Genomic DNA, 1,153,433 nt, shown 5'->3' with positions numbered 1-1,153,433 from the left:
TTGACTGGACTTTGGATCAAATCCTCTAAGCACAAGGGCTTCTACCATGTACAGTAGGCACAACTGATGAAGAGGCCTCTAGCATCTTTCCCCTGTTGCTCATCCATGCCAGGCAGAGGCACAATGGGCCCTGTGCCACTTTACAGATTTCCTAGCATGCTTTACTTTCCAGAAGTGCACCACACTAGTCCTTAGAGACCAAACTCTGCTTTTCCAGGGCTTGGATTTAGACTATCCAGTCATTACTATCCTCAACCTATTCCACACAGTGGAAGTAGATTCACTAAGCCCCTCCCCCCATGCCATAACTCAGGGCATTTGTCAGAGCAGAAGGGATTAGAGAACCCTGTGGGAAGAAGGTGATAGCGAAGGAAATGGAAAGACACTAGGTCTGTAAATTAGAGGAAGATTGTGGCTCACAATTGATTAGGTGATGGCAAGAAAGTATGAGAGGGTGGAAAGGGAAAAAGACCGGCAAGGTTTTAAACTGGAATGAAGACCAGAGTCAAAATTGCTGACTGGCCCTGGACAGCACGTGGTGCAGATGTGCAGGTCACAGGAAGAAAGCTATGGAACGCAGGACTCAGTGCTGTCCAAACAGCTGCTTCAAACTGGCCCAAAGCCATTAAAATATGCCCCCCAAATAGTAACCCTTTTCTACCCCTGCTGTACATCCTGCGCCCACCATACATGATTGTAGCATACCAGCAACCTCATTGGCCCTTTTTCCAAGCATTGTGTTCAGACCGGTGAATCTGCTCCCTCTTTCCCAGCAGTGCTGCTGTTTGGATTATTCTCCATCGTCTTCTTGGGTTGCAGGCAAGAAACAAGAAACAACTGGTGAAATCATCTCATTCAATCCATGTGGGGACAAAACGGTGACACGCAATGGCGGTGTGTCTTTCACAGAGACAGGCAGGGCTTACTGGGATCTGTAAATATAACTATATGCAAGATTATAGGGGATTGTCCCTACTTTCTTCACCCTAACAATCAGAAGCATCCAAAGATGTATCTCTCAGCACACAAAGAAATATTCTAGCAACCCGTTTGCATATCTTAAAATCCAGTCTGCTGGACTACCTTCTGTAACCATCCGGAGCTGATGGAAATTGGCATAGATGCAGTGAAGTCCATGCACCCTATGCTAATTTACATCAGTTGATCTGGCCCATCAGCGAGTGATCACTACACGATCCTATATTCCACCCAGAAACTGAGGGTTTCACACTTCACATAGGGTGCACATGGCCTGGATATCAGTGAAGTGAATATGAGAGAACTGACTTGTGGCTGTGTCATGCATCCAGATGCTCCATTTTCCACACCACTTGTGCCATAATATGGCCTGGTTTGAATATCACAAGCAGGCGAATCTCATTCTATTCACTTCACTCATGCCTACATTCTCTGCTACTAAAGGCTTCAGTGCCTTTGGAATCTAACACTTCTTGCTGAGTGAACCTGACTTGACCAGCGATCCATCAGTGGAGTTATATGAATTTTGGTTTATGTGTGGGAGGACAATTACTGGCATAATTCCCCAACGGAAAAATCTTTCAGATTAACAGATGACTCACCCTGCCTTCCAGAGCAAATGTAAATGTGCTCCTGGTAATGTAGCTATACCCAGATTGTGAAGCACGGTATAGATGAGATATCCATTATGACAGCTACTGAAATTTGCATAGGATATCCCATAATCCTAGAAGGAAAGTGAGGGTATTGAAAAATCCCCATGTACCTTGACTCAGGCAGCTGCTGCTGAGACATTAGGAGACAGATGTCAAAGAAGTTCACACAGGAACTTATTTAGTGAAGTTTTATGGCCGGTGTTATGCACAAGGCCAGACTAGATGGCCATAGTGGTCCCTCCTAGCCTTAGAATCTGTGAATCTATGCCCCAGAATGAGCTCATAAAATCATGAATAGACAGCAGATGAGGCACGGGTGGAAAAGCAAGTCTGTGACAGCAGGGATGCTCCTGTGTGGACACAAACTGAAGCGTGCTTCCTGGAACTGGTTAAGCTGACTATGCCTTTATCAAAATCACAGTTGTAGCCTGAAGAGGCCCTGCTTTCAATGGCATGAACAAGGAGACGTGCATTCCAGAATCACAATTAGGCTGCGCCTTGCGTTTTTAACCACAAATAAACTGAGAGGCAAGTGAAATCCTAAATTTTGCTGAGTAAAGCCTTTAGGCCACGTCTTCAAGTTAGCTAACTCAGGTTAAGAATACAGCTTTTATTGATGGATTGATTGATTTGCATTGAAGACAAAGCCTAAGAAGGTTCTACTGGGTCAGAAGATCCAAGCGTAGATTTTTTTTTCCTGGAGACACTTCAAATCTAAGGCCAACTGTCGGTGATTGCAAGCTTCCTGTACATTATTTCATGGCTTCAGAATCCAATCTCTTGAAAGCTAACTTATAGTTTAGTAAGGAAAGACGCTTGTTCCCAGTATAATGAATTCATACAGTGATACTAGATTTATTGCCTTTTTCTAGAATCAGAAAATAGGTAGAAATAAGGTAGCTTGGATAATAAATCATTACCAAATTCAAAGAGGCTAAAACGTGTATAATGGTAGCTCTGAAGATATGGGCCACTTCCTTACGTCTAACTCTAATTTTCTCCTTAATAACTAACTTTTTTCCTTTTCTAGAATCAGAAAATAATAGGTAGAAACAAGATATATTGGATAATAAATCATTACCACGTTTGAAGAGGCTACTAACTCTAATTTTCTCCTTAATAATTAACTTGTTTCTTTCAACCTTTTTGCTGATGCTTTTAAAACAGAATGGGCTTTCCCGGCACAGACGTAGTTTAAGGTAAAAGACTCTGATGGCCAAGTGCTCAATTGGAGAAAATTGGGATAGCACCATTAATTTGACCTTGTATTTTCACACAGAAGCGAATGTATTTACTGTAAAAAAAACCACTGAAGAATCTTCACCCTTTGGAATATATACTAAGAACTACATACTGTACTGCAAGAGGTTACCATCCTGATCACTTTTTCCTTCTCACAAAGTTCCGGCTTCCAGTATGCACATCACCCTTATCTTATTTATTGTGTCCTCAAGCCTCTTTCTTGCTTTAATTTCCTTTTGCAGCTCCTGGTTCTAATCCTCAGGCTTCTCAGTCTACAAAGCTATCTAATACTTTTCTGTGCTACTATCCCCATAATGCACCTCTCTATAGTATTTCTGCTACTTGTATATTCCTTAATAACTAGAGCTTAGCACAAATGTCAAAGTACTTGCAAGTATTTCCTTGATTTGTCAGTATCTATAACCCCCTGGATTCATGTTGCTTTCTACAAACACCCCTAAGAGCGACGTTTGCTTTGCCAGTATCTTCAGAGCATCATGGATCCTCATGCAAATACACATTTCTATGAGTGTTCACAGGGAAGTTCCCACCCTGCGATGCTGAAAGCCCTGTATGGGTTAAGGAATCATTCAGTCAAACACAGAAACTGCATCATGTGACTAAGGTGACCAATCATATGTCACTAAAATTGAGTTATAGATGGTGAACACTCCAAAGAACATGCTTGATAGTTCCCAACAGGCCTGTAGGCTGAAATACGTTTGTATACCCCATTCATCACCAAATAATACTAATAAAAAACAGGTGAAATTGGAGAAGAGAAATAGGGCAAAATCCATTGAATAAATTATTGGCTGCAAATAGTTCTCCAACCTTGATTAAGGAGCATACTTAAGTCATCAACGATGGCATGATCTGGCAGTGTTAGAGACTGAACGGGCAATAAAAATTGAACTCGTCTCTTACATCTCGTAGGCGTTGCCTGACTGGTTCAGACCCGGGTCTATCCAGCCCAGTACCCTGCTTCCAACAATGGCCAGTATAAAATGCTTCAGAGGAAGGTGCAAGAAACCCGCCATGGGGAATGATGTTGGGATACTCTAGCCCTAGGTGATTTTCTCCCTAATCCCCATCAATTAGAGATTGGCTTCTGCCATGAAGCATGAAGGTTGTATCCCTTTGATTGTCCCTCGATAGACCCGCCATGGCAGTCAGGGGCAGCTTGCGCTAGGGGATGAATAGACGGAGCCTCTACTCCCATTTTTGAGACTGGCCACTTTCCCAAGCACTACATTCATGTTTAAAACATGAACTAGGCATCCCTAGCTGGTTCATGTTCATCACAGTTCAAGGTTCAGCGTCTCCTCTATTCAGCCACAAGAGAAAAGGTGATTCAGTGGTTGGAGCACTAGCCTGGGAGATTAGGGTTTAATTCTTGCCATGCCAGAGATTTTCTGTCTGACCTTGGGCTAGTCACTTAGGCGTGGATGCACAAAAGGAGTTGGTCATTGTGAGGCTCAGTGTCACAACCTCTAACTCTTAGGCAGCTGGAAAACCACTGCAATGTACAGAGCCTGGGTCAGGTAGCTACGCTCCTGTCATTGGTGATCCTCAAATTCAGGAGGATCTCCTTTGTTGGCAGATGTTGCAGCAGGTGTTGGAAGGCAGGGCTGGGCCATGATTACTGCATGACAATTGTCTGTCCTTTCCCTCCTGGTGTTTTTCTGTGTTTTTCTGTGACCAGGGTGAGACAATTTTCCTCAAAAATGGCCGTTCCTTCTCTGACAAGTCTTTGTCAGTTACGCCTGTCTTGGACGACTGTCCCCCAGTGTGTGTTGTCCATGCCACATCTCTTGAAGTTTGTCTTGAGGGTGTCTTTGAAGCATTTCTTTTGGCCTCCTTGCTCCTTTGGTGAATTGGGCGCACAGTAAATGGTTGGGTAGGCGTGCATGAGGCATGCACACACAATGCCTGTTCCACTTCAGCTGGTGCTGGATAATCAGGGTGTCAACACTGAAGATGTTGACCACTGTGAGGACATAGACATTAGTGTGTTGATCCTCCCACTTTATGGTGAGGATTTTCCAGAGGAAGTGCTGGTGCTGACGTTCCAGGTGTTTTCTGTAGGTCACCCAAGTCTACCACTTTGTAAACTAAAAGTCTAGGGTGTGCTCTGATATCGTGGTTGTTGAACACCCAGCGGGATAATCTGCTAAAGGCAAGGCTGACACAGTGGATTTTAAGCTCTTGTACAATGAATAGAAAGTGACCGGCACCTTAGAACGCAATCCACAAAGTCAGCACCTTAGTGGGGAGCTGCCTAACCTAGCAAATGGGAAAGGATGACTAGAAGAAAGTGCAAAGCTTCAGCTGCGGGGTGGCACCTATCTCTTCACACCACGGAGCCCTCGGTGAGTTGGGAACCTATGCAGTTTTGCAAGAAGCTGGAGGAGGATGTTGGGGGGGGATGTGATATCCCCACTTATAACTTTTAGCTCAGTGGCTCGAGCACTCGCCTGGGATGTAAGAGACCCAGATTCAATTCCCTCTTCTCTTCCTCTGGCAGCAGAAGGATTTGAACCAAGGTCTCTCACCTTTTAAGAGAGTGCTCTAATCACGCTGTGGGATATTCGGATGTGGTTCTCTCTTCATCTCTCCTGTTCAAGCTGTGGATAAAGAATGAAAGTCACTGGAGCAGGGAGACTGGACTGTGGGTCTCTCACGTGGGTGCCCTACTCATTGCACTACCGAATCTCTCTCTCTTTCTCTTGCCCAATGACTATTTAAGTATTTATCCACAGTGGAACAGCCCTCCTCTTTTAGCTGGACTTGACGTATGTATCTGAACACTCATGTTCCCCCACTTTGGGAATCATTCTAGGGCTTAGGCAGGAAATAAGTGTCTGGCTGCCTAGAGGGAGGCAGCTGTGTGCACGCCCAGAAACACGGACACCGAGGGGACTTTTACCCTGAAAATGCAGGTGCTGAGTGAGTTAAGGCGCCTTGGAGAGGCAGGAGTTTTGTGCATCGCAGTGGAGCCAGAATTTGGACATAGGTGCTGGACTTCTTTGTGGCATCCAGGCCTTAGTCTCCCAGACCAGGATTCACAAAGGTCTTTTGGAAACTAACTCCCTTTCATTTCAATGCATTTGTGAAGCCCACCCTCCGGGCCTGAACAGTGGGGATAAGAGCAGGGTTCTCTTCACAGGCGGCTTGTGAGGATACGTCCATTAACTCTGGTGGTGGGGGATGTGGCTGTCCATGGTACCTACTAATCCTCAACTGGCCCTCCTACATTTCCCATGCCTGGGGAAGGGAGTTGGAAGCAGACCTCCCTTTCAGGGGGCACCATACACCCCACGGAACCATGCCAAACTCCACTGTGGTTCTCTGGAGAGAGGTGCGGAAGGGGGGAGTGATTAAAGTCCCTAGGCACAGCACAGCTCTATTGACACAAAGCATATCTTAGGGACATACACAGTCCTCCTACAGGGGCCAACCCTGAACCACTGAATTCAATGGGAGTTTTGCTTTTGATTTCGACGGGCAGAAGATCGAGTCCTTGCAGAGGCTGCTCCCTGAGTACCCTGCTCCGCACCTTTGGGACAGGAAAGACAATCTGCACCCCAACAGTCTATTTAAGCCTTCTGTGTTCCCCAAAGCAAGTACGTAGCCTTTGAGCAGCAGGAACAGTATCCTATTGAGATCGTATCACCTTGAATGTTTCGTTTGACCTACAGTACGTTGCAAAAAGAACAATGCATTTATGATGTAAGCCATGCAGCACGACACCATGGCATCATTAACAAGAACAGCAGGCAGTGATACTCGGCATTCAAGATCCCCGAGCTCTTCAACTCAAACTATTCAGGTAGGTCGGAATGGAGGAAACATTAAAGCGTCTAAAGCGATAGCAAACCTGCATATATCCATTTCATTTACTTCTGGAACAGTTTGAGGTAATTCACCAGATTTCTAGATTTATCATCTTCATAACAATCTTATATTACTTTCTGAAGCTGCAGACACCAATCGCAACATTTGACGGCCATGAAATCATATTTATGAAAGCTGTTAAAATACTGTATTGGCCATTAAATCTAGAGCCTGGAATAAATGATGAGAATTTAATGGAGAATCCCCATGGAGTGGCATATGAGGGATCCAGTCCACAGCTGTGGGAGACAGATTCATAGACTCCAAAAGCAGAAGGGACCATAGTGATCATCCAGTCTGACCTCCTGTATAACACAGGACAAAGAACTTTCCAAAAATAATTACTAGCACAGGTTTTTAGAAAAACATCCACTCTTGATTTTAAAATTGTCCATTATGGACAATTCACCATTACCTTCGGTAAATCCTTCTAATTGTTTATTACCTCACAGTCAAAAATGTGCACCTTATATCCAGGGCGAATTTGTCTAGCTTCAGCTTCCAGTGACTGGATCATATTATACCTTTCTCTGCTAGACTGAAAAGCCCATTATTAAATATTAATTCCCCATGTAGATACATGAAGTCTGTAATCAAATAACCTCTTAACCTCCTTGCAAGCTAAATAGATTGAGTTTCCTTGAGTCTCTCACTATCAGGCATGTTTTCTAATCCTTTAATCATTCTCGTCGCTCTTCTCTGAACTCTCTCTAATTTATCAACATCTTTCCTGAATTGTGGGCACCAGAACAGGACAAAGTATTCTAGCAGTGGTCGCACCAGTGCCAAATATGGAGGTAAAAAAACCTCTCCTTCTATTTGAGATTTCCCTGTTTATGCATCCCAGGATTACCTTAGCCCTTTTGGCTACAGCATCACATTGGGAGTTCATGTTCATCTAATTATCCACCACTCCCCTTAATTCTTTTTCAGAGTCCCTGCTTCCCACGATAGAGTCCCCCATCCTGTAAATATGGTTTATGTAATAAATTCACATCCCAGCCTATCTGAGCAGTCCATAGTGTTTTGTATGACATGCACATACCGTAAAATGTATACACAGTTGGGCTTTAAAATGATGGGCACATTCACCATTTCACTGGTATTGTTCAAAGTCTGCATTGTTTGGAAAAGGAAGACACCTTATTCTCAGCACTGCATATATGCAGGAGACTTTGAAGGAGAGACAGCGACACACAGAAAGACACTGCCTTGTCCAACGATATTGGTGATGGAAAGCAAAGGTGTTACAAGCACACAGTTGCATAGGCTTAAATTTAAATAGATCTGATCCCTGGATAAAGGGCCTGATTTACCATGCCTTACTCCCGTTAGGTATTGGTATCTCTCCACTGAAGTCCAGAGTGACACCAATATAAAACATGAGGAACACCAGGAGTGGTAAATGAGGTCCGTGGAACGTAGTTCCGTGTAGCAGTCCTTGGTGAAAGAAGGTAACACAAATTGCTGGCTTCAGGTGTGTTGTATTGCCAGGTTCGCGCTATAATGTGGGGGATCAGTCGTGCACCACTAGAGCTGTTGGGAAATTTTTCATTGAAAAGATGCTTTCACCCACAAAAACCCCTGGGACTTTTTTAGCCTCAAAGAAGTCCCAACCTCCTCCCCACCCCAATTTATACCTGGATGAAAGATTTTCTAGCGGAAAACAGGACAATGTTGAGAATAGCATTTGCAGTAAAACACTGATGTATTTTTGGCACGCTCTGCCATCGATGCTCAGGTATCTGGAGGGCTGAAGGCAGCAGCACTTTTACTGTGGCAGTGCCGCACAACCTTTGTCAGTGGAGGCAGTGACAATTTTCTACAGCATCTGCTCAAACAGGAATTTCTAGCTTGTCTCAACAGTATTACACATTACGATAATCCTGAGATGACTGAGTCAATTCAGGCTTCCATTGTGACTTCAAGGCAATGGCCTTTCGTGGGACCGGGGGTGCAGAAGATGGAAACAGGCCTGCTACTGCGGCCCACAAAGGGGTGCAAGCATTTGCTCCTTGCGTGGCCATCCAGCGCCCCAGGCTAGTATAGAGCATCACAGGCCCATGGTCTGATTTCTCTCCACACTGTCTAAGGAGTGCCAGCAGGGAGTGGCCGCTGCTGCATCCTTTAGAAATAATCCAGTCCCACACATGACTTTATTGAGCTGTTATCTAAGGTATCAAGCTTCTTCTCAACATTGTCCTGGGTTCCAATGAGAACGGTCTTACCAAACTGCTTGCAGCTGTTTCAGTGGTACCAGATAAAGGTAAAAAGCACATCATCTAGGCATGGAGCACTCTGAAAGGCCTACATACAGCACAGTTGCTCTCCCAACTGTGCACAACTGGCCATATGCAATTACATAGGAACACAGACATATGACTGGAAGGAAACGTATCAAGCTCAATCTTCAGACTAGTTAGGTTGTTTGCACCATTACTCCTATTGGAAGGCTGTTCCAGAACCTCACTCCTCTGATGGTTAGAAACCTTCCAATTTGCCGCTTAAAATGTATTCATGGGCCGTTTATACCCATTGGTTCTTATGCCAGCATTCTCCATCGCATTAAGTAGCTCTTCCCCCTCCCTGATGTATTTATGGAGAACAAGCAGATCCCCCTCTCAGCTCTTTTTGCTAGGCTAAAGATGCCAAGCTCTTTTCATCTCCCTTCGTAAGATCGACTCTCCATTCCCCAGCCATCCTAGAAGCCCTTCACTGCACACGTTCCAGTTAGAATTCCTTTTTCTTGAACCCAGGTCAACAACGTTGTACGTGGTATTCCAGATGAGATCTTACCAAGCCAATGGCATTAATAATTGTCCAATGCCATTAATAATTCCCTGTCTCTACTGGAAATGCCTTACCTAACACAAATATCTGCCTGGAGAAGGCAGTCACGATAAAGTCACAGGTAGATTTGTACAAGCATTTTTGTCTGTGCAAATGCACAGGTACAGTATTGAAAATCAACAGTCCTACCCATCCTTCCGTATCCGGATGCTTCCCATATTAAGTGGGTTGGTGAGTGACAGCCTTAGCAGACTTCATGGAGCCTGTCTCTTCTCCTTTCCATGGTGATAGGAAGTATTGCTTGAGGTTGTTTATTCTGTATAAACTAAAGGAAACCTTCTCCAAAGGTACTGCCTGAACATACCCAGAGAAATTAGCAAGGTAAATAGCACTTTTTTCCCTCTTTTCCTTCCCATCATTCCTTGTTTCGGTTTGCCTCAAATTGCAAATGAGAGAGAAAATGTAATATCTTTTATTGGACCAGCTATGCTGGTAGAAGGGACAAGCCTTGAAACTTCATCTACTTTTTCTCTCTCATATCCTGAGACCAACATGGCAACAACACCACTGCAAACAATGGAGGATTGCAAATTGCTAATACGTTTTTAATCTGTTTTGCTTAGTTTGCTTGCGTCTTGTCCTTGAGTTCTCTCGCAGGAATGCCAGTGCAAAATTCAAATGCCTGCCTTGTCCTCATTTAAGTATTGACATTTTCCTCATCTCTTCAATTATTAACTGTGTTATTGTTGCACAGAACCAAGGTCTCAGACCTTCCATACAATGCATTGACAACCATCTGTTTAATTCTGCCCTAATAAGCAACTCAAGTTTAGATTGCCAGCACCTTCCATCCATGCACTAACGCTGAGGAGACTGCATACTTGAAAAGAGCTTTTATTACTGTAGATCAGCCGCCCAGCTCAATTTAAGCATCAGAACTCACACATTTTATGGTTCTGCATATTGTCACTACTAAAATCTCATTTTATCTTTCTAGTTACCTCATTTCGCTGCAGAATAATGTTTGGTGTTAATGATACGGCAATGGTAATAAAATGTCTCTGTGATGATTTAATGCAACAACAATTCTCTCCCCAAAAGCCTTGTGACTAATACTTACTTTTATGATGGACTACTCATTCACTTATTAAACATTTATTGTTTCCCCAATAAAAGTAATCTTAGATGTCTTCAATTATTAATATAAACACAACACAAAATAGGAAACAGCAGCAATCTCATTTTCTTTTTGCACATTAATCTCCTCTCTTATTCAGTCATCACACAAGGAAAGGGGAAAAAAAAAGTCATTTAAGCGGAATGACTGAAAAACAAATAAGCACCAGTACACAGAAGCCCAGTTTTGACCTACCCCTACGCCAGCAAACCAAAGGGAAACCCCCATGGCTGCAAGAATGCTTGATGGCAGACGGAAAACCTGAATCTGGCTGGGCTGAAAATTACCAAGAGAGCCAGGATTGCGAAATCTCTGCAGCAGAGGGAGGATTAACAGGGCAGGAGTGTTGTCAGCAGAGCTCTACATATGCACATGCCTGGGTCATGCCACAGCTCCCGTGTCCAGACTTCTGCACGCTGTTTCCAGCCTTGAGGATGGTTCACCCTTCTGCACAAGGCCTAGGGCTCACTGAACCTACAAAAGCACTATTTTGAGTTTGGGGAGGGGGGGAATTATCTCATCCCCTGTACCTTTATCATGGGGTGTGTTTCACTTAGAGACCAGGAAATGGAGTGGGTGGGGATAATTGGGGCCATCTGCAGCCAGGAAACAGATGCCTTTTATTGTCATTTCTATTGTGGTAGCGCATACACCACCAACCAGGGAACCCTAGTGCTAGGCGCTGTCTGCATATGTACCAAAAAGAGAGCCCTTACCCTGAAGATGCCCCCGCAGCCCTGACCTCATTTTCCTTCAGTGTCTTCACTGGTCTGAGCGAGAAGGCACTCTATATACTGCCCTCCTCCAGAGACCGTCTCCCGATTGGCTGGAAGAAAGGGGAATCCTGCCCCACCCTACACTATGGGGCTCCTGATCCTGGGCACTTAAAGGGACAGTGTCGTGGGGATTTCCCTGTGGCGGGGCATCTGCTCCGCACTGGCTATGAATGGGTTAAGAGGGCCCTTGGAGCCAATGGGAAGAGGCTGTGGGATAGCCAATCAGGGCCCGGGATCCAGGATAAAAGGGAGCTGTAAGCAGAGCAGAGTCAGTCACTCTCAGGAGCTCAGGAAGGCTGGCTGCCCTGCAGGTTACAGGAGAGCAGCACCCTGGGCAGAGCAGTGGCTGACTGCTGGGGCTCTGCGTGAGCTGGAGGCTCTGATGCAAAGGCAGAAGAGGTACTGGTTTGTGGGAAAGTGGCCCAGGGAAGTCTGTTAAGTAGTTGGGGGAAGAGGCGGTGCAAGTCACTGCACACAAGGTCCCTGGGCTGGGGCCTGGAGAAGTGGCTGGGCCCAGGTCTCTCCCCACCTCCCCACAGACTGCAGAAGCCAATGAAGTAAGTGGCAGAACTGGGACTGTCGAATCCCCTGGAGGGGTGGAACACAGGTTGTGGCTTAGCTGGAGGGCTGAGTCCAGAAGAAGACAGGCTGGGTCCTGATGGTGATGAGGAGGGCTACCAGTAAACCCAGAGGAAGTGTGACGGAGCACACCCACAGGTGTGGGTGGCTGCTTGAGCTAATTCCCAGGTCACCAGCAGGAGGTGCCAGTCCAGTACTGAGTGTGGCGAATCTGGCACATCCCCCATCCAGTTCCTAACTCTCCAGGACTGCTTCCTCTCCTCTGCTACCAGGCCTGTCCCTAGATCTTCATTCAATCCAGATCTCTGAAATGGGCTCTGCTTGTCCTCTCTACCCTTAAATGAACAGCATACCCCATTGCAGCTGGGCATTGTGTGTATTAGAACAGTTCGAGGCCCAGCCACTTTGCTTTGTACGGACTTGTGCAAATGTGTTTCCAGTGTCAGTCCCTGGAGTTTTGCTTTGAGATCTGAGCTCAAGTGACGCTAAAATCATGGAGTGAGGTTCACGCGCAAAGGTCGAAGGCAAGGTTTTGTGCCAAACCCACACAACATCAGCGTCACCCAACTAGAGCACAAAACCGTTTATCGGCCCAAGTCCATGTGAAACTGGCCCAGGATTCCCCATGTACTTTACAGTTACTATGATCCAAGTTTCATCTTTTTAACCAGGCCCAAAATGTGTAATTTTAGGTTTCATTGTGTGTTTTCCATACTACATCATTCTGTAGCTGCTTTCTGAAAGGAATTTATGTCTATTGGGAAGCACCTGCCAGAATTTATCCATATGTTTGCAAAACAACTTTACATATATACAACACTAGCTATATAAAACCATGTGAAATCAATCAGAGAAATCACAGATGCTGCTCAGACATATGAAGTTTTAACAAATGGGGACAGTCACAATTCAGCTCTACTTTTAGCACCTTTGGTTAGATTCTGTTCTTGGGCAAATAATTCTTTTTACTAATTTTCATTCTTACTTATTTGTGTTACAGTAACACGCAACCGAGATCAGGACCTCACTGAGCTAGGAATTGTACAGACACATAGTAAGAAACAGTCCCTATTTCAAAGAGTTTCCATTCTAAATAACCACATGTTTTTAAATCCCAGTTCTCAGATCTTGAGCCTGTGGTTGTTTTTTTGTTCAAATTTCCCATTGACTTCAGCCAGAGATACAGTCTTAATCCAGTCTTAACGAATTCAGTGCCCTAAGTAATGTAAGGTCTAGGTAGATCTTACACAAGTATCCTCTCTCCAGTAGTTACAGAAGGCTACATGGCCTGGTGAAGTCCTCTGTAGGTACTGCAAACTAGTCAAACTCTGGAGTCCATGGGAGGCACTACTTATTTAGGTTCCTAATCTGAATTTAGGCATCTAAATTAGGCTTCCAAGTGTGAAGATTTTGGCCCAAACTATTTGGGTCTCTGTCATCATTAGATTGAAATGCAGCCATCTGTGGTTCATGGTTCACTTTACCTGTAATTTGCCTATGGTCAGGATGGCTGACATGTAAAACCGGACTGTGTTATTTATGCAGTTTACTTTTTATTTATTATTTGAGCATCCATCTAGGAGAAAGAACAGTTTTAAAGAGGGAAGAGAGACGGATACTGGGTTCCAGCTGCAATACCCCTGAGCTGCGTGATCTGAGGAGGAGCGGTACCATACAAACGAAGAATGACAGGACTTTTCAGCACCAGGCCTGCACTTGAATGCCAGACCACAGTGTCATCACACACAGGCAGTGAGATGTGGAGCCGCCCTAGCATGAATTTAATCATGAAAGGACACCTGTCACCTCCCTTTTCATATGTGCCTGGCTGAAACCAATTAACAAGTGTGTTGTTATTGTGCAATTTCAGCTTTTCTGCAGCCCTGGTAGCTCCCCAGAGTTGCTTATGCCAGTAATGGTTGAAAAGGGAATCTGGCAGTGCTGACCAGACACCAAAAGTCTGATTTCTGGTTAATGGAGTAACCACCATCCGCCTCTGCTGGAGGAGCTGAGCTGAGGAGAGAACTGGTTCCTGTCCCAGCTCTCGGGGAGAGGTAGGTGCTGCTGCTTCTGCAGGGGAAAGATCCTGTCTCCTTCCCTTCCACCCCACCATGTCCCCATTGCTCCTGGTCCCTCACTCCAGGGACCTCCTGCTCTGCCCTGCCCACGCAGCTGCAACACTTTTCTGACTTGCACTCCCAGGAGGCCTCCTGGAAGCTGGGGTCTTCAAAGTCCCTTGGGACTGCTCACAGAGTTGAAGGGGAAGAGCAGTGAGCGATGAGGGGAGGGGCCTCGGGGGCGGGGGGGAAGAGGTGGGGCAAAGGGGTCTGGTTTTCACAGTTGGAAAGTTGGCCATCCTACTCAAGCTCTTTTCTAAACCATGGAGGTCATTTAGTCCAACCCCCTGCTCAAAGCAGGACCAACCCCCAACTAAATCATCCCAGCCAGGGCTTTGTCAAGCCACAGCTTAAAACCTCTAAGGATGAAGATTCCACCACCTCCCTAGGTAACCCATTCCAGTGCTTCACCACCCTCCTGGGGAAAAATATTTTCCTAACATCCAAACTAGACCTCCCGCCCTGCAACTTGAGACCATTGCTCCTTGTTCTGTCATCTGTTACGACTGAGAACAGCCTAGCCCCATCCTCCCTGGAACCCCCTTTCAGGCAGTTGAAGGCTGCTTTCAAATCCCCCCTTATTCATCTTTTCTGCAGACTAAACAAGCCTAGTTCCTTCAGCCTCTCCTCATAAGTCTTGTGCTCCAGACCCATGATCATCTTTGTTGCCCTGTGCTGGACTCATTCCATTTTGTCCACATCCTTCCTTGTGGTGTGTGTGTGGGGGGGGGGGGGGGGGGGGGGCAAAACTGGACACAATACTCCAGATGTGGCCTCACCAGTGCTGAATGGAGGTGAATAATCACTTCCCTCCATCTGCTGGCAATGCTCCTACTAATGCAGCCCAATATGCCATTAGCCTTCTTGGCAACCAGGGCACACTGCTGACTCATATCCACCTTGCAGGTCCTTTTCTACAGAACTGCTCAATGCTGCTCATTGAACAGTCCGCCTTGTTGGGCCCCAGACTCTGAGTCAAACACACCTGCCCCACCTGCCATTCCAAATGGACTGTTGGCCAGTTAAGTGGGCAGCTGGTAGGCTCCTGACTCACCCTGTCTGTTTCAGTTCATCCCCATTGCAACGTGGCTGGGCTAAATTCTGGTTCCTCAGTACGATTCCGCAGAGTCAGGGGTGCTGCATGACTGTATCAGCTCCACAGAGTCTTACCAAAGCTCTGGGCACAAAACCTGGAGCGATACAGCATCACTGGACAGAGATTCCCTACCCAACCACTGTCCGCTCCCTGTCAGACCAGGTGAATCACTTTCCCTAGGCTGTCCCTTTCACAAGCTCTCCCCCTTCCATGAATTCATTTCCATGTGCCATATAATATTTCCATCACACACATGAACTCAACAGGACAGCAAAAAAAGTGTACAGATATTTTCTGTGGCAGAATGACAAGTGAAGGCTGCTGGAGCAAACTTTGCTTCTTTTCTGCTACCCGGGGAGCGGAGCGCTGTTTTTTATGTTTACCTTTCCTAGCATTGGGTGTTGGCTGCATTTGTTGTCTCGGTTCTGCGCTGCCGTGTGCTCACAAGTTTCAAAATCATTTGTCACCCCTCAGGTCCTTTGAATTGTTTTTTACTTTCACCATCTTTCTTTCCATTTATTCCAGACATCGGCTCAGATCGTTGGGTCTGGCCAACTTGTGTTTGGTGTAGGACCTTGGTTAAGCCATGGAGAATAGTGCTCGGGAAGGATAAGGGTGGCAGAATACGGCCCGCTGGGAATAAGGATCGTAGGCTGGAGCCTGTTATTTTGAATAGAACACTGGGGCTGTTTCAGAAAGAAGACACTTACGCGGCAGTAGTGCCAGCCAAATGAAACTGAAAACACCATCACCCTTGAACGCTTCTCTCAGATGCTGCTCCTGCTCTCTTGTGTTCTGACTTTGATAAATAAAACAATAATGAGATGATAACAAGTGGGTTGCTGGTGGAGCTTCAAATGGGAGGGGGAGGGAAGGTCATTTTTTTCCTCTAACAAAAGCGTATGGGACCTGCCTCTCAACTGGAATTAAATGAAATATGTGTATCACTTGAAAGGGCTATCATTTTTCAAATGTCTAGTGTATTGTTAGTACAGCTTATCTGCACATGTAACCCAGATGGAGAGAAAGTCGCAGAAGGAGCCCACAGTGCATACCAATGCTGCTCCGAACTCTAATCATGGGGAAGTGTGTTCTTTCCCTCTCGTTGCTTCTCAGAAACGGGGCCTACCCCTGTGAGGATAAGGGCTGGCTTGTCGTCTTCAGTGGCACTGGGGGAATAATTCAGAATGACTCAGATATTCTAGGAATTCCACCTTTCTCATCTGTTTGGAAATTGTCCATCTGCGGATTGTCAATTCCCCCATGTGTTGTGTAGTCAAAATGAGTCCTTAAATAGCCGCTCTTGCTAATTAGTGTCTTGTAGATTGTGCAGAAGCTTTCCATTGTGAGTTTCCTTTCCTCACCCAGCCGTGTTCCATGACTGGAAGAACATAACTGCATAGTGCTATTTGAATGACCGCAACCTCTGGAGCTCCCCAGCAAGATGGCACCACACAACACATCTTCTGAACAGCTCACAGTATAAAGTGACAGGAGACACAATGGGTGGGAGGGAAACTGACACAATGGGTGGGAGGGAAACTGAGGCAAAGAGCGAGTCAGTAGCAGAGCTGGGAGAAGTTCCGACTCCCAGGTTAGCGCTCTATGCAGTCGATTGTGCTGCCTCCCCTCTTAATATCAGATTTCTGCTTTCAATGCTTCATGGTTTCAATGCCTGTCAGTAGCAAATGTAAAATTCTTCTATCGCTACATAAAATGCACCGTTTCCATGGACATCTCTTCCAGTAAACTCACTTGCTGAAATATTCATGAAAAGTGCACACAAAAGGCAGGTAAAGCTCAAGATCATTTAAAAATTCAAATGAATATTCACAGACGAGTTTTTGCAATATTCCCCTAGCTTTGTGTTTCATGCTCTTGGAATTCCTGCTAAAATCCTGCTCCAGGGGAGGAAGAGCAAAATATCGGAGGATGAAATGACTTGCATGCTTCTCTACTCTTCTAGGCAGAAATCTGTAGCCGAAAAATAAATTCCTTATAACTGATTGATTGATAGCATGTTTCACAGCACAGTGCGGTATGGCCTGACAAGAAACAGCCTAATGAGCAGAGGAAAAAAGTTAGTAGTAAAATGTAATCTCACGTTTTTATATAGGGGAAGGGATTTTACTCTTAAACCCAATAAAACCTATTTTCAGCTACCTGGATATGAATCTCTTAGGACTGGATCCGGCAGCTTTTACACACATAAAACTCCCACTGATTTCAATAGGAGCTACAAACCGATAAGGGCTGAGTGGGTTGGTGTATAGGACTAATTTCCCTGGCCCAGAACCCTGTTGCCCCTCCCTTCCCCTTTGTGCTACGTAAATAGTTAGCTGGGGATGGAATTCTCAGGGGAGATAATAGCACCAAGGGCCTTGGCTCTCCAGAATAGGTGATTTTTTGGGGATGTGTCAGGAGTAGGGGAGGAAATGGAGTGAGTGTGATCCCAGCTGGTATAATAGCCCTTGCAGCGGTGACCGTTACCAGCTGGTGAAACTTAAACCTGCTCTGAGACTGGCCTACACTGTGCCAGGGTGCATATTGGCTCTTGATTCACCCCAGGATCAAGGGGATGGAAAAGCAGCGTCTCACCTCTTTGATCCCCTCTCCCTTGTGCCAAGCGAAGTGCCAGAGAACACAAATGTTTAGCGCTCTAGCTACCCAGATCCCATGTCGTCATTAGCACTTTATAAGAGCTCATTTCCACTCATGGGTCCTGCAGCCCATGGATCTTACTCGCAAGAGGTTACTCCCAAGAGAAGGCCAAGACTATATCAGGGCTCAAATAAGAACTAGATAAGTTCCTGGAGGATAGGTCCATCCATGGCGATGAGCCACGATGGGCAGGGATGCAAAACCATGCGCTGACTGTCCCTAGCCTCTGTTTGCCAGAAGCTGGGAATGGGTAACAAGGGAAGACACTGTCAGAAGACAGGACCCTGGCCTAGATGGACCATTGGTCTGACTCAATATGGCCTTTCGCATGTTCTTATGAGCACAACTCCCCCAAAAGGCAAAGGAGAGCAGGGGAGAGGCATAGCCCCATTTCCACTGCCCTGCTGTGTGAGGACAGGCATGTGGTGTCCCTTAGAGGGGTCCCCCCAAATTACTCTCCTCTGGGCACAAATGAGGAGTTCTGCGTTGCATTGCAGGAACCTCTCCAGCACTCCCAGGGTTGTGGGACAGCTCCACTCCTGCCCTAATGCACAGCGGCGGCGAAGTGCCCAGGTCTGTGTTCTATGAGTTCCACACTCATTGCTTGCATTATGTTTCCTTCTGAATATTTTAGGACTGTCAGACAGCTCGGATAATAAGGGGGAACGGCTTTTCCAGCTGGCGTCGCGCTTGTCATATATCTGTTGAAGAGCGTGAGGTCAATTATTGGCATTCAAAGTCGGATCGCTTAGGGCCAGATTCTGCCATCCTTAGCTAACTGGTCCCTTAACTCTGTGACTAGCCCTAGTGTGATTAATGTTACAAATAACCAAACAGGTTGTCCCAGGGGTGGATTGGGGAGACGGAACCCTTTATTGCCTGCTCGTTCCACCTCAACTCTGCGAGTGAGCAACAAGGGGGTTACTTTACAATTCTTTTATCCATAACAGTATGTAAATGTATACATTTCCAGCAACTCCCCATAGACCCTTAGTTGGTTACATTGACACCTATAAAATGAATATTAACAACTACATAATGAATATAATTATACCCACCCCTGTTTGTTGTTTACAGGATTACCATACAGAGGGCAGGCACATCACCTTAAAACCTATGAATTTTACACTAACATTCTTTGAAGTAAAGGTATGCCGGGGGGAAGGAAGATAATACCAAAGGCCTTGAGCAGGAGGGGGAATAGTTGTTTTGTTAGCCTCGTCCCCTGCACAGATGGCCAGGAAGGGAGGAAAAGAAGAGAGATAACAGACTCCAACTAGAATTCACACCAATTAACAGAAACAAGGTTTGCCCTTGCCACGACCCCATTCTCTGTAACTTAGGCCTGACCATTTGTCCAGCTTCTAACTCTTTACTCTCCTACAATTAACAGGACCACTCGCAGAGTAACAGATGAGTCACCACAAGTAAAGGTGGTGGAATCCGGCCCTGAGACATGTGCTCTGTCCCATAAACAGGTTCAGGAAATGACAGAAAAATTGATGAAAGGCTGGTTTATAAATTGAGATTACAAGAGTGGAACACACTCTCAAAGGCAAGAAACTGATTTATTTGTGTTTGAGCCTCGTTCTTCAGAGGAGCGAACATGAAAAAAATTGTTGATGTTATTATCGAGAAAAATTTTAATCCATAGAATCACAGAAGATGAGGGTTGGAAGGGACCCAGGAGGACATCTAGTCCAGCCCCCTGCTCAAAGCAGGACCAACCCTGACTAAATCATCCCAGCCTGGGCTTAGTCAAGCCAGGCCTTAAAAACCTCTAAGGATGGAGACTCCACCACCTCCCTGGTTCATAAAAAAGTGATATTTGCTCCCAAGGACCAAGGCACCACCGAAGTCCCACTGAAGCCCTCAAAACAAGAGATAAGCAGCACACGAGACTCTGACCAAGGATGGGTTCCATCCTACGTGCCTTTTTCACTTGGAAGTTGGTGCTTTGGCTCCAGCTTCGGGCTCCCTGGTCTACATAGCAGAGGTCGGCAAAGGTCCCGGAGCTTCAGAGTCAGATGGCGTCATAGCTTGAGGATGGCCATCAGCCCAGAGAAAGACTGTGGAAAGTGAGGAGCTGTGGTGGATACGTGACAATGGAGAGAGTCCATGAGAGGGAGCTGGACATGTTGTTTTGCACAGAGGCCCAACCGATCCGGAGCTAACCCTGCTGCCAGCTGCTCCCTTTAATTTCCACTCCTATGACAACCTCAAACCAGGAGTTTTAGACACTCTTTGATGTCACCTGACAAACTGCAAACTGTTAAAAGCCAGATGCTTGTCACTGAAAGGGAACCGTTTTCTTTTGGTGCTTCTGGAAGGGACACTAAGTTGACTCCTTCACCAAGTTAAGAATTTAGCTCACGGCCAGTGACTCCTACTTAGCTTCTGAGCAGATACCATGTGGGAAGGCAAGTCCTGACTGACTGACGAGCATGACAGGACAGCTCCTTTCTGTGTGGGCAGGGAATGGGAACCTCTCTGTTTGTAAATTTGCCCAAGCGTGGCAGGGGGAACACTTGGAATATGATTTACCATCAAGTCGCTTTTACTTGATGTTACCCTTCCTGCACTAGATCTTAAGGATGCCCTGCTGTATTGACATGCACGGAGGTAAATATGTTAATCACTCAGAATACTCCCTCTCTGTCCACTTATATTCCAAACAACTTGCTCGGACATGTGTGAGCGCTCATGACAAAAACTGTGGGCTAGAACCTCACCTGATATGATTTGAATTCATGTATGATTTACTTTCGGATGTAACTGGTATTCTTAAATTCAGGAGCTTTGCTAATTTACACCAGCTGAGTCTCTGGCCCAGCATTTTTAAGAGTTAAGAAATCAGAGTCGCTTGGTTTGTTTATTTTTTCACCTTTGGCTACATGAACAAATCGGTGGCTGCTTATATAACTGCCCTTCCCGGGTTGGTCAGTTCCATAGAGCACGACTGAATACAATCAAATACAGTGATTTCTAAAATACAATGTGCATAGTCCTATAACTCCCCATCCCCACACACACACACACTAGATTTTATTTTTGACTTGAAAGAAGTGTGGGTTGGCATTAGGGATGTAAAAATCCGGTTAATGAGAAATCCCTTTAAACATTCTAAATATAGAACATTTAAATGTTAAACCCTCTGAGCTCCTGCTGCCCAGAAGATGACCTGCTACCTTTGTAAGCTCAAATAATGACACACATCGCACACCCCCTGTATAAATACTTTTCATTGTTTAAAAGTGAAAATGAAATGGTTAAGAATGGGGGAGTTAAAGAGTTAATGCGTTGATGACTGGGGGAGTAATTGACTGGTGATTTGTGTTAATGACTGAGTTGCTCAGTTAATGACTGAGCTCAGCAGCTCCTCCCCACAGCCCAGGATCTCTAGCTGCTGAAGCTGGGCTGGTTGCGCTCTCAGAGACGAGCCAGGCCAGGGGTCCATCCCTCCCTGCCCCACGCTGGCTGAGCAGCCTCCTCCGCTGGGCGTCTTGCACTCTCCGGGAGGAGCCTTCCCCCGCCCTCTTGTTTAAACTTTGGATTAATTTGCTAAACGGTGAGACTGCTGCTCAAGTTTAAATGTTTATCCTGTTACCTCCCTACTTTGCATCTCATTCTAATGCGCGAGTTGTGATTCTGAGCAAATACTAGTAAAATGCAACTTTTAGGAGATTTGTGTTGTTCAGAAGATCCAGAATTGCCAAAAGAACTGAAGAAATGTCTGGTTCAGTTTGAGTGAATTCAGATCTGCAAAACGTTTGGTATCTTTCTGTCTGAAACCATCCGCACCAATGGATATTATGATTGATCAGTCACTGTGGGTGAGATAGTGCAACCCTGACTCTTGCTGGTGAGCTCTTGCATTCTTTGGAGCTAGTGGGTTGTAGAGGTGCCAAATAGCATTACATCCAGCAATGAATATAAACAGAGTGTAAGGATGTCTAAGAAGAAGGGAAATGAGAACAGAAGAAAAACTAACTCAGAGCTTCATGGTCATCCCCCTGGCCTAATTACTCAGGCAACTAAGAGGGTGTATGAAGAGTAAGTCAGATTTTGACTCCAGCCATGATGAGAAGAGCAGGAGCTACTCATCCAATACGCCCCACTACAAGCAAGTGGGTGGGGCATGGGGAGAGGGATGTTGGCAGTGGCAGGAGCTTCAGCTACCTGGGATGGGTAAGAGGAGCATAAAGCCCCAAGATTCAAAGCAAGGACAAGCAGCCCTGAGGTGTCTTTACACTAGGTGCTTCTCTAGTGATTACAAGGGTCGAAGCACCAGTTTAAACATGTCCATTGGTGTCCTAACCATTGTGCTGTCCAACTCTTCTCAGAGAAGGTCTAGGTGTCTCTGCCAGAGTGGTCAAAACTTGTTTAGAATTTTGAAATTTTTTTATGGTGTCATTTTTTATGAAAACATTAACATTAACATTTAATTGTTTTAATTGAAAACTTTATCCAAATGGTTTTCAGTAAATGAAAAAGTGTCTAGAACCATTTGGATTATGTTTTCAATTAATATTTTGAAAATATATCCAGAAAGGCATGAGATTTTTCATGAAAAATGCCAGCACCGATGACATTTTTGTTTTGTTTTTTCCAGGGTTTTTTTGTGGTGGAAAATGTTGGTTTTGGAAACAGGCCATTTTTCATTGAAAGAAACCTTTTCATTTGACCATTCTGACCAGTTCTAGCCACAGCCATTTAAATGTCAGCAGCTGCTGGCGCATCTTTACTACCAGGTGTTCACAGAGTTGCTAACACCAACGAAGCTGCAATAGTAATGTTTTTAGACAGGAGAAGACTTGTGTAGAGCAGCCAATGATTTGCTCTGTTTCAAAAGAGAAGCCAAGTTGTCATTCAAGTGCTTGTGTAACCCACTGTTCAGGATGTTATGCATTCCCCTTTTGTGCCCAATCCACAGAAGACGTAAGTCGGTTACAGCTTTTCATTTGTGAGACTTGTTCTTCAGTTCAAGTGCGAGCAACTCACGCTTTTAGCTCTGGAGATTCCTGGTTTCAGCCCCTGATGTGCCAGCCCAGAAGGTGGCCACATTAGTGAAGAGGACTTTTAGTCTTTAAGAAAAATGTCACTCTTAATTGTGTTTGCAGACAGAACACTTGATTGTTGATCATTTCTCTTATTGCAGAAATGTTCAATTGACAGTTCACAGGAGGCAACTTTGGAAGTTCACCAATGCAAGTCGCCATTGCAGGTGGTAGAACATGAAGGAAATCAGAGCTGAAAAATACCAGTTGAATCATCTAATGCAGACCCCTGACAATGCAAGACTCTTCCATACCTTATATTTTTTAAACATCCCATACCCCGCTGGTCCCACCAACTCCCTTGGAAGACTATTTTGCAGTCTAATCCATTTCAACATCAGGAAGGTTTTTCCTGAGAGCCTGAATTTTCCTTTTGTCCATTTTAAGTCCTGGAGGTGTGTGTGTCCTTCCAAGCTAGGCTTGAAATGGGTTCACACATCTTTGGTGAATTCTGGTTGATGAGGACTTCACAGACCCATGGATCTAAAGGGATTGTGCTTGAAGGAACATAGTTTCTCCAGGTATCTGGCTATAATCTTTTCGGCAGGATGCAGAGATTTATGCCCATAGCTCACATAAATTTGCTGGTTTGACAACAGAAATTGGAATTAGGGCTCCACTTTTACACAACAGATGTAAATACATCTCATGTAAATAAATTCTCTTATAAATATAGGTTATAATCCTCCAATTAGCTACAATCACAATTAGTGTGCTGCTCTACGTTGTTTATTTACTTATTTATTTAATGGCAGACTAGTTTAAAATAAACCTCAGAGGCTCATTGAAAGCTATTGATTCCTTGTGGAATTAGATTTGACAAGGCAAAGTTAAGAGAAGACAACCACCAAAGAAGCCCAAAAAAAAAAGCCCACATGTGAATGATGCTTACGACAGCATTCAGTGCACTTCTCTAAGGAACTCAGGTACCGTGATGAGGAGGGATCTGTAAGAACCAGAACAGGAAAGCACAGAAGACATGCCTGATTTGACAGCCTGAATGGAAAAGTGAAGAGGAGGCACTGGGCAAAGAGATATACGCAAAATTAGGAAGCCACATACTACCATGGCTAGGACTTGGTATCCTTGACAGCACACGGAACTAAGTTGTAGAGTAAGGTCCCTCTGGTCCCTGGGGAACACTGACATTAGATTCTGTAACAGATTATATTTCACCAGCTGGATGAAATGAATTAAGAAAACACTTTAAAGCCATTTTAATTTAAAACAAAAACTTCTGCTCTCTTTTGACTGGTGTTAATCATTTCTGTCCATGGCACCAGAGCTTTAGATGGGCGTATTTTAAATTAATTAATTGATTTAATTAAATTAGCTCCATCAGTTTTAAATATAGGTTCCAGAAATATGGTCCCGGGATCTTCTACTCACTGTACATGTAAGTGTGCTAAAATAGAAAGAGCAAATGTATTTCTGCTGCCCATGTAGCACCCCAAGTTCAGGGCTTTTTCCCATTCTTCTTTTTCTTTTGTGTGGCTTGGGTAAGTAGCAAAGATTACAAATTAATATCTAGATTTGATAGCCAGCACATTGCCTCAAGCTGTGAGCTGGTGAATATCCTTTAGGCCCTCAGCGAAAAAATGAAGGGGACACTGAAATATGATGTGCTTCGTTGTTTGCGACGGGTGACATACAGGTGTTTGTCTTATTCTCCATTTGAAGAGGGTTTGACCACATTTCCCATTAGATGTCCTGATGCGATTCAATCTGCACCAGTCTTTCCGACATAAATCAAAACCTGATGGTTCTTCGGCAGGGCGAATTACGGTCGGTTTGTTGTGAGCGGTCGAAACAGCTCTCCACTAAGCCTCAGCTTCAAAGTTGTGGGTAAGGGTCTTGATGCAGTTTCACAAAGGGTCAAAGAATTTTAATCTTGTCTTTGGTGGGTTCTTAAGGTCATCATGTGATGGGATCCTTATGATCACATTGACATGGTTAAGAAAGCAAGATGTCTCGGCAGCTCTTCTAATCTGTGGAGGTTGGATGTGCAATAGGACAAGGGTCAATTTGAGCATCCCTGACACTATGCGCATGGCATTATTGAGTTGACTATCAAGGAGCTTAGTGTGACTGCTGTGAGATCACGCTGGCGCACAGTATTCAGCCACAGAATGTACCAAGGCAATTGTGGTTCGTAGGGTCCATGAACAGGAGCCCCATGATGTTCTGGCCATTTTCCTAATAAGCATGACACGAGACAATCTTATCACGGGTGTTCAAAGTGTTGTTGGAAGGTCAAACTCCGATCCAGTGTAACACCAAGATACTTTGGGTTAGCCTAATGGCTGACATTCCCACTACAGAACTGCACATCGAGTTTGATATTCACCGTTTTACTGTTTAAATGGAAAGTGGTCGCCATGGTTTTTTTTGGGTTCGGCCTAAGTTTCCAACGTTGGAAATAATCAGCTATTATGGTAAGATCTCAAGTGAAGATGCAGCTGATGGTATGGAGCTTTGTATGCAGCTAGGGCAATGTCATCCACATATATGAATTTCCTCAACTCCATTATTGGTGTATCCGTAGTGTATAAATTAAAGAGTATCAGAGCGAGGACCGAGCCCTGACAGATGCCCGAGTTAAGGATTTTTCCATGTATTCATTTTTTATGAACAAAAGGACAGGGTTGTGCACAGCCTAGACCATGTGCCATTATCTGGAGAGTAGCTCAAGTCATAAAATTCAGATCTGACCCATGAAGTCTGATGTTCGGATCCGGAGGCTTGATTTTTGGATCCATCATATGGCACCATATCTAGAATTCGAGTCAAAACTCCCTGCACATTTGTACGTGTTAGGATTGGGTTTTTGGTTTGTGCCCATCTTAGCAATGAGTAATTTCCTTTTTAGTGTCATGAGTAGGTAATGCTGAATAAATATCCATCACATGCCAAGATGTTCTTGGTCTCTAGTATTACCATGATAAATGATGGTATCAAACTTCCAAAGAACTTTCCCAGTTAATTATGTGATCTCCTACTGTAATGGTTCCAGCAGCTGTCAAAAGCAAAAATAAAGGGTTTTTTAAACTACCTTTTTAAAGACTGCAAAGCATTTTCTAGGATTTAAGAGTCCTTCCAACTCAATTATGGCACTGAAATGCAGTTGCAGCCACTCTCTTTTCTCTCTAACTATCTCTTCAAAAGGATAAAAACATCCATCTATAGCTAATCACTCATCAACTTGCATAGTAAACTCTTCCCAGACATGTTCTTTGTGATACCATGTTCAATGTGAATGCAAATGAAGAGCAAAAAGGGAACCTTTACATTCTCCTCTGTGTTTCCAGTAGAAACAGTGTACGGTCCCCTAGGCTGAAAAGGAGCCTAAGGCCAGATCCTGCAACACATATGAGGCTGTGCAAAACTTTCAGCAAGTGAAATCAACTGGGCAATCCATGTGCATTTGCTTAGTGCTTTCCTGGATTAGAGCCCCAATCCTTGAGGCATAAATGAAGTACACAGGAGATGTGAACATATCTACAGAACTATTGATCCACTATGTGAGAATCATCTCCCCTTGTTTTATTATTATTAATTACCATAGCACCCAGAAGCCCTAGTCATGGATCAGGACCCCACTGTGCTAGACACTGTACAAATAGAACAAAAAGACAGTCCCTGCACCAAAGAACATCCAATCTAAGTGTAAGACAAGAGACGACAGATGGATACTGACAGACCAATGGGGAAAGAATCAGACAATATTGATTACCATGACAGACCGTGGTCTCAGCACATCTTCTCTCTACCTTCTGCTCTATTGCAGCCGAAGTTATTGGTCATTGTTTCTGCAGCTTCCAGCAACTCCGTGGCGATCACATATGCAGCTAAAATGACACGGGGGGTAGCACTGACCTTTTCATTCCAAAACGAGATTTTAAAACATTTTTAATCAAGGATTATTTTGCACTTGAATTTAAATTATTCACTCGACCCTTTACGTCTTTGAGCTTTAGTTATTAAAAGTATTTTAGGCAAAAGAATGATGTTGCCACCATTAAGTATTCCCAAGGGAAGAGCTGGGCGACAGAGAATATTAAGAATTTTAAGGCTATTTGAATTGAAGATCAGGTTCTCAGCTATAGAGATTCAAAAGGTCATGCTCCATATTGGAAGGAGAGGCCCTGGACTGCAGGGTAGAACAGGCAACAACTATAGGAGGTAGCTAACAGAGGGCCTTGGTTCCCAGGATGTTAGATTTCACACCACTGAATACAGTGTAGCTATGCCAATATTCCCCAGCTGAGGATCTAGAACACTAAATATTTATTGCCATGTGATGGAAAAGCCTCATGCTCTTATACCTAGGGAATGTAGTCTAGATGAGACTACTACAAGTGGATGCACAACTGGTTGAAAAACCATACTCCAAGGGTATGAAGTGGCTTTCCGCCCACGAAATCTTAGGCCCAAATAAATTTGTTAGTCTTTAAGGTGCCACAGGATTCTTGCTGTTTTGCTAAGAACAGACTAACACAGCTACCCCTCTAAGACTCAGAGTGGTTATCAGTGGTTCGCTGACAAACTAGGAGGATGTATCTAGTGGGGTCCTGCTGGGGTCAGTCCTGCGTCCACTACTATTCAATATTTTCATGAATGACTTGGATAAAGGAGTAGAGAATACGCTTATGACATTTGCAAATGACATCAAGATGGGAGGGGCACTCTGGAGGACAGGATTAGAATTCAAAATAATCGGGACAAATTGGAGAATTGATCTGAAATCAACAAGATGAAATTCAATAAAGCTAAGTGCAAAGCACACTTAGGAAGGAGAAAAATCAAACACACAACTACAAAATGGGGAATAATTGACTAGGTGTTAGTGCTGCAGAAAAGAATCTGGGGACTATAGCGGGTCATAAATCAAATATGAGTCAATAATATGATGCAAAAAAAGGCTAATATATTAACAGGAGTGTTGCATGTCAGGCACAGGAAGCAAGTGTCACACTCCACTCAGCACTGGCGAGATTTCAGCTGGAGTACTGCACCCAATTCTGGGTGCTGCACTTTACGAAAAATGTGGACAAATTGGAGAGAGTCCGGAGCAGAGCAAGCACATTGATAAAAGGTTTAGAAAACCGAATTTATGAAGAAAGGTAAAAAAAATAGTCAAGACGACTTGAGAAAAGAAGACTGAGGGGGGAACCGGATGACAGTTTTCAAATATATTGAGGGCTGTGACAAAGAGGATGGTGATCACTTGTTCTCAGTGTCCACTGAAAGTAGGACAAGAAGTAATGGGCTTAATCTGTAGCAAAGGAGATTTAGATTAGATATTTGGGAAAAGTTTCCACCCATAAAATAATTAAGCTCTGGGATAGGCTTCCCAGGGAGGCTGTGGAATCCTGCTCAGTAGAGGCTTTTTAAGAGCAGGTTAGACAAACACCTGTTAGGGATGGTCCAGGTTTACTTGGTCTTGCCACAGCACCGGGACTGGACTTGATGAATTCTCAAGGACCCTCCCAGCCTGACATTTTTATGGTTCCAGATATACACCCGCATACATATTTCATCACATTAGAACAAACAACCAGGGACCAGACCCTCTGATAGTGTAAAGTGGTGTAGCTCCACTAATATATATTATCACAAGTTTGAATAAATACCTCTTGCTTTCCTTTTTTTGATATATATCTTTCTCAGGGAGTAGAAATAGCCCAATACATAAAGGATCAGAAGCTTCAAACATTTACCCATTGACATTAATGGATCTTCTCATGGTAACAAATATCTGGTCCTACATGTCTGTCAGATCATCCCCTGAATTATTAGATATTTTGATTAATTTCTACCAGTTTCTTATTGTTATTACAGTGTGATCTATGCTCCTGCCTAGCTGAAATTAAAGTCAAATAATAAATCAATGTTTTATCCTATTTCCACTTTTAATTGTTTATGGAATCTCCATCCTTACAGGTTTTTAAGGTCTGGCTTGACAAAGCCCTGGCTGGGATGATTTAGCTGAGGTTAGTTCTGCTTTGAGCAGGGGATTGGACTAGATGACCTCCTGAGGTCCCTTCCAACCCTAATCTTCGATGATTCTATGTCTGCAATTGATTATTCAAGGCCCCCCATGTATTTGCAGGCAGCATCTTTATTTATTTCATATCCCATCAGTAACTTTGACTCATTCTCATGTTTATTATTATTTGTAATTTTGCTGCCTCATCGTGGGTAAGAAACTTCCCATGAAACTGTTTATGTGCCTGGGCCACTTCTGCAGCAAGGGAAAAAACCAACGTCTTATTAAAAGCAAGGCAACTTACTTTTGCTTACTGACATAAATCATCTGAAAATCAATGAGAATTAAGCTTTGCCCATAAAAATATTATTAGAGTTCTATAGGGTTTCTTTAAGGGCACTTTTAATTTATGATGGCACACCGGTGCGGTTTTTGGACACACTATAAAAATGAAAAAAGAATCCACATTTAATAAAATACCTATTAATAAAGCAAACAGTATTGGAAGGGCCATTTCTTTTGCTGGATAAAGTACTTTGGCCGATATAAAGAAATATTACAAGGTTAATTGGGGAGAAAAAGTAGAGAAGCCTGGGATGGTAAAGAGGAAGACCAGAGGAATTCAGAGAAATGAAAGGGTCAGTGAAAGGAACCGCATGCAGACTAGGCAAAGTGGGTAGGGTTGGGACAGTATTTCCAGGTTTCAGGTTCTCAGATATTGTGCTGATGGGAGCCATGATAAATATTGAGCTAGGGAGAGTGAAGAAGACTTATTTGCACATCCCTTATTTAGGATTCAGTCTTGCCTCATGATCTACCTTCATCCTGCAGCTCTCTGGAGCTCTCCATGCCCACTTCTTTCAGGATGCTACCCTGTGTGTGTCTGGCCACTTCTGCCAACTGGTGAGGGAAAGAGAGTTGGAAGAATGTCCTTCCCTCCTCCTCCTCCTCTCCCCCAAGGGATGTCTTATTTATAGAGTCACAGGTTAAAAGGACAAAGGGACCACTGAGATGATCCAGTCTGACCTCCTGCACAGCCCAGGCCAGAAAAGGTCCATGAATTAATTCCTTTTTGAACTAGAGCATCCCTTTTAGAACAAAAAGCCAATCTTGATCTAAAGCTTTCCAGTGATGGAGAATCCACCACCCCCTTGCTGAATTATTCCAAAGGTTAAATGTCCCTTGCTGTCAAAAATGTGCATTTTATTTCTAGGCTGAATCTGTCTAACTTCAACTTCCAATCATTGGATCTGTGACGGACTTGCCGCACTCACCGCCAGATTGGCGCCTCCTGCTGGTGGTCTGGGGAATAGCTCAAGCAGATGCCCATGTCCGCAGCCTCTGCTCCATCACTATTCCTCAGGGTTCACCAGTAATCCTTCTCACCGCCATCAGGACCCACCATGCCCTCTTTCTGACCCGACCCTCCGACCACACCACAATCCGTCCCCCCCCCCCTCCCTTCCAGGGGATTCTGCAGTCCTGGTTCCACCACTTACTTCAGTGGCTGCTGCAGCCTACCACCACTCCGACGAAGATCTGGGGGAGGCAGGAAGGGATCCAGACGCACCCACTACTCCCAGCCCAGAGACCCTATGTGCAGCCAGGTTTCACTGCCTCTCCCCCAACTCCTCGACAGACTTCCCTGGGCCACTTTCCTGCAGCTCTAGTACCTCTTATGCTCTTGTATCAGGGCATCTGCTCTGCTGAGCTCCCACAGTCAGCCACTGCTCTGTCCCAGGTGCTGACCTCCTTCCACCAGCAGGGCAGCCAGCCAGTCTTCCCTCCGCCAGCTCCAGAGACTGACTGCCCTCACCCTGCTTGGCAGCTCCCTTTTATACTGGGCTCCCGGGTCCTGATTGGCTATCCTGCAGCTTCTTTCCATTGGCTGCTTCTCCAAGGGCCCTCTTAAGCGCTTCCTGGCCAGTGTGGGGCAAACGCCTCATCACAGGATACTGTTATATCTTTGTCTAATAGACAGAAGAGCCCTCTTTTACCACATTTTTGTTCCTCATTTGGGTACTTATTAACTAGGATCAAATCATCCTTTAATCTTCTCTTTGCTAAGCGAAATAGATTGAGCTCCTTGGGTCTGTCACTATAAGGCAGATTTTCTAATCCTTCTTGTGGCTCTTCTCTGAACCCTCTGCAATTTAACAACAACCTTTTTGAATTGTGAACACCAGAACTGGATTCTTAGGGGGCTGCGGGCGGGATCAATGAAGGTACTAAGCAAAGAGCAGGGACTGCTTTATGCCTTGTGACTGTGATGAAGCACCTCAGAAAAAGTTACTTTCATCTACAACTGAACAAGGAATTTTCTTAGACTAAGGGAAGCTGTACTGGGTGGCACAGAATGGGAAGGAGGCGAACATCCTGCAGTGCTGAAGGAACGGGTCCAAGACTATTTAGAAGGATTGGACATTCACAAGTCCATGGGGCCGGATGCAATGCACCCGAGGGTGCTGAGGGAGTTGGCTGAGGTGATTTCAGAGCCATTGGCTATTATCTTTGAAAGCTTATGGCAACAGAGGGAGGTCCCTGAGGACTGGAAAAATGCAAATATAGTGCCCATCTTCAAAAAAGGGAGGAAAGAGGATCCAGGGAACTACAGACCCGTCAGCCTCACCTCAATCCCTGGAAAAATCATGGTGCAGGTCCTTAAGGAATCCATTTTAAGGCACTTGGAAGAGAGGAAGGAGATCAGGAACAGTCAACACGCATTCACCAAGGTAAAGTCATGCCTGACCAACCTGATTGCTTTCTATGATGAGGTGACTGGCTCTGTGGATGTAGGGAAAGCGGTGGATGTGATATACCTTGACTTTAGCAAAGCTTTTGATACTGTCTCTCACAGTATTCTTATCAGCAAGTTAAAGAAGTATGGGTTGGATGAATGGACTATAAAATGGATAGAGAACTGGCTAGAGCATAGGGCTCAATGAGTAGTGATCAATGGCAACCGGTCACAAGCGGAGTTCCCCAGGGGTCGGTCCTGGGTCCGGTTTTGCTCAACATCTTTATTAATGATCTGGAGGATTGCACCCTCAGCAAGTTTACGGACGACACTAAGATGGGGGGAATGGTAGATACCCTGCAAGGTAGGGATAGGATACAGAGTGACCTAAACAAACTGGAGGATTGGGCCAAAAGAAATCTAATGAGGTTCAACAAAGATAAGTGCAGAGTCCTCCACTTAGGAAGGAAGAATCCCATGCACAGCTACAGACTGGGGACCGACGAGCTAGGCAGCAGTTCTGCTGAAAAGGACCTGGGGGTAACAGTGGATAAAAAGTTGGATATGAGTCAGCAGTGTGCCCTGGTTGTCAAGAAGGCTAATGGCATATTGGGCTGCATTAGGAGGGGCATTGCCAGCAGGTCACGGGAAGTGATTATTCCCCTCTATTCGGCATTGGTGAGGCCGCATTTAGAATATTGTGTCCAGTTTTGGGCCCCCCACTACAGAAAGGATGTGGACAAGTTGGAGAGAGTCCAGTGGAGGGCAACAAAAATGATTAGGGGGCTGGAGCACAGGACTTATGAGGAGAGGCTGAGGGAATTAGGCTTGTTTAGTCTGCAGAAGTGAAGAATGAGGGGAGATTTGACAGCAGCCTTTAACTACCAGAAAGGGGGTTCCAGGGAGGAGGGAGCTAGTCTGTTCTCAGTGGTGGCAGATGACAGAACAAGAAGCAACGGTGTCAAGTTGCAGTGGGGGAGGTCTAGGTTGGACATTAGGAAAATGTTTTTCACTAGGAGGGTGGTGAAGCACTGGAATGGGTTACCTAGAGAGGTGGTGGAATCTCCATCTTTAGAGGTTTTTAAGCTGCAGCTTGACAAAGCCCTGGCTGGGATGATATAGCTGAGGTTAGTCCTGCTTTGAGCAGGGGGTTGGACTAGATGACCTCCTGAGGTCCCTTCCAACTCTAATATTCTATGATTCTATGATTTTATGAAGCCATGTTACCTCTAAAGCTTCTCTTTCTTTCTGCTTCACTGCTAAGCTTCTCCCTATGACCTTCCCCAGCACCACTCCTGCCTGGTTTCCTGCTGCTGGTTTAAAGAAACAGGACATATATTCTCTCGGGGTGTAAGAAGTTTGGGGGTCTTCTTAGATCTTGAACTCCCCTAATGCAATCCTATTCAGCAATACGCACAGCCATGCTCTTTGGTCTGTCTGGGAAATAGCCTGTATCCTACCTGACCCAAATGAGTAGGGACCATTTACTGTTTAGCAACCAGGTTGGACACAATGGGACGGATCCTCAGCTGTTGTAGATAATCACAGCTCCATTGTAGACAATGGAGCTATAGTAATTTACAGGAATGAAGCATCTGCCCATATCTAGATAAACACACACAGCACTGCAGAAAAGCAGTCCCCACTATGATGGAGAGCAGCAGCCAACCTGCAAACTACAAAAGAGTCAGGAAGCGGGGAATCGTAGACTGGACTCTAAGGCTGAGGCTCCATCCACATAACGAGCTAGAGACACGATTCCCCTCCTAGCAAGAGTCTAAATGGCTGTAGAGCCCTGGCGCACAGGTAGCCACAGAGCCGTGCTGAGTACAAACCTGCCTGAAACTGGTGGATACGTCCTAGGCGTGGAACTACCCATGATACTGCGACGACGCTGCTATTTACACTCGCACTCGCTCGAGGAGAGCTGGCATGAGGACATGGACACGAGCAGGGGATCAGCCCCTCAGCTTGTAATGTAGACATATCCTAAGTTAGAGACCCCAGAGCTCCCACTGTGCATAGATGTGGGGCAGTCCCACTATGTGGACCATCTTGGAGTCCAGGATCCAAGGGCTTCCAAAGTCCACGGCGCCGGGGCAGCCCCAAACCTTCCATTCCCTTTTGCAAAGAATTTATAAAATTTTGTTTTGTGTCCCAGATGGGAATGAAACCAGATTTCGAAACACTGAAATCCTCCATGAAGGAGAATTCCCTTTCTCCACCGAGCTTAGTTTTAATATCAGACCCCAATATCCATTAGGAAACGGAGGAAGAGGCAATGTTTCTACTGTGGAAGAATGAAAGATTTAAGGTGTTCAGACCTGGAGCTTGATTCTCTTCTCTCTTTCACCAATTTGACACCAATCCAACTCTGTTGACTTCTGCTGTGATGCTGCTGATTTGCACCTGTATAAAGTGAGATCAGAGTCAAGGCCTGCAAATGCAGCCACGGATTTCAGAATAGAAAAATGTTCTTTAGTTATTATCCTACATGGGCCAGAAATGGACATTCAAATGACTCTCTGCTCTGGGTGACCCAGCAGCTGACTCAGGATTTACAGTTCAAAATGTTCTTAATATTTAAAATGATTAGTCTGGGCACTTTCTCGAACGGACACCAGGGTGTCTGAGATCAGGCTGTCACGCTGGCTGGATTGAGGGGAGGGGCATTTATTATATTTTTTAACATTAATACGTCAGAATCATAGTACTTCATGTGAGATATGCCATGTACTGTTAGAAAGGCTATAATGTGCTAAGTAAGATGATAACGTTTATGTTCATATGTTATGTGTGAAATGGAAGTTATGGATATGTTTTTATCTGTATTTCAATTCCTACTGTGTTTCTGGGTGATACCCCAGACAGGATGGCTGCAGCACTAGCCTGCTTAATGTCCCATTAAGGAAATTCAGAGGTACAAGGGGCACAGGGGGAGAGGCCAGGGATGTACCTGATGAGTCACCAGGACTTACTCATTTGACCCTGGACTCCATCTTATTCCTGTAAATTTCCATAAGCAACATGGAAAAGGCCAAGGGACATAAAAGGCAGCTGCCCCACATCCATTTTGTCTTCAGTCTCCAGCCTACAGACTACCTCCGGATCAACTCTTCTACAACTGACCTGAAGCTGGGAAACAAAGGACTGAGACCCATCCAGGTACTGGATGTACACCAGAGGGACTATACAAGCCTGCAAACTCCACAATTCTTCTAGAAACCTGATATATATGGACTTTGCAGTTATTTGTATATATCTGATTGCTTTAATCCTTTAACATTTCTCTTATTGTTTGTTCCTTTCTTTTTATAATAAATCTTTAATTTTAGTTACTAAAGGATTTGCTGGCAGCGTGGTATTTTGGGTAAGATCCAAACTTATATTGATCTGGTGCTGTGACTGACCCTTTGGGGTCAGGAGAAACCTTTTTAGTAAAGGGCATAGAGTTTAAATAACTGGTCTCTTTACTGGACCTAGTGGCTGATTAGGCGCGGGAGACTCAAATGCAGTAAAGGGGGCTGTGTGTATTTGTATTTTGGCTTCTTGATAACCGGTGTGAGCAATCAGAAGCACTGTTTGTGGCTGGTTGGGAAGTCTGACTTCAGTGTCACCCACCAGTGTTGGGAGAATCTGCTCTCTTTTTACAGCCTGCCCTGCCCTTGGCATTTTTAGGTGGCTACCCTAGGCACAGACGGGTCACACAGGATCCAGTCCGGAACATTATTAATGATGGGTGGTCAGCTCGCTCCCAAGAGAGGACACCTTTTCTGGAATCAGGGCCTGACACACAGGAGTTCTGGGAAGAAAATGGATTTGATTTTCCAGCCACGGATCTGGGCCAGGGAAATGAACATTAAATCCTTGTCTGTGACCACCGACATCCCTGGCTACCATGGCAATAGGACAGCTTCTATCTTCTGATAGGACAGAACTGTATTAGTACCGGTCCCCACCTCCCTTCACGAGCCTGGCCTGCCCTACAGACCATTCATTTGCCCCAGTGTGACTGACACGAACCATCTGTGAATGAGGGGGGTTCGTGACCTACCCGGCTTCGCGGACCCACAGCCACCGCCTAGAGGCACATAAAAGCAGGCCGTCAGCAAGGGGCGGGAACGTGTCATTGTTCCATCACCAACAGCCTGAGAACGTAACTTACTGTTCGGGGGGCAGAGGGCTGCTCCTCCACTCCGGCTGGAAGGGAGCTCCAGGCGCTAAATGACCTCAATATTACTGAAGCCTCATGGACCCCCTGTAATCTCTGGCACCCCCCCAAAGGGATCCCGCCCCCCAGGTTGGGAACCGCTGGACTAGATGACTAGATGATCCAGATTAAAAGGACTAGATGACATCCTGAGGTCCCTTCCAACCCTAATATTCCATGGTCCTATGATTAATTTAGAGACATCCAATCCCATGGGTATAAATCTGGAAGCAACCAACTGTTAAAAACTTCCATGGTCTTGGCCTTCAGGTTTGTGCATTCTACCCATGGAGGAGAGTTTGAGGTGATTCCTGAGAAAAGCCCCAGGCTCTAATTTTTATTGCCATTATTTATGTGGCTTGTGGGAGCCCCCGGCTGAGATCAGGGCCCCAGAGGTGTCCGGTAGGCGCTGTCCACACTGTTACTGAAGACTGCCCCTGCCCCAAAGACTTTTATATACCACTCCAGCCCTACACGAGAAGGGTCAGGCCTTGTATTCTGCTGCATGGGTGAAAGGGACAGAGTTGTGCACTAAGTGAAAGGTCACGTTTCCTGAGCGGAATAATTAATTGTGCTGCCTCAGAGCCTGCTTGCGAGTACCTCACCACGATGGGCAGACACCCGCACCCTTGTTAGGCTGAAGTCAAGTGGACAAATTGGGTTGCTGCTTCCCCCGGTGCAAAGAAGGGGCTTGAGGCAGATCTGGGCCTGAAGGCTGGATGGTGCTTCTAGACCCAGCCCTCAGCAAGGGGCAAAGTGCAAACGGCATGTGCCCGGGAGCAGCACCAGAGGCAACGCATGTCGGAGAGACAATTCCTTGCCTGCAACCTCCTGGCTCCTAATGTTGGGAGGGAAGGGGTCAGTAACTTCCTGCTGGTCTCTGCCATCAGTAAATGACCACCCACCCCATGCTGGCTCATCTACCCTGGAAAGTGTGTAGGGGGCGGAGCCAGGGTCCGACCTTTTTCCAGTCATCCTCCACTCCTTGAACACTGGCTCTGGGGAGGGAATAAGCAGGGGAGTAACCCAGTGTGGTGCTGCACACCTCCCCCAAAGTACGGGCACCGCTCTAGGGGGCTTCTTTTTACTCTCCTGGATGCTCTGAAAAGCAAGCACCTTGAAAGTGTCCCCAATCAGGCAAACAAAAAAGCAAGGCGCCCCCAGGTAACTCACCACTGCTGAAAATCTCGTGCATATCTTCTTGGTGAGTTTTACTTCGCTTTCAGCACTGAATCTTTTCTCTTGCAGCTTCTTTGGGTGCTAGTTTTCCTATGTCTGTCTAGCAAGTACCTGCTATAATTCTACATGAGCCAGCCAGGAGATTGTCTCCAGTCCTCTTCCACTATCGAGGATCTCTCTGTTCCATGTGCCAGGCAATTCTCCCTTGCATCGCACCCGCTGGTGTTGCAGTCAGCAGTTACTGAATGAATTGCAAAACCACAAGGGAAAAGTTGCTCATCTGCATGTGTTAACTAAAGGGCAAGCCAGGATATTGGCATTAAGATTTTACCCAGCAAATATGACTCCAAATGATTTGCAGATATGCTGGAAAGTTTCCTTTGGGCTAAACACTATTTTTAATTCATTGACAGTATTTTCATTTTCTCATGAAGGCAGCAGCATTGGAGAGTAAGGACGGGTCAAGAGGCAATTAAAAAGGAAAGATCTTGCTTTTCTTTACTAGGGGAGACTGCTAATTAGACAAACTAGAGAGAAAGAAGTCAATCATTAATCTACAAACTGCAGAGAGCTTGCTCTCAAATACATTGATTACAAGACTAATCATATTCAGAACCTAGGATTAGTACTTAATTTGTGCAATCAATTAATACTGATATTTGTCAAATCACAGTTGCCTCCAGAACACAGCAAATACATTGCATGGTTTTAGAGATAACAGATGCTGGATTAGGTCTGTGAAATGATTCCCTGGAAGTATAACAGATACATTGTCCTGTTCTTTAATTCTCCCTTTGTTTTTTTGGTGGGTTTTTTTTTGTGCTGTCTGGATTTATTTACAGTTGAGAACAAATTATTCTCACGTTAATTTATTAGTGTTTTCTGCCCAGCTATTTGGCTTTAAGGTTCTATGCAATAACTTCTTCCCTCTAGGGCTAATAATCATTTTCAATAGAGTGCAATTCTGAGAGTCACCTTAAAAAAGAAAATGTGGTGAGCTTTCAGAATAGCCCCCTGCTTTATTACTCTATGCTGCAATGCTGTTTGGATTGATGGGTCTCTCTTGCTTCCCAAACCAGTAGTAGCTGGGAATGATATATACTAAGGGCCTTGGTCGTTCCATTGAGTATTTCTGTTGACTCCAGTGGGCTTTGGATCAGGCCTTTAGCCCCAGGGGATAGACTGCATATTCTCATCCTGCAGTGAGCTTGTGTGGGATGGCAAAAACTAATATCAATGGACTCTTTAGAGACTTCCATGCAGAATTCCTCAGACAAGGATGGTGGCTGTTATGGGGCCTGGAGGAGCGGGAAAGGAGGAACCTCTGAAGTCCTTCATTTCTATCCTGAACACACAAAAAAGGTCAGTTACCTTCATCTAGAGCAAAAGTCAATGCAATAGGAGTCTTGAGCAGGAGGGGAGACAGAAATGATATTTTCTTCTGCAAATGTGTTTCCCTGTGTTGCCAAAATTACACCACCTAGGACTCAGTCTTATGCTCCTTATTCATTGGCTTCAGGCTGAATATTGCCTGAGCAGGCTGCTTAGCCACTGGCCCCAAATTCGGACCCTGTCCCAGGTTGCACAGATGAAGCAGATGGGTGGCTCTTTTCCCCCATCACTAACGACATTTCACAGCAGTCATTATTTAGCTAGGACTTCATGCGGAAATGAAGAGTTGGGGGCCGCAGCCTCAGAAAATTGGGATAGCTATGTCGAAGGCCATGGAGCTACTGATTCACACCAGGTAGGGATCCGGACCAGTGTGTACAAAAAAGAAGCCACAGTTGTGATGAGTTTTGTCCGGTTTCCTCCTGCACTCCCCCTGCTCACTCCCACCCAGATGAGTGAGGTTTTGAACCTCTGTCAAAGCTCTTCTAGCAAGCTGCTCGTGCCCCACCTCCAAACCGAGCTTCCTAGCTTCAAGGCAGCAGTCCAAAGGGAGGGTTTGCAGGGAGCTGGTGAATGCTGGAAGGAAACAGCTCGGTGCCAGCAATCATTTATTTTTGAACTGCAGCACATAGCCTTTTGCTAGGTTTAATGAATAAATTACTTACATGGATATTGAAGCTAATTAGAAGCAGAAAGCCTGGACGCAGAGGCAGGGACATCCTCCTTCCCTTTAACTTGTTACACCTCTGAAGAGCAAGATCCTTCAGCCCAGACTGGCAAGGTACTTAAATTCTTCCTTCCTTTAAGTCTAGTCTAGATAGACCCTTAGCCTGTGGCAAGCTGGGGTATAAACCTACCCTGCACTAGCCTTCTGTGACTAAACGCTCCTGAGGTTGCTTTGAAATGGGAGTAGATTAAAGTGCACTAGGGAACATTTCGTGTGTGGCAGCAGGGTTCACACGGAGACTCCGTGCACAGTGGGCTGGTGCAGAGCAGATCTGCACTCCAGCTTGCTGTGGACTAGATGTTTGCGTAGACAGTCCTGTTGTGGTAACGGGGCCTATACATTTCCCTAATGCTGAGCTCAGCGGTGAGAAGTGAGCGAATGTTCGTTGAGTGTCACAATGACCTCTAACCACAAACGTTGCTGGGAAAACGTGCAACAGTGAGACAGACCGAATTAGTCAAAACAAAACAGCCTGCTGAGCTAATTCAGGGACTGCGTTAAGATCGTGCCCGGCAAATGAGAACAGCGTCTGAGCAGAAATCAGTGAACCAAAATTGGTGCCTCGTAAATTACGCCTACTTGCTGGCCAGAGTAATAAGGGGACTGGCTATTCCACCCATCGCTCCCTTTGGTGATTTTTAAATAAAGAGACGTGGAGATGCTGGTGATGCTGATGCTGGCTGACCAAAAGAAGGCGGAGGAGAGAGCTTCACCATCATGGCTGCTATCCCCACCATCTCCTGGATCTTCTTTGTCCTGATCCTCAGAGAAGCCCAGACTGGGCAACTAAGAGGGAGAGAGACAACATCATCCCCTCCACCAGCTTCAGCTAAATTCTGAACATCACCCTCAAGGTAAGACTGTGTCTCCCCAGGCTCCCTACCTCTCCCTCCATGTGTCTTTTTTCCTTTCCCATCTTTAGTTCTTCTTTTTTCCTCTCTCGTTTTGTCTTCTGTTTAACAAGACTCTGGTGTAGCTGGCCAGGACTACATATTGTGGAACACTGCTGTAAGTCTTTGACTGGAAGAGCAATGTCCTAAACAGCTCGATGCTGGTAGAAGTTTGCTGGGTCTCAGAGAGGTTGAGAAGACCGTGTCCTGGACTTTGTTTCTCCAACAGTGAGGCTGCAAGTAAGAGTCACTGCCAGAGACAGACACTGCATTTTCTATCTTTGCTGATCTATTCCCTTCCATCTCACGTGCATTTGTCTGGTGTATTCTAGGAAATAGGACCGGACTTTGCACAACAGCACAATTGGGTATGTCTACATCGATTCTGCTGCATCGGGCTTCAAGGATTGACACAACGGGGTCGATTGAGCAGCCAGTGGAGACTCGCTCAATAAATCCCAGAAGTGCTTTCCATTCGACACAATAACTCCAGCCCCCGGAAAAGAGTAACGCTGTGTCGACCGGAGGTCATTTCCCGTCGGTGCAGCGAGTGAAGACGCCGCGGTAAGGGAGCGTAAGTAAGTTGACGGGAGACGTGCATTCTACAGTGTGTAGCTTGCGTATCTCCCAGTGACTCAGCGTGGCAGGATAGACCAGGCCACTGACAGTTCCAGCCCATCTCAACTAACTTCTCTTTTGTCCAGAAAGGGTGCTTACTACCGTCTAAGAAGCTATCAAACCAGGTTGTTTTTTTTCCTGCCGAAGACTCTCTCCAGCTCACAGTACAGGGATGTTGCTAACGTGAAAGCTTTAATACTCTACATTTGAAATGCTTTAACTGTTGGGTTTTTTTTGGTCTGTATCTTTAATAAAAGGGTTAAAAGGATTTGGGATGGTGTGTTTGCTAGGGTACTAGGCAGGCTGAGTTCTCCATATATCACACTTCAAACCTTGCTTAACACTATTGAATGCTGGGCAGCGTCCATGGCCATTGCATCGTTGGCCTCTCTGCAGAGACAGCCAAAGTCGTGAGAACTACCGCGGTGGCTCGGTGCTTCAGGTGAGCACCAAACTCACTTCACGTAGCCACCAGCCAGCCATTAGATCGCGACGGTTTGGGGCAAAACTGGGCCTTGGAGGCACAGGCCTGTAGTGGGGGCAGGGTAGAGCTGCATCTCCCTCCCCCTCCGCCAAGCATCAAAGAACCTTTTGATGCATGGGGGAGTGTGCACTGCACCATCCCTTTGCCGGTGCAGCATACACCTTCCCAACCTGGGGGTCAGCACATGAAGGTCAGGACTCCAGCTACGGGCCAGTCCTCCCAGCCTCCCTTTGAGACGCCACACAGAATAATTTGGGAGCACAGAGCCTGCAGTTCTTACCTTTCTGCTTATGTTCAGCATGTACCACAAGGGCTTGATCCAGCTCCCCTTTGAAGTGAACGCTACATATCGATGTCAGTGGATTTGGCCCTAAGCCTGAGATTTTTAAAGGGGCTTAAGGGAGTTAGGCACTCAGGTGCAGATATTCAGTACTCAGAGGTATTCAGGCAGGGGACAGCCTCTGAAATCAATAGGTGCTGGCTGCTTAAATATCTCTCAGGAGCTGGGCCTTTGTTGTCAATGGGAGTTGCGCCCCTAACTCACCTTTGAAAACCCAAGCCAAAGAGTTTTGCCGAGTCAGAGCCCCTTGTTTGGAAAGAATCCATAACCCATTACCAGTCCACCAAGCCACCTGGTCTACCTGCCTAATCATTATTTTTACTGATTGCAACACCACACAGATTTTTCTAAAAAATCAACAGATTTGAAAGGTTTAGCAACTTCCGTGAAAATAAAACCTGTGTCATTCTGTCAAATGGCCAAAAAGCAGCAGAAATGGACAAAACCGCATGACATTCCACCTAAAAATCGCACAGCATGTCACCTCTTGTAACTTTTTAGTCTTCATAAAGAAATAAAATGGGTGCGGGGCCCATGAAGCAACAGCAAGACATTTTATGAGGTTCCATACCAAAACAAATGAGAAGTGAGTGTCTATTTCTCAAAATCCTGTCTAACAAGTCTCTCTTTTTTATAGTGTTCTGGTTTAAATTTTTCCATCCATAGTACCTAAGGACTTTTACTGCGCAAGCTGTTCAGAGTCATGCAGCATTTTTTATTTTTCTGGTAGTAAACCATATCGACTGGAGTATTTCTTCCATTCTAAGGACAGAAAATAATGTAAAATCCCTTTGCAGAATATTTGTCAAACTAAACATGATGGTTTATACAACATCTGTATAATTATTTAGTGAAAATGTATCTCTGTGTCATTTTGCATCTGCCAACTCCCCTTGCTAACTTTTTCCTACCTCTCGAGTGCACTAAAAATGCCTGGAAAATGTTCATTAAAATTGATTTTTCTGTCCAATTTTATAACCAATGGAAATGTATGAAATATACATTTTCTTTGAGTAGCCTGTTTGTTTCTACTATAACAGAATGTCCATACTAATCTTGTCAGTAATAAAGGCAGTCCACTAAAATGGAAAAAGACCACAAACTACTGTTTACAAAACTGAAAATAAGTGAAGAGCACATACACAGAAAATCCAAGAGTGCTAAGGGATCCATGGACTTTTTTTTTAGAAAGAATGTTGATTATCGTTTAAGTCATATAGCAGGATAAGGCAGGTAATTCAACATGATAATGGAACGCTATCTGAGGCCATAGTCTTTAGAGATTAGAGGAAGGCTACCTGGTAAATATAACAGGAGTAGCAGGGACTGACATAGATAAGGCTGCATAAGAGTTCCCATTCTAACATCCTATTTAGAGTCACTTATGACACTCCCACAATGTCTTCTTTCAAGATAAACTTACCTATGTTAGCCCCCTCACGTCTTCCTTTTATTAAAACATCTGGCAACTCCTATTGAATAGTTATCCTGTTGGAAGGGCTGGAGATAGAAAGTGGAAATTAGCGTGGTGAACGCTCGCGTTGAGGAGAAGCTCCTTTCAGCACACCAACGAAAACTGGGGTTAACTTGATCTCTTTTTGAGGGTCACTTTAGTTTAAAAGGGCCTTTCACCTTCTTCTGTCTCCTGGGTATATAGTAGAACCTTTGAGTTACAAACCCCTTGGGAATGAAGTTGGTCCATAACTGTGAAATGTTCATAACTCTGAAATGTTCTAGTTGTTCTTTCAAACATTTACAGCTGAGCACAGACGTAATACAGCTTGGAAACTTTACTATGCAGAAGAAAAACGCTGCTTTTAATCATCTTAATTTAAATGAAACAAGTACAGAAACAGTTTCCTTACCTTGTACAATCTTTTTTTAAAATGTTCCCTTACATTTTTTGAGTGGTTTACATTGAACACAGAAGTGTGTTGTACAGTGTTTGGTTTTTTTTTGTCTCTGCTGCCGGATTGTGTGCTTCCTGTTCCAGATGAGGTGTGTGGTCAACCCATCAGTTTGTAACTCTGTGGTTCCATGTATGTGATGGGGTCTATCAGGCCTTCTCTGGCCCTGGATGGATGGGTTGGCACCTTGGCACACCCCCACTAAGGAAAACCAGTTTAGGCTGGGCTGCCAGTGAAATTTGAGCTTCTATGGCTACACAACGAGGGAGGGACGTGATTCCCAGCTCACGCCGACATGCTCACGTTAGCTCTCAGAGAGCCAGCATGCAAAAACTGGGAGTGTAGCTGCAGTAGCACGAGCATCAGCAGCAATTCGCCAGCCCCCGGTGCGGCCAGCCTGTGCTGCTGCTTAACTGAGGTGGCACTAATACGTTTGAGCATGCTCGCTCAGAGGAGAGTTAGGGTGTGTCTACACAAGCCGGGAATCATGGAATCATGGGGCTGGAAGGGACCTCGAGAGGTCATCTAGTCCAGTCCCCTGCATCTAGACCATCCCTGGCAGGTGTTTGTCTAACCTGCTTTTAAAAACCTCCAATGCTGGAGATGCCACAACCTCCTGAGGCAATTTATTCCAGTGATGAACCACCCTGACAGTTGGGAAGTTTTTCCTGATGTCCAACCTAAACTCCCTTGTTGCGGTTTAAGCCCATTGCTTCTTGTCCTGTCCTCAGAGGTAAAGAAGAACAATTTTTCTCCCTCCTCCTTGTAACAACCTTTTATGTACTTGAAAGCTGTTATCATGTCGCCCCTGAGCCTTCTCTTCTCCAGGCGAAACAAACCCAGTTCTTTCAGTCTTGCCTCATAGATCATGTTTTCTATACCTTTAATCATTTTTGTTGCTCTTCTCTGGAGTTTCTCCCATTTGTCCACATCTTTCCTGAAATGTGGCGCCCAGAACTGGACACAATACTCCGGTTGAGGCCTCACCAGCGCAGAGTAGAACGGAAGAATTACTACTCGTGTCTTACTTACAACACTCCTGCTAATAGATCCCAGAATCACGTTTGCTTTTTTTGCAACAGTATTACACTGTTGACGCATATTTCGCTTGTGGTCCACTCTGAGCCCCAGATCCCTTTCTGCAGTACTCCTTTCTAGGCAGTCGTTTTCCATTTTCTACGTGTGCAACTGATCACACCCCTAGCTCCCAGTGTAGACATACCCTTAGTCCTCCGGAGACCTTGAACGTCCAGGAGGAAACGCTGACCAATAGGGAGCCAGCAGGTGAGTGAGGCTGGGGCAGGAGAAGAGCTACCAGTACTGCTTCAGAGCTAGCCCAGCTGAGACAGGGCTGGGTCAAGTCCTTTGCTTACATTCTGCAACTAAGCAGTTAGGTTTTGTGTTGGCTGGTTTAAAGAAACAGGCAGCCCAATCTCAAGTTTGGTTATGAAGCATTTCACTCTGATGCCAAGCTCACGGCATGGGCCGTTCTGCTCCCGCCTGGCCGACACAGCATACTACTTACGCGGATTTAGATTCCCTTTCACACTGTTGGGATGGGTGCATGTTGGTCTCAAGGAGCCTGTGTGTAAGGGAGTCAAGGGGCCTGAGACAAAGCCTCCGGTTGACCTCAGTGAACTTTGGATCCGGCCCGAACCGAGTTTAAGAGGGTTTCATTTATCCCCGTTTACACATTAGCTCAGATTTTAGGCCAGACTATTGCTACCCCAGGGGTTAATTATTCTGACTATTTTGAGAATATTTAAACTACTTTTAAATTAATGATTTCTTTGAGAAGAAGATGACTGTACAAACCTGCGGTGGATGGGGATTACAAATCTCCTTTACTTCAAGGAAAGGCCACCGTCAGAGGCATTAGGTTGACATTAGATTACTAACTACACATGCCAACACATCCATGTATTTGTTTAAACAGTGAACAATCCTAGACTGTTTTCCTAATTAGACTACTCTTCACACTAATATTTTGTCTAACCCAAGGACAAGCGTGCTGTTGCAGTTTACTGTATATTTCTTAATAAGGGCATCATATTGTTAACTGGAAAGACTCCTGCCAAATTTCAGTACAGACTTTTCTAATCTTCATGGATACACAAATGCTAAGTCCATTATGAAGATCTAGTCTGAGTTCTGCTAAGATAGACTGCCGGAATTCACCAGTGGATCCTACATGAAACCTAGCTACATTGGGCTGAGATAGAGTGTAACTTTCATAAAGGCACCCCATCTTAATTTAAAGACCCACCTCATCCCTTGGTACATTGTTCCAATGGTTAATTACCCTCCCTGTTTAAGATAGGCCACTTGTTTCCAATCTGAATTTGCCTAGCTTCAACTTTCAACCAGTAGATCTTGTTCGACTCGCTCTGCTTGTTTAAAGAGCCCTGTGATATCTGATGTTCATGCACCTAAATGTCTATCTCTAGATCGGGATAAAAAGGGAAAGTGCTGCTGATAACCATGAAGTCATTATCTTGGCTGCTAATACCTGTTGCCCATTCCATGTGCCACAGACGGGAGCAAAACTGTGGAACTATGTGTAGTGGGGCTACCCAGAGGGCAGACACAAGTACCTAGGATATTCCAAAATCCCCTCTGGGTAGCAGCCTCTCTCGCCTTGGCCAAGAGCTGCACTGCACTTCAGCCAGGTACATGGGCCTGTGCTCTGGAGCCATACAAAGCCCCAGGCATAGCACAAAGTAAATGCTCTTGGAACCAACCTCCCTGCAGACTCCAATCCAGTCTACCCCCAGCATGGCTTGTGGGTTCAGGGGTTGTTACACAGTCCGTAACCGTATTCTTCTAGGCACTGGGAAATCAAAGTCCTAGTCCTGTTCTTGCATCACCCAGCTAAACAGAATAGGATCCCAGTGTGTTTGAGCTTTAGTGACTCAGAGAGGAGAGCACCAGCAATCCCGGGTGCAACAAGAGCTTACCCAGTATTTCTATTGCATCCCCTTCAGAGGAGCATCCTACCCACCCCAGCTGTCCAGCCCAGAGACGTGTCCTGGCTGCAAGCTCTGGGGAGTGAGGTCTCTTCAAAATCCGTTCTTTGGAAAGCAGTGCTGAGCCACAGCGAGGGGCCTAAGGGTTTCAGAACTGGGCTTGGGTGAGATGCACTGGACTGTAGGGACAGACAGTTCTAGGAGCTAGAGAGCGTGGGGTGGGAAACGTACTCCCAGCATTTAGTGTGATGGAGGGTGTCATGCGGGCTGGCTTGAGAGGGGGGGCAGCTAATATATTGTGTGACATCAGCATGGCAGAATCATAATAATCCATGTGGGATAGGCCATGTCAGGTACTGTTAGGAAGGTTATGATATGCTAAGTAAGATAATAATACTTATGTTCATGTGTGATATGTGAAATGGAAGTTATAGATGTATTGGAGATGTCTGTGTTTCAATTGTGCTGCCGGGAGACACCCCAGATAGGAAGGCTGCAGAACAATGGACAGCGTAATGGCCCATTAAGGCCTCCCCAGGTGCAAGGGGCCTAGAGAGAGAGGCCAGCATCACCAATGAGTCACCAGAACCTGCTTACGTGACTGGACCCCAGGCACACCTGAAGAGTCACCAGGATGGGCCCATGTGACTCTGGACTCCATTTTGGGTCTTGTGACTGTCTGCAGGCCGCATGGCCGGGGGAGGGGGTTTATAAGATCAAACCACAGGATCCATCTTGTTCTATGATCCTGTCCAGCTGCAGACACACACCTACCTCTGGACCAATTCGTCTTGCAACTGAACCGAAGGACTTAGACCCATCCCGGTATTGGATGTGAACCAGAGGGAACTATACAAGCCTGCAACTCCACAACTCTTCCAGAGACCTGAAGTATATGGACTTTTAATAATTTGTATATCTGTGATTTACTTTAACCCTTTAACATTTCTCTCGTGGTTTATTTCTTTCTTTTTACAATAAACCTTTACTTTAGTTACTAAAGGATTGGCTGCCAGCGTGGTATTTTAGGTAAGATCCAAACTTATATTGATCTGGTGCTGTGGCTGACCCTTTGGAGTCAGAGGGAACCTTTTAGCAAAGAGCAGAGAGTTTAAGTAACTGGTCTCTTTGCTGGACCTGGTGCTGATTTGGGAGCCTGGAGCTGAAATGCAGTAAAGGGGGCTGTGGGCATTTGTGGACTGGCTTCATGATATCCAGCGTGGGGTAATCAGAAGCAGTTTGTGGCTGGTTGGGAAGCCGGGCTTTAGTGTCACCCACCAGCATGGGGAGAATTTGCTCTCCTTTTGCAGCCTGCCCTGACCTTGGCATTATCAGTTGGCTACCCTGGGCACGGGTCGTATCACAGAGGGCCCCTATGAATGCAGGTCCTGGTGGGAGGGCTGGCTAGGGAGTACACTGAAATTAGATATTGCATTTCCATATCTAGGGTAGGTTTTCTACTGTGATCTGAGGTCTGGGCCCAGAGACGCAAAGGGAGGTCAGGTGAGCAGGTATCAAAGGAGGTGGAGATTCTAACCTTTTCCCCTAGGCCTGGATTGCTCTCGTGCATTTAGGGATAAATTTTCAGAAGACCTGATGCTTTGGTGCCTGAGTTTCCTCTTGTGAATTTCGTTGTCAGATGGCAGATCACATTGTGAAGCAGAGCATGGGAAACTCAGAACGGACATGAAGCAGCTTCTGGACTTGGAGCCTGTGGTTAGCAGACTCAATCAGTGTGGACTAGAAGCCAAGCATATTCCCTTTCTCCAAAGGGTTCCTGAGAAATGTGCCCAGCTCCAGGAACTGAGGGGAGGTTTCTAAGTGCTGTAGAAATTGATTCCAGAAAGGAAATAGCGTCTGTCATTCTCATGCATGAAAATAGTACTATGCTCCTCTGAAACTGGGCTGGTCAGTAGGAATGCAGAGTTGGATAATTACATAGCGAAGCAAAGGTCGACGATAGTCAAACACCGTTCTCCCCTGGAATGCACACCTTATCCAGCCCCACTGAAGTAAATTGGCTTGCAGAGGGTGAACATCAGGGTAGAAATTAGCTCTACATGACTCCAGTGAATGAGGTAGCTAGACAGATCAGTCCATGCCCCATCGGACATGCCGGTCTGCGCCCTGCTGCAAGTGGCAATGACTACGGTTGTTGCTCTGGCTCATTCAGACATGCATACCCTACTGTGAGTCAGGACTGAAGGAACAAGAATGTTAGGAAGACTTAAGCCTGATTTGGCATGTGCTATATGCATTTTATGATACACTTTGTAGTGGCTTCTTGGAGTGCATGAAAATTCCTAACTTCCCTCCAATTGCACAAGCAAAGGACTATCCCAAACCACCAGCATTTTTCCTATATTGACTCTTGGTCCTGGTCGCCTTCTCTTTATTTGTTGATGCTTGAAATACCTTGGTTAGCATGACTCACACAAGAGAACCTGGGATGGTCAAATCTAGAAGGATTCACGTTACAATACGATATTTGACGAACTCACCGCCCCCTATCTGTGGTATATATGAGGTCAGACTATCTGGCTTTAAACTCTGTGAAACTTCTCATGAGAACACCTGGGATATTTTCATCCAGCCAATTCTCTAGGTTAACCAGAGAACCTTTCTTGGATTTTCAGTAGGGCTTTTTCTAGTTTCTCTTGCCCTTGCGGAGAGAGATGGTGAAACCCTTGTAAAAAGCAATGACCCCCTCATATTCGTGAATTTCCCAGAACATCCCAGAAATCCACTGAGAGAAATATCAAAGTGAGACAAATTGGCACATTTAAATTGCCAGACTCTGTTTGCCTATTTGATTAATACTATGATTGCTTTTCCCTGGTGAATTATACAGTGGTTTCCTCATTGGTTCTCTGAGCGGGTTTTTAAAATTTGGTTTGGATAAAACTCCCTTGGCAATAAATATTTACATTTAATATTTATCAACACGTCCTACTACTGGCTGGTCTGTTATTTTATGTTTCATTTAGGCCCTGATTCAGCAAGGAACGTATGTGCCTACCTTGAAGCACACGAGCAGTGCCATTGACTTTATTGGAAATACTCTCATGCTCAAAGTTAAGCAGGGGAATACGTGTCTGGCTGGACTAGGGCCTTAGATGACCCAAATTCCAATGTGTTACTCATTCACCCCTCCTGCTTACACATTACCTCTGCATTTTGGTCCAGAGCCAAATTATTCCCAGATGGAATATTCTTCAAAGCTTCCCATGCAGCGTCAGCAGTAAATGTATATACTTTAGGCATGTGCATCAGCTTCTTCATTATTAAAAGTTTTATTAAATATGAAATGAAATATTTATGCAGTGTGGCTTTAAAGTTAAAAATCTTAGATCACAAGAGCTTTCCCTAATTGAAATTGTCTTCAAGTGTAGCTGGGTTCTAATTTAAACTCTGCCTAGCCTAGTTTGAAACTTAAAACAATTATACACAGAAAGTTAATAACATCTTATCTGTATCACTTTTCAAATATAAGTGATTGTAATGCTGTCAATTATTTATGGCATGCAAAATTAAATGAACAATTTCAATCCAATGCATATTTGCATTTGGACAACCTGATTACTTATACATTATACAGCTGGTCGTATAGATACTTTGAAATTAGTACTGATTAAGACCCAGAATCGGGAAGATATCTGAGCCCGTGCTTAACTTCAAGCACATGTGCAAGTGATTGAGTAGCTCCACTGGAGTCAATTTTGTCTTCTTTGGAGTCAATGTGACAAGCCACTTGCTTAAATTTAAGCGACCGCTGAAGGGCCTCGCTCAGTAGACATAGCCATAATTAACTCTTACCGCTGAACAATCCTTACTGCAGGGGCATGCGAGCTAGATATACAACATGTCCCCAGTCGAAAGAGGAAAGGGACTATTGGCTTCTTCTCCTCCTCCAAAAGAGTTTACCTTTCCAAATGAAACCCTCACTTCTCAGCCAAATGAAAGGACATGCTGATGGGATGAAGCATGTGCAGGCAGGACAGTCTGTCTGGAGAGACTTCTGCAAAGATCAGGCAACACATGAAGACAAAAGCTGGCCCAACATGGCTGCTCCAATGTCTCACGAAAATAGAGATAAAGGAGGAATAAAAAAAATGAGAAAAAAAGGGGGGCGAGCACAAGAAGCATTACAAAAAAACATGCAAACTAAAACACGCTGCGTGAGCAGAGCAGGAATGGGTCAGCTGGTCCATGAAAAAGGCCAACTGTCCAGAGCACAGTCCAGTACATAAATCATTGGCTGGAGTGAGCTGGGATATCCCACCACAGGTTAGATCCCCATTTGGTGTCAACTCGAAGTCAACAGAGCTGCACGCATCCATTACAGCTGTCACTCCTGTCATCTCTTGCTAACCCGGAATAACGGTCCAGGTTGTAAATGGGCATGACCGGGGGTGAAAGTCATGACTTTATCTCATCGTGAAGCTGTAGAGAAGTGCCCTCATTCAGGGCCCACAAAAAACTGGTCTTGGCCTCATCCCCTCTGAGAACTTGATGGAACCATTCACTTCCATAAACCTTTCTTTCTCTTTGCCTTACAGATTCACAGCCAGGTGTTCCATCGGTGTAAATCGAGTAGCTCCACTGGCTTCAAAGGAACAATGCTGCTGATTGATTGACACCAGCTGAGAACCGGACCCAATGGCTTAAAAACGTAAACAAATGCAAACCCATCAGTAGAATTAAAAGAGTCCCACTGATCTTTCCCCCTATAGTTGCATTGCATACTTTCATGCTCTAATACAATGTATCCTTTTGTGTTGTTTAGAGTGGTTGTCCATAACTATGGCACTTTGCTGAGTGGCTGGAATCCAAGTCAATGAGATCCCACTGCCTTAATCTACATGATAAACTGATTTCTACTTATGGGTAACATATTTTGACAGCAAAGCAGCTGTTGGCAGGGGTTCAGAATGGATACCTGCATCAGCTGGTGTCGGAATCTGAAACGATGTCGCCGATGAGCCAAAAAAAGGGCAACGTTTTTCCAGAGAAAAAGAAATGAAAAGTCCATAAAAATGAGTTAGAGCATCTAGTGACAGGGGAACCGGATTAGCAGATCTATAGCAGTGCGCAAATGGCAGCATACAGCACCTGAACGCCTGTTGGAACAGAAATACATCATTTTCAGTTTCCACTGTCGGGTACAATAAATGGTGTTCGGTGGCAACATTGCTGCTAACGGGAGAACTTGTAAACAGCAGTCAGGGTGCCCAGCTCTGGTTCCTACATTGCCAGAGCAAAGCACATGCAGACAGTGCATTCCAAGAACTCCAGCCACACAGTTTGTGAACACAAGTGTGTGCAAAGACCTGGGCAGATAGAGCTGGGCAGATTTAGCAGCCTGTAACAAGGTGCTGTGGCCTTTCTTGGAGCCTGGTCCTGAGGAAGGGTCACGACGCCCCCGCTGGACAGAACCAGGCCCTGCAGGCCAAGCCACCCGGAAGCAGAGGGGTGGAGCCAGGGCCAGGGAGGGAAGTATAAAAGGCAGGCCCAGCAGCTCAGTGAGGGGGAAGTTGCTGCCGGAGGCAGATGTGTCTTCCCAGAGGCTGCAGTCTGGGCCGGACCCAGGCTCTGCGGCTGTTTGGCGCAACCACCCTGCCAACCGGAGCCTCCAAAGCCTGCCTGAATTGCTGGTCCCGAGTGACTGGGTAGGGTCACCGGACCCTGGGAGCTGGGAGCAGCTATTCGAGCCCGCTGCGTGGGAAAAGCCCCCTGAGACCGGCTCTGACCCGGAGGAGCTGCCTGACGTGGAGGACCCACTGGAGTGAACCAAACCCCGTGGACCGGAGGAACCCCTGTGACCTGGAGGAGCTACCCTCCATGGACGACCCGGAGGAGTTTCCGGACCTGCCACCAGTCGACGATGAGGGACTTGCAGGACGCCTGCTCGCCACCAGCGGGGAGAGCTACGTGGATGCAGGTACCCGGGGATTGGGTGGGAGGAAGTAGCCCAGGGACAGCCGACCAGAGAGTGGCTGAGTGTGACTGAGTCAGTCAGCGTGTTGCGGCTGGATCCCCGCTGACTCAGTGGCAAAACGCTTTGCCATTGACAGGGCCCTCCCTCTTCCCTAACCACTCCGGGAGTGCTTGGCATCCTCTGCACTGCTGGCCAGAGGACCCTGGGCTTTGCCAGCCCCTCCTGACTGTAAGGCCGGGGGCTATAGACCACTAGACCTGCCCTGGCCGCTTGCGGGCCAGGGGCTATTGATTGCCGCACCAGCCCTGCCCGGCTTGAGGGCCAGGGGCTGCAACCTGCTTATGTGCCCTGCCGCTTGAGGTTTGGCTTGAGGACCAGGGGCTGTAGACTATACCTGCCCTGCCTATTTGAGGACCAGACTGCTCTTCTGCCCCGCCCTGCCTGGGGGCCGGAGGCACCAGACTACTCACCACCCCCCCGCCCTGTTTGAGGGCCAGGGGCCATAGGACCCTGAGTACTTTCCAGCCCAGCTTGCAAGCCGGGGGCTAAAGACTCGGTTGCCTGCCCCGCCCTGTCTGAGGGCCGGGGGCAATAGACTACTGGCCACACTGCCTTTTGGAAAGCCGGGGAGCCGCAGACCCCTTACCAGCCCTGCCCTACGTGAGGGCCGGGGGTTATAGACTGCCAGGGAAGCCTGTCCTACCTGGGGGCCGGGGCTATAGACTCATAAACAAGGAGCTTATTCCCCTCGGTGAAAGGCACTGTGGCCTTACCTGGAGCCTGGGCCCAAAGAAGGGTCGCGACGCTGCTGGCTGGACCGGGCCACCAGCCTACACAGCCATTTTGCAAATGTTGGTCTTAAAGTATCCGCCTTTCTTGGCTGAGAACAGGAATAAAATATTCACACGTGGCTTAGGACACAAGAGTAATTTAAAGAAATTCACACTCTGTTTTCTCTAGAGCGAAAGGCATCTTGGAGTCAACTTGACCATGGGCCTGTAATGACCATTCTCAAAATCTCAGAAATCCCAAGTTTGGAGGAAAGTGTCCCCATGACTCCATAAAGAAGACTTCAGAATTCCACAATCCTCAGATTTTAACCTTTCAAGTGAGTCTTAAATCCCTTCTGTCCTTCCGAGTGCTATTTTCCTTCATCAAGTTTTCACTCAGCCCTCCCCAGCCTTTGCACCCAGGTAATTCCGTACAATTCCTGGCTGACGCCACTTTAGCCACCGACTATACAGGAATTTCTTACGGTTGCTGTAGCAGGTCCCTGTCATGCGTCCAATCATCATCCTATTACTCTGAGTAATTATAGCTGAGAGCTCTTGGAGGTTCTGCTCAGCATCTATTACTGAGACCTCTCCTGGGACTGGTGTCAGAACGGACTGCTGGAAAGAAGGAGGCTGCTCTAGGCTTGATTGCATCTTGTTAAGCCTTTCCCAGAGATACAGGCATCAAAAGCTTAACCTGTTGCCCTATCAACTAAAAATAGCAAGAAAATAAAGTCTGGAGCACTTCACCGCTTGCTTCAGCAAATCAACCCTCTCCCCGCTCAGTGCTTCTTACACTGGGACTCGTAGACTCTAAGGTCAGAAGGAACCAATATGCTCATCCAGTCTGACCTCCTGCACCACGCAGGCCACAGAACCTCACCCCCCCACTCCTGTAATAAACCTCTAACCTACGACGGAGTTATTAAAGTCCTCAAATCATGGTTTAAAGACTTTTAAGCACAGCGAATCCACCAGACGTGACATGACGATCACCTTTTAGCAAAAATCTGACACCACCTCTGGTTGAAGCAGCTCAGAGTTCACACATTTCTGATCTGGAGCATCAATGGACGAAGCATCAATGTTGTCAGCTCTCCCATTCTGGAGCCACCCTCTGTCACCACAAATTGAAGCACAGACAATTTAGAGAGGGACCACGGAAAAGGGGCCGACCCTCAGTTGACGTAAACTGGTGTTGATCCATTGCCTATAATGGGGTTATAGCAATCTACGTCAGCTGAGGCTCTGGCCAAGAGTTTTTCACTCTGCAGTTTGTGTGTTTTTGCAGATTTTATGGGTGGTGCAGAGTCACCCGTCTGCCTTACCACAGGCCTGCAGACTGAAGTTTCCATTGGAACAGCAGTAAATTGTCAGTGTAGCTAGTGATTACGTGTATAGGAGGACTATTGAACAATTGCAAACTCCGCCTGCTCACGAGTAAGTCCTTCAGAATTTCCAACTGCATTCCACTTATCAATCCCTAATTATGCACACTGACGCAGTTCTGGAAAGTAAAATACCCAGGGAAGCAGCGTACCAAAATATTGCCAGTCATATGAGGACATTGGCCAGAAAGAGCTAAGCCAACATCAAAAGGAATGTTCTTTTTCAAAAAGCCACATTAAAAAAAACATCAAAAGCAAGTAGCTTGACATCTTTTCTTCTCTTCTGATCTGTATTCATTCAAATAGCCCATAATAGGAACAGCAGCCTGTTCCTCTCCCCACTTTTATGTACCTTTATGCTTGAGAACATTTCCAAGATGAAAAGGAATTACCCAAAATGTATGGTTAAGCTTCCAACACTAGTGAGAAAACCTGGGGTTTCTAAAGCTAGACGGAGAGAGCCAGATTAATATTAAATAATGAGGCCCCTTTCTTACAAGTACTCGGGGCCAGGTTAGCAAAGTGGGACCTTAACATTGCTCTGTGGTACAAATGGGGAACTTAAGGAGTTTTGGAGGTGTGCTGCTCCCAGGAAACGGTTCCTGTAAAAGCGAGGCAGGTTTCAAAATCACACTTTTCTGAAACTTCGGCTTGCATATTTCAACATTTTTTTACCTCTTTGCCAACCCCCCCCCCCATGCTTTCAGGCCTTTCAGAACACTAGACACATGCTTTCTGAATAGTAGACAACTACTAAAAGCTTCAAATGCTGATATTTATCATAGAAATAAGCAAGAGCTCTGTGGCATTTTAAAGACTAACAAATTTATTTGGGCATAAGCTTTCGTGGGCAGAAACCCACTTCTTCAGATGCAAATAAGATTTTCACCCTAACTTGACATAGCTCCACCAGTGAAACTCCAGATCCTCTCCTGCTTCTCAGCACAAGTGAGATGAGGAGACTGATCTGGCCAGAAAGAGGTTGAGCCCAGGGGTGCTATCTGTGCTCCCTGCCTATGCTCCACCTTTCAGCCATTTCATCCCTTGCCTTTTGTTCCTAAGGGGTGGGTTTCCCAAACCCACGGCATCCCCGATCGGATGTATAAATGGGACTTTGTCAGACCAGCACTTACCAGCTGGTGAGTGATAAGTGGGTCACTGGTAAAGGAACAAGCCTCAGGCATTGAGCTATGTGTTCAGCTCCTCTAACTGCTTCCTGAACAAGCCCCTCCCCATCACTTCATCCTCCCAGCTTTGCAAGAAGGTAGGGAAAGGGTGAATTTGCCAGTGAGGCTGTCTGAGAATCTGAGCTCCCAACCCAGCTCCTGAGACAGCTTCCCTTGCTGGTTCTCAGGGGAACGAACAGTTCCTGCTTTGGAGAGACTCAGGGCTACCAAACCCTGTATATAAACAACTTCTGTTCTGCACGAATAGCTGGCCTGGCAATCTATCCTTATTTAAAAAGCAGAACAGATGCCAACAATGAACTCTGGAAGTCACTGAAATTACACCAACCAGTCCAGCATCCTGCCTCTTTGTGCTAAATCATATCCTCAGCCTCTGTGGAAACTTTTCATGGCTGGGGCGTATGAGCATGGCCACCAATGCAGCATGCTTCCATACTTGGCCAGCCTACAGTATTTAATCTATGAGATGCTTATGTGCAACTCAGCAATCACTGCGTGAGAGTGGCTAGGGTGGACCTGACATGCCAGTCGAGCCTTCACACGGTAGCTCTGTGTCAGGCCTGATCATCTTATTCACATAAGTAATCCGGATGAAGACAACAGGTTTTATAAGCCATTTTCCGTATTTATATTTTGCGTTGCAGTAGTGCCTAGAGGGTCAAACCAAGAGCGGCACCCGTGAGTGATAAGCACATCCTTAGAGCCAGGCCTGGCTTGGGGAGTTCATTACTGGAACAGGCAAGACAGACAAAGGGTCGGAGACAGGAAGAATCATTATTTCCATTTTACAAATGGGATGTCAAGACTCAGAGATGCTGGAGGTGTGTCTACGGAGCACAGCAAGCCTGGGTCTGTGCGACCTGCGTCTGCAGAACGGTATTTCCAAGCCTGCACTTCAGTGTCCGCACTGTTTTGGAAACCAGGACCTCCCGACCCCGCTGGCACTTCCATACTGCGCTAAGCAGACCTGAGTCAGAACCTCAGCTTCTAGGGGTGTACGCCGTCGTATCCCTGGGTTCTCACGGCCCTCGCCAGCTGGCTCCGCTCTAGGTTTTGGTTCACAGTGAGTTGTGGGAGAGTTTGTCTGTCTGTCTCCCTCAGGAGTCGACCAGAAGCATTTTGGAGGGTTTTAGCCCACCCGTGTGTCCAGCCGAGACATTTTGTTTCCGCACACTCCCCAGCAGCCTGAACCATCAACATGGATCCTGACCCGGTGGAAGAACTTCTCCACTTCATGCTGACAGTCCCATTTCAGGAATCAGGCAGATCATCTGCGAGACGCTGTTGGACATTCAGCGGCAATTTTTGACCTGCCGAAGGCATGTTGCAGAGGGGGAAACTGACATGCCAGGTGTGACCCAGCTGCTGCTGCTCACGTCTGTTGCCATAGCAGCAGATACCCCCTTCTGGAGCAGGGCCACAAGCACGGACTTGTGGAATCGCAGCATCATGTGGACCTGGGATGATGAGCAATGGGTCCATAACTTCTGCACGAAGGAGCAGGCATTCCTGGAGGTTTCTGAGCAGCTGGCCCTCACCCTCCAGCCCCACAACGCCCACACGAGGGTTGCCACGCTAGTCCAAAAGTGGGTCACTCTAGCCATCTGGAAGCTGGTTGACCCAGGCTGTTACAAGTCTGTGGCTAACCAGTTTGGAATTGGCAAATCAACTTCAGAGGTTGTTGTGGCAGAGGTTTGTGAGGCGATCAGGACAGGGATGTACTCAGAGGTGGTGAGCATTATAAATGTTGCTGAAGGAGCTGCTGGCTTTGTGAGAATGGGATTTCCAAACGGTAGTGGGGCCACTGCGGGGACTCCTGTTTCCATCACTTGCCCTCCTCAAGGAGCACATGAGTACATAAACCGCAAAGGGTTCTACTCCATCATCATGCAGGCCCTGGCCAACCACAGGGGCAGATTCAAGGACACTAATGTGGGATGTGTTGCCAGGGTGTTCCGGAGCTCTGGCCTTTATCTTCATGGAGAAGCTGGGACGTTATTACCCCTGAATGACATTGTTATACATAGAGTCATTGTCCCCTGTCCCTCTGTTCTCCTTCACCTTTCTATGCATATTACATGTGCAGGCCACGACTGGACTGGAATGGATGAATACACAGGGTACAATTGTCCATTCCATGTGCTGCTGTTCATTGCCTATGACATGGTCCAGGCAGCTCAGCTCATGGTCCAAAGGCTGTACAGCCTGCCTGCACGACAAGATAGCATGGTGGGGACTCAAGGCATGGGGCAGGAGAAGGAGCTGAAGATGGCATGGAGCCAGCAGTCTGATAGCCATGAGAGCAAGTCAGCGCTTGAATAGCTCCTTCTGCATCGTTCTGTCTTCCTTAACCTGCAGCCGTTCCCCCCCCAACTTCGTACGCCAATCTCTCCTCGTGCTCTGCAGCCTTTGTCTCTCTTTCCACTCTTCTTTATCTTTCCAGCGCTCCATCCGGTGCTTCTAGAACTCTATCTGCTGATCCATTTGATCAAAAATCTCTCTCGGAAACTCCTCTCAAACTCTCTTTCTCCTTGGCCAAAGCAGGCAGTCCATTCCCCCAGGCTCCTAGTGCTGGATATTTGCCCTGCAGTGGTGGAATTGTCTTGAAAGGAAAATGAAAGAGCACATTATTGTCTAGCCATTTTCCACTCTATCAGAAGGGTTCTCTTAATTCTAGATCAAAAGATAATATTTTCATCAATGAGTTTTATTTTATTCACACAAAATACACCAGCCACATCAGACATTCTTTGGAGCAGCACTGAAAGCCATCACACATCCTGGTAAGACACATCTTACAAATTCAGTTGAAATGATTTCTACATCCTCTGCATTTTTTCCAGGGGGTGGGGGGATTTAAGAGGGGTCTAGTCACTAGCTATTGTTTTTCAGTCCTTTCAGGCAGGGCAAGCTCTGGAGAACGTTGACATTCTGGAGGTCCCCGTGTGGTAGCATGAACTTCTGTTCTGACCAGCGGCAGACAGCCACCTGTGTATGCCAAGGAAATATTTATGCATCGAGTGACCAACCAGCACATCACGAAACGGAGGAGGCTCATGAGTTACAGTGCCAGCCCTCACACGTACGCCCTGCCCCAGAACATAACTGATTGTCCGGAGTTCCCAGTTCACGAGAAGTTCACTTTCATCACCAGCCTGCAATGGGTGAAAATTTGTAGTGAAATCAAGAAGGTGCTGATTTATCATGGAGACCTAGTACAACCTTTTGCAATTACCCTGACTGGCCTCCAGCCATGAGGATTCCTACCACAGATAGACAGGCACCCTCTGCTGTAATTTGGACTCCTATTTAAGCCAGCTATGACCAAATACACATTCTGGTTTTGTTTGGACTCATAACATTCAGGGTTTTGGGGGCCTCAGTTTATGGGCATTCCTGGCCAATTTATAAGGTGCACTGCAGTAGACAGGACGGGTATGTGAGGTTGTGAATTGTGAAGCCCCAATCTCCAGGTATAACAATCAGCCAGTAGCTGGTAAAAGTTTTGTGATATTTGTTTGTTTAACTTTCTTCCTCATTCTGCGGTGTCCAGTTTGAATCCCACGTGGTGGCAGAGGAAAGCGGGGGCAGATCACTAGGGAATAGCGGGAGGTGTTCTGCCCTGAATGGAAGCGCATCAAAAACCCGGCTTGTATTAATAACTTAATGGGGTGCCAGAAATCTCTCCCCTCCCATACATTACTAACAACAAACATGGTGGCAAAAACCTACCAGGCTCCAACTCCGGCACTTGCCCTGATGCCGCTTCTGCATCCAACTGCTCCCCGAGGCCACCCCTCTGAATACAGGACCAGGAGGTGCTGCAGCTGCTCTGACGGCATAGCCTCTTTGGTTACCAGCCTCAGCACCAAGGTCACTTCTTGCCCTTCATCCAGTGGCTAGCTCTCCCCTGGCAGTTCCTGTCACGGGGGGTGCTTGGCAGGGAGCTGTCCCGACTCAGCAGCTTGTGCTGCACCATTGCGGGCTTCATCCTCACTACCATTCTCAGCATCCAGATGAATGACTCATAAAAGAGGTAGGGAGGTGATGAGATCCCAGAAGTGCTGCTAGAACCTCTGACTTTGTGGTGGTCTGTCTTCAACCACGTGATTCGCTCTCTGTGTTGTTCTGCAGTCCATGTGATCCCCCACGCCACTGCTTGCTCTGAAGACACAATCATTTCTTGTGTGCTTGCTGAAGCCAGATGCCTGCTTCATGTTAACCAGAACCCGACTGCGTTCTTCGGGCCAGCTAGCAGCATGCTTGACGCAAGACTTCTTAACACTGGCCCGGCTCATACATGTGGTTGTCAGGCGTTCTGGCTGCATGTGTGTTCTTTCAGGGTGCCGTCCCCGCTCTCCGCAGAAAGCGGACACAGCAGATCTCAGTCGAACCGCCCAATCATACTGCAGACCCGTTTTCGTAGTGAAGGCACCTGGCCAGGTTTATTGTCAACAAAGCAGTCCTAGTATCCCGTAGACTCTACAGGGCCATGTATGCCAGTGACAATGGACAAGCTCAGTGAATGGTGGGACTTTCCGTTCCCCCTCTAGGTCAGGCAAAGACAATCCCTCTGGTTAGTTATCACCTTTTGCCTTGCACTGTTGGTTCGATCAAAGCATCTCTGTCCATCACCCTCTCATCCTGACCTTATCCTTAGGAGGGGTCAACGTGTCCTTGTTATCCTCGGGGAGTGTGTTTATTCCCTGGTGTCAGGGTGTTCTGATATCCCCCTTTTGGAATGTATTTGTATGTGTCCTGTGCCTAGCACTTCTTAGGAATATGTGTGTTTTTGCAATACTAATCCTGTTCTGGCCAGATTCTGTGACCTTGCAAGCCAGCGTGTTTTGACTTCTGCTCACAGCCTGACTTTCACTAGCTTTGCTTTATATCCGCAGGGCTTGACTACTACTTTAGTTCAGGCCTCATACCAGGCCTGTTATACCAGGCCTCATGTCTCCGGCTCTCCCTTCCTACTACATGTCTGAGGGTTAACTGTGTTTCCTACTGAGTATCCACCTGGAAATAAAGGTTTAAACACCGAGCAGCTGCATTTGAAGCAGTCGGTTGTTTCCAGTTCCTGGGAAGCGAGTGGGAAGTCTGGGGATTGCCAGGCTGAGAAGCCAGCTCCAGAGGATCGTGCAGTAGCATTGGCAGACTCTTCAGACCCCCGTCGGATAACACAGACTGGAGCTGTGGTCAGACTGCAAAATGCCTGGGCTTTGACCCAGATAACAACAGGGATCAGGCTGTGACCCCCCCACACACACACTTCTCCCAACATGGTCCACTGGTCTGCGGCCATAAGATTTCCTGGCTCACGTCAGACTCATTTCTTTGTGGACAAATGGAGGGCTTGGGCTTAAATCTGAGTCCAAGCCCAGGTTTAGCATGTTGTGTTTGCCCAGAGTCACACAGGGAGACTGGCAGATCCCAGGAGAAAACTGATCTCGGCTGAGTCCCACTTCACATGCCTTAACTACAAGACCAATCTTCCTCTTCAAGCAAAACTTGTGTTGTCCAACTCTGTTGACATGCAAGAGTGATGTAGCCTTAAAAATAGAGGCCTGCCCTGGCTTCATTTGCCCAATTACACGGTGGATTCTGGAATCCTGAAAAATGGGAACAGTGATGAAAGAGCTCCAGAGCGCGAATCGGAACCCAGGGTTCCTGCTGTGACTCTGCATCAATGAGCTCCTATTATTGGCTGGGTAATACAAAGGTAGGACCTCGACAAATTTCTCTTCTATCCCCTTCTAAGGACCCCAAGTAAAGGGATTTTGCCATTGCTTGCATTTAAATTTAAATTTCCAAATAGAATCCTTGTATGGTTTTTCAGTCACAACACAGCTGTTAGCTCAGAGTTTATGAAGCGCCCTCTTAAAATGGTAAATCAAAGAATTTATAGTTCATTTTATAGACTTAAAGAAAATGGATCAGGGATATGGGATACTTGCATAGTCTATTAGTGAGCTGGGGTATTATCTCTGCTCTGTGTTTAAATATTTAGGCATTGTTTGCTCCTACACTTGCTGTAGGATATTGAATCATCTATTCCACATTGACTTTTATGTTGCAATATTCCTTAAGCACAGAGGGCTTTCATCTGCAGCAATTATATCAATAACTAAGCTTCTTTTCATAAGTTATATTAAATCAAGGCATATGCTGATAGCATTAATGATTATGCACAGCCCCGATTAGGTAGGAATTACAGCAAATACTGCTTTTTGTGCTGTCAGATGTAAAAACTAATTTGCCCAAATACCCTTGCTAAAAACCAAGAGAAAACAATAATTTTTGAGTATGAAACAACTTAGCCATGTGAAAACAAGTTAAGCTCCAGTCTTGCAATGGGCTCTGTATGGGCCGAGAGCATACCAGCATGGAGCTGGAGGAAGTTCTAGGGATTTAGACAGCTAAACATGCTCCCTAGATAGTTAAGAATACGGGATTTTGACACACTGGATTTGCCCAGGGGTCCATCTACTCCAGTATCCAGTGGTCTGCAGTTGTGGGATAATCTGCCCCCAAGGAAAGTTTTCTCCTAGTTTCTGATAGTTAGAGGTTGGTTTAAGGCCTGTAAGCAGGCAGGTTTATGCGATAGGCCTTCCAAATTCTTGGCTGTTTTTTAACTATTCAAATGCTAGATAGTTTTGCTATTGTCTACTCCTTTTGGGACAGAGTCTACCACCCTCATTCACATGAAGTAGTGCCATTCTCCATGGGTGGACCCTTACTTTCAGTAGGATTAGATATGGAGGAAAGACTGAGAGGCATCATGGGAGATGTTGTCCATACGGGTCATGTGGCAACTGAACTACAACTCCCCTGAGTTAAAATGGCAGCTTTTCCAAATCTAAATATTTTGGGGTTTGGCGAAAATATTTCGGTTTCAGATAAAATTCTTCAGTATTTGAATTTCTGCCAATTTTTTTTGACTACTCTGAGGGTGGCTGAATCAGTCCTTTTCTTGAATCCTGTTAAACCATTCTGTGCCAGACCAGTTAAAGTCGACCTGACACAGAAGAAATGCTGGGCAATATTGTATATTTTAGGCCCCAGTGTCATTGAGGAATATATAAGGAAATGCAGTTTTAGTCCAAATTGCTTATGGTCTACGAAAGCCAAGGAGAGTTTGGCCTTTTACTTCCAGAGGAGGAGAGTCAAGCACTAAATCAGACCAACAGGCCAGGCTAACAATGGTGTAACGCCATTGACCAGCATGAAGAATGAGTACCTGCATTAGTAAAGGTTTGCAGGACTGGGCTGGGGCCCTTACACGTGTGGTTGCTGCTGCACAATTTGTGCTGCCATGGCAACAGAGGCAGAGATGGAGGCCCAGTTCAAGTTCAAACAAGGGGGTCCCTCAACAAATTCCTGCCTCGATGGGTGACGCATGCGACATTCCTGAGTAAAATACTCCCCATCCCATCTGCCAAAGAATAACCCACTGTTTCAGTACCCGTTCTGCATCCTCCACATTCATCACTCCTTCCACCTCAAGCCTGGACACATTTCCCGCTCCCTAGTTTCTCAAGAACACAATATTAGGCTTCTCCCCTGCCCACCAACATCATCCGTAGCAAGCGAGGCTACCACAGCCCCCGCTGGCAGCCGGGGAAGCCAGCAGATTGTCCTGTGGTCTCTGGCTATGAGGGCTGGTTGGGTGGGGAGTGGGCCCCTCCTGTGTTTGGCTTGGTGGGCAGGTGGGGACTGGGTCTCCTTTGGTTCTTGAGGTGCCCAGGTCTCCCTGTTATGGTGTAGGGGGACAGTTGGGGGAGGAATTTTTGTCTGGTGATGGCAGGGGGAAGAAGGGTGAACTAGGATCCAGCCACACTCCTCGTCCCAGCCTTCCAAGCGGGGCATTAGCAGAGGACAGCTGCTGCAGGACCTCCCATCTGCACCGCAACAGACCTTGCCTCATTTCCCTCCATCCCCACCTGTGCAGTGCTGGAGTGGCCAGCAAGGGGATGTGCGGAAACTAAGTGGCATGCCCCCAATGCTCGATCAATGGCAATGTCTGGGGGATACAAGCATGCAACGACCAGGGTGGTTACAACCTTCTCGTTCTCGTGGGAAGAACCTTAGGTGTTATCCAGCAAGACGAAGCACATTCAGTTCTCCAAATCGCTCCCTACACGCCACGCTCCCCCCTCCTCTTCATCAGTCTGGTTGCTCTCCGCTGAGTTGTCTCCAAGATGTGGACACGGTCATATGTTCAGGTGCCCTGATCGGTATGCAGGGTTGCAGGTGAAGTCTCATCTGTTCTGTGCAGGGAGGGACAGCTGCCACGTCCCATTGCGAACTTGCAGCCTGTTTGCTAATCGCTGGCAACTTCAGACAATTGTTTTTTAATTGCTGCTTTCCAAGCTCTTTCCCTCCTGTTGAATATCTATGTGCAGGATCGTTTCTCCACAGCTGTCCAAGTTTGCATTTTCCCAGGTTGAATCTCATTCTGGTTTGGACGCCCATATTTCTACCCCTCCTGCTTTCTATGATGGCAGTCCCTTATGCATGGGACAAACACCTTGTAAAATATACAAAGCCACTGCCTTATTGTCCTTCACATTCCCCGTTAGCAGTCACCTCTACCCGGATGCCTACAGAAGCCAGCCTACTGGGAATAGGTAGGAAATGGGTGAGCTCTCACTGTTGCTTTCTGTGCAAATAAGTGGAACTGTTGCAGGATCAGGGCCTAGGTATCTCCCCACAAAGTGATGCCATATTGCTCTTATTCCTACCTGCTTCATCAACGTACTTCAGGCCAGAAACTAGGAGATTTTTGTCCACTGGGAAATAGAATGATATCGACAGCAAATGATAATGATTTCCCATATCTACAAATTCTGTGTAAAATTTGAAAACAGGCAGTGCGTTTAAATCTGTGGCTATTACATATTAATCTGTGGAAATTTGCCCTTTTCTTTTCAGAACCAATGTACATTATGTGTTAGCAACCATTGCTTTTTCTTTTGATTCCCTCCTTTTTTTAATGTCGTTTTTAAACATAGGTACAACATCATGTATTGACTAAGGAGTTGTATTTATTTTGTGTAGCTGACCCAAGAAATGAAACCATTTCCCTCTTGTGGAAAGTTTATTGCTCAAAATCCAAATGAACATGTATTTATTATTTCAGATATTCAGGCATGCAAATCGAGGCACTTAAAGTACAAACACAAAGACTTTTATTTTAATCTCACTTCCGCAAATTAACACAGTCATGTAGTTTGCAAAATTAAAAACTCAAAGGATTAAATCCGACTGGCAAACATGGCTTGGAAATCATTTTGTGGCCCAAATCATAAGATTACTAAATATAGATGAAAGAGGCAATTCCAAAAGAAAATTCTGGTTTTTTACAACTAAAGAAGATAAGCTTTAACTATATGTGCATGCTAAAATGTAATATGATTTATTTTCTGGCAGGCAAAACTACTGTATATGGCTCCAGGTCACAGAGCAATGTGACTGCAATATAAATAAAGCTCCAGAGGCTGACATGTTGATGATGGTTGTAATTATTGATTAATACTACTGTAGCAGGCTTGAAAACAAGTCCATGTTGGAATGGACAATAACATAATGCTTTTTCATTGCATGGAACTAAAATATTACCCTCGTTGAGGCTTTCAGATTTGCCAAGGGATAAATGTCATTTCTGGCAGGGGGAAAATGAAATGAAGGCCTTTTAAGTTTTTTGGAGAGAATTTTAATAAAGATTAAACCAGGCTGTTAGAAAATCAAAAGAAGGTTCTCTAACCTGAAGGCAGCTGCAAAATTTGTGTAGCGTTAGGAGTGAAACACAGCCTTCCTTTCCCCTTGTTGTTGTTCTTGAGTGTATTGGTGTTTCTTGTTTGTTTTGCAGTAGCATCTAGAGGGCATGGCCCCACTGCGCCAGGTGCAGTACAAATGCATAGTAAAGTGATGGCCTCTTCCACAGAGAGCTTGAAATCTAAGAAGAGAGATAGCAGGCTATTCATAGCAACTATTCAACTTGACTCAAGCTACTTTGACTTGGTGAAAGCTCTTCACCATTGAGCTAATCTCTTGATTTCCAGAAGCAATGATGAGAAGGACTCACTCACTCAGGATTTACTCCTGCTTTGTGAAGGACTTAGTTGCCACCCTCAGGATATTGCATGCTTGCTTGACTGATGCATATATGCATAGCATTGATTGAGAAGGGCTGAAAGAGATTTCTCTTCATTCATTATTATAGGGAGCAGATAATGAATACTGGGTAAATTCCACTGGTGGCCATGGGCTATGGAAAGCAGTGTCTTATCTCCATGGTGAGCAGAATGCAAACTCAAGGAAAGAACCTGGAGAACAAACTGTTATGTGAGCAATTTTGGGAATGCTAAGAAACGGTCATAAAAATGCACCCCAAAGTGGCACAAATGAAAATTGCGTGTTGTCACCTCTTTCTGGTGTCTCTAGCTAAATCAGCCTATCTTTGGTTGGTACCGACGCCCTAATAAAACCAGCATGCAGGATATAGTCCCACTGTGGGCACAAACAGAAGTCTGCCAAATGATCGATATGGTCTGTGAATGGGTTGTGGGTGCGATGGCAACATACTGCAACATATGGTCTAAGTACCAAGAATGGGTGATCTGGTTTCCATTGGTTTGGCACCTCTGACCACCAGGTTTCTGCTTTTTAAGTCCAGTCTATCCTAAGTGGAGCTCTGCTGGTTTGAGAGAGGCATTAGTTTGACTGAGGGGATCGAGGATGGCAGTTGCCTGACATCAGGGTTCCTGTGTGTCCTTAGACAAGTCATTCAGCTGTGCTGCACCGCAGGGCCCATGTGTGGCATGGGAATAATCCCTGGCTGTGGGGTGAGACTCCCTTAAGGCTGGTGAGATGTTCAGGCACTGCTCTGATGAGGGTCACCCAGGGATGTGCACAGGAATGAATATTTGGCCACTTTTGGAGAGGCACTTTCTGTGCTCCCCATGGCTGGAGGAGCTGGCTCTCTTCTCCTCTCCCACCACAACCCCTGCAGCCACTGGAGTCTCTAGATAGATTCTGTCTCCTGTAGTCCACTGATGGAAGCCACAGCAGAACTAACTGGGCATTTATCTTGCACAGCCGTTGGGAAAGGACTCCGGGTACTGCAGCACACACAAACTTAGTGCTTCGTTGCTAACAGAATCCCCCCATCATTCGTTGCTAACAGAATCCCCCCATCATTCGTGCTTTGGAAAAGCCCAAGTAGCAGCCACATCAATGTGCCCTGAGTTCCGTCCCGCTTCTGGAATTGCGGCCCTGACAGCCAGAGCACAGTATTCCGTCTTGGGGAAAGGGTTTGCCAAAGCCAGTGACCAACGTCTGCTGTGTATTAACTCACTTGTGTCTTGTCACCACGGTATAGCAACCGGGCACAAAAAATAAGGGGAGACCACAGTGAAAAAGGCGAGAGACCCTTTCCCTCCTGCATCTCAGCCTTTAAAAGGGGATGTGATATTTGTAGATCTCTCTGCCATTTCCAGACTAATCCTCCTCCCCTGCAGTTATGTGGGCTTGGGGAAAGAAACTGCGGGGAGGAGGCAGCCAGAGACTCCAGCTGTAGAAAGCAGCTTAAACCAGTCCTGCTGCACTAGGTGGGGAGGGGAGGGCAAAATTGGGACCACTTGGGGCCACTTCTCCTCCCAGCACCCACCAGCCCCAGAGCTCTGCAGGTGACGTCAAGCAAAGTTTTTTGCCATTCTTAAGCCAGGCAAGGACCTCTACAATATGTCGAGTTACCGCCCAGTATCCATGCTGTCAGTGTGTTTCAAGGTGTTTGATTCTTGAATCACTCCAGATTTGGATGATGTCTTGCAAGTTGAGCAGGCAGGGTTTAAGAAAGGACACAGCACTTGTGATCAAGTCCTGGCCTGGATCAGCTTTATCAAAAATGGTTTTCAAGAGAATCTAAAGACTGGAGCTGTCTTCTTGGATTTGACCATTGCCTATGACACAGTTTGGCAGAGAGACGTTTTGTTTAAATGTTCTCGAATTGCCCCACATTGGGTGGCCAAACTAGTAGAGCTCTTTCTCCAAAACAGGCAGTTTAGAGTACACATGGGCAATGACCATAGCTCTTGGAAGTGTCAGATCAACGGCTTCCCTCAAGGCTCAGTTCTTTCAATGATATTGTTCAATGTCTACATCAACGACCTGCCAGCCACCCTCTTATGTAAATTGATCTATGCCGATGACATCTGCTGCAACTATCAAGCTCAATCCTTCTCAGAAACTGACAAGGTCTTGAATGAAGATATGAAACTCACGGCAGACTATTGTAGTCGACGGCACCTATAGCCGAGCTTCTCAAAGACGGTTTCCAAGGTATTTCATCCACATAATGCAAGCACAAGCCACAAGTTAAATGTTTTCCTCAACATCCAATGCATGCAGCATGATCCAAACCTAGTTTGCCTTGGTGTGACATTGGATAGGTCATGAATGTACCGCAATCACTTGAGGAAGACAGCAGCCAAAGTCAGCACTCTGATCTATGGGTGTATATCATCTTCTAACACAACAGGACCTCTAGTGCTACTGTCATATAGTCAGTGTCCAAGTCAATGGCACAGCTATGGGTACCTGCATGGCCCCACAGTATGCCAACATTTTTATGGCTGACCTCAAACAACGCTTCCTCAAAACTCGTCCCCTAACACCTCTTCTTTACCTACACTAACCCAGGAACCTATCCCTGCAACAAACCCCGTTGCCAGTTCTGCCCACACATCGACTCTAGTGACAGCATCACTGGTCCTAACCACATCAATCACACCATAAGGAGCTCATTCACCTGCACATCCACTAATTTTATATATGCCATTGTGTGCCAGCAATGCCCCTCTGCTATGTACATTGGCCAAACCAGACTGTCACTACGCAAAAGAATAAATGGACACAAATCAGACATAAAAAATAACAACATCCATAAACCAGTCGGAGAACACTTCAATCTCCCAGGGCACAATGTCGCTGACCTGAAGGTTGCTGTACTTCTCCAAAAAAACTCCAAAAACAGACTTCAAAGAGAAACTGCTGAGTTAGAAATGATCTGCAAACTTGACACATTTAAACTGGGTTTAAACAGAGATTTGGAATGGCTCTCTCATTACAAGAGGTAAATTGCTTTGATCACCCATTCTCACCTCCTACTCAAGGGTTGTCATTAGCCCTCAAGTACCTGGCTTTTATCCACCTACCCCATTGTTCTCTATGTGCTTGTATATGTATATGATACCTCCTATATGTTACAGCAAATGGGTATCATTTCTACCTACTGCATCTGAGGAAGTGAGCTGAGGCTCACGAAAGCTTATGCCTGCTGAAATTAAATGTATTAGTCTTTAAAGTGCTACAGAACTCTCATTGGTTTTTTTTGTCATATAAATGACCACCATCATTTCACTAGCCATGTTCTACACAGCAAAGACACATGCGCCCTGGCAGCAGTTTGGGGTTATTTGCCATCAACACTCACTTCAGTCTAAGTGCGGAGAAGAAGAATTAGCAGTAGAGATGCCAGCACCCTGCAGAATCCAGCCAGATCGCAACAGGTCTTACCAAGATGGTGATGGGGGCCGTTACCTGACCCCAAGTGCAGTACAGCTAGACTCAACGGTTTGGATTTTTAAAATCAGAAAATATTGATTTCACGGTACACAAAACCAAGAAAAATACATTTCCGTTCATACTGATCGACATTTACAGAGAGCCAAAGTGAGAAATACGCCGCTTGAGAACACGGAGTTTGATTTATGGATATTTACTTTGTACATTTTGACATGTGATATTGGCAATTTGTGCGCTGACGGTTATAAAGCTTTACCTTTTGGAAATCAATGTCTACTGTGACAAAGCTCTTCCTCTATCTCAGTGGGTCCAGCGCTTCTTATAGCGGTAGGTCAGGGAACTGCTTCCCCCCTTAGTATTTCTTCCACCCTCTAGTGGTGGGGGCAGGTAATACAGCCGCTCTAAAATGGCAGCTCCCTGATGGGTCCCAGTCCTGTCTCTGGTTCTCACAGGCCCCTGGCTCTTCGGTGGGGCTCTTGCCCCTCCAGTGAATGGCTGGTCGGGGGGCCCAGTCCCACCCTCAAGTCCAGGTCCCGACCCAGGGACCCTACAAGTAGCAGCCTCATGCTGTGGATTCAGCAAAGCTGCTGGCTTCCCTGGGTTACTTCTCCATGCCCCTTGACTTAAGGTCCTTACCCTGCTCAGACAGGGGTCCTTCCTGGCCTCCTTGCCAGGGGAGGCTTTTGAACCCTGACAGCCCAACTGGGCATGGTAATGCCAAACCAAATGTCCAATTCTATATTCCCCTTCTGGCAAGGTCTCTTCCCTTAAGCCTCCAGCCTGGGAAAGGTCCTTTGCTCTCTTTGGGCAGGGTTTTCCCTCCCCCAATCTTTGTACCTGCAGGGTTCTCTCCTGCCCATGTTCTCCTCCTTCTCCGTAACCCGCCTGGTTTCTGACAGCATCTTCCCTGCTCACACACTCTCTGGTAGCTCACCTCCCTCTCACAACTCCAGGCACACACTTTCTGTGGGGGGGAGGCTTTTAACAAGTCCTGGGCGGGGCCTTGATTGACTCCAGGTGTGTTAATTAACCAGGCGTAACCCCTGCTCAGCTCCCCGAGGAAAAGGGACTAGCTGAGCCTGAGGCTGAAATATCAGCCTTCAAGCACTCTCCGGTAGCCATCCGGTCTGACCCTGTCACACTACTGATTCAAATATTGTCTGACCTGACCCTGGTTTCTCAAAACTGTGAAAATATAAATCAACTAAAATGAAAAAAAAAGGCTTAAAAATAAACACGGATGTTATCTGTCAAAATTATAAAAATCAAATTCTGCCAAGGCTAAGTACAGCTGTCCCACGCACCGCACCCTCCCAAAGCCTGGTGAGATGCCGAAATGTGATCGAGCAAGGCCGACACACAGGAGCCAGGCTGTAGCTGGGGAGGGGGATCAATTCACTTCTGTGTGGCTGTTCTGGGCAGTAGTAAGTATCTATCTGAACCATTTAGGGACATCACCAGGATTGGACGTCACTGCTGTCATCTGCATTGCACCATCTTTGAGTGCCATGAGCAAGGGGCTTAGCCAACTAGTCCGTGCTGGGTTTGTGCCTGTTGAGAAGACTCCGTCGCAGTAGGACTGTTGGCAGGCCTCCTCAGACCGGCCCGGTCGCTTCAGCCCTTCCTCGGGTCCTGACCCCAGAGGAGGCCACAGCGCCTTCCTGCAGGGGAAAAGTTCGCTTTCCAGTAGTCTATCGCCCAGCGTCAGCAGGGTGGGCAAGCGAGCTGTGAACGGCTCTAGCCCTTAGGCAGGGCGAGTACACCAACAGTTAGTTGCTCTGGGGAGCAGTAGGGAGGATGAGGCTCTCCAAGGGTGGTTAGGAAAAAGGGGAGGGGAGGGGGACACAGGCCCACCCGTCTCCACTGCGTCCCAACCCAGGGCCCTAATAGTGGCAAAGGTGTTGCCACTGAACCGGCGGGGCTCCTGCCGCAACACGCCGACAGGGTTGCCCCCAACTCAGCCACCGTCTATGGCTGCCCCTGGGCTACTTCCTGCCTGTATCCCCCTGTACCTGCTTCCTCAGGGTCACTGGGGCCCGCTGTCCGGGGTAGGCCCATCAGTCCCTCCTCATCCGGCGGCGGCAATGCGGGGATCACGTCTGCGAGGGGCAGTTCCACTAGGTCGCAGGGTTCCAGGAAGGGTGCGGCCTCAGGCAGCTTGTCCAAGTCTGGTCCCGACTCTGGGGGCTCAGCGGCCAGCAGTTCCTACAGGTCCCTTCCAGCCTCAGGGGGTGCTACCCACCTAAGGTGGGCCGGGGTCTTGGTCCAGTCCCGGGGTTCGGGTGCCTTGGTCTGGTCCCATGGTTCAGGGGTCTCGGCCCAGTCTCTCTGGCCGGGTTGTATGGTCCAGCTACGAGACGGCCCTACCCAGTCTCTAGGCCCAGTTTGGTCCGGTGTTGGACGGAGTCTTGGCTCCGGCCTAGGTCTCAGCTGGCAGGGCAGCACTTCTGCCTCTGGTGGCAGTCTGCTCCTCACTGAGCTCTGGGGCCTGTCTCTTATACTGCGGGTGCCTTGAGAGGCTCCGCCCCGCTTTGGCCGATTGGGCAGCTCCGGCGGCCCTATCACGGCCAGGCTTTTGGGTTGCCGAGCAGATTGGCCTGCCGGCCCCTTCACAGTCCGGTTGTTTGGTTGTCGGCCAGGCTGCTCTGTGGGGCTATCCCCTGTCCATCCCAGTCGCTGAGGCCCTTCCTTGGGTCCTGACCCCGGAGGAGGCCACAGCGCCTTCCTACAGAGACGTTGACTTACGCTAGGATTTACTGACCCTTGCTCTGTCTGCTGGTTTCATTCTTCTCTTAGGGGATTCCTACTTCCCAGCCCGCCTCCCCCTCACACAGTATCATTCCCGCAGTTCATGGAGCTAGATATATCGTACTGTCGGAGTCCTGGATCTTCTTCAGGCTTGACAGTATGAGAATGATTGTTTCTAAAAAGTGCCACGTCACCTGCACGTGGCATTGCTTGGCTGCGTCCTTGAAGGGTCAAAGTTCTTTCCTACAGCCGAGTCAACGCTCACAGCTGTGTTGGCGTGGGGTCCTTCTGACAGGTGATGGCTGGCTAGGTTTTCACAGATAAGTCTTGAAGCCTGCTGGGGCTGCTATTATTATTATTATTGAGACAAGGTGGGTGAGGTCAGCTCTTTTATTGGACCAGCTTCTTTGGGTGAGAGAGACAAGATTTCACGGCAGCCAAGTTTTCCTCAGGCCAGGAGAAGGAAAGCAGAGTGTCAGTTCTCCAGACCAGAGCAAGGGCTCTGTGTAAGCTCGAAAGCACGTCTTTCTCACGAGCAGAAGTTGGTCCATTAAAAGAGATGACCTCCCACACCTTGTCTCTCTAATATCCTGGGACCAAAACGGCTCCAACACCACTGTCAGCAATTATTATTATTTATGTATGCAGAGCACACAAGGGTATGCCTGGGTGCAGCCACGAATACAGGGACTGTGCCAAAGCCCAGTCACTTCAATGGGAGGCTCTCCATTCACATCACCCAGCTTTAGATCAGGCCCAGAGCCTGCTGCTTTACTCTAGCAAACCTCTTAGCTTTGCTAATACCTTTTCCGTCCCTCTCTTCTGCCCTTTAGTTGTTGCATCCTCCTGTTTTCTCTCATCACACGCTTTGATGGCAAACTCTTTGGGACAGGAACTGTTTTTGATTGCCTATCCTCCCAGCCCCCCACCCAACACAAGGGAGGCCCTGATTCCAAGCACTAAACACTAGTAATAACAACATTATGGCTCATATGCCCTGATCCCTGGGAGGTTTGAGGGCTTTCCTCAGTGGGGCCTGTAGTGTGGTGGAAAGGAGCAACCCAGTCACATGGGAGTGAGTGCTTCAGAACAAGTAGAGCAGGTTTCTCCGTGCCTGAAAGTGAACGTACAACCGACCTAGAGTGCAACAAAAGCAATGAGCTTGGCTTGTGCTCAGCCCAGGTTTGGCAGAGCACCGATTGCAAGAAGAAGGCTGGGCACACTCGAGGCATGTTAATTGTGCATCGCCTCCGTCACCCTTGGACTGAAGAGGGAAATAATTGACCGGGATGGGAGGAAAGGGGACGGAAGTTAAAAACTGCACTTCGATATTCTGCAGAAGGAACCAAAGGTAGCAAAAGTCTTGAATGAGATGTCAATTTGGTCCTCAGGTCCCCGCAGACAGAGCAAAAAACAAAAACAGATTCCACACCTGCTGAATGTGCTGAAAGGCAAAGAATTTGAGTGGGCTTGGGTCTGTGATGTGACAGAGGCCACAGCATGTCTTAGACTGGCGAAAACACTATAAAACAACTTTCCTCCCCACCTCCTCCAAAATGAACATCTTGAGCTGGAAGGCTGAGAGCTTCCATGGGGCTCTGGACTCAGTGAAATTCAGTGAAATTTGTGCATTTAACTCCCTTTGGTTCCTTTGAAATACAAGCCTAAATGACACTGTTACATGCAAAAATACTAAGTCACGGGGAGTCATATTGACAACAGTGCCAAGCCTTACAGTTGCTTAAAGGATTGCATATAAAACCTGTCAAAGGAAAGGAAGAACTTTAGAATAGATGCCTCAAAGGACTTTCTCCTTCAAACGCATGTTCAGCTGCAAGGCCTATCTGGAACTGCCGCCCAAGCAGATTGTAGAATCAGAGGCACAAGGGACTTAAGAAATGTGTCATTTTAAGAAATAGAGCCATTTACGGTAGCTGCTATGCATACTTGTGGTATTAGGCAGCCAGAGATTCGAGCTGAAGGTGTATGAGCCCTGACTAACACTTCGGGATGCAGAGTGTCACGTGATGGGTTTGTGCAGCATCCGACAGGATCGGGGCCCCCAATCCTGATTGGGACCTCTGGGTACTACCATAAATATATTCCTTAGAGCATATTGTTCCATGGGCCAATCAAAATGTGTCAGTAACATAAGAATATGCCTCTTTGTAGCCAGCTGGAAGACCGAATGACACAAATGAAGTAAATGAAAATCCATGGAAAAGGAAAAGGATGAAACTTTCAGCCTTGAATCTACAAGCCTGGGGCTGCAAGCACTTACTTCCCAGTGTAGTGCATGCTACAGGGAAACTGAGGCACAGAGTGGGGAATTAGAGTTAGGATTAGAACTCAGGACCCACCCACTGAGCCGTGTCACTTCCCCTAGTAGACATGCAGTGTTCTTTACAGAAAACGTCCATCCATCTGCACAGAGAGAGGCAGCTCAGAGGACACTGCAGGTTAGCTAGAACTGGGGAGACTGTTTAGCTGTGGGCGACCTTTATCCCATACTGGTTTGTGTGTGCGTGTGTCACGGGGACTTGACTGGTGCCTGACCTTGTCACGACTGCGGCCGTTCAGCGCTGCCCATGCAGTGCCGGGTACGAGAACAAGAGACCCTTGTGTATTTACCGAGTGGGCACATGCCCACGTCTCACTCCAGACTTGGAAGCATTACCAGGAAGGATGAGAAGTTAGTTCACACTCTCCGCCTTGGTCCCTGGCACCTCATGTGAGTGGGCAGGTTAGTACACAGTGGCAATCCTTACACGTCTCCACCCCCTGCTTGTGGCTAGCTTCTTCTTCTTTCTAATCGGTTTTCTTTCCATCTTTGAGTTTTCTTTCACTGCTCCTCATGCTGCAAACTCCTTTAAGGATACAGACACACTTTTCTTTCCTCCGGAGCTATCAGAAACTAACTCATGGCAGCTGTCTGCATAACATGTCCTTCTTCCTCTCTGTGTGAAGAGCCTTTACAGGTGCAACTTATTTCAAACAGGCGCTGTATAAACAGTAAAAATCCCTAAAGTACTGTGGTGTACTCCCAGCGTGTGAGCTTAATTCATACCTGCCAAACCAGAAAACAGATGGGTAAATACCTACACACAGGAAGGTTCCTCTCTATTGACCTTTTCCTGGAATCCCGACCTCAAGAGAGTACTGTTGTATAGGAAGCTAATCCTCTATTTTTTTTTAAACGAAGACATTAATGCATTAGTTAAAAGTTGTTAACAATCAGTTAAACACCTAAGCTGAAGCATCACAAAACGGCAGGCTTTGCATCAGGCTGCCAATGGATTCTAAGCAGGCCTTCTACTGCAAACACATCAATCTTCCCTCGAGGGGGTCCTCTGTGTATCCTTCTGCCATCAGGATGGAGGAAAATCTATATATACACACGCACAACCTCCAGGGGAGTTTTTCCATTCATTCCAACAGGAGCAGGAGAGGACAGATTTAAGGAAACAGATTAGTCTGTTGCTTGTCTTTGCAGAGTCATAGAATCAGAGGAGATGAGGGTTGGGAGGGACCTTAGTAGTCATCTAGTCCAACCCCCTGCTCAAAGCAGGACCAACCCCAACTAAATCATCCCAGCCAGGTCATTAGATAAAGGGCTAAATGTATGAAACTGGGGCTCCAAACCACATAAGAAATAGATGGGCCGGTGGGCATTAAGCAAGTGCCCTCATTGCCAAGGACAACGTTGGTAAGTGCGTGCACAAAGCACCTAAAGACATGCACATTACGTGCCTGCAAATGCAGGTTTTATGTTGGCAGAAGAAATTGTACATATGCAACTGCCTTTTTTCTCCTCCGCATGGGTAGCCTGTGAGTGCTTGACATTTTAACCCTAAAGGTACAGCTTTGCCATTAAACCATAAATCAGGCGGTTTTACACGAGTCCTTTAGTGCTGTTCTGAAATTCCACGTGGGGAAGTGTGCCCATAAACCCGTGGGAGGATTTCTCTCCGGGAAACCAGGCAGAGAAAGGCTGGTTCTCCTCTCACTTGCACAGATGGAGAGCAGGACTCTGCTGTAGTCAGTGGCCACATGCTGGTACTGAGTGAGATCAGAACGAGCTACTGTCAGGGACACCTTATTGGTCCACAAGGGCTCGGGTGGGAAAACCTGAATGGGGAAGCAAGCTTGTTTGTGTTAAATCCTCTCCGTTTTCCAGGTACATGAGCCAAGGAGTCTAATTGAAATCAATGAAGAAAAAAATGGAGCACTTGAAAGTTCTATTTTGGGGCTCACAAAACTTGAATAAATGAGCCTATAAAATATTCAATTATCTGTGGCTTTCTGACTATTTTATCATTCCAGCCACACTCCCCCTCTTTATTACAGTATCTTGCTTTCTCCAGGCCTGATCCTGAGTGACTGTTGCATAGCACTGAATGCCCTCATCTCCCTGGTTATGGCTCTAATTTTCCCAGACACCGTGGTGAAATCCCAAGCGACACTGTGCTAGGTGAAGGTGCTTTCCCCCTTGAGTTACCACTTTGACTTTATTTTTAGGGATGTTCTAATGTCTGTTTTACTAGGTAGCTGAGTCTACTGCCTTTTTTAATGATCTATAGACTGGAGAGAAGTTAATGCACGCTTTAATTTTAATGGCTAAGTATGGCTAAGTAAAGTATGGCTAAGTATGGCTAAGTAAAGTCTCTCTGGTCATTAACACACCTCAGGGCCAGTAACAGGCTAGTTTCTTTGCATCAACTTTCCCGAATTATCCATAAAGATCTCGTTTTTTAAAACAGTGCTACATCAATGGCGTTTTTTAAAGCAATGAAATGACGTACCCTACTGTAGCACTGCTCTCAAGATGGCTAGAGACATCCAGGCTTCTATCCTTTATTTGTACCCATAAAATGCCATGCATAATTTTGTATTCCTTTGACGAGCACAGTTACAACCTAGCTGGGCACTTGTACCACAAGCATCTCCACGAGCTGATGCCTGGTCCTTCTCATTGACTTGTCTCTGCTGTCAAGTGCAAGGGATGTTTTTTCTTCTGGCTCATTAATGGACCATCCAAGCTGGGGGAAGGCTACTTTCTCCCATCCCCTCAGTCACTGTGCAGCTGCAGCTTAATGGCTCCAATCTAGGTCACAAGGTAGCCAGGTGAAGCAATCTTAGGAGGACCAGATGGTGAGAACGTCTGATGGCAAAAAACAAAATAGAATAAAAAAGTCAACATATTTGGGTCTGGTTAAAGTTTGTTGAGTTTTTTTTCAAGTCAAAAACACCCAGTATCACCTTTGTGGTAGGAACGCACGGCTCTGGAAGACAGGATGAAATTTAATGGGGGGGTCCAGCTGGGGGAGAGGAATAGGTACAATACCATCCAGAAGATGTTAACCTGCTTAAAATGATCAATTAAATTTCTCACCGGGATGCTGTGGTGTTTGTAGAAGTCCTTTTATCAAATCACACTTCCACTTACTGCCTGGGGAGTTCAAACAGTCCTTGAATAGCTGCAGCTGGGACCGTACGATTGCTAATCGAATAAGCCTTCGCTCTTGACTCCTGCTATTGACCGCACAAAGAGCTTCCAACCCAAAATGTTTTGTTTCGTTTTTGAGTTTTTAAAAATAAAATGGAAGTTAATTTCTGAACAAAAAAAGGGAGTTTAAATAAAGAAAAAAACTCAAAATGTTTTGTTTAAAAAATGTTGAAACAAGATGTTCTGTGTTCCCTTTGTTTTGTTTCTGAAACAATTGGACAAGTTAGACGTGGATTCACAAAATGTTTTCGTTGACCCAAATCTGCATTTTTGGAAAAAATGTTTAGTCTGAAAAATTTTTCTGAGCCCTACTGAATATTGGGCACCACCATATTCATCACAGGTGGAGCCAATCCCTCCTCGCTCACTCTAGATTTTGGCCAGGTTGTAGATCCCATGCATCTCTCAGACATTTCTGGAGTGGGTTGGGGGAGCAATTAGAATGATTGGTTATGGTGTTGTTAAGAATATTATTGTTATGGAGAGAAAATACAACTTGAATTGGAATGGGCAGTTAATCATCCATTTTTATTTCCCATATTTGCACTTAATAGACAAATACAATTATACAAACAGAAATACATACTGTTGATATGTTGGGGAAAACACCCTAATCAAAGACCAGTGACAAATCTGGCTATGATGTCAGGGAGTCTAATTACGTCTAATTACATGGGGCAGATGGGTGTGGAAGAGAAGGGAGGGACTCAGAGGAAGGGGAGGTAGGACACGGGAGTGTGGGCAGGGCGGGCTAGCCAGAAGAGGTGGGACGGGGAGCTAGCCAGCCAGCCAAGGGGAAGTGTCACCCAACATCCTTGGTCGTAAACCTCAGCCTTCCCTTTTTAGGGCGGCAGGGGCCATTGACCGTTCTGCCCTGCGGCCCAGAATTGCTGTCGGTGGGCCTGGTGCTACAGTACCACCCAATAAGTGTGACTGGTACAAAGACTAATATGCATCTCATTCCAGTGAAGCGACAGCTACGGCTGCAGAGCAGGAGAACCAGACAAGCAGTAAGGAAGTGTGCTCTCAAAGTACCGTCCTCTTTCTCTGGCTGGATGTAAACACGGTAACATGAATGAAAACAGTATAGACAGAGCTCTTGTGTCCATCAAACCTGCCCATGTGGTTTCCTGGAATAAACATGCTGAACGACAGGGTACCGGGGGAGGAGGACTAGTCCATTCCTCTCCCCTGGGACGGCAAGGTGACAGAAGTAAACCCAAAATCTCACGTGTCAAAGCTTGGGACATTAAAATCTCAAAGTAGTGTTGTTCCAGCGGATTAGCATAATGCAGGGGCTCTGCTGGCTGTCAAGATCTGCAAAAAGCTGCTGCTATTTGTCAAACCTCAGCCTCCAGGCAGCAGTAAGTTATTATGAGTCTTTTAATACTGTTAATTCTTTTGTATTCCTTAATCTTCTTCAAATGTTCTTGGAGTCTGGCCAGGCCAGAATATTCCAAATGGCTGAAAGTTATGGATTCTTTCTCCGTAGATTGCGCTTGTCAGATTTAAAGGCTGTTTTGGGAAAGCTGAAAAAAACCCCCAAGGATTAGCTCCTATAGAAACTCTTTTTCACAGAGCACACTGGCAGGAAGCATGTAAATGAGCTCTTCTGAAACCACCTCGCACCTGCACAAAACAGGCCCCCCACAGCCAGAAAAGCTCCCATGAGTCTGTCAATATCTTGAAGCTGGAGCTGGACAAAGTCCAGATCCGATGTGGATAGGGCTAAAAAGGTCTATGTCCTGATCCAGCAAACGTGTGTTCTTATTGAAGCCAACAGAGCTATTCACATGAATAAAGTTCAGCAGGTCTGTTTGCAGGATCCATGCCAAAGGCCACTGACGCTGCATGGGTGCAAATCTCCAGCCACACAAGTTTGTTTGCACAACTGCGGCCTAAATCTCTTCCATCCCCTACCCTTTCTCTGTATAGGCACCAGCCTTGCGAACCCTAATGCATGTGTTTCAGATTAAGGACACAAAGAACTTCAATGGAGGCTACACAACATGGATAAAGCATATGAAGAAGAGCTTTTGCAGGATCAAATAAAAAGACAAATTAAATGCAAACAGCCATCAGACTGAATTATTAAATTATTACCTCTTTCAGCCTGTTTTGGGTCCTGCTGCCTGTTTGGTTTATTGCTTAGCATGTAATCACTTTATATCTTCACCTCTGTAACCGAGATTGTTACGTCTGCAGAAGTGACAAGACAAAGCTGGCATTAACTAGGACTGAGAGTTTGTCTTCTACCTCTGGGTTACATTTTTGGGGAAGGCAGTTCAGGTGTGCTCGATAACTTTAAAACAGGGACTTGGGTGGATTTTGATTTCTCTTCCTATCTTAATTTGGTTCTTTACTGTCCCCTGTTGCTGTCTCTTATTTAATAGCTCTTCAATTTGTAACTATGTAACTATTTAGTTGCAAAACCACGAGTCTTTGCTCTCTTACGGCTCCCCTTTAGATCGCTGCAGTAGTGTTTCAGCAGGTCTGTCGATGGTACCCATCCCATTGCTTGTCTGTGGTTGGTAAAGAGCACAGCCGTGTTTACAGCTTTCCCTGTTCCGTAGTGCACTCACCCTGTGTCAATTAGTGAATTGCATTGGCTAACTTGTCTTTGGGCTAGTTTTTAAGGGCTCAGTAATCTTCCATGGACAGTCTTGCAGGAGGGGAATCTTTCCCGTATGGCAGCCACTCCAGGTCCCTGGAAAGATCATGGAATCAGGTTTGTCAGCTGTGTGGGCTCTGAGGACCTGCAGGGAGAATCTTCTTTGTAGGTATTTGGAGCTTGCATATGGAAGGACTTCCCGACCAGGGTGCTTTGCCACCCCCTCCCATTGGCAGCATGTCTCTCAGTTACCAAGCGGCCATTGGCCCTCCCCTCTGAGGCGGGAGTGAACACAACAACCTCTGACTCCCACTGGAATTTCTGCAGGAGATGCCACCAGAGCACTGGGGGAAGGTTATTTTCTGGAGCAGCTATCCCCTAGCCTGTAAAAAGCAGCATTCACACCCAGGGGCTTCTGGGGGCTAAGAGGGGGAAGTGAAAATACCAGCAAGTTACTGTTTGCTTTATCACTATACCCCTGCAGTTAGATAGTGCTATCCTTCCTCCAGCATACTAGGTAGTCCCTAGCCACACTTCTCTCTCTGCAGAAACTTCTCTGATTTCTGTCCTGTATTTTATCTGCTCCTATTCCCGCATAGTCTCTTCCCCTCTGTGAGAGGAGCTGAGTGCATGCGAATGACTGCTGTGGTTGCTAGTGGTGATGCAAGTGCTCATGTTTTAAATTCAGCTCGATACTCTCTCCTGAGCATGGATTTTTAGCTTCATCATGTGCCGTGCAAGCCAGGAAGCCAGTGGGATCATCACAGTGCTTCTGTAGGTCAAAGACACATCTTTGCCATGGGGATTTGAACTGGTGTGCAGAAAGGGAGCTGAGCCAAGGCTGTCATCTCAGGCACAACCTCTCCTGAAATACTGAGACAGGGCTTTACACGGTTGCCAATGGAAATAAAGCACCTGCAGAATGCTCCTCCTTGTAGCATGGCGATAATTCGTCAGACCAAACATTTTTCAAAGGAAAATGGTGCTGAAAATGTTTACCATGGACAGTAGGTCCTAAAGTGCTTGAGTTCTAGCTAGACACTAGCCTCCCTTTATTGGGAATGAATTATCCAGAGTCATCCGAACTGCTGCAGGCTGAAAGAACAGGCTAAAAACGATCCACACTTCACTTGGAGAATTGCCATCATTCTTTCATTTAACATGGGGTGCATAAGAAGCAGGGATATCCTATTTAATTAATCTGGAGGGCACTTAACAATCGGTGACCCTCTTGCGCTTTCATTTTAAGAATTACTGTCCGAGGTTATAGACTGAAAGAAGGATTTAGAAATACCGGGAGATGAAGAAACTCAACTGAAGGGGAGTCTTTCCGGGTGAAATTGGTCATTAGGCAGAAGGTCTTCGTAAAGCCTCGGCATAGGGCTTAAGTGGTGCCTGGATCTTGGCTGGGGTGAATTTCACATGCTGAGGAAGCAACATAAAAATGAGGTTCAGTGTTCCAGAGATCGTTAGGGTACCAATGAGGGGGGCAGGGACACACTTTAGGAAGAAGGGATTTGATAGAAAGAAGGTTAGTGGCGCTGGATGGAAGCTGATGATGAAACATGTTCACTGGGATTTCCCAATTTGTCCAACTCTAAATGTTCTGCAGCGACTGGTCAGTGCTGACAGAGTTCTTCCAGAAGCCAGGCAGCCTTCAGAAAACTAACTGGCTTCCTGCCAGCTCACCCGCCCACTCACCCTCCTTGGCAACCCACCTGGCAGGCTGCTGGAAAGGCCAAGGTCTGTGGGTCCAGGGCAGCCTGTCATGCACACTGCTGCTAGAGTCCCTGTCCTAGGACAGACAGACTGCCCCAGAGCTGGGGACATCAGGGTTTCCCGGGCCACAGCCCTGGGTTGGCCAGCCAAGTGGCTGAGCTGCTAAAATATGCAATCTCATTAAAAATAGCCACGGTTCCAGAGGACTGCAGGGTAGTTAATGTTGTGCACGTATTTAAAAAAAAGGCTCTGGGGGTCATCAGAGAATATAGATCAGTAAACTTTACTCTTGTATCTACCAAACCATGCATCACCCTTTTCATCAGTAGATCTGGAAGCACTTTACAGAGCAGGTTGGTATCATTATTACTGATTCTGTCAGCTTCCGAAAATGACCTGTGTGTCACTGCAGACAGCTCAAGGAAAACCTTTGCTCAACGTGAAGCTGCTGTCAAAAGCAGATGTAAAGTTGGATAAGGAACGTGATTGTGAACAATATAGAGAGTATCCGAATGCTTTGATATCAATCAGGGATGTGACCTCATTTGGACACTGCGGTGCTGGTTACCCCATCTCAAAAGGACTTTGCAGAATTAAAGGGGGTTCTCAGAAGGGGGAGAAGAATGACCAGGGCTTGGAAAAACTCTCCAGTGAAGAGAGATTGAGAAGACTGGGACTGTTCTCCATGGAAAGAAGCCAGATAAGCAGGAGTCTGATAAAAGTATAATTGTCTGATAAAAGTCTGATAAAAGTAATTGTCTTGAAAAGGCGGGTCGGGCACTTCTGTTTTGCCTGCCTTATATTGGCAGAACAAGAGGTCATTCAGAAACTTGAAAACTGAAAAAAATCAAACGGAAAAAAGGAAGTCCTTTTTCATATATACAGCATGTAACAAGGCTGTGGAATTCAGAGCCACAAAAAAAGTTATTGAGGTCAAGAACTTAGATTCAAAGAGGGACTGGACAATTATAAGGTTAACCAGACTATCCAGAGTTTTCATAATTCACTATAAATGTTGTGGAAGGTGTGATGCTTGTAGACAAGGTGCCAGCTCTTGCCACACTGACAAAGGCATAGATAGAAATTAGTCTGGCTGTGTGTGTTAGTCTTGTTAAATTAATTAAATTAATTAAGTTAATACTAGTGTGTTAGTATTCTTAAAACAGGTCTGAGTTATCAGAATGTGTTTAGACTTTGTGGAATGCTTGTAGGATGCTGCATGTATTGATCTGATAAAGTCTGTACCCTCTGTGCAAAAATAACTGAGTGTTTGGTCTGTAACTGTAAGTTTTTGCTTTAAAACCGTAAACCCCCACAGTCAGGAGAGAAACATTGGCAAATGTCAAATGCTAGTTTACAAGACGTGTCATCATTTCTTCAACAAAAGAAAGTCCCTAGACACCAAACAAGCCATTGTGAAATATAAGAACATAAGAATGACCATACTGAGTCAGGCCAATGGTCCATCCAGCCCAGAATCGTCTTCCAACAGTGGCCAATGCCAGGTGCTTCAGAGGGAATGAACAGAACAGGAAATCATCAAGTGATCCATCCTCTGTCATGCACTCCCAGCTTCTGGCAAACAGAGGAGGCTAGGGACACATCAGAGCGTGGTTTGGCATCCCTGCCCATCCTAGCTAATAGCCAGGGATGGACCTATCTTCAATGAACTTAGTCATTATTTTTTAAACCCTGTTATAGTTTTGGCCTTTACACCATCCCCTGGCAAAGAGTGCCACAGGTTAGACAAAAGACTTTGTGCACATCTTCTCTTCATGGGGTTGGGGGCACCAGTCAAACACTTGTGCTGTTGGCTTGAGGTCTGGGGGAAGGGAATAAAAATCCTTTTCAAGAAGAAATGTTATCCCTATGCTGATTGGACTTCAACCTTGAGCTCATTTCTTTTTCTAGTTAAACTGTATAAAGATTTATTAGTATTTATTTATTAGTTATTAATTATTAATATTATTATTTATTATATTTATTTATTATTATAAGACCGACTACAAGTGTCTGCGGTGTGAGATCTGAGGTGCAACTGACCTGGGGTAAGTGACTGGCCCTTTGGGATAGGGAATAACCCGAATATTGTTGTGATTTTTGATGCATGGGACCATCTATCACAAAGGAAGTTTGCCTGGGTGGCAAGATAGACTGGAGTGCATGAGGGGACTGTCTGTGACCCCATGGTAAACCTGTTATAGTGCCTGAGCAGTTCACACGCGACACTTGGTTGTGAAATCTAAGTATAGAAGTCACCACCAGCATGTGCTTTGTGCTTGGTTTGTAACAAACTGTCCTGTGGCTGGTACTTGTTCGTGAGCTACTCCAGACAGCTTGACAGAAGGGATATTAAACCTTGTGCTTCAGGGCTTAAGGCAATCCGTAACTACTATTAGATATCACCGTGGGAGTTAAGGTGGGGGCAGATAATCCCACATCTGGTACTGTGCGGTTCTCACACCCTCCCCTCTGGTGCCGGCTGCCTCAGAGTCAAGATACAGGACTAGATGGGCAAGCAAACTGCCACTGATCTTTATTATTTATTTCTTTTCATAAATTACAGATGTGGGGCCTGGCTTCGTTTCAGCATTTATTTATTTTTTTGTATTTCGTTCCTTTACAGAAAAACTACCTGCAACTAAACTTAACAGTTTGTTCAGTTCATGGCATATCTAAGCCAAGCTCTTTCAGACAAAGAGTTGTCTAACGTTTGGCAACATGTTATGGCCAGTGTCCATGAATTCGATTCGCATTTCCATTTTGAGCTGCACTACTATGTCAAAAATTCTCCCACTGTAATTCTTCACCGCCATAACATCCGTCCGTCATTGCAATGAAAGGCCTCTCTGAACTAAATGAAAACTATCATGGGATTGATTCCCCTCTCACAACAGGGAAACTTCATTGGGTCAGACGGCAATATTTTTATTTACCCAGTCATTGAACAGAGATGGTCACAACCTGCATGCAGGCAGTTCCCTTTTAGAAATCTCTGTAAAAACCTTGTTCTCCAGGAGCAACTCAGCCAGCAGAATGGACTCCAGTTAGATTAAGGCAGAAAGCAACTTTCCTTACTGCTTGGCTCGGTACTGTTCTCCCCAAATACAGCACAAAAAATACGAACATGTCTTCGAAGCTAAAAGGAGAGTTTGCACGCCAAGAGAAAGGACCTTTAAAACTGTAACAGCGCCATCTGGTGATTGCTGTCATAGGAATATTTTGCTCAGGCAATTTGAACTTGAGTCATAAATGTCTTGGTTTTTTTATGCTGCTATGGACTCACCTGTCGCCATGCTTCAGTGGGTCACAGCCGAGGATCCCAAATTTAGGACAGACTGCTGAGAAGGGGGGCACTCACCCCAGACTGGTGCTCACTCTCTTCTTAGATTATACCAAGCCAGTAACAAAAGGAAACTTCTGTCTTCCTACATTGGTTAACAAGACATCCAAAATGCAGTCTCCTTAGGCACTCCAGCCCTTATTCCACCACTCAGACACCACACTTTCTGATGAGTGGCTATTGAAAACTTATTTCATCAAACAATTGGTGCTTCTGATCTCAAGAGATCAGCCAGGTTAATATATAACTCAGATCTTACCCAATAATCACGCTGCTGCCGATCCATTAATAACTACAACCTGAAGGTTTATTCATAAGAGAAAAGAAGAGTCTAAATTGTTAAGGAAATCAGACACATAGAAGTGATTGCAAAGTTCTTATAGCAGGTTTGAAGCAGTGATTGAATAGAGTGCTAGTTTGCAAAAGTCTCTCTGGAAATGATCCAAAAAGCTTGTCGATCATCAGTCCTTGTTTAGAGCTTCCCTGTTAGAAATCCAGGCCAGAGAAATGAAGCAGGAAATGAAGACAAAATGGAGATTTTTCCAGGGTGTTTTATGCTCTGTCTCATGCGGAGGGAATCTTACTTTCCCAAACAAAGCTCCCAGCACCATTTGTGGAAAAATACAGGCATAGGATGGAGTCCAGGGTCACATGAACATATTACATGTCCTTACATGGCTTGCTGACTCACAGGGGCAAGCCATTGGCCACTTGAAGGCAAAGATGTCAGCAGGAAAAGCCATCGGGGTGTAATAAGCTTCTTCTATGGCCCACTGTCAGAGTCAATTGCCTTCGATGGGCCGGCAACATAAAGTTGTCTGGCTTCCTTGTAGATTTTACCTGGTGGGTGTTATCCCAGGAACAAACGCACTTGAAATACAAGTACATAGTTAATATTCATAACATTAGATACAAAGATGATACATGCATATAAAGAAGGTAATCGTATTTGATAGGTTGTAATTTTTCCTTTGATATCTTACATGCCATACTTTGCATATTTGTTGCAATTGTATAACAGTGGTAGCAGCAATTATATATAGGGTCATATTTCAGTCATAGAAGATTAGGGTTGGAAGGGACCTCTGGAGGTATCTAGTCCAATCCCCTGCTCAAAGCAGGACCAATCCCAACTAAATCATCCCAGCCAGGGCTTTGTCAAGCCAGGCCTTAAAAACCTCTAAGGATGGAGATTCCACCACATCCCTGGGTGACCCATTCCAGTGCTTCACCACCCTTCTAGTGAAATTTTTTTTCCTAATATCCAACCTAGACCTCCTGCACTGCAACTTGAGACCATTGCTCATTGTTCTGTCAATTCATGCAGCATTACATTGTCTTTTAAATCCCAGAACTACTTTTCCACATGTATAATGCAGCCTAGTTAAAAAGGGTCATTGGTGGCCTAATAGAGCATAGCTCAATTTATGCACAAGTGTTTCTGGCAATCCTCCTCAATATTTTTGTTATTGATTTGGATAATGGAGTGCAGGTGATATTAAGAGGGGAGGGGTTGCAAGCATTTTGGAGTACAGGATTAGAATTCAAAAGGACCTTGAAAAATTGGAGAGTTGATGAAATTCAATAAAGACAAGTGCAAAGTACTTCACTGAGAAAGGAGTAAATCAAATGCACACCTCCAAAATGGGGGAACATCTGGCTGGGTGGTCGTACTGCAGAAGAGGAACTTGGGGTAAGAGTGGATCACAAATCGAGCATAAGCCAAGAAAGAGAGACAGCTGGGAAAGAGACAAATAGAATTCTGTGGTGTTTTAACGGGAATGTTGTATGTGAGACATGGTGTAATGGGGCACTCTGCCCCTTAATGACACGGGAGCAGCCAGCCCTCCTCTGCAGAGAAGCCCAGCAGGCAGGTGCTGGGAATCAGCCAACCCAGATGGACAGCACCTAGTGATTGGGTCTGAGGTTTCTTAGCTAGGAAATATAAAGCAGGGCCTCAGCTAAGGTTGCCAACTTTCTAATTTCTGAAAACCAGACTCCTCTGCCTGGGCCTCTTCGCCCCTGAGACCCCGCCCCTTCCCCGCCTTTTCCCCCAAGGCCCCACCTCCACTCCGCCTCTTCCCTCGGGGCCCCTCCCCCACTCTGTCCACTCCTCTTCCTCCTCCTCCCTCGTTACAAAGTTTTTCAAGCTCTCTGCTCCTTTAATGTACATCCCTCCGCATGTTAACTGTGACGTAAGAGACACGGAGAAATAAACTCAGGCCTGGCGTAAGCAGGGGACCTATCCCTGGCCCTCTTCTTATCACAGGTCTGAATTTGGCCTCCTCTCTTTAAGCGGAGGCCTAACAAGCAGATTTCTGTCCCAGCGGCACCTCTCCAACCCCTGGGCAACTCCAGCATCAGCAGCCCCAAGGGCCTTGCAAACCCCAGCTCCAGAGGGCCTCCTGGGGGTGCAGGACAGAAGAGCCCTGTGGCCACACGGGAGCATCCAGGCGGCCCTGCTGGTGAGCTAGGACTTGGCCCTCCTGCATGGCAGCCTTCCCTACCTGCTTAAGATCACCCCGCCCTGGAGCTGTCTGAGAGCAGGGCCCAGAGAAGCGCTGGCTGGAGGGGCAGCTCGCGTTCCTTCCTTCCTGGGGAATGTTCCATGCCCACTGGGAACCCCTGACCCTGCTCGCCATGGGCACTCTGTCCTCAAGGGGGTCACCCGAGCCAGTGCATGAGTGCTGCGCGGGAGCAGCCTCTTCAGGGCCAGGCAACAGGCTGCCACTTTCCCTCCCCCCCATTCATCCCCACGATAGCCAGACTTTGGGTATCTAGTCAGTATATCTGATGGACACTGCTAGATTCCCTCTTTGACTGGACTTTTCTGTCAAAAACCTGACACCTGGCAACCCTAACCCCGGTTCCCAGAGGGATCCGGGAATGTACTCCTGTGGGTACAGCAGAAGGGCCCAAGAGGGGAGACAACCTCTGTGGACCTCTCACCTCAGAGTGGGGAAGGCCCAGACAATTAAGTGTCTGGAATCCAGAAAGCCCCACAATCTCAGGTGAGACCGTTGTTTTTTGTTATTCTTCCACGTTTCCTGGGCGGTGGGGAAACGAATACAACTCCACGGGGCATGGCCAGTTATTTGCCGTAGGTGTGGGATTTGGGCTACCAGCCTACATGCGAGAGGTCATCATCCTGCTCTCCTCACGACCAGGCAGGTCTGAGCTGGAGTTCTGAAACTACTGGTGGGCATCACACTTTCAGAGAGATGTGGCCCAAATAGAGAGAGAGTCCAGAGGAGAGGGGGAAGGTTAAAGACACTTGACATGTTTAATCTATAGATGGGGGGCGGGGGATTTAGAGCTGTCTTCAGGTATGTTAAGCATTGTTATAAAGAGGCTGGTGATCAATTGTTCTATCTTCAGTGGACGTGGAGGACAAGAAGCAATGGGTCTAACCTGTTGCAAGGTTAGCTTATATATCGTGGAAAAAATTCCTACCTCTGAAGATAGTTAAGCACTAGGCAGGCTTCCAGATGAGGTGGTGTAATCCCTGTCACTGGGGCTTTTAAGAACAGGTTCAACAAACACATGTTAGGGATGGTCTAGGTATACTTGGTCCTGCCTCTCAAAGTTCCTTCCTGCCCTACCTTTCTATGCTTCTGGTACTATATTTACATGAGCACTTCATGGTATGGTTTTTATTAGGGAAAAGTTAACCCTGTGGTAACTACAGCTAGTCAACCTGGCTAACTTGGAGAATTTTGCCTGGGCTACTGGGGAAGAGGTTTGTAGCTACTGGGAGGCAGGAAGGGCTCTATCTATCTATTATTCTCAGCAATGAGCTCGGAGTGGTCCTATCTGCCCCTCTGCAGCCCTTCTTGCACAGAAGGCATTGAAGAGCGTTCTGGGGAAAGGTCTAAGGGCTAAAGGCTGTGGCACATTGTGAGCCTGCCTCTTACTCTGCCAGCAGTGGTGGTCTCTCTGCACACTTGATTCAGGTTATTTGTGCTGCAGGTACTGGGAGGAGTGGATATGTCTGAGGTGGGGCAATGACCGTGTCTGCTGTTGGAAGCCAGAATATAGGCACTGCGTTGGCAGTGCAAACTCTGGGCCCGCTTCTGAGGTGGTGTCACTGCATCAGAACCAAGGAGGCTCTGATGAGTCACCCACTCCGAGAATCTGGCCCTCTCCATGTGCCTGTTGGAATGTGAGGCGGAGTGGAGGTGGGGCCTTGGAGGAAGAGGTGGGGTAGGGGCAGGGCCTTGGTGGTAATGGGCCAGGCAGGGGGCTCCAGTTTTCGGAAATTAGAAAGTTGGACATCCAGCCCTCTTCCTTTCGCCATCTCTTTAGATTTTTACTCTATTAGAATTTCCCTTCTTGGCCGATGCATGAGTGAGAAGAGAGGATGTCTGCATGTAATTTCCTTATAATTTCTAGGCGGATGACTCCAGCTTTATCGTGTTAGTTTCCCAGCACTGCTTTGAACATTTCCAGATTTTGCTAATAGTTTTCCTTCAATTCTTGCTCTCAATTAACCTTTCATATTTCCTTTAATCCAGTAAACTGCACTTTCTGCCATTTACATTTTTTATCTTACTAATTGCATTTTTTCATCTCCATCTTTTGGTTTCAAATCTAATTATATTGTTATCACTGGCACCTAGATGATGTAAAACCACTAGGCTATTGATAACTTCTGTTCATTACTAAATTAAAATTTGCCTTGTTGTTCATTCCGTAACATTTAGAGGTGGAAAGCCGTCCTCAGTTGGCTGTGCAATCATTCTGAATGTTTCCTTAAGCTGGGTTTACTGAATCTCACTGTAAATCTCTCCATCCAGCCTTCTTTAATTTCTTCAACTATAATTCAGCCTTATTCTTGGCCACCTTTATTCAAAATACACCATGCACCAAGAGAATAGCCAGACATAAAATTCACTTCCATTGCATGAATGTTACACGTGTTCCTAAACAAAAGTGAACATGGAATGCATAGAAATGTCTATCAAAAACTAGTTGCTGAACCTAACACATGAATTGTAGAATAAGAACATAACAATGACTATACTGAACCAGACCAGATGTTTCAGAGGGAATGAATTGAACAGGTAATCATCAACTGATCTATCCCGTCACTCATTCCCAGCCTCTGGCAAACAGCAATCATTGCCTATCCTGGCTAATAGCCGTTGATGGACTTAGCCTCCATGAACTTACCTAGTTCTTTTTTGAACCCTGTTATAATCTTGGCCTTCACAACATCCTCTGGCAAGAAGTTCCACAGGTTGACTGTGCATTGTGTGAAGAAATACTTCCTTTTGCTCATTTTAAACTTGCTGCCTGTTAATTTCATTTGTTGACCCCTAGTTTTTGTGTTAAGAGAAGGAATAAATCACACTTCCTTATTTATTTTCTCCATACTAGTCATGATTTTATAGACCTCTATCATATCTCCCCTTAGTCACCTCTTTTCCATGCTGAAAACTCCCATGCTGAAAACTCTCTCTGCACATGGAAACTTCCATACCCCTAATCATTTTAGTTGCCCTTTTCTGTACCTTTCCCAATGTCAATATATCTTAGAATTATAGAATAATAGACCGTTAGGGTTGGAAGAGATCTCAGGAGGTCATCGACTCCTTCTCAAAGCTAGACCAAGCTCAACTAAATTATCTCAGCCAGGGCTTTGTCAAGCTGGGGCTTAAAAATCTCTAAGGATGGTGATTCCACCACCTCCCTAGGTAACTCATTCCAGTGCTTCACCACCCTCCTAGTGAATTTTTTTCCTATATCCAGCCTAGACCTCCCTCTTTGCAACTTAAGATCACTGTTCCTTGTTCTGATATCTGCCACCACTGAGAATAGCCTAGCTCCATTCGCATTATAACCCCGCCCCTTCAGGTAGTTATCAAATCCCCCCTCACTGTTCTCCTCTGCAGACTAAATAAGCTCACTTCCTTCAGCCTTTCCTCGTAAATCATGTGCCCTAGCCCCCTAATCATTTTTGTTGTCCTCTGCCACACTGTCTACAAGTTGTCCACATTCTCTCTGTAGTGGGGGGCCCAAAACTGGACACAATACTACAGATGTGATCTCATCAGCACCAGATAGAGGGGAATAATAACTTCCCTCGATCTGCTGGCAACTCTCCTACTAATACAGTCCAATATGCCATTAGTCTTCTTGGCAATAAGGGCACACTGCTGACTCATATCCAGCTTCTTGTCCACTGTAACCCCCAGGTCCTGCCTGAGAAGATGCTCTTCCTTCTCTTTGTTAGGTTGATTCCCATCTCTTCCTAGAAATCCATCTTTTTGGAACAACATCCCATGGTCTAAGAATTCAAAGCCCTCTCTCCGACACCACCTGTGTAACCACGCATTTACTTCCGCAATGCGACAGTCCCTACCTGTGCCTTTTCCTTCAACAGGGATGATGGATGAGAACACCACTTGTGACTCAAACTCCTTTATCCTTCTTCACAGATCTTTTTTCAGATGAAGTGGCCAGATCTGCATGCAGTATTCAAGATGTGGGGCATATCATGGATTTATAAATAGGCAATATGATATTTTCTGGCTCATTATCTATCCCTTTCCTAATGATTTTCAACATTCTGTTAGCTTTTTTCACTGCCGCTGCACATTGAGTGGATGTTTTCAGAGAACCATCCGCAATGACTCCAAGATCTTTTTTCAGTAGTAACAGCTAGTTTATACCACATTATTTTATACACATAGTTGGGCTTATGTTTTCCAATATGCATTACTTTGCATTTATCAACATTGAATTTCATCTGCCAATTTGTTGCCCAGTCACACAGTTTTGTGAGATCCCGTTGTAATTCTTCACAGTCTGCTTTGCACATAACTATTTTGAGTAGTTCTGTATCATCTGCAAATTATATCACCTCACTGTTTACCCCTTTTTCCAGATCACTTATGAATATGTTGAACAGCACTGGTCCCAGTACAGACACCTGGGGTACATCACTATTTACCTTTCTCCATTCTGAAAACTGACCATTTATTCCTACTTTTTGTTTCCTATATTGTAACCAGTTTCCTCTTATCCCATGACCACTTACTTTGCTTAAAAGGGAGTTTGACAAAGATTTTCTGAAAATCTAAGAACATTATATCCTCTATTTCATCCTTGTCCATATGCTTGTGGAGCTCCTCAAAGAATTCTAGTAGATTGGTGAGGCATGATTTCCCTTTACAAAAATCATGCCGACTCTTCCCCAACAAATCATTTTCATCTATGTGTCTGATAATTCTGTTCTTCTCTATAGTTTCAACCAATTTGCCTGATACTGAAGTTAGGCTTACCAGCCTGTAATTGCTGGGATCGCTTCTGGAGCTTTTTAAAAAATTGGCATCACATTAGCTATCGTCCAGTCATCTGGGACAGAAGCTGATTTCAATGATAAGTTACATATCACAGTTCGTAGTTCTGCAATTTTACATTTCAGTTCCTTCAGAACTCTTCGGTGAATACCATCTGGTCCTGGTGAATTATTACTGTTTAATGTATCAATTTGTTCCAAAACCTGCTCTATGGACACCTCAGTCTGTGACAGTTCCTCAGATTTGTCACCTAAAAAGACTGGCTCAGGTTTGGGAATCTCCCTCACATCCTCAGCCGTGAAGACCAATGCAAAGAATTCATGTTGTTTCTCCACAATAGTCTTATCTTCCTTGCGTGCTCCTTTAGCATCTGAATCGTCCAGTGGCCCCACTGGCTGTTTAACAGGCTTCCTGCTTCTGATGTACTTAAAAAAATTCTTTTGCTGTTACTTTTTGTGTCTTTGGCTAGCTGTTCTTCAAATTCTTGTTTGGCCTTCCTAATTATATTTTTACACTTCACTTGCCGGAGTTTATGCTCCTTTCTATTTTCTGCAATAGGATTTAACTTCCACTTTTTAAAGGATGCCATTTTGCCTTCAACTGGTTCTTTCACTTTGTTGTTAAGCACGGTAGCACTTTTTTGGTCCTCTTATTATGTTTTTTAATTTGGGGTATACATTTAAATTGAGACTCTATGATGGTGTCTTTAAAAAGTTTGCATGCAGCTTGCAGGGATTTCACTTTTGGCATTGTACCTTTTAATTTGTGTTTAACTAATTTCCTCATTTTTGTAGTTCCCCTTTCTGAAATGAAATGCTACCATGGTGGGCTGTTTTCATGTCCCCTCTCCCAGCAGGGATTTTACATTTTATTATGTTATGGTCACTATTACCAAGCTGTTCAGATCTATTCACCTCTTGGACTAGATCCTGTCCTCCACTTAGGACTAAATCAGGAAGTGCCTCTTCTCTTGTGGGGTCCAGGACTAGCTGCTTCAAGAAGCAGCCATTTAAGGTATCAAGAAACTTTATCTCTAAATCCTATCCTGAGGTAACATGTACCCTGAAATCCCCCATCATTACTGAGTTTTTTTTATTTTTATAGAGTCTCTTATCTCCCTGAGCATTTCACAGTCACTCCCACCATCCCGGTCAGGTGGTCGGTAGTGTATCTCTACTGCTATATTCCTATTATTCAAGCATGGAATACTATCCATAGAGATTCTATGGCATAGTTTTGTTTGTTTAAGATTTTTATTTACTCTATGTGTGTTTTCACATATAGTTCCACTCCCCCACCAGTACAGCCTATTCTGTCCTTCCAATACATTTTGTACCTTGTGATTACTGTGGCCCATAGATTATGATTATCCACATTGCAACAAGTTTGTGTGGTGCATATTACATCAATATCTTAATTTAATACAAGGCACTCTAATTCGCCCATCTCAGTATTTAGACTACTAGCATTTGTATATAAGAACTTTAAAAATTGTCACTTTTTAGTTGTCTGCCATTATGTGATGTATTTGAATAGGACTCTTTTTTATTTGACTGTTTCTCATCAGATTCTACCCATATTTTATCCTCTCCTTCTTACTAGGATACAGAGAAGTTCCATTAATAGATCCTCCCCAAGAAATATGTCTGTCCAAACCATGTGCTTCTCAGCACCTGTTGGCTTTCCCGTAGTCCTTGTTTAAAAACTGCTCTATAACTTTTTAAATGTTACCTGCCAGTAATCCAGTTCCATTTTGGTTTAGGTGGAGCCCATCCTTCCTGTATAGGCTCCCCTTTCCCAAAATGTTTCCCAGTTCCTAATAAATCTAAAACCCTTGTCCCTACACCATCATCTCTTCAACACATTGAGACCCTGCAGTTCTGCCTGTCTAACTGGCCCTGCACGTGGAACTAGAAACATATCAGAGAATGATGCCATGGAGGTCCTGGATTTCAATCTCTTACCTAGCAGTCTAAATTTGGCCTCCAGGATCTCTTTCCTATCCTCCCCTATGTCAATGGTAACTACTTATACCACAACCAGTGCCTCCTCCCCACACTACACATAAGTCTGTCTAGATGTCTCAAGACATCCGCACCCTTCGCACCCGCCAGGCAAATCACCATGTGGCTCTTCCAGTCATCACAAATCCAGCTATCTATGTTTCTAATGATCAAGTACCCCGGTACTATTACCTGCCTTTTCCTAATAACTGGAGTTCCCTCCCCCCAGAGAGGTATCCTCAGTGTGAGAGGATACCATGACATTATCTGGAAGAAGGGTCCCAACTATGGGATGATTTCCCTCTGCTCCAGTTTGATGTTATCTTTCCCTGAGACTTTCATCCTCCTCAACGGTACAGCGGCTGCCTGCCATTCCGGGGGTGGGACCGTTCTACTGTGTCCTGGAAAGTCTCATCTATGTACCTCTCCATCTCCTTTAGCTCCTAGATCAGCATCCCTGGACTCCAAAGCCCATATGCGATCTCTGAGGACCATGAGCTCCTTGCACTGAATGCACACATACGCCACCCACCAATTGGGCAGGTAACAATACATGTTGCATTCAATGGAGTAAACTAGATAGCCCCCACTCTGTTGCTGGACTTCTGCCTGCATAGCTCTTTCTTTTATTGTTGTTTGTTTTTTATTGGGGGGGTGTTATTGTCTTTAGTTTACAGAATGTTAATGAAGTGTATCTGCCCCCCACTCTCCCACTCCCCCTCTAAACTCCCTCGCAAAACTCCCCTGTTATCTGCCCCTGGTTACTAGTTCCTCTGGTCGTTTAGGAGTGTGCTTTTTAAATCCTGGTTCTCCTTGAATAATCCCACTCCCTGGTTAAGAGTTGATGGGAGCTAAAGGGCCAAAGTCTCGTTAAGAAGCTTTCAGCCTCGCCTCGCAGGCCGCTAGGATCAGCACATGATCCCCTAAACAAACAGACCATAAAATATACTTCAGTCAAGCAGCAAGCACACCACAAACACACACACACAGACTACAGTCTGTAAACTCACCCCAAAGGTCACTACCACGCAAAACTCCTTGGTTAGCATCCCCTGTTCGCTAGCTCCAAGACCTTATCCAATTCTTTTTTGAATGCAGTTATACTTTTGGCCTTCACCATCATCCCTGGCAACAAATTCCACAGGTTGATTGTGCGTTATTTGAAGAAGTACTTCCTTATGATTATTTCAAACCTGCTGCCTATTAATTTCATTGGGTGACCCCTGGCTTGTGTAAAAGGGTGAATAACACTTTCTTGTTCACTTTCTCCATGCTATTCATGAATATAGACCACTATCATTCCTGCTCTGCAAATGCTGAAGATGTCAGAACAAACCTATCACACTGTCCCACACATTTTTGCTTCATGTTAGACTAAGATGTTCCTGGAATAGCATATGCTAAGTTTTGAGAACTAGCACATCTTTTCCACAGTCTGTGCTCTGTGACAGCTGGCTGAACGGAGTTCCAACTCCACAGAAGCCAACAGATTCTTACATGACCCGGTGCCTGGGATATATCATGCTGAGAATGCCATATTCAGGGCAGATGTCAAGAAATAGGGCAGACAGTCCCCCCAAACTGGTGGTTTATTCTATAATTAGATTCACCAAGCCAGTAACAAAAGAGCTTCTGCAGTATCTCAGTGGTTAACCAGAAGACAAATATTATCCCCTTTAGGCATTCCAGCCTTTGGCTCCCAACTAGACAACCAAGTCTAATATAATGAGAGGTTACCGAAAATATAATTCATTTTATGTGAGGTTCTTACCAATCCCAAAAGATCAGACACTTACTCCTGGTCTTAACCAAATATCCCGCTGTCAGCCAATCCTTAGTAAACCAACTAAAGATATATTAATACAAGAAAAGAAGAGAGTTAAGATGGTTAATAGTTCATATACATGCAAATGATTGCAAAGGCATTATATCAGGTTTGTAGCAGTAGTGGAATAGACTTCTGCTTGCACAAGTCTCTCTGATAACTTCCAAAAGATTGGAGGGTCCTCAGGCCATAGTTCAAGATGCTCCTTTTAGTTGTAAATCCACAATCCATAGAATTAGATCAGGAAAGAGGCAAAATGGAGATGTCTGAGGTCTTTTATATCCTATTCCATGTGCCTGGAAATGGACTGTCCCAAACAAAGAACACAGCCCAGGTGTCTGGAAAGTTACTGGCCCAAGATGGAGTCTAGGGTCACATGTCCTTATCATATGTCCTTACACGATTTGCTGGGTGTGGCCACTGGCTCCTCGATGTCCGAGGCGTCCTCAGGAAAAGCTATCTGGATGGGATGAGTTTCTTCAATGGCCCATTGTGAGAGTGGAGTGGCCTTGATGGACCACCAACACCTAGCTTTCTAGCCCTGAGGTAAATTCTGTCTGGGGAATGTCACCTAGGAACAAAACATGTTTAAGATACAAGCACATAGCCAATATTCATAACTTCAGATACAAAGATGGCACATGCAGATAAAGAAGATAATCATACTGAACAAATCATATCTTTTCCATTGAAACCTTACATGACATACTTTGTACAATTTTGTTGCATTTGTACAACAGCGGTAATATCAACGATACAAGCTGTCATCTTTAATTATACAGCTTACGACGTGGACTAAATTTGGTCCTGGGTCTTCCAGACAAAAATAAAAAAGTGGTTCCTAACAACCAAGGCCATCTGCAGGAAAGGGACATTTGAAATCCCACCCACTTATGCTGATTGTTTAAAGAAGCTATCCAATAAGGAGCTAATGAAGGGACTGACATTAGAAAAACTTGATGCCTGATTTTAGATCTTGCATTAGTCATCATCTTCCTTGATACAAGTTGCGTATCTGCTCACAGTTAACATTTGGATCAGATGCTTGCTAGACAACCATGTTACTATAATTACTCATGTTACTATAATTATGGAGGATTTTATCCAAGTTATATACGTACTGTGGATTTTTCCTTTTTGAAATAATCAGGGTGTAATCTAATCAGTAGTTCCAGAGAGAAAGAAACTTCTTCCTCTCTGACCTTCCACAACTACATAGAGGCATTATCAGGATTCATTTCCTGTAAAGTGTACAGTATAGCCATTCCAGCACAGGATTCTGGATTAGATGGTTGCTTCAGGTATTGAAAATTCCATGTTCTGTGCAATATTTTTTATTTTTAATTAGCCAAGTGACCTTCCAAGCTGCATAATTAATAACCACCTGATACCTGCAATAACCAAAGTACCGACGGAAGATCAGAAATCTCCTAAAACATACAAATGAGGGATGAATTAAAAAATTCCAACTAAGGCAAATTCTAACAAGAGCAGTAATTGGTAATCTGGTACAACTCACTTGCCACAATCATTAAAATTCAATTCCAGGTCATAAAGGATTGCATATTGTTTAGTTTTTGATGCTAAAGCCAAAGTCCCTAGTTTTGAAGGCGCACAAGTTATATTTGAAAAACGTTCCAGTTGAATCCTATGGGGTCACTTCAGTTTTACACTACAACAGAGAAGTGTTTTAGAAAATTTGGAGACATTCAATTACTAATGGTTGTAAAACAGTGGGAGTGCACAGGGAGCTCTGGAGGGCAAGATGAGAAATAAAATTGTATATCCTCTGCATAAGAATGAAATTGAACTGGAAGTTCATATTACCGAACAAAACTGACTAATGCAGTGGTCAGACAAAGAGAATAAGAAGAGAGAGCAGCTGTCTGAAAAATACTTTCAGTGATTGCTAAATTAGGCAGGACAGGAGCAAGACGACCTAGAAGACAAGATGGGCCAAGATTCGCCCTAGTATTATTCTACTGAAATCACTGACATTACACAAGAGATTAATTTGGTTCCTAGTCCAAAGCCATGCAAAGATTGAAATCCTAGGTAAGCCAAAAGTGCTCTGAAGTAAGGAAAGATAAATGGCAAATTCTGTAACAAGGGAATCTTGTCCAGCTGAACAGTAACTGAACTTAAGTTTGCAAAAAAAAGAGATTTGAATCATACTGGGATAAATCTGTGACACCTGAGCTGTTATCTTCAGTAGAAACTGAATCAGACCCATGGTGCTAAAAAGCCTAAAAGGTCTTTTCCATCTCTAAGTTTTGTGATCCTCTCATGCAATGTAATTAAAGGCAAAAGCCAGTATTGATACACAGTTAATATTGAGAAATCAGGACATTCCAAAAGTTCAGGGGTCTGCCACAAGATTAACTCCACCCTCAGGTACATGAACAGTAGTTATTGCATTGCCTTTTGCTATTTAATCGATCTCCTTGTAACCAGGTTGCTGGTGTGTGGCTTCTTGTGGCCCTTCCAGGAATAACTCACTCCAATAGAGTGCGGTTTTAGCCTTCTGGCCGAAGCACCTGTTAGTCCTACCCCTCTCTAAGCATTTAAGGTTCAAAGATGATCAGGAACACAAATTAACCCAACTCAAAACCAGGGTCACCCCACAAATATTCAGCATGACCCCCCTCTTCTTTTCAGGGCTCATTTCCAAAGCAGTCTGTGCTTCCACCAAGTCCCTTCCCAGGGTCTGATCAGCCTTTCCAGAGGGGCTGATGAGGCTGGCAAGCAAAATCTCAGGGCTGCAGGCAGGCAGGCAGGCAGGTTCTCTCCCACCCAGAGAAGCAAAGCTCTGCGATCTTGCCTGGTTAGCCCTAACCTGGACGAGGCCCTCTCCTTTGATCGTCCATCTCCGTGCCTGACACTGGCTGCAGCAGGTATAGTGGGGCAGGGCCATGTGGGACCACAGGTTTTCCCTAACCCTTTCATAGCCAGAAGGGAGCCTGTTTCCCTCTCTAATCATAGAATCATAGCCAATCAGGGTTGGAAGGGAACATAGAAGGTCATCTAGTGCAACCCCCTGCTCAAAGCAGGACCAAACCCAACCAAATCATCATAGCCAATGGGGGGCTTCTCTGCCCCATCATGATGCTATAGAGGCAAGATATGCAAGATGACCAAGCAACCCTTGTAATAGAAGCCTTGGGCCAAATCCTTAGTTGGTGTAAATCAGCATAGCTTTTACTGAGTTCAACAGAGCTGCACCAGTTTACGTCACCTGAGGGTCTGGGCCCTTAACTTCTGGCATGCCCTGACTTGCAGGGAAATGAAAGAGCCTGTTTTACCCCCCTCTTTATCGCAGAGGAAGGATCCATTAACTTTGTAAATTAGAACTTGCTGCTGTCCTTGGATTGTCCTGGGAGCCCTAAACTCCCACAAACCTGGAGGTTTTAAGTGGATTAAGCACGGTTCACGGAGCCTGAAACGAGTGCAGTAATTCAGGCTTTTAGAGCGTCAGTAGCACTAAGTTCTATGCGGGCTTGGTGATGGCCCCATAACCCTTTGGCAGAAGCTCCATGGGATCACACCTCTCCCCTTGCCAGGGTCTGAAGTTACTTTGACATCATCCCTCTTTGCATTTCATCTACAGCAACGGGTGTGAGCAGAGTTCAAGTGCTAGGCCCTGTGCAGTGACCACGCTTCCTGACACGACCAGTCCGAAGCTGTCTTTGAAGTGCCGTTGCCTAGTCTACAGGTGGTCTTGGTCTGGCGCAGCCCAGATGCAAGGTGGTGGGTGGACGGCGTGAGTGCAAAGTACAGAGTTGTTGTGCAGGCACAAGGGAACGCAGGACGATGATGCTTGGGCAGCGACTAAGTTAGTCTTGCCTGCTTGCAGTAATGCCAATCAGGAGAGTGTGTCCTGCTGATGGGCTCAGATGCTTTCAGTCTTCCACCACCTCTTGGCTCTCTTCTGCCTTGTGCTCCTGATAGTGAGTAGGCATTCAAGGGGCGTAAGAGTTACTTGGGAGTGGCGCAGATGACTAAGCCTAGCGCTCAGCCCACTCATAGCTTCCACTCATGCCTGATCAGGTGAGCAAGAGTGTTGTGCTCCCCACCCCGTACCACCAAGTTTTCAAGAGTCATGGAGTCATCGGTGCTAAGGCCAGAAGAGATCACTTTGATCACCTCATCGGACTCCTCTATAACCCAGGCCACAGAACTTCCCTCCATTTTTTCCTGTTTGAACTAAGGCTGATCTTTTAGAAAAAAAACATCCAGTCTAGGCTGAAAAATTGCAGCGATGGAGACATCACAAGATCAAGGCCTTGGTTGTTGCAAGGATGTTGATCATGTTGTTTGGACATTCGAATCCTGTCCTCCAGATAGCCTGAGCACCGAGGCTCTGGGGTGAGGAAATCAGGGCCGTGGATTAGCACTGGGGGGAGCGCGGATGGAAGGATCCTGCCCCGCTCTGCCACCCTGCTGCAGCCTGTTCTCTGTCATCTGCCCAGGAAGCATGGGCCGAGTTCACTTACTCATGGTTTGCTCTATAAAACATTGATCTGGACTCGGAGCACATGCAAGTGTGGGACAGATGGCATTAGCCACCATGCAAGTGCAGCGGGCCTCACAGCGCACCCTGACCCTGACTGGAAAAGCCTGTTGAGCCCCAGAGAGACTCCCCGTCATGCACCAGTGTTCCACATTGGAGACAGTTGACTTCTAGGGGCTAAAGCCATTGCTGTTGCATGTATTACAGCAGCCCCATTGTAACAAACTTTGTAGAGATACTCTGTAAGGTATCCCTGCCTTGAAGAGCTTACAGACTGAGGAGAGGAAGGAAGTATCATTATTACTACTGTTTTATAGTGGGGGAGATCAAGATCAGAGAAATTAAGGGCCTGAGTCTTAACGTTAAGCACATGGAGACCCATTGACTATTCACATGCATAAGTACTTTGCTGAAAAGGAACCTAAGTAACTTGCCCCAGGTCACACAGAAAGTCTGTGGTAGGACCAAGAATTGAACTTAGATCTCCTGAGTCCCAGTCCAGTGCCTTAACTATAAGACCATCCTTGTAGCTCACAGTCCCTTGTGGTTTGGAACTCAGTTCTCCAGAGATTAAACGAGGCGGGACCTAAATTAACATACATGCCTCCACATCTCTTCACAATTAGATGATGAACTTGCTTCTAGTATCCTCTCTTGTAGGCAGACATTTTGGGCACCCAGGAGAGAGTTAGTGTCCTCCTAATAAGAGAGGAGAAATGCATTTGGTTTGAAGGCATGCCAAAAAAAACCCGACAATGTACAGTGATGTTGCAAATGAAAGTCAGACTTGGAGGCAAATGAGTCATTATTAGTCTGTGTAAACTGTTACTCAGTTTAGCTAGTTAGGGCATTGTTAAGCCAAAAAGGATGTGATGGGACATGTACAGAAACAGACAAATGATTTTACATTGCAACCACCTGGTATTGCTTCTGACACATGCTTTTGCTCAGGTTGGCTGGGTGCCATTCGGGCTATGTTAATTTTAGCAGCAAGGACACTAAAGAAGGCAGACAGTGTTAATAATATATTCGGTTGTTGTCATTTGCTTTTCCTGTCACAGTTCTTTCTGAAAGGGGGGGAAAAGTCACCAGTCTAGGAAAAAAGAAATCTAGCAGTTGTCCTTGGTCCCTGCTGGAAAGACACGGGGTCAAATTCCCTGCTGGGGTAAAGAGATGACATTCCATCGTAGTCACTGGAGTGCACAAATCAACACCCGCAGAATATTTGGCCTAAGATACTGTGGTTGGCTGCTGTCTGTCGGTGGTTTTTGTTTTCAGAGGTGCTGAGCCCCCATAGTTTCCATTGAAGTCCCGGGACATCAGGCCATTGGCTTGTTTTCTGCTATATAGCTAGAAACTGGCGCAAGTGACTGGTTTTTAGTAGAGCCCTTCCCTATCCTGCCAACCATCAACCAAGGTCTGCTCCAGTTTCCCGTACAGGTAAGTGAGGAATATTTCTGAAAAGCACCTCTGCTCTGCCAGTGTTCCCAGCCTCATCTCTGCGTCTGTGAGCCTCTCAAACAGCTACCTTCTTCTACAGCCTTTTATGTCTGGTTCACACTACCTGAACCAATCAGAAAGCTCCCTTTCTCTACTTTCAACTTCCTCTTAAAAGCCCACTTCTGCCATGCTACCAGTTGAAGATCTTGCTGATACATATAAAAGAAATCCTTGTGTTGCTCCCCTTCCCTGGCCTCTGTCTGTCTGCAGTGGGGCCAAGAGCTTCTCGGGACCGGGACCATGTCTTCTGATGTGTTTGGAAAGAATGCAGCACACTGTGGATGCTACCACAAACAAGCAATAATAATGGGAACATGCAGAAGAACATATACTTTCACAAGGTGATTAGGACCCAGAACCACAAAGGTATTCAGGCTTTGAAAGATTTCAGTGGAAGTTACGAGACCTTTGAGGATCTGGGCCTAACGACTTAGCTGTTACCTCCTAGATGTGATGATTAATGAAATGCATCATCAGTGCAAAGAAGACAGCTCTGATTCCAATTTCTAGGCAGACTGAGTCTACCTGCCAAGACAAATCTGGTTTTCCTCTGTGGATCCCTTTTCATAGAATCATAGAAAATTAGGGCTGGAAGGGACCTCAGGAGGTCGTCTAGTCCAATCCCCTGATCAAAGCAGGACCAAACCTGACTAAATCATCCCATCTAAGGTTGTCCATGGCCTATTTGGCTAGTGTATCAAGCAATGAATTAAATCTCATGCTATTACCAGTAAATGTTACAACCTAGTCATTCACAAACTACTGCCTTCATGCAAACTTCCATTTGTTAATGCAACAACCTTCAGAACCATCCATATTGAGAACAACAGAGTGGGATCGAATTTCTGAACATAATGACAATGTCAGTGTAGTTTATGAAACCATAACAATGTAAGAAATGACATCTGGTAAGCCCATCATGCATGTAATGTTTGGTTAGCTTCAATGATTCCTCAGCATTTTGCTCTCTTCGTAATGTATGGATGGCAGGATGCCACTCAGATAAGTAGAATTGTTCAGCTGCCTTGAATATAAAGTGGCGAATAGACCGTGCCTCACTGAGTAGGCTAGTTGCACATGAATTTTGATGCAGATGCCCAGTGGAAATGCTGCTGATAAACAATGGAAGATGAACAACCTAAAGAATCAATAAAAAGAGGATTTATTCCTAGAGAATATATTTGCATTTATATAAAAAATCCTGGCAGTCATCCAGGAGTTGAGCAATGGTGCTAGGCCTATTAACACAGAATTTTGTGGCTTTACATAAGAACATAAGAACGACCATACTGGGCCAAACCAATGGTCCATCTAACTCAACATCCTGTCTTATGACAGTGGCCAATGCCAGGTGCTTCAGAGGGAATGAACGGAACAGGTAATCATCAAGTGAGGCATCCTATCAGCCATTCTCAGCTTCTGGCAAACAGAGGCTAGGGACACTTCAGAGGATGGATTTGGATCCCTGCCCATCCTAGCTAATAGCCATTGATGGACCTATCCTCCATGAACTTATCTAGTTCTTCTTTGAACCCTGATATAGTCTTGGCCTTCACAATATCCTCTGGCAAGGAGTTCCATATGTTGACTGTGTGTTGTGTGAAGAAATACTTCCTTTTGTTTGTATGAAACCTGCTGCCTATTAATTTCATTTGGTGACCCCTTGTTCTTGTGTTATGAGAAGGAGTATTTACTTTCTCCACACCAGTCATAATTTTAGAGACCTCCATCATATGCCCCCTTAGTCGTCTCTTTTTCAAGCTGAAAAGTCCCAGTCCTGTTAATCTCTCCTCATGCGGAAGCTGTTCCATATCCTTAATAATTTTTGTTGCCCTTCTCTGCACTTTTTCCAATTCTAATATATCTTTTTTGAGTTGGGGCAACCAGATCTGCAAGCAATATTCAAGATGTGGGTGCACCATGGATTTATATAGAGGCAATATGACATTCCTGTCTTACTACCTATCCCATTCCTAATGATTCCCAATATTCTTTAAATATAAATCAACTCCACATTGCTTATGCAAACCCTCCTTTCCTCTCCAGGTGGTAGGCAACCTTGGTCAGTGAGATAGCTAAATCACGATTTCAGTTGACTTCCTCTGGTCCTTTGCCTGTGAGGAGAAAGCTAGTGGAAGGGATATAAGGGGATGAAATGCATTGATACAATAGGGAGGTCATGGACCCAGCTAGGGCACTGTTCTCAGGTTAAAGCAAGCAAGCATCTATGCACAAATGAGTTACCATCCATGGTTGCTAAAGGTGACAGAGATATCATAATCTGTCAATTCAAAATGTCTTCCAGGGTGGCCAAGGGGTAACCACTGGGGATCTCTGCCTTTGTTTAGTGTTTCTAACTAAACTAAAGATGCCAGGCAGCATCTTTTATCTGAGCCAGCAGGGCTCTAATTGGCTGTTGCTGGTCCCTTTAGCCCTTGGAGGACCAGGTCTCCTGTCCTGTGGTTTTCCAAAGTGGCTGTTCTGGAGAATCGTCTCTAGGCAAGCCTGGAGGACTCACTTTCTCTGCTCCTTTCTTCTGACTTTGCTGTTCCTTCGGGTGGTGTATAGAAGGACCATAGGACCCCCAGCAGGGAATTGCAATGGCTGAATACCCCCCCATCTCCAGCCCTAACTGGGACCTCTAGACATTAGAACAATTTTAAATAATAACTGCAAATTTCCCTGCATTTACTTGAATTTAGAATGTTCGTTAATAGTGACACAATTTTATCTAAAAGTTCAAAGTCCTTTAAAGTATTCCTCTGGCAGAATTAAAAAAAAAAAACACATGATGGGAAACCTTAAATGATGGGTAGCAAAACACACAGACTAGCTCGCTGAGCAAGATCTTGCTGGTGTAGAGGACTCATTAATGTCATTCAAATAAATTGGTGTGAAAGTTGATCATCCCAAGCAGCACATTTATTTACACTTGCAAATCAGAAATAATACATTTAGGATAGATGAGGCAACAATTAAGGAAAATGTCTGCAGGTATTCAAGGAAATGTGCAGCTTCTGCTGCACCAAATGAATGTTTTATTGCCGACGTGTATGTCTAATTGAATAATGTGGATAATAAACCTCTTTTACAGGTGCGGCGGCAATGGGAATTTCAGCTAAATATAGAAGTAATTCCCCAGAAGTAGACGTGGTAGGCTGAGCAGTTTTGTCTCCTCAAAGTGCTGGAGATTCTTTAAGAACGTCACATAATGTGCAGTGTGTAAGTGTGATTGCAAAGCATTGGTAATACACTACAGATTGCACTGATAGATATCCCACTTCCTGCCGGTCCCAGAGCAGCGCAGCAAACCTCCAAAGAGCTGTGCGGAAAGTTGCAAGTTGGAAAGTGAGGGCTGAGCCAGTGATCTCAGAAGAACCTGACTCTGGGAGTCCTGCAGCCTGGCCGACAAGTCATTCCTTCCTGCTCACAGGAGTCAGTCCAATGAGTGCAGCATGTAATTAAGCTTCATTACTGTGAGGCTTTTGCTCATCACCATGCACCAATTCCACACCCACATCCTCATATCACCCTGCACTCTTCAGAGTACGGAACGGAGTTGGGAAATCTTCCTTTTTAGTGCTGATATCTCCTTCTTACTTGCATCTGCATCTCACTTTCATTCACATTTACGCTAAAGTCTAGTGATCCCAGTTGTGCACCATCCTCCGAAAGCCACAGGAGCCCTTCCATTCCCTTCCAAGTAGGATCAGGCCCCAGGTATGGTTGACAGGATCAGGGTCATTGTGCTTAGTTCTTTGACTATTTCAAACAGTCCAAAATTGTTGAGCATAGTGCTTACTCCTGCTACTTTGACTTCCTTTCCTCTAACCCCCTCTTTGATCCATTGGCCACTGGTTTCTCCATCCTTCCACCTATACTTTGCAAAGTCCATATGACCTCTTATCAAACCAATTCTTAAAGTCCATATGTTTACCATATATAAGGAATTTTGACAGAATAATTAAAACTCCTCTGGTTCCTCAGGCCAGCAGGGTATATTTGATTATGCTGGCCATGTTGGATTTTATTTTACTCCATGTCAATCAATCAAAGGAGCTATTTTAAGACACCTAAAACCTTGGCCTTTCAGTTAAAATTAAAAGAGAGTGGAGCAAATTCTGTGTCTCCTTTGTTGAACAAAGTCCCACTGAAGCCGTTTTACTCAACCACCGAGCACCAAATTTGGCTCTGTGTAAACGGAATCGGAAATTTTGTTTCAACAATAGCCTGTGTTTACTTCATTAATGAATGGCCAGGCCATTACTGCAGTGTAAATGCTTATTCTATTACTGTTATCTCTTAATTATACTGTAAAGACTCATGGCAGTACTTTGAACATCAATACCCAATAGCATCGTTCGCTGCAAGCTAGTTTCTCAGCACATTATAATATGAGTCTACAGTGATTGTTAAAAGACAGCATTTAGCGCGTTTATAGCCAATATAATACAATAAAGGTTTCCTCAGATTCTTTGAATCATCAAAGGCTTCAAATTATGAGTACATCTGGGGGAAAAAAAAGGTACACATATACTAGGAGGTAATGATTACTACGCATGGAGTTGTCATATCATTGTCATTTTACAGTTACATCCTAATAAACTGCTGTGAAATTTGTCATTCCAAAGTCAGAATCCTGTAACATTGTCACCACATCTAAGTCATTATTCTCAGGTTTTTTCACTGCAATAGATTGTGGGTTTTGGTTGGTTTGTTTTCTCATGGATGAATTAGCCAAATGGTCATTAGCATCCATCCTGGATTTAGGGTATTTTTAATGCAAAGAAAGAAAGAAAGAAAGCTAATTGGAATAAAGTAATAGCCCCTGGATTTTTAGCTGAGGTTAGTCCTATTTAGCTGAGGTTAGTCCTGCTCTGAGCAGGGTGTTGGACTAGATGACCTCCTGAGGTCCCTTCCAACTCTATGATTCTATGATTTGCAATGTTTTTATTCTGGAATTTATGGGGTCATGTCCAGGCAAATTTAGCAAATTGCACTCATTACATGTCACAGAACTCAATGCATCTGTAGATCCTTGTTTGTACACATAAATACAGAATACGTTTGAAAGTCAGCATATGTTAGAGTGACGAGCAATCTGTCATGATAGTAATTTCATTGCTTGCTGTACTACAGAGGGCTGTGCTATAACACAGCTCGTTATGATGGATGTGCTTCGTTTTGTTCAACCAGTCATGGTAAAATATTTGGCTAATGTTTTCATCGCTTGCCATCTGTGTGGGCAGTAAGGTTGTCCAATGCCACTTGAAACGTCACTGTTTCAAATAAGCATTTAATTGACATTTAATCAGAGAGCTCTTTTCTATTAATTAAATACCAGCTGATTAATGATAACTATTTTTATACGTGATAACCATGGGCCAGATTCTGATGCCCTTACTCACACTAAGTAGTGGCCTTGCTCCTTGAGTATTCCTATTGAAATAAGTGTGGATAAGGGTATCAGAATGTGTAATGTATGGTATATCTGGAAAAATCTCCTGTGCAGACAAGTCCCTAGGTAAATGTGCCAGCAATTTTCAAGGCACTCAGGCACCATGTAGATTTTAATAAGATTTATAAGCTGAAACCTGTGCCTTCACTCACATCTCTACATCTACCCAGTCGCTACCTCACCACTATTTCATGGTACAATGCTGAAGCATCAGGGTAAAGGTGCAGCCCATCTTCTGAGTTCCCTTGCTTTCTTAGCATTTTTTAATCTTGCTTCAGCAGAGTTATTTGTAGATGACTTTTTTTGCATGGGTGTATGTATGATAAACCGATAAAATTGTCAAGTGAAAGAGAAGAGCAGTATATCTCCAGGCTAATGAGGGGGAAGAGATGCTAAGCTAGGCACATCTCAAGGCACCAGAACATGTAGGTATATATTACATCCCAAAAAATGATGTTAAAGGGTCGCAAAGTCAGACACCCAAAAGTTAGGAAATGCGACCCTAAAGGTTTTCCTGGAAACCTGGCCTGTGCAACCTTAATTCAGTTCCCTTGTGCATATGCATTATGATAAAAGTATTTAACTCCTTGATCAAAGACTGTATCTTCCACAGGACCTACCTCTGTCTCATTCAGTGAATGGGGCAGTATCTTAATATTTCCTTTTATCTTCCTCATTCAATCTGTAGCCCCACATCTTATTTTACATGCACCATCCAAACCCTGCATTGAGTACAAAATTATTAATTCCCTCCTTGGCTTTTCTATGGTGCTCTTACCATAGTGTCTGAAGATTTCACAAATATTAACAAATCTATCTAGCTTGTCCCAGTTTTACAGCTGAAGACCTGAAGGACAGAGGCATGAAGGCTAAACTTGTCAATAGTATCCACTAACTTTGGGTGCCCATCTTGAAACACGTAGGGCCTGGTTTTTCAGAGTACTTAGCATTTTTAGAGCATTTTCTTATGGTGGGGCAGTTAAGATATATAGTTAAGGTTGTGACTAGCTTACTGTTTAACAGCTGATTTTTTTAAGTGCTTTCAAATCTACATGCTGGCTGAGCATCTTGAAAATTGCTGGCACATTTACCTAGGGCTCGTCTACACAGGAGATAGTTCCAGATACACCAGTATTATTAATCCAGTGTTAAACCACTATATTTATCTCAATATAATCCCCCTGTGTAGACACTCTTACTCCTGTATAAGAATGGCTTTTTCAGGTTTAGCTTAAACCACTTCCCAAACGACATAAGCCAAATCGAAGAAAGGCTTTGATACTGGTTTACAGTACCCATGCTGGGAGTTATACCAGTATTACTATAAAGCTTTAAATTAACACCTTAGTTTATACTGGTACAACTTCCTTGTGCAGACAAGCCTTTAGTCATATCTCATGTCTGCTTATTACGGGTGGCCCTGGCTGGAACATACTTAGAGTGTATCTCCATTGGCAGAGTTAAGGCTGTGGGGCAGGTAGTATATTTCTCCTTATTTCCTAACCTAAGTAAATTGGGCAGGGCTGGTAAGTTGTGGGGCAGGACTGGTAAGTATATTTCTCCTGACTGCCTTCCAGGTGGCTAACCAGACCAAGAATGCTATAATAAAGTGCTTTGCAGACCTATTGATGAATATAAGAGCGAGGTATTTTTTATTGGTAATAGTACAATACCAATAACAGTGTTGAAAACAAAATCAGTGATTAACCCTTTTTTAAAACCAACTGCTTGTTCATCTTAGGGTTTTCTCTAGGTCCCATCGCCACAGAATTCAAGTTCTTAGAATGCGTGATAATAAACGTTGCATATAAACTGCAGTTTTCCTAGTACTTTAAGGGTATCCTTTCCCATTCCAGGGGACCCCAGTGACACACATGTGTAAAAACATTAGTGAGGAGTAAAATATCTGTAAATGATGCCCCACAGCCCCCTGAATTCGAAGAAAAGGGTATTTGCAAGCTATTAAAATGGGCACGTCTGATCTTTGCAACACACATTTCTTAATTGCTCTTATTTTGCTGACGAGGCTTCACATTCAGGGATTCTGCTGGTCAGTGCCCAATTAATGCTCAGATAAATCACAGAGCCGTGGCACTAATGGGAATGAACCTTACGTTCTTGGAATCCAGGTCCCATGAATTGGAGACAGACTCAAGGGACTCGATTCCCTTCCATCTTTCTCCAGTTCTCTGAAGTGTTTGCAAGCCATTCAATAATATTCGACCATCAGGCTCTCATCACCCTTCACTTTCACTCTCTTTAATGCTTGCTGGGGTCATTAAAGATGCAGTCAGCAAGGCTGATGGAGGGCCTGAGTATTAGTTTGTCAGCAGTTAATTAGTCCTTCCCGCCACACAAAGTGTCTTGTTAAGTAACGCTGCTGCGTCGAGTCTCCTGTGCGGACACGACGGTCTTGAACAAAACATACGCAGTGGTGCAAATGTGCACACTATAAAATGTCTGCTCTGGTGGCTTTACGTTCATCTCTAAGGAAATCATTTTTAAATAGATAAGGACAAATACTAGGTAAAGTTTACAAGAACCACAAATTAAAATGCAAGATAATATATGATCCTTTATTTAGCTAGACACTACAGTTATTATATTTATATGTTACTGTAGCATTTATAGGCCCCAGCTAAGATCCGGGCTGCATTGCGTTAGGCGCTGTACAAATACATAGTGAGTGGCTGTCCTTCTAGAAGTCTAGAGATTTCTAAAAAGTATGAGAGTCCTGTAGCACTTTAAAGACTAACAAATTTAATTTCTTCAGGCATAAGCTTTCGTGGGCTGTAACACACTTCCTCAGATGTAAGGAATAGAAATCACCTAGGAGGTACATATATACATATCCAAGGGAAGTAACAACAATGGGGAAGGTAGATATGAGCAAAGTCCATTCAGTTAGAGTAGTTGAGGCCTATTCACAACCATTGATTAGGAGGTGAGAATGTGTGATTTCTTGACTTACCTGAGCTCACAGAGGAATTGTGGATGAGTTGGGAATTGAACCTGATCTCCTGAATCCAGGTCAGGCACAACAGCGTCCTTCCTCTCTGCTCAGTATCTGATTTTATGTCCATTAATAAGATTTTATACTGTTCGTTTCATTTTATGTCCATTAATAATAGCCCCTTCCCAGGACAGGCTTTGTGGCTCGTCTTCTTCCCACAATCTCACCTCCCCATGTACTCTGAGGCACTGTCAGTAAAAATCACGTCAGAATAAGAAGGAAGCACTGGCTATGAACACTCGTCTTCATGGTACAGCCAATGCTGGCGTAGCTCATAAACTCAAAGATTCCAAGGCCGAAAGGATCCATTGTGATCATCAAGTCTGCCCTCCTGCACACCACAGAACCTCACCTACCCCATCCTGTAATAGACCCAAAACATCCGGCTAGCCATTCTGGTACAATTCCTGCCATGGAGGCTGAAGCAACAGAAAAAGAAAAAAGTTCTGACAATGTGAAGCACATTTTATTTCGAGAAAACAAGTTCAAAATTATTGTGGTGTCCTTCTGAGACTGAATGGCTATTTCCTAGGCTATAATTTTAGACTCTTCAAGTGCAACCTGTAGAGATACAGCTGTGAGGTTCCCTTTTTGTCTCTCCATAACCTTTTCTATTGCAGCATTTTGCATTCCACAGCTGTATCCCGTGTTTGTAGCACCAGACTACCTGCTGAGTATAATAACGCTGTGCTCTAAAAAGCTCCTCAAAGACTTTAGTCAGATAACCCCCAAGCAAAAAGGTTCAAAAGAGAGTGAAAAGATTGCAGGACACGATGTGCAGTCTGATCACATCAGAGCTCTGGTTTGTACCAGTTCTTACGCCATGCTCATCACCATAGTATCTGAACTCCTTACAGTAGTGCATTAGCAATGTGACTGTAGAGAACTGCACTATATCTATAGGGAAGCCCTTTCAGGTGAATAACTGATTTTTCAGTTCAGTGGCACTTCCAAAAATAAATCAGAAAAAAAAAATCAGTTTGGGTCTAACCAAATCTGAATTTTTGCTGAATCAAGAAAGTCCATTTTGGGTCTGCTCCAGTCTGGGGATTTCAACTTGGGTCTCCCACATCCCGGGTGAGAACCCTTGCCCCTGAACTAAAAGTTACAAGTGTTTTTGGGAGGGCAGTAGGGTAGGGTAGGGTTGGGAGCAGTGGCACCTCCTGCTCCTCCAGCTGTTTTGTGAACAGCCAACATGATCCCCTTAGATTTATGATGAGTAGGTAGTTATAAATGATCTATGTTATACATCATCACCTTATTTAATTTCCCCTAATGAATTACCCATCATTTTATGAGCTTATTTTTTTTAAATAAAAAGCAGAATTGTACCTTATCCTTTGACTCACAGAACAGTTAACGACAAAAAAAGTAAAAACAGCTACTCTTGCTCGATGCAGTGGGAAATATACACACTGCTAAAAAATGCAGTGGTAAAAACATGCCAGGTGACCACTGCCTTTGCATGCTTAGTACCAGGTATAGCAAATGAAACAAAACACTCAGGAAACTGAGGGGGATTTAAAGCCAATGTAATTAGTGTGCGAGAAAGATTGATTGTTTGACTGTGAAACCATTGGAAATGCTAGCGCGATTGACAAAACACAGCCAGAAGGGAATCCTAGTTTAGTACTTATGTAAGTGACCCTTATCCATCAAGCAGTGAACGTCACTAATCCATAACACTGTATCCTTCAGAACATTGTCAGAGAAGTTTTTGTTTCCAGATAATTTGTGGCTTTCATCCTGTGATGGTGTCTTTCACAAATGCTATACTTCCAGACAATGCAAATCTAGCCAGAGTCCCACACACACAGTTCTGAAAATAAGATACTGTGTAATTCAGGGAAACAGCCAACCATTACAGATGAGACAGGGGCTCACATTTCAGAGGCAGATTAAGATCCAACTGTTAACTGCCTGGTTTTGGAGGCATGTTCATGTCTGAAGTTCTGGCTGAGCTCTTTATATACAGAGAGCCAAGCCGTAAAGTTCCAGTATCAGTCTGAAGATCCCCATGTTTCTGAAGGATGAGGATTCAGATCCAGCATTAAAAACATATGATGACATACTATGGTTATGCCTTTGGGGCTTAGAGAATAGGTGCACAGCCGTGTTGATGCCCCATGATACACAAACAGATCAAACCTGACAATCTGGTCTCATCTAGTCTTAAACTCTATGACTGTGGTCTGTCAATACTACTACCATGCATACCTGGAAGGATATCTACATGACTGAATTAATGTTACCCCTTTATTTTCATACTAAATTACACTGTAATTACTATGCAATTATACCTAATACAAAATCCTAGAATCAGAAGGTTAATTTCTTGGGTTACACTTTCTAATTACACTATAATTGGTACAATCACTATTTTATAAAGAGTAAACAATCTGGAAGATAAACAGCCTAATCAAACAAATCAGTAAATACAGAACTCTAGATTTTTCTCTCCATATTAGAGGAAAGTAAGTAATGCATTAGACATTTTTTGCCAGTGTGTATGTGAACACTTAGGACTTCCTTAGATCTATTTACAATTTGAAATTATTCATTGAATCTACTTCAGTTCTTGGCTTGTCCATTGCTCACATTGAGATCACTGAAAGTATGCGGTATTTGAAAATTGGACATCTACATCATATGATCTTGTTACTGTTCCTTGGTTGGAAATACTTAATCCTTAAACGCGACTTCGGTGCCTGGTGAGAATACCTGCGTTTTCAAATTCAAACTTCATTTCCTGCAAATATTTCTGAATAGTCTCTTTAAATTTGCTGTTCCCCTGACTATGACTGAAACTTTTCGTACATCTTGGCTTCATGTTTCAGTGATTATCGGAATTTTTGAAGTTTGGATACAATATGTTTATATCTGAAGAGAATGCGAGTGGATTTCCTCTTTCAGGTAATAGGATTTCCTGTCAAAACAGGTCAAGTCAGGTGTTCTCCAAAACTTAGCTGGTTCCTCCAGGAATGAGGATATTCTGTTAAAAATTCTCTCTTGAATTCTCTGTGGGTTTTTCTACTGAAATCATTCTGAAAGCAGGTCAGATAGAATTCAAAGTCCCATGCCTGTGTGCAAAGAATATCTGGACTATTTGGCTGCCTATTTTGAGATGCCGCCTGTCATATATGGTCATAGAAATTAAGCCAAATAACTGGAACTATTGATGATGTTAAATATCCAGGAAAAATTATTCATTGTGGTGGGAAATGAGGTGGAAATTATTTGTTGTGGATCAGAGATTTTTCTTATGAGGGCGAAATGGAGAAAGGATCTGAGGGGAGCAGGTCAGCGGCGGCGTTTAATTCAGTCTGGCTATTGAGGATTCGGTGCTAAGCTCCAGGTTGAGCTGTCCTACCAAAACGGATGGGAAAGCCAGCAGAATCCCACAGCTGACAAGGCTTCCAGTGTGCAGGCATCCCTGGGTGATACAGAAACGTCGTAGGCAACTCCCACACCACCCCAGCTCACAGCACAGCAGGCATGCTGCGAGCATTACTGGAAAAGAGAGGGTAGAACTAGAGTGTCTTGGTCATCTGGCACTCTCCAACTAACCCACAGCCCTTTGGGGAACATAACCAGACTAGCGTGGTTTAGAGCAGCTCTAAGTGACTGCCTGAACCAGCCATTAGACTAAAGCTTGGAGAGATGCCACTAGCTCTCCTGGCCTTCCATCCCTCCCATCTCAGCTGCCCACGTAAGTATGGTGTCCTCCTGTCTGCAGTGCATCATGTCTAGCGGACCAAACTCATACAGCAAGGGTGAGTGCTTGAAGCAGAAAAGGCAGAACAACATGCAGAATAGCATGAGGGCCATGAGTGAATGTGGATAACTAATGCCAACTGTCTCTGGAAACTGACCTTTGAATGCGCAGGCTTTCTGTGTTCTCCCTTCTTATCTTTCTCTGACTTTTTCAAAGAGTCGTAGATTCTGAGACCAGAAGGGATCACTATGATCATCTAGTCTAGCCTCCTGTATAACAGAGGCCAGAGAACTTCCTCAACATAATTCCTACAGCAGAGCTTTTAGAAAAAACATCCAATCTGGTTATAAAAATTGTCAGTGATGAGAATCCATTGTTCCAACGGTTAATTCCTCTCCCCCATTAGAAACGTATGCCTTATTTCCAGTTGGAATTAGTCTCGCTTCAACTTCCAACCATTGGATCATGTTACACCTTCCTCTATTAGATCAATGACCCATTATTAAATATTTGTTCCCCATGTGGATCCTTAGAGACTGTAATCAAGGCACCCCTTAATCTTCTCTTTGTTAAAATAAACAGATTGAGCTCCTTGAGGCATGTTTTCTAATCCCTCAATCATTCTCTTGGCTCTTCTCTGAATGCTCTCCAATTTACAAACATCCTTCTTGAATTGTGGATACCAGAGCTGGACACAGTATTACAGCAACAGTTGTGCCAGTGCCAAATACAGCTGTAAATAACCTCTCTCCTCCAACTCGAGATTTCCCTGCTTATGCATCCCAGTATTGCATTGGTTCTATTGGCCACAGTGTCACACTGGGAACTCATGTTCAGCTGATTATCCATCACCACACTCAAATCTTTTTCAGAGTCACTGCTTCCCAGAATGGAATCCCCCGCCCTGTAAGTATGGTCTGCATTATTTGTCCTGAGATGTATACATTTACGTTTAGCCATTGTAAAATGTGTATTGTTTGCTTGTACCCAGTTACCAAGCCATCCTGATCCAGATCACTCGGTATCAGTAACCTGTCCTCTTCATTATTTACCACTCCCCGAATTTTTATGTCCTCTGCAAACTTTATCAGGAGGATTTTATGTTTTCTCCCAGGTATTTATAAAAATGTTAAATCGCGTAAGGCCAAGAACTTATCCCTTCACATCCATTGGAAACGCATCCACCTCCATGATGATTCCCCATTTACAATTACATTTTGAGACCTATCAGTTAGTCAGTTTTTAATTCATTTCATATGTGCTGTGTTAACTTTATATTGTTCAAGTTTTTTAATCAAAACGTGGTGTGGTACCAAGTCAGCGCCCTTCAGAGGTCGAAGTACATCACATCGACACCATTATCTTTATTAACCAAATTTGTAATCTCATCAAAAAAGGATATCAAATCAGCATGACAGAGTCTATTTTCTATAAGTTCATATTGATTTGCATTACTTATGTTACCCTCCTTTAGTTCTTTATTAACTGAGTCCCATATCAGTCTCTCCATTATCTTGCCTGGGATCAATGTCAGGCTGATCGGCCTATAATTACTTGGGTCACCCTGTTGACCCTCTGTAAAAGCTATCACAACATATTTTTTTCTCCTGTCTTCTGGAATTTCTCCAGTGTTCCAAATCTAATTGAAAATCAATATTAATAATCCAGCAAACCCTCAGTCAGTTCTTTTGAAACTTTTGTATGCAAGTTATCTGGACCCGATAATTTAAAATGTCTAACTTTAGTAGCTTCTGACAAACATCCTCCAGAGATACCAGTCATATTGAAAGAGATCACCGTATGATGAGACGATATCATCTTTTATAGCTGGTTGAGGAAGGAGACTCATGTTTCCAAAGGGAGACCCAGCGGCCACAAGCCGCTCCTACTCTAGAGACAGATGACCTCTTGCTCACCAGGAAGCCACTGGGGATTTTGATTCCGCATACTCCCCTCCAGGCCCCATCCTGTGATTTTCCTGAGGATCCCTTCCTTTTAATGAGGAGTACTTTAATAATAACTTTTCATGTTGTTGTCTCCTCTCTGGCAGTGCATCTCTGTGCTTCATGCAAATTAACATGAACCACCAGCCTTCAAAAAAGCAAAAACATCTAGGTGCTTGCTAGGGAAAAGCAGTCAAAAAATACTGCTAGCCTTCATTGCATAGAAGGCTGGTGAAGGCTGTCCAAGCCCCAAAGCATATATTTCGAGGGTGGAAATTGTGGATGCTCTTTGACTGTTACTAGTGCAGGATACAGATTCTAACATCGGTTGCAAAAAAATTGACGCAAGAAGTTACAAGCGCGGAAATCGTTTGCTGTAATTCCTTCCATCGTGAAATGACCCATAAATTCAGCGTAACAGTCATGGAGTGGATTCAAAGCTCAATCCATGGATACAGCCCTTTGAATGAGTGACAACTATTATAAGTATATCCTGCAAAAGGGATTTGCAAAATGGAAATGTACAGGGCAGTAAAAATTTCTTCATTTCCCTGGAGAATATTCTGTTGCTTTCACAGCACTGGCCAGCAAGTCTAGTGGTACCTTAAATCATACATAAACTGATTAATATACTGTAGCTCAAAGCCATCCCAAACCAACAGATGGATAATGAACATTTCACTCTCTGTGTCGTGCATCAGGCTTGAGATACTGTGTAGTATTAAAACAGCCATATTCTTAATTCAAAAATAAAGAAATCCTAGAGGATCAAATGCATACCAAAATGCCTCTTGAAAATCTGAGTCACTGAAATCACTTTGATGAGATAAAATTGCTTATATGGACAGGAAATGAAGCCCTGCATCAGAAACCCCATCTTGCCTTTGGCTAGGTTCAAGCAAAACTGGCTTTCTGACACAAACAACAACAAATCAACTAGCCATACGAATTAGGTCTAATGAAACTTAAGCAAACACTGACATTATTTAGTGGTGTATACAAAGAAAGCTATTTACACTGATTTTATACAGTACTTTATTCTACCTGAGTGTGATTTGCTTTTATGTGCAAACACATATTTATCTCTGTTCATTAATTCAAGTAGCCTTTTGTAGAGGTATTCAATGGCAGGACAAAACTGGAAATCAGTAAAGATAAAAAAGATCTATGGATGATAGTTTCAGCAAACTAGACAGAGTACTGGAAGGTAGCAAATGTTCTGCCTATATTAAAAAAAAAGCTGTTGGGGTAATCTGGGAATTATAGACCAATGAGCTTTACATCTGTACCTAGCAAGTTGATTGAAATGAAAATAAAAACCATAATACAGAACACCAGGGAGGTCATTAAAGCGTAGGGTCTAACAAGCTTGGTTGTGCAAGGGAAAATCATGTTTTACTAATTGTGGACGTGCCCCTGGAACCAGGGAGCAGCGTCCGGGTTTTCCCCTCTCTGGGTCCTCCTCAGAGGGGGACCACCCCTCCCGGCTACCTCTCACTGGGAACAGTCTGGTGCCCTTCTCAGGGCAAGCAGTCTAAGTTGCCAGGCCCTCAGGCCGGGCTGGCCAGGTAAGCAGGCCGCTCTCTAGAGCGGCACGGCGGGGAAGGCTTCCTCACGGAGGATAGGGAAGGGGGGAGGGGGACGCAGGCCCGCCCGTCTCCACTGCGTCCCAGCCCAGGGCCCTGGCAGTGGCAACGGCGTTTGCCACGGGGTCGGTGGGGCTCCTGCCGCAACACGCCGCCCGTGTTGCCCCTGACTCAGCCGCTAACTTGCGGCTACCCCTGGGCTTCTTCCTCCCCTAAATCCCCGGTACCTGCCTCCTCTGGGTCGCTGGGGCATGGTAGGCCTGCTAGGCCCTCCTCATCCACAGGCGGCAGCTCGGGCAACTCCATGGGCTCATCCTCGGAGGGCAGCTCCTCCAGGTCCTGTGGCCCCCAGGCCTCGGGCAGGGCCGGTAAGTTCTTGGGGTCCCAGGCTCTGTACTGCTCCGGCGGGTCCGCTTCCGGTTCCCAAGCCCCGGGTGTCTCCGGGGGGTTCTCCTCGGGCTCGGAGTCAGCAGGGAGCCCCGATGGGCCTTCTTCCGGCTCCCAGGCCGTGGGGTCCTCTGGTGGGCCCTCCTCCAACTCCCAGGCCATGGGATACTGGGGGGAGGCCTCCGCGGATCCCCAGGCTGGGGTTAAGGCCTGCCGCTCCCTTTCAGTGCAGCTCCCCGGCCCGGCCTTAGGTAGGAGCTCGGGAGGAGACACGTCCTTCCCCTTCAGCCGTCTCCTCCTAACTGAGCTCACCGGCCTGGCTCTTAAAGGCCTAGCTCCTCCCCCTGCTTCCTGTCAGGTGGGGCCACTGGGGCCTTTAAAGGCCTAGACCCGCCCACCTGCTTCCGGTCAGGGCTTCCCCTGGAGGAGGGCTCTGTCAGCCAGGGTGGGTCTAGCTCCCTCTCTGGGTCCTCCTCAGAGGGGGACCACCCCTCCCGGCTACACTAATCCTTCAGAATTTTTTGAACATGTCAGTAAAGTGGGAGATAAAAGAGAATGATAAGCAATTTATTTAGATTTCTAAAATGTCTTTGACAAGGTCCTATGCAAGATGCTACAAAAAAGGCTAAGTTGTCATAGGGCGAAAAGCAAAGTATTGTCATCAATGAAAATAAGAGTGGGTGCCACAAGATTCTTTATTATCACGGGACACCTGGTATTTAATATATATGTTAATGATCTAGAAATGGGAGTGAGCAGTGAGGTAGCAAAGTTTGCAGATGACACAAGTTATTTCGGTTATTCAGGGCTAGTAATTAATCTATGGAACTCCCTGCCACAGGAAGTCATTGAGGGAAAGAACAGAAGAAGATGAAAAAAGAGGCTGGAAAATATGGATAAGTTGAAGGTGAAAGCAACTGAGGATTGCATGGGGGCCCAGTGTTTTCTGAGGTGGACCCTGTTAGTCCCAGGGCCCCAGTGCAGTAAGAGAGGCCCATAGCTTTGAGGAAGCTGCTGGCAGGTTTTTCGTTGCCTTTCTTTTGTTTAACCCCTTTTGCTGATACGGGGATGCTGGTGGCATCACCGGGGACACAGAAAGGAGACAAAACAGTCAAGTGGTCCTGGCTGGAAGGTGAGTGCCAGCCCACCAGAAAGACGTCCCGGAGCACCCACTGGTGTTGGAGTGGGGTGAGCCGACTCAAGTGCATGCACCCTCCTCCCTATGTAGCCTAAAGGCAGCGCCCTACCACAGACAAATTAGTGACAGGTGGTCCCTGGGGCAGGATGAGGTACAACAAGATATAACTAATCAGAGACTAATGTCACAGTTAGCCTGCGGTTACTCCCTGGGAGGAGGGAGTTTGAGCTGGTACACCCAGAGCAGAGGTTGGGAGAGCCAGAAGGTAGAGCTGAGAAGTAGGAAGATGTGGGAAGGACTCAAGGGAAAAGAAACATGGTCTGGGAGGGAGCAGGCCACGGTTGCTAGAGATAGGGTCCCTGGACAGGAACCCAGAGGAAAGGGGGGGGCCTGGGTTCCCCTGCCAGCCACTGTCGGAGTGGCACGGTCAAGGCAGTGAAGGGAAGGCTGCCGTTTTGTACAGAGGGACTTTGATACCCTGGAAGGGAAGGCCCATAGTGACCTGGCTGGAAGGCTGAATCATGAAAGAGCACCCCAAGTCCCAGAGGAAGAGAAAGACCATGGGGAGAAGAACTGACAGAGGAGGGTGTTGGATCTGCGCAGAGCTAATCCCCAGAGCAACCAGGAGGAGGCGCTCTAGAGGTGAGTGGCCCTCGTGACAAGAACACAGCACTGGGCAGAGTGCAGATCTCCAGTAATCGTGTCTATTTTACTGTGATGGGGTTGCTATAATCTATTTCCAATCTTAACAAGATCGTGTTTCTAAAGAGCAGGATGGCAGCCAAGAAATAACAGAGGGACGTTTCTTTCGGACGAGTACAGTGGGAGAAATGAAGCTAGAAAGGAGTTTTCATATGGAGGGGGAAGGACATCAAAAGCGTGTTACCCAGATTTTGGCCGGTAATCAGCAGAATTACACGCGGAAGGGGCTAGGGTCAGCCCTGAGCATGTGGTGCTCTGCCCCTCCAGACGATCGCCACAAAGGAGTGCCCGCCCCGAGGTACAATCCCCCCGCCCCTCCACCAGTCAGTTCCACTGGCTCTGTCTGTCTCAGGGCGCACTCTACCTCAAGCTACGTATTTCCTGGCTCTTTGTACCCAGACACAGCAGACGGGGGTGGGCGTTCCAGGCTGGAGTCCTAAGTGATCTCTTGTTTCTTCATGTCTCTCACTGTTTGTGCCGTAGCTTACACCTGGTGTAAGTTAGCATATATGAGCAGCGACTTCACGGGGAAGATGCTTATTTACACCGGCTGGAGAGCTGGCCCCATTGGCTTCAGTGGTGTTTCACTGCTTTACCCCAGCGGGGATCTCTCCCATTGATTTCACTGGAGTTATACCGACTTACAAAAGCTGGCGATATGGCCCTGTGTATCTTCAGTCGATAGTGAGATTAGATAACATGACGAATAATGAGACTTGATATAAACAGGGAACGTGCTTCCCTTTCCATTGTGTCCCCTTGTGTTCCTGTCCCCAGAGTCTGCGGCAGCAGGGAACTTGTCAGGCCATAACTAGAAAGGGCCTTTTACATTTTACAGGAAACATTCAACGAGAAGGTCCAAGAGATGAAAAGAAGATACAAAAAACAAACAAAAAGATGTCTCTCTCTCTCTCTCTCTCTCTCTCTCTCTGATTCGCAGTCAGTAAGGAAAGAAGGCTCAGCAGAATGTGAATTATGTAAGCAGTGACCTATCTGGTCTGTGCTCAGAACAGCGCTGATGAGAGGTCTGTACTGACCGCCACATGGAGAGGCCAAAGAGCCAAGTGCACAGATTCTTTAAAAGGACCAGTCCCACTGCTCAGCCTCCGAGGGTACTCTGCCTCCTAAGACACGCAGCATCGGTCTGGTGGAGGCTGTGAGTGGGGAGATGGAATATAAAGCCCTATTGACGCTCAGCCAGCAGGGGGTTCAGCACCCCTCATTCAGAGATCAGCGGCTGAAGTTCCATTAGCACCTCCTGGGTTCTCATCTACCACCCAGAACTGTTCTCCCGTTCAGGACGCTGTGAATGCTGTGTGCATTGTACTATGCACTTTGGCTGAAAGTCTTGCCCCACTGAAATTAACGGGAGTTTTGCTATTGACTTCAATGCGATCAGGATTTCACCCCTTGAGTTCAGATGCTGTCATGGGTTCGCGGTTTGGGTATTCTGGGTCAGATTCTCAGCTGATGAAAATCAGCATAGTCCCATCAAAATCAAAGGATCTATGCCCATTTGCATGAGCTGATGATCTGGTACAATGTTTTTAGTTTAGTTAGACATCTACAGTAGCACTTTTGTCGTCAAAACTTTTATCAATCAGGGATGTGAAAAAAACACTCCTGATCGACACAAGTTTCACCGACAAAAGTGCCTGCTCCCTCCCTCATGTCTTAGCCACCTGGCCAGTGGACTAACATGAGCAACTGAGGCTAGTAACTATACTCCATCTCTGTAGACCTTTGTGTGTGTATATGTATTTTAAAAATGTATTACAAATTGTTTTTGTTGTAGAAAATTTTAGTATTCACAATAAATGTGGCGTATTGCCTTGTCCCCCTGAATAAAATCCTGCTGTTTATTGTATAACAGTTTGATCATGCGGACAGGAAAGCTCTCTCGTCAGCATAAAGTGTCTACACGGGAGACGTTACAGTGGCCGAGCTGCAGAAGTACAGCTGTGCCGCTGTGAAGTCTCTAGTGTAAACACAGCTTAAAGTAAAGAAGGACTAAATAGCTACTCCAAATGGTAATGTGGTATCTGATTTATTGATGGTTGATTAAGACAGAATGACTGACCACTTGTGCTTTTCTGCAGTGGCCCAAGACAGTAAGAAAACTCTAGGTTCCTGTTACACGAGTTATCTGAGAGTAAAACTTTATTATGCATCGTTTAGGCGCTCTCACTCTCCCTCTCTTTCTTTAACCCAGCAGTGAAGTCTTTTTTTTTTTTAGTTATTGCCTTATAAGGACCAGAGCTGTAAACATTATAGCCCTCAAACTGCACCACAGCCTAGAACTTTATCAGGAATCAAATCAAATTACAAGATGCAGCACAGAGATTAGGCAAGAAGCCATTGTGTTGGCAAACTCCCACTGCAGGTCTTCTCTTCATTTTTTATTTATAGTCGCAAGTGGAAAGAGGGAGGGAATCTGGGAAATTGCTAGTGGAAATGGAGGCGCATACCCACACTTAAGACTATTTTTTTTCATTTTAATCTGATAGAGCTTGCCTAAAAATAACCCATTCCACTATGTAGTTGATATATTAATACACTTTAAAAAGACAGAAGGCTCTCAGGAATAGTAATGAAAAATAAAACCCTTAACCTCTATGTCCATCCAACTGGCAGAAGCCACAATCATTACACCCTGAAGGTCTGTGACATTAATTACTAATTGTGTGGCTCTGGACAGCAGTCTACACATCACCAAAACCAACATGAGAGTTCTAGCCCAAGTTGGGAGTCTAAGCAGAGGATGGGGAAGTAGATAAGGTTCTCCCTTTTCCCATTGTTGGCCTCTCAGGTCAAGTTCACCAACAAGGTAGAGAGGTCATTTTACCTCTGTATTTGGCACTGGTGCAACCACTGCTGAGTCCAGTTCCGGTGTCCACCTTCAAGAAAAATGTTTATAAATAAGAGAGGGGTCAGAAGAGCCATGAGAACGACTAAAGGATTGGAAACAGGCCTTATAGTGATAGACTGAAGTTTGACAAAGTCATGGTTCAGGGGTGACTTGATTACAGTCTTTAAGTATGTACATGGGAAACAAATATTTAATTATGGGCTTTTCAATCTAGCAGAGAAGGTCTACCATGATCCAATGGCTGGACAAATTCAGCCTGGCAATAAGGTGTACATTTTTAACAGGTGAGAGTAATGAACCATTGGGTTGTGGTGGATTTCCCATCATGGACAATTTTCAAACCAAGTTTGGATGTTTTTCTAAAAGATCTGCTCTCGGAATTACTTTGGGGATGCTCTATTGGCCTATGTTATACAGACTAGATGATGCCAATGGTCCCTTCGGGCCTTGGAATCTCAGCTGGGGATGATAATTGCGGCTGGAGTAAAATTTTCAAAAGTTCCTAGAGATTTAGGATCTTAAGACCCATTTACAAAAGTGAGTTAGGCACTTGGGAGTGGAAAGTCAGTGGCGCTTCGGCTGATAAGTGCCTGTCATTTTTCAAAATGGGTCTTAGGTTCCTAAATCACTTCATCGTTTTAGAAATTTTTATCCCTGGTCAATATTTCCCAGCTTTCAAGTTTCTGATGAAATTTTCTATCAAAAAGTCCATTTTCATGATTTGTAAAACTAAATATGGCAGATTTTTGACCAACTCTGGTGATAGCAAAATGTGACAATGTCCTGTGGGTACTAGAGGGATGCCTACATGGTCCTTGTGCCTGGTCTGTGAAGGAAAGGCTGCAGCTGCAACATTTTATTTGGGCTAAAGAAAGGTCGCGGGAAGTGATTATTCCCCTCTATTCGGCATTGGTGAGGCTGCATTTAGAATATTTTGTCCAGTTTTGGGCCCCCCACTACAAAAAGGATGTGGACAAGTTGGAGAGAGTCCAGCGGAGGGCAACCAAAATGATTAGGGGGCTGGAGCACAGGACTTATAAGGAGAGGCTAAGGGAATTGGGCTTATTTAGTCTGCAAAAGAGAAGAATGAGGGGGGATTTGATAGCGGCTTTCAACTACCTGAAAGGGGGTTCCAGGGAGGATGGAGCTAGGCTGTTCTCAGTGGTGGCAGATGACAGAACAAGGAGCAATGGTCTCAAGTTGCAGTGGGGGAGGTCTAGGTTGGACATTAGGAAAAAGTTTTTCACTAGGAGGGTGGTGAAGCACTGGAATGGGTTACCTAGGGAGGTGGTGGAATCTCCATCCTTAGAGGTTTTTAAGCTGAGGCTTAACAAAGCCCTGGATGGGATGATATAGCTGAGGTTAGTCCTACTTTGAGCAGGGGGTTGGACTAGATGACCTCCTGAGGTCCCTTCCAACCCTAATATTCTATGATTCTAATTATTCCTTGCAGGCTGTTCACAGTTCTTTTAATTAGTAAGGACATTTGCATGAAAAATGATCTATTACCTTGTCTGTTCCAGCTATTCATTCTTCATCACCCTCTGTGTGTGACATCATCACCACCTATCACCTGATCAGAGGTATAAAGTTGCAACAACAACAAAAAAGTCACTTTCTTCTAACACTGACCAGGGAATTTTATTTGAATAATGAAAAGAGAGTTGTCTCTTCACTGTTCGTCTTCCCTGTGCAGCTTCTGCCTAGATCCTTCCCGAGCCTGGCCTGATGGCTTCCTGCTACAGATGTAAAGAAACAGAGTGCACATCATCACTATTTCCACAGCAGCTAATTAAAGTGTCAGACATACAGGATGATTAGTGCCTTCAAACAGGAAAGTAGTAGGAAGAACCGATAAACAACTAAGCAATACAGGCACTGGGTCGGATTCTGATCTCACGCAAGTTTACGCCGGTGTAACCGATGAGTTGCTTCTGATATACCCTGATGTAAGGGAGATCAAAATTAGCTTCTGATTGTCCTACGAGCCAAGCTAAGATGCTTAGATTGCTAGCAACCAGTGTTAGTATCAGCTCCTCCTTTAAAGAGGGTGCCTGCCCTTGCTTAGCAAAAAGGTCGCATCCTGCAAAATACTTAGCACCTAATGGCAGGTGCTGAGAGTCCTTGACACCCATTGGTTTTCAGCACCAGTCAGGTTCAGCCTCTTCTGTTATAGCAACCTTTTCTGTCGGTGAAGCAGTTATGCTTTTTCATTGCTGGTCCAATGAGTGGGATGGCAAAGGAGTTTGCTATGAAGCGATGTGCTGGGTGGGTGTTCTGGGGAGGTCTGTGAGACACTGGAGTCCTGGTTACTGGGCTGGTTGCCTTGTAATCTTTAGGATATGATCAACCACCAAATGGGAGCTTGGAGAAGGAATTACTGTGTGAGTTTCTCTGGCCTGTGTGATGCAGGAGGTTGAACTAGATGATGCAAGGAAGTTAGATCCTTTCAGCCTTAAACTCTATAAATCTATGGAAGAAGTTGTGCCTGGGTTTTATGTTGCCACACGGATTTAATACTATCATGAAAGAGAGCCTATTTTTATAGGGTGACCCCATGGGAGTTGGGTAGAATGGTGAAGATTATGGGCCACCTGGCTAGATTCATAATGTTAATATTTGCAGGCGTGGGAAGCAATGTACACACAGACACATTGGGGCTGGAACCTCAGATAATAATTGAGGTCAGTAAACCCTACCACAAACTTTTAAAAGTGTTGAAAAAATAGAAACAAAAATTTTGCAGAATTCTTTTGTTTCGTTTTTTTTCCATTTTTCAGCCTGCACTGCCAAAAACCTAAGAGAGTCATAAGATTTTAAGGCCATTCGGTCTGACCTTCTGCATAGCATAGGCCCGAGAACCTCCCCCAGGGATTTCTGCATCTGACCCATCAGAGATGGGTAGAGATAGAGTATCTCTTTTGGTAGAGATAGAGTATCTCTTTTAGAAAAAGACACCCAGTCTTGGTGGGACGGAGAATCCACCAGCCCCCTTGGTTGATGATGGTAATAAAATAAATATTGAGGGCCCTGCTACAGGATATACCCTGATCACATCCGTATTCCCAGTCCTGCAAAGACTTGCAGACATGTTAACTTTGCTCATGTGATTAATCTGACTGGGACTACTCTCCCTGGTCACATTCAGAACATGCTTAAAGGTTTGCAGGCTGGGCCATACTCCTCCCTTCCAAAGAGATCTGTGACCTGATACTCTTCTCAGTTACACCGGTGTAAATCAGAAGTGGAGTTATGCCAGTGGAAAATTGGCGTGAGAGGAGAATTATGGCCCTGTCTTTCTAAGAAGATGCAGATCTAAGCACTGACCTTTCAAGGGTACTGAATTCATCTATTTCCAGATGCAGCTAAAACAGCTCGATCACATGTTCACGAATTCATGTGATTGAAGAAGGAATTCATAGGAAATGGGGCTATTACATCTCTTCTTTATCTTCCTAAATGGGGGGCGTGGGAAGCACATTTACAGTAAAGCCAAAATAACTGTTTGACACAAACTTTGCAAGGCACATGCCTTCTGGGATTAAAAAATACACGTTTGCCGCTGACCCCAATGCATCAAGGTGTATCAAATACTGCACGACTCCCCCAGCAGATGGATCAGAAGATCTCTTTTATTCCAGTTTTCTTGCCTTTTACTCTTAGACCTCCAATGACCTTTTAATAAGATTTTTGGATTTAGTTTTATTCTGATGATTTTGCAGATCATCTGCATAGGAATTGACCCTTCATGCTGAGGGGTTATATTCAAGCACTGGCCTTTGTTAACATTTGGCTTAGCACTTCTTCTAATACTGTTTCCTGTCTAGTTTGGAGGATTGATCCTGCCTTCAATTTTGCCTTCAATTTCTGCCTTCCCAGACAAACAGACGGCTGTTTAAGCATGTAGATGTTGAGGGGGGAAGGGACACTGGACTTGAAAAGGGAAACAGGTTTTATTTTACAATGTGTTTCCCCTGCGACCCAGTTCTGCAAGGTGCTCGGTGCCTCCTGAGGGGTCTGAGGACCCCTCTACTCCCACTGACACTGACACCGACAGTGTAAAGGGCCTTTAAAGTAGGTCTAAGTGTTTTGCCGTCAGCAGTCTGTTGGCCTTCTGCTCCTTCTAACAACATGCACAACATTAACTGAGCCATTTTAATTCACACCTTATGTGAGACAACTCTGCTGATGCTGCACTGGGTCTGCAGGGCTTTCAAAACCCAGGCAAGGAAAATGTTTTCTAAAAGTAAAGTGAAAATCACCAATCAACACTCAGAAATGTGTGTCTGCAAAATTACGTTAGGGAGAAAGCAAGGGATTTATTTCCTGGCCAGACATGTCCAAAAGGTCTTTACCATTGCCAAGGCTATTTTTCCACAGCTATAGCTCAGGAAATGAGGAGTTTAGCTAATTTAAGCCATTTTCCTTTTGAAAAAAATGCATCTGTATAAAAAATTTGAACAATTCCAAACAGCTGCTTATAGAAGGGTGTGACAGACTTTATAAATGGCTTGATAAACACGTTTGAGACAATTGTCCCCATCTCCCATCCGTCATCATGCCATCTTATAACATAGTCCCAGTGTAAATTATGAGCCAGAAAACGAACTCATGTTGACATTTTCACATTCCAGGATACAGGTGCCAAGAGGATTCTCAGATTATTAAATGTTAAGGCCACAAGGTACCTTTTATGATCATCTAGTCTGACCTCCTGCATAACACAGGCCAGAGAAATATACCCACTGCTTCCTTCATTTAGCTCAATACTTTGTGGCTCTACTAATTAAGACATCCAATCTTGCATTCAAAATTCTGAATGAGGGGGAATTTGCCACATCCCCTAATGAGCTGTTCCAATTATCCTCACCGATGAAAATTTGCGACTTATTTCCAGTTGCAACTTTGCGGAGTTCAACTTCCATCCATTGGATCTTGTTATACTAAATTAAAGAGTCCTCTAGTTTCAGACTTATACACTGTGGTCAAGTTGCCTGTTACCTTTTCCTTTGGTAACTAGATTGAGTTTGTTTAGTCTCCCACAGGAAGGAGTGTTCTCCAACATCAGCTCCTTCTTGAAGGTCCGTTCTGACTCTTTCCAGTTTTTCACCATACTTTTAAAGTGTGGACACCAGAACTGGACCCAGTAGTCCATTAATGCAATATACAGAGTCAATATCACCACCTCACTCCTGCTCCGTATTCCCTTATTTATACATCCAAGGATCATGTTCAATTTTTTTTCTTGCCGTAGCATTGCACTGGGAACTCAAGGTCAGTTGGTCATCAATGATGATTCCTAAGTCCAATTAGGACACAGTGTATTCAGATTACAGTTCCCCTTCTCCATCAAGTAAAACCTATATTCTTGGTTCCAAGAAAACTACGTCCTTGCATTTGGCTGAGTTAACTTAAAATGCATGTTGTTTGATTGTGCTCAACTTTACCAATGGATCTAGACTGCTGTCTCTCAGTGACTCATCCTTGTAGTTATTTCATGGTGGAGAAGACATCTGTATTCTTCTAGAATGAGGAGGTATCTTCTATAGGGGAGATTTTTTTCCTCATCCTCACAGCAAGAAAAAGTCAGTGCAATTATCCTTAAGACTCAATCTTAAAATATGTTTGTTAGGATTTGCAATACATTTTGAAGCATATTAGAATGGTCACCATTTCTTCAACAATAATTATTACCTCTTCTTCCGTTGCTGGTATCTCCCGTCCAACACCAGCTGAAAAGAACAGATCTGACCTGTGACTTCTGCCTTCTTTCAGAGTATTTATTACATTTGTTCGTTTCAATGTCTCATGATAAAAGTGAATGGCAAATAAAAGCAATAGCTTAATTTCTCAAAATGAAATGATCTCTCAAGATTATGTAAATTGAAATGTCCAAAACTGAGGGGGAATATGGAACGCAAATGTCCAGTGAGCTTAAGGAGCCCATTATTTTAATGAATTAGGGATGTATGCCTTCCATACTGATCTGCAAGTATTTGTCCTGGAGTACAAAGTTTGCTGCTGTTTGGTGGGTGGTTGTGTAGGCTTGCAATGGTTGGAGCATGTCTTCCAGAGCAGCTACATATTCTTGAGGGCAATCCCTTTGTTATTAATAGTTCCTATATTACAATAGCTCCCAGAGGCTGTAACATCAGATGCCTATTGTGCTAGGTGCAGTTCATGTACATACTTAGAAACCCTCGCTGCCCCAAACAACTGACAATGTCAATAGACAAGACAGACAATGAATGGGAGACAGGACAATGCTACTTGCCCCATCGTACAGAGGGGGAACTGAGGCAAGGAGAGATAAGTGTCTTGTCCCAGGTAATAAAGGATGTTGGTGACAGAGCTGGGAACTGGGCCTAAATCTCCTTGAGTTATGGTGCAATGCCTTCCCCACAAGACTCTTCTTCTAGTCTCCTCGGTGCCATCAGCATTATTGCAGAATGAGGTCCTGTACTATAATACTTATTGGGCCAAATCCTCAGCTGATGTAAATTAGCATAGCTCCCATGGTTTCAGTGGAGTAAGTGGATTTATCTAGCCCGTTATAAACCACAATCATTTCCTTGTCTTTACCTTTTCTTATTTTCCCCATTTCTGAATTGAATTGACTTGGTGATCCATTAAACAAAAGCCATGTGGAATGGATGAGATTTACACACCACACATTTGCTGAATAATAATAATAATGATGATGATGGCTTTTAAAAAATTAAAAATGACTTCGGCTGCGAAGGGCAAAGCGTTCTCACTGGGATGCGCTTCCTGGTATAATTCCCACTTAGATGCCACATGTGAAATCTCATATTAGATGAAAACACATGAGCTGCTCACGGTAAGCTCTTTGTCATCCTTGTCAGAAGCTGCGGGTTGAACTCAGGGTTCTTGGAGCTCAAGGCAGTTTGAAACGCGCATCTCCTTGTTCCACCACGTAATTCGATATTCAAAACGAAGTTTGACAAAAATGTGCCAAGAAATATTATATCGAGGTGGAAAAAAAAAGTCAGACTCAAGTGGCACAGTGACTGTTGGAATGATGTTGTAAAATACTGCAGAGTTAAGAGAGTAGTGTCATGTTTCTCCGCTGTGTTCTTTCAGGCTCAGTTCAGCAGTTCACCTCTCTTCAGCAGAGCACATAAGCAAATACTTAACTTTAGGCACGTGCTTCAGTGATTTGCTGAATAAGGATGGACTTGAGCATGGGCTTTTGTAGTTCAAGATGTTTTGTCAATTGTGCAGTAACAGCTTTTAATGTCTGTCTTCGGGAGTCAGCAGCATCTTTAAAACCAGAGCAAGGCCACTGCACCTCAGCGTGCACCAAAATAATAATTAAGCACATACACACACAACATAACAATGGGGAGGACACTCAGACTGGGTCTGAATAGGGACTTGGAATGGTTCTCTCATTACAAGAAGTAATTGTCACTGTTCACACATTCTCACCTTATAATCAAAGGTTGTGAATAGGCCTCATCTACCCTAACTGAATTGACTTTGTTAGCACTTGCCCTCCCCATTGTTATGTTTCTCACCCTTGGATGTACATATATATACCTCCTATCTGTGGTTTTCACTTCATGCATCTGACGAAGTGGGTTGCAGCCCACGAAAGCTTATGCCTGCAGAAATTTGTTAGTCTTTAAGGTGCTACAGAACTCTCGTTGTTTTTGCTGTATACAGACTAACACGGCTATCCTTCTGGAACTTTTCAAGCATGATGAAAGGATTAGAAATCAGGCCTTAGAGTGATAGACTCAAGGAGCTCAGTCTATTTCACTTAATAAAGAGAAGGTTAGGGCATGATTACAGTCTACATGGGGAGCAAACATTTAATAATGGGCTTTTCAATCTAGCAGAGAAAGGTGTAACACGAATGAATGGCTGGACATTGAAGTCAGAGAAATTGAGACTGGAAATAAGGCATACATTTTAACAGTGGGAGTAATTAACCATGGGACAATGAACCAAGGGTGTTGGCAGTTTCTCTGCCACTGACGATTTTTAAAGATTGAATGTTTTTCTAAAAGATCTGCACTAGGAATTTTTTTTGGGGGGAAGTTCTCTGGCCTGTGTCATACAGATTAGATGCTCCTAATGATCCCTTCTGGCCTTGGAATCCATCAATCAATGGAAAAAGGGACCAATGGATTTTTTTGTTTCAATGCAATGAATAATTAATGTGTGGAATTCCCTGCTGCAAGGCATTGGTGAGCCAACAATCTAGCTCTGTGAGCTTGCCGAAACAACGAGACGTATGCGAGTAAGAATAACGTCGGCAGTTGCACTCGCTAGGGTAAAATCCTCATGCTTAAGAGCATCACGGGATGGGATCAGAAGTATACTGCATGGTTGTGCAGTTGTTACAAATAACCACGCAGGTTGTCCTGGGGGTGGATTGGGGAGACAAAACCCTTTATTGCCTGCTCGTTCCATCTCGACGCCGCGCGTGAGCAACGAGGGGGTTACTTTACAATTCTTTTATCCATGACAGTATGTAAATGTATACATTTCCAGCAACTCCCCATAGACCCGTATTTGGTTACATTGACACCTATAAAATGAATATTAACAACTAAGTAATGAATATAATTATACCCGCCCTGTTTGTTGTTTACAGGATTACCATACAGAGGACTGGCACATCACCTTAAAACCTATACATTTTACACTAACATTCTTTGAAGTAAAGGCATGCCATGAGGAGAAGGAAGATAACGCTTTCTTCCCACCAAAAGGTCTTGCACAGGAATAGCGATAGACTCATCCCCTGCGCAGATGGCCAGGAACGGAGGAGAAGAAGAGAGAGAACAGACTCTAGCTAAACTTCACACCAATTAACAGAAACAAGGTTTGCCCTTGCCTTGACCCCGTTCCCTGTAATTTAGGCCAGACCACTTGTCCAGCTTTTAACTCTTTACTCTCCTACAGCAGTCACGTCCATTATGGGATTTGTAATGCCTTAATTTGAGTCATTTCTTTGTAGGAGACCAAAGGCCATATTTAGGTAGATGGTTACCTGCTCTTCCAGTGGGAGCTTTGATACTGAAGAAATCAATCAATATACATTGGCCCTGAAGCTCCTACGGATTGGATAGTCATTTGATACACAGTACAGGCTAATTGTGTCATTAAGGAACAGCCCACCAAAGTGCCCTGTTGCACTGCCCAGCAAGAGCCCATGGAGGCACGGAGCCTCGGGCGGGAAAATGTCTTGAGGATCCCAATGGGAAAGTGGCTGCAATGCCAGCCCTTTAACACAGTGTGCAGTGTGTGCTCCCTCTCAGAGGTGTCAGTTCCTGTGGAGGAGGGAGCGGAGGAACCACCACCATGACCCCTCCCAGGGTGTCTCACGCTGATGGTAGTGCTTAAATGATAGGGCAAGCGCTTACTACCCCTAGACACACTGCAGAGCAGTGAAGACAATGGGACGTCTAGGGGAGCCAAGTGAGGAAGAAGGCTATCAGAATCCACCCCTTCCCTCTTTGCGCTTCCGTTGTGCAAGAGGGGAAGGGAAGGTCCTTGCACTCTACACCCCCAATGCACCCACGTGACAGTGGAGCCACGCTGAGTCAGCAGAATGTGTGACGAGGAAGAGAAGACAAATATCGGCCCAGAGAGCTGATGGGGAGCCACGATTCCTGTTCCACGGACATTTTGGGGGAGAACAAAACCCCCAAATCATTCCAAATCAGAAAGAAAAGTCAAAATTTTGAAGCTTCCTGCAAAACGAAATTGCCCCAGATTTTGATTCAGGACTGTCGCTGGGTGACACTGGGCCTTGAAGAGGCCAGTGCACCTGTGACTGCTCAGCTGACCCCCAATTGGACTTAATTAGGGTTGCGCCTGGGCCCTAGGCGGAGGAGACTGGCTGATGAGAGCTGTCTGAGACCTGGAGAAACAAAGACCCAGAGAGTCAGCCCCTGAGAAGTCTCGGAGAGACAGGAAGCAGTTGGTGAGAGCTGGCAGGAGTTGCTTGGCAGAGAACAACAGGAAAGAGAGAGCTGAGTTCAGAGGATAGCTGGAAAAAAACTGCTGGTGAGAAGACATGGAAGCTGGGGGCCCTGATGAGTGGAACACGAGGGCAATGACCTCTGTGCAAAAGAGGAAGATCCAGGTTGGTCAGGGAAGCTGAGCCCATAAGCAAGTGGGTAGACTTTGGAGGGATGTGCCCTCAGCAGGGGCAGGACTTATGGGCAGAGAGGCATGTGCAGTGCAGGCATGGATCAGGGCAAAAGGATCTGGGACACAGTGTTGCTATTGACTCTTCCATGGGGCCCCTTGTGCAGGGAATGGAAAAACCTGGTGGATCTTTGTGTGTTTACTGTGAAATCAGAGAAATGTTTTACTACAGGGATTTGAGGGAACTACTGCACCAACGCATATGAATAAATTACGCCCAGAGGTGGATTTTGTTTTGGATACTGAGAGACTACGTTCTGATCCTGGTTTGGAGAAGAAGGGAAACTGAGGCGGGGTGCACCTATTGTTCCACGGCCTGCCACTGGAGGGGGCCCTAGATGGGGCAGCCCTGTGACAGAGACCATCAAAATATTTGGTTCAATTATGTTGACACATTCCACTTAGATAGCGGTGAAACATTTCATGCAGAGCAGGTAAAAACACGGCATTTCAATAACGTAGAATGTTTTGTTTAGATTGATTTTGATCACTTTAATATCACATTAAATATTAAATATAAGATATCAAATTAAAATTAATATTTAATATAAAAGTCAAAACAAAATGAATCAAAACAATGCAGTCTAAATGAAACATTTGACCATTATTGAAACAAAGGGTGTTGACGTTATTGAAATTAAATAAGAAAGTCCAAGTGGTTCGTGCAGACTTCACTGTGTTGAAAAGGTCGTTGAAAATGGCACCTTCCTGCCAAATGCTGTGATTTTCATAAAATTGCATCCTTCAACAGAAAAAATGTTCCATTAAAATGTTTTATCTCAGCTATCCTGACAACCTTTGAAACATTTATTCACTCAGCCTCCCTGGGCGGTAGGACAGGGCTTGGGTCCCCATTTTACAGGTGGGACACTGAAGCACAAAGTTTCAGATCCACAAATTGACTTAAACCTGGCAACACTGAGCATTACAGCACAGAACTTTTAGAAATTCAAAAAGAACAGCCAGACAAGACATAGAGTCTGTGTCAGAACCTGTAGGGCTTGAACCTGGGATTGCAGGGAAGGAGGCAAAGTTTGAGACTGCTGACACTACCCCAGCCCCACTGGAAGTTTGGGTGAATAGCTCTCAAGGAGGACCCTGATGTGAGACTCTGCAGGAAGTACAGCCCCACATGGCCTGAGTGGCAGCCCCTCCCAGCCCACTGATTGGCTGATGCTCATATTTAAACCAGGACACCTGCCTATGGAGCCAGCTAAGCAACAATGCAGATTGTTTGCCTGGTTTGGCTCCAGATCCTGTTTGCTGGCTTCTGACCCTGGTTTGTGCTTGACTTTGCTATTTGCTTTGCTGTCTATAACCTGGTACCTGATCCTGACCGGGCTTGACCACCTGATTTTGATATCCGCCTGCAACGAGGTGCCTGATCCTTTCTAGCATTCTGACCTGGATTGCTACCAAACCTGCACCTTGTTTCCTGGCTGCAACTTAGCATCAGACTGGGGCATGGCCTGGCCCTGGTAGTGCCTAGGCTCCCTGTACTGTGCATGGGGGGAGAGAGCTGCCCAGAATACATCACAAAAGCTAGCCCAGGAGGCATGGCACTGCCTACGCTAGCCAGGGGGAGATGCCAAGGACAGAGCTCTGGGCTAAGCCCTGCAGCTCGTGGAGACAGGCACTGGGGTCGGGGTGGCAGGGAGGCGCCGGTCTCTGCTAATGAACTGTCAGTGGGGAGTTGTCTCTTGGCATCAGGCAGCCCCAGTGCCCGAGGTGTGTCTTGTGGGAACGAGCTAGGTGCCCGCCTCTCTGCCCCGAAAACCGTGTGACGGGGAGCCTGCCTTTTAGCCATTGTCACTTTCTCTCTCTCTGGTCCAATGACTATGGTGCTGTGGATAAATCACTCAATAGTCACTGGGTCAGAGAGAGAATGACTCTGCAGCCTGGGGGTTAGGGCCCCACCTGGGGGGGGGGGGGGGTGATCCAAGGTCCAGTCCCCCTGCTCCAGTCACTTTGGTTATTTACCCACAGTGGGGCAGCTTCAACAGGAGAGGCTAAGGAGCCCCCACATCAGAGTATCCTACAGCCCAGTAGCTGGAGCACGCTCCCTTTAGAGCTGGGTCACCTCTCTCAAGGAGAGGGGGGAATTGAAGTAGGGTATCCCACACTTCAAGTGAACCCTCCAACCACTGGGCTAAAATACCAGTGGTGGTATTTCCCCCCCACCCCCTGGCCAGATTTTGAGTGGCTCCTGATCTGGTAGGGAGCCTCTGCTTGGGCCCTACTGGAAAGGCAGGTGCTTCTCCTCCCACCTTCCCCTGGTGTGTGGGTGGTTCTGGGGCTTACATGGGAGATGCATGAGTGAGGCATCATGTGCATGCCCAGAGGCAGAAACTTAGGCACCCAGTGAGTTAGTCACCGCCAGGGCCCGGCAGGAGTCGTGTGGAGCCAAATCTGGGATTTAGGCCCCTAGACATCTTTGCGGAGCAGGGCCAGAGAGAAACCACGGGAGCTGCCCTCCATCAGAGAGGGAGCCCAGGTGAAGCAGGGAATTGAACCTACCTCTGTTGGGTCCCGCAGACTAGTGCCTTCATCACGGGATCATCTTTCCCCTCGCACAGCAAAGTGGGCGCTAGCCCCCTTTTTGAAATGGCCGGGCCTTTGTTTTGTCCACACAGTGTGATATTTGTTTCAATGTACGAGGGATTATCCCTTACAAGGTAGAAATTAGATCACTGCTGGATTCAGCGGGACTTGGATTTGAACAAAATGGTCCTGCATTAGCACAGGGCATGTCCTCTCAACATGAACATTTAGCTTAAAGACGTGGCAGCCAAGCGCCTGTCCTGGAAATAGTTAATTGAATAAATACAAACTGCTTTGAATTGAGACTCTCTTGTGTCTCAATTCAGTACAGGATAAATGGGGAGTGACTAGCATACGTCCATGGGAAGGGGAAATAATGAAAATAGATTGCAGGTAGGACATTATATCTGCCAGGGTTCTTTGTCACAATATAAAACATCACTCGAGCTGCTCTGAAGAGAGAGCCAGTAGTCATACCCTACACGCTTTCCAAGGAACAGAGCACCAAGAGAGGAGGTCATTATTATCTTTTCATTACAGTGGTATGTGAAGGCCCCAACTCAGATCATGGTCTCTTTGTGTTTGTAGAGTGCCTAGGACATAGTAAGAGACAGCCCCACCAGTAAGAGCTTCCAAACTAAAGAGACAAGACAGAGGGTGGGAGAAAAGAAGGATTATTATCCTCATTTTAGAGATGGGGCTGAGGCACAGATACTAATTATGTGGGGGCAGTTCTCTGGCCTGTGTACACAGGATGTCAGACTGCATGATCACAAAGGTGCCTTCTGGCTTTGGAATCCATGAATCTGTGGGAATTGAACCAACCATCCCACTGTCATGGATGTTATGTGGGGCAATAACATGCGAGGACTCTGTGCTCACATTTAACTGGCTCTTTATTAACAGAACTCGGTACAGAAGTGGCTTTCCATGTGCAGGCAGACTGGCTTTCAGGTATGTCCTCCAAACACTTCCCTCCTTCAACCTGTGCTCCTGGCTGTTCCCCTGGGGGTTGCTACAAATACCATCCTTTCTGTCCAGGAATAGGTTGAATTTTAAATTATAGAGAGCGGGGAGGGGTTGTAAATAGGAGCATGGGAGTGGGGGGGGGGGGGGGAAACCAGGAATGGAAGAGGCAATGTTGAGTCTTAGCGGGTGTGTCTGAGTTCTAGTGATCTCTAACTACCGTGAGAGAGAAGGTCAGAGTATTAATTGCTTAATGTCTCTTTTCCTGGAAATGTGTCTATTGGTGTGCAGGCACCACAACTGAACAATGTCCTTTCCCTGTGCTCCATCGTTTGTCTGTATCCGTCTGTTGTTTCTTGTCTTCCACTTAGATTGGAAGCTCTTTGGGGCAGGGGCTGTTTTTATTCTCTGTTTGTACAGCACCTAGTGCAAGGGGTTCCTGGTCCATGAGCAGGGCTCCTAGGCACAACGGTAATTAATAAAAATGTGGGGAAGAGATTGGATAAGTCGAGTGGGTGGGAGTTGCTCCAGGCGTTACCTCCGGCTAATATGAGAGGGTGGCTAAGGGCTGCCACCCATTCCATTGTGATCAGTGTGAACGCTGACAGGGAGGACCGGACTTGACTATGAGTGTATGCTGACTGGCTCCTCCATCAGCTGTTGGAGGAAGATTAGGGGGCCTCAGCTTGCTTACTTCTCCTTGATGAGAGCTCCTGGGGATGGGCCGTCTTGCATCAGGGACTCCGAGGAGCGAGAAGGTTTGTATCCAGGGCAGGGCAGTGGGGTATCTGAGTGATCATAACAATTGCCTGGGGTTGGGGTTCTTCTGCTCTGTCCTGGTTGTCAGTATTTGCAAGGCTTGTGTCAGCAGCTGTAACTGTTCACTAGCTACAAGAAGGTGGAACAGCCCAGTAGCTCAGGTTACCTCCATGGGTATGGTGTGGGTAACCATCAGGCAGTTGTATTGGCTGATGACCTCTTCCTGGAGCTGGTTATTTGGTGGCCATGCTCATTCCTGTAGCACTATCAGCTGACTTGGACACAGCTGATCTTGAGCTTTGGTGACCCGTTGGTGCTTCTTCGCAGGGATGGACGGAGCCGCCTGGAGGTGGCTTTCCAGCTTTTTTCTTTGACAAACCCCATAGGGGAATGTTAGGAGACGTGAAATGGTGCAGAGCTTTCCGGTGCCAGCACAGGCACACTTGTTTGTGCACAAGCATTACAACTGCTCACGTGTGTGCAGGTTTCTGCATCCACACAGTGCACGTGCATGCAAATATACAAGCAATTTCTCTCCCCCACACAGGAAGACTGGACTGGAAATCTGGCTTGAAGATTATAATCTTTCTAATCCACTTGACAGCCACCAGTGTGCATGAAAATTTGGTTTCTCACTGGATATTCCCTCACATTTCTTAATTCAAGGAAAGGAAAATCCTCCTTCATGTGAGGAAAGCACAAATCTCCAGGCTCAGTATGTGTTGCACAGAAAGAAGGGTTTTATGGGAGCAAAGATCCTTAAAAGGCATTTGGGCTCTTAACTTTCATGGATTTCACTGGGATTTAAGAGCCTAAAGATCTGGGCATTGTGACTTTATTTTTTTTACCAGCGAAATAGAAGTTCAGGCTGTCTCCAGTCAGAAAACCTTCTCCCTTAGGAAGTAGATGGCAAGTAACTGATAAGAATGCAAGGGAGAAATGGACAGAGGGAGGCATTGCCTGGGTTCAAAATGAAATACGCCTTTTGTCGTTGAAAAAAGAGGATTTCAAAGCCAGCAGCAGGGCCCTCTCCTAAATCTAAGGAGAAGATACGGCCTGAATTTGGGGCCATGAAATCCACTTTTGTGCAGCCCTCCACACCATGATTCACAAGCCACGTTCTCCTGGGTCCCTCCCACTGCAGTAAGCTGAGAATCACTGATTCTTTTGCAGTGGATTGTGGGAGACTTGGCCTAGGCACCTGGAGGGAATTCTGGGAAGGCAATAGAGGACGATCAGCACTTAAGGGATTTAGCCTGCGTCTTCACTGCAAAGTAAAAGCAGATCCCACACCCCTGGCAGACCAGCCAACCTGGTGTGGAAGCACCACCAAATCTGGGTAAGAGTTTTTTGTGTGTTGTTGGCAGGGAGGTTTGGGGCAACCCCCATGTACCAGCCCAGATTAACTCTGCCGCGGAGACCTACCCTAACACTTCCTCCTCCCTTTTCTGCTGGGCTGTATGGAACTTCTCATTTTAAAGCTGGGATATTTTACTCTGCTAAGAATGCAGCTTGTTGTGGTAAGGCCTGGAAAGAGCTCGGCAGGGAGGGGTGGTAGGGCCCTTTTTGCTGTGACCATGCCCCTTTTTCCTACTGCAGTTTTTTCCCCACGTCACCTGTGCGAGGCTATGGATAAGAGATGTCCAACAGCTGCCAGAATTTCAGAAAAAGCCCCAAGGCAGAGACAGCACAGTCAGTGGAGGCACAGGGTGCTCCACACACCCTTTGTCTATTTAGATGGTAAGGATTTTGGGGCAGGCTTTGTCCCTTCCTATGTGTTTGTACAGCACCTTGCACAAATCTTGTGCTACTGTAATACACATAATGAGTAACAGAGGTGCAGATTCCGAATACAAAGCCCAATACAAGGGTCCATTCACATTCCTAGTCGGTGGTTTGGAGGGATATTACTATTCCCTTCTCACTCAACATAGGGCTGGTGGACTGTAATACAAAGCAGGGAAGAATAAAAGGCCTTCTCCTTTGCCCCCAGAGGATTACAAAGGTCTCCTGATGCGCTGCTCAAAATTGCCATCTGGCTGTCTTGTTGACATAAGATAAATCCACCCCTTGATTAAACTCTGCACTGCTTGGCTATATTCTGTGTGTACATAGGCACTCAAGATACTCTTTCAAAACATCACCCCCGAAAAAGACAGATCGGGTCATTGACTAGTCTTTTCTTTCAAGATGTGAATTAAAAACATGCCAGATACTGAGTATGTTCCAGCTAGGTTAGCTGGTACCATCCGCCCAGACCTCTTGGAACAACAAAGCTCTGTTCTGGCACATGCAGCCCATTGGGGACATGTGGGGTGCTTTGAAACCTTCCACATCACAGGGACAGAAGTTGAGTTTGTTTGGAGTTTTTGTTTTGTAGCCAGCTGTTTTCCCAGCCTCCATCTGACCTTGAGTTCATAAGAAGATTATCTCTGGTGACTAGAATGGGTTAGATAAGAAGAGCCTATTGAAATTATGTTCAGTTTTATATCCTTGAATTGAGGCTGATGCGAAAGCTACCCGAAATGATTTGTTTTAAAATAGATCAGGCATGTCCTGAACTCAAAGGTAGTGGTGATGGGGGGTGGAGTGAGGGGCTGGAAGCAAGTCCACCGTTACCACCGAGAGGACTGAAGGAAGGTTGCTAAGGTCAAAATGTGACCGCCTGAGTTCCACAGCAATCCATGGAGACAAATGGCATGAAAAATATACATGAGTTTCATTTGTATTTTAAGGTTGAAAAAGAAAACCTGGGAGCCTTCAGAAATTCCCTAGGATTATAAAGTTTGTGTAATCTCGTGGGGACGAAGAGCATGTCTACAAGCAGCGCCTAGCCACTGGGGTCCTGATCTCCGTTGGGTCTTTCTGTGTTAGCACTGATAATTATATGCTGACCCACGCCGACAAAGAGAGGATGTGCATCTTCAGGGACTGTGAATGGGTGTAGGTCCATTGGCTAAAATGGGATTGTGCTGATTTACTCTCGCTGAGGATGTGGCCCTACAGTGGGGTGGGGGTAACAAAAAAAAAAAAAAAAAAAAAAGGATGTGTTAAAAGGGCTGAGCGACGACGTTGCTTTCTGAACAGCCCCATTTTGAAAAACAACTTAATTTCCAGGACCCCGGAACTAAAACACTTGCCTTGTCTCTGAAACGATGTGTGTCCAGTTTGCAACCTTTGGAAGAAAAAGCAGGGCCAGCAAGTTATTAACATTATAGTAGCACTTGGCGTTTGAGGCCCATGGTGTAGAGATGCCCTCTAAGCCTATCATGTCAGAGCCACATGTGGTTGAGCCATCCAGAGGGAAAGCTGAGCCTTAGAAGTGAGACTGATCAAAACAACTCCTCCTCCAGCCCCAGAGCGGAGAAATGCTGAGCTACGGAGGGGGCAGATGAAAAGGGACTAGGGAGGGGAAAAAGGAGTGAAATGGCATTTGCTTCAAGTGTGAGCATTTTAATTAGCGCTCACTGGTTTGCCAGTAAATCTCACATGATTAGACTGAGAATTGGACTCCTCTGAAGGGTTGGAGGCTGGCATTCAAGGACTGGGGGATTTCACAGTGTGAACACTCAACCCTAGACCGAGATACTTTTCAGTGCTACATTTTTTAAACAAGAAGTGTCATTTAAATGATAGCAGTACCTTGGCAAACTAAATACAGGCGTGGGCTTTTTATTTTAGTAATCTCTCACCAGTCTTTCTGAAGTAACCTAGGCCCATGCTAGTTACACAGCAGAAGTGTCTCATTGGTATGTTCGACACTTATTCTCTCCCTGGCATCCTGCTGGTTGTCTTCTTTCATTTTTACTAGGAAGAGTGTCACACCATGAGAGGTGTGTTGCTATATAGCCAGACATGAGCAATAGCGTGAGGATAATCACCTTCGAAATGTCTCTGCGGCTACCTGGCATGGGAGAGCTCTGGAATAACATGCTGAATTCCTGTCTCAGAAATCAGTCCAGCCAGGTGAACCTCAGGAAGTTCACTCTTTTATAAATACCACATTGATAGGGTCCACAATGCATTTGCCTTAGCTCATTTATTACAGTAGTACCCAGCTGTGCCTCAACAATAAGCGTAGACCCCAGATTTAAAAAAAAAAGGAAGAAGACTCCACTCTTAAGAGAGCCAGTAGAAAATGTCAAGATATGAGTCTGTGGGGATTTGTTGTGGGTGGGGGAGACCGTCAGCATGAAGTGACTTCTCCAGGCTATGGAGGAGTAGCATGGTCTTGTGGATGGCGCATGGGAGGTCTGGGCTGTGTTCCCAGCTCTTCCATTGACAGGCTGGGTGACCTCAGGAAGCCCCATAGCCCCAGATTTTTTAATGGGTAGCACCCACATTTGGAGTGAGATTTTCATCTGAGTCCAGCTCCCATATAGGGACCAAAATAAGCTGAGCTCCTTTGAAACTATGGCCACTCGTTTTGGTCTCCAAACTGAGAGCTGAACTTGTATGAAAACCCGGCCCTAAACACGGATGGCAGAGCAGTTGTGAGAGTCTGTCCCTAAACCTCTGAGTGGCTCAGTTCCCCATCTGCAAGATGAGGTAGTATTTCAAATCACCGTTCCTACCCCTTGGCGGGCCAGAGGGGCTGGGAAGGACCCTGGCAGGCAGGCGTTAGGAGTTATCAGACCCAGCTGGGCAGCGCCTGTTGACCCCAAGCTGCTGACAGCATGGTGGAGCCCAGGGAAGGTGGGAGGCCCTGTGGACTATTTGCAGATCTGGGACAGGCAGGCCTAGGCCCAACCGCAGTGAAAAGGGAGGAACTGCTGAGCCCAGGCCACACGTGAGTACATGGGGGAACAAATGGAAGAAGAGAAACAGGAGTGAGGTGAGAAGCCCAGGGGAGGTGCCTGGGCTGAGGAAAGACCCTCGGTAACATGCCGCCGGGGAGCCGACAGCCGAAAGCAGGACCTTTCCTTTACGTTGCCATTTCCATTTTGCATTTGGAAGAATAAACAAAGCCGTGAGGCAAGGGGTCAGGACAGATGTGGACACAGCTGGTTCTTCCCCCAGACCAACAGCCTACACTTCCCCCACCTCACAGGGCTGCGGTGAGGAGAGGCGAAGTTATGGGACGTTGTCACGGGGCTTCCCCCTCCCTCCCCCCGCCATCACCTGCAAGGCAAGGGAAAGAACCTTACTGAGGTGTGCTCTGCACCGGGCCGGCCATTAACCAGTCGCCTCCCGGCCAGAGGAAGCAGAGGTAGGACTTATAAGTTGACTGAGGGCGCTCACGTGGGGGGAGACTGCAGAGGAGACAGGTCTCTGGTGGAGAGCGCAAACAGGCGTTGGGGAAGGCTGATCTCGACAGGGGCCAGGGAAGCCCTGAGGTCGGGCCCACTAGGGAATTATGATGAGGGGTGAGAGGGGCGGACGGGGTCTTACTTTTGAGATTTGTTTGGGCTTCCCTTTGGACTCGTTTTTGTTACTCTGGGGCAAAGTGCGGGGTTAGGCTTTCATCCGACTTGTCCAGAGGGCCAAGCCACCGAAGGCCCAGAGGAGGAGTGGGGAGAAGAGGAAGGCTAGGAAAGGAGGTTGCAGGGCTGAGGGAGAGAACAAGGGGGAGTGCCGGAGCGGAGGACCCTGTGCAGCCCGGCAACCGGAGACAAGTGGGCGCCCACAGGAGGATGCGGTACTGCAGTGATGATGGGCGCCCCGGAAGGGCCTAGCTAAGAGTCTGAAGGTGGGACGGTCTGCTCGATTGGCTCGTTGACCAGCTAGGTACGGGAGTGTGACATCACTGGAACAAGGAGAACTTGAGCAGTTCGCATGGGGCTGCCTCTGCATTTGCGCTCTTTTAGCAATCGCAGACGGTGTGCTGGTAGATCTCCTTGCTGACTAGGAGAGACGCTGCTCGTCAGACTGCGCATCACAGCATGCCTACTCCTGGGCCGCAATTTTCCCCAGCACTGCTGATACAATACTGCTGTCCTTTACAAACCCAGACCCCGACACTGTAACCCTTGAACGTCTGTAACATCATGCACCTGACCTCCATGAGCACTACTCACATGGAAGGGTGTTTTTCTCTCCCCTCCACCTCTCTTTGCAGCAGGGATCACAGAAGCCTTTTGCAGAGTGGAAAACTAAGATGCAGCGTCTCAGTGACTTGCACAATGTCGCACAGGAAGCAGCAGGCTGGAGAAGACTATTTAAAACGTTTAGCATCCAGCCCCCAGCGGTCGCCTTTGTACAACACTGCCTTGTTAACGTAGCTGTGGGCGCGGGGACAGAGGAGGTCAGCGCTGGGCCACATTCCTGGGAGGCTGGGCGTTGGGCCCAGGCTTTGGACACGAATTGTGCTCCGCGGGACCCCTGACTTGGGCTAAAAAGGCCATGTAAATACAAGCAATAATCATGTGCAAACCACAGCAATTTCCTCGCCTTGGAGTGAGGGAGGGGTACCATGGTAACAGGGTTATAATGTCCCCTCCTTTCTATTCCTCCCCTCACTATCTAGATGAAGAGGGGGATGAGAAGTGCTTTCTCAGGCAGCATGCCTGTTAGAAACAGCTCAGGATCTCTCCCCCTTGTTCTTCTCTTGCAGTTGGTTCGTTGAGGAGATTTATGGTCATTCCTGCTGTCAAGATAGCCAAATTCACGGCAAAAATGCATCTGCCACGCAGGTGAAGTGATAAATAACAAACGGGCGGATATAGTTATATGCCTCCTATAGCCATTAATATTCATTTTACAACCATTTATGTCACCAAATAGGGATGTGACGAGGTGTCGTAGAAGTGTGTGTGTTTACACATTATTTTAAATACAAAGTTGTAAAGTGGTGAACGCGGGGCTCACTTTGTTGGTCACGAGGCAAAGGAAACGAGTGGACTAAAAGCTGTGACCGAATAAACACTCCTTATCACTCCACCCGGCTCAATCTCTCTCTTCAACCGACCCTGCAACAGTAGCGTGGAAAGATAACTCACTTTTTATGGACTAGATTCTTCAGAGTTCCTCTAGATTTCCTTTCTATGGTGGGCAAAACCTGCAAGTCCAAATAATAAGTTATATTAGGATCCCCTGGAGAAAAATGCGCAAATATCCACTCAGTATGGACTTAGCCATGCTTTATGCTTTTTGACTTCAACCACCCATGTAGACATAACTAGTAACCTGTTCCCTAAAGCCTGTTTGTCAGACTGCCTGGTAGATGCCCTCAGGCAACATCACTGAGTTCTTCAGGGGACACTGAATCAGACAGGAAGAGAAGACAAGGAAATGTCACTTTCAGCTGGAATTCTTCTCCGCCCCTTCCCCCAAGAGCTGAAAAACCACTTCTCCCCTAGCTGTCTCCCTGCTTGTGGGTATTTCACACTTAATGCATTTTCCTCTTACCTACACTCAGAACACTAATGGTACAGCACAGATAATACTTTGGGGGGGGGAAAAAACTCAGCTGAAATGAAGACAGTTACACGCACACAACGTTCAGTAAAACTGAGCATGATTAATCAGTGGCGGGTGTGTTGCTTCCTTATGTGCTGATTTATCAGTCAGTCGTTGCCTTGCTGGCATGCCAGAACTCAATTTGAAATGAGGCCGTTCCCCGTCTCCTAGTGTTGGCCCAGTCAATAAGAGCAGGGCTGTAAGAGAAGGTGAAATACGGCAGACGGGGCCCTGTTCTGAAACTCTCACGCATACAAGTCGTTCCACTGAAGTCACAACTCAGCCGTTCTCTGCTAGATTGTGAGCTCAGGCAGCAGCTGTCTCTTTACAGCATGAATGGACAGCACCTAGAACAACGGGACCCTAATCTCTGGCTGGAGCTCCAGGCACTGCTGTAACATCAGCGCAGTTATTTTTCCCCAACTATTCTTATTAAAGGCAGAGCAGCTAATTATTCCCTCTAATTTTCTTCTGGGTGAGACAAAACCCGGAATCGCCCCCTAAAAATTTACAGAGGACTACAGATCAAAGGGATCTCCTTAGCTACTGCACTTGGGGGCAAGCTGATCACTGCCTGAGGCATAATGCCGTCATGCATGCTAGTGAAGAGTTGGTTTCAGTGCTATTACTTCTGATCTCCACCTGTGTAAGTGAAATCAGAATCAGGTCCCTTATCTCTCCACTAAAATGCTGTCTAAAGTGCATCCCAATCTTATCTGTTCCTACCTAGGCATGGTAGGGAACTTGAGAGCCAGGGTGATGTATTAAACAGTGTCCTCTCTTTTTTGAATAACAATTCAGTTATATGTTATGAAGAAAAGAATGCTTCTAATCCTCTTTAACCCTCTTTGGCATTAGTTTCCTAAGCTTTTAGTGTAATGAAAATGCATTCTGACAATACTATAGCCAGGCAGGGTTTCTTACCGTCTCCTACAACCTAGAGATCTGTGGGTTTGTAGTGCCATTGTATGCTCTATGTTGGTTTATTTGTGCAGAGAACTTGAGCTTTTTCTATTTCAATTGACACTGACTGAATAATGATAATACTTATTTGTACCATGCTGAAATATAAATATGTTTATTGCAGCAGTGCCTAATCAGAGACCAAGATCCTGTTGTGCTAGGTGCTGTACAGACACACAAAAAGATGGTCTCTGCCCCACGGATCTTACAATCTAAGGTGTTACAATTTACACTCTTGTGACATTGTTTCCTATCCTTTGGGATTTTCTCTCTAATCCAGAGTGCTGTGAAGCCAGTGAGGCTTTTCCCATTGACTTTGGATCAGCCCCTGATAACATCTTTGGGTAACATCTCTTTCAATTCTTTTGTTTTGCTCCAATAGGGCAGCTGAAATGATTATGGTGTGCATGTGGGCAGGTGGTTACAGGGTTTTAAATCCAGAGTAGCTCAGTCTGTTCTTTATCTCTTGTATAAGAATGGCATCTTTGTTTGGCTAGATTGTAAGACAGAGGCACGCTCTTGGAAACTACAGCTCTCTAGCTGCGTTGACTCGTGAAACAACATGAGGATTTCTTTGTCAATCGGTTTCCAGGCTTTGTGTTTCAAGGTGGACTCTTAGTGATTTCCTTTTCATTCGGGTGAAAGATAATTGGCTGATAACTGTGCTTTCCCACTCCGCTGTTTCCTTGCATCTCCTTCTTCCCACCGCCGCCTGCTTCGCATTCCATAAAACAGCTTTTTGCATTCCCCGCCCCCTCCAGATAATCTAAAACCAATTCAAATCCAGTTTAATGTTTGTCTGTTTTGAGCATTTGCTGCCTCCTGTGATTGAGTAAACAGAATGCTTTGTCAGTAGAAAACATCGTTGTTTTCCTAACCGATGTGTATACCACTAGTTAGCAACTTTTCTTATTAAATGCTCTCCCTCTGCTAAATTTTAATCCTGGTTCTAGTTTCCAAACGTAAATCATATATGTTAATAGACAATGCCTTTGGCTAGTTGTTTATTGGCTAGATTGGGAAGTGGGGGTATTAATTCTTTCCCAGTCAGGGTCAGACTGATACCCTACATTGAAGAGTATTTTTTTCCTTCAAACAGTCTGTTGATTTCAGTCGACTATTTGTGACATTAGGTGTTCTTCAGCATGATTAAGGGTATCATAATCTGGCAACCACTGTTTGCTGCTGATATGGCCTCAATAACTAGTTATGGCTTCTCTAGTGTAACTACAAGATACGTGGAGTATATAAGCCGTGATTTCTCATACAACACTTGTGGGTAAAATCCAAACCCAGGGGAGATGGCTAGGAATGACGTTGATAATCCTATGAACAGTATGTCTATGTGGGCGAAGGGCCTAAAATTATTATTGTGATTAGTATTAATGTAACAGGTGGGCTATTTCATTAGAAGAAGCTTTTCTTCTAATGAGAATGGACGAATCCATTTATTCTGCGTGAATCCAACAGCCCCAGATAATGGCAGGCAAGTTAAATTCTTTCCTCTGTGTCTTCAACGGCATTTTGAAACATAGGCTTCAAACGCAGTAGCTATCTATAACGTTTGGGAAGCACAACAGAATCTATCTTGAAATGCTGAGTTTCTCTGCCCAGTTTCTCATCTCCTTCTAACCCTTTTTTAGACGGATTTTAGATTTTTGGGGAAGCAGAAACACAGAATTAAGGATTTGTAAAGAAGGATTTAAGCAGAGGGGAAGTGATCTCATACAAATTAACTATGAAAAATGGAATCAATGGGGTCTTTTATTACATGTGTATATAGCTCTTAGCATAATGGGGTACTGAATAGAGTTGGGCAACTTGTTCATCCGGTTCTTAGTCCCAGTTCTTGTTTGGGGCTTCTGAGTGCTAGAACAATACATACAATCCTTTTATGAGTGAATGTTAAAGAGGAAGGTGAGAGAATTTCATTGGACAGAGAGCAGATGGTTATGAGAGTGAGTGTTTGGGATAGTTCACTGAAGAACCAGGAAATGATCATTGTTCTTTATTATCTGAGGTTCTGAAGCGTTCCCATAATATAGACTCATGGACTTTAAGGTCAGAAGGGACCAATATGACCATCTAGTCTGACTCCTGCACAAAGCAGGTCACAGAACCTCTCCTGTAATAGACCCCTAACCTGTGACTGAGTTATTGAAGTCCTCATATAATGATGATCAAGCATCAGGACCCCATTGTACTGGACTCCATTTGAATTTTTTCTGCACCAAGAAATGTGACTTAGGGGACATCTAAAGTGCAATTACAAACCAGGCTGGCCCGTGCCAGCTGACTCAGGCTTGTGGGGCTCAAGCTAAGGGGCTGCTTCATTGCATTGTAGACGTTCAGGCTGTGGGACCCTGCGAGGTGGGAATGTCCAAAAACCCAAACATCTACACCTCAGTTAAACAGCCCCTTGAACCCGAGTCCACTGGTACGAGCTAGCTGCTGGTGTCTAATGCAGCGTAGACCTATCCTTAAGGCACAAAAAAGGCTCTGCCATGTCTACCGGGCTGTGTTTGACTAATTTAGGTTGTTGGCCTATTGCTCAAATCCCAACCTGAAGAACCAGTGAGCTGCATTTCTATCTGGTCCCTATCCTTTGAGCTGTGCAGCTTGGGTGGTTCTAGCAGGAGATGAAGGTCCAGCCAGCATCGCTCTTGGAGTCATTGGAACACAAAGTACATCCCACCAATGAAGGTACAGTCTGAGGAAGGATTAGAGCTCCATAGAAGAAGGGGGGAGAAAGGGAAGGGGGGAAACCCCAAATATTTCCATAGTTTAAATATTAAACTGAGAAGAATCAAATGGCCAACATTACCGAAGCAAACAAACCAAATCCCTGCCACCGAATGTAATGGCTTCTCTGCTGACATAAAGTATAATCAAGCATTAATAGTGGAGCTGGTCAAAAATACAATTATTTTTTTGATGGGAAGCGACTGGGATTTTTTGTTTGCTTGTTTGTTTTTAAATGAAAAACCAAAACTGAAATCCAAATTTTTTCAGTTGTCTGAAACCATTTTTTGAGGGTTTTTTTTGTTTTGTTTGTTTGTTTGTTTGTTTTCAGTCAACATTTGCAAGTTGTTGAAAAATGAAAAACTGAAAATTTTGGCTGAAAATAGGAAATGTGTTGGGTGTTTGGAATCACAGAATCATAGAATTCAGGGTTCCCAGGGAGCTCAGGAGATCATCTGTCCAACCTCCTGCTCAAAGCAGGACCAACCCCAACTGGCTTTTCAACTTTTACCATAAAAAGAAAATTAAAAGAAAAGGTTTTCTTTGGTCAAAATGCCATTTTTCATTGAAATAAAAGTCAATAATATCAATACCAATAAAAATGTTGACCAGTTCTGTTTAGAACTCCTTAGCTGGAGCCTATTGCTGATTCTGCCTGGTTCGATGTTGTCTTTAGCAGGGCTTAATCTCTTCTGATAAAGGTCTCCTCTGCTCCCTCAAATCGTCTCCTTTTAAAGGCAATTACCCATAACCTCTGTCCCAAACTTTCCTCCTTATTCAAAAGACACCACCAGTTAACTCACATGCGCTGCAAACAGACCTGGTAACCCATTGACCTTTTTTATTTAAAAAAAAAAAATTCTCACAACAATCTTTAATTTAACTAGCAAAAAATGCCTACCACAAAATGGCCATTCAGTAGTAACAAAACTACATTTCCCAAAAGGCCATGGCTGTGGTTCAAAGTGCACAACTCGGTTTAAGATCCACTAGCTTCTTGGCCCCATTACAGGGATTCCCAGGCTTCAAAAAGGACATCTCGGGTAAAGAGCAACTCCCTGTTTCACTGACGCTATTTTAGCGTATAAAACACAGACCAGGATGAAGTACCAAATCATCACGTTGCTCTCCAGCAGCATTGGCAATTCCAAGAGTTCAGATCTGGAAGAGCAGTGGTCCAGGAGGCAGGAGGGCTAATCTCAAATATGAGGTGGCCTGGTCGGGGTAATCACCCCCAACTTCCGGGTCATGGCAGCTGGTGCACGACTTAAGGCAGCTCTGAGGATTACCCCAGCCTGCTTCGAGGCTCGGTCACCCTCAGAAGCTGTGGAATAGGGGAGGTGAAGGAACCTTGGTCCCTGAGCCAACTCCAGTGCTGTCACAAGCATGGATACTGCTGCTTGGGTCCAATCGCCCCTGATATCGAGGGCCAGCTGTCATCAAACGACATCCAGTGCAGCACATCGCAACCACAGCACTCTGTGCAACAAGCTGCTGAGCCGAAATAGTCCCGGGCACAAGGGAATTCGGAGGCAGGCTGGGGGAGGGGCTATAGGATCTGCACTGTCTCCATTGACCCTGAGCCCCTCTTACAGACTGTGTCACAGCAGGGGCTGGAGTAGCAACTGAGGTGCCTGCTTTCCGAATCAATCGGAAACGGGGGTCTGAGGCTGGGTGCGTTGCATCACTTCTCTCCACAGGCCAATACTACCAGACACTTCTCTGCAAAATGATGACCAGACTAAGTTTTGGAGCCAAAATTGGATCGTGCAGAAATGATCCACCAGAAACTTTTGGTGCATCTGACATTTTGCTGCGCGCGACGGGCTCACACCATGCAAACCAAATTGGTGACAAATATTAGTTGGGGAGAGGGCAATTCTCTCCAGTTTTCCTCAGTTCTATTGACAACCCTCACCGACTTTTGAATGTTTTAACCCTGATTTCTCCACCGGTTTGGGCATTATAATAGAAAATGCTTTGAAATGCTTTCAGATACAATTGGGGGAAAAACAGCATTGGCTAAATCACATTGCAGACTTTCGGTCTTCCTTCTTGCTAGACCAAAACTTTCTCCACTGCTTCTCAAGTGTAGCATCAGAAGATAAGGGTTCTAATTGAACCCCAACTCCTTGTGCTAGGTTACACATAGCCAGGACCTTTAATCAGAAAAAACAGACACGTTTTCTGAAAAGTTAAGGCCCATTTGCACCCACAAAAATGCACCCATACACATTTGCACATGCAAACACTTGTTTGCACTCCTAGGTAGGTTTTGCGGGTGCAAATGAAGGCTGCACATATACAAATGCAGTGTTAATAGGTGCAGGTTGGGTGTCTAGTTTCGGACACTTTGCCCTGTAGTTCCTCACTTTAGCACCTGCTAGCCACAACCCTCTTTACAATTATTATGGAAAGCAAGTTGCATTCCATAAATATTGCAGAACTAGTCATTTTCTCCATCTGAGTGTGGATGAAGCTTAGAAAAAGTAACCGGTGCAAAAAAGTGGTAAATCTTGGTTTATAGCTTTAAAAGAAATAGTTGAACCTATTTGTGGCATTTCATGATTAAACACTCCCTGTTAGCTTCAGATCTAGTGTTCCACAATCAGCATAACAGAAGATCTAAGGGACATGACAAAAAGAGGTCCCTTAAGTTAAAAGTGATAAAAGGAAAACATAAATTATGAGGTGTTTGTTTTTTATTTAAAAAAGGGAAATTCATACAAAAGCAAAGAGTCCCCAGTGAAAGGCTTAAAGAATATTCTTTTTTTCTAGGAAACTGAAGTTTACATTTTATTTCCCACCTTGCCCCGGTCTGCTTTATGCTGGATTGTTCTCTATTAAGCTTCTAACCGGAGTAAATCTCCAGTCCCTTTGGGACTTTAAATGCCATTTCATGCTTACTGTATTTGGGGGACTTTGTCTCCTTACAAAAGACTTTCTATGCCTAGGAAATGAGGCTTAGATTCAGCCGTGGATAAAAATACGTGTTGTATTCATTTAGACGGAATAAACGAGTCAAAGGTGTTAACATAACTCAGTCACACTCCAACATCCAACACTGTTAAACAAGGTCCGGCAGTTGGCAAACTGAGACCTCAGACCGCTTAACACCATGGCAAACACAACATTAAAAATCCTTTGTACCTTTAATTAAAGACACACAAAAGAAGGAAAAAACAGTTAAACATTAGAAATGTAAGGTATGAAGCAAGTCTTTGATTTTAACAATATTTCCTGTTCCCTGTAGCTGGAGAATTTTAGAAGGGAAAATACATTGTTTGACAGTTTCTTCAATGGTATTAAAGATGCTAATAACTGTCCTTTTGGAGAAGAGAGAAGTTAGTTGACATGGTCTGCAGATGTTGCTGGTGCTTCTGTTCAAGTGCAATCCCGATTCCTCTCAGATGGTGTTTGGGATTCAGCTGTAGCAGGTATGGGTGCTGATGTCATCTGGATCCCCCTCCTTGGACCAGTCCGGTCAGGGCATTTCTCAGGATTAGAATGACAAAAGCCCAGGGTTCCCAGGAGATAGTGGGGGTGGCTGCCAGGATGGGTAGCTCACTCCAGTAGCTTCCATTATTTGTTCTCTATTTCTCCCCATCAAGTCTCTTCCTTTAAGGACCCACAAAAGGAGTGGTGGGTGAAGAAGCTTGTCCCTACATTATTTTTTCCACCACTTAGGCCCAGTTTCCGAAACACCAATTTTGGTTCATTAATTTCCGGTTCCACATTTCCTGTTTTCTATAAAACATGCTTTTAATATAGTCCTTGACTAGATCAGTCAGCCTTCTGCTTTGGGCGAATTCAGTTTTTCTCAGTCTTTCGGACTTTTCCTCGACAACATTTGTTGTTTGTGATTATTGCAACGTCTTATGAGCTTTCTCACACTTATGGTGCAGCTCACAATGCGAGCAAAGTGGCGCGCTCATTTATCGCTGCACCATCTCCTCTCAGTTGGACACCACAGATGGACAAAATGACATGCAGAGCTTTAAGGAACCAAGCAGAAATGAGGTTGGGGGTGGAATAAAGACAGTACAGAGGGTAAAAAAGAATGTGTATTAGACAAATATCTGTCAGGGATGGTCTTAGTATACTTAATCCTGCCTTCGTAGGGCCCTTGAGTCCCTTTTAACTCTACAATCTACAGCCCTGTATCTACCATTCTACAGAACTTCAGTGAGTAAGACCCCAGAAACAAATGTGTTGCAGGGAGTTCCACAGGTGAAAGGCTATTGCTTATTTCACAAAAGCACCCTGTTTCTAAATGGTAAGAGTGTACTTTCCCCTGTAGCTTGCAGGGAATTTCCAGTCATGTCTGGGGTGCCAAACAGCTGGCTGTTTTGATGGATTCTACGGACCATAGAGTTGCTACTGTGCTGAATATACTTGCAGCTCCATATTTGCCAAAACTAGTGGAAGGGAATGGAAAGCGTCTGAGTTCCCACGGTGCTGGATCAGGCTTTAAAGCAGTTGAAGGGAAAGTAGCAAGAAGAAACAAAGCTCCCAGGACCGCTGATGTCCCATGTGTAAATTCAGAAGACGGCACAAAGCAAATGCGTAAAGCAAGCCACTTGAGGAACCAGCAGGAGAATCACCTTCAATCATTAAAGGTCAAGTTCTGTCAAGAAAAGGTGTTGGTTGTCCCGCATTTAGAAAAGACTCATAAGAACCCCCTGTTCATAAATGTCTGTTCCAGTGAAAAACAAGTCAAGTGACCTGTCAGATGCACCGATACAAGAAAAGCTACTGCCAGCAGCGCAGTGTTGAACTGTGACCTGTGCTGCATCTGAGCCTGACAGGAAGGGGCCGTTTGAGGCTGCACTCTCAGTCCTATGATAGTACCGTCATTATCCTACCTTACCGATGCAGCTGGGTGGCAGTGTCAAGTGTCTCATTTGTGTCTTAGGCAAACAGTGTTTTCAGATTGCACCTGGAGCAGCTTTGGCCCAGAGATGCTGTCTGACGAGCTGAGCAAACTGCAGAATATGTTTACCCAAACCCTGAAGAAGTCCGCCTGGAAACTCTTTCTTTACAAGAGGTTATGGAGGAGCGTGTGTAACCCTCTGAGGAGTGTGAATTAGAGTTATAGGGCCCCCACTGTGCCTGATCTACCTGAGTCTGTTTTGATTAGTTTCAGGGTGGCAAATACATGATTTTTTTTTAAATCCAAAGGGCAGTTCCTCAGCTGGTGACATTGAGTCCAATGGGCCCAGGACACTTTGTGGCAGAGCCTCAGCCTAGCGTAGAATGGTTTTCCACCCCCTCCGATGAACACATGCAAGTTTTCTGGGTACAGGGCAATTTGTGAGGGTTGGGGTTTCCACAGACCCCCTTCATTTAGCTTCTGAGAACCCCAGGCTCTAGTGCTACTACTTGAGATCTAAACTTACAATAAGATAAAACACTAGAGGTCAATAGAAAGTTGATTATAACTGTCTCTTCCTACAGTGACACTAGTTTATAAGATCAGCTAAAGCTGATCATCATTTGGACAGGCACTCTGCAAGCTTATCCATACCGCCCAGATATTTCATCTCAGCCCAGGTCTGCAGAAATCCTGCCTTGCCAGTTCTGGGCAATTAATTTGCCAAGAGATCCAAAGATTGACCCAATTTTATGTTGTGTACAAAAGTCCCTTGGCTACGTCGCTCTACCTAACCTCTGAAGACCAAAAGTGAACTTTCTTTAAAGCAGATAAATGTTATACAGCTGACAAATGTTACGCTGGACTCGTAAAATACTTAAGTGCTCCGTATCCTGACCTGCTGCATGGGATTCATAGAAAATTAGGGTTGGAAGGGACCTCAGGAAGTCATGTAGTCCAGCCCCCTGCTCAAAACAGGACCAACCCCACCTAAATCATCCCAGCCAGGGCTTTGTCAAGCTGGGTGAATAGAGATTCCACCATCTCCCTAGGTAACCCATTCCATTCTGGGGCACTCCACTTGATACTGGCTGCCAACTAGACATCGAGCCATTGATCATTACCACTTGAGCCCGATGATCTAGCCAGCTTTCTGTCCATCTTATAGTTCATTCATCCAACCCATACTTCTTTAACTTGCTGGCAAGAATACTGTGGGAGACCGTATCAAAAGCTTTGCTAAAGTCAAGGTATATCAGATCTTGACTTTCTTTCAAAGTCTTAATTGATTTTCTGAATTTGGAGACCAATGCAGGTGGAGACTATCTGCTTAAGAACTCAAAACTCTTGTGAGCTAAACTGATTTGAACCGAGGTCACAAAAAATTCTGTATGGGAGATGCACTGTGTATGGTGTAAGATGAACTGGTGCCTTTATCTTAAATCCTCCTGTGACTTGTTTTTTCTGCAGCCCATCCTCACTCAGGGTGTATGTTACACTTGTTTTACATGCCCACTGAATGCCAACCACATGCAACTTATATTACTTTGTCACTTACATCTCTGTTGTACGGCATGTACACATGATGTAAACCTGCCTCTACAGCATACATCATAACTAATTTTACCCCAATGATTATACCATGATTCGAAATAGGTCCTTGTTTATAGGAGGCTTGTATTCATAGTGTCCATAGGTTTATAACATATTCTGTAATGCATGCAGACCCGCGCGAATGGGAAAAAGCAGGTTTTGCTCCATCAATCAAAGTCTAATAAAAATGGACAAAACTTCAAATTGCTTTTATAGAGGTGTTTGAGTTCTTTTCCCCCCTCCCCAAGGCTCTCAACAGCTTGTATGTTAAATGAGGCAGACACCATTCAATAATTTCGGGAACATGCTACGGTTCCCTGTAGTAGTGCAAATAGAAAGGGAGACATGATGTTTATTTGACCAAGTGTCCATTTTTCAATAAAATTCATTTGTTTTCTTTCCCTCATCTGGTTTGTACAAACTGGTTGAACAACACATTGAGGAGGTCTCTTTTTTCCCCTAACACTTCCATACCAAGTTCATTTAGTTTGCTCCTGCATGGCTACCATGGTAGAGGCGATGCTCAATAGACCCTGAAGCCATTCAGGCTTCCATATCTGCTGTCTAGAAACCATTTGCAATAGCCTAGATCTAGTTCATGAATGTTAAGAATAGCTAGATTTTCACTGTCAGTGAATTCCTTTGAACCAATTTGACATAAGACAGCACTGTGCCGATGAAGTGTTCACAAGTGAATATATAACAGAGGCTGTGTTCTCTAGTCTACTACTAATTGATTTGTCTTGCGGTAGCACCTAGGAGCCCCAGTTGTGAACCAGAAACCCGTTGTGCTAGTGCTGTACAAAGACGGAACAAAAAGACAGTCCCTGCCTCCAAAAAGGTTACAAATGACGTGCAAGAGAGAGCAGGTGGATCCAGACAGCAGAGCGCAAGGGAACAATATGATACCGGTCAGCATGATCAGTAGTGGTCTCAGCACATCAGCTGCCTACCTGTTGTCATATGGTGTTGGTTGTGAAAAGATGAGGGATACGTTTCTTTCAAATATGAACCCCTGGGAAGTTACCCAAAATGCACACTCCTGGGCAAGCTTTTAAAAGTGGAGGCGAAGAGCCATGTATAAAAACGAGCAAGGGCACATGCAACTCACTTAACTGTACACACAAATGCTATCTTGTTATCTGTAGTACAGTAATACCCAGAGGCCTCAGGTGAGATCAGGGTCATGTTGCGCTCTATGTACACCAAGTTAAACACTATCCCTGCCCTGAAAATCCAAAGGCAAAGGGAGGACGATTATCTCTGGTTTACAGGCCAGGGACTGAGACACAGAGATTAAATGTCTTGCCGTAAGTTGCATGTGAAGTCTGTGGCTGAGCTGAGAATTGAACCCAGCTCTCCTGAGTCCCTGTCTAGTGTGCAAGTCCTCCCTCGCCGCGTGCATAGGAAGCGTACACTCAGTTTTGCACATAGTCGTCAGTCTCTGCTTTGTAAGTTTTAGCCCTGAGAGGCAAAGCCACTCCTTTCGTGCCTCCCTTCACTGGTATCAAACATGAGCATATGGCAGTGGGCCAGGGCATGCTCTTCCAGTGAGCAAGAAAGTTACTGAGAGCTAGAGCTGCAGTGGGTCCTGAGCATGGGGTTTTTGCATAGCTGAGATGCAGGACAGCTAAGCCATCACCTTGCTTTGCTTTATTATTGCACAGCCAATGCAGTCACAGCAACAGACCCCCTGGGGAGAATCTGATGATGGAGAAAATTCAACTGCAAGCGGGTCTCAAAGCTTTTGGGTGTCTATTCTCCCGCGCACAGTGCTGTATACTTGCAATTAACACTATAAGCCTGAAACAGGGAAACAGAGGATTGTCTGAAGGGAAGGATGGTTATGATTATCTTTGTTTTCACAGCAATTCTACAGCTCCGCTCCGACCCCAGAGTTACTTCACAGCACACCACTTGGTTTGGAAACTTATCACTGGTGTCTGACACCACTGAAAAGTTGTGACAGCAGCATTCAAGACAGCCAAAAAAAAAAAAAAGCAAACTGGTGTTTGAAGATGCTGTAGAATGTCTAAAACGAGTGTGCTGTGGTGGCCGAAGCGGAGGTTGTAGGTAAGGTAGGGGTAGGCCATTGTTATCTTCCTACTTGAGCAGTAACATACCTTGCGGGCCAGATTTGTTTCCTTGTTCCACAAGTGAAGCCATTGAAGTCAAAGGGGTTACTTGTGGAGTAAGCTGTTATCCAGCGTAAGGAGTGGAAGCTGGCCTCATATCACAACTTGCTTTACTGTACCAAAGATGGGGTGGGGTAGAAAAAAATTGCTTCTCTCTGTCCCCACAACCTTGAAGACATCTTGAGAGCAAGGAGAAGGCCACAGGGCATATTACCCTCTTAAGGGAGGCAATGGCCCAGCCCTCCGCCTACTTCAGCCCACAGCCCAGGCCTTCTGGGGCTTGTAGGACCAGGGCTGGGCTGTACAGTAGGTCTGACAGTGATGCATGCTGGGAGGAGGGCTAGGACTCGAAGTAACCTGCCTTTGCTTAATATGGCCAGTGACTAGGCATGGTTTGTGGTGGGGCCCTGAGTGGAGAGGGAACCTGTTAGGGAGCCTGTGAAATGGCTGGGGAGGTAGGCCTGAGGCAGACCAGAGCATAGGAAACCCAAGAGCGGTGTAAATTGTTAGTGGGATAAAGGCACTCGTGAGCTCCTGGCAGAGGTTTAGCCATGACACGGGTGGACACAAGCCTTGTGTCACAAGCAAAACAGAGGATGATAAAAATGTGGGATTAATTGCTTAAAATCTGATTGGGTGGGTCTACTTTTAAAATGGGTGTGCCACATCCCCGCCCCCAGAGCTACGCCACTGGGTCATGGACCAAAGGGGTGAGCACTGCACCAAGGGATGGATGTTTGGAAAGGGAGGGACCTGCCAATTTAGCTGAAGAGCGAAACTACGCAACCTGCATGGAAGCAACTCACTGGGACAGCAGCTGCTCCCAACCACGGAAAGTGAAATGACTGCTTCAGCAAACTGCCCAGCCCTACATTCCAGCTCTCCCAAGGGGATACTGTCCGAAGCAGCAGCAGTCCGTCTTCAGCAGCAAGGTTTGCCTCCGGCACCCCTATCATCCACGTGAGCATTCAGTGCACCACTGTCACAATCAGTAGTGACATCCATGCAGGCGTGATCAGGACGTGGAAGCATGTAACTTATTGAATGAAAGGCAGTTGTTCGGACTCACTGTGAGTCCCCATTTAGAAAAAGATCCTCCCCTCAGTTCATGTTTTTAACTGAATCAAAGACCTTCGCCAACTCGGGCTGGTTTAGCTGATTACATAAAGAGCTGACGAAGCTGAACTCGCCCTGGCCACGAGTAGTTCACGTGAGTAGCCCCATTGCAGGTAGCTTGAGTAACATTTGTAGATCTCGGCCTTAAATAAGGAACAGAGTCGAAGTTCTTTTTAAAAAGGCAGAGGCGTTAAAGGTGGTAAATGAGACCCAGACATTGAGTCAAATTCAGCTATCTCCTGAGGGCAGGGAACTAGCACCAGTCAGAGACTCGAGTTGTGTCTAAATAATGGTGTAAGACAGTCCAGTAGAAAACATCTATAGAAAAGCGAGTCTCATCTGCACCTGTCAGAGCAGAAACCCACGAGCACAGTTACTAAATAACATGCAGACACTCTTGTACTGACCCTTTGGACTGGCATCTGCTACACATCTTTTTTGACGCTGGCAAAGTGAGGTTGAAGTTTAATAACAATGTGGAATGGCAAGTCAGAAGACTGCGTCTGTCAGCGACATAGATTTGTTGCAAGCCCATGTCTTGCAAGTGATTGTCTCATATATCCCATGTATACGCACATCAGAAATGTAAGTTGGTACGTTATGTACACAGGACAAGTGAGATGTAAACTCATTATTGCTTCAATTCACTGACCCTTAGTTTTCCATTCATAACATCATTTGCCTTGTCTTCTACAATCCAAGACTCCAGTGGCCCATAATATGTACCCTTTGTATTGCACAAGTTCTGTAATCTGATAGAACATTGACATTATACTTCATAATCTCAGCACTGACTCCAGTACCACGGTAAGGTTCAATGGGCTGGAATCTGACATCACTGTTCATGTTGACTAGCATCTTAGTCCAGGGGTGATCCTGGAGGTCAATAGTTGAGGTGAGCGGGGAACGGATCCCCCGTCCTGCGGGAGATTTGTTTGACATTTCAAAATGTTTTCCCAGCCTGAATCTGAAATGTACTTGTGAAACAATAACCCAAAACAAAAATGTGGATTGGGCCAATCGAAAGGTTTTGTTTCAATTTTAACCATTTTAAATGTGCTGTTAGCATCAAATAACTGAAATTTTGAAATACAAATTGTTTTGAATAAAAAAAATGCAATTTTTTTCCAGAAAAATATTCCTATCAGAGGGTTTGTAGAAACCGACCTTTACCAAGAATAATTTTGGTTTCGACAAATCAACATTTTCTCATGAAAAAAATATGTAATTGGAAAATTGCCAACCGCTTCTAGTCAATCGACTGGTCCGTGGAGCTCCAGTTCTATTCATGTGTGAGGAAATAGAATCTGGCCCCTTAAGGAAGGAAACATTTTTGTCTTTTCACTTGCTGTTCCATGTGGAATTGTTCATTTTTCTAGCAAACATTTCATTTAATATTTTTTTCCATAACTGAATCTGTGGTTTGATGCAGGGTCAATGCATACGTTTACTGAAGCAGTAAGCTATTGCTTCTGAAGGAAATAAGATTAGTTAGGAAGCTAGATATCATTACATTTGGAATTGTAGCAAAACCTTTGTGATATGGCCTTCTGATTACGTTGTTACTCAAATTATCAAGACCCATATCTGAATTTTCCTTGAACTGTGTATTAACATTCCCTTCTCTTCTTCCACTGATTCAGTAGGTCTGTCCCCTTCCTTACACTGCTCTGAGATGCCGTATTAAATTCTGTTCTAGGGAAGGGCTTTCCCACACAATGGAATACAAGTTTTACCCAATGGCTCGCACCTTCCTGTTTGCTTTGCTGGTTTTCTGGTGTTCTGTGTGCAAACACTGGCCACTCCCATAAAGTTCACTCTGGCTTTAGAGCTATTACTAGTTCTAGGGATTGACCTTATTTCAATGATAGGGAATATAATTGTTGGTACCTTGGCGATCTTTACCACGGGAATGAACTTTAACTGTGTCCTTTCTTTGCAGCGTCCCCTCTAACATTAAAAAACTGTTTAGAGAATAATAGAGAGAAAAGCATACGAGCCTGGCTCAAAGCCCATTGAAGTCATGGAAAGACTTCCATTGACTTTTCTTGGCTCTGGATCTGTCCCTATATTGCTCTGGTATTAGAATCTTTCTAAATTATGGGTAACATTTTCAGAGGTGCCTTTGTCTCCCTTCCAGTTCCCCCTCCCCCACTTTGTGTCCATTTCCTTATCTACCTTATTTCTTCTCTTTCCTAACATTCTCCTTTTACCGTCTGTCTAATGAGAGCAAGGCTGCTCTAAACCCGGCACCAGAAGGAGGCAGCTGAAAGCAATGCATCAAGCAGCTTGATGCTGCTGCTGGTACCAGTTTACCAGGTCTGAGTGGTTAATAAGACCAGGAGCAGGGCCGGAGTTTTTTCCAGCTGCGAGGTTGCGAGTGGCTACACCAGAGACAGACGCTGCTTGTTCTGTCGATGCTTTTCTTTTCGCTCCCCCTTTGTGTGTGTTTGTGTTGTTTTTTTCTTCTAGGAAACAGAATCAGACTTTAACAACAAAAGCAACAACACAATTCTAGCCCATCTCAGCTCACTGTTTCTTCCTGCCCCTCCCCTGAAAAAGAACAGTTTTTACCACCTAAATGAGTATTAAGCAAGGGGCTTGCTTTCTACAAACTCTCTCCAGGTAAAGGGAACAAGGAATGCTGTTCCAAGGAAGGGATTATTTGATACTTTACATTTCAAAGGCTTTAACTGTTTTTCCTTCTTTTTCTATATTTTTCATAAAAGGCTAAAGGAATGTTTAATGATGCATTTGCTATAGTACTAAGCAGGCTGAGGTCTCTAACCTTGTTTAAAACTATTTAATGTTGGACCGGTTCAGGGTCATGGTAACACCTTTAATTTTGGGAGTCCATTTAGCCCATCTAAATTGCTATAACAACCCAAGGGAATTAGGTACCAACCCATGGGATTTGGGCACGTAGCTCTCTTATTTTCCTCTGAAAATCCCAGCAGCAATTTTGAAAATCTTGGCCTTGGCCTGTAGAATTTGCATCTCTCCAGACAGAACCATATTCTTTTTTTTTTCTAGCTTCAAAGAGAGAGATCCAGGGTCAAAAATCGCTTGATTAAATCTTCTGGGGTTCCAAATGTGTATACAAACTTGAAAAAAAGCTAGTTCTTCATGTGCTCTCTGAAATCATTGCATAGCTCTGATGACTGCTCTGTTGGGTGGAAATAACAATGGATTTGGGGGGGAAGAAATGCCACTGTTTAAACAAGTGAGAGCGATCTTTCCCCTGGGAAGAGATTAGAGTTAGTGCTGTTTAAATAGAGGATCATCCGCATGTTTGAACTTGCTTTCCCCATCACAGCAACCTGTGGCTTGAGGGTTAACATTATTTTTATATCCTTTCCTTTTTACAATGGCTGGATTATCTCTGAAGCTCTGATTCCATTCCTAAAAAACCTGGTCCAGGTAAGAACATAAGAGCATCATTTGTCCTGTAAGAACATAAGATCTTAGGAACAGAAAAAGGCTGACTCTGACTAGCCCAGCATACTGTATCTGCTCTATATTCTTATCAAAATCTCAGGCCTCCCCTCCTGCTCTTTCATTCTCGCTAAGTACAGAGTCTAGACGTCTACAATGGAAAAGATGCCCCAGGAGGCAGCGGGGTGGGGGAAGAGAGAGAGAGAGACTTGACTTTTAAAACACTTTTAATAATATCAGTACAAAACCACAGTAAAAACAAAACAAAAAATTACAAATTCAAAACCAGCTGCCAATCCCAAACAGTACAAAGTGCATTTCCAATAGCCCACTGCTGAATCAATTGATCCAAATCGCTTATAAGAGAATGGAGATGGAAAACCCCTAAACATAGAACAAACCAAGAACATCAGCAGCCCTAGTATGAAATAATTTACATAGTTTACATCTTAAAATGGCCTTTTTTGCTTGACACAAAACAAAGTTTGCAAGGGATACCACAGATCTATTGTGAACCTGACAGAGACAGGAGGTGTGATCATGCAACTGTCACTTATTATTTGTGTTCTAGTAATGCTTAGAGCAGGGGTGTCAAACATCCGGCCCGAGGGCCGGATACGGCCCACCAACCTTTTTGGTCCGGCCCCTGGCGGCGCCACGACATCTCACGGCGTGGTACTGTCTGGCGGCAGGCGCGCACTGCCACCAGACAGTACCACGCCATGAGATCTCACGGCGTTGCGCGCTGCCACGAGATCTGTGTACTCTGGTGGCAGCGCGTGAAGCGCTGTGTGCACGAGACACAGTGCTCCAAAAGTGCCTAGTGTTTCGATTTACGATATGTCTGGCCCACTTGAAGTACAGTTGATTCAAATCTGGCCCGCCATAGCAAATGAGTTTGACACCCCTGGCTTAGAGGCTCCAATGCAGAACAAGGGTCCACTACGCTAGGCACTACTTACATGCAAAAGTAAAAGATTGTTGCTGCCCTGAAGAGCGTAGAGTAGAAATGGATTAGACAAAGGGTGGGAGGTAAAGCAGAGGCTACTCCAAGTCATGCAACAGGTCAGTGACAGGAACGAGCCGGTTTTCCTACAATTTTTCATCAAGCCATATTCTCAACTCACTGGCTTTTGCCAAAAGTGGACACTGACTGGTACGCACTACAGGTGAACGTGTTCATTTCCTTCACGGTTGCGCATGCAAATGGACAACTGCAAGCACAAAAGGGGATTATCACGTGCAAGACACTGATTTACGCACTCGAAGGCGGGTGCCTTGGTGCACCTGAATTTTTTTAAGATGGGCAACACTCAGCCTCTATTTTTGGAACATTTGGCCTCGGTCCATTCCGGAGACAGTGAGCAGGATTCCCCTCTTGCCTTTACGAATGAATGTCGAGCATGCAAGTCAAGTGAGTTGCATCCAAATAGCACCTGTGCCAAGCGAACACAAGAACATAGGAACCGCCATACTGGGTCAGAGCAATGGTCCATCTAGCTCAGTATCCTGTCTTCCGAAAGTAGCCAAAGGCAGATGCTTGAGAGGGAATGAACAGCGCAGGGCAATTTCAAGTGATCCATCCCTTGTCACCCAATCTCAACTTCTGGAAGATGGAGGTTTAGTGACACCCAGAGCATGGGGTTGCATCCCTGACCATCTTGGCTAATAGTCATCGATGGACCTATTCTCCAAGGAAGGAGAATAATTGTAGGAAAACTTAGAGGTTTCTTTACCTTGATTTTTCTTTCTTTTATTTTTGATGGGTCAAAAGGAGCTATCCTAGGTTGTTCATTGGTGTTGATATGCCGGCGGTTCACAGTTTTATTGAACATGTTGATTGTACTGTATATTTCTGTCACACAGGTGAAAATTTCAGCTTTTTCTTTTTAGATGCACTGAATAACATTTTCTGCAAAATTACCCATCTGGGATTAGAAAAAGCTGTTTCATATGCAGCGGCATCTAATGAAGGAACATGGTGTTCCTCAGTATTTCTGATGAGCAACAGACACATTCATCTACTGTGTGTGTCTTTTTTGATTTCCCACAACATTTCAGAAAGCAAATCCCTGAGTAGGCATCGCTCAGGATGACCAACAAGAAATGTTTATTTGACTTTTAGACCTTTGAACAGCGCTACAACATCTGCAAGGTCTGAAAGTGTATGCATTAGCTGCAAATTCTACAATAAAGAGATATATAATGGAGAACCTACGATTGTGCTTTCATGGAGATTGTCTGAGCACTATCAATTTCATGTACGATTGATTTTTGGAAATGTGTTGAATCCATTTTCAAGGCCCATTTATTCAAGATGAGGTTCATGTCACATAAAGTCTAAATCTATTTTGAATATGAAGACTAAATCTACTAGAAAAGTTGTTTCTTTGGAAAGAACAGCATCCAGCAATAGTTTCTTGTTGTGGTGGTGGTTCTCTTTCTCTAAAACGTTTTCCTGTGGATTTATATTAAATCATTTGTCATGCTCTGCAATATTCTTTTAGCAGCACTCAACCAATAAGCACCTTAGACCTACAGCTGTATTTTTAATCCAAGCACCAAGTCATATCTCGTTCATTGAGAAAATCTCTGAGCTATGTACAAATACCAGGTAGGACAGAAATTAAAATAAGCACAAACGAAAACATTTTAGACAAGGGGCATCTCATTCTATGAGCAAGGATTGCCTTGTACATCCATATTGTATAGTTAAATTAGTCTCTCCTTCTAGGACCAGTGAATATAGGCCTATTAATAAGTCGTGCATAAAGCAGAAGCAGGAGTATGTTGACCCAAAGGGATGATTATACAGTTTAGTTCTGTCTTTTGTTGTTCCTGCTAGCATGGGTGCTGAAGCTACTCAAGGGAAATCACCTCAAAGTGCTTTTATTCCCCCAAAAGTGACTGAAGTGACTGTAAAACTCACATCATCAGATTCCACGTTTATTGTCTAGCAAGAACTTCTAGTCCAAACTTGTTCAGTTTACAAATTCAGAAAATCACTTTTTCTCTGAACCTGAAAGTCAAGCTCTATTTCTTCTGGCTCTCATGCCATCACTAATAACGGACATTTCACAGCTGACACTTCGTTAACATTTCTGAGTTGTAACATAATCCAGTTCACTTCCTAGAGTTGTATTGACTCTACATTGTAATCAGGAGTAAGACTTTTATGTCTTGTGTTTGACAGTAAGTAAGCAGCTGCACCACTTTATGCAACCAACCTAGAAATGTTTATATGCCAGCTGGATTTAAAATTTCAGAGCTGCATATACATAATAAATTCCCACCCAAAAAAAAACCTCTGGCAATTAGCAGTTAAGGGTGCCAGAGTAAATGATAAAACCCTTAAACAAAATACTTAACAAGAAAATTACAATTAAAAAACCACTGATTGTTAAAAGGATGAAAATGACTGTTTCGGTCAATGTACACAACTATCTTATTTCTCTTGTATTTTCTCTCTCACATTTTCACTTGATGAAAGAATTGACATGAAATTTACTATATGCATTGCAATAACAACCTTAACTAGGAATCATTATTAAGCCTTTCACAAATGCATTTGTATCATATCTATATCACTAATTATATTTAGAGTTTGGGAATTTTATTAACCAATTAATATTCCCCAGCAAAAACAAATAGAAAGAAAAAAAAACACCACCACCACAACAATCATATAAAAAATCCAACTCATCAGTATCCTCAAAGGCATTTCCAGTTGTATCTGTTAAAATCCAGAAGTTGCAGAAAGTATTAGAGAAATATGCCAAAAACTATGAAGAGGCTGTCTGTGTCTCCAGCGGTCATGCAAACAACACGCAGAAATTCTCTGGGAACCCTAATAATTCAAAACCTATCTTGAAGACCTTTCCATTGCAGGATCCATGCCACTTGCTCCCGGAAATATTAAGGCAGACTAGAGAGGATTTGCAGCCTTTCAAAATGCCCTTCTGTCTCCATCATGTGTTCTGGGGCCCTCTGTAAGCATGCACATGTGTTCTTACATGTCAGACGGCTTCCTGGGCTGGAAGCAATATACATAGTGATTGATACTTTGTCTGACACTTTATTTTTTTCTGCAGCTGATTAAGTAAGGGTGTCATAGAAAGAAATTTGAAACCCTTATTACCATAAATAGTGAGGTGAAGGACAAATACTGCATCATACATTATATGAAAGTTCTATTTATAAAGGGCTAAGAAATACTGATAAATGTTATAGACACGATTATTTGTTATAGGTATATATATATAAGCACATCAGCAGGACATGTTATAGATCCCCATCCATTCACATGTTGGAATCCATAACACTAGATTACCCATGCATGAAGGCATCTGTTAATAATGTACTAAACCTTTCCAAACAGACTGTTAATATAAAGTCTAACCAAATACTCTTTATTGAAGCTTGGAATGTTTAAACTGAAAACACAACTCCTATTGTTACTTCTGTGACGTGGCTAGAATCAGAACACCCCATTGTCCCCTGGGGTGCACATCGATCTTCTACTGGAGAGTAAATGTGGGACCCGTTCTTGTGAGTTTGGTCCAGAAACTTGTGCGGTAGTGGTATCTGTGCCATTGGAGAAGTAGAAGCTCATGGAGGACATTTTATAAAGCAGTGAATGACAAATGGCAAACAATTATAAGTGCAATTCTAGTGTTTCAATTTATAAACCCAGCCCTAGCTGGGCCTAGGAATACATTCCCCCTGTGATTTAAGTGCTGTGCAGTTAGTCAAGTGCATTATGTTTTGTTCACGCGTTCGATTTTTTTTTTTTGATTCCTGAGTAATAACATAGGAGCTTCTGTACAAGATCAGACCAGGAGGCTATCTAGTCCCATGGCCTGACTTTGGCTTTACCTACTGTGAGATCATAGAAGATTAGAGTTGGAAGGGACCTCAGGAGGTATCTAGTCCAACTCCTTGCTCAGAGCAGGACTAACCTCAGCTAAATCATCCCAGCCGGGGCTTTGTCAAGACGCAGCTTAAACCTCTAAAGATGGAGATTCCACCCTAGGTAACCCATTCCAGTGCTTCACCATCCTCATAGTGAAAACGTTTTTCCTAATGTCCAACCTAGACCTCCCCCACTGCAACTTGAGACCGTTGCTCCTTGTTCTGTCATCTGCCACCACCGAGAACAGCCTAGCTCCATCCTCCCTGGAACCCCCTTTCAGGTAGTTGAAGGCTGCTATCAAATCCCCCTCATTCTTCTCTTCTGCAGACTAAACAAGCCTAGTTCCCTCAGCCTCTCCTCATAAGTTTTGTGCTCCAGCCCCCTAATCATTTTTGTTGCCCTCCGCTGGACTCTCTCTAACTTCTCCACATCCTTTTTGTAGTGGGGGGCCCAAAACTGGACACAATATTCTAAATGCGACCTCACCAATGCTGAATAGAGGGGAATAATCACTTGCCTCGATCTGCTGGCAACGCGCCTACTAATGCAGCCCAATATGCTATTAGCCTTCTTGGAAACCAGGGCACACTGCTGACTCATATCCAGCTTCTTGTCCATTGTAACCCCCAGGTCCTTTTCTGCAGAACTGCTGCCTAGCCCATCAGTCCCCAGTCTGGGATGCTTCAGAAGATGGTGAAAAAAAAGGATGGTTGCTAAGAGCTTTTGAAAATCCTATGCTGAACTGCTTGGCATTTGCTCCTGACATGAAGTGAGACGAGTAGCGACCTGTATGGAACTTGGATGGAGGAGCACTGGTGCAGGATGGACGAGTTTGGAGGTGGCACGAGGAAGTCAGCCTCTGTGCACGTGGGTAAGATGCTAGCTGCGGTTGCAGCACTGCTGTAAATAGTTCTCTTGACGAAGCAACAGTTTAATTTTAGAACCATGGCATCCTCTCATGTTATCACCCGGAAACCAAGTGAGGGCCAGGGGGAGAGTCACAATAAATCCTGTGGCAGGTAACCCCAGAGTTAGGTGACATTCAGTTTGGGTTAACAGAGATGCAGTTACAAGAGAGCATAACTCACTGATTTTTAAAGGACAGACCCAGCAGCTTTAAGCCTCCGGTTTGCTCTTTTGAAGTCTCAACTCAACATTTTTGGCCAATCCCTACGTGCAACCAGGGCAGAGAAACTTTTATCACATTCTCTCTCTGATTTCCATGGCCCTCCTTCAAAATCCCAGTCTGTTTCTGGCACAAGAGCCTGAGCATACTGACAGCCTACGCAAAGGCAGAGGGGCTAGTTCTGAAGGTGAGGCGATGGATAGACAGATCAATAGATAATGTCTTGTTATCATGCCTTTGCCTCAAAGTTTGCTTACCCGTCTTTACGGTGTGAAAGTCATTTCTCCACTTTTCCTTTCATTCTGAAAAGAAAAAGATGAGCTTCAGAACTGAGTTGTTCAGCTGATGTGAACAAACGTGGGGCCTGTATCCCCTCAATTCACTTGAACTGAAGGAAATTAAAGAATAGTTCTTGCCGCTTTTTTTTTTTTCCTGGTGTCAAGCGTAGTAATTTCAGTGACCCTCATCAGCAAACGTGCCCGTCTCTCTTTCGTCTAATCACTCAGGTCCAGCTACGGAACAGGCACTAACTCTGCTTTATCTCCAAACTTATTTTTTTTAATAAACTCCCGGATTTGAAAGCTATGTGGAATGAGCTTTCAATTAATGGCTCCCCGCCTGAAGCTGCACTTCTCAAACGCTGACACAGCTGGAGTGGCTTGAAGCACAGCAAGCTGGGTGCAAAGTGAGGTAGTGGTGTTGTCACAGCATGCCAGACAAAAGCCACTCAGTAATGGAAAGTAATTGCACTAGTGCACAGATGTGGACCCTTTTCAATTGCCTCCCACAATGTACGGTGCTCCAATCTGTTCCGACAAAGAGCAGGGACAAAAAATATAATCCGCTCCTGAGAACAATCCAGCATTATGATTTCTGTCTTCGTTTGTCAGCCCTAGATTTAGGAAAAACAAATAAAATGAACTTAGCATAGAAAACAAATAGAATAACTCATCAGCAGATCCATGCCTAAGCCTTAACGCGAAAATGTGGAAGCCTCAAACAGAATGAAAAGGGGGGAAAACAACAACAGCCCAGGAACTCCACGTTTTTAAATAGCCGTCTGTCAGAGGCAGAATTTCAAAGCAGGGTCTGTTCATTGAAGGGAACACAAGCCTGAGGTCTCAGCAATACGCATAGGATTCAGCTTGGCTTTTTATAATCTTATCCTAAGTGCGAGTTAAGAGAAACAAATTCTTGTGTAGGGATAAGGCCGTGGCACAAAGCAAACCGAAAGCTGGGATGGGGGGCATGGGATGCTACCTCTAGTGTGCTGGGATCTGCCAGGGGCATAGAACTATCCAACTGCTCTAACCATGCTGGCTGTCATAGCTGTTAGCATATGGGGCCTGGCCAGAAGAAAGACTGTCTGGCTAGGCGATCTCTAGCATTAATGATACCCCGCAACAGCAACGCTGTATACTGCATGTTGACAGCTACCTCAAGTGAGAGCAACTCAGCTTGCACTGTGGGAGCAGTCTGGCATTATCTCTAGACATCTGCACAGATCATTCCTTGCTTGTATTGGTGGATCTGAGTCCAGCCTACCCATCACTGCAGTTTTGCTTATCATTATTTCACATATTCCTCAAAATGAAGAGAAAACCTAACCCCCAGCTGCCGTCTGCCATTCTCACCAATTCTACCACCAGCAGGATTAAGTCCTAGGGAAAAAGCGAGGCATGCAATTTTGCACGTGCAATTGTGCCCCTAGTTTGCTTCTATCATTAAGGTGTGTGCACACTAATATCCAGTAATTGCACACAGAAATGGTTAATCAGGCGCGTGTGGATAAAATTTCAGTTTGCACATTCACTTGCAGCAGTTGTGTGCTCATAGTTTGCATGCATGTTTATACACTTAACTTGTTTGAAACTCTATTAGTGCAACCATTTCCTGCCTGAAGCCACCCGTTAGTAAAGCATGTACACAGAAAATTGGTCAGGCACTACTAGAAACACTTTGACCATGTATTTTCCTGTGTCAAGAGCCACTAAGTGCCAAAGGACATGTTATCCAGAAGGTGATTGTGGCTCCTTGAGTCACCAGCCCCATTTCTCCAACCTTGGCTCTGTCATAGCGTAGAGCAGCCTAGAGGCAGCTCTAACTTTCACCAGCTGGCTGTGGTCCTTGAGGGACCTGCTGAGAATTGACAGAGTGCGACTGCCCTCTATGATGGAATTTCACCAGCTGGGAACCAACACCGAGGGAATTCTTAGAAATGCAGTTGGGTCAGATTCCAGCTCCTGTATGCCATACGAGTGGTGCAATGGGGCCATAACAGAGGGATCGAATCACCAGTGGCACTGTTGCATATATTCATCCAAGTTCTTTCTTTTAGCTTGCGAGTGAATGTTCCCTCTTGGGAAGATATGTTGTGTTGATGTCAGTTTTGTTAGGCAAGGCTCTCTGGTGAGGCAGCTTCTAGAAAGAGAGGAATCAATGGGAACAGGATGAGAGTTTGCCATTTGCACTGGTCTCTGATTAGAGTCAGTTCTTGAAGCTCAGTTGCTCCCTGAGGTCTGGGCACTGGGCTGAGATTCCTAAAAGAATGGATTTTTTCAGGTGTTGTTTGCCCACTTCTGCTCCAGGACTGGTACTTATGTGTAAATGAAGGAAGTTGCAATTAGAATATGCTCATCTCTGATTTCTCTTGTGCTGGGAAGCTGACCTGCAATGCTCCAGCCATGATGCTAGAAGAAGAGAGAACAATAACTGCATCTTTTTAGAGAGTTACAGTAAATGTGGTGTTGTGTCTAGGTTTTTGTGTTATTTCAGCAGATTAGCGCTTTAGGGAAAGCTCAGATTGTCCTCACAGTCCTGAGGAGCAAAGCTGTTCTGCAGAGGGTCAGTAATGGCAGGTTGCCTTAGAGGAGGCTACGGCTGGAACAAAAGATGTTATTAATAACCATTAAAAATTGAGTTTTAAAAAAAAAGAACCATTTGGCCTGATTCTCGTCTCACCTTTGCACCCACTAATGTAAATCAGGAGTCACTCCCTTGAGAGACTCCAGGGTAGAGCTGGTGTGAAGGGAGACTCAGACCCGTATTGTTTTGTGCATGCCTGTAAATTAGACCAAAGCAGGATTTGCTTCGCTCAAGTTCTTCCTGCCTCAGCTCTTCAAAACATGACCATAATCCCCTGTAATGATGGAGTACTTCACAGATCAAGCCAGTTTTACAACCCATTAAAAAATCCAATTAATGCAAAAGTTTGAAAATGCCTCTTGCACTAGTAGCATTGCCTTGAGTAGCTGGCTTTGCTCGACTGTGAAGTATTTTTTGCCTTTGCCCCAATGTATTGCAAGGATCACTCGTTTATTGAACGGCTCATCAATTCCTACAGTGTGGTGGTGTAACTAACCGGGTCCTTGAGCTTTCTCATCAAAGATGGGATGTTACAGTTCAGAGAAGTTTGGCTAAGTTTCAGTGGATATTTTACTTCAGCTCCTTGTATCCTGGTAAAATCTGGTGCAAACACACCTGGCTGAGAGGCCTAGAGAAATGCATAATTTTGGTCTTAACAGGATCCAGTCACCAACTTCTCGTTATCTCTATTGATCAGTGATGGTGGCACCATCCCCGATAGGTGGCGCTGTATCTTTAGCCTAAGTGCTAAGATGTCATCTTGTCATATATTAGGAACAAAGACAGTCAGCCATACTTACAGGCTGGGGGACTCTATTCTGGGAAACAGTGACTGTGGAAAGGACTTGGGTATCCTGGTGGATAATCAGCTGAACATGAGCTTCCAGTGCAACACGGTGGGCAAAAGGGCTAATGAGACCCTGAGATGCATAATCACGGGAATCTTGAGTCGGAATAGAGAGGATATTTTGCCTCTGTATTGGGCAGTGGGGTGCGATCACTGCTGGAGTGCTGTGTCCAGTTCTGGCGCCCACAATTCAAGAAGGATGTTGATAAACTGAAGACGGTTCAAAGAAAAGCAATGAGAATGATTAAAGGACTAGAAAATAACCTTTTAATGATAGACTCGAAGAGCTCAATCTATTTATCTTATCAAAGAGAAGGTGAAGGAGTGACTTGATTACAGTCGATAAGTACCTACATGAGGAACAAATATTTAATAATGAGCTCTTCTGTCTAGCAGAGCGAGGAATAACAAACACGATCCAATGGCTGGAAGTTGAAACTAGACAAGTTCAGACTGGAAAAAGGGTGTACATTTGTAACAGAGGGAATAATTAACCCTGGGAACAACTTAGAAAGGTTGTGGTAGATTCTCCATCACTGACAACCTCTGCCCACATTCAGTGATGGCTGGGCCACATGCAGTGTGCCTAGTCTGCCAGGTACCTGCCCCACCTCCGAAGGAGCCCTGGGAAAGAATTTTTCCTCATTGCCACAACTCCTGATTAATCCCTTTTTGCTCTGGCACAGGAGTAATTTACTTCACCCCTTCTCAGGGTGCACCTTATTCCCAGCGTGCACTCGGTCAGATAGTCTGGCAGACCGGTAGAGCCGGGGTGGGGCCAGTGCTTCTCCTAATCCCTATTTCCTTAATCCCAAATGGGATTAACAAGTGAGCAACACCTACAGCTGTGCAGAGTCAGGGAGGAAAGGAACGGGATGGTCTTATGCCCTGGCACGGCCAAGTGTGGAAGAGGGCCAAACGCGGGCTGAGAGAAAGACAGCCATCAATAACCCAAACAGTCCCACGAAGCATTGCGGTGCAGCGGGTCACACTGCCATCATTCAGGTGGCCTATACATAACTCTCCATGCTGTCCACCCCAGTTTTCGCTCCAGAATAGTGCGCCTGGTTGGCAAAGAGCCAGGCACAAAAGGGAACTTGGTTCAGCCTCTAATCAAACTTTCCAGAGTTGCATTAAGAGGAAAAGAGTGGAATTAAAAGGAAATCAAATGACAAAACATCACAATTCAACCCACAATAAAAAGACAGGCCATGGTCACAATTCTGCAAGGCACTGTTTAATAGTCAGGTATCGCTGTGATTTTTATAGACAAGTAACTAGTGTCATTACACTTCTCATCATCTGCTTTAAACACTGTAATTCACGGAACAATTAGATGAATTAATCCCATTAATTCTGATTTTCTGGAGGACCCTAATGAATTTTTGTTCAGGATTTATCCCCACCTCTTCCTGTGAACCAGTAAGAGGATTAGAAGTGTGGGGTTCTTTGTTCCCATTTCAATGGAATATCTCACCTGGGAGAGTGTAGTGTCAGGAAACGTGTCTTCTGCGAATGACGGGGAGTGGGGAATGGAACGTCTGATAGCACTGGCTGGAATCCAGCATGGCACAGACTTATCTCTCTTGGGACTTTGAGAACAACGAAAATCCTCAGGCAAAGTCCTACTAATTCACCATGCATTTTCTCTCCATTTCATTTCCATCATTTGCGCTTTGCTCAGTAGACGATGTCTGGACCAGCAAGGATCTTGGGCCTTCCTTCACCTGCTCCTACACCCTGACTGTATCCAAGGTGGTTTCCCCATCCTAGGCCTCCTGATTTCATTGCTCCCAACTTTGGCTGCCAAAGCAGCGGGTTTGATTAGCAGAGGTTTCGGGACGCGGCCTCAATTCCACCTGGAGTTTCCAAAGGTCCTTTCCCCCCTCTCCCAGATGGGGGCACTGCCGACCTCTGCGGAGTGGCAGAGCTCCCTCAGTTGTTAGGATGTCTCAGTCCCTATATCACCCTGTAGACAAATTACCATCTGCAGTGGGGGCAGCACTAGGCTCTTGTGTCACAGTGGTGGTGAACGGGAGACAGGCCGGCCACCTCCAGCTTCCCCCAGAAGAACCGCACTAGGGTGGGAGGGCAGACACACCCAGAGCCTGGCCCCAGACAATTGGTTATTTCCTGAAGACGCTGGATGGAAGGAGTTTCTGGCTCACCTCCCACCCCCACACTGAAAAGCCTGCCAAAGGCAGAGGAGTGTTCAGAAGGAGGGCTGGAGCTGGGGGGAGACTGGTCTGTTGCAAGGAGCAAAAGGGGGGCGGGCATAGGATCCAGGGACCTTTTCAAGTCCTTTTGGGGGGGTTCCTTTTTTTTAAAGGGGGGATGCAAAACCTTTGCCCAGCTCTATGCACATTGATTTCCATTGTAACGAACAGTGGTGCCTTGCTCTCTCAAAGAAACAAGTTTGTCATCAATGACAGCCTTCCTGTGCAACGGCTGTATTATCTTCGCGGTCACAAAACGATGGACCGCGGCAAAACGACTCCCTTTTTAGCATTTGAAGGGCTGCGGCCGTGCAGATTAGAGCCCAGAAAACAAACAGATACAGACCTGGAGTGCACTGTCACTCGGCCCTTAGACATCTATCCCAAAACTTGGGATGGTCAAAGGAAGTTGTACCGAGTAGGGTTTCCACTCTCCTTCATGCATCCTAAGAGCCCCCTCCACACCCCAGAACTCCACTCCATGGACACTGGTTCAGACGAATAACGAAGCCCGTCCATCACTGAGTTTACCAGAGTATTTAGTGCCGGACGTTGCTGGCCGCAAGGTGCAGCCATTCCCATGACAGGTAGCCACCCTGCGCAGAGCCGGCAGAATGTTCTCTTTCACGGTGGTTGAATCCTGAGTGTATCAGCCATATCACAGCAGCCAAAGGCGGAGTGAAGAGCCCTTATGGACCCAACAAGCGGGTGGGTAAAGAAGCCAGGCTAAACTTTGTGCATCTGGAAGTGGCTTTGCGTGCAACCCCAGGGGCTTGCAGTGCTTCACACAGACACATCTCAAACGCTGAGCCATAAAACTCATTGATTTCCTTTATCAGAGTTCAAATGCTGCGTGACCTGATCCTAACCCTTCTGGTTTTCTTTCTGAAGTTTCGCAGGGCTACAGTAGTGCTTTTGCAGCCATAATCTAGGTTTTTATACTGTGTGGCGCCATCTATAGGACTGTGGCCTTTTCTAAATATTTGTCAGGAATCCTCATTCGCCTGGCACAGGGAAAAGAAACCTACCCGCAGAGTTTGCTTGACGGATCACACGTGTTGAAATGAAAACTCTGCAGTCGAGATTCAACTGACCTCAGCCAAGTAGATTCTAGTCCTATAGGCTACGAATAACATATTATATTTTAAAGCGTACATGTTCCTTGTTCAGATTAATACTAAGAGGCCCCAGCAGAGATCAGGGCCCTGTCGATCAAAGTCATGTATGTACACATAGTAAAAGACAGTCCCTGCCCCAAAGAACTTCCAATGTGCACAGAAAAGACAGACACATGTAGGAGAGGAACAGTGACGTGAAGGGACTTGCCAAGGTCACCCAGTCAGCCAGTGGCAGAGCTAGGAACAGAATCTAAGTCTCCTGACACCCAGTCCAGCACCCCATCCACGGGCCAACATTGCCTTTCTATGTTGGTTAGTGCACAACGTAAGCTCATTAGAGACTGAGGTTGTTGGGATTCCTTCCAAGACCTTTTTCCACTTGGTTTACCCAGAACAGCTCTTCCAGTTCTGGGGGAATGCATCATCTAGTTCTCTGGGATCTAAAACACTCAGTTCAACTCTGGATTTCATCGCTCAGGTTCCTTTCTTTGGCATACAGAAAGCTACATGGAGTTGATCAGACTCAAGCGTAGGGGGTGGATATAGGTCAGACCACACATCCAAAGTTACACCGACAGCCTCTTCCTTTATATACATTTACACAGGACATTGCATGTGCTATACATTAAATCACACATTTTTTGATTGGCTTGGTCACTTTGCAGGACATAATCCCTGCACAGCATGCTCCATCCATGTGCTGTTCACATGGAACCCGATCTTTACATTCCAGGTGTATCTTGTCTATAGTCCCTCACATCAGGGTGTTGCTGCTTATCTTAGCTAGCATGGACATCCCGACTCCAGCATGCTGTTTGCTGAGCCCCTATTTACAATTTCACCTTCCATTCACCTTCCCAATCACGCCCACTAAGAAATGAGGCAAGTGACTTATCTCAAGCCAGGCCTACTAAGGTTATGGTGTCATTTACCCGCACGCTGCTAATTTGAATCCAGACCAGGGTGTGAACAGCTCTAAGTTTACCATGTGATGTGCTCTGTTGATGAATGAGTGATCAATCAGGAAAGGGTCAGTGAGGAGGCCTAGGCTAGGCACACGGGAAGAGACCCCGGGACTGAAAGGCAGGGCAGTTGGGGTTACCAGCAGACAGCCCAATGGGTCAGAGTTGCATGGTTGGCCACATGAGGTAGAGGCTGGATTCCCCCTATGCAGACATTCCTATCGACAAGGGGACAGCATTGCTGATTGGAACCAAGGGAGGCTGGAAGCTGAGCCCAAAGAAAGGCCTCCAGATGGTTGTGGCAATAGACCATGAGAGGAAGGCCTGTGTTGGGCTAGAGTCTAGGGCAGAAGACTAGGTTTGTGTTTCCTGCTGGACTTTAATTCCCAAAGGGGTGGCTTTTCTGCGGCTCAGCCAGAGGGTCATCTCAGCTGGAAGGGGAAATTGAGGCAGCACTCTGAGGCCGTGGCTGGGCCTTTACCCAGAGTGTGTAAGACATAGTGTTGATGTAATATACTTTAGCCTTATGTAAGGCTTTTACGTTGGTACTTCAAGGCATTTTGATTAAAACACTGGAAAGATATATTTATGCAATGTAGTTGTAGCCATGATGGTCCCAGGATATTAGAGAGACAAGGTGGGTGAGGTCATCTCTTGTATTGGGCCAACTTCTCCAATAAAAGATATTGCCTCACCGACCTTGTCTTGCTAATAAAATGAACATAGCACATGTTAAATGGATTAAAAGCTGGCTAAATGATAGCTCTCAAAATGCATTTGTAAATAGGGAATTAGCTTGAGCGGGTGTTTTTCCAAGGGGGGGGTCCTGCAGGAATTGGTTCTTGGCTCTACGCTATTTAACATTTCGATTAATGTCCTGGAAGAAAACATAAAATCATCACTGACCAAGAGTGGTAGATAATGAAGAGGAGAGGTCACTGATACAGAGAGTTCTGGATCACTTGGTAAGATGGGTGCAAGCAAACAATAATTTTTTTAATACCAAATGTGCATAATAATATGAGATTGGCCATGCTGGGTCACGGCAATGGTCCATCCAGCCAGGTATCCTGTCTTCCAACAGTGGCCAGTGCCAGATGCTTCAGAAGAAATAAACAGAACAGGCAATCATTGAGTGATCCATTCCCAGTCATCTACTCCCAACTTCTGGCAAACAGAGGCTAGGGACCCCAAAGCATGGGGTTGTGTCCCTGACCATCTTGGCTTATAGCGATTGATAGATCCTCTATTAATGTATCTAATTCTTTTTTTAAACCCTGTTGTAGTTTTGGCCTTCACAACATCCCCTTGCACAGGTTGACCGTGTGTTGTGTGAAGTACTTCCTTTTGTTTGTTTTAAACCTGCTGCCTCTTAATTTCATGTGTTCTTGTGTTATGTGAAGGAGTAAATAACACTTTCTTATTCACTTTCTTCACACCAGTCATGATTTTATAAACATCTATCAAATCCCCCCCTTAATCATCTCTTTTCCAAGCTGAAAAGTCCCTATCTTTTTAATCTCTTCTCATATGGAGGCTTTCCAAACCCCTAATCATTTTTGTTGCCCTTCTCTGTATCTTTTCCATTGTTTTTTACCAGAACTACATTTAGTGACCAGAACTGCATGGTGTACCATTGATTTATATAGTGGTATTATGATATCTACTGTCTATCCCTTTCCTAATGATTTCCAACATTCTGTTAGCTTTTTTGACTGTCGCTGCACATGGAGTGGATGTTTTCAGAGAACTATCTGCAGTGAGTCCAAGATCGCTTTCTTGAGTGGTAACAGCTAATTTAGACCCCATCATTTTGTATAGTGGGGATTATGTTTTCCAATGTGCATTACTTTCCACTTATCAACACTGAATTGCATCTGCCATTTTCTTACACCCAGTGTTGTGAGATCCCTTTGTAACTCTCCACCGTCTGCTTTGGACTTAATTACTGTATCGTGAGTAATTTTGTACCGTCTGCCAGCTCACTCTTTGCCCCTTTTTCCAGATCATCTATGAATATGCTGAACAGCGCTGGGTCCAGTACAGCTCTTCGGTGCACCCCACTATTCACCTCTCTCCACTGTGAGAACTGACCATTTATTCCTAGCCCTTTTTTCCTGTCTTTTCACCAGTTACTGATCCAGGAGAGGACCTTCCCATTTCGCTTGGGACTGCTTAGTTTGCTTAAGAGTTTTTGGTGAGTCCAAGTACACTGTATCAGCTGAATCTCCTTTGTCCACATGCTTGTTGACTCCTTCAAAGAATTATAATATAGAGGGGAGGCATGAGTCTCCTTTATAAAGTCCATGTTGACTCTTTCCCCAACAAATCATAGTCATCTGTGTGTCTGGTAATTTTGTCTTTATTATAGTTTCAACCAATTTGCCTGGTACTGAGGTTAGCTTTACCAGCTTGTAATTACCAGGATCACCGTCTGAGTCATTTTTTAAAATGGGCATTACATTAGCTAGCCTTCCGTTAGCTAGTACGTACAGGGGCATTTTAGCAATCAGCCAGGTGTCCACACCACTGCCAATGATTGGGATTGATTGCACACCTGGCTGATTGCTAAAATGCCTCTGTACAAGCACAGAGGCTGATTTAAGTGATAGCTTATGTACCATGGTTAGTAGCTCTGTAATTTCACATTTGAGTTCCTGCAGATGATCCCCATCTGCTCCTGGGGACTTATCATTGTTTAGCAATTTGTTCCAAAACCTCCCCTACTGACACCTCAATCTGAGAGCGTTCCTCAGATTTGTCACCTAAAAATAATGGCTAAAGTGTAGGAATCTTCCCCGTATCCTCTGCAGTGAAGAGCAGTGCAAAGAATTCATTCAGCTTCTGTGCAACAGCCTGGTCTTCCTTAAGTGCCCCTTTAGCCCCTCAATCACCTGGACATGTCTACACTGCAAGTAGACACATGCTGCTGGACCATGCCAGCTGACTCAGGCTCATGGGGCGTGGGCTAAGGGGCTGTGTAGATGTTGCAGCTTGTGCTGCAGTCTGAGCTCTGGGACCCTACCGTCTTGCAGGGTCCTAGAGCCCTGGCTCCAGCCCAAGCCTGAAAGTCTACACAGCAATTAAACAGCCCTTTAGCCTGAATCAGCTGGCATGGGTCGGCCATGGGTTTAAATTGCAGTGTAGACATGGCCACGCGGTTAGGCAAGGTTCCTGCTTTTGATGTCCTCAATTTTTTTATTTTTGCTGTTTAGTTTTTGTGTCCTTAGATAGTTGCTTTTCACATTCTTTTCTGACTTTATGCACCTTTCTATTTGCCTCACTAGCATTTGATGTACAATATTTAAAGGATGCCTTTTCATATCTAATCACATTTTTTACTTTGCTGATTAGTGATAGTGGCATTTTTTTGGTCCTCTGACTGATTTTTATTATTTGGGTATACATTTACTGGAGTCTCTATTATGGTGTTTTTAAATAGCCTCCATGCAGTTTGGAGGCGTTTCATCTTTGTGGCTGTTGCTTTTAATCTCCATTTGACTAGCTTCCTCATTTTTATGTAGCTCCCCTTTTGATGTTAAATACTACTATGGTGGGTTTCTTTGGCATTTTCCCCCCTATAAGTATGTTAAATATAATTATATTATGGTCGCTATTACCAAGTGCTTCAGTGATATTCATCCAGATCCTTTGCACCACTTAGAACTAAATAAAAAATTACCTCTCCCCTTGTGGATTCCAGGACAAGTTGCTCCAAGATGCAGTCATTTATTGTGTCTAGAAATTTTATCTCTGCATCCCATCATGAGATAACACATACCCAGTCAATATGAGGATAGTTGAAATCCCCCATTATTATTGTGGTTTCTGCTTTTGTAGTCTTTCAAATCTCCCGGAGCATTTCATCTAAATGTATACATGTAGGAATTAAGAATGCAGGCCACACTTACAGGATGGGGAACTCTATCCTGGGAATCAGTGACTCTGAAAAAGATTTGGGGGCTGTAATGGATAATCAGCTGGACATGAGCTCCCAGTGCAACGCTGTGGCCAAAAGAGCGAATGCAATCCTTGGATTCATAAACAGGGGAATCTTGAGTAGGAGTAGAGAGGCTATTTTACCTCTGATTTTGGCACTGGTGAGACCATTGCTGGAATATTGCATCCCATTCTGATGCTCACAATTCAAGAAGAATGTTGGTAAACCGGAGAGGCTTCGGTGAAGAACCACAAGAAAGATTAAAGGCTTAGAAAACATGCCTTATTGTGACAGACTGAAAGAGCTCAGTCAATATAGTTTAATAAAGAGAAGGTTAAGGGGTGATTTGATTACAGTCTATAGCTATGTACATGGGGAACAAATATTTAATAATGAGCTTTTCAGTCTAACAGAGAAAGGTATAACATGATCCTATGACTTGGAGTTGAAGCCGGACAAATTCAGACTGGAAATAAGGTGTAAATTTTTAGCAGTAAGTGCAAGTAACAATTGGAACTGTTTACTAAGGATGGAGGGTTGATTCTCCATCACTGACAATTGTAAAATCAATGTTGGATCTCTTTTCTCAAGGATCTGCTCTAGGAATCATTTTAGCATAGTTCTCTGGCCTGAGTTACACAGGAAGTCAGACCGGATGATGACAATGGTCTCTTCTGGTCTTGGAATCTAGGAATAGTCAGATTTAGAGTAATCTAACTTCCAGGTGTAATAACCCACTTGGGCACAAGTGAACATTAACTTGTTTCTTTTTTTTTTTTTATTCCAGAAAGACAAAAGGTGCTCAGCACGGAGTAAGACAGCCTGACAGACTGCAAATCATCAGTGATACGGGATTATAGGACTAACCTGATGAAAGGCTAAGGATTTTAATAGCTGAACATCACCGTCTGATATTAGAACAAGATTCGTGGCAGTACAATAGCTGCGGTTGCTTAGTTTCTGTTAGCTGCTACAATGCAAAGAAATGCAGACAAAGAATTTCCCTTTCGTGTGGAATCCTAGCAGTCTCTTCCATTGGCAAGAGTGACTACGTTTCCATCCGGGGTCCACAGGGCCAAGTGCCCTGCCCGAGCAAACCCCTACTCTCCCACGCCATCTTCACAACCGAAGCTGCCTACCTAGGTCCTTGCCTGGCCCAGTGTCGGTGTGGAATCTGACAGTCCTAGTGCTGGGGAAACTCCGTGAAGGAAACATGTAGGTTTTGATTCTCAGTTTCTCTGGTTCCTGCCTTTGGGAAAGGTGCAAAGAGGAAGGGGAGAACGTTCCCCGTGCTCTGGGGCTGCGCAGGGCATTACGCAGCCCCAGTGTGACTCAGAGCAGTCCTGAGACTCAGAAGCAGAGACCAGCCGCAGTGCAGTACTCTCTGGCCGTGCCCCCAATCTGCCCCACATCAGTCATTAGGAATAGGGCCAGAATAGAGTTTTGGCCACCCAGGAGCCACACTGCAAAGGGGCTCTGCTTAGGGGCTGTTTCTGCCCACTTCAGCACCACGTTATGCTCCAGCATGGACCAATATCATAACTGAAAATTAGGCCCGTCAGTCAACTTGTTCCCAGCCGTGAGTTCCTCCCGCGGGGGAGCCAACGTGGTCCTTGAGGTCTGACCAGGCTAAAGCGGACGAATGAGCTGGAGGGCAGAAGAGAAAAGCCTGTCTCAGTGGGAGCTGGCACCCACAGGTAGGATTATTGTTTCCACTAGCCCAGCCTTTCGGTTAGTCAAGAACTAGCACATTTAACAATAGTGAATTGATCCCTCAAGGGATTAGCTTAATCCCACTGTGATAATCAATATAATAAGCACTTATTAGCTTTTCTTCAAGCTGAGACCTCCTTTCAGAACGGCACGGAAATCTTAAAGAACAAAGACGCCTGTGGAGGCTCAACATCCAGCAGCTGCCGCTGTGTGCTGGGGACAGGGAGAGCCGGCCAGAGCAGAAGCACACAATGGATCGCTGCCCGTCTATCCCGAATCTGTCCACGGTAGAGCACCCCCTTCAGGATCCATGGCGGGTGCCTCTGGGGACGTCTTTCCAGTGGGCCAACACTCAGCCATCTGGCCAGGGCCTCTTGGCGGTTTCTGCCCCTCTCAGGGTGAAATAACAAACCAGCCTGCGGTTGGCCAACGAGGTACAATGAAGGTATGACGGAAAAGAAAAACCTGTCGCTGGCTCCCTCCAGGCTATGGGCCTCTGTGAGTATCCACATTACGTCAGAGTTCTACGTCTCCAGTGCAAGTCTAAGTCTTTTCCCCTTTTAGCTCAGGGGATCTGCACCCTCCATCTGTGGAGGCTGGGGCTCGGCTGGCTGTAGGACCTCTCCTTGGGACTGGAGATGCTCAACAGCTTTCTCCCTTCCTAAGGTGGCTCCCATCTATGTGGAGTTTCCTCCTTTTAACTCCTCCTCCAATCCTGCCGTGACTCGCAGGTGTGGAGAGGCCAGGCTACTCCAGCCCAAAGCAGCTTCCTCACCCCTTCCATGCTAGGTCAGGATGTGTATACCCCATCACACTGTCCCCCAGCAATAACCTACACTAAAGGGAGACCTTTTTCACATATATATATATAAGGCTTCGAAATAGCAAATTTCTGCCAGAAGTACCTGACCAGTGTCTTTTCTGTATTTTCTTTGCTAATGCAGAGGATATTTACACAGTCCATGTCCACCCACATTGTAATGTCCATCTGTCCAGTGTAGCACCACAGTTACAATCCTGGTAGGACCAGAGCACATTCCGAGTCAGATTCTTAGCTGGCGTAAACAGGTAGCGCTCCACTGGAGTAATTTTCTAATGAACTAACATGGCAAGAGACACGTTGACATCCTATCCTTGTCCTTGGTAGGAAAGTCATTCTCTACAAAGAGGGACAGGTCTGCTGTAGTGCAAGAGGGCAGTGTGTTGGAAGGAGAAACCCCAGAGGCTAACAGAAATGATGTGATTGTGGTAATCCATCTGCAATGGCTAGGCAGATGCCTGTAGAGATTGCAGAGACTTTCTTGCTTATTCATTTTTTAAAGTTAACACAAGAAATTAACTCACTCAGAACCCTCTAACTGTACATATGTCTAGGTGTTCTGATCAGTGATACCCTTATCACTCTTCAGAGCCCCCCCTTCCAATTCTTATCTCCACCCACCTGACTCACCTTGATTAAAATTAGATTGGAGGCTCTTTAGGCAGCCACTGTCCCGTACGACGTGTTTGTAGGACACCTAGTGCGATGGGACCTCTAGGCACAACCACAATACACATAGAATACACCAGGTCTGCAGGAACGTCTGGAACTTCTGGGCCTACTCCATAGCTTACCATCATCACTTTTCTATTGCACGGGAGGTATATTCTTCCACACGAATACAGCATCTGACTGTTCCAGTATTTAACTGAAAATGTTGCATTTAAACTATTAGCTGTTGGTGTCCGAGCTCCAGAAACATCAACTTCAATCATTTCCATTATGCCAATCATCGGCCTAATTTTGCCCTCATCTATAGCAAAAGTCCCACTGACCTTGACTTGCAGTGGGCCCCAGGTCTTCCACACGCGACACATACGGAGAATGCTTTGGAGTGTCAGTTCTGCTTGAGGCTTCCCCATTGTCTTTAACATACAGGGCTTGGGGAGCTCAGACGTTGGACAGCCAAGAGGGCATGTGACTCACTGAGGAGACACATATGGTGAAATAGCATTCCATTTTCTCCTACCGCTCTTCATGCAGTAGTTTTATGGGGAGACTGTTCAGTCCCCTTCTGCTTTCTAATAATAGGGTATGCACTGCTGAGTTTCCAGACCAGGGCCCGCTTACGTTCCATGCAGCCCAATGCTGTCTGTTCCTGTGGTGATGGATTGAAGGTGGAGAGCCAGCCACAAGACCAAAACTAAACACATTAATACAAGCAAGAGCTCCTCTCTAGCACATAAGCATATGCATAACTTTACTTCAATAACCAGTGCCCCTTGAAACTAGGATCAGGGCCTAGTTCTCCTGTTGAACTGTTACAGTCTCATGTAACATTGGCCGGCACTTTGCCCTGAAGGCAATGGGGTTTGGTAAGTACGAATCCTGTCACTTGCACATAAGGAAGAGACAGAGAAGGAAAATGTGTGCCAGTGTTTGCACCTTCATAGTGAAGGTGCACGTGAATCTTCATGGCCATATCGTCACTGGCAGAGTCATACTCATAGAGTTTAAAGCCAGAAGGGACTGCCTGGTCATCTAGTCTAACCTCCTGGATGGCACAGGCCACCAGCACCACCCAGCACTCACACACTACACCCAATAAAGCAAAGTAGACTGAAGTATTACAGTCCACAGAAGACTAAACTACCATGTGTCCAAGGCCCCTGCAACGTCAGGGAACTGATCAAGTGAGATTTACCCAGATAATCCTGGCACCCACGACCTGCAGCGGAAGACAGAAACCCCATAAGATCCCTACCAATCTGATCTGAGGAAAAATTCCTTTCTGACCACACGCAGGGCAGTCAGTGAGATGCTGAGCCTGCGAGCCAGAACCAGCAAGCCAAGCGTGTGATCTGAACGGTGAGGTCTGAGACTGTACCCCTAACTCTCCTCCCTGCCCCAAACACTTCTGGAGGTTTCCTCTGCTCTGGTCGGGAATCATCCTGAAAGAGGCGAAGGCTGAGTCCCCTCCACTTCCATTGGAGCTAGTGGGAATCGAGGGCTCTTAACATCCCTCAGGGATACTCAGCATCCTGCAGTATTAGGCCCTCAGTCTGTGTCTGGCTGCCAATATGCGGCTGTGTTTCAGAGCTGGGCAATGTGTTTCTTCTTTAGGGAGCATAAAACCTTTTAGGACCCTTCTGGCTCCAGTGCTGTGTACCTTGGCGTTCCTTATGACCGGGTGGTTGCTATTGTCTTTATCCATTACTGATTGTACTGCAGGAGTGCCTAGGAAGGAACGAGGCAGGCAGTGTGAAGATGACATTCAAAAAGTGGAACATTCAGGCTAAGCTTCTGGGAAAGGAAGGAAGGCTAGGGGGGTGTGGAATAGTCTCGCATGGGAAGTGATGGAAATCACTGTACTTGGGGTACTTACCATTACAATGCTCTGAACCCTAGTAAACATAGAAATCTTGCACTGTCAGGGGATAGAACAGATGACCTAATATGCGTCTTCGACGATTCTATGACATCCTAATCAGTAGCTAGGGCTCCATTCAACTTACATGAAACTCTCCTTCAGGTCAGTGGGAGCAGAGCATGCATCGCCCAGAATTGGGCCTTTACTGTGCTATATGTAAACTTCCAGTGCCACATGCAGGATAATGCAAAGACTCCTCAGCCAGAGCAGCAAACCGTGGCAATCCTGTTGTCCTATTATCTACCTTCTCTGCAGGCTTCTGTGAGTGATTTCAGTGCACTCAGAATCCTCTTCATTGTTATCAGTCCATTGACGTAAAACAAAACAAAGAGTCTTCTGAAACCGGCAGAGCGGTGTATGCAAGGTCTCAAGACTGGCTCTAATACTTTCAAAACGTTTTAGAGTGCTGCCGGCTTTCTCAGACGTGAACACTGGTCATTAACATGGGAAACAACGAGCATCCAAGCCATCAGCCTAGCTTGGAGGCCTTGCCTGGCACCACCAGGATTTCAGGTCGAAACAGTGAAAGGCTAGGGAAGGGAAGCGCTCCTGTTCACTCCAAATGGAAGTAGGTCAGGGATAAGCCAATAGCTGGTACATGTTCAATTGCCAAACACATGTGCCTCCTGGGACCCTGTTCTTGAGTGACTCGCATTGCACGGGCCTTGCTGTAGTAGCCTGACTGCAGGAGTATTGGAACATGCCTGCCTATACACACCTACACACAAGAGAGAAAGGGCTAACTTGCCACGGAAGATCAAGATGAAATCACGAGCCAATTCCTGCCTTGCAAAGGGAAAGAGGGCGATTGGGAGAACAGATCCACCGCTCATGGGGTCTCCACTGCACTGGAAAATGGGGGCGGGTGGCTAAGCAGAATGTCTAGCAGTGCTTGTGGAAAACAAAGAACAGCAGATAGAGGGGATCTTGGCCCATCCACACTTCCCAAGTAGGTCTCCTGTGGCACCAACACTCTATCTCTTGGCCCTTCCACACCCCCAGCCATACACTGCTGCTTGATTTGCCTTCTGTTAAAGCTATGGAGGGGAGCAACTGCTACAAATTTCATCCTAAGGTAGGCTGCCCTGATGTAGGAATATGGGCCCTGACCCAAAGCTCGCTGAAGTCAATGGGACGTTTTCCATTATCTTCAATGGTCTTTGGATCGGGCCATTTTCTAGAGTCCTTCCCCTCCAGCCTACCATGCCCTGTAATACTGATGTAGCCCAAAAGTTCACGGGCCATGGAGGGGCTTCCAGCAGATCACAGGAAAGGGGAACGTGCTCCCATAACCTCCGTTGTCTCCAGCTAATGCGTGATCTGTACCCCATGTCTGATCCAACCACGCCACAGAGAGGAGCAGGTGTGTCTCTTGTGTCTCTGCCTTATGTGTGTGGAAGAGACAACAATGTGCCTGTGTGAAGTCTTCAAATCCAAATGCCTAAATTCACAACAGGGAGCTAGTTTCAGTGCACAATGAACAGATTTTGCTTTTTGTCCTTTCTCCAAATAAATTGCCCTGCTCAGTGCGTCACTCAGATATTCCAAACGAGCTGGCTCAGAGGTCAGAGCTAGGGAAGAGCAGAGGCAATAGAATAGAGAATTGTTAGGCCCCAATGCTGCAGACATTGGCATGGGTCACTTTACTCCCCTGAGTGGCTTGTGTGGAAGCCAAAGAGTGTAACATTAAAATCTGATGTCTGGGAAAAGCAGACACCACCACCTGAAGCACAAAGAGCACTTCGGTAGTGAGGAAATGATGCAGAGAAGTGAGGACAAAACGGGGCATGGACATATCTAACGAAAATGCAGGTAGAGGCCAAAAAGAAGAGAATAATTTTGTCCAATCCAACCTGGACACAGCCTCACTGGATCTAATTAGGCCTGAGATACAGAAGGGATGAAAGAAGAGCAATGTGGTAAATGCAAGGACAATCTGAAGGTCCTGCTAAAAGTCTCTGTCTGATTAGGCTCATTTTCCTGGAATGTAAGAGAAATTTGACTGAAAACCCAGTTGCAATCTATTTCAGATGTGGCTATTTTCTCAGACCTGGAATAATTTGTAGCAAATTGAACAATATATTCCTATCGATCCAAAATATTTCACGCCAAAAAAGCCCATTAATTAGACCCCTTGGACCAAAATAACGTAATCTTTTATTATTATTATTACTGTAACATGTGCTTGTGCATTTTGTCTGATGTTTGGGGGTTTGAAAAGATCCCTAAGGAATAATCAGAATGGATCCCTATTTACCTGAAGAGAGCTGGGATGCTGGAAGGACAGGAAAGATATATCTGAACTATATTATTATAGCAGGGCTGGTAACACACCCATTATTTAGATTGCCTGACACTCCGGACCCTAGTGTCTATTGCTTGTAACTTTGCCAAAGTTTAACTATTTGGGTTGAAACTTTCCATGCTGGGTGTCTGGCTGAGCCAGATTTTTTGTGGACAATTTCAGCCAAAAGAGTTCAGCGGTTCCCAAGAATGGTCGCCTTTGTTTACACTCTGGTGCAAACCTTTGTTCTCTGTGTGCCAAGACAGCTCATTGCCCTTGGAATGCAGGATGCCAGCTTTCGATCACTGTACATGCAGCACTCGCGCTCTCAGCCAAGGTGCCTTCAAGGGACCCTAGAGCCCTGGGTTCTGCTTTGTAAATCAAAATACACGAGGACCAGATTCTGCTTCCTTACCTCACATAGCACTGTACTCAAGGACATATGCACGGCCCTTCTGCAGGCTCCCCCCTCCCCTGATCCTGTGGTCAGCCAGGGACTCATCTGGCCCTCAAAGAGACTCAAAGCTGCTCCAATTTGTGCCAGCTGGAATAGCTTCTTGGGGCTGTTGTGCCAACACAGGATGGCAGGAGCACAATGTCCTCGTAACAACGCCACTCTAGCTCGCCTCCAGCCTCTGGAATGCCCACTATGCTGGAGGGCCAGGAGATGGTGGGGGAGAACAAGCTACTGGGGATTCCTATACACCAGGGAAGCTGGCTCTTTATACCGGTGATTGAACCTTTCTTGCGCCCTCTTTTGCTTGTTGCAGTTGGCGGGAGGGAATGGATGTGCCCCTATTTCTGTGACAGTGATGCTTAGACAACCCTACCAGTGCTGGATTCTCATTCACAGATCATAAGGCAAGGAGGGATGTGATCATCTGGTCAAAGGTTCCCAGCCTGGGCACCCCTTGGAGTGGGGGGCAAAGATTACAGAAGGTCCATGAGGCTTCCGTAATACTGAGGTCATTTAGGCCCCCAACCCCATGCTGGCCGGAGCCGAGGAGCAGCTCCCTCCCCCAACCCCAAGCCAGCTGAGAACCCGGCCAGAGCAGAGCGGCCCTGAGCCGGTGGAGGCCTGGAGCATCCCCGGCCAGCCCGCCAGCGCCTGCCACCTCCACTACCCTCAGTCCATGAGGGACAGGAAGAGGTGGGGCCACACGTGGCAGGCGGTGGCAGATGCGCCAGGGAAGGCTTAACTTCTTACTCAGGTAAGAGTAATTTATTATGATGATGAATGTAATTTAGTGGTATCATTATTATCATTATATGTGTTTATAGGGGTTATGTGTGCTCATGACTGGGTCGGGGTGGGTGGGATGGGTCCATGTTTTACCTAGTGTTAACTAGTGGGGCTTTCACTCAAAAAAGTTGGGAACCCCTGTTCTAGTCTGACCTCCTGAAAGCCAAATGTCTTTCCCTCATGGTGATGGGCGCTGTTCATACCCAAGTAAGAGACAGTTCCCAACTGAAGACGCTTAGAATCTAAATAGACAAGACAGGAAAAGGAAGTACTATTATCATCCCTCTTTTACCGATGGGAACCGAGACACCAGATATTAAGTGACTTGCCCAAAGTTCTGTACCCACGACTCATTCCTACTTGGGGTAGAATAGTTCGCTCATGTTGGAAAGGTCGTTTTTCTGCTGATTGGTGGAAGTTGGCCCCCAAGAAGCTTTAACTGGGGCATACCAGACTCACTTCTTCTGTGAGTGTGTCCATGGGTGCAGCCACTGGAGGAGACCTGGGAATGAGAATATGACCCCTGATGACGTCCCACTCCACATGTGGCTACAGGGCTCATGCATTTTCACCATCCATCCCTTCATCTTTCATTTCCACCGCTCCCAACTTTTTAATGGGATTGTGCCTCTGACCATGCCCCTAGCGCACCCCAAGAGTTATGTACCATGGGTGGATGCGTCCATCCATGTCTTTTCTTGGAGGTGAGTTTTCCCTGCAAATTCACAATGGAAAAGCCTAGAAGGACATCTTGGGGATATCGAGCTCTCTCCCTGACATAGGTGAGGTGAAACCCTTATTCAAGGATCACTCAAGTGGGAAGTGTGTCTCTTAATAAAACAGGCTGAGAACTTTACTAGGAAAGCTGATGGGCAGACCATAAAAGGTAATATCATACTGAGGTGAGTATATATCAAAAGACCCTTACAATACAAATTTTAAAATTTTAAAAAAATAAAATACTCAGAATACAAACACATACAACGTATTTTAAATGGATTAAACAATCTCTTGTAGCCACACCATTGATCCGGCTGCTAGACATATCATTTGTATACTCTACACCTGGCAGACTTGATTAGGACAGAGCCCCCATTATGCTAGTTTCTCTACAACTAGCAGTAGACACTGTCTCTGCCATGGAAAGCTTCCAATCTGTGGTGGAAAGAAACATAAACTTACGTAGGATCAGATCCTCAACTACTATAGGAGCAATGACACAGGACCAAACTAAGAGCAGCGTGTCCTTTGCCCAAACTGTGTGAGCAAATACGGCAGGCATCCAATGGGGACTGCCATCAAAAGCAGTTCAGTCATGCTTTAAGGAGAGGAGGCTACTTTCTCTCTGGCGTTGATCAGACAAAGAGAACCATATGGGCACAGCCCCTTCACAGATTTGGAGCCAATGTGATGGACCAATGTAGGGAGGTCTTGTCTCTTCATAGAGGAAATTTAACGTTGTAAAATACTACGGGAGAGCCTGGGGGTGGTCACTTCTGGCAGGTGGTGGCTTAGTCCATTTGTCTTTAACACTGATCTAGCTCCACTGGAATTATTATAGCCCAAAGTGCAAGAGGAGGACCACGAGCTGTGAGCAGGAGTTTAATTCAGTGCAATGCCGTAGTGTAAGACAGCTCTGATATTCAGATCTTTCACTGCAAAACTGACCATTCATTTTGAGAAGCATGTGAAAATAGTACAAACTGAGCGGATGAAAAGTACCTTCCTAAAGGAAAGATTATCTCAAATCCTTCCTTAGGAATGAAGAAACAAGATGAACATCAAATACTTTGCTGTGGCAGCCCAAACTTTCTGTGTTTTGCTGTGTTATAGCTGCACTCTAGAAGTGACTAATAGTAAAGAAAAATAAGTTTAGGCTCAGGTCGAAAGACCACGATGAAAGCTATCCCGCCCAGCAATAAAGACCCAGCCATGGGGCCGTGTGGCATACACAGCATCGTTCATAGATTCTGAGGCCAGAATGGACCAATCCATTAGATCATCTACTCTGACCTCCCGCATAACGCAGGCGGCAGAATCTCACCCAGTTCCCTGTCACTGAGCCCAATAACTTACGTTTGACTGAAGGGTATCTTCAAGAAAGACGTCCGGCCTGGATCTGAAGACAAAAAGAGATGGAGAATCTGCCAATTCCATTGGTAGTTTTTCCCAGGGTCACTCACCCTCACTGTTGGAAAACTGGACCTTATTCCTCCTTTGAATGTGTCTGGCTTTAGCGCCCAGCCATTAGTTCCCGTAGTGCCTTTCTCTGCTAAATCAGACAGGCTGTGAGGGCTCTGTTAGAAATGCTGATGCCACCACGAAGAGGGAAGACATGTAACTGAGAGCAAGAGGGCCTGATTTTGCTTTCGTTACACCAGTGTAAATCCCTGAGTACCCCCATTTCAGTCAATAAAGCTGGAAGAGGACAAAACCCGTATGAGACCAGTGTCAAGCCCTGATAATCCAGCCTTCTCCAGTGCAGCCTGTAAGAACCTGGGTAGGTTGTGAGGCAGGTTTCTAGAATCATAGAAGGGAACTGACGTGTTTGATCCTTGGAAGCGGATTCATTATGGGCTGCATTACGCCAGTCTTACTCATGGTGAGTAATGCCTTACTCTACGAGTGAGTGGGCCTACTGACTTCAGTGGGCCTGTTTGCGGTGGGTGGTACCTCTCATCACAAGGAAGGCTGGCAGAATCCTGCTGGGTGATCATTTGTTTTAGCGTCAATCGATAAAGCCAGGTGGCACCACTTCTTAGACCTTATTTAATCACTCCTCATAGGATGTTCAGCTGTAGATGTGTTACCCACAGCTTTACACGGCAGTATTGGGGGGGGGGGGGGGGGTTTGGCCGAAAAGAAGGGAAAGAAGCAGTGGGGAGGAGACATGGATTTCAGTTGGATACGCTGTGTCTTTGCACATATGCATACTGAAAGGCAGGGCAACTCAAGCAGATAGTTCTGGAAACTTCCAGAACAGGGTGTGACAGTTACTGGACACACTCAGCAGCTGTTTCTGAAGCTGCAGAGGAAGTTTTCATTGTGGGCAATCTGCCTGGCGGGTCACACCCACTAACCCCCCGAGAGCTGAGCCAATCAGAGTACAGGGGAAGTTAGACTCATAGACTCGAAGGTCAGAAGGGACTAATATGCTCATCTACTCTGACCTCCTGCACAACGCAGGCCACTGAACCTCACCCACCCACTTCTGTAATAGACCCTGACCCATGACTGAGTTACTGAGGTCCTCAAATCATGGTTTAAAGTTTACAGTACAGAGAATCCACCAGCAAGTGACCAATGCCCCGTGCTACAGAGGAAGGTGAAAAACCCCAGAGCCTTTGCCAATCTGCCCTGGGGGAAAATTCCTTCCCCACCCCAAATATGGCGATCAGTTAAATCCTGAGCCTGTGGGCAAGACTCACCACCCAGACACCCAAGAAAGAATTCTCTGTAATACCTCAGAACCCACCCCATCTAATGTCCCATCACAGGCCATTGGCATATCTACCACCAGTAGTAAAGATCAGTCAATTCCCAAACTAGGCTGTCCCATCACACCATCCCCTCCATAAATTTATCAAGCTCAGTTTTTAAGCCAGCTAGGTTTTTTTGCCCCCCGACTGCTCCCCTTCGGAGGCTGTTCCAGAACGTCATTCCTCTGATGTGGTTATAAATACAGGTCCAATTCAGGCAGGATCAAGAGATGAGTTTGTTGTGAGGACTGGATCCCACGCAGTCTACCACCTTGGATACTGACCAGTGCTATTCCAGCTTTATTTACTTAGGGAAACTCTCCAATAGAATAAGGTTTGGTCCCCTGAAGTATGTTAAGGACTGAGCGAGAGATCTGGGAGGGGAGCATTCCCACCCGTAGATGCCACACAGCCTCTGGAAATTTCAGCTCTTAACTTTTAGCTATTGCCTAACAGATCTAAAGTGGGACTCTCAGCTTGGTGGCAATGTAATATCCCACGAGAGCTGTTTATTTTTAAGTTAACGTTATCCCTAAGAAAGCAGAGTTTCATAGATTCCAAGGCCAGAAGGGAGTGTTCTGATCATTAGTCTGACCTCCTGTATAACACAAGCCAGACAAATTCCCCCAGATAATTCATAGAGCAGCTTTTTTAGGAAAAAACATCCAGTCTTGATTTAAAAATTGTCAGTGATGGACAATCCACCACGACCCTTGGTAAGTTGTTCCACTGGTCAATGACTCTCACTGTTAAAAATGTACACCTCATTTCTGGTCTGAATTTGTCTAGCTTCAGTTTCCAGCCATTGGACTGTGTTAGACCTTCCTCTGCTAGATTGAAGAGCCCATTATCAAATATTTGTAGGCACTTACAGACCGTAATCAAGTCACTCCTTAACCTTCTTTTCGTCACACTAAATAGATTGAGCACCTTGAGTCTATCACTGTCAGGCAGGTTTCCCAATCCTTTAATCGTTCGTGTGGCTGTAAGCTGCCTGGCTCCAGGAGATGGGTTCCCATTCGTGGATCACTAGCAGAGGTAGACACCTCCCTGCATCTCCGACTTAGGTGCCTACCTCTGTCAGAGAGGTGGGGCTTAGGAGAAACCCCTCCAATCAGCATCACCCATTGGCTAGTTTAGGAGGCTGCCTGCCTACATGTGCTGACTTTTGTGGATCATACTCCAGTATACCTGTCTCTCTCTCAGCATTGGATTTGATTAGCTGCACGGTTTCCAAGGAACTGCTCAAAGACAGACTGGAACGGGGAAGGAGAACTCTGACAGAGTTCTGGGCGCTGGCAGAGAAGCCAGCAATTCTGACTCTTTAGGCATTGATCAGCTGCCCTGGAGAAGGTAGGTGCAAGGTAATTAGCTGATCCATCAGCTGAGGGACATGAGAAGGTCACAGGAAGGAAGAACCAGAGGGAATAACCAGGGCTAGCTCAGCCCCGTGTATGCAAAGGTCTCAAGGAAGGGAGACCTCTGATCCCACCCAGCCTTGAGACAAAGGGCTACATATACTATTGCTGCATGAGACCGCATTGGTCATGGTGATGGGATTGTAAATAAATCACATGAAGTTGGTACTCAGGAGAGAGGGTGTGAGAGGTTCCTGGGACATGTGAGGACAGGGATGGAGCATGCCCCGTTACAGATGTGAAGAGCCAACCCTATATAAATGGGACTAAGGCCAGAAGAAGAAGGGAAGAAACCTAGTGTGGGAGAGACTAGCTGGCTCCAGCAGTTGGGAATCGGGCACACAGACACATCTCGATTAGCAGTTCCAATCCATAGGAAACCAAAATTAGCATCAGCGTTATTGCCATGTAAGAATGCCCAAGGGCCTGTGCAAAATGAACTGATGGTCCCGGTTTAGATCACGGCTGGCAGCCTCAGAAAAGGCAAAGCACATAGGCGGTGGAATGGTCCAGGATACAGGGCAATGGACTCGGGGAGATTTGGATTCTATTGCTGGCTCTGCCATTGATCTGCTGTGTGACCTTGGGCAAGTCACTTCACCTCTCTGTGACTCTGTTTCCCCTCCCTCCCTCCCATCCTCTGTACATCTTGTCTCTTCAGGCTGAGGGTTGTCTCTCACGAACTATATGTACAGCGCCCAGCACAATTGGATGCCAACAATAATAGAACTGGAATGGAGACTCAACAGCCCCTCTCACCCTAGAGACAGTTCCTCCAGAATAGGGTAGAAGCACATCAGTTGAGCAGTGTGGGGAAGCTTGCACAGCTGAGACCATGTTGTTCCTCTTTGAACAGACAGCTTCAGTCTTCACTGTTGTTGATCTGAGACATCTCATAAGCAAGAGATTTGCTGTCTGATTTCTTGAAGCACCCCTTGCTTAGGGGTCTTGTTGAAGGTTAGGGGATCCTGGAGATGTGAATTATCTATTCGAATTACAAAAATGCTATCTAAAGAGACTGTCATTTGGCAGTGATGTTTGCAATCGGGTCATATCATTTAGAAAATGACCTGTTATGCAGTGCAGAGTGTTATTTGCAACCTTGATAATCTTCTTAGAGGCTGTTTTGTATCAAATGAGGCAAAAGACCTGCAATATAGTTTGGGGGCAGGGAGAGAGGTTGAACTACCTGAATACCCCCTTGGAAAGTTTAGAAAATGACTAATGTCAACAGTGAGAGAGATTGCTGACATAGTTCTGTATATTTGTTCCCTACTGCTCATGAACTCCTTCTGTTTGTCTCTTGCTGCTACTTGCCTTTGGAAGAAAAGGATTCAGTGTAATGGCTACTGGCTGATAGATCTTGAGGAGGGGATACTTTAAAGCAGTGTTTCTCAACGACCAGTCCATGGACCGGTGCCAGTCCCTGAGATCTCCCTGACACAGCTTGCACACAGCTTAGGAAGGCAGCAAGCCGGTCCCTGGTATCAAAAAGGTTGAGAAACACTGCTTTAAAGAACTATCAGCAAGGGATCCTGATAGCCATAAATCACATTTCATCATTGGCGAGCCCTCAAAAGTCACGGATGAGCTCTTTCACAGGTTTTACTTTATGTGAGTCCTTTGCTGACTGAGGAGTCTGATCCTTGAGCTGCAGACACGTTGGCAGATGTTGCAGGGGTGTTGGAAGGCAGGTTTAGGCCAAGCTTGCTCCATGACAGTTGTCTGTCCTTTCTTTTCTGGCATGTTTCTGCAAATTTGGCAAGGCGATTTTCCTCAAAAGTGATCGTTCCTTCTCTGACAAGTCTTGGCCAGTTACCCCTGTCTTGGGCGACTGTCTCCCAGTGTCTGATGTCGACGCCACATCTCTTGCTGTTTGTCTTGAGGGCATCTTTAAAGCATTTCTTTTGGCCTCCCCGTTTCTTTTCTCCTTTGGTGGGTTGGGCGTACAGCAATTGTTTTCGTAGGCGTGCATCAGGCATACGCACACAGTGCCCGCTCCACATCAGCTAGTGTGGGATAATCAGAGCCTCGCCACTGAAGATGTTGGCCTTCATGAGGACACTGACGTTAGTGTGGCGATCCTCCCACTTTATGTTGAGGATCTTCCAGAGAAAGTGCTGGTGCTGGCTTTCCAGGTTGTTTGGGTGTTTTCTGTAGGTCACCCAGGTCTCGCAGACGTAGAGGAGAGTTCGAATTACCACCACTTTGTATACTAAGAGTCTAGTGTGTATTCTGATGTCGTGGTTGTTGAACACCCGGTGAGACAGTCTGCCAAAGGCAAGGCTGGCACAGCAGATTCTGTGCTTAATCGTGACATCTATGTTTGCTCTTTGTGAAAGATGGCTGCCAAAGTAGGCAAAATGTTCTACATCTTCTAGTTCCTCTCTGTTAGTGTAGATCTTCCTTGCTGGGTCTGATGATTGACTGGGAGCAGGCTGATGGAGAACTTTCGTTTTGCTGATGTTCAGGATTAGCCCTAGCAGTTTGTAGGTCCTCCTTTCAGTGTGCAACTACAGCACAATCATCTGCGTACGCATACTGGAGTTCAGTTATTGTTGTCCATGTTACTTTACTTCTGCCACGGAGGCGAGAGAGGTTGAAGAGGTTGCAGTAAATCTGATATTGGATGCCAGTGCCCTGTGGCAGATGGTCTTGGGTTAACGATATCATAAAATGAAGAAGAGTGTGGGTGCCAGTACACAACCTTGCATTATGCCAGTTCGGATGGCAAAGGGCTCAAAGGTAGAGTCACTGCATAAGTTGGAGGCAGTCATCTGGTCATGAAGGAGTCTTACAAAGGTTGTATATTTACTTGGGTAGCCAAACTTTAACATAGCTTTCAACACAGGCTTATGGATGACAGAGTCGAAGGCTTTGGTCAGCTTGATGAAGGACATATACAGCTCCTGGTGGTGTTCTTGACATTTTTCCTGGATTTGCCTAATCATGCGAAAATCATGTTGATGGTGCATCCTGATAGTCTGAAACCACACTGGGGTTTTTCAGGTACTTCTTCCGCAAAGGTAGTGTTACGTCTGTATAAAGAACTACTGTATAAAGCATTACAGAGACCATTACTGGATACTGAGTCCAGTTCTGGCGTCTACACTTCAAAAAGGTTGCTGATAAATTGGAAAAGATTCAGAAAAGAGCAACAAGAATGATCTGAGGACTAGAAAACATGCCTTATAGTGCGATTTATGAAACCTAACCTAGGGGTAGGGGCTGAGAGGTGACTTGATTGAGTACCTACACAGGGAAACAATTTCTGATGATAGATGGCTTTTTAATCTAGGAGAAAACAGCATAACAAGATCTATTGTTTAGAAGCTGGTGTTAGACAAATTTCAGACTAGAAATAGGATGGAAATTTTTAACGTTGAGGGTAATTTAACCATTCGCACAGCTTTCCTAGGGATGTGGTGGGTTCTCTATCTCTTGACATCTTTAAATAAAAAATGATTGTCTTTCTAGAAGAGATGTTGTAGCTCAGACAGAAGTGATGGGCCTGAAGCAGGAATTACTGGGTGAAGTTCTATGGCTGGTGCTATGCAGGAGGTTGGACAAGATGATCATAATGGTCCCTTCTGGCCTTAAAAACTATGAATAAGTTGTTTCCTTCTTAATAACTTGTACCAGTATATTTCAAATTAAAGATTTAAAACCTGTGATTATGTTTTGCTAAATGGCACACCTAGGCTACTTTAAACAACCAGGAGAATGTTCTACACAATACATAAATATTTTAAAATGTATTTAATGGCCCACAGTCAGGGCTGGATTTAGGTGACCAAGGCAACTGGGCTTGGGGTGCTGGGTTTGGGGTGAGAGTATATAAGTTCTATTTTTAGCATCAACTATCAGGTGGAAAATCCTCACAGATAATGTTACAAATCTGACCATGAAGCCGCTAAGTGACACTGGCTGGGAGACCTGCATTGACAGCGTAAGGCCCGTGAGGTACAAAGTGACTGAGGTTTATGATGCCCTGATAGAACTGACGCAGTCCAGTAAAGCTGAAGCCAGAATCTGACATGAGGCACAAAGCTTCACACAGCAGATCACCAACTTCAAATTTCTGGTTGCAGTTGTGATTTGTCACGATATCCTGTTCCAACACTGTAAGTAAAACATTACAAACTCAGTTGATAGATATCAGTAGATAGATATCACGATGAGAAGTTGCCTTGATTTTGTTGTGGCCTACAGAGACAACGGATTTAAATGCCATCACTACTGTCAAAGAAATGGTGGAAAACTTAGTAGTTGAGCCTGTCTTCAAGGAAATTCATATTCATCAAAAGAAACAGTTTGGTTACAAGGGCAGAGATGAGGTGATGGGATGGTTGGAAGCAAAATTCAAGAGGGAGTTTTTTGTTGACACTACTCGAATGTCCATTGAAGAAAGGTTTGGACAAATGAAGCACCACAAAAAGATCTGGGTTTTTTTTATGACCTTAGTAAGCTCCCAGCAGACAGGGAAACACCCTTGAACAATTGTATGGACCTTCACCAGATGCTGACACATGAGGAATATTTGGACATCAATGATAAAGACCTCTATGTAGAACTGGACAACATCCGTCACGTGCTGTCACATGGGAAGCACTATCCTCTCCAAGTTCTCCAATGCATTCATGGTGCAGAGCTGAAGGACACTTTTCCTAAGGTGTGGATAGCTTTGAAGAATCTACTCACGCTGCTGGTCACAGTCACAAGTGGTGAGTGCAGCTTTTCGAAGCTCAGGCTCAGTAAAACAGATCTTTGAATGACGATGGCCAACGAGAGACTGGCATCGCTTGCTGTGTTATCTCTTGAAAATGCCATTGGCCAGTCTTTGGATCTCTCCAACACTGTCCTTCAGGTCAAGAGGGCAAAGGTGAGGGCAAAGCCACCTTTTGAACTCAAGGACTAGGGTTAACATTCTAAGGCTGTCACCTGCCGTGATGCTATTTCATACTGATCCACCCAATGCTGGTGCCCAGCGCAATTTCTTGATGTTTGTACATTTCGGTTATTATTAAAATTAAAAAGTTTCTATAAGCTTAGAGGAAATGAATTTTTATTTGCTTCTTCATGGCATGAATGAATACAGATTTATGGATCTTAATGTGCAAATTTATCATCTTATGTGACAGATAAATCATGCATGCAAATCATGCATCAAAGTCTTGAAATGGGCTACAAATGCAATAAAAAAATAAGATATTCAGCAGGGGCATAGCCAGAACTGATTTTTTGGCAGGGCCTGTGGTTAATATGGGTGGGCATAAGTAATTCTCAGCCGGTTGCTTCCTGAACTTCTGGCTTCCGGCCACGTGACCAGAAGCCAGAAGTCTGGGAAGCGATGGGCCGAGAAACTAGGTTGCCTGAAGCTCCAGTTGCCAACGTAGCTTAACCGGAGTATCAGCAGCAGAACTTCTGCAACCGATTGGGTGGGGCTGCTTTCAAAGTGGGTGGGCCATGGCCCACCGAGGCCCACCCGTAGCTACGCCACTGGTATTCAGAAGTTTAACAAACGGAGGGGAGGGCACCAAAATTGCTCCTCATCTGCGGTGCCATTTTGTCTAGGGCCATCCTTGCCCACAGTGCAGCTATCCCACATAGGTTTAGATCTCCAAAAGAGTCGCTCACCACCTGCAGATGGGACTCGATTTGCAGAGCGCTCAGCTTGCTGTGCCAAATTTTCAACAGGGGTCAGCATGTTGAATGTCGAGGTCTTTAGAAAATCTGGCCCTTTAATTAGGGATGTAAAGAGAATCTGAGCTCTTCTCAAAATCTAGTCTATCTGGCCCAGGATGCACTAATATTTCTCCTGCAGTTTCCACAGGCACTTAGCCAGACACTCAGCTTAAGCCTACACTGGTTCACAACAACCGAGGAGCAGCCCTTATTTTTCACTTCTAACTTCGTTTCGTTATTCAAACTCGAATGCTGCTTAGAATCAAAATGTTACACTCACTGATGTTCACCAGGCCTGTACCATTGAAAGAGCCTTTACCAGAAAAAGGATTAGCCACCAGTTTGAAGAGGTCATGAATAAACTTGGGACTTGTTCCATTCATTCTCTTGCACTCTGCCACTCACCCTGGCTAAGTGAAGAATTCTGTAGTCAAAACTAAAGGAGGCTGTTTTGCTGGCAGCTGAGTGAGTTTTAGAGTGGTAAGGGGTGGAGAGCGACCAGCCAAAGCATTGAAATGGATCAGGAGCCCCATGATGGCCTGAAATGGACTTTCTAATTGCTGGAGTCATTCGAGTAATTGCAGCCCTGCATGTGCCAGAGGCAAGTAACGGCCTTTGCGATATAACTACACGTTCCCTCAACCCATTCCTAGGGAATGGAGCAGTAAGACTTGCCTCACTGTTCACCACTCATAAGACCTTGCCGGAGTGTGGAGATCTGTGGATGGGGAGCCCTGTGGAAAGCATTTAGCTGGAGAAGTACTTAGTACATCTGAATGCTACTAATGTGCTCACAACACTCACTCTGTAATATCGTCCCTGATTTTCGTCAGCTGCTCTGAGATGGTTTAAACTCCTTTTAAATGCCAGCTATTTTTTGCCAGTGCTCTTTGCAAACGCTGCTCAGAGGTGACCTTGTTTATCAAATTTCAGTTCAAAACAAGTTTGGCTTGGTTGATGGCAGTGGACTTTCTCCTGAGTCACACTCCCGCAATTCTCATGTTTGGCATCAAATATCAGGATTGGGCCTGGTTTTCAAGCGCTTTTTCCAGGAGCAGGCCCAATCGTTGACAATCCTGGTATCAGAACTCCATACAGTGCCGTGCACAACCTCTGAACATCACTGTCTAGCTAGATGTTCAGGCGTTTCCTTTCCTGCCAGGCTGGAAGATTGTCTGCACCACATCCTGGATGACTCACTTGTCATGGGATTAGTGAACTCAGCTATTTTTTCTAGCACAAGTGACTTGCAAGCCCAAGTTTGTGAGGAAGGAAAGTCTTGCTGGAGTGGAACTCAGGAGTTTTGGCTTCCATTCCCAGTGATTTGCCAAGGTCACATCGGTAGCTCGTGGTAGAGCAGGGCCTCCTGGATAGCTCCCTAACCACCGCTCCCAATCCTCCCGTCCCTTCAACAAAGTCTGTTGATTGACTGTTGTAGGCTTTCATCCCGCACCGAGCTCTGCTTGAGTCCATGCACAGCAAAAAGTCCGTCCACGTGGATCTCAGCGCACTCAAGGCCTCTGATCCCTGGGAGTGGGCGTGGCTGTACGTAGCTAGTTAGAGCGCTTTAATATTTTGAGCACTTTCAACTCACACGCACCTCTTTCAGTGCTCGCTTAATGCCTGCGCCCAGCGGAGACCTGGGCCTGTGACGGGAATCAAGGGGCTGTGAGGAGCCCCTTTACATTCCTGCACGGGCTATTCATATCGCTGGTTGTAGCACTTGGTGAGAGCAACCTACCAGAGGCTGCTGCTTTTGCAGCTACAGAAGTGGGCAGGGACTGGGCACGCCCACCCCTGCGTGCCCAACACCATGGTTCCAGCCCCGCTCAAAGCACTAACCAGAATGCCTGAGCTCACACAGAGGGAGAAATGATCTGCACCAGGGAAAGGCAGGCATAGATTCCTTCCCATGGTAGGATCTGCCTCAATAGCCTTCTTTGCCTCAGCAGTATTTTCACAGTGATATTAATTCACCCACAGTCTCTCTAACGTTTCCCTTCTACAGTTTAGCCCCTAGAGTGTCTGCGCCAAGCAATGGCACCATCATTGCCCTGTGCTACGTTTTTGCTTCCTTGGGCTGAACACGGTACGTGCTACCCTGCCTCATACTTACTGAGACAGCTCTCCCATTAACTTCAATGAGAGTTTTGTCTATGTAAGGGCTGGCTGAGAGGTGAGGGCCTTGCCATCCTCTGAGGTGAAAGCCAAGGACAGGGGAATCTTCGCAAGGTCCCCCTGAGTGACTAGACCTTTGTAAGGATCCTTACAATGGCTACAATTGCATGCGATAGGATGTAGAAGGGTTATAAACCCTCCTGCCTGAGGGCACAAGGCAACTGCTAACCAACGGAGGTCAGGAAGACACTTCCCTTCTTAGGAGCTTGTTCTAAATTAGCTACTGTGGGATGTGTTGCCAACGGCGGTAGATACTGTCAGGCAGGGATCTGGGGGAGATGAGTCAGTGGTGTGGTCTGGTGCTATGGCAATCCTTGTGTTTCTCTCTGTTGCATGGTCCTCAAGGAGACCAAGGGGAACCTGTTCCACGCATGCCATTCTGTGACACAATCCAACACCACAAACGAGGCACTAATAAGATCAGTGCATTAGTCTACATGTAACGACAACATGGACACAGCCCCCTTCCTTGACAAAGCCAGCACTGCAATCAATGCCACGAAGAACTTTTTCATCTTCCTCTGCCGCATGGGGCACGGCTCACTTGCTGGTGGATTCTCTGTACCTTGAAGTCTTTAAACCAGGATTTGAGGACTTCAATAACTCAGTCACAGGTTACAGGAGTGGGTGGGTGAAGTTCTGTGGCCCGAGTTGTGCAGGAGGTCAGACCAGATGATCATAATGGTCCCTTCTGACCTTATAGTCTGAGTCTATGAGAACTGCAGGGCTCCCAGATCTGATGGCATTCCTGCAAATATGTTCAAGTGTGGAGGTGAGAACCTGCTGAGGCACTGCATGGACTATTTCTCAGTATATGGAATACCGAAGACTTCAAAGACAACACCGTTGTCCCCATATGCAAGAGGAAAGTCCAGCTGTGGTAACTATCACAGTATTTCATTACTCGTTGTCACAGTTCTGATTAGAGAACCCTTTGATCATCTGCTATGTGACATCACTCATTGTGTGCTACTGGAGTGGCAATGCAGTTTTAGGCCAATGTGAGGAATGGCAAAGATGATATTTGTAACCCAGCAGATGCAGGAGAAATGCAGAGAACGGGGACAGGATCTTTACACTGTCTTTATCGACCTGGCTAAAGCATCTGACACCCTCAGTAGAGTTGCACGTTGGCAATTAGTATGTAAGTTTGGTTGTCCAGAAAAATTCACCAACGTCCTGAGGCTATTTCACGATGGAATGCTCAGATGAGTCGCATAAAATGTTCTGTTGGACCCATTTCCCATTAGTAATGGTATTCAACAGGGCTGCATAACTGATCCATGCTTGTTTAAGCTCTTCTATGCAACAATCTTCCGCTGATGCTACAAGAGACCTGAATGCTGGTCCCAGGATATGTTTCCAAGCCTCTGGAAAATTACTCAATCTGAACTGGCTGTGGTCGTCCACAAAAGTCTTCAAGGCAATTGTTCATGAGCTGCTGTATGCCAATGACTTCTTTGGAGGCACCTACTCTGGAAGATATACAATCAGTTATCGACAGATTCACAGAGTCTGCAGAAAGGTACAGGCTGACAATCAGTCTGAAAAAGACAGGTCGTGTGTCAACCTATGCCACGGAAACCCTACATGAGAGCAAAAGTCACCAGCAGTAACACACAGCTGGATGCTGGTACAGACTTCTGCTATCTCAGTAGTAAATTGTCGAATGATGTTACTCTAGACGAGGAGCTGAAACAGCGTATCAACAAAGCCAGTTCCTCATTCCGCATACTGTCAGGCAGAATCTGGCAGCAGCATGGTATTAAGCTTCAAACCAAGTTAAAAGCCTATGCAGCGGTTGTGCTGTCCAGCTGGTTGTCTGGGTGTGAGACCTGGACCTGCAACAGGCATCACATGGAAGTTCTATGACATCTGCATCCCTGGGTCTGCATCCAAAGGCAGGATAACATTACCCGTCATGAGATTCTGTAACGTACTCGCTCCACAGGGACTGAAGGAATGCGTATCACATCACAGTTGCGTTGGGCTGTGCATGCGTTGAGCAGGGACGGCACCGGAATGCCAAAGCAGTTGTTGTCTGGCAAACCGAAAAGGGCAACCGGATAGGAGGCCACCAGAAGCAACGCTTCAAGGACACACTGAAGCATAACACAAAACAGTTCAACATTGATGCTGACTGCTGGGAGGTGTCAGCAACGGAGAGATCAGGCTGGCAGGCAGTAGTCAGCGATGGGGTTACCCAGTTCAAGATTCTGGACGGAGGCACCAAGACTGAGTTAGAAATAGGATCAGGCCCAGCAGGCACAGATTGTAATCCCTTCCTCGGCATCTAGCTACCCCTGCACTTCACAAGGACAGGACAGGCACGCGTGCATCGGTCCTTTTAGCCACAACCGTACGCACAAGATGTAAAAACCATCAGCGTCCTTTTCGGTCACAAATGACAATAACATGATCCTCAAGGAAGCCAGAGGGGACTCTGCTGCACGCACGCCATCCTGTGATTCAAGGAGTCCCTTTAAATGCCAGACCAGAGGAGAACGCTCTGCTGAGGCTACGTCTACACTACGAGCTAGGGGTGGGACTTCCCCTGCTCCGGCACACATACTCATGCTAACTCTCATTGAGATAGCAAGAGTATAAATAGCAATGTAGCCATGGGAGCACATACAGCAACAGCTCAGCCGTGCCCTGATGCCACTACTGGGTACACTGCTATTTATACTTGTGCTAACTCAATGAGAGCTAGCGTGAGCACAGGTACCAGAGCAAGGGAATCACACCCCTCGCTTGTCATGTAGGTGTTGCCTGAATGTTGCCACCTATGGCGACTTTTATAAGTCTTCCCGTGCAGGAGCTGAGACCCTAGGTGGAAGAATACCATCTTCCTGCAAACACGTAGCTCGTGGGTTGTCGAGCAACTCGCTTCCAGCACTCAGACTCTCAGGTCAACCAGAAAGAGAGCCAGTTATGGCAGAGGCATCGCCAGAAGCATCGGGAATCCAAAGAAGAGGGGCCGTGTTACAGCTCTGTAGCGACGGTGAAAGATGGACGGTGGTGGTTGACAACCTCCCCATCAGAGACGTGACGTGAAGAGAGCTGCACCGCTCCAACTACCGCTCTCGGTCCTGGCTCCCCGACGCATGATGGCCATTGTGGCATTTTTACTCTTAACTCATCTTCTCTGTTCTGCCACTGATAACAATAGTTGTTCCCTATGGCAATGACCTCCCAAGACTCTTACACTGGCAGGCAGGCAATAATTCCTGTTTCTGAAATGAAGGTAACCCGGACAAGCTGTTAGTCTCTACTCAGAATCGCTCTGACTGTGACATCCAGTATCTGCTGGAGCAATAGAAGAGACTCAGATAGACACAGCATGTAAGGGATACCTCCTCTGTGTACCACCTACAGAAGAGGTTGTTCAATACAGAATAAATAAAGTTGACAGTTGACAAACTGTTAGAGCAGCAATCCTCACTTCTGCCATCTGATGAGACGCATGGAAGGTGGTTATTATAAATGAATACATCTGAAGCTCTTTCTGCACCAGTGCAGTGAGAAATGAGTTATCCAGTGAAGCTTTATTCGTACTCTTGCTGAGGCAAAGGGAGAGATGTAGGTAAGTGATGGAAATATTATCATGTCACCAATTATAGACACCATGAAGAGGTAATGACTGGAGTATTAGATATGTGTTTAACCCTCTGACCTGCTGAGGTGTCTGTCAGTCTCCCAGCCAGCTGACTGACCGAACTACTGTCTTAGAAATGTGTGGTTTCAGGGACAGGTTGCCATCTGTCTACAGTTGGTTGTGGTGTGTTTTGTATTTATGCTACCACAGGAACAAGCCGCTTAGGAATATAATTACCATACACCTCTTCCACCTGTCCCCAAAACAACTGTGGCAGGGCACCAGCCCCATGCTGGCCAGGAAAGGGTTAAGAGGGCCCTTGGGGAGGCTGTGCGAAAGGTAGCCAATAGGAAGGGGCTGTGTGGCAGCCAATCAGGGTCCAGGAGGCCAGTATAAAAGGGAGCTGCAGCAGTGTGCAAGGTCAATGACGCCCAGGAGTTTGGAGAGGGAGGAGTGTCAGCACCCTGGACAGGGCAGTGCCTGACTGCTGGGACTCAGCAGAGCTGAACATCTTGAAGCAAGGGCAGGGAAGGTACTGGGGCTGTGAGGAAGGGGCCCTGAGAAATCCACTGAGGAGTTGGGGGAGATGCACAGAACGGCTGCCCCACACATAGGGTCCCTAGGCTGGGACCCGAAGTAGTGGGTGGACCTGAGCTGCCCCCGATCACCATAGGCGTGTTGTCAGGACTGCTGTGGCCACGGTGGGAAGTGGCTAGAATGGACTGCAGAATCCCCCAGAAGTGGGGAACGTAGACTGTGACTCAGCCCGAGTCATGAGAAGGAGGGTCCAGCAGAGACAGGCCAGAGGTCGAGACGCCGCAGAGAGGGGCGTCTGCCCGGCTGAAAGCTGATTCCCCAGAGAGCCAGCAGGAGATGCCAAGGTGGTAAGTCAACCCCTATTAAAACAACCTCATGTGTTAGCCAGCAACATCCCAGGAACTCCATCCTAGAACCATTTAAACCCGCCAGTTCTGCAGCAGGGATGTTCTGATTTGCAAGAACTCAATGTTATCCAGCAAGATTCCCCATGCAGGGCAAATCCCAGAACTTGTAGCTCAATGTCTAGTTTGTGAAAGATCCTCGTTACTCTCTTCTTTTCTGAATGTTTCCCTGCCAGTCCTTCCATGCACTCTACAGTCCTTCCTCTTTCACTGCTGGTATGAGACGTCACCCCCGGTGCTCCTGAGAAACGTCGCCTGCGAGCCTCTGCACTCAGAGCTTTGCAACTCCTGTTGCAATCAGAGTGTGAGTGCTGGCTGTGCAGTGCAAAGTCATGCTAGTTCTCCTCTCTGGCTTTATTCCTTTCCTCAGGATGCAAATAGTCTGAGGGGTGACTTCCCCCTGCCCCCTTGTCCTAGCCCTACTCCCTGCTCTAGCACGTCAAGATGTGGACGCACTGCTGATCATGGTGCTAGAAGTTCTAACTGCAGAATCTATATGCTAGTCCTGGATGGGAATCCACTTACCTGGTCTCACTGATTCTTATTATTGCCTTTGTTTTTAATAGACCTATTTTCAAGCTCCGTCTGCTAAAAGTCTGCTGTGTTGAATTCAGCCAAACAGACTCCGAGTGCAGTGGCGGTATGATGGCGGGACGTTCCTGGTTTCAGTTATTCCCCTTCCACCCCCCACACAATAAGATCCTGGGAAATGAAGGATTATTGAAGCTGCACTGTGCACAACTTAAACTCTGAGATGAATGGATAGCCCCCTCCCTTGTTCCACATGGCTTCATTTGTAAACTATTGCCCTCTCTGATCCTACCCTTTCCTTGCTAAACAAGCCCACTCCTTCTAGGGGTCTTGCTATCTGTGCAGGTTGAAAGTTATGGTGGTTAGTATTGAAACTCTTCAGCCTTTCCTCTTCAAGGCAGCTGTTAACCCGAGCAGTGCTTCTCACGCCTTTACTGTCTCTTTATACTAAAGATACCAGTAGACTGGAAAATTATTTTAGGATTTCAAAGGCAGCTTCATTTCTGGAAGGTGGTGCCTCTGAGTTTCCCCATTCACAACCACCAATAGGAAATGTTCTAGCTATTCAGAAACAATCTGTCGCTGTGTTCCCTTCCACAGAAATATAATACAGTGAAAGACATCCCACTGACAAGAGTGGCTGCAGAACAGCGCGCCAAACGCCTTCAAGGCGAAGAGGGAAGAAATGTGAGCCAATATTTCAACCAGGTTCCTAAATCATTGCATGTTGGCAGCGGCATCAGCAACACAAAACGAAGAGAAAACACAGAGACCTGAAATCAGTAGCAGCTTTAGGGCATTGCAAGGGATTTAAATAGCCTCCTTTCATCAAATTCCAACCATTTATGCAAGTCCGTATTGTTTAACTTAGCAGTTCTGAAGTAACCACTTTTTATTTATGGTTGCACAATCTTTTTCTGAGAGAGAGAGAGAGAGAGAGGCAAAGCTGAATATTCTCTGCTAATGGCTCCCTTATCTCTACAGAGCAGCCACATTCAGAAGCACTCCATCTGTATAAGCTCTGATCTTAGCCGCAGAGGAGCGGCAGGCAGTAGACTCCTAACCTCCAGAGAGCAGGGGCGATCAGGCTGGGAAAATGACCAAATAATTAGTGCTACCTCAATAAACGGCTACTCTCTTCTTAGATCAATGCTCTTTGGAAATGACACACGTTCAGCTGCAAATCAGTCTCCCTCAATGACTGACTTTTCGAGCAGTTGGTTTGTGAGTCGAATCATGGGTGGCTTAGAGGGCTAACATTTCAAGAATTTGGGGGCTTTGATGCCTGTTTGATTTCATTATAATGAAGTTCACTTTTATTATTTAACCTCCTTTGTGTTCTGAGAGAGATTTAATGTTCCACAACACAATTCATTCCTTCTGGAGAAGCATAATAGGGCTGTATGCTGGTCCAATGAAAGATATCACCTTGCCCACCTTGTCTCTGCTGTTACAAATGGCAGCCAGAAGGGATATGTTCTGGCACATCTCCTCTAATCTAGCTAGGTATTTACATAGCTGTCATCGCCACCGTTACCTGAATGCTCTCATTGATGGATTTAATACCATTACTGGATTTTTAGCCTCATGACATTCCTGTGAGGCAAGGAAATATTCCAGCTGTACTGATGTGAAAGTAAGGCACAGGGACAGATTAAGTAACTTCTTTAAGGTCTCACAGGAAGTCTGTGTCAGAACCAGGAAGTGAGGCCAGGTCTCCTGAGTCCTAGTCTGCTACAGTCACAAGGTCTCCTACCTCAAGGGTTTAAATGGGAGTTAAGTAGTGCATAGTACTTGTGTGGGCCCTGTACCCTAGGGTGAATTTCAGCCTACATGAGCACTATAGCTAATCTGTTCTGTTTGGACCTCTGACACATGAACAATTATTTTCACTTTGTAACTCTTCCAAAAACCTTTGACATTTACAATTAGATTAAAATGATTTTCACATTGGTACATAAATTACTGAAGAGAAGTTAACACATGGCATGTAGAAAACATTATACACACGGTCTGGTGTCTACTGAAGGAGTGGATGTCAATTCACACTATTGGTTTTTTAATTGTGCATTTCCCTAAAATACACCTAGCTACAAACCAGAGGTCTAGTCTTTAGCTTTTCAGATATTTCAGATCAGAGCTGTTTTGTTTGCAGGTACGATTACCATACGTCTGAGTTTTCATGGATATGGCCTCTTTAGTCCTCTGCTCTCCGGCCGGCCAGATTTTTTGAAATGTGAACAAATGTCCGTGATTTGGTATTGCCGCCCTTACTTCGGCACTGCCTTCTGAGCTGGCCTGCTGGAAAGCAGCAGCCCCTGAACCCCCGCCTGTAGCTCCCCCTCCCTGTAGTGGTGTCCTCTGTTCGGGAACTTGAAATGGGGTCAACCTAGTTTGTAGGAGTGATGTGGACATCCACATCAGATCAGTTTTGTGGGGATGGACGTGGTTATCGCATTCCTAATACTTGCTCATCAATGCTAAGAGTTGTCGAGGGAAGCTCTTTGCAGAGCACAAGAAGACACTTTATGAGTCCAACAAGACACAGGAACAATGCTGCCTATTCTAGAGAATCATGTACGAGCCCCTCATCTATGACCTAGTTACGTATATACAGATACAAAGCCCTCTTGTAACAATCCTAGCACCTGGGTGCCCTTTTAAATTAGCGGAGACACTGTTATGTCTTTAAAAGAGACAAACGTACTTCACTTTGAATTACAGCTGCGCTGCTGGTGTCACACACAGAACAACACTATTGAAATCGATCGGACTACTCACTTGGTTGGTTACTACTCCATGAGATAGAGTGGCTGTATCTGGGCTATAATGTAGTCAGGCCCTTGCAACTGGCTTGTGAGAGAAATGGGGAAATGCCTCCATGAATAAGTGAATCTTGCAATATGTTCTAGTTGTGGAAAACTATGGGCTTAGGCCGACCCTGGAGAGAGTTCTTCTATGTGCTGCACAGGAAGTGAATCTCTTAAATGGACAGAGTAGATACCGCTGGGTACAAAATAACAACAAATCTACCCCACAAAGGTTCAAATGGAATAACCAGATACACTTATGCAAGGGAAAATAGTAACCTCAAGTCATTACTAACAGTGAGGTAAATTGTCATTGCGTTGCACGGGGTTTTTATTCATAGAGTTTACAAGGAAGAGGGAAGGACAGGCCTGTAACTAGTCTTAACAGACATGACTGATATCTGGGTTATAATCCTCGCCCTGCCACAGCTTCCTGTGGGCCCTTGGACAAGTCACTTAACTTCTCTGTGCCATTCCCCAACTGTAAAATGTGGATAATAACCATTCCCTACCTCACCGTGAGGTTTGACGGCCCTTTGGCAAGGTGAGCAGTGAAGCAGGAACATTTGCAGATGACACCAAGTTGTTTTGGTTAGTCAGGACCAGAAAGGATTTGAGGAACTTCAAAGGAACTAACCAAGCTGGAGAAGTGGGCAAGCTGATGGCAAATTAAATTCAATGTTAATAAATGCAAGTATAGTGGAGGGGGGGGAGGGAAATTAGACTACTTATATACCTTACACTTCTCTAAATTAACTGTGTCACTTTAGGAAAACGATCTGGGCATCAATATAGACAATGCAATGGAGACCTCTGCTCAGTATACAGCTGTGATTTTAAAAAAAGCAAGCCAAATGTTAGATCGCATGAGGAAAGTGATGGATAACACTATGGAAAACATAGTATAAATCAATGGTGCAGCCCTATCTAGAATACTGTACAGTACTGGTAACAACATCTCCAAAAGGATATTGCAAAGTTAGAGGGGAATCAGAGAAGGGTGATAAATTATTAGGGGCCTGGAAAAGCTCTCCTGTGAAGAGAGATTGAAAATATTGGGTTTGCTTTCCTTGGAAAGGAGACAGATACAAGGGCATATGCTAAAGATGTATAAAAAATGACTGTCTTAGAGAAGGTAGATTGAGAGCTTCTGTTCTCTCCGTCTTGCAGCACAATGTCTTGGGGGACATTAAGTGAAATTAAAAGGTGGAAAATTCAAAACTGATGAAAGAAAACATCTTTGGCTGAAGTGGTGATTAGACTGCAGAACTCATGGCCACAGGATGATGTTGAGGCCAGCAATTTAGCCAGATTCTCAAAGGGATTGGACATTTATACAGATAACACAAATGTTGAGTTGTTATAGTTAATGTTAACAAATTTGGGGAGGGAGATTAAGCCACATGCTTCAAAGTTTAAATCGATCTCTGTTAGGTGTTAAGAGGAGAATTAATGTAGGGGGCAGATTATCCCACATCTACCATCATGAGATTTCTTTTACTTTCTACTGATGCAGCTGGTGCTGGCCACTGTTGGAGACATGATCCTGCAGTAGATGGACCCACAGGTTTGACCCAGTCTGGCAATGCCTATGCGCCCATGAGGATAAATCCAGGTAGTAGGCAGTCGCTCAGGTAGGATGGCGATGGAGCCCATATAAATGCATAGATAGAACCTATCACTCTTTGCAGTAAAAATGAGTCCTGTAATGGTGGAAGCACCCTATTTGGAAAGTGCGCCCCTACCAGGTCTGGCCTGACTACTTCAACAAAGCAAGGAGACCACATTCATCCTTCACCCTCGGAGGGCTGGGGAGCACCAAATAATTACGCTGTTGAAGCCTTCACTTCGGGCAAGATTCTGCCACCCTGGATCACAGAGCAGTACCTTGCTCGGGGCCTGGTCCGAAGCCCATTGAAGCCAACGTGAGTCTTGTGAGATGAGGGGGTCTGCTCATTTGCAGAATAAGTGTAGCTCAGCGTGAGTGTGCATAGCCCTCCCGAGGTTTTAGGGTTGCTGTGAGAAGCAGCACCTGGGGAATCTGCCCCAGGACCATGTCTGCCTGGCAATACTGAGCAGGGAATCTATCTGGAGGCATTGAACCCTGGTTCCGGAGACTGGGCCACAAAAGGGTAGGAGGAATAACAGAAGCCTGATTGAAAGACTAGGGCAACCAATGGCCGGCCCAGGATAGCCTGGACGTTGCTGAAATCACCCAGGTTTGCATTCAGGGGGTCAGCTTGCAGAAGCAGGAGACGTAACGCTTCGATCGCTCTGGGAGAAGGAGTGCAATGAATCAGGGCCCGTTGGTCCCAAGGGGTGGCACTCAGCCCTGAGGAGGCAAGAATAAGCATCCTCGCCTGCCTTTGGGGACCTGGAGTCCCTGGAGAGGGTGAAACGAAAGGATCAGAATGTGGCCCATTGAGCTGCCCACTGTGCGCTGGCGTGGGGTATTGTTAATACGTGTTGCTGCAGTGTCTCGCTGGCGGCTGTGACAGGACCGTGCTGTACAGGAGAGAGGTCTGTGTAGGCAGAGTTCATTTCGACGTGGTGCTCAAGAATATGCAGCGATGTTTTGGGGTCTCGCAGGGACTGCTCTTGTGACTGGCTCCTGGCTTCAGTAGCCATGCGGGGCCCAAAGACCTGCTCGTGTCTGCTGAATATGACGAGTCTAGACAGCCTTTTTCCCTCAGAAAGAGAGGTGGGCTTACAACTGGTAACAAAGAAACGCTCCCTGAAGCCCGAATCACAGAAGTCAGTGGAAAGACTTTCAGTGACTTTCGTGGGCTTTGGACCAGGCCCTGAGGCATCGCAGCTGCTGTACGGTTTGTTTTCTGGCACTGCAAGGTAACAGTAGCTTTCTGCAGGGAAGAATGATTGGAAATGTCAAAGGAGAAAGCCATCTGTTTTGTCCTCTGTAGGCAGCAGAGGGCTGGAGATTGGTCCTGGTGTGTGTGTGTGTACAGGGAGGTTCTTTTTTTCTTTTTTTGTTTAAAAGGCAATGGAGAGCCTGGCTCCTGGGCACATACACAGCGCTTGTTCTTTAATTCATGTGGCAGCTAGTGAGGAATGAAGCAAAGCTGGGGTAAAGCACTTCGCTGTTGACGGGCAGCGGCGATGTCACTTCAATGATTATTAAACACCTTGATTGCCAAAACGCCGCATTACAGCAGGTCGTTAAGCTGTGGCGTGGAATCGCAAACACGACCTGGCCTGCGTAAAGAGCTTCCCGGTATATTTTTTTTTCTCTTGCCCCTGTTCCCAAAAAACGCCCACTGAGCTGGGCTAGCTCCTTCTTGGCTGATGTTTTCCACGCAACAACGTAGGAGTAGACTCACGAAGGGGACTCGGCCGCTACAAAGCTCAGTGATGCAGCATTGAAAGTTTGCCCCCACCCCGCCACCTAGTGGAATTGGCAACTCTGAGTGAGGTGCCCAGGGTCCCTATGCAAGGCCCGTTGGGTTGGGTTGGGTTAGGCCCCCAAGAAAGGGATCCACAAAAGCCAGCAAGCTAAGGGGGGAACTGGCAAAGTAGCCAGTAGGACATGCTGTGGAGATGGGCGGGTCTGGAACTCCACCCTGCAAAGGGAGTTAGGCATCTACCTCAGGTTAGGCCACAGGATGCTAGGTGCTGTACAAATAACTAGTCAATGGCCTATCCCAAAGAGGCTGGAAACTAAAAGTTTGGGAGTGGTGCTCATCTCGGTAATATCGGCTGTGGTGCCCATTGCAATGGCGCCCACTGGGTTTGTACAAGAAGCCAATCAAAACAGCATCGGAGTGCCATGTGGCTTTTAACTGGACCAGTTGGACTATCTTTAATCCATTCACAGAGCGGAGCCCTGATTTTGCATTTGGCCCTTTGCTGGCAGGCGCTAACCCCTGCATGGAGTCCTGGGGGTCCGTCCATGTGATGCAAATTCCAGGATCGGGACCGTGGATGGTTCTAAAGCAGGGACTGAGGAGTTAATTCCGAACTGGCTTTATTAAATTGATGGCTTCTTATCCAGATGCTCCTATTATATTTTAATTTGACTTTATTATTAGGTGGCTGGTTTCAACTAATTGAAGCCTCAGTTTTAAGCTCTGAGTGCCTCCTTCCTTGTCCCCTTGGATAACGCTCTGCTCTTCTCCACTCCTATCATATTTGTGTAATTAAAGCTGAAAATAGTCCATCACAGTGGGGAATATACAACTGCAGTGAGAAGTTATAATATCATTATTTATCACTCCTAGAATGAGAATAGCCTTTATGAACATCTTGTATTATCCCTTCAATCAAAGACAGACAAGACAAGGCAACTTGTAACTAAGAGTATGTCTACACTGCACTTGCTTGCATTCCAACAGTAATAGATAGCACAAGCCAACCCCGAACCCTGGATACATATTCAGGTATCAAGTCCATGCTATTGCACACTAGAGAGAGGTGAACGGCGGGGTACCCCCTAGATCTGTACTGGGACCTGTGCTGTGCAACCTATTCATTAATTATCTGGAAAAGGGAATAGGCAATGAAGTGGTAAAGTTTGCAGATGATACTAAAATCATTCACGATAGTTAAGTCCAAAGTTGACTTTGAACCATTACAGAGGGATCTCACAACAACGGGTGACTGAGCAACACAGTGGCAGATGAAATTGAACACTGATCAGTGAGAGGAATGCATATTGCAAAAAATAATCCTGACTGCACATATGTAATGATGGGTTCTAAATTAGCAGTTACCACTCAAGAACAATATCGTGGCATCACCGTGGATAGTTCTCTGAGAATTTAAGTTCAGTGCACAGCAGTGGTCAAAAAAGCTAATGGGATGTTAAGAATCATTAGGAAAGGGAAAAAAAGACAGAAAATATCGTAATGCCACTATTTAAATCCATGGTATGTGCACACCATGAATACGCCATCCAATTCTGGTTGCTCCATCTCAGAAAAGATTATAGTGGAAGTGGAAATACTTCAGAGAAGGGCAACAAAAATGATCAAGAGTATGGAACAGCTTCCATATAAGTCAAGACTAAAAAGATTAGGGCTGGTCATTTTAGGAAAGAGACTGAGAGGAGTTATGATAAAGGTGTATAAAATCACATGGAAAGAAATGAATAGTGAAATGTTATTTACCCATTCACACAATAGAAAAACCGGAGGTAATCCAATTAAATTAATAGGCAGAAGGTTTAATACAAACAAGAGGAAGAACTTTATACAACACACAGTTCACGTGTGGAATTCATTGCCATGGGATGTTGTGATAGCCAAAAGTACAAATGGGTTCAGAAAGGAATTTAGATAAGTTCATGGAGGATAGGTCCGAAGATGGTCTAGGATGCAACCTCATGCTTGGGGTAACCCTAAACCTCTGACTGCCAGAAGCTGGGAGGGAAATATAGGGGTAGACCTCTTCAACTGCCCTATTTTGTATGCTCCCCCTGCAGCTCTGGTACAGGTCACTGGCAGAAATACTGTACTGGGCTAGATGGACCATTGATCTGACCCGGTATGGCCGTTCTTATGTTCATATTGGTATTTGTGCTAGATATATCAAAACTAACTCAGGTGTGTCTATGTAGTCTGCCAGTCACATCTCGCAGTGCAGTGCAGACATACCAAAAGTCATGTTATCCTTTTAAATCTCGCCTTATCCTGCCCCACTCTCATATCAAATAGAACTAAAATATTCCCATTTATGGTGGTGGTGTCCTTTTTCAAAGGATGATCTTGCTTCTAAGCCATTTGGAATATAGTAATGAGCTATAGAGATGCAATTATGAAGATGCATCCTTTATTCGGTTTGTAAAGGTGAGGGCTGAAATTTTGGAAGCTCTTTCCATTCTATTAGCTTTTGACCAACAAAGAGTTGAGACTCCATTCTGGCCTCCATTTTGCAGACCAAACTCCTGTTCAATTTTGTCATATAACATGATAGAAGTGTAGGACTGGAGGGGACCTCAGTAGGTCGTCTTGTCAGTTTCCTGTTGTACATTCTTCACTAAGACTGAGCCCATAAACACTGGCATATTGGAACAGTCCAGTAACACATCCATACACTCGACTGAATTTCATTTTGTGTCCTCGCTCTAATACCCCTGGATGGATCATCAGCAGATCCTGAACCCTATGGACTCTCAGCCCAAGGGCATGAACCACTGCTGCTTGAGCTAAAGGATAAAGCCCTCTATCTGGCTGCTGGCACTCACTGATAAGCGTCTTACGTGGAACAAGACAAAACTGCACATTATATTGATGTGGACCCCACTGTGACAAAGTTGCTGAGAGGTAGCCGGGGCTCTCTGCAGAGAGCCGCAGAGATGGGGTTTGTGTTTTTGCTTCTGCCACAGACTCTCTGTGATTGTGAGTGAGTCGTGTCATTTCTAGGCCTCAGTTTACCCACCTCTGAAATGGTGAAAAATGAGTCTTACTTTTGTACAGTGTCTTGAGGCCAGAGAGAATTGAATTCCCTTTTCCTATTTGCATCCAAAATAGTTCCCTTAAAATTAAGTAGGATTTCCTTAGGACGTTTGCTAGAATACCAGGAATAATCGCATTGGCCAGGCAGAGGGAAAAACCTGGAGGTCATTATGCAGTACTGGCTTTATTGTCCATAACAGCAGCACACAGTAACAGCAGTGAAACAGGGGCTGCTACTCTGATTTTTGGAGTCTGTGAGTATGAACCCAAGCATCTGAGGGAAGTAAAACCCTTCCTGACTTTTGTCTGCAAAAGGGAGTACGGAACTTGACCCTTCAAACTCTGATATTGGAAAATGCTTGCTAGTTCCCAAATCCCTTAATTTGCTCCGTTTTTCTTTTTGTAGTAACAGAAACTAGTTTTATTCTAGAAACTAGACTGAATTCCTAACTTAACTAGTCAAGTAGTTCTGATGTGCATTGAGAACCAAATTCTTCTCTTGGAGATTATATATTTATATATATGTAAAATACACACACACCTGGCCAAACTCATCCATTGCACAGCTCCACTAGCTTCCCCAGACGTGAAACTTGATCATGTACTTCGCTGTTAGCTGAGCTGCCATACGCAGAATTTGGGGTCGTACTGAATCACCAGTTTCTCAGCAGTAGAGCCATCCTGGATTTTGATTTCAATAGAAAGTTCTGGTTTAAAATCTGACGGCACAATATTATTATTATTATTATCCCTTGGAGCTTAGCCCAGCTCCTATTTTATACTGATGCTGGGTAATGCCAGTTTTTCACATTGGATATTCAGGGCCTAATCTAATGCCCAGTGAAACCGATGGTAGACTTGCATTGACTTGAATGCATGTTGCACCAGGCCCTCAGTAAGCAGGTCTTGGCGAGTATTTTTCTTGGTGCTATCAGAGTTAGGAACCTGTTGGCTCAGTAGGGTTTGTGATATAAAACCTATTGGGACTTATTTCTCCCCCAGTCCTACACAAACAGGTAAGTTGCATTGCTGATTCCCATGCTTGCATGACTAAGGGTTAGATTCTGATTGCTTTGCTCCCTCTACATCACAAGTGAGCCAGTGGAAATTAATGAGTTTCCTTGCAGAATAAGGTGCTAACCCCAGTTAGCACAGTTTGCTGCTACAGCTTGTGCCCCAGCTTAATATTTTCACAGCTGTGTAAAGTCTGAGACTGAACTCAAGGCCTTCTGAAATAATCATGAAGACACAGTAAATGTTACCATTATTTTACTGATGAGATCTTTCCCTTTGAAAGCAGGCTGAAATCCTAAAGCTGGCATTTTCACTCGAGAAACTAGTTTGAATTCCTAACTCAACTAGTCAAGTACCCCGCGGCTGAAATTATTTCAAAACACCTTTGGAGGGGTGGGGGTAACCTATTAGAAATGTGATTCTACAATGAATACATGAAGAACATCCAATTGTCCCCTTATAATTACTGTTTGTTTGGTTTTCAGTCCAGCTCATACATTTCAGTGGAAATACACTTTTTATTTTGCTGTTCTATTAATAATACAGCAATGTGTAAATAATAGATGTGTTATTAATAAAATGGGCAAATGTGTATTCCCACTGAAATGCATAGACTGGAATGAAATGTCAACTCGAGATTATGCAATGAATATTTGATATTTTAATTTATTGCATATTCCAAATGAGACAACGGTTTGGGGTCCTCGTTTAAGCTGCATAGCCCCTATGGACTCCCAGGGCTTGGATCTCATCTCTCACTGGTTGACACCATTAGAGCTCCATTAATTTCCAGGGAGGTATTGCTCACTCACACAGGCACCGGACAGGATGTGCTCAGTGAGCATCTCAGGAAATGGCTGTCTGCAAAAGTAGCTTTAAGCCACTTTTATACTCCCTGATACTGAGGTTGTGAGAGTCCTGGGCTGGCTCCTGGCATAAATTAGAGCAGCCTCAGGGATGCTCTGACTTAAGCCAGGTTTCCACATCCCCCAGAAGGTGGCTGCTGTTGCAGCTGTGGATCACCAGGTTGTAGGGACATGTCCTGTGCCAGGGGCCGGCGGCAAGGAGTGGCGTAGGAGCTGCTATCACGGTTGTCACCTGATAATTCCCCTGTGCAGGGAGCTGGAGTTCCATCTCCATTAGGCTGTTTTGCCTGGCCATAGTGGGGATGAGTGGCCCCAGCCCTCTCTTTCCAGTTTAATCTTTTTCCTTTTACCTAGTGGTTGTGAGGAAAGGGTGGAGATACTGGCAGTGCTAGCACTGATGCTGCCTACTCAGCAATGGGGGGTCGGAACTGCACAGGGGGGCAAAAAAGGACGAGGTACCAGGACAACATCCCGGCTGATGCCCTGCAGCGCTGCTCACAGTAATGCATGTTAGAAGGAATGATTTAAACAAGCTACATCTGCTGAGGAGTTCTCGAGTTACCTGCAGTCTCTCAGCCAGAAGATCTATGCATTTCTGAGGGCAGGAAACGGCTCAGAATGTCGAGGCAGCCAAACAAATCAGTAAGAAGTAAAAGCCAGTCCTGAAGCTCTTCCTCGTAAGGACACCTGGTTCTAATAAGTAGAACTAATTGTTTTGCAGCAAGGGAGAGTTGGGTTAGAAAGTAGGGAAACAATTCTAACTCTAAGGATAGCTGAGCACTGGAATAGGTTGCGAAGGGAGGTTGTGGAATCCCCATCCCTGGAGGTTTTTAAAAACGGGTTAGACAAGCACCTGTCAGGGATGGTCTAGGTTTACCTAACCCTGTCTCACTGTGAGGGAATGGACCAAATGACCTATTGAGGTCCCTTTCAGCCTTACATTTCTGTGATTCTGTGAAGCAAATAGAACTATTTGCATGAGTAAAGATGGTATAAATTTGCAGTGTGGTGGAACAATGTTTCCTCATAATGGAATCCACAAAGTCACAGGGGCCTCCCCAGATGGTACTAGAGAGTACCAGAAGATCACTTTTGCATTCCAAGAATGTTTTGCAGCCTGTTGGCAGACACACGTGTACAGAGGAGCAGAGGTGGGAAGTGAGCATAACCTTTGTATCACTACATTGAAGAGCGGCTTAAAGAGGTTGAAGAAGGTTAAAAGAAGACGGTGCACCGACAGTGCACAATTAAAAGACCCAAGCACAAAAGTGTGTTTTCAGTTTGAACTCAAGAATGAGTGCAGTGTTCTAATGGAGTTAACTGAATAAAACCAAGACATTGATACTCTGTAGGAAAAAATCAGAGCGTGCTTTCCAGAAAGTGGAAAGGCAATTCTCATAACAATGAAATCGAAAAGGGAAGAATGGATTAGCAATGCTACTTGGGCAGCAAGGACTAGAGAAGTGTAAAGCAAGAACTGATGAAAGCTAAAACAGGAGAAGAGACAAGCAAGTGGCAAGATGAATACAGAGGTAAAAAGGAATGCTTAGAAGAGGTAAAAGGGTATATATTTATATAAAAATGTCAAGAGGCTGAAGATGCTACTCAAAGTTGCTACCCTTACAACCTTGTATAAGACAAACAGCTAACAAGATATTTTAGCAGTACCGGAGTCCCTAGTAAAGACGCAAATGGAAAGATGCTCAGTACAAAAGAAGAACAAAGGAAAAGGTGGACAGCACATTTTCCAGCTGTTTTAAATAGACCAATCCCAAGCGAACTGCTAGTAATACATGATGACCTACCACTAGGAAAATCAGCTGGAGAGATGCTTACTGCAGAGGCTTAAAGCAAGTGACGAAGCAGCCGTCCAGACTTTCCTTACCCTTTGTGTAGAATAAGGAATGAAGAAAAGAGCAGAACCCCATGGAAAAGAGGCCTTCTAGTAAAACTGCAAAGAAAGATGACCTTACCGACTGCAGTAACTGGAGAGAAGTCACCTTACCCTCAGTGCTTGGGAAAATCATGTACAACATCTTGGAACGTATCAAGAAACAAATAGCCCTTCAACTTAGAGAGGAACAAGCAGGTTTTAGAGCATGGAGCTCATGTGCAAACTATACTGTTGATCTCAGACATGTTATAAGGCATACATTTTTAACAATGAGAGTAATTATCCATTGGAACAATTTACCAAAACTTGCGGTGGATTCTCCAAACCTGAAATTATCTAAGTTAAAATGGGATGTTTTTCTAAAAGATCTGCTCATGGGGTGGTTTTGGGGAAGTTCTGTGGCCTGTGTTATACGGGAGATGATCACCCAATTTTGTCAGTCTTATAGGTCATGTTTTCTAGATCTTTAATCATATTTGTTGCTCTTCTCTGGACTTTCTCCAATTTGTCCACGTCTTTCCTGAAACGTGGCACCCAGAACTGGACACAAGACTCCGGTCGATTAGTGCGGAATAGAGTGGAAGAATTGCTTCTCGTGTCTTGCTTACAACACTCATGCTATGACATTTACTACTTTTTGTAGCAGTGTTACTCTGACTCATATTTTAGCTTGTGATCCACTATGACACCCTGAGCCTTTCTGCAGCACTCCTTCCTAGGCAGTCATTGCCCATTTTGTAGGTGTGCAACTGATTGGTCCTTCCTAAGTGGAGTATTTTGCATTTGTCCTTATTGAATTTCATCCTATTTACTTCACACCATTTTTCCAGTTTGTCCAGATCATTTTGAATGTTAAACCTATCCTCCAAATCACTTGCAACCTCTCTCAGCTTGGTATTGTCCACAAACTATATAAGTGCACTCTCTATGCCATTATCTGAATCATTGATGAAGATATTGAATAGAACCAGACCCAGAACTGATCCCCGTGGGACCCCACTCAATATGCCCTTCCAGCTTGATTGCAAAATCCATGCTGACTGTTACTTATCACCTTATTATCTTCTAGGTGTTTACAAATTGATTGCTTAATTATTTGCTCCATTATATTTCCTGGTACTGAAGCTAAGATGACTGGTCTGTAATTCCCCTTTTTATAGATGGGCACTATATTTGCCCTTTTCCAGTCCTCTGGAATCTCTCCCATCTGATGTTCAATGATAAAATAATGTTATTGAATACAGCCAGAAAAGCCAAAACCTTTATGTACAAAGGCCACAAACTGTCTTTGTCCTGACTACTCAGCTGAACTTCACAAAAAGAGGGCTGCATTCAATGGCATAAAGCAAATCCTGAGGGAGACCAATATCAGATTCAGCATCAAGTACCCTTCTAGTTTTACTAGGGATTTAGCAAGCCATGACATTTTGCAAAACCCCCTTTGAAATCTGGCAGACACTTCAAATACTGAAACCAGATTTGACTAATAGCAGAATGATTTTTTATCATAAACTGCATACCTCAAGAAGTTTAAAAATCAGTTTGTTTTCCTATGTATCCATGTAGATAGGGTAATAGTCACTTCCAGCCCCTAGCAGATACTCACGTAGGCTGAACTCTTCTGTTGATCTCCTTTGGCACTGAGCAGTAACAATAACTGTATAGCATAACCAACGCATAGAGTAAACGATTAACACGAAGATGAGATTTATAGCAACATCTACTGACTAAGTATTATCTGCACTAATCATCATCACTTGCCTGGCTAGACAGAACCTTTTCACTAGTCAATACTTCTGACATGTAAAGTAGACTATACCCTAAACCTTAAATAGCATTAATTAGTCAATGTGTGCAGGCCATTTGACATAGTATGAATATGAAACTTTTTATATTTTATTTTTCATATTTCGATTGTGTACTAATGTACTTTGGATTTACCAAATCAACTGTAAATTTACATGTGATGGATCTGTATATGTGTATATCCATATATATATGTATGTATGCATACATAAACATTTCTTTACAAAGGAATATATTATACTTGTTCTGAGAATTCCCAATAGTATTTACAGGGTAATATTTGAGTTAAAATATATTTGCATTTAGAGATGTTTAGAATATTATTGATAAAATAGGGAACAGAGGAGCAGATGGAACTGAAGCCTTCAGGGAGCTCAGTGTGCCCACATTGGCTTGGTTTAAGTCTTTTATTTGCTGTCTGTTATAAATATATTTTGGAAGACACATGATATTTATCTATAGATCTGTTTGTGTACCTGACATCTTTAGATGCGCAACTGAAGGCATAAATTCATTAAAAACTAACCAGAATCCACTATGTATAAATACAGACCATGTCCTAAAGATGTGGTGTGACAGTATTACTGGGGAAATATGTATCTTTAGGATAAAGTTATATATCCTAATCTATCTTTTAAAACTTTGCCAAGGATTTTCTTAGAGTGTTCTCATGGAATAGGAGGGGACCTAATCAACCTTCCGAAAAAATTTTAATCCGGAGACACTTCAGATCAAAAGAGTGCCAAGTAGCTTTATTGTAGGAAACTCACCTAGCAGAAGAAGAAGATACTGACAGAATCAAGAAGATGTGGGTAGGTGTTGAGCATCATTCAGCATTGAATTCTAAGAGAAAAAGCACATCCATCTTAGTTCACAAAAGTATAACTTTTCAGTGTATACAGGCTTGGGCAGACCCTGATGGAAGATATAGAATGATTGAAAATTAGGGGTGGAAGGGACCTTAGGAGTCCATCTAGACCAACCCCTGCTCAAAACAGGACGAATCCCAACTAAATCATCCCAGCCAGGGCTTTGTCAAACCGCACCTTAAAATATGTTCTTTAAAAGCTCTGTTCTTCTTGAAGGCTGTTTTCAACTCAAAAGAGTTAATTCGAGGAAACATTTACATGCCAAGTGGAGGTAATTCTGAAATTTTCAAAGACATTGCAGGCATTCTTGCTAATAAAATAGACATTCCTGTAATAGAGGGAGGTGACTGGAACACTGCATTACATTGACATCTAGATAAATCCAATTTCATGAGACCCAGCTCTCAGTGCACAATAGGCCAACCCTCATTATTAATGAATGAACTTGATTTAAATATATATATGGAGACTGAGACACCCCAAGGACATGACTATATATGTTTATATACAGTACATTCATCGTACTCCAAAATTGACTGTTTTCTTGTGTCTTCAGAATTGATTTCAGCACACAACTATTGATAATATATTAATTTCAGATCATGCGCCAGTTATAGTTACCATAGATGCTGGTTACACATCATTAAAGTCTTCTAGGTGGAAGCTGAACACACAAAAGCATCCTACTAAAAAATGCAAAATTTTGTTCCATAGTTAATTCAGCTGTCTCTAATTTCATACAAGAAAATGAGCACTCAGTTACTTCAGATACCATCTTTTGGGATGCTCTGAAAATTATTGTTGGGGTGAAGGCAACAAGTATGCCTCCCAAAAGAAAAGAGAGATTCAAATTACTAGGCTTCCTGGCTATGGAAATACGAGTTACAGAGCACGCACAAGCCTGATCCAAATAATGAAAACCGCCTACGTTCTCCAATCAGGAATGTTTATCCCACCAAGTCAAATTTACACACAATAGGCTCAAACAAAGATATTCTGAATGGGGAGATAAACCAGGTAAACTACTTGTCAGAAGACTTAAGATGGAACTAGTTAACAACATCTCTTTCTAATTAGAAAAAGACAGGAGTGCCAGCCTTGATCCCCTAGATATAAATAATCAATGGAAGTAATTCCATCAAGCTTTATAGAAATCAAACAACATATTTGACTGTAATAATATCATTTCATTGAAAGCCTACCTTTTAATACCCTAACTTCAGAACAAGTGTTTATGGACAACACAAGAGACTGAACACACTATAAAAAATATTAATTCCAGCAAGGCCCCTGGGATGGCTGGCTTTTTGGCAGATTTCTACAAAACATTTTGTAATCAGCTATCTTCTATTCTTTTAAAGGTTTTCACTGAAACATTCCAAAAAGGAATCATGTCTCGTGATGTGAGAACTGCTTTAATTACTTTATTATTAAAGAAGAACATAGATGGTTTCAACTGTGGCAACTTTTGCCCCATACCTCTGTTGAATATAGATGGCAAAATAATTGCAAAAATTTTAGCGACATGACTAAAGACTATCATCTCATCAATTATGCATGCAGATCAGGTTGATTTCATTAAAGGAGGATTGGCTGCTGATAATATGAGAATAATTGCTCACTTGTTCTAGCAAGCTCAGATGTCAGATGTTCCCTCCACAGCCTTATCTCTAGATGCAGAGAAGGCCTTTGATAGTGTTGAATGGCCTTATCTAATGACTGTCCTAAAAGAATTCAGATTTGGACCAATATTCCTGAATTGGGCCAGTGTATTATACAACTCTACCCTCACTTCACTATCAACTAATGGAATTATTTCTCCCACGTTTCAACTAGAAAAAGGGACCCAACGGGACTGTCTCTTCTCATTCATCCTTTTTAATCTCTTTCTTGAGCCACTGGCAATATACATACATCAGCACTCAGCCACTGAAGGTATGACTATAAACAGGAAATCAGTTTCTATGCTGATGACATTTTTGTGCTCTTGAAGAATCCATCTTCCTCAATCCCATCATCATTGAATGTAGTTCACATTTTTTGAGAGATCTCTGGTTGTCACATGAACTGGAATAAATCACAAGCAATGGATATATTGAAAAGGCAAGGAAATAATGTATTTAGGTGTTAGACTGTGTCCTAATCTTCTCAAAATAGTTTCTATAACTATGAACTATATATTAAAAGAAATTTCCAAGGACATAGAGAGGAAGTGTCTCTTCTCTCTACCCTTATTGGGGAGAATAGAAATAGTCTAAATAAACATCTGCCCGAGACTGATGTATATTGTTTGCCTATTGCCTTTCAAGGTCTTTCCTTATACTTTGCTTCAATAAATAGACCCATAGACTTTAAGGTCAGAAGGGACCAATATGATCATCTAGTCTGACCTCCTGCACAGCGCAGGCCACAGAACTTCACCCGCCCACTCCTGTAATAGACCCCTAACCTAGGACTGAGTTATGGGAGTCCTCAAAACATAGTTTAAAGATTTCAAGGTACAGAGAATCCACCAGCAAGTTACCCGTGCCCCATGCTACAGGGAAAGGTTAAATAGGCTTCTCATGCAGGTTATACGGAATAAAAAACAGCCTCACTTGTCACACGAGACCCTTAAAGAATCCTGGGAAAATGGGAAGTATGAGGTTGCTACATTTGTAACTATGATATCTAGCATTCCAAATACATCCTATTGTAAGGTGGTTCCGCGCCAGTAGCTCTGTATACACATCAGCCTCAGCTGAGATTGAAAAAACCTTAGCTATGCCATTTGGTTCCCTCTCTTCTTTTACATACCCTAAGATGCTATCCACATTCTTAAGGAAAAATCCAACCTTTGCATCCACATGGGGCATCCGGCCATATGTTAAGACAATTAAAGCATCTGAGCTTACAAGTTCTCTTCTCGTATCACTATGGGATAACCTGCACCTAAGGATCGAGGCCAACTCCTTGCTTAAAACAATTTGGGTAGAAAAAGGATTAACAAACGTTAAAGATATAATATAAGAGGATAGACTGGCCTCCTTTGAATACATGTGCAACAAACACCAGCTACCGCGGTCTCACAGTTCTTTCTTTCAGCAGCTGTGCTCCAGGGTTTATGCAAGGATAGGGGACAATTTGTCCATTTCAACGCTCTCACCTCTAAAAGAAGATATTAAGAAATATGGAAACAAAAGTCATGTAGTGGGAATTACTTATAGCTGGTCCCCTCTCAATCTCAGTCACAGAGAAAAATGGGAAAAAGAGTTTAGCCTTACTATTACAACAGAAACCTGGGAGGATATCTGGCTTAATGTGAGAGATACGTCAAGTTCTTTAACCTTGCAGTTCTTCCGGAAGAAGACATGGGGAAGGTACCACTGAAGTCCAGAATGTTTGCTTGAGGTTACATTAGCAGCACACAGAGAGTGGTGGAGATGCAAACAGCCAAGAGCCCATCTTTCACACATTCTCTATACCTGTCCAAATATGCATGTGTTCTGGAGCAGTGTTTCTCCACCTTTTAAGTAGCAAGTACCCCCTAACTTCTGAAAATGTGAATAAGTACCCAACACTCAATTTTCCACTCTGAGAAACACAATCTTTTCCCCCTTTACCGCTGGACGACTGTATTTCTCATAAAGCCGGAGAGTTCGGAGTTCTGCAGTGCTGTGCGGCTGTGGCAGATCACAAAACCCCCTGCTGTTTCTCCCCTCCTTCCTCCTCCCTTTCCTCCATATAGGAGCCGATCACTATGGCCTGATGGTGGGGTCATGTGGTCTTCTCCTCACACAGGCGGGAAATTGTGAGGTATGAGCAGGCACAAGCGGCCCACCAAAATGGACAGCAGCACTTCCCCTGGCCATCCCAAGCAGGGGGTAAGGGCCTGGGGCAAATCACTATGTGGGCCGCCTGCCTCCCAGCTAGGAGCTGAGACTGGGCAGGAAGCAGGTGGCTACCACCTGGCTTCCCCAGAAGTCGGCGGCTGCTGCTCACCTCCCTTCGCTGGGTTTTCCCCCGGGTACCCCTTACCTGGGTTTCACATACCACAGGTTGAGGAACGACGTTCTGGAGCACCATATTCAGGGCTCTGTCAAAAATGTTAAGTGTCACTGTCTTTTCTTCTCCAAGCTTCTGTATTTTAGGGGTGCAGGATGAGTTGGTATTAGAAATGGATTGCAGCAACTATTTTAGTGGCCAAACGAGCTATTTTGAGAAAATGAAAATCTCCCCTCATAGGCAGACTGGCTCCGAGAGCTTTCTGCTACTGCGTTAATGGAAAAAAATGACTTTGTCTAATAGAAACGCTTGGAAAAAATGTGAGGATGTCTGGTCACACATGAAATTATTGCATACTTTTGCAGGTTAGTAAATATTAGTCCTCCATACTCATAGGTTACGTTCCACTTATTTATCTATTTATTTACTCACTTTAATAACTGATGCCCTATATGACCTCTCTGAAGTCCAAGGTTATTTGTTTGGTTGGTTTTGGGTTTTTTCTCTGGGTTTTGCAAATAATGAATGTTGAATTTTGTTATTTATGTGCTATTTCCAGCTTGTGCATGTATTTATATGTTTTGTTTTGTGTTTATATTTTATATAAAAACAATAAGTATAAAGTTCTTAAAAATAAAACCCAGTACACAAGAAACAATAAAGTACATCAACACAACCCCCAGCAAAGAAATGACACACCCTGAAATAAAAAGGTACCAAAGGGGGACTTTATTGGGAGAAGGGACATAGGGGCAGGGAAGGGTTACGGTTAATTAACGAATATGAAACGCATCAACATATTCCCTCACCTGAGGACAATCCCAGCTCTCTCTGGCACCTTCCCAGGTAGGCTGGTACACTGGGGATGAGTCCAGAAACAGCGTGTTTGTGTAATCGGAGACTTGTAAGGAAGCTTTCTAGTGTGTGGCATGTTATTGCAGGAAAGATGGCTGGAGTTGCTGTGCCAGCTGCCACCTTGGCCAGCACTGGGAATTGAACGGGGGACTTCCAGAGCTAAAACTCTTTATAGCTTCAGCTACAGAGCCTGCCCTGTTGCTTGGCACTGTCATTGAATCATAGAGTTGGAAGGGACCTCAGGAGGTCATCTAGTCCAACCCCTGCTCAGAGCAGGACTAACCTCAGCTATATCATCCCAGCCAGGGCTTTGTCAAGCCGCAGCTTAAAACCTCTAAGGATGGAGATTCCACCACCTCCCTAGGTAACCCATTCCAGTGTTTCACCACCCTCCTAGTGAAAAGGTTTTTCCTAATGTCCAACCTAGACCTCCCCCACTGCAACTTGAGACTGTTGGTCCTTGTTCTGTCATCTGCCACCACCGAGAACAGCCTAGCTCCATCCTCCCTGGAACCCCCTTTCAGGTAGTTGAAAGCCGCTATCAAATCCCCCCCCCCCCATTCTTCTCTTCTGCAGACTAAACAAGCCCAGTTCCCTCAGCCTCTCCTCATAATTCCTGTGCTCCAGCCCCCTAGTCATTTTTGTTGCCCTCCTCTGGACTCTCTCAATTTGTTCACATCCTTTTTGTAGTGAGGGGCCCAAAATGGGACACAAAACTCCAGATGTGGACTAACTGGTGCCGACTAGAGGGGAATAATCACTTTCCGCGATCTGCTGGCAATGCTTCTACTAATGCAGCCCAATATGCCATTAGTCTTCTTGGCAACCAGGGCACACTACTGACATATCCAGTTTCTTGTCCACTGTAACCCCCAGGTCCTTTTCTGCAGAACTGCTGTCTAGCCCGTCAGTTCCCAGTCTGTAGCAGTACATGGGATTCTTCCGTCCAAAGTGCAGGACTCTGCACTTGTCCTTGTTGTTCTCATTTGGCCCAATCCTCCAATTTGGCTAAGTCACATATAGTCCATTCAGCCAAACCATACGTCTTTAACTTGCTGGCAAAAATACCATGGGAGAACGTATCAATAGCTTTGCCAAAGTCAAGGTGTATCATGTCCACCGCTTTCCCCACATCCACAGAGCCAGTCATCTCTTCATAGAAGGCAATCAGGTTGGTCAGTCATGACTTGCCCTTGGTGAATCTGTATTGACTGTTCCTGATCACCTTCCTCTCTTCCAAGTGCCTAGAAATGGATTCCTTGATTCCATGATTTTTCTGGGGACTGAGGTGAGGCTGACCGGCCTGTAGTTCCCTGGATCCTCCTCCCTCCCTTTTTTGAAGTTGGGCACTATATTTGCCTTTTTCCAATTGTCCGGGATACCTCCCCCAATCGCCATGAGTTTTCAGAGATAATGGCCAATGGTTCTGCAATCACGTCAGTCAACTCCCTCAGCACCCTCAGATGAATTGCATCCAGCCACATGGACTTGTGCATGTCCAGCTTTTCTAAATAGTGCTGAACCTGTTCTTTCAGCACTGAGGGCTGATCACCACCTCCCCATTCTGTGCTGCCCGGTGCAGTAGTCTGGGAGCTGACCTTGTCTGTGAAGACAGAGGCAAAAAAAACATTGAGTACTTCAGCTTTTTCCACATCATCTGTCATTGGGCTGCTTCCCCCATTCAGAGTTTCTCTGGGCCGCGTCCACTGGCTCCTTAGACACCTTTGAGGAGCAGTGGGTACTGTCCGAGGCTCTCTGCTTGGTGTCCCCGTCAAGTTGCCTACTTTTGACCCTTTGACCTTCACGCCTATTCCTGTTTTTTCATTTGTTGTCCCCTGTGTTTAGTTGAGTCCAGGTCTAGTAGCTCCTCCCCTCAGGTTGAGGGAGGGGCTTTTCACTGTGGGCGGGCCTGTGCCCACCCACATCCCGATAGGCTGAATTCAGTCTTCCAAAGACAGAAGATAGGGCATTCCCTTTTATGGGACCCTAACCCCGCACTGCTCTATCGTACCCCACCGGATATTGCTAATGACATCTGCTTGCTCAGGCTGTTGAGCTTCTGCGATGTGACTGTTGAGTTTGGGAGGTGGGTTGCTGAAGGTCACCGTCCTAGGCTGGTTGTGGTATTTATTTATTGCCCACATACTGAAGCTCTTTTTAGAGAGAGGCAGCATGGTTCAGTGGCTCAGGTGCTCCCCTCAGCTTCAGGAGAGTTGGGTTCTGTTCCAAGCTCTGTCACTGATCTGTTATATGCGCACCTCACCTCCGTTCTCTTTTCTACTTATTTAAGCTACATAGCACAGGGAATTTCACTTATTATGCGCATTTATAGTGCATAGCACAATGAGGCCCTGACTGTCACTGAAGGCTCTAGGCACTACTGTAATGCAACTTTCTAGCAACCTGCCCTCTAGTGGATAACTGCCTACTATTGCTATGAGCGAATGGAGTTTCTCCTTTAGGTCGAGTGGCAGAGACCTGTGAAGTACAGAGCAGTGCTGGAGAGCCCAGGCTAGTCCATGTAGAGGTGGAGAGTTCTGTGATGCTCAGAATGCCATCAAAACAGAGTGGAAGCTGCTGGAAGTGCAAATCCCACTCCTGCTTTTAGTCAGTGCACCGCCAGCGAAATAACGGCACCTCCTGGGCACAAGAGAGCAGGAGTTTGCCCTAGGTTTTAAACCAGTCTCTTGCAGAAGGGTGTACACCCAACTTAACAGAATCCTCTCTAAATGATAGCTCTCAGCAGGTAGCAGCACACAAGTGTAATAACAGGAGATATGTCTCAGATATCACGCTCGGTAGTTGTGATTCATAGAGAAGAACAGCAATCAGACAAAGACCTCGTTTGTAAAGGATTATATTGATCTTTGAAGCTAAATAATGTTGTTTTGGACCTGGTTTTCTGTGTCTGATTATCTGCCATCTCTTGCACCCCTCTCTTCTTGTGGGTTTTTTCAAGATTTTGTGTCTCTAACTGTGTATGTCTGCCTTTGATTAGTTTGTGATTTTAAAAAATTGAAAAAAAAAAAAACGGTTCAAGATGTTTTCTTGAGTGATAAATCAACTGCCTTTATTCTCCTGGTAGTCAACATGGTTTCTTCTCTGTTTAAGGCTCTCCTGATGAAGTCTACTGGAACACTGTTGGTTTATAAACTGAGTAAGATGCAGAGGAGTGAGTCCAGGTGGAAACTAGTAGGAGGGATGATTTAAGGGAAAAAATGGTGGTGACATATGGGTGAGTCTCCTAAATGTCTGAATGGAGCGGCTAAAGTGTGTTTAGTCTGACCTCCTGAATAACATGGGCTACAGCTCCCCATCTACAGTGGAGGCAATTATTCTTCCCTCATGCCTAGGTGAATATTATCGAGCCCGTTAACTAGTGCGTGAAAAAGCAGATCTTGCACATGTCCCACTGGTTCTCCAATCCATGCTTCTTCCATAAATTTCCTGTAACCCCCCCAGCCCAGCCCAAGGAAACATTAATTTCCTCAGAGGATTGATTCAGGGTTCAAGTGAGCCTTTGCGGTTTTTGTTTTCATCACAAGCCCTGGAAATGCTTCAGCAAAGGAGTCAGACAGAAGTTTCGATGAAACCAGTGCAGTCAGTCTTTTAGCTATCATTGGTCCCGTGACTTAAATGCCCACCACAAGTGACAGCATCTTTTGAAATGAATGTGTGCTTAACTGAAATGTTTTAAAGATGAGCTTATTTACTCCTGTTTGAACGACAGCATCTCTCTTAGAATAACATCCAGTCTTATTTAACTTCAACTCTGCTCTCAGTGGGTGCCAGCCCATTAGCTTCACTGTAGAATAACTTTGCCAAATTCAGCCGTGGGGTAGTTCCACTCAGTCACTTCAGTTTTTAACCATATAAATAGTGACCAGATAGCAAGTGTGAAACATCGGGATGGGAGTGGGAGGTAATAGGTGCCTATATAAGAAATATTGAGACCATCCCTATAAAATCGGGACATCTGGTCACCCTCCATATAAATGAGAGCGAACTTCAGCAGAGAAAGCTCCTTCTAGTTACTGTCAAACCATTTCAAACACCTGGTCTTGGACTCAAGTCACCAGGAGAAAAATAACCGATTGTTACCAGAAACTGGTTGCAAGTTATGAGAGATGATGGGATCCTGATGGGATTTTTTTTTTTTAGCGTTAGTTTTATCATCCCAACCAAGCCTAGTTTTACTAAATATGACCATAAGACCAATGATGCGGAGCCAAACAAAAATAATTGAATATATTCTTTCTGCTTGAACCTCATTTCTCTGTTCCAGGCAGATGACGCATTGTTGGGGTAATCCAATGGCTGAGGTCTAGGCAAAGTTAGCACCACTCCATTCCCGGTGTAACTCCATGGACTAATTTTGCCCCACTGTGACCGGAGCCCAGCCAGATTCTTGTATTGAATCTAGTCCTGCATTACCTGCAGAAGTGGGAGGAGCTAGATGTTCTGCCTATGTTAAGAAAGGATTTCAGAGGCTGGTGTGCTGCCCGAGAAGTCTCATTCCAAAGTATATTCTTGGACAAAAAGGATGGAGCAAGTTTCTAATCAATAGACCAGCTACTAAGGAGGAAATTATCCCAGAACAATTGGCAACTAATGGATCTTTCACGGGCTTTTAATGTCTTTTCTAAACTCTCTTCCCCTGCTTTCATTAATCGCAGCATGTTGGTGACTCTGTTGATGTTACAAGTGACAAATGTTACTAATTCCCTATTGGCCTGTAACATAGGATGGTGCAACATTAATAATAATCTATAGCTCTCATAAAGCATTTTTAGATCTCCAAGCACTTTACAAAGGAGATTAGTAGCATTAGATAATACGCAGCCCTGCTTTGAGTGCAGGGGACTGGACTAGAAAACCTCTCCAGGTCCCTTCCAGTCTTATGTTTCTATGGTTCTAGGATCACCCTCACTACACAGATAGGGAACATGAGGCACAGGGAAGGAATGATTTGGTCCCTCATTTTTGGCTTGAGACATCCAAAGAGTCTGGTTTGGAGAGGACAAGGGCTCAGGACTTTCTGAAAAATCAGGTTCCTTTCAAGTTTCTCAAGCTGGTCCCGCAAAATCACTGGTCACTTCTGAAAATCTTGGACATAGCCTTTGTAACCCTGAGCCTGGCCAGGTGACTCCAGACAGGTCATTCAGTACCCTCCCCCCCCATCAACGTAGCAAAGTCCCTTCCCTGTAGCAGTCCTAAGCTGTCTTCCCTCTCCCTATTCCATGGTGCCTCTCTCTCAGTGGCTAATAGGAGAACCTTGGCCCACCCTCTATGATAGGTTCCAGTCTAGGGACCCTCAGATCAGCAGCTCTGGGCTCTGTCTCCCTGTTCCTTCCCTGGATGCTATCTACTCTTCCTGGCCTCCCCCCTCTCTAGGACTACCGGTTCCATAACTCTCTTTCTTCTGCCCAGGGAGTGATGGCTGCCTTCCTTCCTGCAGCCTTTCCCAGCAGCCTCCATCTATTATCAGCTACCTGGCTTTATACAGGCCCCACCTGGTCCTGCACAGCTGAACCAGCTTCCCATTACTTCTATGCTCCCTCACTCCTCATCCAGGATGTTAGGAAAAACTTTGTCACTAGGAGGGTGGTGAAGCACTGGAATGGGTTACCTAGGGAGTGGCGGAATCTCCTTCCTTAGAGGTTTTTAAGAGCCAGCTTGACAAAGCCCTGGCTGGGCTGATTTAGTTGGGGGGTGAGTCCTGCTTTGAGCAGGGGATTGGACTAGATGACCTCCTGTGATCCTTTCCAACCTTCATCTTCTATGATAGCTCTGATCTCCATGTGGGCAGAGCAGGGGCTTGTGCTGCTTCCTGGGCAGAGATGATCACAGGATCAGAACCTAGCTAACTGCACCAAGGGAACAGAGAAACGGACCAGACATACCGTGCTGCCGTATGCACCAAGCAAATAAACTGAGGAAAAATAATGTTCTAATCTTAGGTTTTTCTGGTAAGAATAGTGGATTAAAAAAATGTTCAGTGAGAAATGTGATCTCCAGACAAATTTCTCTTTAACCTAGTGAAAAAGGGAACAATGAGAGAATTCGCATTCAGTGATTATTCAATTGAAGTGTGGATCCAGGATGAGAAACTACAAGTCAAGCCCAGCTGCTGTTTTTTCACTCAGCCCCCTTGGCCAGCAGAGTGCAGTCAAACACATCCCTACTGCAGAACTACCTTTGCAAACAACATGCACAAATCTTTCCCAGTCATAAAAATAATACTGAGTGGCTGCAGTGAGTAGCTAGTGAAACTTAATTGTTTCCCCCTGCATTATGAAGAAGAATAGAGATGTTCTGGTGGGTTTCGATTTTATTCAGGGAAATAAACTTGGGATGATTGTGTTACTTTAAATAATTCCCCGGGGCTCGTTACAATAATGCAACAGGGGCAAGTTTACCAGCAAGAGGGTTATGCATTAATATTTCTCTGTAACTTAACAAGGATTTGCTTTTTTTCCTGCTGATAATGTGCAAGATACTCATTCTTTCTGGCACGTCAGCCTTATATGAATGATCTTTGGTGTGCTATTTGTTTGCGAAATAGCAAGGCAAAAGTGAGAGCTGCAGTTTTTGGAGGCGGGAAGTGGAGTCACGAGACTGCCGTGGCCAGGGTTTTAAGGCCTATGGCCACACATTACCTTGATACATTTTTGTCCCATTCATCACTGTTTAATTAAATGTGAACTACGTCTTGTATGCCGTCCCTCCCTTCCACTCCAAGGAACCATTGTTTCCATGCCATAATCAGCACTGTCTATTAAGCCACTAGCGTGAGATACCTTTTGGTTACTGGACAGCTCCAGTCTCTGCAGCCAATTGTGTGTATGTGTGTATATTTTAATGCAAGAATACAGCCACTGAATAAGAAGCGAGATAGCAAAAGCAAAGCAGTGAGCTGTGTCTGAATGCCTGTGATTAAATTTAATTCCATCAGCATGGGTATACAAATAACCTGGGGTGGTTTTTTTTTTTAACCTGGATCAATTGGCAGAAGGTAACTGAGCTATTTTAAGCGCAGATCCCTAAAGGAGTGATAACTTGTGGTACTGGAGGTTAAACATTTCTGTTCGCAAGAGATTTGCGCGCTGGGATGAAATACGCCCTGGGGAAAGCTAACGTACAACTGAAGTGGTTATAACTTTCTGTTACAGAGTATCCACAGCCTCATGTGGGGATGCAGGGCTCTTCTACTGCCCTGACTAGCTCAGAGGACCTATGGATACACGCCAGGAAGCTGCAAGGTGAGGAATGCTGACTCATTGCACCAGGTGTCCCTTGTTGACCTCAGGCTAAGAGGATATCAAAGCAGGGTGAGTGGGAAATTGGGTCCGGAGGGGAGGTGTCCAGTGGGAAATATTAGAAGCATGGAAAAAACTTGGAGCGGATCCAGAGAATAGTTCTGCTGACCTGTGCATCTCTGGACCTGCTCTGTCCCTTTGCAAAAGTCCACTGAGCCTTTGCTTTAGACTCGCACAGTTGAGAGATATTGGTTTTCTTTGAGGCTCATCAGCGCCTCACCCCACGAAATCCCCTCCGCTCAGAAATGCCTGTTGCACAAAGGGCCCTGAGGGCTCAGGGCACCTCTGGCTAGAACAAAATGGCCCAGAGGCTGGCTTGCTTCTGCCAGTCCCACTGCAAGGACTTTGTAGAGATTTTTACTAGCCCTTTAGCGCATGTACCTGGAGCCCTGGTTTCAGGGGGGATTTCCCTCTCCTCAGCACCCTGTGCTCAGACAGCCCAGCCTCCTTAGAGTGGAGCTGCTGCTTCTCCCTGGACCCGCATGGGCCCTTTCCCTGCCCTCAGGGTTCAAATAGTTAATTCACCTCCCCGGAGGTCTCCCCTCAGCAGGGGGAATGTTCTCTGCAGACTGCCCAGCCCCAGCTTCCCAGGGGAGGTGTCCCGAGAAGGGCTGTGACTGTCGGCGGAGAGGCCAGCATGTTAGACAAGTGCCAGGGTCCTTCACGGTCCTGCCTTTTGAAGGGTATGTGATGGGGATCGGAATGGCAGTGCTGACCCAGGATGTACAATCAGAGGGACTCTGCCGCCCATATGACTGCTAGAGGGTCTTCTAATGGCATCGGCCTTCTCCCTGGCTGTTCCTCCCCAGCCACTTCCTGGAAGCGGCCTGACCCACCCCCCAAGTCTGAAACTCGGCTTTGGAGAACAAACTCTCCGGTGACATCCCGGGTAACTGCCTTGGCGTGCTGCTCCCGTCCAAAATGTCCCGGGGTCCAATCGCTCAGCCAGCCTGTGGGAGGGCAGCTAATGTAACAAACAGGAGCGTGAGTTTCCTGTGGTACCTAGCAAGCCTCCAGAAGAACCAAGTCGGTTGTTGATCATTGGGTTCAGTGCCTTATCATCCAAAGTCTGCCATCCCTCCTTCACCTGCACGTACGGGAAATAGCTGACCTTTCCTTTCCTCTGATTCTCTTCGACCTCTGGAGAAGTCCAGATGGGCAAACGTGTCTTCAAGTGTCTTTCCTAGTCTCTGCTACAGCAGACTGTGTCGTCTAGGTAAACCGAGGCATGCTCCCATGTGACCTTCGTAGCCTGGCCTCTGAAACGTCCGCTCTGGGCTCTAAAAGGCCCGGCCTGAAGCTGGAAGGAGCCAAAACGAGGTATCAGAACTAGTGCTCACAGGAGGCCCTCAGGGGAGGGTGAGATGTGCCAGTACCCTGAGACTGACCCTCCCGTAGCCTTTCTATGGTACATAAGCAGCTTCTCCTGCTTACCCAGTGCATCTTTCCCGCAGGGCAGGGGCTGGACTTTACTATCCGATACAGCAAGTCTTGTTGGCGTTCAAACTCCACAAAACCCCCGTCAGCGGGCCAATTTGCTATCTGCTCCTCTGCTGTGGTTCTGGTTGTCCCACACGCAACGGGTCAAAGGGATTTCCTTCCACTGTTCTGCTCTCAGCCTGGTGAAGCCCACCAACATCTCCATTCTTGTGTGGAGGCCATTCTGCCATCTCTCACCGCCGTTCGCCCTCTCCTGTGTCTTCCTTCCCCCTGCACGCGAGTGTCAGCTTGTTCTCCTCTTCCCCGCCCCGTGCCGTTGGGCTGGCTGTGGTACAGGAGTATGTCCTTGTTTCCTTGGGCACACATTCCTGCTGCTCTGATGTCCTGAGAAGCTACTCCCTTCTTTGCCCCGGGGCTTGGCCATGCCCAGGAATCCACAGAGCCTGGGGATAATTTTCTGTAAGGGGGACAGCTTCATCCCGCCATTCCTCCCAGGCCCTATCTACCCATTCCCTGACCCTGGAGAGAAGAACCCGCAGGAGCTCTTCCCAAGATCACCCTCTTCGTGTTGGTGACTGGGCTCTTAGGCACCTCCACCAAAGTCCTTACGTCCCTTAGGTAGAGCCCAGGATCCACCAAACCCAGTAACGATCCAGCTCCTTGGCTGTTGCCAGTCGGAACAGGATAGTGGCTTTCATCAGCTTGGTGAGCTGTAGGCTGTTTTACTCAGGGCCTGTGCTTCTCCTGATGACAGCTACCAGCAAGACAGCCCACTGGTTCTGTGGCCGGCAGACCGAGGAGGCTAGACATTCAAATGCCTCTAGGGAGGCCCTTTTGGTCTGATACCAGCCATGAGGGACCCTGGTAGTGGTCACCTCTTTTCCTGCTGGATTTGGCTCCCACCTACCAACCAAGGAAGCTGACAGGAGTTGAAGGCTCAGCACCCCACAGGCAGCAGTCAGACTCTTGCAGAACTGGGCCCAAAATGGGTTTTAACGTTGGGCTCTGGACTGCGCCTGGAAGGCACAGCTCTTCCCTGGTGAAAGTCTGGGGGCTCTGCATGGGCACAGGGGAGAACCCACCAACATCTAATTGCAACATAAATACATACCGGAACCCCAAAATGCAGCCCCTGCTGGTGCAGAGCACCCCACTTACCTGGTGCAAAGCTTAACAGTCAAAAATAAAAATGAAACAACCAGACTGGCACAGCTGGGTCCCAATAGCCCTGATTAGTAAATACACACGTCTGTAGCCATGCCCGGCACACCCATACGGCTGCTTTGACAGGCAACCAGTGGCTTTGAGCACCTTTAGAGGGCTCACAAACTACTTAAAGGAACACAACTCCATTCCTACACACGACAACAGTGAACTGTATCATTATCGGTGCAAAGAAGCTTTGACCAAGGACAACAGAATAAAATTTCATCTCTTGTGACGGGTACAACTGGATTTGCATGGCTGATGCAGAGCAGACAGCCCCTCCCTTTTAAGGAGCTCATGGCTTGTCTACACAAACTTTTTGTTGGGTGACAAAGGAGATCCACTCCAATTTAGGTTTAAACAGTTCCTTGTAGCCTTTACTTTGTACGTTTTAAGACTATGCACATCCCACCTATGATTTACATAGACATGCAAGAACAGATCAAGCAAGAAAAATAATTAATCACGTTACCTCTCCTGGGGACAGGGTGACTTTTTCTCAAATCTCTGGTCTCTGTTCTTCCCCCGTATTTTCTCCACTCTTGTAAATCACTGTCTCTTATACCCTGTTCTGTAACTTGATGCTCATTCACTTACCTTATCTGCCCACATATCCATTTTAAACCCTAAAACATTTTATCCAGAAATCACAAGTAGCCTAAACTAATATATGGTGCCTACCCTAAGAGATTTTTGTCTACTTGTCTCATCTGTTCTTTACTGTTAATCCCATTGGCTCCTACAGTTATCCTCTTACTGGTCTGGTTTTTTATGGTCTTGGGTTTTTTCTTGCTAGCTTGTCTTGTGGGAGGTGGCGCATCTGAAGTTAACAATTCCCCCATGACCTTCTGTTTCTCCCTGTGATTTATGCAGACCAGAGTTTTATAAGGTAACACACACAAGCCAAGTTTCCTGGTTTATGCAGCCCTGAAGTTCTCCAGCTAAATTCTGGACTGCTGCATCAGAAGGGACACATACAAAAGCACAATTCCTTTACATTGTCCTATTTTTATGTTTATTATAAATCACTTCTCTACCCATGTTTAGAGTGTGTGTGTATATATTTGACTAACACAATTCATTACACATTTTGCCAACAATTTGGTTTGTGGCAAGCTGAGGGGTGAATCTCTCTCATGCTAGCTGGCTGCACGCAAAGTGTCCCTGTAGTCTTAGCACACATCAGCAAGCTCTGTCTACACTATGCACCACTTTCAGCAGTGTTGAGGGGATGGGTAGTGACAGGCTGGGTCCATGCTGCAGCGTGCAGCTATACATGGCCGTGGAGGTGGCAGAAAAAGGCTGTCTTTACCTGCTTCTGGAGTCTTTCCCTGTAGGGGGAATGGCTCCATCAACAGGGAGGCCATGCCAGAAACAGCATTACAGGGTAAGCGGAGAGTTGTGTAGGGTATGCATTGTGTAGGGTCAGGCATCTCTTGGCTCCCCTAAGCAGCGCCTCACCATCTACCCTGCTATTCATACTCGCGCTCAGCGGGCAGGGGGAATGTACGCTGCATAGTGCTGAAAGAAATGGGCAGCGTATGCGCACCGAACAGTTCCGTGGTGTGCTTTGATCCACTCCCATTTCAAAGCAGGGGAGAGCAAAGCATGCTACGGAACAGTTGGCGTGCATCAGCAAGCTCCATGAAGACGGTGAGTGTGTGGCAGGCTGGGGGGAAGGTAGATTTACACCCCAGCTGGCCCCAGACTCAATGTTCAGGTAGAAAAGTGCCTAAGTCAGAGGCAAAAACATAAGAAATTATCTCCTGGAGAAGGATAAAGGCTAGATTTGAACCAAGATTTCATACCTGACATAGGACTGAGAAGCCATCCACCTTCAGGATGTAAAACAAGCAGAGCAGGTGTGGGGGGTTGTATAACCCAGATTGATGAAACACAGATACACTGACTTACTATTGGTTCATTTTGTGTCCTGCTTGCTTGATTTCTTTGACAGACACCCCTTCTACTAAACTGTTCCCATTGCAGAGAAGCAAGGGCGGACCATGCAACCCAACAACCCATTACACACATTCCTTCATAACACAGCTCCATTCAGAGAGTGAGGAGGCTTTTCCTTGGGTATAAAGTGCTTGCTTTCATGACTGAATTAGTTCAATTGCTCTGGGCGGAGCTGGGGTTTTTTTTCCTCCATGAAAGCTTTGTTAAACAGATGTTGTGAAACTTTCACACCACCCTAATCATGGGTATACTGACCATAAAATGCTGGCTTGTTTATGAATGCATTTCATCCTCCTGCCAAATGGCTTTTTCATATTGCTGTCACTTCAAATAATGGTATGGAGAGGAAGTTTTATTTTTCTGTCTTTTTTTTTTTAATGTGTTTGAGCTCTTATCTAATGGGTCAGGGTGCAAAAGTCTCATTACTAAGATCTGTGTATTGGAAGCAGAGTGGAATTCCTACTTTAAGGAATGCCATAACAACCATAGCATTAAACCCACCATGTGTACTGCAGTGCCTCTTTCTGCTGGTTTGTGATTATGGCAGTGCTAATAGGTGCAATACAGTGAATGAGGCTTGATCTGCACCAATCTTCTGTTCTGCTTCCCCTCCCATTAGTGAGCCGGGGACCAAACAGGAGACAGATCAGTGGGAAAAGCTTCAATTGTCCTGATACACATTGAGAGTAGCAGGTTATAATCAATTCTTACCAGAAGCAATTGGCCATCTGTGGCTACTCTTCATAGGTAACTACTTGAGAGATATGATGTGATTATGCTTTACATGTATAATCGCTAATTTAAAGTTCCCAATGCTAACTTGTAAAATATATGTATTAAATATTTACGGCTACGTTTCCAATCAAATACAGTGTAAACAGCTTAACTGAGGAAAATGTGTAGTTATCATGTTCGCACTGAACATTTTCAAATAGTGTGATTCCTTTTTTACCCAACTAGTTAGCTCGTATTCAGGATCCTGCAGGCTGTTTCATTTAGGAGGAGAAAGTGATGATAGTTCTTCGATGCAATCTTGTTTACTTACAAGAATGTACCTAAAGGTCTGTTTCTCTGATGCAGTCGGAGACTGTTGCTTTCCTTCCTAGACATCACAGTCCAAAAGCTCTCTTAGCTTTCGCTAACTCTGTGACTGTCCTTGGCTTTCTGGTTGCCTTGCTTGTCTGCTCCTCTGGTCTTTCTCCTGCTTCTGTCTCTCACACAGATGCACACAGCTTCACCAATCAGTGCCTTTGCCCCGGTATTTGCTATATCAGTTTCCAGGGGTCCTGCATGTTTCAGCTTCTACTCAAGTCTTGCCATATACTTGTGTTTTGAGTCGTAGATCCTATTGTTCCAGCCCTCTGGTTCCATAAAGGAGCTTAATGGCTTCTTACAACTGGCCTGAATGAAGGGCACTTGTTATGCCCTCCAACTTCCAGGAGGTTTTTGCCAACCCCCAGTATAATAATAGCAAATATACACACTCACAGAAAACCATCTCTGATATGGGATATGTGAAGAATTGTATTAATAACCATTTTTTTGGCCTTTCAACTTTGCGTTTTTCATTGATGCTTTAAAATCAGTTGGGTTTTATTTCTAACTTTTACCTCATGCATCTTAAAAAATTCTTAAAAGAATTAAACCTCTCTCCGGAATATCAAACAGCCTCTCACAATTAACCCCATAAATCAGGCTAGCATATGGTGGATCGTGGACCTATGTCCATGGATGCTGAGCTCCATGGACCACCACTACCTCCACCATAATTGTCCTACAGCCAGATCCACTCATGTGTTCTCAGTTTTTTCCAAGAGAAGCAAGATGCATGAGGCTGACGTTACTGGAGCTGTATGAGGCTTTCCTCTGATGCCAGTAATAGATGCTTGGCTCTCCGCTTGAGAGGTTTTGGCTCCCAGCTTCCATAACAAGCAGCTAGCAACAACTTTCAGAGTCGTAATCTGAGACCTGCCTCAAAGCAGCAAAGTAACAAGTGTCAAAGATTAACCAAATACACACTGTGCATTATATATTTATACCTGTTCCATACATGAAGCTCTCACTGGCAGCAATGAGTATGTTTGAGTGGGTAAAGGATAGGACAGCCGTCTTGTGCTATAGTGACTTTTGTGGAATTGCAGTTTGCATTTCCTGGTTTCAGAGCTATACAACATGCTGGGTAATTAATTTGGAAGTACACGGAGCATTAGACAGCGTTTGTAACTGGTATGGCTCCTGAGCATGGGTGGAATGAAAAGAAATTCAAGATTAACAAATTAGACCCCATTTGGGGAAAGCAAACCTAATATAAACAGGATATTATTAAAGTAACTTAACATTTGACTGTACTTGTTTCTAGTCAAAGGCCCAAATTCTTCTTTCAGTTACATCAGTGTAAATGCATTGATGTCAATGGACTTTCCCTGAATTTACACTGGGACAGAGAGCAGAATCTGATCCTAAGTAGTTAGGTGTTGTCTTAATTCCAAGATTAAACTGCACCAGTGCAGAGAACAAGTGTGTCTAAAGGTTCTGTCACACTTAGTTATTTATCTAATAACTCCATCCCTTAGAGGTTTGGACCTAAACATTGTTCTGAAAATCAAAACAGATTCACTTAACAAACATAATCATGTCTGTGGGCTGAAATGACTGTAGGTCTGGGTGGGAAATGGAGAGCCATGGAAGATAGGGCTAAATGTTCCCATTCATGACCTGTAATCTGAATACTATTTTATTTTCCTCCTCTTCCAGGCAGAGGAAGAAGAGGGGTGGTTGCCTGCAGCAGATATAGAAGCTTCCATATTGAAACCACAAGCATTCAAACATTGAGAGTTTGGTGGGTTTTTTTTATTTTTGTGTTTAAAAAACAAAACAAAACAAAAACAGAAAACTTTGTGAAGGGTTTGGGACACTGTGTCTGAAAGAATGCCCCAGAACCCCATATTTACCACTTACAGAGTTACGATATGTTCTGTACAGAGTATGCCTTGTGTGGTATTTTAAGTCTTGATCTGCTAAACATTACTATCCTGTTGGATTGTATTTGCTGCCATTGCATGTGAAGTTCTGAAATATTTCTGTAAAGGTTATTAAACATGTTGTGAAGTGGAAAACACTTAAACCAGCTTTTCAGGTACAACAAATGAAGTAGCCAGGCGTGCTAATGGGCCATGAAGAAAAGAATCCTTTTATCCCAGAGACAGTATACAGTGGAGATTTCAATCCATTGCCTATGTGCTCCTCTCTATGCTTGACCAATTGGGGGCAGCCTCCATGTCACATGCATGGACTTCTCCTGCAAGCTAGGAGTAACTATAAAGTGGGGGGAGAATGACATCATGGCTTCTCTCTCCCCCCAGCTCTACACCTGAAGGAACATCAGGAAGAAAAAGAACTGTGGAATGGGGAATGCGTGGTCCCGGTGGAGAAAGAAGCCTCTGCCTGCATACTGAAGGTCTCTAGCCTGCTTGTACCAACTCTCAGGGTGAGACATTTCTTGATTCAGCTCCTGTTAGTGTATAGAATTTAGACTGCAATCTTATTTTTATTTCCTTGGTACCTATTTCTAGTCTCTTTATGCTTACCACTTATAATCACATTTTGCAGCAATAAGGGCTAGAAAATTACATTTAATCCAAAGTAATATATAATAATATTTGCATGACACCAGGAGCTGGTGTTTTAACAAATATCACAAGGTTTGCGGTAAAATTGAGAGTTGGCAACAGTAAGGCTTTCTTGGGTGAACCAAGCTTCCATAATACAAAATGGCATAACTCAAGGAGGCTGGAATTTAAGTTTATGGGAATAGGGGGACAGGAATAATCAACAAAATCCTGCATCTTGGAAGGGAGTTAGACAAGATGACCCTGGTGGTCCATTCAAACCATATGATTCTAAACAAGTGTTGTTACACTTACTCCTATTTGGGACAGTGGCAGGCTCTTATTTCCTACTGATATCAATGGTTAAAGTCCATTGGCTACCTGTGCTGGGTAGAAATTATAGAAGTGTAGGACTTGTAGATTTGATTTTGACAAACAGGGTGGAACTGGTTGAGAATATGAAAGTGGAAGGCACTTTGGGTGAAAGCAATCATGAAATGACAGAGTTCATGATTCTAAGGAAAGGTAGGAGGGAGAACAGCAAAATAAAGACAATGGATTTCAAGAAGGCAGACTTTAGCAAACTCAGGGAGTTGGTAGGTAAGATCCCATGGGAAGCAAGTCTAAAAGGAAAAACAACTGAAGACAGTTGGCAGTTTTTCAGAGACATTATTAAGGGCACAAGAGCAAACTAGCCCATTGTATAAGAAAGACAGGAGGTATGGCAAGAGACCACCCTGGCTTAACTAGGAGATCTTAAGTGATCTAAAAGTCAAAAAAGAGTCCTACAAAAAATGGAAACTAGGTCAAATTATAAAGGATGAATATAAACAAATAACACAAGTATGCAGGGACAAAATTAGAAAGGCCAAGGCACAAAATGAGATTAAACTAGCAAGAGACATAAAGGGTAACAAGAAAACATTCTACAAATATATTAGAAGCAAGAGGAAGATCAAGGACAGGGTAGGCCCATTACTCAATGGGGGGGGGGCGGGAAACAATAACAGAAAATGCGGAAATGGCAGGGGTGCTAAATAACTTTTTTTTTTTCGGTTTTCACCAAGAAGAAGTTTGGTGGCAATTGGACGTCTAACATAGTGAATGCCAGTGAAAATGAGGCAGAACCAGAAGCTAAACTAAGGAAAGAACAAGTTAAAAATTACTTAGACAACTTAGATGTCTTCAGGTCTCCAAGGCCTGATGAAATGCATCCTAGAATACTCAAAGAACTGACTGAGGAATTATCTGAGCCATTAGTGATTATCTTTTAAAAGTCTTGAAAGACTGAAGGGCAAATATAGTGCCCATCTACAAAAAGGGAAATAAGGACAACACGGGGAATTACAGAACAGTCAGCTTAACTTCAGTACCCGGAGAGATAATGGAGCAAATAATTAAGCAATCAATTTGCAAACATCTAGAAGAAAATAAGGTAATAAGTAACAGTCGGCATGGATTTGTCAAGAACAAATCAAGTCAGACCAACCCGATAGCTTTCTTTGACAGGGTAACAAGCTTTGTGGATAGAGGGGAGGCGGTAGCTGGGGTATATCTTGACTTTAGTAAGGCTTTTGATAATGTCCCATGACCTTCTCTTAAACATACTAGGGGAATACAACCTAGATGGAGGTACTATAAGGTGGGTGCAAGGCAGGTTGGAAAACCGATCCCAGAGAATAGTAATCAATGGTTCACAGTCGTGCTGCAAGGATGTAATGAGTGGGGTTCAGGGCGCCACATTTCAGGAAAGATGTGGACAAATTGGAGAAAGTGCGGAGAAGAGCAATAAAAATGATGAAAGGTCTAGAAAACATGACCTATGAGGCAAGACTGAAAGAACTGGGTTTTTCAGTCTGGAGAAGACTGAGAGGGGACATGATAACAGTTTTCAAGTACAGTTTTCAAGGTTGTTACAAGAAGGAGGGAGAAAAAATTGTTCTTCTTAACCTCTGAGGACAGGACAAGAAGCAATGGGCTTAAACTGCAGCAAGAGAGGTTTAGGTTGGACATTAGGAAACACTTCCTAACTGTCAGTGTGGTTAATCACTGGAATAAATTGTCTAGGGAGGTTGTGGAATCTCCATCATTAGAGATTTTTAAGAGCAGGTTAGAGAAACACCTGTCAAGGATGGTCTAGATATGACTTAGTCCTGCCGTGAGTGCAAGGGACTGGACTAGATGACCTGGACTATGATTCTATGACTAGAAGGAACCTTGAGGACTCATTGCAGGACTAAATATTATCTAGATTATCCCTGGCAGGTGTTTGTCTAAGATGCTGTTAAAAATCTCCAATGACGGAGATTCCACAATGTCTGTAGGCAATTTATTCCAGTGCTTAACCACCTTGACAGTTGGTCTTCCATTCTAATAACATGTCCACAGCAAGAGAGCTGCCAAAACCAAAGCAGTGCTGATGAAGTAATTGCTGGGGTAGGCTCCAAATATCCTCATTTCTGATCTTGTCCTGCCACTTGATATGGAGCATCTGATGCATAGAATGAGAATCAAACGTTCTTCAGCCTTCCTGGCTGGAGAAGAGAAAACTGAGGGGGAACATACATTTTTCAAGTACATAAAAGGTTGTTACATGGAGAAGGGATAAAAATTGTTCTCGTTAACCTCTGAGGATAGGACAAGAAACAATGGGCTTAAATTGCAGCATGGAAGTTTTAGGTTGGAGATTAGAAAAAAACTTCCTAATTGACAGGGTAGTTAAGCACTGGAATAAATTCCCTACAGATGTTATGGGATCTCTCTCATTGCAGGTTTTTAAGAAGAGGTTAGGCACACACCTGTCTGGGGTAGTCAGCTAACACTTAATCCTGCCTTAAATGCAGGGGACTGGACTAGAAGACTTGTCGAGGTCCTTTCCAGTCCTACAATTCTATGATTCCTCAGCACTCACGTTACACTGCCATACAACTGGTATAACTATGGTTCTATAGATCCACACCTTTGTGGCAAGTCTGATGTCACAGCATCTCCACTGAGACCTGAAGGACCTGAAACGTGAGCATCTGCATCTTTCAAGCCTACTTAATGGTATCTTTTACATATCTGATTTAACTTTGGACCTATTCCTAACAAACAGAGAAATCAATTTAGCTTAGTGTCCTGTGTTTAGATTACTCAAGGTGAAAATGCAACACAGGGAAGAACTGAAATATCTCTTGCTTAGGAGCAAATGACTGGTACAGTCTGGAAAGCCTTACATTTCCAGAATTTTTGCTTATAGCAATTAGCTTTATTCATTTTGAATTTTCTCTATTTACATCTCTCCTTCCTACAGTAGAGAGGACTGTAACTTTCATTCAGTAATACATAAAAGTATGCAAGTCTCCTGATATTGCAAAATGTAAATCTGTCACCAGTGATGAAGTTTACTGATAGCTCTTTATTCTTGTAGCTACAGAAACAGAGCTACAATTGAGTTTGAGGATGCATTGTGTAAGCCACTACAATAATTGTGTCTCTATAGGGTGTTTGTCTATTGTGTGCAGAAGTCTGAGATGAATATGGAATGATTTTTTAATGCACTGCAAGACTGTATTCCAAAAATAGTGTTACAATATTGTGCAGTGAGATGGAGTAATTATTTTGGAGGTTTTCTTGGATTCAGTGCCTTTTAAAATCAACAGTGATATCCTGATAACATCAACTTGTAATTGTGTTGCACTGCCAGGCAGTTGGCAATAAGCATCTTACTATGCATCCTTTTAAAGTGCAGGTGATGACTGAAGTTTAGCTAAAGTAATTGATTAAAAACTTAGCTGGTGGTTCGCTTCGGGAAAAAGAAGGTTTCTTTGCCTTCCCCTTGGCAATAATAAAACCTGTCCTAAGGCTCTAGTTAAAAACAACCGAAACGTGACATTTGTAGATGACTTACTTGGATGGTATTAATCAAACTCTTATCAGGAGCTTGGAATGGTATTCCTCACACATTCAGAATTCCCACTGAGGTCAGTGGAGGCTTGGATGCTTAGGGAATGGAGGATTGGATTCCACATCTTAAAGGTGGGATGGTTGTACTTTTAGGCACAGTTCTAAGTAAGGGCAGGGTGTAAGTTGCATCACCCCGGAGGCGGAGGGAGAGGAATGGGATGCTTTGTGCCACACACAAACGTCAAGGGGCACCCTGTCTCCTGATGTCCTCCTCTTTTGCACTGGCAGCTTTGCTGGATGAGGCCTCGGGTGAAGGAGCCCCGACTCCCTGGCCTGTTGCTCCAGGAAGAAACACCTGCGGCAGAGCCAGGCTTTCAACCAATTGCTAGAAGCTGTGATCCGCGTGGCCCTAATGCAGCTGCACAAGAGGGGAATGCTGACCCTGCTACTACGCCCCTGCTTGGCTCCATGTAGGGATAGTCGCAATCTTGCCTTTTGCAAGAGTCGACATCTTGTGCACGCTCTCACTCTCTCATTTACAAAGCTCTCGTTGCTTTGCTATCTGAGCAGTGGCCAGGAATGCCACTCCCCCTTTTCAGCATCTTATTTTCGCACCAATTCCTGGACTGCAATGGACAGAGCAGTACAAAGTAAAAAATAAAAGAATTCTCAAAGCTGCTTTTTTGTTTTCTTCTGGAAGACGGAGGGCTGCTCAATGCCTACTTTGCTTCAGTCTTCTCACAAAAAATAAGACATGACCGAACTACTTGCGAAGTTACCACAGACAATAAAGGGAAAAGGATGCAGATCAAGTAAAAAAACACATTGGAGATCTTCTGAACAATTTGAATTCAAATCAGCGGGGCCGGATGCTATTCACCGAGACTTCGGCAGGAATTAGCTGAAGAAATCTCTGAGCTCCTGGCAATAATTTTACAAACTCATGGATGACAGGAGAGGTGCTGGAAGAGCAGGGAAGGGCTAACGCAGTGCCCATCTTTAAAAAGGGGAAAAAGGAGGCACCAGGAAACTACAGACCAGTCAACCTGAATTTGATATCTGGGAAGCTACACTGAATTTGCAAATACTTGGAGGATGAAGGGGTAATCACTAGCAGTCAGTGTTGATTTACCCAGAACAAATGCCAAACCAGCTTGACTTCCTCCTTTGACAGGGCAACTGCTTTGGTGGATGGGGGAGTGCGATAGATATAATACACCTGGACTTGAGCCAGGCTTTTGACGTAGTCCCACAAGACCTTCGGATAAGTAAGCTGGGGAAATGCAGGCGCGACAGAACTACCTTCAAGTGGACACACAACTAGTTAAACAATGGCAAACTGAGTAACTATTAATGGAATGATGTCAGATTGGAGACAGGTCTCAAGTGGGGTTCCACAGGGATCTATTATGGCTCTGGCGTTTAACATCTCTATTCCTACATCCACATCATTAATAAAGAACATACTGATCAAGTCTGCAGATGACACAAAGCTGGGGGGTTGCCAACGGTTTGGAGGATAGAGCTAAAATTCAGAGGGATCTTGATAAATTGGAGAACTGGGCTCTAGACAACAAAATGAAATTCAACAAAGGCAAATGTAAGGTGCTACAGTTAGGGAATTAAAACAAATGCACAAATACAGAATAGGGAAATTGGCTTGGCAGTAGCCCTGCTGAGAAGGCTTTGGCAGTTGCGGTGGATCAGAGCCTCAACATTGAATCAGCAATGCAATTGCAAAAAAACAAAAAAAACCCTGCAATTTAGGTTGCATTAACAGAGATATAGCACGCAAGTCATGGGAGGTGAAAGTACCGCTCTACTCAGTGCTGGTTTGGCCTCAGCTGAAGTACTGTGTCCAATTTTGGTCACCAATGTATAAAAAGGATGTAGAGAAATGGGAAAGGATCCAGAGGTGAGCCACAAGGATGACTAAAGGGATGGAATGCAACCCATATGAGCAAAGGCTGAAGGAACTGGGTATGTTTAGTGTGGAAAAGAGGAGATTGAAGACCACTATCATATCCCCTCTTAGATGCTTGACAGGCTGCCATAATAAAGATGGAGAAACATTGTTCTTTTGCCATGGAAGGCAATAGGTTCAAACTACAGCATAGCAGATTTAGATTAAATCTCAGGAAAAAAACTCCTAACTGTAAGAACAGGAGTGCAATGGAACAGACTGCCTAGGGAGATTGTGGAAGATTCTTCACTGGGGGAGTTTCAAAAGGAGGCTGGATAGCCATCTGTCTTGGGTGGTTTAGTCTCCACAAATCCTGCATAGTGACAGTGGGTTAGACTAGATGACCCTCGTGGTCCCTTCTAACTCTATGATTCTACGACAGTCATGGGGGAGCAGTTCAACTTCCACAGACACTACTTTACATTCTCCTTCTGCCGTTATGGAAGGAAGGATGCTACTAAAAAAGGCAGCTGCGTTCCTCTTGGTCCTGAGCAGGGCTTGAATTTCAGACCTTCATCACAGCAGAACTTTACTACTTGAGCCAAAGGTTAACTCCAGTGGTAGTAGCAGTAGGCTATTATCCTCTAGAATACCAGCCACTTCTGGAGTAATAGGCGCTTTGCCAGGGTGTTACAGTAATACTAGGGAAACAAAATGCCTATATCTGCCAATAAAGGGCTCAGACAGTCTCTAAAATGGCCTCCACTATTTCTTGCAAATGGATGCCCAAGGTCCCTATAGTAGGGCTGGAGGGAAAGATGTAATGCAACATAACATTGTTTCAAACATGACACTTCCCCATAAGATGTTTCCCCATTGTTTGAGGTTTTTCTTCTATCAGTTATACACTTTGAAATGAAAACACTTTTCTGTTCAAAAATCAAACACAAAAGAAACTTTCCATCTGATTCTGCTTTGGTTCCCCGCTACTCTTCCTCCTCCCTTTTCAGCAGGAAAAGAAGAAGCAGAGAGAAGACTGGAGGTGTCTGAGGAGTTTTGATCCCATCAAGGTAGAAATGAAAGTCTTCTGTTTCAAAGAGATTCAAAAGAAATTCATTTAGAAAAACTTTGTAAAAAACACGTATCTGGAAAATTTGGAATTAAACATTTTTCATTTCATTCGCAGTGTGTCACGGAAGAGAATTCCCACTTTTGACCAATTCCTACTCTCAGTAAACTTCATTAATTGACACAATCGGCAGAATTCCCTCAAACTGCTTTCCAGCACTTTTAGAGGAGGGTTCCTCCGTGTTGGGGAGCTGGGCCGCTGGAGAGGCAGGGACACCAGATTAGGCCAAGAGAACACAGAGAAGAGAATGAGCCCAGAGCCACCTTACGCTCCAAGGTACAGAGGCAGTGGATCCTTGAAAGTCGCTGCTGCTCCTAATCCAGCCAGCCAGAGGAGACGTTCCTAAGGCCAGGTCTACAGCATGCTGCTACCCGGATGTCTCTTTTATTTTCCCTCCCATAGGCACTAAACCCAGCCATCAAAGCACCGGCAGCTACCTCCCCAAGAAGCGGATAGTGGATCCCCTTTTCCATTGACACGGAGCAGAGGCCAGTGGGGAAGGAGGAGCAAAAAATTTGCAAGAGCAGAGGTGACTCAAAATAGGCGGGTGGGGGACTAGACGCAGAAGGACATGGGAGAGAGAATGAGATGATGGGGATGTGATATTGGGGTGCACACAGATGGGGGGGTACCGGGCTGCCCGTCAAGAGGGCCGGATGCACAGCTCCATGAAGTCAAGGGGAGTGTTTCTATGCAGCTTTGTATCAGGCCCCTCCCAGTGTGCTCTCCCAGATTCCAGCCATGCCAAGAAATACTTGGATTATAATTGTCCTCTTGTTGAAAGCAGGTGCACTGAGAAGGACTTGTGGCTGAGTCCCGGGTGGATTAGCTGAGCACACAGACCTTTATATCGGGAACCCATTGTGGTCTGTAGACTATCCTAATTGCTTTGCCACTGACCCCATTTCATTGTTCAGAACCGTTCCATAGCTGTTTAATTTGATTACAGACAGCAATGCAGAAAATTCTCTTCTCAGAACGTGGATGGGCGTCAGATCTGACTTGTGGGTTGTTGAGGTTTTTTTTTAAATTCTTCTTCCCCCCCGCAATATACTCTGACTATGGAGATCCTGGTCAGATGAAAGCAGTGTTTAATGTTTTACTTTTTTTCAATATTTGTCTGAAAAATTAATACAGTCATGCTTAAACATTTCAGAACACAGTGTTTGCAAATCATGTTTTTAGATAGCAATGACAAATGTGCAATTTTACTACTTTGTACAAAAGGAAAAAAAACCAAACAAACCTCTCTTATGAGGAAAGGTTTAAAAACCACTGGTCATGTTTAATCTTGAGAAGAGAAGACTGACTGGGGAGCCAATCAGTCTTCAAATATGCCTGCTACGGCTGTTTATAAACAAGAGAGGACAGTCATCAATTGTTCTCCACCCCCAGTGAAAGTAAGATGAGAAGTAATGGGCTTTCTCTGCAGCAAGGGAGACTTAGGTTGGATATTAGGAAAAACTTTCTCACCATAAAGGTAGTTAAGCTTTGGAACTGGCTTCCACAGGAGGTTGTGAAATCCCCATCACTGGAGGTTTATAAGAACTGGTTGGACAAACCCCTGTCTAGGTTTACTTGATTCTGCTGTTACCCACACATGAGAGCTCAAGGCATAACATAGTTAAGGCACTCCCCACCCTTTCCCAATCTGTAGGGCTCCGGGGGAAAGGGACCTATCCTTACTCAATTCACACTCTAGGGCTTGGGGTCACCCATTCCCAGGCCATAGGACTCTGGGCATAACCTGGTTAATTGAAGTACCTGTCTTTTCCCAGTCTGTAGGGCTCCAGGCATAATTTTCTGTGAGCTTGTGGGGTTTTTTACCCGTGAAGGAGCCTTACACTAATATTCTTATTCTCTGTTTATTAGCAATTACCAAAACAGAATACGCAGGCGAAGCATACAATGCTCACCACTCCCAATAAAGCAGACAAACGTCTCCTGGTGACCAATCAGGATTAGTTCAGCTGGGGACACCAGCTTCTGTAAATACAGCAGGCAGGGTATTGAGGTCAGGCAACTCTGATCTTGGGTTGTGTCCTGCAGTTAGGTTCCAAAGAACTCCTTTTTGGATGTCGGTTTATATAGTTAAATCTTGGGTCCTGCTTAGCTGTACCTTAACCAGTCATTTTAAATGAAAGTATTAAAAACACCAATCCTAGCCCACTATGAAACAGTCCTTTAACCAATCCTATCCCACCACCTTAGTTGATTTAAATATTGCACACTTAGTTCTGCAACAGACGGAAACAATCAAAGAACCAGACAGAAATCATTCAGATAAACAATAGAGAAGTGGGTACTATAAAGATAAAACTATAAATGTAGATTTTTACAACCACCACTGTTCATAAGTGAGTCCTTGTCAGACAATGCTATCAAACAAAGTTTTATTTAAACATACTCAGATCTGTTTCTTTGTCTGGAGGTGGTGGGTGCTATTAGGACAGTAGCACCTTCTTAACAGCCTGACACTACATTGTCTTGATGTAATTTCAGGAATGTGAAGATGTGACTACATGCTTCCTACCTTATGACTGCTGTCTCTCCTAATATGACTCCTACTACTTAGCCAAAAAAAAAGGGCACTCAGACCTTACACTGCATCAGCACAGGGGTCTGAACTTGATGATTTCTCAAGGTCCCTGCCAGCCCCACGCATCTGTGATTCTATATTTAGGCACCAATCCTGACAATATTTACACACGTTTATCTTTAGGCCATGACTAGTCCCATTGACTCCAGTGAAATTGCTTATGTTTGTAAAGTTGAGCATGTGCTTTATTCTCTGTAGTGTTCATTTTATTGTGTCTAATTCATTGGCAGAATGTTCATGTCCTGTTCTAGTGGCTGGGCCACCAGGAAATAGCCTACTACAGCTACCAGCTAATGGAGTTATTCCTCTAGCTCAAATGGTAGAGGTCTGTGCTCTGAGGCTGATTTTTTGGTGTAGCCTTGCTGATATCCACAGCGGGGGGTTGTTTGCAAGCTTGTGACACTAAACAAAATCAAAGTGCCAAAAAAGCACATGATGGGGTGTTGAACACCAGCTTTGTAAAGAGAGGGAACTACCGGATACTCCTCGTTAGGGAGGTGTGACTGTGCCTCCCGCAGACGGTGGTAGAGATTGGGGAGTGGAAACTGCTAAATTCAAAATCTTAATTCAAAAAAGGCAAAAATCTGCACTGAATCTCTTCAGCTGGTTCTAGCTGTAAGCATGCTTCTGCTGCATGGGAGGCACAAAGCTAGGTATGGTTTGTACGCCCGCTTGTGGGAGGGCTCTGGCCCACGCCCCGGTACCCCAATAGTGTGGGAGGGCCATGTTGCCTTTCCTGCCTTTTGACCCAGTCTGAAATTTCACCTCTGAAGCAGGTTCTCTTCTTTTCTCCCATCTCTGGTTTGGGCTCTGTAGATCTAGAGGAACTCACCGGAGGATAAGCAGTAAGCTAAGGAGAAAGCTAGCTCTGCTTATCCCTTACCTTCAATCCCATGAGGGAAACCATCAGAAGTTAATGCTGTCTGAGGAATTAACTTGAACCGGTTCCCCACCCCCCCTCCTACCACCATGCTGTGGAGAACCCCTTTGGAAAGACTCCCAGGTCATCTGCAGTAGAAGTCTAAGAAACCTGGTTTCTGCAAGAGCTACTCAGATACGAACACAGGCTGCTATTGGGCATAAGTACCTTCTGGCCTTCAGCTGTATGAAATCTGTCTTCACTATGCTACCTGCTTGTCTGCTGAAGGTGGTGTGTGATCAGTTTACTTCAGGGGATCTGCACTCTGTGTTCCAGCACAGAACTATTGTCTGTGTAGCTTACGCAAGTCATGAGGGACATGCAAATACTCTTAGTATTTGGTGTTACGCTGCTCTATTTTAGGTTGGTTTGACTTTTTTTGGGGGGGGGGGGGGTAAGGGTAGTGAATGGAGTTGTATTGGCAGTGAAAGCAGGCCTCTACAAAACACGCACTCAAGTATGGAAAGCTGGGATTGTATGGTGAGCTGTCTGTTTTCGGGGTGATTTTGGAATGTGGAATACACTGTATGTACATCTACACTGTCATCCCCCCCGGCAGCAGCTTGCCTCAAAACCCAGGTCAACTGACTTAGACTCGCACTATGGTGCTAAAAATCACAGTATAGACGTTCCCACGCAGGCTGGAGCCCAGGCTGTGAAGCCCTCCTCTGTCGCTGGGTTAGAGAGTACCTGCTCCAGCCAGGCTCGGAAAGTCTGCCCTGCTATATTTAGTGCCATAGTCAGCTGACCTGGGCTTTGACACTTGTTGCCCGGAAGCTTTTTGTTTCAGTTTGCAGTGCAGATGTCCTGTCTCCTAGGTGGTACCTTGCAAACTGTGCTGTGCTGCTCAGCAGGGAAGTAACCAGGAAATGGATTTTGTCGCTGTCTAAATGCCCCCAGGGTGCCATGCTTCTGAGCCTGCTCATGCCATTGGAGTCCCGAAAAATCTAGGAATCGGAAGGCTGAATCTTGCATCCAGCTGAGTTCCTATTGGCACAGGATCTGGGATGGTGGGCAGAGGGAGGGCAAATGTGTCCCTAGGAACCCTTACATCTCCAGAGTCAATCAGTGCCCGAAACTCCCACTGCAGTTAACGGGAACGGAAGGTGCCAGCACCTCTCACGGCTGCTCTGTATGTCCAGCTGCACATACCCCCAACGGGTCCTGTGGCTAGCTAGCAATTGTTGGAGCACAGCACAGCACGTCTTGCTGGCTCTATACCACGTGCACCTTCCCTCCTTGCTGGAACAGCTGGCTGTGTAAACCCAGCACCGAATCAATACATTAAAGAACGTCTTGTACGGGACAGCTCTGGCCCCCAGTAAATAGGAGGTAAATGAGCTCTCGTACCCCAACGCACTAGATGATTTCAAACCAGGAGCACAAACGGAGACTTCAGCGGCTGGCCCCGCTGGCTGGTGTTAAAGAATGACTGTGGAGATTCCAGCCCTCGCTAATGCTATCGACCTGGCCATGCCACTGGTGTCACAGGGGACATTGACAGGACTGCAGCTTCTTCCAGCATGTCATCTTTTGTTGGCCTTGGACACTAATCCTTAATTGATCTGGGCAGGCCTGTAAGAGAGAAATTTAGCTTTTTCTTAAACAGCTGTTCTACAATCCTGGCTTTCACTGGCGTGGAGCAGTCGTAACTAAAGTGGCAGGGCCACATTGTGACCTCACTAACCCCTGTGTCAATTCTGGATAACGCAAGAGCGGTGCTGGTGCAGGGAAAACCCGAGAGGGGTTGGGTCCAAGAGAGAAGAGTCACTTACAGCCCAGTAGGCCCACTGCACTGGGGTAAAGGGAGGCAAGTCTGTTCTTCTCAGTAAGTGAATTGAGCAGGACCCTGCACCCGTAAGGATGGATTTATGCAGTCTGACTCTTACCTTGCCATGGGAATGGAGCTGGTGCTGTCCCTGAGCTAGTGCTGATACTCCCTGCAAAATAGCCAGCGTACCACAAGACGGGATGTGCTCTCTACAGCTTCATGGTGCACATTTTCACTTAAAAATAGGTTTTGTCAGCTCACCTCTGGTAAGAGGGTGATATTCCCCCATTTCATGTTTGATTCCCCAATCAACAGCTGCCCATTCCTCCACCTCCTGTTCAATTGCAACTTTTTAAATGCCGTGTCTCACACAGACACAGTAGGGCAACCCGGCCTGCTAATCCTCCTCCGCTCAGATCGCCTGTAAAAAGTGTCGCCTTTCCTGACACCCTCCTTCCCCCAAGGCCTGGGAGAAAAGATGGATTGGGGGCTCTTTGGGACAGGGGCTTTCTTCCTTCCACCAGTTTTTACAGCCCCCAAAAGAACGGGGCTGCCCCAAGACAGATCCAATCTGTTAAGGAAGAAAAGACCAAATGAGGAGCAAGAAGGTTGAGGAGCAGTGGAGCTAAGCGGAGAGTAAGGCCATTCTTAAACAGAGCCCAATGAGGGGCTGGGGGGGCCATGGCTCACCGTGTTGTTAGTCATGTTTGGGGGATAGCGGGGAAGGGCCAGCCGTGGATGGGATCCCCTGGGGGGCTAGGCACTCTACAAAGGGAATGTGGCCGATGTTTCCTGCTCCCGCATTTCCAGTGAATTTCCAAGGGAGGAAAGACAAGGCGAGGAAAGTAATGGTTTGGCCAGACTTCCCAAGCACAGCCCATAACCAGGCCTGGACTGCAAGCCAGTCCTCCTTTCCCCTGGCTTGAGGCTGTGTAACAGGTGATGTTAGCCCTGGAGGAGCCATGGTGGGAGGTAGAAAACAGGAGTCAATACGGGGAAGAAGGTCAGGCCAGGAAGGGAAGGTGTTCTGAGGAAAAACCCTGCTGTTCATGGGAAAAAAAACAACCCAAACACCCTGTTAAATGGGGGGTGGGGGGGGGGGGGGAGGCAATGCAGCTTCTGAGCTAGTGAGGAGAGGGTGGCTGAAGATCTGCCCCTGCAGAGCGATGAGCACAAGGCGAGGCCAGTCAGAGGCAGGTTTACACCAGGGTTGGCTTTGTCCGCCAGGGTCGGTCCGTGGGTTGGGCAGCGACTCTTCGCTACGGCCCTGGCTCCAGGCGGGGGAGCGGGTCCCCCCTTCCCTCTGCAGGCGGCTTCCCGTCCCCTCCGGAGCCCCTCTCTGCTCCGCCCAGGGCCGCCCCCCTCCTCTCCGGCCTGGAGTGGGCTCGGGTGACCCGGGGTCCCGATTTGATGGGGACGGGTCCCTGATATGGGGGGGGGGGGTGACGCCGATTCCCCCCGGTGCTGATTGTTCACCCCAGGGGCGGGCAGCTCCGGCAGGGAAGCCAGTGGGGGTATGGGGCAGAGGGGGGGGGGGGTGTCCCCGGGCCTGACCTCCACCCACGTGCTGCCTCCTACACCGGGCGGGTGTAGCCGGCGGGGGGGGGGGGGGTCGGCGCCGGCGCGGGGAAGCGGGGCCCGCGGGCGGAGCAGGCGGAGGAGGAGGCGGAGGGGGCGGGCGGCAGAACCACGCAGGCTTTGACGTCGCCGGGCTGCGGCTCAGCCAGCCCCGGCTCCCCGCACGTAGAGCTCAACGTGACCGCCCCGGCCGGCCGCTCGCCCGCCCGCTCGCCCTCACACACACACACACACACTCACACTCACACACACACACACACAGCCGGGGCGCCCAGCCTCCCGCGCCGGGCCAGCTGCATCGCCCCCGGGCAGGCCGCAGGCCAGGCGGGGCAGAGCGAGCGAGCGCGCCCCCAGCCACCCAGCGCCGGTCCCCGGGGCTGCTCCGGACAGGCGCCCCCCCCCTCGCCCCGCCGGGCAGCCCGGCCCGCCCGCACCATGCCCCGGGCGCGGCGCGGCCATGGCCTCTGACGGGCGCCGGCCGCCGGCTGGGCTGGCCCCGGAGCGCGCTCGGTGCCGCCGCTGTGCGCAGCCCGGCGAGTGAAGCCGCGTCCCCCCGGAGGAGGAGCGGGGTCCCGGCGGGGCTGGGCTGGGCTGGGCTGGGGGGCGCCCGGCGGAGAGGAGTTACCCCGGGTCACCCGCCCCCCCCCCCCCGCTGCCCGGCTCCGCGGGCTCGTCCTCCCCGCCGCCGGCGGCTGGAGATGCGGATGCCGGCGCGAAGATGGATGTCGTCTCCGGGCTGGTCTGGCTGCTGACCGTGCTGCTGGAGGGGATCTCCGGCCAAGGGGTCTACGGTGAGTGTGTCCCCCCCCCCCCCCCCCCCCCCGCCCTGCCCAGCCTGACCTGGTGCCGCTTCCTCGCCGCCCCCGGGGCTGTGCACCCCCCCACCGGTGCAGGACGGATCGGGCCGCCGGGATCGGGGCCCCCTCCCCCCAGTGGGGAGACCTGGCTTGGTTTTCCGGCTCGGGAGAGTTGGCTGCACCGCCGTTGCCATGAGCACCGGCACCGTGAGCCCGGGTCCCCCCCCCCCCCACTGCCGGGGACCGATTAGGGGAGCGGGGGGGGGGGGTCTTGGTCCAGGGACCCGTCCTTGCTTCCCCCCCCCCCCCGCCGTGAGCCGGGCGGGCGGCTTGGGCTGGGAGCCCAGAGACCCGCTGGTCCTCAGCTGTGAACCCCTTGCCGCGTCCTCCCTTCCCCGCCGGGCGGTGGCGATGCGCCGCCGTGGGAACGCGGCGGAACGGAAGCGGAGGCCCCGCTCCGGCGCGGCGGGGCGGGGACCCCCCCCCCCCCCCCCGTTCCCAGCCCCGAAGCGATGGCCGGGGGCGGGCCAGGACCGGGGCCGCTACGGCCCGTGCCTTCCCTCCCGGTGCCTGAGCAAAGCGCCCGCGGGGAGCCCCGGGAGGTCCCTTGGGGGGAGGCGAGAAAGACGCTTTCCCCCCCCGCCGAGCTCGGGCGAACCAGCCCAGGGGCTGCGGGGCAAGTGGGAGCCCCGCTTGCTCCGGGTCTGGCAGCTGCCCGGCCCGCCGGGCGAACCCTCCCCCTGGCAGGCAGAGGGCGGCGGTGCTGGGCGAAGCGGCAGGGTGGTTTTCTTGCACTCCCAGTTCCTGCCCAAGTCCTGCCAGGGGTCCTGGGAGAGTCTCTGCAGGGGTGGGGGAGAGCCAGCCAGCTGCACTCACGTCCCCCCCTCCGGCACTGCCCGGAGCCTGCCCTTTGGTCCGGGCCCCCCTGCCCTGCCCGGCTCCCTGAAGCGGATTTTTCGATGTATTTATTTTGCATTTCCCCATGAGTTCCCCTCATTCAGATGCTTGCCCTGGCAACAGCACCCTGATGTCAGGAATGCTGACCCCCGCCTGTTGGCAGAGCACAGATTCAGAGAAGACAAATATCCAATTTAGGCATGGAGAGGGAAGCAAATTGGTGCATGTTGGAGAGTGGCGGCGGTAGGAATCATGCGGGGTGGTGAAACATACAACCAGGAATACCTGGATCCATAACATGTGGCAGCCACCACAGGGATCAACTGACAGGACACATTTTACTGTAGGGGCATTTCTTCTCATTAGTCGTGTCACATTTCTTTACAGTGGCTTGCGAATCACTCCATCTAAGATCAGTCTGTGTGTCTCTCTCTTTCTTGCGCTCATGGACACCTGTTCAAAACCATGATGCATGACTCTGGGTGTCGTGGAACCCTGGCTTTGGGAGCTGGTTTTTGCCAGGTTTTTATCTGTGCAAATGGATGAGAATTTCAACATGTGCATTGCAGCTTGGAGGAGCAGATTAGATGAATGCAAGTAGTTTGTCCACAATGATTTTGAGCATCTGGAAATTACAGAAATCTCTGCTGATTTTACATCGCAGGCAAGCTCACTGCCTTCAAAGGCATTGTCCAGAATGTAAATCAGCACTTCATTTAGCCCATAAGATGGTTTTTAGAAAATGGTATCAAATGGTAGGCTAAACAAAACCCCTCCTAGTAGAAGAGAAGCACATGATGTACAGCAGATGCAGCACTTTCGCAGGAAAACATGGTACATACGATGTGCAGTTGTAATCTGCAATAAAGCTGTGACATAACAACCAAAGCCAGAAAGTCCAAAGACAGGGGTAACGTTATGAGGCTGGTGCAGCACTAGCACGTTACACACTCCTGGGATAAATTCTATACTCATTCACACTCAGGCTACCTCATGGATATCAGTGGGGTGACATGTGGATGTGTAAGAGCCGACGTATTCTCTGGGTCACCTTAATTCCGGGTCTAAGGAGATTCAACCCTTTTGACTACAATACAAGTTGTACTTGCTTGCTTAGGGCTAAATCGGTTCTTCTGTCTCTCACTTGCCCCCGTGTTTTTAGTTACTGCTCCACATTATGTAAGCAGCGTAGCTCAGTGATGTGACATTGCTCTCGTGCTTCCCGTTCTCACAGAAGTATTGTGATAGTACGTGTTAAGGAATCTTTGTGGTTTATCTGGTAAATGCTTCTTTGGCACATGTGCACATGCCCGGGAATACAGTAGGCCATTAATGTTTGTTACCCACCTGCAAGCGAACTTGTGGCTGGACGTTTTATGAAATCTGCTGTAATTCTAAATATTAGGAATTGTCAGTAGGATTTTTCTTAGCATCTGCATTATTGACTTGAAGCATTAAATGGTGTGTGCTACCAATGCATCCATTCGCTTCTCAAGCACAGGGGCACGTGTTGGGTATCTTGGAACAAATGCTTCTGCAATGCATAGGAAAGTATTTGTTAAGGCTTATATGTTGTGCATGAGCACCTATGAAAGAGGTCAGGCCCTTCGTTGGACGCTAGGAATTCAGCTGAAATACTTAGTGAAAAAAAGATAGCACACCTGGGATAAGACATCTTTATAAATAAGGGTTAAATATGATGTATTGTCATTCTGTAATGCACATTATACGTGGTGTCAGTTATGGACCAGGGACCTTCAGATATTCATGATGGTGGGGAAAAAGTGGGTTTTGAATTGTAAGCGAACATATGGTATTTTAAAGTGACACATTAAACTCAGCCTTGTTTTGCAATTGATGGCCTCCTCCTTTAAAAACAAAAATGTACTAGTTCAGGGTAATGGCGCCTGTATTTCTGTCTCAAGGGCACCTGGTCTAGTTCCCGGCCCCTCAGCCGTCACCTCTCTTGGGCAGACACCCACATCTCTCTCCCTCCTGACTGGGTTTTTTCAGGTCGCACAGTTCCTTGCCTACACTGTGATATTTCCAGCACACCAGACTGCCTAAACAGGCCAGCGTCTGCACTTTTATTTTCTTTCCACAGGCTATGAACAGTGTAATGGCCTATAGTTTTAAGTTACAACACAGCTCTTTATAAGCAAGCCCATTTATTCTTAAGGTGAAAGCATTGCAGAGAAAACCTATTAAAATAATAAAAGAATCTCCATGCATACTAAAACAGCTCACCCCAATTCCAACCTCGGGTTCTGGTCGGTGTTGTCCATCAAAACCCACAACTGGGTTTTCCCCATGGTTACAAGTTCCTAACTGTTTCAAATTCAGAACCAGAACAATCTGAATAGGTCAGTCTTTTGTGTATGCAGTTTAGGCCTTTGATCTTGTCCTTATGTAACAGGTGGTCAGCAGACAAGCTCACCCTCAGGGAGTAGCTTCAAAAGGTTGGGTTTTTGCATAACTGGAGGTGGGAAATTTGCATTTACCTCACCCAAGAGCACACTAGAAAATCCCACTCTGTATTTCCAGGGTCATTTTGAGGAAAGATAAAATCTTCCAAATTGTCTAGGTCCCATTTTCAAAAGTGATGTGAGCACAGTTAGGCAACTAAGGGCCTACATCCCTTTTGAAAATAGAGGTGCCTTTGAAAATTGCATCTGAAATCTTTGTGTTCATCGCTTTCTCCTTTCCTTTGACTGGAAAACAAGTGGCAGTATTGCCCCAAGAATGCTGACAATGTGGAGCCCCATTCTGCTCTTACTGCCGCAAAATGGGAATTTTTCTACTGACTTCAGTGGCAGCAGGATCATGCCCAGTTGTAATCTCCTTAGGGCGGGGACTACATCCTCTTTTGTGTCTAAAGTACTAGGCAGACCCTCCCACTTAATGAAACTAATAGATAAATAATGACCATAATTAATGCCAAAAATGTACCCGACTGCAGTAGTAGGCAAATAAATGTTACTACCTTCCTTCCTTCCTTTTTAATCTCTCCTGTCTTTGGGCCAGTTCCTCAGCTCCATTGGACTGCATCGGAGCGCCGCTGACTGATATCAGTGGAGTGTGTGGCCCTTCATATTTTAAAAGGCAAATCACTGATCCATGTTAACATAGATTCCAAGATCCCAGAAGAATGTAGTTTGCTTTCTTAAGATAAATCTGGTTGTACATTTGTTTTAAACTAACATTGCCTCTAAGGATTATTAGTAATAATAATGCCTAGCTCTTATATAGTGCTTGTCATCAGTAGATCTCAGAGCTTTACAAAGGAGGTCAGTCTGTGTCCCCATTTTACTGAGTGGGAAATGAAGGCATAGAGATACGCAGAGTGATTTATCCACAGTTACCCAGCCTCTCTGTGCCAGAGCCGGGAATATGACCCAGGGCTCCTGAATCCCAGCCCAGTGCTCTATCCACTAGTTCTGATAAAATTATTATTAATATTCCAGTTGGGCCTGGAAGCCTGAATAAGGGCAGTGCAGACTACGGGGGTTTGAATTGGAGCACACAGTGAAGTGTTGTACTGTAACTGCCCTTTATAGACCCTTCTAGTGTGAACTAGAAGGTACCTTTTTGTGTAGTCCCATTTAACGCCATGTAGATGAGCTCTTTGCTTGAGTAGGGCACAGGCGCAAAAGTGTGGAGTGACTTGGCCACGGTCACACACCAGGTCAGTGACACAGCTAGGAACAGACCTCAGATCTACCACACAATGGAGGGGGGAGAATGTAATAGAAAGATCCAAAAGGCCTGGAAAAGGTGGGACTTGTTTTATTTATTTCACCTCCTTAATTTTAGCTATCTTATTTTTGGCAAAATAATCCTTCGAAAAACTCAAGTGCTGTGTGCACTTTTCCCCTTTTAAATTATTTACCTCTGAATGCCATGCATGGTTACTAAAGCATAAGAAGTAAGTACTCAGAATATTACTGCTACATATTTTTATTCTACATTAGAGTTGCAGTGCAATATAAAAATGTCTTGGTGAGAAGGCTTAATATGGGCACAAAGTGTTGTTATTAGGTAACTTGAAGAAACTGTGTACCGTAAAGATGAAGGATATAATAAAGATGGGAGAATTTCTTCTGTCAATTTTACCAGCTATTTAGCCCAAGGATGCAGAATTTCAGAGGCTTTTGGATCTGAAGCTGTTATAAATGGTCTGTATTGTTTCAGACATTCTGAACCTATTGTGACCTAGGGTCATGTACTCCCATGTGTTGCACGCTTCGGAGTGAAGACGAGTGTAGCAAATTACTACAAATCTACCCTAAAAAGTCTGACCGCTAAGCACAACTTTCTGCTTGATATTACCCCAAACTGAATTACAGCAGGAAAATGGCACAACCTGAAGTGTCGAAATTATCCAAATATTAGAGTTGCGGGTGTGGCCTGCAGAAAAGTGGAAGGAGTCATCGAAAATCACTACCAATTATACCAGAGACAACATTTCCAACTCTGTAACTATTTGCACAGCTTACAAGTTACTGTAGTAATTTGATATGAGCAGCTATAAACATTTTGGTGAGATATATAATCCAAATGCAGCAATGGCTTAACAGGCCCACAGTGGCTGTCTGAAAACAGCATGTGTGGGTGGGAGGGAGGCTCATTTGCAAATTCTAAGAGGCTCACAGTCACAGCTTACATAAATGCAACCCAGTCTCCTTTTCCAGAAGCAGACATGTCTCTGCTACACACAATATATGCCTGCTCTCTGCAGGTTTCATCTTTGTATTTGGCGGTCAGACCTCCAGGTATGCACCATGTTTCACTACAGACCCTTTGCCTATGTCTTGTGCATATTTTCTCTTTTTATATGTTTCTGTTATTTCTGTGCTCTTTTTCCATGAACAGGAAAGACACGACCCATAGTAATCATAAATGTCCATCTCTCTCTCTCTCTCTCTCTCACACACACTCACACACAGTGTTTTATAACAGCTTCTATAATTAAAAGAGCTAAAAATCCCACCTATGGACCAGGATAACAAAAGTATTATTCCTCAAAACGGAGATAAATGAAAGCAGAGGAAAAGAGATAAATACTGAAAAGAGTACGCACAGTGCTTGGGGCATATGAGAGAAGGGCATTGTTGAGATGGGCTAAAACTATGAGATGGAGCCAACTTGAAAACAGTGTCTTATAACACTAAATATTCAAAGGGAAGTCTCCCTCTTTCAGAAAGCACCCCTGGAAACTGAAGGATCATCCTTGTCAGTTGCTGGTGTGACTAATGCGGAAGGGTAGGCATTTCTGACACTAAACATTAGGAAGATTGCTCCTGTTGTTTTAAGCCTCCTAAAGCCTGATCCAGTAGGCTTAATTTTTAAATATTTTTATGTTTTACAAAGAAGCATGTTTAAAATCAATCTGGATCCAAAAAAAAAAAAAAAAAAAAAAAAGAACTGAGCATTGCATTCCATATGGCTACTTGATTTGGGGTCTGATTTCAGTACCCTGTATAGAAAATACAGCAAGTCATTCCAAATAAACTGGTGGCCATGTCTTGTCAAGAAAGAACTTCTTGTCAGCTCCATTGCTCCTTTTGTTTTTCAGCTGCGTGCTAGCAGCTAACCATGGAAGGGGATTAATGACTGTTGGCTTTAGCGATATTGATGGCTGACTGTCATAGCTGCCCCTGCTTTTCCCTAACACGTACTCTGTCTGAAGCTAGTGAAACAACTCGGGCGGCTGGAGGGAGAAAAAAACAACTCAGGAGGGGGGAACCCCAAGGCTAATGCATTTTCCTTGTTAGAAAAGCTAATGAGGCTCGGGAAGATAGCTCTTATATTCAAAAGCCAAGCCTCTTAATTACCCAACCCCCAGATCAGACAATTAGGTTAGTTCAGAGAGTTGGTTTTCTGAATCGGTACTCCCCATCATGGACATTTTTGAATGCTGTTATTGTATCATATGGTTTAACCCTGTACAATTCTGGATATTGTGTGATAGAAACCAAAGCAGTCTCAGCAGAGAACAGGAAAGGTTTTATGTTGGGCTGCAGTGCTATGCATTTCTAAGCAGCTGATGTGCTCTACAACCACTAACTCCAGGAACATTTACTGAGCAACCGATCCTTCAAAACTTTAACTCTTAACTCAACCCACTGCGATTCCCTCGGAGTCTGTTCTTTCTTCTCCCAGCATATTTTATCACTGAGATTTCATTAATGCTGAGAGATGATTTAATTTGCTGCATGTAAGCTAATGCACTTAGAGAATGTGGAGAGAGGGAAATAAATCTGTCCCCTCAACCTGCCCATTAACTAACAACAAAGAATAAAAAAGACTTTTCAAACTGATTCTTGGAGCTGCAAGAGGCTGCTGTTGTATGAAATAGGTCAGACACTGCAGCATTGTACATGTGTGAGAAATACAAAGATGCACTGGATTTTTATGGAGAGGAACATGTTGGCTTGATTTTGCACTCTGCTGCACCGGTTTGGTGCTGGCACCGGAATGATACAGGGGGCACAATCCACGTATAGGAATGTTCACTGGTTTATGGGAAAACATGGAATCACTGAAGTTAAATGAATTTTGGGGGTGGATCTAACGTCCACTGATGCCAATGTAGAAGCACCTGTCAACTTCAATGGACTTTTGATCAGACCCTTTGGTTGAAGAGGGACTGAAGTACTATTTTTAGACACAAATACAGCAGCCTTTACCTGAGTAAAGGTAAACCTGCTGAGTACGAGTTACCTGAGTCAATCATTCAGGATTAGGACCTTAGTACTGTAGAGTACTGTAGAGTTTGCAGTGGTGTTGTAGGCGTGTTGGGCCCAGGATATGCGAGAGATGAGGGGGTTAAGGTAAAATACCTTTCATTGGACCGACTTCTGTTGGTGAAAGGGGCAAACTTTCGAGCTGTGGAGAGAACAGAAGTTGGTCCAAGAAAAGATATTAGAGAGACAAGGTGGGTGTGGTAAATTATAGCGTCATGAGACTGGCAAAAAAGGGAAAGTTATTTGGAGTGCTGTCGAAATGTGGCAAAGTACAATGGGAAAATGGACAGCGTGCAGCCTGGCGTTCAATGCTTTCCGTGTAAGTGGAAACTAGAAGCAAATGTAATATAATTAAAATACATTAAGTTTCAAGCAAAAGAGTGGGCCGTATCCTCAGCCAGTGTAAGTGGCGGTAGCTGTGCTGTCTCCAATGGACCTACTCCACTTTATACCAGTGCAGGAGCTGTCCCTCTGATGGCGCCGCATTCAGAGTAAGACGATGACAACTCCAAAACAGTCCTCTTGACATTTAAAACGTTTTCTGTCTGCTCTCTGGAGTGGCTTATTAGCACATCACTTGCGTCTCCGTGGAAGGAGGCGGTTGATGCTCTGCATATATTGGGTCAAGGTGTTCCCTCTGAATCGGAGCGAAGGGGAATTTGGAGGAAGTCTGGCAGCAAGAAAGCACTTCAAAATAAATAAATAACTCTCTCCTGCCTGATGAGCTAAATCCCATTTAATTAGAGTCAGGGGGAAAACAAATGAAGAGGAAAAATAGCTCAATCCAGCTTCTCTCACTCTCTTCCCGTGTTTTCTGGCTCAGAGGTGTGACCTTCGCCTCTGTCTTCATGAGCAAATGCGCTGCCCTTGATCCGCGCACACTGCTCCCGTCAGCAGCAATGGGAGTTGTGTGCATGCTGATCAAGGCCTGCAGCTTGAAAGGTTTTTGTAAGCAAGTTTAGAGAAGCTGGTTCACTTGGATTTGGTTCCCTAGTGAACAGCTGGTTGTGGCTTTCATTGGAAAGCCTTTGGAGACGCTGTAAACGTCGCAGTTTGTCTCTTTGACCACCTGAGAAAAGAGCCGGTTGAGACATTGGCTTCAAAGGACTCAGACGTTGCGTTGGCTAGCTAGCTTTGGGTGCCTGGGAAAACCGGGGGAATTTTCAAAGGGGAATGTGGGCGAAACCTGTTCTTTGAAAATGGGTTCTCAGGACAAGGGCTTTGGACAGTCTTGGAGTCCAGTCGCTCAGACAGTCAAACTTCACTAGCGTAGCATTCTGTGCTCTGAGTAACTGCCTCGCCTGTGTTTCTACATGTCCCACCCGCCTGCTCCATCCAGGCCCTGAAGACATTTAAGTAATTCTCTGTTGCCTCCTGGGGCAGTATAGCGACCTTTTGAAGGCACTAATGACTGGTGCCTATTAACTCCCATTGATTTCCAGAGAGAGCCAGGCACCCAGCTGTCCTCTCTGCTTTTGTACAGCTCCCGCAGTGCGTGCTGCCCAGTACTCAAAAGGAGACCAACTGAAACGAGAGAGAGACTCCCCCCCTAATTTCTGTGAGCTCTCAGATTAGGTGATAAAAATAATAATTGCAGGTAGGTTTTCTCAAACGTGGCGTGATTGTTCAGCCGGCAGTGTCCACTGGAAGGTGCATTATCCCCTCAACACCACGGCGCCTTTGCACTGAATACATGATGTGTTCTCATGAATATGAACAGTTTTGAGACTTTGCGGTTCATCAGACACATAATGGCACCTGCATTGTCTCTCCATACTCTGTATTATTATTTGACAGGTAAAGGTTTTAGTGTCTGGGGTAACGATTCAGGTGAATACTGCCAATAGCCTTTCACTAAAGGGCAGCAGGTGTCTGTTATAAAAGACACTTCCAGCTCTTCGTATCAAACTTGTGTGTGTATTTGTTTTTTACAATGACTTAATGTTTGCATTATCCAGTGGGTTGGAATCGTTCAAATCGCAACCTCAACATCACTGAGGGTCCGTCTACATCACCGCTGGAGTGCGCTTCTCAGCTCGGGTACACAGACACTAAAAACCGCAGTGTAGGCGAGAATAGCACAGGAGACAGCTCGGGCCAGCCGCCTGAGTACGTACCCAGCAGGTTTGTACTCACACAGCCAGCCCAAGCTGTCTCCCAGGTACGTGGCTGTTTTTTACCAAGCAGAGCTAGTGTGTGTCTGTCTGCCCAGGCTGGGAAATTCCCTCCCGGCTGCCCTGTAAATGTATCCTTAGGGAAAAAGAAACCAGCACAACAAACCAGAGGGATTTTTATTTATTTTTTTTTTACAAATTAATTATTTTCTTAAGCCTTCAACAAAAGTTGGTTCATTTGTTGGGGAAGTGCTACTGTCCTTACATGCTGCCTGTAGTAAGGATTGTACCACCTTCCACCCACACAGCTGTTAAGCATCTCCTTTGTATTCTATCTCCGACTGTACTTGGGCTTTATTCCTCGCCATCCAAGCATCCGCTGCCTGGTGCTTGTGTTCCTTCATATGTTCTAATCCCACCTACCGCTCTGCTTCTAGCCAGAGGGGCTTTTCCACACAGTGGCGGTCATGCTGTCCTCGGCTTACTTGCTGTGTCTTTTCTCTGGTTTATTCTCTTGTAGAATAGGAACCAAGGAACCTTTCAGTCTGAATTATTTCCTGTAATCTCCATGAGTAATACGAATACTAAAGACAGCTGATTTCCATGGGAATAGCATAGCCTGTTCTCAGGCAGTTCGTTTTCGAAGCCCCACGATGGTGGAATGGGCTTTTGTTCAACCTGAATGTAGCTACTGTCTCCTGATTGACCGCAAACGAAGGGCCTGATCCTGCATATGTCTACTTAGTGAGACGGGCACAAGTGCTTCCAAGACTGAGCAGTAGGAACTGTGATGTCTCTCATTCAGGTGAGCCAGTTTTTGCCATGCTTTTTGCTGGAGTTTGATTTGATTTTGGCACTGGGTTTGAACATGTTTATTAATTGCCCGTTCGCAAACTTCCCATGGTAGGTCTGATGTAAACCAGTGCAACTTCAGAGTCAGGCACGTGTAAAACCCTGGCAAATGCCGAAGGTGATCTTTTAGGTCCTTATGCTGCAACAGTGACGAAATGCAAGGGCAATATGACGGCTGAGGCTCATACCAGCCTCCTTCTGCTTCGCTAACCCTCTGGGCAGGTGGTCAAGGAAGAGTAGGCAGGTCTCTGTATTCCATTTTCAAGCCAGTGAGTACTGTACGCACTGATTTCTACAGCTTGCTCAGTGATGAATGGTGGACTGTGGTGCAGGGCGCTGCTCACTGCACCGAGTGAAGGCGGCTTGGCTATAAGAATGATTGTAAAACTTGCCTTGCAATGAGAAGCTATAGAAGCTCTGTCTATTTAGTTGATCCATGAGATTGTGGAGAAGTGACTTGAGCATGGTCTAGAAGCGGGGAGATTCCTGCTCGGAGAGGGCTCTTTAATCTAACAGGTTGCACGGGTGCCAGAGCCACTGGCTGGTAGTTGAAATCAGTGACACGCAACCTGGAAATAGGACGTACATTTTTAATAACTAGCCACTGGAACGACTCAGGGATGCACTGCATTCCCTGCCACTTGGTCTTTAAATTAAAAATTGGATGGCTTTTCTAAAAGTTATGCTCTAGCTCACCCAAAAGTTGCTTGTTTTAAAGCCGAAATCACAGGGGAAATCTATGGGTTGTGCTACGCAGGAGGTCAAACTAGATGATGACAAGGTCCCTTCAGGCCTTGAAGTCAATGAACCAATGAATCTCTTTTTAATATTACTTTAATGAAAATAGCAGAATAATGTAAGTTGCTCTGCAAATGATCTGGCCTTTAATTGTAACCTGTTTTACATTATTAAAACAATATATATGCTCTAGAGGGTATTATATCAAACATGCCTGTAGATAAGTGTGTGTAATAACTAGACTCTTTCTTTGAATTTAAATGAATTTAAATTTCTTGCTTAAAGTATCATCTTAATTTCAGTGTCTTGTTCTTTGTATTTGAATGTAATAAATACATGGGTGGTAACAATAAAAAGAACCAAGCCAGAATTATAGATCTAATAGATCTAATTTGGGAAAGTGCAGAACTTCTCTCTGGACCCTATCTTTCAAACGAATTGATCTAAACCACTTGATTCAGATACTCCCAAACTTGGTGTGAATTTTGGTTCTGGAATCCAACTTCACAGACTGGGTTCAACTCAGCTAGCCAGAATAAAAAACCTGAGACACTTTTGTGGTGACTTTTTAAGGCTCAGGAAGTAGTCTCACAAAAGTGCACGTAAAAATACAAGTATATTATATTGGCACTGCTATTGCCAGCTTCTGACTCAGCAGCAACATGTACATAATTCATAGAGTGGAGGAGTTTTCACAGTAACTTCATGCCATAAATTTGTCATGAACTACTGAACAAATGTTGATGTTTCCTCTGAGCAAAAGAAGGGGGTTGTTAGTGTCTGCCCTCATTTCCTCTTCACTCCAAACGCTGTCACCACACTGAGCCCTTGTTCTTTTGAATGTTTGTCTTTGGTAAACAGAGTAAATCTGACTCTAATTTATAATTATAGACAAAACAAACAAACTACATTTTCAGTGATTAAATGAAAAACCGGGATATCTCTGGCCTCCTGTGAGAAGTTCTCAAGATATCATGTAAAAAACCAACACTTCTGTAAAAAAAACCAGATGTATAGTTGTTTTAGTGTCACCCATAAGACTAATAGAGCTGGAGCAAAAAATTTCAGATTTAGAATTACCTATAAAACAGTGGGGGATGCATTTTTAAAGAAAAAATGTTCTGTGTCCCGTGTGCCCGCCGCCCGCAACCCACTATGCACAGTAATTACGTATCTGGGACCGATTGTGCCCAGGTATAAATGGGCACATTTCCCTTGCATGTCAGTGGGAGCTGTATCTCATGCTTTTGCCTCATTCTCCGACCCCGATCCGTTACTGCTCACCTCAGTAAAACTCCCATTGAAGCAATGGGCTGCAGAGGGAGTTGGCCCAAGTAATGAGTGCAGGATCAGGCGCTGTGCTTAATTGTACCAGTGTCTCCTCTTTCTAGAGCCCTAGTCCAAAGCAGACCCCTTTGCTGTACTCAGACGAGGGCTGACTACTGTGTCTGGCCGTCCTTCGGGATAATGTTAGGCAGTTTGGCCTGTGTTATCCAGCCCCCTGGTCCTGGAGAGAAGGTTCACTTCAGAAAATCCTGGTGATCTGGTTCCTGTGGTGTTCTTTCTTTTTAGAGAATTTGAGGAGTGCTGTTTGTGTCTTTAAATATGTTCCCCAATTATAATTGGAAGTTGACGTGTTTTTGATAAACAGCAGTACTGCTAAACTAGACAGGTAGCGTGCCAAACTTGGGGATGTTTTAGCCCTGGTGAAAATCAACTGGCCTGAAATAGGACACAGGTGGCAAGCGCTTGGACTCTTGCATCCTCTTGCTAAGATTGGTTGGGTGGGGGAGCCAGGCCCAGTACCAGAGTTCTCTCCATTGGAATGGCAGTCCTTTGTAAATTCATCTTTCAGGCTGACGTCACTGGTTCCTCTCTGGCGTTTGCCCTCCTCATTCCAACAAGAGTTGGCCTCTGCGAGACTGATGCTCTAAAATGCCTTCTTTGACCCACGTGACCTGCTGTTTGTCATGATAGACGATGTACTTAAATAGAAGGACTCACTTGCACCATACCCGCATGGGCGTTCTTAATAAAATATATTTGGGGGCAAAAAAGATGCATGTGTGGGTGGTAATTAGACCATGAACCAGGTGTGGTGTTGTTTAAAAGTAACAACCTGCTCCCAAGGAGAGAGAGCGCTTCCCTCAGCTGTAGCTTCTCTCACTATGAGACCGAGTTTCACAGTCCTAAGTAACAACCGCCAGGGCTTGTTTCATCCAGGCACAGAGCACACGGTATAAGGGAGGGCTGCTTCAGCCTTACTAGGTCCCAAGTGACTGAGTCCTCCTGCTTCTTCTCCGCTATTCTGTCCCCAGCGGTTGGTATATCCCTGCTTGTCAGGGAATTGGGTGGAAGCTGCCTCTGAGGCTTGGTAGAATTTCTGTGGGGTCGACTAAACAAATCTGCTCATACCTCTTAGCAGAGTGTGGGGCAGTTGTTCGTTTGGGCTGGGGAGGACATCTCTACCAGGCCCTCTCTGAAGTCCCATAAGCCCCATCGTAGTCTCTTTTTGAGCAATGGCCCTTTGGCACTGTGAAATAGTTTGTCCTGGAGGCGTGTCTGACTATCTCACCTGTTGTGGATGGAAGCCAAGTCACTTTGTATTGCCACCTGGTGTAACAGCCCTGGGGATTTGCAGCATGCACTCTTAACTATGGTGTTCACTCCTGCAGTCCATGAAAAAAGTTTGAGTCATGTCCACCTTGGACCCGGTCAGAACCAGGCTGCAGGAAGGAACTCAAGCCACTAAAGGAAGTGGTGGGATGCCTCAGTGTGTGGGGCTTTTCTCTCTGTCATCACTGCCCAGCATGGTCTGAAGGGACACCGTCTTGTTGGAGATGCTAACGCCAAGGCTCTGGCTATGTATGGTCATTGAAGCTCTCCTGGCATTCCCCCCAACAGCAGCAGTTAGTGCTGCTCTGATTCCAACCACGATAACCACATTCTGCCTATTGGCCTCCCTCTGCAGCTCTCACTGGAGAAGTTACTGTCTGGTTTCCTGCCTAGACTCAGTTGTGTACCATGCAGTGGGAATTGCATTTCAGTGATGGATGCAATGATCCCTGCAAAAACTCTTCAAATAGCTCTGGGATCCCTCTGCTCAAAGGCACTATTATTAATGTCCTTCCCCCACACCAGGTAGCACAACAAAACCTCAGCACAGTTCGCTGCTTCACCTCCACTATGGAGCCTCAACCCAGCATCTAATTATGCACCTCCTAGTAAAAGAAGTTTTTGCACCAGCAAACAGTTGGCAGAGCAATCCGTCGTAGACACAGACGACAGAAGCTAGGACAGAGTCAGCGCTGAGTGCCCCGGTCAAGATGTTTAATTACCTGTCCTCTTTGTTGTGAAGTTTTCTAAAATAATAAGGGAATCATTCATGGATAGTGTGAGTTAAATTTAACATGAAGTGGGAGCTGACAGTCTGAAACACACAGGGTTTTTTAAGAAACACCAGCAGCATTTTCTAGGGAAGTTATGAACAGAATTACACCTTTTTTAGGTGGAGCGAAGGTCTCCAAACTCCATTACACAGCAGAACAACAATCTATACTGCGCTATGCTTTCTCACCACACAACACAGCCAACTTGATATCTAGCTGCTTGAAGAAAAGACGCATTTCAGGTACTATCCCTGCCTTTGCGTCCTCTCAGTGATTGGGGTTTTACAATGACATTTTCTTGTTTTTCTTTTAAATTCTCTCCCCCCTTTCTTGACTGAAAGACCCCCGCACAGTAAACATCTCTTTGCATGATAGTAACCAGATGTGATACTTGAAGCAACGGTAGGGAACAATTTTCAGATGGTCACAACGTTCCTTTAACATGACCACTTTTCCTAAATCTCCAACAAATGTTATAGGTGTAATGCTACAAGTTCAGGGATGTGCAACAGCTATGGGCAGGGCAGAAATTTTTTGTAGCTGGATATGATGATATGAGCCATTGGGCTTTATGCTGGGTTGTTAGTCACCCAGTCCAGCAAAGCACTTAAGCAAACTCTTAAATTTAAAGCATCTGAAAAGCCTCTTTGCTGGATTGGGCCTTAGTGCTTATAAATTAGTGGCTACAAATGTGTAGATGCTAGGAGTCGAATATTTCATGACTAATTGATCACCATGCAAATGTATACTGTATAGTTCAGCTACAGCAAACTGACACACTCAGTGAGGCAGATGTTCAGTCTTTCAAAGATATACAGACAGGTATAATTTTGCCTTATTTAAAAAAAAAATCTGTCTTCAAACTTCTGTAATTGTTCAGTGGGTTTCATTGCCAGGTGAATGACAAGTTCATGTATTCTCTCCAAAAAAACAAGTCCAGAGAGGCAAAGAAATTGTTCTGGTTAAGGATCTTGGTAGGAGTGAGTGAGATCTAGAAAATAGAAGCAACAGAGAAATTGTAATTTCATTCCTACCCCTCCAGACTTCCTGGAGCTAACCAGATACTTTTAGATAGAAAGAGAATCTGTCAACAGTTTGCATATGCATGTTTGAAAAGGGCAAATATTAAAGCATTAATTGCATGAGTCACTAGATACCTGCGCAGTGTTGGTTTTAAAACAGATGGCTGCTTAAAGCTTTGATGAGAGACGGTCACTTTAGAATCAGGTCAACTAAAAAGATACCAGTTTTTTTTTCTCTCTCTCTTCCTCCCCCCCCCCCTTTTGAAAAGAGATTTGAAGGAAAAAAATATGCATCCTTAAAAAAAAAAAATTGAAATTCAAGTTCTAGAAATGGCTGTGATTTTAACAACCAAAGCAGACTGAAATTAAAAAAAAAAAAAAAAAACCACCTTAGATAAACCTGTTTCAATTGTCAGAGAATGAGCTGAGTGTAACCCTGCCATACTTACTTTTTACATGCTTTGATCCAGGCTTATTTTTGACAAACAAAACTTTCTAGCCCTACTGGCTGCCAAGAAAAGTTTGTAAATCTTCTGAGTGTAACCCTTGCAGTGACATCTGCCTGAGTCTGCAGAGAGCCTGAAACAAGAGCTCCTGAGAGATGCTCTTTGCATCTCAATGGAGTGATAACTCCAAGTCCCACTGACCTGGGAGGCCCTGTCAGCACCAACCCAGCAGAGGGCTAAGTGGATGGTAAGAGAAAGGAGCTGGCTGATAAAACCCAGTTGCTGGTATAAGTAGTGGGGGGACGCCTGCTGCCATCCTTCTTCTCTGTGGTGGAGAGGGACCCCTGCTGCTTCTCTTGGGGGGGAAATTGGGTCCTCTTGCCATTCCAAATAGGGGGTACAACTGGAGGGGAGGCCCCTGGCGCCCCTTTAGTTTAGCCCGGAAACACTCATTGCCCCGTTGAAATCAAGAGTAAAACTCCCGTTGACTTCCAAGGGAGCAGGACACAGTGCTTTCGATCATCCCACCCAAGGTGCTTCTTCTGGTGTGAAAAACCTGCCGCTGGCACGCAGGTGCCGTGGGTGTGTCTCTCTGTGTGTGTGTGCTTGTGTATCCTCGTACCCAGGAAGGACACAGCATGTCTGCAGTATTGTGTCATTTGCTTCTACTTTGAAAATTCATTGGGTCCATCTGAGCCCTTTGTCTGAAGCCTCAGTTGTTAGAGGAGGTCGCTTGCCTGCGGTACAGTGCTGAAGAAAAGAATGCGGTCAAAGCCTGTCCATGTTTGACAGCAAATGTTAACGACAAGGCTCAAAGTAACTAAACGAAGCAGATTTGTCATCTCATCTCTTTAGACGGCCAGATAGAAATGTGTTTGTTTTGGTTCTTGTTTGTCCGTTGGTTGGCCATGTACTGTAGGGGACTTGGTGCTATTCATGGGTGAGAACAATATAGGCAGTGCAGATGCAGCATACATATTCTGCTGAGAGAGGTTTTTATTATGCTTCACCTGTTAAGGTTTTTAAGATCCTACAGTCGCGTTCTGTGTATCGAAATGGAAGGAATGATCTCAGTTCAGAAACTCTAACAAGCCAATGAACGTTATATGCAGTACCAGCTTCAGTTATAAAGCGTGGCATTCTGATTTGGTTAGTGTAAAAATTGACTCTCTTAAGAATTCTGCCACTTAAAAAATGGTTGCCTTAAATCCACCAAAGGCTTTAAAAGCAGCACCACGCTGCAAACTTGAAATCGCCAAGACTTTTTTATTCTTTACATGGTTTCACTCACTAATGCTGGCTTCTGGCCTAAGGATTTATGAGATATGGATCAAAGAGGCAAGGAGATAAAAGTGTTCTTCTGATTCTATAGACTAATAGTCATAGCACCGTTTTAGTGGTGTGTGTTATGATGCTTAATTCAAACCTAAGAATCAATAAAAACCCATGTCTACTTCATGTGCATTCAGGAAAGGGAATATTTTACCACAGACTGGTTTGCTACATATTTTTTTGCAGATATGTGTAGTAGCTGGGGCTGTTAATACTTAGATTAATATTCTGGGTTACTATCTATTTTCTTAAATTTCACTTAAACCTTTTGGTGCAGTTGTTTTATGAATATTTGAGCCTGGGGAGTGCTGAACTTGAAAGTATTTTCCATATTAGGAAGATGACAGGTAATAAGATGTTACTGTAGCTAACGCACATTGCAGTCCTTCTCTTGAAACAGCATGGAACCAATTTTTTTAAAAAAGAAGTTGATTTTTAGATACACACTGTTTGTGCAGCCTCTTTAAAATGTACTCTTACATGTCTCTGCATTACATGCATCAGAGCCTCAGCCGATGTCAATTAGCCTAATCCCTTGAAGTTAACAGAGCTATGGCTGTTGACTCCTTCAGAGAAGCTGGCCCTATATTTTCACATTAAGCAAATTTTCTAACCTGTTTATCTTGGATATTTTTAAAAATCTTTTGGAATAAAGGAAGATTGACAGGTATTGAGGTCATGTCTGCCATCTGTCCAGTCTCTCTGAGCTACTGCTATTTGGATGGAGTTTCCCATTGAGGATTTGTGCTGGAGTTATTTCCCTCAGCTCCCTTTCTGAATTTTTCTTTGCCTGTGAAGATTTGTAACTCTACCTTGACACAGATATCTAATAACCTAGTTTTGGCGACTGATAAAAATATGGCTCGACTGCTCATTTCACCAATGCATTGCTGCTGGTGTCGGTATTAAGATTGTATAGTCACTGGGAATGCTTTTGATGATTTTGTCAGCTAGGGCCATTGAATTAAATTGGTTAATCAGTTATTACACACAAGCTGTCCTCAAATCAAACTCTTCCCAGTGACTGGCTGTGAGGTGTCGTTAGGTTCCTATTGGTGTATATGGCCCATCTGTCCTCTACGCAACAGGAATTGTTCTACAAGGTGGGCCATATGGGATGGTGACACCTCCTCCCCCTTCCTTTGGCAGATATACTCGGCTTGTGTCAGGTAACATGAATACAAATGAAAGGGAAGGCGTAGCAATCTGGGAGACCAACACTTGGATATTCGTTCCATTCTTAGAAACAAAAGTCACCCTGTTTTGATGTCCTATTTCTGACCATGCAAAAGTGGTGCAGATTCTATTTTATATCACGAATGAAGTCAGCGTCTCTCAGAGCAGACGTTGGCTCCCCAAAGTCAATGGGGTGGCTTGTGTGAGGAAATGTTCACCTCCGTGAGTAAGATATGCATTGTATTGGTTTCACTTCTGTTTCACTGAGGGCCCAAAGACAAACTTGGCAACCTATTTTTCTGTCAACTATCTGCCTTCACAATGGGCTGTGGTTAATCTGGAACCTTTTTAAATGTGTTTCAGCATTGTGACTGGAAAAGCAAATGCCAGGTCTCGAAATGAAGTGGATGGAGTGAAAGAATTGAGAGAAATGGATGACTTGCTATTTGTAATTAGGCTAACTCAACTATTAGGGGAAAGATGACCCACATGGGATAAACTGGTTTAAAAAAAACAACCCATTGAGATCATGTTTATAGAAACAATATGTACACTTTATGTAACGTCTACTTCCTCCATAGTCCGTTATGTTTTAAATCTGGCACATTTATTAATACTTGTATAAGAAAATAAGTTGTACTGTGAACAATACGGTTTATCTGTAACAAAAATGGCAACTAGAAAGCTAATAGCTACCAAGAATTTCATGTTGGAAGGTCACGTTCTAGCAGCAGGCCTGTATTCTGATTTCAGCCTAGACTGTCATGTGTTCCTTACTAGGCACACAACAACTTTTTCTCTTACCTAAAACCTCAAAGGTAAACACTGTGGGGGCTCAAGGGCCCAGAAGACAAATTATAAAAAAATTGAGATCTGCTTATGGAAAAAGCTGAAAAGATTGGACAGATATTGGCATTAACAGTGGGCTGCCTCGCTGATTAGTAGCCGTTCTTCGAAAGGTAGAGTTCAAGTTACTAAGCTGGCTGCGATGTTTTTGACATTATATTGAGGACTGTAATGTGACAGGGCAGTTTCGAAAGCATTTTTCTACCATGAGGCGAAAACAATTGAGGGTACCCTTGATGGTAAAGCTTTTGAAGTATCAGAATCTCCTAAAATTGTTTGGCGAAGAAGTATACATAGTATGGAAATGTTGTACTTTTCTTCCTCAAGAAGAAACTTAAAATACAGACCTGGGGAAGCTTCCTGTATTGCCTGTACATTGCCTGCTCGTATACCCTTATCTGGAGTTCAGAGAGCTCCTTACTTAAATCGCAACCCAGAGCTTCTGTCCCCAGGTCAGTGGTAAAATAGTGCACAGGAGAACTGGAAAGTCAGACACATTCCAGCTACCGTCTTCCCCCAGTGTAGCAGAGCCTCGTGTTTAATCAGCCCATGACACCTTGTGAATGAGACTGCCGACATGTCAGTCCACTGTGGGGGACACATTGGCAGAACCAACATAAATATTAAAACAAAATGTAAAATATTCTGATCTTCATTCAAAGCACAAGCAGGAGCCACAGTTCCTCTGCCTTCCCATAGTGGCTGCAAATAACGCAGAAGTGAATTGGCTAACCTGGCTTGTTCCAGCTACTGAGCTGACCTCTCTCCCGTTCACAGTTCCTCTTCTTCCTCCGTTGAAATTACTCATTTGCCATATTAATAGAGGGGTGTGCAGGATAAGGAGGGTGGCAATACTTGACTAAGCACACAATGTAAATGAATTAAAACGTAGGATACGGAGCTAGCTACTTCAGCACACACATCATTCAATCACTTTATGTGCTTTTGAACAAAGTTTATCGAACAACTAAGTAATGGATCCCTGGCGAGGTCATTGTTCCAGGGCCTGTGGGCATGGTTCAGCACTGTGTTACTCCGGTTTCCTGGTGGTGTTCCTCTGTTGAAATTCAGGGAGAAAGAGGAGGAGCTGATACGTTGAGCGGAGGGCTATCTCTGGAATGTGGCCGCTGTAAAACCAGTGAAGTTACATCTTTGTTAAACTGGGATAACAATAGTGAATCAAACACAGTGCCTTATCCCAACTCTCAGTTTGATGACCAAGCTGGTGAATCGGTATTGATATACTGATAAGAAAAAGAATACTGATAACAGAATACTGATAAGAAACAGGATTCTTATCAGCAAGTTACGGAAGTATGGGTTGGATGAATGGAGTATAGTATGGATAGAAAGCTGGCTAGATCACTGGGCTCAACAGGCAGTGATCAACGACTCAATGTCTAGTTGGCAGACGGTAACAAGTGGAGTGACCCAGGCGTCAGTGCTGGGGCTGGTTTTGTTCAGCGTCTTCATTAATGATCTGGAGCATGGGGTGGATTGAACCCTCAGCAGTTTTGCAGATGACACTACACTGGGGGCTGGTGGTAGATACACTGGAGGGTAAGGATAGGATACAGAGTGACCTAGACAAATTAGAGAATTGGGCCAAAAAAAATCTGATGAGATTCAACAAGGACAAGTGCAGAGTCCTGCATTTAGGATGGAAGAATCGCATGCACTGCTACAGACTAGGTAGGCAACAGTTCTGCAGAAAACGACCTCAGGGTTACAGTGGACAAAAAGCTGGATATGAGTCAGCAGTGTGCCCTTATTGCCAAGAAGGCTAACAGCATATTGGGCTGTATTAATAGGAGTTTTGCCAGCAGATCGAGGGAAGTGATTATTCCCCTCTATTCGGCACTGGTGAGGCCACATTTGGAGTATTGGGTCCAGTTTTGGGTCTCCCACTACCAGAAGGATATGGACAAATTGGAGAGCATCCAGCGGAGGGCAACGAAAATGATGAGGAGGCTGGAGCACATGACGTATGAGGAGAGGCTGAGAGAGCTAGGCTTTTCTTAGTCTGCAGACGAGAGGAGTGAGGGGGGATTTGATAGTGGTCTTCAACTACCAGAAAGGGGTTCCAGGCAGGATGGAGCTAGGCTGTTCTCAATGGTGGCAGATGACAGAACTAGGAGCAATGGTCTCAAGTTGCAGTGGGGGAGATCTAGGTTGTATATTAGGAAAAACTTTTTCACGGGGAGGGTGGTGAAGCACTGGAATGGGTTACCTAGGGAGGTGGTGGAATCTCCATCTTTATTGGTTTATAAGGCCCGGCTTGACAAAGCCCTGGCTGGGATGATTTAGTTTGGCTTGGTCCTACTTTGAGAAGAGGGTTGGACTAGATGACCTGCTGAGGTCCTTTCCAACCCTAACTGTTTATGATTCTATGATTTCTATGATTCTATGTTCTGTAAATTTCCTTTAGTGTAAATGTGAAAGATCTTAAATCTCTATTTTAAATAAGTGAAATAATCTTCCTTAACTATCCAGTTCTCTTCTTTAGCTAGGACCTGAAGTCAATGCCTAGTTTAGAGCTTTTGGTCGTGTTGTAGCATGTGCGAACTGATTGCCAAATAATCCATGTTACAGAACTGTAAATACTAATGCAGACCATGGGTGTCTCTGCTAGCATTCGTGAGTTGGAATGTCTGCTCCCCTAATGTCTGTAGGCTCCAAGGGGATAATGTGTATATAAATGATTCTTCTCCATAATCTAGGTTTCCTGCAGTTGAAGCTGATGGCAAAACTTCCACTGAGGCCCTAACTTTGGACCAACTGCTTCTTTACATGCAAATAAAGTAATCGTTTATTGTCAATCCAACCAAAGAGGTTTTTCTTAAGCAGTAAAATCAAAGAATGCTCATCTCTTTTCAGCTGCCAGAAGCAGCCCCTCTCACAATTTCTAATTAATTAAATTAAATTCATTAATGTATTTATTTTGACGTATAGAATGTGCCAATCTTAACCCCAGGCACCTGTATAAAAATGACAAATTACAATCAAGGATAAATATCTTTCGTGTAAATACACTTCGTGTAAATACACAGCCCAGTCACGGTTAAAACAAATCACCCACTAAGCTCAAGGGACTTTTTAAAACTAATACCCCACAATTAAACACCCTGAGCAGAATTCTGGACCCATTGATTTCCAAGCCACAGACTTCAATGGGGCTGGATTTCATCTCCTCCCTGAGAATTTACAGACGAAGAGAAAGGAATGAATTTCCTACTGAAGTAATAGCATCTTTTTTTTCTTTTTTTTAAATAACAGGATATACAGAAGAGCTGTTGCAAAATATGAGTTGCAAATAAATAGTTGCAAATCATTTTCTCCTCCTCTTCCCTGCCAATTCCCTGAATTCTGTGTTTCTCTAATAATATTTTTGGACGTCGCTTTAGTAAAGTGAATGAAACTCTCTGCTCTGGTTTAGATGTTAGAATTATTGTCAAACGCTGAAGGATAAACCCAGAACACCGTGTGCTGTGATGCAGCAGCTCTGCAAATCACCTCCCCCTGTCAACTAATTCCAGCTGTGTCTGTTAGCCCTTTGCAGGTGAGCATCAACTCAGTGAAACCTTTGCATGGAACCCAAACAGTTTAAGCATTTCTAATACCTTGATATCCTGGATGGATACAGAGTAAGGAGTCTTAGAGTTTAGTTGGCAATGCCTTGAGCCCAGTCTTCTCCTAGGAAGTGGGCCAGAAGCTGGGTCTGTTTCCCTGGAACTTCCAGGAGCTGTTGTAATATATCAGATAAAGAACAATAATTCTGCAGAGTTACTCCAGATTTACTATGCTAAGATCAGAAACTTGCCCCCTAATAATAATATTGTATTAACCTTATTCCACCTTAGCTAAGTTGAAGGTTGTAAGAACATGTTAACTGATGCCCCGGAATCCTATCGACACTCTGAGCTTGCTGTCCTTGAATTGTACACTCGGTGCCTTGCGGTAGTGGTGGGAGTTGCATGAGAATAGTCAGCCCTGAACTTGGAACCTGGCAGGGTTTCTTTCCACAGTTAAATAATTGCTGATTATGAATGCTGAAATATTTATTACTGTGTATGGAGGGAAAAGGGTTGTGCCAGTCCAGAAATCCCCCCAGAATTAATGTAAAGCTATGGGAATTGAGAATTTCCCTTTTATACTTTTATCAGAGTAGAAAATGCTCTCTTTATCCGAAGGCTAACGTGGCTCTTGAGAAGTTCAGACCAGGCAGCATGGAGCAGTACAAGTGTCTTTTCGGTACCTCGAGCTTTGGAGCCTGGTATTCTTAGATACCATCTCCTCGTTGTAATAGCATCCCCAGATTTCTTCTTACTGCAGACGTGAAGCATGACAGCATTTGATGCTGTAAATTACTTGCATGACAGCTTAAATGAAAGTGTCTATGCCACCTAAAAGAAGAACTGCAGGCTGACAAATGTTGTGAATGGAAGGTGAGGAAGGGGGGAGGAGAGGAATACCAAAATCACAAGCCCCCAGGTCAGACCCGTAGCTTGTTCAGGACTTCATTGCTATTGATATGTCAGGTATTCGTATCGCCCTGTATGCTTCAGCTACCGTAACGTGCTTTCACTGAATAAACCTTTGTTCTGATGTCCTGGCTTTTCATAACTGGGCACCATCCCGACGTCTCAAACGCCTGCGCTAACCATTTACAGCTTAAGTAACTAGGCAATATATTCACCTCAAGCAAAGAGTGTCCTCTGACCTTTCTCATCAGTTTCTTTTCATTTCTGTCACTGGAAGTGGAGAGGGTGGCAGACGAAAATAAAGCAGATGGGAGTGTGCTGTAATGAGGACAGCACCCGATCAATCGGTGGGTCAATAACGCTCCACCACTGAGAGCGTACAGCTGTAGCTAACACAGGAATAAATTAAATTGCAACAGCATTTAGGATCAGTGTTGTAAACCTGCTCAAGGATTTAGTTGTTCAGTGAAATATGTCCAGCCAAGTTCCCTTGTATTATTGGAGGATACAGTTGTCCCTGGATGAAGCCTAATTTGTCCTTTGTATTGCACAGTTTGCTTCACTTCATCCTTTAACTGCCCTGCCAGCGTGTTAACGCTGGGGAAATTCACCAGTGGGCAGAGTTCCATGCAGTGGAGCCACGGTGCCTGCCAGACATCAGTGTCCAGGCCTGATATTATTGTTCTAGTGCAGCCTGGTGAAAAGCGAGTCTGAGCGACATGGCTGGAAAACAGGCTCTGGCCAAAGGCGCTGGGACCTCACAACGGCTTCCAACGATTTTAACTCTGGCTTAGCCGAACTGGGTTGGTACCAGTGAGAGCTGTGGAGTACATTTTCCCAGTGTGCACAAGGCTCTAAAAACCAAGTCCTGTCCCGCTAAGCCACAAAACTCCTCCACTAGCAGCAGAACAGTAGGCTGACACCTTGGCTGAGCTGGATCATGGAGATGCCCCCGGCAGGCACGTCGAACACTTGGGCTAGATTATGGCACGGAGGTGACGGGCCATAGAAGGACCTATTGTGGAGCTGCCCCGCCCCAGGAAGTACCTTGTGAAATCTGGCAGGGACCGTCTCTGCCAGGGCTGCCTGTTGTGTCTGTGAAGTGGAGAGGCTGCTCCATCCTTTGTTCCTGTCTTGCAGCTGGCGTAGAGCTGCCCACTGGGCTGGCTCCTATGCCATCCTCTCTGTACCGACCTGCGTGAGGGGCCCGTTGGAGATGTTCCTGGGGCTCAGAGAGGGCCTGTCCGGAGTTTCACTATACGCACCTTGGGGGCCAGCGCAGGAAACAACTCTCCCAGCTCTGCGGCAGCCAGCGGCCATTGAGAACACCTGAGAATTCAGGCCATCCTCTTAACTGGTGACCCCCCCAGATTTACCTCAGCATCAGGCCCTGCTTATCGGCCGTAACTAAGAGCCATCTAGTCCTAGTCCCCCCTTGTTCTGTATCTTTGAGATCATGTGGCGCAGCTGCCTAAAACCCCGTTCGAAGGGTACCGCCCAGCCAGCGGTGTTGCCGTGGCGATGCACTCCCTCGCCATTGATTTTTCACTGACCGGTCTCAGCGTGGAAGATCTCAACCCAGCTCTGGTTAGACGAGGGTTTGGTGGGTGCCGTCTTGGCTGACACGCCAGGGACTGAAGCAGAGATTTCCAGAGCTAAAAGCACGAGTTTCTGCTTGATCCTAGAGATTCAGGCTCTGTAACGGCAGGCTGGAGCAGACTCATGGCCCGCGTAGATCAGGCGTAGAAGGAGACGTGAAACACCCAGAGAAATGGATAGCATTAGCTCCCACGGCGAGGAGTTCAGAGTTGTATTCCAACAGTAACCGTGGTAGAGGGACTGAAATCTCTATTGCACAGGTTCCCCCCACCGTTACCTTGACAAGGCAGATTCATTTAGGCAGCCTTAATGTACGTGGGGATACTGTGGTAGCTCCCCCACTCCACCCGGTTACCCCCTTTAGTGCCAATCTCCTTACGGGTTTTGACGGACAGGCCTGGGTTGTTCTGGATCCCACCACCCACCTCGTAGGGCGTAACGTCTTTTTCGTCCCCTATGAATTTATGTGGTGGTGTCTCCACCCCCCCCTTGCTCCTTCCTGGCAGGGTCACCAGGGGAGCTTGGGAGGGAACTTCTAATCACAGGGTAATCCCCACGTAGGGGCCAGATTGGTGGAGTCTCCCATGATCTAACACAAATACATACAATCTATTTAGCGCTATATTAAACAGGAGAATAATAGAACAGAACAGAGTAAAACACTGTTCTCAGGTTCACCAGTGCATACTCTAATAATTAGGGTGACCAGATGTCCCGGGTTTATAGGGACAATCCTGATATTCAGGGCTTTGTCTTGTATAGGGATCTATTGCCTCCCTCACCGCTTGTCCTGATTTTTCACGCTTGCTATCTGGTCACCCTACTGATCATAACTGTGAATTTCCCCAGTCACATGACCTCATATAGCAAATGTAAAATCAGCGTCCTGTTGGTATGTGCACTTTGTCACGGCCCTTGATGACCTGTGACCACGAGCTCTTCTGTGCAGCAGATGTGGCTGACTGGGTTCAGTACAGCCCGAAGGACTCACAGGTGGGGAAAGGTGGTCAGCCCCTCTGCGGATTTAATAGGGCAGCAGGTAATACAATCCCGAAGCCCTGACTCCTTGGCTTGAGGACACAGTTCAGGGGCCAGGAGGTCCCCCGAACAATTACTCCGACTAGCTAACTAAAAGATGGTGCACGCACAACTCCACCCCGGATCCCCAGGATCCGAGAGGGCTCTGGACTCCCGAGTCACTGCAGAGGAGTTGATGATTGCTGCTGGCAGATGTCCTCTTCATGCCGGCGTCATGCTGATCCTGGTCCCAGGACTTCCCTGCCCCACACAGGGGTGCAAGGGCCCAAGGGGCGGGTTACAAAACTGTACCAAAATCCAAACTTTGGTCTCAGTGCTCAGGCACACCCAGCGGTTCGGAAGCCCCGGACTGGCAGCCGGAGCAGAGCTGGCCATGTGGTGGCTGATCTCACCGGGGTGTGCAGGAGGGGGTTACCTCTGCCGGGCTGGGGGAAGTTTTCCCAACAAAGCTCTACAAACTGGGAGTAGGACTCACCAGCGCCCCACACAGCCAGTCCTGCTCTTTCCCTGGCTGGCTGCTCTAAAACGGCTTCTCCCCACTCCTGATCTCCCAGGGAAGGGTGTCTTCATCTCATTCCTATGGGTGGCTGAGCAGGCTCTGAGTCTGCCCTTGGCTTCCTCTCCCTACCAGGGACAGTGCGCCCCTCCCTGAGCTACTTGCGCACAGAGCCACAGGGATCTAGGAAAACTCCTTGGGGGTTACAGGTGCCCACCTCCTATTGAAAAGCGATGTGATGAGTGCCTAACTCCTCAGAGATGCCTTGTGACGATCACCCACTAGAGAACGATGGGCAAGTTCTTATAGCCACCTCATGTCCCTCCTCCCTGTAATATGGCAGCGTAAGTATTTCCCCTGGGAATTTGGTTTGCAAGCGGAGGATTGCCCAGAAAGGACTGGAGACCTACAACTTGGCACTGTTGCCAAGTCATAGATTATGTTGATCTATTGAGAACACCAGCTGGTGGCTATTAATAGGTCGCAGGTTGGGCAAAAACAAAGATTAGCGAGATAACTCATGTGAGTCTTGGAGTCAGTGTGCTAGTCAGGTGGATTAATCCATGAGAGAAGGGTAAATATATTAGCGTGGGGAATGGTGAAGTACTCCGTTTACACTGGGGCTCAACAACGATGTTCTGCCGTAAAAGTTACATATTTCCAAATCTCTCTGTGGTTTAGAGATTATGACGGAAAAAATTTCTCTTGCTTTAAGACTTTTCTTAAAATGTATACTCTGTGCTGCTGTGTTCTTTCAGGCGGGATTACAGGCCAACAAGTCGTGTGTATCTGTTCTGATCCTGGAGGCTAAGGCTAATAAGAGTTAAGGGCCGCACATTAAGGAATTGATGCGACTGGCAGGCAACGACAGCTGAATTCACCAAGTGTTTTGCTTGCATGTTTGGGTTCTTAGCTGAGATTATCTCGGTTACCAAGGTCTTTAATGATGCACCAGTGGTTTCACTCTTGCAGGAATGAATAACAGGCTACTCCTCTTTTCCTTGCATCATTCTGATACAAAAAATACCCAGCACTCAGCTATTTGTTCTGCGCTTATTAATGGATAAAGTGGCAGAATGCATTATATATTAAATAAAGCAATAGCTGTTCTGAATGCTGAGCGACGTTAAACTTTATTAATAGCCCTTCTGAGGGAGACGAACCATGTGGGTGAGTTGGGTTTTTTTTTTCAGTCCCCCCCCCGTGCTACAGAGTTCATGCCTTGACTCCCTCGGAAGGACTTGTAATGAAGTTTACAGTCACTCAGCAGAAGGAAGAGCCATTACTTCATTTAATAGGCAATGTGTGGTGCAACTCTGGGGTTAGAAAAGCAACTTTCTAAGCCATTTTATATCACATTATTTAGTGTTCTGAAATCAAATCCTGTAGTTTACCAAGACTTGTATTAGGGCTACACAAAGCATGGGTGAAATGCCATAGGGCCAGGATTTCACCCCATGAGCCTAGAAACATCAAGGCCTGATTCAGATTTCACTTACGCTGGCTGTATACCCGTATACGACCGTTGACTTCCAGAGTTATTTCTGTTCATACACCTATGGATAGTTAACCATCCAAATACCCCAACTGCATATGCAGTCACTGTACTTGAATATGAAAAATAGGCACGCACATGTGTGCATGCTTTTCTGAAAGTCAGGGCCCAAAGATAATTCATTATCTTTCTTCTATAAAATGCAGGCTTCATTCAGCTATTTGAATCTATGATCTAATGGTAGTGTGTGAATTTAAAAAAAAAGGGGGAGGAGGGGAGGGCGTAAGCCTGAATACCAAGGCGTGGGTAAAACTCCCCTCTATGGTCCCTGATCCCCTTACATGCTAGACACCCACCTGAAAAGCTGATCTGCATACAGTTCGGAGCCTTGGAATGGCAGGTTTGACATCACTAGTCGCGGTTCATGGTGTGTGTCACGGTAACACCGGCCGAGATCAGAAGCACCGCTGCACTGGGTGCTGAGCGTGTACATTACGAGAGACAGTCGCTGCCCTGAAGGGCTCGCATTCGAAATAGACAAGACAGACAGGCTGGGTTTTGAAATAGAGATCTGGAGAGGGCAGTAAAGCTGTTGAAAATGATCCATTCTGACTTTATTTATTTATTTATTACTGAAAAATGTCTTCTTTTTTTTTTTAATAGAAAAAATTCTCAGAATTTTTAAAAAAATTTTTCTGGTTCTAGGGCTTTAAAAAAACCCGAATACTAACATTTTGATACTTGAAAATACAATGTGTTGTCTTTTTTATGCGTTGTCCAAGGAGCTCTGGAGGTGAGTGGACAAGAAGGCGTCACAGAACGCTGTCTGACTGCAGGAACCCACTGCTCACTTCAGTGCATATGCCGGCACGCAGCGTAATACACTGGTTTCATGCAGCTGCTCGTAAATTTAGCCCGTCTCTTTACTGACAGTTCGTAAAGTGTGATGCAGTCCAATGGCTAAAGCACTGATACTGGCATCAGGATGCCTGGGTTCTGTTCCTGGCTCTGCCACTGAGGTTCAATGAGACCTTGAACAGGTCACTTCCTCTGGGTTCCCCCCCTCTGCACCTTTTGTCTGTTTAGATGGTAAGCTTTTCAGGGCAGCATTGACACAGTACCAGCCCAGTGCAGCCCTGATCCTAGTTGTGCCTCCAACTGCTATGTTTAATAATAATGAACATTGAGACGTCTCTCTCTTACCGCCGACATCATGTGTATCAGCACCGAGATGAGTGTTCTTACACCGATTTTAAACCAGTGTCAACAAGAGGAGAATCAGATCTGTAATAAGGTTTCAAGGTGTGTGGGGTTTTTGGGTTTTTTTTTTTAAATGAAAGTGTTTTGTATCGCTTGCCACGTGCTACACTGGACTTTTAACCTTCACGGCTGGTGAAGTTTGCTGTTTGTGAGCCCACCAAATGGAGTGTCTGAAGAGCATGTATTACATTTTCAAATGATATGCATTACATAAAACATCCCAGAGGAAACAAATATCCTACTTTGCTGGAAGATGTGTGTCCCCTGCTGATACTGCTGTTCTCGGCTAGGTTGTTTCTCTCTGATGTAGAGAGAAGTTTTTAAAAACTATTTTATGAAATCACTGTTTAGTATGAATAAAAAATAATGTGGCTAATTAAGACCCCCTTAAAGTGTTGATTTTTTCCAATTAAAATGTAAACTTCACAGGTGCTCAGTTACGGCCGAATATGCATTTTCCCACTTAAAAGTATGGTGGGTGCCATTAACTTCATAGGCTTAAGACACAGTGTCTTATTATTCATTAAAATGTCACTAACACTTACACAGGTCAAAGCAGTGGGTGTTAGAGGCAAAACCCTGATGAGCTGCACAAATCATGTGCTCTGTAATTGGCCAGGGAGATAAAGCCATGCACTAAATGTCAGGGTTGCTTTTATAAGTCCTCCTTGCCGTTTAGGAGCTATTTTTTTCCCCGATAGGACAGAAATGTTGTTGTGCTCTGTGCGTGTCTTGGTGGATTCTCTCTTTCGTCTACGTTCTCTCTCCTCTCATGTATCCTCTTACGTGCAACTAGGGGGAACAGAAGTCCCAGGTTTATAGGGACAGTCCCGATATTCAGGACTTTGGCTTATATAGGTGCCTGGTTTCCCCTGACCCCCATCCCGATTTTTCACACTTACGATCTGGTCGCCTTACGTGCAACACAAGGCCTATGACACATTTAGTCCCTTCACCATGCAATGCCATTGAGTTTGAAAGAGGTTAGTAGAATCCAGTGTGCTGTTAGTTTACGCCGAACCTGATCTGGTAAGAGAATGGATGGTCCCAATTCCCATACCCTTCGTTGGTGGTGGAGGGGGCTCCTCCCTTCTGAGGAGATGCTTGCAAGATTGGTGCCACAGACAGCTGGAAAGCAGAGCTGCCCAGGAGCTCATTCACTCTCTCAGCCCCCAGTGCCCCTCCCTACGAAATTCTGATGAGCCTGTGTTTTTTTGTTTGGTTTTTACTATCCCCAACAGAGCTGAACCGAATGATTCTTGTCCTAGCCCCTGCAGTTGCTACAGCCAAGGTCCCATGGCCCCACCTCCTTTCAGTCACCCAGAGGAAAAGCTGGCATCACCTTTGGCCATGGGACGGCTGGTCAGGCAAACAAGTGCTGGGGGGCTAGCTGCGCTGTCCAAAGGCTTCGGGGCACTCAGGATCAGGCCCATAAAATGGGACCAGGAGGCTTGTTTTGCCTGACTTAAAAAAAAAGTTTGACTCAAGGATTTATGGGGGGGGGGGAGGAGAGCTACATAGTGGGCTCAGGGGAAGGAAGAACAATGAAAACCCAGGGTGAGAAACTGAGCCACGGGGAGACGGAGCATTAAACAAACAGCGGCTGCAACATTGTAATAGGGAGAGAGCAATATACACAGAGAGTAAGCTCTTTGGGGCAGGGACCGTGCCTGTTCTGTTTGTACAGCGCCTGGCGCAATGGGGTCCTGATCCATGAGCAGGGCAGCTAGGAGGAGCTGCTGCAATATAAAGTATGTCAGTAATGCTTTCACTAGGGCGTCCACCTGTAGCAGCTTACCTCCTAACACACAGCACAGGCTTCTTCTGCCGACAAAGCATGCTGCTAACCCTTGCTTGGCTGAATATGGGACTGCAGTACAGGGAAAACCAGGTCTCCAAAATAACGACTCCTTTTTGTGTGAGTCTAACAGGGTGCGAACCCTGGTGGTTAATGCTGCAGCACAGACTGCTACTTCTTGAATGAAAGGAGGAGCTCCAATAGCTAATAGCAGTAGTAAACTGTTGTCTACTGGTGGAGCAGCCACAAGAAAGGGTGGTGACTCTCTCTTAGCCAGCGAGTTGCATAAACTCTGAACGTACTTAGGGATTTCCCAAAACTTCGGCTCCAGGAGATTTGGCCACACGTCTCCATGTAAACAGCAAGGTGAAGCGGAGGTTGGCAGAGTGGAGGACTTGGAGGCAGAGGGTCACAGCTCACCTACTGCCCACAGCCACCCTCCTGACTGCTCCTATTAGCTGCGATGTGAAGAGAAGGCATGCCAAGCAAATACTTCCAAACCTTCAGTGCAGCAGGGGGGAGACAAAGAGCAAATAGTCCCATTACCAAATTCAGATGCCCGTGTAGCCCGTGCTAATGGTGTGCTGTAATCGGAATATTGCAGGACACGGATCTTCTCTTGTTGTTCCAAGGAAGAATCTGCCTTTGGCGAACTTTCATCCCGTAATTAAACAGAATCCATTACTCAACCTCCTCTTCCTTGAAGAGGACCCTCTTTCAAACGTACGTCATCAGCATAGCTGCACTGATGCACTGCATGAATCCCTCACAAGAGCGAGCTGGTGCTCTGGTGATGTGTTCGTGTAATAAATCATTGGAACGCGGTCCAATTATATCATTGTCCATGCTTAGGAAAGAGCCCGGGAGACCATATCAATTAAACACACAGAGGCACTAAAACAACATGAAAGATCTGATTTTAAAATGCTCAAAACTAAGTAGTAGCTGTCACTCACATCTGACTGCACCCTGTTGTGACAAGATATTACAGTGCATGCTGCATGCTAAACGCATCGGACCGTTGTTCATGGCAGTTTGCAGTGCAATGGGATCAGTTAAAAATGGAGATGGAAGCCCTGATCTGAAATTGCCACCCACTGTTTTGGGGGTTTTTTCATTTTAAAATGGCCCTTTAGGTGCATCTCCGTCCCTTGGTCCATGGGCGCAACCATTGGTAAAGTCAGTGTCAAATGCACTCTGTGTATGTTAGGTTTATTTGCTGTATTTCATGAGTTCGTTGAGCTGTGTAGTTTGGCACACAGCTGTGAATTCCTGGCCCATGAGTGTTGACAATGTAAACAATTAAATTAGTTTCCTTGGCCCCCCGCAAAGCCAATGTTTGCAATACAAAATCCTGAAAATCTTTCCTGATTTACTGTATATTTCTATTTGCTTTGAGGAGGATATGATGCATCAGTCTGAGAGAGGTGTGAAGGAGTGGGAAGCAGAAAAGATACAATAAGTGGACTGCTGTGTGTGGAAAACTTACACAAAAAATCAAAAAAAGGCAAGAGCTTGAGAAAAACTCAAAGCAATTCACTCAGTGTGTATCAAATGCATTCGGATGCTTTCATTCCAACATCCAAATGAAAAAAAGAATGCACCATTTCTTCTAACATACTGTCTGATGTGTTCTTCCCACACACACGGCAGATCATTAACTTTCAGCCTGGCTGGGTTTTAATTTAGATAAAAGGCAGCAACAAAAGAAAGAAAGTACAAATATAAAGTCTCCAGGAGAAAACACGGTTTGTGGGGCTCCATTCCATGCCACCAGCCATCTCAAAGTGACTCTCAAGGAGAGTTTTTAAGGGGGCCAACTTTAAATATAAAATTGCAGTACATAGAAAACAGCCTGACATTTAAACAGTGATGTGCTCCATTCCAGACGATGGACATGTCACTGCAGTACCTTTGGCCATAGAAGAGATTTGCATTCTTCCTGTCAAACCCAGGTGTCTAGACACATTGTCTTTATAGTGGTTTTTTAAATGTTCAATAGGCTTTTAATTAGAAAAAAGATATTTGGGTAAAAATAAGTGCCTCAGTCGCTAGCTATGTGAAACAATAAACAGAAAGACAGCCACCCACGTTTCGCTTACCTACGAACCTTGGCGAGTCAGTGGTTCTGTATCTCAGGACAGAGGTTTTCTTCTGCAGCATGTGTCAGTGGGTAGCACATCCTGTATGAAATTAAAGACAAAGCTGAATAATTTGGACCCCAACTGTGACCAGCTTAATAAATGAGGTTCAAGTCTTCAGCCCAGGACAGAATTAGGTGGGTGGCATTTGGAAACACAGACTCAGTTGGTTCATACCAAGTCAGAGCTGGGGTCTGCTGGGCGAGGAAAAGAAATACCTATGGATATTGCTTGAAAGATGGAAGCCCTCAGTTCTTGGCATTAGCGTCAGTTGGGAACAGGAAGAGTAACCAGACCCTCAAATAACTTTGCAAGGGATGCTGTGCTTGCTCCATCCGTTGGAGCCTGTCCATTGCGAGTGGATGTCTTTCCAGAAGATAGACTCCAACTCAACCACACATTATGGCTGGATGCAGAAATCCCTCTTGAAATTCTATGACGTGAGTTCTGCAGGAGCGCCGATGAGAGAATCATAACAACCCCTTCTGGTCTTAAAATCTATGAATCAACCACGAACCACAAAACAGACTGTGGCTGGGATTTTCCGGGCACCAGACAGATTTAGGAGCAAATCTCACAGCCGGTCAATGGGGTTTATACTCCCAGGTCACTTAGTCTGTTTTGAAAACCCCACCCTGAGCCTATACGATGGAGATTCCCTAACTGAGAGCATGAGGAAGGACAGAGAGTGACCGTCTGCCCATCATGGCATTTAGGTGAACTGGACAACTCCCAGAGAAAGCAGAGAACCGAAACAGACGAGGACAAAGCGGTGCATCTTTCCTGACCTGGACTGAACATCACCCATCAAAGAGCTTTCATAGAAGAAAAAAAACCCCAATAGTGCTTCTGTGCCAACCCAAAGCCCAGGTCAGTTACAATGGTGATCGTTATCCATGTGTTCTTGGATCACTTAAGTGCACGTCTGCACTGCATCTGGGAAGTGTTGTTCGCCGTGCTGGTCAGCGCGAGCTGTTGTGCTAAAAAGAGCAGCGTGGATGTTGTGGCCTGGGTGGTAGCTCACGTTAGTCAAACGAGTCCAAGCCCGCCCGACTGCCTGGGTCTGAGCTTGAGCCACGCTGCTGGTTTTGGTGCACTAGCTCAAGAGGAACTACTGCAAGTCTGTTTACCTGAACCGAACTAGGAACCACACCTCCCAGCTGCAGTGTAGGCGTACCGCAGTGCAACACAAAGGGGTGCGAAAACGGAGGCGGAAGTAAGTGAGAAATGTTCATAACTGGGGAGTGGCGGAGGAAGAAGATGAGCTGATTTTGGTGCGGTGGTGGTGAGCTAATGCAAGTGTTGGGATATGCATAGAGTGGGATTTACTGTGGGTCTAATCCTGAAGTTTGTACTCGTCCCTCACTCAGGCAAACTCCATGGGAATTTAAAAGCTGTGTAAATGGGCGGAGAATCAGGTCTGCAGTCTCTATATATCAACCCTGAGTCGTCTGCCTCTGGCTTTCAAATACTGACGGCCAGAGCAGGCGACTGAGTTTCTGGGAGGCTGTGGAATCGGAAGTGCTAAGATTCCTTCCATCTTCCCCTGACTCCCTTCTCTCCAACACCGGCGTGCATGGCTGATTCTGCTCTCCCGGTGGTATCACACCCGCATAAAACAGGTCTAAATGAGCCAGCTCAGAATCAAGGTTGGCACCTTTTTTTTTTGCCTTCTGTATTATAAACAGTACTGAAGGAAAGGGATTGGGTGCAACCCATGGCATTGGCAGGGATGTAGAACAAAAGTCCTGACTGTTAGTTCACGTTAAACATTTCATGCCATTTCTTGCCAGAACAGAGATGTTCGCTTTGGTACCCGAGCTAAATACCAACTATTCTTCTGCCAGCCTAAAATCCCCTTTGGATTTACTAAGTAATTCTGACTACTTCGAGTGCTTATTTTGTCACGTTTGGTGAGCACTTTGGATGAAAGGCGTCAATATCACTTACTGCTAATGTAAAAGGTGTGATTACCAGAACATTCAATCCATCAGAATAACTGATGGTGATATTTAATCAGAAATTAGATCTGCTAGTTGTACACAATCATTCTGAGAACTATTGTCCACAAAGGCTCTGAAAGAAGTAACTTAGATACCTTTTACATCTACTGTAGCTATGCCATAGTTTCATTGATACTCGTTTCTTGAAATGAGATATGTTCTGCAGACTATAACATCAGTCTTAAATCTGCCTCCTCGTATGTATAAAATTAGGAGGAACCATTGTGTGTTTAGCTGCTATATATTTTGGAGGTTGGACTGTGCTTTCCGTGAGAGTTACTGCATTGGGCTAGTGCTCTAAAATCCCAGAAAAGACTCTGGGTAGAAACTGGTGTATTTTTAGAGGCTGCACTTAAAAAAATCTGCCTTTGCCACCAGAAGTTCTACTTCAAGTGATTGCTCATATCCATTCCAATATAGGTGAGTGTGCGCCCCGTGCACTGGTTCCCGGAACTTTTTTCCCCTTAGCAAGCCCCGTAGGGTTGGCTTAGGTGCCCCCTGGAGTGCCGTGCTCATGCCGCGGTATATGAGGCACCGCCGACCCTGCGGGCTCTCAGTCCCTTCTTTCTGCCGACTCCGACAGCGGGGACAGAGGGTGGGTGTGGAATGGATATGAGCAACACATCTCGAAGAACAAGAGTTACTGGTAAGTAACCTTGTTTTATTGCACTTCAGGGCCCGAGTTACTAGAGTTTATACTTAGTTACTGGTGTTCTTTCCTAGTCCTATGCAGTGTTGACTTATTGAGAACGACAAATCTTTCTTTGGAGAGATGTCCAGAGTACAAATCTGCAGTCTACCTTGGGTGGGATTAGCAATCTTCTACCTAAATAAGGATTTGATATGATAGAGAGAAGAACCAAGGGATGCTTGGTGTGAGATGCTAATTACTTCTTAGGTGTGAGGACAGTGGGGAAGAATTCAGCAGTTAGTTTTATTTTCCTAGACCCTCCAATCTTCTAATGCTTTCTTTCATGAGTATCACCATGGGAGTCAATAGAACTGTTTATGGCCCTGATTTGGGCTGATATTTACGCCTATGCATAACTTGAAGCATGTGCTCGCATGCCATCCTGAATTGGGGCCTTTGTGAGTTAGAGCTACAGAGCGTTCGTCCTTCACATGTCCTGCTGGAAAACGACTTCAGGGATCTTGCCCCTGTGCTCAGTTGACTGAATCGTTCAGCCTATGGCCTGCTGCCAGACTTTCAGACCCGCCACTGTATCTGTCCGATTTTTTTTTTCTTACAACTCTTGGCATTTAGGGAATTTTGCTTTTTGTTCTGGGTTGAACGTTTTTTGTTTGTTTGTTTCTTTTCCTAATAATAAATGCACAGGGTACAGGAGAGGCCCCAGCGTCTGGCAGCTACCCGGGCGGTGTTTGTCTGTTTCTGAAGTCCCAATCCACCTCAGGAGGTGTTGCCGAGAGGACAGGAGTGTCAAAGGAACAATGCCAATTTTAAAAAAGAAGGACGTATGTTTTAAGGAATAAGTGATGGAATCTGCTGCATTCAGCTCCAATCTGGATATTTTCTTTCTGAGTCCCATCCAGTGCCCTGTCCGCTAGGCAACACTGCCTCCCATAATTGCCTCTCTCCCACTGCCTTCCTTTGTCACTAGGAGAGTGGTGAAGCACTGGAATGGGTTACCTAGGGAGGTGGTGGAATCTCCATCCTTAGAGGTTTTTAAGGCCTGGCTTGACAAAGCCCTGGCTGGGATGATTTAGTCGAGGTTGGCCCTGCTTTGAGTAGGGGATTGGAATAGATACCTCCTGAGGTCCCGTCCCGAGGTCTTCTATGATTCTATGATAAGTTGCACTGTGTTAGGCTGGGTTCTCCTGGTTGGGCAGACAGAGGGCCTGTGTTTGAATCACCTCATCTACATGGGTATAAATAGTTTCTGGCTATGCTTTTGGATGGGCTGTTTGTTTTAAAGGGGCTGGACTTTGTAAATCTAAGTCCACTAGAGTCTGGGAAGGAAGCCTTCCCCAAATGAGGGTGTGAGAAAGAGAGGAGATCCCTGGCCACCTGTCAGTACTTAGGGGATGGCAAAAATAATTTGTCACCTCCCTTTCCTACAGCCCAAAGAGCCAAAGATCACAAAGCTCCGGTTCTGCTCTGATGCTGATGCCCCTTCTGAAGGCTGGGTGAGGACTGGCATCTCTGGCGCTCCTGTGCTCGCCTGGCGCAGCAGCTGGGGTTTAACTTCAAAAATCTAATAATAATTTTCACCTCTAAGAACTAATACAAAAAAATCCATCCTGGGAAACATTTTTAACATTCTTAATCCAGGATCAAAATGAGGTATTCAAATAAGGAACAGGTGATGGTTGTAATGAACAGTAATATTTTTGGCCGAGATGCTTTCTGTGCTCTCCTGAGCTAGTGGTCATCCACACACACGTCTTGCAGTCTAGACAGAGTCAAATGATTGTGGGGACAGGCTGACACCTTGTTTCAGGAGTAGGGGTGTCAGGACTATGATTTACTTGACCAAATTGCATTGTTTGTCTCTTAACTTGCCCTCCCTCGGTCCTTTTGTTGTTTTCCCACCTTTTGTCTTTCATTCTATATTATATGTTTATACTGTATGGAGTTGAGATGGACTTTATCATTATAGGAGTGCATACAGTAATAGTGATCTGTTTATACTGGTATAACCTAACGTTTCATGGTTTTGGTTTGAACAGTCCATATTCACAGTCAGTTACATTCACATTTCATTCATCATTCATCAGATTTTTCTAAAAAAAAGGATGTGCCTGCAGGTGCAGTGGATCACAGTGTTATAAACCATGTGGCAAGAGAGACCCTCGTCTTTCAGCGATGTAACGAGTCCTTAAAGACCTAAGCAGTGAGAGTTACAAAATGTGCTGCCACGTGGATTCCTTTTGCATGTAGATCCCCTTCAATGCTAATGAGATTTAGACTTAGAACTCACGTCTTGCCAACCTGAACGTTCACCCTAAGGAAAAAAGCTCCTTTATGGGTTGCAAAAACAGTAAATTAAATGAAGTGGCAAGCAGGTGGCGGCTCGACGTGCCATGTTATCTGTGCTGTCAATGCAGCATATTGCAAAATCTTGGGTCGCCCCACAGCACGGACCTGGTTCCTCTTGGAAGATTTTGCTTAATCCAGGAACCCTTGATAACATTTCACTTTCTTGCAGCTCTACTCATTAGAGCAGTAAACCCACTAAAACAAAGAGAGCTCTTGACGATGACCCTGTCTGCATGCAAGTTGCGGGGGGGGGGGGGGCGAAGGGTACACTTGACTAGGGCCCAGAGGCTCTGGAGGACCCGGTCCAGGCTGCAACCCCCATTACCATGAGGAAAAAATGTGTCATGGCTCATGAGATTGCATGGATGGGATGAGGGATTGTGGTATGTGTGTGGGAGAAGGTTTGTGTTACAAGTTTGTACTGGGCCCGGAAAAATGACGGTTGGGCCCTGCAGGAGGCTGAGACTCGTTGCAGCATGCCAAAGTGAGGCACTGCTCTGCAGAGGTGTTTTATGCTTCATGGTTCCAAACCAGTGTAGAACATCAGCTGCTGCTCCAGATTTAAAGGATAAGCAGGAAAAGGAAGCCATATTTGTTTTGAGAGAATAACTACGTTCAAGGAGGTGTGCTGCTTTTTCTCTGTGCTGCCCCTAAATGTGTAAATACTTTGGCTATTTCTTCCTTTTACAAAATATTGACGGGAATATTTCATGCTCCAAAACCTCCTCGCTGTTGCCACTTTCAGTCAAAGATCTCCTGCTGCCGAGGGAGGAGTTTCTGATGCAGCATTGGTGCTTGCTTGAATACCCTGTAGCCCATGGATCACATCCTTGGGGCTGGTTTACAGGAGACTTTTGCTAATGGTTTGGTATAGCTTTCAAATAATGACTACATTAGCCATCATGCCATCTCTGTGTAACTTGTCAACTAAAATAACCTGTCAATGGCAGTGCATCTCTCTTCTCCCCCCTCACCTCCGAGTCTCACGCATTTGGTACAGAACCTACAGGTTAATGTGGCAATGGTGCCTGGGAAACTGCCACTGTAAATGAGAGATTTGCCGGGTCTCCTCTTGGAGTAAGACTATAAAAGGATTATCCGTTTTGTACAGGCCTTGTCCCCTGGTTTCCCACTTATCTGGGAGATTTTAAAAGGCCGTCTAGCCCTCTTACCTCCTCTCTGATGAGCAAAGAAAAAAAAGGTAGTTTTGGAGCTGTTAACTGGCCTTATCATACTGCCCAGGCAGCATTATGTATTGTCACATGCCGACAGTGCAAATAGAGACAACTGATGCATGGTAGCTGGCAAATTTGACATCTAATAAACCAAACACGCTGCCATCAAGGCAGACTGTACAAACTCTCTTTGGTTCTGTCACTGTGATGAGTTTTGAATGAACCAGCTCATCATCCCTTTGTCCGTCTGGGCTGGCTGTTGTCATATCGTTTGTGAGTTAAACGTCACACAAGTGGGAAATGGGTAACAGGGTGCCGTAACTAGGTGACTATAGATTCATTTGGTTTTTGGTGGTTTTGGTTTTGGAGAAGATCCATCAGGTCATGGGATTGTGTTGCTGTCTTGACAATCTGTCCCCTGGAGGGAGTTTGTGTTTGGTTACAAATATCCTGACCCCACAACACTCGTTTTGGTTGTGCTTCATTAGACTCTGATTCCAGCCAGGTACGTAAACTGGCATATAACTTTAAGCAGGAGAGTTTGACTGATTTACACCATGCTGGATTAAGCCTTATACAAAAAAGGAAATTAATGCAGACAGGTCTGTGATATAGACAAAATGGGAGGCACCGGGGGGGTTGCTTCCTCGAGCATCTGTATGTCAGGTAAAAAGACAACAGAATGTACTTTTAGGCTGGGTTTCTCCAAGGGGCTTAAGGAAATGAGGTATGAAATCCTGGCCCCAGGGAAGTCAATGGGCTTTTCCATGGATTTCAGTGAGGCAGGTTTTCACCTCAGGTGTCCGCCTCGCTGCGGACTCTTCAGACATTGATCACTATGTGGCTGCTGGGGGAATGAGTCACATCTCTTCTCTTCCTGCCCCCACGTGACTGATGTCTCTGACAGTTGGAATCTGTTTCAAAACTCGCCTAAAATAACGCTGCATTTCAATAACTAAATAAGTAGCGTACGTGTGTCCTTGCCTGACATAGGAATAGGAGTCCTGATACTGACTGGGACCAAACACAATGGATGTCTCTGTGCACAAGCACGGACTGACCCAGGATACCCAGCCTAGTAGAACTATCCCTCCGCTTGGGAGAGGGACGGGGAAGCTGAGGGTGGGTCAGTGCATCCAAACTGAGCCTGCTAAGGGTCTGCACGTGCTGCATCCTTTTAAAGGGCAGCAGAGCTGCTGCTTCTTCTTGTGCTGCTCCCATAGGGATTCTCTGCAACCTAGTCAGCGGGGGCCCCTCCTCACCAGCACAACACAAGCCCTGATGTCCAGCGTCTTGCCAATGCCAGTGGTCACACCCTTCACTTCATCGAATCATAGAAGAGGAGGGTTGCCAGGGAGCTCAGGAGGTATCTAGTCCCACCCCCTGCTCAAAGCAGGCCCAAGCCCGACTAAATCATCCCAGCCAGGCCTTTGGCAAGCCGGGCCTTAATGTCTTCAAAGCACTGTACGGAAAGAAGCTGTTTTCACCACCCCACCGTAAGCTTGGTGAGGAGAGTAAACTCCCAGTTCTATCGATGAGGAAATTGAGGCTCTCGGGGGCTATGGCCTAGGTTCTCCAGGGTGCTCGTCTCTTCTGAGTGCCCAACTTGAGATGACCCTTCTTGAAACGTAGGCCTAAATCTTGGCGGCTCAAGCCTGCAGAGGTAGTCATGAGCAGAGGTGGCAATGCAGGTCAGGCATTCCTAGCTCGCAGCCTGGTAATCAATCCATTACATCACGCTAACTTGCTAACCAGTGCACGCCTTAACAAATTAACCCCTTTACCATGGTTAGATCACGGACATTTCACACCCAGCTCGGTCTAGCTGCACGTTCCCCTGTGCGTTCCTCAAGATGCTGCTGCATGTTGTATTTAAAATAAAATTCCAGTTTCCAGCTTTTTAGCTGCATAATGTTTATTTTCCTCATAGGGATGGTCTGGCTGTCACAGCAGCATGAATCCTATTCATATTTTAGGCAAGATTGCACTCACACTTTTATTTTTCTTGTAATGCGGCATCATTTTATGAGAGTTTTGAAATAGTTTGCAAATTGTCAGGGAGGTTAGTCAGACGGGGAAGGAAGATGAGAGATGTGACTCATTTTTCCAGCATCCACGTAGCATACTCTACTAGTCTGTCTGGGAAAATGTATTATTCAGCAGCAGTTGTGTTACTCAAAATGCCCATGGTGCGCAATCCCCAAATTTCTGTTGCAATGTGTTTTAATCAGCCCCCACAAATATATCATGTTTCAAAGATTTTTAACTTAGACGTAAGTAGCCTACACTATCTATAATTATTCACATTTCACTGAGTTTTTTCAATGAGCGCTGAGAACCAAAACAGCCCATGGGGCCTTAGAAAACTCACCATGCCGCAGATGCAATTAATTCTTCCTGTGCAGAGTTTTAGCGTCGTGGGCCTTGAGTTTAGAGTGGTGCCTAGGAATCAGCTGGCCTGTTGGCTGGGGTAGATTTCACCCTCATGTGCGTCAGAACTGGATATTGTAAAACTGGTGCTGTTGCTGCCACCTTGACTTTCTCCCAAGAAGGAGTGTTGCGTGGCATCTCTCGGAACCTTTTATTTTCACTCTGTTGGCTTTGACGTTTCAAGCATTTTTCACTGCTCCTGCCATGTCTGTGTTTTCCTCACAGACAGTTGCAATACACCTATGCCTCTTTTTTTTACAAAACAAGCAGATTTCATGGATTTAAAACCATCCACCAGTCAGGTTGGTTTTCATTTCTCCTGATCATTTCTGGTCAAATCCAAGTGTTGCGCAGACCCTGCGGTGCTTTCACCAGGAGATTTGCAGGGCTTGGAAGGAGCAGAACTCGTGTAAGTCAGTGAAACACAGATGCACATTGCTTTCAGAAAACCCATCCCATCAGTGTCCGAGGGTTACGTGGGAACCCCAATAAAGCTGAAGGTAGTAGTACTTGGGTAGATTGCCTTGGCAATGGCATAATTTGAGATGGCATCTTCCACCTTGGGTGACCAGATAGCAAGTGTGAAAAATCAGGACACGTTGTTTTCCGGGGAGTGAAAGGGAGAAAGGTTTAGTTGTGTATATAAGGCAATGCACCTAATATCAGGACAGTCCCGATAATATGTCCACTTTCCAGGAATTGAAACACCCTGAGAAGGACAGAACTGGTTTTGTCCTTGTAAATAACTCCATGAGATGTTGACAAAGCCCAAGGAAAAGGTGACATGCAAATAAACATAAGCAGTCGACATACAAACATGGGCACTTGCCTGCATCCTTAGTTCTGTTTGTGAAGCATAGCGCTCATCATGGACCTTCCATGAGACTGTGGTAGTGTTGAAGGTCAGAGCAGGCCCTCTGCACAGGGGTAACATCACCAATGGAGTCTGTAGATCTTGAGCTCCAGACCTTCAAAATGCTACCCTGACCTACAGAGTCTGAATCCCCAGGACTCCACCAGTAACAGCACCGGAAGCTTGCCAAAGCCAACGTGGAGTGGGAGTGACGTATTAGGGTGGCAGAATTCGTACCTGAATAACGTGCCTGTAACCCACTGAGAAAAGTTTTTCTTATGGTCTGCGGAAGGCATTGAGCAATTCCCTGTACTCTGCACAGCTCAGCCTGACTTGCTGGTTTTGAATGGCCTAGATGTCAGGCACTACAGGCCGAATTGTATTAGGGAGGGAAGGAAAATTGGCTGAGTATGATAAACTCAGATTCCCTCAGAACTGCCTGACCACGAGGTGAGCTTTAGCAGCTTCTTCAGCCCACCCTCCCCTTATTTATTTCTTTTAAAGTCATGGCGGGAGTGCTACTAGCTTCCTAAAATGGAGTCCTGCCAGCAATGGCCAGGGATCCCTCCCTCCACATCGCATGTGGGTTCCTTTAGTTCCCACCCTCCTGTTACCCATCCTGCTTACCTGCCACCTCAATGAATTATCCTTTGAACAGATGGGTGCACTCCTCGGACTGCGTTTCCCTGAGCAAGGGGCATCTGTTAAGGTCCGAGGAGCCATTCTGCATACTCAGGAGTGCTGCAGAAGTGCTGGCTTTTCATTTCACTTGTGGCCGGCCTATCGATTTTTACAGCACGAATCTAGCTGTCTGTGCTGTCGGCTTTCAAGGCAGTGCAATTTGCTGGCCCCAAAATGTATTTCTTTTATAGCGAACCTCTGCTTCCTTAGTCTGAAATGCTGCTGTCCACTCGTACGAGTAATAGGAGGCAGTGTGGCCTACTGCACTGCCGTGGGACTCAGGAGATCTGAGTTCTAGTCCTGCCTCTCCCATTGACCTGCTGGGCAGATCTCTTTCCCCTCTGTAAAATGGGGATAAATATGACGACCTTTCTTTGTAAGTGCTTTGGGATCCACAGCCGAAAAGAGCGAGGTATTAATAATACCTGGTGTGACTAATCGCCTTTCAAAGATAGAAAGAAGGCTCTCAAATTGACGCTGAAGTTCGAGGAGGCAAGTCTGTGCTCAGTGTCTCTCCCCAATGTACATTGGCCCAGCAAGAAGCTTTTTCTGTTTGATAAGAGTGAAATTAGCCAAGAGCTAGCAAAAGACATAAGCACTACTTATGTCTCACAGCAGCCCGATTTTGAGTGATTAAGTGGTGGTTCTCTGCACGGGGGGTGGAATTTTACTCTCCAGGAGTTTAGGAATCAAGAGACTGTGGTGGGATCTGGCCTCTCTTGATTCCAATTCCGTTGTATCTGTTAGCATGTCAGTTTGGCCATGATTGGCTTGTCGCCCCAAATGGAATCAACCCTTCCAAAGCAGTCGAGACGACTGGGCAGTGCATCCCAGCACTGAAAAGTAGAGCAGTGGGGAAAGGAAAGCAAACTTAGCAGCAGGTGGGGAAGGCTGCCGTCATGTTGGTAATAAAAGTCGGGTACTTGAAGAGAAAGTATCTGAGGATTTGGTGGAGGGAACTGTAATATTTCAAAGTACCAGGTGCGAAAATGAGTAAAATGGGATGGAAGGAATAGGCATCGGAGTATGAAAATTCCTTTTCTTCCCCACTGCGTCTGATCTCTGAACTGTGGCGTGGATGGATTAGCTGCTTGCAAAGCAAACTGCAGGCTTTTTGTGCTTAGACCAGGGCTGCTGTTTTAAACAGCTTTGAAACCTGTTGGTTATTAACAGGAGTCAAAGTGTCGGCTTGTTTGGCTGTCTCACAGTGGCAGCAAGTATAATTCCCAGCCCAAGTCTGCTGAGGCTGCAGGTCCAATGTCTTGCCTGGGCCTGACAATCTGCTCTTCGCCGGACTCTTGTGCAGCCCTGTAGGGTTGCTTCTCAAAAAGTCGTGGCTGACGGTCTGTTGTCCAACTGACGGTATGCCTGGAAGATGCCGATTCTCTTTCAGGGGATTTCGGTTTGCTCACCTCCCCCCCGGCTCTGGAAGTTAAAATCGCAGTTTCATGAGCCTGTAAATTAAGTATTGATTGGCTACCGGGAAGGGCTGGAATGTGTGAAAGAAACATGCTACGTTGCTGTATCTACAGCTGTTCAACTGACAGGGGCTAAGGGGGGGATATCCCAGGCATGCATGGTTTTTCCGAGGCCTCTGGATGCTCAGACAAACACAGCCCTGTTTATTAACATCTCACAGGCTTGAGATCCACTGCTTGGTAGTGGGAAGTCAGGTTTGTACCTGCTAACACGGCAAAATAAATTCACACCCCCTCAACTTTACAACCTGTTTCTTGTCCTCATCTTCAGGCCTAGCAGAGAGTCCGTGCCCATTTCCACCTCTGCCCTCCTCTCTTCCCACACACCCTCTCCTGCTCCTCATGTTCCTGGCGAGCCACACGTTCTCTTGTTCCACTGAAGTCAGTGGCAAAACTCCCATGAGCCTCAACAGGGCCAGGGTTTGCCTCTTGGCATCACACCCCGTGCACGTGCCGCTTCCCTCCTCTGAATCCATCCTGGCACCTTTTGTGGATCTTTGCCAGGGGAGTCTCTTCCCAAACTGCCACCGCTCCTCTTTGCATCTTGAGGTGCCATCCCATTTTATCAGAGTTCTCTTGTCACCCCGCTGGGGCAGGGGCCTTTTGTGATGTCCCTGGGCACGCTGTGATAGATCGGGAATTATTAGGATAAAGGAATGGTAGATATAGCCGTGTCCTGCCATATCCTTGCATTAAGTGTAAGTATCTTTGGAGTCCATTGTATTAAATGAATGGCTTACGTATTATTGTGAGCCGGGGTTGTATGTAACCTCTCGAGAGGGGAGAGGTGACCGGTGTGACACCTGGGAGTTCACAGGACTATAGTGAACCGTGTTTCAGACAAGAACGGACTCTTGGAACAAAACACATGAAGTAGTTTTCCTGGGGTATATCTAGGGGGGAGATGAATGCAAATTTCCCACCTCTGGTTATGCAGAGACCCAGCCTTTTAAAGCTATGCTCCGAGGGGCGAGCCATTGTCTTGGCATCACACCTTGTGCACATGCCATCTCCCTGCTAGGAATCCTTCCTGGAACCTTTTGGGGATCTTTGCCATGTCAGCCTCTTCCCATGCTGTCACCGCTTCCCTTTGCGTCTTGAGGTGCCATCCCGTTGAGCAGAGCCATCGTGTCAACGCGTTCCATGAGGCCAAGATCAAAGGTCCAATACTGAACTCTCCGTGATCGTTCTGGTTCTCAATCTGTGACATGGTTAGGAACTCGTAACTGTGGGGAAAGCCCAGCTGTGGGTTTTGTTGTGCTGACGCCTATCCAAGGCTGAGGTTGGAGCTGGGGTGATGTCTTTTTAGCCTTTCTGTAGGTTCTTTTATTGTTCTTAATATGGTTTCTCTGGAATTCTTTCACTTTAAGAATAAACGTGTTGCTTCTAAAGAGCGATGTGGTAACTTATAACTGCAGGCCATTACACTGTTCATAGCCGCTAGAGAGAAAGCAAAACACAGTGGCTGGCCTGATGAAGCAGTCTGGCTTGCTGGGAATATCACAGTGTAGCCTGGAAAAAAAACCACTCAGGAGGGAGAGAGAGAGATCCGAGTCTGCCCAAGAGAGGTGACGGTTGCGGAGCCAGGAACCTCGGGTCTGTGCTCTCGGTTTACCATGAGGGGCGAATGCAGGTGCAGTTGCCCTGAACGGTGGCAAAAGGCACAAAGGTACGTGGGAGTTTCCTGGGATTGAACCTCAGCCGGTGTTAGTTGGCAGAGTCCAGTTGGGAGCAAAGAATCGAATGAGTTGTCAGGTGGAGTTTGATAAATGAATGGACCAGGATCAGATGCCGGGGTGGCCTGCGACAGCAGAGGACTGGACTCAGTGAGTCAAGATGTCCCTTCCAGTCCCGTGTCACTCTGGCTTCAATGGAGCTGTGCCCATTCATACCCACTGAGCCCTTCAGTTAATGGACTGTGATGGCCATGGCATTTTACAGAGCGAGGAGGTGAAACAGCAACACAGGGATTGCCAAACTAAATGAGCCATCAGGTCCATGAAGTCCAGTCTCTTGTCTCTGACCGTGGCCACACCAATTGCCTCTGGGGAAGGCGCAAGAAAAACTGAGTGAGTGATTATGGAATAAACTGGGGGGAAGGGTTTTTTTGTTCCCCCTCCCCCCCAGCTCCCTCAGTTAGAGACTGGCTCCCGCTCTGATAGAGTTACAAATATTCCTTCTAACCCCTCGTTGTCACAGGTGTTTGTTGTCAGCCGAGTCTACAGATTTATGGCATAGCAATTATTAAACCTGACCTCTTCAAAACAGAGGAATTGTAAAATGTAGTGTCTGTGCACACTCCATCTATTATGAACTGCAAGGAAGCAGATTACTGTCTCAGATGCACTCTAGTTTGTTTGAATTCCCCTGTGAATAATTCCAAGCAGCACGTCTGAAGGTTTTCTGTGTTGACAGTGCAGTGACATTAACCCTCTTTGAGTTGGGCGTGGGGGGCTGCCAAGCAAGCTCAGTTTACCAGCTGACAGAGGCTCAGACCACAGAAGGAACGAAGGTTGAAGATTGCAACATTTTCCTTCTAGCAGAGACCAGTCCTCCAAGCCGAAAACAACCCCCTGCTCAGTGGTTCTGAGTTCTCAAAATAAGTGAGTGAAGAGGTAGAAACTCGTCTTGTAATGCAAGGGGTGAAAAATCCCAACAGCTCTCTGTGTGTGTGTGTGTGTGTGTGTGTGTGTGTGTGTGCCTCACAGATAGATCACAACTAAACCTGACACCTGCAAAAATAAGTTGTTGGGTTGTTTGTTTGTTTTAATAGGTCACCTTGACCCTTGAGGCTATTTTAGTTATATGCTGGGTTGCATTTTTCTTCCATACACGTAATAGTGAGGGAAGAAGAAGTGAGTTGTGCTAATCTTCAGGGGCTTTTCCTTCACAAACCGGAAGGAACTCCACATGCTGGGCTGTTATATAAATGCATCCGCAGCTAATGCCACAAGCTGAAAATCTGATGAAGATGTTTCCCAAGATGGAGTTCAGTTCTGCATAAAGAAGAGTGATGAGGAGGGAAAGTTCTAAACACCTGGCTTGCTGCCTGTTCTCTGGTTCTGAAGTATTCATCTGGCCTCCAATGGTCTGAATGGTTTCACATAGCACATCCGTTACCCCTAATTGGAATGTATGCTTATTAAAGGGGTTCCTTAAAGGCCAGGTTTCTGATAGCTTTTCAAAGGAAGCCCTATAGAAATAGTCTTTATTTTAAATGGACTTGGCTCCTGTTTTGACAAGGTAATTGTTTCATTTCTATCTTCCATATTGTGTGTGTGTGTATATGTGTATATATATATAGCATACACACACACTGCTCTGAACAGGATTCTAAGATTGTCTGTCTTGTCTATCAAATCCTGAATTCTTCCCAAATTGGGCTCTGTATTCCAAATCGGGATGAACGGTTCTCATAAAGGCCTTTCACATTTCATTGCAACAGCTCCCTTCTATCACAGGGAAATATGTTCCATTTCATGTCTTTAAATGAAAACGTGAAGAGTGACATCATGCTGCTTAAGCGAACGGCAGCCGTGAAAGTTGAAATTGTTCAGCGCCTTTGCTTTTTATAGCACATGAATGAAATTGCTCACTGGAGTTCTTAACTGGAGAGTTCTTAGCCGTACCGATTCTAGAGTTCTTAACTCTACGTATTTCAGGTAGATCAGTTCAGAAAAGTCCTTTTTAAAAGTCTCTGGGGAGAGAGAGAACAAGGAAAAAGAAGTCAAATTGGGGATTATTTTAAGACACATTGTTCCTTCGTACAGTGTGGAGTACATGACTGCGAAGTTTAGGAGATTTAACGTTAAAATAACCATCCTGTTACGTAAGCTCTAAATAAAGAATGTAATCAAGACATCACAGGAAAATAGTTCACATCTGAGAACCTTAGTTCCATGGAGTTTGCATGAGCAGCTCACTGTCTAGCTAAATGATGTGGATATTTCCCCCTGCCTTTTACAGTTCATCCTCATTTTATTTCGGGAGCGTGCTCCCTCCAGACTGAATAGAGCAGGAATAATTCCCAGCAAACTTTCCTGCTCTTAGTACTTCTCCTCTAGTAATAACAGGCCTTAGAAGTTCTAATGATGATTTCAAACTGGCATAGTGCTGGCACGACTGTTCTTTTGTGCTGTGGAGAAGGCCCACTTTTTCACATCCAACAACGGAAAGGTTGTGTCTTTAACATACATGTGTCCCCCTCGGTACCTGTCCCACATAGAATGTGAGTCTGTTAGATCTGCCAGCAAAGGGATTGGTCCTAGCTAAGAGTGTAAGCCTCTACAGGTTGATCTACAGATTTAGAGGATGTAGTGGTTAAAAAAGACTGGTATGCGGTCTCCGCTAGTGATCCCACTCTGTCATCACTGAAACCGCACCAGCCTGAGAATGTAAGGAGTCTGTGAATGCAGTGCAGAAACATTTCACATTGGAAATCAGTATTGTGAACCCACTGCCATGCCCGCCAATTTTATATAACAATGTATGGCACCATGTTTACGCAAACTCCGCTATCTTCAGCTAAACTGCTGACCTGAAGACTATAGTTCACAACTTTAGCCTCCTCAAATGGAGACATAGGCCTGTGCTGTTTGAGTTGCAGAAGAATAACTACTTGTCATTGCTAGTATGGGGTTTCTATTTTCCTTCCATGACTACTGTGGAGAGCTAAAAAACCATAAACACTTGAGCAGAGTCGATTTCTTCCAATCGATGACAATGATGCACATGTATCATACTGGATGTTGTGCAATTGCATTTTAATGCAACTGCATTTTAGGTAAGTTCAGATAGTCTGTCTATATTCAGGTGTAAATACATAGATTCCTAGATTATAAGGCCAGAAGGGATCATTGCATCATCTGTATATCACATGTAAATACACTGTGTGGAGTAATCCTATAACCCTGGAATTGTAGAAACTGCAAATGGAAAATGCCTTTTGGGTCAAACAGCCATCTGCCAATCCTTAATGCTTCTTGTAATTCCATTCTATTTTGAAATGAGTCAATCAATAGAGCTTCTGACTATGGCTTGTCTACACTTGAAAGTGATTTCAGATTAAGGTAGGGAGTAAATTTAAAGTAAATTTAAATAAAAGCAATAGCTATTCTGGAATAACTCCATGGTGGATACTTAGTCTGGAATAAGAGTGCCCTCTTACAGTTTCACTTATTTCACTTTGAGGGAAGTACATAAAACCAGAACAGGGCACTGTCATTCCAGTATAAAAGTGTCCACACATAGAGTTAATCAGGAAACATTATTCCAGAATAGCTATGCTGGTATAAACGCATGTATAGACAAGCCCTCAGTAGTTACGCATTTGTCCCAACTAAATGATGAGATAATGGAAATAGACTCAACTGTCATACAGAATGAAATGATAGTCTGCCATGTCTACACAAACGTTCCAATAAAAGAAGCCTTTGTAAAGTGCTTTGAGATCGACTCAGGAGTAGCACAAGTCTCTCAGTATTATTTTAGAGCCCCTGGTGCTGCAATCAAAAGATTGTGCAGGGATCCCCACCTGTCATTTATTTTTAAAATGCGTGTCTAGTCCTCATGATTGTGGAGCAGAGCTTGAAAACATGACCTGTAAAAGCTCCAGAACCACGATTTGACATTTGTTCTTTTAGCAAACTCATGATTTTTTAGCCAACCTCATGATTCTGGTTTTCATGCCTGATTCATGCTTTGTGAATTCTTGTGTTTGGCAGGGCTGCCTTACGTGCAACGTGGCTATTAGTGCAAAAAAGCAGAGTAACCAATACTTATCAGTCTCCTACTACGTAGTTTCTCAACCTGTGGTACAGACACAGGCAGGGGTTACCTGGGGAAAAACAGAGTGAAGGGGAGGCAGGCGGCAGCTGCCAACTTCTGGGGAAGGCGGACGGCAGCTTCCCATGTCCCTCCCAGTCACAGCTCTCAGCTGGGAGGCAGGCAGCAGCTGCCACAACCCCGGGAAGCCGGGCTGCAGCCGCCCGCTTCCTGCCCTGTCATAGCTCTCAGCTGGGAGGCGGGCAGCAGCCGCCGGCTTTTGGGGAAGGCGCGCGGTAGCCCCCTGCTTCCTGCCTGGTCACAGCTCCCAGGTGGGAGCCCGGTGGCAGCCTCCTGCATCTCGCGAGCTGGGCTCGCAGTTGGGTGGCAGCCACCCGCGCCCCGGCTTGGAGCTGAGGGACAGCCTCCAGCACTCTGGCTTGAAGTTGGGCAGCAGTCGCCTGCCCACATCCCCGGGTCCCAGCCAGCACGGAAGCCTCCTCTGGCCCAGCATGGATTGGGTAGCAGTTGCCCACCTCCCGGGCTAGCACCAGGCGGCAGCCCCCCTCCCTGGCTCAAAGCCCAGTGCCCAGAAAACTTGTCAATTTCACTGCTCTAGCTGAACAGTGAAATTGACAACTATGACAGCCCCAGATTTCACCAGTTACCCTCTTTTCCTGTCTCTCTTTCTCTCTCCCTCCTTCCCTATCTCTCTCTGACCACACAGAGGGTCTATAGCTGACACCTAGGTGAGCCTAAAGAATTGGTGTTTTCAGTGTTTATTTATTCATTATTATTATTGATATATCATTATATAATGTATTATTTTCTCTAGTATCTATTTATTAAATGATCATTGAATCTGAGTCAACAATGGAATGCAGTTGCAAAATAGGCTAATGCCGTTCTGGGGTGTGTTAACAGGAGTGTTGTATGTAAGATACGGGGGGTAATTGTCTAGCTGTACTCACTACTGGTGAGGCATCAGCTGGAGTACTATGTCCAAATTCTGCATGCCACCCTTTTGGAAAGACGTGGACAAATTGGAGAGCGTCCACAGAAGAGCAACAACAATGCTGAAAGATTTAGAAAACCTGAGCTAGGAGAAAAGGATTAAAAAACTGGGCATGTTTAATCTTGAGAAAAGATTGAGGGAGAACCTGTTAGCAATCTTCAAGTGTGTTACGGGCTTTTATAAAGAAGACAGTGGTCCATTGTTCTCCATGTCCATTGAAGTTAGAAAAAGTGTAATGAGCTTAATCTGCCGCAAGGGAGATTTAGGTTAGATATGAGGAAAAACTTTCTAACTGTAAGGGCAGTTAAGTGCTGGAACAGGTTATCAAGGGAAGTTGCAGAATCCCCATCACTGGAGGTTTTTAAGAACAGGGTGGACAAACACCTGTTGGGGATGGTTTAGGTTTACTTGATCCTGCTTCAGTGCAGAGGACTGGACTAGATGACCTCTTCTGCTCCCTTCCAGCCTGACGGCGCTATGATTCTATGTACAGTGCCATAAATTTACCCCGCACTTGATACACCCGTGTGCAGAAAACGAGCACAAGGCCTGTACACCACATGAGTCAGATAGGCCCGGATCATCAAGGTATTTAGGCACTTAAGGCCCAATGGGAGTTAGGTGCCTAAGAACCTCTGAGGATACGGGCCATAGGACATGCGTGGGACAGAACTGTTTCACAGGCCTTGTGTCTGTTCTCTGCACAGGGGTGAATTTCACCCTGCCCCGCAGTATAGAGTTTGCTCAAGTATTGTGTGTGCATTCGAAGCTGCTGAAGATGACAGACGACACGTTTGGAAGATGTTCTATCAATTGGGGAGCTAGACAGCAAAATCCAGATCTCAGGTTGCAGAAAACAATCTAACTCAGAGCAGCGATACACACGTGGCGCTCGTGCCCGTCAGGAGTATAAGCATTAACCCGGCAGCCACAGCAAGGGAACTCTGCCCCAGAGCAGTATTACAGCAATCGAACATGATGTCAAGAATTAAAAACCACTGGGAAGTAACTGACCCCCAAACAGTAAAGCCAAATCAACCAGAGAAGTCATAGCTGCAGTCCATGACCCATGGATCCTGGGCATCAGTAATACGTATAAAAAGAAGTTTAAAACATTTTGTAGCATAAACGTAGCAAAAAATAGAAAACGTTGTGAGCCAACCTGCAATAAATGATCTCCATTACCCCCGGGGACTGTGCTGCTCCGCACATGGACGGAGGCTGATAGAAACGTACACGTCAGGGCACCGCAGCACAGGTTGGGAACTGAAAGAGACGTGGTGAACTTGCTGCTAAGCAAACAGTTAGTTACACAATCAGCCAATTGACCGCCTCACCCATCGCTAAAGGAAATAACCTGGAAGATGGGTCAGAGAGTGCCCTTTGCATTTACCTACAGTAAACCTTGCCAAACAAAAGGGAATGCACGTCAGGGTCAATGTGAGAAGGACAATCGAGCGAATCTACATGGGCAGTGACTCATGCAATCAGACAAAAATCAACCGTAAGGGTAAAGGAATACAATGCCCCTGCCACCCGCAGCGGCCGAGAGAATGAAAGCAATGAGGTAAAGAAACTCAAGTGTTATAAAGGGAACGTGTGCCCAACCACAGCTGCCTGTTTGACCGATGGCCTGCAGCTAAAACCTTCATGTCTCCACTAGATGAAGCAGGCCAAAATAGCCTGCTACCCTCCCCCCCATCTTTGGGTCTAAAAATGTGAATTCCTCAAGGTAGCTGAATCTGACACAAGGCAAGGAGATGGAGTGGCCTAAGAAAATGAGAACCGCATCATACTGAAGACAGTGAAAGACAGGATCCAGTCGGTCTCCATTTGGTATCTGAATAACTTGTGCTCTCTGTATTTTCTTTTTAAAGATCTGTTGGCCTAGCATGATCTGCCCTGCATGTAAAGGGCCCCACTCCATTGGCATAGTGATAGAGTATTGCTCCTTAGCCCTAAAGCCCAGGAGTGAGCGAGGCAGAGACAGTCTTCCACTCAGAGCCAGATGCTTGCCTGGTGTAGTTCCACATACCTCCAGAGAAGTCAATGGAGCTATGCTGATTTGCACTAGGTCTGGCCCCCTATGGCTGCACAGCACCGAGCTCCATGGGTCTCTGGCTTAGTGGGGCAGCTCTGAGTGCCACTGTCATATAAACTGTGGGGAAGTGAAAAGGGTGTGGGTAACTGGTGGGGGCCACGTCCTGAAGGAAGGGTCACAAGCTCTTAGCTGAGCACCAATGGAAAAAGCTCCATCATTGCAGGGCAACAAGTTCATAGATAACAGAAGCCAGGGGCGCCTCTTCAATCAGTGAGGCAGGTGGCATCTTGCTGACTTCCCTGGGTGTTCCCATCCAGCCTGCCAGCATTACCTCTTTCGTGCCTGGTTTGAGCTTCAGACAGTGTGCTCCCACGCAGGTTCCAGCTTCCATATGCACTGGAAAAGCCCTCTGAGTGATCTGAGCAGGCCTGGGCTGTAAAGCAGTGTGTTCTCAGCATCCTGTAGTATGATGCATGGAAGGAGCTGTTTCCAGAGGGAAAATATTTCAGCTTTCCAGTTGTCTAACTTCACTTCAGATCCTTAAGAGAGACAAGGTGCGTGATGTAATACCTTTTATTGGACCAACTTCTACTGGTGAGAGAGACAAGCTTTTGAGCTACGCAGAGCTCTTCTTCAAGTCTGGGAAAGATACTTTGAGTGTCACAGATCCTTACCTCATCCTAAAACGGTCTCATCTGTCGCCATCACCTTACCCGTTGCAAATGACGGAGCGGGTGCCCTTCCAGGTGTCTAGCTGTGGCATTAATGTTTACTGAGAAAATGTTAGATTTCAGTGGGTGAAATGACTAAAGAATTTAAAGAGGACAGCTGCCTTAGTCTGGTCGGGGCAAAACCCAAAGCAAAGAAAAGTGATATAGTCACACAAATGCATGAGCGCAAAAGACAAAATGCATGAGCGCAAAAGACAAAATTAGCCTTTTACATTTGCTATGCCATTTTTCAAAGGGTTGTGTGGGGATGGGGTAGGGAGATTTAACAGCAGTCATATGTCTGTCTGCTTTGAAGGGAAGCAATACAGTGACGAAACGCTTATGTTCAGCCCCAGTCTCATAATTTGATGGGGGCATGGATTTTTTATATGGTCGATGAAACAGATGTGCAATGGGATCATTATTATTTGTGTTACAATAGTGCCCACTTGAGATTGGGACCCCATTGCGCTCGGTGCTGCACGGAGACAGTCCCTGCCCCCACAGAGCATGTAATCAGTACAGCGAAAGGAAGCATTGTTATCCACGTTTTACAGCTAGGGAGCTGAGGCACAGAGAGATTAAAGGGCTTGCTTGCGGTCAGGTGGAAATCTGTGCTAGAGCTGGGAATTGAACCCCATTTCCTGATTGCTAGTCTGATACCTAATCTTCAAGGCCAGCCTTTCTTGCTTTAGCTTAGTCAACCCTAACTGATGTGGAAAAAAATGAATTTATTACAGATCAATGACGCATATTATTTCCCCTTCATGTAACACAAGAACCAGGGGTCACCCAATGAAATTAATCGGCAGCAGGTTTAAAACAAACATAAGAAGTATTTCCTCACACAATGTACAGTCAGCCTGTGGAACTCATTGCCAGGGGCTATGGTGAAGGCTAAAAGTGTAAAGGGCTTAAAAAAAGAATTAGATAAATTCATGGAGGATAGGTCCATCAATCACTATTGGCCAAGATGATCAGGGATGCAGCCCCATCCTCTGGGTGTCCCTAAACCTCTGACTGCCAAAAGCTGGGAATGGATGACAGGGGATGGATCACTTGATAATTGTCTGTTCTGTTCATTCCTTCTGAAGCCTGTAGCACCAGGCACTGTCAGAAGACAGGATGCTGGGCAAGATGGGCCATTGGTCTGACTCAGGATGGCCATTCATATGTTCTAGATAGCACATCAGACCTTTTCTGTTACTCTATTCTGACAGAGCGGTCCTTGCTAAGGGTGAAGATTATAGCGCTGCAGTAGTTTAGCATGGATCCATTTTGACTAATTGAGCTTCAAATGTGAAATCACAGCATGAAAACTAATTATAACATTTATCCACCGATGACAGAACTTATGTTCTTGCCACAAACCGGCATGGCTTTCCAAAGCCCCTGTTCCCTCTCATACTGAAAGGGAATAAAATCTTTGAGGTTGATGCAGAATGCTGTTTTCAACACCCCATCTTCCCTTTCGAGTCATTTTGGTAACTTACAGAAGAGCACTCACTTGGCTATCTAACATATGGAATAACTAGAGATATTTTGATAATCCTGAAAAAAACCCTTTTCGTTTCATGAAATAGAAGTGTTGACATCTGCTTCGGAAAATAACAAACGTTCAGCTAAATAAACTCATTAAATATCACTTGAGTGCCATGGCAAAATTATAATTGCACATCTCGACTGACATCCTGGGTTTATGTGCAAGGATCACTAATTATTTTGCAGTTTTTCCTTTCCTAGTTGAGTCCCATGATAATGAATATTTATCAAAAGCTTTCTTTCTGTTTTGTTTCTGAAAGCCTAGATAAGGGTAGTCCCACCTTTCTCCTACGGAAGACTAAAATGCATAATATGAAGGTGCCGGAGGTGATTCCAGAGTGAAAGTTATGAGTATTATGGACTCATTGTTATTGATACTGCAGCCTTGCCTAAAAGCACCAGCTGAGATTAGGGCTCCAGTGAGTCAGTTGTAAGAGAGAGACAAAAGGTGGGGAAATATTACTATTCTCATTTTACAGATGGGGAACTGAGACATCAAGTGATTTGGCCAGGGTCATGCAGTCAGTAGCAGAGCCAGGAATTGTACCTCCATCTCCTGAATCCAGTTTAGTGCCTTTTTCACAAGAGCATCTCTCCACTCATAAAAAATGCAGCTCACAATGTTTTATGTGTGCTTAGAACTTAAAATAATTTTGCTTTTAATTCTTTTACAAAAATAATACAAAGCATGCATGCGTGCAGCTAGACTGTGAAACTCCCGCATTGGTGGACATTAACTGATGTGAATAGCCCAACTGGCATGATGAGACTACTCATGAAAGTGAGAGATTCACACTCTGTGCTTGAATTATTATTTACAGGCTAAAACTGGAGTAATGCAGTGGTGAATCAGGTCTTTCATCACTATAACCTAAACCTTTCATTCCTATACACTATAATGGTTTGGACTAGTGTGACATTGTTGGAGTGTATTTTTTTTTTTTTTATGATTACATTACTGAAGCAAATTCAAGTTAACTAAATAATTGTGTCTGACTTGGAAATATACAGTACTGTGTTTGATGTCTCAATTATAGTTTCCCACAAAGTCAGTTCATTAAATAGACTTTTATCTATTTAAGGCAGAAGTCTTTGTTTCGGTGAATTGCACCTGGCATCTGCATCTGGAAATGTAGTTACGTGTACAGTAGCTGTATTTTATATTGAGGAGGAGATGGTGATTAAAAGTAGCATCTTTATATTTAGGTACTGAATGGGATAAAGGTTCTTCCACGTTTTAGAGTTAACATAACCGTCAATTTGCTCAAAGCTTTCACTGTTTCTTTCAAAGAAGATGTTAATAGAAATCAGGGTTATCTGAAGAAATAAGGAAACTGTCCTGGAGCTCTGGCTTGTTCAGTATCTAAAAATATAAAGGTGCAGTTTATTTTTATCTTTAAAAATAATAATCCTTTCTTGTTTGGCTGAATACTTTGTGTGTTTTTCTTTGACGTACCACAGGTGGCTTAAGTCAATTAAAACAAACTCTTTCATGTTACACCCGCAGCAAAGTTTTCACAGAGTCATATTTTTAAGTGCAAAGGGACCATTGAATTAGTATTTTGTACCTATTTTGCATTGCGGTGGACTTAAGATGTAAGGCAAGTTGATTGGACACCCTGTCATCCTGCATATCACAAGGCATAGACTTTCACCCACTTATTCTTGCGCTGATCCCAATAAATTGTTTGAATTACAGCACAAGTTGATTAAAGATTCCAAGTGACAGTGAATCAAGCATATCTGATTGTGAGCTGTTGCACTGGCTAATTACCCTAACTGAGAAAAATCTGCACCTTCTTCCATAGAGGTGAAAGAGCTCCTGTTTCTGAACATATGCATTCCCTCTCCTCCTGCTGATGGGGACTTGAGATGGCTGTGGGGTTTGGGCAATAACACAGGCCGCATTCACTGCTTGGCCCCAACTGGAAACTGTTTATTTAGTTTGCTGTTTGTTGGAGTGTGGTGCAAAACTCCTACTGATGCCAGTGGGAGCAGGAGCAGGCCATGACTGTGGAAAACAGGCAGAAGTAGTTTGGTTATCTTTACATGTAATTAAGGACTCTCGTGAGATGGATCCATCACTCCAGGCAGTTCGGTTTAGTTCTGTGCAATGCAGCAGAATGCAGACAGCTTTTCTCTTCCTCTTCTTTTTGTTTGCTGGGTTGACCATGCCCACCTCAGAAGAAGGTTTTGAAAGCTCAGAAGACACAAAACTATTAGCATTATTTCAGTTTATTCTGTGTCGCTGTCCTGAGGTGTCATCGAGGGAGGGATAAGGATTGGGGGAAATGCTGCACTCCAGTTCTCATGATCTCTGGTGTTCTTTCAAAGCCCCGGCTCCTGGAGTCATGTTACTTTAAGATATACGTCGAAATTCTCATGTAATAAGTGTATACAAGTAACAGCAAACTTATTTTTTAAAGTACATCAGAAGCAGAAAGCCTGCTATACAACCGTTGGGGCCACTGGACAATTGAGATGCTAAAGGAGCACTCAAGGAAGATAAGGCTATTGTGGAGAAACTAAATGAATTCTTTGCATCAGTCTTCATGGCTGAGGATGTGAGGAAGATTCCCAAACCTGAGCCATTCTTTTTAGGTGACAAATCTAAGGAACTGTCCCAGACTGAGGTGGCATTAGAGGAGGTTTTGGAAGAAATTGATAAACAGTAATAAGTCACCAAGACCAGATGCTATTCATCCAAGAGCTCTGAAGGAACTCAGCTGTGAAATTGAAGAACTACTAACTGTGGTATATAACCTACCATTTAAATCAGCTTCTGTACCAGATGACTGGAGGATCGCTAATGTGATGTTAATTTTTAAAAAAGGCTCCAGAGGCGATCCCGGCAATTGCAGGCCAGGTAAGGCTAACTTTAGTACCAGGCAAATTGATTGAAACTGTAGTAAAGAACTGAATTATCAGACACATAGATGAATGTGATTTGTTGGGGAAGAGTCAACATGTTTTTTGTAAAGGGAAATCATGCCTCACCAATCTACTAGAATTCTTTGACTGGGTCAACAAGTGTGTGGACATGGGTGATCCAGTGGATATAGTGTACTTAGATTTTCAGAAAGCCTTTGACAAGGTCCCTCACCAAAGGCTCTTAAGCAAAGTAAGGTGTCATGGGATAAGAGGGAAGGTTCCTTTTCTGGATCAGTAACTGGTTAAAAGATAGGAAACTAAGGGTAGAAATAAATGGTCAGTTTTCACAATGGAGAGAGATAAATAGTGGTGTCTCCCAGGGGTCTGTACTGGCACCAGTACTGTTCAACATATTCATAAATGATCTGGAAAAAGGGGTAAAGAGTGATGTGGCAAAATCTGCAGATGATACAAAACTACTGAAAATAGTTATGTCCAAAGCAGACTGCAACGAGTTAAAAAGGGATCTCACAAAACTGGGTGACTGGGCAACAAAATGGCAGATCACATTCAGTATTGATCCATTTAGATAAATGTACAGTAATGCAAACTGGAAAACATAATCCCAACTATATATATAAAATGATGGGGTCTAAATTAGCGGTTACCATTCAAGAAAGATCTTGGAGGAGTTATTGTTGATAGTTCTCTGAAAACATCCACTCAGTGTGCAGCGGCAGTCAAAAAAGCTGACAGAATTATTAGGAAAGGGATAGATAATAAGACAGAAAATATCATGTTGCCTCTATATAAATCATTGGTACACCCACATCTTGAATACTGCGTGCAGATCTGGTCACAAGGGAGATATATTGGAATTGGAAAAGGTACAAACAAAGGGCAAGAAGCATGATTAGAGGTATGGGACAGCTTCCCTATGAGGAGAGATTAATAAGACTGGGACATTTCAGCTTGGAAACAGATGACGAAGGGGGAAATGATAGAAGTCTATAAAATCATGACTGGTGTGGAGAAAGTAAATAAGGAAGTGTTATTTACTACTCTTCTTATAACACTATAATGAGGGGTCACCAAATGAAATTAATAGGCAACAGGTTTCAAACAATCAAAAGGAAGTATTTCTTCACACAACGCATGGTCAGCCTGTGGAACTCCTTGCCAGAGGATGGTGTGAAGGCCAAGACTATAACAGGGTTCAAAAAAGAACTAGGTAAGTTCATGGAGGATAGGTCCATCAATGGCTATTAGCCAGGATGAGCAGATATGCAAAATCATGCTCTGCAGTATCTCTAGCCTCTGTTTGCTAGAAGCTGGGAATGGGTGACAGGGAATGAATCACTGCATAATCACCTGTTCTGTTCATTCCCTCTGAAGCAGCTGGTATTGGCCACTGTTGGAAGACACGATACTGGCCTGGATGGACCATTGCTCTGACCCAGTATGCCGTTCTTATGTTCATATAACCCTATGGTTGCAAAGAAAAGCTTGAAAACATGAGTCCAACAAGCTCAAAAAGCAGAAGGCAAAGAAAACAATCCCCACACTTCTTATTTTTTTTAAATTACAGCCCATCTTCTGGTGATTGAAGGGTTGGCCCTGCCTCACTGCAGTTCCAAGTTCCTTTTTTGAGCACAGGAACAAGGAGCCCTCCCATGTGACTGCTGGCATAGCTCAACCACTGAAACTCCTGATACGGTCTGGGGATGTCTTGTTGTGCTCAAGGAGTCCCTGTCTCTCCCTAGTACGTTCCTGAAGGGTCGTCCTTCCCAAGAGAAGCCACGCAGGATGGAGAGGGGAAGGAAAACTTCCAGATTGAGGACGAAACTAGTTTTCTAGGGGGAAGTATCCAGGGCAAAGGGCCCTAACAGAAAAAACCTGCTGTCCTCGGTGGAGGCGGAAAGTCAGGTGAGAAGGGTTGGTTAAGCACACATGATAGGAGCAGGAGCAGCTGTGAGTTCCTGTTTGAAAAGAACCAGACCTCTGTGCCTCCATTGTGCTGTATTGAAATCCTCTCCAGTTACAAAGCTGCTCCGATCAGCGAAACCATTGCAGAAGTATTCCAGTCTGTGACCTACATCATGAATGCTCAGGGCCTACGGTTCTCCTTGGTTACAGTAGTTTAGGCAGCGCTAGAACTGATGCCTGCAATCAAGGTTGTCTTAACACATCCCACTGGAGGATTCTGTTTTCAAATGCCTATAGTTTTGTTAACTGTTTGGGCTGAAGTTTTCCGTGCCGGGTGTCTGCCTCAGGCTGAATTTTTTTGGAAAGTTTTAGCAAAAAGTTCAGCTATTTCTGAGAATGAGATGAGGGGAAAAATGTGTTCTTTTAACCAAGATTAAAAAAAAATTCGTACAACCATTTCATTCAGAGGTTTTAGTGCCTCCATACCATGGAGCGGAGACTTGTGGTGTCACCGCATGGTCAGAGAAGTGTCTTCTGCTTTCACTGTAAAAATCTACCCAACTTTGGCTGAATTGCAGTTCACCCTTGCTCGGGACAGATTTGTTGGAGGCTGACGATTATTCTCCAAAGATTCTGTCTGCCCTGTTCATGCTCCATCCCCAAACAGTTCCTACGTGCCATGCTGTGGAGAAGGAGGAGCAACCTGGACTCAAATGCAGAGGATTCAGGGAAAGAGGTGGACAGGGACAGAAGGGGTCATGTGCTGGGGACAAGGCCAGAAGGGTCAGTAACCACTCACCCCTCCCAGAACCTGGACTAGAACCCAGGATTCCTGAGGTTCAACATTCTTGTTGGGAAGCAAATAGCTGTGAACCCCCCAGACAGAGTGTGTCTCATAGCCTCCTTCAGTCTGACCGTCTGCATAACTCAGGCCAGTACCTCACCCAGTACCTTCTGCATCAAAACCCAGAACTCTGTTAGGGTGAGAGTAGATCTTTTAGAAAGACATTATTTAAAGACTCGAAGTGGTGGGAAATCCACCATGTCCCTAAGTGAATTCTCCTCACTGTTAATCATTTGCACCTTGTTTCCAGGCTGCATTTGTCTGACTTTAATTTCCAGCCATAGGATCTCGTTATGTCTTTTTCTGTTAGATTGAAGAGCTGTCCATTACTGGAAATCTCTTCCCCGTACATGTACTTGTAGATCGTGATCAAATTACTTTATTTACTCTTGGATAAACTAAATAGACTCAGCTTCTTGTGTCTCTCACTTTAAGGCATGTTCTTCAGCTCTCACTCATGTTCCTAGCTCTTTTCTGAACCCTTTCCAATTTTCCAGCATTGTTTTTGAAGCATGGGACTCAGAACTAGACACAATATCCAGTTATTGTCTCACCAATGCCCTAGACAGACAAGATGCCATTTCCTTACTCCTACTTACGCATCATAGAATCATGTTTGCCCCCTTAACCACAGCATTTCTCGTGTTCGGTAGGTTATTGACCATGACCCCTAAGACTTTTCCAGTGTTACTGCATTCCACGGTACTGTATGCCATCTTTTAAGTGTGAGCTACATTCTTTATTCCTAGAGATGTATGACTTGCATTTGGCTTCATCGAAACACATGTTGTTCAAATGAGTACACCTTACCAAGAAATCCAGTTTGGTTTCTATACCAACTTGTCCCCATCATTATTTATCACTCCCCCATGTTTTCTGTTATCAAATTTTACCAGCAATGATGATTTTATATTTTCTTCCAGATCACTGATAAATATATTGAATAGCATTGGGCCAGGAACAGATTTCTGCAGAGCCTCACTAGAAACATCCCATTAGATGATAATTCTCCATTAACAATTCCTTTTGATGATCTATCATTTAGCCAGTTTTTAATCCATATAACATGAGCTACATTGATCTTGTATTAGTGCTATTGTTTTAATGAGGGTGACAACCTACTACAGCTATCAATTTCTCTATTAGATCAAATGGTGGAGGTCTGTGTTGTGGATCTAAAAGTATGTTCACTCTGTAACTGGAGGTGGGATTTACAGCTCATGTAGATGGAAGTGTACACTGCTATTTTTAGTGAGCTAACTAGATTAAAGGTAGCTTAGGTTTGCTTAGAAGAGCTGCAGATCACACCTTTGACTGCGGTGTAGACACCCTAAATGAGGATGACCCATGTGGGGTATTATGGAATTTTTATTTTTCCAGTTGTCTTTTTTAAAATTTTAGAAGGTTGCATACAAGAAATAACATTCAAAGAACAGTATTAAGATTGCAAATTCAAGCACTCAAAAGTGAAGAAATGGGAGAATGAAGTTACCTATTCAACTTTAATTCAGGTTCTTGAGCATACGCATTATGATCCAGTCTGTCATTACATGACGCCCTACTATTTTTCCACAGGACCTCTACCTCAGTCAATGTACAGGATGGACTGCTCATTGACGGGTTGGCATTTAATATTTCTTTTTATCATCATTTAAGGTGTAGCCTTCTGCCTTGTTTATTTCTCTGTTTAGATTTAAAATAATAAAAAGATGCCTATCTAATGCTGTGTATGCACTATAACATCATTAATAGAACGGTAAATAATATCCCAGCAGCAGTAAAATTCTCACTTCAACAGGAACTCAGCTAAACAGACAATTTCGTGTGCTGAACACTATCCAAAGACACAACACCATCCAAACTTTGCTCTGAATTTAGAATGATTAATTTTCTTATGGGCTTATCTTCACAACACCGCTGCTGGGCCTCCCTTACTTCAGGAATTTCCTAACTTTTCAGTGCTCGACTTTGAAACCTTAATGTTGTTTTTAATTTTTTTTATTTAATCTATAATTTAGCTGGCTTTTTCCATGGCTGATACATCTGTAAAATCAGTACGTACATTAAAAAAAGAAAGACAGAGAGATGCAGTAGAGCAGCAAAAGCATACAATATCAAATAAATAAAAATTAATACAAGACAAAGTAATTGCTAACTTAAAATGCATGAAGATTCATCAAGAATTCATAAGCATCTGGTATAATCTAATTGTGTTCATTTCTTTAAAAAAAATCTTCTTAAAAGTATTACTGGGGAAATCAGAATGAGTCATGGAATAGCCTGGAGTATCCTACAGTGGCCTCAAGAACATCACCAAAGGTGAGACCAGATGGTATGCTTAGATAAAAAGGTAGTGGGAGGTACTGGTGAGCTTATGGGAGTAGGGGTTGGGTTAGGTGACCCGGGTAGTGTTCCCAGCTCTACCACTGACCTCCTGTGTGGCGTTGGGCAAATCATGTAATCTCTCTGCACCTCTTCTTCCTGTCCCACACTTTGCTTTACGATCTATTTCGATTCTCCAAGGCCAGAAGGGACCGCTGTGATCATCTTGTCTGACCTCCCAACTCTCACAGGCCATAGAACTTCCCCAGCATAATTCCAAGCATTCTCGAGGCATTGCTGCAGTAGAAATAATTAGAAGTACTAGTTAACAATTACAGCTGGGGTGGAGACGGGGGGAGGAAAGGAAATAGATGTAGATCTCTTAAAATGCTATGGACCCAATTGCCTTTCTTTCCAGCACAGCATTAGGACGCACTATTTCTTGAAGACAATGCTGTGTGTATTTTATGGGGTGGTGGGACAACAACAAAGCTCTAATAAAAAGATGCCCAGCCATGTCCTGATGGTTTATTATTCTCAAAATGCTTTTGTAGATTACACGTATGGACTCTCCTGAGCTTTCTGTGCATGCCTAAAATATGATCCCCCACTAAAACATGATCCGTTATCCAATAGCGCTGGTCCAGAACACTACAGTAATATCACTAGGTGCTACAAAGTCTATCCTGCAAGGTGCTGCTGGGAGCCGTGAGCTCCTGTATTCGTTGCTTCAGGCTGTGATTCTGCAATGAGCTCTGTGCACTCGTGCCCAGGTGGAATCTGTCCAGGGTGGGAGGGGTGAGACAGACACAGAGAAATGACAGAGTTTGTCCAAGGTTATGCAGCAGGTTGGGTCCATCCATGCAACACTAAGAGCAGGATTGAGGCCATATCCCTGCAAAGGCAGACGGAACTATCCATGTAAATAGGAGCTCTGTCTACATAGCCCTCTTCACAGTATCTGAGACCTCACAGATAATAATTAATATGCCTACAGAGACTGCAAGACCAAACATAATGGTTTCATAGATTCACAGGCTGGAAGGGACCATTTTGATCATCTAGTCCAGGGGTGGCCAACCTGTGGCTCGCGAGCCGCATGCGGCTCTTTGCTCAGAAAAATGCGGGGCTTGGGAGAAGAGGGGGAGTGAAATTGATGAGCTGCCACTGAAATTGACAGATCAGTGCTGAAATTGACGCGCTGCCTGGTTGGCCACCCCTGATCTAGTCTGACATCCAGTATAACACAGACCACAGAACTTCCCCCAAAGAATTCCTACAGCAGATCTGTTAGAAAATCATCCAATCTTGATTTAAAAATGGACAGTGATGGAGGATCCACCATGACCCTTGGTCAATTGTTCCAGTGGTTAATTACCCTCACGGTAAAATTTTACACCTTAGTTCCAGTCTAAATTCATCTTAGCTTCCACTTCCAGTCATTGGAACATGGGTCATTGTTCAATGCTAGACAGTGTGGGGTTTTTTTAATCAGAGAGGACCAGCTTTGTTCTTCTTGGGCTTTAATCAAGACTCTTTCAGTCAGTGGGAGTCATTCCACTGATTTCAGTGGACTTTGGATCATCGGTATATTTAGTTGCTGAATAGTACTGAGAAGGTGGTTTTGGGTTCCAGTAACTCTTTTGCTAGCAGGTTGGCTGCTTCAATATGAGTATGCTTGTTTTCACTGAATGCCCGTTTGGAGAGCAGACTGCTCCCATCAAAGGACAGTGGGAGGTTTTGGGTTGTTTATTTTTTTTAACCATGACAAGAGTTGTTAAATGTCATTGATTGACTCCACATGTTTGAAAGGTTAAAGTCTTGCAGACAGTAAGTTATCCGTGTGCATAATAAATCACAAATAACGCACGGAGTTATCCTTTCTGCAGGCTTTCAGTGCACGTACACCTTATTTTCAAAGTATCAGCAGCTTAAGCACAAAGGCATGCCTTGTTTATTACAGTCTACGCAAGTCAGTGTCGGCGTTCGTGTTTGAATGAGTAAGTGCTCCTAGCTACTGTCACATTATCTGCTCTCCCCCGCCCTCCCCCCCGACTCCCTGTAATCTGTTCTAATCTATAAATATACAGGATGGTATAAAACCAAATCATTGGACTTCACAGCTACGACGTGGGGATTTCCTCTTTAAATAAAAGTGCATTTTGATGGATTTTGTGGTTTGTAGTTAAAACGGCCTCCAAATCATTAAATCCTGGTGCTAAAAATACATTTCGAAGCTCAGCAATCAGTTTTCAGCAGTTTCTCTCCTGCTACTAGGTGCACTTTTCTGTGAGGACGTTGAAGTGGCCAGCGGTGACTTTCAGTTCTTTGGTGATAAAGGTGCCATTATAAGGGCTGACACTGTGACGCAGAGTTTTCCATCTATTCCTTACAGATGCTGGGACTGTCTCTCTTGTTCGCATGGTATTGTCTGAGATCATTTGGCATGAACGATGGAGAGGGTGACTTTGCTCTCATCCGTAACCTCTGGTAATATAAAACGTGCCTGAAAATGGACACCTTTTGTACTCAGCCCATTGGCTGGTGGAGATCCACGCAAACAAATCACAGGGCTCAGAATGCAAGGCAGCTGCAGGGTCTGAGCATTATCTCCTCTGAGAGAATCCCATGAGCCATCTTCCCACCGGGAATATAAAGGCTGCTGCCCCACAATGATTCTGCTGGATCCCATTAGAAATATTTTCTCCCAGGCATTCCATTCTGCAAGATTGCCAGAATGCATGAGGGTGATCTTAAAATCCAGGTGGTGATGGCTTGTAGCTCTTGGCTCAGGAAATATAAACTAGAACTCTGCCCTATTTCGGATCTCATTATCTTAGCGGTCCTTGTAGTCATGCACTTCTCAGGCCCTACAGCCATTCTCACAGGCCCAGTGTTCTCACTGTTCTCGGAAGACAGGATACTGGGCTAGATGGACCATTGGTCTGACCCAGCATGGCCGTTCTTGTGTTCTTAAGCACCTGGACAGTTTACAAAAGTAGCAACATTTCCTCATTTAGCTGTGCTGGCCAATCCATGGTAGCGCAAAGACCAGTGTGTAGGTCTCATAAAATGTCTCCGGTCTTTGGTTTGTGGCACAAACATTTATATCTGTTTGAATAATATTTAAGAAATCTCCAGGTGCTTTGGATTTTGCCCACAGGAGGCAATTTTGTTTGCAGTAAGTGTGCTGTTGAGAATGGCTATGAGGGCGCCAAGCCGAACAGTGCCCTTGGTTACCCCTATGCAACCCCACTCATCATGTGGCCCACTGCTCATTTACCTAATGAGTGGGCTTTCTTCCAACTGCAGAATTATTGGCTCCTTTTTGCCTGGACACCAGTTTCGGGGCCGTCCTGTTGTGTCAGGGTCTTCAGCCTCTCAGAGTCAGCATGGGGTCAGATTCTGACTCTGTCACACTGGTGTAACTCAGAGTAATGCCGTCAGAGTTGGTGGAGTTACTGGGATCCGGATGTAGCCCATAAACTTAGTGACGTTCTGGCCAGATGGTGTCAATTGCATTTGGGTCATCGATATGGCTAGTCCCTGAAGAGTGCGGAGAAGGTGGTTTTCAGTAAATCTTGCTAGCAGGCAGGCTGCTTCAGCTTGGTTGTGTTTGTGGTGACTGGATGCCCTGTTGGAGGGTAGATGGCTCCCTTCAAAGGAGAGTGGGAGATGTTTTGGGGGTGTTGCAGCTGCATCATAGTGAGATTATTCCCTTCCCTTGTCTGGCAGGTCCAGCCAGCTCTACAGGGGGCAGGGCATTGGCTTCAGCCCTTCGGGTTCCCTTTTGGGACAGGCACACCCATAAGGTTACCTGGACCAGGAGCAGCGCCTTTGCTGTCTGAGTTCAGAGATCGCTGTTGTGCCCTCGCCCTGCTCGGGAGTGGGATACACGGAACCATTGCATGCTCAGACTGGGCGTAATCAGGTGTCAAAACGGTGTCAAATAAAGTGCCAGGATGGTTTGCAGATGAGGACCTGGCCGTCCTGTCTGGATCAGAGAGCCTGTTGTATCTTGTTTTAACCAGTCTGCAAGCTCATTACAGCAGGGATTGTCTCTTTACCACAGCACTTAGCTCAACAGTGATCTCTCTGACTGGGGCCGGTAGGTGCTACTGTCATATAAATAATTGAAACTTAATCATTCAGTGCAAATCGGCCAGTGTGCTTTTCCCTCGGCACTGCTGGGATATTTGGTCCCTGAGCAGATTTTATAGAAAACAAGTCAGGTAAGACTTGGCAGGTTGATCCCGCCTCCCATTCCAGGAAATATTCAATACAATGCTCATTAAGGGCGCGCTTGCAGAATGTCCTCAGGTGCCCTGGACATCAGCACCCCGCTTTCCCCGTCGTGCTCTCTGAACTCGGGTTTGTGTAATGCTTTCCTTGGCGTTTGGAAATACCACAGCTTCAGGGGGCTGCGTCATACACGCAAATGGTGATAGAGAAGCCCAGAATTGGAGCACTCCACTTCCCTGCAATGGCTTCTTCTTTGCTCACTTCTGAATTACGGCTGTAGCAACAGTTGACATTAACTATATCAGCCAGGATCTGGTACATGGCCAGCATCAGTGGAAAGCTGAAGGAACATCAACTGGATCAGCTGTAACCAACCTGTTAAAATACTAATCAGATGTGCCAGCTGCGGGTCATTACTAAGGCTGTGGAAAAGTGTGCTGGGTGCATGTTTAATTTTAACGAAGGGACTGAAAATTATATACATTATTGACATGGGGAAGGAGTGATGGTTCATTCCTGGGTCATGATAGCCACAGGTTGTCAGTGCTGGTTTTGGGAAGGATTCCACTTGTGAGGTGGAGATATTTATGGAACAAAGATGCAGGATTTACCGGGTATGATGCTGTGCAGCAGAGCCTGATGTGAAAAAGTCTTCCTTTGATTGTTTCTGGCATCTCTCACACAGCTGTGACTAATGTTAAGCCCAACCAGGCAGCCACTCAGACTTGGAAACAGCCAATCCCAAACACACTTACAAACAAATAACAAAGTGAAACTAAAGTCAAAGAGATTGGCTCAAAAAGAAAGCCTGGAATGAAACTCTCTGATGACACTAAAGCTGTAAGAGATTCCTTTTTCACACTCGCTGCTAGTGAATTTTGTCCTCTGTAGCTCTGTGTACAGTCCATTTGGGTGATGCCTGTGTGACAAACTGGATTTATTGTGAAGCTTTTGAGCTACACTTTGCCCATTTGCCAATCTTTGCTGGATCTACTTCTAAAATGCTGCCAGCATGCGGTACAGATCAAAATAACCACAATTTTTAAAAAATAAAACAACCTGCCCGAACATTTTCCCTAGTAATTTTCCCTATTAATGTTGTCTTTTCTCTCCAAAAATGACTGTTGCCTAAAGCCTACGACAGGTAATACTTAGTTCTGGAATAGTGACAAGTTTGCTATTTTGAAACCCGAAGGAGATAGGATTTCTCTCTGTCCGGTGGGATGAGGCTACGCTCTGTATTCTCACTAATTTCAGAGAAAGACACAGCGTTCCTGATGAATGTTCCTAATCCGTCCATGTATGCGCAACACTCAGAGCGTTGACTACCTATTAGGAGATCACATTACCAAATCCAGTATGCATGAACACTGTACATTTCAAATACTTTTAGAAGATATAATCAAATTTCACTAGATCATTGGAGTGCATTTCTATAGCCTAGGAATAATATCCTGGCCGAATTTCTATTTTCTACCATTTACCGTTAATGTGCTAGGGCTGTTAAAGAAAAGAGTTGAAAGGAGTGTTCTTTGGTTGGTTGGTTGGTTTGTTTTGTGGGGGTTTTTTTAAAGAGAATTTTCATTCTCATTCATGAAGGCAGCTCAATGGTTTCGGCTCATGCTTTCTAAAAACACACCCCAGTTTCTCCTGGCCTGAGAACAACTCTTCCAAAACCCAGTCAGAAAGGTAAAAGACCATTTTCAGTTGCTTATAAGATTTTTTTGGTATGTGTGTGTGTATATAAAATACACATATGTATATGAATGATACTATATGATATAGGCCTTCTTTGTATATTTATTTTGTAAATAATATTAATTGTATAAATAAAGCACCTTTAAATGATTCGAGTTACACATCTACAAAGAGCTAACCTTCCCTTTACCTAAGTGTTACAAAGAAACTAATCAGTGAAATGGAACGGGAGAACATTGGTGCAAATAGCTGTTCTTGTAACAGGTTCATCAATATATGCAAACTCCTTATGTACTTTTTGGCATATTTGCATATGTTTAAAAATATGCTATTAAGTTTTCAGGATGTTCTATCAAAGCATCAGTACCCCTTGTTTGTCTCTATAATAAGGGTTTGCATAGTTTAATGCTATAATTTAAATTTCAAATGGCAGATGCAGAAGCAAGTTAGCGCTATAATAATCTGAGCGGTATATTCTCAAAAGCATCAGTTTAATAGTGTTCTTGCCCTGGTGCATTAAATTCCATGATTGCCCAGGCCTCCTCTGCAGCCCTAGATATCCTTCCATACGTTGGTCTTTGCACAGCTGTTTCCCCACCATTCATTTATGTACTCCCATCCATACCTCACGCACACGGGGAATATGCTAGAAACCTAGGGTTGTCTTCTTGAGACAGATTGTCTCCTGGAGTAGCAAAGCTGGGTTAGACACAAGCCACAGCTCTTTGGCACCGGACAAATGGATCGGTTCCAATATCAACTAAGACTGGCTTAGTTAAATCAACCATCTGTCCACGATGGATTTTATACACTAGTGTGGTGCCTTGCCATGCTGTGGCTATTTTCTGCTTGACTCATAGTTGTCTGTATGGAGAATGCGTCGCTAGACATCAGATTTTCTCCACAGTTCGGTGCTTTACCCAAGTGGTCGCATCTCTGCCCCACCACAAGCCAACTTTTAGGATTTGTATAATGTTATCATTATTATTTGTATTATGGTAAAACCTACAGGCCCCAACTGAGACTCAGACCCCATTGTGCGAGGCCCTGTATATGCACGCACAGTGACTCACAACCCTGCCCCAAAGAGCCTCCAGTCTAATTAGACAAGGGAGAGAAGAGATAGGAGAAAAGGACACAATGTACCAATGTAGGCATATGTTTAGACCTACCCCATTTTCTGTGCAAAATGTTTCTATTTATTCACTTCCATCCTTCCTGTATCTGAAGTGGTAAAAAGCATTCCATTCCTCAAAGCGACTGATCTGGTAGCTTTACTTACATTCTCAGTGTCAGAGCTTTCTCGGTAAAATTGACAAGAGTCTGCCCTGAAGTTTGTGCTCCATTGAAAGACACACATCCTTTTGTTCAAATTCGCCTCTTCAGGGATCCAGGCCCTCTGAAATGTAATTGGATGTTCCTGCAGGATATTCTCTTGCCTTTTCTTCCCCTTACACCGAGCTGCCGGCTGCTCTGCTGGCAGCTTTCCGGCTGTAGCGAAGAATCAATTCCTGTCTTAGTTCCTTCATAAGCGCATATTCACAATACTCCAGCTTGGTTGATAGCTGATTTCTAATCATAATTGACAGAGGGCCACAACCTGTTGCCCAGATGGCTTTAGTTCCATGTTCCACTTATTCTGATGAACAAGGACCATGGATCATTCCAGTGGAGGTTATTAAAAGCACCACATCCTTGACTCGTCTGCAAGACTTGACTCCTGACTAAAAATCCCAAGGTGACTCGGGAGGAATGTAACACGTTTCATGAAAGGAACGTGGCAATGCTTCTGAAGCGGGAGGAAGACGACTTGTGAAATCTTGCATTGACTTTGAATTATAGCAGTAGGCCTAGTAATCAATCATAACTGCTTAGCAGGCAAAGGCTGCTGTTTGACACATAATCATGCTCCTTCAACCCTGTAGCTATCCTCCTTTCACCATGGGCTGTCAGCAGCAAATTATATCAGAGGCTAGCTAGCCTTGTAACAAGTCCCTGACGTGGAAGAGGCTGGGGAAAAGCAGAGCTTTGTATTGAGAACATCTTAAGATGGTCAATTTTACGCAACATTTCATTTGATCGCCAGAATTTGTTTGCTGGTCTTTTGTTCATTTCATATGCTTTTTTTTTTCAGGTTAGATTTGTCCCTTCATTATATTAGCCGTCTAATCATGAGCACACAACACTGGGAGAATAGTTCCAGAAGGGTAGCCGTGTTAGTCTGTATATAGCAAAAACAACGAGAGTTCTGTGGCACCTTAAAGACTAACAACTTTCTGCGGGCATAAGCTTTCATGGGCTGCAACCCACTTCGTCAAATGCAACCAAGTGGGTTGCAGCCCACGAAAGCTTATGCCCACAGAAATTTGTTAGTCTTTAAGGTGCTACAGGACTTTCGTTGTGTTAACACTGGGAGAAACACCTATGAATAGCTCCACGTAGCAGAATAAGCCAATGACTGTGGATGGAGACACATTAGTATCCATCATCTTTTTGCCTGGGTGCAGAAACTCAAGCTCACGCCAGTTAGTGGAATCAGATGGCTTTTACTCCTTCTAATGGAATGCCATTTCAGATCAAACCCTCTAGCTTGAGTTTCTGCTTCCCAATCTAACTGAGAGTGGGAGCATCTGTATGCTCCAGCCTATAGGTTAACCAGTAGCAGAGCTGCTCCAAATGAAAATGGTTGGCAGCTTGTAATGAGAGTAACTGAAGGAGAAATCATAGTGTGTGAGTGATTGCATGCACAGAAATCTCTGTGGAGGATCTGCACCATGGTTTTCCTATGCATTGTTTAACCAGAGGAGTGGTGCTCATCTGGGAAATGGTAGAGTCGGGATAGGATAATTCTGACTAACTCTTTATTAGGTTTATGGTATTTTTTTACTGTGATGAAAGGAACATGCAACTTGTAATTCCCTCCTTTACAGCACCAGCTCACTGCACAGTACAGCATCAATCACACTTAAACCCTGCTGATGGGAATCTATGGGAATTAAGTTGTCAATCGGCCTTTTGTTGATCTCTGAATGGAGGGCGGGGTCGGAATTTTACCCTGATGGGTGGGATTGAAGTTCGGATGTACAGCTGGAGGCAAAAATTCCAGCTCTAGTGTCAGGTAATGCTATAGTGATGATACCAAAGGCTCCAACGTCATTGTTAGATTCTGGATCTTTGTATAGGAGACCCATAGAACATTCCACTGTGGTCTCCGGAAAAGCTGACGGGAACCAATCAGTAATCGAGGTTTTTGTGAAATAGTGTTTCTGGCTGCACACAAGCGAGATCCCTGCCAACAATATATTAGCAGAGACATCCACAGAAGCTGAAGACCTAGTTCAAGTGGAGGTTTGGTGGATGTGGATGGATATGGATTTAGAACTGTTGATCATGTGGACAAAATCGCCAAACACATATGTAAGTACTTGGCTTACTCCTGAAGTCCATTGTGCACATATTTTTATCCACCTCTTAGGACAGATGGGGGAGGGAAGTGATATGTTCCATGGAATAAGTGGGAATAAACATTCATACCCCTTCTACGTTATATTGACATTGTCACACTAAAATCAAAGGCTAGATTTTCAAATGAGGATGCCATAAGCCCATCTGCAATAGGGGTGGCGACTGATTGCCCAGCAAACCCTCTTATTTATGTATAAATAACTTTTTGCAAATGGAAGCAAGCACTTCTTCAGGACGTGGACGTGTGTTTTGGCAGAAGCATACATGTTTTTGTGCGTGCATCCACTAAAAGTCTGACTGCGTTTTTACAAATATATCTTCCAGCAATGCGCAGACTAACAGGACTCTTGATACTAACTATTTTAGGTACTTACCGCTCCACTGAGCTTATTTTATGCAGTTATTTTCCTATAAAAATGTTTTCTACTGAGTGTTGGGCTTGTAAACCTTTGATCACATCTTTTAATAACCCAGACGCAGAGCTTTGCATTTGCTCAAGTTTGAAATGATAATGACATGTTTCTTCCCAAACATACTTTGTATACCAAAGGGCTTGCGAAGTACTTATTTTACATTTAAAAGTGCTGCTTTTACTGGAGGGAAAAAATCTGAAATGCCACCTACTGCAGGTCTTTTTTATCTGTCCTTGATTTGCCCTCAAGCACTACTGAAAAATATTGTCTGTTCCACTGTATGGAGATTGTTTTCAGGAAAATAGACGTTTCAAGTGTGGCGCTGTGTTCCCATTCGATACACCTTTCCATCTGTAAGCTGCTGAAGAAAGAAATAGGGACATTTTTGTTTCAGTTCCAAACCAAAGCAAGCGCCTGTTTCTAATGCGTTGGATAGTGATACAAAAGCAGAGACATCCCTTTGTTATGTTCCTGTACTAAAGGCTGTATAAATTCCTTTGTGTGGCTGAGCTGTGGATGCACGCCAAGGCAAGCGACGTAGCGCTGAGTTTAGTGAACACCTGCACAAAACCTACACACCAGGCTTTGAAGAGAGGAGAAAGAGAACTGTCCCCGCTCGTGACTCTCTTGCTCTGCTAACCCACATCTCATCAGCATCATTTTCATTGACAAAAGGGAAAGTCAGAGTATATTTCTAAGCAGCAAAGTGACCAACTCAAAATGGTGCTGTCTTACTAACCACGTCTGCTCCCTGTGTGTTCAGAGCCAGACCTGCTTGGATTAGTGACACTCCTTTTTCACTCCTTTTTACTGCCGTTGCCCATGCCCAGTCAATAGCAAGGAGCTGGCGTCTATCTCATCTTATGCATCACTGAGCATTCTTTGCTAAGTTCCAATCAGTTACTCCCGTGCTAACCTAGGGGCCGTCCTGGGCTGGGCAGAGGTGGCTGAGGGCTTTAACTTTTAGTACTAATGAGCAGGGCGAGAAGGAAAGAACCCAGCTTGACTCTCAGGTCAAGGTTTAGTTTGCAGAGGTGGTAGTAAAAGAAGAAACATATCGAAAGCCGTGAGTAACACTGCGTACAATGCCATTAAAGGCAGGAGATTGGCATTTCAGGCCTCATCCAAAATCTATTACAAGAAATTGAAACATTTCCATTGACTTCAATGCTCTTTGGATCAGGGCCTTAATGTGCGAAGTATATCAAACCGGGGGGGGGGGGGGGAGAATATGCTGTAGGATGAAGCATCAACATGATGTTCTCTCTGTTGAGGTTCTATGGCAATATTGAAATGTAGTAAAATCAGTCCCAATCTCTGGCCAAATTCCAACTGGGATAATGACATTCTGCCTAGCTAAATTCCTCCAGCAGCTTTGGTTGGATCTATTTGCCAACATTTTCAAAAGTGGCTGGTGGTTTCGGGTGCCCTGTTTTGTGCGAGACCAGCTTGAGACTCTTTGAAGGGTGGGCATGATTTTCAGAGATCAGGCTGGCAGAACCTTGTTCAAATTAAAGGCTTTTAAGGCGGCTCCACTGGGGTACCAGAATCATCAGGCCCTTTTAAAATGTTTAGCCAGCACCTTTCCCTTCCCGTCCTCAGTTGCTGTGTAGCATTTTAATGTTTTGTAGAGCCTCTCTCGTGTGTTTGACGCCAGAGATGGTTTCATTTCAGCATCAGGATCTATTGAACAGTATAGTGAAACACTAGCCTCTTTGAAATCAGTGGCAAGTCCCCCCCAACCCCCCTTCATTCCCATCGATTTCACCCCTGGTGTTTCAGAATCTTTGTGGATAAGAGACTTGAAACAAATAAATACAAGAGGAGTGAGACCTTTCTTGAAATACATTAATGAAGATCTCTATGATGATTTGTATTCAAATGCTGTCCCTCCCGTGTGGTTTAATTTTTGTTCCCCATCCCAGTTTTGTTTACAGGTCGGCACCAGACAGACACACTGATTACAGTTTGAAAAGCATGCTGGTATTTGTTGCATTCACTGAGTAGTAGCAATACTGAGAAACTATATAAAGGACTTATCTATAGATTTGTTGGTCAGTGTTTTTGGAAATTCGTGTTATGCTTTGATGTAATAATAATATAATGTAATGCATGGCTTGATTTGCCTAGATTAGCAGCACAGCAATTCAATACCCCATTTTTGTTGTTGGTTTCTGGTTTTATTCTGGTTTTTTCTCCTATCACGCTAAGCAATTATAACACAAAATTAGAAGAAAACACAACCAAAATTTGCTGCCATTTTTTTTAGGGTAGTCTGTTCTGGAAAGCAAAATCCTGGCATGTTGCTGATCTCAGCCCTTGTCCCGTGATAGTTACAAAGTGAGTAATAATACACCTTGATGCCATTCCAAACTCGTTTCATAACCCAAAGGATATTTTTAACCACCACAGAGTGCCACTAGCATCTGGAACCAATGGTGAACCTCCACTTCATTAGATCCTGGTCGTGTTCCGCTGATGTGGTAGCGAATGCTGCTTTATCTTCTTGCTGCTGACAAGGAAAACAAAGCATGTGGAAATGCTGGTCTGGATTAGCCAACTGCTGCCTAAGCTCATTCCTAAGATTGGTGTTAACTTGTAAATGTTAACCACGTGCTTTGTTTCCTTCTGTACATAAAGAAGGACACAATAAATAAATCAAATTCTTAAAGAGGAAATCCAGATGTCCCAAACGTATCAGTTCAGTACATCTATCTGGCCCTCATCACTATAGTAGCCAGCCACCTCATTAGTATTGATGGATTTTATCCTCTCAATATCTCCATTGGTAGGATTCCCATTTTGCAGGGGATGAACTGACCCAAGGTCTCCCACAAAGTCAGCTACTGAGTTAGGAATTAACCCCCTGGCCTCCTGAATCACAGGCCAGCACTCTACCCACTAGACCAGTCTCCCTCCCACGGCGCTCCAGCTGTGATGGAGAGTGGGAGTTTGGGGCTTTTGTTACTATTCCAGCATGAACCTGAAGGGGCGTTGGGGTGATTTCCCCATCTCTGAGAGAATTCACTCCCTCTCTGCATGCTGCTGAATGGCCCCCGTGAGACATTATTTCTACCCGGAGCCTGTAAATATACTGCTGAAATGTTTTGCCTTTGTAATGGATCAGGAAATCAGAGGTATTTCCCAAAAATTCCAAAAGGTTGATCCTGCTGGCTCCATCCCCCTGGCTGGCCACTGTGTTATCCTCGCTGTGCACACCGGGTGTTCTTCGAGAACAAGTTCCTTTGCAGTGCCGTGTGCAGAGCACACTCGTTGGCCAGCTGATGTGGCGCCCATCCATGAGCATTGTGCACCAATGGAAAATATTCCCTTGTCTCTCCTCCCTGCAGTTAAACACCTCCTTGCTACCTGGGGTGTATCGCAGGGAAAACGGGGACATTTTTCAGTCGGAGCGCCTTGTTCAGTGGTAGCACATTGCTGCCTTTTTCTCTAGCTGGACAGGATGATTTCTGGCTGTAACAAATATATTGGGAGAGATGATGGGGGGGAAAGGCAGAAAAGAGACCTGCGAGAGAGAGCTCAACCAGTATTTGTGGAGCAAAATAATTCTCCATGAGCTTGGTCTCTTTGCCTTTTAGTTATACCCGTACTCTGAATCACAGCTGGTGAAATCTAGGCCCCATTTTTTTGCCATTGACTCCAGTGGAGTCAGGATTTCACCCAACAGTTTTACAATTTCAATGGACTACACAGGTGCTCATATTCTTCTGCTCAAACTCCTCTGCCAGTTCTAAGCACTAATATTAATCCTTCTGTATCTGGTGTTACGGGGCCAGCCCTGACGGCTATAGGAGGGTGCTGGAAGGCATATATATCAGCCCCAGGCTTAGCAAATTCTTTGCTCCCTGGGTGATCCAGCTGCGGCCACTCCAGGGCAATTAGGCCAATTAGGCCAATCAGGCCAGCTGGGGCCAATCAAGGAACTTGCCCCAGCAGTTAAAAGCCTCCCAGTCAGGCAGATGGGGGCAACTGAGAGGGAGTTGAGCAGAGCTGCTGTAAGGTGTGGAGACCGGAGGAGAGCCACAAGCTGAGCCACAAGCCGGGGGGGCTACAGAAGAGCGACGCAGGGAAGGTAGTAGCCCCTTGGACTAAGCTGTTTGAGGCTACTCCTCGCAGGGTCCCTGGGTCGGGGCCTGGGGTAGAGGGCGGGACCGGGCCCCCCCCCCCCCTGCTCCCACCCAGCCGCACCACCGGCATAGCCGTAAGGAGCACAGACCCACGGGGCAAAACAGGCCCACCTTGCCACACTGGGCAATTGTTATTCCCACTGGCTCAGAATTGAGAAGTTCTGAATCTTGTTTTAAATAAAGTCACCAATATTCCCTGCTGTGCAGGCTGGTTTATATTTGCAAACACCCCTGCCCTCAACTTAACCAAATTCTTAATGTAAAACTCTCTTCCCAAGTCTCGATTGTTTGCTTGGACGTGCTCCCATTTGTTTTAATGCAGCTGTTAATAAAATGTCAGCTGGTTAAGGATAATCTAGACATGGCCAAATATCTAAACAAATATTTGCCTCCGTTTTTAATGAGGTTAATGATGAGCTGGGGATAGTGGTAAGAGGACTAATTGGAATGAAGGTAGAAATTACCACATCTGAGGTAGAAGCCATACTCGAACGGCTTAATGGGACTAAATCGGGAGGGCCGGATAAGCTCCATCAAGAATATTAAAGGAACTAGCACGTGAAATTGCAAGCCCATTAGCAAAGATTTTTAATTAATCTTTAAACTCAGGGGCTGTACCGTGTGACTGGAGAATTGCTAACATAGTTCCTATTGTTAAGAAAGGGGGAAAAAAGTGACCTGGATAACTACAGGCCTGTTAGTTTGACCTCAGTAGTGTGCAAGGTCTTGAAGAAAAATTTGAAAGAGAAAGTAGTTAAGGACATCGAGATTAATGGTAATTGGGATAAAATACAACATGGCTTTATAAAAGGTAGATCGTGCCAGACCAACTTGATCTCCTTTTTTGAGAAAATAACAGATTTCTTAGACAAAGGGAATGCAGTGGATCTAATTTACCTAGATTTCAATAAGGCATTTGATATGGTTCCATATGGGGAATTATTAGTTACATTGGAAAAAGATGGGGATGAATATGAAAGGTGGATAAGGAACTAGTTAAAGGGGAGACTACAATGGGTCATACTGAAAGGTGAACTGTCAATCTGGAGGGAGGTTACTAGTGGAGTTCCTCACGGATCGGTCTTGGGACCAATCTTATTTAACTTTTTTATTACTGACCTTGGCACAGAAAGTGGGAATGTGCTCATAAATGACACAAAGTTGGGAGGTTTTGCCAATACAGAGAAGGATCGGGATATCACAGAGGAAGATCTGGATGACCTTGAAAAGTGGAATAATAGAAATAGGATGAAATTTAATAGTGGGAAAGTGCAAGGTCACATTTAGGGACCAATAACAAGAATTTTTGCTATATGCAGGAGACGCATCAGTTGGAAGTGACAGAGGAAGAGAAGGACCTGGGCATATTGGTTGATCACAGGATGACTATGAGTCGCCAATGTGATGTGGCTGTGAAAAAACCTAATGCAGTCCTTGGATGCATTGGGTGAGGTATTTCCAGTAGAGCTAAAGAGGTGTTAGTGTTGTTATACAAGGCGCTGGTGAGACCTCATCTGGAATACTGTGTGCAGTTCTGGTCCCCCGTGTTTAAGAAAGATGAATTCAAACAGGGACAGGTGCAGAAAAGGGCTACTAGGATGATCTGCGGAATGGAAAACCTGCCTTATGAGAGAAGACTCAAAGAGCTTGACTTGTTTAGCTTAACTAAAAGAAGGCTGAGGGGAGATGTGATTGCTCGCTATAAATACATCAGAGGGACAAATACCAGGGAGAGAGAGAAGTTATTTAAGTTCAGTGCCAATGTGGACACAAGAACTAATGAATATAAACTGGCCGTCAGGAAGTTTAGACTTGAGATTAGACGAAGGTTTCTAACCATCAGGGGAGTGAAGTTCTGGTACAGGCTTCCAAGGGGAACAGTGGGGGAAAGAAACCTAGCTGGCTTCAAGACTGAGCTTGATAAGTTTATGGAGGTGATAGTGTCATGGGAGAGCCTAGTTTGGGAATTGACTGATCTTTGACTACTGGTGGTAGATATGCCGGTGGCCTGTGAAGGGATGTTAGATGGGGGCTTCTGAGTTATAACAGAGAATTCTTTCTTGGATGTCTGGCTGGTGAGTCTTACCCACATGCTCAGGGTTTAGCTGATCACCATATTTAGGGTTGGGAAGGAATTTTCCCTCAGGGCAGATTGGCAAAGGCTCTGGAGATTTTTCACCTTCCTCTGTAGCACGGGGCATGACTCACTTGCTGGTGGATTCTCTGTACCTTTAGATCTTTAAACCATGATTTGAGGACTTTAATAACTCAGTCATAGGTCAGGGGTCTATCGCAGGAGTGGGTGGGTGAGGTTCTGTGGCCTGCGCTGTGCAGGAGGTCAGACTGGATGATCGTATTGGACCGTTCTGACCTTAGAGTCTATGAGTTTATGAGTCTCATACATGCTGTCCCACCTCTAGTTAACTGCAGTTAGCTCTGGCTTGGCCTGGCCTGGGCAAAGGGGGAAGAGCTCTAGATAGTGGGATTTTCCAGGGAGCGTATTTATTATACAGTTAGCTGCCTTGTAGATATCTCTTTCTGGGGCTTCTTTGTTTAAGTTGAGCCTGAGCTTTTGAACTGAGGGTCCTGGCTGCAGGCTAAGTAGAGAGCGATTTGCAAAATGCTGTGACCATGTCAAGCCTTTGGAAGAGAACCCAATTCTTCCGATTGAAGTGGCAGTGGGAGTGTTGTCAGGGTCTGAAGTTTAGAGGCGAGTCAGTATTTATGGCCTAAGGAATGGAGATCACACGCAGCTGTGGAGCTTTTTGACTTCTTCAAATGACCCAGGTGAGGCCTTTGGGGAATGACTTTCAGCTGATGCGGTGATGAATTTGATAACAATGCTTAGCTCTTGTATAGTGCTTTTAATTGGTAGATTTCAAAGCATTTTACAAAGGAAAGTCAGTATCACTCTCCCACTCTTACAGATGGGGAAACTGAGGCCCAGAGAGGGAAAATGACTGGCTGAAACGTCACGTAGTGGATTAGTGGCAAAGCTGGGAACAGAACCCACATCTCTTGTTTCCCAGCCAAGAACTGTCCAGCACTGTCTCCCTGAATGTCATTAAGATTGGACAGTTTCATATGTAACCTACCTCTGATGCAGATGCCTTGAATGGAGAATGAAATGAATGAAGAATTCATTTTTTGAAAAGGATTGTGGGATGTGCAAGTTGGAGATATGGACTTGCCTTGGTAAAATCCCTAACGAGAGACTCATCAGAACAGTTTGTTGACACCTAAGGTGAAATCCTGGCTCCACTGACGTCAATATTAAAACTCCCAGATTTCATCCCAGAACCTTTCCTCGCAGAGGAGATTGCATGGAATGCCTGAAGGAGAGTGGAGATGAGGAAAGGGCAAACTCTGTCAATTGGTGTCAGCCAGACAGAAGTGCCAAATTTAAGACAATCTCTCCTGCATCTGTCTAAGGGTTTTCTAGGGCGTCCATCAGAGTAGGCTCTAAGTACTTGTATCCTGGGTTGCAGGCTACAGGGGAACATTTGATGGCAAAGCAAACTGTGATCCAAGAGTGAGGAATGCTTGCAGAAGATGACTTTCACTGCAGTGAAGAGGCTTTGCACGACAATGTGCGATTTGAGCCCTGGATTCATGTCTACACTATTTGAAGTGTGAGTCTGGGAAAGATTCTACTCCCATGCCAATTATTAGCGTGTGCTATCACTGAACAAACAGTGTTTGTGCTGCTTCCTGCTCTTATTCCATTATCACTATGCACACCTGCACCACTGGATAGATGCCATGGGACTGACGCTGGAAGTAGAGTTAGTCAAACCCTCCACCAAAACTGGTCTTTTTTAAAGAAAAACTTTTTCTTTTGAGTTTTTTCTGTTCTTTTTCATGAAGTATTGAAAACCATTTTTTCTTTGTTTATTGAAAATCTAAAACCTGAAAAAAAATTAAATTTTCTTCCAAAAATTTGGAAATTTCCATTCCATTCCATATATTCATTTATTCCATGGCCAGAAAGGGCCACTGTGATAGTCTAGTCGGACTCCCTGTATTACACAGGTCATAGAATTTCACCAAAATAATTCCTAGAGCAGATATTTTAGAAAATCATCCAATCTTGATTTAAAATTTGTCAGTGATGGAGAATCCACCATGACCCTTGGTAAATTGTTTCAACAGTTAATTACTCTGACCATTAAAAATCTCCATCTTATTTCCAGTCTGAATTTGTCCAGCTTCAACTTCCAGCCATTGGATTGTGTTATACCTTTCTCTGCTAGATTGAAGAACATATTATTAAACACATTTATTCCCCATGTAGGTATTTATAAACTGTGATCAAGTCATGCCTTAATTTTCTAATTCCTCAGAAATGAGAATGTTTCATTTATTGCTAAATTGCTCACAGGAAATACATGCCATTCTCCAACCGGCTTTCTGTATAAGGTATTGGACAATTCCTGCCGGGGACTGCGCATCCTTAACCTCAATGGAAAGACAGGAGATCCAAGAGCACATTGCATGAGACACACCTAGCACATAACAGCATCATGGAAAAAGATACTCATGATAATTGTTCTGCAAGTCTTTTGGAAAACTGGACTTTATAACAGTGCGTGTACTGGAAAATACCCTGTGTGCAGGTGTGTTCTGAAAAAAAATGTAGCGTAATTGGAATGCTGAAAAATGACTTAAGAGGAGTGATAAAACGTATGCTATGTATGTGGAATGGACGAGATTACCAGTGTAAAGAAGTGCTACCCAATGCTTCCTGAAACCAGTGAAATAAGTTTTTTCCCTGAGTTCCTCTGTTTATGTTTGACTCTTTGCTAGGAAAGAGAGGGAGTTTGTGTTCCTTCTCTAGATCCATTTTTTAAAAAAATTTCGACACTTAAATATCTGCATTTTTACCTCCAACAGCATAATCTGTCATCTTCCTCTGAAGGATGCGTTTCTGTGCCATAATTTCCCTACACATCTGCTGGATGTTTTTTACTTGGCTTCTCTTCATTTTAATGACTGCTAGACTCCTTCGTTGAAGTCAGATTCTGTTATCTGTAAAACTCAGCTGCAGGCATGTTTTCAGCAGGCATGCTGGGGTTTTTTCATACATATATATAAAATCCATCTTCGGCATGTGCAGTAAATCCTGCTCCAAATGCACTGGCACCCTGCTTTGATGGTTCCTCAGTCTGACAAGTAGACAGCAGACTCGTGGTAGGAAAATATTTGTTGATGTTCGAAGATTATTTGTTGTTATCTTAATTTTGTTGACAGATCTGTGAGCATCTCACTTCTGAATCCAGGCTGCTCTGAGTTCTGATCTTGATTATTTTCCCTTATTATAGATGGCATTAGAATTCTTTCTTTGACGAAAGGGGAATAAAAAATATGTCGTCAGTTTGACAGAATGAGAGGAAGGAAGCTTTCTGTGCAGTTTTGTGGTTTACTTTGGATGGAAAGTAACACAGGGTAAAGAGAGGCCAAAATATTCTGACCTAGCTGGCTAAGTTAAATGCCTAAATCCATATTTAGGTACCTAATTGGGACTGGCCTCAGTTGACGAGAAACCACCTGGCTCCTTTTGAGCTCAGTAGGGTCTACAGGGGATATACTATCTATACACTCGGTAAATCTGGATTAAATAGTGGGGATTCAAGCCTATTGAATCCATGTGCTGCATGTATTACTACTACATAAAGCACTTGCAGGGATCTCGGAGCAGAAGTCATGTCCTTCAAATCTAAACCGGCAAGCCTCTTAAGGCGAGGGGGAAACACCTGTAATTAATGGTAGTGGTAACTCCTGTATCCTGTTGGCTAGCCACTAGGTGTCATACCTATGCAAACACCAGTACCATCCAGCAGGCAGGAGAGGGAAAAACCATGGGTCCCCCCCTTTCTGCACCAGCTGGGACTGTCAGTAGCATCATCTCGCCCCTTGCATTGCTCCCTCCCTTTACGTTTGCAGCCAGTTCAGTATATTTCCAAGTGATGACTTCCACCAAATATCATGTATTTGAGACATGGCTGCTACCTGCATGGGAATGTGAGGGAGGGGATGAGCTCCCTTCTCTAGCACGCCTGCCCAAGGTGTGACTTGCAAGGTCTTGCTTGCACAGATGCACCTTCACCCAGCAGGCTGTCAGACCACATGTTATCTTTTGAGTTTTCTGGTGTCCACCAGAAGGTCCCTCTGTAGTTTCAGTTACACGAGGGTGGGCACCTGCCCATCCAAACAAGATGGGAGGGAGACAGATGTCCCCTTCTTGAAGATGGAGTGGAGGGAGAAGTTCTAGATGAATAGATGACCTCCTTTGCACCTTCAAAACTCTTCACTGGCAAGGTAAATAGGTCCCAACGGCTCATGGCCGTGAGGTCAGAGGAGAGAGAAGAATCACAGCAGTGCAGCTCCTCTTCCTCCAACACGCCATCCATTTTCTGGAACGCTGTGGTGATCCTGGGCTGGATTTTGGTTTCATGTTGTGAATATTTACACAGCTCTAACAATGTCATTCTTCCCACCCACCATTCCCATAGTTTTAACTGGTTAGGCTAGTCTTAATAGACTAAACACACGGCAGAGAACTAGAGACCTGGAGTCTATGCCTGACTCTGCCACTGGCTCAATAGGAAGACAATTCCTTTGTACCTTGGTTACCCCAGCTGTAAAACAGAGATAATGATACGTTTACTTGTAATATTATGTAGACACTAAATGTCTCTGGGAGTTGTATAGAGTTCCAAACAGGGTTTGCTCACTGGTAAACAAAGAAGACAAAGCGGTAACTTGAGTCGTGTGGAAGCTTGTTTGATTCTAGCTGTAACTGTTTTTTTCGATAAATGCCTCTTGTCTATTATGCTCTGTGATTCCATTTATTCTTGATTATGTTCTCAGATTTACCCTTGAAAGAACAGTTCTATAGTTATCCTAGATGTAATTTACTATTAGTATCTTTTCATTGGCATTGGTATAAAATCATATAATGCAGTTTCATTTCTTCGCTTAGAGAGTTGCATACACGCACAGCTAGAATAAAAATCAGAGCATATTAAAGGAGTCAGACAAGATGTATTTTATTTCTAGATTTCTTTGACTAATTCAAAGATGGCTAGTGCCTTAGCATGTAGAGGAAATGGTGCATTATGCAGCCCTATAGGGAATCTACTGTACAAGAGACGGACATCAATAATTTCAGCATTATGCTGTCATCTTTTAAGGAGACCATTGAACTGTAGATATAGATTAGCATTTGCAGTGAAGTATTGTGAAATGTAGACCTTCATATGGACAAAGATAGATTTACTAGGTCCACAGCGGGAGGCAACTCTTCTTAAGTGATTCATATCATCGGCACTGGAAAGGTAGAGATCATGTCAGTTAATACAGAAGTCAGCTTAATTGATGCTTCTAGATCCTTTTACCTCTTCTAATTGTAGATGTCTCTGTACAGATCTGCAGGTGATATGCACTGTTTATGACTATCCTGAAGGTTTGTGCACATTAAGGTTCTGAGCCAAATGGAAAGAATCCCATTGTTACACTGTGTACTCCCTTAGTGGCTGAGCAGCCACATTGCTTTTACGTTTGAAAAGAACTGGCCAAGGAGCTGTCTGGACTGTTAATGTTGATTTTTCAATAAATCTCGGAGTGCTGGGAAAATTCCAGAAGACTGGAAGAAAGCGAATGTGCCAACGTTTAAAAAGCATAAACAGGATGACCTGGGTAATTGTAGGCATGTCAGTCTGACATCAATCCCCAGCAAAATAAAGAAGAGACTGATAAGGGATTCCATTAATAAAGAATTAAAGGAAGGTAATAAAATTAATGTTGATCAATATGGGTCTCTGGAAAACAGAGCCCATCAAACTAACTTCATCTCTTTTTTTAAAAAAAAAGAGATTACAAATGTGGTTGATAAAGGTAATAGTTGTTGTAATAAGTTTCTGTAAGGCATTTGACTTGGTACCACATGATATTTTGATTAAAAATCTAGCATGGTATAAAATTAACATTGCACACTTTAACTAGATTACAAGCTGGCTAACTGATAGGTCTCAAAATGTAATTGTGAAGGGGAATTATCATCAAGCGAATGTGATTCTAGCAGGGTCCCAGAGGGATTCATTCTTGGCCCAACACTATTTAGCATTTTTATTAGTGATCTGGAAGAAAACAAAATCGTTACCGATAAAGTTTGCAGATGACTCAAAAACTGGGGGAATGGCGAATAATGAAGAGAGATCACTGATTCAGAAACATCTGGATCGCTTGGTAACTGGGTGCAAGCAAAAAATATGTGTTTTAAACAACTAAATGTAAATGAATAGCTCTAGAAATGAAGAATGTGGCTCATCCTTATACGATGGAGGACTCTATCCTGGCAGCAGTGACTCTGAAAAAGGGACTCTGAAAAGGGCATTGTGGTGAATAGTCAGTTGAACATGAGCTCCCAGTGTGATGCTGTGACCAAAAGGGCTAATGCGATCCTTGAATGAATAAACAGGGGAATCTCAAATAGGAGAGGAGAGGTTATTTTATCTCTGTATTTGGCATTGGTGTGACCACTGCTGGAATACCATGTCCAAAATTCAAGGATGATGTTCATAAATTGGAGAGCGTTCAGAGAAGAGCCTTGGGGATGATTAAAGGACTAGAAATATGCCTGATAATGACAGGATCAAAGAGCTTAGTCTATTTAGCTTAACATAGAGAAGGTGAAGGGGTGACTTGGTCACAGTCTGTAAGCACCTACGTGGGGAACAAATATTTAAAAATGGGCATTTTAGCCTAGTAGAGACTATAACTTGATCCAATGCCTGGAAGTTGAAGTTAGACAAATTGAGACTGGAAATAAGGTGTAAAGGTTTAATAGTGAGGGTTATTAACCCTTGGAACAACTTACCAAGGGTCATGGTGGATTCTCCAGCACTGGTAATTTTTAACTCACGATTGGATGTTTTTCTAAAAGATCTGGGCTAATAATTATTTTGGGGGAAGTTCTCTGGTCAGTGTTATACAGGAGGTCAGACTGATGCCTTCTGGCCTTGGGATCGATGAATCTGTCTGAGCCATATCCCTGAATTTGTTTATTCTGCACCAATGTCATGCCCACTGTTCGCTGCCACGTTTACAAAATTGTCTCTGTGTTGTGTACGAAATCCCACCATGCACCTGTTTACTCAAAGCCAACCACTGAGATCAAAAGCAGATGCTACCAGGTAAAATATGAGCCTGCCCGTGGCTCTTTGAGGCAACTCTGCGTTTTTACCAAGGAAGTCGAATATTTAACCATTGAGAACAGCTGCATGCAGAACTCTGCTGCAGAGCAGCAATTTCTGTGGCAATCTCAGCGGAGCAGCTTATTCTGCTTCATACTGTTCCTAGTATTAATGGTCTCTCCTTGGAGCTGAACTGCATGACAATGACAGAGGAGGAGGAGGAGGAGGAGGTGGTTGGCACGTGAATGCCCTTTGAGCATCTGAATTCAATCACCTCTTGTTTTTTAAACATACAGATTGTATCCAGCCTCCTCCCTCACTCCAGACTGATCCCGCCTGCTTCTTCTCCACGTGCACGGTGGGTTAGCTGAGAAGAGAAAGATGCCCATTGTGGGTTGTTTTTTCTCTTTGGTGGAAAGAAATACCATTTTCCTTGCTGCTCACTTTGATTTATCCCCGCCTCCCCTCCCTGCTGATTCCTTATTCGCCAGGGAATCAGGCTCAGATGTTTTGCCCTCACCTTCAAGGTCCCTTATGACTCTGTCCCCACTTCTGACCTGCTGTGATCCAGTGGCCCCCATCCGTACCACAATGGCACCACCAGAGCTTGTGTGCCTGCTTTTCTGAGGATCCACAGGTGAGCCGAGTCCATACTGCCCCCACCCCGCATCTCTGGCCAAGGAGGGAACAGCAACCTATGAGCTCTGCGGGTTCAAGCACCACTGGACGTCCTGCTCCTGGAGGTTTGGACCAGGGGAGCCTACCAGGGAAGACAGCCTCATTAAGGCTTTAGGGAAACAGCCTGAGTCTGCCTGTGCAACTGGCTGGCTGCTGCAAACAGACCCAGCTGCACACTCCTGATTCCTTGCCTTGCTCCTGGTTCCTGGCCCCAGCCCTGCTCCTGACACCTCACCCTGCCTCTCTTTTCCACTCACTTCATTTTGGCTGGCTTGTCTGGCTCCGAGCAGGTGCGGCTTATTGACCTTGACTCCTGCCTGATCCTGTGGCGTGACACTGCTATGAACCCCTGTGTCTGGCCTTGACCATGTAGACTGAATTCAGACCATGTTCTCAAGTCCCTTTCAGCCCAAACCCTGGCTTTGACCCACACCCTGACGCTGGGGTCCTTACAATCATCTTCCTGTTTTCATACACCTGGGGCACCATCCCTAAACTGAACCGTTTCCGCCTTCAAATGCTTCAAAACCCATTTTTGCTCCAGTGCCTAGGCGCCATCAGGTGATGATGAGGGTCTTGATCAAAGCCTTTAAGCACATGTTTAACTTTCCGATGGGTGTATCTCATTGAAATCAGTGTGTAAATTAAACATGTGCTTACGTGTGTTGCTGGATGGGGACCAGCACGCTCAGCACAATGAGGGATATACCGCTTGTTAGTCTTTGCAAGTACAAAAATGCTGATGTCTGAATTGCAAAGGCTGCACTTGCTTTTGTGATAGTAAAAAAAAAAAATGCTTCCCCCCACGACCTCCCAGGTATATTGCCTGGGAGAGGAATAATGACAACTACAATTGGGTCAGTGCTATCATGCTGACAAAAAGTGCTGCTGAGTGCTAGAAAAGAAGGAAAGCGTTTTTATACGGCTTGCTCTTTTCTCTCCTCTTTTCCAAGGCTTGCCTAGAGAAGAATCCCTTTCTCTGTCCTTTGTCATCCTCCTTTTTTTTTTTCTTCTCATGGGAGAGATTAGAGTTTCCTTAGGATAGGAAGAGAAAAAGAAGGAAACGGAGAAAGGGAGGTCAAATGACTAAATTGGATGAACAAGAAGCTAATATATAATGTGGGGAAAGACATTGTGAGAAGCAGAATGTGAGCTGTGCTGGGGAAGGCACTAATGGGACATGCACGAGTAAATTACTGAGCGACCCCAGACCTGTTGCTTGGATTTGTGAAACTCTATTGCCACAAAACCAGAAAATCAAAAGGATTTGGAGTGATGCTTCTAACCAAGCTCCAGGAACTGTGAGACCACTTGGGCTGTTCGTGTTTTGAAGGGAGATTGTACAGCCCCCCACACTTATCGGTTAGGGGAGGCCAAGTTTATTTTCACGTATCTCACTCTCTCGATACTCATGCATGCTCTTTCTGTCTCTCTCACACTCACATGTGTGCACGCATACGTGCACACTCACGCACATGCACACACATACTCGCTCACACCCACACACGTGTGCATGCACACGTGCACACTCACGCACACATACACACTCTCGCACATGCACACACATGTATACTCTCGCACACTCACACGTGCACATGCATACATGCACACTCACGCACATGTGCACACTCACGCACATGCACACATGTATATTCTCGCACACTCGTGCACACGTATATGTGCACACTCACGCACATGCACACACTCGCACACACACATGCATACTCACACTCACACACACGTGCACACACACACGTGCACACTCACATACACACTTCTCATACACATAAACATTTATACTCTCGCACATTCACACACACACATCCGCTCTCGTGTGCGCACACGTGCATAGTCTCTCTCTCACTCCTCCCCGCCCGCCCCGAGCTCTGGAAGCTCCAGCAATGTTCTTTTACTTTATGTATCAAAAAACAGAAATAAAAATAAAAAGTTTGTGATGATGAGGAGCAGAAACTGGAGCCAGGCACTATCAAATCCACATGAAAACAATGCTGTGGGCCTAACTGAAACAGACAAAAGCAAAGAAATCCAGAGCTAAGACTGCCTTTGCCTCCAGGTATTGCAGCAGATGACCTCGGATGTTAGATATGCAGTATGCTGCAAAACTCAGGCAGAACAGGGGATTTCAGGACAAAATAGCAGTACTGAATCTGAGCTGCTTTGCTTCTGTCAGTTGTAGTTAAATCCTGAACATGAGTTTAACGGGGTTTTTATTTAATTTCATTTACTTGCTGGCAACATCTATCGAGCTCTCTGTCTGTGTAACAGAACTTGTTCCGCTTGCACTTTGCTGGGCACAAAGGAGCCACAGACCTGAAAAAAATAGTAACGAAAGGACCATTAAAAGTATCAAAGGAATTTATTTTTATATAGATTCATTCATATGCTGTGTCTATGTATTATTGTATTTCCATCAGCTCGAAGCTGAGGTTCAAAGGAGGGTCTGAGAAATCAAAAACAAATGGTGGGAGGACAAAGCAAAGGAAACCCGGGCTTTCACTGATGGACATGATATGTGGAGCTTTTTCTGTGAGAGAGAGGCTCTGTACAGACCAAGCTCATGAGGCCTCACATCGCTGAGATCTGACGGTGGTAGTACCCTTCTGAAAGACAATGAATCCATCAAAGAGCGCTGGAAAGAACACTACTCAAAATCAAGAATCGACTGTGACTGACAACAACTTCAACTCCATCCCTCAGCACCCAGTCTGGGCAAGGCTTGCCAATCCACCAACATCTGAGGAGATGCTCAAAGCAATTAAGCAAATGAAGAGTAATAAAGCACCAGGTCCCGATGCATATCAACTGAAGTACTGAAAGTGAGGGGAGGAACAAGCTCCATTTGCTGCTCTTCAAAATCTGGTGCACCGAAGAAATCCCCGCTGATTTATGCAATGCTAACATCATCACTATTTTAAAAAAAAGGGGATAGGGCTGACGATGGCAACTATTGAGGCATTGCCCTCATCTCGATTGCTGGAAAAATTCTTGCTAGAATCTTCTTGAATCATCTGCTCCCTCTTGCAGAGGAATTACTCCCAGAGTCCCAGTGTGGCTTCAGACCATCATGAAGCACCACCAACATGATTTTGCAGCTAGGTAGATCCAGGAAAAATGGTCAAGAGCAACACCAGGAACTGTATATGGCCTTTATTGATCTGACCAAAGCCTTCAACTCTTTCAACCGTGAGGCTCTGTGGAAAATCATGTCAAAGTTTGGTTGCCCAAGCAAATTTACCACCATTGTAAGAGCCCTCCATGATCAGATGACAGCCTCCATTCAGTACAGTGGCTCTACCTCTGAGCCCTTTGCCATCTGAACTGGCGTAAAGCAAGATTGTATACTGGCACCCTCTCTCATCTCCATTTTCTTAGCAGCTATGACAATGCAAATCCAAGATTGTCTGCCACGGGGTGTTAGCATCCAGTATCGGACTGACAGCAGCCTCTTTAACCTCTCTTGCCTCCATGCCAGAACTAAGGTAACATCGGCAACAATAACCATGCTCCAGTATGCAGATGATTGTGCTGTAGTTGCACACTCAAAAGAGGCTCTACAAACTGCCCTCAATTGCTTCTCTGAAGCTTACAAAAGCTTAGGGATAACTCTGAGTACCAGCAAAACAAAAGTTCTCCATCGCTCTGCTCCCAGTCAGTCATCAGACCCAGCAAGGAAGATCTGCATTGACAGAGAAGAATTGGAAAAGGTAGAACACTTTGCATACCTTTGCAACCGTCCCTCACAGAGGTAAACATAGACATTGAGATTCAGCACAGAATCTGCTGTGCCATCCTTGCTTTTGGCAGACTCTCTCACCTGGTGTTCGACAACCATGACATCAGAACACACACTAGACTCTTAGTATACAAAAGGGTGGTAATCCCAATTCTCCTCTACAGCTGTGAGACTTGGGTGACCTACAGAAAATACTGAAACATCTGGAACGCCAGCACAAGCACCTTGTCTTTATCCTCAGCATAAAGTGTCTTCACAGAGGCCAACATCTTCAGTGTTGAGGCCCTGATTATCCAGCACTAGCTGAGATGGAGTGGGCACTGTGTGCGCATTCCTGATGCATATCTACTGAAACAATTGCTGTATGCCAAATTCACCAAAGAGAAAGGAAACAAGGAGGCCAAAGGAAACATTTCAAAGACACTCTCATGACCAACATCAAGAGATGTAAGCTTCAATGCCACACACCGGGAGACAGTAGCCCAAGACAGAGCTAACTGGCAAAGACTCGTCAGAGAAGGAACGACCACTTTTGAGGAAAATCGCCTTGCCTTGGTTGCAGAAAAATGCCAGAGAAGGTAGGACAGACAACTGTCATGCAGCAATTGTGGCCCAACCCTGCCTTCCAACTGCACCTGCCAGCGTCTGTCTGCCTTGCAGCTCAAGGAATGGACTCCTCAGTCACCAAAGGGCACATATAAAGTAAAACCTGTGAAAAAGGTCATCCTCGAATCCAAGGGAACGCCGACGGTATGTGTTGTTATTAATTGATAGTCGTGCCTATTAAAATTCAATTCATGTTCAGAATGCTCAGCACCCAACGCTTTTTGTTTAAGCACCTCAATAAAATGTCCTGAGTTTTCAGAAGTTCTGAGCATCCATTGATCTTTATATAGATCTGACTTCATTTGAAAATGGGAACTTATTTCAGTGCCTAAATGAGAGTAGAGCACCTTGAAAAATCTGGCCCTGTATCTTTACAAAACAATATAAAATAAATCCTTTTGACATTAGTAATGATCATTTTATCAGGCGTCTTATCACCCAGCAAAGTGTCAATGGAGAAGGTTCCATTCATACAGACCCATTGGACTCGCATTTAATAACAGAATCTTTATATTTTCTTTTGGCTTGTTAATGGCTGGTTTGGAGTTCCTAGACTAACGTTTGCATTGATTACATTAGCATTGTTGAAGGAACCGATCCGCCCAAGGTGCAGTCATTCTTCAGCTAGCCAACCCAGAAAAGTGACTCGCATTCAAGAGGACAATTGCTGTGGAAGACACAATGAAATCGTCTGAAGCCCCTTGTACTAACAGTGCCACATCCCACTTGTACAGGCCAATACATAAGTTGGTCATCCTCATGCAGTCATCAGGAACCAAATGCTAACTAACGAAACCAAGCAACTTTATCTCATTGGTTCTTCGATGTGATATGTTAATGTGATAGCAATACTACCTTTGGTGTTGTTTTCATACATCATTTCCAGATGAATAGCTGACTACTTGGGCCTATCCATATTTAGTAATGCTAATGCTGGAGAAAAAAGGGTACGTCTCTAGTGGACTAAAAGACCCATGGCACAGATGCGCTGGCATGGGTCAGCTGACTTGGGATCACGGGGCTCAGGCTGCCTGGCTAAAAACTGTGGTGTGGATGTTCGAGCTCGGGGGCTGGAGCCCAGGTTCTTGATCCCTTCCCCTTCACAGGGAATGTCTACACAGCAATTTTACTGCCTTGGAGCCTGAGCCCTGCCAGCCTGAGTCAGCTGATCTGGGCCAACCACGGATGTTTAATTGCTGTGTGGACGAACCGTAAGACAATGGAGAAGAATCTCTGTGCTTGCATTGCTCCATTTCGTTCCCTTTACTTCTGGATGGATTTGGCAGCATGAATGTTTGTATATATTCATGGCCCTTGGAAATCCCAGCCGTGGCTCCTTCAATTGCAATATTGAATACAGGGAGGGAGAGGATTGCTCAACCAGCAGCTTAGTGCAGCCAGCGGACTCAATTCTAATCTAAAATACTCCCCACTGAGCTATATGGAAGTTGCATGCATCTATATGAAGGGAGCATTTAGCCCCGTCTATAATATGCATACAGGGTGAGTGGGGAGAGAGAAGGATTGTATTTGATTTCCTTGCTGAATTTCTTTAGGTACATTAAACTGCTCAAGGATCAATGGTCTCTCTAGGGTCTTAAACAAAACTAAACTGTTAGTTGGAAATCCAGAGTTTTTGTTGGGAATCCAGTGGGCCTCATTAATGTTGTCAGAGAATTCAAGAAAATCTCTTTCAGCACTCATTTTATGCTTAACCTAGGAACTAGATGGAGTAGGACTTCAGATTCTAAGTGTCAGGCCCTGCCCGCGTTTCAGTTGGGTGGCTCACCCGATACTGCAGAAGGAGATATTTATAGATATATTTTACAAAGTGCAAAGTTATGCATCAATACTGAGGCATGCAAAAGAAAAGAATGCAACTATTCTGCTATTTAGTCAACATTATAGCATTGCCCATAGGTGAACCCATTCTATGCTTAAGCTTCCAATGGTCTTTTGCCCCGGAAGAAAAAAATCCAGGTTAACACAGACACGTTCTGTAGGGCATGCTAAGTATTCAGTGACTCCATAAAAAGTGGATTTTAGTTCAGAGGAATATAGAGATTAATTAAAATTAGAAGTAGCCTGCAAAAACAATGTCTGCTAATAAGTTACTTGAATGGCTAGGTTTCTCACGTGCAGATAGTCAGGGACTTGGAAATCTAAGGTCTGGGCTACACTACAGACCTACATGAGTATAACTACGTTGTTTAGGGGTGTGAAAAATCCACAAACGACATAACCCCCTCGACATGTTCTAATTGCCAGACTTAGACGGCTGGTGTGAACTGAAAGTTACCTGCTGTGTGTTGATGTACTCCTGATGTTAATTGGCATTGGGTATCTTTTAGCTTGCACCAGCAGGATCTACACAGGGCAGCTGGAGGGCAACACATTAGCACCTTCTACAGTTCGCACCCGCTGTAGTGTGCACCACAGCTCTATGTAGACAAGCCCTAAATTGGCAATGAGAAACTTTACACAAAACACATCTGGTTTTAACCTCACTATTGGTACACAAAGGGGTGTACAGTTTTTCCTTAGACAACAACTAAGAGCCAGACAGTGTGTGTATTAACCACTTGCCCAGTCTGCCCATAAAAGCTCTTTAAGGAGCTGCACATTTGTTATACTTTGATTAATGTCTGCCAATTCTTTAAAAGTGTGAGTAGGCCTGATTAAAGCAACTTGCTTAAGTGCCACCGGTTTATAATAATTGCCCATTCAAGATTTTTTTTTTTTCGGTCTTAGTTTTTCTCTCTTTTAGAAATGTGGATTTGTGGGGGAGGGAAGGTTTCTAGTGGCTGCCATGAAAATTTACTTTTTGTTTCATCTTCAGGTTCAGATCTTGGCAGGTGTTTCCCTGCGCTTGCTTTGATGAGAATGAATGCCACACCACTGAGCAAGCAAAGTGTAGAATTTTACTAGACTAAACTGGTCCTGACTGAAAAAAGAAAATCTACTTGCAAATTCCGGGGTGCAGAATTGTCCCGTCTGAAGTCACATAGTCATGAGCCCTAATTTAGTAAATGGGAAGGTTCATCAAAACCTAAAGTCTAGGTTTCTGCTCCTATTTCACTTCCCGTTGTTCTTATTATCTCTACCAGAGCTTATCTTCTTCCTTCTTCTCTTGTTCATGGCTCTTGTGTCTGCAGCTATAGAGTAGCATTCTGATAATGGTGAACTATGCAACTGTACTGGTCTGCCTGTTATAAGCATCTCTTTCATTGAGCTGGAGTCTTTTGGTCAATTTCCTGCTATGGTATTGCCAGCTAATGAAAACATTGGGATACAGATTTAGAAGTTTTATAACATATTGTTCCATTGCCGTGTCTTTTGGGCATAGACAAAACTAATATAGTATAAAAGAATGAGCTGGAGATATATCATATCTTTGTTCTGATAGTCAAGGACGAAAGAGTCTCTAGAGAGCAAACACCTTGGTTCAATTTAAAATTTATCTTTAAAAATTCTCTATCTAGCATATACTTGAGGAAGGCAGATAGATATATTACATGCAGCTTGATTTTGTTACTGAGACCAGGGCCTTGTTTTCGGTGTTAAAACAGTAGGAGTGTAGTTGTGGTCTTCCAACTGTGCAGTAAGATAATGCTAGACAAATATGACTACAAGAAGAAAACAGATGCCTTTAAGAGGATGTAAGTAATGGAGGCTGAAGGTAGTTGCAGCATAGATGAAGGATAAATGCAGAATAAGGAGCAGTAATGATTAGAATTAATTTACATGTACTCTTTCCCATCATTCCCTAATCATCTCCTGGCTTTTTTTAATGTCTTTGGACTTTTGAATTGGGCTGACATAACCTCAGAACAGGTCAGAATACATGTACAACCACTATGCACAGCTAGCTGCAAGTTCCACTACCTAGAAATCCACATCATTTTCTACCTTAGTGATGGTGGTCATAGTTTTCACCTGTGAGGTGATCCTTTGCTTCTATTATCTCAATTTTTGAAATTTCTATATTGTACTTTTTCTGCTGACCCAGCCTCACTGACCCAGATCACAGATGGCAGAGATGGAGAAGGCCTCCCAGGTCCCCTTGCCCACACTTCACTGCAGGGACAGCTAGAGATGCCAAACTATTTTGGGCATGCCTGTGCTTCCTCTCCCCTCTCCAGTACTTTAGATCACCCCTCAGAGCTGCACTTGGGTTCAGAGAGATGAAGCCCAGAGGAGCGTAAAACTATTTTCCTTGAGCTTTGATGAATGGCACATGCAGGTGACTGAGATGCAGCATGAAATGCAATAAAAGCACAATTCCTTCCCACTCAGTGTCATGGGTAATTCATGATGATGATGATTTTTTTTTCATCTTTAAGATAAAAATAACAAACCTCCCCAACCGGGAGCAGAACCTGTCTCTCTCTCTCCTGGTACAAATTATGTACATGAGATCAGTTTATGAAGCTTGATGTCAAAAGTCACCTTTTCCCCTTCCTCTGGGTCTCCCCTCTGTTTCTTTTCGGCTCTTTTATCTTCTTTTCTTTCTCCTCTGAGTTTTCGTCTTGTCTCTGCTATATTTGATGTTTCTTTCTAGCTGCATCAGAGCTGAGCTTTTCTCCCACTGTCCCACTTGTGCTATTCATTACTATCAGGGCAAAGAAAGGAAGTACAAGAGGCAGAAAGGTTTTCTGGTCCTGGACCTTGTTTCATCTATGGTTGCATCAAGGATGAGGTGGGTTGACAAAGGTTTTCTTCCCCTGCATGGTGGTAGACGTGGAAATTGTGTCTAGTGTGATGATTGCGATAACAAAATTACCAATATCCCAACAGCTCCTTAAAAAAAAACCCAAAAAAAACCAAGATGAAGGATGTTTTTATTGGTGTCTCTCTCTGGTGTCTCTGGAAATGATTATTGTTATCTAAAATAATGACTGTTGTATTATTATCCTCTGAGATCAGAGAATGAATGGATTTCATAAGAGATAAGATCTGCATGTGTGTGTGTTCATGCAACATAACCACTGGGAAAACTCTTCTTCAGAATTCAGTTTGCAATCCAGATAAGGAGGTTCTGCCTCCACACTATCGAGGGATCGAACCTCATTAGATGTAGAAACCTTAGATCTTGCTCCTGCTTACCTTCGAAGTAGTCAGTGATTGAAATTCATGGAGGTATTCTGGATTTACAGTTATGTAAAAGAGCAGATTCTTGCCCACAGATTTCATAATGGTCAAATTCAAGAACATTAATAAATTACAGGAATAGATTTCATCTCAAAAGGATGGTTGAGCCCATTTTTTAGTGTTAAGCTTAAGATCATTAAATGCTTATCGAAGAGCAAAATATTCCAGAATGGGGAGTTGAAAAGATATGGTTAGAGTTAAAAAAGGAGAGAATCCTTCATAAAAACAGATTTGGAAGTGAATTGTGGCGTATTCCAGTGAACCAGAATAAAAGGCATTTCTTCAGGTTTCAGTGGGGAAAAAACCGAATATCCATAAATTATGAGGGCAGAAAGGTCACTGTGGGTCATCTAGTTTAACCTCATGCATAAAACAGACAATAAGACATCCCTGAGTTAAAGAGTCAAAGTGGATGAGGGAATATCTTTTCTCGGATCAACTTTTGTTGGTTAGAGAGACAAACTTTCAAGCTTACACAGAGCTCTTCTTCAGGTCTGGGAAATGTATGCACAGTGTCACAGCTAAATACAAGGTGGAACAGGTCGTTTAGCATAAGTAGTTAGCACATATTTCAAGGGATAATTCAAGGTGAGGTGGCCTGTGAACATCACTCCAGTTATAGGCCTGGTCTACACTAGAGAGTTTTGTCGACAAAAGTCAGCTTTTGTTGACGAAATAGTGCTAGGATACACACCACAGTCACACCCCCCGCCAACGGAACTGCCCTGTTTTCTTGACAAAATAAAACTACCTTGACAAAAGGTGTGGGGCTTTTGTCGGCAGAGCAAGAGGCTGTCATACTTGTCAATTTCACCACTCCGCTAGAGCAGCGAAATTGAGGAAAAAAGCCAGAGCTGGGATCTGGGCGAGAAGCCCTGGCTTCTGCAAGCCCGGGGCATCTGCCACCTGGGTCCCGGCTGCGAGCTGGGACCGGGCGGGACATGGCAGTGGGCGGCTGCCGCCCTCTGCGAGCCGGGACTGGGTGGGATGTGGTGGCTGCTGCCATGCTTCCAGCTGGGACCTGGAGCGGGGAGGGTATCCTGGTAGGGAGATGAGAGATGGGTCTCTCAGCTCCCCCCACACTGTCCCTTAGGTCAATGGAAGTGATCCTGCTGAGGACACATTCCACACCGCTCTCCTTAATGGACATCAGCGGTGGCTGGAAGTCGACATAGCATACGTCGACAAAATGTTATATTGTGGACAAGGCCATAGAGGGAATAAAAAAGCTGGGGCTGAGGAGCCTAGTGGGTTATAGATCACTATAATAAGCCATAAATCCAGACCAGAATAAGAGCTCTGTGTGGTTCGAAAGCTTATCTTCTCACCCACTGAAGTTGGTTCCATAAAAGGTATTACCTCACCCAACTTGAGTCTCTTATGTCCTGGGAAGAACACGGCTACAGCACTACTGAATACATAATCCCCAGATGAAATCCTGTTTGCACTAGAGCAGATCTTTTAGAAAAACATCCAATCTTGAGTTTAAAATTGCAATGATATTCCGGTGGAAGGGGAGTTATTGTCGGTTGGTGGCTGTGTGGGTGTTCCCTCAGTGTGCTGCACTGGCTCTGGCCAGGTAGCTGTCACAGCAGGCCTCAGTCGAACTGCCGAAGAAGACCACAGACTTAGTTCAGTGTCGAATGTGTTCGGCCAGGTCATTGTCAATGAAGCATAGTAATAGCAACTGGCGGACTCTACGGGGGGTACTAAGACATGTCTGCCTGTTACAATAGACCAGCTCAGTTAGCGGCGGGACCTTCCATACCCCCCTAAGCCAGACAGATACCCTCTCTTCACCCCTCTTTTATACACTGATACAAACAAGTTACGTATCGCCCCTCTGACATGGTTAGTCACCACGCTGTACCTTGTACCTGTTGGTTCGATCGAAACATCTTCATCCATCACTCTGTCACCCTGACCTTATCTTTAGGAGGGGTCAGTGTGTCCCTGTATCATCTTCGGGGAGTGTGTTTGTACCATTGGTGTGTTCTGGTATCACCCTCCTGGAATGTGTTTATGCAAGTATTCAGTGCCTAGCACTTCTTAGGAGTGTCTGTGTTTTAGCAACACCAGCCATATTGTTGCCAAGTTCTTGTACCAGATGAACTTGGAAGCAGGCGTTTGCTTCATAGCAGGGCCCGACTTTTGCTGACTTTGGTTCAGGCCTCAGGCCTGGTACAAGTCCATGCTTTAGGCACTCTATTACTACAATGCTAAGCACCAAAACTCTTTTAGTTAATACCAAAGACCAGTAGGTTTGATAGTAAGGTCTTTCTAGGCAGTCTTCGTTAATATATGTCGGTGTAGATCCCACTCTAGGTGTGCATGCACAGTGGCCGGGAGATTTTTTGACTAGCAGTGTCTGTCAGGGCCTCATCCTGCTCCCATGTGAGGTCATAAAGGCAGTGTGACCTCAGCCCTCCCTCAGTTCCCCCTCACCACCCATGGCAGTGAGACGGAACCTGGTAAGACCCAGTTCTTAGCTCAGGCTAAACGTATCAAAACTTTCCAAAATCTTCAGATTCACTTTGACCACCGTAAACTGATCTGTCTGGATTGAACAGTACCTGTACAGGGCTCCTGATCATGGCAGATGTGAAACCTGCTGGCATCCAGCCCTGTCTGTCCACCAATGGACCAGTCCCCCTGAAGGATGGATACAGGAGGTGTGTGTTTTGCTTTGGGAAATCACATATCCCAAACAGATGCTCAGTTTGCTTCTCCTTGTCACTTTTGAAAATTTTACCCAATGTGATGGCAATCAAACTGGCTGGCGTGTATCCCATTTCGTACTTCTATTTTCACCTGTGGCATTCAAAGCAGATACTTGCAGAGAAGGCTGGGAAGGATATCTTGCTCATAGGGTTGGGCAGGATTTAAAACTCAAGAAATCGCAGTTGGACATCAAACAGCCGGGGATGCTTCGATGTATCTCAGGATGTAATATCACCCAATGACTTTGTTCCAAATCGTGTTTAGCAATCTGGTCACACGGTATTTTGACAATGGTCAGAGATAGAGCAAAGGTCAAAGATTCAAAATATTTTCTCAGTCACTTGCAATAAGTCACGATTCTCTTTTATTTTCATTTCATTTCACATGAAAATTTGTTTCATTATATTTAACCTTTTGTCCTGCTGACTCATACCTTCGGATTCATCCATTAAACTTTAAAGACATCTTTATTGGTTTTATTGATGTCTTTTTCTGTTCTACATGGAAAGGATCATTACTGACAATATGGCCTGTCAGAGATTGCCTTTCCTTTCAGCAACAAGGATTCATTCTTTACATACCAGTAAAAATAACTCAACCACAGAAGCTTCCCTTAACAAATATATCAGAATACAAGGCACATACTGTAATAATAAACAGAGAAATCTGACTCAGTATTCCAAAGGATTGATCTTTTAGATACAACTATGTCACACCCTGCCGTATAAGGGAGGAAGGATGGCCCAATGGTTGAAATGCTCATTTGGAAGATTCAGGTTCAATTCTCTGCACTGCCGTGAGCTTCCTTTGCAACCTGGGGCAAGTTGCTTAAATTCTCTGTTCCTCATCTGTAGAATAGGGCTAACAGTACTCTCCTACTTCACAGGGCTATGGTGAGACACACAGATGCTACAGAGATAGGAGCCATATCAATAATCCTTATTCTCCATATCAGGATTATTCTGGATAGTCACAGCTGGGGAAAAAAATGTCTCCCAAATAGGTTTTTTCTTAGCTTTACTTTTTTAATGTAAAAAAGATGCAGGACAAAGCATATCGGAAAGAGTTTGCAGGTACATAAATAAATGACGATGCCAATAAAATATATTTTTGTGCCTATAACATCTATTCAAATATTTATGGTCTGCACATCACTTTTAGTAATTCTAGCTCTAATAACACATTGTAAGTCTGGATGCTACCACCAAATCATATACGTAAGTGTTTAATGTAGGAACCAAGCTTTTCCTTTACCAGAAAATTAATATTTTTGCAGCAGCTGTAAAGGAATATTTATTTCAAAAACAAATGATCTCAGCATTCTGGAGTGTGACATTTAGGTAACTAATTTCCTTCCTCCCCAATGATTTTCCATTAGTTTCATTTTAAAAACTTGCCTTTTGAATTTGTTTCCGTGCAAATGCCAGCTTGTTGGGGTTGCCTTTCTCCACAGCTGGTTGGAAATTCTTTTTATTTCTAGTGATGCACATCTGCTCTTTCTCCTTGATTTATAAAGCAGTCTGCCAAAAACTAAAGTGTGATTGGAACCAAGGCCTGGATGGATCAGGAAGGAATCAACACATTACCCTCAGGGAGATTTTTTTCAACGTTGAATATGTGAACCTTGAAATTTGCTGTCACAGTTGCAAAAACGGTAGAGGGGCCCTTGCTTCACCTCTTTCTGCATCCACGTGTGTTGGGCCTAATCGAACTTGTATTATGCACTAGAGAAAAATGTTTGATCAGGCAAACAACAATAAATAACGGCCCATTCTCTCTGACTTTGCAGGTGTATTAATAACAATGGATAGCTTACAATCTCAGCACCTGAAAGGGCTCCATTTTAACTACGGAATGGCCTCAGACTGGCCCTGATATCTATCGTTAGTGTGAAGCCAGAAGTTTATTTTCCTGTGCTTGATTTTTAGAGATTAAAATCACGTCATTAGTTCTCCACACAAATCCGACAGCTCCCAAATGACCTTAGTGCGAAGACAACTAGGTGACCGCAGAATGACTTTCGACATGATTCATGAGTGCTTTTACCGACCTGCTGCAAACCCATCCAAAGAATTCCACCCCAAACCATGTTTTGAAAGTGAGCACAAGGGGAAAGACTGTTTTAAATAATTGAGTTCTGCAGAGATTTCTAAATCTGGGAACTCAAATTCCCTAGATGGCATAGAAAATTGTATTCTTAAGTGTCTAGGCCAAGAAGTCACATGTGGGGGCTAACATTAGGCTTGTTGGCTCAGATTTTTAAAAGTACTTAGAATCATAGAAGATTAGGCACTTAGGAGCCAAAATCCCACCAGCAAGAACTAAGTGCCTAAATCCCTTTTAAACATGAGACTTAGACTCTTAAATCAGTTAGGCGTGACAACGCTGTCTGCACAGCAATGGCTAAATAAATACCTTTAAAAATTGGGCCTTAGGCTGAAATTTTCAGAAGTGTCTAATGGTTTTAGGTGCTCCGTTAGGTCTGGTGGAAAGAACTGTGCCAAGGAAACTCTTGCAGTGCAAAAGAACAATTTTTATTGGTCCTACAAAAATCATAGAACCATAGAAGATTAAGGTTGGAAGGGCCCTCAGGAGGTCATCTAGTCCAACCCCTGCTCAAAGCAGGGCCAACCCCGACTACATCATCCCAGCCAGGGCTTTGTCAAGCTGGGCCTTAGAAACCTCTAAGGATGGAGATTCCACCACCTCCCTAGGTAACCCATTCCAGTTCTTCACCACTCTTCTAGTGAAAATATTTTTCCTAATATCCAACCTAGACCTCCCCCACTGCAACTTGAGACCATTGCTCCTTGTTCTGTCATGTACTACCACTGAGAACAGCCTAACTCCATCCTCCCTGGAACCCCCCTTCAGGTATTTGAAGGCTGCTATCAAATCCCCCCCTTTTCTAGTAACTGACTATTTACAAATAGTTTTAGGGTGCCCAGCTTGATGCACCAAGTGCCTGATATTCAGAGGTGATGAGCACTTGCCTTTTCCATTAACTTCACTTAGAAGTGCGGGCACTCCACACTTTTGAAAATCAAGTCGATTTGTTTCATTTTGGGCATGCATCAAATCAAGGACCCCCTAACTCACTGGATACCCTTAAAAATCTTGGTCTTTGAATTATAGTTGAGCACCTTTATAAAAGTGACATTCAGAGGTGCAGCCCCCAGTCTCTGACTGAAGTGTGGAAAGTTTATATATTTTTTTTCCCTGTAAAACCCCAATCCAGGAAAGAACTTCAGTGGGATTTAATCCCCATACTTGAAGCCCTTGTTTAAGACCTTTCCTAAATTGGACTACTTTCCAGAATCAGGGCCTAAATGCACGGACCATTGTAATCCCTTTGATCCGGTATATTTCTCTGTCCTTCTCCAGTGGCTGACCACATGAAGAAAGGTAGGCTACACTGACATGCTTTGTTTCATTCATTCATCCATGTGAAGCTGGTATCTCAGAGTATGCTCGTGTGTGCCATGCTGGGGAAGGGGTGTGGGAAGGAAGGAAACGGACATCTATAGGTAGAACTAAAATGTCCAATTTACTTTTGCAGTGAACAGTTTTCTGGAGAATAAGATGATGACATGCGAACCTTAGTGTCATTGCAATGCTTTTTGACTGCTTATCGCACCATAGCAGGATTTTGGATAGTTTTGTCAATTTTTATTTTGCTTCCAGGCCTGGGTAAAATAACCTTAAGGTGAAACAGTATTAACTTAAAGGAGTTCTAGAGTTAGATCTTATAGGGTTAGATGTCAGTTCTTTCCTGTGCACACCGTATCTTAAAACAAGCAGAGAATTATGTCAGTCTACCAAGATGCCTTGGAAAGTTTTGAATCCTCAAGGCCTAGAACAAAGTGCCTGGGGATACTGCTCTGTTACTAATCTGATTTAGTTAGACAATGCATTGGAAGTTTGGACTTGGCTCAGCTTTCCTCCCTGTATGGCTCGTAATTAATGGTTTCTAAGAGTGGTCTTTGAGAGAAAGATATGTTCTGCTTGCTAGCTATCTCAGACAGTATATTATGTGTGCCCAAAGTATAGATAGTATAATGCTGGCTCATAGGCAAAAGGAACTGTATTCTAAGATATGAGGGGGTCAAGAAAATTTGGTCTTAACGACCTTGATGAAGATCTATGATTGTTTACTAGGCAGTTCCTTGCTCTCTGTTGTGTAGATGAAGTAAGAGGTTGAGCGTACAAAGACATTCCTCCCCATTTGCACCAGGGTAGCATCCACATTCCTAACTCTCTAGAGAATGCTGGATAAGGAGCCTAAGAAATAGGTGTGGCCTGCTGGCTAGGGGGTGTGGTAGACACCCAGCACATAAGCTATGTTGTGCAGCATGCGATGAAGTGGGTGCATATTGATGGGATTTTAGGCTAACAGCAAGATGCGACCACTATGTTGACAGTATGGTTATGAGACTTCACTCCATGCCTCTATGGGTGTTTGTAGACTGCCACGGCAACAGGCATCGATGCAGACTTCTGTGTAGAGCCGCTTAGTCGATCAGGGTGCGCTCACCAGTTGACTCAATTCGTCCACCTCCCTGAAAAGCAGAAGGCAGCGTCGCCGGGAGGGCATCATTACATTACATAACTTGTGTATCTCACGTTGATTGTCATCGCCAGTGTAGACCATCTTTATGTTTCACAAGAATGGGGGCGTGCCAATGATGTGCATATGTCCAAGTCTTTTATTATTATTGTTTATTTATTTATTTATTTTATTGGCACTGCACTGATTTGTACAGCATGTACCAGGATGGCTTTCCTTGCCCTATAGGACAGTCTGAAAAGTCTGTGAAACCTTAGACATCACCTCTCTCCTTACTCTCTTGTCTAAAGGTTGAGATTAGCTAGAGAGCTTGTGTTAGCTGCCCAGAGGTTCCAGTGCAGAGGAGGCTGGCCTCAGACCAATTGCCATGATTGTTTGCTTTAGTTTTTTCAGTAAAAAAAATCTTGGTTGCAACGTCTTAGCTGGATGCAATGTGTTTTGGGTCACAACGACAGTTAAGTAGTGAAAATCTAGTTATCCATAACATTCAAAGAGAAAAGTAGATGTGATAAAATCACAACCACAGAAGTATCTGAACATAGATTTTTTTTCTAAATACAATTTTTCCTTAACGTGTAGGGTTGCCAGCCCTCCAGGATTGTCCTGGAGTCTCCAGGGATTAAAGATTAATCTTTAATTAAAGACTATGTCACGTGATGAAAGCTCCAGGAATATGTCCAACCAAAATTGGCAACTCTATTAACGTCCTTACCTATTAAATCATTGTGGGTTGGACTGAACAGGCTAAATTAATAGGCATTGTACATTAAATGCACTTAGACTTCCTTAAATTTATTCACACTCATCTACAGGTGGGGCTCTTAAATTAGTCTAAGATGTACGCTAAATTATGGGTTGATCTGCTTCAGTGTATGCATTCTTACAGCCACCTGTTAATTCTTTTTCTTGCTACGCTCTTCTCTTCTGGCCCCTCAGCAGGTGAGTTACCCGAGGGTAGACTCTCTTCCATAGTGTCAAATGCGGATGACCAAGTTCCACTGTGCAAGAGGGATTAACATTTACCCATGGGTGAGTGGGTCTGAATTTGGGTGGGCCTGACAAATTATAAATGAGTCTCAAAGGAGACTTGTCTGTTATAATGGGCTTGTGGTGAGGCAGACCTACAACTTCCTTCTGAATTTGGCCAAACATGTCTAAACAAAATCAAAACAACAGTCCAAAGCTCTGTATGAGCGTGAGAATTCTCTATAGATGATGAAATACCATGGGGATGGATCGCCATATAAAAACCTAACTAGACAGTGTCACAGGGTAGTTGGCTTTTTAAGGGCAGATGGGCCAAGCCCCACCTGTGACGTAGCCATCTCTCCTTCCAGATGGGGAGAATGAACCAACACATATGACTGCTTGATCATCAGACCCAGTCGTGCCTCTGAGTAGATAAGGAAGTGTACTCTGGGAAGGAGTAAGGGGGGTGGCAGATGGCTGAAGAAGACAAGAAGGAGGCACCGAAGCAATGGAGAGTGGCTGCTTTGAGAATAGGAAGGCAGACCATCAGGGAAAAGGGGCTGTGCCCAACTGGAGACTGGCTGAGGACACTACTTTGGGTTTGTTTTGTGTTTGAAAGACTTCGCTGCTTATTCGAGAGAGTCTGGATTAGGGGAACATAAAAGGGATCAGCTGGAATAAAGTGGTCTGAAGCTAAGCACAGGCCTGGAGGGAGGGTTGTGGGATCCTTGATGGGGAGAAGGGTTTGGGACAACAGAAATGGTATCCAGGGCCCTTTATTGGGAATTTTTGGTTCTGTGCATTGATCAGAGCAGTTCTCTGCAAGGATCTGATATTATATATTCCCTAGTTGAACTGTGAGAGTTAGTTGTGAGTGGCCAGAATAAACAGGTGGGCCAACCTACTGGCAGGAGAAGGTAGAATAAAGCTTCCACCACCCGTGCAGTGCAGCACTCCCAACGGCTGGCATTACTTGCAAACAAGAGTTTGAGAACAAGATCAAATACACTTAAATACTGGCTACTAATCGCCCAAGGCTTTCCCCACTTCGGCAAGTTGAAAAGGAGAAGAAATACCTCATCATTTAAATCAGTGCCCACTTCACCCAGGGCTGAAAATGTCCTGATTGCTTGCCTACCTTTTCCGGAATTTGAATAAAATGGCTAGAACAGGTCAAAAATACCCAACTTGTGTCATTTTACAATGATGAACAGGAATAATTTTTCATGAAAACTTCTCATTTTTGACCCGTTCTAACAATGATTAACTTCAAGCCCCAGTTAAGGAAATCTTAAAGTTAACTGCATGCTTAAAGTGCTGTGTTGAATAAGAATGGATGCAAACATATGCTTAAATGCTTTCATGGAGGACAGGTTCATCAATGGCTATTAGCCAAGATGGTCAGGGAGCAACCCCATGCACTGGGTGTCCTTAGCCTCTGATTGGGACTGGATGACAGGGGATGGGTCACTCGATAGTTGCCCTGTTCTGTTCATTCCCTTTGAAGCATCTGGAATTGGCCACTGTCAGAAGACAGGCTACTGGGCTAGATGGACTATTGGTCTCATTAACCACCTTTACCCCAATCCAGAGGTCTAAAGGCATAACCCACTTAAGGAAACCACATCCTTTCCCAATCCATAGGGCTCCAGTGGAAAGGGACCTACCCTTACCCAATTCACACTCTAGGGCCCAGGCCGTAGGGCTCCGGGCATAACCTAGTTAATTGAAGTACCCACCCTTTCCCAATTCATAGGGTTCTGGGCATAATTCTCCCTGGGCTTGCAGGGTCTTTTGGCAGTGAACGAGCCTTACACAGTAATATCCTTATTCTCTCTTTATTAACAATTACCAAAACAGAACACACACGCTAAGCATACAATGCTCACCACTCCCAATAAGGCAGACAAACTTCTCCTGGTGGCCAATCAGGATTAGATCAGCTGGGGACTCCAGCTTCTGCACAGTATGGTTGGCAGGGTGTTGAAGTCTGGCAGCTCTTGGGCTGTGTCCTGGAGTTAGGTTCCAAAGAACTCCCCTTTGGACCTCAGTTTATGTAGTTAAAACTTGGGTCCTGCTTAGCCGTACCATAACCAATCATATTAAACTAGAGTACTACAAAACACCAAACCTAGCCCATTATGAAACAGTCCTTTAAACAGTCAGATCCCACCACCTTAGTTGATTTAAATAGCGTATACTTAGTTATGCAACAGACAGAAACGATTTATGAACCAAAGGGAAATCATTGAGATAAACAATAGAGAAGTAGGGACCATAAAGACAAAACAATGAGAAGTGTAGATTTTACAACCAAACAGCTGTTGATAAGTGATTCCAGGCCAGGCAGAATGCTATCAAAGGAAGTTTTCTTTACATATCTTAAGATCTGTTTCTTTGTCTGGAGGTGGTGGGTGCTATTAGGACAGTAGCACCTTCTTAACAGCCTGATACTACATTGTCTTGATGTCATTTCATGAATGTGAAGATGTGGTACATGCTTCTTAGCTTATGGCTGCTGTCTCTCCTAATATGACTCCTGCTTACCTCAAGAACTAAGCTTAGCCAAAAAAACAAGGCCTCAGACCTTACGGTCTGACCCACTATGGGCAATCTTGTGTTCTTATACTTTCCTGAATCAGGGTCTCATTAATTTTCTGAATCCGTGGTACAGAAGAAGCAGACTTTCTGTCCAAAAATGAAAGCTGTTAATAGGTATGAAAAGAGCAAAGAACTGCTATCTGACCAGTAGGTCAAAGGAGGCATTGTATGATTTAACCAGATGTGAAAATGGCAGGATGAACTGACCGAAGGAGCTGTAAAGGGAATTCATTCTAAGTAAATACCTTTAAAAAGTGAAAATAAACCTAGGATCTCTCCAATACACAAAGATAAAATAAAAACTTATGGTCTCTGGCACTTAAATCAAATAAAAGATAGCCAGTGTGTTTCTAACTGACTAGGGGTCAGATCCTGCCCAGGGATATGCACACAGGACATGGCACTGGTTGTCCATTGCTGTATATTTCTGCGGAACAGAATGTAATCACAGGTTAATTCCTGCAAGTGAATCCCCTTGCCTATTGTAAATGAGCTTTCTGAGTCACCGTCAAGTCAAGTGAGAGAAGAGTGCTGCGAAAAGGTTAGCAGGAAGGGGCTAGCATTCACCTCGCCGCGAGGTGCCTGGGGATATACTGTCTGTATTTTCTGTTTACGGTTGCATTGGCTAAATTTAGGGAAGGGATTTACCAAATGAGATCAGAGAGCAGTATCAAGAGACATGAAGCTCATCTGCCTCCCTTTCATTCGCATTGTCTCTGTGACTGGAGAGTAACGGAGCTTGCACTGAAGGCAGGGGATTATGAAAAAGACTGGGTTTAAATTCCAGGCACAAAGGAGTGATTGTGTGGCTGTGGACACTTGTGAGTGGCCAACAAGAGGCGCAAAGCTTCGTGGCTGGAGAAGAAAAGCTCTCCGTGTACACCCCTACTGTGCACACGCGTTTCAGACACAGCAGAGCCAACACACACACATCCTCAGCCCTGGGCCTGGTCTGATGTGACACATTAATGATTGGGAGAGGCCTCCACCCAGCTGTGGGCCTACTCAACTGAGGCCGCTTAATCCTCAGGGTCAAAGCAGTCTTTTTGTCAGTTGGGACTGAAGAGCTGCTGTGCTCTCCGACTGGCTGCAGGAAAAGGTCCCCCCTCCTCCCGGAAGCATTTCACTCTCTGCCTGCTTACAGCAATACTCAACTTGTCAGGTAATTTATCAGTGGGGAAGAAAGTGTGATTCACTGTATATACATACAGGGGCGCATATACACAAGGGCCAGATCCTTGACCCTGGCTGAAAGCTACCCCAGACCAGCAATTGAGGTCTCCCTAGTGAAGAGGAATCCAGGCTGCTGTAAAGCCGGTATCTCCCCCTAGGTATAATGGGTATTTCAGGAGTAGCCACAGGAGGGGAGGCTAGGGTCATTTTGGTCCCTGCTAGCCCCAGGATCAGAGGAACAGAGAAGTGTCTTCAAGCCACCGTTTCTTTCCCCTTTCCTCAGCTTCACCAAGGATCTAGCCCGTACGATACCAAATCTGAGTGGGACTCGCTTCGCCTCAACTCTGCACATCTGCCTGACCCGGCAGCCCCTTATTTCAAAGCTTTTTTTTTTTTTTTTAAATATATTGATTCAAATTTTCACAGTTGTGCAAAATTATAGAATGTAAGCATTTTTTTTTTATATTTTTATCTGTTTCAGTTTTCCCAGTTGTGGAAATTATGGGGGAGGGGCCAGACAATAATTAGTTAATGACCATAGAAGTTCAGATTTAAAAAGTTTCAGGTTTATAACCGTTACAACACACTTGTATTTTGACAAGCGGTGTTGATACAAATTGTCAACATCACATGTCAAAATATACAAAGTAAACATCCTTAAATCAAACTCCAATAAGTTCTCAAGCAGCATTTCCCTTACTTTGCTGAGCTGTCAATTTTGATTTTTATCAATGAAAATCTAATCCTTCCGAGATGAAGGATGAAAAGCAAAGTGAAATCGACAAGGGGTAACATAGTTGATATGGCCACTGGTGGTACCATTCTACACCCTGTGGACACGAAAGCAAGATACTGCTAAAGGAAAACAAATGGTAATCCATGCATTGATATGTGTAATTCTCCTGCCTAGTAGAGAGAGTTGATTCAGTGGTCATGGAGCATTTGGGAGATCTAGGATTGAGTCCCTTCTCTGCTACAGACTTCCTGTGTGTCCTTCAGCAAGTCATTTAGTCTCTATGTGCCTCTTTTCCCCTTCTGTGCAATGCAGATAATAGCCCTGTCATACTTCACCAGGAGGTAGTGAGGTTAAATAAAGAAAATGAGGTGATTAGATGGTGCAGCGATGGGGAAAATGTATTATATGTGTGTGTGTTTATATATATGTGGAGTTCACTGTGGCCTGGAAGAGAACACACTAAACACCTGAGTGTTTTAAACTTTTGAGATATATTTTTCCCGGCGACTAATTTTAGCACCAGTGAGGCGGTTACACAGTTGCTGCTGCTGTCTTGAGTCTCAAAGGTTCTGAAGTCAGATGCTGAGACTGCTGTAATGGAGGCTGCTGTTTTATGTGGCGCTTTTAGCAGTAATGGCCCAGCTATATACAGCAGAGTCTAAGGGAGGCGTGCGCATGCACACACACAGTCCTTCTGGGCTTTGCCGTAAAATGTGTCTCCTGCATTGATCTCTGTAACAGCAGGCTGGTTAGAAAATGGAGACTAAAGTGCTGGTGGAAGATGCATATGGCCTGCCATTACTCAGTGCACGCTGTGATTTGCTGCTGTGATGTGAAAATAACATGGAATGCCTGTGACAAATGAGGCACTTGTGAATATGGAGACAGAAGGAAAGGCATGAACTGTGTGATGTGAATGGAGTCAGAGGAATCCTTTTTTGTGGAATGATTTACCATCCTCCTCACAGCCATGTCTGCCTACTTCAGCCCTGGGAACTGCCTTGGGAATGCATGGCACCCTCCATTGCTGAACGCTGTCTAATTCTTCTCCCACTTACCTGCTGTCCCTTTTCAGTGGACCGCAGGGAAGCTGCTCCTGACTCAGTGTAAGTGACAGAAGACTCATGACCTGATGCTATATTTCAAGAAGCCTCGATGCTGCAGAGGGATGTTTCAGTAAAGTACTCGGCTTTTTCTAAAAACAGTGTGGGATTTTATTTTGTTTGTTTGTTTCCTAATCAGCCCACAGGACAGCAGCAAATGAGTTTGGGTTACAACTGCAATTTCTGGCTGTCTGGTGGAAATGTGGGTGGAATCTAACAAGATCCACCTACTAGCTATTTTAGGGATAGTTGATTTATCATTTCTATATGTCCTCGCTGTAGAATGGAAACAGTTCCATGGGAGTATACCAGCAAGACACTGGAGGTGTTTTTAGAATGGGATACATTAGGGAACACTGAGACAGCTGCTGTAAGTTGTGAATAGCACCTGTTTCCCCCCACATATGATGGGAAGGACTGTAAAAAGTAATCAGCATCAGGCCCCAACACACTCTCTGAGAAAAGAGTTTTGAAGGCTTCCAAGCATGTGCCCAGTTAGAATATCATAGACCGGGGAGGAACTCGGAACTGGTTTTGTGTTTGTTTGTGTTTATGTGGTTCTGTGGATTTGGAGTGCTCCCTTTAGAGACAATGTTTACAGACATGGTCCTACTCCCACAAACACAGACTTGAGAGCTGGGACTGTCAGCAGAAAAATAAAGGAAGAAAAGACCCAAAAAACCACAACACTTTAAACTGAGAAATTGAAAGGGCTCTTCTGTTTTCTTCATTCGTCTATTCATTAAAATAGAAAAGATGGACCCTTCTAGGATGTTATCTCCAAACATCTATTGGAGGGACCCCAGCTCCCTCTCTTTTTCTAGCAGCTGGGTGAGATGAATAGGGAAAGGTTGGTTTTTAACCTGGGTGTGGAACCCCCGCCCCACCTTTAATATAGGCAGTGGCTGGTAGGCTTAGTCCTTTGGGTATTACCTATGTATGGTCTACTACCGAAGTGTGTGTGAGGGTGTGAGTGGATGTTGGTAGGGGAGTCGGAGACAGAGGTAGGGGGCAATTGATGGGATAAAGTAGAACAGAGAAATTCAGTAATGAAAAAAATAATTTGAGGGGAGAAATTGGAGAAGAGGGAAAATATGTGATAGGAGATAAAGAGAACAATGGAGGGCTAGGAGAAAATAATCACTGAAGGCAACTGAGCAGGAAACACCTCACAATGACACATGATAGGAATGGAGTGAAAGAAGGGCTTAAGAAAAGCAAGGGAATGGTGGGAAGTAAGCTGGCTTAACTGCGAGAGCTGCAGTAGGGGGCACTGGGCTGGGACTCAGGAGATGCAAGTTCTGTTCTTAGCTCTTCAATTCACCTGCTGGCCTGATGTTGCCTCTATTTGCCTTCCTGCTCTTTGTCAGCCTTGCATGATCTCTGGGCCGATGACTGACTTCCCCTTTATGTTTAGACAAGTTCCTGGCATTAGTACGACTAATAATGGTAATAGTACTTGTGTTCTTCAAATATATTACATTCTGAAAAAACAGTGTTTTGTTTTGTTTTGTTTTTTCCCCAGTGGTTTATGACTAGCTCTGAAACTGGCCAAAAGCTATTTGGCAATTATATTCACTGCATAATATATTTGGCAAATATGTTGTTATTAATGCCAGAGAAATTCACTGACTAACATATTCAGCAATCATTTTTCGACTTCCAACCAGCTTTGGTAATAACTTACATTTTAAAGTATTTATTACATAGCACGTTGACTAACAATGTTGTATTTAAATGCAATTCACAGTAAACGGTACACTGCTCCTTTATGCCTTTGAACTGCCGAGGGGGTGACTTTGAGGGGGTGACATTTGAGCCGGAGTGAGTTGGGGGTGGGGGAGAATTGGTCTCACTGACTTTTCAACCCGGCTAATAAGCTTTGTCATCTTAGACTTAGAGTGATAAGTGTTGGGTAAGTATTTCGAGCCTCAGCAAATAACTGAACCCTCAACGAGTGGTGGTGGACTGATTCTCAGAGTGTGCTCTGCCAGCTGAAATTTCTCAATGCTGGATTGCTGAAGATTGGCTCAGTTTCCCCACTGAAAGGGGATGCCAGAGCTTTTGTGCTTCAGCCTTGTCATTCTTTTCTCTTGTTTGCTGCAAACTTCTCTCCATAAAATAGCTTCCAGGGCTCTTTTTCCTTTAGGGGTGGTTCACAGTCTCTTAGGTGTACACTCATGCATGCTTCTCATGGCTAGTCTGCCAGGGATCTGGAACATAATCCCACTTCCAGTGAGGTGATTAAGAGCCCTATTGGCTTGAATGGGAGCTGGATCAGAACCATAAACCCTACTGCTACTTCTGTTGAGGCAGGCTGCCCTGGGCTCTATCTCACATATCTGCAGTACGTGCAGTTTAGTGTGCAATGATATGATCTACAGGTGTCATGGGATCATCATAGATGGGCCTCTGGCTGTTCGATCAGAACTCCCGTGAGTACCTTTGAGGATGAGCTTTGCTGAGCTGGGTTTGCAGCTGTGCCTTCTGCTGGATGGAAGGACAGACCAGCTCAAAATCATGTGATTGCCAGCCTTTAGCAGCGAGCCTGAAAAAAGGATGAAAGCCTCACTATTCTTATGGCTACTGGGGATTTCTCCGCTGTTAGGAACTTGTGTTTTAGGAGCAGAAAGCCACACCGTCAAGCCCAGCTGACGTGTGAGCTCACTGCAGTCACAGAATGGGTCGGAAACAGGCTTTCCTATTTTAAATGAAGTATTAAATAAAACAGTCATTGTTCATTGTGTCCTAAAAGCAGCGGAAGGGGGGTAGGATTCATGTGACAATTGAGAAGTAATTTGAGGTAATCCAAAGGAACTGATGCATTAGCAGCGTTTGGAACAAGTGTCCCGGCAGCTATCTCTTCCTCCCATTTGAGAGAACGTAGCAAGCACTGTCCATATTAGTAGTTAACAGTACCTGACATATATTCCTTTGTTTCAGCCAACACTGTATTTGTGAGATAAATGGTCTGTACATCTCCACAGGCCTTATTGGGTCTCGGTGGTTGTCGTCATGTACAAGTCCCATTTCTTGTAACGTGGTGTGTCTAACACGAAGCTTGTCAGAGAGAACTCTGACAGGCGAGGGACGCTGGTGCGAGTGCGGAGGGTTCTTAAAAGGAATTATTGACTATCCTGGAAATCAAATGTGATTTTTGTAAGTGAAGAAAGGGATTTTCAGGGGACTTGGAGTCAAGATTTTTGAATTCCATTCCACTGACTCAGATCTGCTCTGCACACAGATTTTGTCCCAGCATAACTATTCCAGTTAGAAGTTTGGTTTTTTACCAAAATAGTTCTATCACTACCCCCTGTAGTGTGAATGCGCAGTTATATTCTATCCATGCTTATTGCTATAAAGACGCCTTATACAAGCATAGCTTGTTTTCCTTCCCTATGAGAATGAGCTACACCGGTATAAGCCCTTTACACTGGTATAGGTGCATCCACATGAGGAAGGGGGTTTGTTGCTTTAACTATATTGATACATTACAACAGTACAACTTTCTAGTGTAGACAAAGCCTCTCTGAGCGGCTTTGGCAGTCATTTGTCTGTGCCCCAGTTTACTCTCTGCAAAATGGATACCTCTCGGTGGCCCTGTGAGGTTCACCTAATTGTCTGTTAAGCAACTTGGGATTCTTGAATGCAAGGTTCCAGTGAAATACAAAGTATCATATCAATCTTCATTGCCCTGACTTCTTTAGCTTCCACTAGCATACTGTATGGACTGTCATCATAAGACAAAGATAATTAGAACTATCTGACTGATCCCCTAAGGTGTTTAGCCCTCTCCGCACATAGGGGAAAGTAAATCATTTAATCATCCTTCAACTTGCAGCAATTCCTACATCAAGTGTCCCAGTTACTGCTGCAGACTTTAAAAAGCCTCATCAGTAGCTAGCAATCTGGACTCCATGTGCTCTGTCCTTATCTGTAACATCACTTGTATCTGGTTAGCAGAACTACTACAGGCAACAAGGGGATAATTCTGGTGGATTAGGTTTCTTCACTTTTTGTTTTGTCAACTGCAGTTTTTAAATTAAGTGCAAATTCATCACATTTTAAGCTATAACTATGGGATGAAACTTTTTTTTTCTCCCCCAGCATGAAGAGTGTAATAACCATCTGAAGTCGGTGGTTGCAATAAATGTAGATTAGTTCATTATTTTTAGCCCACTGGGACTTTTAAAATTAAGCTGTGGTTGACGCAATTTCTATTTTAAGGCAATTATGAAATGAAAGAAGCTGGTAGTTATGGGTTAAGGAATTTAGCATTCTCTCATTAATAGTTAATAATAAACATTAATAACCAGGCAGCCAGTCTTTGGTAAATCAGAACAAAATATTAATTACATTGGGACATACTGCAGTTTGACCTTTTGGTTCCAACGCATGAAAACGTGATTAGTTTAGAATAGCAATATATTACATGCATAATAATATACACCACCAAGCATGGAACCTGTTATTGCCTCCGAAATTACTTCTTTCCCTGGGCAACTAGTGTCTTACCACCTTCTAATTTACCGTTGTTCTCCGGTATTATCCACAAAAGATTAGTTACCTTAGCAGCTGCCACATCCCAAAATATTCAGCTCTCTGAGCTACATTGCTCCTCCTTGAAGAAACACATCACTACATCAGTATATCGTGATGTAACTACACTGTAGAATTCCTTTAGGAAACCTATATTATCATTTCTTAATAAAAACGTATTTCCTTAGGGAACACACACAGCAGCATGTAGAGGACAGACCTCACACGCTCAGCATGCATATCAATAGCTGTGTAGACGGTGAGGCAAGCGCTTAGAGAAGTGGAGCAGAGTGCTGTAAATGCCTGACCATCAGGGTATAGACCCGGTATGGCTCTCTAAACGCCCAAGCTGTTCCTCTCAGGTTGACTCGGCTGGTTTTTAGCAGTCTTGCATCCTGCTGTCTCCCCGCTGCTGTGAAAGGCTCCGGCGGGGAGGAGGTGTCAGGGCAAGCCTGAGACAGTGCGGAAAGGCTCCAGCAGCTCCCTACAGCAGGAGCCTTTCACTGTGGCGTGTAGCTACACGTGTGGTGCTCTGCACAGCACTGCAGGTATAGAGGTAGGTTTAGTTAGTGATGCTACCTTAAACAGATCTTTCCCCCCTTTTTTAACAGCATCCTTCTAGTCGTGCGCTAATACAAGACCTTTCTTCCTCCTATTGTAAGGGGAGCCGTGGCATGAGGTAGATCTCAGAGACGTCGGAGGAAGGCAGGATTCTTGGGACATCCAGGGGAACTGTGCACTGGAGTGCACCTTGCTGTTGTGCCATGAAAGAGCAACATGCATTCTCCGCTAGCGCATCTCACGCGCCAGGATTGACAGGCTGGGTCCTTAGAGCCCCCTGGACTCATGCTTTCTAAAGTGCTGGTTTGAAACCCTGCTATGCTGCTTGCGTGGGGCAGAGAAGGAAGCGTCTTCCTGCATATTGTCCCCACCGAGTCCCTCTACCCATCACAAGGCAGGGTTGGGAAAATATAAGACGTGCTGTGCTGAATGTCCCATTTGGCCCGTTCCTTTAGAGCAGCAGGCACATTATTCTCCATGTGCAGGTCCCTTCTAATTTTCCCTACTCAGTCGTGAGAGTAATTGTCATTGATAGGTCTGCCTGTTTTCACCAGGAACGCTTTGGCTCACCTGACTGATCACAGCAAACCAGAGGTGTCTCACGTTCACCTCAGGCTCTAGGGAAGAACAGGGAAAACCTGTCCTGTCATCCAGATCCCAGGGCAAGAGAGCCTGCAAATAAGCAAAAGGTTTCAAAGGATTGAGGATGTCAGGCGCCTCCCTAGATGCTTTGTAGGAAGTGTCCTCCCCTTATCAGTTCTGCATAGTCCTTCCTTAACTGAGGACATGTTCTCCACGACTCCACCCAATCCCCACCCGGCCCTGTGAATTTATGTGTCTGTATTCCTCTGATAGGGCAGCATCTCTTTGAAAATGCAGTGCACAAAGCTGTTCTGCTCTTGGGCATGGGTGAGGTAAGTTTGAGGGGCAGATCCTTAGTGGGTGTAGCTCCAAGCCAAATCAATAGAAGCCACATTGTTTCACATCTGCTGAGGATTGAGTGTCCATTGGAGCTCTGCGACAGTGAGTGGGGTCTATAGTGTGGGTCTTTTGTAGCTGAATAGCTTCTGCGGTGAAGGGCTACGATGTCTTCAAGGATGGGAAAGATAGGCTTGTTTATATGTAATTCTGGCTGTACCGATCCATTCTGTGCGAGGGAAGAAGACCGCGTTAAAAAAATAAAGACTTTAATTCAACGTGTGGAGAACAAGGGTCCTGCTGAGTCAATAGAGTCAGCAGCAGCCTTTGGAAGTTCTGCACTAAACTTTGTGTCTGCGAGAAAAATTATTTGGGACAGAGCTCAACCCGAAGTGGCATAAGACACCACAACAGGCAGGTCAGCCCACATTCTACCCAGAGTCTGTATGTTTCAGCCGGGTTAAACAGTCCTTGAGTTTCCTCCTTTCCATTCAAATTACATCACAGATCAGGACTTTCAGCAGAAGAGGGGTCAGCAGTTTACATGTCCCCATTGACTACAATGCAGATACTCATTGATGTCACTGGAGATGAATTTGGCCTTTATATATAATAAAGTATGTTTCCTGCACCTTTTGGGAGACTGGTAACTTTAACTGCGGCAGTATGGAGAGATTTTAGATGACTAACACAAAAATTAGGGAGGCTAGAAAAGAGAAAGTATATTAATGAAGACAGGAGATAATCGAGGGAGAACCACTGTTTTACCTACACAGGCATAGAGGAAGGGTCAGAATATGGATACGTGTTGGAGCCAGATAATGCAATTTCATCATACAGACAGTCACAGACATTTTCCAAACGGTCACTTCATGTGCACAAAACTTTGAAGTACATTAGATATTGAATTTTAGAATTTCTTTGCATGCCACTAGCAAGTAGGTAATATCACTGAATGGACATTTGTCAGATTGAATTTTTCAAACATAATTAATATTGCTTGATTGGGACAGGTACAAAATAAACATCCCTAACTGCTCGAATTCTGGTTTTGGTTGGATGAGTAAGTAAAAAAAGTTAATAATTTGTAAAATAACTTTAAAAAAGCAAACTTTTTTGATGACTAATTGAATGGGAAAAACAATACAAGGTTTTTGGTTTGAGAGAATCTGATTCTGCTCTCATTTACTCCAGTCTTACACTGGTGTAATTCCATTGTGTAGCTGAATTGACACCTGGATTCCAACTCTGAATGCAAAACTGCAGATTGATTGGAAAGTTTGTGCACTCAGTTCAAACTTAAAAGTTACTGAAAATAGAGTTTGCAAATGGAAAGACTGTGAGATCGCACACAGAGTAATGAACCCAGCACATGAGGTGCTGTGTGGTAGATCTCTTTCCCCTGAAATGCAGTATCCCTGTGAAATTGCATTCCTCACAGAGAGCTGGCTCAGTTTCGCATTGCTTAATAGTAAAAGCTAAGGACCCAGTCTACAGCCTTAGTGTGTATGTCACTTCCACTGAAATCAGCTAGCCAGATTCTCATCTGATGTAAATCAGCATAGCTCCATTGACCTCAATGGAGCTACACCAATTTACACCAGTTGGGGCCCTGGCCCCATCTGTGGAGTTTTGCCTGCGTGTGGATTTCAATATCAGGATTTAAAATTTCCAGGCCCTGAGCCTCCAGGGATGAATTTTACTTTGTGTTACTTTTAAAAGCTATGCTAATAAAGGAGTTATAACTTTGCAGCTGCTACTTTTTTATGGGGCCAGGTCCCGAGAACGTGTCGAACAAGCAAATGTCAAGTGACGTCGGTGTTTGGTCCCGTGTTTTTGTTTTGATCAGAAGTATCCCCCTGTGGGATGGCAATCCTTTCTAAGGAGTACCTACCTCACCTTTGCACCGTCCTGCTGCAGAACAGTAATTACCTTCTCATGTCAAGGGGAGCTTTTTAAGGCTACTTTTAGTGGTTGAGGTTAGCGTCAGAATGTTTCTTTAACTCACTGGTTAAAGTGCAGGGTACCCTCAGGGCAATTCAATTTAAGAAGTCAGAAATGAAGGTTCTCTTGAATATGTCTAAGGACTTGAGCTTGCATTTTTAGCTGATTTATTAAGTATCATTTAGGATTGGATTAATTTTGGCCTAAACTGCCATCCTTCATCAAAATCAGAGCTGCTACACTACTCATAAATCTTTTCCTGAAGAGGCCTCAGAAAGAAAAACTACTTATTCCACTCAGCTCTGATTAAGAGCTTTCCGACGCACAGGACCAAATAATTGCTGTCAGGCGGCTAGGCATGGATACCAAGATGAAGGGCAAAGAAACCAACAAGAGAATCCGTCTCCTCTGAAATCTCTATTCACTCCTAATTCCCATAATGGTATAAATTATTTCATCTCTTTATTCTGTTCACTCTTGTCACCTTCTCCTTGGGCGATTTTCATTGACGAGCTTTGTTTAAATGAGTAAAATCCATTTCCCATTACATCTTTCCAAAAAGCAATAGTTTTCCAAAACCAACCACATAAGCTGCCAGCTTTCTTAATTCCCTAGTGCAGCAGAATGGGAGGACTCCGCCATACTCCAGATAGGTCTATAGGACATGGAATGGAAAAAGCGTGTTGACAAGAATAGGCGACACTATTCCTCAGAATGAGGGGGGTTGATATCAGCCTTTAACTACCTGAAAGGCGATACCAGGGAGGATGGAGCTAGGCTGTTTTCAGTGGTGGCAGATGACAGAACAAGGAGCAACGGTCTCAAGTTGCAGTGGGAGAGGTCTAGGTTGAATATTAAGAAAAACTTTTTCCCTAGGAGGCTGGTGAAGCACTGGAATGGGTTACCTAGGGAGGTGGTGGAATCTCCGTCCCTTCCACTGGCAGAATGGACAGGACCATCTCAGCCTTTGAGAAGTAGTCCTGTGCATCGCTGTGAGTATCTGCAAGTGCCTCCTCTCTGGTCTGGGAGGCAAGACCTTGAATTGATAGCCCTGCTGTGCAAATCGTATTGTAAGCCAAATGCACGCTCTTTGATGTGTCTGCTCTCACCAAGACACCTCAGCGAGCGGGATTTCAGACTTCGTCTGCTCGGAGCCACACGTACTCCTGCCCGGTGCAGCGCCTGCCTCCCTCCTCGGGGCTCCAAACCGTGGCACGGTATCAACCTCCTGGGCTTTGGGGATGAACATTGTCATAGAAGGCCTGGATCCAGCAAAGCACTGAAACGGCTAAGTACGTGAGTCGGCCCCTTGGGGCCAATGCAATTCTCATGTGCTTCAAGTCACGCATGTGGCTCACTGGGCCTCAAGCTGTGATTTCTTTCACATGCGCTGCTCATTTAAGCTCAATTAGCTGAAAAATCACTGTTAAAATTCCTCCTGCAGCTATCGGTGCGAGCTTTAACTAGCCACGTCCAGCACGTCGCTCTACTGCAGAGGGGAAGAACCCAGGGCCTCACCCCTTCTGCCTTGGCTGTTTGGATTTCAAAGAGAGGTCTCTCGTCACTGGTTTTTTTCCCCTTTTGGCCTTTTTTTAAAAGAAGACTAGAGCAGTTAATCTTACTGCAGGCTGAGCAGAGGCCCCGTCTAATGCAACCGTGCGTTTTTGAGAGCTGGGGATTGTGTGATTCTGGGGAGACTCAGCCATTCAGCGCGGCATGTCCCCAGTTCTGTCACAGAAGTAGCAGCTGTCAGCCTTCTTGCCCAGCCTGGAATAGCAGCTCCTGCCCTTAGCTGTCCTGCTATTACCAAGCGGTTCCTCCTCTCAGGTCAAAAAGAGGGTGGGTGGTGGCAGGGAGAAGGCAGGACCTGGGGTCTGCCGCTGCTACGTGCCAGCCTGCTGAGATGGTGTATTCTGATCCCCTCGAAGGGAAGTGACACGTTGTGTCCCGCCCGGGACTTGAGAACGCTTTGGGAGAATTTAGGTGTCTCAGTCAAAACCCGTCTCCTGGGCAGTCCTGGCAGCAGGCTGTGCCCACCACTCGCCGTGCAGGCCGCGTGTGTGGCAGCTCTCTCCGTGTTGGGCATCGTATTGGAGCCCGGTGTGATGAACAAGAGCTGATGGGCAGACGCTGCCCGGCTCCTCAGCAAGCCCGCCTGCCTTCTGCCGGAGCGAAGGTAGGATGGCCCGAAGCGCCCCTTGCCCAGTCTCGGGAAGGGCGAGCCGTGCTGTGCCACAGCTTACCAAGTTCACCCCCCAATATGCACATACGGAGCAGGCGGGCGCACCTCCTCTTCCCAGCGTAAGGGCTCGGATGTAGCTCTGGGGATGCTGTACCTGAGACCCCCCCCACTGAGGTCCGGTGTCCTTCCTGCTTCCCCCTTGCTCTGGGGTCTAGTAATGGGCTGCTGTCCTATACCATGGCAACGCACCCTCAGCTGGCTCAGCTGTACGGCCTGATGAATTGCGTGGAGGACCCAAGGCTCTGCCCGCTTCCCTCCCACCTGCTCTGAGTCATGGATGTGTAGCACAGCTTCGTGCCATGTGCTTCCGCAGCCAAGGTCTCGGTAGCTCCCACAGTGGCCTGAGGTGGGTTCTGGCACCCCATGTGCCCCAGGGTAGGCATGCTGTCCTAGCCCTCATTCTGCCTTCTGTTTGCTGGTGTAAGGAGGAGCTGTGTGTCCTCTTGTAGCCCACATCCTGGGTGGTCATTATGTAGTATAAATGTGGTATAAATACCTTGAAATCAATTTAAATCTAATGCAACATCCCAGCAGAGATTTACACAAGCAGAAGTCAAGGAAAAGTGAAATTATGGTCCCAGAGCAACCATAACTCATACCCATTGTGCATATATAAGATTGATATGTAAGATAACTCATTTTGGGATGATTTCATTCTGTGAGCAGCCCAGCCACAATAAATGGAACTCCTTGGGGTGTAACAGCTCAGTAGGAGTAAGGGTGGTGGAGTCAGTCCCATCGGGTTTGTTTGCTCATATTGTTATGTCTTTGACTTCAGATAGATGTGCAGTAGGGCTTGCAATGGGATCCATAACTTCGGACTGTCGTGGCTTTCATTAATTTCAGTTTCCCTGTCTTAACATTCATTTATCGTACAGGGCTGTGTGTGGGCTGTGTTTGTTTGTTTGCATTTCATTGTTATTAACCAGAGTAAAAAAGGAGAGAGAGGAGAAAAGACTGCAGTGATTGTGTTCAGACGTGATCCTGTGTAGATGTGATCTTTGCCATATGTGCTAGAATGGAATTCCAGATATTATCATGAACTCGTGTGTACATATGGAGAGCAGCAGCTGTGTGTTGTCATCATCACACCATGAAAGCACCAAAAGCAGCTCTTCCTTTGTTTTTAGAGAGGAGCATTCCGTTAAATGGCTTGAACAGAAGTCACCAGTGACATAAATGGTGGCTTAAGTTACAGGTTGCATGTCAATTGGCCATCCAATCAGTATAACTGCACATTAAGTGGTACAGTCATGTAACTCACACTGGTTTGGCATTCAAGGGATGTGTAAAATGAATGCAACTTAGTCCAATTGGGCATTCCGTGGGGCCAAATTCAGTCCTGGTTTAATAGGCATAACCATCATTATTTTCATTTGGAGTTGTTCCTGTTTACATCTGGGCTCAGTTTGACCTTGACCTACTAAGGATGATCCAGGTGTAAATGAAGGCTCAGAAAGGCCTGCTTTGACCAGCGTCTCTCACCTCTGTTCTGTACGTTGTGTTCGGTTTCAGATCTCTAATTCTGAAATGTTTTGTTGGAAATAAAAAGGACAAATTTTTCAGGGAAACTTCCATGAAAAATGTCCCCATGTTCACCCAGCTCTACCCATTCTGCACAGCCGCTGAATGCAAAACAGGTGCAACTTCCAGTCCTATTGTCCCTTGTATCTGTTTTGCATCTGACATATAACTTCCATCGGTGTTTGTGTCACTCCAGATGTGGTTCTGCGGCTTCGTTGGGCATTGCACGAACTCATTCCAGATGGCACTGAATTGAATTTACTGTCCTGTTTTTATTGGAATTCCAAAGGGCAAAAATAAAAAGATCACTTTTTGGCTCTAGCCATTTGGCTTCTTGGGACCTAATTGTCTTCTCATTTAGGCTAGTTTTACTCTAGTGTAACTCCATTGGCCTCAGTTGAGTTATTCTTGATTTGCATGAGAATCAGCCCAGAGTCTTTTGCAGAACGTAAAATCTGGGGCCAAATTCTAATGTCAGATATTTTGGTATACATCCGGATAATTCTGATGAACTAAATGGAGTTATATTGGTGTAAAACCAGGATGTTGTCAGAACGAGGTCCATACAATAGGTCTGATGCAAAATCTGAGGAACTACTATTTTAGATGACAAAGACAGTGAAAATTCAGTATTGTTCTCCTGAAGGCACTTTTGTTTAGTGACTTTTTATTGTCACAAAGCTCGATGTTTCACCTCTGTAACAAACAAAGACAAACTGCTCCCACAAAATTGCTGGCTTTGAAAGGCAGTAATGCCGTTTAGACCACATGCTGGTCTTCTCAGACATTTTTTAACATCTTCATTTGGAAAGTTTTTGCTGTCACCCTATCTTTATGACTTATTGTGGTCAAATCTGCACTTCGCAGTCATTACAGGTATTCTCGGAACCTGAATGTTTTCGTGTATTGGCACAGAGTCTGCTAAAGAGAGAATGATCACAGCTGGCGACCACTTTCCCAAGAACTTAGTGTACCATTGAAAATTTAAATTGCTACCATTCCTCCTAATGCTTTACTATGTTATTTCCAAGTCCCATTTTCCTGTTTTTAAGAAATCCTTATGGCTCTTTTGTTTTTAGGTTTCTTTTTTTTTCCCGTCTTGACCTAGCTATCTGACCAAATGTCCATGCTGGCATAGCTGATTTATCCCTCTTACGTTCATCCTTCCATCTTGCAGTTGAAAATGCATTTGTTAGCTAATGATGCCCTCTGCTATCTGAGCAGGTTCATTGTTTTTTCTTCACTATTGCTGTGCTATGGGAATTTTGTGGTGGCTTTTCCTGTCTGCCTTCTATTTTCCTATCTGTTCCATTCCAAATATATTCAAATCTCTTCCTTGGCAGGAAGAGATTGTGGAGCAAACTTTACTTTGGAGATGTAGCAGCAGCAATGGTTTACAAGGGAATACGTTTGCCACAAATGTACCAGTCTACATCTTGCTTTAGCTGCAGCTGTTACTTCCTTGCAAAATGTGGAATCTAAAACTTTCCCCTGTGATATCCAAATGAATGTAATGAACGTTCAGATGCCCATGAGTAATCTGAATCCGAACCCTTGATCTCTCAGACTGCACAGAAAAGTGCTTTCTTGTGTGGTTTGCATGTCTGCTTGCTGAACTGGACTCTTTTCGTTAGCTTGGAATAATTCCAAGGTGATCAGAAACGGATCGGATCTATTAATGCACCCTTCAACACCATGCACAATTGACACATTCATGAGATACAATCAGTTGTGCTCTCAAGGTCACTGCGGTCCATGTGCCATGTCAAGATTTAATAACCCATCTTCTGTAGTTAGGATGACCAGATGTCCTGATTTTATAAGGACAGTCCTGATATTCAGGGCTTTTCCTGATATAGGCACCAATTACCCCCCCACTCCCTGTCCCAATTTTTCACACTTCCCGTCTGGTGACCCTATCTGAAGGGGAAGTGCTCTTGCATCTGTGGCTGGGAACAGAGACTTTGTGTTAGCTGTGCAGTATTTCCAGGAATATAATTTACTGTGATGTCCACATTCTCCTTTGGGGTAAAAGTGGTGACAGAAAGATCGGAAACCAGCTCATTGTGTTTTCAAATGTTGGTTCAGTGAAGTTTCTTTCTTAAGAGAACAAAATGTTTGGAATCTTTTGCCATCAATTCACTTTTTATGTCCTATAGGCTGATGGGGCAGACATTGAAAGAGAATGTACAAAGTGATGAAAGGATGTAAAAAAAAATACCAGCACTTTTCTGCAACAAAAAGGAAAATAACCAACAATACAGCGATTCATGTGAACACGTACAAAAGAGCAGAGAGTGCATGTGTCAAGCAACAGTTAAGCATTGTTTGAGTCTCACTTTCTTTGACTGTGGAATACAGAGGATATTATTTATCAGGCCTAACTTAGTCTTTAGAAGCAAGTGTCCAGCAGGTAACAGTACTTGTGTGTTAAGAATACTTTTAAAATGCAAGAAGGAGAAGCATTACCTGCCACACGCGAAGGAATCCAAAGACTTGCAGCTAATCGGATTAATGCCAGATTCAGGGATTTCTAATGGAATCAAGCACCAGACACCAGGGCCGTGCTAGCCACTGCATCCTGCCCTGTCTGACCCACCCCTGCCTTTTCTATAGAAGTTGGGAACAGCTAGAACAGATTCCTGCAGTGTTAGAAAAGTCAAAGCTGCATGTTCACTTGCCTTGTACTTCATTTGTTTGAATCACAAAGCACTGTTTAAAGATTGTGATCTTTATATCGGCCCCCAAGATGAAGAAAGAGAGGCACGACTGATTTGGTGAACATTGTTCTGGTTGTTGTGGAAAAGCTTTATCAAAGAGGAGGTTTTTGCAGCGCTTTCTGAGTCTGGTCAGACTGGATTTATGTTAACTCCTAGGAAAGTTGCACACCTGGATCCCCCAACTGAGAATATTTTGTCCCTGGCTCTGAACTTTGGGATTTGCATTGTCCCAGAGGAGTTCCAGTGTCTTGGCACTTTATTTAATGTTGTTAAATCTTTAGATGCTAAAACAAATAATCTGACTGGTAGGAAACCTCCACTGAAAAATAAATTAGATGTGGCTGAAATTTAAAGAAAAACCATATTGTCAAAAAATGCCCATGAATCCCTCAGTAGAACTTGAAGCTCAAAGGTAACATTGCTCAGAAGATTTGAGAGTATCGAGAATGAGTCTAAGTAAAAGAATGTTAAAGTTGTAGGAATTCCAATGGGTGCTAAGGGAAAACCTAAACAAGAGGAAGGAGAAAGTTTGTTAGCGGCTGTGCTGATATTGGAAATCAATCTCCTCTGTCGGTAAAACTTATGTAAGGCATGGCTCACTGGAAGCCGTTTCCCATGCACAACTAGAAGTTGTATTGGTTCTGCCAACCTCAAGAACTATGCTACATATTCTTGAGCTTCATCTACTGGCACCCTTTGTCAGGAGAATGGATTGATGGAAATCAAATTATATAACTTAACTTATTTTTATGGTGATTCTTAATTTTTACCTTTTTTATGATGTTAGAAAATGGCGAATAATGCATTTGTTATTTACTAGATGATGACTAGTTGTTTATTTTTTATTTGTGTCAAGCTCTGTTTGGATGGAAATTGTAATTCAGTTTAAAACATACAAAAACATCTCCTTTTTATTAATTAATTAAAACTACCTTACGTGTGATGGAGGCATAAGGAAAAAAGTTTATCAAAATATATTTTGCATTTAAAACTAACTGATTTATTAAACAAAGGGCTCATCTACACTTAGCAACAGAGTGCATTTGAAGGGTGTGATTTGTAAAGTGTTGTAACGTGTTCTGCTCTAACGGTCCCACTTAGATCCTGCTGGCTTGCTCGGAAAGCTACCTAGCTTGTGCAGACAAGAATGGTCTCCATGGAAGTCAGAGCACAACTCGTTATAGCACGTTACAGTTTTGTCCATCAAATGCATTTAGCCAGCGCCATGTATACAAATCCAAACAAACATCTTCTACAGTTAGTGAACTAAAGCGACGGTGATTGGAAACAAAGTCCTTCGGGATTTTAGAAGTAGTAGAGTAGATCTCCTCTTCTCTTTGTTGTGGAGGGCAACAAAAATGATTAGGGGGCTGGAGCACAAGACTTATGAGGAGAGGCTGAGGGAACTAGGCTTGTTTAGTCTGCAAAAGAGAAGAATGAGGGGGGATTTGTTAGCAGCCTTTAATACCTGAAAGGGTGTTCCAGGGAGGATGGAGCTAGGCTGTTCTCGGTGGTGGCAGATGACAGAACAAGGAGCAACGGTCTCAAGTTGCAGTGGAGGAGGTCTAGGTTGGATATTAGGAAAAAGTTTTTCACTAGGAGGGTGGTGAAGTGCTGGAATGGGTTACCTAGGGAGGTGGTGGAATCTCCATCTTTAGAAGTTTTTAAGCTGCATCTTGACAAAGCCCTGGCTGGGATGATTTAGCTGAGGTTAGTCCTGCTTTGAGCTGGGGGCTGGACTAGATACCTCCTGAGGTCCCTTCCAACTCTAATATTCTATGATTCTCATACCAAATATGTATTCATAGATTGGAAGAGGAAAACTAGCTTTCCTGCTTTTCAACTCCCAATTGGTTTCTTAATTTTGAATGAATTAGTCATTGTATTGAACTGGTTTAATAAACTGAAATGAAGAAAATATTCTTTCTGCACCTGCAGCAAAGGCTACTGCTGTCAAAAGGTGGTTTAGCACTTCAACTCTAGTTCCAGGTGCTTAGCCAATGACTTCCACCAGTTCAGTGATTTGACCATCTTTGACAGCAAATACCTACTACTTAATATTATTTATTATTTAGTTTAAATGATCTCAATAGATTAAGTAAGTGTAGGCCTGCCATATTTTTAAATAGATTATTCAAATATCTATAATTTAAATTTAAAAAATCCAATTGTTCTCTTTTTTTTAAATGATTTTTATCCATCCTGCCTTTTCCATTATTTAACTGTATCTTGCTAGCTATAATACACTCATGTATCAATAGCCTTCTATGTTACTCTTAACATTCTGTGTTATCTGATACATCAAAAGAAGGAAGTGTGTAACCTATGGGGACAGAGAAACAATTTGCAGACAGGCTAAGGGAAGATTTGGTAGGGGAAGTAGAAGTGGGTGGCAACCTAGGCAGCAGTGACCATGAGATGGTCGAGTTCAGGATCCTGATGAAAGGAAGAAAGGGGAACAGCAGGATACGGACCATGGACTTCAGAAAAGCGGACTTTGATTCCCTCAGGGAACTGATGGGCAGGATTCCCTGGGAGGCTAATATGAGGGGGAAAGGAACCCAAGAGAGCTGGCTGTATTTTAAGGAGACCTTATTGAGGGCACAAGAGCAAACCATCCCGATGTGCAGAAAGAATAGCAAATATGGTAGGCGTCCAGCTTGGCTTAACAAAGAAGTCTTTGGCGAACTTAAACGCAAAAAAGAAGCTTACAAGAAGTGGAAGCTTGGTCAGATGACTAGGGAGGATTATATAAACACTGCTCGAACGTGCAGGAATGAAATGAGGAAGGCCAAAGCACAATTGGAGTTGCAGCTAGCAAGGGACGTGAAGGGGAACAAAAAGGGTTTCTACAGGCATGTTGCCAACAAGAGGAAGATTCAGGAAAGTGTAGGCCCCTTAAAGAAAGAGGGAGGCGACCTAGTGACGGAGGATGTGGAGAAAGCTGAGGTACTCAATGCCTTTTTTGCCTCTGTCTTCACAGACAAGATCAGCTCCCAGACTGCTGTACTGGGTGGCACAGAATGGGAAGGAGGCAAACATCCCGCAGTGCTGAAGGAACAGGTTCAAGACTATTTAGAAGGATTGGACATTCACAAGTCCATGGGGCCGGATGCAATGCACCCGAGGGTGCTGAGGGAGTTGGCTGAGGTGATTTCAGAGCCATTGGCTATTATCTTTGAAAGCTCGTGGCAACAGGGGGAGGTCCCTGAGGACTGGAAAAAAGCAAATATAGTGCCCATCTTCAAAAAAGGGAGGAAAGAGGATCCGGGGAACTACAGACCGGTCAGCCTCACCTCAATCCCTGGAAAGATCATGGAGCAGGTCCTTAAGGAATCCATTTTAAGGCACTTGGAAGAGAGGAAGGTGATCAGGAACAGTCAACACGGATTCACCAAGGGAAAGTCATGCCTGACCAACCTGATTGCTTTCTATGATGAGGTGACTGGCTCTGTGGATGTGGGGAAGGCGGTGGATGTGATATACCTTGACTTTAGCAAAGCTTTTGATACTGTCTCTCACAGTATTCTTATCAGCAAGTTAAAGAAGTATGGGTTGGATGAATGGACTATAAAATGGATAGTGAACTGGCTAGAGCATAGGGCTCAACGAGTAGTGATCAATGGCTCCATGTCTAGCTGGCAACCGGTCACAAGCGGAGTTCCCCAGGGGTCGGTCCTGGGGCCGGTTTTGTTCAACATCTTTATTAATGATCTGGAGGATGGGGTAGATTGCACCCTCAGCAAGTTTGCGGACGACACTAAGCTGGGGGGAGTGGTAGATACCCTGCAAGGTAGGGATAGGATACAGAGTGACCTAAACAAACTGGAGGATTGGGCCAAAAGAAATCTAATGAGGTTCAACAAGGACAAGTGCAGAGTCCTCCACTTAGGAAGGAATAATCCCATGCACAGCTATAGACTGGGGACCGACGAGCTGGGCAGCAGCTCTGCAGAAAAGGACCTGGGGGTAACGGTGGATAAAAAGCTGGATATGAGTCAGCAGTGTGCCCTGGTTGTCAAGAAGGCTAATGGAATATTGGGCTGCATTAGGAGGGGCATTGCCAGCAGGTCACGGGAAGTGATTATTCCCCTCTATTCGGCATTGGTGAGGCCGCATTTAGAATACTGTGTCCAGTTTTGGGCCCCCCACTACAAAAAAGATGTGGACAATTTGGAGAGAGTGCAGCGGAGGGCAACCAAAATGATTAGGGGGCTGGAGCACAGGACTTATGAGGAGAGGCTGAGGGAACTGGGCTTGTTTAGTCTGCAAAAGAGAAGAGTGAGGGGGGATTTGATAGCGGCTTTTAACTACCTGAAAGGGGGTTCTAGGGAGGATGGGGCTAGGCTGTTCTCGGTGGTGGCAGATGACAGAACAAGGAGCAACGGTCTCAAGTTGCAGGGGGGAGGTCTAGGTTGGACACTAGGAAAAAGTTTTTTACTAGGAGGGTGGTGAAGCATTGGAATGGGTTACCTAGGGAGGTGGTGGAATCTCCATCCTTACAGGTTTTTAAGCTGAGGCTTGACAAAGCCCTGGTTGGGATGATATAGCTGAGGTTAGTCCTGCTTTGAGCAGGGGGTTGGACTAGATGACCTCCTGAGGTCCCTTCCAACTCTAATATTCTATGATTCTATGATTCTATAAGGACAACTTATTTCTTTTTGCAGAGCTGAGCCCTGAATCCTCTGCAGTAGGAGGCAGAGGTGATTCATGTCTTTGAAAGAAGATTTTTTATTGGTACCAACAGGTTTGTTTTCTACTCAGCAGAATTGAGATCAGTCATTTAAATAGAGAAATAATTCACTGATGAGTTGAATGGGGGTGAAGATTTTACTGGAGTGGTGTAAATTGCACAATGAGAACTTAACCCAGGATATTGAACTGTGGGTGGAACTGTGGAGGAAAGCATTATTCCTTTCTGGAGCTGTATGTTTAATAGATGTGTGCTCCTCCTTTAAAAAAGACTGGTAAATATGAGCTGCTTTTCTTCAGCAAGCAAAATGAATTGGGATTTTTATAGAGATTTGGAGCAGATTAAACAAGAGGATGGAGATGAGGTCCAAAGGAAGAAAACGTTTTGGGGCTCAATCCTTAGCCCTGCTCCAGCCACTGGATTTCCCCAGTAGAGGGGAATCCTTGTGTGGTATAGCATTTGGATCACAGAGCCACTAGCTCATGCAGTCCGCTTGTGTAGGCTGGGGTGATTTGGTGTGGCCAGAGTACACTGTTCTCCAGCAATCCAGGACTGGCAAATGGCCCCTTGGAGAGGTAGTCAACTGCAGCCTCTCCTGTAAACTGCTGACTACCTTAGAGCTGCTCCAAATCCCACCTAGGATCAAACCAACTTCCAGCTAGCCCCAGGATCAAGGAACAGCAAACCTCCTCGGACCATTCGCTGCACCCAGCTGATCCTGGGCCCCTGGGGTAGAGAGGCGTCCCCTTTCATTCTCCTAACTCTGGATTTTTCATCTCATAGGGTTGATCCTGCATTTCTTTGGTATGCAAAATTTCCAGTGATTGTAAGTGGGTGTTAAATGCCTGCTCAGGACTGAATTGCAAGGCCCTTGCATTAATTTCCAATCATAGAAACTGCATTACTCAGGTTGACTATATACTGACTCAGGGAATTTAGCTAATGCCTTTTGGATATTTAAGAACTGAATAGCGTATGATCAATTGGTGCTTGATTTATTGATGTGTCATGTTAAACTACGTTAATTAGACAAGAGCAGCTTGTTCATATCAAAACTGCTATACAAATATTGGGCCAAATTCATCCCTACTATCAATCCAGTGATTTTAAGTGAAATTAATTGCACCAGGGAAGAATTTGGTCCCTAATTTTAAGGAAATAAGGTAATATGAGGGGTTTAGAGAGTAAACTGGTGAAGAAACAACTTGTCCTCTGTGGCACAGACAAGGAGAGAGGGTGAGATTTTCAAGGGCAACAACTACTAGGGGCTTTAGATACACAACTCCCATTAATCTTACTTCTAAATCCTCTTGTCACCTCTGAAAATCTCAACCATAATCTTCTGATGTGCTGACAAGAAAAGTGTCTGATGTTTTTATAATGAGACTATGTTGCGGGATCCAGGCCTACCTGCCACACTCACATTTTGCTCCAAGACCAGCAAGGGATAGGAGCGTTACCTAGGCAACAACAAACTCCAGGGCTGATCCTGTGGGGGTGCTGAGCCCCTGCAGATCCCATTGGCGTCAACTGGGATTTTCTTGTATAGCAAACCTAACCCATGGGAGTGCTGGTAAAAGACTGAATATTATCTCTCGATCCCTGCTTACCTGACATATCCCATGATGGGGTGAGTATCTGCCGATTCCTCTGGCTAGTCTTATATTCGGCAATCAATTGCAAAGAAAACATAATGCCAGCTAACAACAAGAACTACAGACTAGCCCCGCCAGTTAATAAAACACACATGAGAACGTCAAGGATGAAGTCAGGATTGATGCTCTGAGCTCCCTGACTCTGCCTCTTACTGGATATCGATCAGTAACTATTGTCTCTGAACTTCAGTGGCTTTCTGACCACACAGACGCTTCTTCTTCCTGCAACAGTTCCATCCGTAGGGTCCCCTTCATTCTCTGAGCTGGATCTTGTGAATGGTGCCCCTGGTGGTTTTGTTGTCAGTGACTGGGTGGGCATCTTACATCTGTCAGCCTAGCAGAATTGTCAGTAGCATTCTGGAAGTCCTCAAGAAACATATTGCCTGTGGCCTCCTTGGTTTTGATGAAATGACCCCCATTTTCTCTATAGATCTGATTTCCTGGTGTGTTTATGACATACGCCCTTAGAGCTGACGATTGACCAGATATGTTGGCAGGATCCCACCTGCTTTCTGTTTGCAGTCAGACAGCTCTTTGATGTATGTCTTGTGTTATAATTGACTGGCATATACTTTCATTGTAGTGCTTTGTCTTTGGCTAAAGACACTGGTTAGCTGCTAACACTAATTTGTTGGGGGTGATTATTTATGCGGAAATTAAATGAACCACACGTGGGTTTGCCAGATACTCTTACAAGACGTCATATTCTCAGCATCTTCATCATATTCGGCTAAATGTTGCCAAAGATTCAATTCACTCAATCTTAATGGCTGAGTTTAATCGCTACATGCCTGATGGCTGACTTCTTTTCTCCTTAACTTTCCATGCCCACCTGCATAACAGTTGGGCACTGCTGGCAATCCTTGGCAGATCGTAGGACAGATCCTTAGCTGGTTAAAGCGATGCAGCTCCATTTGGTTTTAAAGTTTATCAGTTTTAAATACATTAGAATATAACAAAGGGCCTATGAATAAATGCACAGTATTGCACCGTATTTCAGGCTGCGATTTCTCATGATGTCACATTTCCAAAATCTCAGACACGCTATGTTTAAATAATTAATTTGGAGTCTAGTCTGAAGGGGCATTGGCAAGTCTGGGATTTATAAGCATCTAGTACGTGAGCAGCTAAATGATTCAGCAGGGTGAGGATACAAAAGCTACACACTTGTCACTAGAAAGCTATTACAAAAAAATGCTGTTTTACACCCCTTGAGGAGAACTGCAAATATATTATAGTCTGTTTCATTGTGTTCTCTGTTCCATTCCATTTGTCATGTACCTTCCAGTTGCAGCATCAAGAAATTGAATTCCATTTCTGATTCATTTCTTTGCTGTTCCTGTTTGTGTTTGTCCATGCTCCGGCCACCTGTGAGAAATCACTCCAGCGTTAAGATCATTCCCTGTCTCATTCTTGGCCTGCCACTGCCCCCTCTCTCAGGTTATGTTGTGAGGAGCGGCAGGATCATGTGTTAATCACTTAGCCTCACTGATTTTTAACCCTTAAACTCCCGATGTGAAATTCATTTTTTGAAAAGTATGTGGTTCTGAGAACGCAAACAAAAGAATCGTTAGAATTAAAGTACAGGGGGGGTTTAGAATACCAGGAAGTCGAATGGCAAAAGTAAAGACATTCAGAGTTAGAGCATGTCTCACATCAGGTGAGAGGAAGTTGCCTGCTGAACGAGTTGGTGCTGCACTGTGTTATTATTTATTATTGACATAGCACCATTCCTAGGAGTGATGCTTCACGGGCAAATAAAAAGAGATGGGTTAGACTGAAGGCAAAACAAATGAGGAGGACGTGGGGGGATAACAGTAAACAAACAAGAGGCTATGGTCTATAGGGGAGAGGGGGCTGTGCAATGGCTGGACACATTGTGGATTTCTTGTTCTTTCTTCAAATAACATTTGTCAGGAGGTTGTCTCAAAGGACCAGTGGCAGGGGACAGTGGAAGGTGGGAAAGGAATAGCCTCTGTGAGAGAAGGGAGAGTTACGAATAGTGATCATCTAGCTCAAGAAATCAAGGACTAGAACAAGTCATAATATCGTTTATCGGTTTTAGTCCCACATTTCTCTGTAGATTGGGCACCTGTTAAAATGAGATGATGTAAAAGTCTTATGCAAACATACATTAATTATTATGATTATTTATTGTTTATTTTTACTACCGTCGTACTTAGAGGCCCTTGTGTAGATCAGAGCCCATCTGCACTAGGTGCTGTACAAATACAGTGAGAGACAGTCCCTGTCCCAAAGAGTTTACAGTGTAAAGAGACTAGTCAGACAAAAGGTGGAAGAAAGGAAGGATCATTATTTCCGTTTTACAGCTGGGGAGGCTGGCAGAAGTTGATTTTTAATTTTTTCATAATTTTGATGGATAATGTCAATTTATTTTTAAGATTTTTTTTTAGATTTTTATTTATTTTAAATTTTCATGGTTGCAGGAAATTATGTGGAGGGGACAGGATCAGATAATAATTATTTAACAGCAGCATAACAATGTGTTTTATACACATTAAGGTGGGACTCTAAGAAGTTTTTAAGCAGCATTTTTTCTTTCTTTGCCCATCTGCACATTTCTGCGATTATCGATAGAAATATTTTTTATTGGTTGGCATGTACGGTGAAATAAACGTTTACCGACATTTAGCCCCAAAATCAAATCCTTCAAGCCTACCAACAGAGAACTGATGCACAGAGAGACCTGAGGCCGTAACTGAAAACACTTAGGCTTTCTCACACATGAGTACTTCCATTGAAGCCAAAGGAATTATTCACACAACTAAAGTTATATACATGCATAAATCATTGCAGGATTGGGGGTTAAGTGGTTGGCTAAAGTCACTCAGGGAGTCTCTGTAGAGCTGGGAACAGAACCCACATTTCTCAAATTCCAGTTCAGTGCCTTACTTGAATGCTGGGTATAATCAGGGTAATGAAAGAGATGGGCCCCCACATTCGTTTCTGCATAGATAGTAATGGCCGCAGAGTGATTTGTTTCCCCTTTCTAACTTGGTTTGAGTCACTGCCATGTCTCTCCATCTATTTTTATCCACATCATATGGATCCTTCTAAAGTTGCAAGAAAAACTCTCCTTGTCTTTGAAATAACTTTGATCCCATCTTAATTAATCAGAAAAGCTGTTACAGTTCTTGACAGCACTCTAGAGCAAAACAAAAGGGCCTAATTCACTAATCGAGCCTAGTGCATAGTTAAATTCTGCAGTGAGTCAATCTATTTATCAAGACAATTCAACTTGAAAATGAGTCATGCAGAACGATTTTGTTAGCATGTATGGAGTGGGCACACTTTCCCTAAAAAGGGACACACATCATGCTGAGTTCTGCTGAGGAGCAGCACCGTAGCTTCTCACATTTTAGACATGAAGCTCCGAGAGGTTTTTTTAAAAGAAAGACCTCTTTCCTTGCCTGGCAGATGAGGGGAACATGGTGCAAAGCATTTATTGAGGTTGTAACATTATAAAAACCCACTTAGTTCCATGCTATGAAGTAAGGTGTTAACAATGTGGTCTATTTTGTGTTATGCGCTGAGCAAACTTAGTCTGCAGCCTTGTGTTAGTCAGAAAGCAGGGGTTGTGGAGTTAGACCGGCATCGTTATTTAACCGCACCATTTTGATTTAGAGAGAAACCACTTGAAATAAGGAAAAGAGCAGTAGAAGTAAAAAGAAGAGTGGGAAGCGGATGTAAGCTGTGCGTCTGTAATAATGGGAACTTCGACAAACTGCTTACTTGACCCAGTAGGAGCCTCTCAAGTGGGACATTCATATTTTTGTTTAATTAGTTGTATTGTTAAATCCAAGATGGTTATTATCGTAGCACGTAGCAACCCCAATAATGGACCAGGGCCACATGGCCATTGCACTATTCACTGTGCAGAGAAGTAGCAAAGAGCCCAGTCCAAGTGCTACTGTTGTATAACCTGGGTGACTGTAGTGTGGTTTGCTGCAGGGTAATTGGGAACCACAAGAGAGAGTCTCATAAACAGGATGAAGTGTATCAATCTTGGGTCAGTGGCGCTATGGAGCGGCATTCTGATATATAATCAATACACAGGAGTGCTCAAGGAGTGTTAAATCTCCGAGGCATCATGCTTTCTGAGATGCGACATCTGTAAATCTAGGCATCTTCTAGAGAAAAAGCACTGGCCTGCCATTTTTAAGAGTGGAATGACAGGCATCGGATGCTGTGACTGTACATGTGACATCGGTGCAAAATATGCACGTAACCCTGCCTTTTATCATTATCTATGTTCACTTTGAAATGGAGGGTGACTCAATGAAAATCTCTTCTTGAGCAATAGAGTTTAATGAGAATATTCATAAGTATTGGGTGACTGAAATATCGATGATGCCTGTAGTTAAGCTTCACTGACACTTCCCTCTATAAGATCCTGTGTTCAGTTGCTTATAACTTTGAAAGACTAGGGGCTGGTCTATACTACTGCTTAACTCGATCTAACTTATGTCACTCAGGGGTGCGAAAAAGACACCCCTATGAGTGATGCGAGTTACAGAGACCTAAGCGTTATCCACACTGTCGCTCTTCCACCGACATAGCTTCTGCTCTCGTGGAAGTGGAGTAATTACACTATCCATCGGCATAGAGTTTCTTCACCAGATGCGCTACACAGGCACAGCTACATCAGTGCAGCTATACTGATGTAACGCTTCCAGTGTAGACCTGTCCTTAAACAGTGTGAACTGAAATTTTCCATTCTGCCTCAGACTGAATTTTTTTGGCATAGTTGAACCAAAATGGATCAAACATTTCTTGAAATGAGATTAGGGAAAAATACATTGTTTTGCCCATGTAAAAAAAATACACTTACAGCTTTTTTCCTGTTGAAAGAAAAGTATGTGATCATGTAATTAAAGACTATCTCGTAATGTATTTGCACAAAGAGTGGGTGGCTGATTTAAGGTTGCACAGGCAATCTTAATTTTGGCATTTCCTTAACTTTTGAGTGTTTGGCTTTGCAACCTTAATACTGTTCTTTGGAGTGAATGTACTATATGTGTTACCAGAAAATGCACTGGGTTATTTTTGTTCATTTCCTTTCTATGAATCTCCCGTATAGAAGCATTGACCAGGATGCTGGTGTAATTTGATGTGCTAATGGAGAAGCCTAGCTAAATGGACTTTAGCCTAGTCTACGCTGCCACACTGCTACACTGCCCGTCGACTTACTTACATTGCCATACCGTGGCATCTCCATTGCGCTGTGTCGATGGGAGACGCCCTCTGGTATATTCAGCTGTACTTCTTTTGGGAGGGGTCAGTTAACGGCGTCGACTGGAGAGCACTTCCAGGATCAATTGAGCGGGTCTCCACAGCCCACTCAATGAATCCTGCAGCATTGCTCCCTGCAGTCGCGACAGTGCAGAATTACCCTGTGTATCCGTAGATAGACTGTGTATCTATTAACTGAACACCTCCATTCCATGTCCACGGTTGCATGGGTTGTGGCGCAATGACTTCCATTCAGATAAATAGTGTAATGGAGTAAATGATCAATTGGCTGCTTTAAGGGACAATTCAAGGAACTGGTACCATGTCAACAATAACATACATGATGCCACACTCAATAGAAGGCCTAGATGCCTGCCTGAGTCCACACACTGGCTTGGCTCTTCTTCATTTGAGGATATTCCATGCAGCTTCAGACCTTGTATTACTGATTTATATTCCAGAAATGGCTTCAGGGATCAGGGCCCCATTGTGCTAGGTGTTGAACAGAAAAAGAGGAGAGTCTTCGACCCAGAGGTCATATAAACCACTTATCAAACAGGACCAAAACGAACTGGGGGTGGGTGGCTTTGGAGGAAGTGGTTACAATTAAACAGATGCTAAGGGAGCAACAGAGAGCTCAGCTCCCCGTATGCCTAGCCAATACCAATGCTGTGTGCACCCCTCGTTTGTCTAATTACATAGTCCAAGTTCTTTTTTTTTTTTAAAGTTGAGTTTTTACCAAGCCTTCAAGTACCGGGGCCCAAAGCATAATTATACACCAGCCCATTTACTAAGCACACTAAGGTGGCCATGTAAGCACTTATACCAACACCAAAACTAGTACACAGCTGCTGTTCACCTGTGAGAACTTGAATTCTTTAATTAACATCCCTGGAAGACCATTCAAATCTCTCTTTTGTTGTGGCTGTTCTCTTCTCTCTTTGCTGTAGGTTGATTGTCTCTTTTGAAATCAAAATCCAGTGGATGCGCTGGCTAGCAGTTTGTCAGTCATTTTGCCATCAGGATGCTTGCAATTCTGCCAGTACTCCCAGAGCCAGCTTCGCTGAAGCCTTTATTCTCCTGCAGTATACCATCTGCTTCTGGAGCTGAAGGGCTTCACTGTTTGTTGATGCCTCATACTGAATTTTGCCCGAGGCTAATAATGACAAAACAAACCTGGGAAAAGCTGCTTCTCTTGGTTGTTTTGTTTTGTTTTTCTCTCTCCTGAGAACTTCTCGATTCTCTCTCTTTATCTGTCCATATTTTGATAATGTTGTCTATCACCTAAGTCTCTGAGTTTCTAGGAGAGCAGTGGTCTTTGTTTGTTTGTTTGTTTATACACAGTCTGTATAAAGCCAGATTTATGGTGAATGTAATAGTAAAATTCCAGAATGGACCTTACACTTGACAGTTTCCTAGGGTTTTACTGGGTTTTGTTTCTATTGTCAGTCTGTTGTGTTCACCAGTAACAGAGGTCCTAGTTAAGTTTCCTTCCATGATGTGCACATTCATAACTTTCTGAAAATATACTTCTTTCTGAACAAAATTTGTCATTCTTGGTCAATTCACGTGTGCGCAATCCTCACTCACAGAAGTATGGCCTACACAGGCAAATGAAGCAGGTGTGGTTTCTTGCATGAATACAGGTTGCAGGACTATTCGGGCTCTGTCTTTGGAACCCCATTCTCTATTACTGATTGATGCAAACTAAGTATTTGTGAAACACTGAGCATTCTCATCTGCATTAACACAAAACCCCCACTTCAAGTAGAATTTTTACCCTGAAAAGGGAGGAGTGCCAGAGACTCCATGAAATTTATTAGGGACTACAGTATGGCTATCAGTTTTGCAGGCAAGCTGCCCAGAGAATGTGTTGATAGGTGTTAGTACACTTATAGGTGTTAGCCCTAAAATAGATAGATAGAAATATTGTACACCTATATGCTTTGTGCGGTCAAGTTTCACAAGTCCTGAAAAATAATACTTTGAACCCACAATTTTAGATGTCACTTATTATTGTATTCATTTGCTGAGGTTAGTCCTGCTTTGAGCAGTGGTTGGACTAGGTGACCTCCTGAGGTCCCTTCCAACTCTAATATTCTATGATTTTATGATTCTATTTGTGTTACCTTAGCACTTAGGAGCCCTAGTCATGGACCAGGAGCCCATTGTGCTTGGTGCTGTACAAATACAAAACAAAAAGACAGTCCGTGCCCCAAAGAGCTGACAATTTAAGTTAATAAAAAATGTATTTTAATAAAAAGAGCTAGTTACAAAGGAAAAAGTTGCCTGATCATTTAACTCCCATTCAGATGTAAAGGTTATACCATAACTACAGGTCCAGAAGACCTTAACGATGAATTTGGGTTGCAGTAAAGTGTCTGTAGAATGTGCAAATACCAGACTGACTCAGTTGTGTTACCTACCAATCAGTTTGTATGAACAATTGTTAAAACTTCTATGGCAAACTTTATTAATAGAAATATACCATCATGCCTTTGACACTCTGTCTGAAAATCAATGAGATTGATCTTTTTTTTTCCAGTTTTAATTAACCCCTATAAGGATCTTCTCTCATGATGGCGTATCGACCCTTCACACTACTCGTTTCAGACACAAGGATTTAGCCCAAAATGCTCACTTTGCAGCTAGAAAACATGATTAAGAATTGTATCCACCCTAGCCTATGTGGCTTGATTCCAAGAAGGTCTATATCACACCATTTCCAAAAGGTGGTTTTTTTTGTTACTTTATGCTTTTGAAAAAAGGAACAATATGGTAATGCTATTTTAAAGCGTTAGGCTTTGGGCCGAGGTTAAAAACTGAGTCAAAGTATTGTACTCCAGTCTAGGGGAGTGCTTTTGTTTAATAACTTCCACAGTATGTAGGGGAATAATCAGGGACGCACACTCTCTCGTCTGCTGTTTGCCTTCACTATAATGGCTGAGTGAGTGTAAAATCCAGGTGTCCCAGGTGAGATGATATGATTATTTCACACTGATATTGCATTATTGCTTAGCATCTCTGCTGAGTGGAGGCCCCATTGTGTTAGTCATAGTCCTTTCCCCAAAGAGTATGTTTACACTGTGACAAAAGACCCACTGCCCAGCCGTAACTGGCCTGGGTTAGCAACTCAGGCTCACGGGGCTATAAAATTGCAGTACAGAGTTTTGTGTTGGGGCTGGAGTTTGGGCTCTGGGTGCCAGCTGCAGGTCTTTTATTGCAGTGTAGACATACCCAAACAAGTTACAGTCTAAGGACCTAATGTAAAACACAGAGATATCAATAGAAAGGCTCCCTTTGGATGAGGCCCTTAATACAAGACCTAACAGATAGCTGAGAAAGACAGGTGGTGGAGACGGAGAATGGGATAATATCAAGATAATAATGTGGACACCAATTATATCCTACTAATCAGATTCAATCCGTGCTGATTCCTTCTTAAGGTGGAAAATTGCAAAGGATGGGCTCTCTCAGGCTGGTAGGGTGAATTGTGTTCTAACAACATAAGAGATTTTCACTCTTTGTGACCAAGGTCTGCTTTTGTTATTTGAGGACTTAATGTCTATCAGAGCCTCACCATTGTGAATGTTACATCCTTCTTTATCAGGAAGTTTATATCTTTTTCTTCAATCAGGAAAAAAATGATGTAGTTGAAATTACAATGTTCTGTTTATTTAAGAGCATGTAGATGGCAAGAAGTCCAAGGTAGCTTCAAAACTGTGCATTCAGCAGTGATTTCCCTAGAAGGGTGGTGAAGCACTGGAATGGGTTATCTAGGGAGCTGGTGGAATTTCCATCCTTACAGGTTTTTAAGGCCTGGCTTGACAAAACTCTGGCTGGGATGATTTAGTTGGGTCGATCCTGCTTTGAGCAGGAGGTTGGACTAAATGACCTCCTGAGGTCCCTTCCAACCCTAATATTCTATGATTCTATGACAGTTGAATCAAATCTGCAATGAGCTACCATTGGTCTTGAAATTTGAGGTGCTGAACATCTCATAGGATCATGCCCATTACTGATATTGCAAATATTCTGTGTCACAGCAAAAAATACCCCTCTTGGCACCAGTACATCTTACATAAAAATGCTCTAAGATAGAACCTCCACTAGATGTCCTAGTGTGCACTGTTTTTTTCTCTGTTTTGGTCCTGATACAAGAAAGCCTTTAAACCATCATTTCAGTGGGGGTCCCAGTGCAATCAGTACGACTCCTCACATGCTCAAAGTGAAGTATGTGCTTAAGTGCTTTCTTGGATCGGAGTGGTCAGTGGTAAATTTCTTGAGCAAAGGATTAAATCTTTTGTTGCTGTTCTGCACAGAGCACACTGCCAGCAATTAACAAATAATAAAGGCATATGGACACCTTATCTAGGAACGAGACCTCTTGACTGCATCCTATCTAGAGCAAGAATAAGGAAGAGATATCCCTCTGTGAAGAAGTTCTTGTTTTTTACCCTTCAAATTTTCCTTATAGTTAAATTTCATTGAAAGTTGGGTATTGGCTACATTGGAAGAAATTAGTTTTCAGTGAAATGGAATTATACTTAGCTACGTGAAACAGATATATGTTAGCCTAAGGAGCTTTCACAGTTGAGGTGGGTTACACTATAAACTATTTCCCCCTAGAAAATGCCTCAGGCAGCTGGCTTAATATATAGCCTGACAGCTAGCCTCCTACCACTTGGTTTTTTTGTGCCAGAGGTGTTCCTAACTGAAAGTGGAAGAAAGGAGGGTTGGTGTCTGGCATCTTATAACCAATTGCTCTGGGAGATGGGGCTCATTAGTTGTCGGAAGCAGTTCACCTAGGAGAAGGGAGTCCGATTTCAAACCAAGAATGTCAGGCCTGGCCAGCCAATTTGGAAAAAGTATGCCAGTCACACAAGCGGAGTGCCCCAGGGGTTGGTGCTGGGGCCGGTTTTGTTCAACATCTTCATTAATGATCTGGAGAATGGGGTGAATTGCACCCACAGCAAGTTTGTAGATGACACTAAGTTGGGGGGAGTGGTAGATACGCTGGAGGGTAGGAATAGGATACACAGTGACCTAGGCAAATTGGAAAATTGGCCCCCAAAAATCTGATGAGGTTCAACAAGGACAAGTGCAGAGTCCTGCACTTAGAAGGGAAGTGCACAGCTACAGATTGGGGACCGACTGGCTTGGCAGAAGTTCTGCAGAAAAGAACCTGGGGGTTACAGTGGACAAGAAGTTGGATGCGTGTCAACAGGGTGCCCTTACTGCCAAGAAGGCTAATAGCATATTAGGCTGCATTAGTAGGAGCATTGCCAGCAGATAGAGGGAAGTGATTATTCCCCCTTATTTGGCACTGATGAGGCCATATTTGAAGTATTGTGTCCCATTTTAGGCCCCCCACTACAGAAAGGATGTGGACAAACTGGAGAGAGTCCAGCGGAGGGCAACAAAAATTATTAGGGGGCTGGAGCACATGGCTTATGAGGAGAGTCTGAGGAAACTAGGCTTGTTTAGTCTGCAGAAGAGAAGAGTGCGAGGGGATTTGATAGCAGCCTTTAACTACCTGAGAGGGGGTTCCAGGGAGGATGGAGCTAGGCTGTTCTCAATGGTAATAGATGACAGAACTAGGATCAATGGTCTTAAGTTGCAATGGGGGAGGTCCAGTTTGGATATTAGGAAAAACTTTTTCCCTAGGAGGGTGGTGAAGCTCTGGAATGGGTTACCTAGGGAGGTGGTGGAATCTCCATCTTTAGAGGTTTTTAAGGTGCAGTTTGACAAAGCCCTGGCTGGGATGATTTAGTTGGGGTTGGTCATGCTTTGATCAGGGGTTGAACTAGGTGACCTCCTGAGGTCCCTTCCAACCCTAATCTTCTATGCTTCTATGCTATATTGGACTTCATTTTTTAGGAACTATATCAGTATAATGACAGGGTATGCCCCACAAATGATGCGTGGCAACTTTGCCTGATTGCTGTGGAAAATGGGAAAAGGTTATCGCATTCTGGGAGCATGTGGCTAAAGACGTGAACCCAAGCATTATGATTGGCTTCCTTGAATGTGGGAACAGTGGCAGGAAATCAAGAGAAGAAGCCAAGAAGTTGCAAAGAAGGAGAGTGCACATTGCTTGTATACTAGAGGGGGTTGAAATCCATGAACATCGGTGAGGGTTACAAGATAATGTATCATGGTTCAGTAGCAAGGAGGAATGGAGTAGGAGTAATCATAGCAGAAATATTACAGGATAAGGTAGTGGAGACCGAAAGGAAGAGGGACCCTCTGAGGAAAGTTAGAATAGTGCTGAGCAGAGAACAAATATTTAATGTTATATGTGGATATGCGCCACAGGTTGCTTGTACAATTGAGGAGGAGGAGGAATTCCAGATAGCACTGGACCAAGTTATAAGTGAAGTACCACAAGTTTTATGTCTGATTTACTAGAGCAGATCTCAATGAACAGGTGAGACAATACAGCGAGGGCTAGGGTGATTGTCACAGAGGACAAGTTTTGGAGCCAGAAAAAAACTGGTGAGGCTATCTTAGAATTAGCCAGAGATCATGGCCTGATTGTTGCCAATAGATACTTTGTAAAAAGGCAGGATCACTTAACTACATATAAGAGTGGCGCCAACAGGTCCCAGATCAATTACTTCTGGACAAGAGAAAGAGATCTAAAAAACCATGAACCTGTAAAGTCTTGGGACATCAGGATGTGGCGCAACATAGATTGTTTGTAATGGACTTCTGGGTGAAGAGGTTGGTATAGGACAAAAGATGAAAAGTGGAACAATGGAGTGGAGGCTCATGAATAGGGAAATTAGTGTGAGTTTTAAGGGTGAGGTTGGATCATGACCAAACTGACCATGAACATCCCAACAAGGTTTGGGGAAAGCCATCCAGGCATATTATAGACAGGCACAAGCCGCCTGTGGTCGAAGGAAAGGAGGGAAATGTAATGGCAAAGAGACTTGGTGGTTCAACTACATGCAGGAAGCAGTTAAAAAAAAAGAGGAGGAAAGGTTTAAGGGGTGACAGTTAGGAAGAATAGTGGAAAGTTATGAAGAAAACAAGCTGATAAAGAAAAGGATGAAAAGAGCAGTTGTAGAAGGTGACACTCTGGCATTAAAGCCTTACATGCAGGATTATTAATGAAGGAAGGGGAAAAAAGAATATATATAGATTAGGTAAACAAGCACGGAGGACTTGGGATCTGTGAAGCGCGTCAAAGATGAAAATGGCGGAATCCTGGTGGAACATGGTGAAACCACTAGGAGTTGGCAGCAGTTTTATGAGAAACTGCACAATGAAGAGAATGTGAAGAAACTTCTGAGGGAAGCACGTGCAAGGGGCAACATCATAAGACCTATCACCATGGTGGAGACTCAGACAGCGTTCGAGATGATGAAACATGGCAATGCAATGGTGCTGGATGGTGTACGAACTGAGGCATTTGAAGGATTAGGCCATGAGGGAGTGTTGTTGATGTTGAACTTTTTAAACTTAATTCTCCATACAGGCAAAATGCCTGGTGAGTGCAGGAAGAGCACATTGTGTTGGGAACTGGAGCATAAGCAACCATACCTAGTAATCAGAGCTGGAACTGGGGTTGGGAGACAAGACAAGGGTCAGAGCCAGAACTGGGACTCAGTGGTCAGGAGTAGAGCATAGGGGAAGAAGCTAGAGATGAGGCGATGATCAGGCATAGACAGGAGAAGGCCAAGAACTGAATGCAGGAATATAGAACAGGAGGGGAGTGGAGCAGAAACCAAGAATGATGCGGATTGCAGGACACAGGCAAGAGTGGGGTCTGGTGAGGCAGCAACAGAGAGTCTGCGCAGTTGCTCAGGACGCCCATCCACATCACTTCCTTGTTTTAGGAGCAAATCATACGACCACACATCTGGGGCATTTCCAGTTGAACTTCCTTTGGGGCCTGACTTTCCAGGATTGCTGAAGTGTTGCTTCATCCAACTCCCTCAGTGTCGATGAGGGAGTGTCAGAGACCTAGGGCCCCAAGTCCCAGGTTCTAGACCTACCAAAACTAAGAACACCCACCCTAGATCCTTACACACTAGTCCCTATCTTCAAGCATAAAGAAGATGCAGTAATTACTGACCACTCAAGATATTTGAATCTCGCGATGAAATGACTGGAACGAATGATCAAGAAAAGACTTCGGGTAGAGCTGGAGCATCAAGAAAGCAATGATCAATTCAGATTTATTCCAAGAAGGTTAACGTTGGATGCAGTGTTTGCAGCTCGAATATTGCAGGAGAGGTACAGGGAGAAACGCAAGGAATTGCACTTAGTGTTTGTGGATTTAGGGAAGTGGATTGTGGATTTATGACCGAGTTGCCAGAGAATTGTGATGGTGGTGCCTGCAGTTGTGCAAGCTGCAACAGTAGAGAGGGGCAACTGTGGCTACAGTGAATCATTTACTGGCAGGGTTGGTCTACATCAGTGGTTCCCAAACATTTTTGCTCCATGCCCCCCCTTACTTGGTCCATGCCCCTCCTCCCAGGAGCCGGAGCTGTGTCTGGGGGCAGAAGCAGGGTGAGGAGCGGCGGCCAGGGGCCAGGCACAGCACGGCAGAGTGCCGGGGGCAGGAGAGGGGTGAGAAGTGCAGCCGGGGGCTGGGCACAGCATCGCCAGGGCCGGAAATGAGGCCAGGAATGCAGCTGGGGCCAGAGATCTGGAGTGTGGCCAAGAGCACAGATGGGGGACCAAGGTCAGGGCCACGCTCAGAGCAGAGCGGGGCTGGGTGGTGCTCCCTCCCTGCCCCACGTGGGGCAGAGCTGGGCCCAGCCCCACAATTTGGGGACCACTGGTCTACATCAAGGATCAGCCATAAGCCAATTCCTATTTGTGACTGTGATGGACACCTTGAAACTGGAGATTAAAGTCCATGAGGCATGCTCTTTGCCAATGACATTTTGTTGTGCCATGAAGATAAATACAAAGTGGAAAGGAACCTAGAACTCTGGAAGGCTGCCCTAGGAGAAAATGGCTTACAAATCAGCCAACAAAAGACAGAGTGCATGCGATGTTTCATGGAGCGGGACTATGAGAAGCCTGTAAAACTAGATGGCACAGAGTTAAAGTCTGTGCAGCAATTTAAATAGCTCAGCTCAGTGTGGAGCTGGTATGGGAATGTGAGTGTGCAGAGGTTAGGACCACATGACAAGCACTGGTGTAAATGGAGGGAATGGACGGGAATTCTCTGCAACAAGAATGTGCCAAGGAAACTGAATAGCAAAATCTCTAAGATCATGACTAGGCCAGTCATAACATATGGATTGTAATGCTGGCCAATGAGGAAGAGAGAAGAACTACTTAACACCTCAGAATTGAGAATGCGTACATGGATGGTGGGAAAGATCAGAGCTGATAGGCTACGTGACAAAATGGCACAGGCCATGAGGCAGTTAGCTCCATCATGGGAAAAGCTGAAGGAGTATCGACTGTGATGGCTGGGTCATGTGACACAATGAGATGTGGAATATGTCGGCCAGAGAGTATAAGAGCTAACAGTCACAGGACAAAGACTGCGAGGAGGACCTAGAAAAAGGTGGTTTGAATTGCTGAGTGAGGAGATGAAGAGGGTTGGTGTCATCTTGGAAGACACACTTGATGAGAACTCTTGAAGATGAAGAACAAGAGCCACTGACCCCGATTGATGGGACAGGATGAAGAAGAAGAAGAATGGTAGCTACATTTAAATTGCTATATATAATTCTTATAGTCAGGGCAATATCAATAGCTCAGGTCATCCTCAAGCAGTGTAACCGTGACACAGACATAACTCATCCAATCATCACCATTCCTCTCCAGTTAATTTACATGCTGCAATTCTCATTGATTAAATAAATCCCAGGATATATAAGAACTGTACACATGTGCTAACACATTTCACTGATGGATAACTTGAACATTTTTACTCAGACAGAGAGAAAACTCATAGTGTATGTGCATATCAGCTTGTGATTTCCACATTGTTTCATATATGTGTTTAGTGGTCCATCTTCCCTTAAATTGCACATGGAAATCTTATCTGTAGCAAAGACATTTTGTTATTTAGTATTAAATACTTGTGTGGTAAATTATATATATGATAATAGAAAACATTCACGTAAATCTATCTGATGCCTCGTGTATGCAAAACAGTCATTAATTATGATAGCTTGAATTTAGGCCGGCAATGAAGCTAGAAATATTCACTTGGCATGTCTTCTGTTTTATATTTGTGTCTGCTTTAAGCAACATCAAAATTGGTTTGCAAAAGAAAAATTAATGGATGGAATCCTGAAAGTAAGAAATTCTATATAAAATGGCTAGTTAAGTAGATTGATGTTTAGATTTACCAGCTTGACAGTGCCTTTAAACACAGGAATCCACCCTCCCACTCTCTTCCAAGAAGATTATCTGGTACACACAGTTCCCAAATGGCACAATACTACCTTTAGTGTGGCTTACCTTAAACCCATTGTATGTAATATTCTGGGATCTTCTGAATATTACATATGCTGTGAGACTAGAACAGCCATACAAGATCTGCCGCTAGTACAGATCCCCACAAAGTCCCACTGAAACTATTGGGAGTATGGTTCCCAATGCAGAATCAGGGCCTCAGTTGGGAAGTTAACCTAGCAGTGATGGCATGCACCCATTTCCTCTTGTAAGGATGATGCAACGCTATTAATATCTCAGATATCATGATGGGTAGGTACTCTGGGGCTAAGTCTACACTGACAGCAGCAATTTCGCTGCCATCAGATCGATTTCTCTGGGCCGACTGAGCGGTCAGTGAAGACCCGCTCAGTCGATCCAGAAATCAACGTATTAAGACCGCCTTCTCAAGTGGCATAGCGCTGCGTTGACGGGAACGCAGTTCGCGTCGGTGCAGTGCGGTGAAGACGGCGCGCAGAAGAAAAGCAGAGACGTCGACGGGAGTTACGCAATTTTTGGGCGTAGCTTGCATAACTCCAGTCGACTGTCGCCAAATCTCGGAAGTAAGTGTGGACAGGACCTCGGTGAAGATGGGAGGCTGAGGGATATCAGTCCATGGAGAGCAGTATTCCCAAGTGAATCTCAGGGAAAGATCTCTTTGTCAATGGGTTAGCTCAGGGCCCTGGAATCTTTTCTCAACAGAGAAACCTATTTCCTCCTGTTGGTAGGAGACCTATTTATATTAGGTGAATGGGGTAATAGACAGAGAGACAGGAAACCTGTATTCTATTCTGGGCTCTGCCACTGACCTGTGTGTGACCATGGACAAGACACGTCACCTCCATGGTGCCTCAGTTTTTCCATTTGTACAATGGGGCTAATGATATTGACTTTCTCTTTGTAAAGCACTTTGATATCCCAGGCTTAAAAACACTATGTGCACTGGCATGTTTGTAGAGTACGAATTAATCATTGTCTGGATGCTGAGGATGTTGTAGATATTGTGGATCTGGAAGAAAAGGAAAATGCTGACAATCCAATAACAAGACAGAAACCAAATACGCGTCCTTCCCTCACCCTCCAAAAAAAAAGGGGGGGGGGAAGGAGGGAATATTGTAAAAGGGGGGCGGGAAGGAGGGACCAAAACAACTGATATGAAAAAAAAGGACCATCCATGAGAACAAGCTAGACAGAATCCAAATTCCTCCACAGCGCACTGCCGCACAGTTGCCACCCTTAAAAAACGTGCTAATTGTCTCAGCTAGCTAAATGACATGGCCTTTGCTGTTGTTACGAATCATCTTTATTATGGCAGAGCCTAAGGACCCAACAAAAACGTGGCCCCATTGTGTAGAAACACGGAGTAGAAGATAGCCCCGGTCCTGGAGCACTTACAGTCTTTGAATTTGCAGAATTCTCTACCGTGAAGTATTTTCAGTAATGATGGTGCTAATGTGAAAGTTATTTTTGTCAGTCCCCCAGGTGACACAATCATGTTTGTTCCATAGAGATGAACAGGAATAATCAACATCGGGAATAAAACAATTTAAGACGAGATTTACTGAGGCTTGCACAATGGAGTCATTCAAGAAAAGCTAAATGAGATGGCAGGCATGCTGGGGAAATGGAGTATTAGACGGAAAACGAGCCTTTTGCACAGGCTGTCCGCCTCCACCCTTATGTTCTTTATTCTTCTCAATGGGAATGGCACAGCTGATGGATATAAGGATTAGGCAAACTTCACAGTAGAGTAGGCTAATGATGCCAGTCCAGATTGCCCCCCTGCCCCTACGAATTGTGCCCAGAGGGGCACACTAGGCAGAGCATGGCTGATGCACTGCAGCGATGCAGAGCCCCTGGGGAACTTGCAGAAGTATTGTCAGTGCACTGCGGTGGGGATCCACTGGGTGCACAGCTCCCTAGGAGGGCACTGTCTACCCCTCAGGCCAAGCCATGGGTGGTAGAATCATGGCTCTCCTCCTTCTCCACCCCTTGTAGCACAATGTGAACCCCCGGGACAGGTGCTCCCTGAAGCACTGGGAGTTTTGCGACTGTGTGGAGGGTGCTTCTTGCACTCTCCAAGCTCTGTACATCAGGCTAGTCACAATCTGGCTCTTATTTAGTCACAAGTAGGGGTGGAAATTAACAGGCATCTGTGGTGCATGGGGAAAACTCGCACCTATGTCTCCATCCTCTTTTCAGCCTGTCTGGCTAATAGACTGGAAAACACAGCAGCACATTGATTTGTGCAGGAAGATTATCTTTGCAACCCATTTTTAAATAAAAGCTTACATTCTGCATCCCTGAGCACAGCGGAGTACGTAGCCAGACCCAACATCCATGAAATCTCTGGATTTGGTTTGCCCTGGTAAAATCCGGGGTGCCCTTTTCTTGTTTCTCCCTAAATTAGAACTTACTCCAGAGAAAACAACAGACTTATGTAGCATATCAATCAGACCCTCTTTGAACTCTCCTCTGTACAGATCAGGTAAGGGGGAAGAGAGGGTGTTTTTTATTAGAAATAAAAATCTCAGACTTGCAATATTATTTCTCAATAAAACAGGTGTTTGGCTTTAGAAAATAGTTGTTTAACGACATTAAGAAGAAGGACAGGAGCCTAGAGCCGGCTGCTATGACATGTGGGTGAAAGCCGGGAGAAAAAGTTGGTATGAGGACTTCTGGCTCTTGGGCATTGGAGTTGACACTGTCATTTACATCTCAGTCCCATGAAAAAGAATAAGGCTATACGTAGTCTTGCATTACAGACATACTGAGGAGAGAGGAAATGAAAGTGTCTGTTTGCTATTCATAGCAGGGATAGAGCTTTCTCGGCTTATTTAAGTCTCTTGTCTTTCTGCGGCACAAACTAATGCATGTGCTAATATACGAATTTGCCGACAGCATGAAAAGGGACACACTCAATGAAAAGCTTATCAGTCATTATTAGAGTTTGCCAATGTGGGAAACAATGTGATCATCATAGATATCGCTCGTTATAATATACCTGCTGGCAGTCTCCCAAAAGTTAGCTTGCAGTCTGAGCCACTTCCTCGGTAGGTAAAAAATCTGTGCTTTATGGGACTGATTCTTCACTTCTTTGCACCTTACAGAGATATTTACATCAGGGTGAAGTTGGTGTATACCTCTGCCCTTCTGATTAGGAGATGTTTTCACACTCACTTTCAACCTGTGTAAATGACGGCTCAAGTCGCATGTCCAAGGAGAATCAGGCCCAATATTTTTCCCCTAATTCAAACCAAAAGATTACGCAGAAAGGCTAGGAGATGATCGAAAATGTACCTTCTAAACAGCATCTGAGAGGCAGTGTGGTCTACTTCCAGAGCACTGGACTGGGGGTCAGGAGGCCTCATTCTTTTCCAGCTCTGCCAGCGGACTGCTGGGTGACCTTGGTCATGTTCCGTCAACTCCCCCTGCCTCAGTTTACTCTTTCATAAAATGGGGCGAATGATACTGAGCTCTTCAGTGAAGCACTTTGATATCTAGTCATGCAAAAGTGCCATATCAGAGTGAGGTATTCTATTTCTGTGTTGACTACCAGTCTATTTATCTCAATGCAATTGTCAAATGAGGCTATAGTTATGTCTCACACTTGAAGCTGAAAATATGCCATGATGTCTATTTGTAGGTGACTTAAATCTTGTGGTGGGTGGCTTGCTGTCCCAAAATGAAGAGTCAAATATTTCAAGAGTCGCTCCACACTGTCTGAGCACATATTGCTTTTGTTCTCAGTGATCTTTTCTCTTGTCCAACTTTATAAAACTGACCTCAGCTGTGACCTAGTCCAGTGTCCTGAAATATTATTTCACCCGTTTCTAAAGCACCCATTGCCACAGTATCTGGGCACTTTTGCATATGCTCTGACATATCTCTAGCACATGCAATGCCCCTAGTAATAATATAATTCTCTCAGCCTGAACAGCTTCCTCTCAGATGTCAAGTGATGGTGGTGGGAACAAAAGGGGAGAGAGAAAAATTCCAATTAAAATAGATATGTACATACTATATGCAAGCCACCCAAACTGCATACATCTACTGTATGGTACACCTCCCATGCTGTGATGGCATGTGTATATGTAACACATCTGTTCCTAATACATAGCAAAGGCTTCCCCTTCACTAGAAAAAGATAACTAGAGTCCAATTCACCAGTACGTTACTCCAGTTTTGTACTGGTGTATCTCCATTGAAATCAGTGCTGTTACACTGGTGTAAAACTAATGGTAAAAGAAGGCTGTATTTAAAAAGAAAAAACATGGGATCATCCCTGGCTAAAAAATTATTTATATTATAGGAGAAAATACATTAATCAACTCAAACTAATTTTGCAGAACCTCCAAACATAGCAGAGTTCCTGAGGGATGCAAAACCTTGAACTCCAGAGGATTCATCCATATCTCCTAGTTACCCACTTTTGTTACACAGCTCAGAATCCGCTAGATTCCAAAAAGCCTCTTCTGGAACTTTAGCTTTAATCTCCGCTTTGATAGATTTTCTTATGTTTTTTTTTTGTTTTACACAGTCTACTCCAACATCTGTACTTGTAGTGACCCCAGCATTAGCCTCATTGGTCTTTCCCTAGGAAAAGGATGCTAAAGCTGGGAGAAGGACTGACACGGTTTGGGAAAATTGGCATGTTTTACTTATTGTGTTAATCACCCACCTTTATGAAAAGTTGTTTCTATTTCTACACACATATAGGTAACTATGTGACACATGCAGCTGTTTGGCAAAACATGTATTGACTTCAGAGAGAACTTTGTGTGTGAAAAGGTGGCAGATTATGGCCCTCTGTACATAACCAGGATTTTTGCATCATTCCTGTATTCCCATTTTACTCCAGAGCAGCAGTACCACTGAGCATCGGATTCTTCTGTCCTAAGTGCAGGACTCTGCACTCATCCTTGTTGAATCTCATTAGATTACTGTACGCCTCTTATATCGTAAACTTTGATTATCTAAGTGCAAAGCATCACTGATGTTTTCCTAACATGCAAACCACGCCCCATAGCGCTGTTCCTTTGCTTTCAGTACTTCTCAGACTGGTTCCGCTGATTGACAGCACCATTCCTTCAGGACTCTTCTTGTGTTTCAAGGGAGATTTTCAGTGCAGAAGAGGTCATCGTAACTTTTAATCTCCTGTAGATTTTGGAGGGACACTGGTAAAGCCTCATGGGAGATGGTGTCACTACATAGTGCCTGCGCACATGAAACTCTCTTTAAAAAATAAATACCTGACCTTCCCACGGAGATAAAAAGAATTGAAAGGTCAACAGCAACATTCACATTCTCCTTTTTGCCTGTCGAAATTTTGCTCACCAAAAAAAAAAAAAAAAAGGCTGTGCTCTATAATTTATTGCCTTCAGAAAATGCTGAGAATGCTTTGTTGGTCACAGAATGCATGCATTTAAAGATAAAGCCCACAAATTGCTGGCCTAGCAATTTAGCAAGCAATGATGGAGGGGAGGTCCCCCATGTCAAATGAAATCAAGACATCTTGTGAGTTTCTTTAGATGATCGGCATGTTGCTTGGTGGCTTTTATTAGGCTTTATAAGGCTTTCTTACTGGGAATAAGATGAGTTGCAGAATTGCAGTGTAAAACTGCCTTGCTTAAATCTTTTGGAAAGAGTGATGGGCACAGGGAATTAGGGGGAAAGGTAAGTGTGAAGGCTATGAAATCTCCGAGCCTCTGACTCCTAAAGCAGACTTCTTCCCCTGTGCAGCTGGTTTGTTCTAGCTGGTCAGGCAGTATGTATCCTTGTCCCATTAAGAACATGTGCAGTCCTTGATTTTTCCCCTCGTGTGTTGTCCCTCCTTTTCTTCCAAGGGATGTGGAAACTGAGAGAGTAATTTTCAGAAAGGCTCTGATTGGATCAGTAGGAGCTGCAAGCGCCCAGCCCCTCAAAACACATACTCTTGTGCGGTTAACCATGTACACAGCCCAGACCTCATTCTTCTGCTGCCTTGTACTCTTGTAGATTGATAGCTAACCTTCGGGCTAATTGCTGTGTTGGTTTTAGGGCTACGATGAACTTTACCTGAAAGAGTAAAGTGAGCGGGATAGTGTTCTCTGAGGGCCATTCAGGATGTTCCTGTCTGTCTGCTTCATTGCGCTAACCTGTGGTGCCTGTGCCGATCTCGAGTAAACGGCATGGGTGGATTGCACATTGGAAGGGGGATGAAATCCTCTTCCACAGACTGCTCTGGGGCTGCCCCTGCATGGTGGTGGATCTACCTAGCTGAGGATCCACCATCCCATAGCCACATCTTCATGCTAGGAAGGATGGTTCCTCTAAGGACTACAGAGCCATAGTGCATGGGGATGCACAACTCTTCATTGGCTAACTAACATCCTGTGCAGTGGAACCTCACTGGGGGGAAGTACGCATCCCCTGAGGTGGAAGGGTATGCCTCGGCATCAGGAGAAAAACTCCCAGTCAGTTTCAGTGTGGAAGTTTCCTTGCAGCACTCCTGAAGGAGATCTTGGAGATGAGCGAATATCCAGAGCACCGTAATGCTCCATCCAAGTTCTCTATCTCTATGCTGAGGCTGTGAGAGTTAGCAGCATATAGGTATAATGTCAGGGGCATTCCCAGTGGCTGTCTTTGCCAGCTTTATGCCTTCTTCATCCTACCGCACACACCATGTCGCAAAGCATGCTCAGCTCATTAGCACGCTGTCCTTAGAATGATCTCGTTCTGTATTTGATTTGTTAGCCCCATGAATAGTTTAAGATGGAAAACAGCAAAAGCGCAAAGCCTGTGTCTCAACTGCACACTGGTGGCATTTAAAATGTACGTGTGGATCTGATCTGAGTTGAGTTACATGCTGTAGGATGCATTTTCATGACATAAATGGGGAAAAGTGAATCTTTAAGGAAAGAAAATGAGAAATCATTTGTGTTTGTGGTATTTAGGTTAAGGGAAGGTCACCAGGGAAATAGAAAGCTGCTGTTCTGGAGTTGCTGAATCCTCATGGGAAAATGTTCTACTAAGGAAAAAAATCGGCTGGTGTAGTCTGTGTTTCCTGTTTTTTCTCTAGAAACATAGAGCCATTTTAATGAAAACAGGAGTTACTTAGTTCTGATCCACTCATGGTACTGGGGTTGGGGGTGTCTATAGGTGTGGATCCATGAAGTCAGTTGCATGTGCTCTTGTGTCTTTTCAGAGCACAGCAGGGACAGAGCAGAGAACCCCATGTCTATGAGCTACAGCCTGAGCCTGTGAATGTCTGTAGCTAGCCGCACTGGAGGCCATGTTGGAAGTAGGAATGGAAGGCTTTCAGGCCACCCACTGCTTTTCCCGCTGTTGGAGGAGCACATTGCAGATTAGCACATCTGAGGGTTATGTAGCTTTCTCCATTACCATTGGACTTCCCTGCCACATGCTACCTCCCTGAACTAATCTACCTGCCCCCTACATGGAGCTGCCCCCCACACTGGCAAACATTAGATTTTACTCTGTGGTGGATGCTCTCCCACTCAGGGAATCTACTGGCATAACTAGATAACATTATGAGGAAACACAGCATTTAGCATGGAAGAGAATTGCCAAAGTTGCATGCACACACACACGCTTAAAAAATAATCCTGGGAAACTAATACAAATGAAATTGAGAGAGAACTAGATAACTAAATGTAGGTGAAAGAAGAAACCGTGCAGACCAAGAGCATGTGAACAAAATAACACAGCAGGAGGACAGCAGTGAATGATTTCAAGCCCCTTGGAAAGTGGCAAATCATTAGATTTGGAGGTAATTGATCATTCGATTTGCATCGTCAGAGAACAGAATTATGAGCAGTGAAGCCATAGCATCCGTCTTTCCCCTGCCGTTTAAGAGACTGTTGATGATGGGATGTGACGTTTTGTTAAAGCTCTACTGGACCGAGCTGCCCTCCTGCACCGAGGGGGAGCTTCATGGGATCAGAGTTGAGATGCTCCCGAAGAGGAAAGCTTTACCGCAGAGTGGAGCTGAAAAGCTTTCCTACAATTGGAGGCATTGGCTTAGCAGGCTTTCAAGTCTGTGCTCATAGAGTCCCAGGGATCAAAGTGTGGATTTAAAAGCTGCCCTTTTTACCTAAAACCCTAAAGCTTTAAAGGCTCCATGTGTCCCCCCAAGTCCTCCAGATGAACTCCGGTCACATTGCATTTAAACTGTTCCTACCCCAAACCGTTGTTACAAAGAAATGAAATTCCATTGGCAGTCAGTGCCAGACCTAACGCTTCTTTGAGACCCCATGAAACAGACCGACATCTAACAGGAGGGAGTGGAAGGGTCATTGTTCATCATGTTTCTGCTCATCTAGATGTCCTGCTGCTTAGCCTCATTTCCCCTTCCCTCATGCTGAGCAGCAGAGCAGAACAAAGACAGGTATTTCCATCCCACGGGAAATTCTGCTCTTTCAACATGCGGGTTTTGTCCTCTGTTGGGATCAGAAGTTAAAATATCCGGGTTTTTTGTGGAACAAAGTATTCTGAAAAACTTGGATCTGAAAATGATGAAACAATTCATTTTAACATTTTTGATCAAAACAAAACATTGCAACATTCTAGAATAGAAATGCTTCATTTTGGTTTGTTGAAATGACCCGTAAGGCTTCATTTTCAGTCAGTTCAACATTAAACTGTATTTTCCTAGTGTAGTACAGTGCCTCATGGGAGTTGTAGTTTGGGAACCAGATAACTCTATTCTCCTCTATGGGCCAGATTCCCTAACTGGCCTACATGTCCCACAATGCACCTGCAGTCATGTGACTCCCATGATGCTGCACACAATTTCTGAGCAGGGAGAGTGCATTGCATCACAGCAAATGTAGCCCAATCAGGGAGCCCCGCTTAGAAGGAAGAATGTGGGCCTGAACTACAACTCCCATGAGACAATGCTGCACAATGAGGAAATGTAATTTAATCTTGGAATGGACTCAACATTTCAACTCAGTTGAACTTTTTGAAAGGTTCCAATTTAGGTCAAACCATCAGAAAACAAAATATTTTGTTTAGATTTCCCTAGCAGAACAGTCAAAAATATCTGCAAAATTGAGCTTTCCTGTGGAAAATTTTGATTCTGCAGAAACTGAATGTTCCATCATTAAATAATTTTGATGGACAATTCCTGACTGCACTGAGGAAGTGGTTTTAGTAGCGCACACATACTTAAGTACATTTCTTGGGATAGCACCACCAAGATAGGAGGACACATTTGCTATATCTTCTGGAATTCTGACCTGCAAGAGTCACGGGGGCAATCTCACCGTATTTGTAGCATACATAACACTTTGGCTTGTCCCTCTTTAACACTGTTCCTGTTAAGTTTAGCTGTGAAACTCAAGAGTTTCCTGAGTTTTGGTATGCAAATCAATAGACACTGAATACTTTACTCAATGGAGATCAGAAGATTATCTTAATGCTGAAACACTGGATGCAGGACATTTCATCCTATATCCAACAAATAGCCTTGATCAAGGAATAAATACAGTAGAACTTTGGAGTTACGAACACGTCGGGAATGGAGGTTGTTCGTAACTCTGAACAAAATGTTATGGTTGTTCTTTCAAAAGTTTACAATTGAACAGTGACTTAATTCAGCTTTGAAACTTTACTCTGCAGAAAAAAAAAAAATGCTGCTTTTCACCATCATAACTTAAATGAAACAAGCACAGAAACAGTTTCCTTATCTTGTCAAATCTTGTTTTTTTAAACATTTTTTAAAATTTAATTGATTTAATTTATAAATTTAATTTATTTATTTAAACATATTTTTTTAGTTGTTTACATTTAACACGGCACTTTGCTGGATATGCTTTTTTCTCTCTCTCTGCTGCTGTCTGATTGGCTACTTCCCATTCCAAAAGAGGTGTGAGGTTGACTAATCAGTCAGTTCATAACTCTACTGTCCATCACTCTGAGGTTCTACCGCACAATAATTCAACACCGAGAGCCATATTGGCATCTTACCAAGCACCCAAGGGCTGTGACTGACATGAATCTATATTTGCATAAATGCATATGGGTTTTGTATTCCCCCATGATACATTTAGAGTAAATAAAACATGTACGACTAAAGAAAATTTATTTGATAACCCTTAAAGCTCCAGCACCTCTTGTTTCTTCCCTTTCTGCATTTCCTTTTGTCTCCTTCCACCTGCCAGTGCTCTTTTTTTCTATCTTTATCTTTCACTCTCCTTTACATTACAATTGCCTCTCTCACTATTTCCTTTGCTACCTAGCTTTCCCATGTATCTTTCCTTCCATTCTTAAACATCTTCCGCTTCATTCTCCCATTCTTCCTACAAAATCTCTTTACTGTTCATTATTTGTTTCCGGCAGTGCCGACAGACTATATGTGTGTGTGTGAGAGAGAGAGAGAGAGAGAGAGGTGTGTGGGGGGAGGGAGGGAGGGGATGTGTGTGTATGTATGTGTGTGTGAGACAGACAGACAGACCATGGTCCTTGCCCAAACGGCTTCCAACTAAGGCATTAATCCTGCAGAGGTTTGCACACGTTTAACTTTAAGCTTATGAGTAGTCCCACTGACGTGAAGCACACGTGTAAGTCTTTGCACTTGGTATTTTTACATAGCTCAGAGCAAGGTAGGCCTGATAAATAATGGATAATGTGAGAAAAGGCACAATCAGTGTTCAAGGTAAAAATAACTTGGCAGTCTGAGGGTAACCTGTTCCCCCGATCTTGTTCCCGATTCCATTCCTGTATATATAAACAACAACAAACCTCGTAGCTTTTTTCTTGAAAGGCCTGTCTGACATTTTCCAGATCTCCTTCAGCATTGCCAACCCCAAGCATCCAAAAATCATAAGCCAAGTGCCCAAAATCATGAGGTTTTAAAAATGATTAATTTTTAATGGCTTTCTGATTTTAGAGCTGCTAGGGTTCATATTTTCAGATTTTTCTTCATGTGATTGTCCACACAGATCCCAACTCATGGTGTGCATGTGTCCCACACGTGTGAGATCACTCACACGCATGACGCTCATGTGCTCCAAGAGGGGAGTCTGCGTGGACGACACATCTTGAAGAGCCACACTTCCTGTAAGGTAACTGTTTTTTTTCACAGTAGTGATGAATTAGTGGGTACAATTCAATACCAGAAACAAACAGCATCTGCAAATCCATGGAATTATAGTAGAGCAGGGTTGGGATTTTTATTAGTTTTTTTTATGTGCAGCATAATTAAGAAGCTGATTTAAAAAAAAAGTTGATAAGGAAAGAGCATTATTTAAGGTTTCAGAGATGTTCTCGTCCTTGCTTACTTTTGGCTTTTCTTAACATCTAATTCACTGCATCTGTGATCCTGCAGGGTTTTTAATGGGTCCCTGTGAATTTAAATCAGGGTTGAACTTCATAAAACTTAATAATTGCCAAATGTTTAAAAGAACATGTGTGCAATGCACAATTAACTGTGGCTTGAGTCAAGTAATTACAAAGTAATTCATGGACAGTAGCACAGCTACAAACAGCATAGTTATTTTCTGAGCAGCTCTTCATCTGGTCTCCCTCTTCCTGATTTCATTTTAGCCCTTAATTATTTCTCGTCTCACTTCGTTTCTGCCTTGCTCATAAACACACTACCCTAGGTTTTCAAAAGTGGCTAATGATTTTTGGGTGCTCAACTTGAGATACGTTCAAAGGCTCTGAGTTTCAGAGAGCAGGTGCTAAGCCCTTTTCAAAATGTGGCCCCTCTAAGGTGTCCCAGGTTTGGCACCTCGAAATGGAGACATCCAGGATCACTATTCATTTCCAACCGTTTCTTACAGCAATTGTATAGTAATAATCTCTGGAAGCTTAATATGTCTTTGACTATAAGGAATATTGGGAAGGTCTTCTGAAAAGTGACCCAACACTGCAGTCATGATGGATGGCTTTTCTCTGGAAAACCTTAATTATTCATATTCCATTTTCTACAGTTGGGTACTAGCGGGTGGGGGAGATGCTGATCAGAGGGATGTGTGCTAAGCCCTGTCTCTCTCACGACGGGAGGCACCTAAATCCAGGCTGCAGGGAGGCACCTATCTGTGGTAGTGATTCTCAGCTGTGAGCTCTCTTTGGCGTTAGGCGCCTATGAAAGTTTAGCAAGAAGCTGTGATGGCGCTGCCCACCTTACACTTTTTTTGGGTAGAGCACTCATCTGGAATGGAAGAGACCCAGCTTCAGTTCTCCCCTGTGCCTGAAGGAAAGGAAGGAATTTGAACAGGGGGGTCCCACCTCTCTGGAGAGTTCTCTAACCACTGAGAGGTGGGATAGTCTGGTGTGAGGGGGCCCCTGATCTCTCCTGTGGATGCTGTTCCACTGTGGCTAAATAATGAAAGAGGGACTGGACCCAGGGTCTCCCACCTCCCCAGTGGGTTCCTAATCCCTCAGCTGCAGAGTCCTTTTCTCACACTCTGACTGGCCCAATGTTTCCTTAAGTATTTATCCACATTGGAACAGTCTTGAAGGATTTGAACCTGGCTAGGGTGACCAGATAGCAAGTGAGAAAAATCGGGACAGGAGGTGGGGGTTAATGGGTGCCTATATAAGACACAGCCCCAAATATCGGGACTGTCCCTATAAAATCGGGACACCTGGTCACCTAAACCTGAGTCACCCACAGCCCAGACACAACTCCTCCTCCTCCAGCTGGGTTTTGAATGGGAACTGATCCGGTAGGCCACCTCTGAGCATGCCTACCAGATCAGGCCCAACCCGTGAGAGAGAGGCAGTTGAATGCCTATTGTCCCCTGATCGTGACTTGCTCGGGGCTTAGCTGGGAGATAGGCATCCGGACACCTAGAGTGAGGCAGCGGTGTCCATGTTCAACGGCCACAACGTAGGGGTTTAGGGAACTTTTGCCCAAAACCTTAGGCACCGAGGGAGTTTAGGAGCCTACAGCCTGAGTTCTGTGCATCGCAGTGCATCCAAAAAAGGACGTAGGCACATCTAAAACAGGGATTTATGCTCCCAACTCCACACCAAAACGCTGAGGGCCTGTGCAGGCATTCTAGCACGGGACCTGCCTTATTTGTGCTAAAGATGGCTCTACTGCATTGTCTCCATAGATTAATGCTACTCCATGCTCACACCTCCTGAGCTGGTTTTTAATCTCTCTTCTGCTTCACCTGCTGAGACAGAACAGTGCCATGGGAGCTCGTCTTGGAAGGTTGGCATCCATGCACGGCTGATGTTTTGGGACAGGAAGGTGAGGGGCGGGGGAGGGGGGAAGAGGATTTCAGCAATGTGGAGGTGGGCCAATTAAAATAAACTACAGCATGATTATTGATTTGAGACAGAAGCTTGGAAACATAGCTGACTGTAGTGACAATATCAACGGACAAGAAAAGCCGAAATGACAGCCCATTGTTTTTAAAATGACCACATTAGTGTGCGGAAAGGCTCCCTTTATGCCCAGTGACTAGAATATATATTGCAAACTGCACATGTGCATTTGTATCCAGTTATTATCGTTGGTTAGATTTTTCGTTTGGACTTAGCAAGCATCTTTGGGAGACTGTAAATAATCTGATGATGTGTAATTATTATATTAGTATTGCAATGGTTAAAGCCTAGTGCCTGGAATTAGTCTAGCAAGCACAGCTTTCTGCTCAATGATTAGAATCCCAAAACGGTCTCGTCTCAGAAGTTGGCAAGGTTCCTGGCTCTGAAGTTTTCCTTTTTATTCAAGGAACCTGACCTGAGCCAGATGCAGATTTGACATCAAGCCATTAGCAGAGACAGCTGCTTTAAATGTTACCTTGTCTTCAGGACTGAGCAGAGCTGGTCTCACCGGTTGTTTCTGCATGAAATACAAATCTGGTGTCATTACAGGCTGTGTGAATTAAATTGTCATAAAACATTCCCTAAATCCAAACTAAGGTCCCAGCTAAAATACAGGAAGAAGACAATAGTGTTTTGTGACTGAAATTAATTAGTGACTTTAGGGAGACATATATTTTAGTTGTCTGAAAGAATAACTCAGAAGACGACCATCTTCTGATTCTATTTGACCTTAACGAGGCCCGTGGTGCCTGTGTGTTTAAAAATTACCTCAAAGAAAGAAGATACCTTTTTTCATATGTACTACTTAGAGTTTCTGAAATGAAATAAATTCTGAAATAAGTGCCCTACAGGCCCTGCAGTGTATCACAACACATAAATCTTCTCTACCCACACCGCTATTGTATCTATAGAACACAGATGAAAACTGCAAAGCGTGTTGCTTTTCTTTACTTTCCCATGTGATGAACGTGGAAAAATAGGTAGGGCCTTTTCCTCAGAGCGGTGTGTTACGTACACAGGTGCGAGCAGTTTTATTCCTCTTTGTCAGCTATTTAAAAAACAAGATGAACAAAACAGAAGTTTTCTTGACGCTTACAAAATTAGGTATACCCAGTGGGGAGCCGGAAACTGGAACACAGAAGGGGACGTAATATTTGGAAAGACCTTGTACTCTCCCACCAGTCCACCTCTGTCTGGGAGGGGCTATGGGAACAGAGGATGGCTCCTGACCATGTGCTTGGCCAACTACATCTCTCTTTTGAGTTATTCCTCTCAGGATTTGGCCTTGTATTTTTGGAGAACTTTGAGGGACCAGAGAGAGAACAAACACAGGCACCATGTGTTTCATCAGAGAACTAGACCGTTATCTTCTGCCTGGGAAGAGCATTGTGGTCTAAGGGGCCTAAAGCTCTACCCAGGTTTTGGAAGATGTGGGTTCAGTTCCCACCTATATAAGAAGTAGACAGTATTAGTGTAAAATGTACAAAACTACCCGTCTTGGCTCTTGCTGGGAATGGGAGGAACAAGACTTCTTGTGAATTTAGCTGTTCTAGAGGACTAGCTCTGAAATAGGGACATGAGAGCAGCTTTTACGTTTGTCTATGTCTATGTATCCCATGACTGACTTGGTCATAGAGGCATCATTTCCATGACATTTAACTGGGTAGCTTTTCTTGCTAGTGACACTTGTCTCTTCTCTGGGACCCCTCTGAGCTAGGGAAGCGTTATTATCCCCCTTTTACAGATGGGAAACTGAGGCATAGAGAAAATAAGAGACTTGCCCAACTTCAACCAGGAAGTCCATGGCCCAGCAGGGAATTGAACTTAGGTCCCCTATGGCCCCTGCTTGTGCACTAACCAGGGAGGCACCGTTCTTCCAATGAAGCAGCTACCCGTTGTATCAGAAGTAAATATGCCATTAATAAACTGCAGGTTGCCATTAATGCGATGCACAGTCTTCTATAGGTGAGGCTTTATTATGGAGCATGTGAGCCAAAGTATTCATTTGATTCAAAGAAACATGCAGCGTTATTGCTAACTGAAGAATACATGTGGCGTTCCCTGGTGAAATGTGAGCGTGCAGAGGGTCCGTTTGTCTATCTTGGCGTCCTCACCAAATCTGTGATGCTGATATCTATTGCCCCACTTCCGTAGCCAGATCTGGATTCACTTGCATGGCCCCTGACACCCTGGAGAAATCTTAAGGTATGTCTTCACTGCCTACCGCTGGTGATGGCGTGTAGTGCATGTGCCGTTACGTGCTGCAGTGAAAGGCTCCGGCAGAGGGGAAGCAGCAAGACACTACACTGCTAAAAATAGCAGGTAGATGGGAGAGGCGCTGCTTGGGCAAGTGGTGAGACATGTAGGGCATGTACCCTGAGGGTTCAGGTTACTTGCCTCAGCAGTGCCTCATGGCCTACACTTCACTTTATGCCCGTATGAGGGGGGTCTGGGGTGTCTGTACTCTATTCGCCACAGTAAGGGGTGCTCAGCATAGACAAGGCCTTAGTGAAGTCAGCTGGACTCTGAGAGGGCTGGCGAGGGACGGTCCCAATGCAGGAATGGGGTTGCTATATGTGATAGAGCCCAGCTATACGTCGGTGTGTGATAAAAAGGTTTCATTGGCATGAGTTTGGGGTGGCCACATTATTCAGGAGCAGCAAAGCCAGAAGTGGATTATGTCGGTCGTTCCCAAATTAGTACAGATTAAACCCTCCTCCCGCTACCTTGCTGTGGATTCTGCATATACCACTTGGCTTACCGAAAAGCTATTTTACCAAATCTTTTACTGAAAGAAAAAATACTTTTATTGGGACTAATTTTGTACCCCTCCACCTGTGAAGCCAAGTGCTTTACTAACTACGTTCTAATTGCTCCAGGTCTATCTGTCTCAGGGTTTTCTCTAGTGCCCGTCACCCTGGTATCTGAGCAGGCGGCGGGTGGGGATTCCCACACAAAGCTCCTACCGAATACTTTCGCTGGTGGGATTGAATCCTCACGACTCTCCCATGCCGAGTGAATGGCAGGACCTGCCCCCAGACCTTGGCAATTCCTTGGGGCCTGGTAACATCCTGGAAGCTTAGTGAGGCGCTAAGGAAATCCAAACTCAAGTCCAGGGGTTCAGCTACTCCCTGGCTTCTGGGGCAAAAGGACCTCCGTATGACTGTCCCTGCCTCTCTGGTGGGAAGGGTACTCCCTGCCACCACCACTCCAGGTGGTGAGGGTGAAGCTATAGCACGAGGTTAGGGGCCCATGTCATGGTGTGCCTAGACCGTCACATGTTCTAATCCAATCCGGGCCATGGCTGATTCTTAGGGTCCTCTTTCATGGGGGATGTCCAGAGTGGAGATTGCTCTCCTGGAGCGGCAGAACAGCCCGAGATCCTATTACTTTTCTAGGGCCGGAGGAGGGATGACGTTCTCCCTGCTGACTTACTCTGGAGCTCTGCTTGCTCTCTGCCCTCAGCCTATCCCTGTTCCTTCCCCCTATGCAGAGCCTCTCCCCATGGAGAGCCATAAACGGGGTCCTTGGAAGGGCAAGGATGGTGCTGTGGTTGCAGCTAATGCCCCTTCCATGTGGGACAGGTGAAATCCGTGTGATGTGATTGAGTCCCATGAGTCCAACTCTCCACGGTTCAGAGGGAGCCTTGAAAAGCATTGGAGAAAATTCACCTAACCTGGATTTTCTGTACATTAAAAGGTCACAAGTTTAAGCTTCTGGTGTCGTGTATGGGAAAGAGGAACTCTCCGGTTTCTGTTGGTGCAAAGGTCCAAAGGTGAAAATCCACGGCTAGTGTGAGTACGTGCAGTTACATGGGGTTGAAATGACAATAGGTACGCATCTGCTCCCTGGATTTTAGCCATCTAGTGAGATACAGGACATTACATTATCAGTGGTTGAAGAAGGAAGTTTCTCTGGGCTGGATTTTGGATCAGTGTAATTTTCGGGAGGAAATTCTTCATTTTTGTAGGGGAAAGAAAGAAACGTTTATCTGTTAGGTTAATTTTAAAATGGTAGTTGTCTGAAACTGTCCAGGACTTTGGAATGGTAAAATAAATCTCAGACTGATGGTGTAGGGGGCAGATGGCAGCTGAAATAGAGAGAGGTCACTTATAATAAATTTTTCAACATCGCATGACTCTGTATTTAATCGCAATCCCTTGGGATGACCTGCATAACTCGCTTGTGGCTTCACAGCTCACAAGTTGTGCAGACAATCCCAGATTTGTAAACAAAAGCGTTATAATACACAACACCACTGGGTGTTCTCTCTCTGCAGATGCACACGCATGTGTCCAATTAGGTAGGAGTGCTACAACCGGATACCGTGAAAGCTGCCGGCATGCTGTGACATAAATTACTTTTCCTCCTCAAAACCAAAACTCTCAGATGATCCAAAATAGCAGGCTGACAATTTCCTACAATTGCTGATCTACTGCGAGAAAGTATTAATACTTGAAATCCTCAAATGTTTTGTTTACCCTTCAGTTTCTAACAGACGCTGATTTGAGAAAGACGTTTTTTTCTAATTTTTTGGAGGAAATCATTTTCCTTTGCTGATAATTTCATCCATAGATTAAATTTGACCCACTTCTCTCAGTGTCATTAATTTCACCTCAGGTATTTATAATCTAAAAGTCTTTTCTTATTGTATTTGTGCTTCAGGTGCTCGGGAGATTCTGCCTAATTATGTGACAAAGACATTTGGGATGGTGGAATTTAAAAAGATAATTTCTATCTTTCAGAGAGATTTGTATGCCTTAAATCAAGAGAGATCTTGATGAAACACGCCCAGACTCTTTCTGCTGAAAGCACACTAGACCTTTGGATTGGTTCTGGTTTTTTGCTGGTTCAGCTGGTGTTGTAAAGCCCTTCAATACTAAGAATTAAAGATAGTGTCATTGTTTCATTTGCATTGTTCGCCATTGTTCATGCAGAGCACACATTCCTTCACTACACAATAAATTCTTAAAGTAGTAGACATTAAAAAATAATCAGCATAGAACCATCACTCTCAAGTCTTCATGAAATTTACATTCATGATAGAACAAACTGACAACAAACCGTTTTATCCATATGTATGGGAAAATACTTTATGGAGAGAGGAAAAGATAAAACCCTGCCTTTAATTCTGTTTATCAAATATTTGTGGTCAGAAGCATTAGGGAATATATATATATATATAATGAATACTTTTCCGATGTATTATTCCCACCTTCCCCTCTCCCCCACTATAATATTGCAAAGAGATTGGCTCTGAAAAAGAAACAGAGAGATTTTGCAAATGAGTTTAATGAAGACAATTTCCTTGTGAAATTCATAGATTTTAAGGCCAGGAGAGACTATCAGAGCTATAGCAAATAATTTAAAAAGAATGTGTGAGCCAGCCATCAAACATATGGTCCCCCAAAAACTACAATTTCAGTAACATGCAAGCCAGTGGCTCTTAAGACCATCATAAAGAACTCAAGACTTGATCCTCTAGGCCTCCATCCTGCCAACTGGTAGTTCTTTTGCAATATTCCCCTTATTTGATATTTGTGGTTACAGGACATGTTGTGAACTTTTGCACTTAGCATTTGATTGTAAGGGAGTTACAAATCAGTTCAGCTTCTTAGGCAGTGTTTTGTGGCACGGTTTTACTTCAGTTCATTTGCATTTTGTCCCATGGGATAAAATGTCACAATTTATGTTGATGATGCATAAATTTTAAATATGACTTCTTCATGGTGCATAGAAGTGGTTTAGTTTGCTGGATGTGTGTGTGTGTGTGTGTGTGTGTATACAGACATTCAGTGTTATATATAAAATAGAGAGTGAGCTAATATCAGGGTGTGAATACAAAATAAATCTATTTCTGAACCTCTGTTTACAGTAGCTCTGGTTTTTACAGGATTTGAATTCTTCAAAGCACAGCGATAAGATTTTGAAGAGCTTCTGGGAAGTCTTAGGAATGGAATGCCTTCAAGCTACTAAAAGCAATACCAACTTAGCAAAATATTTACAGAGAATACAGATCACGCAGATGTCCCACTTATACTCTGGGATATGCCTGGTCTGCGGGATATTTTTCTATGTTAGTGTGTCTTTGAACTTATGCTGATATCACCATGAGAAAAGCATTTGAAGAGAAATGGACATTCACCGTGTGATGATCATCATTAACTTGCTAAACTTTTCATGTCTAGTATTTCACTACGGTTGCTCTGCTGCATTCACCATATGTAACTGTCTGGCCATGTTGTATTTTAGTAACCTGTATTCATTAGCTTGCTACACTGAATGTACTTCTGTGCACTCCTCCCCATGTACATTAACTAATTCACTTTTCTTCAGTCATTTTCTCCGTTACACAGCTTTTGTGTTCTCCATATTAGCTGCCATTTCACTGTTGTTCTGTGACCTGCGTTCTGTGTATTATGTTTTCTTACAAATCAGGGCCCAAGTTTTCAAAAGTGTGTGCACCCAACTTGGGTCTATGCAACACCCAAAATGTGCACAACCTCATCTAACATAAACAACTCATTGGCAAAGTCTGACTGGGCCACATAGAGGATAACAGCCTACTGTTGCTGCCAACTAATACAATTATTCTTTAGCTTTACAAGTCTGTGATATGGCATGAAAATTCCTGCCTTCAATCCCTGCTGGCAGCTTCTCAAAAGTATAACAAGGTCCAATGGCTGGAAGTTGAAGCTAGACAAATTCAGACTGGAAATAAGATACAAAATTTTAACAGTGATGGTAAGTAACCATTGAAACAACTTACCCCAAGGATCATGGTGGAGTTTTTTAATCAAGATTTGATGTTTTGCTAAAAGAGATGCTAGTTATTCAGGAAAGTCCTATGGCCTGTGTTGTGCAGGGAATCAGATTAGACCAGTGGCCCCTTCTGGCATTAAAAATATATGAATCTTTGAAACCCATTTGAGTTGGTGGTTATCATATCCACCTCAGGCACCTCAGACATACTTTTGTCTGCACACTTTTGAAAATTTGTCTCAATATTTGGCATAAACCCATCATAATGGGCCATGTGTTTGCTGTGTTATTGTGTGACTTTCATCATACGTGTTTCCTCTTCTTCACTGTGCAGGATTAAACGTCTTCTTCAAAACACTTCTGAGTGAAACCAAGGTGGTGGATGTGTCGCATGAGGGCCAAGTGTCTGTGTTTGTTCTGTAATCAAAACAGCCCTTTCATTGGTATTTTTCCTTTAAAAGACAACACTGCCTTTACTTTGCAATCACCCCACTGACCTTTTTGTAGTTCTCACTGAATCATCAGTACCACTCAGGAATTGGCCATGTAATTGCTTGCTCTTGCATTTTAGAATGAATATCAAGGTTTATTTTATTGCCTTCTATTGTTTCGTACTATTTTTTTTTCCCTGTGGTTCAAGTCACAGGGCCCAGGCGCTGAGTTCCTCCTCACTTGCTCTGGCAGGCAGGATTTCGCTCAGTCAGCAGCTAGGATTTTCCCACTCTTTGGGGCTCCTCGCTTTGCTTCTCCAGTTTGACCCCTGCCTTACTCAGAATTCCCCTGGAGGAAGATGGCCTCCACGGCTGCATTGCACTGCCATTTTGTCTCTGCCAGAGAAGACTAAAGAGAGAAAATCCAACACTGTGCCTCCATATTGGGGATTAAATGGCTTTTATGCGCTAATTTAGGGAAACTCCCCCGCCCTACTACCTTGGTGGAGTTAATTTCAGGACAGGTAATGGATAAAACTGTGGAGGAGAGAAACTCAGCTATTCATCTGTTTAAGCAGTATGGTTTTGTGGGGCACTGGGCCACGTTCCCATGGGAGAAGGGCATAGATGAACAGGACAGCCTGCATGTGACAAGTGGGAGTGGGTGTGGGGGACTAATCTTCCCAGCTGGAGATGAGCTGGGGCAGCCGGGAGGGCTGTTAAACCACCAATACAAGGGAGGGTGATAACGGAGGCAGATGCGATACCAGCACAGACTCAGCGTGGCAGGAACTAACTGAACAAATGTGGCAAAGAATACAAAGAGAAGAAATATTTCAAACATTTTCATACCAGTGCTAGGAATGTGGGTGATAAAAAAAGAGGACTTGGACATCCTCATTCATCCGAAGAAATTGGATATAATTGGCATTGCTGAAAGTGGGTGGGACAATCTGAATGACTGGAACATTAAAATCACTAGTTATAAGCAGTTCAGGAAGGAGAGAGTGGGTAAAAGTGGTGTCTGGGGGGACACTCTACATTAAAGACACCCATTATCTGTTTTAGAATTACTAGAATCGCATGATCTTTAATGCATGCAGATCAATTTGCTAGCTAACAAAGCCCAGAAGGGGCTACTGATTGGGGAGTGTTGCAGACCACCAAATCAAACCAAAGTACGGGATGGCTTACTCCTTCAGCACCAGTCTGTAATGTGGAAATTAAAAATGTGGTGATATTGGGGACTTCACTTTGGGAGACGTATGCTGGAGGTCTCATGAAGTCAGTAATAAGTTTGTAAAGGCATTTGGCTTAGTACTGCATGACATGCTGACAAAAATAGCTCTATACAATATCCACAGAGCACATGTTAAATGGATAAAAAAAATGGCTAACTAATAGATCTCAAAAAATAGATGTCAGTGGGGAGCCATTTTCAAATGGGGATGTTTCCAGTGGCATTCTGTGGGGATCAGTACTAGGCCTGACATTATTCAACATTTTCATCAGTGATCTGGAAGGAAGTGCAAATCACTGCTGATAAAATCTGTGGATAATACAAAGATTAGCAGTGTAGTAAACAACGAGAAGGGCAGGGCAGTCACGCAGAGCGATCCGGTTTGCTTAGTAAGCTGGAGATATTCAAAGAAAATGTGTTTTAATGCAGCCAAATGCAAATTGATACATCTAGGAACAAGGAATTCTGGCCAGGCTTACAGAATGGGGGACTATCCCCTGGAAAGCAGGGACTCTGAAAGGATATAGGGGTTGTCACATTGTCTGGAGTGACTCACAACTGGGCATGCCTACCTCAGGGTGGACTGTCAGAAACAGAGCAGGCACCCCAACTGGGGTGTGTGTTCTGTAATTAGATTTCACCTGGCTTGTAACAAACGTGAACTCCTGGATCACTCTACCAGTCTTACCATGGAGTTCAAGACCATCCCCTTGGACTTGCCAGTCTATCTTGCCACCCAGACAAACTGAACTTTGTGATAAAAGGTGACAAAGCTAAAATCACAGCACATCAGGTTTCTCCCAGCCTCAAGAGACCAGTCACTTATCCCAGATCAGCTGGTACTCCAGATCTTACACCAAAGACAACGCTGACAGCCAATTCTATAGTAAACTAACTATAGGCTAGCTAAGAAGAAGGAGTGAGAGTTATTGAAAAGTTAAAGCAGGTAAATATATATATATATATACAGGTGAATCACAGTTTGTAACTCCAAATGATAGCAGTGATGTAATAAATTGCCAGGTTCCCAAAAGTCTTTCAGGATACCCAGATGGTCTCTGGGAACCGTCGCTTTGCAACTAGTACACTTCCCTGTTAGAGTCCAAACAGTCAGAGGTAAAGGATCTTTCTTTGAATCCATATTTATATTCTTCTAGCAGAAGACAAGCTGAGAGTGTCTCTACCTATGTGGGCTTTTCCTTTGCTGATGATGAGTGAGGAATGCACTTAGCATTTTGTCCTCCGACCATAACGCACAGTGGCCGCTTGCTTTTAAATTAGCATTTTCTGTTAAAGTCCTTAAGTCCTTCACTAGCATTTCACAAGATTCCTTTGATGGGTTATTTAGTCACAGGGGTAGACACAATGTATATGTCAATGTTTGCTATTACATTATAACAAGAACAGATAAGTGAAAACAATACAAGTAACATTCCATTAGTTTTGATGAAGTTCAAACATTTGAATACAAACTTATTCATTTAACACTATGCTCTATACTAACATAAAAGTGAATTGGCCGAGGGTTCGGACCTGAGCTGGCATCTGGTTTGCCAGCGTCACAGGGATGATAGTAGACAAACAACTGAACATGAGGTCCCAGTTCAGTGCTGTGGCAAAAAAGTGCACATGTGATCTTTGGATGTATAAACCAAGGAACAGAAGTAGATGAGTGATTTTACCTCTGTGTATGATGTTGGTGAGACCAGTGCTGGCATGCTGTGTCCAGTTCTAGTGTCCACATTTTAAAATGGATGTTGGAAAAATTAGAGACAGTGCAGACAAGAGACACAAAAATTACATGAGGGCTGGAGAAAATACTTTACGGTGAGCGATATAAAGAGCTCCGTCTGTTTAGCTTATCACTGAGAAGTGAGTTGATTACAATGTATAAGTCTCTTCACAGGGAGAAAATAATGGGTACTAAAGGGCTCTTTAACTGAGCAGAGAAAGGCATTACAAGAACTGGTGGCTTGAAGCTGAAGCCAGAGAAATTCAAGTTGGAAATAAGGCACACATTTTTAACAGTTAGAACCATTGGAATAAATTACCAAGGGAAGTGATGGATTCACCTTCTCTCGATGTCTTCAGATCAAGATCAGACGCCTCTCTGCCATCTGTGCTTTAGTCAAACACAAGTTACTGGGTTCAACAGAGGGGCAAATGAGTGAAATTGAATAACATTTTATATACAGGAGGTTAGATGACCTAGTGGTATCTTTTGGCATCAAACTCTAGTAATCTATAAATTGACTTCATCAGAACATAAGAATGGCCATACTGTGTCAGACCAATGGTCTATATAGCCCAGTATCCTGTCTTCTGACTGGCCAGTGCCAGGTGCTTCAGAGGGAATGAACAGAACAGTAATAATCAAGTGATCCATCCCGTTGGCCATTCCCAGCCTCTGGCAAACAGCAATCCTTGCCTATCCTGGCTAATAGCCATTGATGGGCCTATCCTCCATGAATTTATCTAGTTCTTTTTTGAACTCTGTTAAAGTCTTGGCCTTCACACCATCCTCTGGCAAGGAGTTCCACAGGTTAACTGTGCACCGTGTGAAAAAATACTTCCTTTTATTTGTTTTAAACCTGCTGCCTGTTAATTTCATTTGGTGACCCCTAGATTTTGTGTTATGCGAAGCAGTAAATGACACTTTCTTTTTTACTTTCTCCACACCAGTCATGATTTTATAGACCTTGATCATGTCCCCCCTTAGTCGTCTCTTTTCCAGGTTGAAAAGTCCCAGTTTATTAAGCTCTCCTCGAATAGAAGCTGTTTCATACCCCTCATCATTTTAGTTGCCTCTTTTTGTACCTTTTCTAATTCCAATATATCTTTTTTGACTTCAACTATTGCCTCTAGGGCTATGACTCAAGAGTTTGGTCTTTACTGATTAATATAATATGCTCAGGTAGGTGTTTCATTTGGACACCCAGTTCACACTTCCTTTCTTTCAAAGCTCTTTGCGAGGCCTAGTTCCTGTTTGTAACCGAAGAGGGAGAGTGCACGAGCGTGGGAAGAAGGCTGGAACTTGGGAGTAATAGGGGCAAGTCAGAACTGAACAGTGTGTTGTGATTTAGAGTGCGATAGCAACCAAACACAGCCAGTCAATCACTGGGATAAGTGGTTCTCTGACTTCAGTGTGAAGTTTTTTTTCCCCTTGACTATACCAGGTCTTAGGTTCAAATCCCAGACGTGTCTGCCCACCTTATGATACATCTATGGTTCCTATAATTTTCCTCTGATATGCAGGAGGTCAGACTAGATGATCTAAGTTTCCTTCTGCCTTTCAAATCTGTACAGAAGTTCAGAACTACAGAACTGTTATTGTCCCTGACCCAGTTTTTTCCTCAGAGGTGTGGTCTGAATTGACTTGCCCAGGAGCCCAATGATGTCGTCAGAGGTTTCTGGCTCTGTTTCCTTTCAGCTCTGTCATCTTCCATGTTCTGATTCATGGGAAGAGCTTCCTGAGTGCATGGCTGGTTTGTTTTTATTTCCACTAAGACAGTTTGCTCCTCTGGCTAACGGCAAGCCAGGAGAGACCAGCAGCATCCATCCATGGTAAAAGAAGAGTGTGGTGGGAGGAAAGGAACAAAACAGAGAAAGGAGACAATTTAGTGTTGTAGTTTCTTATTCATCTCAATGGGATGCAATACTCCATTTCTTCCACTGGGTAGTGCTGTGTGAAGCTATAAAGCACCAGTTGCTCCCAGGTCCACTTGAGTGATTCCAAAAATGGTGGCTGCCAGCAGTAAAGAGTACTGATGGCTTTTCTTGTGTGAGTAGGTCCAGAGAACACCAGGCATGCATTCCCCTAAGGTAAGAGGGTTCCTGGGGCTCTTTGTAATGAGGGTGGGCAAGGGAATGAGCTAGTTCTTCTGCAGTGAGCATCCTGCAGCTGGTTTCCACTTTTTTGTTTGATTTCAGAGGAAGTGTTTGGGTTAACTTTTCTTGCTGACCTGGGGATGATTTGGTCTGCTGCAATTTCCATTATTCAGTAACAGTCCTGGGCGGCAGTTCATTAGGAGCTCATACATACTGGAGTTAGTCTTTGCAAATGCTCACTGGTTAGAACTGGCCAGCAAGTTGTAATGCAAAAACCCAAGCGATTGGTGCATTGAACATTTTAAAAGCAGCAAAAGAAAGTCTTTGGATTCATTGGTCTGGAAATATCTGTGGTCAGCAGGCATTAGCTCGAGGCTCTACTTCTAGAGTTCAGCAAAATCTCATTTTGATTAGTTTAAAGAAATGTGTTTGAAATATACTGATTTCCCCTCGTATTTCCATTTTAAGGTTGCTTGTGTGTGTGTATAAAATCACACATCTAATATGGATAAGCAGTGCAGAGCTGTGTAATTAACTAGATTGATCATGCGCTTTTGACAAACACTGTAATACAATTAATAATTTAGGTCTAAAGAAGGACCTAAAAAGTGTATTTCACATTACCAAAGGAGCTGCTGTTTCCTCCCAGTTTATCACAGTGTCTGATCCTTAAATGGCTATCTGTAGTCTTCAAAAGAATTACGCAAGTACATTAATGAAGGAGCCGCTAAATATCTGTTTAATATACAATAATTGAGGCCAATTCTGGATCTGGTGATTGATGCTCTGAAGACGTAGCACAACCAACCCTCTCCAGGTATATGCCTGTAAATACTTTAACTTCAGGGCAGTAATTTCCCCTCTTCATCTTTTAGTGTGTTTTTGTACATAATCAGTGCCTCCTTTTCATCTCATAATGAACAGTGCCATCTCCTGAGCACTCATTCACCTGGTAATTGTCACTTTCTTATTGCTGTGTTCTGAAATGATTACTATATTCACATTTATATTGTAGTAGTGACCATTTTATTAAGCTGTTTTAGTGCTATTCATTATCATCGGATAAACCACTCATCATCAATCATTTCCTTTTTTTCCCCATGTAATTTTTACCAGTGTCTTGAATCATAACCACTGAGAGTGTTTTAATATGAATTCTCACCGTGTCTTTCCTATTACTTCACTCAGCACTCCAAAAAAGCCCCACCTATTCTGTTTCATCATCCGAAATAGTTTTGTCTTTATTCCGCTTGCCCTGGTTTTCTCACTGTCACATGTTTTAATGGCTACCACCCAGCACATCGCCTACACTGTAAAGATGGATAAGCAGCTGCCTCTCTAACCAACATCAATGACTTTCCTTGGAGATAATTTGTTCATTGTAGGTACACAAAAGACAAGCCATTCCTTCCTTCCTCCACAGAGAATGAATGTCATTTCCCTGTATATACTTCTTAGTGATCCAGTGAGTAACACAACACATGAATTGCTAAGAGGCAGCACTTAAAAACCAGGAGCGTATAAGGAACCTTTACACTAGCATCATGACTCTTCTTTTATTGATTGCCACCTGTTCTTGATGCTTAGTTTGGGAATCTAGATAATGAAAATGAACAACTCTGATCCAATCTTCAGCTTCAGCCAAGCGGCTACTGGCCATGGGCTTGGGAAAGGAGACCAAAGGCGTCTATGTTCTATCTTTGTGTTCCTCTCCTCCATGTGGCTGTTAGGAGTCACTTTGACCCTCAGGGATGAAGTACATGTACAACTTTGCAGGATCAGGGCATATGTTTCCAAGGACGTCATGAACAGGATTATATATAGTAATAAAAGTGCATGAGTTCTGTGCCATGAATTGTTGAGTGGGGTTTCTGAAAAATTCCTGAACTCAATAAGCCATTGTCATTTTATGAAATGTTACAAACCTAAGACCCAGTTCTGCAAACGCTTACTCGTGGGCTTAATTTCAGAAGTCCCATTGGCTTTCGTTATTGTGGTGTTTATTTATCAGTCGGATTCAAAGGAATAGATGGATTATTTTGTCCTTAGTAAAATGAGCAGGAATTCTTGGCTGCAATTCAGTACATTGGTTACTGGAACTTTGGGTGTACTCATTTTTTATTTCTTCTCTTGCTCTTCATCTTTGTGCAATATACATGTGTACTTAAAATAAATGGAAGGAAATAACATTAACAAATAAGAGGTAGGGTATAAAAAGCTTTTTGACTTGTTCAAATCGAAACTGGGAGAGACCTTTTAAATACATGACCCGAAAAACTGGTGAAACCATGATAAAAAGAGACAGAGAGATAAATAAGTGACCAGAGTTCAGGGCCATGTAACACAAGTGAATCCTTCTGAAAAAAAACCCAATTGAATTTAATGTGGATGATGCTGTGAGCTATATAGACATTTAATGCGGTCTCATAGAAAACATTCTTACAAACTCATGGGGTTTAATAGATGCATCTTCTTAGAGCATGCATTTCGGGTATCAATTCAGTCACTCAGGAGATAAATAAGCAATCAGGAAAAAAGAAGTGGGAGCTAAAAGTAGTCAAAAGCAGTGGTAATTGCTGTTTTAGTTCATGGGAGTTGGAAAAAATCCACTTGCGTGGAGCTGGTATGGCTCTGTCTGGCTTGTTTGTGCACAAGATAATTCTAAGCTTTTCTGACACATTGCTGTTAACACAGGCAGCTTGGGGGAACAGGAACCCCACCCTCTGGGTTGTTTCACTGTGCCTGTGTGTGGGCACCAGTGTTAAATGCCAAGACCCATGGGGTGAAAGAGAATGTCTTGGCAAAGGGGAGAAACCACATTTTTGGCTCTGATAAGAGTGTTCCATGTGACTGTTAACGAAAACCATGGAGACAATCCAAATCTGTGCGTTCTGCCACCTGCAGCTTTCTTCTGACCCTGTGGATCGTTCCTCAAGTTGCTCTGCAACAGACAAGAAGCAGGGCTGATTTCTGTCCCCGGGGAAAGGTATGCTGCTACAAGGTGACAGGAAAAATGTTCACTTAAATAGGGTCATCAAGTCAGATGCTAACACTATCGCTTTTAATTACTGTTCAGTAAAAAAAGAATGGCATGCTTGAAAACATTGCTTTACGGGATTAGCCATGGGCAGCTTTTTGCAAGGTTTATGGGAAAGCAATTTGCATAGTTTTTATTACTGAAGATGTGCAGAGCCTGATGAAACATGGTCACAAGCTGATCTGGAAAAAAACCCCAAAACCTATTGGAGTAAGGGTCTGAACCAAAACCCATTGAAGTTGAGAAAGTCTCCAGTGGATTTCGGTAGACCTTAGATCAGGCCCCAAATGTCAAGCAAGTACATGACTTGACTCAAACATTAGGGTTGGGACACTCAGAATCATGCTGGCTTCACATACTTTAATACCTAGGCAGATAAGTGGGGAGTTACGCAAGAACAAGCAAAAGGGTCAGCTCATCTACAGAAGTCCACCTCAATTCTAATGTGTTTAGTTTAAAAATGTTCACACAATTGTTTGCTGTTCTGAAAGTTACTCAGTGATACGTTAATGTCACGCCAAGCTATACAAGTGGTGCTGAAGTGTATCCCTCTATGAGAAATGCTCCTTTTAAAGAATTTATTTGCAAGTTGTGCCTCTTCTCAACCCAGTTTTATTTATTTATTCGTTATCTATTGAAATGATTAATAGTTACCTTGACTCAGCCTTTGGATGCCACGAATGAATGAAATTCAAATTATTTAGCTTAGGTCTGTATAAAAGAACTCTACAATAGTACAGCCCCTACCCTGCTGCATTAGTCTGCTAAGCTGCCATGTATTGATGGCTCCCATCATCAGACAGTGCCGGTAAGTCTTGTGCTGCATTCTGGAGCACGCTAAACTCCAGCATTGACTGTTAAGGGCTGTGCAGACAAGGACCAACTCTTTGAACTGCATCCATAAACAAATGGGCAGCTCAGATGAGAAACTTCCTCCTCTGCTCCCAGATGAATTCATGCCCGCAATGATCCAGGCATTGTCACTTCCAGATTGTAATTCACTGTGTCTGAAGCTGGATGGGAAAAACACAAATACTCCAGCTTGCGCAGAACACAGTTATACGAGTTCAGGCTTCCATGACCCCATCGTCTCTTTGTCTTTGTTCTCCTCCCTCCTTGGTCCTGAACTTCAAAGCCATTAGTGGGTCAAACTCCAGCCACATTTGACGTTGCATCTCCATTTATAAACTACCTAGATAGTTGCATTCCTTTGGGGCAATGCAAATTAGAAAGCACAGGAGAGCAGGGGATATGGTATTCTCAGCCTGTGAAATAAACTTCTGAAAATAATCCATAGTTGGATGAAATTTAGGTCATGCTGCAAAGCCTCCTTCTGCACCATAACCAGAATGACATAACTGCTCCCTCTCACCCCCTTCCCTCTGGAAAAAAAAATACTCTACCCTCAAGCAAGGAATGCCATAAAGAGAAAAGAGGTGAAGAGACTCCATGAAGTCTACTAGAAACCTCACTCTGCCAATCTGGTTAACGTAGACAAGTGCTCAGAGGGAATGATGATAGCTACCATACAAAACGCTAAGGGTTTGTCCAAACTAGAATAAAGGTGTTTGTGTTTGCTAGCATGTTTTTACTAACACATTTTTAAACCCTAGTGTGGGCAGGGAACTTTGTATTTTAATTCATGTTAGTAGGTCGAGGGGAACCCATGAGAGTCTAGGCTACCATGTAACCAAGCTAATATGTATTAAAAATGTAGTCAGTATAGAGTAGCACTAAAATAGAAGATGGTGAACAGGCAAAGCCGCAGGAGTTAAGAATTTTGAAAACGTCTTAATGTGTTTTAAATCTTTTCAAAAATGTTTTTCCATTGTATGATCATATTTTAAAAAATGATTCATACAAGAAACTATTACAATAATGTTTTACAGCTGTTGACATTTTCTTGTATTTTCCTCCGAGGGAAAGAAAGAATGATACTGCATGCAATTTCCCATCGTTTTTTTTCCTCTGTGAAATGCTTGCCCATCACAGTGGTTACTGAATGCCGTTGAAATGCCAACTCTATCATAATTCTCGTAACCATAAGCTGTGACCTGGGAAAAGGCTATAACATACCTTGTTCTATTTGCTAGTGCATTATTTGCATGTTTTCTTTTTGACTAGAAGAAAACTCCTTCTCAAGATGACACACATTTATCCATCCTCCCATTTCCTATGTTCTTCTTTGTCAGCAAATACGCGTAATTTTCCTATGGCTATATATATTCATGTTGGCATACTGCAGTGAAGCACAGGTACAGATACAGATGCAGATGTGCAGGGCGCTTGCCATCTCTGGAAACTCTGTTAGGTTCCTGAGATCTTTGTTGCAGTGTTTCCTCAATCCTTAGAGGTGCATTGGACAGCAGCCATGAATTAGGCTGTGCCATCACACCATTCCAGTGTTTTATTTTGCACAAGATGGTTCTTGGTGGTCGCTTGATATGGAATGGCACCATTGGGCCAGTTAGGTGAAGTCCAGCCCAGTATAGTGGGCCCGTACAAGGCTCTATGAAGCACCATACCCCCACTTAGAATAGGCCTAGAGTGAAATTCACCACTGCACAGAGTGCTGGCGCAAGGTCTATATGCTACTTAAATTCCACTTCCAATTCCTGTTTTGTGCTGGGCCTCTGCACAACTCTGAAGCAAAACTTGAATCTGAATAATGACACATTGTTGGTCTGTAGATCTAACAACATTTTACATAATTATTAAAATTATTACAGAAATAGAGAGGGAGGTGAAGAGGTTAAATGAGTTGCCCCGGATTACACAGAAGAGCCAGAATGCAACCCAGGGCTCCTGAATTCCCATCCCTCCAATCATACACCAGACCTAGAAACGTTAGGGTTTTTTGAGTTCCAAACCTGGATCCAGATCTGAATTTGCAAATTGCTTCTCTTTTTAAAATAGGCCAGACGAAAAACATGAATCTAAACAATCTTGAAGTTTGTGGGATTTGAAATCTGGATTCATTTGTTTTGCTTGAGGCTATCCTGGTTCACATCCTGTGGTCCTGAAAAATAGCATTATTTATTTCCATCATTCCTGCTACATTCATGTATATGTTATGTCTAAATTAAAGAAGAAAACATGATTTTATGCTTTCCAGCAACAATTTCTTACAATGTTTTTTAATAGAAACTCTGAAAATTATAATTTCTGATAATTTACTGAATTAAAAACACCTAATGATTGTTTTATGAATCTGAATATTTTATATTCTTGGATAAATCAGTGTTAGAAGACATTACCTTATGATTTTAAAAGTTGTAACCAGCACATTAAAAAAAAAACATATTAGATACTTCAAACAGGTACTCATTATTTAGTTCCTTTTATTACTGATTATCAAGATAGGATTGATTTTTAAACTTAAAGACGGCTTGTTAAATTATATTTTCTTATGTTAGTGTATTTCCATTTAAGGCAATAGACTTACTCCAGATTTACACTGGTAGAATTTGGCTTGATAATTGTTCAAAATATTTTAGTTGTATATGACATTTAAAAGCATGGGTGGTAACCTAGACAGCAGTGACCATGAGATGGTCGAGTTCAGGATCCTGACAAAAAGAAAAAAAATGAACAGCAGGATACGGACCATAGATTTCAGAAAAGCAGACTTTGACTCCCTCAGAGAACTGATGGGCAGGACCTCTGGGAGGCTAAGATGAGGGGGATAGGACTCCAGGAGAGTATTTTAAAGAAACCTTATTGAGAGCGCAGGAAGGAACCATCCCGACGTGTAGAAAGAATAGCAAATATGGCGGGTGACCAGCTTGGCTTAACAAAGAAATCTTCAGTGAGCTTAAACACAAAAAGGAAGCTTACAAGAAGTGGAAGCTTGGTCAGATGACTAGGGAGGAGTGTAAAAATACTCGAGAATGCAGGGGTGAAATTAGGAAGGCGGAAGCACAATTGGAGTTACAGCTAGCAAGGGACGTGAAGGGTAACAAGAAGGGTTTCTATAGGTCTCAAGTTGTTCAGGGAAAGTGTGGGCCTCTTACAGAATGGGGGAGGCAATGCAGTGACAGATGATGTGGAAAAAGCTGAGGTACTCAATGCCTTTTTTGCCTCTGTCTTCACAGACAAGGTCAGCTCCCAGCCTGCTTCACTGGGCGGCACAGAATGGGAAGGAGGTGAACATCCCGCAGTGCTGAAGGAACGGGTCCAAGACTATTTAGAAAGATTGTACATACACAAGTCCATGGGGCCAGATGCAATGCACCCGAGGGTGCTGAGGGAGTTGGCTGATGTGATTTCAGAGCCATTGGCCATTATCTTTGAAAGCTCGTGGAGATTGGGGGAGGTATCCCGGAAAACTGGAAAAAGGCAAATATAGTGCCCAACTTCAAAAAAAGGAAGGAGGAGGATCCAGGGAACTACATATGGCTCAGGATCACTTCAGTCTCCGGAAAAATCATGGAGTAGGTCCTCAAGGAATCCATTTTGAGGCACTTGGAAGAGAGGAAGGTGATCAGGAACAATCAGCATGGATTCACCAAGGGCAAGTCATGTCTGATGGACCTGATTACCTTCTATGATGAGATGACTGGCTCTGTGGATGTGAGGAAAGTGGTGGATGTGATAAACCTTGACTTTAGCAAATCTTTTCATACAGTCTCCCACAGTATTCTTATCAGCAAGTTAAAGAAGTATGGGTTAGATCAATGGACTATAAAATGGAGAGAAAGCTGGCTAGGTCATTGGGCTCAACGGATAGTGATCAATGGCTCAACGTGTAATTGGCAGCCGGTAACAAGCGGAGTGTCCCAGTGGTAAGTGCTGGGGCCCGTTTTGTTCAACATCTTCATTAATGATCTGGATGATGGTGTAGATTTCACCTTCAGCAAGTTTGCGTATGACACTTAGCCTAGAAAAGTGGTAGATACGCTGGATAGGATACAGAGTGACCTAGACAAATTGGAGGTTTGGGCCAGCAGAAATCTGATGAGGTTCAACAAGGATGAGTGCAGAGTCCTTCACTTAGGAGGGAAGAATCCCATGCACTGCTACAGACTGGGGACTGACTGGCTAGGCAGCAACTCAGCAGAAAAGGACCTGAGGGTTACAGTGGACAAGAAGAAGGATATGAGTCAACAGTGTGCCCTTATTGCCAAGAAGTCTAATAGCATATTGGGCTGCATTAGTAGGAGCATTGCCAGCAGATCGAGGGAAGTGATTCTTCCCCTCTATTCAGGGCTGGGGAGGCCACATTTGGAGTATTGTGTCCAGTTTTGGGCCTCCTGCAATTACAGAAAGGATGTGGACAAATTGGAAAAGAGTTCAGCAGCGAGCATAAAAAACGATTAGGGGGCTGGAGCACATGGCTTACGAGGAGAGGCTGAGGGAACTAGGCTTGTTTAGTCTGCAGAAGAGAAGAATTTGATAGCAGCCTTTAACTACCTGAAAGGGGATTCCAGGGAGGATGGAGCTAGGCTGTTCTCAGTGGTAGAAGATGACAGAGCAAGGAGTAATGGTCTCAAGTTGCAGTGGGGGAGAACTATGATTGGCATCCTGTGGCAGATCTTTGCATATGTATTGGGAGAAGGGGATAGTCCACTTGATTTCCTCTAATGCTTACTAAAACAACATCCTATGTTCCATAAGATAGATCCTTGAAGTCAGTGGAACTACTAGTATTCATAAGGTTAAGTACCTGCCAAAGCATTTTCTGGATCATCTCCTTAGTCTATTAGAATTATAGGATGTGAACATGGAAAAACATTAGAAAATGCACTACATAGCAGAAAACATGGGCAAAGGGAACCTTTACATACCCTGATAGGTTTTCTCCGTCTCTGGTATTTATTATTATATCACATGCAGTCCAATTATCATCCTTTCAGTTTATGTTCATGCAGAATAGTCAGCAGTAGGAAAAAACTCACACCATCATATTGTTACATGGTTTTTATTGCATTTTATTGTCTGATGCTTACCAAGAGTAAGCCCAGTTTTCACAGTGCCATTGGATTCTAATTTATTTTATTTTTTTTACTACAAAGCAAGGTCATGATTATGTTCTTGTTGGCCTCTGGTAAGGGTTGTGGGTTTATTAAGGCTATGTTTTGTACAATGAGCAATCGTGGCTTGGGTTGTTAAAGGAATCTGTAACTGCACAGTTTATAATGCCTCTCTGCATCAACATTTCATGGCATTTTGTTAACTTTTGTTTTATTGAAACCAAACAGCCTAAAGTGAATTGAGTTCAAAGGGGAACACAAATCAGAAAATGTGTTGGACTGGGATCCAGGTAATGTTGGACAAGGCATTGCTGTTTTCAAGAGAAAATATTTTTCAACCATTCTCTACTTTCTGAATTATTTAAATGTGGGCAAAAATAAGATTTTCCAAAAGTGGAAGTATCTTTTTCTAGAAAAGCAAACACATGCATCCTCATTTGTGCTTAAAAAATCAGATACCTACCCCTGCAAATTGATATTTGAGTGTACAGTTAAACTGAGGAATATTTTAAAGTATTTAGCACCTTTTTCAAAAATCAAGGAACTATAGAATATCAGAAAGGGAACTGTGTGTGTAGATCGATCGATTGTGATCGCTTATTTCTCCTTCTCCCTGGCACTAAAATGCCACTCTCTCTGGGGAATGATACGTTGTTTTGCATTATTTAGGCATCTCACATGCCAGTTTAGAACCAGGAATGAAGCATTCGGTGTACATTTTTTTGACTGGCTCCACTCAGAGATGGCTCAAGGGTAGAGGGGATACTCAGTGGACCAGTCAAGTACTGTACCATTTTGTGCTTGCATATGGAATGCAGGTCCATATTTTCATGCCATTTTTTGTGGGCATCAGTGTGCTTCCAGTTTTTGGACTGCTTTGCTCATAACGTTTTAGTTGCCTTATTATAAAATAAAGGATGTTTAAGACAGCTCCGTTAGATTTGTATGCCTCAGCCTCATTTTAACTGTAATTGGCTAATAAACTCCAACTGAGTTCTCATTCACAAATGTCATTTTTTGTCTTGATGGCAAGTGATTAGACTACGGAACACATTCTTATTTGTGACAGCTTTAACAGAAGAGATTAAAGGCTCTATTCATTAATCTTATACTCTCTTGTATAAGCTTGATGATTTTTGTTCATAGAATTACCCAAAGTCAGTGGACAAAAAACACAGTAGATGTAACACAAGTCTTGATTTTTGATTTGATATAGTGTCTCATGAAATCTTAATAGAAAAGTTAAAAGTACATTAGCTTGGTTATAAGTACGCCCTTACAGATTGAAAACTCTCTGAAGGATCAAAGCAAAGAGAAATGAGCATTTATTTAGTGGTGCTCCAGCTAATGGTGCTAGTGGAAGCAGTGTTAGGTCCCATTTTAACACTCCCATTTTTAATAACCTGTAAAAGAAGGTTATCATCATGGTGTCTAATACAGTTAGGTCAATAATTATTTTAATTAATTTTGTAATAATTAATGAATTCATATAAGGCTTGATCCAGGGGCCATTGAAGTTAATGACTTCAATAGACTTTCAGATGCATGGTGGAAAAATGTACTTGCTAATTGTCTGTGAACTATTATTGGTCATCCTGAATTTGTTGTTTTGAAATTATTTGCGGTGAATCTTGGGAAATAATTCCTGATGTTTAGGTTGTGCATGAGCAGTTCATTAGTATTCAGTATTTGAAACTGGATGCTTTTAGTTGGTCACACTGCTCGGTCACTTCCTACGTTTCTGTTTCCTGACTGGAAGAGCATGAATCTTAGATGAAGTGTAGTTGTAGCTGTGTTGGGCCCAGGATATTAGAGCGAGAAGGTAGTTGAGGTAATATCTTCTATTGGACCAACTTCTGTTGACAAGCTTTTGAGCTACACAGAGCTCTTCTTCAGGGCTGGGAAAGCAACTCGCAGCCTCGCAGTAAAATACAAGTTGGAGCAGATTGTTTAATGTAGGTAGTTAGCTCATGTTGTATGGGACCGTTCAACGTAGATTGACCTGTTAACACGTCTGCTCTTATAGGACAAAAAGAGGAAGTTAGTGAGTTACAGATTGTTGTATTAAGCCATAAATCCAGTGTCTCTGTTCAGTCCATGATTTTTGATGTCTAGCAGAGTGATGAATTTAAGCTCCCAGGCTTGTCTTTGAAAGCATTTCCTTTGAGGCTTCCTTTGAGGATGAGGACTGGATCGGTCAGATATAGAGCGATCACTTTGTGAAAAGGGTTTGCCCTCAGGCAATATGGGATTTGTGTCTTTTATCATTTTCCTGTGTGAGTTCAGTTGAGAGTGTAATGATTGTCTGGTTTTACCCACATAATTCTTGTTGGGGCATTTAGGGCGCTGGAAGAGTTACACCACATGTTGTGCTAGGCATGTGTAGGAACCATGGATCTTGAAAGGTGTGTTGTGGGAGGTATTGATCATTGTAACAGTGGAGATATATCTACAGGCTTTGCATCTGTTGTTCTGATGCCACTTTGTTTTGTTGTATCCTGGTCTGTGGAAAGCTTGCTTCTGATTATGAGCTTGGAGAGGTTGGCAGGTTGTTTGAAGGCCAGATGTGGGGACTCAGAAAATATTTCTTTCAAGATAGGATCTCCACTGAGTGTGGGTTGTAGTTCTTTGATGATACCCCGCATGGGTCCCAATGAGGGGTGGTAGGTGATAATTAGAGGTGTGCAGTTGGAGGGGGTTTTATTTCTGTATTGAAGCAAGCTGTCTCGAGGTACTTGGGTGGCCCGTTCCATGATGAAATCTACTTCTCTGGTGGAGTGTCCTTATTTAGTGAAAGCGGTTTTAAGTGTGTTAAGGTGTGTATTCCAGACTTTCTTCTTGGAGCATCTTAGACTCAGGTTTCTGGTGTGAACACTCACATTTACCAATTCAAAATTTGCTTACTGCGCACATTCCTTGGAATTGGCTTCTTTTGCTGTAATTCTTGAATATTCCTTAGGAAATAACTTTGAATGTTTTTATAGTAAAGAGTACTTATTGCTTACATGTAGCAACAGGAGCTGCATTCAATAGTGAATAGCACTGCACTCTATATCAGTTGCATGGGTTCTGAAGGCAGAGCCGAGAGTCATGTCTAGTTTAGGGCCTTTTTTCAATAATGAAAAAATTGAAATATTTATTGATAAACTCATCTGCATAATGTAAACATTATTTTGATATCAAACCACATCCTGTTGCTTTCTCTTTGATATTAAGTGAAATGTAGAGTGAGCCGGCAATGCTGGAACTCAATCTTACTGTATTGTAGTAAATAATTTGTGACTAGCTCAATCAAATCATTTGAAGGTTGTAAGTATTCCTTTATTTATGACACATTAGAAGTGTGACAGAGAGTGCACACAGAGGGATCAGGGAGGAAAGTGCCCGTAATACATAGATGAGCAGGACAGCTTGCTTGTATCCATATAACACACAGGTGCCAGTCCTCTTCCATTGAGGTCATTGGGGGTTTTGCCGTCGATTGCAGTTCGGATAAGAAAAGGCAATACAATTGTAAATAATAGTCAGACACCGGTTGTATGGTAGACATAGAATGATTTCGTTTTGAGGAAGTTCACTTTCCTTGCAATCCCCAAAGAGAACAATAATCAAAAATCATATTACACAGCCAAACACAAATTTGTACCATTTGAAAATCTTCAGGTAACCTGGACCAAAAATGCATATAGGTTAATCTCAATCATACAGAAAATCCATATATTAATGATATTTTTTCCTATGCAATGTGTGTTCACTGGAATGCTTCACATTAGGTCCTCTGGACCCACTAGTACCCAGGAGTACAAACAATAGATTTCAAGCAATAACGAAGATCATTTAGGGACTACAACGGGTCTGGCACCTGCCAGAAATCACAGATCCCAACAGGCTGCTAGAAGGCGTTGGTTTTTTATCGAGTTTGAACATCTGAAAAGTAGCCACTGTCTGAACAGGACAGGGAAGATCAACAGCTTGCTAAGGCAGTTGACTTACTTCCCAGAGGCATAGTAGTGCTGAACACACAGTAACAAATATTTGGGCAACTCTTACAAGGTAGGGTGAGGATTACAGAAATTTCAAAAGCAGTGGGTGGAAACCAAATCAGAGGTGCGCCAGCCAGCGTTTTCGGAGTGAGCGATGAGATCTGTATCATTTGTACTAATCCCATAAAAAAGAGAGAGAGATTGACACCGTTTAAGGTCTATTTTTTAATTGGGGGGGGTTAAAAACTAAACATTGTAGTGGACTATGTATTTTCCACTAATTGACACATTAACATACAGTTCAGTGGGCACATGAAATTGAGCACCTGCCGTGTTCTCCATTCAAACATTTACAATGTATGACTCCTATCCAGCAAAGGCTTGTGGGCATGTGCTTAACTACAGAGATTGAGAATAGCCTGACTGAGTACAATAAACCAGGGGAAATAAATGGAGGAATGATGGACTTGAATGGGAGCAGCCACCAGTGCGATAATCACAGTGCGTAAAGTTCAAGTGTATATGTAATTCTTTGCAGGAATTGGATCAAGTCTTTCAATTAAATACTCAATTTTGCTCCCATAGAAGCCATTAGGAACGTTGCCATAGGAGCAAGATCCATCCCTCAGTAACCTGTAATGTTCGGGAAAGGCAAACATGTGGCTGTGGTCTCATTCTGCTGCATGGGCCTGATGCAGAGACCATTGAAGCTAATGGAATTGCTGCCAATGACTGCAGTGGGCTTTGGATCAGCCCCTATCAAAGCAGGTGTTTTACAGCTCTTGTTCCTGTGAAGGTAAAGACCAAATTACCTGCTTTCTGAATGACATCTTTCTTGTGCCTTTCCTGATAGGCCTCTTGTGCCTTTCCTGATACACTGAATGTCAGTGTATCAGGAAAGGCACACAGGCAATCTCACGTTAGGATCAAATTTGTTCACCATGTTAAATTGTTCAGTGGTGCCTAGAAAATCAATAATGCCTTTTAATATAGAAAGGCCCAGACAAGATGCTGCAGGTGGAAATCCATGGAAAGGATGTTCCTGTAGAGACACAGGAGCTATATGAAACAATCGTAGTTTGTCTTAAACTCCTTGGCTAACAAAATGAATGTATTATTATACAAACTCTGATTAGAGCTATCAGTGTTTAAGGCTACTTACGTATTCAGTGTAGCTGCAGCCATGTTGGTCCCAGGATATTAGAGAGACGAGGTGGGTGAGGTCGTATCTTTTATTGGACTAACTTCTGCTGGTGACAGAAACAAGGTTGATTCAACAGAAGTTGGTCCAATAAAAGATATGACCTCACCCACCTCGTCTCTCTAAAACTGGTGATGGCAGTACAGATATATTGCTTTGGTTCTGCCATACAATTAAAGTGGGCCACACCTGAAGCAAAGGATCTAACACCCCAGGTACTTTGAGGGGCATCAGATCAAGCTAGACTCATAGACTTTAAGGTCAGAAGAGACCAATATGATGGAACCAAAATGGAAATGCTGGGTCTGGAAGCCCCTCAACCTTTTGGGTTCAGATAGTTCTGGTCTTGATTTCAGGCTGAGCTTCTCGGGTTGAGCATCTCTGTACTTAAAGGTAGAGCTCTCTGGAGAAAGGTAATTCCATTGTATGGAGGACTTTCATCCTTCAAAATCTGGTTTCATTCCAATTTGGAGCGAAACCTGGATTTTTCAAACTCCTTTGTGGAAGAAGGCCACCTTCCTTGTCAGATGCCCTGGTGCTGCAGATCCTGGGTGCCGGTTTTGCTGAGGAGCCGCCAGCATGAGAGCTGGCGCTTCCGGATCTTCCAAGTTCCCGGTCAGCAAGAGAAGCTGGGTGTGCGAGCAGACAGGAAACCAGACAGATGATGTTCATAACCCTGCTTGGTTCTGCTGCAAGTTTGTTCAAATCAAACTGTCTCCTCAGAACATTTCAATATCCACAGATTGTCATTTGCCAATGGAACGTTTTTCTGACTGAGAATTTCTTACTGGCTTTGCTCATCCTCCCTCCTGAGAACGACACTGTGTGATAAAAGCCTTGTATACACAATACAGTTGCACCAGTTTCACTTATGTCAGTTTAAGGGAAACTTATTGTGTATTAGTTGAAACTGATGCATAATCGGCTTGAGCCAAACTCAAACAAGCCTGATTTAAATTGTCAGAAGCGTGTCCGCATTAACATAGAGTTACCACCTATCTTAGCTATGGTGTTAGAATGAGAAATATATATATATTTTAAATTCCCTTATTTTCCATCTGTGGAATTGTAATAAAAAATCTGAACCCCAGGGAACAATGACAATACTTACAGAGCTGTAATGGGGTCTCTAATTCTGCAGTTATTGCTCAATGAATGTGGTTATAGCGTTATGTGGGATACTTTTGTAATGGGAGTTACTCTACTGGTATGAAGAAATAATTCAGTTTCTAAGACAATAGCTTTTATTATTTCCACATGTGCAAGCGCCCAGTGCAATCTAACGCCCTTTGCTCCCCAAGTAAGGGGAGAACAGATGTGAAGTTTCAGCTCTTGGGTGGTTTGTAGGAATTCTCCTGCCGGAGGAATCATGGCGCAGGAGTAGAAGCTTTGACTGGACAAGGCTTTAGGAGTGGTCGTGCCTCAGGACCTGGCTTATCCACCTTGAGTTGAGTTGAGTGATATTTTAATAAACGAGACCCCAAGAAGGGTGTTATTTCATGCTCGAGGGACTACCCGTGTGCAGTTATTGAGGAGACCAAGGAGTGGAAACTGAGGCAGCAGACGCATGACCAAAGATGGCCCTGTTATTGTAACCTCACTGATTTACTATTAAAGTAAATGGCATCATTCCAAGTCTGCATGGGCATGAGTGAAAGTTTGGTGGCTACAGCTGAACACCTGAGGCTTGTTTTTCCTCTCCCCTTGACTCAGTGTAACTCCATTGACTTCTGCAGCATTACCTATGACTTCCAGCAGCATAAATCAGTGGAAAGTAAGTCCCCTGGTTGTTGGTGGCAAGAAACCCAGCTTAATTTAGAATCTATGTGCTGTTACAATTGTTCTAAGCCATCTGTTCTCTCTCTCTCTCTCTCTCTCTCTCTATATATATATATAAATCACACACACTCTGAAAGTGGATATTTCTGTGTAAGCAAAAAGCCATGGTGCATCAAACCTTCCCCCCATCGACAATGAGAAATGTTTGACCAGCTCTAGTTGTATTTACATGTATGCATGTGTGTGTGTATTTATATGAAAATACAACTGGAGTTGGTCAAACATTTTTCATTGACAATAGGGAGGGGAGAAGGTTTAAGGCACAGTGGCTCTTTTGTTTATACAGACACGTCCACGAGAAATGTCCACTTTCAGTGAGCTGTTTTACTTGTAATTTTTAATGGAAACTTGAAAAATTTCAACGAACATTTTCAGCATAAATATTTTTTAGTCAAAATTTTTTACTGAGGTGAAATATTCCTGACCAGCAGTAATTGTTTGTGTGTGTGTGCTCGTGTGCACACGCATCCGCGCACACATATCATTAGTGAGCTGAGATTAAATTGTGTTAGGGAAAAGTTTCTTAAATCACTTTATAGCATTTTCCTCCTAAACGCTGACTGCCATTGGTAGGTCTCCCATGATGCATACATGAGTGCGGAGTTGAAACCTATCAGTGCAGAAGAATGGTGCATTTGGGAAGTCTATTTTAATCATGTAGACAGGGCAGGCTGCTACTCTTTCTTTTATTCTGGTTCATTTCCATTTTCAGCTCAGTGAGCGAGGAACCATCTGTTGAGTATTTAATATTCAGAACTGCACAGTCAATACTGGGGTCTAGCTTCGCCAAGTCGTAACACAGAAAATGGGGGGGGACATCCTTGTTTCCCATTTTCTCTAGGATTTCTTGAGTCTTGTCTGGAGGAAGTCCAGATTCACAGTGTGAGAAGGGTTGTGTTGCAGTGATATATGTATTTGATATCCCACATTATTACCTCCTCTGTATTGATAAAACCATACACAAAACACTGGCACTTATAGTAAAGCATCAATAAACATGAAAGGTTTGTGGGAACTGGTAAATTCTCTCTTATTCTTTCCTCTTCCCTTCATAAATAGTATTATTTGTATTTTGATAGCACCTGCAGGCCTGCTACGCATTGTACATACAATAAATGACAGTCTCTGCCCCCAGAGAGCTTACAGTTGAAATACATCATCTTTGTGCTGGACCGTAAGGCGCTACAATAAAATGATTGAGGCCAGCTCCTTTTGTTCCCATCTGTTTGTGTATGTTTGTACACACAAACAAGTTTTGAATGCTACTGGAATTTGCTAACCATAGGAGATTGCTTTTCCCTACTTTCTGATAACACCTGTGATTGTTGGCAGTCTACAGTACAAGAGAAAGGGTACTGTTCCCTTGAGAGCTCATGCTTGGATGCTGTTGGGGCCTTCTTTTCAACCCAGGCTTGTGGCTCCCCTCTGCTCATATGGCAAGCAGATAGGTGCTGGGGTCTAGAAAGAACCTTTTCTCCCTGTGTCAGACCCTGCAGGTCTGTGGCGGTGCTGAGAGTCATCACACTCCAATCTTCCACCTGGCCACTTACTGACAGCGGCAGGGACCGGGGTCCATGAAGCCCAGCTGGGGCATGAGCCCGGCCCCTGGCTCTGATTGGGAGAGATCCAAGGCTCCTGATTGGGTCGTGGCATCTGTTTAAGCTAGAGGAGGAAATGGGCAGTTTGTACATCTGGGCTGCACCCTGCTATGGACTGCTGCTCTGCTCCTTGTCTCTTCTTGCCTCTAGGGCCTGGTACCCTGACTCAGCCTCACTCTTGGTCCCTGCCCTCCGGTTTGTCTCTCGATTCTGATCTTCTGGCACCCAGTCATCCCTGGTAATTGGGATCCTGGGCTCTTGGCCTGCGTCTGATGCTAACCCCTAGACCAGGCCGCCCATGCCCTGGGGCCATGACAGTCCCTATGCTTCCAGGAAAGCAGTTTTACCTCCAGTCCTTGAAGCCAAGACCTTGTGCTCATGGAAGCGACCTCCCAAGGGGCGGAGCTGGAAATCTCCCTGCAAACCCAGAAGGATTCGGTGGAGGAAGTTGATTCTGACTGGGTCAGGCTTCTTTCCTGTAGGCTCCCCCTCCACCCTGTAGAAAGCACCACTTTCAGGGAGGGTTCTTGGTCAGTAACTGGGGTGGAAAACATGGCATGAGAAGCAACCTTTTGCAGGCACTCCATGCAACCATCCTTGCCTTCTGCATGGGGGTCCGCAGCATTTCCCCATGGGTCTCTGCACATCTGAGTGATTGACAGCTAGCAAATACCATCTCTAACCCTTTCCCCCCACATAGAGACCACCAGATCTTTCTCTACAGATTGAAATTCTTATGGGTTGAAATGTATAAATTTAAATGTCCTAAATGCAGGTATTGCCTACGCGGGGGACTGCTCAGCAGATAGACACAGTAACCCACTTGTGAGTATGTAGGTCTCCCCTCTGTGCTGGTCCAAAGAAAATATGAGTTGTTACTTCCCCAGTCTGGGAGCCTCGTGTCTTTAGCTCATGCGGTCTCCGATGTGTTGGCCAAGATGGCGGACATCACACAACGTTCACGCAGAATGGAGTTATTGCTTCCTTGACCTTCCCTTTATTTTTCACTGCATTTTCAGACCATTTGAACAGCGTATGAAAACCCATCTTCCATCTGTACATTTTCCTAGTAGTGTTGGTGGTCTCAGTTTTGTAGTATGGAATGTTCAACCTTTAGCTCCTATTTTAATCTTAAAAAGCGGTCTGTGAAATCAGCCATAACATTAAATGCCAAGACATCATGTGACTCTGACTGGTGAGATGTGTGGAAGACATTAAGGAGCCGTGTTGTGATTTTTAAAGCTTGGAGAAAATTTCTACCATCATTTTGATTGTTAATGTTATAGTGCATATGTGGGTCTTTTGCTTCTTGAGCATTATCTTTAGCTGCTTCAATTAATTTAAAATTCCATGAGTCCATATAATCTGACAATGCTTGGCTGCACTGAAAAATGCATTATGCATTAGGCACATATTATGGTTCGCTAATTAGGAGTGCATTTAAAAAGCTGATGACCTCCTAATAATAAACACTAAAAATATTCTATTGGGAAGAAATTTGCTTATGTAGTTCTAGCTTTCTGGTTTTTTGGTTTTTTTTTTTTTGGTGGGGGTGCTTTTTTATTTTGTTCTCCTCTTTCTCCTAGTTTTGTTACTAGGATCACTGCGACAGGTAAATCAGCTGAACACGAACTCTCAGCCCTGGTCTGTGCTTACTGGGCGATTCAGAGGCAGTCGACGGGAGTAATTCCCATCGACTTCTGTGCTTCCCTTTTGCACAGCATCTTCACTGCACTGCGCCAAAGGGTACCATGTTCTTGTCGACCTAGCGCTACGCCACTTGGGGGGGTGGTTTTACTGCGTCGACTTCTGGATCGACTGAGCGGGTCTTCACTGACTGCTCAGTCGATCCAGATAGGTCAATCTGACGGCAGCAACTTTGCCACCATCAGTGTAGACATACCCTCAGTTCAGTGTTGTGGCCAAAGGGCTAATGTGAGCCTTGAAGCATAAACAGGGAAATAATGAGTAGAAGTGAAGAGTCTATATTACCTCTTTATTTGGCACTGGTGTGACCGCTGCTGGAATGCTGTGTTCAGTTCTGGTGTCAATTCAATTCAAGAAGATATGTGGATAAATTGGAGGGGATTCAGAGAAGAGCCATAGGAATGATTGATTGAGAAACATGCTTTACAATGAAGGACTCGAGCTCAAGCCATTTAGCTTAACGAAGAGGTGGTTAAGGGATGACTTGATCACAGTCTATAGGGACATAGATGGGGAACAGAGATTTTATAATAGAGAGCTCTTCAATCTAGCAGCCAAAGAAAAAGGAAGATCTAATGGTTGAAAACTGACACTAAACAAATTCAGACTGAAATAAGATTTTTGACAGTGAGTGTAATTAACCGGTGGACCAATTTCCCAAGGATGGTGGTGGATTCTTCATCCCTTGGACACTTTTAAATCAAGTCTAGATGTTTTTCTAAAAGGTATGTTCTAATTCAAACAGGAACTAGTTCAAGGAAATCCGATGGCTGGTGCAATGACCGTGGTCTCTTCTGGCCTTACAATCTATGGAAATAAGGGCAAGATCCTCAGCTGGTGTAAGCCAGGGTATCTCAGTTGACTTCAGCAGGGCTACACCGAGTTACACCAACTGAGGATCTAGTCCTAAAAACTTTATTCCTTAAGAATTCAATTACTGTGCTTTCATACATGAAGCTCTTCCATGCAAATATCTGTTGTGAGAGGTGTAAGGAAAGAAGAATAACTGAAACTATCTTGGTCATCATCAGAATTGTCTCCTTTTCCATAAAGAAGTTTCCCATGCAGATAAACTATCTGGCTTTTCGAAATTATTTTACCCCAATAAGAATTCATCATAGCTAGAAGATCACCAAAATTCATTCATGTATTTGGAAGCTAGATAAGGAACCAGAGTTCAGGGCCATGCAAAGGGCGGCAGAGCACTCAAATTTGGGTGTTGCTATTTTGATGTTTGCTCGTCAATATCATCGCACTTGCATCACAGCTGTGGTTGATGCATATGCCATAGTGTGCTAAACCTGACGATCCCAGTCCAAGGGCCCAAATGGACAGAGAGCTACTTAGAGAGGGAGGATGGGTGAGGTAATATCTTTTATTGGAACAGCTTCTGTTGGTGAGAGAGACAAGCTTTCGTGCTCACACAGAGCTCTTCAGGTCTGGGAAACTAACTCAGTGTCACTATAGGTGTTAATTACTTATGCTAAACAATCTGTTCAAACCTTGTATTTAGCAGTGACACTTTTTGAGTTAGTGTCCCAGACCTGAGCAGGAGCTGTGTGTGGCTCGAACCTTCTCTCTCACTCTCTCACACACACACACAAGTTGGGCCCATATAAGAGATGACCTCACCCACCTTGACTTTCTAATATCCTGTGACTGCACAGCTACAACAACACTACAGACTGCTGCATATTCATTATTACAGCTGGGTGAAATGTTTCCAATTTACATTGGAAAAGGGGGATGAAATTTTGAGGGCATTTCTGCATTATTTTCTTTGCTTTTGACAGACTGGTCAAAATGTTTCGAATTTCAAAATGACTTAGTCTGCATTTGATTAAAAAAATTCTTTTAAAAATACTATTTCCCCCCTGGTTTTTCAGGCAGCTTGACTATTGCTAGCAGGCAGAGCATCTCTAAGGAGGATCATCAGTGCATTCTGATGATCTTGCATGGACAGCGCCCCGGACTTGGTCGGCTCATAGAATCATAGACGATAAGGGTTGGGAGGGACCTCAGGAGGTATCTAGTCCAACCCCCTGCTCAAAGCAGGACCAACCCCAACTAAACCATCCCAGCCAGGGCTTTGTCAAGCCAGATCTTCAGAATCTCTAAGTTTTTCAGTGTAGCAGCTTGCAATGGGGCCATGCACCTCAAAGGCTGGTAAAAAGAGAGAGTTAGTCGTATGGGAGACAAGAGAACAGCAGCGACATGCATTGTAGGCAGAATGCCTCCTGCTGGCAGCTTCCCTGCCATTCATCCTCATGTCTCTTGGTCAGACGAGTCTTGGATTTAATCTGTGGTATAAAATGTCCTCAGAAACTGTTTGGTGACATAGGTCTTGCAGCCGTCATCACAGCAACTGGGGAATAAAGAGTTAAAACCCGGTTCAGTGACCAGCTGAATGTGATGTACCAGGCTTCCATTCCATTAACCATTTCCACCCCAAGGAGGCATGTGAAAGTTAAATACTTTCACTCTTCTCCGTGGCTATCACTCCACTTGGGCTGCAGCTAATATTGTTCATAGAAAACTCGGCAGGGAAGGGAAAGAAGGGCTATTTATTTTATAAGGGCTATTTATATTACTTAAAGGGAGAACAGGGAAGCATAAACTCTTTGCAGTGTCTGTGACTTTGTTCTTGAGCGGTCATAAATGTTGGCTTCCTTTCGTGCTTATACCTCAAGGTACAGCAGAAGCTTCGCCATAGTCAAGGTCGTGCTATAGAGTAGACTTTTAACAGCAGCTTTGCGCCTTTGCCTGGCCAAAAAAAATCACAGCATAGGCTGTAAACTCTGAGCACTGTTTGGTGAAAAATAAACGGTTAAAAATCACTCCTTTTGGTGATATTTTTTCGTTTGGATCGTCTCACTTTTCTTAGTACTCTTTTTGCAAGAAATCTAAAACCCAGTGTGACCAAAGGACCGGCCCAGGGTGTACGGGCTCTGGCACCTTGGGTAGGATTGTCAAAGCTGGGTCAGGCCTGAGCCAGAACATCTACGCTGTAATTTTATCTCTCTGCAGCTTGTGCCCCGCGAGCTCAAGTCAACTGAGCGGGTCCAGCCGCAGCCGTGCCACGGGTCTTTTCTTGCAGTGTGGACATGCCCATCGTTGGTCCTCAGATGCCGATCCTAGAATATCACCTAGAGCATGACACAACTGCAATAGTGACCTTGTGTGCTCTGATATTAATGACATCAACATCTGACTGTCATACAGTCCATGCCTTTAGTACGTTATTTTGCTTTTGCTGAGGTTACTGTGAAGGAAGTTGAAGCTCGATAAATTCAGACTGGAAAGAAGGGCTACATTTTTAACAATGGTGGTAATTAACCACTGGAAAAATGTACCAGGGATTATGGTGGATTCTCCATCACTGGCAATCTTTAAATCAAGATTGGATGTTTTTCTAAAAGATCTGCTTTAGGAATTATTTTGAAGAAGTTCTGTGGCCTGTGTTATACAGGAGGTCAGACTAGATGATCACAGTGGTCCCTCCTGGCCTTGGCATCTAGGAAAGATTTTTGCATTAGAATGAAAGTTTGAGGAAACTGGGGTATGCATTGCTTTAGAGTCTCTGTTGGAGATGGAAACAAAAGCTTGGTGGAGAGTTGGAGCACTATTGACAATGTGGTGGGTGATATGAAGGTGAAGTGGAATGCACAGATTTTAACTTCTTATTCCCAGCGTTTGGGGTGGATGGAGCGGGTCCGGATACTTTAATTGTCATACATGTAGTTCTTACTTGCTAACCCAGAATGAAGCTCTTCACCTTGTTACATGTTGTTTGCATTCATCTGCAAATCAGTCTGCAGCTTATTTTAGTGCTTCTTGTTAGTTTTGGGCTGCAAATTCTGCCTGATCCAAGCTATTAAAGACACAGATTCTTCCTTTGGCTCTGGCACTGTTTGAATACATACTGCTGACTGTATTTGCCAGACTAAAAGCTTATAGTCAGTCACTGATTTTGGCTAGAAGAAATGAGATACGTTTCCCCTTTAAATGCTTAACAGGCTTGCACAAATACTTCATGTCGTGAGTTGCTCCATAATGAAAGTTAATGGCTAATTGCACTCTGTTAATTACATTGAAAATTTTATAAGACAAGCCAGTGAAAAAGGGACTGGTAAATCAATTTAAACAATAATACATGCCTTAAGTTGTCTGAGCACCATGTTGGGGAGGTAATAGTTTTCACCATTTATTTGTATGGATTTGCTGATCACTCATTGGTGCCTGTTGAAATAAATCACAAAGGTTCTGATAGTTATTCAGCATATTTCTTTTTAAAGAAATGTTTACATTATTACTATGCTATTTTTATCCCGGGGTTAGGCAGTGCAGGCGAAGTGTTATATAAACTTGTGCATGGGAAGTTTGTACATAAATACTATCGACGTAAAACAGGATTTGTGTCATTCCTGTGTCCTGCATTTAAATCACATAGAGTATGCCTCTATGTAACAGACTACTTTGTGGGTTCAGGAAAAGAAATTAGACAGCAAACACTCCTTTGACCTATTTACAGGGTCCATTGTTGGGATTCCCTCCGAGACCTTTTCTTCTCAGTTTATCTAGAGCACTTCATCCAGTTCTGGGAGAACTCTATCCACACTCCTGGAATCCAAAAACTTGCTTTGAATCCAGACTCATCACTGAAGCTTCTTTATTGACATTTCACGAAGCTACACCTGAGATAATCAGGCTCAGCTGTAGGGAGGTAGGTTAGGGTGCAGCACAACTCCAATAGACATAATTAAGAATCAGATTATATTCTAAAAAAGACTAACAGGTGCACATTACATTCTACATTGTACCACGCACTTCATGACTGGTTTACTGATTGTGTGATCCAGTCCTGTATAGATCCTGAGCTATGAGGCATTCTACTAAGCAAAGCTGCAGCTGCAAACTCATTGCACATAACTCTTCTTACCAGTTATCTACTAGTTCCATATTATGTACGAAGCCGCCCGTGGATTCATGCTTTGTCCATTGTTAACCTCCGTTTCCTTACTTTGTTCATGCAAGGCCTACACCCATCATATGCGTTGACTAGAGTGTGGAATTTTTATTGACTTACAGTACATAAATAGTTACCATTTTTCTTACACCTTCACTTTGGAAACCAACTGGTGCAGTTATAGTGAAATGTAGTACATCCATATCCTTCAGCCTGAGCCCCCAAGAATGGAAGAGAGCTTAGAGCAATCAAAAAAGTCACAGTTCTCACACTGGCCCCGAGCGCCCATAGCTAAAAATAAATTTTCATGAAACCCAACTGAATTTATTGGTATCAGTTGACTTTAAAGGAAAATTACTTAAAGGGACATTGCCAGCTTAAAAAAATCATTCCTTATGAACAAACGTACATATTTATCTGCCCATGATAGTAATAAAGTTTTACATTGGTAAAAGTGAAACATTTAAAAAAAAATAAGTTTTATTCTTGATTTTGTGTACCTTTCAGCTTTAAGAATGAAAATTAATATATTCAATTTCATTCTTTTTAGTGGTGCAGTGTTAGACTGTAGGATAATGTTTATTTAAAAGAAAATTGCCATGAAAACCATTTTAAAGAAAGTAGACATGCTTTTTACCTTTAGGTATCATATATATATATCTTTTTTTTAAAAAAAGCTAAATTTAAGTTGGTGCTTTCCTTCTGAAGAGTGTGCATTACATAAAACAAGCTGGCTGTTTAAAAGAGGATAAAAGTAAATGCAATTGGAGTCATAGTCACTATAATCCTCCTGATGGCGTTAGTGCACATGGAAGTCATGGATGATATAAGAAAGAACTATACCTGGTCCAAGCGATTAGCATGATGTATTTAGGAACTAAAGAGATTTTCCTCTTTCTCCAGGAACATTGTATATATCATGATGCAATTTCTCTGTGCTCTGATTAGACTTTTCAATCTAACTGTTTTATTTCCAGTACTACCGGCTCCCATAGAAACTCAGGGGGCTGCACATGTGTAGCATGCGTTGATTTCTGTTGAAGAAGTATTTAAATACAAAGTAAAATGTGTGAGGACATAAAGATGTGTCTATCCCACCCTCCGTTCTGTAGGACGGTTGGAAGCAAATGAGGATAAAGAGGACGGAAAGAGCTCTGGGGCAGGGTGGGGCAGAGAAAAGGCAACTTTCTTCATCTTTCTCAGCTGTTTCCATCTCAACATTACACTGTAAGGGTGCTTCCGATTCTGGGGCTGTTGGTCAGGAAGCCGTTTGGGAGCAGCTGCTCCACAGGACGCACTTCCTTCTGATGACACTGGCAGGAATGTGGAGGGGGCCAGTTCTGCTTTTGCCTTGTGCCTTTTATACTACTTGCTCTGTGTGGATGGAGATGGAAGAGATGCATGCAGGTCCAGGTGCTACTCTTTGCTTCTGTGAGGGGGAGAGGGTGTAGAGAGGGAGGAGGCATGCGGGGAATCAACTGTGCATGGATTTCCCCAAAGATCCTATGGCTCCACCCAATTTTGCAGGCTGAGCTGCCTCCTTCACTGCACCAGAAGCCTCTCCCAGGGGTTCCTGTAAAGGCAAGGAGGAGGAGTTTGGCCCATAGGTTATAGCGTCTTGCACAAATTATTGAACAGCCAGAGAAGCAGATTAATTTTAGGTCATTTCTGGAGTATGCGGCACTCAACTGTACAGTGCAATAATTTGGCTGGCTCCCACAGGAAATAAAACCACATAATAGGCCCAGGACTCATTTTTATCATTAACTTCATCACATTGAAGGCTTACTCCTACATAATGAGAGGGACATGGGTTGTTTTTAAAAAAAAAAATCTGTTTAGATGTGCATTTACTGTGGGATCTGTTTCCATAGTGGTATTGAAAGTTTCCTGTTCTAGGAGAAGAAAATCATTATTCGGTGCCGTGCCGCGTATGCTGATGTAGTGAGCAGCCACAAAGTTCCAAGTTCTGTCTTGCTACCCCCACATGCCCAATTTTTTGACCTTGGAGCTACCCAGTTCTCCTTGAAGAATGTGTTGATGGGGCTGGAACGTAAGAAGTCTGAATCCTACTGTACAAGTAAATTGAAGGTTTATTTAAGTTGGGCAGTTGGTTCCTACAGGTCCGTCTCCATGAATAACAACGTGTTTTTCTGGTGGTTTGTTGGACTGAACTGAACTGGCATAGATTACAATCTGCAGGGGAATGCAGGGTTTATCTTGCCTGCTATATAAGCACCAGGGCAAATATGTGTTTGGAGAACTGAGGCTTCTGCTGGAGAGTTGAGCAATGTTTTCTCTGAGCATGGCATGTAGGAGCACTGTGGCAGCAGTAGAATATGGAGACCCTTGCACGTGGAGAAGCCTCTACAGTACTGCCAGTGCTTATGATTTTGTCCCAGACCTTGTGATGCATGGTATAAGGCTGGCTGAAATTTCCACTGAAGCTCTTTTTGGTGAAAAAAATCAGGGTTTTGACTAAATTAAATTTGCTGTTGGAAAATTTCCATTTTGTTTTTCCAAAAAACAAACACCTGAAAACAGAAATATTTTGATCCTTGACTGCTGCAGTGCCCCATGGGAGTTTCCGTTCAGATGCCTCTGGGTCCAGTTCTCCTCTATTGCTTATCTCCCCAGCCAGACTTTGCTACCCATGCTGCACTGCAGCAACCCCTAGTGATGATGCACCACCTCTCTTTATCAAGAGGGGAGGCAATTGTGCATTGTGGCAATGAAGTCATCCAGAGAGCCCGGCCGACTGAGGCACGTGGGCTACAACTCCCAGGAGGGCACTGTGGCAGCATTTCCAAAGAAAAATGTTTCTGTTTTTGATTAACACCAAAAATGTTTAAAATTTCTGATGAAAAATCGGAATTTTCTGTGGAAAATTCAGACCATCCTTTTTCGTTGACTTGACTATTTGCATAGGGGTGGGGGGGAAATCCTTTTTTATGTCCAGCTCTAATTTGGTATTTGCCTAAAAGGCCCAGCTTCTTGAGTTAGGTGGAAATCTGAGCTTCCTGTATGTTTCTAGCCCTTATAGTAGTGAAGAAAAGCTTGAGAACCCTCCAGCTTTTAACCATCAAGGTTTAAAAAAAGAAGGAAAATAAAACGACCCCAAATGTATTATTTTTTAAAATCTCATGACTTTGGGGGTCCTGCCTTTTGATGTTTGAATAGTTAGGGTTGGCAATATTTACCACATAGCAGCGCCTACGAATACTTTGCTGTATTTTCTGTGGAAGAAAGGAACGATTATATCAAAATGAATTTGAAACGATTAAAATATTGTGGGCAAAGGCATGCTATGAGGCACGTAAGAGACTTCCTCGCTGAGCATGCAAGATTACTACTTGTGAAAGCTGAAAAGGAATGACACCGATAGTGATTAGTGTTTCGAGTACACAATCAGGTTTAATAGATTTCTTGTGGCATGTAATGGAACATATTCCAGTCATCCAGTGGTTACTCCTGTTCCCAGTGTTTCAAAACACAGATATGAGAGCTAAATTTGTCTGACTGAGGATCAATGAACACAATTTTAATTCAAGAAATCCTATTCTCCCCTATGAGAGGTTTGTTTTCTTGCTGGTCACTACATAATGATGGCCCCTTCTGCTATCTCATCTCAGAAGGAATGCAAGTTACATTTTTTTAAAAAAGCTGTTTACACTTCTTCAGCGTTATAAGGCAAGATATTTTCTCTCTTTGAGTTCATGTAGGACTGGGTGTTTTCAGATTCCTCTTCAATATTCAACACCGCTTTTCTTTTTTTCATTCAAGTAACATGAAAACCTTTCTGAGGCCTATGTTGCATTTTCCGACATTTTCATCCTAAAGCTAACACACCCCTAAAAGGGCATTGGTATTCTGTCAGTCAGGAAGCTCCTTTACTAGCCAGTGTCTGTCTGTCTTTTGCTTTGGCTGACAAGACACACAACATCATAGGTGGACAATGTGGGTGAGGTAATATCTTTTAAGGTAATATCCAACTTTGGTCCAATAAAAGATATTACCTCACCCACCTTGTCTCTCCAATATCTTGGGACCAACATGGCTACAGCACCGCTTACTGAAATCATAGATGTCTATTTGTAGCAGGGATCCCAGATGAATGTAAAATTCACTGAAGATATTTTAAGGCATTTAAAATCTGATTCTGGCAACATTCTAAAAATTGCATCATGAGGGTCCAGGTCTCCTGAGCCTCATTAGTAGCCATTTACTCCATCCTTGCACTAAGCAGGCAGACCCTGCACCAGCCCATAGCATACAGCTAAGTGGAGTATAACAATTCTGTTTCATAGCTACTTTCAAGGGTTTATAATTTTTCATTCCACACTGGGCCGGGACTCCCAGGGTGCAGGCCGGTGGAGTAGGCAGGTATTATTTTTATATAATTATATTTTGGACCATTTTCTGTCCTTTTGTGTCACAGTGTGGTCAGAGGAAAACACATTGATACTCTTCTTGGATGCAAGTCTGAACTTTATTTTTGTCACTCTCCACTTAATTGCAAAACAAATACCCTGTGACAAAACCTACATCGTGGGTTTAGGTACAGTCCTGAGCAAGACATGGCATCTATGCCCAGGCACCACCCCACGAATAGGCCAGGAGTCTTTATACTTAGCAGACATCCCTCTGAGTAAGTCTTAATTCCCTTCCTGCTGCACTTTTGAATTTGGCAGAGAGTATTAATTTTCTGCCAGTAGCACCAAGTGAAGGCACATTCCATGCCAGTTTAGAGATGCTGGCTGATGAGTTGAGGGTGGGGGGGGGAGAATCTAAGAGAGGTAACCTACTTTAAGCCTACCTTCTCTACTTATTCCTTAGCAATCTGAACCACAATCTGGGCAGTCAGTGAAGAGGTACAAGGCAGATTCTTGTTCCCCCTCCCTCCCGTTTGTGGACATGTAATTCAAGGCGCAACCTAAGCTAAGTTTTATAAATGTAGGGAACTCCCCATGTCATGGAAACAGAGTGTTATACTCTATATTTAATTTCTTTAGCTATAACATCTATCTATCTATCTATCTACACACACACACACATGCTTTGGTATTTTATCCGTTTTCTTAATGTATAGAATGTCTTGAATCACCCTAACATTTTTAATGTATTGTCGGAACAGGTATCATTTTGTCAAAATGGGAACCATAGTTACAAAGGCAGGATTTGTTGAAGTGTGATACTTAACTTCGGTTCTGTGTATTTATATTGTGATGTGTGGGGGAAGTCACCATATTGGTTGCATTGAGCATAAAGTAATAAGTAGGACATATTTACCGCTACACCATAATACTGTTGAAATAGGCCTGGCAACGTCATTTGTTTAGGATGTCAGGAACAATGAAATATTTCCTCAGTTAGCCTGTCACATGTAGATAGTCTCTTCACTTATTTCAGAAGATTCATCAAACTCACTGCTTCAGATCTGTGGTTGAGAGCAAGGATAACAAAATACATGAAGAACATTGAGGAAGGGTTTAGTGGGGGCAGACCTATCACTGTGCATGCCTGTGTGACCTCCCAAACATCTGTCTGTTGTCTTAGACAGGAGCCACGTTTGTAGTATTCACAGGATGTATTCACCTGGCATGTTGTACTATAAGCAACAGAATCATGACATGGTCCCACCCGAGTTTGTCTAAACATGTAGTTGGTATATGTGGGAAGACAGATGTCAGGATTATAACAAGGAAGAGATCAGGCACATCATGTCCCATAGTACAGTGAAAAGTGACCACTAGGGTGATATTTCCAGAGTCAACGCTAGGGATATTTCAAAGCAGATGTGAGAATCGAATTTTACAATATCATGTGACTTTCTTTATAGCTGCAACAGGGACATAATCAGGAAGCCTAGAAAGTTTCCCCTCTTCAGAAATCCAGCTTTGTAAACAATAGCTGCTGTGGACTGATGTGTTTCTGACATCAAGGTCCTGTTTAGCTCAACTTCATCCCCAGTTTCAGGAGGACTTTGCTGTCATGGGTCTAGATCCCATTTGAGACCCCTACCAGTGACGACATAGACAATGTCAGTTTCAGATTGATAGTAAAAGGGGTTGCTTCCCTTCTACCATTCTTGATTCCTATCAGTGTATATGAATCGTAGCGGTCTCAACGTACCATGGACAAGAGCGGTTTGTGTCTTTTGAATTGAATTAGTCGGTCATTTGATGGGCAGAGAAATAGCAGCAGATAAGTCAGGAGATAAATTCCTGAGAGAGCATCAAGGAAATTATTCTTAATTCTCTGCCTTTGCCGGAGCACATGATCCTGTCCCTGCAACATCAGCTTCGTCAATAGCTGTTAGCTCCTGTGGAGATGGCACAAAAGAAAGACATGGAGAGAGGTACCTCTCCAATGGCTTATTTGGGGTGGGGAGCAGAAGAAAGCCAAAGTAGTAGCCGGTGTCACTCTCTCAGAAAAAGGTTCTCTTCTCTTTCTGTCCATGCTGACTGCATTGTCTGTTAAGTTTGCTATTCTAGGGCAATCAGTTGAAGTGTTTGCAAATCTCACTTGGAAAAGGTTTTTACGGCCTTTTACTTCCATGGGTACAATATAGAGCTGGTTTAGAGCTTTGTAACTAGGGGCTTCTCTGCTGACATCCATTCGCAAATGTGGGTCAGGAGCCGAGCTCTCTTTGTGCCATGGCATATGGGCACAGTATACTAGCAGGAGAGGAAACTAAGTTGACAGCAGAGAGAAGACCAAAAGGCCCATAGTTTTTTCTCTGGAGTCTCCCATGAAGACTGCCTTTTTGGACATTACCAGAGGGGTTCTTGCACGTAATGATATTGTTGCACTGTAATGCTGAGATAGGACAGAAAGATGCTTGTGAAAGAACACTTGGCAAGTATCTGAAGGGTTAAAGCTTAATAGAGATTGAGTCTAGTCCCTGTCAATTGCCTGTGCTATGTGATGGCAATCAATGGCTTTCTTGTTTGCTTCTCAGCACGCGTGTAAGATAGCTCATGACAAAAACTCTGCAGTAGAGTTGGTCAAATTTTTTTCAACTCAACTTTGTTCCATCAAAAAACGATTGTTTTTGTCAAAACCAAAAGGTTTGCAGCAATGTATCAGTTTGACCATGTTTGCCAGGAAGGTGTCTCCGATTTAGGATGAAATTTTGGGGGGAGGAAAGTCACCCCCGAATGGTTAGGGCACTGCCTGGGATGAGGGAGACCTTGCCTGCTTTCACTCTTGGGTCAATGAATATTTAAGTATTTATGCAAACTGGAATAGTTCCAACAGGAGAGCTTGAGAGAGACTGACTCTTCAGCACAGTGGTTAGGCCACTTACTCCCTTGGAGTGTAGGAGTTCCACGTTCAAGTGTGTGGTTTGAATTAGTCTCCCCCATCCTAGGTGAGTACCCTAACACTTGACTGTTGTGGTCTCTTTCTCTCAGGGTTTCTCATGAAAAATTCCAAAAGGTCTCATTTTCACATTGCACATAGACAATGGAGAGTTCTACATTAGCTGTTACCATCCAAGAAAGGGACCCTGGAGTCGCTGTGGATAGTTCTATGAAAACTTCCACTCACTGCTCAGCATGCACAATCTCACAGTGGGTAGAGTGGGACTGGAAAAGATTAAGAAAAGGTCAACAAAGATGATCAAGGGTATGGGGTGGCTGTCAGACGAGGAAAGACTAAAAAGATTAGGATTGGTCATTTTAGCAAATAAACTACTAAAAGGGGATATGATAGAGGTTTAAATTCATGAATGTTGTGGGGAAAGTGAATAAAGAAGTGGCATTTATCATTTTACGCAATAAAAAAACCGGGGGTCATCCAACGAAATTAATTAGCAACAGGTTTAATGCAAACAAGAGGAAGTACTTTTTCATACAGTGCTTAGCTAACCCATGGAAATCATTAGCATGTGATGTTGTGGTGGCCAGAAATATACCTGGGTTCAAAAAAGAAGCGTATAAGTTCATGGAGGATAGGTCCATCAATGGCTGTTAGCCAAGATGGTCAGAGATGCAACCACATACTTGGGGACACCTTAAATCTCTGAGTACCAGAAGTGGAAGATAGTGGATCACTCCATAATTGCCCTGTTCTGTGCACTCCACCTGATGCTCTGGTATGGGCCACTGCTAGAACAGCATACTGGGCAAGATGGACCATGGTCTGACCCAAGAAGGCAGTTCTTAGGTTCATTCCGGATTGGAATGAAAACAAATTTCAATACCTTGTTATTTTTTCTAAAACTTGTTTTATCCTATCAGCCTTACCCTGCAGTATTACCCAGCCACTAAGTCAATGAGGAATACCTTTAAGAAGAGACTCAATTTATGGAGACTTGTTATTTCTGACTAACAAAATGATTACTTTTTATTCATTTGATGTAGAATTTTTCATCCATGGAGTGGTTAGAAAAGCAGCAGGATAAAATAATTATATTGTCAGTAAATGCCACCAAATGTGATCACTCCTAAGGAAATGTATAGTCCAGGTTTTTAGGTTTAAGAGAACATGATTACAGGAAGCTCAGCCTACCAGAATGTATTTCTTGAATGTGTCACCTTTGACATATGGTAGGCTATTCTGCATTTCTCTGCCATATTCTCTGACCAGTTGCATACTATTTTGTGAGTGGCCTAAATGCTGCCTTAATGGTTAGATATGCGTGACGGACGGTAGGTATTCCAATGAGCTAGAAAATGAAGGGAATTTTAAATTATGGGCGGGAATGTCGAGAGGGCAAAATGCCACATCATGTAAAACACACACGCCTGAAGCAAAGGGAATGTGTGGTGATTTCTTGTACTCAGATTTGGTTTGGGGCAGCAAGATTCAAAAACACACTCACACGCCAAGTCTGTCTGATCTCCAGTGAATCCAGCTTACTGTTCTGTTCGATGAGTTACAAGGAAGACTCAGTCCATGAGTGTGTGTTAGTGGTTGTCTAAGGGCTGGCTACGATTCTAATATGGGTGGCCAGTTCTATTGTCCCTGACAGCCAGGGCTTCTAAACACAGTCCTGCTTGCTTTGTTTGTACATTTTAATGATTGTTCAGTGGAGGTGATTAGTACATTATCTTAAGAGGAGGCTATTTTGCTCTGGGGTAGGGCTGACTCTGAATTAGAACACTTCGTTGGAGAGTCCTCCATATTTACAGGGCCTGTATACATCTTTGATTGATTGCTGCACACACTATTGGGGAGGGGGAGGATTGCCGGAAAAGATCTCTGCTAACAGTTAGTTTCAAGTGAAAAAGTCTACCTACAAAAGTAGAGGCTGTGTCGAGCACCTATTAAAAATCAGGACCTTTAATAAACATGAAAATAGTGAGACTAGAGGTTAGGACCTCTGAAAAATATTAGAACTGCAGTACTACTCGAAGCAGCCTTTTAATTATTTCTTGTAACTTAAGTAACAATAAAATCTTCATGGTCTGTGGAACTTGCAGGATTATTTAAAATGTAATTAAAGAAAATATATTTGCCACAGGAGGCTCGTAATGCTTCGGTGAGACATATAGAATGTATTTGTCACAATTAACACATCAGATCCTAACAAGGAATATTTTGCAGCACACAACCCCAGTCCTGCAATGCACTTCGTGCAGGTGGTCCTTGACTTTGCATGGATCTTATTTCAAGACCAGCATCTAAATCTCCAGAACAATCTCTAGTTCTTCAGTAACTGTCTAACAATTACACTATAAATGTACCACAGTACCCTTAATTTCACCCAGGCGGCCCCATTGAGAGTAATGGTGTTCATTCATGGGTACAATCCATCCATCTATTTTATTAGGATTCTATAGTGGTGCCCATCATTGTAGTATCTGAGCATCTACCACGGAAACAAATTAGCAATAGCTAAATCCCTAGCCAACTTCATGGTGTTCTTGAGTATAAAAAGAGGGAACAATCTGACTCTGAATGGGAAGATTTTAAAGAACTGCAGAAGCACCTGCAACTATTGGAATCAAGTTTTAATACCCACATATTAACATTTAATTCTGTTAGTTGCAAACAAGCTGACCTGGAGGTTGATTTTTTTTTTTGACATGAGATATATGCTATTTGATAGCAAACAATTCTCCTAAGTAATGAGGGTATTTTATTGCAGGTAGTCTGTGGGAATTGTAAAGTCCCTTTATTGTCAGAGATTAGGCAAGTACAATATTCAGGACACAGATGCATTTTATTATTGGATCAGCTTTTTCTATTGTTAGAAAGTGCAATAAAATTCTTTCATTGGGTTACTTAATCAAATTCCATTAAATTAAATATTCAGGGTATTGATTAAATTCATTTTGCGTCCTGGATGGCAAGAATGCTAAGTCCCTAGCATTTGAAGCGTTGTATGGATTTTCTATTCAGGTTATACTTGAGCAGACCGGTGTAATGCACCTGCAGTAAAATACTCTCATTACTGTGCACACAAAATCACGAGTCACTTTTACAAATCTTGGCCTAATTTCACTTTTCCTCTGTAACATTTTTGAGATGGACTGGTCTTCCTTCAGCTAGCTCAGAATAACATGGTGAGAGGTTGTCATCAATTGTTTTGGTGGAAACCAGTGCCGGTGATGGGAATTTAATTGAAAAGAAAATACTTCATTGATCAGCCGGGCCACTTTCACTTATTGCAAGCCCTGGCACCTGTCCCATAACATTCCGCTGTGCTGACCCCAAGCCAACCTTGTTGCCAGGGCTATGTGATCAGTCTGAGGGTCACCTTTTCCCATTTTGCCAAGTTGTTTGAGATTTGCCCATATTTCTGAAACTTCAGCTGCATTTCCAGAGCTCTGGAAGCTCTCCCGATGGATAGCACCAACATAAAAAAGCACCGAGCTAATTAAATCACAGTACTGCTTCCCAACACTACCGTCAGAGGCTGACCTAATTTTGACACTACAAAGCTTATCAGCAGAGTATCTATTAAGTTAGAGGAAACATAATTCTGTTTCTAAGAACAGTTAGATTTTTTTCCCTTACAACTCATTACGCCGCTGTTTATTGTTCCTCCTGCTGGGCAAAGTATTAAAAACTTATGATCTATGACATATGGTCTGTGTCTGTCAGAATCTGCTTCTACAACAGTAGGGAGGCTCCAGTTCAAAGGAGGAATGGGGAAAAGGTCGTGTTATTTCTTCAGACAGAAATCTGCTATTGCTTGGATTGTTCTCCTTTAAAGTTTTAATTTCGTTTTCACTGTGATTTGCAATAATAATACAATTCATAGTTGCAAATCATTAGTAAGCACTGGAATCTGCCGTCCTGGTTGAAGTGATGCCCTTTCAGTCATGGAAAGCTGGCAGTAAACTTGTTTTGCAGTTGGAAAAATAGAGTAACAAATCATGCTAAAGGTTTCATGTGAGTTATTTCGTATTGATGATACTGTGCACTCAAGTTTTGCACTGAGATGCCCTAGGATCTAGGACCTAAATAAATCAATGTTCCAGACACCTGCACATTTCTGCAGGAATATTTAAGGAAAGAGAGAAAAGGCTTGCACTTTCAACCTGCTATGCAAAGATTGGAAAACAAGATGGCCCAGGAAACTTTTTAAGTTAATAGCAGTACTCCCTCATGAAATATAAGCATGGGAAAATGCAGGGCAAAATTAACAGAGAGTCTGCAATCATCCAAAAATGATTGTTCTGGGCTTGGAGAACAATGAATGGGGGTTTGATGTATTTGAGTATCCATGAATGGTTTCATATTACAAGTGCAGAGGATACCACCGGTGATCAGACAGCTTCCTTGGCTAGGATGGTCATAAACCTTGTTGCCTTCGTCTGATATTTTAAAAGAGGACATTGAAATCTCATGAGATTTCTGATAAATTGGAGGAGCCAGCAACATTTAAACAGAGATTGAAGCATTCCATTTGTCCTGAATTCCCTTCCCCTGCATCTAAACCACAAATACACATTCCATCAATCACACAGGACCCAACTTTTTGATTCTTATAATGAAATTTGGTATATCTTGGGCCTGTGATATTCTATAAACAGAGATGTTGCCTTCCTTTGTAGGAACATGGTCCCTTGCTCCCACAGTGAAATGGAAAAATAAACTTTAACCTGCATGCCTCCTTCAGGCACCATTCATCACAACATCAGTTTCATCCTTTGTCCCGCTTTCCTTAAGTGTGTCCAGTTACCTGCATACGTCTTCAAGTTCTGTGGCATTTCTAGTACCCCCCTGACAGAAAACTTAAGATACCTTTTCTCTGGACAGCTGTTGCATCTACTAAACAAATCGCCGCTCTAGTTTTTTGTGATTAAACCAATTGAAATTGCTGACTGAGAGCATCCTGTGGAGTGGATACAGCTAGCGTAAGGCTCCTGACATGTGGAGATAGATTAGAATGGCCGCATCTTGCATTTGAAAACAAGAAATATCTTGGTACAACTCAGAGTAATTTGTAACATGTATTTTTATTTTATTTTATTTTTCATTTCTGACCTCATGCTTGTTTTCATTGCATTAGGTGTATTTACTGCCGGATATAGACGTGTAATGGGTTCTTTCATGCAATATTTACTGTGTATAATAATAAGACAAGTTTTTAAAATGCCACCAGACAAAATAAATGCCAAGTAGTATATTACTATGTCTCATCTGGCATTTAATCCTGGGAGGCATATTTCAGAAGGAGCTGTAATGAATATTCCTATAGTTGAGAAAGAGGTGACATTTCATAATTATGTAATATCTTCTGAACCATAAAAAGTAAAAACACAAAAAGGAAAAGAATAATTTTGATGTTTGTTTATTTGATCTTTACTTACAAGATTGTGCACTTCTGTCATAATCGCTCATCAAGGCTAATTTTTGCATGTATGTGTTGCTTTTCCAGACCGAATGGTTATTGTACAATAATGCATAGATACTAAAGTTAAGGGCACTTGAATGTAATATGAATTTAAAATGTTGTATTTCTGATACAGTGATGCTAAGTCAGTCAGTTTTATTAGGAGTCTTGTGGTATTTGCGTTCTTAAAGCCTTAGCTCTTGAAATTGTTTGATTAAGTAACAGTCTCAAATGTTCACTCTTTTTTTTTTTTTTTTTTAAAGTAAGGATTTAGCCCTCGGAGTTGCAGAAAGAAGCTTGAAAATACAACCCAAGTGCACCTCAAAGGCTCGGAAATCAAAAGCCATCTAAAGAACCCAAAATGAATTAACAAACTCTCAGGTTTTTTGGAACCTGACCTCGTGATTTTTGAGCTCTTGGGTTTGGCGATAATTCTGATATGCTAGATATAAATATGGTACATTTTCATTTAATGGACAAGATTGACAGAAAATAATCCAAATACAATAATCAAGTTTTTTTTTTTAAATCTACAAAATATTTCAGAATGATATTAAAAAAAATGCTGACCCGTTTCTTACCTTACCGCACAAGGGCTCTGCTTCCGCTAGGCACTTCATTATTTATTTTTTATATTCCAGGAGCTCATAGGAGCCCCCCAGGCATAAGAGCACAGGTGTGAGGGATTGTGCATGGCAGACCAGAAAGACTGTCCCAGCCCCCACAGAGTTTATGATCAATGCATAAGACATATCTAATACCTAAGCAGGTGAATAGTCCAGGTTTAAGTACTTTGCTTAATCAGCACTAATCATAGATTCATAGATTCCAAGGTTAGAAGAGATCATTGTGATCCTCTGGTCTGACCTCCAGGAGAGCATAAAACTCCCCCAAAATAATTCCTAGAGCACACGTTAGAAAAACGTCCGATCTTCACTTAAAAATTGTCAGTGATGGAGAATCCACCACAACTCTTGGCAAGTTGTTACAATAGTTAATTACCTTCACTGTTAAAAGTGTGTGCCCCATTTCCTGTCTGAATTTGTCTAACTTCCACTTTCAGCCATTGGATCGTGTTATTCCTTTCTCTGCTAGACTGAAGAGCTCATTTTCAGATGTCTGCTCCCCATGGAGGTACTTACCAACTGTAATCAAGTCACCCCTTACAGGTCATTGATAAAAATGTTAAATAGCATAGGGCCAAGAACTGATCCCTGTGGGACCCCTCTTAGAAACACATTTGCTTGTTGGTTCCCCATGTTCAATTCTATTTTGAGACCTGTCAGTTTGCCAGTTTTTAATCATTTACATTGTGCTGTGTTAATTTTATATTAATTTTTTAGTCAAAATGGCATGGGCTACCAAATCAAATGCATTACAAAAGTCTAAGTATATTACATCAACACTATTACCTTTATCAGTCAAACTTGTAATCTCACCAAAAAAAGATATCAAGTTGTTTGAGAGGTTCTATTTTCTATAAACCCATGTTGATTGGTATTGCTTATATTGCTGTCCTTTAATTCTTTATTAATTGAGTCCCGTATCAGCCTCTCCATTATCTTGCCTGGGATCGATGTCACCCTGACAAGCTTATAATTATCAGGGTCATCCCGTTTACCCTTTTTAAATATTGGCACAACATTAGCTTTCTTCCAGTCTTTTGGAATTTCCCCAGTATTTCCTGGCTTATCGAAAATCAACATTAACAGTCCAATGAGTTCTTCAGCCAGCTATTCAGTCCTTCATAACTTGAACACCTAGCCTTCCACTGTGACTGCACTGGGAACTGTAGACGCTCAAAAAGAATAGTTCTGCTATAGGTAAGGACATGCCATCAAATTCAGAACCGAACTAACTGAAGTCTAACAGGAAGGACCCAGTTATTTGTGCCCAGAAACCAGATTTGTACATGCATATAACTCAGATATTTGTGTGTATAACTTAGGTGCCCTCAAATAATTGTGCGTGCCAGGCTTTGAAAAGTGTCCCAGAAACACACAAAGAGTAGAATACTCCTGTGCAACTTTATACCGAGACATATTTGTCTTTTTTAAATATATTTTCTGTCTTTGAAAGGGTGGCAGGGGAGTAGGCCTACCAGAACTCTGAGAGATGACGGATCATAGCTGCTGTTTTTCAACCAAGCTTATCTATTAAAAAGCTGAGGAAATGGCCCCTTTAAAAAATAAGGTTTAGTTAAAAAAGATCCAGCCAGGTTCCTCTGCAAACATTGCTTCCATCTTCAAAGGCAGCTGGCAGCTTCTACTCATGTGTCAATTTCAAAGGCTCTGTAGACAGATGTGGAGTCGCTTCACAGTGAGCTGCCATGGTCCTGACAGCAGCTACAAAATTTAGGATCTAAACATTTCTAATGCCTGCCATGCTTTAAAATCAGTGTGATCAAAATATGTGATGAACATAGACATATGATATTAGAAGGGGAACCATATGTTCTCCTAATGGCTTTTCTCGCTCTGATTTTTCATTGGTGATTGGATATGAGGGAAAGTGATGTTTGTAAATATATCCCAAGCCATGTGGATGCACCCAAGCGCACACATGGTCAGGAAACTATAGCCCCAGCCACTCAGGACATGTCTGCACTGCATTGAGAATGAGCCTCCCATCCCAGGCAGACAGATTCACAATAGTTTGGCTCAAGCTACTTTGCTAAAAGTAGCAGTGTGGACGTGGAGGTTGGACCCAAGGGGGCGGTAGGGCTTGAACTCGGGTGGCTAGCCTGAGCCGTCAGCAGTTTTGCAATGTCCACACTTGGCCAGAATGAGCTAGCACCAGTCTATCTAGGGAGGCTAGGAGGCAGGTCCTCAGATTCCTAAAGTCGTGCTCTCAATAAAGTGGTTGTGAGCATCGTAATCTGATAGCACCCTCTGCTGGTCAAATGTCAATCATTTTTGGCTTACAAAGGACCAAAGGTCCTACTTCCTAGAAAACTGGTGGCTTATTTACAGAAGGTTAATGGAGAAAATGTCACTGGCTTGTAGCGAAGGCCCTAAACTGGAAAACTGGCTGCTGAAGTGAACTCTTCCAAAGTCTGGGGATTCTAGGGGCAGCTTTGCCCTAGGTTAGAACTAGAAGTCATCCAGCTTCAGACCGTTCTGACATCTGCGGGTATTTGATCAGGTGTGAGAGTCCGACCTGTCACTACTACAGAACTAAAGCCACATGTGTATGTGTGATGCCAGCGCTCAACAAATTAATTATTTTTCCTCTGAAGTAATTTTATTTAATGTTAAGTTAGACAAAGCTTTAGGACTAGATAAAAGTGGGCAAACAGCCGCTCCATAGCCAGTGAAGGTTAACCCTCCCTGCCTTTTCCAGTCACCAGGATATTATTTAAGTTTTGTAGATGTAAAAAGCACCATATTGAGGAGGTGGCTTTCCCATCTGCTCCTACGATTCTGGGTTCAAAGTAGCTCAGCCCTTTCCCTCTGTCCTCTGTGCCTCAGACTCCAGGCCCCTCGGGCAGACTACCCCAGTTTGAGACCCTGTTTCCTCCCAGCATATTCCCTCTCGGTTCGATAGTTCTGCCAGGTGCCATTGTTTTTCAGATGAAATCAGAGCAGCAGCTCAGATAAATGGGAAGAATGTGATTTATGCAGAAGAGGAGGCTTGGCCGTATCATGTAGGCATGGTTTGGGGCAATGCAGAGCTGCTCTGCTCCGGTGAGCCGTGGGTGGTATATTCCTCTCCACGGCACCCAGGTGCAAAGCTGAGGCACCTGTTACTACATACCTTTGTGAGGTGCGGCCTATTCTTCCCCGCAACCCTGCAGAGACTGGGTAGAACCTAGGAGGAGGTGGGGATTTGCCGGCAGCCATCGTGGTGCAGTGGAGCTAAGGCAGCACTTTCTGTACTCCCCAGAATAAGGGGGTTGCTATTCTACCCCGGGCTGCACAAGGCCCATGACATGTCACACAAATGCCAGACACAACGTGACCCCGAAATGACGCTCCTGGAGATGTGTACAGCCTGAGGCTCGTTAACGGACTGGTCTCGCGCTGCGTTTCCGCTTGAACCGACAGCTTGATCAGACTTAACTGAGGGGGCTGTAACTTTAAGCAGCCAGTGCTTTGGCCTGGCTAGTTTCAGTCAAACACCTGCCTTCGTTACTAAAGACACACGTTATAACGCCAGCCCCTTTATGTGGGGAGAGCTGTAGTGCCAATGGCTTTCTTAGTACTTGGCTGAATGACGTAGTGAGGCGAGGACAATGTGATTGCTGGGGGAAGGTTCTGCTGCCTTTACTCATGTTGGGTAATAACTTACGCCCCTTCCTGGAGTCAATGATGTGGTGTGAGGTATCGCTTCAGGCTGGTCTGTCTGGGGAAGTTAGTGCACAGCAAGTGTGTGAATTTGCAGCATACCAGCTATCCTGCACTAATTCCCTGTGTGGACGTTCTCGCTCTGCACTGTGAGCTTGGAGTGTGATTCCCCTGCTCATGTACACATGCTCACACCAGTTGTCATCAAGCTAGCGCATGTATAAATAGCAGTGTGCAAGCAGGAGCCTGTGTAGGTGAGCAGGGAGATTGCACCCTTCGCTTGTGGCTTAGACGTCACCTGAGCGCCTTCGGGTGGGTGAGCTTAACACACTTCCGAAGTGCAGTGCGCGTAAAGGCATTCTCAGTGTCCAGTAACATTTTCCACCTGGGGAGCTAGTGCAGAGTAGGTAGTGAGCTGTGAGTTCGTACCCTAGCTTGCTGCGTGCTAACTTCTCATGAAGACCAGCCCTCAGTGTGAGTATGGGTACTGCAACCTGTACAAAATGACACAAGGATTTAATTTCTTTCTGGAAAGCAATTAACATAACAGCCAGCTCTCAGAAAAACCAACCCAGTAAGAGCATACTGAAGGGTCCATTTGGGCACAATCTAATTCCTTTGTACTCAGACAACTCCGGGTGCTGGGAAAGTGGGGAATGCTGAGAGAGACCCCAGAATTCTGAGTAGAAAGAGGTAACTAATCTCTCTCTTTATATATCTACTATCTAATCTCTAGCATATATTGGGTATAATGTGTGTGTGTTGACAGACTCCTTATACATTGACGATAATTGGTTTCCCTGAGTGTTGTATCCTTTTCGGCCAGGGTTGTTTTTGTTGCAGTAGTGCCAAAGGAAAACAGTGGGTGATATTCATCCCAGAGGATGTGAATTCAGAAGGTGGTTTTGTTCATGCCTATTTGCTTATTTAAGGAGATATAACCAGAATCTTGTTGCTGCTTGTTACTCGGGTGAAAAACCTTCTGAACTAATTTTCTCAATCTATCATTTGAGTTGTCAAAACCTGATTAACAAAGGGATCCACTCCGTTATAAATAAAGCCATAACATTCAGCCTGCGCTCTTGGGATCAGTGAGTAACAAGGCCAAATTTCTTAAGTACTTACAAAAAAGGTTGGCAGAGGCTATGCAAACTGAAAATGGTTTTAAATATAGTAGATTGCAACAGATGCAATTCAGGGTTGCTAAGAGAAAGGGAGTCTATCTTATTCTGGTCCTGTTTGTGCATGCTGTCTGGGAAGCTTTGCCTCATTTTCTCCGGACTCCCAGGGTCAGATACTTAAAATATCAGATGCCTTGCACCACATTTATTAAATATGCACCTGTGATGACCACAATGGCAGGTGCAGATTGGCTGTTTTCTTTTTAGAAATGTCTTTTAAAGAAATCACTGTAGTCCCCTGTTTGATTATTTGACCCTGGATTTCTGCTTAGGTGTTCAAGCCCTAATCTGGAAAGATGGAAGGATATGTTTAGTGCGCAAAGCTGTGTGGTGTGACAAAGTTAGACCTGAGAGACATGAGGGGTGGGGGTGAGTTAATGTCTTTTATTAGACCCACTTCCGTTGGTGAGGGAGACGAGGTTTCGAGCTTATAGCTTGTCTCTCTAGTATCCTGGGACCGACTCAGCTACAACAACACTGCATGCAACAATGAAACTCAGGCCGGGCAGTTCTGGAAGAGGGGTTGAAGGGTGGTATATTACACTTACAATGATGAAAGCTCTTTTTCCTGTGAACTGGAAGAGGTTACTTTAGGTTAATTATGGACATCCGAGTCTAATTAAGGGCAGCCTGTTATCTGTAAAAACCTCTTCCAGTGAAAGGGATAAGAGGGGACGTGAGATGCAAACTGCAGAAGGGTGGTGTGCAGGGAGAGGAAAAGGCTGCTCCTAGGTTAACACCTGTTTTTCCCTGTAAGGGAAATCCTGTGGTGTTTCTGTTTGAGGAGAGGGCTTTGGTTTCCACATAGCTGGCCCGGTGTGAGTGAAAGAGGGTGGCTGGGGATTGATAACTGGCAGAAGAAGTGGCAGTACTCCAGTAGGCGTTAGGAAATTTACTGTTTTGTGTTTCTGTTTAAAGGAGCCCTCGGGCCAGCCCTGAGGCCTACCCTGTCAGTACTGTAAAAGTGTTAAACCTCTGGAGTGTGACTGATTGCCACAGGCCCCCTCAACCCCAGGGGGGGGGAGGCTGAGTCCTGGCATGCTGAAAGAGGTGTGTTCTCACAATGTCCATTTAAGCATGTGCAGGATCACAGGATCGACAAAGTGGGCTGCTCAGGTCCATGCCTCGGAGCTGCGTTGGGCCACGAATCGGCCACAGGATCTCATTGCGCTGTCCTGTAGTCTTGTGCAAGGTTCTCTGAGTCAAGGGCCTCTCACACGTTAACTATCGTGTTTTCCCTACTGACTAATAGCATAGCCTCTAAGAGTATTAAAGCTGGCCTGTTTTTTTATACATCTGATTTACTTTTTGGCCTTTCTGCTGTTTATTTTCTTGTTATATTTCATTCAGCGAGGGCACCAAAACTAGTACTTGACCTTGTCCTCCTATTGATCTGCTCTCTTGGAATTTGAATGAGGTGGAATTGCATGGCTCAGAATTACTGACATCCCCCAGCACCATAGCTATTCTCGAATGAACTATTAAAACAGTACTATGAGTTGCGGATCCAGCATTACAGCCATTCTAATGTTCTTGCCTAGACGATATGTGCTACTCTTGTGGTACATATGAAAACATTTTGCTTGTCTTAGTGCAGGTTAAAGATACCAGAAAAATAAAGGAAAATGAAATCTGTCCGAACTGAAATTCTGGTCCCACTTCTGCTCCCAATGAAGTTGCTGGATGTTAATATTCACTTCAAATGGGAATAGGATCAGCCCCGTTGTGCTGACTACCTTATTTTAGTGGTTTAATAAAAGCTTTTCATTTACATCCTGAGTGTTAGAATACATTTAGAAAAGTACATCATCAAAAAGAACAAAAAATGGAAAGTTGATTTGGAAGGGGAAGCAAAAATAACCAGAGTGCAAATCAGTTTGTAAAGGCTTCCTTTAGGGGACAGCTAAACATACATAAATATTAAGATCAATTTTCATGGCACTGAACTTGTACTTCACAGCCTACTACTGCTGCCAGCTAATGGAAATTACTCCTTCAGCTCACACGGATGAGTGCTTTGTTGTGGGGCTAAATTTCCTATATTGAAACCCTGCTGGTGACTTCTGGGCGGGGCCATTACAATAATGGTTTAGTGCCATATTTCAGGGCAATATATTTGCTGTTAAACATCTCTCTCTTTAGATTTTAGCAGTCACACTGTGTCTTCCACTGTTCTTGAGTTTCTCCATGTGTAAAGAACAAGGAATGGTATGGTCAAACAAAGGCCCTAATCCTACTAAATCCATGGGTGTACCTTTAATGCCCGTGGGTGCTAATCTAGGTTGGGAGATATCCATAATAGATGTTGGCTTGTGCCAAACATTTAGAGTCTGGATTTTGGGTCTGCACTTTCCTGAAGTTTGGTGTTTTCAAGTGCCAGCGGCTCATCTCTATCTTAAAATATGGACAAAAGCCTAAAGAGATTGGATAGGTCACAAAATGGGAGTGGAATACTTGGTGAATCCGGGCACTGGTTCTAAGCCAGTCGACACGTAGCTATGCATCAGGATGTTCAGTGTCTTTGTAAAGCAAGCTGGTGGTTTCAGGGCAGTCGTTATGGTAAAGGTGTCCAAATAATAAAAGAGCACCATCCTAAGTGTCCCCCCATTGGCTGCCTCACTGGAGAGCCCAGCAGCTGAATGGGCAGGAGGCTGAATTCTGGCATTTGTCTCAGAGTCCCACCAGGGCAAGGGTGTGTGTGAGGCTGGCAGAGCAGCTCCATCCCTCTTGTGTGCATAATTCAGGGATGGCTTTTCAGAGCCTCTCGCAAGCGCTGAGTTTGCTACCCGGCGTTCTGCCAACCCAAAGCTCGTGGTAACTTTAGTTTGTGTGAGGTGGTGTCAGGAAATAAGCCAAACGGAGACACGGCCCTCAACCCTCAATAATTACTGAAGTCTGGGGCGGCTTTCGAGTGGAAAAAGTGACGTCTTTCTGATTGGCCCGATCTTCCAGCTAACGCTGGAGGATCCAGAAGCTGTGTCTAAGAAGAGATCCCAAAAAGCTCAAGCCTCTCCCCCCACTTATCCTTGTTAGCAGACAATAACACACCAAAAAAGAGGGAAAAAAAAGTTTCAGAAGCTAGACCTACGTGGTCTTGGCCCTTTTACTGGTCTATCAAAATCTCCCGTACAAGTTCACTTGCAATGGAAGGGGGGTAAAAATCTAATCAAACATCAGAGATGGAGCTGTTATCTGGTTCCTTGTTTGTCGCCCTGTTTTTTGTGGAGACTATGGGGGGTAGAGCGGTTGGGGGGAAGGTGTTCAGAGGAGGCCATCCATACTCTGAGTGGCGGTGTCACTGATTTCAACATCCGAAGCAGAGTGATTGATTCTTCCATCAGAGAAGGGTGTTACCCCTCATGCGAGCTCGGGCAGTTCATTCTGAGCTGGGCTGTGTCTGACTGGGGTTGTGTCTAACAGTTGTTCCTGTGGGGACTGTGCATAAAGAGTTTACTTACATGTTTCTCTTTTTGCTGGTTTGACAGCCCCACCCACGGTGCGGATCGTGCACTCAGGCCTGGCGTGCAACATCGAGGAGGAGCGCTACTCGGAGAGGGTATACACCATCCGGGAGGGGGAGACTCTGGAGCTGACCTGCTTGGTGACAGGCCATCCACGGCCACAGGTGAGCCCCAAACTGTGACCCAGCCACATCCTGTTGCCGGATCACTATCACTCTCCTGTTGTTTGCCCTCAGAGCCATTTCAGGTCGTTTTGTTTGCAGTGGTAATGATGTGATTTGCTCCTATAAGTGCTGGACTTTCTCGAATGCAATGATGCTGGTTTAGCTCAATTAGTGTCACAGTATGAGCAGGTCCAGAGAATGTGATTGCTGTAAATCCTGGGTTCCAAACCTGGGGTTGCAGGCAAGTTTCAAGGTGTTGCAACCACCTTCCCTTTCTTTCTGGCTAGAAGGGATGCGGTCTTAAACCTTATTGTGGTGGGTTTCTGTTGTAGTTCTGGTCATGGTCTAGAAGAGTTTGAGAACCATTGGTCTTAATGAACTTCACATTAAATATTGCACACTTTGAAAGCAACTTATAGCACATGCAGTGTCAGGAAAATAATAAAACACCAGGAAAAGCAATTAGAACAGATGCATATCTGAGGCCAAGGGGCATCAAGGAAATTGCAGAGATGTGTAAAAATGAAACATCATTAAAAAGAAGTGAGGTATCATGGTCCTGCCAAAAATGTATAAATATGGAGCTCTGACTGTTAGTGAATTTTGATTGGTTTGCCCAATATTTCAGTTTTACTCACAACGGCTTCTGCGGATGGGGCATTTTGGTGACATGAATGAAGCATCAACCTTGCTGCTCGTCTATAGCTTTTGGAAGAGGTTCACTGGGAAGGCGGGGGTGGATCCACTCATAACTTACCTGCAAACCAGAGTTTAACATAATTGTGATAATGCTATGGAACAGAACTTGTTTATTTGATTTTGCTTGTTCTGAGCTAGCCGTTTATGTAGGTCATGGACTTCAAAGTTTCAAAAGATATTTTAAAACACACAACCTACCTCCTCAAAGCTCTATAGTATCCTGATTTTTCCTTTAAAGGGTTGGAAATATCTTCTTTATTGTGCAAATTAATTTGGTCTCACATATATGTTGTAGCTTCCACTATCAGCCTAATAAGATTAATCAAATAATATTTTGTTTAAATAAAGTATTAGGGAACCAAATTCTATGGTGTGATATTTTTTTATAGCATTTTGAACACTCAAATATAGACTTAAAGAGGGTTCTTTGCAGTCAGGATGAATTAAACTTCTCTCTTTCCTGAGGCCCGGTTTTGCTGTCATGCATGGAACTTGTATTGCAATCAGTGGGAGTTCTGCGGTGTGTGGTTAGTTAAGCTGCGAATTAGAACACTAACTTCACAGAAGATCTTCAGTCTAAAATCTGGTGCTCTTCTCCCTGGATATATTTTTGAAATATAGATGTTTAGACCTTCATTCTATAGATGTTTGCATTCCAGGGTGGGATTCAGAAGTGTCTTCCATTGCAGAGGCCTGGTCTATACTTATGGGGAAATTCTACGGCAGTCGACGGGAGTTACACAAGCTACGTAGAGTAACTTATGTCGACTTTTTCTAAATCCTCTTTTGCATGATGTCTCCACTACCCTGCGCTGGTGGGAAATGCATACCATTGAGGCAGCGCTATGCCTTTTTTTGGAGGTGGTTTTATTGAATCGACTTCTGGATTGATTGAGCGGGTCTTCACTTCCACTCAATCGAGCCAGATAAATCGATCTGACAATGGCAAATTTGCCATCATCAGTGAAGACATACCCAGCGTTAGGCTAGCACTGTGCACCTTTGAGAATTCCATCCATGTAGTCCATGATCACAGTCAAGCTAGAGCAAATTCTGTTAGTTGTAATCCACAAATTAACACAGATTATAAATAGGGGACACATTTCTTCTAAATTCAATGAATCTCAGTACAGCATTTACTAGGTGGGGGGAAAGAAGCCATGAATAGATTCACTGCTCAAATTTATTTCCAAGATCCTAAATGAAAAAAATAGAGGGTTGTAAGTCAATTCCTTTTTATGGATTTTTTGTTGTTTTGGGTTTTTTTGTTCAGTGCTTGTAATACTTATTTCCTTGATTACTTTATCCTTTTTGACCAATAGTGATTTCTCTTGCTTGCTCCACCTTTCTTTTTCTTATGGTGCCCTGACTGCAGTTGTCTCAGTCCTTTAATGTTAGTGATGTGATTAAATGTCAGCGAAGCTGTGGGGAAGGACTTCAGTGACTTTCTGACCCTGCTGTGCTGGTTGATTGGTCCCCATTAGCTGAATTTAATTCCGTGAATAAATAATATCTCGGCTTTAAAGATAGATGCATATTTTTATATATCCACATATTATACAATTCTGTGGAACAGAGGCAGAGAAATATAGAGCCATATTCTGATACTTTTACTCATGGTGATTAGTCCATTACTCCCCGAGTAGGGCCTACGGACTTCATTTAAGTTTCTTATGGAGTCCAATACTGTTCAGTGTAAGAGTGACAGAATTTGATCTATCCCAGATTACGTCAATTATCCAACCACCTGTTATCTGAAACGGATTCATATCCCTCAGTGCCTGTTAATTACATTGAATATTCCTTCAATTATCTGAAACCTTTATCATCCATTCTTTCAGTGTCTCTGTAGCATTCAAATAATCAAGCTTGTACTGTATGCACTAGTGTGTTGACTTCTGCACGGAATCTGTGTGCAGGAAAATTCACTGTATCACGTGGCAAGCGTACAAGATTACAATAAGGAGGTTAGGGCATGTGTGTGTGTGTGTGTAAATAAATATATTTAGGTTTCTATTTCAAACCACCCTGTAATTTAAAAAAAATGGAGGAAATAGGCAAGTTTGTTAGCTCCTCCATAGCATGTGGAAAAGCATGAAGGCTCTAGTTCCGTTCCCCTCAAAGTGAATGGTGAAACTCCTGTTGATTTCAGTGATGCAAGAGCAGACACCAAATCACGAGCTCCTAAAATGAGACGTTTCCTGCATTCTCTCTGCAAAGAGAGCTTTTTCCAAGGAGTTATTTCTTATAAACCAAGCCTCTTCTTGAAATCTATACAGCATCAATCACACACGCCAGGTCACTCAGCATGGTTGTCTCTGAAGGGTTGCCAGAATAAAGCGTATCAATAAGGTTGAAGAGAGCCTGGAAATGCCACCCCTAAGAATAGTGGATTTTTAAGAAACCAGATATTCAGGATTCAGTGTAACAGTTTCAAGTCAGAGGTCAGAGATTTAGGTCACTTTTAAAGTGTGTCCCTTTAAAACAGAAGATTCAGTCTTGAAGCTGGGGCATGCTGCAGTTTCAGACAGCATGCTGACTCATCAATTTACAGTATTTTTCCCTTCTGATGGTTCTGTGGCTCCAGGCAGACGTCATAGCTCAGAAGAATTTCTATCCAATCCAACAGCATGGAGGGAAAGTTCTGTAGCTATCAGTAGTAAAGACCTCAATAGCTTTCATCGCCATGTGTTTTTGACAGGTTTCGACACCCCATAGTACCTTATAGGCAGAGGGTTGGACTAGATGACCTCCTGAGGTCCCTTCCAACTCTAATCTTCTATGATTCTATTCTATGATTCCATATCCTGCGCTCCACTTCCCCTTTCCGGTCTTGTACACGTTTAGCATTGTCGGCCATTTTGAAATTATTTATTTTATTTTTTTTATTTTATGTAATTGGGGCATGTGTGGTGTGCTTGTGTTTAGGTTGAGAGAAAGCATTTTAAACACAGAGAAACAGAAACTACAGAAAAATTTAAAAAGAGAAAATAAGGTTTAATTTGAAATAAAGAAATTAATTTTGTAATTAAAGAATTCTCTGCTAGATTGAGAGAAAGCTTTTAAAGCAGAGAGAAAAAGAAATTAAAGAAAATAAAGAAAAAATGAAAAATGAAAATTAAGAAAAATTGAAAAAAATAAGGGTTAGTTTAAAAAAACCCTAAAATAATGTTGAAATTAAAGAATTCTCTGCTAGATTGAGAAAAAAAGTTTTAAAGTTGATGAAGTTCAAGTGCAGAGTCCTGCACTTAGGATGCAAGAATCCCATGCACTGCTACAGACTGGGGACCGACTGGCTAGGCAACAGTTCTGCAGAAAAGGGCCTGGGGGTTACAGTGGACAAGATGCTGGATATGAGTCAACACTTTGTCCTGGTTGCCAAGAAGTCTAACGGCATATTGGGCTGCATTAGGAGGAGCATTGCCAGCAGATCGAGGGAAGTGATTATTCCCCTCTATTCAGCATTGGTGAGGCATTGGTATCCAGTTTGGGCCCTCCACTAGAGGAAGGATGTGGACAAACTGGAGAGTCCAATGGAGGGCAACAAAAATGAGTGGGGGGCTGGAGCACATGACTTATGAATAGAGGCTGAGTGAAAGAGGCTTGGCTTGTTTATTCTGTAGAAGAGAAGAGTGAGGGGGGATTTGATAACAAGGAACAATGATCTCAAGTTGCAGTCTGAGAGGTCTAATTTGGATATGAGGAAAACTTTTTCACTAGGAGGGTGGTGAAGCACTGGAATGGGTTACCTAGGCAGGTGGTGGAATCTCTGTCCTTGGAGGTTTTTAAGGTCTGGCTTGACAAAGCCCTGGCTGGGATGATTTAGTTGGTGTTGGTCCTGCTTTGAGCAGCGGGTTGGACTAGATACCTCCTGAGGTCCCTTCCATCCCTAATCTTCTATGATTGAATTATCACCTCTGAAGCTTCAGGTTCCTCCCAGAACTGTATGTCTTGAGGCTCAAAGCAGCTGTTTAGCTGTTGGGAAGTGTTTCAGATTAGCTATAAAATGTAGTTTCTTAAGCAGTCATGAAGTTCAGGCGGCTGCTATATCAAAAAAGCAGTTCAACCAAAATGTTTTATCAAGACAGCATCCACAGTGCTGCTTTTCTCATAAAATCTCTATTTTCTTATCTTGGATCCAGGATGGAAAATTGATTTCAGTTCATTTTACCTGTTTATGGATTTTCTCGCTCATCTAGCACCTCGATCATCTCTCTCTCTCTCTCTCTCTCTCTCTCTCATATGTTACAGCTCACAGAAAATCACCTTCCTATTCAATTTTCATTGAGTTTTAGTGCTCCCGAAAGCAAATGAATGATGGGTTGCAGTTTGGTATGATGCAGGCAGGCAATATCTAAACTCCTACTCTTGAATCCTCCTGACCTTTGTAGCCTGCCTTCCTCCTGACCGAAAGCCTGGATCAATCTGGCCAAATTCAATGTTGGCATTGGAAAATTGACAAGGACAGGCAGAGAGAAGTTACAAGGGGTGGGCACGTTAACAAGAAGTGTGTTTTCCTATGAGATAAGAAAAGAAATGGAGAATCCTTAAGGTCAGCTTTTTTAGGTATCTTCATCTGCCGAAGGGGCAGTGGAGTATTGTGTGTCATTAATTACTCTCAAGTATTTTGTGTGTCAACTATACAGTGGTTACACTTTAAAAATGCTTTGCAGAAGTAAACCAGAGAGTAGTGACCAGCTGTTCACAGTCAAATTGGAAGGGCAATATTGAATGGGTCCCGCAGGAATCACTTCTGGGTCCGGCTCTGTTCAATATCTTCATCAATGATTTAGATAATGGCATAGAGAGTATACTTATAAACTTCGCAGATGATACCAAGCTGGGGAGGGCTTTCAAGTGCTTTAGAGAATAGGAACATAAGAGCCATACTGGGTCAGACCAGTGGTCCATCTAGCCCAGTATCCTGTCTTCTGACAGTGGCCAATGCCAGGTGCCTGACAAGCAGAGGCTAGAGACATTTCAGAGCATGGTTTTGCATGATTAAAATTCAAAATGATCTGGACAAACTGGAAAAATGATCTGAAGTAAATAGGATGAAAATCAATAAGGCCAAATGTAATGTACTCTACTTAGGAAGAAAAAACAGTTGCACACATACAAAATGGGAAATGATGCCCTATGAAAGAGTACTGCAGAAAGGGATCTAGGGTTCGTAGTGGTGTCACGTTCCTCTCTGCAGTCTGGATTGGTGTATAGCTGTGTCACCCAAATTCCTCACTCCTGGACCCCTACTCCTAGGTCAGTGCACGCACAGCCTCCTGCAAGCAAGCGGCTCTTAATTTAGTGAGTGAGTACTTCTGGCCAGCCACTCATGGCATTATGCGATAGAATGACCCCAGCAAACACCAGTTCCAGGTGCAACCCTAGGAACTTCCGTCTTGCAACGTTCCATGCTGTCCACTGAACAATACGAGCTCATGACTAGTTCATCAATTAATAACAAAGAAATTGATATTCACTGGGGCTGTCACTTTAAATGAAGTCTCTAACATGCACTAAACCACATGCACTGCTTTAGATAAAACAAACACATTTATTAAGTACAGAAAGATTTTAAGTGAATATAAACCAGAGGAATCTGAGTCAGATTTGATCAGGATGAAATAAAAGCAAATCACATTCTAAACTAATCTTCACACTTTCAGCAGCTTTACAAAGTCAAATAATGCTCACGGCAGGCTGGCTGACCTTCTCCAGCCAGAACCTCCCCTTGTGGACAGTCCTTCAGTTGCTTGATGTTGTTTGGTAGGTGGAAGTGGAAGAGAGAGCTCCAGATTGCAAAATGTCCCATCTTTTAACATGTTCCTTCACCCCGCTCTGGGTTCTGGTGACAGACAGTGTCCGGCGTGGCTTCCTCCACTTGACTCAATGAACATCCCCTTATCGATCCATTGTTTCTGGAAGAGCTGGGTTGTTTTCTGCATGGCTTAGGGAGGTGTGAACTATCTCTCTGCATTTGGATGATTTTGCTTAGATCTGCCTCAAGCCATGAGACACATGTTTGGGAATATTACATAGCAGAGCTTCATAACCATAGATATGACATTGCAACAAACATAATACTATAACAATGATGTTCAGTATGTCATGAGCATTCCAAAAACACCCTGCATGACACACTTTGCATTAAACAAAACAGACTTACGCTATAAGGGTGAACGTGAATGATACCCAATCACACCGTAAGGGTGTACATGGGGTGCAGTGTGTCACTGTGGATCACAAGCTGAGTATAAGAGTAAACAGCATAACACTGTTGCAAAAAAAGCAAACATCATTCCGGGGTGGTTTGCTGATTGATTGATTACAAAATAAATATGCAGTAGGACTGTTCTGTGAAATATGGTCATGTAGTGTGCCATTTTGATAAATTGGTGCTTTATTCCTTCAGCTGTTCCTTAAACAAAATCTCCAGTATTTTCACTGGGAGTTTTGCTGAAGTAAGTTATTCCGGATCAGAGCCTAGATGTATAGCCAAACCCTTGTATTTGTATTTATTTTATGTATTTTATTGTATTTGTTTATTTATTTTATGTATAGCCAAACCCTCAACACTTGACTGCCAACCAGTATATACATTTTACATCAGCAATTTAAGATTCTTGCTCACACAAAGGTTTCTAGAAGGTAATGTAAAGAACCTTTTCAAATGCTACATCTGTTTAACTAGATTTGCAGTACTCTAGTTGTAGTTAATTATATCTGTCAATTTCTCAGTAGCATATTCTGAAGTAGCAAGGATCCCCCTTACTACTATGCATTTATTCCTCAAATATCATTTGGTGACTCTTTGATGGATTTTGTTTTTATTTCATGTGCTGCTAATAAAGACACAACATATTGATGATGCAGTGAGTGCAAGGAAAGTGTTGACAGTTTTGTTTGATATAAAATAATATATTGGTTTGGGTTGAAAATTTTTAGGAATAAAAAGAGAACCCCCTAAAAAGATGTAAAATATTCTTGGATATCACACTGCACTTGGAGAAATAGCTTTATCATCAGCAATTAACTTGTGATGTAAGTTAATTTATTATACTAAATGGGATACATAAAATACCTAAAGCTGCCTAAATATACGCAGTGGAATTTTTCTGAGAAAATCTGGTTAATGAATGAGTTGTTTTCCCCCATTCGACATCTTATTTAATTTCATTTCAGCTTATACTTTTTCAGGCTGCAATCATTCCTGCTGGTAATCACAGACAAAAATAATAAGCGGCATTTATTTCATTCTTTTAGGGAATGGTTCTTTTATGAACTCATAACAGCTTTAAAAAAAACAACTTATGAATGTGAACAGCGGAGCAGCTGTGGCATGTAAAACTTAGAGAAACTCAAATAGTAATCGGGTTGTGGCTTATCAACGATTGACAAATATATTCGTATTTGCCCATTAAAACACTCTGGAGTATAACTCCATTAAATACCCCAGCCAAGTATGATATACTTGAGAGCAAGAGATGAGAGAGACAGATCAGAAATTCACAGGAAGGAGAACAAGCAACTTTTTTTAAACAGGTCTGACTATTTTACTGAGTGGCAATCCATAATTGATGCACATGAAGGGAAAGAGCTAGCCACTTTATTAGCATCCAGCTATGTCAATGATCTACCTGACCAAAATAGCCAATTCCCAATATATTCATCCTTTGGATGCACTGGTTTCGTAGAGTCTCTTTTGAGTATTTGAGAATCATCATCATCTAGAAGGAGACTTTTTTCTCCTATGGTTTACAGATCACTAGCCTCCCAGTATGCCAACTTCCTAATAATTCTTGGGGATATGTATCCTTCCCCTTCCAAACCCGCCCCCTCAAGCTTCCACATAGGTCCAAAGAAAATTACTTTGAGATATGTCCCAGCACTGGATACACCAATAGGCTGGCTGTGAGCTAGTGGGAGGAATGAGTGATCACTTCATAGTTCGAAGACTTGAGAACCTAATTCAAAGACCAGTGAAGTAATTGGTAAGACTCTTTTTGACTGTGCCGGGCTTTGGATCAGGCCATGATGATTTGTAGGTCCAGTAGCAATTTGGAGGAATATTACCAGGTTTCATAGCCTGCCAGCCACCACAGTCCAATTTATTAACCTTCCTGTGCTATGCTGTGTTTATCTTTAAAACTTTCCTGCCTTTCCCCCCCCCCCCCCCGAATACTGCCCCTTGACCTGTCCGAGTGTTCTCCAGGCTCAGTACAGACTGTGAAAGGAGCGACACAAATGCCCAATGTGTGATCTTTCCTAGAGAAGATGACATTTATTCTCTCAGTCTACAATAAAGGTTGTGCTTGAACTGTCTGTTTGCTCTTTGCACATGGAAAAATCTGTCATGTGTCAGTCCAGTCAAGTGTTACATATGACAATTATCTTCACTTGCATTTCTGGGACCATCACAGATATGTGCCCTATAGAAATATTGTTCTGGTCTCTATCCCACTCAGACAAAGAGAGCAAAAATATGTATTTATATTATAGTAGGGGGGACAGTTCCAAGGCCCCATCATGTAGACTGCTGCACAACACACACAGATGGTGTCTGCCTTGAAGCACTTATAGTCTGGGAAGACGAGATGGACAATATGTGAGGAAAAGAGAAAAATAATTATGCCCACTTTACGGATGGGGAAATGAGCAATACAGTGATTAGGTGACTTGTCACAAAAGGCAGATGTGGCAAACCTGGGCATTGAACCCAGATTTCCCAAGTCCATGTCCAGGACCTTAATCACAAGATTATCCTTCTAATACAAAAATAATCTGTAAAAGAGAAAAATGAAATGCTGTGAATGTTGCGAATGGGCTAATAAAATAATAGTGTCTATTATTATCAGAGAGAACCTCAAAAGTTGGAGAATTGTTAAAATGCCTAACGTTGCTCTGCAGAATATCCATAGAGCAGTTTAAAGTAAAGCAAAATAATGATGTACGTTAAGGTGCTATTTCAAAAGGCTTTCAAATAATGACTCAAGCAGACACTTATGTACTTTAGAGTTTAGTCCAACTGAAGCCCTGCGGTCTACCAAGCTTGTTATGGAATTTCACATTCTGTTAATGGCGATGGCACCATACTGTGTTTTTGCTTTTCTGACTGTGGAAGTAATAGCTAGTAATCAGCCATAATGCCATAATCACAACTGCAGGGTAAGACTGGCTGATGAAATGCATAATATATTAAAAACAAAAGTCATTCTTTTTCTTTTTTTTTTTAAACAACTCATTTTCCCTTTCTCTTTACCTGTTTAACAACGCTTTGAGAACAGGTGAAAGGCAGCTTCAAAACTATAGGCTTGTCTTTAAAACACACACAAAGACTTACCTAAACCATATGGTTTAGTATCCAATTGATAACATTGTATAGGTAAAATACCACCCTCATTTAGACTTAGGAGTTTTTGCAACTAAAGACTGAGCTTTTTGTACATGTGTATACTCTTGTAACATTTGCAATGGAGAGAATTCATGGAGGGGAAAAAAACACAAGGAGGAAAAAAAACAGAAAATGCCACATTGGCTTGATTCACAAAGCTAATTAAAATTAATGGCAAATGGTAGGAAAAAGAGGGGAACATTAGCTGAAGCCCTGAAAGAATTACAAATAGACTGATTTTGAAAAGGTGGAAGATTATGACTATTCTGTCAATCAACTGGTCTGTAGAGCAGGCTGAAATGTCTTCACACGGACTCCTGATAATCACAGTTATTAATGACAGACTGATGGGATCTGATTCATTGTGGTTAGAATCTATTGCAACATACAGAAGGGTGGGAGTCTTTGTTCTCTTCTAGTGACTGGGCCATAGAAAAAGTCAGAGTCTATTCAGCCATCAGCAATAGGCCTTAGTCCTTTAGCTCAAACATCAGAAGCTCCTGCTTTAAATACAAGAGGTCCTAGGTGCACTCCTGGATGATGTTCCAAGAATTGATTGTATGTAGACTCTTCTCCAGGGTGTGGCTCAAGCCTTCTTCCTTTTGCCTGCTGCTTGGAGCGGCATCTCCCCTCTCATCTCAAAGGTATGGGTCCTGGGTCCTTTATCTTGGTGCCTGGTGCCTTCTCCCAAGGGGGGATTCCACCCAGTACATGGAACACAAAGGGCATCATCCCGTGGGAAAATATTTACTTCCAAATAGTACACGAGGAATATAGTCCAATACACAGGGAATAAAAGTATCACAATTCCAAAATAGGAATACAGCAACAAGGGAAGCTTAATTAGGTCCAGGGAGCAATGGCTAAGGGATAATGCAAAAATAGGAGTAACTAACAAGAAAATATCAACAATATCGTAAACCCTCAACATCCCCCCCAACATTTACAGTGTGCCCAAACTCCCTCCCAGGCAGATAGTGAGTTGAGAATCAGTTCGTTGAGGGGTGATGCTGTGCTGTAATCGTTAGCTGGCTTAAAACTCACAAAGAAAATAAACATAGGATTTCTTAAAAGGTCTTCACCCTTAGAAGGAAGGGTCATCTTGAAGCTTCCTGCTCTGTAGTCCAATGGAAAATTAGGCAGGCATTCAACAGCATGACATGGAATCACTCTTCATCCTCCCAGCTGGCTGGTCTCTACGGGGTTGAAACCTTTCGACAACCCGGTAACCACAAACAGAGTTCAAAGTTTCCCTTTTGGTAGCAATGGGAAATTTACAGGGGACCTCCCCAGCTGTGACACTTCTCTCGCCAGTCCACTCCAACAACAGCCAAAACAAGAAGTAAAACCATTAGCTTTGTTTGCTTTCTGTCTTACAAATGGTTCTTATAGTAGCCTCCAGCTCAGTGGTTCTCACCCTATTTACCATTGTGGGATGCATCCAATATTACCTGTATAGCCCTGAGGATGTCACATGGGCTGTAGCTGTGTACTGATTGGTCCGCAAACGGCTCACGGGCCTGCAGGTTCAGAACCACTACTGCAGCTAGTTCTGTCTCCAGCCTGGAATCTAGACAACCTGGGAAAATGGAGTTCCGAGCCTCCGTAGCCATTGGTGCCGTAATCCAGGGGCGAGTCCCCTAAAGCCTTGGAGGAGTGTATCGGGAACAACCAACTCCAGAAGGGGTTACATGTGTCTATGCTTCACTGAAGACACACAAGAACCTAGGCTGTGTCTAATTTAGGTCTGACCGAGTTTTGGCAGGAGGATGAGGATTGTAGGTTCATCAGTTTTTGCTTTGTATTTATTTTTGTTAGTTATGTGTTTGGTAATGGTGGGGTCCATTCTTCTGTAGTTTTGAATACAAAATTTCAAACAAAAATAATCTTTAAAAGCACTAAATCTGTGTGAAGCTGTTGAGTAGAAGCTAGAGTGACATAATACCCGTCATTTTTGGTGTGGAATACTTGTCTGTACATAGGGCACCGCTAAGGGATCATGGTAACTATGCTCCCAGGACACTGATAGGTTTATTTCCTGGTCTGCTATTTTCACTTCTTAATTAATGTCAAGGTACAAGTGACCCATCCTAGCTGAACGAACACTAATCCTAGATCCTGCTCTGGAACTGACTGAAGCTCTGGTGGGGTGAACCTCTTGAAACATCAATACCTAGGGCAGCCCCTGGAGAGACAAGCCTAATGTCTAATACTTCAAGGGGAACTCTTTAGACCAATGGGAAAGTTTGAGAATGCAAATTGTCACGTATATGAAGCCAGCAAATTCAATGCCATTTAAAGGGTTGGGTGGGATATTTGGTATCCACAGGGCTCATTCCATTAAATTGTCATGAATAACGTGTTTTCTAAAGTCAGTTGAAAAGTAGAGATGGGTCTGAACCAACCCACTAGATCACCGCGCCCCCAAATTTTTCAAGAAGTTCAGATTAGGATCTGTTTCCAGACCTTGTAGGTTTGGGTCCAAACCATATGAAGAAGAAACTATCCAACGTGTCTATAAATCTGGAGGAAATGTCTCATGTGTGTCAATTAATTATAGGGAAACTTGAAGGGTAAAAGGGGTGAATCCACGGGTGTGGAAAGAAAAGAGACTGATGGGTAGTGGTAAGTGTAAAGAGCAGATGTAATGTCACTGTATAGTGTTACCAGAGCAAGCATCGCGGCGCAAAGGCAACCACAACAAGTAAAGACAATGAGAAATGTAACAAGTGTGAAGCTGGCCCGAGGCTGTGCTAGTGCAGAAAAGGGAACGGACTTGGCAGGGAAATTAGTGTCTTTTTGAAAAGAGCTGGAGATTTCCACTACTTCACAGCCTGGCCTTCTCGGTACCTTGCCCACAGCAGGTGCAGACAGGTGTGGAAGTTTGTCAGAGAAGCTGCCTCTATTCCAGGAGATGCTTACTGGTTCTCTGGAACAAGGAAAGGGTTAATAACCAGTACTTCTTCTTACCACTGCGGGGCAGTAGGGGAGACCCTGGACATTTGTGGGTGGAGCACAGATGCTCTGTTTGTGGAGGGGGAGAGAAAATGGACAGAATAACGGGTGAAAATGGGGCAGAAGGATTGGTGGGGGGCGAGAGAGGGTGGCCCTTCGTGGGAAAAGCGAGAGAAAGAAAGCACTTGGAGGGACAGAACAGGAGAAAAGATGAGGTAAGGAGAGACAGGCCCCCAGTGTGACTTGTGGCGGAGGGAGTGCACGTTGAAGTGCACCTGGGCATCCCGGTAAAGGGCCAGATCCTTTGACTTTACATCCCATGCAATCCTGGTGCCTTCATGGGCGTACGTCAGGGTGGAATTTTCCCCATTGCATTTGGATGAGGCAGCTGCATTAGCCCTGCTACTCTCTGCGAGGGGTTTTGGTGCTTCTCTAATGTTGGCACGCTCCAGCGATTTCCTCGGCATGTTAAAAACCAAACAAACACAGAAGTCTACCTTATGCCTGGATCCGTTATCTTCTGGAACGTGCTAATCTCTTGGGCCTGTCCCACCCTGAGCGTGGCCCAATACTTTTCTGGGTCTCCCCCACCCATAATTCATTGTTGGCAGAATGCTGACCAGTTAGGAATTTTTATCTCCAGTGAAGCCTGGGGGGCACATCAGTGAGAAGAAATGTCACCTTAGCACTGCCTGGAGCCAGGGAGCGGGATCCACATGCCCTTTCACGTCAGAATAAGCAGGAAACCAGCACGCTTATGCTCAGCCATGTGTGCCCCAATTATCAACAGCAGTAACCGCAGTCGCCATCCATGAGCACACTTGGTCGTGTTCCCTCTATTGCCGTATATCTCTGTTAATTAATATTACTCTTGCCATCAGAAAGAGGATGGGAGGAAACAAACAGAAGCTGCCAAATTCTGCCCTCAAACACGGGTGCAACGGCCAGTGCATCAATTTAGAGGGCAGAATGCTGGCCCTTAGTCTTTGTAAACAATGGGATCATACGTTAATGGGACATCTGCTCTTTGTTTGCTGCTGTGCTATGCTCATTAACAGCAGGGCTTAAAAAAAAAGGAGTCTGAGGTTGCATGGGGGTTAAAAAAAAAAAAAAAAAGATTTCGACCCCTGAAGCTACATTTTTAAAGGTGCCTCATTCAAAGCCTTCACTTATGGGACTGCCTTTGGGTGCAAATTGCCATCACTGAATCATCCACCTCCCTAATTTGCAGGCCCAGCCTGGTAATTAAACCTCTAGATTCTAAATAATAGTGTTTGCCCAGCTGCTAATTGCACCTGCACAATCAGAGACTCTTAAAAAACATGCACTTCGCTTCACACCGTGTTTTTCTTGCTTTTGGGGGATCGCTTAGCTTCCCTCACCTGCTACTTCTGAGCCACAGTCACCAGGGCAACAACTTCAAGGGCAAGGATCGGAACCCACTCTAAAGAAAATCTCCGTTTAGACGCCTTACTGTGGATGCTCTTCAATGATCAGCCGGACCACCAGCCACCAGCTGGGTTGTCAGGTGACAGATACAGCTGTGACCTTGGAAAACAGGTTTTCAACAGGTGCTAGCACTGGCCGGATTAGCAGGAGACAACTGTGTGGAGCTATCACAGAGTACATTGAGGAGAGGCTGCAGCAGCAATAGTCATCCTTCCCACAGATCAGTCAGAAGGGAATGTGGACCTGGACCTTTTGTGCCTATTGTTAGAAAGTCGGTGGAAGGGGCAAAGGTTTCTTCCGGGCTCACCACTGGAAAGAGCACAGGAGAGGTCAGATTTGACAGAATCTGGAATTCAACCTCCAGCTGACCAAGGACAGGACACAACGTCCCCTTACTTGATGCCCAGACATGATGCCAGGGGCCAGCCAGAGCCTCTCTTGCCAAGGCATGGGAAAGAAGCGCAACATCAGTCGGGGGCTAAAGATTGCTGTACAGGGAACCCAAAGCGTTGCTTCATTCTACCCCCAGCACCCAGGAATCTGCGACCGCAGGAACATGTTGTAGACGCCATCCGACCCTTGCTGCAGATTGGTGTTGTCCATCTAGTCCCGGCTTCTCAGAGAGTCCCGGGAACCTGTCCTGTCCTCCCTCTAATCCCTGAGACAAACAAAGGTGAGGGGGGAAATAAAAGTTAGCCCAAACACGGCAACGCCACCTTACCGCTTAGCATCCACAGATGCCACGCTGCTCTCCCATGCCCACAGTAGGCTACCCATGCTGCCATTGCTAATGTGGTGCCCTCAGCCTCACCAAAGATGTTCAATAAGGTCTGGTGGTAAAAACAGCATCCTGCAGGGAGGGGGTGAGAGTCATTGTTCCTCCCCCCTTTCTAAGATGACCTCTTGGTACCCAGCTATGCACTTTGACGTTTATTTACACGCACACACGCTCTTTTCCATCAGAGCAGAGCTGATTTGTACATGGTGAGGTCAGTGAGCAATAGAAAGCTTCATGTGGAGGGGGGTAGAGGCCAAAGAGTCAGCCTTATAAACCAGCCCTGGATGCTCTGTGCCTGCCTTCATGTGTGATCAGTGAGAGGAGGGAGCCAGTTGTGAGGGCTACCAACTCGAATAGCACTGGATCTCCAGTGCCTGGCATCTTGTGTGGTCACGTACACCACTGCAGAATGGTTCAGTAGCATTTCACGCTTTGCACAGGGGCAAAGAACTGTGCAAGGTGCAAGGCAGTAGAGAATCTCACAGAAAACCAATGGTCTAGTAAGTCCAATACTTTTCTTTCTTCTTGAATGGAAGCGGCTTTTTTTAGGATTCCCCTGCCAGGGGTCTTTCATGGCACTTGATATCTTGCTTAAAAAAAACCCATGGGGGCTAATATGGGTATAATCTCTGTGCTGGTGTGAAGCCAATCTGCCCCCCGGGCCATCAGTTTAAACTTTTCATGATATGCAGTATCATCTGGTGCTGCCTTTGGCAGATGCTTCTGATTCAAAACCCGAATCTTATCTTCCTTGAGGTCACAGTTCCTGAAGGTGTCATCAAAGTGCACATATAAGCCATGTTACCTTTCCCCATGCAGCTTTTACCTCTTTACCTGCTTGATGTGTTTTTTAATGAACTGGCAAATTGTGTGCGCATCTCCTGTGGTTCGGCTCATAGACTGTTGTTGAAATAACACTGATCTGTAGGGGCCTCCTTTGTGAAAACAAGTTGTCTTTTTTTTTTTTTTTTTTTTGCAGTCACAAAATGGTCTTGACAGTTGTTGCAAATATTACCAATTAGACGTCTAAGTGGCTGGCTGTACTTGCAAAAATGGAAGCAGGGTGAAAGCCCCTCAAAAATCTGAATCTAACAAGAACTAGTGAGGTCTTCCGGGGGAGGGGAGGGAGAAGGAAAAGAGAATATCCTACAGGTAAAATAATGTAACTAGCTGATATTCTAGATAATCTTTCCCCAAAACACAGCCTAGCTTTTCACTGCATGAAAGGTTCAGTGCAGCTAAATATGTTTTTTGCCATTATCTCTGCTGTAATACTGTACTCTTTGGTAAATTACTTTAAATCATATTTTGTGCCATTCTCATACAGACTATTGACTCAGTGGGCTCAATGCTAATAACTTGATCCATTAAATGGCCCATTAGTTGCCATAGAAACTAATTCTTCTTGATTTAGCCTTTAAAATATTATTGGTATTCGTATTACTGCAGGTGCCAGTAGTAACCGTTATCGTGTGGTTGCAAAAGACTTTTCCATTCTAATCCTCTGTGCTCACAGACTAATAAATTATCCATGCTTGGCCGCTGCCTGAAGGTGAATTTTTCTACAAAGTTGAACCAAAATCCTTTGTTGTTTCAGAGTTATGGAGGAGTAAAAAATCCTTTCTCCCTGTTTATATGTAAACTCACTTCGTTGCATATGTATGCACAGCTAGCTTAATATAGAAATAATTAATTGCCCAGTGATTGGTTCACAAAGTCAGCTTGTGCAGTCTCTAAATTGAGTAGCTCCAGTCTCTCTCCTCTGGGTTTTATTTTCCCTTTTTGATAAATAGCCTAGAAATTCAATGCACTGCTTTGGCTGCACAGTCAATATTATGAAAGTCTGCAGAGCACATGTTAAGGTTAATTAACTGAGCTGCCTTGTGCGCACATAATATTTTCTATTCCTGTTGCAGTGTGGTGGTGTTTGTAGCTTTGTACATCGCTCTGTGTCATAAAATGTAAGTCCTAAACAAGCAGGATGTGAAATGTAGATAACGAATATTACCATTGAAAGCTTAATTTGTGCAACTCTTGATTTTTGTGATTTGAACTGTGATTTATACTTAATTGTAGACAAACTCTGTACATGGCCCCGGAGCCTTTGTTTAAAGGGTGAATTTACAAATCAGACTGGATTGATTTGAAGAACTGTGCCACCACTGACTTCTAGCCTGCTTCTCTGTGGTGTGTTTTAACTAGTTGAGTTTTTGGGAGCAGGTGAAGGGTCAGGGCTACAATGCACGTGCTGAAAACTGAATGTTGAGTTTAATAAATTCCTTGCGCTCTCACTTTGTGGATTTCCCTGTGTGGTTATGCCCCAAAGATTTCTAATGGTCTTTGGACCTGAAAACCATCAGGCTTATCCAAACATACAGGGGATGTGGGATTCTTGTGCTCAGCGTTTCTTTCTTTCCGCTCATTGATGCCGAAAAAGCTCTATTGTTGCTGATGTATTGGAACAATGGACTGTGAATTATCTATGTTCTGATCCAGCTGTAATCTGGAAGGTGTTTGATAAGCCATGTTTAAAAAGGCTATCAGACTTTATGCACTCTACTCCCTGGAGTGTACATTATACTTAAAACAAACCATGCAAACAAAGCCGTAGAACAAAGAAGCACAAGACCACCCTAAAGTGCTGCCCTGAATGGACCAATGAGACCTAGGTTATGACTTGGCACTGCTCTTACCCAGGGGAGTAAGGAAGAGGGAGAATCCCATGTAAATTCTTGCCCAGGTTTCCTGGAGCTCTGCTTTGGATGTGTGGGATTAAGCAGGTGCAGGTTATTCTCTCCTTGGAGCAAAAGGGCAGGGAATGAGTGGACCAGCCCAGTTGAGTTGGCATGGGCGGTATCATCATTCGGTGTTCGAATAAGCAAACAGCAAGCTACGTTCTTGCTTTTCCCTGTCCTCCCCATCTGAGCAAGAAGGGAGCAGGGAATGAATTCTGCCTCAGAGGGGTGTGTCAGAGTCATGCTACTTCCATGGATTACATGTGGGTGGAGCATTTTACACCCCACCTCTTGCACAACTACCTGCCTAAACTAGTCGTTGGCAAGCCCTTTATGTACATTTAACTTCCATTGTTTCCATCCTTGCGTGCCCAGGACTCAGACTCACTTATTCCTGAGTTGTGACTATGCAAGGAATGGAAGATCAAGCCCTACAACAACTAAGCCACCTCTCTAGTGATTCAGAGAATCATAGAAGATGAGGGTTGGAAGGGACCTCAGGAGGTCATCTGGTCCATCCACCTGCTCAAAGCAGGACCAACCCCAACTAAATCATCCCAGCCAGGGCTTTGTCAAATCAGAACAAATCGCAGTGAGGGAGTGGTCCTGCACTTCCTTTTGCTGATTACATCGCCCAAACGTGATTGCATCCTGGTCTTGTGACTTGGCCATCAAGTCATGCTCACCTTAGGTCCGTGCTCCAATGGACTCTGTTATGCTTTGCACTGCTCCTGTTTAGAGGGCATGGCCTATTCTAATGTGTCTTGTTTCTTCCTTCTGTACAGCTCCTTGCTCATTGGGTATTGGACCTTTAGCTGATTCTGCTGCCTGTACAATTCTTGTTGTGTATTATGCTCCATGAGTAAACTCAATGGAATGAATGGGCCAAACTGTACTTCTGTTAACCAGGCCGGTGGGTGCAAAGGCATTATATAAATCTGTTATTACGCCCTCCTTCTGTGGCAGGACAGGCCGGAGTTCTGTCTTTTCAGGACTCTTCAGAAGGCATTGCACAGAGTTAGACCTCAGGGCTGTTTGTCTGTCTGTAAAACCCTGAGAAATGGCTGTTAATCACTCACAGTCCATTTTCAAGGGAGAGTACTGTACATTCCCTTAATAAAACAACCACTGAATGCACACACAAAAAACCCCCTGTACATGATTGTAATAATATAAATCATTTAAAATAGTATTTGGAATATTACGTATCTCCTTTAAACCGCAGCTATTAGACAGTGAATCTGCAGATGCGTCGCTCACAGATTATTCCCACTTTGTTGCTTTTCTGTATGTTGACATATAAGGTTTACTGAACATTTATGTAACATTTAATGTCAACATAACATTTACGCTTCCATATTTTAGCCCCCCCCATCTTAACACATCCCCCTCTCATTTTCAGTCAGAGATGATTTCGCCATCTTTATAGCGTGGTAATAATATGCAGTAGGTGTCACCTGGACTCTTCATCGTTTGAGGAAAACGGCAACACCTTAGTCCTTTCAGACACTTCAGAACCCTGGCAACAGCCAGTCAGTCTGGGGTTCTCCACAGCTGGCAGCTAATAACTGGCTGGTCCTCAGTTGCTGATGAATCAGGGTATGACTACACTGACGGCGGCAAAGTCTCTGCCGTCAGATCGACCTATCTGGATCGACTGAGTAGTCAGTGAAGACCTGCTCAGTCAATCCAGAAGTCAATGCAGTGAAACCAATCCCCCCAAGTGTGTAGCACTGGGTCAACGGAAATGCAGTTCCCGTCAGTGCAGCGCAGTGAAGACGGCGCGCAGAAGGGAATCCCAGCAGTTGACGGGAGTTACGCAAGACACTCCGTGTACTTTGCATAACACCCGTCAACTGCCACCGAATCACCCGGTAAGTGTAGACCAGGGCTCAGAAATCTGTAGCCTGCATCCATCGTGGTTCAGGCGTGGGATCCCAGCCTATATAGCAGACACATCTCCTGCAACGATCAGCTGCGGAGACCACAGGACTGTCTTTCACTCCTGTGTTTCTAACCTTTCTCCCCAACCATCGTGCTCTGATTCGCTCAGCTCTCAGAGGGTGACAGGAGTGACAGATGCCAGACGGATTTCCCACAGTATGTGGCTACCCTGTCCACGGGACAGTCTTGCTTATCGGGACTACTCCTGGAGTAAGGAACTGCTCAGTTTGAGTAAAGGAGGCAGGATTGGGCCCTGAGGTTGAAGGTAGAATATTGAATTCAAGTACTTGCTCACAGCAACTTCTTTTCCAGCACTGTTTTATGTGGGTAACTCTGTTTGACACGCTAGGTGATGTATCACTATATTAATGTATTAGCCGTAAGATTTTGTTTTGCTCTGCTGCTGGCACGCCGTGCTATTCTTAAAGGAACTGCTGCTATAAATATAGCACTTCTCCTGAGGCCGGCTGGAAATCAGCAAAACGCTTAGTCAGTTCCTGGTGCATTGTGTTCCGGAGCAGTGGGGCGCTGAGCGCACAGCTTGTTCTAAAGAAATGGGTGGATTTGTGTGGCGGCCAGTGGGGAAGGTTCCCTTCATGTATGCTAACTGGCTGGATAACTACATACCTTGCATGGACAAAAATTAGCCAACCCAAATTGCATATGTATCGCCTGTGCAGCTAGTGTCCTTGGGGTGCCGGCTGCCTGAAGATTGGATTTATATTGCATGCAAAAGAGGAGACCAAGGCATGATTGGGTCATGCTTTCACACTGAGTGGTGAGATGGTGTGACATACCAGTGTACCATCCAGATGTGTGTGTGGGGGGGAGGGCTGTCTCTCCCCTGCTACCTTCAGTGCTTTACAATGCCTTGCTGAACTAGTTCCCACAATCACAAACAGCCTTCCAGCATGCAAGCCATACCCTGTGTGTGTGTGTGGGTGTGTGTGTGAGAGAGTGTGAGTGAGTGACTGCAGCCTGCCAGCCCTGGCTCTCACCAGCCTGGATTAGCCTTCAGGGTGACCACAACACACCCCTGGTCTCAGATTTCTCCCCAGAAATGTATGTCCTGTACTGCACCTGGACATGACAAATATGTTTGTCTGTTATTCCTTTCAGGGAGTGATAAGCCAGTGTCTCATCTCAAATAGCTATTCAGACACTTCAATATAAACACACTGGATTAGATAAAACGGTAAAACAAGTTTATTAACTACAACGAGATTTTAAGTGAGTAGAAGTAATGAGGCATAAAAGGCAGAAATGATCACAAGAAAAATAAAGCTAAGACGTTTACTAACATCCAGCTTCACAGACTAGATCCGATTCAAGCAAAGTTTCTCTGCACGTGCCTTCGGCAGCCTTACTGACCAAACCGTGTTGGTAAGGACCACTCCCCCAGAGTCAACAGGTGCTTCCTTTGTTACTTCCGGTGCAATGAATGTGATGGGTATTGTCGAGGGAGAGCTTTTCAACCTCGGTGGGTCCAGCGCTTCCTTCTAACGGCTGGTCAAGGAACCGCTTCAACCCTTAGTGTTCTTCCACCCTCTAGTGGTGGGGGAGGGTAATGCAGCCTCTCTAAGATGGCCGCTCCCTGCTGGGTCCGGTCCTGTCTCTGGTTCTCACAGGCCCTTGCCTCTTCGCTGGGGCTCCTGCCCCTCCAGAGACTGGCCGGTGGGAGGGAACCCGGTCCCACCCTCGAGTCCAGGTCCCAACCCAGGGACCCTACAAGTAGCAGCTTCGTGCTGTGGCTTCAGGAAAGCTGCTGGCTTCCCTGCGTTACTTCCCTGTGCCCCTTGACTTAATGTCCGGACCCTGCTCGGACAGGGGCCCTTCCTGGCCTCCTTGCCAGGGGAGGCTCTTGACCCCTGACAGCCCCACTGGGTGTGGTAGTGCCCAACCAAATCTCCAGTTCTATCTTCCGCTTCTGGCAGGGTCTCTTCCTTCAGGCCTGGGAAAGGTCCTTTGCCTTCTTCGGGCGGGTTTTTCCCTCCCCGAGTCTTTGTACTGCCGGGTTCTCTCCTGCCAGCATCCTGCTCCTTCTCCTAAACCCTCCTGGTTTCTGACAGCGTCTGGCCTGCTCACACACTCTGGTAGCTTGTCTCACTCCCACAACTCCAGTGGCACCCTTTCTCCGGAGGGGAAGCTTTTAACAAGTCCTGGGCGGGGCCTTGATTGGCTCCAGGTGTGTTCATTAACCAGGAGTAAACCCTGCTCAGCTACCGGGGGAAAAGGGACTAGCTGAGCCTGGGGCTGATATATCGGCTTTCTAGCACTCTCCGGTAGCCATCCGGTCTGACCCTGTCACAGCAGGCAGAGAGGGAGGGGTGTCTACTGGTGTTTGTCCCTCCTTTTCAGTCCCTCTCTTGAAAAACATTTCCAGCCGGACGCTAGGAGACACAGTCTATGTGGAAGGATGATCTCTGTTGGCTTTTTCTCACTTGTCTGAGCTTTCTTTGTTTCCTTTCCTACTTGATGACTCTCTTTCCTGCTTAAATCATCCCAGCCAGGGCTTTGGCAAGCCGGGCTTTAAAAACCTCTAAGGATAAGGCTGTTTGGTCAGGGCCGTGGGGTGTGGAACGGTGATGTTCCCTCCCCCCCTGCAATCTGGACTGGTGCACAGCCGTGTCACCCTAATTCTTCATTCCTGGGCCCCGATTTACCCTGCTTTGCTGTGTGAATCACCCACTCCTGAGTCAGCCCACACCCAGCCTCCTGCGAGTAATTGGTCCCTGGCTTAGTGAAGGTGCGCTTCTGGCCAGCCACTCATGGGATAGACCCCCAGCAAACACCCCCAATTCCAGATGCAATCCTGGGAACTGCCGTCTTGCAAGCTTCAGTGCTATACACTGCACCCTGCACGCTCATTTACACTTGTCCGTCCATTTATCAGAGAAATTGATATGCACCAGCTCTGTCCCTCCAAGTGAAGTCTGCACACACTCAATCCACATGCACTGTTTTAGATCAAACAAACCAACGAGTTTAATGCTTACAGCAGGATGTTAAGTGAATGCAAGTCAGTTTAACATAAATCAAGGAGTTAGTCACAATCAACGCAAAGATAGCTTGCCTCCTAAACTACAATTAATATTTCAGTCTCTTTCTATTGATGGCATCGGCTTACCACACAGGCCGATTGTGATGGATCTTGCAACCAAGGCCCCCCGTCTCCCTGTGGGTAGGTGCCAGTCTTTGATGTTTCTTGGGAGATGGATTCCAGGGGGGAGCCCCCGAGACAAAGACGCCTCTTTCTTTCCTCGACCCCTCCCCCCCGGGGTCAGGTGATTGTCCAGGCCCGGTAATGGGTCTGATTTTTCCCTCTTGAGCCAAAGCGCTCGCAGGTGCTTAGGTCAGTTCATTGTTCCTGTATGCATGCCTCTGCTGAGTGTGGAAACACAACTTTCTGCTTCTCTGCATCTATTCAAGCCATGTGTGAGAGACATCTGGGGATATGTCATTGCAGGGTTTCTTATCTGCACACATATATAACATTGCAGGGAACACACTACCACAACAATATTGTTCAGTATGTCATGACTAAACTAGGCTTGTTTAGTCTGGGGATGTGATAGCAGCCTTTAACTACCTGAAAGGGGGTTCCAGGGAGGGTGGAGCTAGGCTGTTCTCAGTGGTGGCAGATGACAGAACTAGAAGCAACGGTCTCAAGTTGCAGGGGGGGAGGTCTAGGTTGGACATTAGGAAAACATTTTTCACTAGGAGGGTGGTGAAGCACTGGAAAGGGTTAACTAAGGAGGTGGTAGAGTCTCCATCCATAGAGGTTTGTAAGCTACAGCTTGACAAAGCCCTGGCTGGGATGATTTAGCTGAGGTTAGTCCTGCTTTGAGCAGGGGGTTGGATTAGATACCTCCTGACGTCCCTTCCAACTCTAATCTTCTCTGATTCTCTGAGCATTCCAAAAACACCTAACATGGCATACTTTGCATCAGACCGTACACAGTTACACTATAATGGTGAACATGAATGATCAGAAATCACAAATCACACCATAAGGGTGTACATGGGGTACAGCGTGTCACAGGAACATACGTGAATATTATCTTACAGGGAAACCCTATCACTTGACATGCAATGTTGCCATGAACATTTTATCAGGATGATACTGACCCGCAAATTTTGAGTTTTCAAATGATACCTTATTACACTAATGTGTAGGGAGTGAACACAGGTACATCCTGCCACCGATGGAGATTGGAGGGTTGTAAACGAGGCTACTGTCCAGCTCCTCCTGGATTTGGGAAGTTGGGAAGTGTGGGGGTGAGATACAGCCCTGGAGCTCTGTATTTGGGAGGAGAATCACCAGCCAAGATGGCCTTTGAAAAGGCCCCACTTGAAGGCTCCGTCCTGTGCGTGTGTAGATCTGGTGCTTGAAAGGAGAAAGAGAGATGAGGGAACCAGAAGAGAGTCTTGTATGAGGGGCTGAGGAGAGCAGGAAGAAGTGGGGATGTTGATCTGGGAGGAGAGGAGAAATTTGGGGCTATCTGTTACTAGAAAGAGGAAGAAAATCTCATGTGGGAGGACAGAACAGATGGAGGTCGTGGAGGTGCTGCCATTGGGCAAGGTACAGGGTGTGGAAAGTCTGGAGGGGGCTTGGGTTCTTGCAAGGCAGTGGGAGAGCCCACTTCGTATTGTGGCTTTATGCAGGTGCAATGAAGGGCACCCCTGATCCTGTCGGTAGGGTACTGCAGATATAGCACACAGCGCTGTGGTGGTGCTCTAGAACATCGTTTCTGAGTGCAGTGAGTGGCCAAAGAAAACAATAAACATGAGAGGGAAGTAACTGCATACAAAGGAAAAAGGCCTTGGGCAATCTTAGGCTCTGTCTCCTCTTACCTCCAAAGCAAACCCAACAAATCTGCTATTCAGCCCAGGGCAATGTATAACAGGGTCCCAGCTCTGGTCCTGAGTAGCCATGAGACCTCCCATTAGTAGGGCCTTAGTCTTTGGTGAATAGAGTGTCTGCTATGCGCAAATTCTTTTGCCACCCCAATAGTGTCTGGGTTGGAGAAGCAGGTAGTAGTGGGCAAGCTTAAATCAAAGAGAGAGAGAGTGCAGGAATGGAGAGGAAGGACAGGCAGAGGAGGAGAAGTGTGGACAGAGCGTGCATCCTTTGTCAGGCCCTCTGCTCTTTAGGTTTAGAAACGAAGACGGGAGGAAAATCAACCCAGTAAGGTGTGGATGGTTGGGTGGAGTCCTTACTCTGACTTCAGTGCATGTGTAACCGAAGGCAAAGTTTATCTGGGTGTGATTTTTTTTCCAGTCAGGGCAGAACGTGGGGGTAGGACGGTTCACTGCTTCTCATGTTCCCCCCAAAAGACTGAGCCATCCTTGGAGACTGCAAATTGACGCTGGAGTGCCATGATGGGCCCCAAACTAGCTATTCCTTCAGCTATTCCTGTTCCTTCAGACTGCATTTTCGCTAGTTCCCAGCTTCCCTGTAGACTTGCCGGATCAGTAGCATGTCTTTACCCAAGGCCATCATTTTGGGTATCATGCCTGCTGCTTCCAATACATTGCGAGTACCCTTTCTCCAAGATGTGTGGCGTAACTCTTGACTTCCTTTGATGGCCTTTTACTTTTCTCTGAGAAAAAGCGACCCTTCAGGATGGATGGTGTTGCTTTGTCTCCAATTCTCTTCACATCCATCAGCATTTCTCTTGTCAGACAGATCAAGAGAAGTTTGGAGCAAACGCTGGATGTACTTGAAGTGTTTCAAAGAGGCAGGTCTAGTGCCGCAGTACTGGTGAAAGAATATACCAAATGCACTGTTTATAGCCGCAGCATGTAGGGTGCAATCACAGATTCTTTCAGTTGCTGAGGAGCACTGGTGAGACAATGCATTTCAGACATAAATGCTGGCCTCATTCAGTAAAACATTTATGGAGATTTTTGTCCAGCATAAAATGCAGGCTTCCTAACTTAGTCATGAGTCAAATTGAATTTTGTCAGGTGTTCAGTGAACATTTGTAAAGTCTTTCAGTGAGCTGAGGAGTGTCACACAAAATCATCATCAATTTTCCTAACAAGAGTGCAATTATGGTAATAATTGTAAGCAGAATGTAATAATGAAACAGCTGTTTCAGAGACAGAAATCTCCTCCCTCTCAAATATTATGTTTTCTTTGGCAGCATTAGAAGTTAATAAGAATTCCTGTCAATTAAAACTGAACTTCTAGTGTCCACTTTATATAAAAAAGATCTTTTATGTTTCACTTAAAATTGATCAAATGGAATTGCACTGTTTTTTTTTTTTTTTGTTTGTTTTTTTTGCAGAAGTTTCTTTTTCAGCGGAATTTTTCAACGAATGGACTAACAGAAAATGTTAATATTTTCTTTGCAAAGACTGAGCAGATGAAGGTTGCAGTCTGTACGGGAATGTTCTGAAGTAGCTTGCTGCAATTGCTGTATAGAATAATTAAACTGACACACGCATGTAAATGAATGATGGTGTTTCAGTCAGTTGCAGGAACTCTGGTTCTACAGAATGCCTACTCTGAAAAAAGTACTTCTGCTGCATGTGTCCTGCTGATTGCTGATTCGAAGGTGTCATTGCTTTGCAATAGCTTTGTTTGCCGAGGGTTCATTCTGGAAATGTAGTAAGTGGCACGGGTCTGATTGTGTGGTGTGTGTGTTAGTTACCTGTGTATAATGAACCATTTAGTGTATTTAATATGACAATATTCTTTACTTGAGACCCCCTGAGTGATTTTCTGTCAATGTATACTTAGAGATGCACATGGTCCAAAATATCCTTGACTTCGTAGCCTTCATTTCCTGATTTTTATCTTCGTACCTACTGGGCCCCAAGGTTTATTGATACTTTCCTTCCAAAGTTGAGATGATATCTGGAGGGAGGAGATGGTAGGGGGAAGGAAAGAGAAGGAGTGGAGGAATGGGAAGGACTTGATTTCTCAGGCGTACTGAGGATCTGCAGTTCCCATTGTCTACACCTAGAATTGTCGGTGCTCAGCACTTCTGCAAATCAGTCTAAGAAGAAACACAAACCAATAGTCAAATTAAAACAAAAATAGTTTCCCGAAAAATAATTGTTGGCAATGTAGAAATCAGGCTCATTGCAGAGCCAGCCCGGTACCACAAAACTAGATCTTATTCTCTTAGTATTAATTCCTGTTAGGGTGGCACTTAGTGACACTGAGCAGGTACCCGGTGCTGCAAACCAAGGTGCGAAGCTCTGTGGCTGTATCTTGATGTGAGACCTAGCATGGAGGTGGGGGGATCACTTTATTAACACAGCGTAGTCTCTCCCTGAACAAACTATAAGGCCGTGCGTCACACAGGCTTTTGCAGTAATCGCAAGGGGACACTCCAGCCCCAGGCCCAAGAAACGGCTGTGCCTCTGCTTCCCTGCAAAGGCGTTCTGCAGCTGCTCCTGCTCTCTCACCGAGCCCCTGCACCTGGAATCTAGCCCCACGTTCTCCCTTTAGCCAGTGAGGCTGTCCCCTGGCTCCAGGCACAGCCCCGCCTTTCTGTCCAGCTGTCTTTCCCTCCAGCAGAGTCTTTAGTTGCTCCCACAGTTTGGGCACACAGGAGAATGTCGTAGCGCTCCCATTTACTTCAACAAGATCTGTCCTTTTCCTTACATTCAGCCTGCCCTTGTTGGTGGCCGCTAGCACCTTTTAAGCATAATGGAGTCCCTGTGATCATGAACATGTCTGTGAATTCTGAATGGCTCTGTAGTTCAGCCATGTTCAGACTCCTGTCTGGAAAAAAAACTCTGCACCATTTTTTTTTTGTTAACACAGATGTTTGAAGAGTGGCTGTGGTTTCTCTCCCTAGGAATGTTCATATGAATGCGTTAACGACCTTCACATGCAAAGAAGTGGATTTGCTCTTTGTTATATTTTTGTATTTACTTATCATCTTTTATTATTTGGTTATAAATGACCCTTTTTAAAAAAACCCCAACAAACCCATAATCCAGTTGAGAAGCAGGAACATCATTTTTCTTAGGTGACCAATCATGTGCCACACAAGTCCCCGTCCAGGTGAATGTTTTACAAACACAGCATAGGCGGAAACGTTTTCACACACAGTGTTCGCACACATTCACAGAAATCAGGCTTAAGGTTGCAAATGGAAACAAAGTGCAGCTCGTCAGATTTATTTATAATTTATAATTTGACCAGCTCTTTTGGGAGGCTGCTCTGTCTCTTCATAGGAAGTACAAGTTTGTAAGCAGGGCTTGGAGGCATGGGGGGGAGAAAGGGGAAGAGGTCAAGTTAAATCAGGATAAATGTGTCAGCAGAGCCATTGAAGTAAAGTATTTCAGTCATATTCTCTCAGTTGAAGATATCAAGGCCCCCAGGCCTGCTAATGTAGTAACAATCGCTGAAATGAGGCCATCAGAGAACCTTGCTGAACTAAATACCTCTCCCTCTCTCTATCTATCTATCTATGATGGCCACTTACCTGGCCAAATTTTGGGCAACGCTAAGAGATCTCCTATAGAAAGAGTTTCAATGCGACATCCCACAAGATTCTGCTTTTGTCAAAACGAAAGGAACACAATATTCCGTGATACTGAAACATAACAAGCAGTTCCTCTGGGAGCTGCCTGGCTGTCTCGCTTCTGCTTGTTCTTCCTCTAGATCTTCAGAGGGGGGGGGCGTGTCGATTGTAGCCATCACAAAAGAATGATGCAAACAGCAACATATCCACAGTTTCTGAGTCCATCCTCCCATAGCCCAGCATATTTTTCATTGTTCATATTCTCTTTTCACAGTTAAAAATTAGGAAATGGACCTGGATGGGTTGGGAAAGAGTTCTGGAGCTATGAAGTTACCTGCACTTAGAAGGCAGACCCCCCAAGGAGAAACAGAAGTGGTTATATGGGTAAACATAAAGAATTATTCAAATAACTTAACTGATGCAGCCGTGGTTGCTGAATTGACCCATCTAGAGGGGAGAATACCATGTTCTGAAGCATCTAGAAACAATATCGTAATACAGTCGGTTCCTGGCATTGGTTTCCATGGCAGCAGGAAGTGCCAATGGTTGGAGACAACACACATTTTTAATCCTCCTGTGTATTGAAGCTGTTTTGCTTTAATATTGGAGGGGGGATTCAAAGAAGAAACCGAGATCCAAACATAGCTGAACCTTGGATCTCAATCTGAACTTTAAAGATAGGCTCCTGTATGTCTGACACCAAACTCTGAAGTGTACCCACCCCTAGAAGGTCATATCCTGCCTTTGGATTTTAGAAGGGCTGCTACATTTCCTTGGGTGGATATACCTAATAGCCACTCACAGGGTTATGCTGGCATAGAAGTATTTGCTGTGACCGTCACATGTGATGTGCCATCACATGTTGGGAAGCTGGGTTGTTCCTGGGAGAATTTTTTCTCACACTGATGATATGCTTACATTGAAAGGTGCTAGAAGAAATTTGGTGTGAAAAAGGCTAAGAACATTGTCAACATTTACATATACAAACTCTCTTGCTGTGCCCCCAGTTTTGGGGCTCACTGTCCCATGTTAAGAGCTGATGTAACAAGCTGCACCTAAGAAGATTTTTGCAGTGCATGAGCCTTACTGTGCCTACAATACCCAGGAATTATCCCTATATTCTTGAGCACCGTCTACTGGCGCTTCATCTGTTAACTGACTACTTACATATAGAGACACCAGGTGGTGAGGTAATATCGTCAAGAGCTCTGTGTAGCTCAAAAGCTTGTCTCTTTCTCCAACAGATGTTGGTCCAATAGACGATATTATCTCACCCACTTTGTCTCTCTTATGTCCTGGGACCAACATGGCTAGAAAAACTCTGAAACTTCTCATGTGTAGATCTCTCTCCACACAGCATGTCTGTAACACCACCTTGTAGAGTTGTGAGCTATGGGATTGTGCAGAAGAGGCCAAGTGCACCACACACCGCAGGAAAGTGGTCAGCCCATTATGTGTTCTAGAGTCAGATTGTGCACCTCTGAGAACGGGGCTTAGCCAGCTGGCTAGGTGGGAGGACACATTGACAGGAGAACTGGCTTTGTGTTTCTTTAGAAAGTGTTATGTTTCCTCTGTGTAATCTCTTTCCTGTAACCATGCCCTTGCTATTCTTGCCTGCCTGCATCCTGACTGGCTCAGTAACTCCTTAGGGCCCCGCGTGTATGGAATCTGCTGTCCTATTTTGTATACGTTTTCCCATTACCTTGGAGGCACTGCTTTGACACCACTAATTGACACCCAAGACAGATGCCCCGGCAGGTAAGATCAGCACTACCCCAGTCTGTTAACCCAGGTCCTTCATGCACATTGGCTGGTGCCTCCTGGCAGGTAGGAGGTATCCAGAAATTCCAGTTAATTTGAGCATAAGGTTATGTTTAGGTGGCATTTCATTTCAGATGAGGCCGGATGGATAAGGGATGTTGGGTGATTTTGGTTATTTGAGTATTTCCTTGTCTGTGTATTTCTTCAGACTTTGACTGGGCATTTTCTTGTGCTACTTTCTTCTCTGTACTCCTAGCAGGTTCTTCCAACTGATAAAGCTTATATGGTAAGCAGAGCTGGACCTCCTCACCTCAAGGATGCCAGTTGCCATTTCTGGAAACACCTGACCGATTTTAGGTGGTGCCCACTCTGCCTGCTTGTGAGAGAGTGAGTGTGAGCTAACAGACTGATGTGGCTCACAGGGAATGTGTGCCTTGTGTCGGCACATGTTGTGTAGCTGGGACTTGTACCCAAGGTTTATTGAAAGATTCTTGTGATGTAGGGCTTTCTTCAGAGGTTCTGGAGTCAGCTCTGCACAAATTGCTCTGTTTGTAAGTAGCAGAAGGAAACCTAATCCAGGGGAAATAGCTGAACTTTAAATAAGCTTAACCATGTTATCTGCGGGCAAATATTTGCCTTTCTAGCAAAAGGCAATTAAAAAAAAGACCGAATAGCCATTGTCCAAATTCATTTTGTATGCACCAGTGACTTGTTCTTGCTACTGTGATATAGGATGAACAAAATGAGACATGGTAGCTATAGAAATAAAACCGACTAGGACTAGAAACAGTGCTGCACAGTTCAGTGTTACTGAATCGGGCCTCTTATGGGTGAAGTACAAATGGCTTAAAAAGCATGAGCTAAATGTATTCTTGTGTGCTGAATGTCTCAAACCATGTGGATCTGAGTCCCTTTCTGTTACTGCGTATCCAGAAGAATAGGAAATAACGCCGTGTATCTGCCCCTTGCTGAGCCCCGACCTCTTTTGAGAGATGAGATGTGAGAAATGTTGTGAGGTGGCTGCCTCCACGTCTGGGACATATTCCTGATGGGATGCATTACAAGTCCCTGACTGGCCAGGCTCAGGATGAGACATGTTGCTTCATCCAGGCTTTTCAATAATGACACACACTGGATATCCCAGTTATTCTCCTCTCATCTTCTGTACCAGTGTTTCTTTTCTCCGTCACCGCAGTCTTTGGTTCTGAGGCTTGATTTGATTTTAGATTCCTGATGCTGAACATTTATTCCCTTGACCGCACTGGGCCGCTCCTGTTCATGATGTATGCTGGCATGACAGAAAGTTTGCAGGATTGTGCCCTACATTTAATATCTTCCTCACCCGCAGCCTCGGATCATCTCAACCGCGTCTTCAAATCCCTCCACTGGCTTCCGCCTTTGTTTCACATCCAGAGTCACTCACCTCGCCCTTACCTTCCTGATAATGTCCATGTTGCTCATTTCTGACTACCTCCCTACACCTTCCCAATGTGCTGGTCCTAACAAATCCCATCTCATCACTTCTTTTATATCCTTCCATGCTGCCCTCTATAGCCTGACCTCCTTTCCTAGCCTGGTATCCTTAAAGTACACTGATTTTACAGAGCCTGGAAATGTCACCCACCGATTCACTTTTTTTTAAAAGAGAAGCTGTGTTCTAAAGTGTAACCCAGCCTCTGGGACACAGAATGTAATTTGTGTGTCTTGTACTGTTTGTAAGTGCTGCTGTTTTTCTGTGTGACTTTTATTATCCCAAACACGCATTCAGCAATTAACAAACAATAATTTTCTAGGTGATATCTACTGTCGGGTTTGTTTTTTTCCCCAAGAGACTGCTGCCATAGTGGGTGACTTCATTTTGGTCCTTGATTGTATGTAGATGGATTATTCCTAGCTCTGCCTTAGACATAATGTTGATGGGGCCTTGTAAGTATTTGTAATAAAAGTCAATGCTAAATGATCTTATCTTTGCAATTTATGGGATCCAGCAGATAAAAATAGCCGGAGCAACTCTTTCCCATCACATACATCTATCAATCAAAATGATAGGGATATTTATGACTGGCACATTTTAAGGATATAATTAGGTATAATTACATGTTAAAATGATTACACATATGAACTCTAATTACATAATTGAAGACAATTATGCTAAGTAGGTAAATAGACAATTAACTGAAAATCACTTCTCAAATGAAGGAAATTCATGCACAATCCAAAGAAAGTTCTGAGAATCCTGCCAAGGAGATAATCTACAGCTCCAATCAGCCATGCTGCACCCTGAGTAGGTCCTTTGTCATCTCGCCATTGGCAGATAGAAACGTCTTTCAACTACTTTTTATATATTTTAGGTTTGCTTTACAGACTTCATTTTTTTTAGTTTATTTTTTTCCTTAATCCTTTGATTTCTCTTGGTCTTTGGCAACAAATTTCTTTGGCTCTTGGGTGTGTATGTGAGTGTGTTTTGGTGGAGTTTTTTTTTGTTTTTGTTTTTTGTTTTTTTTTGTTTGTTTGTTTTTGTTTTTTTCATTTATAGGATAATAAGTAATAATCAACATGGATTTGTCAAGAACAAATCACCACAAACCATGCTGATTTCCTTCTTTGACAGGGTTACTGGCTTAGTGGATGGGCGAGGAAGCAGTAGACATAACATATCTTGATTTTAGTAAAGATTTTGACAGTTTCATATGACATTCTCATATGCAAATGAGGGAAATGTGTGACCCAGATTAAATTGAAGTGGGTGCACAACTGGTTGGAAGACCGTAGTCAGATTAGTTACTATCAGCTCACCATCAAACTGGGAGGATGTATCTAGTAGGTCCTGCCAGGGATCTCTCCTGTGTCCGGTACTAGTCAATATTCTTGTTAATGATCTGGATAATGGAGTGGAGAGGATGTTTATAAAATTGTGCATGACACCAAATTGGGAGGAGTTGCTAGCACTTTGAAGGACAAGATTAGAATTCATAACAGCCTTGACAAATTGGAGATTTAGTCTGAAATCAGCAAGATGAAATTCAGTAAAGACAAGTGCAAAGTACTTCACTTAGGAAGGAAAAGTCAAATGCACACATTCAAAATGGAGAATAACAGGAGAGGGGGTAGTACTGTTTAAAAGGATCTGGGAATTATAGTGGATCACAAATTGAACATGAGCCAACCATGTGATGCAGTTGTGAAAAAGGCTAATATAATTCTGGGGAGTATTAACCGTGGTGTCACACGTAAGACATGGGACATAATTGTCTCACTCTACTTGGCACTAATGAGGCCTCACCTGAAATACTGTGTCCATTTCTGGACACTGCACTTTAAGAAAGATGTGGACAAATTGGAGTGAGTCCAGAAGAGAGCAACAAAAATAAAAGGTTTAGAGAACCTGACCTATGAGGAAAAGCTAAAAAAAACTGGGCATGTTTAGTCTTGAGAAAAGTGGACCAGGAGGAGACCTGATAGCAGTCTTTAAATATGTTATAAAGAGGATGGTGATCAGTTGTTCTCTGTGTCCACTGAACATAGGAGAAGTAGTAATGGGATTCATCTACAGCAAGGAAACTTTAGGTTAGATATCAGGAAAAGCTTTCTAACAATAAGGATAGTTAAATACTAGTATAGACTTCCAAAGGAGATTGTGGATTTGGAGGTTTTTAAAAACAAACACCTGTCAGGGATGGTCTACATTTACTTGGTTCTACCACAGTGTGGGGGACTAGACTAGATGACCTATCTAGGTCCCTTCCAGCCCTACATTTTTATGATTCAGGTCTGACATCTTCATGAAAGGGAAAAAAGCTCAAAGTCAATTAATCGGTTTCTATTTTAACGCAGACTGTATGGCTGTAATAAAACAGCAATATATTTATAATGATATTGGAGCCCTGCTGAGGATTCTGGATGAAGACTGTTTAAAACATTTATCACTAGATCTTTAATAGGCTTTCTCCAGATGCACAAGTTTTGCCTGGTTTGTTCTTCACAGAATCATGGAAGTTAGGGTTTCTCTACATTTGGAAATGTACTGAAATAGGTAAGTGAATTAAGCTAAATTGGAAAAAGGGCGCACTCGTTCTGGACTAAGAGTGTCCACATGGGGTCTTCTATGAAAATAACTCCAGGAATAGTTATTTTGGTAAATTTCCAAGTTTAGACAAGACCTTTTAGATGAAACATTAGCTTGTCTTAGCCATCTCTCTGACAATACTTTTAATTGTTGCCTAGGTTACCTTTTCCAGTATTTTATCAACTCTGGTTTTAAAAGACCGAGTGCTTTGGTGCTACCAAAATTCCCTCAAGAGAAAACCACAGCTTACTTCATCCCATGATCATGAAGCTTTCTCCTTATATGTACTAAAAAAATTCACTTTCTTAATTTCATGCCTTTATTTCTAGTTACATCCTACATCAACCTTTGTATAGGTGTGGTTCTTTTGATATTTGTGGATTGTTTTCATGTGTTCTCTTCGTTACTTAGAGGAGCAATTTACACCTATGCCAAGTCACATAGTCAGTTAGAGCCGTACCAATGCGGCAATTCGGGAAGGTGCTTAAGGCCTTAAATTAATGGGAGTTAAACACATGCTTAAATGTAATGATTAACTGCTTTCCTGAGTTGAGGCCTGGGTGCAGCTTTAAATGATTATGCAAGATGCGAGAGAGTGGAGAATCAGGCCTCATTTGTCATCTAATGAGCTTTTTTAGATTTTGTTACTTTCTGAGCTTGTGACATTCCAACTGTTATATTTGCTGGCACTATGAAACAAAGGATAAGTATCTTCAGAAGAACTAATGCAAAAGAGGCACAGCCACTGCTGCGGGACTGTGATCTGCACACCTTTTGCACATTGGCGGGACGATGGTCTTTGGACGTTGCCAACTGTAGAATGATGGGTCAGTCTGTGACCTTATGGGAAGATGGTGCTCACAAGAGCCCTTGCTCTCCTGATTTGGATTTAGAACTCAGCGGTTGGGTGGCAGCTCAGAGGGGCCTGCCTGGTGCCATGTATGAATGGTTTGTTCATTTTCAGATATTTTGTAACTGTCTCACAGTGTTTTAAGGGTGAGGATGATTAACCACTAGATCAATTTACCTAGAGAAGTGGTGGATTCTGCAGTACTTCAAGTCTTTAGATTGAGATGGGATAGGGTTCTCAAAGCTATGCCCTTGCTCAGACGGAAGCTATGTGTTTGATGCTGGGTGAGATTGTTTGGCCTATGGTAAGAAGCATGCCAGATTAGATGATAACCTTCTGTCCTTAACATGTATGAATTGCCTTTCAAACTGTCTTTTCTACAACTGTGTTGTCAAGGTTCTCGTCTCTAAATCCGAGTTTCAGTAACTCCTCTCCGGCGTCACCTCCTCTACATGATCACAGTTCTCACCTTCGCTGCTTAAACGAACTCTATTAAACTAATTCCCATTATCTCCTATTCTACATACAAAACAGAATATTGGCATTTGTAGCCCAGAGAGTTTGTTCGAGTTAGCTCAATGACGGCACACTCACATTGGTTCCGATATAGTAAGAATGAAATAAAACAAAAATGTTCCTGTAATATTGAGATTTTTGGCTTAATTTGGAAAGATTATCAAAAATAAGGTGGCTACTCCTCTTTAATCCATAGCATGGTGTATACTGTGATTCAGTGTTGCAGATAATGCAAAAGCTACTGATAGTCTTAACTGGATGTAAATCTAGAGTACAGCAATGCTCACTGTCCATCAGCTTCTTCTGTTTCTAAGGTTTCAGTGTCTTTTCAGAGTCTCTTCAAGTACCAAGGAAGACCATGTCTTTGATACTTTAAAGTACAGTGTGCTTCTGGATTACATGTGGCGAAGAAAATGGGAACTACTTTAAGTAAACAAGCTGATACTGCAATGCAGGAAATCGATAACCTCTGTGCTATTTACAGAAGACAATGTAGTGGAAAAAGAACCATTTAAACAAAGTGTTTTATGATGTTCAGTTAATCAGATTTAATTTGAACAGGCAGAGGTGGGCCAAAAATGTGTCTGTGTTACAGTTAGGAGAACACCCAGGATGGTTCAGTGGACTAATGTGTCTTTGACACCTTTTGCCTCTGAGGACTGAGTTCAAATTACAGGGCTGTCAGTCAGGTCAGCAGTTTGCTATAGGCAGGAAGTTATTGTCATGATCTCTATCAGGCTTGAATGCTTCTTGGATTACTGTTGGGAAATGGGGGTTAGGTCCCAAAGGACTTTATATTATATGTCTAAAGGCAAAAACATACTCTGGAATCATGAAGGTGTTTGTTTTGGTTATGCTGTCGTGTGAAAACTAATACATTTTACCTTCCATTATTGCTAGTGTTTATTAAAAAATATTGTCCCTGCCTCTCAACCATCTACAGGGGCTTCTAAATATCTCGTTGCAACCTTTCGGATCTCTCCATGTAAGCAGCCCTATATGACGTTCAAGGGAGTTGAGAACATATGAAGAATATATATTTTTTCTTCTCTAAATCTGAGTTTCAGTAATTCCTTTCTGGTGTGAAATCTCTCTCTCTCTCTCTCTCTCTCTCTCTCTCTCTCTATATATATATATTTGTGGCATATACAGTCACACTTCTGTCGGAATATGTTTTGTTTGTCTAACTATTGTCACAGGGAATACCAAATATTAGCATAACTGAAAGACAGGAGAAATACATTTTCTTCAGACACTTCAGCTTACTCATCATATGCCTTTGAGAACATTGTGGGAATTATTAGTTTCACTGCTTCCCTTGTATAGTCACTTGCTCCCATGGGTCTGTCAGGGGAGCAAAAAACAAAAATAGGCAAGAGGAATAGAGACAGGTTTTAACACCTACAATTACTTTCAAGTTTTTTAAAAAATGGCTAGGTTTCAAGATGTCTGTCACTTTTAAGTCTGGCTCTATTCTGAAGAGTGACTCTAAAGTAGCAAATTCCTTTTCAACAGATATTTTTCCCTGTGTCTGTTGAGAGTCTGCTGATTTTAGTGACTGAAATAAGCTTTTTAACCCTCTTTACTCTTAAGAGGCAAAATAGCTAATAGGAGTTAGCTGGCTTCTTACTCCTCTTTGTGCATCCTGAACAGAATTATTTACTAACTTCCAATCAGTTACAATTGTACAAAGCCACTAACAGCAATGGGATTACAGCAGTGTGTCTGATCATGTATTTTGGCCTGTAGAACCTTTGTTTGTGGTCATGACATATGAGAAGCAAAGGGCCCAGGTTGACTTTGTGATCCCGGATAGTGCTTACAGAGGGAGCGAAAAAATACAAAAGAAAAACAACTTGACTTGTAAACCAAGCACGTTTGCTCCAGAAGATGCTGAGACAATAAACAAAGTCATTTTAGAGCCATTTTTCAAAGTAGAACCCCACCTTAAGCGGCAACTGATCCATGTTCTGTTGCTGGATGTAGTATTGTGCTTGGAATTCACAAGAGTGTGATCATAATTGGCTTAGTCTCATGAAGAGTGAAAATTTAAGACCGGCATCATACCCATACTACAACAACTGAAATGATAATCCTGATTCTATCAACAAAAACATACATCACAACTGAGATTTAATTTCATTCAAGTAAAAGTCAGCTCACAAAAATGTGCTGACAGGTGAATTTCCCACTAAGTTCATTGAATCGTAGCTCCATTGATGATGTCATTATTATTTCTATTAATTTATGTGCTCATAATAGCAAAAAGCTACACAATAGCTTGTATTTATTTGTATATGTTAACCCGTTAAGAGATACAGCTGGTGAATTTGCATGCATTTGAATACATCAGGATACAACTATGACGCTGGCAGTTGTACAGACTGCCTTAGTATTCTGGTGATGGAAGAGGGAGAGAAAAAACAATTCATCAAGTTTCTAACACATTGCCATGTCTGCACTGTAGTGAAATTAGATTATATACCCTTTTGTGAAGTAAAAGCAATACATTTCATTTTAAAGCAAGTTGAAGTTGATGAATAACAGTACTGGGTGAATAGTAAGAATATATTATTCACGGTTGTTCAAACCATTTCATGAAATTCATTGAATAATTTAGCTGATGAACAGTGAATAATTTCCTATGAGTAGGGTCTTATAATGTGAGGTCCTGAGTGAATCTTGCAGGATACTCAGCACTTTCAGATGCTGTTGGCCTCCGTGGGAATTGAGATGCTCAGAACATCGCTGCTTTGAGCAGTTATCAGCCTCTTGCTGCTGTGTAATAAGGGGGGGAATAGTCTGTCTTTAAGTGAGATATTTATAGCAAAATCAATATTGATTGTTCGGTATAAAAAAGTGTTAAATTTAAAGCAGTGAAACCTCTTACAGTCGTAGAGAAAAATGTAACTGTGAAATTAGGATGAATTGCTGCATTTAATCACTTGGTAGGTTACTCAAAAATGTTTTTGGAATGTGCTTCTAAGTGTGACTACAGCACCACTTTTCATAAAAACGACCCATTACTTGATTCATTTACAACTGGCTATTGTAGAAATGGTCGTAAAAGTAGGGTTGTTTTAGCAATTTACCTTTTTAATTACTGGCGTAGCCTTCTCTACAGGATCCACTCATTAATTTTCTCCTAAACTTTTAAGCTATCACTTGCAATTTATGCACTTACCCAGTTAGTCATTAGCATTTTCAGCTTATGCACATGTAAAGTCATATTATTGCCTTTTACAAGCCAAAGCTAGTTCCTAACTCAGGAGGCATCCAAATGTTAATATTGTAGTTTTGCGTTCTGCCTGATTTTAAATAGTTTTGATAACGATGTTTGTGGAGGGTGGGGACCAAGCCTTGCATAACATCTACTTAATGGAACAGTAATCATTTCACTGCACTGTAGGTTTCAGTTAATGGAAATTATGAAAAACAAGATTTAATTTTTTTTAAAGAATTGAATCAAAGTATTAAATTTTGAATTAATATATACAAAATTTAAAAGGTAAAAACAATCAAGCTTTGGTAAATTACCTAGGATCCCTTTATTCTACTTTGGGGTCTCCATTACCATTCAAGTGTAGACATTCACCTGCCTATATTATTATTTATGTTACAGCAACTTGAGGTTTCACTGTGCTAGGTGCTGTACAATCACATCAGAGACAGTCCCTGTCCCACAGAGCTTACAGACTTAATAAACGTGACAGACAAAGACACAGAGAGATGAAGTCACTTGCCTGAAGTCACATCGGTCAGTGGCAGAGCTGGGAATAGAACCCCAGACTCCTAACTTCTAGTACCCTGTCCACTGAACTACATTATCTCTATCTATGACAATACTGGCTGGCCTCGAATAAAGGAAGCCTCTTCACTATGTAGAATCAAGCCTTCAGGAGGTTCCACCCAGCCTATCCAACACTAAAATCATTGCAATGATCAATGGAAATTCATTGAAAATACCAACAACCCACCACATTCCTACAACTTTGCTGTAAGGATCAAATCCTGCCTACAAGAAAACTCCTGGCACTGGAACTGGTATGGCCCCAGGGCCTGGAGGGGAGGATTTGCAGGTCCAGAAATAGCCTGTGGACCTTTTGTGTAGCACAGAGCTCAACTCCCTGAACACCAGCATGCAGGGTGGTAAAACTAGCCTATCAGCTACAACACAGATCCTTCCACTTCTGTCCCCCACCACTGGGAAGTCTACTGCAGCCATAGGATTCCAATGGAGGTCAAAGACTAACATCATAGTATGAGGGAAGGATTCCTTCTTTCCCTTGCCCTGTGCCCAGCCCACTTGCTTGGGTTGGGGATTTGGTTGCTAATTTGCCCCTAAATTAATAATCCTGGAGGATATTGTATAGTCTTGATCCAATATTCTCAGATTTATTTTTAATCTAAACCTTAGTTATTGTGTTAAAATATTTACTTAAGAGCTCTCCTTAGGGTGACCAGATAGCGAATGTGAAAAATTGGGAGAAGGGGTGAGGGGTGCGGTGGTAATAGGCACCTATATAAGACAAAACCCTGAATGATGGGACTGTCCCTATAAAATCAGGACATCTGGTCACCCTAGCTCTCACTAGGAATCCGTCTGGGGTTTTGTGCTTCAAGTTACAGAAGACTGGCCAAGCCAAATCACCTGGGCCACATTTTTCAGTAGCGGTTTCTGAATTTTGGGTGCCCCCATTTTTGGGCACCTTGGGCCTAAAATTTTGCCGCACTGAACACCCACAAAAGCGATTGAAGTCAAAGGGAGCTACAGTACTCTAGAAAACAAGCCCAAAGTGTGTCTACTTGAGTGCATCAAAATTGAGAGATCCCGTGTGTTAAAATCACAAGGTCCTTTTGAAAATCTTGGCACTGGTATTTGGGGAGAGATTCCATTTAAAAAGTTGGGATGGTCAAATGTTGAATGCTCTCTTCACCATCTCATACCTCAGAAAAAGCTCTCCGATATTCACATTAATTTTACTCGCACAGATGGCATAGGTGCTTATAGGTGTATGACGGGGCAGATACCTTCCCCCTCAATCCTCTCAAGTCAAGAAGGGCTTAAACAACTCCTGTGGTGACAATCACACCCCACCCCACTGAACTTGTGTGGCTTGTCAGACCTGGAGGCACTCTGAAACAAGGACAGCTATTGCTCCCTGAGCTGGACAGCCATTGCCTGGAGAACGACATATAAGGTAAGTGAAGTGCCTGCTTTCACTCCACGGGGGCGACCTTGAGACAAGACCTTTGAAAATGTGCCGTCCGTGAATCTTTATATAAAATTCATCTGCCTACATAGGTGGTTGTAGCTTAGGGCACTGTAATTATTTTTCTGTGATGTGAAAGATAGACCTGAAAAAAACATAACTGATAAAGGAGAACATCTGGAGAGGGTAAACGAACCAAAGTAAGATGTTAATCTTTGTAAGTGGGGACACCCAGCACCCTGGAATTTTCTGCCACCTGTTTAAATCCTTGAACCTGACCTGGAGCAGAAGTCTAATTTCTACAGCCTTTCTGAATATTTAGGTACCTTAATTGACAGGTGTTCAACATTATTGGTTTCCCAACAAAACCTGCATGAAGTTAGTTTGTAACACAGAATAAAACTTGGGATTCTGCATAATTAAAATATCCAGATGTGGAACAAGGAATGTTAGATCCAGGTGACTGTGTGTGAAAGGGTGTGGGTCAGAGATGAAGGTCATGCAGGTCAACATACTTCTATAAAGATAAACCTTTTTGCCACATATATTGGTTCCTGATGGTCTCTGAAAGGTGAGTGCTTCATTCTGCCAGCCCTCCTTATGTCTAGCAGTAACTTACTGCTTGTGTAGTTCCATTATAGTAACATATTACTCAATAAGTAAGCTGGCAGAATCTGTCCCTTGTAAGGAGCACAGGGTTCTATTATAAAATAAATGGCCACACTTCATATAAAGGTTCCATATATAAATAGCTAATAAAGTGTTAATACATTATTAGTAGGAGTTTTAATAAAGTGATTATCAATTATTATAGAGTCCATTGGTGGACCTCAGACCACACTGATCCCATTTTTCTTTTTAACGGATTCAGTGAAACAAACTTTTTGAAGACCTTCAATGCAAATGGTGGAAACACACAAGAATTCAGAAGGGCAGCATAGAAATATAACCAACCCAACTCACAGCAAAATACCGTATCAAGAGAAGAGAATGAAATATATAAATATAACACAGAATATTCGCAAAGCCCCAGTGCTTCCCTAGCTCCGTGTTTCCAACAATGGAGGGATTTCTTCTTTCTTGGGCATCCTAAGTAGACAGCCGTCCAGCCACATGAAGCAAATTGCTCAAAATCATTTGATTTTTTGCATGCTCCAATTACTGGGTATCTAACTTGGACCTGGTATTTTCACAAGTTCTGAGCACCTACCAGAACAGTTGGAGACAATGGGAGCTGCAGGTGCTCAGATTTTCTGTAAATTCAGGCCCAAGTTTGGCACCAAGTACCTGAGACAGTGAAAATCTCAGGTCACATTTGAAAACGTTGGCACTGCTAATTTGAGAAGGTGGAGTCCATATCAAATATTTGATAAAGCTCTGCAAATGCCCTCACACCATCCTACCATGAATACCCCCCTATGTCAATAAAACACCCCTTGTATGCTGACATGAACTTTACAGCAGGCATATGGGAGGCCTTTGTTTTTAATTAGATTAGCTAGCACCTTTTTAGGTTTATCTCAGTACTACTCCATTCTTCCCTCCATATATGGAAGATTCCTGTTAATGCTGATAGGAATTAAACACAAAAATGGCCCATGTATTAATAGGAGAATATACTTGGTTGTTATATGCAGTATTATTCTTGCCATCAGGGCTAAAAGTGGACTTAAAGGCTGTCCTTTTTTCCTTTAAATGTGGCTGGGTTATCTTCTAGTTCTTTTTCCTATTGTGTTTGGCACTCGTGACTTTTCTTTTGCCCGGTGGGAATCAGAGAGTATTACAATGCTCTACATGATTGTTTTAAAGGCTCCCAAAGCAATGAAGAGCTAGAGATATTAAGTTGTAGGAAAGATATTAAGTTGTACTGGAAGAATTCCATATGTTGCACAAGTGTAATTAAACTTCCAGCTTCTAGGCACCGAGTTGTGCAGTCCTGAAAAGCAAATCTTAGGTAACTTGAAGTTGGATACGAGATAGATGTTACTTATCTCACTGAATGAGAGGAAGTTGGATCCTAGAAATGAAGTAATAATCAGTTCAAGCGCTTGTTTTTTCCCACATCTATGGTGTCAGGTTCCTTATTTATTCTCGTCAATTGCTCAGCTTCTAGGAAGGTGTCACCATTGAGTAAAAAGGTGCCTAAATCTTAATTCATCAGTAGTCTCCACCTATTGTCTTCCTATGACTAGTGAATTATGTGCTCATGAGTACTTCAAACATAGTGTAAATGTTTTTCTCACATCTACTGGCTGCTTGTAGCTTAGTTGTCTCTGCAGTGATCTCTTGCATCTGCCTTGGTGCCTTCCAGTCTGTTACCAGCATTGTTTCTCTATTACAAAATAAAAAGAGCTTTTTCTTTAACACTATAATGAACTGGCTAGAGTACAATTATTCCAATGCTTATGGATAAGTCTGAAGTGATCATACGTATCTCATGTCCCCTTTGCTACTTACAGCTATTGTAGTAGAGACTTGCTTTAGCTAAAGGGATGGGGTCTGTGCTTCTGGGCCGCAGTCCAGCAAAGCGTTGAAGGAGGTGCATAACTTTAAGCTCACGAGCAGTGCTCTTGACATCAATGTCACTATGCATGTGCTTAAGTGTTTTCCTGGAGCCAGGCCTGGGAGCAGAGAGTGAGCTAAGTTTTATCCCTGTTGTTGCTGTAAAGTTCTGAGTGGCCATGGCACATAACGTATCGAAAACCGAGCCATCCTTAAGTGGCCGCAGGCTGGCTACGATGAATGTAGAGAAATGCATTTGCAAATCAAAGTCTCTCCAATTTGGCATTCAGTTCTTGACTGATAACAGGTTTTGAGTGCTCTCCAAGATACAGGATTATCATTTTTGACTGAAAGAAATTGAGGCTTTCTTTTAATTGGATGTTTCACCTCTCTAATATTCATGAAGAAAGTTTTAAACAATCAGCATTACTTTTACCTGGGGCCGTTTCTTAAGCCTGAGCATTTCGGAGACATTACTGTGTGAAATAAATAGGAACAGAAATTTCCATACCACAGTGGCATATATATAGCCAGTAGCAATGTTATATTCAAATGAAGTTAGGCATTCTATACCCTTAGCCTCTTTGGGCACACTGTGTCATGTTGTTTCTGATTTAATAAAAATTCAATACACAAAAACATTATTTTGTTTACAGATGTATGTGTAACCAGTCCCATAACTTTCCATGATAGAGTAGCAATAGGTTACCAGGTCTACATGGGCTTTCTCTTGTCATGTATGGTGAACATTTGGAAGATTCAGTAGACAAGTAAACTGTTGTTTCAAAAGTGAGCACAGTAAGCAGGAAACCAGAGCCCATTTTTGGCTTACATTTCTTCTAGCCATCTTATGGATAAAGACCAAGTGCATCTCAGGAATAGTTGCATCTGTTTTCGATGATCTGGGGGTAGACAAAGCAACCCAGAAAGATAAAGGCTTGGCAGGATAATTTAGAATTCTAATTATTCGAAGCCACCACAAGACAGTGCAGAAACGACATCTGTGAAAGATATGAGAAATGCACCTTATAAATAACGTAATCAAAGAAAACCGATGGACTAGCCTGATGGTGGCGATCAGACTGAGGAGACTGTGCACTGCCATGCAGAAGACCTAGATCCAAACAGCTTGATCTCTGCTGCCTTGCATTGTCATTTACACCTGTACAAAGTGGGCATAATGGCCAAGTCACAGTTCTGCCACTCCAGAGGTTGTGTTTCATTCCCATTTTGCAGTCGCTTGGAGCTAGAGCTGACCAAGGAAAAGAAAGGGAGGAAATGATGTGGGGGGGGGAGAATAGAGGCTAGTTTTGGTCAAAATTTGGGTTAAATGTTTCCACTAGGTGCATTGTGCACTGATGTAAATGATGGCATAATATGAAAGGTGGTGGAGAATTAGACCCCCCAGTGCCTTTCCATTCCACCCTTCCTGATTAAACCGATGTTATGTCTACACTGCAGTCATGGTGTGTGACTGCCGCACGTGTAGACCTACCTAAACTAGCTAGCCTTAATTTAGATCGCTTGAGCAGTGAAGCAGTGAAATCCTGGCAGCGCAGGCTGTAGAAGCTTACCCAGATCCCTGGCCAATTAGTCAGGTGGCTAGCTTGTACTGAAGCTTGTGCCACTGTGGCTTCTCCGCTACCAGTACTCAAGCTAGCTGGGGTACGTCTATATGAGCTGTGGTCACATCCCAGGATTGCAGTGTTGACATGACCTTACTCTTTCCAGAGGCAATTCTGCCCAGTCCTGTATCCAATTAGCCAGGACATAGGTTCTCAACCAGAGGATTGGGACCATCCTCCCTTCCTTTGTTGAGATAGGTCCTGAAACTTTTGTTATAACATGGGGTCATAGTACAGAAAAGTATGAGACCACTAGTTTAGGTATTGATATGGTGCACACACCCCATACAAACCATGGTGCAGATAGCCCCCATCACGAGAAAGCTGAAGGAGTATTGACTGAGATGGTTGTGTCATGTGAGATGACCAGATGTGGGATAGGTTGGCCAGAAAGTACACAAAGAGTGGTCACGGGATAAAAACCATGAGGAAGACCTTAAAAAAGGTGGTTTGACAGGCTGAAGGAGGACATGAAGAAGGTTGGTGTCAGCTTGAAAGACGTGCTTGACAAAAATGCTTGGAGACAAAGAACAAGAACCACGACCCCGACTGACGGGACTAGGTGAAGTTGTGATGACCCCCCATCATTGTAGTATCTGAATGCCTTGGCTGGAAGGTTGAGGCCCAGCTGTGAACTCTCAAGAATGGAGAGTTAATAGAGGAGAAAATAGAAGCCTATCAGCAGTAGGGTAGGGGAGAAGTGCACTGGAAAACCTTATTGTCCTTAGAGCTGTAGCTAATAGTTTCCTGTACTGTAGTTGTAGCTGCCACTCTCTGAATGTGTTTTGTTAAATGAAGGTGAAGAGGAGTCCTCTTAGTGCAAGTCCATGTGTTTTACTGAAAACACAAATGACATGTGGATCATATGGAGAATCGTCACCCAGAACTTTAACTAACTGAAAGCAAAATTAATCCACTTGGAAAAAATTCTGGAGTAAAAAGTCTGGTTGTTTGTAAAGGTTGAGATTAATCCCGGTGTGAAAACTGTCCCCACCCATTCCAATGACACTGTACTGACATCCCTTTTTTGAGGGGGAGGAAGAAATGATGCTTTGGCCTCTCCCCAGCTGACTCCAGACTGTGCATTCAAAAAACGCTGCTTTATCTGAGGCAAGAATTTCAGGCTTGTGATGATGGTGGTGAAGAGAGTCTCCTTATCCTTCAATTTTCATGAAAGTGAGAGTAGGACTTTTGCAAGCAATTCTCTCAGGCTTCATAACTGAGCACTTGGGATAACCTTATTGTGATCGATTGATTTATTCATAGTTGGTGCTTCACACAGATTTCAGTTTTGAAATGTAAAAAAAAGATTGTAAAATCTTCCTTTTCCTCTGATCTCTTGGATAGAAGAAAAATAAATCCATTGCTAAATCTATTAGAAATATCGAATGGTGCCTTAAAACCAATGCACTGATGCTGACCAAGCAGACTGTGTACTTTGAATAAAGGGGAGACATTAAAAAGTACTTTTGAGGCAATACAGTGTTTGAGTCAATACTTCTGTAGTGTATTGTGGTCTATAAAGCCCTGCATTTCAGGCAGATTATAAAGCCAGAAGGGACTGCTGTGATTATTCAGTCTGACCTCCTGCATAACATAGGCCATAGAACTTCCTCAAAATAATGCCTTAATTCTTAAGGTTCCTTTTCAAAATAAATAAGTAATATATGTTTTGCTGCTGCTTTCTGACTGGCCATCTGTTATGTGGAAATAGCTGACAGGAATCAACTTTTTCTTTTTAATTTCTAAGCCAAGCCTACAGGAGGAGCAGATCGCTCAAATGGAGCTATACAAATAGCCCCATCAGCAGAACAGTTTTGTGATATCCAATGTATTGTGTATATGTATCAGTTTTAGTTCAGCTTCTCTGACCCATCCATTATTAAACAAGACGAGAGCCTGCATTTCAAGGAACCCTAGTTAAAGCAGAAAGGCAACTGACTATGAAAACAGGAACTGTACACTGAATCATAGCTGTGAACTTTCCACAGTGTCTGCTCAAACCATTAAAATACTTGCAAGGGTCTTGATGGCTCGATGGATTGATCTACATAGAGTTAGTTGAACTGTTCATCACAAACATTCATTATGGATTTACCCACCTTCCCTTTGTTAGTGAATCATTCCTGAGCCAACCCTGATTTCTCCAAATGTCCTAGGTAATGTCCCAATAAGCCTTCACCATGAGTTTTTATTGAGGTTCTGAGTGACAAATAAAGAGCAGAATCTGGCGAAAGAACAAAAACGTAGAATATTCAAAAGTGACAAGAGGTTAACTCTGAGCATTTTTGACAATTCCACCTCATAGGTCAAGACCAATGCAGTAGGTGAACATGTGTGTGTGACGTAGTAACGTGTATTATTAGTCTGATTTGTATCAGCCGTGCTGTATGGATGTGACTTCAGTAAATAGCTACATTATGAAAACGAATAGCTTTAGCCTATGGTGGTTCGCTAGCTGTTTTCTTTGAATATTTGCTCCTTCGTGCTACGTGACTGGTCACACAATTCACATGGTGTTATTTCTGTTCCAGTACTGGAAAAATGGAAATTTTCAAACAAATTATGAATAAGAGGCATTCATAAGGTGGTTTTGGATGAATAGTCACGTGGGCTAAAATTTGTTAAAATGTTGTGATTTCTGAACCATGTGCAAATGTCCTCTAAACAATAAAAGCAATCAGTTGAAAATGTTCAACCCAGGGACTGTCTGGGTAGCTGTGAGGAGATTGGGTAGCTGTGAGGAGAAATACATTAACAATTGTAAGGGCTCAGATACTATGGTAATGATATATGGAATGTGATGATGGTGGTGATTCTTGCGTGATATTTAGAACCTGATCCAGTGCCCACTGAAATCAATGAAAGGACTTTCATTCGGTGGATACTGGGTAAGACTCTAATGACATTCTGTATATCACCCACTGACTGTAGCAGGCCCATTACTACAGCCCCTAAATAACTATAATTAGCGCTGGGCAAAATTTTTCCAAGGAAGACTTTTTGCCAAAAATGCAGATTTGGGTCAACCAAAACAGTTGACAAATTATTCTCAGAGTCACCTAATGGTTTCAGTAAAGAAAAAACAAACAAAAACTACACACAAAACTAAACAAACATTCTGAAAAAAATTAAACATTTCAGTTCAACATTTTTGCAACAAAACATTTTAATATCTTGAGTGGAAATGACTTTTTGTTTCCTCTTTCTCTTCATTTTTAAAAATAAAAATATTATTAAAAACTCAAAAAATTAACAAAACATTTCATTTTAGGGCATTCAAAGTATTTTGTTTGACCCAAAATGTTTTGTTTGACCTGAAAAATATTTTATTTTTTTGATTCAGCCAGTGAACTGAAAAATCAGTTGTTTGCACTGGTCTATCTTGAAGGGGAGTTATGCTTGAGTAAGACCTGTAGGCTCAGTCATCTTATTTTACTGTATTCATTTGCTTTGATTAATGCATTAGGATGATTGTTGAGTAGTCGTATTTTCTGCACTGTTGGTGCTCAATAAATAACAATATTATATTGATTGGAATCAAATCATTGTCGTATTTATATTTGAGTTAAAGCCAAGATAAATCATGATTTCAGGTTAAATCAACTTCATTGTAATCATGGTCTTTTTTTTCCTGAGCAACTCTCACTTGAAGGAGAGAGAACTTTATTGGCCCTTTAACAACTTTGCTCTTAGGAAGATCATTCTCCTTGCTAAGTATAGGTCATCTACAATATTGCTTCTTACAGTTAATATTAATTCCCCCAAAGTGAGGAATCCTTGTAAAGCTGAAAATCCACTTTCAGAAGCAAATGCTGGCCATCAAAAGTCAGACTTATGTGAAATGGTCTTTGAAGTTGGAGGTTGGTTAGTTAGTCCCCCATTACGCCTCTGGCATTTAGGGTAGTGATGAAACTCCTCCCCTCCTGTCTGTTTCTGGCAAGTCTTTCAATGGTTCCCCAGCTGTGCCCCAGGTTTTTCAGTTCAGCTTCCTCAGCTCTTCACCATCTTGTTTTCGGGTGTCCTTGTTTTCGCTTAGCTTCAAGTATCCATCTTATTGCTATTCTGGTGATGGTTCAGCTTCCATCTGAAACATTTCCAACACCTTCTGGTAACGATGGTGCTCATATCTTCTTGGCTACACTTTATAAATACATCTTGATCTGAGATTGTTCTGGGCCAAAAAATAGAGAGGAATTTTCTGAGGCAGTTTGAAGACAGCTTGGACATGTCATACTTTGCCATTCCCCAGCATTCTGCCCTATAAAGTAGTGTTGAAAGTACACAACTCTAATAAATCCTAAGTTTAGTTTTGATGTTATGTTTTGATGATTTCCAGACTATATTTAAGCTCCTAACTGTGTTCCTGGCTTTACTGATTCTGTTCTGAATGTCCTGACTTGTTCCACCATCTTGGCTGATGGTATTGACCAGGCATGTGAATGTTTCTACATTAGTGAGAATATAATCCTCTACCTGTACTGGCGATGGTGAGGCAATATTAAAAGTCCTGATATCTGTCTTATTGTGATTGATTTTCAGTCCAATTTTCTGGCTGAATATGTCGAGACGGGCTGTTTTCTCTTGTATATGGTGATGGGTATGTGATAAAAGAACAAGATCTTCTGCCAATTCCAGATCTTCAAGGGATGAGAAGGGTGTCCCTCTACTATCTCTTGGCATGTATTCTATTGTACGCCACATTACCCAATCAACAGCAATGTTAAAGAGGATTGCAGATGTAACATACCCCTTCCGTACTCCTGTTTTGACTTCAAAACTGAGCTCACTGTGACCAACACGACATGTAAAATTGGAATAGAAGCTTTTAGTTATGTTAATTGTATGAAGAGGGATTCCATAAATCTGCAAAATACGCCATAGGCTGATCCTATGAATGCTGTCAAAAACATTCTCAAAGTCTATGAAATGTATGTAAAGTTGTCATTGCCATTCTAAGCATGGTTCTATTATATTTCATAGAGTAAAGATCTGATCTGTGCATCCACTCCCTTTCTAAAAACTGGCTTGCTCTTTTCTGGGAACACTATCAAGTGCCTATGATATATGCTGGACTGTGATTTTAACAGTACCTTACTTGGCACACATACAAATGTAATACCACACCAGTTATTATAATCACTAGGAGCTCCTTTCTTTGGATCTTCACTATAACCCCATTGCCCCATTCGTTCATTCATCTGGCACTTTTTCCTTTTCCCAAACTTATATAAATAGAAGGGCCAGGGTAGATGCTGCTAACTCAGATTTAACCTTGAACAATTCTGCATTCAAGTTGTCCTTGCCAGGAGCTTTCCCATTTTGTAAAGATTTGATGGCTTGGATGATCGCTTCCTTTGTTGGGGTCTCTATGTTGATATAGATCTTCTTCTGCCTCCAAAATGTTTGCTTCCTCTTTAGGTGGCTCCCTGCTCAGCAATTCTTTGGAACGCTCTCTCCAATGCATTTCTTGTTCTTTTTTTCTGTTGTCAATAGTTGGCCTTCTTTGTCCCTGATGAGTGTTTATTGGTGTCTGCCATTTACCACTAATAAGCCATGTCATTTTGTAGATGGTTCCTTTTTCGCCACGGACAGCTGCATCCTCTGTTGTACTGCTAGATTATCAATATAATGTTGTTTATCCTCTCTCACAAGGCGTTTAACCTCCCGATGTGCCTTACTATACTGCTCATGCTATTTGTCCTTTAGCCTTTGAGATTTGAGATTTCTTCAGGGCTGTCTGGTTTCTATGGTGTTCCATGTGCTGGATGTAATCCACTCCTGTCTTTTCTTCTGCCTGTATCCTAGACAGGCTATTGTTATTTTGTCCCATTTCTTGTTGATCTCTTCCCCTGGGTTCCCCTCCTCTTCATCAAAATCTGTAAGTACCTGAAACCTGTTTTTTAAATGCAGAACACAGACTTCCTGTATTTCAGGTAACTTTAACTTTTCAGTGTCATAATGTCTATATTTCTCATTAGATGGATCCACCCATCTCAGTTTTTGCTTGATGGAGGCTGTCACAAGGTGGTGGTCACTACCAACATCTGCTGCCCTTCTCACTTTCACATCTGTCAATGAGCGTTCGCCATTTACCATTAATAATTATATGGCCAATCTGGTTCTTATCTCCCCCTTTTGGAGAACACCATGTCAACTTGTGAATTTCACAATGTTGAAATAGAGTTCTGCCAATGACTAGATCCTTCACGTTGCAGAGATCAACAAGCCTCTCTTTGCTTTCATTCATAAAATGAATATTTTATGGTGGATAAAGGAATATTTGTTTCATTTATTCAGCTATAGCCGAGGGTATGACTGTGGCAGTGGGACAGACTGGACTATGTTGTTTCAAAAATTAGATTGTAACAATAGTGAAAAGTTTTTAAAAAGTGTTCAAGGACGGATCCTTCTGACATGTTGTAAATTTCAACTTTTTGAATATTTTAGGAACTTTCCCTTTAAATAACAAAAACCTATTTGTTCAATATTTTTTTCTATTTTATTTTTAAAATATAAGAAAAAATATAAAACAATTAATTTAAATCAACAGCCTGGCAACTTTTGGTTAATATAATAAAACATTCAGGAGATTCAGTGATTATCATCTCCTTTTTGTGCAGCCTTAACACTTAAACCCATATTTATTTTTAAATTAAAAAAAAAAATTGCCAGTAACCTCCTGCATACTCCATCCACCAAAAATATCCCGAAGCACATGTTTATGGATGTCTTAAAATGCCCCAAAGCCAGGGCTTTATAGTAGAAATGCAAACCTATTAATATTTGTAAATATAACTAAGTTAATGGCATTTAACTCAACGAAAAACAGAATAGTAAAGACAGAGAATTTTACATATATGCTTTATTCCTGAGTGGCAAATCTACGTTTTAATTATGCAGGTCAGCTGCATAGAGTGTAATGCCAGCCTGCATGCTACACCATCATATATTGTGACAATCCTGTGTGTTTTATAGAAGAGATTCAAACGGTTTTGGGGAGCTTTCAAAAATGTATTCTTCTGGCTGTAACTCCAGTTTCTAGAGTCCAAGCCTACAGCCCATCCAGGGGGACAAAAATTGATATAAAGCTCCCATTTCTGGTCTTAATGGATCAGAAAATGTAAGACTTCAAACCTGTTCTTGGTCCAGGATCGAGTGTTGCCTGCTGTGGCTTCTGGACCAGTGCAATTTTCAGGGAAAAGTTCCTATCGGGAAAGTAGGAAATGTTTGTTTATTTTTAATGGCATCTCTTGGAAAGTGCTCCGAGCTGCTGGAGGAGGTGGATAAATAGGCAAAGTCCCAGCAATGAAATCAAAGATGCAAGTCATAACGAGTTTCCATGTATTCTTTTCATATGACAATCATGCTCACACACACCACGCAATGGTGGAAGGCATAGAGCTCATTAAATAATATTAATTGGGGATCAGATTCCGTGTGTGTGTGTGTGTGTGTAGTGTGGAGAAAAGGATGCTCAAGGAGTTTGTGAGAGATGAATAAAGTTACAGTTCCTATCCTGTGGTGAGTGAACTTGGGACGATAGTGAACTGCACTCCTGATGGGCTGTAGTAGGAGGCACAGAAGAGGTGCTGCTGAGACTATGCAGTCCCAGCAAATGGTGCAGTTCAGTGAGAAACTATATAGTCCATTGGATCCTGGTCCTGACTCTGCCATTGATCTGCTGTGCTACTTCGGGGAAGCATCTCCACCTCTTTGTACCTGCATCTGTCTTGTCTATTCAGCTTGTAAGCTTTCCAGAGCAAGGCGTGCTTCCCATTGTATCAGTACAATGCCTAGTGTAGTGGGCCTCCGACCTTGGCTGGGGCCTCTAGACATACTGTAATATGAATAACAGCAGCAACCATGTGCTACTCAACGTCTGTAAGGGCTGCAGAATTAGGCATTTAATTTTTTCCAGTGTATAACAAACTGCCACATGTCTGGTTCAGACCAGCTGTGACCGGTAACCAAATTAATGAGCACTCCCAACAGGATGTTTTGATAATCGTTTTGAAATTTCATCACTACTTCTGTAACTCCTTGTCCGTAAGTCGAGGGATCCAGTCCTTTCTTCCATTTCAGTTCACTGCTAGTTGAAAAAGAAGTCTCTTTAACAGCTGTGTGGAGATGATCAGAGACTCAGCAAGAGAAAACACTGTTTTCCTTTCAGTGGCTTTTGCTAGAGATCTGCTTCTTAGCAAGAAACTCTTTCTTTCGACTTGTAATTCCAACAGAGACTTTGCATCATTACTGAACGCGAGATGGAAAAATCATTCACAAAATAGCTAGGCCAGTTCTCGGCACTGCTGGAACTGAAGCGTAGCTGTGAAGTCAGTGGAGCTACTTGGCGTCAAACTGGTTTAATGGCATGGATTGCTGGGCCCAACATATGTACTTTTTCTTGTGCTGTGAAGTGCGGCTATTGCAACTTGCTCAAATATTTTCAATGCATGAAAAATTTCATCCAACTATACAAACTTTTAATTGAGTCGTACCATGGCAACTGCCTGTATCATTACCAGAGCTGATTCTGTTGTGCACAGCTGTGTTTAAAAGAATGGCATTGTTTGTAATAGACTGTTATAGTCCTTCCAACTGTTTTGGCAGTTTAATAGAAGTGTTCACTTTGAAAAGTTTGCACATTTTTGAAAAATAATTATTGATGTAGAAGCAGTTCTAATTATTGGAACAGACATTTTTTTTAAAAAAACAAAGCAATTATTTTACTCTTCCCTCCCCCAGGTGTATACAACTGCTTGAAGTTGTCAAAAGTGGTTTATCATATGGTTATGAAAAAGCAACTGGAGGCTTCTGTTATTTTTTAAAATGTTTCCCAATAGAAATTTGTGGTCTGATTTTCATTAATTTGAATTCAATGGGAGCTCCAGGTGCTCATAATCTCTGAAAATTAGGCCATTATATCTAATGCTATGGTTCATTGAAATATTTTTTTATATAAATCTAGGTAGAATAATAAAAAAAATTAAATATAAAATTGCCGCAGCTATTGAAAAGAGCATCACCAAACGAATCTTCATGTGCTCTGCTTATTTCTGCTCGTAGAAGATTTTTTGCAGCTCTTTAAGCAGATGTCTTACTGCTAGTGGTTGAGTCATTGCATATATTCCTCACCAGGGGGATATATTTCTTTATAAGTTATTTCCAGCTAGAGTAGTCAGGTGTTACTATCAGCTATTGCTAGCATAGTCCTGGTGTTCTTCAATGTAGTGTTTTGTTTGTATATCTGTGTATTTGATTTCTAATGGACAATCTCATAGCCACAGTACACATGCTGCTCTCAGGTTTGTAGAGGAATCTCTGCAGCTATATAGAATTCATTTTTACAAACAGCCAACCTAAAGTAACAATCTTTTTTGATGTTTGCTCAGATCAGGTGGACCAAAACAGCAGGAAGTGCCTCTGACAGATTTCAAGACTCGAGTGTCTTCAATGAAACTCTGAGGATTACAAATATCCAGCGACATCAAGGAGGCCGGTACTACTGCAAGGCTGATAATGGCTTGGGTTCGCCGGCTATAAAGTCAATAAGAGTGGATGTATACTGTAAGTAAACAGCTCAGAAAGCTCTTATCAGAGTTTCTGTTTACCTCTTCTACTGTCTGGAGTTATGTGAAAGTGGCCAAGGAATGCTGAGGATGTAGGTAGCCCCATACAGATTATAAACATGCAAATGCTTGCAGTGTAGTTTAGAGATAACAATGCTTTGGGTTCAATTCTGCAGCCTTTACTCATGTGAGCAATCTTAACCGCTGTGAATATTCTCATTGAAGTCAAAGGGGCTGTTCTCATGAGTAGAAGTTGCAAGTTCAGGCTCTTGTTTTGAAAAATGTCAAAAGTACTGTGACGAGACATTTATTAGTTAGGGCCTGATCAAACTCCTGAAATCAGTGGCAGTTTGGTCCTTGACTTCACTGGGATTAGGATATGCTCAGCTTCTGTGTTCTCCACAAAGTGGAGAACTTTTGCCCTGTTACAGTGATTGCCACTGACACATCAACATTTGCCAGCAGCAAGCGCAGTATTGCAGACTCTGCTATTGCTAGTAAATGTGGCCCTTTTAAGGGCACCTCTGTATACTCCATGTTGAACGCATCATTTTAAAAACAATATTGAGACCCTGATGAATCTTCTTCCTCTGAATTCTATGAACTGTACTGTGCAATACAATGCCATAAAGCGTTGTGGATATACAGTTGTTTATATAAACTGTAATCAGAAGTAGTTGTAGTGCTTAACCAAGTGAAGTGAGCAAAAATTAATAAACTGCAAAAACTCACAAACCAACAAAATTCCAAATCTCTTACTCTTTGCGCAAAGGAAAGGCAAAGGAAGTAGTCTGTGAGATTCTAGGGAAAGATTTGCAAAGCTCTACAAGGGACTTAGGTGTCCTTTAGTACCTTAAAGACTCACAATCGTCTATGCAAGTTTTACAGGCGAGAAATGGTACTGTATTTCCTACAGCACACATGTGCACAGCGGAGCTTGCCCCAGCGGTGGTATATTTTATATTGCTTGACATAGCAGTGAGGGGAAGAGTCTCCCAAGCCCCACGCCAGAACCCTGGAACAAAAACAATGCAAAGGGGAAAGGAATTGACCATTTCCTTCACGCCGTGAGCTTGCAGTAAATCAATCCATAGGGCTAACAGAAAAGCAAATCCTGACCTGCACACATCCCAGATATGGAAAGAAATCTAGTCACAGATGCGAAATGTAGTACCTTCTCATGACTGGATTGAACCTTTCCCATTAGATGTCTAGTGAACTTTTTCCCTGCATTTGTGTATCTAGTCAGTACGATGGTACCTGCCAGTAGCACACTGGAAAGTTTTGAGTGCCTCATGCATGTACATTTATCCAGATTTCAGGATAAGGGAAGCAGGATCAAAGTCTTTTTTTTTTTTTTTTTTTATTACTTCAAAGATGAAGGTCTTTGCAGTGCATATTTGGAGGATCCTCTAATGTAAGAGGCATTATCTCACAGACGATTTTTAAAAGGACGGCAGGGTTCCAAATTAGTGACAGGGGTTTTTTTTTCTTTTACTGAGCCCTTTCAAAAATAAGACTATCAGACTCAATAAGGCTTCAAGAAGTGTGACTCTCAGGAACAGATTTCATTGGCATTAAAAGCACCCTCTCGCTTTTTGAGGGAGGTTGGGATAGTTTGCTGTTTTAGAAGACCAGTTGTACATGCTGCCAGGTTAGTTATCAGTTTTTAAAATCTGAATAAACTGCTTTTTTAACAGATTTTCCTGTCCTAAACAGACTCTCAGCACACTTCAAGTTTATTCAGTTAGTTTACTGGTGTCCCATGTTTAATTCACCAAGTTAGTCACACTTCATATTAATGGTGAATTGTAAATCGTTTATAATGGATTAACAGGTGTTTTAATAGAGAGAGAAAGTGGGTGAGGTAATATATTTGATTGGATCTCACCCACCTTGTCTCTCTAATATCCTGCGAACGACATGGCTACAGTGACACAGTTTTAATAAGTAGTTCATTTATTACAGATTGTTACGATGTCCAGTAGGCCAATAGATTGTTGGTAATCTTGCTTAATAACCATATATAACACCTTCTACTTGGTGTGCTTAGTACCATCTGCACAACACACACACAAATATATGCATCCTGCTTCCCCAGAATCTTCCATGTACACAGGGCTTAAGGGATATATCAGTGAGGTCAGCTACATGTATCTAGCTGCTAAAAGCCCCATAGGCAAATATTTGAGTCTTATTATATGAGTGCTCCTTAAGTTCTCTTCTAATATCCATCAATTGGAATTTCCTCAATTCGTTAGTTTTAGGCATATTAATTAAAGTCATGATGAAAGCCTGGACTTGCATTTAACATATAGTTAGTGCTGTTTGAGCTGTTGCTTTGGAAATGCTTGTAATTTTAAAATTTGGATCCTTCCTGACTTAGATTGAGGTTAGATCTGAGAATCAGATTCTTTATCCTCTTTATAAACTGTTTTAGCTGCCACTTTTTTTTTCTTGGATTTACTGATATCTATTATTTATTATCTATTTACATCTCATTCCCCTTCTTATGCATAATCTTTAGGTCATGGCCATGATTAACTCTTAGAGGATTTGGCATGATATACAAGCCAATGTTCTGTCACCTGTTTTATGGTCAAATATTTCTAAGCAGATAATAATGGAGATGGTCTCAAGATGCAAAATGTGGATTGAACCTAGCTTAAAAATAACCTGGGAAACTCAGAGCTAATTAAAACTTCTAAAAACAACAAACAAACTAGTGAAAGTATGACGTTTCACAGCTAAGATACCTAAATACCTTACAATCCATGAGAAGCTGCAACTTCCTATCTCTGCTCCTTTTATAGTGGCATTGTAAGTTGTATTTTTAATAATGCCCCAGATCAGGTCTTCCACAGGGTACTGAACTGGGACCCTTGGATCTATGAACCTCTACAGATTGAGCTGTAAAGTGCCCAGTTCTTTAGATCTGCATCAGTTGAAGACTTGCCAACACAGTTGGTCGAAAATTTTCGATCAAAACATATTTTGATGGAAATAAGTTGTTTCAGTTACATGGACGTTTTGATGGAAAATGTCAATTTTTTGTCAAAATTGGACGGGGAGAAACTGCCATTCACCCAGAACCTTGGGAAACCATTTTTAGGGTCTTGTTTCAGTCACTCAAAATAAGAAATCTCAGTTCAATACAAGAAACAGTTTTGTTTGTTCCAACAAAACATGTCAGAGACAAAAATTGGGACTAAGGAATTTAGTTTTTATTGAAATTCTACATGGGCAAAAAACAAAACAACAAAATCATTTCCCGACTTGCGCGCCTTGTAAATCTCTGTGTAGTCTAGCCACTAGAGGGAGACAGAGCCACACCCTATTAATGTGGGTGACATGTTGCTTTGGATCAAAGACCATTTCTAAGGGGTAAATGAAATTGTCTGCTTAGGATTTAAAGTTTGAAAAGCCATTGCATTTGTACAGCTTGCAAGTGGTTTCTTGAAAAAGGACAAGAGAGCATTTTGTTTCTGGTGGTTTCCTGTCTCCGCTGCTGAGTTCCTATGTGTGTGTCTTACACAGCTGGCTGGAAGATGTTGATAGGAACAAAATGTGGACGAAAAGTATAATTTCCCATTTTTATTTCACATTTCAGTCCGCTCTGGAGTCCAGTAGCACTTGGAGCACGGATTGGAATAATAGTGACCAATCCTGCAAGGTACTCCACATAGAATTGATGGAAATTTCCCCACCAGGTTCATGTCAGAGTAAAGCATCCTAGTTTTTCCATTACTAAGAAGGTGACTCTCTGTTATAGATATAGGAGTGAGAGAGACTGATTTTTCTCAGTGCCCGCAAGCTTAATGAGGTCTTCATGCCAATTCCTCTGAGACTCAGGGAGACCTTTCGGAATCCAGCCAAACCCCGCCCTCCACCTCCGGCAAAACTTGTCTATTCCTGATGAGCCCAAAGGAATGATCAGCCCCCCAGGAGCCTATTTAGGGTCATCAAATCGCTCTGCAGAGCCCTGGCTTTGAGGGATTCTTGAGGCCTCCGACAGGCCCATTATAAGCTAGCAGGTGGTGAGATGTGCTTGAGAAGCCTACAGAGAAGTGCAGGATTGGGGGTTCGAGGTCCTAATGTGTCTTGTCAAGTCTGCCCCGGAGTGAAAGGCTACCCATACCGCTGCCCTCTCCAGCCCAATGCAACCTTTCAGTCGTCCTCACTCCTGCTCTGTTTCCCCCTTTGTTCCCTTCTCCACCATGCTTCGCGCTCAGCTGGCACTCTCCATGCTCTCTCTTCTTCATGGCCCTGCTCAGCTGTGCCTCATATTCTCCTTCTCCTATTCCCTTCACCACCCTTTATTCACCCCCTCCTGTGAATCTGCTCCCGTGGGTCTGCTAGGACCTTCAGAAAGCGAGACTTCTATAGAGGGAGGGTATTGGAGAGTAAAGGGAGGTGTCCCCCCACTTGACTAGAAGAATATTTGTTATGGTCTCCTGCTTTCTTCTCCCCAGCATGGAGCTTGGGAAGACACAGAGGAAGGAACACCCCTTTACAAAGAGCACTTCAGTTTTTCGGGGAAAGGATCCTCCTTTTCCCACTGACAAGTCTTCTCTAGCGATTGGGTCATGTGGGAGGTGTGTCCCCACAACGAAAGGGGCTGGAGACCTGGGGCTAGGCTTTCAGAACAGCGTGAGCACTTCGGAAAACGTGCGAATGTTGGTTAGGGCTCTAATCCTGCACTAGCACTAACATCCAGTGTTGGTGACTGCAGTAGGGTGCTGTGAGGGCAATGGAGTCATCTAGGGAACCAGCTGCAGGTTCGAGGCCTGGGTGCCGAACTCTTGTGCAGATCTGTCCATCCCTTTCGGGAAGACAGCTTAGATCTCCAGAAATCATCTAATGCCTTCTTTCAAACTTGTCTGAGCCAATAAGGCATCTCAACATTACTATTTAAAATCTTAATAGCTCTTGTCATTTGAGTTTATTTGCCTTCTTGTCAGTCTTGGGCACTAGGATGTTGCGAAACTAATTTTTAACACAACACTCTTTGCTGTGTTTTGTTGTTGTTTGCTACAGTCTAGCCAAACAAGCTAAAGAATTTGGTGGACACCTTTACCATTAGGATAGCACAGTTCAGGAATCCCTGTGTCCAACTCGCTTCAAATTGAATAGCAAATGTTATCTTGGTTTGAGAGCTAATTTACCCATTCTGGGGATGACATTCCCATGCCTGTTGGTTGTAAAAAGAAGAGCAAAAATGGGATGCTTATGTAAACTCAATGGCAACCTTAACGAGGGAAGAAACTGTTGCTGCTTCGTAATGTTGTGAATTTCAGCTGTAAAGAGACAAGGTGGGGAAATATTCTTGCAATTGTGAAAAATGTTTCAGCACTAGGGTTTTTATTACCAGAGTTGGTTTTGGCCTGAGTTTCCTGGCACCAAGGTGGTGGTAATCTTTATGCAAGATGTTTTGTAGTGTGCATGAAATGTTGCTAGCTATTGAAGGTCCCAATTCTGCAATGACCTCTGTGCAGGCTGACCCCCTACACCTGGGTGGGGCACCCTCTAAAATCAGAGAGGCTCTGCCCGGGCACAGTGGTACAACCACACGGAGCTCACTGCAGGATTAGAGCCTATGGATGGGACGGCTTCCATATATGGAAGTAGGTAAAATGGGGGTAAGTATCTATCCATCTTATTCCTTCCCCGCACAAAAATGGAGGACGGGCTAGTCATGTTGTATTATTTTGAGCTACCCACGATTATATTTGGAGGGTTTTTTTTTAAGCTATTAACCTGCTTATTATTCTGATACCTAACTTGGTGTGATCTGTGTTTGCTGGTGTATTATTTTTCTGCTCCAACATCTGTAAAAATATATTTCATACAAATATTAATGTGAAAGAAGCACCTCTGAAGTGTTAAACTAAACAATCATTCTAAAGATAGCAATGGATCCAAGTCCTCTGGTGGATTGAAGGGAACGGAACTGTTTCATCAAGAATGAGTGGTTTACATTGTTTACAGTCTAGCAGATAATTGTCTGCCCCAGAGGGCTGGCTTTATTCCATTCACTTCAAACATGCCTACAATTTTTCTGAATCCCCATCAGAGCATTCTCCTGGATTCCTTCAGATACACCTTTCCATGCAAAGTGTATCAATTCAGGACCCTGCTTGTAGTGCACATGCTTGTCGGGCATGTCTAAAAATAGCAGCAGCCTCTCTGGGGGTGATGCCAATGTGTTAGAGCTTGAAAAAAGATGGATAATTTGGTAGGGCTGATGGACTCCTCATTTTCAGTCCAGCTCAAAGCCTGAGCAGCCTCTTAAAAAGCAATCTTGGATTCTCATTAGACCTTAAAAGAACCTTGACTTGTGTGGACTCAGAGTATATTGGGAAGTCAGATAAAGCTGACTAAACAGGGTTGTTTGGTCGGAACAGGTATAACAACAGCTTTAACACAGGAGCAACAAACTGCTATAAATACCTAATGGCACTGGGATACAGAACAACTGAATTTAGACTCATTCTAGCGTTATGCGGAAGCACAGATATTACTTCCTCCACACTTTTCTCGGAGGATGAGCACCTGGCCACACTCATTTCTTTACGCTGAAATGAAAGGCACAGATGGGCATACACATTTAAAGAGGTCTTGCAGAAATGTGTTGAAATTTTAGAAGTCTAAACACTGTTTCAACATTTAAAAAAAAAAGACCACATCATAAGCTTTTACTGATTTCTCCGGAAAGGGCGGTTGCAGAAGCCTTCCTTCCCAAATCACAGAACGTGTAAATGAAGCTCTTAGTTCTCACACTTTTGGTATGGTGTGGCTGTGTAAAATATCCCTTGCAATCATTCACACCTTCTTAATCCCCAGTGTTGGATATTTTTGGCCATCATAAAAGGTACCTCACATTTAAAACCCAGAAGAGCTCAACTGATATTGATGCTTGTTTTCTGGACTCTCAACAAACCGTCCTTTGAGTTTATGAAAGCAACAACAACAAGTAGCTAAGGTGTGTGGAGTGTTGGAGGCATACAGGAGCACTGGTACATACAGAAGTCCTATATCGAAACATATCCTTGTGTGAAATTTGGACCACCAGTACCTCTTGTTGCACCTTGGTCTCTCACCTCCCACATGGTGAGGTGCCCTCTTTCACCTATTCCAACTCCCCTTGGAGTAGAGTAGAGAGATTATTTTACCTCTGTATTTAGCATTGGTACAACTACTGCTGGAATACTGTGTCCAGTTCTAGTACCCACATTTCAAGAATGACGTTGACAAATTGGAGAGGGTTCAGAGGAGAACCACGAGAAAGATTAAGATTAAAGGATTAGAAGACATGCCTTGTAGTGATAGACTCAAAGAGTTCAATCTGTTTATTTTAACAAAGCGAAGGTTAGGGGTTGACTTGCTTTCTGTCCCTCAGTATCTACACGTATTTATTACACATATTTATTAATGGGCTCTTCAATCTAGCGGAGAAAGATATAACATGATCCAATGGCTGGAAGTTGAAGCTAGACATGTTCTGACTGGAAATAACATGTACATTTTCAGCAGTGAGTGTAATTAACCATTGGAACAACTTCTCAAGTATCGTGGTGGATTCTCCATCACTGATGATATTTAAATCAAGATTGATATTTTTTCCTAAAATATCTGGTCTAGGAATAATTTTGGGGACCTTCTATGCCCTGTGTTAATATAGAAAGTCAAACTGGATGAGCACGTTGCTCCCTTCCACCTTGGAATCTCTGAATCTATGAAAATCCTTCCCTAGGGTGACTCCTGTGACCGTGTCCCTTTTAGACCAAAAAACGGGTGGGTGTCTTGAACTCCCACACTCACTCCTTCACCTGGCAGGTCCCTAGGTGTGGGGCTCCTTGTGCCAGCCTTGCTCTTCGGCAGTGGAACAGCTGAGTTAATCCTTCCCAACACACAGAAGATCCCCCAGTAAAGTGAGTTTATTTGAGGAATAAAAGCCCAGAGAAATATTGAATAAAACAAAATGAAATGTCAGTCATCTTGCTTATGAGTTTAAACTTCCTTGCAGTTTAAGCTTCATTCTAATCTACAGAAAAAGAAAACATATCTGCTACATTCTCACACATCCTTGGAGAGCTGGAGAGCTTCTGTGCCTCCATCATGATCAGACAGACAATCTCCCCAGAACCGCTCCCCTCGCCTGCCATCCCTTTAGAAAGCAGGAAGGAGGAGTTCTTCTCAGCTGTAGGTCTGAGGTAATTAACATACCTGTAATGGCTATTGTCCTGAGGAGCTAGTTTCTGGAGACACACCTTTCTCCCCCTACTACAAGCTTCTTGAGATACAGGTTGCATCCCAATCTTTTCTGGGTCTCCCAGTCTCTCTGGTGTTAAATTGTAACAATTCTTGGTTGCCTTTTTCGCATGTATCTGCCTGGAATGGTATCATCTCACTCCCACGCGTCATAAAATCTAACTTATACATTACGGACAGAAGCCAGCTTTTGGTAGCCATCCAAAATCCATTTGCCATTTCATCATACACGTCAGTTCTTTGTCTCCTCTCTATGGAGGTGCTCATGACACGCATCCAATCACCCCTTCCTCCTCCTGGAGGAAGCCTTTTTACTTTCCTCTTCAGAAATTTACCTGGGTTCTGGAGGAGGGCCCATTTTATAAGGAAAAAGCTGATGGTATAAAGTGAGACTCGTGGCTTAAAAAAGCAAAACTAGTCAGAGTTTTATTTCTGGTTCCTGCAGGGCATTTACCAGATTTTTAACAAGTATTAACATATTTACCTAATCCTTTTATGCCACTGAGCCTTATGCATTCAAGACCAGGATGCACACCTAGAATAACAGAAGATAGATTGAAAGGTTAACCTTGACTAAAAGGTGTTTCAAATTCATTTGGAAATTAAGATGATGAACACTGTTGACTGGATTTTGTGAATGCGTATGTAGAGTATGTTGCATGCTGTATAAGAGGCAAAAGTTGTGTAGGTAACATGCAGTGTTGAAATGAAGAAAAACCATATTACACACAAAGATTCTTTCTCTTGTGTTGAGACTTACTGAAGTCTCTGCTTGAGAATCTGTTTCCAGAACCAGCTCCTTTAGATATGAGTAGTTAAATACAATACGGGGTGTTGGGTTTTCAGTCTGTGTTGTGTGTGCATTAAAAAGGCTAGTGTTTACTGTTTGCTGCGTGTTGGATTACACTTACTGCTACTTTTTCCTTGTTCTCCCTTAGTTGACAGCCTGAGAAAGGCGAGGTCAGGGTGTTGCCAATATATTCATCGCACACAATTTTACCCTTAACTGAAAAGATGTGCCCTGCAGTTTAAAATGATTGACGCTGTATTCTTTGCCGTAACATGTTTCCTTTGTACATCAAATAATCCTCTGGATGGGGAAGCTCAGGAAGAGGCAAGAATGACAAAAAGGCATCTAGGTAGGTAGTCTGAACCTTAGCAGAACATTTCTAGAGCAAACGCTTGGGGGTAGAAATAATGAAACCCAAACAAATATCCTGTTGCCATTGCTTCCTGAGTAGGTGAGCAGGACATCCATGGATGACATGCATTTTCACAGTGGGGTTATTGTAGTTCTTATTACCTGTTCTGTTCATTCCCTCCGGAGCACCTGGCATTGGTCATTGTCAGAAGACAGGATGCTGGGCTAGATGGACCCTTGGTGGGACCCAGTATGGCCGTTCTTATGTTCTTAGTGCACACCGATTTAACTGTATGTCACAAGACGAGCATGAATAATTCTGTCGTCCAGAGTTCTGGACTCTGTTCCTGGCTCTGCCTCAGGTTTCTCATGTGAATGTTGGTGAACCACATACCAGCGCAGTGCCTCAGTTTCCCCTTCTGAAAGGGATAAAATTATCATGAACCCACTTCACGGAGCTCTTGTGAGAGTTAATTCAATAATGTGTGTGAAGGGCATTGGGATTCTCAGAAAGAGGGTGCTATAGAAGTGCAAAATATATTTTTTCCACCTATAGCGTCTGCTGAAGTATCCTGCCATTTGTGCGTGTCTCTCTCTCTGTGGCTGTCAGGCCCGCCGACAGGGCAACGGATAAAGGGGGGCAATTGCACAGGGGCCCGGCAATTTAAAAGAGCCCAGGCAGATGGGAGGATAGATAAGTATCCTACTATCCTCCACAACCCCCTTTCCACGAGGTCCCTGCCACTCGCGATCTCTGCCGCTCCCCTGTGTCAAGCTTATTTATTCCATGCCATGCAGGTTCCTGGGTGGCTGAGAAGGTGGTATCCGCTATTTAGCTTCCCAGGTTCCTCAGTCATCTCCCCAGTAGGGTGACCAGACAGCAAGTGTGAAAAATCGGGACGGGGTGGGGGGTAATAGGCACCTGTATAAGAAAAAGTTCCAAATATCGGAACCGTCCCTATAAAATTGGGACATCTGGTCACCCTACTCGCTGGGGAGTCCAAGGGACTTGGGAAGCTTCTCAGCCACTCAAGCATACTACACACAGGAAAGCTATGGCCTGCATTGCCCAGGCTGTGAGATGGATGAGCCTGGAATTATGAGAAATGGAGTCATGGAACTTCTGGTTTGTTGTTTGGGGACCAGCTGCAGAAAGTTGCCGTCTCTAGATAGGTTAGCTTGCCACAAAGCCAACATCCGAAGCTTGCATAGTGTGCAGGGCTGTAGATAAATGTGTGTCGGACACTAACGATCTAAAGTCACTACGCAGCTCCTGCTTTAGGATATGTCCCTCATTAGCAGGTGCAATCACTGGTGTTCAGCAGCCCCCTTATGAAAGGGGAGCCCAGAGTCTTTTAATGGAAGGATCATAATGCTTCTTTCGTTATCAGGCTGGAAAGAGACGTTGCAGGGGAGCTGTTGAGTGCTGCTCATTGGGATCGAGCAGAATCTCTCTCATTAATGTTAATGGGAATCATATTGCTAAGTCTCCACACGCAGCAGTCCAAATTTACCCCTAATTTTCCACCTGCTGCACAAATCCTAATGTGAAATGCAGAATCCAACCTGGTGTCAATAATTAATTAAATCCTGGATGTGATTTCACTGGGCTACTGCAGAATTACTTTGCATTACACTTTAACTTCTTCAGAAAAGTAACACTGTGTGTTTCGAACACCAGGGAAGGTCAGCTATATTTTAGCCTTTTCTTTTAATACCGTTCCACTTAGATGTACCTCCACAGATATTAAAGTGTAATTTGCTCTTACGTAGTGTGTGCTGCAGCATGGAGAAGTTGGTGGTTCATGTAATTTTTTTTGTAAAAGGGTACCTAGCAGCAAATCAGTAAAGAAAGTAAAATAATAGGAAGATGGAGAATTGGCTGAAATTGGCAAGTTACTTTCAGTTTATTGCTTTCTGTGTGAGGTCATTCTTACCCCTCCCTGCCTCCTCTCCCCCCACTATATGGATAATTATATACAGCCAGTGGATACTGGATTTGAATTTGATAAGATGGAGAGGCAGTAATGTTTTCCTCTCCCCATGTGCTATTTTTGGTTTGGATGAAGATAATGATGTACTCTGCCAGAATGATAAAGAGGCTTGAGCTCCTGATTTACTTTTACCATAATGTTGGGATGCAGCCACATGCACCTGGCACCAAAGAAAGTAAAGAATTCAGGGAGTTTAGCATGGAAAAAAGATTCCTGGTTTGGCGATCTTCCACTAAAGTTATTGAAGCAATTAGTACCATAAGTTCTCAATTGGAGATTGAAAGGACAGTGCGGTGTCTGATTTATTCATACGTTTGAGATAAAAGCCATTATTGAGGAGATGCTGTCAGTTTCTCCTCCAGTGAATCTGAAGGTGGTACTTTATATAATTTGATGTGTCTCGGCTTTTTGACATCCTGTGTTTTCAGGTCCCTATATAGGAGTGTGTTAAAGAATTGCCTTGTAAATTATACGAGCCTGTGTGTGTGTGTGTGTGTTTGTGTGTGTGTGTGTGAGAGAGAGAGAGAGTGGGGGGAGGGGGCTGGAATTGTTTGCCTACTCATAATTTAGGACTTCCCTGCAGTCTCTAAATTATGTTTTTCCTTTCTTTTTGTGGCTAGCATATCTGACTGCTATGGAATATCGATATTAGTTTGATGGAAAAGCTATAATACCCGAACAGCATTATTATTACTTTCTTTCCTTGAGTGTCATAAACAGAGAAGCTGGTGTGATGTTTATATCCTGCTGCATTCTCAGCAGGCCCAGAAGAGACTTTGGATGCTTAACTGTTCTCAATCTTTGAAGCGTTATGGTGGCATAAATAAAGACAAACTAGGCAAGAGGCCAACATCATACACAGAAAATGCAGATGAAGTTGTAAGTAGTAAAAAGAATGCATTATGTTTATAGAGAGAAATATTTTTTTGAAAATACTCCACTGAAAATGTGGAATGGTCCCGAAGGTCTGTTTTTTAGGATATTTGCTGGAGTGTGATTTTATTTAGGCTGGATTATGCACCCAGTGGGCACACACTATAAAGCTGTCTGTGAAAGGAATACCCCAGTAGTATTTTGCCAAGGTCTGATCATCAACTCGAGGAGACTTTAATTCATGCCAACAGCAGACATTTCTTGGGTTTTTTTTTTTTTTTTAAATGATCCTTGTCATGCTCTGTGTTCCCACTGCTCCAAAGACCCGGCACATCAGCCACATTTAGGGTGACCAGATAGCAAGCTTGAAAAACCGGGACAGGGTGGGGGAGTCATAGGAGCCTATATAAGAAAAAGCCTCAAATATTGGGACTGTCTCTATAAAATCTGCAGTGTACTGGGAGGCTGGAGTGGGTGGGGATGAATCGTGAAGGCCATTATTAGCTTGCAGGTAGGACTCCCCTTACATGCCAGAGCAAAGGAAGGAAATAAATAAAAATCTTGTTCTAGTGGCCTAAACTTTGTGTCCCTTTAGTTTCTATGGTGTGTACCTTCCGAGTCCCACACTTTCTAGTGGTATAACGTGAAGGTGCTCACTTTCTCTGCAAATGTTTGTCAATCTGTCCTGGCTGCAGGAATTAAGGTGTAATTCAGGGACTGAAAATATAGTTCAGCTGCTTCATTAGTATCTGTGTGGCCTCTCTGACTTGTATTTGCCTGATTCTGTGTGCAGAGACTCAAGCGTTCTTATTGAAATTCCATTTTTAATTTCCATCCACGATATCTGGCAATATCCAAATATATATTATTTGATCTTCTTTTTTGGCTTTTCATTTATTAGAAGCCCCTTTGGTATGGTTAAATCCTGATATGAATATTTGGATGGAAGACGAGAATAAAGAATGTAAATTATATATATATAAAGGCAATAGTGTAAGTATTAGAATATGAGGAGACCAAATGTTACTTTCTTTCCCGTGCAAGGCACAATAAAACTAGTCTTCTGAAGACACTTTGAAATGAGATATTATGCAGATGGGAGGCATTTAAAAGCCTTCCGATGCTGATAAATGTATTCTTTCAACAGGACAGAAGTATAAATTTAATTTGAGGTATTCTGAATGTTCCCTGTCTGAGGCCAAACTTGTAAATTGGAATATTACTAATCTCTGAAAATGGTCCTGCTGGCTGTTTATTGAAGAGAGAGCAGTGGCGCAGTATGTTGGGGATGGGGAAGCAGAGTGGTTACATTGACAGAAGATGGCAGTTTTTTTGTTTTTTTTGTTTTGTTTTTTGTTTTTTAAAAAAGTGTGGGGTTAATTTTCCTTGTTCAGCAGGACAGGGACTAAAGCTGCTCATTTGTATATCAGCCTGTATGTCTTCATAGCACTCTGCAAAGCAATGTCTGACTACTAGGGGAAACGGTGGCTTTGTGATTAAGATACTAGAGTGGGACCACAGCTCTGCTCGGTGCCACAGACTTCCTGTGCAACCTTGGATACATTACTTAATCCCTGTGCTGCAGAACCCCATTTGTAAGATGGCGGTAAGGACCTTTTTATTCTCCAGGCTTTCGACTATTTAGATTATACACGTTTCATGGGTCTTCTGCGTTGGTTCCAGTGTCTATCACAAATTATGGCTGCCAGCCCGAATGAGGGGAAAATGAAGGAATTCACTGCTACTATTATCTCACTGCAATTTTTAACTCTGTGACCTTTATAAAATACAGGCCCAAGCCTGCACATGAATAACCATACAAGTGAGGGCTGCGCAATCAGAGCCTCATCTGTCTGAGATATGACGCTACTGTTAACGCACCCTAGAATATTTTCCTTTTTTTTTTTTTTTTTTGTTGCAACTGTACCACATTTTGGGGCTCGTATTCATTGTGATCGACTACAGCCCACAGACCCTTTTCAGCAGTATTGCCACCGAGCTAGTTACTCCCCATTTTGTAGTGGTGAATTTGATTTTTTCCTTCCTAAATGAAGTGCTTTGCACTTGTCTTTATTGAATTTCATCTTGTTGATTTCAGACCAATTCTCCAATTTGTCAAGGTCCTTTTGAATTTCAATCCTGTCCTCCAGCATGTTTACAATCCCTTCCAGATCGGTGTCATCCACCCGTTTTATAAGCATATAAGTATCATAGTCAATATTTTCATTAATAACTTAGACAAAGCGCTGGACCCAGGATTGACCCCTGAAGGACTCTCCTAGATATGTTCTCCCGGTTTGACAGCAATGCATTGGTAACTGCTCTTTGACTATGGATTTCCAGCCAGTTGTGCCACTCACATTAGAGTAATTTCACAAGCTCAGTAGTGATTGAGTCTTTACATTTAAACATACTGGTCACAGCAGAAACACTTAGTGGTCAAATGCAACACCCTTCAGATTTTCCTATTTTTATGTGTTGTTTAAGATTTATGCTGATTTTTTGCATTGATGTAAACAATTTTATATAGGAGGACTGCATAACATCATCTTTTAATAAGGCAAATTTTAATGCAGCAAATTTAATTAATTTTATGTTATTTCAAGATTCTTTTTCTGTTAGAAAGGCACAATGAAAGACACACGTGATGAATTCAAACGATCAGGATGTTTATAGCACTTTTCAACCATGTGCCATTTTGAAGGCCGTTTGAATGGGTCCTGAACATCTGGATTTATCAACAACTACCACTACTGACCCCAGCTATATTGTCACAAGAAGAATTGTGCAAATGCCAATGCGCTTAGCGGATTGCTGCTTGTGTTTAATTTTCCACTGCATCCTGTTCCTGATTCTATTTTTTGGTGTGTGTGGGAGGGCATGTATGTGCACTCCTTCATTGATGAGATAAAGCATATTAGCAACGATAGAAAGGAAATACATATCATCAAAGCAGTCCCCCTGAATTTTTTGGAGACAGGAAAAGTGGATGAGTAAATAAACGTAAGAATACAAAGGTCATGAGTCCTATTTACAGCAAACAACAGTCTTATATTGCATGTGTGACTTTGCTGGTCCCCTTAAACCTTTGCAAATTGATTTTGTTTGCACATAATTTATAATTCATACTTACTTACACCCACTGTTTTGTATAGTTTTATAAGAGAATGAGTCAAACTAGGGGCAACCAGTTGGATGTCAGGCATCTACTGGAAGTGCCTGTGTTGAATGTGAAATAATGAAGAATCGGATTATATAGCAATGGTAAATTGGAACAAGAAAGAGCAATACACGTCTATCATATTTGACTGCACTTATGTTGTGAAGGGTCTTTGTGCTCCCATTTTTAGCTGAGGAATGAAAAGCCACCCAGGCGGTGATGAGAGTGAAGTGAAGGGAATGTGTGCTTTTCCGCTTTCCAGCACTTTTTATTCTTTGCCCTGCTGGGTGCACAGTGCAAGGAAAGCAGGTCTGAATTTATCATGACCTGTTTACATGATAAGTACAAGACCCAGAAGAATGAGAATCTCTCTCTAAGATGCTGCCGGTGGTCTGGAGCTAACGAGGTAGATAAATGAGGGGAGTGATGAGATTTGGCAGACAAGTGAAATCTCAGAGAGGTAATCTGAAGAATGACATTTTAGCAGGCTATTGGAGCACAGCCTCATTATTTCTTTTATTGCTACACTGAGGTGCATTTCAGATGTTAATTGCAGCCGTATCAGTCAGGAAGGACCACCAAAAGTTTTTAGAAATGTGAGTCCGTCTCCTTAACTGACAGGATATCTGACAGCTTCATTTAAACTCACCAGCTCACTCCCAATGGTGTGGTTTAGCGGAACTGAGTTTCTCACTTCTGATGTTTAAAAATAATTTTAAACGCAGTTGCTATTTTTAAGACTTGACAAACCTGCTGAAGGGTGATGTGAAATTATGCTGGTTTGCCTAATAGTTCGGGATTTTTTTAGGCAGTATAGGTTGGAATTGTAAAATCCCTAATAGAATATTTTTTCAGAGTTCTGATGGATTTTTAAATAGCCTTCCTGCAAAGAATATACAAAGGCAAATAGGCAAAGATATACAGCTACAGGCTTTTCTATAATCTGTGTTTCTCCAGAAAAACACACGTCTAAGTTTCTGCGCTGAGCTGTGGTTTTCAGTGTATCTTTTGGCAACCTCAGCTAAACCAATAACATTCCAATGGTGGTCTGCTCGGTAGCTTACTGCCATTTTCACCCCAAGGAGTCATAGAGGAAGAAATAAAAGTATAGACATGCCGTACTCTGCACCATCAGTTCATGCAATCTATTATGGAAAATTGATACTTTGCAAATTGACTAATTAGGGCACTGGGGTAGGGAGTATGGAAGATCACAGTAACATCTTTTATCTTCTTTTGAAGAATATTTTCCTGTGGTAAAACAAGTAGTATTCTGTTAAAATACATTGCTGTCAATGTGTTTGCAGACGAACTTCAGGTACAAGTTCATTCAAATGTTCTTCTCTTTTTAGAATGGTCCATCTTCCATAGGCTTAGCAAAACTAAAATTATGTATATCCTTAAAAGGACTCTCTAGTTACGCTGTGATACTGCAAATCAAGTTTGGACTTCTGATTTTAGTCATCCATAACTTCTGGTAGTTGGTAAGGACACTTCCAACTCTGGGTATCTAAACTGAATACATTCCTTTCCATTTTACTGTGTAATTTCCTGTGTCGGGTGCCAGCTTATATCTGTATGTGTTTTGGCTGACTTTATCTGAAACTCCAATCACCCTCCACACTGGATGTTTCCGGCAGAATAAAACTTCTAGACATACCAGACGTTCTCATGGTGCCTAATAGGCCGCTGCTGCTAAAGAGCTATTCGAGTCTCCATCGCTTGTTTCACTATCATAGCAAAATATTTAGTACAGTATTTAAACTCAACGTACATAGATTACAAACCTGGGATTTCAAAATCCTAATATCGCAAACTATTTCCAGTTGCATGCAGCTAACATTTGGCCTGCACATATGGGCTCTTAGACTATCATTTTTAAAATATGAAAATATTTAAAGTCTGTCCAGCCGTTTTGTAGAATTCTCTGAGTTTCAAGTGTGTGCGCCGGCCTGCACTTTTCAGGATAAAAATGTATCGCTGATGAGGTTTCATGGAGCACCCTTTTGTGGCTGCAGTACAGATGATAACACTAACACAAGTCGGAATATAGGCCCCACTGGAATTTGACACATAGCAACTCTACCTTACATACTGTACAGTGGGATCTTTAATGGCTCCAAATGGTTGGGACCTCAGGTTTTGTATCTCTTCTGAAAGATACTTCAAGCAGGTCAGCATCTGATCAATATTGACTTATACAGAAGAGTGCCACATCTTGAATCTGCGTATGTACCATTCTACCTTTTCTTTAAATGCCGGTGTTGGCTAGACATGACCCAGTTTAGTTTGCGGGATTTCAGAGCCCAAGGAGGGATAGTTTAAAGGGAGGAAATCATACAAGACTAATTTGAAAGAGCTGTGGTTGTAGTATTTAATTGTTGTATTAATCAAAGAATTGAGTTTAATTCTTTAACAAACAGATATACATCCACTATTAGTCATGCATATTAATAAGTTTTTGAAAATACAGATCCTAATTAAAAGAAGAAAAATTGTTGCACCACAGGCTGGTGGAATTGCAATTATTTCAGTAAAAATATTAATTAGTTCCTTTCCAGAGTGGAAATTTCAAACTAAATCTGTAGTCCATTATTTAGCCTATCTTTGTGTAAACTCATCAGCCGTGAGTGGAAACTGTGCTGGTTGTGAAGGCATTGGGCCAGATTTGTCATGTTCTTACACAAGATGTACACTGATGTATTCCCATCCACTTCAACTGATTTACTTTGGATTTGCACTGAAGTACCTAAAAGCAGAATTAGCCCCATTGCCTTTATGAAATTACACAACCTAATACTACTGAGAATCTGTAAAATACTGAATGGCACGGGCTGATTTAAAAGTAAGTAGAAACACATGAAATGTGTTAAAATATCCCAACAGAGGGCTTATTTGCCAGCTGTTTGATTGTTTTAATCTGGCATTATCTACAAAGCAATTACACATGAATAAAACCTTCTTGAGTAGCTTTCAAGGAAATATTGACCACTAACATTTTAATTACGGCACATTGAAATAGAAACATTTAAATCAACAAGATGAACAATGGTGAAGCCGGTTGAGTTTCAAAAAAGGATGCTTGTTTACCATACACCAAATAATATATCCAGCCTGTGCTCTTGATTGAAGCGTAAACCTTCTATGCACATTGATTTGTTTTTCCTTTTTTCTTCAAAGAATAGTAAGTAGAAACAAAATTTTAAAATATGCTCAAAATAAGATCATTTCATCCACAAATTAAATCATGTTACCTTACGAAGTTGTTAGCAGGGATTCAGGGAGTTGTGCGGTGGTATTGGGATGGCAGTATGGACATGCCTGTCTTTTGATCTGAACGGGGTAATGAAGATGACATCGACAAGCAGATAGGTACTGCCAGCAGAATGTCCGAATGCTTGAATAAAACCATTTGGAACCTTAAATCAGTGTCCAGAGAAGCTAAAACCAGATTATATAGAATGCTCTTTGTACCCACGTGACTGGAGCAAAAGCTGAAAACATTTGAGATGAGGTGCCTGCACTGTCTTGTAGGTGTGACAAGGCTAGATAGACGAAGAAATGACACAATCTGTAGAAGACTGTGAAAGTACAGTGTGTGACTGCAATAATAAAAAACCATCTGCAAAGGTTTGACCATGTTGCTAGTGTGACCCCATAACGACTGCCTAAAAACTGTTCTCTGCAGAAGAGTGCAAGGTCAGAGAGGCCCTGGATGCCCAAGGAGACAGTGACATAACACAGTGTATAAAAGCCCCTGCAGGATCAAATCAGAAGTGGATGGAATCTACTCTTAACCTCAGCCCTACCCAACCTTGGCATTGGAGAAAGGAGAGGATGGTAATCACAATGGGTAATGCTGCTGCTCCAAGCGATTCACTTCTGCTGGTCCAGAGGTGTCTGGTGTTGCTTATTACGCTTTGTTTCTGCGGCAATGACGCTGTAATGGTCTAGTTCTAGTTTCAGCAGGATGAGTGGGAGGAAGTTGAACGGCACTGGCTTCGTTGTTTGTCAGCTGCGCATCTCTCTCCCCACCCTTAGCGTGTGCACACACACACACACTGCCATTTGTTCTCGGGGAGTTGGTGTGTGTCAGTCTATCTGTTAGTGGAAGCCTGTGGGGGTTAGGCAGAGGTGGTCTTTTCTCCTGGCTCCAATTGTCTTTAGGTTGCTGTTGCTGAAACTACCTGGGTGGGGAGTTGGGGTTGGTACCTATAATATGGAAGAGTAAGAGAGAATTACTCACTGTCCTTCAAAGAAGCTGTCTTAGTTTTCTTTCTTTCTTTCTTTACCAGACTAATCAGTGTAAGTTCTTCACTCACCATAACCCTTATCTCTCTGAAAACTGAGGTTTTTGGTGCAACATGATGGGAGTTGGGTCCTGTCTCCAAACAACAAACCGAGTCCACCCTCACTAAATTATGCCCACCTACTCCTAGCAGAGTTACCCCTCCAAAAGGGAGAAGTGCCAGAGATTCCATGAAGTGTACGGAAGACACTCACACACTACAGTGATGGTCCTACGGTTGCTAGTATGAGTGCCTCCAAATAGTGACAGGTCCAAACCTGAATCCAGCTGAATATGGTCACCTGGACCCTTTGAACCTAGTTTAAAGTCCTCCTTATTAGTATAGACAACCTCACTGGGTAGTCAGTGTCCCAGGACACACTTCCCTTTTCTGGTCAGATGGACCCATCTCTTCCCAAAAGTTTTCCTTCCCAGAGTAGCATCCCGTGATTGGAGCCAAGGCCATCCTGTGCAGCCTGCACAGCCATGAATTTATCTCCAGGGTTCATGTTTTCCTGCCTGGGCCTTTACCTTTCACTGGCAGGTTTGAAGAGACCACCACCAGCATCCCTGAATCCTTCCTCCTCGCTCCCAGAGCCCTCTAGTCACTGCTGATTGGCTCAGGCTCATACATGGCACTATTCTTAGTACCTATGGGTGTGAGCAACTTGGTGTAGTTGTCAGAGGTCCGGATGACTCTCAGCAACCTTTCTGTAATGTTTCAGATACAGGGCTCCAACCTTTATATATTGACATTTATCTACTCCAGAGACACAGATTCGGGTTTGGTTGTTGGATCAGGGTCTACAGACCTCCAAGAACCACTCCCTCCTAGGGCTCACCAAGCTACCCTTTGTGTTCTTCATAAATGCGTCAATTTTAAGTTCAAAAGGGATCTTTGTGATCATCTCATTTGACCTCCTGCATAACACAGGCCATAGGACTCCACCGAATTAATTACTGCTTCAAGCCCAATAACTCTGGTGGCTGAACTAGAGCATAGCTTTTTAAAAAAGCATCCAATCTTGATTTAAAGATTTCCAGTGATGGAGAATCCTCCACAACCTTTCATAAGTTTCTCCAGTGGTTAGTTACTCTCTCTCTCTCTCTCTCTGTTTAAAAAAATACAAACCAAAATACTCAGCCTTATTTCTAATCTATCTTATCTAGCTCCTAACTCTTTCTGCTAGATTGAAGAGCCCTCTGTCAAACTTCTGTTCCCCATGTAGGTATTTATATATTGTGATCAAGTGACTCTTTAACCTTCTCTTTGTTAAGCTAAATAGATTGACCATCTTGAGCCTATCACTATGACACATCTAATCCTTTAATCATTCTTGTAGCTGGCCTCTGAACCCTCTCCAGTTTTTCAACATTCTTTTTGAAGTGTGATAAAAACGGAGCTATATGTGATAATAGGGATATATGTTTGACTATGAGGTCCAATTTTCAGAAGTGCCTTAGGTACTTAGGTGTCCCATTTTTACTTTCAATTAAACTTAGGCTCCTAAGTGTCTAAGCTATTTTTTTTTTTGAAAATGGGATTTAAGCTTCTAGGTCACTTAAGCACTTTTGAAAATTGTACCCATAGAGTGAGAGAGTGTGTTTGCGTGAGTGAGAGAACATCCACTCCAAAAGTTCAGTTTCATTAGCTTGTTTCCCTGGCAAATTGCAGGTTTACCTGGGAATTTTCTCACTAACTTGCTGCCATTTACGTACATCCAGGTACCGTCTATTCCAGTGACTATCCCACAATGAATTTACAAAGCATCCCAAAATACCATAGTAAAAATTGGTTGCAGAAAAGCTTCTCTGGGATAAATAGTGATTTGTGATTCATCGGATGACATTTCCCTGCTCCTTTAGCAAGTCTACAATAACGCTTATAACAATTAGGCATCTGGGTCTACCAGGAGGCAAGTAATTTATAGTGCCTATATTTTTATGAAGTGTTTAGAAGTAAAACAGCTGCTTATTGCCAATTTGTACATAGCTACCATGCATGACTCATACATTTGATTAAGTTTAACCGAGTAAGAATTGTTTCACAATAACATTTTGTCCTCCAAAATTTTAGAGATTGCAACAGTTCTTGCTGGGATGATTAAGGAAGGGGTTTTCTTTAGGAATATGGTTGAGCCTGCTGTCCCCAGGAGACTTAGCCATGTGGCACAGGTACTTCAGTATAGACACAACTTACACTTGTATCACTATAACGTTTGTCTACACTAAAAGTTTGTGTCAATAAAGCTATGCTGGTGGCTACAAATTCAGGGGCTGGAATTTTTAAATAATCCCAAGGGAGTGAAATTCAATGAGAGTTGGGCATCTTGCCACCATTTGTCTCCTTTGTAAACCCCATCCATTGTACATAAAACTCAAATATTCAAAGAACCCACATTCCCTCACTACATGCAGATGGTTTTTTTCCTTCTTGAAAGAAGATCCCCTGGCTTGACTCCAGGTCTGACCTGGCACCTACTGTGTAAATGTGAAATCAAAAGTTGCATCTCAGAGATGTCAGTGGTCATTAAAAACTTACCCTTCTCTGTTCCCAGATATATGCAGTTAACCACAGTATCTTCCTCCTTAGAATAGGAAATACATCGGTCACAGTACAATGGCAAATGTTGAGTTTTAATAGCCTATTCTAGGTCCTCTCTCTAGTGTGAAGATCAGCCAGGGGCATGGATGCTAATCAAATGCATTCAACCACACCTAATTCTCTATGTTTTCTGGCATGGGTGATTTGGTGAGGACCAGATTTTATCAAGTTCAATCATTATTTTTTGAGCTATGTCAGTGCTGGATTTAGCTTTCTAATTGAGCCCTTATGCAGGTACAGGCAGCATAGATTGGCAAAGAAACTGCAGATGATGATGATGTGCCTATAGTTAATTGCTAATGAGGACTCTCCTGGAACCACGTGATGACCTTTTTTATTGTGGATTGACATGATTGTGTGAATGGGGCCCGAAGGCAGCATGCATAAGACATCTTATAAAGGCTCATTGCTAATCAAGATATTTAGTATTTTCAATTATGCTTATCTTGTAATAAACAATGACCTCATCTGCAACACAGCTCACATATCAGACTCTGCTAAATACAAAACAAAAGCAAAGGGAAAAAAAGTCATGAAAGAGAATATTTTTAGCATTTTGTTAAAATGCCTCATTCTGCTGTGGGAGGAACCTTATCACAATTGTTATGTTTTTGGAATTTAATTCAATGAAGATGATGTCACCTGAAAGGTGCCAAGAAGCAGTCAAAAACAGAAACAAGCTTTTCTCTTGGCCATGGGTTTTCAATTGTGTCAATCATTTTCAATCAACACAATAGACTGCAAACAGAATTTGAGGAAAGACTCAGTAGAATCAGGGTGTACTTACACTGCAATTTGAGGTGTAACCGCAGCCTGGGCAGCCATTGTGCAGATCTGTAACCCTCCACCTCCTTCCGGGAGGACTGAATGATAGAATCATAGAAGATGAGGGTTGGAAGGGACCTCAGGAGGTCATTTAGTCCAGCCCCCTGCTCAAAGCAGGATCAACCCCAATTAAATCATCCCAGCCAGGGCTCTGTGAAGCTGGGCCTTAAAAACCTCTAAGGATGGAGATTCCACCAGCTCCCTAAGTTACCTATTCCAGTGCTTCACCACCCTCCTAGTGAAAAAGATTTTCCTAATATTCAGCCTAGACCTCCCCCACTGCAACTTGAGACCATTGCTCCTTTTTCTATCATCTGCCACCACTGAGAACAGCCTAGCTCCATCCTGCTTTGAATCCCTATTCAGGTACTTGAAGGCTGCTATCAAATCCTCCTTCACTCTTCTCTTCTGCAGATTAAACAAGCCTAGTTCCCTCTGCCTCTTCTCTTAAGTCATATGCTCCAGCCCCCTAATCATTTTCATTGCCCTCCGCTGGACTCTCCAATTTTTCCAAAACTGCAGCAGAACTGCTGCTTAGCCAGTCGGTCTCCAGTCGGTAGCTGTGCATGGGATTCTTCCATCCTAAGTGCAGGACTCTGCACTTGTCCTTGTTGAACCTTATCAGATTTTTTTTGGCCCAATCTTCCAATTTGTCTAGGTCACTCTGTATCTTATCCCTACCCTCCAGCACATTTACCACTCCAGCCATCTTAGTGTCATCCGTAAACTTGCTGAGGGTGCAATGCACTCCATTCTCCAGATCATTAATGAAGATGTTGAACAAAACCAGCTCTAAGGCTGTGACCCCTGGGGCACTCTGCTTGCTACTGGCTGCCAGATAGATATTGAGCCATTGATCACTACCCGTTGAGCCCGATGATCTAGCCAGCTTTCTATCCACCTTATAGTCCATTCATCAACCCATACTTCTGTAACTTGCTTGCAAGAATACTGTGGGAGACCATATCAAAAGCTTTGCTAAAGTCAAGCTCGATCATGTCCACTGCTTTCCCCACATCCACAGACCCAATCATCTCATCATAGAAGGAAATCAGGTTGGTCAGGCATGACTTTTCTTGATGAATCCATGCTGACTGTTCCCAATCAGCTTCCTGTCCTCCACGTGCTTCAAAATGAATTCCTTGAGGATCTGCTCCATTATTTTACTGGGGACTGAGGTGAGGCTGACTAGTCTGTAGTTCCCGGCTTCTATTCCTCCTTTTTTTAAAGATGGACATTATATTTGCCTTTTTCCAGTCGTCCAGGACCTTCTGCGACCACCACGAGTTTTCAGAGATAATGAAATAGATAACCATGTTTACAAATATTTTGTCATAACTAGACATTTGTTTTTAATCCCTCAATCATGTGAATGGGGCAGTCCGCACCTCTCAGATCTATTGTTACATTCTTTCTACAGGCTCAATTCTGCATCAGTTACACACTCATTTCCCATTTTTGAACTTTTCTTAGCACACATCAGCTAGAGATTTGGTTTTAGTTTGTTTGTTTAGGTTTCTTGTAAGGAAAAACAGAGATTCTGGATAAGAAGACAGCAGCACATAGGCACATATTGATTGCTTTCAAGCCCTGTTTAATAGAAACAAATTTGTATACTTACTACTGCTCCCAGTTCTGTTAAAAACACATCAACCAAAATACTCTTGAATGATGACAGCAGTGATTTGGGAATCTATCAATCGACACACCAAAAGAATAATGTTGGCTTTCATTTTTTTAAAAGAACTACTTTTGAACTTTCAGTACTAAAAAAATCCCATAATTGTTAATTAAAAAAAATAGACATCACTTTAAAATTACAAACTAAATTCTGTTGCAGGTAAAGGGAATGGTAATCAGATTTACACTTGCAAAATGAACTGATATGAATAGTTTTTGGTGTTTTATGTTCTATTTCTTGGGCTGAAGTGGGAGGTTCCTGTATTCCTTGATTCATCTAACTAAGAAAATTAGACAGCTCTGAATAACAGAGGGAGAGTTTTGAGTATTGGAGGCAGATTAGTGGGACAATGAAGAGCGGTGGTATTGTCCCAAACTCTGCTCATGGCCTACATATTAGTCACAAAATGCCACTTGCAGTAGACAAGCATATTTATAATGCGACTGTTCTTCTTTTTTGTTGTTGTTCTTTCATGCTTTGGCTGTAGCGGCATGAGCTGATCATATACCCCAAAGTAATAATCTAACTTTCCTGGATGAAAGAGATGCCCTAACATGATGCACATACAGCATTACAGAGAAGCAATCTTGTCACCTGAAAGGCTGGAGCAGATGTCTATTGGAGTGGGGAATCCCCTTTCAGGTTCAGCTGTGGAAGAAAGAATTGTTGCACCCACAGCTGTCTGTCTTCTCAGATACATGGCAGTGCAGCGCCTCCCCCGTCTGGGTAGGCTGAACCCTTGTAAATAGGGGTGATGGGAAAATGAGGGAAAATGTACTCATTTTCTCCCCCACATGAAATAGAAATTTCTTATTTCAATGGAAAATTTCATTGACATTTCAAAATTCAAAAAAACATTGACCATGTGGATTCTGTTTCATTTGTTACATTTTCCTCAGAGGCATGTTGTCCTCATACAGCATATCCAAGTTACTAAAAGAGTTTTTCTATGTTCAGGTATTTCGTGTAGCCAGCCACAAGTAGACATTCACTTGTATAAACATCAAATGTCAGAAGTCAAGGTGTCCTTGATGTTTGCCTGAAAGACTGTTCAGGGAGTATTTGAACACCTTCATCTCAGGCACAGCTCAACATTGTGAGATTACATGGAGCATAAGGCCTGTCTAGAATATGGTCCTGGATCGTTGACCTTCAGTGCAAATACACTAATCTATACTGGTGTTAATGCATGAGCGTCCAGGAGTGTCAAACTCTCCCAGTTCAGATACACCATCAAATTTGTTTCCAAGATTATACATGGACTCAACGGGAGTCAGATGCTTTATGCCCTTGTATTTGTTGGGCTCTTCTGCTTCTCTGTCTTTGACAGTGGAGGCTTTGTCTAGGTTTATGGAGAGGAAGGATAAGCATTCCAGAGGGCTGTTAATGGATCTCTCACTTGATGCTACCCATCTGATATCCAGGAGGTTTTCTAAGGCAGTGAATTGTTTTGCTAACGTTTCCTGCCATTTATACTGAATATGCAGCTCCACTGTTGTTGGGAGTGCTAGTGCAGACAACAGCTTGGGCTAAGGTTGTGAGGGCATGTTGAAAGCAAGTGCTCAGAGCAGGTCCATGCCTCAGGGTGCTTAAAATAGCTGTCGGAGCCTTCTCTAAATGAGTGATAGCAATGGTGAGAAACATTCCTAGCGTAGCCTGTGCCTTTGACTGAGGCAATGCCAGATGAAGAGTTCAGGATAATGACTGAGATGCATGGCTACTCCAGACTTCCCCGGTACAGCCCATGCTCCATCAGACGCCATTGAGATCCAGTGGCTCTGCGGGAAGTCTTTGCAGAAGGGAGTGCGCCTCGGAGAATCAAAACCTGCTGTTGCAGTCCCTGCAATCCCTCATGTAGGTGATCTCTAGGAAGAAAGACAAAGATTGTCCCACCACAGCTCCGAGCTGGAGTGGCACAAAGTGGCTAGAAGCTGAGGATCCCCCCCATTTTTATTTTGTAACTTTTTTCATTTTTTTTCCTGGAGATGCGACTCTTTCTATATAGTCGATGCCAATGGCTAGACCGGCAGAAAGACTCTGCACAAGCGAATCTCCATGTAATTCCCTTGTGCATTCATAAAACCGTAAGTATTTTATTTTATTTAATTTTTGAGGAGGTGGTTGAAATCCTGGACCCATTGAAGTGAATAGCCAAATTCCCATTGACTTCAATGGGGTCAGGATTTCTCCCACTGTAATTTTTTTTTTTTTTTTTCAAAACAAAATGTAATGAGAAAATGTAGATTATTTCAATTGCTGATTGATCTGCTTTGGCTAATTTTCTGTCTATGTGCTAATGAGTTAGTGTCTTTTACTGGCAATATCACCATAAGGTTGAGCTGAATAGAATGTTCTCTCCTTCCCCCCTCCTCTGCCCCCTTCATCCTGATGGCAAAGAGAGAATGTGCTAATGTATTCCCAAGAGAGTCTCATTCCTAGAAAATTGCTTAGCAAAATCTGCTAATAATTCCAAATGGAGAAAGAGAATGTGCAAAGGCTGGTTTCCCAGCACTGGGACTGCGCAGTTGAGAGCCTGACAGATTGAGGTCACTCATGTCTTCTAATCTAGCCACAGGCCGCATCTACACTATGGGGACTGTAATGGCATAGTGCAGATGCAGCCTACAGCAATGGAAGGGGTTTTCCCATCACTGTAGGAATGTCACCTCAACGAGTGGCGGTAGCTAGGTCAAGAAAAGCATTCTTTTGTGGAGCTAGCTGTGTCTGTGCTGAGGGTTAGGTTGATGTAGCTATGATGCTCAGGTTGATGTGGGTTTTTTTCACACCCCTTAGCACGGTAGCTGTGGCTACCTACATTTGACGTGTAGAGCAGAACTGAATCTGATAGGAATATTTTCTCCTTTTGTTTCCTGTTTTGTTTCTCTATCCCAGACCTGGTTCACTCTACATCCGGCCATTTCAACCGAGCTGCCGGTTACTAGCTAACTGGCTAACAGTTTTGTGGTGTGGATCCAGCTAATCAAGTGCTCTTTCTTGCAAGTTGCAGATGCTTCAGAGGAAGGTGCAAGAAATTCCTTCCTGGGTAGTTATGGGGTAAACCTAGGGGAAGATTTTCCCTACACCCTGTAAGCTGGAGGTTGGTTCTTGCCCTGAAGTATGAGTTTATAACCCTTCCAAAACTCTTGGCTACTTGATAGTATTCTGATTAACTTACTCCCATCTTCTATCTTTAAATATAGTTTATAATATAAGCATCTTCCTCCCAGTGTGTCTCTTTCTGCTCTGTGTCTGTATCCAAATGTAAAATCTCTAGGCAGGTTTGTCTTTGTATTATTGTCATTTTTCAGCACTTAGCATATTGTTGCTGTTATACAAACCAGAAATATCAACAGTTCGTCAGTGTGGTAGCAGGTATTTCAGTGGTATCTCAAGGAGGATTTACCCTGATTTCACAGAAGAATTTTGCTTCCTTAGTCTATTCATCCGATGAGTGTTCCTCTGCCCTAAAAATCCTGTAACATCTGCATCACATCTCCTTTTATTATTTGCCAAACTCTTGATCGGTAACAAATTAAGTTAGACCCAAAATGCGTTCTCCCTTTGTGACAGAATTCTCCCTTCCATTCTCCACCATTCATTATAACTCTGCCATCTCCTAGGAAAGCATCAGTAAGTTGCAGTCTTCTTCATTAGTCTAATCAATCATAAAATGACTGTAGACTGCTCTCCTGGCAGGACTTTGGGACTCTGGATTTCAGGAAGATCAAGGGTACTCTATATTCTGTTCCATTCTAGACCATCACCTTAGCACCTCAGGGTTTTCCAGTAGTGCATTAAGTGATGTGACTGGTCTACTGATTGTTTTTACCAATAACTATTATATAATTCAAGACTGCTTTACTACACTTTTATTTGCAACCACTGTAATTGCTAGATGTTTCTGATTTGACTTGGGCTATTGATCTTGACAATACATAGGCTGCACATTTATAATCCTGGGCTTGCTCTTCTGAAATGTCATCACAGAAATGTGGACTGTCCTCTGTCTGGGATTATGAGGAGCTTTTTTTGTGTTTCCTTGTTTGCTACAAAGTGATGAATATCAGAAAGAGACAGAAGGCACCAACTGGGAGGTAGAAAGACGAGACATTCAAACTGTTAGGTCATTGTAATCAAATTACAGTAATTTTAATAAAAAAAGTCAAGCACAAAGCTGATCCAAAGATAAGCCTTTAGCACTGCAATAAATCTCTCAGAAGCTCTCATATTGACGGTGTGGCATTTTTCATTACTGAGTGATGAAATCGCAGTTCCTTCAGATCCAGTTTCTTTCAAAATGATACAAATCAGGCGATTTACTTATATATTTGTTTTCAGATTTAGAAATGGTGTCCATTGCTGTGGCATGCGAGTACCTTACAATTTTTTTAACAGCATTTACAAAGAATCCTAATAGCCGGCTGCAGCGGCATTTCCATCAGATAAGGAACGGTCTGATCAGCCATATATGTCTCTGGCCCGGTCTATACTATGGAGGTAGGTTGACGTAAGGCAGCTTATGTTTACCTAACTCTGTAGGTGCCACGACTACAATGTTGTTCCCACCGAGGTAAGTCGCCTATTACACCGACCTAATAACTCCACCTCCGTGAGAGACATAGTGCTTAGGTCGATGTAGTTAGGGTGACGCAGTGTCCGGGTAGACACTGTGTTACTCACATCGCCTGTCAGCTGTCAGCCCTGTGCGGGGCTCACTGCTGGAACCACCCCAGTCAGCCCTGGGGCAGGGTCCTCCAGTTGTGAGGCCCCCCCCACTGCCCCACTTTCAGCGATGCAAGTGCTCCTGGTAAGAATGCACACCACCAGCAGAAAGCGGGTAGTGTGGACATGAAAAACCGCAGTAATTACATTTGGTGAAATGCCCTCGGGAGTAAGTTCCAGAGGCCACCAGACCTGGAGACTTCTGCTCTCAGAAGAGACGGCAAGAGTAGTGGCTGCACTGGGGCCAAAAGGAGAAAAGCTTCAGACAGCTCGGTCCTGGAATGTTTAGTGCTTTACTGAGCGTAACCAATGCCTTGAGTTGTATCAGGAAGCACGTAGGAGGCCAGCATAGCGCACTCAGGCTCATAGCTGCCTGCACCATTTGGATGAGCAAAACTGCTGCATTCGCCCTTGCTGAGGTTTGTGGCTGCTTTTCTTGCGGAGCCCCAGGTATAGTAGCACGTGACAGCCCGAGGCCTCGTATAACAGGCCAGGTATGGGGTTTGAGGCCTGAACCAACGTAGCAGTCAAGCCCTGCTTTGGTTAGCAGAAGTCAAGCTCTGAGCCTGTTTGTAAGTTCACAGGAACTTGGCAGAAAATGCACTGGCATTCCTATGGAGCAGTAACAGAAGCACAGTCTTGTTAAAAGTAATAGTAGTCCTAACTCCCCCGATACATGGTGATTGCAGAAACACAATCCTGGGGGACCGTACAAATGCTCCCTGAACAGAAATACAGGGTTGGGAGGCAGTACAGGCTCTCCTCAAGATACAGCACTACACAAACACAATCATGAGAGACAGTACAGAAACACCTCGACCTTCAGATAGAGGAGACAGGATGATGGATGTAGATGTTGTGCTTGATTTGGGGGAAAGATGTGGAACAATAGCCGAGGTCAGAGATGCAAAGTAAAACTTGTTTGTATCAGGCTATAAGAAAGGGATCCTTCAGGGACATCTTTGTCGAGCCAAGGGGATAACGGAAAGCCCGCCATTAACTGAGCCTGTCCATTGTGATGAGCATACATGTCCTAGTGTACCTGTAGGTCCTATGGGGCGCTAGCACTGCGCTTCACTTGTAATAAACCGAGCCGAGCACTTTTGCCGCTTAACCAAGTCGGTGGTACTTTATGGGACGTGCTTACCGAGGTCTGTCGGTTCAGCTAGCTGCAGAAGCTGAGACGGTGTCCAGCGGGGAACTCACACCAGCACGCACACCCTAACTGACTGACAACACCAGGTAGAGTGCATCACAGTTATTGAGCCTTCCTGCTTCAAAGGTGAGTGTCAGTGTGGCGGGGTCCACACCGCAGAGGTCAGCTGTGGATAGAAAAAGGCATCCCTCTCTGTGCCGCCTCCATCATCTCTTAATCAAAGAGAGACTTTGATCTTAGGTCTGTGAGACAGTCAACCATACTGGAAGAGCTTGTGAATACAACTCCCAAAGAAGTCTCAGTCAGAGCCCCCAGTCAGTCCCTCTAGAGATATCCCTCAGCCTTTCAGTATCACTTCTGTTTTGCCTTCATTAAGTTTCACCTCTTTCATCCATATCTCTTCCACTGTCAGACTCTAGGAGAGGAATAAGATGGCAGCACATAGAATCAGAGAAGATTAGGGTTGGAAGGGATCTCAGGATGTTATCTAGTCCCAACCCCCTGCTCAGAGGAGGACCAATCCCAGCTAAAGCATCCCAGCCAGGGCTTTGTCAAGCCGGGCCTTAAAAACCTCTAACGATGGAGATTCCACCACCTCCCCAGGTAACCCATTCCAGTGCTTCACCACCCTCCTAGTGAAAAAGTTTTTCCTAATAGCCAACCTATACCTCCCCCACTGCAACTTGAGACCATTACTCCTAGTTCTGTCATCTACCACCACTGAGAACAGCCTAGCTCCATCCTCCCTGGAACCCTCTTTCAGGTAGTTGAAGGCTGCTATCAAATCCCCCCTCATTCTTCTCTTTTGCAGATTAAAAAAGCTTAGTTCCCTCAGCCTGTCCTCAAAATACATGTGCTCCAGCCTCCTGGATTCAACTAAAAGCAAACAGAGGTCTGTGTGTCATTTTCATACTAACGATATTACAGGCCAGAAAGATATCACTAGCTCCCCCGTGGACAAAATACTGGATTATTATGAGCGATGACAAAAAGGATCAGAACAAGTTACAAACCTGAAAGATCCAGCATTTAAAAATCCTTGTACTGATTTACTACGCATTGGGTCTCTCTCAGAAAGGAATAAACATACTGATGGTCCATTTCCAGTCTTACAACATTCCACTGGTCAATCAAAAACCTTCTTAGAGTGAGTGTGATCAAAGGATGATATCATGAACACTTTATTGATTCTCTTGCTTGGACATAGTATTTTGAAAGACCCGGTAGTGCAGAGAGTTGTAATACAAAAAGTTGCCTCTTGCTGTCATGAGTTCTCTGTTGTCTGTGACTTTGCAAATGAATGCCCTACAGAATTTATTTGTATTTATTGATTTGTATTCTGGATCTCACAACAGAATACAGCTCTCAGCTACCCTGGTGTCTGATGTGCATGGAATAGACAAAGATGCACATGAATTTTAAGGTGCTGTGTGTTGGGCACTTTCCTATGTCGCGAGAGAGTCCAATGTTGTAATAGTATTGGGAAGACGTCTGTATTCTGGGGAGAGTCGAAAAATTTAACTTGCACCTTATTTTCTATAATTTCAACTGGAAGAGTCGGAGAATCTAAAATTTGGTTGGTAGTGGGGATGTGGGTTTGAGAGATAGACAGTACAGCTACTATTAGTTTATTCGTCGACTTAAAAAATAGCATGCGGGAGCGTCAGGATTCTGTTGTTTCAAACTGGTTAGTGATACAGAATTCAAGAAATTCAGCTGCAGAATTCCCTGTGTCATTCCACAGAGACATGGAAGGCTCAGAGCAAACTTGTGAAAACTGCTTTTTGTGATAAGCCTGTTGAATTTCTGCCCTCCAGCCACATGAAGCAAGGTCAGTAGGTGCTGCTGTGATAATAGGCCAAATTTGTAGCTAGCCAAAAAGTTGGATCACATAGGACCCAATCCTGCTAAGTGCTGAGAGTCTCACAATATTAGTCCGTTGTTGGTTTAGTTTATTCTTAAAAGAGTTTATTTTGATATACTCAGTAAAGCAGATTGAAAACTCAGGTATAAAACCCTGTCATCTTCATTGATAAGTTCCAGAGGGGTAGCCGTGTTAGTCTGTGTACAGCAAAAACAACCAGAGTCCTGTAGCACTTTAAAGACTAACACATTTAATTTCTGTAGGCATAAACTTTCGTGAGCTGTAACCCACTTCTTCAGATGCAAGAAATAGAAATCCAAAGGCACAATTGTTCCTTAAACTTGGATGTATATATATACCTACCTGCCTTTGGATTTCTATTTCTTGCATCTGAAGAAGTGGGTTATAGCCCACGGAAGCTTATGCCTACAGAAATTAAATTTGTTAGTCTTTAAAGTGCTACAGGACTCTGGTTGTTTTTTCATTGATAAGCTTTCCATTCGGCTCAGTCAGCACCATTACAAGAGATAACTGAGAGACAAGGACAGAAATCTATGGAATAAAAGAAAGAGAAAACAAAGAGCAGAAGGAGTAACAGATAGTTTAAATTCCTCTGTATGAGAAGTCAGTATCTTTCATTAGCCATTGAATTTCCTGTTCCTTTTGGGCATCGATCCAGGAATTAACTTTTGAGCTGCTGATAGGGTGGCAAAGACAGTCAGCTCTCCAGAACTGCTGAAATTTGTTCTTTTTTTTATCAGACAGTTGAAAATGACTGGTCCAGTTCATCACATCTGAGAGTGTTACTTTACACTGCATGCCGTCTCGTCAGTTTAAGTCCAGTAGAAACATCCAGTTCAGATGTCAAGGCCATGTCTGCAAGATATCACTTCAGGGGGAGAATTTCAAGTTCACAGATGTGTTAGGTACCCAGTTCCTACTGGTTACTTTGGAAAATCGTCCCCTTCAATATCATTGCCTCATTTCTTTGTCAAAAGGGAAATTAACAGTCTCAGGTAAAACAGGAAAACAAAGTCAGTAAGCATGTTAGATTGTAAATTCCTTGGGGCAGGGACTGACTTATTATACGTCCATACAATGCTTAGCACAGTGATGTCCTGATCTCCATCGGGATGCCTCAGTGCAATCTAATGTATATATGATTCCAAGGTCAGTCAATTGAAGCTATGCATGCACGTCCTAGGGCAGAATTTTGACCATAGCTGGAGTCCATTCGTTGACCCTTCTTGTACTTTTCTTTCTATAGCTGTTATAATCCAACTGATATTTGGCAGAACTGGGAGTATTAAAACAAGAAGTTTTATTTATGTTTTTTTTTACTTTTCTAACAGGTTTTTTGTGTTTTGATTATTTGGAAGATTTTGTTAAAAATATGGCTTTTTGAAAAGTAAAAATCAGGAGAGTATTCTTCTGAATGTGTTAATTGTCATTTGGTAAATCTCCATCAGAACTTTTAGTTATGTTTTTGGTCATGTATACTTGCTGTCTCTGTGTACAAAACTATAAAACTTTTACAATGAAAACATTAAAATACATGGCTACTTTATATTGACAACCTTGCTTGTGAAAATTAAGAAATGAAGATGAAATACTCATGCTTGCTAGAATGAAAATGGAAGACTCAAATTAGCTTTAAACCAAAGAAGATTTATATTTTCATGTCGAGTGTATTTTAATGATGTTTAATTAGTCGGGAATAGCTGCTGTTGAACTACTTTGCAGAATTCTTACAATATATTAATTATGAAATGGCTATTTTTGAACCACAGATGAGTGCTAACAATTACTTGTGGAATAATAATAATTTCTTATTATTAGCTGGCTGCATATGCAGATCTTTTTCTTATTATGCAAGAACTCTGCCAAGAACATTGTAAAGTTATATGAATGCTTATTATGCTATTCCTTTTCTAAATTAAAACTGGTGACGCTAAATCCTAATAATTCCTATATTCATATCAGTCTCAAATGTGTATATGTCAAGTTCAGGTTCATGACCAATAATGCTGTACGTATCCCTACATTATAACAGTAGAAAGCTAAATTTTCAAATAGTACTAGAGATGTTGCGTGCCTCAAGTTTTAATGCCCATTTTAAAGAACTCTTAAAAAGTGCCCTGATTTTCAGAAAATGCTGAGTACCTGCCTGCTGAAAATTAGATCCCTTTCGAATTTCTCAGGTTGGACACCCATAAATTGGGAAACCTAAAATCGTTTGTCACCTGTGAAAAAGTGAGCAAGAAGTTTACAAGTCACTGCTGTAACTTTTCTAGTCTACTTGGGTTCTTATACTGCACTCATCACCATAGTATCTGAGTGTCTTGCTTACCCGTAGAAGGTATAGCTTTGGTTGTAAAGAAATATAATATCCACTCTGTTTTGTCATAACCAGAAATCTAATTTGTTCCTGGCCTTTCTGTAGCCTGTGCAGTTCCAACTCTCTGGGTGAAATCCTGGATCAGTTCCATTGACTTCAGTGGTGCTAGGGCTTTTCCCGCTGTCTTTATGATTGGCCTATTCCCACTCTGTTGTTGTCCATGGCAAAGTCCCATTGACTTCATTGAGAGAAAGATTGGGCCCCAATGGGCTGCTTTCAGAACTGATTTATTTTATTCATTCTCTTTGCTGTAGCTTTAGCCCTACTCTTCTGAATTGTAACCTTCAGCTACCAAAGATGGTCTTCTGTCTTAACGAAGCCCTATTTGTTTCCACTCAATATTATTTCCATCTCGTAGGTCTTCTCTTCCCTTCTTGTCACTTCAAAATTGCCTTTCCATTCTCTGTAATCAAAGTGGGGAAGAAGAATGTTGTGATAAGTGAACTGTGATGTGTGTGGAGCCTGAGGAGTCATTGTTGTATTTGAAGAGAAAAGAGCATGAATGTGGAAAAGTCATATGAATTTCAGAAGAGATGAACATACTGAGGGAACCGGTCTGAATGTACCTGTTACTCTGGTGCAGTCTCTCAGGAACTGTCTGTACATGGGTAGAACTTAATATAAAGCCCTAACCCGGTTGTGTATGTGGAATCCCCAGAAACCCAGAGGAAGATGGATCAAGTGTTGCGAGGTGTGAACATGACTGAGCAGTGCTCAAGACACTTTCTGAATATAATACCGCAGCAGAAATTTAAATGTTGTGAACTGCCTACAAAAGATTTTAACAGAGATCATTGATTTGGGGGTGGGGTGGGGGAACATAAACTAGAATTAGACATTCTTAAGTCTGTTTTGTATGCTGCTCCTATCAATGGGGAGACCAATTCATCCTACAGAGTTATATTTTCCTGCTCTTTGAAAGCGAGAGTGCACACATTAATTAGTTGTTGAGTTATGCAACTAACCAACTCCTCATTTACAGAATTTGAAAGAATCTTTATGTGCATTATTGGGAATAGATCATTCTTGTCTACTGAGTTCTCCAGTTTGGTCATTTACATCATTTAACCTTCTGGTTCAAGGGGTTAAATTCTTCATCTGTTTTAATTGACTGTGTTGTGGTGTTATAGCAGAGATACAGTAGAAAATAAAAAAAAAAGAATGGATGTCAGGATTACTATTACTGTAATACAGTTGCTCATTGATATTGGCTTTAAGGATCTCTACAAACCAAGATGAGAAACAATGTTTGATTGGATTGGGAATTTTAGCACTCAAAGGTACTTAAGGCTGAGCTGAGGTCATAATAAGATGTGATAATGTACAAGATTTTCAGACCCCTTGTTTCAAGGTCATACTGAATCAAAATTGTCCAGGAGGCTAACCATGTTACCTCAGCCTGCTCCTTTTAAATGATAGTGTTGTAAGGATGGGTTTAACTCCCGTTTCCTATGCTCTCCATTTGGGAGTAGCCTCTGGTCATTAGAGTGTTTAACAAAGACAAGGCCGAGACTCAGGAGGTCGGAGGAGTGTGGGGGCTCAGATATATTTTACTGTAAGTTGGGTGAGACGATAGGGTAAAGAATTCAAAGCCATTTCCTTTAGCATAAATGGTATGGAATCCCCTAATGAATCCTCTATTTTTTCCTGATAGCGTTTCGTAGTTTCATGGATATTAAGGCCATGAGATTGACCAATGTGACCATTTGTATATCATTAACTTTCACCCAGTTATCCCTGTATCGAGCCCAATAATGTGTGTGGCTAAAGCATATCTTCCAGAATCCAACCCATCTTGGTCTCAAGAATCCATCACTTCCATTGGCAGTTTGTTCCCATGGTTAATAATTATTTAAAAAGTGTCTTATTTCTAATTTGAATTGGTCTGACTTCAGCTTCCAGCTGCTGTTTCTTGTTATTTATTTATCTGCTAGATTAAAGAGCCCATAGTACCTGTGTAGGTACTAATACACTGTAATCAATCACCTCTCAATCTTCTTTTTGATAAACTAAGCAGATTGAGCTCTTTAAGTCTCACTCTGAGGCATTTTCTCCAATCCTTAAATCATTTGTGTCTCTTTTCTGCACCCTCTCCAGTTTTTCAACAAGAGTTTCAGGATTTCTGGAGGGAATACTTCCCTTACAGTATTTAGCAAGTCTTTGCCATCTGGGTTTTCGCTATCATTTGGCTCAATTCAAAGATTAAAGACTGAAAAATTGGACCTAATGGCAGCATAAACCCCTGTGGAAAACATAATTCTGTGATTCTTTTGGGGGATTAATAGACTTTTTAACTTAAAACAACAGCCCGTGACTTCAGTTTCATTTAATAGCTGATTAATCACTTTACTCTTCATAATTAGATAAATCCAAAAATGCAAGTTATTGCAAAGCAAAGGAAGAAAAATACACCTTGTGCTGAATCTGTTTCTATTTTGCTAGACCTCCCAGGAGATTTCCTTCAGTATTTCCCCTTTCCTAGTTAATTGCCTTGTAAGAACTAAAGTCAATAGCTTCAAGCCCAGGCTGTTGAGCGGTTTACTCCTTCAAGTGCTGTTGGAGGAAACAAAAATGCACACATACAGATTTAACCAATTAAAAAAAGTCAATGTGCGATTTTGAATACAAATGGCTGGTGATTCAACTGTGCATTGAAATCAGAGAGCCTTGACTCCCGTACACGAATGCCGTTTTAATAAGATACCTTTAAAATGGCCTTCTTGAGTGACATGAATTCGGCAGCTGCCGTTCCTGGGTGGTTACAGTCTGTAGCAAATGCCAGGTAGTGTTATAAAAACATATTTTGTATTATGTTGGCAACTTTTGTCTTGCTTGAGCAAAATGCCGCCTTGCATAATAATCCAATAAAACATTTCTCTAACCCAGCACACTAATGGAACATGTAGCTGAATGCTTAATGAAAGCTCATAACTACTGTGTGCATTATTTTTTCTTTTCTATTAGTGCTGTTTCTGTTGCGCTGATGCAGCTGGAGAGATCTTTCTCCTGCCGGTGACTCAAAGATCAGTCATTTTCTGCAGTGAGATTTTCCATTAATGAAAATGATGCGGCGTGGACCTTGCCCCCTTTTGCAGCCCTAAACTATGACTTCTTTGAGATTCAAGATTATTATTAGTTTAGACAAAGGACCTCTGGCGCTAGGCATGTATAGATACACAGTAAAAGAGTTTACAGTCCTACTAGACAAGAGAGATGAAGGAAATGTCATTTCACAGATAGACATCAGAGGTACAGTGAGGTTATGTGACTTGCCCAAGGTCATGCTGGAATTCTGTGGTAGATCTCAGAATTGAACCCACAGAACCTTAACCAGGAGCCCATCCTTCCTTGAAAGAGCCAATCAGAAGAACTTCCATGAGAGAACATGTTTCCAATTTCTACCCTTCGTTGTTATTATGTATTGTGTAAAGGTACTGTTGATCAACAAAGACTCTAGAGGGCATTGCTGTAGATACATTCTGCATTTCACTGGTGGTGTAGGACCAGGTGTTTTTTGGCCTTGAAGTTTAAGCTAATTTCCTTATCTTCTTTGCAATTGGATGAGTGGAGGACATAAAATGTCAGCACTTTCATTCCTTTTCAAATGTTACTTTGTTATAAAATAACCTTTAAAACAAAAACAAAAATCTCATTATAAAATGCCATCCTAATGTGAAACAACTGTTTCATAATTTGTTTCTGTGATACGACATTAAATATTTTGCACGGTAACACTAAGGTAACATTTATTTAAAATCCATGCACCATTACCAAGAATTATTGTACGTATTACTCGGATAGACATCTGGAACATGTGTTTCTGATTAGTCAAGATGCTTTCTCCATCTTACTACACAAATCAAGATGTATGCCTTCAAAGGGCAGCTTCCATAATTAAGGTCGCTGTCTCGTTTTTAGCACAAGCATTTAAAACATGTTAGTCTATTCAGATTTCATAATCAGGTTGGCTGTGATGGGTTCATTTCAAATTGCTCTTTTTAATAATTGCTTATGCCTCTGCCACACCTTCGTCCTTTCCTTTTTTAACACTGGGAGGCCCCAATCCTGCTGAAACGAGCATGGTGAAAGTCAGACATGGGCTTAACCACCCTGCTGAATCAGGGCCTGGAGTAATTCCAACCGATTCAGTGGGATTCCCATATCTGCAAACCTACTCAGGTTGATAAGTCTTTGCAGGACTGGAGCCGTAATTTGTGGATGAGTGGGTAATTTCAGAATTAACTGTAGAAGTCATGCATATCCTAGATTTTAAAGTTTCCGTGTGTGTGTGTGTGTGTGTGTGTGTGTATTATCATCTTCTACACATTTTCCAACCCAAAAAGGGTGTGCCAAATTAACATTGGTGATTACTGTGTACATGCAGATTGGGTGATTACAGGTGTATGTGAATACGCAGGCACTGTTGGGTATGCAGTTGTCCAGTATGAGTACACAGCTACAGTAAATGTACATGCAGATTGTGGGCACACCTTACCTTTATACACCTAGGCTTTTTTAATCCTACGTGTCTGATTTGGAGAATCAACCTCCTACTGGCCATTAGATGTTTTAGTAGCTAGATGACTATCTGCCACTAACTGTGAGTGGAAAGTTGCTGAGTTATTTGTGGGTGGAAAATTGTGCAACACAAGTTAGTATAGGTGGCTGGGAGAGGGGTTATTTGTATGTTTTTCTTAAATTTAGCCCTCATTTATAAGACAACTTACCAAAATATCATAGTAAACCAAAACCACATACAAATTGTCTTCCCCTTGGTAGGAGATCTCTAAGTGTTGGAAGTTTATTGGTATCATTGTTTATGCAGGGTATTCTCATGAGACCAATTTAACCCTAAATTTAACCCAATTTAACCCTAAGTTCCTTTATTAAATCTAAAGGCCAAATGGTATTTGTATAATTGCTCTAAACATGTCTGAAAGCCTAACACATCAGCAATTCCTACATCCATCCAATACACACAATCCTAAATATTTGATCAGAATAGTCTTGAAAGGATCAAACCCAGAGATAATCCCCGCATTTTGGCTTGCTCCAGTAAGATCAGATAGGATCTGAGAAATACCCCTAGCAAGCATGGTTCTTTTATATGGTGCAACAAACAAGTCATGGCGTATTGATTATTACTGTCTTAGCTAAAACCAGGTTTTAGCCAGTTTGGGTGGGGGTCCTGATTCAAGATGCACAATCCTTCTTTATTATTCAAACTCATTAGAATCATCCCTTATCCCTGGGGCCTTTTTTTCAAGGACTTTTCCTCCTATGTTACCAGTTACTCTTTAGGTCCAGAGGGGTAATCGTGTTAGTCTGTTTTTAGCAAAACAGCGAGAGTTCTGTGGCACCTTAAAGACTAACAAATGTATTTGGGCAGAAAGGATCCAACGAAGTGGGTTTCTGCCCACGAAAGCTTATGCCCAAATAAATGTGTTAGTCTTTAAGGTGCCACAGAACTCTTGCTGTTTTCTTTAGGTCCAGTTTTTCCAATTAAGCCACATTTTTTCAAGGCCCTTCCTTGAACTGCTAACAAGACCTACTCTTCACACAAATCTATTTTCTTTAACCAAGCTAATTTAATCCTTTATTTACTTATCTAATCCTTCACCAAGTTAGTCAATTTACAGGTCATGCTCCAAGGGCTATCTTTCCTTTCTTACATTTAGAGGCAGTGGTGTGTTTTGGAAGTGGGGACTTGAACTGGGAAGAAGCTCTGCTGTGGGGATCCAGTGATGTTTAAACTGATACTGCAGGAGCAGGAAATCTGTATTTTAAATGAGTCAAAGGTGCCCAAAGTCTGGGATGGCTCTTCTTTTTTGTAGCTCAATATATATCAAACTAACTAAAGAAAAGTCTGCCTTAAAAATGTTCTATTTTATTACTTCAAAGAAACACAAATACACTCATATTATCCGATAAAAGGCAAAGATAAAACATTCTCACCAAATCAAATTAAAACAGCTTGACTAATTATTTCCAGGGTTTGATCAACAGTGTTTTATCTAAGTGAGATTAAGAAAGAAAGAGAGATGAAATTGTTTAAGTGAAATATTAATTCAAGCATAACATGAATGTTTTTGAAGTTGTGATGTATTATTTCTCTTGTGATAGTCCATAGGAGCCCCAGTCATGGCAAGGGACCCCCGTTGTGCCAGGCGCTATACAAATGCTGAACAAAAAGAGGATTCAAGGGGCTGACAGTCTAACTGAGAGTATGCACTCAGAGTAGTAACTCTTCTTAGAACGGATCCCCAAAATTCTCATGCTTGCCTGTTATTTTTCAAGAATATATGCAGTCTTACTTGGTTGCTTACTTGTGTGTAGGAAACACCTTAGGATCTGTGAAAAAACTGACTTTATTATCTGAATTGTGTGGCTTTTTTTTTTTGTGTGTGTGTGTTTCCAGATTTAGATGACCCAGTAGTGACAGTTCACCAGAGCATAGGGGAAGCAAAAGAACAGTTTTACTATGAGAGAACAGTGTTTCTCAGATGTGCTGCTAACTCCAATCCACCTGTACGGTACAGCTGGAGACGTGGCCAAGAGGTATTACTTCAGGGGTCGGATAAAGGAGTTGAAATCTATGAACCCTTCTTTACCCAGGTAGGAATCAAGGTACAGTATTTTTCTTTTCCTCCTAATATTTTCACCCTTATGTACTCGTATATTGACCCTTTAAAGAACAATTGCTTTCTTTCCATTTCAGGCTTCACCTCTGTTGTTTTCCCCGACCAAAGCTGATCAAATAGAGATATTGCATGTTGTAGGGATTGTCACCAATACATTTCATTTTAAGAGTTTGAGGGAGTTAGAAAGTGCTGCCTATGTAAATCCAGTTGGAGTTGGGAGCTTAATCTCTTACCTCCTCCCTCCCCTTGTAGATCCTAGCCCCTAAACAACTCTTAACTAGGGGTGGAAATTTCAAAAGTGCCTAAGTGAGTTAGGAGCACAAGTCTCAGTGACCATCGATGGCGTTTGTGTTCCTGAGGAAATCCCACCTTACAATTTAAGTGCACAGAAGGGAATCTTTAGTGCTATCATTTTGCAACAAGAACTATTTTGGTTTGTTCTTCCAATACTGAGGGTCTGGCTGCACTGCGAACACACACACAGTGGAAGCGAGTCTCCGAGCCTGAGCTTAGAGACTTGGGCCGATGCTGTGGTGCAAAAATAGCCAAGTAAATGTTGCCGCTCAGGCTGCAGGTCAGGCACCGAGACCAGCCCCTGTTGCTGAGTTTCAGAGTCCGAGCTCCAGCCTGAGTGGGAACATCAGCATGGCTATTTTTAGCACTAGAGCATGAGCCCTATAGACCCAGGCTCAAAGACTCACTGCTGTGGGTCTTCTTACTGCAAGGTAGGCATAACCTAAGAGACAGCTGCATTGAAATAAATACCAAGCTCCCACCCCATGCAAACCTGCTCAAGGCCCCGCATGGCTGTGGGCTTCTGTATTGGGGAAATCTGGTCTGGTCTGCACTGCCGGCGGATTTCGGTGGCAGTCGATGGGAGATACACAAGCTGTTCTACATAACTTGCATATCACCCATCGACATACTAAGTTCTACTTACCAATACGTCCCCACTGCGCTGCACCGACGGGAAATGCCCTCTGGTTGATGCAGTGTTACTCTTCTTGTGGGGGTGGATTAACAGTGTCGACTTCTGGGATCAATTGAGCCGGTCTCTGGTGCCGCTCCGTCAATCCCGTGGAATCGATCCTGCCCTTCTGACAATGCCGCCGGCAGTGAAGACACACTCTCAGATGTGCTTCAGTGAACTCAACCCTAAAATGGCAAAGGAAAACACAATTGCCTTTTAGGCTAATTTCTCCCCGGTGAACAGAGCCACCACAAGGCCGGTGCCAGTCAAGGCCTATTTTGACTGGTACTTAAACAGTGCCCAGGCCTGCAGCTGATTCTCTGCACTAGGGTAAATTTCAGCCACGGTGAGTCAGCACACAAACAGAAGAGGAATACTTTTCTTTCGGTTTATACTGTTTGGGCAATTTACACAGTAGGCCAGGATTGAATGTGCTGCGTGTAGCATGTCTCTGGGTGCTGTCTAATCATGACATGCCTAGGAGTTACCGAGTGTCTATTTTTACAAGCATCATTTAACACAGAGGAACTATTTTTATTTTTAAACTGTTGGGCTACTCCCTAAAAAGGAATTTAAGCCAAAAGATAAGAACAGAGGGCAAGATCCGCTGCAGGTGCAAACTGAAGTAGTTCTTTTGAAGTCATAGAAATGCCCAGGTCAGAGATCTGCCCCATATCCTACAGTTACTTCCTACCCTGCTCCAAATAATTAATGTACAGTGACTCTGTATAGAAAGTTACAGGTTGAAAAGCCTTTTAAGGAGCAGCTCACTTCTGACTCTCTCCCCTCTGAACTTAACTTTTTGTTCCAGATTTTGGAATGAAGCAATTTCCATTTAAACTCTGACAGGAAAAATAGAGAAAGCTGCTGTTGCTCAGACGTTTCCTTCCCATAGGCTGTGGCCATCACAACTGCCTGTTGGATCAAAATTTGTAACATATTTATATTTTTGAAGCCCGTAAACCAGCCCCAGTATTAAAGCAGGGGAGAGGGAGATCCTGTCTACAACAAATGTGTGTGTGTGTGTGTGTGTGTGTGTGTGTGTGTGTGTGAGAGAGAGAGAGAGAGAGAGAGAGAGAATGCTTGCAAAAGATTGTTTTGAAAATCTGAAAAAACAGTGAGCAAAGAAACAAAGAGTTGCCCGTTTAATTGGTGATAGATCAGAGCAAACTGCAAATGCTCTAAATAATTCTGAGCTAATGACTAGCGAGCACCATCATTTTTGCTTTTTATTATACTTTGTGTTGTGAACATAGCTTGTACCTCTACAGAGCAATGTGTAGAATGGAACCTTGCAGAGATGAGAATTATCTTGGCAGAGTACCGTTACCGGACTTCTGAAAGCAATGAGATTATTCTTAATTTATCATCTATGCACCCAGTTTAGGAACTGTGGGGTCTGTTTTCTAATGAACACAGAGGCATAGAGTGGAGGTTTCTGAATGTTTAATTAAAAGTGAGAGGCACCCTCTGAGATGGGATTTCTGGGCTAATAATGCCTCAACATGGAAATGTTTACTATTATCTCTTGTATTAGCTATGTACTTAGTAGGTTATAAAGTGTCATATTAAATTAGATTCCATTTTATTTATTTTTTTTAAATATGGTTTCTAGGTTATTAGGAACATTCTTGGTAGAACCTGTGGGTGTGTTAAATTAGTGAATAAATCAGATTGTCATGTTGATCGCCAAAAGCTTATCCATTATCTTTCTACATTTATTGGTGGTCAGGTTGAATTAGTGTATCTGTCTGTGTGCATATGAGATTTGATACACAGGAGGACAAAATGGAATTAGAAATTCGAGCCATACGTGTTTACTGAATATACCTGCATAACTGGTTCTACTGACAATACAGTAGCAAACCGTGAGAGCTGATGTGACAAGGGATATGAAATTTGACTTTAGAACATGAGGGGATTTGAATTTGATATGGCATTTTCTTCTTCATAGGTTTGAAGCTGGATTATCAGTCCAAATCAAATGACGTTTAAGGAAAACAAATAGTGAAATATTTTAAGTTTTCTCTTCTACTGTAGCCAAAGAGAAGAGGGGTGAGGGAAACAGCACAATCTATCCATGTTTCCATTATATGCCCTGTTTCCACTAAACGTCCGATTTTATTAAATAAAAGAAGGCAAAACATAAGCCAATTATTGCCTTATCTGCATTTTAGCAACCCTGCCACTCAAATTTAGCTCCAGATTTTAAAACCAGAATTTTTGGCAATTCAGTTGTTAACAAGGATTACTTAATTTAGCAACTGTGGGAGAAAAACCAAACAATCAGACATCTATGTACCGTTGTACTAAAGCAGTTCAGAGAGTGAATTTTTTAAAACTGTAAACTTGCTGCACAATTTTTTTTTCCCTAAGGATTTTCATTATCATCATTATTACATATTTTAATTGCACAGTTAAATTATAAGATTACATTTGCTGTATTTACACTAATCATATAATTTGACATAATTAGACCAATTACACAAATCAGCTAAAATTACTTTTAACAAATCATAGAAATTGATGTAACATAATCCACATGAAAATTGTGAGATGAGTTCACACCATCCAGGAGTTAACAGCTGAGACTTAAACTTCAAGACTCACAAATTTACCGTATCTATGGGTCTGATCCAAAACCCATTGACTTCCACAGCCATCTTCATGTTGACTTAAATGTGCTTTACATTGGGCCCTATGTCCCCCAGATATGCTTGAATATATTGTAAAGTATAAAATCCTGCACTCCCATCTCATGCCAAGACTTCCCTGGCCTCAGAATTTGACTAAAGAGATTTAATAACTCTGTGAATTTCCATACCACCAGTGTTTGCTGGTCACACGTATTGATCCTTTTTTGAAAGGGCTACAGATTTCCCCTTGTATTGTTGTGTGCATTTGAACAGTCTACTTTAAAGCCCTGATCCTGCATTCACTTATGCAGCCTGTGCTTATCTTTCATGTTTAACTTCAGTGGGACGACTCACATGATTGTAGTGAAGCAAGCTACGGTATGATTGCAGGACTTTGAGGCAAGATTGCATTTAAGGCTCCCCTTTCCTGAATGAGCCATATGTACCATTTCTTTCATTTTCATCTCTTTTTGCTTGTTCATAATATGTGGTATTTTTGAATGCAGCCCATGTAGCTATCCAGCCTGTACACTTGATGTTTATGCTGCTGTTTTGTTTCAATCAAAATATACACCCCGCCATAACATTATTAACAACCGAGTGGAAATCTTGCAATAAGAGTTCTTCAGCATTTGTCTCTCTCTCTTACTTTGTAGACCAGTTCATGCCTGCTTTAATCAGAGATTCCATGGGCTTTCATGAGAGTTCTGCTTAACTAAGTCAAAGAGGATTTGTTCTTTTATATCCTTTTAATTTAAGAGCATAAGAACTGAAGCCATACTGGGTCAGATCCATGGTCCATCTATCTGTTTCTAATAGTGACCAGTACCAAAGCTCCAGGGAGAGTGTACAAAAGTGGGCTATTTTGGAGAGATTCATCCGGTCTTCACCTCCCAGCTTCTGGCAGTCAGAGATTTAGAGTTGCTCCGAGCATGGTGTTGCGTCCCTGACTATCTTGGCTAATAGCTATTGATGGACCTCTCCTCCATGAATTTACCTAATTATTTTTTTGAATCCAGTTTTACTTTGAATCACAGCATCCCATGGCAATGAGTTCCACAGGTTAATTGTGCATTGTGTGAGAAAGTCCTTCCTCTTGTTTGTATTAAACCTGCTGCCTATGAATTTCATTGGGTGACCCTGGGTTTTTGTATCATTTGAACACTTCTCTATTCACTTTTTCCACACTATTCATAATTTTATAGACATCTATCCATATCCCCCGTAATCATCTCTTTTCTCAGATGAACAGCCCTGATCTTTTTAGTCTCTCCTGGCATGCAAGTCATTCCATGTCCTTGATCATTTTGTTCCCCTTCTCTGGACCTTTTCAAGTTCTCCTATATCCTTTTTGAGATGGAGTGGCCAGATTTGGACATAGTGAAGGTGTGGGCACATCCTGGAGTTATATAGTGGAATTATGATATTTTCTGTCTTATCTTCTGTCCCTTTCCTGATAGTCCTAACATTCTGTTAGCTGTTTTGATTGCTGCTGCACATTGAGCTGAAGTTTTCAGAGAACTGTCCCAGATTACTCAAAGGTCTCTTTCTTTCTCTCACATTAACTCAGATTAGATATTTGTTGAATGTGGGGAGTCTGAAGAGCAGACGCTGAGCTTGAAAAAATTATTTTGTTTCTATTCTAGCACTAAGTGTTTTAATATGTCTTTATTTTATTTGCTGTATCTATGACACCTGTTAACCGACAATGATTTACCATAAACATGTTACTCTTGTGTTTTTTTTCCCAGTCTGCCTTGCTTCACATTGCTTTTGTTGTTGTTGTTGTTCCATAATATCTTTATTTTGCACTTGATCTAAAAGTGAGTATTTGCATTTAGCAGTCCTTCCTGATGGCATCTGGTATCACTTTGTCAGGGAAACATAAACACCTGTGTCTTTTCCATCAATGGTATAAGATTTGTTCATTAAGTGTTGTTTTCTCAAATGTTTCTTTTTCAGGTTCTCTGTTATGCCCAATTCTTAGAGTATTTTATGTGAAAATTACCTGCCTGGATGCTATAATTTTCCCTAGATCCTGTCAAAAAGAGCTCCATTATTAAATGCTCTGTTCAGATCTTTGCACCACAATTTGCATAACTGCTGTCTAAAAATAAAATCTATAGGAAGCCAGTTTTCAAAGGAAAACAACAGGGACCCTTTTACAGTAGCTTATGATTTTTCATTACATAGGTTTTATCTCAGGATGCATTACCTGAAATGATACCCAGTCAGCAATTTTGACTTCAAAGCTGCTGCCAAAACAAAGCTTTTTCTTTCATTTGTTTAAGTGTCTGTGGGAGAGTTAAACTTTTAGGTCATGCCTGTAAGCATTCTTTACAGAGCTGGGTGCGTTCAAATCAACTTTTCTTTCCAACTTATCACCTGCCTCTAATTAGTCATTTAGATACAATGCTCTGGTTTCCAGACAGTTTGTCTCAGAAAGCTATGATCATCTGCCTGGCCCTGTGACTTAATGTCATCCTAATTTACCTTTCTCCTGTGTGCAGGGGGAAACAAAGATACTGAAACTAAAAAATCTTCGACCCCAGGACTATGCTAATTACAGCTGCATTGCTTCGGTGAGGAATGTGTGCAGTATCCCGGACAAGATGGTGTCTTTTAGACTCTCCAATAAAACAGGTAGTGTGTGCAACTATCTACTCTCCGAATGGATCTGGTATTTGTAAAGTGTCTTCCAAATGTGTAGACTGTACAGGGTTATGCTAGAGTTTACAATATGTGCCAGTGCACAGACCCTCCCTGGGCTACGATCTGTCTAGAAGTGTCGAGCAGAAGCAACAAAATTCAGATATTCATCCAAAATTCCCGGCAGTTGGAGTCTGTTTGATTTTGATTCATCTCCGTACGTGACGGGGGGACAGCTTTGGAAGTGGTATCAAGATCTGAATTTCCCTAAAGTTTAGGGGATTTCTCTGTTATCAAGTTGTTTGTTTGATAAATATGTATACAAGTGTTGCAGATAGTTTTTGTTTTTAGTGTCCTCAAAGAATACAAATAATAACCACACTTTATATTGAGAATACATTTATATATTGTTTAGAAAGAGATAATACATGATTAACAGGTGTAAGTGTGTTACAGACATGAGTATGTATGTTAAGCACGACAGTAGAAGGTGCCGTATATGGTAATAAGCCATATATTGAACTGTTGAACTCTCTTACAATCAATTAGCCATTTATTAAAATAACTATTAATTTTAAACCTTTATAAATGATACATTTACCCTTAATCTAAAGTCGAAGTGAAATAGCTGTGAAATGTCCCACTGAAATCATTGTGACGGTTTGGCGTGTAAGATATTATTCAACAGGAGTAAGAGGATCACAGCCTGGCCCTATAAAAAGACTTTGGGTGGAAGATTTCATAGGAACCTTCTAGGTGCTCTGTAGAGCTGGTCAGGAATTTTCCATCTAAATGTGTTGGCAAAAGAAAATGCTTTTTTTCTGCAAAATTGATTTTTTTCAAAGAAAAATTTGACTTGCCAAAAAGGTTTGGTTTTCTGTGGGGAGAATATTTAATTTCAGATTGGGTTTCAGATCTGGATAGAAATATTTTGATTTTGTCGAATTGAAACGTTTTGTGTTGGGTCAGTCGGATATCAGTCAGTGTCTGCTGAGCTGCCGCACGGGAGTTATAGTTCTCATGCCCTGTTGTCCTCTTTTCTTGTGCTTCCTGCCTGGACTTACATCTCCCATGATGCATCACGGTCTCCCCTCTGGTTGAACTGGCGTGGTGCATCATGGGAGGTGCAGTCTGGTCAAAATAAATGTCAAAATATCAAACTTCCCCACGGGACAAACTTTTCCAATTTTTGACCAGCGTTAGTGCTAATCAAAGTCAATTAGCTGATTTGCAAGAAATATTTTGTGAGCTGGAAGCCAAGCAGCAAAAATCTTGCATTAGCTCTGTTCAAAGTCGAAAACAGATAATTAGTAATGTCAGGTAGATGTTTTCTGGAGAACTCATATTTAGCAAGTGTCTGCACATATCGAAGATTGCAAGTTAGATTAAGTGAGGTTATGCTTTAATAATATATGCTGCAAGGGCACTGAAAACAGGTAATGAATGAATGAAGCTGCCAGATGAAGATTTAATAAGGGTACTGCATGGACTTAGGATGAACTATTCATTTTATTTACGTTTGCACATTTTCCCTTTTTTCTATAGTCATGGCTTGATTCCAAAGTATGACCATCAGCTTATTTTTATCTCTCTGATGGTTGCAAAAGTAGCTATAATGACGAAGACCGAAGGCCCGCTTCTGCTCAGGGTCACGGGTGTAAATCAGGAGTAACTCCACTGAAATCTATGGAGACACACCAGTGTAAACCGTGTGTGAGTGGGAGCAGAATCAGGCTTGAAGGTTGTAGTCAGCAACTTTATAACCCACTGGTCAATGTGTACTTGATTTCCCCACTTCTATGCCTGGTCCACAGATGATCTGAGTCTCTTACATCTCCAGCTACAGAACTTGGCTCTTTAGCTTCACCTGTAGACACACTCCTGACCTTCTGCTCTAGTGGTCTCTAGTTCAGTCACCAAGATGGTGGTTGTTGCATCTCCACCACGGGACGCCAGCAGCCATAGCGTATTTCAACAGTGTTATAGAATGGCCCCTCCGTGAGCTTGTTAAAATGCTCCATTACTGAGGACGCACATCTCCTTCTGAAGCATCTGGGGTTGGCTACCATCAAAGACAGGACAAGAATAGCTAGTTAATTGTTTATTAAGAACTATGAAAGATGTGACAATTGGGCCAAAACCTGCTTTCATTTACACTGGTGTAACTCCTGTGACAGGGCCAGACCGGATGGCTACAGGTGAGTAGTGGAGGGGATCTATATTAGCCCCAGGATCAACAAATCCCTGTTCCCTGGGTGATTCAGCTGGGGCTACTCCAGGGCAATTAGGCCAATCAGGCCAGCTGAGGCCAATCAAGGAGCTTGCCCCAGCAGTTAAAAGCCTCCCTATCAGGCAGATGGGGGCAGCTGGAAGGGAGTTAAGAGGAGGAGCAGAGCTGCTACAGGGCTTGGAGCAATTGCTGTTGCTACCACAACCCAAAAGGTACCGGAGCCAAGAGGATGCCTGTCCGGGCATGGCCAGGGATCCTAAACACAGAGGCCCAAGGGAGGACCCTCAATGCCCCAGTTCCAGGAAGCGGCACGAGCAGGGGGGCCAAGGACAGGCGACCCAGGGAAGGGAGTAGCTCACGGACTAAGCAGTTTTGAGGCTTCTCCTCACAGGGTCCCTGGGTCGGGGCCCGGGGTAGAGGGCGGGATCGGACCCCCTCCTGCTTTCACCCAGGCATATCGCCAGCCTAGCTGAAAGGAGCACAGGCCCCACGGAGGGGCAGAGCAGGCCGCCCTCGCCACACTCCATACAAGTTAGTGGAGTTTCTCTGGCTTTATACTAGTGTAAAAGAGCAGAATCTGTTGTACTGTGTCCATTTGATTCAGTTTGTGCATGCATAATTGTTATTCCTTGATGTATTTTTATTGGTATATATTGTGGAGATATTTAAATAGGAGTAACCAACAAAGAGAAACAGTCAGATGAGGTTACAATGTGACAAACAAATGTCATAGTTCTGATACATGAATTAAAGTGGTGGCAAGTGAATTTCAGCTCAGCTGCTTATTACATAGCTTGTGTGTTTAGCATCCCAGGCAGTGTCATTAGTCTCCTTCAGTCTAGTGTGGAACCAAAACTGCAGGGGAAAGTTGTTGCCAAAGACCACGTTACTATCACTCACTAGCGAAAGGACTGGATATAACAAAGGAAGTTTGTGGTAGTGTTATAGGGGGCTTAGAGGGCTGGGCTGCCTAGTGTTTAGCGCACCCAACTTCTGGCCTCTCGTCCCCCCTCCCAGGGCAATGTTCTTGACCTTAAGCTGGGAATCTTCAGCTTTCCACCTGCATTCAAGTCTTATCTCGCGAGTGGGTGTGACAGGGAGACCTGGGCCCTCCTTCTCCACCAGGTCCCAGCCCAGAGCCCTGTGGGAAGCAGCTCCGGCAGGGTCCTCCCAGCAACAAGTCTAAGTTTGCTTCCCTGGGCTGCTTCCTACCCACAGGTCCCTTCACTTTGGGGCATGGCTTCTTGAGTCCAACCAGTCTGTCTCTCAGCAAAAAAAAGTCCAAATGAGCAGGGCCCTGCAGGACCTGCTGGTTATCAAAGGGCGTGGTGGTTGGAGAAGGCCCTTTCTGTGAGCCTCACCTGCTCTGTGGTCCCCTCCCAGGCTCAGCTTTCTGTCTGGCTTCCTGGAGAAGGGTCCCTCTCTCCTGCAGGCCTGTCCGCCACTTTGCCTGAGCTTCTGAGCTCCCTTTTAACCAGCCTTTCCAGTCGGAGGATGCTCGGCAGGCTCGGAAGGGTGGGGCTATCTTGGCCCAGCATTTCCTTTTAACCCCTTCGTGTCCTTCGCCGCTACTTCTGCCATTGGTTCCTTCTTCCCTCTAAATTCTTGTGCACGCTCCCAAGTCAAGAGTTTCCTTCCCCAGACCTGAAGAAGAGCTCTGTGAAGCTTGAATGCCTGGGCCTTCCACTGATAGAAGTTGGTCCAATAAAAGATATGACCTCACCCACCTTGTCTTTCTCGTATCCTGGGACCAACATGGCTACAACAACACTGCCAACAATCATCACACAGTCATGTAACATTGGTATTATATTTTGGTTTTGTGCAATGGTGCCTAGATGCACCAGCCAAGATCAGAGCCCCATTGCGCTAGGCACTGTATGAACACTACCCACTAAACGAGGCTGCCTCGTAGAACAAAATACCAAGCACCTTTACTGAGAGTGCTGCTTATCCCAAGGGTCTTGACAATTTTAACTATGTACCAAAGTCATAAAGACTGGACAGACACATGGGAGAGGCATGGGGAGGGCAGCAGTGAGCAAAAGGTGTGAAAAGGTCAATTGGTTTGTAGCGTCATAGTGCTTGGCATGTACTGACAATATGCAGTGCAGCTCTTGGCTAATGTACGTGTGTGCAGGTAAATAGCTGTAAATATGCACGCCAAAATATGGCAATTGTGCTCCCCTGCGTCTGGCTTTCACACAAAGTGAGCAGTTCTGCAAGCTTTGCTCGCGTTCAGTAGCCTTTTTTCACATGAGTGGTTCCAGTAAGATCACTCTGTAAAAGTTAATTTCACCGCTCACTCCAGTCACGACTGCAGACGCAAATCCAACGGTTCTGTCACAAAACCTGTGTGCTGTCCTGAGCAAGAGAGGCGCCTGAAAACGGCGATTCGCCGATTGGCCTGGGAGGCACTGGCCCCGTATTCTGTGCTGGCTTACCTTCGATCCACTCCCTTTGGGCCTCACATCAAACGGGCACATGTCAAAGGCCATACAGTATGCTCTTATAAATAATTTCTGTGCATCTTTCAATCCACTGAAAGCCCCTGCATGATGCACGTTCTTCCTGATTGTCAATGTGCTTTTCCCCCAGGAGGGAAGACTCTCGGTTTCCAAGGACCGGGAGCAGTAAGACCGCCAATTAGGTCAGTCATTCAAGAGGCACTTTCCAAGGATGTGGCACTAAATGCCACTTACAGGAGGCAGGGTGTTATGAGCTGTGTTTGCTAATGAGATCTGATCCTTTTGTCACTCAGGAGGTGAAAAAGGGGCTGGGAGCTCTCAGCAAATAATCAGTAGTGAACCCCCCTAGACTAGATGCAGGCGTGTGGGATCCGGGACCCTAGTGACTTGTAGGATAGGGTCTGCAAAGGGTTAGGAAAGGGAGGGCAACAAGCTCCCTGGTCTTCAGGATCCTTCCCCACCCCTGGCTCTCGGGAGAGCTTCACTTCTCCGGTTCCTTTGATGGGCCTGGTGTATTGATGCAACCTCCCCTCCCCCCAGGTACCTAGGAATGCCCCCCTTGTGGCTGGGATGCCCTGTCCCTTGTCTGTGTCCCAGATCCATTTCTGCTTATGTTCATTGCTTTGGAGTCTCTGCCTCACTCCCTCCTTTTCCTTGTTCCATTTTTACCAACTTAAAATTGTTCCGTTGATAGGCAGAGCTGCGCCATAGTAATGGCTTCCTCTTATCGCCCACATAAGCATCTCCCTTCTCAAGGTCTTCCTAGTGTCCTAGCTCAACCCATGCTCTGGCTACCTTTGGTTGAAGGTGTCTACCCTGGCTGAGCCAGCTCAGTCTGCTTTTAAAGACACCATTTATGTAATTCCAAGCATTAATTCTGCTCCGTCTCAAACATGAATTGACAGATCATAGTAAAATGCCTCTGGCTTTTTTACAGGACTCACTGCTTCATTTACAGAGCCAGAGAGGGTGACTCTAAATACAGGTAACCCTCTGAATGCTCAGATGCAATCGTATGCATTTAGACGTGCATGAGTTAAAAATGCCATGGTTCCTTTGAACGCATTAGGGAAGATACATGATCTATATCCATAAATCCACATGGCTGTTGGATTGCTGCAACGATATTAAACATCTGTAGGGTTAAATAGGTAACTAGGCAGTTTTAAATATTGAAATTCTGTGCTTCAGATAATTTTTGGCTTTCATATGATTAATTAAAAATAGATGGAAGTTTTGATCTTATTCTACAAAGCTTTCTCAGTGCCATAGGCTCATTTGAAAATGTATTGGTGTGGATTAGTCAAATCAGCCTAGTTAGATTGCAGGAGTCATGACTAAAATGTAATGTGAAGGTTGGATTCAAACAGCCTCCAGAAAAAGATCACTGTGTGTTTCTTAGCTGCATGGCAATGTGGCGTTTCAAGGGGTATGCAGGGCTAAGAGATACCTCGCTACCTCCTGCCCGTAGCGTGAGGAACCTTTGTCTGTGCGTGCCAGGGGTCGGTTCCCCACTTCCACCAGCCATGGGCAACACACGCACTCTCCTCTTGACCTGAGCATGGCCCTCTCTTTCCAAGCTAGCAATAGGCACGCTCCAATCTCCCAGCGTCCGCTGGGAGTATCCCAGCCCCGGTTCCACGGGACATGTGCCGTATTCACAGCTTTGCTGCTGCCAAAGAAGCAGTACTTCCTAGTTACACCTCCTCTTCCCACACAACACTTAGATACGTTTACGGGGAAAACGAGCAGAAGTTTATTTAACATAGCACAGCAATTCCAGCAATAGCTGGACATAAAATAGACATTTTAGAAACAAACGATTACATAAAAAGTACAATCCTGACATGCATTCCAGAGTCTAGACTTAATTAACGAGATACTCTTGTGTCTAATAAAGTATTGCTCACCAGCGCTTTCTCACCAGGCAGGCTGTAATCCCTTTTCCACGAGACAAGATATGCTGTCAGCTTGTCTCCTATGTCAGGATGTACCTGTGTATTCCCAGGTGTACCAGTGTATTCCCAGGTATAACCTCTCAGTCCGTAGTCTTTGCTCGTAAACAGGATCACTTCCTGCTGTCGATTTCTTCCTGTAAAGATTCTCTTGCTTGGCGATTTTGCAACTTTTCTCCAGGTGTCAGGCTCAGTCTGCAAACAGGCCTCCAGTGTGAGACCGGACAAGTGACCGGACAAGGAGCTGTGCAACTCTTACCTTCTGCTCAAAAGGAAGCTGCTTAAGACATATCACATCCCGGTCACCAGCCATAACTCCGAGCCCTTGAGAACATATTTGCAGTATAGATACGTAACTCCTTAACCATTATCAGTACGGACGTCTTGGAATGATTCTGAGGACTGCTGGGTTACTGGCTTTTGATGGAGACCTTACATGCTGCTCTGAGATGAACTTAATGTGCATCTCTCTGACCCAGCCGATCCCTGTAAAGCTCTGTGTGTGCCCTGTGCAAAAACGGGACATATACAGCAGCCCTGCCCGCCCAACCTTCCTCTTCCCCACAAGGCCCCACTCTCTGGCCAGGCCAGAAGTTGGAGCTGGGCAGTGGTAAGAGCTGGGTGGTGGGCTGGGGTACGCTGCCCAGGGCAGGACTCCCCACAGTGGCCCAAGTTCCCCGAATGGCTGTTTCTACTGCCCGGCTCCTGCTTCTGGCTTGGCCCGGGGGGGTTCTCGGGGGCAAGAGGAGGAGCAGGCTGCAGATCCCCCTCCTGCCCCACTGAGAAGAGGTTGGTGCCACCCTGAGCCTCGGGCAGGCGCGGAGCGGCGCTGCAAGGAATCCAGGACAAATGCTGTCCCAGAGTCATTCGGCCCGGAACCAGGACTTGAAATGTACATTTTGGGACTCTCCCGCCCAATTAGGGACAGGTGGTCACCTGACCTGTGCCCTCTGGTAGCCGGCATAAAAAGGTTCCTGGGTCAGACACCATTAAACGGAATCACAGTTAAGCTGGCACTTTGTCTTCCGTGGTAGGAATGAAATTAGAAAGGTTTCATTTACTTCTAATCTCTCCATTAAGCAGCATTCTGTTTTGTCTAATTTAGTGTCTGTATTCATTCCACACAACATTAAAGAGTTATCTCATTTGAAAAAATGAATATTTCTCTTAGCAAGCCGTGGTGTTCTCCAAGAACATGACGACAGTACATGAAAATGCTCTGCAGATGTTTGAGATCCCCAGATAAGAAATATAGCTGATATAATAGTCAGAGCCAACTGCTGAAGCTGGATGGTATTAGTTGTGTAGTAAAAAAAAATAAAGTAACTAATTATAGATACTTACACTAAGTAAACGTGACAGGACGGTGGTATCGACTGGCACTGCTCTATTTCAGGATCATCATTGTTTCCCATGCAAACCACATTTTGTAGGGTTTATAAAGCTGTTGTAAAAAGATCCTTCTCTCCATATTGAAAGCTAGCCTATGGATTCTCATTGTGGAAATATTGTGTTTAAATAACTATATGTTTCCAATTTGAATTTAGAGGAGGAGCAAAAGCACAATGATGATAATTGGAAAATGTAACCTTTCCTCTTTGTTTTCCCCACTCCCAATTCCAAGCCAGCTTTGATTTAACCTGAATTTTTACAGTGAATGATTTAAAAAAAAATCTGTCAACATGGAAGGCTCCAATTTAGCATCCAAACTCAAACTGGTCCTTTGACCCAGCTCATACCAGAAATTTTCGATATAGGGTCTAACACAGGAGGCAAAACATATGAGCGAGTACAGCACCAAGAGAGTTACATTTCCAACTGTGGTCAGCATTCATGAGACCCATTACCATTAGCCTATGTGGGGACCAGCATATTTGAAAAAGTGTCTTTTGGTAAATGAGCCACTGTCTCAGATCTATCGGATTTTAAATATTAGATACAATTGTATTCCGGTGGGTTGGAATGGTTGTGTATCCAAATCTCTGTTCCAAGCCACTCTCAAATTATCAATCTTTGGCTGAGATTTTTGGGCCAGAAAATCATAAAAGAATACCACTGGCCGAGTAAATCCAGGAAATTTCCTCCAAAATAATAAAACATTCTGGCTAAAATATATTCATAAGTAAATGCTTTAACTGGAGATATTTCCATGCTCCAGATCAGGATAAGCCGAATTGTTGTTGAAGGATCTACAAATGGTTTCAGTTTATCATTGTCAATTAGCTGTGACACAGTCATAACTCTTCTGTCCATCCAATCCCTCCACAAACTTTAAGGATAGGATTGCTCCATAGTCCCATATTTTTAAACAGCCTTTTGCTTAAGGGTGCTGGCATTTTTGTGCTCCTTTGACTTATCTGCAGAACCCATCCTCCAGCCCAAGGTGTACATGTAAGGGTGGCACATCCTTGTATGTATGCAGAACTAGGTTTGCACACCCATGTCAGGGGATTTGCACATTCCTTGGGAGCGTGATGAAGTGTGCACAAGCTTAGGTGTACACCTGTTTGAAATTTGGCCTATAACTGTATCTCTTGTTGGCAGTAAGAGGAACAAAAAAATGTCTTCATGTCTAAATCAGAGTGAGAGAGATGGTTAGAGAAAAAAATATTCTTTAAAAATTGGAAGTCAAATTTACTGAGGAAAACGGAGAGGAGCATAAACTCTGGCAGATCAAGTCTAAAAGTATAATTCTGCAAGCCAAAAAAGAATGTGAAGAACCAGCAAAGGACACAAAAACTAACAGCAATTTTTTTAAAGTACATCAGTAGCAGGAAGCCTGCCTAACAACCATTGGACGGATGGATTGGGGCATTGGATGATCAAGATGCTAAGGGAGCATTCAAAGAGGACAAGGCCATTGCAGAGAAACTAAATGAATTATCTGCATCAGTCTTCACTACAGAGGATGTGAGGGAGATTCCCACAACTGAGACATTCGTTTCCCAGATTGAGGTGTCAAGAGAGGAGGTTTTGGAACAAATTGATAAATTAAACAGTAATAAATCACCAGGATCAGATGGGATTCACCCAAAAGCTATGACAAACTCAAATATGAAATTGCAAAACTACTAGCTATGATATGTAATCTATCTCTTAAATCAGCCTCTGTATCAGATGACTGGTGAATAACTAATGTAATGCTGTTTTGTTGTGTTTTTAAAAGGCTTCAGAGACACTCCTGGCAGTTACAGACCAGTAAGCCTGACTTCGGTACCAGGCAAATTGGTTGAAAATGCTGTAAAGAACAGAATTATCAGACACACAGATGAACACAATATGTTGGGATAGAGTGAGTGTGGCTTTTGTAAAGGGAAATCATGTCTCACCAATCTATTGGTGTTTAGAGTGTTGCGGGCAACTTCCTGGTGCAAGTGCTGGAGGAACCAACTAGGGGCCATACTCCTTCTTCACCTGCCTGTCAAAAACAGGGAAGAATTGATAGGGGAAGTAGAAATGGATGGCCACATGGGCAGCGGTGACCATGAGATGGTCAAGTTCAGGATCAGGACAAAAGGAAGAAAGGAGCACAGCAGGATATGGACTCTGGAATTCAAAAAAGCAGACTTTGACTCCCTCAAGGATCTGATGGGCAGGATCCTCTGGGAAGCTAATAGGAGGGGGAAAGGAGTCCAGGAGAGCTGGCTGTATTTTAAAGAAATCTTATTTGAGGGCACAGGAACAAACCATCCTGATGTGCAGAAAGAATAGCAAATATGGCAGGCGACCAGCTTGGCTTAACAAAGAAGTCTTTGGTGAGCTTAAACACAAAAAGGAAACTTACAAGAAGTGGAAACTTGGTCAGATGACTAGGGAGGAGTATAAAAATGTTGCTTGAGCATGCAAGAGTGAAATCGGGAAGGTCAAAGCACAATTGGAATTGCAGCTAGCAAGGGACATGAAGGGGAACAAGAAAGGTTTCTACAGGTATGTTAGCAACAAGAAGATGATCAGGGGAAGTGTGGGTCCTTTACAGAATGGGGGAGGCAACCTAATGACAGATGATGTGGAAAAAGCTGTGGCATTCAATGCTTTTTTTGCCTCTGTCTTCACAGACCAGGTCAGCTCCCAGACTACTGCACTGGGCAGCATAGAATGGGGAGGAGGTGAGAAACCCTCAGTGGTGAAAGAGCAGGTTCAGGACTATTGAGAAAGCTGGACATGCACAAGTCCAGGGGCTGGAAGCAATGCACCCAAGGGTGCTGAGGGAGCTGGCTGTTGTGATTGAAGAGCCATTGGCCATTATTAGGTATAAGACTTTATCACAGATTCTGCGACTTCCAAAAATCTCTGTGAAATTAGCCTTTTCAAATTCCACCCCATGACCTTGTGTCGGGGGTAGAAGCTGTCAGCTTATGGGGGCTTCAGAGCTCTTGGGGCAGCAGCTCTCACTGGCTGTGGGGATCCCCAGCTCTGAGCCCCTGGCAGGCAATGGAGATCCAGTGGCTCTGAGGCCCCATGCAATGACAGTAACCCCCTCCCCTTCTTTCAGCTGGAGTAGGCTGCAAAGACCCCACAGCTCAGAACTGGGGCAGGTGGCATGGGGACCCCATAGCCCCAAGCCACGGCGAGGGAACCTTGTAGCATCAAGCCCCAAGCTGGTGCTGGTGGCAGCCCGCAGCTCCAAGCCGCGGGCAGCAGAGGGACGTATCAGCCCCTGGGTCTCTCCATTGCCCACAGAGCTCCAAGGTCCCCACCATGTACGGCAGCAGATGGTGGTCCCTGGTGCTCCAAGCCACTGCAAGGACCTTCCCAGCCGCTGCCCCCCCTCTTCTCCCCAGATAGCTCCCAGATGCCACCCTGTTATTTTTAGTAAAAGTCACGGACACGTCATGGCGTCCATGAATTTTTTAGTATTGCCCGTGACCTTAGCCATTATGTTTGAAAACTCATGGTGATTGGGGGAGGTCCTGAATGACTGGAAAAAGGCAAATGTAGTGCCCATCTTTAAAAAAGGGAAGAAGGAGGAACAAGGAAATTACAGACTTGTCAGCCTCATCTCAGTCCCCGGAAAAATGGAGCCAGGTCCTCAAGGAAACCATTTTGAGGCACTTGGAAGAGAGGAAGGTGATAAGGAAGGTGATCAGGAACAGTCAGCATGGATTCACCAAGGGCAAGTCATGTCTGATCAACCTGATTGTCTTTTATGATGAAATGACTAGCTCTGTGGATGTGGAGAAAGCATATACCTTGACTTTCGCAAAGCTTTTGATAAATTCTCCCACAATATTCTTGCCAGCAAGTTAAAGAAGTATGGGTTGGATGAATAGACTTTAAGATGGATAGAAAACTGGCTAGATCATCAGACGCAACAGACAGTGAGTGATCAATGGCTTGATGTCTAGTTGGCAGCCGGTAACAAGTGGAGTGCCCCAGGGGTCGGTGCTGGGGCCGGTTTTGTTCAACATCTTTATTAATGATCTGGAGGATGGAGTTCATTGCACCCTCAGCAAGTTTGCAGATGACACTAAGCTGGGAGGAGTGGTAGATATGCTGAAGGCTAGGAATAGGATACAGAGTGATGTAGACAAATTAGAGGATGGGCAAAAAGAAATTTGATGAGGTTCAACAAGGACAAGTGCAGAGCCCTGCACTTAGGATGGAAGAATGCCATGCACTGCTATAGACTGGGGACTGACTGGTTAGGCAGCAGTTCTGCAGAAAACGACCTGGGGGTTAAAGTGGATAAGAAGCTGGATATGAGTCAAGAATGTGCCCTTGTTGACAAGAAGTTTAATGGCATATTGGGCTGCATTAGTAGGAGCCTTGCCAGCAGATGGAGGGAAGTGATCATTCCCCTCTATTTGGCATTGGTGAAGCCACATGTGGAGTACTGTGTCCAATTTTGGGCCTCCCACTACAGGAAGAATGTGGACAAATTGGCGAGAGTCCAGTGGAGGATAACGAAAATGATTAGGGGGCTGGAACACATGACTTATGAGGAGAAGCTGAGGGAAGTAGGCTCCTTTAGTCTGCAAAAGAGAAGAGTGAGAAGGGATTTGATAGTGGCCTTCAACTACCTGAAAGGGGATTCCAGGGAGGATGGAGCTAGGCTGTTCTCAATGGTGGCAGACGACAGAACAAGGAGCAATGGTCTCAAGTTGTGGTGGGGGAGGTCTAGGTTTGATATTAAGAAAAACTTTTTCTCTAGAAGGATGGTGAAGCACTGGAATGGGTTACCTAGGGAGATGGTGGAATCTCCATCTTTAGAGGTTTTTAAGGCCCGACTTTACAAAACCCTGGTTGTGATGATTTAGTTGGAGTTGGTCCTGCTTTGAACAGGGGGTTGGGCTAGATTACCTCCTGAGTTCCCGTCCAACCCTCATCTTCTATGATTCTATGAAAATAAGCAGTCGTGGGTTAAGATGGAAGGTCCTTTCTGGGATCAGTAACTAGTTAAAAGACGGGCGACAAATCGTTGGAATAAATGGTCAGTATTCACAATGGAAGGAGTGAAATAGCGGGTTCCCCCAGGACTCTGAACTGGTACCTATAGTGTTCCACATATTCAAAAAAGATCCGGAAAGAGGGCTAAACAGTGATGTGGCAAAGTTTGCAGATGATACAAATTGACTCAAGGTAGTTAAGTCCAAAGCAGACTGAGAGGAGTTACAAAAGATTCTCACAAAACTGAGTGATTCGGTAATAAAATGGCAAATGAAATTCAATGTTGATAAATGCAAAGTAATGCATTGGTAAACGTCATCCCAAGTATACCTACAAAATGAGGGGCGTCTAAATAAACTGTTATCACTCACAAAAGAGATCTTGGAGTCCATGTGGATAGTTCTCTGAAAACATCTGCTGAATGTGCAATAGCTGTCAAAAATGCTAACAGAATATTAGGAACCGTTAGGAAAGGGATAAATAATAAGATAGAAAATGTCATAATGCCAGCATAGAAATTCATGAAGATCTTGAATACTGCGTTCAGTTCTGGTTGCCCCATCTAAAAATATGTATGTTACAGTCGGAAAATGTACAGAGAAGGGCAACACAAATGATTAGACGTATAGAGCAGCCTCCATATGCGGAGAGGTTAAAAAGACATGGATTATTCAGTTTAGAAAAGAGATGATGATAGAAGTCTGTTAAATAATGAATGATGTGGGGAATCTAAATAAGGAAGTGCTATTTACCCCTTTGCGTAACACACGAACCAGGGGTCACCCAATGAAATTAATAGGCAGCAGGTTTAAAACAAATATAAGGAAGTGCTTCTTCACACAGCACATAGTCAACCTGTGGAATTTGTTGCTGGGGGATGCTGTAAAGGCCAAAAGTATAAATGAGTTAAAAAATGATTACATAGGTTCATGGAGGATAGGTCAATCAATTACTATTATCTAAGATGGGCAGGGATGCCACCCCATGTTCTGGTTGTTCCTAAGCCTCTGACTGCCAGGAGCTGGGAGTGGATGACAAGGGATGGATCACTCGAAAATTTCCCTGTTCTGTCCTTTCCTTCGGAAGCAGCTGGCACTGGCCCCTGTTGGATGGCAGGATACTGGGCTAGATGGACCGTGGTCTGACCCAGTATGGCCGTTCTTACGAACATACTTTTGGTTCAGATGCCATTGAGCTAGCAGCTGGTAATATAGAAATAGAATCACCTTTACCCTCTAAAGCAATATCTATCTAAGGCAATCATCACAGGCAGCAGTAGAGACCAATTTTTCCTCTTAGGTTCAGAGACTGTCAGCACTGGGTCACTGATCGGAATATGCTTTCATTCTATCTATGCATGGTCCCCTGCCAATTCATTTTAGCCGAGAAGCACAGAGGGGCAGGGATAACACAGAGGGGTAGAAAGCACTCAGTAAATGGAGGGTGATAGGTAAATGTCTTAGAATATTAATAATAATTCATTAATGACTGAGTGCTGTCTGGGCTGCCACATTTGGCACACATTGGCCAAGTTGTTAATCAACCGCTTCATGATGTACACCTTTTTATTAGTAGGTATGGATGGCTGTATTTTGCAGAGCCAGCCTTTTATTAATCTCTATCTGTATATCAGGTGATCAGGAACAGTCAACACGGATTCACCAAGGGAAAGTCATGCCTGACCAACCTGATTGCTTTCTATGATGAGGTGACTGGCTCTGTGGATGTAGGGAAGACGGTGGATGTGATATATCTTGACTTTAGCAAAGCTTTTGATACTGTCTCTCACAGTATTCTTATCAGTAAGTTAAAGAAGTATGAGTTGGATGAATGGACTATAAAATGGATACAGAACTGGCTAGAGCATAGGGCTCAACGAGTAATGATCAATGGCTCCATGTCTAGCTGGCAGCCAGTCACAAGCGGAGTTCCCCAGGGGTCGGTCCTGGGGCTGGTTTTGTTCTACATCTTCATTAATGATCTGGAAGATGGGGTAGATTGCACCCTCAGCAAGTTTGCAGATGACACTAAGCTGGGGGGAGTGGTAGATACCCTGGAAGGTAGGAATAGGATACAGAAGGACCTAAACAAACTGGAGGATTGGGCCAAAAGAAATCTAATGAGGTTCAACAAAGAAAAGTGCAGAGTCCTCCACTTAGGAAGGAAGAATCCCATGCACAGCTATAGACTGGGGACCGACGAACTGGGCAGCAGCTCTGCAGAAAGGGACCTGGGGGTAATGGTGGATAAAAAGCTGGATATGAGTCAGCAGTGTGCCCTGGTTGTCAAGAAGGCTAATGGCATATTGGGCTGCATTAGGAGGGGCATTGCCAGCAGGTCACGGGAAGTGATTATTCCCCTCTGTTTGACATTGGTAAGGCCGCATTTAGAATATTGTGTCCAGTTTTGGGCCCCCCACTACAAAAAGGATGTGGACAAGTTGGAAAGAGTCCAGCGGAGGGCAACAAAAATGATTAGGGGGCTGAAGCACAGGACTTATGAGGAGAGGCTGAGGGAACTGGGCTTGTTTAGTCTGCAAAAGAGAAGAATGAGAGGGGATTTGATAGCAGCCTTTAACTACCTGAAAGGGGGTTCCAGGGAGGATGGGGCTAGGCTGTTCTCGGTGGTGGCAGATGACAGAACAAGGAGCAACGATCTCAACTTGCAGGGAGGGAGGTCTAGGTTGGATAATAGGAGTGCGGTGAAGCACTGGAATGGGTTACCTAGGGAGGTGGTGGAATCTCCATCGGTAGAGGTTTTTAAGCTGAGGCTTGACAAAGCCCTGGCTGGGATGATATAGCTGAGGTTAGTCCTGCTTTGAGCAGGGGTTGGACTAGACACCTCCTGAGGTCCCTTCCAACTCTAATATTCTATGATTCTATGATCAGTAGGTGGCTAATTTTCCTCACAAATAATGTTGCACCTATTTGAAACTTTCAAGTGTTGCTGTTAGTGTCAATACTTTTTGCTGTAAATTCTTTGACATGATTTGACGAAGCTCGCATTGTGTTCTGTCTTAGCGGAATTCCTAATTCCATCCTCATAAACTTCCCCTGGCATGTGTATCAGCTTTCAAAGCTGGGATCTGCGGTTTGACAAAAACGATCAATGGCAAAGGCAACATTTTCAAATTTAGGCTTCTAAATTCATATTTAGTGCCCTTACGCTAAAGAAAAGGGCTGGTTTTCAGAAGAGCCGGGCATCCAGAAATCCCATGGAAGTTAATGGACGCTGGAGGTTCTCAGCACTTCTGACAGTTGAGCCCCTTTTATTGAGGTGATTAAATATGATTTTAGGAACCGTATTTTAGGCACCCAGTTATGCAAATATGTAAGAACAGTTTTAATTTTGCTGTTTTGTGATGAATAATCTTGAATACCGTCAGTGTTGGTATTATTAAAGACTTTTATTTAAAAAAAAAAAAGAAACCTACCGCAGGGCAGATTGTCACTCCGTTCAAAGTTCTACCTGTGCGAGAGGTGAAGCCTGGAGTTGAGAAATGTAACAAACACTTGCCACTTCTCTGAGTATGTCATGCTGAGTTATCTGGTGTTACTCCTTTAAGGCTGACATTCCGATCTTTATCTAAACAATCCTAAGCTAAAGCAAAGCTTTGAAAACAGCTGTGAAGGCTTGCGTGTTGCCTCCATTTTGGCCTGTGACATTTCATTTGAAACCTTTAAAACAAGTTTGTAATATATATTTCTGCATGATCTCTGCCTTCTGCAGCATTGCAGGAGTTCAGCATGTATGCAGCGCCTCGTCAGAATTGATTTCAAGGTGGCATCACATTTTAATTATTTGGGTGCCTCAATATTTTTAAAATCATTGTGTCCAATACTCTTTAATTAAAAAAAAAAAAAAAAGAAAGAAAGAAAGAAAGAAAAAGAACCCCTCTGTGAGTGATGTGTGTGTTCATGCGTGTGCATGCACAAATCAGATTTTTCCAGTCAGACCATCAGCTAGTGCAAACTGATGTCCTTTCGTGGAAGTTGGGGGAGGGACTGAAAAAATTGGGACTGTTTAGTCTAAAGAGGAGAAGAATAAAAGGGGGATGACAGAGTTTTATGTAAAATAGTGAATGGCTCAGAGACAAGGTAACCCAGGTGCAGATACAGATAAAAATGGAAAACAGTGGAAAAACTACGTTAGGCATGCCTATTTTGAGAATTCTCAGAAATGGTTCCCTTTGAGTTTCGAGTGAAGGTTTCAGCCCAGGTGGGGGCTATGTTACCCAAACACTGAGTTGATCTCTAGTTTAAGCTACTTTAGAATCAGGGTTTATAACTTGAAATTCTGAGAGGCTTTATAACATGTAGCATGTGGAACTCTAATGATCATTTTCTTTTTACATTTGATTTCCCTATGTTGTCTTTGAAGTGTGAAATTTCCAGTGAGATTTTCTGATAGCTTTAAATCACTTCCATGTCATAGATAGTAGCTGGACTTTGAATGAAAGTGCAGCCTTGACTGGCAGACGTAACTTGGGGAGCGTTATCCTGTGTCTTTCCTTTTAATTGTTCAACTGCCTGCTGTGTTCTTTACACCTCAAATTGCTTAGATGTTTAAAGTGCCTTTCAGGTGAAAAGAACCCTGTGTAAACATGGATGCTGTCCAAATAGCATACTCTGGGAAAATAGCCTTTGCTAATTTAAGTAATAAAATCTATATTGGAGGAATACATTAGCTACATACCGTCACTGGAATATACTTCTTTTCAGTTGATATTCACAACTGGGACCTTGTTCAAGTTCTGTTCTGTGAAGAGCTTGAAAACATGGGGGGGTTAAGTCTAATTTTTGACTGCTGATACATAATATGGCTCAGAATAATCTTGAAAATTGCATTTATTATTTCCAATATAAAGTAATAGCCGACCTTGGAGAGAGACGTCTTTTTTGATGCTGAGTCCAAACTGAGGTAATCATTAGGCTGTTTCCTCTCCTTAAACAAGTTTTACCAGGGATGCTGGAAGAAATTGTATATTGGAGGTGTTGAGAGCCATTGAACCAAACTGAAAACCCTGTATATGATAGAAACCACTTCAGAACAGGGGATGTGGCAGCCCCCCTAGTTCCAGCACCCGTGAGTATCACAGTTGTATCTTGAGGCCGCAGCCAAGAGCAACACCCCATTGTGCTTGGCACTGTACAAATCCATAGGATGTAGGAATTACCATCAGACCTCAGCTCTGTCTCTGATAGGACCAGGTGTTTCAGAGGAAGGTGTAAGAGCCCGGCAGTAAAATGACATAGGCTAATCTGTCCCCCACGGTAGGTCTTGGTCTCTAATAGTTAAAGACTAGTTTAAGCTTGGTGGCTTGAGGTTTCATATCCCGGCCACGTCATTTTTGTTATCATTCGTTCCAGTGGGTGCTCCCTGCTTTCCTCCCTGCCGCATGAAGAGCGCGTGCTCCCATGACTAGTGCTCCGCTCGCATCGCTGGCGTGTGTGTCGGGCTGAGCATGGATAGCTGCCCATTGGGCTGATGGAATGAGAGGGGCTGGCTGTGCTCCACAGGGTCTGGCAAGCCTCAAGCTGCCAGTGGTGCTGGGGGAATAGCAGGAGATGGGCAGGCAAGTTCATAGCCACCTTTAGCGGGGTGCTAATCTCCTCATGCCCAGGCCAGAACATGGCAGCTCTGCGTGTGGGATTATACCCAAAATACTGCCTGAGAGACCAAATGATGCTCTCGATTGCTCCGCTGTACAGCAAGCGAGAGTAACTCCATCGAGTTGCAGGTCCTGATTCAACACCGTGTTAGTGCTCGTTTTTAAAGGATCAGGCCATTGTTGCTTTGGATCCATTCCCCATTTACATCACGGCGTAGAACTGGACCCTTAGCATGGACTGAATAAAGGCTGGAACTTCAGCTCTGCCTCTGAATTTCTTGGCTTTCTTGAATTTAAAGCAGGCTTTTGTAGCTAGTATGTGAACATGTTTCTGGATTTAGGTGAAATACATTCCAGTTGAGTCACCGCGTGGTCTGAGCAGCAGAAAATCATTGTATCTAAACTAGAATGTCCATGGAGCTGCTGCTTTGAATGCCGTGACGAAAGGGTTCTCTCAGCATTTTTATCACCTCAGCCACTATTTTTGTCTCTCTGTCTGAAGCCCGGCACAGAGCCTCCTTTAATCTAGGGGATGATGAGACCATTATGGTAACAGTAGCTTAGCTTGACGTTGTTGAAGCTTTCATCTTGTGTTCTAAGTTCTGAAGCATCAGCCGCCGTTCTGTTGTTCCCTGGCTGTGACTGATGGTTAGAGAAAGTAGGGAAGAATGAGCGTCTTGCAGGGTCCTACAGGAATTCAGGTTAGCCTCGGCATGTCAAGGAGAAAGGCGGTGAGCAAGCCGTACCATACTGACTGATATCATCCGGTGGACGTCCCGCTCCAGGACTGAATTCTAGCCGTCTGCACAGAGATGCCAGCCAGAAAAGCTGCGCCCACCGCATGGATCATGGTGCCCACTCTGGTTCTCACTTCCACCCCCAAAACATAAGCCTAGCAATGACTGGAGTGTGAAGAGGAATGGAGTCAGGGCATGTGATTCGCATGTGTGCACATGGATGTCTCTTGGCACCCTATGTACATCCCGACTGGCTAGTGACCCACTTTGCCTCTCATCTCCAGCTCTTCCCTGAACCTGCATGAATCTTCCACGCCCAGCCTCACTTGGCCCCACCTGCCATGCTTTCTGCATTCTCACCCCCCTCCGCTGCCAGCGGTCCATCCCCTGCCCACTTAACCATGTGGCTTCACCTTCTGTCATCTACTTCCTCCCTCCCTGCTCATGTTTCCAGAGTTTCTTCTTCCCATAACCCTCACCACTGCTTCCCTCCTCCCTCAGCAGCCCCTCCATCTCAGTGACACTCCCTACCCTGGAATCAGCTATAATAACCACTGTTACCTTTAGTCACCACTTGATAATTTGGGAAAGTTATAAGCCGCTGAAAACAGGGTCTTATAATGGAAAACGTTGGGCAACCTGAACTCATGTGGACTGCGGAAAGAAGCCGTCTATAAATTCCACTTGGTAGGAGCAGCAGCAGCAGCCAAAGCAGGGACTGCTGCAATGGGAGGGGAGAGGGAAAATAGGGTCCAGTGGGGCCACCCCCACCCAACACCCTCCTCAGATCCAGAACTGTGCAGGAGAGACACCCCGCCCTACTCTGGGGGCACTAGGACCCAAGCAGTGCAAAACTTCTCCCCAGCCCTGTGGGCTGCAGGGAAGAGCCAGACAGAGACTGCACCTGGGAAGGTCAGGAGCAGCCAGAACAGGGACCTTCTGACTATGGCACGTTCCAGTTCAAACTGTAAAGTGTTCTCTGCCGTCCTCTGCCCTGTGCTGCTTGGCTCTGTGCTCCAAGCCTCCCGCTCCTCCTCCCTCCCAGTGTCCTCACCGCAGCTTCACGCCACATCTGTGCCATATCCTCTCCTCCCATGCCCTTGTCGCTTATTCATAGATTCCAAGGCCAGAAAGGACCCACTGTGATCATCTAGTCTGACTTCCTGCATAACACAGCCATAGAACTGCCCCCAAATAATTCCTGGAGCAGATCTTTTAGGGGGAAAAAATCCAGTCTTGATTTAAAAATTATCAGGGATGGAGAATCCACCTCAACAACCTTTATAAACTTTTCCACTGGTTAATTAATCTTACCGTTAAACATTTACACCTTATTTCCACTCTGAATTTGTCTAGCTTCAATTCTCAGTCATTGGATTATGTTATATCTCTCTCTGCTAGACTAAAGAGCCCATTATTAAATACTTGTTCCCCACCTAGGTACTTATAGCCTGCGATCATGTCACCCCTTCTACCATCTTTCCTCCCCTTTTAGCTGATCCCCTCCATAATAACTCCACATCCCCCCCAAAAACTGTGGAACTAACATCACATTCTTCATGCTACCCCTTCCTCACCTTGTGTCTCTCTGGTCTGTTTAGATAATCTGGTCCCATCATTTCCTTGTACTGCCCCATCTGTCTAGATTCATTTTTGTCACTTGGCTTATACTTAGATTTTAGCTTTTCAGGACAGATACCATCTTTTTGTTCTATGTTGGTACAGTGCCTGGTACAATGGGGCCCATGATTGGGGCTGGTAAGTGCCACAGTAACACAAATAAATAATAATGGTAATAATGATATCGGAAGGCTGGTGCTGTCTATAATACCCACTCTCCTGGAAGGATTAGGTTTTTATAGGTAACGGCCGATAGTCGTTGATTTCACAATACACCCACAAACCAACCAAAAATATTTCCATTGATGATGATCTAAATTTACATTTAAGAAATATACAGTTCTTACAGCAAAGTAAGAAAAATACTGCATAAGAATTTGATTTAAGGAGATTTACTTTGTAGATTTTGACGTGATGGTGACAGTAGGTATTTTAATGGAGGTATAACTTTAACTTTTTAAATCTCAACATCTGCTCTCATTAAATCATTATTGTCCTGACCCTCCCATGATTTCCTACCACTGAACATTTAAATTTATAAAAATAGAAAGAAAAATCTTAAAACCCATAATTTTGCACAGTGAAGATTTAAATTGAAAAATTGCTTTGAAATAAATAAATATCTGTCAAAATTATAAAATAAAAATAAAATTCTGGGAAGCCCAACAATGATGTTCCTTGAATATTTAGACACCGTTAATTTCTCCAAATCAGAACAAAAGGCTCTCTCCTTTCATAGCTTGTGAATCGTAGGATCTGATTGAGATGCTTTTTGTCTTCAGTCTTTTCTAGTTCTTTCAAAGCATTTGACACAGAATTCCTTCTGTTTAGTGCCGTTGTTTATTTGGCACAGTTAGCCTTTAGATCCCAATAATATGGGTCCAGACATCAGTGCGTCACTTCTGTGGGCTGGACAGAGCCCATAGGCACAGCCCTGAGCATGCATAGCTGCATTGCCCCCAGAGCAGATCAGTGGGGAACTGTGCCTGCCCTGCTTCTCTTCTCCACGAGGAGGGTAATCTGCTTCCAGTCTATAGCGCTGGAGCAGGTTAGCAGGTTACTTCCTCTTCCTGCCAACTCATTGCACTGGCCACTCCTCACTCACCTGTGCCAGAACGGGGTCCGTGACCCTTCTCTGCCCCACATGCTGTGAGCTGCGGGGCACGTAGCTGTTCAGGAGAGTAAGGGGGTGCCGTATGCCCCTTTTCTCCCCCAGGCAGGTGCGTCAATCTACAGTCTTTCCCAGAATTAAATGTTATCATGGTTTATTAAATAATCGGTGGCTCAGATTCAGACATGGAGGGCATCTTCCGCTGAGATTCATTCCAGGGTTTCAGCGGGTGGTCTTGTAGAGTCAGAGTGCAGGTCCCTGGCAGGATTTGGTGCACGGAGAAGGTAGTGCTTTCTGTGGTGAATTACGGGGATGCTATTAATGAATTACCCTCAGGGTTGTTCTATGTTGAAAGTTAGGCAGATCCATCTAAAATCACTGAGGGGTGTGACAAATCCCCCTACCCCCCAAAAGATGTAGTTAAACCAACCTCAGCCCCGGTGTACACAGTGCAAAGAATTCCTCTGTCAACCTAGCTAGTGTCTCTCAGGGAGGTGGACTCCCTACAGCCGATTCCCTGTGCCGCTGTAGCGTTTCTAGTGTAGACATAGCTGCAGTGCGTAAAATCCAGTGCTCTGGGCACCTATCCCTTAAATGAATCCGCACAACAAAACCATAGATAATGGGTTGCCCGTAAGTAAATCTTCCTCAACCGCTGCCCTCCTCGACAACTCTACCCCCAGGGGAGTGATGGTGGTCTTGCAGCATTCTCAGAAGGATGATAAATTTGGGCCATGAGTTCCAAACTCGAGGACCCTTCTCAGGGTATGTCTACTGTGCAACGTAGGTGTAGACGAGTGGTTCTCAACCTTTCCAGACTCTTGTACCCCTTTCAGGAATCTGATTTCTCTTGTGTACCCCAAGTTTCACCTCACTTAAAAACTATTTGCTTACAAAATCAGACATAAAAATACCAAAGTATCACAGCACACTGTTAGTGAAAACCTGCTGAAGTTTTCATTTTTAATCGTATAATTATAAAATAAATCGATTGGAATATAAATATTGGACTTCCATTCCAGTGTGTAACATACAGAGAAGTGCAAACAAGTTATTGTTTATGAAATTTGAGTTTGTACTGACTTTGCTCGTGTTTTTTACGTAGCCTATTGTAAAACTAGGCAAATATCTAGATGAGTTGATGTACCCCCTGGAAGAGCTTTGTGTACCCCCAGGGGTGCGCGTACCCCTGGTCGAGAAACACTGGTGTAGACATCCCTGAGCTAGCTCCCACCCAGCTAGATTGAATAACAATATGGAGAAGCTACTTGAGAACATTTCAGGATCCCGGGTGGGCTTGTTACAGCCCATGCAGCTGTGGCTTCTTGGCTATTGTTACTCAAGCTGGCTGGATCCAAGGTTGCTGCAGTCACTCTGACGGCGCTGTAGACATGCTCTCAGAAAACGCCCGGCCAGCAGCAGCTCTCGTTTAGACGTCGGGCGCTGCCCCTGGAGCGACTCTGCTGACCTCAGCTGGGGCGGTGTGTCGTATACAGCAATCGCGCTGTCAGCCTCCCAACACCCGTCTCTTTTCAAACTCTTTTCCAGCCTCTCCGTCGATTAAGCTCCTGGTGGATGACCCCATAGTGGTGAACCCCGGTGAGGCCATCACCTTAGTCTGCGTGACAACGGGAGGAGAGCCGGCACCCACTCTGACCTGGGTGAGATCCATTGGAGCCCTGCCTGAAAAAACCGTCCTGAATGGCGGGACCTTGACGATCCCTGCCATCACGTCGGATGACGCTGGCACATACAGTTGCATTGCCAACAATAACGTGGGGAACCCTGCGAAAAAGTCCACCAACATCATCGTAAGAGGTAAGCTCAGTTTTGGAAGCAATCAATGTTCTCCTTAGTTCCTCTTGGGCAGGGTGGCTGCCTGTATATTTGTAACCCACTCTGCCAAGCGTTACAACAACGTTAGGAATAAATCGGTACTGGATTAATGCAGTCTCGGGCTCTAGGCATACCATGACAGGGGGGACTCTGTAGTCCGGCCCCGAAGGCCTGCCCCCTGCCTGGATTTGAAGTGGCATAGGTTGCATGGGACAGTCACCCCTATCCCAACAGTGTAGGCTTTCTGCAGATATCACCAGAGTTATGTGTTCTGCAGGTTACACCAAGGTCATAGAACTGAAAGCCGGTATTCTGATGTAAACGTGTGTCTGCAACTGCTGGGGCCTGATGTATTGATTTAGATGGAATCAATGGGCTAAAGGTGTTACTATAACCTAGTTACTGGTGAACATTAAACAGTGTTACACAAAATTGGGGTCTGGTCTCTAGAGACTTTAGCTTGATTAGTCCTATAATAAACATGCTGTTAATTTCTTTAAAAAAACAAAGAAAAGAGGGAAAAACAGTTCAAGTATTTGAAATGTTTAGTATTAAATAAGGTTTAGATGGAGAGCATTTTTAGAAGAAAACAACCCCTTCTCTGACAGTATCTTAGATGGTACCGAAGTTGATGGCAACTGTCCTTTTGGAAGAAGTTGATTGAGATGGGCTGGAACTTGTGTAGTCACTGTTACTGTTAAATTCTGATCCCATTTCATCCAACATGGTGTTTGGGATTTAGCTGGAGCCAGCAGAGGTGACAATGTCATCTGGGTCCCTCTCTCTGACCTGGTCTAGTCAAGGCACTTTTTAGGATCAGGATGACAAATGCCTGGGGTTTCAGGAGGTGGTGGAGGTGGCAGCTGTGATGGTAAAGTTTGCTTTAGTAGCTTAAACTATTTTCCTCCCTAAAACCTCTTTCATTGAGGACCCACAACAGAAGTGGTGGGCGAAATAGGCCATCCCCTCATTATTTTGTTCATTAATTAGGCTCAGTTTTTGACACACCAATTTTCGTTTATTGATTTTTAGGTTTACACTTTTTTTTTAATGTACTAGGCATGATTATAACACAGTTCCTGAGTTATATCATTAGGTGTTTTTGTTTGGATTAAAATAGGTTCAGGAGAGTTGTAACTTTTTTCACTAATAGGTGATGTTATAGGTTATTGTGACATTTATATATTTACATTTACTTTTTAAAGGTGACCTTACAGTTAGGGTAAATGTGTAGGCCCAATTATTACAACAGGCCTGAGGCATGAATTAATGATATCTGTAATTTAATCCAGGTAAGGGGACAGGGAAGAATATGTGCACAATAATTACTCCTTGGTGAAAACTAAATCTGCCTACTTGTGTTGGATTGCATATGACCCTGGGATAACCACAGAGATATGGCTGATTAGTCTGAAGGAAGATTAATCTACCTGAACCAAACTGTTCATCTGAAACTAATTTTATATAATGTAAAATGAAACATAAACTCCCAGTCAGTGGGTGCTTTTAATAATAACTTGGGATTAAACAGACTCAGGAGAATCTGCTGTTTAAAGAGCAAAAGTATGATTATTTCATGAGAGTCATAATCTCTGTTGCTCCATAATGCCCAGCATATTCTACTTTTCAAGTAGTACATTTTGTTAGGGAGGTCAGGAAGAGAGTATAGCAGCGAGGTTCTGCAGGAGTTTGTCAGGCTATCGCAGTGGCTTTCTTTGTAATGTAGTTCTATTTGCATTTTTTGACATTAGGCTTACAGCTTTTGTTGTCGGGAAGCAAAAACGCTGTGTTATTTCAAGAATCCAGCCTCAACATTAATTTGCTGTGATTTACAACTGTAATAAGTCTGGGCAGTGAGGGTGTGCATGGAATACACGTTTGGAATAAGCAAAAGGGAAGGAAAAGCTTACCGTGTAAAGGAATCTCAGTATTTTAATTGACCCAAAAAGCATCACTACAGGCTCCAGAAGAGGACGCAAGAGTCTCTGGCTCCCCACAGAAACACATTTCATGAGTCATAGGATAATAATAATAATAATCAAGAATACACTTCTCATGCATTTCTATTTATAGGAGTCCATGCCTGAGCGCCTCAGGATGCCTAGCAAAGTATCATTGCAAACCTATCTGGATTTTCTTTTTGTAAAAAGCCACGTGGCCCAGTTCATTCCCAACCCCATAAGGAGTGGGGAGGAAATCATCAGCTCCCCTGCAAACAAGAGATAAAGCACAACCACCCTCGAGGCTCATAGGCTGAAGGCGACAAAGGGCTGCACTCCTAGCTGCATGCCGTAGCCCTCACCAGGGGTTGTATAGGCACAGCAGCTCAGGGAGAGCTCCCAGGGACACTGAGTACTAGAGAAACACAGCTGCTCGTACACCAGGGGAAGGGTGCAGCCGTCACCCCCTTTCCTTGGAATGGGCAGCTTCTGCTGTTGCTTGTAGCCCTTCATGCCTTTCCACCTGTGGCCTAGGTGGTAGATCCAGGCCCCTTTTTGGCCCGCCGCAGTATGGCTACACAAGAGGTGGGAAGAGTGCAAGAGCTTCCCTCCCCCTTGAGCTGCTGCCAATCTTTCTTGGGGTGATTAGAGACCCCGGGATGGTGGAGAGGAGTTGGCCTGAAAGGCGAGGGAGAGGAGGGCCTGTGAGAAGGCAGTGGCTGCTCTGGGGATGAGTTGAGGTTGGCGTGTCATGACACGGCCCCGTCATTCAAGTGCATCCTACCCACTCCGGATCTCTTTCTCTGTTTCACAACAGCTGGCCAAGTTCTCTGCTGACACAACGAGGTGCAGCTCCTCATTGCCTGAAGTCAGGAAAGTTGCATCTGCTCACGCCAGTGGTCAGTTTTACCCAGAAACGTGAATAATGTAAATGTCCTGGTATCTATTATGATTTTTTTCTTTCCTATTTAATGGGGCAGCACCAACTTAAAACTTCCTTCTCTCTGGCCGAGTTCGATTTATCTTTGTTGGGAGTAACACCTGAGATTAACAGAGCTGAAGTAGCTTGGAAGGAAAAAAACCTGATTTCAGTTTGGTTTTTTGTGTTTGATGGTACGTTGAACGCTGTCTTGCTGCTTTCCCTCTGTATCCATTTTCCTTTTTGGCGTCTGGACTTCTACACAGCAGCCAAGGCGAGAGGAACAGTTTTTTGAAATAGAAACTTGTGTCTGCACAAATCACCACCCATTGTAATGGGGACTTCGGGACAGGGGTTGTACCTGCAACTCCTTTTGGATGATTATTCTTTTTGAAACAGGTTAGTTTGCTGTCTATTCAGCCTGAACCCACGGCTTTACTGTCCAAGGCTAGTTCTGTTAGTGTGTTCATTGCCAACAATTTTCTTGGCTTGGTTTTCACAGTTTTCTTCTCATCTGATGGTATAACAGACGTATAACGGAGATAACTTATGGCTACTTCCTGTCCTCCAAGACATATTATCCCTTGCACAGGCCTTAAACCCCACTATTACAAATGAGGTCACCAAAACCCTGCAGACAGTTCATTTAAAAACCCAACCACCTTGAGATGTAACTCTTACAAATGGCTGCAGTGTAGGTCATGAGGGAAAATGAGTCTGTCAGTCCAGCCTAGTCTCCACTGACTCATAGCACAGAACACCTAGCTTGGTGCACTAATCAAGAGAGACCCAGACTAGTAAGTGAGGAAGAGGATGGGCCAATGGTTCATGCACTGGCTTGGGACTCAGGGGACCTGCGTTCAGTTCCCTGCTCTACCAGAGATTTCCTATGTTACCTTGCTCAAATTGTTTATTTTCTGTGCTTCGGTTTCCCCTCAGTACAATGGGGATAAGAGCACTTCCCTAGGTCACAGGGTGTTGTGGCGGTAAATGCATTACAAATTGTTGCTTCCCTAATTCACCTACATATGCCAGGGGGCGGGGGAATGCAATGCTGAGAACAAGCAACTGAACCAGGACTCTGGTCACTGTAAATCCAGTTAGTTCCCCTGAGAGTGGCTGGCTGAGGAAGGAGTGGCTAATTCCTAGATCCGCCTGGGCTGGGGAGAGCTAAGGAGCTAACTAGCCCGTTAAGGGCAAGAGTAGAAAAGGAACACAGAAGGAAGCACCAGGGGAGGAGAAGAGCGGGAGAAAAGCTAGGAGGGCCAAGATAAAGGGAGATCTCTGCATGGAGGGAACTCTTCCATCTCTTATGGTTGTATGACAGTGGCAATAGAATTGCTGCACGGGGATGCTAAGAAAGAGGTGGTTAATAAAACACAATAATTAAGTACATGGCAGTGGTTACAAACTGGAGGTGTCAGTGCCATTGATACAAGAAGACTGAAGCAGAGGGCCATGCCCTGTCACAGGGGCCATATAAGTATCTGAGAGAGAGATGCACTGGTTAACCATGAGTATACATGCAGATAGGCCAAGTGTAATCTCTGTGCAGTTTTATAATTCACACACACACACACACACACACACACACACACACACACACACACACACACACACACACACACACACACACACACACACACACACACACACACACACACACACACACACACACACACCCCTCTCTCAGGCTACTGTGATTTGCTCCTCCATTTGTTGATCAATAAAGGTTAGAAAGTGCAATTAATGGTCATTACAGTTTTAGAGAGACAAGGTAATATCTAGAGGCAATAGGCAGAGGCAACATCTTTTATTGGACCAGCTTCTGTTGGTGAGAGAGAAGCTTCCGAGCTTACCCAGAGCTCTGCTTCAAATCATGTCTACACTACCACGGAGGCTGGCAAAACTTACGTCGCTCGGGGATGTGAAAAAAACAACCCCCTGAGTGACATAAATTTCACCAGCATAAGTGGCAGTGTGCACAGCTCTGTGTGGCCGCTCACTGAGGTTGTTTTATGATGTTGACGGGAGAGCTCTCTCCCATCGGCATAGAACAGCTACATAAGTGGTCTCACAGCAGTACAACTGCAGCGGTACAGCAGTGTCGCTGTTTAGTTAACACATATTGCAAGGAACTATTCAAGGTGAAGTGGCCAGTTTACATTCCTCCAGTCATAGACGGTGGGAAAAAAGGTGAGAGTGGTTTAGTGGCTTATGGATTGTTGTAATAAACCATAAATCCAGTGTCTCTGTTCAGTGCATGATGTTTAGCGTCTAGCTGAGTTATGAATTTAAGCTCCCACGGCTTGTCTCTTGAAGGTGTTGTGCAGGTTTCCTTTGAGGATGAGGACAGAAATGTTAGATATAAAGTGATCCCTTTGTGAAAAGTGTTCACCCAGTGGTGATGTGGGGTTTTTGTCTTTTATCATTTTGATGTGTGAGTTCATTTGAAAACGTTGTGATTTGTCTGGTTCCACCCACATAGTTGTTATTGGGGCATTTAGTGTGCTAGAGGTGGTGTGATAGGCAGATGTAGGAACCCTGGATCTTGAAAGGTGTGTTGTGGGAGGTATTGATCATTGTAACAGTGGAGATATGTCTAAAGGTTTTACCTCAGTTGTTCTGACAGGGTCTGGTGCCGTTTTGTGTTGATGTGTCCTGGTCTGTGGAGAGCTTGCTTCTGATGATGAGCTTGGAGTAGTTGGGGGAAGGGGTGTTTGAAGGCCTGAAGTGGGGGTTCAGGAAATATCTCGTTTTCAGGATAGGGTCCCCATTGAGTATGGGTTGTAGTTGTTTGATGATAGCCCATATAGCTTTCAGTATGGGGTGGTAGGTGACAACTAGGTGTGCAGTTGGAGGGGGGGTTATTTCTGTATTGAAGCAAATTCTCTCAGGGTATTTGGCGGCCTTTTCCATGATGTGATCTCTGATGGAGTGTCCTTGTTTGGAGAAGGCAGTTTTCAGTGTGTCAAGGTGTGTATCCCAGACTTTCTCTTCAGACCATATTCTGTGGTATCTGAGTGCCCGACTGTGGATAACAGATTTCTTGGTGTGTTTGGGGTGATTACTGGGTCTTTGAAGGTGAGTGTGGGGATCGGTGGGTTTCTTGAATATGGTTGTCTATAAAGTTCCATGGTTGAAGCTCATCGTAGTGTCCAGGAAGTTGATGTTCTAGAGGGAGTTTAATGGATGTGTCACGGGAAGCTCTACTCACCGCTGGAGCATCTCCTTATGGCTGAGGTTGAGGATTAGCTCTGCCAGTCTGATGCTCCTTCCTGCGGGTGTTCACTCTGTCTCTCTCTCTGTCTCAGGAACAACGGCTCCCTCTTTGTGGCTTGACCCTCTGGCCAGGTCACTGTAGTTTTCCTCTTCTAGGGGCAAGTGTGTGTAACAAAGTCTCTCTGTCCTGACTATTCAAGGCAGGTTTCCAATTCACTACCCCCCCTCTGATGCCACTTCCCCAGTGGCTGGTAGGGGAACCCAGGCCCACCCTCTTCTCCAGGTTCCAGACCAGGGACCCTATGACCAGCAGCTAAGGTCTGCACTGTCCCACACCTTGCTGCTGTTTCCTTGGATGACTTCTTATGCTGCCTGTGTCAGGCTCATTCTCTACCCTCCTCCGGGTACGTCCTTCCCTCCGGGCTATACTGCCCGTTCTCCCTAGCCTCAGAGAGAGTGACTGCCAGCCTCCCTGCAGCCCCTTTCTGCCCTCAGCTACCTGGCTTTGTATCAGCCCTACCTGTTCCTGTCCAGGTGAGCTTCATCCTTTAGTAAGTCCACATTGCTCCCTGGCTGCTCCTTCAGGTGCAGCCTAGGTGGTTAAGTAGCCCACCGAACCACGCTAACCCTTTACAGTGTTGGTGTGGGGTGAACACTCTGTCATAGGATGGGTGGTGGTTGTTGAAGTTGTGGTTGAAATTTGAAGGAGTTTAGGTCGTCTGCCCAGAGGATGAAAATTGTTGATGTATCTCCTGGAGTCTGCTTTACCCTGCTCTGCTGTGAGAAACCCCCACTCCTGAGTTGTTCACGCACAGCCTCCAGCAAGCAAGGTACTCTTAACTGAGTGAGTGAGTGCTTCTAGTCAGCCACTCTTTGGATTATGCAGCAGAATGACCCCAGGGAATATCCCCAATCCCAGATGAACCCCTAGGAATCTCCATTTTACGATGTTCAATGCTGCCCACTGAATAACATAAGCTCATATAAGTTCGTCACTTGAACAAAGAAACTGATATGCACCCACCTTGTTATTCCCAGGGAAGTCTCCAACACACTTCAAACCAAGCACACTGCCTTAGGTAAAACAAAGAAACAAATGTATTAACTACAGAAGGCTTTTAAGTGATGATAGTTCTCAAAGGATAACAGGTCAGATTTGGTCAAGAGGAAAACACCTTCTAAACTAAGCTTAACACTTTCAGTAATCTTACAAATTTAGGTGTTTCTCACCATAGGCTGCCTGGTTTTTCTCCAGCCAGGCTCTTCCCTTTGGTCAACACTTTAGTTGCTTGTTGGTATTTGTAGATGGAGGTGGAAGAGAGAGAGCATGGCAAATGTCTCCCCTTTTTAAAATGTCTCTTCTCCCTTCTGGGGCTTTGCGTCATCAGGCTTCCAAACTGGCCAAAGGAAACAAAGGAAGGGAGAGTCCAGTTGGTTCTTTGTTGATGCCTAGGCCAGTCCTTTGTTCCTGGAAAGCTGAGCTGGGTTTGTCCTATACAGAGCTTGATGAGGTGCGAACTGCCCCTCCCCTCCTGGAGCCTTTTGCCTGGATTTGTTTCAAGCCATGAATACACATCTTTGGGAGCATTGCAGAACGAAGCCTCACAACCATACACATGACATTGAAACAAACATATCACTATAACAATAATGCTCAGTACGTCATGAGCATTCCAAAAACATTTTCCATGACTTACTTTGCATTAAACAATACACAATCACACTATACGGGTGAACATGGGGACGCAGGGTGTCACACCAGGAATGTAAGGATATCATCATATCCTTCCCCAAACAACTCCAAGAAAAACTTTACAACCTCGTCTCCCATGAACCCACTGCTGGGACCTTCTGTTTGCATCCTGAAATGCACAAATGAGGGAACCCAGGCAGACCCATCATATCTGGCCATGGCACCCTTACCAAAGGAATATCAGGACCCCTACAAACTATCCTCAAACCACTCACCACACAAAGAACCAGCTACAACTGTATAATTTTATCAGTTTATTACTTTGCAAATTTGGCTTGCATGCTTTTGTGTCTGTATAAAAGTTGAATGAGTTGTCCCTTTCCATTTGTTTACCCTCTTCCCATATGTGCATGCAAAGAAATTATGCATGTGTACTAAGAAGATAATACACTAGTGCTTCAGTTACAGCTTTGATCACATTTAATCAGAATTTTATTTGTCTGAGAATCATACAATTCATTTTGAAGGCCCCCTCCCTTGTTTTGTTTTGTTTTGTTTTTGGTCCCTATAAAGTTAACCGTTAAATCTGTACCATAAAAATAATATATTTGCTCCTTAGGGTGAGTGTTCATAACTCCCTGTGAGTCAATGGACATTATACTGGGGAGAAGGTAAAGCCTCTCATACAGAACCTGCCACAGGGGTTAACATGAAAATTTTACAGTAAAGTACCTTTCCTTAAAGGTAGAATTTTCCTAGTCAACCCTTAAGCTGACAACGTCTGATCCCTTTGTTTCCCCACTGCCAAGTTCCCATGTTAATACCATTCCCTTACAGCCGTCAGATAATGTTAACGAAAAATTTGCTGAGATGATAAAGAGAAATAGTTCTGAGTACTGTAATGCCGTTCCTTAAGAGGCACAGATATCATGCAATATCTTTCATTCCCTCCTTTTTGCTCTGAACAAGAACTCACTAGAGGCAAATAAATGACTTGTTGAGTTGTTTTTACTGTTGCAGCAGCTGCCTCTATAACAAATCCGTGTGGTTTACCTGGCAAGATCACCACTTATTGAAAAAGCTGGAGAAATACAGACATTTTTCAGAATACCATTAATAACTCATTCCAATCTGCCTAATATCGCAGAATATGTCATTCCTTCCAGAGAATATTCTAATAGGCGTCTGGGTCAGAAAAATAAGTCTGTTTTCATCAGAAGTGGCCAAAACCCAACTCTAATTATGTAACTTTTCTTTCCAAGTATCTTTTATAGATTAATTAATGATCTTTTTAAATGGTTCTAAGCCTACATTTGCATAGTTGCATTAGGATGCCGGTGGGTGTTCTCAGCAGTAACATTTTCCACTTCCTGCTCTCATAATCCTTGTGACTGAGTGTGTGTGAAGACCATTGATTATTAAAATAACCACCCACAAAGCGTTTCTAGATTAAACCCTTAAAAAGTGCCAGGAGCGTCAGGAGCTTTGGACTCCTTCCTATCACAGTTAAGAAGGTCCTGTAAGGACAGAGCTGTGTCACTTTTCTCCCAAATAAAGAGTGTGATCCTGCACTCTCCAGGCATTTAGCGTCCGCTGACCTCCGGGCGTGTTCTCCATGCAGGGACAGGCCCAGAGAATGTGAATCTCCCTGTGCTCACGGAGCTGGGCAATAGGGTGGAATAACGAGTTAGGGTGTGCAGTGGAGCCTGAGCTGGAGCTGTGAGAATTCTCCCCTTTGCAGGGTTCAGTGAGACTCCATTACCCAGCGGCTTCTTCTGTTACTTCGTTGCCTTTTGGTGAAAAAGGAAATGTTTTAAAAATAAAAAGGCAGGAGAGGCTCCCCTCTGCGCCCTCTGTGGCAGCCAAAGCCCATTTTTAAAAAGTTGTACTACCTAGGGGCACTCAGCCTTGGCCTGCAGACTATCCTGAGTGCAGTGTACACATGGAAGTGCATATTAACCCCTGGAATTCTTGGCATTAGCATGTCCCGACCAAGGGCAGGAGATGTGTCAGCTGAGCTATCTGCTCCACGACCCCCAGAAGATGCCCCTTCTTCCACTCCTTTGTCTTAATCCTGCCCCCTGTCTTCGTCCCCAGGAAGGGCAGTTCCGCCCATTCTGCAGCTTTCTTCTCTCCACAGCTTGCCGCCTCGCTGTGCGGAGCGAGGGTGGCCTGCAGACCAACTTCACCCTGCCCTGGACCTCATTTGCCCTCTTCATGTCCTCGACTGCCTCTTCAGGAAGAAACAAGGCTCAGGAACTGGCAACAAGCGCTAGCGGGATCCCGGAAGAGCTGGCCAGGAGAGGAGGAGGCGATCTTCCTCTTTCTATGTGGGGCACAGCTGGTCACCCTAAAGCCTTGGTCCCGCATCCCAGAAACCAGGACCATTCCATTCCCCAGGCGTGGTGCTTCTGACCCTCCCCATGCCCCTAGGGAACTGAAGAGCTGTTCATCTGTAAAACACCTACAGATCAGTGCTCTGCGTTATCAAGAATCCTGTAGCTACTGAGATGCTACTCTTAGCTTGTGTCCTCTGGGGCAATGTACATCGTGACCTGGTGAACTGTTCCCCTGCTGAACCTTACTCCTGTTTTTTCCCTTCTGGTGAGAAGTGAGGTTTTTTTCTTCCAGGGCTATGCTGTCTGAGCTGAGAGTTAATAACCTGCTTACACCACACCTGTGTCACCGTCAACGCAGTCACTTGCATGTTTGTGCACACACAGGTGTGATCTAGTGAGACGTGCCGGGTATAGCCACAGCTCATCACATGTTGCTGGTGTGTTTTCACTCTTGCTGCCATTTCTCCCATCCTCTTCTGTTTCTATTGGCTTTTATGTCTGCTGTAGATGGGGGCAGGGATCTTGCTGTCTGATTTGTCTCTGAAGCATCATGGAGCACCTTGTACTGCTGTAGAAATAAATAACAGTGGCAAGAAGATGTGTGGGTTGGTGGGGAGGGAGGGGGAATTCAGTTCCCAGCTCTGCCACAGACTTTTTGTGTGACCTTGGGCAAGTCACATGTCTCTGTGCCTCAGTTTCCCCTCTGTAAAATGGGGAAGTAGCACTGCCCGGCTTCACAAGGTGTAATGAGGATAAACACATTAAAGATTGCTAGACATTCAGATACTATAGTAATGGAGGCCATATAAGTACCATATATAGATAAGGGACCAAGGCTTGATTTTTAAAATAATTAGGCATTTTCATTACTTCCGTTTTGGGATGGTGCAGCTGGAGACACCTCACAGGAGCCTGATTCTGAGAGGTCAGGTGCTCAATTCTTTTGGAAAGTCAGGGCTTTTTAATGTGTCTCAAATTGGGCACTGAAAATCCCGGGTGACTTTTGAAAATCTTGCTCTAGGAGTACAAATACTCCAAAGGGATTACCAGAGACAAAGGGCAAAGTTTCTTCCCTGGTTCTTCATTACTCATCTGTGAAGAGTTAAAGGTTTGGGGGGTACAAACCTCAGAGGAGAAAAGCTGGCTACTCCATTCAGCATTAGGACAAAAATGTGAGGTAGCATTCCTGAAGGACGTGTGGGCATGGAATTATGCAAAAGGAGGGCCAGAGGAACCCTTTCCCGGGTGGGAATGAACATACAGATTGCTGATGTTGCTTGAAAGTGTGTCAGATGTAAGACTTGCGCGAGCCCAGAGAATCACTACATCCTCTGCAAATATTAGAACAACCCGGGAAAAATGTGTCAAAAAACCTCTTCCGAGTCTTGCCTGTGTGAGTCTGTTTCACATCCCCTGAAATCTATTTTTCCAAGAAGTGGAATTCCCAATCGACTCTGTTCAAAAAATGGACCCACCCTTTACATTAGCCCAAAAGTATTTGCCAGCCATTAGGGTTTTGAGCTATATAAATCACATTCAAAGTGCCCAAGGTTAAATGAGCTGGTAGAACAAACTGTTCAGATTGTCAAAAATACACTCAAGAAAACAGAGGTGGATAGCTAGCATTCTTGGAATCACTAGCCCTGTTACTAAGGAGTGGATGGCTTAAAATAACGTTTCTTGCTGTAATTTACTTAAACCGAATAACAATCATGTGGTTAGGAGAACATACGAATGGCCATTCTGGGACCAACGGTCCATCTAGCCCAGTATCTGGTTTTCTGGCCGTGGCCAGTGCCAGGTGCTTCAAAGGGAATGTATAGAACAGGGCAATTGAGTGATACTTCCCTGGTCATCCACTCCTGGTATCTGACAGTCAGAGGGTTAGGGACACCAGGAGCGTGGGGTCGCATCTCTGACCATCTTGGATAACAGCCATTGATGGACCTCTCCTATATGAACTGATCTAATTATTTTTGAACCCACTTATACATTTGGCTATCACATTGTGTGAAGGACTACTTCCTTTTGTTTGTTTTAAACTTCCTGCCTAGTAATTTCATAGGGTGGTCTTGGTTCTTGTGTTATGTGAAAGGAGTAAATAATACTTCTTTATTCACTTTCTTCACACCAGTCATGATTTTATGGACCTCAATCATATGCCCCTTTAGTCGTCTCTTTTCCAAGTTGAGCAGTCCCCGTCTTTTTAATCTCTCCTCAAACGGAAGCTGTTCCATACCTTTAGTTATTTTTGTTGCCCTTCTCTGCACCTTTTCCAGTTCTAATATATCTTTTTTGAGATGTGGAGACCAGAACTGCATGCAGTATTCCAGGTGTGGGTGTACCATGGATTTATATGGTAGCATTACAGTATTTTTGGTCTTATTATCTATCCCTTTCTTAATGGTTCCTAATATTGTTAGCTTTTTTGACTGCCCCTGCACATTGAATGGATGTTTTCAGAGAACTCTTCACAGTGACTCTACAATCTCTTTCGTGAGTGGTAACAACTAATTTGGACCCCATCATTTTTTTTTTGCATAGTAGGGATTATGTTTTCAATGTGCATTACTTTGCATATTTCACCATTGAATTTCATCTGCCATTTTATTGCCAAGTCACCCATCCCTTTGAAACTCTTCACAGCCTGCTTTGGACTTAACTATCTTGAGTAATTTTGTATCATCTGCAAACATTGCCACCGCACTGTTTAACCCTTTTTCTGGTCATTTATGAATGTGTTGAATAGCACTGGTCCCAACAGAGATCCTTAGGGAACCCCACTATTTACCTCTCTCCATGTGAAAACAGCATTTATTCCTACTCTTTGTTTCCTGCCTTTTAGCCAGTTATTGATCTGTGAAAGGGCTTTCCCTCTTTTCCCACAATTGCTAAGTTTGCCTCAGAGCCTTTGGTTAGGGACCTTGTCAAAGGCTTTCTGAACGCCCAAGTACACTACATACACTGGGTCTCTCTTATCCACACGTTTGTTGACCCCCTCAAGGAATTCTAATAAGTTGGTCAGTCATGATTTGCCTTTACAGAAGCCATGTTGACATCCTCAACATATCATGTTTATCAGTGTCTGATCATTCTGTTTTTGCTAGAGTTTCACCAATTTGCCTGGTACTGAAACTAGGCATACCAGCCTGTAATTGCCAGGATCGCCTCTGAAGCCTTTTTTTAAAAAACAGCAGTACATTATCTATCCATCAGTCATCTGGTACAGAGTCTGGTTTAAGAGAGAGATTACATACCACCATTAGCAGTTCTGCACTTTCATATCTGAGTTCCTTCAGAACTCTTGGGTGAATACCATCTGGTCCTGGTGACTTATTACTGTTTAATTTATCAATTTGTTCCAAAACCTCCTCTATCGACACTTCAATCTGGGACAGTTCCTCAGATTTGTCACCTAAAAAGAATGGCTCAGGTATGGGAATCTCCCTTACATCCTCTGCAGTGAAGATCGATGCAAAGAATTCATTTAGCTTCTCTACAATGGACTAGCCCCACTGGTTGTTTGGCAGGCTTCTTCTTTCTGATGTACTTTAAAAACAAATTTGCTGTTAGTTTTTCTATCTTTTCCTAATTGCTCTCCAAATTCTTTTTTGGCCTTCCTAGTTATACGTTTACACTTGAGTTGACAGAGTTTATGCTCCTTTTTATTTTCCTCAGTAGGATTTGACTTCCAATTTTTAAAAGATGCTTTTTGTCTCTAACCACCTCTCTCATTTTGTTGTTTAGCTGTGGTGGCATTTTTTTGGTCCTCTTGCTTTTTTTTTTTTTTTTTTTATGTGTGGTATACAATGAATTTCAGCCTCTATTATGGTGGTTTTTTTAAAAAAAAGTTGTCATACATCTGGCAGGCATTTCATACGTGTGACTGTTCCTTTTTATTTTCATTTAACTAGCTTCCTCATGTTTGTGTGTGTCCCCTTTTTGAAGTTAAATGCTGAAGTGGTGGCCTTCTTTGGTGTTTCCCCCCCTACAAATATGTTAAATGTAATGACATTATGGTCACTATCACTGAGCGGTTTAGCTATATTCGTCTTTTGGACCAGATCCTGTGCTCCACGTAGGTAAATCAAAAATTGCCTCTCTCCTTGTGGGTTCCAGAACTAGCTGCTCCAAGAAGAAGTCATTAATGGTGTCTAGAAATTTTATCTCTGCTTACTGGCCTGAGATGACATGTACCCACTCAATGTGCGGATAGCTGAAATCCCCCTTCATTATTGATTTTTCTGTTGTTATAACCTCTCTGAACTCCCTGAGCATTTCACAGTCACCATCACCATCCTAGTCAGGTGGTTAGTCGTATATTCCCACTGCTATACTCTTATTATTCAAGCATGGGATTTCTAGCCATAGAGATTCTATGGTACAGTTTGATTCTTTTAAGATTTTACTGTATTTGACTTTCTGCTTTCTTTCACATATAGGGCCATTCCCCGCCAGCAAGACCTACTTTCATTCCTATATAATTTGTACCCTGGTATTACCATGTCTCATTGATTATCATTGTTCCACCAAGTTTCTCTGATAGATATTATAACAATATTCTCATTTAATACCATGCACTCAAGTTCACCCTTCATAGTATTTAGATTTCTAGCATTTGTATACAAGCACTTATAAAACGTATCAATATTTAGTTGTCTGCTTTCATGTGATGTAATTAAATGGGACTCTTTTTTTCATTTGCCGCTTTCTCTTCAGTTCCTACCTATACTTGATACCAACTTCTGTCCTCTCCTCTTTACTAGGATATAGAGTATCCCCTTTAATAAATTCTCTCCAAGGGATATCTCTGTCCAAACACACACTCCTCTGCACTTGTTGTCTTTCCCTCAGCCCTTAGTTTAAACCCCACTATAACCTTTTTAATTTTACATGCCACCAATCTGGTTCCATTTTGGTTTAGGTGGATCCCATCCTTCTTTTATGGGATCCCCCTTTCCAAAAAAGTTCCCCAGTTCCCAATAAATCTAACCCCTGCTTCCTACACCATCGTCTCATCCATGCATTGAGACCCCGTGGTTCTGCCTGTCTAACTGGCCCTGTGCTTGGAACTGGAAGCATTTCATGGAGGTCCTGGACTTTAATCTCTTACTTAGCAGCCTAGAGTTGTCCTCCAGGACCTCTCTCCAACCTTTCCCTGTGTCACTGATACCTACACATACCACAACCACCGGCTCCCCCCCGGCACTGCTCGTAAATTTGTCTAGATGTCTTAAGCCGTCCGCAGCCTTCACACGCGGCAGGCAAGTCGCCATGCAGTTCTCCTGCTTATCACAAACGCAGCTATTTGTGGTTCCAATGATCGAATTCCCTATTACTAATATCTGTCTCTTCCTAATAAATGGGGTCCCCTCCCCAGAGGAGTCTCCTCAGTGTGAAAGGACACCAGGACATCATGTGGAAGGAGGCCCACACCTCCTGAGTGTTTCCCAGTCGATAGGTGCGGTACTGCAGCCTTTTCTTGCTCCTGGAGCCCCCTGTAGGTTGTTGACCTTGCTTGGCAAGTCTTCCGTAGCTCGGCCCTCCGGCTAGGTCTCACAGTCAAAAATGGACCCCTTCTGGGGTAGCAAAGAGTTCACCAAGCTGTCAGCCTTCACCAGGGTCTTCAGCCCCCTCTCTGGCCCCATTAAATCCGGCCCTTTGCTTGAGCTTCTAAAGGAGCCTTGTCCCCTTCTCAGGTTCAGCTCCCTGGTGTGCCCCATTCAGAACTTGGATCTCCCACATCCCGAGTGAGTATGTAAGTTATCAGAGGTCTCTTATAAAAGTTTACAGCTCTAAGAATGAACGTGTAAAAAGTGGAGCCTCAGAGTTTAATGAGTCCATGTATTTTTACTATCTGAAATTGCAACCCCAAATGTGTTCTCTCACTCTGTCAGGATGTGGTGTATCATAGATAAGTTCATAAAATAATTCCACATAAAAATGTAGATAGTTTATTGATTCTGCAGTTCTTTTCATTGGAACTTCCTGCAACCTTGCCATGTAGACATTTTATTTCTAAATAATAGGTTGATACTGTTCTGTGTCTGATTGAACTGTTGGGCATCATTTTTTCTATAAAAATACTTTAAAGAGTAGTTTCAGGAGGCAAAATTCAACATGTGACTTTTTCATGAGGTGTTGCTTTTTCAGATCTTGTCTTCACAAGGAAAATAAGGTGTTTGTTTTTAATCATGTGTTCGCTAGAAAGTGTTAAGTAACATGCTAAAACCCTAGCATAGACATCACAATTGTTGTTTTAACAGTACTTACTAGATGTTTACCTTGACCTGCTAACACATGTTAAAACTACTAACCTCCCTAGAAATAGAGATGGTTAAAAAGTGGAATTCTCATCCCATGGGAAATTCTGAGATTTCAAGATTTCATTTTAATCTGAATGGGGATGAAAAGTAGAAATCTCTGAATTTTTCAAGAAAAGACATATCTCCAAATATTTTATTTTGACTTCTTCAAAATATTTTGCTTTGATGAGCTTGAACAAAATGTTTAGAATTTACAATTTTGAAGGTTATGTCAGATAGCAAGATAATATTTGTAACAATAATGACAAAATAAAATATTTTGACCTCACCTCAGTGAAACGTTTTAATAAGATTGAAATGTTTCAGTTTCGTTGAATGAGCATTTTCCAAAGGTATGGATTCCCCTGGAAAACTGTCATCCTGTGCTAACTAGGATGTTACCGTGTGTTAGATAATACATGTTTTAAAAAAAACCCAACAAAACACCCCACCTTGTTTCCTAGTATAGACAACCCTCAGATATATTTATGGCTGCAGGCGGTTCATTGACTTTTTAGGCCAGTAGGGATCCTTTATGATCATCCAGTCTGACATCATGCATAACACAGGCCATAGAATTACACCCTCCAATTCCAGTAGGCCTCTTCTGCCTCAGTGTATGGGCAGCACGCCTGCTGATGATTGGACAGCGCTCATCCTCTCTAGTCTGCAGCGACGGCGGTGATGATGACACGCTTTCATGAAATGATGCTTTTTATGGAAAGCACAAAAACTATTGAGAAATCGAGATCAAAACCTTAAAGTGCCTTGCCTGAAACAGCTCTGCCACCCTTTTTCCTTCCCCCCCTCCCCCTCCATGCTGGCTGGCCTGCGCTGTCTGGCTGGTCAGGGTGGGATGGAGCTAAGATTCCACTTGCTCTTTGCCAGCTCAGCTGCATGGGAGGTAGGTGGCCGCCTGGCATAGTCTGCTCTGCCCCTTGTGCAGTGCGTGGCAGTGCAGATAGCCCACACTGGGGAGAGAAGGGTCCCTGATGCCCTCCCTTGCCCAACAACCGGGCTCGTGACTGAGCTTGGAGTGATTTGCATTTCAACAAGGCTCCAAAGGGCATCGAAATTACAGCCATGCCAAAAAGTCCGGCTTGCGTTCCCGGTTCCAAGCGGAACAGCTGAAAGGGGAAAGTGGAACTGGGAAGATAGTGTGATAGAGTGCGCTATTTTTATACTGAAGGTGGTAGCAGGCACGCTGTCTAACTCGGCAACGTAATCCTCTGCGGGAATGGCTGGGCAATTGACAAATGGCTCAGTCCTCAAAAAGCATGCCATCGAAAGAGTGCCAATGTGAAACACTTCTGTAATCTTGTAGTTAAAGTGCTGTGATGAGATACAAGGGTTAGAAGCAGATTTCCAATTATTTGGGGATTACATTAGCAAAACATACCTACACTGAAATAACTCTCAGGTTTGGCTTGATAATGGGAATTCATGGCTTGGTCCTGCACTCTCACAGCACGGTGCATGCTGCTTGGGATTCGAAACACATCAGCTGATGTTACATGATATTCGGCAATGGGCCCATGATCTCTGATGGCTGGAGTGAGCTCTTGGAGCCTGATTATGCACTGTGCATTCATTCGCGTCTTCCCGTTGCATTGGGGTACTCCTGTGGGAAAGGGCTGCAGAGCTACCACTCACGCCACACATGGTTGAGTCTGAGCTTGGTCTCCTGTACTGATGTGCAGTTGACTTTTGCACATTCCAGTTTGGATTACCATTATATGTGAGCTGTCCTGTCTTCTTCCTTCCGGCCCACATGATGTTTCGGGGGGGTGGAGGGGGTTGTGTTAGTCTGGGGTTGTTCTAAGACTGTTTCTGAAATAGATTTGGTCATAGTTGTTACATCGGCTAAATAATAGGGGCTGGATTCTGACACCCTTACTTCCATTGAATAGACCCTCCTTCCCAAATAGTCTTGCCGGAACGAATGAGAACATCCATGGAGTAAAACACCCATATCAGTAAGGGGATCAGAATGTGTCCTGTACTAATAGAACCCTTCCGGGTGTCCATTTATTTGCTGTGGTGACCTTTTTTCGCTTAATAATTTAACGTACAAAAGGGAAACATTAAGCAACAAAAATAGCCATCACATTGAGTATTCCGTGACAAGAAGAATGGTGAGGATTGAGATGCCATTAGTCATATGTAGTACTGTCAGAAATGGCATGTTGGACTGAAGTTCTCATGTCAGGACTCCGATCGCAGTGACTAATGGCTCTGGAAAGTTTTACAAGAATAATAATTTTTGAGTCATTAAACCATGGAATAAAAGCCACTTGCAGAGGAAGGAGCTATTCAGCGCAACTAATGGTGGCAGAATAAAGCCCTTCATGAAATCTTTGTAAGTAGAATATGAACTTTCAGTCCACTCCAAAGTATATTTAATTCCTGGCACATTAGGGCGTAGGAAACTTCCTAGTGTGGGGACTTGACTAATCTTGTTTCTTTGCTTTGTAAGTTTTTGAAGAAAGGCAAACATATGTTCAGTTTCATTTATTGCATGTGGGCAGAGTGGGAAGTGCAGATTTACAATATACTTCCTTTTGGCTTTTTGGGGAGTCATGCAAGGATATTTTTGACAGATTTGGCACTAGAAGTGGACTTTATACAGGCATTGGCCCTGATCAACACCCAGCTGTAATGTACAACAGAGGATTTATAATTGGTTTGGCAAGCCTGAAACCCATTGGGAATTGTGTCAACTTCTCTGAATCGTTTCGTTTGTGTTCCAATTCGCGTCTGGCTTTGTGATGAGACTCGTGAATTTCCAGTTTGTTTTCGAGATGGGCGGCTTGCAGAATGGCATGTCCCTGAATCCATGCTTGTGTTGCTGTTGCTTGCCCGTCTGATGAACTGGCAAGCTGGCGACTTTAACATCTTAGTTTGTTTCCTTTCCTCCGCTTTGTGCCTCAAAAGGAGGCTGGCTGACTGACCCGTGAGCAAGGCAGGTGGTGACCTGGCCCTGCCGCTCATTGAGCAACACTTGTTCCTTCGTCCCCCGGATGCAACCCTGGTATGTGTGGGTCCGCTTGTTTCTCTCTCTAAGCCCGTTTTACTTCTGCACAACCCCAAACACAGCGGAGTTCCTGTTCTGTTCTGCTGTATTGTGTTAGGGTTCTTTTACTGTGCCCGTGTCTGAACACCTTCCAGTTGTGCCTGAAGCAACATGACTAACATCAGCTCCCTGCAGTGGTGCTCCGTGTTGCAGTAACCCAAACAGGAGGTAGAGAAGCAGGAATCGAGGCCTGCAGCAGAGCCAGTCCCTCGGCAAGCTAACGAGTGTAGCCGGTTTGTAGTAGGCTGCCAGCCTGGCTACATCCCTGGAATGGTTCGAAGAGTCAACGGACCAGCCCTTGAAACCAGCAGTAGCTGCATTCACCCATGGTTGGGATAGCTTGTGTTCCTGCCTTGGACCCAGCCCGGTTCCTGTCTTGCCTCATTCTAGGGAAGCCGGTTTTGACCCTCGGCTCTGATTCCTGACCTCTGTCTTCGGCTCAGACCCGCGGATCTTCTGCCCTTTGACTCTGCTTTTGACTCTGGGTTCCAACTTTGGCTCTGATCCTGGGCTCTGATTCCTGGCTACCAACTCCTTCTCTAACCCCTAGGCCTGACTCCTGCTCCAACCGCTAGGCGCCGCCACCCATATCCCAGTCCTGTGACACTAATTCCTGGCGATGGATCCAAAGCAGAGTCCTACATTCCAAATGGGCTTTGCACTCTGGACTCAGGTTTAATGGCTCGAGTCCATCTCTTTGGTAGCATTTATCGTAGATTCTCTTGCTTGTGGTTATATAGTTTAACCTGCTAGTAACATGCCTTCTCTCATTGTTGCCTTGTGCTCCCTGATTTGTCAGCCGATACTCACCTGCTGTCTCTTGTCTGACATTTAGAATGTAAGCTTCTGGGGGCAGAGACTGTCTGTGTTTGGTGTTCATATGGCACTTCCTTTCACAAGTCCTGCTCCAGGAGTGGGGCTGCTACCTCAGTATAACAAATCAATTGTACTAATACTTAGCCAATAGCAGCATTACTCCATATGGGTTACTCATGATTCTCGCAAATGTGAAAGAGGAACCTGGTCCCTGAGGTGGTATCCCCTCTCTTTTGATGACAGTTGCATCTTCTGAATATTTATTTCGTGAGGCGGTTACAGGAGACCCCAAGCTGTGTGGTACATGCTTTGATCTCAGTTTCATCTATTTAATGGCTCATATACTGAGTAATTTGCAGAATGAACTCCTCTACAGCACCATGTGGAGAAGTTTAAACCCCCACCACAAAAAAAGCAATAACAGACACAGAAGCTAATTAACTTGATCGCAGGTGAAAAGCTATTTGCCGCGGTGCACCTCCAGAGTAACAAGTCCTTCTGTCTTAAAAATTTAAAAGCATTTATAAAAATAGAAACAAACTGTGTAAATATCTCCACGCTATTTGCATTTAAATTGAAAATGTGACTGCATCTGGTCTAGAAGTGCCAAATAATTACTTGATATTAAAAAGTTTGGAGATGCCCTGGTAAGAAATGCTTGACAACCTAATTGTTCTGACAGTTAGGAGAGAAAGGGATTCAAAAGCTTAGACTATGGCCATGTTGACAGCAGAGAAATGAGCTGTTGGTAATTGAACTGGCGGGATTGAGCACCCACCGTCGCCAGCTTTTTGGTTGAAGTTTTGCCCACAAGCACACTTTCATTGCCCTGCACTTTGGGTATGCCATTACACATTAGCCAGTGCAACTCCCTCAAGCAGTGGCTTGTAGGAGGTTTTTAAATGCTTTCTGGAAGCCCAGGGAAGGGACTCGTTCCCATAATCCCCTGTGAAATTCTTATAAATTCTTGGGTACTAATGTGATAGTGACAGGTACTATAGTGATTGAGCTTCTTGAGTCTATTTTTTTAGCTTAACAAAGAAAAGGGTAAGGGTTGAGTTGATCCCAGTCTGTAAATACCTTCATGGGGAACATACATTTGATAATAGAAGCCTCTTCAGTCTAGCGGGCAAGCATATAGTAGGCTCCAGTGGCTCGAAGATGAAGCTAGACAAATTCAACCATTGAACAACTTGCCCAGGCTTAAACCGGATTCTTTATTACTGGCCATTTTTAAACCAAGTTTGAATGTTTTTCTATAAGACCTGCTCTAATTCAAACAGGAATTAATTCAGGGAAATCCCATATCTTGTGTTATGTAATTCAGGAGGTCAGACCAGATTATCACAACAATGGTCCCTTCTGGCCTTGGAATCTCTGACTGCCTTTTCCTCGTCCTTGTCTTAAAATGGAGGCCAGATTGATCAATCTGCTCTCACTCCTTGCTCAGCATGAGAGATTTCTGAAGAGCTTTTGGAGGGTGCTTGCTGGCCACTGCTGAGTGCCCGAGACCAGCAGATGGCAGAGTGTTTGCTCCCAACCTTGGAGAAGTCAGCTCTGTGAGGTGATTGAGGATGACTTCATTTTGATTTTGAGTCCAGACTGGTTTCAACCAAGTTGTATTCAAGGTTTGGGATTAACAGAAGTGGCTGCATTATATATTCAGCACGAGTAAGGAGAGATTTCTATACCTCTGGGGTAAGCCAGCGTGACCTGATCTGGAGCACCAGACCATGAAGATGAGTCAACGCAGTGCAGTGCAGATGCCGTGGTAGGACAACTTGAGTATGTCGATGGGAGATACACAAGCTACAGTCAGTGTCAGTGTAGACCAGGCCTCAGGTCTGAATCCTTGCTCTGGAGAAGGGACTTAAACCTTGGTCTCTCCCCACCCCCAGGTGACTGCCCTAATCACACACAGGGGCACCACCATCTCTCCCTTCTAGATTTTGTCAATCCAGTCCATCATTGTCTTTGCTTTGATTTAAAAAAAAAATAAATAAATAAAAGCTAAACATGCTCGACATGAAAACATGTTTACTTTGATGCAAAACAGTTTTTCCCAACTTTTTTGATTTGCTGAGAATTTAAAAAAAAAAAAAAAAATCAGTTTCCGTTCAACCTGAACCAATTTCTTTCCTGATTTTTTTTTTTTTTTTGGAACTACCAACAAACCAAAAAATCAGTTACTCGCATAGCTTTGGGCTCAGCTGAACATGAGCTCCCTGTGTGATGCAGTGGCTGAAAGGGCTAGAGCGATCCTGGGGTGTAGAAATAGGGGAATATTGAGTAAGATTAGAGAGGTTTCCCCTCTCTCTTTGGTACTGGTGTAACTGCTGCTGGAATACTTGTCCACTTCTGGTGCCCAATTCAAAAAAAGATGTTGATAAATTGAAGAGGGTTCAGAGAAGAGCCATGAGAATGGTAAAGGTCTGGAAAACATACCTTATTATGACAGACTTCAGGAGCTCAGTCTAGGTAGTTTAATGAAGAGAGAGCTAACGGGTGACTTGATCACAGCCTGTGGGCATGTCTACACTGCCCCACGGTTTGGAATATGGGGGTGTGAATAGCAGTGTACATGGACGTGTTGCACTGTGACTCCCCTATGTGGATGCTTGCGGTGTGAATTAAAAGGTTCCTACTTTGCATTAATGTGGTCCTGTTTGAAGAGCATTATGCTAATGTGAACCGGGACCCTTTTAGTTCATGCCTGTCGTGTCCACGTGGGGAATTACCGCACAGCACCCTGGAGTGCACTGCTATTCACACCCCATATTCCAAACTGTAGGGAAGTGTAGTTATGCCCCATAAGTATCTATCTGGGGAACAGAAATTTGATAATAGACGCCTCGTCAGTCTAGCAGACAGAGTTATAACAAGATCCAATGGCTGGAAGTTGAAGCTAGGTAAATACAATCTACAAATAAGGCACAATACTATTAACAATAAGGGTAGTTAATCATTGGAACGATTCAACAAGGTTTGTGGTGGATTCTCCAACACTAGAAATATTTAAATCAAGGTTGGAGGTTTTTTCTAAAAGTTATGCTCTAGTTCAAACAGGAATTAATTCAGGGAAGTGCTCTAATCTGTGTTTTCCAGGCGGCTGGACTAGATCATCACAATGGACCTTTCTGGTCTTGGAATCTATGAATACTGTCTCCTCTTTATTACCTAATGTATTAGTTTCTTTATGTAAATATTGGCACCAACTGTGATGGATGATAGGTAAACAATATGAATGAATACAAGAGATTATGTAAAACATGTAGAGATCTAATTAAACCTAGATCAGCAAACCTCTTTAGAGCAGTGTGTCATCTCTGTATTTACAGAATTCATTTAGTTGTCGCACTGCACACTAATTCTGCTCATTGATCTCTGATACCTGACATACATTATTATTACACTGAATTGAGTTAGGCTTGAAGAGCCCTTAATTTTTAATGCTCTTTGTTTCATGGCTTTAAATCAGGATTGGAATTCATTTTAACACATTTTTTGGGTGATGCAAACATTATTTTCTGTTTCACTGTTTCTGTATTTTACACAGAGAGAGAGAGAGAGAGACACACACACACACACCATTTCTTAACACAGACAACATGGCCAAATGAATGTTGCCAGATAGCACTGTATTCTCTGCATCATTGCAAAACATGTTTTTTCACAGGGCTACACTCTGTAATTTGGTAGCTGCATTTAGGGCTATATACTGTGAAATACTCAGATACTGCATCTATGTTGACAGTGGTAAAAAAAACCCAAACTTTGTTTCCATGGTGCTGATGGCAGAATGCTTATTACTGACTACATTGAACAGATAGAACTAGATGTACTAATGAAGAGAGAAATACCAGAGAAGACTTTCCATTAGCTTAGCTCTGGTGTGGAAACAGCTTTTTATTTAACGCGTAGTTCCATTTATGTGGTGTTTTCACTTAAAGCTAGAAATTAGGAAGTGTGCTCAGAGCTCTTTGCGTGTGTGCGTGGCGGGGGGGAAGTAATTTTGGAGTAGAGATTTCTCCATCCATGGATTTCTGCCTCATTCAGTCATGCAGACAAATAAATAACACTGGAATGCAACTCAGTGATGAAAAATTTTGATAGCATCTTTGAAGGAATTGTGTCTGGAAATAACCGAGTGAAATCAAATTTGTAGTTTGTTTGATTGTCTTTTATTTAAGCTTGTCACTTTGCTTTCACAATATGGAAATAAAATCTGTTTTCTTCAGTTTCTAAAGTCTCATGTATTACATTGGAATTGAACAAATTACTACCAGTGAAGAATATGGCTACTAGGTTAAAAAAAAAATCCCACTTTGACTTTACCAAGTTGATCTGCATGCCAGCCTCAATCTGGCATTGTTCTGCAGCAAATTATTGTTGAGGACTGAATTTATGAGAGCTCAGGTCATTGAAGTTGATATTTTTATATTACGGCTTAAGTTACAACCATATTGTTTTCCCTTTTGATTTTTATTAGGGGTAATTTTAGGGAAGCTTGAACAGTTGAAAAGGATTGAAATAAAATGTCTCTCTCTCTCTCTCTCTCTCTCTCTCGTGCAGTAGTACATGTGTCTTAATATTGAAAAACCCAGTGAGTCAATCCATAAACTGTGTTCTCCTCAGACCTCAGAAAAAGGATGGTCATGACACTGCAAGCTATGGCCCAGTCTTGCCAGCAGATCCCCTCCGTTGCAGGACCACGCCAGTGCAGATCCAGTAGTTCACTCCGAATGCCACACAAGATACTGGATCCCATAAATTGTTGCGTGCTGTAGAGAGCTAACCATTGCATTTCTTTATCGCTGAAACCAATATTGTGCAAACCCCATTGTTTACACTTTCGATGTGAACCGCTGAGTCCAGCAGCTCAAAACTTGAACCAAAATTTTGTTCAGCAAAATTGGGTCAACCTTTGCTCTCTTTATGTTTCCTTTTCCACTGCCTCTGCATGTCTCGGTCCCATCCACAAGCAGCAGCAGGGGCTCCAGCATACAATGAGAGAAGCTGGTTTCCCAAGTTGTCCCACCAGTTTTCCCACCCACTTATTTGTTCAAATAAGTTTTTAAACTGTTTTGGTGCTTATCTGAAATACCCCCACATTCTAACCCTTTGGAATTTCATCCCTGGCTAAGGCCCTGGTCCTGCAGTGGGGGTCACATGGGCAGGCCTTGGATGTGTGAGGGACCCACTGGTGTCAGCTGGATTCTGGAAGGGTGCCGGGCCCCAGGGACCCATGGCCCAGTGCAGTTTGGAGGAAGGGGGGAATGGTTGTGAGGTTCGTTGTTTGGTGTTCTGTGGATCTCAGGGGTCCTTACTTACACGTCCGTTGCCCAGCGGATGGTCCAAATTAAGCAGACAGCAGTTTAGCAAAGTCAAGAGTTTATTCTTTACGTAAAGGAGGTGGTCCCTATATGCTAGGGGCGACCTTAAACATCCATTTCTAAAAGCGTTTATAGCCTTACACAAACAATTCTATTTACGTCACAGTTTCCATGGCAATACATACTAAAAACGACTTATCTAGGAATATTCTGGCCTAGTACTTTTCAACTGTCCCTATCTAAGTTTCAAGGTCTTCCTCCGCATTCTGTCCCTGCCGGCACCCAGGCCTCATACCTATCTTGTTACTGCTCACGTTTCTGAGACTAAACAGCTGTTAGAAAGGCACATTCCATCTCAGGCTTTTGCAGCCATTCCTACAGACCAGTTCTCATAAAACAGAGACTCCATCTTCTTTTCCCTCCACATTTCTCACCGTGAGCTGGCTAATGAGGCAGTGTGTAAACTGCACCACCCCCTGAGTAGCACTAGGAGGCAGTCTGCTTCAAACATGTCTCTGAGTCACAGTTCCTCTCTGCTTGCTGGTGGGGGGTGGTAATTTACTCCTCCCCTGTACCACCACCAAGGGCTAGATTGACAAAAGGGACTTGGGCACTGAAAAGCTAACTCCTTGGTGCCCTGCCACCCAGGGGAATTCACAGCCTTGCGTTAGGTGCCCAGGTTTCTCATGCACTGAATGGGGAGAGTTTTGCTTCCACGAAAGGGGATTCCCAGAAGCCAGCAAGTTGATCTGGGACCCGCCTGTGCTAGCCGGAAGTAAAATGCAACGCAAAGAGGCCAGGCTTAGAGCTCTGATCTACAAAGGGACTTAGGTGTGTAACGGGGACTTGTCTAGACGGGACATTGCTGAGCAGCATGCCTGGGGGGTGACTCTGGCACGCGGGCTCGCTGTGCAGTAACGTTCCGTGGGACACTGCTGCAGCGCACCAGAAGCCCCAGACTGCACGTGGACTGGCTACATTGTACAACTGGGAACGGCCAAAACACACGCCGGGACTGGGACTGCGCTGTAGCAGAGCCCGCTGGGGATGTTACTGCCTGGTGAGCTAGCGCCACGGTTTCTGGCCCTCCAGGATTGCCCCGAAGTCTCCAGAAGTTAAAGATGCATCTTTAATTAAAGATGATCTCATGTGATGGAACCGCCAGGGATACATCCCACCAAAACTGGCAACTCTAGCTAGCGTGCTGAATCCCTCCTTGGCATGCTGCTCCGATATGTCTGTGTCGACAAGCCTGAAGTGGCCCTGAAGTGGGTCTGGTTGCGCCTGACTGACCGGCTGGAGGGAGGCACCCGTCTGCGCTCGGCACTCTCGGCCAGGATCTGGGCACCTAAGACAGGTCAGCTTTTTCTCGTGAAGAGCAGTGTGTGACACCCCTACCTTGCTGCCAGTACCCCAGTGGCTAGGGCACTCCGCTGGGAGATGGAGACCTGGGTTTGAGACCCTGTTCAAAACCAGGCAGGGTGGGGATTCAAACCTGGGTCTCCCACAAACAGGTGAGTCCCCTGTTGGCTCTTCAGGGATCAAAGACCCTGCTGTGCTAGGCGCTGTACAAACAGAGAACAAAAAAATGTCCCCTGTCCCTAGGGTCTCACAATATAAGGATAAGACGAGAGACAACAGATGGAGACAAACAGGTGGGGCAATGCAAGGAAACAATGAGATAATGTGTGATCAGTGTGAGAGGATGTGGGCTCAGCGTGTGAGCTACCTCTTGGGTCCTTTTTTTTGGTCACATCACAGCAAGGGAGATTTCAAAGGAGGGATTTTGAAGGTGGTTTAAGAAGTGACTTCACAGATGTTTGCAGGGAGCTCCTCCCAGATCTGTGGGACAGCGTGGGAGAAAACACATTGGTGCTTGTTTGCAAATTGAACAAGTGAGCCATGGTATCAGGGGCCATCACTGGCAGCCTGGCAGTGCAAGAACTGTTATGCAGAAAGAAATCAGCAAGATTTAGACACAATCTGGATGTGAGGGCCTAGAGAGAGGGCCGAGTCAGAGGTGATGCCCAGGTTATGGACTTGACAGACAAGCCAGATAGCGTTGTCCACAGTGATGGAGAGAGGAAGGGAGGCAGGGAAGGTTTTGGGGAGAAGATCGAGCTCTGTTTTAGCCATGTTGAGCTTGATCAGGTGGCTAGACATACCTGAGGAGAGGTCGGAGAGACAGGCCAAGGCCAAGATTTCAGTTTGAACAGGATACAGGTCTGGGATAGAGAGGTAGATCTTTAAGTTGTCGGCATAGAGATGATAGTGGAATTTGTGTTTGTGGATGAGATTGCTAGTAAACCCACTTCTGCCCAGGAGGCTGGATCCAAAATCAAGGTATCATGCATGAGGCATTTGGGGGCATGTTACTTGCTTATATGGTCGCATACTCTTACTCCTAAATGTAAATCGTAAGCAAAGACTCTCTATTTTCTGTACACATTGGGGTTAAAATTAGGTAGAATAAGTCTCTTCATCCTACACTGTATCACGCCTCCACACAGGAACATTGCAGACAAGATCAGATGATTATTTACATCTCCTTTCTTTTCCTTTCCTTTCCTTGTACACACACTCAGCAAGAAAATCTGTCTCTCTGGGTGCTGTCAGCGGCCATTACTAAAGCATTTTACTTCTAAATCAACAAGCAAGAAGACATTCATGCCTGTGTAATCCAAAAGGCTCCAGTCATCGCGCTAATAAGATGGGCAGAATAATGGCACTGCTGTAGTTATGCTTCAGCTCTTCCATACAAACCTCCATTTTGGGAGATTTACAACTTGCCTGTTTAAAATGTGCAGGGGAAATTGTTTGTTGTTTTTTTTCTTTTTAAGTTAAGCGAGTGCGAAAAATTGTAGACGTTAGCTTCAAAGATTGGTTTTGCCCTGTCACAGCTAGAGAGAAAATATTCCAACGTTTTACTCAAGAATTAAATTGGAGTTGCCCGTAATACAATTGCTTTCAATGTTTAATTTGCCTTTCTCTCTTTGCACCAAGAGCCCCTTATATTCATCCCTCTTCTGAAAATGCCATCCACCCCAAAGTCACCAGGGTGACCAGGAGAGCTGGCGGTGGTTCCTTCTAAAGCCCATAAACGCCATCTGGGTCACAGGCGAGGAGTTTCTAGGGAATGATGCTAGTAATGAACTACCTCCATAAGGCTTCAGATTTGTCCTGCGGTGCAGGAGGGCCAGTCAGGCAAAGGACTCGGTACAAACCCCCCTGAAGTCAATGGAAAGACCAGCAATGTCTTTGGGCATGAGCATATTGCAATCATGGCATGGCGGCAGCACACATAGACATGCCCAAGCAATTTTAATCTGGCTAGCCCGGGTGCGGACAGAAGTGAAGCTGTGGGAGCATGGGATTCAGCGCGGCTAGCCACCTGAATAATTGTATAGGGTCCCAGAACCCTGTGCTGCTGCGGATTTACTACGATCTGTTCAGCTAGCTCAGGTATATCTACGCATGCTGCTGTTACACCTCCCGACTGCAGTGTAGACAGGCCCTTCGATGGGCTCCGGATTAGGCCTTTATTCCTCTGCTCAGGCTTTCTGTACAGGCCCCCTGCCCTAAAAATAAAATCAGGAATCGTTTCCACTTAGTTTGAGAGACTTGATAGACCTGGACGTTCTTCCCCCAGTCCTCCAAAAAGGAAATAAGATGTGATTTTTCTTCCTCTTCTACAGAATTATTTGTGTGTGTGAGGGAGAGAAATTAGCAGATGTCGAAAATGTTTCAGAGAACGTAGACACTGATCAACACTGACCCTCCCCCCCCCCCCAATGAAAACAATGTCTGTTGATCCTGCTATCCCCAGGGTGGGTTCTATGCCAGCAAGGCCTACCTATCAGCACGGTTCAAACCCTTGGACCCGGGGGTGTGATCGCCAGCACGAAAAGACAAACTCGTGTGAAAGCCGATTGAGCTTGCGCCCTACAAATGGACTGCAGCTGGGGCAGCGCACGCAACAGGACCGGCTAGCTGGCCTGAGCACATTCCTGGAGTCTCTGATGGGCCCAGACTCAGAGGTGCTAGCCGGCACTTCTGGGGCTGCATTCTCTTTTTAGCATGGTAGTGCAACCAGCTGCTAGCATGGGTGTGTCTCTTCAGGCTCGGAATCACACCCCCAGCTCGAAGTGTAGACAAACCCTCGGAGCACCCCAGCTGTTTCAGGAGCGCTATTGACGTGTCAGTCATTAGATCCGGTGCCAATAAGATGATGCTCGAGAGTACGTGGCCTAGTTCCAGATTTTGTAGGACCAATAAAAGCTGTTGGGAGGGGGGTGCAAATCACACTTCTGTGCAGCTCTTTCCATCAGCTCTTAGCACCAGCAGATGACCGTCTCAAAATATTGACAAAGAAGGAGAGAAAGCAAAGTTTCGATCCAGCTTTCACGAAAGGCTCGCGGGACACGATCAACATTCAAACAGAACCACAGCTGGCTGTGAATGCGGGGCGAACCCATATGGAGTCTGACTGTGCATTCCCGGGTCAAATGAGTTTTTTGCCGAGCTCTGCCACTGAAAATTGCAGTTGCTGCAGGCTCCACACGGGCCCAGATACAAACCCCAGAAAGCACAAAGCCAAACATTCCCCAGACCCCTGTGTCAGCTTAGGAGGCAGGCGATGGCCAGGAAACCATTGTATCAGAGCCTGCAAATTGTGCGGCAGCTAATGTATTCAAGGACTGTGTTTGGTGCTCGTCCTATATCTCGAAATGTGCACTTGCAAGATATGAAACATTTTGATGGATTAAAGGAGCAGTTGGGGTTGATTGAGGTGGGGGGGGGGAAGATATACCTCAGTGTGCTGAATGCAAATAGGCTTTCGTGGAGACACTTTAAATGAATTTTATAACTTTGAAATGTAATTAGCTGTAAGAACCAGTTGGGGAAGTAGGGAGAAGATCACTGCCTCTGTTTTTTATTCGATCACGTCACACTTTTGCAGGGTCTCTTCAGAGACACACTAACAATCTGCTGAACATGTTCACAGGGCAGTTATGGACATTCGGCACAATTTGCCATATTTTCCAGCGCTGTTTCTTGGCTGTGTGCAGAAATCCTTGCCAGGACCTAGATATTGTAAGCACGTCTCCAGGGCCCCAGCTCTCAGAGTCATGTGACTTCAGCCAAATCTAAGTTTTCTTTCTTTTTAAATATTGTGGCTAACCCACAGGGTTGTGAAGAAAAGCTGGAAAACGTGCCCTGAATGGAACTGATGGAGCGACAAAACAAAACAAGCAGAGTACTCCCGGCCAGAACTCAAGGCACAATGAAATATATCAATACACCTGCTATTAGGTGAAGGGATCATTGGAAAGGATTCAAATCTGGCCCTGTTCAAAGAGCATGTGCTCTAGGAATGGACAAAGAGCTGTTTTACTGAGGTCATCCATGCACGTAAACCCTGAGACCTTCTTGAAAATAGATGTTCAAGTGATAGATAATACTACAACTCCTAAAAGACTGAGGGAGGGTGCTCCTGAGAGAGGGTAGTGCATTGGCAGAAAACTTAAATGCCCTGAGGACTGTCATCCAGCCTACAGAACTGGGATTTCCACACCCTCCGATCTTGGAGTAGGCTTTTGCTTCCTGGATCTACAGGAGGTCCAGCAACTATGGGGAAATCCCCTGAATCTAGCTCCATGCACCAAGGGTCGGGATATTGGCGTGGAAACTGAGCGCCTCAGCGCTGTTCACTGCTTTTCCAGCCTTCATGACAGAAAGACTCTGCCATGGGAGTCATGCAGCCTTGGGAACCCTGCCTTCAGCTCCCCGTGACTCTTCTCTCAGGGGAACGTTTGCAAGTGTGGAGGGAGATTCTTCCCAAGTTAATACCGATGATGAGCGCAGTTAGCGAATCCCTAGACTTTCCCTATGTGAGGGTGTGTACTGTGCCTTCCTTCCATCTGTAGTAGGAAGCAGGCTGCGGAGAGTGCTAGCCAGAACCTCTGCACTGAAGCAGAGAGGGAAATAGGCCAGATTAAAGATAGCACCTTCTTCTAATGAATTTCCTCGTTCAACCCTAGAAGAAATTGCCTTCAACTACCTGAAGGAGGGTTCCAGGGAGGATGGAGCTAGGTTGTTCTCAGGGGTAGTAGATGACAGAACAAGGAGCAATGGTCTCAAGTTGCAGTGGGGGAGGTCTAGGGTGGACATTAGGAAAAACTTTGTCACTAGGAGGGTGGGAAGCACCTCAATGGGTTACCTAGGGAGGTGGTGGAATCTCCATCCTTAGAGGTTTTTAAGGCCCAACTTGACAAAGCCCTGGCTGGGATGATTTATTTTGGGTTGGTCCTGCTTTGAGCAGGGGGTTGGCCTAGATGACCTCCTGAGGTCCCTTCCAACCCTCATCTTCCATGATTCTATGACTCTTTCTGTGATTCTTTACCCTGGGCACCTGGCAACCACCTGAAAACCAGCACCCAGGAGGGGCAGAGTCTGTTGGGTGAGTGAGGAAGTTTTTGGGGAAGGAAGGTGTGGCTGCCTGAAGAGCTTCAGTTTATTTTGACAATTGTCCCTGGAAAAATGTTCGGAACACGGAGAGCTTTGGTTATTGCTCCTGTGTCTTTTATAAGCAAAATGTGTGACTAGAGCTGCCCCACGTAACCAGACAATGTAATCAGAAAGGAATTGACTCTGAGGTAAATGAATCTACTTTCAACACAGACTGGGCAGGCTGAGAACTCCTAATGCTGGAACTAAACCGCGTGTCCCGGCGCGTGAGTGACGTTAGGGAGTCAGGGATGTTTATCGGTTAACAATAGTAATTGATGCTTCAGGCTATGGCTATAAAACCAAAATTGTTCCCCTAGTGTTGGCCACAGAGGCATAGTGTGATGGCAGTGCAGGTTTTGTGAGGCTCTTGGAGAAAACGACCAGAGGGAGAGAGAGACGTTCTTGTTAGCCAGGTGTCAAATCGGAGTCCTTGTCGCTGTTCGTGATGGCTGTGATGCATGCTGGAGGGCTAGGAGAATGGGATGGAGTGTGAGGGGAATGCGCAGTGTGTGGAGCGCAGAAGGGAGAGCAGAAGGTTTCACTGGCTCAGATTTGATGGGATCTATAGGCTCATGCACTGTGCTTGTGAATCTCCTTTGTTTGGGAGCGCGGAGCGAGATTTGGCAAAGGTGTCTGCTGCATAGCAATCCCTGGGGCCTAGCTGACCGAAAACCTTTACTGCCGTTACGGTGGTTTTAGAAATATAGGGTTTTCCATACCGGGTCAGAACCTTGGTCAGTCACGTCCAGTATCCTGTCACCGGTTGTTGCTAATACCTGATGCTTGAGCCTAAGAAAAAATAAGCCAGCAAATAAAAGCATAACTCACTTGCTGGTAACTAACTATGCAATGTAGTACGTGGGCAATGAAAGACGTTTTCCTGACCCATAAAGCAATCAACTTATGGCCTGAAAACTGAGATTCCTTTTCCCCTTATCTTAGTTTATAGATGCTTTTATGGTTTTACCCAAAATGAGGAATGGATGAGATTTAAAACTTTCTTTTAAACTCTGCTATCCATTCGCTGGGAAGGAGAAACTGCTGTAACTCACTATATATGTGCAGGCAAGGAAAAAATGATTCGGAACTGAAACCAGCTGCGTGATTTTACTACCAAACAGAGCTGATAGAATTATTCCTTACGTCATTTGTTTAGCCTTTCTTTTCTCTGTTTGCAAAGTATTGGTATGAGTGCATTTGTTACAGCAATGTATTTGTGGGATATAGTATTGGAACAAATTACCGCTAGCAACTGCACCTGTTCACTTTGACAATTTTCAGTTTTTCTTTCTTGTGTGGAATTGGTCAACTAAGTGAAAAGGAATGGTTTCTGCTTCCTGTGTGGTTGATTGCAACTTTTAAACAGAATAACAAATGATAAATAATGTCTAACACACTCTGGCATGAATTTCCTCCTACTAAAATTTGTAAAACGTTCAAGATTCATAAATATTGTATTAGAAACCTACCAGCCATCCAAATACCTCAGCAATGAAGTACACGAGTTTCCAGGTACCCTTTTGTGTTATCTAACCATCACTACAAGCAAATCAATTCTTTTGTTCTCTAATTAAGATGATTATGCTATTTCGCCAACCAAAGTTGTTACTGTGTTTGTCTGTGTGTTTGTCCATCTCTTTCTGTCTGCGGGCACCTGTCCTGATTTTGAAAGGTTCTTAGATTTGTGTGTAGAGGATGAAAAAAATAGAAAAGGAAAAAATAAAATTAAAAAATATTATCAATGAAGTATTAGCCCCTTTATAGCGGTAGAAAGTGGTGGAAATGCTAATTCAGACACACTTCTGTTAGCGGCAAAGCAGTTTTGTTCAAAGAGTTGCTAAGCTAACAAAAATGAGCCTGAATTAACAGTTTCAAAACTTCATAGAGATATAAAGCGTTGACAGTTGATGCTCCCGTAGCCTGCTTTGTACCTCATAAATTTATTTCTATTTCATACTATTATGCTTTCTGTATATGTGCAAACTGTTTATTACCCGAAGTATGGTCTCCTGACAAGAACATTTTCAGCACACAGCCTTTACCATTTGTACCAATGTCACACTTCATTGGCTGAAAGCATCTAAATACATGAGGCCAGACGGGAGAATGCTGCGATATGTCCTAATTTCACCCCAGAATGCTCCATGCATGAAGCACTGTATGAGCAGTTGTAAGCATAAAGGAAAAAAGCAAAGAAACTTAGCATACTTTCGACTATGCTAAGAAATCACTGATAATGCTGCAGAAATGTCAGATTTAAATATTTGTCTCCCAGTTTTTGTGTTTAGCCTGAATATTTGTTTATAAAATTTCCAACCGTTATTTTCCTTGTGGGGCTTTTCTGTGTGTGTGTGTGTGTGTGTGTGTGTGGTGGGAGGGGTGGGGAGAGAGAGAAAGATTATATACTAACATTTATATGCAGTACTTCAGGAGTTATGCATATTTAAAGAGCTTAACGGATGACTCCAGAACATCTCCAAAAATTACCATCGTACCAACTGTTTTGCTAATGTAAATTGCTCTAGTTTTATGTTTGCTTTAAACAAACCAAAAAAATTTGAAACAAATGTTGCTTTTTTTAATGGCAAATTGCTGAATTTGCACTGGTGAAAGCTCCAGTGCCTCTCATGGATTGCCAATTGGCCTGCCTCGAGAAAGTGTCATGGGGCAGTCGTTAGCATTCTTGGCTGGGACCTCGAATGCCGGAGTTCTAATCCTGGCTCTGGCACTGTCTCCTTAAGCCTCAATTTCTCTGCCTCAGGTTCCTCATCTGTAAAATTGGGACACTACTTCTCCTGCTTGGCTGGAGGGGTGAGGATTAATTAATTAATGCTCGTCCCAGTTTATTGAAGAAAATAACTTTTGTTATTAATTAACCCCCCCCCCCCCCCAAATCTATTGATGCTTGTGGCAAGCTCTGTCACTGCAAATTCTGTCCCCAGCTGTGTGCGTGCATATGCCTCACTCTGCCCCACCGAGGGATAGTGCATGCTGTGTTTGCACAGTCTCTTATAGGGAGACTTCCCATTAAGGGAGTCTGCTCAGAAGATATGCTGAACCAGGGCATCCGTACTCCATGTGTGCTTCGTACCAGAGCATCCGTACTCCCTGTGTGCTTCGTATCAGGGCCCTTTTAGGGCTGCTATTGCTGGCTGTGGATTCCGCATTGGAGCAAGCTTGTGGCCTGTCTGCCTCTTTGCAGTTGTGTGAGGGAGGGGGGAATTCAGCCCATTGGGGGGGGAACACACATGTACCTGAGGGAGGACTTTAGCCCAGGAGTGAGTTTGTTTTTCCCGTGTAACGAACCGGCAAAGAGCTGTTCCACATGGCTGTTCCCATCTGCAGACAGATTTGAGGTGACACTGCTGATCATTTCAGTGATATTAGATTGATCTCTGTGTTTTCTTATCTTCAGCCAGTTTATCTTCAGGCGCGCTGATATGCCAGTGGGGTGGGGGCCTGGATATTCCTAGAGAGATACATAGTCAACACTGAGGAATCTCAAGCTGTTTTTATTACCCTTCAGCTGTCAGCAGCTCAGCCAGATTTATGTACTTTATCTATTGCTTGCTTGCATGACAACAGCAAGAGCTTTAGCAGTGTATATGTAGGCCTCTGGGATGATGTGATTAAGGACCTGATCCTGCTAACATTTAATGCACATGCTTCTTTTCACACACATGAATAGTTTACAGTGACTTCGGTGGGGCTATTTACATGCATAAAGTTGGGCGTGGGCATACGTGTTTGCAGGATCCGGGTCTCAGATTGCAAGAGCTCTGCCATGTTAGACTGACGGTGGGTATGTTTTTTATATTTTAGCCTTGAAAAAAGGACGGTTTTGGATCACACCTGACCCCTATCACAAAGACGACAACATCCAGATTGGGCGCGAGGTGAAAATCTCCTGCCAGGTGGAAGCTGTTCCTTCAGAGGAGCTCACCTTTAGTTGGTTTAAAAATGGACGCCCGTTGCGTAGCTCCGAGAGGATGGTCATAACCCAGACGGACCCTGATGTTTCCCCGGGCACCACCAACCTGGACATCATTGACTTGAAATTCACTGACTTTGGGACGTACACCTGTGTGGCGTCCCTAAAAGGCGGGGGCATATCCGATATCAGTATTGATGTTAACATATCCAGCAGTACAGGTAAGGCTGCTTCCGTCAGCATTGGCTTTACATGTTAAAGGTCCAAGTGAAGCTCTTCCTCAGAGTGCGTGCAAGAGAGAGGTGTAAGTGTGGTGGGCTTCCCGCAACTTGGACCCCGACAGGGTTCCCGGAGCGAGGAGCTCCTCTGAACAAGAAGTAGAAGGTTGGCTGGGCACCAAGTGATGCTCTTTTCCCCACAGAAGGGCCGGGTACCTGCTTGCATCCAAGGGGAGGCAACTGTCTTTTAAAGCGTATGCCAGGGAATATTCATGCTCTTTCCAGTTGGTAAAATCCTGCAAGCATCCACTGTGGCTTACGTACTAAATGCCTGTTTGTATCAATGTCTTACAAGAAAGTATCTCCCTCTGTTGGCTGTTGTCTTAGCTAAAAATATTTTCTAATGTCTTTTGAGTTGTGTGTGTTTGTCTCTGAACCGATGGATGGTTTGTAACATACGAACACACGTGCATGAATAGTGCAGTTCCTTAGATTTTTTTTTTTTTTTTTTTACCAGTGGCTGACTTTAGTGACTGGTGCAGTCGCAGAACAAGATCAGCATGAAAAGTAAAGTCAGTGACTTTCCACATTTGTTCACCACCATTGGGTTTTTATAAATTGAAATGCTTTTTCTCCCCCAAGTATGTCAAATCAAATATGAATAGAGCAAAACTGACAATCTTGTTTCTCTTGTGAGTCTGAAAAAACCCCTCAAAGTCCCTTCAATCAGGTCCAACTGAAAGCTGCTTTATATTTTTTTATAATTTAGAAAATATATTTTGTAATAGAAAATATTTTCTGCCATTATTAGTGATAATCATAAAAGCTAGGAGTGATAGTCAATTTTCCCAGTAAAAATGAATTTCTGTTTCCAGATACGTTAAAATAACACAGTTCTGTTAAATTACAGAGTCAAAGCATGTCAATAGTATGTGCATTGTAGTTCCTATCTTTGATGATACGTGGCTACAAATTTCTTCAGGTTATGCTAGCTACCATAGACTTAAAGGTCAGAAGGAACCTTCATGATCATCTAATCTGACCTCCTACACATTGCAGGCCATGGAACCTCACCCACCCACTCCTGTAACAGACCCATAACCTCTGGCTGAGTTGCTGAAGTCCTCAAATCTTGGTTGAAAGATTTCAAATTGCAGAGAATCTAGTTCAAGTCAGCAGTTCACTGAAGAGAAAGGTGAACACTTCCCCGCAACCCCGGTCTCTGCCAATCTGACCTGGGGGAGAATTCCTTCCCGATCCCAAATCTGGCAATCAGTTAGACCTTGAGCATGTGGGTGAGACCCACCAGCCACCTGGGGAAGAATTCTCAGAGCTCTCCCCATCTAGCGTTCCATCTTCGGCCATTGGGGATATTTGCTAATAGCGATCGTGGATGGGCCATATGCCATTGTCGTCACCCTCATCATACCATCGGAGCTCAGTCTTGAAACAAGTTAGATTTTTTTGTCCCACTGGTCCTCTATGCACTGATCTGCTGTAGATAGTGCATGTCACACAGGCCACTGGAGTAAGACAGCAAAGACCATACTGGATCAAATTTTTGTAAGGAGGTGTCGTGGGACAGCAGCATTCTGACCCTATCCCCTCCATTCAGACACACGTGCCACACAGTGTTTAAAAGGATTATTACATTTCCGTCAAGTGGAAGGTCAGTTTTTCCAGAGAGTCTCCTATGTGCCTTTTATTACAGCAGTAATGCTTGGCACCGACACATCACCTTTTGTCAACATGCTATCAAAAGCCCGTGGGTCAAATGTGGTAAACATTCTCTCCTCCTGATTTTTGGGCTCCTTGTTTATATTTAGAGCCATAATGTTGGCCTCTGTTCTCAGTAACACTCCATGGATATCAGTAGGAGTTGCATGTGTTGATCCATGGAGATGGTGTTTTAAAGGTTAAGAGAACAGAGACAGAAAGAGGCTGTGCAGGCAGGAATGACCCGAGGCATTTTGCTGACCAGGACGGAAAACATTTTTGGTGCCCCTCTCTGCCCCTGCATGGATGAGGGGGAAAAATGTCAGCCAATCATCAGAGAAAAACAAAAACAGATGAGTGTGATGCCCCCTGAAAGCTGGCACCCAGCGTAATTGTCCTACTCCCTGCCCTGGTGGTGCAAGATGGGATGCCTCTTTTAAAATCTTAGCCCCATAAATCAGTTTTGTGTGTCCTGAGATACCTGGCTAGGACCTGAGTCGTGTGTGGGGACGAAGTTAATTCTTAAAATGTTTCTGTAGTCCTTGGCCATTGAAAGTGCATTAGCAGGAAAGTTATGAGTAACAGGGGGGAGAGGAAGGACGGTCCAATGGGGAGGGTGTCAATCTGTGATGTGAGAGACCTAGAGTCTGTTCACTGTTCTGCCGCAGCCTTTTCCTGTATGACTCTGGTTAGGCAAACCATTTACTCTCCCAAGTATAAAATGGGCCTAATAGCACTTCCTTGCCTCTCAGTGGAATTCCGAGGATAAATACATTTAATGCTTGTGAGGCAGTCAGATCCTCTTGAGGCCTTATACAGATAGCTGAAATTTGGCATGACTCTGAAAAGGACGTGCAAGATTCAGCTCTCCCCCTATGGAAAAATTCCACCCTCTCCTCTACAACCATCTTACCGTACAGTCAGTGCTCTGTTTTGGTTTTGTTTGATATGTGATCTGTACTAGCCACAACCTTACTCCTGTATATACAGTCAGGAGCGCCTACCCAGGTGGATCTGATTCTAGAATCAGGGGCCACGTGTGCACCTGAGTGTGTGATTAGTACTCTTGCAGTTGGTTTTATTAGCTATCAGACCCTGAAAAACACCATACTGTTATATAGGCATTGTGGGGTCATAGGAGCATAACACACCTTCCTAGACATCTTTTTGTTTTCATTATTCAAAGACCCCCAATCAGTTTCCCTCTTCAGCCAAAATCTTACACCAAGTTAAACCTCAAATGATTTTCTCTTTGTAATTGTTGAAAGCCCCTTAAAACACAGATTTATGCCACAAACTTTTCTGGACTCTTAGCTATAGCATGACTAACATGCTGTGACCGTGTAATGAGGCCAGGAGAGGATTTGAGGGCATAGTCTAATAGCAACATTGACTCCTTGTTTGTCTGAATGATTGGCAAAGCTGTGAGTTTATTTCAATAGCACATAGGAACGCTAAGTGAAATATTGGAAGTGATATAAGAAAGAGGAGCTTGGTTTGCCTTTATCCATCTGTCATTTTTCTTATTCTGAACTGAGACACCCGTCAGGAAAAAAATCCACCTGGTTTCCTCTTAGTCTACCAGGCCTCAAAACAAGGTTTCATATACTAACACCAGCAGCGGTATCTGCGTAGCAAGACAGAGTCCCCACCTGGGATAACGCCCATCCATTCCAGGTGTGTGTTTGTTGATGCCTGTTCCCTCAGAAATGTTTTTCCTCACCTCCTGACTGCTCCAGAGTTGCTGATAGATCTCACCACACCTCATTACAGTCACTAGTGGAAATTACTTGGTGTCTTGGTTGAACATCATCTTGTGTCTGTGCACCAGAGGCCTCACCTAACACACCACAGAAACAGCGGCAATCAAGAGCATCTGGAACCATCTCAAGTTGTGTTTCAGATGCTTAAATAAGCCAGTGCAGAGCAGAGCGAGCAAATCATTGCCCCTCGGGTAGACAATAGTGAAAATGTGGATGACCACAGAGTCAACTCATTTTGTTTGAGAAGCATGAGCCAGTGCTAGTTCATGGTCCTGATTTCCTCCCCACGCAATAACCCTAGAATCCACCAAAAAACCTGCAATGAAATACACAATCATGTGCTTGTGGCCCACCATCCAGAGATCCTGGATGAGGGAATCAGGGGCTTGCCATGTTGTGAGCCAGAAGGACAAGACCTAGTGTATAGAATAGATAAAAAAGGTGAGGATAGAAAACCTGAGACTCATTTGAGATGCTGAGGTGCATCGTCAGCGGGGGACGGTAGGGGAGGATTATGTTATTCTTCCAAGAATGAGAAGTCCATGAATAGATATCTCCTGAAACAGATTACCTAAGTACCCAGACTAAACCATGCAGAGAGCTGCTATAGGTTAACACCTGTCCCAAGTCCACTTTGAAGGATCTCAGTCATATTGCAAAACTCACAGGAGTCTAGTAAGTAAGACTGCTCCCCTGCAATGCACCCAGTGTCACCCATCTCTTCACCTTGAATGACATTTTCTTGACCCTGAAAGCCTTGGAAAAAGATGATGGGAAAGATGGCCTGGGACAGCAGCTCTCTCTTCCCAGTGGTTGACTTCAGAGGCGAGGAGTAAGGTGACAATGTGCCCCTGACTGAGTGCTTGGCACCTGGTCCTGTATCCATGCAGGCTCTGGACTGGAAACTGTTCACGGGGATCAGGTCAATAGGATGATATGATGGCCAAGTGAGAAGAAGTGAGATGTGTTTGCCAGCCCCGCCATGGGGGAACAATCAATCACTCAGCGTGTTTCCAGCAAGCAGGCTTGGGGATGGGCAGGCGGGCAGGCTTGTGAGATCTGAGAAGCAGGGAGACACCTCACGGCTGTGTTATGGGGCAGCAGGGCTTTCCCCATGTTCCAGGATAGACGTAGGTTCTCTATCTTTCTGGAGCACTAGGTGTCTGAACCTCACTGTTTGAAATCGCGATTCCCAGCAACACCTGAAGTAGATGTTAGATTCCAGCCAGGTCTGGCTGTTTTCTGCGGTGACGAGGTGGTGATAGCCAGTTCAAAAAACATCCTTTCTCCCTGCAGGATCATAATCTGCAGGGTAAGGGTTCGCTGTGAGCCCATGCTCATCTGTTAGCACAGCAGCCCACGTTACTAAGGGAGCAATCTTCTACCACTTTGACACCGGTAATTCTTCCACATCCCTGCACCTTAGAGGAGTCGACAAAACAGCGCTGTCTTTAGGGAGTAGTCTGCTCTTGAGAATGTCTCTTCCTTACAACCAGTCATCTTTGGAGAAGAGAGAGAGGGGTCCAGGGCTTCTTCCTCCAGGGCCTCTCAGAATCCCCTTGCTCACACGATCTTGGCCTTAGGGAGGAAAGTCAGAGCTCCTTCCCTCCCACAGAAGACGAGTGAAGGAGAGGCCATTCCACAGCGGCAAGCCTTTCAAGAGTGGAGGAAGCACCTCTCCTCTGTCTATTGGTGGCAACTTTCTCCTTGTCAGGTCAGACATCATTGCTGTCCGTGTGGCCTTTTTACTGGGGGACATGTGCTGTTTTTGTGGGTGTCTCAGTGTGAGGACAAGGACACGCCGTGTTTTATGCCATGTGATTGGGTTCTGGACAGCGGCTTTATAATAATCTATATAGCACTTGTCCTCAGCAGATCTCAAGGCACTTTAAAAAGGAGGTTGGCGTTGTTATCCCCATTTTATAGATGGGAAAACTGAGGCCCAGAGAGATGAAGTAACTGACCCAAGGTCACCCAGCAGGTCAGTGGCAGAGCTGGGAATAGCTCTCTTGTCTCCTGAGTCCCAGTCCAGTGCTCTATGAATTAGGCCACAGACTTATAGACAGACACAACTATCAATGATTCAGATACTTGGAGTGCGAATATCTAGCTGCACATTTATTTATCACAAAGTCAGTGAGGACAGAGACTCTGAGCAAGAGCCTCACACACCTGCAAACAGCTTAGCTCTGAGGTTTCAATGTAGCATATCCTCCCGTTGTACAGACTAGCGGTTTTCATCTTACTAAGGGGACAGGAGTGGAGTGGCAAGAGAGAGGAGATTATTAGCTGGCAAATGCAATGTTGGGGCATGATGGATGGATGTTGGATGCAAATTTTGTTGTCGCCCTACCCGGGTGAAACGGAGAGTGCGTTCTGTGCACTGGTGCATTACCTCTCTAGCAGAAAGTTACCACTGCATTATCTGTACTTGCTAGGGGTTCATCTGGGAGAGTGATCGAATAAATCAGGAGCATCCATCAGATGACCATACCTGTAAGCTTTTCATAATTTCTTCGGGCAGTGATGAATTATGTCAGCTCTTGGGATCACTACCCCGTAACATACAAAACCCAGAAAGAGGTAGGAAAAAATAGCATTCTGCACCAGTCTTCGTTAATGTCTGAGAAGACAGTAAGTCTATTTGTATGACTCCATCACCCAATTAGGGGAAGCTGAAAGTGTTTCAGTCTGACTGGGAAGGTCATTAGTGATTCATCAAGATTCATAACTGCCGAGATAATGATGAACATAAGGTCCATGCACAAACACAGTTTTCAAGTGCCAGAACTGAGCATTGCTCTCCTGGACATCTTGCTATTTGTCGCTTCCCTATAGAGCCCTGCACAGATACAAAAACACGGATCCGTCTTGGATCTGCATCCACCAGAATAAACTTGCACCTAACCGATGATCCATGCTCTGTCTTTTATGTGTGCACATCCGCGCCTGCAGCAGCAGCCCCGGGGCCACCACAGATCATATGTTTGGCATCTAGCCTCCCTCCCTACCCCCACCCCGGCCACTGATCAGCTGTTCAGCCCGGGCTGCTGTTTGTTGGCCCTGGGGCTTGCCAACTGTTCAGCAGCAGCCCTAGGGCTGACAGCTGCTCAATCCCTGCCCCAGAAGTCCCGGAGTTCCCGGAAAGTCACAGAATCCATGACTTCCATGACCAAATCGTATTCTTAGCAATGAGCTGTAGACAGGAGCTTCCCCGCCTTTGAGATCCACATCCAATATGCAAAAAATGGTCCACAGATACAAAGTGGATATCTGTGGATTTGCAGGGCTCTCATTTTCTGACTTTGGTCGTGATCTGACATTCCTTACTACGGTAGGGTTCCCACTGCAGTCAAAAGGGGAGGGAGCAAAACCTGATGTGCTGCATTGCATGGAAGGAAGAGTTAGCTGAAACCGCCTTTCATGGGGTGTGCTGTCATGCAGTGTGCTGTCGCGGGGTGTGCTGTAGCAGCCTCCCATTGACCAGAAATGGATGACAGTGAAAGGGGACATGACATGTTTCTGGAGCCTTTAAAATGTCACTTGTCCATCAGGAGTGAGATTCATTGGGTGTTTTGTAAAATTAACGACCCTCCCTTTCTGCAGGACAGGTGTGGTTTTAAAGTGGTAATGGGCTGTAGCATTTCCAGAAGTATGCGCCCAAACCATGGAGACTTTGGATTCCCAAATCAGATTCTGATGCAAATTTAACAGGTGACCCGTATCTCCCAAGAAACATTCCTGATCTGAGCAGAGCTCACTTTTGGGGCATTTGAAATCTGGACTCAGATTTTTAGGCCCATCTCTGTAAAAGCCCTGCAAACCAATCCTGGGTGCTAGCAACTGATGGCAAAACCTTGCTGTGCCTATAAAATTAATGGGACTGAAAAGACGAATCTTTGTTATGTCAGGGGCAAATCAGCAAGAAATGAAAATAATTTCATGGCAGCCAAAAGAAGGAGTTTTAGTCTTGCACATTTCATTTTTTTTTTTCAATTTAAATATTATACTCAAAGTAGGAGTGATGGGCTTCTGTTGTGGGGAAGACATGCAGGAGCTTTACTGAGCTAAGATTTCTAGACACTCCAATTCCAGGCCACACTGGTTAAAATAAAACATTAAACAAGTTTATTAATTACAGGAAAATAGAGTTTAAGTGATTATAAGTGGAAAATGTAAAGAGATTAAAAGTAGCTACCAAATGAAATAAACGTAAGATCACAGTCCAAATTCTACACACAAACAAGCTCTTGAATTAGCAGTGTCTCACCCTTGTTAGCTGGTACAAGCAATCTCTTAAACACAGGCTCGGCAAACTTCCTATCTTGGGACTCCCCTTTCAAAGTCCTTTTTTTCCTTCCAGATGATCCTTCAGGGGTTGAGTTGGGGAGAGAGAGAAATGAAGTGATGTCACGTTACCCCTTTTATAGTCTGTTTCAGCTTGATAGAACAGTCCATGCACGTGACGTGCTGGCTGTTTCCATTAGACAAGCAAACCCATTGCTAAAGTGCTTCCTACAGCGAAGTCTTCCATGTAAACCATCCCTGTTAATGGAATCTAATGGGTGAGAGAGAGCCATTAACACTGTCTGTCCACGCCATTGTTGTGCCTGAAAGGCTGTTTGTGAGAGTTTTCCACCTTGCAACGTGTTCTAGTAGCACTTACGGCAATATTTATGTCTTGACATACTATGGTAGCACATACAATCCAACAGGGAATTAACGTTTAGCAGATCCATGCTTTTTAAATAATACCACACAAGGTAAGGTACCCTTAGTACAGTGCAGATCACAATTATATGACATTGGTGAATAGGGGGTTTTTGAGGTGTTGGTTTCAGACACCGGGTGTCACACTTAGTTCCTGGAGGAGATTGTTCCACAGGCTTGGATCAGCCTCCAAGGAAGCCTTCTCTCCTGCACCGATGACCTTTGCTCTTATGGTACAAAATCCCATTTTGCCAGGGGAGTGAAGTTGTCGACCACGCTGTTCATTCTGGAGCTTTAGGCAAACATTTTGGATCTGCTGGGCCCAGGCCGGGGGTGAGGCTGCGGGGTGAGAGCAGCGGGTAAGTGAGGGGCACCAGGCCGGCCCTTCATGACGGGCGGGGGGCGCAGGAGACTGAGGGGCAGCTGCTCCCATTCCTCACTTGCTGTTGTCTAGATACCAACTCTTCTGTCCACCCTAAATATGCTTACTGAATCCCCGTCCTAGTTTTCCTAAACAGTTGTTTGAAGAGAAACACACAGAACGGGTTGGTAAACAATTTCATTCTCCCCCAGGAGATGGTCCGTTAAGAAAAAGAAGGTCTCTAATGATGATGAATGGCTGCCTTACTAAAGTGCATGACATAGCTCAGAGGCTGCCTTTCATAGACCATCCTGGATGTCTGAACCCTGTCTCTGTCAAGCCTTTTGCTAACCCTCTCCCCAAAACATTTTTTTCTTGTCATGAGCTATGAATTATGGACAGAGGCACAAGCCCTCAGTCACAAAGCCACATTGGGCAGGGGATGCTCTTGAGGGATCCAGAACATTACCCTTGACCTTCATAAAAATTGGAGAAGGCAAAGCCCTACACAAGAGGGCCTGTTATCTCCCTGACACAGCAATGTAGCTCCCTCCGTGTTGTCTAGCGCTTTGCGCAGTGTAGTTTTAAATGGCACAAGCGACAGGGCTTCCGTCAATTCTCTTGGCAGATTAACTCAATCTAATCTCTGTTAGGGATTATTTCTTGAAACACATCTCAAACATTCCTTTGTCTGACTTTATCCATCATTACTAGTCTGTTGGCCCACTCTGCACAGCCGGGTCCCTTCTTGGTGTTTACACCCGTCAAATACTTGTAAACTTTATCCCTCTCTCTTCCAAAGCCACAACCTTTCTCTCTCCTAATTAGACTGTAAACTCATTATTGTAAACACACCGTCTTCCTATATGTCTGTAAAGCATCATGCACAGCTATGGAAATGTTTAAATAATAATCCTCTCCTACCTCCATATCTGGACTGTCACTGGTTCCTGACCATTTACGCTTCAATATCTCAGAGAGCCATCCTTTATTCTCCCTTCGCACCTCATCTTGGCCAGGTATTATCTTTCCTTGAGTACTACAAAATAAGAATACATAAGAACGGCCACACTGGGTCAGACCAATGGTCCATCTAGCCCAGTAGTATGTCTTCCAACAGGTGCTTCAGAGGGAATGAACAGAACAGGTGATCATCAATGGATCCATCCCATCGCCCATTCTCCTTCTGGCAAACAGCAACCCCTGTCCATCTGGCTAATAGCCAGAACCTCCTTCTCCGAAGTCTCTTTGTCTCTGGCCTTCTATCCTCCTCCTACTGTCCATTCAAAATATTGCTGTGGATCACATAGGGCCTAGAAAATCATATCCCTGGCTGCTACGGGTGATGTGCACATACTAGATACCTAAGATATAGATCAGGTAATTTGCACACTGTTCTGACTCCATCCATGTTCTGTCTAAATCTTTCCATTGGCATCCTCTTGATAGCTGCATCAAACACAAGCTTCTTGTCTTCACCATCAGCACCCTGTGCAACTCGTTTCCTGCCTCCATCCTTGCTGCCAGTAATTGCTATTGTGGTATCATCTAGCGTTTCTAATCAGGGAGCAGACGTCATTATGCTAGGTGCTGTAAAAAATCATAATGAAAAGTGGTCCCAGCCATATTGATCTTAAAATCTAAGACCTCTTGGCTAATTTTTAAATGCTTTTATATAGCCTTCTTGGCTATTATAGCCCAGCTATATGTTCATGTCTTTTCTTCCACATTGTTCTGACCTCTTTAAATTAAATACTTCAGTCACCTTTTGAATACTCACTAAACAGAGCATGAAATAAGAGGGGTAAGAATGCTCTTCAATGGTTCGATGTCATACTGGGAGGATGTATCTAGTGAGGTGCAGAGAGGTCTGTCTTGGTTCCAGTACAATGTACGACAGTACTTTCATTAATAAGTTGGATAATGGAGGGGAGAGGATGCTTATCAAATTTGCAGATGACACCAACCTGGGAGGGTTCTCTAGCACTTGGAGGACAGGATTAGAATTCAAAATGACTTTGACAAACTGGAGAATTGGTCTGAAATCGACAAGATGAAAATTAATAAAGACAAAGGCAAACAACTACATTTAGGAAGGAAAAATCACATCCCCAACCACAAAATGGGGAATAACTGGCTAGACAGTAGTACTATAGAAAAGGATCTGGGGGGGTTGTATATTAGATCACAAATTGAATATGAGCCAACAATGTGAAGTTTCAAAAAAGACTAATGCAATATAATTCTGGGGTGCATTAATAGGAGTATTGTGTATATTAGAAAAGGGAGGTAACTGTTCCGCTGTACTCAACTGGAGTACTTTTTCCAGTTCTGGGTGCCACACAGAAGTGGAAAATATTAAGTAAACCTGATCTATGAGGAACACTTAAAAACTGGGCATGTTCAGTCATCAGAAAAGAAGACTGAGAGAGGAACCTGATAAGTCTTCAAATATGTTAAGGGCTGTTATAAAGAGGATGGTGATCAGTTGTTCTCCACGTCTACAGAACAAGAAGTAATGGGCTTAATCTGCAGCGATGGAGATTTAGGTTAGTTATGGGACAGATCACTTTATGATTACCAGTTCTGTTCATTTCCTCTGAAGCACCTGGCGGTGGCCACTGTCAAAAGACAGGATATTGGGCTAAATGGACCATTGGTCTGACCCAGTATGGGCATTCTTATGTTCTTATATTAGGAAAAGCTTTCTAGCTGTAAGGGCAGTTAAATACTGGGCTGGGCTTCCAAGGGGAGTTGTGGAATGTCTGCCATTGCAGATCTGTATGAACAGATTGGACAAACAGTCGGGGATGGTCTGGGTATATTTGGTCCTACCTCACACAGGGGTCTGCACTAGATGACCTCTCAAGGTCCCTTTTTTCTAGGATTCTGTTCTTCTAAAATCCGTAGTATTAAAGAAATCCAGTTACAAGTTTTTCTGTGAAGGAGTCATTTGAAAATGTGCTTCTGTATTTATTGATGGATATGCCAGAAGAATATGTATTTGGGAATAGCAGACCATTCTAAATAGATAGGGCCCTTTTAAGGTACTATGCCTGGAGAGGAAAGATGGCAGGCACTGGAGAAGAATTAAGGCACTGGACTGAGACCAGAGAGCTGGGTTCGAGTCTTCTTTCTACCACAGGCTCCCCGTGTGATCTCGTTAATTAAAGTTAATTAAACTCTATGTACAGTTTTGCATCTTCAAAATAGGGATAATGATATTTTCTCTTGAGGGTATTGCAAGAGTTAATACAATCACGTCAGAGGCACCGTAATGTTACAAGGATAGAAGCCTCGGCCCTGTCCCATATGTCAGTTAAGGATGTGATTTTTACTGTCTTAATTAAACCCGTCCTTATTAATGTGGACACAGTTATCTTGGTATAAAGGTGCCTTATACCAGTATAGCTTATTCCCCTTCCCATATGGAAATAGGTTATACCTATAAACGCATTTATACTATGTATATGTTTCCACACTAGGGGGCTGTAGCACTTTAACTTTACTGGCATTGCTAAAGTGGGACAACTTGGATGTGTGGGCGTGGTATAATATGTACATAGAGACAAATGATAGGCTAGTGTTTTAGAAAACAGAATTAATAATTTCACCCTCTGGCAGAATGAATGAGCTAATAATTTGGTTGCTTCAGATATAAGTTATTGTGGCTAATGTATTGTTCAGAACAAGCATGAACAGCATCGATGCCCATAGCCTGTGTTGCAGGAGACTTACTAATGCCTCTGGGAGAAAGGCAATATCCGTCCAAGACTCCTTGTGCCACAGCAGCAACTGCTGGGAGAAGAAGAGTTTAACAGCCACAACTCTTGCTGCCTACTCTGTTCTGCTAATCAATGGTAATGCTTGTCCACAAGGAGCCAACGCCTCGATAGGAATCACTCTCTCGGCCCCAGCCCCTCCCCATATGTTTGGAAGAAGGACAGTAACTCTGTTCTAGTGAGTGTTTTCTCCTAGGGTTGCGTGTCTCCATTTTTGACCTACCCTCTTTTCTCTTTGAGTTCTGGAATGCTACAGTATTATTTTGCTAGGCAACCCTGTTCATTCTCTTCCCTGCTCTGCCTGCAGTAGTAAGGGTGTTCATAAGCTGTCATGTTTCCCATAAAAGTGCAGTCTCTGGTTTGTAACTTGTCGTGTACCTTCAACACTGAAGCCCATCACAGTAGAAGATGAAGCAGATTATTATAACTTCTAAAATCTCCGGTAACTGGAAGTGACCCTGGCACAGCCCCACTCTCAGGTTGGACACTGGTCTGTTATGAGTGGACCCAACTTCTCCATACATATGCTTCTAAACCCTCCAGTCTGGGTAAGCGGCTGGTCACTGCTCTAGCTCTTCATTTCCCAGGTGCATATCCCGTGTCTGAAACGCTTCTTTATTTCAGAGAGCGGGCTGGCAGGGACGTTTATCCCTCCTCTTCAACAAGGGTGGTTGGTAAAGGAGCCCAGGCCCTGTGGGCTCCGGCCTCAGGGCCTGTGAGATGCAAAGATGTCAAGCACCCTGGAGTGCTACAAGGCGACTTTCCTGGGCCACTTCATGTTCGCCGCCCCCAGAGAGTCTAAACCCAACGTTTGAGACCAAAGAGAAAATAACTGACTCTTCAGCCCAGCAGGGCTCAATTGGTAGCCCCGTCCTGGCAGTGAAGACTTCTGCAGTTCCCTGGTTCAAGAACTCTCAGGAACTGTCCCTGGCTGTCTCCTTCTGAGCTGTCGGGCTCCTTTCTAAGCTCTTCCTCCAGCTGGACCAGAAGGTGCAGGTGCTGGGGGTGGAGGGGAGTGCAGGCAGTCACCCGCTCCTTAACTCTTTCAGTTCCAGTGTGGGGTCTATACACCCCATCACATTGCTATGGCTTTGGGAGTGGGGCAGTTTTGGTAAAGTGCATTTTTAAATTGTTGATATCACAGCAGTTTAAAAAAGGAGGAAGTGTGCATGTCACCACCAAATAATTCAATGTGGCTACATAAGCTGATGTGTGTGAGAATAAATACCGTGCTCCAGTTCTAACCCGCAAGGGGCAAAGGGCATTCTTTACTTCTTGTTTTGTGCATTTCAGATTTTTTTTATATATATATTTTTTCCAGAGGATTGGTCATTAGCTTTCAGTGGGATTTCTGCTCCTAAATCCTTTAGATTCTTTTGGAAACCGCTCCCTTAAATGTTTTGTATAAAGTAGATTTGGTGGATCTGTTGGGTTTATGCTTTAACTTTATATTGTTGATAGGTATTTTGCAAGTAAATTGTTCCATTTAAGGCAATCTGTAACCATGCCACTATTCCTTAGTTGCATTTATTTGGGACTATATCATTATATATATAAAAATATATAGATAAAGAGATAGATTTGTCACTTCCCCTCTCCAGTGCCAAAGTTCTTTTCTTTTGCCCCACAAGTATGTAAAGCACTTTATCACACCTTACAGCATGTGAACTATCAAGCTGCGAGGAGTTCCCTATAGAGAAGTCACAAAGGACGTCACTCCACAGTGTAGAAACAGCATGTGTATACATACTTGGAGCTCCTTTGCTGGAGGAACACTATAAGAATAATTCATCCTTAGAAAACTCTAGTTCTGTAATGCTGCCAAGTTTGATGTCAGGTCAGTTTATCTGTTGTATTAGTTCTGACCACAAAAATCAGACATGCCCAGAGGCTGGTCTAATTTACATACCCATCCTTTTAGTCCTTTTTCTGTTTGGGGATGATATATTATACTTGACACTGTTAGCTTCGCTCTTTCTTTTTCCCATATCTTTCTTTTGGAACAGCTCACCCTTGCCTGTGTATTGACTATATCCCTTGTTACATATTAACCTACACTGATTCATCCCAATTACACAGAACTTTCTTAGAGGAAGCCCAATATGCAATGCTTCCCCGCAAGTTACAGAGGTAAAATAAGTCATTTACGGGGTCAGTGCAACATGGCATGCAATTTTACACACCCATGCATCAAGTGACAATAACTGGCACTCTCATTGTTTCCACAGCTGATCTCACATTGAGCTGCATTATTAATGTGTCGCATTGTCCCATGCTAACCCAGGATCCCACTCTGACATAGAGGAAAAGCCTGTCATAAATGCAAGTTCTTTAAAATGCTGCTTTTTCCCCATTCTTCTATGGTGGTATATTATAATCCATAAATACAGTTATTGGAATTACTCATTGATTAATTTGTGAGGATAACTAAGAGGCATTTAACAAGTTTGCTGGACTTAGGCAAGAGCCAAACCCAACAGTTTAAAGAAGGCAGCCCAACACTTCTCATTGCAAGTGATCGAAGTAATTGGAAACACCTCATAGTCCAGAAGGCGTGCTAGTATAAGGTTTAGGATTTACTACCTGTTAAGAAAATCTTTTAGCTCACCAACAGTTAGGTAGGTAGGAGCTGCATACAACAGATCTACATGGAAACGTGCTTGAGGTACTGTAAACTTGTCCTCTACTCGCACCTTTTCTTGCTTCTGCCACTTGTTGTGGCTTGTCATTAGTCATGACTGCAATGGGTCTGGGATTGTCCTTTTACCTCATGAGTGTACAGTGCCTGGCACAGTGGGGCTGTGAGCCCTTCTAGGGTGTGGTCTGGTTGTGCTGAGAAATATTGTATCTGATAAAGATTTGCTCTTTGATAACTTATGTCTTGTTCCCACTGAATCTGAATAAGAAACTCCATTTGTTTTTTCTTCCTCCTCCTTTTGGAGGGAAGCAGCTGGGCCATGGTGATTCCCCGGGGGAAGGACGCTTTGCCCTCCCCCTGCCCACCAATGCTATTGTTATAACAGGTTTGGGATCTGGGAACAGCAGTGTCATGAATTCCGTATTATTTTTCTCTCTTTCTCCCATGTCAGTATATGGAATTTTGCACAGAGGGAAAAGACATCAGATATTTTTTTCTCAAGCCACTGGATGCCCATGTCTGTTCTTTTTGAGTGAGAAACATTTATTTCACGGCCGCTTGTTCAACCTGCCCCGGATAGTTTGGTGTTCAGTGTTATTCTGTGGGCATTTGCACACACGTGTTTGATATGTGTGCACTCTGTGCCTCAGAGTGAAAAATAGAATGTGATGTGATGGGGCGTAGTGGTTTTATCCCCCTGAGTTTGGGATGACCGCAGTACTCATGGATGGCAAGGCTGGCTGTGAGGTATGCAGGATTTGCCAAGTAAGACCCGATCGAGCCACTGTGCCCAATACCATCACCTATTTTGTATGTGTGCGCCTCACGTTACACCAGAGTATGTTCTAGGAGTGTTTTAGAAAGATATGTTTGAAGTACTGGTTCACTTTTCTAGATCCTTCTGTGAAACCAGGTTGCCTCAGTTATTGCATGTCTCACTGTACAGGGTTCAGAGTGAAATAGTCTAAAACAGCATTGCTGTGCCTGAACATTTCATCGTTTTAAAGTCTGATACTAAGGGATCTTCCAGACCTAGAAATAAGTGCTGGGTCCTAGGAGGAAGATGGGGCTCTCTTTCCCCTTCTGACTGGTACAAAGCTTCCACCTGTGACCCTGGAGGGCTGTGCGGTAGAATCAGTGAATCATATAAATGTAGGACTGGAAGGAAACTCGATAGACCGCCTAGTCTCCTGCCCCTGCCCTGAGGCAGCTTTGAATGTGTCACATTTGTATGGTTAGAAGATTTGGTGCAAGATTCAATCTTACCTGCCCTGACTGTGGGTTGGGTAGCTTTTATTTTTGGAAGAGCCAACGTTTGTGGGGAAAGAAGCCACATTTCTCTGGCAGGCTGATTGAAAGGAAATGGTGGGTGTTTGAAGGTGCTGAGAGTTTTGAAGTGGTAGAACAAGTCCTACCAGGTGGATGGGTAGTGTCCAGAAAGCAGGCAGGCAGATGAGACATGATAAATGTATTTATCGCACTGCTCTGCACCCAACCACATGGTTGTCATCTCCACATATATCCATGCAAGTAAACACAACATCGTCTCCTGCCAAAAAGGGGCTGTTCACTTCTAGAAATCATGCTCAACTCCAGGAATTATATTTTGATCTGCATTAAGCCCATGGCTAAGAGAGAAGAAAAAGCTAGGTTACAAAACTAATATAGGCAAGATGAGATTGCGACGATAATTGAACATGACAAACATGTTCTCTTCAAGCCTTTGACGCTCTCAGTGCTCTGTACTTATCAAAAGCATCTGCGTAAAGTAGAGAGGCAGAAGTGTCATCTCTAATGGGGCTAAGTGTGGGAAGCTTGGTTGAATGCTAATAGTCTCTTGGTACAAACGCTGGACTGGTGACATGGGCATTTAACTTCAGGATAGAGTTACAAACTATATTTCCTTCTGATCTCGCACCTTCCTCAGTAGAAACTTTCAAACGGGGGAACAAACTGTCTAGAAAAAGTGGCAACGTTATCATATGTATTTTGTACGCTAGTGTTGACTTCATTGACTTCATCCATAGGAGAAATCTCCCCTTATCATTGTTATGCTGTGCTCCTAGCCAAGGGATTGCATGACACTTGTGGGAAAGAACTTTTCAAATGTTCCTTCCCAGAGTTGTTTATTCATAGGTTTAAAATGTGCATTAAGAAAAGCTTTTGATAGTAATGTTGTGACAGCTTTTTTTCTTCCATTCATGAAGTTTGTATTGATTTCTGAATCCTGCATGAATGTTGTCTTTAGTGCTTGACTGTTATATACTTGATCTGCAATCAGTTCTATTATAAAACAAGTTGATAAAGTCAAATGAACACACTTAAACGGAAAGCTGTGTCTAATGCTAAAGCTGTAGATATGACCAGAGGTTCATCTCATGAAAATACTAGTAGCAGCACTGTGTATTTTCTTCATTTTTGCAACTACTTTTCCTGTAAATACTAACCAGGGAATCTTCTCTTTTTCCCCCTCCCTTTCCTTTTGAAGTTCCACCCAATCTGACTGTTCCACAAGAAAAATCACGTTTAGTCACCCGGGAAGGAGACATTATAGAACTACAATGCCAGGTGACTGGAAAGCCCAAACCTATAATTCTTTGGTCCAGAGCCGATAAGGAGATTGCCATGCCAGATGGATCAATGCAGATGGAGAGCTATGATGGAATACTGAGGATAGTGAATGTATCTAGGGAGATGGCAGGAACATACCGATGTCAGACCAGTCAGTACAATGGATTTAATGTGAAACCCAGAGAAGCGTTGGTGCAGCTCATGGTGCAGTGTAAGTAAATTCTTATTTCTTTCTCATGCAATTTTTGGGGAAAGTGAATTGATTGTTTCCTGGTAAACTCCTAGCAATACAAGTCTGCTGATTATTCCATACCGCAATGCACTGCTCTTGGGTTCTCTGATTCCCAGAATTGGCAATTAGAATATGGAGATACTGTATGAGTAAAAATGACACAAACAACTCGTTAAGTTAAAAAGTATGTGATGATGCTGTTGTCAGTTTTGAATGAACCTGTTGTTCTGTGGATGTCTAAAATTAACCTTTTAGGGGCAGAAACAAATACCCAATGTAGGAGAGTGTGTTTCTATAAATATTGGCCCTCATACTGATTTCACTTATGGACATTATATGAGGAACTAATTAAACACTTTGCACAGGGAACTCTTTAGATTCTCAATCTGTGATTTATAAACGGTGTTGCTATAAAAATCAGTCACATTTAGGAGAAAATAGAGGGAAATAAACTCCTTTGCAAACACTATGCTTTTATTATCAGCGAATGAGATGTCTGATTTGAGGTGGGGACAGTAATTCATTGTCATGTCTGTGTAAGTGACAGATAAGAAGAGATTCACTAGGAGATGTTCAAGTCTGAAAATCAAATCAAGTTAAAAACACGGTTTTTTATTTTCGCTGTTAAAGAAAGTGACTTATGCACTACTCAGTTATTTCTGACTCAGATGAACCAAGTAGCTCTTTATGTCAGGGACTGTCTGTAACCATGTGTATATTCACTGCTTGGCAGAACGAGTCCCTCATCTCAGTTGGGGTGTCTCGGTAATTCTGCTATACTCCTCCTAATCAATAATATAATCCGTTATTCTAATATGGTATTTTCATTTTTGATGGTCTCTTGCTTAAGAAACCGCTTGTGATCAACGGAGCTGCTCAGATATGCAGAGGTGCACTGGCATGTCCTTTACCTGTACATGTTCAGACAAATAGCCACATGGATTTTTGTTGCTAAAGATTCTGCCACAAGGTACTGTACCTGGACGTGTTGCCGCTCTCTTCTCTCCACTCTTCCCATGGCATAGAATCACAGGGCTGGAAGGGACCCCGAGAGGTCATCTAGTCCAGTCCCCTGCACTCACGGCAGGACTAAGTAATATCTAGACCACCCCTGACAGGTGTTTGTCTAACCTGCAGTTAAAAATCTCCAACGATGGAGATTTCACAAACTCCTGAGGCAATTTATTCCAGTGATTAACCACCCTGACAGTTGGGAAGTTTTTCCTGATGTCCAACCTAAACCTCCCTGGCTGCAGTTTAAGCCCATTGCTTCTTGTCCTGTCTTCAGAGGCTAAGAAGAACAATTTTTTCTCCCTCCTCCTTGTAACAACCTTTTATGTACTTGAAAGCTGTTATCATGTCCCCTCTCAGCCTTCTGTTCTCCAGCCTAAACAAACCCAGTTCTTTCAGTCTTGCCTGATAGGTCATGTTTTCTAGACCTTGAATCATTTTTGTTGCTCTTCTCTGGACTTTCTCCAATTTGTCCACATCTTTCCTGAAATGTGGCACCCAGAACTGGACACAAGACCCCCGTTGAGGCCTAATCAGCGCGGAGTAGGACGGAAGAATTACTACTCGTGTAATTCCCATGAGCTAGATGCTTACGTAAGCCATAGTGAGTTTAGATCACCCCACACCAGAGACTGGCTGGTCCCTCCTTAATAAAGACACCACATGACTAATTCCTCCTCATACTTTTAACACTTGAGTGCCACAAGAGGTTAGCTTTTAGAGGAAGAAAAGCTACATTACTTTCCTGAGTGCTTTTTGCTGAACACAAGAGGAGTCGTGCCTAGCTGCAGGTGAGCGCAGGAAAACGATTGGGAAAGTGTGAGGTTGACTATAACATGGCAGAATAGCCTCCAGGGTCCTTGTGGCGAAACCAGTCTCCAGCACCCCTGATGGGCATGTGAACACAAAATAAATGGAATGATAATGTTCTGGCGGGCAGGGCACTGGATGAGGAGCATGGAAACCATGGGTCGGTATCTCTACCACTGACCGGGGCAACCTTGGCAAGTCACTGCCCCTGCCGCTCTCACCCTTTGCCTGTCTTGTCTGTTTAAAGAGGAAACTCCTGAGGGCACGGCTGGCTTTTATGTTGTGCTTGTGCAGCACCTAGCGCAATGGGGTTTCAGTCTTGGTTGGGCCTCCAGATGCTGTTGGCATACACATAATGATAGTAGAAGGGATGGGTCCATCTGATGGGTCCTTCCAGCATCTGGGATAGTGTGCAGCGTTACTTGAGTGAGGTGTGTCAGATGAAGGGGGGCTTAACTAGAAATATTCCTAATGAAAATTGATTTTTAGTCTTTTTTAAGCTGCTAAAATGTCCTTATTCCTGCTGCCTCCAGTTTTTTTCATTGGTATTGGTAAATCTGGGATTCTTGTGCCTCGTCCTCCACCCTGGAGTTCCCCATGATGACACAACCTTGGAGAACCCTGTTTAATCCGTTAGGAAACAAGAAACATGATTTTCAGCCTCATTTGGGCACTTGATTGTTTGTGGGGTCCTTGGAGCAGGTTGGTGTGTTGGGGAATGTTAGAAGAGCAGTTGGGACGAAGGGTCAGAGCAGGGTCAAACCTGAGGTTGAGAATAGTGGAGGAGTTCGTAGTCGATATCAAGGATCAAAGTTCGGTTCAGGTTTCATGGTCCAGGCCAGGAGGTCAGGTCCAAATCAAGCTGAGATTGAAGCCAGGAGTTCAAGAGCCCTTGTGGTTGTGGCAGCTACAGGAGATCCATGTTGTTGCCTGGGCAATTCCTGGAATGTCCCTTGGGGGGGGAAAGGGGTGTGTGTGTGTGTGTGTGTGTGTGTGTGTGTGTGTGTGTGTGTGTGTGTGTGTGTGTGTGTGTGTGTGTGTGTGTGTGTGTGTGTGTGTGTGTGTGTGTGTGTGTGTACGTACACGGCGGGAGCCATGAGGCTTGTTGCATGTCTGAGTTAATGACTGAAGATTGTCGAAATAACAGGTTCAATTGGAATTATTTAATCTAAGATTATTAATCTGAGATTAGTACAGCACTATACAAAATACCGAAATAAAGAGATACAAATTAACTCCTTGTTGTCAGACTCAGAGCTGTATATATCTTTCCTGCATCTGGAATGGACCCATTGTGTTCTAAGTTTTCATATCAGTATCATAACATAGGGTTTCAGACAAAGGAAACCTTGTTGCCAAGGATATTCTCCCAGAAACATATGTTTTGATGGCATTTCTATACATTCTCAGTTTACTTGCTTTATGTGTGAAGACATGCTTATTTACAGCTGGGAGGACTAACAATTCTTCAAGTTAATATCCCTCAGTGGATCTTTCTAACCCCACATTTATTCTTTCACGTTGATTTCCCCAACAGAAAGCATGCTGTAACAATCCTCAGGTCTATATATGCTTATTGTCAGAATTATAGCTATATGTTAAGGGGATGGTTTTTACAAACATCTGGAATTGTCTGGACATGAAGGCACCCAAGAGCATAACGAATACATACAGCATACATACATAACGAACACATACAGCATAACGAATACATTCCTGAGTAGAGTTACATATTGGTCAAGAACCAGTGTTCTGGGCCTTAGAATTCAGACATACTCTTTGTTGAAGATAAAGATTCTAAAGAATAGTTACTGTTATAATGAATCAAATATACAGAAAGAACTAAAAGGATTAATATTCACTAATTGGTACTGTCAGATCCCTTGAGGCGGGATTTCCTGTGGTCTCTGTTCCCAGTGGGTTGTGGGTAGTGGAGCATAACCTGGTTATAGCTGCTGCTGGTTGGCAGATGGCTGCCTGGCAACTCTGCAGGACCAGGTTCAAGACCCACTGGCTTTACAGTGCCTTGCTCATCCAGCCGGGAGTGTTCCGGTGTTTTACACCTGTTATGTGTCTCATCTTGTCTATGTGAGGGCCTGATCCAAAGCCCATTGAAGTCAGTGGAAAGGTTCCAGTTGATTCCAGTGGGTGTCGGATCACTCACTTGGGCCACAGTTCAGCAAAGCGCGTAAGCACGTGATCAGTATTAATGTCGATGGACGTGAAGCGTGTGCTTTGCTGAACTGGGATGGACTGTTAAAGCCAGGCCTTGACGAACACATTTCCACAGTTCTAGAGACTTCTCAGAAACTGCCCCCCTCGGCCCCAATCCATGCCCTATTAAACTCAATGGAATGACTTCACTTGACTTCAAAGGACGGAGTCGGACCAAGGCCTCAGATAGCTGGGGGAGAAGTAATGAAGTCTCTCTCCCATGCCCCTCAAACTACAAATTACTATTAGTTTTGGTATAATATTAGAGGGAAAAGCGCTGGTTTACATTATGGGTTTCTTTTTTAAAAAAACCAAACTACTACACTATATGCATCAGTTGATGTGTTTTGAAAATTCTGGGAGAAATGACAAGAAAATGGTTGAGAGAGGCAGGAGTATATCAAAGGTGTTTGTGTGAGGGTTTTTTAGTCTGTCTCTGTTTAGATTTCTACTCATTTTATTCTTATATTAACAAGTGAGAATTTGAATAGAACTGGGGAAAGCATGTATTACATAATGATGCTGATGTTTTGGAGAGGAAGGGCGTGTGTAATCATAATAATATTACATTTATTTGAGATAAGAAATCCCAGTGCTTTTAAACCCATAATTCTGTAAGATTTATTCTTGGATGATTCTGTATTCTAAACAGAAAGTCATATTTTGGCGAAACGTTGAATTATGTAGTAACTCGTTAATTTAACTTTTTCTGCAGTGTGTGGGTGTCTGAAGAGACAGATGTGAGGAAGTGCCATGCATTTAGTTGCATACAAGCCAGTTCTTTGGGGCATAAAAGCAATTTCTGCTTGTGGGACCAATTCACCTCTCCAACCAAGCTGAGTGACACCCTCTTACATCCCATCATGGGATGCAACTACTTCCATACAACTGAATGTTCTAGACCAATTCCTGCAGTTCACATTCAGGCAAAATTCCCATTGACAGCGGTTTTAAAGTCAACTGCATCAGATGTATAAAGGAATTGGCATCTTTCATGTGGCCACTATGAATACTGAGACGCCCATGACTACTAACATACGCGAATGCACTCATCCCCTGTTCCCTTGCCACCCTTCCCACCCCGTGTATGTGTGTTTATTCCCATATTGTGTATTGTCAAACTCCTAGACTGTGAGTTCCCTAGGACAGGAAGGAACTGTCTTTGTGATACTTGTTTATACAGTGAGGAACTAAATCATCCTTAGGGAGCTTGTAAGCCTCTTCATCATCATGACATTGTGGTAAGAAATGTGCAGTGTGGTGCAAAGGAATCATGGGCGTTAGAGGTGGAAAAGACCAGTTAGATTATCTAGTCCACCTTCCTGCAAGTGCAGAATTAACCAGCATGCTTTCTAGTGCAGTTTCAAAAGCCCCCAGTGAATTATGTCCCAACCACCCCTTTGGGAGATCACCATATAGTCAAATACAGCAAAATCTACACTCCTTCAGAACTCATCAACCAGAAGAATGATTCAGAGGGTAAGTCATTAGCTGGAATCTTGGATTCACTTCCCTGATCCACCAAAAATTCCAGAGTGACCTTTAGCAAGTCACTTTGTCTCTCTCTGCCTCAGTTCGCCATCTGTAAAATGGGGATAGTAGCACTTCCGTTCCTCCCTGGGGGTGTGTGAAGTTAAATACATTAAAGACCATGAGGGTGCTCAGACACTTCGATAATGGAGATCAGATCACACCGAAGATCTGTAGGTTTTGTTGTGGACTCTTTTGACGTTTTCTCTTAAATGCATTAATTGGATGTGTATCCCATCCAGCCACCCTGTCCCCAAGTTTACTGACAGGGAAAGACATGCCAGTCTTTCCCTGCAGAACCGTATAAATACAGCCCCATTTGCAACACTAAAACCAGGATAACTACTGGCCCCCAGGCCTTCTGTGGAAACCATGGGCTTTAGTTCCAGTTGCCATAACATCATAAACGTCTCATGAGGGGCTGGAAAAGATCACGGGAATCCTTGCGGAAAAAAATCACAACACAAGGATTCCCCCCCACCCCAGGGGAGGAGACAGTAAAATGAGGCAACGCTAAAGTTAGAGATTTGCCCAGTGGAGCTCCAGTGGGCACGGGGTCATATGTAAATCAGCCATCTGCAGGCTCCAGTTGGAGAGATGCTGCCAAAAGAGACATCAAGGAAAGCTAAGCTGGAGGCAAAACCCTCAAAGGAGAGGAGAGACCTCCTTTTCCAGGACATCGTGACTACCTCATCCTGCCCCTGTGCCCCACTCTAGCAAGGAACAAAGTAACGCTGAAGGCCAGGAACACAGATGAGTGTTAGCAGGGTCCTCAGCCTTGCAGTTTCACAGGGCCTCTGTGGTGTCTAAGGGATCTCTACCCTGTTGCATTTTCCTGCACAATCACTGAACCCTCTTATCCATGACAGTGGACCCCACCATCTAAGAAAGGGCCAATATCCCTGGCACTTTGCCGATAAGGACTCACCATTATTAGCTGTCTCATGGTGTGTATATTAGAGAGATCCCTGATGTGCACACAAGTCATTCAATGGACGTGTGTGGGGCTGTTCTTATCAGCATTAGTCCATTTGCATTGCATTTGTGTATCTAGCCTCTTCTGACCACTCCCTGTTCTCAGTTAACTCAGTCCCTTAGGAGTTTAAATATAGTAACTTAAGCAGGGCTGCTCACCTTCACTAGTTTCCTTGTGTCGTTAGGTGCATTGCTCCTATTAATTTAAGTGGAATCTACTTATGGAAGTTCCGAGGGGGGGGGCGGGGGGGGAATACAGCCTGCACTCGGAGGACCATGCATTTTAAAATCTGATCTTTCCCTCTTGGAGAGCCCACATGAGGTCCCAGTGAACACAAATCTCCTTCTCCAGTCTGGGGACTGTTGCCAGGAAGACAGCATCCTTGCCCAGAGGCAAGTGGGCAGGAGTCCCCAAGAAGGAGGCATTACACTTAAAAGATGTTGCTCTTATTGATCAAGCTTGAGTTGAAGGACACCAAGTAGGAAATGGGAGAATCTCATGCAGTGAAATGTCCACAGGCTGCATCTCTGCACACCTTTGTGCATTTCCTTTTCCTTTCTACATCCCCATGTGCAAACTTAATAAAAGTTTTTGGGGAAAAAACCCTGCTTTTTTGGCACAAAAAATGCCCACAAATGGAGTCCAAGAGTGATTTCAATGTTCCATGTTTTCCACTCGAACAGGATACTCAGCAAATAAAAAATGCCATCAGGTACAATATAATCAAATGTTTCCATCATGTACCTTATCATGTCATGATCCTGGAAAGGACAGAATAGTTTTTCATGAGAAGTTATTGCTTCATCTTGTGCCCGCATTTTTGATGCTGTAATTTTACTTTGGTGCTACATAAAATATTGCTGGTAGCATAAAATGTTTGTCAAATGTACTGGTCTCCACATATTGTAAACCCTCTTAAAACATCAAATATATTTCAATGTAACTTGATATGCAGAACAATTGACCAGAATGTGATACATTGAATTTCCCTTTCAGTTTAAGCTAAGGTGTGATGTATGTTCTTAACCGTAGAATCACAGAAATGTAGGACTGGAAGGGACCTCAATAGGACATCTAGTCTAGTCCCCTGCACTGAGTCAGGACTATTTAGAACATTCCTTTACAGGTGTTTGTCTAACCTGCTCTTATAAACCACCAATGACAGAGATTCCACAGCCTCCCTAGGTAATTTGTTCCGCTCCTTAACTACCCATACAGTTGGGAAGTTTTTCCTAATGTCTAAACTAAATGTCCCTTGCTGCAGTTTAAGCCCATTCCTTCTTGGCCTGTCTTCAGTAGATAAGTAGAACAATTGCTCACCTTCCTCTTTATAACAATCTTTTATGTACTTTGAAGACCGTAATCATGTCCCCTCTCAGTCTTCTCTTCTCCAAACTAAACAATTTGTCCACACCATTCCCGAAATGTGGTGCCCAGAACTGGACAGATCCTTCAGCTGAGGTCTTATCAGTGCTGAGTGGAGTAGAAGAGTTACTCGCTTACAACACTCCTGCTAATGCATCCCAGAATGATGTTCCCTTTCTTTACCACAGTACTACATTTATTCATATTTAATTTGTGATCCACTATATCCCCTGATCCTTTTCTCCTGTACTCCTTCAGAGGCAGTCAGTTTCTAGTTTGTCTTTGTGCAATTGATTATTCCTTCCTAAGTGTACTACTTTGCAATGTGTCCTTATTTCAGACCATTTCTCCAGTTTGTCAAGATCATTTTGAATTTTAATCCTGTCCTCCAAAGTGCTTGCAACCTCTCCCAGCTTGGTATCATCCACAAATTATATAAGTGTACAGTCTGTGCCATTATCCAAATAATTTATGAAGATATGGACTAGAACCAGACCCAAGACAAATCCCTGTGGGACCCCACTCGATATACCTTTCCAGCTTGACTTGAACCATTGCTACCTACTCTCTGAATACAGTTTTCCAATCAATTGTGCACCCGCCTTATAGGAGGTTCAGTTAGTCTCTCTTTCCCTCATTTGCTTATGAGAAAGTCATGTTAAACAGTACAAAAAGTTGAGTAAAGTTGAGAAATATCACATCTACTGCTTCCTTTCTCCCTCTCCCCCACTTCCCCGAAGGGATATTAGGGTAATAGATAAGGATATTAGGTTGGTTTGATGTGATTTGTTCTTGACAAATCCATGTTGACTGTTACTTATCACCTTATTATCTTCTAGGTGTTTCCAAATTGATTGTTTGATTATTTTTTCCATTATCTTTCCAGATACCAAACTTAAGCTGACTGGTCTATAATTCCCTGTGTTGTACTCATTCCCCTTTTTATAGATAGGTATTATATTTGCCCTTTTCCAGTCCTCTGGGATCTCTTCTGTCTTCCACGAGTTCTCAAAGATAATTGCTAATGTCTCATGGCTCTTCAACCAGTTTCTTAAGTACTCTAGGATGTATTTCATCAGGCCTTGACAACTTGAAGACATCTGACTTGTCTAAGTCATCCTTAACTTGTTCATTCCCCATTTTTTAGTCTTAGATCCCACTCCATTTACACTGATGCTCACTATGCTGTTCATCCAATCACTGCTAACCTTTTTGGTGAAAACAGAAATAAAAAGAGAAACTCTTCCTGCTGTATAATAAATTATAAACAATCAAATCATGCAACATTGGAACACTTATTTTAGGGATATATTTGAACTACAACACAGTTCAGATGTGTTCAGATACTGCCAGATGATGATTTCAGTTTCATTAATGTGAATCTGGAGTTAATCAGTGATGTTCAAAACAGTTGCTCTGGACTTACATCAATGAGACCGAGCTCAGAATCAATTCCATTTTGCTTCGGTTCTAAGATTGTACCTCTGAACATAGACAGTCTCCAGACAGTCTCTCTGCCAGTGCTAGATTGTTAGCACATCTCCTTAGTCATTGTCCAAACATGTGTCTCATGAAATATCCAGCGGCGGAATTTTAGTTATATACGTTCAATTGCCCTTGGACTGCAGCAACATAAACGGTCAAAGTGGCAGACCGTAATGCTGCAGTGAGACTGTCCATACTAGGTGCCAAACCATTTATCGAGAAGGTAAATCCATTACTCAAGTCCCTCTGCTCATAAATTACAGTAAAGTCAGAAAATACCTGCTGTATATCTAACTTACAGACTGGGTGGAGTTGCCAGGCTCTGGGGAGAAGGTTAACCAGCGAGACAGCTTCTGCTGTTAAACTAATGTTAGACTTGGTCGTGTGGGAGACATCCTTGGATGTTTGTGCTTTCATTGTACAAAGTCTATCGTAAAGTCAAGGAGACTGTCCTATGACCTCTAAATATGTTTTTAAAAATCTACCACTGTACTGTCCCTCTCTCTCTAAGCGCCAGATTACATAGGACCTGCAGTATTTTAACGCTGTGCTATTTTGGAGCTAGCAGAGGGAGTATACAGTCACTGGCCATCTCAGCCTAGTGCTGTGATGGCCTGGCTGTACCAGAAAGTCAAGAACAGGCCATATGGGCCAGTTCTACCTAAAGAACAGCAATTGCACGACATAAATAATCTCTCCACAAGTAGGAAAGAGCCACGTTTGAAGGAAAAGGCATTTGGGGCCAGATCTTATGCCGTGGAAGAGAAGCGTTCAGCAAATAGCAGGAGGGTTAAGAGGAGGCACAAAAGGGACTTTTTATGCCTCTTTTCTGATCCCTGGTTCCTGGGGTCAGGTCAGTCGCTGTGGCAGCGAAGGGTGATGAGAGACTGCCACCTCTGTCAGTCCTAGTCAGCTGGAAGGAGGATAGGGGTATGGTGACCAGATGTCCCACTTTTATAGGGACAGTGCCAATATTCAGGACCTTGTCTTATATAGATACCTATTACCCCGTCCCGATTTTTCACACGTGCTGTCTGGTCACCCTAGATAGGGACATGTAATTTGCCATCATTCTAACTCTGGGTAGTGTGGCCAGAGCATACTGTGCCTCATCAAACAGGTTGTGTAGCAGTCTGCATTGCCTGTACTTCTGCATGAGAAACATTGCTCCCAGGAGCTTTCTTACCATTGCACCACCCTCTATTGAGTGCTGTGCCTTAATGGTAGAGTGAGACCGAAAACAACCCTGTACTCACAGCCCACACACTATAGTAATCATCTTTGCACAAAGGATGCCTGGTGAGGCATCACTGAGAAGCTAATAACACGGATCATCAATATTCTTGTGGAATGCATGGACAAAATGCGTATTGAGAGTTATGAACATAAGCTGGAATTATGACTACAGTGTCTTCACCAGATCAGTCTGAGGAGGAGGCAAACCGGTTTCTCAGAGACAACAGACAAGCTGATGCCTCTAGACAGGTGTCGTCAAAGTCGGCTGGTCGTCATCTGTCAGGTGGCCATGCTTTGGCAACAAAGGGGGATCAGGAGCAGCTCGATCTGCATTTTAGCAAACAACAGCGTGGAACCTCTTTCACCACGAGACTCCAGGTCTCCATCCTCCCAGCTGGAATGAGCTTTATCTATGGGTAACACCCAGGAAAATGGTGATTGTAGGATAAAAGTGAGGGGCAAAGACACCCCAGGCTCACTCTCTCTCTGGCTACAGCTACACAGATGGCGACAAAGTGACCGCCGTCAGAGTGCAGACCTGCTCAGTCGATCCAGATGTACTAAGACCACCTTCGCAAGTGGCGCAGCACTGCGTCGACGGGAACGCGTTTCCCGTTGGTGCAGTACAGTGAAGATGGCGCGCAGAAGAGAAGCACAGAAAGTCGACAGGAGTTACACAAGTTTTTTGCGTGGCTTGCGTAACTCCCGTCGACTGCCGCCGAATCTCGGAGGTAAGTGTAGACAGGGTCTCACTCTCACCTAAGACGACAAAGGAAACAGCCCTTTGACTTTGTGAAGGATCTTGGCCTGAGAATTTGATCAGCCATGTTGCTGGGAACATGTGGTAAGGGTTTTTATCTTGAACCCAGTCTAGCTTGTTACGTTTTAGCTACTCAGAAATGTTTTACCTTTATATTTCTTCTAACCGTTTCTGACTTTAATACCTTGTACTTGTACTCACTAAAAATCTCTCTGTGTGTAGTTAAATACACTTGGTTTATTTTGTAATCAAAACTAATCAGTGCTGTGTTTAAACGGAAGTGTTTGGTAACTCCAGTTAAAGTAGCAAACTTTGTTGCATACTGACCCCCTGCACGGCAATGGACCTTTGATACCTGAACTGCCCAGGAGAGGGTGGGACAGTGCAGAACCCATCTTTGGGGGGAAATTTGGGACTGGGAGTGTGTTAGGGTCACCCTGCAAGTAGTAACCATGGTTGGTGGAAGTGACTGGAGTGTTGCTGACAGGTTGCTGGGGTCAGAGACACTCTGGTGTGGCTATACACAGACACTCAGGTGTGACCTGCATGCTGGCAGGCTTTTTGTGAGCAACTCAAGTTGGGAACTACAGCAGCAAAGTGTTGTGACACCCCAAGGTTACAGGGCAGGTGGTGACACAATCCCTCGCTGGTCTGGACTGCACCTCGGAATGTGACAAGCACTTAAATGGGTGCTTTAAAGTAAACAAATACATCTGTGCATATAAGGATTTCTGTGCGGTCTTGACAGCGGAAACCTGAAGTTGGGACTGGCAACACCACAGAGTTTCTTGGGAAAAAATATTGTCCTGTTTTACAATTATTCGGCAAGGTGCAGTCTGAAATATGTAGCACTGGGCACCCTTTGATTTCTTCAGGTCTAGTTTTTGGTAGCTGCTCTGCACTACCCCGACTGGAATAGGAATTTTGCATGTGAAATGCCTACTGTATCAGGCCGATAGTTTGCCAGGTCTTTACGAAAGTGAAGTGAAAAAAAAAATATTTGCATGCCTCCTACGTAGTTGAAAGAACATCACCCTGGATTTTCAGAATTGCTGAGCACTAGTTGTAGATCTATGGTTGCCTGTGATAAGATGGCGTTTATGGTCCTTCCTTTTTGTTGTATTGTCTACTTAGACTGTAAGTCTTTTTCAGAGCAGGGATTGTCTCTTACAATATGTTTGTACAGTGCCTAGCACGATAGGACCCTGATAACACTTCAGTCCTCTAGGAACCACTAGAATATCAATAATAAATGAAATCTGAAAATCAGGTCCCTCGTTCTAGGAATGTAGTATTTATTTAATTAGTATTTTATAGTTATGTCTCTTACAAGGGCAATGTCACAACGGGCACCACTCAGCACCGGACGGGTGCCTCCTCCTGGTACTCTGGTAGTTAGCTTGAGGCCAGCGCCCCCAGCCCCCCTCTCCCCCCCCCCCCCCAGCTATCCCCCACCCTCACTGTGTCTCTGCTGTCCGCCTGTAGCCCCCTCACAGCTTCAGGAACGGCAGCGTCCTCTTTGTGGCTCGGCCCTCCGCCGTGTCACTGTCTGTGTCCCCTACCTTCCGGGGATGTTTAGCTCCTCAATACTCCTAGGAAACCCTCTTGCTCACTGCCTCACCCAGTGGCTGCTCGTTGCCTCACTCTGTTCTCTGGGTTTCAGTCCAGGGATGCTCAGCTCAACAGTCTGGGCCTTCTCTCATTGGCCTCACTGCTCTTCCCCTGGGCAACTTCCTACCACTAGCTCCCCTTTCTTCCTGGGCCTACCAGTTCCCAAAGTCTCCTCCCTCTTCCCAGGGAGTGCCTGCAGCCTTTACCTATTCTCCCCTACTCCTGGGACTGTCTGTCTTTTCCCAGCAGCCCCTTCGCCTTTCAGCTCCTGGCCTTTATAGGCCCCACCTATCCTGTCCAGCTGAGCATCCTTAATCAGCTGCCTAATGAGTTAATTGGCCCATCTGGCCTGCAAGGTGAGTGTGTGGGGGGTCGTCACCCCATTACAGGCAGATCAGTGCAAATGAATTTGAGGGATGAGACAGTTGCCCCACTGGCCTTGGAATTTCACTGTAGAGCAGAAATGGAGCCACTTATCAATGTGGAAGACTGTGGTCCAAACTCTCTGCTGACTTGACTTCCCTGATTTCAGTGAAGTTACATCTCCAGAGAATTACACCATTTTTTCCCCAGTGAACAGCAACGAGAACTCATTTCTTAGTAAGCTTTTCCCACTAAACTTCTCCATTTCATTGGCTGATGCAACCTGAGGAGTTAATGGCATTGTTTCATTAACTGTATTCAGGATCACAAACAGAAACTCCCAGAGGATTGGCACCATCACCACCTCTTTCATCTAAAGCTAATATTGCTAACACAGTAACTATCGATTAATGTCAACACCCAGGAGAGTGCTCTGCTGTATCTCTGCAACAGAGAGATACCGAACCCTCCCAGTGATATTTCCACATTTGTGTATAACATTTTAATTAACTGGCCTGGTGCATTTCATGACTTCTAAGAGGTGTGTGTTTGTGTGTGTGTACGCACGCGTGGCCACAGGTGGGGGGGCAGATCTTATGGTGGATCACAGCTCAGACATTTGTGGAACGTCTCTTGACATGGAAAATATATTTCTTAATTTTCTGTTTAAAATGGAAAAGGGCAAAATATCCTGGTAGTTGACTAGAAAGCTATTTAAGGCTGGTTTACAATTCCAGAAAAAAATGCTTTCTTTAAAAAAAAAAAAAGAATCAGATGAGTCTTTAAAAATAAACAAAGAGGCCACAAAGGAAATCAGTATTTGTCATTTACAGCCATATTATTAAGATCAAATCCTAAAGGCCAATCTTATCAAAGCCTTAGCATTTTTCTTCTTGTGTTTGCAGTGGAGGCGTTAATCAGCAGCAGCCTGAGGCCACACTATTTTTGAACAATACTGATTAACATTCTGGATGGAGGTTATAGAATCTAGTACATTCCCCAGGCTTTTTGGCTCAGTGTTTTCTGAATTAATTTCCTTATTGGTTATTAGCTATAAGCTTCTCTCTATAGTTGGTAGTTTATTTTTCACTAAATATTTCTGTGATGGCTTGTAATTAATTCTTTTAGAGCTTCAACTTTAACAGTGATATCCCAGGCGTAATAAAAATGACATGTAAACTTTTAATGTCAAAATATGGAAGATGCTCCAGTTTGCCTGTATCTTTGCTTTGGTTCTAGAATTGGGCCCAAAGCAAAACCAAAGATCCCCCAACTTTAGGAGTGACTGAAATCCAAGAATGGATCCAGATTTAAATTTTGCAAATGGTGTTAAGAGTAGACCAAACCAAAGCTTGGATCCAAATATCTCCCAACTTCCAGGCTGTTCAAAGTTCAGACCTGGGGCCACAGTTTCAGGCTTGACCTCATAGCTAGTTTTTCCCAGCCTCTTCATTAACATTCACTTACAAAAAACTTTTATGAGGCGAATTGCCTTCTACTCCTTATGCCCTTAGGAACACAGGACTTCAAAATGCCAGACTCAATCGTTGGAATGCCAGAAAATGCTCTGTTAGAATGTCCCCTTGGCGAGGTTCAGCGCTATAAGAAAAATCAAATCACAAACTTGCAGGACTTTAAAGTGGTGTTTCACGCACAACGTGACTGGGGAGGCTGGAATTGAAAAAGGCTGAGTAGAGGCAGTAAAGGAAAAGTTCACTGAAGACCGCTTTGTGAGAGCGATATGCCTGTAGTCTTTGTCCGGTTCAGAGTGGTAGTATAGTCTGTATGGTGCCTAGCAGAGGGGGATAGTAATCTTGGTTAGGGCTTTTAGGTACCACCATGATATTAATATAATATTTTGTAGAGTACCTACACATTTTCAGTGGACGACTTAAAGCCGTGTATGAAAATATTACAACCTTATTATTACAAAGAAGTGTCTCATTACATTTATTTCACTGAGAAATTAGAATTTTTCAGCAAAGTTTATATTTTGCCACATCTTTGTTCCCAGTAAAAGTCCTTGTTTTAATACTGTTGCTGCTATCTTGCCTGCACTTTTCAAATTTGGCAGATTTGTCTTTTGCTGCTTTTTTTCCTGTGTATTTTTTTCTCTCCTTTTGATCAAAATCATCCCACTAACACTTATTAAACTGACAAACTTTTCCCTCCCATCTTAACTTTTCATTTCATTTTTGTTGCATTTTGCCTCCTTTCAGCTGTGCCTTAGCCTCTTTCTTTGTAGACTTTTTGCCTGGTCCATTAGAGTATTTTGATCATTCTTTTCAATTCTCTCTTTAGGTAAATTGCTCTTTTCTTGTTATCTCACCTTTGTGGCTATGCTAGGAGAAGGTGGGACATAGTCACATGGAAACTTCTGGGTATAAGAGCACCAGATGTAGTCAGACTACAAATCTGCTTCATGTATTGGTGTGAAATCTTATTCAGTATTCAGGAAAAGGGGTCCACAGCTAATGTTTTCAGACACTACAAGTTTGACCATGCAAGCAATCCAATCTAAGTGTGGCCAACTCTTGCAATTTTATCACAGGAGACACAATATTTGGCATGTTTCATAAGGACCCATTGCCTTCAGTCTAGTGAATCTCAGTTCGCATTTTTTTTTAAGTAAATTTCTAGCCCTTGCGGACAGCTAAGCTGCAAAATGTGACCGGAATGTGCCTTACAATCTCAAAAACCAGAAGGCAAAGAAAAAGAATTCAAAACTTATTTTTAAACTAATGATTTTTTTTTAAGTCAGCTTCGTGGTTTGGGGGGCTGCGGGGCAGGCAGGACTCATGATCTTTGAACACTTGATTTTGGCAATACTCTCCTTAAATATTTATGACTACATTGTTCCTGTGAAATACTTAAACTAGTAGGGTAGTAAGGGGAAGTTACTCATGATCCTGCACACCCTTAATTGGCCTGCCTGGAGTTTGGACTATAGCCTGTCTTCTCTGTGTAGTCTTCCTGTGAATAAGTGAGCAAAGAGGAGATGGAGAAGGGTGGTGAGTGGTCAGATCCTTGACTTCTACCCTCTCTGCTCACAGGCAAGAAGTAATATCTAACCAAGGGCTGCAGTAACTTGCTTCCCTACTCCAGAGAAAGAGTTCAGTAAGGGAGGAGTTGCTTCTTTCCAAGTCACAATTCCTTCACAGGGCTACTCTGATGTGGTAGTCTGGTACCACCATTTTCTCAGTGCTGAGCATAAAGTCTCAGTCTAGCCTTCAGTCATCATTCAGATAATTGAAATGTTCAGACTTGCTCTCCTTGGAATGTAGGCTACAAGTAGTGATTTCAGGGTGTTGGTTTTTAATCCCCGGTGATTGGCAGAATTTTAGCCAATACAGAGAGTTACCAAAAAAAAAAGGGTGCTGTTAGCATGGTAATAAACATTTATGACTATGTATGTAATTTATGTGACCAGAACAAGAGAGAAAAAAATCACTGAAAAAATATATGGAAACGCAGTCAAAACTGATGGCTTCATCGGTAAGGCAAAATAATAGGAGTATTCTGACATTTGCCAAGGTCAAAAGCAATATGAGTCTGATGACCTGTAGAGGTGCTGAATATGCAAACATTGGCAAAGTGGAAATTTATAAATGAGAGCAAGATAAATTGAATTTTTTTCTTCTCCAGTATTAAAACTGTGGTCACTGAAAGAACCTCATAAGATGCATCTTTTCTGTTGTTGGAAATGTTCCATAGAACAGCTGGTAAAATACAACCTGGAGCACATGCATTTAAATTATTGGGAAAAAGCTAAATCATCGATAATGATTTTAACAACCTATCATATTGAAGATGTTTTGGGGAAGATGGGTTTATTCCAATCATCTGGAGAAAAGAAAAGAAAAGAAAAGCACTTTTTTTTTAACATGGATCTTGCAACGAGAATGCACGAAGACATAAAAACACAGAGTGCTGCAAACTGTTGCGTCCCTATATAATGTATTGAGATGCAGAGTCAGAATGTGGGATTTTAGCTAACTCAGACATCTTTGGATATGTCCTGCATGGTTTCAAAACCTGACTCCCAGAGTTGATCAATTAAGCAAGTCAGGCATCTTTATGGACCAATCTGTAAATTCAGCACCATTTTTTTTCTACAGAAATGTACTGTGTTTTAACAGTTGTTTGGTTTGTGTTGGCACACCGCACTTTTTAGTCCTACCTAGCTGGCCATTTCTTCATCTTAGCCATGACCATATGAGCCACGTTATTTCACATGAAACTAGACAAAAGGCAAGTTGTGGTGGGTGGGAAACCAAAGGGAGACCATGTTTTACACTGATGTAAAGAGAAGGGTGGCCCGTCATTCTCAACAGGTGGGACCTCTGATCCTGAGGCTGGACAGACTCGGTGGAAGGGGCCTCTGAGATGCTCTTCAGAATCAATGTGCTCAGGTCCCCTTGAAGCTCCATGAGCTCTGGTCCATCTGCAAATACTGTTCTTCTGTATCCCCCTTATGAGCACTGGAGTTGTTCATACAGGCCTGGGACTGTAGTAACACCCCCGAGCAGCTCACTATGCACTCAGTTGTGGAATGGTTAGAGGGACTGAGGGTCCTAGGGTTGGAATTTGTGCTCCATACCCCTTCTGGACTGGCTGAGAAGCCCCCACAGGCCCCTGGCATTCCTAGCTGACAGCTCCATTTTGTAGGCTGCTACCTCCCTGGTGATTACACAGGGCCGGTGTGTGTGTGTGCGAGGGGCTATCTCTCTGACCCCACAGCAAAGTGAGGACAGCAGAGTCACTGAGTCTGCCTCCAGGGCCAAGGACATGGTTAGGTGTGGATACAGAGCCATTCTGCAGCCCTTCCTAGCGGGCTTGGGGGAGAATTGGAGTAACACTCCATAAGAGAGCTCCGGCCAGACTCCACAGGCTCCGCAGTAAAGATGTAGCCCACGGAGAATAAAGGCAGAGTGAAGTCTCTCTGGTTTGGGAAGACCAAGCCTCACAGACAGAAAAATAATCTAGGCTTAAGTTGTGTGCGCCTCAATTGTTGGTAGCTGAACTTGAGACACCTTTGAAGGGGGCCTGTTTTGTCTAGAGTAGGGTGACCAGATAGCAAGTGTGAAAAATTTGGACGGGGGGTGAGGGGCAATAGGTGCCTATATAAGAAAAAGCCTAGAATATTGGGACTGGCGCTATAAAATCGGGATATCTGCTCACCCTAGTCTAGGCTCTTTTCCAAAAATCAGGCTCTTTTCAGATATCACCAGTTGGGTGCCTAAAGACCAAGCTGCCTGAACTCACCTGTTAGCTCTGAACGTGTAAGCCTGCCTGTATCTCACTACGTACACTTCCCTCCAAGGCAAGCTAGTGGCTGTGTACTCCCTTATTCCCACACTGCTCCGGCTTACTCTTGAAATGAGACACTTCGCTCACTTCTCTTGCTAGCTGGGAATTTGTTCCACCTTCCAATATTCTTTGTGCCAAGAGAACCTGCATGAAGTGCTTCAGCGAGGAGATAATCTGCAGGTGAAATCCTGGGAGAAAGCCGGCAGCAGCCAAATGCGTTTGCACGTCAGTCAAGCCTGCCTACATGTCAGTCGCTAGGTGTGCAACATCTCTGTCGGAGTGAATGACAGGTTTGCTATTTTCTCAAGGAATCTTCTGATTCTTTTGAAGGCTGCCACAGATTATTGAGCATTCCCTGGGCCCTGAAAACCTAAACTGACTGAGTGCTAGTATTTAATTCTCTGCAAGATCAGACAGTATTTCCATGACCACTGCCATTTCCTGTCACTTATACGTTTTGGATTGGACCTCATCCCATTTTGGATTAGAACGGCTCATGCACTCCAAGGTATTTGCAGTTGGGACAATGCCTTTCTTTCTCTCTGATACTCTCTTGGGAATCATTTCTGGCCTCATGCAGCAGAGTTCTTGTGGTTAATATAAAGACCATATTTAGGCTTGGCAGAATTCAATGGATAATATAGAGGTTTATTTTATTTTTTTCCCATTTTTATCTATTTAAATTTTCATAGTTCTGAAAATGTATGGGTTTTAGTCATTTCTTCCATGTTTATCAATTTACGTTTTCACAGTTGCAGGAAATTATGGGAGGTCAGGCAATAATTATTTAATGACAGTAGACACTTAGATTCAGTAAGATAAAGCTTTCTAACCCTTAAAACAAAAATTATCAACATCACATGTCAAAATATACAAAGTAAAGAGCCTTGAATCAAACTCTAATAAGTTCTCAAGTTGCATTTCTCTTAATTTGCCTATTTGTGAATGTTTATTATCATTGATGGAAATATATTCTACACAACATTAATGACTGCGTCTTGGAGCAGCTAATCCTGGAACCCGCAGGGGAAAGCAATTCTTTATTTAGTCCTAAGTGGTTTACAGGATCTGGTCCATGAGGTGAATATAGCTGAACTGCTCAGTAACAGTTGCCGTAATATAATTAAATGTAACATCCTTGTAGGGGGGAAAATTCCAAAGAAACCCAGTAGAGCAGCATTAGCTTCAAAACCCTTTCTGAACTGCACAAAAATGAGACTAGTTAAACTGAAATTAAAAGGAATAGCCACAAGAATTAAATGCCTGCAAGATGCATGGACATTTTTTTTAAAACACCCATAATAGGAGCTCAAACTACATTTATACTCCCAAATAAAAAAACAAAACAAAAAAACAGTGAGAAAAAAATGCCATACTGGCTGAACAACAGTGTAAAGAGAGGGAATAGAAATAAAAAGACTTCCTTTAAAAATTGGAAGTCAAATCCTACTGAGGAAAATAGAAAGGAACATGAACTTTGGCATGTCAAGTGTAAAGTATAATTAGGCAGGCCAAAAAATAATTTGAATAGCAAATGGCAGAAGAGACAAAAAAAATGGGACCCTGGAATGATAAAGGAACACTGAAGGAAGACAAGGCAATTACAGAGACACTAAATGAATTTTTAGAATAAGTCTTCACTGCAGAAGATGTGAGGGATATTTCAACACTTGAGTCTTTTTTTTTTAAAAGCTGACAAATCTGAGGGGTTTTGTGGTGTCAGTAGAAGAGGTTTTGGAACAACTTGATGAATTAAACCGGAATAAGTCACCAGGACCAGATGGTATTCACCCGAGAGTTCTGAAGGAACTCAGATATGAAATTGCAGAACTAACAACTGTGTATGTAACCTGTCACATAAATCAGCCTCTGTGCCAGATGACTGGTAGATGGCTAATGTAATGACTATTTTTTTTAAAAGACTCCAGAGGTGATCTTGGCAATTACCGGTAATCTTAACTTCAGTACCAGGCATCCTGGTTGGAACTATAGTAAAGAACAAAACTATCAGACAGACAGATGACCATGATATGTTGGGAAAGAGTCAACACAGCTTTTGTAAAGGGAAATGATGGCTCACTAATCTATAAGAATTCTTTCAGGTGTCAATAAACATGTGGATGAGGATGATCCAGTGTATATATAAAGCTTTTGACCTGTTCCCTCTCCAAAGACTCTTAATCAAAATAAGGAGTTATGGGAGAAGAGGGAAGGCTCCACTCCTGGGTCACAAACTGGTTAAAATATAGGAAACAAAAGGTAGGAATAAACGGTCAGTTTTTACAATGGAGAGAGGTAAATAGTGGGATCCCCCAAAGATCAGTACTGGGACCTGTGCTGTTTAACAGTCATAAATGAACTGGAAAAAGGGGGTGAACAATGAGGTGGCAAAGTTTGCAGACAATACAAAATTAATCAAGATAGTTAAGTCCAAAGCAAACTGCGGAGAGTTAAACAGATCTTAGAAAGCTGCGAACAAAATGTCTGAGAACAAAATGGAAGATGAAATTCAGTGTTGATAAATGCAAAGCAATGCACATTAGAAAACATCTCAACTATCTAAACAAAATGATGGTGTCTAAATTAACTGTTACCATTCAAGAAAGAGACCTTGGAGTCATTGTGGATAGTTCTCTGAAAACATCCACTCAATGTGCAGCGGCAGTCAAAAAAGTGAAAAGAATATTAGGACTCATTAGGAAAGGGAAAGATAAGACAGAAAATAGCATAATGCCATTATATAAAACCATGGTACGCCCACACCTTGAAAACTGTGTGCAATTCTGATCATCCAATCTCAAAAAAGATATATTAGAATTGGAAAAAGTACAGAGAAAAGGAACAAAAATGATTAGGGGTATGGAATTGCTTTCCTATGGGGAGAGATTAGAAAGACTGTAATTGTTCAGCTTGGAAAGGAGAAGACTGAGGGGGTATATGATAGAAGTCTCTAAAATCAAAAATTCTATGGGGAAAGTGAATAAGAAAAAGTTGTTTACCCCTTCACATAACACAAGAACCAGGGGTCACCCAATGAAATTCATAGGCAACAGGTTTAAAACAAACAAAACACAACACATAGTCGGCCTATGGAACTCATTGCCAGGGGATGGTGTACGAGCCAGAAGTATAAATGGCTTCAAAAAAGTATTAAATAAGTTCGTTGAAGATAGGTCCATTAATATCTATTAGCCAAGATGATCGGGGATGCAACCCTATTCTCAATGTGTCTAAACTGCTAACTGCAAGATGCTAGGACTGGACAGCAGGGGATAGATCACTTCAGAATTGCCCTGTTCTGTTCACTCCTTTTGAAGCATCTGACACTGGCAACTGTTGGAAGACAGGATACGGGGTTAGATGGACCTTTGGTCTGACCCAGTATGGACATTCTTATATTCTGATCTTTTTGTCGGTTCGTCGGTACAATGACATTGATGCTTATTGATATTTACCAATAAAAATCTAATCCTTTCAAGCCTAATCATATTATCCACATGAAGGCACACATGCATGTTGGACATGACAAATATAAAACAAAATAAAATAATCAAAACAAAACACTAAACCACTAAGAAAAAGAGGAATTAAAATAATTAGATTTCTTAGTGAGATCTTAAGGTCACGAGTGCTAGGTCTTCACCTTTATTGACAGAATGGGCTGTGAGTCAAGCCCTATGACTTGTTAGACATTGCAAGAAGTGCAGTGCTGCTGAGGGAGTGTATGGTCTTCTTTGGCTAACAGAACTTTGAGGACTTGTTCCTGCAATATAAATATATATTACATCAAAACAAAAAACAAAAAAAAAGAAAGAAAAACCCATCCAAAGAACCATTAAGGTTGCAAAGTCAAGCACTAAAAAGTTAGGAATAACAAGATGAAGGTTGTCTGTGAAACCTTACATTGGCCCCGTTTTGTGTAAGCCTTATGAGACAGTCATTAACTTGCATGGTCATGTGCCGTACAGGATTTGTTGTTTGTCTCCGCTGCCTGATTGTATACATCCGGTTCCAAATGAGGTGTGTGGTAGATTGGTCAGTTCGTAATTCTGAGGTTCTACTGTATTTACCTTTCACTTATTAGCCTTTATTATTATCATTGCTTCTTTTTTATCTCCTTGTTTGTGGTGACCAGTAAGATTTACCTGCTCTGGTTCTGCTCCCATTGTTTTCAACACGAGGTATAGCCATGCATTTAATTAAGGAATGGAGCCTGTTCTCAGTTACGGTGATGGGATAGGGGACGAAGATAGTCTGATGTGAATCTGAGAGAGTTCACTTTTCTTGAGGGAGTCCTACTTAGCATTAAAAGGGTCAACAGATGCAGTTTCTTCAGTAAATTGTTTTGTGATGGTATTTTATATGATCAAACTTACAAGTAGACCATGGCAGATGCTTTAATCTGTCAAGGGGCCCTTTGCTTAGTTGATGATCCAGCTAGACATGTTTTCTATGACTTATCTTTGATTCTCTCAACAAATTCCAGAGAACAGCACATGTCACATAGGGGACTGCAATAGAATAAGACAAGCATCTTATATTTCTGAAATATTTTAAATAATTTGCAGGTGCAATAAAAACTGAGACTTTCAGTTTCTGTCCCATTTTACAAGAACTCCATGATTCTCAATGCAGAAAACCCGCCATCCCTTCCTTTTTAAGGACATTAACTTTGTAAGCTATTAATGGGGGGGGAATTCTCTTCTTCTCAGTGTCTATATATATCAAACATTCTGACGCTATTTGTCCTGCACTCCCAAATAAATATTCCTTTTTCATTAACTGCAGTGACTTTAACTGGAAGATAATATCAACAGGAAAATGTAAAGTAACAAGAAAAATTAATCAAGTTCACACACATTGAATAAGTTCTTATGTATAGCCCTACACCTAACCCCACTGATATGCAACCAGTGCCCATCAAAGCCTTGGGTTAAGTCTCCAGATGCACACAACCAGTCCCTTTCAACCCTGACACACTGTAGTTCCAGATCATCAAAGCGCAATAGCCACACACAATCACCCCAGCTCTTAAAGCTACATACATATTTTCAACACAAAGTATATTCCCCTTCCCCACAGATCAGGGCTTTCGATCTAATCAGACTCAAAGAGTTAAAGTTTTCACAAATAATGTCATCTTTCAAAAACGACAGTCAGCTGGGGACGTCAATGCTAATACAGCCTCCAAGTCTTCCATCTTATTTATCGTCTCTATTTCAGCTTGGTGGGCAGCAATGCTAGGCAGTTCTCCCAAATCACATGTAGATTAAGATTAATTCAGTTCCTTTCTGAGAGAAACAGTTAAAGTTTGGGAGGCCCTAATCTGGAATTTCTTAGCCTCTGTGAAGGACCTATATTCAGTCTTGGTTTTTAAACCCTAGAGCAGCTAATCATAGATGTGCCCTCCCCCCCTTTTTTTTGCTGTATGTCCATTGACGTGATTTATATTACCTTGCTCTGATATTCATTATGAAGATTTACCCACTTTCATTTTCATCCTGGAAGCCTAAAAATTCACTTCCTTGGTTTGTGACTATCAGGGCTGGAAATTCCCACCCAAGGCCATGCCCAACCAGTTTTTGGTCAGGCCAAACCCAAGTGGCGCTGTGACCTTGTGCACCAGGTGGCCACACCACTCACTCAGATTTGGATGGGATGGGCGTAGGGGCTCATGTGCCAGGCCGTCAGTCGCTAGTGGGGGGATGCCTGAGGGGGAAAGAGGCGGGTCAGGTGGAGGAGGGGCATCTGTGTTGCACTTGGAGTTTGCCAGGTCCTAGAACTCTAGACTGAGTCTCTGGCAGGTCCTACCCGATGGACTACAGCCATAAAAGCTGCCAGACCCCTCAGATGCCATATCCCAGCATGCTTGGAGTTGGGGTGGGGGCAGAATGGACTAGAAACTCCTGCTGAGGCCAAGAGGGAGGCTTCTGCATCAGGTGATCTGGACAGGCTGTTTGCTGGGATACCGATGAACCGGGGCACCTCAGCCCCTCCGGGGGAGGGGACGGCCTGAGCCAGAGACAAAGACAAGGTTCCGTGTCGCTTTGGAGCTGTGAGTTGGGAGCTGAGAGAGAAACAGAACAGCTCACGGAGTCTCTGATTAACTCTCCTCCCTCCCCACAAATGGAGCCTTTGCACGGCTGTGGGATCCGGTGGATGGGTCATCCTGCTCCAGCCCTTCAGAGACCAACATCCACAGGGGCAAAGATCCAACCCAGTGCCAGCTACCGAGAGCCAGCTGAGATCCCCACAGGGCTCCAGACCTGGGAGCCAGGAGAGGACCCTACTCCACCCATGGGTGGAGACATTGTAAAGGGGGATCCCTTTTGTCTAAGCAGGCCAGCATTCACAGTATTTCAGCACTTGTCTCCAGCCTCAACATGGTGTAATGTCTGCCTGGGAAGGTGCCAGGGAGGAAGCTGGGAGAAGCTGGGAAGTTAGGAAGAGTTATGAGTGTTGGGAGGAGGCGTATTGGTTGATGGTGTAGTATTTATTAGCTACCCCTAACCATTTCCTGCCCCAGATCCCATCTTCCTGCTCCCAGTAAAGTGCTCTTTGCTCTTTGCTATTTTGTAGTTTTGAGTGGTGTCATTTCCTTGCTGGGTATGTACTGAATTATTTCCTGGGTACTGAGGTTTATACTCCTGGCCAGCAGTATGTGATGCCCCAGGTCTTGAACCTAGGCTGGGAGTCCCCTGACAGCTGCTGCATCTGGCCTTCACCCAATGTCAGCTGAAACCTGATGGGCTGAGTAGCTCGTAGGACGATAACCTCAGCCCAGGCACCACGAGGAGGAGCCTGGATTGCAGGATGGCACGGTTCCACTGTTTGGTCCAGCCAGGTTATTTAAAGCCAGGCAGAGCACAGGAAGTTTGTCCAAACAACCAGGTGGTTTGCTGTTGTGGCTGCACTGGTTCCTGCTTGTTCCTGAACCCTGCACCCAACCCTGTTCCTGATTCCTGCTCTTCTCCTGGCTCCTTCTGACCCCTGCCTTCCCTCATAATCTCACCAGGCGCCTGCTCCATCCTTCATCTTTTTCTCTCCTCCAGTTCCTGCCCTACACCTTGTTCTCAAACACTAGTTACCAATCCTGGCTTCAACCCTGGCCTCTGACTTCTGAGCCTGACTCTGGCTTGATCCTTGGCATTGGCATTTGGTACCTGACCTTGGCTCTGACCATCAGCTTTGATTATTGTTCTGACTCTGGCTTGACTCTTGGCTCTGGTACCGGCAGCTGACTCTGGTGCTGACCCTCGGCCCTGTTCCCCAAACTGAATGCCTGTTTTGGCCACCAGACCTGTCTCCTGCTCTGACTACTAGACCAGATGTCCTACATCCTGGTCCAGAACCCAGTGATTGCACGAGCCATTTCCCCAAGAGACAGCATCCTGTGTGTCCCAGGCACAGTGAGGAGTCACCTAGGGTGGAGGCACCTGGTGTCACAGAAAAGAACCCGGGACCCAACCTATGTGACGAGAGGGGAGAAGCCCAATAGCCAGCACCAGGGAAGATGCATGAGCCACACCTCAGGGAAAGGACTACACAAGTTAATAATATTTTCATTAAGGGAATTTGTTTCCAGCATAGTTACCCTTTTGACTTGGTAGCTGATTAATTGAAATCTCAGAAGGTGATGGGATTTGCAGTTCTGGTTGAACACCATAGACATATAATATTTCATTTCTAACCAGATGATTTGGTTAAGCTAGCCACTTTGCGAACCTGGCTCTCAAACGGTTTGATCATCCAGAAAATTCCATCTGAACAGACTGGATCTTTCGGTCACTTGTCTCATTGTCTCCTGTCTATGGGCAGCTCCCATAAATGATAAGATGAACAAACCACTCATCACACAAAGGGCCACCTCCCTTCAGGATATTACCAACTTGCTCCAGAAACTCCGCAACATTAGCAGCCTCCCTCACAACAATATCTCTGCCACCATGGGTGTCATCTCCTTGTACACCAATATCCCTCACAATGATGGCATAGCTGCCTGCCTTGAATATTTAGAACACAACGGACAACACTCAGACATCAACCCCAAACACATCGCCAAGCTCCTCCATTTCATCCTCACCCACAATAATTTTACATTCAACAACAAACACTTTGTCCAAACCATGGAAGTGGCCATGGGTATTAGGATGGCTCCCCAATGTGCCAACCTCTTCTTGGGCACCTTGAAGAAACATTTCTGCACAAATGCACTACAAAACCAGTGATATACCTAAGATACAACAATGATGTTTTCATTCTCTGTGCAGGCAACCTAAACTCCACAATAGATTTCCACCGCCCATCCATTAAACTCTCTCTAGAACACTCCCATATCAGCATCAACTTCCCAGAGATCATTAGTTTCAACAATGGAATCTCACAGACAACTATATACAATAACCCACGGATCACCACCCTTACCTTCACAGACCAGTAACCATCCTAAACACAACAGTATATTTTAAAGACTGGCATTCTCTTCTCTGAAATGTTTGTCAGTCTATGTATGTCTTTCTTCAATAGAACTAGGAACTGCTGAACCCTACTGCAGTGTGTGCATAGACAATAATCCATACACTATTTCACTTAATCTGTCCAGTCTTTTACCAACTAAAGGATATTATGATTTTCAAAATAATGTTCAGTATTTGCTTGCATATCTTTTCGGAGAATCCTCGAAGGGGCTTACTCTAGTCTTACCAAATTTTATATATGTACAGCAATAATGGAGTGAGCCCAAAGGGAATGTCATGGAATGCTAAACTATATTCTAGTGTTCAGCCACCAGGTGGTGCCATGTGTAACACACCTTACCTGAACACACAACTTTATCCGGCAGTGGTTGTCAACTTTTCCAGAATACTGGACCCCTTTCAGGAGTCTGATTTGTCTTGTGTTCCCCCAAATTTCACTTCACTTAAAAACCACTTGCTTACAAAAATACAAAAGGGTCACAGCACACTATTACTGAAAGATTGCTTACTTTCTCATTTTTCTCATATAATTATAAAAGAAATCAATTGGAATATAAATATATTTTACTTACTGTTCAGTGTGTAGTATGTACAGCAGTATAAACAAGTCATTGTCTGCATGAAATTTTAGTTTGTACTGACTTCACTAGTGCATTTTATGTAGCCTGTTATAAAAGTAGGCAAATATCTAGATGAGTTCATGCACCCTTTGGAAGACATTTGTTTAACCCCAGGGGTAGGTGTACCCCTGGTTGAGAACTCCTGCATTAAAGGACTTTATAGTGAACCTATCACTGATGTATCTCTCTGGATAAAAGGTCCTGAAGCCAGTCCATATCTGGCACAAGAGCTTGACCTGCAACTCAATGTGTACAAGATGTACCTGACAGGAAATATGTAGGTTTTCTGAGGAAGATGAGAAAAGAAATACTTGTATTTAATAATCCAGACAAGAGAACAGTTTGTCTAGGGTATTAGAAAGTTGAGCATCCTCACCGGGCAATGATTATGCTGGACAGTCATGTTGAAGAAATCTCCAGTTTTCTAGCCACATCACACTAATCCTTCGTTCATTCCCTTACATATAAGCTCAAACAGTTTGTTTTAGAAAACTGGTAATTAGAGTCTTATCCCTTCTTAAACAAATTGTACAGGATGATTGCTGCAGCAGATCTCAAAACTTTCTGGCTCTAGGGAATCTGCATAGTCAGGGACTCCTCCTTCATACAGCTTCCCCCAGAATAAACTTTGGTAGTTTGGCTTTAATAAAGGAGATAATTAGCAGTTTATGGATACTCATAGGACCTTCTTGATTTTATTTTCCAATCAAGAAAGCTTGATCATAATAAAATTACGCTAGCCTAACATGTAATCAGTTCCCATTAAACTGATATTCAGTGATGTGTAGATACTGACTGCTTCTAGCAAAAAATATGCTTATAGTTCCCAAACAGTCTTCTAAAGGTTTCCATGTGTATATGGTGTGTGTGAATATATATATAAATTATAGTTATCCCTAGATATAGAGATGATATCCATGGAATAAACATTTCATTTATTCTTGACCACCTCATCTGTCTGTCTATCTATCGATTAGGTACAAAGACATGAAGAGTTTAGAATTTTGTGTAGCTGTAATAGTATGAACTCAAAGGAGCATAAATGGAGTCGAGAAAAGTATCATTTCTTCCCTTCCTCTTGCACATTTGAGGAAGGATGCTGATATCCAGATACTGCATATTTCATTAGAGTGGTGTATGAGGCTATGCATTGTTTTAAATTGAGCACATCACTGGATTTAGCTCTGATTCTCAACTGGCATACATTGACATAGCTCCATTGCCTTTCATAGAATCATAGAATATTAGGCTTGGAAGGGACCTCAGGAGGTATCTAGTCCAACCCCCTCCTCAAGGCAGGACTAACCTCAGCTAAATCATCCCAGCCAGGGCCTTGTCAAGCCACAGCTTAAAAACCTCTAAAGATGGAGATTCCATCACCACCCTCAGTAACCCATTCCAGTGCTTCACCACCCTGTTAGTGATTTTTTTTTTCTAATATCCAACCTAGACCTCCCCCACTGCAACTTGAGACCGTTGCTCCTAGTTCTGTCATCTTCAGCAGACCTGTGCCCAATTTATGCCAGCTGAGGATTTGGCCCTATTGTCCAGTGTATAGGCTCTCATTTTTATGTGTTACAGTTATAAACGTCTGTGAAATTTAGTTAATAGAATCATAGATTAGGGTTGGAAGGGACCTCAGGAGGTATCTAGTCCAACGCCCTCCTCAAAGCAGGACCAACCCCAACTAAATCATCCCAACCAGGGCTTTGTCAGGCCAGGCCATAAAAACCTCTAAGGATGGAGATTCCACCACCTCCCTAGGTAACCCATCACAATGCTTCAAAGCCCTCCTAGTGAAAAAGATTTTCCTAATATCCAGCCTAGATCTCCAGCACTGCAGCTTGAGACCATTGCTCCTTGTTCTGTCATCTGCCACCACCGAGAACAGCCTAGCTCCATCCTCCCTGGAACTTTCAAGTAGTTGAAGGCTACTATCAAATACCCCTCACTCTTCTCTTCTGGAGACTACACAAGATCGGTTTCCTCAGTCTCTCCTCATAAGTCATGTGCCGCAGTCCTCTAATCATTTTAATTGCCCTCTGCTACACTCTCTGCAATTTGTCCACATCCTTCCTGTAGTGGGGAGCCCAAAACTGGACAAATACTCCAGATGAGGCCTCCCTAGTCATCTGTCCAAGCTTCCACTTCTTGTAAGCTTCTTTTTTGTATTTAAGCTGACTGAAGATTTCTCCCTTAAGTCAAGTTGGTCGCCTGCCATATTTGCTGTTCTTTCTGCATATCGGGATGGTTTGTTCCTGAGCCCTCAATAAGGTTTATTGAAAATACAGCCAGCTCTCTTAGACTCCTTTCCTCCTCATATTAGCCTCCCAAGGGATCCTGCCCATCAGTTCCCTGGGGGATCAAAGTCTGCATTTCTGAAGTCTAGGGTCCATATTCTGCTACTCTACTTTCTTCCTTTTGTCAGGATCTTGAACTCAACCATCTCATGCCCAGGTTGCCATCCACTTCTACTTTCCCTACCAATTCTTCCCTGTTTGTGAGCAGCAGTTCAAGAGGAGTTCAGTCCCTACTTGGTTCCTCCGGCACTTGCACCAGGAAGTTGTCCACAACTATTCTCCAAAAACTTCCTGGATTGTCTGTATTGTGCTGTATTGCTCTCCCAGCAGATGTCAGGGTGATTGAAGTCCCCCATGAGAACCAAGTCCTGTGGTCTTGAAACTTCTGTTAATTGTCTGAAGAAAGTCTCATCTACTTCATCCTCCTGGTCTGGTGGTCTATAGCAGATGCCCCCACAATATCACCCTTGTTGCTCTTGCTTCTAAACTTAACCCTGAGACTCTCAACAGGCCTTTCTCCAGTTTCATACCGGACTTCTTAGGAGTCATACTGCTCTCTTACATAGGGTTGCAACTCCTCCACCTTTTATCCTCTCCCTGTCCTTCCTGAACAGTTTATACCCACCCATGACAGTGCTCCAGTTGTGTGAGTTACCCCACCAAGTCTCTGTTATTCCAGTTACATCAGAGTTCTTTGACTGTGCCAAGACTTCCAATACTTCCTGCTTGTTTCCCAGGTTTCTTGCATTTGTGTACAGGCATCAAAGATAACTGGCCGATTGCCCGACTTTCTCAGTATGAATCAGGAGGCCTCCCCTGTTGCACCCTCCTCTTTGTGTTTCCTCCCGGTATTCCACTTTCCCCGGCAAACCTAGTTTAAAGCTCTCCTCACCAAGATAACAAGTTGTTCAAACTTTTAAGGTGCCTGTCTATAACTAGAACTGCAGTTCATTATGTGCAGCAGTTGTTTTAGAAAATGTTCATAGGTCCTGTTTATGGCTTGTTCTAGGAATTGTTAAACACCCCGAAATAAGATTGCTAAGGAAAATCAGAAAGGGCTACCACTGCCATGACAAGGTGAAACACTGATAGAAATCGTACAATAGTCTATACCAATGCTCTAAAATACTGATGACCTGATTCTCCCCTGCCTTCTGGACTAGTATTCAACTAGTATTCAACTAGAAGCCTTGAAGCTTCTGGACTAGTATTCAACTCTGCCAAGAGAGGATATCAAATGATACCATTCTCATGTGGAAACATTTAAGAGCTATGCCCCGTAGTGGAGAATCAAGTATTCCAGTTTACCATAATGTCTTAGGCTACCAGTATTATGGTCACACCGTTTAAATAAGGGGCCTACAATCCTGAGAACTGCAGCCCCATTTATAAACAAGGAGAGTGAAAACTTGTCCAGAATAGACTAGACACTTAACTTGATTTGGAAAGAGTTAAACAAATATAGAGCACCCTCTCTTTAAGAATGAATAAACTTTGACTGGGTGTGAGGATCTGAACCGAAATGAGCATAAGATGAGAAGAGAAAAATGTGATTTTTTTTTTCCCTTCCAGTTGCAATCTGAGAAAGGATGTTGGTTCCCAAGTACTGCCCTCTAGATTAGACTGGTGTATTCTACAATGGAAAAGATTTGAACAAGATTTTCCATTTGTTGTGGTGAAGCCAAGCACTGATTCTTCAGGAAGGGATTCACTGCTCGATTGTATATAGCACAAAGAATAACTCTGGCATCACCAGGAACTATGCAGAACTCCAAAATATGCATAGCAGAAGCCATGGCAGAGTTCAGAAAGGAAATGAAAATGGAGAAAAACGTCTTTCTTCAATAACTTTGAAAATTCAATTTTAGAGATAAAAATTAGCTTGATAAAAATGGATGAGAGGGTAGATGAACTAGAACACAGTCAGAGAGACTGAAACAGCTGGAAGTGAGAGAACTGGGTTATGTAGATTTACTGAAACAAAAAAAGGCAATTAAGTGTAAAACATTGAAAAAATAGACCTGGGAGAAATAACGTTAATTTTTATGGAATCCCAGGGAAAGAGGAAAACAATTAAATGCTGAAATTTATTCTCCTCTGCATAAAAATGCTGGGCACAGAAGATAGATCTGGCTGCTTAAAGTGTAATGGGGGTGGGAGTGTCGAATGAGGATGGTTAATTTGAAATCCGGACCTTAATTCAGGTCCAACTTTCACAATTAGTGCTTATCTCTCTTTGAAATCAGAACCCCAAACATGCATTGTCAAGCAACATTGCCTATTGAGACTAAATTACTGACAGCAGTAAGCAGTAAAAATACTATTGAACCCGTTAAAATGTCTTGTGAGCTGTTACATTATTGCAAAGCTTCACAGGGTAGGTTGTCTGTATTAATACAGAAGATTAAAGTGCGATGACATTTGGTCTCAGCCACACTCAAGCCCCCTGACTTCACATGTGTGCTTCTGTTGGGAAGAAAACAGCCTGTCCCTTCCGTGTCAGTGGAAGTGATGCTTTCTTTGCCAGGTAGGGATTGAGATCTAAGATCAATCGCTCACACAACCAGCATGTAGCCATGTCCCTGCCAGGCAGTGGCATGAGCACTGGTTGCACCCTGCTATATTCTAAACTTGCCCTGTGTACAGAACTGATCCTTTTGGAAGAAGCATCACTTCAACTATAGCTTTCGCAGCGCTTTGGCTTCTCCTGATGCTTTGACAAATTGGATAAAACCTGAGGAAAGCAGAGCCCCCTATATCAATTTTTGAAGCAATCTGTCATGCTGGATGTAGTGGAGAGGAATTAGGTAGTATCCTTTTAATAGTTTGTGAGCCCTCTAGTGGCCTTCACTGTCTTCTGCGTTCGAGAAGTGACCAAAACCCTTCCAGAGCAGCAGCAGTGTGTATGTGTGTGTGTGTAGCTAGGCCTTGTATGCATATCTAGTTAGGAAAGACTGTTGTTTGAAAAAAAAAAACCCACCCCGCCTGTGTGGGTCTTCTATTTTAGGAGTGTTGTGTAAAGAGTAAAAGACACAACACAGACGCGAGAAGTGTGTGTGACTGTTACAGAAGGACAAGAATGCAGCATTTTAGGTAAATTGTTACCCCGTTGGCAGGACAATAGGATGGTCAGTTGTACATAGGAGCAGGATATTTTTGTTGCTATTTCTATGAGAGAGTTACCTTTTGCATTCAGGAATGTCCTGTATAAGATCCTAGAGAATAAATAACAGAACCCAAGAGACTGGAGGGGGAGACATAATGAATGAACGCTTCGAGACCAAGATTTGCAAGTGGTGGGTGCCTATAGGTAGGTTCCTAAATCAATAATTAAGTGCTGAAGAATGGACTGCAGAGTACAATTTTATGGACGGTTTTTTGAAAATGTTGGCCATAGTCTGTTCCCTCCATGGGCAGCATTGTTACCAGTAATGCAGCCCACAGTGATTCAGTGTGAATGGCTCTAGTGAAACGGGCATCCCACTCTTGCCTTGGGACGGGTATTCCACGTTCTAATAAACCCCATAAAAATGGTCTGATGTTCAGCTTCTATTTTCGCTTCCTGCATTGCATCACTTCCCTTCTTGTCATATAAACTCTCTAGTAAACAATTATTTCCCTTCCTTTGCAGAGGGTTATCACGTCCCACACAAAACACCCCTTTAATGTCTAATGGGCTGTTTTCTGTCTGCATTAGTCAATTCCCCCAACCCTTTAATATTTTATTCAATTCTCAGAATGCCATCCAGTTTGTAAACATTTTTGTAATATAGACGTACTCAGAAGTGTATGCAGTAGTCAAGAAACAGTCTGATCAGATTCATGGAGAGCAAAAAGTGTGGTCATACAGACCCTTCACCCACTTTCCTTCGCAGAAAGCTGCTGTTGTGTGATGCTGAGAATCACATTAACCTTTTTTACTGCTGTATCACATTTCTGGTTCCTATCTAATTTGCTGTCCTAGATCACCCTAAATTTTTTTCTGTATGACTCCTTTTAAAATAGCTCTCTCCCTCCGAGTAACTCCATCTTAGATTATTTTCCCCTGCTGGTATTACAGAAATTCCAAAGAGGAAAAAACATGTTTGTTGCAAGTAGGATTCCCTTAGTTGGAAAATGGAATGTTTCCGGTTGTTTTGCTGCACACCTCATTGTTTGCTTCCTGCCTTAATATGTGCAAATGTTAGCAGTATGTATGAGACCCCAGCCCTTCATTCTGTTGTGCATCCATCATGCCCATCTGACTCTGATTTCACTTCCCTCCTTCCTGTTAGCAATAATCAGTAACTACTTCCTCTGTTAGGCGGAATAGCCAATGTGCATTGTGTGATCACGTGCTCTGAATGGAAGAACATTCGTTTCTTTCCTCCAGGAGCCTTATATAGCATTAGAAAGGGCAACCGATATATTTTCTCCAGTAAATGTTTTTTGATGGAAATATGATAAGTTCAGACTTACAAGCAGAACTGTCAAAGGCCCTAGCTTATTGGATGTTCTCATGTAATGTGTTTTCAGAGAGTTGTCTTGTCTGAGCAAAGACTAGCAGACATGTAGGGTGTCATAATAGCTTCAAAGGCTGATGTCCTGGTCTATTTTCTGATAGGCTGTAAGAATCACCGTTCAACTCTCTTGTGTGGGTCATCGTCCTTGGGGGTTTCTATTTTACTTTAGATGTAGAGCTGGTCAAGAATTTTTCGACTAAAAGTTTTTCATCGGACAATGACAATTCATCAGAAAGGTTTCTGAGGATCAGGATGGCATTTGTGGTGTGTGGGTGTGCATGTCAGAAAGAGAGAGGCCTACTCCAGGATAGCAAATATCTTGTTAGTTAGGCCTCTGCCTAGAACTGCCAGGAACTTGAATCTGCGTCTCCCACATCCCACGTGAGTGTGCTGACCACTGAGCTACTGGCTATTGAGGGATTGGGGACTCTCTCTCTCTCATCTAGATTTTATTTTGTGGAAAAAATTGACTGGTCTCATTTTTCATTACAATCTGGAGTGAAACCAAATGTTGAAACCTCAATATTTTTCAGGAAAAGGTATTCTTGTTTTCTGGCCTGCCCTATTTAGATGGCAGTCATCAGGCTCCAGATGCTGTTGACATCCATTACTAACAGGCATGTTAAATGAAACTCACAAGAGAACGGAGTTGGCATAAAGAAAATGAAGTTAGTCAAGAGGTGCTTTAAGGAGTTAAACAGCAGTGGAGCCTTTGGATGGTCAGTTCTCCCTTTCCAGTACATGCCACGATGGAAAATAATAATTAGCTGGGACATTCAAGGCCCGCAGAGATAATTTAAACATTAATGGGAATACAGTCTAATCTGAAGGGGAAAAATGGACAATAATAGAACATACTGTGTCTGTGATTTTGTGTTACAGTAAATTGTCTAGGTTCTTTTCTTCCGGTTACGCTTCTGTTAATGACCAAACAAAGTGAGAGCTAACACTCAACTCCAAGACATTTCTCTGTCTGTCTGTCAGTTAGGGCTTAAGGTTAGGGTTACCAGGAGAGAGGGAGTGATGACTGGAGGAGGTGCCTCTGGTGCCACCATGCTCCTTTGCTAATAGCACCAAATGGGCACTCTCCAGGAGACGGATGGCCAAGCCAGACAGCAGGGTTAAGGGTTAGGGCTTACTGGAAGAAGGGAGGAGGTTACCTCTGGTGTCACAATGCCATGGCACAGGCTGCTCCAACTACAACAACACACGGGCACTATCAAGGAGACGCTGATGTTATGAAGTGATGAAATGAAGAAGAGAAGACGAGCAGCCTAGGCGACTTAACAAGCAAATGTACGGTTAGTGGCAGTATCCCGTTGAATTGTTACAGATTCACAGAATGCATCCATGCCCTTCCCACACCTGCTAGCGTGCCCGGCATAAGCAACAGTGTGTGTATCCCACTAATAGTTTTCATTTAATTATCAGTCATGATCTGTCCTTAAGGGCTAATCTGCATGCAGCCCAAAACTGTTCTTCTGATGTCTTAAGGGCAATCGAACAAACATGGGTTGCCTTCTTTTTAAGAAAACCCTGCTTATGAAGTGAAGAAGCTGAAAGTTGATTGAGAAGAAACTGCTTCTTCTGTACTGCCCAAAAGGAAAGCATTTCTTGTTCCTCATGATGTCTTCTCTCCCTGATGGACTATCATGAAGACACTGAGCCAAGCAGTGTTCTATCTTAGGAGTCGGGTAAGAGTGAGACAGCGAATGGCTGTAAGTGATAAAGTTGTACAGCTTTTACGAACCTGACATACAACTGGTGTGTGAAGTGTAACTTGCTTACAGAATGAAAGAAGCCACGTAGCAAGGAAAACCAGTGCCAAGAGGGCATAAGATGAAGTCTATGTGTATGAGGGAGCAGGCATGCTGACTCAACACAGTTAATCATTGACGATCCTTATTCTGTCTCAGGGCATCAGTATCCTTGACCTTCAGTAGGTAATTTTGTGAGCTGCATTGATACACAGAGCAGTGGGAGAGGGAACCAGCATGCAAACTGATGGGTTTGCTGAATGAAAAAGTATCTTGTGGTTTAGAGGATCATATTTTGCACTGATCTATGAGCAGGCAGTAGGAAGCAACTTGCAATGCTGCTGTTTCAGTTGTTGCACTGGAACACCCCCTGATTTCTCTTTGGTGATGTCTCTTTCTCTTTCTCTTTCTTCCAGCCTGCAAAGATACTGCTGCCTCATGCTTCCACCTCCCTTTCTGCTGGCACCTTTCCTGAATGCCTCCCACACAACATTCCTCAGTACAAACCCTGTTCCTCAGCACAGACCCTTGGCCACACTTAATTGGCTCCGTGCTTAACACACTGCTGTCCGGTGTCTTTTAACACCTGTTGCAAAATTTAGTTGCCTGTCTGAAAGCTCAGCTTGCATGTTGTGACTCTGACAGTGCAGCAGGAGTTAATCAAACCAGAGCACTCTACTGGACTAATTGAGGTATGCAGGTCCCTTCAGAGAGCTATCTGAACCTAGCAGCAAATCTTAAAAGGGTGGGAGTTCTGGGAGGACAGGAGAGAGCCAGTGGCAAGTTGGAAGAGAAGGGAGACAATTTAGGACTTTAGGGCCCATTTCTGCAATGGGTACTCACTGAGCAGCACTTACTCGTGTGAGTAATCTCATTGATTTCAGTGGGAATACTCACCTGAGTAGATCCAGCTCAATATGAGTAAAGGTTGCAGAATCTGGCTGGAAGTGGTTTTTTACATGAATTATATAATACAACACAATATCCAGCGTGCTGAAATATGCTCCAACAAGAAGAATTCGTGCTGGGACCTTCCGCTTTTTCCCCTCTGTTGTACGAGTTCCATTTTCGTTCAGCACTAAATAGCTAAGTAGTTCGTTGATCACAAGTCGTTTTCTGGTCCTGCCCAAACTTCTCTGGTAAGCAGGAATTTCCTTCGTCTCTTCTCAAATCCACCAAACTCGCCACACTTTCCGCTTTTATCTGACGTGCTCAAGTTTATGCATCACCCTGCCGGAACCACAGCTATTCGTTTTGCTGGAATTGCATGTCAGAATAATCAATCTATTTGCAGCAAAAGTCTGTAGGAAGAAACGTGGTCCTTCCGGAAACCCCAGAATGCAACGTGTCTGCAGATAACAGGTTTCATCCATAAAAATGTTCCACTTTATTGTGCAACTTCACATCCTAGGGCTGGATTCTCTGGCCCCACTCTGTTCCTCTTGTGCCACCCCTGTAGTGCCAAGGGAGCAGAAAGGTTCCATATTCCCCCCCGGCTAGGGTGCTGGCATTAAGTAGTCCACATGGGTTCAGAGCCGCGATAGCTACTCCTATGCTAGTTTTTCTGCAGTCTGTGAAGAGCGGTTGGGTGCTGTGTGTATATGAAGAGGCTGTGGCCTGCAGGTGTCCTGCTCTGCCTTCCCGTGCTGGTGTGTGCTCCCTTGGGGACCACACGGGCTGGGGCTGCTCTAACCTGTGCCAGGGCTGAAGCAGGTTGGCCCAAAGACTCAGGGCGCTGTAAGTGGCTCCCCAGTGATGCCCTATGCCTCTCCTGCACCAAGCAGATCTCAGCACCTGAGAGAGGCTGGTCCTGAGTTTTCAGGCCTGCCTCCGCTCCATAAGAACATGCCCTTTCGTTTCAAACATGTGAAGTAACGACACAGAATGATAGCAAAAGGGCTGTGGATGCCCCTGATTGTGCAAATATTTTGAATGAAATAATCACCCCCGAAATACATGTAGAGGAGCAGGAACAATAGTTTCAATCGCTGTCCTTGGAATGGTGTTTTGGAGCTGATCCTTTGTTGACCTTACTCTTGAAGAACTCCCTTTGACGTCAGTGGAGATTTTGCGGGGCTGAGCTGAGCAGGATTTACTTCTTAGAAGCCCAGTGTTTTGTAAAGGTTCGTTTTCATCTTGCCAGACTTTGGGATCCCTGTTAAATAGATGCCTGTATCACCTAAATGCCAGACCCACCTGTCCCTCATGGATGGTGCTGTGTAGAATCAACCCAAGTCACGCCCGCTTGTCTGAACCTGCGAAATGTGCAGGGCCTACACAGACGTACACGTAGACTGTGGGTCTGTGGTGTAAGCACATACTGTGGAGAGATCATTAGGGATCTTTCCTGTTCCAGTGTCTGCATAAGGCTAAAACATAATAGCAACTTTTCCACTGGTAAATTCACAGACTTTAAGGCCAGAAGGGACTATCATGATCATCTAGTCTGACCTCCTGTACATTGCAGGCCACAAAACCTCACCCACACACTCCCATAAGAGATTTTGGGCCCCCACTGGTTCCCCTGGAAGGCTGTTCCAGAACTTCACTCCTCTGGTGGTTCGAAACCTTCCCACACTGGCCACTGGGATAGGGACCTAAGCCCCTACAAGAGGACAAGCCTTGTTTAGTAGCCTGAGTGTTAAAGGTCCCAGAGATGGGGCTAAGACCCTGGTGAGGGTTGATAGTTTGTACTTGTGCTTCCCAGGAAGGGGTTCATCCATTTTTGACTGTGTGACTTGGCCGGAGGGCTGAGCCTCTGAAGACCAGTCTAGTGATGGCAGCAACATACAAGGAATGCCAGGAGTGGGGAAAAAAGATTCCAATACCACACCCAGATGATAGGAGGCACTTGGGAAGTGAGTGCCCCATCACATGCTGCTTTTCCCAGAGGTTGTCCCTGATCCTGGTGAAAATGGGGTTTATTGCAAGGTATTGTATAATCACATGGCAAAAACAGAACCCAGGTGTTTGCAAGTGTGTTAGTGTCATGCTATTCATGTTCACCTGACCCACCCTTCCCCCACGCCTGCTCATTTGTTTCCTCCACCTCTTATGAGTTGTCTTTTTGACTATAAACTCCTCAGGGCAAGGACGGTCAGTTACTGGCAAACTTCTTGTAGAAAAATGTTAAAAATGTTGTTGGGCTCAATTACAAGATGGGAGACGGTAACCTGGAATGCGGTGACACTGAAAAGGACTTTAGGGTTTTGGCAGATTGAGCAAACTGCTGTTAGGGCTCCCAGGCCCTGTCCCCTCTCGGTTTCCAGACACAGTTTGCCGGAGAGCAACAATCCAGAGTCCAATCTGCTGGCACTGTGCGATGGGTTTATTGGGGGTTGCACCGACGCTTAAAACCATAACCGTATCTCCAAGCCCTGCACACCAGTCGGGCTTATTTCTCTGTATGCTGATAGAGTTCCCTCCCCCGCCATCATAGGCCCCCAGAATTCCTTCTTCCCCTGACCATGCTTCTGTATGCGGATGAAAACCCCTCTCCTCCTCCTTCCTCTTAATAGCCCCCTCCACCCACGATACCACCCCTTCCAATAGATGGGATTGTTCAATTTTGGGGGGTCTGGGTCTGGGGGCTTTAGTACAGCCCCTTTTGTACCCCATGGGAGGGGCAGGGAGCGGGATCACATTGTACCCCATGGTCAGTTTGTGGCCCTGTGTTTGTTTCTTTTTAACACCTCCCTCGCTTTCCCAGCTGGTTGCTTGGCCTTGCTCAGGCATCTGTCTTGAAGAGGAGTCAGAGCTTTCCCTCGTTTGTGCATTAATATATCACACCTTCAATGTGCATTGAAACAGTGTAACTACATCCCTTCTCTTTTCCACAGTCATAAAGAAAAACCTGTCTAATTGCGGGCAGGCAAAAGGAACACACCATGTCTTTGCTAAGGTGTATCTCAGAGACTTTAACTTTTAGGCAGGCACACAGGCCCCAAAAGCAGACCCAGAATATCTGGGAGATATACAGGCCTAAATACTTACACAAATTTAAATTATATACTTATATTGTAACTGCTGTAGCTAAGAGGATTAATATCATCCTTTAATGTATAAGCAGGGTAATACTGCGTAGATGTAGGGAGGTGTATAACCTCATTATATAGCATTAGTGAGACCATTAGTGGAACATTGTGTCTAGTTCTGGTGACCACACTGCAAAAATATGTTGCAAAATTGGGAAGAGTTCAGAAAAGAGAGACAAGAATGATTCATGGAATTTAAGGCCAGGAAGTGACCATTAGGTCATCTAACCTTAGCTCTTGTATATCATAGACCATTACATTTCAACCGGTTACCCCTGCACTGAGTCTAATAACTTGTGTTTGACTAAAGCACATCTTTCAGACTAGCATCTAGTCTTGATTTGAAGATATAAAGAGCTGGAAAAATCCATCCACCACTTCCTTTGGAAACATTTTTCCAGTTGTTAATCACCATCACGGTTAGAAATGTGGGTCTCATTTGAATTTGTCAGGTTTCAGCTTCCAGCCGCTGGTTCTTGTTCTGCATTTCTCCACCACATGGAAAACCTCTGTAGTCCCCAGTATTCTCTCCTCATGAAGGCAGTACGCTGTAGTCAAGTCACTTCTCAGTCTTCATTTTCATCAGCTGAAAAGATTGAGCTCTTAAAAACTCATTGTAAGGTATTTTCCCCAGCCCTCAAATCACTTTTATGGCTCACGTCTGACCGGCTCCAGTTATTCAACATCCTTTTTAAAATGTGAACAATAGAACTGAACACAGTATTCCAGTGCCAGTCTGGACGCAATATTCCAATATCGGTCTCATCAGTGCTGTACACAGAGGTAAAATCCCCTCCCTACTCCTACTCATTGCTCTCCCATTTGTGCATCTGTAGTGAGAGGGTGTGGCCTCCCTCCAAGACTGACGGGGAGCAACAGGCCAGGCCTGTGGGGGCGGAGCCAGAGACTGCGTGTCTGCCAGCCCGGAAGCGAGGGGGCGGGACAGGAAGTACAAAAGAGAGGCCCAGGAGCTCAGTCAGTGGCCAGTTCCCAGAGGGGAAGGACGTCCCTCCCGGCCCTCCAGCTCTGCCAGGGTCCTGGTACCCAGGCGAGTCGACCGAGACCGGGTGCCCGGGGAAGCGGACCAGAGCCGGCATTCGGGTGTTGGCAAAGGAGCAGCGCGAGACCTGGGGCCCAGCGGTACCCCCGGATCCACCCACCCCATTGGACCCGGTGATCCCGAGGGGCGAGGACCTGGAGTAGTTGCCTGACGCAGACGCGGAGGAGGTGGCCCTGAAATTGCAAGAGGACGATGGCGAGGTGCGGGCCCTGACCGGGCCTGACCTGGAGGAACTGCCCCCCCCGACGGCCCCGAAGAGCTGCCTGAACTGCCACCCCCTGATGAGATCAAGGGGTTCTACAACCTGCCCTTGGGCACCTACCCAAATGAGGGCGACTGGACGGCAGGACACCAGGTACCCGAGGGACAGGGGGAAAGATGTAGCCCAGGGGAGGTGCCACATGCTCTGGGAACCTGGGAGCCGGACGGTGACTCAGCGTGTTGCGGTTGGGACCCCGCGGCATACCTCTTGGCCACAGCTAGGGACCTAGGCTAGGACACAGTGGAGTCGGGTGGGCCTGCGTCCCCCTCCCCCTTCCCCAACCACCCTGTCTGGGGCCTTTGAACCGTTTGCTGCCCCGCCGGGGGCCTTGGAACTATTTATAGCTTGGAGACTGTTCCCCCAGCCCCGAGCTGGGACTGCCCCTGCCGAAGCAGGGCAGTGAGGAGGTGTGGCCTCCCTCCAAGACTCATGGGGAGGGACGGCCAGCCATTCTACAGCATCCAAGAATCCCATTAGCTCTTTTGGCCACAGCATCGCACTAGGGGCTCATGTTGAGTTGCTTGCCCACTCTGACAGTTAAATCCTTTACTAGAGTGATGGCTTTCCAGAATACAGTCCCCCATTGTATCCATATGGCCTTCAGTCCTTGTCCATAGATGTATAACTTTGCATTTGGCCATATTAAAACATGTGTTGTTTGAATGGCCTTAGATCATCAAGTGATCACTCTGTATGACTGCCCTCTCCTTGTCATTAGTTACTACTCCACCAATCTTTCTGTCACCCGCAATTTTTGTCAGCAATGATAGTATATTTACTTCCAGGTCACTGAGAAAAATGTTAAGTAGTGTCAGGCCTAGTACCAATCCCTGCAGAACCCCACTGACTCCTACTTTTTGACATCTGTCAGTTACCCAGTTCTTAATCCATTTAGAGTGTGCTTTATTGACACTGCATTGTGCTATGTTTCAACAGACTGTTGTGTGATACTAGCTCAAAGTCTATTACATTTGAGTTCTGAAAAACCAGTCTTACAGTGAGAGATTTAAGAAACTGAATCTATTCAGTTTATCCTAGAGAAGGCTACGACCTGACTTGACCAGAGTCTCCAAATACCTACACGAGGAAGAGATTTCTGATAGTATATGGCTCTTTAATCTTGAAGAAAGAAAGGAAAATGAATTCCAATGGTTGGAAGCTGAAGCTAGATAAATTCAGACGAGAGATAAAGAACACAGTTTTAATAGGTTGATTAACCACTGAAACAACTTACCTACGAATGCGCTGGATTCTCCATCAGCTGAACTTCTGAATCAAGACAGGACATCTTTCTAAAAGATATGCTATAGTTCAAACAGAAAATTATGGGCTTGATGCAGGAATTATTAGGTGAGGTTCTCTGGCTTGTGATGTGCATGAGCTCAGACTAGATGATCATAGTCGTCCCCTTTGACATGAATATCTATGAATCTTGCAACATGTTTGTATAGTAGCTAACATAATGGGGTCCCAACCTTTTAGTGCCTGTAGATGCTACTGCTACGTTACAGCAACAGGAAAATAGGCCAAAATCAGGATTGGTTCCTGAAGGACTCACTTGGCAAAAGGGTGGCTTAAAAAAATTATAATGGATATTATCCATAACACATAGTCCAGCCAGCTGCAGTGAGAAGTAATGCTGCAGTCTGGTTGGGGTGAAAACTGCACATACAGCATTAGCAGTAATTGTGCTAACCCTGGTGAAGTGTTTAACATTCATGCCATTCTTGAGCCTCTGGGTGTAGATGAGTCCATATCGTCCATTACCCCTTTGTCAATATTAACTGATATGTAAGTGATTAAGTTCAGCCAAGGCATATCACATTGCATTAATCAACCTCATGTCTGTCACACAAGTCATTAGATACAATGCGTGGCAGCTATTTTTATATCCCATTTAATTTTCATGCAGGCCTTGCATTTTAATTCTTGGGACATATCTTCACAAATGACATAGTTTACATATCTCTAATTCATTAAAAAGGGCCTATTAGCAAAAGTGCAAATAGGAAGAGGATTGCTGTAGGAATCTGATTTCAAGGCCACTACTAAGATAAACTTACAAATGGCCATCATATTTTATTTCTGCATACATGTACCATATTGAAAAGACTCACTTTGCCGGTAAAAATTACCACCCGGGATAGTTCTAATTGATTAGAAATTAAACATAAGTGGTTGATCCTAGCTAGTACATTACATAAATTACTAGTGCATTGCTTTGTGACGTTTTGTTATAAAGTACATGCTGTTGTGAATGATTTGCCACGCCAGTCCTGAACTCTATTTTTTTGCCGATGCTTGTAGGACAATAATGGAACCTAGACATTTGTTTAAAATCATAGCAGCTTGTCCAAAATTGATGTTATTTAATATTTTCATGTTTATTTGTGAGGTCATTTCTATTGGCCTTTCAGATCCGGTTTCATTTACATTCATCCAATGCCAACTCATGTTTCAAATTGCATGCCATTGTAGTGCATTTTGTTCATGCCACGCAGTAGTTTGAATAAACACATTTAAGAAAATATTACAGAGTTTATGGGTCAGCTCTTCAGCCAGTGTAAATCTATGTAGCTTCGTTGACTTCAGTGGAGAAACTCCAATTTACCCTAGCGGCAGATCTAGTTCTTTAGCTATGTGAGAATAATAATAATAAATAAATAAATCAGACCACGATTCACAGACGAAGAGTTTCTTTTCATACATTTTAAGGCCAGGAGGGACCATGGTGATCATCTTAGCCTGGCCTTCTGCATCAGATCCTATTCTACCGCAAACTCTCAAGTAGTCCTGTGGGTCCAAAAGCTGGAGTTTTTGGTTCAAGAATTAACCTTGATGGGCCACTGGGTGGGCTCACACCCAGCCACCTGGGATCTCCGTGCAGGATATACCAGCCACCTCTCATAGGCTGGCTTAAATCAGTTTTGGAAACAATGATGTTACTCCAGTTACCCTCCCCTGGGCAGGGACATCTCTGCACAGCCCCTTATTCTGGGCTGAGTCTTGCAGATATTTCCCTGGTGATGGGCTGTAACATCAGCCCTGTACAGTGCTGCTGAATCAGGCCCTGCAAGAACTGGCCAGCAGAGGCAAGCAGGGTCACAAAGAACATGCCCCGTTACATAGAAATGCGCTATATGGCAACTAGCAGTAACATGTCGTGAATGTGCTATATGCAACTAGCAAAAGGTGTGCATTGAATTTCAGCCGCTTATTGCACACACACACAACGTTTCTCTGTATTTCACTCTTTAACACTTCCTTTTGCAAAAGGGCTTTTTTATTATGTGGTTCCATTGAAAACTGCAGGTAAAGTTAGGTTAATAAAGAAGCATTAACTCCTTTAAATATATAAGGCATCCATTCTGTAGCTATTTGAATGAAAATAATATGAGTTAGCTGAAGAGGGAGGACTAGCCTCCAGATATACCCCCATTTTAAGGGGGCGTTTTGGTTAAACTCCCACTGGTAGTGAGTTATAGAGAGCATGGCTATGAAATATCTTTAAAAGCTTAATATGATGTTAGGAAAACTTATTTTTCAGGATTATGAGGCATGAGGGGAGAGAATAGTTTTGCTAGAAGAGCAACAAGATCTTTACTTTTCATGAAGGATTTGAATAATCCTCAGGAGATGACCTTTCTGAAGAAGGGTAATTTAAAAAAGGACGACTTCCCTCTTATTATCCTGTACCTTGAGGTTTCTGTTGAAGCAGATGACATTTCCAAAGAACCTTAAATAGAAATATGAAAGTGTGGAACACAGAAGAACTTTAATAATCGAAAAATGAGTGCGATTGGATGACCTAGATAAGTCAAGTTAAATATATTGATACTGCTTCCTTCGTATTAAAGGGCCAGATGATGACCGGAAAAATAATTTAGAGAAACGATTGAGTATTGAGTGATTATTGATAGTGGCTGCATCAAAGCCTTTCTTTTGTTACCGAGTATTTGAAATGGATTTGTTTCTTCCCTGAACCCAGCATGCAGGAACTAAGGAGTGATAGAAGAAATCTTCACCTGCACAGCTCTGTCCTGTAGAGTAATTGCCCGAGGCCAATACATTAATTCTTGCACTATCCGTATTTCTGATGTGTCCCATAATTTCATTGATAAGCCTCACTTCTGAATGCTTACATTTTGAGTTGATGCATATGGGAAGGGTTGTCATCTGGGGTCCAGGCTGTGTAATACTTTAGGGCTCAGTCTGGCAAACACTGAAACACATGAGTAACTGTCCTTGGGCATCATCCCAAAGGTTACTCTCATGTTAAATGTTTGAGGAGTGGAAACCTTTCTTTAAAAAGAGAGCATGGCTCTATAAAAGATTGGCTGCAGAGTACATGTCAATCTCTGCCTGAGGAAATAAATTCCTGAATCCACTGAATTCACAGGAGAAAAATGCCTTTTGAAGGCATATATTAGCAGACTTTTACTCAGTTTGTGGAGGTTATCGTACAGCAGATACTGAGCTGTTGCATGCTGACTGCGCTCAGTTTTCAATGTTTGAACAAACATAACACCCTCTAAATTACAGTGTGAATCCTACTAAAAGATGGTAGGCATAAACTGGCAAAGCTATTTTATCATCACTCTGCACCAAATTCTGACATCCATGCTCCACAGGATAAGATACTACTCTGTGAGAGTCAGGATGGCAAATCAACCCTATCTTTTTTGCTATTTTTTCCATATTTTTCTCTTTCACTATTAAAAATATGTTACTTTATAAAGGTGTCAAGCCTTGTTTTTCTAGTTGCAAAAGGCACACACCAACCCCAAACCTTTCAGTGTTTTTAATTAATGTGGGAATTATCGGCATTTGTGTTTCCGATGCTTTTGAAGGCATTTATGAATAGTTTGCAGGGCCTTCTGCCATCCAGCAGTTAACTTTAGGGAAATCCAGAGCTGTTGAGTACGTTTTCCAGGAGCCTTTTAACAACTGCAGTCATTTTACTGCTGATTTTAAAAATGCCAAGTAATGCTCGTTAACTGAGTGCAAAAATGGTAGCTCAGAGGGACACTGAGCAGTCTACTAATAGCTGTTTTACTGTTTACTAAAGCCACTTGAACAATTATTCACTGCCTTTCTAGAAAAGGCCTTGGAGGGTGATCAGATAGCAAGTGTGAAAAATTGGGGCAGGGGGTGAGAGGTCATAGGCACCTTATAAAACAAATCCCTGAATATAGTGTGAAGGGAAAACAAGATGGGGTCTTTGTTTTTGCTGAGAACTGATTTTAGAATTCACTGTAAAAAGTCTGAGATAGAAAATGTTTTGTTAGCAGTTGTTTAATTTTAAAATGTTTTGTTGTAATAATATAGTTAAGAGGTCTAGACACTAGTAGAGAAGGATTGCAGAGAAAGACCTTGTAATTTAGATAAGGAAAGTTGCTAGTATTTAGTTAGAAAATTCCTAGATAATACTTTTTAGTATGTATGACCATGGAAACTGTGACGTGTTAAAACTTGTTTATACCATTCTATAAATACGGTCTGTTTTTTGGAAGCAGGTGTCATTCCTTATATTTGAAGGGATCACCTTCTTTACGTAAAGAATAAACTTTGATTTTGCTAATCTGTTGTTGGCTAATTCTGGACCCCCGCCAAGGCAACGGACATAGTGAGTAAGGACCCCCGAGTTTGGGTTCTTCCACAATAGGGACCATCCCTATAAAATCAGGACATCTGGTCACCCTAAATCCTCGAGAAGCCAATAGGAATCAGACCAATAGGGTTCATTAGGAATTGATCCCTAAGCGGGGAATGGTGTTCTTTCCAAAGTAATACCATTGTCTCAACCCAAACTATTTTTCTGCAGATAGACAAAGGTCCGTATCACTCAATGATAAAGTGAAGAGCACACTTCAGCCAGCAATCTTATGGCAATGCAGCAGAAGGTTACGTGCCTCATTGTGCCAGTCACCTCATTGGCAGCCATGCTACATGACACAAAGTCGCCATCCCGTCTCATGTTTTGTTTAAGCGTCTTCCAGTCCAGTGTCTTCTCTCCCATAGAATAATCTGAAACAATTAACTAAGAAATTCTCTTAAACCTCTTTTTGTGGCCTCAAGGATGCCCTCTGGCGGGTTAATTTGGCATGCAAAAGAGTATTTCCTGTTATCACTTTTACGTTTGCCACCTTCTAATTTCAATGGCTGTCCCCTTGTTCTTGTATTATGAGATTATTCTTCAGACTAGCATTCGTTATTTTATGACTATCTTATGCCCTCATAGTCATCTCCCATGTAGACTGAATAGGTCTGTTCATTTCACTCTTGTCCCTGTATTGGAAGCATTTCCATGCATCTAAACAATTTCCGCATTCGTCTTTGGACTACTTGTGTCTGTTATATATATATATATATATATATTTTTTTTTTTTTTGAGACATGGTGACTAGAACAGAACACGGCATTCTGGGGGCGGGGGTGTTGTCTAGTTATGTCAGGGCATAACATTGTCAGGATGATTTTCTGTCCCATTATTTATACAGCCAGCTTGTGAACTTTTTTCACAATTGTGGCACACTGAGCTGCCACCAGAACACATCTGAACCTGAGCTGCATGTGTGTTTTTTTCAGTCATTGTGTGGAATCAGTATGCTTGGCAGGATTTGATATTTTTATATATATATAATGTTGATGGATAATTTCAATGTTGATTTTTTAAGCATTTTTTATTTATTTTTGTCCATTTAAATTTTAACAGTTTGCAGGAAATTATGGGGAGTCAGACAATAATTAATGACAGTAGCAGAGCTTAATTTTTGATAGGGCACCTCTTCTGTCCGTGGCGTGCAAAACGTGACTGCATGCATACCGTGTGTGCAAAGCCATGCTGTGTGGGGGAAGCTGTCGTTATTGCGTGAGCCCTGGCACCTCTTTTTATTTTTTTTATTTTTACAGATTAAGCACTGGACAGTGGATGTTGAGATTCAAAAGTTAATGGCTTTATAACCATTAAAAAACAGATTGTCAGCATCACACATGAAAATGTCCAAAGTAAATATCCTTAAATCAAACTCTGTATTCTCAAGCAGCATATTTCATAGTTTGCTTATTTGTACATTTTAATTCTTAGTAATGGAAATACTATTGTGTGAAATTGACGTTTGCTGACATTTACCAGTAAAAATCTAATCCTTCGAAGTCTAGGCATCAATTATTTGTATATAAGCTTTATTCACTGCTTGGATGTGCATGCATGGTTTCCAGTGATTGTAATGCAGATTACACACGAGCATTCAAGGGCAGAGTCTGAGTCACTGCATGTGCTTCTGATGTGCCTATTTGAGCACAGGAATAGCTGGCGAGTAGGGCTAAGAACTCCCACTTTTATTAAAACCGCACCCTGTCAGGGCGATGTGTGTACATCTTCTGCAATCTATGGGCACAAGTATCTGTCTGAATTCTCTAATTAGAGAGAGTAATGATCAAAGGAAGCCACAGTTTGGCATGAAGGCTGCTGTTACTCCCTCCGACACACAGATTGTTCAACTTTTTGATGATCTCTTTGGAGATCTGGGAATAAAATCTTCAATGAATACGTAGTCTTGGATTAAAACCCATCTCCCTATTTTAATTGTAGTACCTGCCTAATCAGATACCATACGCTGTCATTTTAAGGTGAGGCATCTAAGGTAATGTTGAACCTGAAAATTCTCCTAGTCCTGCTGGAAGGGGGAGAGTGTTAATTTCTGTTTTTCCTTATTTTTCTTTTGTTAACAGGGTTTCAGTGTTTTTCAGTGGCATCATTCTGAAGAACAGGTGAAAGCTTAAACACTCAGAAATGTGTTGTTCTTCAGGTCCTGAGTTTAATGGTGCTTAATAGGCCCGGTCAACATATTTTATCAAAACTTTTTTTTTTGATGGAAAACTGGATATTTGATTAAATTGCCATGGGAAATGTCAGCTTTTTCCAAAAAAGTAATTCTGTTTTGTGTCATAAAACCAATAATTTAGAAACTGCTCAGTTTCAGCTGAAAGCAGAAAAAAATAGTTTTGGGGCTTTCAGTGAAAAACCAATTTTTTTCTGTGGGGGAGGGAAATAACCAGCCCCATTTTCTGATGATCTGTAGTCCTTAATGTATCTTACAACTGTGTGTAAGGACTACAGATCACAGAAAATAGGGTTAAAAATTACTTAGACAAGTTAGATGTCTTCAAGTCACCAAGGATTGATGAAGTACATCCTAGAATACTCAAGGAGCTGATGAGGAGATATCTGAGCCATTAGCAATTATCTTTGAAAAGTCATGGAAGAGATTCCAGAGGACTGGAAAAAGGCAAATGTGGTGCCAATCTATAAAAAGGGAAATAAGGACAATCTGCAGAATTACAGTCCAGTCAGTTTAACTTCAGCACCCAGAAAGATAATGCAGCAAATAATTAAGCAATCAGTTTGCAAGGACCTAGAAATGACAGGGTAGGAAGCAGTACTGCCGAAAGAAATCAGGGGCTCATAGTGGATCACAAGATAAATATGGGTCAATAGTGTAACACTGTTGAAAAACAAAAAAAGCAAACATCATTCTGGGTTGTATTAGCAGGATTGTTGTAAGCAAGACATGAGAAGTAATTCTTCCAATCTACTCTGCACTGATTATGCCTCAACCGGAGTAGTGTGTCCAGTTCTGGGTGCCACATTTCAGCAAAGATGTGGACAAATTGGAGACAGTCCAGAGAAGAGCAACAAAAATTATTAAAGGTCTCGAAAATATGACCTACGAGGGAAGATTGAAAAAATTGGGTTTGTTTCGTCTGGAGAAGAGAAAATGGAGAGGAAGCATAACAGTTTTCAAATACATAAAAGGTTGTTACAAGAAGGAGGGAGAAAATTTTTTTTCCCTAACCTCTGAGGACAGGACAAGAAGCAACAGGCTTAAATTTCAGCAAGGACAGTTTACGTTGCACATTAGAAAAAACTTGCTAACTCTCAGGGTAGTGAAGCACTGGAATAAATTTCCCAGGGAGGTTGTGGAATATCCATCACTGGAGATTTTTTAAGTGCAGGTTAGACAAACAGAGGAGTTTGAGTGGGCGTTAGGGGCAGTAGATGAGTTCTGAGGAGTTGTGTGTCTTTGTTTTTCTTTTTTGTTTTTTTAATTTTTTTTGTGCAGTTTGCAAGTGCCGGTACAGGGTTGTGTACTGAGATCAGCTGACCCTAATTGGGGCAGGGCTTCCCTAATTAGGGGGCCTATAAAGGCAGCCACTCAATCAGGCAGTGGCACAGCTGCAGCAGCACAGGAGACAGCAAACAGAGCTGAAAACGGGAGTTTGAGTGGGAGTGTGTGGTGTTCTGGTATTGTTGAGATACTCGTTGGGAGTTGTTTTGGTGGGGTTTTTTTGTTGTTTGTGTGTCTCACTGACAGGTAGCAGGGGAAAGGCTATGACACATACAGAGGCTGTAGTGGTGGTCACTCAAGCAGTGGAAGAAACAATGAAGATGACTGGATGTGGAAGCTGCGGGATGTACATGATCTTGGAGGGGGTACCTCAAAAGAGCTTCGTTTATATGATGTGCCACCTCATAGAGCTGGTGGAAGAGAAGATTCGAGGGTTGGAGATGCAGGTGGAAACTCTGGTTGAGTTTATAAGGTGATTCAAGCAGGTGATGGAGCAAAGGAATGAGGAGGCTGAAGAGAATAACCCAGATGTGCAGATGGAAGCAGGAACAGAGAACTCTCAGGGGAGAATGCGGGGTGAGGAAAATGGCCAGTGGAAGCATGTGACTGTGAGAACCTGGCAGAGGAAAAGATGGGCTAGTGAAGGAGAAATACAGCTCAGAAACAGGTTTGCGGAGTTGGGAAATGAACATGGACCACAGCAGGTGGTTACTGAAGGTTGGAGGGCAAGGAAGAAGAGAAGAGCAGCTAGTCCTATCCAAAAGTGGATGAGCCAATGGAGAGACCACCAAATAAGAGTCCCAGGAGGATACAGGGATGATAGCAGAGGATTGCAAAGGAGAATAGTAGACGAGATGACTTGCAGCCAGAAAGAACAGGGCTGGAGAATCGCAGAACAGGCCGGAGAATTGCTCCGTTACCAGGAAAAGGCAGGTCTACGTGATTGGGGACTCCCGGCTGAGAAGAACAGACAGGCCTGTAACCCCAGAGCTGATCCGGAGAACAGAAGGGTGTGCTCTGCCGGGTGCTATGATACGGGACATAGACCTGAGGCTGAAAAGGATCCTAACGGGAGCAGGAAAGAATCCACTGATTATCCTTTCTGTGGGAACAAACAATACGGCTTGATTCTTGCTGGAACGAATCAAGGAGGCGATGCCAGGCTGGGGAAGATTCTTAAGGAAATGGAGGCTCAGGTGATCTTCAGTGGGATTCTGCCTGTCCCTAGAGGAGGACAACAAAGACGTGACAAGATTCTGATGATCAACAGATGGCTCAGGCAGTCGTGCTATAAGGAGGGCTTTGGGATGTATGGTCACTGGGAGGCATTCATGGACAGAGGACTGTTCTCTCGGGATGCATTTCACCTGAGTAGGGAGAGAAATGCACTTCTAGGATGGAGGCTGGCATAATGATTAAGAGAGCTTTAAACTAGGGAGCTGGGGGAGATGTTTGGGAGATACCCAGGTAATCTCCACGCCTGATTTTAGCATTGAGAGGAAGGAAAATGAAGTAAGAAAGGACACAGCAGTGGGGAGCAGAATGGACATTAAGAGGAAGGGTAGCCAGTCTAATAGACGATATTGGCAGTAGAATGACTGTGCCAGATCAGGTAAAAATGTGAGTGAAGCCAAACAGAAAAAATTAAGATGTTTCTATACCAATGAGAGGAGCCTGGGTTACAAAGTGGAAGAACTAGAGTTACTGGTAGAGGAAGTGAAACCAGATATTTTAGGGATAAAGAAACATGGTGGAATAGTAGTCACAACTAGTGTACAAGTATTGAAGGGTATGTGCTGTGTAGGAAAGACAGATGTAAGGCAAAGGTGGTGGAGTAGCATTGTATATCGATGAAGAGGTAGACTGTAAAGAAATTAGAAGTGATGGAATTGATAAGACAGAGTCTGTCTGGGTAAAAATCACATTGGGGAAGAAAACTACTAGATCTTCCCCTGGGATAGTGCTTGAGGTGTGCTACAGACCACCAGGATCTGATTTGGACATGGATAGAGACCTCTTCAAGGCTTTTAATGAAGTAAATACTACTGGGAAATGTGTGATTATGGGAGACTTTAACTCCCTAGATATAGACTGGAGGAGAAGTGCTAGTAGTAATAATAGCGCCCAGATTTTCCTGGATGTGATAGCTGACGGATTCCCTCACCAAATAGTTACTAAACCAACAAGAGGGGATGCCATTTTAGATTTGGTACTGGCAATTAGTGAGGACCTCGTAGAAGAACTGGTTGTAGGGGACAACCTTCTTTCAAGCGACCATGAGCTAATTCAGTTCAAACTAAATAGAAGGATAAACAGAAATAGATCTGGGTCTAGGGTCTTTGACTTCAAAATGGCTAACTTTAAAAAATTAAGGTAATTAGTTTGGGAAGTGGACTGGACTGAAGAACTCATGGATCTAAAGGGGGAGGAGGATTTGAATTACTTCACATCAAAGTTGCAGGAACTATCTGAAGCCTGCATCCCAAGGAAGGGAAAAAAATTCAAAGGCAAGGGTTGTAGGCCAAGCTGGATGAGCAAGTATCTCAGACAGGTGATTAAGAGAAAGCAGAAAGTCTACAAGGAGTGGAAGATGGGAGGGATCAGCAAGGAAAGCTACCTCTTTGGGGTCAGAACATGCAGAGACAAAGTGAGAAAGGCCAAAAGCCAAGTAGAGCTGGACCTTGCAAAGGGAATTAAAACCAATAGTAAAAGATTCTATAGCCATGTAAACAGGAAGAAAACAAAGAAAGAAGAAGTGGGACCACTAAGTACTGAGGATGGGGTGTAGGTTAAGGATAATGTAGGCATGGCCGAATATCTAAACAAATACTTTGCCTTAGTTTTTAATAAGGCTAATGATGATCTTGGGTAGAGTGGCAGGGTGGCTAATGGGAATGAGGATACGGAGGTAGACATTACCACATCCGAGTTAGAAGCCAAACTTGAACAGTTTAATGGGACTTAATGGGGGGGCAGATAATCTCCATCCAAGAATATTAAAGGAACTAGCACATGAAATTGCAAGCCCATTAGCAAGGATTTTTAATGAATCTATAAACTCAGGGACTGTACTGTATGACGGGAGAACTGCTAACATAGTTCCTATTTTTAAGAAAGGGAAAAAAAGTGATCTGGGAAACTACAGGCCTCTTAGTTTGACCTCAATATTATGCAAGGTCTTGGAAAAAATTTTGAAATAGAAAATAGTTAAGGACATCGAGGTTAACGGTAATTGGGATAAAATACAACATGGCTTTACAAAAGGTAGGTCGTGCCAGACCAACCTGATCTCCTTTTTTGAGAAGATAACAGACTTTTTAGACAAAGGGAATGCAGTGGATCTAATTTACCTAGATTTCAGTAAGGCATTTGATAAGGTTCCACATGGGGAATTATTAGTTAAATTGGAAAAAATGGGGATTAATATGAAAATTGGAAGGTGGATAAGGAACTGGTTAAAGGGGAGACTACAATGGGTCATACTGAAAGGTGAACTGTCAGGCTGGAGGGAGGTTACTAATGGAGTTCCTCACGGATCGGTCTTGGGACCAATCTTATTTAACCTTTTCATTACTGACCTTGGCACAAAAAGTGGGAATGTGCTAATAAAGTTTGCAGATATCACAAATTTGGGAGGTATTGCCAATACAGAGAAGGATCGGGATATCATACAGGAAAATCTGGATGACCTTGTAAACTGGGGTAATAGAAATAGGATGACATTTAATAGTGGAAAGTGCAAGGTCATGCACTTAGGGACTAATAACAATAATTTTTGCTATAAGCTGGGGATGCATCAGTTGGAAGTGACCGAGGAAGAGAAGGACCTGGGCTTATTGGTTGATCGCAGGATGACTATGGGCCGCCAAAGTGATATGGCTGTGAAAAAAGCTAATGCGGTCCCAGTATGCATCAGACGAGGTATTTCCAGCACAGATAGAGAGGTGTTAGTACCGTTATACAAGGCGCTGGTGAGACCTCATCTGGAATACTGTGTGTAGTTCTGCTCTCCAATGTTTAAGAAAGATTAATTCAAACTGCAGAGAAGGGCTACTAGGATGATCCGAGGAATGGAAAACCTGCCTTATGAGAGGAGACTCAAAGAGCTTGGCTTGTTTAGCCTGACCAAAAGAAAGATGACGGGAAATATGATTGCTCTCTATAAATACATCAGAGGGATAAATACCGGGGAGTGAGAGGAATTATTTATGTTCAGCGACAATGTGGACACAAGAACTAATGGATATAAACTGGCCATTAGGAAGTTTAGACTTCAAATTAGACACAGGTTTCTAATCATCAGAGGAGTGAAGTTCTGGAACAGCCTTCCAAGGGGAGCAGTGGGGGCAAAAAAACCTATCTGGCTTCATAACTGAGCTTGCTAAATTCATGGCGGGGATGGTCTGATGGGACAGCCTAGTTTGGCAATTGACTGATCTTTGACTACTGGTGGTAGATATGCCAATGGCCTGTGAATGAACATTTGATGGGGTGAGTTCTGAGGTATTACAGAGAATTTTTTCTTGTGTGTCTGGCTGGTGAGTCTTGCCCACATGCTCAGGGTTTAACTGATCACCATATTTGGGGTTGGGAAGGAATTTTCCCCCAGGGCAGATTGGCAAAGGCTCTGGGGGTTTTTCACCTTGCTCTGCAGCATGGGGCACAGGTCACTTACTGGTGGATTCTCTGTACCTTGAAGTCTTTGAACCATAATTTGAGAACTTTAGTGGTTCAGTCATAGGTTGGAGGTTTATTATGGGAGTGGGTGGGTGAGGTTCTCTGGCCTGCGTTGTGCAGAAGGTCAGACTAGATGATCATATTGGTCTTTTCTGATCTTAGAGTCTAGGAGTCTGTGAGTCTAAACACCTGTCAGGGATAGTCTAGATAATGCTTGGTCCTGTCATAAGTGCAGGGGACTGGACTAGGAGACCTCTCGAGATCCCTTCCAGTCTTACAATTCTATGTTTATGTATTATAAATGAATTTCCTTTTGTTCAATGTTACAGCACACTCACGCACACCTCTCTAGATTAGAAAAGACCGTATGAGAGAGAGGCTCTGTGCCATAGAAATTGCCTGTCTCTCCACCAAAATAGCATCCCGAAGAGTCTATATGATAGTTTCTCCTTTTACATGTATTATCAGTGTTTGGTATGAAAAGTATCAGCTTCTTTTCTGGTGCAAATTCTGAAGCCATGAGCTTTTCCATTATGATGGGCCTAATCCTGGGAGAGCTCCAATTTATATTTAAGTCCACTGGAGGACAGTGGTCTAAGTGAACGGTTCTTTTAAAAATATTCATTTGTTTATATTTGACCAATGGAAAAAGTTAGATTTGTGTTGATGGCTTTGGGAAGTTGTTTACTTAAATATGATAGAACCCATATAATTATTGCATGAAGGGTTGTGATGGCAAAATATTGCTTGAGCTGTTTTGGATTCAGTGCAGATTTTACTCGTAGGAAGGAAGCGCCATGCTCTCGCTGTGCATCCTGCTGGATTGTTTCTAAATAGGCTCACCTGATTATTGTGTGCCCCAGTTTGCTTGTGACAGCTGGGAGGAGGTTGTAATAAATGATGAAGACATAACTGCAAATCTATATGTGTTTATCCGTAACAAAAATGATATTGCACTGTGAACACAGGTCCTGAGCCTGCCAGTCTTTACTCGTGTGAGGAGCCGTTACTCAGATGAATAGTTCCTCTGAAGATGAGTCAGGACTCATCATTTGGAGTTTTGCAGATTCAGACCTGTATATGCGGCACTTTGTGGTCCCTGCCATCGGGAATCTAAACGTGCAGTCCGAGAGCTATGAAGCAGCAGATCAGATAGGGGAGGGTTTGACGATGACATGGATGAGGAGCAAACGTGCCGCAGGAAGATGCCTGGGAGAAGGGGGCTGTCAGGCTTTCACAGGGTTCTTCACGTGGCAGACAATGGCATAACAGCGTCCAATGGCCGGAGGTTGAAATGACATGAGGACAGGTGCCGTTTTCTAATGGGTAGGGTCATGAACCATGCGGACAGTTTACCGGGGAGGGTGGTGGAAACGAGGTATCCAGATTGAAACAGGGTGCCTTTCTAAAAGAGATGCTGTCACAGGTTGGTTGGCCCTTTGAGGCAGGCTGAGCTCGGCCTTCCCGTGACTTAGCAGGTAGCCCTCAGCCTCGCCGAAGAGCTAGCAGCTTGGGGCTCATTAGTGACCACAGCTGAACGGGGTAGGGAGATTTAATTGTGATGACTGACCTCTGCTGCAGGGAATCAGGAAGGGCTACTTCAATAGAGCTGGGAAGTCAGTCTGTGGGAGAGACGGCGGAGGGACTCTCCTGTAGGCACGAGGATCCACAGAGAGTGGGGTAGGCTCTGAGATAGGGGCTACAGGTAGGGTGACCAGACAGCAAGGGTGAAAAATCAGGACAGAGGGTGGGGAGTAATAGGCGCCTGCATGAGACAAAGCCTTGAATATCAGGAGTGTCCCTATAAAATCAGGATATCTGGTCACCCTGCTTATCAGGAGCAGGGAGATCCTTAAAGGAAGCTGCCAGAGTCCCTGGTGAAGGGAGGCAGAAGAGAAAACCTGCCGGGGAGGCAACAAGAAAAAAGAAACTCCATCTGGAGTCAAGAAGCAGAGGAAAGACTTCAGTGGAGTCTGAGAGGGGCGAAGAGCTATTAGTTTGGGTATTAGTTTTGGACTTTTCAGTTGCACCTTTTATTACCTCAGACGTGGAGTGAACTTTTATGTGGCTGTGGCCAGAGGACCAGGCTGTAGAAGACCCAGGGAGAGACAGGCCATTGCAGGGCCGAGGAACTGAACAAAAGTGGATGCAAGCTACACATGCTTGCAATGCCGCCTCCCGACATGAGTTACGAGTGCTCAAGAACAAGGTCTGGGGCTCGTTGCAGGAACCACTGGGTGAAATTATACATCCCACGCTGTGCAGGAGGTCAGACTGGAAAATCATAGTGGTCCTTTCTGGCCTTAATGTCTAGGAATAAGGAAGAGAGAAGAGCGGTGCTTGCAGAAATGTGGGTAAAAAAGTGCCACGTTTAGACACATGTTAGAAGAAGCAAAGTAGGAAGAGTTGGTGGCAATATAAATAGCAATGAGATTGTGTAGGGACTTGGATTATAGAGCACTGAGCTTCAATCTGAAGTGACAAAAAAAATTCAGGAGCTGTGCAGTGATTTGAGGACAGGAGGCAGTATAGCCTGGCTGGCCGGGCAGGAGGCTGATTTTACCAGCAGCAATTTGCAGACAGCTGGGTGGGGAGCAGTGAGATATAAAGACTCCAGATATGTGTGATGAAAGTCTATGGAGGTCAGCTCCAGCAGGAGTTCTCTTCGATTTTATTTGGAGGGGATCTCAGTGTAGAATCGATCTTTGCTAACTGCTGGGTCCCTTAGAGAGAGAAGAAAGGCGAGAGAGGTATGAGAAAACCCTTTCACCGCATCAAGTTGAAAACAAGCTTCTTGGGGTTTCCTGTACCTTGGGTTGCTGTTTCATTCTTTCATTTCTTCATATCCTGTGTATGAACTTTTAAAACAAATGGGCTGGTTTATGAACCCTAGCTCTGGTGGGTAGCCGTTCTGTACACAATAAACCCATTCAACTTGCAGCATGATGTGGTTACGTGACTACAAGACACTGTGTGGTAGTGTTTCTCTTTTGTTTTACAGCACTGTTATGGGATTGCAGTTTCTTTTATGAATCCATAAAACATTTTGAAACCTAATGCACAGTTGGCAAAAACCGAAGACAGCTTAGAATGGGATCCAAGTGCAAAGTTTGCAATTTTTTATGTGCATTAACAATTTGCCCGTGTCAGAATGCTTCAGTAGCATGTGGAGAATTGTATTTTCCCTCACTCCCTTAGGCTGTCAGGCAACTTCCTTGCAAAATGTGTAAGTTACAAGGCTTTGCAGGTTAGGAGGTAGGCTTAGCCAGAAATGTTCCACGGTTCTATTGAGGGGAAGAAAGAATACTGGTGTCGATCCGTGAGCATGCAGAGTGCAGAAGAAATGTTGTCTGTGTTGTAATATCCAAAAGGGAAAGGAGCAAAAGGCCTACTAGTGAAAATGTCTGTCCCGCAGGTGAAATGTTGAACTGTTCTTGAAAACAACCATTTAAGGAAAATTGACATCACAGATGTTCAGATTAAAAAGTATTGCTCTGAATACGCAAATTGGTTTCTAGTAAATTAACTTGAGCATCCACTATGGCTCCCTGAAAGAGAATCTGGGGATGTTTGGAGGCCCGGGAAAGGATCCGCACTCCATATTCAGCAGCGTTCTCAGCTCTGGGGGGGGGTCAGTCCTGGGTCAGAGGATTCACCACTGTCTGAATCTGGCTCCATGGACAGAATGCTATCTAGATACACTGCATCCTGAAGTGCATGGGTGCGGCACCAATCTTTGTCAGGACTCCCTGCCCTCTCTTGGGAGTGTAGAGCCATTGCAGACTAAACTGATGGGTGCGGGCCTGTGCAGAGCCAGAACAGGATGGCTGTTTTGCTGCTGTTAATGTTATTTGTTTTACCGTAATGCCTAGGAGCCCGAATCATAAACCAGGACCCCCTGCGTGCTAGGCTTTGCACCACACAGAACAAAAAGACAGGCCCTGCCCCAAAGGGCTTACAATTGAAGTAAAAGACAAGAAGTGGACACAGACAGATGGGGGGAGCAGCAGGAAACAATGAGACAATATTGCTCAGCATGACAGGCGGCGGGGTCTGCGCAGCAGCCGTCTAACCGTTGTCACCTTTTTGTGTGGCCATCAGAGCAAAGGGGAGTTTTACGGAGGGACTTGTAGGTGGATAATGGAGGAGCTGCGCGGATGTTTATGAGGAGCTCTTCCCAAGAGGGAGAGGCGGTGGGTGGGGGGGAAGCACAAAGGTGCTTGTACAAACACTTAACAAACGGACAGTGGAGTCTGGCATCATGGGACGAGAGCAGGAGTCTAGGTTCCAGGTGTGAAGGAGCAAGAGGAGAGGGAGGGTAGGGAAAAACCTTGAAAAAAAAGACAAGTAGCTTATGCTGCTGGAGGCAGGGCTGCATTAACACAGGGGCTTTAGGGGCTGCAGTCCAGGCCCTCAGGCTAAGGGGGCCTCCACAAAAGTAAATCCCCGCTCCTTCTCCTCCCACCCCTCTCCCACGTGACATGGGCCCAACGCCCGGGCCAGGAGCCCCTCCCGGCCCCAAGCAGTGCTGCGCGGCGGCCGCTCCCACCCCCCAGCCCCACTCCTTCCCCCCCCCACCCCGCCCTCTCCCATACTGAAAAAGCAAGTTCAGTATAGAGGTAATAGCCTCGATGCCATAATTGTGATAGTTTTGTTTTAAATTAGGGGAAAAGGCTTGTATATGGGGGGGGCCCCACAAAATCTAATATCCCCGGGCCCACAGGAGAATTCATCCAGCCCTGATCCAGTGGAGGGATGCAAAGTGAGGGCTAAAACCGTCAGAGCAACAGACTAGGAAAATGATCTGTGCCTCAATGTAGCCGAGCAGGGCAAGATGCATTTGTCAAGACCCGGGAGAAGGATATTGCAGTGATTGAAACTCATGCTGATGAGAGACCGGATGAGAGTTTCAGCTGTGTGGATGGATAGGAAAGTCCGTATCTCAGAGAAGTTACGGAGCAGGAATTGCAAGATTTAGACATACCCTGGATGCGAGGGGCTAGAGAGAGGTCTGGGTTGGAGATGACACACGTTACGGGCCTGTGTCATGGGCAGATGATGGTGGTGTCCACCATGATCAAGAGAAAAGGTAGTGTACGGAGGGGTTGGGGAGAAGAGTAAGAGCTCTGTGTTGAGCTTGAGCTGATGGCAAGATATCCATGAGGAGATGTCCAAGAGACAGGCTGAGATTTGAGTTTGGACAGAAGGAGACAGGTCTGGAGCAGAGCCGTAGATCTGTGAATCATCAGCATAGGGACGGTTGTGGAATTTGGGTTTGCGGATGAAGTATGTGCTCTGGCCCCGTCACAGATCTGATCGGGCGTCCCCTGCTGGCCTCCCACCAGACTGCTTCAGGGGAATCTAAGCCTCTGGGTCCCAGCATCTCTGAGTGTTTTAAGCCACTACCCCAAACTTGGGGTTCCTAGGCAGACACGCAGAGTGAATACCTGAACTATAACACGCCCTCTGAGAGCTGCAACATGCTGGGCGGCTGCCTATCCCTTCTGGTTGCAATGGAGACACTTTCGACTCCCCTGCATTTAAATACACCGTCCCTAGCAACTCCTCCCCACTGGGTGCGCAGTTGGTTTGCAGCTGAACTCTCTCAGGAGGCTCGCAATAGCTGTGAGGTATATAACACACACAGGCACTTTGCACAACTCTGACACCATTGCTCTTTTACTTAATCACATAAAGCACAAAAAGAGAACAGATCATTTAGAAACAGCAACATCTTAACCCCATGGTGCCCCTTCCCAGCCCACCCTTCCCTTGGGAATTCTTGGGGATCATCTGGGCTCAGGAAGGCGGACCGGGTCTCCTGCCTCATGCAGGCCCTGGAAGCTGGAGACGGAATGGCAAAATACCCCAATTCGATCAGACTCATTGCCAAGACCACCTCTCCCCACTGAACTTGTTCTTCTAGTTATTTAGCGCTATTTCCTTTCAGTGGTGGAGCACTTAATGTCAGTAACTCATTTTCATAGAACCATAGGGTTCGAAGGGACCGCAAAGGTCAGATAGTCTAACCCCCTTGCCAAGATGCCGGATTTGTTGGGTCTGAACCATCCAAGACAGATGGGCTATCCTGCCTCCTTTTGAAAATCTCTAGTGAAGGAGCTTCCACAACCTCCCTAGGCACTCTGTTCCCACTGTTCTTACAGTTAGGAAGTTTTTCCTGTTATTTAATCTAAACCTGCTGTGCTGTAGTTTAAATCCATGGCCTCTTGTCCTGTCCTCTGTGGCAAGAAAAAACAACTTTTCTCCATCTTTTTTTACGGCAGCCTTTGAAGTTTGAAAACCGCTCTCATGCCCCCCTTAATCTCCTCTTTTGTGGACTAAACATTCCCAGTTCCTTCCTTTTTTACAGCTAGATTCTCAGTTAGGCTCACCCCCACTCTGTGCCATGATCAGCACCTCTAGCCATGTGTCTTAAGCATAAACTGTGCTCCTGTTCTTCATCCCATTGGGCTGAAAGTTACTAAACAACATACAGAAACAAGGTTGTTTAAGTAACAAATCGTCATTACTAAGCCAACCGTGGCTATTTTGCTAGAATGTCTCACAGCTGACACTGGCAGTGTTGGAAACCATTGTACCCTCTAGTGGTTCCCCCTTCTCTAGCGTGTCAAACACAAGCTGCTTGTCTTCACTTAAGGCCTTATATGGTCTATCCATATCCTAACTATCATCTCTCATTCACCACAGAGCTATCGACTCCTTCTTCTGATCAGCCCTTGATGCCATACTCCATCGCCCGTGTGTTACATTTTCAAACAGACACCTTCGTGTTTTATCCCATCATGCCTCTCATGCTTTTGTTCCCTTGTGCTCCTCTGTTGGCCTGGCTGTATCCATCTGTTGTCTCTTTTCTTATACTTAGATTGTAAGCTCCTGGGAGCCAGGACCGTCTTTTCATTCCATGTTTGTACAGCCCCTAGCACAGTGGGGTCCTGGTCTGTGACTAGAGCTCCTACGTGCTATAGTAATACAAATAATGAATAATAACACCCAACAATCATAAAAAGAACAATAGCATTCAGATGTGCCTTGAGTTTTTTGCATGTAAAGTTCTTAGTTGCTCACCAGATTTCACAGCCTTCCTTTTTCAGCATGATGGCAACACTTGCAAATAGGATATGAAATTATGGTCTTGAATCTCCATTGCACTCTTGTGTAGTCATTTCCACCAAGGCAAATTGGGTATAGAATGCTCCTACATCAGAATGGGACACCCGTTTTGCAATCACTTTGCCCTGGTATAAATAACTACATGGGCACAGGACAGTGGAGAACTGGGTGATGTAATACTGATTTTTAACTTGTTTGGCTAGTCTCGTCACGAGGGAAGTTAGAATTAAACGATTTGTTGTTATTTTATACAATATACGTCTGTTATGAAAATGCTATTGCCAAAATATAAAGTATGGAAGCATAAAACATAAGCAGTGGAGGAGATCGTTTTGAAAGAACATAAATTATACAAGTTCAGTGGCTTTTTCTTTGATTATCTAAAATCAGATCATTGCATGAGCTGGTCAAATAAAGCAAACAAAGTTGTGCGGGTGTCTTAGCACATAGAGGTGTCAACTTTGTTCCAAAGTTATTCATGTGGTGACATTTGTTGTTTGTGAATATTTAGATGATCTCTGCTTTGTTCATTACAATATTTGTGAATTACAAAATCCTCACACATATTAGCATGAAGAATGAATCCTGTAAAAATTCAGACCTAAGTGTGGTACTTGCAGTTGGAGTTCATTGTTCTCAGAAAGTTTGTCGTCATGTCAGAGGGCAGAAATGGGGCCATATAACCCATCACACACAGCAAAACGAATAGGCACAGTGAAGAGTTTGCAATACTCCCAAGGCTGCAATTTGTACCTACAAACTCTTTGGCAATTTCTTAGGAATGATGACTGTGCTTGTAGAAATTGGGATCAGCCTGCAAATGTTTCATAAACCGAGGAAAAGAGCTATAACTATTGCAAGAAATACTCATAGTGACTCATTCAGCTAGCTTGAAATCTAGCCTTCTTCATCCCGGGTGTGCATCTCATAGTAGTGTGCAAATCACCCCTGGACAAAGAGGCTATCGCAAGATGTTACTTAAATCCTGTGTCACGCTGTCTGGAATGGCTCATGACTGAGTGTGCCAACCCCAGGGAGGGCTGTTAAGAAGCAGGGCATGAACCCCAAATTGGTTGTGTGTTATACAATTAGATTTCACCAACCAAGCGTCGAGTATGGACTCTTCAAGCACTAGAACAGCCTCCCTATGGAGTCACGGACGGTCCCTTTGGGTACTCGGGTCTAACTTGCCACCCAGGCAAGCTTGCCTTTGTGCCAGATGGCCCTTTACTCCAAAAATCACAGCAATATTCAGGTTATTCCCAGTCCCGATGGACCAGTCATTTACCCCAGATCAATCGTACCTTGTATCTCACACCAAAGACGCTTGTAGCCAATCCTATAGTAAATTATCTAAAGACGTATTAACTAAGAAAAAGAAATGAGTTATTTACAAGGTTAAAGCAGGTAAACCCCCACACACACAATGAGTTAGCCTTAGGTTCCAAAAAGTAATAGAAGCTGCTGCCGTATGCAAGTTTTTTATGTCCAATAGCGCTAACCGAAGCTAAGCAGCGTGGGGGTCCCTTGTTTATGCTTAAAAACATTGCCCTCTTCAAATTCCAAGCAGCACAGTGATACGGTTCCTTCTACTCGGGGATTTGCATCCTCTTTCCCCAGAATTCAAACTGATGGGACAAGTGTTTGCCCCCTGCTCATGGGTGGAGTGAGGGGGCAGTCATCAAAGTTCTTGTCCTTTGACGTTTCACAATTGCTCACTTGGTTTCAATAGGCCTTCTTGCGTGCAGGACCAGCCCTTTACATTACTCGGTGCTTCTTTCCTGGCTGGTGAGTTACACGGTCGCAGCGGTTTCCAGTGCAAACACTCCATGTCACTTGACAGCCTGGGCTACTGACATCGTGAGTGCAGCATCCTACAAGCCTTTCATAAAGTCTAAACACTAGACACCGTCTTAGCCACTTAACATCTATTGGAACAATGCTAACACACTGGTTTCCACCTGTGCATTTGTCAGGGGTCGGTGACGCCTAGGGGCCTTGGCATAAGCTGGCACCTGCCTGCCAACGTCACACCCTGCATGGAGGTTTTGTAGTGAGGTGCTGTGAGTAATCTCTAACTCCCTGCGTATCATGGAAAGAGACCTGCCAGCTCTGTTGACTTTCTCCTCGAGCTCAGCTTTCCCTCCAGAATCATCATTCTCTTAGCTCCTTCTGGGTAAAGAGATCACCACCACCACCGCTGCCACCGGCCTCCCCTTTTAGAGCTGAAACAGCAGCAGGTCAAAGCTCACCAGGGAACTTCTCGTGCACGGTAGCAGAGTCCACACGGCCAGTGAGTGCATGCTAGTGCGCGGCAGACTTACACCCCAGCTGGCCACACACCTACCTCTGTCTAGGCAAGCCCTGCATTCCTGTACAAGGTCTTCGATTCTGTCACCCTACCCACCCGTAGTAAATCGACCCTCACACACGTTGCTGGGCTACAGTCACTGCTTCTCATGGCTCATTGACAAATATAGTAACAAATTCCGCTTCTTCCATATACCAAGGAAAAGCCTCAGAGCATCACTTTCAATAGCAAATTGCCATGCACAAATTATGTTCCTAGTCCATTCCATTCCTTCTTGAGACCACACCCCACGGCAGTTTGAAATTAACTTTCTCCGCTGAATGCACAGCCATCGCGTGCCTGATGGGTAACTTTGGTTGGAAAGCCGGACTGCACATATGACGTTAGAAGCACATCAGTTCCTTTGTTGATTTATCTTGATGCAGCCTTTGCCTGCCAATGGGAACCCAGGTTTGTGTGACAGAGCAGCTTCCATACCCAACACCAGCTTCCAGTCTTCGTATATTAAACCAAGCGTAAAAAGGAATTTAAAAGACTCATGCATAGCAGTACCATGTTATTTGATTGTTCGTTGCTTTGAGCTTTGTTCTCTCATGTCATCTCTCCAGCCATTGTTTGTTGTCATCACTATGTATATCGTCTCATTTACACTGGAAGGGTCTTGTGGCAGGAACCGTCACTGTTTTGTTGAAAGGATCCCTATAGGTAGAATGGCTCACAAAATAGGGGGTTTGTCTATGGAAGATTTGGACTTTTCACTGAAAAATGGTAAACCATTAATTTTTTGGCCTCAAACTGCTAAAAACCAATACAAAGAAATGTTCTGCATTTTAACATCTAAATAATTCCACTGAAAACACGGCACTGTGTGCATTAATAACTGCATTTTAGGCAAACTAAGGTCCTGGTCCTGCAGTTGGATCCCTTAGTGATGAAGATTTCTGTGGCCATACACATCCCTCCCTCTCTCCCAACCCCCACCAGTTGGGGCAGTGTAAATGATGAATGGATCCAGTTCCAGGCCTTGGGCCTCATGGAGTTTTTCAGAAAAGTGAAGCACTGAAGTACTCACTGCACTGTATTTAAAAACCTGTTCTGTTCAGCTCACAGTGGCTACCATGACAACTAATCCCCATCTTTGGCCACTCCCTGTAAAGTTATTCACCTTGAGCCGCTGCTTCCTTCCAAAGGTGCGGGGAAGAATATTGTCACTTGTGGAATTAGCGTTAGTAGTTTTAGTTTCAGGATTTCCAGTGTGAACTGTGAAAGTTATTAGCAGTCAAATGGTCTCTCTGGCTCTCTCTGGGTCCCTGGTTGTACAGGATGTGTTTGTCATCACTAACGCTCTTCTCATTTGAAGTATTGTGGTGTCATTTGGAGTACTGTGTCCAGTTTTTGGCCCCCCACTACAAGAAGAATGTGGACAAATTGGAGAGAATCCAGTGGCAGGCAACAAAAATGATGAGGGGGCTGGAGCACATGCTTTATGAGAAGAGGCTGAGGGAACTAGGCTTGTTTAGTCTGCAGAAGAGAAGAATGAGGGGGGATTTGATAGCAGCCTTCAACTACCTGAAAGAGGGCTCCAGGGAGGATGGAGCTAGGCTGTTCTCAGTGGTGGCGGATGACAGAACAAGGAGCAATGGTCTCAAGTTGCAGTGGGGGAGGTCTAGGTTGGACATTAGGACAAACTTTGTCACTAGGAGGGTGGTGAAGCACTGGAATGGGTTACCTAGGGAGGTGGTGGAATCTCCATCTTTAGAGGTTTTTAAGGCCTGGCTTGATAAAGCCCTGGCTGGGATGGTTTAGTTGGGGTTGGTCCTGCTTTGAGCAGGGGGTTGGACTAGATGACCTCCTGAGGTCCCTTCCAACTCTAAGCTTCTATGATCCTATGATTCTGCTGTATCTTCGCTTTTCAAACCTCCGTTACTTCTATTTTGACTTTCCACAAAATCCTTTTGTCCTATTACTCGCTATCTCAAGAGACAGAGTTGATGAAATAGTTAGAAAATAAAAGTGTAATATCAGCTGACAGCTCCCTAAGTAGGCCCTCTCACTGTGGTGGAACACGTAAACTTGGCATTTTAAACTAAAATAAATAGATATGGTTATTCCAGTGACTGACCTTCCCTTACTTGCTGGAGCAAGTACAGTGCTATGAATACTGCAAAAACTGACATTATGCAACTAAAAATCTTAGTTATCTCTAGCAGTTGGTGTTTTTTTCAAGTCAGAATTGTCAGTGCATTTTATGTCTAGACTAAAAAGAAATATGTTGGCATTAGTATTAGTATAACATAGCACCTAGGAGGTGTTTTTTCTTTTTTTTTCATTCCCCGCCCCCCCTCTGTTTTCTGGTCAGTTCATAGAGTAGTGAAAATGCTGGTGAAAAATTGTCACCAAAAACGTGACAAAATATTTTTTCACACAAATATTTTGGCATTTTTCAACCAGTTCTACCCAGGAATACAGGATGGTCACTGAAAATTATATCTTGCCTGTTTGCAAAATAAATAAATACAAGCATTGGGATGTGCCATCAACTGGCATATATAGATATTGCTCCATCAAAATCAATGGATCTATGTGAATTAACATTTGATGTGGATCTGACCCATTGTGTTAAAAAGCTGTCTGCCTAAGAAATAATCTCAATATTTAGAGACCTGTGCAAATAGGTGATAATACACTGCAGTAGGCAAGTTTATTTTTATTTCCCTCTAGTATGTTTTTTCAGAAGCAAGTGATGTAATTTATAGGATATGATTGATGACACTGCTACTGCAGTTTTTCAGATTCATTGGCATAGGAAAAATCCTGCCCATCCTAATTATCTCTAGTTATCAAAAATGTAATTCAGAAAGGCATCTCATTTACCACCATTCTACTCTCACATCATCATCTCAAGACAAAATAACTTGTCTGCAGTAGACAAAGATAAACAAATCTGCAGTAGGCACCTATTCTCATATTTTGGAATTTTAGAAAGTGTGTTTTGCTAAACAGGAAAATGATAGATTGCTCTGGATTGAAATTAGAGCTGTTCAAAATTCATTTTGAAACCTCTGCTAGTGCCACGAACTGAGAGTAAATTTCCATTCAATTAATAAACAGTCACCAAAGGACATTTATTGTTTACAATTTTTTTTAAATTGTAAAGCTTCAACTCTGTTTTTAAAATGTCTGTGCATGTGTGTCTTTTTAATTAAAATGTTCATTTAATGGATATCTGTTAAAGAGGTTCAGAATCTGAGTTTGAGACATCCAGCAATCTGGCTTCTACTGGAAAGTTGTTGGCACTATTTTCGTGGAGATCATGAACATTAGATTAATAGATTAAAGGCCTTTAATCTAGCTAGTCAGATCTGTATAACACAGGCCATTAAATGTCACCAATAACTTGTGTTTGATGAAAGCATCTTCCGGAAAGACACCCACCTGAAGACTCAAGAGATGGAGAATCCACTACTTCCCTTGGTAGTTTGTTCCATTGATAAATGATTAAGAATGAGGGTGATTAATTTTCTATGTAATAAATAATAACTTATTTCTAATTTGAATTTCTGTGGCTTCACTTCCAGCTATTGATTCTTAATCTGCCTTTCTCTGCTAGATTCAAGAGTCTTTTAGTACCCAGTATTTTCTTCCTGTGAAGATATTTATACACTGTAATCAAGTCACCTTTGTCTTTTTTTTATATATAAACTAAATAGATTGAGCTCCTTAAGTCTCTCACTGTCAGCCATTTTCTCTAGACCCCAAATCATTTTTGTGTCTCTTTTCTGCACCCTCTCCAATTTTCCAACATTCTTGGAGTCTCTGATCTGCTTGGGATATGGCCAATAATTACCATGCCTTTAAAAATACCATATTTATTTCCCCTAATTATCCTATCTGATTGGAGTAGTCAGAGTGGGAAATTGGGATTTCCTGCGTTCTCATCTCAGCTTTGACACTGACACCTTCTGTAACCTTGGGGAAATCAACTAACCTTCCTTGAATACCGAGGCAGGGCTCGATGGAAGCTAGCCCTTACTTTTTCTCAGTGGCTTCAGTCATCAAGGAAGCACAGCTGAGCGTGACAGGCAGGACGGGATGTCAAAGGCATACCTGCCGTCTGCTCCCAATCACTTTCCTCAGTGCTTCCCTTGCCATCAGTGTACTTTTAATGTGTAGTTTGCTTTAGAGGAACAAACTGGATCGGGAGCCGTTTAACACTCCCTGCTCAGCATTTATACAAATGTCTAAAAGTCAGAGGCTGGGGAGCATTGATGGAGTGGGATGTGCTTTCAAATCCCTTCTCTCGGCCCAGCTGCTCCCCCTCCAGCTGCTTCTCACAGACAGCTGGGCTGCTGCTTTGAATCCTTTTTTTTTTTTTTTTCTGTTAAAGAGGCTAAATCATGAGCTAGAAAGCTTCCAGAGCAGCTTTGTCTTAAAAAAATATATATATATATTTTCTAAGCCACCCATGAAGATCTGCTGGAGGAAGAGGAGGTCTCGGGCTAACTGGATGGAAGAGGTTGGAGCTGTCAAAGGCTTCCTGAGAATATTTCCTTCCATGCAGGTCAATGAGGGTTTGCTCCATAATTAGTCCAGCAGCTCAGCAGTAGCCGTCTCTGTGTCAGTGCAAATTCCACAACCCAACGAAGATGCATGCTGGGGGTATTGTTGCAGTTTCACGTTAAGAGATTTGGTTTTGCTGTGTTAAATTCTGTGGCTTGTGTTACACGGCAGGTCAGATACATTATCATAATGGCCCATTCCTGGATTAAAATTCTGAATCTCCTCTGTGCACTCTGAATGTTGATAAACCCCAAGCACAACTCAGTGGCAACTGCTGCATTTCACCTGGCTTTGCACCATAATCCTGGAAGATTCATATTTTGGTATGACCTTGATACAGAACCATAAATTGAGGCAGGTTCAGTTGAAAGGCATGTGAACTTTACCTGATCTTTCAGTAAACATGGTCTGAGTTTTGAATTTGTAAGGGAACGTGACACCAGGTGAGTTTCCTGTAGTTTTGAACTTTGTTGTAAATATTGTGGTTTAACAATATGATCTAAGAAAGACAGCCATCCCTCCCTTCCTACAGCTTGAGCCTGCAAACATGTGATCTACTTTGCCAAAGAAGCCAGTGGGATCACTTGCATTCACGGAGTTAGGCCATGTCTACACTACAGAGTCGACTTAAGGTATGTCGACGATCTTAGGTCGCTTTAATAACATCAGTTGAGCACGTCCATATACTGCTCCTTGTGTCAGCAGAGTTTGTCCACAGTCATTACTGTTGCATCAGAGAGAACGTTGCATCGTGGGTAGTCGTCCTACTGTGCAACTCACCACCTTCTGTCACCCTCTGCTGCTGGGAGTTATGGGAATGGCTTGCGGTGCATGATGGCAATTTGCATCAATTTTGAACAGCCCTTGTTAATCACATCTCTGCCTGGCAGCATGGATCCTGAGCTGCTAACCAGACTGGTGATGAGACTTATGAACACAGTGCGACTGGTCCTGCAGCATTTCATAAGCTGCAAGACAGAGAGTGAATCAGTGATGCCTGCCCTGTTATCTGCCCTGGAAACCAACAATTCAAGATTGCTGCTGGCATTCATGCAACAGCTTGCCATGGTGGCCTGTTGGTACTGGACTTGGGAAATAAGAACTGAGTAGTGGGCTCACATCATGATGAGCAGTAGCTGCAGAACTTTCGGACGCGCAAATCCACTTTCCTGGATGGAGGGGTGTGGGCCAGGGGGAATGGGCAAGAAGGTTTGTGAAGGGGGTTACTATTAGTGGCTAGGGAGTCTATTCTGAATATTGGTGCCCTTTTCCACAGGCTAGGGCAATCAAACCCAATAGTTCTTGCCAAAGGGAAACCCAGGATGCAAGAGTGCATCTCCTGCATACACGTGGATTCAGACTGGCTCCGTATGCTGCTCGCCTATGTGCCGCTCTGGTCCCTGCAGAAAGTATTTGCTGGATGGTGCTGCAAAGTTTCTTACAGTGGGGTGAAACAAGGCTCTGCCAAGAAACCTTCGGCAGCAGATTGCAGAATACCTACAGGAAATTTTCCTAGAGATTTTTGTGGCTGGTTCCCGGGACATCCACATGTACATTAACAAACTTTTCTGCTGTGGCCCCACTGTGTAGATGGGCAGGCTCTGTTCTTACTCTGTTCCTTATCCCTCCTCTTCCATATAAAAAAGTACATGAGAGTTCAATCACCTCTCACCGTGCAGTATCAAAACAAAATGAGCAATTCCCAGAGCTCCCCTCTCCTGCGTCCTGCATGCCAGAGCTGGAGTGCTGGGACTGGCTGGACCCCTCCAAAGTGAAAAAAGAGGTCCTGACTCACCGCAACACCAGACAACCCTGCCATGTGCTTCACATGGTCCTCCAGCTCCACTTCCTCATCCATCACTTCCTCACCTGGATTGAGTCTGCTGGCCACTGACTCCAGTCCTCCTGAAGTATCCATGGGACTCTTGGCACTGGAGATGGGATCATTGCCAAGGATGGTGTGCAGCTTCTTTTAGAAGCAATATGTCTTCTGCGCTGCATCACAGCAACGGTTGGCCTCCCTTGCCTTCTGGTACACCTGCCTCAGCTCCTGGATTTTAGCACAACACCGCTGAGTGTCCCCCTCGTGCATGCCACCTGCAATCAGCCGATAGGTATCGAAATTCCTGTGGCTGAAGCAAAGCTGCGGCTGCACAGCCTCCTCACACCATAGACTCAGCAGATCCAACAACTCCGGTGCGCTCCACATGGGACAGCATCTGCTGCTTAAAGCTGGGAAGTCAGCTGGGAAGATGCTGTGTGAGCTGTACCTGCTGAGCAAACAGGAAGAGGAATTCTTGGGCCTTTAAATGGGGAAGGAGCGCTGACCTGTGTACCTTCAGGGCAGCAGAGTTTAGACTGCTGACCAGAACGGTCAGGATGGGCATTGTGGGACACCTCCTGGAGGCCAATTTGGGCAACATAACCAAGCAACATAACTACACTCACTCAGTGCCTCACTCTGTCACAAAAAGCTCTATGTGACTCGTCAAAGTGGTTTTATTTTGTCGGTGTAGCAGGGGCGTTACATCAGCGGGAGGAGCATTTGTGTGTACGCCACCACTGTTTTGCCGAGGAAAGCTGACTTTTGTCTACAAAACTATGTGGTGTAGACAAGGCCTAACTCACAAACTTTTTTACAGAATCAGGCTGTAGGTACAGATCAAATGGTGTTGGAAAAGAATTGAAAACACAGAAATGGTATATATTTATTATAATATAAACGGCCTCTGTTTCAGACAAACACTCATGCACACATATACCTGTATCAAGAAATTCTTTATATATACTTCCCTCATCCCAGTATATTTATGACATGCATATATATAAATCCATCTATGGTATAAATTATCAAAGGCAGGCAAAACCAAAGAAAAATACTGTTAATGAAAGCCATGCCTGCTTGGTGTGGGATTCTGTCCCTCTCTGGTGGCAGCTAGCCCAGTCGGAGATTGATGAGTCTGCTATAGCCGTGGATAAGAGAGATGCATCTTTTAGCTCAGGCAGCAGAGGCTCAGGCATTAAGCTTTGGTGGGTCCAGGTTTGATCCCAGATGCCGTTGACCAGGGTCTGTCAGTGTTACATTAACATAAAGAAAATGGCATACAAGGAAAGCATACAAATATGTTATCTCTGAAAATCTAATGAAGTTTTAACAGAACACACTGAACTTCATAAAAGTAATCTTCAGAGTTGAGTAATATTGCAGCAAAGACCCAAACAGACACAAAAATAGAAGAAATAAAAGTAATTGGCCTTTGTTATTAAGCATGATACATAACAGCACCTAAGTTACCCACACAGGCAAGTTCCCTCAGTAACTGAGAAAAGCTGCCTTTTAAGTTATTCTGGAATTATTCTGATTTTTCTACTGCATATCCCTCAGGCTATGTTTCAGTCAGTCATGGAAACAACACTTATTTAAATTTGTCCCAGCATCACCAGCAATTTAAACACACTGTAAAACAACATGAATAGCCAAAATCAAATGCTTATATAATATTTTCCTCACAGATCCACATTATTAGTCAGTCTGTTATTCTTCTGGAAAAGCAAAAATGGAATTCCAATCACAAACGATATAAAGAGAGCCCAGACCCTAGTAAATGCTCTGATGTCACCAGTATGGACATATTAGAAGTAGATACTGTGACCAGAAGGAGAAAAGACTTAGGCTGATGTTTGGTGGTGTAGAAAAACCTTAAGATACACAGGTTGATAGAAGAGTTTGACTTTGAAAGGCTTAAGTGATGAGACAGCCAGATCACTTCTTTTGTCTTGGGATAGCAAAAAAGATACGAGAGACCCCAAATGTGGCTATTAGTCGGTATCCTGGAGGTGCAAAAAACTAAAGACTGGTCACTCTGGGAGAGCAATGTCAGTCCTGTGGACTCGTAGTCCAAAGGCACTTCCATTAGTTTTATACATGATAGTCTCCTGGGCTTTTGTGCAGCTTCATCTATTGCTGAATTTGAGAGTTGGGTTTGGGAAGGCTCTTTTATCTAAATAGACCTGCTAGCTGTTACTATCAGGTATTGCTGTTGGAGTCCCACTTGTCTTGGCTGATGTAGGGAGATAATTTCCCATCTGTTGTTTTGTTTTTTCTGAGTCCTCCGATACCAGTCCAGACATCCCACCAGGGTTTACTCAGTATTAAGGCTTGGGGATAATTATCCATTGTAGTTGGCATTTATTGTTGCTATAGTAAGGTTCCTAATAGATGAGCCAGTTGAGAAGTATTCTCCAAGAGAAGTGATGTCATCACAGCAGCAAGAGTCCTGTGGCACCCTAAAGACTAGCAAATTTAGTCCCTCTTCGGATTCCGAAGTGAGTTTCTGCCCATGAAAGCTTAGGCCCAAATAAATGTGTTAGTCTTTAAGGTGCAACAGGACTCTTGTTATTTTGCTAAAAACAGACTAACACGGCTACCCCTCGGGATATCATCACAGTTCTTTTATGTTCCTATCTCTGCTTGCTGGAAGACTGGACCAAATACTCATGCCTGGACTAGTATAAGAAAACTTGGAAAAACCAGATTAACAGGGAGCAGTTTTCACTCCTGGCCACAAAATCTAAGTAACGTAATGGAATGGGATATTCTCTCATTAGAAAACCCTACTACAGACAGGGACTGCCCTGACACAGGACGTACAGTGGAAAGCAGTTACCTGGCAAAAAACTTGTCACTCTACAGAGCCTCAAAATCTTCCTGGTTATCACCATAATGGTGAAATGGTGCTTAGACTCTCAGACTCATTAAACATGAATATAACTTCTGTTGTAACATTAGAAAGTCTGTCGCCCAAGGATAATTGTTCGAGAGAGTGAAGTTTATTTCCTTTGCAATTTCTCCCTCACTTTTTTTCCGGAGAGGTGAGAATCCTGAAAAGTGGGAACAAATGACGCAAGTGAGTCAGACGTACATATAAGTCCTGTACAGCTAGAGAATGTTTCCTCCTGGACAATAACACCTCCAGTGGAAGTTTTATGCTTTTATACTCTTCTCTTGGAACCCCTGACCAGGCATCATGTTTTGTGAAGGTCCTCACTTAGCTTTTACTGCGAGCCCTGGCCTGTTGTAATCATTGTTTTTTTCCTTCTTTTCTGTATCCTTTATAAAAGGTTGACTACATTTTTGATATGGTTGTTGCTGTGGAACTAAGCAGGCCAAGCTCTGTAGCCACAAATAATGTTAACTGTTAAGTGTTGTTCGGTGACAGGGTCACATGAACACATTTGACTCTCTGGGCCCATTTATTCCTTTGAAATTAATACAACAGGCCTCCAGCTTTCCTGTGGTGTTCGTCTTTGCTTTTTATTTTATATTTTTAAATGCAGGCTAATACCGTTATAAAAAAAATAATGAATGAATGTTCTGAGCTGTATCTGAGCCTGGTTATTTCTACCAATCAATAGGTAAAGTCTGGTCATGCTGGGATTGGCGCTCATTATTTAATGTGTGTTTGCCTTTTTTAAACAAAGAACTTTTCTTTAAAAGGCAAATATCTCCTGATGGTAAATAACCCATATTTGCCCCTCTGTGGGAGTTATCTGGAGTGGGGAGTGGGAATTTTTTTGTCTTAAACTTGTGCAGTTCCCATGGTGTTCTTCCATCAGGAGTGAGGTCCTTCCCTCACACAGAAGATATGGGGGTTTCCCCCCTCCCAAATTTGTGGTTCCCTGTGATTTCCCTGAGAGTTTGGAATCCTCCAGAGCTGTCATGCAGCACAAGGATGTCACTGACGTTGCCTGCACCTCCATCTTGTTGCATCCTGTGAACAACATAGTTCCAGCAGGAACTTCCCAAATCATAGGCTACCTGCCTTGCAGTGGGTTGGTGGGGGGCGGGGAGGGAGCAGACTTCAAATAATATGCGGAGGAACCAGTGCAAATGACTATGTACGCTGTGGACAACAGGGCGTTTGGTTGGGGGAGGAGGAGGAGGATGTTGGAACCTAATGGAGCCCCAGGCACCCTTTCTTCCTTACCCAACATTGTAACATCCCCATGGAGGTAGTTCCATGGAGCTAGGAGAGGGTAAGTGGGTGGGAGGATGAGGGCCTAACCTTGTTGACCTGAACACACAGATCACAACGTTATGTTCCAATAACATGACCAGAGACTCTTTGTCCGCCCCACTTGGCGATACTCTCTGGCAACTGCGCCATCAGAATCTATTGTAAACTCTCTTACGTTAGGGCCTGGCGGAGAACAGTCATTCTGTTCGGTGGAGGATTTCCAAATTTCGAAACTCAGTTACTTTCTGGTTTGGAACAAAAGCCAAACAATTCAAAATTCTTTGTGAAACAAACAGAGTCTGATCCCTTTTGTTTAGAAACACTGCAATGTTTTTTGCTTCAATATGAAATTGTGCCTTGGAGGCTGAAGAGAAGCCAGGAGCAGAAGAGTTTGCTCCTGGAGGAGTGCCAGCTGAGCTGGGAACCTCAGAGCTTGGGAGCCAGCATTCCCAGAGCTTCCTCAGTCTTGCCTCTCCATCAGCCCACCAGGTAGGGAGCCAAAGAGCTGCAAGACTGGAATTGTGGACTCCCCAACAACCCACCGGGTGAGCTGCTGAGAAGCCAGTCAAAGGAACTGGCAGGAAATCAAGCCGGTTTTGAAACCTGTCTGCGTTCTCCAGTGAAAAACTGTGTAGTCGAAGGATTTCCGGCTAACTCTACTCATTTTACTGAATACAGCCTTGCCTGCAGCTGTATAGCCATAGCTAGCTGTCTAGTCTGTCTCTGTTGGTGTATTATGTGTGCAGAAAACTTATAATACATTGATACTGGAGAACAGATCTGGGTAAGGATTTAGGGATCTTGCTGTTTTAGAAGCTTTCTGCTCTTTGGAACACTTAATGGGCCTGCTGGTTTCAGTCTGTGTAGCTCCATGGATCTGGCCCAATTAATCTTTAGACTATTCATGAAGGCCTAAACCCAGCTGTGACTGGTATAGAGGCCCCAGAGGCAGCAGAACTGGAAGGTCACAAAAGATGGAAATGGATAGGGCATGCATAGGCTGGGGGAGGGTCAGGGCTTGGGATCGCAGAGGTGCAGATTCAGCTGTCATCTGTTTATTCATCAGAGCAGGTGTGTCTGTCCCCAGAGTTAACATTTGCCACCTCAACGTACTATGAACAAAATTCTTCTGCTTTCCATGGCTATCACTGCCGGTGTATTTTCCTTCACACCAGTGATTTTTTTCCCTCCCTATGACTTTGAAGATGTTTAAAATCATTTTAAGAAGACTAATCTTGCTGATTGTTACACAGGAATAAAGTACAGCAGCTGAATACCATCACCTGTAACAAATGTTGTCTAAAAATGATATGCTGCAAGGTTTAGGATGATTTAAAGTATGCTGTCTCTGGTTATGAGTCGTCTTTAAGCAGCAGACAATTAACAACACTGTTTGTTGTAGGTGCATTTCCTATTTGGGTGGGTGGCGGTATTCATTTGTAGTTTTCATAATGCATAGGGTTCAATGCCAATTGTTTGAAGGTTATTGGTATCACTGATTGTTAAATAAGCTAAAATCAATGAAGAATCTAAGAACAATATGTGATAGATAGTAAAAAATTGAATAACACACACTCTCAAATAAAGATTTTTCTCTAGTAGAACTGCTGAGGAATTTTCTGGCAATGTTTTTTTCATGTTCTGCAAAATTGAAAAGTTCAATGAGGAAAACTAAATGAAAATTTTTGGAGGTCAGTTTGAATTGAAACATTTATAGTCCTCAAATCAACTTGAAGTCAGTGTGACATTAAGCTGCATCTGCCTGAGCTGCCACATTGCCTCATGGGAATTGTAGTTTGCCTACCCTCATTCTTATTTCATCAGAGCAAAATCAAATGTTGAAATATCAAAATTTCCCATGGGACCAAAGTTCCAGTTTTCACTCAGCTCTATTCTACAGTAAACTAGTATCATCATCACAGCAAGACTTGTATTTATTAATATTAAGCTATTTGAAATTTGCCACATACTGCAGATAAATCCTGCCTGATACAAATTTCAGTCTCTAGACAGGCCCAGGGTTGCTGCATTGCAGGGACTTTAATGGGTGCGGCCATGACCTGTATTTACCACAAATCCCTTGATGTAAGGCTGCTTTACAATCCATTAAACGGCTCATTTTGTGAGGTTTTGTTTATTTTTAGAGGTTTTACATTTTACTTCATCGATTAAAGACATGAAAACTAACATGGGATGAAATCTGCCTGAGGACTTTTGGAAAGTAAAAGGAAAAAAAAAAAAAAAAAAAAAAAGAGAGAGAGTTTAATCAGCCTCCTGAGAAAAAAGAGTGATCTGTAACTTTCTGTGCTCCTTAGACTGTACCGTCTTTCATCATGCCTTTCAAAGCCTCTTGTATGACACTGTTTCAAACACAACGGCAAAGGTCTTCGCTTCTCTATAGGCAGTTGCTTGAATGAAAGTTCTACCCCATTAATACCCATCACACAGAAGGAAAGCTTCATATGAGAGGGCAGTTTCTCTGTAGGGAGTCTTGACGGGTTTAGAATGAGTAAACTCAGTTTCATACAATATGTAATGACTATAGGGGTAGGGTTGGCTCTGAAAGTAAGACCTTTTAGACAGCCCTTTTCATAGGGATATGTAGATTTCTCATATGTGTCTGGAGTAAAAGCCTCAGAGTTTCTTCTCTTTATTGGTCTAAAAGGAGCATAAAGATGGCACATAGCTTTTAAGAGTTTTCTCTAAAACTGTGCTTATCCACCATCAAATGTCTCCCCCTTTCTTAGGCCGCGTCTACACTTACAGGTTTACAGCGGCACAGCTGTACCAATACAGCTGTGCCGCTGTAAGAGCGCTTGTATAGCCGTGTTATGCCAATGGGAGAGAGCTCTCCCATCGACATCATAAAACCAGTTCGAGAAGCAGCAGTAGCTATGTCAGCAGGAGAGCGTCTCCTGCCGACGTAGTGCTGTACACGTGAGCGCTTATGTTGGAAAAACTGATGTCGCTCGAGGGTGTTTTTTTCACACTCTTGCGCTATAAAAGTTTTGCTGACATAAATGCTAGTGTAGACATGGCTTTACTCACATTTAGCTGATCTAAAGAGCCACTCTGAAAGTTCTGGCTAGAGCTGGGAGGAAACCAGATTTCCTTTTTCCTGGGAAATGCTACAATTTCTATTTTTTTCCATTCCAAAATGGAATGAAAATCAAAAGATTTTAATTTTTCATGCAAAATGAAACTAAATATATATATATATTATTCTGATTTTGACCATTGCAAACTGGTTTTGTTTTTTTTAAATATAAAAACAATTAATATGATTTCTATCAGTCATTTTGAAACAGAAAGTCAAAACATTGCACTCTGGAAATGGCAGTAGATATTTCAGACAATTTGATCTCCATCCATGTCCAACTTTTTGTGTCTTCTCCGAGTTCATGGTCCTATAACTGTTGTAGGTCTCCATCACTCTGGAAGGCCCTGATTCTCCATTGCAATCCACCCCCACTATGCCAATTGAGGGGATAATTCCTGTTGTGTTTCCTCCTCTCATTTAAAAAAAAAAAAAAAGAACACAATAGTTGTCAGTAAAATTAAGTTTCATCTTAGCTAACAGACAGAGATTACAAACAGTTGCAATGTAGTATTTTTGATGTGTTACTTTTGTTAATGAATGTTCCCTTTAATGGTTATCCACCTCTAATCTCATGGACATGTGGCAGTTTCACAATATTGTAACCATTTGGGGGACATATTATCATTATTTACCATGCTTATGTTGCTTTCCTGGATTACCATCTCTAATAATCTGTTTTCTATAGATCCCCCTGCTGTGGAGCCAACATTCCTGGAGATTAGACAGGGCCAGGGTCGAAGCATCACTATGAGTTGCCGGGTGCTGAGAGCGTCTCCAACTCGGGTTCTGACATACGAGTGGCGACTGGGCAACAAGTTGCTGCGGACTGGTCAGTTTGATGCTCAAGATTCTACGGATTACATCGTGAGCAGCCTTTCCAGGGATAGTTATGGGATTTATAATTGTAACATCATAAACGAAGCTGGGGCGGGCAGATGCAGCTTCCTCGTTACAGGTAAGCTTTCCAAAGTGTTGGCTCTGAGTTTCCCTGCCGTGTGGTGCTTTCTGCTTGATAGAATGAGAACAAAAGCATTTTGAGTATCCACGTGTGGCCTACCGTAAAGCTACTACTGCTGTGCCGGTGGGTTTATTTTTAACATAAGATTTGCATCCCTGGTAACACACGTGTTACTTACTGCCTGATGTTTGAATGAAAGAAGGTTGGTCATTAAGTAGGTAATTAAACTTGTTTTATTGGGACAAAGATCGCTGCCACTGCTCCTGTGACAATGCAAGTCAAATATCCGTTATGTCTACAGGCGTTTGCGGTCGAGATTGTGACATAAGACATTGCTAAGAACAAACCGATGACAAACTTTACAATCCACCCTGACTTTATCATTGGCTTCAGATAGATATAAAGAAGGTACTTCAAAACTCCAGGTTCAGGTAACTCTTGTATGGTGAGGGTTTGAAATCTGGATCTCTCATTAAAAGACATACAAAGAGATTTTATGATTTGGATATGCCGTACCACAAAGTTAGGTGTGATTGGCAGTAAATGCTGACAGCATTGTGCCCCTATTGAGGTAATCAGTGTATATTGTGGTTAAAACTGCCTCACAAATCTTAAAGATAAAGGGATGGGTGAGTTTTAATTCAAAATTCAGCGCCCTTGGTCAAAAGACATTGGATATGGTGGTAGGGGAAATAAAGACGAAGAAGGTTCCAAGTGTTTAAAGACATTCTGTTTTTAACAAGAGCTGCCTGGCATCTTTTCCTTAGTGTCAGCACCGTGGATCTCAACATGCCATGCAAACTTGAGTAGGTGAATACTCCTATGAATGATGTCTGTGGTCCTTGTTAAATTTAATCAAGCTTTAGATTGGCTTGTCTATTTAGATCCTAAATGAAGGCAATTGTTGCTGGAGACCATATGTTTTTGCAACTAGTTTGGTTCATAAGCATTGATGTTTAATCCATAGAGTGGCTTGGAAGGAAGCAGGAGAAAAAGTCCATTTCCTCCAATGAGTCAATGAAATCCAATTTACTGTTCATCATTCTTTGGACCCAGGTCTGTGGAAAGCTATTCTAAGGCAATTATTTTTCCAAGATTGGGGTAATCTGTGTGCCTTCGTGTGATTTATTACAAATAAGGAACCTAACTGAAATTAGTAATGAAATAGGTTTATGATATACTCAGTACCCCATACCACTGTGTGCCCCACTCACTTTTTTATCTATACCGTTATGTGATTTTAGCTCTTATGGTGCTATTAAAAACAGGAAAATAATCTCTTCTGACGTGACCTCTGTGCTTCTCAGTCTTTCAGGTTAAAGCCTGCATGTTCATGGTTGGTAAATGTGTGTCTGTTGGTGTGTGGTCAAAACCCTACTTTCACATCCAGAGATAAATTGCAGCCAAGGGAATATATTCTGTTTCTAGATCTCAACAAGGCAGATGAAGTAACCAGGATTGGATTTTTTACAGTGGGAGAATACGGAGAACTTAGTTCACATCTTACACCAAAACCCCATTGTTTTTTTAACCCGCTGCAGGAATCTGACAGTAGCAGGGTGCTTTTCTCTCATCTTGAACAATGAAAATCAAACTAGTCCATTTCTAGTCCATTTTATTTTCACATTCTCATGTGGTGTAACTATGCCGTAATGTTTGAGTTGCAAAGACTGCAGTGGAAAATTTGTGTACTGAGGAAAAAAAAACTTTTGGCATTAAAAACATGATACGTGGAAATACTCATTGGTCTTAGAATTTGTAAAATCCAGTTTTACTAATCTTATAATTTTTAGCCAAATTTGAGAAAAACAAATGAAAAATAAATTATGTGGAAAACAAAATTTATTTCACCGGTCTGAGTCAAATTTGACCTCAGTGTCCTTAAAAAACCACACACACAAATCATGTGCAAAATGAAGATAAATTTTAACAATCACAAATGCAAATATTCTATATTTGTTATCTCGAAGGTGGACATCACACACCATAAGTGAGGATCAATGGAAAGCAAACATCAGGCATTAGGTGGTGAAACTAAGATGCAGCAGAAACTGAAAGAAGATTACAAAATGCTAGAATGCAGAAAAATGACATGAATATTGCAGACTCAATGTGAGCCCTCATGCATGTGGAAGAACTGTTTGAATACTCAGTTATAAAGTGCAATCAGCAGATGGGAATTACTGTCTGTGGTATTGTGGAATATGTGTGGGAGGAAGTAAATGGCAGATTTCATGATTTAAGGCCACATTCAAAAGACTTTGTTCAACTCCCATTGAGGAGAGTATCTCAGCAGGAGATATTTTTCTTTTTCTGCAAGACCTCCTGAACCGTATCCTGAGGCTCAGTTCCTGACTCCAGTGTCTGGCCTGAGTAGCCAAGCTGAACATTAGATAGCTGCACAGGAGGTGTCAGGACAAGTATACCTTCCCTTCCACCATCCCTGGCTCCTGAGATGCTCCAGAACCTAGTGGCTAGAGAAGATTCCAATCCCAAAAGGCACCACCGTAATCATCTAGTTTGACCTCCTGTCTATCACAGGCTAGAAACCTCCCCCAAATAATTCCCAGAGCAGATCTTTTTGAAAAAAATCTAATCATGATTTTAAAATTGCCACTAATAGAGAATCCACCCCAGCCCTGGCTAAATTGTTCCAATGGTTAATTATTCTCGCTATTAAAAATTTACACCTTATTTACATTCTTAATGTTTCTAGCTTCAACTTCCAGCCACTGGATTCTGTTATACCTTTCTTGCTACATTGAAAAGCCCATTAGCATATATTTGTTCCTCATGTATGACTGTGAACAACTCACCCCTTAACTTTCTTTGTGTTAAGCTAAATAGATTGAGTTCCTGGCATCTGTCATTTTAAGGCATGTTTTCTAGTACTTTAATCTTTCTCATGGCTCTTCCCTGAAACCTCTCCAATTTATCAACATCCTTCCTCAAATTGTGGACCCGAGAAGTGGACACAGTATTCCAGCAGCGGTCAAACCATGGCCAAATACAGATATTATAAAAACTTCCTGCACCTGCTCGAGATTCCCCTGTTTATAGATCCAAGAATTGCATTAGCCCTTTTGTCTACAGTGTTGCACTGGGAGTTCATGTTCAGTTGATTATCTACCATGACCAAGAATCGTTTTCAGAGTCACTGTTTCCCAGGACAGAGTCCCCCATCCTGTAAATATAGTCGACATTCTTTGTTCCTGTTTTGTTTGCTTGTGCCCAGATTACCAAGAGATCCAGATCACTTTGTCTCAATGACCAGTCCTTTTCATTGTTTTTTGATCCCCCAATTTTTGTGTCATCTACAAAGCTTATCAGTGATGATTTTGTGTTCTTCTCCAAGTCACAGATAAAAAATATTAAAGATTCATAAGACCTTTCACACATCACATACACACTCCTGTAGCAGCGGTGTGGAGGGACCCATGTCAGAGCCCTACCCATGGCTTACGCCCTCACACCCCTTGACTGGCTGATGGGTAGTGGGAGTCCATGCTGCACAGAGATTGCACACCGCCTCCCTGCCTCCGCACATCCAGCTGGCTCTGGACACAGTGGCAGTGTATGAATTCCACCTCAGAGAGGCCTTCCACAGGCAGACAGGAGGGGCTGGAATGGCCTCTAAGTCTTTCAGGGTCTGATTATGAAAATCATTAGTCAGTCAAACAGTCCCATTGACTGCAAATGGACTGTTGTTATGCCATTTGTCGGAATAGCACTGAAGTATGGAGTATTATGAGCACATCTTGTTCTGCTGTCTAGGCTCAAGGTTACCTGATACTTCACATTATAAGACCCTGTTTTAGTTGTTTATAGTTTTGCTAAACTTTAACCATTTGGACTGAAATTTTCCATGCTGGGTATCAGCCTCAGGCTGAATTATTTGGGAAATGTTCAGCAAAAACAGTTGTAGCCATTTGCAGCCATAAAGTTAGGGAAACTCTGTTGGTTTTATACCTAACAAAATTCTCAAAATTATTTTGTTGAGAAACTCTAGCAACTCTGTGTTCCCGAGCAGGCACTTGAAACTGAACCAGAGGCGTCACTTTGATGTCAGGGATGTACCTTTTGCTAGCCCTGTGAAAAACTATCCAAATTTGTCCAAGTTATGAGTCTGTGAAAATCTCAGTTGCACATGCTTAGCAGAGACCTGTTCCAGTTGGCAGCTAAATTCTCTGGATATTTTGACAGTACTTGAGCATGCTCCAGTCTAGGGCTTCAGGGACCAAGAAGGGCTGCCCCTGCAATTTCTCCTCCTGGCAGTCAGGGGCTCTGTGGTGCCAGACACAGGAACTGAGAGCAGGAAGACTCTCTGTCCTGTTCTATCAATGCTCCCCTGCTGGCAACTAGGCAGGGTAGAGGAGGTGGAGGATGCTCCCTGACTGCAATTCAGATGGGTGAGGAGCCCTGGGCGGATTCATTCCCAGGCCACCATTGATACTGTGGATGAAATGATGCTGGGAAAAATAGTATGGGGTAGAGGGGCTGGAACAATTTGTATAGTGGGGGTGCTGAGAGCCGTTGAACCAAACTGTAAATCCTGTGTATAATGGAAACCACTTCAAGCCAGGGAGTGCAGTATCACCCACATGTTACAGCACTTATGATATGGCGTCATATAGTTAAAGGCTGTATCATAATGCACATGCACAGGGGGGCTACCTTAATTCTGGTATTTCCTTACTTTTGTGTGCTTGACTTTGCAACCTTAACATTCTTTTAATTAATGTAGGCTTTTGTATGTAGTGTATTATCAAATGTGAGCATAAAGGAGAAAATATTTTGCAGTATCCCATTCACACATTATTTTCCTTTTAATGTTTGTAGAAATGCCTGGTTTCATGAATAGCGGCCTTTAAACATAAATATTAGCGCTAAATGCAAATTTTCTATCAAAACTGATTTTTGATGGAAAATTATTATGCTGCCCTCCTTCCATTCTTTACTGATTGCATCTCATATCAACCTTCCCATGATTCTGCCCAAGATCAATTCCAAACTAACTGGCCTACAGTTACATGGGTCATTCCATTCGCCTTTTTGAAATATGGGCAAAACATTAGCTTTTGCCAGTTCTCTGGAACTTCCCCAGTGTTCTAAGATGTGTTAAAAATCTACATCTGTGGTTCAGAGTGCTTCTTAGCCAACTTTTAAAAAAGTATTAGCTTCAAGTTATCGGGTCTTGGAAGTTTAAAAATATGATCTCAGAGTCAAACTGAGTTCTTTTCGTCTTGGATTTTTTTGGCACCTACTGGGGACTGTGTGCGCTATAAGTTCCCCTCCGTGCATCAGTGCAGAGAATATTAATTGTTTGAGCCCCCAGCTACACAACTCTTTCATTCAAGCTGCAGCAGCTCATGCTTTTAGCTTTGGAAGATCCTTGTTCAGTCCCTGATGTGTCAGCCAAGAGGCAGCCATCACATTTGCACAACTGATAACGGTTTTCCAGGCCTACTTTGGCCCTTAGAAACAGCTCTACAGTATGAATGTATTGTCTTCAAAGTACGCCCTCAGTGACATCTGTTCAGCCTTGTTACCTTCAGTGGCCATGTGTAGATGCAACTGATTGGGACTTAATAAACAATTCCGTCAATGCTGCACAAAGAGGAATAGAATCAGACTCAGTTCCTTTTAGCTGTATTGGTTCTGCAGGGAGGTCAGGAGTTAACGGCAGCAAAAGCTTACTACCATCACTAAATTAAAGAGATGTGATTAAATACACACAGTGAGCAGTGCTGCTGAGGAACTAGGGAGCATTTTTTTTAACATAGTTACTTTTCAAAGTAGGATCCCACTTTAAGCAGTCAGTATATCCTGTCCATTCTGGATGGCAAATTCAAGTCCTTTGCACGACCTTTTTCCTTTGTTCTGAGAAAGCAGGTTTTTAAGGGGTCTGGGCTCATCACACGTTACCCTTGTGCACAACTCCGCACCTACCCTGTGGAGTATCAACTAGAAATGGCATCAGAATTCTTGCACTGGATTTGATTAAACCCAGAATATGTTTCACTCCTGGGACACCATAGTCACAGTGCCTTAGTGCGTCACAGCTGAGGATACCAGATTCAGGACGAATTGCTGAGAAATAGGGCAGGCTCACCCTAGACTGGAGGCTATTCTATTATTAGATATACTAAGCCAGTAACAAAAGTAAACTTCTGTCTCACCATACTGGTTGTGACACGCACCAAAATGAAGTCTCCTGAGGCATCCCAGCCCTTATTTCACCACCCAGCCCCTAGACTTTCTGATGAGTGGTAATTGAAAACCATTTTCATCGAACAAAGGGTTCTTCCAATCTCAAGAGACTGGCCACATACTCAGGTCAATGTATAATTCAGATCTTACCCAGTAATCACGCTGGTTCCAGTCCTTTAGTATCTAAAATCTAAAGGGTTATTAATAAAGAAAAGAAGAAAAATGGTTAATAGAGCACGTTCATACAATCGTTGCATGTTCGTATATCAGATTTATAGCAGTGATGAAATAAACTGTTGGCTTGTAAAGTCTCTGGTAATGTCTCCTCAGTCCATAGATTAGAAGGTTCCTTGTAGTTGCAAGTCCATAGTCCGAAGAATCAGAGCAAGAAAGAGGCAACATAGAGATGATGCAAGGGTCTTTTATACTCTCTGCCATGTGCCTGGACATTTTCTGTTTCAGACAAAGCTCACAGTCTCAGTTTGTGGGAAGTTACAGGCACAAGATGGAGTCCAGGGTCACATGAGCAAGTCACATACCCTTACATGGCTTGCTAACTTACATGGGTAGCCATTGGCCATATCCGTGCTAAGGCATACACAAGAATGGCTTGCTGGACAGTATGAGTTTTCTTCTATGACCCATTGTGAGAGTTAAATGTCTTTAATGGGCTATCCAGCTTGAATAGTCCATTAATCTCTGGCTACACTGGATGTAAACTAACTTGTGGGTGTTACCCGAGGAACAAACACACTTGAATTTCAGGTATATAGTGATTATTCATAACTTAATATATAGTGATGATACATGGATTTAAACAGGATAATCTTATTTAGCAACTCATAACTTTTCTATTGACACCTTACATGACATGCTTTGTACAAGATTTGTTGCATTTGTCTAACAGTGTCAATATTAATGATATAAATGGTCCCCTTTCAATCATACATCATCACAATCATCTTAAAATATTTTGTATGCATTTGGAGTTGTATATTTTTAATGGAGTTATTGGCTGAGTTAAACCGGTTTTGTCTCTCTGATTTTTATAATTCATTGTGTTGTCTCAGATTGTGTGATACATTTAAATTAGGTGCTTGCCAGAGAAACATGAAATATATATGATTTGTAGCAAAACCAGAATGCTCACTTCCCATGTCTTTTCTTACAAATTCTCAAAAGATCACATGAAGCAACAAGGAAAGTCCCAGTTTTTCGAAAGCTTACAAAAGCATTAGGATTTGTTTCAGGATTCAGGGATGTGCTTGGGCTAACAATCCCAAACCGATGTCAAAGAGCATTTATCTTCCTCAGATAGCATGCAGCATTTTGCCAGTGGGGATCATCAGGAACACAGCTCATGTTCGATGCAAGTAACGCCTCGAAATGCTACTTGAATGAGGCATTGACTGCATAGAATGTGGAACAGTAGCTGTAGTGTCTAATGTCTCGGAGGAAGCTCTTGTGAAGGCTGTTAGAGAGAGTGGGGCTAAGAGAAGTACGAAGGGAAAAGATGGATGAAGAATGCAGAGGGGTTGGGTAAAAGAAAGCACTTGGAGAGGAGTAAAACTGGGGAAGATGCAAAAGTGGAGGAGGATAAAATGACGCCAGGTCAGGCATCAAGGAACGAAAGGCCCCACTAGGGGAAAGGTGAGTTACTTGACCTAAAGAACTTTGAAATTGACGTTAACCTTTGCTCTGATAACATCGACCTTTTATTTTTTCCATTGATGGGACGCCTTTTCACTGTGATTGATTTCAGAAACAAACCCTATGGCAGCTCGACGGGGTAGATAGCCGGGTCTGTCAGAGTTTCTCTTTGCTAAAGGCCTTGGCTGTTCTGGAGAGAAGAAATGGTGATTTGAATGTTGCAGGACCCTGGAGAACCAGTTCGCTATATTTATCATTTGAAGTAGTTTTACTTTATAGTTGTTGTTTTCCATTTTTGGGCTAATTTTTTGTGCAAAATGTTTAGGGCCAGATAATGATATGCTTACATTGAATAGCTCCTAGGATGGCTCTAGGAAGAAATTATTCAACCTGAGCAAGAATATTTGAATCTGTTCCTCAATAATTAAAACATTTCTGTTTCCTCTCAATCCATCCAGTCCTCCTTAGCAGTTCCCTCCAGGTACTGAGGTCATTTTCTGGCAATCTGTGTCTTTTGATGTGGTCACAAGAGGCAAATTAAGATCTCTCATTAACAAACTGGAAGAAGGAAAAGCAGAATAAGGGAGAGACATTTTTGGATTATAGTCAGTTTGACTGATTGTCTTTTGTCACTTCAGAGCTACTAGTCTTTAGAAATGACCAAGTGATAAGCTGAAATCAGCATGGAAAAACTTACCACCTTTCTTTTTCAATTTATTTATGTATAAAGAGCCAGTTAAAGTGACTACTTGGATACGTGCAGGACTGAGCCCTAACCCATTACCTCATTACTTCATAAACATAAAACATTCTCTGTTTGCCTGATCACAATTTGAAAGGACACTATCAACTTGAAATCTGTTCAGTCTCAAAAATAGATTTAAAAGAAATTTCACGTACTACATCTGCCCCCCCATTTCACCTGCTAATTTTAATGGATTCACAGTTACATTTTCCTATTTTAAAAACATGCTTTTCTCTCTCCTGCTGATATGTTGAAAAGTGCTTCTAAACATATGGGGAAACTGACTAAAAATACGATTTATCTAGTGGAAACGAGGAGAATGGCTAACACAAAGTGCAATTAAAAATTCTGAAAAAATATGTTTCTCTAATCTTTCATTTCTAATAATCTTAAATGGTGCTTATAATGACAGTAGTTAAAGAAATTTCAGGCAGAAAAGTGTTTTTTTAAACTGATGTCCCTTTAATCTGAAGAAGATTAAGACACCATCATAGGTATGTTACCTTTTGGCATGAACAGCAACTCAAATAACCCCGATGATCATTTAGCATGCCATTGTGGGAAAGGTAGGTTCTTTGGATGAACAGCAGGCATTCCTGAAGATATTGGTGCTGTTCTTGGTATTCTGTGCTTCAGTTTCTCTTGCACAAATGTCCCATACTTAGTTACCCTTCACTGAATTTTCTGATGTGTTTGAAGAAATATACCGCTTTGTATCCCAAACTGTTGTCAGTATTTATAGGATGTAATCCAGTTCCATGGAAGTCGGTGGCAAAACTCCTTACTTCAGAAGATCCAAGATTTGACCTATTCTCTTGGCTCCCATGTTTTTTGAGTGGTATCTATCACAGTTCGACATATGTTAATTGCTAGGATTTTGTTATTACGTCAGTAGTTTCTAACGTTTGTTGTGAGGATCTTTTCTGTTTTATCTAGGTTCCTATACCATTGCCATCACCATAGTATCTGAGTGCCTTCCAGTAATGTATCAAGCGATGTGAGTAACATCTGTTAGTTGGTTGCTATTAACATTAATCTGAAGATTCTTTCTTTGGAATTGCTATTTCTGTTTGTTTTTTCTCATTTTATCTTGAAGTCCAAATTGTCTCTGCAAATGGTAGCCTCAAGGACCATTATTAGAATTCATTGTGAAGATTTTGCAAAGTAGGTCTTTGTTGTAGGTATTCTGTGCCAATCTTCTGATGCTTTGTGCTGTGTTATGAGTGAGTTCAATCAGGTCTTTTTAGCTTTCCCTCTTCCCGGAGGTATTTGTTAGGTACTTTATCATCTTGGTGCAGTTTAATTCACATTTAATGTCCGAACAATCCAAATATTTCATCACAGTGAAGAAATGAACAGACACATGACTTTAAAGAACTTCTGCAAATGTATATCCAACCAATCGTTCAAGATTCACTTTTAAAAGAGACTGTTCACATTTTAAGATGTTTGAAATGAATCTAAAAAAGTCCCTGTGGTCTATTGTGAATCTCTGGTGTTTTGGTCTTCTAAAGCTATCGTTTTTGCTTCCAAGAAAATCTATCATCTGTCTTTCTCATCTTTTTGGATTATTAGTCATATGACTTGTTTTCTAAATTAGGTGCTGACAGACTATTTTAAAATCTGTATTAACTCGTTTTGTAATAGTTACCCACAGAAGTCTAATTACTTATAGAACCTGTAGCTAGCCTATTGTGCAGCTATTTTTCTGAACATAAAGTGGTCCTTTAACTCTCATCTGGTGTCTAGGTTGTTCATAAGCTCATGATTGCATTGTTACAAGTCACTTCTGATTGACTAATTGCATTGGATCCTGGTAAAGTAACCTACTTAGTGCTTTCAGATATTATTTCATCTACCTTACCATTATCTGTGACATTTCCTTGAACTGTTAAAATACTACTTGTAGTTTGGCCCCTAGTTCAATCACTGACTGCATTCTTATCTAGCAAGACATACTCGGATAGTTTGCTTTAATGAATAATTTTCTCACAGTTATCCTTATGAAATCTGTCATACGGCAGGGTTGAGTCCAAGGTCCAGTTCCTTTTGCTCTTTATATTCTTTTCTTTAGTAGTATTATTGATAGCTGTAGATTGAATTTTCATCTCCTTGCTGCTGATTTGCAGCTCAAGCAAAGCCGTATCTCCTTGACTTCTGTTTTTGAAAATTGCTTTTAAGCCATGCAAAAGTGGAGGAGGAGAAGTTTTCTTTTTTTTTTTACATCTCAGTGCTGATAAAAGTGTTGACTATGTGCAGAGCCTGCTGACTTAAGTGGGATTTGTGAGCACTCAGCATTTCTGAAAAACGAGGCCACCAACGTATGACTGGAACGTCAACTGCTTCTCTGACTTGATGTCTCCATCTCCTGAATGGCAACCCAACAAAAGCTTTCTTTTTAGTTCAGTTCAGAGATGGACTCGCACTATTTTACATACTTTCACAACTAGGACTAGTTAAATGGCTGAATGGAGTTGGATTTGTATACCGTACGTAGGGTGTCATTGCTCAAGTGTGTCAGCATTTGGACTAAGATCCCGCTGAAATTGTTCCTTTAGGTTTTCACGCATGTTCTTTGTGCATGTCAGTTCCCAACCAAATAAGCTATGGTTAATGATAAGTGTTATAATGGCAAAGGACCTTGTTCTGCCACTTCCTCTTCAGTAGATGATAGATCCCTGGCTTTGGGACAACTTTGTTATCTCTCCCATAGTAGGTAGCTCACCCCATACACACTGTAGAACCTACTCCACAAGGACTTCTGCACTGCTATGAAGATGGGGGTTGTCGTGGATGATCCTGAGAGGGTCAGGATCTCTAAAGAGAGGTGTGAATTATTTTGTTACTAAACAATTGAGAGTTCGCTTACGCTAATATATGTGCCAGCTCTCCCTTTGTTTCTCTTATTTCTTAAATTCAGTAGCACGCTTTAGTGAACATGCATTCTTTGTTGGGTGTCTTTGGCATGCATTCCAGTATAATAACAGAAATCCTGGATCTGGGATTGAAGAGTTAACACTGCAATGATGTTGCAAAAGTGAAGAGACTATTAAAAACAGTCCGGTATGTGAAGCTTGGATGATTCTGAAATGGCGTAGACTGAGAGCTCCAGAGGAACTCAGGGCCAGACTATGCCCAGCATCACAAACTATGGCCAGGAAAGCTCAGCTCAAATTCAGGCACCTAGATAAGGGCCAGATTTTCAAATGTTCTCAACACCCAGCACCTCCCAGTGTGACACTTATGGCTGAACTTTCAGAAGAGATCTGTATCCAGCATGCTAACCTTCATTGAAAGTCTGCCTGCTTAAAAGAGAGAGGAGCTTCTTTGAAAATCTGATCTCAGTTCTGGGTGTTGATCCTTTCTGAAAATTCCAGCCATAAATTATATTATAAAAGGTACCTCTCTGAAAAAAATCTCCACTGATTTTCCGGTGAAAATTGTGTTTCAGCAAATCCACAGAATCTAACTGTTGTCTGGGGAGGAGAGCTCAGTGAAACGAATAATTTTCTATTCATGAGTATTCACGTGTTACACTTGAGATTTTCCCGAGAGTCTGCAAATTTGATCCAGGGAGAAACGGTTTAATTTCCACTGTCAAAAGCTGCTGTCAGTTTTAGTTGTGGTGCAGTTCATGCCCTCAGCAAAAAGCATTGTTGTTTTGTTTGTGTGTGAGTGCCTGTGATGTGCTAGGCACTTTCCATGTGCAGAAAAAGGAATGGTCCCTGCTTTGAGGAGCTTGCAGTCTGGGGATGGTCAGAGAGAGGGAGGTCAGGGAAGGAGAACAGAAAAAGGGATTTTCTAAACACATCAACCAGATCCACTCTAGACAGAACAGCAGAAGTGGGGTTTTAAGAGGGATTGAAAAGTGGAGAAGATAAGGGCTTTGCTGTTGAGTTCAGAGTGCTCAAACCATCTAAAAGAGGGCGTGGTATTCAAAACATTGTGAAGGTCATAGAAAATCTCCTCATATTCACCTCAAAACAGGAAAAAATAGTTTTTTTTCTCATCCAGGATGAACTTTTTATTTCTTGAAGAAACCAGATGAATAGTTGAGGCTAACCCAGAAAATGGGTTCCATGCAAACTTTAAAACATGATTATTTTCTCCCACCACCAATTTTGCAGTCAGTGAAAATATTGTTATCCAGCTGATCTGGAAAGGACCCTGTGGATAGTCTCAACATATTTTGGAAGGGATGGTAGGGCTTATGGGAGTGGAATATGTCGGAATAACGGCGTTTGGGCATTCCTATTTAAGAGGGAGGGAAAAACTACAAAAGCTAACAAATGTGAACCGCTAATATGGCTTTCCTGTATATTAAGAGCAAGGCCATGGTGAAATCAGTGGTGATCACCCTCTGTTAACTACATGCATCCTAGGTCAGCATGTGAATTTGTTTATTGCATTTTGTGTTGTGGTTTGATTCATCTGTAGGCTTCCCCTTGGTAACATCCTGCTGGATGAATTAACATTCTTCCTCTGTTAGTAACTCTTCAAAGGAGAGTTAGTCTGCCCTGAAACAGGCAATATCGTTTTCGTCAGTCTTTGCTGGTGCTGATCAGAAGGGCTGGATATATTCCGCTGGATGCCGTGGAGATGTTTGCGTAAAGAGAGCCGCCGGACATATTTCAGCTGCTATTGCCCACTCCCACTCAAGAACTGCGCACACCTTTTCACTGGGTAAACGGCTTCACTGCTCTGCATGAGTGATACGTCACTGTTGCTGACTGAAGAACATCAGCACATTACTTGTAGTGCAGTGTATATGAGCGACAAAAGACATAGAACCTGCAGGAGAAAGAACATTCCCTTGAATTACTTCACTTGACCAGACTATTAGTGCTAATTCCCACCCTAGGAACTGAGGAGGCACTTCTCATCGCTCTGATCATTGGTTGTGTTTTTCTCCAGATGGCATTAGGAGCAGAAGCATTGTGTCACTGGGGTGATTTGTCTTTATGGCTAATGCTTAATTTGTGTCAGATTGCTGGTTGCACGGCCAGAATCCAACATAGCCACTCTGACGTGCAGCGAGGGCGAGATTGCAAAGCAAGGGCTATTTTGTGGTGGACCCTGGTCTGTTGGTCAAGGAGCGGGGAAGGAACAAGGAACTTTGTCCTCCACCCTCTTACGTCCCCATGCAGGAGCTGGCTGCATTTGCAGGCCATGCAGAGTACAGGGACTGCACCCTCCGGGATGCAAGCCTTTTTCAAGTCGGATGCCCTCCAACTCTGAATGAGCTTTCAGGGTTGGCCAGCTGCACAGGGGAAACTATGCACTATGAAGTGCTGTAGCAGCAGGCATGGTCCTTCTGTGTACCCCGGGGGTGAGGGCAGTACAATGACTAATGGTGTTCCCAGCAGCGCGGCACGGCTTCACATCTCTCCCTGCCCAGGACTATGAAGAAATGGCACAACAGAGCCCTAAGAGAGAAGTGTTTGTCATCGCAGCTAGATGTGATCACTGCAAGCTTATCTTGTAGGAACAGGGGGTTGTTACTGGATAAGATGCTTCTTTCCACAAGGTCATTGCTGACAGTGGGATTGTAAAATAGTAGCTGACACGGCAGGTGCAATTCAGTGTCTTGGAGAGAGGCTCACATTCATTTCAAAGGCGCTCCTAAGGATCATGGTACTTTGGTGTCGTGGACGCTGATGGACCCCTCGCACTGTACAAAGCGGCATGAATTCTCAATCCCACACCTCAGGGGCTTTGCTGAAAAACCACTCGCTCCTTCACAGTCATCAGCCTTTACAGCCCTGAAATTGAACGGGCCAAATAGTGGGGAAGAAAAATGTGTTTGAATTGCCACTTGTCATAGCTTCAAGACTAATAGCTAGGTTGTTGCAGCAGCGGTGCGAATGGTACAGCAGTTCAGGCTGAGCGTGATACATCAGGGGACACACTGCAAAGAGTACTACAAATATGACCAACCGGCAAACTCAGATTGCATAACTGGAGATTCCATGTCTCACGATGTGCTGCACGAAGGGTGGTTTTCAGGATTTCCTAAAAGGGAATCTTGGCCTGAGCTGGATGTCCTTATGAGATTTCTGCTCTTAAAGGCATCTCCTGGAGTTTTAAAACTGCTCTGCTTTCTTGACATGAAACCAACAAAGGAACTGGCTGCTTCTATAACTATCTAGCTGGCAACAAAATCTTGAGTAGGTGGATCTGGCTTAGTAATACACTAAGTACACAGTGTTAATGTACTTGTTAACAGAATAACAAAGACAGGAAGCCAGATTTATCTGCTCCCAAAGCCCTCTGTTGTAGTGCACTATATTTTTTCAGACTATCAAAGTAGTGATATGCACCTCTCTGAAGGAAGGTTCAGATAAGGACTCAAGAGTTCTCAGGCTTGTTAAGGTTTGTCAGAAACATTTGGGTTCTGGCAAAACAAGGTTAGAAAGCTTGTGACCATGCTTTCTTATGAAATCCCAGAGACTTTCTGATTCTGGCTGAAGGTACAGTGAGAACAGCCTTTCCAAAGGCCTATGTCTAGTCCCAGCCTAAATGCATAATTACAGATGTGTGCAAAAATTAAAAAGAATGTGCTAAACTGCATGAGTTAAACATTTTTGGAGTGGCAGGAAAAGCACCGGGGAGATGTAGGGCTCACCCCCAGGGTATTTTACTAAATCTAAATCAGTTTATCCTTCATACCCATTGAAAACTTGATTGTAAAGCTGTGTCCACTCTAGAATACCTTAGTCCAGGCACATGGTTTACAGCACTAACAGAGCATGATGAGTCCGGATAGCAGCTCTCTGAACCTGAATCTGCCACTGACTTGGTCAGATCACATAACCCCAGCTGTAAAATAATAAACAAAAACAGGGATGATACCACATAGCCCTCTGTGGGAAATTATACCCTGTGTACAAGTGTGGGGGATCTTCTCGCCACACCGGCACAAAAGAGAAAAAAAGTGCTGTGTCGCCCAGAGAAACTCTGTTGGGTGCTTTCATTATATTTCCAGTGTGACAACAGGCCATAACAATCCCCTCCTCTCTGCCTATCATGCTCTAACCTCTTCTCTGCCCTGCCCAGTCCATTGTCCTTCACAGCACCTCTTCTGAGTTGCAATGGCCTCTCCACTTTTCTTCAGCTCTCCCCATGGCAGCTTTGGCCTCCAGACAGAGTCCCTCTCTCTCAGTCAGGCCTGAAGCATTTCCCCAGACAGCAGGTGAGTCCCCTCTCCTCCTGCTCCATTTGTGGCGCGTTTCCCCGTTCTTGGGGAAGAGCCAAAGCTCTGCTCTGCTCTGCCTGCTCTCTTATACTTCCGGTGGCAGCCACCACTGATCTTTGGCCTCTCCCTGAAAGAAGATAAGGAGCTGGGGTTCGCTTTTGCTACGCCTGAGGTTGGGTCCGTTGGTCCTGGGCGTTGAACTGGGCCTATAGGTGTCTTCAAGGCAGCCACATGAATGCATCTCTGCTTGGCTTCAGCCAACCTTGGGCGAGGAAGAGAACAGCCCGGACCAGGGTTGGTGAGGCCTAGAGCATTCAGTGGGTGCTATTGCTGCACCTCCTCCCCTTTGCTCTGCTGGCACTCCCTCATAGCCCGGGTCTACGCTGGCAGACGTGTGTGGGCTCCATGTAGCTACACGTCGCAGGGAAAGGCTCTGGTGGGGGGGAGACGACAAGGAAAGGTTCCCCACGGCTGGAGTATTTTCCCAGTGCCTCCCCCTGCCAGAGCCTTTCCCTGCCGCTGACATCTTTCCCTGTGGCCGGAAAAGGCTCTGTCAGTGGGGAGGCAGTGAAGACGGGGGAGACACAGTTTGGGTATGTAGAGAGCTGTGTAGGGTCCGTACCCTGGGGGTTCAGGCGAGTCTTTACTCAGCTGGCCTAAGCCGTGCCTCATCATCAACGCTGCTGTTTATACCCGTGCTGGTTGGGTGTGCAGCATCTATGGTCCACAAGGGTGGACCTTCACCACAGGATTACCTGTGTAACAGCTCTTTCTTCCTTAGCCACTACAGAGTGGCCCAGTCAATGTGGGTCACGTTTGTGAGGTTTTCCACACAATCACTGGGGGGGGGCCAGAATCCTGCCCTGTCTTCTGAATGAGAAATACTCCAGTGCATGCGAACATGGGAATTGCTCATCTGGGTCACACTGGTGTCCGTCTCATCCTGTGTCCTGACCCCCGCAGCGGAGGTTACAAAAACCCTGCCTCAAAGGAGTTCCCTCCAAAACTCCATGACATCGACGCTGGCTTGTGCCATGAAACGGAAGAGTTTATATCCCTTCCAAAGCATTTCCACCCTCCCAATATTTTCTGTGGTAACTCTGGATATCTTTGTGGTGTGGCCCCCAGAGGGGGATGTTCTTAAGGTATTCACTATAAAAAAAAAAACAAAAAACCCAAAACGAATTGCTTTTGGAAAACAAAATATTCAAACGTGTGTTTCATATGGCCCAGGAACCAGTGTAGAGATAGAAAAGAGAGCGGACAGAAAAAGGCCTCTAAGTTAGGAAGCTCCTGAATTGAAATCCAGACTGAGCCGTCTGTCATTTTGCAACCTGGGACAAGCCACTTGACTTCTCATGTATGGTACAATCAATAATACAAAAAAATAATAATAACTAGGTCGTATGTAGCACCTTTTATCAATAGATCTCAAAGCGCTTTACCAAGGAGATCAGTATCATTGCTTCTATTTTATAGATGGGGAAACTGAGGCACAAGATAGTGACGTGACTTGCCCGAGGTCACCCAACAGGTGGGTGGGTGAGATGTCAATAGGACCTAGGGATCCTCAGTCCCAATCCAGTACTTTATGCAGTAGACCGCACTGCCCACCAGTTGATGAGTGATCCCCCCTGAAACCTAAATAGGCAGTGGTAACAGGCTATCTGGACTCATTAAAACCTGTTCTGTGGTCTCCTGCCCCAAAGATAATTGTGGGTTTCATTGCTGTACTGTGGATCAGGTCCAACGGCAGTTTGGCCAGTCTGAGTGTGTTGTTTTGTTTTGAATGAATAAGCTTTGAGCCACCATTGACACTAGGCTGTGCTGTTTACATGATCTGGAACACAAAACAAACCCCTTCTATTCTGTGGGAGCTCATGTTTGACAATTGAGATAATCTATGCAAATTATCAAACAAGCCTAAATCTTTTAAAACATCAAAGATTGCAGATATTTTGCGTTGATGTGATTTCTGCCTTGTATGCTGTCAGTGTTCTAAGCAATTACTGGGGAAAAACTAACTCTCTGGCAGCTGTATTTAGAAGATCAGAACCCCACCACCGATCTTTGAGTTTTACTGAACCTAAATAGAGTTAGAAGCACAGATGGGAGCAAATAATCTTCAGTTTTATATGATCTGTGCATACAGCATTTTCAAGTGGCAATTCTTACATTCTTAAAACACTTCTTTGTTTTGTTTGTTTTTTAACTTCTCTTTGTGACAGGTAACATTGGGGGTATTTCCTGTGTGTTGCATGATATCATATAACACAATATGACATGCCCAGTATAGGGGAGAAGTATAATGTTATTTTAACTGGGTCTTTGCTTTGCATTCATTGGGAAAGAGATTCTTTGACTTTGCAATGATTTGTACCAGTTGAGAGATTTAGAATTGTTCTTCATTCATAACAGTCTGGTTTTAGTGCATTCCTGACTTGTTGTAAGGTTTGATTGTACACTGTATCTCTCAGAGGCCCTGACCTCTTGTTGCAAAAGAGCTCTCAATGCTTTATTTTTATTATTGTAAACCATAGATTTTAAAGTCAGAAGGGACCTCCTCTATAACACAGGCCAGAGAACCTCATCCAGAAATTTCAGTATCAATCCTGCATAGCTTACCAATGCAGATTTATCAAATAACAAGTAGTAAATACTACAGAGGTAGATTCTAACACAGAGTAATTGAATCCACTTCATTTTATGCTTCTTGATCTATCTTTATTTCATCCAACCCTCAATTTCTGTCATTGACCGATGTTCTCATGTAGCTGGATGATGAAAGTCCTCTGTCGTTTCAGGCCATTGCACTGCTTGGAGAATACATATTCCTGTCAGGCTGTATTCTGATTCTCTTATGGAGTAAAGGAGCATCTTACTCCATAAGCCCCACTGAAGCCAAGGGGCAAAAGCTTTGAGGGAAAAACACCCAGTAAGGATGTCACTAATTCACTTTTTTTGTGGAGCACCATGTGCACTCAAAACCCTTATATTAGACCGATTCCGACTTAGAGGTCATATAACAACACTACTCCCTGTTCCTAACCTTCAGGCTACACATGGCATAAATATTTCCTTTTTTCATCTTGCTGGTTCTATGATTTCTCAAATGTCTGATATAACAATAGACCACACCCCACTAGGACCTACTTTTTGCTTTCTTAAAAGCTGGTAAAAATGATGAATTTTTTAAAAACATGAAAAAATTTTAAGCATTTTTATTGTTGAAATATCACATTTCAAAAACACGTTGACCGGTTCCAGTTCTCTTTACTGAAAGCAGCACAGCCAGCATCTGAACTTTGTGCAAGGTTGCTGGAACCTCATTGGATTTTGAGGCACAAGATGGTTTTGTGAGCTGGTGCTCTTTTTACCCTAAGGTGCCCTTCTTGTTCCACCGTAATTAGTCAGTAGCACTTTCAGCAGATCTCCTCCATATGTGGAGAAATAATCTTACACGCATTGGGTTTCAAGACGTCCTTACAGTTATTCCAAACAATTTAATCAATCCTGAGTCTAATTTCTCTCTTCTGGGATCATATCCAAAACTAAAGCTGATTCAAACGAGCTGTTCTCCACCCACTAGATTGTATTTTATTCCTAGCTGCCACATGTTAGCTAGTATTTCAGCCACAGTATCAAAGCTAATTTGTTCAAGGGTGAAGCAGTATTAACTGCCTAATTAACATACTGTACAATGCAGCCCATTACCTTTGTGTAGCTGCAACAGGGAATTCACTTAATACCTTATTGTGCCCATCACCTTTTCAGTCCTGATGCTGGAAGAAAACTCAGAGTTGCCAGTGCAGTATTCAAACTCCCTCCAGAATTCCACAAAGCCACTACCTTATCTCCTTCAAATCCCTCCTTAAGACTGACCTCTGCTGTAATGCCTACAAAAGCCCAAAAGCTGTGGCTGCTGCTGCTTAACAAGCATAACTTGCTTGTTTTGTTGTTACCTTGTCTCCCTGTTCCTCTACAATTTGACTGTTTATTTTGTCCACCTGTCCCCTTGTTCATAAACCAAGGTGAAAAACTTTTTAGGGCAGGGGCTGTCATTTTACTTCATGTCTCTACTGCACCTAGCACAATAGGGTTCTGTTCCCCCCATGAGAGATATAGTTGCTATTAATACAGTGATTAAATACTTCTTAAGGTAGCATGCATTTGCTCAGCTGCAACAGTATCTTTTCTCCTTCCCTTTGTTGTTTATCTTTGGCCTTGTCGTCAAGCATGTGGATTTACAGCAGCTTCGGGAGTGATAGAAATATGCTTTCATCTCTCAACTATGTTAGGGCTACAGAATTTGAGTTTATCATCTGTGACTGCAAAACCTAGACCCATGCCCTGAGAGCCAAATGCCCACTGTATTACATAGAGGGAAACTAAGCCCACAAACAATTGACCTGCCACATCGCTGGTGGAGTTCTGTGATATACATACCCACAAGCCAGTGCTACAGGTCAGAGACAGCTCCATTTTAGAAAGAATTCATCCGTAAAATGAATGTGAACTATAATATCTGGAATCAAAGTTCAACCCCAACATCTCTAAGTGCCTGTGGCTATGTAGAAAACACACTTTCAGTTGTCAACCAGTTGCACCCAGCTATTGTACCACATTTACACTCACAAATATCAGCACCAAATGTACAGGTTTCATCCCCAGTGAAGTTGTTGTCAGCTATCCCTCAATACGAGGATGATGTCTGCCAAGGGAAAGTCATTGATGAGACTTAAGATGGCTGAGGAGTCCAGTTCAGGCTCTACAGAATTTTTCCACATAACTGGCAAGTGGTTGTTTGGGTAGACCACAACTGCTGGCCGGGACGCTGTACACTTTCCTTCCTCCACTGCCATTTCTCAGCCTCCTGACCAAACCGATTCTCTTCAAAACGGGCTGAGGCTTGACGTGAGAGGTGACCCCATTGCAGTCTCTTACCAGCCAGCAATTCCCAGTTCATGGGTTCAATGCCTCTCTTCTTAAAATATACTTTCAGGGGGTCCTTGTAGTGTTTCCTGTGTCCCCCGCAAGTCCTCTTACCATGACTACATCGAGGAACGAGGACTTGCTTCGGAAGATGAGTATCTGCCATCTGCACACAATGAACAGCCCAGCGAAGTTGATGTTTCAATCTTTGCCTCAACATTGGTTATGTTAGCTGCAGCGGGGACGTTGGCATTGGTCCAACAGTCATCCCATCTGATAGGGAGACTCTTCCAAAGGCAACGCTGTTGGTCCCACTCCAGATGCTTGAGGTGGCTTCCATATGTCACTCATGTCTCAGACCTATAAAGAAGAGTTGGGATGACTACTGCATTGTAGATCAGGCTCTTAGTTTCCATCCACAGATCTCTGTCAATAAAGACACAATGGAGCAACTTTCCAAAGGATACGCTGGCACAACAGATCCTATGTCTCATCATGAAGACTGGCTGTCTGGGAGAGTTGGCTACCAAGGTAAAGGAAATTCTCTACATGTGCCAAGGGTTCTCCGCTGATGACAATTGTGGGAGAAGACGATTTCTCCTCCTGAATTGGGATTGTGTCTCGCATGGATATAAAAATACTGCTCAAGAATGCAGGAATTAAATCAGGAACGCCAAAGCACAATTGGAGTTGCAGCTAGCAAGGGATGTGAAAGGGGAACATGAAGGGTTTCTACAGGTATGTTACCAACAAGAGGAAAATTAGGGAAAGTGTGGGCCCCTTACAAAATGGTGGGAGGCAACCTAGTGACAGAGGATGTGGAGAAAGCTGAAGTACTCAATGCCTTTTTTTTCCTCTGTCTTCACAGACAAGGTCAGCTCCCAGACTACTGCACTGGGCGGCACAGAATGGGGCAGAGGTGAACATCCCGCAGTGCTGAAGGAACAGGTTCAGGACTCTTTAGAAAGATTGGACATACACAAGTCTATGGGGCCAGATACAATGCATCCGAGGGTGCTGAGGGAGTTGGCTGATGTGATTTCAGAGCCATTGCTATTATCTTTGAAAGCTCATGGCAATTGGGGGAGGTCCCTTATGATTGGAAAAAGGAAAATATAGTGTCCATCTTCAAGAAAGGGAAGAAATAGGATCCAGGGAACTACAGACCGGTCAGCCTCACCTCAATCCCTGGAAAAAGCAGGGGGCAGGTACTCAAGGAATCCATTTTGAGGCACTTGGAAGAGAGGAAGGTGATCAGGAACAGTCAACATGGTTTCACCAAGGGAAAGTCATGTCTGACCAACCTGATTGCCTTCTATGAAGAGGTGACTAGCTCTGTGGATGTGGGGAAAGCGGTGGACGTGATATACCTTGACTTTAGCAAAGCTTTTGATACAGTCTCCCACAGTATTTTTATCAGCAACTTAAAGAAGTATAGGTTGGATGAATGGACTATAAAATGGATAACAGCTGGCTAGATCATCAGGCTCAACAGGTTAGTGGTCAATGGCTCGTTGTCTAGCTGGCAGCTGGTAACAAGTGGAGTGCCCTAGGGGTCGGTCCTGGCTGGTTTTCTTCAACATCTTCATTTATGATCTGGAGGATAGGGTAGATTGCACCCTCAGCAAGTTTGCAGATGACATTAAGCTAGGGTGAGTGGTAGTTACCCTGGAAGGTAGGGATAGGATACAGAGTGACTTAGACAATTTGGAGGATTGGGCCAAAAAAAATCTGATGAGGTTCAACAAGGACAAGTGCAGAGTCCTCCACTTAGGAAGGAAGAATCCCATGCACAGCTACAGACTGGGGACCGATGAGCTAGGCAGCAGTTCTGCAGAAAAGGACCTGGAGGTTACAGTGGATAAGAAGTTGGATATGAGTCAGCAGTGTGCCTTGTTGCCAAGAAGGCTAATGACATATTGGGCTGTGTTAGGAGGAGCATTGCCAGCAAATCAAGGGAAGTGATTATTCCCCTCTATTTGGCATTGGCGAGGCTGCATTTGGAGTATTGTGTCTAGTTTTGCTCCCCCCCCCCTCACAAAAAGGATGTGGACAAGTTGGAGAGAGTCCAGCGGAGGGCAACAAAAATTATCAGGGGGCTGGAGCACAAGACTTCTGAGGAGAGGCTGAGGGAACTGGTTTGTTTAGTCTGCAGAAGAGAAGAATGAGGGGGGATTTGATAGCAGCCTTTAACTACCTGAAAGGGGGTTCTAGGGAGGATGGGGCTAGGCTGTTCTCAATGGTGGCAGATGACAGAACAAGGAGCAATGGTCTCAAGTTGCAGTGGGGAAGGTCTAGGTTAGATATTAGGAAAAAGTTTTTCACTAGGAGGGTGATGAAGCACTGGAATGGGTTACCTGTGGAGTTGGTGGAATCTCCATCTTTAGAAGTTTTTAAGCTGCAGCTTGACAAAGCCCTGGCTGGGATGATTTAGCTGAGGTTAGTCCTGCTTTGAGCAGGGGTTGGACTAGATGATCTCCTGAGGTCCCTTCCAACCCAATATTTTATGATTCTATGGATGGTCAGCTTTTCAATCTGCGGCATCTTCCTTCTAAAACTAAGGTCATCAGGACTGTTATTAACAACCTTCAGTATGCTGACAACTTTGCTGTCCTTTCACACACCAAGCCTGAGTTGCAATCCATCCTAGATCTCTTCTCAAGCACCTATCATAGCCTAGGACTCTCCCTCAACGTTGGGAAGATTGAGATGCTCCACCAGCCTGCCCCAGCACAAGTTGCCCAGTGAAGCAGAGGATGAGATAATGGGATGTTTTTATAACATGGATCAGTGAACCTATTGCACTTTTAATTGAAGACAGTTATTCATATATAAGCCGTTTTTGTTCCATTGCGCACAGACATGCGCATAACCTGTCTTGTTGCTCTTTTGAATTTGTCTGTATTCAGGTAGTTTGTGATTTACCAACCTGCCTGTACTAAAAATGGGGATATGTGGAAGAAGCATTGATTAGAACAGAGCTACACACTGCTTAGGTGAACAAGCAATTAGACATGCAAGGTGTTTATTTGGAATTATATGTACTGGTTTCATCAGTGTTATCAGTAAACATATAGCAGAATGTCTACAAGTGTCTCCCTGAACCCAGCTTGGAAAGCTAATCTCAGATCCAGAATCTCTCTCCTGTTCTTCTGTCTTTTGATTTGTTAAAATAAAACCACATCCTCTGAGTGTGCTTTGTGCTAATCTTATTGAGTTTAGCTGCTGGAGACGTGCCGGTACTTCGGGGTATTCACAATTACATAGAAAATTCATATGTTGTTTGAGTTGCTACAGCCAGGGAAAAGAGTGGTGCAAAATCATGAGCTATTGCCAGATTTTGACACCCCGCCCCCAGCTAACAACCCCACTGAAAGGTTTACGCGTAGTGTGTAGGCATGAGTTTGCTTGAGGAATAAGCAGGGATGTGTGCAGGAATAAAAATTTGACCACATTTGAAGGGGCATGTTCTGTCCCCTGACAATTACTGTGGGGGGCCCTGTGCCCCTGCTTGCCCCCACCTTGTGCATGCTCCTGGGGGTAAGGCATCTGAATCTGGCACTGTTGTCTCTTCTTCTTTTAGCTCTGCTCTGTTTCTCATATTTCCCATCGGAACAATTCCTGAAACGCATCTCAGTGGCCCAGGTCTAGCTCATAGGTTCATGGATTTTAAGGTCAGAAGGGACCATCATGATTATCTAGTCTGATCTCTTGTAAATTTCAGGCCACAGAACCTTGCCCACCCATACCTGTAATAGGCCCGTAGTCTTTGGCTGAGTTACTGAAGTCCTGAAATCTTGATTTAAAGACTTTGATATACAGAGAATCCACCATTTAGTTGAAACCATCAGATGACCCAGGCTCCATGTTGCAGAGGAAGGCAAAAAAACCCCAAAACCCATGGTCTCTGCCAAACCAACTTGGAGGAAGTTCTTTCCCAAATCCAAACATGGCAATCAGTTAGATCCTGAACATATGGGCAGATCCACCAGCCAAATACCTGGGAAGGAATTCTCTGTAGTAACTCCAAACTCTTCCAATCAAATGTCCCATTGCTACCTCTTAGAGATATTCGCTAATAGCAGTAGCGGATGGGCCATACGTCATTGTAGTCAATCTCTTCATCCTCTCCCCTCCATAAATTTAGGAAGCTCTGTTTTATGACAAGTTAGCCTTGGTTAAATTTCTTTCCCTAGAGCGAGCTTCATTGCCACAGTCCTCCAGAAAGACACAGTGAGCTGCATAGCTAGAACTATGCTAGCTAGAGGTAGAGCTGCATAGCTCTGTAGGCTTTCCGGTCACATTATCACTCTAGTGGGATTTGCCTTCTCCTGCACCCCAACCTAGGGAGCGTTCATGAAGAAATGCCAAGTGTTTGAACATTACTAATGCTACAGCCGCTGAGTGCAATATGTTACATTTCTTTTCCTTCTCAGAACAAATATTAAATGTCAGGAATAATCATTCTCCCCAGGTAAGTTTTAGAATAGTTAATATGATGTATATTAGCAAATGGAATGATTGTAGCCATGAGCGAAGAGCTTTATGCTACTTCACAGGATGCCAATAAGAAAATGAAAAATGGAGAGTAATTCTAAATCAAGGCCAGGTGCCCTACAGCCTAAATTAAAAAAGGTCTTAGCAAGCCTGATTTTGAGGTAGGACCTGAGAATCTGCCATGAAGCTAAGGTTCATTTACCATCTACAGAATATTAGATATAAATATAGAGCAAGATTATGGCGTGGATGATTTGAATTATCATTGAAATTAATTTATTCCTTTATGAAGACTTGCATTCAAACCACCTGTAAATCTTGGCTGGCGGTAACAGTGTTTCTCTAACGGAAGATTTGATTACAAGCTGGCTATAAGTTATTACCTTTCGTGTAGGTCTAAATGAATGTCACAGGCTATAAACTGACTGTAAGTTACAAGCTCTCAGGTACATCTTAATCACTTTTGCAGGACTGTTTATATCTTTCCCAAGGACAGGAGAAGACCTTCCTGTGATATCACTGACTGTGGCAGCCTCATGTCTCACCTTCACATCTGACAATAAGGCAACAGCATCCTTTTTAATTTGGTGTCTTTGCTCTGATGCTGAAACTCTTTAAAACAATTCTGGGGGCCGATTGTGCTCTACGACCTGTGTGTGCTAGCAGAAGTGGGGCTCAGCTACATGCATTCAGAATGTCCCTGGTAGGAAGGATACCGTCAGGGAGCTGGCAGTAGGACATGCAGTGGCCAGACCTAAGGTGCAGTCACAGATCCTCCTGCAGATCCCCAGGGATTTGCCTTGACAGCATGGTTATTGGGGAATCACCCCAGGGGATCTGCCTGGAGCTTTCCATTCAGAATGTCTCCTCCTGCAGCTTTCAGTGGGGGACAGTCGGCCCCAGGAGGGGTCCAGACTCATGCCATTGGCTTGAGAGGATCCTGTCAGCGAGTGTGTTTGTAACATTTAGGGTTTCTTCCTCTCTCTCAGGTTTGTAGCATTTGCTTGGAAGCTTTCCTACCATAGGTCTTAATCCTGCAAGCCTTAATCTTTAATCTTGCTGGATACTCTGTACCCAATCCAGCGAAGCACTTAAACACAGGTTTAACTTTAACGTGGGCCTTCTCTCTCTCTCTCTCTCTCTCTCTCTCTCACACACACACTCACACACACACACAAAAGAGACAGTCCCTGTCCCAAGAAAGCTCGCAATCTACATTGTAATCCAGATCAGGATCTCTGCTCCTAATACCTGAATGTTTGTGGGTATTCCCCTTCAGGCATTCAGTTTGGCCTGCTATACAGATTAGGCCCCTTTTGCAAAACATGGGTTCAGAATCAGGTTTGGATTTCACACACCCTCTAAAGTTCAAGGATTTCAGTCAGGCCTATCTCCAAACAGAGCCTTCGGAGAGGTCAGGTAAATGAGTTTCCTTTGAGTACGTAGAGACATTTGTGCCCAAAACTGTTCTAGAGTTTACTGTCGGGAAGAAGCCTAGGAGTAGACCAGGGAAGGGGAGATGCCACTGTAAGCATCAAGAGACAGCTCTGAACGTCTAGGAGCATCTGAAGAAATGGTCCAGGAAATTGCTTCACTTTTAGCTGTACTGACACTAAGGTTGAAGTACACTTTAGAGTCCAGATCCTAAGCTGGTGTAAATCAGTTTAGCACCAATAGTTGTCAGTGGAACTTGCCTCAGTTTTGAGAGTCTGGCTGTATATTTTAACTGATTGTATTTCAAAAATAAGAAATAAGAATAGACGCCCATGAGCAGTCCCATAAATCCCTCCCATCACTAGTTGGAATGTCTTTGTTTTCCAAAAATACACTACACTATCCCAATTACAGGCACCAGCGACAGACGCTATAAAATAATCTGCGACCATACGTCTGCTGTCTGCACACCTGTTAAGTCGTAAAACTTCCTTTAAGTTAGCACTACAATTTTAAATATTCTTTTTGAATCATCTGCTAGACAAAGCTGTTATATGATTTTAATTAAATGACTCTCTGACTATGGGAGTTAAAATAGAAAACTGTTGAGCCAACAATATCTCCTCAAACTACAGGAAAAGAGTAGTATAAAAGACATCATTTCCAATTCATGCAGGCTATTGATTTTAATTTGTTTCCTGCTGACCTCACTACTGATGGAAGAGCTGGTCTGCTGTAACTAACTACTCAGAGACAGGTAACTGGAGCACCTCCGACGCTTGACCAGGGCAGTACTAGCCATTGTGCAATTTAATGGAACAAAGATGATTGTTATTGTCTTCATTGTGCTTGTTCATCGATGTAGAGGTCCAAAGCCCATTGGAAGTCATGGGAAAGACTCCTGTTAACTTGGATGGTCTGTGAATCAGGCCCTGACTGACTGACTGACTGATAAATGTCCATGGTTCAGCTGAGTTAAAACTTGAAATGTATTCATTTATTCACTATGGGCTGCTGAGTATAGAAAATCCCACCAAATCTGACCTTTCCCTCAAAGGTCACAAGTTGTTTGTATTGACTTTCAACCATTCAAGAGCCCTTTTGTATTAAGGATAGCAATTTCTAAAGGTGATAGTAATTAATTCCAAGTGGGGATGTTTGGAAAAACAAAGGTTATGTGAGGTGGTCAGGATTGTGTTTATTTATAAATCCTGTTCTAGCCATGAACATTTCCATAAATATGATTATCAGGTACAGACTACAAAAAATAATGAATGCAGTTGATGAACTGGACCTTCTTATAGGCACACAGCTGGGCAAAACTTACAGTATCAGTGCCAATGAAAACGTGGATTTAATTTTCTTCAATGCAAAGCTATTTATTTGAAAGGATCCCAGACAGGCAGCAAAGAAAGGTTATACAATGCCTCTTCTAAATAAGCCTCAATTCCCCAATCAGAAAGCCTCAGTAACTATGTTGGCCCCACATAGTATCCTGATTAGCAAACAAAGAAGGTATAGCTACCATTTCTAAGCTGAGGCTGTTTTTCTTTTTCTTCAGCCCTTTGGCTTGTTAGTGTTCTCTTGTGGTAGGATTTGGCTCCCCCGAGACTCTCTGTCTCCGAAGTCCCCCGTAGTAGGGTGTTGGCTACCCCAGGACCCTCTTCTGTCCTATAGTATCACTAGCCTCTTCAAATATGTGTGTGTGTTTTCCTCCAGTAGTTATACCCTTTTTCAAAGGAGTCACATGTCTCCAAAATATGCCCTGGTAGCATTTCATCTAGCATTTTATAATTTTTGAAGGGACTATAGGGATGGACCAAGGATTGGCCGACATTTTCATTTGTCAGTTATTCACCTAGGCACCTAATGTTGTGCCCGATATGGTCAATTGACCAAAGTCAGTTAGTTCCAAGTCCACCGTTTACGTGTCTTCCACGTGCACACTAGTTGAAATGGCCATTGACTGACCATGGCCATTGGCCCTCCAGATCAGCACAAATATGCACAGGACCCCAGGTTAAACAGTTATGGTTCATGTCAGTACCAGGTGCAATTCTAGCATTCTCAGTCATTTTTCATACATTCCGAATAATGCTAAGAGGCCCTGCTCCCAGAATCTTCCAGCAAATTCAGACTTACCAAGTTTGTCAATTACAATACTTCATAGTGATTCAGCACCCTCCCAACAGCAGTATTAATGGTTCCCTATAAGAGATGATTACTAGGCTACCCTGGGAGGGATGTGTTTGTGCAATGATACTAGAAAGCTAGTGGAAAAACATGGTTGTGCCAGGTTTTGATACACATTCTGAATATCACTTTGCCCTGCAAATAAGCTCATTGACGTCACTGCATGTGGCTGAAAGTACTATTCAACAGGTGTAAGGGTATTACAGCATGTCTCCATGTCTGGAAAATAAGCTCCATCAAGGCAGTCTCGGTATAGTGCTTTCCCAAGTGTGATATTACTATAACCTGCCCATTCTAAGGCATGTCAGAATAGCTTCTTTCCATTTTTACCATATATTATGGGTAGAAAAAATGACATTGTTACTAAGGAGCTGGAAATCTGCAATATTTATGAATAAGAGATTAATGATTTAGGTGAAAGGATCCCTTTTGATTGACCACAGGCTGCTCTCTGCAATTAGAATAATCAGAGTAAATAATGTCGCAACTTTTAAAAAGCCAGCACTCGCTATAAGTGAACTTTTGTTCTTCAGCTACTGATGCCAATAGCCCTATCTGCCTGGGAGGCAAACTTCTGTCATCTCATAATATATAACTTGCCACCATTGCTGTACATGATGCAAACAATTCTTAAGTATGTACGGGTCAAGTCTTGCAGATGATTATTTCATGTTGTCCTCTGTTTACAGGGAATGTTGACTATTCTATGAAGAGAGAGAAAAATCTTCTATAGTTTGGATGCAGAGTGTATGAGGGTTTCTGATTATTCTCTGCTGTTCACAGGCCTAAAAAAATTATTTTTAAGAAGCATGCATGAGCAAGAACACTCTAAAAACCAAAAAACCCCTGCTTACGAGGGTTACTAAAAATAATTTAATAAATATTTTTATCCTATAGAGCATGAGGCATTTATGTTAAAGAGTGTGACCCGTCCGTGGCTAGGGTAGCTCACTTGAAAATGCCAAGGTCGGGACAGGCAAGAACAGATTCTCCCAGAACTGGTGGGTAACACGGATGTTAGATTCCCCGATCAGTCACAGCAGTGCTCTGGATTTCCCACACTGGCTATCAAGAAGCTACAACAAGAAATACACAGCCCCCTTTACTCCATTTCAGTCTCCGGCTCCCAATCAGCCACTAGGTCCAGTAAAGAAATAAGTTGTTTAAACTCTGATCCATTTACCAAAAAGGTTCTTCTGAGCCCCAAAGGGTCAGCCACAGCACCAAATCAATAGAAGTTTAGTTCTTACCCAAAATACCACGCTGCCAGCCAATCCTTTAGTAACTAAAACTAAAGGTTTATTATAAAAAGAAAGAAACACACAAGATGAGAGATGTTAAATGATCGAAGCAATGAGATACATAGAAATGTCTTCAAAGTCCATATATATCAGGTTCTTAGCAGAATCATGGCATTTGCAGGCTTGTACAATTCCTCCGGTGTGCATTCAGTACCTGGATGGGTGTCAGTCCTTTGTTTCACAGCTTAAGGTGTAGAATAGTTGATCCAGAGGTAGGAAGCGAGAATGAAGACAAGATGGAGATGATGCGGTTTCATTTTATAGTCTCTGGTCTGCCATGTGGCTTGTTTCAAACACAAACTCACAACACATGGGTAGGGAGAAGCACTTGCAGTCCCTCTGACCACAGGCATGTCCCTACATGTCCTGATGACTCATAGGTGCAGCCCCTGGGTTCTTTCACTGTATTCATTGTACATTTGAGTTCCTTTGATGAGTCATTAAATGCACATAGGGCTGCTACCATCCTGTCTGGGGTGTCGTCCAGAAACACAATACAAGTTTGAAATACAAATATACCATCCAGATTTAGAACCCATAATAAAAAATTGATACATACATATAAACATGCTTATCAATCTTAGCGAATCATGACTTTTCCATCAGTACCTTGCCTGGCATATCCTACCCGATATGTATTGCAATTCTGTAACATTGGTATCAGTAATATAATGAATGGTCATTCATATTCCACACAGCGTCACAGAGAGCCCTAGAGCATTGCCAATGTAGTGCTATCCAGAGAGGTGCCGAGAAAAGAGCTAAACATTTTATTTAAATATTGATGTTGGAAAGGAAGGAGGGAGTTAATTCGCTATTTGGTATTTTACTTTCTTCCTCCAAAATGCTTGGTTTTGGGCTTGGTATGGGTCACTTTGTATATTGCTTTCTGGTTGTCTGAGCTGAATGGAGCTGTTTCTTCGTTAGCAAGACACTCACGTATCAGGGATATAGGATAGAAACAATAGAAACTCAATGACTGTAAAATGAAGAGAGAGGAAGAAGGTGTGTCCCTGCCTGGGAGGAAGACTTATTTGAAACTGGGAAGCACTCTGTCTGGTTTTTCACAAAATAAATAAATTTAAAAAGCTAGTTTTTGATCTAATGTGGAATGAAAACAAATCTCGAAACCTCAACGTTTTGTGTGAAATGGAATTCTTGTTTTCCGGCCAACCCTAAGGAGCATTGGCAAGGAGAGGTTACACTGGCAACAGGACAGCAGTGGTGAATCTTGCCAGATAAACCTGGATAATGCCTGCTGAGTATGAATTTAAATCACAGAGGAAAACCTTTGGTTTCAGAGTGTGTCAGATAACCAGGAATTCACATACTTTGAATTCACCACCCTGTACTGCAGAACTTTAGTTAGACTGCTGTCTCATGATTCCAGAAGAGGGTAGTTCCACGTGAGCTGTAAATAATGCTAGCTACGTACTAACTAACTAAGACAATTTGGAAATAATGGAATAGCAAAGTGTCAGAACAGTTCCAGGGCTCCTTTCTGTTAAGTGCAGTAGCACTCCTGTATAGCACTTAATCCCAAAGGACTGCACTGTATTGGATACAAATGATTACTTGTCATGCCGTTTTTCTTTGGTTATTCAGTGTTGCTATCTAATCTGGGGACATTTTTTTTCAGACACAGTCAAAAGCTTCCATTTTCATCCCCTCTTACTTAGATGCTGTATTTTGCTGCATGTACATGAGTTGACAAGATATTATTGTTTACCAGTCTCTTGGTGACATTCAGTTCTTCTTTCCATATAATGCCTACTTTAATTCTTACACTGGTCCTTCCTTTATCAGATCTGCAGCACTGCCCCCTCCCCTCCACTGCAATTCTTATGTTTTAAATCCCATTGGATTACCTTAGTGAAGGCAGCTCCATGGGCAAATAAATTACTACTTCCACTACTTATGTAAATTCCACTTTGTTTCCTGCTTCACTATTTTTCTGCACATGCCAGTAACTGATCTCTGGGGGGGGGGGCGGTGTATGTAGATATATTAGTCCTTATTTACTATGCGGGTAAATATGACCCTTATATACATCTGAAAGGACTAAGATAAGAAGACAGAATTTTGAACACCAGAGAGAGTTCCAAACTAATCCGGTTCCTATATATTTACCTTTCCAAGTATCTTGAGTCATCATGCGGATTATGTTGACCAGTTTGAAAGACAGCTCAAAGAAATTTTACCAAGACATTTCATATAATCAATTTCAATTTATCTTGAATCTTTTGTAGATATTCAAATGACTTGTTAAGACCAAAATAATTCATTTTAAAGCACATTACAGCTGAGGAGTAATGTGTTCAATACTCAGTATTGTCTGATTTCAAGTAAAAAGGGAAAAATGCTTCTCACAGCAAATACTACCATGGAAATTTCAGAAAAGGGAAAATCATGTGAGTTCTTCCACAGTTCAGCCAGCAGATGTCACTTTTGGTTATCACCGACAACACACGTTAGGAGATCACAGCAGTCCAACTGCTATAGTTTCACACCTATGATTGGTTCAGAAGAATCACAGTAAAAAGAAGGGACAGAAATAAGTAAAAGGAATGCAGAGAAGGAGAAGATACTTTAGATGAAATGTGAGGCATTTGCTATAACTGCTCACTCTTACATTAATTGAAGTATTAACTGAGACACCAGTTTATTGGTTCAGAGCAAAAGCTTCCTATATTTGGAAGCGATGATTGTTAAAACATCTGGAAAAAGAAAATACCTCTTTGCAATTTATTTAAATCTGTTTTAAAAAATGAGTCTTGGTACTTGGTTGCTCGAATATTCCAAAATCATCCTTTCTACACAAAGTGCCAAACTATTATATGTTATTTTTATTGTGGATGCACTGAGCAGCCTTAGTCACAGATCAGACCACAAAGTGTGAGGCAGTGGACAAACACAGAACAAAAAGTCCCTGCCCCAAAGAGTTTACTATCTAAGTGCAAGATGACAGGTGGATGCAGAAAGAGGGAGCACAACGAAATAGACACAGTGTTGGTCACCATGTTAAGCTGTGGTCCCAGCACACCTGCAGTAACCATTGTCAAGTTTTTTGTTGTGTTTCGTAAGCATCACAGTAAAGTAGAGTTTAAAGGAGGGATTTGAAAGAGGACAAAGAGCTGACTTTGTGGATGTTTCCCAGGGGATCTTCCCAAGCATGAGGGGCAGCATGGGAGAAAGCACAAAGGTGCTTTTTTGAAAATGTAACAGGTGGGCAATGAAGACTGGAACCCTGGGCAATGCAGAGATGGAATCCACATCTCAGTAGTGGAAGAGAGATTATAGGTTGTGGGGGGGATTGGCAAAAAAAACCCTGAATGTGAAGACAAGTAGCTTTACGTTTGATGAGGTGGAGCAAGGGGAGTCGATGGAGGGATGCAGAGAGTGGTGACATGGTCAAAGTAACCTGATGAGCTAGGAAAATTAACTTTATAGGAGCATGCCAGAGAAAAGGATGTTGCAGTCATTGCGATGTGAGATGATGAGAGCTTGGAGTTTTAGCTGTGTGGATGGATAGGAAGGCTGTGATGTCTGCAGAAAGAATCTGAATGGTAGGATCTAGGGAGAGGTCTGAGTCGAAGACCACACCCAGTTTACAGGTCTGAGTGACAGGCAGGATGATGGTGGTGTCGACAGTGATCGAGAATGGAGGTAGCATGGAGACTTTGGGGGGAAAGATTCAGAGTTGTGTTTTCGCCATGTTGACCTGGAGATCATGGCAAGCACTCCATCAGGAGATGTTAGAAGGCATGTCTACTTTTGAGCTGGAAGGTGTAATTTCCATCTCAAGTAGACATACCTGATTTGTGATTGAGCTTGTGTGCTAAAAATAGAAGCATAGCTGCAGTGGTAGGAAGGGCCAGATTTAATTAGTGCAATCTTGGCTGAGACCCTCAGCACATATTTGGGGAGGGTAGCCCCCACTCCCTGCTATTTGCATCCCCATGGCTACACTTATCTATTTAGTTCACTGGCTCGTAAAGAAATAGTGAGGGCTTGTCTGCTCCAGCTGGAAATTACACCTTCCAGTGGGAAGGTAGACATACCCAGAGAGACTGGCTAAGATTTTAGTGTGGACTGAAGGACATAGGTCTGCAGTACAGTGGTAGATCTGTGTGTTATTTGCATAGAGATGATCGTTGAATTTGTTAATGGAATTTTCCAGAGACAAGGTGTAGGTAGAGAACAGAAGGGGACCAAGGAAAGAGCCTACTGGAACCCCACCCCTGTTTTAAGAGCACTTTCAGTGAAATGCAAGGGGTGGAAGCAGAATTGGAGAGGATCTAACATGGAAGTGGATACAAGAAACTCAAGACAACCCTTGTAGACAACACATTCAATGAAAGGAAGAAGGGAGATGGGTAGTAGGTGGAGAGGCAAGTGCCATCAAGGATGGACCTTTCAAGATGGAAGAAATTACGTTACGTTCACAGTGTGAGGGAGAAGAACCAAAGGACAGTGAGGGTCTCAGGAGAAAAGCAAGACTGGGATGAGAGTGGGAGTGAGGGAAATCAGGAGCTGGGGCAGGATGGGAGGAAGTCCATTGGATAGATGGCGGGGTCAGAGAAGGAGAGCAGATGGTAAACATTTGAGTCCATGACAGGGGAGAAGGAAGAAAGGGTTCTAGGAGAGTGGGGGGAAAGAGGACGAGAAGGTGAGGAGGAAGGGTGTCAAAGGTTGCAAAAAGGCAGCTGGGAGTGTGGGCAATGGGTGGAGAAGCAGAGTTGCCTGGCTATGAAGATGTCATGACTGAAAGAGGAGAGAATGAATTTGTAGTGGAGGAAGTCAGCCTGGCCCTGGGATTCCTGCCAGGGATACTCCCTCGGGTAAGAGCGGGTATGGAGGAAACAGCTGTTGTGGATGCGCCAGGTCTTAGGATTGGCAGGGACCTGGCTGTGGGAGAAGGAGGGAGAAGAGTCAAGCGTGGCGGAGAGCAACACACGGGGAGAATAAACAACCCACGAATGGGCGGAAGGGAGGAGGGGGCTGAGAGCAGACTAGAAGTCATTAGCGTGGGATGTGATGAATGTCTGCTTGCAAGAGTGGGAGGAGGGAGAGGAAAATCCCAACATGCTCACCAGGGTCTGACCCAGGGCGGGGAGCGTGAGAGATGGAGAGGGCGGCTGTGTCAGACGAAGGGATCTAGATCTCTGCGAGAGCCGGGAGCCGGAGGAGCAAGGTATTAAGAGGCAGTGGCGGGGCTGCGATCTTTGGGAGATGGAGTGGCAGTTCCAGGGACAGCAAGAGAAGGGAGTAGAAAGGAGGAGGATAGACCTGAGGTTCTGGGATGGGTGGGGCGGAGAGAGGACCAGGTTTGAGGCAGATCTCACCAGAGATGAGGAGGAGAATGTGGATGTGGGACCAGGCTTTGATCTGGTGAGAGGATCTGGACTGAGGAGGGAAGATGAATGTTTCCTTTCACGTATGCAAGTACAGAATACAAAGTGCCTTCTGTTTTTATTGGAAATCCTTCATAAAATATATATTGTGCAATAAAATGCAAGTCAATAATGTGTAGCGTCTTTCATACACCACATCCTGCAGTATTTTACACAGTTAAATATATTGTTCCATTTAGGATTTATAGTCCATGTGCATTTCAGGAGAGGCGTGCAGCTACATTTTCCAAAGGGAAGGATTTGTAAATCTGTGATTTGTTTTTCTCTAACTGTTTACAGCTTCTTTTTAAACGTGCAAATACATCCTGATCATCTCTTCTGCTGAAATGCTTCTCGTGTCAGGTTAATGTTCCCCCAAAATGGGGAATGTTCCCCCAAAATGGAGCAGAGATAGTCAGGATGTTGCATTCATAAACTAATTCCAAACAAATTAGCAGAAATAGATATGAAGCTGGAGGGGAACATAAACAGACAAAGAAGTGAAATAACAATCTCCATATCTACTAAAGATGTCACTTTTAGTGGTGCCCTGCCTGCAGATCTATTTCCGTTGGTCTCTGCATGACAAGATAGAATAAACACAAAGCTGGTACTTTGAAACTCCATCTGTAGTTGGCTGGTATAATTAGGGAGAAAATGTAGAGTTTATTGTCATAGCTTGAAATTAAGGGATACTGTCTGTACCCAATATAATTTAAAGATACAATACACATTATGGCATATGATACATTTCCTGGAACATGATTTCTTGTACTACTGTTCTTGGAAACTATACATGGACAACTTAGAAAAAAAATAATTCTCCTGTGAACATTGTTTTAGTTTCTGAAGCTTTAAGGGATAAAAGGCAGTGTAGTATATCTAGATCCCAGGTCAAGAAATATATAGACATGTGCTTCACTCAATCTGTATTTAGGCAGCACCTAAGCTTATGCTTATTGACTGCAGTGGGACTTCAGCATATGTTTAAAGTTAGCTGTGTTGAATGTTTTGCTGAGTTGGGGCCATAGTACCTCCCTCCCCCAGTACCTTGCTGAACACATATTCACCAGTATTTTAGAATGTACCACGACAAATAATTAAAATGATGTGTGGAAGTAGCAGCCCAAGAAATGTGAATGGCCTCAGAAAAACTGTATGGAATAATAGTAGTAACGTAGTGCGTCCTGTGGACTTTTCAGTAACGTTCAGGAACTGGAAATGTAAAGATTGCTGCTTATTTCTTTGTTTGCTCCACTCTCTCATTCTTTACAAAATAGGTAATTATGAAAACTAAGTTCTGGAACTCAACAACTCGCATCCATCAGAAAACTATAATGCTTTTAACACCATCTGCCGTAACATTTTCTTTAATGCCGTTGAGCTGATTTCCTTTCCTGCACACTGTCAGGGAAATGAGTGTGCGTTGTTCAGAAATGTAGATGTACACAACAAGAAGATTTTGAAGGATGGTGCCACTTACGGAAAAACCCTGTCACTTCTCAGTCATTTGTGGGGCCTCGTGTGTAACAGTTCATGTGTGGCCCCCTTGCTGCCCAGGCCCTCAGCCCCCACAAACCACTTCCAGATAACGGCTTCTAGCTCCACCAATGCGCTTTATTACATCTGAATCCAAGGGAGAGCTGGCTGATGAACATGTGTTTTTTAACCTGAGTAGCTATTCCAGCTAAAGGCTTGACTAGTTCCTCTGTGCACCTGTGTGCCGCTGACTATGAAGCTAGACCTTACGGGACACACATTGGTGAAGCAATATTAGCACACACATCAGCATGCATATTTGCTTTGATGCGCTAGGGTGGACAGAAGCTGAAAAATCCACAGCCTCCTTTAGCTGTGTGAGAGGACTCAGAATGCAACCATTCTGTCTCTGTATCCATCCGTATACATTATACAAGTCATAGCAAAGGAGCACAGTCAAATTCTGTCTCTCCCAGCCCGCCATCATGTATTCTATACATGCCACATCATGCACAGAAAGACATTTTTATTTTAGAAATGTTTTGTGGAGATAAACAAATGTCTGACTATTATTTTTGTATCCTTCCTCGGGTAAAGCCAGTTACTGTGAGTCCAACAGTGCAGGACAGAGAGGGAGAGAATAACTGAAACTAGCACATTTTAAAGCACTTCTACAATTCCTTTAATAGACACAAAACGTTCGTGACATTAAAGTCTGATCCTTCGAGAAATGCTAGGGCTAGTGTTCCGCTGGGAAACTGCCCCTTCCAATGTTACAAAGCTTCCATTTCTACCTCTGCAGGAAGGCTGATTATCAACAGACAGTGATGATGAGATAGACACATTCTCTCTCTCTCTCTCTTTCACATACACAGACACATGAGTGAAGCGGTATAAAAATGCCCCTCCTTATGTCAGTTAAGGGGCAGGGGGGCAGCAGAGTTTGATCAGATCAGCAAGGAGATGGCCAAATCCTGAGAGAGGAGAACTCATGCCCAGACATGCTGGAGCCACGCCATTCCTTGTACTTCTAAGTACACATGGGAATGTGTCTGGAGGAGGGGCTTCTTTGCTTCCAATTGGCCAGCCAGAGAGGGATGAAGGGAGCTGATTGGCTTTCACAGCCCCCTTCTCAGTGTGTAGCATCTTGCCATATTTCTGCTCTGCCTCCCTGTAACTGCGGAACTTTGCACTGTGTTTCCAGGATGCCAGTGGTCTGAGAGAGGGCCTGTTTTGGGGATTAGGAAGGAGGTTTTGTTTTTTTTTTCCCCATTGAGCTATGCTGGCAGAGACTGGAGGTTTTTTTTTTTTTTTTTTTTTACTCCTCACAATATTGTGGTGTCAGGGTTAGTTTAAAAGAAGTCAGAATAGGAATTTTAATGCTATGAAGTAAGGCAAGAAGGTTTAGCTTGACTCGACTAGTGGCTGATGTCCAGTGCAGATAAAGAATAAAAGGGCCAGATCCCAGAGGTGAATGAAAGCCAAGGTATGGCTGGGGGATCTTTTGCCTCCAAGGAGAAGGGGAAGAAAGACCTGATTTTTTTCCAGAAATCTTGGAGCACTGGGGAGATTCCAAAGAACTGGAATAAAGCTAATGTTTTGCTAATATTTTAAAAAGTGAACCGGATGACCTGGGTAATTATAGGCCTGTCTGTCTGAGATCTATCGTGGACAAAATGATGGAATGGCTGGTATGAGATTCAAATGGGTTTATAGAAAATAAATCTTGTCAAACTAACGATCTTTTTCGATGAGAGTATAAATTAGGTTGATAAAGGTTACAGTGTTGATGAAACATACTTAGATTTCTGTAGGGTATTTGACTTAGTACCAGTCGACATTCTGATTAAGAAGCTAGAACAATACAAAATCAACCTTGCATGTTACCTGGAATGAAAACGGTCAGACAGGTGTCAGAATGTAACTGTAAATGGGGGAATCATCGCATGGGTGTGTCTCCAGTAGGCCCCGCAGGGATTGGTTCTTGGACCTATGCTATATAACATTTACATCAATGACCTAAATGAAAATATAAAATCATTACTAGTAAAGTTTGCAGATGACACAAGAACTGAGGAAGTGGTAAATAATGAAGAGAACAGGTCACTCATACAGAGCAATCTTGCTCACTTGGTAAACTGGGCGCAAGCAAACTATGTTTCTTTCAGTACAAGCAAATGTAAGGTCATAAATGCAGGTCATACTTACAGGATGAGGTGCTCTGTCCTGAGAAGCAGTGACCCTGAAAAAGATTTAGCAGTCATATGGGATTAGCTGAATATGAGCGCCCCGTGCAACACTATGGCCAAAAGAGCTAATGCAATCCTTGGATGTATAAACAGGGGACTCTCCAGTGGAAATAGAAAGATTATTTTACTTCTGTATTTGTCACTTGTCCAACCACTGGTGGAAAACCGTGTCCAGTCCTGATGTCCACAATTCAAGAAGGATGTTGATAAATTGGAGAGGGTTCAGAGAAAAGCCACAAGAATGATTAAGGGATTGGAAAACCTGCCTTGTAGTGATAGCCTCGAGGAGATGGATCTGTTTATCTTAACAAAGAAATGGTTAAGGAGCAGCCTGATCAGTCCTTAAGAACCTGCAAGGAGAATAGAAATCTGATAATAGAGAGCTCTTCTGTCTAGCATGCAAAAGTATAACAAGATCCAATGGCTGGAAGTTGCAGCTAGACGTATTTAGGCTATATAATAAGGTACAAACTTTTAATAGTCAGACTAATGAACCATTAGAACAATTTACCAAGGGTTGACATGGACTCTGCGTCACTGGAAATTTTTTAATGAACATTGGATTTTTTTTTTCTAAAAGGTTATGCTCTAGTTAAAGCAGGAATTAATTCAGGGAGGTCCTATGGCCTCTTTTATACAGGGGGTCAGACTAGATGATCACAATGTTCCCTATAATCTGTTTGTAAAATCTATGAAGTCTTCACAGGTTGAAGGTCCCCTTGGTATCTTTTACCCCTTTGCAGAGTGTGGGGGCCAAGAGGATTCATAAGTGAGTTGAATCCTAGGGTTAGGATGAGGAGAGTCTACCCTGAGTTATTGGTTATGTGTTGGGAATCCTATAACCCTGCACTGGACCCAATTAAATGCCTGGTATGTGAGAAATGATGGGTGGATAGCAAGTCCTTTCCCATTGTTAAATTGATAAAGTTGCATCCTGCTGCTTAAATCTATCCATTTCTGTCTTTCATTCACCTATGTGTCCAGATTCATCGAAACATTGTCTGGAATATTTCAGCAACGTCTCCTAAATATAAATAGCATACACTAAAATAGTTTAGTTACTCCATTTTACGGATCTGCAAATAAAGTAAAGGAAAGTAACCTGAACAGTTAACAAGGTTATCTTGGGGTTGTTATTTGTAGGTAACATCACTACTAGACACAATGAATTCATCGTAAGCATTAAGGTCTAGCATATATTATGCTATAATGACATTACTGCTAAGAGACATATACTGCTCATGATCCATGTTGCAACTCTTAATGACATCACTGGGACTTCTGTGTGTAGATCAAAGGCTCTAAATATGTAGATGCCATGGTTAGCTAATATGATAAGTACTGATTAGTAAGTGGATGAATGAAAATATAAACAAACAGCTAGAATCTAACACCTGCACTTTGCTCAGATTCTGATGCTGTGGCGTGTTTTCTGGGTGAGCACAAAGCAGCGAATAGATGAAAGGCTCAGACACATTATGGTGTCTCTCTTAAGAGCAAATACTGTATTCAGTTCTCTGCATAACTTTCCCTCACCCTCCGAACAGTAGGCTTTTTGGGCTGAGGCTTCTCAGGCTTATCTCAATTCAGAAGTGTGTGTGTTGTTTTCCTGATCACTTAAAGAAAATTAAACCCGATCAGTTGAGTTTACTCCTTAAACAGAGACACCGCCGCTGGCTTGGGCATGTGTGCCAAATGAATGATGGGTGCTTCCCAAAGGATATCCTCTGTGGTGAAATGGCATCTGGGAAAAGACCTAAAGAAGGCTCAAAATTGCGTTTTAAGGTTTTGTGCAAGCAAGACCTCAAAGAAATGGACATGGATATGGATAACTGGGAAGATCACACTCAGGACCTCAGCTTTTGGAAACCAGAGCTCAATAAAGGTCTTCAAAGCTATGAGAGGAAGCAGTCCATCTTAGCAGAGGAGAAAAGAGCTTGCAGAAGGCGCAGCCCGGAGAGTCAAAATGTCACATTAAATGTGACAAATGTGGCAAAGATTGTCTCCCTCAAGTGGGTCTCTTCAGCCACAGCCATGGCTGCCATAAAACCAACTGAACACATTTTTTACCCCTTGGGCACATATCCCTGGACTCTCGAGACCGAAGGATGCCTACTGCTAGAGATAAGATGCCATTATGATAATCTGCAGTAGAGTTGGGAAGATTATTATTTGCATTCAGCAAAAGTGTACTCAGTGAAGGTAGACACAAGAGAGGAGCTTAAACTCCCTTGTGATTTTTTTCTTGAGAAAGATAAGTATGAGCATCTAAAAAAAAAATTAAAGTAATAAAGGGTTAGTGTGCATCATAAATATAGGTTTGTCTCTCCATGGCATAACATGGCAGCAACAGAATGGAACATTACAAAGATATGGGACTTTTTCATCTAATTAGTTCTAAACTTTTCCTCCAGCAGCTACTTGTGGTAGAAATAATATTCTCAGCCTAGGAAATTTCCATAGGAGTCAATGACTGACTGAGGTTAATGGCTCTCACCTTCGCCTCAGAGGCTCATTAATCCTCAGGAAATGCCCTGAGCCTTAATCATTACTGCTGAAATAAATGTCAGGGTGAAGTGCTTTGAGTAGTGTAGTTTGGTTCAAGGGATTTTGTCTTTTCTCGTTACATTTTTCATCTCCCATTTCATTTCCTTTTTTCACTTTTCCCCACCTTCCTAGCTGTTCAGGCTTTTAGGTTTCTGGATGAGGAGGCTTCAGTAGCAATGATGGTCCCTTGTCTATATAGTTATGAGTGATAATGAAGCCAAAGACCCTCTGTATCTAAAGCAGAAGCCCTTAGCACTAAAGTTAAAGGAGAACTTCTTTAGCTGTGATATGGTCAGAGGCTGTATACCATTGTTGCAGGGGACAGCTACTCGAGGGAGACATGATCATACATGCTAGGCCAGTGCACTATACTTTCACTGTGTTGTTGTTCCTTCAGTCTTTGTACTTCTTAATTTCTTCCATCGCACAAGTCTCTGCAGCAACAGGAAAATGATAGAGAGAGAAGAGGTATGGTCTAGTGTTTTGGCGAATAAAGGTCTCGTTCTATTTCCAATGAAGATAATGGGAGAACATCTTTTGACTTCAGTGGGTACAGCATCAAGTTTTATAAGTAGTTTCTCACCTTTGACACCTTCCCTTCATCTTTCAGATGGCAGAATGTAACAGGTGGATCTTGGCTTGTGTTCAACACAGAAGAACCTGGTCTATGCTTGCCAAAGTGTTTGTCTCATAGCTGAGACCTTTGCTTCTAACAGTGATACAGTCTGTGAAAATGCCTGGCCCTCAAACTCCATTTGGTTATGCTGGGCTCAGCAACGGAGAGGTCTGAAACCTAGCCACCCTGTATAATTAAAGTTGTTACTCATTTTTGGTCGTGGACTTAGTTTTGATCCTACTCTTCTCCAGCTGGATCCAAACCAAGCCAGTCGGCCTGAAGTGTATGTTGCACATGTGGAGTGAAGTCTGAGGCCCATTAAAATCAATGATAAACCATGCACTGACGTCAGCGGGGCTGGGATTTCACCTGTGGTCATCTGCCAGATGAGAGCTTCATTTAATATTCATGTCCGTGGGTAATTAGACCCAGGCGATATTAGAGAGTGTTTAGAATACTCGCATTGTAATCTCAAGGAGATCTGATGTGGGTGTCACAATGTGCATAGCTGCAGGCTGCAAACATTGTCATGTCAGCGGGTCTGGACACCGAAGAAGGGAGATCAGGTTGACAGAGTCAGTAAAAGGCCTGGAAAGGTCTGGCCTGGAAGAGGGTTTCCAAGAGCATCAAATCACCAAGACCAATATTTCTCATGGACTCTTCTGGAGTATCTAATCCCATTAAAGACACTTCCATGCTCTTCGCTCCAGTGGAGATTTTAATCCACACAATGAGATTTGCAGTTGTTTATACCACACTAATATTTCACAGCATACAAATATATTCAATCTCTCATAGACAATATGGTTTAGCAATCTGTTTCAGAACATTTTGTAAAGTTTCTTAAATACTTAAGGACAAAAACTTTGTTAAACTTGAGGGTTTGATTTTTTTCAAATTTTACCTAAACTTAACATTTTTTGGCTTTGCAATGTTTCTTTTGATAAAAATGTAACAATGTTTTAAGAGTTACAACTCTAACTCCAACACAACCAATTTTTGCTTGTCTGATGATTTAACAATTGCTGACACTGTAGACAGAGCTGGGCAGGAGACAGAGGTTCCATTTCATGAAGTATTTTGACATTTCAAAATGTGATTTCATTCCAAATTGGAATGACAATTGAAAATTTTGAAATTCTCCTCACAGGAAAATTAAAAACATAAAGTAATCAGTTTTGTGTCAATCACAAAAATGTTTCTATAAAATCAAACTCTTTTTGTTATGGTTTTAATTTTTTAAAATTTTGTATTCTTTTATAATACATAATATTATACAATTTTTTTAAAAAATCGAAACCAAAAAGTCACTTCATAGATCCCAAGGCCAAAAAGGACCACTGTGATCATATAGTCTGACTTTCGGTATAATGCAGCCACAGAACTTCCCTGAAATCGTTCCTGTTTCAACTACAACATATCTTCTTTTTTTTTTTTTTAAATCTGATCTTGATTTAAAAAAATTGCCAGTAATGGAGAATTCACACCTGTTTCAAAAAGAAAAGTTGAAATGTTTTGTTGTGAAAATGCTGAAACCTCTCATTTTGACATTGTTATACTTTTGGAAGATGGGGGTTCATCTGAAAAAAACATTCTAGCAAAATTGATCTTATTTTGCAAAGCATTTCAATTTCAACAGGAAATGTATATTCCAATGGAATTATGGTTACCTCAGAGATTCATCAACCAGCTCTAAATGCAAGCAAAAGCCACTTCTTTATTAAGGGCGCTGATATTGTGCCAAGTTGATGCTATGCACAAGTAATTTATGATGTGAAATCTAATTTGCATGTGGTTGTGTTAATGGCATTTCTGTGTTTGAGTAAAGAAATACCCCAAGTGATTGCATTCTAATAGGAGTTCAAATATCATTTCATTATATGTACAGCAAATCATATTAGGCTTTTCCTAATTTAAGGAACAAAAATACAGACACTATGGTAATTGTTAGTATATCAGAGTGTATTTCAAAATGCCACTTCCAGCTCTGTGTGTATTGTGCGCATATGTATCTAAATAATGTACTGCTGATATAGCTGTACATTCATAGGGCTAGGACTGATGTGTGGAAAGGATGTATCTGGGCATATTGATGCATAATCCTGTACATGTAAATTGTTTGGAAAGAAGACTTGTATTATTGTGATTTGGGGGCTGAGGAAGAGAAGAAATGATGAAGGCAAGAATAAGCTGAAATATCTCTATTTCAAGTTATGGTACATGATGTCATTTAGAATTTATTGTGTTAACTATGGCAGCTATGGTTAACATAGTTGTCCCACAGAGGATCTGGAGGCATAATGATCTGAATATCCCCATTTAAGATATTAAGCATTTCTTTGCAGAAGATTTCTGTTAGAAATAACCAAACAGGTTGTCCCGGGGTGGATTGGAGAGACAGAACCCTTTATTGCCTGCTCGTTCCACCTCAACCCCACTAGTGAGCAACGAGGGGTTACTTTATAATTCTTTTATCCATAACAGTATGTAAATGTGTACATTTTCAGCAACTCCCCATAGACCCGTATTTGGTTACATTGACACTTATAATATGAATATTAACAGCTACATAATGAATATAATTATACCTGCCCCTGTTTGTTGTTTACAGGATGACCATACAGAGGTCAGGCACATCACCTTAAAACCTATACATTTTACACTAAGATTCTTTGAAGTAAAGGCATGCCAAGGGGGAAGGAAGATAATGCTTTCTTCCCACCAAGGCCTTGCACAGAAATAGCAATAGGTATTTTATTAACCTCATTCCCAGCACAGATGGCCAGGAAGGGAGGAAAAGAAGAAAAAGATAAGACTCTAACTAGAATTCACACCAATTAACAGAAATAAGGTTTGCCCTTGCCTTGACCCCGTTCCCTGTAATTTAGGCCTGACCACTTGTCCAGCTTTTAACACTTTACTCTCCTACAATTTCTTTATTTAGCAGACCAGTTTTCTACTGGACCAAAAATGTCACTTAAGCATTACTTCATAACAAAGGAGAAATGAATGACCTCAATGCATTTCTTTCTCAAGGGGTGAGAAAGTTAAAGTAAGACTTGAGATGTACTTTTGAAGCCCTATAGCAAAAGAACCCTTCACAAAATGGTACTGCAGGAGGTGAAAAGAGATTGCAGTTGAAAAATTGTAGCTTTATTTTGAGAAGTGTTGTTTTATCATGCTGTGTTTTTGTGTGTCTGTGTTCTGCAGGCAAAGCCTATGCCCCGGAGTTCTACTATGACACGTACAGCCCCCTCTGGCAGAACAGACTCCGGGTTTACTCCTACAGTCTGCAGTGGACTCAAATGAACCCGGATGCTGTGGACCGCATCCTGGCATACCGTTTAGGGATTAGACAGGTGAGGCTATTATTTGCTTCTTACAACAAGTGCCTGTTTACTGCTTTGCCCTCTGCCTTGCCCTTTTGTTTCTGTGTCATCTTGTGTGAATCTCGGTATTTGTACTTACCCTCTTGAAGATATGCTGCTATTCCGCAAAAGCAGTCCTGAGCCACTTATAAATCCTTGAACCTAATTTGCACATTTCCAGTGTGACAGCAGAGATTAAAGAGGTATTCCTCAGAAGGTGTAGAGGAGGTACAGCTAAAAAGATACTAGAAAGATTATATGAAAGAAATTTGCAATGAAATTAGACTTTTTTATATCTGTCCATATATCTGTATATCTTCTGCTATGTCTCCCTATAAAGATAGATAAATATAGAGAGTTATATATTTCATACATAGGCATCTTGTGATCTTTGAAGCCTTACTTAAACACATTTAAATATATAGTCCTTGTGACTTTGGCATTTCAGAACAGAACTGATGTAGTGAACGGTTGATAGTATCAACCCATCTGCAGAACTATTAAATTAATACGTGAAAGTTAGCAATCAGAATTAGTCTGTCATGTGGGAATTTTTTAAAGGAATATCAGCTCTCTTCTAATAAGGTGGCTGCTTCAAGGCACAAATTTTAATAGTTAACTAAACTAGCAGAATAAAACCATACATTGCTAAACTTTGATTAACAAGCAATGTCTCCTCTTACTCCCACCCATAAGATGTGGCCAGACAGACCGACATTAGTTTGTACTTCTGTACTAATCCCAGTACGCCTGACCTAAACTTTGGAAGTACATATTCTTAACTACCATATATTATTGCTGGGTTTTATGGTCCTATCTGGAGTCTGGAATAATTGTATGTGCTAAGTTCTATAAATGTACTGTAGATTGATCATCATATGAGTAAAGGACATTTTGATCTCTATTTCTACACATTGTAAAGGGAAAAATGCCTGATTCCAAAACCTCCTTGCAGGATGGGTTCTTCCTTAGCCACTAACACTTCCTCAGAGCTTTAACCCACCACTGGTGGAGGGGTGATGAACAGGGTGAGGCAGACTATATCTTCCCTCCTGAATGAATGCATCAGATCTGTGATGCCCCCAGACTTTACCAAGTCAAGCTTCAAGTGCCCTGAACTCCAATTTACACTCGAGTCTCCTACATGATTAAGGCTCTAGGATTTCTGGTTCCAAAGTTGCAGCTTTGTTTTGCTGTGGTTTTAGTGCAGCATGCAACCTGCCTTCCAAAGCAGGGCAGCGACACAGAAGAAGCGCTGTGTGTCCTGTTGGGTTTTCGAAGACAAGCATGATGGAGGAGGGGCCGGGTCAAATTTGGGTGAGTGACTTCATGACCCCATGAGGGAGTGGCATTGTGATTTGGTGCACAAAGGTTCACCTAGCCACTCAAATTTGCAACTATGAAAAGTTGCAGTTTTGTGTTAAAAGTTGCAGTTTCCGCAACAAAACTGTGGCCTTTGCTTTTCTGACAGCCTTGTACATGATGGGCTGAATTATGCAATTGTGCTGGCTCTGTCATACTCTATTTGATATTAAACAAGTAACAGTGTGCTTGCCTTTTTTAAAAAAGGTACTGCCAGTAATTATTTCAGAGCTAGAAGGTTTGATTACATTGTACCTAAGACAACAGGTTTGTGCTGAGGGAATATGGATCAATGACTGAGGATGATTCATAAAGAGAAACTTTTGTAAAAAATATAAAATGCAAAAGTATTTCTTCAGGTATTAATGTCTAATTGCCCTTTTACTGGGCTGCATTTTAGATGTGCTAAAGCATGCATATGATGGAAGCATGTTTCCTGTCGTGATTAACCAATATATTTGTGCTGGCAAGAGTGTATGGTTCTTTTGCATTGGGCGTAGCATAGGTCAGAATGCTTTTGGCACAATGACTGTCACACTCTATAGCCTGGTGGGTAGGGCACTGGCATGTGAAGTAGGAGACCCAGCTTATAGTCCTTACTCTGCCTGATCCAGAAATCTTATGCTTAAGGCCCTGGACTGGAACTCAGGATATCTGGGTTCAATACCCAGCTATGCCACTGATTTCAGTCCAGTCAATCTTGCTGCTCTCAGCTCCTGTGGCCTAGTGGGTAGAGCACTGAAATGGGATTCAGGAGACCCGGGGTATCTAGTTGCAGCTCTGCCACTAGCCTCTTTGGTGACCTTGGGCATGTCCCTTCTGCCTCTGTAAAGTGGGCATAGTGGTATTGATCTCCTTTGTACAGTGCTTTCAAATCTGCTGCAGAACAGTGCTATATAAAAGCTAAGTACTATTACTAGTAATTGGTTTGGATTAATGGGTCAGATCTGAGAGAACATCAGCCTCCAATGAGGAAATTTTACAGTTGTGTGAATTCTAATGCAGCACTGTTTTGGAACCCATTTTTTTCTGTTCGATCTCACCTTTAGTTGAACTTCAAATAGAGATTTCTGTGTCCTCCACCTAGATTCACAGATACACAGGGAATAGCAGGATACACGTTCTAGAATCAAAGTTTGGGTTGAAGATCAATGCAAGTAAGACCAAATTACTGTTCCAACCAGCCAACGGACAAACTGGTAACAATGTTAGACCAGATATTGTCATCAATGGTGAACCTCTCGAGGGTGTGAACTCCTTCACTTACCTGGGTAGCACAGTGACAAATGACAACTTTGCAGATGTTGAGATAACATCACATCTTCAAACTGCATCCAGGGTTTTTGGAAGCATCAAAAAGTGACTTTGGTCTTAGCATGGGATAAAACTGGCTACTAAGGTCAAGGTCTGCAGATCAGTGGTGATACCGTCTATTCTTTACTTTGTGGAGACATTGAAACTGTATAGAAGACATCTGAAAAAGTTGGCGAGCCTCCAACTGAGACTCTTGTGGCAAATCATGAACATCAAGTGGCAAAACCGAATTCCTAACAATGAAGTTTTAGCAAGAGCTGAAATGCCCAGTGTAGAAGCAATAGTTACTTCCTCACAGCTGAGGTGGTCAGGACATGGCATCCATATGCCAGAATACAGGCTTCCGAAAATCCTCTTCTATGATGAACTGAAGGAAGGTAAACGAGCTGGGGTGGTCAGAAGTTACACTACAAAGATGTCCTTAAGAGACATCTCAAGACAGTGGACATCGATGTGGAGAAAACCATGAACAGTAGAGAAATGTTGCATCTGAGGCCATTGAAAAGGTAAAAGAAAAATTATTAGCAATTTATCGGTATCAACGTCAGCTATGACACAACATGGCTCAAAACCAACAAAGACATTTCCTGCCTTCGATGTGGCTGATGTTTCCATTTAGGAGCTAGACTTGCATCTCATCAGCATGTGGGAAAGTGCTAGCTGTTCTCTACAGTCATCGTCGTACTGTGATGGACAGCCGAAGAAGAAGAATCAAAGAAAAGTCACAGTGGGAAGGACTTCCCTTAGCAGTTTGCTACAGGAAGGATTGCATCCTTTTTTTGACACTAATGAAGAAGACACTCCATTAACTTCCACAGTTATTGAAGATGTTTCAGAATTTGACTGTTTGGGGCAGTGACCATGTCTATGTGTATGTTTGGCACCTAGCACAACCTTTGAGTGCCACTATAATTCTAATGATAATATATCACAGACAACCTCATAATCGATAAAAGGAAATTCTTCAGGAAGAGTAACATGAGAGGAGGAGCACGTTGATTGCCTCTTTCTTAAGCTACAATTACTGTCTGCTAATAAAACAAAGAAAGCAGAGGTCTTTCCCTTTATTTTGTGTAAGTGTGTCTGTGATCTTAAACGTATAATTTATATGTCTGTGATCTTAAACGTATAATTTATATCTGAGAAATTACCCGCTACCTTTTATTCTTTATGTTAAGACCTTACAGCTGACACTTGTGAATTGAATCTTCTACCAAAAGGAAATGCTGTAGGGCCTGCTAAGTGTTACATAGATTGTGTTTAAAATAAAAAGGCCTCCAAGGTAGGCTTAGGAGGCAAATCAAAGAATGTTCTGAAAAGTAAGAGTCTTTTAAAAGGATTGGAATGTTAACAATGGGGAGTTTGCTTACGTGGGCACTTACAGTACATGGATGCTGAAAACAGTGCAGGGGTATTTCAGCTAATTGAACAGTTCACTGGCATTCAGTTAATTGCCATCAGGTTTTGAAACTGTTCCTTGCCTGTCGCTCATTGCTAATGGTATTTGTATTTATATTTCTGCTAAATGAAGTTGGTTCTGATTAACCAGGGAAAGTGATTGGTCACTTTCATTTTTGTAGGTGGTTTGGTTTCTGTTTGCTTTTATTCTGTAGCACTAGCTATCGGGCCAGGTTGACAAAGGTATTTAGGTGCTTAATGATGCAGACAGATGCCTATTGAGATTTTCCAAAGTGCCTAAGCAGGTTAGGCATCTAACGCCTCCTGAAAGACAATGGGAATTAAGTGCCTAACTCACTTAGACATTTTTAAATCTGAGTAGGCCCTTGTCTGCATCATTAGGCACCTAAATATCTTTGTCAATTGGGCCCAGTGCCCCAAAGAATGTTTTAATTAAAAAAAGTCTATGATGAATTAAAAAAAGAAATCATGCTAATATTTGTATTTACATTAGGATTTTTAGCCTTCCTTACCCATTCCATTTTAATGTAATTTTCATTATATTTCATTGGGTCTTAAATTAGAAGATCCTTTAAATTAATTTCAGTAACAATACTTTTACATCAAATGTATTCAAAATATTTTCGCTTCATCTATCTGGAGCTACTTTTCAACCTTGTGTGTAGGAAATCTGAGGCATTCAGACATGTTTTTTCACATGATTTCCCCTGAAACAAGGGTGATAATTGGAGTTCTGAATCTGTTCGTAAATAGCAGTTTGATCTCTGAAATGTTTGTGTTCAGATATTTTATTTTGCAATATGTGTTCTGTTTTTTCAGACAGATTGGGCAGGAATAATATGGAATCAGCTTTCATACTGTAGCTTGAAAAGCACTCTGTCATGCTAATACAGGGAAAGCATTGTTTCACCATAGGGAACAGTTTTGTTTGGTGGCTGTACATTGATCAAATTCACTTATAAATAATACAAAAAAATTATACACGGGGGAGTTTTCTTGTTTGCCAGCAGTAATGGTCACTTGCTCACCTCTCCATTCAGATTATCACCAACTCTTTCCTTCCCTTTACACACATTAATAGATTTGTATTGTTGTTATTTATTGTGTATATGATGGTAGCACCTACCAGCCCCAGTCATGGAGCAGGATCCCGTTGTGCTATGCACTGTACAAACACAGAACAAAAAAGACGGTCCTTGCCACAGAGAGCTTCCAATCTAAGGCCTGGTCTACACTGGCCGTGGATTTCGGCAGCAGTTGCTGGGAGATAAGCAAGCTATGTACAGTAACTTTCCATTGGGAAGTGCCCTCCCATTGATGCAGCGCTACACTTGCCTGGGTGGATTTACGGCATTGGCTTCCAGGTTTGATTGAACGAGACTTTACTGCCACTCAGTCGAACCCGCAAAATCGATCCTGCACTGTCAGCTGTGCTGCCGACAGTGAAAACATAGCCTAAGTATAAGATGAGACAACAGATGTATACAGACAGACCAACCGGGGAGTACAAGCAAACAATGAGACAACGTTGCCAACTGTTTTACACAGTATCCCTTAAATTATATATGACTGCATTGTGAATAATTTCATACAGATGTTTCATGTATGTAAATGATCGATTTTAACAGACATTGTGGAAGTGGGAATGTAAGGTGCTAAAGGAGCACTCAAGGAAGACAAGGCCATTGCTGAGAAGCTCAATGAATTCTTTGCATTGGTCTTCATTGCAGATGATATAAGCAGGATTCCCACATCTCAGCCATTCTTTTTAAATGATAAATCTGAGGAACTGTGCCAGACTGAGGTGAAAATAGAGGCCACTTAGGAACAAATTGATACATTAAACAGTAATAAGTCACCAGGACTAGATGGTATTCACCCAAGAGTTCTGAAGGAACTCAAATGTGAAATTGCAAAACTACTAACTGTGGTATGTACCCTATCACTTATATCAGCTTCTGTACAACATAACCAGAGGATAGCTATTATGATGCCAATTTTTAAAAAAGCTCCAGAGGGTGATCCAGGCAATAGCAGGCTAGTAAACCTAACTTCAGTACCAGGCAATTTGGTTGAAACTATAGTAAAGAACAGAATTATCAGGCACACAGATGAACACGATTTGCTAGGAAAGAGTCCAAAAGTTCCCTTTTATACAGGTTAATCATGCCTCAAGAATCTATTAGAATACTTTGAGGGGATCAACAAACACGAGTGATTCAGTGGATATATTGTACTTAGACTTTCAGAAAGCCTTTGTCTCACCAAAGACTCTTAAGAAAGGACATAGTCATAGGTTAAGAAGAAGGCCCTCTCCTGGATCTGCTTAAACTGCTTAAAAGACAGGAAACAGAGAGTAGAAATAAATGGTCAGTTTTCAGAATGGAGAGAGGTAAATAGCGGTTTCCCCCAGAGATCTGTACGGAGACCAGTGCTGTTCAATGTGTTCACAAATGTTCTGGGAAAACAGGTAAACGGGGTGGTAGCAAAATGTACAGACAAAACTATCTTGAGTAATTTTGTAAAGTCCAAAGGAGACTGTGAGTTGTTACAAAGGGGTTTCACAAAACTGGGTGACTGGGCAACAAAACTGCAGATGAAATCAGTGTTGAGAAATGCAAAGTAGTGCACGCTAGAAAACATAATCTCAATGATCCAAACGTGGGTCTAAATTAGCTGTTATCACTCAAGAAAGATATCTTGTCGTTATTGTGGATAGTTCTCTGAAAACATCCCCTCAATGTGCAGTGGCAATCAAAAAAGATAACCGAACTGTAGCGCGGTGTCCCCTTGCCATGCCTCTCTTTGGTGTCCCTGTGGACCACAAAAGACTTGGGGACCCTCAAGCTTGCAGTCACCAGTGGTTTATTTACAACATGCACAAGAAACTCCCACCACCATACAGGGCCTTGCCTGGGCCAGCCGTCGCTGGGGCTGCTCAGGGTCCAGAGAGACAGGCAATGCCTCTGCACTTCCCCCCTACCCCAACTCCTTTCCCGTCTGGCCTCTCAAACCCTCTGGGGCTTGGCTTATAAACCCTACTGGGCCTGCCGGGCAGCTGCAGCTCGTGGCCTAATCAAACCCCCGGGAGGCTGCTCCGCCTGTGCCTATGCACAGCCTCCCCTCAGGAAATCAAGCCCCAGCCCAGCTACCGGCTCTGCTGCCTCTGAGCTAGCTAAACTAGCGTGGCAGGGTCTGGCTAGGGGCTCATCCCCCAGCACCCTGTCACAAAGAATGTCCGGAACCATTAGCAAAGGGATAGATAATAATTCAGTGAATATCATAACGCCACTGGGTAAATCCATGTAATACCCACATCTTCAATACTACCTGTGGTTCTGGTTGCCTCATCTCAAAAAGATCTATTAGAAATGGAAAAGATACAGAGAAGGGCACCAAAATGATAGTGTATGGCACAGCTTCAGTTTGAGGAGAGATTATAAAGACCGGGATTGTCTAGCGTGGAAAATAGACTAATAAGACTGAGGTATAATAGAGGGCTATAACTCATGAATGGTGCACTGAAAGTAAATAAGGAAATGTTATTTACCCCTTCACATAACACAAGAACCAGGGGTTCACTCATTCACCCAATGAAATTAATAGGCAGCAGGTTTAAAACAAACAAAAGGAAGTACTTCTTCACACAACCTATGGAACTTGTTGCCAGAGGATGTTGTGAAGGCCAAAACTATAACTGGGTTCAAAAAAGACTTAGATGACTTTATGGAGGATAGGTCCATCAATGGCTATTAGCCAGGATGGACAGAGATGCAACCCCATGCTCTCGGTGTCCCTAATCCTCTGACTGCCAGAAGCTGGGAGTGGACGACCAGGGACGGGTCACTCGATAATTGCCTGTTCTGTTCATTCCTTCTGACGCACCTGACATTGGCTGCTGTCAGAAGACAGGACACTGGACTAGATGGACCATTGGTCTGACCCAGTATGGCTGTTGTTATGTTATAAACATTTCTGGATCCAGCTGGCCTGATTCTCCTCTCACTTTCTAACAGGGTGTACCAGCCCGTACGGATTGTAAAGGGAAAACACATTGATCAATACCAGGATTTCCTGGGACAGACGATGCTGTTACTGATGGGGGGCAGTGGTCTGCGGGAAGCACTCAGGACATCATGGTGCTGACCTTGGTTTTAGCCCCTGAGGCTGGTCTTTCATGAGCTGCATTATTAGGAGCATGACCAGCAGATCGAGGAAAGTGATTATTCTCCTCTATTCAGCACTGGTGAGGCCGCATTTGGAGTATTGTGTCCAGTTTTGGGCCCCCCAATACAAAAAGGATGTGGACAATTTGGAGAGAGTTCAGAGGAGGGCAACAAAAATTATAAGGGGGCTGGAGCACAAGACTTCTGAGAAGAGGCTGAGGGAACTAGGCTTGTGTAGCCTGCAGAAGAGAAGAATGAGGGGAGATTTGATAGCAGCCTTTAACTACCTGATTCCAGGGAGGCTGGAGCTAGGCTGTTCTCGATGGTAGTAGATGACAGTGTGATCTGTCCATGCCCAGGGTAGCACAAAATTAATGCCAGAAGCACAGCCCTTGTTCCATGTGCTGTAGTTTGTGCATTCACATGTCTTGCTTTTATACTGGCTTTGTAGTGCAGCCCATTTGTTAGAACATGTACCCTGTGCCCAGGGTAGCCGCCTGATAATGCCAAGATCAGGGCAGGCTGTAAAAGGAGAGCAGATTCTCCCAGCACTGGTGGGTGGCACTGAAGCCAGACTTCCCAACCAGCTACAAACTGCACTTCTGAATCCCCACAGAAGCCAGTACAGAAAGGCACACAGCCCCCTTTACTGCATTCCAGTTCCTGGCTCCCAAATCAGCACAAGGTCCAGTAAAGAGACCAGTTGTTTAAACTCTATGCTCTTTACTAAAAAGGTTCCCTCTGACCCCAAGGGGTCAGCCACAGTACCAGTTCAATATGAGTTTGGATCTTACCTAAAATACCACGCTGCCAGCCAATCCTTTAGTGACTAAAACTAAAGGTTTATTGTAAAAAGAAAGAAATAAACCGTGAGAGAAATGTTAAAAGATTAGAGCAATCACATACGTACAAATGATTAAAAGTCCATATAAATCAGGTTTCTGGAAGAAATGTGGAGTTGCAGGCTTGTATAGTTCCCTCTGGTTCACATCCAGTACCTGGATGGGTCTAAGTACTTCAGTTCAGTTGCAAGATGAATTGATCCAGAGGTAGGTGTGTGTCTGCAGCTGGACAGGAACATAGACAAAATGGATTCTGTGGTTTGATCTTATATACCCTCCGTCCTGGGCCATGCGGCTTGGGGAAAGTCACAAGAACTAAGATGGAGTCCAGAGTCACATGGGCCAATCCTGGTAACTCTTCAGTTATGCCTGGGGTTTCTTCCTGGGCCCCTTGCCTCTGTGAGTGTCTTAATGGGCCATTAAGCAAGCTATTGTCTTGCCGCCTCTCTGTCTGGGGTGTGTCCCAGCCAGCCCAAATTGACATACAGAAATATCAAATACATCCATAACTTCCATTTTACGTATAATATATGAACATAAGTATTATTATCTTACTCAGCACGATATATCCCTTCTAACAGTACCAGACAGGATATATCTCACACAAATCATCATGATTCTGACATACGGATGTGACACAATATACCAAATGCCTCCCCATTCAAGCCAGCCCACGTGACAGACAGAGCAAGGAGCAACGGTCTCAAGTTGCAGTGGGGGAGGTTTAGGTTGGATATTAGGAAAAAAGTTTTTCACTAGGAGGGTGGTGAAGCACTGGAATGGGTTACCTGGGGAGGTGGTGGAATCTCCATCTTCGGAGGTTTTTAAGCTGCAGCTGGACAAACCCCTGGTTGGGATGATTTAGCTGTGGTTAGTCCTGCTTTGAGCAGGGGGTTGAACTAGATACCTCCTGAAGTCCCTTCCAACTCTAATCTTCTATGATTCTAATAGGATAAGCTGGAACTCCTCTCTGAAGTGGGAAGGAATCAGGCTGGTCCCTGATACTTCCAGCCAAGCCCTGTCTATCAGAATTAGAACAGCAAGGCAGGCTGGGAGATGTAGTCCTCAGGGCAGCCAGGATTGGGTCCTGTGCTGGAGCAAGGCATGCTGGGAGACAGGGCAGAGTAAAGGAGAACATAAGCCCTGTCCTTAGTGTGGATGGAGAGAGACACCTGGGTGAGGAAGTCGGTGCTCCCTGTCACTCCTGGAAAGTGCATGGCAGATAGGCTTGTTTGTCTGTAGCTTATTTATTTTGCTAGTTTGGCTGTTTTGATCAGGCTTAAATGAAGAACCCAGCTGGGGAATTAGCTGCCTGACAAGTGCCCAGTACCTGCCTTCTTTGTAAGACCTTCCCAAAACAACCCCGACAAGGACACTTCTTCTGTTGTTATTGTTTGTTATATGCACATTCCAGTGATTTGCCCCTTTTAATGTTTTTTTTGATTGTTTGATTTGGTTGTTTGTTTGCTTGTTTGGCTTTCCACAAATGGTGAAGGCAGCAGGGACCTCAGACACCTCTTTAATTGAAAGAGAAGAGGAAGGCACTTATAAAAAAAAAAAAAAGTCGACAAAGGAAAAGAATGCATTGCCAGGTTGGAGGATACTACGCGGGGGGTGACCCAGAGACAAGATAACACACAAAGGTGCCTAGAAACTTAGATCAGGAGGTAGAAGATCAACAAGAACAGAGGTTCTCTTATGGTACTGGCAAATCTTGCAAGAGCCCAGAATATCCTGAGTTCCAGGCCATTTCATGAACCACAAGACCATCATTTCATTAGTCAGCCAGTATTGCATATGTTGCTCTAAAATTAAAGGACTTCTGCATGTCTTTGTTTGAAACAGTGGCAGTTTTTACTGTGGGGGATTTTTTTTTACAATCGTTAAAGTGTTGTGAAGCACTAGTGGTAGATTATTGGCTAGGTGAGAAGGTTAGTGTCTGTGTATGATGAGCTAAAGAGTGCCTCATTTATCCCATTAACAAAATGCTTGTTACATGAATAACGCTAAAACCGGAGACTTAAAAAGTTTTCCTGCTTTCTATACAAAACCAATGCATTGCTGTTTTATTTTGGGAAATATCCAGGTGGAATTTTGAGAATGTACAGTCTTCTGCATGTTTATATCTACTGGGGTTTTCTGTGCGATTTTAAAGCATCTGATTCAACATGAAATATAATCTTGATATCTTAATGCAATTTTCATAAAATGTTTGCTTGGGTTAACCTCAACATTTTGTGTATTTGGCAGACAGTTGGGCATGCTTGTGCAAAGTATAAATGCAACAGTTAAATATAAAAGAAGCCTGATGATAAGAGGCTGCAGATGAACTTTTTCCTCATTAAAAAGAAATCGTGGCACCGTAAAATGGTTCTCTGATTACAGAGCCCTATAATGAAATTGGGTTGTCTCAGCCAGTCAGAGGGCAGTAATGCTGTAGAATTAAAGGTATATGTTTGCATGGGTTTCCCATTTGTGCAATCTCTGGCCTGACTGGCTCAGGCATCCAGAATTTTGAAAATGTTGCTGGTGACACAGGAGAAGCTGAAACTCCGAAATGCCAGTGCATGATCTGACTTTGCATGAAGCGGTGTTGCCTGGCTCGTTGGAAAAGGTGTGCGCCCCGTTAAGGGTTAGAGAGCCAGAGAATGGTTTTCGACTGCATTGGCAGACCAGGTCAGCATGGGGACATTGACCCATTTCCCCCCCCGATGACCGGCAGAGAGCTGGGACCATATATAGGTCCATCCCAGTGCAGGAAAAGCCCTCATGTCGCTGGACCTGGCAGAGCAGTTCCCACCATGGAAGTGGTGAAATACCAGGTTTTATCTGCTGTAGATATTGTGCTAGCTGCTTCTTTCCTGGGCGGGGGGCGCTGGGAAGGAATCTTTCTCTCACTGCCAGATTGGCCAAGGTGAAGGGTTTTTTTTTTTGTCTTACCCACAGCAGGTTTGGGGGGACTTAGTTGCGGCCAACATAAAACGTGAGCTAGGCTGTGGTGCCATAACTCATGATGTAAAGGTGGGGTGGATGTTCAGTGCAGGTACTCTGTAGCGAAGGGATACTGTGATCAGATCAAATAGATTGGGAAAGGATTTAAAGGACGTATTCTTTAAAGGAGCAGAAATGGGGGATTCGGGGCTCCTATGACTGGTATGGCAGGGAGCCAACCCCTCCTCTTTTTTAGTCCCCTGCATAACCCTCATGAGGGAGCAGGGGAACGGTGAGGTCCCAGCAGCACGTTGGCTGGAACCAGGATGGATGAGGCGGGAGGGCTGAGAGAAGCTCACTGGCTATCCACTGAAATGATTATGGAATTACCTGCACTGTGCAGTTTTATCTGCCAGGTAAGAATAAAACTGCAGCCTAATTAAACCACATCCAGTGTCTCCTGTCCTGTTTCCAGCATAGCTGGACAATGAGCGCACAGAAGGAAAAGAGCTACTAAAACAAAGGAAGTGGCGCTGTCCAGGTGCTGAGAGGGCAATCCTGTAACACAGAAAGCGTGAGATCCAGTGTTGCGTGGCGTCTCTTTAAGAGACGTGTAGTACAGATCTTGCAGCCCAGAGAGAGGAGAGCTAAGGTGGTTTTAAGCCACCTTTGTGCCCTCTTCAGCCTGGCTGTCATGTGGCCCCTGGCACAAAATGAATAACACTGGGGACCTGTCTAAATTAGGGAGCTTCCCTGGGCCATCAGAATCTTTGGTGTGTAATTTCCTTATTTAACATTTCTTTTTTTTTTTTTCATTATAACAGGGGTGACTTTCAGGTGTTCCCTTTTAACTAAGTAATAATGCCTGGGGCAAATAAACTCCTCAGCTTTCAGCCTCCGTGTCTGACGCCAACAAACAGGAACTTGCTAACAGGAAGCACTCCCAGGTTATGACAGCAGAGGGCGTTCAAACATTTCACTTTCAGCACAAAAGAACTTACCCACGGCTGTTCCTGTAGACCACAGGAAGTTTTGACTCTAGAGAAGTTACGGGAGGGCTACTTCAAAGGGACCCTCCAGGTTCAGTGTTACCAATTCTGTGAGTTGGCACTACTCACATGAGTTTTAAGAGTTTAAAGGGTTGGGCCCTCTGCTTGTTTTGGTGAATCCAGTGAGCGATTAGCCACTCTTTCAAAGTCTGTCCAGTGGCTTTGTGCTGAGAACTGAAAATAATGAAAGATACCAAACTATTCTGCCTTCGTTCCTGAGGGAGAGTCACTGAGCTGCTTCCATCAGTCTGTTTCTCGGAAGCCTCCGGGAAGTAGTAAATACATGGTAACATTTAAAGTAAAGGAAAAGTTACCTTTTAAAGACCCAGCTAGTCAATTTAAGAAGTGAATTGAGAATCTACAAGATCAGGTACATTAAAATGGCTGTTATCTCCTTGTCTTTCACTACTGCAGACAACATTGTAGCTCCTTTTTAAAAAATTCCTTTAACGCTATAAACCTCCAGTGTCAAAAACCTGATAGTTAACAGAGTTTATTCAGGAGAAATGGTCGTGATTAAATACTGCTGTGTGAGGACTGTTTCTTTCTGGGAGTCAGGGAGAGGTCAGAATTACAGAGGATGTATCACATTTTGTTTTGAGCATTGATGTCTCTCTCACTGTCTTGTAGGGCTCTATTCAGTATTTAACATTAATTTTTTACAGATAGTGACTGTCTCTGATTAGATGAGATGGCTGTAGCTGGATGGTGTTGATTTTTAAACTGCACTGGGAATGATGGGCTGTATTATTTGACAAACCACCCTATACCACAGCATCCTGACATAAAGCTGTCAGAGAATGGAGTGGTGAAAAACAGAGGAGGTGAACCTGTCAGCAAAGAGTTGGGGACAATAACATCAGGTGGGGAAAGATACACAGCTGGGAGAAGTGGAAAGCAAACCAATGTTTATTCAACTTGACCATCTAGAGTTCTGACAGTACAAGACAATGTGAGAATGTAGTCAGGGAAGGATATGAAGATGGCAGAGTTGAAATGTTCTTCCTTATAATCACTCAGAAAAACGTGGATAACATCAACTGGAAGAAAGTTATGTATAGGAAAAATGTACAGGAAAAATGACCTAATTCTTAAATATTTGAGTATCGTCTGAAAATGAATTAAGCTTCCAATTTCATGCTGGAAGTTAGGTGACTTAAAGGCATGAGCTAAAAAGACAGAGGATTCTGGGGTGCCCACCAGCTGTCCATACAGTACACATGCACTTACAGGCACAGAGTAAGTTAGTATTCAGAATTCTCTTATTTTTCTTTCTTTTCCTATATTCTTAATATAATAAGAGAATCTAAAATTCAATCTACTCTTTTTCCTGAACTTAGCTGTTCCTAAGGTTCTTCTTGTAGGACTTCTCTGTCTCTGTTTGTGGTTTCCTCCTCCTAACAGAGACAATCCAAACCTTTTAATATTTCAGGGCTGAAGTTAATATGTCCCACCTGTCTGATTATCAGGGTGAATCATCAGAAATCCTCTGAGTCTCTGTTCCAGACACTAGGATCATACACCCTGCCATAGGGGCAAAAGACAAAACTGATTCAGACACGAGGAGGAGCTGAGGGGTGGAAGAACCAAAAGAACGACGTTAACCAGCCTCTTCAAGGGCAGATTGAAGAGAAATTGGAGAGGAATGTGCCTCAGATCCCAGCCATTAGTGATAAGTAGTTGAGAAAGATGCCGCATTTGGTTTAGTGATGGATCAGTGAAATCAAGAAGGACAAAAAGGGGGAGAGCCACTGTTAAGTGAAAGAGTAGCAACACAACCAAGAGTAGCAACACAATGGATAGTAAGCTGTGTCATTCTTCTGAATAGAGTGAAATGAAAATAATCATATATTTACCAGCATATGGTAATTAAAATGAAAGTGAGTTATGTGAAATGTATTCACCTGAGCACACACAAAACCCAGATTGCTGAAAACAAATACCATGTAAATTCTGTGAGAGTGGAATCTTGTGCTGTCTTTCACACCGCTCAGCCTGGTGCAGGGGGAAAGTCGGTTAAGATCAAGGCATTTTCATTTGCCCTGTCACGGAGCATGTATAAGAACTAAAGATTGAACATGTAATTCTTTCTATTTTGCAGCCACCCAGAAACAAGTGCTCATGGCTGTAGTACTTCATTTGTAGGGAAATAAAAAAGAGAACGTATTGAGAAGGCTAATTCAAATATATATTGAATGCCTTTAATATTGTTCCCTTTATGAAACATTTCAAACAGCCTCCAGCAGAGGGACGTGTGCAGTCTTAAAGGTTTGTTCATGGCATGTATTTGCTTTTCTGAGTCTAGATAAAGCTTTTTTAAATTCATCTTGTTACATCGGTTCTTGTGAAAAAACTGAGAGATACAGTTTGGCAAATAAAGTGAGGACAGCATGCAGAGGCATGCTTCTTATTGATTCTGTGTGTTTTGGTAAATTGAGTTCGAGAAGCAACGGTGCTGTTTTACAATTTTCATTTTGTAATATTATTGGTAGGAGGCTCATTCCCCAGGAGATGGGTCTTGAATTCAAAACGGAGCGAGTCGAGCCCTGTCATTGTAAACATTCGATACAATGGCTAATAGGGTTGTGAGTGATTCTTTTAGCTGAAATTTTAGAAATATCACCGCTACAAATCCTTCGCATGAGTTTGGGAGAGACCTGTGTGCATTTGTATGCAAATCAGTCAGTTGGCAACAGCCTTCATTTGATATAAAGAACGACGTTCAGAACATGAAGGTTGCTCAAAAATCAAGAAACCCCAAAGTTAAGGGTTACATGGAACCTTAACCCCGCAAAGGCTGATGCTCTAATTCTGGTCTAGTAGCACTTTATTCCACCGGTCCTATTGAATGGGATTACTGCTGGAATAAGGTACTAGCTGCTGAAGTTCTCCCTCAGTAAGGTGCCTAAATGGCCAGGTGGCTCACTCTGAAGATAATGGGCTACATTCACTTCTGGTGTAAATGGGCAAAATCCATTGATGTCAATGGAACTATATCCATTAACATGAGCAGGGAACTCATGCCACTGAGCCAATTTCTTTCCTTGTTCTGCTATACCTGGTAGTGTGACAGATATGACAGTATCTTGCAATACCCTGGGCAAACCTTGTGAAATTCAGTTAAACCACACTGAATTAAATTTAATACCTTTGGGGCCGTTGTATTGCAGATGCAAATATCTGTGTACCATTGAGACTTTTCTTGGTGCTTTTCCCTTCTAAGGTACTTGCTTTCACTACTCTTGGCACTTACACAATTCAAACTGTTACAGATGCCACATGCAGGTTAGACAAACACCTGTCAGGGTTGGTCTAGATATGACTTGGTCCTGCCATGAGTGCAGGGGACTGGACTAGATGACCTCTCGAGGTCCCTTCCAGCCCTATGATGGTATGATTCTATGCGCTGCCACCATATATATCGGGGTGGCCAAACTTACTGACCCCAGAAACCTCTCTCCCCGTTGGGCAGAATCCTCTAGCCCCACCACCCTGCCGCAGGGCTGAAGCTCCGAGTTCCCTACCCCAGTCTGGTAGGCGGAGAATGGGGGGGCAGAGGGGGCTCCGCGAGCCTCACTTGAACCATAAAAGAGTTGCATGTGGCTCATAAGCCACAGTTTGACCACCTCTATTATATATATAGATCACTGACAGAAGCTGGCATATTATGGCAATACAAGTAATTGCTGCCTGCTTAGAACCGCCTTGGTTAGTTTTCCATTCTATAGTATAAACATGCAAGAGTACATTTTAACCTGCTCAGCACACTACAGTACGAAACATATATTTATGCAGTGGATCTGATGTGCTGTTCCCTATTAGCCCTTCTAGTATCTAGCTTGGATTGATGAATTTGTCTCTTGAACATTATTAGAAAGACAGTGGTTTTGTCAAGTAATGTATTGGCAGATACCCAAATTGTATCTACTACAATAATTGAAAGAATGGGTCTTGAATAGAAGCTTTTTGTTACTCTAGCATTCATATTGTTGTTTGCACTGTTGCAGTGCCTAGGAGAACTAATCATAGAGCTTGGACCGCATTGTGCTAGGCCCTGTACAAACACAGAACACAATGACAGGCCCTTCTGCAAGGAGCTCGCAATCTAAATATACAAGCGACAAGAAACGACAGGGGACCAGAAGGAAACTGAGAGACAATATTGATCCATATGACAGTGGTCACAGCACACCAGCTTCCTAATTGTTCTCATGCTTTTTGTAGGCATCACAGCACAGGAGAGCTTTAAGAAGGGTTTTGATGGAGTACGATGAAGTGGCTTTGGAGGTGTTTACAAGGAGCTTGTCTGAAGGATGCGAGACAGCATAGGAACCATAGTTTCTTGAGAGGTGACACACGTTGGAGAGTGGTCAGAGTCTGGTGACCCCTCAACCAATGTGTAGCACACTATGACATCCCTAGGGATGTAGTATTTCAATAACTCCAAATTCCATTGCCTACAAAGGAGTAACAAATTGTTTGACAACATTTGTAAAACGGTATGCTCAGATTACATTGTTCAGATATGTTTTAGGAATTCCGAATCTTTCATATTTATTGTTTTGTTTGGGGTTGTTTTGTTTTTTTGATTTTGGTTTTGTTGATTTTTCAATGCCCCAGTTTGAAAGGAACACTATCACTAGAATTTTAAGAAGGCCTAGATACCTACGATTGGGTCACATTTTCAAAAGACCTTAGCTCCCATTCAGGCACCTAAACAAGTGACCTGATTTTCAAATGAACTCTGCACCGGAGGTGTATGCTGAGCGCTCAACTCCTTTGAAAATCTGTTTCCAAGTTTGGAAAATTTAGCCTTTGGCTGTTTTGAAACTTTATTCCTTTGCTCATCTTACCTCATTATTCTTATTATTGATTTGTATTCACATAACGCCTAGAAGTCTGAGCCATGAACCAGGATTCTTTGTGATAGGTGCTTGGTCCCTGCCCAAGAAACTTTCAATCTAATTATAAAACAAGAGACAACAGATACAGTCAGGGCAGCACAAGCAAACAATGTGATGATATTGGTCATCATGACAGGCAGTGGTCTCAGAGATCTAATTGTCAATTTTTTTATAGCCCTCACAGCAAAATACATGAGATCTGTGGATGTTTCCTGGGGCAGCATGGGAGACACCTGTTTGAAAATTTAACAAGCAGCTGATGGAGGCTGGAAGTGGGAGTCAACATCTCGATAGTGTATGTGAGATGAGAGGTAGGGTGGGGATAGGCCACGGAAGGCTTTGAAAGTGAGTAAAAGTAGCTCATGTTTGATGCGATAAAGGAGGAGTCAGTGAAGGGAGGCAAAGAGAAGGGTGCTGTGGCCAAAGGAATGGGCTAGAAAAATTCTTTGTGGCAGCATTCTGAATGGCTACAAGTGGGGCAAGATTGCATTTCTCAAGGCCAAAAAAAAGGACGTTGCAGTAAATGGGGCACAGGACGGTAACAGCCTGGATGAGCGTTTTAGCTGTGCAGATGGGTAAGAAAGGCCATATTTTAGAGATGTTCTGCCGAAAGAATCTGCAAGATTTAGACAGAGTCTGGATGGAGAGAGGTCTGAGTCAAAGATGACGCCCACGCTGCAGCCCTGAGTTACAGGCGGATGGTGGTGTTATCCACTGTGATTGAGAAAAGAGGTAGCAGGGAGGGTTGGGGGGAGGGGAGGTTAAGAGCTCTGTTTTAGCCATGTTGAGCTTCCACTAGTGGCTAGACATCCACAAGGAGCTGTCAGAAAGGCCAAGAGTTTCGTTTGGACCAAAGGAGAGAGGTCTAGGGTCGAGAGGTAGAACTGTGAGTTGTCATCATAGAGATGGTACTGAATTGTGTTTGCAGATGAGATTAGCCAGAGATAATGTGTAGAGGGAGAAGAGAAAGAGGTCGCAATTGTTCTTTTTATGTTTGATTTAGTTGGGGTTAGTCCTGCTTTGAGCAGGGGGTTGACCTCCTAAGGTCCCTTCCAACCCTCATCTTCTATGATTCTATGAGCAGCTAATCCAGCTCTACAGACTCACTCACACCACATACATGCACTTCCATGCTGCAGAGATGTCTGGGATTCCTAAGTCATATTCATGACTTTGATTAACAATATCAAACTGGTAACTTCCCAAAAGGTGAATCTACTATGTGCTTGGGGGAAAGGAGGATGCATTCTCACAACCTCGTGCATAAAATGATGACAACAGCATAACCTTATACTCCAGAGAAGAATATGAAAATTGCATGTGCTTTAGAGTTTATGCTCTCATCTGTCATCACCAAAATTAATTCCCACATAAAAATTTTAGGCTGTGCATATCATTATGCCTTAACTTTCATTACTTCCTTCTCAGCAGAAACCTGTTTAATTTGAATTGATCACTAAGTATAGTGTATCAGTCAGACTTTTAGAGAGGCAGCAGAAGAAAATGGGGTGAATGGAAGAATAATTTAGTGAATGGAGCTGCTAATGCTATAGAAATTTATTTTCATAACAGTTATTTGTGTCTGATTTTATTCTGACTACACCTACAAGACAAAAAGTCATTTAGGTATTCAGAGTCCACCTACATGACACAAACTTTTGAGTTGTTTCACCCATTTATAGAATCATAGGATCGTAGGACTAGAAGTGACATCAAGACGTTTTCTCATCCATGGGACCCGTCCGGCCTAAGGTAGGCTACCTGAAAATGCCAAAGTCGGGGCAGGCTGCAAAAGGAGAGTAGATACTCCCAGTCTTGGGGGGTAACATTGAAAGTAGATTTCCCAGCCAACCACAGACAGTGCTTCTGATTCCCCACACTGGTTATCAAGAAGCTACAACAAAATATACACAACCCTCTTCACTTCACTTCAGTTTCTTGCTCCCAGTCAGCCACTTGGTCCAGTAAAGAGACCAGTTATTTAAACTCTATGCTCTTTACCAAAAAGGTTCTTCTGACCCCAAAGGGTAATCCACATTACCAGATCAATATAAATTTGGATCTTACCCAAAATACCACGCTGCCAGCCAATCCTTTAGTAGCTAAAATTAAAGGTTTATTATAAAAAGAAAGAAACTAACTATAAGAGAAAAGTGTAAATGATTAAAGCAAACAGATACATACAAATGATTTGAAAGTCCCTATCTATCAGGTTTTCATTAGCATTGTGGAGTTTGCAGGCCTATATAGTCCCTCTGATGAACATCCGGTACCTGGTTGGGTCTCAGGCCTTTGATTCACAGCTTCAGTTGTAGATGGATTGATCCAGAGGTAGGTGAAGACTGAAGACTAAACACAAAATGGATGTCGTACAGCTGCCTTTTATGTCCCTTGGTCTTTGCCATGCTGCTTGTGGAAATTTACAGAAGTAAGATGGAGTCCAGGGTCACATCAGTAAGTCCTGGTGACTCATAAGGTGTAGCCCCAGCTTCTCTCCCTGGGCCCATTGTACCTGTGAGTTTCCTTAATGGGCCATTAAGCAGCTTATTGCTGCTGCCGTCCTGTTTGGGTGTCGACCAGAAACACAGCACAGGTTGAAATACAGATACATCAAACATATCCATAACTTCCAATACAAATGAGACACACACACAATGGCATCACACTTAGCAAAGTATAACCTTTCTAACAGTACCTGACATGGCCTATCTCCTATGAATTATTGTAATTTTGAAATATTGATGTTAAATAATATAATAAACGATCCCCCTAATCCAGCCAGCGTCACAGTCCAGTCCCAAGGCAGGACTAAGTATTATCTAGGCCATCCCTCACAGGTGTTTGTCTAACCCTGTGGCTCTAAACCTTTTCCGACTACTGTACCCCTTACAGGAGTCTGGTTTTTCTTTCACGACTTTCACTTCACTTAAGTTTCAGTTCACCCAAGTTTCACTTCACTTAAAACTATTTGCTTACAAAACCAGACGTAAAAATACAAAAGTGTCACAGCACACTATTGCTGAAAAATTGCTTATTTTCACATTTTTACCATATAATTATAAAATAAATCAATTGAAATATAAATATTGTACTCCCATTTCAGTATATAGTATATAGAGCAGTATAAACAAGTCACTTGTATGAAATTTTTGTTTGTACTGACTTTGCTAGTGCTTTTTATGTAGCCTGTTGTAAAACTAGGCAAATATCTAGATGAATTGATGTACCCCCTGGGAGACCTCTGCGTACCCCCAGGAATACAGTACTATTGGTCAAAAATGCTCTTAAAAAATCTCCAATGACAGAGATGTCACAAATTCTCTAGGAAATTTATTCCAGTGCTTAACTACCCTGATGGTTAGGAAGTTTTCTCTATTGACCAATCTAAATTGCCCTTCCTGCAATTGAAGACCTTTGCTTCTTGTCCTATCCTCAGAGACTAAAGAAAACAATTTTTCTCCATCATCTTTGTAACAATCTTTTATGTACTTGAAAACTGTAATCATGCACGCACACACCCCCATTCCCCTAGTCTTCTCTTCTCTTGACTAAACAAACCCAATTGTTTCAATCTTCCCTCATAGACCATGTTTTCTAGACCTTCAATCATTTTTGCTGATCTTCTCTGGACTTTCTCCAATCTGTCCACATCTTTCCTGAAATGTGGCACCCAGAACTAAATACAATACTCCAGTTGAGGCCTAATCAGTGAACAGTAGAGTGGAAGAATTACTTCTTGTGTCTTGCTTATAACACTCCTTTTAATACATCCCAGACTGATGTTTGCTTTTTTCTGCAACGGTGTTAGTGTTCACTCTTATATTTAGTTTGTGATCCATTATGACCCCCCAGATCCCTTTCCACAGTACTCCTTCCTAGGCAGTTATTTCCCATTTTGTACGTGTGCAATTGATTGTTCCTTCTTAAGTGGAGCACTTTGCATTTGTCCTTATTGAATTTCATCCTATTTACTTCAGATCATTTCTCCAGTTTGTCCAAATCATTTTGAATTTTAATCCTATCCTCCAAAACATTTACAACCCCTCCCAGCTTGGTATCATCTGCAAACTTTATAAGTGTACTCTCTAAGCCGTTGTCTAAATCATTGATGAAGATATTGAACAAACTGGACCCAAAACTGATCAATGTGAGACCCCACTCAATATGACCTTCCAGCTTGACTGTGAACCATTGGTAACCACTCTCTGGGAACAGTTTTCCAACTAGTTATCCACTCACCTTATAGTAGCTCCATCTAGGGTTGTAGTTCCCTAGTTCATTTATGAGGTTATGCAAGACAGTATCAAATGCCTTATTAAAGTCAAGATATACCACCTTCCCCTATCTATAAGGCTTGTCTTGTCAAAGAAAGTTATTAGGTTGGTTTGACATGATTTGTTCTTGACAAATCGATGTTGAATGTTACCTTTCACCTTATTATCTTATAGGTGTTTGCAAATTGATTGCTTAATTATTTGCTCCATTATCTTTCTGGGTACTGAAGTTAAACTGACTGGTCTTTAATTCCCCGGGTTTTCCTTATTTTTTTTATAAATTGGCATTATATTCGCCCTTTTCCAGTCCTCCATCTTCCCTGACTTTTTTAAGATAATCGCTTAATGGCTCAGATATCTCCTCAGTCAGCTCTTCGAGTATTCTAGGATGTATTTCATCAGGCCCTGGTGACTTGAGGACATATAACTTGTCAAAGTAATTTTTAACCCCATTTTCTGATGAGCTGTAGTCCTTAATGTATCTTACAACATACATGGGGAAAACAACATTTGTTTCCCTGTCCTCAGTCTTGAAGACAACTGACCCATTTTTGCTTAAATTAAAAATTAGCCTCAATGCCAACAACTGATGTTTTCCCAAGTTACAAGCAACTGAAAACAGGGTCTTATAATGGGAACTTTTGGGCAATCTTAATAACAGGCAGTGCTACCAGCCCCATCTGTAATAGATTATGGACGTGAATGGTGCAGAAACAATCCCCATGTGTATGTCCTTCAGACCAGCTACCATTCACAGCAGAAAGCCCCATGGGAGTGTGCAGTGGGCTGGGAAGGGGCAGAGGAAAGGATCCATGTGCGTGGTAATCTCCCCAAAAGTGTCAATTCTGAGGAATGACAGCTTCTGCTAGGGAGAGGGTGTGGATGGCCGAGGGACTCCATTTCTTTGAAGACCCCTAATGGTGAATGAATGGGAGGGGAGGGGTAAGGAGAGGGACGGTGAAGAATTGAAAAGGGGTTTGAGAAGAACCAGACAGGATGGGGCAGGTTTGTAATCGGGAAGCTTGAAAATGCCCCTGTGGTTTCTGGATCCAAAACCTGGAAGATACTCTAGATTCTGGTGGTCCTGGTCTGGATGCCACCTTTCCCAAGTTCAGAGTTCTTCACTTTGGGAATCCAGATTTGGGTCCATCTCTTCTATGTAGGGGGAAAGATTCCATCTCCTGCTAATTTCAGAAACGATGTTAGTGCCTGGATTCCCAGGTGGTTACCATTATTGAATGTAATGAGGATGGTTTGGTGTTGCCCAAAGTGCAGCATGTCTGCTCACATTGCAAAAATGACACATTTTTACTTTTTGTGCCTCTAGTTTTACTCCTCCCTCCTCCCAAGGCAAAGAGACATTTAACTGGCTCTTTTCTGGTTACTCATTTTGCTGCACGAGGTTCCTCGGAAATATGTTCACCCATGAATTCTGGGGAAGGCCTGTTTAATGAATGACCACAGAATTTGGTCCCATGCTGTGCATCGTTGTTGTTGTTAAATAATTAATAGTATGGTAGCACCAAAAAGCACAGATGAAGAGTAGGGGATACCACACGTCAGTGAATGAGCGAGGTGAAGAATTGGTGCAGCTTTCTCCAGTGACAGTGATTGTAGGAGGGTTTAGTTATAGGGATCAAAGGTGGGGAGGAAGCGAGCAGGAAAAAGGAGAGAAAGGAAGGGGAATTGTCACAGCTGATCACCTGCCTCGCTACCGTCAGCAGGCTGGGTTCTGCAGCCGACTTGGCAGAGTTGAGCCTGAAGGAGCATCAGGTAGTGGCTATTTAGATGTATCGGAGCATAGAGGTGTGTAGGGGAGAAGCTCTGACAGTAGGTGCTAAGGGCTGAAAATGCTAGTGGAGCAATTGTGGGGCTCAGCGTCACAATGAATTACTAGATCAGTTAAGAGGTGGTGGGTTATGTGTTGAAAGGGCCTTAAAGGTAAAGACAATAAACCCATATCTGAGGTGGAGTAGCAGCCAACAGAGGGACTCAGAGATGGGGCTGACATGGTGAAAGTGATGAGCCAAGATGATTTTAGCAGCCGCATTCTGATTAGGCCTGAGTGGAACAAGTCTGCGGTGGGCACGGTTAGCGGAAAGGAAGTTGTGACAGTCAAGGCTTGATGGGACAAGGGCTTGGACGAGAATTTTGGCTGAACGGGCAGAGGGAGAAAGTGTGTAAGTAAAACCAGCTGGTTTTGTGAATGGCCGGAATGGGTAGGTATAGTCTGAGGATTAAGTGAAAGATGACACCCAGGTTAGTGGCCTGAGTGACTGGGAGGATGTTGGTGGTCTCCACAGTGATGGAGAAAAGGGAAGAGGATAGGGCTGGTGCGAAAAGAGAGAGAGCCCAGTTTTGGCCATGATGAGGTGAAGATGGTGACCGGACATCCAAGAAGAGATGTCAGAAAGACAGACTGAGATAGTAGATAGGCTGAAGGGAGACAGTTCATCAGTAGGTAGATTTTCAAGTTGAGATTGGATATGGAGTAATGCAGTACATACTGTGATATAGCGAGGGCACAGAGCAGTAGGAGTGTGCTTCGATTTGTAAACCAGGGAGGCCCCTCCTCCAGTCTAAGGGGAGGAGCCACTGAGCCCAGAATACAACTAATTACTGGGGACAACTAATGAAAAAAGCAGGGAGGGACGTGGGGGTCACAGGGTCAAACGAAGAGTACCAGAACAGGACACCAAGCAGAGAACTCTGGACAGTGCCCACTGCTCCTGGAAAATGTCAAGGGAGCCAGCGGACCCCACCCAGAGGAACTCTGCCCAGATGCGTGAGTGCACAAGGGAACGGAAGTAGTCCCCACAGTTGCAGAGCGCCCCCCCTTCCCCCCTCCCCCCGCCAACCTCCTCTCCCTGGTCTTGTAGATAGCCATTTTGGCCAGGGCCAGGAGGAGGTTGACGAGGAGGTCCCGTGACTTCATGGGGCCATGGATGGGGTGTGCGTAAATGAACAGGTGTGGGGAGAAGTGCAGGCAGGCAGGCCAGCAGGACCCACAAACAGCAACAGCAGGAGCAACTTCGTCCAGCAGTGTCTCGAAGGGAGCTCTGTAAGCCCCAGAATGCTCAGGCCTCTGTTCCCTGCAGACTAGCTAGAAGACATTAGGGGCAATTAGGAGCAGCTGAGGCCAATTAAGGACCAGACAGGTGTTTCATAAAAATCCTCTGCTCCAGATAGATAGGGTGCAAGCTGGAGGAGTAGGAGTGCCGTGCCGTGCGTGCGCAGGAGTGCCGAGCTGTGTGAATGAGCAGGAAGGGTTGCGGAGTGTGTGGAGGAGCAGACAGGAGTGCTCAAGAAGCCAGAAGGACAGAGAGGGGAAATTAGTGTAGGAGAAAAGACTGCAGCTGGGAGCACGGTGCCGGGAGCACAAAGCTGCTACACATAGGGCCCCTGGGCTGGGACCTGGAGTAGCGGGTGGGCCCGGGTCCCTACCCCCCTCCCTGGGGAGACGGGGTAACTGGTGACACCCTGGCCCACTACAAGAGGCAAAAGCACGAGACCCACTAGGGTCGTTTGCCACAATAGTGACTTGCCAATGCATGTTGCTCTTCCAGTGGTAGTCTAACGTACAGAAAGCAACACCCCAGGGAGCGCTTACCGACAGTATGGGCCTGATCCAAAGCTCATTGAAGTCAGTGGGAAAATTCTCACTAATTTTCATGGGCTTGTCTCAGGCCTCATGCGAGTGAGCGTTTGACAAATGGGAGGAACAGTAGCCACCTCTGAAATGTTGGGAGTTGTTAGATCCTTTATACTCTGCAATGGCAGGTGGAGTTGGATTAAGTGGTACCACAGTTATTTAAACCAACCCCAAAGGAGCTGATTGTGTTTCCGAGATGGGAATGACGCCCACTCTCGAGGGAACAGGAGCCACGCTGAGAGTTAGAAAGGAGAATCCTCGTGTGCTGGTTGTACGATCTCCTCTCCAGTGCTGGTTATGTGGCAGCTCCATCTTTTCCCCTTCCCAGGCTCTTGCTGAGCCATACTCCTGCCAGGCAATGTGAGGGGAAGTTAAAGAAGATTTTCAACTTTCAAAAAAGTAGCTACTCATGAAAAGAAGTTTGGCAGCTGTTTAGGACATGCAGTTTTCTTTGCTGCTGGTAAAGCAGCAAAGGTGGAAAATAACAAGGGCTGTTGAAGAATTCCATGTGAGCAGATACTTGAGAAAATTTCTCCCTGCAGTAAAAGAAATCATACATTAGTCACAGTACAAAAGCGATGTAGAGACCTTCAGAGCCTTGTCCTCCTGCTGCCGTTACAACTATTAAGTATCTTACGGCTTCCAAGACACCTGAGCCCATTGAACTGTGTCCTGAATGCGTGGAGATGTGCAAGTAGTTTTTCATGTTTCTTCTTGTGCTGGAAATGAGGTGTTTGTTTCTTTTTTTTCTTTCATCTTCTCCCTTTTGTTTTAAACTACAGCTTGGTTAAAAGGTACAGAGAAGGGCAACAAAATGATTAAGGGTATGAAACAGCTTCTGTATGAGGACAGATTAAAAATACTGACTTTTCAGCTTGGAAAAGAGATGTCTAAGAGGGGATATGATAGAGGTCTATAAAATCTTGATTGGTGTGGAGAAAGTGAATAAGCAAATGTGATTTACTCCTTTACATAACACAAGAACCAGGGGTCACCAAATGAAATTAATAGGCAGCAGGTTTAAAACAAACAAAAGGAAGTACTTCTTCACACAACACACAGTCAACCTGTGGAACTCATTGCCAAGGGATGTTGTGAAGGCCAGAACTATAACTGGGTTCAAAAAAGAATTAGATGCCTTTATGGAGGATAGGTCCATCAGTGGCTATTGGTCAGGAGGATCAGGGATGCAACCCCATGCTCTGTGTCCCTAGCCTCTGTTTGCCAGAAGCTGGGAGTGGACAACAAGGGATGTATCACATGATGGTTCCTGTTCTATTCATTCCCTCTGAAGCACCTGGTATTGACCACTGTCGGAAGACGGGATACTGGACTGGATGGACCATTGATCTGACCCAGTATGGCCTTCCTTATGTTCTTATGTTTATTAATTTTTATTCAGACAAGTTATTGGTGCAGCTGGGAGAGGGGCTGAAGAAAAGTCTCAATGTGATTCATGCATCTCTAATTGTAGTGAAAATTTACTGTATTTTTAGAGAGGCTAAGAAGAGCATGGTAGAAAGTGTTTAAATAAAATCAGAGACAACCAAACGTTTGCCACAAATTCAAACAAAATGTGACCTTTCACTGCGGTGGGTGAAAAAGTGCAATTAACATTTGTTGTTGGGTGTGTTAAAATATTCTTTGCATTGCTTGTTTTGGCCAGAAATAGAAATACTACGTCATGGGAAAGGCAATTTTTGTCTCAGCAACTCTGTACTGGTCAAAACCTAAGAAGCTACCACGATCTCTAAAGAGATCCTGATCTCATGAGATATGTGGACTCATTTCTAAGACCCAAGAAGTTTGGATAAACTTTTGAACTTCTGGATGTGTGTATGAACTGAAGCTCCTCACCTGTTTGAGGTCTGCCTAGAACTAATAAAACCCTGTTAATAACTGGTGCATCTATACAAAGTTACTTTCCAAACACGAATATTACTTGTGCATTTAGCAGTAATGGATTCACAGCCTTGAAGCTGATCCTGTTAGCCCTCTGTCATGCAGGTAGTCATTCTCCTGAATACACATCATTGGGCTTAATGCAGGGGTAACTGGGTGAAATTTAAGGGCCTGTGTTATACAGGAGGTCAGACGGAATGATCCAGCGATTCGTTCTGGCCTTACACTATATGGATAGGTCTACACTCACGGTGGCGTGTAGAGTACAAACACTGCACACTGACTATCATGGGTATAACAGCAGTGTAGACAGGGAGGCAAGGCTTAAGTCAATAGAGTAGACATGCCAGATCCTTAGAGTATGTTCATGGGTCTCTAAACACCCAAGCAGTGCTTCTCAGGTCTTTACACTGCTTTTTTTAGTTCCCCACTACCAGACTTTTATTGTGGGGTGTAGCTCCACATACCCTATCTGCTGCTGCCATTATAGACAAGGCCTATGAATGGTCCCATTGACTGCCCAAGTGTGAGTCTGTTCACAACGGGAACCTTAGACTGTCAACTCTTTGGGGGCAGGACTTTCTCTTACTGTGGTGGCCACCCACCAGCGAGGGCTTCTAGGCACCATTCAAGAACAATAATAATACTCTTACCCTTCAGTGGGTCTCGGCTGGTGGAACCTCTTGCAGTTGTGCTGGAACAGTGAGGCACAGCTGATATGCAGGTAGATGCATTTGCCATAACTGTGACCAAGAGGGTGAACAATATTTTGAAAAGGTCCCGATAACATTTCAGCTGTGGCGGGAGATGGGCAGAGGGTGGCCAGGGTTATGTTGTTTGTTGCTGGTTTTTTAAAGACCAACCACATTTTGTAATCCCTTTTGTAATTCCCCCCTGCTTCCAGATGCGGGAATGGCATGAGTATTATAGCACATAGCCAGAGCTAGCAGTTAAGCACTTACCTTAGATAACATATGTTATAGAAATGATAAGACACTGGATCAATGGTGAGTTTTTCCCTAATGGACTGCATTGCTTCCTGGCCACTGAATGGGCCATTTGATCTGTTCTTTTGTTTTCAGAAAACATTGCAGCCTCTGAATTGAATGTATCAGTTTTTAAATGAATAAAAATCATGTCATCATTCATTGGTAAACAAACCAGTAAAGAAATGCTGCTGTGCTTTCAGACTGACTTAACAAAAACACATTCACACTTTGAGAACTTCATTAATGAACCTTGTAGATATTTCTCTTACTCAGTAGAGTAACTATCTGCAATGTTTAAACAATGGGTTATGGGAAACATTCATGTCTGTGAGTTGAGTACTTTTTGTTAAATAGCATTATCTTATGAAAGCAAGATATGCAAAAAAGGAGCACATGAATTGTCCATGGAAATGCACATCAACATCATCCAATTGCCTTATTACTCACTGATAGATTTATACAAGAGATTCATGAAGGAGGCTTATAATGCAGTCTTGGGTTTCCATTTCATTTACAAAGACAGCCTTATTTGTTTACAGTATTGACTGAATATTGAAGCACTAGTCTGCTATACTCGAAAAGGCTTTCGGTTGTCTTCTTGATGGCCACTATCTTCATTAACATGGCAGGGCATCGTTATTCAGTATGAAAGAGTGGTTGTTCATGAATAGCTTCTAGAAATCATAATACAATCAATTAAGTTAGCAGTAATGGGAACTCACTACCCATCATTCTCCAGATTTTTCCAGGGAGAATGGTACAGTTCCAGGCAACTCAGTAAAATGACTTTTACTGGAATATAGTGTGAGAGCCTTAGGATGGTTTCTGAATTGTGGACATTTTGGGGGTTTTGTTGTGTTTGTTTACTGTGGTTTGTTTGTTGTAATATCAAATGTTTATTTTAGACCTAGAAACTGAAGTGAAATGCTGCTTTTAACTGCATGATAGCTGTAATTCTCTTGCCCCATTGAAGACAATGGGACTATTTTGTGGGAGTGATACTACATTTAAGAGTTGTAGAACTGGGTGCTTATCATGGATTTCTGCTCACAGATGATGTTATTGAACTTTGTAAGTGATGTGTGCAGAGCTGTTGCTTACACTGCATCTGCAAAGAGTAGAGTATCTACAAGGGAGTCGGAAGAATTTCCCCATTATTCAATCTTCAGTGTGTGTGTTGCAGTGAAAATGAGAGAGAAAACGTCCTCTGGAAAACATCACTAAAATGGATGCAATAAAAACCATTACACAGAATTAAAAATCTGTTGTATGGATGTGTAACAATAGTAAAACATGAACAACCCCCCTTCCCACCCAGTGTGGTTAAATACAGTAATGGTTCTTGTTTAATCACACAAACTTAAACAGATTAATTTGGGAAAGAACTAAATTTTCAGTCTTAAAATGGAGTCTCTTACTTTTTTTTTTTGTTTACCTTGCAACATTCGTGTTATTTTACAAAGGAGAAAAGACCATTTAGTTACAGTGCCATCACATTAAAAACAGTGACTGATCTTGCTGTGCACATCTCAGAAATCCCATCTCACCTCCTGCCCTGACTGAAAATAACGTGGCCTAAATCCAGGCTGTTGGTGCTTCTGCCAGCATTAAACAGTGGAGCCACTCTTTTATTTCAAGAGTTTAAAGTTACATAGCACGCTTTAACCAGAAGGGACATGGAGCACTTTACTGCCTATCCATATAAGGACATATCACTTCACCCAGCAGCCACCCCTGGGGTGGAGTACAGCAGCTGCTTAACAGCATACACCGCTCTTTTGGAAGTGAAGAACTTCTTATCTCGTTTAAACCACAGGGTGAATTTACTGCATGCAAACAGAATGTGATTACCTAACCTTGGTCTGGACATTAAGGTTAACATTCGTTACAACAGCTGTGATTGTTACAGAGCCACTGTGGTCCGGACCTCGTGCTTATATTCCACCCAAAGGATAGTACCACCAGGAGCACAGTGCGGTCTAAATCCCCTTGCTGGTACATGGAGCAAAGAGGGCTACCTACTGACCTGGTGAGAGCACCTCCTGCAGAGTCTGGGTTTTCCTGGGACTTTTTCCTCATCCAACTACTATCCAGGCTCAGTCGTACTTACTTTATGAGTTCTAACAGGATCACAGCCCCAAGTCCTAAGGCTGTAGATGTTAATGGAATGACACCTGATTGAGAAAGGTGAAGAGAAGTCCCAGGTCCTCCCAGCACTGCTCCCCAAGAACCATTTACTTCTGTAAGGGAATGGACTGAACAATAGACAGTCTAATCTTCACATCTCGGTATTATTCGGTAATGTTCACATCTCGATACTTGTATTGCAGTAGTACCTGGTTGGGATCAGCACCTCATTGTGGCAACTGTTCTGCAAACGAAAGACATGATCCCTACCCTGACAATCAGAAACAAGGGCACACCTGTCTGCCAGTGATGGGCTTTCCAGATCCCGCACTAAGCTCAAGGAGTGGTGGAGCGATACTGGCCTCCAGACGGGACTGAGCCACCCCTTCTCTTTGTCCCCAGGCCAGGGGCGTGTTTTTTATTTTTTAGGGTATTCATATATTTTTAAGTAATTGTTTTTGTATATTTTAAGGCTGAATATGTGTGTAGTATGGGATTCGATAGGGCTTTAAGGGTTTTGTTTTGAATGCTTAATTTATTTGTTTAAAAAAATTATTAATTGTATTTAGTATTTTTGTTGATGCTTTTATATATATATATTTTTAAAGGTTTTTTAACGTTTTGTTTAGGATGTGCACATGCGTTAGCATTGTGTGTTATTTAGGTGTTTGTGTAGTGTAGCTATTTTTATATTAGGGGTGTTACAAACGGTGCGCAATGGGGAAGTAGGCGGGATATGTTAATATTTTGTATATTTATATGTGTTTTTATAAAGTGACCTTCTGGGGGGTTTAGTATTTGGCTTTCATAATTTTTTTAAATATGTTTTTGGGGCTTGGGAGCACGATGTGTAATGATATTTTGATAGGTGTTTATGTATATTGTCATACTGACAGAGGGAAGAATGAAAATTTATTGTGGATAATATATTTTTAGTTTAGTAGCAGGTGTTTTTTTCATTAGGTGGAATATTTTATGTAGTAATAGTTAAAACTGGCTTTGTTGTAAATTATTTTACATTGATTTTGATATTATAATGGTGTGTTGTTTTGGGTTTTTTTGGTTTAATTTATTTTGTGTAAATAAATTAAAGTATTTAGGCTGGCTTTTTTGTGGGGGGATATTCATTTTGCTGATATTAATTGTGGGTTACTTTTTAAAATTACAAAAAGCTATTATTTTAAACTTTAAAGCATTTTTTTTGGTAGACAGTAGTGGGCAGGTGTGTTATTTTGTGATATTTGTTTGAGATTGTATATTTTGTTTTTGTTTATATTATAATAGCAAGAACATTATATATTATTTTTTTAATATTGTATGTTCTTACTTTGTGTTTTTGTGTGCCCTTGTGGATTTGTGTGATAATTATTTACACACAAAAATCCACAAAATAAAAGCGGGATTTAAAGATTTTATTAGTATTATTTATTTATAATATATATTTAATTTTTATATTTGTTGTTATTTAGTGGTTTATTAAATTATATGGCATAATAGAGGAATTGTATTGTGGTATTTTATATTTTTTTTTATTGTAAATTTTATTGGTTTTGTAAGAATTATATGAGTTGGCGGTTATTACATTTAATTTGCTATTTAGATATGCAGCGGTTACTTTGCAAGTAAATAAATTGAAATGAGTTGTGGCAAGAGGCTTGATATATTATAATAACGGGTTTTTTGAATATAGGGTGGTTATTTATGGCATAATTAACAATGTGATTAAAAATATTATAATAGGTGCTTTAAAGGATGTATTACGGGCACAGGCTTTGTTGTTTTTGCCTATAATTTAGGTATTTTTTATGTTTTAAGCTGTAAAGAATGAAATTAATATAATGTTTTTTTATTTTTAATTTGTATTTGATATATATCGGGGCTAGTTTTATTTATTATGAATATAGGTTTTATTTATTGTGGGTTTAATGTATGCATGTGCATGTGCATATATTGATTAGCTAATAATTTGGGTTGGAGCTTATTTGGAGGATTACTTGTTTACTAGCATTTATAGCATTTACTAGAGTTATAATTTTAAAGGGGGAATACTCATGGGCACTTTTGTTATTTTTAGAGCCATGAGTATTAAGGGCAATTTGGCAATTTAATTTTTTTTGAGCATTGATTACTTTTTTTAAAGCCAATTTTAAAGTTTGATTAGTGCGTTTCATTGCTTTTGAAGTTTGAGGATGGTATGGTATATGTTATTTTTGTTTTATGCTTAAGGTTTTATACATATATTTTCAAATTTTATTAATAAAGTGAGGACTATTATTATTTGTTAATTTTGAGGGGGAGTTCTTATTTGGCGAAGATGTGATTTACTAGTATCTTAGCTGTGGTACGAGTAGTATTGTTTTGAGTGGGAAAGGCTTTGACATGTTTGGTAAATGGATTAATAATTACTAAACAGAAACAATGGCCTGTTTTACTGGTGAGTATCTTAATATAACTTATTTGGAGGTGACTTTAGGGTTTTATAAGCTTTTGGTGGCTAAGTGGGTTTTGGTTTTTTTTAGAAATATTTGGGTGGTTTATTGCACAGGCTAGGCAATTGTTAATTTAGTGTTTTATATTGGGTTATTATTTTATTGTTTTTAAGCGGATTAGAGTTTTTTTAATATGAAAATGGCTATTTTCATGCCTTGCTTTTAATACAATATTTTGTTGGAATAATTTATAAAGTTTTTTTTAATTTTTTTTTGTTTGGCTATAAGCAACTATTTGAATGCTCTTTAACCTTTTTATTTATTTATTTTTGTTTCAGCAGCTGTTGTGTGCTAGCTTTATTTTTTTGTAAAGTTGCTAAACTTGCAATGGGTAGAGATTTTTTTTGGATTTTTTGAGCAGCAGTATTGGGGAGATTGGCGCCTGCCATTTTGAATATGGGGGTGGGGTTGGCTGCTTTGTTTGTTTTATTTTGTTATTATTTTTATTTTTTTATGGGTGGATATTTTTGGTAGCCAGATTGGAGGTTGGTGTTGCAGTTTGTTTTTTTATAATGCCTTAATTTTTTTTAGTATGACAGATGGGTTTATTATTTAAGCTGTACATGTTTTTTTTTTTGTATATGAGTATTTAATTTAAGCATGCTTGTATAGTCCAGTTAGAGTTTGAGGCTATAACTACAGGAATATTAGTCTCTGCACTTATTAATGTGGCATGCACAGCAACGGATTTCGCTGCTTTTGCGGAGTATGGCATGCAACTTTTTGCTATAAGGCTTTTATGTGGGTAGCAAATTGCTGCATACATTGTTTTGGGAGATTGTTGTTTTATGTAAGAGGATTTATTTACGAACTAAATTTTTGGGCTTTTAGGTAGAGTTTTTATGGCTTTTCAACCATTTACAGGCTGAAAAGGTTTGAGAAGCGCTGGCTTTGTCAGAGAGAGAGGGCAATTATGCTTAGCACTCTTAATTATTAGGGTATATGGGGCCTGATTGGAAGCTGTAGGTGGTTGGATTTTTATATTTTTATTTATTAAAGTTATGGTTTATTTAGCTAATATGGGGCTGGATATTTGCCTTTTTTATTATTTGATATTATGTATTTAAGAGGGGTGTGGGCCAGTCGAAAAATAATGGGGCAGAACCAGTGAAGGATTGTCAGTGCTCTAAGGCCCATACCAATGCTAGCATTTTTTTATAAGGGGTAAAGGTGATTTTTGGCCCTTTTAGTATTTGGGAAGGAAACGCTACTGGCTTTTGACCAGAGGACCTTTTTTGGATTAAAATAGCTTTTATTCCCTTTGGGAAATGAGCTAACTGCGACACAAATGGTTTTGTGTTATTTGGGTATGGTAGCGCAGGGGCGGATGTTACTGCTTCCTTTAGTTTTAATAGGGCCCGATCCTGTTTTGGGCCCCATTTGTAGGGTACTCTTTTTGTAGTAGCTGGTACGGTGGCTGTGGCTTTAAGGCAACATTTTTTACACGGATGTGGAGCTATTTTGTGAGACTTCAAAAGGATTGCAATGCAGAGACATTAGTGGGTGCTGGCAGTTTACAAATTCATTTTACTTTTTGCTGATTAGGGGTATTTTTTTGTTGTTTTAATACTGAACTTAGGTAGTGGATATTTTGCTGACACAATTGGGCTTTTTTAAAATTAATTTGGAATCCTGCTTGCTTAATTAGGGAGATTACTGCATTGAGCAAAAGCAACTGGGCTTCTTGGGTTATAGTTTAAATGAGAACATTATTTACATAAGAGAGAACATTTATTGGTGCTGTGCACGTATTTTATAATTTAATAATATGGGTGTGACAAATGATGGGGGAGCAGTGTAGCCCCTGTGGAACACAGATGAATGTGAGTTGATGATCCCTGTGGGTAATAGCAAATTTATACCAGGATGCTGAGGAATAGCAAATAATGCATTTGATATATTCATTACTGAAAACCATTTAGTTCCCATACCTATTGCAGCCATAACATTTGGTAACTTGGCTACTACAGGGACTGTTTTGGGTGTATATGTATTTAATGCTCTGAAATTTACTGTAAGTCACCAGGTTTTTTTGTCCGCTTTATGGACTGACCATATGGGGGAGTTGTGTATGCTATTAGTTTTTACTAGCACTTTTTGTTGGTAACAATTTTTTTTTTTTTTTTTTTTTTTTAGCCTTTTTTGGGTATTTGTACTGCTTTTGGGGTGGTGGATTAGGTCTTACAATAAGAACACAGGCATCCACTCGACACAGTTTAATTTATTTTTGGCCCATGCTTGTGGGTGTGCCTGTGCTATGTTAGCAACATTTAGGGAATACCACTCTACTGTAACTGAGACTAGCTCTGTTTCTTTAAAAGCTGCCACCCTGTGTGCACCTGCAATAATTTTAGGAATTTTTAATTTAATTTATATCACTCAATTAGTTAAATCAACAACATTCTGCATTTAAGCACAGAGTTTATGCCTAAAATAGCTGCTTTTTTAGCATTTGCCAAACTAAAAAAAAGTGTTTGTTTTTTTAATAATGGTGTAAGTAAGGGGATGAGAGAGGGGCATATTTACACTGAAACTTTTACATTTTTTTAATTTTTGTTGGTGATTTTTTTTTTTAATTTGAATGTTGCAGGAACTAAGCGGTCATTAATTAATGAAATAGTGGCACCAATATTTACAAGCATATGCTCTCCAAACACCCCGGTTCAAAATCCACCCCAATAGTGGGTTGTTTTTATTTATTATATGTTGAAGGTGCCGCATGTATTAGGGGATGCCTGCCTGCCTCCGAGGGCTTTCCTTCAGGCGGTGGGATCGGCCATTGACCCTTCTTAGCATGTATTTTTGGAGTATGACATTTTTTTTTTTGATAAATTAAGTCAGCCAGCTGCTTATTTGATTTGCAATTAATTAGAGCTTTAAGGGCATATCGGAGAGCTTGATTCCACAGTTCCCAGCACAGGGGATCGATTCTCCCATGGCCTCGCCCTCGGCCATGCCCTCTATTAACTGCCTTAGGGACTAAATCACCTTTCTTGCTCCCTTGATTCTGAAAGGTGATTTGAGTAGCCACTTTTTTTTTCTGGTTTCTTTAGCAGCTTTTTTCTGGTGTTTATTAGGGAAGGCTTGCCTTACTAGTAAATGAGCTTGCTGAATTTCTGTAACAGTGCCTTCCATGTTATAGCTGGTAAATTTAGCGTACCTAAAGCAACTCTTACTTTTTATTAAACGAGTTGGAAAGTCTGTGTTTATAAGGTTTTGACTTTTTTTTTATGCCCTATAGCTTGCCATAGGATTTTTTTACGTTTAAAGTAAGCATTAGGGTGTTTTTTAGGTCTTACCGCTTTCGATGAAAGCACACCTTAATGTGCTTGCCAGGATTTACTACTTTAAAAACATTTTTATACGGGTACTTTTTTTTTTTTTTTTTTTTTTTTGTATATGTATGGAGAGTTTTAAGAAGGTGTTTAATGGGAAACATTTTTTTAAGAGCAAGGCATAATTACTATAATTTAACTGAGGCACTGTGATAAGCTGTGCAAACTAGGCAACTACATTCTCAGGGGTGTTGTTTTTTAAAGCTTTTTTTAGTACCTGCACTTGTTTAAGTTTTAGTATTTTATTTACTTTGGTGTTAGTGTGGGAGGTGGGTTTTAAAAAATTTGTTTTTAATGTTTAAAAAAAAAAAATAATTACAGGAGCCATGGGTGCTGCAGCCCACAGCATATTTTTTTTTAACCAGTTGTTTTACTATTTGCCGGAGAGGAACATAGGGGAAAGGACATTCTATGCTCTGATTTGACTGGTTTTTATTTTTCGCAGCCTCTGCATAACAGAGGGCTGACAGATCAAAGTCCTGCATACCAACACTTTTTACACCGTTACAACCTTCATCTGCCTGCATGGCAGCAATAATTCCCTGAGCAGCAGCCAATTGCTTTGTACACTGAGACAAGTGCCGCCGACAAGCTCCACGGGACTGGCCCTCAGGTTCCTTCTTTTTCTTCTCCAGGACGATGCATACCACAACTAGCACATCCTTATATTTTGCTTTTTAGATATGATCTGGGTTTTTTTACTGTTTAGTTTGGGTTTTTTTGTATTTTTTTATATTGCGCTGAGAGTTAGACAGCAAATTAGCTGAAGATTGATACTTTAGTTTTATTTTTTGTATTTGATTTTGGTATGCTGTTAACTGTTTATGCAGCTGCTTGGTTTTTTTGGCTAACTTCCTTAACTCTTCAGTAAGGGTTTTAGATACTAAAACGAGCCCATGTAGAGCAGCCAAGCGCTTTTTCTTACGATCAGGCTTTGTCTTTATGAATTGTTCCCACTGGAGCACCAAGTCTGCATAGGCTGGTTTACTTTTAAATGTTTCTTTAGACTATGTTTTTTGTTTTTTGCCCATCTACAAAAACGTTTATATTCGAGACTGGTTCTAGCAAAAGGAGGGCAGGAGTGGCAACCCCTCGACTGCCTGACTTACAACACATTCCTATAGAGGACATAATGCCCTTTTTCTGAAGCCAAATACAGATACAGTTTCGCAGAAAACTGTGCCAGACAGGTTGCTATCCAGCTGAGACGCAGGGAGAGAAACCCTTGCACCGTACGCCTCAAAGATCGTCTCACTCACAGCTGATCGAGCACACCCAGGGACGCCAATTGTTCATACTAGATGCTTAATGATTAGTGTGAATACCAGTGAGACACGGTACGCCCGATTTGCAGATCAATAAGGTTTAATGTGTAAGGCTTTTTATAGATATACTAGTTGCATATAAAGCCTAGAATTAATTACAATATATTATATTTACTAAGCTTAGAGAGCTAAGCAGTCACTTTGAAGGCTGTATACAGGAAATACTTTTTTTAGGGGCCCCGCCAGGGAGTCAGTGGCCTTTGGTTCGACTGCCAGTACCTCCCACAGAGTCAGGTGTTCATGGAATGCACTTTTTTGTTTAAGTAGTGACTTTTATGTTTTTTTTATAAATAGTTTTTATTTAATTTTTTTATTTATTATTATATATGCTAATTATTTGTACTGGGTTTTTATTTTTGATTATATTTTATTTTTCTTATGGTCATTGGGATTGTTAAAACAACATTTGGTGATAGGAGGGGTGGTGTAAAAATATGTCCCTTGGCAGTGAAAAAGTGTACCCCTAGACGTTTAAGGATAACTTGTTTTTATTACTGTTACTTATGTGCAGCTTCAAGCGCACATGTTGTGTATCTTGTTTTGTTGTGTGCCGTGGTATGCAGAAACTGAGACGTCTGCAAGGTTACTCAGCAGTTTTATTCATCTCTGCCAACTGGAAGATGTCTTGCTACGGGGGTCAGAATAGCCAAGCCAGCACCTGAAGCTATGCTAGGTCTGTAGGACCGTGGTCAGGCAGTTCAAATTGCACTGGGCCTCCAACAGTTGCATGAGGGCAAAACTAGCCCCAGGTGGCTGCTAGCGTCACGCACTTCTATGAGTCTAAACCCTAGAAAAATAATTGCAGGCGGGTTTTTATTTGCCACCAGAAATGCTCAGTAACAGAGGATGGTGGTGAGAGTTTGATACTGTTTGTCTAATGAGGCAAATAATATAAAAATATAATTTTACTGACTACAAATGACATAATGTGTCGTGTAAACTCTCACTCAATCCTTGCTTATTGCATAGATTAGGAGGAGAACTAGGATAGCAGAATGAAGATTATGTGTTTCTGGTGTTCATTTTCTTTCTTTCATTTGCATTATAGTTTGGCTTTATTTTGTCCCAAAGAGTGCTGGAATTATTTAGGCAAACAGGTTTTAAAGTTACTAAGGACTACACGGTAACTAGACACCCATGCAAAAGAGCGTAAGAACGCCACCTGCACAGACCTTGAGTCCAAGCACGCAGGGGTAAATGGGGCTAATCTGTGTTTTAGGTGCCTATACATCCCCCGTTGTCATTGGATCTGAGCATGTCACAATCTGTAATTAGTTATCTTCACAACCCCCCGGGAAATAGGCATGTTTATTATCCCCCTTTTGCTGGTGCGGAACTGAGGCACAGGGAGATTAAGGGTTGATTTTCGAAGGCACAGGTGGGAATTAAATGCTCAGCTTCCAGTGACTTTCAGTGGGAGTTGGGTGCCTAAATACCCGTGTCTCTTTGAAAATCTTCCCCTATGGGGCGTGCCCAACATCACACAGGAAATCTGACTGAGCAAGGAATTGAGTCCCAGACTAGTACCTGAGCCATGGGACAATCTTTCCTCTCCAGAATGGCTGGGCTAAGTGCTCACTTCACTTCTGCCCTCCCTGGGGTAGGTAGATGGATAGTGAGCAGAGTTCCAGCACCACCACTCCCTTACTGGCCAGGAGAGCACGGCCTGTGCAGAGGGGGTTGTAGTTTATGGATGGCAGAGAGTAATACTGAATTACTATCCCCAGGAGCATGGGAGAAGCAGGAGAGAAGAGGAAGCCCTTGGGCAGCTTCCTCAATATGCACTATCTCACCTCACATTGGTATTTCCTTGGAGACAAATATAGGGGTCTAGTGCATATACACATGCTATTTTATTAAATGTTTTCCTTAGCTAAGTGTGGAGATCTCCTGTCTAAAATTCCCCGAGCCACCTTCCTTATATTTTTTCTGGTGTTCAGTCACTAGTGATGCTGTTGCAGGACATCTTATTCACTGCAGATAGAGATGTACTCTGAGCCCTGGTCTACACTTACCTGGCGATTTGGCGGCAGTTGACGGGAGTTGCGCAAGCTATGCAGAGTAGCTTGCATAACTCCCGTCGACTGCTTTGCTTCCCTTCTGCCCGGCGTCTTCACTGCACCACTTCAGGGGGTGTTTTACTGCGTCAACTTCTGGATTGATTAGCGGGTCTTCACTGACTGCTCAATCGATCCAGATAGTCAATCTGACGGCGGTGACTTTCCCACCATCAGTGTAGACACACCCTTAGTTTCCAACACGCTATGTCTACATTGCCACACCTTTGCTGACCGCTACAGTTCTATTCCTGAGAGTCATTGTGTGCATTAATATATTTAATGTTCGCTGTACAGTTAGGATTGGAGTTAAGATTGTTAATTTTTTATTCTGTTCTTAGTCACAGATGGTCCAAATCGGAAATCCTTTACTAGGAGTTTTGGCTAAGTGTTGAGGAACAGATCTTTTCCTTCTCATGTGAAAGGACAGAAACACACATCCTGACACACTGGCACTCCCTGCAAAACTCCCTCATGGAGGGAAGCCTGCAGAGCTGCAGGACTGACGATGCTCTGTGGTCTATAAAAACAATGGAAGAAGAGTTGCCGCTGCTACGAGCAGGAGCGATTTACAATAATTTACCAGATTATTGGTGGCATCGGTGTTGAGTGGGAAGATGCCGCGTTGGGGGATAGCTGCCTTACTCCTCTTGTCCTACCATCTAATCACACTCACCTCATCTGTCCAGAGTTGAGCTCTGCACCACGGATATTCTGTGCAGTGCGGGGGAATTCTGCAGGACAGCTGTCATCTCCCTGTGTGTCTGCTGCTGATGCCATTTCTGCAAAGCAGAGATGAATATATGCAGGCCTGCAGGATCAAGCATGTAGACTCTGGTATGGATAGTTACTAGCTAGTCAGTACTGGCTGGATAGACAAAAGGACAGTGCGTATAGCCCAGGCGCCTCTCTTCCTTACACCCCCAAAATCATCTTCTAGCCAAATATCTTCAGTGTTTTTAACGTCAAAGTCCACTTATGTGAGAATTAGCTCAGCAGTTAGTCAGTATTTTGCACAAATGGGCACAACTCCCAATTTGGCCCTTTGGACTGAATTGTCTTGACGCCCAAAGGGCTGAGCCACTGCACCTGAAAAATGAACTGGGACCAAAGACTAAATTAAACATCGACCCGAGAGCTGAGTGACCGTTCCAGTGACTGTATCAGAAGATGTTATAAAATTGAAATATCGTAAATGGCTCTATCAGATCACGTAAAGTGAAAACCAAGACAACAACAAAAAACTTAGGGGCCTGGTTTAGCTCTTTTCATCCAAATTACAGAAATTCATCACTTTGGATCATTTTGGTACCCAAAGAATCATAGAACCAGAGGATAAGAAGGGACTGCAAGGGTCATCTAGTCCAGTGTTTCTCAACCTTTTAAGAAGCAAGTACCCCCTAACTTCTGAAAATTTTAATAAGTACCCCGACACTCAATTTTCCACGGGATTTTATATTTACAGTCTAACGTGAGCCATATGCTGGAACAAAGGCTGAATATATAAGGCCGCGAGATGACAGATGTCAGAGCTAGTGGGGGTAGGATTACCATCTTTACACCTGGGGTGCGCAACTCAAGTATGTACCTGGACTAGAGGTGATGTTGGCCAAAGCTAGGAGGCTTTGAGCGGCATGTCAATGCTGGGGAATATAAAGCGCTGTGCCCAATTTTTTGCCATAGATTTGAGAGGAGGAAGGGGTGAGAGAGAGACAGGGAAGGAGGGCGAGAGACAGAGAGGAAGGAAAAGAGGGTAACTGGTGAAATCTGGGGCTGTCATAGTTGTCAATTTCACTGTTCAGCTAGAGCAGTGAAATGGACAAGTTTTCTGGGCACTGGGCTTTGAGCCAGGGAGGGGGGCTGCCACCTGGGCAAGTTGCAGGTGGCTGCCGCCTGGCTGCCAGCCCAGGAGGTGGGTGACTGTCACCCAATCCAAGCTGGGGCAGAGGAGGCTTCTGCACTGTCTGGGACCCAGGGATGTGGGCAGGCGGCTGCTGCCCATCTGCAAGACGGGGAGTAGGAGGCTGTCCCTCGGCTTGGAGCCAGGGTGCACCCACCTGGGAGCTCGGACCTGGAAAGAAGCAGGCGGCTGCCACCTGCCTCCCCCAAAAGCCAGCGGCTGCTGCCTGCCTCCCAGCTGGGACCGGCTAGGAAGCAGGTGGCTGCAGCCTGGCTTTCCAGGACTATGGCAGCTGCCGCCCGCCTGCCAGCTGGGAGCTGGGACCCAGCAGGAAGCGGGGGGTTGCTGCCTGCCTCCCCCAGAAGCTGGTGGCTACCACCTGCCTCCCTGCTAGGAGCTGTGACTGGACGGGAAGTGGGCTGCTGCTGCCCGGCTTCCAAAAACCTTGCAGCTGTGACCTGGTGGGAAGCAACTGGCTGCAGCCCAGCTTCCTGGGACTGTAGGGCTGCCGCCTGCCTCCCGGCTGGGAGCTGTGACTGGGCAGGAAGCATGGGGGCTGCTGACCGCCTTCCCCAGAAGCTGGGGGCTGCTGCACATCTCCTAGCTGGGAACTGGGACTGGGTGGGAAGCAGGCTGCTGCCGCCTGGCTTCCCCAGAAGTCAGCAACTGCCGCCCGCCTCCCCTTCACTCTGTTTTTCCCGAGTATCCCCTGCCTGTGTCTCGCGGACCCCCAGCGGTACACGTACCACAGGTTGAGAAACTATGATCTCGTCTAACCCCCTGCCAAGATGCAGGATTTGTTGGGTCTAAACCATACACGACAGATGGCTATCCAGCCTCCTTTGGAAAATCTCTGGTGAAGAAGCTTCCATGACGTTCCTAAGCAGTCTGTTCCATTGTCCTACTGTCTGACATGTAGGAAGTTTTTCCTGAGAATTAATCTAAATCTGCCATGCTGTAGTTTGAACCATTGCCTCTTGTCCTGCCTTCTGTGGCAAAAGAGAACAACTTTTCTTCATCTTTTTCATAGCAACCTTTCAAGTATCTGAAGACAGCTATCATGTCTCTACTTAATCTCCTCTTTTCCAAGCTAAACATACCCAGTTCCTTCAGCCTTTGCTCGTATGGCTTGTATTCCATCCCTTTGATCATCTTTGTCGCTCACCTCTGGAGCCTTTCCAGTTTCTTCTCATCCATTTTATACATTGGAGGCCAAAACTGGACACAGTACTCCAAGTGAGGCCAAATGAGTACTGTGTAGAGCGGTACTATCACCTCCGGTGACTTACATGCTATGCCTCTGTTAATGCAACGTAAAATTGCATTTGCTTTTTTTGCAACAGCATCACATTGCTGACTCACGTTGAGGTTGTGATCCACCACAACTCCCACATCCTTCTCAGTTGTGCTGTTGCCAAGCCAGTTATCCCCCATTCTGTATTTTTGCATTTGGTTTTTCTTCCCTATGCTGTGAAACATACGAGGGAGGTATAATAACCTCACATTTGGAGAGCTTTGTGAGACACCAATGATTTAAGATATTAGAGAAGATTTTTAATGAAATGTAACAGCCTGCTCACCATAAATGAGATTACATGTAAAGGCCATTCCCTTTTGAGCATGCACAGTATGCAAACTACATATTTATCAAGGATAAACTCATTGATATTTTTTGGTTCATTAAGGAAAAAATGGGATTGCTACATTTCTATTTTATTATTACTGATAGATTTTAACTAAATAACTAATTAATGCCACAGATACTTGTGGGAAAGATGCAATAGGTTCATTTACATTAGCCATCGTTAACTAAAGATATGTTTGCCTCATTTATTTGAGTCAATGCAGACAATTTGTGGTTGCAAGGAATAGGCCCAGTACACTGGATTAAGGATGCATTTATTCTTTATAAACATAACTGTGCATGTAATATCATCAATATTAAATGTCTCATGGGATTAATTTGTCAAAAAAAACCTATTGGTTAAAACCTTTTAGAGGACAGAGTGCCAGTTTATTTCTAAGCAAACAGTCAAAGAATAAATTGGCAATTCCTTTAATCCACAGCAGTGAGAAGGTATTTTCAGCATGTCATAATAAAGTCTCACCAGGTTTTTACACTGCACTTTCACTGACATCTCGTAGCTGTTCAGCCCCCCATTTTTTTTGACACCGGTGAACTAAAATCTTTAAACATTAAAAGATAATTCCAAAAAGATGTCAGTCCATTTTGGGCTGCCCCATTTTGGAATTGTGTATATTTTGGCATGCTGTGTAACGTTAATTAGTTGTCAGACACAGAATAAGAATCATTAATAAATGCCCAAACAGTTATACCACTTCTTCTCCACTAGTTCTGCTCGTGTTCATAAGTTATTAGAGCTGCTGTTCTTGCAATTTAGGACATAAGCAGAGCTCCTTAAATGAATTTCAGCCTAATGTAGGTTGGGTAAACTGATTTGGATGAAATAAGGAGCCTCCTCCTTCTAAAACTTTTATTCAAAACTAATTGGAACTTAACTTCTGTTGCATTTCAGAAACATTAGGTTAATCTCTCCTCCTTCGCCCCACCCTTTTATTCAGATCCGGCAATGAGCTTTGTAGGGGGAGTTTCCTGCTTCTGGAATGGAACTTAATTGACACTAATATAAACATAGCATACAGGGGGCTCTATACTTCCTCTCTGCTCTGTGCTTTGAAAATTAGTTAAGTAAATAACGATGGGTGGAGCTTTTGCAACACATCATGGCTCCAAATTTGATTGGAAGTCAACCTTCTAAATCTAAGATAAAATTTTCAAAAACGCCTGCCTGATTGAGGAGGTTTTAACGCCATTTTCAAAAGTCACATGGGCTCCTATGTGACTTTTGAAAATAGTATTTGGGCATTTTTGACAATTTTATGGTGTAAGATCAATGCTGATCCATCCCCCATGTGCCCCTCAAAGTTCAGAGGGATTTTTATTTTTTCTTTTCCATCATATCTTCTTGCATTAAAAGAAATGACTGGTTGATGTAAGTATTAGCTGATATGTCCCATAAGCAGAGCCTCATGCATGAAAAGAGATCCCAGTACTGGGAATCAGTTAAGTTTACTACGGTAGCTGAACTAATTGTGAAAGCACGTAGGAGATGCAGTATATAACGCTTTTTATAATACATTTGCTTTTAATATTTGCCATTAAAATATGTCGTTGGTTTTCATTCTGGATTTCAGCTCTTTGCCTTTCTTAAATAAATATGTCGTGTGGGTATCTAGCCTGGCTAACAAGCTGTCCATGTCAAGCCTTGTTTGGTTAATTAACGGGCCTATTTTCATGCTTGACACTGACAGAATTTTACAGGCAGCTCAGTGATTATTACTTATTACATATCTCTAAAGGAGAGATTTCTGGGCTCTGTGTATAATGTCTTTATGTAGCTGCTTAATTTCCAGGATTCCTATTGAAATCAGGTCCCTAAGTAGCTTGGGGTCTTTTGAAATTTTTACCCCAAATTACTAGCTTACCAAGACAAGAATTACACTTAAGTACTGCTCCCTTCCTCCACCAAAAGGAAGTGTGATAAAAGTCCCAACTCTAGGAATCTATAAGTTTCAGCAAATGTCTGAATTAATTAATAGCAAAACATGTATACATTGGAAACCCTGCAATCATTGGTTCATACATCTAGCAGCATAGTGAGGATATAACAAATATTCCAAATTGTAACTAAACAGTATTTGTATGAGCTAGATAAAGGCTCCCAATGTAAAATTCTACTATTGGCTGTCCCAGAAAAGAGACGGATTGTTTACTGTTTAATAATCATCTAATGTTCTCCACTGCAGAATCCAATTTTAGTTCCCTCTTGGTTTTAGCAAAATTGTGACTTAAGAATGGAAGCCTTTCCTTTCACAGCAAGTAGTTTGCCTTTGTGGTATAGGCAGTTGTTCCCTCTTCAGTGCACAGATAGTTCTTACATTTGTATCTCTAGTTTTCATTTTGACTTTTATATAAGTCTTTAGCACTCAATGTATAAGAAGCTTCTTTTGCCAAGACAGCGACGAGCAACAACACAGCGGAAATAAAGTCAGTGTGATTTCGGACACTGATATGCCAATTTCATGCAATGTCTTTCCAATAACTTACTGTATTACGTTTATGGATCATTGTGGGCCAGGGATTTTATGTAATTCTGTACGGGAGGGAAACTATGGCTCCTTCAGGAACTAAGAGCAGTGGGAAATGTTTAGGCAAATTCACTTAGGATTTAACATCTCCAGAGAGATATCACCTCCTGGGGAAGCTCCACTAGACTAGTTCAAACTGGGTCCTCCAGAGGCCAACAGTAAGACACAAAAAGGACTTTGGGATAAATAGCTTCAGTTTGACATGGCTCGGGGCCTTCTTTCTGATCCAGCAAATGGACAGGACTTTCTGTCCAAGGGGAGGGCCCCAATCCTTAGGGAAGGGTTAGAAAGCCTGACACTAGCCAGAGCCCCTCGTGGAGATAGGAGGCTGATCTGTAGTGGTCATATTCGCCGGTGAGTAGGTTCTTGTGTTGTTTTCATATGTTTTCTCTGTGTCGCTCTTCCCCTTCAGGATAAGCGTGCTTGCTTAGAAGGAGCTGTGCGGTAACTTAACTGTGGGCGATTACACTGCTTGCCATCTGTGGGGGAAAAAAATAAAGCAGGCCTGCTCAGGCAATCTAACTTTGTTGGGGCATTCACAGTTTAGGCAGGGATCTGTGCAGCCCGGGAATACCCCAATCAGGAGAGAGATGCATGTCTCCACCCAAGAGAGGGGACAGCTGAGGAGGTGGGAGCCTAGGCGCGGTGCCCTTGCTGGACCATAGAGGGGGAAATACAGGTGCAGTGGCTCCAAAGTGTGACACTTCTAATACCTGTAAGTGGGTCTGTAGAGCTGCTTCTGTTCCAATATATTACCATTGCTCAATTTTGTAAGAGCAATGGCCAGGCCAAACAACGAATCTAGATCTTAGATCTCAATTTGTAAATAGATGAATATGTTCAGGCAAATGAGTTCTGTGCTCTTTCTGAATTGTATTAACTCTGCTGCCTCATCACTTTCAAGTTAAAGTCAATACAATGTACTCATTTGATCGTGATCTGCAGTCCAGTCTGAGGGGTACTTGGTATCCATCTTCACACACATGACTACCAGTTCAGCCAGAATGTAATTAACCTTGGGCAATTGGAGCCCCTGCCTCATTCGCTCTGAATATTACCATTGTGTGGTGTGCAGTGAGTGAGACAAGCAGGCAAGGCAGGAGCCCTTGCCTTATTGTGTTATGACTTTACATGGACTCTCTCTGTCTTATCATGCACAGAAGAGTCTACAGTCTACTTACATGTGTCTATGGGTCTGAGGAAAAAGAAGTATGATACTAGATTGTGTTTGGGAACAGTACGTGATCACATAATTACAGACTGTGTTATACTGTGTCCACATAAAGGGCCACATACCGAGACTCTTAAACTCAGTATTTGATGACATCCTGGGATACCAAAGACATCAATGGGTGATACATTCCCTCTGTTTATGGCTCTGGCACAGCCACACCTGGAATTTGTTGTGGACACCACAAGTGAGGATGAGGTTTAGAGGAGAGCAACCACTCAGTTTACTGACAGAAGATCAGAAGATACTTCCTCTATGGAGAGGTTACTCCATCCTTGTCAGCTGTGGCGTTTCCTGCACGTCTCTGACTCATCCATCATTGGCACTCTCAGGAACAGAACAATAAGCTTAGGTGTAATATTTTCATAAATACCTAAATCTCATTTTCAAAAGTGACGTAGGCATTTAGGACCAGGTTTTCCAAGGCATTTAGGCCCGTAAAAATGCAGATATGTGCCTAGGGAGGTATTTTAAAAGCCCCTAAGCACCTTATGTTGAAATTAATCAGAGTTAGGCATCTAATCCATTTAGGCAATTTTGAAAATCCCACTAGGTGCCTAACTGCACCTTTAGGCCAGTAGTTCTCCACCAGGGGTTCCTGGGGGTATGCAGAGGTCTTCCAGGGGGTACATCAACTCATCTAGATATTTGCCTAATTTTACAATAGGCTGCATACAAAGCACTAGCGAAGTCAGTACAAACTAAAATTTCATACGGACAACGACTTGTTTGTACTGCTCTATATGCTACACACTGAGATGGGAGTACAATATTTATATTCCAATTGATTTATTTTATAATTATAAGGTAAAAAATGAGCAAATCAGCAATTTTCCAGTAACAGTGTGCTGGGACATTTTTGTATTTTTATGTCTGATTTTGTAAGCAAGTAGTTTTTATGTGAAGTGAAACGTGGGGTTGCGCAAGACGAGTCGGACTCCTGAAAAGGGTACAGCAGTCTGGAAAGGTTGAGAGCCGCAGCATTGGTGGAACCACGTCCGTGAACTACAAGGTTATGGGCGGACAGGTGATGGGCTGAAGAATACATGTGTAGGATGATAGAGCTGGTGAGCTATGTAAGATGATCAAAATAAAGAATCTCAAAAAACTGAGGGTGAAAAGAACATGAAGAATTGAAAAGTGCCGTCAATAGTTTTTATTATTATGCAGAATGATGAAGGATTGGAGCACCATATAGACATATAACAAAAATAGCTGCCCCTGCGTCAAAGAGCGTACAGTCTAACAGTTTTATTTGGTCTTGGAAAGGTTTGCTTAAATCTTGATTAGAAGTTAGAAGGCTAGTTCTGATTTCAATGCCGGCTAACGGTAATGCTGAGCTAAACTCTGTGAGAGTTCTCAATGCATCTGCCCGTGAGATTCCCATTTTGGTGAATAAGATTCATATGGCTGAATTCCCCGTGCACCGCTTTGAAAACGTAGCCCTAAATCTTGTTATAATTACCCTTAACATCTTCTCTGCAGCACTCTTGTTCCTTAGCTCTCAAGGACAGCACAGTCTGCTTGAGACAAGGTTTATTCATTAATATGTAAGGTTTCCTGACAGATTGTGAAGGTACAGAGTGTATTATGCATTATTCAAGGAATATTAAACGTCCTCATGTCCTTTGTGTTTCTTTCCACTTTATTTTCCCATACTACTAAATCATCTGTGTTATGAGTGTTTGATGTAGATCTGAATTTAGCTGCAAGTGTAATTGGCGTTGAGTTCTACAGTGTTATGTGCTGCTTTCCTGCCCACCATGCCTTACAAGTGATGTGCAGTTTATCCAGCGTATTGCCCTATTCCAGTAGTTTTCAACCTGTGGTCCGAGGATGCTGGGGGTCCACAGACTATGTCTAAGATTTCTAAAGGGATCCACAGCTCCATTTGAAATCTTTTAGAGGTCCATGAAAGAAAAAAGGGTTGAAGCCCCCATCAAATTTAGCCTGGGTAATTTGTTACGCTTGAATTAAGGGTTTGTTTGAGACATGAATAGAAGAACTCCATGTGGCATAACAGCAGCTACAATACAAACGACAGAAGGAACAATTCTCCGAGTGGCATAAATTCTAACAGGTGCAAACATTTCCTTTGCAAGATGTGTGATATGAAAATAACACATTCTGCAATACCTGAATAGATCTGATATTCATGGTGTATTCATATCCATGCGTATCCAAAGTGGGGGGAGAGATAAGAGACTGAGTGCCTGCTACGCAACAGATGCCTTGGCTTTCAAGGTTCATTTCATTGGCTCTCATTGGCGACGTAATCATCGACACCGGAAGAACCAACATCTAGCAGACATCTGTCAATTTTTAATTTGTTATTAAATATGCTTATATGATCTTTTTAAAGGTACAAAATGCCACATATTTTGTCATGCTCTTATAATTATTAATAATAATGATTTACTTATTGTGGTGGCCTAGGAATCCCAGTCATGGACCAGGCCCCTGGGATGGTTGGCATTGTACAAACACTTAGGCCTGTTGGTACATAGTAGATACTTTATTAATATTAGATCTATGAAGTTTGGTTATTTCTGTGCTCATGAATGAGGAGAGTTAATGCTATTTACTATGTTCTGGTATAGGACTCAAACCTGTAAGGTGCTGAGCAACTAGTCCTCATTCAGCACTTGGCAGTGGGACTGTTTACAGGCTGAAAATAAGATTAATAGATTCCAAGGCCAGAAAGGACCATTGTGCTCATCTAGTCTGATCTTCTGTATAACACAGGCCAGAGAACTTCTCCAAAATAATTCCTAGAGCAGATCTGTTAGAATAACATCCATTCGTGATTTAACAATTGTCAGTGATGTAGAATCCACCATGACCTCTGGTAAATTGTTCCAGTGCTTAATTACACTGACTGTCAAAAATTTACACTTCATTTGCACTCTGAATTTGTCTGGCTTCAGCTTCTAGCCATTGAGTTGTGTTATACCTCGAAAGTCCATTATTAAATATCTGTTCCTCCTGTGCAGGTACTTATACACTATTATCAAGTCACCCTTTAACATTCTCTTTGTTAAGCTACATTGATTGAGCTCTGAGTCTCTCTCTCTCTCTCAGGCATGTTTTCTAATACTTCAATGATTCTCATGGTTCTTCTTTGACCCTTCTGCAGTTTATCAACATCCTCCTCCTGAGATTGGACGACAGAGGACGGATCACTCAATAATTCCCCTCTTCTGTTCATTCCCTCTAAAGCACCTGGCACTGGCCACTGTCAGAAGACAGGATGCTGGGCTAGATGGACCATTGGTCTGACCTGGTATATGTTCTTGTCTTCTTCACATCGGCAGTGGGTAGCAAAGGCCGGGGAAGGCTAAGCTTTCCCTGTCGCAGCCACCGGATGCCCTGGGCCGTGGTGGCCCAGCCTCTTCCTCTCCCTGCTGGGAGGGCAGAAGTTTTTATGCACCATGCCGGTTCCTTGCCAGCTGAGGAGGTGGCCACAGTATCTGCTACTCAGCTTCCTGGGTCCCTGGAACTCCCCAGGGAGATTACTGATAAGCCAGGAAGCTGAGTAGTAGATGCCACCTCCCAACTGACCCAGGGACCTGCATGTCAGCGCAGACAGGTAGGCAGGCAGCATTCTCCTCCGGTCTTCGCTTGTCGCTGCCTGCCTGGCTGGGTGGTTCCTCTCAAGCTGCATACCAGGCCACCCCCCCCCCCAATCTCTGAATCCAGACTCCGGAGGTCCTTGTTGCCGCTGCTTGCCGGTTCCTCCTCTTCCCCGCCCCACCACATCTCTCTTCTACTCCCCCGCTCACCGCCCTCCTGGGGCTTGCCAGTACTGGGGGCAGAACAAGCCTGTGAGATGGGGGGAGGGCTGGCGGAGCATCTCACACCCTGCCCTGGTGCATGGAGGGGCTGCTGCAGCATTGAGCATCGTTTCAGGATGGAGGGAGGATGATCAGGCTGAGGCGTCCTAGGGTGGCTCTGCGCTGACCCAGTTGCTCATGGAGGCACACAGCAGCTCATGGCAGGCCAGGAATGGGGAGGCGGAGAGTGGGAAGCAGAGGATGGAATCAGCCAGGGATGCACGCGGCGGTGAGGGGGGAAGGGGCGTGGCCTGGGGCAGAGTGGGGATGAGGGCGGGGCCTGAGGCAGAAGAAGTGGGATGGGAAGCTAGCCTTCCTGAGGGATGCTGCACCTGCCACCCATGGTTCTTCCTGAATTGTGGGCACCAGAACTGGACACAGCATTCCAGCAGTGGTTGCGCCAGTGCCAAATACAGAGGTAAAATAACCTCTCGGGTCCTCCTAAAGATTCCCCTGTTTATGCATCACAGGGTTGCATTAGCTCTTTTTGGCCACAGCATCATATTGCGTCCCAGGATAGAATCCCCCACCCGTCAGCATGGCAGACATTCTTTGTCCCTGAGTGTTATACATTTACATTTACTCGTATTAAAACACACATTGTTCGCTTGCGCCCCGTTTACCGAGTGATCCAGATCACTCTGAATCAGTGACTTGTCCTCTTCATTGTATACCACTCCCCCAATTGTGGGGTCATCTGAAGACTTTAACAGTGATGATTTTATGTTTCCTTTCAGGTCATTGAAAACATTTTAAACAGTGTAGGGCCAAGAAGCAATCCTTGCAGGACTTCACTGGAAACACACCGACTTGATGGCAATTCCCCATTTACACTTACATTTTGAGACCTATCCAGTTCCTCCATTTTTATTCCATTTAATGAGTGCCTTGTTAATTTTAGATTTTTCTTGATTTTTAATCAAAATGTTTTGCGGTACGAAGTAAAATACCTTACAGAAAGTCTAAGTATATTACATTAGCACTGCTTCCTTTATCACACAAATTTGTAATCTCGTTTAAAAGAAAAGGTATTAAGTTAATTTGACAGGATCTATTTTCTATATAAACTCAGGTTGATTTGCATTAATTTCATTACCCTCCTTTAATTCTTTTTTAATCGAGTCCTGTATCAACCATTCCATTATGTTGTCTGGAATCAATGTCAGGCTGACGGGTCTATAATTAGCTTTCTTCCAGTCTCTTGGAACTTCCCCAGTGCTTCAAGACTTTTTGAAAATGAACATTAACAATCCAGCCAGCTCCTCAGCCAGCTCTTTTAAAACTCTTGGAGGCAAGTTATCTGGACCTATTGATTTAAAAATGTCTGACTTTAACAGCTTCTGTTTAACATCCTTCAGAGAGAATAGTGGAATGGAAAAAAATCATCATATGATGAGCCTATATCATCCGTTTTATCACCAAGTACAGAACAGAAATATTTACTGAACACTTCTGCCTTTTCTGCATTCTTATGGATAATTCTACCATTTCCATTTAGTAATGGTCCAATACCATTGTCAGGATTCTTTTTTCTTTCTTATATAATTTAAAAACTCCTCCTTATTGTCCTTTACTCTGCTGGCCATAGATTTCTCCTTGTGTCCTTTTCCTTCCCTTATCTATTATTTTTAACAATTCCTAATTTCTCATTTATACTCATTACTATTAACTTCCCCTTTCTTCCCATTTGCTATATATATTTTATTTTGTTTTTTTGTAGTTGTCGTCACTTTCCCTTTAAACCAGATCGGGTTTTTTGAGCAGTACAGCCTTGTTCCTCAGTGATGGGTTTGTAGTTTTTTGGGGCATCCAGGAAGATGTTCTTAATGATTCCCAATGGTCATTCACATTTTTTCTGCTTAAATTATTCTTGGCAGCTGATCTGGCTCATAACTGGTTTCAGCTTTGTGAAACAGGCCCTATTAAAGCACTAAGTGCATATATTACTGGTTTGGACTTTGTTCTGCTTCCACATTATCGATGTGATCAAGTCATGATCATTTGTACCTCAAATCCCATTACTTTTTAGTTCGGCGGTCAGTTCCTCCGTACCTGGTGGGACACGGTCTAAGAAAGAATCCCCTTGTGTTGGCTGCAACATTTTTTGAGTTAGGAAATTGTCATCTCTAGAAATTAGGTACACGCTTGAGTGCTTTGCTGAATTAGTATGCTCAGCACCGTGCAGGATCAAGCCTCTCGGGCACTAAGGAGCTCTCCTCTCTCCCCATTCACTAGCTTTTCCACAACAGGGTATTTGTAGCTACCCATGACGTGAAAGGCAGGCTGCGTTCACACTGTGGTGGGTAGCTACCCGTGGCAGGAAAGGCTTTGTCAGGGGAGAGGCGGTGGGACACAACACTGCTGAAAACACGCAGTGAAGATATGAGAGGCACTGCTTGGGCATGTTGAGAGCTATGTAAGGTATATACCCTAGGGCTCTGTTGTGTCTTTGTTCTGCTTCCCTAAGCATCGCCTCACTGTCTGCACTTCTGTTTACACCCATGCTAGCTGGGCGTGCCGTGTCTGTGCTCTACACGCCTACCCACAGATCTGCCACAGGCTACGCTGGGTCACGTTATGTGGGGGGTTGGGATGTTGACAAAGGTCTACCAGAGAGTGGGTCGGGATTGGGCTGAGCTCTGTGTTGGCTAGCCAGAACCGGCAGGGAGACCACCCTTCGGCATGCACTGGGGTCCTGATCCAAGACCTGTTGACGTCACTGGGAGACTTGCTAGTGACTTCAGTGAGCTATGGATCAGGCCAAGGTCCAGAGAGCCTCCTGCATAATCAGTGTGGACAGCCTTCAGAGATGGAGTGGGCTTGCTGCACATCACTAATGTCTGTTTTAAAACAGATCATGAATTAGCATGAAATGGTGTTTCTCCCGTCTCCTGATCCAGTGAGAACATCTGAAGTGTTTTGGTACACGTGATTCCCATCTCCCTTTAGTCAGAGGCTTACATGTCTTGGTAGCCTAGAAGTAAGACATTAAGGAGTGCAGAGGTGTAATTTCCTCCTGTAGCAGAGTGATATTTTAAATACCTTACCACAGGGGAAGAATAGCTATGCTGTGGGCACTCAAGTGTTTTTATGGGAAGCTTTGAACCGACGCTATAAACAGTAACAATGACAAATTTGTTGAACTGTCTGATTTGATGAACTGCAGTTTGCACTTGTCCCATCCATAATTGCCTTTCCAGCCCTAAATCCCACTTGTTTTCCTCCTTTTCTACCACTCTGACAGTCACAAAGCCTGAGAGTTTTATGACAGTGCATGTGTTCAGTTCCTTCCCAGCATGCAGCAACTGATTCAGCTCAAATCCCTGCAGTTCAAGACAACTTGGTCTTTTCTGCCAAGTTTTGTGTGGTTGTCTCTATGTGGTAGCCGCCTACTGAGACAAATAGCTGCATTGTCACATTTTATTTAAATGCAGTTAAAGAAGAGCAACCAGACATTCCGAGACAGATGTTCCCTTTTAACAGTTAATTTCAGTTTGCCCTTCCTGGAATGTATAATAAATCAATGTTGAGAGTGAAATACCCTTTTACCTATCTGACTCAGGCACAGCAAAGGAATAATTAGAATATGTCTCTTCGCGGCTGCAGTTTGAAACCAGCCTTTCTTCTGTAGTCATTTGTCACAAGCGACTATGAAATTGCTGCCTGTGCTGCTGTACTGTGCTGCACCTGCTTGTTTCTCCTGACAGACCCCACGAACGAACAGATCGTGTATTAATGGACTTCTGGGTAGTGCTATGACGTAAATAATCCTTCTCATGCAGCAGCTTACTTCATGTTCATTTCAAAACTACCTTTTCAGTAGAGAGCGTTGCAGCAAGAGGACATGTTTTAACGAGTAGAGGACCATATGCCATACGCACCCCGTTTGTAATAAACAGCAGAACCTCTGCCTTTTATAGACAATATTGCTCCTCTTTTGTATGCTTCTTTTTAAACTTTCTGGTCTTTCTCTCTCATTCCAGCTTTTTCTTAATGGACCACCGGTTTTATTTTTTCCCCAGCATTCCACGTGTGTTAAAGTTAACTCCTGAGCAGACCCACTGAAGTCCGTTGGATACCTCACTTCAGTAAAGTCATGCACGTCCCAAAACATTGGCAGGGTCACAGTCTTAGGATGAGGTTTTCCAAAGCCCTCAGCATTGTCCTCACTCAGTTCCCGCTGAAGCTAATGACAATGCCCTGGCAGTGATGATTTAGTTGGGGTTGGACTAGATGACCTCCTGAGGTCCCTTCCGGCCCTAATCTTCTGTGATTCTAATATAACATTCCCACTGTCTCCAATGGGAGCAGAGCAAGCGAATGACGGCATTTCTGAAAATCCCAGCCTGCCTTCGGAATTTTCTTACTTTTTGTTGGTTTCTCGACCTTATTTTTACTTGAGATGGGTTTGTGTCGTAGTTTCATAATAGATCAGGCCTGCTTTCTTTTCCATTAATGCCAATTTAAACCTTCCAGTCAATGTTTTCATTTTGCTCTTCACGTCCTTCACTGCCGTCCAATAGGATGCTTTAGTGGCTTATTCTCCCCAAGTCTTTAAGCATACTCTTTTCTAACAGCTTTGAATTAAAAATCTGAAACAAGAGGGGGGTTGTTGTTAATAAACCTGAAGTGCTGTAATAGTGAGTTTGTAATAATTAATGACATCAGTGCACCTGTCAAGTGTAATCAGCTGAGTAGAACATCTCATTATAACAACATAGCACCTACAGGGTTCCTTTAGGATGTATAGTAAATATTTAATGATTTTTTTCTTCATGGCCTGGAGAGGATGCCTGTAATAAGTCAGTGTATCTTCAGGTAATATTGAAATGTCAAATACATTTCCTACCCAAAGTGCATATCTTTTGAGTGTTTCTGGTCATTAATAAACCATTTGAAGCACGAAGGAATAAAGTGACATGCACTGTTTGTTAAACTTTCTCTCTAATTAGATTTTTCATCTCTTGGTTAAGTGCGTTGAAAATGACAAAGCGTATTGATTTAGACGTTGAAAATACTGTACAGTCTCTGACGTGTAAATATATACAACTGCTCCTTATGTGCTTCGTATTGACGTTCCATTGTTCTTTTCAATCCACCCATCTTTCTGAAGTTACCAGGGCTGTTAAGAAGTGTGGAGCCTGTTCCTAGTCAGTGCCGAGTGTCCCCCACTCCTGCTGACTTCTGGCGTAATTCACCTGTGAAGTGTGAGATCGTGGGGTTATGGAACGGTCTCGCAATGATTTCGTGCTCATTGTACAGCTAAGAGGCGTTTCCTTCGAACTGCTGACTCTGTTGGAGGTTTGAGAGTCAAGCTGGGTGATTCCTTTCTCACTCACTGATAGAAGTGGTCATGCAGGGGAGTCACCCTGCTCTCCGTTACTCCTGTACCTTCTCATTATTGTTACAAGGAGGAGGGAGAAAAATTGTTCTGTTAACCTCTGAGGAGAGGACAAGACAAAATGGGCTTAAATTGAAGGAAGGGCAGTTTAGGTTAGATATTACGAAAATCTTCCTAGCTGGCAGGGTGGTTACACCCTGGAGTAAATTGCCAAGGGAGGTTGTGGAATCTCTGTCATTGGAGATTTTGAAGAGCGGGTTGGACAGACACCTGTCAGGGAAGGGCCAGATAATAGTCCTGCCATGCTTGCAGGGGACTGGACTAGATGACTTCTTGAGGTCCCTTCCAGTCCTACACTTCTATGATTAACTTCAGTTCTGCCCCAGATGACACCGGGGCTGCCCCATTGCCCTAATGGGGATGCAGAGAGGCCCCTGACTGGGCATGAGGGAGCAGTGTTTTCGGTGAGGAAGGATGGACCCCAGCTCGCTCTGCCACGGCTGAGAGCACTGCAGAGAGAAGAGGAGTAAGGAGAGGTGGCCAAAAAAGAGAATCCCTTTCCTCAAACAACGTTCGTGCTTTTGAATACAAGTTTCATCCTGAAGCAAGGACAAAACGCCAAAAATGCAAGTTGTCACGGAAAGGGATTTCCAGAAAAACTCCATTTCAGGAAAACAGAAACAGAAATGATCAGCTGCCCTCAGGGAATGGTCTGTGACGCTGACCACAGCTTTCCAGGGTGCCTGCAAGAGTCGGCGAGATATTGCCCATCTTCTGGAGCTTGGGGGGAAATTGGAAGGCAGAGCAGCCTGGCTCTGTGCTTCTCCATCCTCTGGAACTGGGAGGGAGGCAGGGAACTTGCCTGCGTTTTGAAGAATGTTTTATCATGTCTGTGATGGATTCGGCAGAACGTTTTGCTCTACCAAAGTGGCGTTTTCCAAGAAAACTTAAGTTTCATCAGAAAATTGCCAGCCAGTGCGAGGCAAAAGCACTTACTTTTGACATTACTGTCAAACACGCATTAGGAGCAGGTCTGCCAGGCACAGCGCTGCCTTGTACACAGTCTCTTTGCAGGGCATAGCCACGCTGTGAAAGGACATTCAGGAATAGCAGCGAGCACAAATTTGGGACCTTTAAGTGCATCACCTGAAGAGCTGATTTTTAAAAGAGGGTTCGTGTACACCATTCATAAACCTAATTGAGTCTCTCCGTTGAATTTGTAACTTAAAGCCAGAATTTTAGAGGTATTTAGGTGCCTACAGATGCCGAGAGATGCTAGTGGGATTTTCAAAAGCATTTAGGTGGCTATCTGAATTTTTAGGCAACTAAATACTTTTAAAAATCAGGACCCTGGTGCTTTGTATTAAGCCTCTTTCCAATAGGTGTTAGAAACTTTTTAAGATGAAAAACTGAAAATGCTTGGTTTCTTTCATATTAATGAACCTCATAGCACTCTGAAAGGTCTGTCATTATGTGTCCCCCAAAAGCACTTGTGAGGAGCAGATGTGGAACAGCAAAAAATGGAATGAAGAGTTTGATGCGTAGGAATGGTAGGTGGAACAAATGGAATTAACTTATTTGCCCTCACATTGCAGAGGGTAGGAATTGTGGTTTTTAAGACCAGTTTCCTCTGCAACTTCAATTAGATGATCCATTAGTTATTTAAAAAAAAATGGCTTTTGTGTTTTCGGTTACAGAAGAGAGATTTTGTGTTCTGATCCATAGCTAATCAAGCAAACAGTGAAATATACTACGTATGCAGCACTTCTGCATACCCCTGTGCTCCATTTCCAGAATCAAATGGTGGCAGTTTGTGCAAAAAGCTCCAATCTTTCCGTGATTCTTTTGATTTCAGGCCGGACAACAGCGTTGGTGGGAACAGGAGATCACGGTAAATGGAAACATTCAGAAAGGAGAGTTAATTACATACAACCTGACTGAGCTGATCAAGCCAGAGGCTTATGAAGTCCGCCTGACTCCCATCACCAGATTTGGGGAGGGAGATGCAACCATTCGTGTCATCCGATATAGTGGTAAGATCTTACTGTAACAGAAGCCATATTGGAATATGGGCCACACTGTTTAAAGTAACTTGTAACATGCAGTTCAGAGCAGGCTTTAGTTGCTGTCACTGTAAACTGCATAATAATGCTCAAAGAGCAGGTATCAATGATTTGATGTCAAATTGAGGGAATGGATCTAGTGGGGCCCAGCAGGGGTCTGTATTGGGTCCGCTACTATTCAATATTTTCATTAGTGACTAATGGAATGCAGACGGCATGTCACTAAACGGGGAGGGGTTACTAGCATGTAGAAGGATGGGGTTCCAATTTGAAATGACCGTGACAAGTTGGTCTGAAATAAACAAGGTGAAATCCAATAAAGAGACACGCAAAGTACTACACTCAGAAAGAAAAAATCAGATGCACAAATACAAAGGGAGGAACTAAATAGTAGTACTGCTAAGAGAAGGATCTGGGTATTATAATGGATCACAGACTGAATATGGGTTAATATTGAATATGAATGTGAATGAATGAATATGCAAAAAAGTATTCTCATTCTGGGGTGTAATAACAGGAGTGTTGCATGTAAGACGCAGGAGGTAATTGTCCTGCTCTATTTGGTACTGGTGAGGCCTCAGCTGGAGCATTGTATCCAGTCCTGGATGCCACACTTTAGGAAAGATGTGAACAAATTAGAGAGAGTCCAAAGGAGAGCAACAAAAATGATAAAAGGTTTAGAAAACATGAGGAAAAGCTAAACAAAACCTGGGCATGTTTAGTCTTGAGATAAGAAGGCTGAGGGGGGACCTGATAATAGTCTTCGAATATTTTAAAGAGGAAAGTGATCCGTTGTTCTCCATGCCCACTGAGGACAGGACAAGTAGTTATGAACTAAATCTGCAACAAGGGAGATTTAAGTTCAACATTAAGAAAAGCTTTCTAACTGTAAGGACAGTTAAGCACTGGAACTGGCTTCCAAGGGAGGTTGTGGAATCCCCATCACAGGATATTTTTAAGCAAAGGTTGGACAAACACCTGTGAGGGATGGTCTAGGTTTACTTGGTCCTGCCTCAGCGCAGGGGGCTAGACTTGATGGCTTCTCGAGGTCTTCTTCTCTATGACTCCATGAAATTGAAGAAATGGGTAGAATTATGTTTTAGGTCCCAATCCTGTAATTAGACTGTCACAGGTAGACCCTTGTGCTCGCATAAAGCGTGGTGCTGTGCATAGAGCTGGGCAGCGGCAGGCATTTCTATTTCCCTGGAAATTCCACAATCTCCATTTTGTTCGATTCTGAACCGGAACGAAGCCACAAAAATTTGGAAATTTCTCATGAAATAAAATTCAGGAAAAATCATTTTGGGTAGATTGAAACATTTAGTCTGGGTAAAATCTAAATACTTTGTTCCGTTTTTAACCTTTCTAACTTTTTATTTTATATATATATATATATATATATATATATATATATAATATATGAAGTTAGTTTTAAAAAGTTGTTTCAAAACAAAGGTAAATATTCCCTTCTGAAAATGTCAAAACCCTTCCTCTTGGAACTTTTTCCAAACAAAATTTTGTCAATCTTGACACTTTTTTAGAACATTTGAATTTTGACAAAAACAGCCTCTTTCACCCCAAAAATGTTTCAGCCAAAAAAATTCGGACTCTCTCTAGTTCAGGGCAAGTGTAAGAGTCTTCCTACTATAACCCCCAGATGCTCACATGAATCTAGTTGGGAGGTAGGATTGCTATAGCCTTCATTTGATGGAAATCTCCAAACTCTGCACAAAAACCTTCATTTTTGTGAATATTTGCTGAATGAATTGAATTCTCCTTTCCTGTCTGTTTCCCTTTTGTGTTCACTTTCTGCAATTTTCATAATGAAAGGACTATATCCCCACATAGTGCATCTCTACTGAAGTCAGTGGAGCTGGGCCAAAATAATACTAACTGAGGACCTGGCCCAGTGACGGGAAGGATTTTTAACTGAAAAAATGAAGTCCATTTAAGCACATATTAGAGGATATTTGTAGAAAGGGAATTTTAAAGTTGGAAATGCAAGTGTCAGCATTAGAAACCTGATTCTGTGTTACCCTCATCCAAACAGGAAAGAGACGACATGTGACATGTCAAGTCAAAACTAACCAATATAATTCCTAGACATTCCAGCACCTAGATCGCACAGTGACCAGTGCTATATAAATATTTAAGAGAGCTCGATTTTTGGATATCAGCTATAACAGATGGCTCAGAGGCAATCTGCAGACCAAGAATTACTCCCAGAAATTATCTGTCAAATAATTTTGAATAATGAATCGATTTGAGAAAACTGTAAAGTGCTGGTGCACAGTTCATGAAAAAGAAAAACAGGCTGCATTTCTCAGATAAATTATTCATGATCAATTATTAGCTCAGCCATGCTCAATCCCAATGCAAATCATTTATGTGTGTGTGTTAATATCAACAAGAAAAAATGAGAAGAGATCAACAGAAATATTGATTCCACAGGCACAGATATGTACTTTCCGCTTCAGGACAGTTACCCTGCGCACAGGATGAATCGTCAAACTCGAGATGTTTGCATTTTGCAGAAAGTAGAAGTCTAAGCAACGTATTTGTGTCTGAATGGATGAACTAACCAAAGCAGGAGCTGAAAGAAGAAACATTTTAATAGCACTTCAAAGTGAAAAATGCTTGTTCATCTGCTGGCCGGACTCGAATAATCCAGGGAGAAATGAGGTTTAATATAAGGGAAGAAACCTCCATAATCCAATACCTGACAATACCCTCTTACCATATGTACCTATGTACATAGGTACAATACCCTCCTGCTTTAGTTACTTATATGGCCCCTTTAGTGTAGTACTGTAGTAGTGTAGTACATGAGCACTTCACAAGTGTAGTACTAGGTAGGGAAATGTTGACGACGTTTGGAGATTTCCATAAAACAAAGGCTATAGCAATTCTACCTCCCAACTAGAATTGAGGCCCAGAGAGACTGAGCAACTTGCCCAAGGTCATATGGGGAGTACGCGGCAAAGCAGGGAATTAAACCCAGGTCACTTAGGTTGCCTGAGCTCCAGGTTAGCATCTTAACCCCTGGGTTATCCTTCCTCTTCCTAAGATATGCAAAGAGCAGCATCCCGTTGATGGGTGCTTAGCACATCTCCCCAGTGCTCCTCTGGCAGTGCCGCTTGCCTGTGGAGTACAAGAGATTGTTTCAAGTATCCGTTGCGGCAGTGTGCTAGAAGCATATACATTCACGACCCACAAGGTCACTTGCAGAATTCAGGTTTTTGCTGACTTGTTAAGTCAAGGGAAGTGTCTAGTCCAGCATGGGGAGAAACACCTCCTTCGTGTGACATAAAGGGCCTGCTTCTGCTGGAGGGAAGTTTGTTCTCCGATCAGACACTGATACAGATTTGAATGAAATACACACGCAGTTTAAATGTGCTGATTGGGTACCCACTGCAAAATCAAACCACCCAGCAGAAAACAAGCACTTTGCATTATATGCCAGATGGATACCGTCCTTTTGGAATGAAACTCAGTGCTATTGATGCTGGTGGCTGCAACTTTGCTGCTTTAAAGATCACAAATGGGCTGCAAATCAACAGGAGAAATCTCAAGCCGCTTTCCTTTAAAGTAGAACTCTAGTTTACTTTCATGCACTTCAAATGCGGGTGTATGTCAGCGTCACTATCATAACAGTTGTCTCAGCACGCCTGTTGTAAAGCTACATTTTCAAGGTGTTCTAGATGCAGCCATAAAATAATGAGATCACACACATTTACCCCAGTGAAGAGTTTTATATTTATAACCTTGAAATGCTTGATTCATAGAGAGGTTGTTAATAGGCTGACAAGATGCATTTCACAGCAGCAAGTCCACATAAGTGTAGATGGCACATTGTAAATATTTACCCAAGAATTAAAATAAAAGCAGAGGGAATGTGGCTAGAAAGGACGATTAAGGTAACTATTTGCAAACCGCTTTTCAGTGCAAACACTTGTTCTTTGGGTCATCCAGCCAAGCAGAGAAGCATTTTGGAATTTTAAGATTTTTCAGAATATTTTTAATCAAATGTGTACTGAGTTGTATTCAGTCTCCAAGAAGAACATATCCTGGATTCCATTAGTACCAGCCAACGTTTCTCACATCATCTCTTTGGACATTTCTTATTGAAAAGTACAGTTGGTTTAATTCTCTCACTAATATATGAGTGTTCCGTTGTGAGCTCTGATATTGATAACCTATATCTCTTCGTATATTATACATTCATCATCAGGGTAATTATATTTTATTCCCTTTTTTTTAAAATCCAGGATAAAATGCAGCTTGGTCTCATTCTAACTAGAGATGTTAATTTGCAGCATCTTTCTTTGAACTGAGCTGAATGCTACAGCTGTACAGAGGGAGAACAGAAGGGCGGTGTCCCACTTAAATTCGACTTTGCAGAATTAAGATGGGTTTACACAGTGTATAGTCTGTGTGTTGGCTCTGCAGGGGGGTGGGGGGGAATTTTCACCCTTTAAGAGTTTTTGGAAAGTTTGCAAGAATCAACAAACAATTTTCATCATGTCTTTTCTTTTTGTGGCCACATTAGTCGTAGAGGTTAGTTTCCTCTGCGTGCTTCTGGCAGTGGTAGCGGACTGCTGGCTACCAGCAAGAAGTTAAAATGTCAGATTCTACCTTCATAAAACTTGAAAGATATGTGTGGAAAAAATAAACCTGGTTTGCACATCCACTATGTTTTTTTCCGAGGCACAGTAACTATAATTCTGTAGTTTCCCCCTGGTTAAAAAGCCATCGGTGAACTACAGAAAAGTAAAAACAGAACAGACTGATTTTAAATGCACAGTTTACTGGTACCAGAGGCTGGATCCTGCAAGAAGCCAGTAACCCTCAGTTTTCATTGACTTAAACCAGGATCCCACTTAGGACACCAATTTTCCCTTCTTCACATCTAAATCCAAATCCTATTATAGTTACAGCTTAATTTTTAATTCCCCGTTTTGCAAAGCTTTTCACTATGAAAACCATAGAATTTAACACACGTGCTATTTTCTGCTCAAGGGAAATGCAGGGTTGGAAACACTAAGATTAGTGCAAGTCCCAGGACTGAGGTATATTGCTAGCACTGTATGGAGATGTTTGTATAATACTCACCTGTACTATACATGTCTCAAGCACTAGCAGTCTCTCTCTTTTCCAAGCATTTTTATCCATCAGAGAGTCTCAAAAATGTAAACAAACATGTGCTTTTATGCTGTTCAATCTCCTCAAGACTTCAGAGTGCCTGTATTTTATTATTATGGAGCGGTGGTAGTCATTCCACAGGTAAGGTTTGTATCAGGCTTACATTAAAAAGCCCTATTTTCAACAACCTTTAAAATTTTTATTGACACCCTGAATGGTATGCTTGCTTTAGGCGAGAAATACAGTTTTTAGCTCTAGCATCTCTGATTTCAGCGAAGCGAGGCAGGTTTGCATGAGCTGGAGATCTGCCCAAAAATATTATACGCTAGGTGATCATAATTTCCCTGGGTTTTCAAAATATTCCCATTCAAAATAATGAAATTTCCACCCACAGTTTCTCAACTGCTTTATAAGCCCCAAATCTACACATATGTACAGTTCTGCAGATAACGAAATGTAGCATACTTCTTACAGGTAAACCTTCCTCACTATCAATTCATTCACACTGTCAGTGAAAACCAGCAACTGCAGATTAGCATTTACATTGTTCAGATACAAACACATGTAATTTCCAATGAGCTTATTTGAATTAATGTCCAAAATGTGGAAACTATAAATCAGAAAATCTCAGTAACGTGCTCTTTAGAAAATATCTTAGCCTCCTAACTCCTACTTTTGGCTGTAGATCAAAAAAGGAAACCACACTAATATCTGGATACTATCAATCAAAAGTACACACAAATACTTTATTTTCCATCTTCTTTCCACTGTGGCCACTTCATAGCATGGAGAAAAGACAGATTAACATAGTATGAATGACATCATGATTACATTCAGACTTGGCTTGACAAATCACTTCATAGATGCATATATTATTCTGCAAGAGAACACTCAGTGCTCCAAGTAAGCACAGTCACATCAATTTAAAGAGCACTAATCTACTTTGTAGGCCAGTGCAGTACAATTATGTCTTGTAGTTACAATTTAAAAAATCATCATCATCATTTCACATAAATCCATGTAGGCTTATATGGTAAAAGGTGACTATACAATTTCTGAATCTTCAGTCATTGCACTTGCAATCTGAACACACATTTTCTTTATGTGTGTTCCTATGTTAAAAAAAAATAAAAAAAATTCTTAGGTTGCAATTAAAGTTGCAAACTACACTTCGTCTTACCGATCCAAAAAAAAAAAAGAGCATTATTACTCCAGAGTACATAGAATGAGACTCCTGATATACCTGTACAGAACAAGAATAGTCTGCCATGCCAGCCTGCCAGTTACTACTCGAACACTTACATATCGGTAGGGTAAATGTTAATTTAAAAAAAAACCCAAAACATCTTCTGTAGATTAGGAGAGTACATAAGTATTATACACCTTGATGCTGAGATCAGATCAGACTCCAGGTGGCAGTAGCATGACAAGATGGTAAGTGTGAAAAATTGGGACAGGAAGTGGGTAGGTGATAGGCACCTGTAAAAGGAAAAGCCCCACATATCGAGACTGTCCCTGTAAAATCAGGACGTCTGGTCACCCTAGGTGGGTGCGAAGGTCCAGCCACATAGATTCAGTTGCAGGATTGGGACGTTAGAAAAGAAGATTAGTGAGTTGCACTCTAGCACAAAATTAAGGCCTTTTTTGTGCTGGGCAAACAGAAATTTCCAATATGTGGGTGTGTGTGTTAAAAACAGCGTGTTAAGTTAGGTGTCAGAATTAATAGGCCAGATCCTCAGCCATGACTGTTTTCCTTTGTGTCTCTTAGGAAATATTAAGCTGATTAAGCTTTCTCACTTTGTTTGCCTTGTGTATTTAGATTTCATGCTCTTTGAAGCAAGGACTCTCTCCAACCATGTATATGTATTGTGCTTAGAACAATGCAATCCTGATCTTGAGCGGGGGCCTCTATGCACTATTGTAATTAGAGCTGGTCATGACATTTTCAACATATCATTTTTTCCACTGAAAAATGCCCGTTTGTCAAAAGAGAAACTGTTTGCCAGACAGGGTCAATTTCAATGAATGTCCCTACTGGAAACATTTTTGGGAGGAAAAATCTTGTTTTCAGATGTACAAGTTGGGAAGTTTTGAGTTGAAACGGCTTTTCATTTTAAAAAATGTAATAAATTTAGACTAAAAATGTTTTAAAAAAGAGGAAAAAAAAGTCAAAATCCAAACCCAAACATACTGATTAGCCTGAACTAAAACTTTTCTTCAGATTTTTGGTTTGCAACAAATTTGAAATTTAGACTTTTTGTCCCAGTTTGGGATGAACATTTTTTCAGTATCTCAAAAATTTTCTTTTGGATGGGGGAACTGTTTCCCGCCTAGCTGGAATTATCATACCAATAATAAAAAATATAATGAGATAGCTGAAGATAAAGTATATTTTACCTTAGCTTTGACTTCCAAAGTTATTAATCCTTTTTTATTTTAATGAGATGTGTAAGAACATAAGAATGGGCATACTGGGTCAGACCAATGGTCCTCCATCTAGCCCAGGATCCTGTCTTCCGACAGTGGCCAATGTCAGGTGCTTTAGAGGGAATGACCAGAACAGAGCAATTATTGAGTGATTCAGCCCTTGTCATCCAGTCTCAATATCTGGCACTCAGAGGCTAGGGATATCCAGAACATGCGGTTTCATCCCTGACCATCTTGGCTAGGCAGCCATTGATGGCCCTATCCTCCGTGAGCTTAACTAATATGATTTTGGTCTTCACAACATCTCCTGGCAATGAGTGTAATTTTGTGTGTTCTTTGGACTAGCACATAAGGCCACCTTGATTTTTCCTTCAAGTTTTTAATTTTGGAAGAATTTGTGGTGAAGTTAAATAGGTTCATATATAGGTTTTATAAATTGAAAGAGAATCTCATGCTGAACGTGAAAAGGTTTTTTTAAATTTTTTTTTTGGACAAAGAATAGAAGACGAGAACATAAAAGAGCTCTTTGCCATGGTTTGTGTGGTGTAACCTGCAGGGACATGGTTCACCAGAAATAAGGTCTTGAAATTACACTGTGGTTTATGCCCCGTGTGCCTGGGGGGAAAAAAGCTAACTGAACAGACAGATTGTATCTAGCAGAGTCCAACAGTTTTATCACAATTCTTTCTGTTCCGAGTTCGCTTTCTGTATAAAGCATCAGATCAGCTGGAGTCAGGATGAACTGACTAGAATGGTTATAACTTTGAACTTTAAAGAGTTTCTCAACAGTTCAAACTCAACCTTAGGAATTTAGTCCTTCAGTCATCCATTAGCTTCCCTTCAAGGCTAATTTTACTTACGACTTCTGGCTCCCACAGCAACCTGACCTTTCAGAAATGAGAATTTGAGAATCATTTGCCCCTGTTTTATAGCTACTTGCTGCATTATTTCAGAGAGTGCTTTTTTGCCAGCTCACCATGTGTAAATAAGTTCAGCCTAACCATAGTTTAATTTGTTGTTCTGCTTTTGTCAATCAGCCTGAACTGAAGCTTGTTTGGCAGACAGCCCTGTTTGGTCTGGTTGCTGTACTCTGACTAGTCTGAATAGCATGGCTCAAGGTGACCCATTAATGGTAGTTTCTATAAAAACTTCTCTGTACAATTACAAAGCAAGCCTCACTCAATGCCATTTCCAGCAATTTCCGCTAATTCTGCATTCAACCACTCAAGAAGCACACAAAATGAATGTTTCTTGAAGAGCGGAAGATAATTTTTTTAACAAATGCATGTGTGGTTATCTAATGGAATGGAAGGGCTACATTTCTCTGGCAAATCACAGATCATTCTTGTAGGTAAAGCGAGATAAAAAGGCAGAGCTACTAAATAGACGTTTTTTGAAAACGCCAGGTGGAATCCGCATCTACGTATAACTCAGGTGGGAAGGTCAGAAGCAAAGTGGTGACTAGCCATATCAATGCATGGAGATAATAATTGGGATGAAATCTGTTATTAACAAAGCTACCTGTCTACATCTACAGGGCAGTAGAGTTACAAGGTTTAATCAAACGTCATTTGGGGGCAGAATTAGATTGCAGAGTTTCTTTAGATAAATGTCCCTTTCTGATTCTGGGCTTAAACCCACAATCTCTCATGGGTACGAGTTACAGGAACAGGTCTCTGTTTCCTGAATTACCCCCCAGATGAAATTCACCCCTGTGCAGGGGGCATAGTACATGGCCTGTGCACCATCTAATTCCCAGTTCAGCCTTATTTTGAGGTCTTCAGTGATGCATAGGGGTGGTACTGACCCTCTAGACCAGAATGAATTTCATCCCTACTCCATTAAATAGGGACTTGTCATTCTGATTTCAAAACACTCCATTGTGGAATTGTAGAAGTAAAGGTTCTATAGATGGAAAAAAAAGAATGTGGGTCCCGGGGAGTTCAAAGCAATTACACCACAGATCTATGAACCGCACAACCAAGTTTATCTGCCATTCTCTGAGGCTTAAGATTACTGGGCCTTATCGTCCTCCTTTGGATCTGTGTGATTAGCAAAGTAATTACCGTAATATTTTATAAAATGACTGCCTTAACCTTCCAAGTTTATAATCCTTCAGTGATATGCATATATTGTACCCGGAACTTCATAGAGAGGGCAGTGGGATAATACATTTAAGAACTGTATTTTATTTATGTCCTGGCCAATAGCTTTCAATCCTTCATTGTTTTAAAGGTAAGTATATAATGCAACCAGTGAAAAATGTTATACAAAGCAGCATCCTATACAGCTTTTTAGAATCGAATACTTTATTTACATTATGTTGTCTTTTACTAAAAAGAAATTCTGTATGTTCAGCCTGCTATTGTTTGAAAGTCAGATGGGAGCTTTTGGGAATGCTACATGTTCGGTTTGTTTCCCAAGCGCATTTTCCAGCATGTTTTTCTGGCATTCAACTTCATTTAAATAGGGGTGTGACTGGAATTTTTGTAAAGAGGGGGCCCAAAGTTCTCATCACACTGCCTCTGCACCCGGACCCTTGCTCTCCTCCCAGCACCCAGCTCCACCCACTCTCCTCCTGCTACCTCACACCCAGCCTTGTGCTCCTCACCCCCCACATTGCCCCAGCTCTGAGCTCTTCCCTGCCCGATAACCAGCCCGGACAGACGGTCAAGCTGATGAACAGCATCTGCAGCAGGGGCCAGGCAGTTTCTGGCTGCCCCTGGCCACATCCTCCCTCTGCATCTCCACTTCCCCAGGAAGCATCAAAAGTGCAGTTCCAATCCTCTCACCCTCCTGGGGGCTAGGGTTCCCAGAGCCCCCTACTCCACTTCTCCCAGAGGCACTGGAATGATTGCAAGGGGGTGGGGCACACAGGATCACAACTGCCTGGCTGCTCCTCCGTCATGCCTGACGAAAAGAGTCTCTTCTCCCATGCCACCCAGCTCTGGTCAGCGGCTAGAGGCAGCCTGGGCCTCCTTTCCCTCCCCCACTTTTGCCCCTTCTCCCCCCTGCATTTAAAGAAAGCTGAAACAATGTAACACAGGAAGTGTGATTTAGGCTGAAATTTCACATGCCAGCATTTATAATCACATGAGAATGGATTCATTATGGGCAACATTCCTTGGAATACAGAGGGCCAGTGTCCTGCTAGAGTAAGTGATGCTCAAGGTCTAATACGAACCCTCTGCACTCTGTGACTTCTACCCGTTTTCCATCATGGGTTGGCTTCAACACTAAGACATCAGCCTGCTGTTCGCTGCATGGGTGCTTTCTTCCTGAAAATAACTAGTGTGAGGGTCCCGGTTTGATGCCTGATTCTGGCATCTTACTGTAAATGCCGAGATTGGTGTGAAAGAGCGTGCTCGACCCTGGAAAGAAGGAGTATCTCCCATTACTCAGCACTGATGTCTTCGGACAGTTTTAAGGAGCTGCAAAACCTTCTCAATCCCGCAGGAAGGTGGTTGTTACTGCTGACCCTAACAGTATGCGATCATCAGAGTTCTTAGACGGCCCCCAGGGGAAGACGTAGGATAAGTAGAGGTCTGCTTTTAAAAGACTTTCAAATCACGCTAATTGTGTTCTTTTTTGTCTTTCTTCCAGCTCCAGTAAATCCTCACTTACGTAAGTATTTTATCCTTTGCTTCACTTATTCATTTGAAGAATTAGCTTTGCATTAATTGTTGCTTCGTGGTTATGCAACAAATGGGCAGCATTTCATTTTCAGCGATGGTCCGTGAATTCCATAAGGTCCATTTTAATTCTGTCACACACGGCTGCACTCGCCTGCAGTTGGAGACTGGAACTTTTTTATTTCCCAGTTGCTAAACAAACAATACTCAGATCAATAGACGACTGGGGCTGCAGCATGTACCCGTTCCCAGTGTCCCAAACAGCTGATTAATCCCTAAGGGAAAAGTGCATATGCTTTGAAAGGTCCTCCAGTTCTGTGAGCAAATGGTCTTTAATTAACAGTGAAAGGGGAAAGTGAATGTGAACGAGTGGGTGAAGCTATGGACTCCTTAGTGTAATCCGGACAAATACGAAAATACTTGAGTGTGTAACTCTGCACCCAAACTTCATGAGTTTGCGAAATTAGGTTAATAATCTTGAAAGAAAAGGCATTCTCCTAAGATTGATACAACTTCCTCTCTCTGTTTCCTGTTGGACCAGAGACACTATAGTGTTTGTCATGGTGTTTTGACACTTTGGATTCTGGTCAGAAACTCATAAATCCTGGAGATAGGTACATGTACATAAGGGAGATGAATTATCGCTCCATGCCATAGTGATTCCGTGCTTTGCTATGGGAGTGTGTACAGATGCACCAGAGAAGGACAAACTGGTTCAGATAAAATAAGAACCAACCAGATCTATCACCATAGAGTCAAGCTGAATCATTACTGAGGTTCAGTAAACACTGTACTGAACATAAGATCAGAACATAAGAATGGTCATATTGGGTCAGACTAATGGACCATCTAGCCCATAGCCTGTCTATTGACAGTGGCCAATGCCAGGTGCTTTAGAGGGAATAAATAGAACAGGGCAATTTATCGAGTGATCCATCCTTTGTTGTCTACTCCCAGCTTCTGGCAGTCAGAGGTTTAGGGACACCCAGTGCTTGGGGTTGTGTCCCTGACCATCTTGACTAATAGCCATTAATGGACCTATCTTCCATGAAATGATCTAATTCTTTTTTGAACCCAATTATACTATTGTTGGTTAACCTTTCCTTTCTATTCATTCTCATATTCACACACCTCTGAGTTCAGATGTGTAGAAATACCACAAGAAGGGTTGTATTCTATGGGATAGACAGAGGAGATAGATAGTGTGGAAGACATAGTGAATATATATGTATGCAGTGTTGTTGTAGGCATCTCGGTTGGAGGATATTAGAGAGTCAAGGTGGGTGAAGTAATATCCTTCATTGGACCAACTTTTGTTGGTGAGAGAGACAAGCTTTCGAGCTCCCCCGAGCTCTTCTTCAGGTCTAGGAAATTTAACTGTGACACTCTGAGTCTCTCTAGTTATTTGTACATATGATTTTGAAAAACTATAATAATTTATTGGATGAGATGTTCAAGTAAATGAGAGCAGAGATTTCTTATTGTTTCTCCAAAGTATGTTACTATGCTGAAATCCATATACGTTTACCCATGGTGATATATTTGACAAAATATCCTGGTAGGGATACTTGACAAAAATAAATCTCCATAAGCACGCTGGCCGTGTGCTGAGTGTTAGGGGCTGCTGTGGCAAACTGAATAAGAAAGATGGAAAGTGCTATGGGCAATGAGAAACATACCTTTTATTGCCCAGACATCATGTTTAGTCAGATGTGCAGAAATACAGCTGGAAAGAGAAAGAGCCTAAACTATTGAAGGCTCATCGGTATTCTTGCTATCAGTCAACCACAATGGGGAGTAAAACTGGTTCTCGGCTACTGTGAATAGTTTCTCTGATTCTACAGTTCAAGAATACAGTAGATGACTAAATACTTGTGTAAATTTTAAACCTGTTTGTTAATGATCCTGTGTAGTGTGTTAATAATTAGGGCTGATTGGAAAGACTCTTATTGACTTCAGTGGTCATTTAAATAGCCCCTCATTGACTACATATATATTTAAGTTATTAAGAACATATTCAATAGTGATCCCAGGTGCATTAAATTACATTTGTCTCCAGTTCAAAAGTTCAAAAGTTCTTTCCTTCTTTCTTGGTAAATGTATTGCTCAGTAAAAAAGCCAGCTGAACAGTCCTGGACTTCAAGTCCTCTGTGTACAGAGCAATTTCAATGTGAAAAACATCCGTGCTGCATTAGTAAGAAGGATCACTTTTATCAGTCAAAGGGAGAATCTCATTGCCCTACCAATGTAGTCCTTGGTCTGTCTGCTCTGATCACCCTCCAACTGTGCTGGTGAGTTTGGGGAAATGTGTCAATCAAGACCTGGAGTGAGCGCATCCAATCAGATGGCAACAACTTTAAATCAATAACATCTGGAGCAAAAACCTGGCTCTGCTGAAGTCAATGGCAAAATTCTCATCGCCTTCAGTAGAGCCAGGCCTTCATCCTTTACATGGATTCAAACCTGGAAACTGGAGATAAAAAGTTTCATATTCCATTATCCATTCAACCCCATCATCTTTGTTTCCTAGATTCTCATCATCTTTGACTCTTAAGTGTTGATTTAAAGATGCTATATCTTTGTCTGTCTATGTAAGTAAACCACCAAAATTCTGTGTTCATGGACAATTAAAAATGTATTTAAAATCAAGGAAATTCTGCCCTTTACCTTAACTTGAGCGGCCTGATTCTTATCTCATGTGTAAATCAAGAGTAGTCAATGGATTTGCCCTGGATAAACTGGTTTGTATGAGACCACAATCATTCTCTTCCTGCATAAATTCTGCAGCACTCAGATTACATAAAATTATTGTCTATTATGAGACGTCTGCAATAGCTAAGTGAGCATTATCCACCTAAAGGCTGAGATTTAGCCTTAAATCTGTATTCCCTTTCTTTCGTGAGTTTATTAAAGACCATTAAGGATCTGTTTTCATGGCACGTGTATGTAACTCCCATTACTGTGAACAGAAGTTATGTCTGACTAAGGGAAGAGATTAGAATTTAAATATTCATATTTAAACTTGGGTTTTATGGAGCAATGAATGACATGAGGGATTAATAATAGCATCCGGAGCATTTTACTTTGAGGAGGCATTTTCACATTTGGCCCTGATTAGCAGTGAAAGTAATTAATGGCCTCAATCTGCTTCCTAAATTGGCATGGACTTGTAAAATAAAAGCAACACCACCATATTGATGCTGTTGACCTGAGGCCTATGACCTGATCCTGAATTATAAGGCTAGCTTAAAATATACGTATTTCAAAAGTCCTTCTATTCATTGTGAGTGAAGCCAATATAGCTGAAATGCAAGTAGGAGGATGTAAAGGATAAAGAGTCATGCTAAATTAGGTTTGGAGTATGCTGAGGCCTAATGAGGCTTGATAGGCATAAGTTTGTTATCAGGAGTATTATTGCTTGAACAAAGGCTATGAAATGATATATCGCAGCTGCAATTTCCCCACACGACAGGTAATGCAGTAAACAGAGAAGCAGGAGTCTGAGTTGGACTTGACCCCAGTATTTTCACCTGTGGGGCCCAGCCGAGGAAGTTCTGGGGCTGGAGGTTATATCATCTAGTAATAGGTATCTTGTTACAGCTCAGCAATGCATTTTAAAGAGGTAAACCACAAACAGAGGATAGCATCTTTTTTCAGTAAAATGTACTCGCATTGACATACCGGCACTGTTGGTAAAAGGTATTGATGCGAATGGTTGGGTTACCTGTCGGAAATGTAATTATGGTCCACTGAAATAACGTGTATAGGAAAGTGGAACCCCACTACTGGTCTCCTGGAATGCCAGATATGAATAGGAAGCGGAGACGTCATCAGATGTGGTCCCAGATGTATATGGGTGGAATGGAAAAGAGGTGTATAAAAGTTTGTCAGACCTAGCCCAAGTTGGGAGCTCAGGAATTAGAGTGTAGGTGACATCCAAAACCATCATCTCCTCTCGTGGCGTGCTTCACTGACTTTTCATTTCATCGTGGTTTCTAATATCTCCACAAGCTTGTAAGTATCCATAGTGTAAGATTGTAAGTATGAACAATGCAGGAAACTACTTTACAGTACTTCTTATTCCTATACTTATGCGTAATGGTTTTTCTATTATTTCAGTTATATTCATCTGTATTAACTGAATCTCATACAGTTTCTGTCTGTTTCACCCATCTCATTCCCTTAACTGGCACCAAATAGTCACCTGAATAAAGAACCTGTTATTTGTGACAGGTGCACTTTGCACCAGAAATTAATTCCAGGCTACAGTGCTGAGTTGCTCTCTTATTGATGCGCTCAGAAGATGGGAGAAAATGTGAATGGATACAAAGACTGATCTAACCTATCATGAGCTGGGGCACCTCAGCCAGACAGGGTTGTGTTGGGAAGCACATACTGCCAGTGCTCAGGATATACCAGTTTAATAGATGAATAAAGGAAGATCTGTTTAAAACCTCTTGAATTTTTGTATGGAAGATATACAGATCTGATCTCTCAAGTTATGTTCTTGTTTATGCTTTTGTCTGTTTGTTTATAGCTTTGTAGTGCCAAAAATACTTGGCGCTAACCCTGTCCAATTTATTCCAAATGGCTGACTCCCATTTGCAGCTGACACTGTGTTAAATAAATGGCAAACTTGTGCTTACTTTTTCATTGGGCCTGAAGAAACTTTTTTTGCTCACTCAAAGAAAAAGGCTTCTAATCTGCTGATGTGGAATTTCTAAATGAACCTTCTACTGCACGCTTCAAAGTGCAAATGTAGCCTTTAAACTACTGCAGCTCCGTTAGAAATTGCAAGACAGACAGAGAGGCTGACTTTAACTCAGCTTGTTGGAGGAGCTGGATCAGATTTTCCACTCTGGCTAGCTGTCACGTAATCAAGATTTCATCCTTGAATAGTATCACTCTGTGCAGGAGCAGCACGTTTAGGGTACTGACGACCCTGCATTTCAATCTGCAGAGTTCACTATTAATGCTATGCTTTGGGGGCAGTTGAGAGGGGTGATGGGCCCCCTACCAGCTCCCAGAAATGGCGGCAGGTTTGGGCCACAAAACCTGTGGCTGCTCTGAGATTTGCTTGGATGTTTGGGCAGTTGAAAGGGGCCACTTTGAGCTCTCCCAAGCCCCATATCGACATGAGTCTTGTTGTCAGGACACCCCTGGAACCACAGCTCAACCTTGAATCCCCTTGGGGGGGGGAAGGGGAAGACTTGTGGGACGAGCCAATGCAAATCAATTCCCATTTAATCAGAATTAGTATGTCTTGCAGCTTCCTTGGGGAGACCCTAGTGGAGGTGTTGCCAGTCCCACCCTGGTCCTCCAAGGCACCTGCTAGCAACACCCTCTCCTTTCAGCACGATGTGGGCAAGGATCAGAGGCTGCAGTTTCCATCCATCCATCATGGATGGCAGCTAAATGCCTTGGAAGCTATAGTAAGGGCTTGTATAAGCCCCATGTACACATACAGGATATTACATGGAACAAGCTCTTTTAATATTGGATGAGTGTAAAATACATTCCTTGAGATGACATACTCAGCTTCTATTTTGTTCATAGTCCTTTATCTGCACCAGCACTTCTTTCATGAGCTTTGTCAGTGTCACTGTGTACTCTTTTGTGAGCGAAGAAATAAAGCAGCAAATGCTAATCTGCATCAGTTCACATGCATCACTGTTCGGGTTATTGGATACCCCAGAGCGTGTAACTATTTTTCAGGTTTCTTCTTCATTGTGATGCTGCACGTGTATTTAACAAATTTGTATATTACCAATTTTCCATTAAATTGGACTCCAAAATGATGTGGGGAAGAGTTTCATAATTAAACAAATGAACAGCTGACTCTTAGTTATACTGATGATGAACATCCTTTCAGGTTCACTGAGGGATTGTGCTTTAGTTAACTTGATTCTTACAGTCAACTTTCGATGGCTCTACTAAATTCAGTGGATTTATCTGAGGAAACAAGTAAATCTGATCACTGTATTGAGGGAGTAGACGTCTGTGTCTGGGATAACCTGGTTTTGTCAGGGAATGTTTCACACTCAACACTATGGAGCAGACACTTTTCTGACAGCTTTTCTAGCTAACCAGAAGCAGGATGCAGAAAAATCTCACAAAGCGGCCGTAGGGCTTGGGGTGAAATTTCAAGCTTGATTTTTTTCAGCCGTGGGTATTAGATGGTTTCAGATCAGCTTCAGGTTGGCCTCCACTCTTTGTGATCCTTACCCAAACTTAGCTCCAGCTCCAAGGGCCCATGTGCTGATCTCACTGACACAGTACAACACCACCATCCTAAATGGATGTATGACATATTTAAACATTTGCACAGCTGCTCGACTGAGCACTCCTGACTAATCCCGCATAGAGTTTGGAAAATAGTAGTCAGAGCATTTGCCTAGCCTGTGGGAGACCCAAGTTGAAGTCCCTCCTTCAATTATTATTTAATTATTTATAAAAATGTTCAAATGAATACAAAGATTCAACAGGAGAGATTGACAGAGAGCCCTCGCTCACTGGTTAGTGCACACTGTTGCAATGGGAAGATCCATGATCAAATCCCTTCTTCACGTGAGGTGTAGGGGGCATAGAATGTGCATCTCCCAAATGCCAGGACGCTAAGGGTAATCACTGTACTCAAGATTATCCAGGAGGTCCTCCTTCCTTCCGCTACCCCACCTATTTTGTGCATGTAGTCTTCATTGGCTTCTGTCAAAATCCCTGCAATTGAAATTACGTTTTTTGAGTCGGGTTGAAATGAAACATTTACTATTGCCTTGACTCAATGTTTTTTGGACTTAAGGATTCACCTAAATTTTTTTTTAAATTTCATTTTCAGTTTGACTCAAAATGATTAAAAAAAAAAAGTTTGTACTTGCCAGCGAACCAAAAAAAGCCATTATTTGCCCAGCCCTGGAGGTTAGTGGTGTGCTACTGCACAGTGGTGAGTATACAGTGTGTGCTTGTGAAGGAGGTTGTAACAAATAGATGGTGTACAGACAACGGTTCTCTCCCTCCAGTGAAGAAATAAATCCACTGACCGTGCTGGGACAGAGCCCTCAGTCAGGCTGCTCGTGGGCGTAAAGTTCAGCAGGTGCCCTGAGGCCCTACTGCTGGGAGGGAGATGAGAATCCAGGCCCCACAGTCTTGAATGTTTTGGGTTACTGGCTAGCCAAAAGTACAGCTCTGTGCTCATGTCATAACACAGCGGTTGAGATACAATGAGTTGCAGGAGCTGACAGTCGCACAGTGTAAACAGGAGGAAACTACTGACAATTCCTCAGCTAAGAAGCCTTCGATTGTAGACCTCGCTTGCTCCTTAAACTGGAGTCCAGATCTCTTGTCATTATGGGTATGCGATAAAGGTATCTGTTCTCCTAGGCTTCTCCGAAGGGTGGGTGAGCTAAAAAGGGGCGATGGATAATGGTGGAGGGGGATCTATTTGATAAAATCTGTGCATGTTCTCAGTTTACATGTACATTGCGAAGGACAGCCAGGTGTATTTTTTAGCAATCACAATAATAAATAAAATAACCCTGGTAAAGGAAAGACACCCTCTTAACATTCTAGCCTGATTTCAGAGAAATTCACAGCTTCCAATATTAAGAATGGCCATTGTCCTTTAAAAAGTTTGTTGTACTTCACCACTTTCACATTAGGAGAAAAGGGGTGGCAATGACTGAAGACATGTTCATTTACTGTGTTGGCTGTAGGAGAGTTTCACTGTGGATTTGAAGATGGCAACATATGTCTATTCACTCAAGATGATACGGACAATTTTGACTGGACGAAGCAGAGCACTGCCACACGGGACACAAAATATACCCCAAACACTGGACCCAACGCAGACCGAAGTGGCTCCAAAGAAGGTAAAACGTAGCTTAGATTTCTGAAGTAAGAGATCTTCACCTGACGTAAATCAACATAGCTCCACTGAGGACCTGCTGCACATCTTAAGTCCCAGTCAGCCTTGTCTTTTCTTACATGACATCCAGCAGTATTTAGGATGAAAAAACTGACCTATGTTAATTCTGTAGGGACTTTTTAATATTTAGTAGAGATGATCCCAAAGCAAAACCTTGCATGCGAATGTTTACATACAGAGGTCAGATCTGTATCTAAAACCGAGCTTTGGGACTCCTGACCAGCCTTGTTTGTGACCATTTCTAATGCCGTTTTAAAGCTGATCACTTTCATACGCTAAGTCCTGTAGTGGTGTGTTTTTCAAACTCCCTACAATGTTCTGTAGCTTTTTAGTCTTTTAAATTCTTTCGTGGTCTCTCTCAGATTGTCAGACTGCAGGTTTCATTGCCCTGTCTTCAATGTGCATCCTGCTAAAGGGCGTGATTTGAAATCTGCCCTCCCTATTAACCAAAGCGCTGGGTTCTGAGTTTTATGTGCATTTGATTGTTGACTTTCAGACTTACAGTGCAGGACTGTGATCACTCACTACTTTATGGTACATACCCCACCTGCACTACCAGCCAAAGTAATGCTTGCATTTCCTGAGCTTGTTTACAGTGATTGCGCAAGTCACACTAAGGAAATAGTATCTATAATGCTGACATGGACCAGAAGCAGGATTATGTGTTCTTTCACCTTTGAACTGTGATTGGGAAGGCTACTGGAAAGGCTCCTTGTAATGATGACATCAAGACTTTTTTCATTATTTTAAAAAATATTTGTCTCTCGCTGTTTCTGTAAACACGTTGCAACCTCGAAACTGAGATGAACCTAAACCGAAAATCTCCCCTTGTCTCGTGTATACACACTGCATACACAAAATATACACACTGCATACACAAAGTTGCTTGTGAGTACTAAGCTACGAGCACAGATTTTTCTGTTAATAGAAAAAATATCTCCTTGAATTATTTGCTCGTGGAAACGCATGTGGTTTATGTAGGTCAAATGCAGCAAACAAGGCCCAGTGAGCTCAGCAGAGTCAGACAAATGTGAAACATGGTTCAAGGTTCTTAACAGCTCTGGTACTGAGCATCCTTACATGGAGAGAGAATGTGTTTAAAGACTGAACTTAACCATTTCCATTCTGGGCTTTTTTCTAGGTTTCTACATGTACATTGAAACGTCACGCCCGAGGCGGGAAGGAGAAAAGGCCAGACTTCTTAGCCCTGTTTTCAGTGTAGCCCCTAAAAACCCTTATGGAGTCACCAACACGGCCTATTGTTTTAGCTTCTACTATCACATGTATGGACAGCACATAGGTGAGAGGCAGCCAATGGTATTGTCATTTTTGTTGTGGGACGGGGTTCTCAAACTGAGCGTCGTGACCCCTCCGGGGATCATGGGATTATTATGGGGGGGGGGGTCACGAGCTGCCAGCCCCCATGCATGCTGATAAGGGTGGCATGGCATGGGGGGGGCAATCATCACTTTTGGTGGTGGGTCGTCACAGCCTAAAATACTTTCAAAGAGGGTCCCAGCAAAAAAGTTTGAAAACCGCTGTTGTGGGAGAAAAGATGGTTTTCTTTAAGGAAAAAAATAATACATAAAGCCTACTGAGGAAAGAAAAGTCACCAGCATCTAAATGGTAGCCCCTTTGTACAGCACCTAGCACAGTAGGGTTCTGTTCTATGCTTGGGGCTGCCAGGTGCTATGGTAATACAGATGATAGCGCGGTGTCCAATTAGCACCTTCATCACTTTGGGCTTGTTCCACACAGCCCACCCTTGGGGGTCAGCATGGAGTCACTTAATTCAAAGCATCGGGCAGCAGAGGGAGTTGCTTTTCGGTGCATGTGAACGTGGCTTTGAGAAAGGGCGTTCTCAAGTATGACAGAGAGAAACGGCTGCAAGCTCTTTCCTAGCACTCCACCAGTGGTTTGAGTTCCCCGCCTTGGGGAGGTGAGAGTCTGTTCAGACTCTTGTTAGAGTTGGGGTCACTTGATTAGCAGTTATAACTCTCCTCTGATGACTATCACAACGTCTCAGTACGGATTTCTGTAAGCTGGCCCTGGCCCTGGATGAAAATGCAAAAGAAACATCTCAAAGTAATTTTTTAAAAAAGCCACACATGATATTTCTAAAGGACCATGGCATATCTCAGTTATATATATTTATATATTAAGAAAGTATAAACAACAGCTGGGGGGGGGTCTCTCTGAATCCCATGAAACCCCAATGACTGAACAGAGCATCAGAATGTGTCTGAATGGATTTCCAACATCAAGCTGATTTCACGTTTATGTTGCTGAAATTACATTTTTCGGGACAAAAATCCCTCTGATGCATGCCGGGGGCTCCGTTTCGACTCCCCTTCCTAGCCCCAGGTAGGATTTAGCCCTAACTAAATCAGATGAATTGAACGAGTGTTATTAGTTGCCACTGCACGACTAGCCGTTCCAAGGCAGCCCCCAGGCAGGTCTGCAGCAGGAGCTTTCTTTTTAATGGCAAGAGATGCTGAGTTTGCGTCAGGTTTAGTGAGTGTCATTCAAAGAAACAAAATCCCCTGGAAAGCTGCTTATGGTATTTGGCAGTAAAGGATACAGTGAGGACGTGTAAGAAGCACAGCATTTTCCAAGAAAATGTTAGAGGTAGGTAAGATGTCAGCTTGACGTCCCTAGAGAATGACATCTGTCCACAGCATAATCACATCACTGATCCTTCCACTGTTGCTTTAGCCTCGTCTATGGAGCATGGACAGGGGAAGTTTCCATGTCTGCTCAATCCTTGGCTTCTCTGATGCGACTGTCAACGGAAGCGCAGTGCATGCTAATTGTCACAGGGCCAAATTCTGACCTCGCTGAGCAAAGCTGCCCAACAAAATGTCAGAGGACTCCCAGGACAACATTTGATTGTTGGTGTAAGATGATTAGTTTTGGTTTCAGCTTGGTTTGATCATTTTGAAAAAGGAGTGAGTTCAGTGCTCGTCAGGATGAGAGAGAAATAATAGCACCCTCTTGAGATATCTCTGCCAAAGCATCTCAGTCCTGAACAGCTGGACTTCTGCTTGTCCAGTCTCTGGTGCCTCTGGAATGCTGCCTACCAATCACACTAATGTTTGTGTAATGGCTGGGAGGTGAAAGGGGTGCTTATGTGGAGAAATGAGGGATGAGTATGAGATTACCAAATTCATTTTCATGTTAGGCTAACGCATAGCTCCCAAGAGAAAACAGCCATGGACTTCCCTGTGCTATCACGTTTAGGGTTTGGAATGATGGTGTATGTATCTAATCTTACTCCGAAATATACATTGCTTTTAACTGTGAATCGTAAGAGAAATTCATGTCAAATCATATTGGATAAGGATATTGATATACTAGACATCACAGAAACTTGATGAAATGAGGATAATCAATAGAACACAGTAATACCGGGGTTCAAAATATATCGGAAGGACAGAATCGGTTGTACTGGTGAAGGAGTGGCACTATATATGATAAAGAAACCATAGAGTCAAATGAAATAAAAATCTTAAATGAACCAAATTGTACCATAGAAGCTCTATGGATAGTAATTCCATGCTTGAATAATAAGATATTCTACCGACCACCTGACCTGGATGGTGATAGTCACTGTGAAATGCTCAGGAAGATTAGAGAGACTATACAAATAAAAAACTCAATAGTAATGGGGAATTTCAACTATCCCCATATTGACTGGGTACATGTCACCTCAGGATCGGATGGAGAGATGAAGTTTCTTGACACCTTAGATGACTGCTTCTTGGAGCAGCTAGTCCTGGAACCCACATGAGGAGAGGCAATTCTTGATTTACTCTTAAGTGAAGCACAAAATCTGGTCCAAGAGATGATACAGCTGAACTGCTTGGTAATAGTTACCATAACAGAATAAAATTTAGCATCCCTATAAGGGGGGAAATACCGAAACAGCCCACCATGGTAGCATTTCATTTCAGAAAGGGGAACTACACAAAAATGAGAAAGTTAGTTAAACAGAAATTAAAAGGTACAGTGCCAAAGTGAAATCCCTGCAAGCTTCATAGAAACTTTTTAAAACACCATAACACAGGCTCAATTTCAATGTATACCCCACGTTAAAAAACATAGTAAGAGGAACAAAAAGTGCCAACGAAACTAAACAACAAAGAAAAAGAAGCAGTTAGAGGCAAAAAGACATCCTTTAAAAAATAGAAGTGAAATCCTACTGAGAAAAATAAAAGGGAGCATAAACTCTAGCAAGTGACGTGTACAAATATAATTAGGAGGGCCAAAAAATAATATGAAGACAGCTAACCAAAGACTCAAAATGTATGTTGATAAATGCAAAATAATGCACATTGGAAAACATAATCCCAACTATACATATAAAATAATGGAATCTAAATTAGAGGTTATTTTAGAGTCCATTGATGGACCAATCCTCCATCTCTAGCTTCTTTACTTTGTAGCATGGTTTTGCATTGCTACCTATCCTGACTAATAGTTGATGGACCAATCCTCCATCTCTAGTTCTTTTTTGAACCCTGTTGTAGTTTTGGCCTTCACAACATCCTCTGGCAAGGAGTTCCACAGGTTGACTATGTGTTGTGTGAAGAAATACTTCCTTTTGTTTGTTTTAAACATGCTGCCTAATATTTCATTTGGTGACCCCCCCAGTTCTTGTATTATGAGAAGGAGTAAATAACACTTCCTTATTTACTTTCTCCACACCAGTCATGATTTTATTGACCTCTATCATATCCCCCCTTAGTCATCTCTTTTCCAAGCTGAGAAGTCCCAGTCTTCTTAATCTCTCCTTGTATGGAAACCGTTCCATACACCTACTCATTTTTTTTTTTTTGCCCTTTTCTGTGTCTTTTCCAATTCCAATATATCTTTTCTGAGATGAGGCAACCAGATCTGCACGTAGTATTCACAGCAGCCCCTCAGTATAGTGCAGTATTGTTGGGGAGAACAAAGAATAAAGTGAAGAGGCCCCGGAGTCAGTCTGTCTTTATCAAAAGATTGGCAAACAAACAAAAAAACCAAAGCACAAGAATACTGCATGACTGTCATTATTTCAGTAAAATGGTGACCAATGGGTGCCATCAAAAGGCTACTACAGTAAGTAAAGCTTCTCCTCATCATTAACTCAAGAGTTCCCGTGCCTCCAGTGTGTGTTTGGCCAAAGCTTTCATGATACCACACTCTCTTCATGAGTTCTGCTCAACCCTGTGCGAACAATCCACTTCTCCTCCCATGCCTCCAGTCCCTGGCAACTTATCTCTCTCTTCTAACTGGCTGCTCCAATACTGCTCCATTTCCCTGCCCTTCAGAAAACCTCACTTAGACCCTCCTTCCTCTCCAGGTTATCACTTTAACTTCCTGCTTCTCTTCTCCTCGAAACTCCTGGAACCTGCACCTGCTCTCTACTTCATCCCCTCCAATCTGGCGTCTGCCCTGAAACGTCCCACGCAAAACTCACTGCACGTTCCCTTCATTGCCTGTTCTCAGGGTCTCCTGCCCATATTCGTTCTTCACGACTGCTTTAAAACCTGTAAGCCATCCTCGTATGCGCGAGACCCTCTCTTCCTGGGGCGTCCAGGACTCTGGACTCTTCCTTGCTGACTCACGTGGCAGCATGACCTTTGGTGGAGCGTCTTCCTGCTGGCTCCGCCTCCTTTTGTTCTTCAGGGGTCTCTCTTGAGCATCCTTCTTTATAACTACTGCACTCATCCTGTAGTCCCCCCCCCCCCCTTCCCTAGCCCTCTGATTCTTTTCCCTCCACCCATCCACCTGGGCTATGAAAACTGCCCGCCTCCCATCCCAACTCTCTTTAAATTACCACACTCCTAGCCTTTTGTGACCTTTATCGAACTGAAATCTCTAACAATTAACTTAGCTGTTCTTTCTGCCTCGTCTGGGATGCTTCCTCATTTCAAAACCTGTACCCAGGACCAGTGCAGAAGCATGCAGGGAAGGAGGAGAATTATGAATGAATCTTACAAAAGCTTCCCATTCAGTTTGGAGCTGGTTCCTATTTTACAAGAACCAGGAGAACCCTTCCTCCAGTGCTGAGCTCTGATGGTCTCATCTCACAGATGGTGAACATGTGTGGAACCCACCAGACTGCTGGCCCTCAATGAAAACTTCCTCTACGGCTTCACAAACAGCTGCGGTGCAAGTTTAGTAGCTGCCACACCCTACTCCTGGATGTTCCTGGGCCTTAGAGCTGAGTTGCTCTGATCTGCCCTCTGCATGTTTAAAGAGACACCGAGTATCCAACTAAAATCCGCATGTGCTCCCCACTGCTTCTCTCCTTTCCTTTCGATTTCAAAATCAAATATAAAAAACACTGTTCAGGCACTAAGGCACATCCAGATTTTCACCTAGTTTGAAGATAAGGTGTGTGCCGAATTCTTGGTGCATCTGTATAAACCTCAGCTGTGAGCATGTTTCCTGCTTCTTTGAATATCTGCACATTTCATTCCGGTTTTGAAAACCTAGCCTTGTGTTTTTCAGCAGCGAGTTGCGCTAGGAGCCAGAACTTTGTGTGACTTTAGCTGTGTCATTGTGCAGGGCCCTCTTATAGCAGAGGTCGAGTAGTAAACTTAACTTATACTTTGCATTCCCAGGGTGCTGGAGAAATGATGTAATTAATGTTCCAGGGGACGTGTTTTACTCAGGCTTTGCAGACACTGTTCTATGTATCCCTAGAGCAGAGTGGTCTTTGAGAGTTTTGACTCTGCAACCTTTTTCAAATCAAGGCAAAAAGGATTTTTTTAAAAAAAAAGGCTGGAATATAAAGAACACCCCCAGCTTTCTGGCAGCTGGAGAAGGCTGTGTCTGATGGGAAGAGCATGAGAAACATGAACCGAGTCTATGAAATCCGTGACTTCCTGAACCCTCCCAAACCCGGTGTGACATTTACGATTTTGTCACTTGCTATGGCAGGAAAAAAAAAGACAGAATGAATAAAGAATACCTAAGGGAGGAGTATGGGAAAGAGAAAATAGCTGAGAGAGGGGATGCAAAGTGTCAAGACAGACTGTTACCTGTTGCCCGGAGTGTCTGTGCTGCAATCTGCACGCAGCTGAGCACTATTAACAAAGACCTGGGACATGGCTTTACTATGGTTTGTTGAGCAGAACTCCCTGGATTTCGGGGATTAGCTGTACTGGTTATTCACAGTGAGGGAATAAACCAGATTGGAACAAAGTCTTCTACCCCCCGAGGTAGGTCCCTGGCAAGAGAAGAAACCAGATAAAAAAATGTGGATTTCAAAGTGTACAACTTTGGCACCCAAATACTTGCAGCTATACCTATCTAGGCTCCTATCATTATATCTGCCTGTCTCTCTATGCATCGCTAATGTAGCCATCCAGGAGATACAGTATGTGGTATATCCTCTGATATCTCACAGGGGTGTTTTTTGTCTTCTGTGCTCACGCTGGGTAGGAACTTTCTCCGTGAATCTTCCCAGGGAAACCTTCGGAGCTGCTCACAGAGTAAAGTGCTACTCAGTGGAAGTGAAGGGCGGCCCGTACGCTGCAGAGAGAGGGGAGCTGCAGATAGCCAGGGCTTGTGACAGACTTTCGTTCACACAACATGCTGGTCAAATCAATCCGTATAAATGAGGTATAATAAGGACTTGTTAGGTGACTGGGTTGGGACACCACTGCAATTTAGTTACTAGATAAGGAGTTCACAGGTGGGTTGTCTGCACTTAAGGTAGAAGATGCCATGCTGAAAACTTCCTCTCTTTCCTCCCGGAAACCTGTTCTCCTGTCTGTGCTTTTGGGAGTTGTGCAGATGAATCCCCCCTCTGTACATTGGGAGGAGTGTTTCATTGCTTTTGTGGCTTCCATCCTGGAAGCTGCAGCAATCTTGGATTTTGGCAAGCTGAAAGAGTTTAACTCTTTTGAATATGTGGTGAACAGCTACAGCCATCCAGGGTGGAGTTAAAGACCAGCCATCGGGAAATGGAAAGCAATGGGACTAATACAAATAGATCTCAAGTGCCCAGTAACTTTGTCCTAGTGCAGGTGGGGTGCTGTGGGAAATAATCCTTCCAGCATCTCATTCCATCCAGCTCTGCCTCATCATTCGCTCATCATGAAAGCATCTGTGCAAAAGAACCAAACTGACTAACATTGTTACTGGGTTTTTGTAGGAAGCTTGAACGTTTACCTGCGGTTAAAGGGACAGACGGCAATAGAAAACCCATTATGGTCTTCAAGTGGGAATAAAGGACAACACTGGAATCAAGCCCGGGTTAATATACACCCAACCACTTCATTTCAGGTGAGACAGAGGAGAGTAAAGATACTCGCTGCACACACCAGAGATAGAACGTTCTCTTTGACACTGATTGGGGCGTCAAGCCAGGGGCCCGTTTACACTTCTCCTGCTTTTTTGACACAGCATTTCACAGCTTCATTTCAGCTCTGAAAGCTGCTTTTATGGACAGATAATTGCTTTCACTGTTATGAATAGGTGCAGATCACAAAGGTTAACAATGCATGCTTTAATGACAGAATGCCAGCTTACTAGCTGGAAGAGTAACCTGTTTTTAGCTGGGAAAAATGTTATCCGTCTATGTAAAACATGGGGGTTTATTTAGCTGAGGAACTTCAATAGAAAGTTTGTGTAATTTGTCTGGGGACCAAGGAGCGATATACACAATAAGGTCCCTAGAAACTTATGCTTTCTCCACAGAAAAAGAAATGATCTCTGAAATCTTTGCTAACAATTAGGTGACAAAGTAGCAGTAATCCCTGTAGAAAACTCCTGACTTTGCAAAGATACACACTGCATTCATTAGAATTACACAGCTTGCTGCAGGTTTTCACGAACCTTGTGGTTGACTTGATCATGAGATACGTACCGGTTTTTGCCAAAGTGTGTGATTTTTATGGGCCCAACTCTGCAATCCATAATCACATGGATGAGCGGCTGGTGACATGAATGGGCCCAGTAAACTTAATAGAGCTGCTTGAGTGAGAAACTCCTCTCCAGCATAAGAGATGCACAACAGAACTATGTGTCTTTAAAGCTGGCGGTATCCTACTCTTCGAGGAAGTTTAGGCAGAATTGTTCTGGGTTCCAAAAGGTATGCACCTCCACATCTGCTCTCCTGAATATATACTGGGCTCTTACTGATCCTGACCCTGATTTTTTCTTTTCACGAGTAAGGGGCAGCGATAGAAGGGAAGTTGTTTGGGGCCCGTGCTCCCAGAGGCTGTTCCCAGCATATAAAAGGCAGCATGGAAGAAGATGGGCAGAAAACAATGGGAGAAGGATGACATGCAATAAATCAGAAAATGTTGGTGGAACAAAGACTGTGAGGAGGGGAAGCCAGGACACAGGGTTAAATACCAAAGTCAAGCAGAGTTTTGCTATTGACTTCAAGTGCCTCCGAGTGGATGTGGTGTGTAAGGCAGTGGGAGTCAGCAAAGAGGTTCAGGGGAGTGATGTGGACTGAGCAGAGGGAGAGAAAAACAATTCAGCGTCTGCACTCCAGATGGGGTTGGAGGTAGGAAGAGAACAGGGAAGACAAAGTGGAAGTGATTTCACATCTGCAGGTGACAGATGAGGGAGGACTGGGAGAAGTTTCAGCAGCAGGGATGGGGGCGAAGGGGTAGACGTTATAGTAGAGGAAGAGCTGCCAGGATTTGGCATCAGCTGGAAAGTAGGAGAATAGGCTCCATATATGACAAGGGGGCAAACCTGAACATTGGAGTCATCAGCTGTGCAGCAGAAGGGGGAGCTGGGGAGGAAAGGTGAGTTGAGTTTTCTGTGTTCCGTTCAGGATGACGCTGGGATGTCCAGAGGGAGTTACCAGCCAAGCAAGCAGCGGTGCAGGCCCACACCAGGAGGGAAAGGCTGGGGTGAGACAGCAGTACAAAAATGGTATTGCCAGCTGTGGGAGTGGATGGGGTCGCCCAGAAGGCAAAGAGAAGGGTGTGTCCAAGGACAAAGCACTGAGGGACACCAGCGTGGACTGGGGGCAGGGGGAGGAGAGGCGCAATCGGGAGAAAAGATGGAGAGGCAGGAGTCCAAGAGGGTACAAGCAAGGAGGAGGATGGGGATTCTTTGTTGACTAGAGAGATCAAAACCCATATTGAAGGGGTCCAGCAGACAACCGAAGGGTCTCTGGGCAAACAGAAGAAAGACCAGAGTGGTGTCACGGTTTCCAGTGGCTTTGGTAATACGGAGAGTGGAGTTTACTTGAAAGCAGCAGGAGACAAGCCAGAAAAGGGGGGCTGAGGGTAGTTGAGGATGAGGGAGGCTAGGTGATTTGGCCAAGGTCATCCATTGAACCTGTAGCAGAGCTGGGATTACAGTTTAAATGTTCCTGACTTTCAATTCCCATACGTCTCTGTGGGCCTGATTCTGCGAGCCAGCGCTGCACAGTCCCTTACTAGATGAGTCGTTCCTTTGATTTCAGTGGAACTACTTGCAGATGAAAGTATCATCCAGCGTGAACAAGAAGGACAAAATCAGGCTTTGTATCAGTCACACAGTCCCGTGATGGTCACATATAATGGCACATATACTAACTATGAAAACCCATCTGGCAGCACTGAGATGCTCATATGGGGAGAGGTGGTTGAAATTTTTTAATGAAAGCATTTTTCATGGGAACATGGCTTTTGTCACACAGAAAATTGTCTTTTTTAATGTTCAGGTTTTATTCAACAAACATAAAAACTGAAAAATGTGTCTGTTTTGGTTTTTATTTTTGTGTTTATCATCTCTGGGTTATATTTTTGTTTTTTACTACTTTTCCATTTTTCAATGGAAAAAGAAAGAGAAAAGAAGAGGAGGAAAGAGGATCCAAAACATTGAAAATCTGATAAAACAAAAAAATTTAGAAACATTTTCTGTAAAATAAAAACTGTGAAAGATATTGAATAAATGAAAAATTGCTTTTTCTTTTTTGAAACCTCGGACATGCAAATGCCTTCAACACTGTTTTTTCAACTTTAGTTTTGATTTTTCCCTAGCCTTACTTAAATGCTCAGCTGAATGTGATGAAGGGCTATTTGATGTTTTTCATGGATGTTTTTTGATCTATTAAGCTTGCCTGTCACATGGCATGTAACTCTGAGGTCAGTTTGACTAGCTCCCATTGTCACAACGATCATTTCTGGCATGTTAGTAGAAAGTGGCCCTGAACGTCCATACCAAGTGCATTTTACATTACAATTTTTTAAAGTGAGAGTCTCAGATAATCACATGACTCCCGGGGCTGGAGCTTTAAGGACTATTCCAAACACCAACAAGAATTGTCAATATTGGTTCCTATAAAGTTACTGTTATATATGTTGTTTTACAATGTTAGTGTTCATTGCAGTATCTGAACAGTGATTATAAGAGCATCTCATTGCTACATTTCCCAAAAAGAGAAGCTATTGGATCCAGTCTTGGTTCCAGTGCACCTCACTTTCCTTCTATTTCTTTAAAAGGAGGAAGATATTCTCAACCTGCCTATGCCCCTGTGCTAACTAACTGGTAATTACCCCCTTGCCTTTCAGCATTGTTCTGCCAAACTGTAGACAGAGGGGCATCACAGAAATATTTGTTACCAGTTTAAGAAAGATCCATAGCCACTGAGTTCACAAGTTTTGTATTGTTTTATAGTTAAATTTAAGGGGAATGAACTGAAAATAATCTTTGCCTGCAGAAACTGTACACGTCGACACAGACATCAAAACTGGTTAATAGGTTAATTTATTCCTAGATATGTTTTACACTTTCCCAGTCCACCTATCCTATATCAAAGCCTTCCTGTTGCAGAGATTAGAGGATTATGAATGCTTTGAACCAGTCTTTATGTAATGCTTATTCTGTCGGTTAAACAACCTGAAGCCTGTATGGCTTGCAGGCTTCTCTCTCTCACCAGCAGAAGTTGGTCTGATAAAAGTCATTACTTCACCCCCCTTGTCTCTCAGATAACCAAATCATTTATTTAATGGTAAGTAAAATGAGAATAGAACATATAATAATGAACCGCTACCTGCTGTCTGTGCCATAACAGCTCGCCAGCCACGTTTCAGTAGGGGCACCGTGACCAACGTCGTCTTACGCTGCTTTAGAGCCCCCTGCTGCAATATGTAGCATAGTTTGGCGCACACAAAGATCTGTTTCCAAAATGGTTCTTTTAGCTGGAAGCAGGAAGAACTTCCAACATTGAATAGGACAGGGCTCAAGCCAATCTTCCAGATCCTCAGCTGTTGTCAATAGCCATGCCTGGCGGTAAATCGACATAGCGCCATTAAACCGGGGACGCCATTGAAATCAGTAGAGTTAGCGAACTTGCATCCACAGCTCATCCTGCCTGTCCTTTTTATGGTCTGTTTTGCTTTTTTTCCCCTGTGGATGCTGCCAAGGATGTTCAGTCCATTTTCGCATCTCTAACCGGGGCTGACAAACATCGTCCTTAGAGTAACCCCTCATCCCAGGCCAATACACCGAATGCTTTCAAACGCGGGTGCCTCCAGGTAGACATCTAAACCCATATGTCAAATTGTAATGAGGGGCTTGACTTTCAGCATTGCTGAGCGCCCATGGCTCCCCTTGGTTTCACTGGTTGCTCAGTGTGTTTGGAAATTAGTCTCCCTAAGACTAACTTTAGGAGCTTGTATATGGGCTGAGGTGCCTAATTTTCGGCAACCAAGTTTGCAAATGTCAGCTAAATCCTGCTCCCATTCCTGGTCACGGCTTACTCAGATGAATGGAAAATGCTCTTCCTCTTTCCGTGGTTTCCTCGTTTCTTTTCTTGGGTTTGGGTGGGGGAGGGGGAAGTGGGCCATATTACCAAAACAAGGCCTTCTTCAGGTCATGTCCCTATGGGAGCTCACCGCAGGTGTGCATGGCTTTCTCGAGCCCTGGATCAGAGATTTTCCATGAGCAGTGTCTCTTCAGCCCAAACATGCACCCTCTGCCTCCTTGTGCCGGATGCTGAGGCCATGCGCAAGCGAACTGCCCACAGTTCCTTCTCAGCTGCCTTGGCCTGCAACAGTACCTTCGTGTGTCCACCCTGGGCTACCTTGTATTCTATTTCTCTGCAGTTGTTTGTTAAGATTAGTTAGTTGTTAGTAAAATTGGAGAGAGACTAAATTGGTGAGGTGATATCTTTTTTTGGCCAAACTCCTGCTGGTGAGAGACAAGCTTTTGAGCGACACGGAGCTCTTCTTCAGCTCTGGGAAAGCAATGCTCAGGGTCACAGCAAAATACAAGGTGGAACCCATTGTTTAGCCAAAGTAGTTAGCACATACTGTAAGGGATCACTCAACATAGAGTGGCCTGTTAACCTCTGCAGTCCTAGGACAAAAAGGAGTTAGTGGGTTACAAGATCATTATAAGAAGCCATAAATCCAGTCTCTTTGTTCAGTTCATGAGTTTTAGTGTGTAGCAGAGTAACGAATTTAAGCTGCCAGGCTCATCTTTTGAAGGTGTTGTGCAGGTTTCCTGTGCGGATGAGGACTGATAGGTCAGATATAGAGTGATTGCTTTGTGAAAAGGTTTCTACCTCAGGAGGTGTGATGTTTTTATCTTTTATCATTTGCCTGTGCGAGTTCATTCGAGAGTGGAGTGATGGTCTGGTTTCACCCACATAGTTGTTATTGGGGCATTTAGTGCACTGGAGGAGGTGTACGTGTTGCGATTCAGTAGAGTTATAGTTACTTAGAGATAAAGTACTGGGAGGATTGTTTTACTCTTCTGTCTCCCCTCATGGAGATTTATTTTTTCTGTCAAGTGCATGCCCAGCTCGCCAGGTTTCTAATGCTGTCACTCCTGCTGAGAGGTTATATCCTATTAGTGAAGCCACTCTAATGTGTCCGTGGCTTGTGGGAGTCCCACATCTTCCAGAAGTGCAACTTCGGCCTGGCCGTCAAGTCCAAGGCAAGGAAGAACAGGGATATTAAACTCAGATTGTTGATGATGGAATGGTCCCTTCAAGCAGCTGTCTCCAGACAGACCCAGTGCCACTGCAGGAAGGGGAAGAATTAAGAGACTTCAGCAAAGATTTCCAAAAAGAGGAGCATGGACTCTTATCTTAACAAGCCGGCTCTGAAAACATCCAGGTCCCTGTGAGATCTATGGTCTCTCTTTGAAGCCTTGACCTCTCGACTCAGTGCTATTTAATTTAAGATGGACTCCTCTGGTACCAACAGGGCTACAAAGTCCTGGAGCTCAAAGGGGAGACATGGCTCCAACAAGGTCTCTGTTCCCTCTACCAGGGACAAGGAGGGCAAGCATGGGCTTTCTGGACTGGTGCCGTCAGATTCATGCCCACTATCAGAACAAGTTCCTACGCATTCAGCACCCATGGTACCAAGCAAGCAATGGCACCAGAAACCACTGGTGTCTACGTCGCTACTCCCACCATCAACGTACTGTCAGCTTCGATGACCATGTCCTCAGCTACCGTGTCGGTACTGATCCCCTACTTGGTACCAAGAGAGTTCAGATAAACAAAGGAGCAGCCCGTAACAGAGGAACCAGAATCCCCACTTCTCATGGGTACTGAGCATCTTCTCGATCCCCAGACCACTGTCCTCTGACACCATGGGACTCTTCACCCTTTTCTGTAGGTGCTCCTCCACTGGAAGAGGTTGAAGGAGACTTCTAGTCAGCCTTTTCTATTTCTGTGCAGAGTTCTGCACCATAAGCTTTCAGGAACTCATTTTTAACAGTCAGGGGGAAGTTCACACTCATCATCACCCTGCATGAACTCCCCACTCCTGTATGGGCCCCCCCAATGGCCATACTGGGACCCCAGGGCTGTTTGTTGACAGCAATTCACCTACTGTCCTGTCCTCCCCAGCCAGACCCTTCCACCACCTTCCATGGCTGATGATTTACGGCAATTTCAAGATCTCATAGGGGGTGGCTGACACTCTTCAAATTCCACTCAAATAGGTCAAGGACTCACAGCACAAAATCCTGGATATTCTGTAGTCAGCAACACCCTCCAGGATGGCATTACTCATTCCTGAGGCACACCTGGATCCAGCTAAGACTATGTGGCAAACACCTGCCACTATTCTGCCAACAGGTAAGTGGGTGGACAAGAAATATTATGTCCCCCCTAAGGATTCTGATTCTGGTGCTGGATGTGGTAAATGAGCAGGTTAGGCAGAACTGTTCCAAGTTTACCCCCTGTGACAAAGATCAAAAGAGACTGGATCTCGTGGATGAAAGTCCTTCTCATCAGCAGCCCTGTAATTCAGGATCATAAACTACCAGACAGTCACAGCCAAATATAATGATACAAACTATAATAGATTCACAACCTTTATTAAACATCTGCCACAGGATCATAGGGAGTGATTCTAGTCCATTCTTTCTGAGGACCAGTTATTGGCCAGAACCGCTATTCAAGCATCCTTACATGCTGCCAGGTCCATCCCCCAGTGGTAGTTATGTGTAGGCATCATGGCTCCAACTCTTGGGGTTTCTGAGAGAAGTACAGAACACCATGGAGGACCTCCCCTTTTAACTGTCATAGGCTTTCCTTGGAGACTACAGATAAGTCCTTGCACACACTGACGGACTCTAGGGCTACTTTACAATCCCTGGGCATATATACACCTACAAATAAAAGAGGGTTTAATATGGGTCACAGACTGTCCAGAGATCACATCCTGCTCATTTTTCTGGATTCCATAGATCTTCTGAACCCCACCCCCCCAGAGAAAAAGAGCTGCATACCCTCCCTCCAAGACCACCCAGCAATCATCAAAGTAACAGTTTTGATAGGCTGGTTAAGGGTTCAAATCCTCCTGCACTTCTGGTTTTACAGCAGTACCCATTGGCCTTCTCCACTCATGTTGGAGGATCACTACAGACAAGTAGGTCATGGGGGTCATAATAATGGGCTCTACAATCCATTTGATGTCACGCCCTCCCTTCCAGCCCCTTTCCCTGTCCCTCTTCATGAACCCCTCTTACGAGCTTTTATTGAGACAAGAAGTGAACTCTCCTTTGATTAGGAGCAATAGAACCAGTTCCTCCACCCCACCAAGGGCAAAGGGTTTTACTCGAAATCTTTCCTTGTGCTAAAGAAGGATGGTGGATGGAAACCAATCTTGGATCTAAGACTTCTAAACTAGTTTGTAAAGTCTCAAAGTTCAGGATGACAACTCTGGCAGCTATAATTCCTTAATGGGAGAATGACGGCCAAAAACTAGTCCCCTATCTACAAGATGCCTATTTTCATATAATGATACACCCATCACACAGGAAGTACCTACGCTCCATTATAGGTCAGGAACATTTCCAGTACTAAGTGCTTCCCTTCTGCCTTTCCTTGGAACCAAGAGTTTTCTAAAAGGTCCTGTTGATAGTGGTTGCTTACTTCCACCAAGAAGCAATCCTAATCTTCCCGTGACTTCCTTGATGACTGGCTACTCAAGGGCTGCTCCGATGAAACAGTGCTGTCTTCCATCAGACAGCCCCTGATCTATTCCAGGAATTGGGTCTCCAGCTGAATGTAATGCCCATGAACTCCTCTATAGAAGTTACAATTTATTGGGGAATCTTTGGACTCATTGACAACCAGGGACTACCTTCCCTTAGACAGATTTCTAACTTTGTCAGATCTGGTATGGGCAATTCAAGGGAGCCCTCAGACCACAATAAGGAATTGTCTTCAGCTCTTGGTGCACATGGCAGGTTGTACCATTGTGACCGATCATGCGAGGCTATTCCTCCACTTTTCCAGAGTTGGCTCAGAATGACCTATTTGCCAGTCAGAGACACCTTGGACAGACAGCTGATGGTTTCTCCACAAGTGAGGAATTCCCTGAACTGGTGGAAAGACCAACTCAATATCTGCGCAGGCATTCCTTTTTCTTGCCCCCTTCCATCGGTAACTTTTAACAACAAACATTTCAGTATTGGGATGGGGAACTCGTCTCAATGTCCTCATGACTCAGGGCAGTTGGTCAGCTCAGAAAACCAGTCTCAACATCAATCTGTTGGCACTCAGGGCTGGCAGGAATGCCTACCTTCCTTTCCTATCCCTTATCAGGCGCAAATTAATCAGGGTCCTGACCGACAACGTATCCTGCATGTTGTATATCAACCATGCTGACCATGGTTTCAGCAACACAGCTGGACTAATGTCTGGTCCCTTGGCTACCTCCTAACCTTATCTGCTCACAGGGCTTCGTTGCTGACAGGCCCTCAGGTTCCTTGGGGTACTCGGCAGCTGGCAATTCTAGCAACTCTTCAGAGTATTTGCCAGGCAGCAGCTCCTCGAGGCATTCCTCCAGAGGCAGGGGTTGGTACAGCTCAGTCCCTGGTTCAGGGGCCAGAAGCAAAGCTGTGACATCCAACTCCTTCCCTGGCTCTCTGTCAACTGAGCTGGAGGCCCCGCCTCTTATACTTCCTGTCCCACCCCTCTGCTTCTGGTGCAAGAGATGGGCCTGGCCTGGCTCCACCCACCAAGGGGTGGGGAGTGGTCCTCTCTGTCAGTGTCAGAGGAAGGCCACTCCACCTCACTCTAGACTCACATCTCAAAAAACAGCAGTCACTACACAAAATGAGTAACCTCTTCTTGTCTCTCTTAGAGTTTCATATTGCCAGCCACCACCCTACTATATGAATGCCTTCCATGTAAAATCGATACCACTAGCAAAATTCTTAGTGGGCTTCATTAGGTCTCTGATGCTTCTCTCTTTTTAGGTTGAAACTCTGCATGGAGTATTTTTGTTTGCTCATTTTTGTTTTGTTGGTTGATTTGTTTGTTACAGGGTGTTTTGTTTATTTTTATTAGGTATATGAAAAAACGCATGCCCAGGAAGACTAGTACCAGAAATGTCATATTTAGACCTTGTCAAAATTTTTCCATCTCAACTTTTTTCAAGAGAAAATTGGGTTTTCCACTAAATGTAAATGTTCATGTCAAGTTTCTGCTGTTTTTGAAAATCTTTAATCTTTAAAATCTTTTTCAGTTTTTGACCCCCCAAAAATTGCAATGTACAAAGTTTAAATGCTCAGTTAATGGCTGTGTCTGTTTTAATGTGACTTTCTTTTGTACCTGGATTACCTGTATCAACTAGCATTTACTGCTTTATGCAGTGTTGTTGTAGCTGTGTCGGTCCCAGGATATTAGAGAGACAAGATGGGTGAGGGTAATGCCTTTTATTGGACCAACTTCTGTTGGTGAGGGAGTCAAGTTTTCGGCTTGCCCAGAGCTCTTCTTCGGGTGACTTGAAGCGCTCTGTGTAAGCTCTAATCCTCGTATCTCTCTTGTCGCTCTCACCAACAGAAGTTGGTCCAATAAAAGATATTACTTCACCCACCTTATCACCCTAATTTACTGCTTTGGACGTTATCCAAAATCAGGCAAGATTATACACCTCTGTTGTGATTTAGTCCAGAGTAATGAGCTTGATTCATTTAATTCTTCAGAAACAAATGAATCTTTTACATTAAAGGATTGATCCGTCAATAAATAAACAAATAGCACACGCAAGCACACCAGTGAATTTTAGTGCCTGGAACAGACTGACAGACTGAGAAAGATGGACAGGCTGCTCTGGGGAATTAAATTCTTTGTTTCTCATAGACTCATACATTTTAAGGTCAGAAAGGACCAATATGATCATCTAGTCAGACCTCCTGCACAACACAGGCCACAGAACCTCATCCACTCACTCCTATAATAGATCCTTAACCTATGTCTGAGTTACTGAAGTCCTCAAATCATGGTTTAAGGACTTCAAGGCACAGAGAATCCACCAACAAGTGACCCATGGCCCCACGCTACAGAGGAAGTCGAAAAACCTCCAGAACAGGTACAGCACAGGTGTTGCCGGTACAAGCATCCTTAAGATGCATGTCATGTTCCTCAACTTGAATGGACGGCCATCTCTAGGGCTATGGATGTGGCTTCATTGCCATTGGGATGCCAGTAATGATAGCATTTTTTCTTATTTTGAGTTTTGGCTGCTAGAAACATGCTGAGAACATCATCCTCTTAGACCCGAGTGAAATGTGGGCAATAAACTCCAAAGCTGTGCTACAATTGTTACTTGGGCCTTGAGAATAAAAGGCTAGAAAAGATGAAGGATAAAAGTTGGGCCCCACTGCATAATTGCTTCCAATTAGGGATCGTCAACATTTAGATCCACGTTGAAGTGTCTGCAAGGTTTGGGAGTGTTTGGTGTTGGGATTTTGATTGGTCTTATTTCTACCTCTATTCAGGAGTCTCTCCAGGGAAGTAAGCCTAATCTGGCATCTATCTGAAAAAGCAATTAAAAGCTAAATTCCCTTTGAGACACTGTGGATCGATGGGACAATATAAGGAATAGTTTCCATTTTACTTGTCAAGAGAGTAAAGTAGCCTTCAGTATATTTGTAAGCCCTGCTATTCTTCTGCTAAATGCAGCATTTCTAACAACAGCTGTGTAAAATTACATGGGCACAGATAATAGCTTTCACTAGAGACTGGTAGGGGATTTTGATCATCTGGCACATCCTGCCAGTTAACGATGAGCTGCACGCTAGACTCTGCTTCATGCATTGCCAATACTCCTCTGCTGTAATTTGTGTGGAGCAAGCGGCCAACCTGGCTAATAGTGGACTGTCTTTGAAACCTATGCAGCTTCTTGCCAAAAGCAGATTTTAATTAAATGCACCCTATTGTGTTTTTGTGGAGTCCTTGGTGTCTTGAAGCTGTGCTTGTCATTACCAGGAGAGATTTGACTTTAAATCCAGTTGATAGGTTACAGAGAGTCTGCTAGGCGGAGGGAGGGTGAGCAGCACTTTGGGGAAGAGGAGAAAGATATTTTCCTTTCAAGCTGAATACTTTCCATTATCAGAGTTGGAGTGGAGAAAAATGTGACGGGCGGGTAATTACTGGAAAAACTGTTTTCAGACAGTGGACTAAAAATGGAAAACCTTGCTGTTTTCCCAATTACTGTTCCTGGTTACACTAAGGCCTGCCTTGTTACAGTAATTAACCTACAATAGCACACTTCAGTAAAATAACAATGGAATCAGCCACTGCTTTCAAGTTTGTTTAGCATTGCATACGCAGAACTTGCAGTGTGACTTCAGGCACACCAGTCAGCTTTAAACACATTCCCAAGCCCTGCCAATTTAACGCTGCACTGTCAATAGCCTAGGGTGTACATTTGGCTTAATAAATGTAGGAAATGTGTCTACTGCCAAGGGCATGAGAAATGCAATCAACTACAATAAAGAAAGTAAAATCTGCTTCTGTACAGCACAATGTCTTGTGATCCTGTATTCTGGCATACCATAGTCCTTGAATATTAATTATATGGCTGTACCCATCCATGCCTGGTGCTGAGCACCTCTTGCAAGATTCAGGACACTGTTTCATTGGGAATTGAGGACTTGCTGGACATTTGTAATAAAAGCTACTCATTCTAATTGAATTACACTGACTGGACTGTATTAATGAGCAAAGAAAACATGGAACATGTCAAAAGAACTTCGATAGGCTTGATCCTGTGCCCCATTAAACCAATGGTAAAACTACTGCGGAAATCAATGACAGCAGAATCCGGCCAAATGTTCTCAATACATCCATAATGTCATTAGATTATTACTAAATGCAATTCAGGTGTATTACTCCAAACAGAACTAAATTTCTTCCAAAAGACCTTATCTTCAAGAGTTAATTTCTGTATCACTGCCACAGAGTTTCCATTTACTGTTCATTGAATTTCATGCATATATTGTGGTAGATAAAAGTTAAAAACTTGTCTTCTCTGTTAACTGAAAGCATTTCAAAAGGACACAAAAGGATAGCTCTGTGAATGTGATTGCTTGCAAAATATATTTCTTGCATTATCCCCTTCACCTCTGTAGAAAGACTTTGAAGTTTGCTGTTGAGTACATTTTCTGCAACACCAAATGGGTTCCTTCTTCTGCAAACCTTATTAAATCAGCAGCCTGGCAGCACTGGAATCATATCAATGTGGGGACGGGAAAGAACATGTTTCTACAGTACTGAAGTAATCCGAACCATCATTAATAACAGGCATGATGGCAAATATTAGTATTGTCCTTGCTACAAGCTACACATCTCCAAACTGGGATAATAAAGCTGAAGTAATAGAGATTTCCCACAATGCTGCTCTCTTCTTTCCTCAACCACATACTTTCCTTGGTTGGAGCTCACCATTCTCGTATTCTGAGAACACACTGGACCAAGTCGGATTGTTTTCTCGAGGTGCCCTGAAAACAAGGAGTAACAGCTACACTGGAGCGCTGCTAACCATCACAAGGATGGGTATAGCCTTTCCTCTATTCATCTTTGAGCTGGCATTTCCTCGTTTCCTTTACCAAAGCAATAACGGGAAGTGCTGTTGACACCTGAGAAACCAGTCTCCAGCCAGGCCCCTCCAGTGTATGAACCTGGGAAAAACATGACTGACATATACCCCATTAATCAATGGTTCTGACATTACATCAGTCATGTCCTCCAGTGACTTGCAAAGAATGTTTTCTTAGGTTTGTCTCAGCCAGCTAGCCATCACCCACATACCCTGGCTGAACTTCAAGTGAAAGAGAACCATTCGAGTGAGTGAATGAGCGTCCATGTGACCCCCTGGAACCTCACAATAGGAAAGGCTAAATACAACACCAACCTGTTCCATAGATTCTCTCAGACTGGGGGTCATGACCTTCAGTGGCAGATGCAACCATGTGCCAGGGGTTTAGGACCCCCCTGTCCTTTCCATATTGCTGAGTAGCAAGGGGATCCCAGCTTGATCCCAGCTCTATGAGACGGGTCTCGCAGTATGGAAATGTGATGGGCGGGACTGATTTGGGAAAAGTTGTGAACCACTGATCTCATCTTACCCAGGGGTTTCCTTGGACCCTGTCTAACGAAGACACCTTCATGTCTTCCCCTGGAACATGGTCAAGTGTACACACAGTTCTTCCTAACTCCAGTTCTTCCCAGTTTGAGGCTCCTAGTTATTTGCCTTAAGTGACCAGGGACATATGAGACAAAAGCCCTAGACAACCCCTTTCCTTCATCAGAGTTCTGATTTCCCCATGCTAGGATTTGCTGATGTTAGTAACGGTAAGGTGTAGATCGCCCTCAAAGGGCATACTCAAGTTTAAGCCTGTTGTAGAACTAGCTAACCCTTCCCTTTTTCATGGCACATTATGTGAAATGCCTTTACTGTCTGATGCCAGACAACCATAACACCTTGTATATAAAGCAAGTTACAGCTAACATATGCCCTGACTCTGCACTAATGATTTCTCCTTTACTGGGAAGCTGACCTGCAAGGCTCTGGACATCACATCAGCTGCCATTCAGCGGAGCGGCAGCATTACAGTACAATCTCAAATATTATGCAGTATTGTAACACATCATCCTCTCTGGGCAGAAATATATGTCTTCACCCTGTTTCATTCCCTCAGGATGGGCCAAATCCTGCCCGCAACACACAACTGGAGACCTCCACTGGAGCCTGGTTAGGGAAGTAATCAATTCCCCAAGGCTACAGAACAGCAACTTTGACTGTGACCATAGCTCTAAAGCCACACTAGCACGTGTGTCTCCTGTGGACACTCGGGGGCCGGGCACACTTCCTCCACAACTGTGCAGGTATTTGTGCATTCAGTCCCGTGTTTTTGCACCAGAAGAGGTGTATGTACATTATGGCAGGCACATTGAGAGTGATTAAATACAGCTCTTTAATACCACATTCATTTGTGTCCGTGAATAGAGCTGAATATTTTCTATTTGTCATGAATTGCCTATATTGCTAATTATTTATTTGTTATAATTAATTTGTTAATTAATTATATTGTTAATATATTTATTTGTTGTAGCTCATTTTTGAAGGGATCCGAGGTCCTGGCATAGAAGGTGATATTGCTATTGACGATGTATCAATTGTGGAAGGAGAGTGTATGAAAACAGACCAGCCAGCCAACAGTAAGTGCATCCTCCCAACAGTGTGATGAGCAGGCTAGATACTTACACCGCTCACCAGCACGGTAAATGCGAGCCATGTTTTAAACCAGACTCTGTCATGCAGAAAACTAAACACAATGTTACCCCGTTAAGCTGGAGGTGTTTAAAGATTTTCTTGGAGCCCAAATCTGGAGTCAAAATATCTCTCTCCAGATACCGAATTGCATGCTGTTTTTCAAAAAATGTAATGGCAGCAAAGAGAATAAAAACCAAATGGGACTCAGATGGACCAAAACCATGAAATTGCACACTGATGTGTAGCTGTGGAGAGTAGGCATGTGTGTACTTAATGGAACTGGTCTATACTAAAGGAACACTAGTTTTCCTCATATTAGAGCCAGATTCTGATAGTCCCCCTCCTACCAATCAGTGGTGTTCTCCATAGGTCTCCATCTGAAGTCAATGGAACTGTTCGTATAGTTAGGTACTCCAATGAAGTCAGGATATCAGAATCTGACCCCTAGACAGTAGACATTTGGATATCAAGAACATACTTATTTTTAGAAGTGCCAAGAGCTCCTTTTCTTTTACAATTTATAAACCAAATGTATTATATATGTATGTCTGTATCTAGATTTGTTTATTTTTTATTATTACGTATTTAAAAATCTTCATTATCCTGCTGATGAATCTGACTGAATAAAGGGAGGGAGATAGATAGAGAGATTATAGACACACAACTGTGCTAAAAGAACATGGAGGTTGCAAAGCCAAACACTCAAAAGAGGACATTCCCCAATGTAGGTTGTCTGTGCAGCCTTTGTTCATCACCCCTTGTGCATAGGCTTTTGATGCAGTCTTTAATTACATGATCATTTACTATTTTGCTCACAGATCCAGTGCATAGGGTTGCGCTTGGACTCCTTATTTATCAGTAAATATCATCCAGTTATCCTGTCCTCCAGTCTCTGCATGTCCATATGGGATCTTTCAATCTCTGCAGTGTCAGTGTACCATTTATCCTTATGTGGTAAACTGTTGATTGTCTAATTAGACAGCTTATTAATTCTACTTTTTTCCCCCCTTCCCCCCACTCTTTGTAGATTTACGAGGAGGTGCTGTTGGGACATTAGCACATATATGGCTTTTTCCAGTTATCATCCTCATGTCTGTCTTAAGTCATCAAAGGTGACCTTATCCTGGCAGAGGCTATGAAAGATTCACCAGGCATTGGCATGAAGAAAGAGTCTTTGTAAAATGGACATTTAAAAACAAACTACCAAAGATTCCTCCACTGACTGACTCGAAAGTTAAAATAAATAATTAAATTAAAAATAAATAAATAATAATAAAAAAGCACTGGGGATAAAAGGCATCATGGGAGCATAAGTCAGTATGAACCACATGTGAAAAGCGATCTGGCGTAAAAGAGACCTGAATCAGGTGCTTTTGTGGTCTATAAGAAATACAGCATCATCTGGTTGAACTCTGAAAAAAGACCTATAGAAATCCTTGTCAAAGCACAAAGTCATGGCTGGTTTTGTTTCAAATGAATAGTTTGCTTGTTACCATGGAAACGTAATGGCCTGCCAAAAAAAGAGTGAGCGAGAGAGAAAAACAACACCTCACTGTAAACAGGGTATGTGAAGAGCTGGCGTTTATTTTCCCTTCAAGAAGGTTTTTAGTATAGAATTAAATAAATGTAGGCCCTTTCACCTTTGGGTGTCACCTCCCCTAGAGAATAACCCTCGATCAAAGATGTTTAAGACATTTATGTTTCATTTTCTCATGGCTATGCTAGATAACTGTATGCTGTCTCCTTTTGCATGCATTACTATCCAGGATGTGTAACCTGGGCTTACATATTACACAGGCTTATCGGAGTTTGCTTGCGGCCACTTGAACACCTTTCCTCCCCAACTAAGTCATCTGTTCTAATGAAGTGAAGAAACCAAACCACCGTCTTTTATAAATTGCCATGGAAACCAAGTGCCTTCAATGAAACAAGCCTGATTTAAAACAAAAATCAACACAGAAGCTTGCACTGCTCATATGTGGTTTGTGCAAACTATTTTCTAAACAAACTATGGAGCCTAAGTGTGCAAACAGCAGGCAAGAAAACAAAGCCGCTTCTGGAGAAGGATGGACCTAAATTGCTGCGTAAGCCCTTTCGGACGAGATATTTGTTATTTAACCTTCCAGACAGCCATGGCCTTTCAGCTTATTATCCATTAGAAAATAGCTTCCATTGTTCCTGGAAATGGGAGCTGCACTTTTTTTTTCAGGTTATCAAGTGGGTCAACCAGAGAAAAAGGTTGTTAAGATATACTTAGCGCAGCAGGTGGTAAAACACAAAAGTGATTTTCTTACTCTGACCTCCATTTGAAATGAAATTGGCCCTAGCTTTAGAGAGAAGAAAAGGTGTGCGTTTGTGATTGCAGTGCATACAAAATAAAACAACTCTCCGGCAAAAGAGGGCCTGCAAATCTGGCTTTATTCAAAACACTGATGGTATAATGCCTCTGCCCTTTAGTCAGACTCTGTGCAGATTGTGAAATATTATTTTAGCATAATTAAAAAGACACTTTTACAAAAAAAAAAAAAAAAAAACCTGTAAAAATGATTTTGAGCTACCTGAATACCTACCATACCTTTAACCAGCCAGTTTTCCAATGCATTGTAAATTTCCCTTATACAGTTGGTTATGAAAATCTGAAGACCTTTTTCCTTAAATTATCTCAGCTTTTAACTTCATTTAAAAAAACTTTTGTCTAAAGATTATTATTATTTTATTATATGTTCAACATCCTGGGATTAAAAAACTGATATGCAAGTAATTGGGATATAAATATTAAAAACAACCACCAAGTATAACATTTGCAAATATTAATATAAAAAAGCACAACAAGATGCAGTAAAACAATTACAAGGCTTGATCTTTTTTTTTTTTATTCTGTAGAAAAATGTTTGTGCAAATTCAGTAATTCAACTGAAGAGATAATTTTACAGCTATGTTCAATAAAGCCTCTTTCCAGGTAAGGTATGCTAAGTGGTACGTGTGTTTGTTGGGCTATGGACTCTGATTCAAGAAAAGGCAGTGACCGAGAGTTTTGCTTTTTCCTCTCAGAATCTGTCATTGTCTGAATCCATCATGCTACATGTTTCTGATGTTCGGAGGCAGGGATTTTTCAAGGTCACTGTCAACTATCTAGTTTGTAAGTGTTTTCACATATTTGTAATACTCTGGTCCTATGGGAGTCCACTTGGAATTCAAGTGGGAGTTCTGAGTCTGGATTGACTGAGGAGTTTGGGCCTTTTATGCTTTTAAATAAAAGACATTTCCTGCTAGCAAGCATCAGCATTAATTAAGGATGGGAGAACCAGACCAGATACAATAAGAGCTTTCACCGAGTATCTTTTGAGGTTCAGAGTTGTTCTGATAACTTTACGAACAAAATGTATATGCACGTCTCCCCTTTCTGGTTTCATCTGGAAGCCAAAGTAGTGAAATATCACTGGAGAGGATTTTTCTCCTCATACTTTTGGCCTGGCTGTCTTTGGAGAGAGCCTGCCTTGCAAGATTTCCAATCCTGTTTCCAGAAGTTATATTTCAAGCTAATCTGAACCCTTTGCAGTTCTCCCATCATTAATTTTTAGGTGCCGTATATCAACTGCCATCGTGAAAGGAATACGACTCACCTTTGGTCATTTTTTAGTCGGTACCAGCTTCAGTGGTCCTCTCATCAAGAGAGGTCACAAACACTTCCCAGGGCTGTGAGTGAAGACTGCCAGCAGAGGACCTCAGACGGCTCTGGAATCTCAACTACTACAAAAGGAGCTATCCCGATTCATACCACTGAGGATGTTGTTTTCTGGTTTATCAGACTAGATTGCTCTCTATCCTTTTGCTGTTTTGTTTTATAAAATCCAGCCTTGACTGTTTTGCTCTCTGTAGATTTGACTGTGCTTCTTTAAAAGGAAAACACAAGCCATTGCTTTTATTTTTGCTACTTTCCCTCTAATTCATGACTGTTAAAGGCAGACTGAAATAAACATGAAGTCTGAAAGGCCTGTTGCTCAGCACAGCTAAACAGAAGCGCCCCTAAAAGCTGTTCCGTGGCATCATCAGGGGGTTGGGTGGGCAGCAGCAGTCAGTGACACTGGCTGTCGGAAGTAGTGATAATAATGCAATCTGGAGAGTCTCTTAAAATGCCCACTCACATTCAAATGGTTTTGATCAAGACAGTCGGCCAAAAATGAGGGGTTTGACTTCGTTGGGATTGTAAACCAAAAATACAAACAGATGTGTGCATGCCAGAATTAGTCTGAATAGCTTTATTTTTTCCAATTTTAAAATGAATTGAATGTTTATTAAAGCTTCTGGTTTGACAGAGTAGAGGCCAACTCTTGGGGTGAGAAGTAGTTTATTTTTCATACCCATTTTCAATCCTGGCCTGGGTGTACAAGAGAGTGCCAATGAGTGCTGATCTTCTTGCTCATTAGTTGCTTGTGAATAGACTGGCCTGGAAAGCCAATGAAATGGCAAAGACTATGTGTTACTGGGCAAACTTTGGGATTTTATGCCAAAGTGAGGACCTAGCAGTGAAAGGTGCAATATCCAATTACCCAGTCCCCTGAGCCATCTAATCCTGTTTCTGATTTATTGTTAAATTAGCCAGGAAAATTAATTGTACAAATGTAGACTTTGCAAAAATGTCAGATAATATGTACTTTTTTTTATCAAATGAAAAAATGTGTGGGGAGGGAGCAGCAAAGTTTGGGTAATAAACTTCCCACTGAGGTTGATGAGAATGATGGATGTGGAATGGCGGCAAGAGCGTGACCGGACTGAGCCTTCCCCAAGTCACAGGTAAGTGAACTCTACATTCAACTTTCAGCTGCTTTTTTGTTCCCTCGCCTATAGATGTGCCAGCAGGATCTCAGAGAGCTGGAGCATTCTCTTAGCGCTTTCCATTCGCTATCTCCTGTTACATCCAGCAGTGGCACTGTAACCTCCGTCTTTTCTAAAAAGCAGAGTTTGAACATGAAATCCTAAATAAAATGCTCAAGTTCTTTGATCTCAATATCCCAGCCCAACTCTTCCCCTGTAGCCAGCTTTATCCAGGGACGTCCGCTTTTCTCATGGGGAAACAAAAGAACATAGGCTAAATAGGGGCAAATTATTACAGAATACATTACAAACACATGGCATCTCACTACCTCCAGCATTGATTTAAGCCAGCTAAATTAATTAGACTCTAAAGACATGGAACTGCTCCTCATTAGAGCTCCTCAAAGAGTCTGTGTGCAGTGGGATAGAAATAGCTAATTTAGCCACTTTACGGTTAGAGGATAGGTTCTTTACATCCAGCCCACTTTATATCAACCAAGCCTTTTTCAGAACAATCCATAAATGCATCTAAATCTCAAGCCCGCAATAAGCCTCAAGCACAAAAGTCTCCCTCCTGAAATGTCCATTAGAGACCTTGGAAGAGGAACTATTTGTTTAGCTGGATGTAAATTAAACTGCAGCTGAAAGTCCTCAAGCCATTCACAGGCTTCTTATTGACTTCCATGTACACATACAATTTCCCTCTTTCAACTCGATGGGCTTGTGTCACTGCTTCATTTCACCAGCTTTCCACCAGTGAGTCCATTTGATTTGTAACAGAGTTGGGGACTCAAGACCCCATAAGTTTCATTCTTCACACTTATGCAAGCTACATTACGTAGCGACTGCCAGCAGCAGTGTAGACCTGGCCTATCTCCCATTGATTTACTTACGTTGCCGTACGATGGCATCTCCACTGCACTGTGTTGATGGGCGATGCTGCGCGGTTGACGAAGTCTTACTCCTTTCGGGGGGGTGGATTAATGACGTTGACCGGAGAGCACTTCTGGGATCAACTGAGCAGGTCTCCACAGCCCGATCAATCGATCCTGCTGCATCGATCCCTGTAGCCCCGGCAGTGTAGACATACTCTTAGCCTCACTTCTGCTATTTCTTAGGGTCAGTAAAATCCCAGTTTTGTAGTGTAAAAGACTGAAGGCCCGACACACAGATAAGTTTCCTCCCACCCTTTATGATGAAGGCCAGTTTGGCTTTGTTTTAGGAAGATTTTTCTCATCTGAACTTTTTTCTAATTCAAAAGGACTGTTGTCCACCACCTCCATCTCTAAGGAGAATCCCTTTCCCTCACAATAACGGGTTTTCAGTTTTTAATTAGAAAAAGCATTTGGTTTGGTAGTATAGGCCTCTCCCTTTGTTGTTCTGAGAAACTGGGCTTCAGCTGGACATGTTTTGGGCCCCCCAATACAAAAAGGATGTGGACAAGTTGGAGAGAGTCCAGCGGAGGGCAACAAAAATGATTAGGGGGCTGGAGCACAGGACTTATGAGGAGAGGCTGAGGGAACTGGGCTTGTTTAGTCTGCAAAAGAGAAGAGTGAGGGGGGATTTGATAGCGGCCTTTAACTACCTGAAAGGGGGTTCTAGGGAGGATGGGGCTAGGCTGTTCTCGGTGGTGGCAGATGACAGAACAAGGAGCAACGGTCTCAAGTTGCAGGGAGGGAGGTCTAGGTTGGACATTAGGAAAAAGTTTTTTACTAGGAGGGTGGTGAAGCACTGGAATGGGTTACCTAGGGAGGTGGTGGAATCTCCATCCTTAGAGGTTTTTAAGCTGCGGCTTGACAAAGCCCTGGTTGGGATGATATAGCAGAGGTTAGTCCTGCTTTGAGCAGGGGGTTGGACTAGATGACCTCCTGAGGTCCCTTCCAACTCTAATATTCTATGATTCTATGATTCTATGTACTTGTGGGCAAGTCCTAAAAGAAATAACAAACCTAATCAGCAATTTACTAATCCTTTTCCCCAGAAAAGGAATACGACAAGAGTATCCCCTGTAACTTTTTCTATTCATCACTCTAGTACAAAAACATTACGCTCAGGAGTACAGAAAGAATTAGAATGGGACAAATTAATAATCTGCTTTCACATAATGCAGATGAGATCACTAATCCCAAATCATTAACCCACAATATTCCTTTCCCCACTTCTAGAACAGTCTTTCTGAATCCTTTCATTCCTGGGCAAAAAACTTACCTGGGATGATCACACTGACTCCAATTTTATCATTTGAGAACATGCAATTAATAGCCATTGACTCAAATGTTTAGGGAAAGCAGTTCCGGTTGTTTAGAAAGTGTCCTAAGGATCCTCACATTCTGGACTTCACTCCCACATTCATTGATTGGCCAGGTGAATGCCAACAAAAAGGGGGGGGAGCCAATCTCCTTCTATCTGAGGTTGGCAAACAGATTCGTAGCACATTTAATTCAACCACAGGGTTGAAAGAATTCATGTATCACAATGTGGCCTAGTGTTGCCTAACATGCAAAGACCTGGATCATATCCCCCAGATCCAATTGCAGATGGGGCTCTCTACATCCAGATCTCCTCACCTGCTTGGAAAGGGAGGGATGCTAGCTGCCTCCACAGTACTGTTCCCCCATTCTGCCAACCTTGTAGAGGGCACTCAGCAAGCTGCACCGGACAGGAGTGGAAGCTAGGGGAGAGGGAAGCTGACCAATGGTACATTTCGGCAGGTGGGGGTGAATGTGCATCTCCCCCTCTCCAATTCCGTGGAGATGTCCCTGAAATGATCAAACCACCAGTGGCTGAATTTTGCATGGAGACCTCCCTGTCGATGATGGAAGGAGGGTCTAGGGGACTAGAGGCATCATGGGGGCATAGCCCCCTGCAGCCCTTCTCGGATCCATTGGGATTGAGGGCAGACTCCACACCATGTTCCACAAGGTGGAAAACTCCAGCCTGCATGATGAGGCAATGCAGGGACATCATTGCAGAGATTTGCCATGACAGCAGGTGATCCAGACCAACATTATCTTTTTCTTCCCGACTGTAATACTGGAATCCCTAGGTTAGCAAAAATCCAGCTCCAGAAGAGAACACTGGCGTGAGTAACACCTGACAAGGCCTTTTAATAAAACACAATATATATTTCTCTCAGTGTGTGGGAACAAATGCTTTATACCATAGACTCATCTAAGGGGGAATGTCCCCAGTACTTTCCAGAGCATTACATCCAAAAACTACAAAGGAACTGAGCAAGATAAGAGAACTGCCAGCGGGTTACACGTGAGAGTTTTTGAAAACAACATATTCATAGATTTCAAGAATAGTAAATTAAGTTGTTTTTTTAATTTTCTTAACATGGCATCTTATCTGTATCCCTAGGAGAAATATTTGTTGTATACTAGGAGTACTCCAGAGAAAGAGGGTTGCACAATCAAGAATTCAGAAAAAGAATTGGAACCCAGTGTGTGTGGAATAACTTATCCTCCTCACAAACCGGGCATAAGAATATTATTTCAACAATGAATAACCCTGTGGCATATTTTGAAACTCGGTGCATTAAAAAAAGCTTATGGAGTAATGAATCAAAATGATTGAAATATAGAGTGGACATTGGACTCCTGACGAGAGCTGTGAAAAAATACCATGTAGTTGGCAATCCTAACAAAAAAAACACTTTTATTGGTTACTTGTAATGTGTTCCATAGATGATATCAATACACACCGACCAGATTAGCCTAAAGAGATCGCTCCCTCTCCCCTAGGTTTTGTTCTAATGCTGGTTCTTTGTACCATATGCTTTGGTTTTGCTCCAAATTGACCATCACCTGGTCAAAGCTTACCAAAGCTCAATGAAAAGGTCACCCAGAACCAATTTCCTTTGAGTTTTAGCTTCTGAGCATTTCACATGTTACAGAAGTGACTTTATTGTTCACAAATTCTCAAGCAAATGTATGACAAATTCTCAGGCAAATGAATGTTGCTTATATAGCAAAGGAGACGAGAAAATCAAAGAGACTTGATTTAGATTTTCAGAAAGCCTTTGACAAGTTCCCTCAAAGGCTTTTAAGCAAAGTACAATATATCCACTGGATCACCCTTGTCTGCATATCTGTTAACCTCCTCAAAGAATTCTAGTAGATTGGTGAGGCATGATTTCCCTTTATAAAAACCATGTTGAGTCTTCCCCAACGAATCGTATTCATCTATGTGTCTGATAATTCTGTTCTTTACAATAGTTTCACACAATTTGCCTGGTACTGACGTTATGCTTATTACACATGTAATATCCCGGATCATCTCTGGATCGGTTTTTAAAAATTGGCATCACATTAGCTATCTTCCAGTCATCTAGTACAGAAGTTGATTTAAAAGATAAGTTACATATCACAGTTAATAGTTCTGCAATTTCACATCTGAGTGCCTTCAGAACTCTTGGGTGAATACCATCTGGTCCAGGTGACTTATTACTGTTTAATTTCTCAATTTGTTCCAAGGTCTAATGACATTTCAACCTGAGACAGTTCCTCAGATTAGTCACCTAAAAAGAATGGCTCAGGTTTGGGAATCTCCCTCACATCCTCATCCATGAGGACCGATGCAAAGAATACATTTAGTTTCTCCACAATAGCTTTTGCTTCCCTGAATGCTGCTTTAGCATCTCAATCGTCCAGTGGCCCCACTGGATGCTTAGCAAGCTTCCTGCTTCTGATGTACTTACATTATTTTTTGCTGTTACTTTTTGAGTCTTTGGCTAGCTGTTCTTCAAATTCTTTTTTGGCCTTCCTAATTATATTTTTACACTTCACTTGCTCCTTTATGCTCCTTTCTATTTTCCTCAATAAGATTTAACTTCCATTTATTAAAGGATACCTTTATGCCTCCAATTGCTTCTTTTATTGTGTTGTTTAACCAGGGTGGCACTTTTTTGTTTTTTAATTTGGGGGTGTACTTTTTAATTGAGCCTCTATTATGGCCTCTTTAAAAAGTTTCCATGCAACTTGCAAGAATTTCATCTTTGGCACTTACTTTTTAATTTCTGTTTAATTAACTTCCTCATTTTTATGCAGTTCTCCTTTCTGCAATTAAATGCTACCATGATGGGCTGCTTTAGTAGTTGCCTTCACACAGGGATGTTAAATTTTATTATGTTATGATTGTTATGTTTGGTTACTTGGAATTTACTAGCACGGAGAAAGAAAACAGCAGACAGGAACACAGACAGAACTGGCTGAGCTATCCCGTAATATTCTAGCTCCGTTAGCTAGAGCAAACTAGGCAGGACACAAAATACACAACATATTCCTCCCCACTTAATGAAAATGTCCATTTAACAGAACAATAATTAAACAAGGGAATGAGGATAGACTGCCTCAGTTCCTGGCTAAACCCTGGCAATTATTCTACCCTGAGAGGCCTTGTCTCTCTCTAGGTGGTTAACGATGGACTTCTCGTGTTTTTGCACCAGAAGGTGTTATTGGTGTGGGTGTAACAATGGACTCAGGACTTGTAGCTCAAACAGGTGTGGGGGCTGTATCTGCTGCAGAGGTGGATGGAGGAGGGGAGTCAGGAACAGGTGACTCTTGACTTGAGGATATCTCACTTGCAATGGTGAGGTCAGGCAGTTCAACTGGAGATGTGTCCTTGGGACCTGTATGACCTGGCAACAGCTGAGCTACATGCCGCCGCCAGGTAAGATCATCTGCAGTCTGGACAGTGTAGGAAACAGGTCCTGTCTGGGTGATGACTGTAGCAGGGACCTATTTAGCTCCAGAAGCAGAGTTCTGAGCTAGGACAGCCTGTCCAGGGCTAAAGGTTTGGTCTTTTGCTCTGCAAGCATGGCTAATGACTTGGTTGTGCTGTTGACGTTGCACAACTTGTCGTGCTTTGCAGGGTTTCAGCAGACTGAAGCAAGTGTGCAGCTGTCGTCCCATCATTAGAAAGGCCAGAGATGCTTTGGTCGTAGCATGAGATGTGTTTATGTAGGATAGCAAGAAGGTGTCCAGACACCTTTGAATGGACAAATGTTCCCGTGCAGATTTTAAAGCTTGTTTCATGGTCTGCACAAACATTTCAGCTAATCCATTGGTGGATGGATGATCCGGTGCTGAAGTGATGTGATGTATCCCATTTGCTTTCATAAAATTTTCAAACTCCTGAGAGAAAAACTGTGGTCCGTTGTTACTCACAAGTTGTTCTGGCAGACAGAAATGACTAAAGATTTCACGCAGTCTCTGGATAGTACTTTTAGTGGTAGTGGACGGAATTACAGAGATTTCTGGCCATTTTCAGTGGGTGTTGACAACAATCAAGAACATACTCCCTTCAAATAAGCCGGCAAAATCAACATGAATACGCGGCCACGGATTTTCAGCCCAGACCCATGGGTGTAGGGGCACCAACTGAGGTGTGTTCCTCACACTTTGACATGAAGTACAAGCTCTTGCCTTCTCTTCAATGGCACTGTCCAGGCCAGACCACCAAAAGTAGCTTTGTGCACTTTCTTTCCACGCTCACTATTCCACAGTGACCTGAATATAGCTGTTCTAACATCTGTGATCTCAGTAATTGTGGAACAATGAAGTGCATTGCCCACAACAAGCAACCAGAATGAACTGATAACTCCATCCTTCTGGACATGTAGGGACGAAGGTCAGGTGAAACCTGACAGTCCCGTAGAGATGTTCTATGAATCACTAGGTCCATAAGTTGGGACAGTAGTGGGTCAACGCGAGTTGCTTTCCTTTACTTGAATAGCAGTGATGGGTGTGTTCTCTACCTGTTCAAAGTAGAAGATTTCTTTCTGGCCAATAGCTTGATGTTTAACTGGTAAAGGGAGCCTTGAGAGACTATCTTCGTTGCAGTGCAGAATGGATCTCCAATATTTGATCGCGCGTGTGTGGAAAGCAACAATGCCCATCATTGCATACAACTAGCAGCCAATGGTGGAATGCCTGTGCATGGTCCAAAAATTGGTGTTAGAGATTGATTGTTGGTGAGAAGTGTGAAATTCCATCCAAACAGGTACTGGTGAAATTTCCAAATTCCGTAAACAATTCCCAGTGCTTCACGTTCAATTTGGGCATAGTTAGTTTCTGTCTTGCTTAAGGTGCGTGATGCAAAAGCAGTGGGTCTCTCCTCTCCAGAAGGCATAATGTATGACACGAGTATTCCCACGCCCTAAGGAGAGGCATCACAGGCCAACTATAGAGGAAAGGATGGGTCAAAAGGTGTCAAATCCTCTGAATTTAGCAATGTGCATTTAGCCTTGTTAAATGCAACATCACAGGCTTCAGACCACTTCCAGACCTTGTTTTGGGAAAGGAGTTCATGTAGTGGTTTTAGTAGTGTTGCTAACTGTAGAATATATTTCCATAATAGTTCAATAGCCCTAAAAAAAAGTGAAGTTGGCTCATGTTTTGAGGAGGTGGAGCTTCCACAATAGTCTTGTCTTTTGCAGGAGCCTTACAAAGGCCAGTAGCATCAATGACATGTCCCAGATATTCAACAGAGGGCTGGAAGAATTCACATTTGTCTTTGCTGATTTGTAGGCCATACTCTTCCGGTTTTTGTAGGGCAGCATCCAAGTTCTTAAGATGATCCTCCTCATTCTTGCCTGTGACCAGGATGTTGTCAAGATAGCACTGGACTCCTGGCAAGCCACTTAAGCTCTGGTCCATAGCCCTCTGGAACAAAGCTGGAGCAGACGTTAGTCCGAAGGGCAAGTTACAGTATCGGTACAGCCCTTTATGTGTCACGATAGTCTATGGCTCTTGGGACTTCTCATCAACGTGCATCTGTAAATACGCCCGACTCAGATCAATCTGGCTGAACTTTTGTTCACCAATCAAGCCAGTCACGAGGTCATCAATGCAGGGAAGAGGGTATTGCTCTGCACAAAACACCGGGTTAACTGTGACCTTAAAATCCCCAGAAATCCAAATGGAGCCATCTTTCTTCAATACTGGAAAGATTGGTGTTGCACATTGGCAGTGGGTAACTGGTACTAAGACTCCAGTTTTGACCAGGCGCTCCAGGTCTGCTTCAACTTTTGGCCTGATGGCATATGGCACAGTTCTGGCTTTCAGACACTTTGTTTGGCTGTCAGGCTTAATGTTCAATTTCACAGTGATTCCCTTCAGAAACAGCAGCATGTTTTTTTAATACAAATGCCAGATCTGTTTTTCCCTTAGCCATTCCAAAGCCATGACCTTCCAATTAAAGCAGGGCAATTGCCTTCCACCACAAACGGTGTCAATTTAGCAGTCTATCCATTGAGCTTCACTGACATCAGTAGCGCCCAACATGGGTACAGCTTCCCCAGTGTACGTCTTCAGAACAGTTTTTGTCGGCTTAAGCGGGAGATGCGTTAACTTCTCCTTATACACAGTGTCTGAGACCAGTGAAACTGCTGCTTCTGTGTACAGTTCCATGCGTACAGGTTTACCTTCCAACAGCGGGGTTACCCAGAATTCATGTGAACCAACTGCCATGGACAAGACATGGAGTGTCACTTCTTTTTCTGACTGGGTGTCACTTTGTCCTGAGCCTCTTCTCCCACGTGCAGATTTTTCTTTTTGGTCCACCAGACAGCAGGCGCCTTTTTCTCCTGCTTGCCTCTTCTGTTTGCCTCTTCTTTCTTTTGTTTGCAGGCACGCTCAATGTGTCCCTTTTTGCCACACTGTCGACACACCAGGTCTTTACACCAGCATTCCGATGCGTGGTGACCTGGCTTGCCACAGCGGTGACATTCTTTGCTCCCCACTGTCTGGTGGGTAGGTTCTCGTGACGCTTGATGCACTCTGGTCGATGCACTTAGTTGTTGTGCTTCCTTTGCTGCCAATTCCATGGAAACTGCAATTTCAGTGGCCTTCTGCTAGGTGAGCTTGGCTTCTGCCTATAGGTGCCTCTGTATTGCTTCACTGTGCAAACTGCACGCTACCCTATCACGCAGGGTGTCATTTAGCCCATCATTAAGTTCACAGTGCTCAGCAAGCTTCTTAAGAGCGGCTACAAACTGGGCAATTGTTTCACCTTCTTCTTGATTCCTTTTGTCGAACCTAAATCTCTCTGCAATTGCCAGTGGCTTTGGGGGAAAATGTGCCTCCAGGATTTTCACAATGTCCCTGTAAGATTTTGTGCCCGGCTTATCAGATTGCACTAAACTGTGCAGCAAACTAAATGTCTTAGCTCTGTAGCACCACGTGGCTGGTCCCTCGTGGCCCTCAGGGTTCCCCCCTTGTACAAAGGACTGCAGCCATCTGCGTTGCTGTCACCTGTGCTCATTTATTTACCATGCACACAGTCAGTTCCCCAGTCCCGGCCCCAGGCACTCTAGGGGCTCAGAGGTTCAGGGTTGCTCCCCCGTTCTGGCCAGCAGGCCGACTGACTCGCAGTCCTCCCCGCCCTGCTTGGCCATGCCTCCCTCTCCTGGTTTCCTGACCTGGCCTATGTACCCTCCCTGCAAGGCAGCCAGCTGTTCCGCTTTTGCCTCATTAGTCAGGGCTCTGGCTTAGCCTAATCAGTGCAGTCAGCTGTTAGTTCTTGGCTCTGCTGACCTGCACTGTCTCAGCCCAGCCCGCTGGGTTAGGGGCGACAGAGGCAGCTGAGGGGGTCACCACCCTCTGCTCTGTCACACACCTCCCCCCGTTAATGAACCACCCGGTTCACCCAACCCCTTCCTCTCTTTGGCCGGCTATACGGGATGCTACGTGGCAGCTCATTCTCTTCCAGCTGGGGACGCATGGGCTCTTTTTCCTGGGGCTCGCTCCTGGCTTGCTCCTGCCCATCCTCCATATGGGCACTGTTCCCTTCTATGTCCCTTTAGCCCACAGATCCAGCACTCAGAGCCCATATGGGCTGGTCCTTTCCCTTCTCTCCCAAGCTTCTCTGCTGGGGTTCCTTATTGGACTTTTTCTCTCCTCAGGCCTCCTGCCCAGTTAGGCCCTCGGGCCCCTTAGGCATCACCGGGGGTTCCATTGCCCCCACCTCCATGGGAGTAATGCCTGGGGGCCCCCGCCCTGCTGGGTCCGGGCACTGCTTCCACTGATGTCCCTTCCCCCCACAAGTCCAACATTCCCACGTGCTCATGGACTCTGAGGGGTCTGAGCTACCTGCCCTCTCCTTCTTGTTGGTTTCCTGTCCTCTTCCCTCTTTCTCAGGTCCTAGAGGGCTGTTTGCTTTTTTCTTCTGGTTGCCTGTGTCTAGGGACCTTGTCTGCCGAGGGGCTCTGCATCCCCTTATTCTATCCTTCTTTCTCCCAGGGGCCTCCCTGTCGTCCCAACTCCCTGGGAGGAGGTCCCCAATCTGCCCCCAGCAGGACTGGGTAGGGTAATCCCCCACTACCCCAACCTGCTGCCAGTTAAAATGCCCTTACGCCTGAAGGGACACCTGTGCCATCGGGTATTGTTTGGTGTCCCTATGGATACACCGTACCTCTACTCTGGTCCCTGGGACTACCCATCACAACTTCACCAGCCGCTGCCGGATCAGCAATCGGTCCACTAAACCCCGCTTGGGTTTTCTCCCCACCCTGACAGGTATGATGGCCAATGGCTGCCCCCTCAGGCTCCTCTGGTCACCAGCCTGCCCACAAAAGTCTGCTAGGCCGCATCTGTATTGGGGTAGTCCTGCTTCTTGTGACCAGGGTGGCCACACTGCCAACATGTCAGTTGTCGGGCCAGGCTACTTCCCAGCTCAGGTCCTTTACTGGGCATAGGTCCCAGGGTCCTTCCCCCTCGTTCCAAGTACTTGGAGGGTTTTGCCACATCCCTAGATGCCTCCGCCTCCACATATTCTTCCGTTAGTGTCTAGTAGGCTTTGCAGAAACTGCTGCAGAATTATGGTGTCTAACACTTCTTCCACCATCTGGGTGACTGGTTGCAGCCACCAGACAGCCCAGTCCATCACCTCTGGGCAAACACCCGAGGCCATAGACTCCCAGTACATTTGGCTGTTCGAAATTTTTGGCGGTACCGTTCAGCCAAGAGTTTGACCTGGTCCAGTATGGCAGCTTTCACAGTGTCATAGTCCCTGGCTTGGGCCTCCTCCAAAGCCATATAGGCAGCTTGTGCCTCACCCCCTAAATACAGGGCAAGCCGCAGGGCCCAGGTCACCCTCTCCCAAACAGGTGCCATCGCCAACCTCTCAAAAGTCCTGAGGAATGCGTCGGGGTCATCACTGAGGCCCATTTTACAGAGTCCCCAGCCTGCTGTCCTGACACCTTCCCCGCTCACGGGTCTCACCTCTCACTGGACCAGCTGCTGTTGGGCGGCGGCCTGCTCCTTTATGAAGTCCTGGAGGCTCATCAGCAGGTCGGCCTGCCAGGACATCAGAGTCTGTCATTCCTCATAGTGGCACTGCTGCGTCTCCTGCACTGTCCTCACTAGCCACTGAAGGGTCTCCTCCATCTCAGCTGCCACTGTTAGCAGTGCCTATGGTAGGGTCCTGGACAAGCCCCCGCTTGTAGCGCTCTGCATGGCCGGTCCCTCGCAGTTCCCCCCTTGTACAAAGGACTGCAGCCGTCTGTGTTGCAGTCACCCGTGCTCATTTATTTACCGTGTACACAGTCAGTTCCCCAGTCCCGGCCCAGGCACTCTAGGGGCTCGGAGGCTCAGGGTTGCTTCCCCTATCCTGGCCAGCAGGCAACCAGGCTCGCAGTCCTCCCCATCCTGCTTGGCCATGCGTCCCTCTCCTGGTTTCCTGAGCTTGCCTATATACCCTCCCTGCAAGGCAGCCAGCTGTTCCCCCTTTGCCTCATTAGTCAGGACTCTGCCTTAGCCTAATCAGTGTGATCAGCTGTTAGTTCTTGGCTCCCCTGACCTGCACTGCCTCAGCCAAGCCCTCTGGGTTAGGGGCAACAGAGGCATCTGAGGGGGTCACCACCCTCTGCTCTGTCACAAGCTCCCATAACAGTTAAGAAAGTTGCCACCTTCGTATCATCTCCAATTCTATTTGCAACAACAAAAAACTCAAAACACTCAGTAGATGCGCTCCATCGCGTCCCAGTTTCATCAAAATGTCCCAGGGCCCCAGTGTAGCCATTGCTGCTTTTTTCTTTCTCTTCTCTTCCAGTGTCTTTTCTTCATGTGTGTTGGGGCACGCACACACCATTACTAAGAATTTCACACACAATTGCTAGTAATATCCTGCTTCCTCCCCCTTTCCAATCTGTCTGCTTCATGTTCGGTGTCTACTGTCCGTACAAACAGCACAGCCACCCAGAACAGCAGTAGGTTTTCCTTACGTTTTGCTTTTGCTTCTCGCCGGTGGCAGGACCAGCACAGGTCCGTTGTCCTCGTCGCCACTTTGTTAGGGTTGGCTACTTGGAAGTTACTTGCATTCAAAGAGAAACCAGCAGACAGGGACACAGAGACATGCAAACACACCGTGTTTATTCTTCTACTCTAAGACCAGACAGAACTGGCTGAGCTATCCCATAATATTCTAGCTCTGTAGCTACCTACCGCAAGCTAGGCAGGACACAAAATACACAATGATGACCATTACCAAGCAGTTCAGCTCTATTCACCTCTTGGACCAGAGTCTGTGCTCCACTTAGGACTACATCAAGAATTGCCAATCCATCTGTGAGTTTCAGGACTAGCTACTCCAAGAAGCAGCCATTTAAAATGTCAAGAAACTTTATCTCTGCATCCCATCCTGAGGTGACGTGCCCAGTCAATATGGGGATATATGAAATCCCCTTTTATTATAGAGTCTTTTATTTGTATTGCCTCTCTAATTTCCCTGAGCACTATCACCATCCTGGTCAAGTGATCAGTAGTATATCCCTACTGCCATATTCTTATTATTCAAGCGTGGAATTGTAGCTAGATTAGGTGTATAATCCGCAGTAAGAAAGGTACATTCTGTTTAATTGTTTTTTGCAAATACTGGTTTTTACTTGTGTTTGCCTTTTTCTTGTTGTGGTTCTTACCATTAGTCAATTTCAGTACATTTTCTTGGTTAGGATGATGCATATCAGCTGTCGTGACTCTCTTCAAACAAAAAGGAATGGGGTTTATTGTACGTTTGCATACAGGTCGTACAGTCCCATAGCTACCACCTCCTGCAGTAATTGGCAATTAGCAGCACTTTGAATTTCACAAACTATAAGAAATCCTGATGTACTGGTCTTTTCCAAGTTTGATTCTCCCTCTGTTTTTCAGCTATTTACAGCGCAGGGCAATAGTCATGCCAGTCTAATGGATATGAACGGGATTTGCCCGACCAAACCCCACCAACCACTTTGAAAATACTTCGCCTATATTTCTTGTTTTTTTAGGAACCGATTAAAGGGAAAAAAGTTCATTCTGCTGCTGAGACTATTCAGTGACACACAAGCTGAATTTGGGCTATATTTCATAGATGTAGAGCCAGAAGAGGCCATTATATTAATTTGGTCAGACTCCTGCATAACAGAGGCTTTTGAACCTCACCAGGTGATTCCTGCATCAAGGCCATAACTTCTGGTGGAGCTAGACAGCATTTCTTTTAGAAAGACATCCATTTTTGTTTTAAAGATGGCAAGTGATGGAGAATTTGTCGCATCTCCTGGTAAACTGGTTCCAGAGTTAATTGACCTCACTGTTAAAAATGTGCATCTTAGTTCCAGCTTGAGTTTTGCTGACTTCAGCTTCCAGCCATTGGATCTTCTTATGTCTGTTTAAAGGGACATCTACTATCTGAAATCTTTGCTCCATGCTGGTATTTATAAACTGTGATCAAATCTCCTCTTAATCATCTCTTAGACGAGCTGTTTGTAGATTGAGCTGATTGTAGATTGTGTCTCACTGTGAAGTATGTTGTTCAGACCCTGAATAATTCTTGTAGCTCATCTCTGAACCATCTCCAAGTTAAAAGTTTGGACACCAGAAAATGGCACAGAACTACCCTGTGGGAATTATTCCTGCACAACGCACAAGAAAGTCCTTGGTAAACTTGCTAAGAAATGGGTAAGAGGTTCAGACCCCTCTAAAAATTCAGCTTCCCTGTGATCCATGGAAGACCAATGACTCCAAGCAGCCACCGTCCTACTGATCCTTCCTCTGGCCAGCATGACCTCTTCTAGAGCCGGCCTGCTATTGCCCATCGCTTTCAGGCGGTGTAGAATCCACAGTAGCAAAAGACATGGGGAGGGGGATGCCATGCGGGGCACGTGCTCAAAGTTGCTTGAAGTATTGTTACCATCCGTTGAGTTACCTGCTCAGACATCTGCAGGCCCTGTAAGAATAGTTTGTGATGAAGAGCTATTCCAGCCCCCACCCTTGAAAAACCCGTGGAGACCCAATAATATCACAAAGCTACAACGATGGATTTTCACAGGGTCCTTAGCCTTATTGCAGCATCTCAAACTCCCTGCTGGCAGCACTCTGTGATGACCATCATCCTATGGTGTTAGCTCCCCTCCATTTGACAATGGCTTGGACAATGTGCGGTGGCGCTACAGACACCGTGCTTCGAACAGCAGGGCTGCATGACAACCCCAATAGCACAGGGTGGGCCTCAGCCAACTGGCGTGAGGGCAATCTTGCCTAATGGTTAGAGCGGGCATCAGGCCTAGTGGTCGGGGCGGCCACTGCAACCCAAGGACTAGGGTCATAGCCAGAGTCAGTAGACAGATGCTGGAGTCCAGGGTTGAACTGGCGTGAAGAGGGCGGCAGGCAAGGAGCGGCTCAAGGAAAGGGCAGCAGGAACAAGGTAACGGAGGAGTAGGCACGGAGGTGGGTATGAGTGCCGAGCAGCCAGCCAGCTACCACTGCTGCTCGCTGAGGAGCCAGCCTGCTGGCCTCTGTGGCCAATCAAGTAGTGTGGCCAATCCGGCAGCCTGCGGCCGGCCAGCTGGGCTGAGGAGGCCACCTGGAGAGAGGCTCTGCTGCTGGCCCTGATTCCTGAGCGTGGGAAGGAATGAGTGCGGCTGAACACACCTGACTGTGGCAGGCTGCAGGGCCACCTGTGGGTCGGGGCAGGATTCCACCAAGCAAGTCTGGACACAAGCTAGTTGAACTGGGGTTGGTGCCTGTGTGTGTGAAATACACCATGTGCAACATGCAGAAGCCGATTAATTGCTTCACCGTGGATACACAGCGCTGCTCTAATCACATCCTCCTAGCACTCTAGCCTGTTCTAGGATTTAAAGCATAACCTCCTCTAGGAAGAAAGAATCAATTAGATGGATTTTAAACACCTACAAATGGAAAAATCATCACTCGGAGCCTCCAGCTGTGACAGTGAGACAGAAAAGAATGCTAGAGGTTCAGATATCACATGTCCTTGTGTTCACAAACTCTCTTACTGAGTTACGTATACATATCAAAGGTTCTCCAGCATAGAGACTGAAATAATAGGAGTATATTCATGCACTCACCGATTATAAAGCCGGAGCAAGACAGTGTGATCATCTAGTTCAACATCCTGAATAACACATACAATAGGACTTCCCTGAACTAATTACTGCTTGTGCTAGAGCAGATCTTCTAGAAAAAACATCCCATCTTGATTTCAAAGTTGCCAATGATGGAGAATCCACGTGACCCTTGGTAAATTATTCGTATGGTTAATTATCCTCACTGTTAAGAATTCATTCTTATTGCCAGTCTGAATGTGCCTAGTTTTGTCTTCCGGTCATTGGATCATGTTTTACCTTTGTCTGCTAGACTGAAGAGCCCTTTATCAAGTTTTTGTTCCCTAGTCTTGGGTCGCGGTGGCCGCCCCGACCACTAGGCCTGATGCCCGCTCTAACCATTAGGCAAGATTGCCCTCATGCCAGTTGGCTGAGGCCCACCCTGTGCTATTGGGGTTGTCACGCAGCCCTGCTGTTCGAAGCCTGCATTCATACAGTCCCTCTCAACCACCGATCCGTCAATTGGAAACTTGCAGTGACGTCATCAGTGATCTGCCTACACAATGGTTAGCCCATGCAGATCTCATTGCACCATTAGGATCTTACTGAATGTGTTTTTGCAGCTGGGTGGGTTAGATGCTGGGATGTCAGAATTTGTTGTAGGTAAGGCCTGCAAATTTGCTTTGTAGCCTGATCCTGGGTGTTTTAGTAATTTGAATGGGGTTATAGGCTCACCAGTTGATCTGATCAGAAGATAATGAGGTTCCTGTCCCAGAATCAGGCTCCAGAAGCATTTTATAGGGACCCCGGACTGCCTGACAGGAAGGTTCACAGTGATAGCCAAATTTCTATAATTTTATAAGTTTTTATTAAGATAACATAAAATGATAGACAAATTGATTAAAAGAAAATGAATAATCAAATGGATAATGGATAGGATTGCAGTCTTATTTTAGAGACTCATGTGATATATATATATATATATATATATATATATATATATGGTATGCTTTGGATTAATATACTCACATCCTTCCCTGATGACCTGGTTGAGACAGTTGTCTGGTACCTCAACTCGAGTAGAGGGATGAAGTAGGCAACGCTCAAGGGCTAAGAGCTATAAGGCTAAGACTAACACTATACATAATACTAAATATAAACGAAGAACAAAATCTTAACATTAACTAGAAGAAGCTTCAAGAAGGAGTAGCTGACGATATATTGGCCCAATAAACACGATTTGCCCCTTCTTATACCCTGAGCAGTAGGGGGTCCACCTTCCAAGTCCAAATTTGGATTCTTCACCCCCAAATGATTAGGGTACACTTATTCCATAGGCTGGCAGTTTGTGCTTATTAATGACATATCCACATCCTTTCCAGACAGTTCGTTTATCTCACCTTTGTTATTTCTGGCCCTTTTGTGGGTTCTGTGGTGTATCTGTGAAGTTTACTCGGGGCATAACCTGAGACAGGCCCCCCCTTGTTTTGATGCCTCCTGATTTATCTAGGGTAAAGGTTATAACCATATATGTCTTATCCTTTAACTCATCATTACTTATCTGGGCTAAAGGTCCCGAACAGAATATATGTATGCTAACTGCTTAGCTTTCATACCGGATGTGGCCTGTAAAGTACCTTGCATTACAGCTGAAATACTTTAATATGGATCTATGACTCTATGATAATCAAACAGCCATACTTGAATCTATAAAGAAAGATATATATATGTATGTATATATGCAAGGAAGCAGGCTAGTCCTACAGGCTACAGCTCTTTGAAGGCATATATGACCACTTTGAAAGCCACTAAGGTTGATTGCAAAATTTGACACTAATAATATAGATGTAGCGTCCACAAGATCAGGCGCAAACTGCCCTTTCCTTCAGATTTTATTTTATCATCTGTTGTGGCAGGGAGAAAAATTTGCAATGTTTTGAGTGCCAAAGATAAATTCATTTGGTGATCCTTTAGATATACTCTGCGTTCAGCACCCTGAGCTAACCTATGTTCACTAGCGGATCAAATCATGCACAAAATCACAGTGGTGTCAATGGGACTAGCAATACATGGAAGTTGAGCAGGGTTTATTGTGAAGAGTAGAGCATTGCTATGTCAATTTCCCAGCAGTCCCTTAATAGTCAGGAAAGTGCCTTCAGTAGAAGAACACCTAAGATAGTGTAAGCTATGGAATTCTCCAGAGAGAAATAGTCTTGCCTTTGCTACTGGAGAGAAAGGAGGTCCAGTGGTTAGGGCACAAGCTGAGGACTAAGAAGATCTGGGTTCAGCTCCCAGGTCTGGCACAGACTGTGTCACCGGGAAGTCACTTCATCTCTGTGTGCCTCAGTTCCCTGAGTGTACAATGGTGTGAATAGCTCTGCCCTACCTCACGAAGGTGTTGTGAGGGTGAATGCGTTAAAGATTGTGTGATGCTCATTAACCATAGATGGGGAGCCAGATAACACCTTAAATACATCCTAGTGTGTTGAATCATAGTTGACTGAGAAACAAAAGCTGAAGTCCTCAATTTTCCCCCCTTTGTCTTCACAGACAAGGTCAGCTTCCAGACTGCTGCACTGGGCAGCACAGAATGGGGAAGAGGTGAGCAGCCCTCAGTGCTGAAAGAACAGGTTCAGGACTATTTAGAAAAGTTGGACATGCACAAGTCCATGGGTCCAGATGCAATGCACCCAGGGATGCTGAGGGAGTTGGCTGATGTGATTGCAGAGCCATTGGCCATTATCTTTGAAAACTCGTAGTGATTGGGGGAGGTCCCAGGTGACTGGTAAAAGGCAAACTTAGTGCCCATCTTCAAAAAAAGGGAAGAAGGAGGATCCAGGGAACTACAGACCGGTCAGCCTCACCTCAGTCCCTGGAAAAATCATGGAGCAGGTCCTCAAGGAATCCATTTTGAGGCACTAGGAAGAGAGGAAGTTGATCAGTAACAGTCAGTATGGATTCACCAAGGACAAGTCATGCCTGACCAACCTGATTGCCGTCTATGATGAGAAGAATGGCTCTGTGGATGTGGGGAAAGTGGTGGTCGTGATATATCTTGACTTTAGCAAAGCTTTTGATACAGTCTCCCACAGCATTCTTATCAGCAAGTTAAAGAAGTATGGGTTGGATGAATGGACTATAAGATGGATAGCAAGCTGGCTAGATCATTGGGCTCAATGGGTAGTGTTCAACGACTCAATGTCTAGTTGGCAGCCGGTAACAAGTGGAGTGTCCCAGGGGTCGGTGCTGGGGTCAGTTTTTTTCAACATCTTCATTAATGATTTGGAGGATGGGGTAGATTGCACCCTCAGCAAGTTTGCAGATGACACTAAACTGGGGAGGGAGTGGTAGATAGGATGGAGGGTAGGGATAGGATACAGAGTGACGTAGACAAATTAGAGGATGGGCAAAAAGAAATCTGATGTGGTTCAACAAGGACAAGTGCAGAATCCTGCACTTAGGACGGAAGAATCCCATGCACTGTTATAGGCTGGGGACTGACTGGCTAGGCAGCAGTTCTGCAGAAAAGGACCTGGGGGTTACAGTGCATAAGAAGCTGCATATGAGTCAAAAATGTGCCCTGGTTGACAAGAAGGCTAATGGCATATTGGGCTGCATTAGTAGGAGCATTGCCAGCAGATGGAGAAAAGTGATTATTCCCCTCTATTCAGCACCAGTTAGGCCACATTTGGAGTATTGGGTCCAGTTTTGGGTCTCCCACTACCAGAAGGACATGGACAAATTGGAGAGAGTCCAGCGGAGGGCAACAAAAATGATTAGGGGCTTAGAGCACAAGACTTATGAGGAGAGTCTGAGGGAACTAGGCTTGTTTAGTCTGCAGAAGAGAATAATGAGGGGGGATTTGATAGCAGCCTTCAACTACCTGAAGGGGTTTCCAGGGGGGGTGCTGTTAGGCTGTTCTCAGTGGTGGCAGTTGACAGAACAAGGAGCAACAGTCTCAAGTTGAAGTGGGGGTGGTCTAGGTTGGATATTAGGAAAAACATTTTCATTAGGAGGGTGGTGAAGCACTGGAATGGGTTACCTAGGGAGATGGTGGAATCTCCATCCTTAGAGGTGTTTAACGTGCAGCTTGACAAAGCCCTGGCTAGGATGATTTAGTTGGGGTTGGTCCTGCTTTGAGCAGGGGTTGGACTAGATGATTTTCTGAGATCCCTTCCAACCCTATCTTCTCTGATTCTATGAAAGGAAACTTAGTGTCTAAAATAAAAACAGTGGAAATACTGCAAAAACAAGAGTTCTGTAGCACTTTAAAGACTAACAAATTTAATATCTGTAGGCATAAGTTTTCGTGGGCTGTAAACCACTTCGTCAGATGAATATTCGTCAGATGAAAACGTATGCCTACAGAAATTAAATTTGTTAGTCTTAAAAGTGCTACAGAACTCTCGTTGTTTTTGCTGTATACAGACTAACACGGCTACCCCTCTGGAGCTTTTCAACAGTGGAAATACTGTTACATTCTGTGCACATGGGCAATGTGTAATGCGCAGCAGTAGGACCGTACAAGGGATTGCTCTTCTGGACATGTGCCAACTGTCATTGAAGAAGGTGAGAGCTGGGTTTTTGAGACAAACATTCTGGCTTGGCCAGCTCACCCCTTGATCTTTCAGTCATTTGTGGGAAGTTTGCTGAATTGTGTTTGGTATAAAAGCAGGTATTTCACTATGCGTGTAAGTTATTTAATTTTGCAAAGAGGCAAATCGGAGAAGTGAAAAGCTGGGTCAGTGGCTCAGAGACAATGGGGGATTTGTGCATTAAGCGAAAAGAGGCAGCACTTTTCAGAGGGCCCTACACAAAGTGGGCAGAATGGTCTACTCAATGGGATATTGGACTGGGACACAGGAGATCTGGGTTTGGTTCACAACTTCCCCACAGACTCTCTATGCTACTTTGAGCAGGCCATTTAATTTCTGTGTGCCTCGTTTTACATATCTGTAAAGTGTGGATAATAGCAGTTCCTTTCTCAAAGTTTTTATGTCACTTTTCTATTTTGATTGTATGCTGTTTGGGGCAGGGACTGTCTATAACTATGTGTACATACAGCACCTACCACTATGGAGTCTTGATCACAGATTAGTTTGTGAAGGGGTAATAGAATATAAGCAGTTAATAATAATAATTAATAATAATGTGCAAGATTCAACTGGGAGTAGAAGTGCTAGCCTGTCAACAAAATAGCTAGTAAATAATTTATTAATGACAAGAATTGGGCCAGGTCCACACTACAGACCTATATCAATATAACTACGTCACTCAGGGATGTGAAAAACACACCACTGAGTGATGTAGTTTTACTGACCTAACCCAGATTGTGGACAGTGTGATGTCAAAGGGAAAACTTCTCTCCCGCCCCCAACATAGCTCCCACCTCTTGGGTAGGTGGATTAACTATACACCAATGGGAGAAGCTCTTCCATCAACATAATAGCATCTTTACTAAACCACTATAGTGGCGCAGTTGTAGCACCATATGTGAAGACAAGCCCTAAGAGGAGAAGTTTATGACTGGTTAGGGCACTGGAGAGAGGGACAGAAAATTAAATGCCCAAAACTTAAATGAATATTTTACCTTGGTTTTCAAGGAGGATGATAATACTGAACACGAGAGAGACAAGGTGAGTGAGGTAATATCTTTTATTGGACCAACTTCTTTGGTTGTCCAGTAAAAGATGGAAGTTGGTCCAGTAAAAGGGACTACCTCATTCACCTTGTTTCTCTAATATCCTGGGACCGGCAGGGCTACAACTGTATCATGAAGGCAGGATAGCTGGAGGAAAGGACTGTATAGAAAAGGAAAGGACTACATGTGGAAGTGGAAGAAAAAATTAAAGAGCTTAATGTGCTCAGATCTGGGGGACTGGATAATTGCCATCCCAGAACAGAGAACGAACTGGCACATGAGCTTGCTAATAGCAGCAAGGATTTGTGATAAGTTTCTCTATTCAGTGGTGGTATCATATGACTGGAGAAGAGCAAATGTCGTATCTATAATTAAGAATGAGGAAGTAAAGCCATCTGGGCAATTGCAGACCTGTTATTCTGATCTCAGTAGTATGCAAGCCTTTAAAATTAATTGTGAAGGAAAGAATAATTCAATTCATGGAAGTAAACGGAAAAGGGGATGTGATGCAACATGGGTTTGAGAAGAGAACTGATTTTTTAGATAAGGGAAGTGTAGTAGATCTTGCATATTGGACTTTGGTAAAGCATTGAAATGATACCACATTGGAAATGATTAGTTAAATTGTAGAAGGTGAGGATTAGTATCAGAATTGTAAGTTGGGTAAGGAGCACTCTAAAGCAGAGAAGGCAAAGGGGTTGTGCTGGAAGGTGAACTGTTGGACCGGAGGGAAGCATCATCAATACAGAGGAGGATCAGAACATTCTACAGGAAGATATGGATGATCTTGAAGACTGGAGTGACAGAAATGGGATGGAATTCAATAATACAAAGTGCAAGGTCATGCAGCTTAGGATCTAATCATAAACATTGCTGCTGCAAGCTGGGGCTCGTTAGTCGGGAGCGACAGAAGAACAGAGAGAGACCCGGGTGTGTGGGTCGATCACAGGATGACAATGTGATGTGGGCTGTGAAAAAGGCAAATCTGATTCTAAGATCTGTTAGGTGAGGCATTTCCAGTAGGCGGAGAAGCATTAATGCCATTGGGAAGGCCTTATCTGGAATACTGGGTACAATTCTGGCCACCCGGGTTCAAAAAAGATGAATTCAATCTGGAACCGGTTCAGAGAAAAGCGACTAGGATGATCAGGGGAATGGAGGCCCCGTCTTATGAAGGGAGACTGGAAGAGCTTGGCTTGTTTAGCCTAGCCAAACACAGGGTGAGAGGGGATATGGTTTCTCTCTATATACACATCATGGGGGTAAACACGAGGAGTGGGGAAGAGTCGTTTAAGCTGAAGGGCAATGCTGGCACAAGAACAGATGGGTATAAACTGGCCAAGAATAAATTCAGGCTGGAAATTAGAAAGTTTCTGAGCAGCAGAGGACTGACCTTCTGGAATAGCGTCCCCGTCGGTGTTGTCAGGGGCAAAACATGTAATTAGTTTTAAGAAAGACCTGGACACATTTTTAAGTGCAATTGTATGATGGGGTTGGTTGTGATGATGGGGCAGAGGGGGAAGGGGAAAGACTGAACAGCCCTGTAGCTCATTTCCAGTTTATGTCCTGTCCTGCCTGCTTCTTCCTCACATGCTCAAGGTATGGGGCTGGGAAAATTTTTTTCCTCCCATCAGACTGGCAGTGGCCTGTGGGGGAAAGTTGCACTTTCACCTGCAATGTGTGGGTGTGAGTCACGTGCCAGGACTATCTGAGTATATCTCAATTAATTTCCTGCCATTGTAGGGGCGTCGGACACTGCTGCATCTTGGTCCCACCTATTCTCTGCCTGTGGCACATAGTCGTTTAGTCTCCTGAGGGTTTTAATACCTTGGTCTAATTTCAGTTGTTGGGTTAGCCTGTGGGTGCTGGGTAGTGGTGGTTGCCTGCGCTTTACAGGAGGTCAGACTAGAGGATTTGGTGGGGCCTTCCGGCCTTAAATTCTATTATGTCTCGTTCAAAGGCTGCTTAATGGCTGAGTATGTTCTGGCTTCCATTATGCGAGGAGGGAGGTGAACGTCATGCAGATGATAGTCCCTCCTGGAGGAAGGGCATGGGTGACAGGCATCCCATAGAAAGGAGAATGCTAAAGGAGCTGGGTATTTCGTAGGGGAAGCATAGATGCACCGATTAGGTATGGGGTGCCATGTGAAGAGAGATGGGGGGAACATGAACTGGAGGAGGATTGCGTTGCATGAGGGTTAGATGCTGCAGGATGAGTGGATGGGAAGCTGGATGTCTCATATGGTGTTTGAACATGGTTTGGTGTGTCTATGGGGAGGATTTTTATGGTGGGATCACATCACTATAAGTCTTGCCACTAGCTTCTATTTTCTATCTTTAAAGGGGAGGAGGTAGGACCACCAGAGACTTGCACATACACATAACTCAAAAACCATGTGCTTTAAAACATCTCTCTCCAGCCTTATCCTACGCAGGGGATAAACCAAATGCTGATAAACAGAGAGTTAATTGTGCAAATACAAATTTCCTCCCCAGGGTCTTCAGAGCTGGTGGTTTGCAAATAAGTGAACTTTGCTTATTTATATCTATAGACTAAGAGATTCTGAGTGGGCAAACTTAGACAAGCTCCAGGAACTGGTATAATAGAGCCATTCTTAATAAGCATCGGAGAAGCTGTCAGAGAGTAATTAGATGTATCAGTGCCAAGCAGAGCTGACTGAAACATAGAATTACCATCCCATGAGAAATTCTGGTAGGTTGACACTTGTTTTTATCCCAAATCAAGACAAAAGGTCAAAATATCAAAACTTTTTGTGGAATAAAAAGTCCCGAAACAAATTGATTCAGAATTGTTGCTATGTTTCCATTTGGTTTGTTGACCCAAAACGAAGTGTTTAGTTTCAGGATGGTTTGAGGTTAATCTCTGCATCCAGCTGAGCACCAGGTGCTTCATGAGAGATCCCGTGGAACATTCTGATTTTTAATGAAATCCCATTATTCAATGGAAAAATATTCGGTTTGAAAAATTTTGACCAGATCTACACGTGGAATTTTGTTGTGCCAAATAATTCTTCTTGCAAATATTGCTTGCGATGCCGTATTTCCTTCTCATTGCTCTCAGGAACAGCATCTTGTCAAGATAAGATGAAGGAGCAATGCTTGATTAAATGAGCAGATATTAATATGGACCCAAAACATGTAGGTATTTTCGAGAAGGATCATGATGAAGATATCACTCTCAGTTTGACCACTTTTTGACATCCTTCATCAACGATCCATGAGCAGTTTTCTTTTGTACCACTCTATCCCAGTATCATGAAGGTCTTCAATCAAAATTCTACAGTTGTAATTTATTTATCTCTTCTAACCTAAATTACATGCAGAGAATTTAGTGCTGTGTATAATTATGGTTACTGTAAGAGCTTCAGAAGGTCCTAGATCTTGTAAGAAAGTCTTTGATGACCAGAAATAGACAGCGTTCCGTACAGCAGGCTCTAAACCAGTGGTTCCCAACCGGTGGCCTGCAGCCAAAAGTAGGGGGGGCTTTCAAAGTGGCCCGCTGCTCCCCTTCTAATGGCTGCATAGGGAGCTGCTCCTAAGGACCCAGGCGGAGCACATTGCTGCAGAGCTAGAAGGCTGGTGCAGGCTCCTGGCTGCAGCCAAGGGGACGGGAGATCAGCGCTGCGCTGGGATCCCTGCTGGAGCCAGAAGGAGGGGAGCATGGATCTCCTGTCCCTTCTGGCTGCAGAAGGGAGGCACTGCCTAGGGACCCAGGTGGAGTGCATGGGGGCTGCAGGATGCATGCACTTTCCCTGCTGCAGCCAGGGGGATGGGAGATCAGTGAGGAGGGAGGCAGCCTCCTCGCTGAACTCTGTCCATCTGGCTGCAGTGAGGGCGGAGGGGAACTGCTGGTGGAGACTGGTGGCCCTTCAGGGTTGTAAAAATGATATCTGTGGCCCTCGAGCCAAAAAATTTGGGAACGGCTGGTCTAAACCATGTAAATTGAGAGGAATGCAGAGCCCCTTGTTATAATATGTAAACAAGTGGCCTGATTTTTCAGAGACTCTGAGCACCCATGACTGTTCTCGAAGTCAGTGGTCAGCCCCTCTGAAAATCAGCCCCACAGAAATTAGGCGTTTGCCTTTATTTTATTATCATTATCCTTTAGTGAATTCGTGCCGAAAGAAACTCTCTCCAGGTGCTGTACTCTGTCAAACAGAACAGGGCCAGCCTGAAGGCCAAACCGAACTTGCAGGTCCAATATTTGTCCCTAAACGGCTGCTGCTTTGTGTAGGCTTGCTGTATCTGGATACAAATGGAGCGTTGTGTGCAGCGGTCAATGATGGTAAACCTTGACCTCCTGAGAGGAAGGGCCTATATTTTTTTTAGGAAGTTCCATATTTTAAAGCCAAGATGACAGGCAGTGCATGTGTGAGGATTATAGCACTGCTGAAGTGGCTCCGGGCCTGGCAATGTCTCTGTTGCTTGCGTTAATCTCCTAGGAACACATTGCTTCTGTCTCACTCTTTAATTAAGAAGTGAAAATTAGTAAAAACTAGAATTCCCACAAAGACGTGCAAAATTCTGCTGAAGGCAACAGCTCCTGATTCACTCCAGATGCTGAATGAACTGGAGGTTCTGTTGCATACTGAAAGAGTTTAGCATTTTGTCATGTTTTAGGCCCCTGATCCTGAAATTAGATGCACACATGCAAGAGTTAAATTAAAAGGTGTAGGGAAAGGTGCAGCTCTCCTGCATTCACTAAAAGCAGATAGAGATCTCCCCGGCCTTTCCCTGCCTTGGATAATCACGTCTCCCCCCGCACCCACCCCAACCCCTTTATTTTGCAGTGAGAGCACCTCCCCTTGTTTCAGTCTCCTTTAACCACTCTGAGTGGGTGCAAAGATCTGCCCACAGGGATCCAATGGCAAGCTTGTTGCCTTAGCTTGTAATTGCAGTGGCAGGTAAGGATTGAAATGTTGCACAGGATGCCACTGGTGCCTCCATGGCATGAAAGATCGAACTGTGAAATAAGCCTAGCGCAGTGAATAATAAGTCACGGTGTGTAGCAAGGTGCTGTGGCCTTCCTTGGGAGCCTGGGCCCAAGGAAGGGTCGCTCTGCTCCCCACTGGACAGAACCAGGCCCTGCAGGCCCAGCTACTTGGAAGCAGAGGGGTGGAGCCAGGCCCAGGGCAGGCAGTATAAAAGACAGGCCCAGCACTCAGTTGGGAGGAGGCTGCCACGGGAGGCGGACGAGTCAGGCCCCGCAGCTGTTTGGCAGAGACACCCCGCCAACCGGAGCCTCCAACCCTGGCCAGACCTACCAGGCCCAAGTGACTGGAGAGAGCCGCCAGACCCTGTTGACTGGGTAGAGCCACCGGGCCCGGGGGACTGGAGAGGGCCGCTGGACCCTGTTGACTGGGAAGGGCCGCTGGACCCTCATAGCTGGGAAAAGCTACCCCTACCTGCTGGATGGGAGAAACCCCCTGAGGCGGGCCCTGACCTGCAGGAGCTGCCTGGCGTGGAGGACCCACCAGCATGGATTGGCTCTAGCAGAGCTGAGGAACCCCTTGGGCCCTGCGACCTGGAGGAGCTACCGCTCACCAATGACCCTGCTGCCGGTCGATGGTGAGGGACTCGCCGGGCGCCCTTTCACCACCTCCCCCAGCGACCTGGAGGAAGATATGTGGATGCAGGTACCCCAGGATTGGGTGGGAGGAAGTGGCCCAGGGACAGCCATAGCAAGTGGCTGAGTCAGGGGCGAAACCCCACCGTCAGCATGTGGTGGCGGGAGCCCTGCTGACGCAGTGGCAAACGCTTTTGCCACTGATAGGGCCCAAGGCTGAGATGCAGTGGAGTCGGGTGGGTCTGCGTCCCCCTCCCCTCTTCCCTCACTACCCAGGGACTGCTTACCATCCCCGGTTCTACAGACCCGAGGACACTGCTCTCCCACCCTGCCTAAGGGCCGGGGCACTAGACTTCCTGCTTGCCTGCCCTGCCTAAGGGCCGGGGAAATAGACTGCTTGCCTGCCTGCCTGCCTGCCTACGGGCCGAGGCGAAATACTGCATAAACAGCCCGCCTATGGGAAGGCCGGGGCCATAGACTCCTAAACCAGCTACCAATTCCCCGCAGCAGAGGAGCTGAGGCCTTCCTCGGAGCCTGGGCCCGAGGAAGGGTCGAGACGCCCCAGCTGGACCGTGCCACCCGCCTACATGGTGGCATTGGTGACTGCCATCGTCACAGTGAAGTCACGTCTGGAAATCCAGCTACGTGATGGCTAGGGCAGGCTGTAACATAGAATACCTGAATCACACAATTACCACTAGAAAACGCTAATCAAAGTTGTGTGTTAAGGGGCTCACTAAAGAGTTTTTAGATTAGAGCTGGGGATCAAGTGGAACACCAGATTCAAACACTCTCAGGTTCTGCTGCTCCTCACAGGTCCATCGGTGTGCGAAACCTGAATGGGGCTCAGACTCTGGGGTGGTTTAGCCCAGCTCAGGCCCATCTCTGTCTGAAATTAGAATGTGTCACCCAGGTGGTGTTTTAATACTTCCTTGGCAGCAGAAACCTGTGATTCTGCTTGAAATATGTACAAAGCAAGATCCACACAGTATTGCTAGCAGTCCAGAATGGGGAGAAAAGTTGGTGGGAAGACGTTTAAGTGCAGGGACTCTTATGTTGAAAGTGGGGGAAAAAGTATAACTTGAAAAGGGCCTCATCTAAAGCCCTTCGAAGTCACTGGAAAGTCTACTGTTGACTTCAATGGATTTTGGGCTAGGTGCAAAAAAATGCTGCGTATAGCCACAGGGAGTTTATCAACTGCTTATGTGACTTTCCGGAAACGAAACTGGAGATGAAAAATTATAGCTGCAAGTATTTGGTGTAATTGCACAGTGGAGAACCCAAAGCCAAAATAAATTCCTATCTCAGTCCAAGCAGATCCTGATGTCCACAAATCTACTGAGATGGAATTCAGAGAAAAAGGTTTTCTTAAAACAAGCCAACCAACCAGATTTCACTTGAAGCTGGGGATGCTTAGCACTTGACAATATTGAACCCACAGTGCTAAAAGAATTTCACAGCTTCATTTTGAATACTCCTACTGTACTGACTTCTAGACTGCTGCTCCAAGTTGTCCTGTGGCATATCTGTGACCATCTCAGATCAGGCTGGCTGCTCATCCTTTCCTTGGGATGTGGTCATTGTTCAAATTCACTTCCTCCCTCCCATTATTCCTGTTCATGTCACACAACATATTGTATAGGTCCATCTCTCATTAGCTGCGTACCTCCCAGAGGTATAGATCGGTCAATCAAGGCTTTCGTTAAGCAGTGTTGTGATGTTTCCCGGGAGACACCTTGGAATCACCTTTTCTTTGCGTCAGGAAGTCTTCTCTTTGTCTACTGGGGGTCAGCTCCCTGAAATCACCTGCCTCCGGAAGCACAAGCACTGCTCTCCAGGCCTTGCTCTCTCTATACTGGTCAGTGATAGGCATACGCCTACCTGAGTCCTCCAAACATCGCTCTGGGCTGCCCAGCCCCTGTTCCACCAAACACTCACAGAGCTCTCAGATTCACTACTCGCAAAGGAATAGTAGTTTACAGGATCCAACTCAGGATTCGCACTCCACTTAATGCACAGCATTCAGATATATTTATAGTATGTTTGTTAGCAAAGAACAGAGATTCAAATGACAGTGAGTAAGAATAGTGGAAACAAATAGTTGCATACAAAAAAAAAATCATAATATGCTTCTCAGACTCTGAATGTAATTCACAAGATATGCCCTTCCTCCTAAGGACAGCTCAGCCCTGCCTTTTCCCAGCCTTTTCAGCCAGGCTGGCTGACATCCAAGATCAAGCCTGCTATCAGCTTGTTTTTGTAGATTAAAGGATTCCTGCGGGTTCATCTGACCCCTTGGTATACCAGATCAGACCTTTACCTGAAAAAATGAGGTTCCCTGCTCCTCCTTGCTGTTTACCTCTTCCTGTTATTTTCCTTTTCAAGTCTCCGCAAGCTCTGCCCTACCATTTGACTCAGTATGCTAATAGACTTCCATTGTGAGACACACAGTGTACAATGGTCCACCCTGGAGATAAGCATCTCTTACCTCTGGTCTGCAGAAGTTTGTCTCGAGACACACTATCTTTGAGTGACCTGTCTTTAACAACAAGGCCTAGAGAACACAATGTTCAGCATATACACGCAACTCCTCTCATGGTTTCCGTGCATTCATCTCACAGTGGTTGTGATGATCAGTGTGACACAGGCTTTCATTAGACACCTTACATGACATGCTTGTGGTGAAGCAAGGGGTCCCTATGTGTGCCTATGTACCACTGTGCTCTCTGCCAGTTAGCATCAAGAGCTCCATGGGTCACAAGTGTATTATCTAGTGTAAGAGCACGTCAAAAAATGAGAAAATTCAACACTCATTTTTGTTAAAATTTGTTCCATTTTTTTATTGGATTTTTTTTTTTTAACCAGCTCTGCCCAAAATCCATTTCAGGCCGACCCAGATTTCACTGCAATTTCCTTTTTTTCTTCTTTTATCTATATGCACAGAGGGCCTGATCCAAGTCCTTTTCAAAAGCCATCAGAGGACTTCAAGTTGAGTCGGGTTGTGAGCCCAGGTTGTGAGGATCTCTTGTACCTGCTGGATACTAGCAAAGGCTCTGTTACTTCCGTCTGGCCTAACCCCAAGTCAGATTTCTAGGCTGGACTTCTAACAATCCGCACATGATATTTTGACCCCATCCACCAGGGGAAAGGTTAACAGGACTCCTGCTCCAGCGATAGGCTGCTGTGCCTGCGCCATGTGCTAAAAACACACCACTCCGCCTGCAGTGGAATTGGACTGTCGCTCCCCAGGGAGGGTGCAGGTAGATGTCGCAGGGCGCCATTCTTGCACTGAACTGTTTGTATCTATTTTAGTTTCCAACAGCCCATGCTGTAGCAATCTCCAGTCTTTGTTGATACAAAATAGAGAGTGCTGCCTATCCCTCCTGCCCGTGCCCGTGCACAACAGAAGCAAAAGAGGTGGTTGCAATGGCTGTGTCACACACACATGATAAGCGGAGTGCGGTGCCGTGGGTTATATCAGCCCATCTTTTCATAACTGGGCTGCATTAATGTGTGACTACACAAATGGCAGGATGGTGATGTCACACCGTTCTGCCAATGCTGATTGGAACATGATTAAATGTGCATCACTGAGTGATGTTGTCTAGCCTCCATTTTTATAATCCCTCCCCCTTCTCCTCCACACCTTCCTTTAGACCATAATACTAAAGAAATTCGAACCAGTTTTGCTTGGGTTTATATTTCTGCTCCTGTTCAAATGGTGGCCCAGACCCACCCGCAGGCATCTCGGTGTGGACTAATGGTTGCTTGGTCAAGCATCATTTCAAGATCCTAGAGCCACACATTTATAGGTTAACAGTTTCCCTAAACTCTCTACTCCATAGAGATGATGAGAAATGCACCTCTCGCTTTGCTCTAAAAGACACAAGTGCACTAAACTTGCTAATAAACCTGCTTCTTTCTTCACAAATGTAATCACACCCGATGCGCAGGCATTGAGAGAGACTGAATGAGGTTTCAATGATGACTGTCATTACAGGCCCGGTCATTCACTCACAATGGGTCTTCCCATTGTAAGGCTCATTCCCTGCTGGGCTTGAATGCTGTTAAATGCGACTACGTGGCTGAGATTGACCACTTGAAAGGAAATAAGGGATATGATTTGATTTAGAAAAATAATCAAGAGCTTTTCTTTAAATGCAAAAGACTCGTATTGAAATGAGAACCGGTGGAAAGAGCTGTTTGACATTTTCCTTTAGATTCTGCACAAAGCACATCGGGAACCACTTCCCTTTATGTGGCAGGAAACGTCTTGTGTGTAATGAGCATGAAATGGGCCTTTTGGTGCTAACTCTATACAACTAATGCTGTATGTAAGTTTGGGGGTGTTGGAAGAGAAGTGGCAGCAAGAGTTTGGAACTCATTACACGGGAGGTTTAGCTCTGGATAGCAAAGGCTCAATCTAATAAAAAAGGGAAACCAGAAGTGGAGCCGTTGTTACCCACTTAATGCCTCGGTGTATGTATAGATGCCTCTTCGGTGCAGGAACTGGCTCTTTGTTAGACATATGTTGGCTTGCAAGCGTTAGATTTTTGGTGGCAAATGCTGAGTTCACCATACACACACCAACTGGTGAATAAAGCATGTCCATCGATACAATCTGCAGATCAGCAAAGTAAGAAATATGCTCCTGGAGAATTTGTTGACGTTTAATGTAAGGATAGTTACGCTGTATATTTTGACATGTGGTGTTGAACAGTTATAAAGTGTTCAGCTCTTTGAATCTCAATGTCTACTGTCATTAACTATTTTTGCCTGACTCCCCCACTTATTATCCGACCCCTCCTTCAATTTCTTGCAACTGTGAAAATAGAAATCAATAAAAATTTAATAAAATACTTAAAATCCATAATTTTGCTCAACTGTGAAATTTTAAATTGATAAACATTGGCGAAAAAATGCTTAAAAATAAACATTAATGTTGTCCAGCAAAAATGATCTAAAAAATTGAATTCTGCCCAGCCTACATATATGTGTGCCTTGTCTATCAAAAAAAGCCCTCTTCCCTCCCCGCAGTCTCCAGTCAGGGCCTCTAACAGTCCACCTGGAATAGGAGTAATAACTACTACCCTCTAACACATCCAGCTTGTTCAGTTTCATTTTTATGTGAGTGGGTAACAGCATTCAACATCGGTGAACTGGTAAGTAGCACAAACCCTCTTCTCCTCTTCTCTTGGGGCCAGCAGCCACGGTGAAAGTGAAATTGTCTTGAATGTCCGTGGTGCATGCTGTATGTGCTGGGCAAGTCCTCAGCTTTGCGGTGTGACCCTGGGTAACGGTGCTAAATAGGTGTCTAGGCAACTCAGTGGTGTAGTCTGATGCAGTCATGTCAATTCAACGTCTATAGATAGTGCTTTCAGAAATGCAGAGGTGACTGTCAATAGTGCCTGCATAACTGAGGGCAGACGTAGGCTCTTAGTCATCACTGTTCAGATTGGAAAAGAGACGACTAAGCGGGGATATGATAGAGGTCTATACAATCATGAGTGGTGTGGAGAAAGTAAATAAGGAAGTGTTATTTACTCCTTCTCATAACACAAAAACTGGGGGTCACCAAATGAAATTAATAGGCAGCTGGTTTAAAACTAACAAAAGGAAGTATTTCTTCACACAACAGACAGTCAACCTGTGGAACTCCTTGCCAGATGATGTCTTGAAGGCCAAGATTATAACAGGGTTCAAAGAAGAGCTAGGTAAGTTCATGGAGGATAGGTCCATCAATGGCTATTAGTCAGATGGGCAGGGATTGCTCTTTGCCAGGGGCTGGGACTGGCTGACGGGATGGATCACTTGTTGATTTTTTGTTCTGTTCATTCCTTCTAAAGCACCTGGCACTGGTCACTGTTAGAAGACAGGATGCTGGGCTGGATGGATAGTTGGTTTCACCCAGTATGGCCATTCTTAAATAGCAATGGTTTATAACTTTTGGGGAAAATATCTATTTCTTTATTACAGCTGTTTGTCTGCTTCAGCTAACTGTTGTCTTCAAAAAACCAATGCACGCCTTGTGGATGTGGATTTCTTTCAGCATGGATCATTTATAACACTCAGGACCTCGCGGCTCTTTCTGGCTACACAACAGGAGGGAGAAAACGGCTTTCCCATCTCAGTGGACTTCCCTAACAGGCAAATAGTAGGCCACTTTGAGCCAGTTTCTGCCCTCTAACTTGGGTAACGTAGTGTCCTCGTCTTGCCAGTAGTCCCACTGAAAGCCATGTGTCAAGGTGCAGCGTGTGGGCCTTTTTCTTTAAGTATGCTCACCTGCTGTCTTCCTATACCTACAACCTAAGGGCCCTGCAGCAGGGTGCCTGTCTTCAGACCCTCTGGGCCAGATTGTGGCTTGGATTTACATGTCTGCGCTGGGGAGCAGTAGGGAAGAAACAAACAAATCCCATCTCATCTCTGAGAACTAATGGGGCCAGGTGCCTATGGTTAGTGCCCGCTTACTCCCACCCTGGGCCAGGGAGGAGCGGGGATGGGTGCAGCCGAGGTTCCATCGCTGACGACATTCAGTGCTGATCCAGCGCAAGGAGGGTGTCATTGGCTGCTGGTGCAGGCCAGCGTCTCAGGAAGAGGGAGCTATGCTTCAGAACGTTTTTCTGAAAGATACACTTCTAGTTCCAAGAGGGATTGTTTCGGGGAAGTCCTGTGGCCTGTGTTATGGCGGAGGTCAGAGTGGTGGTGCCGTCCAGCCTTAGAACCTACAAATCTATAAGCGGAGTGTCTGCAAGTCCCAGTGCTTCCCGGGCAACTCCTGAGAGGGTGCAACATATGCAACGTTTGCTATCTCAGGACAGTGCCTACTGCCAAATGCAGCCCTCTGTGAAGTGACATGCCCCCACCCCACCGCCATACACACACACACATATGGTGATGTGAAGAATCATTACTTAATGATGGGCCTGTTCCTTTATAGAATCAGAGAAGATTAGAGTTGGAAGGGACCTCAGGAGGTATCTAGTCCAATCCCCTGCTCAAAGCAGGACTAACCTCAGCTAAATCATCCCAGCCAGGGCTTTGTCAAGCCGCAGCTTAAAAACCTCTAAAGATGGAGATTCCACCACCTCCCTAGGTAACCCATTCCAGTGCTTCACCACCCTCCTAGTGACAAAGTTTTTCCTAATATCCAACCTAGACCTCCCCCACTGCAACTTGAGACTGTCGCTCCTTGTTCTATCTACTTTAGAGTTAGCGGATCTATTTCCATTGCCTTAATTGAGTTCTGCATCAAGCCCAGCATGCAGAATGAGTATACGAGGCATGTACATGTTGTTTGGGACAGTGGTCTTTTGAAGGGAAGCTAAAGACGTTGGACCGCAGTGAAATTTCCTTCCATTTTATTGACTGAATCAACATCTTCCAGTCCTAATATGCTGAAGAAGACTCTATTTTCTACCTTTGTTAGTCCTAATGAAAAATCTCCTCACATCTGGGACCTACGTTCTATACCCAAATGGCACATAAAATGCATTTTCTCTATAATAAAGTGCGTTTTTATTTAAGATGGAAAATTAATTGAACAACTAATCTTGCTTCAGCTGTTGCTGTATATGGTAAAATTTAATTTCATTTTTAAAACGACATGTTCCATTTCACTTTTTAAATGGTGTATTTATTTTTCTAATAAACTTTCACTTCAGTCACTTAAGGAACGTGATCATAGTGAGACCTTCCACTGACTGTCTTTCACTTTGAATGGTGGACATCCGTCAGAATGTATTATATTTATGGGTTCTTTGAGTCACCTAAAAGCTGACAAGTCTTCCTGACCTTTGCTGGAAAGATTTTTTTTTTAATGGATGATGATTGCTTTTTACTGGCAGACAGAAGGGCTCCATTTTCCACATACCGGATATTTGCTCAAATTTCTCTCGATCCTACTTCTAATGTAACCAATGGGGGAAAACTCACGTAGATTCCCATGACTGCAGAATTAGAGCACGTTTTTATGAGCTCAGCAATTCCTGCTATTCGTCTCCATTTTGGGATTGCAATTTAAGGCCCTGATCCTGCAAAAACTTCTGCATGTGCTTAAATTTGCTCGTTTGAGTAATCCCATGGAACCATTCGTATGCATAGTTAATATTCGTTGCAGGGCTGGCGCCTAAGTGAGCAGCAGCTCACGATAGCAACAGACACATGGACGTTTTTGTGACCCTTCTTTTGTGTGTTTTTTGGCCAGAGGCCAGCCATCTTTTTAAAAGCAGATGGTTGTTGCATATTTCCTTCTATGCCGGCAGGTGTTGTTTAAAGGCAGGGGATTAGAAGAGCACAGTTTGCAAAAATAACATTTTTCAGTGTTAGTAGGAGGAAATTGCTGTGAAATGTGGATTAGATCCACACTTTCCCTATATTGAAAGCCAGGATTTTGTTTTCACCCATTAGCGAGACTGAGCTCAAACAAGTCCGACAGGGATCCAAACTTTGGGGTGGTTGGTTCAAGGAGATTGATATAGGCCATTTCTAAGAGTAAATAAAATAAAATTGTTTTGTGAGGCAATTTAGGGTTTCCCCTACTTTTTCCATAGACTTGCAGAAGCTTTCCACATTTTGGCAAGAAAAACTTCTTCCCGATTTTACCCCCAAGGACGCTGTAGTGTACAGCAATGAGGTACTGTTCCGCTAAATAGTTTGTGAGCGCTATAGTTGTAGGAGCGTAAAGAGTTAAAAGCTGGACAAATGGTCAGGCCTAAGCTACAGGGAACCGGGTCATGGCACAGGCAAACCTTGTTTCTGTTAATTGGTGTGAATTCTAGTTGGAGTCTTATCTTCTTTTCCTCCCTTCCTGGCCATCTGTGCAGGGGACGAGGCTAACAAAATAACTATTCCCCTCCTGCTCAAGGCCTTTGGTGGGAAGAAAGCATTATCTTCCTTCCCTCCAGCATACCTTTACTTCAAACAATGTGAGTGTAAAATGTATAGCTTTTAAGGTGATGTGCCTGCCCTCTGTATGGTGATCCTGTAAACAACAAACAGCGGCTGGTATAACTGTATTCATTATGTGGCTGTTAATATTCATTGTATAGGTGTCAGTGTAACCAAATGGGGAGTTGCTGGAAATGTATACATTTACATACTGTTATGGATAAAAGAATTGTAAAGTAACCCCTCGTTGCTAACTCATGGCGTCGAGGTGGAACGAGCAGGCAATAAAGGGTTCTGGCTCCCCAATCCGTCCCAGGACAACCTGTTTGGTTATTTTTAACACTAGTGACCCTCACTGCCATTTCAGAAGCCACCTGCCAGAGCAGCAGTGCATTTATTAATGAACACTACAGTTGGTCAGAAAGTGGCATGTTTTTCCCCCATGAAAAATTTGACTTTTCATAGATAAATGAAAAAATTGGAAAATTTTGGCCAAAAACTTTCAACTGGAAAGCAAATATTTTGATTGGGGGGTGCAGCCTTGGTGCCACCTGGGAGTTGTAAATTAGGTGCCTCATGCTCCCCCAGAACCTCAGCTATACGGTTGGGCCCCGCAGCCGGACTACATCTCGCATGATGCACCAGGGTATCCGCTCTTGCTGAGCTGCCGCAGTGGAGAGATGTAGTTTGTCTGGGGAGCCTGGCCCATAGAGGAGAACGGGAACAAGAGGCACTCCCAGCTCCCAACACCAACGTGATGTGCTGAATCAAAAATAGCTGGTTTTAGGATAAAAATAGTTCAGTTCTCAGGAGTTTGTTTTTTCAACACAAATCAAAGATTTTCCATGGAAAGCAGACATGGTTTTCTTTGAGGAAAAATTGCATGTAGTCAAAAACTCAAATTCTTTCTCCAAAATGTTGCTAGAAAGCAAAGTTATTTGGACTCCACTGTGCCCATGGGGATCCTTCCTATCATGATGGTTGTGTAAGAGCTCAAGACACAACACGAGTCCTGATGCTCGCAGGATCGACGACAGTAACCAGCCCCTTTAAAAGCTAACCCTAAATAGAGATATGGCCCGAAGGCAACGGTTCAGAGGAGAGAAGAACATAGCTTGGGGTGGAGTGGAATCTGAGCTCGAACTCAGCTGCTATTCAGTGGGACGGCGAAGTACCACTGCATCCATGCTGCCACCTTGTTCACCAGCATCTCAGTTTGCTCGCTCTTTTTTTTTTTTAAATGAAATCTCGAGCGGTTGGCCTCCAAGTCATGACTCATGCAGCCCAAGTAAATGAATTCTTTGACAGCGTCAACTGTGTTTCCATTTACTGTCATGCTGGGCGTACCATTACCAGTACCCAGATTTTGGATCTTGGTCTTTGCTCAGGATATCTGTAGGCCAAGTGCCGCAGACTCATTTTGGAAGCTTGCAAGCAATGACTGAAGGTACGAGGTGAGTTCGTCCAGCTGGGCGACGTCATCGGTGTAGTCCAAGTCCGAAAGACGTCCTGCACCTAACTGGATGTCATTGTGTTGCACAACTCATTCTAAGATCCAGTCCATTGCTCGAACAGTGCTGGTGCAAGTATGCATCCTTGGCGAACACTTGAGGTATTGCTGAATCATTCAGTATCACCGTTTCTGATCCTTATCCTGCCTTTAGTTCCTGTATGGAGGTCCTTTATGAGGTTGAGGATAAGTGATGGTAAATAATAATCCAAGCTGGATAATCCACAGAGTTCTTTGCAATAAATAAAAGCATCATCCACCTCCCAGAAGCAGCACACCTCCCTGAGAATATACCCTCCCACTGAGAAGCACCTGCATCTGAACAGCGCTATTTGAATTGGACTGTGATCGTGTTGAGGGCAAGGGACTGCGTCTTCCTCAATGTCTGTGCTGTGATCAGCATTATAGGGCTTCATGAATAAATAATAACAATGCTCCATGCAGAAGGGGTTAATACATTAATTTAACTAATAGCCATATGCACACTTTCATTTTAAGCCAGACTGGACACTGACTTAAAACCTCTGACAGCTGCATGGCTCTGGAAGAAGAATGAAGTACTCCAACTGTCTTCTTGCTGATGAGCATCTCTGTAACGAGGCACGTACCATGAAAATATACTAATTAGGGGGAAACAAATTGTGAAAAATAAGATCTCTGCCCTAACAGTCACTTTGCTGCAAGAATTGTTTGTCATCTTCCCTTTTGGAAAAACTCTTAATATTTGTGCTTTTTACTCCCTTCAAACACTTCTCCTTCCCCTTTTCCTCTGCTTTCTGGTGGTCTTTTCAGATAGGCTTTGCTGTAAATCTTCATTCGTTTTGAGTCTACACTGTAGAGGATTGCAGTGAAAAATTCAATGGCCATATTCTTAAGAAAGACTGGCCTGTGAGTTGAGGCAGTTTGTCTGTCCTTAGTGTAAATCAGAGTTACCATCTCTATCATCTAAAGGAAATTCTGAGGAAAGTTTTCAAGGACTTCAGGCCATTTATAGTGACAAGGAGGTATGGCATCTAATAAAGTCTGTGCTCGGCACTTTGCTGATCTAAAGATATTGGACTCCATTGGAGCCGATAGAACTACATAAGATTTACAGCAAGTGATGAGCTGACCTTGTTTATTTATTAAAACTCTCTCCTGGCTAGAGGAGGAAAGAGCCTATGTGCTAGAGATGAATCTGAAGTGAAACTCTGGTTCCAAACTTTCCCAAGTGCCCAAACTTTGGAGAAGTTCAGGAATGGATCTGAACTTCGTGCCTTTGACCCATTTCTATTGTAGGATTTCCTTCAGCTGAATATGGGGTTGAATTTACCATGTGACCAAATGGTAATGCTTCTAAGAATGCTTTACAAAACGTGGTATGGAATCAGACAATTCTTCATTTTCAAATGGCAAATGGAAATAGCGTTACCTCTGCTGCTATGGTTTTGCAAAAGGTTAACCTAACCCTTGTGGTGCTCTTCTCAGGAAAGCCAAGGGAACTTAGAATCATAGAATATTAGAGTTGGAAGGGACCTTACGAGGTCATCTAGTCCAACCCCCTGCTCAAAGCAGGACTAACCTCAGCTATATCATCTCAGCCAGGGCTTTATCAAGCCTCAGCTTAAAAACCTCTAAAGATGGAGATTCTACCACCTCCCTAGGTAACCCATTCCAGTGCTTCACCACCCTCCTAGTGAAAAACCTTTTCCTAATGTCCAACCTAGACCTCCGCAACTGCAACTTGAGACCGTTTCTCCTTGTTCTGTCATCTGCCACCACCGAGAACAGCCTAGCCCCATCCTCCCTGGAACCCCCTTTCAGGTAGTTAAAGGCTGCTATCAAATCCCCCCTCATTCTTCTCTTTTGCAGACTAAACAAGCCCAGTTTCCTTAGCCTCTCCTCATAAGTCTTGTACTCCAGCCCCCTAATCATTTTTGTTGCCCTCCACTGGACTCTCTCCAACTTGTCCACATCCTTTTTGTAGTGGGGGGCCCAAAACTGGACACAATACTCTAAATGCGGCCTTACCAATGCCGAATAGAGGGGAATAATCACTTCCCGTGACCTGCTGGCAATGCTCCTCCTAACGCAGCCCAATATGCCATTAGCCTTCTTGACAACCAGGGCACACTGCTGACTCATATCCAGCTTTTTATCCACTGTTACCCACAGGTCCCTTTCTGCAGAATTGCTGCCTAGCTCGTCGGTCCCCTGTCTGTAGCCGTGCATGGGATTCTTCCTTCCTAAGTGGAGGACTCTGCACTTTTCTTTGTTGAACCTCATCAGATTTCTTTTGGCCCAATCCTCCCGTTTGTTTAGCTCACTCTGTATCCTATCCCTACCTTGCAGGGTATCCACCACTCCCCCCAGCTTAGTGTCATCTGCAAACTTGCTGAGGGTGCAATCTACCCCATCTTCCAGATCATTAATGAAGATGTTGAGCAAAACCGGCACCAGGACCGACCCTGGGGCACTCCACTTGTGACCGGTTGCCAGCTAGACATGTATTTAATAGTTTCATTCTTTAATTAGAGATTATAAAAGTTACATCATGGAAGCCAGAGCTTGATGTTAGCTACAGGCTGCAGATTTCTGTCCCATCTTGCAATGTGGACAATGGGCACTTCACATTCCTGCGCGTTAGTAACAGTTGCTCTGCACTCTCTTGTTCTTTACAAAACCCAACTGACAGGGCTTTGCAAAAGAGCCACTAGCTTTACCAATACTGCCTGTTTGCAACGATCTGGACCTGAACTTGGAACATTATCTAAACTTTGGCATTTGAATAGAATTGGAACCAAATCTGAACGATCAAATCCAACCGAGGTTTAGATAAACCAAAATCAACCCCCAGATTTTACCCATCTCCCTATTCTCCACATGAATTACAATCCCACTTCCTGCATAACAGCCAAGTCCATATGCTTTGTTGTGGTTCTCTGAGGATGGGGCTTGGATATCTACTGTGGAGGAATTACAGGTCTCATTCTGGTTTTACTGCACTAGTGTGAATCAGGAGTAACTTCACTGGAGTCCATGGAGTTACACAAGTGTGAAACCTATGCAATGAGATCAATTCAGTGGCCACCAAATGTTTTTAGTTGAAGTAACAGCACCCAATTTTTACATGGCAAGTTGGTTCTGCACCTTGAGCCTCAGTGTTTGAAATGAATTTTGAAATACAGAAATTCAGGTTTTTCATGGAAAATCCTAGCATGCAGCTTGTTAGCTGGGATTAAATGCTATATATGTCTGAATGACCTTCTTGACTGGGAGAGGTAAAAAATGGAATATTATCTCTGTTCCCTCATATCCCTTCTCAAGATTCACTTCCTCTGAGAGACGTCAAGAAATTAGCCAACTAATAAAGGATGGGTGAGAGCAGGCAGGCAGAGAGGCTGGGGCATTATATTAATACAACATTTGGCTAACACTCTACATGTAATGGTTATATCTCTTACCCACCCTTTCGTTTGCTTTTTGGCTTTTATGGCTGCAGGTTCTTTTATCTATAGATGTGTACTGCACGTAGCATAATGGATCTTAGCGCCCAACTGAAACCGTTAGATGTGTCTAAAGTAATGCACATTGGAAAAAAGAATCCCAACTCTGCATACAAGGTGATGGCTTCTCAACAAACTGTTACCATTCGGGAGAGATCTTGGAGTCATCCTGGATAGCTCTCTGAAAACATTTGTTCAATGTGCTTGGCAGTGGAAAAAAGCTAACAGAATATTAGGGACCATTCGGAAAGGGAAAGATAATAAGACAATAAATATCATAAAGCCACTGTATAAATGCCTGGTACATCCATATCTTGAATATTATATGCAGGTCTGGTTGCCCTATCTCAAAAAAGATGTGTTAGAATTGGAAAAGGTTCACTGAAGGGCAACAAAAATGATTAAGGTTATGGAACAGTTTCCATAGGAGGAGAGATTAAAAACACTGGGATCATTCATCTTGAGACAACTATAGGGAGATGTGATAGAAGTCTATAAAATCATGAAAGTTATGTAGAAAGTGAATGGGACACCTTGACATGAAAAGAATCAGGAGGTCACCCAATGAAATTAATAGGCAGTAGGTTTAAAACAAACAAAAGGAAGAACTACTTCTCACAACGCACAATCCGCCTTTTGAGCTCGTGGCCAGGAGATTTGATGAAGACCAAAAGTATAACTGGGTTCAAAAAAGAATTAGATAAGTTCGTGGAAGATAGGTCCATCAGTGGCTATTAGCCAAGATGGTCAGGGATGCATCTCCATGCTCTGGGTGTCCCTAAACCTCTGACTGCCAGAAGCTGGGAGTGGATGACGAGAGATGGATCACCTGAAATTCACCTGTTCTATTCATTCCCTCTGAAGCACCTGGCGCTGGCTACTGTCATCAGACAGGATACTGGGCTAGATGGACCATTGGTCTGACCCAGTATGGCCGTTCTGATGTATGGCAATATAATAATCAACACCTAATACTAATGAAAGTTCTACGAGGATCAGTCAGGAAAAGGCTGTCCTATCAGTCAGATACCTAGAGGCAAGCAAAACATGCAGTGGTTTTTGCAATCCTGAAAAAATGGACTCTGCCTATCATCAGCAATTCAACCCAAAAAGTAAAATCGGGATACAAAAATGTTACTGTCTTGAACATGATGGTGGCTTCTTTTTAGTCATGTCTCCACTTGTCAGTGGGCTTGCTAAACTTGGCTGGGTTACTGTAGGAAGCCACCGTGGCCTCCCACGGAGCCAGAGCCTGGGGAAGGACGCCCGCGCTCTGATTGGCCCAACTCACACCCGGCCCCAGAGTCTGCCCGGCAACAGGAGACCCGGGCCGTGATAGGGCCACCCGGCCAGGCCAATTGGCAGCCGCGGGGCGGAGCCCCAACAGGAAGGGGAAGGATAAAAGCCTGGCCCCTGAGCTCAGTAGGGCCCAGAGTGCTGCCAGAGGCAGACGTGCTGCCCCGCCTAGGCCAGAGCCTAACCGCCGCCAACAAACCCCGGCCCCACCTGGGCCCGGGGATTGGATAGGGCCCTCAAGGAGCTGGACTAGGCAACCCGGCCAGGACGACTGGGCCGAGTTACCCCGACCTCAAGCCCGGGGCCGTGCTCGGGAATTGCCAGACTGGGCCGAGACCCCAGAGCCGCCCGAGTGGCGGGCACCCCCGGAGGCCGGACCGGATTTGGAGGAACTGCCGGCCGCCGAGCCCCTCCCCACAGCGGGGCAGGACTTGGAGGAGCTGCCCGAGGCCGAGCCGCTTGCTCCAACCTACAACGACCTGGAGGAGCTGCCCCCTGAAGAGGAGTTTCCTGCCTTACCCCCGGTCGACGAGGAAGGACTAGCAGCGCTAACAAAGGTGGACTATCCTTGGGACACGGAGGCAACAGGTACTAGGGTCAGTGGGGAGGAAGTAGCCCAGGGACAGCCACGACCTGTGGCTGAAGCCGCCGTATTGTCGGTGTGTTGCGGCGGGAGCCCCGCCGGCACAGTGGCAGCCGCTTCTGCCACTGCTAGGGCCCTGGGCTGGGACGCAGTGGAGACGGGTGGGCCTGCGTCCCCCTCCCCTTCCCCCGTTCCCTAGCCACCCCAGGAGAATTGCTCTCCTGACCCCGCCTGAAGCTGTTATCTGCCTCTGCTCACCCTGCCTAGGGGTTGGAGCAATAGACTCCTGCTCGCAATGCCTGAGGGCCTGAGCGATCCGCCTGCTCACCCTGCCTAGGGGTTGGAGCAATAGACTCCTGGTTCGCTTGCCTTGCCCGAGGGCCTGAGCGATCTGCCTCTGCTCACCCTGCCTAGGGGTTGGAGCAATAGACTCCTGCTCGCTCGCCCTGTCTGAGGGCCTGAGCGATCTGCCTGCTCACCCTGCTAGGGGTTGGAGCGATAGACTCTTGCTCACTCGCCCGGCCTGAGGGCGAATTACCAAGACTGATCTCTCGCCAAGAGCGAGCTATTCCCCATGTAGGAAGCCACCGTGGCCTCCCACGGAACCCGAATCGCTTACAGTTACGCTGAAGGGTGGCCCCAACACACCCCCAGTCCAGGACTTTCCCCTCATAAATGTACGTCCTGTACTGCCCAGCCCTCTCCAAGTGTGCTTGGCAGGCTGTAGTCACACACAGATACTCAGGGTGTGACTTGCACACTGGACGGCTGTTTCTGAGTGGCCCAGGCAGGAGCTACTACAGCATGGCATTCTAATGTATCCGAGGTTTCAGGGCAGGGATTACAAAGCCCCCCCTACCCTCACTGGTCTGGATTGCACCCTGGTATGCCACAACCTCACCAGACGCAGGCTGAGATGAGGCAGAGAAGCTGCTGATAGCGGGGGATGATGTTTGCTAGGGCAGAGTCACTCGGAGCCACACCTTCCCAGCAGTCTCATCTGTCTCTGGCCTTGCACACGTCACTTACCTACTTCCCCCCCATAACAGATTGGGGCTGACGCGGGGTGTCGGCCTCGGAAGGAGGGCACACTGCTTTGCTACAGGCAGGCCAAGAGCCAGTAACGCTAGCCCTCCATCAGGGCTGGGCAGGCAAAGTAGCTGGCTATAGCCCATTGAGGCTTTGCAGGCCAAGGGACGGTTACCCCAGGGTGTGGGTGGCCAGGGGAAGGGGACACAGGCCCACCCGAATTCATTGCATCCCACCCAGGTCCCTAACAGTGGCAGGGCGTCCCGCCACTGGGTCAGCGGGGCTCCAGTCGAAATGCGCTGAATATCACCGGGGCTCAAACACAGCCAGCCCGTGGTCGGCTAGCCCTGGGCTACTTTCTCCACCCCTGTGCCCGTGTACCTGTGGTCCCGGTCGTAGTTCACGTCCTCAGGGTAGATTGTGATGGGCAGTCCCAGCAGGCCTCCAGGGTTGCTAGCATCCGGCAGCTCCTTCAAGTCGTTGGGGGCAGGCTGCTCTTGCAAGTCGCGGGCAGCAGGCAGCTCTTCCTGGTCGCAGGCAACACTTGCCAGTCGCAGGGGCCTGGTAGCCCAGTAGCTCCGGCAGGACCTCTAAGCTCCAGCCATCGGTAGCTTGAGTGGCCCTTTAATGGGCTCGGGGTCAGGCTCAAAGCCCAGCCCTGGGGGCGAGACCACCTTGTCCCCCAGCAGCTTTCCCCTGTCTGAGATGCCGGGCTTGGCTTTTATACTTCCTCTCCCACCTCTGCACTTCCTGTTTGCGAGTGGTGCACTACCCGGCCTGCCCACCAAGCGGCGCATGTCTGCCTTTCGATGTCAGCCTTGGAGGGAGGCCACACCGCTTCGCTACACAACCCCACCCAGATGACTCCCGACCACTACACATGACTGGGTTAGGAGGGAAGGCTTCTAGGCTGGGAATCTGCTTGTGCTGAATGCTTTTCCTCCACTTTATAACCTCTCCTGAGACACCAGTTTGGGAAGGAGCTAAATTGAGGACCATGAAGCTGTTTCGGAAAGGAAGATTGCCTCTCTTCTCTAATTCAGGTTTTTAAAGAGACATGGCCAACCATCCTGTCAGCAATGCTCAGCCACTACAGGGTGATTTACTTTATTTTCCCTGTTGGGAAGCTACAGAACCAGTGAACTGTACCAAATGTGCCCGGGGTGGGGAGTCACCCTAACCAAAACCTCAGATTGACCCAGTTGGGGAAGAAAACCAGGACAAAGGCTCAGACTTTCTTCTGGGAGAGCTTTCCCGGTGGCAAGGCATATGTTATGGGTTCTATATAGTCCTGTCCTCCTCAAATGATGAGTACAGAGATCAGGCAGCTTTCGGTGGTGGATGGATGGATGGAGAGACAATCCAGATGTCTGGTCAGGACATTTCTCAGGACCAGGATGATGAAGCCCTACAGTACCAGGAGAAGGTGGGGGTGGCAGCTTCCATGATGGTGAAACTCACTCCAGTAGCCAGTTTTTCTCCCAAAGTTTCTTTCTTTAAGGACCTCAAAAGGTATTGATGGCTGGAATAGCCCAGCCCCTCATTATTCTCTCCACCAATTAGGCCTGATTTATAATATACTAGTTTTGGTACTTTGTCTTCCGGTTCCACACTATCCTTCTTTACCAGCCACAATCTTAACACAGCATTTGAGTTATATCAGGAGGTCTTTTGGGTAGAACTAATTCAGTCTGTCTTGATTTTGCACCTTTTCCCATCAACATTTGTTCTTGCAGGTTATTCTGACACTTTGTAAATGTTCACTCAGTTTTACAGCTGAACTCACAATCTGGACAAATTTATAGGCCTGGTTATCACAATAGCGCCAAGGGGAGGTGTTCCAATGTCTTGGGGGTCCAGAACGGTAAATCACCCAGTTTCCCCTCTGCCTCAGCATAAAATGGATCTGCTGATGCTAAACTGAGTGAGAACTCATTGCCACCCCAGTTTGTTTCTCAGGAATCTGCCAGTTCTTGCTTGCTGGTTAACCCTTAGTGTACTTCAGTTCCCTATCTCTGGACCCGCACAGAAATGACCAAGTCTGCTGTCTCTAGAGAGACAGTGTACAAACCAACTTGCTTGATCTGACCAGAAGTTCACACTCGCTTTAATATAACTGCACTGAGATATGCTTACCATAATATACAGAGAAGTTTAATAAACATGAACTGAGATTTACGTGGTACTAAGTAGGAATAATCGGGATAAAAATTGTTATAATGATTTCAAAACACCACAAGTGTATAATATGCTTCTAAGTGACTCACACTTTACTGAACAGGCAACAATCCTTGACTAAACTAAGTTGCTTTCCTAAAGCAACCATTCAGTGTCACCCACCCATGTGGTAGGGAATCCATGATTCAAAGGTACAAAGACCCTCAATGGTGGATAACGAGACATCCTTTTGCTTCTCTTTATATTCCCCCCAAGTTGATTGTCTTTGTCTCAAGTGTCAGGATGAGCCCTTGAGGTTCAAACTCTGTTGTGCTGGCAGCAGGCTGTTGCCCCCTCCTCCTGGTAACTGGCATTTACTCAGCTGGAAATGAACTGCCTGTTTCTGGCATTCCGGTGCTCAATTTACATTAGAGACACAGGCTACTCAACATTCCTTTGTCTAGGACAAACTTGTTTATCAACTCCACCCCCAAAATGTGTTTTAGGAACAGGGAGATAGCTATACTCTCGCTTGTCTGGAAGAAAACCTGTTTTTCCCTTTGTTTGCTTGCAGATTTTAAAGCATAATATTAATAAGTATCTATAATTCCTCATATAGTGTTAATACACATGTGGTGGGGGTGTGCATCCCACACGGGCCCTGTTAATGTGGGCCTGAGAGGCCAATTATAATACCTGGTTGCACTTGGAGGGAGAGCAAGACTCGACTGATTATGAAACCCAGCTGGGCAGGAGGACAGTTAGTATAAAGCCAGCAACTGGAGTGCAGAAGAGGGCTGATTTGCTGACGCCTATGCCATATAACCCAAAAGCAGAAATCTTGAAAGTCTCACCAGAAGAATGAATGATGCACTTAAGGGAAGTGCAGAATGGGGAAACAGGTGGGGCTTCACATTCTCCATAGATGAAAGTAAGGGAATGATCTTGGGAACATCCCAAAAGATGTAAAGATGTTACATGAGCATCAGTTCAATACCGTGAAAAATGACAAATTCTTAGGGGTGATATTGGGTAACAAGCTCACTCAGAGGGATCACATTGAAACTTTTAAAGATAAGTGCAAAGGTGGAATGAACTTACTTAAAAGTATCTCTGGAACATCCTGGGGAGTGGATAAGAAAATGGTGGTAATACTTTACAGAGCACTAATCAGACCAATTATTGAGTAAGGATGTCGGGCCTTTGGCTCAGCAGCTAATACAAATTAGAGAAAACTAGGCAATAGCCAAGCACAGGCACTGTGTATTGCATGTGGTGCATGCGTATCGCCTTTATTACTATGCCTCTCTGTGTGCTCCTAAACTTAACCTTTCGAGCCAAAGTACTAGGTAATAGCAAAGATGACAAGACAAAGCTAATATATAATGAGTGTTGGGAATTAAGTGGAGGTGGGTAGGACAAAAAAACCCAACATTCATCATGTAAGTAGGGTATAGAAGTGAATAAAGGATCTTAAGGAAAAGAAAAGATTGAAAGAGACCAAAATCTATAGCTATCGGGAAATCCTCTAGCACTGGAGAGCCATCCCCCTGCGATAGATATGGAATTATAGACTGAAATAAATGAAAAGAGAAGGCTGAGAAATATACAAGATATAACAAATCAATATATTTGTGGTGGGTGGGGACGCTATTGCCAAATATTGACAAAGGGAAGAAAAGGAAGTGTGGGAACAACTTTCTGTGTGCTCTCCCTCGGACTCAAGGAAGCCGTTTGGCTACTAACTTTGTATTCATCTTTATGGCTGAATGTCGCAGAGTCCGCTACTCACTGCTAGTGCATCTTCTCCCGGTCACATTGAGGATTAGCTGATTCCCAAGTCCACCTCCTTTCCGTATCCCGCAGCCTTGCCCTGCCTTCTCTTCCTTGCTGAACGTGAGGCAAGATATTCTATGTTCATGGCTTAGCCTTCCAGCCAAGTCACGTGTCCTCCCTTTCCAAGGTAGCAAAGTCTCTTCTTATGAACAGGCTGAGGTGGTCTTCTCAGTCACCGTCCAGATGGTGCCACTTCCCCAGTGGCTAGTAGGGGAACCTGGGCCCACCCTGAACTCTGGGTTCCAACTCAGGGACCCTCTAATCATCAGCCAAAGTCTGTTCCATTCTGGACCTTATTGCCTTGTCTCTTGATCTTTCCTTACCCTTCTGGCTCCCCCCTTCTCTGGTCTTGCCAGCCCCACAACTTCCTCCTCCCAGGGAGTGACTGCTGGTTACTTTGGCTCTGTAGCCCCTAAACACACCTCCCTTCACCCGGGGAGTGACTACAGACTACTTCCCTGCAGCCCTTCTTTGAGCTGCTAACTTCCTGTCTTTATAAACCCAGCCCAGCTCATTCATCCTCAGCTGGGCGTCCTCATTATTCAGTCAGGGAATTACTTAAACCACTTGATTCCCCTCAGATGTGGTCTGTCTGGTTTATTGGCTTCCTTCCTAACCTACATTAACTCTTCAGGGCAAGTGTGGGGTGAACACCCCATGACCCTGAGCTAACAAGGATTACGCTAGCACTAAATTGGGCTTTCGCTGTGCAGCCAGCTGCTATGGACATCCTGTTTGACTCCTTAACAGGGCTGCCAGCAATTTATAGTGGCAAGTTTGATGGCAGAAATTATATTTTTAGTGAAATATCACTGCTAACAATCAAACTGGTGCAATTAGATATACCCATAGGAATAGCATGGATCCTGGTGCATGTCGGGATAGCAGGCAACGAACTGGCAGATAAACAGGCAAAAAGTGCTATTAATCACAAACAACTTGACCTAGGAATCCTTTTAAACACACTGGACTGTAAACATCTAATAAAAATGAGCTAAGGAAGGAGCTGTGGGCTATAGGCAGGAGCTGTGGGCAAATGAAACAAAGGGGAAAAAATTCGGAGAAGTATGCCACACTGCTGACAATGTTGACATAATCAAAGGCCCTGTGAGGAAGAGTGAAGTGGCTCTATTCAGAATTGTAAACAGGGCGTTGTGGATTAAACAGCAATTTATTTCTAATTAACATACAGAATGATGGATTATGTGTAATATGTAAGGTCCAGGAAACAACAGACCATCTGCTTTGGGACTGCAAAGATTCAATGTATCAATGAAAGGAAACGTTTTATATGGAAAACTCAGACACCTTGAAATAACCAACTTTCCTTTGTAACGTCTATCGAAAATACCAGGAAAATGGGGCCCAATAAAAAAACTCTTCTGAGATTCTCTGCTAACTACGGGAACCATGCGACACTCTAAATCATGAAAAAGGTACAGAGCATAGTGGTGAGAGAAGCGAGTGTGTTATGGCACAAAACCAAAGAAGAAGAAGAGGGCTGCATGGAGGGAGTCTGCAGTCAGTCTCTGGGAACAAAGACGTGGGGAGAAGGAAACCCAGGAGACAGAATAAGCCCTTGGATCCTAGCCCTGAAACACGATAGCTAAAGAGAAGTTACAGAAAAGAAAGCGGGAGCGAGACTGGGTAGGAAGAAGCCCAGGGAAACAGAAACAACGAGTGAAACTGTGCAGAGCTTGGCTGCTGGTTATAGGGTGTTTGGGCTGGAAATCAGTGTAGAGGGAAGGCTTGGGTTCCCCTACCAGTCACCGGGGAAGTGGCACAAGACTTGGAATAGAAGACCATCTGAGGCAATGACCGGACAGCTTGTCCAGAGGGACTTTGTTATTCTGGAAGTGGGGGGACTATATAGTGACCTGGCTAGAGGCCAAGTCACATAGAGGGTGCACCCTGTGTCATGGAGAGAGAGAAGGGCTACACCCCAAACAACAGACAGAAGGGGGCACCAGATGGGGTGGGCACTAATTCCCAGACCCAGCCACAAGGAGGCGCACCTGCAGTGAGTGGACCCCTTTACAGCATACGTTTCACAATGATATTAATAACCAGTGTCTCACTGGCTTTCATTTAATATCTCATGCAACGTTCTTCACAGATACTATATGCCAGCAATGCGATAGGTGTAGTGAGTCTGTCAGTCCTGACAAGAGTTGTTGATGCAGTAGTGAGCCCCCAAACTTGGTTTTCTGGGAGGGGCCTCCAGTGGGAACCCAGGTGTAAATCTACAGCAGTGTGGTGGGCCGTGCACTAGCTGCCCGCCTTGAGCTCACTCAAAATGCACCACGGAACTTTTAGTGCATGGTAGCATGGGTCCACCCAGTCAGTTAGTGTGTGGCATGCTCGAGCACTGTCGATTTACCTCCCAGCTTGCTATGCTACACACTAACTCTCCATGCAGTCCAGCCCTAAGTTCTTTGTTGAATCCCAGTTCAGCCTGTGATACGACCCGTGCCCAGGGTAGCCACCTGATAATGCCAAGGTCAGGGCAGGCTGCAAAAGGAGAGCGGATTCTCCTCACGCTGGTGGGTGACACTGAAGCCCGGCTTCCCAACCAGCCACGAACTGCTTCTGATTACTCCACGCTGGATATCAGGAAGCCAGTCCACAAATGCCCACAGCCCCCTTCACTGCATTTCAGCTCCAGGCTCCCAAATCAGCACCAGGCCCAGCAAAGAGACCAGTTACTCAAACTCTCTGCTCTTTGCTAAAAAGGTTCCCTCTGACCCCAAAGGGTCAGCCACAGCACCAGTTCAATATAAGTTTGGATCTTACCTAAAATACCACGCTGTAAGCCAATCCTTTAGTATCTAAACTAAAGGTTTATTGTAAAAAGAAAGAAATAAACCATGAGAGAAATGTTAAAGGGTTAAAGTAAATCACAGATATACAAATGATTAAGAGTCCATATACTTCAGGTTTCTGGAAGAAATGTAGATTTGCAGGCTTGGATAGTTTCCTCTGGTTCACATCCAGTACCTGGATGGGTCTGAGTCCTTCGGTTCAGCTGCCAGATGAATTGATCCAGAGATAGGTGTATGTCTGCAGACTGGACAGGAACAAAGACCAAATGGTTTCTCTGGCTTGATCTTATATATCCTCTGTCTTTCCGCCATGTGGCCTGTGAACTTTGCTGGAGCTAAAATGGAGTCCAGAGTCATATGGGCCAATCCTGGTGACTCTTCAGGTGTGCCTGGGGTCCAGTCACGTAAGCAGGTTCTGGTGACTCATTGGTGATGCTGGCTTCTTTCTCTGGGCCCCTCGCACCTGGGAAGGCCTTAATGGGCCATTACGCTGGCCATTGTTCTGCAGCCTTCCTATCTGGGGTGTTGCCCAGGCAGCACAATTGAAACACAGACATCTCAAATACATCTATAACTTCCCTTTCACTTATTACACATGGAAATAAGTAATATTCTCTTACTTAGCATATCATAACCTTCCTAACCACACCTGGCATGGCATATCCCACATGGATTATTATGATTCTGCCATGCTGATGTCACACAATATACTAACTGCCCCCCCTCTCAAGTCAGCCCGCATGACACAGCCTATAATAGCTTTGGTAAAATAGGTCTGCAAGTGGATCCCATGTTTGAAACTTGGATTCTCCAGCTGACCAGTTTGTGGATCGCCTACTGGAGTCCATATTCGTGTTATAACCCTATTGTGTTAGTTGGTTTGCCCTCATCAGTTGTCTTTAATTTCACCTCATCTAATCATTTGAATGCAATCTAGTTTGGATATTTTTCACTGTTCTCCCTTGAAGTCTTACATCCTATTTTTTGGCATTGGTTTTCATCCGTTATCTCTTGTATCTGAGTATATTGCTCTTGGACATGACAGTTATGAAAGTACAAGTTGGAATTTGTATGAGTTTTAGGGGCGCTGGTTACCATCAGCCAAGAGAGTAACTGCACACAAATAGATCTGCCTCTATTTAACCGTTAAAATACTCCTGTGGCTATTGATTTAAATTGTTTGCTTGCTTTTTTGTTCCCCAGTTTGTATGGTGAGAGGAAGGGAAGCAGGCATTTTGGCACCAATATTTGGACGAAGTCTGGATCTAAGTGGCCCATTCAGCAGCACTGAAGCTGGTGAGCCAAATTCTTCCACTATGGTAGTTGTATATTCCAAAATTCTGGTAGAAGTGTGTTGCATTCCCCTCCACTAACCAATTCACTAGATGATAACAGCCTACTATTGGTGACGAACGAGGAAATGATTCCTTTAGCTCAGATGGTCATGGTATGTGCTGTGTTGTTTAATAGCCCAGGTTCAAACCCTGGAAAAGGCATCTGATAAGGGAGATCAATGCACTTTGATCAAATTATTGATTATGTTTCCTTCCTAATTTCTAAATGAGGCTGCTTCATTAAATTTCTTTGGGCTCTTCTGCTCAGTGCATAGCATATTGCGTTTTTATTTTCTGTTGCATTCAAATATATTTTGAACTGTTTTGTTCACTGTGTAGGTTTGTCTTTCTTCGTACCTTCTTTTCAAAATGCAACTGCTCTGGTGAGTGAAATGCAATTATCTTCTGGCAAAATACTTTGGTGTGACTAACTTCTGATGATGCCCTACCTTACTAGACATGATACCTCCATATTTTAAAGGGCTCGTCTCCTGTGGGTAATTTGCCACATATCTGCTGTGGTACATTCTATTTTTAAGCTGTCTGAAAAACGGTCTGTCTCCTATTCGTGGAACATCAGGTCACTCTTTATCCATGAATTAGGTTCGCAAAGCTTGAAAAGCTCCCATTATACTGAGGCATGATATAATATTCGATCACTTCAAAGCTGTAGGCTTGGTTCTACTCTCAGTCACATTAGTGTAACTGTAGGGTAACCCCTGTTCACTCAACGGCACTATATCACTGCAATGGGTGTGAATGAGTTCAGAGTCGGGTCCTGTAACTAAGTCGCCTACTCTCTTCTATTTTTGTACTTACTGAAAAGCGTCTCGAGACACTTTTATTGCGGTGCATGGATGTCAATTGCTTTCCGTGTAGTGTTTATGACAATGTACAGCTAGGATGCAGGAGAAAGAAATCTGTCAAAATCTGTCAGAAAAATATGCGGAAGCCTGTGCAAATTAATTTACCCCACACAATTATTTAAGTAGTCCATTTAAATCCCAGCTGGCAGGGTGAAAGTCTCCTAGTCTTCAGTGTCAAAGGCCTGAGCCCTGGGCTGTGAGATCCTTTACACTGATTTCATTGCTATTGACTGATGTCTTTCACCAGTGGGCAGAAGTGTCTAAGCTGCCTAGCAAGCTATGTAAAGAGAATTTGGTTTGACACAGGATTTGGTTGTCTCTGAATATGACTTGATATATTTAAAATGTGATGGCTATGGTTCAGGTTATGTTAGCTTTTTATGCAATACAAGTTTAGCACCTTGCACTCTTTGAAATGATTCAGTCCATTCAAATGTACACCACTAATCCAAGGGTTGGTAATTGCATTACCTCTTGAACGCATTGGTTTGAAAACAAGGCAGATGTTTCTATGTACACCTCAAATACCGAGACTAAGAAATATTGATTACTAGCATATGCAGAGGGAGAATATTAGAAATAAATGGTACCCAACACATTTCTTAGCTGTTAATTATTGTCCATTTCCTAGATGATCTGGGGCAGAGGAAGGGTCTAGGCTTTGTCTCAGGCATTGAACCAGATGTAAGTCACTTAAAGGCTTTTCATACCTCCAGGAGGCCCTTTGTCACGTTCTGGGGTGCAATCCAGACCAGTGAGGGGTTCTGTCATTACCTATCCTGTAACCCTGTGTACCTTAAAATGTCCTGCTGTTGTAGGTCCCTTATCTGGACACATCTAGCCAGCATATAAGAATGCCCTGAGTGGTTAGAAGTTCTGGACCAGCAACTCTGACACCAGCAGCACAATGATGACCCCAACACCTCCCAGTCCCAAATTATCCCAAAACCTTGGGCTCTGCAGTGTCCAGGCCTTTCCTGGATCCTTCAGAGGAATAATAAGGTTTGTTTGTTCCTCTAAAGAGACAAATTGCTCAGCTTATCAGTAGCTATCACTTCATTTCAAACATAGCACTGGGTTAAAAGTAAAACAAGGTTATTAACAAAAGGGGATAGAGTTTTAAATGAGTTCAAGTTAAAGTTAGAAATGGTTCCAAAAAAGTGGAAAAAAAAAACACTTTCTTGAGGCTAAGACTTAACAAAACTACAGTCTTGGTTCAAGGAAAGAGTCTCACCACACGACCTCCCAGCAAGATGGCTGACCATCCGTCTGGGCAGGATTTCCCACAAATTTCAAAGTGCTGGATTCCTTTGTCTTCTGAGGTGAAAGGCAACCTGGGGTTCTTTGCCCTTCTCTTTTATAGTCTAATGAATCTTTGAAATGGATTCTTCTGAAGGCTACCCCCCAAAGTAGAGTTCATTCAAGCGGTGAGGAAGGAGACATGGAGTCTGCTAGCAAAGGAAATTCCATGCTGGGTTTTTTCCTCTGCTGTTGTTTTCTAAAATGCAAGTGAATGGCCACTTGACTTGTGATTGCTAATGGATTCAAATGATACCTAGCTGCAGTTGTTGGCTGGTACTTTGTCTGGGAGAAACCTGTTTACCCACAGCGCAGATTTCTCTGGTAAACACATTTTGGTTCCACCTTACCCTTCATACGTGTATGGGCCCTTGAGTGTTTACCGTACACACACCCGAATAAGAATATTGATGATCAATGGGTTATTTATTTCACAGTGGTACCTTACATGACACATATAAAATACATGAAATTATGAATTAGTGAGCTGGGCACACTCAACTGGTTAGAGCAGCTGAAACTCACTAACAGTTACCAGTGAGACTCCTGGCCTCTTGCATTGGGATGCTGTTAGGATCACACTCCTCCCACTTTATATCTTCCACAGCTAAAGAAACCACTTTAAACCCTGTCTTAGTTGTCCTTTCGTTTCTGGGTGGTGCTGAGCACTGAGTAATTGAAAATGATGCATCCTCCTTGGGAAACTAAATCATGAATACATCCCGAGGAGGACTCTTACTATGCAGAAATGATCAAATATGGCAGAGGATGAAGTCCACAATCCAACTCTCCTTGCAATCAGTGTAAACACTCTTTGCTTTCAGTGGGAGCAGAGTTTGGCCCTAGACATGTATGCCTCCAGAACCTAAGTGACAGGCTGCACTTGTGTTGTTGGAACACAGAAAACAGCTAGCAGATGTGACATTTGTTTTCCCCTGGTCTGGCAGCCTTCAGTACAAACAGATCCTTTCTGACCCATGGGAAGCCACAACAGGGAGAGTAGAACCATGTGGGTAACGCTGACAACTCGCAGAGACAGTCCATACCTCCGAGAGATTAGTGAGGCATTTTATACCTCTGGTCTCTCATTTCAGTCTCCTCTCACAGCAGTGAGAGCAGGCCGGTCTGTCAGACTCTCCACCTCATGAGTGGAAAACTATTTTCTTTACACTCAGGCCAGAACTTTCAGCCAATTAAGCAATTCAATTAGCTGAACAGTCGTAGCTGGTTTAGAACCCTGAAAAGCATGTCAATAATAATAATAATATAGATCCCACCGTGTGCCTGAAATCTCAAACCGTGTGTGAATGCTGGATGTTTTGCTTCCTTTCATTCTTTGCATGGAAAAGCTCAAAGCTAATAAATAAATACTTTTTTCCTGAACTTGCTATCTAGTCCAGGGAAGACTGGAAACGCCATCAGGTAATGGTGTTTAAATGCTTTCCTGAATCAGAGGGCTTAGATTGTAAAAACATTCAGGCCAGGATGATGTCAAGCTCCATGTTTGCAGAGGGCCTAGCGCACATGTGCTCATCTGTAGCACTAGTTAACAACAATGATCTTGAGCGGATCACTGCCGACTATGTGGATCTGGGAAAAGAGATAAAGGAGTCTGAAGCGCAAGTGGCGTTCTCATCCATCCTCCCTGTTCAGGGAAAAGGCCCAGGTAGGGACCGTTGCATTGCGGAAGTAAATGCGTGGTTACGCAGGTGGTGTCGAAGAGAGGGCTTTGGATTCTTCGATCATGGAATGTTGTTCCAGGAAGAAGGACTACTAGGAAGAGACGGGATTCACCTAACGAAGACAGGGAAGAGTATCTTCACAGACAGGCTGGCTAACCTAGTGAGGAGGGCTTTAAACTAGGTTCAATGGGGGACAGGGACCTAAGCCCGAAAGTAAGTGGGGAAGAGGGACACCACAAGGAAGCAGAAGGAGGAGGGTGCAGCAGGGGAGGCTTCCCGATTCATACTGTGAAAGTAGGCCAATCGGCTAGTTATCTCAAGTGCCTGTACACAAATGCAAGAAGCCTGGGAAACAAGCAGGAGGAACTGGAAGTCCTGGCACAGTCAAGAAACTACGATATGATTGGAATAACTGAGACTTGGTGGAGTAAGTCACATAACTGGAGCACTGTCATGGATGGGTATAAACTGTTCAGGAAGGACAGGAAGGGGTGAAAGGGTGGAGGAGTTGTACTGTATGTAAGAGAGCATTATGATTGCTCTGAGCTCCAGTATGAAACTGGAGTTAAGCCAGTTGAGTGTCTTTGGGTTAAGCTTAGAAGCAAGAACAATAAGGGTGATGTCGTGGTGGGTGTCTGTTATAGACCACCAGATCAGGAGGATGAGGTAGATGAGGCTTTCTTTACTCAACTAGGGAAAATTTCCAGTTCACAGGACCTGATTCTCATTGGGAACTTCAATCACCCTGACATCTGCTGGAAGAGCAATACAGCAGAGCACAAAGAATCCAGGAAGTTTTTGGATAGTGTCACAGACAATTCCTTGTGCAAGTGCTGGAGCAACCAACTAGGGGCCGTGCTTCTCTTGACCTGCTGATCACAAACAGGGAAGATTTGGTAGGGGAAGTACAAGTGGGTGGCAACCTAGGCAGCAGTGACCATGAGATGGTCGAGTTCAGGATCCTGACAAAAGGAAGAAAGGAGAACAGCAGGATATGGACCATGGACTTCAGAAAAGCGGACTTTGACTCCCTCAGGGAACTGATGGGCAGAATTCCCTGGGAGGCTAATATGAGGGGGAAAGGAATCCAAGAGAGTTGGCTGTATTTTAAAGAAACCTTATTGAGGGCACAGGAGCAAACCATCCCGATGTGCAGAAAGAATAGCAAATATGGTAGGCGTCCAGCTTGGCTTAACAAAGAAGTCTTTGGCGAACTTAAACACAAAAAAGAAGCTTACAAGAAGGGAGGATTATAAAAATACTGCTCGAACGTGCAGGAATGAAATCAGGAAGGCCAAAGCACAATTGGAGTTGCAGCTAGCAAGGTACGTGAAGGGGAACAAGAAGGGTTTCTACAGGTATGTTGCCAACAAAAGGAAGATTAGGGAAAGTGTGGGCCCCTTAGAGAATGAGGGAGGCAACCTAGTGACAGAGGATGTGGAGAAAGCTGAGGTACTCAATGCCTATTTTGCCTCTGTCTTCACAGACAAGATCAGCTCCTAGACTGCTTCACTGGGCGGCACAGAATGGGAAGGAGGCGAACATCCCGCAGTGCTGAAGGAACAGGTCCAAGACTATTTAGAAAGATTGTACATACACAAGGCCATGGGGCCGGATGCAATGCACCCGAGGGTGCTGAGGGAGTTGGCTGAGGTAATTTCAGAGCCATTGGCTATTATCTTTGAAAGCTCGTGGCAACAGGGGGAGGTCCCTGAGGACTGGAAAAAAGCAAATATAGTGCCCATCTTCAAAAAAGGGAGGAAAGAGGATCCAGGGAACTACAGACCGGTCAGTCTCATCTCAATCCCTGGAAAAATCATGGAGCAGGTCCTTAAGGAATCCATTTTAAGGCACTTGGAAGAGAGGAAGGTGATCAGGAACAGTCAACACAGATTCACCAAGGGAAAGTCATGCCTGACCAACTTGATTGCTTTCTATGATGAGGTGACTGGCTCTGTGGATGTAGGGAAGGCAGTGGATGTAATATACCTTGACTTTAGCAAAGCTTTTGATACTATCTCTCACAGTATTCTTATCAGCAAGTTAAAGAAGTATGGGTTGGATGAATGAACTATAAAATGGATACACAACTGGCTAGTGCATAGGGCTCAATGAGTAGTGATCAATGGCTCCATGTCTAGCTGGCAACCGGTCACAAGCGGAGTGCCCCAGGGGTCAGTCCTGGGGCTGGTTTTGTTCAATATCTTCATTAATGATCTGGAAGATGAGGTAGATTGCACCCTCAGCAAGTTTGCAGATGACACTAAGCTGGGGGGAGTGGTAGATACCCTGGAAGGTAGGGATAGGATACAGAGTGACCTAAACAAACTGGAGGATTGGGCCAAAAGAAATCTGATGAGGTTCAAGAAGGACAAGTGCAGAGTCCTGCACTTAGGAAGGAAGAATCCCATGCACAGCTATAGACTGGGGACCGAAGAGCTAGGCAGCAGTTCTGCAGAAAAGGACCTGGGGGTTACTGTGGATAAAAAGCTGGATATGAGTCAGCAGTGTGTTCTGGTTGTCAAGAAGGCTAATAGCATATTGGGCTGCATTAGGAGGAGCATTGCCAGCAGGTTATGGGAAGTGATTATTCCCCTCTATTTGACATTGGTAAGGCCGCATTTAGAGTATTGGGTCCAGTTTTGGGCCCCCCACTACAAAAAGGATGTAGACAAGTTGGAGAGAGTCCAGCGGAGGGCAACCAAAATGATTAGGGGGCTGGAGCACAGGACTTATGAGGAGAGGCTAAGGAAACTGGGCTTGTTTAGTCTGCAGAAGAGAAGAATGAGGGGGATTTGATAGCAGCCTTTAACTACCTGAAAGGGGGTTCTAGGGAGGATGGAGCTAGGTGTTCTCGGTGGTGGCAGATGACAGAACAAGGAGCAACGGTCTCAAGTTGCAGGGCGGGAGGTCTAGGTTGGACATTAGGAAAAAGTTTTTCACTAGGAGGGTGGTGAAGCACTGGAATGGGTTACCTAGGGAGGTGGTGGAATCTCCATCTTTAGAGGTTTTTAAGCTGCAGCTTGGCAAAGCCCTGGCTGAGATGATTTAGCTGAGGTTAGTCCTGATTTGAGCAGGGGGTTGGACTAGATACCTCCTGAGGTCCCTTCCAACTCTAATATTCTATGATTCTAATATTGTCTAAAGATGGGGTCTGATGCAGAGTCCAGTGGACTCCCCTTGGAGTGAAGGGAAAGACTCCCATTGGAACAAGCCCTTGGTGTCAGTGGCCAAGACTAAGACCACATTCTGTATGATGTGTAGTTTTAATTAAAATAAAGATGAACAGAAATAAAAGAACTGCTAACATCACAATGTCCCGTCCCATCCCTTTAAAATATCTCTGTAATTGACTGGAGAGAAGAGAAAATACCATTCTGTTATTGTTTAAAATAATGCCAAGTATTGATTTCAGCTTCTGCTGCTTCTAAACGACTTCGACAGCAATCACGGGTTTGCGGGAATAATGGAGCGTTCAAATTTGACATTCATAGGTGACAGAGGTGGTCCTCGCAGGCAATCTTCAATTCAACCTCCAGCTGCACGCTGACAAGCCGAATGCTTTGCTGCCCTTTATGCAATGCAGGCGCTGAAGTGTATGTTCAGCATTATACCACGGACGCCTTTCCTGACTCTTGCTTTATTTACTCAGTTGGCCTTATTTAGAAAATCTTTAATCTCATTTGCCAATTTGCAAAATGACAGTTACTGGTGCATTTAAAATCCATCAGTGTAATAAAAAGGATTTGAATCAAGACACTTCTTCAGACACTAACTAAGGCTGTTTTTATTCCAATTTCTACAGTGTTTAGTGCTTGACCATTTAAATGGATAAATTTGCAGTCGAGTTCAGGTTTGTGTTGCATCAGCCATTTAATTCTGTTGTCCTTGGGCCAACGGGGTTGAATGAGGCACATGCTTAAGTGAAGATTATGGAGGGTGGTAACTGTATGAACAACTGCATCATGGATCAGAGCTACTGAACAATATTACATTTCATTTACTATTCACTGTTTACCCCATTCCCCCCCACACTCTCTGCAGTAGTTCTCTCAGTGTGGGTAATGAAACTAGACAGGAGGTCTCTTAGTGCATTTTAATTTTCCAGTTCGGTTGCCCCTTGTGCTGTTGTGTCTGCATTTCAAATTTTGCAGTGAATGTTTGCATTTTTTTAAAGAGCTGTGTAGTGGAAAAAAGGGCTTAGGAATCATGCAGATTAATGCAAGAGATTGTAAACCAGAAAAGAAACAAGCACTTCTGAGTTCTCTTCTTGATTCTGTCATTGCTTCACTATATGGTCTTGGACAAGTTATTAAAAATGGTGCCTCAGTTTCCTCATCTGTATTTACCTCACAGTGACAGTGTGCAGCTCAGTCTCTTCTCCACACACAAAACATGGTCTGTCATGCTCCCTGCACAGGACTTCAGAGACACTCCAAAGTTTCTGCTGGAGCCGCAGATATGGAGAGGTCTCTGCAGCCCCTGGTTTCCTACCATGCAGGGGGGAATAAATCCTGGATCCACTTAACCAAAGATCCACAGGCTCTGACCTCAGTCCGTGTCGAGTGTCTCACTTTGTACATAGGAAGCAGAGGCAGCATGGCCAAGTGGGTAGTGCAGGCTTTAGGTATTTGCTAGGTAAGGCATAGCCATAAGTTCAGGTGGTAAAGCAATGAGCCTACAGGCCTCAGGCATGTAAGACAGTAGCTTAGCTAGACAAGGCTTAAGGCCCACAGAACCTTAGCATCCACAGTTAACCAGGAGTAACCCTGGACCAGAAGACCTGACACGACAGAAGACTGTAATGCCTAAACGGCTGGCAGGTAACCACAACTGATCCCAGTTTAGGAACATCAGCAGATGCCCGGCCACCAGACTACAATGCTAACTAACTGAGGCATAGGCTAGTAAGCGTGAGGTAAATGGGCTAGTGACCTATGGGCGAAAGGCACAGCAGTGTGAGGAAAGGTGCCAGGATGACGCCCACCTGTGATGGTGACGAGGAGGAAGGTAATGCTGAACCCTTCAGCTTGTTCTGCGAACGATGCTCAATCTGTGCTCCCTCTCTCGAGCTGGCTGGGTTGGCGTGTTTGTAACTCTGCTAACTGTGTTACTAAAACTATTGCAAACACCGAAGGTTTTTTTCCTGAGCGTGAGTGTTGCAAACGTGCAAGCTGGGGCTTCCCAACGTCACAGTAATTCTAAGAACACTGGGCTTGGTCTTGCGACGAAAACCTATCAAGCCTCAGAGTGTTGACTTGAAAGTCCTAAGTATCTGATATAATTAGTATATGAGCAATAGAGCAGGCAACAGTACAGTACTGGACTGGGCGTCAGATGACTTGGGTTCTAGTCCCAGGACTGCCAATGGATTGCTGGGTGCCCCGCCCTCTGCCTCAGTTTCCTCAAGTGTAAAATGGGGATAATGATGCTTATCTCCTTTTGAAGTGTTCTGAGCGCTACGGATGAAGGGCATCGTAGAAGAGCTAGGTTTTATGTTACGACAATATCTAGCGACCAGGCCTTCTGACTGACCCACGCCCACCGAAGTCCATGGAAAGAATCTCTGACTTCCCTGGGCTTTGGATCAGTCCCTCCATGCTGCTGCTTCCAGGTGCTGAAGCTACGCCTGTGGCACTGTCCCCAAGACTTCCTGCTCCCGGGGCGTACTGACAGGAGTTGAATGTGCATGAGATCACTATGATGTATCCTCAGCTACCTGAATGGCTTCTTTTAAGGGGGGCGGAGGCAGCAGCCTCTGCTCTGAACCGCTTTGCGTTTGCCCTGCCCTATCAGCACCAGCGCACACTGCTACTGGGGGGCTCTGCCTATGGCAGAGGCCCTCCCCAGCCAGCCAGGACTTAGCACCTGGGACAGGAGCCACAGCTCTGCGACATCATAGTCTGGTCCCACCCTCTCAGCGCCACATGGGGGTAAGTGCCCCTGGGGTCAGGAAATGAGAGGGATCTTTGCTTTCTATTATGGGCTGTGAGGCCCCTAGAAATGAGCCATGGTTGCTGTGATATAATGAGCCGGTGGAGGGTTAGGAAGGGGATAAGCAACCATTCCTGGGGGTGAGGGGGTCACTCTTTGCCTGTCTAGCTGCAGCCCTGTAACAGCTACAGTCAGGTATCTGAGAGGCTGGAACCAACACGGCCACATCCTGGGACCGTGGCCTTCCGAAATTGCAGTTTGGTTGTGAGACCTTGGATTCCTTGATCCCCTTGATAGCTGGGAATAGAGCTGGGTGAATAACTGGGGTTTTGGTTCGCTCACAGTTCTGAAAAATTAAAAAAAAAAAATCAGTTCAACCTCAGCCGAATCCAAAAATTGCAAATCATTTTGGCAAATAAAAAAAAAAGTGTTTCCAGCCCAACAAAACATGGTGTTTTAAAGGGCTAGATTCACAAAACATTTGGAGAGGAGGCAGCAACCATTTTCTAACGTTTAGCCTGGTACTCAGGGCACTTACCCAGGAGATGTTTCCCCCTCTGCTGGAGGTGAAAATGGGATTGGAACATGGGTCCCCTCTATTACACAAGATCATCCTAGCCACTGGGCTAAGGGATATTCTGACATGGTTGTCAAGCAGTTTCTCCTTTGGAAACCATTCCACTCTAGTCATTGGAGTAGAGACATGAACTTGGCTCTCCCATGTCCTGCATGGGTGATATACCCATCACTAGGTTATAGATCCTCACTCTCTTTCCCTGCCTCCTGGATTATTCAGTGCCACTCATAAAGGCAATTCATAGCCAGCCTCCTCCTCCTCCACCCTTCCTTGTTTAGTGAATGGCATTGAAGTCCCAGGAAAAATACATGGGATGAAATGATTTGGGAAAGACGTGTCAAATTCGTGAATAGGTTTGTGTCAACCAAAACTGCACCCTTTGGTGACTAATCTATTCATATAAATAATATCAACCAGCTCTAGCTGGCAGAGGGAGATGCCTTAGATTAGTAAGGAGAAGGTGTAAGCCGGAAACACGTTGTTTAATGGCTCTTCCTTTGTACCCTAACCCGAGGAGAGTGAGATCTTGGGAACCAAGGCTCCTGGTCTTTGGTTCATGATAGAAAATATTTTGTCAATGGGAAATAAAACATCAACCAAATGATAACTTTACAGCTGTTGGAATTTTATTGTATCAGGAATGGGGTGGTAGGGCATGTACCGCCTTGGACAGGCATCTTTTCATTATTATTTAAATATAGATAAATAAATTACAATAAATATATTTTGTCCATTTAAGTTAGACCCTCACTCTCAAAAAGTCACATGCCATGTAGCCACACAGTTATTGCGCAATCTACCATCAGGGAATGCTACCTCCTAAACGCAAAGAGTTGGAAGTTGTCACATGTTCTGAAGTTTACCCTTCCACACTCTTGTTTATTCTTGTTACGATTTACTATTTGTTACTCCGCTATTCATATAAATGTCCAGTCCCTTCTGAATTCACTATAAGTTATGTTTTCTAATCCTTTAGTCATTCTCATGGCTTTTCTCTGAACCCTCCCCAGTTTATCAACATCCTTCTTGAACTCTGGACACTGGAACTGACATAACATTCCAGCAGTGGTTGCACCAGTGCCAATTACGGAGGTAAAATAGAATCATAGAAGATTAGGGATGGAAGGGACCTCAGAAGATCATCTAGTCCAATCCCCTAATCAGAGCAGGACCAACCTCAATTAAATCATCCCAGCCAGGGCTTTGTCAAGCTGCACGTTAAAAACCTCTAAGGATGGAGATTCCACCACCTCCCTAGGTAACCCATTCCAGTGCTTCACCACCCTCCTAGTGAAAACCTTTTTCCTAATATCCAACCTAGACCACCCCCACTGCAACTTTAGACCATTTCTCCTTGTTCTGTCATCTGCCACCACCGAGAACAGCCAACTCCATCCTCCCTGGAACCCCCTCTCAGGTAGTTAAAGGCCGCTATCAAATCCCCCCTCATTCTTCTCTTTCGCAGACTAAACAAGCCTAGTTCCCTCAGCCTCTCCACATAATTCTTATGCTCCAGCCCCCTAATCATTTTTGTTGCCCTCTGCTGGACTCTCTCCAACTTGTCCACATCCTTTTTGTAGTGGGGGGCCAAAACTGGACACAATACTCCAAATGCGGCCTCACCAATGCCGAACAGAGGGGAATAATCACTTCCCGTGACCTGCTGGCAATGCTCCTCCTAATGCAGCCCAATATGCTATTAGCCTTCTTGGCAACCTGGGCACACTGCTGACTCATATCCAGCTTCTTATCCACTGTAACTCCAGGTCCTTTTCTGCAGAACTGCTGCCTAGCCTGTAGGTCCCCAGTCTGTAGAAGTGAATGGGATTCTTTTGTCCTAAGTGCAGTACTCTGCACTTGTCCTTGTTGGATTTCATCAGATTTTTTTTTAGCCAAACCTCCAATTTGTCTAGTTCACTCTGTATCCGATCTCTGCCTCCAGCGTATCTACCACTCTCCCCAGCTTAATGTCATCCGCGAACTTGCTGAGAGTGCAATCTACCTCATCATCCAGATCATTAATGAGGATGTTGGAAAAAAAAAAAAGGCCCCAGCACTGACCCCTGGGGCACTCCACTTGTTACCGGCTGCCAAGTAGACATTGAGCCCTTGGTCACTACCCATTGAGCCCAATGATCTAGCCAGCTTTCTATCCATCTTATAGTTCATTCATCCAACCCATACAACTTTAACTTGCTGGCAAGAATACTATGGGAGACCTTATCAAAATCTTTGCTAAGGTCAAGGTATATCATGTCCATTGCTTTCCCCACATCCACAGAGCCAGTCATCTCATCGGAGAAGGCAAATAACCTCTTTACTCGTACTCAAGATTCCCCTGTCTACACATTCAAGGATCACATTATCCCTTTTGGCCACAGCATCTCACTGGGAGCTTATGTTTAGCTGCTTATTCATCCTGAACCCCAAATGTTTTTCAGAGTCACTGCTTCCCAGGATAGAGTCCCGCATCCTGTAAATCTGGCCTGCATTCGTTCGTCCTACATGTATCCGTTTACATTTGGCTGTATTAAAATACATTTTGTTTGCTTCTTTCCAGCTTGCTCTGTACTAGTGACCTGTCATCTTCATTATTTACCACCCCACTTTTTGTGTCATCTGCAAATTTTATCAGTGATGATCTTACGTTTTCTTCCAGGTCATTGATAAAAATGTTAAGAAGTGTAAGGCCTCTTCCAGTGCCTACAGGGAATGTTATCAATAGCACAAACACCAGCTAAACATCTAACTCCCATTGAAAGTCAATGGGGATTATGGGCCAAACTGGTGTTTGTGCCTAAGTAACTTCGGTATTTAGGGATTTTTTCCCCCTTGTTCTCAATGATGTTTGGTGGCAGTGAATTCCACAAGCTGATTGTGTGTGGTCTGAAAAAATATTTCCTTTGTGGAGTTTTGAACTGGCCATCTTCCAGTTTCCTTAGCTGGCCCTTTGTTCTTGTACTTGCTTTCACAGGCGGGTCAGTGGAGTGCCCTGGGTTTCAGGACACAGTGCGTAGTACTGGCAGGAAGATTTTATGTTCAGCACGGCTGTTCCTGTCATGCCAGTGGAGTAAAGTCCTAAATCATGGAAAATCCTTCCTGCCCAATAGGGAATTTCTGACCTGCAGGGTCCATTGACAAACATAAAGTCCCTATTTAAAAGACATCACACCCCTACTGCCCAGGTGAGGTTTGAAGACTGTGGGGTTTACTCAGCAGAGCAGTATGATTTGACTGCGCTTTGTGGGTGGCATTGTTTTACCAGTACATTTATTAAAAACTGTAAGTTGTTGCAGTGACTGGCACTTGATATAAATGTGTGCATTAATAAATAAAGTGCCTTCCCTGTAAAGTTGCTTTTAGGAGCTTGGGATTTATGTATCTGAGTGGGATGCTAGTTGCAAAGAAGGATTTTAATGTACTTCAGCAGAGCAGGGGAGAGGAATGCTGACAGAAGTCTTACATCAAGGACATCCTAAGAAAAAAGGAATTGCTAAGTAATTGTGCACTATTTATGAAGTAATGTGCATGGCATGCCAATATTATTGTCTGCTTCTATGATTAATGGTGTTATTTAGCATGTGTTTGGAGAACAGCAAAATTTTTCTTGACTGTTGCAACGTACCCAAGCTGTGAATTGAGACTTGGAGATGTGTTTCTGTACTCTGCAAAAAGTACTGGGTGCAGCTAATGAACATGTGTAGCTAATTAATACACACTGCCCTCTAGCAGGAAGGATAGCTATGGGAACTTCATGCAGCATTTCTATTACTCTTTGTCCAGGGCCCAGAACTTCTAGGGAAATATTTTTTCTAGCCCCCCATTAATTAAAGATTGTCTTATATCCTGAGGGTTTATAACCCTTCTTAATTATTTAACTGGCATCCCACTTACATTTTAAACTTTTCTATTGTAACTTGAATTGTTCTCATTAGCCATATTAATGTCCAATCTTTTTTTTTAAAGCTTTTCATCTCCATATCTTGTGGCAATGAGTTCCACAAGCTAACTTTGCATTGTGTGGGAAAGTATTTCCTTCTATCAGTTTTGGATTGGCCACATTTCAATTTAATTGAATCTGTCCCTGTTTTTGCATTATGAGAAAAGGGACCACTGTGAAAATCTAAGTTGTCTCTGTTCTCCAGAAATGTCTGTCATTAATTCCATGCCATTTAAAGCAACACAGGGGGACACAGGTATATTTAGAGATTTGGGTTTTTATTAATTCGCTTCCCTCGCTGTGATATTTCCCAAGCAGACCAGTAATTCAAAATAAAATAATTTATAGTGAAGGGACTGAATTCAAATATATTTTCCTTTTCCTTTAAATTCATTCAACATATCTATTTTCTTTTAAATTGATTCATAAGAGGGCTTAGCAGGCTTATATATTATTCATAAACAATTTCTATTTTTTATACGCTTTAAGCTGGTTTGATTACTTTCTTATCTTTGATTCTTTCCTCACTTTCTCTAATGAAAGTGGTGCTAGTTGCTATGGAGACTTGTTTCCTCTCCTCTCCCTTTCCTTCTTTTCTTCCCCCCTTCCTTCCAAAAGGAACGGTTTGTCTATTTACAGAACTGACCTCCCCACACTATTCCTGCTCCTGACCACTTGCTTTCCGAAGCAGGCACTGCCATTGCACTGTGTGTATTCAGCACGCAGCAGCGTCAGGCCTGGATTGTAAGCCCCCAAGGCTCACATATGGTGCTTTCCTCTTCCTGCTCAGTGAAGTGGAAAGGTGGAAGAACAAGTCAGCAGCACCGCAGCTGGTTGCAGGGGGAATGAAGGGACTACGGATATGCACAGCCAATTGCCCACATGGGTAGGAAGTGACCACGTTGGTGGCAAACACCAGGTTAGGCGTTCTACAGCGTTTCTCTTCTCTGTCATGTTGGGGCCCTTTAATAATTCGCAAACGCACTGCTGCTCAGCTCTGCCCTTGCCAGCTTCCTGTTTGGGGGGAAAGGGCTAGCTCTGAGAAATGCACGTTTTCCCCCTCCGATTGGTGACCACCTTGAGTGGAGGACAGCTGGGCTCAGTAGCCTCCACTCTTGCGACTGGCAGGTCCATTGTGACAGAGGAGCAGAGCAGTCCTGGTTGCACAGAGCAGGGCCGTCCCTCTGGCAGCACGTGCCATTTCCCCAGCGAGCTGCTCCGTGGTACTACCGAAGGCTTGGACCACGATGTGGTCAGAGAGGAGGCAGTGAAATGGGCGGAGCAGGAGAGAGGGTGCTGCGTCTCAGCGCTGCGCCGCTGCATGCGGCTTGACCTGGTGTTTTCATTCCTAGGCGTAATGCAGTCGTCAAGGCCGGAGGCCGGGAATGTGTGAATCATAAGTGCCCATCTGCCCACTGCTTGCACAGTCCTCTGTGCGCACACATGTAATTACGCTAGCGGCACGGTGCCGGAGTACACCGAATCCCTAAAGTGCCAGCAACATGCCAAGCAAACCACCACTCAGACGCAAACACTTGAAGACACTTCAGCTGCTTTACGGGTAATAGCCCTGGTGGGTCTCAAAACCCACTCGGCAAATAGCTAGGAGACAGGGCCTGTCACCAGGGCTGTCAGGAGAAGAAAAGGTTGCCGAAACTCTAGGTACAGAGGCTTAATCAGTTACAGGTCAAAGGGAGCAATTGCAGTTTTTGTTTGAGCCCCTGGGGCAGTCCAATGGAGAGTCAGGCCTCTTCAGGCAAGAGTTCCCCTCTCAGTCCAGCCTCTATCCAAAGCCAACACGAGTTTTTGTTTTATACAATGTCATGGTGAAACCCCGACCGTTACAGGCTAGAAGCCTATAAGAGGAAGCTTACCGCCTACCACGCTTGTGGAGAACACTCGGTGTTCGCTGGCGGGCTAAAGTAACAAAGGCCTGGCCACTAGACTGCTGAGACGATGATTCGAGACAGAAGTGGTCTGGAGATGTTGAACGGATGTAAAAAAACAAAGGAACCAAAAACGTATTCCTAGACAAGTCTTTGGACCGGGTACCGCCTGGTGGAGGATGGAAAAGACGAGGCCCACCGAGGACATATAAAAAAAAGACATTGGGAAAGACGCTGTTGTCATGGAAACAGACTGTAACGTGGTGCTAGACAGACGGAGGTGGAAACGCTGACTTGCCATAAGGAACGGCAGCATCTAATCGAAATAAATCAGTTAATGTCTCTCATCAGGGACCCTCCCCGCTGGCTCCCTGCTCCGCTGCTGCTCCATAAGTCCTGCGCGGAACTGCAGCTGGCTGTGTCATCTGGCCGTCACAGCCCGTCCCACGCCTGGCTCCATGTACGTTACCTGCCACTTCCTGGTAGATTAACGCTAGCCAAGCTGCGGTCACCTCTCCAGTGGCAGTAGAGATAGACCCTTCGCACTGAACCTAGTGTGAGCATGAAGCATGTCATAAATAATGACTGCAGGGAGAACCAGGAGAATATCTCCAAGCGAGCTTTTTATCTCTGCTGTATGCACCCGTCCCGTCCTCTGCTATTATCTCCCTGTCATGGTGAATATAGTGGTGGCACAGGCTAAGTCAAAGCCAATGTCAACCTTGGGCATTCAGGTCCAGCTCCAACCAGTGCAACGTGAAGATCTGCATAGAGAATGCAAAACTTGTAGGGTATTTAAAACCCTTATTGTTTTTTGTGTTGCCGTAGCTCCTAGGGGGTCCAACCAAGACTGGGGCCCCTCTGTGCAAGGGGCTGTACAGATGCACAGTGAGATACAACCCCTGCTCTAGCCAGCATGTGCTTTTAAGCCGTGATGCTACAAATGAATGTATGCAGGCAAGCCCCTACATGAAGGCAGATCCCTAGTGACGTCAACGGCGATGAGTCTCAGTGCAGGAGTCCACCTCGCTGGAGATCATTTGGGGATGAAGGCATTAATTTAAGACTAGATATGTCTGATAAAGGGAACAGTCAGCGATGGGCAGGGGAGCAGTGGAGAGCTGGTAAACTCTGCTCTTAGTTCGTATTTGATCCTTCAAAATCCAGCCAGGTAGAAAAAGTGTGAAATTATTCTGCCCTAATAAAAAAAACAACCCAACCCAAATCAAGTGGCATCAACAAAATGCACGTTGAACATTTCAGTTCAGCCGTGGAGTTTTTCACCTGGCTTTGGTAGCAGCTGAGGGAAGCGGAGGGGTGAAGGCACACATCTCACACATTGTGAACTCTCAAAACAAAACACAACATAAAAATAATCATAGTCCACCTTTTGGTATGTGCTAGGAATCTTGAGATGTTTCAATCTGCATTTACCAGCCCACCTAATTAGCATATAAACCTGTGTGCTAGGAAACAGATAATCTGCAGTGTGACCTTTCTATTCCCTGCTCTAAGTGAACAGGCCGAGGGCCAAGTTCTGTTGTATTGTCTGCTGTTCTTTAATGTACATAAATAATACATAGTCAGAAGGAAAAGCAAAGCTATTAACAAACAACTAGACAGCACACGGCCCGCACAGAATAAGTGCATAATTTATTCCTCCTAGTTTCCTCCAGCACAAAAAAAGGGGAAAACACTGAATTTGTTCCAGTGTTTTGTTAATTACCTCAAGCATACCACAAACACGAGCTTTGCAAATATTTGTGCAACTCTAATTTGATATATTTAATTAAATACTATTTATTAAATTACTGTTGCAGTCTCTCATGAAACACTAACAGTCTGAGACAAGTCAAGCAAGGAGAAGTTTGGGATTTTTTTCCCCCTCCCTCTCGTGTTGATTGATTTTGTTTGTTTTTGAATTGCTAGAGCACGTCTACTGGTGTGACTCCTACAGCAAAGGAGATCTCAGCAGTATTATTGTTTTTGTATCGGCGGCTGTCCCATTGTGCTAGGTGCTGAATGATCCGGAGTAAGACAATCCCTGCTCCAGAGAGATTACAAACTAAATAGACAAGATAGGCAGGAGGTGAGAGAGGAGATATAGCAAAACTGACTTGCCCAAGTGATCAGTGGTTGAGACAAGTCCTGAGCCTCCATACAATACCTGCCCACTGGACCATCCTTACAAATCTAGGGGTTTATGTTTCAGGTGTTAAATTTTACTCCGTGTTGGGAATGTGGCAACAAAGATCTCAATCCAAGAGATTTTTTAATTAACAAAAATACACACATGCAAATTTCAGCACCTTAACTATAACTCATGGATTGCCAGTTTTTTAATGTATTATGTTTTTCTTTTGGTTGCTAAATATTTTCTTAAGGAATGCTGTTATATGAGCAATGTTATCATGAGATATTTTTGTCAACACTAAACATTTTTCCATAAAATACTTGTAATCGCTGGATCTTTAGAATAAGTTTGTACATACACTTTAAAAGGAGACACGGATGACATTAATATATGGTTTAATTAGATATGTATGTAGACTTGTATTTAAGACTGTTTAATCGTGTTATTAACGTGTACACATAATTGTTTTGTGTTTGGAAGGGTTTTGTGCCTGAAAGTACCGCTTGAAAGAATACCATTTAGGCTGGGCCTGAGTTAAGATGGTTGCTTTGTGATATTTGTATTATTATCCCAGCTCCAATTAATATACTATTTTTTTTCTTCTTGATTCCATGGTTCTCATTGCTACCATGAATCAGATTGTCTAGTCCTAAAATTTCCTGATGTCAGTGATTAACAAGAAATGTTGTTGACTCAACACAGCAGTCCCACGTTTCCTGCAGGGTCTTTTTGCTTTCTGCTCCTTGGGTTGAAGGGTTGTCAGATCTTCTCAGTATAGTCCTCATGCTTCTGGATTCTGATCTTTTTAATGAGCTGCCAAATGGTGTGTGAGACTTATCTGTTTGGTCAAGCTTTTAATTAACTATTAGATTATTTTGTAATCCCGGTGAGCAGTGCTTTTATTCATGAGTATTTTATTTGGGAAATCAGACTTTGTTAATGCATCGGTGATTTTTAGTGGTGGGCGGTGCCCAAGTGATGGATGGCATAACTTTTTAAATACATGCAGCAGAACAGTTTAGTGTTTAGAGTTTAAAGAAAAAAAGTCTATTTTTTTTTAAATCACATTTTTGTATATTAGATAAGTCAAAGAAGTGGAAGACTGGCAAACGAGGCATTGAAAATCTTGATGACCCATGATATTTTGGGGTCTGAACTGAAGCAGTGCATCTTGTGGACAAAAAATAGAAATTGCAACACTGGCTAAATGTCACTATTTGTTCCTACTCCGTAGTCTGGCAAACTTGAAGTAGCTGAACTTCAAAAAACAATTCTGGGTGAAGTTTTCAAGCTAACTCAGCAAATAACTCAGGCTTTAACGTGGCCTCACTCCATTCCCTGGAACTAATGGGAGTCAGTGGAAGCGGTGTTAGGCCAGCACCAAACACTTTTGAAAATCCCACTCACAATGCACGTTCCTCAGGGTGCAGCAGCAGTCCGACAGGTTTCCTTTGTTTTGCCTGATAGCCTGGGGGCCAGGTTCCTGCTGGCGAGAACACACCCCTGCTAAAAACCTTCAGCCTGCACGTTATTCCTCTTTCCTTCATTTCGTTTCAGACGTTCAACCTCTTGTGCTGAAAAATTAGCATTTGCATCTGCCCAGAGAATTCAAAACCTTTTCTTCCTCTTTACAGATGCTACCTGGGGAGGAGGAGTCAGGCACCCACACCTCATTTCTTCCCGGCTAATGGAAAGCAAATGAAAAGCTGCGTATTTGAAATAGGCGGTGTTCTCCTCAGCACAACGCGAAAGAGCACATGGAGATGCATTGTGCTCCAGAGGAATCTGGCAGCAGCAAGACTAGCCTAGTGCATCCCATAAGTCAGCACTGCCTGCAATAACTGGGATTTCAGTGTTCAGTCAAAGATGCTATTGCCGACTAGTGCTGCTGGTGCAAAGCCAACCAACAAGCGGTGGGGGGGGGGGGCGGAGAGGGAACGTTTGCAGTGGTACCACAGTGAAGGTGGAGAGCTGGACCAAATAACCCATCACATTCCCCTGGGGTAGGGGCAGTTTGGGTTAGAGTCCGTACAGCAGTTGACCGAGGGGAAGGGGAGAAGTGTGCACCTTAGTCCTTACCGCATCTGAGCCTGACAGCCTACGGTTGACATTACCCGTCATGACTTCTGAACGCCGGTTCCTGTCCGGGTTAGTGCGGGGCTCACTGTACGCACACGTGGAGTTAATCTGGCACCAGGGAGTGGGGGCATGGCTCCTGATCTCACACCCCCTGGCAAAGGCTTGGAGGGATGAGAGACAACACAGAGCCCCCTGCTTTGAAGCCCACCTCTGACGCCCTGCGGAGATGCAGGGACCAGTTTAACCACGTTCAGCAGACGCAGGAGCGAACAAAGACCTTTGGCTGGATTTTGAAAGGGAGTCATTTGAAGGACAGAGGGGGAGACCAAGGAGAGAGGCTGAGGTGGAGGTTGTCGAGGAATGGATGGACACCCAGAGGCCAGGTCTCTGGGATAAGACAGGCCTGCATAACTCTTAGGTAAGGTAGACATGCACACAGGCTGCTTATTATTATAACAATCTCTTCTCTGATGGCTTGCCTTGAATCTCACCAGGCAGGCAGTGCCCTCCACGACCCAACTCTTCCTTTCTGGCTTCTTATCCCTGAGCTGAGTCTGGCTCATTTTATTTAAGACAGATCATTTCTGCATCCTAAATTGACCATTATTAAAGTCTCATTAGCACCTACGCCTCTCTTGACATCCTTCTGATCATTTTACAGTTCTGATCCGTCCTCACAGGTGATTAGCTTGACGTGCACCCATCTATCTCCAAGTAGCTGGGGCAGGGGAGGCCCCACGTGTACACAAGGTATGAATAAGGGGGGAAGTATGATCTAGTGGTTAAAGCACTAGACTGGAACTCGTGAGACCTGGGCTGAATTCAGCATCTTTCAGCCTTCCTGTGTGATCATAGCTAAGGGACTTAATCTCTCAGCACCTTAGCTCTCTGTCTGAAAAATAATATGTCCTTTCTTGCCTATTTAGGTGTAAATGCTGCAGAGTGGAGGCTGTCTCTTGTAATATGTTTGGACAGCACCTAGCACAATGGGGCACTTGTCTTGGGTGGAACCTTTCGGAAGCAGAATAATACATATCATCATAAGGTCATGGAGCATACACATTTCAAGGTACACAAAACTCTCACAAAGGTTTGTTTTCATAAGTTAATTTTAAACTTTGACTCTGATGGGTCAAAACCGTGTTTATATATGTGCTTTCAACCTCAGCTATTAATGGTAGGCAGAGCAGGTCAGAAGACAGTGAATGCCCTAAAAAGAGTGAACAATTCACGCTGAGCTGAGGTCTGCCTACAAACAATTTAGAAAGGAGTGAAAAATTTAGATTTTCTCAAAAATGTTTGGAAATTTTCCAGCTGATTAATCCTAACTAAAAGCCAACAATTTTTACCAAAAATTATTTTTATAGCAAAATCTTTGTCTTTGCCTTTTCAATGAAAAAGTGGAAAATTTCAAATTAAATTAAAATGTTCCCTCAAATTGTGGTTTTGAAAAAAAAAGGCAGTTTTCCATTTAAAAAAAAGTTCTACAGGAAATTTTTGATTGGCTCTCATGCTAGGTTGACGTGTATAGAGATGTGCTCCAACCACACAAAATGAATTTTGCACTGTGTTAAAGAACTGTAAATAACACAAGTATTGTGCTGTCTCCCATTATACATAGCAAGGAAGCAATCCAGAGGTGATATGTAATGTAGACATGCAGTTTGTCTCGAGGAACTTGTCGGCTGCACTTTATAGCAAGTCACCAGTTCCCAACATTCATCTTGTATTGTTCATTCTTTTGTAGTTCACTTTACCATTTTTGGATTGGCGTGAACAGCTTGATGCCATTAGCAGAGGGAGGAGTTTTTTCATCATCCATCAATATGAGATAGCAGATTGGATGCTGGATGAATCAATAATTCTATTTTAAATGAATGCTGAAATTTGTAGTCTTTGAATATGATATATTTCTTGGAATAAAAGAAAGCATCATTAAATAAAAGTAGTGGTAATTGCCTGCCTCTCTTAAGAAAAAAAAAGTTGACCCTGCATATAAATTCTCCCACAAGAAACCCATCAGTTTTTTTCTATATTGGTTCGCACAGTCAGTCATAACAATCCACAGAATAAATCTACTAATAGGGTTTTTTCTGGCCTGATCTTGGGTGACTGATTGAAAATGACTGAAAAGATTTCTGATTAAAATGAGAATGTTTCATTTGCAGCCAAATGCTACTTCCATTCCTTGAAATAGATTTCCTTTCGTTCGTAATCATATTTGAGGCAGTGGTGGGAAGAAACATGTGCTATCTGCTGTGTGATCATTGCGATTCTGAATACGAAGTCTTCGCACGGGAGTCAGCCACCAGTATACCTTTCCTCTCCCCCGTTCCCAATAGAGATACTGCAGTGCACACAAGAGCTTGAAGACATGCAGCATCCCTCTATGCTGCAGATGATTGAGATACCACTGTTTGTTCCAGCAATGGAAATGGAATGGAGCTGTGTTTTAAACGCTGTCTCAGACTTCATCATAACCTTGCGCCTTATTTGCAGCATAGAGCTTCAATGGGAGATGCAGCAGTGCCAGTCCATAGCTCTCTTTCCAGGCAGAGAGGGGCCAGTGTCTATTCCCAGCAAAGCTTCACAGCACATTGATGCTTATGTAACACAGTGGAGGTGTTTTCTTGCAAAAGTTTCATCAACATTTTAAACTTCAAGTGAAAAATGTGAGGGGAATTTTGCAAAATTGTTCTCAGCCGTCTCTAGTGCATAATGTCTGTTTGCAGCTGCTCACACCTTTGTTTGAACAGTGAGTGCTTTCCTGCGTGAGGATTCAAGCATGTCTTGTAAGCTTGCTAGCTGTGTGTATTCATGCCGGAAGCAGGCAGTAACTGAGAGAACAGAGCTTTGAGGATGCTAGGAATGAAATAAGAGCTAGGTATTATTATTTCTTATCTGTATAAGCCAGGGGCTCGATCTGAAACCCCCTGGAGCCAATGGGAGTCTTTCCATTGATGTAAAGAGGCGTTGGATCAGGCCCCAGAGAACACAGGGATTACGAAGCTAAACTATCCCAAAGAAGTAGCCAGCAATGGAAGAGCTTGCAAGAGTCATTTTCTCCCAAACTTTCCGGTAGATGGAATGTCTCTTAAGGAAAAGCAACAGCCTACAGGGACAGAATTTGAAATGAACTCCCCTACAAGCCATGGGTCTAAGATTAAGGCCAGAAGGGAAAACACTGATCGTCTAGTTTGACCTTCTGCGTATTGTGATAGGGCGAAGACAGAAGGCAGCAGAAAAGTAGTGGATGGGAGATATGTGAGCACCAGAATGCTCCGAGCCTTGTTCCCTGCTGATTAACTCAGAGCCACTGGGGGCAATTAGGAGCAGCTGAGGCTGATTAAGGGCCAGCCAGGTGCTCCATAAAAGCCCGCTGCTCCAAACAGTCAGGGCATGAGCTGGAGGGAGTTTGTGCTGTGCTGTGCTGTGCTGTGCTGAGGAATGGACTGGAGAGCAGAGTTCTGGCGTGGAGTGGCCAGGAGGAAGGTACCGGCTCAAGAAGCCAAAAGGACTGAACGAGGGGGAAAATTCGCCCAGGGGAAGACTGTGCAGCTTGGAAACGCAGTACCAGCAGCACAAAGCTGCTTCTCATAGGGCCCCTGGGCTGGGACCCGGAGGAGTGGGTGGGCCCGGGTCCCTACCCCCTCCCCTGGGCAGACGGGGTAACGGGCAACCCCCTGGCCCACTACAGACAAGAAAGCGTGAGACTCACTAAGGGGAAGCCGGTCATCTGTCACAGTATGCAGCCCATAGAATGTTTCCCAGAAGCTGGATTCTTGTTTTTACCCTTCTTGAATTGTTTTCATTTTCTTTGACACCCTTCTCCAATCCCTTCTGTTCCTCTCTTGCTACATTCACCCCTCACTCCCGTTGTAGGGCTTTGCCTCTCATTTTCAATATTTTTACCCTCAGCCTCTCTCTCTCTCTCTCTCTCTCTCTCTTCCCCCCCCCTCCTTGTGCTCCCCAGTCCCATCTCGGTTTTTCCTTTGCTCTCCTGCCTGATGTGGCCCTGCAGGAAGCATGGTCTTATGGATAAGGCAGTGGACTAAGACTCAGTAGATCTGGGCACAACTCCCAGCTGTGTCACAGGCTCACTCTCTGACGGTGGGTTAGTCGCTTAATTGCTCTGGGCCTCAATTCCTCATCAGTTAAATGGGGATATTAATCCTTCCTTTGTCTGTCTTGCCTATTTACACTGAGATCTTTGAGGCAAGAGCTGTCTCCCTTTTGGTATCCATGTAGCTCCAGCACAGTGGGGCCCTGATCTTGGATGGATCATATAGGGACTATTGTAAAATTGGCTTCAAGCTATGCACTCACTCGGGTTTTCCTTTGATAGAATGCTTGGCATGGACCAATTCATTGCTGGGAATGGAAGTGCCTGTTTATTTCGGTACACACAAAGTCTGCGTCAAACATGGCCTTACCCAGGATTCAGTATATTAGCTAGCAATTACCCCACATTTGGTTTTGGCCATCGGTATGGCTCACCCCAAAAATCAAGATCCCCATCCCTTGTTTCACTTACAAAAGAAAAAAAAACAGCAGGAACTTATTCGGAGGGACAAGGCAATACGGTGCATTTATTGTGAATGTAGAGGTTTCAAAAAGCAATTGCCTACACACACACAAATGTCCTGCAGGCAGAGTATAATTACCAGCCCATGAGTAGTTCGAGCAAGCCCGTTGGCCAGGTGGGCTGAAGATGAAGACGGAGCCGGACTCTGTTGGTCGCAAATTCGCTGCTCCTGGATGTTTGCAGTATGAACCCAAAGTCTCCATGTTTTCACCCTGTTTTTATAGCGATTCATCCCCATACAGATCCAGGGGTCTTTCTGTGTCATGCTGATTTTGCATCCTGGTGTGATCATCAAGCACCCGCCTGTTGTTGCAAGCATGACCGTTTTCGTGTTCTCTCAAACACTTTGTCTTGTTCCTGTCCTTGGGGCGAGTCCTCTTGTATTTTGGGTTTATCTCTTGTTTGCATTCTTTGGCCATTTGGGTTGTAAAACGTTATTAAAACAAAGTATCGTCACTCCCCTTTGTTGCCGTGGAGATTTAGGGTTTCCTCCTTTCTGCCTTCTTATCACATGTACATATCACATTCGTTCTCTAACTAACTTCCTAACTTGTTCTTCAAAAAAAACCAAACAAACAAAGATTTATGCAAACTTAAAACGCAACTTAAACGACCAAATATCACAAGAGTTGGGTCATGTATAAATGCCTCGGAGTGATGAGTTGGTCTCTTTTCAGAGCCACTTGGTATGTCAATCCCTTTTTTCAGCCTTAGTGGCAACCTTCAGTCTCCATTCAGATTTCCTGGGAGCATTTGGGCCCAGAAATGCCCTAGAATCATTTCCAAGCCTTCCAAGACCAGAGTCATTCTTTGGACCTGAGCCTTTTCCTGGTGGAACTTATATAGACAATTAAATGATGATTTGCAAATGTGGCGGATTGCACAGTGTCTCTCATGCTTCCACCAGCATCTAGAAAGGTGGGAAAGAAACAATCCCGAGAGGCTGCCGATTAGCTCGGAGGCCTGCACAATGAAGCGGTGTCCTGAGACTCAGTCAGTTGGTGTTAGAGGGCCAGATCCTGAGACGCACCTTGTACAAAACTGTCCTAATGACTAAAACATATGTAAGCTCCTATGCTGACCCTTCTGGCAAAGCTGGCCTGGAGAGGAGGAAAGCAGGGGGGTGCCCAGCCGCCTTAAATGTCTTCCTTCCCTACTGACTCTGAGTAGCATCTTCCTCCCTGCTAAACACACTCCTTTACAGTAGGCCCACTCCTCCATTTGCCTCAGCGGGACTACTCACGGAGTACAGCTGTGCTCAGTGCCTAGAGGGGGGTCAGCACTTGGTCCTTGCTTTGGAATGTCCTCTGGGTGGAGCTGTGTCTGAACAGCAGCTAGCAGAATGGGACTCCAATCTCTCCGGGGGCCTCTGGGTGCTACTGGGGTACAAATGATTTACAGAATGAAGAAAAAAGTCCAGCAGACTAAAGACTGTCCTCAGTTTCTGGTACTGCAGGAAGGGGAAAAAATGCCTAATAGATGCCCAGATATGAAAGTACTGAATTATTAGAATAAAACAAAATTACCCAGTATAAACGACATTATGTAGTGGGCTGAATTCATTAATCAATTAATTAACATTCTGGTCAGTACAAAAAAAAAAAAAAGATCTCTGGAACATCATCAGCAATTATGTCAAATAACTCTTCTTCTTGAACCTCAGAGGGCAGGGATTTAGAATCGAAAAATCTTTTTTCTGCCATCAGAATCTATAAAGGTGTATTTATTGCCCTCGAAAGAGAGTTCAAAGATTGACTGGACAAAAACCCCGTGAAGTTTCAAAACCCACTTACTAACTTTGCTTTCAGTGATTCATCTCTGCATCCCCTTGCCTGAGTAACACAAGACACAACAGGAAACATGTAAATACTGTGAAACTGATTCTGAGCGCATTTAAGATCATTTTGCACCAGGGTAACTCATTAGCCTTCACTGGGGTTGTTTCTGATTTACGCTGATGTAAATGACAGCAAAGTCATTCCCGGTACATTTTTTTTGTAGGAAACATCACTGTTTTTTTCTTTCTAATTTGAAAGCAATCTCTGTCCCTATCCTCCACATGGAACAAAAGGTCACAATCAGAGTTCAGCTGTGATCAGGAAAAGAGATTCCACCATTTTTTATTATCACTAATTATGCCTTGAGGGCCGGAAGTAAAAAAAGAATACATAAAGCTTTTTCAATTTGTAAACGAGGTATACATTTAAAACCATGATTCATTTTTTCCCCCCTTAACAAATCAGGAAGGGTAAACATCAGAGCTCTACTTACACTCAAAATATTCAGATTTTTAATTCTGGAAATATGTTAAAAAAATTCTAATTCCTAATGTTCTCCATCAAGTGTCATAAAGTGCCTTTCAGTTTTTCAGTTCTGATTTAATCTTGTGTGACCTGAAAATCTAATTTTGAAAATATTTTTGAAGTTGAGTTTGAATTTCCTCTGCCTTGGCAGTTATCAGGCCAGTAACATCAGTAGTATCATCCTTTTTAAAGGGATGAGTAATATTAGATTCATCTTTTGCAACAGAAGCAGCTTGATCTTGAGAAAAGGAAATAATGAGTTTCACACATCCCTTTTAGGTCAACTCCACCCAAACCCTACCTTCTGTATTAATCCAGAGGAACCTGGTGAGTCATTTCTGAGATTGCCTCATTCATTACAATGAGGGGGGGAAATCCTTTAAAAAAATCTTTATTTACAAATGCTCACGGTGAAATACTCCCAGAAAAATCACATTTCAGCAACCATGTAAGATAGTCACTATAAATAGTCCAGCGGTTATCAACCCCCAACCACTGATACAAATGAAACAGACTTACCATTTCCTGGAACCCAATTTTTAGAGCTGGTCAAAAAATCAGATGCAGTTTTTGTAAATGTTTGCATATGTTTTTTGTCAAATGAAAAATTTCAAAGCACCGTTTCCAAATTTGAAAATTTTCAACCAGCTATAGAATGGGCCAAAACCAGAATGAAATGTTCACTGAAAACTGTAACTTGTATTTCCTTTGAAATTATTTTGGGGAAAGTCACTAAAACTGCATATTTCAAAAAATTTCAACTATCTCTTACCAATTTTGTGGGTTTCCCTGAAACCACAAACTAATGACCAAGACTATGCAAGAATTACCAATTCAGACATTAATAATAACAAGCCCGAAGTACAAATCTACCCTTCACTTGGTCAATGATCAAACTAAAAAGTGCCTTTATGTTCCTTGTCCCAGATGTGACATTGGCATGGAAGCCAGGGCAAAAGTGGGTTCACAGAGTGATGTTCATCTCTGTGCTCTTCAGTCCCAGATATGGTTTTTGCATGAAGGACGGTGAGAGGTCTCATGGCAGTGAGATCCCAGCTCTGACGTGGCTATGAAGTGAACTATGATTGCAGGTTGACTCCAGTCAGCAGTCAATTATATGGTTTATCACATAGTGCTAACTTCCGGCTAATTTTATACCCCCAGTGACATCAGTGGGGGTAAGTCCATGCAGAATTGTGTCCATCTCACCAGTCTGATAAATCATTAAGCCATTGGCAATGTGGAACTTTCTTCATTACCTACATAAGAAGAGAGATTGCAAAGAATTCATTATAGGGGAAATTCACCCTTGTGCAGAGGGGCCAGTGCAACAGCACTGTACCACTTAAGTCCCAGTTGAGCCCATAGCAGAATTTAAGTGCACAGGGCTGAAACTGGCACATCAGACGCACAGACCTGCACTGGCCCTTCACCCAGGGGTGTATGTCATTTTCTACTAGCTATCATAATAGTAAATTGCTTTAATATCTACAGTAAAATGCTATGAAACAAAACTTAGTTGCAGAAGCAGTATAATTTATAGAGGAAAAGTAGAAGTGTTACAACCTGGCCCCACTGAAATCCATGGGAATTTTGCCATTGACTTCAATGGGATCAGAATTTCTCTCCAAACACTCATCAGGAAGGAGGGACCACCACGTTAAAAACATGAGAAAGGCAGAAAAAAAAAAAAACAGAATGAGATTCAACCAGGAAAAATGCAAGTTATTGTATCATCTAGGGATGAATAATTCAAAACACAGCTATTCAGCAAGAGGAAGATATCTGGAAAGTGTGGACAAAGTGAAGCTGATAGCTAATTGGATATGAAATTGCAATGGACTCTGGTAAGCCACTTTGGGCTGCACACTCAGAGGCATTACATTGCTATGGACCAATGAGGGGATAATCCCTCTCAATAGATATGAGACTGGTAAAACCACACCTAGAAGATTATTAGGTACAGTTATGGGCACTTCATTATTGCCATTATTGATAGCTTGGCTGTTGACCAAACAGGAGATGAGCAACAAAATGATGAAAGAGCTAGAGGGCTTGTCTGCACCGCAGCTAAGGGGTATACATTTAATGTCTTTGAAAGGAGCAAATACCAAGAGAGGAGTTGAATTGATCAGGGTGCTCCAAAAGGAAAATGGGACGCAAAGGAATGCTTAGGAATGTTGAATATTGGGGAAAATCTTTTCATAGAATCATGGGATTGGAAGGGATCTCGAGAGGTCATCTAGTCCAGTTTCCTGCACTCATGGCGGGACTAAGTAATATCTAGACCACCCCTGGCAGGTGTTGGTCTAACCTGCTCTTAAAAATCTCCAATGATGGAGATTCCACAACCTCCCTGGGCAATTTATTCCAGTGATTAACCACCCTGATAGTTAGGAAGTTTTTCATAATGTCCAACCTAAACTGCCTTTGCTGCAATTTACGCCCATTACTTCTTGTCCTATCCCCAGAGGTTAATGAGAAAAAAACATTTTCCCTCCTCCTTATAACAACCTTTTATATAATCGAAAACTGTCGTCATGTCCCCTCTCAGTCTTTTCTTCTCCTGATTAAACAAACCCAATTTTTTTCAAGCTTCCCTCCTAGGTCATGTTTTCTAGACCTTTAATCATTTTTGTTGCTCTTCTTTGGATTTTCTCCATTTGTCCACGTCTTTCCTGAAACGTGGCGCCCAGAACTGGACACAAGACTCCAGCTGAGGCCTAACGAGTGTGGAGAATAGCAGGACAGTTACTTCTCATGTCTTGCTTGCAGCATTCCTGCTTATACATCCCAGAATGAGGGTTGCTTTTTTTTGCAGCAGTGTTACCCTGTTGACTGACATTTAGCTTGTGATCTACCATGACCCCCAGATCGCTTTCCACAGCACTCCTTCCACGGCAGTCATTTCCCACTTTGTATTTCTGTCACTGATTGTTCCTTCCTAAGTGGAGAACTTTGCATTGGTCCTTATTGAATTTCATTCTATTTACTTCAGACCATTTCTCCAGTTTGTCCAGGTCATTTTGAATTTTAATCCTATCCTCTAAAGCACTTACAACCTCTCCCAGCTTGGTATCATCCACAAACTTTGTAAGTGTACTCACTATGCCATTGTCTAAATCATTGTTGAAGATACTGAACAGAACCGGATCCAGAACTGATCCCTGTGGGACCCCACTCAATATCCCCTTCTTTCTTCACTGTGAACCACTGATGACTACTTTCTGGCAATGGTTTTCCAGCCAGTTAGGCATCCACCTTCTAGTAGCCACATCTCAGTTGTATTTCCCTAGTTTGCTTATGAGAAGCTCATGTGAGGCAGTATCAAAAACCTTGCTAAAGTCAAGATATACCACATCTTTCGCTTCCCCCCATCAACAAGGCTTGTTCCCCTGTCGAAAGCTATCGGGTTGGTTTGACATGATTTGTTCTTGACAAATCCATGCTGACTGTTACTTATCACCTTATTATCTTCTAGGTGTCTGCAATTTGATTGCTTAATTATTTGCTTCATTATCTTTCTGGGTATTAAAGTTAAGCTGACTGATCTGTAATTCCCTGGGTTGTCCTTATTCCCCATATTCATAATGCAGTCTGTTAAACAGTGGCATAGCCTCCCCAGGGAGCTGCAGTGTAAAAATTGGATAGATCTTAGTTTTTGAATAAGCAAGTGAATCATAGAATCCTGTGTTGAGGAGGAAATAACAGCAAGATAGATGCCTGTAATAAATCATAAATTTGATTGGATTGACAACAGCCAAAAAGATCACAGAAGAAAAATAAAAGCTTGAAATCAAAGCTTGCAGAGTGTAGAAAATGGAAAAAAAAAAAATAGCAAACAATACTTTCACTGACGTGGTAAATCAAATAAAGGAAAAAATTGAATGGGTCACAAAGCACATTAGAAAACAGAAGCTTAACATGGGGGGAGGGGTTGAATAAAAACATTTCAAAATAAAAAAAAATAAAAGTAAGCAATTTAACACCTAAAATTAATGCAATAACACATGGAGTTGCCCCAAAACAGTAAACCACAGCAGGAAAGGGCACTCCTGCAATCTATTTGGCATGTAGACAAAAGCAACAGACACTGGGGGAACAAATTCAGGTTTTACAAGAACAGGTAACAATCCCCACTCTGTTCTCAGAACCAGGATAAAAACCAGGGTTATGGGTGCCCAACTGCTTTAACCCACCCTCAGTCCTCACTCAGAGCTAATAATACAACCTTCTTTCTCAAAGATTTTTACATACCAGTCAAGTTTTCCTTTATATCCTCTCTCAGTTTGGGAAATTCGCTGCTGCTTCCTGTACTTTAAAATAATGTAATTGAGTTAGTTTCTCTTGGTTCAGGTATTTCTGTTTTCTTTGTTTTAAAAGTAAAAAGTTATAGTTATTACAGAAAGCACCGTCGCTAAAAACATGAAGCAACTGAAAACAAAACGGAACAAAAACAAAGACAAAAAAGGTAAAAACTTTACTTTAAATAAGTCCAGTAAATTAATTATTTTAACCCTTCAGGAATGCAACAGCTGGAAATCTTCCTAACTTTCTTAAAGGTATGGTTGCCTGGCAACAGAAATGCAAACTGCCTCTAATCCTAAATATTGACTAATATTTCAAACATGGGCTTTCCTTATTTCCATACAACAAAGTTTTAAAATAAAGTAATATAAAATAATAAAAATGTCTGAAGTTACTAAATTAATACCACAATTTATCAATTCTTATTGAAAATTTTAAATAAAATGGTAATGACTTGCTTATAGAAATATTTAACTCTTTTGTTTACCTGTCTGTGTTTTTTTAAAACTGCATTGCTTTAATAACTAATCTCTGAATTTTCTCTTGTATAGTTATAAATATAATTTTCTATCCATTTGTCTTTAATTGTAAATTGTTTTGTATGTCATGTATGTTGTCCTGTGTTCTATCTTGTCACGTGATTTTTTTTTCATTTTGTTGCAACAAAAGTTAGTGTTATACTTTTTTAATATAAGTGGTACCAAACTCTTTTAATATTATGGTTCAGGTATAATATCATTTGTTGATTTTTACAAACCTCAAAAAAGCCTCGGTTATAAATATATGACATATATTTTTGCCTCAAACTAATACAATTGCAAACAAATAGAATTCTTTATTAATCACAGTTTTGTTCTTCAAAGGAAAAAGTTTAAGGGGAAACTGCAACAGTAATGCAAAGGTAGTATTAGTCAAATGTCTTTTTCTTGTTTGAGTTTTTATAAACTTATTTGCACCTCTATTAAATATTGAAATATAGTTATAAGAATGTTGTAGTCATATTGCTTCTCTGATGTCACGTGTAGTTGCCACCTTCTGACATTGCAAAATAGTTAGCTTGAGCCAAGGCAGCTGTTCAGCCCTGTTTTTATGAAGAAAAGTTAGCAGAAATCAGAAATCACAAGAGCAGAGCTGGTATTGCAGAAATACACATTCCTAAAGAAATGCTAGGCACAGAATATGCAAGCACGTTCCAGAACATTCTGACACCAGGAATGGTGCAAGCTCATTCCTCAGAGATAACAAGGACATACTGCCTCCTCCAAGGTTACGATAACAATACAATAGAGATGTTTTTTCTGTACAAAGTAAAGGATGGTATCCTGCCACGTCAGAGGGTGGCAGCTACAGCCATCAGAAGACGCAATATGAAACTTGTTTGTATCGGTGTATAAAAGAGGGTGTCAAAGGGAGTGTCTTGGTCTGGCCTAGTGAGGAATGGAAAATACTACTGCTTACTGAGCCAGTCCATTGTCATGGGCATTCATGTATTAAGTAAACTTGTATCATGTAAAGGCGCTCTTTTACCTTCCTTCGTCAGCAATAAAACTGCCCTGGTGCCTTTGTTACTGAAACGAATCTCTGGTCTTATTGGGTGATCCAGCCGTGATTGGCTGTATTGGCTATCTGCGCAGAGCTGAGACAGCACACACACTGGGAGAACACACACACGCAGCCAAAAGCTGACAATACAGAGATCGTCAGGTTTCCATTCGGTAAGCCGTAATTAGTCATGATTAGTTCTAGAGGTGTCCAGTTTCCCTTTTGTTTAATTCTTGATTTCTCAGGCCCTCTGATGTTAGCTGCTCTCCTGAAAACGCATGCCCTCACCAGAGATACTGCAAGGATATATGGGAATGAGCAGATGAGAGAATTTAAGCTTGGTCTACACTTTAAAATTAGATCAACCTACTTATGTCCCTCAGAAGTGTGAACATTTCACATTGCTGAGTTCCATAGTTCAGCTGACTTAACCTCCAATGTAGACTCATGAATTCTTCCATTCAACTAGCTGCCACTGCTCAGAGTGGTGGATTAACCACAGCTACAGAAAACCCTCTTCTGCTGCTGTAGGAAGCATCAACACTACATGGCAATACAGTGGCACAAGTAGTATCCGTAGTGTAGACATGGCAGAAATAATTGTTGATTCAAATCCTCTGTAACTTGGAGGAGTAAAACTGTGAGCCTTCAGTTATCAGACAGCTCACAGACTCCAAGGTCAGAAGGGACAAATATGGTCATTTAGACTAACCTCCTGCACAATGCAGGCCACAGAACCTCACCCGCCCACTGACTGAGACCTATGACTGAGTTATTAAAGTCCTCAAAGCATGGTTTAAAGACTTTAAGGTACAGAGAATCCACGAGCAAGTGAGCCATGCCCCATGCTACAGCTGTTTATGGATGCACCAGAAAACACATCAATCCAGTCCTACTAAGAATATCTATGTAGTAAACAACATAATACTTTAATGGAAAGACATCTCTCTCTTCTATTCAGCAATCAAACACACCTTCCTCCTTCTTGCAGATATGGTTCTTATATGGTTCTAAACCTCTCAGCTGTATCTATGAAAAACCATGGCTTTAGAGTGCTAACGGGTCATCTCTACCTCATTATAAGTGGCCCCTGTCACAGATAGTAATTTCTTCTTCCACAGATGCAGTAACAGGGAAGTACAGCAGGGCAAATAATGGATTGTTTGGTTCACTGGAAATTCTGAAAGAAAAATTTTTAAAACTCTTGCGGGGGGGGGAGGGGTGATGTCAAACCAAAAATGAAATTGAAATTGAGCAAAACATTTGGCTCATCCTAATACAAAATTTCTTGACTTTCCAATTTGCAGAAAATTTCAGACAAAACATTTTTTTTTTCATTTGAGCAATTTTGTATGTTTTTTCTTCAATAACATTAAATGAAATTTTGAAATGACAAGTTTTTCAAATAAAAAAAATCAGAATGTTTCATTTTGAAAGTGTCAGAAATGAAATATTTAAATTTCTTCTGGTTTTTCTTTATTGACCATAACTATTTGGCAAAATTGCCATGAATTTTCAAAATGTTTTGGTGCCTCAGGATCTGCATTTTTGGGGGAAAAAAATTAAAAATCTGGTACGAATTTTCTCCCAGCTTTCCGCACCCTTCCATAACCGTGTATGTAAACTAACATTTAAACCACCTTCTGTACCAGATGACTGAAGGATCGCTAACATGATGCCAATTTCTAAAAAAAGGCTCCAGGGGCAATCCAGGCAATTACAGACTGCTACGCTTAACTTCAGTACCAGGAATATCAGTTTAAATTATAGTAAAGAACAGAATTATCAGACACATAGATGAATATGATTTATTGGGGAAGAATCAACATGACTTTTATGAAGGGAAATCATGCCTCCCCAATCTATTAGAATTCTTTGAGGGGGTCAACAAGCATGTGGACAAGGGGGATCCTGTGAATATAGTGTACTTAGATTTTCAGAAAGTCTTTGACAAGGTCCCTCATCAAAGGCTTTTAAGCAAAGTAAGTGGTCATGCGATAAGAGGGGAGATCCTCTTCTGGATCGGTAACTGGTTAAAAGACAGAAAACAAAGGGTAGGAATAAATGGTCAGTTTTCAGAATGGAGAGAGGTAAATAGTGGTGTCCCACAGGGATCTGTACTAGGACCAGTACTGTTCAACATATTCATAAATGATCTGGAAAAAGGGGTAAACAATGAGATGGCAACATTTGCAGATGGTACAAAACTACTCAAGATAGTTAACTCCAAAGCAGATTGTGAATAGTTACAAAGGGATCTCACAAAGCTGGATGACTGGGCAAGAAAATAGCAGATGAACTTCAGTGTTGATAAATGCTAAGTAACATAAATGTAAAAAAATCATAATCCCAACTATATATATATATATATATATATATATATATAATGAGGTGGTCTAAGTTGGGAAAGTTGGGAATCATTAAGAAAGGGATAGATAATAAGACAGAAAATATAATATGGACCCTTTATAAATCCATGGTATGCCCATATCTTGAATACAGCCTGCAGATCTGGTTGCCCCATCTCAAAAAAAGATATGTTGGAATTGGAAAAGGCACAGAAAAAGGCAATTAAAATGATTAGGGGTATGGAAATACTTCCATATGAGAAGAGATTAATAAAATGGGGACTTTTCATCACAGAAAAGAGATGTCTAAAGGGATATATGATAGTCTATAAAATCATGATTAGTGTGGAGAAAGGAAATGTTATTACTCCTTCTCATAACACAAAAACTAGGGTTCACCAAATGAAATTAATAGGCAGCAGGTTTAAGATAAACAAAATGAAGTATTTCTTCATACAATGCACAGTCAATCTGTGGAACTCCTTGCCAGTGGATATTGGGAAGAACAAGACTATAACCGGGTTAAAAAATGAACTAGATAAATCCATGGAAGACAGATCCAACAATAGCTATTAGCCAGGTTCGGCAGGGATGCATAACTATGCTCTGAAGTGTCCCTAGCCTCTCTTGCTAGAAGCTTGGAATGGGTGACAACGGATGGATCCCTTGATGATTGCCTGTTCTGTTAATTCCCTCTCAAGCACCTGGCATTGGTCCCTGTTGGAAGACAGGATACTGGGCTACATGGACCATTGGTCTGACCCATTATGACCGTTCTCATGTTCTTATGTTCCATGAAATGCTTTTCATGGATTTTGGAGAGGCCAGTGTCCGTGAAGGTTCAGCGTAATGGGGAGAGCTACACAGTGCCCACAGGAGATCCCAGAGAAGGCTCAGATAGGATTGGAGGCAGAATGTGTGTGGCATCTGTTCAGGCTGGGCCACCCTGCTCCATTTAGAATACTTCACTGGTAAGAGGGTATCGAGCAGCTGAGGATCGGGGGGGCTCATCAGGAAGAGCGAAGGGTTCTCGGGGGGTTGCTGCTGGGGCTTCACATTGTGTGAACCTGCAGGGATTAGAGGGCTTAACCCTGTGAGCCCTGCTTCCAGGCCCTGAAGTCAAAAGAGCAACACAAATTGCTACTTGCAGAACCACTTTGGCATTGTGTATCGTCATTAGATCACTGCTAGGACTGTTACAGTTGAAAGAGAAGGTTCCCGACCAGGAGTCCTGGCTCAACCAGTGCACCTGCTGGGCCCAGTTCCCCCTCCAGAACCCGCTGTTGGTGTGGCATATGCCCCTCTTTAGGGCCTTGAAACCCCGACACCTTCCTGCTCATCTAACCTCGCTTCAAGTTTTATATCATGGTGTTTCCACACCAGTCCCCACACACTTCCACTGACCAATGCGCTCCTCTTTGCAGCAGTGATTGCTAGCGATGTATACTATTGCTTTGTCCTATCCTGCAGCAAATCTCGGTGCCAGACACGGAAGCCAACTCAGGTGGAACCTGCATGACCACATCCAGGATGGTGCTACTACCCACATCCTTTGTTCTTTGCACTTCTACTCCAGTACCCTCCTATAGTCCTATGGGCCTATCCTCTCCTCCTATCTTTACTCTCCCCTCCTATTGAGTCAGTAGTGAGACTAGAGAGAAAGTTCAGCTGTGAAATGCATGAGCGTGCCAAACCCTCTTCTCCTCCTTTGGAAACCAGCAAATTTCTCAACACTATGAATGCTTGGAGATGCTGGCTTGGGAGCTCTAGGAACTATAAGTGAAGCCAGCCATCTACAATTTTGGCCCAAGTTAATAAGTCAAAGTTGTGACAACATGGTCAGTAAAGCTGATCTCCTCCCCACCTCCCTCATACAAAAAAAAAAGTCTTTTCAAAATATTATTGTTCCTCTAGTGCAAAAAAAAAGATTAAAAGTCTGTTTCTCCCCAAAGGCCACACTTGTTTTCAAGAAAGATGAAAGAGATGAAAGATGAAAGAGTCACTGGGTAGCCTTGTTGATGAAAAAAGTTTAATAGGCATTTCTCACTTCTTTCTGTTGTGGCCAAGCTACCTTCTCTGTGAATTGGAGATAAAATTATTTCTCAGATTCTCTCTCCATGTTCCCTCGCCTCCCATTTACAGATAAAGATTATACTTCTCGGGTTTTATCATCATGACTGTGTAGGCTTTTGTCTCCCACAAAGGATACATCTTCCTGGAGTTTAACGGTGCTTTATAACCTCTCAGGATTCTAATATGGATTCTAATATAATGTGCATTTGACATGGTTATAGTTTATTTTATAATGGCCAACCTACTCTTGGAATGTCTTTTCCCTCTAAAAGAACTCTTCAGTCTCAGTCAGGGGATTTTATTTTGTTGATGTCAGGAAAAATCATGTACTATGCTGTTTTGTCTCCTTTTAGGGGGGATATCATAATAATTGCAAAAGGTATTGTAAAAGATTTGTATCCGTTTTACCTTGATTACAGCTACATGCTTGTCCTGTAGTTTCTTGATGATAAATAACCCCTCTTGGGTTCATTTTGACGGGCCCAAAGACTGAAATTGCTGTACAACATTAAACAGTTAAATACGGTTCAGTGTTTCAAGAACTGAGATCTCGGCCTGCTTAGTTCCATGGCAAACGCTAGAAAAGTCATGCCAAAATTTGGAAATGTATTGAGTAAGATATGCAGAAGAAAAAGACTGTAAAACAAAACATAAAGGATCTTGAAACTGAAACTGAGCAGTTATGCAAAATCATCTTAATTTCAATATATTTAAAGTCCTTTTTCAGAGAAAGGTTTTGGTTAGAGTTCCTTTGTTTGTCAAACAACCTTGCTTAGTGAGAAAGAACGGGTTAGTTCTATTGATGGCTTTCTAAAGCCACTGTGGATTTACCAAAAACCAGACGGACAAGTTCAAAACAGGGAACACAGAGGAGAGCAAAGGTGTGTGGAGGAATATGGCTTTTGGTTGAAGTTCTCAGGACTTGAGTTGGCTGGTCAGTCACAACCAGATGCTCAGAACTGGCAGGTTGGCCTCAGCAACCTTTGTTCATTTTCCCGGCCTGGCTGGTGTGGGCAGGGCCCTCTCCTTCACTCGTCCTTCTAGGGATGGACTGAGTCGATACGATGCAATTGGTCTCAGGATCAGGACAAACTGAGGGATGGAAAGGAGACAGATCAGGAGCTCATGTGCATCAACCAAGAAATTCTCACTGGTGTTTGGAACTCTGGCGGCATCTGATAATTCTCAAGGCTCAGCAAGGGCAGAATCTCTAGAGAGAAGCGGAGGCTGATTGGCCTTTTCTGAAGGACTATTCCCTCCCCCCAGGAGTTCATTTTTTCAAGTTCTTTTTTCTTTTTTCAAGGACCCCAAGGAGGGGTGATGATTGGAATAGTCCATACCCTCCTAATTTAGTCCACCAGGTAGGCCTAACTTCTGACACACCAATCTTGGTCCTTTATTTTCTTGTTGCAGTTCCTTCTTGCTTACAAATCATGACCTCCGTGTTGTTCTAGGGTCAGACAGATGGTCCTTGTCTCTTTACTCCAATCCAGCCTCTGTGTCTCCTTTTCATAACCTAGAGCAATGAATACTGATAGAAAGGCCACGGTAGCATTTCATGAGCTCAGAAGTAGCAACAAGAACCTTCAGTCTTAATCTCCAAATGGGAGATCTAACATAGGCACCCTCTTGAAGATACACTGCAGCATTTTTTTACTCACACCCCACTTAGAAAATCATGTGGTTTTGCCATTGTCTCCATATTCAAACACTGGGTTCAGTGCAAAATGGTGGTTTGCTGCATCATGTTGTTTAGGAGGGAGTTTTGTCAGAGTCAGGAAGTCAGCCTTTGGCCCTTGACATTTCATTTGCATACTGAGCAGGGCATCCTGCGCCATTCCTGGCTGGTTCATGACTAAAGTTGCCCTGATGTCTGCTCAATGTGGTGACGCGCTGCGATATTTCTCTCCTTGCCCTTCTTGCTAGGACTACTTTCTCCTTCACTGTCCCACGTCCTTAAATAGTTTGGTATGAGCCACTAACCATTTATTTTTTCCCGTGTAAGTTATTTCATAAGGTCTGCATGACTAGCTCAGTACAGCTTCATTTTGTGTCTCCAGATCTCCGCTTCTACCTGCTCTCACTGTTAAGTGTCTCAATTATTTCTATAGCAAATATTATTCTCTTTTCTGTCCGTGTGTGTCTTTTTCCCCTGCTGGGCAATCTAAGATAGTGTGCCTATTACTGGTAAGGATGGAATGGAGTACAAATGCCTTTTCAGCTGTAATAGTATTCTCTCTAATCTAGTGGATGCTTTTCTTACAGGTTTATTAAGTGTAGTCTGCAATGGTCGTGCAGCTTCTCTGCAAAATAAACACAGATTACATTTTCTTGTAGTATACACCGCTATCAGTAGTTCTTTTTCTGGTCTGAGCATAATTCTACCTAGCAGATTTCAGAGAGCTAGCTGTGTGGCTACTGAACAATTTTGTTGCCACAGGCATCTTCCCTATGTATCTTTTGATGCCAAAGCCTGAATCTTTATTGGCATCCGTGGCTCAAATTACCATAACACTACTTTTAAACAGTTGCAGGCATTATCTTGCTGTGACCTGCCAGCACCACACAGATACTGTGATGGGCACAAGACCTTAGTGGTTAATGTGGGCTAGGAGGGGCCAATTAACCTTAGATGATGCACTTGAAGGGGACAGGGATTAATAAGGCCTAATGGAAGATTAAGCCCAGGTGCGGGAGGAGCTGGGCTAGGCTGATAAAGCCAGGAAGTGAGAGCAGGAAGGGGGCTGCAGGGAGGTGGTCTGCAGTCATTCCCTATAGGGAAAAGGAATTGGCCAGGGACAAGAAGGAAATCTTGGGGGATAGTAGGTCCAGGGGTCCTGCCCTGGACTGGGGAGTCTGGCAAGAGGCCAGGAAGGGTGAAGTAGCCATGGATCTCCAGAGATGGGCAAGGTGATAATGAGGGGAGATAGGAAGGAATTCAGGGAAACAGCAACAGGGTCTGAGACTGAACAGACCTAGGTTGCTAGCTGTAGGGTCTCTTGGCTGGAACCCAGTTCCTTTACCAGCCCAGTTCCCTTACCAGCCACGGAGAACGTGACACTGGACCTAGACTTGGAACAGGGACATTGCCAAGACAGCTTGGCCAGTGGGACTTTGTTACTCTGGAAGGGGAGGACTGCATAGGGACCTGGTCAGAGGTCCAAGTCACAGAGCGAGAGGGGGGCCCCGGTGTGATCAACTGATCAAAGGGGGCGCCAGACAGGGTGAGAGCTAATTCCCAGACCTCGCCACAAGGAGGCAGACTTGCAGTGAGTGGACCAGCCCCACCTTTATACGCATCGTTGCACAGACGCTTTCACAAAGAGGTCGGCTCATTGTGCATAATATGTCATAATTCTCCACAGGCACTAAACCAGTTTTTTTATCTTCAAGGGGAAGGCAACGTTTCTAGGATCCTGCTCTGAGCTAGACCCGGCCTGGTGCCTAGTGGAACTGCTAAGTACATCACCTCATCGCTTTCCCATGGTAAGGTATGGTACAAACTTAACCGTCTGTTCTGTGTCTCCTTCACCTTCCTTCAAACAGCGTATTCAGTCTTGTTAGCAGGCTGCAGTAACACCTGCCATTGGCTACCCCATGCAATCACTTTAAAATGACTGCGCCAACTTGCCGTGTGGCAGCCAGGATCACTGTGCAGTAGGAGGGTGCATTAAATAGCGTATGCAGCAATGTCTCAATAAAGGGTTGGGCGAAGAGTGAAAGGGTACTGTCAGAAATGCTGCCTTCAAGGATTTAAAGATTGCTCTAGCCAGGGCTTAATGTGTAATGAAGGAGGTACCGGGGGCTATTCTTTGTTTTATATTTTATTTTTAGATTTTTTACTTTCGTCACTGACGCAGCAACACAGAGATGCCGGAGCTATGAACTGCCAAGTCTACAGATGCAAGGGCTCAGCCCCGGCCAGTGCTGTCACAAATTAAGCACTGGCACTAGCCCGTGTGTAAGGTGGTACATGCCTGGAAATGTTAGTGCAATGTCACAGGCTAAGCTAACCGCGAATGGTGGTGAACGAAATCAATGTGCCCGTTTACCCTCCTAAAGCAGCAGCAGCTTCATCTAGCTCCATTGCAATGACGGTCAAGTCTGGCAGCTGCTGCTCATCTCATCAGGATATTTTTCTGCTACATCTTCTTTGGTGGGCAGGTTTGATCTTCAGTGATATTTACTCTGAGCCCTGACTGTCCCCCTAACTCTGGTCGACCTGTTCCACTGTATTTCCTATGAGAAATGAGAACTTTCTTTTCCTGGTCTCCTGCCAGACACGGTTGCCTTTGTTATGCCCTGGGGCTCCAGAGGTTCTTCCCTGAAAGCACCTTTCAAATTCTATCAATCCTGGCTCCATTTTCCTTCCATGCTTCAGCATCTCATTCATAACCCTTCACTTGGATGCAGCTGACTGCTGTTCCAGCTCCCGTGGGTTGGTCTGAATCACAGCACCACTGAACAGCTCATGTATGGCCATGTATTCTCATTCTCCTGGCTGCTTTTATGGTGAGCACCCCTCCCTCTCCCAAGAGTTGACAGCAGGGACTGAATCATAGAACCAGAGAAGATGAGGGTTGGAAGGGATCTCAGGAGGTATCTAGTCCAACCCCCTGCTCAAAGCAGGACCAATCCCAACAAAACCATCCCAGCCAGGGCTTTGTCAAGCCACACCTTAAAAACCTCTAAGGATGGAGATTCCACCACCTCCCTAGGTAACCCATTCCAGTGCTTCACCACCCTCCTAGTGACAAAGTTTTTCATAATACCCAGCCTAAACCTCCTAGCTGAACCCAAGGCTTTCAGCTCCATGGCACAGGCCTCTGCTACTTGAGGTCAACCAACAGTCGTCCCTGATCAATTTAAGTGGACCAGCCATGAGGAAGACACTGAGCACACACAGAACCAGTTAGTTGTGCCTTACACATGAAACAACAGTGCAGCACCAAGCATAATAATTCCTGCTGTTTGCCCAGATAGCGGGTCCTCTCACGCTTGCAATACGTAGCAGCGGCTTGCACGTAGTGTTTCATTGAGTGGCTTCTCAAATTCAATTATTTTGGGTGCATGCTTGCATGTGCTTTTCCCCTTGGACTCCTACCTATTTCCCAGGTCCATTGTAGCCCGGATTTGTGGATCTGGTGTCTTCTGCTGCCCAGCGAACGCATAGTGCCTGATGTCAACTCAAATTGGCTCCTCTGAGCAGATTTTCTTTTCAGCATTTGCCTTTAAGTGCTGACTACAGTAAGTCTGGCACAAACTGACCTCTGTACTGGCTAATACTAGTTGATTATGCTACACGTCCAAACACTTGGGAAAAAATGCTAGTATTTGAAACCCATTAGTTCTTTTTTTTCCCATCACTAAGTCTCTTGCCAAGGATGAAACAGACATAAATTGGTCTTGTGGTTTCACGATAGCAAATTGTAACAATAAAAAAAATCATTACATAGTTTTTTCGATGTGTCTAGGTTCACTGGTGGGCAATTGTTTCTCTTATTAGCCTCATTAATATCCTTTATGTAACAAATTTCAATTTCCGCAATGGTATTTTTATACAGTGTACAAAGGAAGCTGATGAAGCAATAAAAGAAGAGAGAAGGTGAAGGCACTGAGAAAAAAATCACTCCACTGAGTTTTCTAACCTATCCAAACTAGCCACTGGCTTCTGCAACACAGAAACGTGAGTCTGACATAGTGAATAAATCAGATTTCCAAACTCAGAGGCCAAAATAATTCTTCTAAAATATTCAAAACCAATACATATAATGGCCTACCTTCCCATTACTCAGCCAGAACTCAGATAGTGATGTGCAGTCATCAGATCTGCTTTGCAACAAAGAAATTTTGAGCTGCACAGAGATTTCCCATGTGAGGAACGAGTGTCAAAAAATGTAAATAGAGTTTTGACTGGTTAATTTTTTTTAAAGAGTAGGTGTGGAATGGAAATAATTGAAAAGAAAAGCCTAATCACTTCTCCTTCTTTGACCTTCTTGTTCTATTATTTATCTAGCATTTATGATTTTTGCTGGCTTGTTTCAGGAGTCTATCTCAACTTGCTGAGTGAATTCATCACTTTGGTTTGGGGTCATTTATCTCCGCTTTTCCTCCAAAAGATAATACATGTTTAATGGCAGGGTAATGTGTAAGATAGAAATATTTGACACACTTTTGAAAGGCATTAGAATAATGTCCTATCAAATTTATCTAGAGCTACATCTCGCATTTGGAAGATGCTCAATGGTCTTTCAATGATCGGTCTAATGTGCTTGTAAAGTTCATTATTATCTTTGGAAGGGATATAAACCCATCTTCGGCACATTAATCAACAACTTATTGAGAGAGGATGAGGCAGAAACTTTTTTTAGGGTCAGATTATTCCATAATGTCTACTGCAGGTCTTTCACTTTCTTCTGAAGCGGATAGTGATGGCCATTGTCGGAGACAGGATAAATATTGCAAACAGCAATCTTTGCCTATCTTAGCTAATAGTCATTGATGGACCTCTCCTACATGACAATACCTAGTTCTTTTTTGAACCCCATTATACTCTTGGCCTTCACAACATCCTCTGGAAAGGAGTTCCACAGGTTTTGTGCTCTGTCTGAAAATATGCTTCCTTTTGTTTGTTTTAAATTTGATGCCTATTAATTTCCTTTGGTGACCCCTAGATTTTGTGTTATGAGAAGGAGAAAAATGACACTTCCTTATTTACTTTCTCCACATCAGTTACAATTTTATAGACCTCTATCATATCTCCCCTTATTCGTCTCTTTTCCAAGCTGAAAAGTTCCCACCTTATTAATTTATCCTCATCTGGAAGCTGTTCCATACCCTTACTCATTTTAGTTGCACTTTTCTGTACTTTTTCCAATTCCAATATATCCTTCTGAGATGGGATAAACAGATCTGCACGCAGTATACAAGATATGGGCATATCATGGACTTGTAAAGAGTCAATATGATATTTTTGTCTTATTATCTATCCGTTTCCTAATGCTTTCCAATATTCTGTTACCTTTTTTGACTGCCACCACACATTGAGTGCATGTTTTCAGAGAACTATCCACAATGACTCCCAAGATCACTTTCTTGAGTGGTAACAGTTAATTTAGACCCTGTCATTTTATATGTATAGTTGAGATTATGTTTTCCAATGTGCATTATTTTGCATTTATCAGTACTGAATTTCATCTGCCATTTTGTTGTCCAGTCACCCAGTTTTGTGTCTCTTCGCGGTGTGCTTTGTACTTATCTTGAGTTGTTTTATGTCATCTGCATTAGGTTTATTCATATGTTTGCTATGGGTGACAGTATGTTGTTATCTTTTAATGAAAAAAGTGCATTCAATCTACTCAGCTGTACATTCTCTATGAGTGCATTAAGCATTTGCCATTGCATAGCCATCTTCCCATTGTGAAAGTCAAGATGTTGTGTACTAAATTAGCTTTAACTATCCTTTTCTTTGCATTTATTTTCAAAACATTTGGAGGTCATTTGTTTCTTTCTCAGGAGATTGTCAATTATCCTCTCTCTAAAGTTTCTTTGTGCGCAGGGAATATATATATTCAGATGAATATCTGTGAAAAGAGTAAGCCTTATCATTGACAAACACATCCACGCATGAACAAAGTTCCGTGCAAAAGAATTTGATTTAGAAAATGGAGATCAAGCGGCAGCAAAGATTTCTAGGTTTGTGAAGTATGAATATTTCATGGTTTATGATTGGCGATTTGGAATGTTTATCGTAAAGGGAAACTGAGGCTAAACTTGCCCCATGTTAACTAACTATTTAGCTACACGTGAACCTTAATCCAGAATAGTGTGAATTTAAAGTGGATTAATGATTTCTGGTTGATTTTGTGTGCAGATGCCCTTATTCTGGAATAAAATTGACTTATTCCAATTAAATGAATCCCCTTCTGGATTGAGTTGATTCAGAATAAGGCACTCTTGTTCTGGAATAAGAACATCCACACATGGAGTTAACCAGGAATAATTCTCCAAGTAGACAAGCCTACTTCTTGAAATCGTCATTTAAGGTCCATTCAAGGCTGTCTGCACATGTGTTAGGCCCTGATCCTGAAAGATGTTCTGTGCAGACAGATCCCAACAGTCATGAGGGGCCATGCCGATTTCAATGAACCTCAGCACAAATATAATGTTATTGTTGTTTATTGGTATTATCGCAGGACCTAGCAACCCCACATGGACCAGGACCCCATTGTACTCGATGCTGTACAAACACAGAACAAAAATACAGTCCCAGTCCCAAAGAGCTTCCAATCCAAATGTAGGACAACAGATGGATACAGACAGATTGACAGAAATACAAGAAAAGGGTATGGGTCAGCACGATAGCCGGTTGTCTCAGTGCATCAGCAGCCTAACAGTCACCAAGTTTTTTGTAGTCATCACAGCAATGGAGAGTTCTGAGGAGGTATTTTTTGAAGAAGAAGGAGAGAGATGACTTTGTGACGTTTATAGGGAGCTGCTCCCAAGTGTGGGGGCAGCATGGGAGAAAACGAAAAGGTGCTTGTCTGTAAATTTGACAAGTGGATGAGGGAGGCTGGCATCATGAACTGATAAGAAGTGTGAGTTGACCTTCCAATACCGAATGAGGGATTCATAGACTCCAAGTTCCTAAAGCCAGAAGGGACCATTGCGATCATTAATCTGACCTCCTGTATAGCGCAGTACAGAGAACTGCCCCAAAGTAATTCCTACAGTGATCTATTAGCAAAAAAAAATAAATAAATAAAAAAATAAATCCATTCTTGATCTAAACGTTGTCAGTGATGGAGAATCTGCCACACCCCTTGGGAAGTTGTTGGGCTTCATAGATCAGAACCAGCAGCTTAAACGTAATTCAGCAATCTACAGGCACCTAGTGCAAATAATAAGCATTGGCTTATCCCACATGCTGTGACATACTCTATCCACCAAATAAGTATCCACATTGGAACATAACAGCAGAAGATATTCCACATCAGTTTCATTTTCTGGTTGGTTTTTAAGGTGTAGCCAAATTAAGCTAAATCTTAAAACACGACAATGTGATTTTGAGATGAAAAAGCCACCGATAACTGTAGCAAGATCTGTCTCCAAAAATAAAACATCCTGGCTGCCCGTAATCAATACAAAGACCATCTATCTGGTTGTTGCTGCTACCTGATCTCCTAGGCGCACCTGAGAATTGACCCTAGAGTGCGAATCTGATGGATAAATGGCAGACATACACCTTCAAGGAAAGGAGCATCCCCACCAGCTGCTTCCAGGCACCTATCACCTCAGTCTTGTCTGGATTGAATTGCAGCCAGTTATCCATGCCTTAATCTTATACAGACACTAACTAAGGGTATTGACTGGTTTGGCTGGGTCAGATAATATTGGTACATAAATCAGAGTGTCACTAGTTTATTGAAAACACTGCAGCCTATGTCTCCTAACTACGGTAAGAGCACAGCATTCGGGGCTGCTAGGGGCTAGGGTACCAATAGCTGTGGAGAAAATATCATTGCAATATCCCATCAGAACACCCAGGAGCAGTGGTAGATGTATAGATTTGACTGGTTGCGTTTATTACCACAGTGTTATTTTCCTGAAAGCACAGTGGAATTCGGCAGTGATCTGAAAGCTAGCAAGTGATCTTACCATTATTCTGTTGTGCTGCTGCCTGTGTGTAAATGCAATTTATTCCATGCATTCCCTTTTTTAATTGGAAGACTTCTGAAGTTGAAAGAAGTTCTCAGGAAAGCTGCTGTGTGTGTAAGTATAGATACTTGGCTTTTAGCGCTGGTGACAAGTCTAACGGACACTACTGAGAGATACGGCAGATCATAGAGTGTGGAGATAACATTGATGACACAGGAGGCAATTCTTACACTGAATTCAGGCTTCCAGCTGCTACAGATTGCTTCCCATTGTGCCCTGTTCCAGTTTCTGTTAGACACAGGAAGAAGTGCAAACACTTAGAATGGGAATGTGTGACATACCCCGGGTACAATCTGGACAGAGGAATAGCTGTGCCCACCCAGTTCTCCAACCTGAGGGACCTTTCACATAGCTTCGCAGTGAGACATACCATTCCTGAGCTGCTCTCACAGAGCTTCCAGCATGAACATTATTCCCAGTTATAGTATACGAGTGCTATAGCTGCCACTTTTGAATTACACGGCAGAGTGACACCAGCAAACTCCCAGTCCCGGACTTTCCCCAGAAATGTACGTGTTGTGCTGCCCGGCTCCCTCCTAGACAATTTGGGAGTTTCCCAAACACCTCAGTTCAAACACCCTGGTTTAGGTACAACAATAAAACAAGTTTATTGGGATAGATTTTAAGTGAATCTAATGAGACATAAAAGTCAGAGTTAGTTACAAGAAAAACACTACTAATGCCTAACTTAACAAATTAAAGTGAATTCAAAGCAAAGGTCTCTCTCACCACACCTTTCAGCAGTCCTACTGGCTAAACTTCTGTCAGACAGGGTCCCTTCCCCGGTCCAAATGCTGCTTCCCTCATTCTTCCAGCATTGGGGATGCTGTGGGCAAAGAAAAAGGGAGAGCTCCTTTCGGGTATCTGCTCTCCCTTCTTATAGCTCTTTCTCTTCTTCAAAAAGCATTTCCAACTGGGGTCAGGAGACAGAAAGTCTGGGTGGATGTGGGAACCCCAACCTGTTTCTTTGTCAAGTGTAGATTTTTCACCCACACCCTCTTTCTTGCCAAAGAGTGGACACTTACTCAAGGGATGGTCCATTGGATTTTGTTGACACCTGGCTGAGACATCAGCTTGCTTCTTGTCTCTGGGGAACTGGTTTGTGGCTGCTGCCCCGACTTGGAACATGTCTTAGATATACCACACAGAGGAATCTTACAACTTTACATACAATATTGGTATATGTATTTGCCAGGACAACAATGGTCAGCAAATTATGAGTTATCAAATGATACCGCACAAGGCATTTTGTACAAAATTTATCATAGTCCCTGTCAAAGGGGTGAACACAGAGGTACAGACTGTCACAGAATGTTTGCAGCTTTTTGTGTGTTCTAACTGGGCTTTCTGATTTGGGCCCTCTACACACCTGATTAAAATATAAAATAATGGACATAATGATGTTTATATTGTTTTAATAGGAGACAAGTGGAACCAGTCTCCAAATTCTAAGGTTTAAGTGCTTGATCCTGTAACCCTTACCCAGGCAAGCAGTATTTAGTCACAAGGATAGTTCCATTGAAATTTAAGAGGACTACTTCAGTAAGTAATGATTGCAGGATCAGGCTCTGTATATCGAGGGAGGAAGGGCAGTGGGTTAGAACACTAAATTGGGCCGCAAGGGTTCTTGGTTCCATCTCAAACAGGCTGTGGCAGAACTAATGTGACCGTGGGAAAGCTGCATTGAACCCCCTTGACTTCTCACTCCGGTGTAAACTGGGAATAACTTGTTGGAAATCAACAGAGTGACACTGGTGTTAAGTGAAAAGAGAAGGCCTTTGATCTCTCTGTCCCTCATCTGTAAAATGGGGATAATAATCCTTTCCTTGTCGATTTGTCTATTTGGAGAGTTGTTATACAACTAATAACTGATTTCCAGCTGTTTCTCGAAGAAGCCCTGCTGGTTGGTCTGTGAGGGAAGGGGCACAATGCTGACAGCATGACCGAGTAGAATGGTAGCTCCCAGTGGCCATGAGGAAGTGGAGACGGGGTGGAATCTGCTGTGTCGTTAAGAAGGAACAGCATGTATCTCTGGCTAGCAAATGCTGCATGCAGTACAAATGAAAATGACGAATGTTGTTGGGAGACACATTCTTGAGTTCTTGAAAGGGAATCATGTGGGAAGCAGTAAGTACACACACTTAGCGAAAATTGAACTGATGGCCAATTATTCATCTTTACCTTCAGCCAGATACAATGGCTACTTATGTTCAGACAAGACACTTCTCCTAGCCATAAAAGGTAGCTCCTGTTGGCAACAAAACATTTTATTTGCCTATTATACACTAGTCCAAATGGTTACCTCCTTTGAACTCCATCTCTCACTCTGTAAATCATTATGGCGTAGGCGGGGAATGACAGGGAATTATTTGCAGATAGCCACTACATTTGAGGAACCCTTTTAAAGAGAAGCCTACCCAATAATCTGCCTTATCATTAGGCATCTTATGAAGTGTGAGATTCTGGATGAGCCATTGGGACAGATCCTCAGCTGGTATAACTTCTATTGGCTAGAATGGAGCTCTGCTGATTTATGCCCACTGAGTATCTGGCCTTGAACCTCCAACAGCTAACTCTGGGGTTCATTGTCCTTTCTCTTGTGACAGCTTGTTTGGCTGCACTTAATTAGAAGGCATAGCGACCGGATAAAGCTGAGGGGGGCTTTGGAATACTTTAGCCTGCGTTAAATTTGTACTGTCAGAAATGCCTCTGATCCCTTGAGGATCTGTTAGAGAGAGCCACAGATTTAGCCAGGCCCTTTGTGAAAAGTGGCAGTAGACAGAAGGGTGTGATAATTCAATTAAGTTTTCAGCGACAGTTAGTGTTATGCTGATATTATCACTTGTATAAATGGATAAAATGTTCTAAGTAGCTCACTTTCAGACAAAATTACAGGACCAGGACACGGGACAGTTCTATGCAACACTCTGATTTAACATTGGTTTTGGGCTGGGTTTTTTTTCCCCCCCAAAATGCCAGCTCTGCTTAGTCTCGTGCTTTAAATTTTCAGTGCTTAGTCGTAGGTCAGTGTAGCTCTTTTTATTTCAGTGGTACTATGTCGCTTTACACCAGGCAAGGCGATGACTTTCTGAATTTACTAATTAGTCCATTCTGCTTTAGACAATGGCTTGGCCAAAATGGAGGAAAGTTTGTTGGTGTATTTGGAGTTTTTAAAAATGCCTCTGCAGAAACTCTAGCTGCTCATATGTGAAGTGAAAATCATTTCAAATATAAAATTCACTTATAGGCTTCAAGCATGGCTACTTGGTGCCAGCTCAAAGACATTTGAAATGATTTAGAGTAAACTTCAAATACCAGGATCCGCAAAGAAAATGCTGACTCTTAACTACAGTGATGCTATTTAGCATAGCTATGAGACCCTGCAAGAGGCGAATCATGGTCAATTTCTTAGTCAGCATTTTAGAGAAGGCTGATATCATTGTTTTGCTTGACTTCCATAGCAGATTTTTTTAAAGGGTTTGTGGTCTTTCGCCTTTCCAGATTTGGTCCAACAATAATAAATAATCTGTAGTTGCCATTGTACATAATCACATGGGAGTGTCTGTTGTGACAGGACCAGACCTGACGGCTATAGGAGGGTGCTACTATTTGAGTGTCAGGGGGAGTGGGCGCACGCAAGCTAAAAAGCCACTGCTAAAAGCCCCTCCCCCAGCCTAAGGGGAGGAGCCACTGAGCCTGGGATACAACTAATTACAGGGGACACCGAATGAAAAAACAGGAGGGGGCACGGGGGTCACAGGGTCAAATGAAGAAAAGCAGAACGGGACACCAAGCAGAGAACCCCAGACAGCGCCCACTGCCCCCAGAAGGTGTCAAGGGAGCAAGCGGACACCACCCAGAGAAACTCTGCCTGGATGCATGAGTGCACAAGGGAACGGAAGTAGGCCCCACAGTTGCAGAGCGCCCCCCCTGCCTCCTGAGGGGGAGGCTCAGGATCCCTGCAGAGACCCAGTGCAGTCCTGGCCAAAAGAACTCCAGGACTGTCTTCTGGAGGTGGGCCAGGAAGCTCAGGGTTGGGACCAGGGTGTTGAGCCGGTACCAGAGCATGGACAGGACTAGCTGGTTGAGACCAGTGCCCTCCCCCGAAGGGAGAGACACTGGAGAAATCCTGTCCTTACAGCCGAGGGGAAGCGGCTGATGGTGGAGAGGGGCTTCCCCAGGGTGGAGAGGAGAGGCAGAAGGGCGGCATTGGGGAGGAAGGCTGGGACAGAGGTGAGGATCACCCGTAAACCCAGGTACTCCAGGGGCTCCACAGGGATGTCTCCACCACCTCCTGGGCAGCGGCCTCGGTTGCCAGGAAGAACACCGCCTTCCCGTACATCTTCGAGGCCACCACCACGGCCATGGGCCCCACCACCCGCGCCAGCGCCCGCACGTTGGTCTCCCCATAGGGCGAGGTGGGCACCAGGAGGCACCGGACCCCGTGGCTTCCTGGTGAGGGAGGGGAAGGGGCCCCGGCCCCCAGGGATGGTGCCAGAGTGGTGGTCAGGGCAGGTGATGAGGTGGCGTGAAGGGGGCCCGTGGCCACCTGGGCGTGGCACCGCCCCCAGAGCTGGTGGAAGGGACAGCGGGGGAGGGAAGAGGAAGAAGGGGAGGGGACCCCACTGTGGGAGGCGTCGCCTTCCGGGCAGGGCCCTTGCTCTTCTTCCCCCCCTACCCCATGGCCCTTCTTACCGGCCTAGAGTGCGCCCTCCGGAGCAGGGGGGCAGGAGCCGCAGCAGCAGTAGAGTCGCCAGAGTCCCCACAGAAGGTGTCCACTCCGGTGCCCCGGGACTGATGCCTGGTGGCCCATCAGGGGCAGCGAGGCCAGGCGCCATGGGCAGGGATGGAGTCTCGGGGCGAGGGGGAAGGGCAGGAGCGTCCAGGGAGGGGGGCCCAGCCCCAGACACACCCACCATCCTGGGAGGGGGCAGGAGCGGGTTCGGGGTGGGGTGGGGTGGGGTAAGGGACAGAGGAGGAAGGGGAAGAGGAGGGGCAGCCGCGCCTCCCCGCTAGGATGAAGGCAGGGGAGGATGGCACCAGAACAAGGGAATACGGGGAAGGGGGCAAAGCCAGGTGGAGATCCAGGGGCCATAGGCTCACCAGCCTGAGATGGAAACCCAGCTCCTCCGGCTGCACGGGGGGCAGGAGGGGGCAGGAGCTAAACCAACGGAGGGGAGCTCAGTGTGCAGGGGGGGCAACTAAAAAAAGGGGGGGGTCAATTAAAGGGAAGCCATGAGTGCAGGGGGGGCAGGAACACACGGGCCAGGGAAAGGGGGGGCGTGGGGCTGCGAGGGCTCAGGAACAAACCACTAAGGCCAGGCGGGGCAGGGCCAGACCTGAGGGCTATAGGAGGGTGCTGGAAGTCATATATATTAGCCCCAGGCTCAACAAATCCTTGTTCCCTGGGTAATTCAGCCAGGGATACTCAGGTCAATTAGGTCACCTGAAGCCAATCAAGGAGCTTGCCACAGCAGTTAAAAGCCTGTGTTTCAGGCAGACAGGGGTAGCTGAGAGAAGGAGCGGCACGGCGATGGAGCTTGGTGCTATTGCTGCTGCCGCCGCCCCAACACCAAGGTACGTGAGCTAGGGAGAGGCCCGTCTGGGCAGGGCTGAGGGTCATAGGCCCAGAGGCCTAAAGGAGGACCCGGTTGCTCAGGTAACTGAGTGAAGGAGTTGAGGTGGGGGAACCTCACCCAAACAGGGGAGGATCACCGAGACAGAGAGACTTAAGACGAGGCAGGCGGAAAAGCCCTCCCCCTGGTTCCAGGAAGCGGACCGCAAGCAGCGGGGGCCATGGACAGGCGACCCAGGGAAGGCAGTAGTTCTCATGGACTAAGCAGTTTGAGGCTACTCCTCGCAGGGTCCCTGGGTCGGGGCCCGGGGTAGAGGATGGGACCAGGCCTCCCCCCCCCCCCCCTGCTCCACCAGCGTAGCCGAAGAGAGCGCAGGACCCACAGGGGCAGTATAGGCCTTCCTCGCCACACTGTCCAGGATCTCATCGTGTTCCCAAAACTCATTGAAATGATGCTGCCCATCTTATTATTCATGTAGCACATCCTCAAAGATATTGTGGCCAAATGAATATTTCACAGCGCCTATGAGTGACAGACAACCACGATACTGTATAATAACGATTTGAATAATATATATGTTCTTGTTACTTGATTGTTAGTATAGCATCTTGTGCTCATGAACTAAATGGTCCCTGGCATGTGGAACTCTACCGAATCACTTCCATCCAGCACCTTCTTGTTCAAAATATATATCTTTTTGTTTCTTTATTAAGACCCACATCCTTAAACTGCCACACAAAAACAATGTGCCTTAGAAGCCTACGGTACAGTTTATGGTTAATAAAAATAGAATTCCTATCCTGTATTTAATTAATACTGCATCATGAGCAGTGCTGGAAACTGGACATTTATTATAATTGGTCATTTCCTCTACAGTAATGTTTGCGGTGTTGGCCATGCTTTATGTTGAAAATCTAAATATGGATGCTGTGGGGCAGTGAACACCCATTGTTACTAGCACCCAGGTTCATTTCTAATCCTATGTTATTAGCTTCATACATTGGGTGGAATTCTTGGGAGTTTTGCTATTAGCTTCATATTTGCCCAGTGATTGTAAGTTTTTCAAAAATTATTCAGCTATTTTATCAGCAAAAGTACAACATTTTCCACAGTAAACATTCAGAAATGAGGTTATCTGGTAATTTTCAGTATTTCCCAAATACTCATCCTGCCTATAGGCACTGCTGTGTCTAATCCCTCCAGGAAGTACTTGGCATTTGGAAACTGGGATGCCTCAGGGTAATGTGAGCTAATCTCTGTTGCCTAGTTCTGTCATCTGATTTCCAGAAGTACCCCATTGAAAGGTGATATTTCTAGCTAGCATGATGGTGCTTACCTGTTCAGATATGTGCTCAACTCAAACCCACTTAAGTAAATGAGAATCTTTCCAGCTTCAACCAGCTTTGGGTGAGGCTCTACGTGAGACAGGTATAATATTAATAGATTTCAAATTCCCCAGGTTTAAAGGCACCTGAACTTCACCCAGCCTATTCACCTGGGCTCCAGCCCTGAACACACTTGAGCCCATGAATGACTCACTGCAGTCACTGGGATTAGTCATGTCAGTGAGGTTACACATGGCGTTGAGGAGGTCAGGGCGCCCAGTTCCCAGTCAAGAAAAGGAAAAAAAAAAAAAACACTGCATGGTCAGAATTCTAAGATTCTCCATAAATAATATTTCCAAAGGTTTCATGCAATCAAGCTACATGGATCTGAATTTCTTAAGAGATGAGACACTAAAGGTTAAAAAAAATCAAACAGATGTGGGAAGAAGGGTGTTTTTAAGACATGGTTGATCCTCTGAAGCTAAGTTTATTTAATTGCTTTAATAAATGTGACAGCCAGACTAGAAATAGAAAGTACAAGTACTCTTCTACATCTTCCATTCGAATCTCCTAAGTACCCTTAGAAATGACATTTGTCATCGTACAGTGCTTTGCTGGGCAGAAATGTTAAAATAAATAAATGCGTTGTGCCAGACAGCGTCATTAACTGTCAGAAACCTTCAGGATTTCTGGTTGAGAACAAAAAGAAGTAGGTAATATTCCATAACTCTAATTTCTAAAAGGCTGTAAATCCTATTAGCCCCTTGTAAATGGACTCTATTGACACAAAAGACTTTTGAGTGTGAAATAAAGAAGATAAGAATAATAGGCGGCTGGAGTAAGCCCAAGAGAGTCATGAAATAGCAAAGAAGTTCATATGTAGGTTAGCCCTTCCAAGGCTGAAAGATATCATTGGATTAAATTTCCTTTCTTGGTCCTTTTTCTTTATCCAGCGTGAAACGGCCTCTCCTTTTCCCAGAATATGTGAATTTAATATAAACCCTTACTATTCACGACAGCAGCGTTGATGTCCCAACAGCGATCAGGGAGCCCCTTTGCGGTAAGCACTGTGTACACATGTAGTGAGAAGAAGTCCCTGCCCCGAGGTGTTTACAATCTGACAAGATAAGACCAAGAGGGTGGGAGACAGGAAGCACTGCTCTCCCCATTTTACAAGTGGAGAACTGAGGCCCAGAGCAATTAGGGCCTAGATCCTCTAAGTCTTTTGGGTGAGAGTTAAGCACTGTGGTGGGGTATAAAATCCCCACACTGGGATAGAAGGGGCTAAGGACCAGTTCTGGATCCAAGTGACTCCACCCTGTTGCACCAGCAGCGCCTGCTCCAGCTGGAGGTGGAGGCATTAGGGAGCCAGATGGCTCAGAACTGGTGGGGAGAGGGATTGGATGAGAAAAGTCCTATCTTGGGAGCTCTTGAATCTCCATTGCAAGGGCGGGACCGGCTATCCCAGGCACTGCAGGGGAGGAGGTCAGGGAAGAGCTGCAGGTGAGAGGTAGCTGGGAGCTTTCTCTCTTGGGATGAAAGAAGACTTGGGAGCTGAGCCCTGACCTGAAAGCCTGACTGGAGACAGGGACTGCAGCCTGCCTGCACCCTGGGGAGCAGGGGAACCTGACAGCCTCGGGTGGTGGGCGTGAAACCACGGAACTGGGGCCAGTGCGGAGCCAGGGCTGGCTTGCAAGGAAGAAGGTGACCAGCTGGGCTGAAGATTCCATTGTCTTTGCTATTTTCTATTGGACTTGAAGTGAAAATTGAAGGCCTTGTGGGAAGCAAATGGTAGGAAATGGCCAAGGAGGCGGTGCTGAAATGCTCCAGGGTGTTTTCTATCACTGCCTCTTGAAGGACTTTGGGTCGGACCCTGGTAGTTATGGAGGGCCGGGCGTCTCAACCAACCATCCTTTTCGTAGGAGAGGCCTAAACCCCTTCATCTCCGCTCTTGAAGAGGAGGAATAGCAAGAGAGATACTGTAAGCCCAAAATCACAGGTGTGCCACCCACAAGGACCTGGAGAAAGGGGAGAGCGGGGACCCAGTGAACTAAACAGTAGGTGACACTACCAGTAAGCCCAGACCCTCCTAAATACCTGTGAGGATCTGGGCCTAAGCAGTTTGCCCCAGGTCACACAGGGAGTCTGTAGCAGAGCTGGGACCTAAACCAGATCTCCTGGGTCCCAGCCCAGGGCCATGCCCACAAGACCCTCACTCCACGGACTAATTCAGCGAGTTTTAAAGATGAAAATAGTTCACATTGTCTGATGAACTAAGCTTTTAATGTCCACACAAGAGTGGGAGAACTGAGGTTGTCTGGGGTTCGATTTGGCTGGTGTGTCTGATGAGACACACAAATAAATCCTGTTATGGAAGTGGTTGTCTAATGCATCCATGGTGAAGATTGTGACTGGGTCCAATTATAATAGAAAGGCTCCTTCAGTAGCTAAGGCCAGCACTCACACTGATATTAGCTCCATATCTTAAGAAATGAGCAAGAAATAGAGGACAAAGGTCAGAAAAAGCAGAGATAAAGTGAGAGGCGGAAGAAAAATTAAGATGTGAAAAGCATGGTAGCCTTTTACACACTGTGACCACAGGAGGTGCAGGGTAAAGATAAATATGTCCCGGGGAGCAGTTGTTACTAGGGAGAAGTGGACCTGTATGCAGCTGTGAAGGAGAGAACCGGTAGTACTAGGACTGATAGTAAAACAGTAAGAGTTTATTATGAGTCAAATAGCTCCCTTTACCCACATGGAATAATTTGTTTAGAATAAAAGGCTGCATCTGGAGGGAAAAACCCCAACAGAGCAACAAGGAAATAGCAAACGGCTTCTAATGAGGAGTTAAGCTTGTTGAGAATATTCCTCTCTAATTATATAGCCTCTTCCCTCTCTTTATAGTAATTCAGATATCACCTTAACTTTGTGGGGAAACAAACAGCTCATTCTTTGTAAAATGCACGAAGGAGCTCTTTCTGAAAGGCATCGGTTTGCCTCATGAGGAAGTCTGGGAATATTCTTTATGACACAAGAAAACTTTTCATAACTTGCAAAATAAAGTTAGCTATTGTACAACTTAGTCTGCCTTTTTTACATTGCGGAAAGAATGCCAGGGGCATTTTTCTGTAGGGGCAAGAAACAGAAATACCTCTATATACCCAGCTAATCCAGAAAAATTATTTAACCTCTTGGCTCACCAGGAGAGAGCTAGGCAGTTGATTGGCCTCTAAAAGGGGGACAAACCTAGGCCTGATCAATATAAGGACAAGTACTATGATCCAGACGTTGCCATTTGCATTAGTAAGCTAACCCAACTATAGGACTGAGATGATGGATCAAGGGAGTTCTGGATGGCCCGTAAACAGTCTTTTTTCACCTGTGTTCCTTACCCACTGTTACCAAGTGTACAGAGAAAAGCCTGGGAGGATGTGAAAGTATCTGTTGAGAATCTTCTTTTCACTGTGGGTCCAATTCAGCAACCAGTGACACCAGTGGGCCCAGGATCATACCATAAATAGCTAAATTTGGGCCTGGATCTCCACTGCCATATGCTACGGGGAGTCATTGACATGGGTGTAAATGCTCCCACCAGTTGGGCGTGGGGAATGCTTATTTGATAGCATTTTACACCAACTTTGCACAAGTGTGAATGGTGATACCAGGGAAAGGCGGTAAGAATCGGGCTCTGGTTGTCACACAAAGGGGTTATGATCATCCTAAATAACTCATTAAGATAGCCTTTATTGTTCTTATTTGAGCAGGAAAGTTATGGGAAACAACATGCTCTAATACCATCCTATTCTTATCTTTTCCAAACATGGCTTTTCAGGGAACTGTTGCTCAATATTTAGTATCAATGTCTGTAAATCATTAAAAAGTCTTGTATGCAATGTTACCGGTTACAGTCTGAGGGTTATTTTTCCGGTTAAGGCCTAGGCTTACCTGTTGCACAACACTCAACACTCTTGGCAATGTAATATTGATGAGGGTGTCATCATCATTTTGTATGATAAAGTAGGGTGGCATATTCCAATGACTGAATTTTCTTTCCTGTCTTTTTTTGCCAGTCTTTTAGCATCCACCATATTTTACAACATATTATAAGCATTTCTATAAGGGTTACCACTTATGTACAGCACAATATCTGAAAACTGAATGCTCCAAATTGCATTCATTTGATCCCACCAGCTATCTTGTTTTAGTATTTGTTCTATTTCATTATTCATTATATTACATTTTTCTCGCATGTGAACGAAATGTTTGTATTTCATTTTAACCAAGATTGTAGGTAGCTTTCATTTAGCGATAGGCCCTGTAAAATTAGGAAGTGACCTCATAGCCTTAGAACCAAAGCTTGGACAACTTTTTATTACTATTGGTTTAACAAATTTCAGTATAGGTATGATTTTTGATTGATCCAATTATAGTTTTGAACGGAGGTATAAAACACCTACTGGACTGATGAATTGGGTAAACTGCTGCGTGACTACACAGCATTCACCGTTCCCACATATGTGGCACGTGTTTGATGTCCATTCCAAGCAATCAGCCATACCAGGCAATTGGGATGACTCATTTCTTGGGGTCCCTTCTCATAGCTCCTACGGCATCACATTGGCAGATCCAACTGGCTCATACCTGTGTGCGGCAGTTCAGAAGGGTTGCTTGACACCATCCTTGTGAGTATCTCACCAGTATCTGAGGGACGTGGACGCATTCCTTAAAGGTAGAGTCTTTGAAGACCCTTACTGAGTTGACATGTACTATTGTTTCATATCAGTAGGTCTCCCAATCGCTATGATCTCCAGTCTGATGAGGTTTTTTTTAATTTGAAGTTGGGAGCTTTCTCTAACAAGAGCCAGTATTGCACTTTTAATTCAAGCAGGTAGTCCTCATAACTTCCATAGCATTCAATACCTAAGTAAATTCAAGAAATTTTCCCCCTTAGTTTAAGAGTCAACATCCAGTCCTTAGGAACATCGACAGGCTCAGGATTGATTGGGGTCATGCCACCTGTGTTGAGATCAGCTAGACAGACATTAGCTCACCCAAATCTGCAAATTCTGTTTGTCATCCAATCTTAGAGAGTGTTTGTTATTTCTGAAGTTGGTAAAAAAAACTTAACAGAACCAGTTTCCATCAGAAATTGCAAAACATCAAAACTGAAATGCTTTGTGAAACTGTCAATACTGATGAAATTTTGTTTCAGGGGAAAAAAAGGGGGAAAGTCCCAAGTATGTCCAGATTTACCATTGTTTGCAGTAGGGAAATTGTTGGTGTTTTCCTCAAAATATATTTAATTGTAATTTAGGAGAGCAGATTTTAATTACCCTGGCTGTGCAAGTTGTCTCAACTGGAAGGAACTTCAGGAGAAGGTATATTCCTTTGATGGTGGTGATTGGCAGGGCTGGTTCTGTCCTTGAAGCTGCAGGTTGGCCAAAGAACCCGCTGTAACTGATCTGGCACCTTATTACTCAAAGAAAGGATGTTTACAGGTAAGCAGGGATCATTTTTCCTCTTATTTAACATTCAGCTGCATTTATACTTAAATACATTTCAGATCTTTGACATATTTATTTATTTATTCATCTGAAATGCTGTTATAGCCGTGTGGGTCCAGAATATTAGAGACAAAGTGGGTGAAGTAATATCATTTAGTGGACCAACTTCTGTTGGCGAGAGACACGGGCTTTTGAGCTTACCCAGAGCTTACTCTTTTTCAATGTTTTATGCTAAATGTTGGCAGCAGGAAGCCCAGCTGATAAAAGGTGGGGGCATCTCCATCATATTAGGTTGCCCATTGCTATCATACTAGAGCACTGACTGCCAGTGTAAGATTTTAGGCATACATTCTTCTTATTTCAAAGAGGGAAATAGACTGTGTAGGGTTTCATATTCCTTATTCTCCAAGGAAAGGGATTTTTTTCTGGCCATTCTTGAAATATTTACTCACATATGTACCTGGACAGAGCTGTCTATGCAGTATTCAGTATTTCAGATGCTCCTCTTTGATGAATGTTATCACCCCTGTACGCTTACTCGGCAAGAAGCTGCAGTGAGGGCTGGCACAAAATCAATCTTCAAACAACTTTATTAAGAACAAGCAGGAAGAACAGCGCATTCTCTCGTCATTAGAGGGGCACCACTGAATGAGCTCTGTTAATTAATTCAATAGCTAATTAATTCAATTCGTATTCATTCATTCGTAATTCTGCTAATTAATTCAATTCGTATTCATATCGTTTTTACAAATATTCTACAGCTGAAATGTAGATGACAGCAATTAAAACCTTTTTAAGCCTAACACTCACAAGATAGTAGGTGGCCTCCTTGTAATCTTTAGCCAAAGACTGTAGTCCTAAAATAAGTCATTCGGTTCTGAAACTGAACTGAGGTATTATAGTCACATGAAAATAAATAATTTTATTGGGACAGATGGAAATTGAATATTAGTGGCCAAAGATGTGCCGTGCCATTTAATGAGAAGCAATGGGTGCATTTCACGCCTGGCTATAACCTATGACACGGTGCAGCAAATTTGAGTATAATATTTACCAGACTTCAGTTATATTGCAGGATACATTTTGTTCTCTTGCATAGGAGTCAAAGGAAACAAATAGTAAAACCCTACCTTAAAATAATTGTAAGACTGAGACACAAATCTGCAAGAAACCAATTTCTGTGTTGTCATTCTACACTAATGGAATATTTCCACATACCTAACAATCCAACCCTATTTGATGCTAATCCACTCCTGTAGATTTTATTCTAGAAATGACTGTAATTGACTAGTCCTTCCCAGACAGAGCATCGCTTATTTATGGATATACTGATTGTTAGGTAATAAAATAGCAGATGCTCACTCAGATTCCCCCCCGATGAGAACTGTTTTATATGCCAAATATATTGTTTAATTCAAGAATGTGTGACAATGCAATTTAAAAAGGGTTATTAAAGAATTTACATGATTAATTATAATTTCTGCTTGGTACATTGTTCTGTTTTCTTTTACCCTGAGGATGATTTCATCTTCTGTACTGTGATGGGGAATGAAATGAGTCGCAAATTCCTTAGTTTAGTCATTCTGGTTTGTTAAATAAAAAATAATTGTGTCAAACCAGAAAGGGACATCACTAACTACTCATAAAAAATGCTTTTACAGATTACTATCATTCCAACAACCTTCCCACTCATTTGTTTCACTGACTGTACAGACAGAAAGTGCTGTCTGATTTTCTCTAAACTCATCAAAGTACTCCTGGAGTAATCAGTTCTCGTTTATAGTCTGAAACGCTCCGTTCAGCTAGCACATTTGTCATCACCGACATCAGGCTATGAAACCTTACAGCTTTCCATAAGGAGCCTAAGAGCAAGGAGAACTGTTCACCACGAGTTGCTCAGGGAGCTGCAAGTCCATAAAAGGGCTTTAACTCTTGCACTATCACACTGAGACGCAGTATAAAACCCAACCATGTTTTATTATCCGGTGGCCTGCTTATTCCCCCTGATGCTTGGAGAGTATTGACGAAGCATGTATCAGTTGCTGTCTGTAAGACTGTAGGTAACACTAAAAAGATACTGTTTTTATCATTATTGTTTATTATTTGCATTGAAGTGGGGCCAGTCAATGATCAGGGTCCCATGATGCTAGGTGCTATACCAGCAGACAGACATTGCCCCCAGAGAACTCATGATCTAGGTTGATAGTCCCACTCACTTTCCAGGCAGGCTGTAGGGAAAAGTGGACGTGGCTCGTCAAAAAGGAAGTGTGGGCCGAGCGTGATTGCAAAAGAGGGCAGCTTTATCGCTTCCCTCTTGGCGCTCGGCTTATGGGAGCACAACAGTTCCCATTTGCTCTTTTAACACACTAGCAGGCAGGGGAAGGAAGGTTGGACATAAGTAATGTGCTGAGCATCCTGTCAACACTGGGCCAGTGTGGGTGAGGGCCACACAGGTGTGAAGAAGGGTTGAGGCCCAATCCCAGGCATACACAGGGAGTGTGTAAATGGCACGACACCTGATGGAGGTTCAGCATCCTGCCCTATGCACATCCAGCAAAATCTGCTGGCTGATTGGGGAGGGAGGGGAAGGCAATGGTCCTGCCTCCTCCCCACCTCCTATGGGATGGCTTGCACACATGGGAGTGGAAGGAAGTAGCAGCCTGCAGGAAGGAAACTGATTGTTTTCTGGTCCCTGCACAGCCTTGCACTTTGCCTCTCCACACACCTGGTACAAGAGGCAGGGATAATCTAGCTCATTGCTAATACTGAGAATGTAGGGTGTCCTTTACTTGCGAAGTACAGTATGGGCCATATTAGTGGAAGAGATATGAACCCAGTATGGATCTTTGTCTGCCGCTAGTGTCTGGACAGGGTGAGGTTTATGAATCTGCTGCTGCTGATCAGCAGCTGATTCTAGGTTTAGTTCACTAGTAGACACCAATGGTTGTCGATCAAAAGGTCCTGTGTTCGGTTCCATCCGGGGGGGCATTACACTAATGTTTCCCTGTCTATGGCATGTGGCAGCCATCGGGAAGAGCTGCTTTAAAGCCGCCGGGTAACTTTTAGCCTGGATAAGGCCAGGTCCTTAGGCTATGCGTTCCTGGTCACCCCTAGGTACCCTTGTGCATTTGCACTGGTAAGAGTTGAGGATGTGGCTGTTAGTTAAGGAGAGGCATTGCTCCGTGAGTTTCCAAGACAGACGTTTTGCAGTGTATTACTTTGCTACAGGCAGGGCGAACAAATGGCTCCGGAGTGCAGTCAGTGCAGGCGCAGTATCATCCTTAAACCAGCTTTGTTTGGAGTCACGGTTTCAGGGTGCAGCCTGGTTAATGATGCTGACTTTGGATTTTAATTTTCCCTTAAGAAATTGCTGTTTCAGATAGGCGTTCAGTGACAGCTTTCTCCACAGATACGGAATTAAAAGAAAAGCCACCAGAACAAAGGGGAGAGGGGGCTGGAGGGGAGTCTAATACAAATAACTTCCAAGGCAGAAGTATTTAGAACTACTCATGAGCTCCAAATACGAGCACTGATTTGGAGCTGATGCCACAGGGACTGACTGCAGGGAGGACTGGAGACGCAGAGTGTGTGGAGAGGCGGAGGGGGGGAGGGTGACAGCCCTTGATTTGTTTTTCTTCTATCAGATTTCCAGATCAATATTTAATCAAAAAAAATGCTCAATTAAAGGCTAATACCTTCAAAAGGATTTTGGAAGCTAACGATTCCATGCCAAGCCACGGTGCTTGCGTTTTCCCAGCATCCTTCACTATCTGTCTCTAATGCCATCGTGAAAACTGTGATAGTAAAAACCTTCTTTTAGACAGCTCCCAATGGTGTGAAGCTGTTTTGATTGCTAGCTTGCTGCTCAGATATCACCAAGAGAAATAGATAATTGGGTCCAGGTTGGAGGCAAAAACACACACGCGTCATAGGAGCAGTTGCACAATGCTGCTACTCAAAAATTTTGTGAAAAGTTTTCAAGCCTTTTATAAATTAACCTATTTGCTTGTCTGCAACTTGACTAAAAACAGAAGGGGGAATAAGAAAGAAAAAATCTCCAGCCGGTGCAGTCAGGCAGTAGAACCTTAACCATGGTAATCATCCTTGAGCAGAGAGGTCTGAAGCAAAATCAAAATGTAAATTTGTTGTGTCCCACTGCATTTGTGAGTTCCCCTCCTCTGACTTGCTGATAGTCTTCGAGTTGGGTGTCTGGGCTTGAGCTGCTACAGTCTAGAATGCATCACTCCCACCTCACTCCATCCTCCTGGCTTTATACCTGGACTAGCAAATAGAAAGTCTTGAGATCCATTTTGGCTACCTAAATGACAACCCACCTTTCCCCGGTTAGTGAGTCAGGAGCCAGAATGCCTCTCTGTAGAAGCCTATATGTAATCAGCCTCTCCCCTCCTTGCTGGGATGCCTGAATATCACATTTTAGTGGTGGACCGTCCAAGAATTAATTTACCTCCGATGTCCCAGTACCATCATTGGGCAAAAGGCGACAGTGAAGGGGCAGGAGAGACCAGGATGAAAGGAGGGGGAAGAGGAGGAAAAGGCGAGACGTATGGGGGGGAAAAAAGCAAGAGGTGATGTCTTGATTCCACCAGGCATAAAAGAGCAGCTTATAGCCAGACGGAGGAAGAGGAGGAGAATCGCAGAGACACAGAACTCTCCCAGGATGGAAAAGTCAAATGGACAAGGAACGTATGGTGACCCAAGCTGATTTTTTTCACATTTTCTCTTTGTCAGCTGTGGAAGAAGAGCCCAGTTCTGAGTTCCAACCACACCCATTCATGCCACTGAAGAGTTGCAGGGTCCTACTCCGAACTAGAGCTGGATGAACAACTGAGTGTCTGGTCATGCCAAAATCAGCACATTACTAACATAAATTTGTTTGGGGGTTGACCCCAAACAATGAGTTTGGAATTTTTGTGTCAATCGAAATGTTTTGTTTTTAAGCTTCGCCTCCCTCCAATTTTCAAATATTTAAAAAAAAAAAAAATTGAAGTTAATTTTGAAACACAAAAAGCCATTTTGAATAAAAAAACCAAAATGTTTATTTCTGCAAGAAAATGGTTTTGACGATTCAGATTTTTTTTTTTCAGAATTTTTTTCAGCTGAAAAAAATGTGGCGACCCTGCAGGACTTCACAACATGTTTTGATTGACCCAAATCTGCTTTTTTCAGTGGGGGGGAAGTGCTGGATGAACACTCACCCAGCATTGCTCCCAACTAAACTGCTGTGCAAATGTCCTGGTTAAAATAAGCATTCGCCAAGACAAACCAGTTTTCAATGCACCTTGTCGACTGTAGCAAAGCGCCATTAAATGTATGTGTCATCACCTCCTTGCAATCGGCAGTAAACCCCCTTTAGAATCCAATTTTAGATGCCTGGTCTGCACGGTGAATTTACCCTATCCATACAAATATATAAAGTGACAGTAGCAGTGGACAGCTGAGCTGGCTGTGATGTTTATGCAGTCTTTGCATTCGCTGTAGGGGTCTCACATGGATTATATATATATATATATATATATGAGTAAAAACTCCAGCGTCTGTATCCCTCTATAGCATACCAGTAATACTAAAAGCAGTATGCTGTCCTTTTAAAAAGGCACTCATTCCCCTCATTCCCCGTTACTTGTACCATTGCGCAGATGGTGATAATGTATCATAGGGAAGCACAAGATGAGAAAAATAAGCCCAAGAAATCTTTGTGTCAGTCAAATGCATACTGCCTTATATATTTCCATAAAAATGCCATCTTAATTCAGACTGAGTGAAGGAAATGCTTGCAATATTCTCTATTTGTGTTTTAAATACCTTATGAAATCAGAAATCAACCTTGCTGGTTGATCTGTGACTGATTATGTACAAAATAGAGTTAAAAAACCCCCAAAACCTCAGTTTAACTCTATAATTTGAGACCTTTTTGATTGAACAGTTGTCGGAGTTTCGTTTCCCTCAAAGGCAAAATTCAAAGCTTTTCTCTTATTTAAAGTGACATGTTAATCATAGCAAGTTTTTTTAACTACCAAGATATTTCATTGTTTCAGGTTGAAAAGTATGCATTCAAATTTCAGACAGTTTGTGCTATATGCTAAACATTTATTCACCCTTTAAGGTATGATGATAATAGCGGGGATTTTTCATTATGTTCTTCGTTGCACATCTGAATTAAAATGATAAAACTGTGCACTGCATAGAGCAAAAAAGCAGGCTGATTTGGTGTGAGATGCTTAGTTTATTTAGATTCACATATTATGCTGCACAGTGCAATATGTCACTAGGACACCTTAGAGGTCTTAGGTGCTTATCCAGAATGGAAGGGAATTTTCAATGTTGTGACACTTTCCCACTGTTTACTGGCAGATAGGTAGCAGGTGCCTGATATATACCTACAATTAGATACATTCTAGATAAGTTGGGTTATATAAGCAAGGCTTTCCGGAAAAGGTGCTGTGCCTTCCTGCCAGCACCATGAGAACTTTAAGGAGGCATTTGGTAACACCTCTTCTCTCAGCAATATATCGTCTTCTTCACTTTCCAGTTCTGAAAACAACTGGAGTGAAACAATGATGGACCCATGCAGTAAATGCTGCTCTGATGACATTTGTGGTCCTTTTTTGGCAAACTCAGGATATCAGGATGCTTCAGGTAAGGTGCGTATCTCAACCAAACAGCTCACATATTTGAGTTAGAGCCACACAAAATTCCTTGCTGTTTAATATTGAACCTGCTACAGTGAATAAAGGGCAAACTCTGTTCATGGGTGGAATGGAAGCATCTTTCTTGTGTCCGCTGCTCAGCATCTTTTTGAAGGGTTGTAAAAGACCCAGGTTTGAGTCCCTGCCCCGTCTGATGCAGACACCTAGCCAGTAGACTATTGGGGTCTTGCCTGCAGTTTGTTCTGTTACAGAATGAAAACAAACAAAGGAATATTGTCAAAGGAATATATTTGGAAAAAGTCAAACTTTTTCATTTTTTGTTTGTTTAGTATTTGAAGAAAAAGGTCATTTGTTTTTTGATGAAAAAGCTTTTTGTTCAAAGCAATTCACCCAGCTCTCTTCATTGCTTATATCACAGAAGCAACTACGCGCCCCGGCTGACCCTGGGACTCCCACTGCTCAGTGCTGTACAAACACATAGTAAAAGTCCCTGCCCTGAGGAGTTTACAGCCTAAATGGGCAAAGCCAGGACAGGGAAGGAGCTGCACAGAGAAGTGAAGTAGCTGGCCTAAAGTCATTGGCAAAACAAAGAGCAGATCCCAGTTCTCATGTGGGTCACTTGAACACCCTTTCCACTGCACCACGCTACCTCCTACATTACCGAGGCGCAGATCTCAAAACTAACCACTCCATTCATCTCATATCACAGCTGTGTATTATACCATAGTTCTCAACCTGAAAGCTGCAAACAGGTTTCTGAGGGTTCTGACCCTTCCAGCTTCCATTACAGCTATACGGTGTGGGGGGTGCTTGAAACTTTTTGGAATAGGAGCCTTGGAACTTTTTTCTGTTGTAACATAGCATGGAAGAGGTTGAGAACCACTGTGCGGGGTTTTTCTGTAAACCAGCATACTGTGCTGTGCCAGTGTGATAGAAATTGTAATTTCCTGCATATCCTTGGGAGGCCTTATTGAGTTAGGTTTAGGTATCGTAAGGTCCATTGTACGAAATGAAAAGTTTACGTATTATTGTGGGCTGGGACTGTACGTAACCTCTCTAGAGGGAAGATGCGATGTGGGGCTTGGGAGTTCAAAGGATGCTGCTGAAAATGTGCCAGAAAAGACTGGACTTTTGAATGGACAATGATTGCTGAGGAAACCCTAGGGAGAAGATAATGCAAATTCCTCATCTCCGGTTGTGCAAAAACCAAACCTTCTGTTGTTACGCTCTGAAAAGAAGTCTTTTTCTGGTAATTTTCTGTTACCAAAGGCCAAGATCAAAGTCCTGAGCTGTATAAAGGAACAGCTGCTCTACCCAGCCTGGGCTCTGGGTTCTGAATCTGAGACCGTTAGGAAATTGGAACCAAGGGGAAAACCCAGCTATGGCTTTTGAAGGACTGACCACCTATGGGTCCGAGGTTGGAATTGACGCGTGGCCTCTGGTGCGCTTTTTAGCATGCATGTAGGTTTTTAAATTGCTGGTAATATGTTTTCTCTGCAATGCTTTTGCCTTAAGAATAAATGTGCTGGCTTCGAAAGAGCTGTGTGGTAACTTGCAACTGCAAGAAACTTCATCGCCTTCCAAAAGAAAGTAAAGCAGCGAGGCCAGCCTGCTTAGGCAGTCTGGCTTGCTGGGAATAGCATGGAGCTGTGCAGCGTAGAAAAAAGATCCAGTCAGGAGGGAGTGGGACAAGAGCAGTGCCAGATGAGGAGCTGGATCTTAGAATGTGTGCCCCTGGTTGACCACAGAGGTGGGGGATATAGTTGCAGTCACCCTGAACTGTGACAATAAGATGTTAGTGTTTTTAGCCATTTCTGAGAGCTGTCCTTTGATTTCTCCTTAAAAACAACAACATATAATTTCCTTATTTGGACGCAATTTCCAGTTGGACTCCACCGACTGCCCTTTTTGCCAATAATCTGTGATGAAGTTTCACCAAAAGATGATAAAATCCCGCAAAGATCTGCCAAACAAATGCACTTAATGCTTTTGGGGCGAAATTCAGTTTTTATGCAATTCTTCCACGAAGGGGAACACAGAAGCCACGATTCAATCCCCTTTGTCCGTCTGTTATGTGTTGAGCACATGCTCTGCCTCTGCTGTGACTGCACACTGATCCTTCACGAGACACTGCAAACGTGCATGAGGTTTGGAATGGAAAAACAACATATGCGATAAGAATTCAAAAATTGAGGCCAAACCCGTATCAAGCTGCGACGGATTGGTATGTGTCCGTGCAAGGCTGTATCGAATCATGACTTTCAATTGCATTGTAGCCACCATTTTGAAGAATGTGAGTTACATTTTGAGTCTGTAAGTGGAAATGACTAGAGACGTCTAGGCCAGAGTATACACAGTTTATTATAATCCCTGGCACTTCCATGCAGGGACTGACAGCTGGGATTGTTTTCCTATCAAAGGGGGCCACCTTAGGTCAATGGCTCTGTTATAGGGTGTGGCTGGGGTGAAGGAAACTGGTTTTCCAAGTTTGGACTCTAGGGAACAGGGCGTTTCCTTCTAAGCGACAAAACAGGGGCTCTGCAACTGACCAGCTGGTTGCATAACAAACAGGACAGAAACCTTATTTAAGGGCAGGATCTGCTCTAGGCGCTCTCTTTCTCAATGGCTGACCGACATCGGATGATAGAAGGACAGCGAGAGGTGGAGAGGCTCTACTCACCTGACACACGGACTGGGCCCAAGGTCTCACAAGCAGGGGCGAGTCTAGGCGGGGTGGTGGTGCGGAAGAGTGTATAGCCTTTTGTTGTTTTGCCTAGAGACCGGTAACTCTTGGATGCTTTGAGAGTAAAAGTCAGGGTAATTTCAGCAACTCCTGTGCAAAGCCTCTGCTCCTGACTTTACCTGTCGCAGGGCCCTGGAAAGTTAAACTATAACCCAGAGTGCCCACAAAATGGTGCTCTGAGGGAGCACGCATAAGCCATGGGGAAGATGTGGCAGATCCAGCGGTGGTTTCAGGGCCTAAGGCAGAGTCCCACATACGCCATGGCTGCCTACATCTACACTAGGAGCTAGGGGTGTGAGTCCCCTGCTCGTGTAGACCTGCTGTCGGAGTCTCCCGTTGGAGATGACATATACGAGTCCAGTTGTTTCGGTGAATCTTCCTATGTGAATGTAGACCGATGAAGGACCTACAAATGCGGCCACCCATCGGGAAGATGCGGCTACAGGTTTTTGCCAGGGCCTCCTTTCTTCACTCACGCTTCTCTTTGGCTTTTTCTGTTCTGCTGTTCTCGATGGCTTCAAGCACAGACCAACAGGTCTCTTGCCATCCTGCTCCATCAGCAGCTTCCCATGTGTTTGTATCACCTTGGTCAGTTTTTAGAAGTATCTTGGTATCATTTTCAGCGGCCCTCTGAGCAAATGTGCTCCTGTTTTCAACTGTCTGTTAAAGGCAGATTTGGGGTGTAGCGTATCGTTCCATCCATACACAGCAATGTTGCACCTGTATGATTAGGGATTCAATGGTAGTCTTGCAGCACTAGTCCAGGACGTCAGGGTTGGGTATCCTGTCCAACCATTTGGTGTTACAGCTAAGACACAGGCAGTGCGTGTGAAAAGACTCTAGTCTTCCAATTGCCTGCTATAGAACAAAAGAACCTACAGGATTAGAACTTGGGACTGTTGGGTGTCTATGATGCAGAGGTGTCTGCAGTCCCAAAGATCGCTTTGGATTTGCCACCGGAGGGCCCTGTGAAGCTAGGCTTGGCAGGAACTACTGCCCACCAGGGCCTCAGTGGCAGCTGCCACAGATTGGCTGGGTTAGTATTTAAATCGGGATGCCCTCATGGTATGGTCTCTGAGCGACAATAAGGACTGCTTGCCCCTCTCTGCCTCTGCTCCAGACCCTGTCTGATGTAAACCTTAGGTTCTGGGTTCTGACCCTGATTTGTTCCTGACGTTGGTATTTGATTGCGGCCTATAACCTGGTGCCTGACTTGAATTTCCTGTCAGCCTGACCCTGCTGCTCATTTCCTGACCGCGACGTAGCAGCTGTCCAGCGCACTCGGGTGACCCATGGCCCGGCCCTGCCGGAGAATGTCCCTGCATCACAGCTGTAGAGAAGAGTCCTTAATGTTATTTCACGATAAACACCAAGTTTGACGTGAGGTCGAATGCCTCTCGCATTCCACAGGCAGCGACAGAGCCCGTCATGGGCCGAACTGGCTTTAGATCGCGTCCTCGATCACGGCGTGGTTAGCGAAAGGGCTGCCAAGATAGCGACACTTTTCTATAGCATTAAGCATACATAACGGTTTCAATGGGTGCCTAAGAAGCCCACGTTCCACTCGTAGCACCTGTCCCCAGCAGCTTGACGCTGTTTTATAACTAGATTCTGTCAAGGGACACTTTGCCGCCCACTCCCTATTCTTTTTAAGTCCCGCTAGCAAGAGCCGTATGGGTTCATGTTTACCGGCTTTGCCTCAGGGTCCTCCACTCGGTTTCTGAACGTGACAATAGTTGTAGATTTTCTTCTCCGTGTTGGTTTTGTTCAGTGCTTCCCCCACAGTGCAGGGAAGTGGCTGAATAGCTGAGCCCTCCAGCCTCTCAGACATGCCTCAGCACAATGAAAACAGTTATTTCGAACAAATCAAATCAAGCAGCCAGCTGTGAGTAGACAACAGGACACAGGTTCACTCATCCTCTTCGCTGTGTTCGTGACACACAGGTAGAACGCCTTTATTTTCCCTGCAACCGCACAGAATTGAGTAAAAAGCAAAAAATGGTGCCCTCCACTGTGCTTAGTATTATGTTGTCAATCACAGGAGCTGTGCCAGCTGATGGAGCCTACGTTAACTTAGTGGGAATGACTTTTAACATCTGCTTCCCATTTTGCAGGCTCAGGTATTTGTGTGCATAGTTTTGCAGGGACAAAGGATGGGCCAGGTGTCTGACAACAGTCCTGCTTCAATGCCTACTGAAGATGGTTAGAGTCTGTCCATGGACTTTCCTGGGCTGTGGATTGGGCCCAGTAGAATTCAGCTGCCACCACCTGTAGCCACAACTATATAGAAACACAGGGTTAGCAGGGACCGCAGGGCCATCTAATCTAACCCCCTGCCCAACTGCAGGATCATGTACCTGCAGCTACTAGTGGATGAAAAGCTGAGTTTAAAATCCACAAAACTATTTGATCAATTTCTCTTTAGGAAACTGGGAGGACAGGAGAGGTTGAGGCCCTTCTGTAGGAGGAAAGATGAACAGGACTACACCATATTTTCTGAACTGCACTTTATTTATTATTCCTACTCATATCTGGACAACCAAACATTGACTTGTGATTCAGAGGGCCAACAGTGCTATTTAGAGGATGCAATCCAAAAGTCTGTAATACCTGCTTCCTCCAGTTTCTTAAAGGTGTGAGCCAAATTTAATTTGGGTGTGAAATGTTGTTTCATTTATCCATGACATGTAACATTAGTCCAAGTGAAAACTATTTTCCTTAGGGTAGGAAGAGGTTCTCATAGGAAAGCCTGGCATAAAAGCTTTCAAAAGTTTTGTTCTTTGTGACAAAAGATGTAATCCCAAAATTGACAGATGAAGTCTTTTACAAATACTTTTGTGTCTGGAAAACCACCAGGGAAATGACAAAGTGATGAGAGTGAAAGTTAAAGAAGTCATCAGACAAGTTTGCCGAGATCAACATTAGACTATTAAGAAATCAGTGTGCAATGCCAGGCCACTGTATTTGGAGAGGTTGATGGGAAAGCACCTGAAATACAGTTGCCATAACTAATCAGAGGATGACCAATATTAACTTGTTACAGGACATAGGATTCTGAGCAACTGACAATCTTAAACAGCATATGTGGAAAGGAAAGTGAACCGAAGGGCTTTAGAAGAAATGCATTCACCCAAAATGGGCTGATCTACAAACGTCACGTGATTTTTAGTGGCAAGCCAAATGGAGGCGTGAAGTTGTAATGTACTGTCGAAGCACGGGGCAGCCAATGCCCCGTCCCTGCTCTGGCGTGACATTCCTCCCTTCTGAAAGGGAGGCCAGTTGGCAGCATGATGCTAGCGGTGGGATTTCCTCTAAATCCTCCACAGCCAGCTCCCGTTTCTGCCCATTCCTTCGAGAATCAGAGCTCCTGGAGATACGGCTGATCTTCCCACACCGTGGATGCACCGTAGTGGTGAGTGCTAAAATATATGAACAAAGATGCTTTAGTTTTTCTATAGATGTCCTTCCCCCTGAAAACAAATCCCTACTTTAACTGTACAGTGTGGGAATGCAGACTCGTGCTCTCTCAAGGCACCGATGGTACTTAGGAGTGTACCCAGGAGCGTGCTACAACCCGTTTTCCAATTTCCCTTTTGTCTGTAGTCTTAGAAGGCTATTGGTCTGCTGCATTTGCCAGCAAGCAACAAATCTATGATTCAATTTTAATCCCGTAGAAGTTAAGGGGAAAAAAACAAAAAGAAGCAGACATATCTTTGGAGGTGAGCAATACTGATATTACCTGAATGGACCAAACTGTGATTAACCAACCCCGTCCTGTTAATTAGTGTGATTGTTTCCCTGCTCTTTCTAAAGTCATGAGGATACTCAGCCGACAGGCGAGTAAATTAAGCCTAGAGGAATGCAAGTCACATCACATTTTTATTGGCCTCTCAATCTTAACTTATTTTTAATCTTAATTAGAACTGGAGTCTTTCTAAACAAGCCAACTGTGGCACAGCAATTTAACACACTGGGGGGCTGGCTGATAAATCCTGCCCCGCTCAAGAGACAGCCCCGTGATTCATCATGCCGCTGCCTGTGTGAAGAGCTACTACCACTGTAATTAGCAGTGAATTCGTGAATCTTGACGTGCCAGACAAAGAAATAATTTTTTTAAGCTGCTCTCTGTGGAGGTGGCGGTAGAACAGCCTTTGGATGATGAGTTTCTGCAATGTTGCCTCAATGACGAGAACTGACAAAACAATAGGTCAAGCTAGTTTGCCGCTATAGCTAGGTCAGCAGTAAAATCTGTGCTGTTCACTCAGCCAGTCCCACAGGCAATGGTCATTGCCACTTTCTCCTAGCTTCTGAAAATAACTGGTGCAGCCATGTAAAAGGCATCAATGCGTGTCTGGTGCTACTCTGGATAACATCACATGCCGTCATAGGACGTTCTGGTGGGTGATGCAATGAAAGGCGCACACATAATATTGCGTCATAGGAATCAGCTCTATCTTAATTTCCCACTCCCAGTTTCTCCAGGATATTCCAGGATTTGGAATGTCAATTCACCTATCAGGCCTGGTTGGTTAATGAACTCAGCTTGCCTTTGTTTAAGCTGCTACCCATTGGTAGCAGGCCCCGGTAACTGTATTTGTTTATTCAGATGCTTCCTGTGTTAAGCTAATTGCCAGAGGCTACAAGCAATAATTTATTGGTCAGTCACAGGAGCATTCAGAAAGCACTGGGCCCCAGAGATATTAGTAAGCTCTATTGGTTGCTGACACCTGAAGAAGTATGGTTTGCAGGACCAGATTCTCCTTTAAACCACCTGCTCTATCTCTCACCACACTCAGGATGAGAACCAGGTGATCATGAATAATATAGCCCAATGAACACACAATACTAACACTTTTTAGCACTTACACTATGCATTCCGTGTCCTAAATCCTTCATCAATATTAATGAATCCAGACACCAAGTTAACAAGCAGGAAGAAGAAAACCACAGTGGAGGCTGCTTCTTATGAAAAGCACCTGGATATTTTAATAGTGATGGGTTGAAAAATGTTGGTACTGTTTACCCTGATAAAAACAAAGACAAATTCATGCTACAATTTATGGATGCAATGCTACTGGCAGATCCCATTGACTTCATGCAGCACAAAGTCTACTTATGTATACGCAGTTCCAGGATCAGGGTCTATTCTAAGAACAAGAGCCTGAGTTAAGGAAATTCAGATAAGCATGAGGTAGAGAGGGAGAAGAAATGAAGGTGTTATGTAAGCAAAGAGTCTCAGATGGAGGATGATTATTTGTAAGTTGATTATTTTGCAAGTTGAAATTTTGAATTTTTTGTCATTAACAAATGCCTGTCATTAAGAAATGCAAGCGATTTTGCACTCACGCACATGCAATAGACATACACACAAATCTTCCTAAATGTTTATTATTTCGACAAAGAAATGAAAGAAAAATATTTTCCCCCTTTTCTGTTGGCAAAAAAGAAGAGAAATGGGAAAAAAGGAAATAGTATGTTGTGGGGAGGAAATGGGGTGGGAGGAAGGAGAGAGAAGGAAAAATATAAAACCCAAAAACTGAGTAAATTTTTAATATAAATTTCATGAAAATTTTTTAATGACAAAGATCATTCCTTTTTAAAAGGGCTGAAATAACATAATTATGAAATTTAAAATCTTCCATGAGAAAGCTTTTCAATTTTTGTGACAGCTCCGATTATTTTGTCAGGGGGTGTAGTACTGTGCTTCCACTAGGAATCAGGAGTACAGAAACTCAGGTGTGGTGGCACAGTCTTTAAATAGTGCCATTCAGGCAACCTGGATATTATTACATCTGTATTTCTATACCAAACAACAGGGTCCATTTTTGTAAATAAATATCAGGGAGAGAGAGCGTTATCCGAGTGCCAATGTTGACACAAGAACAAATAGATATAAACTGGCCATCAACAAGTTTAGGCTTGAAATTAGATGAAGGTTTCTAACCATCAGAGGAGTGAAGTTCTGGAACTTCAAGGCCTTCCCAGGGGAGCAGAGGGGGAAAAAAACCTAAGTGACTTCAAGACAGAGCTTGACAAGTTTATGGAGGGGATGGTATGATGAGACTGCCTACAATGGTGTGTAGCTGATATGCAACTGCTAGTAGCAAAATCCTCAATGGCTGGTGATGGGACACTAGATGGAGAAGGCTCTGAGTTACTACAGAGAATTCTTTCTCAGGTGTCTGGTTGTTGGGTCTTGCTGAAATGCTCAGGGTCCAACTGATCTCCATAGAGGTCCAGAAGGAATTTTCCCTCAGGTCAGATTGGCAGAGACCCTGTTGTTGTTTTTGCCTTCCTCTGCAGCATGGGGCATAGGTCAATTGCTGGTTTAGATGCAACTAATGTAAATGGTGAATTCTCTGAAACTTGATGTCTTCAAATCTTGATTTGAGGACTTCAGTAACTCATCCAGAGGTTCAGGGTGTATTACAGGGGTGGGTGGGTGAGGTTCTGTGGCCTAGAATGTGCCGGAGGTCAGATAAGATGATCATGATGGTGGCTTCTGGCCTTAAAGTCTATGACCTATTTTCATGTAACACAAAGACCATCCCTGTCCCAAAAGGCTTACAATCTTAGCATGGGAGGAGGAAACAGGTGAAAAAAGGAGACAAACTGGAGGGGGGAGATGGCTGGTGTTACCGTGAAACAGGTATGTCTGGTGAATAGATAGCACTGGAAGTTGAGGAATTTGTCTCTTTGGCCCTGCTAGGATATGTGCATTGGAGTCTCCAGTTCTGCTGTAATCTCCATATGGCTTAAATTCACTATAGTCATGTACACATCTTAATGTCGATGACCTAAGCTCATACAAAGCATGAGAAAACAAAGAAATAGCACAAGTCAGCGGCAAACCAAACAAAGCGAGGCCACATACCATCCCAGTGTGATCAATGCAACTCGAATGGATGCAAGCACCTACACCTCATAAGAGCTCCTTTGGGTCTTGTGAGAGATGAGGAAGCTGATTTAGTGCCAATAATTGTGTTGTATGTGCAAGCAGGACTTGGATACAGACAACGTGAACCCTCTTACTGCTTGTGACCTTTCAGAGATGGAGAAAAGATTTCATTGCTGTCTCTCAAGTCAAACACAAAACCCTGCAGGGAAAATCTATTTTGGTAAAATAAAACCTTTAAAAGGAAGATATTATGAGGTAGGAAATAGCTATAAAAGCAACATGTGTAAAGTTTATTTATTACTCCAAGTAAAACAGCTGGAGATCACAGTAGGTATTCCCACAAAGGGACTGTATCTGAAATGTTGCTAAGCAGCATCACTGTCTTGATCCCGAAGGTGTCATGCGACGCTAGGATTATCTCTACAAATTGAAGGAGCGCGTCCCTCCATCCCCTCCCAACCAACTAATTTTCATTCAAGGTGATGACAGCTACAAACTTTATGACTTTCACCGAAACTGAGCTTTTGAACAAACGGCTCCCCAGGCTATTGTCAATGTGCTGATGCACGGGCAAAGGTAAGCTGTCATGCTGAATGATGGAAGAGGACTGGCTGGTGACCTACTTGGAAGTAGAATGTTGCCTCCATTTGGTTTATTGTGTAACCCATGAGTGCTCCTGCGCATTAAAAATATAATGTAGGTAACTTTAAATAATAATGAAATGAAACAATAACTTTGCAAGCTATCCAGCAGAAAGGTTTAACATGGCACTGGCTTTCCATGCGAGGTGTGAATGCATGAGAGAATTGAATTTGCTTAATGCTAATGAAATTTTAGGAAGGGAGCTGCCAGACATAGTGGGAATTTCCATTTTGTTGTATTTAGTTCCAAATGCTGATACTTTAGATTTGCTGGAATTTGGCTTTTCTTGGCTTATTTTATGTTCACCTTGTGCATACCCCTTTTAAACTGTAGCTTGGCTGGGTTGGGAAGAAAGGTAGAATATCTCTACAGAAGCCAATGCGTTTCTTAGCTAGTTCCGGCAGTCACTGGTACCAGGAGGTGCCATGGGCTCCTCCCTAGAGGTTTGTGTAGGCCTGGCCCCCTCCACACCTGGCTGCAGGGCACCACACTGTTCTTGAGGTCAGCACATATCTACCTATCACTATTTGAATCCTCTAACACCCACACACCATGTACAAGGTACATCCTGCAGTTGTAACCCACATCTTGGAGGGATATCCTGGCCTAGACTTGGGTGTAGTGTTACTGTGCATTGTTTACCGGAGCTTTTTTTCAACTCAGGGGTGGCTGCTTTTTAATGATGGCTGACATTCTCGCCTTCATTTCTCTATTAGTTTTCAGTTTCTAAAGTGTTTTGGGCTGGAAGGAATGTGAGAGGATTAATTAATGTGAGATGATACAGCTCCTCCCATGGCCCTGCCTAGGAGGCAGGCAGAAGACATAGCACTGCTGGTATGCAGGAATTTGCTAACATCTGAGAAATCTATGCTCTTCCAAGGCACAATGTAGGCTTTTTCAGCACCCCATCTTTCTTTTCTCTCTGAATCAATTTGGGTGCTATTCTCCATAGGACGGACCAGTGAAATACACAAATTGATGGGGAGGAGAAAGAGGCGTGGGGTTCAGGAAAGGAACTCTGACTTTATTTAAAGGGTGAGTTTTCCTTGGCTTTGAGTTCCTATGGGGGAAACCACGTGCCTCATTCTTTAGAGAAACCAGAAGGAAGACTGGGTCCTTGCTCATTTTTGTTCACCGGGCAAATGTAATCTTGACTGGCTCTCACTGAATATTGTGTTTTAGTCAGAGAGGTATAGAAGGAAGTATTTCAAATTAAAAAAGGAAAGCCCATAGAAAAGAGAAGCAATGAGTCTATGGCTAATCCCTCTGCCAAGCCTTGCTATCAAATACATTTACTTGTATGGAACCAAAAGAAGAATACTTAAGAGGCTATCTACCAAAGCACCTATTTATAAAACTGCCCTTTCCCACCTTCATACTCAGGGGCCTGTACTCGCAATCCTGCCCTTATTGAAATGGAGATCACTGAACACCAGGGAGTCACATGCTGTAGTTTACTTCTGTTTCCTGCAATAGAGCATTATCCTGATACTCTGGGTAAAGCATGCTAGAAAGAACAATATTTTATGTGCTTATTTTATTTCTTTATACACACTATCCATATGCTTCAGGTGCCTTTGGCATAACTTAAAAAGACAACAAAATGAATACCCAAATGTAACTTATGTGAGGTAGTGAAGCTCAACGTAATCCGCTACCAGCAAATTAGGCAACTCAGTAATTCAGTTCCTCCTCCCACTCCACCATTTCCTCCCTATTTTCAAATGCCTGGGAACAAAGATGAGCTGGAGATGAGTGGAAGGGGTAGGGCTGTCATTTAGTATTTGGAATTTCTTAATGTAACCAATTCAAACCCTGAGAAGAATTCACTACTGTGAACCAGGTACCTTTTTGTTCATGCCATCTGGGTCTACACGGGGCAGTTACAGCACAGCACTTTAGTGCGCGCCGCAACTCACCTCTCATTAGTCTGCAGTTGGGGCTGTCTACATAAACCCTCATTATATCACATTTTACCTAAACCAGCTACATGTTGATCCACAAATTGCATTAAATCCCAATAGGAATGGACTCTGATGAGCCCTAGGAAGCAGACGATAGGGTGAGTCCTGCAAGCCACTTGTTTTACCTACATTCCTTCTAACCACAGGGCACCTAACCCATGTGTTCTAAGGTGCAAAGGAAACCATATCAATGGGAAACTGAAGCAACAATTATCAAGGAAAAAAAACCTGAAGGCGGGAGTTCTGTGTTGGTGGGTATTAGAGACTCACACCAGTCCAGAGAACACACACAAACTGAATCTCTCAGGTGCAAACATTTTTCTTCATGTTTGTGTTGCAAGCACCAGATTCTCGTGAACCCAGAGCAGTCTGTAAGGCTTTTACTCTAGGGTCGCGGGGTTCCGAGAACAGAGGAATTGCCTCGATCGAGGGATGGGAATGACCGAACAAAAATGTGAGCAAGGCTTCAACTGAAGAAATATTGCTCATTCATTTATTCATTAGTAAAGAACAGTGTACATAGACATAACTAATAAAAACACAAAACCAGAAAAAGATACAAAGGCCTAATATTCTACCATGCATGTATTCATTTTTTATAGTGCACAATTCTATTACTTATTTCCTTATGTTTACAGACAGATGGTTGTTTGTAAACTCCTTGTTACCTTATACAGACAGATGGTCGTTTGTACAATTTCACTACTTATTGCCTCATGTTTACAGACAGATGGTTGTTTGTAAACTGTGTTTACAGACAGATGGTCACTTGCAAACTCTCTCTTATAGTACACAATTCTATTACTTACTACCTCGTGCTTACGGACAGATGGTCGCTTGTAAACTGTTTACAGACAGATGGTTGCTTGTAAACTCCTAATTATCCTCATGCTTACAGACAGATGGTCACTTGTAAACTTCTGGTTACTCTTATATAGACAGATAAACAGACAGATGGTTGCTTCTTATCTTAAAGCAAGTGTACTCTCATACTTTACCAAATAGCGCTTCTTTCCCTAAGCCCCTTGGGCCGAGTCGACTCTGATAAGTGTTAGCCATCCCTTGGATGTTGCTGGTTCATAGAAGGGCTCGGTCCAGCTACCAAGGATCCCAGCAGGCTGCAGTCCAAAATGTAACTGACTTCAGGGGGTTTAAATACCCTCAATCTGATCACCAAACTGATCAGTTTGATCAATATGTAACCAACCAGTGAACAGTGTCACTTTTGTGGTCAGTGTGTAACCAACCAGTGAACAGTGTCACTTTTGTGGTTACATCATGTATCATGTTCACAGTGACCAGGTTGGCACTTCCTGTTTTTACCCAACCGGCTGTGGTCAGCTCAGTTGCGGTCAGCTCATTCTTTCTAATTTCGCCCTCTATTTGTGCTGTGCTAGCATCCGGACTGCCCTTATCAGGTCCTTCCATCCCTTTTCCCAAGCTATATACTTTACTATTCTATCTTAAAGCACAAAACCCATTAACTATTCTTTTTATATTCTATGATTCTTGCCCCAGACAAGCAGTTCAAACTGAGTGTTGTTTAGTGGCAGAAAAAAAGCCTGGTCACATCTCCTGGCTGCTTTCCATGTTTGTCTGCAACAAACATGCCCCTGCCTGATGCTGAGCAAAATGATGCTTCTTTTTACAGAATAGGCAAGCTTATGCCACAGCTGAACTGCATGTACTTTCTGCAATAGGAGCAGCAGGTCTCTTTTGTGAGATTTCCCCTTTGCATTTGGGATCGTTGTTTTTCCAGAACATGGTTAAAGGCTTCAAGCTGATATCGCCACTTTCAACAGAAGGTGACAGGAAAAACATGACTTTCAGCTCCACAGTAGATGTAGGGTAGTTGAGCAAAGAAGAGTAATGAGCAGTGAGACTTTGAACAAGCACTCAATGTTTAGTGATTCTGGTTCTTCAGTGGTCTAGTATATCTCACTGCAGGATGGTTTTTAAGACTCCGGTGGTTATCAGTAATTTGGCCACGGGTACCAGGTTGAATTCCTTCCATCCACTAGGGTGCCTGCAATCAGGAAGCTGATGCTGATCCCTAACGTGTAAATTCACATGGCCAGTGAACTGCAATAAAAGGCTCAGAGGGGTAGCCGTGATAGTCTGTATACAGCAAAAACAGCGAGAGTCCTGTAGCACCTTAAAGACTAACACATTCCTGCAGGACTCTTGTTGTTTTTGAAATAAAAGGATTATCCTCTGGGCTCTGACTCCAGCTTTAAAGGAAGTGAATTTCACGATGAATAAGACACTGGCCTTTGTAATTACAGCCAAACAACTCCCTCTCTCCAGGGAGTGGGGGCAATGAAGATTCCCAGTTCTCTTCCCAACTCCCTCTGTTGCATTGGTGAGCAAACAGAAGCAGGAGTTCTGGGTGGAGGGAGTGATGATTGGCCAGAGGTGGTGGAGGTGGGAGGATATACCGTATTGCCCCATGTATAAGACGCACCTTTTTTTTCGAAAAATTTGGGGTCTAAAAACTGGGTGCGTCTTATACAGTGGTACTTACCGGTGATGTACCGTAATACATTTATTTTCAAATTTCGGGCCCCAAAATTAAGGTGTGTCTTATACATGGGAGCACCTTATACATGGGGAAATACGGTAATGGAGACCTTTATTAAGTTATTGCATTGGAAAGTCCTTTTCTTTTTAACAGCAAACAACAAACTCAGCTGAAAAAGAAAACTCTTCATTACCCGCTGAAACACATTTTATCTGAACACTCAGCTTGACGACAGCCACACAGGCCAAAAACCTAAATATTTGTCCATTGGTCCTCTATCATGGATTGAATTTGTATCTTTCAGATAAACCAAATGTTCCTGTAACTAAGGAGTAAGAAAACACAGACATGGCTCTAAAGTGAAAACATATTCCTGCAACACGTGCTGCTGCTTTATTCTCACAAAAATCTAGGTCAAGATTATTTTAAAAGTAGCTTTCCAAGTGAGAAGTATCAGCCAGACATAGAACATTTGCCTGAAAATAGCTAATATAAAATAAGTGTAAAATTGCCAGATAAGCACAGGTGCAAAAACATTGTTGCTGCTCTTAGTAATGGCTCAGTAGCTTCCTAGCACATAAAAACTAGCTGTAATCACACATTTTACTTTACTTCTCTCTATCACACTGATGGCCAATTTATCCACAGCAGCATATTTACACGCCTGTTTACTGAATTGAAATTCTTCACCAGAGCTGATGCTACATTGCCTCAGAGCACTATAGAATTTAATTGAATCAGCATGAGAGAGCTGATGAATGGGTTGCTTGCACTGAAGGGACTAGAACTGGAGCAGAATTTCAATGGATGATTTAAAGAAGAGTGTTAGCCATTCCGAGTGGGTAAGCAAGCTGATCAAGCCCCGCCTCTGTGTGTGCAGAGCTACAGTTATTTATACTACATTACTGGCAGAAAACTATTTCCAATAATTTGCAAATGTTTAGTGCTTTCATTTCATCTTGGACTTCAACAATCCAAAGTTATAAATGTCTCTCTCTCTCTCTCTCTCTCTCTCACAAACACACACACACACTTGCTAGGGTGGGCAAGAATTGCTTTGTGCCATGCCTATACCTGGTGCAGATTACTATGCTGGAGGGCAGGGATAGAATACAGAGCGACTTAAACAAATTAGAGGATTGGGCCAAAAGAAATCTGATGAGGTTCAACAAGGATAAGTGCAGAGTCCTCAACTTAGAACGGAAGAATCCCATGCACAGCTACAGACTGGGGACCAACGGGCTAGGCAGCAGTTCTGCACAAAAGGACCTAGGGGTTACAATGGACAAGAAGCTGGATATGAGTCTGCAGTGTTCCCTGGTTGCCAAGAAGGCTAATAGCATATTGGGCTGCATCAGGAGCATGGCCAGCAGATCGAGGGAAGTGATTATTCCCCTCTATTCGGCATTGATAAGGCTGCATTTGGAATATTGTGTCCAGTTTTGGGCCCCCCACTACAAAAAGGATGTGGGCAAGTTGGAGAGAGTCCCGCGGAGGGCAACAAAAATTATCAGGGGGCTGGAGCACAAGACTTATGAGGAGAGGCTGAGGGAACTAGGCTTGTTTAGTCTGCGAAAGAGAAGAATGAGGCCTTTGATAGCAGCCTTTAACTACCTGAAGGCGGGTTCCACAGAGGATGGAGCTAGGCTGTTCTCAGTGGTGGTAGATGACAGAACAAGGAGCAATGGTCTCAAGTCACAGTGGAGGAGGTCCAGGTTGGATATTAGGAAAAAAATTTTCACTAGGAGGGTGGTGAAGCACTGGAATGGGTTACCTAGAGAGGTGGTTGAATCTCCATCCTTTGAGGTTTTTAAGCTGCAGCTTGACAAAGCCCTGGCTGGGATGATCGAGTTGTGGTTGGTCATGCTTTGAGCTGGGGATTGGACTAGATACCTCCTGAGGTCCCTGCCAACTCTAATTTTCTATGATTCCTCTCTCTGTGCCAGTGCTGTCCACTGGATTACGGAGGGGGACAATCACGATTTTGCCTGTAGTCTGCCCCTGCCTGTCCATTTCCCCCTCCCCCTTGTAGGCTGCATTTCTCCTGCACTGCAACCCACTATAAGGGAAGCCTAACAAGAGAGTAAGAGCATGTCCTTACTTCCCTGCATGGCCTTTTACTGAAAACCTATGGGGGAAAGGGAGTCTTTTTAGAACCTAAACCCTTGCAGGTTTTGTCCAGCAGCTATGTAAGTCCAATTGTTCTCACAGGAGACCTAACACAGGTCAGAACTGTGTGTGTTTTATATATGAAGAGACAGCCAAAAGTTGACAAGGCTGCACAAGAAGCTGGTGGCAGAGAACTCAGACATCATTCTGGGATGAAATAGCAGAATGTTGTAAGCAAGATAGAGGAAGTAATTCTTCCGCTCTACTCTGTGCTGATTAGGCCTCAGCTGGAGTCTTGTGTCCAGATCTGGGTGCCACATTTCAGGAAAGATGTAGACAAATTGGAGGAAGTCCAGAGAAGAGCAACAAAAATGATTAAAGTCTAGAAAACATGACTTGTGGGGGAAGATTGAAAAAGTGAGTTTGTTTAGTCTGGAGAAAAGAAGACTGTGGGGGGACATGATAACAGTTCTGAAATACATAAAAGGTTGTTACAAGGAGGAGGGAGAAAAATTGTTCTTCTTAACCTCGGAGGCTAGGACAAGAAGCAATGGGTTTAAATTGCAGCAAGGGTGGTTTAGGCTGGACGTTAAGAAAAACTTAGCTGGCAGGTTAGTTAAGCACTGGAATTAATTGCCTGGAGAGGTTGTGGAATCTCCATCAGTGGAGATTTTTAAGAGTAGGTTCGACCAACAGTTGTCAGGGATGGTCTAGATAATGCCTGGTCCTGCCATAAGTGCAGGGGACTGGACTAGATGACCTCTCAAGGTCTCTTCCTGTCCTACAATTCTATGAACATAAGGAAAGCTGCACTTAGAACAGAGAGAGGCATCAGATCTACGAATCCTGATCCAACACAGTCAATCTTCTTACCGAATTTGTAGGCAGTTCCCTCCATGGTATATGTTCTGCTTTAATCAAATTGGGAGCAGAGCTGAGTGTCACAACCCTCCACAGGGAGAGAAACTCTTAATCAGAGACCAAAAAAGACCTTCCCCCACCTATTCCTTCCTAACTCTGTGACCAAGCTTTGGATACTGGCTCCACAAAATTTTTTTTGAATATTTTCTTTGCCTCCAGTGTTATAGCCTCACTTCTCTTCCTGTGAAGGTAGGAATGTCATACCCACAATAGACAGAAAATACAGAATGTGCATCAGTGCATGTGGCTAACTGCTTCAAGTGGAGACTTTACTTTTGTTCCTTCTTCTTCTGTTTAATCCAGAATAGGTCACTTGCCTAAACTGTTTTGCTCCTTCTATACAGAAATATAACTGCCCGGCTATCTTTGGACCCGCAGAGAAGGAGACAGAGACAGGGGAGCTGATTTAAGTACGGCCATCAGATGTGATGGCTTTTAGAGTTCTGGCAGCAACAGAAACCAAAACCAAAGTGAGGCTTTTCCCTGTGTAAAGGAGTACAAAGTGTCCAAATATTTAAAGGAACATCTACTTCTTTTTCCCACTGTCTCTCAAGCTGAACATCTATCTATCTGGTTTACATGGCCCCTTATCACTAATATCTGAGTGCTTTCCACATCAAAAAGACGGGTAATAAGACCTTCCTGGAGGTAATAACGTTTGAGTGCAAGTTTCAAACTTCCTGTTTGAGTTGGCTCAGAATTAGGTGAGCTGAGTGCATCCAGCTCTGCCTTTTTGTCCCTTCAGGAGAGATCTGATGCCAAGGACAAAAATAGTCTTTGTAGCCTGAATGGGCTCCTGCTGAATTGCTCATTCTAGAGTGGAAACAGTGTTCCGGGCTCCGGTGGGGAAGTAGAGCGAACATTTCCACTGAACAGAGCCTTAAACATAAAGACGACATCCAAAGTAAAAGGTCAAGGACTGAAGCTGAACGGCGATAATTCAAGGAGAATATCTTTATCCACATGGCTATTGGAATACAGGGGGGAACAAACCTGTCAAAGTCAGCAGTATAAGCTGTGTATTGTGCTGCAGACCAAAGGGGAATTGAATACATTTTCAGAATAGGAAAGAATAGAGAGAAACAGCTGCAGTACTAACAAGATCTAGAGGTCTGAGCTGATGAAATGTGATTGGATTGGTAATCTCTAGCACCAGGAGTATGGGCCTCAGCGGGCTTCTCCCGGCCCTTAAAGGAAAGGAAAGTTTCAGCATCGGATGGTAAGATAGTCTTTCAGATTTTTAACCCCTTCAGTATCTCATGTCCAGTTCAAATCCAGCGCCTTTGCTTTCCCAGTAAATTGTCAGTCTCTTCTCCCCAGTGGATCGTATCACCGTCTGAAGGATATCCAAATAGTAAGCCTCCCGACAATTTTCGGAAGCATCTAATGTGGTGTCTACATTGAAATTGAATGCCCAAGGATGGCCCATGGCATCTGAATTGGGGTGCAGGCTACACAGCTGTTTAATTGCAGTGCAGACGTTTGCACTTGGGCTAGAGCTCAGCTTCTGGAACCCTCCTCCCCCCTCATGGGGTCGCAGACTCTGGGACCCAGCCTAATCGCAATTAACCAGTCCCGTGAGCCCAAGTCAGCTGGCATGGGCCAGCCTCGGGTGTTTAACCTCAGTGTAGACAGACCCTACGTGACTTAAGATCCTAAATCCCATTTTCGAAAAGTGACTTAAGCACTTTGGAGCCCAAGTCACTTTTGAAAATGGGAATCTCATTGAACAGCGCTGCCAGGCTGGAGTAAAATCCCTTCTTCTGCAATTGGGGCCAGATCCTCCGTTGCTATAAATCAGTGTTCCACTGAAGTCAATGGACAGATGCTGACTTACTCAAGCTGAGGATCTAACCTTTTATGTATAATTCCCAGACCAAATAAGGAGTTAATGTTGAGAGTACACGTAAAAACCAGCGGGACAGAACCAAGCATTATATAACCAGGGAAATCAGAGTTAAGGTTACATTCATAAGAAATCCAGACATGTTAAAGTATGGAAATGTACCCAGATAACCTTAACTCTGCCCTGTAACACCACCATTCAATAACCATGCAATTATGAATAAGGGACTTTACTGTTTGTGGTCCCAGATGAGATGCAACCATTTTTTAAAGACATGTTTTAAAAATATTTTCTCCTATCATGAATCCCAACATGCATTATTTTATCTTCCCTACTTATCTAAATCCCCTGTTCAGAGTGCACCCAGTCTATTCAGATAAAAAGCAATCCTACATTATGTAAAACATTTCATCTTGCTACATTTATTATATTCCTTTGTGAAAATCTGCAATACTCTGCTTCTGTCTAAAACATATTTGTACAGCCATCCAGTGCAATTATTTATTCTGGAGTGGGCATTAGGGAAAATATATGTTTGTGTATGTTATTATGTACAGTAGGAAAATAATTTTCACAGCTTAGAATCAGTTTCAAGAAAAAGAACTGGTAATTGTATTTATTTCACTTTTCATCTCAGAAGTTATCAGAAATTTAAAATGACAAACCAATCTATAGTACAATAGATTTATTATTATGCTTCTGATACTAATTTGTGGGTCTGAGTTTTTTCCGGCAGTCTGTGCTCTGTGGGTCTTGCCCCAGTGCCAGAATACAGAGACCATTTTGCCCCTATTTTGCCCATGTCAACATTTGTCTATAAATGTACCAGCTACAGCTGTGGGTGGCTTCAAAATGCTTCATAAACAGCCAAAAACTTCTGTTACAACAAATTCATTGCATTGCTTATTGCCTCCACAAATGTGAACCCTATTTTCTAAATACAGGGAAAAGAAATAGCTATCGGAACTCAAACCAAACTAGATGCTAGTTGGACCTATGACTATATGGGAAATCATTATATTATTATTTATAAATATGCTATGCCCCGCAGGCATATCCTGGTGTATCTGTGTGATATTACCCGGCCTGAGAGCATAGAGAGAGATCAAAACCTTAGACCTAAGGTTCTCCTGTGCCACTGCTACATCAGACAGTCCAGCTCTTCCATTGATTTCAGTGGCTGGCTCATTGTGATACGTCTTGTGGTAGATCAAAAGGGGCTGCAAAAAATAAACAAGGCAGGAAAGGTAAAACAATGGCCTAATAAGAAGCATTTCTTCAAACAATAGCCAGCTGTATAGCTGTAAGCAGGGACTCCTTAACCCCAGCCAAGGTGGCAGGGTTGTTTGCCAAGACTGAGCCCCTACCTGATCAAAAGGTACTAGTCTGTTACAGGATCTGCCCTATACAGCGGGAGGGATGGAGCTGTCAGCAGCTGCAGGCTGTCACGAAGATTGACTGGGAGCCAGAGGTCTGCAGCAAACATAGCTGTAACTTGGTGCCCAGGGAAGACGGAGGAAGTGATGTCAGCTCAGAGCCAGGAGGGGATGCCGCGCCTGGGTCAGACAGTGCGCGTGCAGGTCTCTGCTGGGTTGTTTTAAATCCACTTCTCTGGGCACTGTGAACCTTTTGGCAGAATAAATCAGAGAAGCTGCCGCTGTGTCCCTGTCCACAGGTTCCTGGAGGGCAACACTGATGGGTGCCAAGCCTGCTAAATAACACGATTGGCAAGCAGGGGAGTGTAACCTGGAGACCCAGTCAGAGAGTCCGTGTGCTGTGGGATCCCATCCCAAAGAAAAGAGGAAGCACAGACAGGGGGTATACTTGCAGCACTGCAAGAGGCTCTCAGAAGTGGCAGCCAGCCCAGTGATGGTGACAGGGATCATTGGTCGCCTTCGTATGGCTAGAAAATTATTAGTACTATTTATTCTTTGTATTTCCGTGGCATACAGAAGCCCCCGATCAGTATAGAGACAGGCGTTGTGTCAGGGACAGTGCATGCCCCAAAGCACTTCCAGTCTAAGGCCCTGACCCTGCAGAGATGTAGGGCTGGTCTGTGTTTTTGTCCTGATTTAACTAGATCAGTTTGGGACCAGATCTAGTTAAAGCAGCACAACCCCCTAGTGTGGACAGTGTTACTCATATACCAGTACAGCGACATCAGCTGTGCTGATTACAGCGGGGCAGGAACAGGATTTTCTGTTCTGGGGGAAAATCTGCCATTTCAAAAGTATCAGAGAAGATTAGCATTGGGAGGGACCTCAGGAGGTATCTAGTCAAACCCCCTGATCAAAGCAGGACCAACCCCAACTAAATCATCCCAGCCAGGGCTTTGTCAAGCCGGGCCTTAAAAACCTCTAAAGATGGAGATTCCACCACCTCTCTAGGTAACCTATTCCAGTGCTTCACCACCCTCCTACTGAAAAACTTTTTCCTAATGTCCAACCTAGCCCTCCCTCCACTGCAACTTGAGACCGTTGCTCCTAGTTCTGTCATCTGCCACCACTGAGAACAGCCTAGCTCCATCCTCTCTGGAACCCCCTTGTAGGTAGTTAAAGGCTGCTACCAAATCTCCCCTCATTCTTCTCTTCTGCAGATTAAACAAGCCTAGTTCCCGCAGCCGCTCCTCATAAGTCTCGTGCTCCAGCCCCCTAATCATTTTTGTTGCCCTCCGCTGGACTCCCTCCAACTTCTCCACATCCTTTTTGTAGTGGGGGGCCCAAAACTGGACACAATACTCCAAATGCGGCCTCACCAATGCTGAATAGAGGGGAATAATCACTTCCCTCCATCTGCTGGCAATGCTCCTACTAATGCAGCTCAATATGCTATTTGCCTTCCTGGCAACCAGGGCACACTGCTGACTCACATCCAGCTTCTTATCCATTGTAACCCCCAGGTTCTTTTCCGCAGAACTGCTGCTGTTCCAAAATAGAATGAAAACAAAAAAAAAAATCTGAACTATCTCTCAGAATGAAAACCTAAAAATAAAATCTGTTTTGTGTCCACTGAAACATTTCATTTCGATAACACTGAAAATTTTTCTTCTAATTTTTTACTTTTTTATTTTATATTACGTAATATAAAAAAAGAAAACGGACATGTCATTTGGAAACAGGATATTAAAAAGTTCTCATCCACAAAAGTCAGAATGCTCAGTGCTGATTTGTTAAAATACCACTCATCAAAATCTACATGTTTTGCTTTCTCCAAATTGACATTTTTCTGGAAGACAAACAAATGGTTGGAAAATCATACTCAGAGAGCAGTTATCAACGTTTCACAGACAAGCTGGAAAGGCATATGGCGTGGGGTCCACCAGGCATCTCTCCTGGTTCCAGTGCTATTCAATATCTTTATCAATAATTTGGATAATGGCATTTGCAGATGATACCAAGCTGGGAGGGGTTGCAAGTGCTTTGGCAGACAGACTGAGAATTTGAATGATCTTGACAATCTGGAGAAACGGTTTGAAATAAATAGGATGAAATTCAGTCCGGACAAATACAAAGTACTACACTTAGGAAGGAACAGTCAGTTGCACACATACAAAATGGAAAATAACTGCCTAAGAAGAAGAGCTGCAGAAAAGGATCTGGGATTATAATAGCTGACAAACCTAAATATGAATCAACAAGGTAATGCTGTTGCAAAAAAAAAGCAAACGTCATTCTGGAATGTATTAGCAGGAGTGTTGTAAGCAAGATACAAGAAATAATCCTTTCACTCTATTCTGTGCTGATCAGATTTCAACTAGACTCTTGTGTCCAGCTGTGGGCACTGCACTTCGGGAAAGATGTGGCCAAACTGGAGAAAGTCCAGAGGAAAACAACAAAAATTATTGTAGACATCACAGCAGAGTTAGGCCTTGACCGGATGTCTAAGAGAGGAGAGGAAGGATCAAAGAATGCATCTAGGTTATGGGATTGCTGCACTGGAAAAAAGAAACGACGGCACGATCTGATTATCACGACAATGAGGCAGAACTGATTAAAAGAGAAATTCTGTGCTTGCTAAGGACAACGTAGTCAGTGGGGGCCTCAAATGAAAGAGGTGCCTGGCTGCGTCCACGCCTGGACTATTGCAAGCATTTGTGTAGCCCGCTCACATTTTAGCTTCCTGAGGATGTCCTGAGTAAGGTGCTCTGTGACTCTTCTTGGCCGCGAGGTAGTCAAATACAGCTGCACTAAGCTGCACACAAAGACTCTGGAGTCCCTCTGGCTTGCGTATTTTGAAGAGGCCCTTTTTTGGCTCTAGTAGAAGTGTATAGGATTCATTCCTGTGGGTGTTTCCCGTGTAAAGCATGAGAGAATGGACTTTGCAGGGTGGGATTAGCAGGGAAGATGAAAGAGATGGATTCTTCCGTCATACCTCAGAGGCAGTAAATGGGGCACCTGTGCAGACAATAGTAGCCAGTGATATTGTCTGGAGTATCATTGCAAATCCCCATGTCAGTGTGCAGACCTACTGCTATTCCCTCGCCATTTTCTCACACTGCCCATGAGCTCCCCTCTGGGGTCCCAGAGAGAGATCCCCTGCAGAGGACAGCGTGACCATCACACAGGCCGTTCAGTGCTTTGCGCTCCTGCAAAGATAGGGGGCCTGAATTTCATCCTATGTGAGTGGTGACACCAAAGAGCAGGCTAGCAAAGACTAGACTACACAGAGAACTAAATCCTCCCTAATCGAGCCACAGCAGTACTCCCCGTGAAGTGTATGGCCCTAGTCACAAATGTAAGGCAAATGGGGTTGACCCAGAGCTGTATTTAACAATGAAGATACAGTATTTGATAACATGTAAATAAAGAAAACATTGATAACAAATGTCCAAGGCGCTCGCTTGCCTTGCTTCTCTCACTTTGATTGAATTGACTGCAGTATTGTGGATTCCTGGTGGCCGTTTTTGGCATTTAGGAGCATTGGACAGTGTAGGATACATTAGTCAGTCTAAAATGCAATGCTCCCTCCTCTGGTGCATAACTCAGCTGCTGCATTAGCTTCCATAGCAAAATAATTTGTAAATTAAAAGAGTCTTTGGCTGCTCCAAATTGCTTTCCTGTGTGTTTTCATCTTCAGAACAGCAGGGGAATGTGAACAAGCCCAAACCTATTTTTATTTCCTAGTAATTCCCACATGGATGCGATTTGCAAGCTAGCAGCATCCAAACAAATATGCTGATGCTGGCATTGAAAGGAGCTGGTGGGCAAAACGAGGCAGACTACAGGAAAACAGGCAGAGAGTTTTAATAGAAAATTGAAACTTAAGCAGAGAGGAGATATAGTATCTAAACTCCAATGTATTTCTTGTTCCAATTGCTAGTCCTCTTTTATGACAAAGTGGGCAAAATGCTTTGGGTTGAATTTGGGTCACCCGAGTCTGAAATTAAATCATGCAGGAGTCAGACCAAAAGACCCTTCTACTCAGCTGTGTCTTTCTGCGGCAAATGTATTATTAGATTCGGTAGGCCACGAGTAGGTCTAATTAAGTGAAATCTGTTCATTCGACTGCACATGCTACACGATAAACAATAAAGGTCAGCACCACTCTGCAAAGGGAAGTAGCTGATGGATCTATTTTTAACCAGATACCTGCTGGCCAACATACATTTTAGAATTTAAGCACACCTTGCGAAGGAGACTGGCATGTGTTCCAAGCAGGCTGATAGACAGTGGATAATGCCTGCAGCATCATGGCCAGGACTAAAACTTGGCCGATTTATTCAGTGGTTAGCAAAAGATCCAGGTGCCAATTACTAACAAGCAGATGGCCAGGTGGTGCTAACATGGCATTGATGGCTTTGGGAAGTTAAGGGTAACAAGAAGTTGTTTTTAAGTATATTAGGAACAAAAAGAATCCTAACAATGGTATTGGTCCATTACTAAATGGAAATGGAATTAGCAATAATAATGCAGAAGAGGAAGTATATATTATAATACATTAATACATCACTACATATTTCTGTCCTGTATTTGGGAAAAGACAGATGATGTAGTCATTTCATATGTTAACACTTTTGTCCATCCCACTAGTATCTCAGGATGTCAAACAGAAGCTACTACTGTCAGAAATGTTTAAATTAGCAAGTCAGGATAACTTGCATCCAAGAGTTTTAAAAGAGCTGGATGAGGAGCTCGATGGACCATTAACACTGATTATCAATAAGTTATGGAACATCAGGGAAGTTCCAGTAGATGGGAAAAAGTGAATGTTGGGCCAATATTAAAATAATAATAAGGTTAAATGGGATGATCCAGGTAATTGTAGGCCTGTCGGGATGACATTGATCATGTGCAAGATAATGAAGTGTCTGATACAGGACTTGATTGATAAAGAATTAAAGGAGGGTAATGCCAGTCAACATGGGTTTATGGAAAATAGATCCTGTCAAACTAATCTGATTTTTTTTAAATGAGATTACAAATTTGGTTGATAAAGGTAATAGTGTTGGTGCAATATACTTAGACTTCTGTAAGGTGCTTGACTTTGCACCGCGTGACATTTTGATGAAAATCTAGAAAGATATAAACTTAACCTGGCATACATTAAATGTACCAAAAGCTGGCTAACTGATAAGTCTCAAAATGTAATTATAAATGGGGAATCATCATTCAACGGGAGTGTTTCTAGTAGGGTCCTGGAGGGATTGGCTCTTGACCCTATGCCAACTAATATTTTTATCAGTGACCTGAGAGTAAACATAAAAATCATCACTGATAAAGTCTGAAGACAGTGCAAAGATTTGGCGAGTGGGACAGTCCACTGACACAGAATGATCTGGATCATTTGGTAAACTGTGGGCAAGCAAACAACAAGCATTTTAATAAGGCTAGATGTAAATGCATATATCTAGGAACAAAGAATGCAGGTCATACTTACAGGATGGGGGACTCTATTCTGGGAAGCAGGGATTCTGAAAAAAATATGGGGTTCATGGTGGATAATCAGCTGAATATGCGCTCGCAGTGCAACACTATGGACAAAATGGCTAATGCAAACCTTGGATGCATAAATAGGGGAATCTGTATGGTGGACTAAGATTGTTTTATTTTTGCTGGGCCAGATTCATACTGTAACACAACCAGTAGACCAACAGTGTTTGGTGTATACACACTAATGGTTCTTTAATGAATTAATGTCTGCAAAGTGCAGTGAAAATGTAATGTGCTATGTAAGAGCTAAGTCTTACTACTAGGCAATTCATGTTTCCAACATGAGCTGTAACGGTATAGAAGCTACTGCACTACCTTCTGTTCTGAAGTTTCCAATTTCAAAGATTCCTTGTAAGAATTTTCAGTTCTTCATAGATATTAAGGACCAACGTTCCAAGTACGGACCACCAAGAGGCCAATCCTTCAAGTCTCACTTGCAGCTCTCACAAGATATAGAATCAAGCCCTGAGCTGTGTCCACATGCTCAGGGGTGTATGATTGCACACCTCTTATGTGACCAAAATGCACACTTGTGTGTGTGTAAAACATGCAATTCTACCAGCCAAATTCATTCTCAAATGCAGCATGGAGCTGGTGCATGCAATCGCTGTGCATATGTTGCACTGGGACTCTGACCCAGCAAAAATAAAGCCATCTTAAAGCCATACATACCTCAATGATACATTTCAACTGTTTTCCTTTGGTACATTTAGTTGGCATTCTGATTGTATCTTAATTTTGTTAAATACTATTTTCTGAAGTTTTAGTGTGTGTATAAGCTCGTAAAAAGTGCCATAAATCTATGAGACAAGAGACAAGGTGAGTGAGGTAATATCTTTTATTGGCCCAATTTCTGTTGAAGGAAACCAGCTTTCAAGCTACACAGAGCTCTTTGTTCTGGGAATGGTACTCAGAGTGCCTGTGTACCTTGAAATCTTGCCTCTTTCACAGACAGAACTTGGTCCAATAAAAGCTACTATATCACCCACCTTGTCTCTCTCATATCCAGGGACCAACCAGCTACAACAACACTGCAAATGTAATCCATGCAAACATTCTTATAGATTACGTCAGGTCACATTCTGATACGCTCATTCATTCCGAGTAGTTCCTTGGCACCACTGAAATGAATTACTTGCAGAGTGAGGTACTAGGTAACATGACTACGTAGAGCCGTAGACATTTATGTTGGTGTTAAAATACAATCTGTCTATGAAAAACACCATCGAATAGAGGTCTACCTTACCCACCTTAAGAAGAAAAGAATAAACGGGCAATAAGAAACTAGCACTCAGGTAGGGAAGGTAGGTAGGGAACGCTTGATTGGTCATATAGCTCAGAGGTTACTCTCTCTTCCAGTCCATAGGCTGGGGAAGTAGCCTTCAGGAGGACATGGCAAGTAGCTTTCAGTCTCCTGCCCTGTCTGGCAATTGGATTTTTGTCCATCTCCCTCAGCAAATCTCACTTAGGTGTCTACACTGCAAAACAAAACCCAAAAATCTGCGGCAGCGAATCTCAAAGCTCGGAACAAATGACGTGGGCTCGCACGGCTAAAAATAGCAGTGTAGATATCCTGCTGTGATGCCCGGCGAGGGGGGTGGGTCTCCAGCCTGCCACCAATGATCCGTTGCTCCCTGACTCCCGGTGGCAATACCTGGCTCTGCGACTGGAGCCAAGACCCAGCCTGTTGTTTCATTTTCTGTAGATTGAGGGCATGAAGTCATCCTTAGAAACTGAGCTTTGCAGTTTGAAGGGCTGGAAATGGAATTATTTTACACAAAAAGCTTCAATTGCTCTCCAACACGTAATGCCCATCCAATGCCACACCAATACTGATCAAGGTGTTGCACTGCACTGCATTCCTGAGACCTTTTGCTCCGCGGCCTGCTTCATGCACCATCAACCATAAATCAGAACGGAGAGAGAATATTAGAGCAACTCTCTTTAGACCAAAATAAATGCAACCGTATTTCTCCTCGCTCTCTCTCTCTGCCTCACTTCCAACCCCTCCCCTCGATTAAATTAATGTTTTCAACTTTATTAGTATTATTATTTTATCATCTTAGGTGAAGGGGCTCAAATCATGGACCAGGGCCCCACGGGGCTAGGCATGGTACATTATTTATTAGGTTTATTTTGGTAGTTGCTAAGAGACCTAGTCACAGAACAAGGCAGCCCTGCACCGGATTGGTGATTTATTAATTTTGGAGTGGAAACAACATTTGACCATGTACAACCCGACCAGTGAAACGTAACAGGAAGTTATGAAAGTTCAGGAGTAAGAGCTACTGTAAGAAATGTGCTAGTTATCTCTAATCATGTTATTTAGAGCTCATTTTATAAGAGCGTTTGTACCCGTAAGGAAGCTGCCAAGAGCTAATATTTTCCCTGTGATTCCAGCACGTTGCGGACAATCCGCAAATTACCAGGCCAGCTTTCATTTATTTACAAATGGCTGAGAAAAGCGTCCGTGAACACATGCTTATGGAACTGATGAGATCCCAGGCTTGTTAAGCAACCTTTCTTCCCAGGCTCTCAGCAACTGTTAAATCACACATGTGGGCTAACATTTTTACACAGCAAAGCCTAGGACTAGATGGAAAAAGAAGGCTAATTTGTACTGACCTTTACCAATGCATGCTTAACCCAAATGTACTCAGCACTTCCTCCATCTGGTTCAAACATTGTGCTACCCCCAGATTCTCATTGTATTGCGCTATATCTGGTAATAAATTCAGGAGGATTATTTCAATTACTTGGCGCTCTAACATCCAAATGTAAATACATGAAAACTAGAGAGAATCCAGTGTAGAAGTGTAAGGCAGTGAGCATGTTACAGAGTATAAGAGTGAAAAAACTTTCAGCTCACCCAGAATTATATGCTGAATTATTTAAAACCAGTTTGACTAGAAGACAGATCACAAGAGTTGGCACTTTGTGAATGCTGCAGATATCTTAGCATCTGCACAGCTATAATACCATCTGAATTAAAATATCTTCATTTCAAGGCACCAAATTGCTTCATTTGCATTAGCTTAACAAAATATACAGCCTAACCTGACATAAAAAACCCTATATTAAAGGTAATTAAACATTGTTTTCACAACAGCTATGTTTAATTGAATAGTGAGCAACTGAGGTGACTAGCAAAGAAAAGATGGCTTTACATTCTGCAAGATTGCAAATCTTGTTATAAAAATGTTACAGGCTAGATTCTCAGCTGCTGTAAATGGGGATATTTCCACTGAAGTCAACAGAGCTATGTAGTGAGGTGGAGTAGCCTCCCTCGGAACCAGGTGGGAGGAGGGGAACTCTGTGCTAAGGTGGGCGGAGCCAGGACAGGTTCCCTTCCCCCCTCCAACCGGAAGTGGAGAGGTGAGACAGGAAGTATAAAAGGTGGGGCCTCCAACCCAGTTGGGGGAGAGACAGCAAAGGAGATAGACATGTCTCCCTAGCTGCAAGCTTCCAGCTACTGCGCCAGGTGGCGCCCTGATGCCAACGGAGAATGAGTCTGGAGAGGAGCTGCAGAAGCTGCCCACAGCTGAATGCCCCAACGATGCAGAGGATTCCAGGACTATGGACCACTTCCATGGGTTGTGGAAGCAAGTAGCCCAGCGATACCAGACTTTAGTCCGGTTCTTGATGTGGGTGTTTGCGTCAGCATGTTTCAGTGGGATACTCACCGACCCAGCGGAAGAGCCTTCCACCACTGTTAAGGCCCTGGGCTGGGACCCGGTGGATTAGGGTGGACCCGGTACCCCCTAACCCCTCTTACCACCCCACCCCTAGGGTGGCAGCCTCCCCACCTGCTGCCGAATGGTCTGTGTTTGCTAGCCGTGCCCTGCCTGAGGTCCTGATCCCCTAGACTGCTAGCTAGCTCTGCCCTGCCTGAGGGCTGGGGCTCCCTTAAGATTGCTTAAGGTTCAGCCCCGCCAAAGGGGTCGATTCCCCAAAACTTGACTGGCTAATTCCCCTGACAACAGACAGTGACCCGGGCAACATGGTGACATGGTGTGGCCTCCCTCTGAGCCAGAGGAGGAGGGGTGACTGCCAGCACACTACATCTGGTGGAGAATTCAGGCAGTGACCCAGCCCCTGTGAAAAAAGTGTCTTCAGTGAGCCACGCCCTAGCCATCCCTGTAATGACACTGGACATAGACAAGCTCATCAAATACCTGACCAAGAGCCAGCAGGAGCAACAAATGACCCACCTCCAGCAGCAGCAGCAGCAACCGGTGCAGCAACTGTGGGCCCAGCAACATCATCTGCTCTGGGGCCCAACACTGCAACCAGCAGCAACAATGCCTTCAGCAACTGGCAGCCCTGCTGCCAGTCCTCATGAGGCCTGGCCCGCAACAGCTACTGGCCCCTCCACCCCCTCTGTACTGGTGCAGCTAGCAAAGATGGGGGCTGGAGGATGCCATAGAAGCCTTCCTTGTGACATTTGAGTGCGTTGCAGTGATTGCGGGGTGGCCGCCTGAACAATGGGCCACCAGTCTAGCCTCATACCTGATTGGGGCAGCTCAGACTGCCTCATGGGGGCTACCAAATGATGAGGCCTGGGACTCTGGGCAGGTGAAGGCCACCATTCTGAACATCCTAGACATCATCCTAGAGACCTTCCAGTAGCAGTTCTGGGGAATGGTCTACCCGCCGGCACTCGACCACACGTCATGGCCCAAGAGTTGAAGGACTCCTGCTGCTGGTGGCTTCAGCCCAAGAGACAGTCCACGGGTGACGTCATTGAGTAAATTTTACTCAAGACGTTCATGCATGTTCTCCCACCATGAACGAAGGCCTGAGTCCTCCAACACTGGCCAGTTATGCTGCGTATGACCATCACCTTCATGGAGGGCTTCCCGGCTGCTGGGATCCCAGTTGGGCTGACTGCCTGGATTGACCATCCCAGCCCCAAGGGAAGTCCGGGTCGAAGGCCAATGGATGGCACAAGGACACCTGGCTGGGTGAGCGACAACCCATGGTGACCTGAACCTGTGTTCCATGGAACCCCAGGATACCCCAACCAGAAGAGCAGGCTGCCACCCCCAAGTCCACCTATTACCTGGCCAGGATGCCGAGAAGTGGGGCCTGCTTCTCATATGGCAGACTCATACACCTGCAGTGGGAATGTTCTGAGATGGACTGCAGCTTTGGTCAGGTCTACACAGGAAAGTTTTGGGTGCGTCAGCAGCCCACACTCAAGTTCTCGACCCTGTATAGGCCAGATGTATCCAAGTCACCAAGTCATTGACTCAGGCTGTGGGCAGATCCTCATCCACCGAGAAGTTTCCCCGGGTCCTGAACCAACCCTCGGTGAAATATAGATCCAGTGTATTCACAGGGATATGAAGCCATACCCCAGTGCCCAAGTGTCCTTGACTGTAAACAGAGTGACTCGGGTGATGACAGCTAGGCTTGCCCCCATACTAACCTATTCCATCATTCTCAGACATGACTAGCCAGAGTTCACTGGTCTGCTCTGTGATATGCAATCCAGGTCTTCACTCCACACAGGAAGCAGTCGAGGGGGATCCACCAGAGGGAGCAGCGATACCAGACATGGGGGAACCAGACCCTGATGAACCACCGACCCTGATGCTTGACCAGGGTTACCTGAAGAACAACGATGCCCCGCCCACACTCTCAGACTTTAATCATGATCAGAGAGAAGTCACCACACTCTGCCACGCCAATAAGCAGCTGGCATGGGTCCATGGCAACATAACTAACCCCTGGGAGACACCCCACTGGCCCCGGTTTGAGCTGACTGGCAACCAGCTTTACCACGTTGATCAAGACTCCCAGACCCACAAAGTCCAGACACAGCTGGTGGTCTCCCAGTGCCACTGGTGGACCACCTTGATGCTCACACATGACATCCCTACAGCAGGACACCTATGGCAAGAAAAGACCTTTGCTTGGGTCTTGGCCAATTTCTTCTGGCCCAGGGTCCATCACAAGATGAAAGACTATTGCAATTCATGCCCCAAATGTCAGCTCACATCTCCCCTGGGGTTTGAAATGTCCCCTTGGTCTCTCTACCTGTAGTTGGGGTTCCCTTCAAAAGAGTCACAATGGACCTGATGGGACTCCTTCCAAAGAGCAGTGCCAGCTACTGATAAATCATCATCTTGATGGACTATGCCACCCACTTCCCCGTGGCCACCCCATTAAGGAACATGACCACCTGCACCATTGCTGTGGAGCTTGTGAAGGTCTTTGCCAGTGAGATACTCACCAATCAGGGCACCAATTTCACATCCATGCTGTTCTGCCAGGTGTGTACCCTTTCCTGGATCAAGAAGTTACAGACCTCAGTATGTCACCCCCAGACAGATGGGTTGGTTGACTGGTTCAGCTGGACCCCAAAAAGAATGCTCCATAAGTTTCCCACATAGGAACTCCACCAGTGGGACCAGCTGATCCCTCCCCTACTGTTGGCTATTTGAGAAGTGCCCCAGTCATCTACGAAATTCTCACCCTTCAAGCTACTGTATGGCTGACAACCATGTGGACTGTTCAACCTAATGAGGGAGGCCTGGGACTCCATTGATGACTCAGGGGCTCTTGCAGTACATCTTACAGCGGCAGAAGTGCCTGGCCTAGGCAGGGGACTTTGCAAAGGAGAACCTGCAGGCAGCCCAAGGCACCCAAGATCAGGCCTACAAATAGGGGGCTCGGGCTCACTCCTCCATGCCCGGTGACAAAGTGAATGCTTTTGCTGCTCCCCTCAGAAGAGTTGAAATTCCTGGTATGCTAGCAGGGTCTCTATGAGGTAAGAAGTAGCTCATGGACACCAGGGAGCCTTCCACCACTGTTAGGACCCTGGGCTAGGACCCTGTGGAGTAGGGTAGACCCTCCCCCTGTTGCCAATCCCACCCCTAGGATGGCAACCTTCTTACCTATGGCTGAACAGCATGTGTTTGCAAGCTCTGCCCTGCCTCAGGGCCATAGCCTCACCAAGACTACTTGCTAGCTCTGTCCTGCTGGAGGGACAGAGCCCCTAGACAGCTTGCTAGCCCGGCCCTGCCTGAGGGCGGGGGCTCCCCTAAGATTGCTTAGGGTTTGGCCCCACCAAAGGTGTCAACACTTGACTGGCTAATTCCTCTGCCAATGGATGGTGATCCAGGTAACGTAGTGACATGATGTGGCCTCCCTCCAAGCCAGAGAAGGAGGGGTGACCACCACCACTACAAGGTACAATGATTTACACCAGCTGAGCTTCTGGTTCTGTACTTGTCACCACTGCAGTGATAAACCGCCAGAGTCCTGCAGTAGATTCTATAGCTGGTTATACCATCAATCGACAAAGAAAACGAAATCGAAGGGGTTCAGGATCTGTCCATTTGCACAAATATTTGTCTTGAACTCATTCACAATGAAATCAAGGCCCCATTGACATCAATGATAAAACTGTCATTGTGGCCAGGATTACACCATTAATTGTCAATTAGGGTCTTTTTATCCTCAAGTCAGTGGCATTTGTTAGTTTCAAGAGGCGCCTCTCGCTATTTCAACCTGGCCCTTGTTGCTGACAAATGCCTGGCAGAAGGTTACCCACAGGTTACCTTCGTCTTGAGGGACGACCCAAAATATGACAAGTGATATAACATTCACTGCTTCCAGACTATGCCATGATGAAAGAGACCATATGGAAGCATCCGGAGTATTGACACTAATTAGCCCTCTTAATTAAGCAAAGTGTAATTGTAATGAATTGATGAGCGTTGCAATCCTAGGTGTTATGGGAAACAAATGTGAATTTGAAATGGGGATAACTCAAAAGTGACAGGTTATATCCTTTGAAAACACTACACCAGTTACATTAAGCTTAATGGTAGCAAAACCATAATAGACACAGAAAAGGGGTGTGAAGCCCAACAGAAAGAATGTATTGCTTCTGTGGAAAAAAATAGCTATGAATGAAATACAGTGCATGTATTTATTTTAAGGTTTATAAAATATTATTCAGCAGTAAATCTGTAGTCTCAAGTACAATACACACCACAAAGAAAACATCCTGACCAATGTCAGGATGGACTCCAGATCTCCTTTTTTTGGTTCCATGTCGAGCTGAACAAAATTCAGAATTTCTCTTCTATGGGAAATTCACACATTTAAGCATCTGTTTTCATTCCAATATTAAGGTTTGTTTAAATAACCCAAATCGCTTGGTTTTGAGCCATTTCAACTACATTTTTCCATTGTGCTGCATAGTCTCATGCGGGTTGGAACTGGGGATCCTCAATCCTCCTTGTGGGCCAGATTCCTTGACCAGACTATATCTCCCATAATGCATTCAGAGGAATGTAAAGCCCATCGTCAATCAGTTCATTGCCTTATGAGAGATGTAGTCCTCCAGGGAGCCCGGCCCATAGGAGAGAATGGGGTCTGGGACTACAGCTCCCATATGGCCATATGCCATGATAGGAAAATACAGTTTAGTATTTTGTTGAACTGTTATGAAGTCTGCATCCTTAGAGGCTTTTAAGGCCCAGCTTTACAAAGCCCTGGCTGGAATGATTTAGTTGGGTTTGGTCCTGCTTTGAGCAGAGGGTTGGACTAGTTGACCTCCTGACCTTCCAACCCTAATCATATATAATTCTATGAAATAAGACATTCCCGTTCAGTTCAAAAACTAAAATACTCAGATTTGAGTCCAACAGACCCAAAATGAACTCTTGAATTTCAATTTTCCCCAATGGAAAATCAGAAATGTTCAGCAAAATTTAAATTGTCCGATAGAAATTTTTTATTTTTGCAGAAGCTGCATTTTCCATTGGAAAATCATTCCGCTGAAAAATTCCAAGACCAGCTCCAGTGCAGTGCATGTGCGCACATGTACAAGGGGGCAGTCTGAGCTGTGAGGGAGATCTATTAGTGGATGACAGAGGCCTTTTGACATACTCCTTTCCTTTTGTCCAGACCTGTCTCTTTTCTGCCTCTCTCCCTTGGCCGTGCCCTGGAAACAGATGGAGTCAGAAAGCAGATTTGTGCAGCGCCTCCACTCTTTTTCGATTTCCCTAACCTTTTTCTATTATATTGACTGAGTGTGTATGAGGGAAGAATGATGTAGTGATGGGAATAGTGTTATGTGTATTAGTGTTTTATTAATGTAACCAAACTAAAAAATCGGAACCTTGCAGGCTGCAGGCTTTGCCTGCTGTTTGCTCATATTTATGGGCAATCTAGTGTGCAGTGATAAAAGACAGCAAGAAAAGAAGAATTACATGCTACAAGACCTCTTTCTGTAGTCCCTGCCTTTAGAAGTGTAATAGGGCAAATATTGTTCTGGTTCTGACTGCTGCCATAAATTGGCATGGGAGAGCACATTTTCCCCTGTGAAATATTTGTGACCTAGCACAAAAGGAAAATGATTATCATTAGCTTCTTTTCAGACACAATTTTAACCGTTGGAGCCGTGAGGGTTCCCCCCACCACCACCCTTGTGCAGTGTTTGCTGTTACCTTTACTCTAGGTAACAAAAGAGGTGCCTCTAAACGACTTTGAGTGGCTTTCCAGCTTTTAACACTGAGAGCAGCTTAATTGGGCTTGGTGGATTGCGAAGTGACTTTGTGGATTTTCTAATGTGTGCTTCAAGGCTATAGCTGTTCTCAAGTAGCCAAGTGCTCTTCAATGCACTGTGGTTCTTTTCCCTTTGACAGTGGTGAGTGGAACTTCCCACGGAGCTGCTAACAATCCAGGAATGCTGAGTTGAAATACCTTTCATAACCCTGTATGTGACCCAATCAGGGAGGGGAAGTTATTGTGTGCTGGGTTATTAGCTTTTTCCTGCGTGAATGTATTGCTCTAGTTTAATAGGAGCTGTGGGAAAAGCGAGCAGGAAAGCAACACAATAGCGCTACATTCGTGACCTGCTAACAAAACCTGGGGCCAATCACAGAACAACGGCCTACTTGCAGGCTCCAGCCTGAAGATACACAGCCCTTGGGTGACGCGGTGAGCCTAGACAGCAAAGGGACACTAAATGGTTAAAAGGCCCTCTTACAAGAGGAGGTGTCATTTGCCAGGGGCTGTCCTGTGGGACAGACTGACATTGAGTCAGAAGAAGTTGGGCTCTCCGCAGCTCCATAGAATGGGAAGCCGTAGGTGGAGGCGTGCGTATAGACTGGTTGGTTGTTTTAAGCTCTTTTTCTGGGAAGTGCTTTTGTTCAAGGTTGTCTGGTCACTGTATTAGCCACGGGACAATGCATCCGAAAGGCACAGAACTGCCAGGCTGGATCCTCAGTCATGCCTGCCCAGATACTCACAGCTGATCACAGAGGACTGCAGCCCAACACCCGGTCTGAGAATCATGTGATTCCACCACAAGAGAGAGGTGATGGCTTGAGACCTGAGGGGCTGCACTCAGAGACCAGAGGTGCAGTTACCATGACAGTGCATAGTGTAATTTCAATGTACATAGCTTTGATTAAAATCCTGGCTCACACCCATTACTGGGTATTCTTTTAGAATCCATAATTGTGTGCATATATTTTTATAAAATGTGTGTTATATAGCCTGCTATTGTGGATATCTATATAGATATAGATATAGATATAGATATGTGAATGCACTAGTACAAATATATCTGAAAACCTATTGTTTTTGAAAACCTGTGAATAAATTCAGTTATTTTCATCTAACTTAGATGTGCAGCTGTTCTATGTCCAGGTTCAGAGGGCTCCAGGAATGTTGACTTGGGTAGTCTGCATTCAACTACATTTCCTATTTTCAGTTTATTGCTATTACTTATCTGTATTATAACAGTGTGCTAGGTGCTGTGCAGACATGTAGTAGAAAAAGTCCCTGACCCAAAGAGGTAGCAATCGAGGTTATGACAAGAGGCGATGGTTAGATAAGACGCACATAAAAAAAAAGAGGTGGGGCATGGAGGTAGGATGAAAGAACAGTGAAATCTACACGCAGTAAGTAAAAGTTTCAGCTCATTATTCTGATTTCTCACTTCATAACAGAACTGGTTGAAATTGTCCAATGTTTTAATTTTTTGACATTTATTCATCAAAATTTTGTTTCCACCTATTCTAGAACACATCAACATTTTCTGAATGTTGACATTTTGATTGAAATTTCATTAGACTATCCAATTTGAAATATAAAAAATAGGATGTGTTTTGGTAACAATTTCTGCAATTTCCCTCCACCCAACCCCCATTCTTCAACTAACTCTTTTTCTTGCTAGTGAACCTCCGATTTGTGATTCTGGGTTGCTTTTTCCTTGTAATACAGCAGAACCTCACTAATTCACCCCAAGTAAGTCTTGTGAATGACTGGGTTTGGCTAAGACTCAAGGAAGGGTTGAATTCTACCTTCTCTGCTATGCAGGACCCTCCTGCTAGGGTAGTGGCATGACTCTGCTCTGCCAATGTGGGGAAGGATTTGTGGAGACTTTGCAAGATGTGGAACTTTGCATGATGTGGAACCCCTGTCTGCAGGACTCCTTGGGTTGCTGTCTCATGGTGGGAGTTGAGGACAGGCCACAGTAAGTGATGAACCATGGCTCATTCCCCTGGTATTCTATTCAAATAATTACATCCTACTTGGTTATACAAATCATACAGTATATGATGCTTATCAGCAACATAATAGATTGTGTCTGTTATCATGTACTTCTGGTGCTTACTGCTTCCGGGCTAGCCAGGAACACCAACCACCATATGCTGAAATGTCTTAGTTCTTTGCTTCTGGCCCCTGATTAAAAGGGGAAGGGCAGAGGTTTGCAACAAGGAAACATTTTTGTTTAAAGCAAACCAACTTTGCTCAAACTCCAAACTGTTCCCTTTGGTTTTGGCACACTTTTTAAGTTAAAATTAAAGTCAGGTTCTATTATATCTGAACCGATTTGCTCAGCCCTCATTAGGCATGTAATGATGTGTTAAAAATTCTATCAACAAAAATAATTTATAAACCCATTATTCTTTACTGAATGGTGAGCTACATATGGAATACACTCACTGGAGCTTGGATCCAAACCCATTGAGCCAGTGGAAAAGGCCCATTGGCTGCAATAGACATCGAATAAGCTTCTTATGTTATGTTTTGTTTGTTTGTTTGTATGTTTTTTTGTTTTTTTTAATGTTAGCAAAATATAATATGTGCAGCATATCTGTTGAAGAAGGTGCCTGAGGTGTGTGTGGGTTTTTATTTTAAAGGAGAATATACGTGCACGTAGTCACTAGCTAAACTTTTAGGGTTGAGATGCAGAAATAGAAATAGAATGCTAATTAACAATTCCATATTCACAGCCGAGGCTCTCCAATGATATACAATGAAACCTCACAGTTTCATAACACCATATTATTCCCTGGAAAGCTAACATGTTTGTAGTAAATCCCATGGGGGCTCCTGAAACTACCATGCAATTCGTGCTCATTATAATGCTGTAGGCTGAGATGCATTCACTCACAAGGAAAGGGGACACCTTATTAAAACATTAAGTCAAATTCCACCTGGTGTAAGCAGGGAGAACTCCATTGACTTGTTCCTTCATTGACTCCACTGGAGTCTATGACACAGTATAAAAAGATGCCTGGACACAGGAAAAATATCTTGTCCATTTAAGTGCTCATTCATCCAGGTTCTCATTTATTTACACTCTCCTCGTCCCACCAGCCACATTAGTTAAATGTTACTTCAAGGCTGAGTTTTAAAGGTTTCAAGGATGGATTGAGACCTTTTAAGTTCATCTGTGCTGAGATGCTTTTTATACTGATGCTAATCTCTGTCTAATATGCCATCTACTTTTCTCTTTCTTTATGTACAGTAACTCTTCATCTCTGGGAGAAGCTAACATTAACAAATGAGAGCAGGCTTAGAACAAATGGGATGCCCAAAGCACAAGCATTTACAACCAAATCTTGTTTCTGCTCTGTACGGGATTACTAGTGTTACCGTTTAAGAATGTCCTTGGCTGGATGGTATTTTTGTCTCCAGTTAATTTAAAATGTCTCTTACATCTCATTGAGTTTAGTTCACTGTCTTATATGCTAGTATCCATAGCAACAGGATCCAATGGTTCTCATTCATGCATGATCATCATAAATCTAGAGGCTAGTGTCATATAAATACCAACAGAGCACTACAGATACAGCCACCTAAAGCTTTGTGAAAATGAAATTGGTACCTACCTATAGGAAATTTCAAAGAAGCTCTCCCTCTTTTGTAAGGTTATTTTAGAAGGAAACAGTGAGTGATACACATTATAATGCAATTTTGACCCTTACATGAATTTAAAGTAATCTGACTCCATTATAAATAGCACGCTATCCCTGTCCACCTTTCATTAAACTGGAATTTGAAATCTGGAATATTTAGTTTATTTTCATAGCCATAACTTCTTAGTGAATCAATTACATTGGTGCTTTGGGCCTTCTTCAGGCTTATGGAGGTTGGAAGATCACTTCCTGGATAGCAAACTTGATGTAGCAGATTTGTGAGCTATCTGACCAACTATCGTGTGTGCAGAACAAACCTGGCTGGAGTTGGGAGTCTGTGTATTTCACGATATTCTCCATACTATGGGCTGTTTTGTGTTTTTCTAGTGACACAAAGCCACTGTCAAAATGGCTCAATAGGCTACCTAGAGATTCCCATCCAGAACACTAGAACAGCTCCTTATGGGATACCAACGCCATTGGTAAAGTATCATTTGAATTTACAGTATTATGATTGCAAAATTGAGACTAAATTCAGGATTCTGGGACTTTTGCAGAAGGTAAGGTACTAACAAATAATTGCCTTGGACAATTATTGAGCTAATGCGTCCATATAACATAACTATTTGATAAGATGTAACTCGCTATATTCAATGGCAATATATTATGTTATCAGAAAATAAATCACGACAAAACAATTAGTCTTGTTTCTAGTATGAAATGCAGTTTTCAGCATATTAAAATTCTGACAGGCTTCATCTGTTTAAACTATGTTTCCTTATAATCTAATTACACAAGGTATCCATGCCTGAGTCATTAACAGCATTATGAATAATGTGATTCATTAGCAGTAGCCTACATGTGGTGTTTGTTTTTCTTTTTTTCCCTGAGCTAGATCACTTACTAGCAAAGATTTATGTTTTGACAATCTCCATCTGGGCTGTTCTGATATAATTTTCCTCTGTGTGAGGGATATTCATTCTGGTTTCAATTTGCTCGAAGTAAAGAATACTTAGATCTTGTTTTGAGGTCAGGGATCGCTTTGAGAACAGATTTGCAGTCACATAGTGACAGCAGAGTTGCATTTTTCTCTATGGAAAATTGCCTTTTTGCAACTTCAAGTAAGGCTCAGTGGAGTTCTCTTGTGAGCTCGTTAGGTACCATTGCTGTGCATCTCAGTCCTGAGTTGGGCCTATTATTTGCAAAAAGGCAACTGATGGTATCTGAACGTGCCACCCAAATCTTCCTTTAGCCTGTCGATAGCAAGGTATAGAATAAAGTAGGTAGGAAATTGAGTTGTTTTGAGGAAATATTTGCCTAGTTCATGGCTGAAGCTGCCCCAGTTTTCAGTAAACTTGTGTGGCAGACATTTTCTGTATAGCTATTCCATTAAGTAATGTAAATGGGATCAGACTAGACCTGAAGGACACTGAGTTCCCAGTAGCAAATTGGCATCTTGCTTAAAGGTCAGTAAGGGGCTTCTAATCACTAAAATCCAATCATAATATTAGGAAATAGACAGCAATATGCAGCAGTACACAACCAGCCTCATCGGAGCCAACAAAAGTCCTGCTAGGTGCAATACAACTAAGAGTTGTCCACCAAAAATTGAAAAGGAAGTTGCTTTTCATTCCTGGTTGTCCCTTTGAGTTAAGCATGCATGGAAGCAGTAAATAATTTATGCTTCTAGTGCTACGCCATATTTCCCTTTCACGTATCAGGCCCATCTAATCCGTTGAGTGTCACTCCCTTTAATTCTGCATTTTTAGCAACACTGGCCCATCGACAGTGGACCATGAAACGTGAGCCATTTGGCTATGGTTGAGCTGCTCTTTGAAGAAGTCAGCGATATCTGTCGTGAGGCAAGAAGAGAGTGCAGAAGGACTGGGGAGGGTTTTAGGAGGCTGGCATGGCAGGTGTGGGATTCAATTAGGGTACAGAAAGGGTGTGGCTGGAGAAGGAAGGTGGCAGAGATGGAGGTGGAGAGAACGCCTTTGTATTGAAAAAACACATTTGTAGTGGAGGAGCCGTGCCTGGCCAGAGGCTTTCTTCCAGTGTTGGTTGGCTGCTTGGGAGCAGGAGCAGATGAGGCAGATGCTGGGGGGAGGAGGAGCGATGGTCGGGACTTGTGGGTTGGACTTTATGGTGTGAGCGAGGTGCAAAGTAGTAAAGGTGCAGAGACTGTAGTGGAGACAACCGTGAACTTCACCTGTGTGCAGAGAAAGGGGAAAAAGAGCTGAGAGAGGCAGCGAAGTCACGGACATGGACAGGCTGAAGATCACGGAAGTGCCAGTTGGAAAGGCAAGTGGGTGGGTGAAACTGAAGGAGATGAGGTGGTTGTGGCTGGAGAGAGGGGACTCAGGACGATAGTAGGAGGGCATCCTGATCTACAGGTGCACGGGAGAGGAGAAGTCTTTTTAAACCCTGTGCGTATGGGAAAGCCCAACAGAAAAGAGGGTTTAGAACTCGTAGCATAGACTGCTCAGATTATTTGTACTTCTGGATTAATTAACCTTAGTATTTATTAGTTCTCATGCTCATTGATGCTTGGGGACAGGTAATAAGGTCCCAAAGGCATCCTGTGGGGTGTCTTATGAGGAAAGGCTGAAGGAACTAGGCTTGTTTAATCTGCAGAAGAGAAGAGTGAGGGGGGAATTTAATAGTAGCCTGAAGAGGGGTTCCAGGGAGGATGGAGTTAGGCTGTTCTCGGTGGTGGCAGATGACAGAACAAGGAGCAATGGCCTCAAGTTGCAGTTGCGGAGGTCTAGCTTGGATATTAGGAAAACCTTTTTCACTAGGAGGGTGGTGAAGCACTGGAATGGCTTACCTAGGGAGGTGGTGGAGTCTCCATCTTCAGAGATTTTTAAGGCCCGGCTTGACAAAGCCCTGGCTGGGATGATTTAGTTGGAGTTGGTCTTGCTTTGAGCAGGGGATTGGACTAGATGACCTCATGAGGTCCCTTCCAACCCTCATCTTCTACGATTCTATGAGAGGAGTGAAATTACGGGCTGATATTCAATACTCAGATACCAGAGTGCTGGGCAAGAGTATAAAACCCAGAGATAGACTGTAACATACTGTGCTTTTGTTAAATATTTTCAGACACTTCTGGAAAATCTTAAACCTGGGAATTTTCTGAAGGACTGAGGGCTGACTAAACTGGGCCTGAATGGTCTCAAATGATATATTTGCTCTGTGATACACGTTAAGTGCAACATCTGTTTCTTGGAAAAATGTGGCTTTGGCAGTTATTGCTTGAGATAGCAAATATTGATTTGAGGAAAAGAGCAGGTAACTGAGCATTGTAACAATCTTGCACAGTACTGACAGCTATGACTTGAACCCAGAACCTCTCAATTCCTTTGCATTCAAACTTCTTGCCTCATCAGACAGATGTAGTTGTGCTACATTTACCTGATGAATTCATCATCTGTTTGGAACTCTTCCCCAGAAGATTTCAAGCATACGTGCTTTGGGAACCAATGGAGATAATACAATAAATATAGTTTCTATAAGTTGATGAGGGATTCCTGGAAAACCAATTCAATAGAGGCTATCAAGACTAAATGAATGTTTTATTACATATATAAATCTTCTGCTCTTTTATTAAGTCCTGCAGAGATTTATTAAATTTGCGGGGTTTGAGAAACACAATAGAATTTTAATAAAAAAAGACGGAGAGAATTTAATCTAGTTTTCATAATGCTCCAGCAGGCTGATGAGATCTTTTTTTGATATGGTGAACAATTCAAAATATTACAGAAAACTAATATTTGTTGAAAAAATATTTAATTCAAAGATGTGTAATTCACCATTTGCCAATAAAAATATCACACCCAGCAGTTTTGAATATCTTAGACATCAGGGTTTTCACTTTAAAAACCCTGTTTTCAGCATTATTGTTTAATTCAAACACCAGACAGATTTTAAACTACATGAATGAACATGTATAAACATGGTAAAGGTATGATTTTTAGATTGAGATGTGAGATTTTTGAGGTTGAGATGTAAGATAATAAGGAGCTGCCAGAGAGTTTTAGCTGCATGGATGGAGAGGAAAGTTGAATCTTAGAGGTGTAGAGAGGAAGAAACAGCAATATTTAGTCATTCTATTAGCATCCTTTACTAGACTAAGATCTCATATTATATTGGGCATATATTATAAAGAAGCAGTTGGGCATTTAAAATCCTCTTGGGACACTAGACCTGAATCAAAAAGTACAATGAAAAGCAGAAAACAAAGCTGTAAGTGACAAGATTATAAAAATTATAGCTACTTTTCTCATAAGGTTGAGAGCACATATTGAGCCGACTGTCTGGTGTCTTTCTAATTACATTGTAGGAAGTGTCAAGAGCCAGATTCTATTCTCATTTACACTACACAAAATGCTGTGCATAATGAAGATATTAAAGTATGGCTCATACCAAAGAAGTTGAATAGATGACTCTGGGATCAGGGGAACAGGAAGGGATGATGAAGTAGTTGGAAAATTAAATTATGGTTTTGCATTAGTCTTCAATTTTAGAAGACAATGGAGAAATTCCTAATCCAAGGGCACTTTTTATGGGATTTCATAATACGGGTTTGACAAAGATTGAAGTCTCTAAAGAGGAAGTATGAAACACTTAAAGAAACTCAAGTGCAGTAAATCTCCAGGAGTGAAAGTTCAAGGAATTGTGAATATTGAAGACATTGAAGAGAAAATGCAACATCTCTTTCCTCTAGTGAGTTATATCACATTGCTGAGGACTAGAATGTATGCTTTTTTGTTTTGTTTTAGAGAGTTCATGTACAATAGGTATGTATATTATAGTACCATCTCTGCATACAAAGCAAGATATTTTTGTTTCTTCTCAAGCTCAGAGAAGTTTTACTTATGCTTTCTGTTTAAACATTAAAAAAAAGAAGCATGTGTCCTTGCAAATTTTAAAAATACTTAATGGTGTGATTTATAAAAATAACAAAAACTGAAGAACACAGGATTCAAAGAGTAAGTAACCTCCCCTATGTGCCAAGGAAATGGGTACAGATTTTCAAAACATGGCTTCCTTTGGGTGTGCACTAATTTAGATGTGAAATTTCAGCAGCTGTGCATGCAAATCATAGACTGTAAGCAGGCAAAGCATATCTCTCATATAAAACAAGATCAAATGGGTTTCTGCCTGTAAACTTTATCATATGTGCATATACATCCAAAGTATTGAGCCTACAAATCCTTATGCACATGAGTAACTATTGCTCATGAGTAGTCTCTTTGAACTCACTGGATTGGATTGCCTGTCTGGCATGATAAATTCCATAGCACAGAGCTATGAAGGATTCCTTCTGCATACAGATCTTGGGACATAATATAGTACTACACATGTGAGCAATAGTTATTTTCATGTGTATGTATTTGCAGGATTGGGCTCCAAGAATACAAAAGTTTTACACCCAAGATATCTGCATGCAAAAAGTTGCATGCACACAAATGGAATTTAGGATGTGGCTTTATTGACAGTTTGGCCTTGGTGGTCTAATAAAAGCGAAAATTGCACAATCCTTGCCTTTGACTAGACATGGTAATATAGGGATAACTCGGCATAACTTTTGCACTTCTTTAATTTATTAGCGAATCCCTCTGAAAAGTTAATAGGATAGTAATAATCCTAAGAGCAATAAAGGTGACCCAATGGACATATAATACACTTGGACTTTTGATAAGCTCCCACATAAAAGACTATTAAGGAAAATAAATAAGTAGAGGAGAAAGGGGAACATTGCGACATGGATGAAAAACTTAATAGGTGATAAGAAAAAAAGTGTCCGAATGAATAGTTGCTCCTTATTGTCGGGAGAGGTTAACAATGGGTGTTCTGGGGATTAGCAGGAGGACCAGCAATTATTTCTATTGCATTTAATGATTTGGAGCAGGCGTGGCACTATGTGTAGATGAAGTTTGCTGATGGCAGTATGCTGTTCCACTTAGTAATTGTAATCATACTTTATGTTAAGGGTACATTTATGAATAGTTTATAAAGGTTAATAAGTGATTAGTAGATGTCATAACTGAATGCTTCATACATAAGGAGTATGTTTTATAGAAGATTATACAGTAGAACCTCAAAGATATGAACACCAGTCTGAACTGACAGGTCAACCGAACACCATGTGAAACCGGAAGTAAGCAATCAGGCAGCAACGGACGGGGAGGGGGAAGAAAGAAAACAAATACAGTACTGTGTCTGTATCACATCTTAAAGGTCGGCATGCAGAGCAGAACCAGCTTGGAGTCTGCACTGTTTCCTGAAAGCCAAGGGTGATGTTTCATCCCCTTCCATCTCCCCCACTGGCAGAGGAAAGCTGTTTTCACCACCGTACCCCCCATCAGGAGAGGGACAAAAAAGAAGCTGCCTCAGTGAGCTGCTGATGCTGCAAGGAACTGAAGGTTGCAACCAAAGCCTGGCCTGGAGCAGGAGTCAGAGTCTGACTGCTGCCTGCATGCTGCGCTCTGGAGGAGTCTTAAAGGGCCACAGACTGTGCACCTATGCAGCCCAAGCACTGCCCATGGCTATACTCCTGGGTCCTGCCAGCACCTCTGGGAGTGCAAGGGGCAGAGGAGGGAGGGGTGCCGGCAGCCGACTGGCACCAATCATAGAATCATAGAATTTTAGAGTTGGAAGGGACCTCAGGAGGTCATCTAGTCCAACCCCCTGTCCTGGCACGTGCTGCCTCTGGAGCCCGGCAAGCAGTGCACAGAGCAGCACGAGCCCTGGGGAGAAGCAGCTGAGGGCTGGGGCTTTTAGGGCCAAGGGCATGGGGCAGACCCTCCCAGTTCAGCCCAAAGGCAAGAAAGAGGAATAGGGCAGAGAGTTGCTTGCAAACCAGGCAGTGCCGCCAGGTGCCACCTCTGCAGAGAGATGTGACAGCCTCAGCTGGAAGACGCTGACTGCAAGGGACTGTCCCATGTTGTTTTGTTCAGAGTTACAGACAACCCCCGTTCCCGCGGTGTTCGTAACTTTGAGGTTCTACTGTAAATGCTTCAGTAGAAGGTTTCAAATATAGTTCTGAATGTGACATCATGTTCCAGGAGATGTGCTGCCTGCTTAGAGCCTGCATCTGAGACATTCCTCTGACCACTACGCCATGCTGTTCAGTCGCGTGGACACTAATGATGCTGCCAGTTCGGACCCTGAGTAGATCAGCAGTGTTTATAGGGCTCTGGGAGTGCGGGCAAAGGGGTCAGGGGCACTGCTTGTGTTCTCATTCATCCTTCCAGATGAGTGTAAGGACCCACCAGGAACACACACATCCTGGAGATGAATGCATGGCTGCGCAGATGGTGTGATGGGCGGACTTTGGGTTCCTTGACCCTGGGATGCACAACGAAAGATAGGAAGAACAGTAAGAAGCTCTTTAATGACCTGAAAAATCAAAAAGGAATCCTACAAAAAGAAGAAACACGGACAAATTGATAAAGAAGTACATGAAAGAATAACACAAGCACATAGGGAGAAAATCTGAAAGTTTAAGGCATAAAGTGAGTTACCCCTCGCAAGAGACATAAAAGGCTGTTAGAAGAGGTTTTATAAATGCAGTAGGAGGAAGAAAAATACGAAGGAAAGTGTAGGTTCACTGCTTAGTGGGGAAGGAGATCTAATAATGGATGCCATCAAACAGGCTGAGGGGCTTAATGCCTGTTTTGCTTCCGTCTTCTTTAAAAATGTTAATTGTGACAAATGTGTAACATGATTAATGTTAACAACAAGGGGAAAGAAACAGAAGGAAAGAACAGATTAAAGAATATTTAGATAAGTTAGATGTGTTCAAGTCAGGTGTGCATGATGTAATTCGACCTACAGTACTTAAGGAACTAGCAGAAGCAATCTCAGAACTATTAGCAGTGATATTTGAGAAATCATGGAGGAAGGGTGAGGTCCCAGAGAACTGGAGAAGAGAAACATAATACCTGCCTTTGAAAAAGGAAACAAGATGACCCAGAGAATTATAGACCAGTCAGCCTGACTTCAATACCTGGAAATATGTTGGAGCAAATTATTAAACAATCAGTTTGTAAGAACCTAGATTATTATAGGGTAATACGTTTTCCTGAATAAATCATAACAAGCCAATCTAATGTCCTTCTACTGGTCTAGAGGATGGGGGGGGGGGAGCTGTAAACAGGATATATTTTGATGTGACATTTTCATAAGCAAGTTAGGGAAATGTGGTCTCAGTGAAATTACTATAACATACTATAATTCGTACATAATTATAAAATACTATAATTACGTAACTGGTTGAAAGACCATGCTCTGAGTAGTGATCATATGTCCTCCCAGTTTGACAGCAAACCAATCTAGTAGGGCCCCGCAGGGGTCAGTCCTCAATCTGGTACTACTAAACATTTTTATTAATGACTTGGATGATGTAGTGGAGGATATACTCACAAAATTTATGCATGACACCAAGCTGGGATGGATTTCAAGCACTCTGTAGGACTGGACTAGAATTCAAAAGGACCTTGACAAATTGGAAAATTGGTCTGATATCAACAAAATGAAATTCAATAAAGACAAATGCAAAGTACTTCACTTAGGAAGGAAAAATCAAATGCACAACTACAAAATATGAAATAATTGACTCAGCAGCAGTACTGCTGAAAAGGATATGAGGTTAATAAGGACCATAAATTGATGCAGTCTCAAAAAAAGCTAGCATCATTCTGGGGTATATTAACAGGAGTGATGAACGTAAGATACAGGAGGTAATTGTCTTGCTCTACTCAGTACTGGTGAGGCCACAGCTCCAGTCCAATTCTGGGCACAGCGCTTTAGGAAAGATGTGGATAAATTGGAGAGAGTCCGGGGGGGGGGGGGGGAACAAAAATGTTCGAACGGCAGGTTACTCTTCTAAAAGGAGATAAGTCTGAGCTAACCTGTGATGCAGCTGATTTGCATTCTCAGCTGGAGAGACTAAGATTAATCTAAGAACAGCCGTACTGGGTCAGCCCAATGGTCCACCTAGCCCAATCTCCAATTGTGGTCAGTTGTTGGCTGCGTCTTCTCTTCGTGTGCTCTGCTCCTTCTGTGTAGATAGCTGACGCATCAGCCTTTGATCGAACTGCCCGGGAAGACCACAGATTTAGTTCAGTAGCGAAGGCACTCAGCCAGGTTTATTGTCAATGAAGCATTGTAATAGCAACTGGCAGACTCTACGGGGGTACTAAGACATGTACACCAGTTACAATGGACTCAGCTCAGTGAGCGGCGGAGCTCTCTACTACCCCCTCAGCCAGACAAGACACACCCTCTTTTATACACTGATACAAACAAATTACATATTGCCCCTCTGACATGATTAGTTACCACCCTTTACCTGGTACATGTTGGTTCAATCAAAACATGTCTGTCCATAACCCTGTTATCTTGAACTTATCTTTAGAAGGGGTCAACACGTCCCTGTATTATCTTCAGGGAGTGTGTTTATACCATACTTGTTATCGGGGTGTTCTGGTACTACCCTTCTGGAATGTATTATGTGATTGTCCTGTGCCTAGCACTTCTTAGGAAAGGATGCATTTATGCAGTACCAGCCCTGTTCTTGTCAGGTCCTGAAGGTTTCTACAGACAACTATATACAAGAAACCCACAGATCACCACAGCTACCTTAACAGATCCAGTAACCACCCCAAACACATGAAGAAATCTGTTATCTACAACAGAATATGCTTCACGGAGAAAGTTCAGGATACACACCTTAACACACTCAAACAAGGACACTCCATCAGAGAAGTAGATCATATCATGGAACAAGTCATCCAAATGCCCTGCGAGAACCTGTTTCAATACAGAAATAAAACCCCTGTTGACTGCACACCTCTAGTTATCACCTACCACCCCGTAATCCATATGGGGTATCATCAAACAACTACAACCCATACTCACTTGGGACCATATCTTGAAAGAAATCTTTCCTGAAACCCTTCTTCTGGCCTTCAAACAACGCCCTGGTCCCAATCTCTCCAAACACATCATCAGAAGGAAACTCCCCACAGACCAGGCCACACCAGCTCAAAGCAGCATCAGACCCTACCAGAACAACAGATGCAAAACCTGCAGACACATCTCCACTGCTACAAGAACACACCTGCCAAGATCCAGGGGTCCTAGTCATGCCTGTCACAACATGTGGTGTACCTCCTCCTGTGCAATACATTCCCCAAAAGCTATTATGTGTGTGAAACCAGACACTCACTGGTCTCTCGCATGAATTCACACAGGCAAATGATAAAAGACACACGCACCCTGTCACCGGTGGCCAATCACGTTTCACAAAACGATCACTCTGTAGTTGGCCCATCGGTCCCCATCCTCAAAGGAAATCTGCACAACACTTTCAAAAGATGCGCCTGGGAGCTTAAATTCATTACACTGCTGGAGACTAAACATCATGGACTGAACCGAGACACTGGATTTAGGGCTTATTCCAACCATCTGTAACCCACTAACAACCTCCTCCCCCAGCCCCTTCCCCACCCATGACTGGAGAGGTGTTAACAGACCACTTCACTTCGAATTCTCCCTTGAAATAGGTGCTAATTACATATGCTAAACAACCTGTTCCCCCTTGTATCTAGCTGTAAGACTCTGAGGACATGTCCCGGACCTGAAGAAGAGCGCTGTGTAAGTTCAAAAGCTTATCTCTTTCTCAGCAAGCAAAGTTGGGCCAATAAAAGACATTACCTCACCCACCTGTTCACTGTGATGTATAAAGGAGCACAAATGGGTTCCTGTGAGAGGGGGATGTGTGTCTCTCTGTCTATGCCTCACAATTGCTCTGTATCCCTGACAGTTAAACTTGAAGCAGAAGCTTTGTGCCTTTCTCGGGAGCACAGGCGGCTGAACAGCTGGTTCCAGCTCTCAGAAGGAGTGACAGAAGTTTGGATTCCCCTCACAGCAGTGGTGCGGGGGGCCGGGCGGTGGTGTTTCCTGTAATCCATGACACTGGGTCCCATGGCAATGCCGCATTCCTCCCTTGACTGGCTGAAGCCTCAGCATTGCCGCTGTGTCTCTAGAAATGGCCTTGGGCTTTGACTGGAACATTGCATTTCAGCCCGATCTGCATCGCTCCCCGCGGGAAGCTCAGCCAGAGACTGCCTGGCTAGGTCGGCTGAACGTGGGTGGGTGCGTGCGAGTGTGAAACTTGTGTTCCTAAGCCACTTTTGAAAAACCTATCCCTTGTTATCAGTGGAAACCAATATCCTTTGTAACATGGCCTATTAGGAGAGGGCATGTGACAGTACATTCAATTGCTGAGCGTCCACCCTGACCATGGATGGTGATAGGCACTCAAACGATGACCTCACCCAAAGAGGTTCAACAAGGACAAGTGCAGAGTCCTCCACTTAGGACGGAAGAATCCTATGCACAGCTACAAACTGGGGACCGACGGGCTAGGCAGCAGTTCTGCAGAAAAGGACCTGGGGGTTACAGTGGACAAGAAGCTGGATATGAGTCAGCAGTGTGCCCTGGTTGCCAAGAAGGCTAATAGCATATTGGGCTGCATTTGTAGGAGCATTGCCCGCAGACGGAAGGAAGTGATTATTCCCCTCTATTCGGCATTGCTGAGGCTACATTTGGAGTATTGTGTCCAGTTTTGGGCCCCCCACTACAAAAAGGATGTGGACAAGTGGGAGAGAGTCCAGCGGAGGGCAACAAAATGATTAGGGGGCTGGAGCACAAGATTTATGAGCAGAGGCTGAAGGAACTAGGCTTATTTAGTCTGCAAAAGAGAAGACTGAGGGGGGATTTGATAGCAGCCTTTAACTACCTGAAGGGGGTTTTCCAGGGAGGATGGAGCTAGGCTGTTCTCATTGGTGGCAGGTGACAGAACTAGGAGCAACGGTCTCAAGTTGCAGGGGGGGAGGTCTAGTTTGGATATTAGGAAAAAGCTTTTCACTAGGAGGGTGGTGAAGCACTGGAATGGGTTACCTAGAGAGGTGGTGGAATCTCCATCTTTAGAGGTTTTTAAGCTGTGGCTTGACAAAGCCTGGCTGGGATGATTTAGCTGAGGTTAGTCCTGCTTTGAGCAGGGGGTTGGACTAGCTTAATGGTTCACCAGAACTCGTGGCTCTGGTATGCCATGTCCCGTGCAGCTGATGAGCATGCAATAAAAGACCCAGACAGAAATTTCTGCATCTTTCCAATATTTTATCTGCAACATTTTCACCCCACAAAATCAAGCAGTGACTGCTTTAGTTCTTGTTTTTCCCACTTCACAGTTAGAAAGCATTGTCACATTTTAGCCATTAAAAGTAATACATGAATAAAACCCCATTAAAATGCCACACAATCTTTCTGCATTTCCTCTCTCATCATCGCTGATAATTAGGATATTTGTGTGTAAGTAGAAGCTACTCCCTTTATGCTCAGCCTAATCTCCCTGCCTGATCCATTCAGCAGTCTTACAATCAAGTGTTTGTGACATAACCCATTCATCACCATGGAAACAGTTTTGAGATCACAAGTGCTGGACTGTGGCGTTCACTGAATAAATAAGGCAGGGGAGTGTGCTGATTAGCAAGAAGGCACACACAAAATCTTTGCAAGCAGCAGTGATAACAATAGAAAACAGCACATGACAGCTAATGAATGCGATGTTGCTAAATATTACAATGTGAAAACTTTGCCAGAGTTTGCTGCAGTGGTTCTTTAATCTAGACATGGCTGGATGAACTTTCACAAGGTTGTATCCGTCTGTCAGGTAAACCATCTGTTGACCAGAGAGAGGGTGATGACTTCACTGCAGAATACCGCTCACGGAGTTCCAGGACCGAGCTCTAACAGCAGATATGCAAAAGGACCAGTTGAGAAGTCAGAAATCGCCTGACGCTTTGACTAAAAGGAAAGTTTCCTTTGGACTTAGTGGCTCCACAGGTACAATCTGCCTTCAGAGTCCTTGATGTAGGTTATTTGCAGATGGATACAGGAGGCACCAGGGCTCTCACCTTTCCGATCTCATGTACGGGATCTAGTGTCTACACACGATACTGATTACATAAAACAGCAGAGACATTTTCCCCATGTATTGTATTGGGGTGATGTTAGTTGCTGCTCCTCATGAGCACGAAGAGATGCGTGTATTGCTGACATTATCCTATCCAGAATATTTAGCTATTGTGTGACTACAGACATCCAAAAAATTGCAACCAGCTCTACTTATCTTATATGCGTTTATTCCAATTCTGGATGAAATTAAAAGCACTAAATCAATACAAGGTGGCTTTTTTCAACAGTGGGAAGAATTAACCCTGCAATTATTGTCAATAAAAATATTCTCCTTTCAGTGCTCAGCTTTTGAAAGCTCCATCTAATGGATTTCTCATGAGGCCAAAGTCAACAAAGTGTAGACCGTCAGCTAGAATAGCTCCTCAGCCCTGCAGAATAACTGCTTATTATACTCACTATTCATCTACTGGAACAATGGGCCTCGAACACTGGTTAACAGCGTAACAAAGCTATCTGATTTTTATCGGGCTGGATGCTTGCAGAAGCTGCGGTTGCTTTGAGCTGCTTGTCATATTGTTTGTCTAATGTGGGCAGTGTCTAGAGCAGGTCAAAATGCCATGAATTGCATCGCTGGCTTAGCACGTGCCCCCTGCAATGCAGGAAAATGAGTGTTTTTCAGAAGTATTAGTAGCGAACATGGATTTTATTTCGATGCAGCCAATAACTAAGGCCAATCTTTTTACCAGAGAACTTCTAAGAATCCTTAGGGATAAAAGTCCCATATAACTGAACAAGGATACAATCAATGGGCTTCTACAGAAATCACTCTTTAAAACCCATAGAATAAAATAGAGGATGAGATCCTCTGCAGTGCAGAATTTTATAACATTCTGTCTGATGATTAAAATACCCTTTGAAAAGTTTTCTAGTGAATTTTACAGGACTTTTCCACAAAGGAATAAAGCAATTAAGGCTGCAATTAAAAAAAACCACTGGCATGCATGTTTAAATTAATCATGTGTTTAAGATCCATCAATTTCAGTGGGATTTAAGAACAGTCTTAAAGCTGCATACTATTCTGAATAAGGATGTTTTCCTGCCTCACAGACCTAATGAAGATGGAGGATATTAGCCATTGTAATTCATCCACATGTGGCTATCTTGCTCTAACAGGCCATGACAGTGAAATACGAATCATTTTCTTCTTTATTATTTATAGTATAATAATTCCTACAAGCCCCAATTAAGATCAGGATCCTTTCATGCTAGGCATTAGTCCTGGAAAGGCTTGTCTTGATTTCTGAGGATTAATCTAGATTTTGGTGGGACAGCGGCCAGATTATGAGACATTTGGTGGGACGTTTGCCATGTGTTTGTTGAGCAGGCTTGCTCCTCGCTGGAGTCTCATGGGAGATGGCATATGATAGCTTGCAGAATGCTGTATAACCTCAGCCTAAACTTGCCAGGTAAATTAGAGGAGTGGATTTTCTGGGGATTGCAGACCATGGAGACAAATTAAACCAAGTTCTTTCCATAGTTTTTAACACAGGATTAAGGTTCCATTGGCAATCATTTAACTGCATTTCTGTCTTCTACTGTTCGCACCCTCAAATGACAACTGCACTTTGAACTGAAATTAAACAAAAACTTTCATTTTTTTGGAACATGTCCCTTGAAAAAAATTTTTAAATTTCACTCAAGTTCACCCATCTTAGTATTTAGACTTCTAGCGTTTGTATATAAGCACTTAAAAATTGATGTAATTGAATGGGACTCTTTTTCATTTGACTATTTCTCATTAGATCCTACCCATATTTTGTTCTCTTCCAGCCTCTCCTACTTATTAGGATATAGAGACTCTCCATTAATAGAGAGTAAACCCACCCTTATTCATGTAAGTAATCACCTAAGGGTAACAAGTGGTATTCTTACTCCTTGTATTCTATTCATAACAGAAATCCTCTACATTCATAGATCCCAAGGCAAGAAGGAACCATTGTGGTCATCTAGTTTGATCATGGATGTAACACAGGCCAGAGAACTTCCCCTGAAATAATTCCCATTTGAACTGGAGCAGATCTTTTAGAAAAACTTCCACTCTTCATTTTAAAATTGTCAGTGATGGAGGAGATGACCACACCTCCCTTTGTAAATTGTTCCAACCCATTAAAAATGTACACATTATTTCTAGACTGAATTTGTCTAGCTTCAACTTTCAGCCATTGGATTGTGTCATACCTTTTTCTGCCAGGCTGAAGAGCCCAATATCACACTGCACTTTAACCAAAGTACCTGGAGACTCCTCATTATGTTTGGAAGTGCTCAAGGAGACCATCTGCCGAAACACTTTAGGGTCCTATAGCTTGTGTCTCTTTTCACATGCAAGTGAAAACAAAAGAGTTACTGCTCATAAAATTGCCTGACAGCTAAAATACCATTCCTGAGTCTGAGAACAGAGCTCTGGTCAACTTCTAAACTCACAAGGAATCCTGGCTGTTTAAAAAATAGGTATTATTGAGACCCTTTCAAATTGTAAGTACTGCCTTTTCCACAAGCTCAAAGGGTGCAATAGGGACCTGTTTGCATTTTTGCATAACCTTGTGTTAAAGTTGTCTATATTCTCTCTCTGCCACAGTCAATCAATTGACATTTTTTGTACCCCTGACTTTGAAGCCATGTGCCAGGAGAGATCTATGGTGGAAAGTGGGCCATATTACAGGCTAGGAGACTTTGGCCTTATTGAAACATTTTTTTTTTATCTTGCCCATCTGATCAAATGATCCAAACTGTCTTCTGAAAACTTTAACAATGATTTTAAGTTTTCTTCCAGGTAATTGATAAGAATATTAATTAGCATAGGGCCAAGAACTGCTCACTGCAGGACCCACTAGAAATACAGCTGTTAATGATGATTTCTTATTTACAATTACATTTTGAGACCTATCAGTGGTCAGTTTTTAATCCATTTAATATGTGCCATGTTAATTATGAACCATCTCATTTCTTAATTAAAATGCTGTGTGGTACCAAGTCAAATGTGTTACAGATATCTAAGTATGGTACATCAATACTATTTTATCAACCAAACTTGCAATCTCATCAAAAATTATATCAAGTTAAAACAATGAGCACCTTAAAGACTAACAAATTTCTGCAGGCATAAGCTTTCGTGGGCTGCAACCCACTTTGTCAAATTGCATCTGCACGAACGCTTATGCCCGCAGAAATTTGTTAGTCTTTAAGGTGCTACAGAACTCTCGTTGTTTTTGCTGTATATACAGACTAACATGGCTACCCCTCCGGAACTTTAGTTCGACAAGCTCTTGTTTCCATAAACCCACGTTCATTGGCAGTAATTATATTACTCTCCTTTATTCTTTATCAATCGAGTCCCATATGAGCTGGTCTCTTTTTCCCAGGATCCAAATCAGGTGGACAGGCCTATAACTACTTAGGATTACACATGTCAGTTTTCCCCCTTCATGCTATTTTCTGAAGCTAATTGGTCTTGTCTTCCCTAATTGTTCTTCCTTTCTAAACAGTCTTTAGTCCTAGTTACTCCTAATGACGATAGTCTAGTAGTGCTTTTTAGTGACGTTTCAAATGCCACGTAAGCCAGATTCCTTATTATCCAAGCATGTGTCCAGTAATGCCCAATAATATATAATGACTTAGTTTTAAGTTTTTGCAGTATGTCTCACACTTCAGAAGGCATCCTGCCCTCATTTGCTTGGGCAGTAATTGCTCCCTCCCCTGAATTGCTCTACAACATTAATTTACGTCATGAATACCCCCGCAAAGTTCCTAAGCAATTTTAGTTTCTCTGTAATCTTTAGTTCATTAGCCAATCCTTGTGTCCTTGATCCAGCAGGGTGCCCTCATTATTCATTGGGCTCATGTTTTGCTTTTTTTTTTGGCCATGAGTGCTGGTATTCTCTTGGGATGATGGCGCTGAATCATCATTTTCCAAAGATGAGAAAATTAAACGTTCACTATAGAATTAAAATTGATCTAAGTGATGTGAAAAAAAGACAGCATGCTGGCGTAAGGTCCACTGTGCCGTGTGTGATGGTAGCTGGCCATGTGATGACCAACTCTTGATTTAATCCTTGCATAAGAGCTAATGTTTTGCTAGAATTAGTGAGCTATGCTACTTCCCCTTTTGTCAGGGTCCAACCAGTGTCACAGCTTGGTTCTGGAGGGCAGCGTGTTGTCAGAAGTGCTGTCTTCTGGATGCGATGTAATGGTCATTAAAATTTCTGTGGCAGTGCCAGCAGTCTCAATCACTGTGAGCTGGTCAATATAGGGGACGGAATACATACATTCCACTCCCCTTACCAAGTTATCGGTATTCTGTCCTATAACTATTGTGCAACATGGCTGGGGTTGTTTTAATGACTGCCGTGTTCTAGTCCAGAGATCCCATCCCATCATCCCACCCTCCATAGCTGCGCAGCAAAATACCAGCTAGCAATGCTCAACCAAAGTAAAAGAACTGCAAGCCGTATTATATCATGAGATGCATTGCATCATGGGAACACATTCTCATTGGTCAATCATGGACTGAAGATATGACGGTGCTTCTAGCAACTATTAAAATATGTCTTGTCCAAAGAAACCCTTTCATGGGCAGCCCATTCATGTTCAAGGTGTCCTTCTGTAAAGCACCACTATGCTTGTGAACGTGAACAAACTATAAAAAACAAATTATCCCACCCTTACTCAAGATTTATTCAGGCAATATCCCATGGATTTCAATGGGTGTTTGCCAGATGATGGACTAAGTAAAAACTGTGAAAGGACTTCAATATTGGGCCTTGTGTCTTCAAAGTTCCTAACGGAATCCTAAACACCTGCTTTGTGGTACTGTAACTCTCATCAGCACACAAGCTCACCATGGCAAAGTCATCAGTTACCTGTAGCACACCACAGTATTTCAGCTACCCCAGGGGCTCTCTAAAATGATCTCAAACAATGAATGGGATATTGCTGATACTTCTGGTACAGTGACTGTTAACAAAGCCTGACTCTTTAACAGAGACTGCTGTTAATCCCTTGGTCTTCCTCTTGGTTTCTCACTTCCTTCTCTATTGTGTGACATTCCTCATATGTATTTGTACTTTGCCATGCTGCAAATTGAAAATAAAACAAAAGGGAAAGTTGGTGGCAGCTAAAGCCCTGACCAGGACCACAGGAGCCCATCTGTTAGAAATGTTGAAGGTCCAAACTGCCCCGATCATCTGTGTATTTATGCTGCATCTGAGCTCCAGCCTTCTATCTACACATTAAGAAATATCTCCATGGATTAACAGGCTGATGTAGCCACAGACGGAATGCAGCTGGTGTTACTTTTAGTGTATACACACAACTAGCCAGCTCCTCCCTTATCCACAGTTTGTTTTCTCTGCAGTGTTGGAATCCCTTATCACCACAACTGATTGTAGGAAATAATTGACCAGCTGGTCTTCTAGCAGGTACAATAAAATAGATGAAAACAACTCAATTTGGGGCCGAGAGAGAGAATAGCTGGCATAGGGAATTCATGAAAACATCATCGTGAACCATGCTTCAGTGCCAGTGTCTACTTCAGCTAATTGACAATACTGTATATTTCTACAGGGCTGTGTCCTTTCATAACAGTGGCAGGGGTGGGGGATGTTGATAATATATTGATGTTATGGTAGTAGATTGATGATGTTCTAGGTACCTTCCAAATATTCAAGAAGAGACAATCCCTGACCTAAGGGGTTCACAATCTGAGGATCAGTGGAGAAGTAGACAGGGGTTAAGGGAAGGAGGCTAAGGAGGGAAGTCAATTCAAGTAGGTCTTTCATATCACTGTGGACAGAGCACAGGTCCTGAGGAGGTTGCACCATGCAAAAGGAGCCAATTGGAAGAAGACATCCTGAGGATTTTGTGGCAAATAAGGTTGCGAATGTTGGCAGAGCAGCCAGAGTGATCCAATGTGGGTTTATATTATCCCTGCTTAGTTTCTAATGTATGTCAATCAAAAGTGACAGTGTTTGTAGTCATGCCCTTCTTGAACAGTGGGACCATGCAATTAGGGCACCTAGACCCTGGAACCAGTGCCTCAGCCCTCCTGGTCCTCTAGTTGCTTAGACATGTTCCACCCACAGAGTCCACCTGGTTGTGGGAGCTTTGGTTTTCTAGCTAACAACCCCAAGGATGGCATGGTAGTAAAGCAAGGCACTCGGGTTCAGCAAAGAAATTTGTCTTGCGTCCATGCTTTACTCTTGAAAAGCACAGGAAAGGAACAGATCTGTGGACAACAACAAACCCCTGAACGCCATCCCCTTCAGTCTGATCTCTCCCCCTCTTGTGAATACCTGAATGCTTTCATCTGAGTCCTTTAGGAGAGGCAAAGTCCATCCTGCCTTAACTCCCTCCAACTGGGTGTTCTGTTGCTGGCAATGAAATGATTTCCTTGGCATTCCCTTTTTCAAAACAGTCTCTGCCCCTTCCTTCTGCTGGGGATTTTCCATGCTCCAACCCACCTCCTCCAAGCTTCTGGGCAGGGAGTCATTCATCCAAGTCAATAACGCCACCTGTAGAGCCCCCATTTCTGTGGCAGGACAGAGTTGTTCAATGTCGATGGCTCTGTCACAGTTTTCCGGACACAGTCTCTGCCCTGGGTGTCAAGTCCTGCTACATAACAAATGTGCAAAGCTGTACAAAAGATTCCTTTCAGAACAGAGATTGAAATGCCACAGACAGTCACAAAACAACACCAGAATTCACACAGACATATCCCCCAAATTGTTACCGTATGCTCCAGGGGTGAAGGCACCATCCATTGGGACTCAGATAGATTTGGATTCAGTTCCCACCTCTCCCTCAGACTTCCACAGTGAGCTTGGGAGTTAGGCATCAAAATAACTTTGAGCAGAGGGAACTCGGGGGGGGGGGAGGTCATGCAGGGTCACATACTCTCGCCAAATTTGCTGCTTGGCTTGTACTGAGCATGCTCAGTAATACTGCTGAAGCTGGCTGCCCTCACTCTGCCCTCCCACTATCGGCAGGCACGTCATTTCCGCTCTTGAGGATCTGGATTTTAATCCCTCTGTGCTTCAGTAAAATGGCAACAGTATTTCCTTTCTCCCAGACATTCTCTTTTGCAATGTTAATTGTAAATGCCTCAGGGCAAGGGACTCTCTCTCACAAAGTGTTTGTAAAGTTATTAGACTAATAGAACCCCAATTTCCATTGGGACCTGTAGGTGCTACTGTAATACAAATAATAAGAATATTTAGCATTTGACAAATGTAAATATTTGGTCAAAAACAACATAGATGCTGTTTCAGGATATCAATTGCATGCTGAGTACATGTTACTTACCTTGGCAACTATAAAGGCTTTAAATGCACTGCATAAATTAATTCTAAATCAACAAGATGTTGGATGCTTTATACTGTGGTAGCACCCAAAGACTCATTTCATGGCTTGCATGGAATGAGCTAAGCGCTGTGCTGACACATCAGAAGAGATGATCCCTGACCCTAGGCGTTTATCATCTAAAAAGGTGAGACGAACACAAATCGACAACCTTGAAGCACCATGCCAAAGATCCATGTCTGAGGGCTTTTTTAAACATTGTAATTTTCCACAATCTGCCTCTCCCATCCCTCTCTGACGATGTCTTCACCAGCACGTGCCATCATTGATAAGAGTATTTGCAACCAGGTTGGAGGGCAGGATTGGAATTCAAAATGACCGTGACAAATTGGAGAATTGGTCTGAAATCAATGCGGTGAATTCAGTGAAGACACATGCAAATTTCTACACCTGGGAAGGAAAAACCAAAAGCATGATGAGGAATAACTGGCTAGATGATAGTACTGCTGAAAGGGATCTGGGGTCTTATAGTGGATTTTATATAAACCAGCAAAGCAGACATGTCAAGTCTCACTCATTAGGTCTGAGACTCACTCATTAGCATGCTATCTCACTCTAACACACATTCCTAAGATTATCTCATTCATTTTGAGAAAATATATGAAGATTTAAAATATTTTTATCAGGTGCTGCAAGAGACAACAATAAATCAGGCACGGGGCTTTGAGCTTGGAAAGCCACTTTCCAAAGTTGTGTACTGTGGTAACCATGGAGACTACAGGCCCGTGTTCTAGACACACGTGAGAGGAGAACAGAAGCTACGTGAGAAAGGGGGGATTAAGTGTGTGAATACTTGATAGTCAAAAAATTATGAGTTCACCCAAAAATGAGCAGGACTTGATCAAAAGTTTGTGGATTCAGCAAAATACAGTTAAACATTTAAACCACCCCATACATATTCATGTTCTCAGGGCTCACCAACCATCCAGGATTTTGTTCCAATCAGCAAATCATTGTTTTTATTAAAATCCACTGGTTCTCATTGCATATAGAATTCTCACATGCCCTAGACGTTAGAATGAATTAGGATATTTAAGTGTTTCATATGCACTATTAAGCAATGTCTATTTTAAAATGAACTATTAAAAACCTGAACTATTAGATGTCACCAAAGACCAAAAATGAGAGTCCCTGACTTAAGCAGTGATCAAGTCATGCCTGACCAACCTGATTGCTTTCTATGATGAGATGACTGGCTCTGTGGATGTGGGAAAAGCACTGGATGTGATATACCTTGACTTTAGCAAAGCATTTGATACAGCCTCCCACAGTATTCTTATCAGCAAGTTAAAGAAGTATGGGTTGGATGGAAGAACTATAAAATGGATAGAAAGCTGATTGGATCATCGGGTTCAATGGATAGCAATGAATGGCTCAATGTCCAGTTGGCAGCCAGTATCAAGCGGCCTGCCTCAGGGCTCGGTGCTGGGGCTGGTTTTCTTCAAGTTTGCAGATGACACTAAGCTGGGGGGAGTGGTAGATATGCTGGAGAGTAGAGATAGGATACAGATCAACCTAGACAAATTGAAGGATTGGGTCAAAAAAATAATCTGATGAGGTTCAAGAAGGACAAGTGCAGAGTCCTGCACTTAGGACAGAAGAATCCCATGCACAGCTACAGACTGGGAACCGATGAGCTAGGCAGCTAGGAACTGGGGGTTACAGTAGACAAGAAGTTGGATATGAGTCAACAGTGTGCCCTGGTTGCCAAGAAGGCTAATGGCATATTGAGCTGTATTAGTTGGGGCATTGACAGCAGATCGAGGGAAGTGATTATTCCCCTCTATTCAGCACTGGTGAGGCCACATTTGGAGTTTTTGGCCCTCCAATACAGAAAGGATGTGGACAAATTAGAGAGAGTCCAGAGGAGGGCAACAAAAATTATTAGGGGGCTGGAGCATCTAACTCATGAGGAATGACTGAGGGAACTAGTCTTGTTAGTCTGCTGAAGAGAAGAGTGAGGGAGGAGATTTGATAACAGCCTTTCACTACCTGAAAGCGGGTTCCAGAAAGGATGGAGCTGGGCTGTTCTCAGTGGTGGCAGATGACAGAACAAGGAGAAATGGTCTGAAGTTGCAATGGGGGAGTTCTAGGGGTTGGATATTAGGAAAAGCTTTTTCACTGCACTGGAATGGGTTATCAAGGAAGGTGGTGGAATCTCCATTTTTAGGGGTTTCTAAAGCGTGGCTTGACAAAGCCCTTGCTGGGATGATTTAGTTGGGGTTGGTCCTGCTTTGAGCAGGGGTTTGGACTAGATGACCTCCTGAGGTCCCTTCCAACCCTCATCTTCTGTGTTTCTATGACCTAATATACCACCTGGAAAGTCTCACTCTTTAGCCTTGAATATCATTCTTTGGGGCTGTAAATCTCACTCTTACAGACAACCACCCCTTGGCATCTGTGCAATGTGATTCAGTTGCAAAAGGGGGTTAATAGCATTCTGGGGTGTCTGAACAGACGTTGTAAGTCAGACATGGGTGATAACTGTCCTGCTCTACTTGGCACTGGTGAGGGTAGGTTATGGTGTCCAATTCTGGGTGCCACAATTTAAGGAAGATGTGGACAAATTTGAGAGAGTCCAGAGAAGAGCAACAAAAATGATAAAAGGTTTAGAAAACATGACCTATGAGGAAAGGTTAAAAAACCAGCATGTTTAGTCTTGAGAAAAGAAGACTGAGGGGCGATCTGATAACACTCTTCAAGTATGTTAAGGGATGTTATAAAGAGGACTGTAATCAGTTGTTCTCCAGGTCCACTATAGGTAGAACAAGAAGTAATAGGCTTAATTTGCAGAAAGGGAGATTTAGGTTAGATATTAACAAAAACTTCCTGACAATCAGGGTAGTTAAGCTCTGGAATAGATTTCCAAGGGAGATTGTGCAATCCCCATCATAGGAGGCTTTTAAGAACAGGTTAGAGAAACACCTGTTAGGGATGGTCTATGTTTACTGGGTCCTGCCTTAGCTCGGGAGGTTGAACTAGATGACCTCTCAAGGTCTATTCCAGCCCCACGTTTCTATGATTCTAATAAGCCCTTTAATTCTTAGTCCACTCACACTCAGAGAGACATGGAGCTAGGTCTGGGAAAGCCCTTGCAGTCTTTCAGGGGATAAACATTCTGCTACAATCATGTAGAAAAAAAGGAGAAACATTGTTAGCGTCAAGCATATCCATTGCTTGGTGCTGAAACTCACCCTGGAGAGCAGATCATGAAAAGTGGAGAAATACATATATGGCAAAAAAAGGTGAATTTATTTCCTTTGTTCTGGTCAGTGATTTGAACATAAAACTCAAATTTCCCAGGAGATACAAAGATCATTTTTGCAAGACAGTTTCACCAAACTTGGCATTTTCCACACAGGATATCAGTGGGAAGTCAGGGCTACAGAGGGAAATTGACCAGAATAGCTATTATGGAATAAACTATTCTAGAATAGTTCCCCATGTTGACACTCTATTCTGGAGCAAAAGTGACTTTTATTTCAGAATAATGACTGCACTCACAAAGCACACTAATTATTCTGAAATAAAATGACGATTCAAAATACGGTGCTCACATGGGAAGCTATTCCGGAATAGTTCATGCCACAACAGATATTCTGGTCAATTTTGCCGTGCCTTAAATAAGGGTTTTTTTAAACTTGTAGAGACATGTAGGACTCTATGTCTTAAAAACATGAGTTCCCATTCACAGTTTTTTGTAAATTATTGAGGAAATGTCAATATTCACATCCAAATAATGAAACACAGCACATATATTATAGAACAAGCCCTTTGGACAGCATGGTTATTATTTCTGTTCTAGTAGTGGCTGTATGCCCCTTTTGTGTACACACACATATAAATAAGAGGCAGTCCCTGCCCTGACCTGCTTACACGCTAAATAGACAAGACAGACAAAGGGCAGGCAAATGGAAAAATTACTGTCCCCATTGCACTTTTGGAAAACTGAGTCCCAGAGAGATTACATGGCTTGCCCAAGATCATACAAAGAGTCTGTGGCAGATCCAGGAATGACATCCACTTCTCTGGAACCCCACTATAGTGTTTGAAACTACCCATGCAGGAGTCTCCGAGTGTTCTATTGTGAACTCATTCCATTCGCGGTATAGGAAGCTGGGTTTATTCCAAGCAGACATTTTCACCAAAATTTTTTTAAACTCAGAGTCAGAAAGTAGACCTCTTAAAATGCCAGTTGAGCACCTTGGTGATGAAGGTCACTTCTTTTGCTGAATCCTGGTGGATTCGCTGGCTATCATTTCAGTTACAGTCAGTTCAATGAGCTGATAAACTCTTTCAATGTGTTGTAATCTAAGGAACCCGATTAATTCAGTAGACTTTGCAAATGTCTGGGCAGCAGCATGACCAGCCTTTGTCTCTTTTCAGGAGCTGCACTGCTATGTTTCTTTCCAGTCTTTCATTGCTACAACAAATTTAACATGCGTACTTATATAAATACCTTGGTTTGGTTAGGGACAAAAAGCAAGGTAGCGCCAAGCAAAGAAATAAGAATAGGACACTTATAATCCACACTGGACACTATAGAAAAAAAGCCATCGGTCATGGTTTTACCAGGATAGTCTCGGTTTAGCATATGCCCCTGCGTTATCCTGAGAAGTTCTTTCAGCACATCTGAAATGCCCTGGTTTTTCATTTAATTAAGCTAAACATTGGAGCCTTTTATAAGTACACATTGTTTTTTTCCAGATGAATTGCTGCCCTGCTATAGTGTTTTGTGCACTTCTTTTTTACACTCATAATGGAGGGAATAGGTGGTTGACACCAGTCATTGCCCAATGTGTCCTGCAAACATATGAGTTCCAGAAGGTGGATGCCCCAGTCCAACGAGGGGAAACTCCTGCACTGTTCCTCTCAGAGGTGGCTGAAAAAGAAAAGGGCACTTAGCTGTCCCTCTGTCCTTCTCTGCTTTCCCGATTCTCTATGGTCCTAAAAGTCATAGAAAGGAGGGAAGAGAGGGACAGAGAGGCGCAAGAGCAAGAGATGGAGTTCCGCCTCTCTCTGATCTGCTCTAGGAAGAGCTTTTCCAACCCAGGTTCAGCTGGTCAATGAGAGGAGCCAATGGGGAGGAATTTAACTGTGCTGTGACCCAAAAAAACCCATCGTTGCCATAAAAGCGTCCCACTTTGCAATGAGTGAGAGTTGTGTGGCTAAATACCCTAACTGGTTTTGAAAATTTGAGCCATGGCCTCCTTAGTCACAGATAGAATTACTTTTTCCATCCAGCCCCATTTCATGGAAGTCTCAAGGTTTTGAAATTTGTTTTCATTCCAATGTGGCACCAAAAAAAAGAGACCTTTGAAATTTGTCATGAAAAAATAAGGAAGACCCAGCTCACGATGGCCTAGGGTCAGGACAAACATTTGGGATGAAAGGGCCCCAGTTTCACGTCTTTACTCTGCCTAACTGGGAAGTGTCTCTAAGCTAGAGAAAGCTTCCCAACAACATTTTCAGCAAAGCCAATATGTTTCCACGAAACATTTCCGGTTCCACAAAATGGTATTTTTCTACAGAAAGTGTTTAGTCAATATTTTTTCTCACCATTCTAGTTATAGACCAATCAGCAGCAGAAGTCTGATTGAGTTAATGCAGAGTTAGGTGCCTCAGGGACATGACCCGGTCCTTAGAATCAGTGCTCTGTTAACCAGCCAGGCTTCTAGGAAAGGAACAACAAATCAAAAGGTAATGGAAATTCTCACCTGCAGCAGGAGGCGTGGGAAATAATGAGTCTTAAATTTCAGCAGCTTAGCTGGAAAAGGCCTGCTGGAGCTGAAGACTCGATTGAAAGCAGGCTTTGGACTGCAGGAAGCTCCCAGGAGAGTTGTGCTTGCTAAGAAAACATCAGAGAGGACAGGAAAGCCAATGAGGTTATAACAAAGTGTTCAAACGAGGATGAATGTGTTTATCAGTGGTCAGTGATGAACATTTGATGTTCCAGGGATGAGCTGAAAAATCATGTATAAAACATAAGGGATAAGCTGAGCAGTGCACTAGGGTTGTTTTTTTTTTCATTAATATGATGCATTTTGCATTTGCATTAAACCACCGAAAACTGTGAGCGTCTTGCTTCAAAATACAAAAATAATTGGGGGGTCCAAGTTTCACGAGCAGTCTTCTGACAGCCTAATTCATACAGAAAACATTCAGTTAGAGTAAATAAAGTTATCCAACACAAGTATAAAGTACACGTGGAGAGTCTGGGTGTAAAGATGTGACAGGTTAGGTCTCTAGAAGGGACAGGTAGAGTTTGAGTTTTAAAGGACATCATATTTATTATTATGAATTATTATGGATATCCCATTAGCATCTAAAGTCCCAATCAACGGTCCAGTATGTTCAACACTTTTTTATGGTTGCTGGGGTTTGTATGAGGGTCTTTTCAATTTGAGTGATGAAGGCTGTGCAGGTCTGACTTGACTGTACAGGTACAGGCTTCATTCTTGTTTTTCTTAGGTTTCATGGGATTACAGCTTTGGAAGCTAGTCTTGGCAACGGAGTTTAAAACCAACTGCCCCACTCAGGTGGTGTAAGCTCATGTGTTGGAGGGCTGTCATCTCCCAACTCTACAGTGTTGAAGATATGCATTGGCCCAGAGACTTTGTAGCGACCCCTTGTCAACTGAGTCTGGAAGTGCAGGAACATCTGGTCTGTGCAATAGACTTGGCAACCTCCCTTTGAGGCAGCATGCATAGGCCCACAGGCCTGTTTATCTAGGCCTTAGATATTAATTTTTATACAAGTACAAGAAATGGGTGGGGGATACGAGAATGCTTCCTTACTTGTTTAAGTTCCTTTCCACAGCTGCAAGGACTTTCATCGCTGTTCCATTACAGTCTTCTTTTAGCAGAGCTAATAAAAAAATGCAGCATATTTTCAACTGCAAATTTCAAATGAAAAATACTTTATTTAATCAAAAAAAGGGCAAATAAAATTTCAAATGAAACAATGGATTTTTTTTTCAAATTGTTGTTTTCTTCACCTTTATTTTTCTCCCCCCACTGGAAAACGGGCTGTGTGACCAGGCCAGGCAAAAGAAACTGAGCTAGCTTTCTGTCCCTTGAGCCCAATTAAGAAAGGAGAATTGGAGCTGGCTGACTAAGCCTGCACTTAGTGGGCCAATAGGGAGCAGCTGCTGGGCTCATTAGCCACGGGCTAGGAATGGCTCACAGGAAGGAAGTGCAGGGGTGGAAAAAAGCCAGAAAGGGAGAAGCCACAGAGCAGGGAGGAGAGTGAGCTCCCTTCAGTTGGTGACTGAGACCATGAGGCCCCATAGGCTGTTAAGCTGGACTGCTTATAACTAGAGGGTGGTGGGCAAGCAACCGGCAAATAAACTGCACTGGTGGGAGCACGAAGTTGAGGTCTCTGAGTGGTTGGTGGGAACAGGGGGCCTAAGCAACAGGAGGGCCCTGCGTGACCCTGCTACACACTGTTGGAAGGAAGAGAGCCGGGCAAACGAAAACGACCCCTGAAAACCAAAACTTGGTTTGTCATCAAGAAACCAGACAATTTTGCCCACGATAAAAATGTTCTACAAAAAATGTTGTTTAGCTAAAAAGTCATTTCTTGTTAAACAAGAGAGGTTCTCAGCTTTGCTAATTGAAACACTAGCTTGACTGTGTCCTTGTTGGTGCCTGCTGCCAGCAACTCTCTTAAACTCTAATGTGAATGATGAGTCAAGTATCTTAGACATCAATGGAAAAAAGACTCGAATTCATGTGTTAACATGCCATTTTCCAGTCAATCCAGAACTGAGCCAATTCCATCCCGTGTATTTTTAAAAGGAGTTTTTTATTGCACCTCTCTGTACCTAAGAAATGGGGGGCACTGGGGGAAGAGACAGGAAAGAAAAAGTACAAAGACAACAGTAAGACCAAGCTGAGATACCACGTATCAGAGCACCTCACTTACAACCAAGTCTTCAGTCCATCAAGACATTAAGAGCGTGTAAAACTAGCGAGGTAAAACGCTGACCGTTTCTTTGGCTTGTCCAGAGCAGGCCCCTCTTGTGGATATTCAGCGAACAGTAGCCTGTATCAAAACTGCATCACACTGCTACTCTTTGGCAGGTTTGGGTGCCTGGTGGCTAGAACCCACTGCTGGGATATCCCTCAGTTTAATCAACCATCTCTTACGTCCCAGATGATGCCGCTCCACTGCAAGTGAGCAGCCAACAAAATATGCTGTCGTGAACAATGACATGAGAGGCTGCCTTTTAATTTAAAATACGGAAGAAGGTGGGAATTGAATCAAATCAAAGGTGCCCTGAGCTTAATTCTTTTGAAAGTTAGAAAAAGTCTGGGTGCCTCCCAAGATCCCTCTCTGAAAGGCAGGTGGGCAGCTTCTCTCTCCAATAACAGCCCTCTGCCCCTTCCAGGAAAAGTCCTCTCTCAAGGGCTGACACGTTTCCTGCCCATCCCCCCATAACCTGGTAAAAAACTTTGTTCACGAGGCAAGTTAAAATCCTGGGTCTGATTCTTCTGTTCTCCGCATTGCATTTAGACCAGAGTGCCTCCTTGGTGTTCAGTAGAGTCACTCCTGATTTGCACCGGTGTAAAATGAGATCCAAATCAGCCCCATGACCCTGGAAATTGGTCTTTATCCTTGGTAATTATTCTGGCGGCATCAAGTTGATCCTTATTGCTGTGTACAGTCTGGTGTAGAACTTGTTAATGGTCTATGTCTTTGCCACAGGAAGGCAGACTAACGAACCAGTTGTTTACGGCTGGTAATGATTGATTTGTCAGTGATTACATAGCTTAATTCTACAGTAGCATGAATCAAAGATGACACTTCTTTCTCTCTTAGGCTGTCACTTCGGGTTTAGTATTCCATGCTGTAATGGGTGTTGAAGGGCGGTTATTGTGATGGCCTTTCACAACGTTTACTTCTCCCAGCACTGCCATAACCTATTTCTTTTTTTTTTTTTTTTAGTGCCACTTTGCTCAGAACATAAACGCTAGTCGGAAAGGGGAAAGGGCTTAGAAATTAACCTTTACTGATCGGTGCCAAGCCCGCTTGGACACAGTGACTATAATTCTCATTTGCTAAAAGGTCACCTTATGCCACCCCTGCAGTGTGGATGGGCCTTACAGTGGATCTTAATTAGCTACACTCATTTTAAGGCCATCTTTATGGAGTCCGAGAGGTGTAAAGGGGCCTTAAGCTAAAGGAAAATCAGGCTCAGTAAGAAAAATTCTATTGTATATTAAGCTGTGTTATGTATCACTTAAGGCTGCTCCACATAGAACATACCTAGTACAAACCACCTACAGATACAACCCAGATGCCCATCAAACACCACATGCAACACACCACAACCTTAACTCTGCTTCCATGGGGAGGGTGTCTTCAAAGGCTGGCATCCCTAAGTTCCACCCTCCACCACCAACCGACCAGAGCACCCCTCCCCCCATGTCCCACCATCCCGTCTGCACAGCGCTGTGAAGTCACTGACTCTCAGGTTTGGGGTGATGATGCTGGAAGGCAGCAGTAAGTTTTCTGTGGTTCTTGGGCTACTGATGAGGCCCGTCTCTGGTTGGGGGAGTAGGATATGCACTGCTGGGAACCTTCGCCTTCCATTTCCAGATGGCTCTGCATACAGGCCAGCAAACTGGCGGCGTTTCCATCGCACGGGGCGTGGGATGGCAGATGTTTGACAAGAATGGGCAGGGGGATTGGCCTACCAGGGGTTCGGGCCAGCTGCCCAGAATTCTTTTGCCTATGGCTCCTCCTCTGTTGCATGGTTCCACTGAAGCTGTGTTGACAGGGCTTGTTCCTGATGTTCTCGGAACACCACCAAAGGGGGTGGCGGCATCCAGAGGGGCTTGTCATGAAGGTTAATAAAGCCCCTGATGGCATCCACCGTTTCGGGGTGTCTCAGGGGAGGAGGAATGAGCTGTGCAGTGCTCCCAGGCACTTCTCAGCATTAACGACCCCCATTGATGCCATGGCAAGCTCTCAGTGAAGGGCAAGGACCGTGCTTCAGAATGGTCCTGCACCTTGGCTCGCCTCTTCTGTACAGCGTGGGGAGAGCCATAGATGGGCCAATGGAAGCCGGCAATCAATCTTTCTAATGAGACTTTCCCTCTTATACAGAAATATTGGATCTCTGTCTCTTTTGTAACGCCTTCTCAAGCTTTGGGGATTCATCTTTATTAAAGATAATGTTTAAAAAATGGCCAGGTACAGAGTTTAAACAGAAGAGTTCCTGGACATCCAGGCATAATGTACAGATTATCAGCAGGTACACAGTTTGGTTGGGAGTCAGGGAGTACAATGAAAGCATAATCTGTGGTATCCTGGATGGGGGGTGATAGGTTTGACAGTTAACAGTACATGCGATCAGTAATTCGGGAACATCACTTATTGCAGGGGTTACATAGGATGTGGTTAATGAGGAGTAGATACGTCCATAATAGTGGATTGTCCCTCACTGAGTCAGTTATGTGGTGTAGCTAGTCCTTTAATCTATAAATTCCTCACGGTGGCGCTCCGGTTTACTCATCCCAGTGCTGTCTGTGCCCAGTGATTTGCTCGATGTAGCTGTCTCTCGACCACCAGATGGTGTCGGACACCATGAGGCGTCGCATCAGCTGGGCGTAGCGCCGACCAACACCACAGGCCCGCAGCACACACTCGGTGCGGGTATTCCAAGCGCTCAGAGCTCCGAGGATCAGGGAGTGGGTCTGAACCTCGTAGCCCTTTGCTCTCAGGGTGTCAGTCAGGGGGGCGTACTTCTCCTCCTTACAAGCTCGGGCTGCATAAAAGGCCAGGGTCCTCTTTTTGAAGGGGACCGTAACGTCCACCATAACAATCTTCTTCTGGTCCTCATTGGTGATAACAATGTCCGGCGGGCATGAGCCAGCTCTGGACTGCGTTGTGCCGCAGCTGCCAGCTCTGGAGTGGGGCTTGCAGATGTAGAGGACGTGGGGCAAGGTTTTGTTGTTGTACCCACACGTCCTGCAGTGTTTGTCCCGGTTCCCGTGGCAGATGGCCCCATTCAGCGGGAGGTAGTTGAGTCGGGCACGGTGGATGAACTGCCAGTCCGTGAATCGAGTGAAACTGCCCCATGGCAGAAAGTAGTTGCTGGCGTCCCACTTGCTGGTCAATTCAAAGGCCTTTCCCTGGTCAGGTTTCTTCTTCAGGTCCTCCACATACAGTGCATGGATGGCAGCCTTCTGGGACCTCTCCAGTATGCCCCGGGCACTAGGGGTGACGATGGTGTGGTCAGTGGCTCTGATCCGTGGCACCAGGACTGACAGCTCCTGGCGCTCCTCGCACCACATCCAGCGGCAGCTGATGCGTTTTCCCAGGCGCCGTGTGGCGTTGCGAGCATGGGTCCAGAGCGAAGCGATGTCACCCCCGTCCCGTCCAAATTCGCCATCCAGGGAGCCGCTGAGGTAGGTGGCGATGGGAGTACATGCAGGGCTTGGAAGGGCAGGACTGGCCTGCAGTTTGAAACTCTTCCTTTCCTATTATTATCGAAGAGAGTTTTTCTTCCTAAATGACATAACCCCAAATTCCACAACGAGAGTTAATTCACTTTTCTAAAAGGGACTTGAAGGCTATGTGAAATGAATTATTCAGCCATCTCCAGTAACAAAACCCATCACACTTATTTCTGATCCAGGAAAATAAGAGATATCACCATCTAGATTTCATCACAATTTAATGTTCAAAGCATTGTGCAGGATTTCTTTGTTTAAGTCTGTCAAAATGCTTTTTCCATGAGCTACAAAGAGACAAAGAAATATAGAAAGAGAGGCTGTGTGTTCCCTGAACTAGAGAACATTCAGTACAGTTTTACTTTTCCAGATTTAGTGCTTCTTTTCTCCCTTATTTCTTGAGGTGCCAATACAAGACGATGATAAATGGTTTGTTGGATGGATAGAGTCTCCACTCCTGAGTTGCATAACTGCTGGTATTTCATTCAATTAATGTTAAAAATATATATAATTCAAATCTTTAATTTTTGTATTACACAAAGATAATATAAACTTGGGTGGTTTGCCAACGCTTCTGAGTTAAGATGGATAGAACTGGTCTCAACACATTAGTTAGTTTCACAAACTGGGTGGTTTGTGGATTATTGTTGCAATTTGTAATGTATTTTGACTACTTGACAAACATCTGGATTAAAATCTGCCATATTAAATATATCATCCCCAGATGAACTGTCTTTGAAAGTGATACTTTTAGCAACACCACTAAATTGATAAATGCTGATTGACAACGCCGAGGGCAGGGTGGGGCAGCGGCGGCTATGCCTTGATACCAGAATGATGTCTGCCAGGGGGAAAGTTATCAACGAGACTTAAAATGGCTGAGGAGTCCACATTGGTGCTCTACAGATGTTTCCACATATGTGACAGGTGGCTGCTTGGAGAGAGCACATCTGTTGGCTGGGATGTTTGTAACCTTTCATTCCTCCTCTGCCGTTGCTCAGCTTCTTGAGCAAGGTGATTCTCTTCAATGAGCTGAAGCTTGATGTGAGAGGTGACCCCATTGCGGCCTATTGCCAGCCAGCTCTTCCCAGTTTGTGGGGTCAATGCCTCCCTTCTTAAGATAGACTTTCAGGGTGGCCTTGTAGCATTTCCTTTGTCCCCCGTGGGTCTTTTTACCATGACTAAGTATCAGCCATCTGCACACAATGACCAGCCCAGTGAAGTTGATGTTTCATAATCTTCGCCTCAACAATGGTGATGTTAGCTGCAGTGAAAACACTGGCATTGGTGTGACGGTCTTCCCATCTGTATGGAGACTCTTCCTAAGGCAGCACTGTTGGTACCACTGCAGATTCTTAAGATGGCTTTGATATGTCACTCATGTCTTGCACCCATAAAGAAGAGTGGGGATGACTTCTGCATTGTAAACATCACTAGTGAAAGAACTGATGCCTAGAATCATACATCTGTAAATGAGGTATTCTATTATCCTCCATGACTTATTTTCTTTATTTTTTGACAATACAACACTATATAGGCCATAAATGATCAGAATAATCCTGTCTGGTATTAAAATATATTAATTAAAATCAGATGACTTTAGGCCAGTAAATTCATGTGATTCCAGTACTTAAACTTGTTCTGTTCTCAGCGTTGATTGTTTACCATGAGGGGGAGGTTAAATTAATTCATTGAAATCACCGTGTGTATCTATGAAGATGGGTTCATAACTGGCTGTTTCATCATTGCGCACAGTTGAGAAGTATTTGGGTCATAATTAACGTTATCCAGATTCCTTGGACTGAGATTATTAAACAAAAAAAAAAGTCACCTAGGCCCCAATTCTTCCCTCAGCACCGCACAGCTGAGCTACATGGCAGACAATTTCTCTAGGGTTGGATGGGCTAGGAGTCCTTCTCCCTACTGCACACTGGCATGAGAGCAGATCTGCAGAAACCTGTCTCTTCCTCTCCCCTCCCCACTTCCCATCTAGCTTAGAGTAATTTCTGTGTTGGCTGCACCCAGAACTGTAAGTGGAAGGAATCCAAGGAGCTGGTTGATGTCACCCAGAGGAATTCTACCTGGAGACGTGAACGCACGAGTGCACAAAATTCATCCTGGACAGAGCTGGGGACAATGTTCACAACGCTATAGTACCGGCCTACAGACTCCTCCATGGCATGCCATCTTCCTGGGAAGGTGCCCAAGAGGGAGCTGGAAGTTGGGAAGAGCTGTGCATGCTGGGAAGCAGGGAACTGGTTGATGTTTTAGTATTTATTAGTTACCCTTAACCATTTCCTGCCCCATATCCCATCCTTATGCCCACAGTAAAGTCCCCTTTGTTATATTGTTGTTTCAGGCAGACTCATTTCCTTGCTGGGGCTTGTGCTGATGTCCTGTATTGTTTCATGTGTGTTGTGGTTTATAGTCCTGGCCAGAAGGGGTAGCATTAGCCATTTTCCCAATGGACAGCATCTCGTGTGTGCCAGGCACAGTGAAGAGGCACTAGGTGTTCCAAATAAGAACCCAGGACCCAGCCCATGTGAGGAGAGGGGAGAAGCTGCCCCAAGAAGCAAGCACCAGGGAGGAGGCATGAGCTGCACCTAGGGGGAGGAACCACAGTTATTCATACACAGGGGAACAGCTCCAAAATGAGAGAGTGACAGAGCTAGCCTGACATGGACCTAGGCATTGACATAGGCAATGTCTACACAGATGATGGCAAAGTCACCACCGTCAGATCAACTTATCTGGATCGACTGAGTGGTCAGTGAAGACCCGCTTAGTCAATCCAGAAATTGACACAGTTAAACCATCCCCGCAAGTGGCATAGCACTGCGTCGACGGGAATGCGGTTCCCATCAGCACAGTGCAGTGAAAACGGCGTGCAGAAGAGAAGCACAGAAGTCGACAGGAGTTATGCAAGTTCTTTGCGTACTTTGCATAAACTCCCATTGACTGCCGCCGAATCGCCGAGGTAAGTGTAGACCAAGCCATAGACTGCCCCAGACTACCCCACAGCCCAGGAGTTCAGGCACTCTCATGGTGGGGCACACCACAGTTCAATACAAACATCAAAAGCTCCTTTTGTTTGAGCTGAAATAATGGATTAGACTTATTTAACATCCTCGTATCAGGTACATTGAGGCCGTGAACCCACATCGTCTACATCATGGCAAGTGCTCTCACCACTGGGCAAAGACGATAAGGTGGTGGGGAAGAAGTACCTCTTTCTCTGTTTTGTGCAGGGCCTGATCTGGTAGGTGACTTCTAAGGCCGTCTACCGGATCGAGTCCCGTCAGTGAGCTGGGCGGGGAAATGTCTCATTTGTGTCAGTGAGTAGCACAGCCCCAGTGCCCTGAGCGTACTTAGGCAAGCGGTCTCTAGTCACTAAGGAAGTGATATCTAGTCCTGTTCTGAGGCTTCACCACCTCACCTAGCTCTTGCAAATTCATCTTCTTTAGTGTCTGTTTGGAGGGGCCTCACCAGAGTTCACTCAGCTCTGCTGGTCACCTCTGCAACTTCAGCAAAGAAACCTTCCAACAATATAGCATCCTCATTAGAAGAGAATCACTAACATAAAACCCATAAACTGAGCCCTTGCCATACAGTGGGAAGCTTTTTCCCTATCTCAGTTCAGTTCCACTACCCAACCTCTCCTGAGTGTGTGTACAAGTATAGTGACTCCTAGAGTGTCACTGAAGGAATTATGGGTAGAACTTTTATGCAGATGAAGCAACTACATGGCCATCCTTCCTGTTGTTCATCAACAGAGGAAGCAAAGAGCTTTTTATGCTCTAGGCCAGTGGTTCTTAACCTTTCCAAACTACTGTACCCCTGAAGCCTGAGTCCCACCCCCACGGGGCTGAGGCATGTAACTTAGTTTCATGGCTCCCCTGTGGCTCCAGGCAATTGCCTTTCTTGCCACCCCCAATACCAGCTCTGCACTTGCGACCCCTCTAAAACTGTCACAACCCCCAGGTTGAGAAACACTGCTCTAGGCCATAGACCTTTCACTTGATGCTAGTTCACACATCTCTCATTGCAATTGTTTCTGTTGACTCAGATGCCACTTGTTAACTTTCTGGAAGGCCCATCTTCACTAGTAAAGGAGTTAGGAGTTTTATTTTGTATGGAAACCTTAGATTCTGGAGAACAGAGCAAACTCTGCAGTTGTACCTCAGCTCTTAGAGTTTAATGGAGTTTTCTTGCCTGAAGACTTCTACTAACCCTGCAGCAAACCCATAAAAATATCGGGAGAAAAACTAAAGATACTCTTATGGGAACATCTACAAAGGATAGAATATGGCCATCAGCATATAAACTTCTGTCAAACTATTAGTAAATAGGGAGTAAAATAGGAATGCTAGGACTAGATTTCATAGAAAACTGTCTGAGTAAAACTTGCTTCAAGCTGTTTTAATGTGCATTAACAAAAATCTGAGTTTAAACTGTCATTCACAAGTACTTTTGGTGATCATGGTATCTTTTTGTATGTGCGGGGAATATTTTTTAGCTAAATTTGCTACACATGCTCACCACACAGGAAGAATACAAGGATGCTAAATAATTCTAATCAATTATTTTAGCTCAGACAAAAGGAGCTTTGATTTTGTATTGTTTAATCTAATTGAGATCAGTGTGGAAAAAAGATTAGGCACATGGTTAAAGTGACACTCAAAGAAACTATTCAGCTCAGAACCTCTGGAATCACGACACTTAAAGGATGGCTGCATAGTGGGAATGGTGATAAAAGTGGCTAGGTCGCTTTGAACTTTAGCAGGCTTTAAATATGAGCAGTATACCTAAAAGCTCTGCTTCATGCAGAACTGCATTTTTGCTACTAATTCTATATAGCTTATCTTTTCTTTTCATAACAGCTCACGGATATGCTTACCAAAGCCTGTAGCCCCTATTAAGTTCTACCATTTAAATACAGTAATTCAATCTCTCATGTTTCCTTTACACTCGTGCCAGCCAGATTGGAAATATCCCTAGACCCATTGTGCACTGAATTGTAAATTAGCTGCCCATATAAACTGTCCCCAAGTGAACGTGAAGCTAGACAAATTTCAGACTAGAAGTGTGAGTAATTAGCCACTGGAGCAATTTACCAAGGATTGTGGTGGATTCTGTCACTGACAAGATTTAAATCAAGATTGGCTGTTTCTCCAGAAGATAGGCTCTAGTTCAAACTGGAATTATTGTGGGGAAGTTTGATGGCCTGTGTTATATCAGAGGTCAGCCTAGATGATCACAAAGGACCCTTCTGGCTTTGGAATCTATGAATTTGCCTCTTGAAAGATTATTTCTGGAATGGTCCTTGGTCAAGAACCAGACAAAGAAACTGTAGAGTATTTATACTAATTACTTTTTTCCAATAATCTGCCAGGGTCACAGCTGCAACAGGGTATAAGTCTAGCCAAAAAAAGCAGGAGGTTAAAAAAACCCAACAGCTAACCCCTTCCCCACCCCAAACTCAGTCTTCTTGCCATTTTTAATTTTTAAAAAATTGCCGTTAATTTGGTCTGTACTGTGTTATAAATGTGTAACATGGGAGTGCTGGTCAGAGGCATTTATTTCCACCTCCACCTCATGACATGGGTCAGGGTTATTAAAACACCAATCGCACACCTATTACATGATAGTGTTCAATAGTTGCTAACTCCTGGGGCTGCAGTTAGGGTCCGTCTTCACTGCAGAATTCGTCGGGCTGCTCAGTACCTGGGTAAGTCTAGCTCCGTTTTGAACAGCCACACTGCTAAGACATACCTGAGTTACTGTATCTTCACCCATGCTGCTCTGATGTGTGTATGTCACTTGGACTTATTTAGCCTGTGTCCTCACAGTTCCTTTTCGATGGTCACTAAAGCCCAATTGGACACACGTTTGCCACCCTGGGTGTTGCAGACGAATGTCTTAATGTGCTTTACAGAGCCGTCCCTAGGGTATGACAAATCAGGGTGACTGCCCTGGGCCCTGCGCTTTGGGGGGCCCCACAATTCATGCCAGGACCAGGCAGGAGGCGGGCAGCTGGCACCAGGGTCCCAGCTTCGCCCCAGGCCCCTCAGCCCCCTAGGAATGGACCTGGCTTTAAAGTTGAAAAAGATCTTTCCTCCATGGCTGTACAGTAGTAAATAGTCAGAATTAAGAGAGCCAGCTTGTTGACCTCAGACAAGCAAGTATGTAAATCCAGCATATGAATAGTTCTATGCAGGTCAAATGCATCTTTCCCTTGCAGCTGTTCTAAGTTGTACACAGCACACAATTCGGAACAAGTGACTAATTTAAAAAATATTCATATAACGTGCTTCCAGAGATTCTAGAGTATCAACTGGAAAATGTGTCTGGAACTCCTGGAATCTTTTTGGATTCAGCAACTGGACAAATTCAAAATTTCTCTACACTTTCCATTATAAAACTGCATGCCTGATGTTCCACAGAATGGCATCCTCCATACGGTGTGTGTGAGGTCACACCGTGCAGAGGACACCATTTCGTATAACAAAATGGCATCCTCTAGGTGGCATGACCTTGCATGTATGGTAGAAAATGGCAACCTCCATGCTCATTCAGGGGCTGGACCCACCGGCTGCCAGTTGTTTCTGGGACATGCATGGATGGCACACTCTTGGATGGGGGCAACACCAGAGCTAACTCTGTGGTAAAGACATACTTTTAGCTATAGTCCTAGTGCAATTTCTACATTTCATGTATATACAACATTCAGCCTCTTACAGGATGTAAGTATTGCTTAGCATTTCTGAGATCCTTTATCAGCAGTAAGAATTCTTCCAATAACTTGCCAAAGTCATGCATGTTGTAAGTCATTGATGTATAAATACTCAGGAGGAACCTCTCTCTAGAAAGAGATAAAGGGACTCATGTAGTCCCATACACAGACAGTTGCTGAGGGGATTGCATGGGTAAAACACTCTCCTTTGTCTGGTCAGCAATGAAACTTTATGGGGGTTCATTTGTGTTGCAGAGCAACAGGGTTAATGGCCAGGCCACCTTTCAAGACCATGTGACCCTAGTAGAGGAACTTGGACTAGGGGTTTCCAAGGTACCAAGCCCAATGGCTGAGGCAGGGAAAGGGAGCCATGTGTTAAGCAAATAGACTTCAAGAAGGTCAGAGTCCAAGAGAGATGAAGAGCAAAAGGCCTCCTTCTTTGTGACAGGCATTGTTGCCTCAGCAGTGGTTTCAGGCTTTTTGACACTCTCCCACATGATCTTCTGATGAGTAAGCTGGAGAAATGTGGGCTTGGCGGAATTACAATTAAATGGATACATAATTGGTTAAACAACCACAAACAAAGAATAACCATTAATGGAATGATGTCGGACTGGCGAGAGGTCTCAAGTGGGGTTCCACGGGGATCTGTTCTGGGTCCGGTGTTGTATAACATCTTTATCGATGACCTGGATGTAGGAATAGAGAGTATATGGATCACATTCGCAGATGACACAGATGTGGAGGATGCCAACACTTTGGAGGCTAAGCTAAAATTCAGCGCAATCTTGATAAATTGGAGAACTGGGCTATAGACAACAACATGCATTTCAATAAAGACAAATGTAAGATGTTACACTTAGGGAAGAAAAACCAAACGCACAAATACAGTATGGGGGAAAACTGGCTTGGCAGCAGCACTGCTGACAAGGATCTGGGAGTTGTGGATCACAAATTCAACATGAGTCATCAATGCAATGCTGTTGCAAAAAAAAGCAAATCCAATTTTAGGTTGCATTTACAGAGGCATAGCATGCAAGTCATGGGAAGTGATAGTATCACTCTATTCAGAGCCTCAGCTGGAGTACTGTGTCCAATTTTGGACACCAATGTATAGAAAGGATGTAGAGAAACTGGAAAGGATCCCGAGGTGAGTGACCAAGATGATTAAAGGGATGGAATGAAAGCCATATGAGCAAAGGCTGAAGGAACTGGGTATGTTTGAATTAGAAAAGAGGAAATTAAGGAGGGACATGATAGCAGTCTCCAGATACTTGAAAGGCTGTTATGAAAAAGATGCAGAGAAATTGTTCTCTTTTGCCACAGAGGGCAGGACAAGAGGCAATGAGCTCAAACTGCTGCATAGCAGATGTAGATTAAATCTCAGGAAAAATTTCTCAACTGTAAGAACAGTGGAACAGTGGAACAGACTGCCTAAGGAGGCTGTGGAAGCTACTTCACTAGAGGGTTTCAAAAGAGGCTGGATAGCCATAGGTCTTGGATGGTTTAGACACAACAAATCCTGTATCTTGGCAGGGGTTAGACTAGATGACCTTGAAGTCTAGGTCTAGTCTAACTCTATGGGTCTATGATTCTATGAGATGGAATTACAAGTAATAGAATCATACAAGATGAGGGTTGAAAGGGACCTCAGGAAATCATCTAAGCCAACACCCTGCTCAAATGAGGACCAACCCCAACTAAATCATCCAGCCAGGGCTTTGTGAAGCCACACCTTAAAAACCTCTAAAGATGGAGATTCCACCACCTCCCTAGGTAACCCATTCCAGTGCTTCACCACCCTCCTAGTGGAAAAGATTTTTCCTAATATCCAACCTAAACCTCCCCTACTGCAACTGAAGACTGTTGTTCCTTGTTCTGTCATTTGCCAACACTTAGAACAGCCTAGCTCCATCCTCTTTCAGGTAGTTAAAGGCTGCTGTCAAATCCACCCTTATTCTTCTCTTCTGCAAACTAAAGAAGCTTAGTTCCCTCAGCCTCTCCTCATAATCTTGTGCTCCAGCCCCCTAATCATTTTTGTTGCCCTCCGCTGCACTCTCTCCAACTTGTCCACATCCTTCCTGTAGTGGGGGGTCCAAAACTGGATGCGATACTCCAAATGCAGCCCCACCAATGCCGAATAGAGGGGAATGATCACTTCTCGATCTGCTGGCAATACTCCTATTAATGCAACCCAATATGCCATTACCCTTCTTGGCAAATAAGGACACACTGTTGACTCATATCCAGCTTCTTGTCCACTGTAACCCCCAAGTCCTTTTCTGCCAAACTGCTGCCTAGCCAGTCGGTCCCCAGTCTGTAACAATGCATGGCATTCTTCCATCCTAAGTGCAGGACTTTGCACTTGTCCTTCTTCAATGACTCAGCTATGACTTCTGCATTTCTAAATATCTAACTACGGCTTTGTTTGTGAGAGGCACAGAACTCAGAAGCAGTGAAACTGAGTGTTAAAGATTTTTACTTATTTTTTTTTAAACAAAACATAGAAATCCTAAGAGTTTCCTATTGATTCTACCAAATAGTCAGAAAGGCGAATTGTTGTTTCAAGCTTTGTGTCATTCTTTAAAATGCAGCTTACTTGCTTTTCAAAGTTTGCTTTAAAAAAAAAAGAGAAGGAATCAATGCAAGTTTACATCCACTGACCAACTTAAAATGTCAAGGCTGTAGTAAGAAAGAACATTAAAGAGATGCAGATCATGTTCTGTAAGCACAGAGTTACTATTCAATTGGACACTTGACTTTGAAGACTCAGTTCTAAGCCATGGTTCCCACCTTGTAAGTTTTATCTCCTTTAATTCTCTTCAGTGAACTCACTAGACTTGTTATATAAACTTGCATCACCTTGGAAAGTGTCCTAGTTCTAGTTAAAGATGTTCATTAGTGTGCTTGAATGCTTGGAGGTGAAAACTGGCATGCAATGAATCTACTTGTAGTTGTACTGTGCTGGTCCCAGGATATTAGAAGGTGGGTTAGGTAATGCCTTTTCTTGGACCAAATTCTGTTCTCTTTCTCACCAACTGAACTTGGTCTAATAAAATATATTATCTCACCTACCTTGTCTCTAATGCATTGAAACTATTATTTAAATCTCTGTTCAAGATTCTGTAGTGATCCAGGTGCAGGTTTATGGGTTCCTAGAAAGAAAGATTCCAGCATTCGGATCTTTCAGATCCTGCAGACAGGATCCTTTTAAAATGTGCTTCATTTTCTGAACTGAAATACAAAAAACAAAAAAACCCCAAGGATCTGGTCCCTCTGCCATTAAAACCAAAGAAAAGTATCCACAGAGTTCATTGCGAATTGGGTAAAGCCGTGAAAGGGTTTCTGAGATGACTCTGCAATCCAAAGAGCTAGGGAACAGGTAACCACGCTTGCTCAGCAAGACACTTTGTCCCAAGGGATTACAGAAACATGACTACGCCATCACGGCATTGTTAACGACATCTCTCTGCTGCTGTTGACATTGCTGTGAAGTCCTCTTTTGTGCTTGTGCAATTACTAAAAGACTGACGCTCTAATCCTCATCTCTGACTAAATTACCCTCCCAAGTGAATGGTGCAAAGGTGGTACTATACCACTTTCACATCACCCCCCAGCCTTGGGGCCAGCACTTGTCACAAGCTAGAGCAACCACAAGGCAGCTCTAACTTCTGCCTGGTTGCAACGGCCTTCCAGGGGCTGTTTGAGCAGCCAGGGAAGGGCAAAGCGCAGTAGCACTCCAGCCAGGCCCATGCCCCTAGGCACATCCCTCACGTTGTCTCTATGCTACCAGTTCCAGCATAGAGCTGGGTATTCATTGTGGGGATTCCCACATATGGGCAGAATCCCTAAGTGGCTGTTGAGACGCCTTTTTGCTGGTTTTGCTCTGCTGGAGCTATCCAAAGCAGGCCGAATGCCCCTGACCCCTTGTCCCAGCCGTCTCTCCCTCCATCGGCTCCTAGTCCCTCCACGGGTGCCTCGCCCAATCTCACTCTCCCCCTCCACCCTGGCTCCCTGTCCCAGTCTCTTTGCCCAGCCAGTCCCAGTTCTCACCCTGCATCCCAGATACTTGTCAGATCTGTCTCTTTCCCCGACCGGTTCCCAGCCCCAGCTGAGTTCCAGTCTCATTTCCCCCCACCCCAGCCAACTTCTTCCCAGTCCTTGGTTTCCTTCAGCAGCTCTCAGGACAGTCTCCTTGCTCAATCATTTCCAGGTCCCCGTCCCTTGTGACTCCCAGTCCCAGTCTCCTTGCCCAGCCAGTCCCAATGTCCCCCCCATTTCCAAATCACAGTTTCCAGACTCCTTGTCCTAATCTACTCCTCTCTCTCCCACTTGTCTGACTTTTGTCCTCTTTGCATTCGAATCAACCAACTTCCTCTGCCACGCTGTTTGGATACCAGAAGATGGGTAGGGGTCACAGAGCAGGCTCCCTTCTCTCACTCCATCCTAGACCCGCTAGGAGCAGCCATGACAGGAAAATTCCTTCTAAGACCTTGTAGCCCCGGGCTGGACATGCTCATCTGTGGGGACAGCACATGCAGTCTTAGGAGCAGTGAGGGGATGGAACGTGTGCAGTGAAGATCGAATCCTCAGATTTAGCTGGTGAACTCTAGCACATCTCCACAGAGCATGAGGCTTATAGCTTGGCCAAATTTGGATGGGTTTTCAAGGGCAAAACGCACATCACTGACAAAGGTCCCCCTACCAAATTTTACATTCATGCTCCAAAGCACAGGGACACTAGATTTGTTTCAAAGAAAAGGCGACCACAAGATTTTAATGAGGGCAAAACAATGCCATTTTCCTAGCCTCATTCTGAGAAGCAGCTGAATGGTTTTGACTGAAACTGTTGGAGAATTTAGCCTAAGGTAGACACTCAGCATGGACAATTCCAGCCCAAATGGTTAAAGTTTATCCAAGTTAGAACAACTGAAAACAGGGTCTAACAATGGTATGTGTCTGCAAACCATCAGTGTAGACGGTGTCACTAGCCCTGCCTATAATCAGCTCAGCTCAGCCACTTAAGAAAATATTTTCAGGAAAACCTGGGATTCTGAATCTGAAATGAAGGAAGGTGGTGGGAATTATCTGCATTTACTGTCCTGTAGCTTAGTTTGCTGCCTAATTTTTTCCCCCTCAAGGGCCTTTTAATTATTCATAAAAATCTCATCAAATACAGATGAAAAAGGTCACAACAATTATTATAAAACAAACACTTCAGTGTAATGTGCCATAATGATTATTTTTGCAAACATCAGTTAGCAAGCTCCAGGAACATTTGATGCATTTTAAACTAACCAAGCCATTATCACATTTTCAAAAACTCACAATCATGCTAATAATTAAACAAATGACTAAGCCGATCGGAAACTAAGCTCTCCGTAGGAAGGCGTAGCTCAGTGGTCTTTCACCAGTCTGTCTGTGTGAGAGGCCCAGATGGGGCGATGGAGGGGAGCGGGTTTCTCAAAATCTCAAGCATGAGTTTTTATTGCCGTTGTTCATACAGAAAGGCAGGATGGTCCTGTGTTAAACCACTTGACTGGTACTCAGCTCTGAGTTCAATTCCTGCCACTTCCACGAACTTCCTGTGTGTCTTTGGGGAACTCACAGAATTACTCTCTGCCTCAGACCCTACACAGGGAGAGTAAGAGTTCGTTTGTGTCCCTATTCAGAGCGTAAATTCCTTAGAGTATGGACTGCTTCTTATTCAGTGTATGTGCAACGCCTGCTACAATGGGACCTTTGCTTGGGGGCGCTAGAGCAATAGCGGACTAACCTGGGCCCAGGCAAAATATCGCGACTCACTTTTGTGGCCCGACTCTGGAATCTGTCCTGTTTGCTGAAGTGGGAGCTTGATCCAAAGCCCAGTGAAGTCAGTAGGAAGACTTCCTTTGCTTTCAATGGAGTTTGGATCAGACTCCAAAGCAATATCTGCACAACGGCTGAGGGGTGTGATTCCCAGCTCGCGTACACGTACTTACACTGGCTCAAGGAGAACTAGCACGAGTAGAAATAGTAGTGGAGGTGCAGTAGCACGGGGAGTGGCCGCAGCCGTGAGAAGTACAAACCTGCAAAAGAGTCTGCAAAAGAGAAGAATGAGGGGGGATTTGATAGCAGCCTTCAACTACCTGAAAGGGGGTTCCAGGGAGGATGGAGCTAGGCTGTTCTCAGTGGTGGCAGATGACAGAACAAGGAGCGATGGTCTCAAATTGCAGTGGGGGAGGTCCAGGTTGGATATTAGAAGCTTTTTCCCTAGGAGGCTGGTGAAGCACTGGAATGGGTTACCTAGGGAGGTGGTGGAATCTCCGTATTCGGAGGTTTTTAAGCTGCGGCTTGACAAAGCCCTGGCTGGGATGGTTCAGTTGGGGTTGGTCCTGCTTTGAGCAGGGGGTTGGACTAGATGAACCTCCTGAGGTCCCTGACAACTCTAATCTTCTATGATTAGAAACCCACCTGAACCCCGTGGGTAAGTACGCAGTACGGCTGATCTGTGCTGTCACTCCACTGCTCATGCTGCTGTAGCGACACGGCTATGTACATTCCTGCTAGCTCTCCTTGAGCTAACAGGAGCTGGCAATCGGACCCCTAACTCGTAGTGTAAACACAGCCTAAGTGAATGAAGATAGCGGAAGGGGGGCCTCAGTCTTTTCTCTGTCAGAAGGCAAAATTCTCACTGAGGTCAGTGAAATCTCCCACTGAACAAGTAAAAGTTGCCACATTCATACTTGTTTGCAGTGTGTAGCTGGTGGAACTCATTGCCACAAGATGTTGTTGAGGCCTGGAATTCAGCAATATTAAAAGAAGGATTGGATGTTTATTGAGTTAACAAGAACATACAGAGATATAATAATTCATGTTAACATAACAGAGTATTAGGAGGGAGATCGAGATCAGTTTAAACCCTGAAACATGATTTAAGGGTTAGGGATAGAGGTGAGACCTTCATGGGGACAGGTTGCCTTCCTCAGACGCATTTGGTGCTGGCCACTCTTGGAGACAGGATAGCAGACTAGATGGACCTTGGGTCTGAACCAATAAATTCCTTTGTGCTTAAAAACTGAGTCAGGATTTGATTGCTTGTTACCATTTTTTTTTAAAGTCAAAGCTAAGAACTGTTTTAATATTAGCTGGCTAGCTACTGCATTGTTGAAGAAGAAAGTTACCAGCAATTCCATTGTTGATCACCCTGAAAGCAGCTAGCCCTTATCTAGCACTTTCCATCACTAGATCTCAAAGTGTTTTTACAAAGGTGGTCACTATCATTATCCCCATTTTGCAGATGGGGAAACCGAGGCACAGAGTGGTGATGTGACTTACCAGTCATCACCAGCAGAACCAGGATTTGAACCTAGATCTCCTGAGTCCCTGTCCTGTGCTCTCTTAGTACTTCTCAGGCAGCACTTCATTGTGGTTTTCCAGAGGCGCTTTATAATACAGTTCCTAGATTAATGCAGGTTTTGCAGATAATCAGCTGCTGCTATAAAAGGCATTCACGCTGGCAATAAAAGCTAATTGTACACAGATGTAATTAACCAACAATATCCTGCTCATCAGTCAGAGAACACCATCCTGACACTGATCTGCGAGGCTGCCTTTAGACACATATGTGCTCTCCCCAATTCTCAATCAATCCCTCTTGTCCTGGTACAAACTTGGATTGTGGAAGGAGAAGAACCAGACGCACCATTAAGTCCACTAGGGATTTTGCATTTGCCAACCTCTTTTACACATAAGGCATTCAGATACTTCAGTGAGTAGCAGCAATACACAACCCTTAGATAGCTGCATACACAGAGAGAGGGGCCGATAATGGGGTATACGAAGAACAGAGACCGAGTACTTTCAATTCCACCCAGGAAGTGAAACCAAACCTACCCGACTCTACAGCAAGTCAACAATGAGCCTCAGATCTTGTGTCCTCCACCTGCCACACTGAATAAGGGCAGATGGAATCTGACCTACAGTTGTCAACAACTGCTGCCATGTTCTCCGTGCCACCAGTCAACAGGTAGTTCCTCCAACCTGCTGAATGATAATAGTCACTGACACATCAACAGCATTTTCTAACCATATCTGAGTCCCTGTTTAGACCCCCCCACACACACACCCTTTCCTTCTGTTTCTCCTTGCAGGGCCGCTCCTGGCAAACCTACTGCTCGGGGGGTTTCCTAAATTGTAACTCTCATGGGAGGTGTTAGGGTATGCACATAGATCCTGAATATGTAAAGTTGTTTCTGTGGCTTATAGAGGGAGTTGGTGTTTGTGAGATCCCAGTTTTTTGCAATGTGGAAGAAGCACTCGGAAGCAGTGGGAAATGGGAAAGGGCATTGAGCAGCCACTCAAATAAGAAAAAATTGTCAAGGACAACAACCCCTTTTGATTCCAGATTTCACCAACAGGGGCTTGAAAACAATACCCAGGATTTTTTAAATAGCTCAGAACCACGCTGAAAAACTTCTCTCCCTGTTCCAAATAAACAGCGCTTTGGAGCAGAGGAACATTCTGTGTCTTATGGGTACTGCAGGACTGACTTTCTTACTAGAACTTTAAAACCTAGATTATGTCAGTGGGGTCTACTCAAGATCCCACTGGCATTAACGTGCGTCTTTCCATGGCTCCAAGGGACTCAGAGTCAGGACCTGAAAAGCACCTTGGGTAATGCTGTGTCAGTGCGTGCCCATGCGTGGGGGTTTGTGCACTCACAGGGGACCATGCTGCAATCAAAGCTCCAGGAGGAAACCTGGTACTCCAGAGATGTTGGAGGGGGGGGCACTGGTCACTTGTTTGCCGGCTGGTTTTGCAAGGCACTTTGTGAAGCTGTTGTCACCAGTGGCAGTGCCTCCACTTCAAATCTGATGGGAAGCTGGCCTACTCTTGGGTCTCACTTGGGTGCTCACACTTCCCCCACACTTCCCCCCCAAGACCTGGCCCTGATTTGCCACCGATTCAGGCTGTGTATAGCCAGGGGCCATGGAACAGATGTATAATTTTTCAAATGGATGCTGTAGGTTTCTTTGATTATGCTCACGGCTGAATTGTGGGAGCAAGTCCATCCATTCTTGGCCTTCCCTGGTTATTGCCTCTATTTTAATGAATTGTACGCACACTGAGAGATTACAGCGACGGCCCCCGTAGCACGGTTTGACTCACCACTGTGGTGCCTCCTGCTGCCTCTCTGGGGAATGAGCTCTCAGCCAGGCAGACGCCCCTCTCTGTGGTGTCTCGTCCTCTGGCCTGTCCCTGCTGGACCCTTCTTCTTGTGACTTGACCCTCTGGCTGGGTCCCAATCCGTGTTCCCCCCTTCCAGGGGATTCTGCAATCCATTCTCACCACTTCCCTTCATCGACACCGCAGTCCTGCGACTGCTCCTATGGCAATCTGGGGAAGGACGGGAGGGACCCAGGCCCAACTCACTGCTCCGGGTCCCGGTTCAGGGATCCTGTGTGGGGCAGCCTTTTGCTGCGTCTCCCCCAACTCCTCGGTGGATTTCCCAGGGCCCCTTCCCTGTAGCCCCAGTACCTTCCCCGCCCTTGCTTCAGCGCTTTTGGCTCTACTGAGCCCCAGCAGCCAGCCACTGCCCTGTCCAGGTTGCTGACACTCTTCCCTCTTCAAGCTCCTGGGAGTCACTGCCCATGCTCTGCTCTGCAGCTCCCTTTTATACCGGCCTCCTGGGCCCTGATTGGCTGCTACGTAGGCCCCTCCTATTGGCTACTTTCGCACAGCCCTCCCCAAGGGCCCTCTTAATCCTTTCCTGGCCAGTGTGGAGTAGGAGCCCCGTCTCAGCCCCCCTTAAAAATAGAACACAACGGGTTAGAATGTCTCTAGCACTGAGCTCGGGAAGATGTCACAGAGCTAGATCCAGCTACTGATTCTTGGGGCCAGTGCTGGCCCTGGATGCACCTTATGGCTGCTGCCTGGACTCTCAGCTTCTGTCTTGAGAATAGGGTACACAGATACACCAGCAGGGAGTCTACCTCTGACAGGAGAATTTTCTGCTGAGCATTTGGTGACAGGTCCTTTGCATCACAGTTGTCTAGAAAGGGTGATTTCCTCCCATTGGTGACCTTTTTCTTGATGAGTTTCTCTTCCAGGACAGAACAATGGGTTTCATCTACGTACACAAGGGATGAGGTAGTGGAGGATCATGTCTAAGTGTAAGGTTTAGGGAATCTCTCTGTAGTATGGGTGCACAGCCCATCTCATCACTACAGCTGAGAGAAATTCCTAACATCACCCTCAAGAGGACATTGAGGATTCTCTTCTTCACCTCTCAGTTGTCTGCTTGGCCAGAGTGTCTCTGGTGCATTTAAAAGCAGCATTTTGACCCTCGCTGTGTAATCCTTGTGAATGACCCTTTGGGGACAGTATGTTGGACCTTTGTCTTCACATCTTATTCCAAGTCTCAGGACTGGAGAATTCATTTGCATTTTAGAGTGCTTTGAACATCCCTCTTGATGCTAGTCAAGCGCCTCAGGTGTGCTTTGCTTTCAGTTCTTGACGGATGATGTGTCAAGGCAGGCTACCATTCTACAGCGCACCCACCTCAGGTTTGAGATTGGAGACGACATTTGGTGGCTGTAATCCTGGTGAGAACTAATACTTCTGAAAGTCGTTTTCAGAAAGGACTGAAACATTCTGTTGACCCGATGCTAACAGAATTGGGTCTCTAAACCTCACGGAGTATTTCATCTCATTGCTAGTAAAAAAAAAGCATATTGTATAGTCTAGTCCAATAGTTCCTACCTGGTTCCTATCTGTGGATCAGATACTACAAGCAGGTATCTGATCCACAATAAGTAACTGAGGTAACTCCCACTACAATCAATGGGCAGATTCCTAAGGAGTCTGGTGGGAACTGGATTGGATTGTAATACAGTGTCTTTTACACAATCTCCAAATGGGGAACAAATTATTTATAAAGTCAAGCACAGTGCAGTCCATTCAAAGGGCCTTTTTGATTGCACTGATTCCCTTCTGACCCAGAAGTGACCCCTAAACTTTAGTTAGTAGAAATTTAAATCTAATTGCCAAAATAATTAGATCCTTTCAACAGCCTGGATGAATTTAGAGTTGTTGTGGCCCTGTCCATTCTATTAGAGAGATGAGGTGGGTGAAGTAATATCTTTGATTGGACCAACTTCTATGAATTTACCTGAAGGAATTTACACAGCCAGACATGTAACCAATAGATTTTTTATCAATACGAATAGTGCTTAGAGCAAATCAAACCAGATATGCACATTGATAATGATTCTAGCCTGGCTGAAAACAAATTATCCCTTCCCATGAAACATTTACTAGCCATATCTGCTAGCTTCCTCCAGGCTATTTAGAATGGTAAATCAGTTACTTTCTAAGGCTGTTTTAAGTTCCCCTATCTTCATGTTTATTTAAAACTGATCTCAATTACAGCATTGTCTCCTTGTTTGTTAGTAGAGGTAGAACTTAACTGAACCACAGCATCACTGTCTTTAAGGTGCTGATATTATGAAGGAGCAGTAAAGAACTGATTTGATCATTTTCTGCCTTGAGAATGTATTTGAATTTCAACCATCAACTTCAGAATTGAACTTCAAGTACATTTCTCCATCGGCAAACAGTTAATTCTCGCACCTGTACATCCTACAGCTCAATCCAGCCAAAAGAGTAAAAGAAAAATATCCTGGCTCACAGTGGTCAAGCTGTAATCAGAAAAGTCAAACTCCACTCCTTGTGGATAAAAGGCATGACATGCCTTCGCTTGCTGCAGCAGAGATAGGGGATACATGTCAGAACAGCAGCCTGGACCACTAAAGTTCTCAATTCTGGCTGGGCCTCTAAGCCACTGTGTGGCTATGAGCAAGTCACGTGTAATCTCTCTCTCTCTTTCTCTCCCTCATTGAGGCAAACCACCAATCATAATTCAGGCCCCCACCACCGCGGTGACCATGTAACCATCACAGCCTTGATTAATCTCTTTGTTTTTAAAATGGTTTCTAATGAGATTTTAAAATTGAGAAGAACACAAACTTTTTTAAAGAACTAGACCACTCGAACTGAGTTTATTTTCTTTAGTAGAAACAGTCCTACTAAGAGCTAATGAGGTTACAAGGGACAACTAGCCAACACGGCTGCTGCTTCACTCACTGATAGTCCTTGCATCTGTACTAGAAGGCTTTGGAGGAGACACGGGGATCGAGATACAAACAGCCCAGCCTGGTGATTAAATTCTATCCCATAATGAACTCTTTGCCTGGCCTTCCTTCAAGGGGACACACCAAAACCCTGGCTCTAAGTACCTCTAAACACTGTTGGGGGGTTCAAAATAGTCCTGGATCTGTCCTCTATGTCCTGGACTAATCTCTCTATTAAAAGACTTTCAGTTGACATGATCAACACATGGAAATCAGAGATGATGGATTAATTAGTTGATGTTTGCTGTAAAACACTTTGCAGATGCAAATCTCTTAACAAGTAATTATTTTGCTGAAGGCTGTGGTCCTTAATCAGGTCTTATTTAGGAAGTTTCCCAATGATTCCAGTAGGAGTTTGCCGAGTAAAAACCTACCCACCCATTATGATGGCCCTAATATACAGAAAAGGCTAATAAAGTGGTTGTCTGTTTCACTTTCTATTTATGGTAGAGAAGAAGCCAAAGATGAAAAAATGCACAAAAATGGTGTTCCATCATGTGAGATAAATAGGATTCCTTCTTTACTGCATTACTATTGGGTTTTCTACAGATCCCTATGTCTAGGGCCAGCCCTAAACCAAATGGTGCCTCTCCCTCCATTTGTTAACTTTTGAATACCTTATTTTTTATTGCATTTGTAGCCCATTTCACAACTTTGATGCACAATTGGCATTCATGATTTATCCCTGTCATATAAAATGATAAATTTGCATATTAGGATCTGTAAATTTGTATTTATTCATGCCATACATAAAAAAATAAAAAAATAATTTCCTCTCAGTTCATAGAGACTTTTTAATTTTAAGAATAACTGAAATATACTATCAAGAAATTGAACTGTGCACCACAATGGGTGGACCAGGATTAAATAGCATCACGGTAGGTGACGGCCTTAGAATGTTACCCTCGTCCTTTAGTTCAAAAGGTCATTTTTCTCACTTTTGCCCTCATGAACCGAATCACAGCATCGGAGAGATCCAAAGACTGGCCAATGGCATTTTCAAGCGATAAAATTGCAAGCGATGTCAATTCTCATCAGCCATCATCGATAGAAGATACGATTTAATGAGCCTTCGCTTCAAGGACCTGGTTGACAACATTCTAGTAGGTTCAAAAAAATGTAGTTCTCAAAAATCAGGAAGGTTCCACAAGATTCTACAAAGGTCCAGAACATTCTAGGAGATTAGGAAAAATGAATCCTGAATACACAAAATATTTTACTTCAAACATTCTATTTCCCCTTTTGTCGTTAACAACAAAAACAGCACCCCGAGCCCGGCACCCTCCAAGCCCGGCAACCCAGGTAGTTGTCTGCCTCTAAATCTGGCCCTGCCTACATCCCACAGCAGGCACAGAGGGACAATCTGTTGCCAACAGCTTTCTGAGAATGATGCAGGCCACCTAATCCACAAAGATATAGTCTCTGAGCAAGGTTTCATTTCTACAGAAGAGAGAGATGAGGTGTGTTATCAGAGGCACCTCAAGAAGTGGTGCATGATACGAGCATGTCATTCTCAGAGCTCAGGTTAGGTTTAGTGTGAAATACAATGGTTCCGTGGCCACGACATTAACATTTCATTACAGGTCCTTGAAGCATTTCATAACATTCATTACATTCATGAACTACTGACGTGACACTGAAATGAATTGCAATGAAGTCTGCATGCAGAACCAATGGCTTACTGAGCTCCAGTTCAAAATCTTGGAGTGATGTCTCCCCCTCATATTCTCTTCCCATCTCACTCTAGCCTCATGCTCTCTCCATCCACCTCATCAGTTCCCCAACTTCCCTCCTTATCTGGCGGGACCCCATCCAAGTTCATTATCGCCTCCTCTCCTCCACTCACAATCTCACCATCTCACATACACTCTTCCGTGTTTTCACTGATTTTGAACCAGAGAACATAAGAACGGCCCTACTGGGTCAGACCAATGGTCCATCTAGCTCAGTATCCTGTCTTCCGACAATGGCCAAGGCCAGGGGCTTCACAAGGAATGAACAGAACAGGGAATCATCAAGTGATCCATCCCGTCAGCCATTCCCAGCCTCTGGCAAACAGCAATCCTGCCTATCCTGGCTCATAGCCATTGATGGACCTATCCTCCATGAATTTATCTAGTTCTTTTTTGAACCCCTTTTTAGAACACAAAGAGGAAATGAGTGTGCCATGGGTGGGAGAGAAAGGGAGAGGGAGAGAAGAAGGGAGAAAGCAGAACACAATGAAGCATGAGCCCTCCCTGGTGCTACATCTCCGTCTCCAAGGCTGGCAAGAGGGAACTATGAACCCTTATTGCCCCAGACTGGCATTACCAGAGCAACAATAGGAAAGGTGAGCCTGTGGGATGGAAACTTCTGTATGCAGCAGAAACTCACCTGGGCACAGTACCTCCCTTTAAATGCCTGTGTTGTCTTATTGAACCCTGAATGCTACCTTTCTATTTCCCCCTAATTATTATTTGTATTGGGGTGACCCTAACAGGCCCCAATCAGGAACTGGAATAGTCTGTGCTAAGCACTGAGCAGTACCAGTGATCTTCAGGCTTAAAGACTTAACAGTATGGATGATTCCCCTCAAACATAGAAGCCATAGATATATATAGTCTGGAGCTAACAGTGGAATGTACCACCAATGAATCGGTTACCTTCGGAGTAGTGTCCAATGGCCATATATAGAAATATTCATATCCCTATGGCTATTCCTTCAACGGATGCACTGTGCAGGCAAGCTCACTGGATGAATTACTATGTCACGTTATTTTCTTTTATTGTTGCTGTTGTAGTTCGCTTTGGGTTTGGTCCCATCTGCTTCAGCACACTGCAGGTTATTTCCGATACACATTAAGAGGCTGAGATGAGGACATGGAAGGAAAGAGGGCATCTGGGGACGCATTAGCTGGCTGAACTCCGCGGAAAGAAAGTGATCAATCCAGATTTGGTCCAGTTAATTTTCAGCCAACCTAACAAGTACATTTGTTTTACTGTTCTTCTAGAGCTTTGTTGTCAAGGATATACTGATGTGCTCAATGTCAGAAGATGAATCCATTATGAGGAAATACTTTTCATTGGCATTTACTCAATCCAACTTGACATGAAGACAGCATCTTTCCAATAAATTTTTACTTAAAGTCATTAGTTATAATATCCAACTGCACTACGAGAAACATAAATCTCTACATAGCGGACTATAATGATACTGAATACTACTTATTTTTCATCTGAGAAATGTCAAGGGGAAGGACTGTGCAGTGCCTCATAGATGAATGTATCCACTTTTTGCTTGAGGTGAAATGGGTTAATGGTATAAATAACAAGAAATGGAATAAGTCTGATGATCTCTTCAGGCAGGGGCTCCAATGCAGCTTGTACACACCACCTAGCACATATATCTCCTCACCTCCACATGAAACATGCAACTGTAATGCCAACCACAAACATCAACAAAGCATGGTGGGCGTGCTTCCTACATTCATCCCCTACAGATCACGACCAGGCTTACTATTAAACATAGTAAGGGCTTCTATACACATACGGCAAAAACAACGAGAGTCCTGTAGCACCTTAAAGACTAACAAATTTCTGTGGGCATAAGCTTTTGTGGGCCGCAACCCACTTCGTCAGATGCATGAAGTGGATACCACAGATAGGAGGTATATATATATACATCCAAGGGTGAGAAGCGTGCTTCAGTGCAGGTGGAAAGTATTAGCCATTGTAATACACTATAGCCAGATTATAATCTAAGAAGTTTTGATATGACTGGATTGGAGGCTGTGTGGGTGCCCTATCCCCCTCTCCTCCCCTGGGCAGCTGCAAAGATAAGAAAACAATCTAATCCCAAGGATTTTATCTGGTTATTTGTGGGTATGTATGCATGTATGCACCCCACCATCAAGCAAGAGAGAAGTTATTTTTCTCCAAATTTGGAATGGCTGGGACACTAGCATTGTTCAGCATTAAAGATAGGCAGCAATGCCAGGGAATATCCAAAAAGATATCTTGCCAGCCAGACTTGATTGCTTTTTTGATAGAATTATCAAATTACATGAAAGGAACCAATAACAGATCTGAAGGTTAGTGAGGTGCCAGATACTGTCTCACTGCCTGACAAATGGATTACATCAATTTTGATAGCGACACATTCACGTGGACTATAAATTAGCTGAAAGCAAAAAAGTGCAACAATGAACAGAAACGTTCTGAGCCAAAGGTCCATTAAGGTAAGATTTGCATCTGCTGCTGAGGACAGAAAAGCAATCCTAATTTACCCAGTGACATTAGAAACATGGACAGAAAACAACAACATGAGATTCAACCATAAATAATACAGCATAATACATGAGAGGTCAGGGGAGGATAGAGTGACGCATATTCAACAGAATGAGGACATCTAAGGGCAGGGTTGCTGAGATAGTCTTAGGGGAGCTAGTGGGCAGCAAATTAGCAGTATGTTTGCTGTGTAGCATGGCAACATATGTCCAGTGAAATTTTGGGGTACATATGAAGAGACATCAAGGCACAGCACTGGAACACAATAGCCCTCTCTGGTTGCTGCAGAGGAGTTAGTATAAATACCAGCAGTGGAATGACCGGATAGAGAGATCGGGTAGACAGAGTTACCTAATACACCATCTTCAGTGCTCAGTGCCACAATGTCAGAAAGCTCTTGACAAACTTGAGGGAGTTCTGAAATTACCAGGAGGCTGGAAAGATTCATTAGCGCAGGGGCTCTCAACCATTCCAGACTACTGTACGCATTTCAGGAATCTGATTTGTCTTGCGTACCCCAAGTTTCACCTCACTTAAAAACTACTTGCTTACAAAATCAGACATACAAATACAAAAGTGTCCAGCACACTATTACTGAACAATTGCTGACTTTCTCATTTTGTCCATATGAAATTTTATTTTGTATTGACTTTGCCAACGCTTTTTATTTAGCCTCTTGTACAACTAGGCAAACATCTAGATGTGTTGATGTACCCCCTGAAGACCTCTGCATACAAATCACTGCATTAACATGTTGGAGAGACAAGGTGGGCGAGGTAATATCTTTTATTGGACCAACTTCCGTTGGTGAGAGAGACATTTAGGACATTGGGATGAAGTAGTACACAATGCCCCAATGAAAACTATACGGGTGAAAATAGACACTCTCAGATGGGCTCACCCAGGAAAATGATAAAAGATACAAACACCACATCACCTCTGGATGAACACTTTTCACAAAGAGATCACTCTGTATCTGACCTATCAGTCCTCATCCTCAAAGGAAACCTGCACAGCACTTTCAGAAGAAGAGCCGGGGAGTTTGAATTCATAACTTTTCTTGACACCAAAACTCATGGACTGAATAAAGAGACTGAATTTATGGCTTACCACAACAATCTGTAACCCATTAGCCTCCTTTTTGTCTTATGACTTATTTCACCTTAGAATCATAGAATATTAGGCCTGGTCTACACAGGCGACTTAAGTCGACTTAACATCACTTAAGTCAACTTAATAACACCCGTGTCTACACTGACACCACTCTTAATTAAAATTAAGGTGCCTGTAAAACTGACTTAATAAGACCACCTTTGCAAGTGGCATAGCGCCTAATTTGAATTTGTTAAGTCAACTTAGTGTCAGTGTAGACGCAAAGGAACTTAATTCAAATTAATTGACCTCTGAAATGTATCCCACAATTCCCCATTTTGACCACTCTAGACAGTCGTGCTGTGGTCATGGCAGCAGGAAAAGTCCCCTCCCCTCAAGCCCCGGGAAGATTTGAATTTCCATTTCCTCTGCTTGCTGCCAGAGTGGAGAGAGCTTTGCCACTGTTCTTCCCATGTCTACTGCAAAGCTCAAATGCGCTGCAGCATGGAGTCGACCAGAGGTCTTAGATCTCATCGGGCTGTGGGGTGAGGAGTCTGTTCTGGCTCAGCTCAGAGCCAGCAAAAGGAATCTGGACATTTATGGGAAGATATCCCAGGGCATGCTGGAGAAGGGACACCAGAGGAACGCTCAGCAGTGCCGCGTGAAGATCAAGGAGCTGCACCTGTCGTATCAGCAAACAACATACAGGAACGGAAATCAGTCCTGCATCTTGTTGCAGAACCTGGTTTTCAAAGCTTCCCTAATGCAAAGCGCTCCATGGTTCGCTCTTAGTGTAGTCCTGGCATCTGGCTGCTCATAATTGGCGGCCAGTCTTTCTGCCTCCACAGCCCAACCCTGGGGGAACCTCTCACCCTTCACTTCACACACATTATGAAGAACACAGCAAGCAGATATCACAGACGGGAGGTTATTTTCACTCATGTCCAGCCTAGTGAGGAGACTCCTCCATCTACCCTTTAAACGCCGAAAGGCACATTCTACAACCATTCTGCACTGCTTAACCTCTTATTAAAACACTTCCTGTCGCTGTCAAGGTGACGGGGGAAGGCTTCATTAGTCAAGGGAGCAAGGGGTAAGCAGAATCCCCAGAATCACTATGGGCATTTCCACACCCATGATGTGAATTTTTTGGTTGGGGAAGAAAGTTTCCGCCTGCATCTTAGAGAACAGCCGTGAGTTACGAAATACACGAGCATCGCGCACCTTCCCAGACCACCCCACATAGATGTCAGTGAAACAACCCCTGTGATCCACAAGCCCCTGCAGGACTATGGAGAAGTACCCCTTGCGGTTTATGTACTTGGTTGCCAGGTGGGCAGGTGCTAAGATAGGGATGTGCATCCCATCAATTGCCCCCTCCCCCCCCCCCGCTGTTTGGGAAGCCCATCGTAACAAACCCCTCCACTATGTCCTGCACACTTCCCAAAGTCACTAGCCTTCATAGCAGAAGTCTATTGATGGCCCTGCACACTTGATTCACGGCAATGACCACTGTAGATTTACCAATTCCGAATTGATTCCCAACCGAGCGGTAACAGTCAGGGGTTGCCAGCTTCCAGAGAGCGATGGCAACTCTCTTCTCCACCGTCATAGCTTGTCTCAAGCGAGTGTTCACACACTTCAAGGATGGGGCCAGCTCCGAGCACAATTCAAGGAGAGTTACCTTTCTCATACGAAAGTTTTGCAGTCACTGACCATCATCCCACAGCTGTATAACGATGCAGTCCCACCAGTCTCTGCTTGTTTCCCTGCACCAGAACCTGCGCTCCACGGACTGCAGATGACTTGTTACAGCCTGCCGCAACAGGAATTATTCTGCTCGATGTCTTGTGGCAGGGCAGACTCGGTGGCATTGGTGTTGACTCTGCTTCGGCTTCTTGCTCTATTTCTAAAATAATCGATGATAAGCCACAATGTATTTGTCATGCTCACCATTATAGTGCAGAGTTGAGCTGGCTCCATGTCTCTACAGCAATGGTGATCGCGGGGAGTAAAAAAACAGTGCAAAAATCCTTTTCCTGTTCGTTTTGGGGGGGGATGGTGGAGGAAGCAGCATTGCATCCTGGGACAAAGACACTCATCCCAACAGCCACTGTGGCTAGTTGCACTATGGGATAGCCACCCACTTAGCACTGCTTTCCAAATAGAATTAAGGCTGGTTAGCGGATGCAAGAGACCAGCGCAAACACTGTAGTGTGTACACTCTGCTGCGATGTCTAAAAGTCACCTGCTGAAAGTCAAATTAAAAACAGTCGACTTCCCGTGTCAGTGTAGATATAGCCTTAGAGTTGGAAGGGACCTCAGGAGGTCATCTAGTCCAGCCCTCTGCTCAAAGCAGGACTAACCTCAGCTAAATCATCCTGGCCAGGGCTTTGTAAAGCCAGGCATTAAAAGCTTCTAAAGATGGAGATTCCCCCACCTCCCTAGGTAACCCATTCCAGTGCTTCACCACCCTCCAAGTGAAAAACGTTTTCCTAATATCCAACCTGGACCGCCCCCACTGCAACTTGAGAGCATTGCTCCTTGTTCTGTCATCTGCCACCACTGAGAACAGCCTAGCTCCATCCTCCCTGGAACCCCCTTTCAGGTAGCTAAAGGCTGCTATCAAATCCCCCCTCATTCTTCTTTTCTGCAGACTAAACAAGCCTAGTTCCCTCAGCCTCTCCTCATATGTCTTGTGCTCCAACCCCCTAATCATTTGTATTGCCCTCTTCTGGACTCCCTCCCACTTTTCCACATCCTTTTTGTAGTGGGGGGCCCAAAATTGTACAGGATACTCCAAATGCGAAATAGGGGGGAATAATCACTTCCCTCGATCTGCTGGCAATGTTCCTACTAATGCAGCCCAATATGCTATTAACTTTCTTGGCAACCAGGGCACACTGCTGACTCATCTCCAGCTTCTTGTCCACTGTAACCCCCAGGTCCTTTTCTGCAATACTGCTGCCTAGCTCATCGGTCCCCAGTCTGTAGCTGTGCATGGGATTTTTCTGTCCTAAGTGCAGGACTCTGTACTTGTCCTTGTTGAACCTCATCAGATTTCTTTTGGCCCAATCCTCCAATTTGTCTAGGTCCTTCTGTATCCTATCCCTACCTTCCAGGGTATCTACCACTCCCCCTAGCTTAGTGTCATCTACACACTTGCTGAGGGTGCAATCCACTCCATCCTCCAGATCATTAATGAAGATGTTGAAGAAAACCAGCCTCAAGACTGACCCCTGGGGCACTCTGCTTGTTACCGGCTGCCAGCTAGACATCGAGCTATTGATCACGCCTTGTTGAGCCCGATGATCTATCCAGCTTCCTACCCATTTTATAGTCCATTCATCCAACCTATACTTCTTTGACTTGCTGATAAGAATGCTGTGGGAGACTGTATCAAAAACTTTGCTAAAGTCAAGATATATCATGTCCACCTTGAATGGGTCTTAGAATACATGCTAATTTCTTAAACTAAGCTATCTGTTTGATCTTGAATTTTGCTGACAAGATGAGTACCTTTCCTAGACTTGAAGAAGAGCTCTAGGTATCTTGAAAGCTCGTTGCTTTCATCACCAGAAGTTGGTCCAGTAAAAGATATTACCTCACCCAGTTTATCTCTCTAATACCCTGGGACTGACACGGCTACAACAACTCTGCATACATCATTAGAGTATTGGCAGAGATTGAGGCGAGGGTAGAAGCACTGTAATCATTTATATTTACAAGTGTTTGAACAGTGTGAATGGGAAGGCTAGAGAAAAATTAGTTAGGGTGTGACAAGGGGCTATGATTAACAGCACTGGGATAAAATTAAGTGAGAGAAGATGTAGGCTGAATATCAGGAACATCTCTTAGTAATCTGTAGCAACATCCATTGTTTATTTCAAATCAGAGTGTACTGAAGGGCACTGGAGAACTATGGGAAAGAGATGGACTGGATTACTCAATAGATTTTTCCCCCATCTCTATGAATCAGTGTGGAAAAATGACTAATGTGCGTGTGAATAGATTTTGTCCAAGGAAGATGCTATAGTTGCTTTCCTTTTCAGCTGTCAGTTGTCAAAACTAATTCTGTTTCAATCAAGCTTTTTGCTTCAGTTATCTACCTCCTTTATTCTCTCTCTCTCACACGCACACACACATCCCCTCTGAATATTTTTAGAAGGTTTGTAAGCACCGATAGAAAAAGAAATTCTGCTTTTATTTTTTGTATTAAAACCATAGCTGAAAAGAAAATCTAGATGAATGTGCACTGGACCACAAGAACCTGTGAAAAATAACCATTGTAACATGCCTGAAGCATCCTTATGGAAGACAAATTAGATTACACAGCTGTCTTTGGGGGGGAGGCACTTTTGATAAGGTTAAAAGATAACAGCGGAAAGTAGAAGAGCATACACACCTGAAGCAGTTCTTTTTTTGCTGAGATCTTGGCACTCTCCCACTCTTCATCTATTCTGACTAAAGGGCACTTCAGGTGACCAGACTGGGCCTTTTCAGATGCTACACCTTTTGGAAGAGATTTTCAATGACACCCAGTTCCCATTAATTTTAATAATTTCGAGCTCCCTTAGGCATTGCCAAACATTTCAGCCTTTATGGTATGCATAGATTAGATGCAGAGTAGATTATATATCTTCTCTTGCGGCTGCCCATCACTGGAGTACCTGACCACCAGCTGGTGCGCCTACTGTATTATGTTCAAAGAGGATTGGGAAAGGTTGTTTTTTTTTAGAAAAAAAAACTAGAATAAGTGATTGCTTATAATGCAGAGAACATCTATGGAAAAGAGGTGGCGTCTGTCATTACAATGGACAAAGGGAAAAAAAAAGGTCTGAAATGGATATTCTGTAGAAAGTACTGATCCCATTTGCACAGACATTGTCAATTCCATTCAAGAACTGTTCTAAAGCATGGTTTTAACTGAGATGTGGTGGTTCTAATACAGTTTGGCCAGCCAGCGTTCCCAAACTGTGTTCTCACTTAGGTCCCCACATAGTCTGCAGAAGAGAAGAGTGAGGGGGGATTTGATAGCAGCCTTCAACTATCTGAAGGGTGGGGGTTCCAGGGTGGATGGAGCTAGGCTGTTGTCAGTGGTAGCAGATGACAGAACTAGGAGCAATGGTACCAGGTTGCAGTGGGGGAGGTCTAGGGCAGTGTTGGAGGCCCAGTACAATTGGAGTTGCTTGACCACTGTCCTACAGGCCTAGCATAGCTTCAGCTGCTTGCTTGGCTATTCTAACCCCTGTAGCATGACATCTTCCAGTTGGCAAAGACTGAATAACCTTATAGATGTCTCAGTTTCTGTATACCACAACACATAACAAGACAAAATACAGATACTGTATGCTTGCAGCTGCACATAGATAACGGTGATGGGAACAACAAGTTATACTTGAACATCTGGGGGTTCACTGTTTTATTGCCAAGGGGCATGCTTTTACTTTGTCCCTCCTATCACCAGATGTTGTTTTGACAACCTCAGTTATTATGGTGAGAGTGGAATGTAGTTAAGGGTGGAAACCCAATGTAGGTAATTAGCATATATGATAATGAGAGAGAGATAATTAGGTGAAGATTGTTTAGGAAGGGTATAAAAAGTCACCACTTTGACGAAGGGGGGCGCTCCATCAACACCTCCATCAACAGTGGTATCCACACTGATCACAAAGTGTCCAGAATCAACAGGTTGGATATTAGGAAAACATTTTTCACTAGGAGGGTGGAGAAGCACTGGAATGGATTACCTAGGGAGGTGGTGGAATCTCCATCTTTAGAGGATTTTAAGGTGTGGCTTGACAAAGCTCTGGCTGGAATGATTTACTTGGGGTTAGTCCTGCTTTGGGCAGGGGGTTAGACCAGATGACCTCCTGAGGTTCCTTTCATCCCTAATCTTCTATGATTGTATGATAGGCAGGGACACAACTTTTGAGCGTGGTTCTAACACAGATTGACCTTGTCTCCAGTGGACAGCCAAACCATGCTGGTACTTATTTTGCCCTCAATCAAGTCTACACTATATGGAAGGATGTCTGTTATATTTTGGTTTTAGGCCTGCATAGATGGGAGCATTGCAAGGAACATGATTCATGGCTAGAGCTATGTGAAAACGGCCAACTAGAAATAAGATTTTTTTTTTTTGTATTTTTGTCAACAAGCATCCCAGAATCCTTTGCTTTCATTCCAAAGAGGCACCTGTGAAAGATATGGCAATATCCTGCAATATCCTGGACAAACCTTATTAAATTAATTTTCAGTATCTTAGAAGTTTGTTGTACTACAAGAGCAAATGTTTATGTTATTGTGTGTATCTTTAAGAGGGAGACAAGAGTAATGTAAATCCTGGGAAATGTTATGAGCTTCAAAGGACTCTTTTAAAACAAAAGTTGAATATTTAGTTGAGTGAGTTTCCTAGAAATATGGGGGCAGGGGATAATGCAAATACCCAATGCCAGGCCCATCATTTTGGAGCTGTACCCACTGAATAAAGGAGAGAATCACAGGTTCCTGGGGATTCTTGTTCTGAGCCACAGCTGTTATTTACTTGTGACCACAGAAAAACTGTGATGAGAACTTTGAAGGACTGCTCAGCGGCCAGAGTCCTTCCTGCAGTGGGTCTGATCTCCGGTAAACTTATTAGAATGCATGTAGGTTCTTTTATAAGTTTTTTTCTGTAATGCTTTTACCTTAAAAATATATGTACTTGCTTAGAAAGCGCTGTGCGGTAACGTATAAGGGTGGACAACTACACTGTTTATAGCATTTGAGGAGCAAAGCAGAGCCGGTCTGACTTTGCTGGGGAAGTCACAGTGTAGGCAGGGAACGGTGTATCCTGGTCAGGAAAGAGAGAGACACAGTCTCTGCCAAAGACAGATGACAGCTGGAAGACAGAAGCTTGAGTGTGGATGTCCTTGCTGGACCACAAGGGGGAAAGACAGGTGCAGTTGCCCTGAATTGTCACAGCGCCATTGGAACTGGCACAACAGTTTATGAGACATCTGAGGACCAGAGCATCTGCTTCAGCAGAAGACCAGGCAATTAGAACAGGCTCATAAGCTTTCATCCCCTCCCTAAATAGCTGCTAAACAAATTTGTGCAAAATTCTCCAAATTAAAGGGAATTAAAGAAAGTTTTGTTTCCTTCGGGTCAGATTCTTATACCATAACTCCTGCTGAATTTCAGCTTATTCACATGGGGCCTCTCATGCTGAATAGTACTTTACTCATTGAGCCAGGCATCAGAAACTGGCCCTCAGAAAACCAAAGAAACTCAGCAAACTGGTGGAAAGTAGGAATGAATGTGAAGATTCACACTCCGTGCCTGTTCAGGGCTGTGTGCATTTGCTGGATTTCACACATGAAAACTATCAGTTTAGCACAGCTGTATTTGCTAATTACCCAAATTACAGTACTCTTAGCTGCTTTGGCTTACCTCAAGCATTTAATGTCTTTAAATATTGACAGATTGATTGTTGTCTCCAGCTACTCAGTGAAAGCTGTGAGCATAATTATATTCTTAAAAGCACATGGATGGCAGCTGAATCCTTTACTTAGAATCATAGAGGTGTAGGACTGGAAAGGACCTCAGTAGTTCATTTAGTCCAGTGGGGGGGGAGGGGGAGCATGGATCAGCATTCATATCATGCTCCCCGTCAGTACCCCACCTGGGCCAGGGAAGCTAATGATCCAACCAGAGGACCAAATTCAATGATAAATCCTGGCTGTGTGCCTGAGGCTGTTCATACGCTAAAAAAATCTAGTCCAGTCCCCTGACTTGAGGCAGGAGTACATAGTAGCTAGACCACTCCTGACAGTTTTTTTTTCTGACTTGGTCTTAAAAACCACCAGTGATGGAGATTCCACAACCCCCACTGCCCCAGGCAATTTATTCCAGTGCTTAACTACCCTGACAGTTAGGAGGTTTGTCCTAATGTCCAGCCTAAACCGCCCTTGCTGCAATTTAAATCCATTGTTTTTTGTCCTGTCCCAGAAGTTAAGGAGAACAATTTTTCACCCTCTTCCTTGTAACAAGCTTTTCTGTACTTGAAAACTCTCATGTCCTGCCACAGTCTTCTCTTCTCCAGACTAAACAAACCCATTTTCTTCAATCTTTCCTCATAGGTCATGTTTTCTAGACCTTTACTTACATTTTTGGCTCTCTTCTGGACTTTCCTCGATTTATTCACATCTCTCCTTTCACTTCTTGACTTCTAAATGGTGTGTGTGTGTATATATATATATATATATATGCATAAAGAGAAAGAAAATCTTACTTTTGAAGTAGCAACACAATCACCCACTGGATACCCTTCCTATTTCACCTAAGGAGTTTTCCCATCCTTATCCTGCTGCATGAACAGAGTGACATTTGTCTCACTGTTCAAAAAAAAGTGTAGAGACCCAACAGTCAGTTTTGCTCTTCACCTTAAAGGGAAAAAAAGAATAATGCAAAAAGACTGTTACTTTAAGGAAAACTATTGTAGTGCCTTGAGGTCCCAACTTACATGGGGGCATATTGTGCTAAATGCTGTACAAACACATAGTGAGATACAGCCCCTGCCCCGAAGAGCTTCCAGTCTAAATAGACAAATTGACAAAGGGGAAACAGAGGCAAAGGAGTACAGCCAAGGTTTACATAACAAGAAAACAGCAGCATCCCAAATAGAACCTAGGTCTTCTGACTCCCACACACTAGACCATATCAAAAGCCAGAAATTAACATTTTGATCAGTTTTTTAAAAAGCTTTTATTTAATGCCTAGGATTTATTTAACTTTGTTCCTTTTCCTGGTTATATGTTGCTTTTATACATGCAGCTGATTAGCAGTTTCTGTTGTAATCAAGTACACCTTGAGTGCAAATACAACTTAATTAAAATAGAACTTAACATTAGTTAATCTTTAATGTGTTATTGGATTCAAAGCTCTGCAAAAACCTATGCACGTGCTTAACTTTCCCTCATGATAGCAAGTGGGGAGGGGTTGCATGCGCTTTGGAGGACAGAATTAGAATTCAGACTGGTCTTGACAAACTGGAGAAATGCTCTGAAGTAAATAGGATGATATTCAATAAGGACAAATGCAAACTATTCCACTTAGGAAGGACCAATCAATTGCACACACACAAAATGGGAAATGACTGCCTAGGAAGGAGTGCTGCAGGAAAGGATCTGGGAGTTATATTGGATCACAAGCTAAATATGAGTCAACAGTGTAACACTGCTAAGAAAAAAAAAGCAATCAGCATTCTGGGATGTCTTAGCGGAAGCATTGTAAGTAAGACATGAGGAGTAATTCTTCCACTCTACTCAGCACTGGTAAGTCCCCAACTGGAGTATTTTGTCCAGGTCTGGACATCATGTTTCAGGAAAGATGTAGACAAACTGGAGAAAGTCCAGAGGAGAGCAACAAAAAAGATTAAAAATCTGGAAAACCTGACCTGCAAGGAAAGATTGAAAAAAACGGGTTAGTCTGGAGCAGAAAAGACTGAATAGGGACTTGATAACAGCCTTCAAGTAAGTGAAATGTTGCTATAAAGAGTAGGGTGATAAATTGTTCTCCTTAACCACCAAGGGCAGGACAAGAAGCAACCGACTTAAAGTGCAGCCGGGGAGATTTAGTTTAGACATTAGGAAAAACTTCCTAACTGTAAAGGTAGTTAAGCGTTGGAGCAAATGATCTAGGGAAGGTTGTGGAATCTATGTCATTGGAGTTTTTAAAAACAGGTTAGACAAACACCTGGCAGGGATTTCTGGATAATACTTCGTCCTGCTTCAGTGTAGGGGACTGCATTAGATGACCTATCGAGGTCCCTTTCAGTTCGATATTTCCATGATTCTATGAGCAGTCCCAGTCAAGTAAATGGGAACTAGTCACATGCTTAACGTGTAGCGTGTGAATAAATGTTCGCAAGGTGGGGGCTTAGCTGCTAATTGCCCTAATCAAAATTAGCAAACATGGATATCCTTGTTTTAAATGGCACCTTACCAGGGGTGCAGCTAAATGAAGATGGAAAACATGTCAAGGGAAACCAAAATTAACACCAGTCTTCTAAGAAATCACTCACCTGACAGTGCTTGATGCATTCTACAGTGGACTGATGAATGCCCACAGCACATCAGAAGCAGTGTCTTATGCTGAATAATGGAGGTTCATCTTTCAAAGGTGACCCATTAGTCACTCCAATGCCTTCCACATCCTACTGCGAAGACCTTTTCGATCTTCAACTCAAACACTGTTTTCTTTGTAAGAATGGAAGAACACCTTTCCCAGTTAAAACATGGTGGCCGTTTTTTAAGGAAAGATTGGCCTCCTTCCCTCAGCAGTAGGGGGGCTTTGTTTGGTCTTGCCGGGATCCAATGTGGGGACTCAGTTACCACGGGTTCTGGTTCTCTGGTAAACTGGAAGTGGGACCAGGTATAGGGGAGGAATACCCCAAGGCAGGTAGGGAACGGGGTGGGCTGGAGCTATACCCCTTTCCCAATACCTTCCACACTCCTGGGAGGAAATGGCTGGCAGTGCCCACGTTAACCCTTTGGTCCCTGGGCTAGCATCGGGTACCTACACCCACTGACACCAGGTTATCGGTTTGGGGGCTGTAGCTAACCTGTGTGGCGCGGGCGGCTAGTTTAGCCCTCTCGTGGGTACTGTGCCCTCTTCGGCTATGACTATGGCATGCCTGGGTGGGAGTGAGGGGGGGGCAGTCCTGTCCTCTGCCCCGGGCCCCGACCCAGGGACCCTGTGTGGAGTAGTCTTCAAACTGCCCAGTCCGTGACTTACTCCCTTCCCTGGGTCGCCTGTCTTTGGCCCCACTGCTCGCCATCTGCTTCCTGGAACTGGGTGAGGAGGGGTTCTCCCTCAGGCCTGTGCCTTGGGTCCCTGGCCGTAGCCAGACAGGTACCCCCCTCTCGTCTCTGGTACCTCTGGGGTTGTAATAGGTGGCAGTGGTTGCTCCAAGTCCTGTAGCTGCTCTGCTCTGCTCTGCTCCTTCTCTTAACTCCCTTCCAACTGCCCTTGTCTGACAGTGAGGCTTTTAACTGCTGGGGCAAGCTCCTTGATTGGGCTCAGCTGGCTTAATTGGCCTAATTGCCCCGGAGTAGCCCCAGCTGGATCACCCAGGGAACAGGGATTTGTTCATTCTGGGGCTAATATAGATCCCCTCCACTACTCTCCTGTAGCCATCAGGTCTGGCCCTGTCACACCTGGTGGTACAGATTATTAAATGGCTGGCCTACACTGTGAGCTTCCCAGTTGTGTTAAATTGATAAATTTGCAGCCTAATTAAACCACCTTCCTGTGTGTCTCGTCTTTCTTCCTGCAATGGTTGAGTCAAAATAAGCCAACACGATAAAAGAACAGAAGCCCGGCCACAGATCCCCGTATCACACCCGCAGTGCGGCTGGCGTTTTGCTTATCAGGCTATGGTGTGGAGCCAGGTAAACCAGAAACAGTTGCTTTCTATAGCTTCATTGATCGATAGGCCAAACCCAGACACCCTTTTTCAGTTTCTGAAGTCAACAAGCATTTTGCCGGAGTAAGGATCGAGTCAAACCTGACAAAGACCTCCTGGATTTGGCCTGCTAAGTGTTGGGCCACCCTCCACCCTTTTCCTACAGAATGAAAGCTCTGGCAATCTCAGTCAGCCCAGTAATTTGGAATAAGTATGTTCCAGTCCTATGGAAGCTCTGCCTGTATCGATCGTTTTGAACAGCATTTGCCGTTGGCCCAACATCCTATTCCACCGCCCGCCCTAAAGACGAGAGGAGATTTACTCGCTAGTACGCTATTTAGCCATTGGATGCCTCTGGGCTGTAGTAAATGTTCCAGAAAGGGAAAAGTGACTTGTTGTAACCAACAGAGAAGAAGACAGAGTTGAGGCTCCTGAAGAAAGTCTGCTTGTTTCGTCAGCAGCTCTACAACCGTTCTCCCAGATTTGTCATGTTGATTAAGAAGGATTGTGGCATGACCAAGGGACTTAAATCCAGTACATAAGATCAGTTGTATTTTTGAACCCTCTGTCCGACCACAGGACTCTTCCGACAGTTAAACATTGTGAGCTAGGCCTTTGTTTGTTTAATTTGCTGTGCTGCAGACTTGGAAATTCTCATGGATTCTTTCATTCTAAAACCACTGTGGTTAAGCTACAAGACACAAATGAAAGTCGCTTTGGGTTACTTATAATTCATTAAAAACAATCAATTTTAGTTTAAAAAAAAAAAAAAGTAATTTTGTTAAACAATTCACCTAAAATGAAGAGAAATATCATCTGAGGTCAGGTTTTCTATGCAGGACTGCAGCACACCAGGGGAAATTCAACTGCACCGTAGCCTGTGCTTCATTGTATTGCAGTTGGTATTTGATAGCCTGATAACATTTTAATAGTCTTGAATGAGCATTTAATTTATATTTAATTGAGCAGCTACTCTATTGTAATTAAATATCAATTGATTGTTACAAGATCACTTGCTGAGATTTAATATGTAAAAGATAAACCTGGCTTGCTGTATAATTGACTCAAAGCACAGGAACAAAAGTGCAGTTAGGTTTCTGGAACACAGAACTTGTAAAGAAAGTGGATCAAGTTGGAAGATACAATGGAAATTAAATGAAAACAAGATTCTTGTGTGTGTTTAAGAAGGGCACCTGGCTTCTCACTGATGACCGTCAGTGTGGAGTTTATTTGGAGATGGAAATCAATATAAATAAATAACGAATAGTCGGTATATATGCCACTTACGTCCTGTACCAAGCAGGTGGCGACCAAAAATGTTTCCTACAATCTGTGGGGCCCGTGGAACCATGCCTGCTGCAGTTGCTAACCTCAGCACCTTGCCCGCCAAGTCCATGTCACGCTCAGCCCCCGTCCTCCAGCCCGGCCCTCCAGGTGCAGTGTCACTCCTCATCCCTGAGAATGGACAGGGGCTGCTGGAGGTGGGGCAAGGCCAAGTATGCCCCCGGGAGGGGGGAGCCCTGGTGCAGGCGTCAGCCCCATGGAGGAGCGTGCCCCACTGCACGCTCAGGTGTGACTCCCCGGCCCCTGAGTCAGGCCGGTGGGGCAGCCAGACCGTCAGCCCTGCTCCTCCTCGCTGCTCCCAGCGCCACGCAGCATGCGGAACAGGCGTGTGACTGTGGGCCCCGCGGGTAGCAAGAGAAATCATCCCCTTGTCAGGCAGATAGAAAAACAAAGGTCCAAGTCAGGCTGTCACAGCTGTGGGCGAGCTCGCTCTGCTGCACTCGCGCCAGACTGCTGTGAAGGGCGCTCAGTGCTGAATCCCACATGCCCTTTGTTTCCTGGGCCTGCGCTGGGCTGGGCACTGGCCCTGGGCGTGGTCCACTGGGCATGCACTCCAGGTGCAGACCTCCTGTCTGACGCCCCTCTTGTCAGTGGGGACCCATCAATGCAATTGCCCAGGCCCTAATACTAGTGCCATCTCCCCCAAGCCTCCCCAGCAGCTCTGACATGTTCCCCAGAATCCCAGGGAAGGTTTGAGCCTTCTGGGTCACAGGTCTCCTCTTCAGAGGCCCAAGACAGTGAAGGGCAATAGACACACAGACAGACTGCACAGGATTCGAAAACACCATTGCTCTTTACTTGCCAGCATGAGAGAGAGAGACAGATCTAGATACAATAATGAACACACCGATATGTATTTCCCTGCCTCAGTTTCCTCTGTAAAGTTCTTTAGGCAAAGTCCTCTGAGATGCTCAGGATCCTTCACCTGCAGCTCATGGCTTCTCTTCAGAATCATGGAACCTTTCCAGCCCCGCTAGTGTTCTCTGACCTCGACTGGTCCCACTAGGAGAGCCTGCCCATCTCTTCCTACCTTCTGCACAAAGTTTCCTGTCTCTGTGGGTCTCCGCTAGAGCTCTTTGTTCTGTCTTTGGGAATTTTCCACTCCCCATCCTGGCAGACAAGATTGGAGGGGCTAGGTTCTCCGCTCAGACAATCTCTAGCATACACATTACCCCATGGTGTTTCCTTCTGAATAGGCTATCATTAAAAGGTCTAACAACCCACCATTCTATCTGCTCTGGGAAAGACATACTACAGTGGATTACACGTTCACCCGGAGGCATTCCATGATCCAACAATTTCATAACAATGACTTCATAACTTTAACCAGAATTAATTAGCTGTAACATAGACATAGTTCTCAAATCTTCACACAGGCCTCTAATGTAGTTTGAATGTAACATTTGTAACTGTTTTTAACTCAAATGCATTTGAAAAAGTGCAACTTTTTCAAGTATTTAATTAATTCTCATTTTATTTGCCCAATCCTTCCCTTTTTTAAGAGATCTTTTGGCTTATCTACACGAGTGAATGGCAGAAAACACGGCTTGTTTTCTACTTCCATTTTTTTTACAGCACCTTACCCTTTAAAAAAAAACCACCAACCAGAAAAAAGGCTTTCAGTGGAATTGTATTGATTGTCAACCAAGTACAGCCACCCGGGCCACAAAACATAATCTCCAAATTGGAATTAACCTCCAAGAAATAGTGACAGAATAGCAGAAACATATAAATGAAGCCATCTTAGAAGTTCACCTCTAAATATATCTTCATTCTTGACATAGCATTGAATTGCCATTTCCTGAGTGCGTACCCCTCCTCCTAATTTAAAACATTTTCTCATTCTGAGATGACACAAGAGCATAATTCACAAATATGCCACGCCTGCACATTTTCCAATATGCCCATAGAGCAGAGATAACACTGCCAACATGCTATTTTTTTTCCAATTTATGTTGCAAATTATAAACAAATAATAACGTAGCATAATATTAATGGTTTCTCTTCTGTTCAAGTTACCTTCCCCAACACAAATATACGCTGATTACCAAAGGGATCCAAATATTCCATGTCCTCTTAAATTTAAATGGAACCAAGTTCTTTCAATAAATCCCTTTTAAAATGCGAATGCAATTCCATTTTGGGATGCTTCACATAAAGCTGTATTGATGTTTATCACAGAAGCTGATCGTCCAGCAATGTAAGGAACAAACCCCACGGTTGTAGTGGAATAAGGCTATAAATGACAACGTGTGCAGCAGCGAGAGAAGACACTGTGTTCTTTTCGGACTGGCCAAGCAGTAGTCTTTGATACTTGCTGGCCATAGAGGTGGGAGTAGCTTGTTTAAGCCTCTACGAAGCTATGTTCAAAAACTGCTGGCTCCATTTCCACAAATATCACAGAGTCAGACTAGAGCTCATTGACAAACGCCCTTTTTTAAAAAAAAAAATTCCCAATGAAAAATATTGTAAATATTTTAAAAGAAAAGAAAAGCATTCAATTATATTTATGTCGTTACCTGTTAAAAACGTTTATAGGACAATTTTGAATTTCATGCAAAAATTTGCAGTTTTGACAAAAAGTCATTTTTCATCCAAACTACTTTTCAAAGAAAAACTTTCAACCAGCCTTAAATCGGACAGTTGTAAGTATCCTTGTAGTTAACCTCCAGAACACTTACCTAGCAACACCCTGCTGAGTCACAATCAGTATTCCTTCACTGTTCTACTGACCTATACCACCACCAAGACAACACCCTTAGGCAATATATGCTCACAACTCCGGGCTGCTAATCTACCCTTTTCCCACACATTTACCTCAGAGAGAGTAAGTAGCTGGGTAGTCTCTGTAAGGATGATAGGACCTCTCTTGAGTCTCTTGAGGCCATGAGTCTGTCATAGTATAACCTTTGGAGACTACTGATCACCTGGCACTGTTACGACAGCAGCACTGCATTAATTGGAGTATTAAGACTGACATATCCCAGCTTGAAATTTACAGGAGGTGGAGGCAAAATAAACTTCAAAGCTGGCACTAGGCTGTTGATCTCCTTTCCTCAGGAGATGGTCTGACGCCTGACCATTCTGCAGAACACAAGACTTCTGTCATTAACGAGGGCTGGCTGGGAATTTTGTAACAAATCGTTTTTTTCATTGAAAAATGCTGATTCATCAAAATCAAAACTTCATGAAGCTGTGTCTGGGTCACTGACTTTCCCAACTTGAAAAAATTTCAAAAAAAAGGTTCTGATGTTTACAAAGCCCAGGCTGGGGTGATTTAGTTGGAGTTGGTCCTGCTTTGAGCAGAATTTTGGACTAGATACCTCCTGACATCCCTTACAACTCTAATCTATGATTATATGATTCAAAGCAATCATAGATTCATAGAATCATAGAATATTAGAGTTGGAAGGGACCTCAGGAGGTCATCTAGTCCAACCCCCTGCTCAAAGCAGGACTAACTTCAGCTATATCATCACAACCAGGGCTTTGTCAAGCCTCAGCTTAAAAACCTCTAAGGTTGGAGATTCCACCACCTCCCTAGGTAACCCATTCCAGTGCTTCACCACCCTTCTACTGAAAAACTTTTTCCTAATGTCCAACCTAGACCTCCCCCACTGCAACTTGAGACCGTTGCTCCTTGTTCTGTCATCTGCCACCACCGAGAACAGCCTAGCCCCATCCTCCCTGGAACCCCCTTTCAGGTAGTTAAGGGCCGCTATCAAATCCCCCCTCATTCTTCTCTTTTTCAGACTAAACAAGCCCAGTTCCCTCAGCCTCTTCTCATAAGTCCTGTGCTCCAGCCCCCTAATCATTTTGGTTGCCCTCCCCTGTACTCTCTCCAACTTGTCCACATCCTTTTTGTAGTGGGGGGCCAAAAACTGGACACAATATTCTAAATGCAGCCTCACCAATGCCGAATAGAGGGAAATAATCACTTCCCGTGACCTGCTGGCAATGCCCCTCCTAATGCAGCCCAATATGCTATTAGCCTTCTTGACAACCAGGGCACACTGCTGACTCATATCCAGCTTTTTATCCACTGTTACCCCCAGGTCCTTTTATGTAGAGCTGCTGCCTAGCTCGTTGGTCCCCAGTCTATAGCTGTGCATGGGATTCTTCCTTCCTAAGTGGAGGACTCTGCACTTATCTTTGTTGAACCTCATTAGATTTCTTTTGGCCCAATCCTCCAGTTTGTTTAGGTCCTTCTGTATCCTATCCCTACCTTCCAGGGTATCTACCACTCCCCCCAGCTTAGTGTTGTCCGCAAACTTGCTGAGGGTGCAATCTACCCCATTCTCCAGATCATTAATAAAGACCGGCCCCAGGACCGACCCCTGGGGCACTCCGCTTGTGACCGGTTGCCAGCTAGACACGGAGCCATTGATCACTACTCGTTGAGCCCTACTCTCTAGCCAGTTCTCTATCCATTTTATAGTCCATTCATCGAACCCATACTTCTTTAACTTGCCGATAAGAATACTGTGAGAGACCGTATCAAAAGCTTTGCTAAAGTCAAGGTATATCACGTCCACCGCCTTCCCTACATCCACAGAGCCAGTCACCTCATCATAGAAAGCAATCAGGTTGGTCAGGCATGACTTTCCCTTGGTGAATCCGTGTTGACTGTTCCTGATCACCTTCCTCTCTTCCAAGTGCCTTAAAATGGATTCCTTAAGGACCTGCTCCATGATTTTTCCAGGGATTGAGGTGAGGCTGACCGGTCTGTAGTTCCCTGGATCCTCTTTCCTCCCTTTTTTGAAGATAGGCACTATAATATTTGCTTTTTTCCAGTCCTCAGGGACTTCCCCCTGTTGCCACAAGCTTTCAAAGATAATAGCCAATGGCTCTGAAATCACCTAAGCCAACTCCCTCAGCACCCTCGGGTCAAAGTCCGCTTTTCTGAAGTCCATGGTCCGTATCCTGCTGCTCTCCTTTCTTCCTTTCATCAGGATCCTGAACTCGACCATCTCATGGTCACTGCTGCCCAGGTTGCCACCCACTTGTACTTCCCCTACCAAATCTTCCCTGTTTGTGATCAGCAGGTCAAGAAAAGCACGGCCCCTAGTTGGTTGCTCCAGCACTTGCACCAGGAAATTGTCTGCAACACTCTCCAAAAACGTCCTGGATTGTTTGTGCTCTGCTGTATTGCTCTTCCAGCAGATGACAGGGTGATTGAAGTCTCCCATGAGAATCAGGCCCTGTGAACTGGAAACTTTCCCTAGCTGAGTAAAGAAAGCCTCATCTACCTCATCCTCTTGGTCTGGTGGTCTGTAACAGACACCCACCAGGACATCACTCTTATTGTTCTTGCTTCTAAGCTTAACCCAGAGACACTCAACTGACTTATCTCCAGTTTCATACTGGAGCTCAGAGCAGTCATAGTGCTCTCTTACATACAGTGCAACTCCTCCCCCTTTCGCCCCTGCCTGTCCTTCCTGAACAGTTTATACCCATCCATGACAGCGCTCCAATCGTGAGAGTTATTCCACCAAGTCTCAGTTATTCCAATCATGTCGTAGTTTCTTGACTGTGCCAGGACTTCCAGTTCTTCCTGCTTGTTTCCCAGGCTTCTTGCATTTGTGTACAGGCACTTGAGATAAGCAGCCAATTGGCCTACTTTCACAGTATGAATCGGGAGGCCTCCCCTGCTGCACCCTCCTCCTTCTGCTTCCTCGTGGTGTCCCTTTTCCCCACTTACCTTCGGGCTTAGGTCCCCGTCCCCCGTCGAAACTAGTTTAAAGCCCTCCTCACTAGGTTAGCGAGCCTGTCTGCGAAGATACTCTTCCCTGTCTTCGTTAGATGAATCCCGTCCCTTCCTAGTAATCCTTCTTCCTGGAACAGCATTCCATGATCGAAGAATCCAAAGCCCTCCCTTCGAAAGCACCTGCGTAACCATGCATTTACTTCCCCAATGCGACTGTCCCTACCTGGGCCTTTTCCCTGAACAGGGAGGATGGACGAGAACACCACTTGCGCTTCAGACTCCTTTATCTCTTTTCCCAGAGCCACATAGTCCGCAGTGATCCGCTCAAGATCATTCTTGGCAGTGTCATTGGTGCCCACATGGAGGAGCAGGAAGGGGTAGCGGTCTGAGGACTTGATAAGTTTTGGCAGTCTCTCCGTCACATCCCTAATCCTAGCTCCAGGCAAGCAGCACACTTCTCTAGTTTCCCGGTCCGGACGGCAGACGGATGACTCCGTCCCCCTTAGGAGGGAGTCCCCGACCACCATCAGCCTTCTCTTCCTCTTGGGAATGGTGGTCGTGGAACCCCCATCCCTAGGAGAATGCATCCCTTGCCTTCTGATCAAACGGGTCTCCTTCTGATCCATTCCCTCCGAAGGGTCCTCCAAATCATTCTCCGCCGTAGTACTTGTGCAGAGAGGATGAAAACGATTCCTTACTTCTATCTGCATGGTGGGCACATGGGTTCTCTTTCTTCGGGAGGTCACATGCTGCCAATTTTCTTCCCCGTTCTTCAGATTCGCCTGCCCGGCCTTTTCTGAATCTTCCTTACACTGTGCCTGTGCCCGATGGAGAAAGACATTGTTTTCTTTAATGCAACGCAGGGTTGATATTTGGGTCTCTAGTCCTTTAACCTTCTCTTCCAATAAGGAAACCAGCCTGCACTTGGTACAGATGAAGTCATCTCTATCCTGTGGGAGAAAGACAAATATAGCACATCCAGTGCAGGTGACAACAACAGATCTCTCCCTCTCCATATCTCTGCTCTGAGAGCCTCCTCAGATGCTCTATTTCCTGCTCAGCAACGTCTGAAAGGCAACAACCTGCAGTGGGCTCTCTCCTCAGGCGAACTCCCTCCTTCTCCTTTAGTTTTCCAGTTTAAAATGAAGTTTGGTCTCAATTTAAATTTAAACTATTATTAAAACTAATTATTATTTAAACTTATTAAATTAAATTATTTAAACTAATTAATTTAAACCAATTTAAACTAATTAGGCAGATTTTTTTTAAAAAAAAGCTTAAGGATGAGAAAAGGTCAAAATAGAAACAAAACATTTCAATTGACCCCCAAAAATGATTTTGGGTTCACAAAATTTTTAAAGTTGACTTCTTCACCCAATTCAAGACCAGAAAACATTTTGAACTCTCAAAAATAATCACAGGACAGGAAAACCATTTCCTGCCCTGCTGTAGGCTCAGAAGTGGCTTGATTTTATGAATAGAGAATGATGGAAGCCAGAATGAATCTATGACAAATGATTAGAGTGGGGCAGACAGGAGACTTGGAGAAGTCTCCTTAAAATTAGTCCTTCAATCACTTTGCTTGCCGGGCAAATGAATTTGAGAGTTTTACATTTAATACACTATTCCTGCAATGGACACAAGAGGACTTTGGATTAAAAACTAATTTAGTGAAGGGACCATTGAAAAGCAGTGAAATCAGGGAAGATAGTCTTATGTATTGCACAGTTAGCTTTTGTCTGGAAATGGAACAAACAAGTTCCTCGTAGCCATTATCTACAGATCACAGAGCTCAGTTTTTGTTTGTTATAAAGGCATAACATGCCACCTTTTTATAGTGAACTCAAATCAGCTTCGTTGGCACACACAGAAGACGACATATCCATAGGCACAGTTTTATTACAGCCTGAAAAGCCATCAGGCAGAGAACCAGGAAGCAGCTTCCACCGCATGAGAGACAACAGCAACTTTCAGAGACAGTTGAAAATAATGGGTCATATCCATTTCTGGAAAAACTCCATTGACTTCAGTGGCCCAAAGAGAGTTCCCTACAATCAGTTGGAAATATTTGTAAGGGTATAACGGTTGTGTATTTTGTGTCTTGCCTTATTGCCTAGGTTGCCGTAGCAACAGACCTTAGTTTGTTGCGTAGCAATAGACTATTAGGGGATAGCTCAGCCAGTCCTGGCTGGTTTTAGTGTAGTTCAAAAAAGACTTTTCATGGGTGCGCTTCTTCATATTCCATGCTGATTTCTCTCTGAATACAAGCACTTTTCAAGGATTTAACACAATAAAAGTGGCAACGGAGGATGGGACCGACCTGTGCTGCACCAGCAAAAAAGTAAAAGTCAGTGTAATAGTATGTTAGTGTGTGGTCTGCACAATGAAGCAATACAGAAGTGCCTATTGACAGAGGCCCAGCTCACCTGGCAGAAGGCCACTGAAATTGCAATCTCTATGGAGCTGGCCATAAAGGAAGCGCAACAGCTCAGTGCACCAACCAGAGGCATAAGGTATCACAAGAACCTACCCACAAGACAATGGGGAGCCGGGAATGTCACCACTGTGGAAAGTCAGGTTCTGTTAAATTGGTGTTTTCATTAAGGGAGGGAGGAATATGTTGTGTATGTTGTGTCTTGCCTTATTGCCTAGGTTGTTGTAGCAACAAAGCTTAGCATGTTGCCATAGCAATAGAGTTAGACTATTAGGGGATAGCTCAGCCAGTCCTGGCTGGTTTTAGTGTACTTCAATAAAGACTTTTTATGGGTTTGCATCTCTCTTTATTCTGTACTGATTTCTCTTTGAATACAAGCACTTTCCAAGGATTTAACATAACAATGACATTTAGGGAGAATTAACCACTGTGGAAAATGCTTCAATCATTCGTATTGTTGCAGCAAACCACATGGGCTGACTGCATGAAGGTGATGTATTATGACGCAGGTCAGGTTGATTTACTGTACACAAAGTTGCTGAATGGTAATATGTTATAACACAAAACTCTTACTATCTAGTGTAGGAGAAAGAGAAAGCCAAGAGCACTGGGCCTGGGACAAGATCTGAAGCCTGATCCAAAGGCTGTGGACCAAAGTTAGGCCATGTATTAAAGTCGTTGTTTACAAGTTCACTCTATGACCTTGGCAAAGTATTGCTAGCGTGGCTAAAACACGGGCACTCCTAAGAAGCAGGAGATACTGGGTATGTATGAGAACATATTCCAAAAGATTAACCCATAGACATCCTGGCCTAACACCAGATAAGAGGTAGTGAAGTAGTGATGTAATGAACAGGGATGTTGTGCCTGAGACACCTGTAGCATGATACAGTGTGGGGGGGGGGGGTAACAAGCAGATGTCAAGAAACACCTAAGATGGTACGAGAGTGTTTGTCTCAGACTATAAATGTCAGGGTGTCTCACCTTAACCCTTCGTGGGCCTTGGGGACAGCAGAAATTCCTGTTGCTGAAAAAGCTGCTCCTTGCCACTGGACACTCCTGAGTGAGTGTGCCTGTAACCATGGAGCCAGGGCACCAGGGCTGTATCTTGAGGGCAATAAACCTGGCCGAGTGCCTTTGTCACCAAACTGGGCTGGTGGTCATTCTTTCTGGGCAGTACCACTGAGATCTGCCGAGTCAACTATCTGTGCAGGGCTGGGACAGCATATAGAGAGAGGACACGCACCTCACTGACAAGATCCAGATACACTATATTTAAGAAAGACTGATAAGAAACAGAATGTGTGTCTTTGTGAGCTAAAGCGTTAGCCATACTGATGGTTGGAACACACAATTTTTTGCATTAGCAGATCTGTGTGTAGATATCAGCATGTCCATCTATCTCCCCAGGGCTCACATAGCTGAGGGGCAGATGTTCGTCAGCTATTCCTCTCAATGGGTGGAATATCTTTGTGACTTAAGATGGGTTAAATTTAATAGGAACACGGTGGGAATCCCTGCTCCACAGACCAACAGCTGTGTTGTGAAAGCAGACCCGGGTTCTGGAGCTGTGATTGGTGAGGGGATGAGCAAACAGGAGAAGCTGATCTGTCCACCCTCACTGAACCCTGGTTGGCTAGACCGGTGGTTCTCAACCAGGGGTACACGGACCCCTAGAGGTACACAGAGGTCTTCCAGGGGATACATCAACTCAGCTAGATATTTGCCTAGTTGTACAACAGGCTACATAAAAAGCACTAATTAAGTCAGTACAAACTAAAATTTCAGACAGACAGTGACTTGTTTATGCTGCGCTATGTACTAGACACTGAAATGGGAGTACAATATTTATAGATCTGTTGATTTATTTTATAATTATATGGTAAAAATGAGACCGTCAGCCATTTTTCAGTATAGTGGGCTGTGGCAGTTTTGTATTTTTATGTCTGATTTTGTAAGCAAGAAGTTTTAAAGTGAGATGAAACTTGACAAATCGGACTCCCGAAAAGGGTACAGTAGCCTGGAAAAGTTGAGCGCCACTGGGCAAGACAGCTGGAAGGAAGTCCCGCCCCTACTTCCCACTGCCAAGCTCTTATGCAATCAGAAGGGACTGTGGAGGCAGCTGCAGGGCAAATGCTGCTACTGGAACAGAGCAGGCCAGGAGTCTGAGCACCAAACTGTGGGACAGGTCCAGGGAGTAGCTTGAGCACATGGTCCCCATGAGCTGCACTGGGCTGCAGGGGAGGATCAGTCAGAGTGCAATGGGAAAGAGACCCCTGATCGGCTGCGGGAGGGAGGCTGAGGCTGGCACTGCTGGTTTGTGATGAAGGTGGTGATGCTGATAAAGATTGCTACTCATACCGGTGTTGGAGTGACTTCTGGTGAACTCCTGCCTCCCCAAAGGCTGTGGGAGGGGTCTCCACTCCAACGCGAAGGGTGGGAAATAACTTCCAGTAAGGGGAGCCTCCAGCATAGCCGGATTTGCTCTTCTATTCGATCAGACCGTTGCTAGAGCCAGCCCAGCGCCCTGCTGCCAGAAATGGTTCGTGCCTGTGGCTTTGAAGAAGGTGAAAAGTTCCCCATAGTGTAACCTGACAATTGTCTAACACTGTATGTGGGGCAGCAAGAGTCCTTCCCAGTCCCTAGTAGCAGATCACAGAGTGACCATGAACAGGAGATCTTATTAGTCGGGGGAGAGATGTGCAGAAGGCACAAATGGGAATTAGCTGCTGCCTTTGAAAATCCCCTTCCCCTAATTATTAGCTTCCACAGAGAGTCTGAAAACATCCGGGTGGCAGTAGAATCTGTCCTTGTGGCCTGTAGGTGAGAGTCCCACTGGCAGAGATCGGTTGAGGCCAAAAGACACGTGATGCAAAGGGTGTGGACATTTCTGTTTGCAGGATGGAAGCATCTACACTAGCGACAGTCTTGCTTTGCCGGCAGGGATCTGAGTTTCTGCTCCTTCCCCGATCCACGGCATGGCGGAGAAGGTTGAGTTTGCTAACACATAAGGTGTCACTAGGATGTGTTCCCAACATCTTTTCAGTGGGAGTAGCAGCTGCTCTTCTTCTGCCGAGTCCTAGGGCTTCTAGCACGGGGAGCGCAAGTAAAGAGAGAGGCATGGAGGGCTCAGGATTCCTCGCGCCAAAGACAAAGATGAGCAGCCAGGCAGCGATCAGCTGCAGCAGACAGCACTGGGGAGCCAGGAGAGGTTCTGCAAATACCGGCCCCATCACCCTAGCAGCAGGGACAGACAGCTCTAGGGCACTGACCACAAAAGTAACTGAGGAGCTGAAGAGGGCAGGGCTCAGGAAAAGCCATGCGTCTGACCCAGAGGAAGAGATGCAGAAACCGAGGAGACATTTTGCTGAGAGGCATTTGTGCTGAGCTTGAGGACACATTTCACAGGTGAAGCATTTATTCCAGGCAGGGCTGGCATTTCATCTGCCGGCTGGCCTTTTGGGACATGGATGCTCAAGTGAATCAGAGAGGCAATTAGATATGGGCAGGCATCAGGTGAGTTTAGACTTATGGAAGTGGAAAACCACTGACTCGAGTGGCATTACTCCCGATTTACGCTCAGGTGAGATCAAAATTGGACTCTTGGCCAAGATTGTCAAAAAAGGGCACCCAAAACCAGGCTCCTAAGTTCATATTTAGGCAGCCAAATAAGGGATCTGATTCTTAAGAATGCTCAGCACCCAGCAGCTCCCACTGAGCTTCGGACGATCAGACTCCTTTTCGAGTGTAAGGTGCCATTCCTTCCTACCAGTGAAGGCCACAGTTTAATTACCAAAGACTGGCATGGCTGATTTCAAGGTACCCTTGTCTCTCTGGTATTCTACATGCTTGTCTGTGTCAGGGATGGACAGATGTAAGAGAGACAGGTGGACATGCCATTAATGTTGCAGACAGAGGGGGGAAGAGCCCCATTAACACACACCTATAATAAGCAAAAAGCAGCATAGCTATTCCCACTGGGTAGGCTCATAAAGTATTTGAGTTAATATGTATTTTGTTAGAGCTGGCTGGAAATTTGTCCATGAAATTTGAGAGAGCCTAGCTCCCACCCAACCCAGAATAGCCAACAGCCCAGAGATCAGATCAGTCACTTGGGGTATGAGAGATCCAGATTCAAGTCCTTCCTCTGTATAACTTGATTCAGAGCAGGGACTTAAACCTGGCTCTCCATATCCCAGCTAAATGCACTCACCACTGGGATATTGGCTATTCTGGGGTGCACTGTCTCTCTGTTTTTTCAGTAAACATTTTGGAAAGTCTAGTTCCTCTACAGGAAGGAAATGGACAAATTGGAGAGAGTCCAGTGATTAGGGGGCTGGGGCACATGACTTATGAGGAGAGGCTGAGTAAACTGGGTTTATTTAGTCTGCAGAAGACAAAAATGAGGGGGGATTTGATAGCGGCCTTTAACTACCTGAAAGGGGGTTCCAGGGAGGATGGAGCGAGGCTGTTCTCAGTGGTGGCAGATGACAGAACAAGGAGCAATGGTCTCAAGTTGCAGTGGGGAAGGTCTAGGTTGGACATTAGGACAAACCTTTTCTGTAGGAGGGTGGTGAAGCACTGGATTGGATTACCTAGGGAGATGGTGGAATCTCCATCTGTAGAGGTTTTTAAGGCCCAGCTTGACAAAGCCTTGGCTGGGATGACTTAATTGGGGTTGGTCCTGCCTTCAGCAGGTGGTTGGACTACGTGACCTCCTGAGGTCCCTTCCAACCCTAATCTTCTAGGATTCTATGATTAGTTTCTAATATAGAATGGAAACAAATGCTGACATCTCAACATTTTTAATTAAACAAAATTCTTGTTTTCTGGCTAGCCCTTTGTTATATTTACAAATATTTCCATTAAAATATAGTGCCCATCTAACCTTCTAACAGACTGAGATCTGTAGGGAAGGGTCTAGTGAGTGAGAAGATTGGTAATGGAGAGTAAAACCGGGGAGACACTGAGATGCTATTGGTTAGGAAACAATCAAGGTGTGTGTATACTGGTGAAATATGACCTCAATTTACACTTTCACGTCTAGAAGAGAAGTATATTGTTATATATATACTAGCCAGATAATGGATATGCAGTTAGCAAGTTCAGTTTATCGCTATTAATTGGCTAATAACTGTATACACAGCTGCTCAAGTGCAAAGATATCCCCACTGTTTTTTAAGACTCCTATTTCTTCCCAAGACAACATTTGTCTTATCCACTTGCTATCTCTTACATTTTCAACTGTGTTCTTTGGGGTACGGACTGTCATTTACTACATATTTGTACAGGGCCTAGCACAATGGAGCCCTGAACTGAATGAGATCTACAGGTTCTAAATTCTAAATTCTAAAACAATATACTGAAAGTATATGTCAGGTACTACAATGGCAAAGGTCAAATGACCCAGCTGTTAATTACAGAACAAAGGGAAAGCTGAAAACTGGGCATTCTAAAGGTCTTTCGAGAAAGATCTGAGAACTCAGCAATTAATGTATAGTATTACACAGTAGCAACAAGGAGTTAGATGAGAGAGGCACTTTCCATTCCAAACCCCTTTTCTAGTAGCTCATAACTTTCTCAGTCAAATTTCTGTTCGACTGAAACTGCCTTCTACAGATTCTGATTTCAGTTACATAGATGTCAAACTATTCACAGCTGTGGATTCACTCTGCATGTACTACAACACAGCCAAGACTAGAATCCAGCCCTCCACATTTGGTCCCAACCCAAAGATGATTGTGTATTTCCCGGTGGAAAGGGTGAGCACAATCGGTTCCAAGTTAAGAGTGTGAAAAATGCAATACTTTCACATAACTAAAAAATGGTTGAGCTAAAATGGCTGATCCAGCCCCCATTCGATTTACTGGGAAGGCTCCTGTTCACGTTCATAGGAGTGATGCGAAACCTGGGCTTGTTTTATAGTTCACTGGGGAGGGAAAAGTAATTTGGCTCAGTATTATTTTTAACGCTATGAATGTTTAAACTTAGAATTTATGCACTTTGTATTTCCTTCCTGACGATATATGGGTAAGAGCGTTTCAGTAATCAATCTGTTATTAACAAGTTCCCCTGGGAAGGATTCTTCAGTTAAAGACACATTGGATGTGGTCTTCTGAGTTTAGGACTTCTCATTTTGATTGTAGATACATCTGGACAAACCATTGGTCTACTTAACCAGTGTTTCCCCCCACACTTTCTTTTCTTCTTCCCACATCCTGCCCATTTCAAACTTTTTCTGTTCTTCTTTTTAAACAACAAAACACAGGAAAATTAAAAACAAAAACTAGCATTAGCACAATGTTAAGAATGAGAAATCAATCACTCAGAAGTCAGGATATTCTGAAATTAAAGGTTCCTAGACTAACTTTACCTGTCCCATTTTGCATAGGAACATAGGAATTGCCAGACTAGATCAGATCCAAGGGCCTTCTAACCCAGTATCCTGTCTCTGACGTAGTACCAGATGCTTTAAAGGAAGGTGCAAGAATCACGCAGTAAGCAGATGTGGAATAATCCGCCCTCACTTTAGGTCTCATCTAATGGTTAAGAGATTGCTTTAAGTCCTGCAGCAAGAGGTTTCCATGTGTGTATTAGTTTTCCTTTCCATATACATGACATGAAATGTATTTGTGCTGTTTAATCAATACCAGGAAATGCTCAGGATGAAATTTACTTTAAGGTCAGAAAGGACCACTTTGACTTCCTCAGGGAGCTGATGGGCAGGATCCCCTAGAAAGCTAGCATGAGAGGGAAAGGAGTCCAAGAGAGATGACTGTATTTTAAAGAAACTTTATTGAGAGCGCAGGAACAAACCATCCCAATATGCAGAAGGAATAGCAAATATGGCAGGTGAACAGGTTGGCTTAACAAAGAAGTCTTCAGTGAGCTTAAACACAAAAAGGAAGCTTACAAGAAATGGAAGCTTAGTCGGATAACCAGGGAGGAGTATAAAAACACTGCTCGAACATGCAGGAGTGAAATCAGGAAGGCCAAAGCACAACTGGAGTTGCAGCTAGCAAGGGACGTGAAGGGGAACAAGAAGGGTTTCTACAGGTACGTTAGCAACAAGAAGAAGGTCAGGGAAAGTGTGGGCCCCTTACAGAATGGGGGCGGCAACCTAGTGACAGAGGATGTGGAGAAAGCTGAGGTACTCAATGCTTTTTTTGCCTCTGCCTTCACAGTCAAGGTCAGCTCCCAGACTACTGCACTGGGCAGCACAGAATGGGGAGGAGCTGAGCAGCCCTCGGTGCTGACAGAACAGTTTCAGGACTATTTCAGAAGTCCAGGGAGCCAGATGCAATTCATTCAAGGGTGTTGAGGGATTTAGCTGATGTGATTGCAGAGCCATTGACCATTATCTTTGAAAACTTATGGCGGTTGGGGGAGATTTGGGGTATTAGGAAAAACTTTTTCACTAGGAGGGTGGTGAAGCACTGGAATGGGTTACCTAGGGAGATGGTGGAATCTCCAACCTTAGAGGTTTATAAGGTCAGGCTTGAGGTTGGTCCTGCTTTGAGCAGAGGGTTGGACTAAATGACTTCCTGAGGTCCCTTCCAATCCTAATATTCTGTGGTACTATGATTCTATCATGATCATCTAGTCTCACCTCCTCCACATGACAGGCCATGGAACCTCGCCCACCCACTCCTGTAATAGACCCCCTAACCTCTGGCTGAATTACTGAAATCCTCAAATTATGGTTTAAAGACTCCAAGTGACAGAGAATTCACCATTTACACCAGTTTAAACTTACATGCTGCAGAGGATGGCAAAAGCCCGCCAGGTCTCTGCCAATCTGACCCAGGGGAAAATTCCTAACCGACCCCACATACGGTGATCACTGTAGCCTATAGAACTAGCCTGCTTGCTTGCACATCTGTACCTTTCCTTATAGATTTAAGCATTGTTATTTTATACTAGAGTCATAGATTCATATTAACGTATTATAGCTGTAATGCAAAGTACCTTACAGGCCACATCCGGTATGAAAGCTAAGGCCGTTAGCATACATCTGTTCGGGACCTTTGGCCCAGATAAGTAATGATGAGTTAAAGGATAAGACATATATGGTTATAACCTTTACCCTAGATAAGTCAGGAGGCATTAAGACAGGGGGAAGGGAGGCTGTCTCAGGTTATGCCTCAAGTAAACTTCACAGATACACCACAAAACCCACAAAAGGGCCAAAAATAACAAAGGTGAGAAAAGTGAACCATCTGGAACCATCTGGAAAGGATGTGGCTATGTCATGAATACGCACGAACCTGCCAGCCTATAGAATAAATGTACCCTAATAATTTGGGGGTGAAGAAGCCAAGTTTGGACTTCGAAGGAGGACCCGTATTGTTCAGAGTATAAAAAGGGGCAAGTCGTGTTAATTGGGTGTGATCACCAGCTACTCCTTCTGTAAGCTTCTTTTAGTTAGTGTTTGTTAGAATCTTTTGTTCTTAGGTTATACTTAGTATTATTTGTAGTCTTAGTCTTAGCCTTATAGCTCTTAGCTCTCGAGCGTTGCCTCGCTCTCCACCCCTCCACTCAAGAATTGAGGAACCGGACATCTCTCTCAACCAGGTCATCATGGATGTGTGTGAGTATATTAATCCAAAGCACACAGTATAAATATATATATCACATGTGTTTTTGGAATCAGAGTGTAACCCTTCCTACTATCCATTTGATTATTCATTTTCTTTTAATCAGTCATTTGTCTATCATTTTATGTTATCTTAATAAAAAGCTTATAAAGTTATATAGATTTGGTTATCAGTGTGAGCATTCCTGTCACGCACCCCGGGGGTCCCTATGAAGCTCTTCTGCAGCCTGATTCCGGGACAGGAACCTCATTATCTTCTGATCAGATCAACTGGCGATCCTATAACCCCATTCAAATTGCTAAACACCCAGAAATCAGACAATATCACTTAAATTTTCAGCATGTGGGCAAGACCTACCAGGCAGATACCTGGGAAAGAATTCTCTGTATTAAATCAGATCCCGCCCCATCCAGTGTCCTGTCTCTGGCCATTGGAGATATTTTCCGCTAGCAATCATAGATCAGCTATCTGCCATTGTAAGAAAGTCTCATCATATCATCCCCTCCACAAAGTTATCAAGCTCAGTCTTGAATCCAGTTATGTTTTTTTGCCCCTAATCACTCCTTTGATGGTTAGAAATCTAGCCTAATTTCAAGCCTAAACTTGTTGATGGCCAGTTTATATCCATTTGTCCTTGTGTCCATATTGGTGCTTAATTTAAATAACTCCTCTTCCTCCCTGGTATTTATCCCTCTGATGTATTTATAGAGAGCAATCATCTCTCCCCTCTGTCTTCTTTTGGTTAGGCTAAACAAGCCGAGCATAGTTTCCTGTCATAAAGTAGTTTTTTCATTCCTAGGATCATCCTAGTGGCCCTTCTCTGCACCTGTTCCTGTTTGAATTCATCTTCTTTAAATATGGGAGACCAGAATTGCACAAAGTATTCCAGAGGAGATCTCACCAGTGCCCTCTAAAATGGTACTAACTTTTTCCTGTTTCTACTGATACATCGTAGGACCGCATTAACCTTTTTCACGGCCACATCACATTGGCAGCACATAGTTATCCTGTGATCTACCAATACGCCCAGGTCCTTCTCTTCCTCTGTCACTTCCAATTGATACATCCATGGCTTATAGCAAAATTTCTTGTTGTTAGTCCCTAAATGCATGTCTTCTAATTTTTATTACTCCAGTTTACAAGGTCATTCATATCTTCTTGTAGGATATTCTGATCCTCCTCCTTGCTGGCAATACCTCCCAACTTTGTGTCATTCACAAATTTTATTAGTGCACTCCCACTTTTTTAAAAAAAGAAAAAAAAACTTCCACTGACTTCAGCAGGGCAAAGACTTCAGCCATGGGTTGAAAAATGTGCCAGGATGAACACTGGTAGAGATCTGAACATACTGAATGTCCTTGCTTTCAAATGTGTGATTTTTCAGTCTTCATATTGGAGTCACACTAGTTTTGAATTTTTTCCTAGGTTTTTCTTTATTGTAAATTGCAAGGACTTAAACCCTTCTCCCAGTGTAAACGCCAACAGCAAAGTAACTATGGATTCTTTAGGGAACATCTATAAAACAGAGATTTTCCTGTGAAGGTAGGTTGGATCTACATTTGAATTTCTTCATTCTAATATGAATGTGTCCTTTTTTACACACAATTCACCTGAAACTTGTATAACATTTTTCCTTCACAGTGGAGTTCTTTGAATACACACAGAATACAGACAAATAAAACCCATACTAATCAGTGCTTAGTGGTATACTTGTGATATTATTGAGAAATCGCCTTCCGATTGGGGACTCTATATAAAGTTCTGGAAACTGAGTGAAGACTCAAAGCTACATGTGATTGGCTTTAGCATCTCCACTTACGAGCTTCTTGGCATTCACATTATATCAGCAGACAAGCAGCTCCCTTTTTATCATGGAGCAAGAGGAAATGAAAGCTTTATTATTCTCTGCCCTCTCTACAGAAGCCATACATCCCTTTGGTCTCAGCGAAGCTCAAATATTAATGTAATGTTTCAGGAAAGACATTTGAAACTCCCAGCAGCACAAGCTTGTTGAAAACAGTGGATAGTGAAAACTCTTAACATAAAAGTCCTCTAAAGTGTGGATTCTCCCAGATAAAAGGCAGCATGTTGTTGAATGTACTGTCTGAATGTATTTTTGAAAACAATGTATACTGTAGGCCAGTAAGAAAGTAATGCCAGATAATAAGAAACAGAATTATTTAAAATAGGATTCATTTTCAAACATTGAACCTTAGAAGTCAATGGGATGAAAACTCTTACTTGATTAGCACCTGGAGTGTTCCAGATGCTTTACCCAATTTACATTGAAACATAAGAAGCTGATTAAAATGAGAAAAACAAAGGCAGTGGATAGAGGGAGGTGAGGACAAGGGCTATAACAACAGAATTATGCCATCACTTTGTGTCTGATCTATCTCCCACAGAAATAAATGGAATTTTTTTTTTTGGCTTTACTAAGAGTTGGATAGATCTCTTATGCAGGAAAGTATGAGCATCTTCATGCCTTTAACGGGGTAGGGGATGCAAAGGTTGGTTAGATTTTTGTAGTTCTAGTTTATATTGAGCTTTAGTTAGTTTACCAAAGCTAGACATTAGATCTACATTGAAATGGTCTGAAATAAAAAATATGCCTGACGTCACAAGAAAAAGGGACACACGTCCAGAGGGGAAAGTCTGACACATCCAGAATTTAGCTTCACCTAAAACAGCCATTCTGGATTCCCAGATCAGTGACCTAGCATAGTATTCTATTGCAATTCGAGTGGAAAGGAAGTTATACAGTAATTCCTGCACAGAAGGGAATGAGTGGCCCTCTTCTGAAAAGGCAAGACAAATTCCTTTGACTGCTTCTTCATTAATAGCTATTAAAACACCACTGGAAATTGCCACAGAAGCAAAGTAAGCTCTCAGTCCCTGTAAATATAGGCATTGCTAGTGGAGAAGAACCTTAGTGTTATGTGGCAAAGTCATTGACCAGATTGTGCACCCCTTCCTCATACACACTCAATGACTTCTGTGGAATTATTCACTATTGTAAATAAATGGTTCATAATTTGGATCCAGGGAACTTAGCAGCCTTAAATATTGCTATCTACTTTCCAACAACACCCTTCCCCGGACAGGAGGCTCTCTTGTTGTACAAAGAGCAGCAGTTGCCATTAAAAAGTCAACCCTGGCCACCAGTGATATCTGAAATAACACAGGGCATGTTTCTCCCATCTTTACTCACCTCAAATAGCACATTTTTGTGCAAGTAGTTGCATTGTCAATTGGTTGACTTGTGGAGTAAGATGCTACCTTAGTGTAAGTAATGGTGGCAGAATCTGGCCCCCGGTTTACTTTTTATTATAGGGAAAACCTGGATCAGTTGGCAACTGACTCACAGACATAAATAAGGGTTACCTTCTTAACATATATTATTTGCAATGAAGAATTCAGCTAAAACTAATCAGGAGTTTTGCAATGAACCTTTTTTTTTAAAAAAAAAACCAATTTGTTGAAACTGAAGCTTTTTCTGAAACATGCTTGTTTCAACAAAGCTTTCATTAGAAAGTGCCCCAAGTCCAGGAGGGAACTTCTGGAGACAGTGACATCTTCCCCCCCAACTGAAAACCCAATAGCCCAGTGGTTAAGGCACCTGAGTTCAAATTCCTATTCCAAAATGGTCAGAGCAGGAACCTGAATCTGAGACTCCCAGGTGACTGCCTTGACCAGCAGGCTATTTGCTCCTCTGGGGTGGGTGCCTCTCTCATGTGGTTTTATTTGTTTTCAAAACTTTCCAAAGGTGTTAGTTTTGTTCCAGTGATGAACGAAAACACATTTCAAAAGCACAAAATTTTTCACAAAATGGAATTCTTGTTTTCCAGACAGCCCTAAATTCAACCAGTTCTAGAAAACAAAAAGAACCCTAGGTCATCCTTGGAAGAAGAGAAGAGCAGAGAGTCTTATACAAAGAGTGGATAAGCCAATGGAGATACAATGAAATAAGAGCCCCAGGCGGATCCAGGACGGGTTGCAGAAGATTGAAAGGAAGAATAGAAGATGAGAGGACTTGCAGCCAGAAAAAACAGGGAAGAGGACAGAGAATCACACCGTCACCAGGAAAAGGCAGGTCTATGTGATTGGGGACTCCCTCCTGAGAAGAACAGACAGGCCTGTAACCAGAGCTGATCTGGAGAACAGAAGGGTGTGCTGTCTGCCCGGTGCTAAGATACGGGATGTGGACCTGAGGATGAAGAGGATCCTAGAGGGAGCGGGAAAGAATCCACTGATTGTCCTTCAGGTGGGAAGAAATGATATGGCTAGATTCTTACTGGAATGAATCAAGGGAGACTATGCCAGGCTGGGGAAGAATCTTAAGGAAATGGAGGCTCTGGTGATCTACTGTGGGATTCTGCCTGTCCCTACAGGAGGGCAACAAAGGCGTGACAAGATTTTGATGATGAATAGATGATTCAGGCCGTGGTGCTATAAGGAGGGCTTATAGTTCTCTTGGGATGGACTTCACCTGAACAGGGAGGGAAATATACTTCTAGGATGGAGGTTAGCACAACTGATTAAGAGAGCTTTAAACTAGGAATTTGGGGGAGATGCTTGGGAGATGCCTGGGTAATCTCCACACCTGATTTTAACACTGAAAGGGAGGAAAATGAAATAGGAAAGGATAAAGAAGTGGGTAGGAGAACGAACATTAAGAGGAAGGGTGGTGTAGATACCAGGGTAATAGGTGATAGTGGCAGTGGAATGAATGTGGTGAATAGCGTAAGGAATGTGAGCAAAGCCAAATAGCAAAAATTAAGATGTTTGTACACCAATACAAGGAGCCTGGGTAACCAAATGGAGAAACTAGAGCTACTAGTGCAGGAAATGAAACCAGACATTATAGAGATAACAGAAACATGGTGGAATAGTAGTCATGATTGGAGTACAGGTATTGATGGGTATGTCCTGTTTAGGAAAGACAGAAATAAAGGCAAAGGTGGGGGAGTAGCACTGTATATCAATGATGAAGTAGACTCTAAAAAATTAGAAGTGATGCAATGGATAAGACAGAGTCTGTCTGGGTAAAAATCACATTGGAGAAGAAAACTACTGGAGTTTCCCCTGGGATAGTGCTTGGGGTGTGCTACAGACCACCAGGATCTGATTTGGATAAGGATAGAGACCCCCTTAATATGGAGGACCCTTCTTAATATGGACCTCCTTAATATGGATAGAGACCTCCTTAATATTTTTAATGAAGTAAATACTACTGGGAACTGTGTGATTATGGGAGATATTAATTTCCCAGATATAGACTGGAAGATTAGTGCTAGTAATCATAATAGGAATCAGATTTTCCTAGATGTGATAGCTGACAGGTTCCTTCACCAAATAGTTGCTGAACCAACAAGAGGGAATGCTATTTTAGATTTCGTATTGGTGAGTAGTGAGGATCTTGTAGAAGAACTGGTTGTAGGGGACAAACTTGGTTCGAGCAACCATGAGCTAATTCAGTTCAAACTAAATGGAAGGATAAAGAAAAATAGATCTGTGACTAGGGTCTTTGATTTCAAAAGGGCTAACTTAAAAAAATTAAGGGAATTAGTTTGGGAAGTGGACTGGACTGAAGAACTCATGGAGCTAAGGGCGGAGGAGGATTGGAATTACTTCAAGTCAAAGTTGCAGGAACTATCTGAAGCCTGCATCCCAAGGAAGGGGAAAAAATTCAAAGGCAAGGGTTGTAGACAAAGCTGGATGAGCAAGCATCTCAGACAGGTGATTAAGAGAAAGCAGAAAGCCCACAAGGAGAGGAAGATGGGAGGGATCAGCAAGGAAAGCTACCTCTTGGAGCCAGAACATGCAGAGACAAAGTGAGAAATGCCAAGAGTCAAGTAGAGTTGGACCTTGCAAAGGGAATTAAAACCAATAGTAAAAGGTTCTATAGACATGTAAACAGAAAGAAACAAAGAAGAAAGAAGTTGGACCGCTAAGCACTGAGGATGGGGAGGAGGTTAAGGATAATCTAGGCATGGCCCTATATCTAAACAAATACTTTGACTCAGTTTTTAATGAAGCTAATGAAGAGCTTAGGGATAGTGGCAGAGGGGCTACTGGGTTTGAGGATATGGAGGTAGAAATTACCACACCCGAGGTAGAAGCCAAACGTGAACTGCTTAATGGGACTAAATCAGGGGGGCCAAGATAATCTCCATGCAAGGACATTAAAGGAATTTGCACTTGAAATTGCAAGCCCATTAGCAAGGATTTTTAATGAATCTGTCAACTCAGGGTTTGTACCGTATGACTGGTATATTGCTAACATAGTTCCTACTTTTAAGAAAGAGGAAAAAAGTGATCCAGGTAACTACAGGCCTGTTAGTTTGACCTCAGTAGTACATAAGGTGTTGGAAAAATTTGTGAAAGAGAAAGTAGTTAAGGACATCGAGGTTAACAGTACTTGGGACAAAATACAACATGCCTTCACAAAAGGTAGGTCGTGCCAGATCAACCTGATCTCCTCTTTTGAAAAGATAACAAATTTCTTAGACAAAGGGAATGCAGCGGATGTAATTTACCTAAATTTCAGTAAGGCGTTTGATACGGTCACATGTGGGAATTATTAGTTAAATTGGAAAAGATGGGGATTAATATGAAAATTGGAAGGTGGATAAGGAACTGGTTAAAGGGGAAACTACGAGGCATACTGAAAGGTGAACTGTCAGCCTGGAAGGAGGTTTCTAATGGAGTTCCTGATGGATTGGTCTTGGGACCAATCTTATTTAACCTTTTTATTACTGACTTTGGCACAAAATGTGGGAGTGTGCTAATAAAGTTTGCAGAAGATACAAAGTTGGGAGGTATTGCTAATACAGAGAAAGAACAGAATATCATACAGCAAGATTTGGATGACCTTGTAAACTGAAGTAATAGAAAGATGATGAAATTTAATAGTGGAAAGTGCAAGGTCATGCACTTAGACACTAGTAACAAGAACTTTTGCTATAAGTTGGGGACGCATCAGTACCAATGTGGATACGAGAACAAATGGATATAAACTGGCCATCAGGAAGGTTAGACTTGAAATTAGACAAAGGTTTTTAAACCATCAGGGGAGTGAAGTTCTGGAACAGCCTTCCAAGGGGAGGAGAGGGGGCAAAAAACCTAGCTGGCTTCAAAACTGAGCTTGATAAATTTATGGAAGTGATGGTATGATGGGACAGCCTAATTTGGCAATTGACTGATCTTAGATTAATAGTGGTAAATATGCCCAATAGCCTGTGAAGGGAAGTTACATGGAGTGGTTCTGAGTTACTACAAGAGAACTTTTCATGGGTGTCTGGCTGGTGAGTCTTGCCCACGTGCTCAAGGTTTAACTGATCACCATATTTGGGGTTGGGAAGGAATTTTCTCCCAGGGCAGATTGGCATAGGCCCTGGGGGTTTTTTGCCTTCCTCTGTAGCATGGGGCACGGGTCACTGGCTGGTGGATTATCTGTACATTGAAGTATTTGGATCATTATTTGAGGACTGCAGTAACTCAGTCTTAGGTTGGGGAGTGAGTGGGTGAAGTTCTGTGGCCTGCATTGTGCAGGAGGTCAGATCAGCTGATCATAATGGTCCATTCTGACCTTATAGTCAATGAGTCTATCCTACCCAACTATCTACCAGTACAGACGTGTCCTGCTCAGTACATCCAAGAGAGATTTATTCAATCAGACTAAGTGACTCGAGTGATGGATTTTTACCTATTCCACAGACTACATGGGGAAGGGGGAAGTATTGATATTCAACTTACATTCCAAACCTGCCTTGCCCTTTATTTCCTTCAGATATTTGGAGATTTTAAGGGCAATTTTTGTAGTCTCTCTCTGACTACCACAAGCTGGTATGCACAAATACCTGCATGCTCCATTTTTTCCAGTACTATCACCTACTGTAGGAGGTGGCAGGACTCCCTAGACCCTCCTAGGTTCCACTGTCCTGCATTTACCTCTCCACTCCTCCCATGGCTTCACTTAGGGGGAGTTCTCTGGGGCAATTACTCCCTGGCAGAGAGTTGGTTCTTTCTTCCTCCCTTCCCCTTGCCAGCCTCTCAGCCAGCCCCTGGATAGGGCTTTAGGGGCTCAGTCTCTGAAAGTCTATTGCCCATTCCCGGGGTTTATCTCCTCTTCCTCCTGCAGTTCTGGAAGCAATGCATTTCTTGGGTGTCTCCTTCTCGACTGGTCTGCCTCTGTTACTAGCAATCTCTGTGTGGAACAGCTTTCTTCCTGATCACCGCCCCTTCCTATGGAAAACTTCTCTTCTCCTCCTCCAGGAAGAACAAGTTGTGCAGGTGTGCCTCGTTAGCATAGCAAAGGCCCAGAGGAGCTCATTAGCATTCCCCTAGCCAATGAAATGGCATCTCCCTTCATACCCACTGGATTCTACAGTTCCAAAGAATTTTGCACACAGGATCATCTATATTGTCCAAAGAGATTTTCCAAGCATGCAGTGATCACCCTTAAAGCTTGCCACGGGTGCTTTCAGTAAATAAGGTTACCTGAGTAGATATCACATATGCATACACTTCCCCATGCATCCTACAGAAAAAGCTGCAAACACTCAGGAAATGTTTTCTAATTATCAAAGATATTTAGCAGGAATGACCTGTTTATAGTCCACCGCTAGTGTGAATAAGCCAGTGAATATCCCCTGCACATCTCACTGAGGGCTCTCTGCTTCTAGTGGCATCAGTCCCATAGCATACAATAAATACTACTTCATCTCCCTCAAGTCTGGAGTATAAATGAAACAAATGTCCAAAATGAAAGTTAAGCTTCAAAATTCCTTGCTTTCTAGAAAAGACTACATTGATCTGGTCAATTACAGCTTAATCCCTATACATTTGGTACTCAGGGTTTTTTATTTTACTGGATTTTCAAACAAGTTTCTTACTACTTCTCCCTCCACTGTACACCACACAAGAAACCATTCTTTCAAAGTCCTCAATGACTCCTTGCAGCTCTGCAACAGCAATGATCATACTGAAATAAAGCAAGAAAAAAGTTATGGCTAGTATAAATATTAGTGAGAGACCACACTTCATCTTTCCTCTCAAATGAGACTCTGGAGAACAGAAACTGAGCTGTGTATCCACTGATCTTGATTGTCTAAATCTTGCAATTGCATGCACCTGAATATAAACTAACTGTATGCCGCAGAAACATTATTGACAAACTTTCAGGCAGATTGGATGCATTTTGATTTTATTTCTATTGTCTCCAAAAAGCAGCCTTAAAATGAATGAAATACTCTCACAGTCTGTACCCCTGTGTTCACTCCTTTTACAAGACTATAATAAATTTTGTACAAAGCATACTGTGTAAGGTATCATCTGAAAACTCATGATTTGCTGAGCATTAATATCCTAGTAAAATATGTGTGGCAACATTGTATGTAAAGCTATAAGATTCCACTGTGTGATATTGCTGGGGCATGTTCCAGGGTGCTCTGGAGGGCAGTCACAGACAAGTTCCCTAGAGACAAAAGGCTAACCAACGCCACAGCCATGTGTCAACAGGATCAAAGTTTCCACCACCTCATTAAGTGGCCACTCTTCAGCAGGAGAGAGGGTGTGGGCAAAAGAGCTACATTTTGACAAAGAAGCAGATTAAGGTTCCTGGCCACACTGACTTTTTGTCTCCTGAACATCAACTAGAGATGATTCTTTCACAAAAGAAAGGGCTATAAGAGGGCAGACACGCCAAATCATCCCTCTTTTGCTCTCTATGCACGGCATCACCAACCCCTGAAAAACAAAAGAAGCAGCACTGGGCTGGGAGGAGATCTTGGCTGAAAGAGGGTCTGCCAATAAGACTGCTGGAACATGTGGGGAGAGAGACCTATGGTTTGTATTCACGTCACTTGTTAAGTGAGGCGTTAGTTGGGTTTTACCTTTTATTTCTTTGCAGCCTGTTCTGATTTATATTCTTCATTACTTGTAGTCACTTAAATCTATTTTTCTATGGTTAATCAATTTGTTTAGTTGTTTTATCTAAACCAGTGGGTTCGGATTGAAGTGTTTGGGAAACTCTGTTTGGGATAACCAGATTCGTGCATATCATTTTCTGTTAATAAATGATGGACTTTATATGAGTTTGTATATTCAAGGAGTGGGCACATTTCTGGCAGAAAGTCTGGATCTGGGACTTTGCTGGTGTTGCCCTGCAGTGTAATTCATGAGTCACTGGACATAGTATACATTTACATGCTGGAGGCTGTGTGTGAGCAGACCAGGAGTGGTTGCTCTGACAGCGAAGCAGGGTAAAAGGCACCCCAGGTTGGGAATTTAGGGGCTGTCCATTAGTCCAGATTGTACCATAAGAACGGCCATACTGCATCACACCGATAGTCCATCTAGCCCAGTGTCCTGTCTTCCAACAATGGCCAATGCCAGGTGCTTCAGAGGGAATGAACAGAACAGGTAATCATCAAGTGATCCATATCCATATTTTATATCAAGGTGATGGTCAATGCAGTACGAATCACATCTTTAATGCACCGAGGAACAAAATAAATGGCAGATTTCTAATTTAAAGAAATTCTGTATTCTTGTTACAGGGAGATTCAATTGCTCCTCCTCATCTTTGTGCTGCATTATCCCCAGACAGAAGTCCAGCCGCACGCAGCAATATATTGTTACACTTCTGCAGTGCAGCATTGTTGCATTTATCACACATGCCTAAACAAACATATTTTCTTTATTTGCTGTGTTTTACTACAGGACCTACTAGCCCCAAGGGCCCAGTTGTGTTCTGAAGAGTCCTAGCCCCAAAGAGGAGTAGGAGACAGGAAGGATTATCATCCCTATTTCACAGATGGGGAACAGAAGCACAGGGAGATTAAGTGATATGCCCAAACCAGTGTCTTAACCACAAGACCACGCTAATTATTTGAGATGACGTCGCCATTCTTCAACCAGTGGAATTTTCAGGCAGTTCTATCGTGTTCGAGACTAACTGCATCTTGTGGCCCGCTGCAGACCTCTGTGCTGAAGTAATCATTGTACAAAGACTGCTCAGCCAACTTTGTTACCGTACCTCTGCCCCTTACCACAGAGAGGCCAAGAATTCCCCACTGCTTATGCCGACGGAGCTGAGCTGCTCAACTTCCGAGTAGGAGTGAGCAAAGGGAATGAAACCTCTCTGATTCGTCTCGCCCCATCTCATGGGCCTGATGCAATGCGTTGATGTGAATGCTCCATTGACCTGGATTAAGCCTTAAACCGCACACGCACTTTACCTCCCCGTCTACTGCCACCACAACAGAGCCTACTGGGAGTGGCAGCTAAGAAGAGAGAAATGTGGCACAGGCGAAGAAATGAACGGAATAGCCCACTTGGCATGTTTTCCATTACGTCCACCAGGACTTATGGTGATTTAAAGCATCACCCGTTACTACTGTTAAGACTACAAAAAAAGAAAAGACACAGAAGGAGCAGAGCTCAGTATCTGGTCCAATAAGTATATTGGACACATACCCAGAACGCACACATATAAAGCCACCACAATATGCTCTTCTGTTCTATCCGACTAGATGAAAAAAATCTGTCTCTTAGCACCATGCATGAGTGGCTCATTGACCTTAAGGTGACATTAATTTGTTGCTGCTTTTTAAAGTAGATTTCAATTATTACTGATTCTTTAGCACTAAAGGGAACCATAGGAGCCTGTCAGCATTGGCTGCCTTGAAATGTGATGTAATTATCATCGCGCTCTAGTCAAGGATTTTAAATTAAAGACAACTTGGTCTGTAAATACTTTGTGTCTAGATTATTGTTCTACTTTCCTAATGGCTCTTGGCATCAGCCTTGTCAATGGTTTATTGTACAACCCTTTGGCTGTGACAGTGTCTTCTATGAATAAATCATACACTTCAGTAAGCACCAGATGATGGCAAAATGCAACAGCAGAAGAAATAAGCAATAAAGAACCATTACGGGTGCCTGTTCTCCTCTGAAGGTTTACATCCCCATCTGATTTAATTTCCTATTTGTAAAAGCGCAACTCACGGCAGTGCTGTTATGAAATAAAACCATGACAGTCCACGCAGGTGCAAATGAGAAGTGAGGTGCCCGCTTGGTGAGAAGCTATGTACTCCAGCAGCACTGCGGCTTGGCCTCTCGTTTGTCTGCTGGGATCAGAGAGACGCTGCATGCAGGATTTAGGGGGGATAAAATTACTTCGTTATATTATTGTCACCTAGGTGAGATTCATACAGGTGTATATTTTCACTAGTTTAATTCTGCATAAATACTGCTTTTCCCACCCAAACCAAAAAGCAGATAGGTAGTCTCAGTTACACAGCAAACTGTCAGCTATTGTATCTCCTTCTTTATGCAGGAGGTGACATCAGCATTAGCTAGATCTAAAGTTTGATAATTAAAAGGGTTGAAAATATTATTACCTGTATCGGAGTAGTGACTATAGTCCCCTACCATGTTCAGAGCCGCATTGTGCTAGGTGCTGTACAGAAAAATAGTGAGATAGTCTCTGCTTCAGATAGCTTACCATCTAAACGGAATGTATTTTTATCCCTGTCTACAGATGGGAAACTGAGGCACAGAATAGTTAAATGACTGTCCCAAGGACACACAGAAAGGATGTGGCAAACTTGGGAATTAGACCTAGCATGCCTCCCAAATACTACTACTCCAGTGCCTTGATGAAAATATCACACTTCTCACCAGTCTAGGAACTTCAGGATGGGGCTTTCTGCATTCATTTGGACCAAAAGACTATGCTACATCATGCATGATAGACCATAGGGCCGTTAGGAAAACAATAATAAAACAAAAGCAAATAAACATCACGATGGGAGAAGCTACAGTAAAATACGAACATAAAAATGGCACCAGCCATAAATGGATCTGGTCCATGCTCTGTGGTATTTTTGTGATATCATGTCTCATACCAAACCCCATTCTGGTCCTCAGCAGCTCTTCATTTCTCTTCTGGACTACACTTTATATATATATATATATACATATACAGAGAGAGAGAGAGAGATTACATATAGGCAAGACAAGCAGGGCAAGCTTTAGGGGAAAAAATACACAACTAAATGCTCTTGAGCAGTGTTCCACTTGGAAAGACCTCCGGGGAGCCCAACACACACACACAAAAAAAGCACCATCCTTCACAGCACCATGGATGCACAGTGAGCTGTCCTGGGTGCCTGTGTCATGGGTGGTCTTGGCCCAGTGAACCATGCCATACCTGAACCTGTTAAATTGGCTCCTAAGACAGCATGGAAACCCTAATTCCAATAGCCATTCATCCAGCCTGGTCTCGTCTTCATATGGCTGATGTAAATGTAGCGCAACAACTATAATTTTACATTCAGGCGGTTAATCCGGCATGGGTGGTAGTATGCCACTTCCTGGCAGTGGCAGTGACAGAGGCGTTCTCCCTCTCTGTCCACCACAGGGAGCCGATGTTGTTATTAGCCAGATGGAGAGCGTGCTGCAGTGTGCAGATAGGATTTCTGCTGTGTTGATGGGGACAGGGTGCACCTCATATAACCCGGCACGATGGCAAGCGCAGCATTGTCTGTGCGTTGGTGATCAGTGTATTGGCTGCATCCTGACACCAGATGTGAGGTGGAGAAATATTGGCTAGAGCTGATAACAAGACAAGTTTTGTTGGCTTCAGTGTGCTCGTGATAATGAAACTGGGCACAGCATTCAGGGTTTGCTCTCTGCTCTGCAGCTGGTGAACTACACAGTGTCTGTGCACTGGATCCCGAGGTGGACACGGCCGGTCTGTTCAAGAAAGAGTTTCTGCTCTGCTCTTTTGAATTGCTTTAATGAGATAGTATTTGTATGGGTGTGTATGATGTAGGGTGATCCCCTGGGTACACTGTCTGTGGATTGTGTGCCAACCACTGACTAGTCAAAAAGATGTGAAGCTCTGAGCGTGGTGGAGGTAGAAGCATGTTGACACAGTCTTTTATGTACTTGGTTTCGATCTCAATTTCTTGCAATAGTCAACCCTGGCAGTATTATCACTGTTCAGGTTCTTTTCAGTCTTTTGGAAGGCAGTCTCTTGAGGCCAAGCAGATATCACCGTCCTAAACTAAACACCTGGAGATGGTGTTCGGTAAGTCATTGGTGAGTACATTAAATAAAGATAGTGCCTTTCAGGAGTCTGTTCTTTTGGAAGCTGTAGATGCTGATTTTGCTGCCCAGAGCTACCTGAAAATGTCTACCTTGGAGCAGCAATGCTCCATGTTGCCATGACAACCCATCTAGGATGAACTCTTGACATCTTCTACAGCAGACCAAGTGTGCGATGTGGTGTCATACGCTATTGTAAGATCAGAAAAAAAAGACAGCTCCAGTTTTCTTTTTCTCTTGAAATCCATTCTCAATGTATGTAGTGATTGCTAGCACTTGGTCACAGGTGCTTTGATCTGGTCAGAAGCCTGTCTGATCTTCACTCAAAAGTTGTTCTGTTTTGGGCACAATTTTCCATAAGATAATCCCCTCCCAGAGTTTGTAGCTACAATTTGGACCAATATTGGGTGATAGGTGATTGCTGAAGGGTGGTCTTTACCTGGCTTTAGTAAAGTTATCACTTTAGCTTTTCACCATATTTTGGGTATCGTGTTCTCCTGTATGGTGTGGGACATGAAGATGGACAACCATTGTTGATTCTTTCTCCCCAGTGTTGTAGTAGTTCTTGTGATACATTGTCAAAGCCACAGGCTTTCCCTGTTTTCATTGGGTTCAGTGACTTTTCTAATCCTTACCTTGATTGAGCTGTGGAGATTGCTTGTATTGATACCACCCTTTTGTGATTGACACCGCAAAAATTTTATCTTTAGTGATGTTGGTCAGGTGTATGGCAATATTATTAGGATAGACCTTCTGTTGCCATGTATCTGGTGGGTTTTGTGCTGTACTGAGCTTCCTGATGAGTGTCCATGGTTTCCTGCCAGATTTTGACATGTCCATTTTTGAGATTGCCTTTTCCCCATCATGTTCTTTGAGCTGTATTCAGGCTTTCTAGTAGTTGGTTGGCTATTTCTGGAATACCAGATTTTTCATGCTTTTTAAGGAGGGCTGCACTTTCTTCATCCAGACATGGTATCTCCTTTTATTGACAGCCACGTTGGAGGGACTTGGAGGCAGCCTTAAAGATTGCTTTGATAAACCTTGAGTGTCCTTGATCTATTGAGAAGTTATGTGGGGTACAAACTGTATATTGGTCAAGGAACTCAGTGTAATTGTCCCAATCTGCCTTTCTGTAGTTCCAGTGTAGCCTTGGGCTAATGATCACTATAGGTACGGTAACCCCTATTTGAATGAGGATGGGAAAATGCTAGCTGTGGAAGAAATTTCAAAGGACACTGCAGATGGCTGGTAGAAGGTGGTCTCCAGAAAGAGTGACCCAAGTGAGACCAGGGGAGATCTGGGCCCGGTTCCAGCGGGCAGATTGAAAATTTATGCTGATGAAGAAGGTGTAGTTCATTGAAGGAAGCCCAGTTTTCAAGGTCTATCCCACTTTGATCAGATTTTCTATAGCCCCAGATGGTGTGGTGGCTATTAATGTATCGGGCATAGATGGTGTGAGAACAGAAGCAGGCCATCACTGATTAGAGGGTTTGTAGATATTAGTCATTTTAAATTGACTGATCATGTCATAGCAGTCAGATATAGATGGTAGACTGTCCACATCAGATAAATTGGATTTTACATAGGGGCTCAACCACAGTTTTTATGCAGTCTGTAGTTTATAAGGTCGAAACCAAGAACAGGAACCAACTGGCAATAAGGGAATTAACATGGGTTTCCTGAAGGCCGATGACATCGACATTGTGTCAGGAGGCAACATTTTCAAGAACAGAACACTCTGTGGCTGATAAACCCTCAACATTCAACTGTAGCACCTCGAGGGAAGGGTCACTTTCTACAGTATCTCCTTGTTCTTGTCTAGTTCCATCATAGCTGGGATCCAATAGATTCAGTTTGCTGGCTGCAGCTTTAGTTTACTCCAAAGGGTAACCACAGGGTTCACAACGAGAGCACAGCTGCTTTACAGGTAAAGGTTAACAGTCATAATCATGCTACATTTTGCTCGCCACATATTCATTTTTGCTTGTTTCAGGACATCATCACCATGGTATGGTATAAATTGAGACAATCCATTAAAAAGTAAAATTCAATAAAGGAAAATAGATTTCATAACTTAAATTTAAATATTGATGAGGTCTTGATCAAATATCGATCAGGTCCTGAACTTGGAATACCAAAGTTTGCTTTTTGCTAGATTAACTCAATATTATTTTATTTAATTTTTTAAATATATTTTCTTTTACAGAATTTCTCTTTATCATCAATTCATTTGATTGTGGTTTACTATTTGTACTGACTCTGATGGAAGTGCTCGTGTCATTGAAGTTAGGCAGACATACATGCACATTGCTGAAATGAGGTCTTAATCCATAATCAATAATAATCGATTTAGGCCAAGTTTTTCAAATTTGGGTGTCTAAAGCTAGCATGTAAGTAAATGACCTGATGTTCAGGATGCTGAGTACTTGCAGCTCTTATAGATGTTAATGAGCTAGGGGAGCTCAGTACCTCTGAAGAATCAGGCCACTTATGTAGGTGCTTAAATATGGCTTTAAATGCTACTCAGGTTTGAAAGAGTTGTCCCTAGAATTGACCATCATATCTGAGATCTCAAGAAAAATAAATGCGCAAATATGCAAAAATGGATCCTAAAAGTGAGCTTCAAGTTTGCATGCAATTGCCTGTGCTTGCAAATCCTCTCTTTACCCAAACAAATGGCTCTGCATATACATCCAGCAGCTGTTTAACAACCCAGTTAGCAAGAGCAAAGTATCAAGTTGTGCAGTTAAAACTGGGTTATACACACACACAAACTGGAGGGGTTATTATTAGGGGGCGATGCGGAGGTGTCTGTTTTCTGCCCCTAGGTAGGGTCTGGCGACAGTCCATGATTTAGTTTACCAATACAGCAATTCCATCTATCAATATCACATCCTTCTATCTTCCTTTTCTCTCCGCAATGAAGAAAAATGTTCCATAAAGACTATTCTTTGATTTATCTGGCTATAACGACTCCTGTTCTGGTCAGGTTACTCTATTAGAACAAGTATCTGCTTCATTTGTCAGTTTCATGCTGTTCAGTGCACATGCTGATAGGTGACTGAATTTTCATATCAATACAACCAACCATGTTATTTGCAGGGAAAGATTGTGCCTGATTGCAGAAGATAGTTGCCAAGAGAGTCTCTGCTCAGTGAAGCATTTAAACAAATTCTTTTTTAACACAAAAGAGATTTCTACTGCCATTTAACTGCTCTGTCCACCATGTTCTAGCTTGTAACCCACTCCTTTCTACACTTTGTTTCTGATATTGCACTGCTGTCATTTGCTTTATTGTAATATGTCTGCTGGGTCAATGATATTGATATGCATATTTAATAGTCCCGAATGACTATTTTATATAATCTCCATTTTAAAGGCTATGTGATGCATCTTTATATGGTAAAATGTAACACAAATACTGTTCTAGGAAGGTATTTTAACTTACTAATAAAACCAGGGCATTTAACGTACAAAAGATAAGCTAAAGCGTTAAAGTTATGATAGGAACCAACAAATGCGAAGTTCACTAATATGGCTACATGTTGATATAAAGTTATTATCAGTTCCCAGATGAGATAATGAGATTCACATAAAGACTTGAATTCTGAGCTCCTGCAGATTGGCATAACTCCACTGATTTTAGTGGAGCCACATCAATTAACACCAGCTGAGTATCTGGCCCACTGTCTTAGGCTTTTCCTTTATCAAGTTTCCCCTGCACCAGCTGTACTTCTGTTGTCCATAAACATTCCATTCATTACAGTGCAGTGCAAGAACATATTGGGAATGAAACGCACCCATGGTGGTAAGATATCCCAGAAAGTTCAGCAGTTGGCTCATTCCATTGCAATATACACCATGCAACCCCCTCAGCCCAGTGGACCATGTTAGGGATTTACCATATATCCATTTGAGGTAGGTAACACACTACTAAAGATCCAGAGATCAAAGTTCCAGAAGTCATGAAAAAAGAAAACATTCAAAATTAGATCCTGAGCTTGTTCTCAACACCAGAATGTTTTTATGTCCTTTGATTATATCATACGTATTACACCACTCCAGATGTAAGATCTCAACACCAAGTTGGAGCACAGAAGAAGAAGATTAATTGATTCTAAAGCCAAAAGGGACCATTGTGATTATCTAGTCTGACTTCCTGTGTAACACAGGCCATAAAACTTCCCCACAATAATTCCTAGAGCAGATTTTTTAGAAAAACATCCAATCTGGATTTAAAAATTGCAAGTAATGGAGAATCCACCAAGACCCTTGGTAAATTTTCCAATGGTTAAAAAATTCATTCACTGCAACACATTTATTCATTTCCAGGATGAATTTGTCTCGCTTCAACTTCCAGCCATTCGATTGTGTTGTACCTTTCTCTGCTAGATTGAAGAGTTTATTATTAAATATTTGTTCCCCACATACGTAATTATAGACTGTATAGACCATTTAACCTTCTCTTTGTGGAGCTAAATAGATTGAGTTCCTTGAGTCTATCACTCTTGTAGCTCTTCTCTGATCCCTCTCCGATTTATCAACATCCTTCTTGAATTGTGAGCACCAGAACTGGACACAGTATTTCAGCAGTGGTCACACCAGTGCCAAATATAGTGGTAAATATAACTCCTCTACTCCTACTTGAGATTTCCCTGTTTATGCATCCAAGGATCACATTATCTTTTGGCCACACTATCACACTGGGAGCTCACATTCAGCTCATTATAAACTAGACCTCTATATCTTTTTCAGAGTCACTGCTATCCAGGATAGAATCACCACTCTATAAGTCTGGATGACATTCTTTGTTCCTTGATATATACATTTATAATTAGCCATATTAAAATGCATATTGTTTGCTTACACTAAGCTTACCAGACTATGCAGAACACTCTGCGTCAGTACCTGTCCTCTTCATTACTTTCCACTTCCCCAATATTTTTTATATTCTGCACATTTTATCTGTGATGAATTTATGTTTTCTTCAAAGTCATTGATAAATATGTTAAATAGCATAGGGACAAGAACCAATCCCCATTGGACTCTGCTAGAAACACACCCGGTTGATGATTATTCCCTATTTAAAATTACATTCTAAGACCTAACAGTTAGCCAATTTTTAATCCATTTAATGTGTGCCACGTGGATTTTATATCATTCTAGTTTTTATTAAAATGTTGTGAGGCACGAAGTCAAACAACTTACATAAATCAATTACAACAATAAAATTACCTTTTACAACCAAATTTCTAATCTCATCAAAAAATCCCATCTCTCCAGACAAATAAGCATTCTAGCCTCTGACTCTGGAAAGTAATGGCACAATTTCATTTGGTTCCTGTAGCACATCAAGATTATTAACCAATTGATCCTAATGTGAACAAGATTTTTAAAACAGATATTAACAAGATTCTAAGAATTCCTCAAATCTGAGAAAAGTCAGCATTTATTTCTGAACATCTTGCATGCATTGATTTAATTGTTTTAACTGATAAGACACAACAAGGGCAGTTAAGACAATTCTCTGGGCACTTGTTGACGACCCAAGATGACATCAGTAGCCTCATAATGCATACCACAGGCCAGATTTCCAAGTATTGAGGACCCACAACCAGTACCAGATTTTCAAATGTGCTCAGCATCCAACATGCAATTTATTTAGGTACCTAAATGGAAGCTAAACTCTTCTGAAAATCTGGACGCATATCATGACATTACTTGTCAAGTATGATTTCAAATTAAGAGTTTGGAGCACTAAGAACCGGGGTTGTTTTGGGGGAAAAAAATCCAAGAAACAAAAATTCCCAAGAAACATATTTTCCTAGAATGACCAGGAATAGGTTTTTCACCATGCTAACAAATAATAGATTGGCCATTTTCTTATGAATAAGTTTCTTTTCTTCCATGAGATATTACTGGTTCTGGTGTTTTACTCCATTTTAATTATCAGGAATAGCTCCCAAACTGGTAAATACTTTCAAAATGGAAACATTTTTGTAAGTGCAACCTTTGAAGATGCAGGGATCTTCAGTTTGTTTGTGTATCATTGCAATGATGAGGTACTAGCCAGTCACCGCTGGGGGATGGGGCACAGCTGTTACATCTCTAGAAGAACGCAATTGGCCATTTAAAAGACATCTTTAGATAATCAAGATATGAAGCCATACTCTGAAATTAGTCCTTCCTCTCTGAAATGTCTGAAATGAACATATTACTAAGGGATGTAGTAAATCCTCCATCAGGTGGGCTCTTTAAATCAAGCTTGGTTATCTTTCTAAAAAAATGTGCTCTAATTCAATTATCTGTCCCTTGGTGTCTGTGCTATGTCGTGGCGGGACAGCTTGCGTGCCCTAACAATCCCCAGATTCTGTGTCGGTGGGGGCTTTTTTGCTCCTGGTAGGTTCAACCGTGCCATATTGCTCTGCGGGATAGGGACCATAAAAGAAACAGACATACTGGTCCTCCAGATTGGGGGTTGTGCACAGGGCCAACAACCCTGTCCTTAAAAAACAAAATATGTCCAAAATCATCCATTACTGTATGTGATGGCCTTCAGGAGTCAGTGAACCATATGACTGCCAATGGTGAAAGCCAAAAGGAAACCACTGGCATGAAGACTCAAGTGCTCAAAATGAAGATAAAAACCAAACTTGGTTTTTAGAACATACGGACAATGTACGAAACAGGGGAACTAGCTCAGGTCACAGCAGAGATGAGATGCTATAGATTACACATCCTGGGTGTCAGTGAGAGCAGCTGGACGGGATCAGGTAGATTAACAGCAGCCTCGGGAGAAACTTTGCTATATTCTGGATGGGATGATGAACAACATTCCGAGGGTGTTGCCATCCTTCTGAAGAAGGGAGTGGAGCGGTCCCTGCTTGCGTGGAATCCCATCAGAAACAGATTTAAATGAATTAGTTTGAAAGGGAAACACAATAGTATCACTCTGATTCAGTGCTATGCTCCGACAAATGATAGTGATGAAGAAGGAAAAGACAATTCTACTTTGCACCACAGGGACAGTTGGAGAGAGTACCCTGCCATGACTTAACTATTGTCATGGGAAACCCGAATGCGAAGGTCCGTAAGGATAACACAAATAATGACAGAACAATGGGAAGACATGGGTGTGGCACTATGAATGAAAATGGAGAGAGGCTTGTTGATCTCTGGAATATGAACGATCTAGTCATCAGTGGAACTTTATTTCAACATCCTGAAATTCAGATCTTTACTCTATGAAATATAATAGAACAATGCTTAGAATGGCAACAACAACTTTACATACATTTTCATAGACTTTGAGAAGGCTTTTGACAGCATTCCCAGGTCTATGGCGTATTCTGTGGGTTTATGGAACCCCTCTTTATATAATTAACATCATTAAAACTTTCTATTCCATATTTACATGTCATGTTGGTCAGAGCTCAGTTTTGAAGTCAAAACAGTATGGCAAGGGTGTGTTATGTCTGCAATCCTCTTTAACATTGCCATTGACTGGGTAATGCGACGTAAAACAGAGGACATGCCAAGAGGTATTAGATGGATATCCTTTTAAACCCTTGAAGATCTGGACTTCATAGATGATCTTGCTGTCTTATCACATACCCATCACCATATACAAGAAAAACAACATGACTCAACATATTCAGCCAGAAAATTGGTCTGAAAATCAACTGTAATAAGGACTTTTAA

General features: G+C 43.8%; 1 protein-coding gene and 2 long non-coding RNA genes across 4 annotated transcripts; all 3 read left to right on the top strand.

The window, feature by feature from the left end:
• The first annotated feature begins 205,376 nt into the window (after positions 1 to 205,376).
• Positions 205,377 to 206,833, top strand: LOC137157694 (uncharacterized). Its single transcript, XR_010921193.1, has 2 exons — positions 205,377 to 205,805; positions 206,429 to 206,833. It is a non-coding gene; the product is annotated as an uncharacterized lncRNA (long non-coding RNA).
• Positions 206,834 to 256,941: 50,108 nt separating this feature from the next.
• On the top strand, positions 256,942 to 885,372 carry MDGA2 (MAM domain containing glycosylphosphatidylinositol anchor 2). Of its 2 annotated transcripts, none has more exons than XM_067554719.1 (17): positions 256,942 to 257,014; positions 476,819 to 476,958; positions 531,324 to 531,498; positions 572,897 to 573,093; positions 579,236 to 579,368; positions 603,042 to 603,311; positions 639,302 to 639,631; positions 657,087 to 657,380; positions 736,697 to 736,966; positions 782,621 to 782,769; positions 841,246 to 841,423; positions 852,626 to 852,646; positions 860,364 to 860,519; positions 861,717 to 861,875; positions 868,725 to 868,855; positions 883,394 to 883,499; positions 884,582 to 885,372. In XM_067554719.1, the coding sequence occupies exons 1-17, from the start codon at positions 256,942 to 256,944 to the stop codon at positions 884,668 to 884,670; spliced, it is 2,871 nt and encodes a 956-aa protein (XP_067410820.1). In that variant the 3' UTR covers positions 884,671 to 885,372. The 2 variants fall into 2 exon arrangements, with proteins under 2 accessions (XP_067410820.1, XP_067410819.1); XM_067554718.1 differs by having other exon boundaries at positions 572,897 to 573,105.
• LOC137157693 (uncharacterized) lies at positions 335,353 to 338,647 on the top strand. Its single transcript, XR_010921192.1, has 2 exons — positions 335,353 to 335,449; positions 338,432 to 338,647. It is a non-coding gene; the product is annotated as an uncharacterized lncRNA (long non-coding RNA).
• Positions 885,373 to 1,153,433: the final 268,061 nt, after the last annotated feature.

The sequence above is a fragment of the Emydura macquarii genome, unplaced genomic scaffold, assembly GCF_026122565.2.
Source record: "Emydura macquarii macquarii isolate MOO-44397 ecotype Brisbane River unplaced genomic scaffold, CSIRO-AGI_Emac_v2 contig_1551, whole genome shotgun sequence".
Lineage (NCBI taxonomy): Eukaryota > Metazoa > Chordata > Testudines > Chelidae > Emydura > Emydura macquarii.
The sequence above is the reverse complement of the archived record's forward strand: the minus strand, read 5'-3'. Positions and strand labels throughout refer to the sequence as shown.

Bases quoted from the DNA above. Each gene is read 5' to 3' on its own strand.
- MDGA2 (XM_067554718.1), top strand. From the start codon at position 256,942: ATGGATGTCGTCTCCGGGCTGGTCTGGCTGCTGACCGTGCTGCTGGAG. The intron at 573,106-579,235 runs GTACAGTATTTT...TCCTGTGTGCAG, and splicing joins TTACCCAGGTAGGAATCAAG to GGGGAAACAAAGATACTGAA. The intron at 883,500-884,581 runs GTAAGTGCATCC...CACTCTTTGTAG, and splicing joins AACAGACCAGCCAGCCAACA to ATTTACGAGGAGGTGCTGTT.